This window comes from Ursus americanus, chromosome X, assembly GCF_024610735.1.
Source record: "Ursus americanus isolate L20-20 chromosome X, mUrsAme1.1.p, whole genome shotgun sequence".
NCBI classification, from domain to species: Eukaryota; Metazoa; Chordata; class Mammalia; order Carnivora; family Ursidae; genus Ursus; species Ursus americanus.
In genome coordinates, this window is record NC_142164.1 from 91,679,976 (window position 1) to 92,833,408 (window position 1,153,433).

Consider the following 1,153,433-nt stretch of genomic DNA (forward strand, 5'->3'; position numbering starts at 1 on the left):
AAGGTATTCCGTATAGAAACAATGCAGGAGCTGGGGCCATCTCCTGCTGTTTCATAGTCAGTGCTGCCAGCTGTGATTTAGGCTTAGCACTCAGTTTGAATCCAAAGGTATTACATTTAATAATCAAATTGCTTTTCTAAGGTGTGTATATGAGGAGAAAGGTGAGAGATGTAGACTAAGGCTGTCCATTTATTATTGAAAACTGCAACTAATCAGGAACATCTAACACAAAAAGCTAATTGCCATGAGACATACCTGAGAGGGGTCAAGTGTTAATTCTGTCAAAAGTGGGCAGAACCTTTCAGCAGGAATCACAAGTTAGGAATGCAACAGTCCCTGCAGAAATACAGAGCTGGTCAGCATCTTGATTTCATGGTCCCATCAGAGAACAAGCCCTTTTCCATAAGCATGTCTATGTGAACCAGACAGCCCAGCAGCATCCATAATGTTTTTATAGTTGAGGGCCTCTGAGATGAGTATCCCAAATCCGGAACAAAGACTCAGAATCTGATTCTGGTTCACTGAGTAAAGCAACTTCGCAGATTTTGGTTCCACACAGCTAGTGCTGAGGCTTAAATAGCCCATGACAGACAGTATCAGCTTTTAGTCAGGTCCAGGCAGTCAAGATCTATGAATTCGGTATTGTTAAAAAAGCTTAGATATTGCAAGGCCAGACTTCCAGCTTTGTTCCAAATCCAGGTGACAATCAAGGCTTGCCTAAGCCCCGTCAGTCTTGGAGTTGCACGTGACCCACTAAAAAATATACAGACTGGAAAATCATCAGCCTCTAAGGGCCGGACAGCTGATTTCATAAGAGCTCACTAACAACCAAAAACTGCATTCTAAAACTCCAAAAATGTATCTCCATTTGGAGATTGCTTCTCTTTCATGTTGTCTCTCTTTTTCCAGAGAACCCAATAGGCAAAAATCGTGACAATTTATTGTTTTCAATATTCAAAAAGCTCAAATTCCAATCAGCCCACCAGTGGCAAAAAGTAAGAACGTTGTGTTTGACTAACCCATTTTTTAAAGCTTTCCCTGAGTGGGATGATTCCTGTAGCATTTATATAATTACAAGCATACAGTATTTTATATCAATTTTATGGTAACACCCTGATGCAATAGCCATAAACACATTTTCAAAAATTCTTTCTTTCACATAGCATAATCTCCTCAAGTCAAGCAGAGAAAGACAATTATCATATGGTGTCACTCATTTATGGAACATAAGAAATAGCAGGAAGATCGGTAGGAGAAGGAAGGGAAGAATGAAGGGGGGGTAAACAGAAGGGGGAATGAACCATGAGAGACTGTGGACTCTGGGAAACAAACTGAGGGCTTCAGAGGGGGATTGGGATAGGCCAGTGATGGGTAGTAAGGAGGGCACATATTGCATGGTGCACTGGGTGTTATATGCAAATAATGAATCATGGAACATTGCATCAAAAATTGGGGATGTACTGTATGGTGACTAATATAACAAAATAAAAATTATTTAAAAAAAAATTCTTTCTTTTTCTCATTGCAAATTCACTCAACCCCCTAACAAGAAATTCAGATTTAGGGATGCCTGGGTGGCTCAGTCGGTTGAGCATCTGCCTTTGGCTCAGGTCATGATCCCTGGGTCCTGGGATCGAGTCCCGCATCGGGCTCCTTGCTCAGCGGGGAGCCTGCTTCTCTCTTCCTGCTGCTCTCCCTGCTTGTGCTCTCTCTCTGACAAATAAATAAACAAAATCTTAAGAAAAAAAAAAGAAAGAAATTCAGATTTACAGGTTTAACATTACAGATCCCTGAGATGCAGACTAGAATGTGGTGTGGGGAGGAGCAGCAGTTAGCTGCTGTTTTGGTAGCAGCTAAGCCAAAGAAATGGCTAGAGTGTTCCCCTCCCTCCTTTCTTCCTCAAAGTTTATCTAAAGCTTTGCTCCAGTCCTGGAAACTGAATTTAACCATTTTCCTCCCACTTGGAGGAAAGAAAAATACAGACTTTTAACATTTTTGGCTGGCCCAAGCTTACCTTTGGAAACAAGGGGGTCCTTTTTCCTGCAGTCTGGAGGAAGTACAAAAACCAAAGGCTTTTTACGCATTTTTCTCAGTTAGCCTTCATGGTCAAATTAGTCAGAGGACCAGCAGGTCAACTCTCCTGGTGTTGGATTTATCACAACAGAGAGTAGCTCAACTGCTGTTTTCATACTAGAGATGACTCCATAGCCACCCAGGCACCAAAGGGTTGTCACCTCCCACTCCCTCAACCTTCCATCTCCCAAACCATGCTTTTGCCATATTTCAGTGAGTCAGGGTCATTCGAGGATATCTTACTGCTGCCACCAATGGTAGGGGTCTCTGGGACCACTGCCAGGTTTGATTCACAAGGAGGACGCACAGGACACCATAAATAGTCACACTTAAGGCTATAAATTATTATAAGGAAAAGCTACAATGAAAAACAAGCAAGGGGAAGACACACAGCAAAAAGCCAGGAAGAAACCGGGTGGAAGTTTCCAAAAGTCCTCTTCCAATGAATTCATACAGATCACATTTAATTCCTCTAGCAAGGTGAGACAACACATGTGAAATGCTATCTACCAGAAAAGCTCTTTAGAGACTCAGTGCTCAAAGTCTGTATTGGGATATGGACATGTAGGCACCCTCCGCTTAGCAAGTACCAAGATTCCATACAAACAGAAAGATCACATGTGTTCAACATAAACAATATTGTTTTCACAATTTTGGCACAAGGAGGCTTTTTTATCAGTTAAGGAAGGGTAGGAACGTTCCCAAAATTGAAGTTCCCAGACACTAGTCAAGGTCTCACATTGCAAGGAGATCTGATATAACTCATTTATGCACAGTAGGTGTAACTTACCCAAACAGGGCACTTATCCTCTACCCACTAGTAGAATAAGCCTGATATAATAATATCTGTATTTAAAGTACATAAGCAGAAACTAACAGGCTTTTGTAGGTTAACAGTAAATAGTTTCAACTCACCTAATAAAAATCATACTTTCAACCATGTCAAAAGACTTGAAGTAGCCAAAGTGTCATAGTGGGAATTTATTTTTCAATAACATTAGAGAGGAATTACATTTTTAATTTTTAAAAATCCTTATTGAAATATAATTCAAAAAACATAAAATCTTCCCATTTAAAGTAAAAAATTCAGTGGTTTTTAGTATACTCACGGAATTATGAAACCATCACCAAAATCCAATTTTAGAACATTTTCATCACCCCAAAAAGCAACCCATTAGTAGCCACTCCCAATCTCCCTGACCCCAGCACTAGGCAACCCCTAATCTATACTCTGTCTCTATAGATTTGCCTATTTTGGAAATTTCATACAAATGTGGTTTCTTTAGGCTGCCTTCTTTCAGTTTTGCTTAATTTTCAAAGTTCATCCATGTTTCAGTATATAGCAGTATTTCATTCCTTTTTATTGCCGAAGTTTTCTATTATGTGGATAAATCATATTTTGTTCATGCATTCACCAGTTGGTGACATCAGGTTTCTTTCAAATGCTTTATTATTATTGACGCTGCTATAAACATTTACATAGTTTTCGTGTGGAAGTATGTTTTTATTTCTCTTGGGTGGGTATCTAGAAGTGGAATTGCTGGGTAATATGTTAACCGTATGTTTAGCAGTTTGAGAAACTGCCAAAATGTTTCCCATTTGTATACTATTTTGTATTCTCACCAGCAATGTAGAAGTGTTTCAAGTATTTCACTTTTTATTTTCTCTTTTTTTATTATAGCCATCTAGTGTATGTAAAGTTCTATCTCATTATAGCTTTGATTTTAAATTCCCTTGTGACTAATGATGCTGAACTTTTTTTATGTAGTTACTGGCTGTATGTAGATCTTCTTCATTGAATTTCATTTGTCTATTCAAACCCTTTGTCCATTTTAAAATGGAGTTATTTATCTTTTCATTACTGAGTTGTAAAAAGTTATTTTTTAACATATTTTGGATATAAGTCCTTATCAGATACATGTTTTGTGATATTTTCTACCATTGTATAGATCATCTTTAACTTTCTTAATGGTATTGTTTATAGCACAAAAGTTTCTAGTTTTGAGGAATTTATATTGCTTTGTTGCTTGTGCTTTTGCTATCATATCTAAGAAGTCATTTCTTAACCCAAGGTTATGATGATTTACTCCTATGTTTTCTTCTAAGAGTTTAATAGTTTTAGTTCTTATATTTAGGTTTATGATCCCTTTTGAGTTAATTTTGTGTGAAGTGTGAAGTACGGATCCAACTTCATTCATTCATAGGTAGATATCCAGTAGTCCTAGCAATATTTTTTGAAAAGACTCTTCTTCCCCGATCAAACTGTTGGTACTGTTGCTTAAAATCAATTGACCATAAAAGTAAGGGTTTATTTCTGGACTCTTAAAACTATTCATTTGATCTATATGAGTATCTTTATGTCAGCCCCACACTGTCTTGATTACTGAAGCTTTTTACTAACTACTGAAATTTCAAGATTATTTTGTGTATTCTGAGTTCCTTGAATTTCCATACGAATTTTAGAATTAGGATACACCTTGGTTCCTACAAAAAGGCAGCTGGGATATTGATAGGGATTGCACTGAATCTGTAGATTAATTTGGGGAGCGTTGCAACTTAGTATTGTCTTTATATCCATGAATAGGGAATGTCTCTACATTTACTTAGGTATTCTTTTTTTTTTTCCCACTGATCTCATTTTTTCCCCCTTTTCGCCATGACCTTTTTTATTTTTTTTTATGATTTTTATTTTGTTATGTTAGTCACCATACAGTACATCCCCGGTTTTTGATGCAATGCTCCATGATTCATTATTTGTGTATAACACCCAGTGCACCACGCAATATGTGCCCTCCTTAGTACCCATCACCGGGCTATCCCATTCCCCCATCCCCCTCCCCTCTGAATACTTAGGTATTCTTTAATGACTTTTGACAATGTTTTATAGTTTTTAGTGTACAATTTTACACTTCTTAAATTTATTTCTAGGTATTCTATTATTTTTGATGCTTCCATAATTGAAATTTTAACATTTCTTTTTCAGATTGCTTATTACTAGGGTATGGAAATACAACTGATTTTGGTAGATTAATCTTGAATATTGCAGCCTTGCTGAAATCACTTATTATTCTTAATAGGTTTTAGTAGATTCCTTGGGAATGTCTATGTACGTGATTATGTCATTCACAAACAGAGATAGGTTTATTTCTTCCTTTCCAAATGGGATGTCTCTTTTTCCTTTCTTGCCTAATTACTTTGTTGAGACCCTCTTGTAAAATGCTGAATGGAAGTGGTGAGAGCAGAGATCCTTCTCTTGTTTCTGATCTTAAGGGAGAAGCATCCAATCTTCCTCCCATTAAGCATGATGTCATCTGTGGGTTTTTCTTAGATGCACCCTTTATCATGTTAAAGAAGTTCCTTTGTATGCTTAGTTTGTTGAGTGTTTTGTTTTGCTTTTGTTTTATAATGAAGGATTGTTGCATTTTGCCCTTCCCATATAGTGAGAAAAGTCACAAATATTTTGTCCTTTATTCTACCAATATGGTGTGTTACACTGGTTGATTTTCTGATGTCAACCCAACTTTGCGTTCCTGGGATTAATCCCAAATGATCATGAAGTATAATTCTTTTTCTATGTTGCTGGATTCAGTTTGCTAGGATTTTGTTGAAGATTTTTTTCATCTATATTCATAAACAATAATGATTTGTAGTTTCCCTTTCTTGTGATGTCTTTTTCTAATTCTGGCACTGCAGCATTTAAAATTTTCCCACTTTATGTAAGTCATTCTATTAATTATTAATTTCCATCTTCCTCAATATCACTCCGCTTCTTGTATCTATAGGTACAGAAACTTGAGAGGAGAGAGAAAGAGAAAGAGAGAGCAAGAGAGAAAGAGAGAAAGAAGGAGGGAGGGAGAAACTGATAGTGAAGGAAAGAGAATGAAAATTAAGGAAAGAAAGGTAATATATAGTCCCAGATATGCAAGGCATATATGATATATCTCTAGGTAATTTTTACTAAATTCAATTTTGTGTCCTTACCAACAGCTCTTTTACCAGTGACTTAAGCTCTCCAGAACTCTCTGAATTCCATTTCATCAAAAAAGAGGTTGACCGTAGCCTGTTCTCTCTCTTACACAGCTGTATCTCTAGCCCATGTGAGCACGCTCCCAAAACAACACAATGACCACCATTATCACCACCACTCCTCTCTCAAATCTCAAATTCATACTGTGCAGAATTTTGCCTGCGGAGAAACCTGAGCACTCTGGAGAGCAACAGGACATGTCTATCTTTTTCCAATTTGCAGTATAAACATATAAACCCTCCCTAGTGAAGGGGCAAGTGCAGGGCCTGGTAAAATCATAGCGTTCCTTTCATTCTGAAGATTTTGACACAGATCCAATCAAATTAAAAGAAACATTAAGACAAGTTAGAAAGGAAAAATTATGTTACTCAAGGGCAATCTTAGCCTGAAGGATGAATTTTTATATCTTCCCTAGGGCCAAGTGGTTGGGAAGATAATCAGCAAGAACAACATTTGATTTTTATTTGGCTGCACTGTATAACCACCTGGTTCTAGCCATGCAGAAACAGACCTCTCAAAGGCCCCAAACTTGGGTAGTTGATTCAATTCATTTTGGCCCAGAGCCTACCAGGAAAACTTGTTCTATACCATGTTTTTGATGTGCTTTGGCAAAATAGAGTGGAAACAGAATCCCACATAGACCTCTAGTCCAAATGACTGGCCCAGCCATGGTTCTTAAGCTGACCCACTGGCCTTTCTCTGGGATCAGTCCTCAATAGGAGTACATTTCTTCACTATTGCTTTAGAGTCCTCAACGTCTTAGCTTTGTCATAAAGTAAATCATAAAACACTTCCTGACTTTCTACAGAACCCAGCAGCTTCTGGTATTTTTCATTTCTCTGTTTGTAGTACCTTGGAGTTGATGCAAGTTTCTTCTTTGCCAGTGCTTGTCTCCTCTAACTCAATTCCAAGATGCTGTCTGGGCCATGTTTGCCTCTGTAAGTGCTCTGCCCAATACCATAGGCACTAGCCACATGTGTCAAGTGAGTCCTTAAAAAGTGACTAGTCCAAACTACAACACACTGCAATGTAAAGTATATATTAGATTTCAAAGACTTAGTTTAAAAAGGAGCATGCAAAGTATTTCATTAATTTTTATATTAATCACATCTTGAAATTTAAATGTTTTAGATTATTAGGTTACATAAATATATTAATAAAATTAATTACACCAATTTCTCTTTATCTTTTGTAATGTGGCTACTAGACAATTAAAAATTAAGTATATGGTTTGCATTTGTGGCTATTATATTTCTAGAGGACACTGCTGTTCTAGACTCTCTTAGTTCGAATAATTAGATACTCTGTCTTCAGAAACTGTATCTTTCAGTTACAAAGTAATTTTGCATTAGGTAGACTTGGATTTACTTCCTAGTTCTGCCACTAGCTATGTAACTTTGGGCAACTTAGTTATCTTGGGTCTTGGTCTCTTTACTTGTAAAATAGGACTATTAATACTTACCGATTTTTCCTGTATATATGGTTCTATTTAATAGATTTGCTGTTTTAAAGTTGAAAAGGTAAGTCTGTGTACAGCTCAGTGCTTGTCAAGTGGTAGGTAGGCAGGTTCGCATCATCTCTTCCCATCCTAAGTCTATACAGTTAACAAATAGACTTTTCAAATCTTAAGTCTCTTTACTACTTGATTAGTCCATAAATCTTGTACAGTTACTTGTCTCTGATCTGGTGTTCTTTGGACAAGGCTCTTCTCTAAAATGGTCTACAGTTTCTCCATAAAAACAACTTCCTATAAAGAGTACTATATATTCAGGAGACTCATGCAAATGAATGTAATTTGCACGATAGAGGATTTCCTTTAGGTTAATTTGTGTTTAGCCCATATGCCACTCCAGAATTTTACAAAATGCTGCAGGTACCAGTGATTTAATTATCTTCAGGTTTTATTTTATGCTACAGATTTTTTCCCTATCCAGAAAAAATATTAACTCATTTTCTCTACACAGGCAGGGTGAAACATAAACACACAAATATTATAATCTCCTTTCCAAAAGAGAAAAACAGTCATCAAATTCCCCTATGGCTCCCTCCCGACAATGAGGATAAGGCCAAAAGATTACACAAAAGTGATCAAAATAGAAAATATGCATTAATCACTGTTTCTTTTTTGCTAAAAGTGAAGTTAATACTTTAAGTCACCAAATTTCAAAAGATCAACATGTATTACTTTTATAAAGTACAAGTATATTCTCAAAGTATCTTTTTATCCACATTTTGATGTGGAGTATGTTAGGCTTTTCAGTTTGTATCACACTTTTATCCAGAAACTGGGGAAAAATTAAACCATCTACCACCAATAGTTCTCAACAGAGTTATGATTTTTGTTACAAGAGGTACTTATCATTGGTTTAATATCTTTCTAGGGCATCTATGGATGCCATTCATATTACCACACATGAACGTGTATTTATTTGAATATTTCTTTGTAAATGCTTTTAGGTTATATATGTGACTGTGTGTATATGTGTATGCATGTGTATACACGTGTTGCTGTGTTTCCCTGGTTAAAATCCTGGTTTCTTCTCCTCTGTACCTATGACTTAGTTGATTTTTTAAACTAAGGTATAATTTAACACAAAGAAATCCACATTTTTTTTTAAAGATTTTACTTATTTGACAGAGAGAGAGACAGCCAGTGACAGAGGGAACACAAGCAGGGGGAGTGGGAGAGGAAGAAGCAGGCTCCCAGCAGAGCAGGGGGCCCGATGCAGGGCTCGATCCCAGGACCCTGGGATCACGCCCTGAGCTGAAGGCAGACGCCCAACAACTGAGCCACCCAGGGGCCCCAAAATCCAAATTTTTTATGTCTAGTTCTGAGAGTTTTGACAAAAGCATACAATTGCATAACTACCATCCATCATTCCCACAAATCTCCCACCTTGTGCTCCCTTGTAGTAAACCTCTCCCCTATCTAGAGAAAACTCATCCCTATAGTTTTGCCCTTTCCAGAATGTCATATAAATGAAACCACATAGTATACAGCCTTTTGAGTCTTCCTTATTTAGCATAATGCAGTAGGGATTCACCCGCAGTGTTGCTTGGGTTAGTAATTCACTGCTTTTTATTGTTGACTAGAATTCCACTATATGGAAACGACACCGTTTATCCATCTGTCAGTTGAAGGATATTTGCTTTTTATAGGTTTTGGCAATTACAAAAAAGCAGACATAAACAGCCACATAGAGGTTTTAGTGTAAAGATATTATTTCCTTTACAGGTGAATAAATACCTAGGACTAGGATTGCTGAGTCAGATGGTAAGTGTATGTGGATCTTTGTAAGACACTGCAAAACTATATTCCAATATGGCTGTCCCATTTTCACTCCCACCAGCTATTTATGAAAGTTCGAGGTGGTCTGCATTCTTATTGATGGTGTTTCGATTTTAGACATCCTAATAATTGTGTAGTGGTATCTCACTGCAGTTTTAATTTGAAATTCTCTAGTGTCTGATTATGTCAATCTTTTCATATGCTTATTTGTCATCCTTTTTTTTTTTTTTTTTGAAAATATATGTTCAAATCTCTCACTCACTTCACCCACCCCTTTTTTCCTTATCATTGAGAGTTCTGTATATACTCTGGATACAAAGTACTTTATCACAAAGTTCTTTATCAGATATGTGATTTGTAAATATTTTCTCCCAATCTGTGCATTGCCCTTCATTCTCTTAAAGAGAGCCTTTAACATAAGTTCTTAATTTTAATGAAGTCCAATTTATCATTTTCTTCTTTTATGGACCATGCTTTGGTTTTGTGTCTAAGAAATTTTTGTCTCACCTAGGGTCTCAAAGATTGCCTCTTATGTTTGCTCAAGAAATTTTATAGCTTCATGTTGCACATTTAGGTGTGTGATTCACACTGAGTTTATTTTTATGTGCTGAAAGAAAAGAATTAAGTTTAATTTTTATTTTTTGCATATAGATGTTCACTTGTTATGGCACCACTTGCTGAAAAGACTATCTTTATTGAATGGCCTTTTCATTTTTGTCAAAAACTAACTGGACATACAGATATGAGTTTGTTTCTATTCTATTCATCTATACTTCTGTTCATTTCTATATACTTTTGTCAGTATCACACTATTTTGATTATGGTAGTTTTATAGTAAGGCTCGAGTGTGTCTTCAAACTTTGCTCTTTTAAAAATTTGTTTCAGTGGGTGCCTGGGTGGCTTAGTTGGCTAAGCATCCAACTCTTAATCTCAGCTCAGGTCTTGATCTCAGGGTCGTGAGTTCAAGCCCCGTGTTGGGCTCCCACATTGGCTGTGGAGCCTACTTAAAAAAAATTGTTTCAGTTATTCTAGTTTCATTGCCATTCGATAGTAATTTAATACTTTGCCTATTTCTACAAAAAGCCCTGCTTGGGTTTTTTTTAATTATGTTGAATACACAGACCAGTTTTTGGGGAAATTGACAACAATATTAAGTATTCTCATTTGTAAACACAGTGTATCTCTCCACTTGTTTAGGTAGTCTTTGATTTTTTTCACCACCGTTTTGTTGTTTTCAATGTACAAATCCTAACATATTTTCTATGATTTGTAACTAAGCATTTCATGTGGGCCTTCTGGGTGCAATTTAAACTGAACATTAATTTTTTTCCCTCTTTAACTGTTCATTGCTAGTATATAAAAATAAGATGGATTTTTGTATATTGGCCTTATATCCTGAGATCTTATTAAACTCATTTATTAGTTTCAGTAGCTTCTTTGTATATACCTAAAGATTTTCTATATAGACAATTAAGTTATCTGCAAGTAGAGCCAGTTTTATTTCTTCATTTCCAACTTGTGTGCCTTTTATTTCCTTTTCTGGCCTTATTTCACAAGCTAGGACCTCCAACTCAATGTTAATTAGGAGTGGTGAGAATGGACATCCTTGTTTTGCTGCTGACCTTAAGTCATTCAATCTTCTACCACTAAATATGATGTTAGGTATAGTTTTTAAAGAAGTCCTATATCAGGTTGAGAAAGTTTCTCCTATTCCTAGTATGCTAAGATTTTTTTTTAAAGCAGGAATGGATATTTGAATTTGTCAAATGCTTTTTATGAATCTATTGAGATGCTTGTATGATATTTCTTCTTTAGCCTGTTAATATGATAAATTACATTGATTATTTTTAAAGTTGAACTAGCCTTGCATTCCTGAAATGAACCCCACTTGGTCACTTGCCAATATGCCATTATTTTGTACATTATTGGATTCAATTTTCTAACACATTAAGAATATTTGTGCCTATATATATATTTTTTAAATATTTTATTTATTTTTTTTGTCAGAGAGAGCGAGCCGAAACAAGCAGGGGAAGCAGCAGGCAGAAGAATGGGAGAAGCAGGCTCCCCACTGAGCAGAGCCCAACATGGGACTTGATCCCAGGACCCTGGAATCATGACCTTAGCCAAAGGCAATGCTTAACCTATCTAACTGAGCCACCCAGGCGCCGTATTTGTGCATATATTTATGAAGGAAACTGGTCTGCACCATTCTTGTAATTTTTTTGTCTCGTTATCATATCAGGGTAGCACTGGCCTCATAAGATATATTGGGAAGTATTCCTTCCTCTTAAATTTTCTAGAAGAGCTTGTATAATTTACTTGCTTCTTATTTAAATATTTAGCAGAATTCATCAGTAAAGCCAATGGGTCTGGAGTTTTCTCTGTGGGACTATTTTAACTAAACACTCATTTCCTATTGAATGAACATTAGTACCTACACGTGTACAACACGGTCACCGTGGATTTGTTCTGGTAACTTTTGTATATAGGATTTTGTATCTCTGTTCATACATTAGATTAGCCTGTAGTTTAATTTCATCTATGTTGCTGAATTTGCTGGTATAAAGTTGTTCATTTACAAAAAATATGTGGGGGTTTTCGCTATACCAACGAATTCTCCAATTTTCCCAATGCCAATTAGATGTCCTAAAATTCAATTAGGACACTAACTACCTGGAGTTGGCACAGATTCCACAGGCTAAGGACTTAGTCCCACAAGACTGCCCCCCACCAACCACTTCAGGCACTAACTGCAAATCTAAATTGGAGGATCCCATGACTTCCTCTTCAGCTTTGATAATTTTCTACAGTGTTTCACAGAATTCAGGAAACAGTTTACTTACTAGATTACCAGTTTATTATAAAAACATACAACTCAGAATCAGCCAGATGGAAGAGATGCATAGGGCAAGGTATAAGGGGAAAAGGCATGGAAACTCTCTGGGTTTTTCACCTTCCCAACACCTCCGTGTGTTCACCAACTTGAAAGCTTTCTGAATCTCTTCAATTAGGGTTTTTATGAGGGCCCTATTACCTCGGCATGATTAATTAAATCAATTAATCAACCTCTAGTCTTTCTCCCCTCGAGTCAGGAGGAAGGGCTGAAATAATGTGGTTATTTCCTCTGGCAAACAGTCCTCCATCCTTAGGGGCTTTCCAAAAGTCACATCATTATTATAAATTCAGGTGTGGTTGAAAGGAGTTTGTTATGACTAACAAAAGATGCTTCTTTCATCTGTATCACTCCAGAGCTGTTCCAGGAGCTAGGGGAAAAAACGATTATTATAACAAAGATGGTTCTATTGCTCCTATCACTTAGAAAATTACAAAGGTTTTAGAACCTCTGGTGAGGAACTGGAGATGAAAAATCGAAATATATATCTCATATCACAATTACATTCCCTCATCATCCTTTGAATGAGTACATGATCTGTAGTAATATCTCCTCTCTCTTTCCTGAAACTGGTAATTTGTGTCTTCTCTCTGTCCTTTTTTCCTGATTAGTCTGTTTAGAGATTTATTTTTTTGTTTAATTTCCTAAAAGAACCTGCTTTGATTTTATTGATTTGACCTACTGTTTTTATTTACTCTTGTTGTTTTCTATGTCACCGTTTTCTGCTCATATCTTTTTGTTGTTGTTCAGACAGCTTTATTAATATGACAAAAATCACATTTCTACAATATGAAAGAGCTAAAATTTAAACTCATCTCTACCTGTCTCTGAATCTGAAATGATTAAATATCTTCATCTTGAGGCATTTTACCTAGACCCAGACTCCTGTTTTACCTGCTACCTCGGTCAATGACCAGAGATTTCTCCCTCTTTTCACAACCCTATTCTTTCAACCTCTTTATAAAATTACTCCTTATGCTCAGGTCCTCTTACTCTGGGGCATCTCTAGTACACTGAGCAAACTTCCTAAACATTAGGACCCAATTTTCCTCAATTTACTGAACCAGTTTAACTCATAACTTACTCATTTTAACACATATGTATAAAAACAAACTCTGCTCATATCTTTATAATTTCCTTCCTTCTGCTTGACTTGGGTTAATTTTGGTCTTCTTTTACTCCTTAAGGTAGAAGGTTAAATAATGGATTTGAGACCTTTCTTCTTTTCTAAGAATTTTTTGAATCTTTCAAAAATTAGCATGCAAACACTGCTTTAGCTACATGTCACAAATGTTGATATGCTGTATTTTATTTTCACTCAAGTCCAGATAATTTCTAATTTCCTTTTGACCTCTTCTTTGACCCTTAGGTTAGTTGGAAATGTATTATCAACTTCTGAATATTTTTTTAAAAGATTTATTTATTTGACAGAGAGAGACAGCCAGCGAGAGAGGGAACACAAGCAGGGGGAGTAGGAGAGGAAGAAGCAGGCTTCCAGCGGAAGAGCCCAACATGGGGCTCGATCCCAGAACACCGGGATCACGTGCTGAGCCGAAGGCAGACGCTTAATGACTGAGCCACCCAGGCGCTCCTCAACTTCTGAATATTTAAACGTTTTTCAGATATCTTTATGTTAATAAGTTCTAATCTAGTTTTATTGTGATCAGAGAACATATTGTTCATGATATGAGTAATTTTATATTTATTGGTATCTGTGTTGTGGTCTAGAATATGGTCTGTCTTACCAAATGATCAACATACATTTAAAAAAATGTCCTAAGGAATATGTTTCTGAAGTTTCTTAACTCTGACTCTATGATTTTTCTTAGCATAAGTAGGATTCTTCTTTTTCATTCTTTTTCTCCTACTGATTATCACAAATAATACTAATGGCTGCCTGCAGAGAAAACTCAATGGTTTTTGAACTGTGTAGAAACATTGCCAATTCAGAAAGTAGAGTTTCATTTTTAACGGTTTTTGAAAAAGATAACTGAATCATGGTAGTGAACTAAACACAAAATCTCTCTCTCTCTCTCTCACACACACACACACGCACACACAAAGACACACTAAAAAGGGTGCCATTAGGACACCAAAAATTGTAAGGAATTCTGGAAAAACAGGAAAAGAGTCTATCAGATTGGCTAATTCAGAGAAGTTGCAAGACCTGCAGTAGAAAACCTGGTCACATTCAGAGAAACTCTAATACCAGAGTAAATGAAATTGCAGCAGTGTAGAGGCTCCAGGGTCAGCTGTGAGACCAAAGACCCATGCTGTGAACAGCAGACCTATTTTTCCTGCCCTGCTCTGACCCTCCCCCACTCTTACTTACAATGGGAAGTAAGCACCTGTCTCATCTGACACCTTTAATCTCCCAAGAGTGAATGAGCTCAAGACAACTAAAGACCTCCACAGGAGAGAAACAACAGGACATATCTACCCAAAAGGAAAAAAGATTACTCTTCCGAAGTCAAAAATATATTTATTTTGGTAACAGGGAGGGTCCCTATCCAAGCTCCATGCTTTATACACACAAAGGAGAAAACCACTGAATAACTGACATATCCTGCCCTTCTATTTGGAGGAGAAGCATGTTGGTGAAATGAAAATCACAATTACAGATCAGATATTTGCTAATTACCTAGGCTAATTAAACAAGTCATTTATTCCTAAATATAAGTAAACAAAGGTTTGGCAGATATTTGACAAAATTAAAAGAGAAAACCATGAAAAGCAAACAGAAATATTTGGGGGGGGGGGGAACAGATATAATACAGCAAACAGAAAAGAACTTCACCAAAAAATTTAAATTCATATTCTCAAAATTTTAAGGGAAGAAAATTAGTTTATAAAACAAGAAAAGGCTGCTATAGAACAATTTGAAATAAGATAAACTTCTTCCAAACTAGAAAAATTAATGCAAAATTAAAAACGCATTAGATGCCAGGCGCTCAGCAGTTTCCCTCTCTTACACAGACTCTGATAGAACCTGAACTCAGCACTTGGCCCACCCACTTCTTTCATCCTTCACTTCTTTCTCCCCTTCCCCCACATAACGGATCCTCCCTCCCCCTCCCCCACCACTTCCGGGTAACGGTTTCTAACTACTGGCCCCATCTCAGACCTGTCGCCTGGTACGGAGTCTGTCTGCCTCCGGCCTCTCTCTTCATTCACGCTGGGAAATCTCCGAGGCCGCCACCGCCTTCGGCCCCGCCGCTGCCCGCTCCGCAGCCCTCGCTTCCGCAGTGCCTTCACCTTTGCGTTGGTGCCCGGGCCGCCAGTCATGGCCACTGGACCACTCTCACAAGTGCGCCAGAACTACCACCCCGACTGCGAGGCCGCCATCAACAGCCAGATCAACCTGGAGCTCTACGCCTCCTACGTGTACCTGTCCATGGCCTTCTACTTCGACCGCGACGACGTGGCCTTGAAGAACTTCGCCCAGTTCTTCCTGCGCCAGTCCCACGAGGAGACCGAGCACGCCGAGAAGCTGATGCAGCTGCAGACCCAGCGCGGGGGCCGCATCCGCCTCCGTGACATCAAGAAGCCGGACGGCGACGACTGGGAGAGCGGCCTGAAGGCCATGGAGTGCGCCTTGCACCTGGAGAAGAGCGTGAACCAGAGCCTGCTCGACCTGCACCAGCTGGCCACCGACAAGAACGACGCCCACCTGTGCGACTTCCTGGAGAGCCACTACCTGCACGAGCAAGTCAAGTCCATCAAAGAGTTGGGGGGCTATGTCACCAACCTGCGCAAGATGCGGGCCCCGGAAGACGGCATGGCGGAGTACCTCTTCGACAAGCTCACCCTGGGCGACATCAACAAAAAGAACTGAGTTGGGACTGTTTTCCCTATAGCCACAGGGTGCATGGTGATCACCTGGTTTCTCTGATCACCATGCCGAGCATGCATATTGCAGTGTTGGCTTTGCAAAAGGTTCCAGTTTTTTTCTCCCAGTTTTGCCATAAATAAATAAAGTTGTTTGGTTTCAATAAAGTTACTTGGTTCCTAAACAAAAAAAAAGTCTCTGGTTGATTCGCGTACAAATCTTTCACCTTTTAAGTTTTAAAACAGGTATCCAGGAATCTCTCCACCCACCCAACCCCATCCACCTGCAGCTCAGGATCTTGGAAGATGGGGGGAGAAGGTATTCCATGGGATCCTGGAAAACAGAAATCAATCTCCCCTTTATAAATGATGTGGGGGCAGGAGGTGGTGGGGAGAGGTGAGGGGGTGGGCTGGGGCCCTGGATGTCATGGGTGTGTATGTATGGTAAAACTATAAAAGAATATGGTTCAGAACTCACAACAGTGGTTGTCCCTATGGAAAAAGTGAAGAATGGAATTAGGCTGGTAGTAAAGGGAGTCTTCGACTTTACTTGAAAACTTTTAGCTTACTAAAATATGCACAAGTTAACAATTGTTGCTTCTGGGTAGCAACATGGGGGTCTTAGAAGCAGGAATCACAGACTATATCTTTGACAGGCTTGCCCTGGACAACAGTAACAGTGTAACTGAGCCTTAGGCTGGCTTCCCATTGGCAGGGGAGTGACTTCCTAGGTCACCATGCTAGGCATGCATATTGCCCTTACAAAATATCCAAATACAATTTGCTCCTTCAGTTGTACCCTTTCTTCCATTAACTTAGCAGGAGTATCCAAAACCCCAAACTACGTTATCAGAACGGCTGAAAAATACAAGGTCAAGGCTGAAGCTCGAATCTGTGATACTGAATATGAAGTAGGGTAAATCCCCCTGAATGTTAAGCCAGTGAGGCTGGCTGCTTCGTCGAATGTGGGCAAGAGTTGAAGCTGGGAGGCCAATCAGGAGATACTGTAGCAGATCCGATGAGAGATCTTGGTGGCTGAACTGGAGTGAAAGCTAAACAAAGGGTGACAGAGGGGCGCCTGGGTGGCGCAGTCGTTAAGCGTCTGCCTTCGGCTCAGGACGTGATCCCGGCGTTCTGGGATCAAGTCCCACATCAGTCTCCTCCGCTAGGAGCCTGCTTCTTCCTCTCCCGCTCCCCCTGCTTGTGTTCCCTCTCTCGCTGGCTGTCTCTCTCTCTCTGTCAAATAAATAAATAAATAAAACCTTAAAAAAAAAAAAAAGAAAAGAAAGGGTGACAGAGACAAATTCTAGCTGGATGTGGATGAATCAACAAGATCTGCTCGTGGACCACAGGTGAAGAATGAGAAATGGGGAAAATTATCTAGGTTCTGCTGTTTGTACTTGAACAGCTGAGTTAATGGTAATGCTAGTTACTAATTTGAGGATGTTTGCAGGGGGACACGAGGGGTGGGGAAGGCATGTCATGTAAAATCTGAGACGCCTATTAGATACACAGGTGGAACTGTCACGCAGGTAGTCAGAAAAATGAATCTGGAGCTCAGGTGGGATGTCAGGTTTGGAAATATAAACATTCAAGAGACATCAGTCACAGACAGTGTTGAGGTTTTAAGACTGGATAAGCTCACCAGAAAGAGAGTGTAGAGAGTCTGTGGCACAGTCAGCCCCATGTCCTGGGTAACTACCGTTAAAGGATGGGTTGAGGTGTTGCAACACCCAGAGGGCTGCTGGCCCTACCTTGACCATTACCTCATTCCAGACTGTGATCATCTGTGCCCATGCCCAGTGTCCCCAAATCAGCCTGTTCCTGATTTAAGTGTGGTTTCAGGTTGCTCCTTTCAAGATGTTATTACCCTTTATTCTTCCTAGTCAAACTTGGTCTTTTCTGGTGGCTCAGTCGTTAAGCATCTGCCTTCGGCTCAGGGCATGATCCCAGTGTTCTGGGATTGAGCCCCGCATCAGTCTCCTCCACTGGGAGCCTGCTTCTTCCTCTCCCACTCCCCCTGTTTGTGTTCCCTCTCTCACTGGCTGTCTCTCTGTCAAACAAATAAATAAAATCTTAAAAAAAACCCAAACAAACCAACTTGGTCTTTTCACTATTTCTTTCTCTGCCCACTTTGAGGACTTCTCTCTCCAGGTTGTCTCAGATTTTACGTATTTATTTATATACTTTAATATATACCCCTCCCATAGATATGAGGAAGCTCAGGGCAAGTATCTATTTGTGTGTTTAAAACTATCAGTTCACTGAAGATCCTTCTTACTTTCCTCTTTTGGAGAGGCATTTTGCTATAACGGTTTCTTAACGTCAGATTGCCTGGGTTCACATCTCAGCTTAGCCACTCACCTTGGGTAAACTTGAACACGTTATTTAATTTAGCTAACTCGTCACTTTGCATACCAAGAAGGGAAGAAAACAATCTTCTGTAGCTTCTTTGGTCTTCGGGTGCAAGCAGAACTCAGCAAGGAAGATCTATGTTCAGGTTGCCCAGTTCAGGGCCAGGAGTGTTTTACTGTGACAACTTTCTGTGGTAACCCTCTTATTCTATCTAAACCCGATTTCCTTTTCAATGGCCTCCTAGAACATGTTTCGCGTCTTCTTCCCAAATCCAGTTTGCTGGTACTTCTCTTTCCATCTTGAATTACTTTTTACTTCTCAGAGATGGATAAGAGCAAAAGGATAAAGACTTCACTCTGATTCTCACCATATATATGGATGTTTTGACATGAAGAGGGGTAGTATGGGGTGAGAAACGGAAAAAAGAACCATATTAGAGTTACTGAGAATATAAAAATTAAAATTTATAAAAACACCTGGAACTTTAGCAGAGGTTCTTAAGCTTTTCTGGCATTAGAGTCGCCTGTGGAGCTTTTAAAAATCTTGAGGCACAGGCCACATCTCAGAACATGTACACTAGAATCTCTTGGGGCAGGATCTAGACATCCCAGGGAATGAAAACCAGTGCAAGCGCCTTGCTACTCAAAATGCGGTCTATAAACCAGAAGCGCCAGGCTCATTTGAGCACTTGTTACAAGTGCAAAATTTGAAACCCCATTCCAGAACTACTGAATCAGAGTCCACATTCTTAACAAGATCCCAGGTGACGAATATGCACACTGAAGTCTGAAAGTCACTGGTTTAATTAACATCCTGGTACTCAAACACGGCTGCCCTGTGGAATCACCTGGGAAGCTGGAAAATAATAATGCCTCAATCTACACAACTCACTCAGTCATATAATCATGCAAGTACTGGACCAATCACACAAAAAATTTACTCTAACTTCAATAAGAGTTATTGAATCAAGAATTCCTGATCACGGGGCACTTGGGTGGCTCAGTCGTTAAGCACCTACCTTCGGCTCAGGTCACGGTTCCAGGGTCCTGGGATTGAGCCCCATGTCGGGCTCCCTGCTTGGTGGGGAGTCTGCTTCTCCCTTTCCCACTCCCCCTGCTTGTGTTCCCTCTCCCTCTCTCAAACACATAAATAAAATCTTGAAAGAAAAAAAGAACTACTGATCACACACATACACACTTTTACCCGTTTTGCTGTTTTATCACAAACTGGTTTGTTTTATAGCATAGGTTGTCAAACTATGGCCCACAAGCCAAATCCAGATTTTTGCATGAAGGATATTGCTCTGTAGTTTTCTTGTGATACCTCTGTGTGCTTCTGCTCTCATGATAACATTGGCCTCAGTGAATGTGGAGATATTTCCTCTTCTGTTTTTCAGAAGTGTTTGTGAAGAATAGGTATTCATTCTTTAAATATCTGATGGAGTTCACCAGTGAAATCAAAAGCCTAGGCTTTTGACTGTAAAAAGTTTTTAAATTACTAACTTAATCACTTTGCTTCTTATATAGGTCTATTCACATCTTCTAGTGCTTCTTGAGTCTTTTTGAGTCAGTTTCTGAAGTTTGTATCTTCCTAGGAAGTTGTCCATTTCATCTAGGTGGCATATCTAGTCTGGTTCACAGTATTCCCTTTCTGCTTCAATAAACAAGGCAGTGATATCCTTCTTACATTCCTGATTTTAATAATCTGTCTTTTCCCTTTTTTTTCTTGGTCAGTCTAGCTATACACTGTCAATTTTGTGGATTTTTAATATTTTTTAAAAGATTTCATTTACTTAAGAGAGAGCGAGAGAGAGCGAGAGAGAGAGAGAGAGAGAGAGAGAGAATGAGCAGGGGGGAGGGGCAGAAGCAGGCTCCATGCTTAGCAGGACCCTAGGATCATGACCTGAGCCAAAGGCAGCTGCTAACGGACTGAGCCACCCAGGTGCCTCCAATTTTGTTGGTTTTTAAAAGAACCCCACTTGATATTGTTTTCTCTACTGTTTTTCTGTCCTACATTGCTTTTATGTCTGCTCTCATCTTTACCATCCCCTTATTTCTGCTGCTATGGGTTTATTTGGCTCTGAACTTTCTCTTCTTTAAATTTAGAATGTTATTTGAGATTTTTTTAATGTAACCATTTGCAGCTATACATTTTTCTTTCATCATTGCATTTGGTGCATCCCATAATTATTGGTATGCTATGTTTCTTTCTCATTCATCACAAAGTGTTTTCTAATTTCCCACGTGATCTCTTCTTTCACCCACTGGTTACTTAGAAGTATTGTTTAATTTCCACATATTTGTGTATTTCCCAAGTTGTCTTCTGTTATTGATTTCTAATTTTGTTCCATTTTGGTCAAAAAACATTCTTTGTATGACTTCAATCCTTTTAAATTCATTGAGGCTCATCTTAGAATATACTGTATCCTGGAAAATATGTCATGACTGCTTGGGAAGAAGTATTCAGCTGTTGTTGGGTGGAGTGTTCTCTAGATTTTTGTTAGGCCTACATGGTTGAAAGTTTTAGACAAGTCTTCTACTTTGTTGCTTTTCTTCCTAGTTATGCCATTCATTATCAAAAGTGGGAATTGCCATCTACAACTATTATTTCTGACTTACTATTTCATCCTTCAGTTCTGTCCGTTTTGTTTCATGTATTTGAGGCTTTCTGATTATATACATGTACATTAATAATGTTACCTCTTCCTGATTATTTGAACTTTTTAGCACTATAAAATGTCCCTCTTTGGGGTGCTTGGGTGGCTCAGTCTGTTAACCTACCTTTGGCTCAGGTCATGATCTCAGGGGCCTGGGATTAAGCCCCGCATCAGGCTCCCTGCTCAGCGGGGAGCCTGCTTCTCCCTCTCCCTCTGCCATTCCCTCCTGGCTTGCGTTCTGGCTCTCTCTATCCCTCTGTCAAATAAATAAATACAATCTTTAAAAAAATAAAAATAAAATATCCCTCTTTGCCTCTAGTAAGAGTTTTTGTCTTCATGTACATTTTTTCCTTGAAATTAGTATAGCTACTCCTGCTCTCCTTTGATCACTGCTTGCATAATGTAACTTCTCTCTTTTTACTTTCAAACTATTCATGTCTTTCAATATAATGTGTATCTCTTGTAGATAGTATATAGTTGGATATTCTTTTTATTCATTGTGACAATATCTGTCTTTTGATTGTTTAATCTATTTACTTTTAATGTTATTAATGTTACGGTTGATTTATATCTGCCATATTGCTGTGTTTCCTATGTATCTCCTGTCTTTTATGTTTCCCTGTTCTTCCTCTACTCCCTTCATTTGTATGAAATAGATATTCTCCACTATACCATTTTAATTCATTTGTTGCTTTTCTTTCTTAGGTTTTAAAGTTATTTTTTAGTGATTTGTCTAGGAATTACAATATGTATTTTACCCAATCTACTTCAACTTAATATTAATACATTCCAGGGGCACCTGGCTGGCTCAGTGGGTAGAGCATGTGACTCTTGATCTTGGGGTCATGAGTTCAAGCCCCACATTGGGCCTAGAGACTACTTAAGGAAATAATAAAATAAAGAAAGAAAATACGAATACATTCCAGTAAAACATATAAACTTTGTTCCAATATAGCTCCATTCTTTGTATCCTCCATTGTGCTATTATTGCAATATACATCTATATGTTATAAATCCAACAATACAGTGGTTTATAATAATTATTGCTTTAGGCAATTCTTTTTAAAAACAATTTCTTTGTGTGTAGTCTAGTAACTGCCTGGTGTTATTTCCTTTCAGATTTAAGAATGCTTTTAGATTTTTTATAAGCCAAGGCTGTTAGCAATGATTTTTATCAGTCTTCATTTATCTAGGAACATCTTTATTTTGCCTTCATTTTTAAATGATAATTTTGCTTAATATATTAGTGTTCTTGGTTGATTTTTTTTTCCTTGCAACAATTTGAATATCCCACTGCCTTCTGGCCTCCATTATTTACTTTTTAAAAAGATTTTCTATTTATTTGATGAGAGAGAGAGAGCACAAGAGACAGAGCATGAGTGGGGGAGAGGCAAAGGGAGAGGGAAAAGTAAACTCCCCGCTGAGCAGAGAGTCAGACTTGAGGCTCCATCCCAGGAAGCCAGGATCATGACCTGAGCAGAAGGCAGACAACCAACTGAGCCACCCAGGCGCCGCTGGCTTCTATTATTTTTAATGAGGAGGCAGCTTAAGTTCTTACTCTGGTTCCCTTCTATGTGCTGAATATTTTCTTGCTGTTTTCAAGATTTTCTCATTGTTTCTGTCTTCCAGAAATTTAAAAGTGATGTATTTAGGGGTAGATTTCTATGTTTTTCCTAATTGGATTTGGTTGATCACTTTGAATTATAGGTATTCATCCACAAATTTGGGAAATTTATGGGGGTGCCGGGGTGGTTCAATCCGTTAAACGTCTGCCTTCGGCTCAGGTCATGATCCTGGGGTCCTGGGATCGAGCCCTGCATGAGGCTCCCTGCTCAATGGGGAGTCTACTTCTCTCTCTCCCTCTGTTTCAGAGCCCCACTTGTGCTCTCTCTCAGTCCCAAATAAATAAAATCCTTTTTAAAAATTGGGAAATTTATATAGATTCTTTCTTCCAATACTTTTTTGCCCCTTTATTCTTTTTCCTCTCATTCTCATTACGCATATGTTGATGAGCGTGATGGTGTTCTACTGGCCTGAGTCTTGGTTCATTTTTCACTTTTTCGTTTTCCGATTAAGATTATAGAATCTCCAATGATTTACTTTCAAGTTCATGGATTCTTTCTTTGCCAGCTCACCTCTGCTGTTAAGACTCGCCAGGGAATCTTTTCATTTCAATTATTGTACTTTTGCAGTTCAAAATTTCATGATTATTCTTTTTTATATTTTCTATATTTTTCTTCTTTGACAAATCATTGTATTCAAACTTTTAATCTTTGAATACTGTTTCCTTTATTTCTGGAGATATTTATAAAAGCTCCTTTCACATCTGTGCCATCTGAGTCTATTTAAGCTCCTTCAGAAAGTTTCTACTTATTGCTTTATTTCCTGTGTATTAGTCAAAAATTCTTATCTCTTTGTACCTCTTACAATTGTTTTTGGAAAGTGGATATTTGCATCTTCAGATTCTGCCTGGATTTCTCCTGTAGAGTATCCCTTGTAGTGTGTGGCTGCTGATGTCTCTGCTCATTTTCTTATTCTTATTTTTATTTTTAAACCTGGCTAACTACAGGTCATCTGTGTGTCACCTTAGCTTAGCGGTCAGCACTTGAATGGCCAGATTTTGTGCTTAAACACCCTGTCTTAGTTAGCTTGGGCTGTGATAACAAAATACAATCAACTGATGGCTTAAACAAAGCCACCATTCTGGAGTGCTCACAGTTCTGAAGGTGGGAAGTCCAAGATCAAGGCATTGGCAAGTAAGTTTCACTGCGGTCTCTTCTCTTGGCTTATAGATGACAGTCTTCTTGCTGTGTCCTCATGTGGTGGAGAGGTGTCTCTTCTTATAAGGGCACTAATCCTATATAATTGGGCTTCATACTTACGATCTCATTTAACCTTAATCACCTCCATAAACATCTTATCTCCAATTCCAGTCACATTGGGGATTGGGGCTTTAACATATGAATTTTGGAGGGACACATTCAGTCCAAACATAACCTGAGCCAGTAAGACTTTCAGCCTTTGCTGATGGATCTGCATACATAAAATGGGGAAGTCACTCAAAGTTCAGGAAGTTTACAAGTCTGCCGTGGCTTTTACTTCCTTGGTATGCAAGGTCTCACATTTAGCCAGAGACAAGTAGCTAACTGGGGCCCTCTCTGGTCTTTCCAGAGAGTGCACACGCCCTTGCAGCCTTACAGATGCATACACCTTCCAAAATAGCGGGCTGTGTGGTAGCTTATTAAAGTCTACGATGGCTGCCTTGTTGCCAGATCTGTTAAATTTTTGGCTGATTTCCCTATCTGTAATTCACACCAGCCCATACTGCAGCCCTAGGTTAGCTGTGATACTGGTCTTCCTCAATTGTTTGCCATGGAGTTAGTTCTTGTTTTCAATATTACCCCTGAGCATAGATTTTTTTCCAAATTGTATATCAAATCAACCCTCTCCATCAGCCACACCATTGGTCCTCATGGCCTGCTGCATCTTAGTACAACTGCTATACCACAGAGCTGGGGACAGGGAGGCGGCATAGGAGCAGTTCAGGCTACAAATGCCACAAATTCCCAGGGGTTTTTTTTTAATAAACATTCTCAATTTGTTGTATGCTTTTTATCAATTTTTGTAGTACTAAAATAGTTATTTTTGACAATTTTGTCCAGTTTAGCACTGCTTTTTGGGAAAAGAATTCGCTGGATCCCTTACTCAGCCACACTCAAAGTCTGTTTTCTAGATGGCTACACGAATAAAGTGTGGAAAGATGGAAACTGTCACTGTGGGCCTACCATTGGTTACCATGTGCAAGTGCCATCTAGTTGACTCTAATTTGGATACTTAAAAAATACTAGGTGAAAGGTGCCTGGATGGCTCAATTGGTTGAGCATCTGACTCTTGATTTTGGCTCAGGTCATGATCTCAGGGTCATGAGATTGAGCCCTATGTCAGGCTCTGCCCTGGGCACGGAACCTGCTTAAGATTCTCTCTCTTCCTCTCCTTTTGTCCCTCCCCACCCCCTCTAAAAAAAAAAAAAATACCAGGTGAAAAATCTACACTTTCTATTATATGAAATACACAGTTCTATAATGAAGTAAAATTTAAATTCATTGCTATCCTCGTCATTTTTTTAAAAAAGCACTCATTTTTTGTTTTTCATTTATTTCAAAATGTTCTTTGAAAAAAGAACACTTTTAAAAATTCTTTGGAAAATACAGACTTTAAAAAAAATCTTGGAATGTCTGTAATGTGCCTTTTCTTTTTTTTTTTTTTTTTTAAGATTTTATTTATTTGACAGAGAGACAGCCAGCAAGAGAGGGAACACAGGTAGGGGGAGTGGGAGAGGAAGAAGCAGGCTCCCAGCAGAGGAGCCTGATGTGGGGCTCGATCCCTTAACGCCGGGATCACGCCCTGAGCCGAAAGCAGACGATTAACGACAGCGCCACCCAGGCACCCCATGTAATGTGCCTTTTCTAATCTTAGAAGTTATAAGGATTATATAAGGATATTTATATATAAGTCCTTATATAAGATTAAGAAATTTTCTAAGCTCTTTACATTAAGAGGGACTAAATCCTGGTGGTATTATATATATATGCCTCCAAAGTATGAAGAATTATTATTTTATTTATTTTTAAATTTATTTATTTGAGAGAGAGAGAGAGAGCAGAGCAGGAGGGAGGGGCAGAGAGAGAAGCAGGCTCCCCACTAAGTTGGGAGCCCGATGTGACTCGGGGCTCCATCCCGGGGCTCCATCTCAGGGCATCCATGATCCCTGGGATCATGACCTGGGCCAAAGGCAGACACTTAACTGACTGAGCCACCCAGGTGCCCCAGGAAGAATTTTTAGAAATATGTAATTGAATTGTAGCTTAAATGTACTTGTATGGAAAAATAAAAAGAATTCCCCCATAAGTGTGTGTGTATAGCTATTGCCCTTTTTTTTTTTTTTAAAGATTTATTTGTTTTAGAGAGAGAGAGTGAGCAGGGGGAGGGGCAGAGGGAGAGAGAGAAACCCTAGCAGACTTGCTGCTGAGCACAGAGCCCTATGTGGGCTTGATCTCACGACCATGAGATCATGACCTGAGCTGAAACCAAGAGTCAGACACTTAACTGACTGAGCACCCAGGCACCCTTGGCTATTGCCTTTTTATTGTATAGGATATCTTGGGTGTGCATTGATAGTAATATCTCTAAATATCATGAAGAATCATTTCCTTTTTCAGAAGGAGAGTGGAACCGGGTTAGATATTTTAAAGTGTCACAATATATTGAACTTAACTACATTCAGGACAAAATTACTTTTAGTATTCCTTGGAATGAATTATGGGCAAATTCACCTTAATTTCTTGATATTGTTTTGTCAGCTCCTCTTTTCATATAAGTAAGGGTTCTCTGGGTTTATATTACTAGGTCAGTTGGAGCTTTATTTATTTTTCTTCAGGGGGACAAAGACTGGTAGTCTGGAGACTGGATTGTGATTTGGTTGCTGGTGTCCAACAGCAGAATGCCTGGAGAAATCCACTTACAACACCAAGTATAAGGAGGCACCTGGGTGGCTCAGTCAGATAAGCATCTGCCTTCCATTCAGGTCATGATCCCAGGGTCCTGGGATCGAGCCCCACACTGGGCTTCCCTGCTCAGCAGGGGGGTCTGCTTCTCCCTCTCCCACTGCCCTTCCCCCACGTTTATGCACTCCCTCTCTCTCTCTTTTTAATAAATAAATAAAATCTGTAAATTAAAAAAATTAGTATAAGTAGTGGATCACTATTACTATTTTAAACACTGATGGTTGGCAGGAATGTGCTACAGTCTGAATCTAACCACGAATTATGTCCTTGTCCCTGCCCAGGGCAACTGCTACTGAAAGGACATGCTCACGTGAGGAGGAAGACAGCAGGGGTGGTTTGGAGCTAAATGTTACTTTGTTGCGGACTCAGGGGAAGAGGTTTAGGATGTTGGCTGTGTTTTCTAAAGAGCGCCTAGCAGTTTTCACCTTGGGTATTAAGCTTCTACATGTTTTTCAATTTTATAATTTTATGCTTATGATATTATCTCTTCTTAGTTTTCCTCACAGGAGAAAAAGCCAATTCAGTATTGAAACGCTACCCAAGAGCGAATGGGCTTTTTGAAGAAATAAGACAGGGCAACATTGATCGTGAATGCAGAGAAGAAATCTGCACCTTTGAAGAAGCAAGAGAAGCTTTTGAAAATACTGAGAAAACTGTAAGTATCTCGGCAACTTTGAAGGAACGTTCACAGCTTTGCCTACCTTTTGGATGTATGTTTGCCGTCTGCGTTCCCGAACTGTGCGCTGCTGTCAGGTACAGATCCATCACAAATTACCTTTGTGAAGAACTCGGGAAGGGGCATCTAACTAAGACCGCTCTGTGGACAGGAGGCCAGGCTCGCTTCCCCGAGTCTTGTTCTGTCTTGGAGGGTCCTGTTTCCACAGGCCTCTGCTGAGCCGACACTGATCATCCTAGCCAGGGGAAGCTTGTTTCACTCGGGGCTCCGACGGGGAAAGTTAGAGATAGCATCACCTGACTCTGCCTTATCAGGGAGAAAGTGTGGAGGCACCTAATAGATACTGACACTGTTTTAAAATCTCTCCTTGTACAAAAGAAAAGGCATATCCATATTTGAACTCCCTTCCCCACTCTAAGAATACTCCTCCTTCCCTCTTTACTCTAGATGGCATGCTGTTCAAGGAGAGCAGGGATGGGAACGCAAAAGGCAGCGGTATAAATTCTGTGGAACTGCTCTGGAGTTGGTAATGACATTACCGGGGGTAGTCCATATATATATAGTCCATATATATAGTCCATATATAAAGTCCATGAACAAACCGACCATGAAAATAATACTAGGTGCTAAACAAGTGGTGTCAGATGTGCTAGAAGACAATCAAATACATCTTGTGTGTCACTCTCGTACTGCTTCACGTGATTTTGTGTGAGTATACAGGTCAATGTGTATATATGTGTGTGTTTTAACACAAATGGCTTTGCTTAAACTAGCCATATTCCTAGACCAATCCTAAGCTATTATATATTCTAAAGAGAATAAAGTGCCATTTGCAAATGTGACCTAAATGTTATTTAGAACCTTCACTACCTATACCAAATATCATGAAGTGTTTAAACACAATATGGCTCATGTTTTTAAAACATACACAAAATCTGTTTCTTCATATTGTTTTTTCAATGAATATAAGTTTTAGATATTCTATAGTTTGCACAAAGCTAATGACTTTTCCTCCTAATTTCCTTTAAAGGAAAGGCAAGTACTTGTTCAAAATGCATTGTGTGAAAGTACTTTATACCAGTGAATATTACTTTGAACTTTAAAATGTAAATAATTTAAAATTTACAAGAAAATTTTAAGAATGCAAAAATGCTGTTTACTCATATTTGCCAATTACATTTTGCCACATTTGCTTTATGTTTTCTCTCCCTCCCACACTTTTTCTAGTAAGCTGCAAATATTGTGCCTCTACTCCTGAAAATTTCACTGTGTATTTCCAAAAAAAAAAAAAATTACTTAACCACTACTGATGATCAAATCAGGAAAATTAACATTGGTACAATATTATTTAATATCCCTATTTGCACTCAACAATCATTCTAATAATGTCCTTTATAGCACTTTTGTTTCCACTCCAAGATCTAATTCAAGAATCAATTCTGTCTCAGGAGCTCTCACAGTGGAGATCTGTTTGCAGCTTTTAGTGTTGGCTGAATAAACTATGAAGTTCCAGGCTTTTGTAAATAGTTCTTGAAGAGAAAGAAAAATCCGGAGGAGAGAGGAGATATTTGGAGAGAGAGAAAGAAGGGCAACTCACAACCAACGACGTGTCACCAAAAAAGAAAAGGAAATTACGCCTGTCTCTCTTCCAACTCTCCATATCCCTCAGAAATTTAAGGAAATAAAACCCAAACCGAAACTCCCTGGGGAAAACCGAGACAAAGTGGAGTAGAGCAGGCAGAAACGTGGGCACTAAGAGGTAAACTCAGGCAAATTCCTCCTTGAGAGAGGAGGGAGAAGAGAGTGGGGAAGACCAAGCAGAGAACCCGGTGTCTTGGTGGAGTTGGGGCGGTTTTGCTTGTCTCTTTTTTAACGAGTGTGGAAGGCGTCGCATTTTTAACACAGCCCCACGGTTCTCGCCTTAAATGATATCAATTACCCCAAACAGCATACGTGTTACTCCAGAGCCCGAGGAATGGCCACGGGAGGACGGAGAGGGCGTGGGACGTCGCATTGGGTTTGGCGACCAGGACCGGGGAGAGACGAGGGCTGGGGATCGGGGAGGCGGCTGTAGCCCAAGGGTCCGCCAAGGGCCAGGACAGAGCGGGGCGGACGAGGGTAGGGGACTCAGAAGGAGGGGAGAGAGGCGGTGGCCGTCCGGGCAGTGGGGCACGGGGCAGTCCGGGGTGGGAGGCAGGGGTCGCGGCGCGCCGGGTCCTCACCGCTGCTGAGCGTGGAATCGCAGTGCCAGCTGTCCAAGCTGGCGGGTTTCCGGCAGGACTCCCACAGGGACAGGTAGTACTGGTGGTCGGCCGTGACCCAGGCCGGGCTCAGCACGGCCCCCAGGTCCAGACACAGCGCCAGGAAGATGCACACCAGCCCGACCAGCTTCAGCGGGGTCACCACCGACACGCGCACCTCCATGCCTCTGCCCGCCGAAGCCATGCCCCGGGCGCCGCAGCTGCCCGCCCCGCCGGAGGCGAGGTCGCCAGGCGGGACCGGAGAGCAGTGAGCCGGACCTCCTCTGGAGGGAAGCAGCGGAGCCGCCGCGCGCCGCAAAGGTAGGTCTGCAAGGGGTACCGGCCGGGGTGGGGGTCTTCCACAGCCGCAGCGACGCCGATCACGCCGGGGACCTTTGCAGCCAGCCCCGTGACAAACTCTGTCCGGGCTCGCTCCGCCCCGCCCAGCCGCTCCCGGGGCTGCAGGAGGCGGGAGGGCTGGCACCCAGCGGGGAGGGACAATTGTTTGCACCCCACACTTGGCCTCAGGCTCTTGTTCCAGGAGCGAAAGGCTGGCGTGCGGCCACTCCTCCCCGCCCAGTTCCCTTCTCTGAACCCAGAGGCTGGTGCGCTCGGAGCAAGCGCCCCCATCTCCTGGCTGGCGCTGGAAAAATAGGTCCTCCCTCTCATGCACCTCATACGAGTGTAATCACAGAGTATTTGTTCTTTGCATCTGGCTTATTTCACTTAGCATAATGTTTTTAAATTTTCCCATGTTATAGCATGTATTAGAATTTCATTCCTTTTTAATGCTGAAAAATATTCCATTGTATAGTAGTCCTCCCTTATCTGCTGGGTGGTTCCCTCCAAGACCCCTGAAACCAGGGTTAGTACAAAACCCTATATATACCATGCTTTTTCCTATACATACCTACCTAAGATAAAGTTTAATTTATAAATTAGGCACAGTAAGAGATTAACAACAATAAGAGAACAATTATAACAATATACTGTAATAAAAGTTATGCAAATGTGGTCTCTCTCTCAAAATATATTACCCTGTACTCACCCATCTTCTGGTGATGATGTGAGATGATAAAATGCCTACCTGGTGAGATGAAGAGAAGCAAACTGCATGGGCACTTAGACATAACTTTAGGCTACTACTCCTCTTCCAATTTCTCAGGAGGACCATCTGCTTCCCAGGCTTCAGGTGACTGCAGGTAACTGAAAAGGTGGAAAGCAAAACTGGTGATAAAGGGGGACTACTGCATATATATGCTACATTTTGTTTAACCACTTACCTGTCTGTGGACATGTGGGTTGTTTCCACCTTTTGGCTATTGTGAATCTCGCTGCTTTGAACACGGGCATACAAATATCTGTTCAAGTTTCTACTTTTAATGATTTGGGGTATATACCCAGAAGTGGGATTGCTGGATCATATGCTATTTCCATTTTCAGTTTTTTGAGGAACTACTATACTGTTTTCCACAGCAACTCACCATTTTACTTTCACACCAGCAATGCACAAGGGTTCCAATTTCTCACATCCTCACCAACACTTTTCTATTTTGTTTGCTTTTTATAATAACCATTCTAATGGATGGGAAGTGGTATCTCACTATAGTTTTGATTTGCATTTCCCTAATGATTAGTGATACTTAGTTCTTTATGTATTTATTAGCCAGTTTTCATCTTCTTTTGTGAAATGTCTATTCGTTTTTTTGCGCATTTTTAAATTGTGTTGTGTTGAGTTTTAGGGGTTCTTTATTCTGAATAGTAATCCCTTATTAGATATATGATTTGCAAATATTTTCTCCCATTCTATCAGTTGCTTTTTCACTCTCATGATAGTGTCCTTTGATGCACAAAAGCTTTTAGTTTTGATGAAGGCCAGTTTATATATTTTTACTTTTGTTGCCTGGGCTTTTGGTGTCCTATCTAAGAAATCCAGTGTCATGAAGCTTTCCTTTATATTTTCTACTGAGTTTTGTAGTTTAGGTCTTTGATTCATTTTTCTTCTTTTTCGTGATGCAAGGTATGGGTCTAGCTTCATTCTTTTCATGTGGATATCTACTTTTCCCAGCACCATTTGATGAAAAGACTGTCCTCCCCCCCAGAACTATATAGTTTTGAATTACTAATCTTGTGGACTACTTGAGAAGTCACAAGTAAGCGGTGCTACACTACGAAAAGTAAAGCCCTCCATGTCTCACTTGCCTCATGAGATCTGCATCTATCCCACATCTCTGTCGGTCCCATCCCTCCCTCTTCTCCCCATCTGTTCATTCAGTAGATTGCATTCCCAGTGCTCTCAATCCTTGCGACTCCGAAGTGTGGTCCAAGGATGCCACCAGGGCTGGAATCACCGGGGAGTTCACTAGAAACTCAGAGCCCTGACCTCTCCCCAAACCTACTGAATCAGAGTGTGTAGTTTAACGGGATCCACAGTGATTCGTGTACAAGTTCTAGTTTCAGAAACATCGGCTACATCATTTTCTCAGGTCTCTCAGGGCTCAATTTCTACTACAAGTAGTGGTATCAAAGCAGCTGCTAAGCAAATCAAAACTCACCACTTTATGCCCTAGCCTTCAACACGTTACCTGCTGCCCAGGTGTATGGGGTTTCTTTCATGCCCACTTCTCAGCAGGCTCTGACTGTCACTGAGTTTGGTGCCACTGGCAATGATTAGTCAGCACTGTGGGCCTTAAATGGCATCAGTGTATTCTAGACTCATTGGTTCTCATCCACCTTGTTTTGTTTTGTTATGCTCCCACTCCTGAGAGCTATGTGACAGATGAAGATAAATAATGATGCCTTACCAAGGGTATCTCAAATAACCATCTTTCAGATTCTGAGGGAGGTGGAACTTCCAGAATGGTGGTATGAGAAGTTTGGGGAAATCTTACGCCTGGAGAGACATCTCTTAAGCTGGTGAAATTGGCATAGACAATTACTCAGTCTCCAGAGATCCATCAAAGGACTTACAACAAAGTGAGAAGCATTTAACTAAATCTATGGGAACTAAGTAAGAATGGTGGGAGGCCATGGCATTTAAGTTAAGGATGGCACATAGGACTTCACAGTTTCACCTTGCACAAGAGATGTTCCCCTGGGGCTCAGCATCTTAGGGTAGCTCCCATCTCCCCAGCTTATTGGGTGGAAAAGTTATTCTGAACGGAATCCAGATCACTGGGTAATGGAGAGAGAATTAAGGTAAAAGACAAGTAAAGTTTACTTTAAATAAAATTATAAAAGCTCAATTTATATAAATAGTTGGTAGGTCACATAAAAAGTAAAAGAGAGGGGTGCCTGGGTGGTTCAGTCGGTTAAAGCACCCAACTCTTGATCTCAGCTCAGGTCTTGACCTCAGGGCTGTGAGTTCAAGCCCTGCATTGGGCTCCATGCTGGGCATGGAGCCTACTTAAAAAAAAGTAAAAGAGAAATAAAACTTACTGATTATTAGAGTTGACAATTAAGACTGAGAGACAAGGTGGTAAACCTTGCAGGGAGCAATTTTTCAACACCAGAGTTCTATGTTTTGACTACTGCCTTGGAGTGAAGTGAAAGTGTGATTTCTGATAATGCTTTATTATTACTTGACAAGATATCACAAATTTTAAAAAAGAAAGAAAGATATAGCAGAATCATAAACATATACAGATACGTATATTTCTTTGATACATTATTCTCTTCAGTGCCTACTGAAACATTTTGTTAATGGTTTGAATGTTTTTACCAATTCACTGTCACTTTCATTCCAATCTTTGAACACTCTTCTGGTCATATGTTTCAATATTCTGTGTGTGCCTCAGAGGGGGGCACATTATTTTCTATAAACTGAATTAATGTGCATTGCTTATGCTCATGATTGCCATGGAATAACTTTTTTTATATTTTAGAGACAGTCTTCATTTTAAGAGAAGCAAGTTGATGTCTTGAATGAAGACATCTGGCATGTAGGACTTTTAAAAAATTTATTTTTGCTATAATCAGTTTAAAAACGTCGTTATTTGTGGCCATCTGCTGTGTGGTAAAAATAATCCTGTTTTACAGAAGTAGCCTTTTCATTTGCATTGATTAAAATAAGGACCTTAGACGTAGGCAGTCTAAAGATAATACTGTATTGCATAATGGATGCAAAGCTCTTTACATGCACTATAAATGTGTTTTCCTCTCCGTTTTCCTTTACCATCCCCCCAGGAATCCCAAGTGATTCCCTAGTCCAGAACATCTCTTCAGTGGGTATGGTTGTTATCACTACTGTACAAGGAAATAAACTGAAGTCCTACAAGATTCAGGGAGAGAGCATAAAGGGCAGGCCACCTGTACTTTCTAGTTCAGATTTCTTTTATACCACAATACTTCATATGTTATTTGATAAATCAGGAGCTCATTTAACAAATCCGCATCTACTCAAGCAATTCACCAAATTAACCAGTGCTCTCCAAGGTCTCTGTAAAGCAAGCCAACTGATGCCCAGGGCATACTCAAGACTCAGAGCTCATAGGCTACTCTACTGTAGGCCCACTCCATGCAGAGATGGATGTTTACCAAGAATGATCTGTGTTTGTTATGATACCTGTTTATAGTATTACACATGTTCTGATAATTGTATAATTTAATCACTTTTTAAAAGCAATACAGGGGCGCCTGGGTGGCTCAGTCCGTTGAGTGTCTGCCTTCGGCTCAAGTCATGATCTCAGGGTCCTGGGATCGAATCCCACATCCAGTTCCCTGCTCTGCGGGGAGTCTACTTCTCCTTCTCCCTCTCCTCCTGCCCCTGCTCTCCCTCTCTCATATAAATAAATAAAATCTTTTAAAAAAGCAACACAAACAATATAAGAGAGAGCAGCTTATATGAAAGCTAGGTTGAATACTTTGGTGTGATTCCATAAAGATGAGACAATTAAAAAAAAAAAACCTGTCAAATTAAATGTGGGAAAAGCAAAAATAAAACTTACAAAAAATCTGAAAAAAATCTAGATAGAGTCTAAATCCAATGTGACTCCTCAGTATCTGAGTTCTTTTTCTATTTAAAAATAATGGAATAGATAACCCCAATAGGCCTATGTCTATTAAAGAAGTTGAATCAATAATTAATAACCTTCCAAGACAGAAAGCCCCAGATCCAAATGGGTTCACTGGTGAAATTTACCAAACATTTTATGAATAAATTATATCAATTCTCCACAATCTCTTTCAGAAGACAGAAGCTGAGGAAACACTTCTTAACTTATGCATTATCCTAATACCAAAATCTGACAAAGACATTACAAGAAAACAGACTAACTTTTCTCATGAACATAGATGCAAACATCCTCAACAAATATCAATAAATCAAATTCAACAGTGCATAAAGAAATTATGCATTAAAACCAAGTTGGCGTAGGTAGGTCCTTAGAGAGTATTATGTCCAAATTACCATAAATATTGTAAATGATTTCTACCACTCTAGAGAAACAAGTCCACATCTGACAGAGTCTGCCTCTGAGCAAACTGCCAAGCCTAAACTCATTTGCTTCACAATCACATTTTTTATTTTGAAAACTACCATACTTACAAAAAGGGGTACATCAATTAATAAGTAATAATTATATAAGTGGTTGTGTACCCAACACCAAAATTAGGGTAAAATATTACCAGTACCTCACAACCCCCTGTATGCTCCTTACTCATCTCCCCTTCCTCTCTTCAATTTAGATATACTCATAGTTCAAAAATTTATATTACTTATTCTTTTGTTTTTATTTTCTATTTTTAATACATAAACACTTTGCTATTTAGTTTTACCTCATTTGGTGCTTTATGAATATAATCCCAGAGCATGTCTTTCTTTTAAATATTTTATTTATTTGAGAGAGTGAGAGAGAGAGAGCGCACCCAAGAAGGGGGAGAGGCAGAGGGACAAGCAGAGCCCCCAAGCAGAGCTGGGAGCCCACGCAGAGCTAGATCCCACAACCCTGAGATCATGACCTGAGCCAAAACCAACAGTCAGATGATTAACCAACAGGTGCCCCAACATGTCTTTTTATGTGACTTTTTTGAACTTCATCCATATTGATGCATGCAGCTGCTGTTCATTCACGTTTTCTGTTGTATAATATTCCAGTGCTTATTCATACAATGAATATTTGTCCATTCTCCTACGAAAGGCCATTTGGACTGATTCCATTTCTTGCCTTTAAGAACAGTGCTGCTAAGAACATTCTGTAAGCAATGCTTAGTGCATATGTGTAAGTGTTATGTACGAAGGAGTGGGATTGCAGACCATAAAGTGTGCTCCTGTTTACTTTTATTGGAGGGTACCAAACTGTTTCCCAACTTACACTTCCACCAGCACTGTGTGAAATAGTTTTGATTGCTCCAGCTCTTCATAAACGCTTGGTATTTCCAAATGTTTAATTTTTACAGGTGTTTTTTGTTTTTTTTATTGAGGGTTTAGCGTCTATTTTGGTATATTGGGGCTAGCGGACTAAAAGAACAATGATTTTCTAGAATCACCCTATTTCTGTTTACTAAGGAGAGCCACTATTGTGGCCTCATTCTGGTTTTACAGCACTCCATACGATCTAAAGAACATTGGCAAACATTCTGTGTGGAAATACCAAATTATCTGTTGCTACCAGAGCCTGTGAATTTGAATATTCCTAGCTTAAGGGACCACTGCCAGAAGATGGCATAAATATACTAAATAGCAACATCTTCAAATAAATATTTAAAGACACTTGCCTGGCTAAGAATTGTAGAGTGTGCTTTAGAATTATAGTGTACAACGTAATTTAAATATTTTTCTACCTCACTTATATTCTCACAGAGCTCTTTTTGTACTCTAGAGGCTGGATATCTTATAACGTTCAAACACGTTCATTTCATCTACATTCATACTTACAAGTAGAATTTTTAAAAGGTAAAAATTCAACTACTTTAGTCTGGAGTTGAGAATCTGGAAAAATTCTTATTTCAGTGGACTTTTTTCAATATTAAATATCTACTTATATGCTACTTTAATATAAAGAAACACTGATAAATATGCTATTTATTAATAGTCAATGAATAATCGCATTGCCTTTTCTATAATAATTTCTTATAAAAAGTGTCCTTTATCACATTCAGGAGACATGTAAATAATTCTATGCAGTGTCATTTATAAATGCCTTGTAACAGATTGATACCATGTTATTAAGAACCTGTTTCAAACATGAAAAAGGTAAAAAAAACAAGTGTCCCAATGACTTAGACTTAGAAACCTATTTTCTCATTATGCAAGTTTTCTATATCATTTCTAAATGTTACCTTAAATTAAAATGCAACTGCCATTTCTTATTCAGATTTGCTTTCAAGTAAAAACAGAACAAATCTACAGCACTCAAGCTGGAGTGAGTGCCATGGCAGAGAACTGTTAGGCACAGGGGTAGCAAAAGTTCCAGAGCATTACCTGTTACCAAAGCTTAGAATATTCTGTTATTAATTTTAGACAGATTTTAAGTAATGGATATAGTTCAAACAAGTTTGATGGGTTTAGATAAACCTTTCAAACTAACTCACTGACACTAAAACTTGAATATAGAAATGAATGTCGCCTATCATTGGAAAACTAGAAACTTCCAACCAGATGTGGCATTTTTCTCCCCCGGCCTCTTGATGGAAAATTCATCTAAATGCAATTTCAGATCCATGGTACATAATAACTGCTTCCAGAAAGTGCGCTGAGGACAAAAATTCTCACTTTTGTCTCCTGGAAACAAGGAGTCAAACAGGCTTAGCTATTTGGGGCAGGTGGGGTGAGGGAAGAACAGGGTGTGTGGAAGAATTCTTTACAGGTTGATATTTCCTTAGCCACTGGTCAGAAATTAGGTATAAAGAATTTAAGAATATATTTTTAATTGTAGATCCTCTTCTTTATGCCTGTCATTTGCTTTTTTTCAGGGACCACTGGCTAAATTCTTGAACAGGTACCATCAGAAATACATCATTCAGATAAAATAGGAAAATACATCTTATATACATTCAGGTAAAATAAATAAACCAAAGTAAATTTTAAAAAAGTAATACAGGGCTATGGCAAATAGTAGTCCAAGACCTGACAACAGAAATTCCACATATAAAAAGGTCTATTTAATGCCAGTTGTTTTATAAATAGGAGAGAGTTGTCCAGCTAATGTCTTCACACCTTGTGTGTTCTCACTTGGTTTTCTCTGCACTACTAATCTTTTTCTTGTCGCCACCAGCCTCCCTGCTCACACTTGGTCTCCCTGCCTCCTGCTCGTTTCCTCTCCACGTTATCTGACACACTTCTGCAGGATTCCTTGTCCTAAATGTAACACTGGTCATACCACCCCTTCAGGGACTGGTCCTTCTTTACATTAGTGTTTCTCACCCAAGATCCTCAGAACACATAGGTCTCCGGACATGTTACATGGTGTTTGATGAAGAAAAAAAAGAATCTGTGATCAAATACACTTGAGAAATAGAATGGAAAAGAGTAAAGTCAGCTTCTCTACTTCTTATAACCTTTGGTGTCCCAAAAATTCAGGGAGAATTTTCAAATTAGAAGTGCTTCCCAAACTTACTTGTCCCACAACATTTTCTCAACAGTTGCTTTTTTGTGTTCTGCATGAGGTACTTAGCTTCATGTGCACTGCACTGTTATGGAACTATGTGCCATTTTACTCTTGATTTCCCCTTCAGAAGACTGATCGGTGCAATCAGTCACTGGAAAGCAATTTTCATCACCAAAAGCAGCTTCATTTTTCTGTTAACAGCCCTGCTACAAGTTATTCAGCAGAAATAAATAGCCTGTAAGAACACAGACATCGTATGTTCTACGTTGTTACATGATAACATATATAGCGTAGTATCTATGTTGTACTAGACAAACATTCTGATATCCCAGGTAGACAAATGATCAATGAAGCCATGCTGCCTCGTATTTCTGTGATACATCTCTTTTATTTGGAGAACTGAGCTCTTAGCACTTGTTTTTGTTTTTTTTTTTCCCATCTCTGTATGAACCTTTGCGTTGAGAAAACACATTTGCCTACAATCTGTTTGAAGAGAGAGAAAATGCTTATTACACATCCGTATCACAAACCAATGATTCCTTATTTCTATATGTATGTTCTGTCACTGACACTAAAAGCAGTGTCTATCTGAAGCAACAAAGTTGCAAAAAATAGCACAGAGTTCCTGTATACCGTTCACTCAGCTTCTTCTAATGTTAACCTCTTACATAACCATAATGCAAATTATCAAAACCAGAACATTAATGTAAACACAATACCATCAACTAAACCACAGACCTTCTGTGAATTTTGCTAGTCTTCTCGATAATGTCATGTTCTTGAGTCCACCATCCAGCACAGCTCCCCACACTGCATTCAGTATTCCATGTCTCTTTAGTTTTTGTCAGTTCCTTATTCTTTCCTCACCTTCCATGGTACTGACACTTTTAAAAGCCCTGGTCAGTACTTTGCAGAATGTTACTCACTTTGGATTTATCTGTTTTTTCCTCATGATTAGAATGAGGTTATGTATTTTTGGCAAGGATCCCAAAGAAATAATTTGTTCTCAGTGAATCATATCACAGGATTCATGATGTTGAAGTATCTCATTGCAGGTGATGTTAAATGTGATTCCTTGATTAGGTGATGTCTGTTATATTTCTTTAGATAAAAACAAAAAGTTGCTATTTTTTCCTTTTGTGGATATTAAATATCTTGTGAGGACAGGCTCTTGGGACTATGCAAATATCTTGTTTCTCACCATACTTTCCCACTAATTTTAGCATCAATCAACACTTCTTGCCTGTACCAATTCTTACTGTGATGATTGCCTAATGGTGATTTTCTATTTCCCTCATTCCTTCTTCACTTATTAATTAGAATTATTCTGTACAGAAGACCTGCACTTTCTCCTCACTTTATTTCTTAATGCAATTATTTATATTAGTATTGACTCTTTTTATCTTGGAGCATCTGATGAGTCAACTATTCTGTAACTGAACTTTTTGAAATCTTGACCCAGTCAAGATTTTGTTTTTTGCCTAACCAAAGTAATTACTTCCGTTCTTCTGTTTCATACTATACGTGCTTTAGAAAATTAGTTACATTTTAATTTTTTTTTAAGATTTATGTATTTGAAAAAGAGTGTAAGGGGAAAAGAGAGAGTGCAGAGGGAGAAGGAGAGAAAGTCTCAAGCAGACTCTGTGCTGAACACGGAGCCCGATGTGGGGCTCAATCTCATGACCCTGTGATCATGACCCTTAGCGGACCTCACCACCCAGGCACCCCACTTTTTTCTTTAATAACTGGTATTTTATAGTATTTCTGATAAATAGGAAGAAAAATATACTACTTTCTCTTTTTTTTTTAATTAATTCATTTGAAAGAAAAAGAATGTATGCGTGGGGGGAGGGGCAGACAGAGAGGGAGAGAGAATGAGAGAGAGAGAAAGAGAATCTCCAGCCGACTCCCTGCTGATCTTGGAGCCTCACCTAGGGCTAGAGCTCATGACACTGAGATCATTACCTGAGCTGAAATCAAGAGTCGGCTCCTCAACCGACTGAGCCACGCCGGTACCCCCACCACTTTCTTAATGCAATGATAAAATGTTTTCCCCAGGTAAATTTTAGGGACTGATATTTATAAATTCAATTAAGTTGGGGTTTGAAAAGAAGATTATGTAGCCTAACCCACTGAGCCATTGTTTCAAGCCATGCGTACTGAATTCCCCTATGAGCAGGCCGGTAATATCTTCAATGCAAAAGGTGGGACAACAAAATGGTTTGATGAACACATATAATATCTCTATTTTTCTATCTATCTTTAAGTTTCTCTAATGATTGTGGTTTCTAGGAAAGTTTAAGAATCTTTCTGTTTAAGAAACACAGCAATACAGGATTTTGCCTGATATTCTAATACACGATACCTGAATATATGATTTTGCCTTTTTGTGTTCCAAACTTCTTGTGTTCCCAAACTTTGTTACATTTGTGTATTTACTGTATTTCTTCCATAAACCTATGATGGTTTAAACTTTCTTCCTTTTTAAACTCCCTGGGTATAAGCCAGTAATGATGAAATTTAGGCATAAAGCATGAGATTAGACACCATATAAATCAAATACAGCTTATGACCTAAAAGAGGTTTAAAAATAGCAGTAACCATTGTTATAGGAAGCCTGTGATAAATGTTACTAGAATGGTGCATTTGAGGTATTCTAGGAGCTTAAAGAAGAAATACTTTATGAAAACAAAGGCTTTTGACAGGATTAAAAAAGAGACACACTTTAGGTATGTGGAAATGGTAAGAGGGCGACATACCAAGTATGTGGATAGGGTAAGCAAAAGACTGTTGGGGCATGAACGGAGGTAGGAGATTCCATCACCAAGGCGGAATCAAGGTCATACTTATATAGATATTGAGTGACAGAGAAATCTAAGCTAGTATCTGGAACAAAGAGAAACTGGTGACCAGAAGATCACTTAGGGGTAGGTAAGAGGTAATGATAATTTGAACTAGAAGCAATGGAAACTGAAAGAACAAACAATCAAGCCAGACTCTGAACTCCTCATATCCTAACCATTGCTTGTGTTTGAGGGGGGAGGAAAAGGAAAAGGAAAAGACAGAGGTAGAAAATGAATGATATTGTTGACCAGTGTGGCTAGGATGAGGACGGGAGACTGGCAGTACCATTCACACTCACAGGAAGAAGTCAAGAAAAAAGTTAGCCGATAGAGGGGCATGTGGTTGTGTGAAATATACCTGAGATTAGCTCCTGGCAGAACCCTGGGACTGCACAATTTAGCCGTTTACACCCAGATCTTAAGAAGATAAACTAAGCTGGAAGCTACAGAGAAGTTTAGAAATGAGTGACGCTGTTAAACATTTAATTAACTTGATTATATATGAAAAATTGCACTATTATTGCATTATTAATAAAAGAAGTGTAGCTTGAGTCATGTACTAAAATACATATATAATACATATATTTGACAGTGCAAGTCATTTAAATATTGTTTTATTTATATCCACAATCTTTATCATCTGGAATCACGAAGAAAAAATGACAGAAGCTGAATGTTTGTCAAAAAATTTTCCAATGTGGATCAAGAAACTGGTTAGCTTATTCATGGAATAAAGGTCTACTGAACACTAATTATGTTTGGCACTGAAACAGTTATGGTGGAAGATGCAAGAAAATGTAGGTTGATCCCTTCTTTTTGGTGACTTATAATCTTGATGAGGTCAAATAGTGCTCTCTTCTGAATCCTGACTAGACTATTACATTTTCATTTGTTACATCACCTTAGATTCTGTCACCCAGACTGGACCATAAGCTCCTTGAAGTAATATGTCTTCTCCTTTCTTTTAGCAGTAATAAATACTATTGGCTATTTCTTCAAATTATTAATGACACACAATCACGTCCACATATTCCTTTCCTGAAAATCATGGTCTTCAGATGTAATTTATAAATAACAATGGCTTGAAAGATTTTACAGAGACCTTTTATAAAAATGGGTAAAATACTACTGTGTGGTAACTAATATAAGTAAGTTAAACTTAATAGTCTGTGCCTCCTTTTTGGGAACTTTGTTGAAAATGGATTGACTTGAGTTTAGCTGCTGACACCAACACAAGTGAACCTTTTTGTTTCAAAACTTAACATATATTGACAACTATTTCCTAGAATGAGGTGGGAAATAATGCATAAACATCAACCATTAATTATTAATTGAAGCACTGCAGAAATCCCATATGATACACTAAAATTAATTAATAGGGCCATGCTTGAAGGAGGTGTAGGGGTAGAGAAAACAGCCCCCAAATCAAGAGGGCAGGTGCCAAAACTTTGAAACCAACCAAATTATCATGACCTGCTTAAATGTCTACTGTGTAAAATATACTACGCTAGGTGCCTGATAAAAAGACAAACAAGATGTAATGTTCCCTGTCCTCAAAGAGCTTACGACTAAATTGAAAGTAAACCACACACCTCCAATAAGAACACAACAAAATACACACAGAGAATAAAAGAGAACTCTATTATAATAGTTTTTAACAAGTTGTATTAAGAGTAAGTAAAGTCCTTATAATGAAATTGCTTGAAACAAAAGATGAAAATTTAGTTTATATCTGTTAAAGGCTCACAACATGCAAGGTAGGCAGATGAGGAAACTGTGGCACAAAGAGATGAAGCAACTTGTCTAAAGCCACACAACTGGAATCAATGGTACTCAAAACCAGGTCAAAAAGATTCCCATGTCCAGGACTTTCTGTATGCCATGCTACCTCCCCGCTGTGGACTGAACTGTGCCCACCCCCCCCGCCAATTCATATGTTGAAGTCCTAATCCCAAGTGTGACTATATTTGGAGAAGGGACCTTTAAGGACATAATTAAGGTTAAATAAGGTCATAAGAGTGGGGCTCTCATCCAATAGGAGTGGTGTCTTTATAAGAAGAGGAAGAGATACCAGAGCATGTTCTCTTTACCTCTCTCTCTCTCTGTCCATGCATGGAGGGAAGACCACATGAGGACACAGATGCCTCACCAGAAACCAACCCTAATGGCATCTTGATCTTGGACTTGTAGTCTCCAGAACTGTGAGAAAATAAATTCATGTTGTTTAAGCCACCCAGTCTGTGGTATTTTGTTATGGGAGCCCCAGTAGACTAAGATACTTCCTCTAAAAGAATAGACATGAATCTTATCCTTTACCAACAGTGGAGCAACATTTAGTATTCTTACATAGTTTAGAACTCTTTTCTTGGGGCGCCTGGGTGGCTCAGTAGGTTAAGTCTGCCTTTGGCTCAGGTCATGATCCCGAGGTCCTGGGATCAAGCCCCACATTGGGCTCCCTGCTCAGCGGGGAGTCTGCTTCTCCTGCTGCCCCTCCCCCTGCTTGTGCTCACGCTCTCTCTCTCTCTCCCACAAAAATAAATAAAATCTTAAAAAAAAAAGTCTTTTCTTTAGCCTATTCTCAAGTTCTCTGCATGTATGTGTGTGCATGTGTGCACACAAACATTCCTTAAGCAGTGATGTTTACTTAATTATGCACACACTTTCCAAAAGTTAATTTTGGATTATATCACGAAGCCCAGAGGTGCTTCATACTTGCATAGTACTGGCTTGTTTCTTCTAGGAAGAAAAGAGAAAGATGGTAAGAGTCTGGGATGTACTACAGAGCTCCCATAAGCCATTAAAAAAACCTTTTTTTTTTTTTTTTTTTTTTGAGAGAGAGAGAGAAGGGTGGGAAGGGGCAGAGGGAGAGAGAGAATTTTAATCAGGTTCCACACCCAGCACGGAGCCCCATGTGGGACTTGATCTAAAAAAAACTTAATGTTCATTAGGAAATTTCTTCTAAGTCTCTTTCATACACACAATCAGTTTGTCAGTTAACTGTCTATGGCACACATTCATGTTTTAATAAACTAGGTATTAATTGATGTAAAGCATGGTACCATGTAGGTCAATGTGATTATAAACCACACTAACAGTTTAGAAAATCAATAATATATTAAACAGAGATTAGTACTTCTGGAATAAGTTAGTAAATAGTTGTTTTCTGACAAATTGTGAACGATTCTTCTGCTTCTTGGAAGGTATGCTCATTTACAGATTTATAGATTAGGCAGGAGGCAGGGAAAGGGAGGGCGGCCAAAACCCAGGCCTGATGCTCGTTTCCTTTGCTTTCTCCACGCACAAACCCATTTACTGATGTCGCATAATTAGAGGAAAAGCAGGGAGTAGGGCGACATATTAGGCAGTTTTCTTTAAGCGGGAGTTTGCTGTGCCCAGCAGTCAGGAGTGGACCAATGTGGCGAAAGCACTCTTCGTGCCGGGGCTGTGCACTTAGCATCGCTGCTTACCCACTTCCTCTTGAAGCAGCCAGTGGAGAAATGCAGACTCATAGAGGACTCCACGGCAGCGGTTCTCAAGGCAAGACTGTGTTCTGTCAAGATACTCCTCGACCTGAGCTTCTGGAGAGTCAAGTCGGAGAAGAGCTGGGAACTATTTGTGAGGGCAGTAAGTGAAAACAGCATCATGCTGCCTAATCCTTCTTGAAAGGAGTTCACGGCCTCTCCGAAACGTGTGCTATTGTCGTCAGAACCCCTCACACCACACTCCAAGTCCCTTCAATAGGCATATCTCCATAGGTTTTATCCTTTCTGCGTAAAACCTCATTTCATGTTTACTTTCCCCTCTTGCCTACTACGTGTTCTGTGGCAAAAAGTTATTAAGGTGAACACATACCTTATTAACGCACCAGAGGGGCAAAGGTACTGTAAATGATTTGCAAGGGATCAAGGAGATACCGTGTAATGTAGAATGAAGAACGATCAACGGGGAAACGGGAAGCCTGCGTTCCTCTTGAACTCTTGAGCTCCTGATTCACTATTGGGTAACCATGAGGAAGTGACAACATCCCTGGACGTGAAGTTTCTCACGTGGACAACGAAGGATTGGATGAGACCTTACCTGGGTCCCTCCCAGTGTAACATTATATTCCAGTGATTACTGCACTATTTCTACATGTAGTCACTACGCTGAGCACTTTCCCATTTCCTTTGATCGTCACAACACCCCTGGGAGGTAGGTGCCATCACCCCCATTTTGCTGCTGGAGAGCCACATCTTGAAGAATAAGGACCGTGCCATAGACACAGCCTGCAAGTAGCTTAGCTGGTTCTCTGTATCCTAGTAACTATGCTGGGCTCCTCACCTGGGCCGAAATGTTATTAATGGGAAAAGCTATATTTTGTCATCAAACTACCAGGGATTATTAGCCACTTCTCTGAGCTGCCAGACCTCCTTGTTATTGCCCTAGACATTTCCCCCCACTACCATATGATCCATTCAGCAACTAAGGGGCATGCCTGGCAGAGCCTTCTAGAATCCTTTCTAGAATTAGGGCCATTTTCCATAAACAGAGTCATGGTGTCACTCTCCGATGCAATAACAGACATGTGTGCAAGAGGGTACTCATCCATAAAGCAAGCTGAGGAGAGACGCAGCTACAGTCCAAATAACTCTTTCAGAGTGTTATTGCCAATCAGAAGTCTAGAGGTGGCATATAAGAAGTGTAGGCAACAGTGTTTCCTGACTTGAAAGCCTGCAAGGTAAGCCATTTAAGAAGTGCTTCGTGAGATCTGGTGATGTCAACTTAGGCCCCGAGGTCAGATATATTCTCACGGTATCAAGCTCCTGGGGAGAATTAGTCTGGATGGCGGTGGGCCGCTAAGGAACCTGACCTAGCCCTTCTAAAAATGACAAAAAGTTACCATATGGTCTGCAGACAAATGAAGGTCTGTATTAACATATAAAGCTAGTAGCCCACATGGAGTCATGGATTAACAACCATTCAAATCCGAAGCGTACATTTCATTGATCAGTGACACACTGATGTATGGAGAGAAGAAGACAGAAAGCAGTCAGAATGGGAAGGCAGGATATTTTACCACAGCCTCAGGGTAGCCAAAGGAGAATAAGGCACTTGACTTATTGGGTGGGATGTGGAAATAAGGGACAGAGAAGCTTTGACAGGATGAATCTCCCTGAAACTCCACTGGGCCCAGCCCTTCGCTGGTGATGTAACTCAGAGGGAGACAATCCAGCAATGGAGTTTCTCTGAAACAGAGCCAGGGAAAGGCAAACGTGCCCCATTCAAATTCATCTCCAAGTCAGTCGTCTGTCTGGGCTCCTTAGTCCCATGCTATTCTGCTTCATTTGTGTTCTTTTGTGATGAGAGTCTTCCCTCTCCCTTCAGGAGATATTTGGGGATGAACAAACAGGAGGTCTATAAGGGTCATAAAAGGGGTAATTATCTCACTGAAGTTCCAGTGTTGGCATGCTGTCCCACACATCCCTGTTATAGTCTTATGAAATGCAGAGTTGTAGAACTGGTTGAGTTGATACTGGTCATCTTTTTATTTACAACTCTGATTTATAAATGCTAACCTTCACCTGATTTTAAACGCCATTTTTTTTTTTTTTTGCTTAGTTACATATGTAATTCTTGGGTTACTTATTTATAAAACAAAAGTTACCAATTTCTAATTTAGTATCTGGATTTACAGACCTCTGACTCTTCATTAACTTCCTGATTTATAAACAATAGACCAAAAGTCCTAGTGGATAAATGCAAAATCTTCTGCTGGATTTATACACCAAGAGCCCTGCTATGAATCATTGTCACATTTCCAAATATTCCCATTAGCTATTGCTTTGGCTGCCTGACTTGAAAACATCTTCTATCTTTACTATTAAATTCTGATTTGTCATTTTAATATACAACTCATTCTGATAATTTGTTACTATCAAGCAATGATTTATAAGAACACTAATAAATCTTGTAACATAAATTTTAAAGGCTTTGAGTTAGATATGCTATATTTTTGAAAGCTTTATGGTTGAAAAACAAGTCTCAGAAGCAAGAAGTAAATTTTTCAACCAACATACTACAAAACAAACAATGGAGCACTGGCCATATGAATGTTTGCCTTTTCTTTCTATACTGTCTCCCTACTCACCGCATTAAGAATTTCCTTCAAAAAAAAATTTTTTTCCCCTTTTTAAACAATTGTATACAGTTGTTGGCTGGACCTATGGAGACTTTCAAGGACAGTAAGTATTATAGTGTTTGACCTTAACAGATTAACATGATTACTGGGTAGTAAGTGTCTTGAATTTTTGGGGCCTACAAGCTTTTATCTTGGTTCTCTTTCGTGTGTGCTTTTCATCTGCTGGGAACACACTGGTGCATATTTGGACTTAAATCCCTGCTTGGGGAGCTCACTGGCTGGGCAGCCTACTCATTACATACTGTTGAATTTATTTATTGTTTCCCTGGCTAAGGGCAGAGGGATTTATGCTTATCAGTTTTATGCCTTTGCTTACTGGTGACTGAACTAGTGGCCACTGTCTGAGAGAACTGCTCCTACGGGGGATGAGGGCACTGAGTAAGGATTACCATTTTAGAGTGACGCTATTCCCAGAAGTGCTATGCACAATGAAGGAAATAGAAGATTTTCCTCTTGATTATATCAAATCTAATAGATCTGTGTTCCTTAGTTTCATGTCGTTCACATTTGTACCTTTCTCTCCCTCAAGGTGGTATATATTGTCACATGGCAACATTAACTACGAGTTATTTGAATGGAAAATTAAAGGTATAGATATTATTTTGGATGATGACAAACAACAGGCAGAAACTGTTACCCTGTAGTCTCTACTTAGCCCTGAGATTTGTAGGAAATCTGGTATATGGTGGGTGGCAATTTCTTGTATAGCAGTTGAGATTCACCATAAAACATTTTTTCCTTCAAATATTTTTTAATGATAAAATTTTTAGAATAAAGTAGTCCATATATTAAAGATCTCTTTTGGGACGATCCCTGCATATTGGGATTGGAGTTAGGCACAAAGAGAAACTAACACAATATTCTAAGAGTACAATACATGGTCTGTGTCCTCAAGGGCAAATCGAAGTAGCAAGGAAAGATTGAAATCCGAAGTAGTAAACTAACAAAACAATATTTTTACGGGAAGCTCCAGGAATTCAGCTAGGTTTCCCTCCTGCGTTGCTGTGTGAGTCACTGAAAGTCACATCAGTCTTCCTGGGCCTTCATTTCTTTACCTTAAAGAGATGAGCTGATGAACAAACATCTGTTGAGCAGCTATCATTTTCCAGGTACTGTCAAAACTATTGGGGAATGAGGGATCACTGAAGCCACAATCCAACTTTATGGAATTAAAGTCCAGAAGAGAAGGCAGCATTTTTGTTATCTCTTGTAGTTTGTTATATTTTGTTAGTTATAAGAGATACATATTAAAAAAGTTTCAGCAAATACTGTAGGAGGAAAATTCCTCAATGTCCCTTTCAGCTTTGCAGTACCAGTAGTTCTGAGTGTCGCTTATAGGTACCAGAGGGGGCAATACAAATTTTGTTTTACAAAGAATTGGGAGTTTTGTCCTGTCTGATGGCTCTCTGAAGGCTCAGTTCCAAGGGCTTGCTTTTGTTTTGCAAACATGAAACTTTCTCACAGCTGGATAGCCTCCCAGTGGGCATTTATCAAAAGCATTTAATGGCAAATATATTAGCCCCAGCCATCTGAGACAAGAAATAACAGCTTAGAAAAATACTTTGAGATGAAGAAAGAAAAACCAACATACCAAAACATATGGGATGCATTGAAAGTAGAGCTGAGAGTGAAATTTATAGTTGTAAATGCTTGCATTAAAAAAAAAATTAAAGATTTCAAAACAATAATGTAACTTGCTACCATCATAAACTAGAGGGGAAAAAAGACTAAACTAAATCCAAAGCAAGCAGAAGGAGGAGTGATAAAAGTTAGGGTGGAGATAAATGGAATAGAGAATAGAAAATGGTAGAGAAAATCAATAAAATAAAAGTTTGTTCTTTGAACACATCAAGAAAAAAGGAAAAATCATTAGATAGAGAAAAAGAGAGAAGGGGCGCCTGGGTGGCGCAGTCGTTAAGCGTCTGCCTTCGGCTCAGGACGTGATCCCAGCCTTCTGGGATCAAGCCCCACATCAGGCTTCTCTGCTAGGAGTCTGCTTCTTCCTCTCCCACTCCCCCTGCTTGTGTTCCCTCTCTCGCTGGCTGTCTCTCTCTGTCAAATAAATAAATAAAATCTTAAAAAAAAAAAGAGAGAGAGAGAGAGAGAGAAGACTTGGATTTCTAATACCAGCAATTAAAATGGGACACTACTCCTGGCCTCACAGAAATAAAAAGGATCATAAGAGAACATTATGAGCCACTGTATGCCAACAAATTATGTAACCTAAATGGGAAGGCCAAATTCCTATAAATAGGAACTATCAAACCTGACTTACAAAGAAACAGAAAATCTGAACAGACCCATAACAAGTGAAGAGATTTATGCTGATCATTATAAACCTTATAACAACAATAACAAAAAACAAAATCCAGGACCAGATTGCTTTACTGGTGAATTCTAGAAGACATTTAAGAATTAACACCAATTGCTCTCAAACTTTTCCAAAAATAAAAGAGAAGGGAACACTTCCTAACGTGTTCCACAATGTCAGTATTACCTAATACCAAAGCCAGACAAAGATATCATAAGAAAACTACAGAAAAATAGCTCTTATGACTACAGATGTTAAGACACTCAACAAAATACTAACAAACTGAATCTAGCTGCATGTTATAAGGATCAGACACCTTGATCAAATGGGATTTATCCCAGGAGTGTAAGGGTGGTTCTACATATGAAAATCAATCAAAATTATACACCATATTAATAGAAGAAGGAAAAATCTCTACATGATTATCTCAATGTATACAGAAAAAGCATTTGACAAAATCCACACTCTTTCATGATAAAAACATACCACAAACTAGGAATGGAAGGGAATTTCCTCAACCTGACAAAGGGCATCTATAAAAAATCCACAACTAACATGACATTAATGGTGAAAGACTGAATACCCCTAAAATTAGAAAAAAGACAAAGATGTCTTCTGTCACCACTTTTTTTTTAAAGATTTTATTTATTTATTTTAGGGAGAGAGAGAGAGTGCATGTGAGCAGCACAGAGGATGGGGGGGGGGGAGTCTTAAGCAGACTCTGCACTGAGCATGGAGCCTAATATGGGACTTGATCTCAGACACCTGAGATCATGACCTGAGCTGAAACTGAGTAGGTTGCTCAACCGACTGAGCCACCCAGGCACCCCATTCTGTTACCACTTCTATTTAACACTGTGCTAGAAGTTCTACCCAAGGATATTAGGAAAGAATGAGAAATAAAATGCATCCAGATTTGAAAGGAAGCAGTAAAACTTTGTGTTCATAGAAGACATAATCTTTTATACAGAAGTCTTAAATAATCCACAAAAATTATTAGAGCTAATAAATGAGTTCAGCATAGCTGCAGCATTCAAGATCGATATATAAATAGCTATTGTATTTCTACACACTTGCAATGAAAAATCCAAAAAAAAGAAATTAAGAATATAATTCCACTTAAAACAGCATCAAACAAAATATACTTAGTAATAAATTTAACCAAGTAAGTGCAGGACTTGTACACTGAAATTTACAATGCATTGTTGAAAGAACTTAAAGAAGACATAAATAAATGAAAAGGTATCCTGTGTGTTCATGCATTGGAAAATTTAATTTCGGTATGATGGCAATACTAACCAAATTGATCTACAGATTCAATAAAGTCACTATCATAATTCTAAATGTGTTATTTGCAGAAATAGATAAACTGATCTGAAAATTCATATAGAAAACCTAGGGGTGAAAATATTTGCAAATTATATATCTGATAAGGGCCTAGAAGCTAGAATATATAAATACCTCTCATTACTAAATGACAAAAAAACAAACAGCCCAACTGAGATGAATATATATTTCTTCAAAGAAGACATACAAATAGCCAATAAGCACAGGCAAAGATGCTTGCCATCATTAATCAATAAGGGGATGTAAATCAAAACCACAATAAGGTACTGCCTCACACCTACTAGAATGATATGATTAAAAAAAAAAAAAGATAAGAAGTATTTGTGACGATGTGGAGTAACTAGACCCCTCATACACTGCCAATGTGAAGGTAAAATGGCACAACTTGTGTAGAAAACATTTTGCCAGTTCCTTAAAAAAATTTAATCATAGGGTTACCATATGACCCAGTGATTCTACTTCTCAGTATATACCCAAGAGAACTGAAAACATGTTCACACAAAACCTTGGACACAAACTTTCATAGCAACATTATTCATAACAGACAAAACCTGGAAACAATCTAAATGTCCACCAACTGAAGAATGGGTAAACAAAACGTAGTGTGTGTGTATAATGAAATATTATTAAACCGTAAAAAGAATGAAGTACTAATACATTCTACAACATGGATGAGCCTTGAAAACATTATGCTAATTAAAAAGCCAGTTTCAAAAGGCCACTTGTTGCATAATTCCATTTATGTGAAATGTCCATAATAGATAAATCCATAGAGACAGAAAGTAAATTAGTGGTTGCCAGGGAGAGAATAATGGAGTGAGTGCTTAATGGGTATAGGCTCTCCTTTTGGGGTGAGGAAAATGTTCTTGAATTATTTATTGATGATAGTTGCATAACATTGTGAATATAATAAAACCACTGAATTGTACATTTTTAAATGATTAAAATGGTGAATTCTGTTATGTGAATTATATCTCAATTATAAAAACATAATTGCCAAAATGATAAAAATATAATTGAGTAGGTAGATGACTTCTTTGAAAAAAGGAACAATATCAGCAAATCAACCTGTCAAGTGAATATGAAAAATGTCCTGAAAATCTAAGAAAAGAATGGGCATTTTTAATTATTCATGATGCCAATGCTCAGGAAAAAATAAATGAAAGGCACCTCATTTTATAAGAATTTAATTCAATTTAAATGCAGTCCTTCTATACTATCTTTCCCATGAGGCCAGTTTAAATACAGATTTGAATGAAAAGTTGCAGCTTTGCCCCTTTTATTACATTTTTTTTCTGCCACAATCATCTCCTATACCCCATACCTGGGCTAGTGACATCAGAGCCATTTCAATTCAGGGCCATGGCTCTTCTGATAAAAGATGAGACAGACGGACATAGAATGATGTCCACATTTAGAGAAGATGCTTGTGGCACAGATGTGTGCTTGTGTTTGGATATGTCCTGTTCAACATTTTAATAAGTGAGTTGAACGGATTCACAGAACGTATGTTTTAAATGTATGGATGATGCAAAAATGGAAGAGTCAGCTTATATAACAGATGACAGAATCAGTGTCAAGATCTTGACAAGTGGATACATGAGCTAATATTAGCAAGGTGATGTATTTATATCCTCTAAGGCTACATATAAATTTCTTTACTCAGGATTACAAAAAATCCACTGCATATATAAATGGGTTGGGAAAAGCTGGCTAAGTGGTCATTTATGTTAAGACTATAACAACAGCAGCAGCAGCAAACAACCAAAACTAGAGGTTTAGCTGACTTCGAGCTCAATATGAGTCCCTAGCTGCAGGTCCACTGCCATGAAACTCAATTTTGGAAAATGTGATGAAGCTGTATAGCAAACCTGCCTTTGGGGAATGAAATACATTCTAGAAGTGCTCCAGTTGAAAGTCTTTGCATTCTTTTTGATATATGACCTCTTGGACTGCACACACCTTATTTATGTCAGGGGAAGCCAGCAGCACCGAATACAAAATATAAGAAATTAGCAACAGAAGTTCTGATTACATCTCTCTTTTCCATAGCTTCATTTACTGAAATGCCTTACTTGGTTTATACCTAAAATTAGAACTAATAAAAGGCAGCTTCCAGCACTTCTGCAGGGATAAATTTGATGTAAAGGGAAAATTATATTAAATTCAAAAGTACTATGCAATGTTAATTTTAAATCATATCTTTCTATAGATTCATCCCTAGTGGGATCATAAGTATGTGAGCACTCTTCGGAAAACAGGCCTTTGAAACTATCCTTCAAATTTCTCAATGTACACATTTTAATCAAGGAATTCCATTTCTATTAATTTTTCCTACCGAAATACTCAAACATATTTACAAAGCTATATGTAGAAAGGATGTTTACCCCATTTTTTTTTTTTTTTTGGTAACAACAAGATACTGGAGAAAAAACCTAAAAGGGCATTAATGGGGGAATACTTTGGAATTATTAATTAGTTATGGTATGCCAATACTGTCTTAGTCACCTTGGGCACTGTAACAAAATACCATAAACTGGGTGGTTTAAAAAACAGATATTTATTTCTCACAATTCTGGAGGCAAGAAAGGCCAAGATCAAGATGCCAGCAGATTTTTGCTTTTGGTGATGGCCTCCTTCCTGGCTTGCAGAAGGCCACCTTGTTGCTGTGTTCTCACATGGCAGAAACAGAAAGCTCTGGTGTTTCTTCCTCTTCTTATAAAGACACTAATTCCATCATGGAGACTCCACCCTCATGACTTCATCTAAACCTAATTACCTCCTCCTTTTTGGTTCCAGGACCCCATTCTAATGTTTGTGTGTGCAGGGCGGGGGGTCTCCCACAGCACCAAGCAATTCTCAGACACCAGCAGGATGTCTGCCCCACCTCCCCCACTTCAGATGCCAGCCACAATAAAGACTTTCTTTCTAGGGCAAAGGTTGGGCAGAGTTGCTAGAAGCCCCCTTTAAAAGATTGTGGTTTCCTAAAGTCAGGGTTCTTTCTTTCTTTCTTTTTTTTTTTTTTTAAAGATTTAATTTATTTGACAGAGAGAGAGAGAGACAGCGAGAGAGGGAACACAAGCAGGGGGAGTGGGAGAGGAAGAAGCAGGCTCCCAGTGGAGCATGGAGCCCGATGCGGGGCTCGATCCCAGAAGTCCGGGATCACGCCCTGAGCCGAAGGCAGATGCTTAACAACTGAGCCACCCAGGCGCCCCTAAAGTCAGGGTTCTTCAAACATTCAGATGTTAGCTTTTTCTGCCTGTGTGTATGTGTATAGTGAGGGAGTAGCAATCAAGTTTTTCATCTGAGGTGAATCCTACAACACCAGCAGCTTCATGAAAAACTACGTACATCCAGAGGGCAGACCTCGAAGCAATCACTGAGAAAAAGTTACAAGGGAAATAGAGGTAAAATTTTCATCAATAAAAGGAAAAGTTTACAAACGTTAAAACAAATGAATAGGCAACCCCCATTAGTAAATCTCTAGTGGTCCCTATGACCTTATTATTCTTTTTTCAATAAAGAGTTATGATGAAGGCAAAAAATGTGTACACCCAACGTGCAAGGGTCCTCATCTGGTGAGTCAATCCTTGATTAGATTTAGTGCTAAGTGCTTTAAGGGCCTTCTCAAATGAACTTGATTTTTCCCTCCCTTCCCCATATTCTCTCTTCCTCTTCACCCTCATGGGTTAGCCTCATACGAGCACCTCTATCCTTTTACACCATTCACAAGTCTTTTCTTGTTCACAGAAGTGGGGTCTAAGGGCCAGGATTTAACATGACAATTGGGTGTAGCCTTTTGTCTAGTTGAAATAGTAAACAAAAATTTTTCATTGCAAGTCTATGGAAGCCAGAAAGAAGGCCACTCAAGCTGCTTTGATTCTAAGCTCTAAGTATCTCTCTTCGAGACTATAGGATTAAGGTGACCTAGGTCATCTTGCCCTGCTCTGTGTGCACCACTGACTAATCAAGTACCTCTTTATTTTCTGTGCCTTTCATGTACCTTCCTTGGCAAGGTGATATGGAAGATCCCTCAGGGCTAGGTAGGACTGAAGTAATTCTGGGTCCTGGGCTCAGAGGCACTGTTAACACCATTCCCCAAAGGGACCCCAATCATTTGTTTCCCAAAAAGCATTGACAGGAATATTGATGAGGAGTATCTTCTACTGGGCCAGAGAGGTTAGAGTAGAGGCCTTGTATGAAGTTTCTATAAAGTACTCCATTCATATAAGGGTTGCTTTTTGCATGAACTTCCCATATCACAGGAATTAGGAAAATAAGGCTGTATAATGGGGGGGCAGTATAAAACTTTAAATGCTTATCTGCAAAAACATTCATCTTAAAATGTATTTTATTATGTCTCACTGTTCTACAAACCAAATTACAAATGAATTCTGTATGTCCGGGAAGTCTGAGAAGATAAATATCAGACAAATCTCAAGTGTGTTTCAAAATCATTCTGTCACAAGAGTAGCAGCCTGATGTCCATGGCAGTAAACAATACATTAATTCATCTCCCTCCTGCAATTTTCCATTCTTCCCTTTTTACATGTCAAAAGCAACCAGAATGCCTGCATGTTTCTTAGAGTAATTTTATTGGAGTTTTCTAACCTTTACTATTGGCATCTTTATCCTCCTTTTGGGCCTATTTTCATTTTATAGAGACATCATTCTATCGAACTCTCCAGACAGGGAAGATGGGGACTGGCCTGTCCTACTCAAGCAATGCTAATAGAAATTCCATCCCTTTTGTTACCCCTTTGGAAATGCCAAGCAATGATTAACAACTCTTCACCATGTAGGGCTTTTTTAAAAATGTTACCCAGATGGCGTGAAACACTCCTGAATAGTGCAATGCAGGATGGAGGGCTATACATTGCAGGAATGTCTTGGAGGCTTTGTGCACTCAGGACAAGGCAAGAACCATTCACGAAGGAAAGAAAGAAAGAAAAGAAAGAAAAGAAAGGAAAGAAAGGAAAGGGAAGGGAAGGGAAGGGAAGGGAAGAGAGGAAGGAAGGAAGGAAGGAAGGAAGGAAGGAAGGAAGGAAGGAAGGAAGAAAGAAAAGAAAGGAAAGAAAGGAAAAAAAGGAAAGGAAAGGAAAGGAAAGGGAAGGGAAGGGAAGGGAAGGGAAGGGAAGGGAAGGGAAGAAAGAAAGAAAGAAAGAAAGAAAGAAAGAAAGAAAGAAAGAAAGAAAGAAAGAAAGAAAGAAAGAAAGAAAGAAAGAAAGAAGGAAGGAAGGAAGGAAGGAGGGAGGAAGGAAGGAAGGAAAAAATAATGGAGCTCAAACTTGAAGCTTGTACCCTAGAATCCTTGAGAGAAAAGCTCGAAAAAAGGATCATATCCTGTATTCATGGAAAGTGATGTTTAATTATAACTGAATAAATAATACGACAAATAGATGCGCTAAAGAAACTAGAAATAGGTCTATACATACACATACATGCATATAAACACATACACTATACATTCTAAGTATAATATATGCATGTGTTCTTTCTTTCCTGGGGTGTTTTCCAAAATCCAGTATGTTTTAGAACAGGGTCAGCAAAATTTCTGTAAAGGGCCAGAGAGTAAATATTTTAGGCTTTGTGGGCCACATGGAGTTATAATTACTCAATTCTTTCACTGTAGCTCTAAAGCAACCACATACAACAGGTAAACAAATGGGCATAGTTGTGCTCCAATTAAATTTATGGACATTGAAAGTTCAGACAATTTTCATATGCCACAAAATATTATTCTTCCTTTTAAGTTTTTCAACTATGTAAACATGAAAAAACCATCGTTAGCTTATGCAATGTACAAAAACAGACAGCAAGCTAAATATGGCCTGTAGGCCATAGTTTGCTGACATTTGTTTTAGAGGGTCAAGATCCATGAGGTGAAATAAAATTTGATGCCGTCTAAAAACTGAAAATACATTTGTGGAACACCTCCTAAACACAATTCATACATCCTATTTAATATGACTATTTTGAAGTGCTAAAAAAAAATCACTAGATGGCTCTGTACTCTTTGTTTCCTCTGTATAACAGCATTTCACCCATCCTCTGCCATGCAGTCAGCACTAGATGGCACCAACAACTGACAATGTGCTTTTATCTTTTGAATTTATTGTTCCTAAATATATTCTCATTTTCCCTGTATTACAGGAAATATACCATCAATCTCAGTCCTTATCATCAGAATGCTAAATAACTGCTTTAATGTCAGCTTAGAAAGAACTTACCTATACACCCTATCAAAAGGAGCAAGAAAGTAGAACTTACCTATACACCCTATCAAAAGGAACATTTTTTGTATAATAATAGATTCAAATAATGCATTTGGGCAATAGAAGCAGAGGGAAGCAGAATATGTCACTTTGGCATGTGGATTATTTTGAGCTGAAGACAATCAAGACCCAGCAGACTCAAGAAAAACTTTACCTCTCTCTTAACTACCTGAAAGAATTTAGAGTAGGAGGCCTGGCTCAGACAGAGAGCTATTACCAGAGATAACTCTTATCTGAATGACCCCTCTGTATGGCAGGACAAATATCTAATTACCAAATACCTGCTCTTCTAATTGTCCTGTGAATACCTTCCCCCCCTCTGAAGTCCCAGGCCCCTATCCCATGTGTTAGTTCAGGATGGCATATAAACCCCAAATGCCTGACTTGCTTTTGGGTCTGTTTTTATGGGGCTCCCGTACTTATGAAATTAAATTTTTCTCAGGGCACCTGGGTGGCTCAGTCGGTTAAGTGACTGCCTTTGGTTCAGGTCATGATCCCAGAGTCCTGGGATCAAGCCCCATGTGGGCTCCCTGCTCAGCAGGGAGTCTGCTTCTCCCTCTCCCTCCCCCCCAACTTGTGCTCTCTCACTCTCGCTCTCAAATAAATAAATAAAATCTACTTAAAAAATCTGTTTTTCTCCTCTTAATGTCTGTTAATTATTAGAGTAGTCAAAGAACCTAGAAGGGTAAAAGGGAAAATTTTCCTACTCAACAGAAGCTATACACATTTAAGAGCTACGGAAAACTAACCTGACACATTAAAGTAGTTCCCAAGTATCTAATTCTAAATAATATTTTGTAAAATATGTAGACAGGAAATAATTTAGTAAATCAAAAATAAAGTTGACTTCACTGCTTTTGTATTTATAGTGAAATAAATCTATTATTTCTGAAGTCCAAAGACATGACATATTAATACACCCTCAGTGAAGTAGAATCAATTCAACAGGTCATTGACTCCTTGGGCTAAAGTTGCTTTCAATCTTATTATTAGCACTGTTGCATTGGAGGCTTCTAAATCTATTACAGTAGAGGCAGGATTGCATTTCTTGTAAAAGTTTGCTAGCGTTTCAAGTAGACTTGATTTTCCTAAATTGAAAAAGACTGAGCTCGTTGTCAGTAACTTGCCACAAAGGCAAACTTCCAAAATTTACAAGTTAAAGAAACGTGCTAAGCAATATGTAGATAAATAAATCACTGGCACATTTAAAAGTGAAATGTTTTTTAAATAGTTGGCTTTACTTATAATTGGCTCATTTTACCTTCTTTACCAACTTCTTAAATTTGGGTCTCTCTCAAGCTGGAGAAGAATAGAGGAGGGAATCCAATTCTGTCATTTTATTTTACTGCCAAATCTATACTCTAATTTCTTTTCCACATGCTGTTTTCCAAATGTCATGAGATTAGAATGCTGTTTGTTTTTATTCAACTTTAAGTGGTTCTGTATATGAGAAATGAATTGCATTATGTGTGTGCATACCCAGTGCATCTCCAAGAGAAAGAATATTAAAAATAGCTCATCAATCAACAGGTTTAAAATCTAATAAAAATGCTTTCAATGTGCTACAATTCATTGCAGTAGGGTTGAGCAAAGCATATGTAGTTATCTCGGTTTCTTCATTCCTTTTCATCTCCATATGAAAAATGAGTTTTGCATTGATTTCTTTTTATTCGCGTGTACATTAAATCAAGAAACTACATGACACATACATTTCAGGAACTGATAGAATGCTGTTATCAACTCAAAACAATGTCTACTTATTGTCATAGCTATGTATCAATGGAGTAATAAAGGTTATATATTATTCTTGAAGTAGCATCTCTGATGATGGTAGCTGTGTTTTGCATTGAACATCATTTCATCTCTCCTTATCATTCGTTAACTAACCCATATTCCTTTGAATAAGAGATCTGAACACATTATTTTTATTAGTCAGGACATTTTGTTCCACTAAAGAAACTAACTCTGCTCTTTCTCAGAGATTTTCGGCTAACATTTTGGGAGTGTATTAAAAACAAAAACAAGGAAGGATGTCTGTGGTTTAAATTTCACTTTCTTGGTTTATTTAGATTCCTCTAATGGAAATTCACATTTAAACTGCATCTCTACAGGATAAAGTTGGAAATGTAGTTGACAATTATCTGGTAGATTTAGCTTTAAGGAGTAAGTCTAAAAATAAAATTCATATCTCAGGGCTGGGTGGCTCAGTTGGCTAAGTGTCTGACTCTTGATTTCAGCTCAGATCATGACCTCAGGGTCATGAGATCCAGCTCCATGCTGGACATGGAGCCTGCTTAAAATTCTCTCTCTCCCTCTCCTCTGCTCCACCCCTGCCTCTCTCAAAAAAAAAAAAAAAATCATTTATCAATGATTAATCTATTTCTAAATAATTTCCCTTAATATCATTAAACTACTGTTTTTTAACCACATGCAACTGACAAACCACCTGATAAACCAACTCAACAGGCTTCCGTTTCCCTTCTTACTTCTGGTATACTAAGCACAAATGTAATAAAATAGCATAATCTTATTGATAGCTGTCAATATAAATTTATGTTCTGCTGCTGAATTTTCTCTTAGTTCTAGTACTTTGTTAGTTGATTATCTTGAATTGTTCATAAATGATATTGTCTGCAAACAATATTTTTCATCTTCTCTTTTACAACCACACTCCATATTTTTTCCTCTTGTTTTATTGCAATGGGAAGGACTTTGAGTACAATGCTATTATTTATATAAGGGGTCACAATTTTATCTCTGACTTTAATGTAAATTATTCTAGAACTATGTATCTTATATTGTACATATATTTGTTATAGGTGTCTGGTATTTACACTTATGAAAGCTAAGTGTCAAAAATATTTATCATGAATAGCTGCTGCATTTTATTCAATGGCATATTAAGACTTATTATTAACGAAATATTTCTTCCATTTAATTTGTTATTTTAGTGAATTACTTTGATAAATTTTCTAATATAGTGCTATTCTTCCAGTCTTTAACTCAGCACTTGGCTGTGACGTAATTTTTATAGTAACTCTTTTTTTTTTTTTTTAATTTACTTGACAGAGAGAGACACAGCAAGAGAGGGAACACAAACAGGGGGAGTGGGAGAGGGAGAAGCAGGCTTCCCGCTGAGCAGGGAGCCTGATGCGGGGCTTGACCCAGTACCGCAATCACGACCTGAGCGAAGGCAGACGCTTAACGACTGAGCCACCCAGGTGCCCCTATAGGTGCCCTTTTGACTGTATAGGTTTGCTGACAATCTATCTAGAACCTTTGCTTTTATGTTTATAGGTATGATTAACCTAAAATTTTATTTTCTCATGATTTTCTTTTCTTTTTTTTTTTAAAGATTCTATTTATTTAATTGACAGACAGCCAAGGAGAGAGGGAACACAAGCAGGGGGAGTGGAAGAGGAAGAAGCAGGCTCTCAGCAGAGGAGCCTGACGCGGGGCTCGATCCCAGAATGCCGGGATCATACCCTGGGCCGAAGGCAGACGCTTAACGACTGTGCCACCCAGGCGACCCTCATGATTTTCTGTCTTTAGAGTCACAGTCATTACTAACCTCATTAAATCAGTTAAGTAGTTTCCCATCTTATTTTCTGTGTTTTGGAACAGCTTTCATACAATTGTCATTAGCTGCCTTTTTAACATTTAGAACTGACCTGTAAGTCCATATGGGTCTGATATCCGTTTTGTTGAAGAAATTTAATTACGCTCACATTTACTATACGGCCTTCTTTTTCTTGTTAACTGAACACATTTTTAATTTATATCTTCCTGAGAAAATTTTCCATGCTGCTTAGCTTTTCATAAAACTATAAGCTATAAACCTGTTCAAAGTATTAGATTTTATTTTTACAATCTTAAATTATATTTCCATTTTTCACTACTGATGTTTATTCCTGGCCCCTCTTTAAAAAACAAAATAATGTTTGACAGAATGTCCTGTTTTATTTTTCTTGCCAAAACTGAGAAAATTTTAATTTACTGATCAATTCTATGTGCTTTTTTTTTTTTCTGGATTTCAAATTATATTGATTATTACTGTCATTCTATTTTGGGTGCTTTTTTTTTTTGCCTTCTTTAATTGAAATATTCTTTTTTTTTCAGGCTTTCTAGTTTTCTAGTAGATGTAATTACTAAGCATCTCAACCTTCACTGCTGCTTTTAGATGCAAAACTCAGGTTTGAAATATGATGATTCATTTTCTTACAAAAATTTTGTGATTTCGACTTTTACCAACAAATTATTTAGGATGCATACCTAATCTGAAATATACGGATTAGTGTTTTGTGGCTGTTACCTTTTTGTCATTGATTTTTCCAATTTTATTTTGCCATATTTTGTTTTGTGAGTCCTTGTACAATAGCTTTAGGAAATTTGAAATTTTATTTGTACTTTTATTTATGTTTTTGTAATACTGTATGAATGCTTGTCCTACTTTCAGCCTTTTCTTGTAGTTCTACTAAATTTCACCTGATTAAATTTACTATGAAAGGATCACTTGGAACTGCCTCTGCCAACATAGAGTGCACCAAATTCATACAACCTTAGCATAAATATAATTACTATTTTGTCTAGCCTTCTAGAGAGTGCTAAAGAAATTGTTACTCCCTCCATCTCACTACTGACCCATAAACTTGCTGTACTCAACTTAGATATTTTGCCACAATCAATGGTTGTTTTTTCCTCGATAGTGCTAAGACCCTCAAATACTTAGCCTCTCAGATTTCATAAATGTAAGGCATTTCTCAGACTCAGATTGTGACCATCCATCCATCCATATCTCAATCCTCTGCATTGTCCATGTCCAAATTCTGAAAAATACCTCATTTTTCAATTATTGTTCCACTTAGGCATAGGGGGAATATATTCCCCATGGCTGAGTATGGGTATCTAATCTTCAGATTAATTAGAAGGGGTTTCCTACTCCAAGCGGGGTTACCCATGGCTGGGGGTGAGGATAGGAAAGGTTATATCAAATGCACCTCACATGTCATTTCGAATTCTCCTGACCTTGTAAGTCTCAGCCCTTTGGCACTCGTGGCCCAGCTGCTATTGTGACAACCATCTTGGCATAGATTCTGATGAACTTCACAAAAGTGCAAACCAATAGCAATTCTCATGTCACATTTCTCTAGGGCATCCCTGTTTGACTCTCAGACCTGCAATGCTGCAGTATCTGCTTAGTTCCAATGCAAATGCCATCCAGAACAGCAAAGTAACTCTTGCAGCAATGAGAACAGTGGACGATGGGAAAGTGGAGCCAGCAGGGTGTTTCCAACCCTTCCTTTGGATGGACTGTCCTCAAATGCAGTTATTCATATGGCATCTTGGAAGTTGGTCCCAAGATATGGCTCAACCAATAGTGCTTGATACCAAGCGTTTGGTCAGTCAGAAGTGCTATGCTGTATTAATTTGTATTGATTTATGTTCCTCCTTTACCTCGCTCTGCCCTCCTCCATCCTCCTTCTAGGGTCGTACTCCCTAATAAAGTAGTAGCACTTAAACTTTTGTGACATGAGCTGCTTTGTTTAAAATCCACACTAAGAAAAAGGTGAAAAGATACATCGCAGTTCTATTTTCTTCTCTCTGTAGCTTTTAGGGTTTGGTATATTTCACACAAAAATGATATATGAGCTAACATCCTACAGATACTTCCAGCCTTGAACTGCACATGTCCACGCAGACAGTGTAGTTCACAAGCTCGCTTACATTGATCTTGTATAGTTCATTGTACAACCTACTCTTTGCCTTGAATGATGCTAAAAGGGTGAGAGAGACACACTCAACTCTTGTATAGGAGTGTTCTGCAGTGTAAATTCGGGTTCACAAGATGGGAGTGACCTCAAAGATCCTTTTCATCTCACTGGATTTTGTCTCTCCTGACTAGGGAAAGTTACTGAATTGATTCTGTTCAGTTCCACCCATGTCCATATGCAAGAGACTTTTCCTTTCAAATTCACTTCTCAAAATAGTCGAGGTCCCACCCTACATCTCACGGTGTGTGAGTGTTTTTAGACATTGAAAATGAGGCCTGTCCTGACAGGCTAAGTTAAATGGGAATTGGGAAAATCTGGAGCTCAGACTGACATCACACTGCTAGACAGTCAACAGGAAACAAACTGTTACCAAAGGGATATTTTTTCTTTTAATCTTTACCATTTACCTACAGTAGACAACAAAATTGCCCCTTAAGTTGACGGTCTCTATTAGTCTCTGTTCCTGTCCATTGTTCATTCCAGGATAGGTCCTTTCATTCTAAATTCTTCCCCCCGCCCCAGATTTATTGAGATATAATTGACACCTGACATACAACATTGTTTAAGTTTAAGGGGGAAATGATTATCACAATAAAGTTAGTTAACACCCCCATCACCTTATATAATTACCATTTCTGTTTTGTGTAAGAACATTTAAGATCTACTCTCTTGGCAATTTCTAAGTATATAATACAGCATTGTTAACTATAGTCACCATGCTGTACATTAGATCCTCAGAACTTATTCATCTTAGAACTGGAATTTTCTACCCTTTGATCAACATCTTCCTATTTCCCTCACCCCTCCGTCCTTGGCAACCGTCATCCTACTCTATGTTTCTAAGAGTTCAGCTTTTTAAAATTTCACTTATAAGTGAGATAATACAGTATTTGTCTTTCTCTGTCTGACTTACTTCACTTAGCATAGTGCCTTCAAGGTCCATCCATTGTGTTGCAAACGGCTGAATAATATCCCATTAAATATATCGCATATATATATAATATATATTGTATATATATCCATAATAATATATGAAGAAAACGTGATATATATATATATGATATATATGTGATAAATAAATATATATATATATCACATTTTCTTCATCCATTTATCCATCAGCGGACACTTAGGCTGTTTCCATGACTGGGCTATTGTGAGTAATGCTGCAACGAACATGGAAGTGCAGATATCTCTTCAAGGTAGCAATTTCATTTCCTTTGAATGGATATATACCCAGAAGTGGGACTGATGGATCATATGGTAGTTCTATTTTCAATTTTTTGAGGAACCTCCATACTGTTTTCCATAATGGCTGACCAATTTACTTTCCTACCAACAGTGCACAAGGGTTCCCTTTTTTTCCACATCTTTGCCAACACTTATCCTCTCTTATCATTTTGATAATAGCCATTCTAACAGATATGAGCTGATATCTCATTGGGGTTTTGATTTACATTCCCCTAATGAATAGTGATGTTGAGCATCATTTCATGTGCCTGTTGTCCATTTGTATGTCTTATTTGGAAAAATATCTATCTAGGTCCTCTGCCCATTCTTTAAGTGGATTGGGTTTTTTTTGTTTTTCTGCATTTTTGGTTTTTGTTTTTTTGCTTCTGAATTACATGAGTTGTGAGTTCCTTACATATTTTAGATGTTAATGCCTTAGCAGATAAATTGCAAACATTTTCTACCATTCCATTAGTTGCCATTACATTGTTATTGATTGTTTTCTTTCCCAGGCATAAGATTTTAGTTTGATGCGGTCCCACTTGTTTATTTTCACTTTTGTTGTTTGTGCTTTTGGCATCATATACAGAAAATTGCTGCCAAGACCAATGTCAAAGAACTTTTTCCCTGAAATTCTTGTAGGAATTTTAAGGTTTCAGGTCTTATGTTTAAATCTTTAATCCATTTGGAGTTAATATATGTAAGGGGTATAAGAGTCCAATTTCACTCTTCTGCATTTGATTGTCCAGCTTTTCCAACACTATTTATTGAAGAGACTATCCTTTCCTCATGAGTATTTTTAGCTCCCTTGTTAAATATTAGTTGACTGTATATGTGAGGGTTTATATTTGGGCTTTTGGTCCGTGTGTTTGTTTTTATCCCAGTATCATATGTTTTTGTTACTATAGCTTCGTAACATAGTTTGAAATGAGGAAGTGTGATGCTCTGGTTCTTTCTGTTCTTTCTCAGGAATACTTTGGCTGTTCAGAATCTTTTTGTGGTTCCATAAGAATTTTAGGATTGTTTTTCCCATTTTTGTCAAAAATTGGGATTTTGATAGTGATTGCACTGAATCTATAGATGGCTGTGGGTAGTACAGACATATTAACAATATTTATTCTTTGGACCCACAAATAAAGGATATTGCCTTTTTAAAAAAAGATTTATTTATTTATTTATTTATTTATTTTAGAGAGAGCGCGCACACGAGCAGGGGGAGAGAGAGAATCTCAAGCAGACTCCCAGCTGAGCACAGAGCCTGACACAGGGCTTGATCTCATGACCCTGAGATCATGACCTGAGCCAAAATCATGAGTCGGATACTTAACAGACTGAGCCACCCAAGTGCCCCAGGATATTGTTCTATTTATTTGTGTCTCCTTCAATTACTTTCATCAAAGTCTTGTCATTTTCAGCGTACAGCTCTTTCACTATCTTGGTTAAATTTATTCCCAAGTATTTTATTGTTTTTGATGCTATTGTAAATGAGATTATTTTCTTTATTTTTCAATTATTTTGTTCTTAGTATATAGAAATGCAAGCATTTCTGTAGATTGATTTTGATTCTTACAACTTTATTGAATTCATGGATTAGTTCTAATAGTTTTTTTTGTGGAGTCTTTAGGATTTTCTATATATAACATCATGCCATCTGCAAAGAAAGATAATTTTACTTCTTCCCTTCTGATTTGGATGCCTTTTATTTCTTTTTCTTGCCTACTTATGAGAGTAGGCATTTAGTTAGACATTAGCAGGAGGGAAGGACAGTGATGAATAGGTTATACATTAGAAGCCAGGAGGCACAACATCACATGTTAGAAGCCTGTAGGAGCACTACATCTTGGCCTTGTGGCTTCCAAGACCCTGGGGCTAACAGATCAAGAACCACAGGTGCAGAACATGTGCTCTCCTCTTCTACCTCTACCCCAGGGTAACCCCAAGACTCATTATAATGCATTTGCATTGCAGTTATAGCCACCCCCATGGGGGAAGGCTGCATGATGGTTCCAGTACAAATCTTACAAGGTTAAACACTCCTCCTCCCAACCTGTGGGAGGAGTCCCCCAAATTACTGGAAGCAGCCTCCATTAGAGACCACCCTGTCCATGACCCAAGTCACCTCCCCCCCCAAGCCCTCATATGCACACACACACATAAAAGGAAAGAATCCCTGCAGCCTAACGGCAGTTGCCACTTCTGCCCCTGCCCACTCTCCCTTCTTAAAAATGTACTGTCCTTAATAAACTGCTTTGTGCTTGCTATTTTCCTTCTATCTTTATTTGAGTACAGATTCTCACATAAATCTTTAATGGGAAATTCAAGAAATGAGACCTCCATCCACACGAGGCCGACTCTTCCACCACTGACAGTTACTCCGGCTAGAACTTCCAATACTATGTTGAGTAAGAGTAGTTAGAGTGGGCACCCTTGTCTTGTTCCTGATCTTAGAGGAAAGCTTCAACCTTTCACCTTTGAGTATGATGTTACTTGTGGCTTGCCAGGTATGTCCTTTATTATGCTGAGGTACATTCCATCTATATCCAATTTGTTGAGAGTTTTTATCATGAATGGATGTTGAATTTTGTCAAATGATCTTTCTGCATCTATTCAGATAATCATAATTTTTGTCTTTCATTTTTATTAATGTGGTATGTAACATTTATTGATCTGTTTATGTTGAGTAATCTTTGAACCCCAGGATAAATCCTATTTGATCATGGTATATGGTCCTTTTCATGTGGTCATTAGTTTGCTTGTATTTTGTTGAGAATTTTTTAATCTATATTCATCAGGGATATTGACCTGCAATTTCTTTTCCTGTGGTGTGTTTTTCTGCCTTTGGTATCAAGGTAATGCTGGATTCATAAAGTGAGTTTGGGAGTATACCCTCCTCCTCAATTTTTTTGGGAAGAGTTTGAGGATTGTCTTTAATTCTTCTTTAAATGTTCGGTAGGATTCACCAGGGAAACTATCTTGTCCTGGCTTTTCTTTAGTGGGAGGACTGTGATTACTGATTCAATGTCCTTACATGTTGTTGATCTGTTCAGACTTTGTTTCTTCATGATTCAGTCTTCGTAGGCTGCATGTTTCTAAGAATTTATCCATTTCTTCTAGGTTATTTAATTTGCTAGTATATATAATCATTCATAATAGTATCTTACAATCCTTTGTATTATCTGTAGTATCGGTTATAATATTTCCCCTTTCATTTCTGATTTCGATTCTTTATTTTCTTAGTCTAGCTACGGTTTGTCAATTTTGTTTATTTTCCCACAAACCTACTCTTAGTTTTGTCAACCTTTTCTACTGTTTTGCTGATCTCTATTTCATTTGTTTCTGTTCTGATCTATTGTTATTTCGTTCCTTCTGTTAACACTGGCTTAGTTTTTAAATTCTCTTTCTAGTTCCTTGAGATGTAAGGAAGTTAGGTTGCTTATTTGAGATTTTTCTTTTTTTCTTACTGTAAGCATTTGTTGCTCTCAGCTTCCCTTTTATTTATATATTTTTATTTTTTTATTTTTATTTTTTTTTTTCAGCTTCCCTTTTAAAACTGCTCTTGCTGGGGCGCCTGGGTGGCTCAGTTGTTAAGCGTCTGCCTCAGTTGTTAAGCGTCTGCCTTCGGCTCAGGGCGTGATCCCAGAGTTCTGGGATCGAGCCCCGCATCAGGCTCCTCTGCTGGGAGCCTGCTTCTTCCTCTCCCACTCCCCCTGCTTGTGTTCCCTCTCTCGCTGGCTGTCTCTCTGTCAAAAAAAAAAAAAAAAAAAAAAAAACCTGCTTTTGCTGCATCCATACATTTTGGTAGCTGGATTTTCATTTTCATCTGTTTCAAGATTCTTTTAAATTTTTTTAAATTTCTTTTTTTTTGACACTTTCATTGTTTAGGAATGTATTGTTAATTTCCATGTATTTGTGAAACTTCCAGCTTTCCTCTTATTTCTTGGAGCTGTATCCAGGTCTATAGCCAGGACAATGGTCAGCAAGTTAGTTGCCTGAATGGAGGCCTCTTTTCTCAAAACAGGTCTCCTCATTCTTGGACTATACTGAGGTTTTACAACCTTCTACCTGGATCTCACAGCTCCCACAAAGGCACTTTTGTTCATGGTTACATGTTAAATTGTTGTTGTAGGTGGAATATAAACAAGGGATTTCTTATTTGACCATCTTGCTGACATCACTCCCATTCATCCTAAATTCTAAACCCTCACACAGACTTTTATGACTTTTCACACTTCTGTTATTAACTTGAATCACCAAATCAAGGAATCTTTTTTCTACTTATCGTAACTTCCTATAAATACATTATCTCTGAATACAAATTATTCCTATTCTTTTGATCCTAGATGTTTGAAATTCAAAAGCCAAAGCTGATTCATGCCAATGGCTATTCAACTGAATAAATGAGATTCAAAGGGCGGAAAGAAATATCCCAAAGAGGGTAAATTTGTTTAGTTCTTCGTAGACATCATCCTGACACATTCCTGGAGCTGACTATACTCCCATTTCTTTTTCATGACCTGCTCTTTCCTTCATTTTTACCTTCTACCAAACCTGCAAAATCAGGCATTTCAAGAATGAAAACACTTTCTGGCCTTTAGAAAGATGAAGATGGGGCGCCTGGGTGGCACAGTGGTTGGGCATCTGCCTTCAGCTCAGGGCGTGATCCTGGCATTGTGGGATCGAGCCCCACATCAGGCTCTTCCGCTGTGAGCCTGCTTCTTCCTCTCCCACTCCCCCTGCTTGTGTTCCCTCTCTCGCTGGCTGTCTCTATCTCTGTCGAATAAATAAATAAAATCTTTTAAAAAAAAAAAAAAGAAAGATGAAGATACTCCATCACTGAGCAGAAGGAATTGTAAAATGAAATTTTTACTATTTTTCTGCTATTTAGGATACAGTTTGCATAAATTATTTTATATCATTTTGGAAAGATCTATATGAACCTGGAGAATCTGAAATGACAGCCATGGGATGAAGGCATGGAGGAGTAACTTATAATTATGTATTTAATTGACTTTGAAGGAAAATAAGTTGCATAACTGGTAGTGATTACAATTACATAAAGATTAAAATATATCCAAACAAGTTACCTAAGCTATTTTATGGTGTTATTAGAATCACATAATGTCTACACTCTGAATTATTTTGGCAGTGCTAAGACAACCACCATTCTGCTTTAGAGAAAAAGCAATGGAAAGTAGTTAGGAGATAAAATAAAGCATACCTTCCATCAGTGTTTTAGTATTTTATTTTAACACATCACTTCAAATTGTCAGATTTATAGTTAATAGAGATAAACTGTATAATTTAAATTGGCTTATTGAAATTGCACAATGTATTGCAAATTTTTGTTGGAAAAGATTATACTTAAGTTTCTATAAAAATATTAGTATTGTAGGAAGTGTTATGTCTCTAAGTATTTGTTACCTTTCAAATAATCCCAGACTGAACAAACTGCAAATTATACCATTATTTGTGACAAGTAAAACATTATTTAATTACATACTTGCACACATGCACAGACTGTCAATATTATGATTATTCTGACAAAAAAAATTTTGAATTCTCATGTATTAATGAAGTACCGAATTTTAGATTGAGCTTTTCTAACTAAAAAACACTTAGTTTTAATTATTTATATATCTATTATATTTAAATATTTATATGCTATATAATTATGTCTATCTCCCTAAAAAATACTGTGGTCATAAATTATACAAAATAAAATTCCTTAAATAACAATATGTATAGATGATGCAAATTGGAGATGGTAATATACTATAGGCCTATTTTATTAATAATAAGAAGGGCCATTTTATCTACAATTTAGCTTAAATGAAAAATACATTTATATGTGTGTTTTATTCTGCTTGAAAATATAATTTTTTTTTCATTTCTTAACTGCTTGCATTATATTATTAATCCTCAGGAAACAGTATAATTTTTACATATTCAGACATGTGTATTTAGCTCACATTTCATTTGTAACGAGAAAACTTGGGAATCAGAAAAAACAGAGTTTAATGTTCCCATTCTGTATTTGAAGGTATTCAGACACTGGAACTGAATATAAGTATTCGGACATTGGAACTCTTGGATAGCATGTTGGTAGCAGAATCCTTTTCATATGTTTAATAATTTAGTAGTTCTAGGGGCTCCTGGGTGGCTCAGTCATTAAGCGTCTGCCTTCAGCTCAGGGTGTGATCTCAGAATCCTGGGATCGAGCCCTGCAATGGGCTCCTCCGCTGGGAGCCTGCTTCTTCCGCTCCCACTACCCCTGCTTGTGTTCCCTCTCTCACTAGCTGTCTCTCTGTCAAATAAATAAATAAAATCTTTTAAAAATTTTTTTTCAAAAAAATAATAATTTAGTAGTTCTATTGTTCATATAAATATTATTTTCATACCAGACATGATATAGTAAAGGCCATACATGCTTCTGAAGCGAAATACTATGAGCACATCAACAGCTGTTCTCTTTGATACTGCTCTTTGACACTGGTATCAAAAATAGTATTTTCCAGGTTAACAACATGAGAAATAACAAATAAACACTCCATGGAAATAAAGTTTGCTACTGCCATCTCACTCCCCCCACTCCCTGCCCCGCTCCCATCATTTCCTCTCATGCGTTTAAATATAGGCACTCCATGGCAACAATACTGCAAGGCCCATGACACTACTAGTTAACCGCAGACTGAGTACGCTTCCAGGAAAAAAATGCCCCCCTCCCTAACTCAGTTTTCTGATAGATACCATTTATGTTATTTACAACCTTGTAAAAAATCATAAGTTTTCTACATGTGTTTTCACTTTAGATAGAGCTATGAGAATTGTTGTTTTAAAGAATGACTAAGTTTATATTTTCCAAAAGCAACTGTCCTAATAGCTCTTTCAGACATCCTTTAGAGGACTAAAAACAGATATAAGAAGAAACACATTGGTTCATAAAAAGTAGAATTCAACTGATACTGTGTATAAGGGGAAACAGAGAAATTTTTAGAAGTTTTAAAGTAAGAAATAATTGCTGTTTAATATGAGAGAAAGCCAAGGTACTTTCTGAAACCCAGAAAATAGATCAGTCACTTGACATGACTGGCAGTGATGTGGGGTGAAAATAGAGAGCTCTAAGGGCACGTGAGAACTATGAATTATTGGAGTTGCAGCTTAGCTATTTATAAATACATTTCTGTTTAGAAATTTGTTCACTGCAGTGATGACTCTCAGAATATAAGCCACAAAACATCTGGCAATGCTTAATGCCAGAGGCAATCTGCCTCCATCTTAGGCTGCCTTAAAAGAAATAGTGTCCAGTTTACACGAGGGAAGAGTCCCATCGTACTGATCAGAAACCACTTTTCTGAAACCATCCTAAGTGCAGCCTGAGGGAAATAACCCGAAGTAATGACATAAGGAGTAATAACAGTATTCTTTGATTTTTTTTTTGGTCAAGTGTGAAGAAGATTCCTGGGAGTGCCATTTAATTCTTTTAAAGACTCTTAGAGTTCTTATGGAGAAAATAATTTGATTTAGATTTTTTTTAAAGATTTATTTATTTTAGAGAGAGCGAGAGCATGTGCAAGGGAGGGGAAGAGGGAGAGAGAATCAAGCAGATTCCCCTCAGGGCACAGAGCCAGACTTGGGGCTTGATCCCACGACCCCCAGATCACAACCTGAGCTGAAACCAAGAGTCAGACACTTAACCGACTGAGCCACCCAGGCACCCCTTAGATTGTTTTATTAAAAAGCAATATAGACTTTAGCTTATTAGATAAATGGTCCAGTGGCACAATAAGACTTCATATCTACATTACAAACTCTGGGGTAGCATGGTAGATAATCAAGGACTGATTTGCCTATGGGCTTCTGAATAATTATGAATTCCCCAGACACTAGAAATACACCATTGCATAAAAGAGGAAGAATGCATAAAGCTTGTCTTCTATATACTGGAAAGAAACAGTGCTCTCATTAATGCAGGAAAGAATAAAGCCATAATTTCCTCTTCCCGATACAGAGCAGGAAGAGGAAAAATAGCTGTGCAGGATGCAATAGCACCATACTGAAGAGCTTGACAGGCAATCTGAAACTTCATTCATTTTTTTTTTTAGCATCAACAAGGAGGAAGACACTGAACATGAAATGCAGGATACTGGGCTAGAAACTATGAGTACAAAGAATGTAAAATAGTTACAGGAGGTGGAACTTCTGCAATGATGGCATAAGAAGCATGGCAAAACCCCTGCCTACCAAAACAATTTAACCAATAAAAATTACAAAATAAAAAATATTTTAAAGTTTCTGGAAATTTCCCCAAAACTGTACTGCATAAGAGAAACAGTTATTTTTTAAAGTCTACTGAATCATGGTAAGAATGATGAGAATCTGTGGCATGTGAGCCGCAACCCAGTCCATTACCCACCCATTCACACTACTGTGTTACAGAAGTTCTACTCTAGGCATACGCAGCAAAGAATATTTTGGATCCCGGTCATCCCAGCTTCCAGTCTGAGGCTGTATTTTCATCACAGGAGGGGCACAGTGCTGGCTTTTCTCACTCTTCTCACTCCCAAAGTATAGAACCTCTATTCTGAGTGAGGAGAAGAGAAGATTGGTCTCCCTTCTCATATCCAGTCCCCACTCACTGAGCAAAAGCACTACCTCAGTCGCTACAGGCCAAGAATACTGGCCCCAACTCTCAGAGCCCCAGCTCTGACACGAGTTGAAGTTTCATGTCTGGAAGGTAAGTTGAGAAAATCAGGCATAATACTTCTGTCCCTCAGTGTTAGAATGGGATTGTTACTCTAGAAGAGTGGGTCCTCACCATGAGCTTCAGGGCAGTGACACAGGGGTTCCTTCCAAAAATAAAGATAAGCTTTATGGGCCAAGAACTCCTCAGCTCTGACTGAGGGGATAGATGGACATTATTTGTAACAGTGAGTGGAGAACTCGCGCCTGAGGGTGTTGTTGAAAACAATGTAGACCTTGGTGGACTGAAGGCGGTAGTTCTGATCTAAACAAATTTGCAGAACAGCCAGAACTTTAATAGTGAGAACCAAGGAATGAGCCATGAAGAGCCCTCTTGGGCTCGCAGCCAACCCTAGAGTTGATGAAGTCTGTGCATATGCATTATACTGCATCCTTCAGAAGCAATTAGAGCCGGACATGAGGCAGAGCCACACACAGATCCATTAATACAGGGCAGAAGTCTTACTGGCACAAGGGGATTAAGTAAAACCTCTGACAAAACACTGACTGTCCAGTGAAGTACTCTAACCCAGGCACTTTCTAAGAAGAAAGGCTTAAAAATAATATCACAGTTATCTTTGGCAGTCTGGAAGACTGTATACATATCCAAAGCTGTACTCTATGTAGAGTTATCCGAGAGGGAAACTTCAAGCTACCAATGCCTAGCTGAATATAAGGCAAAAAATATAAATTCCCTGAACTTAAGTAGTAGTCTCTAAGCCACATAAACATCCAATGGTAAAGAGTAAAAATACAACTGGCTAGGAGGGCTTAAACACAACCTTGACCAATAAGTGCCTTGTAATAACACAAGGGAACTCTGTGTAGCCAGACTGACAGACAAAAATAAGGGAAAAATAACTGAGGGGAAATACACTTGTAGAAATAGTTGAGACAAATCCCAAAACAAGCAAAAAACAACAACCACAATCACCTCTAGAGAAAGGTCAGTATCCAGAGTTGCTACAATTATATCTAAGATATCCAGCTTTTTTTTTTTTTTTTTTTGAAGTATGAGACATGCAAAGAAACAGGAAAGTGTGACCTATAGATAGCAGGGGAAAGCTGGCAGTAGAAACTGTGTATAAAGCTTCTATAACAGTGGATTTATTAGATTAAAAAACTTCAAAGCAGCTATGTATGTATGTTCAAAAACTAAAGGAACTCATATTTAAAGAATTAAAGAAAGGTGTGACGATGGTGTTGCATTCAATAAGGAATATAACTAAAGATGCAGAAGTTATTAAAAAGAACAAATGAAAAATCTGGAGTTGAAAAGTGTAACTAACATTTAAAGTTCAATAGAGGGGCTAACAGTAGTTTGAACTGGCAGAAAGAAGAATCAGTGAGTTAAAATACAGATTGAAAGAGATGATACGATCTGAAGGAGAAAAATGAAGAAAAACAACAAAGACCCAGAGAAAAGTAGGAAACCATTAATCACGCTAATATACATGTAATAAGAACCCTACAGGAAAGAAGAGGAAATGACAGAAAAATATTTGAAAAGTTATAGCTAGAAAAAACCACTAATCTACAAATCCAAAAAGCTCAACAAACTCCAGGAACTATAATGCAAAGAGAGCCACACCCAAACACACTGTAGTCAAAATGTTGAAAGCCAAAGAGAATTTTGAACATAGCAGGAGAAAAAAAGTGACTCATCACATTTGAAGGAACCCCATAAGATTAACAGATGACATCTTATCAGAAGTAATAGAGGTCACTGATATTATCAAGATGGCAGACTAGGAGGGCCTGATGCTCATCTCCTCAAACAAAAACAACAGAATCAATGAAAAAACAACTACATATTAATGAAAACAGCTCTCTCTGGAAAAGTTCCAAAGTGAAAGAAGGAGGCTTCAGAAACACTGTAGAACTCATACACAAAAACCGGGATTACTGCATAGAAAGACATAGAAAGCATCTTTCCTGCATTAACTGATCCTCCATTTTGACAGACCTCAGCATCCAGAGGAATCTGCTCAGCAGCAATCACAGCCCATGTGGGGAAAAGACAGTGACTCCAGTGACCCTTGTCATCACCACAGACACCTGCAGTGTTTGCCACTGAGAAGCAGTACAGTCTTCACTGATGCTGAGCCCAGCTGACAGAGGAGCTTATAGTCCACACTGTCACATCCCCACCAAAGAAGAACCAACACTGTGTTCCACCCAGTAAGGGTGTCACCATCATCATGCCCCCTGGAGAAGGAGCTACTGCTGTGTACCGCCAACTGTCAAAGGTTGTGGCTGCCACTGAACCTTTCCCCACCCAGCCCCCCAGGGTTGGAGCCAGAGCTTGCAATGCTGTCCCACCTTTCCTCCCCTGCCCCAGGGCCAGGAGCTGCTGCTGAGTGTTACCCTCCCTGAGAATAAGCCACTGCTATGCACTCATCAGGGTAAGAGCATATGCCACACATTGCAGAAGGAAGGAATTAATAACAAATAGAGCAGAAATAAGTCAAACGAGAATAGAAAAATAATACAAAAATCAACAGTTTCTTAAATAAACAGAACCAACAAACCATTAGCTACATTAACTAAGAAAAAAAAAAGGATGACTCAAATTACTAAAATCAGAAACAAAAAGGGAGACACTACAACAGATGCTTCAGTAATAGAAAATAATAAGGGACTATTATGAACAATTATATACCAATAAATTGGAAAATCTAAAAGAAATGGTAAATTCTTAGAAATATACAACCTATCAAAATCAAATCAAGAAGAAATAGAAAGCCTCAACAGACCAACAACAAATAAGGAGACTGAATCAGTAATAAAAAACTACCCAAAATATAAAAGCTCAGGATCAGATGGCTTCATGGATGAATCCTACCAAACATTCAAAGTAGGATTAATATCAATCCTTCTTAGACCTTTCCAAAAAACAAAAGAAGAGGGAACACTTCCAAACTAATTTTATGAGGCCATCATCATCCTAATACCAAAGCCAGACAAAGATACCTTAAAGAAGGAAAACTAAAGGCCAATGTCTCTGATGAAAAAGATGTAAAAAGCTTTGATAAAATAGTAACAAATCAAATTTCCTGCCACATTAAAATGATCATACACCATGACAATGTGGGATTTAACTCTAGGATTTAAGGATAGTTCAGTTTACAGAAATCGATTCATGTGATACAATGAAAGAAAAAACCCACATGATCATATCAATAGATACAGAAAAAGCATTTGACAAAGTCCAACATTGATTCATGATTAAAACTCTCAACAAAATATAGAATGTAGAAGGGAACTTACCTAAGCACAATAAAGTCCCTTTATGGAAAACACATAGCTAATATCATAATTAAGGGGGGCAACTCAAAACTTTTCCTCTAAGATCTGATACAAGGCAAGGATGCCTATTCTTACCACTTCTATTCAACACAGAAGTCCTAGCCAGAGTAATTAGGCAAAAACAAGCAATAAAAGGCATCCAAATTGGAAAGAAAGATATAGAATGAGCTGTTTGCTAATGCCATGATCATAAATGTAGAAAACCCAAAGGAATCAACAACAAAAAAATGTGTTAGAACTAATAAACGAATTCAGTAAAGTTGCAGGAAACAAAAATCAATTCTGTTTTTATACACTAATGACAAACTATCTAAAAAGGAAATTAGGAAAACAACCCCATTCACAATAGCAACAAAAAGAATAAAATGTATAGGAATAAACTTAACCAAAAATTTGAAAGACTTGTACACTAAAAATTATAAAACTTCTATGAAGGAAATTAAAGAAGACACAAATAAACAGAAAGATATCCTGTGTTCATGGATTGGAAAACAATGTTAAAATGTCCATACTACCCAAAGTCTTCTACAAATTCAGTGCTATCTCCATCAAAATCCTAATGGCATTTTTATACAGAAATAGAAAAAACAATCCTAATATTCATATGGAACCACAAAAGACCCCAAACAGCTAAAGTAATCTTGAGCAAGAACAAAGCTGGAGGTATCACACTTCCTTCTTTCGAAATATATTATAAGGCTACAGTATGACATTGGCATAAACACATACGTACAGGCCACTAGAACAGAACAGCCTAGAAATAAATCCACACATCCATAGTCAACTGATATTTGACAGGGGTGCCGAGAACACACAATGGGAAAAGAACAGTCTCTTCAGTCAGTTGTACTGAAAACCTGTACATCCATATGCAGTAGAATGAAAACTGATCCCTTATCTCACACCAAATACAAAAATCAACTCAAGATGAATTAGAGAATTAAATGTAAGACCTGAGACCATAACACTCCTAGAAGAAGATATAGGGGGAAAAGCCTCTTGACATTTATTTGGGCAATGATTTTTTGGATATGATACCAAAGGCACAGGCAAGAAAAACAAAAATAAACAAGTGAGACTACATCAAACTAAAAACCAAAAAGTTTCTACACAGCAAAGGAAACAATCAATAGACTGAAAAGGCAACACAGAGCATAAGAAAAAATATTAGCAGACCATTTATCAGTTAAGGGACTAATATCCAAAATATATAAAGAATTCATACAACTCAAAAGCAAAAAAAATTAAAAAACCCAAACACACACAAACACACACAAACCCTTAATTAATTAACTTTAGTAAAAATGGGCAAATGATCGGAATAGATTTTCTCAAAAGTACACAGAGAGCCAACAAGTATATGAAAATTGCTAGATATCACTACTCACCAGGGAAATGCAAATCAAAACCACAATGAGATATTATCTAACACCTGTTAGAATTGGTCATTATCAAAAACACAGAAGATACCAATATTGGCGAGGATATGGAGAAGAGTTAACCCTTGTCCACTGTTGAGAATGTAAACTGGTACTGCCAGTATGGAAAATAGTATGGAGATTCCTCAAAAAACTAAAAATAAAACTATTATATGATCCAGTAATCCCACTTCTGGTACATATCCAAAGAAAATGAAATCAGTATCTCAAAGAGATATATGCGCTCCCATGTTCACTGCAAAAGTGTTCACAATAGGGGCGCCTGGGTGGCTCAGTCGTTAAGCGTCTGCCTTCGGCTCAGGGCGTGATCCCAGCATTCTGGGATCGAGCCCCACATCAGGCTCCTCCGCTGGGAGCTTGCTTCTTCCTCTCCCACTCCCCCTGCCTGTGTTCCCTCTCTCACTGGCTGTCTCTCTCTGTCAAATAAATAAATAAAATCTTAAAAAAAAAAAAAAGTGTTCACAATAGCAAAGGTAAGGTAACAACCTAAGTATACATTGATAGATTAATGGATAAAGAAATTTATGTGGTATATATAGATATACAATGAAATTTTATTCAGCCTTAAAAAAGAAGGAAATCCTACCATTTGCAACAAACACAGATGAACCTAAAGGATGCTATGCTAAGGGAAAAAAGCCAGACACAGAAAGACAAATGCTGCCATGATCTCACTTACATGTGGTATCTAAAAAAGTCAAACTTACACAAGCAGAGAGTGGAACGGTGGTAGTCAGAAGCTGGGGGGTAGGGGAAATGGAAAGATTTTGGCCAAAAGATACAAAGTTTCATTTATGCAGGATTAGTAAATTCTGGAGATTTAATATACAGCATGATAACTATGGCTAATAATACTGTATTATATACTTGAAATTTGCTGAGAGTTGATCTTAAGTGTACACAAAAAAATGTAACGATATGACGTGATGTATATGTCAATTAGCTTCATTGTGGTAATAATCTCATATAAACATATATGAAAAGATCACATTATATACCTTAAATATATATAATTTTTACCTGTCAATTATAACAGATGTCAAAAGGCAGTGAGACGATGCCGCTGAGAATGGCCAGTAATCCCTGTACCAACGGCTGCAAGATGACTCCAAACTTTGCTGTGAAAGAAAGGAGAAGGCAAGAGGATCAACGCTCAGAGACGAAGACCCTTTGCTCTTCTTTGCTCCCGCTTGTACTGGTCCTTCAGCATAATCACAAATCCTTGTCACTGTTTCTGGAGCATGTGATGTGTGACAAGGGGTCTTACTGGAACTAGGAGGATCTGTTTACCAGAAAGATACGACATGCTAATCTCCGTGTTCTACGAGTTCTGCTAAATGTAGCCTAAGAGACAATACATATTATCTCTTAGGTCAGAGGGCCGCTGTTTGCGCTAAGAAAGCTTCAGGGAATGCAACTCCCCGTGGCATTCCAAGACAGAGTGGTCATTCAGGCCTGGGTATTCCAAACACCTACGCCCTTTTCCCAAACCTTCCATCACCTCCGGCAGCCTCCATGTTACATTTTAGCAAGCCAGGTATTATGGCTGATTTCATGCTCCACATTAACCCCAACAAGATGACATATTCAAAGTGCTGAAAGTGGAAAAACAACCTTGATTTTTATATTCAGCAAAATTCCCTTTTAAAATGTCAGGTGAGGGGCGCCTGGGTGGCACAGCGGTTAAGCATCTGCCTTCAGCTCAGGGCGTGATCCCGGCGTTATGGGATCGAGCCCCACATCAGGGTCTTCCCCTATGAGCCTGCTTCTTCCTCTCCCACTCCCCCTGCTTGTGTTCCCTCTCTCGCTGGCTGTCTCTATCTCTGTCAAATAAATAAATAAAATCTTTAAAAATAAATAAATAAAATAAAATGTCAGGTGGAAATTTAACCATATCAGATAATAACATTAAATATGAATAGATTAAACAACCCAGTGAAAACCAGATACAGTCAGATTACACAAAGAACAATAGCCATCTCTATGATATCCATAGGAGACGTATTTTAGTTTCAAAGGTACAAATAGATTGAAAGTAAAAAGGATGGAAAACAGTGAAACAACATAAACAACAACCATAAAAGAGCTGCAGTGGCTATAATAACATCAGACAGATGAGACTATAAAAAATAAGTTACTAGAGATAAAGAATAATATTTCATAATATTAAAAGAGTCAATCTATCAGGAAGATATGACAACTCTAAGCATTTATGCACCTAGCAAAAGAGCCTGCATATACATGAAGCAAAAAAAGGGAGAACTGAAGGAAAAAATAATTCAACGTTAACACACAAAGACTTCTCTGTCATTGGCTTTCTGCAGTTTGAATATTTTATGCCTGGTAGATTTTTTTTTTTTTTCCCTGCTTGGTTTTCTTTGAGTTTCCTTGATCTGTAGTTCATGTCTGTCACTTATTTTGGAAAGTTCTCAATCACTGTGATTTCAAACATTTCTCCACCTCTGTTCTTTTTTTCTTCTGATATTCCGATTATACCTTTTGAAACTGCCCCCTCAGTTATTATATTCCTGTTCTGTTTTTTAAATTCTGTTTTTCTCTTTGCCATTAATTTGGGACATTTCTACAGACCTATCTCCAAGTTCACGGATTCCTTCATTAGCTGTGTCCAGTCTACTGATGTGCCCAGCAATTGCATTCATTTCTGTTAAAATATTTTTGATATCTAGCATCTCCTCTTGATTCTTTTTTTAGAGTTCCCATACACTTCTGTTTTTTAAAAAGATTCATTTATTTATTTGAGGGGGGAGGGGCAGAGGAAGAGTCTTAAGCAGTCTCCACAGTGAGCATGGAGCCTGATGGAAGGCTCGATCTCACATCCTTGAGATCATGACCTGACCTGAAACCAACAGTCAGATGCCTAACCAACTGGGCCACCCAGGTTTCCCACATCTCTCTGCTTCTATTACCCATTTTGTGCCCTGCACATTATCTTCTTTTTTTATTAGATCTCTTAATATATGAATCATAGTTATTTTAAATTCCAAATCTGATACTTCCGAAACTTGTGTCATGTCTAAGTCTGGTTCTGATGCTTGCTTTGTCTCTTAAGAATGTGATTTTCTGTTGTTGTTGTTGTTGTTGTTGTTGTTTGCATTTGCTTTGCCTTTTAGGATGTCTTGTAATTTTAGTTAATTTTTCTAATTTTTAGTTAGAATCTGGAAAAATAGTATTAAGTAATAGGAACTGAAGTAAATAGGCCTGCAGGGTGTGGTTTTATGTTAATCTCAATCAGAATTGAGCTGTTTTAAATGGTTGCTATAGTTGTAGGTCCCAGAGTCTTCAAATGCCTCCAGTGTCATTGTTTTTGTCTCTGTTGTCTTTGGGCTCTCCCCAAACTCCTCCTTAGATAGTCTGGATCTTGCAGCAACTTCTGTTGCAACTCACTATAATTATACTGAAGCCTTATTGGCATGGTGGTAAAGGGGGTGGGGGTGGGGGGTGGTAATAACTGGTCTATAATCCCATGATTAAAACTCATTAAAACTCAGTCTTTCAGTAGGCTTGTGACCTTGGTCTGTGGTCTTCACAAGTGTTTCTTAATTCCCACACCCTCTATATAAGAAAGGAAAGCTGGAGAAGGCTAAAGTCAGAAATTCTCTTCCCCCAAGCGGGAAAAGGCTATGGTTAAGTCTTTTCCCCTGAAGAGTAGTCCTTCATTATGAGGAATACTCTGGGGATATTTTACGATGGTTACTTTTCTCCTCCTCTTGACAGAGTCATGAAGGGATCCTTCTTTACTCTTTGCTGTGAGAACTTGGAGGGATTCTTATAGTAAGACCCAAGAAAGGAGAGGACTAAGACAGTAGTTCCCAGGTGTTTCTCATTCTCAACCGAGTCCACACTCAGCCTCTAGCAATTCTTCAAAATTATAATATAAGTCTTCCTACAAGTTGATGGCTCCAGTGTCTTTTGCTCCAAGCAAACAAACCTTAGTTGTTACTCTCTGGATTAGCACATCTCTCCAGATATCAGTGTGGCACTTTGCCCTGTGACCTTAATTCTCTGATGAGTTCAAGAAGTGTCAAAAATTTTCAATTTATTCATCTTTTTCATATATTTAAGAACAGGAAAGATGAGGTAAAGTTCTTTACATGCTGGAGCTGAAAATGGAAGTCTCCCTCAAAGTATGAATTTTTACTTTGAATACCTCTTCACTTTCACAGATTTACTGAAGTCCAGCATTTGTCGAACATTTGTGCCATTTTTTCTAGCAAATGTCATTTAAATGATGTACATTTCCTTACCTTTAAAAATGTAATTTATACTCTAATTTACTGTGCAAAGTCAGTCAGGCTGCTAGATATCATTAATGTCTGAATAGAAATTCAACTTTTTTCCATTTAAGAATTGGATCTCAATATTCATCAACTAATGAAGAAAAATGAAATGGTTCTTGCTCCTGTATACTTAGAGCTCCATAAGCGTTGTAACAGTGTGCTGCAAGAAGAACTGGTGATTACCCTCCTTATCTCACATGCACCCATGCCACCAATATACTATGAAAGGTAGAAAGAAAAACACAAATTTGTGTGTGATGCCATTTCAATGTATTTGATCATAATTAAAGGATATATTAGCTGAAAACACAAAGTTATGTAATTATGTCATGTGGATTACATAATATTATGAAAGGGTATATTAGCATCCAATGTTGCTATGGACTGAACTGTGTTCCTCCAAAATTCGTAAGTTGAAGTCCTAACCACCACTGGTGACTACGTGTGAAAATAGGGTTTTTAGTAGGTAATTAAAGTTCAATGAGATCATAAGGGTGAGGTTCTAATCTGATAGGTTTGGTGGCCTTATAAGAAGAGAAAGAAAGAGATTCTATCCCCCGCCCCCCACTATTCTTTCCACATGCCCACACCAAGGAAAGGTCATGTGATGACACAGCAAGGTTGCCATCTGCAATCCAAAGAGAGAACTTCCACCAGAATCCAGCCCTTTCTCAACTTGATGTTGGACTTCTAGTCTCCAGAATTGAAAAATAAATTGCTATTGTTTAAGCCATCCAGTCTATGGTGTTTTGTTACACCACCCTGTGCTGACTAATACAAGTGTATATGACTTTGAAACCCTGTGCCAATTCTAGCTCTGCCTTCAGGCTTTGACCTCAAGTGAAAGATACCAGGATGAGAAAGACCAGATGTTATCCATGGCTTTTGAGCAGTGTGGATTCTTCCTGAATATGTCTAAATAATTTTGGTCCAGAAATGACAGTGTCACGAAACCAGAATTCGCCATTAAATTAAACTTCTCAGTATAAATTAGCTTCAAATTAATCTTTCCTTCTTTAGTTTCAGTTCACATCTTTGTAAGATGAAATTTCTATTTATTGCAAACATTAGTTCTTCAAGAAAATAAGGAAAGACTTTGGAAATCAAGGAATACTTTATTCTATCCCCAACCCTGACACTGAGGAGCTAAAGTATTTCTGCAAGATTGTTTAAACACTCTGGGCCCCAGATTGGTTGTTTTATGATGAAGACTAAAGGCCAATTATGATATACATAAAATAATGTAATTGTATGTAATTTGTATAAGTTATATAATATAGGGGCACCTGGATGGCTCAGTCAGTTAAGCGTCTGACTCCTGGTTTCCACTCCGTGCTCAGCAGGGAGTCTGCTACAGGATTCTCTCCCTCTCCCTCTGCCTCTCACCACCCCCCCTCGTGCTCTCTGAAATATTTTTTTAAAAACTTATGTAATATAGATAGATATAGATATAAAAATATATACATATTTACATTCAAGCCATATAACAATATGTATAATTAAATTATAATATAAAAATAACATATATGTATTAAACTGAATAGTATATATAGTATATTTATAGTAGGTTGAATAATGGCCCCTAAAGGGATCTAGGTCTTAATCCCTAGAACCTGTGAATGTTAGTTTATATGGCAAAAAGAACTTTGCAGCTGTAATTAAGTTAAGGATCTTGATATGGGGAGTTTATCCTGGGTCCTACATGTAATCACAAGTGTTATATAAAGGGAGACAGAGGGAGATCGGACTATAGAAGAGGAGAAGAGGTTGTGCTGATGGAAGCAGAGATGGAATGATGCACAGTAAAGATGGCAGCAGGGGCCACAAGCCAAGAAATGCAGATGGCCACTACAGCTGAAAAAGGCAAGGAAACAGATTAACCCTTCAAGGCCTCTAGAAAAAACCAGCCCTGCAGACACCTTGACTTTGGACCAGTGAAAGTGATTTCAGACTTCTGACCTCCAAAACTGTAAGAGACGGAATTTGTTTTAAGACACTAAGTTTATGGTAATTTGTTACAGAAGCAATATTTATATAATATATATTATGTATTATATAAAAATAAATAAAAATATAAATATATAATTTTTATTTGTTTGTATTTATAAATAAAAATATGAAAATTAAATATAATACAAAATTATATATAACATATTATATATATATACACACACTAGATTTTTTTTTAAGATTTTATTTATTTGACACAGAGAGAGAGACAGCCAGCGAGAGAGGAAACACAAGCAGGGGGAGTGGGAGAGGAAGCAGCAGGCTCCCAGCGGGGGAGGGAGCCCTATGCAGGGCTCGATCCCCGGACCCTGGGATCACGCCCTGAGTCACCCAGGCACCCCTATAAACTAGATTGTTAAGTGTCAGTTCCATATCTATAAATCTATGTATTTTATAATATCTGCCATATAATAGGTGTTTGTTAAGTGTTAGCTTCCACACTTTGGTTTTAAGCCACACAAATGTATAACCTTGAAACTATATAATATGGTTTATGCTTGGAATGTAGTTCACTAATTACAAATTTATGAAGATTTTGGCAGATCAATAGGTACAAATAATCATGGCGGACAACATATATACCCTGATATAATATCTTAGGACTTCAACATGTGCAATATGTTCAAAATATCTTCTTTGTTTCTATGTTTATCTTTAACTCAGCATTTTTATCAAGTTTTGGAGAAAAGATTAGAGATTTCCTTTTATTTTAATATATTACTGCAATGTAGGCCATATTTATCTTTACATGTTAACATTACAGGTCAGATTTTCACTTTCAAGTGGAATGGAAAATATGTGTACATCTCAGGAAATCATATTCAGTGCAGTTTATAAATCAAGGTCTTTATGCTTGGTCCACATTAAACCATGACAGGATATACTACTACATGCACAATAGGAAACATACATAAGTATTTTAACCTTGGAATATTAAAATCTGCAGGAAATGTGGCAAGCCATTTTGTGGGATTAGAGTTTGGTTTCTGGATTTAAAACAAATTGGTTTTAAATCCCACTTCTAACTTATCCTCTCTGTGGCAAGTTAAGCAAATTATGTAACCTTCCTGGACCTCCGTTACCCCATCTGACACTGAGATAATGGCAGCAATTAGCCCTCCAGTTTGTTCCACTGAGTCATTATATCTCTAGGACATGGCACTGAGCCTGGCCCTCGGCAGCTCTTAGTGAGTACACCTACTCTTATAACTGTGTAGAAAAGTTTGGAAATCAAACTTTAGAACCAAGAGTTTTATAACCAAGCAACTCATTTTGGAATATCTCCTTTCTGATGGAAATCAAAAGGAGAAAAAAAAGAGAAATTAAAAACTATATTTTCAGTGAAACTAGGAGACAGAGAAAACTCACAGACTTCCAGTTGCATAAGGATTACAGCAAAGGTGATGCCACACAGAAGCTGGTGACTGTAAGGACTGAGGGGAGGGCAGAGTGGGGAAAAGGGTTCTGAGGGCTGGTATATCTCAGACCTCTCAAGCAGATAGCTGCTTCCCATCTGAGTGGAGACTACTGTGAGTATAACTGAGATTGAGCACCCCAAGAGCGCTGGGGAAGAAAGAGGTTTGGAAAGCGTCCAAGACGCCAGAGGTGGCAGATAGCAGATGTGCCAGCAAGAAATACTGTCTGAAAGTGCATCATGGTGAAAGAAAGGGCTGTGGAGGGGACTAGGAAATCCAGAGCTGGTGGGAGAAGGTCACCAGAACCAGGCTGGGCTCTGAGAGTCAGAGCAGTGCTGGCTATAGGAATTAACATATTATAAAACACACACTATAGTGACAGAGGAGGGAGATGGGAACTATGAAACTTGGAATGATGTCCTGTAACACCCCTGTATCCCCTGCTTCACCTCCTACTAGAAGTCTAGGAAAATCCACCCCATGTAAATGCAAGTTACAGGAAATGAGGAAGCTCTACCTGTACACAAAGATAGCACAGAATAAATCATGAATGAGAGCAACATCGATTCCTATAAATAATAGGAAAACTCACCTAAAAATAACTTTGACAATAAGAACTAAAGAAGGGAAAGGAAAACAAATAAAAACAAAACCTTGAAAAAGCAATTATAGTTATGCAGGAACATCACAGAATACAAACACAAGAACTCAAAAAAAAAAAAAAAAGGTGATCAGAAAACAGGTAGTGATAGCCTGAAAATAAGGTGCCATGAGTTGTGAATCAACAGAATTCAGAAAACAAATAGAAAAGTACTTTAAATAAAGATGAAATTACAAGGAACATAGAATAACTGCTAGAGAAAGCAGAGCGAAGACAGGAAATAAATGAAATGCAAAGTCTATAAAGACAGAAGTAAAAAAAAAAGATTTAAAACAATAAAATCAAGTCTCCTTATAGAAATGGGTGATTATACACTTGGGAGATAAAAATGCAGAAAGTGAGCCCAAAACATCTGTTCATACTAGAAAACAATAAGATTAATAAGTAATATATAAATCATGTCAAAACAATTAGAGAAGAATCATACTTTGTGAAAAATGGGACATTTTGAGCATAAATAATAATTATTATTATAATGAATGGAAAACAAATAAGTTTTTAAAAATGTTTATATCCATGAGTACTTTCTAACACACACCCACACACACACACACACACACACACACACACACACCCCTCATCATATTCATTGGTCAACTTTGGGGAATGCAAAGGAATAAATTCATCCCTTAGAAAATACATAAAAGTATTAAGCATCAGTCTTGCCTTTCTGGAACTGACTGTAACTTAAGGTACCTCTTTATAAAAACATTCTAGCTAATACATGAAAAAAGAATAGAGCACCACCATTTTATGCAATCCTTAATGAAATAATGGAATAAGGCAAAGCCCGTCAATGGCTGCTATTATGAGAGAGCGAGAGTACTACATATTGTGTGCTTTCTAACAACAGCACATCATCCCATTTATGAAGCTGTTTTGCTAAAAATGCAAATCACAATCTAATGGAAGTTCTAGATTTAATCAAAAATTTACATAAAATACAAGAGACAAGGGAGCACATTAAACTACACTACAGGGATTCAATTAGCAAAATCCAGATTGTGTGAAACAGCATAGAAGAAATCCTTCAAGTTTTTTTTCCCCCAAAAAAATAAACAGCAAGAAAATAAAGGAAAGAAGGGGCATTCTATCAATAAAAAGAGTCAGGGACATAACCTATTGCAATGTACAGGCTAGATAATGTATGATATCAAGATACTCTACTTACTATGTGCAGGTAATAATAATATTCTTGTTTTTAGAGTCTTTTTTTTTTTGGAGGTACATTCAGAAATATCTACAGATGGAATAACATGATGGCTGGGATCTGCTTCAAAATAATCCCAAAAGGGTGAGGTGGGGGATGCATTGAATGTTTGCCAAGAAAATGGGTAGGTGTATAGATGAAATAATATTGAGGTCCATTTATACTGTTTTCTCTATTTTATTATTAAAATTTTCTATTACAAAACATGAAAATATTTCTAAACTAACTAACTAATAAAAGGAATACTCCTGAATGACATTTCTTTTAGAAATTTTATAGAAATTTTCTTTAGGTGAAGGAGATTCCCTTATATTCTTAGTTGACCCTGTTTTTACCACAAAATTATCTTGAGCTTTGCAGAAAGAGTTTTCTGCTTCTGTAAAGATGTCAATATTTTGCTCTTCCAAGCCACTGATGTGGATTTATAGATTCACATGTCTTTTACATATTTTCCAAAGTTGAGCCATCTTTGAGTTCTCAAAGAAACTCTCTTCAAATCCAATGCAAAAAAACTCACAAAAGTATAAAAATTAGGCAGAGAAAAAGTGCAATATGTACACAATTTGAGTCCTCAAAGATTGAAACAATGCAACAAATATTCAAAACTATTATTTAAGAAAATACTACTGAAGTAAAAAAAAGATTTTAGTATACACTTGAATGGCAACACCATGTACCTGATGAAAAATTATTCAGGACTGTAAATCTCAAGACATTCCCTGGTAAAATCATGAAGTATTAAAAAGAGGAAATAATTCTCTGGCCATCCGAGTGAAATGCAAAGGTAAAGAAAACAACACCATTAAATGACAGCAGCATGATTAAATGACAGAAGACACTGAACTAAGACTATGAGATACTTCTAAAGGAAAGTTTGAGTCAATATTTTTGTATCCAGGCAAGCTGTCCCTCAAATATAAAGATTATAGACAAAGAGTTTTATACATTCAATGACCTAGGTGACATAATTTCTATGAGCCTTTCCTGAGGAATAACCTAGAGGATAAGCTTCAGCCAACTAGTTAAGATTAGGAAAACTTTGGGAAAAGGCTTGATAAATTTGTGTAACTGTATATCTAAGATTCAAACAGTGTTTTGAAAAAGCATGCCAAAATAAGATTTAACTATTATATTTTCTGAATTTATATATATTACATTTAATAAAATTTGAAATAGAAAGGGGGAAGAAGGTGGGAAGCAGAATAAGTTTACAGAGGACCTGTACAAAGGATGAGCTGTACAAAGGACACATTACATTGACAAATCAAATAAAGTATATGTAATCTCAGGAGAATCAGAATTCTATGGTAGAACAGCTGGTAGGAACTAATATATTAAAGGAATTAGTTAACTGGACATTCACCAATGTGGTTTTTGAAGAATACAAATGTGAAGAAGTGATTTTTAAGTTAAAAAAAAAAACACCACAGGAATTGAATTGATAATCAAAAAATTCCCAACAAACAGAAGTCCAGGACCAGATGGCTTCACAGGCGAATTCTACCAAACATTTAAAGAAGGGTTAATACCTATTCTTCTCAAATTATGACAAAAAAATAGGAGACGAGAGAAAACTTCTAAATTCATTCTATGAAATCAGCATTACCCTGATACCAAAACCAGACAAAGACACTACAAAAACAAAACAAACAAACAAAAAGAAACTACAGGCCAATATCCATGATGAACACAGATGCAAAAATCCTCAGCAAAATACTAGCAAACCACATTCAGCAATAAATTAAAAGGATCATTCACCACAATCCAGTGGGGTTTATTACAGGTATATAAGGGTGGTTGAGTATATGAAAGTCAATCAATATGATTCATCACAGTAGCAAAAGGAAAGATGAAACCATATGATCATCTCAATAAATACACAGAAAGCATTTGACCAAATAGAAATGATGTACTCACTTGTATCCATTCATGATAAAAACCCTCAATGAAATGGTTTTAGATGGAACATACCTCAGCATAATAAAGGCCACAAATGACACACTCACAAACCCATAAGCGGCATCATACTCAACAGTGAAAAACTGAAAGCTTTTCCTCCACAATCAGGAACAAGAAAAGATGTCCACTCTCATCACTTTTATTCAAAACAGTACTAGAAATCCTAGCTGCAGCAATCAGACAAGAAATTGAAGGCATCCACATGGGTAAGAAAGTGGTAAAACTGTCATTATTTGCAGTGACATGATACTATATTTGAAAAACCCTAAAGACGTCACCAAAAAAATATTAGAATAAATGAATTCAGTAAAGCTGCAAGATACAAAATTAATATACAGAAATCTGCTGCATTGCTATACACTAATAACAAATTAAGAAAACTGTTCCATTTACAATTGCACCAAGAATAAAATACCTAGGAATAAATTTAACCACATTGGTGAAAGTCCTACTATAGTCTAATAACTAGAAGGCATTGATGAAAGATATTGAAGATGATACGAACAAATGGAAAGGTATGCCATGCTCATAGATTGGAAGAGTATTATTAAAATATTCATACTACCAAAAGCAATTTAGAGTCAATGCAATCCCTATCAAAATACAAATGGCATTTTTCACAGAAATAAAACAAATAATTCTAAAATTTGTATGGAACCACAAAAAATCCTGAATAGCCAAAGCAATCTTGAGAAAGAAGATCAAAGCTGGAGGTATCACAATCTCAGATTTCAAGAGATACTACAATGCTATGGTAACCTACACAGTTTGGTACTGGCACAAGAAGAGATATATAGATCATTGGAACAAGTAGAGATCCCATTAATAAACCCACAGTTATTTAGTCAATTAATATATGACAAAGGAGGCAAGAATATACAATGGGAAAAAGACAGTCTCTTCAATAAATGGTATTGGGAAAATTGGATAGCCACATGCAAAAGAATAAAACTTGGACCACTATCTTATAGTATATACAAAAATTAACTCAAAGTGGATTAAAGACTTGAATGTGAGACCCAAAACCATAAAATTCCTAAAAGAAAACATAGGTAATAATCTCCTGGACACTGTCCTTACAACATATTTACGGATATGTCTCCTGAAGCCAGGAAACAAAAGTCAAAATAAACTACTGGGACTACATCAAAATAAAAAGCTTTTGGGGGCACCTGGCTGGCTCAGTCAGAAGAGCACATGACTCTTGATCTTGGGGTCATGAGTTTGAACCCCACACTGGGTGTGGAAATTTCTTAAAATTAAATAAATAAATACACTGGGGGGGAAAAGCTTTTGCAAAGCAGAAGAAACTGTCAACAAAATGAAAAGGCAACCTATCAAATGGGAGAATATATTTGCTGATGATTAATATGATAAGGGGTTAGTATCCAAAATATATAAAGAATTTATATAACTCAACAACAGAAGAAAAACAAACAATACAATTAAAAAATGGGCAGAGGACCTGAATAGAAATTTTCCTAAAGAAGGCACAGAGATGGCCAACAGACACACGAAAAGATGCTCAACATCACTAATCATTAGGGAAATACACATCAAAACCACAAGGCAATATTACCTCACACAAGTCAGAATGGCTAGCATAAAAAAGATGAGGAATACCAAGTGTTGGCAAGGATGTGGAGAAAGGGAACCCTCATGTGCTACTGGTGAGAATGTAAACTGGTGCAACCACTGTGGAAAACAATATGGAGGTTTCTCAAAAAAATTAAAAACAAATACTATATGATCCAGTATTTCCACTGCTGGGTATTTACACAAAGAAAATGAAAACACTAAATCAAAAAGATGTATGCAGCCCTATGTTTATTATAGCACTATTTACAATAGCCAAGATATAGAAACAACCCAAGTCTCCATCAACAGAGGAATGGATAAATAAGATGTGGTATATAAATAAAATGGAATATTACTCAGTCATAAAAAAAGAATGAAATCTTGCCATTTGTGACAACATGGATGGACCTAGAGGGTATTATGCTAAGTGAAATGAACTGGAGAAAGACAAATACCATCTGATTTTACTTATATGTAGAATCTAAAACAAAACAAAACAAAACAAAACAACAGACTCTTAAAAACAGAGAAGAAACTGTTGCTTGCCAGAGAGGGTGTTGGGGGCATGGGCAAAATAAGTGAGGGGGATTAAGAGGTACAAACTCGCAAGTATAAAATAAATAAGTCACAGAGATGAAAAGTACAACATAGGAAATATAGTCAATAATAATTTTTTTTTTTAATGCTCCACATCACTCGGCATCAGGGAAATACAAATCAAACTACAATGAGATACCACCTCACGCTGGTCAGAATGGCTAAAATGACCAACTCAGGAAACAAAAGATGTTGGCAAGGATACGGAGAAAGGGGAACCCTCTTACACTGTTGGTGGGAATGCAAACTTGTTCAGGCACTCTGGAAAACAGTATGGAGGTTCTCAAAAAGTTAAAAATAGAACTACCCTATGACCCAGCAATCGCATTATGAGATATTTACCCAAAGGACACAAAAATAGTGATCTGAAGGGGCAGCAATGTCCACAATAGCCAAAATATGGAAAGAGCCCAGATGTCCAGTGACAGATGAATGGAAGAAAAGATGTAGTGTATACACACACACACACACACACACACACACACACACACAATATTACTCAGCCATCAAAAAGAACGAAATCTTGCCATTTGCAATGACACGGATGAAACTAGAGGGTATTATGCTAAGCGAAATAAGTTAGAGAAAGACACACACCATATGATTTCACTCATATGTGGAATTTAAGAAACAAATAAACATAGGGGAAGGGAAGGAAAAATAAAATAAGATAAAAACAGGGAGGGAGGCAAACCATAAAAGACTCTAAACGATAGAGAACAAAACTGAGGATTGCTGGAGGGGAGGTGGGTGGAGGAATGGGATAATTGGGTAATGGACATTAAGGAGGGCACTTTGTGGAATGAGCACTGGGTGTTACATGCAACTGATGAATCACTAAATTCCACCCCTGAAACTAATAATACACTATATGTTAACTAAATTGAATTAAAATTAAAAATTAAAAAAAAATTTACAAAGGAAGAAATCTGGAAGATCATGTGCGAATATGGCTTTTCCACCAATTATGTGATTTTAAGTAAGTAACCTATTCTTTAGGTTTCAAGAAGTGATTCATTAGGCAAAAAGGGGTAGGTAGACTTTTTTGTTCTCCCAGTCTTCTTTGAAGGAAAAAGCAAATGTTTTCAACTAGTCAGCTCTATGTTAAATTTCACCTCTTCCACTTGTTATCTATGATCTGGGAAGGTAGCTTCAAGTTTCTTACAAAATTTTCTTATAAAAAATTTCTTATGAAATTCTTCATATATACAATAGAAAGGAGGGCAGTATCTGCTAGTTGCCTACCTAGGATCTATTCTCCATTCTTTACTAGGAGAACCATTACGTTGTTCAGGCAACATGTTCAGCCTGAATATTTGCTTCTCCAGGATCCCTTTGCCATGAGAGTTTCCCTTTTCACACAGTTCTGGTCAATAAGCTATAAGTAGTACGGGCCCCAGTGGCCTAATGGATAAGGCACTGGCCTCCTAAGCCAGGGATTGTGGGTTCGAGTCCCACCTGGGGTAAGTGCGCTTTTTTGGCTCTCCCCGCGTCTCACGCCCCCATGTCTAGACCGCATCAAAAAAAAAAAAAAAAAAAAAGCTATAAGTAGTAGTGTGCAGGGAAATATTTTACTTTTCTGAGATAGGTACCTCCCCTTGGCTTCATTACTCCTTGTTCCTGTCTATTAAATGGACAAGAGCCTGGCATAGATTAGCCATGTCATATTCATAAGGTAAGCAGAATGGGTAAAGAAGCCAATATAATGGGGGAGAGGACAAGAAAAGAATAAAATGAGTTGAGTTTTCTGTTACTTGGCAGTTGACAGAGTCTTTGACTGACAAAAATATCCATGTATTGTTATCAGAATTAGAGAATATAACACATGCAAACACATTGAGGAGTCTTTGGCACTTACTAAATTGCTTCCTTAATGTTGATTCCTCGTTATGCCCCTTTCCACTCTTAAATGCAGAACTGGACAGGAGCTGCTACCTCCTTCTTTTGTTTCACTCTTTTAAAATGAGGCTCTTTTGGGGCACCCGGGTGGCTCAGTCTGTTAAGTGTCTGCCTTAGGCTCAGGTCATGATCCCAGGGTCCTGGGATTGAGCCCCGAGTAGGGCTCCCTGCTCAGTGGGGAGTCTGCTTCTCCCTCTCCCTCTGCCCCTCACCCCCACTCATGCTCTATCTCTCTCAAATAAATAAAATCTTTAAAAATAAAATGAAGATATTTTTGGAAACTAAAAATAGCCACACATAGTATACCCTAGAGGGACTTGTGAAATGAAGCAGGGTGGTGTAATAAAAAGAGTACAGAATTCTGCATCAGAAAACTCTACATTTGAATCCCAGTTTACATGTGTAAAGTTGTGTGTTCTTGGGAATTTTAAACCCTTTATAAAATAATTTGTTAGGATAAATTTAGACTTACAGAAAAACTGCCAAGATTGTATACAGACCATATACATACCCAGTTCCCCCATTATTAACATCTGACATTAATATGGCATACTTGTCACAATTCATGAGCTAATATTGATACATTCTAACTAAAGTGATTATTTAGAATTCCTTAGTTTTTACCTACTGTTCTTTTACTGTTCCAGGATCACATCCAGGATACCATATTACATTTAGTTATCATGTCTCCTTACCCTCCTCCTGGTTGTGACAGTTTCTCAGACTCTTCTTGTTTTTGATAAACTTGACAGTTTTGAGAAATATTGGTCAGGTATTTCATAGAATGTCCCTCAATTGGGATTTGTCTAATGTTTTTCTCATGATTAGACTAGCGGTAGGAGTTTTGGGAAAGAAGATCATAGAGGTTAAGTATCTTTCTCACACATCCTATCCAGGGTACATGCTATCAGCATGATTTATCACTGTTGATGTTGACCTTGATCACCTGGCTGATGTAGTGTTTGTCAGGTTTCTCCATTGTAAAGTTACTCTTTTTCTCTCCTTTCTATCACAGTACTTTTGAGAAAGAAGTCACCATGAGCAGACCACACGTAAGAAGTGGGAGTCACGTTCCACCTCCCTGAGGGTGGAGTATCTACTTAAAATTATTTAGACTTTTTTGCCACAGGAGATTTGTCTCTTTTCCCCAGTTTATTCAATCATTTATTTATTTTAGTATGGACTCAGAGATCTTTGTTTTATATTTTGGGTTATAATCCAGTATTACTTTGTTATGGGTTATGCCATTTGTCGTGAAAACAGTTTAGTAATAGAACATCTTGGGCCTGACTTATGAGTTCAGCTTGGTGAGTAAAGACATGAGTGAAAGTCTGCAAGTAGGCATGACAGAAAGAAGGGGAATCACATCTTGCAAGGGTGGCAAGCCCACTCAGATAACTGTTATTTGCTATTTTTGTAATGTCACCCACCCTCACTGTGGCATATCTTGCTCTGCCACTTGCACGCCCGTTCAAAATGTGTGACTCTTGGTCTCCAGCAAGAGAGTGTGTCTGCCATCTAGCCAGGCTCACGTTACTCATGAGATTGGATTTATAGAGCAGAAATACATCATGATTATAACACTGCCACTTTACTCTGTCCAGCTGTCTTACTTCATTCCATTCGTTAGATTAAAATAAAATAGAGACATTCATTTGCGCAAAAGAGAATCTCTCTGTGCCTCTCTCGAAATAACCCACCTGCATGCTACAGTGTGTCTGACTGAAGGGAGCCAATAAACCCCCCATGCACCTGCGTTGTCGCTGTTTCCTAAGGGAAGAGAATAAAGGCAAGTATGTCACCAACTCAAACCCCAAGCAAGGTTAGGTCCAGGAAAGGAGGCTTCGAGGGCCATGCAGAGACTAATCTCCAAGTCCTCTCATTCGAGATCACAGAAGTCCTCTCATTCCAATTCACAGTGATCTCTGTGACGGAAGTTTCTTGGCATTCTGGCAGTTTAGGGCACAATCAAACCAGATAGTATGGGGGCGCTCACGATGAGACGCCTGCTGCTGACAGAAGGCCCAGCTGGGATTTTATTGCCCTGTGTTTGGATAATACAGTTCGTTCTTACTACATTCGCTGAAATACACTGCTAGAGAAATGGCAAGTTTGAGAGAACACGCTGGAAAATCAACATTCCCGACGCATCTTGAGATCATGGCAGCAACAGGAACACATTTCCAAACAGCCAGATTGAAATAGCAGTAAGTTGGGGAGAGGATCTGGTCTCCCCAGAGGACTGTGGCATCATCTTGCATGAACACAGGGGGCTGTGGGGAGGAGGGCAGGAATGAGACTTCCACTACAAAATCAGAGATTTCTTGGAAAGATCCATTGTCAAGCACAATATACTCTCCATTGCACCCACCAATTTTTCAATAACTTCCAATTATTGCTATTTTTTGTATTATCCCTCTGTTCATTTTCTGCTTGCACAAAATAAAAAGTAGCCACAATGCTTTCATTTTTAAATCCTAATATTAGTCAATGTATATGCCCCTCAGGAAATGGGTTTGGCTCATTAATAAAGAGCTTTCCTCATTTTCCTTCTTATTATGAATGTGATTACTCAAAACGCAGGGGGTTCTTATTGTCATATTTCCTTTTTAATTTTTTTTAATATTTTATTTATTTATTTGACACAGAGAGAGAGACACCCAGCTAGACAGAGGGAACACAAGCAGGGGGAGTGGGAGAGGAAGAAGCAGGCTCCCAGTGGAGGAGCCCGATGCGGGGCTCGATCCCAGAACACCTGGATCACGCCCTGAGCCGAAGGCAGATGCTTAACGACTGAGCCACCCAGGAGCCCCTTACTGTCATATTTTTAACAAAACTGTTAGTGATTATTACATAGCTGATTGTTGCAACAGAGTTTTCTTCCTTTTTTAACATTTCACTTCTGGCAGCCAAACTTCTTCATAGAGAGGTAGGGATGAAAAATTCAGAGTTTGCAATGATAATTCACCTCATGAATTTCATCTACTTCCAAAGTATACCCAATAGCATTAATGTAGGGAATTTCTAGACATAAACCTGGCTATTTATATCTTATCTTTAATACAACAAAAATAATGGAAGAGCCTTAACCTAGATACCCTTCCATCATTTTTTTTCTTTTGGCATGTACCTCTCAACTCCCTCCCCACTATTATTCATGTTTCAAACGTATTTTTCTAGATAAGACATAACTTTTAATTGTTCAACATATGGCAACAGTGTCACACTTTTCCACCACAGAAAGCCTTCCCTGATTTTTCTTACGGAAAAACTTGGAAAAAAATAAAATGTGAACGATAAGCAGAAACATTTACTATCTCTATGCTGCCTCTCAAATATCTCCTCATATATCTTTGGCTAACTCTGTATTTCAAGTTATCTGCCAGAAAGTTTTGTATTTCCCACATAAACAAAAAGCTGGAAAACCAGTTTAGAATTTCACTGAGCTGAATTTTTTAAACAGGTTTATTGAGGTAGAATTGATACACAAAAAACTGCACATATTCAATGTGTACAATTTGAGGAGTTTGGACATATGCAAGCATCTCTGATACCATGACCACAATCAAGGTAACAAACATCCATCACAAGTTTCCTTGTGTCTCTCTCTCTTTTCCTGTGTGATAAGAACACTTAACATGAGATCTACCCTATTAAATTTCTAAGTATACAATACGGTATCGTTGACTATAGGCACTACACTGCCCAGGATATACCTAGAATTAATTCACCTTGCATAACAACTAACAACAACTGCCCATTCCCCCTTCCTCTGGCTCCTCAAAACTACCATTCTATAATCTGTCTCTATGGATTTAACTATTTCAAGTACCGCGTAAGGGGAATCATGCAGTATTTGTCCTTCTGTGACTGGCTTATTTCATCTTGCATAATGTCCTACAGGTTCACTTATGTTGTCACAAATGACAAGATTTTCTTCTTTTCTTAAAGCCAAATAATATTTCATTGTATGTATATACCACATTTTCCTTTTCCATTCATCTGTCAATTGACATCTGAGTTATTTCCATATCTAGGCTATTGTGAAAACTGCTGTAGAATTTGAAAATCTTGAATTTATATTTATGAGTAGACAAAATCTATCTACAATGGAGCTAGTTAATGGGTTCATTGAAAGCAAAATGATAACATGAAAAGGGAATTGCACTATGATCTACTTGTTACTTCTTTTTTTTTTTTTTTTAAGTAAACTCTACCCTCAATGTGGGGCTTGAACATGCAACCCCAAGATCAAGAGTCCCATGCTCTACCAACTGAGCCAGCCAGGTGCCCCAACTTCTTACTTTTTTGAAGTATGAGTAAATATGACTCACTAAGGATGAAGATAAACATGTGACAGATACAGGACCATCTCTTCACTGAGCATTTAATGGGCAGTTACAGATCACAGCTGGCTCACTGCGCCCTTGTCATTTAAGCAGTGGGGGTGGACAGGGAGCCAGGAGAAGGAAGGCTTCTACTGAAAGGATCTCAGACAAGCATCAGTTTGTTTGAGTCTAACCTAAATTCCTTCTTTTCTAAAACACCCAGAAAATTTAGCACAGTGGCATTTAAAAATCATTAAATCCATTTTTTAAGTTTCTGGAAAAATTTTTATCTCAATTTTTAAAGTATTTAATCAATTTTTTTCATCATGATAAGTGTACTCTTTAATCCCCATCCCCTATTTCACCCATCCCCCTACACACCTCCCCTTTGATAACCATCAGTTTGTTCTCTGTACTTAAGCTCTTTCTTGGTTTTCTCCCTTTCTCTTTTTCCCCCACTTTGTGGGGTTTTTGTTTGTTTCTTAAGTTCCACATATGAGTGAGATCATATGGTATTTGTCTTTCTCTGACTGACTTATTTCACTTAGCATTATACTCTCCAGTTCTATCCATGTTGTTACAGATGGCAAGACTTCATTTTTATGGCTGAATAATATTCCATTGTATATATCAGACTAAACAGCTCCTACACAGCAAAGGAAACCTTCAAAAGAATGAAAACCAACCTACTAAATGGGAGAAAATATTTGCAAATAATATCTCTGATCAGAGACTAATATCTAAAATATATAACAAACTCATATAACACAAAAGCAAAAAAAAAATCTAATTTAAAATTGGGCAGAGGATCTCAACAGACATTTTTCCAAAGAAGACATGTAGATGGCTAGAGGTACATGAAAAAGTGCTCAGCATCATTAATCACCACGGAGATGCAAACCCAGGGAAATGTGCAACAAGATATCATCTCACACCTGTTAGAGTGGCTATTATCAAAAAAAAAAAAAAAAGAAATAACAAGTTTGGCAAAGATGTGGAGAAAAGGGAATGCTCATGCACTGTTGATAGGAATGTAAATTAGTGCAGTCACTACCGAAAATAGTACTGAGGTTTCACCAAAAACTGACAGTAAAACTACCATACGATCCAGGAGTTCTACTTCTGGGTATTTATCCAAAGAAAATGAACACACTAACTTAAAAAGATATATGCATCCCCATGGTCATTTAGAGCATTATTTACAATAGCCAAGACATAGTGACAGTCAAAGTGTCCACTGAACAGATGAGTGGATAAAGAAATTGTGCTAATACGTATAAAAACTACATATATGTATGTGCATATATATACACCACAATTTCATTATATGCACCCACACATGCATACACAACAGAGTATTATTCAGCCATAAAAAAGAAGGAAATCTTGCCATTTGTGACAACACGGATGGACCTCGAGGGCACCATGCTAACTGGAATAAGTGAGACAGAGAAAGACAAATACCATGTGATCTCACAGGTAGAAACTAAAACAACAACAACAACAACAAAACAATAAACTGAGGTCACAGATACAGAGAACATACTGGTGGCTGCCAGAGGCAGAAGTAGGTAGGGGTGTGGGCAAAATGGGTGAAGGGACTCAAAAGGTATGAATTTCCAGTTATAAAATAAATAAGTCATGGATGTAATTATGCAGCATGGTGACTATAGTTAATGATACTATCGCTTATTTGAAAGTTGCTAGGAGAGTAGATCTTAAAGTTCTTATTAGAAAAAAAAATTTAACTATGTATGGTGATGGGTGTTAACTAGACTTATTGTGGCGATCATTTCATGATATATACAAATATTGAATCATTACATTGTACACCCAAAACTAATATGTTATACGCAAATTAAACCTCAATTTAAAAAAAACCCACTAGCTCTCAGTGATTACTTTTGTTTATTATTACTACGAATGTTCCTTTTCATATCTCATTTCTTTTCCTTTGGTAACAAGTTTTGAAATATTAATCCTAAAGGATAACTATTCTACAATTTTATGTCACTGAAACATGTGTTCATTTGTCCATGCCTTCTATTTTCCCAATCCAACTGAAGAAAGTAGACTTGCACTGTCCTAAAATGTAGCCACTCGACATGTGGGTATTGAGCACTTAAATGATGGCTAATTTAAATTGAGATCTGCTCTATGTATGAATTGCACAGTAGCTTTTAAAGACTTAGTATGGAGGGGCGCCTGGGTGGCACAGCGGTTAAGCGTCTGCCTTCGGTTCAGGGCGTGATCCCGGCGATCTGGGATCGAGCCCCACATCAGGCTCTTCTGCTATGAGCCTGCTTCTTCCTCTCCCACTCCCCCCTCTCTCGCTGGCTGTCTCTATCTCTGTCGAATAAATAAATAAAATCTTTAAAAAAAAAAAAATAAATAAAGACTTAGTATGGAAATAAAAGAGTGTAAAAATATCTCATAAATAATTTTAAAATGATTAATGGTTGAAATGTTAATATTTTAGATATACTGGGTTAAATTACTTGTATTATTAAAATGAATTTCACCTTTTTTTTTTCCTTTTTTAAATGGAGTACTACAAAAATTTAAACTACATATGAGGCTCATATCATGGTTCTAATGGACAGTGCTAGTACAAACTATTAACTAACTAGTCATTCTTCTAGATAGCAGTTTTGCAATGAGAAGGGCAGTTCATGTTAAATCATGTAACTTTGGAGGATTACTAGTTGCTAAATTCAGTAGCCTCTTCTCAGTCCCAGTTCAAGTTCCTTCTCAGCCTCTCTGCAAGAGTACAGATGAAGCATTCATTCAAACAAGATGTATTTGGCAACCACTATTTGGGAAGCACTGCATCAGCTACTGTAAAAAACATACCTTCATTCAATGGACCATGGAATTTAATATCTAGCAGAGGTGGCAAATAATTGTATCAGTAATTTTCCAATTACAGCTGTAAGAAGAGCTACAAAGGAAATAAATGCACAGGATTATGCCAGTGCAGGACTTAACCTATTATAGATAGACAGGTGGCTGGAGGGAAGAGCCAAGTATTTTTTTTTCCAGGTAAAGTGATATTAAAGCAGCATGGTATAGATATTTATATGACAGCTAATGTTGGAGATGTGTATTTTGGATTCCAATCCTGCTCCTGTCATTTTTAAGCAGCATGTTCCTAGAAAACTTACTTACAAACTCTCAAGAGTTTCAGTTTTCTCACCTATAAAACAGGGTAATTAAATCTACCTTTTAGGCGTAATGTAAGGGGAAAATAAGATATGTTCAATGCCTTGTATGGTGTCTGGTACATTAGGCACTCATCAAATTTAACTGCCATTTCTCATCTTCTGGCTCTGTACCTCCTTTCTTACGGTATGCAATCTCCTTGCCAACTATGATAACAGTCATCTTTATGTTGATGAATCCTAAGTCAACATCTCCAAGTCCATATCTATTTCTTTTTCCCCCCCTTTGGATCCTATAAGCTCCACAGGTGTTTTTTTTTTTTTAAATAATTTTTATTTTGTTATATTAGTCACCATACGCTACAGCCTCAGTTTTTGATGCAATGTTCCATGATTCATTATTTGCATACAACACCCAGTGCACCATGCAACGTGTGCCCTCCTTAATACCCATCACCGGCCTATCCCAATTCCCAACCCCCTCCCCCCCAAAGCCCTCAGTCTGTTTCCCAGAGTCCATAGTCTCTCATAGTTCATTCCCCCTTCTGTTTACCCCCCCTTCATTCTTCCCTTCCTTCTCCTACCGATCTTCCCATTTCTTATGTTCCATAAATGAGTGAAACCATATGATAATTGTCTTTCTCTACTTGACTTATTTCACTTAGCATAATCTCCTCCAGTCTCGTCCATGTTGCAGCAAATGTTGAGAACTCGTTCTTTCTGATCACTGAGTAATATTCCATTGTATGTATGGACCACATCTTCTTAATCCAGTCATCTGTTAAAGGGCATGTTGGCTCCTTCCATGATTTAGCTATTGTGGACAATGCTGCTATGAACATTGGGGTGCATATGGCCCTTCTCTTCACTACATCTGTATCTTTGGGATAAATACCCAGTAGTGCAATTGCCGGATCTTAGGGTAGCTCAATTTTTAACTTTTTAAGGGACCTCCACACTGTTTTCCACAGTGGCTGTACCAACTTGCATTCCCACCAACAGTGTAAGAGGGATCCCCTTTCTCCACATCCTCTCCAACATTTATTGTTTCCTGCCTTGTCAATTTTTGCCATTCTAACTGGCATAAGGTGGTATCTCAATGTGGTTTTGATTTGAATTTCCCTGATGGCTAATGATTTTGAACATTTTTTCATGTGTCTGTTAGCCATTTGGATGTCTTCATTGGAAAAGTGTCTGTTCATATCTTCTGCCCATTTTTTTATTTATTTGTTTCACGTGTATTGGGTTTGAGAAGCTCTTTGTAGATCTTGGATACTAGTCTTTTATCTGTAGCGTCATTTGCAAATATATTCTCCCATTCTGTGGGCTGCCTCTTAATTTGACTGTTTCCTTGGCTGTGCAAAAGCTTTTTATCTTGATGAAGTCCCACAAGTTCATTTTTTCTTTTGTTTCTCTTGCCTTTGGAGATGTGTCATGAAAAAGGTTGCTGTGGCCGATGTCAAAGAGGTTGCAGCCTATGTTCTCCTGTAGGATTTTGATGGATTCCTGTCTCACATCAAGGTCTTTCATCCATTTGCAGTTTATCTTTGTGTATGGCGTGAGAGAGTGGTCAAGTTTCATTCTTTTGCATATAGCTGTCCAATTTTCCCAGCACCATTTGTTGAAGAGACTGTCTTTTTTCCACTGGATGTTCTTTCCTGCTTTGTCAAAGATTAGTTGCCCAAAGAGCCGAGGGTCCATTTCTGGGTTCTCTATTCTGTTCCATTGGTTTATGTGTTGGTTCTTGTGCCAGTACCATGCTGTCTTTGTGATCACAGCTTTGTAGTATAGCTTGAAATCCGGCAACGTGATGCCCCCAGCTTTGTATTTCCTTTTCAACAATTCCTTGGTGATTCGGGGTCTTTTCTGGTTCCACACAAATTTAAGGGCTGTTTGTTTCAGTTCTTTGAAAAATGTATTTTGATCGGGATGGCACTGAAAGTGCAGATTGCTCTGGGTAGCATAGACATTTTAACTATGTTTATTCTTCCAATCCATGAGCATGGAATATTTTTCCATCTTTTTGTGTCTTCTTCAATGTCTTTCAAGAGTGATTTGTAGAAAGTGCAGATTGCTCTGGGTAGCATAGACATTTTAACTATGTTTATTCTTCCAATCCATGAGCATGGAATATTTTTCCATCTTTTTGTGTCTTCTTCAATGTCTTTCAAGAGTGATTTGTAGTTTCTAGAATATAGATCCTTTATGTCTCTAGTTAATTCCGAGATAACGTATGATTTTTGGTGCTACTGTAAATGGAATAGATTCCCTAATTTCTCTTTCTTCAGTCTCATTGTTCGTGTAGAGAAATGCAACTGATTTCTGAGCATTGATTTTGTATCCCGCCACATTACTGAATTGTTCTATAAGTTCTAGTAGTTTGGGAGTGGATTCTTTTGGGTTTTCTATATAGAGTATCATGTCATCTGCGAAGAGAGACAGTTTGACTTCTTTGCCGATTTGGATACCTTTTATCCCTTTTTGTTGTCTGGTTGCTGTTGCAAGGACTTCTAGTACTATGTCGAATAATAACGGCGAGTGTGGGCATCCTTGTCGTGTTCCTGATCTTAAGGGAAAGGCTTTCAGCTTTTCCCCGTTGAGAATGATATTTGCTGTAGGCTTTTCTTAGATGGTTTTTATGAAATTGAGGAATGTACCCTCTATCCCTACACTCTGAAGGGTTTTAATCAGGAAAGGATGCTGTATTTTGTCAAATGCTTTTTCTGCCTCTATTGAGAGGATCATACGGTTCTTGACTCTTTTCTTGTTGATATGATCTATCACACTGATCGATTTGTGAATGTTGAACCACGCTTGCATCCCAGGGATGAATCCCACTTGGTCTTGATGGATAATCCTTTTAATGTACTGTTGGATCCTATTAGCTAGGATCTTCTTGAGAATTTTGGTGTCCATGTTCATCAGGGAAATCTGTCTGTAATACTTCGTTTTGATGGTGTCTTTGCCTGGTTTGGGGATCAAGGTAATACTGGCCTCATAGAATGAGTTTGGTAGTTTTCCTTCTGTTTCTGTTTTTTGAAACAGCTTCAGGAGAATAGGTATTATTTCTTCTTTGAATGCTTGGTAGAATTCCCCAGGGAATCCGTCAGGCCCTGGACTCTAGTTTTGGGGGAGGTTTTTGATCACTGCTTCAATCTCTTCATAATTAATCAGTCTGTTTAAATATTCAATTTCTTCCTGTTTCAGTCTTGGTAGTTTATAGGTTTCCAGGAAGGCATCCGTTTCTTCCAGGTTGCTTAATTTATTGGCATAAAGCTGTTGATAGAAGTTTCTAATGATCCTTCCTATTTCATTGGTGTTGGTTGTGATCTCTCCCCTTTCATTCATAATTTTACTAATTTGGGTCCTTTCTCTGTTCTTTTGAATAAGTCTGGCCAGTGGCTTATTGGTCTTATTTATTCTAAGAACCAGCTTCTAGTTCTGTTGATCTGCTCTACTGTGCTCTTGATTTCTAATTCATTAATCTCTGCTCTAATCTTGATCACCTGCCACCTCCTGCGTGGGTTAGGCCTGTTCTTCTGCTCCAGCTCCAGCTTCTTGAGGTGAGAATATAAAAACTGCCTTTTAGATTTTTCTATTCTTTTGGGTGAGGTTTGGATGGCTATGTATTTTCCCCTTAGGACCGCCTTTGCAGTGTCCCACAGGTTTTGGACCGATGTGTTTTCATTCTCACTGGTCTCCAGAAATTGTTTAAACTGATTTTTAATTTCCTGGCTTACCCAATCATTTCTGAACAGGATGTTTCTTAGTTTCCATTTGTTTGAGTTTCTTCTAAATTTTTCCTTGTGATTGAGTTCCAGTTTCAAAGCATTATGGTCTGAGAATATGCAGGGAATAATCTCAGCCTTTTGGTATCAGTTGAGACCTCTTCTGTGACCCAGTATATGGTCTATTCTGGAGAAAGTCCCATGTGCATTCAAAAACAATGAGTATTCTGTTGTTCTGGGGTGTAGTGTTCTATATACATCTATGAGGTCCATCTGGGCCAGTATGTCATTCAAAGCTCTTGTTTCTTCGATATTCTGCTTAGGTGATCTGTCTATTGCTGAGAGCAGAGTGTTGAGGTCCCCTATTAACGTATTCTTATCTATATGTCTCTTTATTCTGGTTAAGAGTTGGCTTATGTATCTAGCTGCTCCCCTGTTGGGGGCATAGATATTTATAATTGTCATATCCACTTGTTGGATACATCCTTTAAGAATAATACAGTGCCCTTCTGTATCTCTAACAACAGTCTTTAGTTTAAAATCTAATCTGTCTGAGAATTGCTACCCCAGCTTTCTTTTGAGGTCCATTGGCATGAAAAATGGTTTTCCATCCCTCACTTTCAGTCTAGATGTATCTTTAGGTTCAAAATGAGTCTCTTGTAGACAGCAAATGGATGGGTCATGTCTTTTTATCCAATCTGCAACCCTGTGGCGTTTATGGTAACATTTAGGCCATTCACATTGAGAGTGATTATTGAGAGATATGATTTTAATGATGTCACGTTGCCCGTGAAGTCTTTGTTTCTATAGATTGTAAATTTCTGTTCTGTATCACTCTTGGGGACTTTTTACTTTTATAGAACCCCCCCCTTAATATCTCATGTAGGGCTGGTTTGGTGGTAACGAATTCCTTCAGTTTCTGCCAATCCTGGAAGGTCCTTATCTCTCCATCAATTCTGAATGACAGCCTTGCTGGATAAAGGATCCTTGGCTGCATGTTCTTCTCAGATAGAGCTTTGAAAATACCCTGCCAACCCTTCCTAGCTTGCCAGGTCTCTGTAGACAGGTCTGACATTATTCTGATATTTTTCCCTCTGTACGTAAGGATTTTCTTTCCCCTGGCCGCTTTCAATACTGTATCCTTGGATCTAATACTTGCGAATTGCACTATGACGTGACGTGGTGTAGGTCTGTTCTCATTGACCTTGGGAGGGGTCCTCTCTGCTTCTTGGACACAAATGCTTGTTTCCTTTGCCAGATTAGGGAAGTTCTCAGCTACAATTTGTTCAAATATCTCTTCTAGACCTCTTTCTCCACCCCCTCAGGGATGCCGATGATTCTGACATTGGAACGTTTCATTGAGTCAGTAATCCCGTAATCTACATTCTTGAGACTGGATTTTTTTGAGGCAAGTTTCCGTTTTAACTTTCTCTTCTACCATCCCATCCTCCAATTCACTAATTCGTTCTTCTGCCTCATTTACCCTGGCTGTCAGAGCATCTAGTTTAGTTGCTCTGACATCTTAGTTCTTCATCTCTTCTACCATCCCATCCTCCAATTCACTAATTCGTTCTTCTGCCTCATTTACCCTGGCTGTCAGAGCATCTAGTTTAGTTGCTCTGACATCTTAGTTGCTCTGAACTCCATTTCTGACAATTTGGTTATATCCACATCCATCAGTTCTGTGGGCAGAGGCCACACACTCATTATCTTTTCTTTGCTGGGGGGGGGGGATTTCTCCTCATCATCATTCTGATGAGGAGAGGTTGCGGGGATGCCAGGAGCCCAAATTATTGACCAGGACACAGGGAGTGTGCACTTGTTTTATAGGGACCCCAAGGTAGGTGGGCTTCTTGATTTTTCAGCCTGCCTTCTTGGGGAGGGGCCTGCCACACTGATATTCAGGCAACCCTGTTTGGGTAGAGTCTCCGTGCCCCCTGCGAGGGGGGATGGGGATGGGCACACTGTGAGCCAGTATGTCCGGGCGTTTGTTCTCTGGCGGCTTTCCCTGGTGGTTTTCTGTGACTCTTCTGAGAGTCAGAGCAGCAGTGGCCGAATTCTAGCCTCTGTCTCGCCTCTGTCTCAGAACAGAGAGATCGCAGTCCGCTCTCCACTGAGCTCTCTTGGCCACTTTAACTCCTTTTCTGTCGGTGCTGCTAAAAACCCTGCAGCATCCCGGGTTGTGCGCCCCACAGCCACTCTCCTAGCCCTCACTTCCAGGGCATGCACGTCTCTGTCCTTTGTGCTTCCAACACCGCCAGCCACCCCCGGTTTCCGCGCGAGCTCCCGAGCTCCCTGTTTCAGTGTGGTTCACGTGCGCTCCGGAGCTCCTGTTTTCAGTCTGGTCACGTGTGTTCCCGGGCTCATGGTCTCAGTCTGCTCTCTCTCGCGCGGGTGCCGGTCCTCGAGTCCGGCCTGCTCCCCAGTGCAGGTGGCTACTGCTTCCTGGCGCCCGAGTGCATCGGCTCCCTGTCCCTTCTGTTTATCTTCTAATATCTGTGCGCAGATTCACGGCTCCCCGTTTCGTACCTCAATATTCAGCGCTGGAGATGTTCGTTTGTAGAGATCCAGATGTATCTTCCTGCGTCTCAGGCTGATTCCGTGGGTTTTCAGGATGGCCTGGTAGATATCCAGCTTGACTCAGGACCAGCTGAGAAATGGTCTCCTACTCCTCTGCCATCTTTTCTCCTCCTTGCAGAAAGTGGTCGCTTTTCTGTTCATAGAGTTTCTGCTACTCTTTTCTTTGTTCTCCAGTTGCGTTCATAGCTATTCAGAATGATTTGGTAGCTCTCTAGCTGAATTCTTGGGAGCAGACGAACTTTAGGTCTCCTGCTCCTCTGCCATCTTGGAACACCTCCACCCCAAGTCCATATCTATTTCAATCAACATTCCAAAAGTCTGACAGACACAGCCACATAAAGCTATTACATTGTACATGTATTTATTGTGGTACAGATCCATTGGTGATTAACTATTTCAGCTTTTGTACACCTGAAAGAAGTCTTTATTTTGCCCTCAGTTTTGAATGGTATTTCTTCTGGTAATAGAATTTCAGGTTCACAGTTTTTCTCAGTGCTGTCTTTTCACTTGTATGGTTTCCAACATGATATCTGCTGTCATCCGTACACTTATTACTCTTTATATAACATGTCTTTTTTTCTCTGGCTGCTTTTAAGATTTTTCTTTATCACTGGTATTGAGCAATTTGATTATAATGTATGTCTGTATAGTATTCTTTATGTCTCTTTTGCTTGGATTTTGAGTTTCTTGAATCTATGTGTTTATAGTTTTCGCCAAATTTGGGAGAGTTTTGGTCATTATTTCAATAAAAGTAAATAATTTGTGCAGAATTTCTTGTTTGATAAAAGGGATATTTCAAATCAAGTGGTAATATTGGTGGCAAGATGAAGATGATTACCTTTTATGATTTCCTATTTTCTTAAATAAAAAGGTTATCACTTACATAATTTAAGCCATAAGACAGGAAAACAAAAGAAAGAAAACAAAATGAAATATATACGCTGGACTTTAACATAATAATTCAAAAGACGTTCATTATAGTGCATAATGTCTTATTCTTTGACAGTCCCCTCAAGAAAAAAAATGTCACACTTTTGTAGTTCAAGGAGGAAGTGCTCTTGAGCATTTATTTGATTGGATTTGGTAAGCCTTTGAATTATATAATTGTCTAAACTTAATACTGTATACAGAACATTAGAGATTTGTGGCCCACACATATTAAGTCATAACTGAGTACATTCTAGCCCAATTCATGGGCATGCTTTGTCTTCATCCTAAATTTTGTTTTCCCTTGGCACAATTTCTTCTAAACTCATTTATTTTCTAATCTTACATATTCTTTTAAGTTTCCTCAAATCCTTTTTTTAGAACAACATGGAGTGTAAGCATATACATTAATATACAAAATGTGACTAAGTGGTTAGTTCTATAATAGTATTACATATGGATATACCCTTCCTACTGAAAGACTATACCTGTCAAGGTGCTTAGAATATTAATGACAAATGGTGAAGTTACACTCTCAGGAATGGTATAATTCTTACTCTTTAACTCTCCATTTCTTAAATTTCAACAAATCATTTTCCTCCATGTTATGGAAGCAATACACAAAACAGGTGTCCATTATTTTCAATCTCACATTCTTATACATGAATTACATCTCATTGTCTCTGATGGAAACTTGAAATTTCCCTTAATCCTTGGATGATAACAGGGAAACATGCTAGCTTTAGCAGGAATGTTCTCACAAGTCATCTCTAAAAGCTACTACTCCTGTATATGTCCTGTTCTTTCAATTCTCTCTTCCTGATTAACAATGTGATCTATAGTTAGTGGTATTAAACAGGAACAACAATCAGTTTTTAATTATTATTCCATTACAGTTCTAGGGGTTGACCTGAACTCAGGTTGTTGGCAGAGATTCACTTGGAATCTCTCATGATATTGCACTCGAACAATGGCTGAAGCTGGAACCATCTCAAAGCCTTCCTTACATGTCTGGTGGTTGCTATTGATTGACTAGGACTTCAGCAGGGGCAAACAACAGAAAAACCTACACATGGTCTCTCTACGTGGATTAGGCTTCCATACATTGTAGCAGCTTTGCTCCAAAAGGCAAGCATCCTCAGAAAGACAGTGGGAAGTTACACAACCTTTTCTAATCTAGCCTCAAAAGTTATACAGCATCACTTCAGCTACATTCTCTTTATTAGATGTTGTTAACTAAGACCCTTCTATATTCAAAAGGGAGTGAGGTGGGAAATTAAGACTTCACCTCTTCTTGGGCAGAGTGTCAAAGAATTTTCAGATGTATTTTAAAACCATACACTCATCTTGTCTCTGTGGTATTAAGACTTACTAGCCCAGTTTAGGATATCTACCTTTCCCTTGCTAGGCTTCCTACATGCAGATGCCTTCTTCAGAGTCTGCGTCCTTCATAACTACATCACCACAGCACACAACATAATGACCTACAACTCCATATCTACTGCCATTGTGCTTTATTCTAAGGTAACATTGCTGGAGTTCGTCCTGTTTCCCTGCTTCAGGAGACAACAGGTTGTGTCCAGATTAATAAGATATTTTACTCTAAGTTGCTGATGGTAGGGCTTTGGTAGGGCTAAAGGTTTCTTTGGATATGTTGGTTTCTGAAATCGATTCAGGTATCTAGAAGACAGTCATGGTACCATTGTTTTTAGTCCCTGCAGTGCCACTCTTGACTAATACACAAAGGCAAGAAGACTCGCTGAAGATGTGTACTGTTATGCTGACAGAACTAAGTTGATTTCAAATTCAATTCAATTGTCAATCTGTCGAGTAGGTTCTGATTAAAAGACCAATTTATTCATGGCATGGTTCCAAGGATCAAAAAATCTGAGTGTCACTATAGATATGTGAGATGATTAGAGAGTCAACAGATTGACTTTTATAATTATTGTCCCTTTACGACCATGATTCTGAGGAACTACTCCCTGGAATAGTATTCTCAGCTGTTTGAAATCTGAAACCTTGAAAACATTCTATAATACAAACTTGCCATTGTAAAGGCAAGACCCCAAATATTTCTATAGTTAGAGAAGTTAAGGAGAATTATGGATGTGGTAGTACAGTATTTTTATTAAATGGATACAGTAACTATTTTGTGGTCCGTGTACATGTGTATGTAAGCTAAATGAAATGAAGTACATTTGCTGAAGCAATGATACTCTATGTTTTGTATGTATAAATAAGTCATGTCCAAATGAATGTAACTTGATCATTCAGTTGCTACAAGGTGATTAATCTATTTGTTAACCTAATTTAATGTGTTATTTAAAACAATACTTATTTTTAACCATTAAACTACAAGTTTTAAATCAGGTTGACATCCTACAGTATGGAATTTAATTTGCTTTAGTAAACATCATAAATAAAATTAAAGTCACAGATAAATGGAAAGACATCTCATGTTCATGGATTGGAAGAATTAATATCGCTAAGATGTCCATACTTCCAAAAGTGATCTACAAATTTAATTCAATGCAATCTCTATCCAAATCCCAATGGCATTCTTAACAGAAATAGAAAAAACAATACTAAAATTCATAGGGAATCACAAAAGACCCCAAAAAGCCAAAAGAATCTTGAGCAAGAAGAATAAAGATGGAGGCATCATACTTACTGATTTTGAAATACATTATAAAGCTATATGGTATTAGCCTAAAGACAGACACATAGATCACTGGACAGAATAGGGCCCAGAAGTAAATCTATGCATCTATAGCCAATTAATATTCAGCAAGGGTGCCATGAACACAAAATGAGGAAAGGATAGTCTCTTCAATAAATCATGTTGGGGAAACTGGATATACACAACTTAACACACACCATATACAAAACACAACTTAAAATGAATTAAAGACTTAAACGTAAGACCTGAAACTGTAATACTACTAGAAGAAAACATAAGGAAAAAGCTTCTTGACATTGGTCTTGGCAATGATTATTTGGATATGACATTGAAAGCACAGGCAACACAAGAAAAAAATAGACAAGTGGGATTGCATCAGACTAAAAAGCTTCTGCACAGCCAAGGAAACAAATGAGTGAAAACGTAACCTACAGAATGGGAGAAAATATTAGCAGACCATATATCAGATAAGGAGTTAATATCCAAACACGTAAGTAACTCAAACAACTCAATAGCAGAAAAGCAAATAACCCGATTAAAAAATTACCAGGTAAAGGATCTTAATAAATACCTCTCAAAAGAAAACATACAAATGACCAATAAGTATATGAAAAGGTGCTCAATTTCACTAATGATCAGGAAAAGGGAAATCAAAACTACAATGAAATATCACCTAACACTTGTTAGAATGGCTATTAGCAAAAAGACAAAAAATAACAAGTGTTGGCCAGAAATGTGGAGCAAAGGGAACCCTTGTACACTATTTGTGGGAATGTAAATTGTTACAACCATTATACAGAGTACAGTATATGAAGGTTCCTCAAAAAATTAAAAATAGAACCACGTTATGATCCAGCAATGCCACTTCTGGGTATATATCCAAAAGAAATGAAAGCAGTATCTCAAAGAGGTTGTCTGCACTCCAATTTCAATTGCAGCACTATTCACAATAGCCAAGATATGGAAGAAACCTAAATTTCTATTGGCAGATGAATGCATAAAGAAATGTGGTAAATAATATTCCTGTGCGTGTGTATGTGTATTAAGAAGGAAATCCCGCCATTTGTGAAAATAGTATAATACACAAGACACAAGAAGACAAATACTGCATAATCTCATTTATATGTGGAATATAAATACTCAAACTCACAGAAACAGAGAGTAGAATGGTGATTGCCAGGGACTAAGGGGAGGGAAAAATGGGGAGGTGATGGTCAAAGGGTACAAATTTTCACTTACGCAAAATAAGTTCTGGAGATCTAATTTATAGCAATGTAAATAAAGTTAACAATACTGTATTGTATACCTGAAATTTACTAAGTGGGTAAATCTTTAATGTTCTTTTACCACACACAAAAAAACAAAACAAGAAAATAACTATGTGAGGTGATGGGTATGTTTATCAGCCTAATTGTGGTGATTATTTTACAATATATAAGCCTATGAAAACATCAAGTTGTGTACTTTACATAAAAATTTAAAAATATATAAATTTTTTATTTCTTAATTATATCTCAGTAAAACTGGAAGAAATTTATCTGTTCGACTTGAAAGACAACTAAAATTCATTTGCTTAGCACAGCTATATGTATAGCTGGAAATTATGTAATTTCCAACAGAGGAGCAATTTCCCACCGTGTTAAATTTTGAAATGTATTTAAAGATGATAAAAAAAAAATACCAGCACTTTATAGTCACTTGCTGGCGAAAACTGCGTAAAATAATTCATGAAGTGGGAAAAATGAGATTTTAATAAGATGGACTATAAACCACTTTCTGGTAAGATCCAGCATTTGTACAACATTAGGGGATATTTAGTGTGTAAATATGTTAAATAATATACTTCGTGTTATGTTAGCATTTTTATTAAAGACCCTAGAGCGTTTTAAATAGGCTTATGAAAATTTTCCATTTTCTCTTCTGATTAGGGCAATGCTCAACTCTTATACCTGGTATTTCCCGCATAGTTCTATAATAGCTGCAACAGAGAATTACAGGGCAAGTGAATCTGACTGTTGACTGGAAAACAGAATTATTTATTATGAATGACCATAGACTACAAATTTTTAATAAATCCAAAAATATACATATAAGTCATATAGTATCACCATCTGTTTGTTCTTTGACCCTAAAAGATAAATCAAGTCTCTAGGGATGGAAAGCCTTTGTATAGTGCTGTCTCTCTCAGTGTTTTTTTTTTTTTTTAAAGATTTTATTTATTTATTTGATAGAGAGAGACAGCCAGTGAGAGAGGGAACACAAGCAGGGGGAGTGGGAGAGGAAGAAGCAGGCTCCCAGCAGAGGAGCCTGATGTGGGGCTCGATCCCGGAACGCCGGGATCACGCCCTGAGCCGAAGGCAGACGCTTAACGACTACGCCACCCAGGCGCCCCTGTCTCTCTCAGTGTTAACAGTCAAATGTCCTACCACTAATGAAAACAATCAGAGGACCTTTACCACCACCCCAAACACTAAGATTCAATAGAACATGTTAAGGTACACAATATCAGAAATCACAGTGCTCTTCCTGGTTGATGTTTTGCTCTCACAAATTGACACCATTACCACAATTTCTTGATCAATCAGTGCTCCTTGAACTAACAGGTTATTCTCTTTATGGCTTCTACTGTGAAGCACGATTAATTTAATTTTTGCTATACATTCATCTGTCTGAGGGGTGACTGCTACTGTCTGGAAGACCTAGGTAATATTCAGTAATTTTCTAATTGGCTTATGACACTAGATGGCAGCCTTGCAAGTTTCATAGTGTCTTTAGAAAGTATTTTTCAAATCTTGAGACTAAGAAGCGCCAACCATACAAAGCGAATTTATAAAGTTCTTCCTTAACCCACCCTTGAATGACATCAGGCTTTTAAGTTTATTTCTCAATGGTAAAAGGAAAACAGCGGAAGTTTAGGGAATTAATGTCCGTTTCTGGCTAGGAAATGATGGAAAGAAGAGGAAAAGGAAGGAAACAGGGTAAGAAGGAAGCAGTCACCAATTTCCCCACTTGTGACTGCAGGATATTGAAAGGAGGTACCTTTTTGTAAATAAGGATAACATAAAAGGCTGAGAAGAGGGCTAATGCTTTCTCTCTCCATTGAGAGTTAGGAAAAGGTCACATCTTGGGCTACCTCTCCCTTCAACCTTGAACAAGACTCTAGGAACCTGGCCTTATAATGGGATCTGACAGAGGGAAGCCCTCAAGTTTTCCTTTGCTGAGACAACCCCAATTCCCATATGGCACAGACTGAAATCTGACTGGCTTGATAAGTGGGGCTCACTGTAGCTGTCAAGCCAGCAGATACCATGGGGGATCAGCTGCAATCAGTAACTTGTCACCAGTGGAGACCAAGTTGAGGTCCAATTGTTCTGACCAAATTAAGAGATAAGATCACTAACTGAACCAATCAGAGACTTCAACCATGACTGTCAGCAGGGTTAATCACACCCAATATTTACAAGGAATCTGATCCCAGAGACTAGAAGAAGAGGGTATCAAATCTGAGGACCTTGGCTCTTTGTCATATCAGGGAAATAGTTAAAACCCTTCTCTCCCTATACCCTGGTACCACTTTAGGGAGGGAAGCAAGGGGAAGGGAAGGCTCTCTGAAAGATTAAATATTTTATTCAAAATCTGATGATCTGCATTATCTGCATATCCGAATGATGCTCCTCAATATTTCTGGATCACACTAAGTTCACACCAAATTGAATATTTAGTGATATTTTTCCTCCACTGACAAGTTGGTGGGGGAGGGTAATAAATTACATTTTATCTTAAGTGACTTTGCCATGCCAAAAGAGTAGAGAAAGCGCTTCCCTAAGTTTCTCTCTTTGGTTCTTCCTATTTTCTTCCCTATTAGTCAGTAAGAAAGAGAGAGAACATCACAGGATCCTCGTGTTTCTGACATACTTTGTGAGGCAGAGTTGATGTGGAAATGTCTACTTATCTTGAGATAGAAGATTAAGAGAAGGAGCTCTAAGCTCCATCTTCAACATACAAATCAGGTTTTTAAAAAGATTTTATTTATTTATTTATTTGAGAAAGAGAGAGAGAGAAAGAGAGAGAATGAGTACAGGAGAGGTGCAGAGGGAGAAGGAGAAGCAGACGCCCTGCTGAGCAGGGAGCCCAACGTAGGGCTCCATTCCAGGACCCTGGGACCATGACCTGAGCTGAAGGCAGATACTTAACCAACTGAGCTACCCAAGCACCCCACAAATTAGTTTTTAATCAGAGTACAGTCTACTGAGTATAAGAAGCTCTACTTACAGCTATAAATAGTAAGTGTTCAGTACAAGATGTCATCATCAGTGTGAAATCTGTCCTCTCATGTTCCCTTTCCAGTCTCTCACACATTAAATCAGATCTCCACCATTATTCTAAGTGCTGCTATCTCTCTGGCTTTCATGTCTATCAGTCTATCAGATCCTTTTTGGTTTCACTAGTGACTTCCTGGCTTGAACCTCACAAGCAGCTGTGCTACTGATGAAACTCAAATTTTGTGCCCTATGTTAACATCCTCCGAGATGGAACTTCAAGTACACCTAGAGTCAACGAAGTTAAGTTTATTGTTGCAACGTGGGAGACTAAATCAGGAGGAACAGTGAGATAAGGAGTTTGGGGATTTTTCTAGGATTTGGATTTATGCTGATTGATTTAGGGGGACCTTCAAAAAGTGAATGTCTGTTCTGGAGTGCATCCAGAAAGCAAGAATAACTTGAGGATTGAGTCATTACAAACTTCTAGGTGGCAGGAGGAAAGGAGTGAGACTAAAGTCATCACTGGGCAAGAAGCAATAATTACTTATGTTAGCTGAAACATAATTACTTACGTTCCCCCAAATAGAAATTAGTTTGTGGATGCATGATTACAGAATTCTTGTCTTTGTTATGGTCTTGTTCAATCACAGTCATGGAGAACCCTTAGCTGATGGTGATATTCTGTGGTTTTATTTTCAGCAGAAGAGCATCATGGTCTAGCTAGAAACAACTACATCAACTACTAGCTGTCATCTCTCATGGTTCTTATTTTCTTTTTCATATGGAAACTATCATGCTCTGAACTACCAGGTCTGTGGTGCCAATTAACAAGCTTTGCTGTCAAGAGTTGATCAGAAGAAAATTATCATCATTTACTCTGAAAATCCACTACAAATTAATGTTTTCTAATCTGAAGTGCTCCTTCGCTGCTCCTTGACAATAAAAAAAAATATACACTTCTTTTTGCATTTCTGTTATAATGACCATGGAAGCCATTTCAAACTCTTCATGTACTCCTCAGGGTATAATTTAATCACAGCATCTCTTACTCTTGATAAATGAATACATTTATAAACTAGTTGAAAGATTGAGACCATGTAATTTAAAAATCCTCTAATTACCTTCTCTTCTTATTGCCTCTAAATGTCTCTGTGAATTCTAGATCTTCTTCCTTTCTATACAAGAGGAGGATTCCCACATTCCTGTCAGATCAACTGAAGCTTCTGATTCCATGCCATCTAATCACTTGTGTGACAATGTCCAATCAGTGATTTCCTCTGTGTCCACCATCTTCTTTTTGTTCTTTTATTTTCATATACTTATTATGGACTAAATGGTTTTGTGTCCTCCTCCCCCAAACTGTTCCCCTCCCCCAAATTCACATGTTGAAGTCTAACCTCCAATGTAACTATTTGGAGACAGGGCCTTTGCAAAAGTAATTTAAGTTAAATGAGGCCATAAAGGTGGGGCCCTAATCCAATGGGATTTGTATTCTTGTAAGAGGGAGGGGAGAAACCAGAGCTCTCTCCAACATCCAAGGATACAGCAATAAAGCAGTCTTCTGTAAACTAGGAGGAGAGTTCTTACCAGAACCCAATAATAATGGTACCATGATCTTGAACTTCTAGCCTCCAAAATTCGAGAAAATAAATTTCTGCTGTACAAACTACCCAGTCTGTGATATTTTGTTAGCAGCCTGAACTAAAACATACTAAATAAGTTACCCTTTATACACATATATTCTCTTCTTTCCCCCAACTAGAAATTAGCTAACCTATTCTACCTTGGGTTCTCATTTTAATCTCAGACTCATTTACTCTCCTTGCCTTTATTTATTGTCTTTATTTTGAAAAACTTTGTAAAAATCAGAAAATAATAGAACACCTGTATTTTTACTGCCAGGAATTAACAGTATTTATGTTCTGTATGTTAAAGATCTTTTCAATAACAAAAAAAATCGGCTCCTGGAATTGACACTTCTTTGTCTTACAGACACTGCCAGAATTATCCTGGCTGAAAGTCAATATAATGTTATAAATACCTATATAATAATATAAAACAACCAAGTTCTTTTCTGAAATTCACTTTTTCTTTTACAATTACTTAGATCACTAAGTCACTATAGTCTGAAATTCTGTTTCTTCCCTCCAGACAAGTCCTTTAAATCCTAATGATTTTTTCTTCTCTTAATCTCTCATAGTGGTACTGTTTTTCTATGGAAAATGTCAATATCCAAGTCTTACTCTTATTATTTCACACAGAAGCTATTCCAATATTTTTCTTATTAGCCTTCAAGCTTTAATTCCAAGTCATTTTTATGTGAAATTCACATAATACAAAATTAACCATTTTAAAGTGAAAAACTAGGGGCGCCTGGGTGGCACAGTGGTTGGGCATCTGCCTTCGGCTCAGGGCGTGATCCCGGCGTTATGGGATCAAGCCCCACATCAGGCTCCTCCGCTATGAGCCTGCTTCTTCCTCTCCCACTCCCCCTGCTTGTGTTCCCTCTCTCGCTGGCTGTCTCTATCTCTGTCAAATAAATAAATAAAATCTTAAAAAAAAAAAATAAAGTGAAAAACTAAATACGATTTAGTGCATTCACAATGCTGTGCAACCACCACTTCTACTTAGTTCCAAAACGTTTTTATCACCTTAAAAGAAAACAAGGAACCATTAAACAATTCTCTTCATTCCCCCTTCCCCCTAGATTCCAGCAACCACCAGTATGATTTCTGTTTTAATGACTTTATTCTGGATATTTCATATATATGGAATCTCACAGTACGTGATCTTTTCTTTCTGGCTTCTTTAACTTAACATAGTATTTCAGAGGTTCACTCATGTATCTATGTAATCAGTACTTTAGTCTTGGTATGGCTGAAATACATTTATTATATACAAAATATAATAAATAACAGAAATATATATTTCACAATTTATTTATGTGCTCACCTGTTGATGGATGATTTCAATAATGTGTCTCAGTGTATATATTTTTGAGATTAGACTACCTGGTTTTTGTTGAGCTTCTTGAATAGGTAGAGTCATGGCTTTCTTCAAATTGGGGAAATTATCAGCTATTATTTCTTCAAGTGTTCTTTCTGCCATCTTCCTTCTCTCTTCTTCATGGACCCTCATAATATGTATTGTGCTATCCTTGATGTTATCCCGCAGGTCCCTTAGGCTCTGTTCACTTTTCTTCTTTTTTTTTTTTTCTGTTCTTCAAACTGGATCATTTCAATTGCCCTATCTTTACATTTGCTCATTTTTTTCCTTCTACTCGCTCAGATCTGCTATTGAAACCCTCTAGTGAATTTTTCATCTTGGGGATTGTATTTTCAGCTCCAGAATTTATTTGGTTCTTTACACTTTCTATCTCTTTACTCTTAAACTTTTGTCCATGGTTTCCTTTAGCTCTTTGAGCATAGTTCAGATAGTTGATTTAAAGTCTTTGTCTAGTTTGTCCATATCCAGCATTCCTCAGGAAATGCTTTTGCAAACTCTTTTTTCCTGTGCACATACCATACCTTCTCATTTCTTTGTATACTGTGTAATTTTTTTTTTGAAAATGGTATCTCAAATATTTTGATGTAAAGCTCTGGAAATCAGATCCTCTTTCTTCTCCAGGGTTTACTACTATTGACTGCTCTGGCTGGCATTGTTGATTTGTTTAGTGATTTTTCCAAATGATTTCTTCAAAGATTGAATTCTCAGGGCACCTGGGTGGCTCAGTCGGTTAAGCATCCGCCTTTGGCTCAGGTCATGATTCCAGGGTCCTGGGATTGAGCCCCGTGTCAAATTCCCTGCTCAGCAGGAAGCCTGCTTCTCCCTCTCCCTGCCGCTCCCCCTGATTGTGCTCTCCCTGTCTCTCTCTGTCAGATAGATAAATAAAATCTTAAAAAAAAAAAAAAAAAAAAAGACTGAATTCTCTGTTATGTGTGGTAAACTGAAGTCTCTGTCCCATTAACCTAGTGGTCAGCCAGTGATATAACAGGGATATCCTTAAGTGCCTGGGGATTAAAAAAACAAAACAAAACAAAACAAAACAAACAACCAAAAAACTCTCCTGGTCTTTGCCTATTGGTTCTGAGTTGGGATACTCTTTCAACATTAAGCCAGGCTACCTACAACTCTGTCTCAGCCTGTACCTCCTGCTTGTGCGAAGTACACAAATCAGACAAAGGTGCAAAATCTGGGGTCCTCTTAGGTCTTTACTAAGCATGTGTCCTGTTCTGGGCATGAGCTAAACACTCCAGGTCCCTTGGAATGTATGAAAGCCCTACAAAGCCCTTATTCCCCTAAATATCTTCCTTCTGACTCCTTCTTCCCAGATTTTTGGGTCTGTCTATGATGTGTATTGTCCATTATCCCTTGCTTTAGGTTGCTACTGGTAGTGTAAATCTTCAAGTGATTTCAACAGATGCTGCCAGCCAGAAAGTCATTCCAGTTAAAGGTGGGCAAAGTAAAGGTCTGTCTCTGTGTTGGTTTCTCAGAGAACTAGCAGACAGGAAAAACATACAACCACAATTTTTTTTAGAACAAGGTCTGTTCTGGCACCAGAAAGCCACACTAGGATCATGTGCTGCCATCTCTATGGACTGCTAATACCCAGAGGGATGGGAGATGGTTGGCTGGTAAGCAAAACACTACAACACTTTCCTGGCAAAACTTAGCAGCCTGTTTCTTCATTAAACACTCCCTTGGCAGCTGTAAGTTCTTTTTATTATATTTAAGAGCTCCGAAAAATATGATACTCAACTTTTTTAGTTTCATTGTTGCTTCAGTGAAGGGACTGAATCTTTTGAGCCCCCCATTTTTTCTTCAACTCATTTCTTACATATCCAGATATGCCTTCCTGAAATACTTCAGTGAGAATATCTCTTGTTTGTTAAAGCAACAGTCAATGTGCAACTCACAAAATGTGTTCATATTCTTTCATGTGACCATCAAATTTTACCAACTGCAAGAGAATTTCATCCTGCTACTCTGATGAAAGAACCCTGTAATCCAGCCAGACTTAAATACTCACTACTCTCCAATGACATACTGTTTTTACTGTATTACTTTGTGTTTCCATGTTTTATAACCTTTTACAGAATTCAATCTTAATTATTTCTTTATTAATATCTAGCCATCCTTAAGACCACTTCGTCTCCTCTACTTCGTTGACTTATCTGCTTACTCCAGGTCTTGTTAAGATACAACTTACTATGTGCCATTTTGAAAGTCTTGTCACATACAATCATACATAGTCAATTTCCTTTCTTTGTATCAAAATTCCTTGGCTCAAAATTAGTTTTCCATTTTCTCATCTAAATTTATGATTAATATCATACTCATTTAAGAGACTCAATATTTTGGATAAGTAGTTCTCTCATTAAGGAAAAAAAGATAAATACTATATGCTCCTAATAGTACTAAAATCATTGAGTCAGCTACTTAGAATTTTTTCTCAGAACATTTTTGATGTTGGGAGAAATGTAAGAAAGTTGGAGAATATTCAAATGTAGAATAGATCCCACACTCTTCAATGTTTGGATGGTATTAAGGACCAAGAAATTCAAAATGTCTTTTTTTTTTTAATTTATTTATTTGTCAGAAAGAGAGAGAGAGAGAACACAAGCAGGGGGAGCAGCAGGCAGAGGGAGAAGCAGGCTTCCCGCTGAGCAAGGAGCTAGATGCGGGACTTGATCCCAGGACTGGGATTGAGCCAAAGGCAGATGCTTAAGCAACTGAGGCAACCAGGCATCCCCAAAATGTCTTCTTGATGATCAGTCACATTAGTTATCAAACAACCTATTAAGTTCAGAAGTACTGTCTCTTGGAAGGACATTAGTAAGGTGGTAGAATAGGAACTCCCAAGCTACATCCCCGCTCAGAAACAAAACAAAACAAAACAAAACAATGATACTTGGGATAAAATATCTTTATGAGAACCCCAGAATTCAGTTAAGAATTTGCAACACTTCAGAGGCATGCAAAACCAAGAAAAATACTTTGAAACATGTAGGAGGAACAGTTTTACTTTATCTGTGGTAGCCCTTTTCTCAGGACACCGCAACTCAGTACCAAGTGAGATTCACTCAGCCTGCGATTTCTCCTTCAGTGAAAAGAGTGAGTGAAGTGTCCATTCAATATCCCTGGCCTCTCACAGAACCTAATTTTGAGACCTACTAGAGACTACTTTTGTCTCATCTCATCAAAGCGCTGAGACAACTAATAGAATGATAGAGTGCAACTAAAAACAAAGAAAGTGGACAGGCAACCTCAGCAGCCTTCTGGGCAGTGTGGGCCTGAGAGAAGGTGCACAATCCTCATACTTATCCTTCAGGAGGAATGTAGAGAAATGGAGCTGCAGCTAGCTACCCAGCAGTCCAGTGCACTTTCTGAGGGAAAAGGGGCAAGAGGCTCTCAGCAACTTGAACAGCTCTGTGGGACTGAGAGAAAGTGTACAATATTGAGACTTTTCCTTCAGGAAGTAGAAAGGGAAGTGGAGCTTGCACCTAGTCTCCCAGCATTTATTTCACTGAAGTACCTTAAAGAAAAGGGAAGGGTGGCTTATGGCACCCAACATGTCCTGGTGAGATTGGGAGAAGGTTTGCAACCCTGAAACTTCTTCATCAGAAGGGAAAAAGAAGGGTAGAGCATGTACATCTACAGAGAACCTTTGAGAAGCTCCTAGAAACTCTACCTAGGCTGATTGGTGAAGGTGTTTCCCTACTAAAACCAGCCTATAAAGACTAGAAGAGGTGGCTGCTCCTTCAAATTTTATAGACACCAATACAAAGCTACAAAAAACACAAAAAAGTCAGAGAAATAGAACATCATCAAGGGAACAAAATAAATCTTCAGCAAACGACCCCAAATAAATAAAAATCTATGAACTGCCTGACAAAGAACTCAAAATCTTAAACTCAGTGAACTACAAGAGAACACAGAAAGACAACTACAGGAAATAAAGTGATAAATGAGCAAAATTTGAATATCAACAAAGAAATCATTAAAACAAACAAACAAACATAAACAATGAAGAAATTCTGGAGCTGAAGAATATAACAACTGAATGGAATAGTTCAATAGAGAGTTTCAACAAGAGTGATCAAGCAGAACACAGAATCATATCAGTGAACACAAAGACAAGTCACTTGAAATTACCCTGTCAGAGGAACAAAGGGGTGGGGGGGAAAGGGGGTGAAGAAAGCCTATGGTATTTATGAGAGGTCATCAAGCAAACTAATGTATTATGGGAGTCCCAGAAAGAGAACACAGAGAAAGAGGGACAGAAAGTTTACTTAAAGAAATAATTCCTGAAAAATTCTCAAAACTAGGAGGGAAATAGAATCCAGATTTGTGAAATTGAAAAACTTCTAATGAGGATGAATACAAAGAGTGTACACAGAGACATACCATAATTATATTGTGAAAAGTCAAATAGGGACTTTTGAAAACATCAAGAGAAAAGATGATTTATCACATACAAGGGAACCCATATAAGACTATAAGCGAATTTCTCCGCAGAAACGTTGCAGGCCAGAAGAAACTAGAGTGGAATGACATATTCAAAATGCCTAAAGAAAAACCCTGCCAACCAATAATACTATATCTGCCAAAACTCTCCTTCAGAAATGAAGAACAGATAAAGACTTTTCCAGACAAACAAAAGGTAAGTGAGTTCATTACTATTAGACCTGCCTTACAAGAAATGCTAAAGACAGCTATTCGAGTTAAGAGGAAAGGACACTAAATAGCCACAAAATCATATTAAATTATCACAGTTAGGGGTGCCTGGGTGGCTCAGTCATTAAGCGTCTGCCTTCGGCTCAGGGCGTGATCCCAGGGACCTGGGATCAAGCCCCGGATCGAGCCCCACATCGGGCTCCCCTCTCAGCGGGAAGCCTGCTTCTTCCTCTCCCACTCCCCCTGCTTGTGTTCCCTCTCTCACTGCATGTCTCTCTGTCAAATAAATAAATAAAATCTTAAAAATAAGTAAATAAATAAATAATCACAGAGCTAAATATATAAACAAATACAAAATACTGGAATACTGTAATGCTGGTGTATAAATCACTTAAATTTAATATAAAAGTTAAAAGACACAATAGTAAGAATACAATCACATTAATTTATTAATGGTGTCACGATATTAAAAGATACAAATTATGAAATCAACAACACACAGTAGGAGAGGAGGAAGTAAAAGGGTAAAGTTTTTGTATACAATTAAAGTTAAGGTGCTATCAGCTTAAAATATATTGTTATAACTATAATATTCTATGTATGTCTCATGATAACTACAAAAGTATACATACAGAAAATAGACAAAAGAAAAAGGAATCAAAGAACATCACTACAAAAAAATCAACAAAACACAAAGTAAGACAGCAAGAGAGCATAAGAGAAACAAAAGAACTACAAACCAGATAAAAAACAATTAACAAAATGTCAATAGTAAGTCCTCCTTTCCTATCAACAATTACATCAGAGGTAAATGGATTAAAATTGTTAATCAAGAGACATAGAGTAGCTGAATGGATAATAAAACAGGACGTAACTCTATGTTATCTACAAAAGACTCATAAAAGAAGACTCATTTTAGATTTAAGGACAGATGTAGGCTGAAAATGGATAGAAAAGTTATTCCATGTAAAATGAAATAAAAAGAGACAAGGGGTGCCTAAACTTATATCAGACTAAGACTTTAACACAAAATTGTCACAAGGCACAAAGAAGGACAGTATATAAAAAGGTCAATTCATCAGGAAGATATAACAATTACATATATTTATGCACCCAACATTAGGGCACCTAAATATATAAAGCAAATATCAACAGAAATGAAGGGAGAAAAAGCAATACAATAATAGAAGATTTGAACACCTCACTTTCAACAATCAACAGATCTTCCAAACAGAAAATCAGTAAAGAAGAGTAGACTTGAAGAAAGCCATAGACCAACAGACCAATAAACTTAACAAATTTAAATGGAACACTCCACCCAAGAACAGCAGAATACACATTCTTCTCCAGGGTACACTGAATATTCCCCAGGGTAGACCACATGTTAGGCTACAAAAGAAATCTTTAAAATTTAAAAAGACTGAAATCATAACAAGTATCTTTTCCAACCACAATGGTATAAAGTCAGCAATCAATAACAGGAGGAAAACTGGGAAAATTCACAAATTTGGGGAAATTAAACAACACACTCCTGAATACCCAATGGGCCAAAGAAGAAATCAAAAGAAAAATTAAAAAATACCTTGAGACAAATGAAAATGGAAACACAACATTCCAAACTCTTTGGAATACAAAGCAAAAACAGTTCTAAGAGGGAAGTTTATAGTGATACAGACCTACCTCAACAACAAGAAAAATATCAAATAAACAACCTAACCTTTCATGTCAAGGAAATACAAAAAGAAAAACAAACTAAGCCCAAAGTTAGCAGAGAGAAAAAAATAATGAATATTAGACTAAAAATAAGTGAATAGAGACTAGAAAAACAGTAGGAAAAAAAAAAATCAATGAAGCCAAGAGGTGGTTATTTGAAAAGATAAAACTGATATACCTTCAGCTCAATTAACTAGGAAAAAAGAAGACTCTAATAAATAAAATCAGAAATGAAAAAGAAGACATGACAATTTATGTTATTGCATAAATACAAAAGATCATAAAAGACTGCTAAGGAAAATGATATGCCAACAAATTGGATAGCCTAGGAGAAATGAATAAATTCCTAGAAACATACACCCCTCCAACACTGAATCATAAAGAAACAAAATCTGAACAAACCTGTAACAAATATGAATATCAGATGAGTAATCAAAACCTCCCAATAAATAAAATCCCAAAACCAAATAGCTTCACTAGTGAGTTCTACCAAACATTTAAAAAGAATTAATACCAATACTAATTGAACTCTTCTCAAAAAATGAAGGGGGAAATTTTTAAACTCATTTTATGAAGCCAGCCTTACCTTGATACCAAAAGCAGAAAAACACACTACAAGAAAAGAAAATTACAGGCCAATATCCCTGATGAACAATGATGAAAAAATCCTCACCAAATTCCTAGTAAACTGAATTCAGCAGCACATTAATAGGTCCACAAGCCATGATCAAGTGGGATTTACCCCTGAGATGCAAGGATCTTTCAACACATGCAAATCGATAAATGTGATATGTTCAACACATTAACAAAATAAAGGATAAAAATCAGGTGATCATATCAATACATGCAGAAAAATAATCTGACAAAATTCAATACCTTTTCATGACAAAAAATGCTCAACAAGCTCGGTATAGATGGAATGTACCTCAATAAAGGCCATATATGGTAAGCACACAGCTAATATCATGCTCAACAGTGACAAGCTGAAAGCTTTCCCTCTAAGATCAGGAACAAGACCAGGATTCCCACCCTTACCACTTCTAGTCAACAAAGGACTGGTTGTCCTAGTCGGGGCAAACAAGTAAAAGAAATAAAGGCATCAAAATTGGAAAGGAAAAAGTAAAATTATCTCTCTTTGCAGATGACATGATCTTATATGTCTAAGACCCTAAAGACTATACACATAAAAAATCGTTCGAATAAATGAATTCAGTAAAGTTGCAGCACACAAAACCAACAAACAAAAATCAATCACAGTTTAGACACTAATAATGAACTATCCAAAAAGGAAATTAAGAAAATCACCCCATTTAGAATAGCATTAAGAAGAGTAAAACACTTAGAAATAAACTTGATCAAGGAGGTAAAAGACTTGTACACTGAGTATCATAAAACATTAATGAAGGGAATTAAAGGAGGAAAAAATGCAAAAACAACTTGTTTTGATAGATTAGAAGACTTAATATTGTTATAATGTCCACAGTACTCAAAACAATCTATAGTTTCAATGCTAATGCCACCAAAATCCCACTGGCATTTTTTACAGAAATTAAAAAATAATCCTAAAATTCATATGGAACCACGGAAGACCCAGAACAGCCAGAGTGGTCTCCAGAAAGAACAAAGCTAGAGGTATCACTTCTTGATTAAAAATATATTACAAGCATACAGTAACTAAAACAGAATTGTCCTGACATAAAGACAGACATATAGACCACTGGAATATAACAGAGGCCCCAGAAATAAATCCATGAATATACAATCAACTGATCTTTGACAAGGGTTCCAAGAACACACAATGAGGAATAAATAGTCTCTTCAACTAATGATGCTGGGAAAAGTGGATATCCACATGCAGAAAAATGAAATTGGATTCCTACCTCACACCATGAACAAAAATAAACTCAAAATGGATTAAAAACTTATGTGAGACATGATACTCTTAAACCCCTAGAAGAAAAATTAAGACGAAAGCCTCTTGATATTGGTCCAAGGCAATGATTTCCTGGATATGACATCAAAAGTGCAGAGAACAAAAGCAAAAAAAATATATACAAGTGGGACAAAATAAAACTAAAACCTTCTGTACAGCCAAATGAAAACTCAAAAGAATGAAAAAACAACCTATAGAACAGGAGAAAATATTTGCAAACCATACATCTGATAATTAACTTGCAAAATATGTAAGGAATTTCTACAACTCAATAGCAAAAAAACTAAATCTGATTAAAAAGGGGCAAAGGACTTAAAAAGATATTTTTCCAAGGACGTCATATAGATGGCTAATATATTTATGAATAGACAGTCAAAATCATTAGTTATTTGGAAACGCAAATCAGAACTACAATGAGATATCACTTCACACCTTTAAGGATGGCTATTAAAGAAAAACAAAAGATAGCAAGTGTTAGTGAAGTTGTGGGAAAACTGGAACTCTTGCACGTTGTTGGAAATGTAAAATGGTGCAGAAGCTATGGAAAAAAGTATGATGATTCCTAAAAAAATTAAAAATGGAACTACCATATGATCCAGAAATTGCAGTTCTGGGTATATTGCCAACAGAATTGAAATCAGGATCTTGAAGATGTATTTGCACTCCCATTTTCACTGCAGCACTATTCACAACAACCAAGATAGGGAAGAAACCTAAATGTCCATTGATGTATGCGTGGATAAGGAAAATGTGGTATAAGTAAATAAGCCAGTTACAGAAGGAAAAATCCTGCATGGCTCCACTTATATGAGGTATATAAAATAGTCAAACTTGTAGAAGCAGAGAGTACAATAGTGGTTACCAGGGGCCGGAGGATGGGGGAAATGCTAAGTTGTCATTAAATGGGTAGAAAGCTCTGTTATGTAAGATGAACAAATTCTAGGAATCTGCTTAATAATACAGTATTGTGCATTTCAAAATTTAAGAGTAGATCTCAAGTTAAGTGTTCTTACCACAAAAACAGAGACCAAACACACACATACAAAATCAAAAGGACACAAGGAAACTCTGGGAGATGCTGAATATGTCCACTACCTTGATTGTAGTTAATGGCATCAGGAGTCCTTGCATATGTCTAAACTCATCAAATTATACACATTAAATGTGTTTAATTCTTTGTATACCATTAATACCTCAATAAAGCTGTTCTTAAAAAAAAATAATAGCCTAAGAGCTTATATAGCTGTAATCAAAAGAAAAGCAGTGGGTGTTTAAATAACTAAGGTATATATTCATCAATAAAGATTAGTAGGTTACTTCTAAGAAAAGTGGTGCTTGGGGCGCCTGGGTGGCACAGCGGTTAAGCGTCTGCCTTCGGCTCAGGGCGTGATCCCGGCATTGTGGGATCGAGCCCCACATCAGGCTCCTCCGCTGGGAGCCTGCTTCTTCCTCTCCCACTCTCCCTGCTTGTGTTCCCTCTCTCACTGGCTGTCTCTCTCTGTCAAATAAATAAATAAAATCTTAAAAAAAAAAAAAAAAGTGGTGCTTAACCACCAATCCTTGAGCGGAGATCTTCTTCAACGTTTGGAATTTTATTCTATGTTTCACATCACACTCCCAGGAATATGAGTTTCCAGGCAGCACTGGATCGTCATCACAAAGAATTGTTGCTATTTCTGCTGGCCATATCCCAGCTCGTTCAGTGATTTTTTTTTTCTCCACTGAATCATAATGAATAATGAAGTGTGTTCTCTGTGCTCCACCTACCTATCTTCTGTTCCAAAACCAAAAATATAAACCTATATACACTTCTAAATATCTTATGGTGGATTTTATTTAGAATTCTCTAGAGAATGTTAATACTTTCATTTGTACAAATTTTTTCCAATGCCCAAACTGGTAATTTCTCCTAAAACTGGACAGAAAACCACTAAATTATTTTAGTATTACCAAAAACAGTGTTTAGCATCATATGTAAAATCACTCAAAACACTGTTTTTACTACTGAGGTTGCTTTGAAAACATTCAGAGAGAAAAGGGTATGCCCCCAACAAGAAGTCAGACTGAAAAATGAGAAGCTATTTATCTTAAGTCAGGGAGTCTGAGTCACCCATGTGTACAGAATTAATAATTCTCAGTCATTCAAGGATTTGAACCACCAGTCAAGAACACTGAGGGAGAAGCATAAGGGGCACCTGGTCTTCAAAGAGCAGAGTGACGTCTTAGGAAAGACAATGACACCATTTCTATAATGTAAATAGCATGTAAGACCAATAAAGAACTTACGGGGCCCACAAACATGAAAAATATCCCAGGGTAACCCCAGCAAAAAACAGAAAGCTTCCATTTTACAGAATAGTACTGAGTCAGAAAAAGGTTCAAAAGAAATAAATATTCCTAAGTCAGCACTGCCCACATTTGTCATCTAAGTTATGCTTCCCTACCCATTGTTTATCTTCTTATATATACCTGTCTTAACAACAAGAATATACACTCTGTTGTACTGAGTGATAAGAAGATGAAACTCATGGCAGTTTTAAAATACACATATTCATGCTGAAGTTAAGCAAATCCATGACTGTAAAGGACAAATTAGGACCCAAATCAGTCAAGTTAGTCAGATTTTCACTTAAACTCTTAGCTGGTTGGCAGAAAACAGATTAAGAATTTATGTTTGGGGTAATGAATTCATTTTCACATGGTGGATGGTAGAGGCACTGTCCCTTGGAATCCACTGCTACTCTGTTTGTTGGCCTGAGAGAAGCACAGCATGGTTTCCTGAGGATGCCCTTACTCTCAAATATCATAATACGCCCACTGAATTCAATTACAAGTCTTAAAGAGAAAAGACTACTTTCCCTTGCACAGATTCATTTATAGTTTCTAGCAACTCTTTGGTCTCAGGGTTGTGAATTCATGCCCCATGTTGGGCGCAGGGCTTACTTTAAAAATTTTTTAAGAATAATTATCTAAACATCCAAAGGCAGTGTTACACTAATACATTTCTTACAAACCCAAGACTACACTGGTAATTTTCCAATTTAACTTTATAGATGTTCTCAGTCCTTAAGTGAGATACAGCATATTAACAGAGTAGAATTAAACTTCAAACCTCCAAGGTAGATTCATTGTCTTTGCACCAGATACATTAATTAAAGGAATATTTCCATGGGAGCTAAGGACCTAACATTCTCGACTTATTAAGTGTTAAAAGTCCAAGGCTTACATACCCCTGGGGCAACAAATATCCTCTGGAAAATGCACTGAATAGGCACTGTTTTCATAAGCCTGATCATTATACGGATATGAATTAGAAACTTGTTTGTTGCCTTGGTTATGAGTTGAAGACACACTTCTACCCCAAAAGGGTCCCTTCTAGAGTTGTCCTCAAATCACTATGACTGAAAATTCTTGAAGATGCTGAGAAGTAATAAATCTCTAATATTTCCAGTTAGTTGATGAAGTTCAGTTAATTAAATTCAGTGGGCATTTCATGACAAGAATGCACTTCATGGGAAGTGCAGACAGGCAGAGGGAGAAAAAAGCCTGTCATCAGATATGAAGAAAAAAAAATGGCAGCTCAAGGTTTTAGTTACTTTACTTGGGATGGCCTTTTTTTTCCCCCCAAGATTTTATTTTTAAGTTATCTCTACACCCAACGTGGGGGCTCAAACTCACAACCCTAAGACCAAGAGTTGCACACTCTAGCAACTGAGCCAGCCAGGCAACCTGGGATGGTCATTCTAATGATTATTTCAACAGTCATTTTCTCCTGCCATACTTTTGGTGCGTTATTATGTAGAAGAGGATTATAGCCATCATATGAGGCAATGACAAATCCATCTTTCCCACATAAGGTCAAACATTCAGTTTCTAAAACCTTAAAGGGTAATAATGCTCTGAAGTTTTCTTCAGGTTTAAGCAATCCAGAAACTGGTAGGAGAAATGAAAATAATCTGACTGAAATTTTTATTGCCCCAGTGGGAAGGAAACACAAATGACTCAACTACTTTAATAAGGTTAAGGAATCATTTAAAGAATCTTCATGATTCATTTGCATTTATTTTTGTTATCATGAAACCACTCAAAATCTGTTTCCCAACGGAAAGACAGAAATGATAACAGGGGCGATATACCAGAATATAAATACCACTACTGGGAAAATTATTGTTTAAAGCAGAGCAGACAGAGGCGCCTGGGTGGTTCACTCAGTTGAGTGTCCAACTCTTGACTACTGCTCAGGCTGTGATCTCAGGGTCGTGGGATCCAGCCCTGGCCTAGGGTTCCAAGCTCAGTGGGGAGTCTGTTTCTCTCCCTCTTCGTCTGTCCCTCCCCTCACATGCACTCTCAAATAAATGAATAAATCTTTAAAAAAATTTTTAAAATAAAGCAAAGCAGGACATAAATTTTAGACACTAAATGGTAGTCTTGGGTTAAGGTTTTTGTAAAGATTTTTCATTTTATGGCAACCATGTATGTTAGTTAGCTAAAGTCAAATTCATTTCTCCCTTCAAGATGGTTAAGTTATCTCTGAAACAACCCGAAATTTCTTATAAACAGGACCATTGTAAAGTATTTTTATTTAAAGTATTTTTAAACTTGAGAAATAAAGATATTTTTTTCTCTAATTCATTTGGGAGACTAAAAGTACACTGTTTTTATTTGTTTTCTTTTTCTTATTTTGGTCATATCAATGGACCAGAAACATTGATCCATTAACATCTAATGATTACGATGGCTGCAAAGTACCTCATTTAACACTTTGTTTCAACATATTTATTTACAAGCAGGGAAGAGAGTTTACAGGTGAGATGCGCTGACTTTCAGTGGTGCTTGTAAGAGACGTTGACAGAACACAGTCATTTCCTTTTGGACAACAAATTACAATAGTGGAAACTCCTGCTCATGGATACTTCAAGTTTCTCCCAAAAATACTGCTGAAAATGACCAACCTCCACAGGCTCCTCGAAATTTCTATTAACTAAATAAACAAAACAGATGGTAAGGTGGTTGATAAAGAAAACACTGAAAATTATTCTAGCTCCATTAAACTAAAAATAATTAAATATATTTTCATGTAGCCTGGGATTTTCTTTTTTATGATTCTATTTTTTTCCAATATACTTTCAGTTTGAATACTCTTCAAAAGAAAATTTCCCAAATGTGGCATAGTAGTAGTGGGCAAAGAAACAAACAGAAGAGAAAATGATTGGTATATTGTGGCCAGGCTGCACCTGTGCCTTCCCAATTATCAGACTATCTTTTATCTTCTCAAATTCTTTTATATCCATCAAAAAGACATTTTGAGGGCTTCACATTGCTCATGAGCACAAAAAATCTGTCATTTGGCAGTGAGTTCACCAAATGAAACATGGACCAGAAATGCCACATTATATTGGCCTTGACCAAGTTCTTTCTTCCAGTTCTCTCTTGCTCTTCTGACCCATTCTCATCTCCTGCCTGTTATGTCTCACATCTGCAGCCAGGCTCCTTTTGAACTCCTCCAGTCCCCTAACCATGATTTCTCAATTTTACTGTTTTTCATATTCTGCCCAAGACTTCACCCAGATTCTTGCTCTCATCTCCTTGCCTGGACAACACAGGGATGAGTGATTGCACTCTGGTTGTTCTGTTTTCTATTTTCCAGCTCAGAGAATTCTCAATTCTGATACAACCTCTGAGACAGGGAGGCTGGCTGAAGGCTTGTTATGCCAAGTGTGGTCTGAGGACCAACAGCATTGGCATCTCCTGGGAGCTTGTAAGGAATGTAGAATTTTAGACGTCACCTCAGGCCTGCTGAATCAGAATCTGCTAATCCGACTTGTAACAAGATTCCCAAGGTGGTTCTGTGTATACATTAAGTATGAGAAGCACTGAGCTAGATCACGGGTCCACAAAATTATTTTGCTGCTTTACTGAGATATAATTAACATATTATATAAATTTAAGGTATACAGTGTGATGATCTGATACATGTTTATATTGTGAAATATTTACTACAGTAAGGTTGACCAACACATCCTTCACCTCACATAATTACCATTTTATTGTTGCTGATGCGGTGAAAAAACTGAAGCTCCACTCTCAGGCACATACAGCCGGGCAGACCAGTGATACACGCTGTGACCAGATCGGGCCCATGAGCCTCTGTGGGGGACCCTGGCTGTCAGCATGCACTCGTGTAGCTAATGGGGCTACCTGACAGTGAGCACACAGCAGTGGAGGTTAGTGATAGGAGTTGAGGTCAGCAGTGTGCAAGTGTACAACCGCACTGGCGAACTGCAGGTACGTGCAGCAACGAAGGCCAGTGACAGGAGTCAGGGCCAGATCTGGGCCTACAAGCAGCTGTGGGATTCTGGGCTTTTGGCGTGTACTTGTGCAAATGCAGGAGTTAGCTGCGGGCATGTGCATGGCAGGGGAGGCTGGTGATAGGACTTGGGGCCAGCTATCTATAGGTACACAGCCGCTAAGGGCCACATTTAGGCAAGTATAGCAGTGCAGGCTAGTGACGGCAGTCAGGGCCAGATCGAAGCCCATGAACAGCTATGGGAGTCCTGCTGTCAGCATGCATTCATGTGGCTGCAGGGACTATCCACAGGCCCACGCACAGGAATGAGGATCCACTGTAGGAGTCTAGGCAGGCATCTTGCATGTGCACAGGTGGAGAGGCTAGAGCTGGCGGCCACTGGGGATCCTAGGCTCCAGCAGAAGGGGGAGTACAGGGAACAGAGAGGGACTCAGACAGCTGGCATCTGCAAATGCCAAAATTTGTGGAGCAAAAACATGAGTGGTGGAATACGTAGGGGGTCTGTGACGGTTGTCTTAGCCATTGGTTTCCTCAGTGGCAAACGTGCCAGGATCCATGACAAGGTATTCCGTGATGATAGCTGAGGAGGTCTGCAGCATCTGCAATGTCTGTTAAGGTCCACAGGGGTAAAGGCTGCCAGGATCCTCTGTAGAGCAGTGACCGAGAACCGTAGTCATTCCCACCATGTGACTGATACTGGTAGCCCCTGACCTTCCTCCTTCTTCCAAGCTGTCTTTACAGGTCTCAACTTTGCCAATCTCTGAGTAGGGTGAAACCGAAGAGGGTCCTTCACGCAGTGCCCTGAAAGGCTGAGGAAGCTGGTCACCCTGTTCACTTTGCTTTTCTTGGTAAGGGGTACTCTCTTGGGCTTTGCAGTTCTCTCTTGGTGCTGGCACTGCTGACCTAGAGGATGGGATGATGAAGGCTAAATTAAACTGTTCCTCCTACCCTTTCTGCGCAGTTACTCTCAAGTTTTTGTTCCTCTGTGTTGCCAAAGCTTTCTAGGTGGACTCTTGAGCATTCCTAGAGCTATTTTCATTTGCGGATAACTAATCATAGAGTTTTTGTGGGGAGGTCAATGGTTGTTGGGGTCTCCTACTCTGTCATCTTGATGACCGCATTTTTTAGTTTAAAAATAAGAGTAGTCTAGGGGGCGCCTGGGTGGCGCAGTCGTTAAGCATCTGCCTTCGGCTCAGGGCGTGATCCCGGCGTTCTGGGATCGACCCCACATCAGGCTCCTCTGCTGGGAGCCTGCTTCTTCCTCTCCCACTCCCCCTGCTTGTGTTCCCTCTCTCGCTGGCTGGCTCTGTCTGTCAAATAAAATCTTTAAAAAAAAAAAAATAAGAGTAGTCTAAAAAATAGAAAATACAGAAAAGGGTGACAAAGAGCATTGTGATCATTCATAACATTACCAGCAAGAAGTAATCCCTGTTAACATTTTATGAGTTGTCCCTGCAGGTTATTACATATGTATTTACAAACAAATCAGCAAAGAAGCAGTCAAACTTTTACTCTTTACAGATGACATGATATTCTACGTAGAAAACCCAAAAGACTCCATGAAAAAATTGCTAGAACTGATACAGGAATTCAGCAAAGTTGCAGGATATAAAATCAATCCACAGAAGTCAGTTGCATTTCTACACACTAGCAATGAGGTGGAAGAAAGAGAAATCAAGGAATTGATCCCATTTACAATTGCACTAGAAACCATAAGATATCTAGGAATAAACCTATCCAAAGAGGTAAAGGATCTGTACTCTGAAAACTATAGAACGGTCACAGCAACTTCTTTCAAGACACGTCTCCAAAGACAAGGGAAACAAAAGCAAAAATGAACTTTTAGGACTTCATCAAGATAAAATGCTTCTGCACAGCAAAGGAAACAGTCACCAAAACTAAGAGGTAACCGACGGAATGGGAGAAGATATTTGTAAACGACATTACAGATAAGGGGCTGGTATCTAAGATCTATAAAGAACTTCTCAAACTCAACATCCAAAAAAATAAATAATCCAGTCAAGAAATGGGCTGAAGATACTAACAGACATTTCTCCAAAGACCTACAAATGGCCAACAGACACATCAAAAAATGCTCAACATCACTAGCCATCAGGGAAATACAAATCAAAACCACAATAAGATACCACCTTACACCAGTTAGAATGGCAAAAATTAACACAACAGGAAACAACAAACGTTGGCAAGGATGTGGAGAAAGGGGAACCTTCTTACACTGTTGGAGGGAATGCAAGCTGGTACAACCACTCTGGAAAACAGTATGGAGGTTCCTCAAGATGTGAAAAATAGAGCTACCCTATGACCCAGCAACTGCACTACTAGGTATGTACCCCAAAGATACAGATGTAGTGAAAAGAAGGGGCACATGCACCCCAGTGTTTATAGCAGCACTATCAACAATAGCCAAATTATGGAAAGAGCCAAAATGTCCATTGACTGGTGAACGGATAAAGAAGAGGTAGGGTGTGTGTGTGTGTGTACACACACACACACACACACACACACACACACACACACACTGTGGAATATTACACAGCCATCAAAAAGAATGAAATCTTGCCATTTGCAACAACGTGAGTGGAGCTAGAGTGTATTATGCTGAGCAAAATAAGTCAGTCAGAGAAAGACAAATACGATATGATTTCCCCCATGTAGAATTTGAGAATCAAAACATGGACATAGAGGAAGGGAAAGAAAAATAAAATAAGATAAAACCAGAGAGGGAAACCATGAAAGATGCTTAACTATAGAGAACAAAGTGAGGGTCACTGGAGGGGCGGTGGGTGGGGGATGAGCTAAATGGGTGATGAGCATTAAGGAGGGCACATGCTGTGATGAGCACTGGATGTTATATGTTAAGTGATATATCGCTAAATTCTACTCCTGAAACCAACAGTACACTATATTACTAACTTGAATTTAAATAAAATCTTGGGGAAAAAAAGGAATTGTCTTGGCTCTTTTAGAGTCCTGCACTTTCCATCCTAATTTTTAGCTCAACTTTACAGCTCAACAAAAATTTGTTAGACTTTACATTGGAATCATTTTAATTTATAGATTAATTGGAAGAATAACTGACACTTGCAAATATTATGTCCTTTCCTTATTTGAGTTATAATCCTGTTAAATACCTCTGTTTAATGTAGCTTTATCCTTTCCTATAGGATTTAGTAAAAGAATTGAAAGAGAGACTCATATTGTGGTTTCGAAACTAGATTTCTAAAAATATAAAACCCACTGTTCTTCAATCACAGAGTTTTTGTCATGAGACAGTATACACTATAAAATACTGTGAAATTCTTTGTGGGTATAAGTTTGAACCATGGGCAACTATGTCCCATATAGCCTACTATAAATTAGTTGGCCCCAGTGAGGTCTGTTGTTACACACACAGCTTAAAAGTTCCACCAGTGTATGTATGATTCATGTCTTTCCAGGCCATATGGTGGAATCTTGCCATTTAACAGATCTAGTACCTGGGACTTCACAACTCCTTGTTTGGGGAAAATCACTGTAGGTCTCGAACCTCCTTTTTATATGACAAATACACCTCCAGGGTGATTAATCATTGATGCTTTTTCAAAATATTTGATGTAACAATCCTACAATACCAGGCAAATGAAGAAAAGACACAAAATGGGAGAAGTCTTATTTGGGGAAGAGGAAGAGAGATTATTCTGTCTCTACTTAGAAAAGACTGCCTTGGATGGGGGTAAATGTGGGATGGGAGGGATGCAGAATCTGGAGGAACAGCATGACGCAGGGCTCACTGTCCCGGTGCGGGGTGGGTGCATAGCCAATGTGCAAACAGTGACTCAGAAAGGAAAGGATGAACAGCAGTAAAGCAAGCTTAGCCCTTTTTAAGACTTGGTGTGAACTGTATCCTGGTCGGCTACAGTAGATCAAGCTCTGGGCAGCTGGGGGAGGTTACGCATCTGTGGCTCTGGCAAGCACCATGAGGTGAGGGGTTTGGGAGAAGTGAGCTGCAAGCTTGGGAGAAAAGAAGGTGGAAGATATGTTCCCGGCACGTTCTTTCTCCCAGAATTGTAGAAACACACTTTTCTGCGTCTATCATTAAAACCCTACGTGCCATTTACTTAGTATGGAAATTCAGGAAGTTTTAAAATTACACACGGGATGAGCACTGGGTGTTATACGCAACTAATGAATCGTTGAACACTACAACAAAAACTTACGATGTACTATATGTTGGCTAACTGAACATAACGAAAAATAAATAAAATTAGTAAAAAAAAAATATACGCGGGACATTAAAGTAGGAGAAATAGCAACTCTACAACGTGAATTGGAATGTGACATTGGTCTTAACGCTTCCATTCGTAAAAATAGGTGCTGGGAATTTTAATCTCCACGTATCATCAGAATTGATTTCTAACGTTGGCACAAAATCCATTTGTGACTTAGGGGAGCATGAAGAAAACAGAGGAGTTATTTTGTCCCTTCAGTAAGTGTCAGATCTTGAGCCCCCTAAAGCTGGGCTCCCAGTGAAGCTCGCTGGGTCTCCCCTAAGCAGAATCAACGACTAGGAGGAGGAGGAACTTCAAGGCCGGGCGGCAGCTCCTCCGTTGTCTAAGGGCAGCATTCCGTGAGCGGGCGGTGTGTCCTGTCTCCTGAAAGTGCCCCTGTAACACGGCTGCGTGTGATATCCTGGTATTTCTAGCCTTTCATTCCGCTGTGGGCTTGCCTTTCACAAGCACTTGATGACACTGCAAAAATGTGTTCTTATAAACTCTAATAAAGTTATTGTAAAATACACATCAATTTTAAAGCTTATTTAGAAATTATTATTTCCTAAAGAGACAAGCTGAGGACACAGCTCCACTGGAAAGATTTAATTTAATCTCTTCATTGGGACACCAATGAAGAAACTGTCTTTCCTGGTTCACAGGTACACGTTCTCCTCTTGGTTTTCATTGACAGCTCAGGTCTGGGGGAGATGAAGGTCCCCCAGGAATGATGATAAACTAAAAACACCTGCGGGGCTCCCCGCAGAGCTCGCTTGTTTTTTCTTACTTTCTAGGCAGGGGCCCCTGAACACCTTCATCGCCGTTCTTTTCAACCCCTCACAGATTCCAGAACCTTTGTTTATATCCATGCTTCCCAGGAAAGGAGAACAACTTGGTGCTGCCTGTCTGATTGCAAGATACGCACCAGGAGGAGGAACTGCTTTGGGGCTACAACGCCGGAAAGCAAATCTCCCGAGGTCCTTTGTAGTTACTGTGAATTAGGTTGTAATTTACTGTGCCTGAGGCACTGTGCTCTGTCCCAGATACCACATCCTCTGAAATTTTCATCTTCCAGGGTAACGTCACATGGTTTTAGGGACGTGAATTAATTCAGATGAGTTGAATGTTATTAAATGATGAGAACAGTGTCACAACCAAGGACAGCTGTTTATCGCGGCCAGGCATCATGCTAAGCACTGAACATACATTAGATAATTTCACCTACACCCAGCTCTGTGAGGAGGAGACTTATGGCTACCACCTGAAAATGACAAATGCACAAACTGAAGGTCAGAGATGTTATGAAACTTCCCCAATGTCACACAGCTGGAGAATCTAGAGGCTATGCCCCTAACCTCCAGTGTATGACCATATGTGTCCATCTTACATGCTGTCATAGAACCCGTCAAAGGTTTCTAATACAGAATGAACTGAAGTATTTCAGAAGAGAATTCATTCTTTCTTTCTACATTTACTATGATTACTGTTGGCCAGGCATGTCTCTGGGCACAGGAGATACAGCCGCAAATGCTACAGAGAAAGACTCTGCAGAGCTGATGATTATATTCTTGTGGACGGATGAAAAAATGAGAAGTCCCTCAGTTTACCAAGTGTACACCACTGAACTGTTTACATGAATGAAGAAGTAACCTGGATACTGCAACTTTGGGCTACAAAACTCAGTGCCTTAATCATTAATTTCATTGTCATTATAACAAGAACTATGTCTTTTCCATGTAAGCATCCCTCTAACTGAGCACAGAGCCTTGATAGCTAGCTTCTGGTGGCTCCTAAAAAAATTGTTTATTGAATGACAGATTATTATGGACTTCAAAAATTATGTATGGATCCTGTGGGGAAGATGGCAGAGTAGGAGGACCCTAAGCTCACCTCATCCCACAGATACAAATAGATAACAGTCACATCAGTATAAATAACCCGGAAAAAGACTCAAAGACTGCCAGAACAAACTCTCCACAGCTAAATGTAGAGAACAGAACACAGAGAGAGGGTAGGAAGGGCAGATGTGCAGTTTGGAGCTACAGAGACCCATGGGAGGGATGCTGCAGGTGTGGAGAAGGATAGAAACAAGCTCTCATACCAGGAAGCTCCCATGGGGAAGAAGAATACCCATAACACTAAGCTTTGAAAACCAGAGAGGACAAATTTCATGAGTTCTTAAAATCAATGTGGCTTAAAACATGGAACCTTAGAAATCAGTGGGCTTGGGTCTAAGACAGCAGGGAGGGCAAGAGGAAATAGAGTCATTGCTCTTTAAAAAGACACCACAAGGAGGGCCTTGCTGAGATACAGCATAGAAGCAGCAGTTTGAAAAACACCTGTGTTATACAAGGGAGATTAGTTTACTAATCTCACAGCACATGGTGGAGGGGCAGGGATCACTGGGAGACTTCTCCAGGAACAAGGAGCTGGCTGACACCATGTCACAGCATAAACACATGGACCAACTCTGCCAACATTCCTACCTAATTTGCTAACAACGGGTTCTGCCTCCACATTCTCCTGCTAAAATGCGACCTCCTGCCTGGCCACCTCACACAAGAGACCTCTGCAAATCTTGCTAACACCTGAGTCCCACCACTATGCATTTCTGCAAATCCAACCCTTCTAACCGGGCCTGCTTTGGTCTCTGAGACTGCAGTTCCCCTCCACAGAGGACCAGTGCAAACCTTGCCAGTACCACACACCCCGCCCCTGTGTTCTCTTGCAGTTCCATGCTATTGGCTCTCTGGCAAATGCTGGTCTGACCCAACTCAAGCCCAAGGTGGCTCAGGACTGGCCAACAAACAACACAGAGACCAAACTCTGCCTACAACAGGCAAAGAGAGCCCTTGTAGATGACTGGATTAAAGATTTAAAAAAAAAAAAAAAAAAAGCTCTGCCACAACAGCAAGGCACATGCAACACACATTGGAGACACCCCTCAAGTGCCAGGTTCTGGTGAAGAGGGGACACTGCACTACAGGGCACTATAGGACTTCTTCATAAGGCTACTACTTTCAAGAGCAAGAGACATAGCTGACTTTCCAACAGAGAGAAACAGATATAAACAGTCAGACAAAATGAGGAAACAGAGGAATATGTCCCAAACAAAAAAACAAGACAAAATCACAGCAAGAGACATAAACAAAACTGACCTAAGTAATATGCCTGATAGAGAATTTAAAGTAATGGTCATAAAGGTACTCAATGAACTTGAGAAAAGAGTGGAGGACCTCAGTAAGACCCTTTACGGAGAGACAGAAAACAAAAAAGAACCAATCAGAGATGAAGAACTCAATAAACGAAATGCAAAATACATTAGAGGGAGTAAATAGTAGACTAGAGGAAGCAGAAGGGCAGATCAGTGAGCTGGAGGATGGAGTAATGAAAAGCAAGCTGAACAGGACGGAGGGGAAAAAAAAAATAAAAAAATGGAAACAGACTTAGGGAACTCAGTGATACCATGAAGTGTAATAACAATTGCATTATGAGGATCCCAAAAGGAGAAGAAAGAGAAAATGGAAAAAATTTATTTGTAGAAATAATATCTGAAAACTTCCCGAATCTGCGGAGAAAAAAACAAAAATCTAGATCCAAGAGGCACAGAGAGCCCCCAACAAAATCAACCCAAGGAAGTCCACACCAAGACAGAGTAATTAAAATGGCAAAAAGTAGTGAGTAAGAGAAAAATGTAAAAGCAGAAAGAGAAAAGAAAACAGTGACATAAAAGGGAAACCCCATAAGGCTATCAGTGGATTTTTTAGGAGAAACATTGCAGGCCAGAAGGGAGTGTCATGATATATTCAAAGTGCTGAAAGAAAAAAAACCTGCAGCAAAGAATACTCTATCCAGCAAGGCTATCATTCAGAGTAGAAGGAGAGATAAAGAGTTTCCCAGACAAACAAAAGTTAAAGAAATTTATGACCACTAAACCAGCTCTACAAGAAATGTTAAAGAGGACTCTTTCAGTGAAAAGGAAAGATCATAAGCAGCAGTAAGAAAAGTAGGAAACACAAACACAGTAAAAATAAATATTATCTGTAAAAATCACTCAAGGGACTCACAAAAGAAAAGAATGTAAAGTATGACACCATTCACCTAAAACATGCAGGGTTGGGGGGGGGGACAAGTTGTGGATAGACTACTATAGTCTTAAGCTTAAGATAGACTACTATATGCATAAGATGTTATATACAAACTTAATCATAACCACAAATCAAAAACCAGTTGTAGATATGTAAAAAATAAAGAGAAAGGAATCCAAGTGTATCACTAAAGAAAGCCAGCAAACCATGAAAGAAGAGAGCAAGAGAAGAGAGGAAAATAGAACTCAAAAACCCCACAAAACAAGTAACAAAATGGCAACAGATATAACTATAAATAATTACTTTGGGGGCACCTGGTTGGCTCAGTCAGTTGAGCATGTGACTCTTGATCTCAGGGTTGTGAGTTGGAGCCCCACACTGGATGTGGAGATTGCTTAAAATTAAATTAAATTAAATTAAATTAGATTAAAATGATAAAAAATAATTACTTTGAATGAAAATGGATCAAACTCTTCAATCAAAAGACACAGGGTGACAGAATGGATACAAAAGCAAGACCCATCTATATGATGCCTATAAGAGATTCATTTCAGACCTAAAGACATATACAGATTAAAAGTGAAGGGATGGAAAACCATTAGTCATGCAAATTGATGTGAAAAGAAAGCTGGGATAGCAATACATATATCGGACAAAACAGACTTTATTTTTTTTTTTTTTAAAGATTTTATTCATTTATTCGACAGAGATAGAGACAGCCAGCGAGAGAGGGAACACAAGCAGGGGGAGTGGGAGAGGAAGAAGCAGGCTCATAGCGGAGGAGCCTGATGTGGGGCTCGATCCCATAACGCCAGGATCACGCCCTGAGCCGAAGGCAGACGCTTAACCGCTGTGCCACCCAGGCGCCCCACAAAACAGACTTTAAAACGAGAGACAAAGAAGGAGACTATATAATCATAAAGGGAACAATCCAAGAAGAAGACATAACAATCATATATATTTATACACCTAATATGGGAGCACCCAAATACATAAAACAACTAAAAACAAATATGAAGCAAGTAATCGATACTAATACAATAATAGTAGGGGACATTAACATTCCACTTACATCAATGGAGAGATTATCCAAAGAAAATCAACAAGGGAACAGTGACTTGGAATGAAACATTGGACTAGGTGGATCTAACAAATATATTCAGAACATTCTACCCCAAAACAGCAGAATATACATTCTTCTCAAGTGCACATGGAACACTGTCCAGAATAGATCGTATATTAGGCCATGAAACAATTTTCAACAAATTTAAAAAGATCAAAGTCATACCATGTATCATTTCAGACCACCATGCTATGAAACTAGAATTCAACCATAAGAACAAATCTGGAAAGAAAACAAGGAAAAAAAGGAAAGATCTTGCTACTAAACAATGAATGGATCAACCAAATCAAACATGAAATAAAAAAAAAAATACATGGAGTCAAATGATAATGAATATACAATGGTCCAAAATATTCAGCATTCAGCAAAACCTGTTCTAAAAGGGAAATTTATGGCAACACAGGCCTAAGTCAAGAAGCAAGAAAACTCTCAAACAACCTAAACTCACTTCTAAAGGAGTTAGAAAAATAACACACAAAACCCAAAACCAGAAGAAGGAAGGAAATAATAAAGATTAAAGCAGAAATAAATGAGATAGAAACTAAAATAACAACAGAACAGATCAATAAACCCAGAAGTTCATTTTATGAAAAGAATAAAATTGATAAACCTTTAGCCAGACTCATCAAAAGTAAAGTAAGACAACTCAAATAAGCAAAACCAGAAATAAAAGAGGAGGAATAACAACTGACACCACAGAAATACAAAGGATTATAAGAGAATATTATGAAAAAATATATGGTAATAAAGTGGACAATCTAGAAAAAATGGGTACAATCCTAGAAACACATAACCTTCCAAAACTGAATCAGGAAGAAATAGAAAACTTGAACAGACTGATTCCCAGCAATGAAATTGAATCAGTAATGAAAAAAATGTCAACAAAGTCCAAGACCGGACAGCTTCACAGGTGATTTCTATCAAACATTTAAAGATGAGTTAACACGTATTCTTCTCAAACTATTCCAAAAAATAGAAGAGGAAGGGAAGTTTTCAAATTCATTCTATGAGGCCAATAGTATCCAGATACCAAAACCAGATAGACACTACAAAAACAGAGAACTATAGGCCACTATCTCTGATGAACATAGATACAAAAATCCTCAACAGGCATGCCTGGGTGGCTCAGTTGTTAAGCGTCTGCTTTCAGCTCAGGGAGTGATCCCAGAATCCTCGGATTGAGCCCTGTATCGGGCTCCTCCACTGGGAGCCTGCTTCTTCCTCTCCCACTCCCCCTGCTTGTGTTCCCTCTCTCACTGCATGTCTGCCAAATAAATAAAATCTTAAAAAAAAAAAAAAAATTCTCAACAAATCAAATCCAACAAAGCATTTAAAAAGTCATTTACCACAGTTAATTGGGGTTTATCCCTGGGATGCAAGGTTCATTTAATATTTCCAAATCAATCAACGTGATCCATCACATCAACAAGAGAAACAATAAAAACCATATGATCATTTCAACAGATACAGAAAAAGCATTTGACAAGGTTCAACATACATACATGATAAAATCCCCCAACAAAGTAGGATTAGAGGGAACATACCTCAACATAATAAAGGCCATCTATAAAAAACCCACAGCTAACATCATACTCAATGGGGAAAACAGAGCTTTTTCTCTAGGATCAGGAACGAGACAAGGATGTCCACTCTCACCCCTTATATTCAACACAGTACTAGAAGTCCTAGCCATAGCAATCAAACAACAAAAAGAAATAAAAGGCATTCAAACTGGTAAAAAAGATGTAAAACTTTCACTATTCGGAGAATAATGATGTATTGTAGATAACCCTAGAGACTCCACCAAAAAACTACTACAACTGATAAATTAATTCTGTTAAGGTCTCAGGATACAAAAATCTATACACAGAAATGCACTGCATTTCTATACACTAATAATTAAGAAGCAGAAAGAGAAATAAGGGAAACAATCCCACTTACAATTGCACCAAAAATAACAAAATACCTAGGAAGAAACTTAACCAAGGAGATGAAGGACCTGTACTCTGAAAATTATGAAACACTGATTAACAAAATTAAAGACAACAAAAACAAATGAAAGAAGTATCACACTCATGGATTGGAAAAGCAAATTATTGTTAAAATGTCCATGCTACTCAAAGCAATCTACACATTCAATGCAAACCCTACAGCATTTTTCACAGAACTAGAACAAATAATTTTAAAATTCATATGGAACAACAAAAGACTCTAAATAGCCAAAACAATCTTGAAAAAGAAGAACAAAACTGGAGGTATCACAATCCTAGATTTCAAGATACACTACAAAGCTATAGTAATCAAAACAGTATGGTACTAGCACAAGAACAGAAACATATATCAGTGGAACAAAACAGATAGCCCAGAAATAAACCCACAATTATATGGCCAATTAATTTTGACAAAGGAGGCAAGAATATGCAATGGGAAAAAGACAGTCTCTTCAACAAATGGTGTTGGGAAAACTGGACAGCGACATGCAAAAGAATGAAACTGGACCAGTTTCAAACACAAAAATAAACTCAAATGTAAGACCTGAAAACATAATAATCCTAGAGGAGACCACAGGCAGTAATTTCTCTGGACACTGGACATAGCAACATTTTTCTAGGTATGTTTCCTGAGGCAAAGTAAGCAAAGGCAAAAATAAACTATTGGGACTATATCAAAATAAAGAGCTTCTGCACGGCAAAGGAAACAATCAACAAAACTAAAAGACAACCTAATGAAGAAGAAGATTCTTGGGGCGCCTGGGTGGCACAGCTGTTGAGCGTCTGCCTTCAGCTCAGGGCGTGATCCCGGCGTTATGGGATCGAGCCCCACATCAGGCTCCTTCGCTGTGGGCCTGCTTCTTCCTCTCCCACTCCCCCTGCTTGTGTTCCCTCTCTCGCTGGCTGTCTCTGTCTCTGTCGAATAAATAAATAAAATCTTTAAAAAAAAAAAAAAAAAAGAAGAAGATTCTTGCAAATGACATATCCAGTAAAGGGTGAATATCCAAAATAAATAAAGAACTTACAGAACTCAGCAACCAAAAGCAAGTAATGCAATTGAAAAATGGGCAGAAGACATGAAAACACATTTCTTCAAAGAAGATATCCAGATAGCCAACAGACACACGAAAAGATGCTCAACATCACTGACCATCAGGAAGATGCAAATCAAAACCACAATGAGATATCACCTCACACCTGTCAAAATAGCTAGTATCAAAAAAACATGAAAAAACAAGTGTTGGCAAAAATACGGAGAAAAAGGAACCCTCGTGCACTGTTGGTGGTAATGCGAACTGATGTAGCCACCGTGGAAGACAGTATGTAAGTTCCTAAAAAAATTAAAAATAAAAATACTCTATGATCCAATTATCACACTACTGGGTATTTACCCAAATGTATACAAAAACACTAATTCGAAGGGTTATATGCACCCTATATTTATTACAGCACAATTTACAATAGCAAAACCATGGAAGTAGCTCAAGTGTCCCTCAAGAGATGAATGGATAAAGAAGATGTGGTGTATATATATGACAGAATATTATTCAGCCATAAAAAGAATGAAACCTTACAATTTGCAACAATATGGATACATCCAGAGAGTATTATGCTAAGAGAAACAAGCCAGAGAAAGGCAAATATCATAGGATTTCACTCATAAGTGGAATAAGACACAATACAGCTAACGAAAGGGAAAAAAGAGAGAGACAAACCAAAAAACAGACTCTTTACTATAGAGAACAAACAGATGGTTATCAAAGGGGAAGTGGGTGGGGGTATGGGTGAAATAGGTGAAGGGGATTAAGAGTACACTTATCTTGATGAGCACTGAGTAATATACAGAATTGCTGGATCACTATATTGTACACCCGAAACTAATATAATACTGCATGTTAACCGTACTGGAATTTTTTAAAAAGCCAACAGAATTCTCTCTGGTAATGATTTTTTTCTATTAAATTGATAAGGAATTCTTTTTAAAATTTTTTTCTATTTTACATTCTGGGGTTTGTTTGATACAAAAAAAGATGGCAATTTGTTCTTGTGAATAATATAAACTGTGTATAATTTTTAATAATGTACCATGTGTTTTTGAGTAGTTTTATAGCCAGTCTTGATCAAAAACATGGAATTTCAAGGCAGTCTAAATAAATGTTGGATTAACAGAGGTATGCAAATAGTTACCTAAAAATACTTCAATTTTAATTTTTCAGTGAAAAAACAGCATTCATGAAGCACTTTAGTGTTTTGGTTTTAGCATTTTATGTAAAGACTTCACCGTCTAAAATCTCTTTTTGCATTTCTCTGCAATTTATTTATTGATAGCTATTACTCTTCTCTTCATTGAACCTGAAACACTCCCATGAGGGAAATGACTTTTGCATGGTTTCTTTCCATTTTATATTTTAGATGTTCTGAAAGGTAATATTGTACAATTATCTGTTGTCATCAAATAACAAATGACTGTAGTCAAGCACTGGACAGATTGCATGCCAGCCAACGTCAGGGAGGGACACAATGTCAGGACGGAGCTGTCAAGGAAGGCCCGGGGAAGACACAGGCCCAGAGAAAGGCACGCTGGCTCCACCTCTTCACAGCAGGTATCAGCAGGGAGTTGGTAACAGGGACAGGAGAACAGTCTCGGTTTTTAAGGATGCAGACTTGTAGAGCTGGAAGAAATCTCACTGAGGAAGCAGAGCACTTTGCCTTGCCTTCTTATAAATGTGGAAATTGGAGCGAAGGCAGAACTAGAAGCCAGGCAGCCGGAAGGCAGTCAGTTGTTCTTTCGGCTCATTCAGTCACTCGTCTCTTCAGGCCATGAGCTGACCAGGGAGTAGGAGACGAGCTGCCACAGTCCTTGTACCAAAGGAGCTTATTATCTTCGTAAGATGGCGGTGTACTCTGGGGTGAGGAAGTCTTAGGGTAAATGCTACGGAGTGCCAGGAAGTGAGGAGGAGGGAGTGACTAATTACCTGGGAACCTGGGATGTGGGTGGCCCGGAAAGGAGACTGTACTAGAACACAATGGAAAGGATCCTCACAACTGGACCCAGCCAGCCCTGTACTTTGTCCTGATTTCAAACCCATAAAAAACCCAAAAATAAAGAAATAAAGAAAAAATGCAACATATTTTACTGAGAGCTAAATGAATGTTACAAGTTTAATCCCCTAGAATCACTGTGATCAGGAGTATGCAGAGGGAAAAAAGAAAAACCTGCATATATAGAATCACAGAATCATGGCTGCAGAGTTTCTCAGATCCCTTGGAACATAAGGCTCGGAAAGATAAAATATCTTTAATTAATAAAAATGAGGGAAATTTACCAAAAACATTTCTTACTTTCAGAACATCTTGTATTTCTGTCAAAGCACTGAACCTAAAATGATAATGGTATAGGGCTCAGATACAAGGGCTTAAAACCAACAACAGCAAATCCTGCCTTTTCATGGGATGTTCTATAATCTCTAAGGTTGTACCTACATTCAGTTTATCCCTCCAACACGTGATACAAGTCCAGCAGAAGTCACCAGATGGGTCTGAGTAATATTAGGCCACTAGAGCTCTCAAAAACATTAATAACCTTTATTAATAACCTAACCTATTAATAACCTTAAAAAAACCTTTAAGATTAATTATATTCCCCCTCCTCCTTTTAACTTCTATTAGAAGTAGTTTCAAGTGCCACTGATTTATTACTCAAAAGTATACATTTCATGAACAATCTTTTTTTAAATATCTTTTTAAAGATTTTATTTATTTATTTGACACAGAGAGAGAGAGAGAGAGAGAGCACATGCACATGCACACGTTGGGGGACTGGCAGAGGGAGAAGGAGAAGCAGACTCCCCGCTGAGCAGGGAAGCCCAGTGTGGGGCTCAATTCCAGGACCCTGGGATCATGACCTGAGCTGAATCATGCAGACGCTTAACTGAGTGAGCCACCCAGGTGCCCCTTTCCTGGACAATCTTATGGAAAGAATTTTTAAGTCTTTTCTAAAATTTAATTTAGTTAGAAAATTCATAAAACTGGCTTTATAAGGTCCCTAAATAAATACATATTTAAACTATCTATGCCTGGCCTCTTAGCAAACGACCATAATTTCGATTTTATTTTATTTTATTTTTTTTTCAGAGATGGGAGGGAGGGGCAGAGAGGGAGAGGGAGAGAGAGAATCTTAAGCAGGCTTCACACCCAGTGCGTAAACCTGACATGGGGCTCTATCTCACAACCCTGAGATCATGACCTGAGCCGAAATCAAGAGTCAGATGCTTAACCAACTGAACCACCCAGGTGCCCCTCAATTTTAATTTTAAATGCTATTTAATGAATATAAATACATCTTTAATATCATAGGCCCTGCTGCAATTTAACAGGAACCCTTTCACCCAGAAATAAACCCACACCTATATGCTCAGTTACTCTATTATAAAGGAGGCAACAATATACAATGGGGAAGAAACAGTGTTTTAATAATTGGAGTTGGGAAAATTTGACACACGCAAAAGAATGAAACTGAACCACTTTCTTATACCAAACACAAAAGTAAACTCAAAATGGATGAAAAACCTAAATGTGAGACCTGAAACCATAAAACTCCAAAAAGAACACAGGCAATAATCTCTTAGACATTAGCCTTAGCATCTTATTTATGAATATGTCTCCTCAGACAAGAGAAACAAAAGCAAAAATGAACTATTGGGACTACACCAAAATGAAAAGCTTTTGCAGAGCAAAGGAAACCATCAACAAAACTAAAAGACAACCTACTGAATGGGAGAAGATATCTGCAAATGATGTATCTGATAAGGGGTCAATATCCAAAATGTATTTTAAAAAATCTTACACAACTAAACACTAAAAAACCAAACAAGTCTATTTAAAAAATGGGCAGAGGAACTGAACATGAAAAAGAGGCTTGGGGGCCTGGGTGGCTTAGTCGGTTAAGCATCTGCCTTTGGCTCAGGTCATGATCCCCACTCTCGTGCTCTCTCTCACTCTCTCTCAAATAAATAAATAAAATCTTAATTAAAAAAAAAAGGAAGAGAGGCTCAATGTCAATGATCATCAGGGAAACGCAAACCAAAACCACAAGAAGACATCACTGCACACCTGTCAGAATTGCTACAAACTAAAAGACAGGAAATACTGGTGCAGCCACTGTGGAAAACAGTATGGAGTTTCCTCAAAAAGTTAAAAATAGAATTACCCTATGACCCAGCAACTGCAATACTAGGGATTTACCCAAAGGATATAAAAATACTGATTCAAAGGGACACATGCACCCCAATGTTTATAGCAGTACTATCAACAATAGCCAAACTATGGAAAGAGCCCAAATGTCCATCGACTAGTGAATGGATAAAGAAGAAGTGGTATATATATACTATGGAATATTACTCAAACATCAGAAAGAATGAAATCTTACCATTTGCAATGACGTGGATAGAGCTAGAGGTGTATTGTGCTAAGTGAAATAAGTCGGTCAGAGAAAGACAGATACCGTATGATATCACACGCATGTGGAATTTAAGAAACAAAACAGATGAACATAGGGGAAGGGGAAAAAAGAGAGAGAGAAGCAAATAATAAGAGACTCTTAACTACAGGGAACAAATTGAGGGCTGCTGGGGGGAGGAAGTTGGGAGAATGGTTTAACTGGGTGATGGGCATTAAGGAGGGCACTTGATATAATGAGCACTGGGTGTTATATGCAACTGATGAATTACTAAATTCCACTCCTGAAACCAATATTACACTATATGCTAACTAACTAGAATTTAAATAGAAATTTGAAAAAAAAAAAAAAAAAAGAAAAGAAGAAAAAGAAATAGAAGACAAGAAATAACAAGTGTTGGTGAGGATGTGGAGAAAAGGGAACCCTCAATGCACTGTTGGGGAGAATGTAAACTGGTGGAATCACTGAGGAAAACAGTATGGAGGTTCCTCACTACTACATGAACCAGTAACTCCATTACTGGGTATTTACCCCCAAAAAAATGAAAACAGTAATTCAAAAAGATATATGCACCCCTACGTTTATTACAGCACTGTTTATAATAGCCAAGGTATGGAGAAAACACATGTCCACTGACTGATGAATGAATAAAGAAGATGTATATATGCAATGGAATATTAGCCATTAAAAAATGACACCTTGTCATTTGTGACAACATGGATGAACCTAAAGGGTATGATGCTAAGTGAAGTAAGTCAGATACAGAAAGACAAATACCATATGATTTCATTTACATGTGGAATCTAAAAAATAACAACAACAACAAAAACCCCAAAGGAATAAACAAAGAAAATAAACTCTTTAATACAGAGAACAAACTGGTAGTTGCCAGAGGGGAGGTAAGTGGTGGGATGGACAAAATAGTTGAAGGCGATTGAGAGTTACAAACTTCAATTATAAAAAAATTAAGTCATAGAGATGAAAAAATAGGGAATATAGTCAATAATATTGTAATTACATTGTATCATGTCAGATGGTGACTACAGTTGTGGTGAGCACTGAGTAATACATAGAATTGTGGAATCACTATGTTGTACACCTGAAACGAATATAACATTGTCAATTATACTTCATAATATATAAAATAAAATAAACAGGAGACCTTTCTTTCCTTATGCTGAAACCCTTAGTAGAAAAAGAAAATCTGATAGAAAAATAAACCAGAATGCCATGATGGCAGGAATCACCTAGGCCGTAACCTTCAGATCTTTTGGAATGTTGAACACAAGCACTGATGAAGGGGAAAAGGCACGGGAGAGGCTCTGGGGGTGACCGTGGAGGAACTGCTCCTCTCTTCCAAACCCATGTCTTTATGTCCATCCCTATGCGAATCTCCTTTACACACAATCCCTCCTAAAATTCAGTGTCTCTTTGTTTGATTCCAGATTGGAGCATCTATTACTCCTCGGCATAACCCATGCTACAAATGAATATTATTCTTTTAAGTCACCGAGATTTCAGAATTGTTTCTTTTTGCAACACAGACTAGCCTATCCTGACTAATTCAATCACTTTTCATGTGCAAGCAATGCATTAATGAAACTAGAATTCAAGATAAGGGAGGTCACATAGGAAATCTAATCGAGGTTATAGATTTTGAGTTGATTCTTTCCAATTCTGTCGCTTTTTCTTTTACCTGTCTTAAACAATAATAGGTTTAATTACCACAGACATTGATTTGGCCAATCTGTAATAGGATGTGGAAAGATTCTGATCTTCCCTCTCTAGGTCACTGCGCTGGATATCAAACAGACTGCAGGTCTCTGTGGTGACTCCTCTAGGGTTATTTCTTAATAGTCTGTAAGAATGTAGTCACTGGACTCATTCAAGGCATTCATGTCACAAAGTTTCCTGCAAAACTGACACTGACTGGCAGACTTGTCTGCAGCTGGAGAAAGGGGCCAGAACTAGAAGCAAATGAACTCAATGATTTTGCTTTATTCTTGCCTTTGTGAGTAGAAAGTGTGACAGATGCACTCACCTACTTTAAAGGGAAGGATTCCTGACCTACTGCTATTCCCATCTGAAATTCTTCCTCAAACTGAAAATATACCCATTAAGAGTAGAAAGTTGTCTTCTTTAAGGAAATAGAAGAGCCCCCGTTCCAGCAGGTTTCTGGAAACACAGCACAGCAGGATACACGGGTTTGTAGGTAAGACCATCTTAGCCTAGAAACCAAAGTGGGTTTACTCTCAGAGGAGTCACATTGATACTTATTTGTCAACATCTGGTCTAAACTGCTTTCTGGTTCTGTGTAATTAGTATTAGATTTTCACACTATTTTCTCAACAGTTCATCATCTCTCTTTCTCTACATAAATTTCTACTCCTGATACCCTAAAACATAAATGAAGCTGCCAGCCTTCCAGTTTAACACTGGTGATTTCTTATGATGCATAATGGGTATGATAAAAATTCAGGTGGTAGATCCATGAGGCATAATTTGTTCATTAAATTTGTAGTGTTATTTCTGCCTGTGATTGCCAAAACACACACACACACACACAATAGATTCAATATAATTAAAACATTATAGTTCTTTCTAAACAACCCATCCTTTTGCATTTGCTGACTTAGTGGGAATTTCTTCCCTGGAAGGTAAATGTGAGTTTCTAGCGATAGCCAACTTTAATCCTTCTGTTCCCCCGCATACATACAAAGCAACCTGCATAGAACCTCTACAGTATCTTCCAGGACCATTCCTCCTTTTTTAAAGGTCATTCTCCCCTGCTGAAGTTAAGATTTCAAAGACCATTACTTATCTGCCTCAGTGTCTCCAGATCGTAGACCAAGGCCTGTGAACTAATAAGTTGTCAATAAATGGCTGTTGAATGAAGTTTCTTAGTTCACCTGCTGCTGTTAGTCTCTCCTGTTATGCACCTTCAGCCAAATCACGATGTTAAAATTCTCGAACTAGAGCTCAAATCACGAAATTCTATAGGTTAAAAACACTTACCGACACTCTATTATTTAAAATAGGTAAAGACTCCTTATCCTGATATTCAAAAGCCTTCTTAATCTGCATGAATTCCAAAATCTTTCCCAAATCATTGCTCCAGAAAACCTTCAACAAAGTTCAACTCTTCTACCTGCTTTTCTCCACACATCAGTGTCTCACCTGGGCTTTGGTCATATTTCCTCTAGGTCAAACAGTTTGCCCTTTTTCTTCATCTTTAAGTCCATCTTTACGCATTCTATAATATAGTTACTGTGTTCCTCCAATCCTCAGTCAGCAGTTGTAAAGGTCATTCCTAACATGTCCTGGACATTATATGTAGCAGAGGACATACAAAAATAGACGATACCATTGTGCTGTAAAGGAAGAACGTTCTGGTGGGCAGACAGATGTGAAAACTCTTAGAATACAGTGAAGTGCTTGCACATGGTACGTTGAGAGCTCAAGGAATATGCACCTACCCCAGGCGAGAGTGAAACACCTTAAAAATGCACCCTGTGGAGGCTATAATATCAAAACTTTTAGTTAGCTAGAAAAAGGAACGAGGTAAGAACCTTGTAAGCAGAAGAGCAGGCAGCAGCAAGCTTTGGGGACCCTAGTGTGGACAGCACAACTGAGGCAGTACATGTACCTCCCACAGCTTGCCTGCCTGGGAACTCCCACAGTGTCTCACCATGTATCTTACGGACATACTGCACTATGTTATACTCACTAACATGCTTATCTGTTCTTCGTTACTGGACAAGAAAATGATAACTATAACCAATTAATCTTTTGATTCCTAACAGATCCTTAAAAAATGTCTTTCATTTACATAGTACATGATTAATATATGTCTGTTGAATGGGTGAATAATTTTAGATTGAATTGCCCTGAATTATCACTTCAGAAATACTTCAGGAGAGTTTGAATTCTTATTTGGTTCATAACTTTGAATAGGTGCTTCCCAATGTGGTATCTTACTTTTAGGGCATCTAGAAGAAAGTTGGGAAGCTACTTAAATCTAAGGAGAAATAATCAAGGTAATCATCCGATGATCTGCTAATCATCATGAAAAATTTGACATTATCATATCATATTCATTCTGTTGTTGGCATATGCTGTCAAAGCAAGTGCAAATTCCCTCTGATAATACCACCCTTGTACAGGCCACCTATAACATTTGTGGGGACTGTAACAAAAGAACAAATAATGGCCCACATAGCATAAATCTATGTAATTAAGTTTATAACACTAAAAAACTGTTAAATAAAATCTCCTCTCTGCTCCTACCTTGACAAGGTACATTCCTAATCACCTGGAAGGACAGGTTCAAATTCTGAACTCTCAGACTCATTGGAGTTCGAGATTTGAAGGTAGCAGCACAGGAAAAAACCTCTCTCTCAGCAGGAGCTAGTGGCTCTCTCCCTTTCTCTTCTGCCTGCTTTGCATCTTCCCACACTGAGAAGGACTTTGCACTCATGTGGACATGATATCCCTCTCCACTAATACCTGTCACTTGGTTACCGCTTGGGCCTAGCAGTGTACAGACCTAAGGCATGTCTGCATTCAGCACAATGGGCCCAGGAAGAAGCCCCGCAACCTTGGAAGTGGACTCAGTGCCACTGAAGAAGATAATCCTAGGACAAGAGTACCAGAGTGTGGCTAGAAGTGGACTGCTAGTTGTCTCATGGGGCGAAGTCAGAGGTTAGGAAGGGGCCTGTGTTGGCCGGGCCTTGAGGCAGTATTTCTGCTCCCTAAGCATCCCCCCTTCAACACACTCTCTCACTCCCAAGAAGATGTAATGACCATCATATGTAAACAGTAGTTCTACATACATTTTTAAATTTTTTACTTAAATTCAATTAACATATACCATATTATTAGTTTCAGAGGTAGAATTCAATGATTCATCAGTCTCTTAAGGTTTGCCTCCCTCTCTGTTTTCGTCTTATTTTATTTTTCCTCCATATACGTTTTTAGGGAAATTAACATCTCCTCCTCTGAGAAAGCTATAGATAATAAAGTATATATAATGAACATGTGTAAAAAATCTGGAATTCTTGAAATATACAGAATATTTTGTGTAGCTCAGGATATAAGTAATCAAAATAGTGATGATAACCATGTGTGAAACTAATTTTATGGTAATGGATCAACCAGGAAATAATGAGACAAAGGATTCTGGATAAACTGTTAAGAAACAATGAGAATATTTGTAAAACAAAAACAAACAAACAAAAAACTGTAACCAAAAAAATCTGGCTGCAGAAAACTCATCATGAGGATAGCTGGTAACTCTGATCAGCCTGTCAAAAACATCTACAGTTTCCTGATGCATTAGAAAATCACACGTTCTTCATCTGATAAGGTAAAATCCTTTGACAGAAAGGCTTGCTAAAACTTCTTTTCATTTGGTTTAAAATAGTCATAAAATGTAATTTGGGAGATTTCCACTGAAACTGTCAACAGAGTTGTGAGTTTGTTACAAACCTCTACTAACTGATGAAGCCAGAAAACTGGTCAGCTTTCCCAATAAGAACTATAAAATTATTACTGGGTTTCAAAATACAAATGAAGTTTTAATGAGCTCATTTTTATGAATAATATAACTCTGCAAACGTCACAACTTAGTATCTGTGGGTGCCAGTTGAGGAGCAATGGAAAAACACTAGATTCAAACCAAAGCTTGAGTTGGAACTGCAGCACTCATCAAATATACGACTTTGGGTAAGTCATTTAAACCGAACCATTTGAGAAACACTATCTCAGCATAAAAGGATAATAATACTTACTATTATTTTGTGAAGACTGAATAGGGCTACATGTGAAGGTGCTTTGAAAACATCAATGTGCCATAGAACTGTTACATAGTAAAATTAATGTTATTTGTTTTAACTCCCTCCTGCTGTGATTTCTGACCTATGACACAGAAAAAGGGTATATCCCTCATCATTGGGGGTATTTCTTTTCCGCTCAGTAGCAGGTATTTCCTTAAATTTGAAACTTGCAGAACTCTTATTCAGTCATTAAAATGATGTGAATCAAGGTCTCATCTTGGTAGTTATTGCTTTCAACTTAACAATCAATTATGGCAACTGTTTGACAACTGAGACTTTCTGGAACTAAAATAATTATCTCAGCTGTGTTTTGGTCACTTCTGCCACACTGTATAAACCTTAACATAATTTTAATGAACTTTTATTCTGAAGAGAATTAAAGTGTACATGACATATAAAATAACAAAAGATAAGCAAAGGTTTATACCATATTCTACAATGCATGTATCTTGGGGGGGAAGAGATTTTATACAAACAAACATATTCTTGAGGCATAAATAAATCATCAAATGAAGCAGAGGTTGTTCAAAGGCAGGAAAGAATACACTATTGGATAGTCAACAAAGTCAAGCAAAGCCACGAACTGACCCATGACTTGATTATGGATGTGACTTAGGACACGGATTTGAAAGGGTTAATGAAGACACAGACTTCACAACAAGATCTCTGAAGGTGACATTAAATACAACTAAATTTTTATTTTGTGTGATATTCACGATGATCATTATGTAAGAGGCTGGCTCCTGTAAAATCTGTGGCACAAATAAAGACCTTCTTTGACTTTCACTGCTTCTCTTTCACGAACCCTATGCTGTGTCCCTCTTCAAATGCCCTGGGCCCTTATAGGAAATCCTGCAATTTAGGGTTTAATGTCTTAACCTGTCATCTGTAACTGTCTTTCTCCCCTCTCCTTTTTGGAGAACTATTTATTTTAATTGTTCATTAAGAAGAATGTTGAACATACACAAAGATATAGACAGGATAACTCAGATATCCATCCTCCAGCCCTAAAAACCATCACTTCACAGAAAATTCTGCCCCATCTATACTCTCATCAACTTCCTCTCACAATCTATGTATTCTTCAGTTTACAGCTCTAAAAGAAACTTTTTAAATAAACATAATCACAATACTATTTTCACAGCTAAAACAAAGAGGTTATTTTTCTCACCAAATATGTAGGGGCTCAAAATTATGGCTGCCTCCTAGATCATCACTGTGTTTATATTTTCTCTGATGAAGATCTAAATAATACCTATATAATGACTGATATGCATTTCATGATCTCTTAATTTGTGTGTTTCTTCTTCATCTTTCCCCCTATTTCCCCTAGCATTTAATAATAAAACAGTTGAATACTTACCAAGTGCCACGTCCGTAGAAAATTCTACATGCGTAGCTTTTAATTCTTCCAAAGGCACTGCAAGTTGGACACTAATTCACTCATTCTTATCTGCCTAGCACCAAGGTTAAAGCATAAGTGTCTGACTACAAAGCTGGCATTCTTTCCAGTATACCATTTCCTTCCAATTTCACTTTAAAGGCACACAACTATATCACCACTCCCATCTCTACTCAATGATAACCTCCTTGCTGTGCAAATTTCTCTCATAGTCATGCTTTTCTGCCAACAAGGGAGGAAGCGGATACATTTCTTAAGGTAAAGCAATGCCTGTTAATGGACTGTAATGAGAACTTAAATATGGAATGATACAGATTTTTGACAAGTCAAAATTACCTCATTTTTTCCTTTGACAGAATTCATTCTTACTAGGATAGCAGATCAAATGGAGAACATACAAAGATGAAAATTTAAGAGATTTAAAAATCTCTGAGAGAGTTTATAAAATCACTCACAATATCCTGGCAGAAAACATGGAGAATCACGGATATGTTATTAAAATTATCTGTGTTTAAAGAGTGAAGACTCCTTAAAACAAAAATGTTCAAGAAATTGATACGTAATATAAAGATAGTGACAAATCCCATCTATAAGCATGAAATACCTTTCTACTTGTGTTTTCTTCAATTTCTTTCATTAATGTCACAGTTTTCAACGTACCTATCATTCACCTCCCTGGTTAAATTTATTCCTACGTGTTTTATTCTTTCTGATGCAATTGTAAATTGATTTTTTCTTAATTTTTCTAATATTTTGTTATTAATGTACAGAAACACATTTACATTTTTATTTGAGTCCTCTATTTTCTTGGTAAGTCTACCTAAAGGCCTGTCAGTTTTTGGTTATCTTTTCAAAATATCACCTATAAGTTTCATTAATCTTTTCTATTGTTTTTCTGATCTCCATTTCACTTACTACCACTATAATCTTTGTTCTTTCTTTCCTTCTGCTAACTTTGGGCTTGGTTCCAACCACCCCCAACTGGCCCAGTTCCCTGATGTATGAAGTTGTTCATTTGAGAATACAGTCCACTTACACTTAAAAGTAATTACCGATAGGTATGGACTTACTATTATCATTTAAAACATTGTTTTCTTGTTCTGTAATTCCTTTTTCCTTTCTTCTTCTCCTGTTCTTTTCCTTTGTGATTAGATAATTTTCTATAGTGCTATATTGATTCCTTTCTTTTTAACTTTTGTGTATCTACCTTGGATTTTGCTTTATTATTACCATGAGGCTTACATAAAAAGTCTTTTATATATATATGTCTATTTTAAGGTAACAACTAAACTTTGTATATGAAATTCTCCATTTTATACTCCACTCGCCTACATGTTATGTTTTTTGATGTCACAATTTATATCTTTTTACATTGTGCATCCATTAATAAATTATTATGATCACAGTCTTCTAACCTTCTTACTAGTGTTATAGTGATTTACCTAACACCATTACAACATTGGAGTATTTTGTATTTAACTATATATTTCTTTTTACCAGTGAGTTTTATACTTTCATCTATTTTTCTGTTACTATTTAGCTTCCTTTTGTTTCAACCTGAAAAATTTCCTTTAACATCTCTTCTAAGTTCAGTCTAGTGGTGATGAACTCATTTATCTATGCTTGTCTGGAAATCCTCTTCTCTCTCCTTTAATTCTGAAGGACAAATTTGCTGGATAGAGTAGTTGCAGTTAGAAATTTTTTTTCTTTCAGCACTTTGAACATATCATTCCACTCCCCTTCTAGACTGAAAATTTTTGCTGAAAATTCTGCAGATATTCCCATGGTCCTGAATAGTCCCTTGTATTAACAAGTTGCTTTCCTTTTGCTACTTCCAAGATTTTCTCCTTGCCTTTAACTTTCGACAATGGTCTCTGTCTCTTCAGATTCCTTTTACTGATAAAATTCGGCTTCCCGGATCTAGAGGTCTTTCTTTCCCCCAGATTAAGGAAGTTGATCATTATTTTTTTTTAAAGATTTTATTTATTTGACAGACAGCCAGCGAGAGAGGGAACACAAGCAGGGGGAGTGGGAGAGGAAGAAGCAGGCTCCCAGCGGAGGAGCCCGATGTGGGGCTCGATCCCAGAACGCCGGGATCACGCCCTGAGCCGAAGGCAGACGCTTAACGACTGAGCCACCCAGGCGCCCCTGATCACTATTTTTTGAATACACTTTTTAGTCCTTTCTCTGTCTCTTCACTTTCTGAGATATAGCTGGGGTTGTTGATGGTAGGAATTTGTCTAAGCCTTTCCTCCCATTTCAATATGGATATTTTCTCATTTGCCCGATGTGTAGGAATTAGCTAGTTTCTAGATCTCTTTCAGAAGGAATTGTTCCATGTGTACATTTGGTGCATCAGTGGGAGGAAGGGGCATAACGGATGAAAGGCACTGAGGCAGCTCAGGAGAGATTAACAATATACATTCAGTATATTCATAGTTTAATTTCAGACAAAAACATGAGACTGAATTATGTTCCAGTCCATACTTTGTTACACACATGTAGGGAAATCTTACGTTTACTAAGGCACTACTAATTCTACTCAGCATCTAGAACTATAGACACTCTATCTAGAAATAAACAGACCATTTCTGAAGTATGAATCTCACCTAACCAGACCTACACAGTAATGGCAAATATCACACACAGTTTTAATAATAGGTGTTTTTTTCTACCTTTAATAAAGGTAGTAGAAAAAATTCAAATCAAACATCATTCAGAGGGGATAGAGAAGTATATGCTTTATTCAATTAGGTTTACAGAGAACTTAGGGAAAGATGTACTCTGCTTTGGAAAACTTAGGGAATTTCTCTCTAAAAATCCCTTTAGTTTATTTTCCAGAGGATCTCAGAGTAAGGTAACAGACAAAACAAGAAGAAAATTATAGCCTTAGGAACTGCTTGACTAAATAGCTCTTTCTAAAACGGCTGGTGGTTTCTTTTGGATACAGTTAAGTGCCAAGGCTATAATTTCCCATTTATTTTCCTTTGTCATTGTAAATGTAGGTTATTTGCCCCAATTTAATGCAATTTGCACTTTGTCAGAGGAAGACTTTCTGCAGATTCATATTAACCACATTTCTTCTAAAACATGTTATAAAAATTGTCCCTGTCACTCTTCTTTTGACATCAGCCTTTTCCTCACACAGAACTCAGTCATCAAATGATTGAAGGCCTGTGTAATTCAACTCTAATGGATTGTATGAGGCAAAGGTGTTTTAAACTGCTCTAGTTTAAAATGCCTTTCCTCAAATAGCTCACAGATCTGAAAGTGCATACACTTCAAGTAGAAAAGATCAAATTCCACTGTCATGCTACCTGAAGCGCTATCTTGACAGCTTTTTATTTATAGACTTTGTTTGGAGGGTGTTCAATGTGAGGAAAGACACACAAACCACAGGTGAGTTGGAGCTTCTGGATGTGAGCTACTGGATGTTGGGTAGTGTGAACAGCAGCGCAGGCTGCACATCTTTTTCTTGGACAAACTCAGTTGTGATCTACTCTGTATCAGTTTCCTTTAATATAATTTTTAAAATTTTTTTGCCTATTACTTAAATATTGTACCCTTTCACCAAGAGATATAACTGTATCTTCATTACAGTACTGTTGTGGAAGTGGGTTCAGTTTAATGCATAGTTTATTGTGGCTTTATTTTCCCAAAGGGAATGATTATTTTATTACAAATATTAATACACAGCTCTTGAGGAAAAAAAAAACATTCTCTGCTGTCATTTCACTTTTTGTCCAAAATGTTCTTAACATTCTCTGCTGTCATTTCACTTTTTGTCCAAAATGTTCTTAAATCTCAACAATACAAAAAGCAAACTAAAAATTGAACCAAAGACCATAACGCCTTTCCAAAGAAATACAAATGGAAAGTAAGTATATAAGAGGCTCCTCATCATGCGTCATCTGGAAAATGCAAATTAAGACAAAGAAATGCCGCTAAATACCTATTAGAACGGCCAAAATCCTGAACATTGACAATACCAAATGCTTGTGAGAATATGGAGCAGTACTAACCTTCATACATTGCTGGCAGGAATGCTAAATGGTAAAACCACTTTGGAAGACTGATAGTTTTTTTAAAAAAATGAAACATACTCTTGCCATACAAACCAGCAACTGTACTCCTTAGTATTTACCCAAAAAAGTTAAAAATTTTGTCCTACAAAAACCTACACATAGGTGGTTATAACAGCTTTATTCATAATTAACAATACTTGAGGGAAAAAAAACAAGATATCCTTCAGTGGGTGAATGGATAAATAAACTGGTGCAGAGACGATGGAATATGATTCAGTGGTAAAAAGAAATGAGTTATCAAGCCATGAGAAGACATGAGAAACCTCATATGCATATTACTAAGTGAAAGAAGCCAATCTGAAAAGGCAGCATACTGCATGATTCCAACTATATGACATTATGGAGAAGGCACAACTATGGAGACAAAAAGATCAGTGGTTGTCAGGATTCAGGAGGGAGGAAATACTGAACAATCAGAGCACTGAGAATTTTTAGGGCACTGAAACTACTCTGTAAGATACTGTAATGGTGGAATCATGTCATTATACTTCTGTCTAAACCTATAGAATGTATACCACCAGAGTGAACTCTACTGTATACTATGGAATCTAGGTGATGAAATGTCAATAGAGGTTCATCAACTGTAATAAATGTACCACTCTGCTGGGGGTACGTTCATAATGGGGAGGCTATGCATATGTGGAGGTCTAGGCATATGGGGAAACCCTCCACCTTCTGCTCAATTTTGCTATGAATCTAAAACTGATTTTTTTAAAAGATTTTATTTATTTATTTGACAGAGAGAGAGAGCACAAGCAGGGGGAGCAGCAGACAGAGGGAAAAGGAGAATCAGGCTCCCTGCTGAGCAAGACGCCCAATGCGGAACTCGATCCCAGGACTCTGGGATCGTGACCTGAGCTGAAGGCAGATGCGTAAGAAACTGAGCCACCCAGGCGCCCTCTAAAATTGATTTTTAAAATAAATATATATTTAAAGAAAAAATGAGGTTTTTTATTCATACATCCCCAGTTAAGATTAGTAAGAAATTGGACATTTGTCTTTGAGATTGAATATTCTAAAAACTACCAAAAGCTTAAGTCATATATGTCACTAGGTATTAGTATGTCTTCCCAGGGTTTATAAACCTTCCTTTTGCCAGACATCTTAATCTAAGTATGCCTTCCACTACACACACAGAAATTTTATCGTACCTTGGAAGGATTCTCACAGAATCCCTTTACTAGCTAAGTATGACACAGAAGAGATAGCTAGGAAAAGTTGTAATACAAATTAGCTTGAGGCATCTGGAGAAAAAGTGTATGTTTGTGTGTTCAAATATAAGAGAGGAAGATGGGCATCAGCTGGGACATGCATCCGAAGACACAGAGAAAGCAACAAATGGTAGCTGCTTACCAGCTGACTGGTCCTCCCTGGTCCAGCTAGGCTGTATACCTCTACACTGAGGCAAGCACAACTGGCACACATGTGTTCTCAACACAGGATACAGACAGAATAAGAAACAGACAAATAAGAAAGTTGACAATGGAAAAGGAATATTAGAGAAATATTAGAGAAAAAGATGCAAGAGGAGCTCTAAATGGGAAGAGTTAAAAACAGTTTAAATATGACCGATAAAAAAATATGACCTTTGAAGATAGAAAAAGGAGTTCGAATATGTTCTTCGTGCTATTTTTTTTTTTTTAGAGATCTATTTTACTTATTTTAGGAAGAGTATGTGCATGAGTTGGGGGAGGGGCAGGGGGAGTCGAGCAGGCTCCCTGCTGAGCTGGGAGCCTTACTCAGGGCTGGATCCCAGGAGCCTGAGATCATGACCTGAGCTGAAATCAAGACACCAGCGCTCAACCAACTGAGGCGCCCCGTTCTCTGTACGTTTGATTTGAATGAACTCACCACAAACATCTCGATCCCAGAACAATTTATAATTGCTTTTATTGACTACTGACACTTTAAAATCAATACCACCAAAGAAACATGTATAAGGATATTGATTTAAAATGCATTTATGTGTGTGCGTGTACACGCACACACATAAACATACTGGAGACATGACAACTAGCAACAAAAGTGCACTGCTATGAGCTCAAGACTCCGGAGTGAGATTGGTTAGTTTCAAATTCTGAATTCAAACTAGGTGATTTTGAACAAATTATTCCATCACAGTTAGGTCCAGATTCCTAACCATTAATACAGGGATAAGAGCACCTACTTCAGAGGATTTTTGTAAGGATTAAATAAATTAATTCATGTTACAATGCTCGGCATATAGTAAGCAGCAGTTATTGCTGTAATTTTAATGACTACTCTTTATAATTCCTGGAAGACAGTCACAAGAAATGATGGTGTGTTTGTGAGAACTGTAAAACTGCTTCTTTCTCTTGGCCTCTGTTGTCCAAAAATCATTATCACCATAAGCACTTGGTGGTAATTCTCTAATAAATAGAAATGGCACGGCAAAGATAAAACTAAGTGAGAGAGGGAGAGAATCATTTCCCCTAAATTCTGATTTATACAACCCAAGGGAAGAGAGAAGAGCTAGAAACTGAAGCCAGGGGACCCACACCAATCACAGTGTCTGCAGCTCTGCCTCTCGCTGTGATATTCTGACCTCTGCATATTTACATTCCTCGTGCTCCATGCTGATTTGCTTCACGAGGCACAGCCGCTGTGTCTCATCAATTAAAAAGGGTTCCCAAATCCTCAGCTGTGAGATTCTCATGACCCCTAGTTTCAATGTGATGCGTATTTATTTCATGGTAAATGTCAGTTTTCATCAGTTCAAATGTCCTCATGACATAATATGACTTGAAGATATGCAAATACCTTCCTATCAGATACTTCTAATTAGGTAGAGGTCTTGGATGGGGAGGTACTCCGTAATTACTTCTGAGATCAGGAGAAATCACATTTGACTATATGCTGAACATCAGCTTCAAGAAGCTTAGAGCCAGCATTCACTACCACAGGGCATGTGGGAGTCAGGTTCTAGGCTCTTCTTTTCCAGAAAGATACTTCTCTGTCCTCCCAGCTTCCTCAAGTCACCTCCTCCCTCTCAGTATTCATGATTTGCAAATAGCCAGGGACCTTGGTTTGCATTAAAAGTGGGCCACCAACCAGGCTGAGAGCAAATGCTACACCATTCCGACGATACCCAATAATCAAATCTCCAAGCAAACACACAGGTGTCAGGCGGCTTTAATCGGAAATCGTTGGGAAATGTCACAAGTACAGGCATTATGGTTAAAGGGAACTTGTCAACTAGTGGGGAACTGACAGTAATGGTGTCTGGCTTGGACACAAGACAGGGCTTCAGTGCTTAACTGAATGGAAGAGAAATCAATCCGTGAAGAACTACCACCATGAGACCTTGAGGCCATAAATCCGTTTTTATTTTTTTTAAAAGATTTTTATTTATTTATTTGACAGAGAGAGACAGACAGCGAGAGAGGGAACACAAGCAGGGGGAGTGGGAGAGGAAGAAGCAGGCTCCCAGCAGAGAAGCCTGATGTGGGGCTCGATCCCAGGGATCCCAGGGATCCCAGGGATCCCGCCTTGAGCCGAAGGCAGATGCTTAACGACTGTACCACCCAGGTGCCCCTGGCATTTAAAATTTCTAAACAAAGAAAACAATATTTCAAACACAGTGTTTCTGCCTAGTAGAAGGCCTCTAGGTCTCAGCCAAAGTGCCTAAATAACATATTTTTTTTCAGCAACTTAACAGGTGAAAGATTAAGGAACTTTGCAATAGGCATCCTAGGTGACAGGATGATAATGTGTATCACTTTGTCACAGAACACAGCCAGGATTCCCTAGGGCTACGAATGAAACATTCTTCTTTAGCTAATGAGTTCTGAGAAAGCACCATTGATCCTACAGACACATACTATTAATAAGACAGTGCTAAGAAATAAAAGCACAAAAATTTTGGAAGCTTCTTCTAATTTTAAGCAAAAATTCAAAAGTCTTATAACCTGCATATCACATTTGATATTGTAAGGTTCTACAAAGTACAAATATTACTAATCTATTACCTTCTATCAGTTTGCTTTGCCCCAGAAAATAGGGAGATACAGAATGTGCAAACTGGAAACTATACTGGGACACGGGAAGATTCAAACATGAAAGAGACCTTACATTGTGCCTAATTCATTACTTATTGGTTGAAAATTCTGGCAAATACGTACATTACTTTTTCTTTAATCCTCATCTGAATAGGTCATTTAAACAACTGGTCAAAAGGTTTTTTACCCTAAGAAAAGCAAAATTATTCAGATACCCTTGCTGAAATATTAGTAAGAAGCCTTTGCTAACAGCAGAAATGAAGATGGTAGGAATAATCTACTTTGTGCCTCCTAACCTGTCACTGGGTCCTATACCTGCTATATTGCTACTGAGATACATGAAGATACACTTAACAGGGTACCAAAGTCCAAACCTGGGTCTACCACATAAGCAGTGAAACAGGCAAATGCTGATTGAAAAAAGTATCTTACCACTTAAAAACATCTCTTTGGTAATATCTCCCTTACCAATATCACTCTTCATGATATTATCATTACTATTCACTGATCCCCCTTCCCTACTGAATGGGTCCATGCAAATGGGGCTGAGGTAGGGCAGAGCTGCCAAGTATTTCTCACCCAGTGTTGCATCATGTAGTGTCATGAGTCTATACTGGAAATCAGATCCTAAGAGTAACTTGATAAACTGCCCAAAACGTTGTTGTCATGGGGTATGGGGGTGGCAGTGGTGATATTTTCCTATCCACTGTGTTGGACATTTACTAGGATCTTTCATTCTAGAAAGTCATTTAGTTATTTCTGGGAATTTTCTTATATTGCTTTTAAGTAATTATACGTTACTTACAAGGGATCCTCAATAAGATTAAGAGCCAATTTCTCATCAGAAATCATGGATGCCAGACGGCAGTGGGATGACATATTTAAAATGCTGAAAGAAAAAAAAAACTATCAAGAATTTTATATTCTATTGCTGCTTCAATAGTCTCCCTTTGTTTTTGGTTTTCAACAACTTGATTATAATGTGTCTTAATGTGGACCTCTGAGACTTATCAACTCAGTGGTGGGGGCAAGATGGCGGAGGGGTAGGAGACTCCGCTTCAACCAGTCCCCGGAATTTAGCTGGAAATCTACCAAACCAGTCCGAACACCCACGAAATCAGCCTGAGATACCCAGGGCCATCTTACTGAAGTTGCTTCCTGCACGCTATCCCGTCTATTATTTATTTCCTATGCTTGCTTAATTTGGATACTGAACAGGAACCAGCAGGAGACGCAGGAAGACGCATCTGGATCTCTACAAATGAACATCTCCAGCACTGAGTATTGAGGTACGAAGCGGGGAGCCATGAAACCACGCACAGATATCGGAAGATAAACGGAAGGGGGAGGGAGCCACCGCGTTCGGGCGCCAGGAAGTGGTAGCCACCTGCACGGAGGAGCGGGATGGCTCACGGTCAGCACCCGCAAAACAGCAGACTGAGACCATGAGCGGGTGCACGCACCACCAGGCATCTCGCGGAACTCCGGAATCCCGGTGCGCTCACTGGATCCAAACTGAGACCGGGAGCTTCCGGAGCGCGCGGGGCGGCTGGCGGCGTTAGAAACACAAAGGACAGAGACGCACCGACCCTGGAAGTGAGGGCTGGGACGCCGGGTGTGGGGCGCACATCCCGGGACGCTGCAGGGTTGAGCAGCACCAACAGTAACAGAGTTAAAGTGGCCAGAACATTAGTAGAGAACGGGCCGCAATCCCTCTGTTCTGTGACAGAGGCTGAAATTTGGCCGCTGCTGCTCTGACTGTAAGAAGAGGCACAGCAAACCGCCAGGGAAAGCTGCCAGAGAACAAAAGCCTGGAAATACCGGCTAAGAGAGTGCCCATCCCCATCCCCCCTCGCAGGGGACACGGAGACTCTAACCAAACAGGGTTGCCTGAGTATCGGCGCGGCAGGCCCCTCCCCCAGAAGGCAGGATGAAAAATCAAGAAGCCCACAACCCGGGCGCCTGGGTGGCGCAGTCATTGAGCGCCTGTCTTTGGCTTAGGGCGTGATCCCGGCGTTCCGGAAAGGAGTCCCTCATCGGGCTCCTCCGCTGGGAGCCTGCTTCTTCCTCTCCCACTCCCCTGCTTCTGTTCCCTCTCTCGCTGGTTGGCTGCCACATAAATAAATAAATAAAATCTTTAAAGAAGAAGCCCACATCCCTAAGATCCCTATAAAACAAGGGGCACGGCCTGGGACCCGGTCAATAATTTGGGCTCTGGAAACCCCGCAACCTCTCCACATCAGAATGACAATAAGGAGAAGCCCCTCCCCCAGCAAAGAAAAGACAGTGAGGCTGTGGCCTCTGCCACAGAAATAATGGATATGGATGTAACCAAATTATCAGAAATGGAATTCAGAGTAACGATGGTCAAAATGATGAGTAGAATTGAAAAAACTATTAATGAAAAGGTTACTGAGAATATAGAATCCCTAAGGACAGAAATGAGAGCGAATCTGACAGAAATTAAAAATTCTATGAGCCAAATGCAGGCAAAACTAGAGGCTCTGACGGCCAGGGTCGCAGAAGCAGAGGAACGGGTTAGTGAATTGGAGGATGGGTTAATAGAGGAAAAAATGAAAATAGAAGATGGTCTTAAAAAAATCCACGCCCACGAATGTAGGTTACGGGAGATTACTGACTCAATGAAACGATCCAATGTTAGAATCATCGGCATCCCCGAGGGGGTGGAGAAAAACAGAGGTCTAGAAGAGATATCTGAACAAATTGTAGCTGAAAACTTCCCGAATCTAGCGAGGGAAACAAACATTCGTGTCCAAGAGGCAGAGAGGACCCCTCCCAAGCTCAACCACGACAAACCTACGCCACGTCACGTCATAGTGCATTTCGCAAATATTAGATGCAAGGGTACAGTATTGAAAGCGGCCAGGGCAAAGAAATTTCTCACGTACCAAGGCAGAGGCATCAAAATTCCGTCAGACCTGTCTACACAGACCTGGAATGAGAGAAAGGGTTGGGGGAGCATATTTAAAGCTCTTTCAGAGGAAAACATGCAGCCAAGGATCCTTTATCCAGCAAGGCTGTCATTCAGAATTGATGGAGAAATAAAGACATTTCAGAATCGCCAGTCACTAACCAATTTTGTAACCACGAAACCAGCCCTACAGGAGATATTACGAGGGGTTCTATAAAAGTAAAAAGACCCCAGGAGTGATACAGAACAGAAAGTCACAGCCAATACAAACAAAGACTTTACTGGCAACATGGCATCATTAAAATCATATCTCTCAGTAATCAGTCTTAATGTAAATGGTTTGAACCATCCCATAAACGCCACAGGGTTGCAGATTGGATAAAAAGAAATGACCCATCCATTTGCTGTCTACAAGAGCCTCATTTCAAACCCAAAGATGCATTCAGACTGAGAGTAAGGGGATGGAGTACCATCTTTCACGCAAATGGACCTCAAAAGAAAGCTGGGGTAGCAATTCTCATATCAGATAAATTGGATTTTAAACTACAGACTATAGTTAGAGACGCAGAAGGGCACTATATTATTCTTAAGGGAAGTATTCAACAAGTGGATATGACAATTATAAATATATATGCCCCCAACAGGGGAGCAGCAAGATACACAAGCCAACTCTTAACCAGAATAAAGAGACATATAAATAAAAATACATTAATAGTAGGGGACCTCAACACTCCACTATCAGAAATAGACAGAACACCCTGGCAAAAACTAAGCAAAGAATCAAAGGCTTTGAATGCCATACTCGACGAGTTGGACCTCATAGATATATATAGAACACTACACCCCAGAACCAAAGAATACTCATTCTATTCTAATGCCCATGGAACATTCTCAAGAATAGACCATGTTCTGGGACACAAAACAGGTCTCAACCGATACCAAAAGATTGAAATTATCCCCTGTATATTCTCAGACCACAACGCTCTGAAATTGGAACTCAACCACAAGGAAAAATTTGGAAGAAACTCAAACACTTGGAGACTAAGAACCATCCTGCTCAGGAATGACTCGATAAACCAGGAAATCAAAAATCAAATTAAACAATTTATGGAGACCAATGAGAATGAAAATACAACAGTCCAAAACCTATGGGATACTGCAAAGGCAGTCCTAAGGGGGAAATACATCGCCATCCAAGCCTCACTCAAAAGAATAGAAAAATCTAAAATGAAGTTTTTATATTCTCACCTCAAGAAGCTGGAACAGCAACAGAGGGACAGGCCTAATCCACGCACGAGGAAGCAGTTGACCAAAATTAGAGCTGAAATCAATCAAGCAGAAACCAGAAGTACACTAGAGCAGATCAACAGGACTAGAAGCTGGTTCCTGGAGAGAATCAATAAAATTGACAGACCACTGTCAAGACTTATCCAAAAGAAAAGAGAAAGGACCCAGATTATTAAAATTATGAATGAAAAAGGAGAGGTCACGACGAGCACCACTGAAATTGGAAGGATTATTAGAAATTTTTTATCAACAGCTATATGCCAATAAACTAAGCAATCTGGAAGAGATGGAATCCTTCCTGGAAACCTATAAACTACCAAGATTGAAACCGGAAGAAATTGATTCCTTAAACAGGCCAATTAATTATGAAGAAATTGAGTCAGTGATAAACAACCTTCCAAATAACAAAACTCCAGGCCCGGACGGTTTTCCTGGGGAATTCTACCAAACATTCAAAGAAGAAGTAATACCTAGTCTCCTAAAGCTATTTCAAAAAATAGAAACAGAAGGAAAGCTACCAAACTCATTCTATGAGGCCAATATTACCTTGATCCCCAAACCAGGCAAAGACCCCCTCAAAAAGGAGAATTACAGACCGATCTCCCTAATGAATATGGACGCCAAAATCCTCAACAAGATACTTGCTAATAGAATCCAACAGTACATAAAAAGGATTATCCATCACGATCAAGTGGGATTCATACCTGGGATGCAAGCGTGGTTCAATATTTGCAAATCAATCAGCGTGATACATCATATCAACAAGAAAAGACTCAGGAACCATATGATCCTCTCAATCGATGCCGAAAAAGCATTTGACAAAATACAGCATCCTTTCCTGATTAAAACCCTTCAGAGTGTAGGAATAGAAGGTACATTTCTCAATCTCATAAAAGCCATCTATGAAAAGCCTACTGCAAATATTATTCTCAATGGGGAAAAGCTGGAAGCCTTTCCCTTAAGATCAGGAACTCGACAAGGATGCCCACTCTCGCCACTATTATTCAACATAGTACTAGAAGTCCTTGAAACAGCAATCAGACGACAAAAAGGGATCAAAGGTATTCAAATCGGCAAAGAAGAAGTCAAAATGTCTCTCTTCGCAGATGACATGATACTCTATATGGAAAACCCAAAAGTAGCCACTCCCAAACTATTAGAAGTTACAGAGCAATTCAGTAACGTGGCGGGATACAAAATCAATGCTCAGAAATCAGTTGCATTTCTATACACGAATAACGAGACCGAAGAAAGAGAAATTAGGGAATCCATCCCATTTACAATAGCACCAAAAACCATACGTTACCTTGGAATTAACTTAACCAGAGACGTAAAGGACCTATATTCTAGAAACTATAAATCACTCTTGAAAGACACTGAGGAAGACATAAAAAGATGGAAAGATATTCCATGCTCATGGATCGGAAGAATTAACATAGTTAAAATGTCCATGCTACCCAGAGCAATCTACACTTTCAATGCTATCCCGATCAAAATACCGAGGACATTTTTCAAAGAACTGGAACAAATAGTCCTTAAATTTGTATGGAAACAGAAAAGGCCCCGAATCTCCAAGGAACTGTTGAAAAGGAAAAACAAAGCTGGGGGCATCACAATGCCGGATTTCGAGCTGTACTACAAAGCTGTGATCACAAAGACAGCATGGTACTGGCACAAAAACAGACACATAGACCAATGGAACAGAATAGAGAGCCCAGAAATGGACCCTCGGCTCTTTGGGCAACTAATATTTGATAAAGCAGGAAAAAACATCCGGTGGGAAAAAGACAGTCTCTTCAATAAATGGTGCTGGGAAAATTGGACAGCTACATGCAAAAGAATGAAACTTGACCACTCTCTCACACCATACACAAAAATAAACTCCAAATGGATGAAAGACCTCGATGTGAGACAGGAATCCATCAAAATTCTAGAGGAGAACATAGGCAGCAACCTCTATGACATTGGCCAAAGCAACCTTTTTCATGACACATCCCCAAAGGCAAGAGAAACAAAAGATAAAATGAATTTATGGGACTTCATCAAGATTAAAAGTTTCTGCACAGCCAAGGAAACAGTCAGAAAAACAAGAGGCAGCCCACGGAATGGGAGAATATATTTGCAAATGACACTACAGATAAAGGACTGGTATCCAAGATCTACAAAGAACTTCTCAAACTCAATACACGAGAAACAAATAAACAAATTAAAAAATGGGCAGAAGATATGAACAGACACTTTTCCAATGAAGACATACAAATGGCTAACAGACACATGAAAAAATGTTCAAAATCATTAACCATCAAGGAAATTCAAATCAAAACCACACTGAGATTCCACCTTACGCCAGTTAGAATGGCAAAAATAGACAAGGCAAGAAACAACAATTGTTGGAGAGGATGTGGAGAAAGGGGATCCCTCCTACATTGTTGGTGGGAATGCAAGTTGGTACAGCCACTGTGGAAAACAGTGTGGAGGTCCCTTAAAAAGTTAAAAATTGAGCTACCCTATGATCCAGCCATTGCACTACTGGGTGTTTACCCCAAAGATACAGACGTAGTGAAGAGAAGGGCCATATGCACCCCAATGTTCATAGCAGCAATGTCCACAATAGCTAAATCGTGGAAGGAGCCGAGATGCCCTTCAACAGATGACTGGATTAAGAAGTTGTGGTCCATATATACAATGGAATATTACTCGGCTATCAGAAAGAACGAGTTCTCAACATTTGCTACAACATGGACGGCACTGGAGGAGATAATGCTAAGTGAAAGAAGTCAAGCAGAGAACGACAACTATCATATGATTTCTCTCATCTATGGAACGTAAGAACTAGGATGATCGGTACGGGAAGAAACGGATAAAGAAAGGGGGGGTAATCAGAAGGGGGAATGAAACATGAGAGACTATGGACTATAAGAAACAAACTGAGGGCCTCAGAGGGGAGGGAGGTGGGGGAATGGGATAGACCGGTGATGGGTAGTAAGGAGGGCACGTATTGCATGGTGCACTGGGTGTTATACACAACTAATGAATCATCGAGCCTTACATCGGAAACCGGGGATGTAGTGTATGGTGACTAACAATATAATAAAAAATCATTTAAAAAAAAAAATAAGGCCAGAATTACACTAAAACCAAAAGCAGACAAAAATATTCTAAGAAAAGTAAAACTACAAACCAGTATCTCCCATGAACATAGATGCAAAATTCCTCAACAAGATATTAGCAAATCAAATCTAACAACGTATAAGAAAAGTTACATATCATGACCAAGTAGGACTTATTCCTGGTATACAAAGCTGGTTCAATACTGGAAAATCAATTAATATAAATAATCATATCAACAGGCTAAATGAGAAAAATCATACGATACTATCAATAAATGCAGAAAAAGCATTTGACAAAATCCATCACCCACTGATGACAAGAACTCTCAGAAGACTAACAGAAGGGAACTGCCTCAACTTTAACATATTATCTACAACTAATATGATACTTAATGTTGAGAAACTAGATGCTTCTCCACTAAGATCAAGAATAAGGCAAGGATGTCTACTTTTTACACTCCTATTCAGCACTGTACTGGAAGACACAGCTAATTCTAGAATAAAACATGAAAAGGCATTCTTAATGCTAAAATACAATATAATAAAAACATATAGATTCAGAAGGAAGAAATAAATTTGTGTTTGTCTTTATTTGCAGATGACATGATTTTCTATGTAGAAAATCCGACAGAATCAACAATAACAACAACAAAAACTCCTAGAACTATCAAATGATTATAGTAAGGTTTCAGGATACTAGGTTAATCTATACAAGTCAATTGATTTCCCCAAATACCAACAATGAACAATTGTAATTTGAAATTAAAAACACAATGCCATTTATATCAGCACCAAATAGAGATAAATGTTTAGGTATACATTTAACAAAATGTATATAAGATCTACATCAGGAAAAATACAACTCTCTGCTGAAAGAAATCAAAGATCTAAGTAAATGGAAAGATGGTCTGTGCACACGAACAGAACATTAAATATTGTCAAGATATCAGGTTTTCCCAATTTGATCTATAAATTCAACACAATCTCAGCAAGTTTATTTTAATTGGGGCAAAAAATTATCATAAGATATACAATCTTAACCTTTTTTAGGTGTACAATTCAGTACTGTTAAGTACATTTACATTGTTGTGAATGTATCTCCAAAACCTATTCATCTGGCAGAACTGAAACTCTGTACCCATTGAATAACAATCCCCCTCTGCCCCCTCCCATACTGTCTAGCACCAATCATGTATCTAAAGTAGTCAAATTCATAGACTTACTGTATCTATTAATTTGACTACTTTAGATATCTCACAAAAATGGAATGCTACAGTATTTGTTCTTTTTTGACTGCCTAATTTCACTTAACATAATGTATTTTTTTTTTTAAGATTTTATTTATTTATTTGACAGAGAGACAGCCAACAAGAGAGGGAACACAAGCAGGGGGAGTGGGAGAGGAAGAAGCAGGCTCCCAGCAGAGGAGCCTGATGTGGGGCTCGATCCCAGAACGCTGGGATCACGCCCTGAGCCGAAGGCAGACGCTTAACCACTGTGCCACCCAGGCGCCCCTTAACATAATGTCTTAAATGTGCATCTTTGTGGTAGCATATGACAGGATTTCCTGCATAGTATTCTACTGTAGTATATATCACATCTTTTTTAACCATTTATCCAGTGATAGAAAATTTGGGTTGCTTTCACCTCTTTGCTATTTCAAAAATGTATTCTGTGAATATGAAGTACCTGATTCTAAAGTTTATACAGAAAAGCAAAAGACCCAGAACAGTCAACACACTAATAAAGGAGAACAAGGTCAGAGGATTGACATTACCAACCTCAAGACTTACTATAAGGCCACAGTAATCAGGACGGTGTGGTATTGGAAAAGAACAGACAGATCAATGCAAGAGAACAGAAAACTCAGAAATAGGCCCACACAACTATAGCCAACTGATCTTTGACAAAGGTGCAAAAGCAAGTGAATAGAGAAAGCACAGTCTTTCCAAAACTGGACATCATTCACATGCAAAAACATGAATCCAGACACCGACCTTACACCTCCACAAAAATTAACTCAAAATGGATCATAGGAGTAAAGGTAATATGGGAAGCTATAAAACTCCCAGAAGACAACATGGAAGAAAATCTAGGTGACTTCGGGTTTGGTGATGACTTTTAGATAAAACACCAAAAACATGATCTGTGAAAGAAAAATCTGATAAGGTGAACTTCTTTAAAATCAAAATCTTCTATGGTAGCACAATGTGAATGCACTTAATATCACTGAAAAGTACATTTAAAATAGTAAAATAGTTAAAATGGCAAATCTTATGTTATGTATATTTTACCACAAAGAAAAAAAAATCTTCCTTTATACATCTTGAAAAATGCCCTCTTACTTTTGATGGGTTATTCTGACAATCTTCAAAGAAAGATAAAAGCAAAGTCAAAAAAAAAAAAAAAAAAAGGAAAGTGTGAGATATTAAAATGTAATCTGGAATCAAAGTATTTTCTTAATTTTTTAGTTCCTACACATTTTTCCTACTGTTAAAAATTTTAGTTATGCATTATTTCCTATTGTAGTTCAAAAACACTGGATGTAAGACCAAAAAAATTTAACTTCTGCTCTCCAAAAGACACTGTGAAGACATACAGCCAATCTCCAGAACTTTTTCATCTAGCATAACCCAGAACACAGTGTCTAGAGTCAATACATTACTGTGTACTTCAAATTTTGTTAATAGGGTAGATTTCATGTTAAGTGTTTGTAACACCAAAAACAAATAAACAAACAACAACCACAACAAAATGTGACACAAGGTAACTCTTGGAGGTGTTGGATATGGCTATTACCTTGATTATGATCATGGTATTAGGGTTACTTGCATATACCCAAACTCATCAAACTGTATACACATTATATACGAGCAATTCTTTGTATATCAGTGATAATAAAGTTGTTTTTAAAAAGCCAGAGGCACAAACTTCAATTTATAAAATAAATACATCTCAGAGATGAAAAGTAAAGCATAGGAAATAATAAGGTACTAACTAATGTCATATGGGGACAGATGGCAACTACACCTTATCATGATGAGCAATGCATAATGTATAGAATTGTCAAATCACAATGTTGTGCACCTGAAACTAATATGACATTGTAGGTCAACGACACTTCAATAAAATTTTTAAAATTTTTTTAAAGCCATTGCTAAGAGAATGGAAAGATAAGCCACACACTGGGAGCAAATATTTGCAAAATACATACCTGATAAAGAACTTGTACCCAAAATTTATGAAGAATCCTTAAAACTCAACAAGAAAACAAACAAAAATTTTAAATGGGAAAAAGATATGAACAGACATTTTACCACAGAAGTTGCACAGATGGCAAAAAAGCACATGACATGATGTTCAACATCACTAGTCATTAAGGGAATGCTAACTAAAATCATAATCAACTATCACTACATACCCATCGAAATGGCTAAAATTCAAAATACTGACAACACCAAATCCTGGTGATGATGTGGAGCAACAGAAACTTTCATTCACTGATGTGGCAATGCAAAATAGTGTAACTACTCTGTTAGATAGTTTGGTGGTTTTGTACAAAAATAAACATACTCTTGGAGCGCCTGGGTGGCGCAGTTGTTAAGCGTCTGCCTTTGGCTCAGGGCGTGATCCCGGCGTTCTGGGATCAAGCCCCACATCAGGCTCCTCCGCTATGAGCCTGCTTCTTCCTCTCCCATTCCCCCTGCTTGTATTCCCTCTCTCGCTGGCTGTCAAATAAATAAAATCCTTAAAAAAAATAAAATAAAATAAACATACTCTTAGCACTGGGTGTTATACGCAACTGATGGATTCTTGAACGCTACGTCTGAAACTAATGATATACTATGTTGGCTAACTGGATTTAAAGAAAATAAAAATAAATAAACATACTCTTACTACATCATATGATTCAGCAGTTACAGCGATTTATTCAAAGGATTTGAAAATGTGTTTCTACACAAAAACATGTACATGAATATGCAGAAACTCTACTCCTAATTGCCAAATCTTGGAAGTAATCAAGATGCCCTTCAATAAATAAATCTATAAACAAACTGTGGTCAAAAACCACAGAATTTACAACACAAAGAGTAAACCCTAATGTAAGTTATGGATTATGCTAATAATAACACATCAATATTGGCTCAGTTTTAACAAGTGTACCACATGAATGCCTGATATAAATAATGAGAGAAACTGGGGAATGTGTGAGGGAGGTAAATGGGAACTCTACTTTCTGTTCAATTTGTCTGTAAACTTCAAACTGTTCAAAAGAAAAAAATCTATTAATTTTTTTAAAGTATGCTAAAAAGCCTTAGATGAGGCAGGCATACTGTTGCTGTGTCCCTGCGGTAGTCAGATGGCCCCTGGGTTCTGGCACCACTGCCAGACCTGGATGCCCCGCAAGCCTGCAATCTGACAAGACCCACACCACTACCGTGCTTGCGAAAGCATCTTAACAGTACAATTGATGCAATTTTTGGCCCAGGCAGTCATGGCTTCAACGGGGCCTTATTTGTGTGCACTGCCTGTGACAGCCACTGCTCATCTGCCTGGGCAGGGTCAAGGTACCAGAATGAGGGGCAGGGAATCCTCCTGGCTGGAAGTACAGAACCACAGGAACTTGACAATGAGAAATCCACTTCAGGAGAAGATCGATTTGCAAATTCCCACCATGAAAAACCCAGACAGGTTAACTTCCCCAAGGACATACAGCCAATATATTACTCAGTGGGGATGAGGCCCAGGTGGTTTGGCCCTCACCATGCAGGCCACAACCATGATCACTGTGAAGGACTGTTGATTTCCTTGCCTTCACAGTCATCAGGGGCTCTCCATGAGGTTTGCCATTGGGGCGGGGCGGGGAAGCCAGTTCTAGGAATGCAGAGTGCTGACCAGACGTCAGGCTCTGTTGTAGGCATTTTACTTGTATTAACTCATTTAATGCCCCCAGCAGTTTTAATGAATGGTCACCACCATCAGAGGCAACGTACAGTTTTATATCAAAAGAAGTTTGGTTGGCACACCACAGTTCTGTGAAATAAGAAGGCTGGAAAACTTGCCCACTTTTTGGACATGGACAAATTTTGCTGGGATAGTGCATTAGGAGGGAAAGATGGCTGCCAATCACATTAACTGCGGTTGGCACGCCAGCATTTACCAGGACATAAACTATACTTGGAAAAGTCATAGGTTAGAGAAAATCATTTATTCACTGAAGAAAAACCAAAGGAGTCATGAAAGAAGGTAAGAAATTTCACTTAGTGATGGACTGTGTCCACCTTCATAGTATGCATGTGACTATTCACAGTATAAACACTTTGGGGGGAACCTGGCTGGCTCAATTGGTAGAGCATGCGACTCTTGATCTTGGGGTTGTGAGTTCAAGCCCCGTGTTGAGTGTAGAGATTACTTAAAAATAAAATCTTAAAAAAAGTATAAACACTTTCATCCTAAAAGATACACAGCAGCAGCCTAAGAAAAACAGATATTAAAGACAGAGAATGGATATTCAATATGCAGATCATTAGCATGCTTGGAAGAAAATTCCTGAACAAATGGAAGAGAAGCAATATGTAGATAAAAGAATAGTTTCCTTGAGATGAAGAAAAACATTAATCTTCAGATGAAAACGTCTTGTCATGTTCAAACAAAATTAACAAAAACTGTCCAATATCTGAATGTGAATGGCTGACATTCTGAACTTCAAAAAAAAGAATGCAACAGGTTTTCAGGAAAAAAAAAATTTTTTTCCACAAGGGTACAAAATCGGGCTTCTCCTGAGTGTCACACAGCAACAGGATACAAAAGGAACAGCATATATATTAAGGGACCAGGCTGTGTCTGACTCAACAATTCTATATCAGGTCATATCTGAAAGCCACAGAAATAATTCCAATTATATATGGACTCTGAAGATTCCACCCTCTCTGAAAATATTCATCAAAATTCAAAAAATTAATGAAAATAAAACCTTTGAAGTAGAAGTGCATAGTAGAAGTCCTGAAGGTGAATGTGAAAATCAATTAAATAGAGGAAATATGTCTGAACAGTTACTATAAATAAGGTTTTAAAGCACTACAAATGTTAATAATTCGTTTTAATCTATTGCGTTTTTTAAAAACCTTTTTAATAAAAGTAATTTGGTTTAATAATGCCTCCCCCCAAATGTATGCTGATAACATGCATTTGAAAATGGTGATTGTGTTTGTCCTGTAAAACATTAAAGGGATTTCATTTTGTTGATTTTTTTACTTTACTTCTCTAATTTAAAGCAATGGTTATATTGGAAGCATTGAGTTCTTTATTAATGTCTAACTCGCCACCTGCAACATAAACTTTTCAAATAGCATTAAAACTGTGGATCACCAATACCTGTAAGGGTGCCTGGTACATAGTAAATACATAACAAATGCTTGTAGAATGAATGTGTAAGTGAAAGAAACTTACCTGGAAAACTAGAGGTTTCCCAGTAGGTCCACAATCTTTGATGGTGCTTCTTATAACATCCAAAGGCCTCTGAAAATGGCTCTGTATGACTTGGTTGTATCTATAATCAAACATTAAATAGAACTGAATTCTAGGGGCAGGGAGTTGAGAAAGAACCAACATCGGTCACTTAGAGGATGAAAGGGGACCCGTGAGGCATTGCACGCAAGTGTAAAGATAAACTTCTTTCTAATTCAGGTGTGTTTCCTGGTCTGGCTTTTGTTTAAGTTCTTCTTGTGCATCAGGCCTGAAGAGTATTATCGAAAAGCACAGAAAAGACAGAACTGTCTGTCTGGTCTTGACGGATTTGTACATGGACATCAGTGGGCTGAGGAAGAGCAGCCATCTGAAGAAGTCGCAATGCACTGCAACCGACCTTCCTTCAGTGATAGGAAGTACTAATGAGCCGGCACTCCTGGATTTTGATGGGACTATTTAGTGTGGCCCCTTCAGGGAGCTGGGGCCTTCCAGGAGGTTGCACACAGAATAAGGGACGTCCCTCCTGCAGTCTGCCATTTTTTAATGAACTTGTCCTTGCACCGTGTTGTCGGCAAAGGAAGTGAATATGTAACATGGTGGTCTCTCCATGACAAATCTAGAAAAATATATAAATGCTGGGCTCCACAGAGCTGGAATAGTTCTAGAAAAACATCATTTTATATACCTCACCCCATGTGAGAAAGATCTAGAGACGTGGGATTCCAGTCTTATTCCAGGAAACTTCCCCAATGTCAAGAGTGAGGCATGCTGGTGCTAATGACTAGTGGGGATAATCACCAGACACTGGATGTGGGTACTGAAGTGGTGTCTGAGTTTGGATTTCCTAGAAGCAGACCCAAGACTGCACTGACGTGCATGTAGTTATATCTGGGGTGGAGGTCATCTCAACCAACCCAGGAGCAGGAAGACAGGGAAGGGAAGGCAGCCAATAAAAGGTACAGTATCAAGAAGTTACCACTGTGGATGATAACTAAAGCTCAATCCCACTGGGGCATTCTGAGAGTCAGAGAGAGTGATTGTGAACATCCAGATAGTCACGGATTTCAAGACTGGACTAAACTAACCTCAACCAGCTAAGAAAATATCCTACGAGACAGGGATGCAGGCTCATGGGTGTCGGATGGTGAAGTGTGCTCCTCAGCCTTTGATCAAGGATGTTATTAGAATTATCTAACAACAAATATTACAGATATAAAATATAAAATAAATATAAATATAAAATAACAGATATATTGGCACAAGTACTGACCCATCAGTAGAGCTGGACAAGGTGCTTTAGGGCCCCGGCTCTGTGAGGAACTGATTCTGTAGTCACTGGACCCCGGGGGGAAGGGGTGAGGGTGCCTGGCCCAGTGGAGGGCATCAGAACACTTAGGTAACCCGAACAGTCTCCGTGCACTAACCAGCACGGGACAATGTAAACCAGTTGTCCTGCATCAGGAATTTCCCCTTGTCCCCACAAACTCCGGGTCACCAGTAACTCATACAGCATCTTTGTGTGTATTAGAGGAAAGCATTCTCTACTGTCAGGCTGGGTGAGCAGACTGCTGGCTTCACGGTGAAGATGGAAGGCTCCCAGCAGGAAGAATGCTTAAGAAACAAAAGGTTCCCCTCTGGAGTGGTGAATTAGAAAAAGGTAGCTTCTCAGAGTGAAAAGGTGCCGCCGTCTCTAGGGGAATGATCTGGAAAAGCTCCTACCTCACCCCACGAGAAACGTTTACCCCTCATGAGAAGAGGACTCAGAAAGAAGTGCCCCTTTTCCAGATGCAGCATGGGGGTCTGCACGTTGGACAGGAGAATCAGGGCTACATTTCAGTTGTCCCCACCCTACTGGGCACTCTGTGCAGTGCACAAACTGCACAACTGTTCAAGGTGGCACTGCCAAACCCTGGTTACACTCCTCAAACTTAGTTTCCCACTTCATCTCCCAAACTTATTTCCTCTCCTTTCCTGCATGAACACCATACCCCTACCTATTAAATACTGTCTAAAAGTTTAGAGTTTGCACGGGTCACAATTAATTTGGCTTATCGTCTTCAATGTATTTTAACTTTGGCACATAAAACACAGCACAACTATGCACTGAGAGACATCTGGCTAACTAGACGGCTCCACGGTGAACACAGTGCTGTTTTGGAATGTAGGGTGCACAACCTTGAACCCAAGGTGGTCCCTCCATTCCCAGAGCAGAAGGGGAAGCAGCCAGGAATGGTGTGTGTTCCTGCAAGTCATTCTGCTAACATCCGGCAGCCTGGCCTGCAGGAATCACTTCCAGGCGTAAGAGGATAATTGAGTGTTCACAGCCCATTGATTTCCTAGCCATGGCTGCAGAAATGTCAATAAGGTGCCAACTGTGGCAGGGGTTGCTTTGTGATCCATTCTCTTTTCTGCTGAAACTCAATTTGTCAAGGCTGCCAGATAATCCATGATGACTTTTAGTCACTGTAACCTGGGCTGGATTTGGGTCATTGACTAGGTTTCCATGTTAGTTACCTCATATTCTAGAGTGTAACCATCATGCATATTTATGTCAGGGTATATATCCTGGGCAATTACGATGTCTGAAAATTTAGAACCTCTGCTTTCAGAATGTTCAGTGATATATATTACAAGATACATGACAGGCTCTGAGCAGGACAGCAGGAGAATTGGTTTTCCATTAACCATCTCAGTAGTATCTGGAAGGTCACCTCAAGCTCCAAAAGGCAAACCAGTCCATTGCAGATGAAATGTTTTATGACACCATGACTATAAATCACGCTATCACGAAGGCACACTTGTAATTCTCCTGGGGCACTGGAGAGCAGCACTACAGTTCTGACTGACTTGGGAGGGCATTGCGTTGCCTGCATCAAAACCATCCCTGGCTTCCTCCGAACAGTACGGCAGCAGGGATGCTGAGGCCATCAGAGCAGAGCACAGAGCAGGGCACCCATGCAGCGGAGCTCTCAGTAACTGCCCTGTTCACATTCCCGGCCCAGTTACTCTGCTGCATTGATGGGGTGCGGCTCCTCCTAACTGTTCTGTTCACATTGTACAGTTACCTCACTACACTGATGTAGTAGGATGCTCCTAACTGCCCTGTTCACATACACTGTCCAGTTGCTACAGGGCTCTGATGTGGCAGGGCTCCTCCTAAATGACTCATACACATCCCCTACCAATTACTCCACTACAGTGATGGGGAAAAGCTCAACCTAATGACGCCATTCACATACATTGTCTAGTTATTTCATTGCATTGAGTGGCAGGAGCCCTCACAGCTGTCCCTTTCACTACCTTTATACAGTTACTCCCCTGCAATAAGATCGTGGGACTCCTCCTAACTACCCTGTGTGAGTAAACCATACAGTTACTCCACTAGCGATGGGCAAGGCTCCACCTGACTGCGGCTTTAACACACACTATCTAGTTGCTCTGCTGTAGGGCTCCTCCCAATTGTCCCATTCACATCTACTATGTATTACTCTAAGGTACTGATGTTGTAGGACTTTTCCTAATTGCCTCATTGACATACACTACAGTTACCCAACTGTACTGACGAGGCAGGTGTTCTCCTAATGTCCCCATTCAGATCCACTATCCAATAATCCACTGCACTTACATGGTAGGGTTCTTAATATATTTCCCTGTTCACACACTGTCAGTTACTCCAGAGCACTGATGTGGAGCTTCTCAAACCACACCATATCACATACATTGCACAGTTACTGCACGGCACTTACTGCATCTTTGCCCTATATGCAGCCCCTGCCCAGCTACAGAAATTGCAAGGCTCTGCCTCTTCACAGCCATAAAAGATTCTTCCCAATTATACCACTGCATGGAAGATTTGGAGCTCTGTGTATTTGTTCCATTCACACACTCCTATCCAGTTATTCAACTGCACTGAGGGGGTGGGGTTGTTGCTCTTGGCCCAATACATATCCCCTGACCCATTATCCTACTGCACTGGTGGTTTGGTGTTCTTGCTCTTTGTCGAGCTGGCATTTCACCACTGTCCCATTCTCATACCCTGCCCACCAACACCACTGCACTGCTGGGGTTAGAATACTGACTGCCCTGCTAACATTTCCCTGTCCAGGTGCCGGTCCAATGATGAAGCAGGGCTCTTCCTGTTTGCTCTGTTCACTCCTTCAGCCCAGTAATACTACTTCACCCAATGTTCAGGAGTCCTGCCATTTCCGCGACCACATCACTATCCAGTCACACCCCTGCAGTGATGAAGAAGGGCTCCTGCTCTTCATCCCATCCACATACATGGCTCAGAGCCTTACACTGATGATGTGGGTATAATCCACTTGCTGCGGAGGAAGTCCCCCATCCAGTCACACCATCAAGATGCCGACACAGAGGGCTTTCTCTTTGCCCCATTCAAACACTCTCTCCACTTACATAATTGGGCCAATGGTATGAGGAGGTTCCTCTTTGCCCAGTTTCCATTTGCAGCTTTGCAGGATCTTAGTCTTCGCCCTGTTCACACTCCCCCACTACTTACATGACTGCATCTATGCTTTCAGAAGGTTCTTCTTTGTCCTGTCTTCATCAACTGTCCATGTGTACCACTGCAGCGGTGATACAAGAATCTTACTCTCTGTCCCACTCCCACTCTACTCCCAGATATATATGGCCATAATGATGCAGTTTTTTCCTCTCTGCCCTTTGCACATTCCCTCACCACATACACAACCACAACGGATGACATAGGCCAGCTCCTCTGTGCAGTTCATAATTCACTTCTGCTACAGCACGACACTTGTGGTTTGAGGATGTTCCTAATTGTCCTATTCACATCCTGTGTCATTACACCTATAGACTCATGTTTTGGGGTTCCCGTTATTTGCCCAGTTCATATCAGCTATCTAGTACTGCACTGCTGGGGTAGGACTCCTTCCTTTACCATATTCACATCACCTCTCCAGTTATAACAATGCACTGAAGGGGACGGATTCCAACTCTTGGTCCTGCTCAACTTCCCTATACTCCACTGAGTGGTATGTGGATTTTGTCTTTGCTCCTTTTACACCCCTAACAACCAAACCGGTGATGTGGCGTTGCTCCTGCCCGTGTGGTATACTTCTCCTTTCCAGTTGTCATACTATCCTGCTGGCACAGGGATGCGTGCCCTTGAGCTCTTCACATGCCAGGTCTGCACCGCTGCATGGATGGTGTAGGACTCTTGCTGGCTCTATATTCAAACCCTGCCCAGGGAAGGACTGGGCTGCTGTATGGTCCCCCTCCTCACTGCCTCAGCTACACGCCATGCCCATTCCTACCATTGTACTGAGGGTGAGAGAATATAATCTGGGAGGCCTCTTTCACATCCCCTGAAAACTTTCACAACATTAACGATGCAGGTCGTTCTTCTCTGCACCATACATGGTACCTTTTCGCTTAACATTACTGACAGTGTAGGGATGAAAGAATAGCATTGGGATTCTTTTCTTTCTCCTGTTCACTTCCCCTACCAAAGAATCAATGTTCTTATGGTGCATCCTTCCTCTTTTTATACCATTCACATCTCTTCTCTAATTAAACCACCTCACTGATGGCACAGATCAAATACCATGTCCAGTCATGCCACTGACCAACACTGCAAGTCTCCTCTTGTTGGGTCGGTTCACACAGTCCTGGTTAACAACTGTACTGGGCAAGGGTTTCCTCCTCTTTGCCCCAAACACACCCCCAGTCCCTGGGTAAACACCCACAATGATGACGTGGCTGCTCTTCCCTGCACATTTACCCTTTCCAAGTTATATGACCACCCTGACAGGGTGGGGTTGCTCCCTTCTGCCCTGTTTATATCCCACATCCAGTAGCACTTGTGGTATATTTTTACTCCTTGACAACTTGCACCCCCTGGCCAATTACAGCAATGCATAAATGACATGGGGAACTCCTCCCTGGCCCTGCTCAAATCTCCTGCTCAGTTATAACCCTGAAATGATGGTGCGGGATCCTCTTCTTTCTGTCTTCACAATCTATACAATTGCACTACAATGCTGATGATTTGAGATTCCTCTTTTTATTTATTATTTATTTATTCTGTTATGTCAGTCACCATACAGTACTTCATTAGTTTTTGATGTAGTGTTCCATGATTCATTATTTGCATATAACACCCAGTTCTCATTGCAATGCATGCCCTCCTTAATACCCATCACTGGGCTAACCCATCCCCCAACCCCCTCCCCTCTGAAACCCTCAGTTTGTTTCCCAGGGTCCATAGTCTCTCATGGTTCGTCTCCCCCTGATCCCCCCCCCCAGTTTTCCCTTCCTTCTCCTAATGTCCTCCATACTATTCCTTATATTCCACATGAGTGAAACCATACGATAATTGAGTTTCTCTGATTCACTTACTTCACTTAGCATAATCCCCTCCAGTTCCATCCATGTCAATGCAAATGGTAGGTATTCATCCTTTCTGATGGCTGAGTAATATTCCATTATATATATGGACCACATCTCCTTTATCTATTCAGCCGCTGAAGGGCATCTCAGCTCCTTCAACACTTTGGCTATTGCAGACATTTGCTATGAACATTAGGGTGCAGGTGCCCGTTCTTTTCACTACATCTGTATCTTTGGGATAAACACCCAGTAGTGCAATTGCTGGGCCATAGGGTAGCTCTATTTTTAACTTTCTGAGGAACCTCCAAATTGTTTTCCAAAGTGGCTGTACCAACTTGCATTCCCACCAACAGTGTAAGAGGGTTCCCCTTTCTCCACATGCTCTCCAACATTTGTTGTTTCCTGCCTTGTTAATTTTTGCCATTCTAACTGGTGTAAGGTGGTATCTCAATGTGGTTTTGATTTGTATTTCCCTGATGGTTAGTGATGTTGAGCATTTTTTCATGTGTCTGTTAGCCATTGGTATGTCTTCTTTGGAGAAGTGTCTGTTCATGTCTTCTGCCCATTTTTTGACTTGACTATTTGTTTTTTGGGTGTTGAGTTTGAGAAGTTCTTTATAGATCTTGGATACCAGCCCTTTATCTGTAATGTTATTTTCAAATATCTTCTCCCATTCCATGGGTTACCTCGTAGTTTTGTTGACTGTTTCCTTTGCTGTGCAGAAGCTTGTTTTGATGAAGTCCCAAAAGTTCATTTTTGCTTTTGTTTCCCTTGCCGTTGGAGATGTGTCATGAAAGAAGTTGCTGTGGCCGATGTCGAAGAGGTTACTGCCTATGTTCTCCTCTAGAATTTTGATGATTCCTGTCTGACATTGAGGTCTTTCACCCATTTAAAGTTTATGTTTGGGTATGCTGTAAGAGAATGGTTGAGTTTCATTCTTCTGTATATAGCTGTCCAATTTCCCAGCACCATTTACTGAAGACACTTGTCTTTTCTCCATTGAATATTTTTTCCTCCTTTGTCGCAGATTAGTTGACCATAGACTTGAGGGTCCATACCTGGGCTCTCTATTTTGTTCCACTGATCTATGTGTCTGTTTTTGTGCCAATACCATGCTGTCTTGGTGATCATAGCTTTGTAATACAACTTGAAATCAGGTGACGTGATGCCCCCAGCTTTGTTTTCCTTTTTCAACATTTCCTTGGTGATTCAGGGTCTTTTCTGGTTCCATACAAATTTTAGGACTATTTGTTCTAGCTCTCTGAAAAATGCCACTGGCATTTTGATAGGGATGGCACTGAAAGTATAGATTGCTCTGGGCCGCACAAACACTTTAACAATGTTTATTCTTCCAATCCATGAGCACGGAATAGTTTTCCACCTTTTTGTGTCTTCTTCAATTTCTTTCTTAAGTGTTCTGTAGTTTCTAGAGTATAGATCCTTTACCTTTTTGGTTAGGTTTATTCCTAGGTATTTTACGGGTTTTGGTGCTACTGTAAATGGAATTGATCCCCTAATTTCTTTCTACAGTTACATTGTTAGTGTGTAGAAAAGCAACTGATTTCCGTGCATTGATTTTGTATCCTGCCACATTACTGAATTGCAGTATGAGCTCTAGTAGTTTGGGGGTGGAGTCTTTTGGGTTTTCCACATAAAGTATCATGTCATCTGCAAAGACAGAGTTTGACTCCTTCTTTGCCAATTTGAATACCTTTTATTTTTGCTGTCTGATTGCTGATGCTAGGACTTCTAGTACTTTGTTGAACAACAGTGGCAAGAGTGGGCATCCTTGTCGTGTTCCTGATCTTAAGGGAAAAGTTTTCCCCACTGAAAATGATATTCACTGTGGGCTTTTCATAGATGGTTTTTATGAAATTGAGGAATGTACCCTCTATCCCTACACTCTGAAGAGTTTTAATCAGGAAAGGATGCTGTATTTTGTCGAATGCTTTTTCTGCATCACCCGAGAGGATCATATGGTTCTTTTCTTTATGTGTTCTATCACGTTGATTGATTTGCGAATGTCAAACTACCCTTGCATCCCAGGAATAAATCCCATCTGGTCGTGGTGAATAATCCTTTTTATGTACTGTTGGATCCTATTGGATAGAATCTTGGTGAGTATTTTGGCATCCATATTCATCAGGGATATGGGTCTGTAATTCTCCTTTTTGATGGTGTCTTTGTCTGGTTTTGGGATCAAGGTGATGCTAGCCTCATAGAACAAGTTTGGAAGTTTTCCTTCCATTTCTATTTTTTGAAAGAGCTTCAGGAGAATAGTACTAATTCTTCTTTAAATCTTTGGTAGAATTCCACTGGGAATCCATCAGGCCCTGGACTCTTGTTTTTTGGGAGGTTTCTGACTACTGCTTAAATTTCATTACTGGTTATTGGTCTATTCAGATTCTCAATTTCTTCCTATTTCAGTCTTGGTAGTTTATAGGTTTCCAGGAAGGCATCCTTTTCTTCCAGGTTGCTTAATTTATTGGCATATAGTTGCTGATAATAATTTCTAATAATCGTTTCTATTTCTTTGGTGTTAGTCATGATCTCTCCACTTTAATTCGTAATTTTATTAATTTGGGTCCTTTCTCTTTTCTTTTAGATAAGTCTGGCCAAAGGTTTATTGATCTTATTAATTCTTTCAAAGAACCAGCTTCTAGTTTCCTTGATCTGCTCTACTGTTTTTCTGGTTTCTATTTCATTGATCTCTGCTCTAATCTTTATTATTTCTCTTCTCCTGCTTGGTTTAGGTTTTATTTGCTGTTCTTTCTCCAGTTCCTTTAGGTGTAAGGTTAGCTTTTGTATTCGGGATTTTTCTACTCACCCTCTTTACCATGGTCATTCTAGTCTGGTGGCACCATTGCCACAATAGTACAGATGTGCTCATCTCTGCCCTGTTCTCATCCTGAGGCTAAGCCCAGTGCTGGTGTGAGGGTCTTTCTCTTTGCTCTGTTCACTTGCACAACTCCTCTGATGATGTGGGACTGCTCCTCCTCCCAACTTTCCCTTGCCACTCAGGGAGTATCCTGATGATGTCAGGTTGCTCCCCTTCCCCTGTCCACATCCTGTCCCATTACACAACTACACCACAGTGCAGGACCCTTCTCTTTGCCCCTTTCATGCATACCACATCACAATGCTGTGAGGATCCCCCCCCCCCGCCTTTGCTTATACAGACCCACTGTGCACTTACACCACAGCACAGATGAGGCCTCCCTTCACCCTGCTCACATCACCAACCCAGCAACACCACCACACTGGCTTTGCCCTTGGCTGTTTTTTGTCCCGCTCACATCCCTCACAATGTAACCACTGTGCTACTGGTTCGATGTTTCTCCTCTTGGTCCCAATCATGGGTCCTGTCCAGTTATACCTCGACATTAATGGTGTGAGGATTCTCCTGTTCTTTCTATTCACATCCCCTGTGAGATTTCACCACTGAACTCTTCAGGTAGGACTCCTCCTCTTTCTCTTTCTCGCAAGCCCTGTCCCATCCCACCACTGCACTGACACATCAGGGATCACCCTCTTTCCCCCCACCCACATTTTTCGTCTAGTTGTTGCCTCACGCCCCTTTCTATTTGCCAGATTCACATTCCTGCCCAAGTACATTGCTATTCTCATGGACCATATCGCATCTTTGTCCTGGTCACATCTTCTAACCACTTATGCTATTACAAAAATTATGGTGTAGGGTGACTATTCTCTGCACTGATGATATCCACTGGCCAGTTACACCAGTGACACCAGCACATGGATAGGGTGGGGCTCCTTCTTTTTGCCCCATTTGCTCAATGACATGACTATACTGATGTTGCTGGAATGCATCACATGCCCTGTGCAGTCGGACCACTACACTGATGACGTGGGTTTGTTCCTCTGTGCCCTTAACATCCGCGGTCAGGCCACAGTGTTGTTTATTGCTCAGGGCTCTTCCACTGGGCCCCGCTCACATCTCTGTACCCTGGGCCCTGTATCCACCCTTCTCTACTGAGAAATGGTGCTGGGTCCTCCTCCTGCCTGGTTCACATCAACTGTACACACGCACCACTATGCTGATAGTACAAGGCTTATTTGCCCCAGTCACATCGCCTGTCCAATTATCCCACTGCACTGATGCAGTGATCTAAAACTCTTCCTCTTGGCCCTAATAACATGCCCTGTACTGTATTTTGTACTGGTGGGGGGAGAGGAGTTCATTCTCCTTGAGCCCTTCACATCTCGTCATTGATACCACCACAGTGATGGTGTTGGGCTCCGCTTCTTTGCCATGATCAAGTTCCCTGTCCAGAGTCACCACTATACTGATGGTGGGAGCATGTGTCTCATTTCCTGTACACATCTTCCATCCAGCAACTGCTGGTGCAGGTTTCCCTGTCATACCCATGTTTGGGGATTCACATCTCTGCCCCTATCAGAAAGCTTCTCAAGTTATCCCCAGTGCACTGATCAATGGGAATTCTCCTCTTTTACCAATCACTATCATCATCTAATCGCTCCACTGCCCTGACAGACTGGGGTTCTTCCTCTTTGTTCACATCACCTGTCCAGTTATACCACTGCAGTTGGTGTAGGGCGTTTCCTCTTTGCCCCATCCACATGCCCTGTCTAGAGACTGACTGCATCTACGGGGCAAGTACTCCTATCTGCCACATTCATACGCTCTGTCCAGTTGCTCTAATGAACGGATAATGTGGGGCCCTTTTCCTTTGCTCCTTTTACAACCTTTGGCCAAACACATCACTGCAGTGATGGGGAGGGCCTCATCTTCACTGCCTTGTTCATATCCCGTGTTCAATCTCTCTTGCCCTATTCACACTCTGCCATTCCTGCACTGATGCTTCAGGGGTCCTCCTCACTAGCCTGGTCATACCGCCTTCCCAGCTACTCCACTGGACTGAAAGGAAAGGCTTTCTCTTTCCCCATTCACATCCTTTGTCCAGTTCTAGCACTCTACTCCTGGGGCAGGGCTCCTCCTCTTTCCCTTGTTCACAAGCCCTCTCCCTTGCACGGCTATATACACTAGGTAAGCTACCTGCTTAGTTCCATTCATATGCTCTGTCTAATTACACCAGCATACTGATTGTGTAAGCTCCAATTCTTTTCCTAATCATATTCTCTGCCAAGATCCCCCATGGCACTGATAGAATATGACTCCTCCTCTTTGTCCTGTTCATACATAGTCCCTTGTTTGCTACTCCACTGCACTTACAGGATAGGTGTCATTCATAGTCACTGCCAGGGTAAACCAATACATCAATGGACAGTCAGTCATACTCCTTACTGTTCACACCCTGTCCAGTTACTCCACTGCACTAATGGTGCAGGCTTCTTCTTTGTACGCTGCACACCACCCACCCAGTTTCCCAACTCCAATGACACACTGGCCTTCCTCTCTGCTCTGCCAAGAAATCACCAGGTGCAGCCTGGATGTCATTAATAACCTCAAAAATGTTAGGAAATAGTGCCTTGACAGAACAATTATATGGAGATGGTGATAATCTAGTTAGGTACTTCTCATTTGTCTGCCTTTAGCTCTAGTCTGAAAGGACTATAAAAAGAACAGATGGTAGGAACCAAAACATCGGCTTTTCGAAGATCTGAAATAACGGGGCTGTGTCCAGCTCCACAGTGTTGTAGCTTGTATTGAGACATACTGACAATCTTAAGAGGAGGTGGAAGGTTCACAGGTTCCCACTGACCAAGCCCTACAGAAGTGCTGCGGGTTTTGGTTTGTTCCAATCTAAGAGATTTTCCAAAATGGTGTCCATGCCTAAAATCAGATAGATCAGAAAGAGAGGGACTACCACTGTAAATTTACTTAATTTGACAGATCCGATCATAACATCATGTGTGACCCATCTGCCCGGAATGGGGTAATCCAAAATGCCCTGCATTTTAAATGGGTTGCCATATTTCTTTAAAAGGGAAGACTTATCCCAAATAACTGACTTATACCCAGTATCTAAGAGAGCCAGGAAAAGTCGGTTATTTTATGGGCTCCAAAAGACCATCAGAGTAGTTTCTGTGTGGCTGTCCCCAAGCAGTGGGACAAGATCCAGGGAGTTGTCATCACCCTAGGGGAAGGGGCTAGGTGACAACCATTGTCGAAGGTCAGAATAAGACATGGGGCACTAGGACTCCTTGAACTAGGAACTGACAATGTCAGCCTCTGGCTGAGCAGGGCTTCCCATATCAAATGAAGGAAACTCGCTACAACATCTAGCATGTTTTTCAATTGCTGGAGTTTAAAAGTAGATTGGCCTGCAATTTTTTCATGAGGGATGCCCAGATCGCTAAGTTGCCAATATATAGATTTGTCTGGGGATGATGGTTGAAAGCTCTGCAGTGACTCACCAGGGGCTGGTGATGGATTAGGAAAAGGTCCTAAATGAAGAAATGCCTTCTTGAGTAGTCAGCATTTGAAATGGCTGCAGGTATGAGGTCTGGAGGAGCCTCAGGAAATGGTAATTCCCCCAAGAGAAAGTTTCCAGTGGTAAAGGAGGTTGCTAGGGGGAAACTGCCTAGAGGATCCAGCCAGTGGCTGGTTCTGATAAACTAAAACCTGCTTATTGTTGGGTGAGTCGTCGCTCTCAAGTCAATTAGGATATTTATTAGGCTTCCCTAAATGTGTGGGCTGAAGCCATCAGAGAAAGGACAGGTTTATAACTTGGCAGGGACTTATTTAGGAAAAGTTCCTTGGATTCTGGGTCAAGGAGAGCAGACTCTGGGTTTGAAATCGCTTCATTATCTGCAGGGTCAGGGTTTTCTACAAAACAATAAACCCACCAAACCATGCCAATCTTGAGTAATAATGTTTTGGCCTCCTCTACTGTTTGCTGTTTATTACAAGCCTTAGCAGAGACTGTGGCTATGCTAGGGTGAGCCCATTCCTAGGCCATAAAAATTCAATGTAATAATAGGAGGGGCTCACTCGGCATAGCAATTGTCTGGGAGCTGCTCTGACCTGGCTCTTAAGTGTCACTTTCAACTGTCTGATAGGTGTACTGAGTAAAGGTGTGAGGCTAGGCAGGGCATATAGGGGGCAATCTAACCCTACATAAAACTTCTCTCAGACAACGTGAGCATTCCTGGGTAAAGCATGTGTTTAGGGGTCCTGCGCTATTCCCAGTAACTGCCTCATTCCTTAGACCATGAGCCAGAGCTTTGTGCCAGTAGTTAAGACCTTTAGAACCTAGTATGCCCCCTTCTCCTGAACACTCTATACAAAGTCCCCAAGATGGTTTGTATTTTAGCCTTACAAAGTTTTGAGTCTTTGTCTCAATTTCCTGTTCACTCCCCACAGCTTTTATCCATTGGGTGTTTACAAGAAACACCTGCAGCTGTGGTTTGGTATCAGCCTGCCTTTCTAAGGTATCCCAGTCGACGTCCAAGGGGTCAGAGTCCACCTCCAAGAAAGCAACTGTGACACTGCCTCATTTATTCTTATGCTTTGTTTGTAATATGCTGCAGCGCTGAGGACCACAAGAGTGTTCTTGTGGTTATTTTATAAGTATTAATTAAACTGAGTACATCATCAGGAGTTTTCGGAGATGCTAGAACCAGATGTTCCTTATCCTTCCATTTTTTTCATTAAATATTGCACCAAGTGCCTCTAAGGACATGAACTCTTATCACCCACAGGGTTTACAAACAAAGTACAATACAGCAACAAGAAAGACAATAGTAAAGGAGTTTGTGACCAACACAAAAGGAGCCACAATCTCTGTGAAAAGAGCGGAACACGCGACTGGTCAGAGGGTCTTTTCACTGTAAGGATATCTCTAGGTGGGTGGTTTTCTGCTACAAGACAGGCCAATATGCCTAGCACCTATGAGAAAGGTCAGTTGAGTAGTTCCTACAGACTTCAGCCCTAGTGGAGGTTCAGTGGATCAAACACACCTATATCGGGAGAGAGGTAACCACCTCCTCTTTCTTTGGAAGGAACTTCACACAGTACAACAGCAAACTACCCTTGGCTCTCTTCCCCCAGATTAGGCATATTATAAACACTTAAGGAGCCAGATGGGGACCACCTTGCCCAGATTACAGCACCCTAAACTAGACAACCACTCGGAGAGGACTAAGCGTTTTGAGCTCTGCTATAATTTAGACTGCAGAACCACTGCAATACCATACAGACACAGCACAATGCAATGGCCAGTAAAGCGCCAGCAGCCAACAGCCAGCAGTGCCTTCCCACAGTATTTGCTGTCTGTTGGATTCACTTAGGAAACCCAGGGGCATGTCATCCCCATCAGTCACCAGACTACCCTGCTCATTGCACCGTTTTTAAAATGTACCAACTATTTGTTTTAATCACATAAAGTAAAAGACATAAGAGACAATCACCTTTCAAAGAAGAGTTTATTACTCACAGTTCCCCAGAGGGCAGAAGGTCCCAGCAAGCCATATGGGGTCACTTGTAGGGAGAAGCAGAGAGAGGGGTTAAGTAGAATTGGGACTTTTATTACTACGCAGTGGGAAGTAGCTAGGTGAGGACATCACCTACTAGGCAGGAAACAAAATATACTGAAGCTAGTGAGTGGTTGGAGGGTTTATAAGATTATGATAGAGATGTAAAAAACTTTGGGCCATTAGCATGGCTCAACTACTTCATGATGCCCAATCATCAATTAAAGAATATCAAAAATAGTTATTAAGCTATCACAGCCAACTACTCATAAACCATTGGCCAAGTACTCCCCTAGGCTGAATGCTCCTAGCAGCCACTCATGCCCTGGTCTGCTCCTTCCCTAGCCCGTCTGTTCCCTCCATCTTTACACCTCTTGCCGAATACTCTCCCAGGCTGTCAGAATCCTCCACTCAGGCAGGTCTTACATGATGCTCCCCTTTCTTTCACCCATGTACCTCCTGTCCCGTCCTGCCACAGACTAGATGCTACCTCTTTCCACGAACCACCTTCTGTGTCTGCCCCTAAGGTAGGTGTTCAACTACCATTTAGGCCCTACTGAGTCCTTCCCTAGTCTGAATACTTCTTCCTCCCTTGCACTTCCTGTCAAGCCTCACCTAAGACTATATCCACCCCTCACTCAAGGATTTCTTGCAGGGTCATCTCCTACGTTGGATACACCCACCACGGAAGTACCTGTTGTTGGTTACTTCACTAGGCTGGTTCCCCTACCAACGCATAGCCTAGAAGTCCTCCTCTAGGCTAGATGCTCCCTTCAACCACGCACAGCCTTCTACGTCTTACCACAGGCTGGATATTTCCTCCATGCATGCAACTCCTGCCCAATCCTCCTCTACGCCGGATTCTCCCTCTTCACATTCACCTTCTCATCAATCAGGCCCTACGATGGCTTCACCTTGCACATATGCACCACCTTCTGATACGTGTCCTACAGTTGCTGTATCCTCCACTCATAGACTTCCTGACGACTCACCTAACCTGGATGCATGCATCCAGCACCCGTGCACTTCTGGCTACGATCTCAACTAGGCGTACTGTACCTCCACCAATGCACCCTCTGCCGAGTCCTGTCTTCAAGTAAAATAGTTCTTGATTATTAAATGTTAGCAGCTAACTGATTTTCTTTCAAAACACCTGTGGAGGACTAGCAAGCCCATCTGCTGTCCAGATAAGGTCTGTGAGCTGCCTTTCTGTAACTTACGCTTTAGAAATGATGTACTAATGTTTATGCAAGGATCCATCTTTCTTACAGCTTTTAAACACCTGTTTCCAAAGGTTGTTCTCAGTAAGAGGCTTATGCCAACCCCAAGCCCACACGACCCTCCAGGTTGCCCTCAGGCTCGACTTTTGGGCTCATATCTTCTTACACAATATGTTTTCTGCTGTGCTGACCTGTGTCTGACCCCAGCCTGTCCCCATACTGCTTTTGATCACAGACCTGGTTTGGCAGCCACATCCTCCCGAGACCATCCCCACTCACTCTAGTTTTAGTTTTCCACTCCCAACAGAGCACTAGTCATCCATGGTCTTCTCTCTCCAGGGCCCAAGCTAGAGCTAATCGTTCCTCACCATGCCCCCCCACACACACTGTTTGGAAACGCACAAAGGGCCTAAACTCGGGTGGCTCGTTCTTTCCCAACGGCAGTGATTCTCAGTCTCTGCCCACCTCCCTCCCGAGTGCAGGAGTCCTGTGCCCGTCTACGAGGGGGACTTGGCAGGGCACTGCATTTACACCCATGCTCTGCTGACCACGGCCCCCATGTTTCCTGGGAAACCCACAAGCACGGCGGAAGCACAGTTCTTAAAGGGATGGCAGCACTGCTTTGCCCGAGTCTCCCACGCCCTCATGACGGCAGAGGGCTTGCCAACATGAGGTCATTAAAGCTCAAACTCCAAACTCCACCTAGGACGTTGGAGAGTCTGAGCTACCGGGGAAGCCTGGCTCCCTATAGGTGTCACAGTGACCATCAGTGTCGACTACTGCACGGATTGTGAGGTGACCACCTGACCACACAGGTCTGCTAAGCCGACATAATTTATGCACCTACTCTCACGTCTCTGGCCTTTAATGAATTCCTCCTTAGCTGTGCCTTCTGGTGAAGCACCCGAGAGACTATTTTGTGCTAAAACAAGCCCCTGCCACAAGCCAAAATCAACAGCTTCTACGAATCAGCTATTTAACCAACATATCAAGATCTTAGCATATGATTGATTCCCTGGCATCACCCACCCTGGAGGCAGGCACTCCCTGTGGGCTGAAGGACACGGGAATAGGAGAAACCATGCCCTGGATGCTAAGACGCTCCACTTCGGGGATGGGGTGGCGATGCTGGTGCCATCCTGCGATCAGGTGAAGGAGAATCTCACCTGCAGCTGCTGGGGAGAGGCCTGCTGGCTACTCAGATGAACAGAAAAGTAACCGATGAACGTGGCTAAGGCCAGGAGGGCTTCCTGGCTCTCCGTAACAAGTCACAACTTTGTGGGGTGGACAACCTGACAGTGACGTTTCTGAAAATGTTGCGCTGAATGGCATTATGGAGCAAGAAAAGTTGCTTGGATTTATACAACACGTATTCCAATGAGCTCTAAACACAACCCTGACACTATTATTGTCAGGACACTCCTGTGAAGTCGGCAAAGGCAGCTCCACACTTTGATAGGTGGTGGAAGGAGGCAGAGAGGGGGGAGTCACCAGGCAGAGGGGAGCAGAGGGGAAACCAGGCTGAGGCCTGTCTGGTTTCCAGGTGTGTACCTCTGGCTTCTTCCTCTGAGTGGCACTCTTCTGTCTCTCCACAGGGTTGAGCAGGCTGTGGTTTCACAGCCAGTGGCCCAGGCGTCCAGCCATCACGGGAGAGCCAAGCCTAGGGGCGCGTGGGGAAACACACCTGAGCATCTGGTCTACCGGGAGGGAGAGACACGCAGCTGCTCATGAAGGACGCACTCTGTGCCGGGCACTATGTTCCGCAGCAGGTCACAGCCACACAGTCACTCCATCTTTGTGAAAATCCAAAGACGGAGGAACTCGCATTGTCCCCACTTCACACATGAGGAAAGTGTTGCTCAGAGAGGAGAGAGGACTGTCCAAGATCACATGGCCAGAAAGTGGTGAGCTGGGATAGCCAACCCAGCACCTCTGATCCCATTGTTGAAGCCGCCTGGGCAACCTCTGAGCAGCGCTCTATGATGGGCCAGGGGGCAACAGAGGGGAGGGGCCCTTGAGCAGGCGATGAACAGGAGAAAATGTTAAATGCTGACCGTCACAGGGTCACAGGAAGGGGACAGACTGCCAGAACACTTGATGTGACAACTATATTTAACCTACAACAGCACAAGAGTGTTTCTAAGAATCTATGTACTTGAGTCCACCACTTGGGACAGAACTTACACAGAACATACTTATAGCTCTCCAAACATGCATTCGGCCACGGATAACTCTAGGTCGCTCCATCAGATATATGACCATAGACAGATTCGGTGTTTCATCTGAGAATGAGACTAATAAATGTGTTTATAATGGAGTACATTCATAAATAAATCTGTTAAGGGGCGCCTGGGTGGCTCAGTCGTTTAAGCATCTGACTCTTGATTTTGACTCAGGTCACGATCTCAGTGTTGTGAGATTGAGCCCCGAGTCAGGCTCTGCACTGGGTGTGGAACCTGCTTAAGATTCTCTCTTGCCCTCTCCCTTTGCCCCTCCCTCCCCTTCCTCTCAAATACATACATACACACATCTATTAATAACTATTAAAAACTTGTAGAATTGCATGTCTTAGGCCAGATAATACCTTTGATGTTACTATTTACCAGTGCCCACGAGAGAGGACAGAAGGCTATACTCCACAGAGTGTCACAGCACTAGCTAATAATCCCTACCTCAAGTCCTGTTTCGGTCGGAATGAGGCGGGGGTATGAATGAATGAAATCAACCTGAGCATAGTTCCATTTCTGTACACCTCTTCATGGTTTCCCATCGCTCCTCAGTCTTCCTGTAAAGCCCCTGCCCCATTAAGCTCATGTCAACTGCTATGCCACCCTCTCCACCCACCCCCACTGCCATCTCCTCCTGACTGCCACACGTTCCCCTATCATGAACAAAGCCTTCAGCACCTCAGTCTTGGTCTTCAGTCCCATCCCAGTCCCCGCCATCGTTCTGGGAATTCAACATGCCAGGGAGCACCCACCCCCCAGCCAACCTCCTGGCCTCCCAGGCCTTGACTTCCTCAGAGGCAGTGAGGAAGTCGTTCCCCCACAACCAGCTACTCCCCTCAGGGCCACACACACCCCCACTCGGCAAACACTGTCCCCAGTAAACTGCTCCCTGAAATAGCCGACTCCAGCATCCCACACCGACCGCCCCTTCCACCCTCCACTCCCCATGGGAGATCTCCTCCTGGATGTCTCGGACACCTCCCGCTCAGAAGGACAAAAAAAGACACCCGTTGGAAGCACGGCACCGGATTTAAATCCTTTAATGGCTTGCGCTGCCAGAAGAGCAGGCCTCCCTCATCTGTGCTGGGGCCTAGAGGAGGCTGTGGGCTCTGGTCCCCGGGCCTCAGCACTTCCCGGGCTGGGGCGCCCCTTCGGCCGGCGGCGAGGTGTTGTCTCCAAAGAGGCGGCTCAGGTGCTGGTTGTTCACCAGGGCCCTCTGCACGTGCTCCGGGGTGATGCGCATCTTGTGGTGGTTGCGGGCCTCCTGGCCCGCCAGCTCCAGGATGTTGGCCGTCAGGTACTCGAGAATGCCAGCGAGGAAGATGGGTGTGGATGAGCTCAGGCGCTGGGCATAGAGACCCTCCCGCAGGAGGCGGTCCACGCGGCTAACTGGGAACTGGAGCTCGGCTCTCATGGAGCGGGACAGACCGTGCCTCTTATGTCGGTGAGAGTGCCAGTGGCTTCTCCTCCCAGACATGATGGGAGCTGGGTGTGGCCCCTGATCAGCCCACCCTGACGGTCCCAGCGGCCTGGGTCTGTCGAGACGCCAGAGCTCCCTCCTGCCCACTGTGCCCCGCGCTGGTCCGGGCGCTGCCTTTATGACAACTCCGACATTGTGATGTCACCGATGACACTGGGCCCTGATCAGGACTGGCCTAGAAACGTCTATGACAGATACCTGATCTCCCTGCTGAACCTCAGTATGAGGAAACTTTAACATTCTACTTGACTGCAGTATTCTAGCAAAAGATACGTTTGAGTGAAAAATTTTTCCTTGGCCATAGGATACCACTCCAGGTGTTCTAGCCTTATGTTGTCTTTGAGCTCTTTTACACCCCTTTTAAAGTTGTAGGTCACCAATATGCACAACCTCCAGTGCAGGCTCAAATGATCCCTCTCTCACCCAGTAATCAAACCAATTTGCCTCCATTTATACATTCATCGCAGTATTCCTGATTAACATTCCTGTTTCTGTTCTTTGGATTCTCTTGTGAACTAGTTATAATATCTGCCAATTTGCTCATGTGATAAAATGTTTTAACATGTGTTCATATCTGTATGAGTGCCATGATTTTATACTTCTTTCATAATTATCTTTAACTGTTTTAGAAGAAACACCCATATGTCCAAATGTAGGTGAGACATTAAGCCAGGTGAACTTGAATGACAGAAAAGTGGACCATGTGAACATTTAAAGCCCAGGCATGTCTTTTCTTGGCTCTTCAACATGACTCCAATGCACCAATTAGTATACTGTTAACTCCTAATAATTTGCTTTCTTCTCTACTTGTTTGGTGTTTCTGTTTTGGTTTTGGTTCATTTTAACCAGTAAGTTATTCCCTGCTATTGATAGCCATGGTTGGGAATTTGGTTTTTGGTTTTTATTTTTTTAGTAAGGTAAAGCCCACATAACATAAAATTCATCATTTTGGTCTTTTTTAAGTGTACAATTCATGTTTTTTAATACATTCACAATGCTGTGACACTATCACTTCTGATCCCAGAACAGTTTCATCAGCCCGAAAAGAAACTCCATACCCATTAAAGCAGTAACTCCTTATTCCTCCCTCCCCACCAGCCCCTGGCAGACAATCTACTTTCTGTCTACGTAAGTTAGCCTATTCTAGACATTCATATAAACGGACTCATGTGAGACATTTTGTATCTGGCTTCTTTCACTTAGCATGTTTTCAAGGTCTGTCCACATTATAGCACGTGTCACTACTTCATTTATTTTTATGGCTGGAGAATAATCCATTGTATACATATATCACATTTTGTTTATCCATTTATCAGCTGATAGACATGTGGGCTGTTTCCAACATTTTGGCTATTATAAATAATGCTGCTACAAGCATTTGTGTACAATATTTTGTGTTAACATCTGGCTTCGGTTTTCGTGTGTATACACCTAAAAGTGCAATTGCTTGGTCATGTGGTGAGAATGTGCATTTACGGTCTGACCATCTGGGACCTTTCTAAATAGATTGATGGTTTGTAGAGATCTGGTCCCCACTGGGTGAGAGACAACAGAGATTCTGGTTTGTCGGTCTTTTTGTCCGTCTATTTTTAGCGCAAATCAAGGCAGAATGTCATGCCCTCTGGGAGGAGAACACCTACTTGATAGCTGTACCAGGGAGTTTTCCTGTTTCTATGTTTATACTTGACCTATGGATGAAATTGTAGAATTGAGAATACAAGCTCTATTGTCTGTGCTTGTACATCTATGTGTAACTCAGAAATGCCTTCATCTCTGATTTTGTGAGTATATAAAGTTTTCCTACCTCCACATGGTACTAGTATATTAGATTACAAATTCTCAGAAACTAAAGGCACTCCGTTCTGATTGGCGTATCTACATAAATAATTGCTTACATAAATTGAATATTCCTAAAATACCCTAAAAATAATGAAATTAAATTTCTGACCTTTTAAATGTGCTTGATTAATATTCTCGTAGAAACTAACTCAGATTCATTTCAAGAATTTAAATTCAAAGTGAAATAAGTCAGTCAGAGAAAGACAAATACCATATAATTTCACTCAAATGTGGAACTTAAAAAACAAAACAAATGAGTAAGGGGAAAAAGAGAGAAAAAGAGAGACAAGCCAAGAAACAGACTCTTGAGAACTGGTGGTTACCAGAGGGAAGGTGGGTGGGGGGATGCTTAAATAGGTGATGAGGCTTAAGGAGTGCACTGGTGATGAGCGCCAGGTGATTGATGGAATTGTTAAATCACTATACTAATACACCTGGAAATAATATGACACTGTATATTAACTATATTGGAATTAAAATATTTTAAAAAGAATTTAAATTCATATAATTTAAATATTTGGTGAAAAGGATTACTTTAATCTTTAGTTTTTAATAAAAACAACTATGTCTTCTCTGATTTATCAGTGTCAAGTATAATATAAGCACTTTTTTCTACTTGGGTATGTTTTTCCTAAACTTATATAGGTACTGATTAAGTACAGTAGCATTACTCCTAGTTATTAACATTATAAAAATATAAATTTATTCTTAATGAAGTTAAACCATTATTCCAACAATCTTTTATTAACACAATAAGGTTTTGCAGCTTTAAGAAAGTTTGAGACAAGATAATATAAAAAGAAACACAAATCTGTGTTAAAATTTTGCCAAATTTGTCTCCATTTTGATGGGCTTATTCATAAGATTATAAAAAGAAGCTTGTGGTTCCTTTAGAATGAAATACTACAGTAATGCAAACCTAGAATTCAGATTTGTCTCTGTAAAAATGACAACATTTCCCTGGAGGACTTTTCTGCTCTTAGTAAAATAAAAAAGGTTGTGAAAGTTCACTCTTCATCCCATATGGTAATTTGTCCAAATAGTAGAGATTTATCTCACCAAAATAACATTGTATATATATTTTTTAATTTTACTCACTTATCTGACAGAGAGAGAGACAGCCAGCGAGAGAGGGAACACAAGCAAGGGGAGTGGGAGAGGAAGAAGCAGGCTCCCAGCGGAGGAGCCTGAGGCGGGGCTCCATCCCAGAACGCCGGGATCACGCCCTGAGCCGAACGCAGATGCTTAACAACTGAGCCACCCAGGCGCCCCTGTATATTTTATTTCTAATTTACATGTCCTAAACTACTCTCCTTAAAATAAACAGCTACCCTACATTTCTATACATATTAAGGATTTGTGTTTATTAAATATTATATTGTCACTTATTAATATTAATAGGTAGCCTTGTTACAAGAATTCATGTTCACCCAAGTGTCTACTGGTGACCCCTCAAGGCTGGCATCCCTCTATATTCATGCACTTCCTGCTGAATTCTGCCTTAAGTGGGACACTTCCTTCACTCTTGACGTTCCTGGTAGATTCTCCTCTAGACTGAGGACCAAACCCTCATGCACCTGCTGCCATTCCATCCATTCACATTCTACCTAGTCATCCCCAAGGCTGTCGTCACCTCCTTCCAGGTCCGTCACACACAACCTCCATCCAGAATTCCTTCACCAGTGGCCATGTCCTACCTATCATGGCTGCACCCTTGAACTAGGCTAGCTTAGCCCTGCACTCAAGAACACCTTGCAAAGTCTTCCACAAAGCTGGCTGCATTCTGCAGCAAGATACCACCTACCATGTCCTTCTCTTTCTAGCTTATACTATCTAACCTAAACTTCCTGCAGAATACTCTTCTAGCTTGGATATTTCTTCCAACCATGCGGCTCCTGCCATTTCCAACAGGCTGCCTGCACCCTTCACCTATGTACTTCTTGTTGGAACTCTCCTAGCCTGATTGCATTAACTTATGCATTCCAGCTACATCCTCCTTTAGACTGAATTCTTCCTCCTTCCATTTACTTCCTGTCAGAGTACATTAAGCTGGCTACAACCTATGTCTACGTACATCCGGCAGAATCTATCCCTAGACTGCATCCTTTCACCTATGCACCTACTGTCATATCCTTGCCTGCACCCCACCACAACTGGTTGAATCCTCCACCCATGCTTTTCCCGCCAAATCCTGTCTTAGTCTACTCAGGCTGCTATAACAAAATACAACAGGGTAGCTTATAAATAACAGAAATTCACTGCTCACAGTCATGGAGGCTGGAAGTCTAATATCATGGCACAGCCATGGTCAGATGAGGGCCCTTTTGTGTGTCACAGACATCCCACTGTATGCTCACAGGGCAGAAGGACAAGGGATCCCTCTGGAGCCTTATTTGTAAGACACTAATTCCATTCATGAGGGCTCCACCCTCATGGCTTAAACATCTCCTAAAGCCCCCACCTACTAATATCATCACACTGGGCATTAGGATTTCAACATGTAAATTCTGGAGAACACAAACATTCCAACCACAGCATCCTCCCCTTGTCTGGATGCATTCAACCCTAGGAACTTCCTGCTGGGTCTTCTCTGAGGCAGGATACTCCCTCTTTGAATGTCTCTATCCCCCTGTCATCTACAATCCTGAGTGCCCTCTCCACCTAAGTCCTCTCTTCCAGATATATCCTAGGCTGGCTCTATTCACCATGCACTTTCTTCAATATCCTATGAATAGGTTGTTTGTGCTCCCCTCTCAAGTACTTCCTACTGGTTCCTACCCTAATCTGGCCACAAACTCCACCTCCTGCCAAGTCCTTCCCAAGACTGGATGATCTCTCTACCCACACACCTCCTGCCAGGTGTAACCCTAGATGGGCTGCACCCCACACCAATACACCTTCACCATATGCTTCCCTATGATGGCTGTACCTTCGATTCATGCACCACTCACCATGTCCTCTCCCATGTTGGATATTCCCTCCTTCTAGGTATATCCTGCCAAATCCTCTCCTAAGCTGGCTGCGCATTCCACCAATGTACTTCCTGAAATATCCTCTCCCAGACTGGATGCTCTACCTACTCATGTACCTCCTACTCGAACCTCCATTAGTTTGGCTGCAGTCTCTATCCATGCACCTATTTTAGGTTTTCCCACAGGCTGCGAACTCTTCCACACATGAACTTCCATGCTTAGACTGCCTATACCCTGTAGTAATGCACCTCCTGCTGAATCCTAACTTAGGCGGAATGACTTCCCTACCCATGCTTCTCCTAATGTCTGCTATCCTAAGCTGGATGCTCCCTCCACTCATGCACTTCCTATTAGAGGTTACGTAAGGCCAGCTGTGCCTTCCACACATGCAACTCCTGCAGAGTGATCCTCTAGGCCACATACATCTGCCAACCATCATATCTTGTCAAGTCCAATACAGACTGTCTGAATCCTACAACCATGCAGCTCCTCAGGTCCCTCCCATAGGCTGGCTATATTCTGCATCCACACACCCTCTGCCATGCCGTCCACAGACTGGAACCAACCTCTACCCAGGCAAATCCTACCATTTCTTCCCCTAGGCTGCCTGCACCTATGATTCACACATTTACGGCACAGTTATCTCCTAAGCTTGACACTCCCTGCACCATTTACTTCTTGCTGAATTCTGTCCTAGAATTCCTGCAAACTTCATTCATGCATATCCTTCTAGTCTTCCCCTACGTTGGGAGCTCCCAGAACATTCACTTCCTGCCAGCTTATCTCACAAATAGGCCTCACCTTGCAGGCAAGCACCTCCCTCAAGGTCCTTCTCCACAGGACTGATCAAACATTGTACCTGACAGAAGTTTAGCCTGGTTTGACTATGACAGCTAGTCTCTCAACTTCATGGGATATTCTCAAACTGTAATTTGTTTTCTCCATCTCAAAGCCCAAATGTCCGTCACACATGCATAAAAACAAACATTTCCTGCCTAGATCTTCCTGTTCTCACAATGCGCAAGAAATACTCAAGTAGTTTTTAGCATGCCATTTCTCTTTCCACAGCCACCTATCCCATGATCTCTACGTACAACAGCTTTGCTTATTTCCCCCACGCTGAGATGTTTTTGCCTTAAATTTTGAATATCTCTTTATTGCAATAGTCCTTAATAAAGTCTTTCTTTATTAATATCTGGGGTTTTTTTTTTGTTTTGTTTTCTTTTTTTATCTTGACACTATGGTGACATGACTTGGATGGAGTGCTGGCTGATACCCAACAGTATCTTTTCAGGAGCCATTATTTCCTTCAAAGACCATCTTCCTTACCCAGTCTTCTAAGACCTCTCACTTTCCATCCTATCTCCCCTTCCTACTTCCCCTTTTTAAACCACTTTTGACCTAACTTTTAGTTCCCTTGAATCCTTCATTCTATCATCCTTCAACTCTCCTATCTCCTCCACACCTGCCAGACCTTTCCCTGCCCAGTCTTTCCCCTAGATCTGTAGAGTCACTTAAGTTTTACGCTTCCCTCCTCCCACTGTGGACTCTTGATGAGCTCATGGAACCCAAGATTAACCAACTGAGACTGTAATTTTCAAAACCCTAGTATCACTCTGATATTCATGACATCATTAAATATTTTCTGGATCACTGAACAAACCAAGAGGACTTTTCTACTCAGTTTGAACTATTCCTTAGAGCCTGCTCAGCAAAGCCTCCTGACCTTTACCAACTGGTGAATCCCTTTGTGGATCCAGGAGATGCCACCCTTTGGTTTCAAGGGGCTAGATAAGATACCACAAACGAGGTCATTCTGATGATCAATATAGCATGATTTCTTTTCATAAAGCCAAGAAAATTGGTAACGGCCTCCTTGTTTCTATCGCCCTGGCTTTCACTTCCAAATTTGATTGGTCACAAATACAAGAATTAAACAACAACGAGACAAATCTGTCTCCAACTTTAAACACAGGTTAACAATATTTGGAAGGATTTTTCAGGTTTCTCTACAAATGACCATACACAGTTCTAGCCTTAGTCACCAGTTTTGCTAATGGACTGAAGTCCCTAATTGAGAAATCATACAAAAGCAGAACATAAACTGTCACAGAGATCCCCTCTCAACATCATGAGGATGCCATGCTTGAAAAATCTGAATCAATGCAACGTAAGCTCATGGTTCATCAACTCAGACAACTATAAATAATGGTACCTAATATATGTGGCCTTAATTCCTTTTGGAAACCTTCTCCTGACAAAGATATATGAAAATATGTATATTTTTAAATAACCACCAGACTATAAATAGAAATCCAATCAGCTTCTTACTGGACACAAAGGCTTCTTACTCCATCCTAAACGTCTCAGATTTTCCTACAACCCTTCCTCAGAATACACAAAATGTTTCTGTGATGGAATCAGACCACCTGCTGCATAACTTGCCACTACACCAACCACTAACCATCTCATTTGGGTTTCTATACTCATAACACAGCTTTCTCCTTAGCAGGACAACGCCAGTTAACTTTTTGGAAAGAGACCTTCTCTCCCTCTGGAACATTCACATAAGTTCTTCCCCCCAAAGAATTCACTATAAAAATTCCCTATTCCTTCTTAATATACACTTTTGCTCCCTCACAGCTCTCACAGATCATCCTGATTTCCTTGCATTCCTTAAATTTTCAAAGACTCCCCTAAACTCCAAAATAACTAAAATGCTTTCTCACATTTTTGAAGCCCTCTGGAACTCTGGACCTACTTATACTGGCCAAATTTTACATGCAGGGACCTTAAAGGTGACACATGATCCCTCCATACTACTTCCAAGACTGATATAATATCCCTTAAATCCAGAGCACATCAACCAGGAACTCTTAGTCAGTGGTATACTATTCATACTAACCTCTAGACTCTAACACTTTTATGCTATTTAAAAAAATGGAAAAATGATCCCGGCGTTCCGGGATCGAGTCCCACATTGGGCTCCTCCGCTGGGAGCCTGCTTCTTCCTCTCCCACTCCCCCTGCTTGTGTTCCCTCTCTCGCTGGCTATCTCTGTCAAAAAAGGAAAAATGATATAGGCTAGTCCAAGATATACAGGACTTAAGATTATTAAACCTCAATTCCCTTCAGTCCCAAATCTTAGTATCACCTTAGCCAACAAGTACGTGGACACTATCTTAGATTTATGTACTGAATTTTTTCAACTCTCAACATTGTTTTACTTGGCAACATCAACAGTACACCTGGACAGTTATACCTCAAGGCATCACTGAAGCCCCCATGTTTCTTGTACTCTCAATGCAAATCTTAATAAACTCAAGTTTCCTAGAAAATCTACTCAGATCTACTATGTCAATGATCTTCTGTTATACGTTTCTAATTTTGATCATTCTATCATGGACACTTTAATATTTACTCCAGGCCTTCCTCAAAAAAGGCCATAAATTATCTAGGGATAAGATGAAACTCTGCAACCCTCAGATACTTTACCACAGGTGTGGCATTTCCCATAAAGGCAAAACATTACCTCCACAGTACATCTCCACTATTCCTGAGTATCCCTTACATGAAACAAAAAGACAAATTATGGTTTGGGGGCATTAACTGGATACTGTTGGGCATGGGTCCCAAATTTCTTTTCTATTGCCTGCCCAATATATAACATGACAAAGGAAAATCACTCCAGAGATCCTTCAATAGGAATCTCCTACCTTCGCATGGACTTCCAGACCCTCAAACTACTATTGCCTCTGCCTACAACTTAGCGCTAACTACTCTCCACCTTTCTCTATAAGAGGAAGGGGACACCCTTCATAAGATTGCCCCAAAACACAACAGAATCCATTGCCCCATTAATTACACACTACATTACATTAATTAATCACTACAGCTGCCTACCCTTTCAAGCTGGTGCTGAGATGGTTTAGGATATCCTCTAGACCTTTATGTACCTCAAGATATCCAAACTCTGGGGGCGCCTGGGTGGCTCAGTCATTAAGTGTCTGCCTTCGGCTCAGGGCGTGATCCTGGCGTTCTGGGATGGAGCCCCACATCAGGCTCCTCCACTGGGAGCCTGCTTCTTCCTCTCCCACTCCCCCTGCTTGTGTTCCCTCTCTCGCTGGCTGTCTCTCTGTCAAGTAAATAAATAAAAAATCTTTAATAAAAAAAAAAAGATATCCAAACTCTGTCCCTCACTGAAAATATTCAACATTTCTCCACATCTAGACTTACCTCTTACAAAATCTTGCCACTATAGCCTTCCCAAGTTACTACTCATAGGTGCCAAACCCCCAACCTTTCTACTCTTCCATCTCTTCCTATTAATGGACAACCCAACAACTACATACATGCCACTCAGTCTCTTCCCTTCCTTATCCAGATCTCTCTAAAACACTCCTACTTGTCCCCTGGCTTTCACTATTTATAGAAAAATCTACCTCTGAGGAAATTTCTGATTGCCTATGCCATCACAGACTTTACTTAACAATTGAAAGCTGGCCCTTTACAAGAGACCAATCAGTTGAGATAGCCAAACTCACTGTTCTTACGCAAGTCTGTTACTTACCCAAGACAAAAAGGTTAATACACTGACAGCAGGCATGCTTTTGGTGTTACACATGACCTTAGAATGTTATGGAAATGGAATTTATAACAGCTGTAGGCACCCATTAAAATTGGTCCACTGGTAAGCTAACAGTCAAAAATTCTTAAGATTCAGACTCATACCTCAAATGAGACACCTGAATCTAAGGATAACACACTGGTTGACAAACATATAAAGCTAGTTACACAGCAAGGCACATCCACCCCACTAATAAAACTTCAAGTCTTACGGTAGCTAAACTCCTACCAGAATCCTTATTGAAGTAGCTCAAGGTAAAATGAATGTTGGCACCAGATAAAGAGAAAGCTAAATAGAAACAAGCCAGGTATTTTATACATCTAGATCATACTCTGGATACACCCACAGTTCCCTGGTCTTTCCACAGGCATGCAAAACCAAGTTCATAACCTTCAGAAAATGACCACAAGAGAAATACCTTGCAATATCTTCTCTCTAAACACTTGTGCTAAATTTTACTTGAATTATCAAACAGATCACCTTGACATGTCCCAACCACCAAAAGCACAAAGAAAGATTATAAATGTGAGACATGGGTAAAAATCTGTTCCTGATGTTCCTTTCATGCACTGGCAAATGGATTTTATCCAATATTCCAACTTCCAAGGTGACAAGTATCTACTGACCATTTATGCTTATTTTCTGGATGTCTAGAAGCCATCTTTTTTAGACAAACCACGATGACCACAGTGACTAAGGTACTTTTTGAAACTGTCTTCCCTATCTAGGGTAGCCCATGTTTCTTTTCCTGTAGTACAAAAGTTCCTATCACTGGCAGGGTGATTCACAACAGCCAACACGTATTGCCCTTTTTCTTTCTTTTCTTTCTTTTTTTTTTTTTTTAAACATAGGTTCACACGGAGCCCAATGCCAGGCTGGAACTCACAACCCTGAGATCAAGACCTGAGCTGAGGGGTGCCTGGGTGGCTCAGTCGTTAAGCGTCTGCCTTCGGCTCAGGGCGTGATCCCATGGTCCTGGGATCGAGGCCCACATCGGGCTCCCTGCTCCGCTGGAAGCCTGCTTCTTCCTCTCCCACTCCCCCTGCTTGTGTTCCCTCTCTCGCCGGCTGGCTGTCTTTCTCTTTCTCTGTCAAATAAATAAAATCTAAAAAAAAAAAAAAAAAAAAACCTGAGCTGAGATCAAGAGTCGGGTGCTTAGCCAACTGAACCAATGAGGCACCCCTGTATTGTTCCTTTCAATGAAGCTCCACTGTCCCTATCACCCCCAATCCTCCAGGAATGTTACAAGTTTGAACAAAATGCTAACCTCATATTATCAATAAAATAAATCTTTCCTGGCCCAATGTTCTTCCTTTAGCCTTTATGATTCTTAGATCACTCTTCTACTAACTGACACTGATTGGCTCCTGTACTAAGTTAAATAATGGCTACCCAAAAATATCAAGTCCTGATCCCTGCAACATTTGTTTACTTGAAAAAAAGAGTCATTGCAAATGAGAATAAGTTAGGATCTTGAGATAAAGAAATTGCCCTACACCATCCAGGTGGGCCCTAAATGCCATCACATCTATCCTTATAAGATACAGGCAGAGGGAAATTTAACAGAGACCACACACGCGCGCACGCGCGCGCACACCAAGGTAATGCAAAAACAGAGGATGAGACTGGAGTGAAGCAACCAAAAAACTAGAAAATGCCAGGCATTCACAGAAGCTAGAGAAAGCAAGAAACAGATTTTCCATGAGAAATCACAACCCTGCTGACACTCTGATTCAGACTCCTGGCCTTCAGAGCTATGAGATAATACATTTCTGTTATTTCAAGCCACCAAGACTGTGGTAATTTGTTACAGTAGGCACAGAAAATTAATGTAGCTCCTTATGAAATAATAACTGGAAAGGCCCATCAGAATTTCTTATTCTACTTGGACACTCAATAATTCAACTTAATATAGCCAGATGTCCTTAGATACTATAAAGGACTTATTAAATATACTTATCACCAAGGGGTTAAGACTGCCTTTCCTTCTGATGTATCTTTCCACCCTCTTCAGTCTTCAATTAGAGGATAAAATCTTTTGGAAATACATCACCCAAAGACTTTTTTTTTTTTTATATAAGAATCTTATACAACCCTTCTCATAACCAATAACACAACCAAACTTCAAGGAATCAAATGCTGGATTCATAATCAACTTAAAAAATATAATATGTACAGATAGATGGTCCCCCACTTATGATGGTTCAACCTAAAATTTTTCAACTTTAATGATAGCATGAAATCAATATGCATTCAGCAGAAAACGCACTTTGGATTTTGAATTGTGATCTTTTCCTGGACTAGCAATATGCAGTACGATACTCAGTTATGATGCTGGGCTGTAGCGAGCCACAGCTCCCAGTCAGCCAAGCGATCACAAGGGTAAACAACCAATACACTAACAACCATATGACAGCCATATGCGTAGCCACACCAATACCACACAACTGTTTTTCACTTTCAGTATAGTATTGGATAAATTACATGAGATAGTCAACACTTTATTCTAAAATAGGTTTTGTGTTAGATGATTTTGCCCAACAGTAGTATAATATAAGTGCTCTGAGCATGTTTAAGGCAGGCTAAGCTAAGCTATGATATGTTCAGTAAGTTAGGTGTATTAAATGCATTTTTTTACTTAAAATAACTTCCATTTATAAGGGGCTGTTATATGTTTCTAATTGACCCTGACCCAACTGAAAGTAACTTCACTTTGTGTTTGGGAATGTCCTTCCTATGAACACCAAACTCAGGACTTCCCTCTTCCCCAACAGATAATCTAAGTGTCTGTCCTAAGAGTTCCAATAAAGATAAAAATGCAAATCCATGGGACAATTTACTTCATGATCCCCCAGTGAGATGAATTTTACATTTGTTGTATCTTCCCTGCTAAATAAATTTGATCCTGCTATCTAGCTAAGCTTTTTGGTCCTTACTTGATCTTTGCCTTTAACGATTTTTTTTTTTTTTTTTTTTTTTGAGAAAGAGAAAGCTTGAGCTGGCAGGGCCGGGGGGCGGGGGGGGGGTGCAGAAGGAGAGGGAAAGAGAGAATCTTAAGCAGGCTCTATGCCCAGCACGGAGCCCAATGTGGGGCTCAATCTCACAACTCTGAGATCATGACCTGAGCCGAAATCAAGACTTGGACGCTTAACTGACAGTCATCTTTACCTAAATCTTTAATGAGACAGCCTTTTCTTTCATATTAACTTTTATGTGATCTCTGATTTGGGTTTTTCAGGCTCCAGATGATCTGAATGATCTAAGAGGGACAAAATGTGTTACAGTCTTAAGCTTGGTTCCAGTTCCAAAATGTGTCCTTTTTGTTTTTTCATGAGGTTCTGAGGAAGCTCTCAAAATTGAAGCAAACACATGTGACTAAATTGTTATTAGGCTGGCTTGAGTAAGACAGATTGACCTTAAACTCTTTAAGTGAACTTCCACACTTCTTTTTCTCCTTCTCAGGCCCAGACCCCAACCTTACATGACTAAGAGAAAACAACATTCTCCACCTTGACTTTCTGTTATTGTAATGTTTGATGCAGTTCACTGGGTTTCCAGAACTCTCCTTGAAGTGTTTATCACCCTGCTTTCTCTTTCTACATCCAGCGTCTCTGTATATAAAAGATTTGCTCATCCACCCCTTTCACAAGATGTTCCTGACTTAGGCTTTGAGGGTCCCCCTAATACAACAGGCTCTCCTAATTCTTTCATTAATAATGGCTAGAAGTGCATTTATTTTTATTTTTGACATTCACAGGTCTGCCTACACCCCCTAACCATGTAAGTCCTCCCCTAGCCTTGATATTCCCTCCACTCATGCACTTACTACAGAGCACTCACCTAAGCTGGATGTCCCTTCCACTCAAAAGCTTCAGGTCAGAACCTACACGAGGCTGGCTAGACGCTCCACATAAGCATCTCCTACAGAGTCCTCCTTTTGGCTCAATGCTTCTTCTAACCATTCACCTCCCGCCAAGCTCCCTAAGCTGAATATTCTCTCTGCCCATGCACTTCCTTCTGGGTCATAAATTGGGGTGGCTGTACCATGCATCCATGCACCTCTGTCCAGGTCTTCTAATAGGCTAAGAGAACTGTCCACCATATACCACCTGCCAAGTCAACCCTTCGGCTGGCCACAACCTGAAATCAGGAAACTATCTCCATATTCTCCCCATGATAGTTGCACACTCCATCTATGCACTACCAACAGAATCCTCCATAGGCTGGATGCTTCTACTATCCATCCACTTTCTACCTGATCCTGTCCTAGGATGACTGTTTCATCCATTCACGGATGTCCTCCTAGTCGCCCCCTAGGCTTGAAGGCCCTAACCTCATGCACCTCACGCTGAGTCTTCCTCTTACAAGGCTGTACCCTGCACCCATGGATGTCAACCACGTTCTCCTCTATGATCAATGCACACTCCATTTTCTACTACCTGCCAAGTCCTCCCCAGTGTAGATGCTCCTTTTACCCATGTACTTCCTTTAAAGTGCTCCTCTAATCTGTATTTTCCACCTGTGCACTTTCTGCTGGGCTGTCTGCTAGACTAGCTGGACCATTCCCCTACGTATGAACAGCCTGCTGCATCCACCTCCATCCATCCACTTACAGCAGGATCCTCCCATAAGCTTTCTGCAAAACTCCCCCATTCAATGTCTGCTGAGTGCCCCCTAGACTGGATGCTCCCTCAACCAATCCACCCATTGCCATTAACACAACTAGCCTAGCTGTAGCCCCCACCATACATTTCCTATAGGACCTCCTCTGGGCCAGCTTCATTCAACACACATACAGTATCTGTCATATCCTCCCCTCTATCTCTGCATTTCAGGCAAGTCCTAGGATGACTGTACCATGCAGCCATACACCACCTTCCATATCCCTACCCTTCAGGCTGGTTTCAACGCTCCACACGTACACCTGCCAAAACCACCCTTAACCTGGATGCTCCCTCCACACTTCTGCTGGATCTTCCCCCAAATGAGGCCACAATCCACACATACAACTCCCTCCAGTGACTCCACTGGCTGCATGCTGGCTTCACCCATGTAACTACTTAGGCTAGCTTCACTGTACATTGAAGTATATGCTGACAAGTTCCATCCTAGTATTTTTGCAATCTTAACCTATGCACTTACTGTTGGATTTTCCCCTTGACTGTCCTGTCCACATGCCCAATTCATGCATTTCCTGCCACTTTCTCTCTTAGGCTGCCTGTAACCTCCACCTATGCACCTACATGCCCCCAGTCATGAATTTTTTTACCAAGGTCTCCCCTAGGATAGCTACACTCTCCAGTAGTATACCTATTGGTAGACCCTCTGTTAGGATGGGTGCTTCCTCCATCCATGCATCTCCTGGTGGTCTTACCTTAGTCTGGAGTCTCCTTCCAACCATGCACTGTAAGAAGGGTACTACCATAGGCTGCATCCTCCATTCTCTAACGTACAACCTGTCAAGATTTTCCCAAAGCTGGATGTTCACTCTTTTCATTCATGTCCGGACTTTTTTCCCCTCTGCTGAATCCTCCTTCCGTCCATGGATGACCCATCATTCTCCCTTAGTCTGAGTTCACCCTCTAACATGCATTTCATAATGGTCATCTCCTAAGCTTGCTAAATTCTATGCCAATGTACCTTCTGTCACACCTTCCAACAGGCTGAATGCTCTATTTCTTGCCAATTCTAACTTAAGCTAGCTGCACCTTATACTCATGCATCTCCTGCCATGTCCTGCCTGAGGCTGATTGCCTCTTCCACTATAGCACATCAGTGGGAGACCTCTCCTAGGTGAGATGTTCTCTCCAAACATGTACCTCTTGCCAGAACCTTCTATAGGATGGCTGTGTCCTCCACTCATGTACATCCCCTTACTTCTTCAGTAAGCTAGAAGCTCCATACACTCATGTACTACCTGTTGAGTCCACTCCTCCTGCCAGATCCTCTACTTGGCTGGCTGTACCGTGCACCCCTACACACCTGCTGTGTCCCTCCTGCAGATTCTTCTCCTTAGAGTAGATGATCCCTCAACACATGCCTCTTCATTACGTCCTTCTCTAGGCTGGATGCATCTTCCATTCATGAACCTTCTAAAATGTACTCCCCTAATTTGTTGATTCCTACATCCATGAACTTCCTCCAGGGTCCCATTCACCTCCTGCCAATTCCCATACTATGATGCTTCCTTCACACACACAAATCCTGATAAATCCTATCCTAAGCTAATTTCTCCCTCCAAATAGGCATGTCCTACAGGGTTCCACCTTAGGCTGGCTGTACTCTATAGCAATGCATCTTTCGTTATGTCTGCCATTACACTGGCTGCATCCTCCACTCATCAACCTTCTGCCAGTTTCTAGCCATTGCCTACCTACACACTGCACCCCTAAACACCCTACCATATCCCCCGCCATGCTGGCTCAATGCTACACATATACCTCCTGCTGAGACTACTCTAGGCTGGATGTTTCCTCTACCAATGCCTTTTCTACTGGATACTCCTTTTTGGGAAAGGAAAAAAAAAATTTATTTATTTGAGACAAACAGAGTGTGCGTGCATGAGCGTGGGAGGGAGGGGCAGTGGGAGAGGGAGAAGCAAACTCCCCTGAGGAGCAGGGAGCCTGATGTGGGGCTCGATCCCAGGACCCTGAGATCATGACCTGAGTTGAAGGCAGACACTTAACCAACTGAGCCACGCAGGTGCCCCTCTACTGGGCACTCCTATACACTCACTGGAACTTCCATCCATGTACCAATAGGTGTGTTCTCTAGGCTGGATGCTCCCTTCACCTATGTATTCCATGAAGTGTATTTGTGTGGGTTGTACTCTCTCCACCCACCAAATCTTTTAATTATGCTCAAATTGCGAAAGAAACCATGGACAAAGACCTAAAGAAAACCAGCAGAATGATGTCTCACCAAACAAGTATCGGTGATAACAAGACAGAAATTAGTAAAAGGAACCAAATATAAATTCTGAAAGCTGAAAAGAACAATAACTAAAATGACAAATTCACCAGAGTAGTTCAATAGCAGATTTTATCAAGCAGAAGAAAAAAAAATTAGTGAAATTGAAGATAAGGCAACGGAAATTCTCAAGTCTGAGAAGAAAAAAGAATGAAAATCAATAAACAGAGCCTAAGAGACCTGTGGGGCACCAACTCATATACCAGCACATGTATGGAGTTCCAGGAGAATACAAGCAAGGGAAAGGGGCAAGAAGTACCTTTGAGAAAATAACAGCCAGTAGCTTTCCAAATTTGATAAAAGATATGAATCTACACTTCCAGAGGTCAACAAATTCAAATGGAGTAAAAGCAAAGAGATCGATACTGAGGCACATCATAATAAAATCGTCAAAAGCCAAAGAAAAACAGAAAAACATGAAAGCAACGAAAACTACTCACTTATAAGGGATCTTCAATCAGATTAGGAGAAGCCAATTTCTCATGAGAAATCATGGAGATAAGAAGGCAGTGGGATGATGTATTTGAAGTACTGAAAGAAAAACAACCTTTAACCAAAAACACTGAATCTTGTAAAACTACCCTTTAAAAATGAAGGAGATTGACATAACTGAAGGGAGAAATAGACAACACAATTATAATAGAAGATTTCAATACCCTGCTTTCAGTTATGGATAGAACAAGACAGAAGATCAATAGGTAAACAGAGAACTTGAAAAACACAATAGATCACTGCATCTGACAGATGTCTAACAGACATCTACCCACTAACAGCAGAATATATACATTCTTCTCAAGTGTACGTGAAACATTCTCTAAGACAGACCATATATTAGGCCACTAAACAAGTCTTAACATTTTCTAACATTTAAGAAACTTGGAATGACATTATTTTCTCTGACCACAATGGAATGAAACTAGAGATCAACAGCAGAAGGAAAACAGGAAAATACACAAATATGTGAATTTAAACAATATACTCTGAACCAACCAATGGAATAAAGAGAAATCAAAAGGGAATTTAGAAAATACGTAGAGACAAAAAATATAGAATTTTTTTTAATTTTAAAAAGAAAATATTAAGAGACAAATGAAAACGAAAACACAAAATACCAAAAACTAAAAAAAAGGGAAGACCTCAAATCAACAACTAATTTTACACCTCGAGGAACTAGAAAAAGAACGAACTAAACCCAAAATCAGCAGGAAGAAATAACAGATTGGATCAAGTATAAATGAAATAAAAAAGAGAAAAGTATCAATGAAACTAAGAACTGAATTTTTGAAAAGATCAACAAAACTAATAAACCTTAAGCTAAACTAAAAAAAGAAAGAGATGACTCAAATAATAAAATTAGAAATGAAAGAGGTAGGGGTGCCTGGGTGGCGCAGTTGGTTAAGCAACTGACTGTTGATTTCAGCTCAGATCACGATCTCCAGAGCTGTGAGACTGAGCCTCACACTGCGCTCCATGCTGGGCATAGAGCCTGCTTAAAAATTCTCTCTCAGGGTACTTGGGTGGCTCAGTCAGTTAACGGTCCAACTCCTGGTTTTGGCTCAGGTCATGATCTCAGAGTTGTGAGACCGAGCCTGCTTAAGATTCTCTTGCTCTGGGGGTACCTGGGTGGCTCAGTCGGTTAAGGATCCAACTCTTGGTTTTGGCTCAGGTCATGATCTCAGGGTGGTGAGATTGAGCCCAACATACGGCTCTGCACTCTGTGCAGAGTCTGCTTGAGACTCTTTAACTCTCCTCCCCCTCCCCTTTTGCCCCTTCTCCCACTTGCATGTGCACTCCCTCTCTAAAATAACATTTTTTAACAAAAGATTCTGTCTCTCTCCCTCTCCCCTGTCCCTCCCCCACCCCACATTCTCTTTCTTAAAAAAAAAAAAAAGTGAAAAAGGTAATATTAAAAACTGATGTCACAGAATTAAAAAGGATTATAAGAGATTACTATGAAAAATTATATGCTGGGGCACTTGGGTGGCTCAGTTGGTTAGCATCAGACTCTTGATTTCTGCTCAGGTTATGATCAGGTGGAACCAGGCCCCGTATTGGGCTCCACACTTAGGAAGGAGTCTGCTTCTCTCCTTCTCTCTGACCCTCCCCCTACTTGTGCTCTCTCTCTCTAAAATAAATAAGTCTTTAAAAAAATTATATGTCAACAAATGGGGTAAGCTAAGAAAAATCAATAAATTATTAAAAATGTACAACCAGGGGGCGCCTGGGTGGCACAGCGGTTGAGCATCTGCCTTCAGCTCAGGGCATGATCCCAGCGTTGTGGGATCGAGCCCCGCATCAGGCTCTTCCGCTATGAGCCTGCTTCTTCCTCTCCCACTCCTCCTGCTTGTGTTCCCTCTCTCGCTGGCTGTCTCTATCTGTGTTAAATAAATAAATAAAATCTTTAAAAAAAAAAAAAAATGTACAACCAGGGGCGCCTGGGTGGCACAGCGGTTAATCGTCTGCCTTCGGCTCAGGGCGTGATCCCGGCGTTACGGGATCGAGTCCCACATCAGGCTCTTCCGCTATGAGCCTGCTTCTTCCTCTCCCACTCCCCCTGCTTGTGTTCCCTCTCTCGCTGGCTGTCTCTCTCTGTCGAATAAATAAATAAAAATCTTTAAAAAAAAAAAAAAAGTACAACCAGTGGCATCTGGGTGGCTCAGCTGGTTAAGAGTCTGCCTTCGGCTCAGGTCATGATCTCAGGGTCCTGGAGGGATTGAGCCCCACATCCGGCTCCGTGCACAGTGGCGAGTCGGCTTCTGCTTCTCCCCCTCCCTCTGCCTCTGCCCCACCCCCCTCCCTGCTTGTGCTCTGTCAAATAAAATCTTTCAAAAATAATAATAAAGACAAGTGTTGTTGAGGATGTGGATCAAATGGAATCCTTGTACACTGTTGGTGGGAAAGCAAAGTGGTACAGCCTCTATGGGGAACTGCATGGCGTTGCCTCTAAAACATAAAAACAGAGCTACCACATGGACCACCAATCCCACATTGGGATATTTATCCAAAAGAAATGAAATCAGGATCTCAAAGGACATTAGAACTCCCATATTCATTAGAGTGCTACTCACAATAGTTAACCTGTAAAAATATCATAAATGTCCACTGGTGGATGGATGGATGGATGGATGGATAAAAAAAAAAAAATGGGTTATATACATACAATGGAGTATTATTCAGCACTAAGAAAGAAGGAAATCCTGCAATATGTGACAACATGGATGAACGTTGAGAACATTATACTAAATGAAACAACCCAATTCACGAAGGACAAATACTGCATGTTTCCAATTATATGAGGTATCTAAAATAGTCAAAGAAACAAATAATTCTCATAGAAGAAGAGACTGGTGGTTGCTAGGAGCTGGAGGGATGGGGAAATGGGGAGTTTGTAATCAACAGGTATAAAATTACAGTTATGCAAGGTGAATGAGTTCTAGAGATCTGTTGTACAACACGGTATTTTTAGATAACAATAATGTACTGCATACTTAAAAATCTGTTTTGAGAGGGTAGATATCATCTTATGTGTGCTTTACACAATTATTGTTTAAAAAAAAAAAAAAAAAACCCTTGGAAGAAAATATAGCAGTAAATCTTCATGACCTTGAATTTGACAGTGGTTTGTTAGTTATGACATCCAAAGCACAAGCAACAAAAGTAATTAAATTGGACTACATCAAAATTTAAAACGTTTGCATATCAAAGGCACTCACTACTAACAGATTGAAAAGACTGGGGCGCCTGGGTGGCACAGCGGTTGGGCATCTGCCTTCGGATCAGGGCGTGATCCCGGCGTTCTGGGATCGAGCCCCACATCAGGCTCCTCTGCTATGAGCCTGCTTCTTCCTCTCCCATTCCCCCTGCTTGTGTTCCCTCTCTCGCTGGCTGTCTCTATCTCTGTCGAATAAATAAATAAAAACAGATTGAAAAGACAACCCACAGAATTGGAGAAATTACTTGCAAATCATTTATCTAATAAGGTTCTTATACCCAGACTGCAAAATGAATGTTTATAACTCAACAACAAAAATGACAAAAACCCAATTTAAAAATTGGCACAAGAGTTGAACAGGCATTTCTCCAAACAAGACACACAAACGGCAAATAAGCACATGAAAAATACTCAAACACCTTAGTCATTATGGAAATGCAAATCAAAGCAAAGTAAGATACCACTTCACACATCCTGGGATGACAATAAAATTTTTAAAAGACAATAGTAAAGTTTGGTGTGGATGTAAAGAATAGAGAAGTCTTACATTTCTTGGGGGGATGCAAATTGGGAGAGCCACTGTGGAAACAGTTTTGTGGTTCCTCAGAATTACCATATGAACCAGCTTTTATGCTCCTGGATATAAACCCGAAGAGCTGAAAACAGGTGTTCAAACAAAAATTTGTACATGTCTGTTCATAGCAGCACTATTCACAACCGTCGAAAGGTCCAAACACCCAAACACCAAAAATGCCTGTCCACTGATGAATGGATAAACAACATGTGGTAGACACACTCAATGAAAGATTATTCAGCCATAAAAAAGTAATGAGGTACTGATTCATGCAATGATTTAGAAGAACCTGAAAACATAATGCTAAGTGAAAGAACACAAAAAACCATATATCATATGATTCCATTTATAGGCTATACCCAGAATTAGCAAATCTATAGAGACAGAAAGCAGATTCGCAGTTGCCAGGGCTTGGAGAAGGGAGGAATCAGAACTGAGTGCTTAAGGGGTATGGGTTTCAATTTTCAGTGATGAAAATGTTCTGAAATTAGATAGAGCTGATGATTTACAACACTGTGAATGTACTAACATTTCCCCAAAACCCTAAGATTCGGGTGGATGAGGACAAATCATCAAGAGACACATCCCCTGCATGGTATCACTGTCCTCCTGAAGGAAGGCACAGCACCTAACTTTATTATAGAGAAGAGTAAACTAGCCAATAGGTACTTACTGGAAAAAGCAGCTGAAATTTGGCCTGTTTGGCCTTTCCAAAAGCAGGCAAGTGCAAGGAACATACCTCAAGAAGGACCGAAGATAATGGAGAATAGCACCTGTGAATTTTCAAAACTGATGCCTGAGTTCCCTTCTACAACAGGACCCCATGATTAGCAGAAACACCTGGGATAAAAACAATACAATAGAAAACTGACAAGAGAAATAAAGGAGAAGGTCCAAAATTTTGTTCTCCACAGGTAGGCACACGTGTGGCTACTAAACACTTGAAATGTGGTTAGTCAGAATTGAGATACAACGTAACAGTAAAATACACACCAGATTTCAATGATTTAGTAAGAAAGAATAGAAAATACCCCAATAATTTTTATGTTGATTCCATATAGAAAATGTAATATTTTGGATAGATGAAATTAAAAATATCTTATTAAGATTAATTTCACATTTCTTCTTACTTTTTTAAAATTTTGATTACTGGAAAATTGTGAATTACATGTGTGGCTAGTATATTTCCTTCCAATGGACAGCACTCTATACTACTCAAGTTTGAGTAGCCTGTTAGACATGTCAAGTGGAAAAATCAATCAGGCAGCTGGAAATACATGAATGGAGTACAAGGGAACAAGAACAAACATACATATTTGGAATTCACTGAATTAAAATGACATTTAAAAACTCAAGACTAGATGGGATTCCCTAGGAAGTGAATGTGTATAGAGAAAATGACCAAACACTAAAACCTTGGTAATCCCAACACACAGAGGTGCAGAAGATAAGGAAGGTCTAGGAGAATACTAGGTAAACATAAAGAGGGAAATCTCTCAAGCCCAAGGAAGAACATGTATCAAGGAAAAGGAGTGCTCAATTGTTTCAAATACTTCCAAAGTTCAAGGAAGATGATGTCTAATACATTTCCACAGGATTCTGCAGTATGAGATGGATGATATTTGGTACATTCTGAAGAAGAGAATATGGGAAGGACTCAAGGTCAAAGGGAGGAAGAAGAGCTTGCGGCCAGCTAGGGTCTGTAGATTTTGGTGTGGCAGGCCTGAATTAAGGACACTCAATTAGGGTCCCATCCTTCTACTTCCCATTCTTGCAGACTTCAGAAGCCTCTATTTTCAACACAGACATTTTCCCTCATTAAAAAAACCAAGACTTGGGGTGCCTGGGTGGCTCAGGTGATGATCCCAGGGTCCTGGGATCGAGCCCTGCATCAGGCTCCCTGCTCAGTGGGGAGCTTGTTTCTCCCTCTCCCGCTGCCCCTGCTTGTGCATGTGTTCTCGCTCTGTTAAATAAATAAAATCCTTTAAAAAAAGTTTAAATAAATAACCAACCAACCAACCAGCCAACCAAGACTTTCCTCGGTCAGGCTTCTGACCTCTGCTGTTTCTTTCTTGGTTCTGAGTCTTCCTCCCTGCTCTCCCTATTCCCATCTAGGCTATTCTCTGCACCACACTTAATCATGTACTGTCTCTTCTTGACCCTGGATACTTCCATCACCCTTCTGCTTCTCCAGTCATCTTGGGATGAACTCTACTTCTCTTATCCAAGTTGTAAATGACCTATGCTAGAAAGAGATGAAATGTCTAAATATAATTTTATGGTCATAACTCCATTTCAAATAAAGGCAATAAATGATTACCCTCTGTCCCTCCTGAAGATTCAACTAACATGCTCCTTTCTTTTAATCCTCTGAAATGAACAACTTTGCAGACAAGTTTTTCAAATTTCCTTTTTAAAAATAAAAACAATTTATTAAAGAATTCCTTCTATGAAGATATAATTGCTTTGAATTTTTCAAAACCGACTGAAGATATCAAGCAAGATAGACACAAAGAAAACCACACCTACAAACAGACTAACACTACCGAGAAAATTATAAAAATGTGAATGAAACAAAAAAAATCCCTAAATAAATAAGATGCACTATTTTCACAGACAAGATTCACTATTACAGTAATATAGACTTCCCAAAATAATGTATAAATTCAAAGCCATTTCAACCATACCCCAAAAGGATATTTCGTGCAATATGACAAGCTGCTTCTAAGAGTAATCTGAAAAACTATAGGGTTATGAAATGTGGAAAATATGAGCATATTCCTTAAAGAGAATGAAGTGAGATACTTGCCCTACAACAGATTAAGGTTTTTTATAATACAGGGTAGTATAAACACAAAGACAAATGACCCAACTGTACAGAAAAGAGTCTATCTACAGTTAGATCCATGCATAAATTAAAACCTATTTCATTTCAGCACTATCATGGTAGATCATGGGTAAAGGAAGAAATTTTAAAATTCTAATGGGCAACAGGTTATCCATATGGAAAATGGCAAATAAAATGGGAACCTCTTCACTAAATTATACATGGAAACAAATTTCAGGCAGATTATATTCTGTGAAAAGCAAGATTTAAAGTATATAGAAAAAAATTAAGACTAATTTATTGGGGTTAGTAAAGAATTTCTTAATTATAATATAAAAAGCAAAATGTGCAAAGGATAGTCAAAATCAGCTGCATAACAATTTTCAAACTTTTGGTTACTAAATCAGAGTATTTAAAAGATTCAAGAAGTAGACAAAAAACTGGGAGAAGTATTTGTACCATATTAACCAGAAAAGGGGTTATTATTCATAATGTATATTTTAAAGGCAATGAAAAAATAAACGGTATAAATAGGTATTTTACAGAAACATAAACGCCCCAAAACAACAAAAAGTATTTACACTTGCATGTAATTATGGAAAAGCCATAATGCCAATACCATTTTTAAAGTTCATTCTGTAAATGGCAACTTGGAAAAGAGAAATTTCAGCTCAGGAATAAAGGCAAACCATTTGAGAGAGCAGGGGGCTGGAATCAAGGTTCAACAGTGGATTAAACTCTCCAGGGTAGAGTCACAGGGAGCGGAGGCTTTAAAATTGCTCATAATGAGGGACGCCTGGGTAGCTCAGTCAGTTAAGCTACTGACTCTTGATCTCAGCTGAGGTCATGATCTCAGGGTCTTGAGATTAAGCTCCACGAGGGGCTCCCTGGTGGGCACGACGCCTGCTCAAGATTCTCTCGCCCCCACCTCCTTCTGCCCTTCTCGCCCCCTCGCTGGCTCTCGCTTAAAAAAAAAAAAAAAAAAAAATTGCTCATAATGAGAGTTAGTGACTGGCAGAACTCTTGGAAACCTCACAGGTAAACCAGCAAGTAAGCCCATTCATCACAGTGGATGGATGTCCATTACAACTTTGCTTTGGAGATTACTGAGAGGATCATACCATAGGGGGCATGTGCTCTCTCTTTTGACCTTTTCTGGATTGGCAGGACTCAGGGGCAACAAGTTCAGGCAGTAAGGCTGGCCTAACTCTGGGAGGGCTAGGCTTGGAGTTGGAGCTCAGGCAAAATCATCATCATCATCATCACCATCATGGTAGGACCAAGAAAAGCGCAGGCCAGAAAACCCAATGGGGACTGTGGGGCTCACACTAAGAGACCTAGGGAAGGAAGCTCCCACCACACTGCCCAGCAAAATAAAAGGGAAATGTGCCTGGAGACCAGGATGAGGAGGCACTAATGTAGGTGGCATTACTGCCAGGCTGGGAAGCAAGGCAGAGAATCTCAGCCATCAGGAGAGTTTGAAGGACAGTGGGAGCCAAGCCTTCCCGAGGTGAACCAAGGGGGAGAAGCAGGACGAAGCCTGCTGGCCGAGGTGGAGACGGACGGCAGCGGAGTGCCGTTCTTACCTGTGTGGCATGGCCTGGGAGGATCAGGCCTGGCGTGCGGTCGTGACCAAGAGCTGGGCCTGGTGGGGATGCGTGGCTTCCACAGGCTGAGCCTAGCTTTGCTGTTGCGGCTGCCAAAAGCGGAGCCTACCTAAGAGGTGCAGTAATCCATGGCTCTGAAGAGCAGGGCCTGGCCATGATGTTGGGTTCCAGACAGAAGCCTGAGGATGGCACCCGCTGCTGGGCTAAGGTTTTGGAGAAGATGGCAGCAAAGGTTCAGACCCCGGAGTCCCGGAAGCTCTAGGAAACAGACGGCGCACGGAGAAGTGTGTGTCTAGGCAGGCTCTTCCGATTGGGGTTGCTTTGGGGCGTGTTTTTTCCAAGCCTCGGTCTGAGGTCATGCACTGATCCTGCCAATGCCCCCTTGTGGGTTGTCCCGTGGCGGCTAGCTGCTAGAGTGCACGGTCTTGATTCCCGCCCTTCTCAGCCACCATAGACGTAAAGTCTGAATGGTAACTCTGGAAGCCTGGGAGGTCAGAACGCTTCTTCGCCAGCACAGTTTATGCCGGGCAAGTCAGGGCCCTCAAAGACGATGGAAATGGAGGCTTCAGCGCAAGCCTTCGTAATCCTGAAGAGCTGAGTGCTGCTGCGTCGCTCAAAACGGGGCCTCTGGGCAGCAGCATCTGGGTTTCCGGTCTTGCTGGAATCGACAGTAGTAAAGGCGACTTCGTTTTTAGGCCCCTCCCTCTGGCTACATCACCCTGCAAGGATTCAAACTGCTGCCGCTTCTCTCCTCTTCCTCCGAGTATGACTGCGTTGCTAAACTGCAAGTTTCTCAGAAACAGAAACACCGCTGCAAACACTACCTCAAAGCAGTACCATGACTAGAGGAACGAGGAAGGTGGGCGGAGCCTGGTGAAGTCTTCGCTTCTGATTGGGGGGCTGGATATCACATGACTCCTTTTCGTCCTGTGCGGCCCAACCCAAGACACCTGTGGCAGCGAACGGGAAGGTATGCACTAACTCTGCAGTCGGCCCTGGATGGTCGATAATGTGAATTTCCTCAACTTTAAACATAGCCCTTAAAAGTGTGCATGTGTAGGATGGTGAGGCTCAATATAAATAACACGAGTGACCCAAAATCAGTGTGTCAGCACCATTCTCGTGGTGAGCCACGAGAAATCACTTGAAAGAAATCACCTGAAAGGAATCACTTGAAAGAAATCACCTGAAAGAAATACCACACTGGTCAGAAAGATAATCCCCTAGCTAGGTCACCTTACGGACTCTAGGTCAGGCCCCTGGGTGCATGGATGACCCCAGAGGGGACAGTGCTGAGACTCCTCCAGACATCTGAATCACCCCACCCGGGGTTTAAAACCTGGAGTGCAGCTCAAAGCACAGAAACAGGATGGGACCCACACTGCTCGAAAAGTTGAGCACTGCTGCCTCCTGTAGTTGCCAGGCATGAGAGAAGGGAGTTAAGACATTTTCCAGGAAGACTGCTTCTTCCTGCCTATGCCCCTGAGGCACAGGCAAGAATTGCCTGGGATTAGGACTGGTACTGCCCTTAAATATACATTAACATTTGTGTAAGCTACCTAGTAATCTAGTAATGAATGCATGCTAATTAATTTGCCCTAGTCTTCATTCTTAGCCACAGATGTCTAATTTCTGTTAATATAAATATGTTATGATGCAGAGACTTGAAGTTGAGTATTTGGCCATTTTAGTCATTACTACAAAAGGGTTGCATGTTCAGTACCCAAAACGGAAAAGCAAATATAAAAAAAACTTGCACACACCCACAGGAAAAACATTTTTTTTTTCCATACACCCATAGGTTACTACTGAAAATGTTTAATTATATACTGGCAGAATAGCCAATTACACGTATTTATAGTTGTTTTGTTTTATAAAAATGGATTTATCCATAAGTATTGTTTTGTAACCTGTTTTGGACCCAGAAAACACACTTTCCATGTAAATAAATAAACAAGGCCATTTTGTAACTAGAAAACATTCCATTTATAGAGGAAGCCTTCATTTTCAAACATTCTTAGATTGCCAACATTTATCTTGTTTTCAACTTTGTACTCTATCACTGTGAGTCACATCCTTCTTGCTAAATATGTTCATATCCTAAGTTTATCCTTGTTATGGATAAATTCCCAGAAGTGGAAATTCTTGGTATAAGGCCAGGCACATTTCTAATTCTTTGATAAAAATGTTGGCAAGTAGATCTCCTGAAGGTCATTGTCATAACAATTTTGACAAAATGGAATGAGAAGTTTAGTGGAATGAATGAGCAACTAGAAATACAACACAAAACAGAATGGAATGGTACCTGGAGTGTTAAATAATAAGGAATAGAAAATGGATTTTAAATGTAATGCAGACTGGAATGAAAAACTGGTTGCAGAGGAAACTAGAATAAAATGAGGCACAGAATATGGACTTGAACAGGATATGAAATGGAAAATTGAAGAGGATGGAAACTGAATGGAATATAATGGGAAAATGGAATGGGAAGGAGGATGAAAATAAATATCTAAAGAATAAAAGATATAATGTCATATGAGAAAAGGAATAAAATGGAATATAGAGCGAAATAAATTTTTAAAGAGAAAGAAGGAAAATGCGCTAGGAAGGAATATAGAATGGAACCGAAAATGCAATGACATGAAATAAATGGACTATGAAACATGCACTATAGATTTGAAAATAGATGGAATTAAAAAAATGGAATGGAATTTGGAATGAAATACAGAATACAAGGTTTTGAAGGATGAAATAGAAATTGAGTAAGAATGAAAGGGCACATGGAGAACAAAATACTGATGAAACAGTATGGACTAAAATGAAAAATAAATTAAGAGAATGTGTTGCAATCAGTTTCTGCTATCTAACTTGATGTTGTGAAACACTATTTTATTATGCTCATAGATTCTATACATCTCGAATTTAGACAGGGCTTGTCTCTTCCTATCTGGGCCCTCAGCTGATAAAATTTGAATGGCTGGAAGGTCATGAAAGAACAACAATCAGTGACGACTCTTACAATTTGGCAGATAATCTGGGTGGATGGTGGTGCCACTTCTGCAATAGGGAAAACCTGATTAACAGAAGATCAGACTTGGGGAGGCAAGAGAAATTGGTGATTCTGTTCTGACCAAGTTGACTGCTATAACCTTCCTTGAACATAAGGAAGGTTGCCCTAGTCATTTAGGTGAATAAACTCCAACTTATCTCATAAACATTCCATTACCTCTAGAGGCCAACTGTCACCAGTTTCAAGATATAGTATTCCTCTGGGGTATCATTCCTCTGGGGTATCATTTCCATTTACTCTCTGATATCTAATGTCCTCCTTTCTGGATCTTTCTGGGCCTTAGTTATGACCTTGATTTACTAATAACTAAAACGCTTCCATTTCTCCCAGCCCTCATTTAAAGAAATATATATTTCGACATATAAGTATAGAAATTATAATAGATTTCTCCTTACATATATATTTTTATAGAAATTTTCTTTGGGGGGCGCCTGGGTGGCACAGCGGTTAAGCGTCTGCCTTTGGCTCAGGGCGTGATCCCGGCGATCTGGGATCAAGTCCCACATCAGGCTCTTCTGCTATGAGCCTGCTTCTTCCTCTCCCTCTCCCCCTGTTTGTGTTCCCTCTCTCGCTGGCTGTCTCTTTCTCTGTCGAATAAATAAATAAAATCTTTAAAAAAAAAAAAAAAAAAGAAATTTTCTTTGGGGCGCCTGGGTGGCTCAGTTGGTTAAGCCTCAAAGTCTTCATTTCCGCTGAGGTCATGATCTCAGGGTCCTGCAATCGAGGCCCTGGGTGGGCTCCGTGTTCAGTGAGCAGTCTGCTTCTGTCCCTCCCCCTCTGCTCCTCCCCCCCCCCCCCGCTCGCATGCACATGCTCTTTCTCTAAAATAAATAAATAATTTTAAAATATTTTTTCATTTTAAAACATATAAAGATCTCTTTGAAAAATAAACTTTTCTTTATAATTTTATATAAATATTTTATAAATACACATATATAGAAATATATATAAAGAAATTTTTGAAGATCGATTTATTTATATTTGAGAGAGAGTATGTGTTCATGCAGGGGGGAGGGGCAGAGGGAGAGGGAGAGAGAGAGAGAAACCCAAGCAGACTCTGCACTGAGTGCAGAACCTGACGTGGGGCTCAGTCTCACGACCTTGAGATCATAACCTGCGCTGGAACCAAAACCAAGAGTCCAATGCTTAACCGACTGTACCACCCAGGCACCCCTAAAAATATTTTTATATATAAAAATTTCCTTATATTTCTGTTAGTATAGAAATTTTACATATATTTCTCCTTTCCAAAAACATATATAATTTCTTTAAATATATATTTATATAGAAAATATATAAGATACATATTATAGATGTATATAGATTTCCTTAAATGAGGGCAAGTGAAAGAAAAATATTTTTCTTTCACTTACTGATTTGGATAATCTCTAAGATCTCAAACTTTCTTCTGAGGAAGACCCTCTCTTTAACTCCATTAGTATTTCTTCAGTGCCTTCTTCCTCTTTCCCTTTGCTCCTGCTGAGATGGCATGTATGTATATACATATGTATTCAAAGAAAAAGAAAATTCTGGAAGGATGACTTCTTTCTTCATCCATTATTTTCTGACTGTTTTCAATGAACATACATTACCATTACATTCAGAAAAATACAGCTATTTACATTTAGAAAAATATATCATTTTTTAATGTTTACTTAGGTTTTAAAGTGTTATAAGAAACCAAGCTCTCTCCTATACTATTACATGGACTTTTAAATTCATAACATACTGACAGATGGAAATCTGACAATATATATTTAAATTCATAGACATGAAATCCATGTGACACTACATTTTCTCTTCTAGGCATTAATTCTAAAGACATACTCATATGTATACATATACACAAAGTTATAGTGATTGTCAAAATTTTAGACATGTGACTGATTATTCCAGCAGCAGCTTTCCCCAGAAATCCAATCCTTGAACATAAGGAAGGCTGAGCTGTCTGGGTAAAATGGGGACTGCACGCCCGGAGTCCTGTCCACTTAGCTCCTTCTTCCCTCTGGGGGCAATGGGTCTTGACACCCACAGAACTCTGGGTTGCCCTCCAACACTGCTGCGGAAGCTCAGTTCTAGAAGACCCTGCCAGAGACATGGGCTTCATCTAGGCTGACAGCCAGCCTGAACACATAGAACATGTCATCTTTGTGATTTTGTCCTGCATTCTATAATGACTATCAGGACACCCTAAATGTCCTGTATTCAGCTTTTCTCAGTAAGTCACAAAAGTTCAGCAGTTAGAGCGAGTTTTCAACCGCAGTAATTGGCTATTAAATCACTTAAGGCAACACTAGTTGAAAATCATACCTCCACAAATAAAGATCTGGTTTCTCTGCATTTTTGGCTGAAGGAAGTTCAAAGAGGGTGGACTTAGAATTAAAAGAAATATTCAATAAAGTATATTTTTGGCCACAGTCCCAAGTTTTGAACAAGTAACCACCATTAACTACATGTAACTTCCGACCTGTATAATGAGACTGTTGATGGCTGCCTTTCCCGCAGTAACTAAGCTTCTGCAAGACAGCAAGTCAATGACAGTTCCAGGCTTCTGAAACTCAGCCAATCAGTGATACTCCCACCCTGAAAGTCAGCCAATCAGCGACAGTATCACATTCCAGACAGCATCCAATCAGGGGCCACGCTTCTGAAAGTGGGCAGATCTGTAGCCGCCTTACTCTAGGGACCACAGGAACACCCCTCAATGTCTGTGGGTCCCTAAACAATCTGCTCCTGAATGTCAGCCAATCCTTGATCCCCAACATAGCCAAACCTCATAGAGGGTCACCCGTGACTTTGTTCAGAAAGACTGTGCCTTACAAGTACAGTTCTCCCTTCAGCCAAAGGGGGAGTTCACCTTTTTTGGATCAGTGAGTTCAAACTGTTCTTAGTTCACAAGTTCACAACCCTTTCGACCATTCATTCAGCCCGTTTATGGACTTGGTTCATGACAGGCACGCTGACTGACATGGCCGAGAGAGGTGCAAATTCAATCCCTTCAGTTCTTGCAATGGTTGTTTCTATCTATTTTTATTTGTGTATTTTGGAACCTCAAAATGCCCAACACAAGTGTAACTGTTGTGACAAATTTTATGAATGGGGGTCGACATTTATTACATGAGGAACAAGTCCTTTCAAAGCTTTTTGTGCAGTATGCAACTGTTCACTCAATATAGAAAATGATGGAAAGCCAGATATAAACCAGGATATCCTAACAGCTGAGCATGAGAGATGCAGGATTCCTCGACTGGTACCAAAGACAGTGAAAAAAATACCTTTTTTTGATTGAGAGATTCACATGAAGATAAAATAGTCACAGCAGAAGTTGTAATGGCCTTCTACACTGTATATAAAAGGCATCAGTCTTTCAGCTTAAACGACTGTTTGAATGTACTACTACCAGAAGTATTTTCTGATTCCAAAATTGCAAGCAAATTTCAAAGTACCAAAGAGAAATCATAAAAAAAATTTAACATTTCCAGTTACTGTCACAGAGATTATCAAAGATCAGAATGGTAATTCAAAATCACCCATGCTAAAATACCTAAACCTTTTTTATGGCATGACTATAGATCCAAGTGATAACACAGCAGGAAAACTTTTTTCCTTGGCCTGAATGATAGTTTTCATATGAAAAAAGCTTGCCATTATGAGTAAAATCCCTTCCAGATGAAACCAGAAACAGAAGATTTTTGCAGACTCTTCTTAAGTTAGGAGTGAATGAGGAAAATGTAGTGCTTTTTGTAGAGATAAAACAAGTACAAATTTTGTTGGATAATCGTATATAGGTGTAAAGTTTATGAAAAATCGAAGCAGAGCATAAATGATTCTATGGAAAACGTTGGCTCTACTTCTCATATTCTGTATAATTCTACTCAAATAGCATCTGATGTCCTTTCTATCAACATTAAAGTAACTGGCATAAAACTGTCCTTTTATTTCAACATTTGTATGGTTTACGTTTAACAGATCATGTTTGTGATTTTATTGGCATCCAATATTCTTCAATCCTCTCGCATTCAGAAAGCCACTGGCTCTCCTTAACAATTACAGTTGAACAGCTCTTCCGTTTTTTTTCAAACACCGAAGTCATACTTTATGAAGAACAGACCCCCCAAATTTTTCAAAATTATCCACTGAGTGAAGCGTACTTATTTCTCATTCATGGTTTTCAATATCTCTCTTATAACAGGATTTTGCAAAGTAAAAGAAGAGCGGGGTTATTGAAACACGGGTTACTGAAACACTCCATTGCTTAAAGGAACTTGTTGAACGTGTAAAAAAATAATAATAATAATCGATGAAAAAATTCATCCCTTGAAGCATCAAGGCTTTTCTTAGAAGAGACAACATTACCCACGAATGGGAAAGAAATTATCATGGCCTGAAATGGATAATTATTATGGTATTTGCCATGACTATATTTTAAAATGGATTTAATGGAAGAATTTGATTCTTTCACACAGGTATTACTATATACTCTTCCAGCACAGAAATAACTGAAATCATCTTATGTAATGTTAAAGAAAGGAATTTAAAAAATGATGATGACAATGTTCTGTCAGTAGACAACAATGAAAAAATTTGTTGATCAATGGATACAACATAAGCTCGAAGAAGGGAAAAGCAAATAATGTCACGCTTAAATCAAGTTAGCAGAAAAATTCTCAGAGTTGTTAACTTTATGCCAATACATGTTTTGTATACTAGCTGACAATGCTTAACACTGAATGTATGCTCTCATTAATGATTCTTCAATGGACAAAAGAATGGAATAAATTGACAGCAACCAGTGTAGAAGCTATGCTACAATGTTAAGCAGACTGTAACTGCAAGGAATTTTACAAGAAAATGTTGTAAAACAAGAAATTGTTAAAAAGGCAAACAATCAGGGAAATATAATTAACAAAAGAGATATATAACTTAGATATTAAACAACCGTTTTTTGTAAGTATGTTTCATGTAATATTTTTCTTTTATGTCAATGTACATCATACACATAGGCAATTAGAAATGATTTAATTCAGTTTTCAAAGAAAGCAAGACAGAAAAGGATACATCCAGCTCTATTCTGTTTATATAAAGTTCAGGCTAAATTAAACAATATATTCTTTATGGTTTCATACATATGTGGTAAAACCAAAAGGAAAAACAAGGAAAGAACTCAAGAGTCAGAAGTTAACTCAAGCAGAAAGAGAAAAAGATGTGCCAAGCAATGAACTCACAAGGGGCTTGTGATGTGTTGGTGTTCTGTTTTCTTACTTAGAAGGGGTTTACACTATTTTCTACTTTATACTTATTCTTAAAACTGTACATATATTAATTTTCTACATGAATGTTATGTATTTCAATAGATATTATTAAAATATGTAATTTAAAAGTTATCTCAGACATTCCAGGAGGTCTAAAAGTGAGATTTTTGAAAATTACCCAACTTACTATTGATAATAAAAAGCAAAACTTTATGGACACAATCTCAAAACTTGATTATTATTTGGAAAATACTTAGTGCTATAAAACCACAGAATTAATCATTTAAAGGCCCTTATTGACAATGAGATGGCGAATTTTAAAATAAAATCCTCAAGAGATAGCTAGCATTCCTAGACACATTTAAATGTGCCCAACTTTACCTCTAAGGAGGTCCTGGTTTTAGGAAATTATAATGAACTATAACTCATCATTGCAATGTGTTAATTCAGCTATGTATCCATGCTGCTGCCATATTTCTGTTAGTTTCAGTATCACATCTTTATGCCCCACAGAGATGCATTCTATTTCAGTGCCTATATGAAATTGATAACTGGAAGAGATATGTCACCCTAAAATTAGGAGAGCTGTCCACAAGCAGTTGCTTGAGTAGCTAAAAATACATTTTTCAGTTGATGTGTTAATGGGGAAATTAACACTGCTGGTAATGTTAAGTAAGAAACATAACGCATCCTGAGCATTTTGAGAGACAGCTGGTCTCCATTTCACTTGTATTTACCGCCATTTCACTGGGACCTCTGGCCAGAGACCAGCATGCCACCACTACTCTTTATTTTAAGGCTCCCAGTCTCTCTCTGTAAGAAAGAGCAAAGCACTGGAGTCTGCAAGGCTTTCAAGATACATCTGTCAGAAAAGCTGCACTCTGTATATGAATGAGCTAGGTATTGTCAATACATGCCTTAGGATAAGAAGGAAGCCTAAAAACAACAAACTAATTTGTCACTTAGAAAGTTTCCTAAGATATTTAAAGCACCATCCTCAGTTTAGAAGCTGCTATCTCCCCGTTTCCCCCGGAACATGTGCTAGATAAGAAGTGCTTGCATCTGGAAGAGCTGGTCACAGTAAGAATGTGGGGAGAGAGTCAGGAAACGGCAACAAGACGCAAGGTTATACTGGATAAGGGGCTGGGCCATGCCTTAGAGTAACAATGGCTCTTTCTTACTTGGCCCTGAATTACTGTTTTGTCTATTTCCATTGACCAATGGAAAATTCACTAGCCCCGTTGCTCTGTGATGTTAGTAGAACAGATGTATCACAACATGGATCCTCATGTCTGAGGCGGAGGACACCAACATTTTCACAGACTAAATGAAGAGAATATATTGAATTCAGAGGAGATTCTCTTACAAACGAGCGCACTGTCTTCTGGAGCATTGCCTAACGGTAGATTGAGTATAAATGGCCTTGGGAGGAGTATGTAAATAATTCATTAGGCAGGAAATGAGAATCGGCCATTTTACTATTAGAAACATAGTGAGATTCTTTTTTTCTCTGTAAGAAAGCTTTTCAGGACAGAGGAGAATCAATCATCTGATCAAATGCCTTTTCTGCCTTTTGAAACAGTGCAGTGCTAATGCATTTTCCCTCCTTCCTCTTTGTAAATGTGAATTCTTACAACATACATTCTATTGTTGGTAGAGAGAAGCTATGACTCTGGCTTCAGAGTGAGCAGGACACTCTCTAGAGGTTCAACGAAGTGTAGCAACATGTTGTCCCTTCTCTGACCTGACCTGCAGCAAGTTAGTCACCTCTTCCAATAGTTTCAGGCTCTACAGTCCAACACTTCTAGGGTAGCACTTTATTTCACTATAATAGAGAACGCATTTTTCAAAAGGTCTGAACTATGAAATCTATACTTGAGCAGCAATCTCTTCAATTCTTTCCAGTTTTTCCAACCAATAAATAGTAGTTTTCCTAAAATTCTCTAAATTCTCTGTCATACAGCCACACCTGTAAATGCTATATTGTATTAACAATTTTCCAATTTAATTCAAATAATGCCTGGAAGAGAAGATTCTGTTACTTAATAATAGGTTCTTTTTTTTTTTTTTTAAAGATTTTATTTATTTATTTGACAGAGATAGAGACAGCCAGCGAGAGAGGGAACACAGGCAGGGGGAGTGGGAGAGGAAGAAGCAGGCTCATAGCGGAGGAGCCTGATGTGGGGCTCGATCCCATAACGCCAGGATCACGCCCTGAGCCGAAGGCAGATGCTTTAACCACTGTGCCACCCAGGCGCCCCAAATAATAGGTTCTTATTCCTGTAGCTTGAAGAAAGAGGCAAGAAATGAAGAAACAGAAAGATCAACAGATGGAGCGATCAGCACTTACTGTGATGAGCACTGAGCTATGTATACAATTATTAAATCATTATATTGTACACCTGAAACTAATGTAACACGGTATGTTAATCATACTTCAAAATTAGTTAACTAATTATTTTATAAGATGGAGAGATCAAGGTCAGGGAGAGAGGGAAAGAGTGAGAGTGGAATTAGGAAAAGGTGATTGGAAAAAAAGAAGTCTGAGAGACGGGCAGCATGAAAGAACTTCCCTCTTTTGCCTGGAGAATCTATCACAGTGTTGCTGGTAAAGTCTTACATGACAGATTTCTGGAAGATGTTGCTGGAAAAGTCCCGAGGTGGCAGCACTACCTCCATGTAGTCACCACTACATTTAACCCAGGTGTGCATGGCCCTCAGGAGCCTCCTCCAATTACATGACAACAAAAATGTAGCAGTATGGAGATGCCTGACTGGCTCAGCTGGTAGAGCACTTGACTCGGAGTCATGAGTTTAAGCCCCATGTTGAGCGTACAGCTTACTTAAAAAAATGTAGTGGTGTCTGTCTTTGGATTTTGTGATTTTTATCATTTGCTTTGTGCTGTTCTACACATTTCACAATGTGGAAATTATTCAAATATTAAACACGTTAAAAATGATCAGAATCTCTAGGTGCTATCATAGATTCACTTCTGTTTGGGTCCAAGAGGGGCTCACCATTTAATGACTTACTCAGAAGGGTTAGTACCTTAAAAAATAACACACTGATTTTTTAAGATTATACAGACAAAATTAGGGAATTTAGATAAGCTACAAGCATAAAAACACAATTAAAAGATGTACCTATAACCTCATCACTTCATTATTCAGTTAATTAATATTTTATGTATTTTCATACTTTTAATTATACAAATGCTACTACCACCACTGATGATGATGATGGTAAGAGTAATAACGGCTAAGTGCTTTCTTTGTGCCAGGTCAGTTTTAAGTACTAAATGTATGAACCGCCCTTCACCAAAACCCATGTGCACATGTATCATTATCTCCATTTTACATGTGGGGAAACAGAGGTCTTAAACAATTAGATAAGAGGGCTAACGTGGTCCCATTGTTAGAAATAAAGCCAGAGTTTAACCATGCTAAGCTGACTTAAATGTGCGTGCGTGCGTGTGTGTGTGTGTGTGTGTGTGTGTGTGTGATTCCAGCATGCGATCAATATGCAACTAAACGCTTGTAGCGTACAGCTCTTTCAAAATCCAGTCAAGTGGGGTGAGTGGGGATAATCATTCCTTGTCACTAGATGGACATTATGTTATCATACATCCATGGATGGATACTCCGGTTGCTCCACCTCTTGGCTATTGTAAATAGTGCTGCTATAAACATGAGTGTGCAAATAGCTCTTTGAAATCTTGCTTTCAGTTTTTTTGGATGTATATTCAGAAATGGGATTGCTGGATCATATGGCAATTTTACTTTTATTCTGAAGAACTGCCATACTGTTTCCCACGGCTGCTGTACCATCACATTCCCATTAACAGTACACAAGGGTTCCTATTTATCCACAGCCTTGCCAACACTTACTATTTATTATTTATTTTGATAGTGGCCATCCTAAGGGGTGTGTGGGGATATCTCATGATAGTTTCACCTTATGAAAGAGGCTTTCTCTCCTTCTCAGAGCCTATCTGACAGTGTTATTAATCCAAAGAAAATAGGTAGGCAAATAGACAACATCATAACATAAGCTATATAAACTGACCTATCATTAGTAGAACGCAGATTTTAAGATATTTACTAATAACTGCAACACAGAGAACACATTAAACATATTTAGGGGGAAACTTTTCAAATAAAAGGAGCAGATTCAGAATTTCCTATCTACCTACCCCTTACTCTATCTTCAAGGGATCACCTACAATGACATATCTTAAATTCTGAAGGCCTGAGATCATCTTTACATTTAATTTCTTTCTAGCCACATGAAAGCCAATTGCTGTATCTAGTCATCTTTCTTTGTGGCAATGCTAGATTTTAAGCCAAGCCCCTTGTCTAAGTCTTCTGGACTGATTTTCTGTAAACCAAAGCATGGCGGGCCCTGAATTTTAAATCATTTTCTATTTCCCATTTCCCATTTCAGATACTGTATGCTACTACTCACAGCAATTCAGGAGTACCCTGGGGTTGGATATAAATTTCTAACTAACCTTCAACATATCCACCTAAAATTCAGTGTTAAGAACATATATATCCTCAACTCTGAATAATCACCCCAAATTTATAGGTACAATTCTCGATTTATTCCTGGAAAACATTTTCATCCATTTCTTTTTAGAATCCTGCACTGAGAATTATAGAATCTAGGATGCTTTGGAAGAATTAATAACAGTTCAGTCCAACCATCAACATTTTATAATTTTTCCATCAAGCCTGCCTCAATGAAGCTTCCATTTTTCCAACCAGTAGAATTGTATGTCTGCCAACGGTTTGCTAACGAGCTTCCTGTGCAGGGAACTGCTTCTGATGGTAGGAATAAGAGGAGGAAGTAGGGCTTGCCAAACAGGGTGTCACTACTAGTAGTTCTAATTCCTAAAGTGCTGTAACAGAAGAAATGGGCCAAAGTTGAGGAATCAGGGGAATAGAAATTTGGATGTACAATTAAAAAAAAAATCAAGAATATATCTTGGAGGAGTTAAGCAGAGGCAGGGAAAAGGAGAAGGGAAATACTCGGTAATGAGGAAATGAAGCAAATTATGTGCGGTGTAGAAAATCTTCAACCCTGTGTACTGCCCTGTGTGCTCCACAGAGGGAGGGTGGAGCTGGAAAGGGGCTGTCCTTTTGTCTGGCTCTTCTGTGAGGCGCCTCTGTATCAGTGCTTCTTCAGATCTGTCCAATGACAGGCTGCTGGAGGGGGTCTTTAGGCTGCTGCCCCATAGGACATTGCAGAAAAACTTCAAGAGTCCAGAACGGCCTAAGTATCCCTTCATGTGCCTCAACATCTCCTCACTAATGACCGAGGTAAGCAGGTTGTGAAGAGGAGCATGGCTGAACAGCCATTTGTGACGAATGAAGATTAAGGTCCATCAGGGCTTAACTACAGAAAGACTAACTAGCATGCAAAACCGGAAACCAGAGCAGAAGCCATCTCCTGTCTATAAAACTCAGAAGTAGGGAGCTTGAAGCTTGGCAAACCCTTGGCACATTTGATGCAAGGATTAGAGAAGTGAGGTATTTGCCAGATCTGGGTATGAGGCTCATGTTACGAGCCTTAGTCAAGATCAGAAGCTAGAAGTGACTGAGCCTACAATCTGAGCAGTACCAATGTGTGCAGCTGAGTGAAGCTCCAGTAAGACAGGGGTGAATACCCACTATTAAACTGAGGGGCACACAATAAATGATTATTGGTCAATATCCACTGATAAAACAAATGAATACTAGCAATTTAATCATAAAGCAAACTCTCAATTTTGGGGTGACCTACGAAATAACACCATTAACTGAACTTTTCATTCTTTTTCTTTTACTCTCATCTCACATTTTGTCTTTTGGTACCTCAAGCTTGAGGATACCAAGTATTTGCCTTTGGCAAGAATTTCCGTGGTTTTAGTGAATGGGAAATTGGACCATCTGGTGTTATCTCTGCATGCAACAGAAGTCTAAATACCACAACAGTGACTGGCCAACTACCCTACCCACATAAAACCACCAATTCTCTTGATTTACTGAATTTTTCCAGGAGCTGCACTTCATCATGGGAATTTATTTTCAAGCAGAGCACTGTATTGACTTGCTTAAAGAAAAAAAGCTAAAGGAATGGATGAAGGAATGACTTAAAAATGTAGTGTTTTATTCTTTCCATGTCTCATATTAGCCTTTCAGCTTCCTTAAAATTATTAAAATGGGCAACAACAGGACCTCATGAGGACCAAACCTTCTAGAGAGATCTGAACACTATAGTTTGGAAGGTATGTAGTATGCCTTTTTCTTATTTAGTACAGTATTTTTTCCAACTAAGGAGATTCCTTTTGCAAGATTGTCTCAAGATTGTATCACGAGAATTCCCCTTGGATACTGTAGTGTAGTAAAGAAAATTGCTTCCTCTACTTTTTTACCTGGTGAGTTCTCTAGGGATATATAAAATCAACAGCAAAAACCACAGCAAAAAAAGAAGTCTAATGATTCTAGAAGGGATGTCACCAATGGGACTACTATTGCCAATTCATTTTTAGAGAAGTTCTTGCACAGTGACCCACAGGCACTTTGTCTCTTGAAAGAAACAAGTCTTGTAGCTCTGAAGTATTGCCCAGATTGGATTTTAGGAGATGCTCTAAGCAGGAGCCCAAATAAAAGACTCACCCAAGGTTTTGTGGACAGAGACCGTAACTTTCTTCCTCATTGGCTACTCTGAATACCTAATACAGAGGTTGATACAGAGTAGTATCAAAGGTTAAATGAGGGGCGCCTGGGTGGCACAGTCGTTAAGCGTCTGCCTTCGGCTCAGGGCGTGATCCCGGCATTATGGGATCGAGCCCCACATCAGGCTCCTCCGCTGTGAGCCTGCTTCTTCCTCTCCCACTCCCCCTGCTTGTGTTCCCTCTCTCGCTGGCTGTCTCTCTCTGTCAAATAAATAAATAAAATCTTTAAAAAAAAAAAAAAAGGTTAAATGAACAAACTATTTCCTTACCTGTTCCTACCTCACTCCTAACTCCATATTTTTTTTTACTTCTTTTGCCTAAACAACTCATGTTTTTATTATATCATCAGTGTTTTTCATTACTGTTTCTCCTCTTATATGTGCTTCCAAATTTCCTGGATGTGACATCGACGTTTTCTATATTCATTTTCATCTTTCCATTAATGTGTAACGCAGTCGTAACATCTCTATGTAATATCACCTTGGCCAGGCCCCATACTCCTTTCTACATATGTTCCCTACAGGTTACCTACCTCCAACATTCAAAAATTAAAAGTGTCTGCTTATCTAGCTTCATTGTTTCTAAAGAAGATTTAATTCCTATGATTCAAGTTAGTGAAGAAGATAAATTAAGGCTTATTTTAATAAAATTTACTTTTTGTAAGTACATAACTCCTCAACAGAGGCTAGGAAGATAGGACTGAGGCTGACTTTGAGACCCAGTGCCATTTATTAGAACTGATGCACAGGGTAGAACATGAAATGAGAAATCAGCAAGTGTTAGTGGCCAACAATCTATCTCAGAACATCCTTAATAATTTGTTGTTATATTTAGCCTAAATTTTGTGCATATGTGAGTGTCGGGGATTATGGCTTATGTTGACAGGAATCACAACAATCACATGTCAGATACTTCCTATTGGCCATTTCCTTAATATCAGTAGAGCTAATTTCAGACAACTTTTCACAAATGTGTTGCAAATAACTGGTATTATACAGGGATTGTAGCAACCGATATTTCACCCATTGTCTGAGTTCCTTTGAGAGGAGGCATTTTGATCAAATCTATCTTTCCATTAAGACTGAATCATAAATTCAGGCTTCGTGGTAGTATCATGTAACTTGGTTTGTGCTTCACTCTTTTTTAGCTTTTCCAATATCAGCTAATCAGCAACTTACTAACATTCTTACATACATTTCTTTTTCCATAGAGAGGATTACACTGTACACTGCATGTAATATAAAAAGAAAATGACTACTGCTTTCTTTCAAAACCAGTGGATTTTCTCCATAAGGCTTCATTTATGGAAATGTTGTTTTGAACAGTCTGATTTCATTGTTTTGAATAGTTTGATTTCACATAGTGTTCTCTTTGCTTTTTACCTCTTATACACATATATAATTATAAGCAAATTATTAGTGATTTAATTAAATGAAAATGGGTCAGGAATGTCCTCAAACGTCATTATGCTCCATGGCTGACTCTGCTTACTGGATATAGTACTTTGAGTTTGTGGGCAAGTGAAAGCACAAAAAGCTCATTGTTGAATGAGAACACTGCAGAAAGGAGTTACAATGAGCAAGTTAGGAGCATCAAGAATGATCTAGTATATGTTCAAGGTGGCCTAAGGAGTGTCCCTGGCAGACACTATCCTCCCACTCCCATCTTTGACCCATGGCTCACAATGACTCAGGCAGTGTGGTGTGTCTCTGTGATACGAAGAGTGTTGCTAGATTACTTCATTCCTTCTCCACCTGCACCCCACCCAATCTACCTGGTGTGGAAACATTCATTTGATTCGACTGTGACCCCTCTTACAACTTCATTTGAGTCAGCAATATATTTTGATTCTGGGAAAAGCAGGCCTGACAATATTGGATATAGGTAGGAAGGGTCTCTCTACCCTTCAAGGCCATCTTCCTTTGTGGTCTGCGGAGCACCCAGGTTGTGAATTCCAGGAATTAGATCAAGCACTTCATGCTATTCCAAACTATTTATTTTAAATAATGAGCCTACTCACTGTTCAACCTGATAATCAACTGCAGTTTTACAATAAAGAGACAAAGGTGATGACCATCTGTTGCCAACATCCGCTGAAAAATTCTATGCTCATTTTAGGTTTCCAGGAAAATATGAGCAAGTGAAGTATGAACAAAACAAAATAAATAACCAGCTCCTTCGTAATTTCTGGAAGTGTGCATCCCTCCACCAAAGATGCACGTGTACGCGCACACACATTATTACTACCAGCAGCCGGGTAAGCATATCAAGCGTATGAATATGTGGGTGACCCAGGGCATAAACAACGACAATCATAATCAGTGACTAACTCAATGGAAAAATGCCTTCTCTAAACCTGAACTATAGCATATATTCTTTGTATCAGCAGTGCTTAACCCTGACCACGCATATAAAATCACTTCAAAAGTAGTTAAAACTCTGGATGCTAAGGCCACAGCCCAAACCATTAAATCAGGATCACTGAGGGTTGGGTCCAGTCAGCCATAGTTTATAAACTTCCCAGGGGATTCCAATGTGCAGCCAAGTTTGTGATAGTTACGATAGTTTACAACTGTGAAAACCACTGCAGGAAGTTTGTGTTTCTATAATGGACAGAGATCTGACATAATGTAGCCCTCCAAAAATACACATTCACTTTGATAAGATATAAATTTGTGGCAGGTGCAATATTTTTCTAAGTCAGATGTTTTAACATGGGCTGTGGTTCTAAGAGCGAATGTTCTTTATCCACAAACTGCTCTCACAGGGCTCAGGGTTCTGATATGATGCATTCTTCCCATGGTGCCTATTAGCATATACAGTAAAAGCCCACAGAGGCAGGCTTCATTAGCAGGATGCCAGTGGAGTCAGAGGAGAAAAATCAATGTGGCCCACTTACTGCCAGCATCGCGAAGCATTTGATATTTAATATTCGCTGGAGTGCAATGCTGAAATGCCATTTCCTATTGATTTGCATTCTGTGGTAAGGTGGTAGGAAGGCACAGCTGTCTTTTAAGAGCTCTCCAAACCCATCAATGTGGCTTTCATGCTATTATAATATTTGGTGTTGTAACTGGTCCCAGTTTTATATTCCCAAATTCTGATGGGGTGACGTATGTCACTTACTACTTAGTAAATAAGAGCTCAGTTCTACTCTTTAAGAACCTGAGTACTTCTCCTATATAATCTTTATTGTCCAAATTTATACACTTCTGCAATCTGCATAACTTGAGATGAAGCACTGAATCATCCCAGGAGCTTACTCTGCTAAGGTAATTTCCCACTATTCTGCTCTTTATCCTTTACTTTTCACTTCTTAAAGTCAGTGTCACAAGTATAGACAGCCAAGGAAGGGAGATAAAATAATGTACAGTTGACCCTTGAACAAGGTGGGGCTTAGGGGCACCAACCTCCTGCACCGTCAGAAATCCACAGTTAGGGGCGCCTGGGTGGCTCAGTCATTAAGCGTCTGCCTTCTGCTCAGGGTGTGATCCCAGGGTCCTGGGATCGAGCCCCGCATCGGGCTCCCTGCTCTGCTGGGAACCTGCTTCTTCCTGTCCCACTCCCCCTGCTTGTGTTCCCTCTCTCACTGGCTCTGTCAAATAAATAAATAAAATCTTAAAAAAAAAAAAAAAAACCTATAAAAAAAAAAAAAGAAATCCACAGTTAACTTCTGAATCTCCAAAAACTGAACTGTTAACAGCCTACTGCTGAACCAGAAGCCTTACCAATAACATCAACAGTTAACACATATTTTGCATGGTACATGTATTATATACCATATTCTTACAGTAAAGTAAGCTAGAGAAAACATTATTTTATAAGAATCCTAAGAAGGAGAAAATACATTGGCGGTTCTGCGTTGTATTTATCACAAAGAATCCACATATAAGTGGACCCACACAGTTCAAGGCTGTGTTGTTCAAGGGTAACTGTACACTCAGTTGGGACTGCAATGGCTCTGTGTGTGAGGATGCTAGCAAAGGACATGCCAACACTTTTCTGAGCTACTCAGCAATATCTGTGTTGACACAATTACAGTTGAGTTGATTTTTGAATGTGAGGGAGTACAAAGGAGAGAAAAGAATGAGGGAACTTCAGGAAGAGATAAAACACATGTGACTGCGAACAACGCCGGGAAACTGGCAGAGACGGGACTCTCAGAATGAAAGCTGGGCTCTTGCAGGTGATGAGGCCCAAGAAAGAGCCAGGGCATTGGAACTCAGGCTAAGGAGGCTGAATTTCATTCTTTTGGGAAATCACTGCCCGTTAAGGCATGGTCAGTTTTTCCATTTCGAAAGATGAATCTGACATCAGTAGAGAGCTCTTATGACCCCACGGAGAAAGACAATTCAGAAGACAAGGCAACAATAGTACAAATGAGAATCTCAAGATCTTCAGCTAAAAACAAAGCTCCATTTTAGAACTACAGGTTGTGTGATGTCAGTAAGATTGGCAGACTGACTTCCCAGCTCTTGTCCCCCTACAAAAACAATTTAACAATTACCCAGCAATTTAACAACAAAATAGCTCTGGGAGAGCTCTGAAGGACAGGGCAGAAGCTGCAGCAACCCGGAGAGCACAAACACTGAGGATGGCTACAATGAAACGTGTAGAAAACATTTTACCTAGGTCCTCCCATCCCCTGGCCCAGCACAGTTTATGGCCAAGAAGCATCCCATTGACCAAAATCTCCCCCCATGGAGGAAACAGAGGGAAGGAGGACCTGGCCCCTTTACCATGAAAAATTCAGCACCTTCACTGCTGTGGACACTTAGAGCTTTTGCCACAAAAGATTCACCCCACCCCATCTCTGAAGACGTTGACCCCACCTTATGGAGCTGCCTGGAGTCCACACTACCGCACCCTCCTCCAGCTGGAACTACACACTCCCACTCCTCTCCCTGGTGCTATTGCCACGGCATTTACACCAACACAACAGGCTTACAACTGACAGTAATACAATAATAGTAGGAGACTTCCAATAATGGACAGAACATTCAGATAGAAAATTAGTACGAAACAGCTGACTTGAACAATACTATAAACCAAATGAACATGACATACAGAATTTTTATCCAACAGCATAAGAATACATATTGTTCTCAAGTGCACACTGAACATTCTCCAAGATAAATTATATGTTAGGTCACAAAACAAGTCTTCACAAATTTAAGGTCAAAATTATTCCAAGTACTTTTTTGTGACCAAAATGGAATGAAAGTAGAAATCCACAACAATAAAATTTTTAAAAATTCACAAATATGTGGAAACTAAACCTATTCTTGAACAACCAGTGGGTCAGAGAAGAAATCAAAAGGGAATTTAAAAAGTATCTCAAGACAAAGGAAAAAAATGAAGAGTTGATTTTTTTTGAAAAGTCAAAATCAACAAACCCTTATCTCGATTAAATAAGAAAACAGAGGAAAAGAGAGAGAAGGCTAAATTTTAAAAAATCAGAAATGAAAGAGAAGACATTACAACAGATGCCTCAGAAATAAAAGGGGCCACGGGGACTATTCTGAACAATTATATGCCAACAAATTGAATAACTAGAAGGAATGAAATACACAACCTATAAAAAATCAATCAAGAAGAAATATAAAACCTGAATAGACCAATAACAAAGAAAATGAATCAAAAATCAAAAACCTCCCAAAAGGAAAAGCCCAGGACCAAATAGCGTCATTGGTGAATTCTACCAAACATTCAAAGAAGAATTAATACCAATTCTTAAACTCTTCCAAAAAAAATAGGGGAGAGAACACTACCAAACTCACTTGATAATAGCAAAACCAGACAAAGACATCATAATAAAAAAAACTTTAGGCCAGTATCTCTAATGGACCTAGATGCTAAAATACCTAAAAAAAAAAAAAAAAAAAAAAAAAAACTAGCAAACTGAACTCAAGAGTACATTAAAAAAGCATGACCTAGTGGGATTTATCCCTGGGATGCAAGGATGGCTGAACATAGACAAATCACTATAATACACCACACATTAACAAAATGAAAGGGAAAAAACACATGAACATCTCAGTCAATGCACAAGAAATAACTTGACAAAAGTCAACATTCATTCATGATTAAAAGTTTTAATAAAGTAGGTACGGAAGGAACTTACCTCAACTCAATAAAGGTTTTATATGAAAATCCCACAGCTAACATCATAATCAACGAGGGAAAATGGAAAGCTTTACCCTATGATCTGGACTAGGCAAGGATGTATGCTCTTACCATGCCATTCAACATAGTCCTGGAAGTCCTAGACAGATCAATTAAGACAAGAAAAAAAAAATGTAAGGTATCCAAATTGGAAAGGAATTAGTAAAATTATCTCTCTATGCACATTATATGATTATATATGGAAAAACCCTGAAGACTCAACAATAACAAAAAACTGTTAGAACTAATAAACTAATTTAGTAAAGCTGCAGGATACAAAATCACCATACAAAAGTCATTTCTGTTTCTATACACTAACAATAAAATATCTGAAAGAGAAATAAAGAAAACAATCCAGTTCACAATAACATCAAAAACAGTATAATACTTAGGAATAAATTTAACCAAAGAGAAAACTACACACTAAAAATTATAAGACAGTGATGAAAGAAACTGAAGAAGCAAATAAATGGAAAGACAATCCATGTTCATAGACTGCAAAAGTTCATATCATTAAAATGTCCATACTATCCAAAGCCATCTATAGATCCAAAAAAATCTGTATAAAAATTCCAATGGCATTTTTCAGAGAATTAGAACAATCCTAAAATTCATATGGAACCACAAAAGATCCTTAATAGCCAATGTTCTCCAGAGAAAGAACAAATCTGGAGGTATCAAACTTTCTGATTTCCAACTATATTGCAAAGCTTAGTAATCAAAACAGTATGGCACTGACATAAAAACAGACATGTAGACCAACAGAACAGAAATCCACACATCTGTGTTCAGCTGATCTTTGACAGGGAGGTCAAGAACACACAATGGGGAAAGAACAGTGTCTTTAATAAATGGTGTTGGAAAACCTGGATATCCACAGAAGAACGAAATGGGACCCTTATCTCACACCATATACAAGAATCAACTCAAAATGGGGGCACCTGGCTGGCTCAGTCAATAGAGCCTGTGACTCTTGATCTTGCGGCTGTAAATTTGTGCCCCACATTGGATAAAGAGATTACTTAAAAATAAAATCTTTAAAAGAAAATAAACTCAAAATGGATTAAAGATGTACATGTAGGCCTGAAACAGTAAAGCTCTTAGAAGAAAAGCTTCTTGACAGTGGCCTGGGCCATGATTTTTTATTAAAAAGCACAGGCAACAAAAGCAGAAACAGGTAACTGGGATTCCATCAAACTAAAAAGGTTTTGCACAGCAAAGGAAAAAAAATCCACAGAATGAAAAGGCAGCCTACTGAATGGGAGAAAATATTTGCAAATCCTACATCTGAAAAGAGATCCTTTTCTGAAATATATAAGGAATTCATGCAACTCAACAGCAAGAACATAAATAACCTGATTTTAAAATGTGCAAAGGAACTGAATAGACATTTCTCTATAGAAGACAAACTAATGGTCAACAGGTTTATAAAACTGTTCTTAAGTTAACTAATCATTAGAGAAATGTAAATCAAAACCACAATGATATATCCCCTCACATCTCTTAGAATGACTATTATCAAAAAAGATAAAAGATAAGTATAGATGAGGACTTGGGGTAAATAAATCCCTTGCTAGTAAGAATGTAAATTGGTAAAGCCATTATGGAAAACAGTATGGTGGTTCCTTAAATAATTAAACCCAGAACTACAATATGACCTAGCAATTTATGGGTATACATACAAAAGAACTGAAATCGGTATCTTTTTTCTTTTTTTAAGATTTTATTTATTTGACAGAGAGAGAGAAAGGCAGTGAGAGAGGGAACACAAGCAGGGGGAGCGGGAGAGGAAGAAGCAGGCTCCCAACAGAGGAGCCCGATGTGGGGCTCGATCCCAGAACGCCAGGATCACGCCCTGAGCCGAAGGCAGACGCTTAACGACTGAGCCACCCAGGCGCCCCTGAAATCAGTATCTTGATGACATCTGTGTCAGACCTCTGACTTCCAGAACTGTAAGATAATAACTTTGTATTTAAGCTACTAAATCGGCAGTAATTTGTTATAGCTGCAATAGGAAACTAATATACATGCTATCCCAAGATTCTAAATTTGACCCTTAACCTGAGATCAAGGCATCCCTACCCAACACTCAATCAGAGTCAGCATTTATTCACGAAGAAGAGATAAAGAGAGGTTATCTGTTGGATAGGCAAACAGTACTTGCCACAGAAGCCTTCCCATAGTACTTATGTTTTATAAATTTGTCTATTCACATAGCTTCCTCTTCCCTTAAACTATGAACTCCTCATAGACGTGAATGGACCAGGATATATTCATTTTTATATTTACATTGTCTATCATGGGACCTGACCTATATTAGGTTTTGATAATTTTAAAATTAATGGACAATAGAATTAATACATAATTTTCAAAGTCACCATTTTGAAAAACATTGGGATAGACAAATGGGTAAATATAGTGGTCCAAAGTAAAACAAACAAACAAAACAAAACAAAAACATAACAAAACAAAACCTTCTGTCAGTTAAAGTCTTTTTTTTTTTCCTACTGTACAGATACTAGAATGCTTTCCTTGTGCGTCTATCACTACTGGGTCCAATACTTTCTCTAGTCATACTTTGTATATTCAATTGTATTTTTTTCATGTTTTAAAAAAGTGGACTTCCATAACAACCCTGTATTTTATAAAATTTAGCTATCTTTAAGAGGAATCATGATTCCATGTCAGAGAACAAAAGTGTCAGTCTTCACAGTATCAACATTTCATAAATTATCTTACACAATTGGGTCATGGGCACTGCAATTTTCTCCTTGGTGCTTTGAGACTGAGATACTGAAGGTTGTAATAAAATGTTAGAAGTGTTGGCTTCATGGTGGAAGATTACCTAAAAGTTTACACCTTCCCAAATATTTCAAGCAATTAATTATTCATCAAAATGCAAAAAGTTTCTGAATGCCAAGTTTTCAAATATGTCTTCTTATCTTCAAATAAACTAAACATAGTAAGAATAAATCTTAGCTCTCTGTTTTAGTTATAATCATTGTAATTATACAGTTTAGGTTGTTATTCTGTATACACAACATCATTATTTACCCTTTAGATAATCCATTTGTCTGAAGAAAAAAATCTAAGATGCTCTGTGCTCTAGTAATTTTCAATAGTTCATTCCATTAAAACAGTTATTCAGTGAAATAAATAACAAAATTAGAAGTTAGTGAATTAGTTTTAGCACTATATAATTTGAAGCTCTTATTTCATCCCGAAAATGCAGGTATGCCTGTCTGTTCTTCCTTTACAGCTAGGGAACGGATGGTCTTAGAACACTTTGAATAATGCTTGATTATAAGACCAGGAACCAATTATTTTAATTAAACCCAATAGTTTAACAAATCTGTCAAGAACGTAGTATCTATAATTATAGTGCAATATGGGAACTTGCTGTTTTCCAATTAGATAGAGAATAGTGGGGCTAAATTTGAAGGGAAAAATTCTATCATCGACATAGTTTAAGAAGTTTTTATGTTTTTTTTCATAAAGATTTATTTATTTGAGAGAGAGAGAGGGCGCACATGCACTGACATACCCGCACATAGGATACGGGGGTGGCCTAGGGAGAGGGAGAGAATCTCAAACAGACTCCCCACTGAGTGTGGAGCCCGATGCAGAGCTGGATCTCATGACTCTGAGATCATGACCTCAATCAAAACCAACAGCTGGGGCGCCTGGGTGGCTCAGCCGGTTAAGCATCTGACTTCGGCTCAGGTCATGATCATAGGGTCCTGGGACCGATTCCTAGATCAGGATCCCTGCTCAGCGATTCCCAGATCAGGATCCCTGCTCAGCAGGGAGTCTGCCTCTCCTGCTCCCTCTGTCCCTCCCTCTCCCTTTATTCCTCCCTCTCTCCCCCACCACTCCACTTGTGCTCTCTCCTTTCTCTCTCTCAAATAAATAAAAATCTTAAAAAAAAAAAAAAAAAAAGAGTTGGACACTCAACCGAGTCACCCAGGCATCCCTAATGTGTTAGTCCTAAACGATCTTGGTTTAAAAAGAAGCACATTAACCTTTTCACAGAATTTTATCACTCAAGAAAGGTAAAAGACAAGTGCCAATATCAAGGTGGGGAATGCCAGTGACAGGATCAAACAAGAAAGATATTTTGAAAATATCTATTAGAACCAGAGACAGAACAGCATCCAGGAGTTTTACCAGAATTCCATAGCCAGTGGGCATAGGAAAATTATTAGATTGTCATTATTAGAAAGGATCAGAGGGTTCAGATAGATAATAGAAAGACTGGATGTTCCCATCAAACTGGGCACAAAAAGATTGGGAAGCCACGTACAATGGGACTTGCCTGGACAGTCCCAGTTTTTACTCCTGTCCACTTTTGTGTCCCTCAGTATAAGAAATAATTGTGGTAGTGCAGATGCCTGAGGTCAAGCCCTGACACGAATTCACATAGATCTGGTTTTTCAGCAGTAGTGCTTTTATATTTGAAATAGATTAATTTTGGCCTTATTCTGAGAGCCAAAAACCACCAAAAAAAAAAATCACAACTATCTTATTTGTTTCAAATAGCTTTTTCTCAAGTCTAGAAAAGTAAAATAAAGGTAAGGAATGCGGTTTTTTTTTTTAAGATTTTATTTATTTATTTGACAGAGATAGAGACAGCCAGCGAGAGAGGGAACACAAGCAGGGGGAGTGGGAGAGGAAGAAGCAGGCTCCTAGTGGAGGAGCCTGATGTGGGGCTCGATCCCATAACGCTGGGATCACGCCCTGAGCCGAAGGCAGACGCTTAACGACTGCGCCACCCAGGCGCCCCAGGAATGTGGTATTTTTGTAACATTCTGATGCCTTAAGCAACAGTAATCCATTAGAATGGTAGCGCTATTACACAGAATTACTCAAAATGGATCACTGAGAGTTTGAGAAAGTAAGAACACTTCAGTGAACACAGGAAAAATATTCCTGAGAGAGAAACCTTTCCTCAGTGATAAAATTGCTGGCTATATGGAAACTACCCTGGGATCACCATGATAGTTCTCTACCAGTTTTATGGGCAACTTAGAGTAATGAAAATATATCGAATCCAGAAATTCGTGTGGCCTTCAGCACTCCCTTTATCACCTTTGGGTCTCCGTTTCTTCACATGGAGACAAAGGGCTAGCACTCAATGATCTGTAAAACCCCTCAATCTTTAACGTTTTGAGAGTCCTTTTCTTTTTTTTAAATACTTACTCTCTCCCTTTTCCTGTTTTGTGCTCAAATCCATCTTATTTATTCCCTCTACTCCAATCCTCAATAAGTCTCCCCTCTGTTTCTTGTCATCTCTGACACAAAGGAGACAACTCTAGAGACAATCTGTCAGAATTACTACATAATCATCATCAGTACCAGACAACCAGTCTTCATCAAGGAGAGAAGGGCTGAGCGAGCAAGCATGAAAGCAAGTGACTGGGCTGAAATGAATAAGAAACATCACCGAGGCAAAAATGCCTACTGCACTGGATGATCCTAGTATTCCTTTCTTTATACTCTTTTCTCTCCTATTTTTCTTTTTTTTTTTTTTAAAGATTTTATTTATTTATTTGACAGAGATAGAGACAGCCAGCGAGAGAGGGAACACAAGCAGGGGGAGTGGGAGAGGAAGCAGGCTCATAGCAGAGGAGCCTGATGTGGGGCTCGATCCCATAACGCTGGGATCACGCCCTTAGCCGAAGGCAGACACTTAACCGCTCTGCCACCCAGGCGCCCCACTCTCCTATTTTTCTCATTTGAGAATTGCAAGGATTTTTTTGCCCCAACTATGTAGAAATAGCTAATTATAATGACTTCCTGGTTTTTCCACCTCACTTCCCAGGTTGGAGGGTGGGCACTAATTTACTCCTAACAAACCGATCCAACAGCCGGCTAGACAGTGTGCTTGCTAGTCATTTCCAACCTCCAGGCTGCCTTTGTGCCCACTGCTTAAGTGTGTAGTAGAATATGTATGGGGGTGTGTGTGTGTGTGTGTGTGTGTGTGTGTGTGTGTGGACAAGCATATATATTTGTTTTGGCTTTAAGGAGAAGTTAAACTTTTCCTGCTAGTGTTAAAAAATTAAATAATTATGATATTTAATGGTACATAAATACAGGAATCATTTATACTAGGTAGAACTAAACCTAAATGGGGGCGCCTGGGTGGCTCAGTCATTGGGCGTCTGCCTTCGGCTCAGGGTGTGATCCTGGCGTTATGGGATCGAGCCCCACATCAGGCTCCTCTGCTGGGAGCCTGCTTCTTCCTCTCCCACTCCCCCTGCTTGTGTTCCCTCTCTCGCTGGCTATCTCTCTGTCAAATAAATAAATAAATCTTAAAAAAAAAAAGAACTAAACATAAATGATTCTAAATTTAGCGTGGACATTGTTGCTCTTCTATTAAACCAAAAAAGAAAAAAAAGCCTCCACATGCTCTGTTGTCACTGAAATGAGTTCGAACATCAACTGTGGTCCTTTTCAGGAGCTCCAAGTCAGTCATTCCATAGAACACCACATATTCAGTGCCAACTACAGAGGAAAACAAGAAAAATGTAGCCTTTTGTTTAATGAAAAAGAGTTTAAATTTCTGAGGAGCTGCGAACAAGAGAATGGAGGTAGATTAAAAACATTAATTTACACATCGATAGAGCGTTACCATATCCTACTATTCAGAACAGAAATAGGAGGGAGTATTATGCATTGCTGTTAGCACCATTTGAGGGTGGTAACCTAAAAACCTGGAAGTGCATAGGATATTGGTAACCTATACTGATATTTAGAAAATGACAGTTTCTGAAGAGGCTGAGAGCAGACTGACCTGGCTTGTGTCGATAAGTAAATGTACGGGCTTAATCCACAGAAGACATGCTCGGAGTTGCCACGGGGCTGGCTCCGTAATGTCCTAACTATCTTAACCATCAACACTCTACCACTCATGAGGAAGCCAGGGCTCATTTGTCTTCTTAAAGGGCCTCCAAAGAAATGTAACTTAAACATGAAGTAAGAAAGTATCAGGAGAAAGGTCACTTTAACTCCATGGTCTCCTATTAGCCCCATCTTTTCAGATTGCTGCATTGTGATGCCTTGCAGGGTTTCACCATTTAGAAGTTGTCTGTGACAAAAACTGGAGTTAACTCCCCGACACTGATGTTTTCATCAATTAAAAAAAAAAAAAAAGGAACATAAGATTACAAAAAAACAAAACAAAACAAAACAAAAAAACCATGAAAAATATTGGAAAGTATCTGTTCATTCATTGTAAGATATTTCCATGTTCTATCTATACAATTTCCTAGAAACCAGAGGAAGATATGGTACATCGTTCCTATTCTGAGTGAACCTGCAATATGTAAGTTAATAAAACACAGGTGTGTCAACAAATTATTTGAATGCCACGTGCTTTCTTTTAATTTTTTTTAAGTAATCTCTATGACCAATGCAGAGCTTGAACTCATGACCCCGACAGCAAGAGTCACATGCTCTACCGACAGAGCCAGCCCGGTGCCCCCACCATATGCTAAAGTTAAGTAGTATCTACAGGTGCTATAAAGGGATGACAAAGGGACGAGAGAAAGCCTGGTTTGCAGGTTACTGACATTTTTCCATTACCACAGTTGTTCCTGAAGTGTCACTTAGTAATTTGCAAAAAAAGAAGAAAAAAAAAAGAGAAAAAAATCACTGTAAATACCACGCGTGAGTGATTTCCATTTGCTCTATTTTAGAATGGATTTAAGTTTATTTTTCTATCTTGGAATTGTTTGCCTTTGAAGTCTTTCTTGAATAGGACAAGTGAAAAGCTGTCAGAGCTCGGGGGGACTGCACAGAGCATGTATTCATCCTCCTTTATGTCACTGTCGGAAAGAAGTACTCTAATAGCTAGGAGTACTTTAATAGCAACTCCGAAGTTGCTCTTTACTTACTTCCCCCCTTATTTTTTTTAAGATTTTATTTAATGATGTGACAGAAAGAGTGAAAGAGAGCACACAAGCAGGGGGAACAGCAGGCAGAGGGAGAAACCCCTCCTTTCTTCTAACAATAGATCTTATAATAAATTTTTGTAAGGAGAAAGGCAACTGTGACTAAAAAACATTTTGTGATTATATTTTCTTTAATCTTCTGCAAAATAGGGGTGCCTGCATGGCTCAGTTAAACATCTCCCTTTGGCTCAGGTCATGATCGCAGGGTCCTGGGATCAAGTCCCACGTCGGGCTCCTTGTTCAGCAGGGAGCCTGCTTCTCCCTCTGTCTGCCCCTCCCCCTGCTTGTGCTCTCTCTGGCAAATAAATAAAATCTTTTTATTTTTACCTTCTGCAAAATATTTTTGGGGAGGTTTTCATTAAATTCTGGGCATGGATAAGGGAACATGTCACTCATAAAAGTGCCTCATACTGGAAAAAAATCCGAGACCCACTGATTTCAAGATTCAAGAATGCTATAGAAAGAAGGGGCATTTGACACATTGAGGAGTCTGGGTTTATCAAAACGGGATAAAAATATTTTAAGTTACTTATGATTGTATTTGCATGTTAGACCTGTTTCTCTTCTAGACTGTAGAATTTGATTTTGGGTTGGCTGAGAACAGGATGAAGAATATAAATACAGGCCCCTGGGTGGCTCAGTCAATTAAGCCTCTGCCTTCAGTTCAGGTCATAAACTCAGGATCCTGGGATCGAGCCCCGTGTCAGGCTCCCTGCTCACCAGGAGTCTACTTCTCCCTCTCCCTCTGCCCCACTCCCCCTACCCTGCTCATGCTCTGTCTCAAATAAATAAGTACAATCTAAATAATAATAATAATAATAATAAATAAAGATACTTTTGCAATAACTCCAGCCATGAATGAAAGAGCTTAGTGTTGGTGTTGAGTGAGGTGAGAAAGTGAATCCAGATGGAAGGGGGTAGATATGAGAATATATTATGATGGTAAAATGGATATACTGGTAACCAGTTGGTTCTTGTTTAGATTTCTGTCTTTTTGGTCTGGGCTGTAAAGTCGAGACAGATTTGGGGGAACAAAATAATACATGAAGTTTAGAAAACGGTAGTGTGCAATCCCTCCAATTGATAAAAGTGAAATGTGTAAATTTATCTGAAGTAGTCCATGTTAGGGCATGGGGATACAGAGGATGGTGTTGGCTGGAGGGAAACACTTGACGGTTATTGACTTATAGGTGGAAAATTAAAATATGGACTTGAACCCAGATGGGGATCAAGAATTCACTCTGACTAAACTGACCATTTGAGCGGCTGGAGGAGAAAACTGTTTTTGAATGACCTTGAGAAGGAGATATCTGAGATCTGACCAAAAATCTGGAACAAATGAAAGAGTGGAAAACGGGAGAGTTTGAAGATGAAAGGGACTGTTAGCAGTTGACCAACACAGCAGAGAAGACATGTGGAGTAAAGACTGAAAAGTGCCATTAAGATCTGCCAATGAGAAATCACTGATTGTACTAGCGAGAGCAGAGTTATGCCAGTGCTCTGAAGAAAGCAAGGTTTCAGGGGGCTGAAAAGTTAATGGAAGGTTTTAAAGCTGAGCTGAGCCATCAGGTGACCCAACTCCTGGACTTATGCTTCCCTGAGGGGACATTCACTAAAGTGACTCTCGGAAATCTTCTCAATCTCCCCTCCTTTTTAACATCTGTCACTCATTTCCTAGGATAAATCAACAAAAAGTGTTGTGACCCAATCAAGCACCTCCTACCCTCTAGTTCTTTCTTTTACTCTAGTGGATAACTTTCTGAAGGAGTACCACCTTCCCAGCAAGAAAAGAACTTTGGGGCGGGGCCGGGGGGGGCGTCCAGGATACATGATTATGCATGTGCCTCTGCGAAAGTCTCCGAGTAAGTCCTCAAGTTTCATTTGTAGGGAGAAAGAACTAGTCAAGGAAGAACACGCAATGTATTGGGGATGCAACCTTATATTTGTGGTGGCACAGTCTGGGTGGTTAACATTAGTTTTCATCACAAACAAACCTTGAAGGGTTAAACACAATAATGGTTTAATTCTCATTCATACAAAGCCTGGTTATGTGGCTCTCCGGCAAAGGTGACGGGGGTCTCCAATCTCCCTCCACGACGTGTAAGTGCACTCTCAACAAATGGTTTCGGTGAACATGAACCACACCCACTTTTAAATGCCTCAATCCAGAAATAGCATATTATTGCCACCTGCTTCCCACTGGCAAGAATTTATCATATGGCTCCAAAGAGACTCAAGGCAGCTGAAGAATATAGTTTTAGCAATGTGCCTAAGAAGAGGGAATAGGTTTGGTGATTTCTACCAATCACATTTCTCGTCATCGTCTATCTCTTTCTCTACCTCCCCACATAGGAAACACTCCCCCTCTTTCAGGGAGCTCCCTCAAGTTCTCTCTAGTTGCTCCATTCATATACACTTGTTCTAAGCACTTTCTGCAATTTTGAGAAAATTAATCTTTCCTTTGATATGCTCATAAATTCTCCCTACTCTTCCAAACCCTTTGTATCTCATAAAGATATATAGGCTGTCTGTGATTTGTTTTCTTTTCTATTCTGATAAATCTACTCCTGATTTATGAACTCCTCTCCAATCCAATCTTTCTCTCCTGCTTTGAAAGGTGATTTTTTAAATATCCAAGATTCTTCGATTATATGAAAATTTTCAGTTCAAAAAGGGCCTTTATTTTTGGTAAGGTAAATATTATTAATTATATCTTCATGTACTTCTATCTGCTGTTTTTACAAAGGCCCATAGGATCTGACAAAACTAGAGAAAGCTACAGCTACAGCAGAAGTAACATGCACACAGAAATAAACGAGCATCACAGAAAAACAACAAAGAGCCAAAACAGTACCACGAATCAGAACAAGACAAAAGATTATGTTTTTGGTAAATGGCAGTCATTCTGTTGTTTCTTTATTTCCAGTTATTCCAACTTCAGTAAAGAGAAAAAAGAACAGGAAACAATGCATTTCAGAACTCAGATGAGTCAACATTTTGTTTAATGGATCTCTTCTGGATCTCTCTAATGAAGACTACTTTTCTAGCATTATCTGATGTGTTTTACTTTGTTATTTACCTATGATGTGTCCTGGACTCACACACTGAGTTTTAGCTCCTGGGTATGTTTCCAAGAATTACAGGAAGATGAGCAATTCCTGCTTAAAGGTTTTGCACAATCTTTCTAATAACAAATTGAAATGAAATATATTTGAAGCCCATTGTATCAGGGATTGATATGGGAGTTTTACTGGCAAAGAATGCTTCCAAGGGAAAAGAGAAGACAAATATTTCTTCACCCTCTAATCCTATGTTCCCTGGGCCTCATTTAACAGTACCAAGAGATCTCTCAATTACCTGCACACCTTCCTTTCCTTACCAACTCTGTCATTTTGCCCTTTATTTCTCCTCTTATTTTTCTATAGTAATTCCTTTGCTGTTCCTTTTCCTTTTTTTGATCCTGTATTTGAGCCAGAGATACCTATATGTTGTCCATATGTCTTAGCAGAGAACCTAAATATTGTGGAACATAAAGCTTATATATTTTTGGTGTGGGGGACTCTTGAAGAAAAAGGATATGACATTATTATAACCAGTCAGAGCCTGGAAGTGGCCAGCTCAAGTTAAGGACCTCAAGATTGGGCTTATTTAGTTTAATGGTAAATTTGCCTATCACAGTCCATCCCAGATCCATTTTCTTTCATACTGATTTCTCATTATATATTCACTAGAGGCCATACGACAGAGTTTCTACTACATTTATTCAACATCCCACTTTCACTTTCTACAAAGCAGCTACTTGTACAAAGAAACAGCAGTGGACTTCTCAGAAATCCTCCGAGACTTAGTTCTTGATGTAAATCTGGCTGCGAATAAAATTGGAGCTACATGGGATTCTGAACCAGGCGGGCAATGCAACTTTTACTTTGAAGGGGAGGGAGCTGAAGTTAGAAGGCATAGATGGAAAGAGGTGACAGACAGGAAACCAGCTTTTTATTACTTATTGTGAAAAAGAGTATATAAATGCAAAGGGAATTTTGTAACTGGTTGACAATAGTGAGTGAACAGGTATATCAACAAATTTTTTATTGATCTTCAACCCCCTGTTCCTATTGTTCCAGAGACAGTGTGAACTGATAGAAAGAATTCAGGCTTTAAAATTAAATAGATCTCAAAGCAAACCCTGGCTCTTACGCTTAATAGCTGTGAGATTCTAACATATCTGATGTACTGATGTGAATGGAGAGGAGAATATCTACCTTGTTGTTAGAATTTGTCATAGTATATATGTGTCACATAAATGATACTAAATAAATCATAGCCGTCATTAAATTACTGCTACTAAGCAATCAATATATGTGTTTATATACATATATACATGTAGATATGAATGAGAGATATATTACACACATAACTGATAAAATGGCATTAAAAAAGAATTATAAATTAAAAGTTTATAAATATTCATATTTAAGGCAGAAAAATAAGCCTGTTATTTAAACGATTTTCACTGTAATCTATCTTCTGAGGACCTTTAGGATTTTACTATGATTTAATTGTAGTAATAACTTCATAGATTAACAAATGTATCTTTCACTTCTTGAACTGCACGGCTCAAACCAGACTGCCACAAACCCATCACATGCCCCCTCTCCAAGTTGTATGCTAGCAAAAATAATTTAAACTTATGTTCTATTAAACATTTGCTTTAGGGGGAAAATTTATCAAAGTGCCAATCGTGTTTCCATTCTCATACCACTATTCTGTTTAAAGTCATGAACCATCTTGAGTTTGGAGTTATAAGCAGAAACCGAGCTGGACAAACTGAGAGCACAAGGTAATTTAATAAAATCTCATGCAGAGCTCACAGAATTGACAGCAGCAGTATTTGAAAAGAAAGAGGTAAGTAGGTAACTTCTGAGGAATAAGCTAGAAAACCTACATCATAAATCCTACATCACAGGGGCACCTGGCTGGCTCAGTTGGTAGAGCATGTGACTCTTGATCTCGGGGTCATGAGTTCAAGCCCCATGTTGGGTGCAGAGATTACTTTAAAAAAAATCATTTTGAAAAAATAAATCCTATATCACTCACAGTCTAGTCCAATGTTTTTCACGTGTCAGGTCAGGACTCAGAGTGAGACTTAAGAACCAATGAGTCCTGGGGCACCTGGGTGGCTCAGTCGGTTAAGCGTCTGCCTTCAGCTCGGGTCATGATCCCGGGGTCTTGGAATGGAGCCCCGCATCAGGCTCCCTGCTCAGCCAAGAGCCTGCTTCTCCCTCTCCCTCTGCTGCTACCCCTGCTGTTCTCTCTCTCTCTATCAAATAAATAAATAAATAAAATCTTAAAAAAAAAAAAATTAAGAATCAGTGAGTCCTGACCAGCATTTTAAAATGGAATGGAGAGGCACCTGGCTGGCTCAGTTGCTGGAGCAGGCGACTCTAGATCTCGGGGTTTTGAGTTCAAGCCCCACGTGTAGAGATTACTTCAAAGAAATTAAAAATCTTTAAAAAAATTATTTTAAAAAACAAAAATAAAATGGAATGGAAAGAAGAACAGCACATTACATGAACAATTCTTAAGAATATTACCTCCACATCTTTGATCATTCACTAAAAGATTCGGTATATCAAGAAAGCATCCAATTAAACAAACCTAGGTCCTGATCTTGCTCTCTAACATTTTCTAAAAATCACTTCTTTCTACTACAATAAACAATTAGGCCTGAATATAATGCAAAAGCATTAAGAGGGTCTAAACTTGGGGCTTTTGAACGAGCATTACCTATTTATGCCTGGCACAAAACACACGTACTTTTGGTCTGTATCTCTCATGACTCTTTCTGCTCCTGGAGTTTGAAAACTGCAGCATGTATATCCGGCTGGGAAAATCACAAAAAGTTTTCTTTTTTCCCTTTTCCCTAAAGCACAAATGCTTGGAAAGCTCAAACCCTTGGAAGGTTCAGCTTGGTTCCACGTAGGCCTTAACAAGGACTAAATGGCTTTCTCTTCTGGACGGTTAATCCCTGTGTCAGCAGCCTCTGCTTGGTTAAAAAGGCTAAGCTGATACGGGTCAGGGTGAGGTCAGCCTGAAACTCTGTCATCTCTGCTTACAGAGGCTTGCTCTGCCTGAGCCAGTTAAAAACCACCAAGGTCAAAAAATCCCCATGATTTAGGAAAGCACTGAAACCTGATGACTCCTGCCCAGGCTGTCAGAAGCATGAGTCTTCTCGTCCTCAAATACCAGTTCAAAGTTTCTAGTCAATGATCCAAGGTGTTGGGGTATTAGTGGTGGATGAATAGCACTCCTGTTTCTTTCACCTAAGTTAGAAACTAATTTAGTGACAAGCGAAGAAATCTAACAGAAAGAAAAATAAATTAAGTTTTATTACTGATGACGCTGAAGGAAGGATTCAACTCCCAACACCAGAAAAACGTAAAAGGTATAAAGTAACTCCAACGAATGGTACATAAGCATTGAATGGACAAAATTACCAAATATTTCTAAGATTCTAAGAAGAATTTAATAACTCGAATTTAATAACTTACCATATTCTAAAATGAGAAGACACCATATTGTGAAGATATCATTATCCCTCAATTAATCCATAATTTTGATAGTTCAAATAAAAATCACACTAGTTCTCCCTTTTTCCCATGAAGCTTAAGAATATTATTCTAAACTTATTTGAAAAAGTGACTAATAATAACAAAGACTATTTTGGGGAAAAAAGAATACTGACAGTTACTGCAACATATTACAAAAATTCATTGTGGTTCAAACAGTGAGGTTGTGGCAAAGTGACAGAAAAATAGACAGGAAAGAATACAAGAGCACAGAAGGATACGCAGAAATAAACAGGATCTGTACACACGACAGAGACAGAATGATTAATTAGTGGAACATGAGCTATTTATCAATATGAAATTAATTATCCAAATGAAGTAATAAAATTGGAATCATTACACTTAACCTATAAAGCAGTTCCAAGTGGATGTAAACATGAATTTTTTAAAAATCTAAAGAAATGCCAGAAATGTATTTGAGATGTTAAGTTAGGGAGGGATTTCTTAAAATAAGCATAACCTATCAAGAAAACTAATTTAAAATTTGACTGCCTTGATTTTGTTTTAAAGTTTCACTTATTTAAGTAATCTCTACACCCAACATTGGGCTCGAACTCACAAAAGTCACATGCTCTTCTGACTGAACCAGCCAGGCGCCCCTTGACTGCCCTGATATTAACCACAACCATCAGAAGGATAAAAGCTGGACCATTTACCCTGGATCACTTTCCCCAACTTGTGGCCCGCATTTTCCTCTCTGAGCCACAGACAGATCTTGGAGAGATGCTAATGGTGGACAGGAGCCACATATAAAATCCTCACCACAACTTAACTGCTTGAAAAGCAGCACACTGCAATCGAATGCTTTATTCAAAACACTTCCTTCTCTGTCTCCAGAAGTATTTCCGCAGTTCCTACTGGAAGATTCCCGTATTTCTTCCGGCAAGTCTTTACACACCAGTAACTACTTGCTGTGTGTGGGCAGCAACACTTCTTTCTCAATTGCATGGTTCCAAAGTGAGTTTTGTTTAAAATGATGTTCTTCTAAAAAGGACACATTAAATTGGATATTTAAATACAGAGAAAAGGAAGGACTTCGAAAAACCAAAAATCCCTGTGTTTAATGCTAGTAGCAACGTTTTGGTCTTTTCCTCTCAGACAGAATGGCCCCTGTGTTAACCATTTCCAGGATGCCCCACTGCTTGGTTGTATCCCAGGTCAGCCACTTGGAAAATTCACTGGTGTTACCTACAATTTCCAGTGGCAAATTGGGCAGGTGACAATAGTACTGCTCTAATCGTTGGGCAAAATAAATGAAATCAATCCTGTGCTAGAATGGACCACCCAAGAAATATTTTTTTAAATATTTTATTTATTTTAGAGAGCACGCACGCATGCGTGAACATGAGCAGGAGCAGAAACTGAGGGATAATCAGACTCCGCACTGAGCACGAGCCTCACGCGGAGCTTGAGCCCACCACCCCGAGACCCTGACCCAACCCAAGTGGAAATCAAGAGCTGGATGCTCAACCGACTGAGCCACTTGGGCGCCCCCAAGAAATACTTTTCTACTCAAAGTGTAGTAAAAAGAGGAAATCAGACAACTCTTCAGTTGTATTCAAAAAGATGTAGCTCATTCTTATATGAGTAAAAAACCTCCCTCCATAGGCAGATATTAGAGTATAATCAATCATTTATGTCATTTAATCCAGGATGGAGAGTGGTAGGAAATTAGGCCCTAAGGCTGTTTTATTTTCCCGTTGATGGTGGGATGTTTAGGGCAAACTATCTTGCACTCTCAAAAATAACATATTAATGGGCGCTGTCTGCATCTGCTACACCACCACAATGGCATGATGCTTTCCAATGAATGAGATGTGCAGCAAAACTAGTATATCCTCCCTCCCACGCACACTGTTCCTTGCACTTGAAAAAAAATCTCTATTTGGGTGCTTGAGTAATGAAAGGAATAATGAAGCTTTAAATCCACAAAAGAAGAATAGCACCCACAGGGACTCCACAGGGCCAAAACTGGCCCTAAGGCTGTGGTATTAAATGGATCTGGCTCTGTGTGATTAGACACTTGAAGTCACATTACCAGTTATAATTACAAAACGATGTCAGAGATTAGGGATTTGGGTTCATGACAAAGAAAAATGCACCTGTATAAACTACAAGTCTATTATGATTTCTTTTGGAATTTGCCAGCTTTTATATAGTACAGCAAGTGAAATCATCTCTTTTATCCTTTTGTATCTCCATGAGGACTACGTTTTTTAAGAAGCTCTTCTGAAAATTTTCCAATTATCCTCAATATTTCAACATCTACTGAAAAGTATAAGGTTCCATTTAAAATGAAGCAATGATTCATGATATTTCTCTTTTTATATAAGCTTTATGCCCAATGTGGGGCTTGAACTCACAACCCCGAGATCAAGAGTCACATGCTCTACTGACTGAGCCAGCCAGGCGCCCCCTTGACATTTGTTACTCACAGTGCAGTTCATCTAGTTGGAAGGAACCGAATACAGAAAAGTGTATTGAATTTTGTCTCTTTCAATTAGCCTTTGAAATTTGAAGAATTAAAATTAAATATATTTCACTCTTCCAAGAATATAAGTAAAAATAATTCCAAGTTATATATATTTCCTCTTAAGCTTCTTCGTCTCTAGTTGTATAAAATGTAGAGCTGGGGCACCTGGGTGGCTCAGTCGGTTGGGCTCCTGCCTTTGCCTCAGGTCATGATCTCAGGGTCCTGGGATTGAGCCCCATGTTGGGCTCCCTGCTCAGAGGGGAGCCTGCTTCTCCCTCTCCCTGCTGCTCCCCCTGCTTGTGCTGTTAAATAAATAAATAAAACCTTAAAAAATAAAATAAAACGTAGAGCTAAAATTCCCCCAATCATACAAGCTCAAAAGCTCAAAGTCATCTTTCATCTTTCAGATCAGTAATGAACTGGGCTAGGATCTTAGGAGATAAAGTAGAGGATTCCTTCCCCCGAAAGAAAATCATACTTAGGCAAACAGCCACCAAGATGTTCCCCGATGAACCTTTTCTGGTACCTATACGCTTCCCCTGCATACTCCCCTCCCACTTCAAATTAGGCTGACCTATGTGACTTTAATAGGGTTCTGTAGAAGTGATTAGACTTCTGAAGCTAGGTTATAAAAGACACTGCGGCTTTCACCTCAGACTTCTTGATCACTCCGTCGGGAGGAAACAAGCTACCATGCTGAGAGAATTCTCAAACAGCCCTATGGAGAGCTATGTATGAAGAGAAACTGAAGGCTCCCACGAACAGCCAGCACCAACTTGCCAGCTATGTCAAGTAATACAACGATCGAACCTAATTCAAGTCTTCGGGTAACTGTTCACAACCTCGGGAGGTATCCCAAGCCCGAATCACCAAGACAAATCACTCCCAAATTCCTGACCCTCCGGAAATGTTAAGAGATAATATTTATTCTTCTTTACATCACTAAATTTCAGGAGCAATCTGTCACACACCCCTTACCACCATCTAATCAATCAAGCGTGGAATCTGCTTGAAATTCCCTCTCCCTCTCCCCTCCCCCCACTCATGCTCACACACTCTCTAAAATAAATAATTATTTAAAAAAGAAGAAGAAAGAAAAAGGAAGTCTACTTTCATAGCTCACGTCAACCCCTCTTTTCCATTTCTCTCATTACAGTTCAGAACCTCTGACCCTTCATTACACTTTCACATTTGTTCCTCAAGCAGTAAGGCTCCACAACACAGTCAAAATAATGTGCTGATAATGCAATTAATGTTAAAAGGTGCAAACTTCAAGTTATAAAATAAGTTAAGTCCTAGGGATGTAATGGGGGGGGAGAATGAAAAGAAAAATAATGTGCTGAAATTACAGTTCTATTTCATTCCCCTGTTCAAAGCTTTAAAAAGCTGCCCGCTCATTTCCAAAATAGATACTCAGCTTTTTATTGACATTTCAAGTCCTTATAGTTTATGTGTTTTTTTAAAAGTAATCTCTACTCCCACTGTGGGGCCTGAACTCCCAACCCCAAGATCGAGTCATATACTGTACCAACTGAGCCAACCAGGCACTCCCACACGTGATCCTACTTTGCTGCCTAGTTGCCATGCTGACATGTGCTTGCCCAAGCCACACCCAAAGTGACTGTAAACGCTGCCTAGGTGTCTTTGTATATGCTGTTCCCTCCTTATGCAGGCTCTCTCCATCCATCTTAGATTATCGAAGAACAGATCAAATGCTCCTTTCTTGGAGCCATATCTAGGGTCAACCTAGATAATGTTTCCACCCCTTCTGATTTTCCACAGAACACAGTACTTCTCTTATGGAGCTTATAATGCTCTGCTTCATGTTACACAATGTTGGTCCTTTTTACGCCATCTGTTTGTAGTGGACACAGAATATTTACTAAGCTGAAATTAATTTATTTTTAAATAAAAGCAAAGGAATCAGTACCACTGCATGACATGCAAAATTTTATATCTTGCAAGTAAATTAAATCCCTCTACGATGTATTGAAGTATGTCAGATGAATACATAACTAGACAAACTGTTTGACCTATAACTCAATATTTAATGATAAGAATATTTATTTTTATGTATTCTCTAGCTCTGCATTGAAACTGCATCACTTCTTAAGGCAGATTTTTTTTTTCTTTTTAATTGAACTACAGTTGACTGGGGCGCCTGGGTGGCTCAATCAGTTAAGTGTCTTTCTTCAGCTCGGGCCATGATCTCAGGGTCCTAGGGTCGAGCCCTGCACTGGGCTCCCTGCTCAGCAGGGAATCTGCTTCTTCCTCTCCCTCTGCCTCTGCCCTGACTTGCACTCGTTATGCGCTCGTTGTTTCTCAAATAAATAAATAAAATCTTAAAAAAAAAAATTGAACTACAGTTGAAACACAAGGTTGGCAGCAGATTCTTAAGTAATCGACCAACCCACGTAGGAACTGCCACACAGTTGTCAAGATACACTTTTTTCTGTTTGCTTTGAGCATACACCTGTTTTTTGTTTAGGTGAAATTTTATAAGGGCAAAGACTGTATTTTTAATTAATTTACAGCATCTCTCAATTTCTATAGTTATGTAATATATTCTGTTTGCTTGTTTTTTTAAACCTTGCCACATGAAAAATACATAGAGTCAGAATGACGAATATAATAGACATTTAGATAAAATTATAATCATCAGGGTTTGCTTGTTTTATAAACTATCTAAAAATTAGTGCATGTTTTCTAAATTTTTCTTTTAGGCCTAGAATGAAAATTTTGTAGTAGGAAAAAAAAGGCCAGAGAGTAGGCATTTGGAGACCCAATTCTAGTACTGGCTTCGTGAATTAAAAAAGTCTTTTTACTATTCTGTGTCAGTTTTCACTTCAGTTAAAAGGAACCTCATTAGGGGTACCTGGGTGGCTCTGACTTGGTTTCAGCTCAGGTCGCCATCTGAGTTGGGAGACTGAGCCCCACATCAGGCGTCAGGCTCCTCACTCAGTGTGGAGTCTGCCTGAGTTTCTCTCTTCCTCTCCCTCTGCCCTTCCCCACCCCCACTCTCTCTCTTTCTCTCTCTAAAATAAATAAATTAATTTAAAAAAAAAAGAAATCTCATTAGTTACTCTGCTATTGTCCGATACAATCGTAAATATACCCCAAATGTCTGCTGTGTCCCCCAAGGTCTCAAGTTTGCTGAGGTCACCCTCATGCTTTCCTTCATAGCCTAATACAACGGTTCAAGTCCTCATCCCAGATACTGAAGGAAGTCTAGGAGTCTCTATTTCTAAGGGTTCCCTCATAGGGAGGAAGGTGGGAGAGCAGCACTTTCCTTCATCTCTTTTGTTCCTATTTCTTCTTCCTGCAGCATTTTCAATTGCTTTTTCCAACTGCTGTCCTCTTCTTGCCCTACCATGCTGGACCTCATCAATTTCCCTTCATCCTCCCAGAGTACAATTTGTTAAAAAGCTGCTGTCTTAAGTCTTGGGGTAGTGAGGAAAATTACAGACTACTAAGAGGCACGTTAATACTCTTCTAAAAATATCTCTTCTAAAAATCACCAGCAAACTGCCCAGAATGTTACTGTTTGTCTTTTTACTCTTAAACCCCCTTACAGTGCCCTCATATCCCACCTCCTCTCTCCTCTGCTGCTTGCAATATATTTCTTTCATTGTATGACTAAAAGTAATAATAATCAACTTTCTATGGCTCACCTTGGAATTCACCTATTCCCTAGTGGCCTTTCTTTTCTGAACCAGACATCCATATCTATTTACCACGATTTGAGAACTGGTCACCTCTGTAATACAGATTTTGCCACTCTGGGTTTTTTTGGGGGGGAGGTGGGTAGGAGCATTTCTCTTTTTTAAAATTGAGGTATAACTGACATACAATATTGTATTCGTTTCAGGTGTACACATGATTCAATATTTGTATATACTGAGAAATAAGTCCAATAAGTTCAGTTAACATCCATCACCTCACATAATTACTGAATTGTGTTTTCTTGTGATAAGAACTTTTAAGATCGACTCTCTCAGCAACTTTCAAATATGCAATACAGTATTTTTAACTATAGTCACTATGCTGTACATTACATCCCCAGGACTTATTTTATAAGTGGATATACCTTGGGGCGCCTGGGTGGCTCAGTCAGTTGAGCATCTACCTTCAGCTTGGGTCATGACCCCAGGGTCCTGGGATCAAGCCCTGCATTAGGCTCCCTGTTCAGTGGGGAGCCTGCTTCTCCCTCTCCCGCTGCTGCTCCCCCTGCTTGTGCTCTCTTGCTCTCTGTCAAATAAATAACAAAATCTTTAAAAATATATTAAAAAAAATAAATGGATGTACCTTTTGACCCCCCCTCACCCATTCTGCTCACCCCCAGTCCCTACCTTTGGCAACTACAAATCTGTTCTCTGTAACTAAAGGCTTGGGGTTTTTCTTCTTTTTTTCTTTAGATTCCACATAAAAGGTAATCATATGGTATTTGTCTGTCTTATTTCCATCACATGTTGTCACAAACAGCAATCCTGCCTTCTGCCACTACAAAAATCATGAAACGTAACAGTTAACTTCTCCCTAGTAATATTTTCTCCTGTTTACCATGTAAATCTCATGATTTCCTTTTTCATTTCGCATATTATCCTGATCTTTGACATCTTTAAACCAAAAAGAGCAACCGCGTTCAACTTAGTCTTTCTCGTGACAAACACTGATTGGTTGTCGTCTTTGTATGAGGGGTTAACCTGAGTCTCAGTAACCAATGAAGTAAGACCCTGGACAAGGATTCCAGACTTGTTTTATTATGTCTTAGCCATTTCTTTTCACCCTAAGTCTTTCAGGTCCTCTTTCCTTAACCCTGGTATGAGCTTCCAACTTAGTCTCCTTGCTTCTAGTGGACCCTCTATGAAACAGTGCTTCCAGAATTATTTTTGGAAAGCTTAACAAGATAATATTCTTCTGCTTCTCAGAAAGATTTCAACTCTTTCCCCCACTGATTAAGACACCAAATCTAAACTCATTTCAGGGGTTGCTTACGATCTTCTAGTGGGTTTCCAGCCTTACCCTCATGACTCCTCTTCCCGATGCTTTAGCTTTCCTTTTTCTCCAGCAGTGTTGTTAGCCGAGGTGCCTTCAGGATCCTGCTGAGCCTCTGACAAACTCTTTCGTCCCTGTCTTTCTGTTCATCTTACCACTGTCCTACTTGGACGGTAGAGTGGCTTCATACCCTTGAAGGATGCAATTACTATTTTAACTCAAGTCACCACTCCCATAAAATAGGATTCCTCCCACCAAACTAGCCAGATTTATACAAGATGCATATGCTGTATTAGCCAGTTCAATATGGATACAGATGGTCGCTTAATAAAATGCATATAGAAGTAGCTTAAGATGAAATAGAGAGCTAAATAACCAGCTGAAAAGCCAATCGCAAGGCCTCCATTCATCAATGAATCAATTTCACCAGAGGGATGCACTGTTTATTATTATTGCTTTTCAGAGGTGTGAGTAAGGCACCATTTGGAGAGAAAATCATTACTTCACTTCCATTACATCAGTGAAGTAGTAAGGAATCTTTGTATCTGTGTGCCCCTGTAAATTTCAGATCTATAAATCAAGGGAAAAAAACACTGAATAAAGCTTTGGAGGAAAGGTTTCTCAGTTTCACAAAATATGATATGTGAAAAGAGGGACTTGACCTAGACTTGCCCTTTATTCCAGGCTTATCCCAATTCAGAGACCATTCTGAAAGAGAATAATCACCCAAAAGGAGCTTCTCTACTTTAGGGCACTAATTTCATAATTAAAACTGCCTGGCTTCTGAAATTAAAAAAAAAAAATCAATACCATGACTATGATTTTGGTTTCATACACCAATTAAATGTCTCTCCTTAATAATTCCCAAATGAGTTCTTACTTAGGATTATACAGACAACAAAAAGGGTTCAGAGTAAAGGTATGAAAGCAAAGGAATGAATTGAGCTATATTATATTAACCAACAGCCAAGCAGGAAATTACAAATTCATACAAAATATATTAATCATGCCTGTGGTTCCAACCTTGATTATTTGGAGTGATTAAAGTAGCCCCTTCATCCCAAATTTCCTCTGGATCTTCTTTTTTCATTGCCCTGATTCTGCATCTCCCTTTTGGTAACACGATTTCTCAAATTCTACATCACACACTCCTTTGTGCAGGACTAGGCCCTCCTAACTTTCATAATTGAAATAATAATCACAGACTTCTTAGTCTTTATTGTCCAGATATTCTGCTTCCTGAAGTTCAGCAACTATGTTTTTACTCTTCTAGCTGCTTCTACATTCATTTTTAAGTAATGTTAAAATCTATCCAATGCATAACTTCAAAGACTAGGGCATTTGCAGTCTGAGGGCTTATACATGCTTCTGTATTTTAGAAAGACATGTATTACCTCCTGGGGAATATGCTCCATCATTCAAATGCTCCTTTCTTTACATGCACTTACTTGCTCTATACAAAGAGCCCCTCGGCAAATAAGTGCATGCCTCTGGGACTGACTTAACCAATTCAGGTCTTTACTGCTTAACTGGTTTTTTATTTCATTTATCCTACCCATTTATCTTATTTTTACTATGGTGCCAAACACCATCACATGCTCTGGGGGACAAATAAAACAGTTTTATTACAGAAGGTGAACAGAACATATTCCATTACCGAAGGCAGAGTATTTCAGACCTATAGTGGTGGTTCCAGAAAGTTCCTAAGTTTCTTCCTCTACAAATAAATAGGCAGTGGAGATGAAGGAGAGCGCTCTTCAGGCTTCTGGAGGAAGTGATTCATGCTTATGATACAAGGCTTACAGTAGCACATAAGACAAAGACAGATGACGACATCAGCAGTCCACCCTACATCAGACCACAGTGCCTCACAAAGCGCTGCACATTGGTGGACATGCTCTTGTAAAACTCGATTCATTAAATTTACCGATGTCCCATGAATGTCAGCTCTCCAACTCAGATAGGCTTTGGAAGTCAGATTCGATAAAAGAGATTTTTTTTGGTTGATAAATATTTTGAAAATTCTACGGGACCTTAAAAATCCTATAGTCCAGAATTTGAACTTGTACATGTATAAAGAATTTGAACTGGCATCGTGTATAAAGAACCAAGCCACGGGTCTTTCCTTGATGATCTGTCATACGGTTCTCTCTCTTTTAACAAGACAAAGATAAGGGAAGAGTATGGTTTCTCCTTTCCATCAAAGGAAAAGGAAATTCAATGCTTCTGATTGAAACACTAACTTAATGTTTGAAGAGTCACGTCATCTACTTTTTCAGTAAATATTTACTAAGAAAGAAAGGAAGCAAGGAACTGACTTTTGTTGGGACATATATGCTCGATAATGAGCTACTCACACTATTTCATTTAGTCCTTCCAGTGTTGCACTGCATGGTGCAATTTGGGTAGCTTGGAAATAGCAGGTAGCCTGAAAGTAAGTAACACAATCAGGTTTCATAGTAAGGATTTTGTGCCTCCAAAGTCACAGCGTTAAAAAGTTTAGGTTCACTTATTTTACTTTTTTACGTAAGCTCTACACCCAATATGGGGTTTGAACTCATGACCCTGAGATCAAGAGTCCTATGCCCTACCGACTGAGCCAGCCAGGTGCCCCATTCATTTTTTATGTTTAAATCATTGTTGATACTGACATTGGAGTTACAATGAAATAAGCAACATGGCTTGTCCTCAAGAAGCGCCTATCAAGAATGGCAGTACTACAAGAACCCTTTTGATACACAATGAAATGAGTGTGATATATACCACTCCTCTAACGAATAGGACAGCTTTAGAGAGAACATGGTCCTTAAGCATGATCTGAATGAATGGTTATAAAAAATTCTCCACAAAGTACCAAGCAAATCACATTACTATGTAAGCGTTACTATGTAAGCGTTACTATGTTAATTCTTCCATTCTCCTAGGAATATGTTCTTCATGCTAAGTTAGGTAGGGCAGGTCACAGCACTTTTATGTCAAAGATATGCTGTGTTATCTTCTCTGAAGGAAAATAGATGACAACTAATCTGCTGGTTTAAAAACTTCCTTGTTTAGGAATTCTGTTTGGTTGTTCTTTTGACTTGTGTGTCTCTGTACATAGATCTGGGAGATCTGTCCTGCTATTTCATATATAGGCCCATATTTTTTGGTCCATGAAGGCAATACAGTGATTACTCCCAAAACATTTCTTTGTAAGAACAATGCATACTGTAACAGAGTACTCATTCTATGCCCTGCCACTAGTAAGGGACTGAACAGTGACAGATCAGGGACCCAGGACTGTAGGAACAGAAGGCCTCCTCCTGTATGTAAAGATAGCACATGTTGTGGGAAATATCTGGGGGTTTTTAGGTACTGATGCTAAGAAGGGAATAAAGAACACTAAGAAATCCTTTTTTTTCCGTCTCTATCCCTTGACTGCCTGAAATGTGTACGTGTTTATGATTTTTTAAAAATCAGAGTGTGCTCTGGGGTCGCCTGGGTGACTCAGTCAGTCAAGTGTCCAACTTATGGTTTCATCTCTCAGGTCGGGCTCCCATGGGTGGTGAGACTGAGCCTTGCTTCGGGCTCCACACCTCAGTGGGGGGTCTGTTTGAAGATTCTCTCCCTCTGCCCCTCCCGCCACTCTTCACGTGCAGGTGCTCTCTAACAAATAAATAAAACTTTAAGAAAATAAAAGTAAAAATCATAGTGTGCTCTGGATCAGGTTAGGGAGAAAATAGAAACATAAATGCAGTTGAATATATGTGGAATCTAAAACACAAAATAAATAAATAAACAAAGAGCAGAATCAGACCCATAAATACAGAAAACAAACTGCTGTCAGATGGACGGTGATGGGGTGGGCGGGGGGGGCAGGTAAAATGGGTGAAGGGGAGTGGAAGGTATAGGCTTCTAGTTATGAATGAGTAAGTCACGGAGGTGAAAAGTCGAGCACAGGAGATACGGTTCATGACACCGCTACAGTGCTGCGTGCTGACAGACGGCAGCTACACTGGCGGTGAGCACGGCATCACAGAGATGTTGCGTCGCAACGCTGTACACCTGAAACTAATGTGACACTGTGTGCGAACTGTACTCAGATTAAAAAAAGTCTTTAAGTAGGGGCACCTAGGTGGCTCAGTCGGTTGGCTCAGGTCTTGATCCCACGGTTGTGAGTTCAAGCCCTGCACTGGGCTCATAAAAAAAAAAAAAATCCTTAAATAACTGAAGCTGATTTTAATTAATAAAAGAGAACTTGTTCAGATATTTGAAGTAGAAGAAAGCAGAGAAGAGGTGGGCCAGGGACATGGTAAATAGTAATTCAGTTTGGAGCATGCTGTAACTATAGTGAGAGTTGGAGACAAGAATCAGAAACTAGAAAGAAATCATGTGGTGTTATCGCCACAGTGTCCAGATTTTCTGAAATACGTGTCCCATGATCCTCAATGCCACACACGTCTTTTACTGGTAATGTGTAATGACAGAATAATCCCACGACGGGTGTAGGGGGCACGCAAACCAGGACTACACAGGCTAGACCTGAGGCAGAATAATTCAGAGAGGGGTACTCCCATCAGGAGAGCATCAGCACAATTTTAGATTCATACATGCAAAAGGCGGAGATAAACGCAAGACAGTGGCAGTATCCAGGGCGTCTGTGTAGAACGCAGAGGAGGAGGTGACGAGCTACAGGGAGTCATGTTTTCAGTATCCTAAGAACACCGGGTCATAGGGGAAGAAAGGGGGTAAATCATGTCGCAGGAGCAGGCTTCCAGTATAAAAGAGGACAAAGGAAGAGATGGAACAAAGTTCAATGAAACAACAGTAGCAAACATGTAATTTCCACCCAAGTGCATTTTCACAACAAAAGCTCCACGTGATAACATGGTGCATGTTATGGTTAACTGATCCTTTCAACAGACAGAAAAGCCTACAGAGTATTTCACACCAAGGTACTCATCCTGTCACGTGTTAAGCTATAGGAATTCCTCTGTAACAATTTACAAATCTCAGAGAACTGGGAGTGGATGTGGATGAGATTTCAGAGCATGACAGAGAAAATCAGCACAGGGACAAAGTTCGCTCAAATTTTCAGAACTTTCTCTGGAGAATTACTTTTAGATTAGCTAGAAGCATAATGTTCGTTTTTAAATTAGTTTGTTTCTATGTCAACTTTAGTACTGAGTGACATTCCCTTCCATTTTATAGAAATATGATGCCTGTTTAGCTCTTTGCCCTCGATCATAAATTTTAGGTACCAACTTAGAAGGGTGGGTTGTTACCAAAAGCGAAGTCACTTCATCATATGCTACTTGGACTTTCACAGAGATACTGACATAATTTTTCTTTAATGAAATTTATGAAAAATTAATGATAAGCTTGGTTTAGGGGTTGGAATAGAGAACAAAAATAATTTAAAATGGTAATAAAACATATATTGGCTTTGTGCTGGGGAAAGACAAAATGTACTGCTGTAAGGGGTAGCTTGGGTCAGGACAAAGATGCATAGGGCAGGAAGAAAAGATATCTTTCCTGGAAGTTACATTAGTCGTGACAAAAAAAAAAAATCAATCAATCAGTCAATCAATCCACAGAAAAGAATAGGGGCAGGGACACGTCAGTTGAAAACAAAAACATGAGGGGTGCCTGGACTGACTCAGTCGGTTAAGTGTCTGCCTTCGGCTCAGGTCATGATCCCAGCGTCCTGGGATCCAGTCCCTCACCGGGCTCCTTGCTCGGCAGGGAGCTTGCTTCTCCCTCTGCCTGCAGCTCCCCCTGCTTATGCTCTCACTCTCTCTGACAAATAAATATATAAAATCTTAAAAAAAAAAAAAAAAAGAAAAGAAAAGAAAACACCATAAAAATTTTAAATATTTTAAAAGAACGATATTAAAGGTCTTATTCTAGACTACAGTAAGCTAGCTATATACTTGTGTAAATAGAGGAACTCTTTCAACATAGAGCTGACTGTTATGTGATGACATGGATGGTATATTGCCAATGTTTGCTTATTCCCTGTGCCCAGTACAGTGTTTCATATATAGGAAGCTTTCAATGAGTATTTGTTGAACTGGCAGCTTTCTGGAAATAAACTTGCTCATCCCTAAATTGCACACAAGAAGTAAATTATGCTCAAAAATTATGAGGCAGTATACTAAACTCTAATATCCCTTCTTGTAACATTCCGAATACAAACTGAGCCATTTATAACATAGCCACTCCTTTAAAATTATATTAATATAAGATTTAAGCTGGGGTGCCTGGGTGACTCAGTCGGTTAAGCACCTGCCTTCCACTCAGGTCACGATCCCAGGATCCTGGGATTGAGCTCCCTGCTAAGTGGAGAGTCTGCTTCTCCCTCTCCCTCTGCACCTCCCCCCTGCTTGTGCTCTCTCTCTCTCTCAAATAAATAAAATCTTAAAAAAAAAAAAAAAAAAAAAGGTGGGGCACCTGGGTGGCTCAGTCGTTAAGCATCGGCCTTCAGCTCAGGTCATGATCCCAGGGTCCTGGGATCAAGCCCCGCATCGTGCTCCCTGCTTGGCGGGAAGTTGGCTTCTCCCTCTCCCACTCCCCCTGCTTGTGTTCCCTCTCTCGCTGCCTCTCTCTCTGTCAAATAAATAAATAAAATCTTTAAAAATAAACAATATAATAAAATTAAAAATTAAATTAAATTTTAAAAAGATTTAAGCTACCATTTATTGAGCACCAAGATAATGCCAGGCACTGAGCTAAGTTCTCTACATACATCTTATTTTTTTTTCAAGTGATTCTATAATGATAAGATTATAATATATAAAATATAAAAATATAAAAATAATAGTAGTTACTATTCTTATACCTACTTTAAAAGTGAGGAATTAAAGATTAAAAATATTTATTAACTTAACAAAACCCAAGATTTAGACTCAAGAAATCATCAGGACCCTCAAATATCAACAAAAATTCTATACAGTGTAATAAGGATGAATTTCCTTACGATTCACATGGCTAGTCCCTTAAATGGATTAAAATTCAGCAGTTTATTTAAGGTCACACAGCAAGTAAGAGATTGAAATAAATTTAGATAATAACATAATGTGGGACAACAGCACTAAAACTACCTGGTAAAAGAATTAATTACTATGTAAATTACCCTTCCATCTCAATTAACTAGAAAAATAGACAAAACATATGAAACAGGGGCACCTGGATGGCTCAGTCGGTTAAGCATGTGCCTTCCACTCAGGTCATGATCTCTGAGTCCTAGGATCGAGCCCTATGTGGGCTTTCCAACTCAGTGGGAAGTCTGCTTGTCCCTCTGCGTCTGCCCCTCCCCTGCTCGGGCTCTCTCTCTCAAATAAATAAATAAAATCTTAAAAAAATATATGAAACAACTTTTCAGATGAAGGGGAGCAGAATATGCCAACCCAAAATATACCTCTTTGGTATAAGGTTATTTTAGGCTGATTATTTTTTTAAAATAGCAAATACAAATTTATATTTATAAGGGAAATTTCCATGTTTTAGAGTGTCTCCCTTCTGCACCAGAAAGAGAAACTGACTAAATTTCTAGAATCTCATCAATGAAGAAGGCATGGATTTAAATCTGTATAACCATGCCCTCATCTACTGTGCTTTGCCTGAAAACCTCCCCAAACTGGCTCCCCATCCCCAACACCTTCTTTTGTCTTTAGCTGGAGATGGTATTTAAGGTGATGGCTTGGATCAATTTTCCTGAGTATCTCCCATGTATACAGGAGGTACATGTGTTATTCAATTTTTGTTTGTTTTTCTCCTGTTTTAATCTATCTTTTATTACAGTGAGGCCTCAGCCAAAAACCTAGAAGGGTAGAAGAAAAATTGTTTTTCCTCCCCGACATAGACACTGGTCAAGACCAATCCATGAGAGACGAGATCCATGTTAAATTGAGCTCTGTGACTGTTCCAGCTAGTGTATAGGCATTTTCCAGTGTTTAGAAAGAGACAACATGCCCAAAAGGGAGTCACTTGTGCTAAGCCCGCATCACCAAACCAAGACTTAATACCTACCTTAATTACAGTTTCCATCCCCTTTCTGCCCATTAAAGTCTCTCATTTTGTACAGCTCTTTGGAACTCCTTTCTGTCTGCGAGATGGAATGCTGCCCAATTCATGAATTATTGAATAAAAGCCGATACCATCTCTAAAATCTACTCAGCTGAATTTTGGTTTTTTTAACACCAGGTAGTTTGAAGTACAAGGAAGGGGGAAGGGAACAGACTCCAGTGATCTTACCAAGTTGAGGAGACAAAACTCTGAGTTCAGAGAGGCTGAGTAACCCAGAATTTAAGCAGCAAAGTACTGAAGAGGAGGAAGCAGAAAAGATGGAGAGTTCTGCTCTGCTGTGGTTAATTCATCCTTTGAACTACAGAAAATACCCTTTGGATCTTTGCTGAGTACTGCTCTGTGCATACGTGGAAAGAATCTTCACGAGGATGAGGAAAGAACCACTGGAAAGGAGCAGTAAGTCAAAAAATTCGCAGGTCACAGAAGGCGAAGGCCATTTTGCATTTCTATCAGCCAGGGTAGAGATTTTGTAATACAGGGAACATCTGATAGAGACTGCAGAAAATTATCACCTTAATAGTGACATTAAATAGCCCTAAAATGAATACTTTTTTTTTCTGAACTTGCCTTAACAAAGCTTAGTATCAGGCCTTGAGATAATGCTGACCCTAAATTTCTGCACACTAGAACAAAGTTCAATACTATTTAAATAACTACAGCAATATCCAGAACACAACAAAATAGGGGCGCCTGGGTGGCACAGCGGTTAAGCGTCTGCCTTCGGCTCAGGGCGTGATCCTGGCGTTATGGGATCGAGCCCCACGTTGGGCTCCTCCGCTGGGAGCCTGCTTCTTCCTCTCCCACTCCCCCTGCTTGTGTTCCCTCTCTCGCTGGCTGTCTCTATCTCTGCCAAATAAAGAAATAAAATCTTTAAAAAAAAAAAAAAAGAACACAACAAAATAAAAATAAAGACCGGCATCCCATCAAAAATTGCCAGAATTATATGTCAACTATGTCAATTATATGTCAACTGTATGTCAACTATACTCAAATTTTTTTTAATTGCCAGGAAGGAAGCAGTTAAAGATGACCCATAATTAAAAGAAATAATCACTGTATAGAAATAAACCCAGAAATAACAGATAGGATGGAACTGCCCAACAAGGACCTTTTAACTTGCTATTACAATTATGTTCCATATGCACAAGAACACAGACAAGAACTTGGACCTGATAAGGGCAGAAATGGAAGACTCAAATGATCCAAGTGCAACTTCTTAGTGATAATAATGCAGTATCTGAAAAGGAAAAAACAATCTTGGACCAATACGTTTTAGATATTGGACAAGAGCTATGAACTTAAAGAAAGCAAAAGAAAAATTCCAAAGAGAAATAGAGAAAATATAAATAAATAACAGAACCAATGACCCAGAAATTGGTGTCCCAGAACAAGGTGGATAGTTGAAGAAATAACCGCCAGAAATTTCTGAAAAAAATTTTTAGAGTTTATTTATTTATTTGACAGAGAGAGAGCACAAGCAGTGGGAGCGGCAGGGAGAGGGAGAAGCAGGCTCCCCACTGAGCAAGGAGCCCAATGTGGGACTTGATCCCAGGACCTTGGGATCATGACCTGAGCCAAAGGCTGATGTTTAACCAACTGAGCCACCCAGGTACCCCAGAAATCTCTGAAATTTAATGAAAACCATATACCCACATTTCCAAGACCAAAATAAACTCAAAACACACACACACTCTCTCTCTCTTACTTGCTCACATGCAAACACATTATAATTACATTGCTGAATCAGTGATAAACAAAACCTCTTAAAAGCACAGGAGAAGCACATCTTATGTACAAAGATAAAGATGAGAATGAGACCATATTTATCAACTCTGCAAGCAAGCCAGAGGACAAGGGAGCAATCTCTATTAAGTACTGAAAGAAAAAAGTCAACATAGGATTCTTTGCCCAGTAAAAATGCCTTTTGAAAATGAAAGCAAAATATGTAACTTTTTCAGACAAATAAAAACAGAATTTATTATCACCAGACCAAAACTCTGAAAATTATTGACATAAGATCTGCAAAAGAGGGCCCCTGGGTGGGTCAGTCGGTTAAGTGACCACCTCCTGATTTCAGCTCAGGTCATGATCTCAAGATTGTGAGATCACACCCTGCCTCTGGTTCCTCACAGAGCGTGGAGCCTGCTTAAGATTCTCTCTTCCTCTCCCACTGCCTCCCCCCCCCAAACCTATGTGCTCATGTGCAGATGCACGCTCTCTCTCTTAAGAAAAAAAAAAAAGATCTTCAGAAGAAACATAAACATAATACTGATAGTAATTTAGATCTACACGAAGTAAAGGAGAGCACCTATATACGTGGTAAATATAAAAGAGTGTTTTTTCATTTTAATCTGTTTAAAAGACAGTTGATTATACAGCAACAATTATGAAAATATATTGCAGTGTTTGTAACAAAAATAGAAATAAAATATATACCAACAGCACAAAGGACACAGGAAAGACATGGAAGCATACATTTGTAACACTACACGTGAAGTTGCAGGACATTTGATGGTGGACTGTGATAAGTGAAAAATACACATTTTGAATCCCAGGGCAGCTGAATAAAAAAAAAGAAAAGTAAAAAATAGTAAGAAGAAAATTTAAAAAATAATAAAGTAGAATAGTTAAAAAGGTAATAGTGGAAATAAAAAGAAATCATAAAAACAGTTCTATAAACCCAAAAGAAAGCAGAAAAGGAGGAAATGGGTAACAAAAGTGACAAGTAATACTATATAGTTAAATGGTACTTTTAACCAAATCATATCAATATTTACATTAATTATAACTTGTCTAGACACCCCAAATAAAAGGCAGAAATTGTCAGATGAGATAAAACAGTGTGACCCAACTATACGCGGTCTAAAAGTAAATTGTTTAAATACAAAGACATAATAAAAGTTGAAGTATGAAGAACACATGAAAACACTAATCAGAAGGAAGTTGTGGTGGCTACATAAGACCACACTGACTGTAGAACAGATTGCCCTGAGTAAAGATAGACATTATTTAATGATAAAAGGTGTATTTCATTAAAAGGACATAATAATCCTAAATATTAATGCATTCCATTAGAGAGCTTCAAAATATATAGCAAAAACTAACAGAATAGAAAAGGGAATTTTAAAAATCCATGATAATAGTTGAAGACTATAATACTCCTTTTGGTAATTGATAGAATAATAGATAATAATACAGAAAATGTAAGGCCCGAACACCACTGTCGACTAGCTCAACCTAACTGACTGATATAGAACACTACCCACCCACAGCAAAATACGTTGTTCGCAAGTGCACACAGAATATTCACGAAGTTATACAACACGCTATGCGATAAAGTATCTTAATGAATGTGAAAGGATTGAAAACAAAGTATGCTCTCCTACCACAACAGAGTTATACTTAAAATCAGTAACAGAAAGCTACATGGAAAATCCACAAATAATTAGATATTAAATGCCACAATTCTAAATAACCCATGTGCCAAATACTAAAGTACAATGGAAATGAGACAGTATTCTGAAGTAAGTGAAAAGGAGTATACCAGGTATCAAAATTTGTGAGATACAGAGAAAGCCATGTTTTAGAGGGAATTATGGCATCAAATGTTTATATCAGGAAAAAAAGAAAGGTCTTGAGTCAATGGTCTAGGTTTCCACCTTAAGAAACCTGGAAAAGCAGAGGAATATAAAACCAAAATAAGGAGAAGAAAGGAATGATAAAGACAATTACTGAAATAAATGAAATAGAACAATGATGTACAACAGAGAAAAATAAAAAATATCTGAAACTACCTATAAATTCATAAATCTCAAGTCAAACTGACCAAAAAAATTATAGAGAGTATATACAATTAACAGTGTAAGCAAAAAAGAAGGGCTATCAATACAGATCCTATGGTCATTAAAATGAGAACAGGGGAAAATTATGAACTATTACAATAAACTTGCAAACTTAAACGAAATGGACAAATTCCTTGAAAGATATTTATCAAAGCTCACTCAATAAAAAATAGATAATCTGAATAGAACTTTACGTATTAAAGAATAGAATTCATAAACTTCCTAAAAAGCAAACTCCAAGCCCAAAAATAAAAAAAAAGAGTGAACACTTATTAGCTCATTTTAAGAGGACAGCTTTCCCTTTATACCAAAGCCAGACAAAGGTATTAAAGAAAAAAAACTAAAAATTAACTTACCTCATGAACATTGATGCAAAAATCCAGTGAATCCAGGAAGATACAAAAGTAATAATAAATCATGACCAATTTGGGTATATACTGAGAATTCAATGTTGGCCAACATTTGAAACTCAAAGTATTTCACCATATTAACAGGGTATAAATAAAATTTTGTATGATCTTCTAAATAGGCAAAGAAAAAAACTGACAATTCTAATACCGAATCACGTTTTAAAATTCTCAGCAAAATAAAAATAGAGGGACTGATAATGGGCATCTATTGAAAACCTACTGAGAGACAAATATTTGCAAAGAGTTTTCCTGAAAATTCTTGTTGACTTGTTGACAGTTCAACTGACTTGTTTACAGAACAACACAGTAAGAGACAAGCATCTGGATTCAAAAAATGAGTCAAGTGTTTATACAGGCATTTTGAAAAGGAAAACATACTAAACACCATTAAGTACATAAAAAGACAAACGTCATTAATCACCAGGGAAATACAAATTTAAGCCAAAGCAAATACCATTATATACCCATCAGAGGAGCTAAACCTAAAACTGTAACTGTTAGTGAGAATGTGGAACAATGGCACTTTTATGTGTTTCTGTTGTGAATGCAAAATGCTACAGCCAGTCTGGGAAACACTTTGGCACTGTCTTACAAAGGTAAACATATACTTATTAAAGGACACAGCAATCCCACTCCTAGGTATATGCCCAAGAGAAACTGAAAGACATGTCCATGCAAAAAATTTATAAAAGCATTCACAGAAGATTTACCCGTAACAGTTAAAAACGGGTAATAAACCAAATGTCCAACAACTAGCGAACAGATAAATTGTGATTTATATGGTACACTACTTAGCAATAAAAATAAAAGAATGATTGGGGCGCCTGAGTGGCTCAATCGGTTAAGCACCTGACTCTTGGTTTTGGCTCAGGTCATGATCTCAGGGCCCTGCGATCCAGCCGCATATGGGGCTCCACGCCCAGCACCAAGCCCACTTGTCCCTCTCCCTCTGCTCCTCCTCCCCAACCCCACCCCCCTCACCCCAGGATAAATAAATAAAAACTTAAAAAAAAAAAGGAAAGAAGTATTGACACAACAACACTGATGAATCTTAGAAGTGCCATCAGTTATGCCTCCAACTCTTTGTGACTCTTGGTTTAGGCTGAAGTCCTGATTTCGGCTGAAGTCCTGATGTCAGGGTCATGAGACGGAGCCCTGTGTTGGCTCCATGCTCAGTGTGGAGTCTGCATACATTCTCTCTCCCTCTCTCCCTTCCCTGCTCCTGCTTTCTCTCCCTCTTTAAAATAAACAAATACATCTGGGGGCACCTGGGTGGCTCAGTGGGTTAAGCATCTGCTTCGGCTCAGGTCATGATCTCAGGGTCCTGAAACTGAGCCCTGCGTCAGACTGCCTGCTCAGTGGGGAGCCTGCTTCTCCCTCTCCTCCCTGCTTGTGCTCTCTGTCACTATCTCCCTGTCTCTCTCTCTCTCTCAAATAAACAATAATTTTTTTAATCTTTTAAAAATTTTTAAAAATTAAAAAAATAAATCTAAAAAAAGATACAAAGATATACTTCTATATGTAATTCTAGGAAATGCACACAGCGACAGCAGTTCACTGAGTGCCAGTGGCCAGGGACAAAGTGAAGGAATTGATGTCGATACAGCATAATGGGATTTGGAGGAGTAATGAAAAATTGTGGTGGTGGTTATACTGTAAATGTTTGCCAAAATTCGTTGAATCACACATTTTAAATGGGTGAATTTTATCATATATAGAATACATACCTCAATAAAACTGATTAAGAAGTTAATGTCCCAACCCCTCAAATAAAAATATTAAACACAATGAGATGGCAGGATAGCCTAATCGCTCAGAGCATAAAATCTGGAACCAAACTGGGTCTGAAGCGTGGTCTTGCCACTTACTTGTTATGTGATCTTGGGCAGATTACTTACTCTTTCTGCTTCAGTTTCCTCATTTGTACCATGAGGATGATGACAATATCTGCCTGATACGATTTTAATCTATAAAAGTTAATACACGGAAAGCACGTAGAAGAGCGACTAGCACATAATAAATGCTCAATGAATGTTTTCTGTCCTCAGCTGTTGCTCAGATTCTGCCACCAGACTAATGACATTAATTAGGTCATTTAAATTCTATTTCGTTTTCTTCAACTTTAAAAATGCAGGATTACATGGATCCCTGTGCTCTTTACAGGTTTCTGATACCCTAAATTCTAGAGACATGGAACAAACTTTGTACGCTCTTTTTAGAAGACATCCTTTGCAAAACTGATTAAGGGAAGGTTTTTTTTCTTTTTTTTTTTTTTAAAGGTTTTATTTATTTGACAAAGAGTGAGTGAGCAAGAGAGCAGGAATGGGGTGGAGGAGCAGGGGGAGAGAGGAGCAGAGCCCCGCTGAACAGGAGGATCGACTCAGAGCTGGATCCCAGGACCCTAGGATCATGACCTGAGCCGAAGGCAGATGCTTAACTGACTGAACCACCCAGGCGCCCCTCTTTCTTTTCTTTTTTTTTAAGGAGACAGAAGTTTATTGAATACATCGCAAGGGAGTAGAGGGCAGGACAGCAGAGCAGCGGCTGTCTCTAAGGGAAGGGTTCTAAAAGTAATGGCACTCTGAAAACACCTGTCAAATAGAGAAATTATTTACTTATTTGGCAGAACTATTAGGATGGTATGTACCCTTTCACCCCAAATAAACCAGGTTTTGCCCCAAAGATAGACTTAAAAATATTAATTTCATCAAAATCTGTTTTGCCGAGTTTTGCCAGTAGGATGCACTTTTTGGTACAGCGTCTGCTTTCATTTCTGGGAAATCATGTAAAATTGGTTTTCAAGATTGATAAAGGCCTCCTGATTTAACGCAGTGCAATTCAACAGGTCCACAAGCTCCTCGTCCCATAGACTACTGAAGACATCAAACCAGCAGCTTGCAGCTCATTAGCACTTTTGCCCTAGATACCTAGTCTCTCCTCTCCCTTAATGATGCTGTCCTTGATAATGTGGTGATGCTCGACTAGCTGGAGGCCGTACGTGTTAAGCAGTAAAGTCTTGACAGGTATTTGAAAGGATTATTAGTTTTTCGTATTAAGTATGCCTCCCTTAAAGTGATTTATAGGAGAACAAATTAGAATCTAATAGTGAAATGGTTGAACACTCAAGAGTTACAGCAATCAGCTAGTGTACAGAATCCAGGTGGAAGGTCCATTCTCTTTGAAAAATGTCAAAGGATCTTTAGCTTCCTACAGGAAGAAAGGAGCCTGATTGAAGAGCTCAGCCAAGTTAAGTTCATACATATAAATCACACATTTTCCTGCAATAAAATACAATCCTTGCCTCCAAATCTCTTGCAAAGATACATCAAGATTAATTTCAATGAATGAAATTTCCTGACATATTCTTGGATTCCTCTCTATGAAAATTCCTGACGATTGATTGCATGTTTAATAAACAATAAAACTTGCAGCTGTCATGTTCCTGCTAAAACTCTATTTCCTCTCTGGTAATTGTGTGAAGGGAGAGGAGTGTGATTACGTTTCTTGTCAAGCATTTCCCTGAAAGGTGTTTTACGCAAGGATAGCCAAGCTCTTGAGCCTAATTCACTCATAGGCCTGCAGCCAATCTAAGTGCTTGGTGCACGGCTGGATACCAATGAGCCACCCAGGTGCCCCTGGGCTTCTGTGTTTTATCCTGAGCTGTTCCCAAGCCTGAGGAAGTATCTTTCACTTTGAGACAATGCCTCTTAATAGTGAAATCACCAACACCTGGGTGGCTCAGTCAGTTAAGTATCAGCCTTCAGCTCAGCGAAGAGTCTGCTTCTCCCTTTGACCCTCCCCCAGCTCATGTGCTCCCCTCTCTCTCACAAAAATAAATAAATACAACCTTTTAAAAAAAACAGCGAAATTACACACAAGAGTAGAAATATTTCCTTCCCTCCTAAGGCTTCCATTATTCATTATATAAAAGGGAAAGCATAGAAGTATTTTTACCATGCTGCCTCCACGTGACAGTAAAATTGCATTTAAACTCAGTTCTCCCATGTTCAGGAAATTGAGGTAATTAATCTTAATTAGTAATTCATCCAGAAATTAATTAGTGAACACACACTGTGTACATTTGATTTTTCTAGAAACTAAAACTTTCAGTGAGATTTCAGTCTAGGAGGGGACATAATTAAAGGCAATTAAAGAGTAAGCCAAGATAGAAAACACAGGTGGGTTGCAAATTTTACACAATAAATTTAATGGGTAGAGAAACGGAGTTTCTTTTTTATTTTGTAACTAATCTGGTCTTTGTCCAAGCTACACCTGCTTCTTAGGTGGTAGAACACATTTATATATATATATATAATATATACACACACACACGCACACACATATATATGAAAATATACGTATGTGAAATGTACACATATACATGTATACACATATTTATTATATGTATATATGTGTGTGTGTGTATATATATATACATAATTCAGTTTAAACTTATCTGATTTCTGATTTAAATAATTTATGCATTTTAGGTATTGCTCCATGCTTCACTTAGATTAAACTATTTCAGTTACTGAGCTTCCCCTGGCCCTTGTTCTTCTCCTTAAAACGGATTCCCGGTGGGGCACTTGGGTGGCTCAGCCGGTTAAGCATCCTGACTCCTGATTTCAGGTCATGATCTTGGGGTCATGAGATTAAGCCCTGCATGGGGCTCTGCGCTCAGCAGGGAGGTGCTTGGGATTCTCTCTCTCCCTCTGTCTCTCCCCCCACTCTCTCTCTCTCAAATAAATAAACAGATCTTTAAAAAAAAATGGATTCTTGGTTAAGAGTCTTCGTTGAGGGGCGCCTGGGTGGCACAGCAGTTAAGCGTCTGCCTTTGGCTCAGGGCGTGATCCTGGCGTTCTGGGATCGAGCCCCACATCAGGCTCCTCCGCTATGAGCCTGCTTCTTCCTCTCCCACTCCCCCTGCTTGTGTCCCCTCTCTCGCTGGCTGTCTCTATCTCTGTCGAATAAATAAATAAAATCTTTAAAAAAAAAAAAAAGAGTCTTCGTTGAGGCAGAGGGTGTGGTCTCTGGAGTTGATGCCCTCACTCTCCTCTGTATCCAGGGCAATACCCTATAAGGCAATAGCACTGTAAAGCAAAGATGAGAGAAGACACTGAAGTAAGTTTAAGGTTCAATTTTCACTAACTAGGGGCGCCTGATGGCTCAGTTGGTTAAGCGTCTCCCTTCGGCTCAGATCATGATCCCAGAGTCCTGGGACTGAGCCCACAATGGGCTCCCTGCTCAGTGGGGAGTCTGCTTCTCCCTCTGCCCCTCCCCCTGCTCGTTCTCTCTTTCTCTCTCTCTCTCTCTCCCTGGAATAAAGAAATAAGTATAATCTTGAAAAAAATTTTTTTATTAACTACATTACCAGGGAGGATGAATTGAGAAGCACATTCTCTAAACTAGAACAAGGCAGATGTCCCCAAAGATGGCATGAGCCTAATTCTAGGCTTCCAAGCTACAGTTCCCATAAATCTCTCTTCCACACCATAAGAGAACCAAACTATGAGCCAATCATAGTCCTCTCTTCTCCCTTCTTTCATCTATTCCCTCTTCTGTATTTATTCAAAGATTTCACCTCCCGATATGCAATTTGGAAGAAAACAGCAAGAAACTAGAAATGATTATTTGCATCCAAGTACGTTTAACTGCCTACGAAACAGCAATGTGAACAGGGACAGAGACAAGAAAGGCTCTGAATGTAGTACATGCTACAGAGGGTAATATTTTATACACTTCACTTTTCAAAACAGAATTGCAAATTGCATCTGAGCCACGTGCTGACGTGTGGAACTTGAAATTCAAAGCAGGAAAAAGATCCAGCTTCTCTCAAACATAACCTCACTAAGTGTCCGATTTCTCTCACCGAATATCCCCCTTCTGGCTATTCCATATTGATCCAGGTGGCATGCAACTCGACCTCAGATTTAGGCCTCAGAAAGCTCACATGACTAACATCAATATTCAGTTCACTTTGACCCAGGCTGAGGTGGCAGGAAATGGTCTTAAATACTAATAAGAGGGATGATGGAGGAGGAAACCTCAGAATTCTAAAGCTCCAATAAAAGTAGATTATAATAGAAAAGTTGTAGTACACATAAAGGCTAAGCATGGAAAGAGATGGCTAAACTGTTAAAAGCATGGAACAGATAGAAGTTAAATCAATTTTTCATTTGTTGAGTATTTCAGACTGAAAGTTGAAATAAGGCTATGTAAAATGCCTAAGAGTTTACTTATCTGAATTCTCATTTACTTGGGAAAAAAAAGAATAAATTTTCTTCAATATAAATAAATTGAATTTATATTGTGAAATACTAAAGAAATCTCTTTATCTTAACCCAATATCCAAATATGTATGGAAATTTTATGCTACATTGTATTGTAAGCAAGAAGAGGTCTAGCTACAAGTCACGTGCTGTGATTAGCTATAGATGTGACTTTACCCAAATCACTCTACCAACGTGAGCCAGCTCCAGGGTGGTTATGTGAGAATGTGCCAGCTGTCACGGCAAATCTCCAGCAGGAATGCTTCCCTTCCTAATCTATGTGAATGATGCTGCCTGTGGTACAAATATACTCCCATCTAGATGAAGAAATCAAGTTCCTGTGGGCCTCAAAGGGGAAATTAGGAGAAAAATGAGAAAGTGGCAGCCTGGATTCAAGAATTTGCTTGAAAAGAACTTCCGGACAAGGGTCACCATTCTAAAGAGGAAGAACAACTCCCAGCATGCAATGGCTATGCTTATTATCTTGACATCTTTCTCATGATTAGTCATTTTTTGTTGAAGTTTATTTATTTATTTTGAGTAATCTCTACCCCAGCATGGGGCTCAAACTCACAACTCCGAGATCAACAGTCACACGTTCTTCTGAGTGAGCCAGCCAGGTGCTCCATGACTAGTCATTTTTTTAGTCAAATAGTACATACAGTAAAATGCCATAATATGAAATATACAACTCAACATTTTTGAGGTTTCACTCTTCTTGTTACTGAGAACTAAAAAAAACACACACACAAAAACAAACAAACAAAAAACCTTGGCCATTCAAACCCCACACTTAAAAAACTTAACCAGGGATGCCTGGGTGGCTCAGTCAATTAAGTGTCTGCCTTCGGCTGAGGTCAGGATCCCAGGGTCCCGGGACTGAGTCCCACATTGGGCTCCTTGCTCAGCGGGGAGCCTGCTTCTCCCTCTGCCAGCTTCTCCCTCGGCCTGCCACTCTCCCTGCTTGTGCTCCCGTTCTCTGACACATAAATAAATAAAATCTTAAAAAAAAAAAAAAAACTTAACCAAATTCTAGCATGACTTCTAGAAGCTTAAGACCATGTCCCTAGGATGACTCCAGCCCCCTCCCCCACACCCCCGGAAAATGACTACCTGAGAAAGTTCAAGACTGCCAGGATAATTTACTGTTTGTTGCAACTAAAACTTGGTGATAGGCAAATAGGCCTCTAAACCCCCTTTAAGTGCAGTTACGTTAGGAAGCTTGCAATTATAAATTCTTTCTCTGCCCCTTGGAGATCTAAATCTTCTAGCACCCAGAACTATCTCCTCAAAGACCTGAGAGCTATCTCTTTGAAATGCACACAATCGAGAAGATGACTTTTTCCTGGTGTCAGCCCCTACGGGAAAGTAAAGTCCTAACTTCAGTGTGTGTACCACTGCCTCCTTTCACAGAGCTACCAGAAGTTTGTTTCTCTTCCAGATAAGCACCAATTAGCAAGTCAAGAGGTCCTAGTCACAAGGACCAACAGCACCCCCGCCACCCACTTAATGCTCTCAGTGCCTTTCCTTTAGCACCCCTCAGCCTGTAAAAAGTCTACCTTTTGTTTCAGTGGAGTTGCGTCCAGGTGACACTCAGTCCCCTATTACAAAAGTTATTACCGAATAAAATCTGTCTTTATGACTTCCGTGTCTGGCTGTAAGTTATATTACATATAGCAATATTTTTTATGTCATGGAATAGAATTTCATTAAAGGAATATGCCACCCATTTATTTCTCCATTCCACTTATAATCAGGTTTTATTTTTTTTTAAAGATTTTATTTATTTATTTGACAGAGAGAGAGACAGCCAGCGAGAGAGGGAACACAAGCAGGAAGAGTGGGAGAGGAAGAAGCAGGCTCCCAGTGGAGGAGCCTGATGTGGGGCTCGATCCCAGGACTCCGGGATCACGCCCTGAGGCGAAGACAGACGCCTAACGACTGAGCCACCCAGGGGCCCCTATAATCAGGTTTTAACTCAATCTCTTTAAAAAGCAATTGTAAACTAAGCAATGACAATTTGGTTATACTTGATTATTAGACAGTTCTGGTGGATATTGGTAACCTCTAATAGAGATAGAGAAGGATCGCTATGTCTCCTCCCCTGGGATCTCAATACCAAATGGTATGCTCCAAGTCATAAATACTATTTTGCTATATGTGCTACACTGATGAGAAAAAGTGGCCATACTTTGTCCTTTCAGGCATTTCAGAAAACATTCTGCTTCAAATTTCTAAGACAGACACGGCACTATTCAGAAATCCTCTAAAAGGGGCTACATACAAAAACCAGACATAATCATAGACCTGGAGAACCAGTCTAAAAGGTACAGGATCCTGGCTTCTCTAGATCTCTTATTTCACTTCAGGCAAGGCAGAAATACAGACAATATTTCTAGCCAATTCACATATGTTAAAACCACTCAAGTCAGCAATTAAGACCATTCTTTAAATTTTACTAATTAACAAACCAGCTGGTGCTGATCAGAGATAAAGATAGTTGAAGGGCACCCATGCAGCCTGAATTTCTGAATACAGATTCTGAAATGCTAGGTAAAAAAGCCCAGTAGTGTACACTCTTGATTAGGAGACTCAAAAGCTCATTTAATGATTTCTAGGGTGTGGACTGAAAACCCTCCCCTTCACACACATAAAACATAGTTTAAAATACAGCAGCACCTGCATGGCTCAGTAGATTAAGTGTCCAACTCTTGATTTGGCTCGGGTCATGATCTCAGCGTCCTGAGGTCAGGCTCTGCGCTCAGCAAGGAGTCTGCTTGAGATTCTCTCTCGCCTTCTCCCACTGCCCCTCCCCCCCTCGTGGGAGCACACGTGCTCTTTCTCAAAAAAAAGTAAACTGCAGACATCAGAAATTTCCCTAAGAACACTCAAGTCTAACTTGCTAACAGTAATCTCTACACTAAGGAGTCCACTTGGGGAGGCTGCTCTTCTTAACAGATTGAGGAATGCTTGCAGGTGTTCATTTGGCTGACTCTTGCCTAGCTTTTCAACCCTGGGCCATCTCTGAGGTTTAATTGTCTTTAAAGAATCAAAAGGTGAGAGACAGAGAGCAAACCATTATCTGTAATTATAGTATACTGCTGACCTAGAGCCCCTGGCATTTAACTCTAAAAGCAATGGGAAAATCGCCTGTATTCATTAGCTATTGCCAAAACACTCAGTGGCTTTGACAGAAATTTTTATTTCACTGGATCTGCAATTGGATGGTAAGGTTCTCACAACTGGAAGTTGGACAAACTAGGTCGGGCCTGGCTGACTCATCTCTACTCCACACTACTCATTTGGGTCCCAGGGTGGGGAAATCTTTTTCATGGTGATGCCTTAAAAGTACAAGAGGGCAAGCAGAAACACATGAGGCCTTATAGGGTCTAGATTTAGAAAAGAATCTAGATCACTTCCACCTACATGGCATTGGCCAAAGCAAGCAGGCCGATCAAGCTCAAAGTCAAGGGGCAGAGAACCTTTTTCATGATGACGTCACTGTGAAGCAGCAGGCGCAGGAAGGGCTGGAGCATTTTAGACTGTCATTCAGCTATCACATTCTCTCCACAAACTCATCACTGAATTAATGATTTCCCTTTTCATTTATAATTATTAAAACATTATTGACAAAGAAGAAAGAGACTTTGCTTTTATTTTGGGGTCTTTTCCCCCCATTTTATGTCTAAGCCTCTGGCAAATATCAAGACTGATTCAGATTCTGTTTCATAAAATTGTATGTATTCATTCATTTGACCATCAAACATTAAGTACCTACTGTATAGAAATCAAGTGAAACAGAGGCACCTGGGTGGCTCAGTCTGTTAAGCATCTAACTCTTGATTTTGGCTCAGGTCATTATCTCAAGGTTGTGAGATCAAGCCCCATATCGGGCTCTATACTGAACGGGCTCTATACTGAACGTGGAGCCTGCTTAAGATTCTCTCTCTCTCCCTCTCCCTCTGCAACTCTCCCCCCACACACACACCGCTTGCATGCTCTCCCTCTCAAATAAATAAATCTTGTTTTTTTTAAATCAAGTGAAACAAATGTGAAAAATACAAAAATGGATCAGGTGTCGATTCTTTCTCAATGATCTTGGGGGTTTGGAGGTTGAGGCTGGAAGCTTGGGGTGGGTGTAGCATCAAGTACTGAAACAGAGTAGGCAGATAAAACCATCAGTTTAGCGCTCGAGCAATCCTAGATTTGAGTCTTAGCTTATTCTCTCTTCATTAGTTTTATCCACTGACAAATGAAACAAGAATACCTACTTCATAGATAAGGATTAAAATTATATAATTTATGTCTGTCACCTATAAGTGTTCAATTAATAAATAGTTAGCACAAGGCAACAGATTACTTTTACCAGATTGGACACCATCTCACAAGTTAAAGCCTTTTTCAGCTAGAATCTACCTCATCATTTCTTCGCAAAAATGATTGAGAGTTGCTTATAACTGATTTCATTATCGAATATACCCTTGAAAAAGGCCTGACTTCCTGTAACTTGTGTCTGTATCTGTGTTCTATTATCTTTTTTTTTAAGGGCATAATCATATCCGATTAGAACCCACTTTAATGATCCATCTTAACTTGAACATCTGCACTTATGTCACGAAATGAATTATAGTTCCCAAGGTGCACAGGGAAAGCTCAGAAAATAGAGGAGAAAGCTACAATCTTGTTCCATGTATAAAATTACATCGTCAGAACATCATCTTACCCTCTGGGATTGCCACACTACAGCTCCAGCAACATCTTTTCTCATCAGAGGGGGCAAGCCAAACCTTCGGTGATGGATGCCTATGAATGTAACCTTACTGGGAAATAGGGTCTTTGCAGACACAGAAGGAAGAACACCATATGAACGGAAAGGCAGTCACAGTGATGAATCAGCTAAGGAATGCCAAAGACTGCCAGCAAACCACAGAAACTGGGAGAGCGTAAGGAAGATTCTTCCTCACAGCCTTCAGAAGGAAGCAACCCTGCCAACACCTTGATCTTGGACTTACAGCTTCCAGAACCATGAGGCAATACATTTCTGTTGTTTAAGCCATCCAGTTTGTGACACTGTTACAGCAGCCCTCGGACACGAATACAGTGAAGACCAGGACCCCCTGATAGTCTGTGAGGTCAGCGGAGTTGTGGGTGACTCTACCATCCTGGCCTCTCTTTATCGACCCCTCCTTCCCCTTTCTCAAGTTCCGAGGTGCTTCAGTTATCCCCTCTACTCCGGCCACCGCCCTCCTGCTCTCTGTGACTTCACTTGCAAGGGCTTTCTGGTGGTAACACGGTGTCCAGAGATACGGGAGGAATGCAAGAGTGAGAGACAGGACATCTTTACACCTCGAATGCAGTCAGTCAGTCAACAGTTTGTGCGCATCTGAAATGTGGAAGCCACTCTTCCAGGTGCTGGCAACACATCCAGGAACAAAACAGACAAAAAAATATTCCTGTCCTCTCAGAGTTTATATTCTAGTGGATTTATGGCCTGGAATTAAATCCAGTTCTCAAATCCTTCTTTTACACCAAAGTATAAGAGTGAAATGTTTATTCACAAGAAGAATAAATCCTAATTAAATCAGTATTTCTCAAAATGCCTTCCAAGGATGAACTTTATCAGAATCTCTTTTTTTTTTTTTTTTGATATTTTATTTATTTATTTGACAGAGAGGCAGCAAGAGAGGGAACACAAGCTGGGGGACTGGGAGAGGGAGAAGCAGGCTTCCCACCGAGCAGGGAGCCCGATGCAGGGCTCGATCCCAGAATGCTGGGATCATGACCTGAGCCAAAGGCAGACGTTTAACGACTGAGCCACCCAGGCGCCCCTTTATCAGAATCTCTTAACATGCTAGTCAAACGAAGATCGATGGGCTTCATGGCAGGCCCACACAATGAAACTCGTTGAGGGTGGGCTGCAGGAACCTCAACATTCTTAGCAGGAATGTTCCCTAGCCTTTGGGAGGATCTGTCCGGCTAAAAGGACTAAGTTCAAATAGTGGCGATTCAGGTTCTTTTGCACAAACTGAAGGTTGAAATCCTCTGCTCAACCAAAGAGAGAAACTCCAGTGGTGGAGTTTCAGGCACCAGCTACAGCAGTGTTTCCTCAACTTCCCGTAAAATCACCCAGGGGAACTGGTAACACTAGAGCTTCCCTGACTTCTTTCAGATTGTGATTCAGAGGGGCTGCGGTGGGACCACCAGTGAGTCATGGGTTGACAGCAATGTTTTAGAAACGCAGGGCTTTAGAATAAAAGTACAAATTAGGGACATGAGAAACACTCCACACTTATGAAAAAGTACCCAGGAGTGATATATTCGTCATTCTTATTTTTCCCCCAATTTAGTGACATTTTTTCTCACATAGATTTGACCCCTTTGCCTCTCCACTTTCTTTCTCTGCTGGATCTGTCTTTAAAGCTTTCATCCCAAGATCCATCATAAGATCTTCAAGGGGGGGGGGGGACTACACTTGTCAACCTAGTACCAGCCTCTCCCCAGTGGGTGCCCAGTAAATATTTACTCAGTACTAGCCTGGTTAATAATATTCTGAGGGGTTAGAAGGTTTTTGAATCTAACTGAGACGACATCTTGCAATCCTCTGGCCCTGCAGTCAATTTTCAACTCTTCAGTAAACGAAGCACCAAGCGTCAGTGCCTTTGCAGAACACCCTGTAACAGCCATCGATTCCCCCTAATGTCTCCTCTGCTCCCCCCACCCTAAGGATAAGAGCAGAACAGGGCAATAGGGGCTGATGATGGAGATCTGAGCTGCACGTGAAAGAGACTATACCCTGTGATTTTTCTGGCTGTTGACATCAAGTTGGTTACCACACCATTGCTATAGCATTTTAGTAGTAAATAAAAACGCATTGTTTAAAGCGAATGCATTTATATTGAATTCTTTAGATTTAAAAAAAGTCAATAAGCATCTCCTTTCCTTTTTATCTATAGGGCAAATTGAGGTTTGAAATTATACATCTGAAATAAAGTTGGGGAAAAGATAAAGGATAAAAGATGGAAATATGTCAAATGAGTTTTAAAAGGGAAACACAAAAGCAATGTGCCTTGAAGATATTTCTCATAAACACCTCTCCCATGGCTTTTCTGAGCAGAGAGGGGGAAGAGGCAGCCCAGGTAAGACAACAGCCGGCAGATGAGGACAGCACAAAGAGCGGGCTTGAGTAGTGAGACCCTTGAGAGAATCTCATTCTTACTCAGAAGGACTGTGTGATCTTGGGCACATCACCAACCCCTCAAACATTAAAAAAAAAAAAAAAATCCTTCAATTTTTAAAAATTTTTAGCAAACATTTGTGAAGACAAATAGCCATCCATCTTCCCTCCCTTTTAAATGAATTGGTGTCACATGAACTTTTAGAAAAGGAATAATACAAAATAGATGAGTTGTAAACTAGTCTACTGGCACAGAAAATACAGCTAATATCTGTCTTCGCAATGATTTCAGCTAAGCAAAGTAAACAAATTCCTAATCCAACTAAAACTTATTTGGCTATTCACGTTATCATACACTGAAACAGAAAACAGAACAGAGCAAAACACACACACACACAAACCCAGAAACACCTACCTACCACACCAGAGATTTCTAAACAGGCTCTCTGTCACTCTATTTGGAATTTTAACTTAATTTGCATTTATCTCATGATTATGTCTTTCGGAAAATAGGTTTACATTTCAGAAACTTTTTCTTAGATTTATTTTTAAGTAACCTCTATACCCAACATGGGGCTCGAACTTACAACCTGAGATCCAGACGCACGTTCTACTGGCTGAGCCAGTCAGGCACCCTTTGGATAGCCTTGAAACGGATTTCTCATGTGAACTCCAAGTTCATGAATCATTACCCTTTAGGACTCTGTGCCTTTAGGTGGAGACTTCCCTACCATTTTCACACACAAAAAAAGTCGTCAATGCATCCAAGTGCACCATGTATTTAGATGTAGGTCTGGCAACAAAACACTGGGAAAGCCCAGGCTCAAGTCCCAAATCCAGTACGGTAGTTAGGTTTAAGCTGGTAGGTGGGGGCAGTTAACAAAACAAAGGAGTTGCTTAGAACCACAGGAAATCTGCTTCAGTCCAACAATGTATTCCCGAATGTTAGCATTTGACAAAAAAATGAGAACAGTTCTATCCTATTTCCTCCATTTCTAGTTCTTCTCCAACACATTGGTAATATAAAGCACGAACAAGGGTGTACGACTATTTGCAAAGATGAATCATTACAAATGAGTTGGGACACAGCCTTCAAAGAATTCCCATAAATTCAGAGTTCTGAACTTGGAATAAATGCTTAGCTCTAGTCTCTCTTTGGAAACTATGAAATATACTCCATCTTCACATGTAAAAAAGATTATAAGCAAGATTAATTGGTTTATTAGGAAGAACACTGATCTTTTGCAACTAAGTTACTGTCATTAAGACTATGGACAAATATGAAGTCAAAGCATACATCCGTAAAGGTAAAGGTGTTGTGGTCATCAGTTCCAACGTGGGGAGGTGGGGAGGGATTACCTCACACCAATAACCTCACACCAAAAACCAATTCTCCAAACACCAGCTGGATGTCCTCAATTCAAGTGAATTCTGACACCATCTACCCCCAGGTTCCTACAAGACTGCTTCCCCCCCACCCCCCGCCCACTACTGATGTAGGTGGCAAGTCTAGGCCTTTACCTCTGCTTCTGACCAACTGGCTACAGATCCGAGGTTCCAATAGTCCTGTCGCTGGGTTTGCTTAATTTGCTAGAGCAGCTCACAGAACTCAGAGAAACATTTTACTTACTAGATCACCAGTTTATTATACAAGGAAAGAACTCATCAACAGCCAGACGGAAGAGACGCACTGGACCAAACACGGAAGAAGGGCGTGGAGCTTCTATGCCCTCTCCAGGTGCGCCACAATCCACAAATCTCCAAGAGTTTATGACCCGGAAGCTCTCCAACCCCCGTCCTTTTGGGTGTTTACGGAGGCTTCATTACAAAGGCATGATTGATTAAATCATTGGCCATTGGTGATTGACTCAACCTCCAAACCCCCTCCCCTCCCCTGAGGTCAGGGGGCTGGGACTGAGAATTCCAATCCTCTAGTCAAGATTGGTTTCCCTGGCAACCAGCTCCCACCCTTGGGTCTTTCCAAAAGTTACTCCATGAACATAAACCCAGTTGTGGTAGAAAGGGGTTTGTTACGAATTACCAGCTTCCGCTGCTCTTTTCACTCAGGAAATTCCAATGGTTTGAGGAGCCGCAAGCCAGAAGCCTTGGACAAAGAACAAATATAATTCTTATCAATCACAATATCACAGCAAGAAAAAATTCTCCGAAGGAGAGCAAAATTTGCCCCCAAAATACGTCTCTTTGGCATAAAGGTTATTTTAGGCTGATTATTTCTAAGAAACAGCAGACACAGAAAAAGCTGTGAAAAATGAAAAGTTACTAGAGACATTTACATTTATAAGGGAAATCCCCATTTGTATGGGTGGCTCCCGCTCCCTACTGGGATGACTAAATCTCTAAAAACTAATCAATGGAGACGGCAAGGATTTAAATCTGCATAACAACCTTACCCCTGTTTACTGTGCTTTTCCTGGTGACCTCCTGCTTCAGGACTCCCCATCCCGCAACATCTTCTTTGTCTTTAGTTGGAGACACTATTTAAGGTAGTGGCTTGGGCCTTTTCTGGGAGTTAACTCAGTTTTCTTGGATCTCTCCAGGTATACAAGAGGTATACATGTTATTAAACTTTGTTTTTTCCTATTAATCTGTCTTATTACAGGGGGTGTCTCAGCCAAGAATCTAGAAGGATAGAGGGAAAATCATTTTTCCTCCCCCACGTCTTCATAGGTCTTGCTTGCCATTTAAAACAAAATCTTCTAGAAATTAGTCAAATCAGAACTTACCTAGCTTCTGCCTAAAATGCCACAGCTAATTTAAGTGAAAAACTAACACCACTTGGTATAGAGGTATCTCCTCAGAGTTTCAGTATCCCTGTCTGCTGTTCATGCTGCAAGGAAAATTTAAGCATGCGCTCACTGAGGGATAGTGACAAAGTAGAGGAGACAGAGAACTTTCAGCTAAATCCTTGCTTGATGTTACACTCCATACTCCATTAAAAGATAAAAATCAAATATTTCCTTGTTTGTTAATATTTTATACTGACAACCACAGAGTTCTTAGGAACTGAAAATGCCATCAGGAACCAGGTAGCCTTTTATGCATGTGAATTCTCAATAATTAGGTAGGAAAAACGACAGGGTCTTAAACATGCTAATTGCCCCTTAGGCAGGAGGCGAATAGTTAGGAATTCTCACTGAACCAGAAATCAGAAAGTAGGTTGGCTACTTCTTTATAAACTATTATCTTAAGGATGGTCTATTTATTTCAAACTCTGAATTCCCTCCGATTCTGATTTGCTGTGCGTCTTCCCAAGGCATATCCGCTGTCGTTGACCGTAGCGGGCGGGGGCTGATTTCCTAGCTAGTTTGAGGAGACGGTGCCCATTACGGTGCTGCCTCTACTACCTCCCTGTACAGATAACGAACCAGGAAAAAGCTCTGACTGGGTAAACCCAAGGTTCAACCCAGTAAACGGGGACATTGGCTGATGTGATGGTTATCGGACCTCATGGTCTCACACCCTGTCACCCTAGACCCCTCAGGCAATCATCCTCCAAACAAATGGCCCACTGATTTACATCTGAAGGGTCTCCTGGCTAATGTTTCACTAGACAGTGGTAAATGACTTATCTTTTTTTTTTTAATATGACGTAGCACAATTTAAAAAAATTTTTTTTTTTAGGGGCGCCTGGGTGGCTCAGTCATTAAGCGTCTGCCTTCGGCTCAGGGCGTGATCCCGGCATCATGGGATCGAGCCCCACATCAGGCTCCTCCTCTGGGAGCCTGCTTCTTCCTCTCCCACTCCCCCTGCTTGTGTTCCCTCTCTCCTGGCTGTCTCTCTCTGTCAAATAAATAAATAAAATCTTTAAAAAAAAATTTTTTTTATTAATCTCTATACCCAACATGGGGCTTAAACTCACAACCCCAAGATTAAGAGTCACATGCTCTTCTGACTGAGCCAGCCAGGTGCCCCAGTAAACGACCTTAACAGCAGCTAACCCCTCAAGGCCCTGAATGCCTCGCTTCCACATTCCTTAGAGACTAATCCTACCCTAACCCCCTCCCAACTTGAAAGTATATAATCAGTCACTCCTCGCAATCCCAGTGCCCCTCTTTCTGCCCACCGGTCCTGTCTCCGTGCTTTAATAAAAAAACACTTTTTTTGCACTTTAGACATCTCAAGAATTGTTTCTTGACTGTTTGCTCCCAGACCCTAACATTTCACATCACTCTAGACTCTATTTTCAAGGATGTTTGTATAAGCAAACAATGGGATGATAGAAACAGTGTCTCACTCCTTGGTCAGAAGACAGACCTTTTTTTCCTAGAGAGGACCACATAATGTCTCCCTTGGGGCAAAGATGAGGCAGGTTTATTGGAAGTCTTCTGTAAAGAATCTGGTTCTTAAGTTCAGGGTTCCTCATTTGTGACATAAATCCACGCTGTGGACAGTATCCACTGGGACTGCTCAATCCAATTCTACGGAACTTGAGGGACAAGGGGAACAGATGCAAATACTCCTGCTGCCTGTTTACTGTCTTGTGAGCAACAAAGACCTTTGTCTTTGATCTTGGAGTACTGTACCTTCTGCCAGAATCCATTTAAGTGCGACAGACTAATTTATTAGCTTGCTGGTAGGATGAAATTTCAGACCCGTGATAGTTAACTGCCAAATACTTCCCCTGTGCTTGCTCTTGAAACAATGGTGCAAACGATCTTTTAAATAAAACTATTTCAGGAAGGGGCACCGGGCTGGCTCAGTCAGTGGAGCATGTGATTCTTGATCTCGGGGGCTGTGAGTTCGATCACCACCTTGGGTGTAGAGATGACTTCAAATTAAAGTCTTAAAAAAAAAAAAATACTATTCAGGGATATGTGGTACTGATGTAGTTTTGAGCAGTGTTGCTGTAGGGATTCAGAGCCAACAGCCAAGAAAGAATTCTTGAGGCGTCTTTGGTGCAAAAAGTTGATTTTATTGAAGCACAGGGACAGGACCCACAGGCAAGACCCACAGGCAAAAAAAGCTGCGGCACTGGGGTTGTGAGGAATGGCTGATTATATGCTTTGGAGTTGGGGGAGGTAAGGACAAAAGGAGATTTCCAGAAGGACTTTCATATGCTAAAGAAGACTCTGGATACTGGCGGTCTAGCTATGGTCAAGGTTGTTTTTCCTTAGGAATGTTATACTTTGCCTATCTCAAGTATTTGTCGATGGGCTGCAGGTTATAAGGAAATTTAATTTTATTTGCGTTTCCTTCTGCCTTTGATTCCCATCTCACTATGGAAGGGAGGGTGATGCTAGGGCTCCAGGAAAATTGAGTTATGGGTCTCTGAAAGTTAGGCTACTGGTAAGGTGGTTTTTTCCTTGTAAATCACTAAGGCATTGGTAAACTGATGGAGACTCATGTCCTGCAGGACTGTGGTCTCTGTCAGTTAACCATTTATTCTTCCCTTGCCTTAGTTTCAGGGCACTAGGAGTGCCTGAAGAACGTCACACAGATCCCACCCTGGTGTGGCGGGGGATTGCGGGGTGTCAGCTCGTGCTTTGTGCTCTGCTTTTCTTCTGCTCCCTCATCAGTACTGGTGAATGCACCACCGGGAACGCTTCTCAGTCCTCCGCAATGAAATAGGTGCAATGATTGGGGCGCCTGGGTGGCTCAGTCTGTTAAGCGTCTGCCTTCTGCTCAGGTCATGATCTCGGGGTCCTGGGATCAAGCCCCTTGTGTTCCCTGCTCAGCGGAGAGCCTGCTTCTCCCTCTCCCCCTGCTGCTCCCCCTGCTTGTGTTCTCTCTCTCTCTCAGATAAAAACAAACAAACAAATAAATAAATAAATAAAATCTATTAAAAAAAATTCTTGATGAAAGTAAAGTAAGATATATCTCTACATTCTCCTTGATGTGTCAGTCCTTAACAGTAAGCACAACATTTCTGGAATGACTATATCTTGTAATCTAATGCCATTTCTTAATGTCTGCTTTTATAGCTATAGATGTCCATGAATTTAATTTGCTCAATGTCATACACACGCAGTAGTAATTATAATTGTATTTTAAGTGGATGGTTTCTTTTTTTTAAGAATTTATTTCTTTATTTATTTACTGAGAGAGAGAGAATCTCAAGCACAGTCTACAGTGAGCCGGACTCACGGTTCTCATGACCCTGAGATCATGACCTCAGCCTAAATCAAGAGTCAGACACTTAACTGACCGAGCCACCAGGCTCCCCTATGGTTTCCATTATATACACATTTGTTAGTTTCCTGTCTCGTTCCTGGTGTGTGAGTGTATAAGAAAAAGGGACCCGAAACATCCAAACAGTTTAGGTAGGAAACTAACATACCAGAGACGTTAAAGTGTGAGACCAAAAGTGGATTCTCCTAACTCTGAAATAGGCTGTTTCAATGACCTTCATCAAGTCATTTAATCTCTCAGGTCCTCTATCTGCTCATCTGAATGGGTTAAATTATTTTAAGAGCAACTTTTAAATTTCATGAAACTATATTTTTTTGTTGCTAAGCATAATAACTGATACATTGAGAATTTTTCTGAAACAGGATATCAATTCTGATATTTAAAATCTTTCCACAGGCAATGGATATATAATGAAGAAGATATCCCAAAGCAGGACTTTGAAAAGTGGCAATAAACTCATCTATGATAAAAGATTTCCCTAGCCTCATCATGGATATTAGATAGTGCTCTTTAGGTACTTTCTTGCATTGCCCTATTACCTCTAATAGGTGATATAAGGTATTTCTTTAGTGATAAGGTAATTCTTTCAAGATTGCAACACTATAACCTTCTCTACCACTGATTAAAATAGATAACTTAAAAGTTGCATCAGAAACTAAATATTTTTGAGACACCTGGGTGGCCCAGTCGGTTAAGCATCTACCTTTGACTCAGGTCATGATCCCAGGCTCCTGGGATCAAGTCCCACATGGGGCTCCTTGCACAGCAGGGATCCTGCTTCTCCCTCTACCCCCCACTCCCCCCATTTGTGCTCTTTCTAACAAGTAAATAAAATCAAAAATAATAATAAAAAAATAATAACAAGAAAAAACTAAATATTTTTATAAGTAAGTTCCATTCAGCTTTCTTTTTAAGATTTTATTTTTGGGGCACCTGGGTGGCTCAGCCGCTTAAGCATCTGTCTTCAGCTCAGATCATGGTCTCAGGGTCCTGGGATCAAGCCCCACGTCAGGCTCCCTGCTCAGCGGGAAGCCTGCTTCTTCCTCTGCTCCTCCCCCTGCTCCTACTCTCTCTCTCAAATCAGTAAATAAAATATTTTAAAGAAAAGATTTTATTTTTAGGTAATGTCTACACCCAACATGGGGCTCAAACTCATACCCCCAAGATCAAGAACCACATGCTCTACCAACTGAGCCAGCCAGGTGCCCCCTCCCAAAAGTTCTTAATGTCCTGGTTCACGGACAACCAAAATGATTTTCTATGAGGTTGTACTGATGGTCCCAAGTAATTTGTTTTCTGTTATTAATTTGTAGTAGTTATAAGTGATATTTTCATAGTCAGCATTCATTTCTACTTTCTCTGGTTAGGGCTTTCCTATTCTCCATTAAGGAACTACTCTGCACTCCACTGTACATAATCATGCTATCTCTATTTTCTCTGGCCTCCCTCCCTTCCTCCCTCCTTCCCTTCCTATTAAAAACAACTGCAAATCTAAAAATTTCATATAATCAATACACAATTACAAAAAATAAGAGGGTCTAAGGTATGAACCAAAAATCAGTTATTATATCATCACAAGACATGACAGAATCCAATGCATTACAATTTTAATACATTTGAATTAATGCATTTTGTTTTTATTACCATTTTTAAAATATTTTAATACTATGTTAAAATTTATAGCTTGATCATTTATATTTTTTTAAGATTTTATTTATTTACTTATTTAAGAGAGTGAGAGAGAGAGCACAAGCAAAGGGGAGAGGAAGAGGGAGAGGAAGAAACAGACTTCCAACTGAGCAGGAAGCCTGATGTGGGGCTTGATCCCAGGACCCTGGAATCACCACCTGAGCCGAAGGCAGATGCTTAACCCACTGAGCCACCCAGGTGCCCCTCAATCAAGCACTTCTAGAATCCTTAATACAGGGCCGCATGGGTGGCTCTGTCAGTTAAGCGTTTCCCTTTGGCTCAGGTCATGATCTTGGGGTCCTGGGATGGGCCTCCCAGGCTCCCTGCTTGGTGGGGAGTCTGCTTCTCCCTCTCTGTCTGCCCTTCCCTGCCCCCCACTCATGCTCACATTCTCACTCTCAAATAAATAATAAATCAAACCTTGAAAGAAAAAAAAAAAAAAAAAGAATCCCTAACACAAAATGCAAAAGCCAGGCAGCAAAACACGGATATTACTTTTTTCTTATCCTTCTAATGTATTTTAGGATCAAAAACACGTCCTTCCTAAAATAATGTCTAGCAGCTAAAGAAGAGGCATACTGATGTGGACAACTGCAAATGTAACTTTGCCAAAGAGAACTGCAACTTGATTTGGGTGATATTTATAAATTTGACTTTCTTAGTTTTTTATAGGGCACTTGTGTTTTGCTTAATGGAATGGATCATCATGACCTAGATAATTTGCTGAAATCAAGGGATAAATGGATTAAAGATCAATGCAATAAAAACACAAGTCTGGCTTTGGCAAAATGATGTGTAAACAGGGGAAAAATATTAGTTTTGCAAGAAATATTTGAAGGTGAAAACTAACCTCTAAGTAACTTCTAAGCAAACACTAAAAATGGCTAATTGTTTTTTTCTTCTTTAATAAATAATATTCCAGTGGGAATATTTTATCTCAACAATGAGTTAGAAGTCTGAATTACAGTGGCACCTGGGTGGCTCAGTCGTTAAGCATCTGCCTTCGGCTCAGGGCATGATCCCAGGGTCCTGGGATCAAGCCCCACCTCAGGGAGCCTGCTTCTTCCTCTCCCACTCCCCCTGCTTGTGTTCCCTCTCTCGCTGGCTGTCTCTCTCTCTGTCAAATAAATAAATAAAATCTTAAAAAAAAAAAAAAGGAATTATAATCTTTTTTAATTGCTAATTTACATATTACCTTGTAGGGGCTATTAACTTCTGCATTTCAATTTCTATTGAAGGGGAGCTGAATTTGTCCCCAAATAAGTCTCTTTGGCCTAAGCATTATTTCAGGCTGATTATTTTTAAGAAAGAGCAAACATAGAGGGAGCTCTAAAAGCTGAGTAGAGGGGTGCCTGGCGGCTCAGTCAGTAGAGTATGTGGCTCTTGATCTCAGGGTTATGAGTTCAAGTCCCATGTTGGACATACAGCTTACTTAATAAAAATTTAAAAATGAGTAGAAGTTATCCTTTAGTGGGGCGCCTGGGTGGCTCAGTCGTTAAGTGTCTGCCTTTGGCTCAGGGCGTGATCCCAGAGTCCTGGGATCGAGCCCCACATCAGGCTCCTCCACTGGAAGCCTGCTTCTTCCTCTCCCACTCCTCCTGTGTTCCCTCTCTCGCTGGCTGTCTCTCTCTCTGTAAATAAATAAAATCTTAAAAAAAAAAAAAAAGTTATCCTTTAGTAAGAGACATTTACATTTATAATGATGCTTCTCATTCTGTACCAGGATGACTAAATCTCTAGAACCTTATCAGTGGAGAAGACATGGAAACAAACCCGCGGAAGAACCATACCCTTGGTTACTGTGCTTTGCCTGATAACCTCCCATAACTGATCCCCCTCCCCTCAACATCTGTAGTCTTTGCTGGAGATGATATTTAAGGCAGTGGCTTGGGCGCCTGGGTGGCTCAGTTGGTTAAGCATCTGCCTTTGGCTCAGGTCTTGATCCCACGGTCCTGGAATCGAGTCTCACATCGGTCTCTCTGCTCAGTGGGGAGTCTGCTTCTCCTTCTGCCTGCTGCTCCCCCTGCTTGTGCTCTCTCTCTCTGTCTCTCTGACAAATAAATAAATAAAAGTTAAAAAAAAAAAAAAAAGGCAGTGGCTTGGGCCATCTCTGGGAGTTACTCAGTTTTCCTGGTTCTCTCCCATATATACAGGAGATATACATATTATTAAACTGTCTGTTTTTCTCTTGTTAGTCTGTCTTTTGTTACAGGGTATCTCAGCCAAAAACCTAGAGAGACAGAGGGGAGATTATTTTTCCTCCCCTACAGTATATTTACAAAACAAAACAAAACACAGCAAAAACAAAACAAAACAAAAACAAATGGAATGAAACCAACATTTACAAGGAATCTAGACAGGGCTGAGTTTTAGATAGGTTCCCTCCCTTAATTCTCTCAATAATCCCAATAGGAATATACTGTATCTCCATTTTGCAGACAAGGAAAATGATGTTGAAATATGTGAATTTGTCCATATTAATATAACTATTAAGATGCTTCCAAAAGTCACCTCATTAACATAAACTCAGGTGTGGTTGAAAGGGTTTGTTATGAATAACAAAAAACCATTTTTATTGCTCTCATCACTTAGAAAATTCCAAGAGTTTTAGGATCTCTATGCCAGAAACTGGACAAAGACCAAATATATATTTATTATAAATCAAAAATTCTCACACGTCTATAACTATTTATAGATTTATCTATCTAAAAATCTTTTTTATGTATCTATACCTAGATATACTCTATTGCTTTGATTTGCCCTCTCTTGTCCTTAGAAATATCCTGTTAGCTGGGGAGCCTGGGTGGCTCAGAAGGTTAAGTGTCTAAGTTTGGCTCAGGTCATGATCTCAGGGTCCTGGGATCCAGCCCTGCCCATGTGAGCCCCAGCCATGGTGAGCCTGACCTCAGGCTCCATGCTCTCCTTGTCCCTCTCCCTCTGCTCCCCACCTCATGCTCTCTCTCTCAAATAAATAAAATCTTAAAAAAAAAAAAAAATCCCATTAGCTGATGAAAAATCAAGTGTTCTCCCTCCCACAATTTCAACTTTATTTTTCTTCTACTACCTAAAGCAAATATCAATACACCCTTTTCTGATTAAGTAGGAAAGGAAAACATTTAAGTTTTTATGATCTTGTTTGATTGATAAATATTGATTTTTATCATCTTTGGCTGGAAGGTATTTTATTTCCTTCTGAGATTCCAATTTCTTTTCTATCCTCCTTTTGTTCACTGAATATTATTAAATGTGTAGAATTCAAAAAGATGAAATAGCAACATAAAATCTACTTCTGTGTTTTATATCCATTCTTTCCCTTCTGTTGGATGTTGGCTTATTTGCTTTCTTCAAACATACACCCACTATTCTAGACTTCTACTGAGACTCAAGCAAACTCCTCCATAAACATGTGTGTTATTTAATTTTTTATAAGAGCAGCATGATACTTTGTTCAGAGGAAATTTTTAGAAATCAGATTTACTTATTCATTGAGCACTTATTTTCATCTACATTCTCTCTCTGACTTGTAATGATGGAAACTGAAAACTACATAGTAAAATTCTGAGGCAGGATGTATATAAATGTATAAATGTATATAAATCTAGCAAAATAAACCAAAGAAGCAAACCAGAGATCAATTCTGTTAGACCCTAGAATAACTCTGGAGTCAAAGCCTTCAAGCAGATGCCTATTAAGATACTTAACATACAACTCACCTGCATATTTTTCTTTACTTTGTCCACATCTATGTCAATTGTCCTTTTAGTAAGTTTCCTGAAGGTGATAACAGAAGGAGTGAGAAACCCAGAAATGGAGACTGACGGGGAGCATCTAGCATGGAGCCTGCCCAATTTTGCCCAGCCCTGGCCTCTCTACTTCAGCAGCAAAATAACTTTCCAGCCACTCTGTCCTCTTAACATCAAGCAAAGCTTTCAGATTTGGACTCAGGAACTAAAAGTTGAGAATAAATTCTTTGAAAAAAAAAACTCAATCTAAATTAGTATGAAATTAATCTGTAAGCCACAGTTCAGCTTAGCATCACTTGACCAATAGCTACTGAAGCTAAAGGGACTAAATAAATATATTCTTTGAAATTGGCATCTGTTTGACCTTAACAGCTGTCTTCCTCTTTTGAAGTGTCCTCAACTTTTTTGATTTAAATTTTTCTTTTCTTTTTTTTCTTTTAAGATTTAATTTATTTATTTGACAGAGAGAGAGCACAAGCTGGGGGAGCAGCAGAGGGAAACGGAGAAGCAGACTCCCCAGTGAGCACAGGGCTCTATCCCAGGACCCTGGGATCATGACCTAAGCCAAAGGCAGACGCTTAACAGACTGAGCCACCCAGGCACCCCATTTTTCTTCTTTGAAAAAAAGGGCAGCAGTGCCTGGCTGACTCAGTCAGAAGAGCACACAACTCTTGATCTTGGGGTTGTGAATTCAAGCCCCATGTTGGGAATAGAGATTACTTAAATAAATAAAACTTTTTTTAAAAAAGGGCAAATAATCTAACAGAAGATGTAAAGACATGAGGAAGAACCACATAGAGAGGAAAAATTGTGAAAAAGTGGTCAGCTGCATTACTGAGCAAGGCAATGCAAATCAGTATCAGAATGACATGCTGCTTTGCACCCATTTTATCGGTGAAAGTAAGAAATCTGATAATATGAAGTGCTGGAGAAGATCTGGAGTAGAGTGATCTTTCAAACATTGCTAGAAGAAGTACTGATTACTACAACCACTTTGGAAAGCAGCTGGAAATACATTGCAAAGATGAACATTCAGATACCACATAGCCCAGCAATTTCCCTGCTAGTCATATACCCAAAAGAAACTTTGGCACATATCCTCTTCCTCCTCCTCCTCCACCACCACCACTACCATCACAAGATGTGTACAAGAATGTTCATAGAAACCCTTAGTCATTAAAACCTGAAAACTACCAGCGGCAGAATGGATAAATAGAACATATAAACGACTGAAAAGCAGCTGTAGACAAAAAGAATGAATGTTAGCAATGCAATTTTGAATAAAAAAACTAATCCCATAAAGTGTCATGTTAGGAAATAAAATCTTGGAATAATAGCTGATCTTTCTGTCATTTTTGACCCTTCTTTTTATTTGAACCACACGATCCTTCCCCATTAAAACAAGACTAGGAGGTTGAGGCATTCCATGTTTCTTACCCCAGAGGAATAGCAACACACAGCAAAGATTAAAATTGTTTTAGTACATAAGAGAGGAAAAATTTTCTTTTACCCATCGAGATTCTGTGGCTAGTCTAATAGTTAAATTGACATAAGACCAATTAACAGAAGAAAGACAAATTTAATTTCATACATATGGGAGCTCTATAAAACTATGAGATCCCTGGGCAATCAGGCAGTTGAGGCTTACATGCCACCCCAAGCTAAGGAATGGAATAGGGGCTTCAAAGAGGAGGGTAATTCATAGGACAGTAAGAGGAACACATGTGGTTAGTAGACATTTGCCCTGCGTGGGGGAAGAAGACCTTCCTCTGCCCTGTGCACTGTCTAGCTGGACTCAGAATCATATTGACATCAGATTCACAGGAGAAAATCAAATTTAATAGGCCTAGGTATGGGGACTCCACACAAACATGGAAATCCCGAAGACAGTGAGGCAACATGAAGCTTCCACGAGCTAAGGGGAGGTATAGGGTCTGAGGATACAAAGGGGAGAAAAACCATTAGCCAGAAGGTGAAGGGGGATGTTTTGAATAACAAAGTTTGCCCCGTTAGGTAGGTAAGGTTCTTAAGAACAGAGGAGTCTTTGTTAGTAGCTCTCTTCCTGGTACAGGCTCTTCTTTCCAATGTAAATTTAGGTAGTTCAGGGGGAGGCGGAGAGCTTTTCCTGCATCTGCTGGAAAGGACTTTTAACTCAAAATAATCTTTATGCCAAAGTGGCCCACCCCGTGGCAGCCTGCCCATGGCCCCTATACCTACCATAAAGATGAGTCATTCAGATCAAGGTGATCTCTGGCAATAACTCTCTCTGAGCCAGCCCTCTGTCTAAATTTTTCCAGGTCAGTAAGGGAAATTTGGAAAATTGTTTCTTAAGTCTGCTGGGTTCTGATTGCCTTCAGTTCAAAGTAATTCATACACCCAAGTGGCGTATTTTGGGGGTTACATATTCTGCTCCACTTCAAGTACCATCAATGTGACGCTGGGTATTTTTTAAAGAGATTGACTGACTGATGATTGAGAAAGCAAGTGGGAGGGAGGGGCAGAGGGAGAAAGAATCTCAAGCAGACTCCCTGCTCAGCACAGAGCTCAAGACAGGGCTCAATCCCACGACTCTGAGATCATGACCCGAGATCATAACCCAAGCCAAAATCAAGAGTCAGATGCTTAACCAACTGAGTCACTCGGGTGCTCCTTGTGTTGGGTATTAAAAGCAAATCTCTAAAATAATCAAGAAATACACCAGCACTGCTACATTTTAATCCTGTATTTGCAACTGTAGGAAATGCAGAGACAGGAAGTATAAGGACGGGAGGGAAGAAAGAAAACTGATTTTTCTGCATAAGATACAATAGCCCATATGTCGAGATGAAGCCTCCATCAGCGTGGAGTCCTGAATAACCTCACTGAAACACCATCCCTACCAATCCATATGGAACATTTGATGTGAAAGAGAAATAAACTTTTGTTGCTTTGAGCTACTGAGATCTGGGCATTGTTTGTTGCTAACTTATTCAAACTGGTACAGATGGCTTCAATTTAATCTATAGCGCTTTGTATCTAGCTGGATAGCTTCACATCCAAGCTGGAAAGCCTATATTTTAAACGCCTGAAATAGTTTATAATATGTATTTACAAATAAATAGAATGCATGAATATACAAATTTCCCTAACCTGGAGATTAGACAAAGTTAACTCAGCCAGAGTAAGAAAGAGTCAGAGAAGGGTACAGAATTGTTAGATGGTGTGAATCTCTTAGAGGGGGATCCGAAATTTCTCCTCTTCCTTCTCAGGGGAGAGACTCGTGTGTGTGTGTGTGTGTGTGTGTGTGTGTGTGTGTGTGTTTCAAAGAATGGTTTCAGGGGCGCCTGGGTGGCTCAGTACGTTAAGCATCTGCTTTTGGCTTAGGTCATGATCCCAGGGTTGTGGGATCAAGCCCCGAATTGAGCTCCCTGCTCAGCAGGGAGTCTGTTTCTCCCTCTCCCTCTGCCTGCCACTCCCCCTGCTTGTGCTCTCTCTCAAATAAATTAATTAATCAATTAATCTTTAAAAAACAAACAAACAAAGAATGGTTTGGAAAAAAGCACACAGAGGAGAAATGGCAGCACAGGAGATCGGGACTGAGACAGCCTACCATACCCAGAATCTCTCTCATCAAACAGCATCTGCAAGCTTCCCTAGCTTTGCCCTATCTCCCAGTAAGGTGGCGAGGAAGGGCTGAGAGATGGTAAAGGGCCTTGCGCCTGAGAGAAACAGGACAGAGTGGGTGGATGGACTTACAGAGCCTGAACGTGATGGCACAACTGGGACCCGGGTGCCAATATAAAGGGCTGCCAGGGACCAAACGGAGTCAAGCGCCTGTGAGAGGACACCTGCACGAAGATCCGCTGACCATCCAGTTGCAGGGGTTTTCTAAAAGGCCATTATTCCACATGAGCCTTGAACATAGTGGCCACCCTAAGAGGGATATGCAAAAATCCTTAACCGCCTGAGTTTAAATTTGATTTGTCTAAGACAGTTCTATAATGGTGATGACTGAGTTCAATGTTTTGCCTTCATGCTGAATTGGGAATCAAAATGAAGGCTGAACATTTACAAAGTTAAAAGTACAATGATTTGCTTATGTGCGTTTTGCGGTGAATCAAGCACTCCCTCAAAGAGCTGGCTGGGCATCGTTAGTAAATTAAACATATGGAGAGGGAGAACACTGGGGAATGGATTAGATTTGGACAGAAAAGCAATCAGATGTTCAATTTCTAGACATGGTAAATTTGAGATGCTTAATAAACCTCAAAGTAGAGGAAGTTGGGTGTCAGTAGAGAGGTTTAAGGGAGATATGCACATTTGGGGGGGTTAGGTATGGATGAGGATTTAAAGTTAGGGACCTGGGAATTAGATTACATAACAAATAAACACGGAAAAAGAACAGATCTAGAGACGCGAACTTGGAGGCATTCCAACATTTACAGATTAAGAGAATGTTATTCCAACAAAGGAGACAGAAACAGCAGCAAAATGAACTAGTGGAGTAAAACAGGATTGTGTGGTGTCCTGGATGCCAAATAAAGTTTCAAGAAGGATGCGATCGACCATGTCAAATACTAAGAGGAAAGATGAGAATTGAATAATGGCCATTGGGTTTGGCATTGCTGGCATAATAGATAACTTTGGAAATGCAGTTTTGTGAGTGTTGGAGATGAGAGCATGTGCAATGGTCCAAATCTGGAATAGTTGGTCTTTCCATTCTTATGTGGTTTTTCCAAAAGAGTTTTGTTGACTTGGCAGGAAGAAGCTCCTTGATAAGGAGGTTATTCATTCGAATATGTCTAGAAACACAGCATACTATATCCCACATTATAAGTCAAAAGGAAAATAAACAAATCAAAAGACATAAGAAATCAAAAAAGAGACATATTTATTTCACCTAGAAATTCTTAAACTTCTGTCCTATGAAGTATACACGTGTGTGTGTGTGTGTGTGTGTGTGTGTGTGTGTGTGTGTGTATAAGGCCCCACAGTCTCTCACATGAAGCCCTTTGGGTCATATGTAATTTGAAAACCCAAATATTTCAGACTTCAGAAAGATAATGAAGCGGATAGTGCATATTTTATGTAATTCCACCAACAGGAAATCAAACACATGAGCACTTTCACAATTTTTTTTTATATAAAGTTTCACCCTGGGATAAACAAAAACTATAAATAGCTTCACACTCCTTTAAGTTTATACACCAAAGAATTGTGTGCCAACGTTTCTAAGAAAATAATTTCAGTTTCAGAACTTTTGGGGTTTCAGAGTTGTGGGCTTATATTAGGATTCAGTGGAAATGTTTCCTAGAATAAAATTTGTACAGTGTTGACAAATGACCTAGAAGTGAGGGTCAAGAGCCAGTAGTAACCTTTGGGTAAAATATAAACATGGGCATTTGTTAAGTACAGTTTAATTGTAGCAGCTAATATTTCACGCAAGCCACTTACGGATTCATATCATGAGACAATAAGCAAAACGCTTTATAATTTCAAAATGTTATATGATTGTAAAAATAATGACACGAAAATGACATCAAACGAAACGTTTTTGTATGTTTTTAAAAATGAAAACAAAATGGGTGCCTGAGGGGCTCAGTCGGCTGAGCAACCCACTCTTGCTTTCGGCTCAGGTCATTATCTCATGGGCCCTTAGATGGAGCCCTGTGGCTGCTCCGTGCTCAGAGGGAAGTCTGCTTGAAGATTCTCGCCCTCTCCCCACCCCCACTCACAAGCACATGCTCTCTCTAAAACAAATATTTTAAAAAATGAAAACAAAATTAATTAAAAACATTACTACACAGGAAGATGAGGGGAACAGATGGAGAGAAAGAAGGCCTCCCTGAAGCCCTCAGTAAAACAGACAAATTAATAAACAATTATCAAATGCCTGTTTATTTTTTTAATTTTTTAATATTTATTTAGTTAAGTAATCTCTACACCCAACGTGGGGCTGGAACTCACGACCCTGGGATCCAGAGTCATATGCTCTTCCTACCAAGCCAGCCAGGTGCTTCTGCTTATTTATTTTTTAAGATTTCATTCACTTATTTGTCAGAGAGAGAGAAAGAAAGAGAGCACAAGCAGGGGGAGCCGCAGGTTCCCTAATGAGCAAGGAGCCCGATGCAGGGACTTGATCCCAGGACCCTGAGATCATGACCTGAGCCGAAGGCAGACACTTAACCCACTGAGCCACCCAGGCGTCCCGCCCCTATTTCTTATAATAGTGCATTTAGTGTTATGGGAGATAGCATCCCCATTCCCTCCACTCCACAAAAAACCACAAAAGCTGCCGTGGATCCCTTGGAGAGTATAGCCAATGGAATGTTCATCTTATAAAGTGATCAAACTAGAGCTGTACAGAGCCTATGGTTAGAGATAAACTGGTCATAGGAAAGCCAGGGTCAATCTACTTATGTAAGTCATCATGCTTTTAGGTTATTCACTCCATTCAAGTGCATCAGTCATAAAGAAGAGCTAAAATATCCCTTCCTTGTACTTTTTTTTTTTTTTTTTTTTTGGAGCGAGAGGGAGAGAGAGGGTGAGCACAAGCAGGGGGAAAAGCAGGCTCCCTGCTGAGCAAGGAGCCCGATGTGGGATTTGATCCCACAATCCTGGGATCCTGATCTGAGCTGAAGGCAGACACTTAACTGACTGAGCCACCCAGGGGTCCCCCCCATGCTTGTACTTTTAAGCTGTTTTTCCAGCTTTTTTTTTTTTTTAAGATTTTATTTATTTATTTGACAGAGATAGAGACAGCCAGCGAGAGAGGGAACACAAGCAGGGGGAGTGGGAGAGGAAGAAGCAGGCTCCCAGCAGAGCACGGAACCTGATGTGGGGCTCGATCCCAGGACCCTGAGATTAGGCCCTGAGCCAAAGGCAGACGCTTAATGACGGAGCCACCCAGGCACCCCATGTTTTTCCAGCTTCTATAAGCAATTTTCCACCCAACAGTGATGAGTTGTCCCCACTCTTCGGTGAGATTCAACAGATGCAGCCAGGACTTCTCATTTACTAACCAGAGCCTAACAGAGGGAAATTCCACAGGAATCTGCGATGAATTTGGAAATAGCAGTTAAAATAACTCAGTCCCAGTTAGTTTACATGTGGCCCCTGGGAACGGCCACGAGAAGGATGGGGCTGGAAGGGGAGAAATGAGGGCCTCTAGTTCCAGAATGAAATGCTTTTCTGTACGCGTAAAATAAAATGGGGACCTACACATATGAAACTACAAGCCAGAGAGGTTGTATGACTGAAGAATTGGAACACGGGATGCTTTCCCCTTGCTCTCATCATGCTGCCTGTGGTGGTCACACAACCTTCAGATACATTCCACACTTAGTCATTCTGCTTGATTTGGTGCCTCTTCGGGAGCACAGTTTGTAAACAGTCTGCTGAAAGTTCCATGCGAGTAGCGACTAGCTCAGGAAAAGTGCAGGTGGCTTCAGGATGAGCCCGCGGAAGGTGGGACCAGTGAGCGGTGACGGGAAAGCCTGCGTCTGGATGAGCCTCGGCTTCAGGGAGCCCTGGTTTAGAAGAAATCCCCTGACGTCAGCACTTTCCTCGGAGGAAGGCGGCGTGGAGATGCCACACTAAAAAGTAAGCAATACCAAGCGCCTCTGAGAAGTGTTCCCACCAACAGCATGCTGTCCGGGGGAATTATGCCTGTTACTGCGGTGAATGCCATTGTATCTGGAGCTGGGTACTGACTGGAAGCGAAAGCCTCCGGAAAGACATCTGTCTGGCTCCTGCTGTCACCGGTTTGCATTGTTCTCTCCTATGGCTCAGGATGCAAGCACATTTGAGCCGTCCTTCCGAGACACGGCGGCTTCATGAACACAATCTATTGCACGGTGTGAGTTACATTTTGTCTTTCCTGGAGAATATCAGGAAAGGAATACATCTAAGAACCAGTCCACAAGACACACTCGATACATAAATTAAGTGTGATAAAGTAATGAGCAGCTTGGGGGACGGATGACACATTTGTCAGCCTCCTTGATTCCCCAGCATGGCAATGGCGTCCAGAACTGATGCCGAGCAGGAAGATGAGGACAAGGTGGGGAGGAAGGAAGGGGCGGCTACTCTCCTGAAACCCTCGTGAGAGAGAACAGACCTGTGGCTTGACAAGACTTCCCCGATGGATTCTTACCGCTGTTCCAGCAGACCACCTTCAAGGCTATAGTTTCCTAGGTTATACCAGAAATTCCCTATCATTCATTGTTGGGTTGCTTGAGAGTCAAGAAGTTTACAAACACAGAGGCTAGATTAAAATCCTGTTGGACAACAATTATTGACCGCTTGTTTCCCCAGCTAGCGTTTGAGGACTTGAGTGGTGGTGTGGGAAAAGCAGAGCCCATGGGGCAGGAAGTGTGGTATGAGGATTTGGTTCACTATGCACTAGACCTGGTTCACTTGGACTAACTACCAGTCCTTCCTGAGACTCAGCTTTCTCGTCCGTGGAGTGAGAATACTTCCCACACCCACCTCACAGAATGACTGGGAGACATGCATGAGAAAGTGTGAGAGAGCGCCACTTGCACGAGGTAAAGCAACACACAAATAGTCATTAGTATTTATATTAAAATTTGCCACAGCGCAGAACATAGATTTGACCAGGATATAGACATAATGCCTCCAGAAAAAATGAGGGAATTTAATTTAGACAATAATAGTGTTTCTTTTATAATTTTTACATCACAGTCTCCTCTCCTTAATGGCAAATTGATAAATTTCTTCGTGTACTATATTCATTCTCTTTGATGATCTTTAACTTCCCACCCTTGGGGAAATGGTAACCTAACTTCTGTAACTCACTGTCTAGACATCTGAATGACTTTCTTTGATCCTTGGTTTTTTAATACCATCAGTACAGTGTAATTGATACACAGGATCTTGAGACACAGTCTATTAATCGTGAGGATAAGTGATACCAGTGCTCATTTTGTCCAGGCCCAGCTCACCAGTGCTGATGCTATTGCTTCTCTACGTCGTAGAACTCAGTTACATTCATTGTATATTTATATGCTCATATTTATGCATCCTTGGCCAAGCTCTAAACTTGTCGAGGCTCAATAGTGTATCTTATTCTTTTTTTTTTTCAGCTGGAATGTTTATTTTTCTGAAAAATATGAGATCTTTTAAGGGACTGTATTTCCCTTTTTGCTTTGACTGCTAGGAAGCTCACAGGCAAAATGAAAGCTCAACTTCGCTAACTCTGAAGGATGAAACTGTATATATTTCTGTGCATACACTTTCTCAGACCTCTTACTATTCTACCTTCATCTTTTACAGACTTCTTTATTTTCATTTTGTTTCATGGTTTTATACTCTTGTCAATCAGTTATAGATTCTTTCATTATGCTCGGGAGATGGTTCTTTGGGTTCCTTCTTATTTTTTTTTACCCTTCTGTCCAAAATGATCTTCTCCTAAACCTATGACAAGTTCAGCATGAGAGATGGTTCTTCAGGTTCCTTCTTTTTTTGACCCTTCTGCCCAAAATCATCTTCTCCTAAACCTATGACAAGTTTACTCTCTGAATCAGAGTCCAGGCCCAAATGTACTGTTCAAGAATCAATCTCATCTTTTCCCTTCAGTTTATCTTCTGTGGGAGGAGTCAAGGCTTTCAACTTTTCTGAAGAGTCCTTCTCAGACTAGGGACTTGCCTTGTCTTTGAGCCTGGATCTGCTTTCTCACTGTTTGGCTATGCACTTTTCATTTCCTCCTTAGTCTCCACTGGGTTTGCCAGTTTGAGCCTTTTTTTTTTTTTTTTCTTTTGGACAGTAGATGGCTTTTCATCCATTTGACTACCTTCTTTGTCTTCTGCATCTTCTGGCTCATTCTTAGAGCTCCACTCATTGTCACTGATATACTCACTATCACTACTATCCGACTTTTCAGAATCTTCCAAATCTCTGTGCTCTACAGCCGTGTAAACATCCTCTGAGATTTCATTTATGCTTAGTCGTGCTTTGCAACTCTGTCATCTTGTCAAGATTTAGCTGGAACCTGGTGCGAATCTGCCAGTTGGGTGAGATGAGAACAGGCGCCACCTGCTGCTGGACCAACTGGCTCAGCTCTCTCAGGTCCATCTCACCACCTTGCTTCAAGAACCCAGGTTAAGATTCAGGATGCTTCCAGTGGTGGACATTTTGTCTGTTTTCATCATGACTGGCATGGACACTTGAGGAGAGAAAGTTTTCAGACCGCTGTATAAAGTGCCTGTTTGTCCCATGTTTGCCGAGTCTGGTGAAGCTGTGCTCTTGTCCACGAAGTCCATGGGCTCCTCGCTGGCACTGAGGTGGCTCCACGTGGCCCTCACGTGGCCCTCTTAGCATCCTGCTCCACGTCAGAGCCGGTGTGCACGGAAGAGTTTGTACTCATGGGAGAGCATGGCACATGTGACGAGGAGATCCTGTGGCCCCTGCCCCTGCTCAGCATGGGCTTGCCCATCAGGATCATGGGGGACGCTGTCATGTCAAAGCTGAGCTTGACCTTTTCCTGCTTGTCTAGCTGGGTAGGGCCGGGGTTGCTGGGGTCGAGCAGCTTTTGGTACTGGATGTTGGGTGTGTAGGATTTTCCGATGGGAGAGTAATTAAGACCCCTATACTTCCTGTAGATGGTCTCCACATACACCTCCATCTCTCGCATTGCACTGTTGAAGATGCTTTTTGACTTTTTCAAAGGAGAAGGAATTTCTTTAGACATGAGGAGGCAATTATTTATTGGAACCCAGGCCCTGTCATGTTGTCCAAATAAATGGGCATCAAGCTACCCATCTTTACCCCTCAGAGCTTTTACAGACCAGAATGGAAACCCCTTCAGTTCTGCCCAAAGGATGTGGATTGCTCCAAGGTTCATAAAACCAGTTATCTCATTTTCGGCTAGCAGCTAGATACTTACTGGACACACTTTGATTTCATTCATCTCATGCTCACAGATTTTGATGAGTACTTTTGCTGTGTCAGTTTGTGATTTCCTCCATTATAAATGACGCGGTTATGCAAAATCCACTTTGCATCAGCCAAGAAAGCTTCTGTGCAGCCATGTATTTTCTTTTTACCATTCTTTTCCAATGTACAAAGGCCCATAGAATGGAAGATGGCTTGTAGTCAGGATGCTGTTCCAATGGAACAGGCTTCTGGAATGCATCTGTCCCTTGTTGTTTGACTTTCTGAATAGCAAACTTGAGCAGGTAGGATAACTGTTTGATGGGGAGCATTGTCATGGCTTAATTCCCAGCCTCAACACATTCTGCTACCATAATCTTCTCACTTCAGGACAAAACCCATCCCCCTCTGGTTCCATTGTCAGTCTCAAAACACTTATCATGATAAACCCAGGGATAAAGCTCATAGCAAAGGACTTGGCCTTTCTGGTAACAAACCGAGCAGTAGAAATAATTCTGTCCATCCTGTGGTATGACATTCCTGCCTCTCCTCATATGGATAGTATGCACTGAGAAGGTCCAGCACCCATCTGACATCCTGATACCTCTCTGCAGCCTCGCCTCTGAACTCTGGGCTCCTTCGCTTCTGCTGAGATGACCTCCAAGCTCTTATACCTTATTGGTGTATCTAGTCCCAAGACCATTTCTCCAGGAAATTAATAGGTGCATCCTTTGTTCAGAAGGCTGAGTTAGTATAAGGAAGGATATTAAAAGGATAAGACATGACATATAAACCAGCAGGTGGGAGCCATGTCAGCACGGCAGCTAGCTATGCTGCCAGGCTGTCCCTCATCATCAAGATTACCTATTTAACTGGGGCACCTCGGTGGCTCAGTCGGTTAAACATCCAACTCTTGGTTTCGGCTCAGGTCATGATCTCAGAGTCATGAGATCGAGACCCACATCAGGCTCCACACTCAGCAAGGAGTCTGCTAAAGTTTCTCTCTCCCTCTGCCCCTCCCTGTGTGCACTCTCTCTCTCTCTCAATAAAGTAAATAAATTTTTAAAAAATAAAATAAATCTTAAAAAATAAATAAATCTTAAAAAAGAGAGTGTGAGTGGAGGGAGGCAGAGGGAAAGGGAGAGAATCCCAGGCAGACTCCCCACTGAGCACAGAGCCAGATGCAGGGCTCGATCCCACCATCCTGAGACCATGATAAGAGCCAAAATCAAGAGTTGGATGCTTAACCCACTGAGCCACCCAGACACCCCTGAAAATACCGTTTCAAATGCTTTCTAATAACTCACTCTCTTTGATTTCTAAACATGTGTCAGTGTATATGTGTGGCAGGGGTAGGGACGGTGGTATATATGTGTACCTTGGATATATAGGCCCATTTGCTCTTGAAGTCATGACTGACAAAGAATAAATTAACGTCACAGGTTTGACATATCCAAGGGGAGGTACAACCCAGCAATGTAGACCTTCTGTTGGGTAATATCAAATAATGGGAGACACAAGGCCAGTGTATCACATCCTATCGACATCGTCAGTATGGAAAAACTGAAAGAAAAAAAAAAGGAATGGTTCTTTGGAAAAAAATAGAAGTAAACTGTGGGCCTTCATAAAACTTTTAATTACATTTTTTATTTCATCTCTAAAGTAATAAACGACAATTCATTTAGGCCTTTCTTCACAAAGTACCCATATTCTGAAAGTGTGAATTCCTTTCACAGAATCACACTGTAATTGCCTAGGACAGAGTCTTAAATGACCTTCATACTTCAGATGAACTATGTTTGCTTCCTTGAAAAAAGTGGCATTATGGGTGGTCTATACCCTCAGATAGTTAAGAAACAAAAATACGCACAGTACAAATGGCCTTAGTGTAAAGCCTGACAGAATTTGGGATCTGAGCCAGGGAATTTTCTCACATTTCTGCCGCAAAAGGGCAGCAAAATCACATGAAAATCTTTTCTGGACCCAGATCACACAGTACATTAAAAGATTTTGCTACTGTGCAATTTTCCCAAAGGCACTAGTCCTTCTCAAAATATTTATTCGAAGCGCTTTGAACTTGCTCTAACAGGTGAACACAGGACTGCAGATATTGGGGAAAGCTATTTACAACCCCTTCTCTCTTGCCTTCCTTTACTAAAGAGACTGGAAAGCTACATTAGTCACTGGTTTGCCTCTCACCCAGGGTGGCCAAATGAGAGGCAATTCTAGTGATCAGTGAGCTGTATGTAAAGTCTTGGAAAAGGGGAAAAAAGGAAAAGCTTTGGGAGGAAAAAGATCTTGGCTCTTCTTCCGGCTTTACACCAGAAATATGAGCAAAGGATAATGGAGTGGGAAGACAGAATGAGCCACGATCCCCTGAAGACATCCCATTGCACAAGCTACCTCCTGACATGTTAGCTGATAAAAATATGTCCCAATGTTGGGGCACCTTCGGCGCAGGTCATGATCCCAGGGCCCCATGTCGAGCTCCCTGCTCAGACGGGAGTCTGCTTCTCCCTCTTCCTCTGCCTGATGCTCTTCCTGCTTGTGCTCTTTTTCTCTGCCAAATAAATAAAATTAGTAAAATCTTAAAAAAAAAATGTCCCAATGTGTTTAAAGCACTGTTATTGGATTTTCTTTTGTTTTAAGATATCTCCCCACATAAGAAAGGTGTTCTTGGGATGCTGAATTAAAAAAAAAAAAAAAAAGGCAACCCAAAACTTTATTATTTATTTACTTCTATTTTTTTTTTAAGATTTTATTTATTTACTTGACAGAGGGAGAGACAGCACAGAAGCAGGGGGAGCAGCAGGCAGAGGGAGAAGCAGGCTCCCCACTGAGCAAGGAGCCCAATGTGGGACTGGATCCTATGACCCTGGGATCATGACCTAACCGACTGAGCCACCCAGGAGTCCCATGTAACAATTTAATTAGTGGTACAATTAATTTTCAAATTTTGTCAACATAGAGGATTCAAATTCAGATTGCTTAGGGCAAACATTTTTGTATATATTTACTTCATATATAAATATCTATTACATATAGTAGGAATAAAAGCAATCACAGAAAATAAAGGACTGACTTAATAAAAGTAAAAGGTAGTAACATTTCATCAAGTAAATGTTTTGTACTCTACAAAAATATTTGAGTTACTTTAATAGGTAAACTAAAATGATCTCTGATTCAACCAATCGATTTGGTGAGGAACACTAGCTAGTAGAACAGGTTGTCAGATGTCTTCCTTTATTTTTTATGGAATGTTTTACTGACTTTTGTTTTCAATTAGCTGTGTTGGCATTACAAATGAACCATATATAAATGAACCACTTGCAATACATATAATTATTCAAACTTATATGTTAAAAAATGAAAATTTCACATCAATGTCAATTAGCTATGCACACTTTTGAAATGGAAAATGGAATATATTGGTTAAGAATAAATTGGTGAATGTTTCTGTGATTATGTCGTAGGGGTAAGGCACTTTCATAATTACTGAAGGGAATATAAATCTGACAAAAACTATCAAAATTGCAAAAGCACATTTCCTTAGAATCATCTAGGAATTTATTCTGAAGACATACTTGCATGCATTCATGGGAAATCATACATACGCGAGATTACTCTTGCAGCAAAGTTTGCAATAGCAATCTGGAGACAAATGTTCATAAATAGGGGATTCGCTCTGTAAATTATTGCGTATTCATAGAAGAAAACATTATTGAAAAGAATGAAGTAAGTCATCATGTACTTATATGAAGCAATCTCCAACTTCTTTTAGGTGAAAAAGGAAAAACATGGAAAAAATGGATGGGTAATACATGGATATACCATATATGGGCATGTAAAAAAATAGGTATATATATATTTCCCCCGGTATAGGTATAACTGTGGAAGAAACTGACATTTGCTGCTTTTGGTGACTAAGAGTGATGTGTGGGTAAGGTGACTAGGAACAGGATAGGAGAAAAACTATAAACCTATTTTTTTAATTATAAGCAACGTATAAGCTATTACATATCTTCCAAAAGAGAATTAAGATATATGTTAGTGAGGTGCCTAAGTGGCTCAGTTGGTTAAGCATCCAACTCTTGATCTCAACCCAGCTCTTGATTTCAGGGTCGTGAGTTCAAGTCCCTTGTTGGGCTCCACACTGGGTGTGGAGCTTACTTAATAAACAAATAAACAAACAAACAAACAAAATGTATGTTAGTGAAAAATCCCAAAATTTCTTTTCAAAATAATTGAGTATCATAAGCTCATTCTGCTCTTTTCTGCATGCAATGAATCACATCACACTGTCAAAGGGAAAATTTTAAATGCTTAAACAAACATATGAAGTCTTACAGCTTTATTAATGCAACAGAAAAAGCCAGCTTAATTCCAGATTAGCTTCCTGGTGGATCTATCCTACTTCAGTGTTAAACGCAGTGTGAAAATGTTTTTAATTAATGACATTTCTCACTTTTTAGAATCTTACAAAATTGGCAATTCTGTGATAAAAAAGAGCTTATAAGGTAGGTCCACCTTTCAGTTATGAATACAGAATGTTGATCCAATTAATTGAGCTATCCACAAATTGATATTCCTAAGTTCATTTTGATGACCGGCAAAGTACGAGTACCCACTACAATTTATTTTTAACTTTGCTAGCAATTTAATAAGAACTCCCATGGTATGTAACCTATAATAGATAGAAATGGCATAATTAAAAGATAATAATGCACAAAATTTCCATAACAGAGGAAGTCGTGTTTCCTTCTTCAGAAGTGAGAGTTTCATCTTAGGTTATTTGAGCTGTGTTCCCCCACAGACATAAAACGTATCCTTGTCCAAATTTATCATGTAAATCCTCCCCCTTTTTTATTTTTTATTTTTAAAAGATTTTATTTATTTATTTGACAGAGAGAGACAGCCAGGGAGAGAGGGAACACAGGCAGGGGGAGTGGGAGAGGAAGAAGCAGGTTCCCAGAGGAGGAGCCTGATGTGGGGCTCGATCCCAGAACGCTGGGATCACGCCCTGAGCTGAAGGCAGACGTTTAACGACTGAGCCACCCAGGCGCCCCCCCCTTTTTAAAGATTTATTTGAGAACAAGAGCACAAGCAGGGGGGAGGGACAGAGGGAGACAGAGAAGCAGGTGGCGCTTGATCCCAGGACACTGGGATCCTGACCAGAGCTGAAGGCAGACCCTTAATCGACTGAGCCATCCAGGTGCCCCGTAAATCCCCTTCTCATGTAAAGTAAGACCAACATAAGGGAAATATGTAGGAACCAGAGACACCAGACTGTTCAACATCCTCCAGAGTGTGCTTCCTGCTTTGAGACCTTCCAGGACTTTATTCAAGTCTGGATATTAATAAGCTTCGCCCATTAAAAATGCACATTATGCTTGGCTCCAGTTCTAGAACCTAGTTATACTCAAGGATGAAATCCTCAAGTATTCTTTAGTTAGCTGCCTCCATTCCCATCCATTCTATTCACAAAACCAAGTGGGTCAACTCCAGAGGCACACGATAGATACTCAGTAAATACTGAAAAGGTGAGGGATGAGTGAATGGGTAATAATAAATGATATTTTTACAATACTTCACTGCTTCCAGGCGCCTGGGTGGCCCAGTTGGTTGAGCATTCAACTTTTTTTTTTTTTTTAAAGATTTTATGTATTTGACAGAGAGAGAGACAGCAAGAGAGGGAACACAAGCAGGGGGAGTGGGAGAGGGAGAAGCAGGCTTCCCACTGAGCAGGGAGCTCGACGCGAGGTTGGATCCCAGGACCCTAGGATCATGACCTGAGCTGAAGGCAGACGCTTAACGACTGAGCCACCCAGGCACCCCAGCATTCAACTCTTGATTGATTTCAGCTAAGGGCATGATCTCGGCTCAGGTCATCATCCTAGGGTCGTGGGATGGAGCCTCGACTCAGGCTTCGTGCTCAGCATGGAGTCTGCTTGAAATTCTCTCTCTCCCTCTTCCCCTACCCCTCCCCCTACTCACAGACGCTCTCTCTCAAATAAATAAAATCTTTAAAATATACATATATATATATAAAATACTTCAGTGCTATTAAAATGCATATGCATAATTACTCCATTTATTCTTCACAATACTCATGTAAAAAGGGAGGGATGGGGTGGCTGGCTGGCTCAGTCAGAAGAGCATGCAGCCCTTGATCTCCGGGGCATGAGTTTGAGCCCCACATTGGGTGTAGAGATTACATACATACATATAATACACAAATAAACTTAAAAAAAAGAAGGCAGAGCTTTTAGGTCATGTTTTACACATGATGAATTTGAGGCCCCAACAGGTGTAAATGACTCATTCAGTGTCACAGGAGTGACACGACAAAAAGGCTACCAAGGCCCCATAACATGCCATTGCCCTTCAGTGAGTGCAGAACAGCAGTAATGGCATCCAGCGGAAGCAGCCATGGCGGGTGGAAGTGGCTCCCTGACTCCTCCATTTCTGGACGTTAGTGCTTCGGCTCCCACTTCAGCTCTCAGTTCCCATACAAAAGGGCAAATGCTTTGCTTGGAATACTCTTTGCTGTGAAGATTCCTGACATCACATTCAGCCACCTGAGAGGCCAAAACATTCTCCCCAGCTTTGAGAGAATCTTTGCGGCCACATCTGAGTTCTGAAATGTTGCTATAAAGCCAACAAGCTGTAATCTTAAATCAAATTCCAATATGGAAATATGATATGATGAAAGAGATTACTACCCTTTCATAAACTGATAATGGTGTAACACCAATTATTCTATTGGGAGGTATTAACATTAAGGTCTGCCCTCTGAGTGAGAACAATCCCCTTTGTTCTCTAATAGGTACCACTTTCTTCCCACTGGGTATTGGCATTGCCACCCATTGTTAAATCAAATCTTGCAGAAATCACCAAGGATTATCGTGAATGTCAGCATTAATGTCAGCCTCGGTTAGCAACAATGCCAACATCCGGGAGTTTGCAGAAAGGGAGCAGCCCACTCAGGAAAATCAGGCAGAGTAGTTTGATGTGCCTGTCAGACTTCACATCATAACTGACGTAATACAATAAGAAATGAATAAAACCGGGGGGGGGGGGCATCGTTAATCAGAAGAGTTAACAGATTGCCCCCCCAAACCCTCACTGTCAGCTTTGCCAGAAAAATACACATATTATAGAGGAAACACTGATAACAATGTTGCAATACGCTTGTCTCAATATGTCTACAATATATCACGAAGCCAGAAACGTGAAAGTTAACCCAAAAGTTATTGCTGGGGAAAGACTCCACTCAGACTACTAAGTAGAATGGCAAAATGATCTATACGACAACAAAACAGAAAGGACTAACCTCACACAGGAAGACTGATGACAGGATTACTTTGAAATATGTCTCTTTTATACAAATTAATTCATAGAGCTTCATAAAGTGTTTCATTTGTCCTTTTGCAAGATTATACTTTGTTGCTTGCTTTTTTGACCTGTTATCACAGTAACATTTATTTCCATCCCAATGATGTGCTGCACTGAATCGATGAAATATCGAACTTCTCTTCAAAGGAGAGCTCATCAAAAAGAAATTTGAAATATGAAATTCTGAAATTAATACAAAATAAAGTCCTTTTTTCTATGAATGAGTGATTTATTTTATTATCTTATCTAAAATCTTGTAATGTGTTTTTAAAGTATTCAGTTCAAAAAACCAAGAACTAAAAGTGAGGACTAGAAAGAAAATAGAAAACCGGAGATCAGAAAATCTATGGTAAATTTAGAAGTATACTGCCAAGTAGAAAAGCAGGACAAAAAAAGTTTTAAAGCACCCTGGATCAAGATTTTGCAACTCTATTCATGTAAGATAATTTTATCCTAAGTGAAAATAATGTGTTTACTACTGCAACTAGCTTCCTATATCAGGGCTGGGGAAATGGCATGTAGCTATACCATAAAGTCACATATAAATGATACCCAATATAATGATTAAAAACTGACAATGAGTTCCTATCTTCCCCCTTTTCTCTTTCCTTCCTCCCTCCCTCCATCCTTTCCCTCTTTCTTCCCTTTCTCTCTCTCTTTTTTTTTTAAGGTTTTATTAATTTGTTTGAGAGGGAGAGAGAGCACGAGCAGAGGGAGGGGCAGGCAGGAGAGGGAGAAACAAACTCCCCACTGAGCACAGAGCCCGACAGGGGGCTCAGTCCCAGGACCCTGAGGGACCACAACCTGAGCTGAAGTCAGACGCTTAACTGACTGAGCCCACCAAGGGGCTTTTTAAATCTCTGCCTGAAGTATAGCTTAGACTAGTGCACATACCATTATTAGTGCAAGTGGTTTTTGACAAGCTTGAATTAACTACCAATCCAAATCCAATTTATTTTCGTGGTGTTTTGTCACTCCCTCATGCCTTGACACCCTCCAGGAATGCCTTGACAGGACCCCTCCTTGAGCAAATTCTGAGCAGAGAGCAGCACATACATACGCTGCGTGTGAATGCTCTGATGGAGCCAGGTGCCAGACGCGGTCCACGGACAAGAGAGGAGGTAACTGATCGAACCTGAGGGAACTTGGCAGACTTCTTATAGGAGGTAACGTATGTATGGAATGGTAAGTGGGAATTTGCCATACAGACAAGATGGGGAGGCAAGATATTCTGTACGAAGGGAGGTGGAGGAAACTGTGGTTAATCTAGCCAATAACAACAGATTAGTAGCTTAGGAAATACTCTGTGAAATCTTACTTTAAAATGTGAATTTCTATGCCAGGGTCTAAACCCACTTGGTCCCTGCTTGAATTAAGTGAGATGTATATGAACTCACGTGAGACCACATTCAAATAATGCCACACTTCGCTTGAAAGGACAAGAGCGTGCTGGTGACTCTCATAAGGCGATCAAGCAAGAGCCTGGGAATGTGAGCAGTTCATGACGACAGGATGTTGGGGATACTTCCCAAAAGCTGGCATCCATAAGTGTATGTGCTCTAATTTGTGACATTTCTCAGAAATCTGAAGCCTCACGTTAAAATATCAACTTGTGCAGGATACTATTTGAAGCATTCAAATATTTCCTTACACCTCCAATAATATGGATGAAAACTTTTAGCTATTTATGGTGTTTTCTTTTAGGAGCAAGGAAGGTATACTCTTCATATTCATATTGGTTGTTTTCTTCTCCCCCAGACTACTGGCATCTTCATATAAATACAATTCCCAGGTGGCATGTACTATGAGTTTATTCCTTGTGTAAATGCATTTTTATACCCTGTTGGTTGCCTAAATTATATTTTTCTATAAATACAGACTGGAATTCTACTTACAGAACAGGTATGTAAGTATGAAAATTGTCTTTAAAAAGGACTTATTTTTGTGTTTTCTTTACATTATTGGTCTGAAACTTGAAAACTATACGCTCAGAAGTGATCTGAAATTATCTTAATGCAATGAAACTCAAATGCATTAAACTTGTAGAATTTTGTAGCCTAAATTCATCTTAGAAATGATTTATTTCATCCTCCTCATATACTGAATATAGGAGACTTAGGTCAAATGAGATTATGGCTTGCTTCTGAGTCCTCAATTTTTGTAAAAATCCTGGAATTAGAGTATTAGTTTCTACATTCCCAGCACTGTGTTCCTACCCCTGCTCTCCTGTGGAGACCCCTATATGACTACCTTTTCTTTAAATAATCATACAATAAGAGGCTTTGAGGGGCTCTCAAAGATCCTGTAGTACTCCTGTTCTTTGAGCAGCTAGTACTATTGTGTTCTGCATGGACTTTAAACTAGTAATTCCTGGAGAAACTGACATGTAGTAAATGAGAGCATTACTCAAATGTCATCCCCAAATTATCATCTTTCTCTTTAAATAAATGAAAGTGAGCTTCATTCTTAAATGGGATATTATCGTATCTTGACACAAACATTCTTTTATATTACGGAAATATTCAACGGAAAATGGGATATAATTTGTCAGCAAAAATGCATTCTAAAATAAAGAAACTGGGGCACCTGGCTGGCTCAGTCTGCAGAGCATGTGACTCTTGATCTCAGGGTCGTGAGTCTGAGCCCCACGTTGGGTGTAGAGATTGTTTTTTAAAAAAATTAAAAATTAAAAAAAATAAAGAAACCTCATTATTATCTTTGAAAGAGCAGTATCATTAAAAGATGCCTAGTGCGGGGCGCCTGGGTAGCGCCGTCGTTAAAGCGTCTGCCTTCGGCTCAGGGCGTGATCCCGGCGTTCTGGGATCGAGCCCCACATCAGGCTCTTCCGCTATGAGCCTGCTTCTTCCTCTCCCACTCCCCCTGCTTGTGTTCCCTCTCTCGCTGGCTGTCTCTCTGTCACATAAATAAATAAAATCTTCAAAAAAAAAAAAAAAGATGCCTAGTGACTGTCTCAACTATCAAAGATTCATTTCATCCAAATGGGTCATTGTGTGGTAGGAGTCCCTCCCCCGCCCTCCCAAAACCCCCGCTGGGATTTTTTTGCGGCAGAAGATCGGCCTAGATATATTTCCGCAAAAAAAAGAAGCAGACTACTCAAAGATCTGGTGCTGTCCGTTTCCCCACAGTCAACTCACAAAAGTACCAGGAAAAATTTCCACCACAAAATCAGTCATTCACCAGATAATCCCAAAGTCCACTTGGATCGGATTTGGTCAACTGCCCATAGGTGGCACTGCCACATTATTCAACACGTATCTACTGAGCCCATATTCTGTGTGGAGCACCGAGCCATGCATGCACTTTTCAAATTGGCCTCACACTCAACCATCATGCTGTGTTGGCCCATGCTCTCCCTGCACCTCTGAGAGAGGGCTTTGGAAGCAGAGGGTCTGGGTTCTAGTAACTGCTCTGGCACATGCTAGCTGAGCACTAATCCTCAGTTTCTTTAGCTGTAAAATGCAAACAGTAGTACCTTGCTCATAAAATTTTAAGGAAGGTCAAATAAAATAATGCTTGAAAAATACTTAAGCAAATTGTCTAGAGTGTAATGTGGAATTGGAAATGTTCCACCACCCAACACTGTGATTCACTTTGGTTAAAATAAAACTATACACCAAATATTTCTATAGTATTTAGTAAGAAAACTTGATAATGTGCTTTTGAGAATGCAGGATACAAGGGTTCTCTGTGAATCCTTACTGAAAAGATAATCAAGAAGGTTGGAAAATATTTACAAATTATCATTAAGGTACAAGGTATAAAAAGCATTAATTTGGCACTGATTTAACTTTATATATATTATTTATCCTGTTGTTGTCAAGTTGATTTGGGGATAGGTCTGTTATAAATGGAAGAAACTCTCATAACATTCTGTTTTCATTTACAGGGTTTTATTTTTGTCGCTAGTGCAATATAATCCTTAACCTCAAGACTATAATTACAACAAGGGGCTTGCTATCTCTGCTTTCTATAGAAAATGCTGTCTGCTGGAGCATTTATTACAGGAAATTGGATTTACTCACCAAAACTGTAAAGTGCACACTACCCTTCTGACGTTTGGCTCAATATCCTTTTGCCCTTGCTAAATGTCATAACACATCTCCTATATATGGGATATAGATTTACTTGTCCACGAGTAAGCTTTTTAATTTTAAATTTCTCTGTTCATGCCTGTTCGCAAAAAATACATTTGTGACTCTAACAAATTCATTTTTAAACAAAACACAGAGATTCTTCTACAATGGTAAGTACAAAACCAGTGTTGACTGTGAGGAGTTCAACTTTTGTTATTTATGCTGTCTTCCACCAGTTGGCAACTACTCTAAGGCTGATGGAATAATGGAAGTAGAGTCCTTTTGTCTTCTCTTTCGGGAAAACAAAGTTTAACACACCAGGGCTCAGAATCTAAGTTAATTGTCCTGCTGCCACCTGGGCTTTTGTCTTATTCGTTGCCTCTACCTTCCTGCAAGGACTGTCTACAAATACTGAGGCCCCTCATAGAATTTGGGGCTCTTGCTATTTCCTTCGAAAAATCATGGTGTCTTGGCCAGAAACCCCAACTTATGGCCACCTGCTGAGAGTTCTCCCCAAGTCCTATTGCTTCCTGCTCTGTCTGCATCTCTGAGCAAGGCCTTCCACAAGATTCCCTGGGCGCTTGCCTGCCAAAGAAATGACAACCAGACACTGGCTTTTGTTATACTGAAACCACTGTAGAACGTAAAGATGGTTGGAAATTAAGATAGACACACTAGTGCTTCAGCAAGGCCTGACTTTAAACTGCACACATTTTTCTCTTCCTTATCCTCAAAGCCTTCCCCTCCCTTTCACTTGTTTTTCTGTAGAATTCTTCGTTCCAGGAGCTTGGTATGGATATTGCAATCTCTCTGACCTCAGTGTATATACTTCCTAAGGAGACTCGGGTGGCGGGCGCCAGGGCTACTCACGAGACCACCTTGAGGACATTCCTACCGAAAGGGCCCCGATCCTGTATTTTCCTATAAAACCTCTCAGCCTTTTACCCCGGGTGGGCTTGCACTCTTAGGGGCAGGAGCCGGCTGCAGCCTCCCTTGCCTGGCAAAGTAATAAACTATCTTCTTTCTTTATCCCCCCACGCGGTCTTCCTGGTATATTTCCGCTCTGGAGCACAGAGCTTGGTTTTCAACAACATTGTTGCTTGATTACATCCCATCGTGACTAAAAGCAAATGTAGAATCCTGCAGTTTGAATCAGGGACCTGGTGTTGTTTTTCTTTTTAAGCGTAAGGATCATCCTAGCTAATGGCATCAAGAAGGTATCTGCTGAGTGACTGGTAAGCCTTGGGAACAGACAGGTAAAGAGAAAGTCCACTGGCGAACTTGCTACTTCCATTTATCCTCACTATTGGGAACAACCAGGGTTCGATTGTGCCATGAAGAAACTATAAAGAGCAAACACACACACACATACACACGAAGCAAAAACACAGGCTAACGAATGTCACAGAGAGACCATGACTTCAGCGTCCAACTTCAGCAAATGAAGGCTAAATGCTTGAAAACATTAAGCTCGGATCACTAGTGTGCCAGGCAGGTTCTTTCCTATTTTTCCCTAAATATTGCTTTACGAAGGAACTTTCTAAGTAGTCATATATTTACGGACCACGGACATACCTTGCTCATTTCTGAGCAGAATCTCATCATCAGGACCCAGGAAACAATCAGCTCACCTGCGGGAGGTTCACCTGACCGCGCACCTGTGAACGGCCTCTCGGCGTCCCCGCGGCAAACCCGCACTGGCTCGGAGCGCTCGCAGCCCCGCCGCCTAAAGCCCCACGAGTGACCGAACCTCTTCGGTCCTCAGTCAACCCTTCTGTAAAATGACACTTCAAAACGACGACGCTTGAGGGACTAAAAGCGAAAACATGCGTGAAGTGCCCTGCGGGCGCCAGGCACACAGTTAACAGTGCACAAAGTCACAGTCGCAGACCACAGAGCTGTCCCCTACCTGGTCTTGGTGTGTCACACCTGTGGACTCTCTACGCCTGAGGCTCCGAGGCTCCAAATGTGCTCCTCGCCCCTCTCCTGTCAGCAGCCCTGGATCTCATCACCCATCCCGCTCCCTGGTTCCCACTGGCCACTTTCTCCACGCGCCTCAGGTGGCACGGGGGTCTTCTCGCTCATTCCAGGGGACGCTCCTTCGAGCTGTGGAGGCCCCCAGCTCTTCTCCGTCTCACTCCTGGGCCAGTCGGCTTCCCTGCCAGCCAGCCTTTGAGTAGCTCAGTGCGGGGAAGAAGAAACAAAGAAATTCCTGCACTTTCTTTCTCTTTTGCTTTTTTGTTTTGGTTTTAATTATGTTGAATTTTTTTTTTTTAAGATTTTTTATTTATTTATTCAACAGAGACAGAGACAACCAGCGAGAGAGGGAACACAAGCAGGGGGAGTGGGAGAGGAAGAAGCAGGCTCATAGCGGAGGAGCCTGACGTGGGGCTCGATCCCACAACACCGGGATCACGCCCTGAGCCGAAGGCAGACGCTTAACCGCTGTGCCACCCAGGCGCCCCTAATTATGTTGAATTTTACCTGAATCCTATGCTCTGCGAGAACAACAATGGTTAAAGGAATCTCTCCCACCCATTTGTGTTTAAGGTAGGAGGGGAGAAATAAAATAGGGTCACTATGTCAAGGGGTGTTAAGCCGGAGCCAGGAGGCCAGGAAGGAGGTGGGCGTCCTGCACCTCCTCACCAGGGTGGAACTATGAACTTTCGGACTGGGCCAGACCGCAAGTAGTCCGAGGACTCCGCAAGTAGTCCGAGGACTCCGCAAGTAGTCCGAGGACTCCGCAAGTAGTCCGAGGACTCCGCAAGTAGTCCGAGGACTCCGCAAGTAGTCCGAGGACTCCGCAAGTAGTCCGAGGACTCCGCAAGTAGTCCGAGGACTCCGCAAGTAGTCCGAGGACTCCGCAAGTAGTCCGAGGACTCCGCAAGTAGTCCGAGGACTCCGCAAGTAGTCCGAGGACTCCGCAAGTAGTCCGAGGACTCCGCAAGTAGTCCGAGGACTCCGCAAGTAGTCCGAGGACTCCGCAAGTAGTCCGAGGACTCCGCAAGTAGTCCGAGGACTCCGCAAGTAGTCCGAGGACTCCGCAAGTAGTCCGAGGACTCCGCAAGTAGTCCGAGGACTCCGCAGGAACACCTGCAACTTGCTACAGTAATGCGCCTTTGCCTAGTGATAGCCTTAGCAACCAATTATGTTTAACCAAGATCAGTTTTCTGCCACCAGTAACAATCAGAATTCTTTGTAAACAACTTATATAAGCATTCTCTTTTTGTCTTGAGAAACCTCTGATTTTTGCTCCCTAGTGGGACACTATTTGGGATGCTGCCCAAATCCGTGCAATTCTTTGATCCCAAATAAAGTCTGGTCTTCATTATTGCCTCCTGACAATTTCAGGTTGACAAAGGAAATGGCTTACTGCAAAGAAACGCCCTTCTCCATAGGACTTAGAAGACTTAGATGCTCTGCCTGAGACAAGGGCAGAAACACACCCTCCCAATTGCCATTCTTTGTCTCATAAAAGATGAGCTGATCTGCTTGTTCCTACGGATCAATGGGAGCAAAATGCTTTTTAACCAAACTTTAGTTAAGCTTCTCTACTTCCCCCTGGTCCCTGAACTTTGACCTACCTCAGCCTGAAACAACATACAATGCCTCCTGTCAATAGAATGGCAGAGTAACAATTTCTCAGATGTAATTTCCAATCTTCCCTTTCAAACCACTTCCCTGCACCTAATTATTTCTAGCCTTGTTTATTCCTACCCATGAAAGAAAACTCCTTTCTGCCTAACACTTGAGAGGCTTGCAGGTCTCATGATATTTTTTGCTGTTGCTTGTTACGACTGTTCATTGGTTTGCTTTTTCAAAGCGGAGCTGGGCAAGAAGGGTAGGCAGGGTGTGGTTGAAAAACTAACGGAAAACAGAAGTAATGAAGGAAATTTGTGCGGTCTGTGTGTTTGCTTTCATGGACGATTTTCCCCTTATACAAATGAGAGGTGGAGTGGAGCAGAGTCAAAAGGAGGCATTCCCATAAGGCTGTGAGGTAGAAGCAGCTCTGGATTTCTTAGTCCCAAATTGAGTTCTGCGCTCAGATCTGTGACTATGGGGCCATCTCACCACCCCCCCCCCCCAGGAGCTGCCTGCAAGCAGTGCCCCTCCTCATCACTTCCTCCCCTGGGAGCGCAAGTGTAAATCTTCTCCAGGCTGAATCTATGGGTAGTAATGTTTCCTGTCAAGCCCGCTGGAGCCAGAGGAGAGGAAAGGAAATTAATCTTGAATCAAGCTGTTAATCAAATTTCAGCAAAGGTCAGAGATGGGCTTAGGGACCATTTTTTTAAAAACTCCCAATGATTCTTGTAGTCTACTGTTCTATTATTTTGAAATTCAGTCTTATCAGTTCCCTTTGACTTATGGGGGGAGAATCTCATCTGAATAGACCACTTTCTGTCAACACCATAATCATATTCTAGTCCCATCATTCTTTTTTTTTTTAAAGAATTATTTATTTATTTATTTATTTATTTATTTATTTATTTATTTATTTATGTGGGGGCAAGGGCAGAGAGAGGGAGAGAGTCTTAAGAAGACTCCATGCTGAGTGTGGAGCCGGACCTGGGGCTCCATCTCAGGACCCTGAGGTCACCACCTGAGCCGAAACCAAGAGTGGGATGCTTAACCGACCGTGCCACCCAAGCACCCCTATTCTCATCATTCTTTGTACTGAATTTGCACTGCAGAGACTAATATTGCTGGCACTCTTACCATGCTCCAGGCACTACAGACATAGTGTTCTACTTGAGCCTCACAGTAAATGAGGCATCAGTGAGGCATTATTATTTCCATTTTACAGACGAGGAAACCGAGACTCAGAAAAGTTAATTTGCAGGGGATTCTAGAGCTCACAGGCAGCAGAGTAGAAACTTAAATCATTCCAAATAATTATCGCTGACTCAAAACACCCTACTATTTCTGTTGTACTGTAATGCTTCACCACATACCTAAATACATCCTCATCTTCATTTTACATAAACCATTTTAACTTTTATTCTTTCCTCTCCGTATCTACATAAATAATACTAGTTTAAAGTCATAGGTTATGTAACCATTTTATAAAGCCTATTCACGTATTTTGTCCCATCAGTATTTCTCAATAGTCCTGTGAAAAGGGCAAAATGGTTTTATTTTCTTCATTTATAGATGAAGCATTTCAAAGTGAGAATAAATGAGGACCTTTTGGTAAAGTGAGACAGCTACTAAAATGGTAGCATCCAGATCTGAACCTAAACTTTCAATTCCAAATCCACGATCCTCAAAAAGACATCACATTTTCGTGATCAATTCTTTGTGTCTCCTTGGATATTGTGGTGTCTAAGGAAAGCATAATAAGGTGCTAACGAATTCTTTTCATTGTGAGACAAAATACATACTAGAGAGGAAGTCTACAGGAAAATATGTATGGTATACTCAGCCAGCCATGGGACCAGAGTAAAACCAGTATAGCCAAAAATATTTGGCATAAAATCTGAAGTTATTCTTTTAAAAATATTTAATTTTTATAAAAATATTCTTAATTTTAATTTCATTATCATATAAAAATACATAAATGTAAATTTTAACAAATAACTAAAATGCAAACATCTAGTCAAAACTGGAACACTGCCAGAACGTTCTAGGTATCCTCTGCCAGAAGGAAGAAGCTTCCAGGTGGAAGGTCCAAAATGCAAGAAGGGAGGAAAACCAAAAAATAGTAAATATACATGTAGATTTACGTGACTGTGTTCAAATACTAATAATGTCTAATAGTTTTATAAACAGAATTAAATGCAAGGCAGCATTATATGTTAGGATGAGAGTAATTAAAGTGCATAAGCTATTATCTACGAAGATGGTAAAAGAATTGTCCTTATTTTTAAATTCACTGTATTGTTAAATGTAGCAAACATATAGAAAATCCATAAAACATCAAAGCATTATTTAATGGAATATGGAGAGTGAATACCTGTATAACCATCCCATTTACCTATTGATCACAACCTCTTCCCCCAACCCAACTTTCCCAATCAGAATAAAGCCTTCTCTTTCATAGTAATCACTTCCTTTTTTTGCTGCTATGATAATTATGTCCACTCTATGGTCAATATTTCTAAGTTATCTATGATCAAAAATAATGTGTACTCTGTTGTTGGGTGAAATAACTTACATGCACACACACACATATGTGCATAACCATTAAGCCATGTTTGTTAATGGTGTTCTAATGTTCTATACCTAATTGATTTTTTTGCATGGTAATTACCAGAAGGAGCATATGCTAAAATCTCCCACAATGTTTGCTGTGTTTATTTCTTGTTGTAATTTTACATTTTTTGGATCTATTGATCAATCTATTAACTGACCAATCCATCTATCTCATCTGTTTTATCTCTTTAATGAAATGGGGCTTTCATCTTTACAAACCGATTCTCTTTATAGCTAGTAAATTTTTTTTGTCTTAATTTATAGTGGAGTTGGTTCATGGCCTTTTTTTTTTTTTTTAAGTTATCTCTACCCTCAATGTGGGGCTCCAACTCATGACCCTGAGAACCCTGAGATTAAGAGTCATATGTTCTACCAATTGAACCAGCCAGGCGCCCCAGGGTTATGATGTTTTTGCTTTCTTTTTTTTCTGCCACTCTGCTCAATACCAAGATGACTTTCCTGCAACCCTGGAGATGAGATTAGTTCTGGTTTACTTTAACACTAAGGTTGTAACCCTTTTGGGTCCTGGACTTTTCTGCTTGAGAGAGGCCCTGGGTCTTGACTTCTGTACCCCTCCTTCCTTCTTTTCCTGGATGGGGAGCACAATATGCTGTCCCCAAGTGTGCCACTTTGGCATGTGGGTTGTTTTGAGCTGAAGGCAAATAAGACCCAGTAGACTCAGGAAAAGCTTTTACCTCCCCCTTAACTACTTAATTTAGATTGGGGTCCTGTAACAGGAAGAGATAACTTTTTTTTTTTTAAGATTTTATTTATTTATTTGACACAGAGGGAGAGAGCGCGCGCACAAGCAGCAGGAGTGGCAGGCAGAAGGAGAGGGAGAAGCAGGCTCCCCACTGAGCAGGGACCCTGTTGCGGGGCTTGATACCAGGACCCTGAGATCATGACCTGAGCCAAAGACAGCTTAACCGACTGAGCCATCCAGGTGCCCCAGACATAACTTTTTGTATCAAAAAGCCTTTTTTTTTTTTGAGAGAGAGAGTGTACATAATCAGGGGAGGGGCAGAGGGAGAGAGAGAGAATCCTGAGCAGGCTCCACACTCAGTGCAGAGCCCCACACAGGGCTCAGTCTCATGACCCTGAGATCATGACCTGATCTGAAATCAAGAGTCGGATGCTTGAGGCACCTGGGTGGCGAAGTTGTTAAGTGTGCCTTCGGCTCAGGGCGTGATCCCGGAGTCCTGGGATAGAGCCCCATATCGGGCTCCTCGGCTGGGAGCCTGCTTCTTCCTCTCCCACTCCCCCTGCTTGTGTTCCCTCTCTCGCTGGCTGTCTTTCTCTCTGTCAAGTAAATAAATAGAATCTTAAAAAAAAAAAAAAAAAAGAGTCAGATGCTTAACTGACTGAGCCACCCAGGTGCCCTGTCAAAAAGACTTATCTGCATGGCTTGGCAAACATCTGATCACCAAATATTTGCTCTTCCCATCTTCCTGTCAATTGTCTTCCTCCTCTTTGAAGCCAGACCCCTACCCCCTTCTCCTTACCTCAGGGTGGTATAGAAGCCTCAATTGCTTGATTGCCCAGGAGTTTCATGTCTGTGGGGCTCTTATACAGATGTAATTAAATTTATTTTTTTCCTTTAGTCTATGCTATATCAATTTCATTATTAGAGTAAAGAAGTTAGAAGGGACAATTCTTCTACCCAAACACCCTCCTCCCTACTCTAACCAGAAAATCTAGACCTCCAAGATGGAAGAAGCTCAAGCTTTGAGTATGAGGGAGTGGAAGGTGCGATCGATTGTTCTGTGTTCTGCTAAACTCCATTTTATTTATTTATTTTTAAAGTTTATTTATTTAAATAATCTCTATATCCAACATGGGGCTCAAACTCACAACCCCAAAATCAAGAGTCACATGCTCTTCGAACTGAACTAGCCAGGCATCCCTGCTAAGCTCCATTTTAGTTCTCATTTTATTTTTTATGTATTTTATTATTACTTTTTTAGTTCTTATTTTAGAGTACAAGTTTGGCCTGGATTTTTTCCCAGGGTCTTATCTGCTCTTTGATGTTTTTAAAGTGATGTTTTAAAATTTTTATCCAAAGTTTTGAGTTGTTTTTAGTGGGAAGATTCATCTAAATAATTACAGAATTTTTTGCATGAAACAAAAGAAAAATTACTTCTTTTCTGTGGAATTTAAAAACTCAGACAAAATATTCTTGATATCTAAGGCTTCTGACCATATGAGGTGAGGAAATGATTAGAAACACTATTTTCTGCCAACCCAGAAAACCTCTCCACAAAAGAAGAGAAAGACAATAGTTTTATTATGAATATGCAATAAGCCAAACTGCAATGTGTATCACAGGCACCAGCTAAAGTGACTACAAAGACAAAAGTCTTAGCGTTTTATGTCACCAAGCAGATATAATGCATTACATACACATTCGTAAGATAAATAACAAATCTTAATGTAAAAGGACACAATAGTGCCATCTGTTACACATACTTTATCCTAAATTTACTGGGTAATTGAGATGGCCATCTCTGTTAGCTAATTACTTTTATCCAAAGGAATAATACAACTTATATCTATATAACAGGTAAGTAGTTACAACTTGGTATCAGATGCTTAAGTCTAACTCTCAGGGAGACTAGAAGATTGGGGGGGAGCAGCCATCTCTTTTTGATGATTATATTTCAAAGAGCTATCTCCAGGCCTGGGTTGTAAAACTGGCAAGTTTACTTAGCCTTTAAAAATCCTTATATATGGGATGCCTGGGTGGCTCAGTTGGCAAAGTGTCTGCCTTCAGCTCAGTTCATGATCTCATTGTCCTGGGATTGAGTCCTCCAGCTGGCTCCTTCTCAGCAGGGAGCCTGCTTCTCCCTCTGCCTGCTATTCCCCCTGCTTGTGTGTGCTGCCTCTCTCTCTCTCTCTGGCAAATAAATAAATAAAATCTTTTAAAAAAAATTCTCACATACATCTCAAAGAGCAGAAAACAATTACAATTTTTCAAAAGAAAACACTCTAAGAAAAGCAAGGGGAACGTTTCTTTCCTTTTTTATGTCATGGAGAATTAATTATTTCCTTATTTTTCCTTCTTTTTGATTTTCATTTACCCTAAGATTTGAAGGAAGAACATTTTTCCCTGTGTTCCAAAATCTCTTCTTTGAACACTGAGAGGTAAACCTTGAAGGTTTGAAGGAACCCATAATGATGAAAGGGCTGGTCTTTCCTACCTCTAGGAATCAGCCTCTTGGAAGAGAAGAGAGAACTGGGAGACAGAAAGAGTCACTGAGGGGCGCCTGGGTGGCTCAGTCGTGGGGCGTCTGCCTTTGGCTCAGGGCGTGATCCTGGCGTTCTGGGATCGAGCCCTACGTCAGGCTCCCCCACTGGGAGCCTGCTTCTTCCTCTCCCGCTCCCCCTGCTTGTGTTCCCTCTCTCGCTGGCTGTCTCTCTCTCTGCTGAATGAATAAATGAAAATCTTAAAAAAAAAAAAAAAAAAGAGTCACTGATGTAGGCACCCCAGGACTCTGTATTTTAGATGAGGAAGATCTGGCATCAGATTTTGCAGACCTGGCATCAGAGGCCAGACATCATTGTGCCATCATGGGATTGATGACCAAATCAGAGGTATCTCCGCAGAGGCCATTGTGTGCAGAAAGTGCTGTGGACAAAATCTAAAACCTAATACAGCAATATAAGCAATATAAAGTATTCCAGTATAGGGGATAATTTTCCCTCTACCCTTCTAGGTTCTTGACTGAGACACTTATAATACAAGACAGATTAACGGGAGAAAAACAAACAGAAGTTGAATTAGATGTATACCTCCTGTATACATGGGAGAGATCCAAGAAAACTGAGTACCTCACCAAATGGCCCAAGCCATCATCTTAAATACTATCTCCAGTTAAAGACAAAACATGTTGCTTGGGAGGGTGTGGAGCTAATTGTGGGAGGTTATCAGGAAAGCACATTAATCAAGGGCAAGGTTGTTATGCAGATTTAAGTCCAGGTCTTCTCCACTGATAAGACTTTCTAGAGATTGAGTCATTCCCTTTCCAGTACGAAGAGGGAGACACTGTTACAAATGGAAATTTTCCTTATATATGTACATTTATTTTACAAAAGGGTAACTTCTCAGGTTTTAGAACTTTTCCTTTGTCTGTCTCTTAAAAATAATCAGCCTAAAATAATCCTTATGCCAAAGACACAGATTTTGAGATGGCAAATCCTGCTCCCCTCTTCACCATTCACAGTAAAAGTAACTCAGAAAAAGATGTTCAAAGTGAAAATCCAAAATTGACTTACCAAATAATACTGAGAGAAATCAAGAAGTGGCTGAGTTTACCATAGGTGCTTATTTCCTTTCCTCAGCAAACTGGGAAATGGAGAGTAAAGTTTGCTCAAACGTAACACGTTACACGTTCGTACATGAGATTATGTAGCTTCAGTTACTGCAGTGCGCTAAGTGGGGTCTCGTCAGTTTCCAAAGAATTTTTGTGCAGTGTATATCTGCCTCAAGGACTAACACTAACCCTCGATGGGGAGGGGGTTCATTCGCTTGAAGCCACGCCTCTGGCCTTGTGAGAGAAAGGAGACGGACCCCTGGAAGTCATTGCTGACTTGCAAACAATGGATTGTAATGAGACTGAGAGGCTGAGTGTAAGAATATTGCATAATCCATCACATCCCCTGGGCTGACACAGGAATGTCAGCGTACAGAAAAACAGTTACGGAGAGCTATGGAAAAATATGAATGCTTCTGTGCGAACTCCGAGCCATTCCTGCAAGTAATAAACTTCTTCTGAGAAAAGAAAAGGCAGTTCCAGCTCAGGGTGTAAGTGTGTCTAACAATATGTGCTTTCTACAAAGTGGGGGTCCACACCTGAGCTAAAAAGCCAAATCAGTTGCGGGGTGGGGAATTAAAGGTTCTGGTCACCAGTTAAATGTGTGGGTGTGCGTCTGCTGGGGGGTTCCCCACACCAACACGCAATTCTCAGACACCAGCAGAGTGCCCTGCAATTTAACTCAACTCTGATGCCATCGACCTGGAGAGCGCGTCCCGCAGGCGAAGGGGTCAGTCCTACAAGACTCCCCCCAGTTCACCTGAGACGCCTGCTGCGAGTCCAGGGTGTCACCTGGAATTCTGACTGACCCGTTATAGACTGGAGGTTCCCACAACCTCCTTGGGTTCATTTCATTTGCCAGCGGGGCTCACAGAACTCAGAGAAACAGTTTTCCTACTAGATGGATGACCAGTTTATTATACAAGGACAGAACTGAGGAGCAGGCGGTCTGAAGAGATGCACAGGGCGAGGTTTGTGGGAAGGGTGCAGGGCTTCCAGCCCTCTGCGGGCCTGCCACTCTCCCCGCATCGCCACGTGTTTACGAATCCGAGGCCCTCTGACTCCTGTGCTTTGGGGTTTTTATGGAGGCTTCCTTGTACAGGCGATTTATTTGATCACTGGCCACTGGTGACTGATTTCAACCTCCAACCACTCTACCCTCCCTGGAGGTCAGTGAGGGGAGAAAGGTGGGTGGGCCTGAAAGTTCCAACCCTCTAATACAGGGCTGGTTCCCCTGGCAACCAGCGCCCATCCTCAGGTGCTTTCCAAAAGTTGTCTTATTAACATAACAAAAGACACCGTTGTGGCTCTCGCCACTTAGAAAATTCCAAGGGTTTTAAGAGCTCTACGCTAAAAATGGGAGGAAGACCAAATATATATATATATTTATCATAAATTACAGTTATCACAGGAATTAGAGCATTTCCATGACAGCTGAGGCCCTCATTATAGCACAAGAATTCCATTCTGTTTTCTTTAAAAAATTAAAGCAAAACCAAAAAATTACGTCATAAACTATAACCATTAAGAAAACATGGCCAGTAATATAAAAGATGAGGCAGGATTAGCCGGTTGCCGAGGCCCAAGAGATTTAAGGAGTAGGGTCACCCTATTACTTAGAGAGCCTGAGGGTTGTCCTTGCCCAAGTTTCTTCGGAGCTAGTTAAGGCCAAAAGACAAACCATGACTTTCCTCTAACAAGAAGGCATGGCCAGAGGTTTGTGTTGTGGAATCAGACCATTTTACGTGCACCTTCCAAACAAAGACAAACGCTATGCTGTTTTCACGATGTTACTTAAGACCGAGCACTACTATCACCAGGATTAAAATTTCTTTGTGGAGGTAAGAGGAAGACCAAGCAGATGTAGAGAGGATGCAGACTTCTGGGAGAAATAAATATCTACTCCCAAAGGAAGAAGTGGAGAACATATCCTTCAACAGAAGGAGTCGAAAATGGCACCCAGATACGGGTTACGTATAGGACAGCAGTGAGCAAGGGTGTTACACAGTCTATATTTAAAATTCTACGTACACACACCACACACAGATGTACACCCATATATAATATGCCTATTATTTCAATAGTTATTTCAAACACTACCTTGGGTCTGGATATCAACACTGAAGAACAAGGCACAGTTTCAGCATGGTCGGCCGGCACTCAAGTAGGAAGTCCAGAGGTAGCTGCTGAAAGTGCTTCTGTTCCTTGTTTTTCAATCAGTAAACTAGGCTTTGCAAATTAACATATTAAATGCCAGAAACGGATTATTATTGGTGAAATAAGCATGTTGACTACAGCAACGATTTTTGTAAATGGATCCTCCTAGAGATAAAAAGTAGTTAAGGTTTACGGACTGGGTCAATCTAACGTATGAAGTACTGCCCACCTCTGCACAAAGAGGTTTTAAGAATCTAATGAGGTTGGGAGACTTTACCCTTTGGAATGGACGCCAAGGCTTGATTCCTAAACGGTCGTGGGGCCTGAAACTGCTTTAGGAATACAGTTCTTAGACCTGGTTGCACATTAGATGGACTTGGGATGCTTTAGGAAGCTGCAAACGCTCAAGCCACACCTCAGGACAATAAAATGAGAATCCTTGGGGGGCCAGGCAAGGCATTAGTGGTTTTAAAGGCTTTTTAGGTCATTCCAATGTGCAGCCAAGGTTGAGAACCACTAGTTTGAGAGGATATATAGCGGCAGTTACCATAACATTCGCAGATTGCAGACTCTGTAATAGCCTTGGATCTACGTGGAGTGACCCTCTCGTGCAAGGAGGTAGCCGAAGCACCTGAAGAGACAGAAATCTGGACTTCATAGAGCCTCCCCCCCCAATAGGTTATATGAACAGTTTCGGGTCGGCTTGATCATCAGTGTCTGATTAACCTATGGCTGTATATGTGCCGCATTTGTTCTAAGATTTAATTGATCCTGACCGAAAAGTTTATAGAGAAGCAACTACCCTTACCCACTGCCAACTTATGGGCAGCACTGTTTATCAAAAATAAACTAAGAATTATGCAAGACTACATTGGCGTAAGTCAGATAACAGTGGGTACTGTGTAGGTAATTTGCTCTCCACCATGAGAAGTTTATTTCAGGAGGCTAAATTCTGGAGAGAGACTAAATTACCATATTCAAGAAAGGGTAGAAATATTAGGTAGTGTGTAAATAGTTTGTCTCTAATCAGGAAAGCAAAATTGTCCTAGGTGGAGAAATATTTATTAGATACAGGCACCAACCACAGGAGGGCAAACAAGTCCCTATCTTTTGCCTCTACAGCTACATTTTTGATCTTGAATTTTCATTTCAGCTCAGTCGTGGAAAATTTAATCTTCCAAATTGAAGGGACATTCAGTAAGTTCTGGTTTGAAATTCAATCTTTTAAAGTAGCACTCTCTTAATTCAGGAATTTCCTGTCATTTCTCTCCTTCTACAGGGGTCCAGGGCAGGCCGCCCCAAAATGTAACATAACAGCACACTGATTATTTTGAATTGAAGATAACCTGGGAAACAGTCCGTGCAAGGACACTCAGACCCTCCTCTGTCTCCTTGAAAGCAGGAAACGAATCTCCCATATGAAAGGCACCCTCCCTTTCCTAAGAAGTAAAAAAGATATCCTTATCACCAGAGAGCGGGACTTCAAAGTTGAAGAAAGCTACAGAAGTCAACCTTGTTACTTTTTCACTAATCTACTATTTCAGCCCCAATTCTGCTTAGAATTCCTTCACTAATTAAAGCTCCCAAATATGGTTTTATCTTGTCAAGTCCTCTCAAATTTATTATCTCTTTGTCTAGAATGTATAAAACCTGCCTAGGTCATTTCTTTGGGTCTCAATTTCATTTTGGAGCCTCCATGTACATGTAATAAGGTTTTGGCTTTTTCTGTTATTAATTTGTCTCGTATTAATTTAATTCCTAACTAGCTAGAAGAACCCTGGGAAGGGAGTGAGGGAATATCTCCCTCCTCAACACTTCTATTTGCCCTGTTCCAGGAGGATTTACAAATCACTGGCATTTGGGATGGATGGACAGATGGATGGATGAGACAGACTGATAATGTATAACTCAACATTAGAACCAAGAACCCGTGCAGGCTTTGACTGACATGCATCTTTTTTTTTTTAATTAAAAAAAAAAATGTTTTTAAGGAATCTCTATGCCCAAAGTGGGGCTCTAACTCATGACCCTGAGATCAGGAGTTGCATCCCCCACCCACTGAGCCAGTCAGACGCCCCTGACATGTACAATCTTAATTGGTTTTATTGATTGACATCTATATTCTACTTCCGTGGCTCAAATGCCCATGTCCTTTCTACTCTGTGATGCCCAATTTATTGCAAACTAATGTGTGCCTTCACTTTCCTATCATTTTGAGGGCTTTTTCTTTTGGTTTTGTTTTAAAGATTTATGAGAGAGAGGGAGAGAGAAAGAGAGCACAAGGCGGGGAGGGGCAGAGGGAGAGGGAGAAGCAGACTCCCCGCTGAGCAGGGAGCCTGACAGCGGGGCTCCATCCCAGGACCTGGAGATCACAACCCAAACAGAGGGCAGATACTGAATTGACCGAGCCACTCAGGTGCCCCTTGAGGGCTCTTTGAGCCTCCAGTCCACTCTTAGTCCTTTTTATATCCCTCTAAAGGGAATAGGCCACTTTTGGATGTTCCCCCACCAATCACGTTGAGGGATGTGCACTCACAACTTGCTACTCTAGATTTCAGAGGCCAAAATGGCTTTGGGACTTCTCCAGGGGACTTTCACTAATCCTTCTTTATGTTTGGGTCCCACTAATCCTGTGTAGACTTCTATCACACACCAAACCCTAGAACACAATCCTGGGACATTTAATCTACAATTTCACTCCTTTGATCACCTCTGCCAAATATTTTGCTGTCCCTAAAGCAAATACATGGGTTCGTTGCATGCCCAGGGGTAGGAAATTGTTCTCACATCCTCATATGGCCTTTAGAGTTAAATGCATATGGCATAAACTCTAGATTTGCTTCCTTCAAGGTTGAGTTTACTGGAAGCCAGGTTTTTACAAGTTTCGTGTGTCTAGGAGTTTAAAAAATCTACTCAGGAACTCATTTGATTTATTTACTCTCAGCCGAGCTAGCCCTCCCCAGACTCAAGGAATACCACTAACCCAATGGATGGAGTGCACGAGATCATCAAAAATAATGGGAGAAAGAAAAAGCTTGGTTATCATCAAAATATTGCCACCTGCCATACTTGTAACAAGGACTTGTGGCTAATTGGACGGCTGGGCGTGGGATAACATTTTATCAGATTATCTGTATTAGCTGCTACAGATGTGAGAAAACCGAAGTTCTCGTATGTTAAGTGACACGTCCGAGATCACAGTGCTAATTAATAGCAACTCTGGGTACAGAAAGTGTAGTGTTTTTCTGTTGCTGGAAACTCTGAACTTGATTTGGAGAAATAGAAAGTGGCTTCCAGCTAGCTCAATATTAATGATTCACAAACATGGCTGTCCGTGAGACTCAACCAACGAGCTTTTGCAAAATATGTAGGACTCTCCCACAGCAAGCATGCAGAGTCACCAGGCCTTCATTAGGATCCACACCTCTGTATTTAATTACACACAGATAATTTCTATGCTTTATAAAATAAACAAAGCTGAAGAGCATGTGTAATGCACATGCAATCGGCCTCAAGTGTTGCCTTTCCTGGGCATCCTTCCAGCAGGTTTTTCCTGATCTCTTCCAGCCCCCAAAGACTAACTGAGAGGCAGCTAATGCAGGCATCAGCCCTGATGTATGCACAGCTTGAGGCAGTGGTTTTAACATCTCTGTGGGCTTCAGGATCCTCTAGGACACCTGCTAAAAATGTAATTATCAGATGCCACTCCCAATTGGCATGAACTGCTTTACGAACACTTAATAAAAGATAATTAATAAATGGGTATATGCTTGAGTTTGGTCTGAAGCTAGAGTTTATTATAACCTGGAACTGAAGCTTTGGGGCCCTACTCATCTCAAATTCTTTGACTGCTCTTGTGTATCTACCAAAAATAACTTAATAAACATGCATGACCAAGTTGGTTTATATCACAGGGCTTATTTACCCGAGGGCTTGCCTTCTAATAGTTGAACCCTCCTTCCGTTGCAGGCTGCAAACCATCTGTATCCTGGTCCTGCCTCTGGAACATAGCTTGGCAATGAGTAGGAAGTGAGCATATTTGTCTACTGGGGGATTTGGCAGGAAAGCACGTAAAAACATTTCCCAAAGTACTTCTGAGCCTGCCCATAGAAATACCAACATTCTTCCACACCTATAAGATGAGCTGTGGTGTTTACTAAGTGTTGAGTTTGAAAATACCACATTTGTTGATAAATACCTGTTAGGAGAACAGAGAATGCCTGCCAAGCACAATAATTTTCAGGGAATACAGATGGCAAGAGTGTTTGGACCTTAAAAGCTCTGACAGCCTAGAGAATTTGTTTCCAGTTTAATTACTTTGTAGGTGAAAACAGGGGATACATGTATCACACTGGATCTAGCAGTAGGATGAACGTAGGTATTGGCCCAAACCATCTCTTCTTGGCTCTTCGCATGAATTCCTGAGAGTAGGAAGACAGGTGCTCACGAATCTGTGTGGTGAGCCCCAGCTCCCTCCTGGTCCTGGTCCGCCAGACAAAACATGTGGGAAACTTTAGGAGAAATGGCCCTGTCAGGATAATCATTAGGGCAGCCTCCTTACTACCAGACTGACGTATGACGGGAGGTAAACCTGAGGGTGGAGGAGGGGGGGAAACAGGGGAAATAAAGTAGACGACGAACTGGAAGATGAAGCTGCAGAATTCAGCCTGATCCTGGCAAGACACTAAGGGAATCCTGTATCGGCCAAGGAGAGCCCGCCTCCTTGTCTGCTTTGCTGTCTGCTCCAGATCCAGGAAAGCCTAAAAAGAGTGGGGTTGTCAGGAAATGTAGAAGTGATACGTGAAGAACACTGAAAGGAAACAAAACAAAACAGAAAACAGAACAAAAAACACGTCCTGATGGAAAACATATCACCCTCATTGTGACTGATTCTATTCACTGAAGTGACAGCGATGTAATTGTCTTTTTTACATATTACCCTAACAGCACTCTGCAAACTGTGAATGGAGGCATGATGTGATATTTACTGTTCTATCTCTGGCACAAAGCGTAACACTTACGAATGGGAGATGCTTAATACACATTTGTTGAAAGAATGAACACAAGGAAAATGTCTCTGTTGAAATGGAAGCGTGAAGCGCGGAATGAGGCCAGGAGATGAGATATGAATTCTCCGGGCATATGTCATAACACTCATGTTTCTAAAACTGTACCCCTTCCTTCTTTATCAGGTCCTTCTTTCACCACTACTTCTTTATTTCCTTCCCTTCTCCTCGCTTGCCATACTCCTTTCTTCTCCCTCATTTCCTCCCTCCCTTTCTTCCCTCTCTCCCTTCTTCTCAAGCTGAGAGAGGTGAGGCCAAAAGGGGCTAGAGATGACCTTTCCAAGTTCCTCCGCTAAGCTGGTGGCAGAACTGGGTCACAGACAACTTCTTTTGTCACCCAAGCCAGGTGTCTTTTCACTGTATCACAAACACTCGCCCTGTTTAGATTTTCGTGCAACAGAAGAGAGCCAAGCTGTCACCATGACACCAAATGAAGACCCTCATTAAGCGCTACGTAGTGCTCTGAAAGTACTACGTCTAAAGCAATGAGCGGCTGGATCTCAGGCAGAGGAAATGCCTGACGGTGATGGCCGCTGAAAGGACGGACATGACTGACAGGAAACAAATTCTGCTAATATATGTCAAGAATTACAGTATGTACGGATTATTTCTAAAATTGACTCCTCTGAATTTCAGCTATGATCTTGGACTTTGTTACACTTCAGCTGTATCTTCCCAACACCCAATTTGGAATGAAAATATGAAAAACCTCTCAGTTCCTATTTGTTTGAGTATATAGTTCCAGAAATGTGCATATAGTTTTTCCAGCTAAATCAGTCTGTTATTTTGCTATCACGTAGACATATTCACAATTATCATTTTGTTTTTTCTATTGCCAAGTGATTATTTCAGCAAGGAGAAGACTGGAATACTCTTAACGCTTTGACAGCCTCTCAGTAACCTAGAAACAAGTTACTTAGCTACAGTCCTAGCCAGGAATATTAAAACTAATGATAAATACCCGTATAGTATTTCACAGACGTAATGAGGGCAAATTAAGTGACGTTCAATGCATAGGGGGAGTTTTTCAAGGACCAATACAAAGCATTATCCATTTAAGTGGAGAGAAATGGCAATATTTGCTGGGGGAATAGGAAGCACTATGAGGAACTGACCAACTCTATTTTCCCTCATGCATATTCTTACTTTTCTCTGGAACTAATGAGCCCTGACAGGGGCAATAGTGAATAATAGCGTCTGAAGTTCTACTCAAATTGTGCTGTACTGCTGATTTTTTTTCTCTTGCATTTGTATCTTTCGTTTAAATTTGCTTTCTCATATATGCTGCGTTTATTAGAAATTGTGCTTTAGGGAACCTGTTTTAATTTTTTATTATTTTACCTTTAGCAACAATTACTACTTGATGCAATTTAATTGAAAGGATTGGAAGGGAAGAAGCTGTAGGCAGGGATGGTGAATTTGGAGGCCACTAGTTTGTGAATCAGTTAAGTCCTTGGTGAGTGATAATCAAGAAAGTCAAATTATAAACAAGAAACATAATACTGTTCTTTTAAAATTCTGATCTGGAATTAGTCTTTATTGGCTTTCTTTTTAAAGATTGATTTATTTATTTTTAGAGGGGAGGGGTTAGAGGGATGGGAAGGGAATATCAAGCAGACTCCCCACTGAGCACAGAACTGACTTGGGGCTCAATCCCATGACCCTGATATCATGACCTGAGCTGAAACCAAGAGTGAGATGCTTAACCGACTGAGCCACCCAGGCGCCCCTTATTGGCTTTTTTAAAACATCAGTACTTTCTAAAACATCAGTGACATTTTCTAAAATATTAGTCTAAGATATTAGTATTTCCTAACTGCTGGAATTTTAGAACAAAAGTTATATCTGATGAAAATATCTGGCCAATGCACTTCAGTCTTCTCTCCCCTCTGATAGGGAGTGTTGACTACAAAAACAACAACACAAAAAGAAAGCAAAATGAGTAATATAGAAAAAGTAGGTAGCTGAAGACAATTTATTGACATAAACTACCTTAGAAATTGTTCACATTACTTGCAATAAAGAGAATAGATCAAAGTTGAATCTTGAGTATCAGGAGAGATACTGCACAGATTGGAAGGTGTGAGGAGATATTCCACGAATTGCGCATCACGGGAAAGTTGAACGAGATATTAGTGAGGGGTGGATGGAATCAGTTTGCAGGATTTTGCTGGTTTTCTGGGAGTCTAACATGACTTACCAGGGGGGAGCTAATTTGTCATAAATCTCTCCATCTGACTGGGTATAGAAAGTGACGGCTGGAGCATGCATGGAGGTTTCCTTTGACTAAAGAGGTCTAGGGCTTGCTAATACACTTTAATCCAGGCTTTCCTAATGTGCATCCAGGATGACTTAAGAGACAGAACTATAATCCCATGCAGTAACTAGTGGAAATCCATTTCTTTTTGAATGGTACACTTACCGGGTTTAAAGCAACTTGAAGCTAAACATTCTACTTCTGAAGATGTACTGTATATGTTATCATATTGTGTTATTTAATGCTTTATTAGTTGTGACTTTTTTGGTTTCCTATAATGTTAAGCAATGCAATTCATGTTTATACTAAATCACCTCTTGGTTTCTGTTTTGCTTGTTTGTTTGTTTTTGGCTTTTATCAAATCCTATGGTTTCAACTACTAAAGACTTTGAAGCAACTCATTAAACCCATAGACCATGGACTTAGATTTCTTTGTAAATCCCTCTCTTACTGTTGACTAGAAAGGCACTCTTAGGCCACCTTGTTAAACTCTTTCAGTTTTCTTATTTGCTAAATTAGGGGAGAGAAGTGGTATTTGGACTGCTTGTTGATATGGTTGTGAGAATTTCATTACATATCACAGCTCATAATAAGCATAGTGTCAAACTTGTAGTAAGCATTCAAGACATTCAAGGTTAGCTACTATAATTATTCCATATATAAAACTTATTTCTCTTCTCCCAGTGATTTTATCCTTATCATAAAACATGAATGGAGATTTAGAGGTGAAGTCAGCATGATGGTAGAATAAGAAACCTCAGACCTTATTCCCCACAGAGACACTGACTTAACAACAATATATGGTCCAGAGAGCCTTTGTGAGAATTCCAGAAACCAGTTAAGATGACTCAGCAACCCAGGAAAGGACAAAGTCAAGAACAGTCTCAGTGAAATGGATAAAAAAAAGTTGATGCATTTCACCCCTCAAGGTCCTTCCCCCAGGCCACCACACCTTGTTGTGAAAGGAAGAAAACATTCAACTCAGTGCTTGTTCCTTGGAACAGAAAGAGAAGACTGGAGCATACATCCAATGGTCCAGCTGTGTGAGGGGGGGCTGCCCCAGGGACTGGATCCTATTACCCGACTTCGAGTGTAGTGCAGAACAAGTTGACTTTCGAAGTGTGGGGACTGCTGAGAGCAAAGACGACCTCAGTGGCCTGTTGCAGCACCGAAGATGCTAGAGAACCATAACAGACACCAGGAGGAACAAAAAAGTCTAAGCTCCTGAAAAAGTAACTGGCAAATCTGTATAGTTGGGAAATTTCTGAGCAAACGCAGAGAAGACACATCCTCAGAAAATGTTTGAGTGCCCATGGAATCTCAAGTCAGTCTTGTGTACAAAGCCAGTCCATAAAGACTGGAAGAGGTAGATGTTTTTTCAAATACCCAAATCTCAGCAAAAAAATAAGGCATATGAAGACTCAGAAATACAGCTCGAGGAAACAAAATAAATCTCCAGAAATTGACCCTGAAGAAACAGACTTCTATGAATTAACTGACAAAGAATCAAAATAATGGTCTTATAGAAGCTCAATGAGTTTCTATTAAAACAAAAACAAAAACAAACCAAGCCAGAAAATAGCATGTGACGGTGAGAATATAGAGAAATCAGAACCCTTGTACATGTAAAATGGGGCAGCTGCTATGGAAAACAGTATGGAGGCCCCTCTAGTAATTAAAAACAGAATTATCATATGATCTAGGAATCCTACTTCTAGGTATATATTTAAAAGAATTGAAAACAGGATCTCCATGAGGTATTTGCATACCGATGTTCACTGTAGCATTATTCTCAACCGCCATGAGGCGGAAGCAAGTTAAATAACCATCACCACTGAATGGATAAAGAAAATGTGGTATATACACACGATGAAATATTTACCCTTAAAAAAAAAGTAGAAATCCCATTATGTGCTACAATATGGATGAAACCTGAAGACATTAAGTGAAAGAAGCTAGTCACAAAAGGACAATTAGTGCAGGATTCCACTTACAGGTGGTATCTAAATTAGTTAATCTCTGAGAAATAGAAAGTGGAATGGTAGTTGCCAGGAGCTACAGGGATAGAGAAAAGGGGAGTTGCCTTTCAAAGAGTATAGATTTTCAGTTTCACAAAATGAAAATTTTCTAGAGAGCAAAGTACTTACAGTTAATACTACTGTACTGTACACTTAAAATGGTTAAGATTCTTAAAAAATTCTAAAAGATTTCTTTATTTAGAGAAAGAGTGCATGTGCGAGAAAGGGGACAGCAGAGGGAGGAGAGAGAGAATCTCAAGCAGACTCTGTGCTGAGCGTGGATCCCAATGTGGGGTTTGATCTCACGACCCTGAGATCATGACGAGCTGAAATCAAGAGTTGGATGCTTAACTGACGGAGCCGCCCAGGTGCCCCTAGATTTTTTATTTTTTATGTGCTTCTTAACACAACAAAAAAGGATTTCACTTCATTTCAGTCTGGCTCCGATGGCTCTTGTCCTCACATCGGAGAGGGGCTGAGCAGAGCTGATGTCCTAGAGAAGTACTCTGACTGCCTGGCCCAGAGTCTACACCTGCCATTGTGTCTTGGAAGGCACACAACTGTGACTGGCAGCCTGCACTAGAATCCCTTTGTTCCACTGCAAGTGCAAATGACTGAACCGTGTGCATATGCTTTGAATAAGTATTTTGTTAGATCAAACTAAATTTGGAAGAAAGTCCTCTCCCCCTAGGTCTTGCTAGTTGAGCAAAACATAAAGGTATAGCTGAATTCTAATATTACTCCATGTGGCATTTCTCGTAATAATTTTTCACCCATGTATTATTTCCTTTCAAAGAGAAAGTTTACAACAGCCTTGTTTGGAGTAAATACCTAGTTTTCTATCTGGAAATGATGATATTTTTCCTTGAAACACTGTTCATCTGTAAGTCCTGGGTTTAAAATTACTGCCTATACCCTGGCATTTTCTCCTCCTCCTAATCCTCCTTCCAATACATGGCTGAATTTTGCTTGTGATATTTTATGCCTCGGCATCTATTCAGGTAAATTTTGTTAACTTATTTCTCCACAGGAAGGAGAAAAACACATCCCCTCCTGGCACATGGGAGGATTTTATCTCATTTGATGGACTGTTTTATACAGCATTCATTTTAATCTTCCTTCATATGATGGATTGCAGATATCTCTCTTCTTATATAATGTCACTTTGGTGCTAAAGCAAAATGTGAACATTTACAGGTACCATTTCAAAAGAATTATTTTCTGCGGGCGCCTGGCTGGCTTAGTCAGTAGAGCACATGACTCTTGATCTTGGGGTTGTCAGTTCGAGCCCCACATTGGGTATAGAGATTAGGTAAAAATAAAATCTAAAAAAATAAAAAAAATATTTTCCATTCACTCTAAAGCAATTAAAAAATCACTGGAGAATGTAACAGAAGGTGGGAGAAATCTTGGTGGTGGGGACAGATATCCCAGACACAGTATTTTGGTTTGTTTGACCAGAGGGGTTCAATCTGAAATGGTGAGCTGCACATTGAGGGGACGGATTTGCATGACAATACTGTGCACTAAAAAGTAAACGTCTGCACGACAGGTGTTTGACCCAGGTCATCAAGGGTGGATGGTGATTTCTGCATCCTGGCAACGTCCTCCATGAGCTTGTGCTGAGAAAACAATGCCATACAGGCCGAATCTGCAAATGCCTTATGATTTTCAACTCTGCCCTCCCAAAGTATAACCTCCTGCAGCCCAGGGACCCCCTTCTTCTCCCTGATGATCCTAAGTGGCTTTACCAGTGAGGCTGTCACTTTACCCTTGATTAGCTACAGCTGGTTGTGAAAAGAGGCGTCATTTGTGAGTGCCACGAGGAAATAAAGCTCATGACTTTAGTGCGTGGTTTACTGATCACCACACACCAGGTAGGCAGCCCCCCCCCCCCCGGTTGGTAGCAAATGTCCCGGTGGCCTTACGAGGAAACAGAAACAGCTCATTTCCTTCTCAGACTTGTAGATGTGACCCTATCTTCAGCTGCCAACCACCAGGCTGTCGATGCCTGGTTAGGGTGGGAATTGCTTGCTCATAAGAAACAACCGATAAATGATAAGCCATAAGAACATCCCTGCAAAAACCTACCCATAAATATGATCAGCAGATAAGACTGCCCCTTCAAGAAAATTTAATACTCTATTCCTGAGGAATAAAATGGGAACTGGGCCCAACTATTCTGGCAATTTATGCTTTTACTCGTGTAACCGAGCCTTTCTTTTTTCTGAAGTGTGTAGAACTGTAGTGGACTGTCCCCAGCACATTAATTAGTTCTCTGCTGGCTTTTTTGTTCTTGTACTTTCCGTGCCTTCATTCCAGGGCCACTTTGAAAGCTTTCCTTACCCTTCACCCAGAGCCTCTCGCGCAGCATCACGGGGTCACGCCCTCACTTAGTACGCAGAAAAGACCAGGCGCCGAGCAGCCCTGACTTTCACGATGCCCAAAGAGGACACGCAGAAGAAAACCCACCAGTGCAGCGCTGCACCGTGGGAGGAAAACCCAGCATCTCTGAGTCAGCCTGAGGATGGTGAGGGCGCCTCTGAGGGAGGGTGAGCATGAAGCCCGCTGATTGCAGAGCCGCAGGTCGGGATCGGCCAGAAAGATGGGCCTCCAGGCAGAGGAGGAAAAGAAATCCTAACAGGTGGAATAGCACGGCCAAGTACTCGGAAGTTTGAGGGCTCTCAGCACCGAAAGAACTGAATACACACCGTGGATCTGAAGTAAGTGATGCGTGTGCGCGCGCACTCGCGTGTGGATGTTCACACACACGCAGCCGCGCGGGCGGGGATGGCACAGCGGAAGATGCGTCTGCCGCCTCCTAGGTCACCTGGCTTAACACGGTGTTCAAATGTTGCCAGGGCACAGGGGATCATTTCACTGCAACAAGGCACGTGAAAACATTTCTTTCTCTCATGAACATGAGCGTCAAACAGAAAAACACAAAACTGCACCAAGCATGTGATTGCCTTTATAGAGGCAGAAATCCAGAGACAGATGGAACAAGCTGACAACTGAGGTAGAGAGGCAGTTTCTAAGCCCCTCTTGTTCTAAATCTTTACAGTGTGTCTTCTTTTATATTATTATTATCGAAATTTCTTTGAAGTGCTGCACATTTATACTGCTGTCTATGTTAACCCCAGTACTCAGCGAAACTTCGAAATATAGACAGACTCCAACTTAAAAATACACGAAGTCCCCAAACTCCATTTCTTTTTTTTTTTTTTTTAAGGTTTTATTTATTTATTTGACAGAGAGAGAGAGAGATAGCCAGCAAGAGAGGGAACACAAGCAGGGGGAATGGGAGCGGAAGAAGCAGGCTCCCAGTGCATCAGGGAGCCCGATGCAGGACTCAATCCCAGGACCCTGGGATCAGGCCCTGAGCTAAAGGCAGACACTTAACGACTGAGCCACCCAGGCGCCCCCCAAACTTCATTTCTAAGTTAGCTGTTTTATTCACAACGTGTTCACCCACAGAAGCAGTGTTACAAAAGGCCGCAAGCAGCATCACCTTAGTTCGCTCACTGCACACAATGGTTCCCTCTCTCTACTGCAAAGTTCCATGGGTTTTGACAAATTAATAATGTGATATGCCCACCCTTACATTATCATACAAAAGAGTTTCCTTGCCCCCTCAAATCCCCTTGCTTCACATATTTAATCCTCACCACACCCTGAACTACTGGTAATCCTGGACTATTATACCATTTCTATAGTTTTACTTTTTCCAGAGTGCCATATAGATAGAAACAGTCGGTATGTAGCCTTTCAACTGACTTCTTTCACCTAGCAATGTGCATTTAAGAGTCTTTCATGTCTCTGTACGACTTGCTAGTTAATTCCCTTTATTTTTAAAAATTATTAAGAGCAGTTTTAGTTTACAGAAAAATGGAGCACAAAATACAGAAATTCCCATTTATCTCTTCAACCCTGCCCTCCAATAGTTTCCCTCTTAATGTCTTCCATTAGTATAGTACGTTTTGTACAATTGATGAGCTGGTATTGATACATTTTTTTTGGTATTGATACATTTTAAAAAAATTAAAGTCCATAGTTTACATCAATTCATTTATGTTTTGCATTCTATGTGTTTTGAAAAATGCATAATGACATGTATCCAGCGTTATAGTACCATACAGAATAATAATTTCACTGTTCTTAAAAATCTCCTGTGCTCTACCTATTAGCCCTCTCTCTCTCCCTATGAGCCCCTGGCAACCAGTGATCTTTCTACAGTCTCCATAGTTTCGCTATTTTCAGAACGTCATTAATTGGAATCACTCAGTATGTAGCCTTTTCAGATTGGTTACTTTCACTTAGCAACATGCATTCAAGTTTCCTCCATTCTTTTGGTGGCTTGGTGGCTTTTTTTTTTTTTTTTTTAATTTATTTCAAAGAGAGAAAGAGTGTGTGGGTGTGCAAGTATGAGTGGGGGGAGGGGGACAGAGAGAAGCGGACTCCCTGATGAGCAGAGAGCCTGATGTGGGGCTTCATCCCAGGAACCACCCCCCCCCCCCCGGGTTCATGACCTGAGCTGAAGGCAGACGCTTAACCGACTGAGCCACCCAGGCGCCCCTTGATGGCTCATTTCTTTTTAGCAATGAATAATATTCCATTGTGTGGAGGTACTACCGTTTATTCACCTGTTGAAGGCCATTTTGGTTGCTTCCAAGATTTGGCAATTATGAATAAAGTGGCCATAAACATCCACACACTGGTTTTTGTGTGCACAGAAGGTTTCAGCTCAATTGGGAAAACACCAAGAAGTAGGATTGCTAGATCTTATGATTAAACTATGTTTATTTTCATAAAAATCTTCCAAATTGACTGTACCACTTTGCACTGTCATCAGCAATGAAAGAAAATTCCTCTTGCTCCATCTCTGCACCAGTACTTGGTGTTGTCAAGTGTTTTGGACTTTAATCATGTATGTATGTAGTGTTTTAATTAGCAATTTCCTCAGGATACGATACTGAGCATATTTTTAGAAAGTTTTTTATTGAACTATAGTTGACACAATTTTAGGGCATATTTTTATAGGATTATTTACAACTTGTATATCTTCTTTTGATGAGGTGTCTGTTCACATCTTTTGCCTATTTCATTTACTGGGTTCTTTGTTTTCTTATTGAGTTTTAAAAGTTCTTTGTATACTTTAGATATTTTATCATATGTATGTTTTGCAAAGATTCCAAGTGTGTGGCTTTTCATCTGCTAATAGTGTCTTTCACAGAGCAGTTTTAAATTTTAATGAACTCCAACTTACTTTTTCTTTCCTGAGTCATGCTTTTGGTATTTTATCTAGAAAATCCCTGGCAACCCCAAGGTCCCCTAGATTTTCTATGTTATTTTGCATTTTAAATTTAGGTCATGATCCATTTTGAATTACTTTTTGAGGTTACAAGATTTGTATCTAGATTCAGTTTTTTGCATGTGGATGTTGAGATGTTCCAGAACCATTTGTTGAAGAGATTATCTTTCTCCATTTTATTGCTTTTACCTCTTTGTCAAAGACCAGTTGACTATATTTGTGGGTATCTATTTCTGGGCTCTCTATTCCATTCCATTGCTCTATACAGCTGTTCTTTTCCAGTACCATATAGTATCTTGATCATTATAACTTTATGTCAGATCTTGCAATGCAGTAGTGTGAATTCTACAACTTTGTCCTTCTTCAGTATTTTATTGGCTAATCTAGGTGTTTCACCTTTCCACATAAACTTCAGAATCAGTTTGCCAATACCTACAAAATTGCTTGTTGGGATTTTGGGTGGGATTGAACTGAATCTATAGATTGAGTTAAGAATAATAGATATTGTTGCAATACTGACTCTTCTAAATCATGAACATGGGTTAGCTCTCATTTGAATCTTGATTTTTTTTTTCACCAATGCTAAGTAGTTTTCTGCATAGAATTCCTGTACATATTTTGTTAGATTTCTATGTAAGTACTTATTTCGTGCCATTGTAAATGATGTTTTTTAAAAAAATTTCAGATTTCAATTTTTCATTGCTTATTGAATTTTGTATACTGACTTGGTATCCTGAAACCTTGCTTTATTTGCCCGTGAATTCCAGGATTTTTTTTTTCCAAGAGTTTCCCAGAAGGCTGAAGATTTTCTAGATAAACATCTGTGAGGGGTTCCTGGGTGGCTCAGTTGGTTGGGTGTCTGCCTTCAGCTCAGGTCATGATCTCGGGGTCCTGGGACTGAGTCCGGCATTGGGCTCCCTCCTCAGCGGGGAGTCTGCTAATCCCTCTGCCCACCCCCACTCGCTTGTGCTCTCTCTCTCTCTCCCTGTCTCTCTCTCAAATAAATAAAATCTTTAAAAAAAAAAAATCTGTGAATAAAGACAGTATTATTTTTTCCTTTATAATCTGAATAGCTTTTTCTTTTTCTTGTCTTATTGCACTAGCTTAGACTTCCAGAATGATGTTAAAAAGGAGTGGTAAGAGGGGATACCCTTGCTTTGTTCCTTATTATAGGGGGAAGCACCCCATCTCTCACCTATAAACTATAAATTTTGGAGATATTCTTTTTAAGATTTTAAAAAAATTTTTAAGTGATCTCTATTCCCAACATGGGGCTTGAACTCACAACTTGGAGCTCAAGAGTCACATGCTCTACCAACTGAGCCAGCCAGGCACCCCTAGATATTCTTTATAAAAATGAGAAAAGTTCTCCTCTATTCTTAATTTGCTGAGAGTTTTTATTGTGAATGCATGTTGTATTTTGTCATATGCCTTTTCGGCAGGAACTGATATAACTATACAAGTTTTCTTCCTTAGCTGGTTGATATGGTGATTAACACGGATTTTTTTTTTTTTAAGATTTTATTTATTTATTCGACAGAGATAGAGACAGCCAGCGAGAGAGGGAACACAAGCAGGGGGAGTGGGAGAGGAAGAAGCAGGCTCCTAGCAGAGGAGCCTGATGTGGGGCTCGATCCCAGAACGCTGGGATCCCGCCCTGAGCCGAAGGCAGACGCTTAACCACTGTGCCACCCAGGCGCCCCTAACACGGATGATTTTCAAACATGAACCAGACTTTCATGCCTGTAATAAATTGCACATGGTTGTTTTCTTTTGTTTTTGTTTTATTTCCTGTGTTTATTCTGACTCATGTTTTCCAAGCTGCCTGGATTTGTGGTTTGGTGTCTGTCAATAACTTTGGCAAGTTCTAAGCCATGAATACTTGAAATACTTTTTTCTGTTCTTCTTTCTGCTTTTGACATTCCAATTACACATAATTTACACCTTTTTATATTGTATGTCTGTTCTTGGATGCTGAGTTTATTTGTTTTCTCTTTGCATTTAAGTTTGAGGGGTATCCACTATCTACAGATAAGCCACTGAAGATTTTCTTCTTTTTGTTGTTGTTTTTTAAGATTTATTTATTTGAGAGAGAGCACAAGCATGAGTGGGAGAGGCAGAGGGAGAGGGAGAGAGAATCTCAAGCAGACTCCGCGCTGAGCATGGAGCCCAACACGGGGCTTGATCCCAGACCCTGAGATCATGACCTGAGCCAAAACCAAGAGTCAGATGCCTGACTGACTACACCACCTAGGCACCCCCCTTTTCTTTTTTTAAAATTTTATTTAAACTAATCTCTACACCCAACATGGGGCTCAAACTTATAACTCTGAGATCAAGAGTTGCACGCTCTTCTGACTGAGCTAGCCAGCAGGTGCCCCTACAGGTTTTCTTCATTTCTGATACTGTTTTTTGTTTGTTTCTAGCATTTACTTTTGATTTTTTTCTTAGCATTTTCATCACTTTGCTTACTCTACCCATCTACGTCCATTCTTTCACATTGTCATTTTTTCCCCACTACCACTGTTAACATATTATATTTTATTTTAATTTATTTTTTAAAAAAGATTTTATTTATTTATTTGACAGAGATAGAGATAGCCAGCGAGAGAAGGAACACAGGCAGGGGGAGTGGGAGAGGAAGAAGCAGGCTCATAGCAGAGGAGCCTGATGTGGGGCTCGATCCCGTAACGCCGGGATCACGCCCTGAGCCGAAGGCAGACGCTTAACCACTGTGCCACCCAGGCACCCCAACATATTAATTATATTTTAAATTTCCTAATAATTCCAACATTTGTGCCATATGTAATTCTCGTCCTGACACTTGTTTTATTTCTTCAGACTGTTTTCCCTTACCTTTTAGCATGCCTTTTCATTTTGTGTTGAAAGTTGAACATGTTGTATCAGGTAATGGGAATTAAGGTAAACAGGCATTTTCTGCACGCACGCGTGTGTGTGTGTGTGTGTGCGCGTGTGTGTTTTGTTTTTTGTTCGCATTTAGTGTATTTTTATGTTAATCCTGCTAGGGGTTTGCTTGTGCTTAATGTTTGGTGTAGTTATAGTTGCGAGACATTTTTAACTCAACATCTTTACATTTTTTTTTTCTTTTGAATTTCAGTGTCCCTAAGTATACTTCCTCAGAGGGAGTCTGCCTTGTGGCTCTTTCAACTGTCATCCACTCTTATTATACTGGCGCTCTGTTGGGTAAGCAGTAACACATGGGAATGGGAGCATATTCTACAGTTTTTTGGTTAAATCCAAGTCTTTGAGTGGCCCTGTGTATTGTGGCCTTTGCAAGAGTTTCTCCACTGATATAGCTTTCCACTCACCCCCTCAGCTCCATATTGCCTTCCCTGGCTGCATCATCCCAGTTGATTTCCTTGAAGCCCTCAATCTTGTTGACTGTGCTCCACTGCCCCCCCCCCCCCCAACTACCAACTGCCTTCTATGACACAGGAAGACTGGAGGAGGCTGGGATGGGAGTAATTCTCTCCTCTTAGCTGTGATAAGGCTTTGAAAAGATCCCTTTCCCTGTAGAATTTTGTTATGGAGAAGGCTTAGAATAGATTTCACAGTAGTTACTTTTCTCTTTTCCTTGCCAGAGCCACGAGGGGATCTTTATTGAATCTCACCATGACAGTCTGATAAGGTTCCTGGAGACAAAGTCCATGAAAGTGTAGCAGGTCTCCTAAGACTGTGGCCCTCCAGGAGTTTCTCACTCTCATGCTGATCCACACCCAGCCTCCAGCTGTTCCTCGAAGTTACTATTTACATGTGCCTACTAGTTATGGTTCTGTTAACTTCTTCTCCAGGTAAACAGATCTTGGATGTGTCTCTCTGGATACACTTGTCTATTCAGATTTTGAGGTAGCAGTTTGCTCTGTGATCTCAGTCCTCTGATGGGCCCAAGACGAGTCATTAATTTTCAGTTTGTTTAGTTTATTCTTGTAAGAATAGGAACAACAAAGGGCAAACAATTCTATGTATAGACTAGGCTACGTATATACATGAAAGTCAAATATAAAATGTATATTTTATTCTAGTCTATTCACAAAATTAATATTCAAAGTTAAAATGTTTTTAGGAAGAAGTTTTTATATCTGAGAACATATAAGGCAAAAGTAAAATAAAAGTATGCTTGCACTTAATTTATGCCACTATAATTATGTCTGTGTGAATTTGGTTCTAGCAAACATTTATTTTTTTTTTTAAGATTTTTATTTATTTATTTGACAGAGAGACAGCCAGTGAGAGAGGGAACACAAGCAGGGGGAGTGGGAGAGGAAGAAGCAGGCTCCCAGCAGAGCAGGGAGCCCAGTGCGGGGCTTGATCCCAGGACCCTGGGATCATGTCCTGAGCCGAAGCCAGACGCTTAACGACTGAGCCACCCAGGCGCCCCCAAACATTTATGTGCTTTAGACTGTGTGAAACGTGCCACTGTGCTCCACTAATACAGATGCATAAGAGTAAAACCACCAAACTCAGGGAGCTGACATTCAGGTATAGATAGATCAGTGAATAAAGAATATAGGTTAGGGGCGCCTGGGTGGCACAGCGGTTAAGCATTTGCCTTCGGCTCAGGGCGTGATCCCGGCATTATGGGATCGAGCCCCACATTAGGCTCCTCCGCTATGAGCCTGCTTCTTCCTCTCCCACTCCCCCTGCTTGTGTTCCCTCTCTCGCTGGCTGTCTCTATCTCTGTCGAATAAATAAATAAAATCTTTAAAAAAAAAAGAATATAGGTTATAAAGAATATAAGCATTACGTTGTAGGAAAAGGTGAAGCTCAATATAAAAATGCAATTTCTGGGTTAGTTTTCCATGCATTCACTTAGGTTTCTGTTCTAAGCACTTCGAAAAGTTCTCAGTAATGGTGTTTGTCCCCTGTAGACCATGTGACTTTGGAAGATACCAGGGACATATGTTAGGAGGAGTTCTGCACATAAATTACATTAACATCGAGGTTAATCCCCATTTCCCTCATCAACTCAGTGAAAAGCATCTCTAATATTGACATTTCTCTATCTTCTTATGGTCTAGTTTTTCATAGGAATACACATTTAATTCTCAAGAAAAGTACATAGACTGAGATATCACAGCCTTAAAATGGTAAAAAAAAAAAAAAAGCAAAACAAAACTATTATTGCATCCTTGAAAAACAAAATGCAATCCTTTGTCTCAGAAAGCAGAGATAGGCACTCTATAAAGAATAACAGAGTCACCTGACTGGCACCGGGACATGCATTGCCTAGCAACCTTCTGTGATTTGCATTAAGTCAGCAGGCTTCGTGGTACCAAGGCAAAAGGAGATCTCTGTACTATTCTTCAAAATATTTATTAATTTTTTTGCTTCTGAAGTTTGTACTCAGTTTGTCCCTTTGCTTTTATATTGTCCTCGCTGTCTGGGCAGGGATTGATATGTGAACCTCCTTTGTATTTTGACAACACAGACACACCACTTGCTTACAGAAAATGCTACAACTCTGAGCTATCTCTCAGGCCACTTACTAAAACTCGTTTTTCTTATGCCTCCATTATTTTTCCTTTTCTCATACCCTCACCTCAAAGACAGTATGTACCTCACTTATACACCACACCAGGTTACTGATTTTTCTGGGGAAGTTAACAGTAGTATTTCTTAGTTTTTATAGTCTGTAAAAGGCTAAGGAAGACTAGAGCCTAAAAGGTAATACTTAAGTACTACCATAATTTTTTATTATTTATTTAAATAATGGAAACCTCTTCTTAAATTTCATTTTATTTTAAGATTTTATTTATTTATTTGTCAGAGAAAGAGAGCACAAGCAGGGAGAGGGCAGGCAGGGAGAGAAGCAGGCTCCCTGGTGAGCAAGGAGCCTGATGCAGAACTCGATCCCAGGACCCTAGGATCATGACCTGACCCAAACGCAGACGCTTAACCAACTGAGCCACCCAGGCATCCCCTACCGTAAGTTTTGAAAATATTTTTTAAAAATTTACTTATTAAATAATCTCTACCCCCAACATGGGGCTTGAACTCGGGACCCTGAGATTAACAGTCGCATGCTCTTCTGACTGAGCCAGCCAGACGCCCCAGTACTACCATAATTTGAAATGGAAAACAATACCCCTTTCACGAACATGGCACCGAAGGTGAAGAAGGAAGCCCTGGCCTCTCCCAAAGCTGAAGCCAAAGCAAGAGCTTTGAAGGCCACGAAAGCGGTGCTGAAAGCCATCCACAGTCAGAAAAAACTGAAGATCTGCACATCACCTACAGTCCCACAGCCCCAGACGCTGCATCTCCAAAGGCAGCCCAAATATCCTTGAAAGTGCGCCCCCAGGAGGAAAAAAGCTTGACCACTATGCCATCATCAAGTGGCCCCTGACTACCAAGTCAGCCATGAAGAAAATAGAAGACAACAGCACACTTGTGTTCATTGTGGATATCAAAGCCGACAAGCACCAGATCAAACAGGCTGTGAAGAAGCTCTATGACCCTGATGTGGCCAAGGTCAACATCCTGACCAGGCCCAAGGAAGAGAAGAAGACATACATTCAACTGGCTGCTGACTATGATGCTTTGGATGTTGCCAACAAAAATGGGATCCTCGAAACTGAGACCAGCTGGCCACATCTACATCTAAATCTAAAGTTTTTCACCACAAAAAATATAAAAATAAAATGGAAAAAATAAAATAAAAATAACATCTTATTTTTATTCTTCAGGGGACTACCATTTGTTCTTTTTCACTAGACCAAAAAAAAAAAAAAAAAAGGGCAGAGAGATATGTGCCCAAGTGGAAGACTTACCAGACTCCCCTCAAAGAATAAGCAGTGGTGTTTCAGACTCAGCGTTGATGCCGAAGCCTGGTCCTGAGTTCATGCCGAACAACCAGTGTTCCTTTCCTGCCCTTTCCTACTGCTCTCTCATTAAAAAAACTGCAAAATGTAAAAGGACCAAAGGTTCTTACAGTTCTCAGCACACTGTATTCCTCTCCCCATACATTCGTTATCTTTAATGGCCTTTAAAATGTCTGTGTATCTCTAGCTTCCCTTTTCCAAATGCTACAGCACGAAACTGGCATGGCTTCCAGGGCGAGCCCTTAGCCTTGCCCTGCACACACTGGCCAGCTAGCCAGTGTAGTTACAGCAGGGCCTGAGGCTGGCCTCCGTGATCGTCAAAGTTCAAGGCTGTCACACTTGAGCCCCGTCTCTCCATTGGTAAGCACACTGGAGATAGTAAAAGATGAGAAAAGCAATCTTTACTTGTCAAGTTGCAGAAAGGCATAGTTCTCTTCCTTTATTGAAGGGACTTGCTTTGTAATTATGAAAACGAAACCCTGTAGTTCTACGTCTTCATGGCCTTATCAAGCATCTCGTGTGTAAGATGAGCTAACCATACGATCTGTTCTTCCCCTGAGAAGGGAGGGCAGGTCTCTGGAAGTGACAGCAGACTGGCGGAAGCCTTCCTTTGTGCAGGCTGGAGGCAGGAATGCTCTGCAGAAGACTCACTGCTCTTCTGTGGGGAGCAGAGCTGACAATAGCTATGTCTACACATCACCCCCCTAGATCCAACGGGGCTTATTTGAGGTAGATTTGAAGGATGCTTAGGAAACATTATTCTAAAGCCTTAGCATACACTGTCTCCATCTCAGCGATTTTATCATTAAAAAGTTTTTGGAAGAGGGAGCACACGAAAAAAGCAGTGGCTAAATATATCAAATGTTCCCTGGGTCGTTCTAATATTTTCTAGTGAGAATAAATTAATGAATTTATGGATAATGGGTAACATACTGCTAAAAAAACCCTCAAGTCTTTGGAAAGCCACAAAAAAGACAGGAACAAATGATCCACTTATTTCTTCCATTTAGCATTCACTGATCATCTGAAGCACAGTGACCAACGTGTTTTCAGGAATACAAATGTTGAAAACAACTTCTATATCCTATGTTTAAGAAAGATACAGTCAACTGGGAACTGGCATTTATGTTTGTCATAGCAAATTCTAGATGTTAGCTTAATGTGCTAGTTAATTCTGAGATTATTTGATGTCAAGTACTTTTACTCATATAAAATTACATATTTAGCTCTTCCCCACCTCATACACCATTATCCAGTTTATGTTATTTAAATCTGAAGAAAAAAATAAAAATAAGACATTATGTTCAGTAAGCACCCTATAAGGAACACAAACATCAGGAGAACTCGAGGCTTTCTCTCTTCCCACAAGTGAGCTACAAACGGAACAATGAGGTACTTCCACACCTATCGAATTCAAACACTATCTGAAATATCCAACAAATGGAGTGCCGCGGCACGTCCGCAGCGCCACAGGCGCAGCACCCTTGATTCGTGGATTGGGGAGAAGGACAAGGCACAGACAGGTTAGCTTGCGAAAGAGAGCGTGGGTGCAGGCGATGACAGCCACGAGTGATGGTCGCGAACAGCTGCAACCTCCCGTATTTATTGGCAACAATCAAAGGCAATTACAATCACAATCAATCAAGGGAGTGATCCATATTACATTCTAGTGAATAGTAGTGCATCGCGGGGAGGGTCACGGGATAGTGGTGCATCACCGTCACGGGGAAGGCCGTGGGATGGTGGTAAATCACGAGGAAGGTCAGGGGATCAGGTGATGTAACGTTTAGCAAGTGGGGCCTATTCTTAAACATGTTTCTAGGGGCCCCACGGGCTACCGTTAAGAGCAATCAGGTTTCAGCGGTGTTCTGCCCCAAAACAGCTGGGCGTTCCCAACTGGCGGGCAGGCCGGGCGTTCCTGACCGCTTGCAAACGGGCCTTCCCGACCGCTTGACCCTTGGCTCAACAATGAAGCCCACAAGGTCACCAGAAACATGCTTTCCTATTATATCCCTAACATAAGTCTTCGGCCAGTGGCTGCTGCAATGGAGGCTATGGTATTTTCTTGAAGTATTCACATGATTTCTTCCACTTTCCATTTGGTTTTGCATAAACAGACGCAAACCCCAATCTGAGAGAGACCTCTTTGTCCCAAAGCATATCCTCCATGCTCAAGGCTTCCACTATGACTGCTGGAACTCCCAGGGGCTAGAATTGTTGACTGGGGCCATATTGTTGAAGGCAGGTTGACAAAGGGAAACAGAAATGGTGGGAGAGTCAGTGAAGAGAATGTTGCTCTGCTGTAGGTGGGTTGAACTTAGACTTGATTGAGGGCTTGAGAAAGGAGGGATGATCCTCTGAGAATGTTAAATAAAACTTACCAGCCCGAATTCTGGTCAGATGAGAGGGGTAAAGGATGGAATTTTTTAAAATGGCACCGTACTTATGCTTCCCGCCAAGATCATTTAATAAGGACACTTGCACACAAAACTAAAACGACACCAACAAACCAAAAAACAAACAAAAAAATGAAACCCTCCAACAAAACAAAACCAAACCCAAAACCCCCAAACTGGCCAAAATACATGAAAAATTAGTTTTCAAGGCATCATACAATGAGATTGGGAAAATAAACTGGTCAACCTAACTATTGATGAGATGGATGGGGTAAATATGATTAAAAAGCGGCAACAGATTTCAAGTGCTGGGAGATGGGACAGGTCATACTCTATAAAAGGAAGCACTTAGACTGTGATGACTATAGGTCATGCATTATAAAAGGAAGCCAGGACTGTAAAGACACATGAAGGGTGATGCTTTAGTTTGGGTTTTGTTTTTTCATTTTTGCTTGCTTTGTATCTGTTTTCGCCTAGACACATGCTCCAAATTTAGAGGTGAGATGGAGAGGCCCTAAACACAGTGCAATTTATAGCCCAAAGATCAGGAAATCAGGACCAGGAAAGGGGGATTTTTAAAAAATCCTACACTGACCTGCGGCAGCTGTACTTTAAAGGGGGATAGGAGCTCCGCAAGGGAGTTCAAGTCAAAAGAGTTGAAAGCTAAAACTAATGCATTTTCCCTAGAAAACTGCTGCGCTGTATTTCATTTTATCTCATACCAGATCTTTATAACCCAAACTGCTGTGGAGGAGTGCAAATTGTCCACTGAGTTGAGGTAGTAAATAACTCAGCCTGAAGCCCAATATGTCTTCAATTTTTCATAGTAGAGTTGAAAAGCAGATGTCTAAGAAGTAGTTCTCATTTGTCTGTGTTTGGAGGATTTTCTTCTTAGCATTATCAGCGACCTCGGTAGGAAGTAGGTAATTTCACAGGCTAGTAACGTTATTTAAATATTCACACACACACACACACACACACACACACACACACACACACACACACACACACTCCTTCAGTTTTAGCATAAACACATAGGCACTCCCTCCCACTAAATGCTCTCCCATCTTTATGACATTTGTTTGCTCATTTATAGCTGGGATTTTTGCCAAGTTTCTAGTGAAATAAGGCGTGTTTATGACTAAGACTTACTTTCACAGCTTCAAAAAACCTTTCAACTAGATACTTGAGGAACTTAACAAATTCTTCCATCCCTGAAGTCACTATAATTCATGGAGATATCAATGTCAGGCAATTTGAATTTCTTGTGGTTGCCAAGAGTTACAGTCAGTATTTTATAGTTAGGGGATCTATTATGAACACCTTTAGCTCTCTCTGGAGTTTGCCTGAAAACTCACTTGATTTCTTTGACCTCCTTTCATACCTTTTACCTTACGGTATCGTCCCGTGGGGTTTTATATTATTTCTCCCAAGGGAGAATAGAAAAGACTTCCATAGAAAAGAGCCTGATATTTAAACTGCTGAATGCTTATCAGATACATGGTTTGTGAATATTTTCTCCCATTCTGTAGGTTGCCTTTTCATTTTGTTGATTGTTTCCTTTACTGTGCAGAAGCTTCTTAGTGTGATGTAGTCCCACTGTTCGTTTTTGCTTTTGTTACCTGGGTTTTGGTGTCATATTCAAAACTTCATTGCTAGGATCAACGTCAAGGAGATTTTCCCCTATGTTTTTTCCTAGGAGTTTTATAGTTTCAAGTCTTAAATATAAGTCTTTAATATATTCTGAGTTGATTTTTGTATGCAGTGTAAGGATCTGATTTCATTCTTTTGCATGTGGTTATCCCATTTTTCCAACACCATTTATCAAAGAGACTATCCTTTCCCCACTGTGTATTCTTGGCACACTTGGCAAAGCAAATACTGCGTAATCTCCCTTATATATGTAATCTTAAAGTCAAACTCAGAATCAGAGTAGAAGAGTGGGTTGCTAGGCGCTGGGGGAGCGGTGAGGAAAATGGAGAGATGTTGGTCAAAGAATACAAACTTTCAATTGTAAGATGAATAAGTACTGGGGATCTAATGTACAGCACGGTGCCTATAGCTAATAATACCATAATGTATATTTAAAATTCACTAAGAGAGTAGATCTTAAGTGTTTACACCACACATAAAAAATGGTAAGCATGTGAGGTGATGGATACGTTAATTAGCTTGATTGTGGTGATTATTTCACAATGTATAGGGATATTAAACCATCACATGGTAGACCTTAAATATATATAATTTTTATTTGTCAATTATATCTCACTAAAACTAGAATAAAATAAGTGTTCAGTGCTTCATAATGTTCCCATTTGCTAATGAGATCCAGGATTGCAATGTCACTAGCTATGCAATATATCTGAATTTTAAAATTTGCTTCAACATGCACTTTCAAAATAATTTTGCTTTGATTTTGAACATGTTACCAGCAGAATATTAATTCCCAGATGATTTAGCTCCAACTTCAATTCCAGAAGAACTTCTGAAAACACCCAACATGCTCTTATAACAGGTTTTTTTTTTTTTTTTTTTTGAGAGAGAGAGAGTGAGCATGAGCAGGGGGAGAGGATCTTTCATGCAGACTCCCCACTGAGTGAGGAGCCTGAGGCAGGGCTCACGATCCCATAACCCTGAGATCATGACCTGAGCCAAAATCAAGAGCTGGATGCTTAACTGACTGCGCCACCCAGGTGCCCACTTATAACAGATTCTAATAAGAAACACAAACATAAAGCTCTTATAATCCCAAGCTTCAAGCACTACTTTGGAACTACAGGAAAAAATGGTAGTAAAAAAACACTATTGTATTTCCATATGGCTTCTCTACCAGGCCTACAAACTCTTATTTTATAGCCCAAAGATCAGCCAGGACACTCTATTTCCTGATAACTTATCATGTATTTTAAAATATTTTTATTGTAAAATTGATGATTAGTATAGAAAATTCAGAAAATCTGGAAAATGATAAAGAAGTAAAATACCCTAGAGTTCTATACTTTACAGAGAACTTTATTTTTGTATGTTTACTACAAATATTATATATCTTTTTGTTTTTGCTATGTTATCATGACCATCTTTTCATATCCTTAAGCATTTCGTAAAATCAATTTTAATGTTTATATAATGTTTTATTGTAGTCTAGCAATACATAATTTATTTAACCATCTTGCTACAGTTACGAATCTGTTTTTAACATTTTTACTATTGTAATGTGGTGCATGTACTGTAACATAATTCTCTGATTCACAGAAGATATATGCTTTATTAATATATTTATCTTTTTAGTCAACTACTATCCTTGTCTTGGCTCACCAACACTCTCCATCACACTCTCTTAGAAACAGTGATTAGTCAAGGGGTGTTATCATTACCTAAGGTTAATCTAAGACATTTTCTGGTTTGATAGATGCTAGGAGAATAGAAGAAATGTTCTTTTACCTCTGGAGTTGCTAAAGCAAAGAGGATGGGACTCTGCAGCTGTTGGGGGCCATGTTTTCTTATTGAGAGGAAACCCATCTAAAGAATGAAGTCAAGTGAAATGATAGATGGAGTCCAGGACAGTCCTGGTATATTCTGGTTATTAATGCCTGACCTTGGGCCCTGGGTGTTACAACTCTTCCTTCAATTTTGTGAACTTCCTTAGTATTCCTTCTAACTTTAGGAGCAGCCACATTTCTACCTTTTTTTTTTTTTTTAAGATTTTTTATTTATTTATTAGACAGAGATAGAGACAGCCAGCGAGAGAGGGAACACAAGCAGGGGGAGTGGGAGAGGAAGAAGCAGGCTCATAGCGGAGGAGCCTGACTTGGGGCTCGATCCCATAACGCCGGGATCATGCCCTGAGCTGAAGGCAGACGCTTAACCGCTGTGCCACCCAGGCGCCCCACATTTCTACCTTTTGCTTGAATTATTTAGAGTTGGGTAATCATCACTTAAAACCGAAAAAAAAAAACTTATCTGGGTATCTCATTTTTTTTAAGATTTTATTTTTAAGTATTCTCTACACTCAATGTGGGGCTCGAACTCACAACCCCGAGATCGAGAGTCACATGCTCTACTGACTGAGCAAGTCAGACACCCCTTGTGAATTCCTCTTGAAGACTGCTTTTTAGGAGAATTTGTGGCTAAAAGAATGATAATATTTCAAAGTTCTTGATAGGTACTGTAAAACTGAATTCCAGAAAATTAACATTGACATGTTAATGTTACTAATGTGCTCCATTAGTAATGAATGTATACCACAGTTTTCTGAAAAATCCCCATAGGATAATGCATCTGTGGGTTTGAGGCTGTTTATAACTCTGAATCTTCATTTTATTTATTTCACCAATAATTATAGATCAGCTGTTATAATATGTCAGGAATTGTCCAAAATTAGAGTATGAAGATGAAGAATACAAAAGCCTAACTTAAAGGAGCTCACGTCCAGTGGGGGAAGGAGAAGTCTTCCCATCCGAATATATCATGAAGTGATCAGTGATATAATAAAAACATGCTTGAGAAGTGAGCAAACAGGAGGCTATCAGCACCCAGCCTGGCTTCTAGGAGAGACAAAAGGTATAGAATCTTAAGAGTATTTCCAAAATAATAAGTGTAGAGCAGGCATATCCACAGTAAAGATCTGAAGAAGCCTCAGAATCCCTAAGAGAGTTAAAGAAAGGTACTTCTCTTGCAAAACAGTCAGTAAAATCACCACACGAAATCAGTTGCATTTCCATACACTAACAACAAAATATCTGAGAAAGAAATAAAGAAAACAGCCCCGGGGCACCTGGGTGACTCAGCTGTTAAGTGTCTGTCTTCGGCTGGGGTCATGATCCCGGGGTCCTGGGATCGAGCCCCGCATCGGGCTCCCTGCTTGGCGGGAAGCCTCCTTCTCCCTCTCACACTCCCCTTGCTTGTGTTCCCTCTCTCAGTGTCTCTCTCTGTCAAATAAATAAATAAAATCTTAAAAAAAAAAAAAGAAAGAAAACAATCCTAATTATAATAGCATCAAAAACAATAAAATAAATAGGAATAAATTTAACCAAGGATGTGAAAAATCCATACACTAAAAATAAGACACTGAGGACAGAGATTTAAAAAGACACAAATAAATGGAAAGATAGCCCATGTTCATGGTTCAGAAGATTAGTATTGGTAAAATGTTCATATTACCCAAAGTCATCTACAAATTCAATGTAATCCCTAACAAAATTCCAAAGGCATTTTTCACAGAAATAGAGAAACAATCCTAATATTCCTGAGAAACTACGAAAGACCCTGAATAGCCAGAGCAATCTTGAGAAAGAACAAAGCTGGAGACACTGAACTTCCTGATTTCAAAATATATTACAAAGCTACAGTAATCAAAACAGTGTGGTACTGGCATAAAAAATAGACATGGGCTGGGGTGCCTGGGTGGCTCAGTTGGTTAAGCATCTGATTTCAGCTCAGGTCATGGTCTTGGGGTCCTGGGATCCAGCCCCGAATGGGGCTCCACACTCAGGGGGGAGTCTGCTTCTGCCTCTTCCTCTGCCCCTCCCCCTACTCATGCTGCCTCTCTGTCTCTCTCTTTCAAGTGAAATAAATAAAATCTTAAAAAAAAAATAGACATGGACTAATGTAACAGAATTGAGAACCTGGATATATGGTCAACTAATATTTGACAAAGTAGCCAAGAATACTCAATGGGAAAAGGGTAGTCTTTTCAACTAATGGTACTGGGAAACTGGATATTCACATGTAGTAGAATGAAATTGGACCCATATCTAAAGCAGTCACAAAAATGAACTTGAAATGGAATAAAGACTTAAATCCAAGACGTGAAACCATAAAACTTCAAGAAGTGAACATAGGCAAAAAGATCCTTGACTAGTGTCTTGGCAATGACTTTTTGGATCTGACATGAAAAACACAAGCAACAAAAGCAAAAACAAAAGTGGGACCATGTAAACCAAAAAGCTTCTGCACAGCAAATGAAACAATAACTGAAATGAAAATGGAACCCATGGAATGGAAGAAAATACTTACAAACTGTGTATCAGACAAAGGGTTAATATACAAGAAACCCCTACAACTTAAAAGCAAAAAAAAACAATCTGACTAAAAATACGCAGAGAACCTGAATAGATATTTTTCCAAAGAAGGTATTCAAATAGCCAAGGGTACATTAAAGGAGCTTAAGATTTTTATAGACATTCATCTGAAGAATCATGAGATGCAACACAAGATTAGAAATGGTGGTGTGGCATGTTCCAGGTGTTAGGGGCAACGACTCTCCTCTTTCCCTCTTAATGGTCCATGGTTCCAAACAGATAACAGAGAGCATTCAGAAGCTCAAGTGGTACCCCCAAGAGAACATGCACATTAGTTGAGAGAGAAATTGCTGGCACATCTGTAGATGCCAAAGCTAGTTCAAGGGGATGATGCAACGGAGGGCGCACTCTGGACTTGCCTTCGATTCACTTGAGTTTGTGAATTTCTCCTGACGGCAAGGTGAGAGGAAACAAACTTAAAGACAAGACTGCACAAGCTCTAGCACTTTAGATGCCAGCAGGGGACCAAGAGAGAACAAGATGGAGAAATAAATGCTGCCTCCCCCCCAATAACAGAGTAGCATTTGTGTAAGCCAGTAGGGTCAGACATCAATTCCAAAGAGTCAGAGTCCAAATCCTGGATTTGAGTTAAAGCTCAAATGACTGGGAAATCACCAAAGTAACTAGGCTTATCTGGAGGTAATGATAAGATCCTATTAATAATACTGTTATCATTATTACATCAGACAACACAAGGGGCTGGGGGAAAGTACGCTGTGATAGAAATTAAGTTGTGGAAAGACACAAATGTTACATTCTGTCACCTAATGCCTAAGTTTGTGGTCTATCAAATTTACATCGCTAAGTTTTCTTTAACCAAGTCTACTCTAAATAGAATATTGGATGGGTAACTTCCTAGATTTTCATGTACTATTCTAAATACCTACACAGTACTATATAAAAATTAAAGATTTCAGGGGCGTCTGGGTGGCTCAGTCAGTTAAGCATCTGCCTTCGGCTCAGGTCATGATCCCAGGGTCCTCGGATTGAGCTCCGCATCAAGGTCCTTGCTCAGTAGGGAGCCTGCTTCTCCCTCTCCCTCTGCCTGCCGCTCCCCCTGCTTGTTCTCTCTTTCTCTCTGTCAAATAAATAATACCCTTTAAAAAATTAAAAATTTCATATATTTTACTAGCTGGAAAATGTTATGGGTAAAATCTAAGTTATGATTTTTGGGAGTCAAATGATCAATATTCCTTGCTAATCTTCAATATCAAAAAATAAATGGATCACCTGAAATAATACAGGAATAGGACTTGTTCCTTTTGTCGATATAAACCCCTTTCAATACAAACCAACCTTCCAATGGTTACTTATGACCACCTGTATACTCCTTAAGGCAAATCAAGTTACTCCCGGAGACGTGACCACAGCCCCCCTTGGGTCCCACCTTCTGGTCCTTGGCCTTTTCCAAAGCCAGCCGACTCAGGACAGGGTCAGTGCCCTTCCAGGTAATGCACAGCCAATATCCCCCTTTCCCTGCTCAGTAGTGATTTTTTCCCCTTTAGCAAAAAGTAGGTTTTCTTCTGGAAAATATCCTGGAGACCTTGGTTTTTAAACTTTAACGGCTCTTACAAGAACTTGTGATTTAGAACAACAACAAAACAGCTTCCCAAACCAGCTACACGTTATACACAATGCTTCTATTTAGGAGTATCGATCTCCTTAATTTTCACTGTTTTCATCCCTTCTCTAATCATACCATCTTTTCCTTTGAGAAGCCCAACATGCCCTTCATGAGGACGAGGCACACAAGGGTTGCAAGAATGTCTCTAGCACTCCATTTACGCTTCTTCGCATTGGTACGTCACACAAGATCCTGCTTAATGAACAAGTCTCCTCTCACCTGACTGCCCAGCTGGCTGCATGGCCTCAGAGCAACCCAGGGACTAAAAACACTCTTGATGACCTGCTCCCTTACTGATGACTCCTTCCTTTTAGACCTGAGACCCAATCTTACTTCTTAGCTCTCCCTAGAATGCAGCAACTATGTTGAGGAATGCCTTCTCTTTCCCTCATTCTTGCTATCTTCTTATAGGACTTGACGGTAACCTACACAGTGTATTGTCCCACAAGGAGGCAAGACCCTGTTTTTATGATCCTTTGTAGGTTCTGACGTTTAAAGATTAGAACTTGTCCTAGTAGTTCAGACAACTATAGAGGAGGAGATAGTCTGTGTTCAGTCAAATGGTCGGCTCATTGAAAAGGTTTTACACCAATTTGCAAGGGACAAAAGATGCCTTTATTTTGATTTGCTTTTTTGTTCTTGTTAAAACTGAAAATAACTCACAAGATATTCATGGTCACTGCGCTCTTTTAAGAAAGGGGTAGTCTGTTAACAATATTTCCATGGATATATGAATAGGCAAAGGCAATTTATAAAGAAATATGTAGTCTGTTATCATTCATACTATTCTATCACATAATTCTCAATTTAAGTACATTTCCAGATAAAATTTACACTCCTCTAAGAAAGAAGAATCCTTTATCATGTCTTTTAATTTTATCTGGGATACCTACCAAGGGTCTTTTCACATAGTGGGGCTTTCATAAGTATGTATTGTATGTATATACATTTATATATTCTAAATACATCATATATGTAAATATATACATATATCTCATACATATATCTAATATTTTTATACTTGGTGTGATTCTTATTTAAATAGACAATTTTTTTTTTCACTAGGGAGAGAAAGCCAAATAAAAAGATTTAAAATCTTAGAGACTCATGTTAGACTTTGAAACGTTAATGATACTATGAACTCCTAAGCTATGTGCTAACCAGACACGACCAAACGGGTGAGAGCAGAACAGCGGGCTGGAGTTGGCAGAAGAGTCCCCAGTGTGGGGCAGTCAGGTGACATCAGGACACTAGAGCAGATGTCCTGATGTCCTGTGAAAATTCTCCCCGGGGCAGGATGCAAATCCCTCCCTTTCCATATTCTGAAGCCGCAAATGGGGGGCATTCACCGTCACTCCAGAATTCCTGAGTTTTCCCGCATAACGTGGCAGACACAGACCCTGAAGCCGTTTTCTGGGCGCTCTCGGGTCTGGACAAGCATGATTTGCCCGGATGTGGAAAGGTGAAGGGGCGAAGCCCGGAAGGCTCCCTCACAAATTCCGCAGGCAGGTCTCTAACTAGGTTGCTCGTTGGACCTGCCAACTGAAATACGCGCGTGAGGAATGAGAGCAGCTGTCCAGCGAGAGGCTAGAATGCCAGCTTCACTGCCGCCCTTATCCAGTGGGACTGTGTTTGCACGCAGTGCAAGGAATTCCGGAGGGAAAGATGGCACTGTGGCAACTTGTTTGTTTCCAAGACTAGGCCCCGAGAGCTGACCGAAAGGCTCGAGCTGGGCCGAGACCCCCGAGTCTCTGCGCCATGGCCTGTGGACAGCGGCCTCGGCACGCTGTGTCTTCGCACATTCTCCACTGTGGTTGTCAACCTGTCATCCTCAGTTGTAATTACCTCTCTTCCAGCTTATTCTCCAATCAGCATCACATGCTGTGCAAATCTACTTGCTAGCACACAGCCTCCACTGACCTCTTGGTGACTCCAGTATCCAGGATGCTAAACACCCTCAGAGCACCGGACTTCATTCTCAAAGCTTTTGAAGCGGGTTCTCCTCATTGCCCTTCCCTTCCTTCCTTCTCATTTCCATGGGTTCATCTATGCAAATACGGTCCGCCTAAGACCCAACACTGCATTGCACGGTACACATTCTAGCCCCTTCAGTATCTTTGCCTGAACTTCCCCCTTTGGTAAGAGGTAGGAGGATTAGTATAGGGAAGCCAGGCAGGACAATAAACCAAATTCTTCAACATTCCACAATTTTCTAAATGGATTACTAAATGCATATTGCTAATCACATCACTTCATGTATGCAAAACAAACCGAGAGAGAGAATCAAGATGTTGTTATTGATTAGGGGATTAAGTTGGAAAGAATCTCACTGTAGGAAAATGGTAAAGGAAGAAAAAAATCAAGAAGCCTAATACTGTTACCATTCAACAGAGACAAATAAAGAAAACAGAGCTTAAGCATTTCTCCAAAGGACTGTAGAAGCAATTTGATGGATTTTTACAATCCAATTAACTGCAGACTTGTTTGTTTTGTGTGCGTGTTTTTTTTTAACAATCAAAAGTTCAAACTCTACCATCAGTACATTTCTTAAAACAAAAGAACTCAGGGAATGGCAAAATCTCCCCAGCACAGACAGAAAAGAAAAAGGGCTCAATAATTTTATAGCAATGGGTTCCTTACCATGAAATTCTCCATTTCGGTCCCAGTTGTGCTACCTTCTGTGGACTATCTTCGATTCCCTCGTAATATCATAAGATTTACACCTGAGCCATCCAGACAGGTGCACTTTCCCAATATGACTCTGAAACCTTATTGGTCACGCTAAATTAATCTTAGCCTACAAAGTAGAATACATGTGCTTGTGCCTCAGAAATGTATTTGTTCATTTTTAGGTGTCTCGAGGAATAAATTCTATCACTGCATAATGCAACATAACAATTCCAGGCCTCATTGTGCTCTTTACACTGATTGAACTTGTCCGCCAAGAGAGAGGTTTTGAAAGTTAACAGCTTCAAATCTCCAAACCCAGTGAATTGATATTATCTAGCAAACAAACATCGTGTGGCCTGGAGAAGTGACAAGAAAAAATCTGTGTGCCTTTTGCTGAAAATTAATAGCATTTACATGTCTGCAAGTCTCCATCATTAAGAAATAAAATGATTCTTCTTTTAACTTAAACTAACAGTTTTAAGTGGGAAAGTAGACAATAAAATTTTTTTACCATTTTTGGAATTATATTGGCACACGTCATGATTTACTTGAGTCATGTCCTATAATGCATAATGCAGCTGGCCTGTCTGAAACTTCCACAATCCTTCAGTCAATATGGAAATATAACTAATCGTGAATATTTAGAAAAATGTGAGTAATATTTCTTTAGATAAGTTATGATGAGCTCAGTTTTGTGGGAAAAGCAGCAGAAAAACCTAAAAGCTAACATGATGTCATTTTTTTCTGCTAATGCAGATAAATCTGCCCCTAATAAAAGCCAGAGGTTTATTGCAAAAATGCAGTTGCAGAGAATAGTTGATTGTGATGTAAATGATACAGTTTTATCCCATCGGGGAAGCAAAGGTAATTGAAATCTTTAGATCATTTCCACATATTAAGTATTCATTTATACTTTTTTCCAAATGAACTATTTTGCCTTATCTATAGTGTTGTAAGTTTGGAATCTAAATATAGTGATAAAAGAGCAACTTGAATTTAAATTTTTAGAATTGACAAATCATTCATTCAATCATTCATTCCAAAACTAATCACGGAGCATCTTCTATATGCCACGTGGGCTTATAACTGTAAGACATTCACAAGTGCAGCCCTAATGGGGGTTATAGCTTAGCAGCTTTGAGTTTGCACTATTTCTCTATTTTTCCAAGTCCGACAATCATCCCCATCTCCTTTGACTAACAGCTGCCTCCCTACTCAAGGTGTGACCCGTGGCAGTGGCACAGAATTGTCCCTTTGAGAGGAGATCTCATGGGGGAGGGGGGCGGGGGGGGAAGACCTGCCAGCATCTCTACCCCGGGAAAGAGTAATGGAGCAGATCACCCCGGGGCAACCTGGAATCAAAATACCATAGTGTGCGCTTCATTTTCTCCTTAAGCTGATTTACATATCAGGAGGAGAGGCTAACCTTCTAAGAACAACCAAAATTCCTGTTACTTTCCTTCATTCCCTCTGCTTCCCTGCCAGCTGGGTAATGGCTTCTTCCCAGAGGACTCTGCGGCATGCCTGAGTAAGAACAAGCTTCAGAGGTGAGAGGGCAGCACTGTTTCCTGTTTGTGCTACTTTGGACATATTATGCAGCACTGCGTTGGTCTTTTCCAGTTTTAATGAGGTGTAACTGATATAAAATAAACTACATGTGTTTAAAACAGTTTGAGAAGTTTTGGCACATGTGTCTTTCTGTAAAAGCACCTCACAGTCCAGCCAATGAACAAATCAATAATCTCATGCCCCTCTGGTACTTAGCATTCTAAGCCCCAGATTTTTCAACTGTAAAACCAGCATGAACATATCCGCCTCATAATGTTTTAGTAACAATTCACAAAATTCAAAAGAGCACACTATGTAGAAGGAGACGGGGTTGTGTTAGAGCCTTGCCCCACTTTGCATTTAGTGACTATGCAGGCATCATCGAGTTCGGACTGACTGTACCATTTTATGCTTCTCGTCCTCTTTCCTCTGATAAGTCAGATCTTTTCTCATGCTCACAACCAGAATAAAAGATTCCTGTGTAAGCTCCACATGGGTTTGCTGAGCTATCTGTGGAGGACAGAACTGGGCATTTTCAACTATCCAGGGAGTGGATGGTGACTACAGACATAATCCCTAGTTCTGGCTGACCACTAAGCAAAAGTCTGTATGAGAACGTGGAAGGGAAGGGTATAGCAAGGGCAGTGATGTTACTGCTCAAAGAGAGTGTGATCTTTCATCAATAGCTGACGCCAGGGGATGGAGAGTCACCAAATTCTGTCAACAAGCATGAACAAGGTGATACAGAGGGACCCTTAGCTCCCAGGAGAAAGCTGTGCTTACCTGAGTCTGCATGGGATCAGTCAGTGCTTAGTTCTGTAAATGTTTAAGTGAAAACGGGTGAGACGTGACACTTCTTTGAGAATAGATTGTTTTCACGTACCTGTGTAGGAACAAAAAAAAAAAAAAGGGAAGAAATGGAAGGGGAGCAGAACTTGCCACCCTATACTATCCCTCTTTGGCATAAGCATTACTTTTCGCTGATTATTATTTTTTTTAAGATTTTATTTATTTATTTGGGAGAAAGAGAAAGAGAGAACGAGCAGGACAGGAGAGGGAAAAGCAGACTTCCTGCTGAGCAAGGAGCCCAATGGGGGCTCAATCCCAGGACCCCAGGATCATGACCTGAGCTGAAAGCAGATGCTTCACCAACTGAGCCACCCAGGTGCCCCTAGGCTGATTATTTTTAAGAAACAGCAGACATAACAAAAGCTCTGAAAACCTAGTAAAAGTTATCCTTTTGCAAGAGACGTTTATAAGAGAAACCTGCAATTGTAAGGGCATCTCCCTCTCTGTAACAGGAAGAGAAGGACCACTCCAACTCCAGAAATTCCTATCAGTGGAGAAGGCAGGGACCTCAGTTGGCATAACAACCCTACCCTTGATTACTGTACTTTTCCTGATAGCCTCCCATAACGGACTCCCTACACCCATCTTTTGTCTTTAGCTGGAGGTGGTATTTAAGGTGGTGGCTTGGCCCATTTCAGGGAGTTACTCAGTATTTCTGGGTCTCTCCCATGCATACAGGAGGTATTAAACTTCTGTTTTTTCCCGTTAATCTGTCATTTTATTACTCTGTGTGTGTGTGGCGGGGGGGGGGGGGGTCTCGGCCAAGAACCTAGAAGGATAGAGGGAAAATTGTTTTTACTCTCCCACAAAACTGTCTTAAGGAACCCACTTGCTTGTGAGAAAAGGAATGGATGGAATTATTTCACATTTTAAAAGAAGTCAGTAGGAAGTCCAGGTCTGACTGTAACCATTTTCTAATTTAAAAACTGACATTTAGTTGGTTAGGTTGTTTTGAATCGAATCTTGCTAGTTTTCTAACTGTTAAAATTCACATGTTTAAAATAATGTTCAAGCAGTAGATGATTCAAAGCAAGGTAAGTTTGTTCAAGTGGAATTTGGGAAATTTATTTTAAAAGCACACTGTCATTAAATTATCCATACCCCAACACACACAGGTCTATAAAATATGTTAATTCATTGTTTTCCAGCTTGGGATCTCAGATTTCTAGCACAGCCCATTTTTTTATTGTGCTTTCTAAAATAATAAATATCTTGAGGAACATTAGAAGTGGTAGAATTGGAACTATTTTTTAAAGTTTTGAAAACAGATGAAATGGATTAGATTCAACCAAAAGAAATAGCCATTTGCTAGGTCAAAATCATTTAAGTGTAATGATTTTTATAGTTCATCCTAAATACTTTAGTTTGTCTACGAGAATTTCAGGACAGAGTCTACTTCTAGAAGGACACACTTTGTACATTTTGGTTTTTTGTAAAGGATCTCTGTTGACAAAAGAAAAACAACAGAAACGGACTCATAAATACAGAAAATAAACAGTTGGCTGCCAGAGGGGAGACGGGTGGGGGGATGGGCAAAACATATCAATGGGATTAAGAGGTACACACTTACTGTTATAAAATACATAAATCACTGAGATGGAAGTAGCATAGGTAACATAGTCAATAATACTACAATAACTTTGGTGACAAATGGTGACTACGTTTAGTGTGGTGAGTGCTGAGTAACCCATGAAATTGTTCAATAACTATGTTGTACACGTGGACCTAATGTAACATTGTATGTTAACTATACTTCAATAAAAAATACTAATGCAAAGATCATTATCAAAATACTATGAAACAGAATTTACAACCATATTAAAAGGAAAGTATATCATGACCGATGATTATTTCTAGAACGCAAGGATGGCTCCACGTATAAAAATTCAACGTAACGCAAGTTAAAGGAGAAAAAAACCCACGTGATCATCTCAACACAGGCAGGAAAAACATTTGCCAAAACTCAACACCATTTTATGATAAAAACATTAAAAAAATAGAGATAGAAAAAAATTTCTTCAAAATGCTAAAGGCCATGTATGCAAAAAACCCAGAGCTAAAATACTCTACGGTTAAAGACAGAAAGATTCCCCCCTAAGGTTAAGAACAAAACAAAGATGTCAGCTTTTCCCACTTGTGTTCAACATATAATTGGAAGTTCTAGCCGCAGAAAAAAGGCAAGAAATAAAAGGCATCTAAATTCTAAAGGATGAAGTAAAATTACCTCTCTTTATAGATGACATGATTTTGTATACAAAAAATCTTAAATATGCCACAAAAAAACATTAGAGCTGGTAAACAAATTCAGAACACAAAAGCGACAATGTTGTTTCTATATATTAACAACAAACAACTTGAAAAGGAAATTAAGGAAAAAAATTCCATTTAAAATACCACCAAGAAGAATGAAATACTTAGGAATAAACTTAGTCATAGAGGCTAAAGATTTATATACTGAAAAGTACCAAAACTTCTGAAAGAAATTGAAGACAACATAAATGAATGGGAAGATATTCTATGCCCATGGATTCGAAGATGTATACTGTTGAGATGACAACAGTGCCCAAAGAGATCTACAGCTTCAGGGGTGTCCTTACTGACATACCCATTATTTTTTTTGCAAAAACAGAAAAAACCCATTCTAAAAGGTATATGCAATCTCAAAGGAACATGAATAGCCAAAACAATGTTGAAAAGAAAAAATGTGAAGAACTTAGCCTTCCTAATTTCAAAGCTTAATAAAAAGCTATAGTAATCAAAATAGTACGATACCATTAGCGAGCCCTCTTGCTTGACTATAGACCCCAACAGTTATTTCTTACCACAGTTTCTTGAGGTGTTGACAATGACTGGAACATTCCAACCACCAGACTGGTAAAGCCCTGATAGCAATGGAATGCCTAGGTCACACCCCACATGTCACCTTCCCTGCCCATGATCACCACTGAACACATACTGATCCCCATCCATGATCATGTACTCTCCACCTGCTCTCTTGCACGTTCCCCCCCAACCCCTGTCTATTAAACTCAAGGTGTCCATATTGTGGGTGGAGAGGTCGGTTGTTAATGCTTGAGCCTGCCACCTTCCTTAACCGTCACACCCAAAATAAATTTCTCCCTTTCTTTTTTCCAAACTCTTATCTCTTCAGTTAGTGGCTTCTCTTGTGATGAGTTTGAGTTTGTTAGGCAACAGTGTTGGCAAGCCCAGCCAGGAGCTGTGCTTTCGATTTGTCCAGCCTTTGCAGAATTTCCCAGGATGGAGTTTCCCAGGGCTTACCCGTTCATTTCCTGAGTTCACAGCTGTAATAGATCATTCAGTAACAGTACTGGCATAAGGACAGACATATGTATCAATGGAATAGAAAACCTAGAAACAAAACTTCTCATATATGGTCAAATGATTTTTGACAAGGCTGCTAAGACCATTAAATGGGGAAAAGACAGTCTTTTAAAGAAAGTGGTGCTGGGAAAATTGGATATTGACAGGCAAAAAAAATGGGATTCTTATCTTACATCATATAAAAAAATGGACTCAAAATGGGTCAAAGACCTAAATATAACAGCTAAAACTATAAAACTCTTAGAAGAAAGTGGGAGAAAATTTCATGATGCGGGATTTGGTATAGATTTGCTTGGGTATGACATTCAAAACACAGGTTAAAAAAAAAAAAGAATAAATTGGACTCAGTCAAAATGAACAACTATAATTGTATAGCCAAGGACAGTCTCAAGAGAGTGAAAAGTCATAAAATGGGAGAAAATATTTGCAAACCATATGTCTGATAAGGAATTAATATCTAGAATACATAAAGAATCCCTACAACTCAAAAACAAATAAACGCCCCAACTAAAAGCCTGATGAAGGATTTATTTTTTTATTTTTTACAGTTTTTATTTACTTGACAGAGACAGAGAGAGAGAGAGAGAGAGAGCGCACACACAAGCAGGGGGAGCAGCAGGCAGAGAGGGAGAGAGAAGCAGTGTCCCCATTGAGCAAGGAGCCCAATGAAGGGTTTGACCCCAGGACCCTGGGATCATGACTTGAGCTGAAGGCAGATGCTTAACCAGGGGAGCCACCCAGGTGTCCCACTGATGAAGGATTTAAACAGACATTTTTCCAAAGAAGATAGACAAAGGGCCAATGTGCACATGAAAAGATGCTCAATCAGCATTGGTAGTCATCAGGGAAATGCAAATCAAACCCACAATGAGATACCACCTCACATCCATTACACAAAAACCAAAAAAACCCCAAAAAACCAAAAAAAAAAAAAAAAAAGGGAAAATTTCAAATGTTGGTGAGATTGTAGAGAAATTACAAGTCTTGTACATTGCTGGTGGGAATGTAAAATGATGCAACCACTATAGAAAACACTTTGGCAACTCCTCAAGGTAAAATAAAAACTTTTATTTAAAAAATTTTCATGGTCTTTTGAAAAACAGTTAAAAATAATAATAGCAACAGTGTATTTGACTATGCATGCATATATACACACATACTATTATGTAAGCTTATATCTAGGTGAAAGGAAATGACTCCAATTATACAAGGAACTGGAGGGAGGAATTAAGAATATTTCATTTTCCTTCCCATCTTGCAAGATGGCAGGTGAGGAAGTTGAGAAGTCAGATGCCAAGGGGAGGAAACCTGAAGCCAAGAAGGCTGACACTGGTGGCAAGGTTAAGAAGGGTAACCTCAAGGCTAAAACGCCAAGAAACAGTAGCCCCACTGCAGCCAAAACCCTGCCCTAGTCAGAGAAATTAGATATTCCCAAAAGGCTAAGTATTCTAGAAAGATTATGTACAAGAGGAAGTATTCAACCCCTAAATCCAGGATTAATCCAGTTCTTGCTACTGTCACAGAACCAGTTGGTGCTGACAAGAACAGTGGAACCTGAGTGGTTAAACTTCACAAAATGCCTAGGTTTTATCCTACTCGAGATGTGCCTTGAAAGCTGTTGAGCCAGGGTAGAAAGACCTTCCCATTAGCATGTGAGAAAACTGGAAAATGCATCACTCCTGGGACCAGTGTGACCATCCTCACTGGGCACCACAGAGGCAAGCGGGTGGTTTTCCTGAAGCAGCTGAGCAGTGGTTTCCTACTTGTCACCGGACCTCTGGCCCTCAATCACGCTCCTCTGCACAGAACACAACAGAGAATCCCAAGCAGACTCCCCACTGAGCACGGAGCCCAACGTGAGGCTTGATGCAGGACTCGACCTCACAACCCATGAGATCATGACCTAAGCCAAAACCAAGAGTCAACGCTTAACTAACTAGCTACCCAGGTGCTCCAAGAATATTTGTTTTTTGTAAGGTACTGGTACTCCACGTGAAGCAGTATAGTGTTACTTGAAAATATACCTGTATTAATTGTAAATATATACTACAAACTCTAGGGCAACTGCTCGAGACAGTAAAAAAGTATAACCTATGTGTTAAGGAAGAAGATGGAATCACATAAAATGCTCAATTAAAATCACAAAAGGTAGAAAAAAAATGGAAGACAAAGAGAAGCAGCCAACAAATAGAAACAGTGACATGACAGATATTGATCCAACTATACACTGATGAAGACAGACACTCTCAGAGTGGATCAAAAAATAAGACCGAGCTATATGTTGTCTATAAGAAAACCACTTTTTTTTTTTTAAAGATTTTGCTTTATTTATTTGTTAGCGTGAGAGACACAGCACAAGCAGGGGGAGCAGCAGGCAGAGGGAGAAGCAGGTTCCCTGCTGAGCAAGGAGCCCAATGTGGGACTTGATCCCAGGACGCTGGGTTCATGACCTGAGGCGAAGGCGGATGCTTTAACCTACTGAGCCACCCAGGCATTCCAAGAAAACCACTTTAAGTGTTAAGACGCATATAGGTTAAAAGTAAAGGGATGGAAAAAACGATACAATTAAAAAATGGACAGAGGACCTGGATAGACATTTTTCCAAAGAAGACATACAGATGGTCAGCAGGTATATGAAAAAATGCTCAGCATCACTAACCAAATAGTGAAATGTGAATCAAAACCACAATGAGGGGGGCGCGTGGGTGGCTCAGTGGGTTAAGCATCTGCCTTCGGCTTAGGTCATGATCCCAGAGTCCTGTGATCAAGTCCTGCATCGGGCTCCTTGTTTAGCTGGGAGCCTGTTTCTCCCCCTCCCTCTGCCTGCCCCTCTGCCTGCTTATGCTCACTCTCTCTCTCTCTCTGTCAAATAAATAAATAAATAAATAAAATCTTAAAAAAAAAAAAAAACACACACACAATGAGATATCACCTCAAACCTGTTAGAATGGCTATCAACAAAAAGAAAAGAAATAACAAGTGTTGCCAGGAACATGGAGAAAACAGAACCATTGAGCACTGTTGGTGGGAATGTAATTGGTACCGCCACTATGGAAAAGAGTATGGAGGTTCCTCAAAAAATTAAGAATAGAACTACTATTTATTCTAGCAATTCCACTTCTGGTTATTTATCTGAAGAAATGAAAACAATTTGAAAAGATCAATGCACCCACATGTTCATTTAAACATTACTTACAATAGCCAAGATATAGAAACCACCTTAGTGTCCATGAGTGGACACAGAGCATATGTGGTATGTATGTACGTGTGTGCGCGCGCATCTGTGTGTGTAATGGAGTATTATTCAGCCATTAAAACACAATGAAATCTTGCCATTTGCAAAGACATGGATGAGCTAGAGAGTATAATGCTAAGTAAAATAAATCAGTCAGAGAAAGACAAATACCATATGATTTCACAGTCTGCCAAAACTCACATTGTTGTTGGAAAAAAATCAGGATGCCGAATAACTTTTTTACTCTCGGGAAAACATTCCACAGAAGCTGAAAGCAACACAAATTTACTACAGCCTCACCACATAAAAGAGGTAGATAGTTCTTGAACACCGATGATAAGAGAGTTTTATTTATCCAGAGTGGATTTTCTCCTATTAACAACAGAACTTACGCCGTGAATACTCCATTTATGTGGTGTTCCCTATTATTAGAAAAGCTCCTGGTTCATCAACACTTCTATGAGGACAGAAGCTGGGATCAAATCTTTACTGTATGGTAGATTTCAGAACCCCAAATGCCAGTGGAATTAGTTTAGCCTGCAGTGTTACATGCCACCGTTTCAGTGCAGGGGAGACATTTTCAAGATGGATACTTGATTGGTAACAGTATGATTCCTCAAGTTAATGTCTCAGGCAAGGGATTAATAACCCTACCGGCAATAACTGCCTTTTTTTGTACACTAGGCAAACATAATAGTTTAAACAAACGCCATTTGAATGTTTTGGATCTCTTGTTTATTTTGGAATGGCATAATCCTCTTTGACTTTAGAAAACGATCATTTCATTTGCTTCTTTTGTCACTGATCATAGCCATCATGCCCTCCAGCTCAGAAAGACATATGGCATCAGGGGCTATGAAACCCACTGGGAAATAGAGTAATGCCAAGTAAGGAGGTTTAAAAAACAATTGTAAAAAGTTTACCCTCCTCTGCTCCCCTCTTTGCACAATCTGAGTATCTTTTATCAGCCTGCCTTAATTGTTCAACCAATGTCCTTTGGGTTAAAGTACTATTTCGTAGATGGCCCTGTGGGAATAAATACATGGTACAAAGAAGGGATAATACAGAGACTGGAAAACAGCAGGGCCCCAATAAATGTTTGCTGAATGAATTGTTTTTGAAATGGCAACACTCTTAGGCATGTTACAGTTTAGATTCAGTGTTGAGTTCAAGATCATTAAGAAAGATGCTGGGGCGCCTGAGGGGCTCAGTCGGTTAAAGCATCTGCCTTCGGCTCAGGTCATGATCTCGGGGTCCTGAGATCAAGCCCCCTTTCAGGCTCCCTTTTCAGCAGGGAGCCTACTTCTCCCTCTCCCTCTGCCTCTGCTCCTCCCCCTGCTCACGCTCTCTATCTCTATCTCAAATATATACATAAAATCTTAAAAGAAAAGAAAAATCCTAGGAGGATGTGACCCAAGGGAGAGGGCTACCAGTAAACTGGGGCAGGATACAGAGCAGGAAGTATGTCAGCACTGAAGACTATGAGCATCTCTTAGAATTAAGCTTCAAAAAATGGAGGGAGCTTGATTGACATTCTGCTTAAAGACAACCAGTGCCAAGAATAGTGTATGGCAACCTACAAGGTGTTTAGTATTTTTGGTATAAGAAAATGAGGTCAAAATTCACTCATATAAAAAATTCGCTTGAAATTATATGTTCTCTTGCTTTGAGTTATTCGCAAGCATTTTCTTTCCAGATCTAAAATTACTGACCAGCAAGTGCTTCGCACATACCCTATCTGTCCTGTGAACAACTTATTTACAATCCCTAGAACGAAGGCAGCCAATCCATCCTCAGCATATTGATTCTCTAATAGTTCTAGAGAAACCAGCATGATATCCAACAAAGAGTTCAGTATTCAGTACCTTTAACATCTAACAGAAAAAAAAGGGATAGAGAAAATATCCCAGTTGAAAAATGGGTTTAAAAATGGTAGGCAATTCCTGACAGAATAAATGCAAATGCCCAATCAGCATATGAAGATATGTTCAGTCTTAATTATGAAGCATAGAGTAATATCACAATTTGATTACATTTGCCTATAAAAACAGCAAATACTTCATTGCTCCCTTTTGGTGGGTGATGAACGAGACAGATGTTATAATGTCTTATTTGTTCATCATTGGTACAAATTCTCTGAAAGGCAATTTACTGTGTTATCAAAAGACTTAAAAATATATGTGCCCTTTGATTAAAAAATTTAGAAGCTGACAATTTAGTCTCAGTAGATAATTATGAATGTGCACAAACTGTAGCTACAAGGTTGTTCATCATAACAACATTTATAAAAGTAAAATAAACTTCGACAAAAGGCGACTGGCGAAATTAGAATGAATAGGAATAGTTTTTTTTTTTTTTAAGATTTATTTATTAATGTTAGAAAGAGAGAGCTAGGGAGCATGTGAGTGGGGGAGGAGCAGAGGGGGAGAGAAAATCTCAAGCAGACTCCCCGCTGAGTGTGGAGCCTGATGTGGGGCTTGGTCTCACCACCCTGAGATCAGGACCTGAGCCAAAACCAAGAGTTGGACGCTTAACTGGCTGAGCCACCCAGGTGCTCCAAGGAACAGATTTTCTTAATACAAAACCAAATTTATGGGAAATTATCAGATAGTATAAAATAAGATGCCAGATAGGGTGTGTGAGTATATGCTAGAATACAGGAAATGACTAGAGACTAAAGATTGGAGAATGGTCTAAGGGCTTCCCTTTCCATGAAGAAAAATAAAGAAGAATGGAAGCAGGCAAAAACAGTCTGTAAGTGAAGGAAAACAAGGGTGAATAGTGAGAGAAGGCAATTAAGATTCTCCTTCTATTCTCTCTTGAGGCTTCAGGTGCTCATTCCTTGCACAGTTGGTCAACCACACTGTGGAGAACTTTTTTTTTTTTTTTGAGATTTTTTTATTTGTCAGAGAGAGAGCATGCACGAGCAGGGGTAGCAGTAGGCAGAGGGAGAAGCAGGCTCCCCGCTGAGCAAGGAGTCCAATGCCGCACTCAATCCCAGGACCCTGGGATCATGACCCGAGCCAAAGGCAGATGCCCAACCAACTGAGCCACCCAGGCATCCCGCTGTGGAGAACTTTTGTGCATCATCTCATTTAATCCTAACAACAGCTATGAACTTACATCCGTTATCTATATTTTACAGATGAAGAAACAAGGACATTGAAGTTCATACAGCTAGTAAGGGACAGAGCTGAAATGCTAGCTTTCGGAGCTTTTGAAAAGGCTGAACAGAGTAGAGGACATGAGGAATTGTATATGTAAATAAGTTCCAGGGAATGGTGATTCTGAGTTTACTGTAGGTAGGCAAGACAGGCCCATGAGCTTCAGGTGGTGGTTTGGCTCTGAGACACAGAGATGCCCTGTGCCCTCAGCACTAACGATGAAGACAGGCAGGGGTTTTATAAGAGAATGGCACTGGGGTGAGCCAAGGTGCTGGGGAGAGTTTCAGCTTTTGTATACCAGTGCTGCCCTTCTATGGATCACATATTACCTTGTGAAAATTTAAAAATTCAAATGTATCTCTAAGAGAGCTCACTAGGAACAGTGGTATTTGTTGGGTGGCGGGGCAGAGAACATAATGGAAAAGAAGACAATGTTTGGGGGGGACACAAATATTCCTAGGAATCCACGGCACACTGAACTGTTTGCATAATTGGTTCATTTAACCCTCAGAAATAAAAACAAAAAAAAATAGAAAAAGTAAAAAAAAAATCTTACGAAACCAGGATTAGTATCATTAAGAGTTGAAGAGATTTATTTTGTCTCATAAACACGAAGACATTTTCCCAATGCCAAAGCGCTAATAGATGGTGGAGTCGGAATTGCTTTCTAAAAAGTGAACATCAGAATGAATGACAGAACCCGAATGTCCGTCAGCTGAGGAACGGCTAACAAGAGTGGTCTATCCACGTAATGGATATTATTTGACAGTTGAAAGGAATGAAATACTGACACAAGCTACAACATACGTGAACCTTTGAAACATGATGCTAAGGAAGCTAGTCACAAAATACCGTGTGGTGTAGGAGTGCATCTATGTGAAATGTCCAGAAGAGACAAATCTGTACACACAGGCTTTGAGAAGGGGGGGCTGGGGAGTGGCTGCTAGTGAGTACGGAGCTTCTCACTGGGGCGGTGAAAATGTTCTCGAATTAGATACTGGTGATGCCTGCAGAACCTTGTAGAAATACATTGAATATACTAAAAGCTGCTCATTTGTATGCTTTAAAATGATGAATTTTATGGCCTATGAATTATATCTCAATAATAAAAGGAAGAATGAATGATGATGAGGTGGTGTTGGGTTGAGGGATTACGAATTTTCTTTTTTTCCCCTAACTTTTCTGTCATGTGGTTAATTAACTTTCAAAATAAAAAAGAGAAAAGAAAAAAAATCAAACCCAGGTCAACAGAAAACCAGCAGCATCAGCGACAGACACATGAGTTACCAGACTTGTTCCCAGCTAAAACTAAGGAGAAGGGATTATCACTCCACAAGAAATGAGTTTACAAGCACCTGCTCTCTGTTACCATGGCAACCTAAAGGTCTTCACCTCCCTGAGATGCAGCACCAAGTAAAATCTACTAAATCCATGCTGGAAAATGCCTTCAATCCTCCCCTGTAAAAGAATCAAGGTCAACAGCCTGTTCTCTCTGAAAGACACATGCCTCATCCCTCTAAGTTGAGGATGATGAGAAGCATGAGGTGAGACATGCTTTTGATTGAGTGAGCTGGACGATGATGGGATTGTGGACCCTTGAACATTATCTTGGCCCAGCACTGACCAGCTGTGTGACCTTGAACAAGTTACCTGACTTCTCTGAACCTTGGTTTCCTTCCATTACCTGAGCTGCAGTTGTCATGAGGACTCAGGGCCACATTAGCATACAAAGTGCTTAGCTCAGTGCCAGGCCCCTAATGACTGCTTAATAAAGATGGCTGTTCCCATTATGGACTTTTATCATTTCTTCCATTCCTTTGACAAATGTATTGATTGCCAACTCCGCCAGGCACTGTTTTAAACACTGGGAATAGAGCAGAAAACAAAATAGTAAAAAATTATGGCACTTACATGCTGGTGGGGATGTACACAGGTAGGATTTTAAATTAATATATGTAGTGTATTAAGTAGTGTTAAGTGCTAAAGAGAAAAATAAATAAAAGAGGGGGTATTAAGTGTCAGTATGGAGAGTTCAGGTGGCCAGGGAAGGCTTCACTGAGATGGAACTTTCGGTCAAGACACGAAGGAAGTGATCAAGGAGCCACGCAGGTATCCCGCAGAACATTTCAGGTAAAGTAAACAGCAAAAGCAAAGGTCTTCAGTCGGGGGCTTGCCCCCCACATTTGAAAAACAGCAAGGAAACTACTTTGTTGAAATCAGACTGAAGGGGACAGGGAAGAAGTGGAGAGCTCTGCTCAGGGACAGGAATTCAGACTAGAGAGGAGCTTGGACCTGGCTGGTGAAGGTGGACACGCTGAGCAGCGCTCAGATGCTGGGTATGTTCTGAAGGGTACGCTGGTGGAACAGCTTAATTGTGAGATATTTAAAGGCCAAGGCTCTATGCTAGTTTGAATCCACTACTATGGAAATAATGACCCACTCGTGGTAGGCACTTCAGAAATACTTACCATCCTCAAAAGTGGAAGGGGCCTTAAAGCTCGCTAATTAAGCCATGTTGTTACTTCTTGATTTTTCTTATAACCACTATCTGCATTTAATCAAACTGCACTTCAACTAATGCCAAAGATCTCACTACCTTCTCTGGGCAATTCATTCTACCCTTAATCAGTTCAGACCTCAAGTGTAAACTATGTCTCTGTACCATTAAAAAACAAAAATATGAAGGGCACCTGGCTGGCTCAGTCAGTGGAACATGTGACTCTTGATCTAAGATCATGAGTTCAAGCCCTGCAATGGGCGTAGAATTTACTTAAAAACAAAAACAAAAATATGAGCATATGTGGATCCATTTCACTTTTCCAACCTCTAAGAATTTTCTTGTATTTCCATTCTGCCATTGAACATAGTCTCTTTCATACCCATTATTGTGATGGGTACATGGAAGTAAGAAACCTTTTATGGGGGCGCCTGGGTGGCTCAGACGTTGAGCGTCTGCCTTTGGCCCAGGGCGTGATCCCAGAGTCCTGGGATCGAGCCCCACATCAGGCTCCCTACTCCACTGGGAAGCCTGCTTCTTCCTGTCCCACTCCCCCAGCATGTGTTCCCTCTCTCACTGGCTGTCTTTCTATCTCTGTCAAATAAATAAATAAAATCTTAAAAAAAAAAAAAAAAGAAACCTACGATTTCACCCAAAGTACCGAGATGAAGGAGGGTAGTGTTGAAGACAGTGGCCTGTGGAAATGCCCCAAATCATTCATAAGCAGCATTTAAGCCACGATAAACTAACCAGATACAAAATCACCTAAATATATGATTATTTAGCTTTAGTTTTACTATTCTTTCTTCCCTAAGAGGATAATAGTATATTCTAAGACTTTCTTGAAATCCAGATATATTATATATTCGGCATTTCATTAATCTAGTTGCTCTTCCCAAAAAATAAATTTGACTTTTATTTGACTTAGTGAATCTAAGAGCCCTAAGTGATTAGGCCTCACTTTAAAAAGTATAATATTTTAAAAAATGACAGTATTTTAAAATCCTATTATTTATCCATAATAATGGCTGACTCTTTAATGATACGACTCTAACAAGACTGAAGGTCATATCACTTTTTCTCTTTCCCTAAACTGAAAACTAGAAATGTATGTGTACATATCTAACGTTCTGGCAAATTTCCACATCTTTCTGATTCTCCAGAGAACATTAAAACTTCTTTGATAACCTCATTATATATTATTCCTCTATAGAGCAAACTCTTTTAAAAATAAATTTGGTTTTTCAAACAGTTCTCATACTTTCAAGTCTTTAGGTGCATTTTTAATCTGACAACTTGGCAGGAGAACACTGGGAGAGGAACAGAAAGGCTGTCCACCCAGATTTCACTTCGCATCAAAGAACCTATATTTGGAAAGATCCATCAAGCACTCTAAAAACATATTCCTCTTTAACTGGGAACTGTTCTCCTTGAAACACTTCACCAACTTGCAGCCTGGAATTTCTTTTTTAATTCACATGTTTGTTCTTTAATTTTCTTTTTAATAATCACTCTACTCGATGGGAACAAAACCCATAAGGAACATGAGATGAAGTGTTTCCTTTCTGTAATCTATTATAACATCAGCCCATCTTTTTCCTTATCCTACTTACTGCAAATATAATTCGCGAGTTGTTCTTGTCCTTCACATTTCTTTCTCAAGCCTTCATATATTATAGATTTTAATTGACCTGATGCTATTCTTATGGTTGCACTCTTTTCTATTGGCTCTATTTTCTACATATAATCCTGAGACTATGAGTCTTCTTTATGTATAACAAAACTTTTTATTTTTTTAAGATTTTATTTATTCTAGAGAGAGAGAGAGAGTGAGCGAATGAGGGGAAGGGCTAAGAGGGACAGGCAGAGGGTAAGGATGAGGGGGAAGGAGAGGGACAGGCAGACTCCCTGCTGAGCATGGAGCCTGACATAGGGCTTGATTCCAGGACCCTGAGATCCTGACCTGAGCTGAAACCAAGAGTCAGATGCTTAACCAACTGAGCCACCCAGGTGCCCTTGTAACAATAATTTAAAAAAAAGTAATCCATACAACTTCTTAACTGATGAGAAATGTAATGGATATTTGGGAAATTTTCTCTTTCCTTTCAAAATTCGTTTCTAGTGTGTACTGGCAACTAAAATTGCTTTAAGCCAGATGAAGCTTTCCTTCCATAATTTTAAGATAGGCATGGCCATGCATATAATCTTCACAGAGCCAACATTCTGAAATTAAAGCCCCACCCAATACTAATGACTGGTAAAGTCCTTTATGAAATCCCGTTCTGCTATGAAGAAAAAGAAGGGAGAGTACAACACTGCTTAAAATGGCAGAGCATCCAGGAAACAACGTCCTTTATACCCACAAACATCTTTCTTCTGACACAATATTCCTTTTTGGAAGCCAGTCATATCACCAAGCCCAGGGCCTCATGGTTCCCTCTATGTAGCCTCCCCTGTCAACCCTGGCCCCAGCCATGTATTATCCTGGAACTCACAACATCACTTTTCCCCTCCCCTTCTTCAGTTTTTGGTTTTTGTATTTTATTTGAGTCTAGCTTTTGGCTTAAGATCCTTGAATTTCTATCCACTTCAGATCTTCCTTCTTTGGAAAGCAGAGGGCTTGCAAAGGAAAACCAAGAATGATCGTACTTTGATTTTGCCTGGTTTAGGGGATTCTCACTCTACCTCCATACATCATAAGTGGCTCAAAGTATAGGTGCTGGGCTCTCTTTTCCATCATGACAACCTGTCAGTTAAGCAAAAGACCCATTTTCTTGTTCTAAGAAATAGATTTCTGAGAGGTTTCAATGAGAGTATCTGTAGCAGGGAATTTGGATGTGGACCACAAGAAGACTAAAAGCATAAACACGCGTCACTTCTACTGGAGGTCTTTAGGTGAAGTGACGGCTGCTATGAAAAGGAGTCCTCCTCAGATGCTTGTTCAGCCCCAGGACCCAAGCAATGTAAGGTGCCTTGAAATTAGGGGTTTGGTAGGGGGTGCTGAGGACCCAGTTTCAACAGGGTTCCTGTGCAATTTAACAATGCCTCAGTATGGCGGCCACTCCTAACTAGACAGATTGTTCAAGGGCCTACCTGTTCCTCCAAAGCTCCACTGATCTCTTTATCATGACTTTTCTTCTATTACTTATTTTATTCCCCAGTCCTGAGGAAGTCCTACAAGCCTGAACGCGGAGCCTCACCACTTCCCAGTCCCCAGCTCTTACACATCTTTCCACTCCCCATGGGTCATTAGGAAAATATGTTCTCAGTGTTTTTTTAAGTGTTTCAACAAATTTAGTGAAGCTGTTTTAATTTAAGGAAACACAAATTGTCTCTTCAAAAAGAGTCATAGTTTGTCTTACTTCATGCAAAGTGGTACTCTGGTCCTGCTAGAAACAGACTTTTTTTTTTTTTTTTAACATTTTTATTCATTTATTTGAGAGACAGAGAGAGAGCACGAGGGGGGAGGGGGCAGAGGGAGAAGCAGACTCCCTGCTGAGCAGGGAGCCCAATGCAGGGCTCTATTGATCCCAGGACTCTGGTATCATGACCTGAGCCAAAGGCAACTGCTTAACCGACTGAGCCACCCAGGTGCCCCAGAAACAGACTGACCTGTCTTCTTTTTAGATAAATAATTCTCAATCTGTCTGCTCATAGGAATCACTGGGGGGGGGGGTCTTTAAAAACAATGATGCCTGGGTCTCATCCCCAGACTGATTTAATTGATTTTGAATGAGGCCAGGACTTTGAAGTTTTTAAAAGCTCTAATATGCAGTCAAGATACACACCACTGGCCCAGTCCATTTTCACCTAACACCCTTGAATCACAGAAGTAAAGAACTATTTACCTCATAACATATGTAGTCTATATTTTAAGACAAATTCAATCCTACAATGCAGCTGCTATTGCTTTGATAATTCCAAACAGCAATTTTTCAATGCCTCTTTGATTTCTCACAACAGATAGTCAGAGAAATGCTTGAGGGCATCAGATTTGTCTTATGAGAAAAAAAAAAGGCACATACATGCTTTAGCATCCTTTCCCCCTCCACAGAACAGAAGGAAGCCAAAAGACAGATATGTCTGTTACTTAGATTGTGGTGATGATTTCACGGTATATGCACAACTCCAAACTTATCAAGTTGTATACATTAAATGTGTAGTTTTGTATACCAATTATACTCAATAAAGTTGTTTAAAAAAATATTTCAGCTAATCCACCCAGATAGTTTTCCAGAAAGATTTACTTTATGCCTGTGTAGCTGAAAAAATATTGCTGTAGGATAGACCTTTTATAAAGAATCATAATGCAACTGCTATTTATGAAACACCCATTTAAAAATTTAATTTTCAAATGTTCAAGGAAACTAAGTGGGAAATTATTTTTAGCACTCCATTGTAAATCTTTCTAGAACAGTCTTGGTTCTAAACTTCACATTTGTTCTTCTGACAGGCTCCTATGGATATTCGTTAAGAGAATTTCTTACTTTTTCCCTTGTAATCATAGATCTTAAAATGATGTCTTAGGGGGCGCTTGGGTGGCTCAGTCGTTAAGCATCTGCCTGCCTTTGGTTCAGGGCGTGATCCCGGCATTATGGGATCGAGCCCCGCATCAGGCTCCTCCACTGGGAGCCTGCTTCTTCCTCTCCTACTCCCCTCTCTTGCTTGTGTTCCCTCTCTTGCTGGCTGGCTGTCTCTCTGTCAAATAAATAAATAAAATCTTTAAAAAAAAATGATGTCTTAGATTCAGATAAAATATCACCCTTCCAATGTTTGGCTCCCAGTGTGGCAACGTAAGTATCTCCTAGAAACATTTTAGAACATCAGATTCTCAGCATCGCCTTAGAACTACTGAATTAGAAACTCTGGATGTGGGATCCAGCAACCTATATTTTAATAGACCCATGATTTAGATACATACTAAAGTTTGAGAATCAATGATAAAGAAGATAATAGGCATTTATATTTGCACTCTGGCCCCAGAGGACGTTTCAACTTGATTTGGCCCTGAAGAAAACTTTGGAAATTAGTTTATTTATTGTCCCTAAACCAGGATCCAGACTTGTAGAGAAAACCCCTAAAGAGTCAAGATCACAAGACCATTTGCATGATGTTTTTAATACTCTTTGATTTCCTTGATATTTTTTGCTTCTTGGTCACTTTACAAGTAAATAGCCAAGCCATGCCCCTGTTTTATCTCAACATGTAACAGTGTTGATTGTAATATAAATATCTGCATGGAATTCTTTTCCTAAAAATCTTCAAGGGCAAGAAGGAAGACAGATTCCTGACAGGCTGCTCTCTTCTGAGAATTCAAATTTGTTCTTTGACAACAAGACTCTTTGTTTCATATTTCAAATTCATTACCCTTCTGTGCCCCTAAGAAAAACCTCAAGGGAAGCTTAATGCTTAAATCTGGCAATTCCTCTCCTTCATGATGTTCATGCTTCTGTTTTCTTCTTCTGTTTCACGCATCTCACGTTGCCTCATGTCTCTCCGTGATTCTCCTTACAATTGACCTCCTGTTCCTGTTCATGACAAGAAGTCTCCCTCATCTTCCTAGGATTTCCTCTTATACACAACCCACCGCATGCATGCACCGAATCATTAAACATCCTTCTCTGAGTCCAAGTTCCTTAGAAAGCAATTTCTAACAAAGCTTAAATTCTAATGTTTCATTGCAGGTGGGGTAGGAGGAGTGTGAAATCCCAGGGAAGTAAGCGATGTGACAGGGCAGGAACTGAGGCAAAAAGGAAAACATACACACAAAAAGAAAGGAACATAAAGGTAACAGGCTGTATTATCAAGCTGGCCACAGTATAATAAGAAAATGTTGCTGTTTGCTTGGTCTCATGGGCCAGCCCCTGAGAGGCTATATAAAGCCATTTTACCTCAGAAGAATATGTGCAAAGAGGAAAATCAGTAGGAATTAACAAAATCTTGTTTACTGTATCACATGGATTCAAGCTTGCCACACAGAACGTTAGTTTCCCAAACCTCCAGGTTGTGGTACTGAGCTCTTCCAGGCAACCCCTAGGAAAGTCAACCCTCCCCCCCCCCCATTTCATGATGCAGGACATCATACAAAGGGGTGATAGGAGCAATAGCTTCTCTAGGTTGTAGCCCTGGGGTGTCTGAGCGGTGGTGGCTCCTGCTCTGGGACTGTGGGGAAGCCTAGTGTCATCCTGAGAGGCTGAGACAGCTGGCCGTGTTAAGACATGTGTCCATGAAAGTGATGGATGAGGCTGTCCACTAAGCAGGTGCCAAAGTCTTTAAGCGGTGGTTGTAGGGTCATATAGGTCCAAGAGAACCTGGGGAAGTGCAGAAAATAGGGTAATTGATTGTACCCCTTCAATCTAGTTGCACCATGAAGGTGAAAATTTAATCCTTGTCAGCTGCAATTTCCTAAAAATAGACTTTTACGATTACTGTTGTACCTGGTCTTGGGAGGCTGTAATAGACATACATCATCTTTTCTTTCACTGGAACTCAAGATTTCCATTATCATCTGCCAGTACTTAGCCTCGTCTGGGTTGCTTTCCTGGTAGGGTGAACCAAAACTTCATTTCCAAAGGGGTCTATGCCCTTAGTAGCCTTTCACTTGTTGAGCTGGTGGATTCCTAATACTGCCCATTTATAGCAATTCTTGGGATGGAAGCAACAAGAAATGCTCCAGTGAAAACCCTGTGTGCAAACTACGCTCTCCTGTGCCCCTAAGTAGCATCCTTATTCTTCATAGTCATCAAAGTATACTCCATCACCCAGCTCAGTACCTCTTTGCTTGCTTTCCCACAAATATAAGGAGTCCCAAATTGACATGTGGTAGTTGTACCTTTCAGTTCAGGGGAATTCTTCAAGTGTCCCTGTTAGTTTATTCCCCCTCTGGAAACTAGGACTTCTAATCTGACGGAGTTCAAGATTCCACAAGTAGATCAGTGAAAGTGATGGTGAAATGGGCCAATGCTACTTTCTGTGTATTCTAGCTACTGAGGACAAAGCACTATGTGTCGTTGCTTCAGCATATATGTAAGACTTGGGGACATTGCTGCTATCCATATATGTCGTGACTCATATCTGTTTTGAGTGGGGTCCATTTTGAGAGAGGGCTCTTCCCCAAGTTCAGTGTGAGGAACAAGTTACATTAACACTTGGGTCATATGACTTAGGTCTGATGATACTGTGTCAGGCCTCTGGCAAGCCCCGATAGGAAAGTTGCATAGCAGAGCCCTAGAGTTCTGAAAATAGACTATATTCTATCTAGCAAAGAACTATTCCTCTAAAATAACCCCCCTCACATGAGCTCCTGGTGTGCTACTAGACCCCTGTAAAGACTGAGCACCTAGATACAAAGTGGCCAAGAGACTTGAGCTGCTCATCATTAATGGGGAGTTATCAAATCCATTGAGGTGTAAATTGAAATTGATTTTTAAAAAGGTGGGGGAGGCTTATAAACTGGGTGCAGAATCAATCAGATAAGAGATTGTTATGGACTGAAAATTTATGTCACCCTAAAATTCATATGTTGAAGCCCTAACCCAAAATGTAATGGTACTTGGAGATGGGGCCTTCGGGAGGTAATTAAAGTTCGATGATGGGTCCCTCATGACCTGATTAGTGCCTTTACAAGAACTGATACCAGAAAGCTTGTGCGCGCGCTCTCTCTCTCTCTCTCTCTGTGCACAAAGAATAGGTCATATGAGCATGCAGTGAGATGGCGGCTGCCTGCAAGCCAAGAGAAGAGGTCTCAAATCGACTCTACCTTGCCAGCGCCCTGACCTTTGACTTCCCCAGACTCCAGAACTAGGAGAAATAAATTTCTGTTGTTTAAGTAGTCTGTGGTATTTTGTTATCACAGCCTGAGTCGCCTAACACAGAAACCAAAACAAAACACAAAAACTTACAGGTACAAAACATTAAATACTAGAGCAAGGAGGGACCTTTGTGAATTTATCAGTTCATTTTATATGTAACTTGCAGAGTTCCACAGAGACTACAGAAACTGAGAGAAAGACAGAATTCCTGATGTCCCAAGGCCAACTAATGACTGAACAGGATTAACTCAAGGTCATCATCTAGTATTCTTTCCATTAAAGCACTTGGCTGCATTTAAAGACAGACAAGGTGAATGAGAATCTGGAAAGCTCCATTTCACAGAACCAGCTATTGAAATAGCGCACTATTCAAATTCAACTTAACATACAAGCCAGTACCTCAAGACTGTTATCAAGGAAAGTTCTAATGATGTCAAAGTATACAACTTAGGTAAAAATGAATGTTCTTTAATTTATACAATATCTTTGTAGAAAACTTCATAGCTCCTTTTTGCATCTAATATGAATAGAAAGCAAAAAAAAAAGAGAGAAAGGAAGCTGATTTAGGTATTTTATTTTAAAAAACTACATAAAACATTACCAGTGCTTTGTAAGTATTACACATTTAAGTTTATAATAAACTTATAAAGCTCCATTGTCATCCTCTTTTTACAGATAAGAAAAGTTGTGACCTTGAACAACTCACTTAATTTTCTGTGTCTCTCTTTTCTGATCTGAAGTCGATAACTACATTACAGTCATGGAATCAAATGTCCTCATTCTTAGTAAATTCAGGCAGGAAATGAACAATGGGAGATTTAATTTTCATAAGTCATACTGAATGTCATAATTCAAATGTTTCAAAATGATCATAAATCAGCAAAAATCATCACCAGAGTTTAGCCTTTCATAAGACTCACAAATAATAAAGGAAGGCTAGTGCTCCTGTCATGACATAATTAACTATTCTCCCTTCATAAAACAATGCTGAAACAGAACTCACATTTTTAGCAACTAAAATGTTAAACCAGTTACAAAAATGTCTGGAGATTCAAAAAAGGACCTTCGAACTGCAGAGAAAATGTTTGCATAAATTGCAAATGGCCCATATTTGCAGCAATAAGGACAGAGTGTTTTTTATTTGAGTTGAATGTGTTAATATCACCACTGAGATTCATTTGGGGGGAAAAAGCTAGAACCTATTTTCCCCAAAGTTCTAACTCCAATGGAAAATCAACTTACAGAGACAATAACAATAATGTGGAGAAAGTTTCTCATCTGAGAGACGCAGTAGGGGAGAAGACCATCCTTCTGGCTGTTGACAGACTGCATGAAGCAGTGGACCATGATATAGAACAATACCCTTCTATGTGCAGTAAACATACCATTCAGGAAATGTCATGCACTGGAAATCCCCAGCAAGCTCATGAGATGTCACTAGGACACTCAATGAGCATGAATTTCCTAAATGGGTGTGCAACTGTCATAGGGTGTAAAAATGCCCATACATTCTGCACAACATTGTAGCTGGCCTCCATCTTCATTCTATGTGGTATTTGCCACAGGGGAACAACTGGCATGCTGAATGGCCTTGCAGAAGAAGAGAGGCTTTCAAAGATTTCTATCATGACAATCTAGATTGTTCTGGGTAGGAAATGGAAGTTAATGTTTTTTCATCTGATTTGGGCCCCTTATCAGTTGCTGTTAGTGCCCTATCTCTCTACTTTTGGCATTTACCTCAACATATTAAAGGCTGCCTCGGGCAGACACTTGCTACTCTCTGCCTCAGGGCTTTGCTTGGAGCTAGATCGGTCTCTGGAGTGGACAGACCAAAGTGCCCAGGAGAGTTAGGACCCCAAGAAGCAGTTCTCAACCCATGATGGGTAGGCCAGAGGTCTCCAGTGGGTCTAAGCTCTACTTGTTTGCAGTAGTAGCTACCTTTACTAACACACCATTTATGCCTCCCTCCCTTTCTTGTCTCGCTTTGCTACCCCCTAAAGAGCTTCCAAAGAATAACATGCAAATAAAATATTTGTCCCAGGCTCTGCCTTTTAGGGAACCCCACACGAGCACACAGACTTCTGATGAAAATTGTTTGCAGTTCTTTAGATGGGCAGAAGCATCCTTCTAGGCCATCAAGCTCAGAGTAAATCATATATATCTTCTTATGGATGAAATTGCTGTTTAGTAAACATGAATTATGTCCCTGAAGAATCTCACAAAATGGGTATGCAGCTTAAAAGATTTCTGAAAGGCTGAAGTTCTGCCTGCTTTGGCTTGCTAGCAGTATGGAGTTCAACTCTTATTGGATGCAATATGTATTTATATAGGTGAACCCCAGTATTTTAAGTACCACTTATAGGAACAATTTTTTTTTTCATTTTCTTGGACTTTGCCTTTGTACTCCTTGAATGATTTCTTCACTGGATTCATTAATACATACTCAAATAAGATAAGATCTTTACCAATCAACGTTTCTTAAGCCTTGGGAAAATACTTGAATGGCTTCCCTTGAGAAGTTGGGAGAAGCATATTCCTGGAAGAGGTGTAAGCCAAGAGCAAAGGAATGAATACAGATTTGTGGGAGAGAATTAGGAAAGGCAACATTCCCAATGCTTAGATTCCTCAGGTTTTGCTGGCGTACTTCTTTCTCTCTACCCAACCTCATGGACATTGATGAATTTCAAACCTCCTAGATTTGCATGGGTGCTTTAAGGAAAAAATCCCATGCGTGCTTTTTTCAAAATCATGCCTTTATCATTCTGATAGATATGTCTCTAGCACTTCTTGGTGGCCAGGCAGTCCCAGAAAAAATTCTGAAACAGATGGGGCACCTGGGTGGCTCATTCGTTAAGCATCTGCCTTTGGCTCAGTTCATGATCCCAGGGTCACGGGATCGAGCCCTGCATCAGGCTCCCAGCTCAGCGGGAAGCCTGCTTCTCCCTCTCCCATTCCCCCTGTGTGTTACCTCTCTTGCTGTATCTCTCTCTGTTAAATAAATAAATAAATAAATAAAAATCTGAAACAGAAAAAGTATGTGCTGGAGTCCGTGACCTCTTTTTCTTTGACAATTCATGATCCCCTCAATTAAGTACCGTCTTTCTTTCCTACTTTATGCTTATTTGGACCCAGTGTCAGGAGGTATCTTGACTTCAATTACTTATGAATTAGTTGCACTAGCTCTCCCAAGAGAATTCTCTTAATTACAAGAATTCTCCTTAATTATGTAATGCAAAGTTCTTAATTCTTCGAATTCGCCTTAATTATGTAATGGAAAGTTTTGTATCTCATTAATGATATTTTGAACACAGTAAGTAGGTGAGTAATGACTGTAGAAGTGGGGAATCTTCTACTTAGGATTAACTCACAATTGCCTGTTTATCAGCCATCTCTTGAATTTCCCACAGCCCTTTCTCCATAGAATTTATTTTTCAAGGACCTTAAGTGAAAACATTCCAGCTGTAATTTTGGTTCAAAGAATCACTATTTATCTGACCAAATGCCAAGCTACATTGGTTCAGTGTGTATTCATTGAACCGATGGAAATAAAAAATGTGGTGAGGATAATAATTTCTTTAAAATTCGCAACCTGGTTCTTCATGGTCTTTTAAAACTAATTTTATTTGAGGGTTCAAATGTTGCTTTCCTGAGCAATAAAAAGCTTAGTGTGAAGTCAGCCTGGCCCTTTAAAGGAAAGGACTAAATGGGGTCAGTGGGTCTTCAGGGAAAGCATGTAAGAAAGCCTAAGAACACATGCCCATTCCACACCTTTTTACTGAAAACAGAGAGGTGCATCGACCCTATTTCTACCCAATGAGGCCTGATGCTCACTTAATCTCTACTCAATTTAAGATAAAAATGTAGAGGCAGAGGGAAAAGCTACAGTAGGAAAGATCTGTTCTCTTCCTTGCAATTATGTAGCATGTATGGTTATTCCTTGATATTCTTTCTACCATATTAGAGTATGAGAGCACATTATCCTTTTAAAATAATGCTAGTTACAGTTGTATTAGTGTACAAAGATCCTTTCTTAATAGTTGATGTAAAGATAAACATTTAAAAATGAATAATGGTAAAAAAATGAATAATGGTGTCAGAAGTTTGTTCAGGATTCATTCCTATTGAAAAAAAACCCACAAATCAAATTTTGGGGGGTTTTTTGGGAAGGATTTTTATATTTCCATATAAAATGCCACTGGAATTTTGATTGGGATTGCATTGAACCTGTAGATCGCTTTAGGTAGTATGGTCATTTTAACAATATTAATTCTTCCAATCCAAGAACACAAGATATCTTTCCCATTTATTTGTGTGTCCTTCAATTTCTTTTATCAGTGTCTTAGCTTTCAATGTACAGGTCTTTCATCAACTTGGTTAAATTTATTCCTAAGCATTTTACTATATTTGATGCTATTGTCATTGAGATTGCTTTCTTAATTTCTCTTGCAGATAGTTTGTTGTTAGTGTAAAGAATTTCGGTGGATTTTTCCGTGTTGATTTTGTATCCTGTAAGTTTACTACATTTCTTTATCAGTTCTAGCAATGTTTTGGTGGAGCTTTGAGGGTTTTTTATATATAAGATCCTATAATCTTAGAGACAATTTTACTTCTTCATTTCCAATTTGTATGCCTTTTCTTTCTTTTTCTTGCCTGACTTCTTTGGTTAGGACTTCTAGTTACTATGTTGAATGGAAGTAGAGAGAATGGTCATCCTTTTCTTGTTTAGCTTAGAGAAAAAGCTCTTATTTTTTCATCTTGAGGTATAAGGTTATCTGTGGTGCTGTCATACACGGCCTTTATTTTGTTCAGGTACATTCCTGCTATACCTGATTCGTTGAGAGTTTTTATCATGAAAACATTTTGTATTTTGTCAGATCCTTTACCTGCATCCATTGCGATGATGATTTTTATCCTGTATCTTGTAAATGTAGTATTTCACATTTAACTTGCATTTGTTGAACCATTCTTGTATCTTGGGGATAAATCCCACTTGATCGTGGTGTAGAACCCTTTCTACATGCTGTTGAATTAGGTTTGCTAGTATATGTTGTCAAAGATTTTTGCATTTATGTTCATCAGGGATATTTGCCTTTAATTTTCTTTTCTCATATTATCCTTGCCTGGCTTTGGTATCAGGATAACACTGGCCTTGTAAAATGAGGTTGGAAGTGTTCCCTCCTCTTCAAATTTTTGGAAGACTTTGAGGACTGTTGTTAATTCTTCTTTAAATGTTTGGTAGAATTCGCCAGTGAAGTTATCTGGTCCCGGACTTTTCTTTCATGGAAAATTTTTGATTACTAATAACTTTATTAGTTATAAAACTATTGAAACTTTCTATTTTCATGATTCAGTCTTATTAGGTTGTATGTTTCTAGGAATTTATACATTTCCTCTAGCTTATATAATTTGGTGTAGAGTTGTTCATAGTAGTCCCTGTGATTCTTTGTATTTCTACAGTATCAGTTGTAATATCTGTTTTCATTTCTAACTTTGAGTCTTGTCTTTTTTTAGTTTATCTCGCTAAAGTTTCATGGATTTTGTTCATCTTTTAAAAAAAAAACAGCTCTTAGTTGTATTGATCCTTTCTATTGTTTTTTACGGTCTCTTATTTATTTCTGTTTTGATCTGTATTTCCTTCTTTCTGCTAATTTGGGACCTTTTTTTAGTTCTTTCAGATATAGATTTAGGTTGAGATCTTTATCATTAGCCATTTATTACTGTAAACTTCCCGCTAGAACTGCTTTTGTAACATCCCTTAGAGTTTATGTTACATGTTCATTTTTGTCTCAAAATATTTTTGATTTTTTTTTTTTTTAAGTAGGCTCCAAACCCAGCATAGAGCCCAATGCTAGGCTTGAACTTATGACCCCGAGATCAAGACCTGAGCTGAGATCAAGAGTTGGTCGCTTAACCAACTGGGCCACCCAAGTGTCCCTTGATTTCTCTTCTGATTTCTCCTTTGACCCACTGATCGTTCAGGAGTGTTTTTCCACATATTTGTGAATTTACCAGTTTTCCTCTTGTTATTGAATTTAGTTCCATACTACTGTGGTCAGAAAAAGTAGTTGGTGAGATTTCAATCTTCTTATATTTGTTAAGACTTGTTTTGTGATTTAACATATGATATACTCTGGAGAATGTTCTAGGTGTCTTTGAGAAGAAAGGGTAGTCAGCTGCTGCTGAATTGTGCTTTAATATTTTCTCCTTAATATTTGGCCCCTGGGGACTGTTTATACTGCCCTGTACAACATACCCTTCATTTAAAAGAGAACATGCTTCGTGTTAATGACCATTTTTCCTTAATTTGATCAAAATAGTGCCCAGAGGCCTGTGAGATAAAGCAGGCAGTCCCCACGAATTTGTCTGTTGGCTGCCCCCGGAAGAAAAAGGGATCCTACTATTTATGATCCTTTATGTAACTTTTGGGCTAATAATAGAACATTTGCTCTGCAAACAGTCCACTGCTCACTAAAAATATTACCCAGCTATGGAAAAATCTGACATTCCCAGAGAACAACATTTCAACCTGTCTTTTTAAAAGTTTGGGAATTAAGTTGTTTTTAAAAGAAAGCAATTCTCTATAGAAAGAAGGTTAAGTAAGACATTAAATTGATTTATTCTCACTTCTCATGTAGCCCAATACGCATCTTCATCCCTTCTAAACTGCAGAAGTAACTTCAGCAAGTGCCCTAGACCAGGGCTTTCCAAACTGCAATGTGCATAGAAACCTCCTGACTATCTTGGTAACGTGCAGATTCTGATTTAGTGATTCTGTTGTGGGACCCAAGATTCTGCATTCCTAACAAGTTCCCAGGTGATGTGCCACACTGAGTAGCGAGGGGTTAGGTACACTGAAGGGACAAATTTATTCTGCTCAAAGCCCTGGTAAGAACAAGTTACCTTAACCTTTATCACTTTTCGTTTTGTGTTTTCACTTCGCATGAGCGTAAGTGACCAACTTTGGAATAAAATTGTGGAGTTCAACTATAGTTTTAGGTTCTCTGAGAAAAAAACAGGTGTAATCAGTTTTTTTGTGAGTTTTGCACAAGAGTTGGGCTATCTTTTCCTACAGCCTGAAGTGCCAAATTTAGCTTTTTGCATTTTGCTTACTCTGAATTGATCCACACTAATGCACTCTCTGCCTCCTCCATTTCTTGCTCCCAGACCTGCAAAGAACTCAGATGCTTGCATCCAGCACGGCAGCCACACATTCTTTTGAAAATCCTATAGAGGGGCACCTGGGTGGCTCAGCCATTAAGCATCTGCCTTCGGCCCAGGTCATGATCCCAGGGTCCTGGGATCGAGCCCCACATCGGGCTCCCTGCTTGGCGGGAAGCCTGCTTCTCCCTCTCACATTCCCCTTGCTTGTGTTCCCTCTCTCCCTGTGTCTGTCAAATAAATAAATAACATCTTAAAAAAAACAAAGAGAAAATCCTATGGAGCACACACAAAAGGTGAAGCAAACTGTGAAATGTATTTGAGGTCTGCTGTCTGTCTTCTTCTCATCCCTTTTTTTTTTTTTTTTTTAAGATTTTATTTATTTCAGAGAGAGAGAGAATGCACACATTATGGAGGGGAGCAGAGGGAATCTTGAGCAGACTCCATGCTGAGCCTGGAGCCCATTATGGGGCTCGATCTCATGACCCTGAGATCATGACCTGAGCTGAATTCATTAGTTGGTCGCTTAAACAACTGAGCCACCCAGGTGCCTTTTCATTCCTGTTTAATTTCTTTGAACACCTGCCCAGGGGAACCCAGGCTTTTCTGATTGCTGTAGCCCAAAAGATATTCCACGGAGAAGTTGGCGACTGACTTTACAAATGGTTCTTCACTCAGAACGGTCTTTCTGTGGCTCAATGCAGTTTGCAATACTCTGCAATGGTGAGTATGACAGTATTTTGATTAGTTGTAGCAAAGAAGACCAAAAAATGATGGAGCAGTTTGTACAGCAGGAAAACTGCTAAGAATTTTTTTCTCCCTACTATAAGAAGAAAAGCCATTTTAATAAAACTGAGTTGACTGGCCTTATAAAGCTTTCTCATTAGAGGCTAAAGTAGTAGCTAACCAATTCTGTTCCTCCGATATAGTGTCTCCTACAAGGGACCAGCAGCACATGTGATTTGAGGAAGAGAGGAGGAGGAAGAAGAGGGGGATATTGTTTACAAAGGTTCCTACTGGAAAGGCCCTAATTAATTACGCAACAGTATCTGGCAGGCCTCATCTGTATACTTCGCAGGGAACGGCGCGAGGAACGGTGCAGGATATACACTGCCCACAGCACTAGTTGGTATTAGGAAACGGCATTCTTAATAAAATTAAAGAAAAATGCCAGCGCCTTTTCATTTCCTGGGCATTATTAGCAAGAGCCTGACAATTACTGATAGCTAGTCAGAACCTTGTTTGTTTTCTTTGCTCTCTGGGCATTTCCTAATTATGAATAATAATTCCATTAATCATGCACTTGAAACAAGTAAATTATCCAGCAGAACATCATAATCAGTGGCATCAAAGAGCCTTCAGGAAGCCCCCATGTGGCTCTGTTTTAGCTTCCCCATTTGCAGCTCTCCCCAGGTACCTTCAGGAAGTCAGGAGTCAATGGCTGTCTCCTACCTGGGAAAGGCATCCATCAGGCACAACTTTGCAAATGAAGCCATATCCTGTGACACAACTGATTTGGATTTATTTATTTATGCTTAATGGCAGCCTTCTGACTTGCCAGACCTACCCTGTGGGTGGCCACCAGGGGATGCTACAGACTGACAGTGACCATTTGCTCCCTTTTCCAAAGCTTACAAAGGACAGGTCATTCCTTGGCAGCTACTAAGTGTTCCTGACACTCCAGTTTCATCCCAGCTACCAGTTGGACCCCACTATTGTATTTAGATGTCCTGATCCTGGAAGTAAGCCTCCCACAATCATAAAATTATCCTCAGTCCACGGACAAAATGAAAGTTGTTAGTAAATTTGCTCAGAGAAGCCTCCCAACCTTCAAAATTTGGTGAACAATTACTTTCTGTAACCTTCCTCCTTTCCTCCCTTCTTCACCCCTGCCCTTTCCTCTTTCCTTCCTAAATTTGTGTGGACATGTGAATGCTTGGCTCTCTGTCTGTAACATATCTTGCTCCCAGCCATTACTGTGGTGTGCTGGAAAGATTACCTTTCTGGAGATGTCCCTGGCAGGTCCCAGAAAATGGTAGTTCAATTTGTAAAAATACTGCATTTTTTTCTTCTCAGTATTTCTTTTATTATCTCTTACTATTGGGGATTGTATTCTTTTCATAAAGAAGAAAATAGACAAAATGAATTGATTGCAAAACCAGAATCAGAACCACCAGTAACAGCAAGTGACACAAAGGCTATTTGCACTGACAATGGAGTGAAGGGAAGGAGGTATAACATTCTACAATCAGTCACTCTATTAAACACAACATTTTCTGTGATCCTCCTGGGAAGTAAGTGCCTCGCCAGGTTCTGTATTGTTGTGTGTGGGGGTGATAAAGGAATGAGGAGATACACATATGAATAAAAGATATTCCTTTTTGTCATGGAATCCACACTTTATTTGATCGAATGGAAGCTGAACTGTGACACAGAATTGAGTCAAGTTACACAATGACTCCCGTTCCATGTTTACTGAATTGACTCTTCTTAATAGCTGACCGTGCTGGGTAGCCAAACGTTTCTTGGCTGCATGGAAGTGGTTGCTGAGTATCTAATGAAGCATCACAAAGCATTTATTATACTTGTAAAATAAACAGAAAATCTGGGGATGCAGAAATTTAACGTGGGGAGGAGTTAAGCTGACAGAAGAGTAGGGGCCCCAAGCTTGTCTAGTACACAGCTAGTTACCAAATCATTCTAAACATCCAAGAGTCAATCAGATGTCCGAGAGAACAAAAACTGTCAGTCGACAAGTAGAAAAACGGCCACCTTTTGGAAAGTAGGAGGTGCAGAGAGTTGTATTCGGGGAGATATAGCTGTGGATATGGTGGGGGGAAGAGGCCTACTTACAAATGCAACGGCAAAGTGTTAGAAGCAGTGGAGTGCAAAATCGCAACTTTTAGAAGTCCGCTACCGTGGAGGATGTGCCTGGTGTAAAGGTGCTCAGGTGGTGAAGTGGAGCGGAATCCCAGGAGTCACGGTGTGGTCTGAGGATCCCCTGGGTCACAAGAAGAACTGGTGGTGGCAACATGCTGCACTGTTCCCAGGCACAGGAGCAGGGAAGCGGGCTGAGAGGGGCAGGTCGGGATGCTGGCTTTCTGCTCTCTTTTGCCATGAACTGTGAACTGCTGTGTGGTCGTGCAACCACTTTCCAGGCAGTGGCTGGCAAATGGCAAAAAGCAGAGCAAGACCCTACCCTGGAGTAAAAGCGCAGATCCACGCTACGGGAGTCCCTGAAATTTGGAGTTTCGAAACTCAGTTGTGTGCTTGAGATAAAAAAACAAAACAAAACAAAAAACAACCCCACAAAAACTCGGACACAGGCAGAACGAATGCAGGGTTCAGATGGACATCAGGGACACAAGTCGGGTGATTGCTCCTTGGTGAGGGCTCACTGAAGACTGGGGCACACGAACTTTCAACTCTGGGGCCAGAGAGTGGGGCGCCACCATATTTATTGTGCCCAACAGCCTGAAAGCCTTCAGGGGACAAAACAGCGCCACCTAGTGGAGGCCGAAGCCACTACACCAAGCACCACCCCCACCTGCTCCCTGGAGGCCCATTTCCACTGAACCATGTCAGCCTGAGAAACGGCACAGCAGGCCCCTTATTTTCTTATTTTTTTCAAATCCTTTTTATGTTTTATTAATTTTAAAATTATATTTATATGTATTTATATACATATATTTTTATTTTTTTATTTTCAGGGTGTCTTTCTTTCTTTCTTTCTTTCTTTCTTTTTTTTTTTTTTTGATTTTTATTTTGGGATCTAGATGCCTTTAACAAGCAGACCAAAACACACCCAAGATCTAGCTTTTTTGTTTTTTGGGGGGTTTTGTCTTTGTCTTCTCTCTCTCTTTTTTTTTTTTCTGAATAAAATGGCGACACGGAGAAATTCACCCCAAAGAAACAAATAGGAAGTAGAACTCACAACTAGGGATTCAATCAATACAGATATAAGTAAGATGTCTGAACTAGAATTTAAAACAATGATTATAAGGACACTAGCTGAGCTTGAGAAAAGCATAGAAGACACTAGAGAGTCCCTTATTGCAGGGATAAAAGAACTAAAATCTAGTCAGGCTGAAATTTAAAATGCTGTAACTGAGGGGCGCCTGGGTGGCACAGCGGTTAAGCGTCTGCCTTCGGCTCAGGGCGTGATCCCAGCGTTCTGGGTTCGAGCCCCACATCAGGCTCCTCTGCTATGAGCCTGCTTCTTCCTCTCCCACTCCCCCTGTTTGTGTTCCCTCTCTCGCTGGCTGTCTCCATCTCTGTTAAATAAATAAATAAAATCTTTAAAATAAAATAAAATAAAATAAAATGCTGTAACTGAGATGCAATCCCAAATGGAGGCCATAAAAACAAGGATGGATAAAGCAGAGTAGCAGAACAGTGGTATAGAAGATAAAATTATTGAAAAGAATGAAGCTAAGGAGGGAAAAAAAGGTAATGGACCACGAAGGTAGGCTTAGGGAAATCAGTGACTTATTAAAATAAACAATATAGAAACAAAAAAACATAGAACAGATTAACGAAACTAAGAGCTGGTTCTTCAAAAGAATTAACAAAATTGATAAACCCCTAGCCAGACTTATCAAAAAGAAAAGAGAAAGGACCCAAATAGATAAAATCACAAATGAAAGATGAGAAATCATAAGCAATACCACAGAAATACAAATAAGAGAATACTATGAAAAATTATATGCCAACAAACTGGGCAACCTGAAGAAATGGACAGATTCCTAGAAACCTACAAACTACCAAAACTGAAATCAGAAGAAATGGAAACCAAAACCAGCAAAGAAATGGAATCAGTAGTCAAAAATTTTTCAACAAACATGAGTCCTGGGCCAGATGGCTTCCCAGGGGAATTCTACCAGACATTTAAAGAAGAGTTAATACCTATTCTTTTCAAACTGTTCAAAAAAATAGAGATGGAAGGCAAATTTCCAAACTCATTCTACAAAGTTAGCGTTACCTTGATTTCAAAACCAAAGACCCCACTAAAAAGGAGAATGACAAACCAATATCCCTGATGAACATGGATACAAAAATTCTCAATACTAGCAAATCAAATGCAACAGTACACTAAAAGAATTATTTACCACAATCAAATGGGATTTATTACTGGGCCGCAGGGGTGGTTCAATATTTGTAAATCAATGTGACACATCACATTAATAAAACAGGACAAGGACCATATGATCCTGTCAATAGGTACAGAAAAAGCATTTGACAGAGTACAGCATCCTTTCTTGATAAAGTAGCAAAGCAGGAATAGACAGAACACAACTCAACATCATAAAGGTCATATATGAAAGATCCACAGCTAATATCATCCTGGGAAAAAACTGAAAGCCTTTCCCCTATGGTCAGGAACGAGACAAGGATGTGCACTCTCACCATTACCATTTAGCATAGTACTGGAAGTCTTAGCCTCAGTGATCAAACAACAGAAAGAAATGAAAGGCTTCCAAATTGGCAAGGAAGCAGTCAAGCTTTCATTATTTGCAGATGACATGATACTTAATGTAGAAAACCCGGAAGACTCCACCAAAAAATTGCTAGAACTCATACATGAATTCAGCAAAGTTGCAGGATATAAAATCAATGTGCAGAAATCCATTGCATTTCTTTACACCAAAGGCAAAGCGGCAGAAAGAGAAATTAGGGAATCGATCCCATTTGTAATTACACCAAAAACAATAAGATATGTAGGAACAAATCTAACTAAAGAGATAAAGTTCTGTACTCAGAAAACTATGGATTACTTATGAAAGAAATTGAAGAGGACACAAAGAAATAGAAAGCATTCCATTCTCATGGATTGGAAGAACAAACATGGTTAAAATGTCCATACTACCCAAAACAATCTACACATTCAATGCAATCGCTATCAAAATAACACCAGCATTTTTCACAGAGCTAGCACGAACAATCTTAAAATTTGTATCAAACCACAAAAGACCCCAAATAGCCAAAGCAATTCTGAAAAAGAGAAGCAAAACTGGAGGCATGATGATTCTGGATTTCAAGCTATATTACAAAGCTGTAGTCATCAAGACAGTGTGGTACTGGCACAAAAACAGACAGATCAGTGGAACAGAATAGAGAACCCAGAAACGGACTCACAAGTATACGGTCAACCAATCTTCCACAAAGCAGAAAGAATATCCAATGGAAAAAAGACAGTCTCTTCAACAAATGGTGTTGGGAAAAATGGACAGCCATATGCAGAATGAAGCTGGACCATTTTCTTAGACCATACACAAAAACAGATTCAAAATGGATGAAAGACCTAAATGTGAGACAGGAAACCATCAAACTCCTAGAGGAAAACACAGGCAGAAACCTTTTTGACCTCGGCTTTAGCAACTTCTTACTAGACACGTTGCCAGAGGCAAGGAAAACAAAAGCAAAAATGAACTATTGGGACTTCATCAAGATAAAAACCGTCTGCACAGAGAAGGAAACAATCAACAAAACTAAAAGGCAACTGATGGAATCGAAGAAGTTAGCTGCAAATGACATATCTGATAAAGGGCTAGTATCCAAAATCTACAAAGAACTTATCAAACTCAACATCCCAAAAACAAATAATCCAGTTAAGAAATGGGAAGAAGACATGAATAGACACTTTTCCAAAGAAGGCATCCAGATGGCCAACAGACACATGAAAAGATGCTCACCATCACTCATCATCAGGGAAATGCAAATCAAAACCACGATGAGCTACCACCTCACACTGGTCAGAATGGCTAATGCTAATAACACACGAAACAACAGGTGTTGGCAAGGATGTGGAGAAAGGGGAAATCTCTTGCACTGTTGGTGGGAATGCAAACTGGTGTAGCCACTCTGGAGAACAGTATGGAGGTTCCTCAAAAAGTTAAAAATAAAATTATACTACGATCCAGCCATTGCATTACTAGGTATTTACCCAAAGGATACAAAAATACAGATTCGAACGGGTACATGCATCCCGATGTTTATAGCAGCTTTATCAACAATAGCCAAACTATGGAGAGAGCCCAAATGTCCGTTGACTGAGGAATGGATAAAGAAGATGTGGTATATATATAAACACAATGGAATATTACTCAGCCCCCGAAAAAAATGAAATCTTGCCATTTGCAATAACATGGATGGAGCAAGAGTGTATTATGCTAAGCAAAGTAAGTCAGAGACAGACAAATACCATATGATCTCACTCACGTGTGGAATTTACAAAAGAAAACAGATAAACATATGGGAAGGAGGAAAAGAAAAAAAGGAGAGAGGGAAACCAACCATAGGAGACTCTGAACGATAGAGAACAAACTGAGGGTTGATGAAGGGATAAATGGGCGATGGGTATTAAGTTGGGCACTTGTTGTGATGAGCCCTGGCTGTTGTATGTAAGCGATGAATCACTGAATTCTACTCCAGAAACCAATATTCCACTGTATGCACACTAAAATTTAAGTTAAAAAAAAAAAGGAATTTAACATGCCATCAGGTGCGGGATGGGTGTGGCATATATGTCCTGTCGTGCAAGAACTTGTTTAGCTGTAAGACGTGCAGTTGGCTGACAGCCTCCAGCTGCCTCACCTTCAGGGTCCACCTCGGGTGTTACAGGCCAAATGTTTGTGAAATCCTAACCTTCAATGTGATGGTATTAGGAGGTGGGGCCTTTGGTAGGTAATTAGGTCATGAGGGAGGAGCCCTTATGAATGGAATTAGTGCCCTGATTAGAAGAGATACGAGGGATTACTTCCTCTCTCTCTGCTGTCCACCATGAGAATATAGTAAGATCACCATTTTCAAATGAGGAACAGGGCCCTCACCACACACCAGATCGCCCAGCGTCTTGATCTTGAACTTCCCAGCCTCCAGAACCATGAGAAATAAGTGTGTGTGTTTTAAACCATTCAGCCTATTGTGTATTTGTTAGCAACCCAAACTGACCATGACATCTTTCCAGCTGATGCCAGGCTCTTCCTGGCAGCCCCCAGTCAGTGGCTGTGCCGAGACACAAGGAAAATCTAACAAGCAATCCTTGTTCCCCAGCTCCCTACTGAGCTGGCTGAGACTTTGTCAGACATGCATCATGGACAGAGGTTCTCCCTGCCCAGTTCTGTTCCCTCCTCCTTAACCTTTCTCCAGCATTATTCCACAAGAATCTTCTTGTGCTCATAACTCTGTCTCTGTGTCGGCTTCCCATCAGACCCCAATGACCCACTGTGTCTGCCTACACTTGTAACTAATTTATTTATTTTTAAAGATTTTTAAAATTTTCTTGAGAGAGAGAGAACAAGAGAGAGCACAGGCAGGGGGAAGAGGGAGAAGCAGGATCTCCACTGAGCAGGGAGCCCAATGCGGGGCTCCATCTCAGGACCCTGGGATCATGACCCGAGCTGAAGGCAGGTGCTTAACAGACTGAGTCACCCAGGCGCCCGACCTGTAACTAATTTAAAGAAAAATATAATTTTATATCAAGGCCAGAGATTGTAAAATGTCTGCAAAATTCTCTACCTGCCCCTAATAAACTTTCTTTCATTGTGAAAAGAAATTTTGTTTCTTTGGGCACATCACTAAGCCAGTATAAAGGTCTTTTGGGTGGAGTCGCAAGTGGCAATTGCGTAACAAGAAGGTTTGGTAGACACTGCTCTAAGTACAGGGACTGCAATGTCTCTAGAGAATAATAAAGTCTACTAAAAGTTTGTATGCGTTTATCAGTATGTGACAAATGATATTTAAAATATCAGTGACAAAAGAGTTTTCTCTGTCAGGGTGCAATGCTCCCATGCCTGCCACCTTGGTACACCCCTGCAAATTGGTTAAAGGTGAACTAGTCTAACTATTTTCCCTATGAAATCTCAAATTTTCCCTTTTCCCGTTTGTTATAAAATTTGGTAAATCTTTTCTTTTGGGATATTAAGTTTTTGTCCTATTTAGATTCTAATATCCCATTTATTATTTTAAAGACCTAACAGTTAACACTGAGTTTGTATGTCAAGGGAACCGGAGAGATACAGGTGGTAGTCTGTTCGTCTTCTCACTTCTACTTCTCTCAGTGTCGTACTTTATGCGTGTGTGTATGTGTCGGTGGGTCTGGGATATTTCTTCTACATTGCTCTTACATATGTAGCTCCTGTATGTTTGGGAACAGGGAAGAAAATCAGGGGCATAGAAATGCTCATATGTAACTGTTGCCTTTTGGAGCCTGATGACTCACTTTGATTTGGTCTAATCTGCCTGGGGCTACTGGTGTGTAAGTGGTGGGGTGGACATCAGCTTTACTTGGCAACACTCCAGCACCAAGGACCCCTACAGAGCAGTAATGTCTTATCTCCCTGTGGCCCCTGCTAATACTCCATACTTCCAATACCTCTCCGATTTGAATATCCCAATGTGGGGCGCCTGGGTGGCGCAGTCGTTAAGCGTCTGCCTTCGGCTCAGGGCGTGATCCTGGTGTTCTGGGATCAAGCCCCACATCAGGCTCCTCCACTGGAAGGCTGCTTCTTCCTCTCCTATTCCCCCTGCTTATGTTCCCTCTCTCGCTGGCTGTCTCTGTCAAATAAATAAATAAAATCTAAAAAAAAAAAAAAAAAAAAGAATATCCCAATGTTTAACCAGCCAATGGCTTGAGAAATGCTGGAGCTCCTCCTAGAGCTACAAGAACCACTGTGGTCCCCTTCTCCAAGGACTACAGAAAACTGGGATGGGATGAAGATACCTCTGTATTTTTTCCAAGCCCTCCTACACAATAATCTCTAAAGTCTTACTGGTCTAAACTACTCCAGTGGGATTCCCATCTTCAGAAATGTCTAGATAAGAAAGTGGCATTGATCCTTCTATTCACGATGCCACAACTTTCCACACAATGCCTGTCAAACTACTCCCAGAACTCTGATCACTCCCCCTTAGACTGTGGTACCAGAACATCCAGATGAGAAAGTAGGAAAAAAAAAAAAAAAAAAAGAACCCAGTTTCCCCTTCTTGAAGACTCAGCCACAATAGATGAGGGATTCTCTTAGAATAAACCCATCATTACGACTACTTGGATTTAGGAGGAATATCCTGGAGAGGGAAAGCAGGAGTCTTTGTTTGGGCACTCTTCATGTTTCCAAAACTGTCAAGCATGGGAACTCTCCTCCCTCCCATTTCTACGTCTTGGCCAATTCTGGGGTCAGAAGGTGCACGGCAGTAGTAGAGCTGATTCTGCTGCCTCTAAATGCCCTTGAGTAGGCGGTGCTCATAAAAAGGCCCTCTGAAGATTAAATGGATTCATAGGGTCTCTTTCTTTCTTTCTTTCTTTCTTTCTTTCTTTCTTTCTTTTTCTTTCTTTCTTTCTTTCTTTCTTTCTTTCTTTCTTTCTTTCTTTCTTTCTTTCTTTCTTTCTTGTTTTTTAACCAACAGTTTTTCTTCACAGTCAAGTTTGGACTAACAGGGAAAATCCCACTCAACATCCCAGCACTCCAGGTTCTCACCTATAAAATGAGGTATTAGATGAAATAATCCCTAAAAGTTTCTTTCAGTTCTAATAGTGCATGTGTCCAATATTTCTTACCAAAATCAGGATGAGATTTCTCCATCCCCACTGAAGCTCACTTACTCATCACACACTTATTGAATCCTAACAATTGCTCTGTATTACATCACTACATAATTTATTTACATATGTCTCATCCTATTATTCCAGAAGTTCCTCAATGGCAGCAGAACTATGTTTTATTCTTGTTGTGTCCCTATCACAAAATGGACTCTCAATAAATCCTATTTGAAGGAATGTGTTCTTTATGCAAATTACAGATAACTGTCAGTTGTGGTTTGTGGATAAAAAAGTAGCAATGAATAAACCAACATTTGTTATTTCCTTCTTATGAGCCTAGCACTATGCCATGATTCTAGAAAACTGAGGGGAAATAGAAGACATGGTTCCTGAACTCATGAAGAGCAAACTCTAACAGCAAAAGAAAAAATGAAACTGAAGCAGACAGAGTCTTAGTACACAAGCTGGAATTTTCCTGGAAAGCATATTAATAAGAAATCCAAAGGCCAATACACTCCCAGCCACATGCTCTTAAAACTACTATGATAAGACATGAAATAAGTGGTCTCCCACAGTGAAAGAAAAGCATTTATAGCTGAGGACCACCACCACAAATACTACATACCCATTAGCTCATGTACCTGGGTGAGGGAGCAGAATGTTGCAATTAAGCCCACACACACCTTATTAGTTCTACTATGCTAGAAAGATTAATAACGGTGAGCCTTAGCTTCCTCATATGTAAAATGAGAATAACAGAATTCACCTAACTGGGTTGTTGTGATCATTGCATAAGCAAATACAAGTAAAGAACATGGCTTGGTACTTAATTACCACAGTATCAATGTCTGACCTTATTACTGAATATATTACACTGTTGAGGTTGTGAAAATATTAATGCAAAATTTGTTCATCTTAACTAAAAATCAGAGTCCTTGGTAAGAGTTACACACACACACACACACACACACACACACACACACACACAGACACATTGTTTATGCATCGCCCTCCTGATTTCAGTGAGCACTTTTGTTATTTTGAATTCTTTGAGATAGTATTGAGACAGCCAGGAACAAGGAAGGAAAGCACAGGCTGTTATTAGCATACAATGGGAGCAATCAGGATTTGCACAAACCCGTTCTTCAAACACAGCAGAATTCACCACTTATGAAGCTAAAGGCCAGTGTAGCCATTGCAGATCCCTGAAGAACTCTCTAGCTCTCACCCAATAGGTTTTCACATTTGCCGATGCCAGGTGCCTGAGTCCATCCCCAACCCTCCTGGAGCTTGGGAGTCAGATTTATAGCCAGATCTGGTTTCTGTAGCTATGAAGCTGAAGACACCAGCCCAGGACCCTCTGGCTGAACCCCACCATTAGGATGGTGCTCAAGGCTAGCACTTCCAGCTGTGCACCTGCATGCCACCTGCCTGATGGCAGCCCTTAGGCTCCAGTGTGAATGCCTGGGGGGAAGTATATAGCCACAGGAGAGCACATTGACAACCAGGGCCATGGTAGCTGCTTGTGGGGTGAGATCAGGTGCTTCTTTTTATCACTGGTCGACATCAATGTGTTTATGTAGAGCTAGGCCCCCAGCTGTGCACTTGCACACTCCCAGCCAAACCTTTGTAACTGGACTCCATGGCAGTGTGCATGCCTAGCGGGATACTGTGCGTCCTTAGGAAAGCATGCCAACAGCCAGGGCCTCCACAGCTGCCAGGGAGCCCATAGTGGGCCCGGGACCTTGCTACCTGCCCTGGCCCCCATCACTGTGAATGTGTCTGCAACTGGCTTCTGCCACTACACAGGCAGCTGCAGATGCCCTCCCCCCACCAAAGCTGATTGTGTGCAAACCACTGGCTCTGGCCACCACCTCTGCCTGCCCTGGTCCCTAGATACCAGACCTAAGACACATATTAGGACCCCAACAGCCCTTGCAGCCATTATAATCCCCTGACAGTGCTCACCTAGGACCACTGAGTTGTCAAAGCTATGAACTGCAGTGACCTGAGCTGAAGAGGCCTTACTCCTCTTTGACCTGGTACCACGATGTGCCTCCATACTCGGCACCCTACACCACTAAACCCAGGGTCACACCACAAGCCACCATGTTCTCATCCACAGCTGAAAGGCTTCCCTAACTGAAGTCAGTCCATAAAGTCTGGAAGAGGTGATTACTTCTTCAAATGTGCAGACACCTGCCCAAGGCTTATGAAGAATCACAATGGGAAATATGTCTCCATCAAAGGAATATCACAAACCTCCAGCAATTAGTCCAAAGAAACAGAGATTCAGGAATTGCCCAATAAAGAAATCAAGGTGATTATTCTATGGATGCTCATAGAGATGTAAGCAACTTATCGGTGTCAGAAAATGCAAGAACAATGCGAATTTCCACAAAGAAATAGAAAACATAAAAAAGAACTAAAGAGAAACTTTGGAGCTGAAGAATATAATGAATGAACTGCAGAATTCAATATAGAGTTTCAAGAGCAGACTTAAATAAGCAGAAGAGAGACTCAGTGAGTTACAAGACAGATCAATTGAATTACCCAATCCGAGATGATAAAAGGAAAAACAATGAAAAGAAATGATGAAAACCTATGGAACTTATGCAGTTCCAAAAGAGAGGGAGAAAGACGTAGAAGCTTCTTTTAAAAAATAATGGCTCAGAAATTCCCAAATCTAGGGAGATATCTGGATCTCCAAGTTCATGAGGGTAACAAGTCACTTCAAAATTCTATTCAAAGTGATCTTCTCCAAAATACAATAATAAAACTGTCTAAAGACGAAGACAAGGAGAGAATTCTAAAAGCAGCAAGAGGAAAAAAAAAAAAAAAACTCTCATAGAAGGGAACCCCAAAAAAGCTGTCAGAAAATTTTTCAGCAGAGACCTTGCAGGCCAGAAGAGAATGGGTTGCTATATTCTAAGTGCTGAAAGAAAGATACTGCCAGCCAAGAGTACTTCACCCAAAGTTTCCTTTCAGAACTCAAGGCCAAATAAAGACTTTCCCTAATAAACAGAGGGAATTCATCACTACTAAATCTGCCTTACAAGAAATGCCAAAAATAGTTCTCCAAGCTGAAGCAAAAGGTCAACAAATAGCAAAATAAAAACATATGAAAATATACAACACACTGGTAAACGTAAATATATAGTCAGATTCAGAAAATCCTAATACTGTAATGTGGTGGTGTGTTTAATTAACTGTAGTATAAAGATTTTTGTGGGGTTTTTTTTAACCTCCAGTATAAAGTTCAAAGAACAAAAATATTAAAAATAATGACAATTTGTTAATGGATACAAAATATAAGGAGATGTAAATGGTGACATCATAAACATAAAATAGGGGAGCAAAAGCGTAGAGTTTTTGTATGTGATTGAAGTTAAATTGTAATTAGCATAAAAGAGACTGATAGACCTATATCTCTATATCTCTATACGGCCAACAGGTACATGAACAGGATTCTCAACATCACTAATCATCAGGGAAATGTAAATCAAAACCAAGATAAGATACCATCTCACACATGTTAGAATGACTATTATTAGCAAGACAAGAAATAACAAGTGTTGGTGAGGGTGTGGAGATAGGGGGACCCTTGTGCACCGTTGGTGGTAATGTAGATTCATGCAGCCACTATGGAGAACAATATGGAGGTTCCTCAAAACAAAACCCAATGAAACAAAAGAATTCCTTGAAACTAGAACTACCATATGATCTGGCAATCCCACTTCTAGGTAATTATCCAAAGGAATTGAAATCAGAATCTTGTAGCGATATCTATACCCCCATATCTGTTACAGCATTACTCACAATAACCATGATATGGAAACAACCTATCCATCAATGGCTGAATGGATAAAGAAGGTGTAGTATATATGCAATGGAATATCATTCGACCACAAAAAAAGAAGGAAATCCTGTCATTTGCACTTGGATGAAACTTGAAGGCATTACGCTACATGAAATGAGTCAGAGAAAGACAAATACTGTATGATCTCATTTGTATGTGGAATCTAAAAAATCCAAACTCATAGAAACAGTAGATTGGTGATTACCAGGGACTGGGGGTCTGGGGAGTAATGGGGAGATGTTGGTCAAAAGCTAAACATTTCTAGGTAAATGATTAACGAGTTCTGGGGGTCTAATGTACAGCATGGTGATTATAGCTAATAATAGTGTATTATATACTTGAAAGTTGCTAAGAGAGTAGATCTTAAATGTTCTCACCACAAAAAAATGAAATGGTAAGTATGTGGTGATGAGAGTATCAGCTAATGCTATGGTGGTAATCATTTTGCAATATACAAATGTCTCAAATCAACACTTTGTACACATATAATGTTATATGTCGAGTATAACTCAAAGCTGGGAAAAATAGTCAGGGATTCCCATAGGTCTCCTTCTGAAACACAGGCTCAATGGGCAGTAGCTACTACCTAGGGCATTATTCCTTCCATTGCAGAAATCTAAATTTTCCAGAGGGGTGGGTGGAGACACAATGCCTAGGTTTGGAACTGACTGTCACTTTAAACCATTCTATTGGCCAAACCAAGCCCCATGGGGAAGGTAAGCTTCAGTAAGCTGGGGAGGAGCTGGTATAGTCCTCTCAAGGAGATACGGGTGGTAGTTACTTACTGAAAAATAGTATAATTTATTATAGTTATAATTTTGATACCCTTTTTCTTACTTTAAAAATAATGCCACTCTGTCTGATAATGCCAATATCTACGGACTTTGTGAATCTTTTTGTCAACATTCTTTCACGGTATTTTGTGTGTGTATGTCTGTGTGTGTTCATCGCAGAATTTAAACTGAAGTAATTTTTGGAGTTTAAAGTAAAATATTCCAGGGATCATTTCCTTTATTTCTGCTAATTGATGATGTGTTCAGCCATGGAGGTTGTGAGAATTCTAGTTCCCATACTTCTGAAGGAAGAGACAATTTGTCAGAAAAAACATAGCAGACAAATTAGCAAAGGGGCCAAATATTCTCCAGAAAAAAGATCTGTATGGGATCTGACTACTTTCCATTTGGTGATCCCACATTCGCTGAAAACCTTTTGTAAATGAACCAGGTCAGAGAGCAGCAGGAAGGAATTTGGAGTGATAACTAAGGTCTAAATCAGATCTTAAACTATGAGGATTAGTTTAGACTGGGTAAGTTAACCACTTTAACTCTCAACTCCCAAATCTAAATGGCTTATTATAGCTCAAAAGTAGTTCTAGCTCATGGTGCCACATGGGTGTTTGGTGGGTGGCCTTCAATGGAAGGAGGCAGAAATCAGTTTCGTCCTCCTTGTAGCACTACTACCTCATAGGACTTCAAGGTCTCCTGCTGGTTTTTCTTTTTCTGTCTGCCAAAAGAGAGTGGAGGATAGTTTAAGAGATATTTTGTTGTGTTGGACCTACAAATGGTGGCCATCACTTCCATCCGCATGGCCCCATCTGCTGCAAGGCAGGTCGGACAGGGTGCGTATGAATAAAAGGAAATAGATCTGGTAAACCACCATCCGGTGTCCGCGAGGCGTGGGGTTATAAGCATCACCTGAACCTGAAAACTTCCCGTGACTAAACAACTCAAACACTATGGGATGGCTCTGAGATTAATGGTTGCATATTAATGGTAAACGAACAGGTTATAATGTAGTTTATAACATAGTTATATAAACTATGGTGGTATGTGACAGCCACAGCTGACTGTGACAATGGGCATAGAGAGAGCATTTTATTTCTCTTCTCTCATACCCTTCTCATCTCTCAACCCCCAGATGACAAGAGGAAGAAAAACCCCCCCGTACCTGCAAAGGTGTTGCTGTATCAGTGCGCAGGAGTGACATGGGACTGTTGAAGCCACCTGTTAGGGGACGCTGTTAGGTAGGGGTAGTGTGGAGTCGAATCTGGCTCTGTGGATTTTGCTTACAGCGAGTCACCTGGGCAAAAGCAACAGAAGTTCAGAACAGTCTCCCCAGATTTCTCTGCATGAGTGTTAGTCTTTGGCTTCACTGTGAACTACCTGTCACCTGCTTCCAGTAGTGGGTGCAGAATTGTCCACCTTCTAATTGGGGTTCAACTGTAGACATGAGGTAAGTCCCACAGAACACAATATTCCAGAAAGTGCTCTCTGACCCATCTACCAGGAGTGCGATGAGGCTGGTGATGAGCCTACGGGAGGAGAGGTGGATAGTCTTGCAATGCAGATACAGGAAGGACCTTGTAGAAATGCTGACTTTCTTAAATCGCTGTGACCGCACTTGCACCCCAAGCATGTGAAAAGGGCTCTACCAGTTACAGTTAGAATTGGAAAAATTTTATGACTGCCTGTTATGGAGAGGATGAAATTGATCAGCATAAAATATACCCACATTTTGCCACCAGAGTGAGAAAGCTGTGCACCTCCATGGTTTGCATGTCTGCTTGGCATAGCTTTCATTGCCCCATAACTTGTGGGTCCTCTGAAGCAGCACACAGATATCTGCACGGGAGGACTTTTCTTTACTCAGAGAGAAACTGACCTTGAACACTGCTGTAAGCTGGCAAGGTAATGATCCCATTTCCTGTCAAAATAAGCTATCCATTCACTCCAAAAATATCCATTGTAGAAGAGAGAAGAAAAAAAAAAAAAGGTTAAAAATGCCCTGAACCAAGAAGGTTTGAGTTCACGAATAGCATGGTGTATACCCTGAATGCTGGAGGCACTGTTTCAGGCCAATCCTTTTTCTTTTGATTATCTCACAAGGTTGTCAGGGCCATGTGATCGAAGAGTGGTGAGCCAATGGTCTCCTGGAATAAATCTGGCCAAGGTCAGTTTTCATTTCATTTCATTCATATGCCGCTTTTCATTTTCCTCAAATTTCTTACTTGTGTTTTTTCACAGTGATTACAAGGTGTTCTACTTGTGCTCAGTGCACCTGGAGAAAAGGCTGGCTTATAGCGGCTCTTTCAACTCTGATGCTTACACCGTCGGTTGCACACTCTGTATTCTAGACCAGGCTGTTAATCCTGGACTTTGAGCAGGCTATACTCCGTCCCCGTAACACCAAACCATACTGCTCACTAGTCCATAGATTCTCAATAGACTGCACTGGTTTATTATAATAAACTATTTCTTGTTTCTCAACTCTGAGACTTGGCATTAGTAGATGTTGTAAATTACATAGAATCAAGATTTGGCATTTAGAATTTGACTTTTGCATTATATTTTGGAAATATCCCTAAGGCAGAGAGAGGAACTAAGCAAGTATTAACCAAGCTGGGGGGGGGGGGTCCCAGATCTCAAATTTTCAAGATGAGATCCCAATGGGTGCTACATTTAAATAATAGGTTCCCCCCCAGTCGGACCACCAGGACCTCATGGGTAAAATAAGCTTCTTTTAGGAATGAAAACAGTTTTATCACAAATCCAAGCAAATACCAGGAATGCAAGAAAGAAAAGAAAAGGGGGGGGGGATGACACCGAGGCTACACCCTATGCAGGAAGCCACCAATATACACCATGTAAACAATTCCAGCGTATGGTAAAACAAGAAGGCACTAACCGTACTCCAGGTTCGGTCTTACATATGCCGTGGAGCTGAGGCTCAGCAACAAATGTGCACTCTTCGAATCAGGTTCTAGAGACGGCCAAGTGAACGAGCCCCACACAGGGTTCCTAAGAAGAAGTCAGGCTGGGTCCTACATATACGCTTTCAGGGAATAAGCCTCAAGCTAGGGCCAAGTGAGAGGGAGTCCTGTGCTGGTTTCCTAAGAGGAACATACAGGAAGTGGCCCACTGATGTGCATTCAAGGAATCACAGACAAGAGAAGGCATGGCAAAGGGGCAGCCACTGCAGGATCTCTAAGACTGAAGGGGGGGAAAGGCGCCTGCATGTTTGCTCTCAGGTATCGGACCGGAGAGAAGGCCAAGTGAAAGAAAGTCTATGCTGGAATCAGTTCCAAGAGAAGGTCAAGTGAAAGTGAGTCTTAAGGTTGGGTGCTAAGGTTGATTTCTTTTTTTTTTAAAGATTTTATTTGTTAATTTGACAGAGAGAGAGAGACAGCCAGCGAGAGAGGGAACACAAGCAGGGGGAGTGGGAGAGGAAGAAGCAGGCTCACAGCGGAGGAGCCCGATGTGGGGCTTGATCCCATAACGCCGGGATCACGCCCTGAGCCGAAGGCAGACGCTTAACGACTGAGCCACCCAGGTGCCCCCCTAAGGTTGATTCCTAAGAGAAAAGGGTGGGAAGAGGCCTGCGCATGTGGGATCAGGAATTAGCCCTGAGAGAAAGCCAACAAGGGGCGTCCTACACAGAATTTCTAAGCAGAAAGGGCAGGGAGGGGCCTGCAAGTATGCTCTCTGAAAACAAAAATCCAAGAAAGGCCAGTTGAATGGGATCCTCAACCTGATTCCTGCCAAGTAAGGATAGGACGTATCCTCAATGTGTGCACTCAGGAATCAGCCCCGAGAGAAGTCAAGTGAAAGGGGACCTAGACCACATTCCTCAAAGGTAAGGGTGGGAAGAGCACATGAAGCTAGGTTCTTTCAGGCACACCTGTTATAAATTGATGAAGAGTATTTGACCAGATGTCATCCAGAGACAAAGTGAGTTTGACTAAACTCTTTGTCCCTCCACTCTGGTTTTGCATCAGGGAAGTGAATGTCAGAGCAACTCTCCTGTAGTGTATTTGTTTATGAGATTTGCGTTATTGAAAACAATGAGATCCCTTTTCTTAGAGGTCTCTAGTGAGACTTAATTACACCATTCCAGGAGGCAATATATTGATAACACAGATCCCAAGGGTGGAAAATAAGTCAGCAAGAAGAGATCAAGCTCAGACTGCAAAGGAAGTCTGTTAGGACCCAATTCTCCATGGGTCTCATGGAATTCTGCACATCTTAGGAACAGACACGCTACGTGCCTTTGTTCTAGACTATCTTTTCAAGGATGTTTGTATAAGGAACAATCTTGGAAGACAGAGTTAGTGTCTCTGGAACAAAGGGCAGATTCACTTGCTGTCCTGTAATTAACACAGTATTTCCCTCCAGATCAAAGGGAAGGCATGCCTATTGCCCATCATAAAATGGTGGAGATGCTTTGATCTCAGGGATGTTCTTCTGAAATGCAACCCACTGTTTGTGCAGACGTCTACATAGACCCGTTTGTTGGCCCTATAGAACTTGGGGCAAAGGGAACTGATGCAAATATTCTGATACACATGCTGCTTGCTGTGAATAATAATATATCTCTGACACAGGAGTCTTGTGTTTTCTGACAATATCTTTGAACCAGACTGATTTACTAGTTTGCAAGTAGTGTAAATTCTGAGACCTTTCATAGCTGTTGACGTAGCCTAGGTAGAAACTCGAGCCCCCAGCTCAAAGAGAAGCATATTAGTGATCTAGGGTTTTCACCTTAGGGTATTTTGCTATGGTTTACAAAAATTGATTACTCACCAAGAACTCAAGACCTATATACTAGACATAATTCTACTAGAGATTTACTTATGACGGTGTGGAATTTTCTGTTACCTGAACTAAATCATGAAGCGGAGAATAAGGGACAAGTTTAGGTCTCACAAAAAACTTCCTGAGAAAACTTGAGATTTACGATATGTTCATATGGATAACTAGGAATAATTCAAGGAGACAAAAGGGCAATTAATTAAGAGAAGGAAATTTGGTGTATGCAAATTATATGCCTATTTAACTTAGGGAAATTCAATTTTACGTTTTTAGGAGAGTGATAATAAGAGTGACAAACACTGGGGATGGGGGCTGGAGTTTGAGAAAGTTCAAATGATATGAGCAATTCAGTCTACCCTTCCAGTAAACATGTCCTAGCGGAAAAATAAGGCGAGAAGCATGAATATCCTGGTGCTTTGGCTGCTACCAGTGCAGGCGTGCTTCTCAAAGTGTGCAGCTGTTTGTTCTGAGTGTGATTCTAGTGTTTAAATTTGTTTTTAAAATGAATTAATTATTTGAGAGAGACAGAGAGAGAGAGAGCACAAGTGGGGAGAGAGAGGGAGAAGCAGGCTTCCCTCGTCAGCAGGGAGCCCGACGTGGGGCTCCATCCCAGGACCCGGGATCATGACCTGAGCCGAAGGCAGTCGCTTAACTGAGCCACCCACACACCCCTAAATTTGTGTGCTTTTCATAAAACATGGCTTCTAAAAGCCAGCCAGTCACTTTATTTGGTGCTAAGGATAGCAACCTACTCCCATGCTTAGGAAACAGGTCTTGTGTTGGATTCTTTAGGTAAATTTCTAAGCCCCTAATGTGTCACCTTCCTCGGGAATTTTCAAGCATGATTTTGACTTAACATAATGACTTCTGTTCCTAACTCTCCAAATGCTTCTTGCTCGGCATGAGATATGGATCCATGATTATCCATCAGAAATGAGTCTGCGTGACAGATGCTACCCCAAGCATCTCAAGGAGAAAGGGATTTGATATAGGGAATTAGAGTATTAATCATTGAATGCACCTGAGAAGTAAAAGAGAAATAACACTAGACTTTCAGGAAATCGCGAAGTGTCGGAATTCGTGCAAGCCACTGAGGATGGCCTCAGCTGTCTGTGGGACAAAAGCAAGTGATCCACAAGAGCTCACTCCAAGCCTTCTGCAAACTCATCCGCAACTCCCCAAGAGTTTCTTTTCAATGCCACCGGGGGTAACAGCTTCTATTTCTCTTCCGCCTTTCCAATCTGACATAGATGCCTCTTACGGGCAAAATTTAACCCCGAACTCTGCTGGCAGTAGAGTCTTAAAAATGTAATTTTGAAGTTTCCCCACTGTGATATAGAAGCAAGTGTAAATCAGGGTCTGGATCATGTTGATTTGACACAATGTGGCACATTCTACCCCTTTGACAAGTCAACATCTATACATATCATCGTTAACTTTCAAAGGACAAAAATGGCAACAAAATCCTGCTTGCACCTAACATGTGGCTCTCTCTGATATAAATAAGACATACTCACTTTCTACCCCTTGTATGAAATCCTAAACTCCCATTATTTATTATTCTGTGGTATTCATTCTTCTGTTTCAGTCACAATTCTTTTTTTTTTTTTATGTTCTGTAATTTTAATATTAAATTTTCAGGTTAATAACCTTGGATACGCATTATAAAAAATAGCACTTCAAGAGAAGATGGGGCCATAAATTGGTTAATATAGATAAATATATGACAAAGCAAGCAGGAAAAAAGAGCTTAAAAATCTAACATCTTGATTTTTTACATTTGGTCACAATGTAAGTGTTTATAACTGCCTTCTTCCATTTCCCAAGTTTTCCTTTGCTTACAGCTGATCATGGTTGATCTTTATTCCTAAAAGAAGTGAGTCCTTAAAGATCCTGTCTGCCTTAGGTTGCTATATATTCCATCAGTGTTTAACATTAGACACAGAAGCACACAAAAGTCCCCCAGAGAATCACTTGAATTCCATACTCAACACATACTCACTTTGACCCCACCGTGATGTAACAACCCTACTTTCTCTTAATAATCAGGGTCAATTAGCACAGGAAATAGAGTAATATTTTGCCTGTTAATTAACTGGCATGCCGAATCCTAAATGGGTCATTTGGCAATTTCAGTTTTCACATTACTGGGAGAATTACGGCTCTGGTGGAACTAATCCTCTAAAGCAGCAAAACTCTCAAGGATGTAAGGGATTAATTGTAATCCATCCGCCACCTGGTAGGTAAATCATTCTCTCTCCCTCACGGTGGCGCCATTTTGAATTCTCAGCATTTGTCTCCGCTATTGGCAGCTTCATCACTCCACAGTGTGAGGAATTAGTAGGAAACCCAAGAAATGGCAATTTGCCTAAGGCAAAGTGAAAATTAGGGCAAGCCTTTTTTTCCCTCACACTAAGGTACTCTCAATCCTAAATTATCGTTCACATCATGTATTTAAGGTTTTGTCCCAATTGGATTAAAAAAAATCCGTGAATTAATGTATTTTCTTCCCCATTCATGCCTCACTGGTGCCAAGGAATCTGGAAAAACAAAATCCTCTTTCAGATTGTGTAGCCAGATATTTCTACACCATCTCAAACGGCTAGATAACATGCTTTTTTCAAACTGAAAGCTAGAAACCTGTCTCAAAGGACTTGAATGTTAATAGGTACAATATGGATAATGCCAAAATGATGTAATAAATAATAAAAATTCCAAGGCACTTAAACCACTGCGAATTATTTCTACGCAATGACTCATTTAATCTTCATAATATTCTCAGGAGGTAGGTACTAAGTCACACCCATTTTACAGATGGAGAAACTAAGGCAAGGTGGCTAAGTTACTTGTCAAAGGTTACACAGTTCCAGTCTGGCACAGTGGGGATTCAAATTCAAGCATTTTGTCTTCAAAGTGCATGCTTCTGTTGTCTTACACTGTATGTCTCACACTCAGCCCACCGTAGCACTTCTTTGGTAAACACTTTCTGAATTTTCATCATTAATCTACCTCCTAGTTTGCTGAGAAATTTCTCTAGGAGAAAAATCATTACATAGTCTAAAAACTGCCATGCTTAAAAGATGTTGAATTGAGCCATATTTTATGACATTATTCTAAATTAAACATTAACAAAAATTTTTGAATTTAGACGTGGATAGCCTGTTTGATCATCATTAGAGCTTCCCAAACAAAACAAAACAAAAAACCCCTTGGATTTCATTTTAGCAATGTTGACGTTCCTTATTAATCAGTTAATCAGATACAGTCTTAAACAGTATATATCCAAAGGCTTTGTCTACTTTCCTGTGTCAATTTATTCCCTCACTTAAAAACCTCATGCAATTTTATGGTATCTTAATGCTTTTACATTTTTTTAAACTAACCTCTGAGCCCAGATATCTAAACACGTTTGAGAAAATTAAACTGGTGAAGATGGAATAAAAAAAAAAAAAGGAAACATTACTGATCACAAAAGTAAGCCTGGTTAATGAGCGTATTGGTACCAAGTGTTGGTTCAACTTGATATACTTAACTGGAGGGAGAATGGATAGAATAGAAACCAGAGTGTTTACCAAATACATAGGATCACTATTGGCTTCCTTACTGCTGCTCTGGAGTCATTTAGTCTTACAGTTGGTTATACGGCTGGTTGAGACAGGGAGGAAAGACCTGAGAACTACACCTGCACTTTCATCAGCACATTCCGTCTCTGCCTACAGAGATGTACAACATAAAGACCATGCCAGCAATATTGAGAACATGAGTCTAACATTATTTATACCAGTCTGCATTGGTGGATGGTCAGAAGGAAACAATATTGGGAATGTAGATGGAGCCATACTTTCAGAGCAAAATCTAAATAATACTTTAATAAAGTCATGGAACGGAATTATCCTGGGGTGCTTTTGTGAATCTATAACCCCAGATCGAACCCTCCTCTTCTTCTCTGAGGCAGGCACGGAGTCGTACTTCTTTGGTGAACGTAACAGCTGCACTGGCTCTTTAAATATCAGCACAATTAGCATGAAGAACAAAATGGTCATAGCCAACAAACCACCCACAAACACTTAATATTCAAAGGAAGAATACTGGCATTTAATTATGGAGACAGTCACACTGAACAATGACATTTTAAAAACTATTGAGAAGAAAATGGGACTGATGTGTAAAAGGTAAAAAACATCATGCCTAAGTCAGAAAGAACCTTCACAAGCTCCGACGGCGTAAGCTGGACAGCCAGTTTACAAGCCTTCCTGAACACCTAATGCGAAACGCTCGCCCCGGAGATTTGATCCAGGTGGCTCCTTTGATTTACGTAAAATGCAACACAATTCTCTCTTCTCTCATTTGCCTATTTCTTCCCTTTCTGCTCTGTAAACCTGACGAAAATTTCCCGCTTTTCTTGCATCTATTTCAGATCGAATCATGTCCACCTCCCCCAAATATATTCAAAGCCTAATCCCCACTACCTGAGAATGTGACATTATTCGGAAATAGGATCTTTCCAACGGTAATCCAGTGAAGAGGACGTTATACTGGATTAGGGTGGGCCTTAAATCCTGATCTTGCTGTCCTCACAAGAAGTCAGAGGCACAAGAAAAGACGACCACGTGATGATGGAGGCAGCGGTTACAGTCACCCATTTACAAGCCAAGGAGCCCACCAACGACTGGCTGCTGGCCACCGCAAGGAGCTAGGAACAGTCAGGAAAAGATTCTTCCCTAGAGTGCTCAGAGGGAGCGTGGCCCTGCCAACATCTTGGTTTTGGACTTCAAGACTCCATAACCTTGAGGGGATAATTTTCTGTTGTTTTAAGTCACCCAGTTTGTGATATTTTCTTATGACAGCTCTAACAAACCGATACAGCAACTACTAAATTATTCTCCTTCCTCACCTTGTTCTCCAAATCTTCTAGTGGATGACAATAAAAATAAGCTTCGACACCGAGGTCATCCATTTCGATATGGCTACAACCTAAGAATTCCTCACTCCGTAGAATTCCTGCTGACGAGTCTCTAATTTTAGCTCCCCCTCCTAATACATTTTATCTACAACTGCATTCACATCACTACGCATTGATGAAGGAAGTTACAAAACTAAACTGGCTCCAAATCAAAGCAATGCCTCCAAATTCAGCCAGGCCCTCAGTACGACTCGGTGTTTGTTTTTAAAAATGTATAGACTGTTCTGTAATTACTGGCATTGTGTTCCTTTCATCAATTATACCAAATTCCTACCTTCAGTTCGTAACCATCCAATTCTACCTCTATGAAATTCTGCTAATCACTTGATGTTAAATCTCATGTTTTTAATACTGAATTTTTCTCCCAGAGTCTCCCTCATTTGTCACCACCAAATGTTTTTTATTGCCATAAAGTTTGTCTGGATATGCATGTAGTCTTTTATTTTTTCCCATAGAGGGAAAATTTTCGTCTTTCTTTTCAGTAAGAATGGGATTATTATTTTTTCTGGTTTTCTTTTAACAACTAAAGAAATGTAATTCACAGATCATAAAATTCATCTATTTAAATTTGTAAAATTCAGTGGTTTTTAGTATAGAGTTGCACACTTATGATAATCAATTTCAAAATACTTTCTTCACCCCAGAAGAACACCCTGTAGCAATCATTCACAATGAACCTCTCTGTCCATGCCATGGTAGTCTATTTCTATGGCTATGCGTATTCTGGACATTGCATATAAATAGAATTTTGAAGTATGTGGTTCCTCTGACTGACTTCTTTCACTTAATGTAATGTTTTCAAAATTCACCCATATTATAACATGATCACTACCTCTTTATTTTTACCAAATAATATATCCTTGCTTAGATACACCACATTTTGTTTATCCGTTCATCTGTTGATGGACATTGAGACTGCTTTCACTTTGAGGCTATTATGAGTAATGTTATGAACATTCAAATATATGGGCATGTATGTGGGGATAGGTTTTTATTTCTCTTGGGTGTAAGAGTGCAACTGGTGGGTCACATGGTAACTATATTTAACATTTCCAGGAAAGCTCAAACTCTTCCCTAAAGCAGCCACACCATTTTACAATTCCACTATCAGTTTATGAATGTCCCAATTTCTCATATATTTAGGTATATGATCCATTTTGAGTTAATTTTTGCGTGAGCCTGGGATCTAACTTTACTCTTTTGTGTACAGATATCCAGTTGTCCCAGCACCATTTTTTGAAAAGATAATGATCTCCCCAGTGAACTGTCCTGGCACTCTTCAAAATCAGTTAACTACAACTGTTAGGTTTTATTTCTGCGCTCTCAATCTGATTCCATTGTTTTGTGTGTCTGTCATTATGCCAGTACCACACTATCTTGATTAATGTAGCTTTGTAGTGAGTTCTAAAAGCATAAAAGTGGAGGGGCTCCTGGGTGGCTCAGTCATTAAGCGTCTGCCTTCGGCCCAGGACCTGATCCCAGGGTCCTGGGATGCAGCCCCGCATCGGGCTCCTCTGCTGGGAGCCTCCCACTTCCTCTCCCACTCCCCCTGCTTGTGTTCCCTCTCTTGCTGGCTGTCTCTCTCTCTGGCAAATAAATAAAATCTTAAAAAAAAAAAAAAAGCATAAAAGTGGAAATCCTTCAACTCCCCTCGCCCCAGTGATTTTTGCTATTCTGAGAGGCCTTACATTTCCATGTTAACTTGAAGATCGGCTTGTCAATTTCCATAAGAATGCATGTGGGATTTTGATAGGGATTATAATGAACTATTGATCACCTTGGCAAATATTGCTGTGCTGATAATATTAATCTTCTGATCCATGATAACAAGGACTATTTAGATCTACTTTAGGTTTTGCAATGTTTTGTAGTTTTCAGTATACAAGACTTGCACTTTATTTTTTTAAAGATTTTATTTATTTATTTGACAGAGATAGAGACAGCCAGTGAGAGAGGGAACACAAGCAGGGGGAGTGGGAGAGGAAGAAGCAGGCTCCCAGGGGAGGAGCCCGATGCGGGACTCGATCCCAGGACTCCAGGATCACGCCCTGAGCCGATGGTAGACAACGACTGCACCACCCAGGCACCCCAAGACTTGCACTTTAAAAAAAAAATCCCTATTATTTTTGATGTGATTTTACACGAAAATATATGATTTTGGGATTCCTCATTACTAGTATATAAAATCACAAGTGACTTTTGTCTATTGATCTTGTATGCTTTATCTTCTCTAAACTATTAGTTCTAATTGTTATTGATGGCTTCTTTAGGATTTTCTACATATAACATCTTATCTGTGAATAGTCTTTCTTTTCAACATGGATGCCTTTTAAACTTTTTTTCTTCTTTAATTGCCCTGATTGAAACTCCAACACATTGCTTAATGGAAGTGGACACCCTTGTTTTGTTCCTGAATGTGGGGGAGAGATCATTAAGTCTTTCATAGGAGTATGATGTTAGCTGTGAGTTTTATAGATTTCTTTTATGTGGTTAAGAGAATGTCCCTTCTATTCCCAGTTTGTTCATCCTTTATCATCATGAAAGTGTGTTAGATTGATTCAAATAATTTTTCTCCATCTACCGAAATGGCCATGTGTATTTTGTTACTTATTCTAATATGGTATGTTACATTGCTTGATTTTCAGATGTCAAACAAAGCTGCATTCCTGGGAGAACCCCCACCCCCAGGTCATGATATATAATCCTTTCTGTTTAAGGCTGAATGTATATGCTAGTATTTTATTGAAGATTTTAAAGGCTACATTCACAAAGGTTATTGGTCTGTAGGTTTTTCTATTTGTGATTTTTTAAAGTTTTTATTTATTTCACAGAGAGAGCAAGACAGCACAAGCAGGGGGAGTAGCAGAGGGAGAAGGAGAAGCAGCCACCCCTCTTCTTGTGATATCTTGATCTGGTTTTGTTATCAGGGTAATGCCAGTCACCTAGAATGAGTTAAGAAATGTTCTATATTTTTTGGATGTTTTTGAGAAAATTCAGATTTATTCTCTTAACAACTGGTATAATTCACTAGTAAAGACATCTGGGCCTAGGGGCGCTTGGGTGGCGCAGTCGTTAAGCGTTGGCCTTCGGCTCAGGGCTTGATCCCTGCGTTCTGGGATAGAGCCCCACATCAGGCTTCTCTGTTAAGAGCCTGCTTCTTTCTCTCCCACTCCCCCTGCTTGTGTTCCCTCTCTCGCTGGTTGTCTCTCAAATAAATAAATAAAATCTTAAAAAAAAAAAAAAAAAAGACATCTGGGCCTAGACTTTTCCTAGGGGAATTTTTTTTTTTTAAGACTTTATTTTAAAGGGAGAGAGCATGAGGGGTGGGGGCAGAGGAAGAGAAAGAATCCTAAGCAGGCTCCACACTCAGCAAAGAGCCCCATGTGGAGCTTGACCTCATGACCCTGAAATCATGACGTGAGCCAAAATCAAGAGTTGATGCTTAACCAACTGAGCCACCCAGACTCGACTCCCCTCCCCCGGGGAATTTTTTTTTTTTTTTAATTACTAATATAATCTGAGGGTGCCTGGGTGGCTCAGTCGGTTAAGCATCTGACTCTTGAGCTTAGCTCAGGTCGTGATCTCAGTGTCTTGAGTTCGAGCATTCCACTGGGCTCTACGATGCGTGCAGAGCCCACTTTAAAAAATGACTAATATAATCTCTTTATTTGCTTTATGTATGTCTACTCAGAACATCTGTTTCTTCAGTGTTGATACTTTGTCTTTTTCTAGGAATTTGTTCATTTTGTCTAAATTATCTAATTCCTTGACTTTCAATTGTTTAGAATATTCACATATAATTCTATTTTTCTAAGGTCTGCAGTAATGTCTGCTTTCATTCCTGATTTTCATAATTTTAGTCTTCTCTTTTTCCTTTGTCTAAAGTTTTATCAATTTTGCTGATATTTTTTTGAAGAATCAATGTTTGATTTTGTTGTTTATCAAGTGTTTTTAATCCTGTATCACTGTTTTTAAAAATTATTTCCTTTCTTCTGCAAAGCTTTGGTTTTAGTTTACTCTTACTTTTCTACTTCCCTAAGGTAAAAGGACAGATTTAAAATCTTCCTTCCTTTTTCATATAGGCATTCACAGGTATCAATATCCCTCCCAGTGATCCTCTAGCTGTATCACAAAAGTTTTGGTATTTAAAAAAAATATTCACGTAAATACATCGTCTAATTTTCCTTGTGATAGCTTTATTGGCCCATTAGTTCATTAGGAACATGGCACTTTATTTCTAAATATGTGAATTCCCCAAATTTCCTTTTGTTATTGTGTTCTAATTTAATCCTATTTGGTCAGAAAACATCTTTTGAATGATTTCAGTCCTTTTCGATTTGAAAGTTGTTTTACTGCCTAGTATGTGGTCTACACTGCAGTGTGGTCCCACTCCAACTTTCTTTTGGCTACTGTTGATGTATGTTTTCCATCTTTTTACTTTCAAGATAGTTGTGTCTGAATCTAAAGTGAGTAACTTATAGACAACATACAGTTAGATCCTGTTTTTTCTTTAATCAATCATAGTATTTCTCCCTTTTCATTAGTGTTTGATCCTTTTTAATTTAATGTAATTACAAGGTAGGATTTATGTCTGCCAACTTGATATTTCTTTTCTTGTGTCCAATAATTTTTATACCTCTAAGTCTTTGGTTACTGCTATCCTTTTTATTATATTGTGTAACATTTTAATTCACTTGGTGGCTCACCTTAAAATATTTAATTATTGGTTGCTCTGGTGGTTATAATTAGCATATAAACTAAGCTATCTACTTTGAATTAATACTAAATTCCAATAGCATGCAGAAAATCTGATACTGTTATTGTCATTACAGTGACCTGGACATATATTATAAGCCCAGCAACACAATTTCTATTTGTTGCCTTCTGCTGTTGTATTTTAAAGTAGATAAAAGAAAGCATAAAAATATATATTTGTACAGTCTTTGATATTTACCTAATTTTACCCTTAGTGGTGCTGTTTATTCCCTCATGTGGATTTAAGTTACCTCCAAGAGTCCTTTAATTTCAGTCTGAAAGACTCCCTTTACTATTTTAGGACTGGTCTGATGATAACAGATTACCTCTGGTTTTGTTCTTTTTTTTTTTTCTGGGGAAGGACTAATGTCTCCCATTATTTTTCAAGGCTAATTTTGCAGGCTACAAAATCTTTGGTTGATAGTATTCTTATTCAGCAAAAAATGTGTTATCCCACCACCTTGTGGCCTCTGAGGAGAGGGATGGGAGCAGGCCAAGTTAAAATACAACAAAATCTGTTCTTACCAAGGTTTCAGTTTTTTCTTGAATAAATGCTACATAGATTTTTCCAAACTTTGATTAATTTTCAGCTATGAAAAAGAGGATTTTTGACATTTTCTTGGCCAGTGTTTCAATGTTTTTATGGGGGAATGGATTTATGGAGTTCCTCACTCCGTCATTCTAGAAAACCCACCCTTTCCATAGTATTGTAAAGCACATGCTTGTTTATCAATTATATATAGAACTGAGAATTTTAGATCTTGATCCAAACAAGGGTGAGAATAAGGCACATTCAATCACTTTTTTTGTTTACTGGGGAAAGCTCAGTTTCATGATTCTAAGTACTAACGTGATTTCGGTATTATGTTGAAAATATTTAGTCATCAATGGCAAGACACTATGTTTGGTACAAACTATCACCACAAGAACAGAAGTGGGTTTTGTTTTTGTTTTTTTGATAGTTCTATCTCTCTTCATACATGAAGAAATCCCTTTATTGCAGTAATAGGCATACTGATAGACTTGAAAACTCCTCAAACGGTGTGTTCCACTTAGGTTCTCCAAACACATAATATGATAATATCTGGATGTAAATGAATTATTTTTCACTTGTCTTTATTCTGAACAAAATAAAGAGAAGTATAGATATCAAGCATTGCCATTATCTAGACCAGCCTTGTTTTGGGTCCATGTAATAGTTTCCTTCTGTGCCAGAATGTACACTGTCTTATTAGGTCCACTGCAGCAGCACTGGAGTAAAGGAGAGCTTTCTGATCTCTACATAGACTCATTCACCCTCTCCGTGTGGCTGAGAGTATCCTGCGCTATGAAGGCCCTCTGACGGACATTAAAGTGAAATAGAATAATCTGAAAACATTGTGTGTACTCAGATAGGCACATGCAGATGCCTCTCCCAGAACTCTGCTCCTAGTAGTCCAATCTTGTCCCTTCCAGAGCTTTGACCAACCAGTCAGGACATTTCCCACTGTCTAGGAGTCCATGTTCATCCATTCTTAAGGCTGCCCCTCATTTCATATGAAGTAAATGAGCAAGTGAACTGTTCACAGATCTCCCACTTGGAAGAACAGCTTTCACTACTGCATTTTAGGACTATCCTTAGGATTATCCCTGAATAGGACTCCAGTAAAGCAGCAGTCTAGTTTCATGTTGATACATCTGTGAAGCAAGGCCAAAGTCCTTTTTTTATTCACCACATGATTGTACTGAATTCCTCATGAGGTCACAGGAATAAGTTTAGAAGAGAAATCAGTGCAATAGAATTAGGGGATATGGTAGTGCTGGTCCTATGTTCATACAGTTTACTTTTTACCTTTGGGCCTACTTTGGTCTGTTTCTTTCTTTCTTTTTTTTTTTCTTTAAAGATTTTATTTATTTATGTGACAGAGAGACAGCCAGCGAGAGAGGGAACACAGCAGGGGAGAGGGAGAGGAAGAAGCAGGCTCCCAGCTGAGGAGCCCGATGTGGGACTCGATCCCGGAACGCCAGGATCACGCCCTGAGCCGAAGGCAGACGCTTAACGACTGCGCTACCCAGGCGCCCCTACTTTGGTCTGTTTCTAACCCTATATACAGTGGTTAGTTTTTGTGCCTGTCATAATTTATGACTAAAGGAATTTGGTAATACCCATAAAATTATGGGAAGATCTAGTTGCACTATCATTTAGCATAGAAAGGAGGAAATGTGAAAACCTAGAGAAAATGCTAATCAGACCCTTTTATGAAGCCAGAAAATCCTTGGTACCAAAACCTGACAATGGCATTATAAAATAACTGTAGACTAATATCCCTCATAAATACAGATAAAATACCTTCAATAATATACCAGAGAACTGAACAGCTAATATGTTTTAAAAAATCACAATCAAGAAGATTTTATATAAATAATGCAACATTTAAAACCAAAGTAATTCACTATGAAAGCAGAATAAAAAAAGTCATAAAATCACTTAAATAGACATAAAAAGTTGATAGAATTCAGTACCCATCAATGATTAAAATCATTAAAATGCCCTTGCAAACCAGGAATACCAGGAATTTCACAAAGGGATAAAAGACGTCTATAAAACAATCTATATATGGGGCGCCTGGCTGGCTCAGTTGGAAGAGCATGCAACTCCTGATCTTGGGGTCATGAGTTCGAGCCCCACATTGGGTATAGAGATTATGTAAAAATAAGATCTTAAAAAAAAAAATAAAACCATTTCTATCTACGATGTTCTTGTTGGTGAAAAAAATGTATGCTTTCTCACTAAGCACAGGAAGAAACAAATGATAACCATTCTTGCCATGTTTTTTTATTATTATACTAGAGGTGCTACCAGGTGCAATAAGGCAAGAAATAGTATAATCTATTTGCATTTGACACAACTGCCTAGAGAACTGTAAGAAAATTACAAAAATAATTAGAATTGATGGATTCAGCAGTCATAAGATATGTAGTAAATAAAAAGTCCAATGTATCACTATGAACTAGCAAACAACTGGGATATAAAGTTCTTCAAAAAATTACCAATAGTATTAACAAAATATGGGCAAGAAATAGAACATGAAGATTCACTACTGCTAAGATGTCCAGGCTCCCTAAATTCATCTATAGATTCAACACAACTGTAGTAAAAATACCAGCAGTCTAATTATAGAAATGTACAAGCTCGTTCTAAAATTTTATGGAATTGTAAGACTAGAATAGCCGGGACAATTATGCAAAACAAGGAGAAAAATAAAAATATCTACGGTTTCTGATTCAAGAGCTACTATAAATCTAGAGTGACCTGACAGTGCGGTGTTGGCATAAAACAGATCAATACAGCAGAATACACGGTCCAGAGATACACCCACACATATGTATTCAATTCATTTTCAACAGATGTGTTGATCTGTATCAATTGGAAATGGTGCTAAGGTGCTTAAAGAGTTAGATACCTAGAAGGGGAAACACAAATCTTAACTCATCATACCATACCCCCCCAAAAAAAATTCCTAGTAGTTTGGATCTAAACATAAAAACTGAAACTGTTAACATTTGCTGGGGGAAAAGAAAGGGGGGGGGAACTCTGATCCTGAGATATTTTTGTGACCTTCAGATATACAGAATGCAAAAAAACAGAAACCATAAAACAAAAAATAAGCTGCTCTTCTCAGTCAGAAGAGCATGCAACTCTTGATCTCAGGGTCCGGAGTTTAAGCTCCAAACTGGGCAAAGAGCTTATAATCAATCAATCAATCAATCAATCAATCAAATTAACTACATCAAAATTGAAAACCTTGGCTCATTAATAGAAAGTATTAAGGAAACTAATAAAACCGTAACCTGGGGAAAATTATTCCCAAAGCACTCGTTTGACAGAAGACTAGTATAAACAATATAAATATATTTAATTAAATATATATAATAAATGTGTGTTTTATAATTTGATAATAAGACAAATGACACAAGTGAAAATTCAGGAAAAAATTGAAGAAATACTTCAGAAAAGAACATGAAGGAATGGCCAATAAGCACGTGATGATCAACATTAGTCATCAGGGAAATGCAAATTAAAACCACTATGCGATACACATCTCCCAGAAGACCAATCGTCGGTGAGGATGTGGATCAATTGGAATTCTCATACTTTACCAGAAACAACCACTTTGGATAGCAATTTAGCAGTGTCTTTGAACATTAAAAATGTACTACGACCCAGCCATTCCACTCTCAGTTATTTATACAAGAAAAATGAAAGGGTATGTCCACATAAAATCTTGAACATAAATATTCTTAGCACCCCTATTCTTAATGTCCAAAATCTGGAAGCAATCTGTATGTCAATCAACTGGTAAAGGGATAAAAGGACTGTATTATATTCAAATAATGAAGAACTACTCAGCCATAAAAATCAATGAACTACTGATACAACAACATGGATGGATTTCAGAAACAGATTTAAAGAAGCCACATACACCCAACAAACAAAAACCCGGACTATCTAATTTCATGTATATGTCTTTAGAAAGGGCGAACTTAATTTATAAAGAAACCAGAGCAAGGTGGGTGGAAGGATTAAAGGTTATGAGCATCAGGTAATGTATGGAATTGTTGAATCACTATATTGTACTCCTGAAACTAATATACCACTGTATATTAACTAAAATTTAAAAAATAAAAATAAGGAATCAGAAGACATTATCTGGGTCAGGAGGTAGGAGGGGTTGACTACATGGAACATGGGTAAGCTTTCTTGGGTAATGGAAAAGTATTATATTTTGATTAAAATACTGGTTAAAATGGTATATAAATTTTTTTGAAGCTCAAACTGTATCCATATAATGGGTGCATATATGTGAATTTTAATAAAATTTATTTTGTAAAATAAAATACTTGGAGGAGAATAACCTTGTGGTAAATATTCATCTGAATGTCACTTTCAAAACCAATAAAGATGGAAAATAAAAATGTGTTCTATTCACTGTAACAAAGTACCATAAACTCAGTTGCTCCAACAAAAGAAATTTGTCTCATAGTTCTGGCTTTTCTTCTAACTTTTGATACTTCTTTGGCTTGTGCCACAAGAACTCCAATCTTCCTGTGGTATTCTTCCTATGCGCAGGCATATCTGTCTTCGCATGGCTTTCTTTTTATAAGGATGCTGCCATATTGGATTAAAAGCCCGCCTTAATCCAATAGGATTTCATCTTAACCCTTTATATCTGCAGCAACCCTACTTCCAAATAAGGTCACAGCCTGAGGTACGGACTTCAAAATACAGACTTTTTTTTTTTTTGTAGGGGGGACACAATTCAACCCACGTGTTTAAAATAATGCTTACTGAATCTATAAATCAAATTAGTATTCAGCTTTTACAAATCATATTTCCAATTAAGAATATTATAAAATACTAAGTATGTTGTGGTGTTAAATGAATAAAATCAGATTAATATATACATACACTATCTATAGAAATATAGATACATATTTAGGTATATATATCATGTATGTATATGATAATCATAAGTACAGTTCCGTGCATAAGATAGGCACTACAACATTAATATTCTGTTACTTTTGTGGTGGTACAATTATAAAATTCTTGAATGGGAAGCTAATTATTTAGCTTTCTGAGTCCTCCTCATTTACCTCAACGACATATGAAATAACAGCTAATTACTTTAGGTGATAGTTGGAAGCTTTTCTATCATGAAGATAGAGTCTGTAGCAATAGGCTTCTTGCATCATTGTTTGAAAGAAGTTTCTCCAAATGTCTCTACATGTAAGGAACATAATAGAAACATTTGATTTCAGACAGTATAGCAAATAATGGACAACGGATTCACTGAGTCTAAAATTTCAGATCCTATAAACAAGTTGTCCAATTCCCTTAAAAAGAAATCAATTTAAACTAGCTGTCTTATTCATAGTATTACTTCCACACAGACCAAAGAGTAGCCAAGTTTGACACGAAAGCAGCAACTGAGACAGAAAATATTAAAAAGTAAGGCTCTCTGAGCATAGTAACAGCAATGACGAGATCCTAAATGTACTTGAGATATTCCACATTAATACTATGAATTAAGAAACTAAGAAGAAGAAAAAAAATTAAAGAAAACTCTAAGGTATAATTATACGCAGTGGAAAGAAAATCTCTTTTTTAAACAGACAGCTCTGGGTATATTTTTAATGGAGGATGGGCATGTAAGCTGCCTCAGTTTCCCCCCCAAAACTGAAAACAGGCCATGTTAAGAGACAAAGATTCCTCAAAGTTCAAGATTTATTTAGGCACCTTCTGAGCGGGTAGAAGGCAGGCAGCATGGACGCGATACTCACCTGTGAGCGCACGGTCCCTGCATCCACAACACTAAGGTTACCCTGAACAACCCACAGTTGGTAATTGCTGATGGGTTTATTTCAACTTACTTGAAAATTGCATCTATACTTTCTCTGGAAGAATAGGATATACATAGTTCTGAGTTTGACTGGACAGAGACCAAGAGAATACCTGGGAGGCTTTAACAGTTACTGTATCAAAGACCAGACTCTACCTTGCAGAACTTATGAGGTCCGAGTTCAGCTTCAAGGTCAGTTATGGACCCATGACAAAACCCCGTTGATAAATATGTTGTCATAGGCAATGTCAGACCTCTAACCATTTTACTGAGAGAGTATTTACTGACCCTTCACCAGGCCAGATCTCAGGTATGGAAAGTTGAGTACTTTGGACTCCTCGTGTTAAAGTGCACTGACCTTCTCCGTCGGTGAATGGCACCTCTCCTGTGCATTTAATTTTTACCTTTTCCCTCTTTGTGCTCCCATTTTATTCTCTCCTGTAGTTGCTTCCTCTAAAACATTAGACATTAACCTACATGTGTGGAATCTTGTAAAAAAAAAATTAGTGTACATTTATCAGAAAATTTGTGTAGGTGTATTCATGCACACTTAGGAGTTTAATTTTGGACATGAGTAATTTGAGGTTCCTGTGAAGACATCCAGATGGAGTGAAACCTGCACACCTAGTTCTGTAGTTTCATAACTCGGAAGACAGATATTGGTTACAGATAACACGGAGGATTCACCAACTTTCAGGTGACAGCAGATAAGGGGCTAGTGGAGAGAGAGGGAGGGAGGGGCAGGGAGAGAGGGAGAGAGAGAGGGAGAGAGGGAGAGAGGGAGAGAGGGAGAGAGGATACACGTGAATGAAACAATGCAGTGCTTTTAAAATTACACTACAAATGTTCTGTGCTGAGGTACTTATGTATATAGTGAAATATAAAATTGAACAAATGATCTACAAACTTAAGACCAAAGCAGATACTTTAGTCTAAAATGATGGCTTGAATCAATCAAGTTTAAATCATCTTAGATTTCAACTGCATCATGTAAGGACCCTGCACCAGAAACTCTGATATGTTACAGCATATTCAAGTGAGGAATTGTTTCCAAAATCTATTAAAAATACTATCTTTGTAGCATTTCTTATAAGGGATAATAAATTGTCAGAAGAGTATTTTTCTGATACAGAAGCTATAAAGGGGCAACCAAGGTATTTCCCTAAAACTAGGGGTAAATATAATGAATCAAACAAGTTAGCCCTCTATTCTGATCATGTTTTCTTGGCAGTTGTAGAATGATCTTGTTCTTAGTTGGTTCTATTACTGCTTCAAGAGTTTGCAAGACATTCTCTTTAATGTTGGTTTAGAGAAAAGAGTTCATGGAAAACCACTTAATACATCCAAACAAAAGTGACCCACCATTATCGTCAGATGGCAAGAGCAGTAGTAGAGAACATGGGATCGGGCCATTGGCATGCTCTGACTTGAATTCTTCCATTAATACCAGCCTTACCTGTAAAGGAAAACTGTATATTTCTATGCTATGAATTTTTTAGAATAGAAGGAATGATGTTTCCTGGGTAGTGTGGGCTCTTTGGCTAAGAGCACAAAAGATCAGAGTGACATCAAAGCCATATGGTTAATGGGCATTAGGAGCTTGTTGGGAATTTCCAGGCAGTGAGTGGGATGTACTCCATGTTCTGCATCAATGCACTAGCTGCTGAGGTTAACAAGAACCCTGTGGAGAACTTTCCATAAATATGACACCTTACAGAGTGTGACTTCAAGCAAATGAGAGTAGTGCTGGGGTCTTATGTTGGTGATAACATTTCCTGGTTTTAATTATAACATTACACACATTAGGTGAGTGTCTTAAAGCTGTAAAGGGACTACAGAAACAAAACTACTTTAGCAAGTTCCTGGCAACACAGTTGACTAGCAAATGGATTTCAATGGGGTCCTCAAGCCAGTTTCCATTTTCAAGTGTGCAAGTTTAGACAATAGTTGTAAGATTTATCACTGCTGACAAGAACAAGACACCCTCTGTTCCTGGCCACTCGCTGTTCCTGGCTTCATTACACCATGATAGAGTGTTTATAAGAATGAGAGGTGTGCTGCTCAGAGAGGGCAGACCCCATGGAGCTCATGGTTCAATCCAGGTCCTAACACAGAAACTCGTGGCAGGAAGTACACTTAGAACTAAACAGTTTTCGTGGACAGGCCATTGCTTATATTTGTTTCAGCAAAATTCTGAATGACAGAAGTGAGCAAATCATGAATGATTCATAATGTTATCATTACATTTGCATCTATAAGAAGAATCATGTGTTTAGCTAAGTGAGCTGATCCATCAGAATAACTTTCAATTTATCAAAGATTTTTTTTGACCGAACTTAGCTTTTCTGTACATTTCATGTAATGTTGCTTTAGTACCTTTTGAAACAGTTTTTTACGAGTTAGCATAGGCTGCGGACTGAATATTTGTGTACTCCCAAAATCCACTATGTGAGTACACAGTAACAAGATGGCCACTGAGGAACCATAAAGAAGCCCTTGACACTAAATTTGCTGGTGCCTTAATCTTGGACTCCTCGTCTTTTGGACTTCCCCCCAGACTGAGAAGTAACTGGTTGTTTAAGCCACACAGTCTACGGTATTTTTGTTGTAGAAATCTGAATGGATTGAAAGGGTATTACTTTAGCCTATTATTCTGGAGTCAGAGAGATCTCGATTAAAATCTTGGTTGTGTCTTTTTCTAGCAGTGGACTTCGGGTCTCAGTCCCTTTATCTAAAAGATGGAAATAAAAATGGTACCTCCCACATACGCCTCTGAGGATAAAAGGTAGCTATAAACTAGTATTATTTTAACTCTGATACATTCACCTCCTTGCCTTTCTTCGAACTGCACTGTATTCAGAATCATTCAGATTTTACCTTTTTTGACTGTAGCCGTTGAGGTCCTAGTGAAATCCTTGAATTCTTCATAAATTGTAGATTTTTTTCTATCCTAAGTATTCATATCATGATTTTCCCAATCACCCAATCAGATATATTTGACTTTCAATGAAAGGGATTAATTTAGTTAAAGGAAATCCTTTTAAAAATATATCTATTGAGCATTGAGTATTATTAGAGTCACAGGATACAAGAAGGAATGAGTGAGATGTTAGGTCTCAGCTCAATGATCTTACAAATGCACTGAGGGAGATGGGAAAATAAGATGTAAATAAGAACATAGAGGGAGAAAGCCAACTCTTCTGGGGAAGGAAAATCAACTTTTCATTGAGGTGGTGAAGTTTGAGCTGAGTCTAGAAGTTCCAGCTCATTAGCAAGACAAAGATAAAGGGCATTTCTGGCAGAGGGAATTGTATTTGCAAAATCATACCGGCATAGGAAGGCATGGGGGTTTGAAAAATCTACAAACAGTGTGGTACTTGTAGAGCAAAAGTATGTGATGATGGAGGGGGGTCGACGCGATTAAAATAGGGCTACAACACAATGTCTATTGAGTACAAACTAAAGGCATTCACCTTTATCAATCATCAACTGTATGAATTATCCACAGCCTCGGGTGGAGTAGTTGGTGGCAAAAACCTGAACACACACATGCAGGAGAACAGCATATACTGAGCACCAATTATGTGCCAATCTCGAAGTGAAGGACTTTTAACATATGGTCACATATAGCGGACATAACAAAACATATGGAGAAGTCCATACCCACTCGCACTGCCCCAGATGAATTTCCATGCAAAGTTCTGAGGGAGACACTTTGCGAAGAAAGATCTGTGCCTGTTGGCTACTGCTGATGAGCTGTTTAAGAATATCAGCTCTGGAGTGGGAAAGCCAGGCCCAGGTGAAGATGTGAGAGCGTATGCCCCCGCAATGTCTGGCACTGGGCAAGTCCACCTCTCTGGACGTACTTCCACTGTAAAATACGAAGGGATGGGTCAGATAGTATCTGGTATTATTTCCTCAAAAAAATTTTAGCTAGATTAAAAAAAGACAGAAGACTCAAGAAGACTCAAATTTATGAAAGTCGAAAGGAAAGAAGAGACATTACCACTAATGCCACAGAAATAGAAAGGCTCCTAAGAGACTACTATGAATGATTATACACCAACAAACTGGACAACCTGGAAGAAATGAATAAATTCCAGAAATATATAACCTACTAGACTGAATTATAAAGAAATAGAAAATCTAAACTGACCTGTAATTGTTATGGAGGTTGATTGAATCAGTATTCAAAAACCTCCCATCAAAAAAAGCCCAGTACTGGGTGGCTTCACTGGCTAGTACTAACATTTGAATGGGAATTAATGACTATAGTTATAATGCTGTATTGAATACTTGAAATTTGCTAAGAAAGTAGATCTTAAGTGTTCTCACCACATCAAAAAAAAAAAAAAGTTCACTATGTGATGCAATGGATGTGTTAATGAACTTGATCGTGGTAACTGTTTCAATGTACAAAGGTAACAATGTACACATGTATCAAAATCATGTTGTACGCCTTAAATATGTTTTTTCAGTCAATTATACCTCAAAAAAATCTGGGGGAAAAAGGGTGAAAGCCAATCCTTTTCGAACTTTCCAAAAAATTGAAAAGGAGGGAACACTTCCACACTCATTTTATGAAGCCAGCAATACCCTGATAATCAAACCCAAACAAAGAAACCACAAGAAAACTAGAGGCCAATATCCCTGATGAATGTAATTTCAAAAATTCTCAACAAAATACCAGCAAAGCTAACTCGACAGCACATTAAAAGGATCACACACCTTAAAAAGGATTTATCTCTTGGATGAAAAGACAGTTCAACAGAGGAAAAAAAAAATCAATTATGTGGTATACGCATTAACAGAATAAAGGATACAATTTACATGATCTCAATAGATGTGGAAAAAAACATGATATAATTCACACTTTTTTATGATTAAAAAACTCAACAAATTAGGTATAGAAGGATGTTACTCTTAACATAATGAAGGCTATTAACAAAAGGCCCACAGCCAACATTGTATTCAGTGGTGAAAACCTGAAAGCTCTTCCTGTAAGAGCTGGAACAAGGCAGGAATGCCCACTCCTGTCCCTTTGATTCAATGTAGCACTGAAAATCCTAGCCAGAACAATTAGGCAAGAAAGAAAATAAAAGGCATCTAAATTGGAAGTGAAGAAGTCAAACTGTCCTTATTTATGGATGATATGATCACAACGAAAACTTCAGAGACTGTAAAAAAAAGAAAAAACCAAAACCAAATAGAAACCTGTTAGAACTGAAAATGAATTCACAAAAGTTTCAGAATACAAAGTCAAAATACAAAAATCAATCATGCTTCCATGCACTAATAACAATATTTGAAGAGGCAATTAGGAAAACAATCCCATTTTATAATACTATCAAAGACTAAAATAATTAGTAATAAAAATAAGGAAGTGAAGGACTTGTACACTGAACACTAAAAAACAATGCATTAATGAAAGCAATTAAAGAACACATAAATGGAGATACATCTGTGTTCCTGGATTGAAAGAATATTAAAATGTCCATGCTACCCAGTTCGATTTACAGACTCAATGTAATGTCTATTAATATCCCAATGGCATGTTTTCCAGAAATAGAACAATTCTAGAATGCATATGGAACCACAAAAGACCCCAAAGAGCTAAAATAACCTTTAAAAAGATGAATCAAGCTCAAGTCATTATAGTCCTCATTTCTTCATATATTACAAAGATACAGTAATAAATCCAGCATGGTACAGGCATAGAGACACATAGATCAATAGAGCTCAGAAATAAATCCACGTGTATATATAGTCAACCGATCTTTGACAAGTGTGGAAAAAAACAAACAAACAAACAAACAAAAAAAAACCCAAAAAACCCCACCACACTGGGGAAAGACTAATCTTCCAGAAACAATGATAGGAAAATTGGATATCCACATGTAAATGAATAAAATTGGATCCTTATACCATACACAAAAATCTACTCAAAATGGATTATTTAAACATAAGATGTGAAATTGTAAGATTCTTAGAAGAAAACACAAGTGAAAATATTAATAACATTGGTCTTCAGTGATTTCATGGATAGGACACTAAGCACAGGCAGCGAAAACCAAAAAGACAAATTGGACTACAAACTAAAAAGCTTCTATACAGCAAATGAAACAATCAACAGAATAAAAAGGCAACTTAGGGAACTGGAGAATATATTTGCAAAACTTATCTGAGAAAGGGTTAATTTCCAAAATATATCAGAGACTCCTACAACTTATTAACAAAACAAATCACCTTAATTTAAAATTGGGCTCCAGATCTGGGGCGCCTGGGTGGCTCAGTCAGTTAAGCATCCTACTCTTGGTTTTGGCTCAGGTTATGATCTTAGGGTCAAGAGATCGAGCCCAGCATTGGGCTCTGCGCTCAGCACGGAATCTGCCTAAGATTTTCTCCCTTTCTCCCTCCCTTCTCCTCTGCCCCTCCCTCCCCCTCTCATCCTGTGTGCTCTTTCTCTAAAATAAATAAAATATTTAAAAAAAAAAAAAAGGGAGGGGGGCTAAAGACCTAAACAGACTTTTTTCCCCAAAGAAAACATGCAAATGGCTAACACCTACATGAAAAGACAGTCAACCTCACTCATTAGGGAAATGCAAATCAAAACCACAATGACCTATCCCCTCACACTTGTTAGGGTAACTATTCTCAAACAAAAACACAAGATAGCAGATGTTGCTGAGGTTGTGGATAAGTTGAAACCCTTTTACACTGTTGGTGGGAATGCAAAATGGTGCGGTGACAATTGAGAACAGTCTAAAAGTGCCTCAAAAAATTAAAAATGGAATAATCATATTATCTAGCCAGCCCACTTCTGGGTATTTATCCATGAAAAATGGCAATCAGGGTCTCAGAGAAGTATTAGCACTCCCATTGCAGCGCTATTCGCAATAACCAAAATGTGGAAATAACCTAAGTATCCATCAACGGATTAATGGGTGAAGAAAATACGGAAAATGTGGTGTACACATACAACAGAATATCATGCAACTGTGTAAAAAAAAAAATTGGTGACTAACATAATATAATAAAAAATATTAAAAAAAAAAAAGGAAATTCTACAATGTAGGGTAACATGGCCGAACCCATGCTATGTGAAATAAGCTAGTTACAGGACAAATATTGCACGATTCCCCTTCTAGGAGATACCCAAAAGACCAAACTCATGGAAGAACAGTTATAAAATTTCGGTTAGGCAAGATGAATAACTTGTAGAAACCAGCTACACAATACTGTGCCTACAGAGTATGAATACTGTATTGTACAGTAAGATTTGTTAAGTGTTCTTCAGTTCTTATATTACACATTAGGCGTTCTAACCACAATAAAATTAATAAAAAGAAACCAACCTTGCTGGCACCTTGATCTTGGACTTGCAGCCTCCAGAACTATGAGGAAATAAATTTGTTGTTTAAGCCCCCCAGTCTGGGGTATCTTGTTATGGTGGCCTGAGCAGACTGCGACACCAGCGAACTCACTGCCATGTTATGTCTCAAAGTCCCAAAGTCACTAGTCATTTCATTGTCTTTCGGCAATTCAGAGTCTCCCTACGCTTGGTGTGTTAGGTTCAGGGCTTTTAGTTACAAGACTGAAGACCTAGAGGAAGAAAGGGGTCTCACCATCTTGGCTGGAACTGGACGTCTGCTGCTCTGTTCTTTGAATGCAGTTACGAGCTACCGGGCAGAAGTATGGGCAGACTGCAACACCTCAAACCTTTCCAATTTATAGGGAGCTTATCTCAGATATGTCAGGATTAGAGTGTGTGTGTGTGTGTGTGTGTGTGTGTGTGTGTGTGAGACCCTCCTCTTTATATCACTATATCCTCAGCACAAATGAGAATAAAATAAGCATCAGATTCGGTCCCCACCTGACTGTTCTTTTCTCTTTTAATTTACTCTCTAAATAAGAATACCTGCCTTGAGACTCTGACCAGCTTCCACACCTAGACTTGTTTCTGCTTTGCTCGTTTGTGCATCCATGGGGGTTTTCCTTGCCTTAAGGCACACAGAAACACCTGTCTGTGCCTTTGTTCCAAACCCCCATCGTTGCAGCCTTACATCTGCTCCTTGTGCGGCTTAATTCTAGCCTATTACTGTCAGTATTTGCAGTTATGAAATATAGTTTCTAAGTGTCTCCTTTATTCATAAGACACCTACAATCCGTAATAGGCCACTATGAGATGGCAGGTGCTGCCGGGGGATTGTTACGGAGGACGGGGCCTGTTTCTCAGGACTGGATATTTGCATTCTCCAAACCCAGAGGTCCCGGCGTCTTGACACTCTTCTGCCTCCCATTACACTGCTCTTTAATGGTGACTAAGAGGAGTAAGCAGCAAGTTAGAGCCACCCTGGTTGCTCCCAGGCCCCTGAAGTACTATCAGCATCTAGAGGGTTGCACCGTGCAATAAACAGAGGAAGATCTGGCCTTCGTCCTTGCAGCTCGATCACATCTGAGAAGAAAATAAACTCCTGGCTTCTCTACTTCCAAATGCAGCCTTTGCTTACACACTTCTAGGTCCAACACACCTTATATTCCTCCTTGCTTTGCTATTATTTTCAAATGCTCAGCCTCAGTAAGATCCGGGCAATTAATGGTGAAGCTTCATAGAAATTATTCTTAGCCCCTGACCCCCAGTTTACGGACTCTCTGCTCTCCCTAAGGATAACTCAGAATGGCAAACATTTTTAACATCTTTTTTTTTAAGATTTTATTCATTTATTTTTATTTTGAGAAAGAGAGAGAGAGAGAGCTCTTGCGTCGGCGAGGGACAGAGACTCCCAAGCAGACTCCACGCTGAGCCCGGAGCCCAGTGTGGGGCTTGATCCCACAACCCTGAGACCATGACTGGAGCTGAAACCGAGACTCCTAACTGAGCCACCCAGGTGGCCCACTGAATTTTTAACATCTTTTTGTGAAGCAGAGGAGTGTGGCTGGCTTGCACAAACACCTGACAAAGTTTGGTGCTTAAAAGTCCTTTAAAAACACCTTTTAGATACACAATAAGCTTTTATCTATAAATAGCTATAATTAAGAGCATAAGCGTCAGTTTCTTAAATGTGTTATAGAAAGTAGAAGCACCTACTCCATACCAAACAGAAAGCAGGGCTATAAAAACACGAGTAAATCACCCCTAGGCATCTATGCTTGAAAGTAACACCAAGACCTATTGTAGTGAAAACCATGAAATCCCTTCTATTTTGAGACAATACTTACCTTTTCTAACTGTATTGAGAGATGAAGGTGAACCCTCTTCCAGCTATACACAAAGAACCCATTAAAGACAAGTCTTTAATTATTGGCAGTTTGCAGAGCCAGCTAAGCCTCATAATTTTCCAAGCTTTGAAGAGCATTTCCTTACCTAAATTGTGTGAATCAGAGTCATCCTAGAAGGCCGAACTAGAAAGGGTCGAGGACGCCGTAAGATTCAGACTTCCTTTGGAGATGAGAAAACTGAAGTTCAGAGAAGGTGAGTGGCTCGTCTCAAGTTATAAAGCCAGTTGACGCTGGACTAAAACTCACTGGACTGTCGGTTGGAAAAGCCAGGCGTTCCCCGGCGGAAATTTGAAACTGGCCCCTCTACGTGGACTTGCGTCGAGCTGCGGGTAAGACTAGAAGCTCTCCGTACCCGCCCATCCCAATCTTAAGAGTTTGTATAGAGGCCTTACCAAGCTCCAGGTGCCTGAATTCCATCAGGTGATTTCAATAACACATTACCCTCCCAAGGCTGCATCCTTGAAGGGGCTCCTGGGACGGGGCTGGGGGTGGGGGTAAGGAGTCTCTGACGGCCTGGGTTCAGCTGGAGGGTGAACTCGCGGTCATGTCCTGTCAATGACCTCCTCCAGCACGGACCAATATCATCTTCCCCACGTTAGTGATTTGCACATTTTAGAGGTATATCAGAATCACCTGGAGGGCACGTTCAACCACAGACTGCTGGGCTTCACCCTCAGTTTTGGATTCGGTTTTCCTGAGAGGGGAACTCAGGAATCTGCATTTCAAGTAAGAGTCTACATAGCGGCTGACGCTGCTGGTCCCAGGGACAGCTCTTTGAGACCACAGCGCCATCGTAGTTTCGTCCTATTTTTATATGTTATTTTAATTTTAAAGAATTTCTTAACTTTTTATTTTGGAGAATTTTGAACATATACAGAAGTGGACAGAAGTGTATAAGGAATCCTCACAGATCTATTGAGCGCTGACAACCATCTAACTTGGGCAATCTGAAGGACTTCTTAAAAAGCCCCTTTAATGTACGAGCACTGGGTGTTACACGCAACTGATGAATTATTGAACTCTACATCTGAAACTAATGATATACTATGTCGGCTAATTGAATTTAAATTAAAAAAATGAAAAAAAAAGCCACTTTATTTTTTTCTCTTGGGAGACAGGCACTCTCATGAGTTCTAAAATTCTAATGAAAATTATGTTTTCTCTTCTTACTCGATTAATTTTCAGTTTGCACTGTTAACCAATGTGTACTATTTCTGCAACTCTAAGAAAAGGTGGAAACAGTGGCTTACCAGCTTCCATGTTACCATGAGGGAAATGGAGGCTCAGATGATGATTAAGCAGCTCACCCAGGACTCATGCTGAAGTCTGACTCCAGACTCAGTCCTCCAGAACTCGTCTTGACAGACATAATTAATTCAATTGTTCGAGTCAAGTCAAACTCATCTGCTCTGAAGGCAAAAGCACGATTCTGCCTGTACTTCTATTCATATGTGTAGCCAGTAATGGCTTAGCACTTGTGACACACCTTGGCACTTGTGGCCAAGTGTTCTGTGGTTGGTGGCCCAGGAAGATTCAGACCTCCCGGTGGAGTGGAGGTGGCTGCATTTTCAATCTCCCAGTGTGATGAACTGCTATGAGGATTTAGATACCACCACACAACTCAATCTTCGTGGCAGCGAATGGAGATCTTCCTTTATTCAGGACCTGACTCTCCCTGGGACTCTTGCCTCATATTTTCAGAAATGTGCATGTTTTTTGTCATTTATGTGCCTCAGACAACTTGTGAGGCTTAATGAACTATTAAGAGCCTTTCAGACGAATGCTCACGTATAACAGCATGTATCTCTAAACAGTTCTGTGTGTTGCACACACACACTCATATAATACACATTATGAGCTACGCATGTGCATGTATGACTCTACTCAGAGCAAATTATAAAACAGCCATGTGTGTCAAAATGCCACTAATCATGTCTTATGAAATCTTATCCTAAATTCCTAACCTTGGCGATGCTCTAATAGTTATCACCTTTCAGACATAACCGATTTAGTCAGTGTTATCATGCGCTTCTCTGATGTTTTGTGATGGACATTGTGCTCTGGACAGTTCATGATTAGCACAGAAGACAAAGTGAAAGGTTGGAAGAACTCTGAGAGAAAGCTTGGCGGTTACAGTCCTTTCTTGCCAGTGGCCTGCGGTTTTGTTCTGTTTTCTACTTTCCTTCATTAAATTGAAATAATAATGAATGGTTTTAGAGAATTTGTGAAATACAGTTGTTTTCATCTAAGATCTATAAAGAAAAATGAAAATATCTAATTTATGATTATTATTGAGCTATAATTGGCATATAACATTGTGTAAGTTTGAGGTGTATGTGTTGGTTTGATACATTTATATATTGCAACATGATTACTGCAGTAGCATTAGCTAATACCTTTATCACATCACATAACTACCATTTCTTTTTTGTGTTAATAACAGTTAAGATGTAGTCCTTGGGCAACTTTGAAGATTATAATACAATATTATTGATTATAATCACTATGTTGTGCATTAGATCATCAGACTATTTATCTACTTGCTGCAAGGCTGTGCCCTTAAACAAATCCCCAATTCCCCTACCCTCAGCCCCTGGTAATCATCATTCTACCTCTATGTTTCGGCAAGCTCAGTTTTTTTAAATTCTACGTATGAGTGATATACAGTATTTGTCTTTGACTTATCTCACTTAGCATAATGCCCTCGAAGGACAACATGGATGGACCTTCAGGGTATTATGATATATTCTTTTATATAAAAGAGCTTTCTTCCAATTCAGATTGCTCATTAGTATATGAAAAGGTGCTCAATGTCATTAGCCATAAGGAAATACAAGTTCAAACCTCAGCGAGGTATCAGTAGACCACCACCAGAAGAGTTAAAATTTAAAAAACTGACAATACCACATGTAAGCAAGGATACAAAGTAACCGAAACTCTCACACATTGTTGGTTGGAGGGTAAACTGGCAAAACCGTATTGGAAAATTCTTTGATAACAACTAATAAAGTTATAAAAGAAACACCTCAGGATTCAGCAATTCCACTCTTGGCTATATACACAATAGAAATGTATACACCTGTGCAACAAATAACATGGAGAAGAACGTTCTTAGCAGCTTTGTACATAATGATGAAAACCTGGGGTCAAAAGTCCATCCATAGGTGAAAGTATAAATACATATGATATTTTCATCTAATGTGGTATATTCATACAATGAGATATAATTCAGCAATAAAAAGAAAATCTTTATAGAAGCAAACATGTGGATGAATCTCATAGACAACATATTATGTGAAAGAAAGCCAGACAGAAATGAGGACAAAGCATATGATTCCATGTATATGAAGTTCAAAACAGCCACGACTAGTCCATATCGACAGCATTTGAAATGGTAGTGACCTGATGGGGAGTGTTAATTAGGAGATAGTACAGCAGAGCTTTCCTGAGAACTGGTTATGTCCCATATCTTGATCTGGGAACTGGTATCATAGGTGTATACACTTGTAAAAATTCATTGAGCTTTACACTTGAGATCTGTTTACCTACTCAAATACTTTTTTAATAGATGTAAGATTATATATTCAGAATTGCAGAAAGGTCCTGTTGAAGTGACACTTCTGGACTGGCTGATTTCCAAGCACCCAGCCTTGGTCCCAGAGTGACCTTATTTCTGGAGCTTCTCCATGGGCAATATAATTTAAATGCTGTGCTAGGAGCCAGTGATGCTGAAATATAGATTTAGTATCATCTCTATTATGAAATGCCACTCAGTCCTATGACTCATCATTTTCTATTCTTAAACACAGAAGTTAACAGCTTAAAAACAATTTATAGCCTGCACACATCTATGTAGCCAGCACAACTTACACAACTCCTTGTAAGCTCCTATTTAAGTAATGACAAGGTGTATCTATTCTGGGAGGACTGTGGTACAAGTCTAAAAGCTTTGCTTAATAAAATATTCATCTTTTTTGAGGTTTATAAAAAGAAATGTCTTATAAATATCTTATTTCTTAATTTTTTTCATATATATGTCTTATTTTCATACATAATATATCACTGCTTCAAAGAATGATAAACAAGATGCAGACCTGGAAGAAAGGTATAGCCCACATTTCCCAATCTCAGTATATGTGCCGTCGAAGTGAGCACCAGCCTACATTTCCAAACCGTACTCTGGATGGGACAATTTTCTACCTGACCTGGACTATCCCACAACGGCACACAGGGCAGGAAGGTGCTCTAGGCACTGAGAAATCTGAAGCCCCTATGACTTCTTCTTCTTCTTCTTTTTTTTTTTTTTTAAGATTTTATTTATTTATTTGACAGAGAGAGAGAGACAGCCAGAGGGAACACAAGCAGGAGGAGTGGGAGAGGAAGAAGCAGGCTCCCAGTGGAGGAGCCTGATGTGGGGCTCGATTCCAGAACTCCAGGATCATGCCCTGAGCCGAAGGCAGACACTTAACCACTGAGCCACCTGGGCGCCACCCCCCCCCCCCCATGACTTCTGCTGAGGTGTTGACTTTTGCTTTTGCTAAAGTTTTACACGGTCCTCTGTGAGTGGTTGTCCCAGATACAAAATCACTCAGGGATGAAGCTGAAGGCACAGGTTTTGTTTGTCTTTGGAAATTTCGGGATTCTTCTTTCAGCACTGCCTTTCTGATCTTTGACATGGAGCAAACCCTCATACTCTGGAGATGATTTTTTTACACCGGAGGCTATGCTTGAATATCATTTTTCTTTTGGGGAGTGTCTGTTTCTTAAATGGTAACCTTGACATATTATTAAATGTGTCACTTCTCCCAATTAAAATATACTTTTATAAGCCAGGTGCCACTCTCAGCACTGCAATGGCTGAAACAGAGTAGAATATGGAAGAAGATTTTTCACATCAGTGGAAGTGGTAGAGCCAGAAAATGAATTGGATTCCTTTTAAATGAATCTTTTATGGATCAGCAGGTTTATTCAGTTACTTAAAAAGCAGTTAACATTCCATTAGCAACAAACTGTGATCTGTGTCAGCAATAAGACATTCCTCAGTCATTTATTTTAGTGCAAGAAGTCACCTCACAAAAAAATGCAAATATTGAATATCTAAGGGGCAAATAAATACTGAGGCAAAATTAGGTCATTTTTCTTATAGAATTATGGACTTTATGCTTGATTCTCTGCTTCATTTAATCAAAGCATTTGGCTGTTTCATTTTTGTCAGTAAGTTTATGATCAGGAAAGATGAAATGATTTTAAAAGAACAGTAAAGCTAACATATTTTCAAAGTTCACAGCAATGACTTCAGTAACAAGTGCTTGGAGCTATTGTACAAAGGGGATAGGAGATGCTCTTTGGGGTTTCCCAAGCCTGTGCTGTGGGACAGAGCACTGCTAGACATGAAGAGGGCCTGGTCTCGAATGCTGGGGAATCTTGCAGAGGCCAGAGGTCAGAAGCTCACTAATGCAGACTGTCCTTTACCTTGACTGCATTGGGTTTAACCTCAAGCCCCTACACTTTAGAATTTCTCTTGTTATGCACAAGATGGAAGCAGATAGTAGAAAAATCCTAAAGGTGTCTATGAGTCATGCTGCAAGTTACCTTCCCATAGAGTGGAGAGGTTAATGGCACTGAGCTCCTTTTGACTTTTGAAATAAATGGATGACAATCATGCTGGAGAAAACTGAAGGCATCCATGTTATTTTTTTCTCTGAATTAACTAGATGCATATAAAGCTAGACCTCCCCTTCTGGGAGATGGAGTAAGTGTATTTATCCCTTGTCCTCCCAATGAGTACAACTTAAGTATGTGTAATGTTATGTATATAACTCTGAAAGATGAAGAGAAGAAGGCAGACTGGCTAAGGACAACCTTGGAACTCAAGAAAGGACTAGGACAAGGTCAGCCTAGCAGACAGAAAAATTAGACAATAACTTCTTTACTCTAGCCAAAAACCATAGAAAAAACTGTGGCCTCACACTCACCCTCACCAATAAAGGCCAAATGGAGGCTAGAGTTTTTTTTTTTCTTTTTTTTTAAAGATTTTATTTATTCATTTGAGAGAGAGAGAGCATGAGCAGGAGGGAGAGGCAGAGGGAGAAGCAGACTCCCCGCTGAGCCAGGAGCCTGAAGCAGGGCTCAATCCTAGGACCTGGAGATCACGACCTGAGCGGAGGGCAGACGCTCAACCATCTGAGCCACCCAGGCGCCCCGGAGGCTAGACTTTCACAGTCACACTTGCCAGACTGTAATAAAGTGCCACAGCTCTCCATGGAGTGGTGTCAGAGAAGGCTGAGCAGGGGGCAGAGCTTTCATATTTATCCCTGCCAGGTGGCAATAAGACTCGGCCTCCAACACTGTCAGGGAAGGCCACATGCAAGGCCTGGACATCTGCCTACACTCTACAGCAACGGGATGCTCCTGCCCAACCCCACTGGAGTGACAGAGAGGCAAGCCTTTCACCACCTCTCACTTGTGATGAAAAAACCCCTCCCGTGGTGTCAGTGGAGGCCGTGTGAGGAGCAGGAAGAAGGCCCTCCTGCCCTTCCTGCCACAGAGGTATCAGAGGAAGCCAAGTGGAAAGGAGGGACTCCCACCCCACCCAGCAGTTCAGAAGTCCTTCAGCCCTTGAGTGTCGATGGGGGTTGAGTGGGAAACCTGCACTTCTGCTCTCATCTGCCAGTAACAAGTTGGTATCCTACCTTCTCCTGTGGGAATGCTGTCATATGAAACCAACTAAAACAGAAGATAAAATAAGATTCAGGATCTCATAACGTAATACCCAAAAAGCACAAGTTTCAAATGAAAATCTTTCTTCATAGAAATAACCAGGAAGATCTTTATTTGAATGAAAAAAGACAATAAATGCCAACACTGAGGTGACAGGCATGTTAGACTGATCAAAGATTTTAAAGCAGCCGTCTTCAACACAAAGTAAAATAAAAGCTTGAACAAGCAATATGTTCATGGTTGAAACAACAGAGAATATCAGCAAAGAAATAGAAAGTCTCAACAAAGAAATGGACGATATAGGGAGGAGTCAAATTTTAGAAGTGAAAAACACAATAAATGAAATTTTAAAAACCCATTGTTTGAGCCCAACAGTACAAGGGTGGGAACAGAAAAAAAGACTACTGACTAATCTGAATACCAGAGTAAAGGCGAATTTGAAAAAAAAATGAACAGAGCCTCAGGGACAGAAATCTAATATTCATGTCATCAGAACAAGAGGAGAAAAAAAAGATAGGGCTGAAAATGTACTTGAAGAAATAATGGAGGAAAACTCCCAAAATTTGACAAATGACCTACAACTGCAGATTGAAGAAGTTGATAAAATTCTAAACAGCATAAATCCAAAGCAATCCATACCAACACACATCACAGTCAAATTTCTGAAAAACAAAGATAAAGGGAAAGTCTTGTGAGCATCTACAGAGAAATGACACCTTACTTAGAGGGGGAAAAACGACAATAACGACAATGAACTTGTCATTAGAAACCATGGAGGCACAAAGAAAGTGGCACATTTTTTAAGCGCTGAAAGGAAAGAACTGTAAACCTAGAGTCCTGTATCCAGTGAAAATATTGTTCAGAAAGGAAGCAGCAGCCCAGATAGTCTTAGACAAGGGTAAATTAGTGGAATTTGTTACCCAAAGACCGACTGTAAAAATAAAGGTGAATGAAATTTCTCCAAGCAGAAAGGTTGTTATAGAAGAAGGAACACTGGAGGGGCGCCTGGGTGGCTCAGTCGTTAAGCGTCTGCCTTCAGCTCAGGGCGTGATCCCAGTGTTCTGGGATCGAGCCCCACACCAGGCTCCTCCACTGGGAGCCTGCTTCTTCCTCTCCCACTCCCCCTGCTTGTGTTCCCTCTCTCGCTGGCTGTCTCTCTGTCAAGTAAATAAATAAAATCTTTAAAAAAAAAAGAAAAAGAAGGAACACTGGAACATAAGAAGGGAAGAAAGAATACAGTGCACAAATATATGGGTAAATACTATAGACTTTCCTTCTCCTATTGAGTTTTCTAAATTACGGATGTGGGATGAAAAATTATAACACTATCTGATATGGTTCCAAATATATGTAGAGAAAATATTATAAAAATTACATAAAGGGAGATAAGGATGTTACACTTGACTCAAACTAATAAAACGATGATACCAACAAACTGTGATGAGTTATGAATATATAATAAGAAAGCTATCATAACAAAGTTATACAAAGAGGTACTCTTAAAAACACTTTAGATTACTCAAAATGGTGTTTAAAAATGTACAAATAATCCATTGTAGGACAGGAAAGTCAACAGAGAAACAAAAAGTGGAGTGAACAAAGAGAAATTTAAAAATAAAATGGAGAGGAAAGGTAGGGAGAAAACTAGTATTTTTCTAACAGTAGGAAAGAAACCAGGGGTATCATTACAGACCCTGCAGGCATCAGAAGGTGAAGAAGGGAATAATGCGAAAAATGTCTACACATATACATTTACCAACTCAGTTGGCAAGGATGTGCAGAAATCGAAACCTTTGTGCGTTGCTATTGCAAATGTAAAATGGTGCAGGCACTATGGAGAAGAGTATGGTGGTTTCTCAAAAAATTAGAAATAGAATTACCATATGATCCAACAATCCCACTGCTGGGTAGATACCCAATAACTGAAAGCAAGGCCCCAATATTCACACACAAATTTGTATACAAGTATCTGTACACCCAGGTTCATAGTGGCACTATTCACAAGAGCCAAAATGTGGAAGCAACCCAAGTGTCCACTGATGGATGACTGGATAAACAAAATGTGGTATCAACATACAATGGAGTATTATTCAGCCTTAAAAAGAAGGAAATTCTTTCGTATGCTACAACACGAATGAACCTGGAGGACATTATGCTGAGTGAAATAAGCCAGTCATAAAACGATAAAGGCTATATGATTCTACTTATGTGAGGAATCTAGAGTAGCCAAATTCCTAGAGACAGAAATAGAATGGTGGTTGCCAGCGCTGTAATGAGAGGAGAATGGGGAGTTATTGTTTAGTGGGTATGCAGTTGGAAGGAGGAGACGTGTTCTGGGAGAGACGTTGGTAATCATTACACAGCAATGTTAATGTACTGAATGCTGCTGAACTGTACACTTAATGCTTAAAATGTCAATTTTATGGGTACCTTACCACACATACACACAAAAATGTTAAAATGAGAAAAAGTACCTCACTCAGATATATAAATAAGGTACCCCATGGTATTTATTTCTATGTCTGGCTATACACTTTTCTGCCTCACCCCAACTTGGTCTGACCCAGTAACATGTGGTGGTGATCCACATCGTATATCCCTTCTTCCATGTATTAGGATTCTTGTGCTTCCTCTTTAAACAGATCCAGAAGGAAATCTTTTGGTAAACTCATTTAGAGTCTAGAATTAGTGCCTGAATTTTAAGTGTAAAGGAGCTGTCAAGATTCAGGTGTAATTCAAAGATAAGCAATACAGACAGACCTCCCCAGTGATATGAACAAGCCACTGGAATGGTATTAGTAAGCAGGACACATCATAGCATCTCCAGTTTGTCTCTCCAAGTCCACTTAACTTATTCTCTCTCTGAAGTCGGGTCTTACTGATGTTTTGCCTGCTATATACATTGCCTACCCCCAGCTCCCAAGTTTACCTAACCAAATAACTGAGACCAAAAGAACCTCTTTGGTCCCAATGCCAAATTCCTAGAGAGGGAATCTGATTGTTTTTCCCAGGTCAGTTCCTTACTCTTTATCCAACTGACTGTGGGGTCATGTGGGAGGAAGAATATGAATATTGAGGACTCAGATCTAGAGTCCAGGGATATTCGCCTTTTGAAAGAGATGATGTGCAACATGGAACTATTGGTAACAGAGAATTATAGGCATGAATGAAGCAGATAACTTTGGATGAACACTACCTTAGGGTCTCACAAAGACTGCTCACCTGCGCATGCAGTGAGGATGACCTTATCTGTTACGCAGATGTCAGAAGTTCCTACATCAGGATTAGAGGATGGCAGTGATTCATCAGTTCCTGTTGGTACCTCCCCCATACTCTTAATACTCATTGTGCAATACCTGACAATCCTGCCCCACTGCAAATTTCTGCCCAAGGGTTTTCTTTCACTCTTGTGAAATGTTTTATAGTAAGCATGGCCGCGGTACTCAAAGAGATTAAAACTTAACATTCAAGAGTGAACAAGCAAATATTAAACAAGAAGTTAAGTATATTAAAAAGGTAAATATAAAAAAACTTACTAAATATGAGAAATAATAACTATCAGAATAGACATGAAAACCAATAGGATAAACTCTAAGCAGAACATTGCTGAAGAAATTATTACTGACTTGGAAGATAGCACTGAATACTTAACCTACCACACAGCAAAGAGATAAGAGGTAAAATACATGCAAAAAATTCCCCCAAGATCTAGTGATGTCCTTTACACTGAAACTTTAGGCCCTGATCTCTTGGGATACCTTTTCAGAATAAACAGAATACAGGCACTGGCAGATAAGGAATATGTGATAAGATATTAATTGAGAATTTTCTGCCATTGAAGAGAGTAAAGTACTCAAATTGATAGTATACTTTGAGTACCAACTATAATAATAATTAATAATAATAATAACAACAACAAAATAACGACATGATAAATCCATTGCTAGATATACAATAGAGACATTTTTAGGAAATCAAGCATGAAAGAAAAAAATCTTAAAGCTAAAAAGAAATGTCAGTTTACCTAAAAGTTAACAACTTGACATACAACAGACTTCTCATTATAAACAAGGAAGGCCATAGAAAATAGCTTCAGGGGCGCCTGGCTGGCTCAGTCAGAAGAGCACGAGACTCTTGATCTCGGGGTCGTGAATTTAAGCCCCCTGTTGGGTGTACAGCTTACTAAAAAAAAATAGATAAACTTGAAAAAAAGAAAAGAATATAGCTTTAAAGTGCTGAGATAATAGCTTCAAAGCGCTGGGGAGAAAAATAATTATGAACTCAGAATTCTATACGAAGAAAAAGTGTAATTCAAAAGTAAGGACAAAATGAAGACATTTTTAGAAATACAAAGACTGAAAGAAGTTGTGTGAAAGGTGAAATGAAATGGGGTCACTTATGTCCGGGGGTTTTAAAATGGAACTGGGAGGCCATTAAGGTGGTGGGCCTTATGCACGTCCTCACTGGGTGGAACTGTCAAATTTGAACTGGGCCAAATAGCAAATACTCCAAGAACTCAGACGGAACACCTGCAGTTTTGCTACAGTAATGCATATTTGCTTAGTGATAGCCTTGGCAACCAATTATATTCAGCCCAAGATTAGCATCCTGCCACCATCACCAATCAAAATTCTTTGTAAACAACATATACAAGCATCCCCTTTTGTCTTTAAAAACCTTTCACTTTTGTTTGTTCCCTGAGGGGACGCGATTTGGGATGTTGCCCATATCTGTGCTCCCCGAACTGCAATTCCAAGACACCAAATAAATGCTTTTACTTCAGCTCTGCCTCTTTTGTCAGTCAACAATTGCTACAAACAAAACCTTGCAATATTGATTTTGGTTAGAAAAAAAGACCCTGAATGAAGAACACTTTTTTCTTCCTGCAAGTATGTTTCAACAATCTGTTTACAGGGAGGTTGGAAAGGACCCAAAATTTTCCCCAGGCTTCTTACAACCCCACTTTAACCCTTTCCTTTCCAGCGGTAAATACCCTACATTGTCCTGTCTATTCTTCAGGAACTGTGCTATATGGTTGGTTGGGTCAGCAGGCACAAGACCCCTGACTGGTGTACCCCAAAGTCGGGAGCAGGATCTAGATGTGTTTTCTTCCTTTAGCCAGTGTCTTCTCAGTTTACACCACTGCCTCTTTTCTCTGCTTGTTACTCTTTAAATGTTTTTCAGAGTTTTATTTATGCCCCTCTTTTCTTCCTCAATATTGCATCTTAACGTGCGAACCCTAGATAAACACATATGAAAATGCAGAGTCTGGCAGGTAGCCCCAAATGTACTGAATCCGAACGAAGAAGAATGACCCTCATAACTCTTGCCAAATAAAGATCTGAGGCTGCAAAGCAAACTGCAGGTTTATGTGGGGTCTTTAGGAATTCAAATATGGCAGACACAGGTTTAGGAGAAGCCTAAAATGCGCTCCAAGGAGGGAGGAGAAAAACGAAGTTTATAGAGGCAAAAATAATTAGCATTGGTATATATACGATAGGTTACTTTGCTAGTTGCTTGGTTGTAGTAAAGAGAAACAAGCCTCATTCTGAGAATTCCAGCAGGCTGTGGCAGTCTGTGATTGGCACAGTCTAAAGGCTCCATGTTTCTTGGGGTGTCAACCTGCGTAAGACCAGCCTCCCCAGGGGCCTTCCAGGTCCAGTTTAGGGCCCCCTGACATCCCTACTTCCTTTCAAATGTTTTTCTCTCTCTCTCTCTCTCTTTTTTTTTTTTTTTTTTTTACAGATTTTATTTATTTATTTGAGAGAGAGAGAGCACGCAAGCATGAGCAGGGGGAAGGGCAGAGGGAGAGGGAGAAGCAGGCTCCCCCCCCCGAGCAGGGAGCCCAAATTGGATGCAGGGCTCCAACCCAATCCAAGAAAGGGGTTGGGGGTAATCACGACCTGAGCCGAAGGCAGAGGCTTAACCAATTGAGCCACCCAGGCTCCCCCTTTCCAATGTTTCTGTTCACACTTTGCATTTTTAGCAGTCAACTTAGATAACTCTAATGCATAATAGAGCTTGAGAACCACTGCTCTTATAAGCTTCCTATGAGCATGATCATGCATAGCTTTGCTTTTGACTCATATCAATTCACCAATAAGTCACAAAATTTTGTATCAGAATCACACCCATGTTCTAAGTTCCATATGACTATATCTACCTGTTAACTGGCCATTTCAATATACATATTCTGTATTTCCCCAAAGCAGTAAATTCTAATTTGAACCCATTTTCTCCCCCTTCATTTCATGTAGTCCCTGAGCTAAGTTTGTAAGTCACGTTAAGCTCTTCTGTTCCCACCTACGTTTGTTCTCACATTTTCTATCACTCCCCAAATCACTTATCCTGAGCTCCAACCACTACTTGCTTGTCTCGGTACATGCTATATTCTGTCACATTTGTATGCTTTGGCACATGTTCTTCCTCCCAGACCGAGAGGTCATACTCCCCTTCTATACCTGGAACACTCCAACTCCATTAGTATCCTCGTCAAATCCGACGTCTTCCTTGAGGCCTCTTCTCACTCCCTAGCCAGGTCCCCACCTCTGTGTTTTTATACTAAGGTCTCAATCACAACACCTTTCCATATGGTCTGGAAACTACCTGCTCACACCTGTCTTCTCCATTGGTCAGGGGGCACTTGCAGGAAAGGTCTGATCAGGGTTCATTTGTTTTTATATCAAGGTTGAGTAGCTTGGAGCAGTACTTAACACCTGTTTAATAAGTAAGGGCATAAACACATGAATGAATTAATAGATATTTGATCAAGTTTCAAAGAATCTACAATCAAATTCCAAGACAGCACATGTGTATATAAGAATCCGCAGTCTTAGCAGACATGGAACTTCTAGATTCCCAGAAAAATCTTATCTTTCATTCTATAGGAAATTCACTTGCTAATGAGCAAATTGTGGTCCTCAAATAAGAAACTCCAAGTAAAACCTCTTACTGCTTTTTCAGACTCCTTTTTCAATATGAAGATATAAACGTTAGCACACTATAGCATGTTCTTTGTCCTCTAGAGATAATGAGGAAGTTTGTGGATATTGTTAGACCTCTTTCTGGTTACTTGCCCTACTCCCCCATGTAACTGCTCTAGTCTCTGAATTAATTTGATGCCTTTTGGTCTTAGGGACCATTGGTATTCACAAGCGCCAGACTAAGAAATAGTGGAAAGTATATAATGCAACGGTTTCAAATTATTGGAGAATTTCAGATAGGAGAGCAATTGTGATTCTCAGAAGGCTCAATATAAGAGGTTTAAGATTATTTAAATATTACGCATTACCATAAACATCAAAATATAAACACCAATATAAACACCATATGTTCATGGCAAATATGATTTTACTTTCCTAAGGATTTGGGGAAGTTTTATAAAGGCTTCGTGAGAAATACACTCAGAGACTGCCCAAACCCCTCCTCACACACACACAGTACAGCAGAAGAAAGGACAATCTATAACTCTACTCAAAGAAATATCTTGAGAGAGCCAGAGAAAAAGAAAGGCTTTTGGAGATTCACAGATTTTTAGCTTTTGTCCTATTTGGGGATGGCAAATCTGGGGTACATGGGCCTCTACTCTCCTCTACTTCAATACCTGCAGACAAGACTAATTGATTGCATAGATGTGTTCCTAGAATTCCACTTTACACCTTGGGAAGAAGTTCTAATCAATATACAGTGGTTCCTAAAGGCCATTCCTGCTCTAGTACAGAGTTGCCAATTTTTTTCTGTAAAGTACCAGAGAGTAAATATTTAAAACTTTGTAGCTATATGGTTTCTGTCCATTGGAGCTCACGGTTACAGCATGAAAGTAGCCACAGACAATACACAAAGGCATGACTGTGGCTATGCTTTCATAAACTTTATTTATAGATAATGAAATTTGAATTTTAAAAAAAGATTTATTTATTCATTATTTTGGAGGGAGAGAGAGCGCGCAAGGGATGGGGGGGCTGAGGGAGGGGGAGAGTGAGAATCCCAAGCAGACTCCCCTCTGAGCACAGAGACCAACACGGGGCTGATTCCACAACGCTGAGATCATGACCTGAGCTGAAATCAAGAGTCGGATGCTGAAGCTACTGAGCCACCCAGGCGCCCCTGAAATTTGAATTTTATGCAATTTTCTTGTGTTATTTAATATTCATCTATTAATTTTTTCAATCATTTAAAAATGTAAAAATCTTTATCTGTTGGTAGGTATATAAAAATAGGTAGTAGACTAGGTCTATAGTTTGCCAATTCTTGTCCTAGTATAGTTGTTTTGTTTTGCACATAAGAAAATAGGGCACAAAAAGGGTAAGTGATTTCCTTAAAACCATATGAATGAATAATTTGTGGCACAGCCAGTCATTTTATGCCAAATTCTCTTCAAGATGGTCCGTATTGGCTGTGTATTGGTATATTTTTCCTGAATGATAAGTACCGAGCAAAATACTCTCCTTTACTTTGAGAAAATGCATTTTCCCCAGGATCATTTTGAAATATATCTATATTATTCAAAGACTCAGTATAGGAGTGGATGGGCTACATATACTTACATGCACTGATTTTTAAGCTGAAATCATTTTGTTTACTACAAATGTACCCCTGTACCTTAAAAGTGAACCAATCCCAAGAATTGCAACTAGTCCAATTTAAGAGACATACATAACAGAAATCAGGTGCAACATATTCAGAGAATAGATTTAGTCAGAGTTTAAAAACTAAAATAGAGAAGGCCTATTATAATTGAAACATTACTCATCAGAAATGTTCTAAAAGATGAAAGAACAATCATGAAAATATGTTCAATTCTACTTAAGGCCAAGAAATATTTTGGGAAAAAAAGTATTTATTTATTCTTCAACATCAAAGGTGCACCCTTGATGATAGAGGACACCCCTGTCCTTACGAGTTTAGCATTTTCACGGACAAAATTGCGCCGACGAACTGGCTTGCTCTGAGAGCTCTCATTAGTAGTGTCAATTTTGGCTTTTACATTCATCGGTGGCACGGTAACTTGAGGTAACCCATTGATATTGTACAACCAGTACATGTCCGGTGTCTAGAAATAAAGAGGGGGAGATTTTACATGAAATAGTTAGGTACTGAGAAAGCTATAGGAAAAAGTTTACCAAATTAATAGGGTCTCTCTTCTCCATGCAAGGTATGCGAAAGGTACAAAACTAAAAATGTGCCAGTAGTAAATAATTAACATGGGAAATAAATTCAAGAAAGCATTTAGCTTTATGAATTAAGAACCACTCACTAAAAAGTCTCTCAAAGTTAGAGGTCTACCCTGTGGGTGAAATAAGCATCCATGTGATCTAAGGGGAAGCAATCTATTTTCTTTGCATGAAACTGTTGCCCAGCATGAACTATGTAACTAACCAAAACCATACTTTGCAAGAAGAACTTACATGACAATTTAAGCATGGCTACAGAACTGACTGGTAAAATATGTTGAGCTTCTTTTTTTGAGATTATGAAACAATTTGAAATTACTGAGAATTGTGTAAAATCATTAATGACAGTTATAATCTAAATCCAAGTTAGTCCAACAGGATCGCAATACTGAATTACACAGTCTAGCATTTTCTGCGTGTTTATGTTCTTACTTAAATCCCACTGCTCTTGCAGAATTTCTGGTGTTGTGTGTATGTAGGTCTTCTTCCCCACAAGAAGACTTGTACCATGCATGTTCAGAAAACTCATTTAGGATAAATCCAGGCTAAGTGGATATTGCAACAACTTCAGTCAGGGCTTAAGGGGTAATGTGATATTAATCGAAGAATGTAAGTGCAGCACTTCCTTACACATCTGGAATGACCCTGTTTTAATCAGAACTGGCCCTTCTATCCAGTGTCCATAGTAATTGTGTAGTCTGAATCAAGGAGTCAAAAGGAGAACTAACCAAGGACTATACAGTAACTGGGTTAAATAACATTTTACTTCATATAGGATGTTCAACTTGAAAAACAAAGCTACCTTTTGGTGATTGTGCATATGTCAGTGTAAATTTTTACGTTACAGGTGACCCACTTCATGAGCACCTGTGCATGAGGTACTCGAAGGGACCTGCACCTCTGCCCCACACTCAGTGGTGCTCGGGAGCGAGCTCCATGAAGGAATGTGCACTCCTATCTGGAATGTAGTAGGTACAAATGGGAACAACACCCAGGGCTTTGTACCTTCGCCTGACGTATCTCCAAGACCCTTTGCAAATAATTATCTATCAGGACACTATTTTTAAAATCCTAAATGTTATTGTATGCATTTCAACTAAGATTCAAATAGTTTTGCCATAAGTGATGCTGAGTGTGTGTGTGTTTATATATAATCCAAATATAAAATAAATTTGTAAGAAGTCATTCACGACCTTTATTCCAACACTCTATGGTAATAAGAATATGTTTATTCAAAAAAAATTAATTATTACAGTTCTCATTTCTATAGTTAACTTTCTTCAAGTTGTAAATAAATACAATGACTCATTATGTTTTTGAGAACACTTTAAAGATAGAGCTCTGTATCTTCCACTCTGAACCTCCCTTTGAAAATATAAATTAAAAAGCTTAAGTTAAAATAGTATAAGAATAAATCAATACCTCCATGTCACTAGTGCCTCTGAGAATCACTGTTGGTTTTTACAAAAGAATGTCAAATTGACAATTATACTCCTCAACTACTTATTTAAAGAAATTAAAAAAAAACCCCTATTTTTTAAACAGATGAAATTTCCATATTTCAGTAATATCTTTCTAGTATGAAAAGGGATCAGCCAAAGCCAAAGACCTCATGGAATGAATGCTCAAAGCTATGCTTTGAAGGATACATTCTTATGAATGGAAACAGCCCATTAGCAGATGTGGGCTGTGCTGACCCACATCCCTCAGGTTTTCATTTCATCGTCTGCCCCGACATCCAATTGCTAATATTTCCATTTCATCGCCTGCCCCAACTTCCAACTGCCAGTATCTGTAACCTCTTGACTCAAGAGTTTTTCAGAAAACAGAACAAAACACAAAGTATCAACCACCCTGCCCCCACTGCCAACTCTCTAGCCCCATCAGGTATAAATATTCTGCAGCGTATGTTCCACACTATTTTCCATAGAAATCCCATGGGATTAAATTCCAGTTGCCCACTGTGGTAATTGCCTTGATAAAGCACCCTTTACTGGTTTCCATTCCTTTTCTGTCTCATATCCTGGCTTCCCTGCATCTGTTTCTCGAGATCACATAGGAAATATGCTACTTGGATTCAAATCCCTATTTCAGGTCTGCTTCAGAGAAAATACAAACCAAGATTTATATATATAAATAAAATGCTATTTCTTACAGTTTCATGACAATGATTTATTCCTTTAAAAGCAATGAATTTACATACATATTACTTACGTCTGATTATGTCTCTAGTTATAACAGGTCCATCGATATTACTTTCGTACAAGCTTTATATGCTTTTTCTAGGATAATTCTAATAGCTTTCATATTTTTGTATAAACTATTTAAGATTTATCATGTCCACCATGGAAAGCTTAGTGGACTATTTATTCTGTTTGAGTAACACTGTTTTTTGTAACAGTCTGACCAAGTTAACTTATTCTCTCAAAGCTAGTGCTATATGCCTTGTTTAAGAGTAGGGAAAAAGTAGTTTTTAATCATTCTAAATATGGTTTAATTGAAAGGGAACCCATGAGCCAACTTGCTAATGGTTTAATTGAAAGGAAACCCATGAACCAACTTGCTAATATAGTTGTTGAAGCTTCTGTAGGCTAATATTCAACTAAACTGTTCTTAAAGATCCTCATTTTTATTTCTAAGTAAAGCACAATGAAGGCCATTTGTTTCATATATAAGTATTAATTGATTTAATGCTTAAAATCAACAGTTTAAAAAAGATGATAATACCATATACAGTAATTTTTATTTAGATAATGAATTAACTTTTAAAATTCTTCACATTTATCATGTGAGACATCATGGTGCTGTCATTAAGAGCAGGGTTTTAGAACTGGACAATGTTTGAACCATGATTTCAAAATCACTGATTTGATATATGCAATAAGTTTTCTGAATCTCAAGGGCATTATACTCAGCATAGAAAGCCAATCTCAAAAGGTTACACAGAGTATGATTCCATTTATGTAATATTCTAGAAATTAGAAAATCACAGAGATGGAGAAAAGATTAGTGGCTGCCAGGGTAAAGAAGCAGTTACAGTATTGGATGTGACCATAAGGAGTTAGCAGGACACTGTTTCCATACTATTACCAGTTCCCACAGTTGTGTTGGAAGAGTTCTGTATCTCAGTTGTGACTGTAGTTATACAGATCTATACATGGGTTCAAATTGCCTAGAACCACACACACACACACAATGTGAAAAATGTTGAAAATGAAATAAGGTCTCTAGCTTAGTTAACAGTATTTTGTCAATGTCGACTTCCTTCTTTAAATATATTACTATAGCTCTATAAAATCTCACCATTGGGAGAAGCTGGGAGAAGGATTCACAGGACTCTATGTACTATTTTTGCAACTTCTTGTAAGTTAATACTTTTTTTAAGTTAAAAAATAAGAGATTTATAAGTCAACTGAAAATTTGAACACTAAATGGATATTTGGTATGTTGTGATATTAAGGAACTGTAAATTTTTAGATGTGATAATGGTATCATGGTTATGATTTTGGTCTTTTGGAGATTAATAGGAAATAGGATGTCTGGGATTTTCTTCAAAATAATATGGAATATGGGGAAGGGGGTAGAAATATACTTGAACTGGCCATGATTTGTTAAGTGTTCATACTGGATGATGAATGTATGTAGATTAATTATTCTATTTCTGCTCACATTTGGAATTTTCCAAAATAAAAACAGAATCAACAAAATAGTGATTCCTTAAACACACTGCAATCTCAATCTTCCCCACATAAGCTTTATCAAACTGTACCACTTCGGACTACATGAAAATTTCACATTTTCATTTGATCCCATATGTCAACTTACTCTCTCACAGAAACCCTTCAATTCTGCTGCCAGTGATTTAACTGTCAAATCAACGTAGGGGAAACCAGGCACAGGCTTTGTTGGGAAAGGCTCCAACATATTTAATTTCAGAAAAGTTCACTGTGCACCAGGTAAAATAAACATCATTTTCATTTGTAAACCCGTTTTTAAATATATCATTTAATCCCCTTAGAGTCAGAGCATGTCCTTACTTCTTAGGGAGCAGGTCTGACATGATCGTTTTAAACCAAGCAGCTACATAGCAAAGGGCGATGTGCAGCAGGGCTCCAGAGGCTTTATATTTTTATTACCTGGGTTGTAAGAATCCCCAGAAAGATGAAAAATATAAATAATTTTCTTGAGACATATTCAACATTATTGTTTTCTCTATTCATTAAAACAGTAACAACACATTTGTCTGCCCACGGCACTGCCTCATTAGTGTGTGATTTAGAAGTCTAGTAAGCCCTTTGGCACAGTGGTTGTGTCTTGAAACACGACTACACGTCCTTTGTGTCCGTGCTACTGAAATAGACACTGGCAATAGGCATCTTTTCATAAATAATTTGAAAGTTGTCTTTAGCCTAAAAGTTATTAGTAAAATACATGTGTGAAATCTGATGGAGAAATTTTGCTTACTGCATAAATTTTCAAAATTGTGCTTACCTTAACTTTTAATAAGATGATCACTCAAGCCAACTTTCATATTAATGGCTCGCTACCTTGTGCTTTTCTCAATGCAAAATCAGCTTTATCTTCTACTTAATTTTCTTCATTTTAGACTTTAACATTTTGACAATACCTTATGCCTTAATTAAAGATTCCAAAATCTCTGTCTCAAATCACCTGAAGTCCTTGAATAGGTTATTACAAATAAGAATATGTGAATATACAAATCATTTTACAGTCGATATTTATCTCTTTTGCATTTTCTTAATATGGAAGAGAAAGAATGTCTTACTTCCCACTGGTGATGATAATTTTTTTGTTATATTCCATATTTACAAGTTCTTTACTGGGCAAAAGGAAATTAAAACAAGACAGAGTACTTGAAAAATGTTGGCTTTTGCAAGGTAATGTTGCTATTCTGTACGTGGGTGAAACCTTTTCTCCTTTCATGCCTTTAGTGACATCAAACACCCCTGACTATTACCTTTATCGAACTCACCTCTATTGCTAATGTTGCTTTGTATTTCCGACTGTACATTCGGGGTTTAAAACCTACAAGGAGGACAGTTCCTTCAGTGCCAAAAGGAGGAAGTTCTCCAACCTGAGGTTTCACAAAAAATTCAGGATCACTGCCAGGTAGGAAGTATGCAGTGAACGGCTCAGGATTTCTACAACAGAAATATAAATATGAACCTTTAAATTTTATCATTACTCTTTGTGAGAACTTGATGGTTAGAATTCATATCCTGTTGCATAGGACTACAGTTAAACTTCAATGCTGCCATGCACCTGTGAGCCTAATGTTTGTTACTTTATAATAGTGAGAAGGCCTTTTAAAAATTACTGAAGAGTGTCATTCTTCCCAGGGTGACAAATGGAATCTTAAAGATTTTAAAAATTACGTCTCATGTTTTTAGTGTACAAAGAATAAAATGTTGTCCCTATAAAAATTTGAAGAACTCAATGTCCCAAATTAAAATGCAACCATTTGTAAATAAATTCATATCCAAAATGCATGGCTAGAACAGCTATCATGAAGCCTTTGTTTTTATTACTATTCCAATGTGATGGCTCACTCTCCTTTAGCTTCCCACTTTTGAAGGGAGATGAAAGTACTTTGCAGGTTCATTAAAGATTCTTGGGCCTGAAGATGAGTTGCTATGATCTGAAGCGAATTGAGCGACATTTAGGATTCAAGTGACCATTTTCTTTCTTTCTTTTTTTTTTTTTTAAGATTTTATTTATTTCTTTGACAGTGATAGAGATAGCCAGCGAAAGAGGGAACACAAGCAGGGGGAGTGGGACAGGAAAAAGCAGGCTCCCAGTGGAGGAGCCGGATGCGGGGCTCGATCCCAGGACCATGGGATCATGCCCTGAGCTGAAGGCAGACGCTTAACGACTAAGCCACCCAGGCGCCCCTCAAGCGACCATTTTCATGTCAAGGGTGATTACATTTGAGATGAAGACAGCAAGAGAAGATGAGGAACTCCTCGGCAGAATAAAACAGGGGAGGACTACACTGCACGGGAAGTTGTACATGAGGAATTTTAAATTCAAATGTTCTGGGGAGATGCAAGAAGAAGGTGAAGAACAGTTTCCTAGAACAGATCCAACACTGAATCATAGAAAAGGAGATGGGAGATTCAGGTTGGGACTCAGTGATGCACTCAGCAAATGTACTAAGTATCATCTCAGAGGGTTTGAGAAAGTGGACTATGGATATGGATGGGCCAGACTGGAATCCCAGCTCTATGTAGGGGCATAACTTTAGACAATTCACTTTTTCGTACCTCAGTTTTCATATCTGTTTAATGAATTTAATAACCTCTATAAAGCCATTAGATCAGTACCTGACAGGTGAGAATTGCTCTATAAGGATTGATATTAATATAATCATTATTATGATTGCTGTTGTTTTAAAACATTACCAGTGCTTATTACCAGGCAATGATGCATGATGCAAGAAACTTAAAAAGTGTATAAAACAGAATACTCAGGGGTTCTGGTGGAACAGGAAGACCCAGACCCTCTCTTTTCCCAAGGAACGATACAAAGACCAATTCCCATTGTGAGAAATTCAGAAAGCAGTTAAGAGACTTCTGCCTTCCAGGTGAGTACGGAATCAGCTGGCTTGAAGTCCGCAGGAAGATTTGTGGCATGCTCTCACCGCAGTCTGCCCTCCACACCAGTGCAACAGCACAAGATTGGGAGAAAATTCTCAGCTTCCATTTTTCCCTGGGGAAGGAAAGAGAAGAGTAGACCAAATATCCAACAACTGGATTTCTGGTTGGAATGTGAAGGGGTACTGCCTGAGGGAATGCTTCTGTCTTGCTTGTCTTGAAGTACTGATGGGACCTGACATACTGTAGAAGCACAGGGGCTTCTAGAAATAAGCTGGGCAGGGTGCTGGTGCTCCAGAGGTCCCAGCAGGTTGGTACAGCTGAGAAGCCTCTCTCTGAGTGTGGAAAAAGAAGAGTGGAACGTGTGTCGAACTTTCTGGCTTTTCAGTGGGCTGCTCAACGTTCTGGTTTAAGTTTCTCCTGTCTCAGAGAACTGACAGAACTTGGCGAAATCTAGATACCTAAAGGCTACTAAGGAAAAAAAGAAGAGGATCTAGTTGGTGTATTGCTGCTTCAGAGTGCCAGGGCACAGAAGACAGACAGCAAAGAGAGCAAGAGGTTAGGAACACCTGAAAAAATAGAAACCAGCAAACGCCTCTAATTAGTAATCTTTACACGCAAGTTCAGACAGATATACTCACAAAAAAGATCTGAGGTGTCCCCAGGATCTCTAGTTGGTCTGAGTGGTGAAGATCTTTCCCTGCATGAAGCTAGTCTATGGAGACTGAGAGAGGTGGTTATTTTTTTCAAATGTGTGGATATCAACACAAAGTTACAAAGAACATGAAGACAGGAAAAAGTTATCCAATTAAAGGAACGAAAGAAATCTCTAGAAACTCACCATAAAGAAATGGAAGTATAGGAATTACTGACCAATTATTCAAAATAACTGTTACGAAGATGCTTAACACTCTCAGGAAAATAATGCACGAACAAAACAAAGAGACAGAAAATATAAAAAAGCCCAAACAAATTTTAGAGCTGAAGAAGGCAATAACTGAACCGAAAAACTCACTAGAGGGGTTCAACAATGGATTTGATCAAGCAGAAGTAATCAGGGAGCCTAAAGATAAGTCCTTTGAAACCATCCAGTTAGAGGAACAACAGGAAAAAGAAATGAAACAGAGTAAAGAAAATCTAAAAGACTTATACAGCAACATCAAGTCGCCAATATACACATAATGAGTCTCAAAAGAAGGGAGAGGGGCGTCTGGGTGGCTCAGTTGTTAAGAGTCTGACTTTGGGGGCGCCTGGGTGGCACAGCGGTTAAGCGTCTGCCTTCGGCTCAGGGCGTGATCCCGGCATTATGGGATCGAGCCCCACATCAGGCTCCTCCGCTATGAGCCTGCTTCTTCCTCTCCCACTCCCCCTGCTTGTGTTCCCTCTCTCGCTGGCTATCTCTATCTCTGTCAAATAAATAAATAAAATCTTTAAAAAAAAAAAAAAAAGAGTCTGCCTTTGGATCAGGGTGTGATCCTGGGGTCCTGGGATCGAGCCCCGCATCAGGCTCCTCTGCTGGGAGCCTGCTTCTTCCTCTCCCACTCCCCCTGCTTGTGTTCCCTCTCTCACTGGCTATCTCTCTCTGTCAAATAAATAAATAAAATCTTAAAAAAAAAAAAAAAAAAAAAGAAGGGAGAAATAGGGGCAGAAAACTTAAAAAAACAATGGCCAGAAAATCCCCAAATCTGAGGAAGGAAAGAGACATACAGATTTGTGAAGTCCAACATATTTTAAATAGGATGAAACTAAAGAAATCCACAATGAGACACATAATCAAAATGTCAACAGTTAAAAACAAAAAGAGAATTTTGAAAGCAGCAATTAAAAAAATGACTCCTCATATACAAGGCCACCCTTGTAAGACCATGAACAGATTCCTTGTAGAAACCTTGGTGCAAGCCTGAAGTGAGTGGAATGGTATGTTTGAAGTGCTAAAAACAAACTGTCAACCAAAAATGCTGTATCTAGCAAAACTGTCCTTGAAAAATGAAGAAGATAAAGACTTTCCCCAATAAACAAAAGCTGAGGGAGTTAATCACCATTAGACCTGTCTTACAAGACATACTAAAGAGAGTCCTTAGAATTGAAATGAAAAGATGCTAGACAGCAACACAAAAGTATTTGAAAGTAAAAGTTCGCCAGTAAAAGTAAATATACAGGAAAAATACCCAACACTGAATACTGTAATGGGGCTACATGAATCATTTTTTAATTGTGGCATAAAAGTTAAAAGATAGAAGTATAAAAAGTAACAAATTATAAAACGTATTAATGGATACACGATATAAAAATATGTAATCTGTACATCACTAACAAGGTATAGAGATTTTGCATGCAATTAAAGTTGTTATCAGCTTAAAATAGATTAAGCCTATAAGTTATTTTATGTAAGCCCCATAGTAACCTCAAACACCTACAGAAGATATCAAAAAGAAAATGAGAAGGAAATCAAAGTGTGTCACTACAAAAAAAATCAATATTAGACAAAGGAAGACAGCAAGAAAGGAAAAGATGGAAAAAGAGCTATAAGACATACAAAAAACAACAAAATGGCAAGAGTAAGTCCTTCCCTATCAATAATTACTTCAAATATAGAACAATCAGACTCCCAGTCACAAGACACAGTAGGTGACTGGATAAAAAACAAGATCCGAGTCTATGCTGTCTACAAGAGACTACATTTTAAAAATTCAAATTCAATTAATTAACATATAGTGTATTAGTTTCAGAGGTAGAGTTCAGTGATTCATCAATCTTATATAATACTCAGTGCTGATTACACCCCATGCCTTCCTTAATGTCCATCACCCAGTTACTCCATCCCCCCATCCCCTCCCCTCCAACAACCCTCAGTTTGTTTCCTGGATTAAGGGTCTCTTATGGTTTGTCTCCTGCTCTGATTTTGTCATTTCATTTTCCCCTCCCTTCCCCTATGATCCTCTGTTTTGTTTCTTAAATTCCACCTATCAGTGAGAACATATAATTGTCTCTCTCTGATTGACTTATTTCGCTTAGCATGATACCCTCTAGTTCCATCCACATCATTGCAAATGGCAAGATTTCTTTTTTTTTTGATGGCTGAGTAATATTCCAATGTATATCTATACCACATCTTCTTTATCCATTCATCTGTCAATGGACATCTGGGCTCCTTCCATAGTTTGGCTATTGTGGACATTGCTGCTATAAACATTGGGTAGAGGTGTGCCTTCGGATCACTACATCTGTATCTTTGGGGTAAATACCTAGTAGTGCAATTCCTGGGTCAAAAGGTAGCTCTATTATCAACTTTTTGAGGAAAGTCCATACTGTTTTCCAGACTGGCTGCACCAGCTTGCATTCCTGCCAACAGTGTAAGAGAGTTCCCCTTTCTCCACATCCTCACCAACATTTGTTGTTTCCTGTCTTGTTAATTTTAGCCATTCTGACTGGTATGAGATGGTATCTCACTGTGGTTTTGATTGGTATTTCCATGATGCCAAGTGATGTAGATGTATGTCTTCTTTGGAGAAATGTCTGTTCATGTCTTGTGCCCATTTCTTGACTGGATTATTTGTCTTTGGGTGTTGAGTTTGATAAGTTCTTTATAGATTTTGGATACTAGCCCCTTATCTCATAAGACATTTGCAAATATCTTTTCCCTTCTGTTGGTTATCTTTTGGTTTTGTTGACTGTTTCCCTTGCCGTGCAAAAGGTATTTATCTTGATGAAGTCCCAATATTTCATTTTTGTCTTTGTTTCCCTTGCCTTTGGAGATGTGTCTAGCAAGAAGTTGCTGTGGCCAAGGTCACAGAGGTTGCTGCCTGTGTTCTCCTCTAGGATTTTGATGGATTCCTGTCTCACATTTAGGTCTTTCATCCATTGTAAGTTTATCTTTGTGCATGGTGAAAGAGAATGGTCCAGTTGTCCAATTTTTCCAACACCACTTATTGAAGAGACTTTTTTCCATTGGATTTCCATTGTCGAAGTGGACCATACAGTTGAGGATCCATTTCTGGGTTCTTTATTCTGTTCCACTGATCTATATGTCAGTTTTTGTGCCAGTACCATATTGTCTTGATGATTACAGCTTTGTAATAGAGCTCGAAGTCCAGCATTGTGATGCCACGAGCTTTGGTTTTCTTTTTCAACATTCCTTTGGCTATTCGGCGTCTTTTCTGGTTCCGTACAAATTTTAGGATTATTTGTTTCAGCTCTGTGAAAAAGTTGGTGGTATTTTGATAGGGATTGCATTGAATGTATAGATTGCTCTAGGTAGCATAGACATTTTAACAATATTTGTTCTTCTAATCCGTGAGCATGGAAGTTTTTTCCATTTCTTTGTGAAGAGATTAACTTTAGATTTAAAGATACATATAGGTTGAAAGTTAAAGGAAGGAAAGAGATATTCCATGAAATGGTAAACAAAAGAGAGAGCGGATAGCCTTACTTATACTAGACAAAGTAGACTAATAATCTGTAATAGGAGACAAAGAAGGCCATTATATAATGATAAAAGATAAATTTACTATATATGTGTGTATATATATACACATGTACACACACACCCAGGAGCAGAGCACCTAAATGTATGTACCAAAGATTGACAGAATTAAGGGAGAAATAGACAGCAATAGAATAATAAATAGTAGCACATTTTAATACTCTGCTTTCAATAGTGGATAGGAAGCTCAGACAGAAGATCAGTAAGAAAAAAGAAGGCCAGAACAACACTACAGACCAAGTGGATATCATAGATATATACAGAACATCCCACTCAACAGTGACAGCAACTACTTTCTTCTCAGGTGCACATGGAACAATCTCTAGGATGGATTAGAGGTTAGGTCACAAATCAAGTCTGAATATGCTTAAGAAGACTGAACTCATACCAGCTGTCTTTTCCCACCACAATGGGATAAAACTAGGTATCAATAGCAAAAGGAAACCTGGGAAATAAATAAATATGTGGAAATTAAACAACAAACTCCTGAACAACCAATAAATCAAAGAAGAAATTAGAGATATTAGAAAATATCTCGAGACAAACAAAAATGAAAACACAACATACCGAAGCTTATAGAACGCAGTAAAAGTAGTACTTAGAGGGAATTTTATAGTGATAAAAGCCTACATTAAAAAGAAGAAAGATCTCAAATAAACAACCTATTTCTACACCACAAGAAAGTAGAAGAAAAGAGAACAAACTCAACCCAAAGTTAGCAGAAAGAAGGAAATAATAAAGATGAGAGCGGAAATAAATTAAATACAGAATTAAAAAAATCAACTAAGAGTCAAACTAAGAGTGGGTTTTTTGAAAAGATCAACAAAATTGACATTGAGCTAGACTAAGAAAAGAAGAGAGAAGACTCAAATAAATAAAATCATAAATGAAAAAGGGGATGTTATAACTGATGCCCCAGAAATAAAAACAATCATGAGAGACTGCTATGAACAATTATACACCAAAAAAATTATACAACCTAGAAGAAACGCATAAATTCCTAGAAAAACGCAATCTACCAAGACTGAATTGTGAAGAAATAAAAAATCTGAATGGACCTATAAATATTAAGGAGATTGAATCAGCAACCAAATCCTCCCAATAAAGAAAAGCCCAGGACCAGATGGTGAATTCTACCAAATATTTGCAGAAGAATTAACAGCAACCTATCTCAAACTCTTCCAAAATAATGTAGAGCACTTCCAAACTTTATTTATTTATAGCAATATTATCCTGATACCAAAGCCAGAAAAAGACACAAGAAAAGAAAACTACAGGCCAATATCCCTGATGAATATAGATGCAAAAATCCTCAACAAATACTACCAAATGGAATTCAACTGCACATTAATAGGATCAGAAACCATGTCCAAATAGGATTTATCCCTAGGATGTAAGGAAGGTTCAACATAAGAAAGTCAATCAATATGATATACCACTTTCACAGAATGAAGGATAAAAAATACATAATAATCTCAATTTATGCAGAAAAAACACTTGACAAAATTCAACACCCTTCTATGATAAAATCTAGGAATAGAAGGAAATTACTTCAATACAATAAAGGCCACATATGAAAAGCCCATAGCTAACATTATACTTAACATTGAAAAGCCGAAGTTTTTCCTCTAAGACCCCTGTCTCTGTTAGCCGATGACATAGCAGATACATGACATTCTTACATGTAGAACGATTAAAAAACAAAGCAAAACAACACAAAAAAACCCCCAACAAAACCTGTTAGGACTAATAAATGAATTCAGTAAAACTGCAGGATATAAAGTCAACATATGAAAACCAAGTGCATTTTTATACAGTAGCAATGAACTATTTGAAAAAGAAATTTAAAAAACCACCGCATTTAAAATAGCATGAAAAAGAATAAAATACTTAGAAATAAATTTAACCAAGGAGTTTAAAGATCTGTACACTGAAAACTATCAGACAATGATGAAAGAAATTGAACAGGATAATAAATGGAAAGGTATCCCCATGTTCATGGACAGGAACAACTAATATTGTTCAAATGTCCATAGTACCCAAAGCAATCAACAGAATCAATGCAATCCTCATCAAAATCCCAATGGCATTTTTTAAAGAAATAGGAAAAAAATTGTAAAATTCATATTTAATGTCTAAGGATCCTGAATGGCCAAAAAAAAAAAAAAAAAAAAAAAAAAGATAGTTTCTTCAATAAATGTGGCTGGAAAAACTGGATAACCACATTCAAAAGAATGAAACTGGATCCCTATCTTACACCACACACAAAAATCAAATCAAAATGGATTAGAGACACAAATATAAGACCTAAATCCCATAGAAACATATAAAAACCCCAGAAGAAAACATAGGGAAAAAGCTCCTTGTCTTGGAAATGATATTTTGGACATGACACCAAAAGCACTGGCAACAAAAGCAAAAATAAAGAAGTGGGACTACACCAAAAGAAAAATTTCTGCACAGCAAAGGAAAAAGTCAACAAAATGAAAAGGCAACCTATGGAACTAAAGAAAATATTTGTAGACTGTATATCTGATAGGGGGCTAATGTCCAAAATATCTAAGGGACTAATGTAAGTCAATAGCAAAAATACTCAAGTAACCTTATTAAAAAATGGGCACAGGACCTAAATAGGTATTTTTGCAAAGAAGATGTAAAAATGGCCAATAGATATACGAAACAATGCTCAGCATCACTAATCATCAGGGAATGCAGATCAATACCAGAATGAGCTATCACCTCACCTCTGTTAAAATGGCTATTACCAAGAAGTAAAATACGTGTTGGCGTGCATGTGGAGAAAAGGGAAATCTTGAATGTTGTTGTTGGGATTTAAAACTGGCACAGCCATTATGGAAAATAGTATGAATTTTCCTCAAAAAAGTAAAATCGAATTATCATATGATCCAGCAATCCCACTTCTGGGTATATATCTAAAGGAAATGAAATCAATATCTCAAAGATATATTCGTATTTCCATGTTTACTGCAGTATTAATCACAACAGCCAAGGTGCAGAAATAACCTAAGTGTCCATCAACAGATGAGTGGATAAAGAAAACGTAGTATATATACAAAATGGAATATTATTAAGCCATAAAAAATAATTAAAAGTTGCAAGAACCTAGATGAACTTGAAGGACATTATGCTAATTAAAATAAACCAGACACAGAAAAACCAATTTTCCATTATCTCACTTATAAGTGGAATCTAAAAAAAGTAGAACTCATACAAGCAGTAAGAACAGTGATTACCAGAGGCTGGGGATTAGAGGAAATGGGAGGGTTTTGGTCAAAGGGTACAAACATTCAGTTTAAGATAAAAAAAGTTCTGAAGATCTAATGTACAGCATGGAGACGAGAGTTAATAATAACCTACTGTATACTTGAAATTTGCTAAAAGGGTGCATCATTCGTGTTTTTACCACACACAAAAAAAGGTAGCCATGTGAGGTGTTGGACAGGCTAATTACCGTGATTGGGAGAATCATTTCACAATACATATGTATATCCAATTGTTGAGTTGTACACCTTAAATATATACAATGTTTATTTGTGAGTCATACCTAAGTGAGGCTGGAAAAAGTAAAAAAAGAATAAAATTTAAAAGTAACAACCTTAATGGAAAAGGGTAAGCATCTGATAGAAACATTTCAGATCCCAGTTAGGACCGATATTTACAGAAACTATCCCTTAGTGTATGCGGCATTTGTTACATAATACTGCCCAGTAGGGTACCTATTCTGCTTACATCTGCCAAAGTTACTGCTGGATATAACCCTCTAAAGGAACAGAAATGTTTATCAGCGTTCCCAGGGCTATTGATACTGAAAATACAGCTCAGAGGTTTGACGTGTTCTCTAGCCTACCACAATTCAGAACTGTCTGATCTGAGGTTTACAGGATACCAAGCTGGGATAAGGATGTGAACAAGGGTTTTTCTGGTGAGATGTGGTTGGAGGAGAGGAGACAGGAGGTGAGGCATCTTATCTAAATGGGCACCCTGCCTACTAAACACTACCAAAGGTGGTAATTTGCTTTGTTTTTTGCAATGATTGTGTAAAGACGTGTGCTTGTGTGTTTGTGCCTGTGTGTGTTTAGGTAAACTGGATACAGTGATACCTACTTAGTAGCATCTTAAAAATTAAATAATTCTATATACGCTAAATATTTAGTAGGAATGAAACAAATATTTACTGTTTTGTTTACTGTGTTGTTCTTAGGTAAGGCAGGCGAAGGACTAAGAAAAGTGGGATGATGATGAATAATCACTTAAGTGGGCTCATATTGTCCTATATTTGACACAGCTCTGATCTTTAATGCAAACACATTATTTTCAGTGTTTTAGTAACAATATCACTAAGAACAACAGATGAGCTGTTTTGATACTTTGAATTCTATTATGTGTTTCTCCTAACTCTTCAGAACACTTTGCATCCCTAAATCATCATGCCTAAAATCCTTCAACAAACTATGGTCTTTTTTTTTTTTTTTAAAGATTTTATTTATTTGAGAGAGAGTGTGAGAGAAAGAGCATGAGTGGAGGTGAGGGGAGAGGGAGAGGGAGAAGCAGACTCCCCACGGAGCAGGGAGCCCTATGTGGGGCTCTATCCCAGGACCCGGAGATCATGACCTGAGCAGAAGGCAGATGCTTAATTGACTGAGCCATCCAGGCACCCCAAACTAAGGTCCCTTTAAGTAATGAAAATATAAAGTTTCTTGGCCCCTTCTCGTCCCTCCTCTCCTAGAGACTCTTATGTTTTAGAATTTTTTTTTTAAGATTTTATTTTTGCGAGAGAGAGAGAGAGAGAGAGAGAGCGTGCGAGAGAGCACACGCGCATAGGAGCGGTGGGGGAGGGGCAGAGGGAGAAGCAGACTTATATTGAGCAGGGAGTCCACTGCCAGACTCCATCCCAAGACTCTGGGATCATGACCTACGCTAATGCAGATGCTTAACTAACGGAGCCACCCAGGTACCCTAGAGATTACTTAATTTAGGAGACAGAATAGCTACCACTTCAAGGCTTGCCATGCAGTCTTTTTTCTCCTCCTTTCCCCTTCCTAATTGCTCAGCAAACAATAAAACAAACAAACAAACAAAAGGGTAGTCATTAGGGTGCAGAGTCATTTACCTTCAGAACTTATTTTACTCTTGATCACTGAAAAAAAAAGGAGATGCTGAGTTGGTTTGTGGGGTAGCTAGTCAAATGCTGAATATGATTAGGTCAATCTGTCTTCCTGACCCATTTTATTTCTTTTTCATATTTTCCCCACTAGTTTCATCGATGTTCCGAATGACTTGAGATTTCCAATATCTAACTGGGTATAGCTCCCCAGAGGTGGAAAGTAAACTGGATATATTCACTAGCTTATTTACATCACTGAGTCATCTAAAATAAATTGTTTTTCCTTTTTAAAGATTTGTCTATTTATTTGAGAGAGAGAGTGTGAGTGAGTGCAAGGAGGGGAGGGGCAGAGGCAGAGGGAGAGAGAGACTCGAGCAGATCTGCCCTGAGCACAGAGCCTGACACAGGGCTCTATCTCACAACTCCGAGATCATCACCCCGAGATCACGACCTGAGCCAAAACCAAGAGTCAGACACTCACCCAGGTGCCCCTAAAATAAATTAAAGACAGACTTGGTATGGGGGGCGCCTGGGTGGCACAGTCGGTTAAGTGCCTGACCCTTGGTTTTGGCTTAGGTTGTGATCTCGGGATCCTGGGATCAATCCTTCTATGTGTGTGTGTCTGGGGTGGGGTGGGGGGAGTCCATGCTCAGCAGGGAGTCTGCTCGAGGACTCTCTCTCTCTCAAATATATAAATAAATCTTAAAAAAAGAAAAAAGACAGACTTGGTATAGCAGTTTTCAACTACCCTAGAAAACTGATCTATGAAGAGAAAATAAACGCACCCCCTTCTGCTGCTTGGTATGTTGCCCACCATGATCTGAGCCTTGCCACTCAAAAAGTATTCCCACTGGTGAAAATATCCAGGAGGAATATGGAGAGAGTTTATTGACTTAGAAGAGGCTTAAAATACTCAAGTAAGTAGATTCCACCATAGCATGCTTACACATTCTTTAATACTTTTGCCATTGAAATGTGGGGCCTGTGTTCCCTTTCATAAATCCAAGCCAACACAGTGACTCTTCTGTAACCAACAGAATGTGGCTTAAGTGATGCTGCATAACTTCTAGGTCTATGTCAGAAAATGCCATGCAGTTCTTTTGGAATATACATTGTGAGGAACAAGTCACCATGTACAAAATCCAACTACTTGAGACACACGTGACATAGAGACTACATGTAGGCACTAATTGCCAATGACAGCTGCACTACTAGCCAACAGCTAGCATTAACTGCCAATTGTAAGAGTTTTGATCAGCTAACTCAATCATGCCTTCAGATGACTGTGGACACGGCCAACATGTAATTGCATCCTCAGGAGGGAGACTCAATCATTAAAATGTATCAAAAATGCACCCCAACCCCACACATTAAATGTGCTTAATGCGGATAATTTTATTTTCTGTTGAATCTTAAAAAAAAAAATCCTGTGTCAATAATATACGGGGTGCATTATTACATCCCCAGAACCAAAACTGAACAAAGTTAAAATCACTTTAGAAAATATTCTGTGGCATTTTTAGGTATTTTAGTAATTTTAATTCACTTTCTCAATATAAGAAGGCTATTAGAGTTCAGGACATAAGAATCAAATTTTATTTCACACTTTGAGTGCATTTGACATATATGACTATATATCCTAAAATTTCTGACAAATGTGATCATCCACTAGGAAAATGTTTATTGAAATCTATAGAAGTATAGTTATATTTAAGATTTCTGTTGAGACTCTCTTTGAACTTAATGCTTACAGAAATATATCAAAATAAAAGATATTAGCTGCTTATTTTAAATAAAACACCTGAAAGAATACTTGTAATATTAATTTAAAATGAACTCAGCAAATTGTGGTTGTTATGAAGCAGATATATCTGCTTCTTTTACACAAATATATTGCCATACTTGCCTTTTCTTTTTTACTTAAAAAGTATACAAGGGCGTAAGGAAACAGATCTTATTATTTTAGAAACTCAATCACATGCCATATATTTTCTGGTTGTAGCCATAAAATAATAACCTCAAGATATTTAAAAAAATCAAGATGCCCAGTGAAAACACAAAAATAAATTGAATGGCATTTTGAAGAAATTGATTTTGTAACTGTCTTATATTTTTCCAAAGCCTACTGAAAGTATGAAGGTATGTTCAAAATCAGTTGGGATTGAATTGAGAAAAAAATTAGTAAATGTAAAGAAATCAAGAAAGTGAGAACTGAGCTCCTAATTTATTACTTTGAGAAGACTGAGTGAGAAGACTGAGTGAGACATAGATGCAATCTTGAACTTTTAGCATAAACAATATCAGGTTCAGCATATCTGTAAAATATTAACATTAGCATTATTATGGTCAGAGCCTATACAAATTAGAATATTACTCAAGACATTGGGGGAATGAATCATATTGCAATCTGAATTAAAATGGATATTCAGTGGGGCATCTGGGTGGCTCAGTCCATTAAGGGTCTGCCTTGGGCTCAGGTCATGATCCCGCTATCCTGGGATCAAGCCCTGCATTGGGATCCCTGCTCAGGGAGGAGCCTGCTTCTCCCTCTCCCTCTGCCCCCAGCTCATGCTCTCTCTCACTGTCTCTCTCTCTTTCTGAAATAAATAAATAAAATCTTTAAAAAAATGGATATTCAGTAGGATGTAACATGCATATTCTTTCCTCCTGATAGTAAACACGGGCCTTGGTTGATGTTCCCGATTAACTAAATAAATGCAGGGGGTTTCCAATTAGATTTGGAGAGAAAGTAGACCAATGAAAGTAATTTTTCAATTTAGACAGAAGTAATCATGATGATATTCTTCCAGAAAACTCATACATTTCATTTTATATCTTTATTGAGTGTTTTCCTTTATGAATACTTCCAAAATTTTCACTTTTAAAACTGTAATTTTTTTATGTTTTTTTATTATATTATGTTAGTCTAAAACTGTAATCTAACTGATGATTGAATTATATAATTGTATCTGTCAAAAGCAGTCTCAAATGAGGCAATGAAGGATGGAATTTGTGTTATTTTGAATTCAAATGCTTTAGTTTCTATGCTTTCATTAAATTAAATACAGGATAATATTACATAGTGATTAATTAACAAGGGCAGAATACAATGGCTCAGATACTCTGAACTCCATGAATTATTTATTTCCTGCAACCAGGAAAGAATAAAGATAATTTTACTCATTAAAGGCCCATACAGGTTATGAAATCAGTTCACTTTCCCAGATTTTAGGTAGCAACTCTTGCATCTCTTTAGTTGTAGGTGATCTAAAACAGACCTGAAGTAACAAAGACTGTGGGCAAAGCCCAAGTGCTGTGTAGGCCAGATACACATATAAAACTGGATAAAGGAGAATTGATTTCCTCTTCAACAGGCAGTTTTTCTCACAGTAAACAAGTAGGATATTAAAATTTCTTGCTTGCCGATAAGTAGAAAGTCATTTTTGCAGTCCTGATTGCAAAGGAGGTTATACAGGCCAATCAGTAAAGAATATTTAGTAAGTTATTAGAAGAGCAGAGTTCTATTCATGCCCATAACTGTGTTTATTTGTAGCTCATTAATCCATTAGAAAATTCTGTTGATTGCAATAAACAATTTATTTTGAAAAGACTCCAAATATACTGATGTAATGGTTTTATCTGGTAAATAAGAATACAAATAGATACTTTAAAGAACTATGACTGAACTTTAAAAAATGTTTTAAAGAGTTTTATAAGATTTCTCAATAGAAATAGCAAATAATTATATATGCTAGTATTCACCAGAAGCCTAAGAAATACATCAAGCTTTTGTTTTGTCCCTAAGTACATTTCAAGGCAAATTATATTAAATAATAACTGTTACTTACTGTCATGGAAACCAAAGTACTTGGGGATTTTCATTCTTTTAGAGAATACTTACTAAGCATCTCTTACATGCCTGGCACTGACCAAGACAGTCCTAGTCTGTCTTCACTGAACTCAAGTTAATGGAGACAGCAGACATTACATGACAAGACTCATAATCAAACTTCTGAAAACTAAAATCAAAGAAAACATCTTGAAAGAGACAAGAGAAAATGAAATGTTACCTATAGGGGAACAATTCTTTTTTTTTTTAATAATTCTTTTTTTTTTTTTTAAAGATTTTATTTATTTGACAGACAGAGACACAGCAAGAGAGGGAACATAAGCAGGGGGAGTGGGAGAGGGAGAAGCATGCTTCCTGCTGAGCAGGGAGCCCGATGCAGGGTTTGATCCCAGGACCCTGGGATCATGACCTGAGCTGAAGGCAGACGCTTAACGACTGAGCCACCCAGGCACCCCTATAGGGGAACAATTCTAATGACAGATCATTTCTCCTCAGAAACTATGGAAGCCAGAAGAAAGTGGCGAAATATGTTTCAACTGATGAGAGAAAAGAACCTGAACCATGCATTCTATATCAAGCAAAAGTATTATTCAATAATGAAGAGGGAATAAAGACAATACGAGATTAAGGAAAGCTAAGAGAATGTGTCACTAGCAGAGCTAACCTTATAGAATAGCTAAAAGAAGTTCTCTTAACAAAAAGAAATGAAGGAAGCTTCAGGGGGAAAGAAAGGCAATAGAATGGGTAAAAATAGGGGTAAGTATAACAGACTATCCTTCTCATGAGTTTTTTTAAAAAAGATTTTATTTATGTATTTGAGAGAGAGAGAAAAAAACGAGTGGGGGGAGGGGCAGAGGGAGAGGCAAACTCCTTGCTGAGCAGGGAGCTGAATGCAGGGCTAGATGCCAGGACCCTGAGATCATGACCTGAGCTGAAGGCAGACGCTTAAACCACTGAGCTGCCCTTCATGAGTTTTTACAATTATATTTTACAATTGAAGCAAAAATTACAGCATTATCAGACATGGTGCTCAATATATGTAGTGAAAATATTTAAGATATTTACAGTTAAAAAGTGAGGAGGGTAAAGGAACCAATGGAAGCAGAGTTTATATATTTACCTTAAGGTAGCAAAATGTCTAACGGTAGACTGTGATTTGTTGCACATATATATGGTAATATTGACATCAACTACTAAAAACAAATTATACAATGACACATTTTCTTTAAAAACTGTAGGTAAACAACAATGGATTCTAAAAACAGTTCAGATTACCAATAGAACGGCTAAAAAAGGGAAACATAGGAAAGAAAAGAAACAAAGAATGAACACTAAAACGGCAGAAATGAACCTAATATATTAATCATTACTTTATATATTAATAATGTAAATTCACACCAATGGAAGATAAGAGATTGGCAAAATGAATCAAAAATAGATGATCAAACTACATGCTGTATACAAAGAAATATACTTCAAATTCATGACGTAAGTAGATTAAAAGTAAAAGGATGAAAAACATTACACCATGCAAATATTTATTTTTTAAAAAGCAGGAGTAAAGCAGTAGTGACTATATGAATATCAGATAAAATAGACTTCAAAGCAATACATTTACCAAAGACAGATATACCATGATAAAGAGTAAATATACCAAAAATGACACAGAAATCCTATATTTGCATGCACTAAATATCAGAACTTTAAAAATACATACAGCAAAAGCAGAATTTAAAAAAGAAATAGTTAATAGGGTGCCTCGGTGGTTCAGTCTGTTGAGCACTGACTCTTGATTTTGCCTCAGGTCATGATCTCAGGGTCGTGGGATCTGTGCTCAGCACAGAGTCTGCTTGTCCCTGTTCCTCTGCTTCTCCCCCCTGCTTGCACTCTCTCTCAAACATATAAAATAAATAAAATCTTAAAAACAAAAAAAAACAGACAAATGTACAATTATGTCTAGAGATTTCAACACTACCCCCTCATCAATGTTTAGAACTATGGGGCAAAGAATCAGCAATGAAACAAAGAAATTGAACAACATGATCAACCTACAAGCTCTAACAGATATTTACAGAACACTTCATCCAACAAAAGAAAAATATTCATTCTTTTCAATAAATATAAAAATGATTTAAATCAGAGTATGTTCTCTGACCCTAATAGAATCAAACTGGAAATCAATAACAGAAAGATAACAGAAATCTTCTAAAATATTTGTAAATTAAACAATACTTTTCTAAGTAAAAGGGAAGTCCAAAGGAAATCAAAATACATTTAGAGCTGAATAAATATGAAAATACAACTTATCAAAATCTGTGAAATGCAGCTAAAGCAGTACCTAGAGGGAACTTTACCAGAATAAATGCTTAAAATAGAACATAGAAAGATTTCAAATCAATAAGCTCCCACTTCACGAAACTAAAAAATGATCAAAATAGGAGCAACGTTAGCAAGATGACTAAGATGTCCCTTGCTCATATATTCTATAGCAATAATAATTTGGTATCCATCTATAGACAAAAGTACCTTTATGGGAGTTTCAGGATCCAGGTAGAAACTGTGAATGAAACTCTGGTGCACTGGGCGCCTGGGTGGCTCAGTCGTTATGCGTCTGCCTTTGGCTCAGGTCATGATCCCAGCGTTCTAGGATCGAGCTCCGTATTGGGCTCCCTGCTCAGTAGGAAGCCTGCTTCTCCCTCTCTCACTCCCCCTGCTTGTGTTCCCTCTCTTGCTGCCTCTCTCTCTGTCAAATAAATAAATAACATCTTAAAAAAAAGGAAAAGAAGAGAAAAAAAAAAAAAAGAAACTCTGGTGCAGTCTAAAACCGAGGACAGCCATTTTGAGAATGCAGGTCCATAGCCTGGTGACAGACTTGCTTACCATGGTCATGGCTATAGGCAAGGAAATAGCTCCCTACCCCTGAAGATTGCCCCTGGCAGGGGAGCAGCTGGAAGAGCTGAGCACAGGACTCTCAGAGGACATTAAAGGGACATGGATCCTACTATGTCAGACTCTGTCAAGAAACCTACACAAAAGCCAACGGGGATGCTTCACCTGCAGATGTCCCAGCTGGCCCGCAAGCATCCCTAGCACTCTGGGTGCCTCATACCACACATTCTCACCCCATGGCTAGTTCTCTGTGTGTGCTCCCCACTACTGTGGGCTTACAGGAAACCAGAAAGTCAAGCATTCAGCACCACCCTACAGAAAGCAAAAAGGAGGCTGTCAGCTCTCAGAGTGGCTTGACAAGATGGACAGAATTCAACCACCAGGTTGGAGTAAGAGGCGTGGAGCAGCCACAGACATAGAAAAGCACTGAGAAAGAGGACGCTGAATAAATGGCTAAAAACCTGCCAACGAAGAAAAGCCTAGGACCAAATGGTTTCACTGGTGAATTCTACCAAATATTTTAAAAGAATTAATACCAATCTTTCTTAAATTCTTGCAAAATATTGAAGAGAAAGGAACATTCCCCAACTTATTTCATGAGATCAGCATTACCCTGATGGCAAAGCCAGATAAGGACACTACAAGGAAAGAAAATATCTCTGATAAATATAGGTACAATTCTCAAAAAAAGACTAGCAAACTGAATTCAACAGTACATTAAAAGTTTCATATGTCACCATCAAGTGGATTTATCTCTAAGAAGCAAAGATGGTTCAAATAAACAAATTAATAAATATGACATACCACATTAACAGTGTGAAAGATAAAATTTACATTATCATTTAGACAAATGCAAAAAAGCATTTGACAAAATTCAACATCCTTTCATGATAAAAACTCTCAACAAATTGGATTTAGAAGGAACATAACCTCAACAAAATAAAGGCCATATATGACAAGCCCACAGCCAACATCACACTCAATGATGAAAGGTTGATAGCTTTTCCTCTAAGATCAGGAACAAGACAAAGGTGCCCATTCTCACTGCTTCTACTTAACACAGTACTGAAAGCCCATGCCAGAGTAAACAGATGAGAGAAAGAAACAAAAGGCATCCAAATCAGAAAAGAAGTAAAACTGTATCTTTTCTTATAGATGATATGATCTTACATACAGAAAATCCCAAGAACTACACCAAAAAACTGTTAGAAACAATAAACAAAATTTTAAGGTTATAGGACACAAAACCAACATACAAAAATCAGTTGCATTTCCATATACTAACAACAAACTATCTGAAAAATAAAACCATCCCATTTTATAATAGCACCTAAAGAAGAATAAAATACTTAGTAATAAATTTAACCAAGGAGGTTAAAGATCTGTATACTGAAAACCCTAAGATTTTGATGAAAGAAATTGGGAGACAAGCAAATAGGAAGGTATACTGTGTTCAGGAGTCAGAGGAATTAATATTATTAAAATACCCACACAACCAAAGCCATCTATAGAGTCCATGCAATCTCCATCAAAATCCCAATGGCATTTTTCATAGAAATAGAAAAAATGAATCCTAAAATTCATATGGAACCACAAGAGACCCTGAATAAACAAAGCAACCCCTTGAGTAGAACAAACTGGAAGGATAACACTTTTTGATTTCAAATGATATTACAAAGCTATAGTAATTAAAACAGTATGGCCCTGGCATAAAGACAGACACATACAACAATAGAATAGGATTGAAAGCCCAGAAATAAACTCTCACATGTACAGCCAATTAACATTTGATAAAGGAACCAAGAATACTCCATGCGGAAAGAGGACAGTCGCTTAAATAAATGATTCTGGGGAAATTGGATAAATTACATGCAAAAGAATGAAATTGAACACTTACACCATTCATGAAAAAAAAAAAAGGATTAGAGACTAACTTTAAGACCTGAAACTATAAAGCTCCTGAAAGAAAATATAAGGATAAAGCTCCTTGGCATCGGTCCTGGCAATGAATTTTTTCAACATGACACCAAAAGTACAAGCAACGACAGCAAAAACAAACAAGTGGGACTAATGTAAACTACAAAGTTTCTGCACATGAAAATAAACAGTCTACAAAATGAATAAGCAACCTATGGAACTGGAGAAAATCCTTGCAAACCATCTATCTTTAAAGGGTTAACCACCAAAATATATAAGGAACTCACATGATTCAATAGTAAACAAATAATCTAGTTAAAATATGGGCAGAGAAACTGAATAGGCATTTTTCCAATGAAGATATACAAATGGCCAATACATACATGATGATTACTAACATTAGGAAAAAGCAAGTCAAAAAGACAATGAGGTATTACCTCACACTTGTCAGTCTTGTTAAAAAGACAAGAGGCAACAAATGCTGGTGGATGTGGAGAAAGGGAACCTTTGAACACTGTTGGTGGGAATGTAAATTTTTACAACCACTATGGAATACAGTATAAAGGTGCCTCAAAAAATTAAACTATTATATGATCCAGCAATTCCACTTCTGGGTATATAACCAAAATAAATGAAATCACTACTAGAAGAGATATTTGTATTCCCATCTTCATTGTAGCATTACTCACAAAATCTAAGACATGGATATAATCTAAGTATCTATTGACAGATGAATGGATAAAGAAAATGTGCTATATACTTACAATGGAATATTACTTAGCCATAAAAAGAAGAAACCCTGCCATTTTCAACAACATGGATGTACCCTGAGGACATTATTCTAAGTAAAATAAGTTAGAGAAAGACAAATACTATATGATCTCACTTATATGTAAAATCTAAAAAAGCTGAACTCTGAAACAGAGAGTAGAATGGTGGTCGTGAGGAGTTGGAAGATGGAGGAAATGGGGAGATGTTGGTCAAAGGGTACAACTCCCAGTTAAAAGATGAGTAAGTTCTGAGGATCTAATGTAATACTGTGACTATAGTTAAGAATACTGTAACATATACTTGAAAGTTGCTAACAGATCTTAAATGTTCTAACCACAATAAAAATAATGGTAATTAATAAAAAAGATCAAAGTAAACCCACAACAAGTAAAAGAAAGAAAACAAAAATAAGAGCAGAAATCAATTAAAATCAAAACAGAGGGGCGCCTGGGTGGCACAGTTGTTAAGCGTCTGCCTTTGGCTCAGGGTGGGATCCCGGTGCTCTGGGATTGAGCCCCACATCAGGCTCCTCCGCTATGAGCCTGCTTCTTCCTCTCCCACTCCCCCTGCTTGTGTTCCCTCTCTCGCTGGCTGTCTCTCTCTCTGTCAAATAAATAAATAAAATCTTAAAAAAAAATCAAAACAAAATCAACGAAACAAAAAGACGATTCTTTTAAAAAGGTCAATAAAACTGACAAACTGTTAGCACAACTCATAATGATAAAAGAGAAGCTGCAAATGACCAATTTGAGAAATAAAAGAGGGAACATTACATAGGCACTATAGATGTCAAGAGAAAAATAAGGGAATATTATACAAATAACTACAGAAATATCCGGTAACTTAGAAGAAAAGGAACAAATGATTAAGGAGCATGAGCCACTAAAACTCACACAATGAGAAATAAATAACACAAATATGTACATGATATTAAAGTAATTACATCAGTAGTTTTAAAAAGCTTCTGAAAAAGAAATTTCCAGGCCCACATGATATCATTGGATAATTTTACCAACTATTTAAAGGAGAATTACAGCCAACTGTAAATAGTATCTTGCAAAAAATAGAAGAGGAAGGAACATTTCTGAAACTCATTTTTTTGTGTACACCATTACCCACTTAGTAAAATGAGACAGAGACAGCACACTAATCATAATACTAGTAATGACAATAATAATGACAATTTATAAGTAAACTATAAGCCAATATTTCTCATAAACTTAGGCACAAAAATCCTGACCAAATTTTAGCAAACTCAACCCAGCAATGCATAAAAAGAAATATACTAAGACCTAGTTGGCTTTATTCCAAAAATGTAAATTTACTTCAATATTTGAAATTTTATCACTGTAATCCATCATATCAACAAACCAAAGAAAAAAGACGGCAATGTAATAGCAATTGGTGCAGAAAAATAATTTGACAAAATTCAACACCCGTTCTTGATAAAGGCTCTTAGAAAATCAGAGTAGGGAAATTAGGAATCATCTTCCACAAAATGTATGTTGAAGTCTTAGCCCCCAGTGCCTGTCAATATGACCTTATTTGAAAGTAGGGTCATTGCATATGTAACCAAGTCAAGATGAGAACATTCTAAATTAGGGTGAGCTCTAATCAAATATGACAGATATCATTATGAGAAGAGATACAGAGAAAGACACACAAAGAGAATGCCATGTGACATGGCAGCAGAGATTGGACTGATGTATCCACAAACCAAGAAAGCTCAAGGTTTACAGTCAACCCCAGAAGCAAAGAAAAAGGGATGGATCCATTTCTCCCCTAGAGCGTAGAATCCTGCCAATACCTTGATTTCGGACTTCTATTCTCCAGAGATGTGACAGAATAAATTTCTAATGTTTAAAGCCACCCAGATTGTGATTTGTTACAGCAGCTCTAGGAAACTACAGCAGAGGGGAAAAACTTTCTGAACTTGATGAGAATTCTCTGTAAAAATCCCACAGCTTACATCATATGTAATGACAAATGACTAAATGCTTTCCATTTAAGTTTGGAAAAAAGGCAACAATGTCCACTCTCATCATTCTCAGTATAGTACTGGAAGTCCTAGCCAGTGAAATAAGGCATAAAATGAAATAAAGTCATACTGACTGGAAATGAAGAAATGTAACTGCCCCTATTTATAAAAGACATGACTGACTATGTAGAAAATGCCAAGGAATCAAAAAACAAAGCATGTAGAACAAATACCTTTCAGCAAATTCAGAGGACCTGAGATAAACACATAATATCAACTGTACTTCTATATATTAGCAATAAACGTTTGGAGACAAATTAAAAACACTATACTTTTTACAAAGTAAAAAATCACAGGTCATACAGTCCAACATCCACCCAATATTATGATGCCTTCTACCTGAGAGGTAATCCTAGGGCTCATGATTGAATGACCTCTAAAAGGTGTAACATCTTGATCTCTAAATCCATTACTAAATTCATAGATTTTATCTCTATGTAGCCTCCCTAATCTACACACATCCCCTTTCCACTTCTCCCCCAAAATATTCAACCATTCCCTTATTGCCTAGACAACAGCAATAGCCAACTAACTAAATGGTCTACCTTCATTCACATTTATCCCTTATGTACATTTCAGCTAAGGTGTTCTTTTTCCAAATACATCACATCTGTGATTGTAATACTTTAATGGCTTTCCATTATTCTTTGGATAAAGAGCAAACTTCTTACCACGGCCAATATGAACTCTAAGTGTTGGTTTGCTCAGATCTGCCCCAGCTTACTTTGTTGTCAAGCCTAATTATAAATTGAGTCTTTCATTCCAGTTTGGATAGTGAATTTTGCGGCCATTCTACCTAAAAAGCCTTGTACTGTCTGGCTCCAACTGACCTCTCCAGCATCGCCCTACCCTCCATACCCTCTTACACACATTTTCTCATCCACTCTGGTATTCCTTGGCCACCTGTTCATATCTAGCTCTCTCCCACTAAAGAACCTTTGCCCATATGTTTTTTTATGCCTGCAATGCTCTTCTCTTCCTCTTCACCTTACCTCCTAAAAACCTTCAAACCTTTCCCCAGAGAAGTTTCCCTGGTCTCTATGACTTAGCCCAATCTCCTCATTATATGCATTCAGAACACCCTTAATTCTTGTCACAACAGATAAACTTTCATATTTGTCTAAATGTTTGTGTGGATAAAAATAAAGAAATTAATGACTGAAAGTAATACGTCCTATTACTGGTTTGAGTGATGAAACTATTTTCTTAGATAAGGACGTCATTTCTCTTCAGTTCCCATGGAGTAAGTTTATTTGTTATCTTTTGTTTTCTGGAACCTTGGTGAGAGATTTTAGGAGATCTCCTCATTCTGTTTTTCTCATATTTCCAGATACCCTTGAGACTTTTAGTGACTCTCTTATAATCCAAAATTCAGAATGGATAAGTTATTCAAGTTTCTCTAACAAGCTGCACCATAGCATTATACCTCAAAATGTCCAGATTTCCCTTTCCTATTATTATAATTTCTCATATCCATGATTGCTGCATAATTAAAGAGTTATCCCTATAAAGTTAAAAAACTAATTACAGAGCATAGTATCCCTTCTGATAGTAGACCCATCAGTAAGACAAGTTACTTAAATATTCTTATCAAAGATACCATAAGAAGATATATGGATAGTAGTTGACTCTGCTCTGTCTTGCTTCTTTGCCATTTTTATCATCAGCAGAAGAAGGTTATCCCCCATGGCCAGTATCCTTCTATATAACCTATAATCTTCTTTCCATTCTCTTTTCTTTAAACCTCAATCCAAAGTTCAACACAATATTTCAACTTTTATGTTCCTAGATTTTCACAGGGGAATATATACCAGGTATACATACACACACACACACACACACACACACACACACACACCCCAGAAGTCCTTGCACTTTGTCTTAGATACTTCTTCTGAAAAAAAAAAAAAAAAAAAACCACATATGCTTCTTACTGGCAAATTCTACCAAATATTTCAATAAGAAGTAATATGAACTCTCTACAATCTCTTCTAAAAATAGAAGCAGAGGAAACATTTCCTAATTCATTTATGAGGTCAGCATTATCCTAATACCAAAGCAGGATACATACTTTGCCAGAAAGCAAAGTTAAAGACCAATATCTCTTGTGAACACAGATGCAAAGTTCCTCAACAAAACAGCAAATCAAATCCAACAACGTATAAAAAGGAATTATACACCATAGCCAAGTGGGATTTATTCCAGGTATGCAACGCTGCCTTAATGCTTGAAAATCAATTAATTTAATTTATCACATCAACAGTCTAAGAAGAGAAATCAAATGACCATTTCAACAGATACAGACAAAGGGTTATACAAAATCCAATACCCATTCATGATAAAAACTCATAGCGAACTAGGGATAAAAGTGAATTTCTTCAATTTTATTTAAAAACATCTATAAAAAACCTACAGCTAAAATCAAACTTGATGATGAAAAACTAGATGTCTCCTCCCTAACACTGAAAACAAGAAGAGGATGTTCTCTCTCACCACTCCTATGCAAATTCATACCAGAAGTCCTAGATAGTATAATAAAACATGAAAAGGACATAAAAGGTATACAGATCAGAAAGGAAGAAATAAAAACTGTCCTTGGTTGTAGCTAACATAATTATCTATGTAACAAATTCTAAAGAACTGATCAAAAAATTGCCTGGAACTAGTAAGCAATTACAGCAAAGTTGCAGGATACGAAATTAATTATAAAAATCAACCACTTTCCTATGTACCAGCAATGAACAACTGGAATTTGAAATTGAACACACAACACTATTTACATTAGCACTGAAAAATGAAGTAAATAGATACAAATCTAACAATATATGTACAAGATCTAGATGAGGAAATCTACAATATTCTGATAAAGAAACAAAAGAAAAACTAAATAAATGGAGAGAGATTCCATGTTCATGACTAGGAAGTCTCAATATTATTAAGATACCAATTCCTCCAAGCAGGGAGATCAGTAGGAGAAGGAAGGGAAGAATGAAGGGAGGGGTGAACAGAGGGGGAAATGAACCATGAGAGACTATGGACTCCGGGAAACAAACTGAGGGTTTCAGAGGGGAGACGGGTGGGGGATTGGGCTAGCCCAGTGATGGGTATTAAGGAGGGCACGTATTGCATGGAGCACTGGGTGCTATATGCAAACAATAAATCATGGAACACTACATCAAAAACTAATGATGTACTGTATGGTGACTAAATAACATAATAAAAAAAAAAGATACCAATTCCTCCAAACTTTATCCGTAGATTTAATTCAGTCTCAATAAAAATATAAGAAAGTTATTTTGAGACATGTACAAACTGACTCTAAAGTTTATATGAAAAAGCAAAAAAGCTTAAAATAGTTAACACAATAATGAAAAAGAAAGTTGTAGGATGCACACTACCTGATTTTAGATCTTACTATAAAAGTGGTAAGTATAGGTGAAAAAATTGACACATATATTAATGGAACAGAGTAGATAACCCAGATACAGACTTGCACAAATACAGGCAACTGTCCTTTGACAAAGGAGTAAAGGCAATTTAATGGAGAAAGGAGTCTTTCAACAAATGGCACTCTACGAATTGGAAACCAATATGCAATCAATCAATCAATCAATCGAACATTACACCTTTCAGAAAATTAAGTCAATATGGATGATAGGCCCCAATGTAAATGGCAAAACTATAAGATATCTAGAAGAGAACATACAAAAAATAAAAGCAACTTTGAGTTTAGGGATGAGTGTTTAGATACAACACCAAAAGCATAACCTATGAAAGATAAAATTGATTAGACTTTATTAAAATTAAAAAATGTTTCTCTGTGAAAGGCACTGTTAAGTGCCTGAAAATACAAGCTACAGATTGGCAGAATATTTTTTCAGAACAAGTACCTGTAAAGGATTTATATTCAAAATTTCCAAATGATTCTAAAAGCTCAACAAGAACAAAACCAAAAATACAATTAAAATACAGGTAAAAGATCTTAATAAACTACTCATCAACAAAGATATACAAGTGGCAAGTAAGAATATAACATGTTCAATGTCATTAACATTAGGAAACTGCAAATAAAAACAATGAGATACCACTATTAGAATGGCTACAATCCAAAAAACCTGACACCACCAAATGTTGGTGAAGACGTAGAACAACAGGAAATCTCATTCATTGCTGCTGGGGACGCAAAATGGTGCAGGGGATCATTTGGCAGTTTCTTATATACCTCACCATATGCTTACTATACATTCCAGCATTTATAATACTAGGTGTTTATCCAAATGATTTGAAAACATACATCTATGCAAAAACCTGAGCAAATGTTTACAGCATCTTTTTTCATACTTACCCCAAACTAGAATCTACCAAGATGTCCATTATTCAGCTATAAAAATAAATGAGGTAGGAAGCTACAAAAGACACAGACCAACCTTTAATGCGTATTGGTCGTGAAAGAAGCCAGTCTGAGAAAGCTACATAATACATGATCCGAGGCACATGACATTCTGGAAATGATAAAACTATAAAGTCAGTAAAAAGATCAGTGGCTGCCAAGGGCTCAGAAAGTAGGGAGGGATAAATAGGTGAAAGATGGGGGGATTTTAGGGCAGTGAGGATTATTCTGTATGATACTGTAATGTTGAACACACATTTGTCAAAATCCATATAACTGTATAACACAAAAAGTAAACCCTAATGTAAACTATGGTCTTAAGTTAGTAATAATATATCAGTATAGGTTTGTCAATTGTAAACAATGTGACACACTGATGCAAGGTGTTATTAAGAGGGGAAACCGTGCTGGGGTTTGGGAATGGGGTATACAGGAACTCTCTATACTTTATGTGCAATTTTTCTATATACCTAAAAAAAAAATGGCTCTAAAAACGAAGTCTTATTAAAAAGTACGCTTCAGTATTATCTATTCCCACCAAATCTCGCTGGTATTAAACAATAAATTTCTCCCTCCTCACAGTAAAGATAATACTTTGCTTGTTCTCCGTATGTTCTATATGGCTATACTAAGCAGCTGAAGACGTGAATACTGTTTCTAATAATTTTCCTTCTTAATCTTATTTCTTCAATTAATATTTTTTCTTTTTTCTTTTTTTTCCAACTAAGGCTTTTCTCTCTTTCTTTAAAGATTTATTTTTGTATTTGAAAGACAGAGTGTGTGAGTGGGGAGAGAGGCAGAGGGAGAGAGAGGATGCTGAAGCGACTCCCCACTCAGTGTGGAGCCCCACATGGGGCTCAATCCCAGGACCCTGAGATCATGACCTGATCTGAAATCAAGAGTCAGACACTTAACCAACTGAACCACCCAGGCACCCCTCCTTCAATTAATATTTATGGGGTACCTGTTCGTGAGCCAGTTACTATACTACTTGCCATGAATTTCAGGGCACAGACTACAATCTGTTGCCCTTTCTTGTATTACAGGGGCTGCTTTTAATAGCTGGCCATTTTGTAGTATTGTACATATGAGACCCTCAGCAATCCCCTACTGCATGCTGTGAAGAAATAGATCTTTATTCTTTATTCCTAAAGCTTAAATTACTTAGCTTAATAATTTCATAGAAGAATTGAAAAATAGAATTGCTTTACTCATTTCCTGACCCAATGAGTTTAGTTGTATGATTATTATTAATAGTGTCATTTATTGATTAAATCTCCTCTAAATATTATCCATTATTTTAAAGTACCATCTTGTGATGTAAGGTTTTATTTGCCACATATACTATAAACCTACTCAAAGTATGTTTTAAACTATTAACAAAGCTGCTGCTTTAACATAAAGCAATATTTATATCTCCTTCTTTAATATAGAGAAACAGTAATATCTTCGGATTGTTATGAAACAGGTAAAGGATATTTTTTGACTCAAGATTTGAGAATTTCACATCATGGTCCCCTCCCCCTTCCTTCTTCTCTCTCAACTAATCTCAATGACTACATTTTATGAGGGAACATTAGGGCTCTGCATGGATATCAAACTTCCATCAGCAAATTACATTTCTTCCAGATAAATTGTTTCTTTTTTTTGAAGCTATTCATCCAAAAGCATATGTTTTAAAGTTGATCACTTGTGAATTTTGCTATCAAGATTTGCAACATCTTGATGTCACATGCATTGACAAAGTGTTTTAAATGGCCATGTTAATTTTCAACTAAGGAAAATAAGATAATATATAGAGATATGATATATATTTATGAGTAAGTACTAATAGAGACATCAACACTCTATATGGAACACAAAGTTAAAATAATGACACAATAAGATATAATCCATATATATCTATTTAATACTTTATTTTCTAACTTTTGTGATTTCTGAATAACTGACTAGGTGGATCTTCGAGATGTTTCTCTTTATTCTGATTTCATGAATTTATTCATTTACTCACTAATCAATATTTACTGAAGCCCTAGAATGTATAAAACACTTACTAAATGGTGGTTTTGTGCTCTAGAATCTCATGTTCTTGAAGAATGAGAGATAAAGAAGATACCAAATATTTACTCTAATTGTTGACCATATAACAGACTTATGAGCACAGACGAATGGAACAAGGGAGATGTGCAATAACTATGAAATTAATGAATTAGAAATGGTCACCACATCATTTTGCTCGTTCCCTCAGGCACGATGAATGAATAGAATAATAGAATCCAGGAGCCCTGTGATTCTCTAGTTAAGTGCTTCTGAATGGATGCCACCTCTACATTACCTGCTCCCAGTCTCCCCATGGTACTCCTAACCCCAGCCATTCTAAATACTTTCAGTTCTTTTCAATAGAATTCACTGTCTCATCTCTCTAGAACTTTGTACGCATAACACCCTCCTCCTGGAACTCCTTCACTCCCTTCCCTAATCTGCATTGCAAATGACAACCTAATCTTCAAGACTCCGTTTAAAATACCTGTTGATTGAAATAATTTATTGTGCACCTAGGCAGTTAGTTTACAAAGATGAATAAAACATGGTCCCATGGGGATCTCACTTTCTATAGAGTAAAATATAATTGGAATAAAACACCACCTTTCCATATGCTTATTCCCTAATGATATTCAATAATTATAAAGCTCTATGTTCTTTGAATATGCCTGCAGAAATCCGCTCAGTGCCTTTTAGTTGATTTCACAATTAACTTAATATTTATTAAATACTAACTTTGATTCAAGCATTTGCAGGAGAAACACATTAAGAATCTTATAACCCTCCAAAATAAATAACCATACTATGAAATTCATACTGGGTTTATATTTTGATATTAAGGTAAAATGTGATTTTGTTCTCTTGCACACAACAATGGTAATTTTTCTAAGAGAATACCTGTATTATACTGGCCTGACTGGAATATTTATCTTTGGAAATTTTGTTGAATGAAAAAAATGAGTAATTCTAAATTATTTTCCTAAGTTTGATGCATTACTAAATACCTAATAGGAACTAATTCTGAACAAAGCCTAGTACTGCAAATACAAAAGACACAGGAGACATTGAAAAAAAAATTCTATATATTATGCCTAAGGAATATACATATATAAATGTATGTGTGTGTGTGTGTGTGTGTGTATGCATATATATACATAAGTGGTCAAGTAAGATTATATTGCGATGAGAAGAACAATGAGCAGAATTTAGAAACCCAGAGAGGAGATAAGAACGGCATTTTAGAAACAGACAGAAAGTGAAGACGGGTGAGAAGTAATGGATAAGACACTCAGAATAGTGACTTTTTTTTCCTTAAGACTGAAGGAGAAGATCTGTTTTATACAGTGGAAAGAAGAAATTGGAAAGGTCAGAGAGAGCTAGGACCATGAACAGCATGCATAATTTAGATGCCACTTTGGGTAAGCAACAGGAAACCATCAAATGCTTTTGATAAGGGAAGTCACATGTTAATAACATTTTTTTTAAAGATTTTATTTATTTATTTGACAGAGATAGAGACAGCCAGCGAGAGAGGGAACACAAGCAGGGGGAGTGGGAGAGGAAGAAGCAGGCTCATAGTGGTGGAGCCTGATGTGGGGCTCGATCCCGTAATGCCAGGATCACGCCCTGAGCCGAAGGCAGACGCTTAACAACTACACCACCCAGGCACTCCTGGGGAACTTATTTCCAACTGTTTTTTTTTTTTTTTTTTTTGCCAATATTGCATTTGAGAAAATATTGGTTATGACAAAATCAGTTGAAACTATTTCACTAGTCCTGAAAAACTTTTTGAATGCATTAAATATATTTACATTTAAACAAAAATATCTAATAATTTGAAATATCTTTGGAAGTTGTAGAGTAAGACTACCCAACTTCAAGACTTACTATAAAGCTACGGTAATCAAGACAGTGTGGTATTGGCCAAAGAACAGGCAAATAGATCAGTGGAACAGAACAGAGAGCCTAGAAATAGACACACATACATATAGTCAACTGATCCTTGACATAGGGGCAAAGGCAATACAACGGAGCAAAGAGAGTCTCTTCAACAAATGGTACTGGAACAACTGGACATCCACATGCAAAAAAAAAAAAAAAAGAATCTAGACACATACTTTACACCCACTACAAAAGTTAACTCAAAATGGATCATAAACCTAAATTCAAAACACAGAACTATGAAGCTAGTAGAAGATAACATAAAAGAAAACCTAGATGACCTTGGGTATGGTGATGCCTTATTAGATACAACAACAAAGACACAATTCATGAACGAAAAATTGGATCCTATTAACATTAAAAACTTCTCTTCTGTGATGGACAATATCAAGAGAATTAGAACACAAGCTATAGACTGGGAGAAAGTATTTGTGAAAGACACATCTGATAATGGATTATAATGCATTATATATAGAGAACTCTTAAAACTCAACAATAAAAAAAAAAACAACCCAACTTAAAAATGGGCCAAAGACCCTCTCACACACCTCACCAAAGATATACAGACATCAAGTAAGTATTTGAAAAGATATGTTGTACGCCATATGTCATTAGGGAAATGCAAACTAAAACTACAATGAGATACCACTACACTTCTTTTAAAATGGCCAAAATCCAGAACACTGAGAGCATCATATGCTGACGAGGGTATAAAGCAACAGGAACTGTCATTCATAATTAGTGAGAGTACAAAACGGCACAGCCACTTAGAAGACAGTCTGGCAATTTCTTACAAAACTAAAAATACCCTTACCATAGGATCCGGCAATCATGCTCCTGGGTGTTTACCCCAAAGACTTGAAAACTTATATTCACAATAAAACCTGTACCCAGATGTTTATAGCAGCTTTGTTCACAATTGCCAAAACCTGGAAGCAACCAAGACATCCTTCAGCAGGTGGATGGGTAAATAAGCTGTGGTCCATCCAGACAGTGGACTATTACTCAATGCTAAAAAAAAATGAGCTATCAAGCCATGAAAAGACAGGGATAAACCTCACATGCGTATCACTAAGTAAAAGAAGCCAGTCTGAAAAGGCTACATCCTACATGATTCCAATTATATAACATTCTGAAAAAGTTAAACTAGGAGACTAGGTTTCCAGGGGTAGGAGAGAGAGATGAATAGGGAAAGCACTGAGGATTTTTTGGTGCAATGAAAATACTTCGTATATTATAATGATGCATGTATGTCATTGTTCTTTCCAAATTCATAGAATGTACAACACCAAGAGTGAACCGACCCTAAAGTAAACTATGGACTCTTGGTGATTTTGATGTGTCAGTGTACGTCCATCCTTGGTAAAAAATGTACCACTGCAGTGGGTGAAGCTGACAATCAGGAAGGCTATGCACGAGTGGGGGCAGGAGGTGTATGAGAAATCTCTGCACCTTCTCCTCAAAATCTGTCGTAAATCTAACACTGTTTAAAAAACAGTTGTTTTTTGAAGACTGCATATTGGGTGATTTTATTTACATGTAATATCCAAAAAAGGGAAGATTATAGAGACAGAAAGCAAATCACTGGTTGCCTGAGACTGGGGGTGGGAGCAGGGATTGAATGCAAAGGGGCTTGAGGGATATTTTGGGGGACATGGGAGAGTTCAAACCTGGAATGTGGTTATGATTGCAAATTTTTCAAAGAAATTATTGAAACGTATACTTACAATGAAATTTTATGGCATGTTTGTTGTATCTCAAAAGTATTGTGGTCATGCTGCCTATGTCATCACAAGTATAACAGGGCTAGCTACGGTGGAGCAGAATAATAATATAGAAAATAGAATCTGTATAGGTTACCTGATCACCTCTACTTAGTTAAACCACTTCATAACCCCAAACCATTAAACTTTACCGAAAAATATTCCGTCGATCTTTAAAATTTTTTCTAGGTATGTCTCCTGAGGCAAGGGAAATAAAAGCAAAAATAAACTATTGGGATTACATCAAAATAAAAAGCTTCTGCACAGAGAGGGAAACAGTCAACAAAACAAAAAGACAACCTACTGAATGGGAGATGGTATTTGCAAATGACATATCTAATAAAGGGTTAGTATCCAAATTCTGTAAAGAACTGATACAATTCAACACCCAAAAAACAAATAATCTAATTTAAAAAGGGGCAGAAGTCATGAACAGACATTTCTCCGAAGAAGACATACAGATGGCCAACAGACACATGAAAAGATGCTCAGCATCAGGGAAATGCAAATCAAAACTACAATGAGATATCACCTCACACCTGTCAGCATGGCTAAAATTAACAACACAGGAAACAACAGGGATTGATGAGGATGCAGAGAAAGGGGAACCCTCTCGTACTGTTTGTGGCAATGCAAACTGGTGCAGCCACTCTGGAAAACAGTATGGATGTCCGTCAAAAAGTTAAAAATAAGGGGTGCCTGGGTGGCTCAGTCGGTTAAGCATCCAATTCCTGGTTTCATTTTTTTTTTCTTTTTTAAAGAATTTTTTTATTTATTTGACACAGAGAGAAACAGCCAGCGAGAGAGGGAACACAAGCAGGGGGAGTGGGAGAGGAAGAAGCAGGCTCCCAGCGGAGGAGCTGATGTGGGGCTCGATCCCAGAATGCCGGGATCACGCCCTGAGCCAAAGGCAGACGCTTAACAACTGAGCCACCCAGGCGCCCCTCAACTCTTGGTTTCAGCACAGGTCATGACCTCGGGGTTGTAAGATGGAGCCCCGTGTTGGGCTCTGCACTCACCGTGGAGTCTGCTCGAGATTCTCTCCCTTTCCCTCTCCCTCCCTGCCCTCCTCCCCACTTGTGTGCATGTGTGCTCTCTCTCTCTAAAATAAATCTTTTTTAAAAAGTTAAAAATAAAACTACCCTGTGATCTAGCAATTACACTACTAAGTATTTACCGAAAGGAGACAAAAATACTGATTCAAAGAGATACATGCACCCTGATGTTTATAGCAGCACTATCCACAATAGCCAAATTATGGAAAGTGCCCACATATCCACTGACTGATGAATAAATAAAGAAGACATGGTATATGTATACAATGGAATATTACTCAACCATCAAAAAGAATTAAATCTTGGCATTTGCAAAAAGATGTGGATGGAGCTAGAGAGTATTATGCTAAGTGAAATAACTCAGTCAGAGAAAGCCAAATACCATATGATCTCAGTCATATACGGAATTTAAGAAACAAAACAGATGAAAAAAGAGAGGCAAACAGGGAAACAGACTCTTAACTAAACAGAAAAAAACTGGGGGTTACTGAAGGGGAGGTGGGTGGGAGATGGGTGAAATAGGTGATGGGGATTAAGGAGGGTTGTGATGAGCACTAGGTAATGTATGGAAGTGTCGAATCACTATATTGTACACCTGAAACTAATATTACACTGTATGCTGACTAACTGGAATTTAATAAAAACTTAAAAAAAAAACTACAATGAGATATCTCCTTACACCTGTCAGAATGGCTAAAATCAAAAACACAAGAAACAACATGTGTTGGTGAGGATGTGGAGGAAAAGGAATCCTCTTGCAGTGTTGGTGGGAATATAAACTGGTGTAGCCACTGTGGAAGACTGTATGGAGGTTTCTCGAAAAACTGAAAATATAACTACCCTATGATCCAGTAATCGCATTCCTGGGTATCTACCCGAAGAACACAAAAACACGGATGCAAAAGGATATAGGCAGCCCTATGCTTATTTGTTTATTGCAGCATTATTTACAAGAGCCAGATTACGGAAGCAGCCCAAGTATCCATTGATACATAAATGGATAAAGAAGAAATGGTGTATACACACACACACACACACACACACACACACACACACACACACACAATCCAGCCATTAAAAAGAATGAAATTTTGCTACTTGCAATAGCAAGGATGGAGGGAGAGAGGATAATGTAAAGTGAAATAAGTCAGTCAGAGAAAGACAAATACCACATGATTTTACTCACATGTGGAATTTAAGAAACTAAACAAACAAAGGAAAAAAACAAAAAAGGCAAACCAAGAAACACACTCTTAACTACAGAGAACAAACTGATGGTTACCAGAGGGGAGGTGGTGGGATGGGTAAAACAGGTGAAGGGGATCAAGAGTACAGTTATTATGATGAGCACGGAGTAAGGTACAGAATTGTTGATCACCATATTGTATGCCCCAAACTAGTGTAACACTGTGTGTTAACTTTACTGGAATTAAAATAAAAAAATTAATGAGAGTGGGCTATAAAAATACATTAATAACATCCTTTGAAAGCCAAATAGAGGGGCGCCTGGGTGGCTCAGTCAGTTAAGCGTCCTACTCTTGGTTTCAGCTCAGGTCATGATCTTAGGGTCCTAAGACTGAGTCCATCATTGGGCTCCACACTCAGCACAGAGTCTGTTTGAGATTCTCTCTCCCTCTGCCCCGCCGTTGCTCATGTGTTTTCTTTCTCTCTCTCTCAAATAAATAAATAAAATCTTAAAGAAAAAAGAAAAACAAAGAGAAATACTATCCTAAATTTCAGTATCAATTTACTTTTGTTTCTTGTTTTTTTGGTCTTTACTTTGTACACTCTATTTTTCCAATTTTTAATTAAAAATTATGAAATATATTAAGCTTTGATTCATAGAAGCAATACTTCTTTGGCTTAAATAGCAAAAGATGACATAATAGAATTTCCATCTTAAATTTTGTTTCTCAATTCAGCATAAATTACATTCACAAAACCAGTAACATACTTCTGCTTGATATATTACCTCGTCTGACTTGTCAGCCTGAAGTCCACAATCGATTCCTTAAATAAACCAATGCCTTCAATATCAACGACATCATCCACATCAGGCTCAGTAGCAACCAACGTTATGGGAAACATCCAAATTCCATCTGTTATGCACTCTATTTTCAGCATAATTTGAGTGCTTAAATAGAAAAAGAGATTACAAAGGATACCACAGGAAAACAAGCAAAAGGAGAATACAGCAGACCAATATCTAGGGTGAAAATGTAAGCAAACCTTGTAGTTTTGGTAAAAATACTGGGACTTTTAATTCTTTTTTTAAATTTTCTATTTATTTCTATTTTTTAAAAGATTTTATTTATTCATTTGAGAGAGAGAGAGAGAGAGATACAGAGTGCACAAGCAGGGGGAAAGGCAGAGGGAGAGAGAGAAGCAGACCCCCTGCTGAGCTGGGAGCCTGACGTGGGGCTCCATGTGGGGCTCGATCCCAGGACCTGGAGATCATGACCTGAGCCAAAGGCATACACTTAACCATGTGAGCCATCCAGGCACCCCTGGGACTTTTAATTCTTAAAAAAAAAAAAATGCAGGTTACTGTAAATTACATTTTAGGAATAAATTTTAGGTCTTTGGTTATATTATCAATCTTCCTGTGAGATAATTATTTTGTAGCACATCTTATCTACTCTCTAGTTATTTACTAAGAACCAGTAAAATATGCAGAATTGACTGCAAATTTTCTGTAACCAGCACAGAATATTGTAATATTTAAGAATCCAAGGCTAGGTTGGCAAAGCGACCCAGGTGTTAAACAGATAGGTCTGTATGGAAAGTTTGTTCAAAAGGAAACATTGTGAGAAAGTGTTTTCAATTCTTATTTCATGTAGAAAAAATTATATTTTCTGTGAACACTTACAAAGCTCATAAAATTGATATAAAGATTTTTTAAAATTAAATTGCAATTTTAAATTAAAAAACCACAAACACTTTACATAATAACTTATAATTGAGTGGCAGCTGAATTAATTAAATGAATAGAGATAGCCTTTCTAAGCGCTTGGCTATGAAGGAGAGTGGAGGCATAGGGCAGTAGGTGAAACTGAGGAATGACTACTTGTTTGTTTGCTTGCTTTGGGTGGAAATAATGCAAACATGTAATGGTGTGGCTGCACTATCGCATGTCAGACTGGACAAAGAAACCACAATCCTTTTACATAAAACTCTCAGAAAGAACAGCAGGTCAAGAGTTCCACGAGAAAGTTGAGCTAAGATAATTATCATTTCTTAAGAAACCCTAAGACAAATGATATCGATCATTTATTTATTAAAAAATGTTTAGACCTGTGTTAAATTAGAATCATTAGGCTGATTCATGACCATATTAACTATTGATCTCTCAAGTTTTTGAATTAGACCCTTGATTTTTATTGAAAGAAAAGGTCAAGACCTGTAGAAATAACCTTGTTTGTTTTTGTGAAATGACCAGTTAGGGCCCTGACCATTATTATTATTTTTTTTTATTATATACACTATTCTGTGAAAAGGGGAATGTGACAAAATTACCTTGTTATTTACTGTTGTGAAATAATGTTATATTTTCTTTTCACCAAAACATGAACATTTTGTTTTCTTTTTTACCTCACCAAACAGGAAGAAAATAATTGAATTTAATACTTATTTTACTTATCTAGGTAAAGCATGGTTCAGGTATAATTATTTTCTTGTTCTTTTTCATAATTCAGAGCTATTGGGTTTATTTTGGTTTTTCTCATTTAACTGTATGTCTTCCAGTGAACCATCCCAAATAAATAAGGAAGAAGGAATGACAAAAGTAAATGAATATATACATATACACACAAAACAGAATTAAACTACATCAGACCATCACACAACACTCACAAAATTTATGAATCATGCATACAAGTTATCCTAAATCAGTTTTGCAAACATTCACCAAGAAGCTCTAAATCCACAAAATATTCAAGGGGTATAAATTCACACTGGTTGTGCTCATATTCACTAATGATAACATTCTCCCCTTCTGCTTGTTGCTGGTAATTTCCATATCACTAAATCAACATAACACAAATCTAAATGTTAAAAAAAATACTATGAAACAAACACAGAAAGCTATCGAAATAAAAGAGAAGATAAATGTTTACAGCATGCTATCTTCTTGCAGCTTTGTTTTATTACTGTTTCCTGAAGATTACCCTAGCATCTTTTACTTATTGAACTACATATTCAGAGCCACACTAAATACATGTCTGGCCACATCAAGTAAGTAGTTAGACTACAGAAACGATTAAAAGCACAGGTAGTACTTCAGCTATCTTTTCATTGCCAGGCTGTATTTCGTACTTTGTGTGTATTGTGGTACTGATCGGTATTTCTGTATTAAGGCATAAAGAAAGCCCTATTTCAGAGGTGACCTATCATATAGCATTTGCATGTGCTAAGTACCAGTTGCCTAAGAGGGAAATACAAAGACACTGGATGAGGTTTTCCAGAAGAAGGACATTCAAAGGTCACTATTCTCACAGATTCCAATATGATCCTCTTAAACCTTACTAAAGGATGGGCAATGTTATAGTTTTGGTGGTAAAGGGGTAATGACAGCAACTACAAAGTAGAGCACAGCTGAGGCATTTTTTATCATTCGAACTGGTCCTTTGAAGTAGTACTAAGAAACATCACGTTAGGGTGTCTGGGTGGCTCAGTAGGTTAAGTGTCCAACTAGTGATTTTGGTTCAGGTCATGATCTCAAGGATCCTGAGATTGAGCCCCGCACCAGGCTCTGTGTTCAGTGGGGAGTCTCCTTGATGATTCTGTCCCTCTGCCCACCCCCGAGCTCTCTAATAAATAAATAAATCTAAAAAAAAAAAAAGAAAAAAGAAACATCATGCTGTTAATGCACAGCACCAAGTCAGTAATTTTTTAAAAATTTTTACAAAGTGCATTGCTCTTTTGTGAATATTATACCCGAGTGACCTTTGGGAGGTCACAATTTGTGAAGCATATCTTAGATTTCTAATCATTTGGACTATTTTTTCTCATCAGAATACTTTTCAGAGTTTGATAGTTAGAAATAATCTAGCCCAAAATATTTATCTCAACAGCAACAAAGAAGTAATACAATCCAAATATAAAAGATGGAAAGAAAAATCAACATTATTTTGTTTAAAAGAGTAACAATATGTAGTTTCAAAAAGTAATAATATCATTTAAAGAAAAAAGGTTTACCTCAATGGTTTCTTTGGTGCAAATACCACATTGAAGACCAACTCTACCATTTTAGATTTGATATGGTAAGATTTTTTGATCATATATAAAGCTACGCAGGACCCCAAGTAAGACTTCATATCTTCAGATTCAAATTGAATTTCATATTCAAATTCACGTTTCTTAGGCATATCTAAGAAAATCAAGATTAAAATGATTCAACTTAATATGTATAGATTGAAAACCAATTACCTGTCAACACTAATCACGCACAGATATTTAGAGGTTGGGAGAGGGTTTATGTTATTTACCCTCGTATTCCTAATACCTAGTGCATCGCCAGGTATATACTAGTACTTAGTTATGCTTTTGTTAAAAGGTAAATAAATAAATGAATGAATAAAAAAATAAATTCAGAAGACAACTCCCATCATCTTAAATCTTTAAAATTGAGATTTTTGAAACAAGAAATAGCCAGATGGAAATTAATAATCAATATTTACCATAAAATATAAATAATATGGCACTGTCTATATAATAAATATATTAAAAGTTTATAGACTTGTAATTTATAAAGAAAGATTTGAATTAAGTTTAAACAATATTAAAGCAGCATCCCAATCTATTTGGGCAGAGTTTTCAAGTTCTGATATATTTTAATAAAAGAGAGAGTTCTTCATGTTTTATTCTGGGGTTTCAGAGACAATCTAGTTAACCATATTTTCTGAACTAGTAGGTTACCAGAGGAAAGTTACAGCAGGGTTTTGTTGGGTACATGTGAAAAATATCTTAAATCTGGTACTGGCATGTATAAGAAAAGCACAAACATCTATTATATTAACTCTCCACATACATGAAAGGAGCACAAATGCCAAATTGAGAAGTTTGTTGCATATGGATCATGGAAGAGAGGTCAGGAAACCATAACGTGACCTGGTCCACAGCTGAGGTAATTTCTAAAGTTTGTCTCTAGTGTATAAAGGTAAACGTGATCCTTGGATTCACAGAACTGAATGCCACCTTTCTTTAAGCAATCCAAACAGAAACAGACCATCTTTGAGACGTAGGTGATTATAATGTATGCTGTAGAAGTCTGAAAAATAGCGTGGCTGTAGCAAGCCCAAGTCACATTTAATGATTATCCAGCAAACCTTATTAATGTAAAATAACTGGCTGACCCACACCCTTACAAGGTCCCTTTTTTCTTCTTCCACATGTAAAAGTATACTTCTGATCTCCTGAATTGCTGATTTTTATCCTGTTGACAAAATCAGCAATTACTGTTCCTATCAATAACCTGTCTTTGCTACAGGAAAATCAATGTGTCTACGTATAATGTGTCTATTTGTTCTGGGAATGAGATATGGAAATGTTCCTTAGGAAGCCATAATCCATACAAAGAAAGAACATTTGAGAATTTTAGAGTAGTTAATGGGAGATGAAATTTCCATTGCATTCAAATAACATAATATTTTTAAAGCAAATACTGTATGTAGTTGAGCTCTGCATCTGTTTCTACTTAATTACTAAAGCCTTTATGGGAATGCTTGTGTCAGAATGAAGACAAGAAATGAAAAGCTAAATTTAGTTTCAGAAGCACCGAATCCCCTGTGGAGAATCTGTCACTATGGATGTTATAATTGTAATCATAAGACGATCCATTGTACAAAATAGAGACATGATTATCAGCTAAGAGATAGGAGGTGAGACAAATAGAAATATGAATATATTTTTCAAACTACACATATCCCCCTTGTCTGTAACTGGAATGTATTGATCTGAGCCCATAAAGGAGAGGGAAAGAAGAAGCCTGGACCAAATCACAATAAACTGACATTCTGTATTGTATCTTAAAAGTAATCTGTTAGAGTCTCCGCATTTTATTTGAAAAGTCATATTACCAAGTGAGAAACATGGTTTTTGTTATGCTTCTAATTTGGAGAGAAACTATGCAGTATTTTTGTGTGGATTGGGTGGATAAGAGCTGAGTCAGTGAGGACAGTATAAATTAATTATGTGATTGTCGGATAAAATTAATCTCTCATGACAAACATAGCTTATAACTCTAAGAGAATACCTGCACCTTCCTAAAAAAAAAAAAAAGTAAATAAATGTAGTTTCCCATAATATACATTACAATTTCAAAGTTACAAGTCAACAGTCCTTGGGACTACTCTAACAAATTTTTCAACACTGAGGGAAAATCCTATCGTTTTTCAGCAAACCCTTAAAAAGGCACTTCAATGCATGAAACTAATAGGATAAAGATATATTTGACTTCAATTGTGTTTTACTGGTATGTAAAAAACTTTCTTTGAAATGACAATTATGGTTTTTGTCCTCATGGAGCTGATGACTGAGAGGCAAGAACTGGTAATAAACTACTAATAACATCACTAGTTGTTAATTACTGTGATAACTGTTATTATGGAGAAATAAAAGAGGCATGAGTGCATCTGTCCTGGGAACCTGGCTGCGAAGGTCCTGAGGAGGAAACCAATACACCAAAATTGAAAGGTGATAAAGGTTGCCCAGATGTAGAAATTAAAAAAATGCCTCGTAGGCATCATCAGAGCAGCATGGGGGAGTCTTCCAAGGGGGGAAACCACCTTAGCCCATTTGAGAAAGAACTTATGTGGATGAAGCAGAGGAAGAGGCAAGAGTTTGTCAAAAGATGAAGCTGGCAAAGTAGGCAAGACTATACAGGGTGTGGTGAGGAATTGGGACTTCTAGGAATAACAGGAGGCCACTGAATGTTTTAAGTATGTCAGTAATGTGCTCTTTTAATGGCAAATTGAGCAAAATGGGCTTCGAAGAGAACTGAAGGAAGTTTCCACAGTTCAGGCCAGGTGGTGGCTTGCACAAGGGTGAGAGGAAGATGGAGATGAAGATCGAATAATGCCCTGTGTATAAAGTGGGAGGTATGTGAGCACTCATGACTGGCAACTAGAATCACAGGTTTACCACTTCTGTCCTGTATTCATACCCTTTACGTATATACAAAATATCTAATCAAACCGGTCTCAGAATTTCAGAGTATGATGTCTATATTTATCTATATCCATATCTATCTATTCTGTCACAAAGGAAGACAGGTGATAATCACTTGGGTATGGCAGCAGAGTCATTATAGTGAACAGAAGGGGCATGTCTCCCATCCAGAGAGTGTCCCTGCGTAATTATCATCCAACCTAATGCCTGTATCATAGTGCCAATAAATCATGCAGTGGGAGCTACGCTGGCCAGTGGTTCATTACTAAGGTGAATTTTCACAGGACAATGACTGAATTGTATTCAACGTGGGAGAACATCAGTCATTTTTTTTTTAAAAGAGGACACTTGACTAAATACGATAAATAATCAGAAAGTATTGAGTTATAACAAATTAATTTACAAAATATACTTTGAAATTATATACTATTATACCATATACATTTTAATCTGTAAGAAATACATGTCAAAGCAAACCCAACAAAAAGTTCTCAATTATGGAGAGATGACTATCCAAGAATACTGAACATTGTTATTCATATTCTTTCCCTAAATTTCTGCAGTTTTCTCTTCACTAAGAGGCATGCACATTTGTTAGACCACCATAATCACCTAAGGAATGAATGGAGTGCTGGAGACAAATTTGATACAGATGAAGACAGCAAAGTACTCAAAGAAAACAGAGAAGGCTCGGTAAATTCACTAAAGCTATTTTCTTTGAACAGGTAAAGAAGAATGAACCGCTCTTGCTATTTTTTTAATAAAGTTGCAAACCTTAAAAAAATAAAAAAAAATAAAGTTGCAAATCTTACTGAAGGGGCATTTCATTGACATGTTTTTACTTCGCTTTCATAAGGTCATTTAACAGACCAGACATTGTGATTAATTTAAAATAACTGCATGTTCCTCTGCTATGACTACAAGTACAGTAAACTACAAACTGAAAAATTAAAGGAAGAAAGTGGCCTCACATCTGATGCTCTTCTTACACATTTTATTTGAAACAAGATAACAAAAAGAAAAGATAAAGGGACTTCTTGCAACATATATATTTGATCGGAACTTTTAGCAATTAGATTAAGTTCCAATTTCAGTCTCTATCCAATATTTTGGCACCATATTTTTGTACTTTCTTTTTCGTAGAATATTCTTCTGTGTATTAATGAGAAAACCCACTGAATGACATTGAGAGTACCATGTTTCCATTATAAAACATCATTTGTCAGTGACTGAAGATGGGTACTCTAATACATCACTGTCACAAAATACCCAGCTAGACCTTTGAATGACAATAATGGTAAGGACTAACACTTACGGAATACATACTGAGAACCATATGCTTTCTAAGGATTCCAGTCATTTACATATTTAATCCTCAGAAATAGCCTATGAAGTAGATACTATTATTTTCTCCATGTTACAGTTGAAGAAACTAAGTTTATAGAGAGGTGAAGTGATTTTCTCAAGGCCCTAAAGAGATGAAATGGAAGAACCTTAGATGTCTGGCTTTATACTTCACAATCTAGGATATGAGGCCGGTCATGTGGCACAACTGCTGAGAAGATACCATTAGCAGTAGCCTCTGGACATCTGCAGGACATAACCGGCACGATGAAGTTTGGTGGCCCTCAGGGCAGAGCCCTTGGTCACTAAAACTTTTATTTTTTTTTAATTTTTTTTTTTTAAGATTTTATTTATTTATTTGACAGAGGTAGAGACAGCCAGCGAGAGAGAGAACACAAGCAGGGGGAGTGGGAGAGGAAGAAGCAGGCTCATAGCAGAGGAGCCTGATGTGGGGCTCGATCCCAGAACGCCGGGATCACGCCCTGAGCCGAAGGCAGACGCTCAACCGCTGTGCCACCCAGGCGCCCATGTGCCACCCAGGCGCCCCTAAAACTTTTAGATCCTGGTCAGAAGAAGAGGAGCCAACAAAAGAAATGGAGGACAGACAACCAATGAGAGAATAAATAATAAGACTAGTCATGAAAACTAAGATCAGGAAGTCCTTCAACTGGGTCAAATGGTAAATGCTGCTGACAGGCTGAGTGAGCTCAGGACACAAATCTGACCATAGGATTAGGCGCACTGGTTAAGGGTGACCATCTTGCCAAGGGCAGTCTCATTAGAACAGTTAGGACAGAAGCCTTAACAGAGTGATTTGAACAAAGAAAGTAAAATGAACAAAAGCGGAGGAAAGGATCAAATCTGGAGGCCAAGATAGGATCATGGAAGGACCAATGACAGGTTTTTCAGGAGCTGTTTGTGATTAGAGACCAAACAGGGCAGGAGAATTTACATATGACTTGCAAACAACATACAGCAAGATGACGGAAAAGAGACCAATGTGACACATAAATTAGCAAATCGGACACACAGAAAAGATAACAGATTAATCAAAGAACAATGGCCTCAAGTTATAGAACATTTGGAAAATAAAAGGAAGAGGCATGAATCTGATATGCAGTTAAACAATATAACCATTCCCAGAGAAAAAGTCTCATAGAGGTAGTCCCTGGACTAATTTCCAGGGAGGCATGAAGAATGCATAGACCAAGAATTATGTACGAAGAATAAATACAATTATGGGGGAGATTATGCCCACAGAGAATAATTTGTAATCTTATAGAAGTGATATTGCAAAATACAGTCTAAATATCCACACATAATATTACTCCAGTAGGGCAATACCAATTGATTTAAATACTGCAGGTGCATAAATCCGACACATTGGACAGATGTTCTTTCAATTCCTTGACAACAGTCGTTGTGTCTTATTAATTTTGACATCTCTGGGGCTCAGCAAAGTATCTGGCCGCAAAGATGCTCTCAAGATTGTTGTTGAATGAAAAAAATATGAAGGTGATCAATCCTGGTTAAGTCAATAGTGTGTGTGAGGAATCAGGGTGGAAGGAGACCAGAGAGGTCTTAGCATTTTCATTTAATGAAGCTTGGTAAGGATTTTTGGACTCTTAGGGAAAGGTGATGAAGATAAAAGGAGACTGATGGGAAGGGAGTGTTGGGGATTCTGATCTCCTACTTACTGTGTTTACATAGAAGGGTCTATTCACTCACAAGAGAGGAAAAGTATAGGAGGAAAAAAAAATCTCAGCATCAATCTGCCTCCCCCATCATGGCTTGCCATGGGTGGGGGGTGGGTAGCAACATATCTGATCAGTGAATATGGGTGAAGGAATGGAATGTGAGCAGATGAGCAGACCTTTTTCTTTCTTAATGTCTTGAATCCAGAATGTGTACTTTCTCCTACTTCATGTGTAGGTTGTTTGCTCCTGACAGGAGTCTACAACTGGCTAGTGTGGGATGAAGGCACTTCATTTTGGTGGAAGGTATTAATAAGCCCCAACGAGTCCATAGTGCCAAGTCACTTTTCAGTTCACCTTTATAATGAATAGAGGTAACCTTTTGATCTCCATCTGCCTTATTTCTAATCTACTTCTTTGGTTATAAACCTGGATGAGGGAATATAAGGGTTTAATGAGTGATCATAACTAACACCCCATCATAGTCCAAGACAGTTTTTTAATTTCCACCATAATGGATTTAAGAGACTTTAATTTCCACCATAATGGATTTAAGGGACCACAGGAAGGAAAAACTGGCGTGACCAACATGATTCTTTTGAACACTTGCCTTTGCATATACTGAAGACTAAAATAGTATTCAGACTTTGTGGTCAGACCTGTCCTTACAGAAACAGGTGAGAAGGGACAGGCAAGCAGGTACACTTACAGAGTGCAGGCAAGTTGGTTATATCTTTCGAATACGGGTACGGAAAGGAATCAAGTTATTACCAGATGCCTTTAAGGAACCCAGACAAAGGAGAGGTTGACGGATTTATCAAATATTCAGGTACCATAAAGACAGAGAAAAACATTAAGTTTGGGAGGGGACTGAGCAAATCTACTTCTATATAGGACATGCTTCAGAACAGAAACAATCACAAATTAAAATGTCTTTAGCCAGAAAATAGATAAACTTCTTGAGCCTGGTAGTATCGAGCACAGAAAAAGCTATTTTAGAGGGACTCATTGGAAGAGATAAGCCTGCAATCCTTCCAAATTGTTATTTTCAGCATTAAGTATTATTTTTCATCATGAAAAGTAATGAAGCAGTGAAATACGAGCCATATCAAAAGGTGTATTTTCAAGAGCTATTTTCTTAACATGCCTTTCAAACCTCCCGAAATTGGCAGATTCCTTAAAGACCCTGCTTATATAGAAGGAAGTGGGCTTTTTTCCAGTAATAACATTTAATCAATTTCTATTATCAGAATTATAATTTCTTTAGCTTGCAACCTAACAAAGGTATAAGTAATTTAATGTAGCAAGAACATATTAAAATGGTTTCTGCATATGAGCAATTTTTTGCCTTCCGTTACAATGTCACAGAAATATCAACGTTTTGCCTTCAACAGGATAGATTTCAAATAGAAATCAAGGTTTGAACACTCAGTTATTAAAACTCACTTAAGCACAGCAGGATGACACACAAAACAACTACCTTGCTTCAGAAAGGTACTGGACATTTACTGGGGTACACTTACTATAAGTTGGCTGCTTATTAAAATACGTTCCATTTCAATAAAAAGTGCTTACATTTATTTATCACTGGAAATTGATAGTTGTGTTAACACATTTGAACTCTGAGGTTAATCTACACTGATTTTTTTTTTTAAGATTTTATTTATTTATGTGACAGAGAGACAGCCAGCGAGAGAGGGAACACAAGCAGGGGGAGTGGGAGAGGAAGAAGCAGGCTCCCAGCGGAGGAGCCCGATGTGGGACTCGATCCCAGAACGCCAGGATCACGCCCTGAGCCGAAGGCAGACGCTTAACAACTGCGCTACCCAGGCGCCCCTACACTGATATTTTTATCTGTGATCTGCATAAACAATCAGAATTCCCTTTAGTATTATCTATTGGTTGAAGAAAAGAAAGTCGGCAGGGTTTCATTTACTTAAAAACTATAATTCCTACATTTCTCTAATGCTAATACATGATTCATTAAAGCAAAATCTGTATTAAACTTATAATAACATTTCTGAGATAAATGGAAATGGTTTCCATCAGTCTGATTTCATTATGAACAGAGATTCTTTAAAATAAAGAGTAATTGAACAGACTTGCAATAGAAAATTCCCCTCCTTATGTAAGTTTTCATTTTTTATAAATTTAAGCAGTCTATGATTAAGTTGGCATTTCTGCAATTACAAAACTAAAATTCAATCAAAGAGAAAAAAGAAATAACTAATAAATTAACATAATCAAAAATTAAATGTCTCACTGTGCAACTTAATATTTCCTTAACTCACACAGTTCATATTATCAACATCTAGCTAGTCAATGAAAAGACAATAATTAGTGTGAACTATTTTTTTTGTAATTCCAAAGATTTTATTAAGTATATTGGGTACATCTAACGTAGGTATTCATTTCGTAATTCCATCTCCAGTTTTTAAAATATTACCTTCCAAATCATATAAGGAGAGCATGTGGGGGAGATTGTTCTGACATTCTTGTAATTCATTTAAGAAATATTATTTCCAGATCCTCTTCTGTATTTACTGTCAGAATGCTTGGTTGCAAAAACAAAATCCTAGTTTGAATGATCTATTTTGGAAGACACCAAGGGGTGTCCGGAAAAGTGAAAGAGGGTTGATTGATCATGACTGAGCCATTTGTATAAGTTGATGAGTAGGCAGAGAAAGTGGGCCGGAGAAGAGACAAAAGCAGGCATGCAGAGAAAAGCAAGCAAAAAAAAACCCTTCAGCTTTACATATTACAGTTTCAACAAATGAAGATAAACAGTGGGGGATTTGACATGCTGCCCAGAAAATGACTGAAACTCTACCCTAAACAGTGGGGACATAAGTTTCATGGTAGGAGAGATATGGGGGGTATGAGTTTCCAGGTCCAGAAAAATACTTAATGTGTAATAAGTTTTTATCAAGTACTTTTGGATGGATTGACCATAGATAGATTTTATCAGTTCACAGTAAATAAAATACGGCAGAGACTGCTCATTGTCTTCCCAATATTTATTTTTTCCTTTCTTCTTTTTTAGTAATAGAAAGTCCCCAAATTTTATCTAGGCCTGGGATAAAGAGATTACATTTCCCAGCCTCAACTGCAGCTAGATGTGTCCATATAACTGAGTTCTGACCAATGAGATGCAAGTAGAAATGATGCGTGCATCTTCAGGTCCTGGCTTTAAAGGGAACCCACTTGCTCTCCACTGCAGATGGGACTGCACAACTGACATGCAGATGAAGACAACACAGGGGTTGGGGGAGCAACAAGAGAAAAGGAACCTGGGTCCCTGGATGATCTCAAGGGACACAGGCACCACACTCCCTGGACCGCCTACAAGTCCAGGCTTTCATGTGAAAGAGAAATGAAGGACGCCTGGGTGGCTCAGTTGGTTAAGCATCTGCCTTTGGCTCAGGTCATGATCTCAGGGTCCTGGAATGAGCCTCGCCTTGGCTCCCTGCTCAGCGGGGAGCCTGCCCCTCCCCCACTCATGGGCCGAGCGCACGCGCGCTCTCTCTCTAATAAATAAAATCTTAAAAAAAAAAAGAAAAGAAAAGAAATAAGAAATAAGCCTGTCTTGTTTGTCATTGTTATTTGGTCTTGGTTAAAATAGCTGGTTAAATTCCTAGCATGTTTCCACCCCTCAGGTATGGCTGGAAGCATAAGACGGTATATATCAAATTTATTAAGTTGTAACAACCACCTACGTAGGACTGACTTGAGTTGAGGGTGGCTATGCATATCACTTCAGAAATTTCTGGAATTGTTTAAAACGAGCATTTCTTATTTAATAGAAATAGTCAATATTATAAAAAATTAAAAACTATTTTACTCTTATATACCTTTTCTATACTCATATATTTGGTCTCTCTTCAGTTATATCTCATTTATATTCTTTTATCACTGAATTAATGAAATCAGACAAAAGATAACAATACTAAGATCAAAGTAAAAAACTACAGATATGAATGAGAAAACTAGGGAAGATATTTTGCTTCTGCAGGAATTTCGTACTTAATTTTGTTGTCAATTTGTTTTTTAAATAATACATAAACATTGATTCTCCCCCTTGATTTTAATAAAATACTACCATAGGAAATTTCCCTTTCAATGTGAAATATAAGCATTCTACCTCAGTTCATCTGGAAGACAGCTGAAAAATAAACCTTGCATCACTGGGATTTGATTTTGCCAGATCTTCATATTAACTTGTTGAAGTTTTCTTTAAGACTTAAAATGCCAGAGGGATTATTATACAAAATTTATTTGGGGATGGCATCTAATTTATGTCAATTTTTTGATTTCTTTAAATAAAGAACATTTTATTCAAGGTTGTGTTTCTGAATTTAAAGCTGCAAGACATGGTTTCAATCATATTCCTTAAATCAGAAAGAGAGATAAAGGAAGAGATTAAAAGTGAAGGGACATGGAAATTAGTTATTACAGCTTTTTCTCTTGTCACTGATGACAGAATTAATAATCTATTCTTATAAATCCATTAACAACTATAATTATTTTCCTTTTGGAAATAACCACTATGTGAAGAGAACAAACATCACTGAACACTTGCTGAGCACTATTTTAAGGGCATATTGTAACGGAAACAAATTGGGTGTGGATTTTCATGTAACTGAAGAATCAGCAACCTGCAATTTAAGGAAATTGACTTTTTATTTATTATCATTTTTTATATCCATGACTGTGGTTCTCTTACCATTAACATCTTTGTAAGAATCATGTGAATGTTTTTTTGGAATCACTACAAAATCTGTCGCATTTAAGATAGGATTTTCTCCCAAAAAAGCACCAGTCAGCGTGACTTCCACCTGCTGTTCTACGCGTTTCCTGGACTGACATTTTATGACAACTACAGGAGAGAAATATTTCCAGTTGAGATGGAAGAAAATGAATTATGTCATGAAAAATATCTTTTCACATACTTTGACTTATTGCATCTGGCATTAACACACACACACACACACTCATGTAATATCTATATACATTGACATTTTGGAAGCAAATAAGAATGTTAAATAGTATATAAAAATAGCATGACAGAGATTAACCTGGAAGATATACACTAGATTACAGAACATTATATTAGGAAGTAAAATTTGATTTAGGAACTCACCTAGTCTCATCAATAATTCAACTGGTAGTCAGGAACACGTGATTTTTTCAGCTATCTGTATATTCATTGTAGCAAATACCAAACTCTACTTACATAGTAATACTACAGCAAATGCCTTCAAATAATTTTAAAAAATAAGTTCTGTAACATTTATTTTATAATAACACTTCAAAAATATTTCCTGTTCTTTATTCACATGCACCTTAAAATTCATATTTAAATTATGTCAGTAAAATATTTTGATTTTCTTCTGTGAACTGCTTTTAAATTCACAAAATACACTAACAGTTAAAAAGAAAATTGTAATGGATTATTTAAAATTAATGTTAAAATGTGATTATAATATTAATTTAATATAAAGCATTAAAACTTTATATATATTTTTAAAGATTTATTTATTTGAGACGGAGAGAGAAAAAGAGACAGAGAGCACAAGTGGGGTGAGGGTCAGAGGGAGAGAATCTTCAAGCAGACCCCCAGCTGAGCGGAGAGCCCGGGAGCCTGACGCAGGGCTCGATCCCATGACCCATGAGATCATGCCCTGAGCTGAAACTAAGAATTGGATGCTCAACCGACTGAGCCACCCAGGCGCCCCTGAATCCTTATATATTTTTATATATATATATTAAATTTCAATGTTTTCTTACATCAAGTACAGGAGAAGTTGTCAGTGATCTTGTGAGAAACCAAAATAGTGTTTCTATATACAACTATTAATTATACAAAGGAGTATTAATGCATTCCTTTGGCATTAGCTCTATAATATCATGGAGCACGTATACTAGAATGCATATAAATAAATATATTATTTCTCAAAAATACGTTAGATGCTTGGAGAACCTGGCTGGCTCAGTTGGTTAAGCGTCTGACTCTTGATTTTGGCTCAGGTCATGATCTCTGGGTTGTGAGACTGAGACCCATGTCGGGCTCCACACTTAGTAGGGAGTCTACTTGATATTCTCTCTTTCCTCCCTCTGCTTCTCCTCACCTCCAATAAATAAATAAATAAATAAATAAATAAATAAATAAATAAATAAATCTTTAAAAAAGATTATATATATGTTAGATGCTATATTTTTATCAATCAGATGCATGTAAAACATAAATTTACTATAGGGGATAAAAGGGAATCATAATATAAAAAAGCTTTTAAAGTGTATTACACTATACTGTTGTAGCATCAATAATAATACATTCATCTAAACTGCACAACTGGATAATGTCCTCAGATTTATGTTTTTTCACAATATACGCCATGTTTATAAATATCTAACATAAATTTATTTTTAATTCTAAAACTTACAGGTTGATATTGAACTTAGAATAAGTAGAGAAACACAAGATGTAAATTAAGAAGGTTGAAATGATTGAGGAAAACATACAGGCTTCTCTGGTTTTAATTAGCTTCAATCTTAAAGCATTAAATCGGAAATTAGTGTGATCAAAGTTACAATTAATATCATGGCACTAGTCTTGTCCTCTAAGTCCTTTGGAAATCAGTGCCCTGGCAATGTACGGATTACTCAATCACAATGGATTCACGTTCCATTGTCTTCACACTGTGACAGTAGTAGAGTCCTTTTCCAATTATCTGCCCCAACGAATAGGAGCAGATAGGCATACACACAAAGAAAAGGTGGCTCACAGAACAACAAGTACCCCGGGTTTAAGAATGACCTGAGTGACAGACACAGAAAAGCAGAAGGGAAACAGTAAGCATCGATGGTGATGCAGCCGAGCAGGGAAAGCAATAGGTTCTCTCTGCTGTGTTCATAAGAACAAAGGACGGACTGTACGGAAAATAAGCAACGTGTATTTATATAATTGTACTCATTGTTTTCTCAAGGGCATTTGTAGACGAAAATAATTACTAGAGTAGGCTTTAGACTTCTGCTACAATGATTTAATAACTAGTACACAATCTGTTTCAGAGCACTGATGGTACTACTGGCTTGTGCTAAAGCAACACAGGGTATTTATAGAACTCACACTTCATTTAAAAATCGAGTAATTACCAAGAGAAGTGACTTGATGGAAAATGCCTTTTATGTTTCTGCAGCATGTTGAACTTTCTTTGAAGAAAATGGTGCAAGAAATTTATGCTTTTATGTTTTCATAGGCTTTGTTTCAGACTGAAAAAAAATCTGCTTTAAACCTTTGGGAAAAACAAAACTGTGTCTGCAGTCAACAGGAGCAATGTTGCTGTTAGTATTTCAACAGAGGAATGTCTAGGGGTTATTACATCTCTTTGATCAGATGACTGTATTATAAATTTTGGACCGTTCAGCACTATGGAAAGTATACAAACAATTATCTTCCACAAGGAAATTAAAGAAACATTTTGGCATGTTTGTGAAGCATTCCAGAAGATAATTTAGTATATTTGAAACATTTATGTGTTGATAATTTTTTAACTTAAGAGCAAAAATACTTCAAGTAAAACAAATGACATTTACTGTCAAAGGTACTGCTAGATATGTGGATTTTAAAATTAAACGACTTAAGGCAATATGTAACCTTGGCCTTCAGTGTATCTGGGGAAATGCTGTTATCCACAAGCAAAACTTATTATTTTCTCTTCTTTTGAAGTGTGGTGACATAATATATGCCAGTACAGGACTAACTCTGTTTCACTACCAAAAATTGGTACTGGAAGGAGAAGAAAAATTCAAAATTTCAAGACTTCTTTCAGGTCATCCGTGTTGCTCAAGAGAGGGGCTCCAAAAGAGAGATCTCTTTACAGGGCTGAGCAATTCAGCGTTCCTTAGTTATGAAGAACCATGCGTAAGGCCTGGTAAGAGGTTGCTTTATGAATATCCAAGAGGAATTGCATTTCTTAGGCTTACTCTGGGAAGAAATTGGGAAAATCAAGGAATGCAGAAGTGAGAAGAGTATTGAGGAAAGAGAACACACAGAAACTTGAGAGAAGTTTGGAGTAGGGGAAACAAAAAGAGGGGTCGGTGAGAAAAAGAAAGGCATTTTAAGAGTAGGGATTTTATGTTGTGTGTATGGTAGTGAGGTAAACCTCCTTGAGAACTTCAGTACATTCTGACTGGTTTTTGGAGGACATCATGCAAGTTTAGTGTCTGGGACAACAGAGAATAGAGGGATCAGTGTCCCCATAGGATAGTTCTTGGATGAGACTTACACAGAAGCTGGAATCTGGCAAGTAAGTGTGACCCAAGAACCAAAGTACCTGGGAATCTTATAGGCCTAGAGCAGGGCTCCAAGGGCCTCACAGAATGTGGGATAAAGGGGCCTGAAGTTACGTTATTTCTATCTTAGCTGATTTCGAGGTTTCACCAACAGGAAGAACAACAGGAAATGGTGTGCTTTGGTGGAAAGATCATTGGACTTACGATTAGGAGACCAGATTCAGTCCTGGCGCTCCTACCAGTAGGACTGTTCACTTCACGACTTACTTTCTCTGGACCTTAGTTCTCTTGCTTGTATAAGAAAAAATGGGATTAAAGGAGCCTCTGAAATCACTCAGAATCTTGGTGTTCTCTGACTCTAAAATATACGTACCTTGAGGGAATTTAGTGTGTAGTGCCTGTGGAAGTCCAAATATAGGGTATACCCAGTATATTGCTTGGATTTCTCCACTTTCTATTCCCATAGCTCTAATGAGAAATTAAATTAGGAAGAGTGAACAAAAACAGGAACACTTTCAATTTTAGCATAGAAGAGAATATTTGTTATTAACTTAATGGTATTTTAGCAAAGCTCATGAATTTAAACTTCGGTAGAGAGAAACTATGACATACAAAACATTTTCTGCAAATGTTTTGCAGAAACATTTCAAAGCAAACCCTAGGAAATTATCACAACGAAAAATGTAACACAATGATTGTGAGATGTAAGTTAAAAACGAAGAACTTTTCCCTGCTTTTTAAAGTTGGTATTGGTATTTATTGATGAGACTAAAACATGATTAATCAGATGTTATACAGTTCCTACGGGTTATATTCTAAATTGGACAGGCAAAACACACACAAAAAAACCATTAAGTACAGGACTTCAGAAAGTGACAAAGACTTTACTTTTGGGGGTTATCGGTTAAAAGAAAGAGGGCATTAGTCAAAATATTCTAAGTCCATCATACACCATCAAGACAACAGCAATAGTACAAAATGTTCTGGTCATTGTTGAAAACGGACTTTTCTTGTTAAAAATGAAACCTAAGACACAGCAGCAGGACCAGCTTCATGAGCACGTGACTTGTGCAACAAACAGCACAAGGACCGCACACCTAGAATTGTTCCATGCCTGTTTAATACACCACTGTAACGGTCTTGAAATTCTCAACCAGTTTGGAAGGAGGGCCCCCTCATTTTCATTTTACATTGGGACCCACAAATACATAGGCAGTCTTGACTGTCGGAATGGTGAACATCAAGGCAGAGTGGACACTAATGGGCTCACAGAAAAGAATTGTTTTAAATGTGGAGAAGAAATATCCACACGTAGGACAAAGTAAGAATTTCTTTTTAATTAAGGCTTCTAGATCATTATTTAACAAAACTATAAAGGCAGAGAAGACATATACATTTTGTACCATTATTGGAGTTTGCTTGAATTTCAGTGAAGCAAAGAGGGCATAAGCAATCTGCATCCTAGTAAGGACACAGGAAATGGCAGTAGCCATGGCGACATTTCCTCAGGGTGTCATACCCACCTGGCACAGGGCCATCGCTTGGTGAATGCCAGCATCACCAGTCCTATACTCTGCCAAGACAAGCTGCTTCAGGTTGTTCTCTAGAGATTTATTATTTGTTGTCTCAGCAGTAACTATTTTCCCAGTCAAAAGAGTCCCTTTGCCTGTCTGTGATTCTGATTCACTGACATGATACTTAAGGTTGACTTGTTCATCACTCTGAACCTCAAATCCCTCTGAATGTCAAATGATATACACCCATATAACAAATGTATTTTCCTCTTCTGAACATATAAATCTCAATACTTCAGAGAATATAAAATCATGAACTTTTACATTGCATAACATAGAAAAGAAAGTGATCGTGTCAGCACCAGTCAAAATAAAATCATTTTCATTCAGTGTCCTTATTTAAAAGTTACCTTTTCATCTCTGTGCTCAATTCATCAAAATTGTCAATAGGCCAACTTTCTCTATTTGCCCTCATCATTTCAACAATGACCATTGTTCTGTGTAATTTCATAATGTTGGGCATAAATAACACCGGGATATCTATATTCCCTTTAGGAGGCAATGTGATTCCTGTAAAAAACACAGAAATAATTTTTAATGTGGTAACCATTTCCAGAATATAATTTTAACAGCCAAAAATAATCTCTTAGTTCCTTTCCTTACTATCAGTTTTTCAAAATCACTCCTGAGCAAGAAAATGCTTTATGCTAAATTATAAGTGCACTTCACTGGCTTCACTAATTTTCCTCAAATGCCATCGGCCCTATTAAAAAACACATTTTATCCTGAGGCAAGAAGCTTCTCCTGAGGAGGCTGGAAGGGATGAGGAAATGTTGAAAGTGATGGCTTGGGTTTCCCAGAGTGATAAAAGAACCATAAAACCCATGAGTCTTTCCAAGTCTTACTACATTTTTAAAAAGATTTTATTTATTTATTTGAGAGAGAGAGAGAGAGCGCGTAAGTGCGCACATGAGATGGGGGGAGGGGCAGAGGGAGAGGGAAAAGCAAACTCCCCGCTAAGCAGGGAGCCCTAGGTCAAGCTGGAAGGCAGATGCTTAAACAACTGAGCCACCCAGGTGCCCCCCACCCAAGTCTTACTACATTTTGCAAAAGCCAAAGTACAGCAATTTTTGACCCTTTTATTACTTTGTGTATTTTTTTTTCTAGACCATAACAGCTCCAGGTTTCTGCTTGGAGTACCAAAATTGTTACCAGTAAACTGTTCATTTATTTAATTGGTCCATGAGGGAAGCCAAAGCTTATTTGTGAAAGAAAGGGGGATCAACTCCAGGTTGTAAAAACCAGAAGACAGAAAAACTGACAGCATTTTCTTGTGTTCTAATAAAATTCAAATTTCTCAACCTTTACCTAAGAATTACCTGCAAAACTTGTTAAGACAGGAGCCTGCTAAGCTCCACCTATAGATTCTGACTTATTCCGGTCTGGGCTGGGGCCCCAAAGCTGCATGTTTAAGTAGCTCCTTATGCATTCCAGAAGCAGATGGTCATGCAGCCACACTTTGAAAAACAATGCGTCCTACCTATTGGACAAGTATTGAGAGGTGGGAAGTATGGCGAGCTTCTGGCTATTTAAAGCAGTGAGGATTTCCGATGGATGGCTGTCTTCCTTTATTTTGAAGAGTAACACTATTTCTTTATAAGAAGAGATTGTTGACTGTATTCTGGTTATTTAAATTCTTTGTTATAAAATCAATGATTTTCAAAGCCATTTTGTCTCAGCTAAGAACACTGTACTGAACTATTAAGAACATCAAGAAAGGAATTAGAAAATGGCCCCTTTGCAAAAACATCCCAACTCAAAATTCTTATAAACTTTTAAATTTTACTCCTTCATGAAATGAAAATGTTCTGTCTCATTGCATAGTTAATAATAGTTAATAATTAATATGATTACTACTTAATATTTATTGAATACTTGCTATATGTCAGGCTCTGTGCTAAGTATTTTTCACACAATACCTCACTTCATTCTCGGAAAATCACTGCAAGTTACACGCTACTACATTTCTCATTTTAGAGGTGGAAAAAGTGAGACAATTTGGCTAAAAAACTTGCCAAGGTCCCAGTGAAAGACTGTGTTGCTTACCAAGATATCTAAACAATGTCTGCCATCTTCAACTTTGTCTTCATGAACTCTAGATGTTTAATGTTGCATTCAAATGGATAAAAGCAGCAAGAGGATAGGATAAAGGGTTGGAATAAGAATAAAAAGAGCAAGAGCTGAGTCGAATAAACCATCCATGCATCCCCAAGCAAATCAAGTTTAGAAATGATCATTTAACCTTACAAAATTCTGTTATCACTAAAAATAAATTTTAGTATGACGAAAAATAAAACCTAGACACTTAGATGGTGTAAGGAGCCAAGACAGGGATACAAAAAGGCAATTCATTGCCAACACCGTGCTTCCTTATAATGTTTGGATTCAAAGTATGGAAAGACAATGCTATGATAAATACACCCATTTAGTTAAAAATCCAGTAGCCCATTTGTGGCTGTAACGTTTTACTGGTCTGTAAGTAGAAAGAGTTCCCTGCTGAAGTGATCATAAGTCTCCTTCACTTTTCTTATATGTTTGAATAGTAAGAATCACTGTGGTACTATTCACTTCCATGAAATCACTTAAATTTAACATCGAAAAGAACTTTGAGAATTTATCAAGTTCATTTTGTGTCTTAAAAATGAGTTTTATTTTCTGTGGTTTTCCCATTATCCTGTGCAACACTTTGAGTAGAGACAGGAAAGCTGTCCTCACTTCTACCTTATAAAAAAATCTACCCATGTTTTCTTCTAATACCTATATGCTTTCGTTTTTATAGTTACTTGATCCATTTGTGATTTATCCATACATATGAAATGAAGAATATATCTAACGTTACTGATTTTCTACATGGGACTAATTATACAAAAGCACTTATTTAAAAATTCATTGACTTGAAATGCTGCTTTCATGGCATGTCCATACATATTTTACTCTTTTCCTGAATTCCCTAGATTTCTTCAGTCTTTCTTTCGCTTCATTTGTACATGCCATGTTGTTGTAATTATGGATGCTTTATTTTCTAGTGGGACTAACTGCCTCCCTCTTCCTCCAGCTCATTTTTTAAAGAGAATTTTTCTATACTTGGAATGAACAGTTAGTTAGCTCCAGGAAATGGATGGAGTGGCAAATAGTACATTTAACAGAATCACCCTACATTTATACTTTTGGGATAACTGACATTTTTGCCTATTCACGATCTATCCAAGAGCAAGCACATGGCCTTTATTTTATATTTCTCAGCTGGGCATTGTATTAGGTGCTTCTAGGTTCTTGGAATAGCTTTTCTGCCAGTTTTCGTTCTCAGTCTTGCTAAAGGCTTATTTCAGCATCTTTGAATGGATTTAGCAGGAAGCTGAGAGAAACCATATCCATTTTTTTCTATCTTCTGACAAGGAAATCCAGCTACTATGATGATTATTATACTCATTAGGTTGATAAACATATTCTAAACTCAAAACATTTTCTGAGCTTATCTCTTTCTGTTTTATCCCATTTCCATATAGTAACCACACAAACTAACCACACCTATATTTACTTTTTTTCTATTATAGTTATCATTCTTGAAGTTCAAAACCCTAATAAGCATCTGGGAGGAGGGGAAATATGCACATTTTATTTTACATAATTAATTTTATGGACTTATATCTTTTATGAGAGGTATACATTATTTATAGAAGTTTCAAAACCCTGATAATACTTCATGCTTAGTATCTGAGAAACATTACAAAGTGTGATATTATTGTTTTGCCTTTGAAATCTCCTATGGCCCTGCTGCATTTAGCATTCAAATTTTATTCAGTATATTTTAAAACTGCTCTTTTGATTGCTCTTTTGATTAAAGGTGTTAGAAATATTTATGAATGGATCTCCCATTTGAAATACAGAAATTGTACAATGCTTTAATGGCTATGAGGTTTCCTGCCTTCTTAGAAGAAAATCTTCTCAAGAGAGTAAAATGAACATAATCCTCATTTTAGTAATGAAAGTATTTCATCCTGGGAGATTCATTTTTAATCACTTTAGTGGTATGACATTACTGCTTCCCACAGCAAAATTTCTAATATTTAGCATGGCAGTAGGAATGGCCCATGTCAGGTAATCAAAGAGATACTAAGAAACATATTACCACCCTAAGTCATGCTATTATTTTGGTTATCATGGTTTATTTTAAATAAGAGTACAAGTTTTAAATTTTAATTTTAAATAAGAGTACAAGATGAACATGACTTGTCAGCAACCATTTTCAAACATGAAATCTATTCCCTTTCTACTTGGATACTTTATATTTTCAAAAACTGATTTAGATCTTTAAATTATGAGTAAAAAAATGGTATAGAATTGTTAATGTGGTAGTTTGGAGAACGGTCCTTTCATTGGTTCCTGCGGAGATGCTATGGGCTGAATTATGTGTGTCACTGCTCCCTGGCCGCCGTTGATATGATGAAGCCCTGATTTCCTGTATCTCAGAATGTGACTATATTTGGAGTTAGGGCCTTTGCAGAGGCAGTTAAGTTAAAATAAGACTGTTAGGGTGGGCCCTAGTCCAATATGACTGGTGTCCTTATAAAAAGAGGAAATTCAGATATACAGACATACACCAGGAATGTGCATACCCCAAAGGAAAGACCATGTGAGGACACAATGAGAAGGCAACCATCTACAAGCCAAGGAGAGACACCTCGGAAGAAACCAAACCCCCAATTCCTTGATATTGGATTTCTAGCTTGCAGAACTGTGAGAAAATAAATTTATTTTGTTGAAGCCAGTTTTAATACCCAGTCTAGCATTTAGTAATTGCAGCCCTAGCATACTAATCCATGAAATTATCTTTTCTCATCTTAGAGGCTGAACTATGGGATGCCATTGAATTTGCTTAAAGAAATTCTAATTCCAGACTCTCAAAACATAGGGCAGTGGCACCTGGGTGGCTCAGTCAGTTACGCATTTGCCTTTGGCTCAGGTCATGATCCCAGGGTCCTGGGATCGAGCCCCGTATCAGGCTCCTTGCTCAGTAGGGAGCCTGCTTCTCCCAGCTGTGCACTTTCTTGCTATCTCTGTCTCTCTCCTTGAAATAAATAAATAAAATCTTAAAAAAAAATCCTTAAAAAAAAAAAAAACACAGGGCAGATAAAGAAACTTGACTCTGATTGCTATTTGGCTGCTATGATCCTGGAAAAGCAAGGGATGATTCTTCCCTTCCTGTTTGTATCTCGTCAACTGAATGGGGGCATTAATGACTAGCAAAAAGGACATTTCAGGGATTGTGTTTTCTTTGTTGAGGATTACAGACTGTTGCTGCTTTACTCTATCTTTTGAAGAGCTAGCTAATGCTTGAGATTTAACAAAGAAATTATCCAAAGAAGATACCATCAAAGGGACTAGTATAGAGAAAGTAAGCACTAAATGGAAGGTCATATTTACTAAAACAGGTAATTGGGGAAAAGATACAAATCCATGCTTCTTAGGAAAAATCGTTCAGTTTGGGACATATACTTTTAAAAGAAGATTTTGGAGTTATTCAACACAAAAAAGTAGATTGCTTAAGGTAAGTTTTACACTATGAACTAAGCACCTGTAAGTTGAAGTTTTGTGTTTGCTTTTTAAGTCTAAGAATTCATTAGCAAAAGTAAAAACAAAGTAACACTTAAAAAAATATTGGTTTTAATGTAAACACTTCATTGCTGGCTCAAAATGAGTGAAAAATCCACTCTCAGAGCCTCCTGACCAGATGCACAGTGAAGGAGAGAGTTTTCTGTGATTAAAGGCCATCAAATACACGCTGCATAAGCCCCAACAGTGGTGAGAGAAGAGTTTTGAGCTTTACCTGAGTGTTTAGAATAGAAAATCTTAATGTTCCTTCCATAATATTCCATAATATTCTATGATAACATTTTCCCTCATAAATAGAAAAGATAAGTAAGATTCAAAAAATTAATTTCAGGGTATTGATTATTTTCTTGGAAAGTAGCTAAATTTCAATTAAAATCACCCACAGAAAATTCTAAGATAAAATAATGTCTAGTACTGTAACTAATAAACTTTATTGATCAATTACCATGTCCTCTTTGCCCCTGCACCATACTAAGTAGTGTGTGTGCGCGCGCACACGCACGCATGTGTGCATGCATGCATACATGTACATATGTGCATGTAAGATCTCTCTTTACTTACAGGAATAGAACTTTAGAAGTTTAAATTTTTGTTCTATTATTTGCTAGCACTGAGAAAGTGATTTAAATTTCCTTTTTTTTTTTTTAAAGATTTATTTATTTATTTATTTGACGGGATAGAGCCAGCCAGTGAGAGAGGGAACACAAGCAAGGGGAGTGGGAGAGGAAGAAACAGGCTCCCAGCAGAGGAGCCTGATGTGGGGCTCGATCCCATAACGCCGGGATCACGCCCTGAGCCGAAGGCAGACGCTTAACCGCTGTGCCACCCAGGCGCCCCATGATTTAAATTTCTAAGTGAGATTTTCCTCTTATGAAAAAGCTAATATAATGTGCATATCAAGGTTTTGCTACTGCAAAGGTACCCAGTTATATCCACATAATCCCATTTTGTACAGTATACACTGATTCTACACTGTTTTATACTTTCACTTATTCAATCAGAAAATGCTACGTGCCATGCACTATAATAAGCACTGGGGATAAAACAGTGAAAAAAAAATGTATACCCTGCTTTCCTGAGTCATGTATTCCAGAATGTGTTAGGGGGTGAGGTTAGGAGTCAAACAATAAATAAAATGTATTTGTATGTGTGGTGTAACTAAAACAATAAAGGGTTAGAGTCACGTGGATGTTAATATAGGGTGGTCCAGGAAGGCCTCTCTGATAAGGTGTCATTTGCACAGAGCACCGAAGGAAGTTTGAGAAGCTTTGTAGACATCCATGGCAGGGACTATGGAGATAGCAAGTGGCTATATGTCCTGGATTTAAGGAGCAGTTGAAGCTGGGGCTATCAACTTAGAAGTTCTTAGAATCTCATGTGTTGCTGAATGAGGAGACCTCATCAGGAATCAGTGTGGCTAGAAATGAAGAGGAGACTGAGCTTTGGGCCTCCAGGAAGTCATGGGGACAGGAACAGGGGAGAAACATGCAAAAGAGAATAAGGAGCACTTACTAGAGAGAAGGAGAATCAAGGGAGAATTAAGTCCTGGAAGCCCACTGTTTCCAAAACACTGAGAGATCAGCTGTGTCGAGTAAAGCTCACGAGCTGGGCAAGACGAGGACTGCATATAGATGATAAGATCTGGCAGTGTTAGGTTACTGATGAACTTAAAAAGAGTATCTGTAGACGAATGGGGCATACAGCCAGATTTGTTTAGGTACAAAAGATAATGGTATAAGAAGTGAGGATAGTTAAGTATAGGCAACCTTTCACCATGTTTTGCAATAAAGAGTGATCAGACAAATGGGATTGTAGCTGGCAAGGGTAAGGGGTAAAAAGAGACATATCTTTTTAACATCAGGAGCTATTATTATAGCATGTGTATGTTGATAGGAATAATACAGTAAGCATTATTATAGAGAAGACAAAAAGGGAAAACTCCTGCAGAGTTCCATGTAGTTGAGTAGCTGTGGGATTCAGCAAACAAGTAAAGGGATGGACACAAGAGCATAGAGAACTTTTCTGATGTAATGGGAGGGAATGCAAGACACAGGGATAAAAATAAAATTAGGCTGGTTGGTATAATGGAAGAACCAGACAATTAGACTCTGATTTGACTCTATATTTTCAATGTAACAGGAAGAATATCAGATGTGAGAAGAGGAAATGCTGGATGTCAGTAGTAGTTACTGCGTTTCAATTCACTGTAGGAAATTTTACTATAAGCAGATTTTACTAAAGGAAAATCACGTCCCACCAAAAGTTCATCATTTAAAATTTACTTATTTCTCTACTTCCCTTTTTCTCCACCTACTCATCTATATATCTATCAACCATTCTACCTGTCTTAAAGGCCTATAATGCTTAAGCAGATACTAGTCTTCTCTCTGTTAGAATATTCACCCATATTTCTGCAACTAAGAAAACTGCATAAAATGGCAAAAAAAAAGGGGGGGGGGACTGTGCCTTGGCTTCCATTTTATAAGCCCAGACATTATATAAACTATTGTAGTAAGTTCAATTTCTGCTCTCTGCGTAGAAATATTCTAGTGGTACAAGTGGGTCTACATTTCAGGTTATAGAGACTTTTCTAAAAAGCAGGCATCCAGACATCTTTGCACAAGAAAAGCTGTAGCTTTGTGTTCTACAATAAAATCAGTAGCTTCACTGACTAGCTACGAAATCCACCTGCCTTATGCTATAAATCATAATTACAAATCCATGTGATTGGAACCTGTGCTTATTTGTGTGGAAAATTGGTCATCTGACATAATAGGAAGAGAAATTTTATTAAAATATGAAATCATGCTCAGCTGTGGACATAATTTAATAAACATTCATGACAATTATCTGGAGACCAGGGCATACTTTATGTTAGGCAGCAGCATGCATGGTAAATGTCACCAAACACTGAGCTCTTTTTTTTTTTTTTTAAGGATTTTATTTTATTTTTACAGAGAGAAAGATTGAGAGAGAGAACAGGAAGGGGGCAGATGGAAAGGGAGAGAGAATCTCTAGCAGACGCCACCCTGAACGCAGAGGCAGGGCTCAATCCCCAAATGCCGAGATTAATCCCATGACCCTGAGATCATGACCTGGGCCAAAATCAAAGTTGGATGCTTAACTGACTGAGCCACCAGGTGCTCCTAAACACTGAACTCTTAAAGGTGCTCTCTAATTCATAAATAGCAATAGTTTCAAAAAAATATTTTTTTTGCAAATAACTTTTTTATTATTGATTGTCAAGTTACATGATATATGTTAACTAAAATCAACATGAAACATAGCAATGATCTCTTATAAGGAAAAAAAAATCAATGTCTCCTTAATAAATGCTAATGCCAGAACTCTGCTTATTTAGCTCTGATTATTAGCAATCATATAAACATAAATGACACATAGTATATCTTTTAAGCAACAGATACTGCAGATACCAGTGTATATCTTTATTTTTAGATTATTCTCCTATAATACGATATCACCCACATACAATACAAAAATATTTGAAATAATTATAAAGATGCAGTTTTAAGAAATGAAAGAGAGATCCCATGTGCCCTTTACCCAGTTGTTTCCCATGGTAACATCCTGTAAAGCTATAAAACAATATAAAACCCAGAATATTTAGGGATACCTGAGTGTCTCAGCTGGTTAAGGATCCAACTCTCGATTTCAGCTCAGGTCATGATCTCAGGGCCATGGGATTGAGCCCCATGTTGGGTTCATTGGGGAGTCTGCTTGAGATTCTCTCCCTCTCCCACTGCCCCTCCCCAATGCATGCTCACTCGAGCTCTCTCTTTCTAAAATAAATAAATAAATCTTTTTTAAAAAGGGGGAAGAAACCCCCAGAATATTTATATTGATATAGTGAAGATATAGAAAAGTTTTATCACCACAAGGATCCCTCTGGTTGACCTTTTATAGACACCCCTACTCCACTCCTTACTCCGTCCCTGAATCCTCACAACCACTAACCTATTCTCCATTTCTGTAAATTTGTCACATCGAGAATGTTAAATAAATGGAATCATATCATAAGCAAATTTTTGAAACTGGCCTTTTCACTCAGCATTAAGTCCCTGGACATTTGGTCAAGTTGTGCTTATCAATGCTTCATTCCTTTCTATTGCTGTATTTCGTGCAATGGATGGACCAATTTATTTACTCATTCACCCACTGAAGGGCAACTAGGTTGTTTGCAGATTTAGGCTATTATGAATAAATCTGCCATGAACATTCATGCACATGTTTTTATGTGGAAATAAATTTTCATTTTTCTGGGATAAATTCCCAGGAGTGCAACTAACCGTTGGATGCTAAGTATTCACATACGTCCTTTTGCAAAAAACTACCAAACAGTTTTCCAGAATGACTGTACCCCTCTACATTCCCACCAGCAGTGTATGAGCAACAGTTTCCCTACATCTTTCCCAACACTTCATGTTGTTAGCATTATTTGGTGCAATCATTCCAATGTATTTGTAGGAAAAATCTCATCATGGTTTTATTTTGCATTTCCCTAAAGACTAATTATATTGAACAGCTCTTCATGTGCTTATTGGTCATCAGTATATTCTCCTTGGTGAAATACCTGTTATGTTCTTTGATCATGTTCTACTTTAACTGTATTTTTATTAGTGAGTTTTCTGTACTTTTTATACGTTCTAGATACTAACCTTTTATCACATGTTCTGCAAATATCTTCTCCCAGTCTGTAGTTTTCCATTTCATCATCATCTTATGGGCTTTTACAGAGCAAAATATTTTAGTTTGATGATGCCCAATTTATTAATTTTTCCTCTTATGGAATTTGCTATTAGTGAAATATAAGAACTATTTGCTTAGCATTGTGTTGAGTTAAATTTGCATAAGGTATGATCATCTTTTTTTTTTTTTAAGATTTTATTTATTTGAGAGAGCGAGCGAGAGAGTATGTGCAAGTGCAGGGGGGAGAACAGCAGAGGGAGAGGGGGAGAGAGAATCCCAAGCAGACTCTGTGCTGACTGCAGAGCCCAACTCAGGGCTCGATCCCAGGACCCTGAGATCATGACCTGAGCCAAAATCAAGAGTCAGATGCTTAATTGACTGAGCCACTCAGGTGCCCCAAGGTGTGAGCATCTTGACAGGAATTGCATTAAACCTATGCATCAATTTGGATAGAACTGACATCTTTATTATATTGAGTTTTGCAACCCATGAATACAGCATATCTATTTATTTATATGTTGTTTGATTTTGTCATTTTTAGTATATAAGTCCTGTACATGTTTTGTTAGATTTATTTCTAAGTATTTCATTTATTTGGAGAGATTATAAATGGCATTATGTTTTTAAACTCAGTTTCCATGTTTGCACTGCTAGTATATTTAAATATGATTTGTGTTCTTGTTGTTCTTGTTTACTGTAGCGTTCCTGAACTCACTTAATACTCCTACAAACTTTTTTTTTTTAGATCCCTTGGGATTCTCTGGTAGACCGTCATGTGATATGAAAATTGGGACAGTTTATTTCTTCCTCTCCATTCTATTTGCCTTTTGCTTCCTTTGCTTGCCATTTTGTATTCACTAGGACTTCCTTTAAATCACTTTAAATAAGTGATGAGAATGGCATCCTTGTGTTGCTGCCTATTTTACAGAGGAAGTACTCAATGTTTCATAAATTGAATCTAACATTAGCTGCAGTTTTATCAAGTCAGTTCTTTATCAGGTTGAGGAAATTCCCTTTTATTCCTAGGTTGTAAAGAGTTTTCTAAGAAATGGATATTGGGTTTATTCTAATGCTTTTTCCATATTGACTGACATGTGATTTTTTTCCCCTTAATCTTTTTTAACAAGGTGGATTATATTAATGGAATTTCAAATACCAAACCAGCCTTTACTTCTAGAATAAACCCCATTTAGTTGTGGGTATATTTTTTGTTATATAGTGGCGGATTCAATTTACTGACATTTTGTGTCTAATTTCATGATCAGTATTAGTCTGTAGTTTTTCCTTTTTGTGTTTTTTTTTGTGGTTTGTGTCAGGGTAATGCTGGTCACAGAATAGGTTAAACAGTGTTCCTTCCTCTTTTTTTGGGGGGAAGAGTTTGAGGAAGATTCATTTTAATTCTCTAAATGTCTGATAGAATTTGCCACTGAGGACATCTGAGCCTGAAAATTTCTTTTTGGAAGTTTCTCAATTATGAATTCAATTTCTTTAATAGTTATAGGACTATTCATATTATCTTTTTCATCTTTGGTGAATTCTGGTAGTTTCAAATTTACTAGAACTGGATCATTTTCTCCTGTGTTGTTGGATTTATGTGTTTAGAGTTGCCTATAATACTGCTTTATTTCTCTAATATCTTAGGGTTATCTGTAGTGATACTGTCATGAGTTACTTGAACATATTTTAGGATTCTAAGTGATTTATAGTGTTTTTAGTATATTACACTTCACTTAACTTTGTTAGTTGTTTTAAATGATAATTCAATATACATATGCAACCTACTGCTGTCCACAGGTATCAATATTTAGCTACTTTGAATGAAGTGTATATACCTTATATTTTAAAATGTACCCAGGATTTGGGTGCTATGGTGGCTCAGTTGGTTAAGTGTCTGCCTTAGGCTCAGGTCATGATTCCAGGGTCCTGGGATCGAGTCCTGCATCAGGCTCCCTGCTCAGTGGGGAGTCTGCATCTCCCTCTGCCCCACTCTCTCTCTCTCAAAAATAAATAAATAAAATCTTAAAAAAAAATGTACCCAGGATTTGTTTTAATCACATGTGGTAACACATGCAGACACAGAAATGACTGTCATGAAGAAGTTTTTATACTCACATACTCCCAGAAACAGGAGGTATGCCATGCCATGCAGGGCCATATGGAGAAGCACCAGAGTCACTCATGAGGTGGGGGAACAGGCAAGAGTGTTTATTGTGGTTTTCATGTGAAGGAATGAGCAAGATAGGGTAAATAGGCTAAGCAGGTTTAGGATTGGCTTTGAATAATTTCAGTAGGCTTTGGAGTATAAGGGTTCCCAGCCCCGGGTAGTAAGGGAAGGAGAATATACGTCTAGAATGTAAAAGCCTAACAGAAGAGGTGTGGGAGGCATGGACTCTAAATTTGTTAGTTTGCATACAAAAGGTGCTCACAAATGAGTCATTTACTATCTCTAGGAATTAGCTAAACCTGGGAGAGGCAGTTCCCAACAAGGTCCCAGATACCAGAGCATCAAAAACATAGAAATTAGGAAAATAGTTAATATATCTTATTTCCATTTAGATTAGTTTATCTGCTCCATATTTCAAATATAATTATCTTAAGATTTTTTTTCTCTAGATAGATAGATAGAGCTATATAAATAGACTCCATATCACTAAGTGGAATTTTTGCTTCAATCAGCAAATATGACTTAACGATTTATTTTACCCATTTCGATGCTCTTCACTTTCTGAAATTCTAATTCTTCTTAAGTTTTCATTTCCTATCTGTTTAGAGAATATTCCTCACCCACTCTTTAAGGGCTGGTTTGCTTATAACAAATTGTCTTCCTTTTCCCTCATCTAAGAATGTCTATTTCCCCTATATTCATGAAGGATATATTCTCAGGATATAAAATTTACAGTTCACAGTTCTTCCTTTTCAGTACTTGGAAATTATGTATCACTTCTTTCTGGCCTCCATGGTTTCAGATGAGAAATCTCTTGTCATCTGAATTGTTGTTTCCCTGTAAGTAATGCACTATTTCTCTCTGGCTGCTTTCAAGGTTTGTTTCTTTGTCTTTTGTTTACTGAACTTTAATTATGATGTGTCTTGCCATGGATTCCTATTGCTTTAAACTATTTGGAGTTCACTAGCCTCTTGAATCTTAGGTTTATGTATTTCATCACAAGTTTTCAGATACTATATCTTTGAATAATGTTTTAGTCACAGACTCTCCTCTCCCTCTGGGGCTCTGATATGACCGTTATCTCTTTTATTATTTTCCTACAGGTCCCTGAAACTCTGCACATTTTTTTTCAGTTTGTCTTCTCTCAGTTGTTCAGTGTGTGATGATTCTATTGATTTGTCCTCACATTCACTGATTCTATTCTCCATCATCTCCATTCTCAATCACATCCAGTGAGACATTTATTTAACTTAGTGTATTTTATCAGTACTAGTACTTCAATTTGGTTCTTTAACTTACTTTTTTTTCCCTCAGATTCTCTGTTTTTTCATTTTTTCGATGAGAATTCAAAATTATTTGTCGAAGCAGAATGTGGGGCATTGATTTACATTGCCTCACTGCAGAAGGGTGGGGTAGAAGGTCTATTCCCTGATGGGTCCAAGAGAAATGACCAAGAGATAGAAAGAAGCAGAGTGCCAACTAGCTCTACCTGTCACCACTTCATTCCACCTCACTGATGCTAAGGTGGGGTTGGAGGCTCAGTTTTACACTGGTCCTGATTCACATATAGAGAGAAGGGAAGCAGAATGCCAACTATCCTGCCTCACATCACTTCATTTTACCTTGTTGATGCTTGCTAGGTATGTAGACTGTGGTCCCCACCGGATCTCACTGACTCCTGGGAATGGAATGGAATGGAATGGAATGGAATGGAATGGAATGGAATGGAAGAGGAGTGGCTACTGGCCCTGGTTTACACCCTACTGGATCTTGCTGACACCAGAAAGGGAAGACAAGTGGACTGCTTTACTAGCCCAACTTGCACCAATTTGCTGTCTCATTGACAACAGTTGTAGGCAGAGGTGACTAGATCCTCCAGGCACCAGCTCTTTAAGTCTCATTATTCCTGGGTGAAGACAAGCTCTCAGCTTACAACAGCACTGTTGACACCTTCCTGGTGGGGTACTTTGAGCTCTACCTGCTTCTGCTTCAAGCTCCCCTCTTGGCTCCACCAACACTGTTGTGGCAAGGGAACTGGAGCACTGCCTACTTCAGCTGGAGGAATGATTAGTTTTGCCGCTTGGCCCCATCAACACCACAGACAGGCGAAGGGAAGGGAATCAGAGTATGCTGCTTATGAGGCATGAGGGTAGGAGGGTGCAAAATCAATGATCTGCTTGGCCCTACTGAGGCTATCGGAGTGGGGGACGTGTGGTTTTTCCATTGATGCTTGGTTAGAGTAGAGTAGGAAGAAAAGGACTATGCTGTCTTGGCAAAACCAGAAGTCCAATAAATAGGAGTATTTTAAAAATATTTTGGCAAATATGAATTGTTTCCAATACTTATAGATAATCCAAGACAGAGCTTTCATTTTTATATTATGATTTTCTTAGTTCTATAATTTCTTTTGGAATGAAAAAATGTTGCTCAACATTAAAATGTAAAAATCAAGAAATATAAAAAAAATAATTAGAATATTTAATGCGGGGGCACCTAGGTGGCTCAGTCATTAAGCGTCTGCCTTCGGCTCAGGGCGTGATCCCAGAGTCCTGAGATGGAGCCCCACATCAGGATCCTCCGCTGGGAGCCTGCTTTTTCCTCTCCCACTCCCCCTGCTTGTGTTTCCACTCTCCCTGCCTGTGTTCCCTCTCTCGCTGCCTGTCTCTCTGTCAAATAAATAAATAAAATGTTAAAAAAAAATTTAATGCTACTATCAATAACAATAACAGTGTATCTCAAAGTGGTGATGAGGATTTTTCTAGTTACAGGGTAACAATGTCTTCTTCTCAGGGGAGTGTCAGGTTTCAAGAAGGTAGACGAAACATTCAGATTAGTTGATTTGGGGAGAGAGGGTATTTTCCCTATGACAAATTGAGAGTTCTAGAGGACTGTGTGGTAAAGTCTTAGAGTTTAGAAAGGAGAGAAAGTTGTGATAAAAAAGTGGATATACTGATGAGCACCAGGTGATGTACGAATGTTGAATCACTACATTGTACACCTGAAACTAATATTACACTGTATGTTAACTAACTGGAATTTAAACAAAAATCTTTTAGAAAGTGCATGCACTGCCCTTGAGGATATGAATGCTGAGAATGAGGGGTGACCCAGAAGAACTGGTGTTCATATGGTAACAGATATAAAGCAGGATAACTGTATAATTACATACTCCCACATGGAAGAAAGACAAATGGTGGTGGTAAGATCTCACATTTCCACTACCTTTGGGCATGAAACTTTGGAGATGGGAAAGATTGGATAACTCGGCAAATATACATTACACGTAAGGATTTGCTAATGGCTTGAAAATAATCCACCAGTCATTCAACACTCTCTAACTACCTAAACATATGCATATATTTTGCAATATATGAGCTTAGCTATCTCAAAACTCAGCCCTCACAAGTAACAAACTATAATTGAAGCCTCGAGCAATGTGGGGGTTAGGGATGCCAACTCCCAGGCAAAGTCAAAAATCTGCATATAACTTTTGACCCCTAAAGACTCAACTAGTAAGAGCCTACTGTTGACTGTAAGCCTTACTGATAACATAAACAGTCAATGAATACATACTTTTATATTATATTATATGTACTATATACTGTATTCTTACGATAAAGTAAGCTAGAGAAAAGAAAATGTTAAGAAAATCATGAGGAAGAGAAAATACATTTATAATACTGCGCTGTAAAAAACCCACATATAAGTGGACCTGAGCAGTTCAAACCCATGTTGTTCAAGGGTCAGCTGTAATGTCAAATATGGAGAGTTTGCTAATGTGCTCAGGGATCCAGTGCTTGTCTGCAAGATAAGTGTCTCACCATTTACCTTTTACCTCCTATCAGTTTTCTTCCTGATGGAAGTTGTGATAAAGATCGCAGTACCATTTACATATGATAATAAAATGGATAACATGCAGTGATGACTTTTTCTGGTCCTATCAAGGGGTCAGGAACCCTAATACATGTCCAGTTGCACAGGAAAGGAAATCCATTATAGCAACCAGAATTCAGGAAGAATAAAAGTGGCAAAGGTAATGAATGCTTGTGCCTAGTCAAAATAGGGAAATCCTAGAATGAATGTTTTCATAAAATGCATTTATCATATCCCTTTTATGAGATAACTGAAAAAATATAAATCTAATCCCTTCTGTAAGATTAAATTTTGACTTGCCCACAGAACTGGTGACAGTAGAGAGATTCAATTGTGTACTTATTTCCCACTCATGGAGACCATGACAACTTATGTGCATTTGATCTTACTTTTAGACTTAAATATACATAGGATTGTCAGCTAAACGAAGAAGAAAAAAACGATAACAATTTCAGCTCAGGTGTAATTGGATTTTTGACATATCAGATAGAGCTCTGATTACATTTGACAGATGCATATTGATTTTCATTTTAAACTCTTTTGATCCAACACACTTTGTTATTTCTGGAATTTTTTTCCTTGAAATTAAATAAAGGCTTGAAGTGATAGAAAATTTTAATTAACCTCACTGACTAAATATAATACTTATCCTGGAATTGGAGTCTGATAGTATGTTTTTTTCATACAAAAACAATGAAAAATGTAATAATTGTGTAGCATAAAGCAGAAATTTTGGTTTTTAGGGTGTATCAAATTGGTCATAAGACATGCCTTAGCACATGTTCTCACTTATCAGAGTCTGAGAATTAAAACAAAAATGCAAAGTCTATACAATTGCATTAAGCTTCTCAAAAGTGACCCAAAAGTGCTAATGCTGTCACCACTTTTACTCTCTCTCAACACTGTCTTTACAGCTTCCATCTCTTGAGGCTCTTGCACAGACACTAACGCATTCTACGTTTTTTCATCCCGAATTCTGTGTCAGTGACCTTCAGTATTTTTGCCCTGATTTCTTCTCTCTCATACACATGTGGATAAATACTCAATTTTAAGCATTTTTTATTATGTTTCTTCCAAGATGGGCACTTGATTCTTGATCCCAACATAATAAAAACATTATTAGACCAATAAAACTTAAAAGAGTATATTCCATTTTACAAAACATAATTTTACTCTCAAACTCACACCTTGTTTGTTTCCAAAAGCAGTCAAAAAGCATACAATTTGCTTTGCTTTTCACTTTACTATCTGAGCACTTTTATTCCAAATTTTTCTTTCTTATGTCTTTTCTAGCACCTAAGAAAAAAAGCGTTCCATTTTTTTAAGAAAGAGAAAATATTGTAAACTTAGCATCAAAATTAGAATAACTATTCCAAAAGCAAACAAACCTATATAGATCTGTTTTTATTAACATCATTAATATAGAATGACAGAATCTTTGAGTTCCAATTTAATGGTCCTCACGAATAACCTCCCAGTGAATGTAGGAATATATTCTAAGAAGTATTAGGAAGATGGCCCCTGAGCAACCACTTAATGAAGAATTCCTATTTCTTACGGTACTCAGCTCCCTCATGAAACAAAATTGGAAGGTTTTTCATTGTTTTAGGCCCTGGTTCCATGCTTAGAGCTAATAGTCTCTGGTTGAAGTTCTGCTGTCAGCAGCAATACAGAAAATTAAATTCCGTCTTCCACATTTGGAGACGCCACTTTTCCATGCTCATTATAATTTATTCCTTCAAGCACTAGACTTAGTTCTATGTATTTGTCACGTCTTGCTAATTATTTAAATCCAACGTTTTAAGATTTTGACTGTCTTGACTGTCTTTGCTAGGTCCGTTAAGAGGCAAACCCAAGGGGCGCCTGGGGCACAGTCAGTTAAGCATCTGACTCTTGGTTTCGGCTCAGGTCATGATCTTAGGGTCATGAGATGGAGCCCCAGCAGTGGGCTCCCCACTCAGTGGGGAATCTGCTTAGGTATTCTCTTCCTCTGCCCCTATCCCCCTCCACTCTCTCTCTCTTTCTCAAGTAAATAATTTTTTTAAAAAGAGGCAAACCCAAACCAGTAAGGTCAGCTATATGTTATATTTCCACCCATGATGATTTCTTGGATCTCCAAATACTGTCCTTGAATTCCTATCTCCATGGACTACCTGCCCATTGGGACATCACCATTTCTACCTAAATTATAACATGTTGACTTATTCATAATGTAAGATTTTCCAAATTTCTGACTTCACTCCTAACAAATATAACTATGTGTGGTTTCTTCAGCATCAATGTAAATTCAATCAATATGTCTCATTGGAGATTTTGGTTATAAGTAGAGTTGTCTAGCCATTTATCAGGTATTTACTAGCCATTTCCTAAGATATGACAAAGGAACCTTCATCCTTCAATGCAAAGAAGAATTTTATTTTCCAGTATCTTAATATTTAGCATGTTTAATTGACCCAAATTATCCAGGTAGGATCTAATTAGTGCAAAGCAATTTGGAACAATTACCTATATTCTTACACCTGCGAAAAGCAATTTTACTATTATGGTTCAAACTTACTTTAAATTTTTAGATAATCTGACTATAAAGTATGTTATCAAGAATTAAGTAAGCCAGAACCAAAAATGTGCTCCCAAGCTGAACACCACAATATTCAATTTATGTTACTGATGCTTTGCACTCGCATGTCAGACATTCTATTATTTCCTTAATACTTCGTCTTGAAGACTTCAGCCAAACATTACAGAATAGTGAGAATAAATATCCAGTTAGCGTTCTAGCATATTGGCTTTCTCTTCCTGCTTTTTGTGATACATCAATTTGCTGAATATTCTCTGTTTTTACACAAGACATAGATGGTATGGACTCAGAGGAGACTCTATCAGCCATTTATTATAGCCATCTCTGCAGGCTAATTCATCCATTCATGTTGTCTCTTCAGTAAGGGCTTTTCTAGCCCCCCTCTTCAAAATTGCACCTCCAACACCACGACATTCCTTATCCCCCTACTGTACCCATTTTCTTTCCCCATCCCATTTGATTATTGTCTTCCTTTTCCTAGTAGCATATAAATTCCAGTAGGGCAGAGATATTTGCCTGTTTAGCTCCCTGCTGTATCTACAGAATTTAGAACAGGATCTTAACATATTATAGCTCTCAATAAATATTCGTATGGGAATGAATTGAGCAAGGAACGGTTTTAGTTACTGGGAATAGGAAATGAGAGAAAATATTGTTTGTGCTGTGGAATTTAATAGAAAATGGAGGAAAGAAGAGGAATAAATAGGCAGATAACTATACAATAGGCTTTAAGTTAATTATTTAGGAAGAGAAAATTAGTGAAGGCTGTTTTCAGGGAAAACTTCTCTCAAGAAGTGACGCTGAGTGGAGGCATTTAAAGGATTTTGGAGCGCCTGGGTGGCACAGCGGTTAAGCGTCTGCCTTCAGCTCAGGGCGTGATCCCGGAGTTCTGGGATCGAGCCCCACATCAGGCTCTTCCGCTATGAGCCTGCTTCTTCCTCTCCCACTCCCCCTGCTTGTGTTCCCGCTCTCGCTGGCTGTCTCTCTCTCTGTCGAATAAATAAATAAAATCTTTAAAAAAAAAAAAAAAGGATTTAGAGGAAGGTAACCGAGAAGTTGAGGAAAGAGTGTTCCAAGCAGAAGGGTAAGCAACCTAAACACTTAAATAGGAATTGGCTCAGGATGTTGCAGCAGCTCAGTGAAGGGTGGAAGAAATTAGAGAAGGCAAGGTCAGGGGAAAAAAAAGAAAGCATGGACCAGATGACATGGGGCCTTTCTGACCTCACCTTCTAAAGCTGAACTGGATAACATAGGGAGGTTTTAAAAAGCTTGGTGATATGACTCAACTTATGTTTTACAACAGATCACACTCTGTCTTCTGTGCGGAGATCAGAATTTAGGGTGCAAGACAGAAATAAAGGAAGGAACTGTAGCAGTTCAGGTGGTGTAGACTAGGCTAAAAATGATGGAGGTGGTAAAAAGGGGCCAGAAATGAGATACACATTTATGACTTTGCGATCAGTATTCACTGATGGGCTGGGAATTTGCACTGAGAACCAAAAAGGAATCAAGTATGACTCCCAGGTGTTTGGCAAGATGAACTAGATAAATAATGGTGCCACTAAGTGAGATGGAGAAGTCTTTGAGAAAGAAATTAGCATGAGAGTGAGGGAACAGGTATATCACGAGTAATACTGAATAAGAGATACCTACTAGATACCCATGTGAAAAAGGAAATAAGCAGTTGAAACTCAAGAGAAATTCTGGAGTTGGAGACATAAATTAGGAGTTCATGATGAATAGACAGGATCCACAAGCCTGAAAGAAATGACCAGGAAGATAATATACTGGAAAAGAGATAGGACTGAGGCTCAAATCAAACTAACATCTTGAGTTCTGATAGCAGATAAAAGACAGAAAAGACAACTCACAAGGGCTGAACAATGACGTAGGACAAAAACGAAAAGAAGTTAATATAACATTTCAAGGAGAGAAAAGTCAACTATGTCAAATACTACTGAAAGATAAAGATGAGGACATAGCATTGACCTGTAGATTCTGCAAAATGAAAGTCACGATTTCCTTGACAAAAGTAATTTTAGTTGAGTTGGCAAGATTAAATTTTCACTGAAGTGAATAAGAGAATTGATAATAGAGATAAAGAAGCAGAGAAAGTGAGGATAGACAACTTTTTCCAGGACTTTTTCTTCAAAGAAAAAGAGAGAAGTGGGTTGAGGGCTGCAGGGGCCTACGGATCAAGGTGTTAATTTAATATATATTGATATTATGCTGGGAATCATCCAGTCAATGCAAACAGGTGAGATATGGGTGAGATAAGGGATAACTGGGTGGCAAGGCTGTCGAATAAATCAGAAGAGGTGAAATCTGGGATTCAAGTGAAGGGGCTGGTTTGTGACAGGAATACAAACCATTTGGCCATAGTAATGAAAGTCAGAGGTTTTTCTGTTTTGTTTTGCTTTGTTTCTTTTTCTTTGTCTCCCAGCCATACTCAGCTATGTGTCGGCAAGTGTAGAAAGGACAGAGAGTTGGTATGTGTCTGGTGTAGTAGACTGGACAACTTTTCCTCATACTTCACGCCTCCTTATTATAATTATATAATCATGGCCATGGTTTGACTTTGACATTTCCCATCTCCATTGATATGACTTGATTTGACCAATGGAATATGGGTGTAGGTGATGGTATCCAAGCTGAGGCCTTAGAACTCACTTGCCCTCTTGTTCTTCCAGACACAATAAGAAAAAAATGTTCTAGGTATGTCCCAGAGTGAATAAACATCTAGAACAGTTCTGAAACTGATACAAAAGTTAAAGAAGAGCTACCCAGCTAGTCAAAAGATTCACAAGCAAGAAAAATGAATGTTTCTGGTTATAAAAGATTGAGATTATGAGGCTGTTATGTAGTATTAATGCACCAATTACTGACTAATTAACCACGGTTGTGGGTTTACTTAGTGAATAGAAGAAGGAAGATAAACAAGGGAGTTGAAGGGGCGCCTGGGTGGCACAGTGGTTAAGCGTCTGCCTTCGGCTCAGGGCGTGATCCTGGCGTTATGGGATCGAGCCCCACATCAGGCTCCTCCGCTATGAGCCTGCTTCTTCCTCTCCCACTCCCCCTGCTTGTGTTCCCTCTCTCGCTGGCTGTCTCTATCTCTGTCAAATAAATAAATAAAATCTTAAAAAAAAAAACAAACAAGGGAGTTGAAAGCATAAGGAAGGGAATGACTATAATGACAGAGTAAATGACCATTTATCAGTTTTGGATATAAATGTTCAATACACTAGAATCCACATATTTGTATCCCAAGAATCTCACGATGGAATTTGCGCAATGCCTTGTAGAAAACAAAGAACATAATTGTTATATATTTTCCAAGATCTGAGAGTTTAGCAAAATATGACAGTCCCTTATGATAGTACAAAAGCAATATACATTCAGTAGAAATTATACTTTGAATTCTGAATTTTGATATTTTCCTGGGGTAGCGATATGGTGTATGATACTCTCTCATTACGCTGGGCAGTGACAGTGAGCCCCCGCTCCCAGTCAGCCACCTGATCACAAGGGTAAACAACCGATACACTTAAAACCATTCTGTTTTTTACTTTCACTACAGTATTCAACAAATTCCATGAGATATTCCATACCTTATTATAAAATAGGCTTTGTCTTAGATGATTTTGCCCAAATGTAAATGTTCTGAGCAGGTTTAATGTAGACTAGGCTGTGCTTTGATGTTTGCTAGGCTAGGTGTATTAAATGCATTTTTGACTTACGATATTTTCAACTTAAAATGGCTCTACTGGGACATAACCCCATCGTACATCAAGGAAGATCTGTAAAACTAGGTTAAAGTGTTAGAACTTGCTCTTCGGGAGGCGAACCATGGGAGACTATGGAACACAGGAAACAAACTGAGGGTTTCAGAGGGGAAGGGGCTGGGGGAGGGGGTAACAGGGTGACAGGTATTAATGAGGGCACGTGTTATGATGAGCACTGGGTGTTATACGTAACTAATGAACCACTGAACACTATGTCAAAAACTATACCTATATAAACACCACTATAGAGTGGCTAACTGAACATAATAAAAAAAATGTAAAAATAAATAAATAAATAAATAAAAAGAACTTGCTCTTAATCTATCCATGCTATTATTACTATTCATGTTTGTTTTCATTACAAGCATTCTACATGATTTTAATGATATATCAATAATGTTTTTAGGAATGAACATAAACTAACCAGCTAGCATTGGAATTCTCCTTGTTCTACTTCTTGTAGCAATCAAAACTCAATTTATCATCACATTACCATTCTAAATTTACTTTACACAAAGAAAGATTCACATAGTCTTACAGAAACTATAAAACATGGTATGGATTTTTAATAATAAAATTGAAAAATAGTTGATGTTTGGAGTAATTTCAGAGATAATACTTTCTAACAGACTTTAACCTTTTATTTGAAAATGTAGAATTATCAAAACTAAGAGGGTAACATTGGTACAATATGATTAACCTATATACTTTATTCAGATATTACTAACTATTCTACTAATGTTATTTTATATCACATGATCCAAGCCAAGATTTTGCATTGCATTTAGATGGCATATCCCTTGAGTATCCTTCAGTCTGTGACTCAGCCCTTCCTTGTCTTTTATGATACTTTTCAAGGGTACTGGTAAGTGATTTTACAGGATGCTCTTCAGTCTGAATTTGTCTCATGTTTTCTCATAAGATTGAGGATATATATTTTGGTGAATAATACTGGAGAGATGATTTCTTCTTCTCTGTGTCCAATTATCAGGGGATACATGATATTGATATAGTTTATTATTGGTCACGTTAATCTTTATTATTTGGTTGAGGTGGTATCTGCCGGCTTCTTCAATGTAAGTCAGTATTTTCTTAGAATTTAATATACATCTTGTGGAAATACTTTGAGATTATGCAAATATTCTTTCTCTTTGAACTTTCACCATCTAATATGATCACCTATCAGTGGACCTCGCTTGGGTCAATTATGTGTTTGGCATTTCTTCAGACCCCCAAAATATTCAGTTGATTATATTTGTGTGGGTCTAAATCTGGGTTTTCTCTCCTGTTCATTTGACCTTCATGCCCATCTTTAGTCAGGACAAATTATCTGTATGTCTGTTTAGTCAATACAAAATAATGTAGATTTTAGGTACAGGCATATCTCATTTTTACTGTGCTTCACTTCATTAAGCTTCTCAGATAATGCTTTTTTTTTTTTTTAAACAAGTTAAAGGTTTGTGGCAACCTGCATCAGGCAAGTCTCTTGGCACCATTCTTCCAACAGCATTTGCTCACTTTGTGTGTGTGTGTGTGTGTGTGTGTCTGTCTTTGGGTCACATTTTGGTAATCGTACATTTCAAACGTTTTCAGTCTTATATTTGTTAAAGTGATCTTTGATCAGTGATTCTGAGTCACTGAAAGTTTAAATGATGGTGAGCATCTTTTAGTGATGAAGCATTTTTAGTTAAGGTATGCACATTGTGTTTTAGAGATAATGCCATCGTACACTTCATAGGCTATAGTACAGTATGCACTAGGAAACCAAAAAATTCATTTGACTCATTTTACTGCAATATTTGCTTTACTGCAGGGGATTGGAACAAACTTGCAATAAATATCTCCAAGGTATGCCTGTACATCTTAAAATCTGTTAGTGTAAGCTTTTCAATTTCACTCTTCCTTATTTTTTTTGTCCTTTCATATATATTTTAGAATCAGCTTATCAATATCTGCAAAAATAGTTTCATGAGAAATAGATTGGAAAGGCACTGGATCTACTTAACAAATTGGAGAGCACTGACATTTTAACTATATTGGGTTTTTAGTCAATGAGCATGATGCATCTCTATTTATTTAGGTCTACTGGACTTCTTCCATCAGTGTTTTCTACTATTTGGTACAAAGATACTGTACATATTTTGTTAGATATTTACCTACGAATTGCAGGGATTTTTTGTTGTTATCCTAAATGACATTTTTTAACGTCACACTCGAATTGTCTATTGCCAGTAGAGAGAAATGCAATTGGGTTTTGTACACTGACTTGAAGAAGTGTTTAATTCTACATTGTAAAGTGCCTTCTTGGGGTATAGAATTATGGACTGACAGTACTTTTTTTCTTGCATCACTACAGATGTCACTCTATTACTACCTAGCTGACATGGTTTATGAAGAGAAGTCTTTATTATTCTGTATGTAATGTGTCTTTTAAAAAAATCTGGCCCGTGGGGTGCCTGGGTGACTCAGCTGTTGAGTGTCTGACTCTTGATCTCAACTCAGATCTTGATCTCAGGGTTGTGAATTCGAGCACCATGTTGGGCTCCACACTGGGTGTGGAGCCTACTTAAAAAAACAAATAAAATAAAAAAATAATAAAAAGATTTTTAAAAATCTGGCTACCTTCAACAGTTTCTTTTTGTTGTTTGCTTTCTGCAGCTTAAATATCATTTGCCTAGATTTTCTAAAAAAACAAAACACCTCAGTTATTACCTTTTCAAATAGTTCTTCTTTTCATCTGTGCTGTTCTATCTTTCTGCCTTCTGGAACTGCCATTATAAATATGTGACACTGCGTGATACTCTTCTATAACTCTTCAATGCTCTCTGATTTTCTGCCTTATTTTCTTTTTATCTTTACATTAGTGTGATTTCTAGCAACCTAATTTAAAGATCATGGATTTTTTCCCCTTGGCTGTGTCAAATCTATTGATCAGTCCATCAAAGACATTATTTATATTTCTTCTGTGTTTTCATTTTGAGCATTTGTTTGATTCGTTTTTCATAATTTCCATCTCATTGCTTAAATTAATCCAATCTGTTACTTTGCCCGGTTTTTCCATTCAAAGCTTAAACAGAGTAATTTGAATGCCCTATCAGATAGTTTGAGCATCTGTGCCATGTCCCACTTTGGTCCTAATAACTGGTTTTTCTCTTGAGAGAATGTTATTTTCCCCCTGTTGTTTGTATGTCTCATAATTTTGTAGTTGGGAGCGGTACAAGTTTGTTTAGTGTTGGGGTTAGTTTGCCAAAGGGCTTTTCCTAATGTCTGTTCTACTCTCAGCTGTAGGTCTTCCCTTTGTAGTGTACCTCCTATAGGGTCTGTCTCTTGCAACTTGGACTGAGAGAGTATTATGCGAAGTGAAATAAGTTGGTAAGAGAAAGACAAATACCACGTGATTTCACTTGTATGTAGAATTTAAGAAACAAAACAAATGAACAAAGAAAAAAAGAGACAAAAAATCAAGCTCTTAATGATAAGAGAACAGACTGACTGTTAACAGAGGAGAGGTAGGTGGGGGGATGGCTGAAATAGATGAAGGGGATTAAGAGAACACTTATGATGAGCACCGAGTAATGTATAGAGTTTTGAATCACTGTATTATACACCTTAAACTAATATAATACTGTATGTTAACTATATTGGAATTAAAAATTTTTAAATCACAATTTTTAAAAAGATACTAGCTAGTTATAGACTAGTTCATTAACGAAACAACCTAGAAAATGACCATAAATCAATTGTAGAGTATGTGTGTATGAAGATATTCTTATTAACATATCCATCAATTAATTAATGTATTAATAATATGGAAGATACTAGATAATATATGCAATTATGCATCACTATAAATGGTGCTAGGACAATCTGGTATACATAATGAATAAAATGAACCTTGACTCCCACCTTACCATATTTGAAGTTATTGAAATATGTATCAGGAAAAGTAAACAATAATGCTTCTAGTAAAAAAGAGAAATATATCTTCATGACTTTATGCCGCAAGCTACGAAGACCATGGCCAGTATATAGTAGCTAGGTATCAGCTCTCTGGGAGGAGGGCCTTCAGCTATAGAGCCACCCGACCAAAGCCAAACTCCTTTCCTGGGCAGACGCATTTAACAATAGATTGATGTAGGCAGTGGGGGGAAAATGAGATGGAGGTATAAAATCATGGCCTCCTCATTCCAAACTGGGGCAACTCTGAAGAGCTAGCCTCGTTTCAATGCTTGCCGTGGTATGAGCCAACACCTCTGTCTCCACCTTCTCCCTCTGTTCAGTGTTGTTCATTCTTGTCTTCCCCAGTGCTGCTGATCCCGAGAGTACTGCCTAATAAACTTGCTGCACACTAAACTCCTTCTCAGAGACTGCTTCCCAGGAAAACAGTTTTGCAACAATGATACGTCAGACAATTCTGAGCAAAACGTGGACAGATATTTAAAATTTTTGTTTATTATTGACAGATGTTTTACAGCTGTCTTCTATTTATAATAGTATTGTATAGTTGAGTAAGAGCCCAAGCCCTACATTCAAACCCAAGCTTCAGCATATACTGTGGGTGTGATCTTGGACATAACTCCTACATGTCTCAGTATACTCATCTAACAGAGGGGTACTAATACAATCTATCTCATAGGGTTATTGTGAGGACTAAATCCTTTAATATTTGTAAAGTGTTTGAAATAGTTCCTTGCACAGAGTACATTGTTATTGCTCACGGCAAGTGACACTGTTTTTCATTCAAATACTATTAAGTAAATTATTATATAGGTGACATGCCAAAATTTGTGAAGGTTGTAGATGAATAACTGAAATTTGGTGATTTTTTCTTATTTTCTTTTAAGATTTTATTTATTTATTTATTTGACAGAGAGAGAGAACACAAGTAGGGGAAGCAGCAGGCAGATGGAGAGGGAGAAGCAGGCTCCCCGTTGAGCAAGGAGCCCAATGAGGGGCTCGATCCCAGGACCCTAGGATTATGACCTGAGCCTAAGGCAGCCACTTAACGACTGAACCACCCAGGCACCCCAGTGATATTTTTTAATGAAAATGTTTAATAAAAGTAGAACACATAAAGGATTAGGGATATCAAAAGGAAGAACAAAGATGGATAATTTTAAAAATACAGACACAAATATAGAAATAGATATCTACTGTTCTGTAAGAAATTTTTTTCTGGAAAAACTAGTATTCTAGAAAATCAGTATTCACCTAAGGTAATAAGAATTTCATCAATGAGTAACTGACAAAAATTAAAACATTTGTTTAGCAATTGTTTCACCTAGAAAACAAATGGGTTTCAGAAGAAAAGAAACCTATTATTTATTTCTTTATTCATTTTTCAGAAATGTATTTCCTGGCATGCATCAGCAGTATGCTAGTCTTGTTTCTTATAAAACTGAAGAAACCAGGAATCCATCTTTGTGTTTATACCTGTTTTCACCTATACAAATAATACTAATAACCAATACTTGTAATTTTAGTGTTTAGAAATTTCTTCACATACACAATTGCATTTGTTCTTCAAAAAATATCCTATTTGGTAAAACCGATTTTCATTTTTTATGATGTCCAGATTAGGATCTAGGAATACAGAAACTAGCTCAAGCTAACACAAACTTTCTAGGTTACAGTCAAAGCTGGAACACAACAGATTTTCAGACTCTAAGTCTAATGCCAGTGCCTATAGCTTGGATATCTTCTTAGGGTCCTAGGAAGTAGCAACTTATTCTCTAGAGTTACGTTATGATATAAATTAAAACTAACCCCTCCCCCCCACCCTGTTTTTTAAAATGTCACAGTCAGAGTACCCAGGAAAATGCTACAGCTAAGATTTTTTTCTTCGGTGACATTTGATTACTTCCTGGTGAAGGAGTAAAAGAACACTTCGAGTCTTATAAATGTATCGGCTTTGTAGCAGGATGTCTTCCCTGATCACAATTCACCTCTACTCTTATCTCATTCTTGGTTACTCAACCTAATTAGATGTGTAGACAAGAATGAGCTTCAAAGTGAAAGCGTGGCAGGTTAACATTCTTCACTGACAGGAAGACCCCCTCCTCCCCCCTCCTGTCTAGTTCCTGTCACCAGTTTTGAGAGAAAGATAACAAAAAGGACAGTGAACTTATTAAAAACAAAATGAAATATTGAGCTATCTACACCATAGCATGGAACTCATTCTAATGAAGAAATTCTAGGAAAAAAAAAGTTTCTGTAGTGGAATAAAATGGATGTGAATGTCCTTTTCCAATGTGAAATAAACAGTGTCAATAGCTAGAATTCTAGTCTTGGTCGATATCTTCATATACAAAGATGCGATTTTATCAGAGGATTTTATAAATACAAAGGAACTTAAATTTCAGAAAGAAGGTAATATGAGAATATTTGCAGAAATTATTTTTATCTATGTCTTCTTGTCACATATAGACCAAAATGTTGCTGAAGTCAGGTTAAGACTGGGATGATGCATAGAAGAGCTTAGCATGAAATGAAGCAGCAGCATTTGCATCGAGAAACATACACTAGTCTTAGCAGCTGTCAATTGGTCTCCCTTTAACGCTGAGCCCTTCCCTGAATTGAATTGAATGCAATGTCACAGGACATAGCAAACTGGAGGGTAGGAGTTTAGAACCTCTCTGCTAACTCAGTTCACCTGAGAGCAACATTTACAAAAGTATGTCTCTTAGCCAGATATACATTCCAAAAGCATGTTATTTCCTCAATATGGAAATACAGACAGCATTAGGAAAAAAAAAAAAAAGTACTAGGAAAACCTGCCATAAAGGAAATTTTGTTTAAGCTGGTATTTCCCAAATTTAAGCATAGAATTTAGTTTTTCTTTTTTTTTTTCTCATATCTATTTCTATCTCTTGAAATTAGTATTTTACTCTACACACTTAGGTAAATGCTGGTCAAGAATAAGATAATCTTTATTAGTTCTCAAGTATTCACCAAGGAAATGTTCCATGTAGAGGTGGAAAGAGTTTTAAGGTTATAAATGCTTTACATGGCATATGAGATTATACCTACAGGTAATTTTTAGAGTATGGCCAATGAACCCTAAAGTCTCTAAAAATGTCCATAGCAATATAAGAAACAGCTCCCATTTTGGTTGTACCTCTAATGTTTATGTTCCCTGAATCATCAGGAACACCCCTAATACTAATACCACATAAGAACACCAGAGCAAACAAGAAGTTTCTACAGAAAATAACCCCCTTTGGAGATTTTATTATATAGAGCAGCAGGTAGTACATCTTGAACTGTCAACCACCCACACAGGCAGGATGTACATTGTTTATTGAAAAAACAAGTCACAGAAGACACTAGAGAAATCAATAAGGAACGCAGGAGAACACTAGATTAAATTTGAAAATGATGTGAAGACAATTAGAACAATATAAATTATAATTAAGAAAGTACTTTCAGAATCTCTTTTTTTCAAATTAGAAAATTTAAAACTGGAACATACAATGTTGGTCTGTGTTGCACAGAAATTACATTATATATAATTACTAACTGGATTAATTATTTATTTAAAATTGAAACTATATTAAAAATCACTTGCTGAAGAATAAAGAACTAAGAATCAAAAAAAACCAAGGAAAGTCATTTCAATATATGAGCGGTTCAAATTAATAAACAAAGATAAAAGGTCTGTAAACTAATGTAATAAGACTGTTGACTTTGGTAAAAGAAACAACAATTTCCATAATTCCCATACACAACTCCATGTTTAGAGTAGGCAATCCCTGGCATTTTATTTTTATTTACGTATTTGTTTTTTTTTTTACCTTTTAGCCCCTTTCACTCATTATTTGGTTTATTTAAATAAAAGTATGGGTACTGGAAGCTTTATGATTTTGTCATGCAAAAAATGAATTTTACTGACATTTACAAACACAATGCTTGAAAATAACAAGGAAATAAATGGTCCTGGAGATTATTGCAAAGATGTTCTCCCCAGATTTGTCTATAGGTTTAATGTAATTGTGATCAAATGTTTATTGGGACTTCTTTGAAACTTGACAAAAAATTATTCTGAATTTTTTCTATAAGGATAAATAGGTGATAAAAGGAAATAAATTATGTTTTTAATTCATTTTTTAAGAAGACTTATTTATTTGTGAGAGAGAGAGCGCACTCAAGTGGGAGGGGGAGAGGAAGAGGGAGAGATCTGAAGCAGACTCCATGCTGAGCGCAGACACCGACTAGGGCTCAATTTCACAACCCTGAGATCATGACCTGAACTGAAACTAGCAGTCAAACACTTAACTGACTGAACCACCCAGGCGCCCTGGAAATAAATTATGTAAGAGATCATGAAAAGAAAGAAATAGAATAAGAAAACATAAAAAAAAAAAAGAAAACGTAAAATTATAGGATTTAAACTGTATGGCACTAGAACAAGACCTGAAATATAGATCCACATAACAGAATATATATGATCGAGTACAGGATGCAAAAATAAGTGGCTACAGAATGATTATTATTATCAAATGAAAAGATGGGAAGCTTGCTAATTAAATGAAGGGAATCAAATAAAATTATCATTACACAGCAAACAAGCAAAATCCAAATGAATTAAAGGAGTAAATGAGAAAGCTGCCTATTTATATGTATCTCTTTCCCCATTACAAAGAAGAAAAAGAAAATGTAGGTGAAGTTTTTATGGATTTCACAATGTGGAAAGACTGAAAGTGTAGAACCAATGGAAAAAAATTTTAAAAAAGAAAATGTCTCATATATTCAATGGGTAAGTAAAATGAAAATATAAGCAGACATGTAAATAATTAATACAAATATAGTAAGGATGTTATCTGGCATTCAGATGGTTCCCAACTTTTTGCTACTATAAGCAGTGCAATATTTTGATTCTTTCTTTAAATGATCTCAGCAGAGGGGCACCTGGGTGGCTCAGTCATTTAAGTGTCGGACTCTTGGTTTTGGTTCAGGTTGTGATCTCAGGGTTGTGAGATTGAGCCCCACCTTGGGCTCTGTGCTCAACGTGGAGTCTGCTTAAGACTCTATCTCCCTCTCCCTCTGCCTCCCCCCGACCCGTAAAATAAATAAATAAATCTTTAAAAAAATGATCTCAGCAGAATTGCAACTACTGGGTCAAAAGGGTGATAATTTCTAAGTTTCTTTATATACATTACACAAAGTGCTTTTCAGAAGCTATGTTGTGATTTATATTCCCCAAAGCAGTACTTGTTCAAATCTCACCATGGTTTCTAGTAATAAAAAAATAAAGATAAAAAAGGAAAAAGCAAACTTACGTGGCTATCATTTAAATCAACATCTATTTGAATATTAGTGACTATGAATGTATTTTGAATCATTCTTTGTCCATCTGCACTTACTCTTTTGTGAACTACTGTTTACACTCTTTTTAATGGGTTACAAAGAAATTGGAAACAAAGACTTTGAAGTCGTACACAGGAGGTTTAGCTTTGCCATTAAGCAACTGTCTTAATTTTATGTAAGTTAATTTTTCTGAATTGCAATCTCCTTGATTTAATAAGAGTAATAATAACACCTACACTATGGAGGTGTATCAAATGAAATAAAATAATGAGATTTAGGATGCCGATATAAATAGTACAATAAATCCAAGATCTATAAAGAACTTCTCAAACTCAACACTCAAAAAACAAATAACCCAGTCAAAAAACGGGCAGAAGACATGAACAGACATTTCTCCAAAGAAGACATACAAATGGCTAACAGACATATGAAAAAATGCTCCACATCACTAGCCATCAGGAAAATACAAATCAAAAGCACAATGAGATACCACCTTACACCAGTTAGGATGGCAAAAATTAACAAAACAGGGAACAACAAATGTTGGTGAGGATGTGGCGAAGGGGGATCCCTCTTACACTGTTAGTGGGATTGCAAGCTGGTACAGCCACTCTGGAAAACAGTATGGAGGTTCCCCAAGATGTTAAGAATAGAGCTACCCTATGACCCAGCAATTGTACTGCTAGGTATTAACCCCAAAGACACAGATGTAGTGAAAAGAAGGGGCACGTGCACCCTACTGTTCATAGCAGCAACATCCACAAAAGCCAAATTGGAAGGAGCTGAGATGGTCATTGACAAATGAATGGATAAAGAAGGTGTGGTACCTATATACAATGGAATATTATTCAGCCATCAGAAATGATGAATACCCACCATTTGCATCGACATGGATGGAAGTGGAGGAGATTATGTTAAGTGAAGTAAGTCAAGCAGAGAATGACAATTATCATATGGTTTCACTCATATGTGGAACATGAGTAACAGCATGGAGGACAATAGGGAAAGGGAGGGAAATCCAAAGGTGGAGAAATCAGAGAGGGAGATGAACCATGAAACACTATGGATCCCGGGAAACAATCTCGGGGCTTCAGACGGGAGGAGGTTGGGGGGAGGGAGTAACGGGGTGATAGGTATTGAGGACGGCATGTGCTGTGATGAGCACTGGGTGTTATATTTAACTAATGAATCATTCAACACTATATCAAAAACTAATTATGTACTATACAATGGCTAAGTGAACATAATAAAAAAAAGAAAAGAAAAAAGTCATGAACCCATTTGTATTGGGATGCTAATAGTGGTTGCCAATTCCAGTTAGTATTTTTGTATTATGTTAAGATAATTCATATTTTATCATGTTTACCATAACTATGATTAATTTAATGTAATTTAAAAATATTATTTCAAGCAAATTAATATTTTTCGAGCTTTAGATTTTAAGCAACTTTAGTATTTCTTACACGTTAGATTTTCTCCTGTTCCTCAATGTGCAGGTGGGATGATTAATACGTAGTACAAAAAGATGTACACCCTCTAATAAATTTTCAGGGAATCATTAGCTTGGTAAAGATGAAATTATTTTTCATGATTCTGAATAGCTTTGGCCTACTATTTACTTTTAATTTTCCAAAATCTTCTTTAACTCACATACTTAGGTATTTTTTTTAAAGATTTTATTTTTAAGTAATCTCTACACCCAACGTGGGGCTCAAACTCACAATCCAGAGATCAAGAGTCACTCACTCTACTGACTGAGCCAGCCAGGTGCCCCTCACACACTTTAGTATTAAGTGGCTGAAAGGACTTTCGAACATTAAAAATCTCAAAGACAAAATATTTTACAAGTTGTACTTTTGTGCTATGGAATGAAAAACAGTGAACAGATAATGAATATATATAAAGATTATACTACCCATGTTATTCTGTCAACTTACTAAAATTTGTGTCCAACTATTCAATTGTGTAATTGTTATTAAATATGTATTAAGACAACAGACATTTAATTTCATCATCTCTGAAATACAAAAGCATATAGGATGACAGAATATGGAGTACCTTGTGTGGGACTCAGACCACTAAACTTGAAGGCAGCAGTCTTACGGAAGAAGCTAGCCCAGTAACGGTCAATGACGAGATGTCTGGGTTTTTCCCGACCTGATAAAAATATAAAGAGATATTATTCCTCAATGTCACATTCAAGAGGAAAAATAGCAGTGGAGATTGAAATAGAATCAAAACTCCCCTCTAATGGGAAATTTCTCAGATGATTATTTTTCAAAGTATATTTTAAGATGAGATTTAAATGGCATTTTTTAAGAACATATCCAACATTATAAAGGTTTTCTCTATAATATTAAAAATATTATAAAATCAACTCATACATTCTTAGAACTTAATGTAAACTACTCAAATAACAGACATTACTGAGAGCTTTTTTGAGCCCACTGCCTAAAAATGGATTCTAGTATTTTTTTTTTTAAAGATTTTATTTATTTATTTGACAGAGATAGACAGCCAGCGAGAGAGGGAACACAAGCAGGGGGAGTGGGAGAGGAAGAAGCAGGCTCATAGCGGAGGAGCCTGATGTGGGGCTCGATCCCATAACGCCGGGATCACGCCCTGAGCCAAAGGCAGACGCTTAACGACTGCGCCACCCAGGCGCCCCCTAGTAGTTAATTATGTATGTTTAAATGTACATGCATTGACAATAATTTAAACCAATAAATACAAAACCAATCAATTACCCAAAACATACCGGCTACATAACAAGTACTTGCTTTTAGTACTACCATGTATAAAAGACAAAAATCTGTATCAGCACAGGCATTTATAATTTTAAGCACATTGAACTAGTGTGTTCTTAGACACTAGTTCTAAGAACTAGACACTGTTCTTAGAAAGGAATGCGAGTGCATGTTACAACCCCTATGAAAGGGATTTTTTGTAACATATGGTAAAATTGTATATATATTTACCAGTTTGCCAATCAATACTGCTTGTAGAAATACACCTTAATATACACCTCAAACATGAAAAAGTATATATGTAAGGGCATTATTTGTATAGCAATATGCATTGGGGCACTATTTATATGGCAAATTCTTAGAAATAATGAAAAGGTCCCTGTATTGGCGACTAGTTGTATATAAACAATAATGTAGCAAAACCTGAGGTACTAACAAGTCATAAAAATCAATGAGTAGGGTGTCCATTAACTATTTTATTGGGATTCTAGACATATACATATTATTAGGTGAAGTTAACAAGGTGTAACAGAAATGATACGGTATCGACCTCTGCATGAGATAGAGGATGACATGGGACTAGGTATGTATATATGCACTTATTCATATAAACTCATTTTTGCAAAACCAAACACAGAATGGATAAATCAGAATCAAATGAAGATGAAGATGATTACCTACACAGTTGGTTGAGAATGTGGTAGATAGTGTAGGTATGGGAATGAAATTTCTTTCAGAACTTTTTATATAGCTTTGAGTTGTGAACAATACATGTTTCACAAATTCAAAAATACAATTGAATTTAAGAAGTCTCAAAAAGCAACCCTTAAAACTGAATTTAAATTAAAAAAATAGTGAATCCATCTTTGTATGAATTGACAACAAAGCTATACAGAATAAAGAATCAAAGAATATTTTGGTTATAGTTCTCTGACTTCTGTACTGTAGTACAATATATTTTAGGTGGAAAAAGTAATTGTAAAGATAGCTTTAACTCTATTTAGCAGGTTTCTATTCCTTTTTCTTTTCTTCCCTTTTCTTTTTTTGTAGTTGTAAGAATATAGCAATTTTGACAATATTAGCCAAAATACTGACTATGATAGAGCAAATGCACTTCACTGTTGTGTTGAGAACCAGGTTTCTCATGTGGGAGAAGGGACAGAGAGTGAGGTAAATTGAGGAAGAACCCTATGGTGTAGGACCGAAAGGGAGATATCGGTACGAAACAACATTTTTTTTTTTTTTTTAAAGAAGGCTCCATGCCCAGTGTGGAGCCCAAACTCAGGGCTTGAACTCACGACCCTGAGATGAAGACCTGAGCCGAGATCAAGAGTCAGACACTTAATGAACTGAGCCACCCGGGTGCCCCAAAACAACAATTTTTAAAAATTCTATTTGCTCTGTCCCCTGAAAGGAACATCCCAGCAATAGTGAGCACATCTGGTGCTCATTTCTTGGATGCTAAATACTTTGTCCCTATAAAGCAAACCTTAGAAAAGTGTCTAATTCTAGCTTTAAAACTAGCTAAGTGGTGAAACTGGAACGTCTTGTGCCAGAAAGTAACAAAATGTTCAAAAACTAATAGAGACAATTTAAAGGACCTAGGGATTGACTTGCAAAGGATCCTGCTGGCCAAACTGGGGAGTATAGGAAAGAATAATAACTAAAAACAAAAACAAAAACAAAAAACAAAAAAACAAACCATGAAGACAAAGTAGCTCCACTCCTCCTAGGCTCTCCGTCTTACAACTAAAACCTGTCAGATGTAACATAACAGACAAGCCTGAGGAGACTTTGAAAGCATGGGAAAAAGTTAACTTGAGGAACAACATGGTGGTGAGTTCCTGGTTTCTTTTTTCTTTTCTTTTCTGCATACAGCCCTACGCAGGCCTTGAATTCACGACCCTGAGATCAAGATCTGAGCTGAGATCAAGAGTTGGATGCTTAACTGACTGAGCCATCCAGGTGCCCCAAGTTTCGGGTTTCTCTATAGCCTCTTATATACATCGGACAAGGCACTGCAGAAGCCCCAAACCCAGATCAGCTAAGAGGGGTAGACAAAAAAAAAAAAAAAAAAAGAAGAGGAGGGAAACTGATCTTCTGGCTCCTGCTGGTAGACACAGGCAACACTCTGATTCTCTTGCTGGATAGGAGGCTGAGAGAAAGGGTAGCCAGGGCAGAGTTTATCTGAATGAATGAATAAATAAAAATAGTCTGACAATATTCTGTCTACAAGAAACTTCTTCAAATTTAGTGATATTGGTAGTTTGAAAGAAAAAAGATGGGAAAAGATGTATCATGCAAATGTTAATTATAAGAAACAGGAATGGCTACATTAATATCAATATAAAATAAATTTCAGAGAAAATTAAATTACTAGAGACAAAGAGGGGCATTACATAATATTGATACGTGAAGGAGACATATAATCCTAACATGTCTATCACAAATAACAGAGCCTCAGCTTACATGAACCAAAAATCGACAGAGCTGAAGAAAGAAAGAAACCAATACACCATTATAGCTGTGTGCTTTAACATCCCTCTACATGAACCAAAAATCGACAGAGCTGAAGAAAGAAAGAAACCAATACACCATTATAGCTGTGTGCTTTAACATCCCTCTCTCAGCAACTGATAGAACCACTAGTCAGAAAATCAGCAAGGATTCAGAGGACCCACATAACAAAATTAACTGACAGAATTTAAATGACATATTATGTAGAACATTCCACAAAACAACAGCAGAATACATATTTGTTTCAAGCTCCTGTGGGACATTCACTAAGACAGACCATATCCTGGGTCATAACACAAACCTCAACAAATTGAAAATAAGCTAAATCATACAGATTATGTTCTTTTGACCGTAGGAAATCAATAATGGAAAGAAAAGGGGGAAAAAAAAAGAGGGTCTCACACTGCCTTTTTCCAGTCTGTCCTGGTGCCACTCTTTGAATGTCTTCTCAAAACCAATAAAAATTTGTTGTAATTCAGAAACTCAGTAAACAAGTTAAACAGGCCTCAATGCAAGAGGACAAAGGAAAAGGAGTATGAGATTTTTTTTCTCTGTTGGTATAAGAGCTATGGGTTTGTACAAATATAAGCTTTAGGGTTTTTTTTCCCCTTCTAAATGTATTTATTTATTTGAGAGAGAGAGAGAGAGAAGGAGAGAATGGGGCAGGGAGGGGCAGAGAAAGAGAGAATCCAAGCAGATATTGAGCTGAGCATGGAGCCCGACATGGGGCTCAATCTCATGACCCTGAGATCATGACCTGGGCCAAAATCAAGAGTCGGATGCTTAACTGACTGCACCACCCAAGTGCCCCTAGTTTTTTTTTTGTTTGTTTGTTTGTTTTTTTAATTGCTCTTAAAAGCCATAAGGTCCTACTGGAAATCTGGATACAGAGAAATCCAGAGAAGACAGAGATAGGTTTCCAAATCAATTCTGTTAACATTTGTTATGTTTTTGTTTTCCCAGACTCAGGGAAATTACTCAGAAGTAAAATGGTAATGACACTGTTTTAAACAAATTGATCAAGGAGCACCCCCTGAATAAAGTGTGGGCCATCAGACAATACATGTTCAGTGGTCAAAGAATCATAGAATCACTAGCTAAAACCAACCTTAGAGATTACCTGGTGAATCCCCCAGTGTGTTAGGAGATGCAGAAGCCCCCCCACCCCCAAAAGAAGTTCCTTGCCCAAGGTCACGCAGCTTGTGTCTTCTGAATTTAGATCCCCCAGATGCTTTTACACATCAAGTATTCTGTGAATAAATGTGATGATGTGATGGGGATTTGAAAATAATAAAAGCTGAGATGTAAAAGACAAAAAAAAAAAAAAAATCCATGAAGCTGTACTCACACTTAGAGATAGAAAGAGGGGAGTAAGGAAAGCAGAGGAAAAAGCTTTTTTTCCTTAATATAAGAATCTCCAGCTAATAAAAAACAGCAAGAATGATAGACATAATAACTGATACTAGTAGGGATACTAAAATGTTTTGTCAAGTGAAAGGTTGTAAGGGAAGGGGTTATTCACATTGTTTCAAATTATCACTCCCCCCAATTATTTATTAGTTATAAGGGGGAAAGATGACCTTTACAACATAAAGATCTGGCAGACACAACCTTAACCAAGTGATTAAACTTAGCATCCCCAATAATGGGACTTTGTGCCCCTGATGTGTTGTAATAAGTACACAGTATGTGATGGTCTTCCCAAAATGTTAGTCAGAATTATGTGATGAAGAAACAAAGATAAAATAAAACAAAATACATCATGCAATGTAATATTCTAGAGCTGTTAATATAGTTAGGTAGTTCTGTATGTCCTAACATGGAATAATCTCCAAGATATGTAATGTGAAATTATGGAACAGAACTTTTTGTACAAAAAAAAAGTAACCCATAATGTGCAATATTCTATAAAACAACTGTCCTGGACTCTTCAAAATGCCAATATTATAAGAGATAGAACAATGTGGTAGGAAATTTTTAGCTTAAATGAGACTTAAGAGTTCTGATAACCAAATGCAATGCACAGTTCTGAACTGGATCCCAGATTGGAGAAAAGGTCCAATTTTTAAGTTACAAGGAACATTTTTGGGACAACTGGAGAAGTTTTACTGTGGAGTATATATTAAATATTAACATATCTATATTAAATCTTTGTGTATGATATGGTATTACAGTTATGTTGGAGAAAGTCCTTTCTTTAAGGCCATAGATGCTTTAGAGAAGAAATTATAAATCTATAGATAGAGATGGAATATAAAGCAAATTCCCCCCAAATTAACAACTGACGAAGCAGATGAATCTATATGAAAAGTATAGGACTAGTCATTGTACTGTGCTCTTCTATAGGTGTGAAATTTTTCAAAATAAAAAGTTGCATCTTAGGGGGACAAAATTAAAGACTAAATGGCAAAAAAAAAAAAATTAAAAATATATTCCTACAGCTTTAATGAAAGCACATTTTATTATATTGAAGATGGGATTTGTGTAAAAGGAACTACTGGGTCATAGAAAAAACATTATAAATTATATTTGTACTTAATTCTTTATGAAAAGGAAATAAGCTCTATTGACATTAAGTATATGAGCTGATAATGCTACACGTATATATTTCCCAAGTAAATATATGCACAGTGAAGTGAATGCTGAGAAATATTTATTAATTGAGGTATATGATTTTAAAACATATTTTGAGACCTTTGTGTAGAGAGCAGTGCTTCTCAAAGTGTAGTCTTCTGACACCCTGCACTGGAATAAGTTATGCTGGCAGGGTCTCCCCCAGACATAATGAATCAGAATAACTGAGTGTGGACCTGGAAATCTAAATTTTGATAAGTTCCCAATTATTAGTTACTGACTTTTAAGATCTACTAAACAAGAAAAAAGGAGTTCCACATATTAAGTCTCCTGAAGAGTGTCTAAAGTAAAAAAAAAATTAATTATAAGCAAGTTGAATCTCAGATTACTTTTCTGAAAAGTGGCTATAACAGTAATTTTATATCTAATTTTCCATACTACAAAAACATTAATCATTTGCTATAAGCAAAGCAAACTAAGACAAATAATCCAATTAAACTAGGGTACAAAGAGACTTTTATATTTTTTTTATTTGATATTCCAACTGCCCACCAATCTCACATCTCCCAGTAATATTTATTGATTGATTGAAATACTTAGTTGAGTGCCTTAATTTGGGAGAGATTTTGAGAGTGTGGGACTTTCTCTTACACTTATTTTTCTCTTTTTTTATGTATACATAAAGCTACACACACCCTGATTGGCAAGATACAATGATCACTACATATTTAACATAAAGATTTATTCAACTCTGGAGGTACTTTAGATAAGACTCAGAGAGCCTCCAGGGACAAGATTTTCAGAAACTAATTCTAACATGTCAAATCAAATGCACCAGACATTGCCTCTCCCTGTCCTGTAAGCATCATTAACATGTCATAACTATGCTACAATGTGTGCTTTATTATTTTACTGCTGATGAGCACCATGGTTATAATTAACCCTGAGTCAACAGCAACTCAACACAGCACTTGTTTACATCAATCAACCCTCAAAATGGAAGTTGAAATTTGTAAAACCTAATATGATAATTGATAGGTACACCTTTATCCCTGTTATTTTGTTTTGCTCTTCAATAAAACTATTGATGTCTGGAAAAGAACCCACTTACACTTAAATATTTGAGTCAAATCACTAATACTGCATTTAAATTTGAATTCAGTAGAAAGAGTGAATGATCTCAAGACTATAGCTATTTTAGTAAAGAAGAAATGAAAACTGCTACTTTACATGCATCAGTTACTGCTTTATTCATTTATATAACTTAATTTAGGTATATAACCCACACTGATATTTCACAAGTAGAATACTACATGAGATCAAAATACAATGTATACATGTATGTGTATACGTATATTGCCGATACAGTCATTTTGAAACGTGTGTATGACAGTTTTCAGCATAAAATAGATGCTCAAAACACATAATCAGTGACTGAAGATTCAATTCCTGCTCTATCAACAAATATGGCAACTTTGAAATACTTATTTAGTTAAGAATAAAGCTATGAGTTAACGTAACCCGTCATTAGTGAGCACAGATTAGCAGGTTTGGAATGTGGTTATATGAGCAAGGGCACACACATACATATAATGGAGATGTGTCCTTAAGTTCCTTAATTCATCAGGCCCTAATTTCTAACGTGTTGACTCAGACCCATTCATGGCTACCTTCCTTTTTTCCACCTTTATTTCTGGCTAAGTAGGGTAGAAATTTGAGAGCAGGGATTGGGTGAAGGGCATAATTACTGATCCGAGAGGATTGTGGGAACTGAGTCCATTGATAGCAGTCACCGAGCAAGGGTACATGTCCAGGCCAAACAAGGGGGCCAGGACAGGAAATCCAAGCATGTGTTGATGAGGCAGAGCCAGAGTCTGATGGCAAAGTCAAAAAGAAAAAAGAAGGGACCTGAAGAGCTGAGAAAATGTGAAAGGAGTAGGAATCAGAGGTATTCCCTGAGGTCCTTTGATTGGATCGAGGGAGGCCTCTTTCCCTGAGATCTTAGGGGAGGAAGCAAGAAGAGGGGCAAGTGCCATTGTTTAGAGCCTTATCGGTATGGGGACTGACAAGCACCATCTGTAAGCAGACAATGTAGAATGTCAATTAGGTGGTCCTGGAGAAGACAGCTAGATGTGATGAGTTCAAGACAATGTTCAATCACTTACTCACTGTGTGGCTTTGGGAGATTTCTAAGCCTCAGATTCCTCATCTGAGAAACCTCCCAGAGTTTTTTTTAAGATTGAGTATAGTCACATTTTCAGAACTCAAACATGGTACCAAGTGAGTGCATCACAGATGCGAGGTCCCTGGCTCTCGGAAGCTTGTGCGTACCATCCTGCTCCTCATGGGACTCATTAACGGCCTCCTTTTGAGAAGTCTCTACTATGCTCTGAGTGTTTAGGCCATCTCCTCTCTAGCCACCCTACCTCATTCACCATTTAAAGGCGGCATAAATGAAGATATGAATAGACCCCTGAAATATAATCTTTTCACAACCTTGCCTTGTGTAATGTTCAGTTGAAAGAACTTAGAGATGACATACAGTAGAATTAATAAATTTAATTAAATAGAATTAAAAGATTCTTGAATGTCAAAGGGCAATATTTCTGAGATAAGTGATTAAAATGGAAATAGCTAAAACATCAGCAGAAGAAAAGACGTTAGAGAATTGGCAATATACAAGTTTGAGAATGAGTTTGCAATTCTAAAAATGTTGCCTTCTTGGAAAAAGAGTGTGTTTTGAAAGATATCGTTTCCCATATATCTTATATACCTTGTCTATCTGTCTGTCTATTGAAAGAAAAATCAGTGATGCAGGATCTGAAATACTGTGAGACCTCTCTCACTCAGCAACCACCAGCTTGGTGCAATATTATGAAGTCTAGCTATCAACTTCCCTAAGGGGATTCTGTGAATTCTGTAGCACTGACATCTTTCAAAAGATCGCAAGGGATCGCATAGTCCTATCATGAAGTAATTTCAAGATATATGCAAATATTTAAATCAGAAGGTATTAATTTAGTACCTTTTTAAATGAGTACATTTGACATACAGGTTAAATATTTTGATCCTTGTCAGTCATGTATCCTTGTGGCCCTTCAACAATTCAGGCCAAATTATGAGTCCCACTCACCAAGGAATATGAAGGCAAGAAGACAGAAACATGGTAGCTAGAAAAAACAGAACCCAAAAAAGAAAGAGGGAGGAGGTTATGACAGAGAGAGAGAGAGAGACAGACTTCATTACCAAGAAAAGGAAAGGAGAAATATTTTCATAAAGGAAAAGGAGAAAGTGAAGGAAGGGAAGATATCAGAGGTTGTCTTTTTTTGTCCCCAGTCTCCTCAGGCTGGAGGAAGGGGGAGAACCTGAGGGTCTGAACATTTACTCAAGAGAGAGGGAGTCTGGGGCGCCTGGGTGGCTCAGTCGTTAAGCATCTGCCTTCGGCTCAGGGTGTGATCCCGGCGTTCTGGGATCGAGCCCCACATTGGGCTCTTCTGCTGGGAGCCTGCTTCTTCCTCTCCCACTCCCCCTGCTTGTGTTCCCTCTCTAGCTGGCTGTCTCTCTGTCAAATAAATAAATAAAATCTTAAAAAAAAAAAAAAGAGAGAGGGAGTTTACTTAAAAGAGACTGTTTTCAAAATATGAAAGAGTAATAAATCTTTCATTGTCAAGCTTACTGTTTTTTTCTGTTATATAGCAAAAGTATTTTAGACCAATTAAAGAAAATTAAGAAGTCACAAATTGATTCATAATTTATTTCTAATGTTAACAATCTTGATCCAATATGTTTTTATAACATTCTCATAGTTATGAAGTGATTTGGCTGCAATTGCCTTGAAAATTCCATTCCTTGGACAGATCCATTTATCAGCCTTGTGTGTTGTTCCCATACCAGGAATTCTGAGCCCCAGAAGTGGTACAAACTTCACAAACACGTATTTTCTTGGTGCCTATCTAAATTTGTGGTTTCCAATCCCAGTCAAATACAATACCTTTCATATTTTAATTTTGTCAGTTCCATCCTCCATTCCCTCCAGCAATTATTTCAAACCACTGGGCCACTCTTCAAATTTCTTACTCTATCTCCTTTTCTCAGCAGATAAAAATATAACCATAACTGTACTTAATTCCCAGTCCCTTTGAGACCTAACAATTTATCTACACTCACATTTGTTTTATCCTATCTCTACCTGTCCAAAGGGAGAAATGCCCCTCCCGTTCATGGTTCCTCCTTCTACTTCAAGTCTGATCTTAATCCTCCCAGAGCCTTACCCATCAGCTAAGCCCCACCTCCTTTACAGCTTTAACTTCTGGTCAACTCTGGCTGCTTTCTGCCTATACATATGCTCACATCTCTTCCATATTAAAATGCTGACTTCCTTGAGTCTACAATCAACTTTCAGTAAATAGTGGCATGTCTCTCCTTCTTATCACAGCCAAAGCCTTCACAAGGGAATTATACATTAGATGATATTATGTTCTTAATTTTTACTTAATTATTTTATACCAAGAGCAGGAGATGATCAGGAAAGATGAAAACTTCAACAGGTAAATGATAGTGTCCAGCTTCAGCATTAATCAAAATAGTCATTGGCAATCATGATAAAATACAAGGTTCAGGAAAAGAGGTAATGTCTGTAAAGTACTCCTGATAGCAGCACAAACTGCAACAGTATAACCATCCTGGAGAGCAAGTTGGTTATTTATATCAAAAACCTTAACATGTATGAATTCCTTTTGGCCCAACAATTGAGCTATATACAATGAATTGTGGTGGTAGTAGTAATTTTAGTAGATATAGTAATAATATTTGAAAAGAAAAAATTAGTAATGTACAATATTAGATTTAAAATGTGTTTCAGAAAACTCATAATGAGTTGATTTTCAGACCTTCATTATTTGGTCTTTTAATAGAAAGTGATCAGAAACTCCACATGATCTAATTTAAAAACATGTATCTTCAATATGACATGAAAAAAACCCCAAGTTTTGTTAGAACCAAAAATTTAATCCAAATATGCTATTTATAAAGAAAAGAGGGTACATCCACTGTGGAAAACAGTATGGTTAATCAAAAAGTTAAAGTTAGAAGTACCCTACTATCCAGCAATCACACGACTGGGTATTTACCACAAAAATACAAAAACACTAACTGAAAGGGATACATGCACCCCTATGTTTATATGATGATGATATTGGGTGATGTATAAAAGTATTAAATCGCTATACTATACACCTGAAACTCATATAACACTGTATGTTAACTATATAAGAATTAGAATAAAAAAAAAAAAGAGGGAAATGAAACAAAACCAGAACACCAGAATTTCTAAAAACTTTTAAGGAATAAGCATTGGAATATTTGACTCATGTCATAAGAATCTTACAAATCTATTACTTTACATATTTGGCTTTACAGATAAAATTGGAAGAACTTGACTTGATACATAGATTTCAAATTTCTGATTCTGTCTCCACGATTTATAAGTTGTGATTTCAGCCAAGATATTTCATCTCTCATACCTTGTTTCCTCTTTTATACAATAATGCTGTTGAAACAGCTAATAGATCTCTAAATTGTCCATTATCTCTAATATGGTTTGATTCTGCAATAAAATAAGTTTGACTAATAATTACAAAATAACATATGTGAGATATATATAAAAAAAGAACTTACTTGTTAATATGATATTGACCAAAACTTCTTCCTTGGTGGGATTTTGGAAAGGTATAATAATAGATGAATGAAGACGGAGGTATGTGGTTATTCTTTCTATGTCTATAGGCTGGGGGAACAGTCCTACTCCAGAGAGGTAGAATATCCATTCTTTAAACTGTTTAAAGATAAACATTCATGACATATATATCCTAATTGCATACATTTTATTTGCAACGCTTAATAAATAATATGCATAAAAATCTTGGTAGATAAGAAACATTTCAGCGTGCCTGGGTGGCTTAGTCAGTTGACTCTTGATTTCGGCTCAGGTTGTGATATCTGGGTCGTGAGATCAAGCCCCACGGGCTCCGCTCAGTGGGGAATCTGCCTCTCTCTCTCTCTCTCTTCCCCTCCCCCCTGCTCCTGCTTTCTCTAAAATAAATAAATGGATCTTTATTAAAAAAACCATTTTGTTGTCAATATTTAATATGCATTGTTATACATTCTTTTCTTTTCCAAATTCCTTTTGATTTAATTGAATATTCAATGTATTTCTGCACTAAAAAAAGAGAGCAAAAGACCAATACTCAAATGTTAAACATATCTGAGGTTATTGATAGCAACAAAAAGGAGAAATCTTAATGAAAACCTTGTACTTCTGCTCAAGGTTTTTTAAAAAAACAATCTGTCTAGCAAACTGGATACTAAACACTACATGAAGTTTCCAAAATCCTAGAGTGAATTTCAAATGAAATTCAGATAGTTATCACATGAAGGCTAAGATGGTGAGGCACAGATTGAAGTCCCATTAAAAGGAAATGTGCACAACTGCACGCCTTATTATTTATCCCTACAGCCTAGTACGGTGTATGCTCTGTTATGACATGATAGAGAAGAATGGCTCAAAAATTATGTGAAGGAGATTGCAGGTAGCCACTGTTCTTGTCTGGGTTTCATAAACCCGCAAAGCACTGTTTGAAAATGTTCCCTTTGTGTTCATTTAGAATAAAAACCCCCGAGAGTACAACAGACTGTGACTCAGTTCTGCAATGAACACTTTGCTAATGTTCCAGATGAATAAAGAGGTCACAAAGTGAAAACCAACAAACAATAACCTAGTTTATAATATTTTAAGCTACATGGATGTGTCCAAGCCTCCAATAAAAGAGGAAAACTTTTAAGATTGTTTCAAACTAGGACAGGTGGTGACAGTAAATCTATAAAATGCTGTCTCTGCATAGGAAGGATTAAAGGTAAGTTTTATCTGCATATTTCTTCAAATGACTGCATTACTTTCAGTGAGAGATTCTACCAGCAGAATACAAGTGCACTATATTTTCACTTACAATGTCCAAACCTGACTCCATACAATTCAATGACTGGAATCAAGCATCAGGGTTCAATTACATTAACAACTTTTTTTTTACATAAATTACTTACTTTTTGGGGGTACTTAATAAAAATCAATCCTGGATGACAAAAATGAAATTACTTTATTTATTTTTTTAAAAAAGATCTTATTTATTCATTTGACGGAGAGAGAGAGACAGCCAGTGAGAGAGGGAACACAAGCAGGAGGAGTGGGAGAGAAAGAAGCAGGCTCACAGTGGAAGAGCCTGACGTGGGGCTCGATCCCAGAACTCCAGGATCACGCCCTAAGCCGAAGGCAGACGCTTAACGACTGAGCCACCCAGGTGCCCCAAAAATGAAATTACTTTAAACCACTGGGAATGAGCCAAACTACAAAAACAAGAAGGCCATGTTTTCATGTTTCACGAGTGGCCTGGAATATAAGAGCTTCTAAATTGAACTACATCCCACCATTATGAACACCAGTATCCAACAACAGCCCTAGCATTGCTTAAATTATCCCCTTGGGTTCAGAGAGGGAAATTAAAAATTATCCAAACAAACATGTCCATGAAAAAAATAAAGTACCATTTTTAGCCCACCTTTATCCAAAGTTTTTTGAAAGAAGACACAGCATAACCTTTAAAGATCCAATTCCACGGGCGCCTGGGTGGCTCAGTCGATTAAGCTTCCAACTCTTGATTTCAGCTCTGGTCATGATCTCAAGGCCGTGAGATCAAGCCCCGTGTGGAGCCCCATGTGGAGCCCCGTGTGAGCCCCACATGGAGAACCACAATGGGCTCCACACTCAGTGGGGAATCTGCTTGAGATTCTCTCCCTTTCCCTCTGCTCTCCCCTGCTTGTGCTCCCTTTCTAAAATAAATAAATCTTTTAAAAAAAGATCTGCCTTGTTAAAATTATTTTTGTAGAAGGAAATAATCTCTACTATACTTTACCTCTTTTGTATGAAAAGGATTATTGTTTTTTATTCTTTAATATTTTTGAGAATCAAGGATACTTCCAGAGCATTGCTTCAGTTTATATAAAAGTCAGTCATCATGTAAGAAATTTAATAGCCTCAAATTTTTTCCTTCTGCAGGTAAATTACACATTTCTTGGAAAAGAGGATACTCCAGTCACCCACAGGTCTTACACTGACATGGGGTCCCCCATATTATATTTGATTCCACTGCCTCTCAGGTGGCAGGGTTTTGTAAGCTCTTTGGTGTCCTGTAGGATTTAAAGCACATATCTCCATTTACATTCTTCCTTATAACACTTGAAGAAATAAAAAGTAATAATAATTGTCAAAAGTTATGTAAAAGTTTCACTGGCAGTAAGACAGTTATAATAGTCTGTAGGTAGCTGCAAAAACAGTCAAGAAGACAGGTTGAAGTCACACATCCTGGGTTCGGGTCTGAGTTAAACCTCTTACTAGCTGCCTGACCTTAATTTCTTTGTGTCTGTTTCCTGATTCATAAAATGGGATTGATATTTCCACCACAGGACTGTGGTAAGAATGAGTTGATAGAATTCTTAGAATGGCAAGTAGCAAGTTTAGAGATGCTTAAAAAATTTATTAGTTATTATTGTTTTTATTTTTTATTTATTTTTTAAAAGATATTTATTTGAGAGAGAGAAAGTAGAAAGGGGATGAGGGGCAGAGGGAGAGAATCTCAAGCAGACTCTGCACGAGTGCAGAGACCAATGTGGGGCTTGATCTCATGACCCTGAGATCATGACCTGAGCTGAAACCTGATGCTTAACCAACTGGGCCACCCAGGCGTCCCTGAACTATTGTTGCTTTTAAAAAATTATTATTAATCAGTAACACCGTACAGATGAAATACAATGAAAAAATAATACAACATTTGCAAGACCACATTTTCTACTTTAAGTTCATGAAAATACAAGTAAACAAGCCAGAAAATTAACATAAATGCAGCAAAGTGGCATTTCCATTAAAATACCTATATTTTAAATCTGGTTGTACATTCTCCTTCATTCAAGTAACCTAAGGATTTAAAAATGCCTTCTATAGATGCCTTCACATGCACAATGTACACCGTATTTCCAAAAGTTCATTTAATTAATAATTTACAATGAACTTGTTTTGCTTGCAAAATATGTCAGTGAATGAATTAGATTTACTTATTTATTTATTTATTTTGAAACTTAATGAACTTGACTTGGTCTAAGAATACTCTATTATACCTGAGTACAGGAGAAGATGATAGAAACTTGATGACCAGTTCTTCCAAGAGCCGAAGGAAAAAAGTGAACAGATACTTCGTTGATGGAGTGAGGAGGTACGGTCAGCTGTGTAAATTCAGAGAGAGAGAAAAAAAAAATCAATGCTTTTGTTTGAGTCAGGATCTTTGCATGCTAGGTATAAGCCAGGTTGACTTTCGTGTGATTGGTGTGTTACCTTGTATTGTTACCCATTCTTAGTATATCTGCTTGGTGAAGACTGGTATAATGGCCATGGTAAGCAGTGTTTAGTAATGTTTACCCCATGCTCTTCCCTCAGACAATGACCACATGGAGTTACTCACTTTATAAAAGGAAATCAGGATTAATTTTTAAAGCTGAATAAGAACCCCAAATAAGAAAATACACATTTTTTAAAGAATCCATAGCTTATCAATCGTCCCAAGATACATGTGAAACCACTGGGAACCTAACTTGTAGCCCTAGTGATGTCAAAAGAGATAAACTGATTGTAAGCATAGATGTAAGGAAGGCTTCTTTAGTATACAATGAAGTGTTCCTTTTTGTCCTATTACATACAAGGTGTGACCTGTTAGAATAACTTGAGTCTAAACAGTATTAGAATGAGTTACCTCTTTAAAGATTGTGAAAGAAGCCAGCAACTCCATCAAAATGCTATACTGTGAATAATATAATATTTAACATCAACGCTTACAGAAATGAAAAGGCATATGTCTGAAAAGTACGTTTATTTTTTTCACTACTGTATTTTGCCAGATCACTTTTGAAAATATAAAACTGCAATATAGCGGTGTCATTCAAATCCTTGTAGAATGTAGCACTTAGTGCTTAATAATGTTCTGGTAATGACATGAAATACAGTTTATTGTTATATTTAGAACAGTCACCTCCTTAACTATATATAAGTGTGGTTTATCTATAGCAAATATTTTTATCTCAGGCTGCCTCTCCCTCTGATAGTTAATCACTTAAGTTTATGCACACATAAGGAATATAAATTAATTTCAATATCAACCTTAGCAAAAAAAAAATAAGAAAAGTTGTATCTCATATATTCCTTCAATTTAGCAAATACGAAAAAAGTTCTCTAGATAGATAGATATAAGGAAATCATCTATTTCATTGGAAAAATCATATACTACTATATTAACTTGCATTTTAATTCTAGTTGTACCACTTACTAACCACATGGTTTAAGTATGTTAGCCTCTCTGGTCTCAAATTCCTCTTCCTTAAATATATGTCAGAAGCACATGGTGCAGCTTGAGGCAGTATATATAACCAAACAGTAACTCAATAAAATTCCTTTATTTTCACCTAAAATTCACTGAAAAATCCCATGGTTTCAAGGAAAGGAAGATAAACACTATTGGTTGGAATTTATCTGCAGCAAATGTACTGGTTTAATGTAATGGGATATAGATAATATGTTACATATAGGACCTTTTGGAAACTTGCGAACATTTAATTACAAGCGTCATCATAATAACCAATTCCAATATGTGAGTTTACACTGGATCTTAGTTGAAGAGAGAAAGATTATCGGGACAACTGAGTAAACTTTAATTTGGACAGGATACTAGATGATGCGGGAGATTAATTGTGCTATTAAGAAGTATAATCTGAAGTATTTAGTGTTGACATAGCATTATGCCCACAACTCACCTTCAGACTGAACAGTAAGAAATGTAAGAGAAAGAAGACAAACGTAGCAAATCATTAACATAAGAACCAAAATAGAAGGTATAAATTTGTGCTTATATATGCACAAGCATATATAATAATACAGAGCATTATTATTAAGCACTAAGATTAATTAAACTATATACACAATGTTATATACACAATTGTATATATAGTTTAATCTTAGAGTAACTATACTAAAATGTACACACATGCTTGTATTACTTAACACTGTATTTTCCATAAATTAAACAAAATATGGTGGTCAGGATATAGTTTACAAATAACTGAAATTCCTCATTAGAAAGTGGTGTTAGCAATATAATACTTAGTGATATCTAATTTGACACATTATGGCAGTTAAGAACTAATTTCATATCATAATATTATTAAGTGGCAACCAGTCATTGACAGGAGATAGGTATTAAGATACAAATGAAATCACATTATAGATTTCTTGAACAATCATTAACAGCAAATAGTAAAAGCCTTTATTTAAATACTATATCTACTTAACAGGGCTTCATGATTGATGGTGAGATCCTCTGAAGAAAATAATCTATCACAATTACCATTTTGAAGTTTACCTGCATGATTTTGGTACGCACTGAACGTATTTGGTATCATATGCTTTGAAACAAAGATATTGATGCTAAAACTTCAGATCTTGTTTTGTTACTTGTGGGAGGAGAAAAGTGACTGGGGCCCATTGACTGGTTCTAGTCTCTGCTAGGGACCAAGGAATTAGAAAATGGGGTAGAGAAAGGAGAGAGGGTCAGAGTTGTTCACATTGTTTGGGAGTGGGGGACAGGTGATGGGCAGGAACTCATCAAGTGCTGGAAGGAACTAGCCTCTTGGAACCCTGGAAACACAGAAAGATTGCTGAGTCAATATCGTACTACTGGGAAATGATTTCTAAATCTGATTACTAAAATGGTCAGAAATAAAGCACAACCGGTTTATTTAAGAGGCCGGTGATAATGAGTATGATACTAGCATATAGAATTTTAAAAATTTAGATGAACACATTATTGGTTTCTTTGATCAATTAAAATGGGGGAGAGATATATATGTATATAAATTCTATTTTTAAATTTAAAGCATTTGAAACCTTATTAATAAAACAAATGATAATACTCCATGATGTCTCAAAATCAGTATTGAAAAACGCTCCAGTAGTGGTAGGTTACTTGGCTTTCCAAATGTACTTACTGATGATCTGTTAACATCCAAGACAAAATTTTCAGGATTACTGTTTGTTGCTTGCAATTCTAAGGTCTCATGTGTAGGATTAATTAAAGGAATGATCTGAGTGACATACCTGGAAAGAAAAATGAAGTGAGTAAACTTGTTCATAAGCTTGTACAATGATAATTCTATAAACCTGAGGACTGCCATGGGTTGAACTGCATGTCCAAAAAAGATATATTTAAGTTCCAACTCCCAATACCTCAGAATGTGACCTTATTTGGAAAGAGGGTCACTGCAGATGTAATTAGTGAAGATGCGATCATACTGGAGTAGGGTGGCCCTTAATCCCTTAGGACTGGTGTCCTTATAAGAATATAGTGTGTAGACACATGAGAAGATGACCACAGGGCAACGGAGGTAGAGAGTGGAGTGACGCGCCTCTAAGTCAAGGAGTACCAAGGACTGCTGGTAAGCACTAGAAGCCACAAGAGGAAAGGAAGCATTCTCTCTCCCTGGTTTCAGATGGAACACGGTCCTGCTGAAAACTGGACTTCAAATTTCTAGCCTCCAGAACTGTGAGACAATATGTTTCTGTTGTTTTAAGCCACCCAGGGTGTGGTACTTGTCATGACAGGTTTAGGAAACTAATACAATGACTTGTGTGAGTTTCAAAATAAAAATAATCATGCACGAACTAATGACATTTTGCTAAAATTAGTCCTTGATTTTCTATTTTTGAGACCAAATGTTATTCCACACTGGATAGTGGAGTATATCCCCGTTTTAGGAGCAATATTTACTCATCATTTTGTAACTGCTAAATTCAGGCAAAAAAGTTAACATAGTCTGGAAATAATAACAATGAGTAATAAATTCACAAAGTTCTGTCCATTACATTGAAAAGATCCAAACCAATGATGAGTAATACAAAAAAAAGAAAAGAAAGAAAGAAAGAAAGAAAGAAAGAAAGAAAGAAAAAGAAAAAGAAAAAAATGTGGCTGGTATTTACACTCAAAGGAAAGAATAATCAAGAGGATTCATAATCTTCATTCTACCATCATTTCTAATACCTTTTGATGTATAGCATGAAAACTGTCATCCTGTAGAAATGCAAAGTAAAACCACACTGAGATACCACCTCACAGCTGTTAGGATGGCTGTCATTTAAAAAAACAATAAGTGTTGGGAAGGATATGGAGAAAATGGAACACTGGTACACCACTGATGGGAATGTAAATTGGTACAGCCACTATGGCAAACAATAGAGAAGGGTTCCTCAAAAAATTAAAAAAATAAAACTACTATATGATCCAACAATTGGATCCCAACTATTGGGTATACACCAATTATTGGGTATATATCCAAAATTAATGAAATCAGTATCTTGAAGACATAACTGCACTCCCACGTTAACTGCAACATTATTCACAATTGCCAAGATATGGAAATAACTTAAATGTTCTTCCACAGATGAATGGATAAATAAAACATGAAATACACAATGAAATATTACTCAAACTTAAAAAAGAAGGAAATCCTGACATTTGCAACAACATGGATGAAACCTAGAGGACATTATGTTAGGTGAAATAACTCAGAGAGAGAAAGACAAATACTGTGTGCTCATTTATATGTGGAATCTAAAAAAGTGAAAAATAGTGTAGGCTCTGTGGGAATTAAAATCAATTTCATTACAAAGATTAATATAACTTGATGACATTTGAAATGGGCGAAGATACAAAAAGTAAGAAGTGTATGTAGCCTGTGACTGCCAGTGGACCAAGGAGCAAAATATATAAACTAAAGAGGTACTTGATTCATTGTTTACCCAGAAAAAGTTTTTCAATTGAATTGAATCTAATAAAACTTTTCTTTAATTGCTAGTTTTCCCAATAATGAGAAATGAAGTTTGTAATTACAAATGTGTATACTGAGGATTGTTGATGCACATATTACTTATTACTTAGGGACAAAATTAAATTTCTTGAGTTTAAAATGTTGTTATACTTTTTCCTTGGGTTACTTATTTCTAAATAGTCACGATAAAATATTTTTTTATCAAGACTGTTTCAAACTTACTAATACAGAATAACAAGGGAAAATTAAAATAATATTACTTGTCAAATCAATGAAAAACAAGAAGGTAATTTAAAAAAATATTTATTTATTTTGAGAGCGAGCAAGCAAGCGAGCAAGTGTGTGGAGGGGCAGAGGGAGAGAGAAGTATCCTGAAGCAGACTCCCTGCTAGCACAGAGCCCTATTTGGGGCTCGATGCCAAGATTCTGAGATCATGACCTGTGCTGAAATCAAGAGTCAGCCACTTACCCAAATGAGCCACCCAGATGCACCAAGAAGGTAATTTAAATGTGAACCAAGTGGTAGCACCTTAAAAACCAGTTCTAGGATGAAGTGTATGTGTGAACTCTGAATTATTTTTTTCAACTTCTTGTGAGTCTTAAACTCTTTCAAAATAAAAAGGCCCTAAAAAAAAACACAGTGCCAGGACGCCCGGGTGGCTCAGTCAGTTAAGTGTCTGACTCTTGATTTCAGCTCATGTCATGATCTCAGGGTTGTGAGACTGAGCCCCGTGTCTGGCTCTGTGCTGAGTGGAGAGTCCACTTGAGATTCTCTCTCTCCCTCTCCCTCTGACCCTCCCCCTACTCGTGCTCTCTCTAAATAGATAAATAAAATCATAAAAAAAAAAAAAAAAAGACAGTGCCGAATACCGGTAATGAGAAAATACCATGAACCACTAAGAAGAACGCACTTAATAATAAAAGGATAAAACAAAAAATGCCTCCGATATGTAAAGGTTCATGGGGTTACTGAATTCAATTAATTTCGAGTTGCAAATTATTTAGTAAGTGACCACTACCATTCTGAAACTCATTAATATTAATCTGTAAAGCAAATCAGATTATAATTAAGTCTGTCTCTGACTTAAAAGTGCAGAGTCTGACTACTTACTCTACTCGTCTCTGCTTATACTTGACATTAAGCTGGGAACAACTAAATAATGTATCTCCAACATGAATATTTCTGCTGTACTCTAGGCTTTTTCTCAAACTTCCTACTCATCATTCAGATGTTGAATAGAAACTTCAAATTTACAGGTCCTAAGCTGAGCTCTTGATACCTACCCTCAAACCAGCTTTTCTTCTAGTCTTCTCTATCTCAGTTAATGTCACATCTTTAGTTCCAATTGCTCAGGTCAAAAATGTTAGTGTCATCCATGTCCTGCTGTTTTCCTTATGCCTCAAATATTAGTAGTTAGCAAAACTCATTAGCTCTACTTTAAAAAATAAACCATAACTGAACACTTCTCTTCACACTCACTGGCAATCCTCTGGTCCAACCTGCTATCATCTTGGTCCTGAATTAGTGTCATGATCTCCTAACTGACGTTTCTCTGACATCACACACAGATATCAATTTCAGGTACATTGTGGATCTAAATATGAGAGGTACAGACAATGTATTTTTTGAGAAATAACATAGAAGTTCTTAATGATGTTGGAAAATGGAAGAACTGGAGAAAACAAAAAGGCTGATAAACTACATTAAAATTCAGAATGTAATGTCGTTAAAAGACTCCATTAAGAGACTGAAAAGGAAATTCACAAGATAAGAAAAGGTATTTGCAACATATATAACCCACAAAGGCTTATAGCCAATATATATAAAGAACTATGATATAAAGGAAAATACAAACTAATAGTAAAATGGTCAAGGGACACGAACAAAAATTTCAAACATATGGCAGGTGCTCAACTTCATTAGTCATGAGAGAAATGTAAATTAAAAGTACACTGACATGCACTATACAGTGGCTAACTGAACATACTAAAAAAGAAAAAAAGAAAGAAAGAAAGAAAGGAAGAAAAGAAGAAAGAAAGAAAGAAAGAAAGAAAGAAAGAAAGAAAGAAAGAAAGAAAGAAAAAGAAAGAAAGAAAGAAAAAGAAAAGAAAAGTACATTGACATAGGAGTGCCTGTCTGGCTCAGTCAGAAGAGTGTGTGACTCTTGATCTCAGGGTCGTGAGTTTGAGCCCCATGTTGGGTGTAGAGATTACTCAAAAACAAAATCTGAAGGGGTGCCTGGGTGGCTCAGTTAGGCTCTGACTCTTGATTTCAGTTCCATGATCTCAGGGTCATGGGAACAAGCTCCGCATCGGGCTCTAAGCTCAATGCAGAGTCTGTTGGGGCTCTCTTTCTCCCTCTTTCTCTGTCCCTCCCCTGCTCTCTCCCTCTCCCCCTCCCAAGTAAATAAACAAACAAATCTTTTTAAAAAAAATCTTAAAAAAATAAAAGTACATTGACATACCACTTTACACACATCACAATGGTTAAAATTAGTCTTATAATACCCACGTTCTTGAGGATGTGAAGCAACTACAATTCATAAATGGCCAGTGGAGTGTAAAGAAGTACAACCAGTTTTGAACTGTTTGTTGTTATACACTAAATTAAAGTGATATTGCATTCCTATGTTTGTACCCAATAGAAATGAGCACAAATGTGCAACAAAGGCATATATAATGTTATAAACAACATGTTTCATAATTTGTCAAACTGGGGGAAAAAAAAACCCAAGTCGATCAACAATAAAAAGTACTTTTTTTGCAGCAATGAAAATAAATGAAGAATGCCACATAGAACAACACGAATGGGTCAATAAGTCCTGACTATCATTTTACAGCCTCACATTCAAATATGAGCGAGGGGAGCCTGGGTGGCTCGGTGGGTTAAGTGTCCAACTCCTGATTTTGACTCAGGTCATGATCTCAGTGTCGTGAGTCTGAGACCCCATTGGGCTCTGCACTCAGCAGGGAGTCTGCCTGAGATTCTCTCTTTCCCTCTGCCCCTCCTCCCCCTCTTTCTCAATTAAATAAATACATCTTTATTTATTTTTTTTTAATTAATGATTTTTTATTATATTGTGTTAGTCACCATACAGTACATCCCCGGTTTCCGATGTAAAGCTCGATGATTCATTAGTTGCGTATAACACCCAGTGCACCACGCAATACGTGCCCTCCTTACTACCCATCACCGGCCTATCCCATTCCCCCACCCCCCTCCCCTCTGAAGCCCTCAGTTTGTTTCTCATAGTCCATAGTCTCCCATGCTTCATTCCCCCTTCTGATTACCCCCCCCTTTCTTTATCCCTTTCTTCCCCTACCGATCTTCCTAGTTCTTATGTTCCACAGATGAGAGAAATCATATGATAGTTGTCTTTCTCTGCTTGACTTATTTCACTTAGCATTATCTCCTCCAGTGCCAATAAATACATCTTTAAATATGAGCAAAACAAGTAAAGTTTTGAGTAGGAAAAAAGGACAACAAAATTTATAATCAAAGACAACAACCATGACCTCTTAAAATGACCATTCATATCTTAAGCATATCAGAAAAAAAATTACCAACATGAAATAAGAACAGAACATTATAATTTAAAAAAAAAACAAAAATAGGTAAAAGAAACATCCAAACAACAACAAAAATGGTGTTGGATGTTGATAGCTGACATGAAAATTCAACAGAAAGAACGGAACATAAATTCAGGTAATCTATCTGAATGCAAAAGCACAGATGTTGGTTAAAAAAAAAAAAAAGACCAAAAAAAATATGAAAATTTAAATAGCCCCCAACTTCTAAAACTAAAACATAGATGTTGTAGGAAGAGAGAAAATAGATGGGATAATTTGAGACTTCCAGAAACTGAAAGTCATGTGTTTCATATGGAAAGAGACCCCAACTACCTAGAAAAATGTATGAAAATAAAGCCACACCAATTTATCAAACATTTTAAAGACATTGGACACAATTAACAGCCATGCAAACTTCCAAAGAGGATCAGGATCCAGAATAAGGCTGGCTAATAAAGTAGTTACTATCAAACATCTATTAATATTATGCAACTTTTAATTATATACAGTATGACTCAGATAAAAAGAAATTATGCTTTAGAACAACATGACCAAAAGTAACAAGAACTCAAAAAGAAAGAGAAAAGGTGAGCACCTTTTAGTGGAATGAAAAAAAAACCCATGACTGTAAAACTGGTTGTGCTAAATATTTTCACATAAGTGTATTATATCTGTTAATAATTTTCTATACATATATAAGTTTTCATACATTAGTATATTTTTAAAACAAGAATAAATAGAAAACTAGAAATAAGTTTGTTAGTAAGTTAAAGCAGACACTGCTGGCACCCTACCCAGTTCCCCTAGAAGATTCTTCCCAGTTCACTCACTACCCTCAGACCCCAACTTCTACATGCTTGCTGTTCATCTTCCATCTGAGGCTGTCAGATGATTGCCCTTGGGTCCTGCGGCCTCCTCCACTGTACAGACAGAAGTGCCTGGGAGTTTATACCTCTTCCCAAAGAAGCTTATAGTGACTAGTATGGGAAGTCAAAAGCCAAGCATCTTTGCATCAAGACAGGATAAACTCTGAGATGTGATTTATGCTACACAGCTCTCTGCAGGATCAGATAGTCTGGGACTGTACCTGCAATCACACCCTTGCTTAGCTTCTTCCCTTTTCTTATCCTGCTTCCCCTAGTCTCTCACTGATCGTTTTAATGAGACCACTTCCTTAATAAATCACTTGCTACAGATTTATTTAGCGCAGATCTGGCACTGGGAGAATTCAATACTCTTCTGGAGTGCTAAGGGAGAGAAATTAACAAAGAGGTACTGATTTGCCCACTAGAACACATGCTCTTTAATAGTATGAATTGTGTATTGTCCTTTGGACAAAAAAAATCCAAGACCTAAAGTTTCATTAGTCAGTGGTGACTGAAATGCAGGAAAGACAAGTTGCAGTGATCTATTGTGCCATTAAAATCAGCCCAATACTATAAGTTATATTTAATTAAAAGCCCTTCATGTTTTTATTTTTATTGTTTCTTTTACATATAGTAGTTCCAGGGAATTTTAGGTTTGCCTTCAGGCCTAACATGCTGTATTTTGTTTGAATTAAGATTGCACCAAATCCTCTTGCAGACCCACATATCTCCTAATCACCCTTTGTTAAGTTCGTTAACACAGTCATGTATGCTACTGCAATATGAAGCAGGAAAGAGGACAAAGGATATTTCTGCTAGAGAATGTACAGACTTTGGCATGTTTTTATATTAGCAAATGCTATTTATTTGTTTCAAGATTATTATCTTTTAAAGGTTTGTAGGGCAAATCTTTGAATTTCCATTGGATTTTCTACATAGATCCACTACTTTGAATCTGGAAAATTGTATACAAGAACATTCTCCTTAGTCTCTTTCCTACATTTAGTGACCTAGGGCAAATCACTTAGCATCTGTAAACCTCAGTTACCCCATTTGAAACTGAGGCAAATCCTGCTAATAGGCATGTTAGTCTTAAAAAACATTCATGTAGTTTATATCTGTGAACAATATAGTAACTTTTGAATCTAGAACTTCCTTTCAAGATGATATGGCTCAAAAATCCCCATCCTGAGTGAAAAAAATTGTGACCCTGAGATGATGATAATGAATGCATTTGACACATATTAGAAACCAAATGATTTCAAAAATATTTGATTTAATAAGGACCTTTATTATAAGCTATGAGGGATTACTTCACCTTTATATGGAATTATTCTATAGTAATTTATGGAAGCATGTTTTCAATTGTATCTGACATAATAATCAAAACTGCTCACTAAAAAAATAAATAAATGTCACCTTGAGCTTTATATAACTCTGATCTGAGACCCATAAACTATTTAGAATTCATTAATACTATAATTCTATTTGTTTCATATTGGATTTCCATTCCTCAATAAAATGTAATCTCTATAGAGTTATTAAAAATCAATCAATCAATAAAAATAAAAGTAGGAATTGTGGGGGCGCCTGGGTGGCTCGGCTGGTTGAGTGCCTGACTCTTGGTTTCAGCTCAGGTCACGATCTCAGGGTCTTGAGCGTGAGCCCCATGTCAGGCTCCTCACTCAGCAGAGAGTCTGCTTCTATCCCTCTCCCTTTGCCGCTCCCCTGTTCGTGCTCGCTCTCTCTCAAATAAATAAATAACTCTTAAAAAACAATAAAAGTTGGAATTGTGATTTGGTTACCCCCATGTACTAGCATCGAACCTGGTACGAGACATGTAATAAGAGTGTAACCACGTAAATGTAAATGGTCCTATATCTCAAGGGCACATGGTTTTAGCCAAGTGACCAAGTATTCTCCACTGTCCATTGCTGATCCCCTGCTTTGCCTTGACCCAACTTTAGTCAGCCTTCTATGTTTCCTATGGGCCCCTGAGCTTGGCTTGTCCCCAAGCCTGAGCAAGCACAAATAAAGTGGAACATGCCTCCTTCCTTGGCTTCTCCTGGGAATCGGCTTACCACACGGCGACTCTTTTCCTATCAGTCGCCACCAGTCGTTTTCCTTTCCTTGTCCGGCTTTCCCTCCCAAGAGTCTGCTTATCTCTTCTTGTCCCACCTTTACCTTTTCCTGTTTGATTTTTTGAGACGCTTGCAGGTTTCTGCGATCTAAGTTCTCCAACTATTTCAATAGTCCCTTTCTCTCCCTTGCAATAGTCATTTTGAATAAAAGCCTTTCCTTACTAAGTTGTTTTTTCTTTCATGTAAGTTTTCCATGGGGGTAGTTTAAATATCCAACCTTCCCTGGGAAAGAAAATCAATTACTAAAAATATATTTATGTCTTATCAAAAAAGATTAAGTAGATTACGATAATATTCTTTTAGATAAACTTTTTTGCTTCCATGAAATAATTTTATCTATTAAATAGAACTTACTTTCCAAGGTCACATTGTATTTCTGGTATTATGGTTGGTTTCGGTAATTCAGTAGTTAATCTCAGTAAATACCAGAACTCGAGAGCCACATCAGGCTGAAAAATAACGCTGGTGGAGAAAAATATACAAAATCTTGTCAGTGGTTTTAGTTTGTGTAATAAAATTGGCAGAAAAAAATCCTCAACAGGTGGTTTCAAATACAATATTTGACAACTGCTCTGTGATACATTCTACTATTTTAGATGTATTATTAAGTTTTTGGTGAGAAGATCACTTCGTTATTCAGAAAAAGTGTCACCATTAATATCTGTTTAATAAATACCTGTTGAATGAATGAAAAATATTTCAACGTTAATGAATTCAAATGTCTTGCAGGAGCAATAACAAGGAAAGTCCTGTTTCCTGTGATTAAATCCAATTTAGTTCATTGAATTAAACCCATGTATATTTTCATGTGAAGGCTATCAAGTGACATGCAACTCTGGAGACCTTCCTTTATCAGCATGTACTCACTTTTGGGGGAAACAGAACCTGTGACAGTCTAAAAGTATAACTGGAAAAAAAATAAATAAAATTATAACTGGGCTGCTATCTCACCTCTGTCATCTTTTATTTGAGCAGACTTGAACGAGTCACTTAAAATCATTGTGAAGGCTTTATTTCAAAGGATCAACAATAAAATAAAACGCCACACTCAAACCATACCTTTCATCTCTACAGCCTGTAGTCGCTGGAGAATACTGTACGACATAGCTGATACATTCTAGCGGAGGCAGTGTAAGTTCCTTGAGTCCATTAAGGGCAGCATTGGAAAACTGCACATCTAAGTGAAGCATTCTCTTTTTTGGATTAGAGAGAGGTATTTCAATGTAAATGCTCTCCTAGAATTACAGAGCAAATATATAATCAGCTGTTAGTGTCAGCATAGAGTGAGTCATTGTTCTATAAAAGCAAATGCAAAGAAAAGGCCATTTGTTTTATTTTTCTCTTTGATCCACTATTAAATATATCTCACTTACTTTTAATCTCTTGTATGTTTTTCTTGACTCGTCTTGGTAAATGGTATTTTTTTCAACAACAAATACTCCAAGACATCCATCTAGCTAAATGCTAAGGAAAGTGTAAAATTACATTTAAAATACAGTTTTCTTCAATATCATTATTACCATGAGGTCCATTTGTCAATGTTTTCTCTAGCTGTGGTACTCAAACTTTAAAATGCATAAGAATCATCTGCAGAGGTTGCTAAAAAATAAATTACTGGCCCCCTGCCCCAAAGACTCTGATTCAGTAGCTCTGGGATGGGGCCTGATGGTATGTATTTCTCAAAAGTTCTGCTGATCCAGAGGACACATGTTAAGTACCTCTGTATATCAGCATCAAGTGCTAGGGAAAAGCTGAACTAAGAAGACAAATTATGCTGATAATACCACTACCTTCTTGTTTAGATTCTTTCCTTCCATTCTCGTTTCTCCTGTCCTGCCTCCCCTAGCTATATCCACTCAGCCCTGGAAGGCACTCTTCAGGTTCCAAGACATTTCTTGATCCCCGGTCTGACCCATTCTGGCTAATGAGTTATATTTCATTCCATTACAGCCATGATCTCCACTGTAGTAAAAGCCATTAATTGAAAAAAAAAGTGTTAAAGGTGATTAATAGACAGGACATATCTCAGTCTTAAACAAAGACGAGTTGTCTATAATGCCTTAACCTAATGAAATGGAAAATGTTAGCATTTCAGTCATAATTCAAAGCTTGGTAATGGACGTACTTTAGGACTTGGAGGTATTTTGAAACTTATCATATTACAGAAACAACAAAAACCACCTCGATACTAAGCTGGTAGGGACAGGTGGTAATGGGAAGAGAGTTATTCACAAAAAATATCTTCAAGATAGACATTACAGCTTCACCCAAGGAATGAACATTTATTGATTACCGATATATAAATAAACGAGTGGATAAATGTTACGTTTTAGGGGAATGGAAATAGCATTGAGTGTGGCGAACAACATCTGGTAAGGAGAGATGAAAAACAAGAATATCTACAAATTTACAATTAAATCATGATATCATTTATTACAAATCAGATTTAATTATAAATGCATTGGAAAAAGGCTATCTACAATAGTTTCAGGAGATATTAGAATCATGGATTTCTAAAATATGTGGGCATTTAAATTGCTATAGTAAAATAACTAATGTTCATAATTAGAGAAGGAAAAATAAAAATATAAATTGAAAAAAACCGAATAATGACATTATGTCACAGAGTTTATCATTTCCTAGGCAATCTGAAGTATTTCATGAGACTTCCAGAATTTAGCCTCCTTGGAAGTTTCTAAGGGTCAAACAAATCAACATTAAACCATATGCCAGGATAACAAATATAAACAACCATATATTGGCCTAGAAACTCTGTCCAGTTCTTTAGACAGAAAACTGAAATGAGGTGTCTTTGGACTACACATTTGTCCTGGTCTTTTACTCAGATAGTTCTCAGAGAAGGTTACTGTCAGTTTAAAACAATGCTGTAGCTTATTTTTCACAGAAGTAAAAATAGTAGGATCTAAACCAGCGATTTTCAAAATGTTTTCATCACAACCTAGAGTAATTCATTTTACACCACGACCTGGCCCACATACACATTCCACTGAATAAAAAGATTCACAAAACAATCCCTACTCTTCCCACATGTAACATTCTCTGATGTCTTCTGTTCTCTTTTGTTCTATTCTACTTCCTAAAAAAAAAAAAATAATACTTGTTTTGAACCACTCACATTTTTTTGAGACCTATACATTGAAAAACTCTAGTCTAAAGAGGAATGAAGTACTGGAATATCGAATTGCTTTATGTCTCATCACATATAGACTTTGAACACAAAGTAAAACAAAACCACTTTCAATCTACTGTCATCGCTGCGAACTAGAAGCCATATAACAGAAGCGCGCCCTAGTGTTACAAATGTGCTACATTCTATGGTTGGCCGAAGCTTAAGAGATGAAAATGAGGATGGCAGCTCTGGGGCACTTGTGTAACAGCCTCTCTTTGACACATCCATGGCAAATATCCCTACTGAATCACTTCCCTCTTTTCCAGTAGGTCTGGACACCCCCTCAAAATTGAGCAGCCTTCCAGAGAGCAATCGTTAATTGCTTCGAACTACCTGCACCAAAGCAGTACTGCAGTCTCTAGGGAAAGCCTGCAATGGAATTCTCTGGGGCCTCAAAACCAGCAATAGACTCAATAGAAATGAATGTTTCATTATAGTAAAAAGCTTTAAGTTTCCAATTAATTAAGAGTGCTGTATTTCTAGTCCGGTAAAATACATGTCAAATTTAACTACAATATTATAAAAAATAATTTCTAACTTTCATTATAATTTGAATATTTTAAGTTTAAATAGATAAAAACCGCTAAATTACACCTTTAAAATATAGTATTGTATGAATAATCTCTTTTAAATATACATCCGCCAAAATACTGTCAAAATTAATTTAGACAAGATTAATTTTCTAACTATTTCTTAAGGCCATAAAAATTAGGTATTTCTTTAAATATTTCATGCACTCAGTAAGTTTAAGAGATTTTTGTCATTCATCATTTGATGAGATGATCCAAATTTGTAAGTTTATTCTTGAAATACCTCCTTTGTGTTAGCTATATAACCCAAAAATACATAACTATTTTCAAAACATGAAACACTGTATAAACAAGTCATCTGCGAAAATGGTTAACAGTCTTATTGTCTAAGGCATCCTGCCACCCCCATTTCATTTTATGACAAATAACTCTCAATCAATAGGAAGAATAAAGCCAGCTGAATTTCTGTGACTACACTCTCTATATAAAAGGTGTGAAATATCTGGCTAGTGTATGTCTTGTCAATGGCGTGTTCTTCCACCTTGATAAGTGGTTTTATAAGAATGAAATCACTCAGTTATAAGAATAACTCTCTCCCCATTTTAGAATTAAATGTATATCAATTAGGACTGATTTTGTTTTTGAAATTCAATGGAGATAGTGACCTTTTTTTTTGTCTTTTGTCTTTATATGGTCTCTTTTGGGTGCAGTGGTAGACAGCATTCCTTTATAAGGTGTTTAGTATTTTTCTCTGGATTGTACATAAGGAATATTTTAACTAACATAATGACTGCTTAAAGAAATTGCTTCCATTTTTCATAATCCTTTTGTAAAAGAATAAATTATGTATATTTAATCCTGTGGAATATAAGTAAAGATTTTAAACCATGAAGACATTCATAGATGTTGAAATTTAGAACACTGAAAAAATTCACTCAGCTAAGATTGGAATATATTTAAAATACGTACAAACAGATGTACTGAATTTTGCAAATTATAAACTTTCTCAGAGGAAGTTTGAACACCTATATTCATTTTAATTTTTTAAAAAATTTTTCTTTCTTTCTTTCTTTCTTTCTTTCTTTCTTTCTCTTTTTCTTTCTTTCTTTTTCTTTCTTTCTTTCTTTCTTTCTTTCTTTCTTTCTTTCTTTCTTTCTTTCTTTCCTTTTCTTTTCTTTCTTCTTCTTCTTCCTTCCTTCCTTCCTTCCTTCCTTCCTTCCTTCCTTCCTTCCTTCCTTCTTCCTTCCTTCCTTCCTTCCTTCGAAAGGGAGGGGGGTAGATGGGGAGGGGCAGGGAGAGAATCTTAAGCAGGCTCCACTCCCAGTGCAGATCCCGACACGGGGCTCTATCTCACAACCCTGAGATCATGACCTGAGCTAAAATTAAGAGTCAGATGCTTAAATGACTGAGCCACCCAGGCGACCCCCCGCCAATATTCATTCTAAAACAAATATAAAATATTTTCAGGAGTACCTGGGTGGCTCAGTCGGTTAAGCATCTCACTTTGGCTCAGGTCATGATCTTGGGGTCCTGGGATCAGCCCCTCGTGGGGCTCCGTGCTCAGCGGGGAGTCTGCTTGTCCCTCTCCCTCTGCCCACCCCCCACCCTGCTCATGCTCTTTCTCTCTCAATAAATAAATAAATAAATAAATAAATAAATCGTTAAAAAATATTTTCAGCGTCTAAATATAATTTATATGCTTATTATTTTCTTAAAACAGAAGAAACATTCTGAGAGATTTAAAAACAGGTCACGTCATTCCCCTCATTCCACTCTCTAGTGGCTTCTTGTTGCACACATGGAATAACATCTCATCTTGCCCTCTGAGGTCCTGCAAGATGTGGCCCTGCCGGGACCTCTGACCCCCCACACACTGCCCCCGACCACTGCCATTTCTGTCCAAGCTCCAGCCTCACAAGCATCTTTTCTGTTCCTGGAATGCCTGGGCTCCTACCTACTACCTCCCATTCCACCAAGCTCATTTTGTTCCGAGGGCTGATATATTTGTCAGTTGTTCTACCTGGGTGCATTTCCCCAGTCTTCATGCCACAGTCAACAAAACTCTGGACTATTTTTCTTGGTACAACTATCACTAAACTTAGCTTAGGCATTTATAATCACCATAACAGATACAGTGAATGGACTAAACTTGGTAGAGTATCATCTGAAAACGGTTTCTCTTCCACTACTGATCTCCAAACCTGGCAGAATCTCCCTTTCTCCACCTCATTGTTTTCTCAGGATAGTTCCCGATGCCAGAGAAGTCTTGTCAGATCTTTAGAGAGGTACAAAATCGATCAACACTTCTATTTCATAGCCAATGAATGTTTTTCCTGACCTTTCCTCCTGCTTTACCCCCTCCCTACCCCCAGGACATGTAGTAATTTTTCTGACTGTGAGGAAGAAGGTAGACGTAACCTGCTCTTTTCAAGCCCTTGCTCTAACTTCCTCTCCTGTAATCACTATGTTAATATGGCTCTTTCAGGTTACAGGATGAAGATGGGATGAGAGGTAAAAGAACAAAGGCCATTTACTTAATTGATACTGATTGATCTTTTCCAGTTGACTTTCTAGGTCCTTCTGTTTTCGTCTTTCTAGCATTACCCCATGTAGACTTTTTCTTCTGGGTTCTTCTCACTCTAGTAGAATGTATGTTGAGCAGATCCTTTTAAAATAGCCCAAGTCCAGTCTCCTTGCACTGAATAGAATCCACTTTGATCTACAAGGTCTTGTCATGTACCAGTGGAAGTGCAGCTGCTGTCACTCTAGCCATTTTCCCTCCATCCATGGTCCAGTCTTTTAGCAAGAACTCACCAAAATCCAATGGGCATTAAGCTGTCAGTTTCCACTCCTTAAAGAAGCCACTCTCCCTGTCTTTGTGTTCTGGCCAACGCATACAGAAGCTGGATGTGTGTGATAGGCTAAAGATCTCTCATCTTTCTTGACATGGCAGAAATATCCCTTCAGCAAAATTCTGTGCTCCCCTTCATAATATGAAGACATCATTGGGCAGGAGCTGCCCAACCAGAGGTAATATTTCCCAAACTCTCTTGCACCCAGGCATAGCCATATGACTAGCTCTCTCCCACAGGATGTGGGTGGAAGTGATACGTGTTGCCTGTGTGACGACATGATTAAGAAACCAGTGGTAATTCTTTTCCGTCTCCATCTATATGCAGGAACTGCTGAATTCCTAAAGGTTGATGGAAGCACAATATGGGAGGAGGCTGGTTCACAACATGGCAGATACCACCAACCAACTGGGAACAAGTGCACCAGAGTGTTACAATTATTAAGGACTTCTATTGTGTTAGGCCACTGAAATGTTGCAGTTGGTCAAGACAGCTAAAAACACCATAACTAAAACATTTAGTGAGTCCTTAATAAATGGCATATCAGCATCTTTCATAACATGGAGACAGAATTATCTATGGTTCTCAGGTTTGTGTCTTTACTTGAAAATGTTAAGACAAGAGAAAAACTTTCCATAAAATATCTTTTTTCAATGTTATTTTTGTTTTCTGTCTGACTCCACTAGAATGTTAGCTCCATGTAAATAAGGGCCTTGTTTGTAACATTCATCACTGTTCCTCAGCATCTAGAATAGCGCAAAGGATACCAGGGATAATAAATACTCGTTAAAGAATAAACATGCAATTTATAAGAGACTTCAGTGTTTGTATATAAACCTAATAATGGTTAATACATCTGATATTCTGGATACATTGAACTACATAATATAGCAACCACTGATAAAATCTTAGAAGGAGTTTAAACATCTCAAGTTAACCTAGGCTACCTCCTCTCATGAAAGTTACTGTTAAGGACAGCTCTGAGAAAGATAGTGGGTTAAATTTATCATTTGGTTGCCAGTTCACACCTTCTCTGAACAGGGAAAATTTAATTCACTGACTATTTGCACTGAAAACCTCATCACTTCCTATTCTAACTCGGTCAGAGTAATTAAGATTATGTTTTTTGCCCATAAAAGCTTGATGGAGTCAATGACAATTCAATATGCACTAGCAGGAAGTATTTCCCACCATATCCTCTCTCAGAAGATAATCATGAGTTCATTTTATTTTATATTATCATTTTTTAATTTAAAGATTTTATTTATTTACTTGAAAGAGAGAGAGAGAAAGATAGCGAGAGAGAGCACAAGCAAGGGGGGAGAGGGAGAAGCAGGCTCCCTGCTGAGCATGAAGCCCGACATGGGGCTCCATCCCAGGACCCCGGGATCATGACCTGAGCCACCCAGGAGCCCCCATGGGTTCATTTTAAAGGGATTATTTCTGGGGTGCCTGGCTGGCTCGGTGGGTAAAGCATGCAACTCTTGATCTCAGGGTCATGAGTTCAAGCCCCATGTTGGGCGTGGAACCTACTTAATTAAAAAAAATTAAAGGGGTTATTTCTGAGGTCCAAAACACACAATATTAATTTAAGTTAGGCATATTATTGAGGAAATTTTCAATTTTAATTTTATTCCATTTAAAAACATCACCAAGTCAGTAAACAAACTGTATCAAAGGGTATTTAAAAATGTACCATGTAATTCAGAGGAAGTGATAACTATAGTCTGTCCCAGTAATTTTCCTAATTGAAAAGTCAGTGCCAGCAGTTTAGAACTCAGAGGAAACGGGCAGATAGCTGAAAACTAGAAACACCCCTGTCATTCCTCTGTTACTGCTACCTGCATGCCCTTAGAGCTAAGGGAGTGATGCTTCACACCTCTACATCCAACCGGAGACAGACAGAGTACAGATGTGCAATCAAGGTGGGCTGCCAGTGCCAGACTGGGGGATGATGTGGGAGTGAGCATGTACTTGCCAGGCACTGAGGAGCTGGGAAAAAGTCAGAAACTCCTTTAGAGTCTATAGGTTTGTTCATGTGTATTCAGACATTTACCATAACCTTGGGGGCGGGGGTGGGGCTGAGGCAGCTATCAAAAGCAGTGGCAAACAGAAATGTATCTGATTGCAGGGAAGGATCCCTAGGATGTAGCCTCCTGCTTAAGTGTTTAAGATAGGGTCTCTCTCCCTCTGCTGTCTGTATACGCACATACATATGTATATATGTAGAGAGCAAAATGGAGTCTCTCATGTCAAGCAACGGCCTGTGTCAAGCAATGATGCAAGCAGTTAAAGGTACTGCAGCTACAAGATATTACCGGGACCAACGTCTGCTGACAGTGCAGAACTGATAAGGAGCAGAAGCCGAGCAGGTCTGCAGTGGCCCAAAACCGATTCAATCCCTTTAAAAAGGGGAGGATTTTGGCAGCAAACTCTCAGACTCTTCAGACATGACTTCTCTATGACCACTTAAAAAAGGCAGCTGCTGTTGAAGGTTCTACCCAATTGAACAGAACCGAGATCCTTCATTGCTTGAACATACAAAGTAGTAAGTGCCCAAAGCTGACTCGGACGGGACCGAGGCCTCACCTCAACGGCGCACCCACAGACTGACTTCGCGTTTGGGTCGTTCATTTCCTACACCCTTCTGTTGTCTTGTTTGTTGTGTTGCTTGTCTTCTGTTCTGTTCTGTGTGCCGTGTAAGAAGCCAAGGTTAATCACATGGTGAATTGTCATTGAGTTTGGAATCCTGAACCTGCTTCATAATTATGATTTAACTTTGCTTTGTGATTGATTAAAGTTGACATTGTGGAGAGACGCAACTCGTGTGTGCGCCTTCATAGCGTACTCATGACGATATATATGTATATACCTACATGTACATGTCCACATATAGTCTATATTTTATTTTCTCAAGACAAATTCAAAGCAGAATATTAATTTTTTATATCAACATCTCATGAGGAAGAAAAATTTCAATATCATGTACAACACCCATGATATATGATCTTTCACCCAGAAAAAATAAAGAATACAAAAATACCAAAAAAAGAAGAAAAACACAGCAAAATGAGTAAATCAAAAAAACACATATTTTTATTACGGACGCTAAAATTTTAAACTAAAAACTTATTGAAAATGGTTGGCAAGTCACATATGTTGTTTTGTATTAACATTTTTATGCTTGACACCAAGGGGATTAATAGTGTTTTTAACTATGCTCCTGAAGGGGAGAAAATTTCGCCATCCCATGATATGCCTTTCTGGCATATTGATTATTTTACACTGGTTATTTTTAGGAAACAACAAAGACACAAGAAGCTTCTCAGAAAACAAGTAGGAGTTACCCTTTTGTAAGAGACATTTACATGTATAAGGGAAATCTGCTTTTGTAAGAGTCTCTCCCACACTGTACCAGCAAGGGGGGGTGGAGGTGACTCTAAATCCTTAGAAACTCTTATCCAGAGAAAAGGCAAAACTGAACTCTGCACAGCAACATTACCCTTGTTTACTATGCTTTTCCTGGTCACCTCCCATAAAACTGACTTCTCTCCCCCAACATTTTGCTTTGTTTTTAGATGAAGATAGTATTTAATATTTCAGTGACAGTATTTAAGTATTGAAGCATAAGTATTTAAGGTGAAGGCTTCTGCCATTTTGGGGAGTTATTCAGTTTTCTGGGTCTCTGTCATGTATACAGGAAGGAGGTACACATGTTATTAAATTTCTGTTCGATTTTCTCCTGTTAAGTTGTCTCATGTCAATTTAATTCTTAGACCAGTCGAAAAACCTTCAAAGGTATAATGAATGTTTTCCTCCCCGACATTCTTCTCTTACTTTTTTTTTTTTTTAAGATGTTATTTATTTATTTGACAGAGAGAGAGACAGCGAGAGAAGGAACACAAGCAAGGGGAGCAGGAGAGGGAGAAGCAGGCTTCCCACTGAGCAGGGAACCTGATGCGGGGCTTAATCGCAGGACCCCAGGATCATGACCTGAGCCGAAGGCAGACACTTAATGACTGAGACACTCAGGCACCCCCTTCTCTTACTAACTTGTAGAGAGACTTCTGGGTCTCACCATTAACAATACAGTGAATTTCATTAATTAAAGATTGATTACAAAATGAAAAAATTAGTCATTGAATTGTCACTGACAACAGAGCAAATATTATGGAGGCTATGACTGATCTAAGCTTAAAGCATAGGTTTTGTTCACATTCTTGTTTTGTTTTCAGAACATATTTATAACTCATTACTGTACGTTGAAATTATCGTCAGTAGGAAGATAGTAGACTGTTCTCATCATTCTCACACAGCCAAACTATATGACATACAAGAGATTTTTAAGGTCAAACAAAACGGAATAGCAGATATCACGTTAAAATTTCTAAGAGAATACTAAATAATTTACACCCAGAGATAATGGACTGCTAACAACGAATTATTGCTTACTGTGAATATAATCTGATTTTTGGAACTTATTCTAAGAAGTAACCAAATTTATGTGCCTTGAGGGTATAAACATTGCTTACATGAACCCTATTTTACAGAGATTCTGACCATCTCTAAGGAAAATGTGAAAATCTGGTTGGATGTAACAAAAGCCGAGACACAGATGGAAAATCAGAGATGGCTTAGTATCCTGAAAGCTCCATTGCTACATCTGATGATCTAAAGTTTAAATAAAATAAAATATATCTCAAAAGTTTGGTAAAACAGCAAATGCAGTAAAAAATATTAGCTAACAGTATATAGGTAAGGACAACAATTTCAGCATACTTTTGAAAGTATTTGGAAAACTTCTTCAAGAAGTGCACAAAGAGGGGCATCTGGGTGGCTTGGTCGGTTAAGTGGCTGCCTTCGGTTCAGGTCGTGATCCCAGAGTCCTGGGATCGAGCCCCGCATCGGGCTTCCTGCTCAGTGGGGAGACTGCTTCTCCCTCTCCCTCTGCCTGCTGCTCTGCCTACTTGTACTCTCTCTCTGTTAAATAAATAAATAAAATCTGACAAAAGAGGTTAGCTGGAGGGAAGTTTCTTCTCTACCAATAAAAAGTGCCTTGAAAATACACCATTATGGGGATACACTATTTTTAGTTTAGACTTACTCCTCAACCCCTTTAATACCACAGCTTTATTCCATTTGTCTCTTATCTACTCCTGCTGGGGTTTTTGCGGCAGTCTATTGACATATGTAAGGGTTTCTGTTTCCTTTAAAAAACAAAACCAGCAATCATTTTTCAAAAGACACTTATGTTGTCAGTATGTAATTATTGCTAATATTAAGCATTCAATAACATTGTATGTCAACTATATTTCAATAAAAAAAGATATTAATAAATAAAATCTTTTTTTTTAAAAAGTGCACAAAGAATTATGTGATGGGATTGTTTAAAAAGAATCCATACCATCTCCACCAACTAAACCGTCATGTCTGAGAGTTAAAGAGCAAATATGTTTTTACCTTAGGCAACTACTATTAGAGAGGTGGGAAAACAATAAGTTGGCGACATCACTGTCATTAGTAGCCTAACTAGATTGAGGTAGTCAAAAAAGACTCCCCTTTGCCACCAACCTCAGCTGAAAGTGTTCGCTTCCTCCAGCACACCTACCTGCAGTGACAAACAGCAATCTGGCAATTCATGGCGCTAAGTTCTGTGACTGCATTACAATGTAAAACTACTAAATGGAATGGAGGCTCAGGAATTACATTTTCATCTATGTAGACCTTGGATGTAAATGATTAAATATCTTTATGAAATAACTATGTTAACTATTCATAATGAAAAATAAGAGCAATAGTGAAATTCGTAATAATCAGAAGAAATACACAAACAAGATGAGTTACAGGTATCACACTGTGATTCCCAAACCAGGAAAGGTTTAAAGTAAAAACCGATAGGAAATGAACACAAACCGAATGAAAACTTAGATGTGTTAAAAAAAAAAAAAAAAAAAAAAAAACAGGGGAGCCTGACTGGCTCAGTTGGTAGAACATGCAACTCTTAATCTCGAGGTTGTGGGTTCGAGCCCCACGTTGAGTGTAGAGAGTACCAAAAAAATAAAAATAAATAAACTTTAGAAAAACAAACCAAACCAAAACAAATTAAAAGTAACCACAGGCCCCAGATGGCATCACTTAGGCCAAATCCCCAAAGTGGAGGCTTAACATATAATCTAATGGCAGTTTCAACTCCCCCAGGAATGTAGTCTTAACTGGTCAGTCAGGAATTTTCTGACGGGTGCCGATGAATCTGTCATATACCCTCTCTACCCGTCAAAGGAAGATGAGGTAATCTGCATGATAAGACCTCTTGCCCCTTACCCTGAAGAAAAGTTACCTTGTCTGGAACAATCCTTTCCTTTTGCTAATAAATTTCTTGCCCTACCCTCCATCTATAAAAACTTTCCATTTTGTACTACTCCTCAGAGCTCCCCTCTACTGGCTAGATGAGATGCTGCCCGATCCACGAATCATTTAATAAAGCCAATTAGATCTTCAAATATACTTGGCTGAACATTTTTTTTTTAAGAATGTATTTATTTGTTTTAGAGAGAGAGAGAGAGACAATATGAGCAGGAGGGGCAGAGGGAGAAGGAAAGAGAGAATCTCAAGCAGACTCCACGCTGAGTGCAGAGCCCAATGTGCGGCTCTATCCTGGGACCCTGAGATCATGACCTGAGCAGAAACCAAGAGTTGGATGCTTAACCAACTGTACCACCCAGGTGCCCCACTCGCTTGTATTTTTAAGACACAATAATAATGAAATTTATTACATAGGGAGGGACAAGTCTTTTATAGAAAATGGACAAGGGCCATTATTTGAAAATACATTATTTATGAAAACAATGTGTTCCTAAAAGTGTATATGCAAATATTGATTTGAAAAATGAAAACATATTTGAAGTACATTAAAAGAAACAGATGGTGTTTTCTTTTTGCTCAGTCTTCTCACTTATCCTCATAAAGTACCCTGATGGTGTATGTTTCTCAGTCTGTGTGACAATCTTTACCATTCAAAATTGAGAGTTAAAAAATCTTAATTTTTTTTTTTTTAAGATTTTATTTATTCATTTGACAGAGAGAGACAGCCAGTGAGAGAGGGAACACAAGCAGGGGGAGTGGGACAGGAAGAAGCAGGCTCGCAACAGAGCAGGGAGCCTGATGCGGGGCTCGATCCCAGGACCCTGGGATCACGCCCTGAGCCGAAGGCAGACGCTTAATGACTGAGCCCCCCAGGTGCCCCAAAATATCTTAATTTCTATTAGTTTTGCTTGAAGGTTAACATCTCTGCCCAAAAGGGGGGCACATCATATACCATTTCATGAGAAGATGCGAACAGTTGTCTATTAGTATTTTAGAATCACATCCTTTTTTGTTACTTTGTGTTACAGATCTCTACTCATCTCTATACCTATTTTAAACATACAGTTAATAAGGGAGCCAACATCTGTGTTTTTTGAGGTGCCACCTCATGGTCCCAATTTCTCCTGGACCCATTTAAAACGTTTTTTTCTCCTGTGTCCTGATAAAGAGATTTCTGCTAATCTAGTAATCATTTTCCACAGCAAGTAGTTTTATAAAGCTATATCATTTAAAAATAACCTATAAGAAAGGTTTTATGCTGTAGTGATAACACGGTCACGGAAATGGGACATTTTCATTGAGTGAAATGACCCTACCATCATTATATTAAATCATTTTCCACTTAGAAGAGAATGCTTTTGCAAGCTACACTTGGGTGCATCTCAATAGTTTAACTACCCATTTTCTATGTCTCAGTAGAGATTTACCCTGAAATCAAGTGGGCAAGTAATTGATTTACAGATTTAAAGTATTTTAGTCTTTTTAAAAAATTTTTTATTTGTTGGAGCAAAAGCTCAAGATTCTAAATAATCAACTTTATGAAAAATCTATCTGCATGTTTAACAATAAAAGTAATCTTTATCATTTTAAATATTTGAGTACTAACCATAAGAAAATTAAATCAAATTAAAACATGGTTAAGAACAATTAATACTGTCCTCATGTTTCATTTAAACCAAGATTCAATATGGGGCATCTGGGTGGCTCAGTCAGTTAAGTGTCTGACTTCAGCTCAAGTCATGATCTCAGAGTCCTGGGATGGAGTCCTGCATTGGACTCAATGCTTAGCAGGGAGTCTGCATCTCCCTCTCTCCCTGCCCATGTTCTCTCTCTCTCTCTGTCTCTCAAATAAATAAGTAAAATCTTTAAAAAAAACCTCAAGATTCAATATTTAACTTCATTAAGTAATAATAATAATAATAGACATGGATTTAGTAACACTTTAATAATTCACATAAGACAATCCTATTCCTAGTCACTATTATTTAAAATGCCAAATCTATGCCTGTTAATCCAAGTGTGTTTCAAAGTGAAAGGCCTGATGTAGAAACCACGAAGAATCAGTACTGAGTCAAGAGACTGTAGGAATCAAAGGCAGGCCTCCTCAAAATGGGCCTCTTTGGAACAAAGATTATTTTGAGTTATATAGCAATCAAAACCCAGCAGATTCAGGAAAATCTCTTTACCTCTCTCCTCAACTGCATAAAGAGGATTTAGACAGAAGACCTGCTCCAGGAAGAGAGCTATAACCACAGAAAACTACATTATACTATGAATTGGGTGTGGTAGGCAGGGAAGAACCTAGCAAGGTCAGTTTGATAGAAGTTCTCTGTATCCCCTTTTTTCCAAGAGGCCCAGCAAACATTTGCTTACCAAATATTGACTCTTTATCACCTTTATGTAAATTGCATTCCTTCCCTTTGAAGTCTCAGACCCCTACCCCCTTCTCCTTAATTCATGACATATATACCTCATTTTGCCTGTCTTTGAAATTTCCAGGTCTATGTGCATTCCCCAAACATACACTATTAAATTTTATTTTCTCTTGTTAATCTGTCTCATGTCAGTTTGATTCTTAGTCCAGCTAGAAAGACCTTGAGGGGACAGGATATTCCTGATCCCTGACAAGAGCATAATCCTGCTTTTATCATATGTGTGAGGGCAAGCATGTAGGCTAAGATTAAGTTTGTTCTTGGTAACTCTTAAAACATGCATGTAGAATTCTAATCAGCAAAGCTACTATAAGATACCATAGGGCTAAAAGATGTTTTCCATAAGCACTTAAGGTCCGTATTACTGGATTTGAAATAAAACTGCTATAATTTGAATAATTTATTCTAATATGTTCATTTAATATGGATTTTTTCAGGGAACGCAATTTAAGTGTACGACACAAAAGCTCTGTTTGCAAAAAGACAGAGTCTATGAACATTTAATGGGTTCTTACCAGAGCAAGGCATTTCATTTCAATAATGTTTACTGGTGGTCCAGGAGAGCTATGAATCTCAAGATAATACCAGAGTTGGAAATTGCTAACACTATCATCTGAAAAACAAAAAACAAAAACAAACATCTCTTAATGTAGGCTTCAGAATGCCATACTTAACATAAAAATTTGAGAAACATTAGTAGATACCATTTTCAAACTCTTTTTGATGAACTCATTTGTCAAGAGAGGGAAGTGGAGGGTGAAAAGCTGATTGCATTACAATTTGTGAGTGCAAAAAGAAGCACCAGCCTGCATGGCCATGAGCTTGCCCTATAAAAGCTCCCAGTCCTCTGCCTGCCCCAGGAACTCATTACATTCCCCACTAAAATAAGAATGTTTTACTTCTAGGTTAAGAATATTTCAAAAGAAATAACCAATCATTTTACCCCTAATTGCCAAAACATTCACATATTATATATAGAACTATCTAAGTATTATATTATAATTCACAGTGGTACATTTCCAGTCCTAAAAGATTCTAGTACAAGGACAAAATCAGGAATAGTTGATGAGATTTTTCTTTTCTTGGAAGTGTGAAAAAGGATCCAAGCAATTTAGCCTAAAGGAAGCTGGATTGGGAAAGAACTACGTGGTGAGAAAGTAATGTTCACATCTGGGTTCCCGATATTTTTTTAAGAAATAGGCATTTCTGTCGCTGGTTATGTCTAAAGTCATCCTCCCAAATCCTAACGCTGGAACCCTGGTCCACAACAGTCCTGTGTAGCAGGGTTTGTCCTGGCATCACACTCAACGTTTTCCATTTGTTAAGCCTGATCTGTTCCGCTTCTACTTTGATATTCTTTATTCTCCAGTGTTGAGCTAGTCTATGGTTTAAGATGTCCTCCAGCTTCAGTTATTCACATACATATTCATATCAGTACTGTCATGTTTTAAGGATTCCAGGTACTGCTGTGTTTGACTAACTTACTTAGGTAAATCATTAGCTTCTTTGGGCCTCAGTTTCCTCATCTGAAATAAGGGGCCCAGACTAGTGGAATTCTCTCTCTCTTCTGAAAGACAGTGCTGTGTATTGTAGTACATTGTGTTGTTCGGAATTGTATGGCATGGTGAAGGGCATAAAGAAGCTCTGAAAACGGAGTAGAAGTTACCCTTTTGTAAGAGACATTTACATTTCTAAAGGAAATCTGCATTTGTAAGGCTGTCTCCCTCTCAGTACTAGGAAGTTGGGATGACTAAACCTTGAGACTGTCATATCAATGGAGAAGACAATGACCTAAATCTGCAAAACAACCTTACTCTTGCTTACTGTAATTTCCTGGAAACTTTGCATTATTGGCTCTCCATCCCCCAACATCTTTTTTTTTGTCTTTAGCTAGAAATGGTATTTTAACGTAAGGGCTTGGGCCATTTCAAGGAGTTACTCATTTTTCCGGGTTTTCTCCCATGTATACAGAAGGTATACTTTTTTTTTTTTTTTGAAAGGAGGGGGTGGAAAGGGCAGAGGGAGATCCCGAGAGAGAATCCCAAGGAGGCTGCACACCCACCAGAGCCCCACACAGGGCTCAATCTCACAACCCTGAGATCATGACGTGAGCCAAAATCCAAAGTCAGGATGCTTAACCGACTGAGCCACCCACGCACCCCACATGTTACTGAACTTTTGTTTGTTTTTCTCCCGCTAATCTTTCTCTTTTATTATTACATGGGGCTCTTGGCCAAGAATTTAGAAGGAAAATTCTTCCCGCCTACCAAGACCATTGTATCTTATTGCAGGGCAATGCACTACTTCATACCATATTATATTATATTATATTATATTATATTATATTATATTATATTATATTATACTGTATGCCACTCTATTCTGATACTTCAGCTTAAGAAGTACTTATCAAATTAGTGGTTCTTAGAACAATGCAGACATTCAGAACAATTAGCTAGTGAGAGGAAGACAGAGAAGGGCCATGTGAATTCTTATTGCAAATACTTGTGAGAAGTTCTTGAGGATGATCTTACCTCCGCATTTCAAATTGCCTTCTGTGCTTATTTTACAGACACCAACTAATTACCCTGAAACCATTAATGCACACAGAATAAGTTACCAACTTTCTACTGATGTCAGGTTACTGAGGAAACCTCTGCTCACGTTTGTATTGGCTGCTCCTTCAATTCTATGACAGTGCTGTAAGTGCTTTTATGATGTATAAATGTGACATCTCAAAATAAACCAAAGTTGTTAAAATGAAAAATGTTTCCCCTTCTAGGTTGCTCATGTATATTTCACTGGCTTTTCCTAAGCTTTAATCCACATTGAACTCACAGGGAAAATAATTCTGGAGAGAAAGTGATGTAGGAAAGACAACAGGGTTCAAAGCCGAAGGCCAAGAAAGAATTCTTGAGATGTCTTTTGTGCAAAAAGGTAATTTTATTAAAGCACAGGGACAGGACCCGGGGGCAGAAAGAGCTGAAGTGGGGTTGTGAGGGGTGGTGGTTATATATTTACAAGTTGGGAGGGGGTTTAGGGATAGCGTGTAAGTCTCTAAGGAATTTTGGAAACAAGGTCTTCAGGGCCTTGAGGGGACTTAGCTATTGTCAGGAAAAGGTCGTTTATTACCGTCTAATAAAACCTTAGTCATGAGACCCTTCAGATGTATATCGGGGGGCCATATGCTTGAGGGATGATTGCCAACATGTATCTTGGGGGGGTTAGAGATAAAGGAAATTTCTAAAGGAATTTTTATACGCTAAAGTAGCCTTACAGGATCCTGGGGGAAGGGGGACTCAGGCTAGGACTGCCTTTTGCCCTTAGCAAAGTATTAACATCGAGGCAGCTGAGTTCCTAGAGGAATGTCACTTCTGCCTATTTCAGGGACTTGTCAGTGGGCTCTAGGTAGTAAGGAAATTTAATAATTTTTCTTCTGCCTTTGTTTCCCACATCAAAAGGGCTTCATGACTATAAAGCCTAATGCCCATGACTCTGGGTTGGCACAAAGCACAATAAAACAGTCTGCTCATCTATGGAATGGGGACTATCTTAGTCAAGGTTCTTCAGAGAAAGAGAACCAATAGGATATGTGTGTGCATATAAAGAGACAGAGACAGACAGAAACAGAAGCTGGGAGAAATTGATTTTGAGGAAATGGCTCATGCAGTTGACTTGGTAGGTCCAAAATCTGCAGGTTAGGTCAGCAGGCTATAAACCCAGGAAAGAATCGCAGTGCAAATCCAAAAGTGGTCTATGGGTAGAATTCTTTTTTGTTCTGGGGAGGTCGGTCTTGGTTCAACTCATTAGATGAGACCTACCCACACTATGGAGGGCCATCTTCTTTATTCAAAGTTCACAGATTTAAATGTAATTCTCATCCAAAATCACCTTCACAGAAACATCCAGAATAATGTTTCACCTATTATCTGGGCACCATAACCTAGCTAGGTTGACACATAAAATTAGCTAACACAGAAACAGTACAACTTAATATGTGTGATTGCTGTGACTATCACATAGGCACTGTTGTGATGTACGTGATTTAATTCCTACAGTGATAACAATGTACACTGATTATGAGTTTATTGGTTAGAATAAGATTAAAGATGATTTATAAGTGAGAACAAAAATAATAATTATTAAACATTGTTTAGCTACAGGCCTCTAACACATTAAAACTTTTTGCTAATTATAAAATCAATAACATTCACTATAGTGATTTTAGAAATTCCTGAAAAGCCTCAAGATGAAAATTATTTATTATCTCATGAGTAAGAGTAAATACTTATTGTTTTTTGTATAAAACTACAGGCTTGATATGTCAATAAAGACATAGATGTACAGATACACACACATATATATAAATACACTGGGGAATACAAATTATATAAAATTGATATATCCATAGATATGTGTGTGTGGGTAAACACATTTTTATCCTACAGACAATATTCCTGTTAGAACTTGGTTTTATCCCTAATCATTAGGGAAATGCAAATCAAAAACCACAATGAGCTATCACCTCACACCTATTAGGATGGCTACTATCAAAAGAACAGAAAATTGCAAGTGTTGGTGGGATATGTAGAAAAGGTAACCCTTGTGCTCTGTTGGTGGCGATACAAATTGATGCAGCCACTGAAACTGCCAACAGAATTAAGTCTGCAGAAAGGCATGTAGCCCACTATTAAAGATTACTGGGGAAAAAACCAGGAAGAAACTTAGAATATGCTTTGCTTAAGATAATGAAAAAGTAGGGGTGGCTGGCTGGCTCAGTCGGAGGAGAATGTGACTCTCAATCTTGGGATTGTGAGTTCGAGGCCCATGACAGGTGTAGAGAATACTTAGATAAATAAAGTCTAAAACAAAAAAGATAATGAAAATGTAGCCCCAGGGAACAGGAAACGAAATAGCCTGCACAGACATCACAGTCACAAAGCGTATGGTCTCTGCTTTTGCTAACAAAGATAGCATCACTGACATACGTTGCTGAGATGTTTTGCAGACCTGGACCAGCGACGGAAATGACCACAAGCACAATCTTGAAGAAACGGGTGACCTGGCACCAGTTAATCAGTCTTGAAGTTTACCCAAACCCTGACCAATCAGAAGAACCCACGATTCAAGGGGCGCCTGGGTGGCACAGCGGTTAGGTGTCTGCCTTCGGCTCAGGGCGTGATCCCGGCATTATGGGATCGAGCCCCACATCAGGCTCCTCCGTATGAGCCTGCTTCTTCCTCTCCCACTCCCCCTGCTTGTGTTCCCTCTCTCGCTGGCTGTCTCTATCTCTGTCAAATAAATAAATAAAATCTTTAAAAAAAAAAAAAAAACGAACCCACGATTCAAAACCCTTTGCCCTTGATTTTTGCCCTTAAAAACCCTCACTTGCAAGCCATCAGATAATTCAGGATTTTGAACATTAGTTCCCTGTTCTCTGGGGTGGTGCCACACCAAGAAAGAGCCTATCTTTCCTCAGTGCAAAAGCTCAGTGTTTTTATTGGCTTGCTGCGCATTGGACGGATGACCTCTTGTTAGGTACAGTTATAACCCTATGGAAAACAGTATGGACAATCCTTAAACATTTTAAAATAAAACTTCCATACCCACATTTGGGTATTTATCTGAAGAAAACCAAAATACTTACTTGGAAAAGATGTGCGTACCCCCATGATTATTACAGCACTATTTACAAGAGCCAAATATGGAAACCACCTAAGTGTCCATCCAGGGATGAATGGATAAAGAAGTTGTGAGATATATAGAATGGGATACTATTCAGCCATTAAAAAAAAACAAAACAGGGAAATCCTACCATTTACAACATGGACAGACCTTGCAGGTATTATCCTAAAGTGAAATAAATCAGAAAGAGAAAGAAAAATACTGTGTGACCTCACTTAAGTGTGGTATCTTTAAAAAAAAACAACTCAGAAAAAGAGATTACACTTGTGGTTATCACAGGGCAAGCAAGGGGGGGGGGCGGAGGGAGGGAGAAAGGGAGGAAGGTTGTCAAAAGATACAAACTTTCAGTTATAAGAGAAATAAGGACTACAATGTAATTACCACATGATGAGTATAGCTAACATTGCTGAATGATACATAGGACAGGTGCTAAGAGTGCAAATCCTAAGAGTTCTTGATATAAGGAGAAGTTTTTTTTCCTTTCTTTTCCTTTTACTGTGTCTATATGAGAAGATAGATATTAGCAGGATCTATTGTGGTAAAATTTTCACAACATATGTAAAACAAACCATCATGCTGCATACCTTAAACTTACACAGTGATGTATGTCAACTATTTTTCAATAAAAGTGGGAAAAAATTTATGTGCAAGTAATACATATTCAAAATTATTTTAAATAAAATTATAAAACTAAAATATTGAAGTTTCAGTTATTCAAAATAATAGAGATCACATAAGGAACATTCTCACAGAAAAATATGTGTGCATATCTCTGATTATTTTATTCGAACTAACTTCTTAGAATGAAATCATTGGATCGAAGGGGATAAAAAAAATCTTAGAAGTTGTAGGGGTGCTGGGCTGGCTCAGTTAGTAGAGCATGTGACTCTTAATGTTGGGGGTGTAAGTTCGAGCCCCACACTGGGCACAGAGATTACTTTAAAATCTAAAAAAAAAGTTTTAAGCATACCGTAAACACTCTCAAATTCCCACTACAATGCATAAGACTGTCTCCTTCAATGTGACCCTCATCAAAACTGGGTGGTACTAATATTTTTCAAATTTTTCGATTTGGAAAGTGTTAAAAAATTTTTATTTAGTTGTTTTCATTTCTTTTTTTTGTCCCAGCTTTGTGGAGCTATAACTATTAAAAATCATATATATTTAGGGTACAACTTGATTTGATATAGTGTGCATTATAAAATAATCACTACAATTAAGCTAATTAACACATCCATCATCTCACATGATTACTGATTTTTGGTGGGGGTGGTGAAGACACTTAAGATCTACCTTCTAAGCAAATCTCAAGTACACCCTACTGTATTATTAACTATAATCATGTTGTACATTAATTAGTTCTCCAAAACTTATTCATTTTACCTAACTGAAACTTTCCTAATTGAAAAGAAATACACTGCTGAGCAATTGCTACAAAAAAGTCCCATGTTATTATAGGAGATGGAAAGGTTAATCCTGTCTGATATAAGTACACTTTGAAGAACTGGGGATACTTGTAATATTATTAGATGCATTTTTCCTAGCTCTTAATCCATCTTACAACCTGTCATCACATCATGCAGATTTTCTTATTAGATATCCCCACGCCTTTTTATTCCATTACATGATACCATAATATTCTGATTTTCTTTCAAACAGTTTTACCTGGCTTTCCTTCATGATTCTTCTGCCTTAGATTTTTTTTTTTTAAAGATTTTATTTGTTTATTCGACAGAGATAGAGACAGCCAGCGAGAGAGGGAACACAAGCAGGGGGAGTGGGAGAGGAAGAAGCAGGCTCATAGCGGAGGAGCCTGATGTGGGGCTCGATCCCACAACGCCGGGATCATGCCCTGAGCCGAAGGCAGACGCTTAACCGCTGTGCCACCCAGGCGCCCCTTCTGCCTTAGATTTTGATGGGGGTTTCACTCCTAGCATAATCCATCTACAACAATCATCTATTCTTCGACCTCGCCTGCATGATTTCAACTAAAGAAACCCTAAACTGATACAACCTCCTTTTTTATTTCACCTGGTCTCAGCTCTAAATATTCAATTGATCCCCGGATATTGCTACATAAATGTCTTCCTGTCACAGCAAAATAAGCAAGCACAAAACTGTGCCAAGAATTATAATCTCCCAGACTTTTTATTTCTTCTTGTTGATAGTTCAACAAATAAATTATTCCATAATATTGCTGTCTCTACATCTGCTTTGTGTGGCCGAGTGGGCTGCATGGGCCTTGAACTGGCAGTAGCCCCTCTGGAGAGTGCACACACTAGATAAAAGCCTGCACAGTCACAAGTTAATGTGAATTTCTGATATGACTCCCCAAACACCCTGGTGATAAGCACTCTTCTCTGGCTCCCAGGGCCTTCCCCTTGGGCAGCCCTTAGATGAGATCCCCGTGATATATACCAAAACTCTACTCTTTTTGGTTTGAATTAACCAATCTGGCCTTAGCCCAGGAACCCCAAAGCATTCTGCCTGAGAATCCTAATTTAGGCATGTGACCAGGTCCTTCTCTTTTTGCACTGTGCCTTGACCTCCCCACGTGGCTCCTTGAGGAGTGAAGTATGCATCCTCCAGGACCTGTGAGTAATAAACTCTATTTCACTTTCCCTTGTGGCCTTTTGTTGAACCTTGACACAACATCTGACACCCCAGGGGTCTACTTAACAAATGTTATTTTAACAATGTCCCAACACTTCTAAAGTAATATCTTAATATTTTTCTATTCACCAAGATACAAATAAACCTTGCTCATTTTTAGAATCAATCCTCTCTTTCCATCTCCTCTTTAAGAGAGTCATCTAGGGGCACCTGGGTGGCTCAGCTGGTTAAGGGTCTGCCTTCCGCTCAGGTTATGATCTCAGGATCCTGGGATTGAGCCCCACATTGGGCTCCCTGCTTATCAGGGAATCTGTTTCCTCTCCCTCTGCCCCTCCCCTCCCCACTTGTGCTCTCTTTCTCTCTCAAACAAAATCTTAAAAAAAAAAAAATAGAGAGTCATCTAATTCTAGTCTCTGAAATGTTTTCCATCTTTAACTAATGGTATGTTTCTATCCCCATTGCCACCATAAAATACATTCTTCTCTTCACTTCAAAGCCAGTTTGCTATCCCAGTGGCCTGCCTGGCTGGCCCCAATTGCTGTTCCCTTTCCAAACCATTTTGAATAGTAGCTAAATAGTCACTCTTAATCCATGTATTCTGTGATGGTTAATTTTATGTGTCAACTTGGCTACACTGTGATGTCTAGTTGTTTGATGTCTTAGATCTTGCTGTGAAGGGTTTTTTTCCCAGTGGAGTTTGAGTAAAGCAGATTGTCCTGCATAATGCGGGTGTACCTCCTCCAATCAGTTGGAGGCCCTAAGAGCAAATACTGATGTTACCTGAAGAAGAAGCAATTCTTACTCAAGACTGAAAGAGAAACTCTGCCAGAGCTTGCGGCCTGCCTGGCCTGCTTCGGGAATTTGGACCCAAGATTGCAACAGCAACTCCCACCTAATTGTCTGCCTTGCTTGCTTCCCCTACAGATTTTGGACTTGCCAGTCCCTACAATAATGTCAGCCATTTTTTAAAAATTTCAACATCTCCAGGCTCCTGGGTGGCTCAGTCGGTTAAGCATCTGCCTTCAGGTCATGATCCCAGGGTCCTGGGATGGAGGCCCATGTGGGGCTTTCTGCTCAGCAGGGAGCTTGTGTCTCCCTCTCCCTCTGCCTGCGGCTCCCCCTGCTTATGCATGCGAGCTTGTGCTCTCTGTCAAATAAACAAATAAAATCTTAAAAAAAATTTTTTAACATCTCTCTTTGTCTTTCTCTCTATATATATACATCTATTTACATTCCATTATGGTAGTGTCTGTTGTTCTGAAGAATCCTGACTAAATACAAAGTCATTCAAGAAAGATTTCTTCTTTGATATACCTCATTGTCTCTACAACTTTGCTTCCATTGACCCACTCTTCTCTAATGCCCTGTTACTCACCCATAAGAGAACTCAGTCACCCATTCTCTAGGAAATCCGCCCTGTGCCTTCCAATCCTCCATTATCTCAATTTCTTTTGAATTTCTACTAAAAAGATATGTTGAACAACGTTCAAATAAAGCTTTATAACATAGGAAGGAAAAAAATAGCGCTGACATTGTTCTGCATATGAGGAAGATTGCTATCATCTCCCACACTGAAGAAAAGCATATTACCTTGTTAAAATTAAATACTCATTAACATTTTACCAGAAATTTACTGTAATTTTTTGTTAATAACAAGTATATATAAAGTTTTTTACTTATGAAAGAGCAGACAGCCTTCAAGCTGAAGTATTATAATCTATTAATGTTAAAAGCTGTACAAATCCAGAAAGTAAACTACATAAAGTTAATCCTGAAATAATATAATAAAATTCTTACAGATATATGCAATGCAAATTCGTATATACATTATGAATGTAAAATATTTATTCATTTAAAAGTGAATGATCAAAAAGTGATCATGAAACTCTCCTTAGTCATAAACTTACCTGAGTCTTCCTCATCAGACTTGTGGAGTAGTTCTGATAATGATTTCTGAAAGGAGGGTACTCGACATTGATCTCGATCTGAGTCTTTCTGAGAGTCATCACCTTGTCTGCGCTTAACGGAAAATGAAATTGCACCTAAAACACATAAGTACAAGATGCCAGATTAACCAGGGATTGGTTTTCCAAAATGAAAGGTCAATTTTAGGCACTAAAGATGCTTTAGCTTGAAACTAATAAACTTAATGCCAAACATAAATTCTAGGCCTTAGTATCACATTTAAACCTGATGGTAGAACAGAACAGTTTAATAGAGAGTTCATTAATATTTACTTTAAGTGTAAGAGATAATTGGTTTTTAACTAAAACCAGCAGTGTGATACCTGGGTTCACAACTGGGAATGTCTGTCACCAGCTATGTGCCTTGGTTTGCCCAAATATGAAATGCACGCAACATTGGCAGCAGTCGGTGACACTGGATATTACAAAGTATCCCTGATATTACACTGGCTCCCTCTGGGTCTCTGGGAGTGCTCCCAACAGTTCACCAACTTCGGAATGGGCAGGATTGGCCCCACAGTGTGGCTGAGAGGGGCTGGAACCAGATCAGACTGCTTCAGGATCTGCAGTCAGATTGAGGTTGGCAGGCTTGACCATAGAACACGGACGGGCATGTCTCCCTCTGGGTCCCTGGGCAGGCAGGACTGCTTCCAGACTGTAGCTGTGAGGGGCTAAAATTGGATTATGGGGCTGCTCCCAGATGTAAGGACAGATCATGGTCAATAGGCCTACTTTGGGGGCATGGACAAGCATGTCTAGCAAGATGACTGTTCCCAGACCATGGCTGAGTGCGGTTGGCCAAGTTACAGCGGCATTTCACGATCTGCAGTTGGACCAAATTGGAGGGCCTGCCTCAGGTGCACAGACAGGTGCATCTTCCCCAAGGTGCTAGGTGGGCAGGAATCATGGCTGAGAGGGAATAAAGCTGGGCCATGAGCCACTCCAGGGTCCACAGATGGGACTAAATTCCATGGGCTTGTTACACAGGGCATGGACAGGTAATGAGTCTTTCCAGCTCCTTCTCATAAAGTGCTGGTGGCAGCACTCAAGCCCGCTGGGACTATAACTGAGTCCACAGGGGGCAGGGCTATTTCTTGATCTGTAGCCAGGACCATGGTTGGCAAGTCCACCACATGGGCACAAGCCTGCCTTTTCAAAATGGCTCTCCTCAGTCTTGGATCCCACTGGGTTTCATAATTTCCCACCTGGATCCCACAGCTCCCATAAAGGCACTTTTGCTGTGGGTGGCTCTCAAGTCACTGTTGCTGAATGGGGACAGAAGTGGTGGATCTCCCATACTGCCATCTTGCTGATGTCCTGCCTATCTTACCATTTTTAATTTCTTTATTTTGAAATATCATAAAGTCACTTACGTTTCAGGTTAAATTTCATATCCTATTATAAACATGGCTTTCTCATTTTACACAGGTGCTTACAAACACATTATAAAAAGGCAGGGTACATAGTGGAAAGAACACAGGCTTTGAACAGAAACTGAATTCGAACATTTGTTCTGCCACTACTAATTTAGCCTTAAACATGTTATTTACCTCATTTCTAAAATGGTGCTAGCTGTTTTGAAGATTAAATGACTGTAGTTTATGCTTATGTAGGACTTACTATATGACAGACATTGTTCTAGGCGATTTATATATATTAATACATTATATATTTAACTTTATGAGGAACCTCCATACTGTTTTCCACAGTAGCTGCAACAGTTTACATTCCCATCAACAGTGCCCGAGGGTTCCTTTTTCTCCACATCCTCACCAACACTTGTTGCTTCTTGCGTTTTGATTTAAGCACTCTGACCGGTATGAGGTGACATTGATTGTGGTTTTGATTTGCATTTCCCTGATGATGAGTGAGGGTGAGTATCTTTTCATGTGTCTGTTGACCAACTGAATGTCTTCTTTGGAGAAATATCTGTTCATGTCTTCTGCCCATTTTTCAAATGGGTTATTTATTTTTGGGGTATTGATTATTATTAGTTCTTTATATATTTTGGATACTAACCTATTATTGGATATGTCATTATTGTTTTTGGTACAATTGTAAATTGGATTGTTTTCTTAATTTCTCTTTCTGCTGCTTCATTATTAGTATATAGAAATGCAACACATTTCTCTATGTTGATTTAGTATCTTGCGACTTTACTGATTTCATTTATTAGTTCTAGTAGTTTTTTGGTAGTCTTTAGGGTTTTCTATATAGAGTACCATGTCACCTGCAAACAGTGAGAGTTTTAGTTCATCTTTACCACTTTGGATGCCTTTTATTTCTTTATGTTGTCTGATTGCTGTGGCCAGGACTTCTGGTACTATGTTGAATAAAAGTAGTGAGTGTAGATATCCTTGTGTTTTTCCTGACCTTAGCGTAAAAGCTCTCAGTTTTTTACCATCGATATGATGTATTATTTCCATTTTAAAGAAGGGAAACTGACACAAGAAGTTCAGTAACTTGCCCAAGGTCAATCAACTATCTACCACAATACTATCATGCAGAACAGTTTCACTGCCCTAAAAATCCCCTGTATCCCATTCATTCATCCCTTCCTCCCAACTTCTAAAGAACTGGCAATCACTGATCTTTTACCTCTTCCAGAATGTCATATAGTTGGAATCATACAGCATGTGGTCTTTTCAGATTGACTTCTTTCACTTAGCAATATACATTTAAGCTTCCTTCACATTTTTTTTGTGGCTTGATAGGCCATTTTTAAATCTTTTTAAAAAAAGATTTATTTATTTCAGAGAGAGAGAGAGAGGTGGGGGGCAGAGGGAGAGGAAAAGAATCTAAAGCAGACTCTGTGCTGAGCATAGAGCCCAATGTGGGGCTTGATCCCATGACCCTGAGACCTGAGCTGAAATCAACAGTTGGACACTTAACCAAATGCACAACTCAGGCACCCCAGGCCATTTGTTTTTATCACTGAAAAATATCCCACTGTATGGCTATACCATTGTTTATCCATTCACCTATTAGAGGACATCATAATTGCCTCCGCATTTTGGCAACTACGAATAAAGCTGTTATAAACATTCATGAGCAGATTTTTGGATGGACATACATTTTCAATTCATTTGGGTAAATATGAAGACGTATGATTGCTATATCATGTTATGAGTATGTTTAGTTTTATCAGATACTGCCAAACTATCTTTCAAAATGGCTGTGGTATTCTACCATTTCGCATTCCCACCATCAGTGAATGAAAGTTCCTATTGTTCCACATCTTTGTCAGCACTTGGTGTTGTCAGGGCTTTTGAATTTAGCCATCCTAACTGGCAGGTAGTGGTATCTTGTTTTAAGTTTCAGTTCCCTAGAGACGTGATGTTGAACTTCTTTTTATACACTTATTTGCTATCAGAATATTTTCTTTGGTGAGGTGTCTCTTCAGATCTTTTGGCAATTTTTAGAATTGGGTTGTTTTCCAATTGTTGAGTTTAAGATTTTCCTTTTTTTAAAAGTTTTTATTTAAATTCCAGTTAGTTAGCATACAGTGTAATATAAGTTTCAGGTGTACAATATAGTGATTCAACACTTCCATACAACACCTGCTGCTTACCATACCCAGTGCCCGCCTTAATCCCATTACGTATTTAACCCACTCTCCTGCGCACCCCCCAGCCCCCCCGGTAACCACCAGTTTATTCTCTATAGTTAAGGAGTCTGTTTCTTGGTTTGTCTCATTCTCTCTCATTTTTCCCCTTTGCTTATTTGTTTTGTTTCTTAAATTCCACATATGAGTGAAATCATATGGCATTTTTCTTTCCCTAACTGACTTAATACTCTAGTTTCAACCATGTCATTGCAAATGGCAAGATTTCATTTTTTTTAAGCCTGAGTAATATTCCATTGCATATATATACAACATCTTCCTTATCCATTCATCAGCTGGTGGACACTTGGGCCATTTCCATAATTTGGCTATTGTAGATAATGCTGCTATAAACATCAGGGTGCATGTATCCCTCTGAATTAGTATTTTAAGATTTTTAAAATATATTTTGGATACCATTCATGTATTAGATGTCCAAAAAGTTTGTAAGAGACAGGTAAGGACACTATATATTGATAAAGATTCAATTCACTAAAACAGAAACAAAAACTCTTAAGCTCATAGACACAGAGACTAGACTGGTGGTTGCCAGAGGTGGAGGGTGTAATGTGCAGCATGGCAATTATAGTTGATAATACTGAATTACATATTTAAAAGTTGCTAAGAGAGTAGATCCTAACGTTTCATCACAAGAAATAAGAATTTTTAATCATGTATAGTGATAGATGTTAACTAGACTTACACGACGATTACTTTGCAATATACACAAATATCAAATAAAAAACTCAATTCAGCAAGATTATATAAAAATTACAGATATTCACAACTAAAAACAGAGGCCAACAATATTTGAAACAAAAATTGACAGAACTGGAACAAGAAATATACAAGCCTACAATAAGAGCTGGAAACATCAATACCTCACTTTCATTAATGGACAGAACAACTAGAGAGAAGACCAATAAAGAAACAGAGAATGTGAACACCATTATAAAACCACTAGACCTAATCGGGTTATATAGAACATTCCACCCAACAACAGAATACACATTCTTCTTAAATCAACATGGAACACAGTCCAGGACAGATCACACATGAGGCCACAAAGCGTATCATAATAAATTTAAAAAGATTTAAATCATACAAAGCATCTTTTCTCATCACAATGGAATGAAAGTACAAATCAATAATGGGAAAAAAAGTGGAAATTCACAAATTTGGAGACTAAACAACAAACACTTACCCAATATTTCAAAGAAGAAATTACAATGGATTGTCTCCCTCTCTCATTTCTTCCCATTCAGTTTTCCCTCCCTTCCCCTGTGGTCCTCTGTGCTATTCCTTATGTTCCACATATGAGTAAAATCAGAGAGGGAGACAAACCAAGAGAGACTCTAGAATCCGGTAACTGGGTGATGGGTATTAAGGAGAGCACGTGTGGTGATGAGCACTGGGCGTTATACCCAACTAATGAATCGCTGAACACTACATCAAAAATTAATGATGTATTATATTTTGGCTAATTGAACATAATAAAAAAAAAGATCGTGTGGCCCTACAAAGCCTAAAGTATATACTGTTTTACTCTTTATAGAAAAGTTTGGAAAAACAAAAAAGGAAATCACAATGGAAATTAGACAGTATCAGACGATTGAAAAGGAAAATACAGTATACAAAACTGATGTTATGCAGTGACAGCAGCACTAAGAGGGCAATTCATAGTAGCAAAAGCATACATTAAAAAGCATAATCTAAAATCAACAACCTGTGGTGCCTGGGTGGCTCTGTAGGTTAGGCATCTGACTCTTGATTTCAGTTCAGGTCTTGATCCCAGGGTTATGAGTTCAAGCCCCACAAAACCTTGAAATAAATAATAAAACCAACCACCTCACTGCACACATATAGAACTAGAAAAAGAAGAGCAAACTAAACCCAAAACTAACAGAAGAAAGGAAATAATAAAGATCAGACTGGAGGTAAATAAAACAGAGAAGAGAAAAACATTAGAGAAACAAAAATATTGGCCCTTTGAAAAGGTCAACATAATTGGCAGACCTTTAAAGTAATTAAGAAAAAAGGAATGAAGAGTAAAATTAATAAAATCAGAAATAAAGTGGGGGACATTACATTGTTTTCACCAAAATAAAATGCATTATAAGAGCATACTATGAACAATTATATGCCCTCCAAATTGGGTAACTTAGATAAAATGGCCAATAGAAATACACAATCTACTAAAACTGCTCATGAATACGAGATAAGCTGAACAGACATAAAACTAGTAAGGAGATTGAATCAGTAATCAAAATGCTTCCTACAAAGAAAAGCCCAGGATAAGATGGCTCCACTGCTGAATTCCATCAAATATTTAAAGTAGAATTAATATTTTTTTTTCTCAACCACTTAAACATTGAAGAGGAAGGGAAATGTCCTAACTCATTCTAGGAGGCCAGCAATGTCCTGATACAAAAGCAGACAAAGACAGGACAAGAAAAGAAAATGGAAATCCAATATCCCTGATGAACACTGATATAAAACTTTTCAACAAAATACTAGCAAATCAAATTCAGTAGCATATTAAAAGATTGTACACCATGGTCAAGTGGGATTCATTCCAAGAATGAATGAGCAGATGAATAAATGAAGGGTGGCTCAATATACACAAATCAATCAGTGTAATATACCACATTAACAGAATGAAAAAAAATAACCCACTATCATCTCGATTGATGGAAAAAAAGTATTTGGCAAAATTGAACATTCTTTCATGACAAAAGTAAATTAGTGATAGAACTTCTTCAAATAGCCACATATGAAAACCATAGCTAATATTATATTGAGTGGTAAAAGACTAAAATCTTTTCCTCTAAGATCAGAAACAAGAGAAGGATGTCTGGTTTAGCCACCCTATTCAACGTAATACTAGAATTTCTAGCCAGAGCAATTATACAAGAAAAAGTAGTACAGGTATCCAAATTGGAAAGGAAGAAGTAAAATTATGTTTGCGGATTACACAATCTCATACAGAGAAAACCTTAATGACTGCACACAGAAAAAATGTTAGACCTAATAAATGCATTCAGTAAATACACAAGATACAAAATCAACAAACAAAAGCAGTTAAATTTCTATACGCCAGTAGTGAACAATTTGAAAAGGAAACTTTTAAGAAAAACAATCCAGTTAGATAAAACCATTATTTGGATAAACCTACATTATGTTAAACAATATGTTTGCACTGCATAATAAGGAAACCTAATCAATATTTCAAATACTATGAAATACTCTCAAGAATTAAAAGCACACATTCTCCATTCCTTCTCAGTCTATTTATATACTCAGCATATTTTTTCTTCCTCCAACATACCCATATAAACATTATTACAGTTTTATTGTCCCTTGACAAAAAGAAATTGAACAATCATTTGTAGAACAAATCAAAAGCCCTACATGAGTATAACAAGACCATGTTATATACCAGTATGAGAAATTAAGTATTTATCTAAAAAATTAGAAATAAATGAAGAGAATGATAGAATTATATAGGTCTATTTAGTAGCTTATGTTTTAAATGAAAGAATACTTTAAAACAATGTATCTCAGAATTATGCCACGAATTTATACTCAATTTTTTCCCAGTAAAAAGCCTTTCTCATGGCAATTTAATTTTATTTCTAAACAATTACATTTTTTAAATTGCATCTTTATTTTTGGTTATGAATTAGCTACAGAAGACACAAGCAGTCAAATTCTTATGCGCTTATTACAAAGAGTAACATTAGACCCAACAACTGACTACTGGCAATGAACCTTTGAATCAAATGCAGTAAATAATGATTATGAAAGTATGTGATTCAAAAGATGATAAATATTTTTCCACACTATGTACGTGTGATTACTTTGCTTCCTATATTCCTCTGTTTGGGCTAAGGCCAACCAATTCAAAGGGGAACAAAGGTAAATAAAAGGTTGTTTGTTGGTACTTCAGTTTATCAGAGTGATAGAAAACTACAAGACTGTTTTGGAAAAACTCCGGGTATAACAGAAATAATAGTGGTGTACAAAGCAACTCAAAGATACAGCATCACTGACTTAATGGAGGCTTTCAGTTTGTCTGAAATGAGTGCTACTAAAAAAAATCTAATAGGAATTGTAATTACAGCTATTATATTTTCAATAGCTCAAGCTTTTATTTTGACAAATGGATTTTTTCTCTGCTAAACAGTCTACATGTTTGATTTTTTCAAAATGCATTTCTACCAGTAAATACAAACATTTTCTAGTATATAGTTTGTTTTCCATTAGGCATTATTTTTCTCTAATTTTATACTTTCTCGTAAAATGTCAATATCAGACTCAAGTTTAAAGCCTGAGCAATACAATTTCATATCAATGGTTAATCTTTTGAAAATAATGTAAAACCATTTACCGAATGCTTATTCTGTGTTAGGCATACGCTGAATGCCTCCCATTTGTTACTATTGAACCCCTTTAAAAAAACATAAAAGTTAATTCCCCATTAGACTCATTTTAAAGCTGAGCACCCTGGGCTGTACAGAAGGTTGGGTAACTCACTCCAGGTCACGTAGTTAGTAAGTGACAAAGGCATATACATTTACCTGACATGGAATGTGGAAAATGGTGCATTATGTTTAAATATCACCAAATATACCACAGAATACAAGGGCTTTTAACTGGAAAAATAGCAAAATAACACATACTTACAAAAGATTTATTTTAACCTAAAGTAATAGGTTTCAGATACTGCTCACTGATTAAACTATTTCACCCCTTAGAAAACTTCCCAAAGCAAGTGTCCATGGCAACAGTTAAACCTAGCAAGGTCTTTGCCCTTTTGCACTTGGTCCCCCCACAGCCATCCTGCTCCTTCCATTGGCTTCATGCTTCACCACTCCCTATCGCTAATGAGGAATATTGTGGTTAAGGAAAATTTCTGTATGGCTGGGCTTTTTATCACCTTGTGAATTTCTTGGAGGTACATTAATTCTGTCAAGAAGTGTTTTCATAAATATCTGCTCTATGCACACTATACTACACAGGATTGAATGAATTTTAATTGTTTTGTTTCTCTAATACACTACCCGAAAAAATCAGTAGCAAGACTAAAGACAAAAGCCAAAGGCAATCTCTGCTAACCCTCTTCCTTCTTCACTGTCTTCATCATTTTCGTACTTCATTTTAACCACATTTCTAACTCATTTTCTTTTGTTTTATTTTCCCGCTTTAGGGGACCAAAAGGCAAGGTGGAAAAACAAAATTTGGTGGCTAATGAAAGAAACCCACTACTGTGGCCACATCTGCTTTTATTTTGTGTATAATATACCTCTTGTCTTGTATTCCTTTTAAACTCTTGATTTTTATGATAAAACGTACAGTAGTAGTCTAGCACCCAACTGTAGTCCTTTAGGCTCCATTTGCTTGTGGTATTACACTATTTGTTCTTTCTATAACACATTTTTGAAATGTGTACAACAGAAGACACTATAGACAACAGGAAAAGATTAATAGAATCTACAGGACTCAGATTTCTATCGTGGAGGATGACTGGTTATGTTTTAGCTTAGGAAGAACCTACGCTTTCATTACTTGAACGATATGTTAAAGCAGAGCTAATCTAGGTTGCAATTAAAACCACAGGTTTCTTCCTGATTCATATAAGAAAAGAGTGATACATTGCATTTCATCAAAATCAACAATTTGTATAATCTTTCACAATTTTTACATATATCAAATTATCACACTGTGCATCTTAAATATACACAAGTTTTATTTGTCAATAACGCTGGAAAAAAACCTTCTGCTACTCAATAGACACTATTAAGAAAATTAAAACGAAAACCAAAGACTGAGAGAAAAAATTATAAAGCATGTATCTGAAAAAAAAAAGTAACCAGAATATATTTTAAAAACACACTAAAAATTCAGCAATAAGAAAACAAACAACCAAATGTAGCGGTAGGGACGGGCAAAAGATTTGAAAAAGCATTTCCGAAGAAGACAGAGGGATGACAAAGAAGCACGAGAAACGATGCTCAACATTACTCAATATAGAAATGTAGATTAAAACCACACCGTAATTGTACTACACGTAGGTTAAAACGAATAAAATTGAAATAGTGAACCGTTCGGTCAAGGATATAGAGAAACTGGAACTTCTATGCAGTGCAGGTGGGAATGGAAAAAGGAACAATCTTTTTGAGAAACTGTTGGCAGGTATTTCATGAAACATTATAGATTCAACTACCATATTATCCAGCCATCCCACATATAAGTGATTTACCCAAGAAGAATGAAAATATACGCCTATGCAAAGATTTATATATGAATGCTCCTGTCAGCTTTACTTGTAATTACCAAAAAATGGAAAATCCCAAATGCCCATCAACAGGTAAATAGATGAACAAATTTTAGTACATCCGTTCCATGGATACTACTACAATAAAAGGAATAAACTATTGATACGTTCACTGCGTGGATGGAACTTAAAATATTTCTGTTGCATAAAAGAAAACAACCCCTCAAAAGGGTGTACACTGTACGATTTCATTTATATGCAGTACTACCAAATGCACAGGAAGTGACAAAAAAACAGATGAATGCCTGCCTAGGACAAGGGTGGTTTGTGGTATGAAGGGAGGGCAAGGCAAAGGATTAAAAATGGACACAAGGAAACTTTTTGGGGTCATATATATTCATTATCTGATTTGTGACAATGGATTCACGGTTGTATGACTGTGTTAAAACTTCTCAAATTGTATACTTAAAAGATGCATAGCTTAGTGTATGACAATTATACCACAATAAAACTGTTTAAAAAGCACACTTGGTATTTCAGATACTATACTCACCACTGCTGAGCAGGATAACAACAGGATTTGACAACTGTCACCCCAAATTGAATGTAATATATAAGCAGGATGTGTAAGTGAAGTTCACATCCAATTACGGGTATCTTTCCAGCAGCAGATAATATCATGTATGAGATAATAAACGCAGGATAATTAATAAAGCATATTAAATTCTTCATTATAAATCTATCTCTCATTTATCTATTACTTCTATTCACTCACCTCTCTCAGTTCCACAAATTTATGTATGTTTCACTGATATCAAGTGCAACTGTTTGCTCATTTGTTTGGATTCACAGCACTGTGAAGGCGGCTTCTTAAGCCACCATGTAAAGCCTTCATTTATTATGTTTTTTTTTTTTTTAAGATTTTATTTGACAGAAAGAGAGAGTGAGAGAGAGAACACAAGCAGGGGGAGCAGGAGAGGGAGAAGCAGGCTCCCCGCTGAGCAGTGAGCCCTATGTGGGGTTCGATCCCAGGACCCTGAGATCATAACCTGAGCCGGAGGCAGACACTTAACCGACTGAGCCACCCAGGCGCCCCTATTTTGTTACTTTTACTTTAAACTTATTTCTATGAGTAATTTCCGCATGAAAAATGAATTTTAGTATTAAAAAGCATCCTTAGGCTCCATCTGAGCAATAAAATGGGGGAGATTGTTTTTCATGGAAATGTTGAGTGTTAAGAGGCAAATGTTCACAAGTATTTGTAAAATTTGGCATTCCATGTTAAGAAAAATGCCAAAAAAAGTTTTAGTTTCAGTATTTTTCTTTCTTTCTTTCTTTCTTTCTTTCTTTCTTTCTTTCTTTCTTTCTTTCTTTCTTTCTTTCTTTTTTTTTAAGGGTGGGCGGGGCCGAGGAAGAGAGAGAAAGAACCTTAAGCGGGCTCCATACCCAGCACAGAGCCCAACACAGGGCTTAATCTCAAGACCCTGAGATCATGACCTGAACTGTAATCAAGAGTCAGACGCTTAATGGACTGAGCCACCCAGGTGCCCCTAGTTTCAGGATTTCTGAATAATCTTCTAATCCTACTAATCTCAACTGGTTATGCTTAATTCCTCACATATTAGGAAAGCATCTTTGAAGGGTGACTAGAATTTAAAAATTTTCATAAAAAATGTATGAATAAATTATAACAAATCCATGTATCTGAGATTCTTAAGCAAAAGTCTTTTTTTTTTTAAATTTTATTCATTTATTTGAGAGAGAGAGAGAGAGAGAGAGGGAGAGCACTAGATGGGGGAGGGTCAGAGGGAGAAGCAGACTCCCGCTGAGCAGGGAGCCCAATGTGGGCCTGGGATCATGACCTGACCAAAAGGCAGACACTTACTCAACTGAGCCACCGAGGCATCTCTAGAATACTTATTTTGATTTTGGGGATGGGGTAGGAAGAAGTTTAGTGCTCACAAGCCCTGAAGGGTAATACCACACAGACCACGAAGCTGTCATGAAACATCAGAGCACAGGCGGCACAGGAAAGGAGAGATGGTAAAAGCAAAGAGGAGAGCCCAAAGGAGCATGAGAGGATCCAAGCAAACCCAATTCACTCCCTCCACAATGCCCCAAGGCCCTGCTTTTGCAAAACATTTCTTTCACCTAAAAAAGCAAGAAAAAAATGCTTTATAGCAACCAACATTTGTTTTGAAGACCAGTGGAATCCAATTGGTATTTAGGCCTCAAGAACTATGCCCCAGTCCACAATAGTGATGGGAACAAGACAGTAAGATCCAAATTTGGTTTCAGCCAAGTTTCTGGCATTTTCATTGAGACAAACCAGGGCAGAGTGGGGATTAACGAAGTTGCAAAGCCCCCTGTAAATCTATATCGTATTAGGGAAATTTAAAAAATGGGAGTTAGTACATTACGTAAGCGTGCTACACATTATTTGAGCACCTACTAGATGAGCACTTTCCATATATTCTGATTTAATGCCCATGATCTCCCTGGAAGATTAAACACTAATAATATTTTACATGTAAGAAACCTGACATTCAGTGAGGTCAAGGTCACACAACCAGAGAATGATATAATTGGAGGCTGAAGTCATGTTTGACTTCTAAATGTATTCCTTTGCAACACAATAACAGTAAAATAGGAACCAGCAAAGTTAAAGATACGCAATTTTACCATTGCAATGTGGTGGCTAGCATGAATGCAAGGCCCAAGCTTTCAATGAAAAATGCAAATTTAAATAGCACTACTTTTGCTCAGCATCACACTCTGAAAATACATGTGACAGGCAGTGCTTCTTATCACATACAATATTAGAAATCAAGCTTTGAACTTCATGTGTATTTTAAAGATGGCAACTGGTAGTATACATCTTTCTGGACAGTGTATAGTTTCAAAGAGCAGCAGAATGCTAAATATAAATGCTATCTTGTTTAAACAGAGGCCTAACGTAAGAACTTTATTGTGCACGCAGCAAACATTTTGTTTTGACACTGAACAGAAGTTTATGGGAAAAAAATTTAAAGTCTTCAGCAAAGCTGACTAAAAGCTTGTTTGCAATTGTTTGGACGCGGCTTTCTTGTGCCAGTGTCATAACAGATTTCATTCTAGTGTAAGAACTTCCGAACTGCAAATTTGCAGAAATGAATCTTAGCTGTAATTTACAATTGTGTTGAACTGAATGAACACAATCACTTTTCAGCAAGTAAAAGACCACTTTCAGCTGCTATTGAAAAAATACAAGGTAATTGTTGGCTACATCACAATTGATCATTGCTACCTATTTTCTGGAGCTACCATATTATCTAGGGTCAATGGATAATAAGAGAGAATTTCAGAACACTATCATGAATGTTCAGGGTAGGAGCTAAATCTACTAAAATGACTAAAAACCACCTTAAACATGAATTCTCAATATTTGGTTTTGTAATGTAGAATTAATGGCTAAAGCACCCTGGTGAGGGCATTGAACCATGTCCATGGAACGTTCTGTACCATCTAAAGCCTTGATAGTGTAAGTAAATGGTATATGAAGATATTCTTTAATTTTTTTCATTTTTATTTTTTTACCTGAGATACAATGGACATATAACATTGCATTAGTTTCAGGTGTAAAAATATTCTTGTTGTTTAGTGTTTCGAGATCATTTTAGGCCAACATGCTGTGATCACCATATTAAATTATTTCAGTCCAATTTTTGCTCATACATTTAAATGATTTATAATTCAATAGATGATTCTTGTCACTGCCTTTCTCTTTTGTACTTCTGTCAACTCTTTGGACAAATGTAAGATATTCAACTACTAGAGTACACCCTACCCCTTTCTTTGGTCACAGATAAATGTCATTAATGATTGTAAGAATTTCTAAAGATTTCCTTGGAGATGAAAGTATGTTTGTGGCTAAAAAGTCAGAGTTCATATGAGATAATTATCAAATCTTATACTTAGGCTAATAAAATCAACTGTACTAATTAGCAATTAGATAAAAGTTGTTTAAAAATATTTAGGGGGGGCGCCTGGGTAGCACAGTCAGTTAAGCATACAACTCTTGATTTTGGCTCAGGTCATGAACTCAGGATCCTGAGATCAAGCCCCCCATCCGGCTCTGTGTCCACGCTCAGCTAGGAGTCTGCTTGGATTCTATCCCTCTCCCTCTGCCCATCCCTCCAGTCATGCTCTCTCTCCCCCGCTCTCTCTCAAATAAATAAATAAACAAAATCTTTAAGGAATACATTTAGGGATGGTCTTTTCTACAATATGTTGGAAGAGACGTTCAGAAAATCCTCTTTCGACTATGGACTATGAGAAACAAACTGAGGGCTACAGAGGGGAGGGGGGTGGGGGAATGGGATAGACCGGTGATGGGTAGTAAGGAGGGCACATATTGCATGGTGCACTGGGTGTTATACACAACTAATGAATCATCGAGCCTTACATCGAAAACCGGGGATGTACTGTATGGTGACTAACATAATATAATAAAAAATCATTATTAAAAAAAAAAAAAAAGAAAATCCTCTTTCAACTGAAAATGTTAAGTTAAACACGCATATAAGCTAAGAAAGCAGAGATCCACTGTATTGAGTCATCACTGGAAATGACACTTGTTCTGGGATATGGGCTACTCTGTGCTGGCCTGGAGTCTTGGATCTTGGGGTCATAAATGTGAATCAGGGAACAAAACTGTCAGCTAAAGAGCCCACACTTACATGGTCTGGAGTCTAGATTTCACATTATATTTTTGGACTACCAGGCCCCAAATTAATTATTTAGCTTCTCAGGTCTTCATCTCTCATGACAGAAAGGGAACCAAGCGGTATCCCTACAAGTTTGAATAGTCTCGTCTTTGTTATTAAATTTGCTTTTTAAAGTCATATTGCAATCCTGATATTCACAGGCTGGAGGGCACTGATCTGATCACTATGATATCCTCAAAAGGAACTCAGAACAGTTATGCCAGAGACACCTGTGCTCTATGTAGATTATTAAGGAACAACTGGTGTCAATTATTAGAAAAAAGTGATATGTACATTATATAAAATTGTACAAACTTAATCTTACATGTACAAGTTCATTTTCTTACGCTATATAAGAAATCAGTTGCTCTATGTTGTAAACATGTATGATTATAGTCATCTCTAAATCATATTCATGACATATGTTATTGCAGTCAAAATAAATTTAAGGATTATTGTTACTAAAGTACATGCTTAGACCTAAAGCCTTATCATCTTCACCTAAACATTAGTCTTGTATAGAAACTCACGTTTCTACCTAAGACAACTGGAAATTTAGTTGCCTATTTCACTACTAGAAATTTTGCTACATACTAATCCTATAATAATGGACAGTAATATTAGCTTTACGCATTCTAATATTGATCCAGACCAGCAAGGTCACTATCTGGTTATTAGGGAGAGAATTAAGCCATCATGTCTTAATGCATTCAGTCATTAATACAGGATCTCTGTCATGCCTTCATATACAGTATTTTTATTTGCTTGGTTTTGTCTGTCTCTGTCTATTTTCCTCTAAGGTCACATGTTTTCATATTTAGGTTGACTGATTCAATATTTTTCCATGTTTCTGAGAATAGCTGACAAAAAACCACAATTTTCAAATCGAGATAAAATGGGCTTTCCCTCTTTAAAAAAAAAGATTTCTTATTTATTTGAGAGAGACAGAGCACAGGAGCAGGGGAGGAGCAGAGGAAAGAGAAGAGGGAGAGGGACAAGCAGACTCCCTGCTGAGTGGGGAGCCCGACTTGGGGCTCAATCCCACAACCCTGAGATCATGACCTGAGCCAAAATCAAGAGTCAGTTACTTAACTGACTGAGCCACCCAGGTGCCCCCAAACTTTCCCTCTTTAATAAATCTATCCTCCCGATCACTTCTTTTTAATTTTCAAATTTAATTTTTAATGATTTTTTTTTAGTTTTTGTCAGTTTTTTATATTAAGATTTTATTTTAATTCCAGTACAGTTAACATTCCGTGTTCTATTAGTTGCAGGTGTATGATATAGTGATTCAACAATTCTATATATTACTCAGGGCTCATCATGATAAGTGTGCTCTTTAATCCCCATCAGCTATTTCCCCATCCACCACACCCGCCTCCCTTCTTATAAGCATTAGTCTGTTCACTATAGTTAAGAGTCTGTTTCTCGGTTTGCCTCTCTTACTTTTTTGTCCCCTTTGCTCGTTTGTTTTGTCCTTTAAATTTCACATATGAGTGAAATCATATGGTATTTGTCTTTCTCTAATTTATTTCACTTCGCATCATAGTCTTTAGCCCCATCCATGTCATTGCAAATGGTAATGTTTCATTCTTTTTTATGCCTGAATAATATTGTTATATATATATATATATATATATATATATATATATATATAAAAACATATATACGCATGCAACTTCTTTATCCATTCACTTGGGCTGCTTCCTAATTTGGCTATTGTAAATAAACATAAGGGTACATGTGTCCCTTTGAATTAATGTTTTTCTGTTCTTGGGGTAAACACCCAGTAGTGCCATTACTGGATCATAGGGCAGTTCTGTTTTTAACTTCTTGAGGAAGCTCCATACTGTTTTCCTCACTGGCTGCACCAGTTTGTGTTCCCACATCCTCAGCGACACTCGCTGCTTCTTGTGTTTTTGATTTTAGGCATTCTGACAGGTATGAGGTAATACGGATTGTGGTTTTGATTTGCATTTCATTGATGATGAGTGAGGTAAGTATCTTTTCATGTGTCTGTTGGCCATTTGGATGTCTTCTATGGAGAAATATCTGTTCAGGTCTTCTGTCCATTTTTCAATTGGATTATTTATTTTTTGGGGTATTGACTATTATTAGTTCTTTATATATTTTGGATACTCACCCTTTACTGGCTATATTCTTTGCAAATATCTTTTCCCATTCCATAGGGTGCCTTTTAGTTTTGTTGATTGCTTTCTTTGCTGTGCAGAAACTTTTTATTTTGATGTAGTCCTAATGGTTTACTTTTGCTTTTATATTCCTTGCCTCAGGAGACATATCTAGAAAAATGTTGCTATGGCTGATATTAGAGAAATTACTGCCTGTGCTCTTTTCTAGAATTGTTATGGCTTCAGGTCTCGCTTTTAGGTATTTGATCCATCGTGAATTTATTTTCGTGTATGGTGTAAGGAAGTGTCTAGTTTCACTCATTTGCATGTAACTGTCCAGTTTTCCCAGCACCATTTGTAGAGGAGATTGTCTTTTTGCCATTGCATATTTTTGCCTCCTTTCAGAAGATTAATTGACCATATAATTGTGGCTTTATTTCTGGGTTTTCTATTCTGTTCTATTAATCTATGTGTCTACCTTTGTTTCAGTACCATACTGTTTTAATTACTACAGTTCATGGGCTGCCTGGGTGGCTCAGTTGGTTAAGCATCTGACTCTTGATGTCAGCTCAGGTCTTGATCTCAGGGTTGTGAGTTCAAGCCCTGCACTGGGCTCCACGCTGGGTGTGGGGCCAACTTAAAAAAAATTATTACAGCTTTGTAGTATAACTTGAAGTCTGGTATTGTGAAACCTCCAATTTTGTCTTTCTCTTTCAAGATGGGCCTTTTTTGGTTCCATACGAATTTTAGGATTGTTTTAGTTCTAGGAAAAATGCTGTTGGTATTTGGATACGAATTTCATTAAATGTGTGGAATGCTTTGGGTAACAATAGACATTTTAACAATATTTGTTCTTCCAAAATCCACGAGCATGGAATGTCTTTTCACTTCTCTGTGTCATCTTCAATTTCTTTCATCAGAGTTTTATAGTTGTCAGAGTATAGTTTTTACACCTCTTTGGTTAAGTTTATTCCTAGGTACTTTACTATTTTCAGTGTAATTGTTAATGGGATTGCTTTTTTAATTTCTCTTTCTGCTGCTTCATTATTAGTTTATAGAAATGCAACAGATTTCTGTATGTTGATCTTGTATCCCGCAACTTTAACGAATTCATTTATCAGTTCTAGAAGTTTTTTGGTAGAGTGCTTCAGGTTCTCTACATTGAGTATCATGCCATCTGTGAGTAGTGAAAGTTTTACTTCTTCCTTATTGACTGGATGCCTTTTATTTCTTTTTGTTGTCTGATTGCTGTGGCTAGGAATTCTAGTACTGTGTTGAATAAAAGTGGTGCGTAGACATCCTTGTCTTGTTCCTGACCTTAGTGAAAAATCTCAGTTTTTCCCAATTAAGTATGATGTTATCTGTTAGCTGTGAGTTTTTCATATAAGGCCTTTATTATGTTGAGGTATGTTCCCTCTAAACCTACTTTGCTGAGGGTTTTTATCATGAATGGATATTGTACATTGTCAGTGCTTTTTTTGCATCAATTGAAATGATCATATGGTTTTTATCCTTTCTCTTCCTGATGTGATAGATGAAGGTGATTGATTTATGGATACTGAACCATACTTGCATCCAAGGAATAAATCCCACCTGATTATGGTGAATGTTTTTAATTTTTAATAAAAAATTTTATTTAAATTCAATTAGCCAAGGTATAGTACATCATTAGTTTTTGCTAAAATGTTCAGTGATTCATTAGTTGAATATAATACCCAGTGCTCATCATATCACATGCCCTCCTTAATGCCCATCACCCAGTTATCCCATCCCCCCAAACACCTCCCTTTCCCAACACTCAGTTTGTTTCACAGAGTCAAGAGTCTCATATGGTTTGTTTCCCTCAATGATTTCTTCCCATTCAGTTTTCCCTCCTTTCCCCTATTGTCCTCTGCACTATTCCTTATGTTCCACATATGAGTGAAACCATATGATAATTGTGTTTCTCTGATTGATTTATTTCACTTTGGAATAGGAGAAGATATTTGCAAATGACACTACAGATGAAGGGCTGGTATCCAAGATCTATAAAGAACTTCTTAAACTCAACCCCCAAAAAACAAATAATCCAGTCAAGAAATGGGCAGAAGACATGAACAGACACTTCTCCAAACAAGACATTCAAATAGCCAACAGACACATTAAATATGCTCCACATCACTTGCCATCAGGGAAATACAAATCAAAACCACAATGAGATACCATCTTACACCAGTCAGAATGGCTAAAATTAACAAGACAGGGAACAACAAATCTTGGTGAGGACGTGGAGAAAGGGGAACTCTCTTACGCTGTTGGTGGGATTGCAAGCTGGTACAGCCACTCTGGAAAACAGTATGGACGTTCCTCAGGATGTTAAGAATAGAGGTACCCTATGACCCAGCAATTGCACTACTGGGTATTTACCCCAAAGATACAGATATAGTGAAAAGAGGAGACGCATGCACCCTAATGTTCATAGCAGCAACGTCCACAATTGCCAAACTGTGGAAGGAGATGAGATGTCCTTCAACAGATGAATGGATAAAGAAGATGTGGTTCATATGTGCAATGGAATATTATTGAGCCATCAGAAAGGATGAATATCTACCATTTACATCGACATGGATGGAACTGGAGGGTATTATGCTAAGTAAAAAAAAAAAAATACAGTTGACATATCTTTCAGTTAATTATATGACCTTCCTTAGTGTTGCTTACTATCAGAAGTACATTTGACTCTCCCTTCTCCCTTATCTCTCCATATCTGATTTTCATCAGATGTAACTGTGGTGGACACTATACAGCATCAATCATATTCCTTATCAGGAATGATGGACTTATTTCTGTAGCTACAGGGAATGATACTGGAAGATGAAAATTTGGTCAACCCTCTTTCCGCATTGCCTTCGCTTGAAGAAAATGCCTCATCCAAAGTCAAACCTACTTCCACACTCAGTCTACTTTCAATAACTGATCAACACAGCAGCATAAAGGCCCAGTCCCATTCTCCTAACTTGGGACAACTACAAAGGGCCATCCTAGCTTAAGAGGCCCCAGTGAGTTGAGTAAAAGCCTTCACTGGACCTAAGAAGCCCAACTTCTTTCTCCTCCTAGTCCATGTACTGCTTACCATTCCTTTCACAAATACTGATCGTAATACATCTCCCAAAAAATGTCCTGTCAATCTCCCATCTCAGAATTTGAATCCCTGAAAACCGAAGCTGTTAGAGCATCATTTCCCGTTTTTATTTCTTTTTTTTTAAAGATTTTATTTATTTGACAGAGAGAGAGACAGCCAGCGAGAGAGGGAAACACACAAGCAGGGGGAGTGGGAGAGGAAGAAGCAGGCTCCCAGTGTAGGAGCCTGATGTGGGGCTCGATCCCAGAACGCCGGGATCACGCCCTGAGCCGAAGGCAGATGCCCAATGACTGAGCCACCCAGGCGCCCCTCCCATTTTTATTTCTTTTAAAACTGTTCTTCTTTTCTTTAATCCACTATCACTGGACTAGTTCTGTCTGCCCTTAACTATGTTTTTTTTAAAGATTTATTTATTAGAGAGAGAGAGAGAGAGAGCGAGCAACCAGGGGGCAGGTGGTGAGGAGCATGTGGAGAGCAGAGAGAGAATCTCAAGCAGAATCCTCACTGAGTACAGAGCCTGACACGGGGCTCAATCTCACGACCCTGAGATCATGACCTGAGCTGAAATCAAGAGTTGGAGACTCAACCGCCTGAGCCACTCAGGTGCCCCTACCCATAACTTTCATTTAAAATGGTCAATCTTCACTATTTTTTCTATGGCTAGAGAGGCATTCAAATTCAAGTCTCCATATCACATACTTGAAACATGATTGTAGCTCACTGCAAGCTGCTGTAAAAATTCCAAATGCATCCATTTTTCAAAATTTCTACCTACCAATCAGTATGACATGATACCCACTGTGGTATATGCTCTCGATGTCCCACAAAAATCCCCTCTGCAGACAGTTTCCATATACAGCATTGGTTTCCTATGACTTTTCCGGTGGGGACTGACCCATTGCCATGGGAATTCACACTGAGAGCAAACGTTAGCCCATGATGGATTGGAGTTAGTGGATGATTACAATCTGCTTGCCCTTTGGCATGACAATTCTCTCTGAAGGTTCCCCGTGAGCTTCCCCAGGTCTCAGCAGTAGTCTGATATCTAGCTTAGTTTTTATTGACTTTCTCCCTTTAGCATCTTACCTTCCCATTCTCTCAGAGTGCTTCCTGTGATCAACTCTCATCTAAACCACTTGCAATTAAACTCTTTTCTCAGGGTCTTCTTTGAAGAGAAGAAGCACAAATAGTGAGAACTGATCAGCTGGAATATTATTAAGGGCTCCTAAAGGATCTTTCAGATCTAATTGCCCTCTCTTGCCCCTCCTATCTGTTTTTATATTTTACCTCTAGATTCTTCTTTCTAAAACTCTGTTGACTCATGCCCCTTAGAAATCCTCAGTGGCTCCCACTGCAATAAGAAGTCAAACAAAACGCTGCCCATCAAAGTCTGCCTGTATTTCTAACTGTATGTCAGCCTGCATTTCCTATCACAAACACACTGCAGACACACTCCTCTACTCATTACTGACATGAAGTATCTTGTCTGTGTTTTCAATAAGGTTGTTTCCTCTGCTGTAATGCCCTCCCCACCATATTGTCTAATAAATCCCACCTTATCCTTTGAGGTCGAAATCAAACCCATTATCCCCCTAAAAAGACCTCTCATACCCCCAGTGTTAGTGTTAGACCTCTCATGCTCCCCAGTGCCATGTTTAAACTTTTAGTATATTACAGTGTACCTTTTACTGAGGTGATTTATGGATACGTATTTCCACCACCAGATATGAATTCCTAGTAGGCAGGAGCCATGACACCCATCTTTGTATCTATGGCTAATATTCGAAATAATTAACAAACCTATATTCCGATGAGAAAGGACACCAGAAGAAAGTCCTGGGCACCCTGATGAGTCATGTTTTAACCCTTTAGTTGCTGCTGGCTTGCTGGGAAGTCCTGGGGGGGCTGAGGGAGGGGCTATGGTGGCTATAGTGGCAAGGGTTTTACTATAGTGGAGCTTAAACAATTGAGTATATGCCAACACATAAGGAAAAGCATCTGTTACAATATTTTAACAAATAGGGCATAAGTGGTTGGATGTCAGCTTTGTTCACAACTACTATACTTATCAAGGCTTCTCAAGTTATAGGCCTTTTGTAAATAATTGTTACATAATTAAGAACAGAACTGAAAAGAAGCACAAAGTTTTTTAAAAAGACCACTGATACATACATGCACACGATACACTTCTTTAGCCAGTACAAAGAGGAATATTCTCATATACATATGAAAATGTTATAGTCTGTTTTTTAATCACATTAATAGCTGTTGGAAAGCAATTACATTTACGCTGCTTCAAGTACTGTATAAGTTTTCTTACAAGAATATCAATAAAAATGGACTTAGCCTTCTTTACAGGCTCACATTCTCCAAATCATACCAAAACATTAATTCACCTCTAAGGGACTGCCCTGGAAAGAGCAATCATGATAGCGTCTTGCAAATATTTTTCAAAATTATGAGAAGCCTGCCAAACCTCTTATGTAGCCAGCAACATTTACTAATTCATCCTCACTTAATGGTGTACCCAGAGTTGCCTTTAACTTCCCCCAATTCTTTCTAAAGTCCTTCAAACTAGCATGTTAAATGAGTCCATATCTGTTCAGTGAAAATATGTATTGAAGTTTTATGGTCTCAGAAAGGCTGCCAAAACTAACAAAAAAACGACTACACAAAGGAAAGACATATTAAATATGATTACTTAATTATTCTTAGCTCCATTTCCATAACATTAAGAGTCTGATTCATAGACAAGGAGTTTGGTTTGCTTAAGGGAGTCATACACATTTCTAATACAACAATGTTGTGCAGTTTGAGGCTCCTCATATGTTCTTTCTCATACATAGCAGAACTCTCTCCCTTTTGTAGAACAGGAAACTGAGATTTAATATGTTTATCAAAAATAATGGCAAATCTGAATGATTTTGCTGCCCTTTACAAAAGACTAGTGAACATTCTAAAACTAAGGGAAATCCACCAGTAGGTCTGTCGTTTGATTATTAAAATGGGAAGTGAACTTTAGATTTCTTAAAATCAATTCTTCTGAATTACATAAAAAATGACAAAATATGCTACTTTATTGAAATGCTAGGAAGAGATTCACTATAGCTCAAAATCTACCCATCACATGGAGAATTATTAATTAGCTTTGCAAAGCCAAATGTCTGAAAAGTGGTGGGAGGATTTCGGGAGATGCTAATAACTATGACTCTGGTGATATGTGAGGTCAAGCCCACTAGAAGCAGACAGTGGGGGAGGGCAAGTCGGCTCCTGCTTAACAGCACATTCTGTTCCAGTGGTATTGAATGGATCACTCCGTTTGCCATTCTGAAGTTTCCCTTCTGCTTATTACAGCGTCGGCATAGTAGGTATAGACCCTTCTATGCTAAGTATAGACCGTTTCCTAAAACATTTTTTGTCGAGGCAAATAGGGTGGAGACAATAGCTCGTCCACGGAGCACAAGATTGCTACTAGGTGTATACTTACTACGCTTCTAAATTAAATCCATTTACCTACATTATGATGATTTCCTCAGCAGGATCCAACCAGCGTGGGGCATTTAATTCTCTCCCAAAGAGGACAACTTATTCCTTTGATGAATCGCAGTTCCTCAGTTCTTCCCTATGACTCTTCTACCTTCTCAAGCACCCTCCTTTCAAAAGTTTATAGGAATAACTAGTACTGTTTCCATGCAAGCAATTCTGTTCAGGAACCATCAGGGCAATTTGTATAAATGAATGCTTTATTAGAGATGAAGGAAGGAAACCTCACACACCAAAACCTATTTTTTCATGTATTGATTCAGAGCATATGCTTGTTTTTATAATACCTATTCACATAAACAGACATTCTCATAAGATGCTGCCTGGCTCATAAATTGGTATAAGTATTTGAAAGTATTACCACAATTTTAAATGTAAATATCCTTAACTAAATATTTCTACTTCTATAAATTTATCCAAGACATACATTAAAATAAATGGCCAAGAGAGTATAGCAATAGACATAAAATGTATGTCCCAAAGCTCTGATTATTCAGAAAGCTATTGACTGAAGTGGAAAATTAAACTTCCCTCTGGGTCATTTATTAGAAAGGGGAAATGTAAACTATATTTTTTATTTCTTCTCATCATGTATCTGTCCTAGTGTGGTAGTTAATAATATTTTACTAATGGTTTTGTTACCTTTGAATACACCACGTTTCCAAGGGGATACATGTAGAATATATGAAACTGCACTATCCGGGTCTATGGTGACCTTTGGATTTCCCCACACTATTGGAAGATCCGAAGTTACCTAGAAAAGAGATTTCAAAGAATTACATAATGTCAATATTTACATGAAATTTGTATAGCAAGCTAAAGCATAGAAGAAACTGAAAACCTAAATACTTCCATTAAAACTGTTCACCTTTAAATGAAAAGCAAACCAGAAAAACACTACATACAGTAAAAGAAAAATCTGAGGAGAGACCTCTGAGAAAATGGAACAAAGAAAATGGTTGTTACAAAAAGAACAATACTTATTTTCTGTTGCTACTTGTAGCAAGATCACTGATGCTTAGATAACTTGAATATCTTTTATAGGCCATGCATAATTTTCTTTATGTAACCTGATGTGCAAAAGATGAACCATTTCAGTGACTTCTACATCAATATTAATACAGCAAATAAAGACTATTTAAGCAGCATTTGACCATAACTCTGGTTAAATCCAACTTTCAGATCATTGAGCGCTACATCTCACTACCCCCACTGCTTAGGCAAACACTAATCTACCTTGTGTCTACAGATTTGCCTCTTCTGAACAATTCATAGAAATCATATAACGTGGTCATTTGTGATAGCTTTTTTCACTTAGCATAATGTTTCAAGGTTCATCTGTACTGTGGTATATATCACTATATCATTTCTTTTCATTGACAAATGATACTAAATTGTATGATATGCCACATTTTGTGTATCTGTGTATAAGCTGATGGAAATTTGGGTTGTTTCCACTACCAACGATGCTATGAAAACATCTATGGGCTTTGAAGTGGACACAGATGTTCATTTCTTATGGACACAAATGTATCTAGGAGTGGAACTGCTGAGGCAAATGATAACTCAATGTTTAACCTTTAGAGTCACTGCTTTCCAAAACTGTTTTTCAAAGTGACTGCACCATTTACTTTTCTACCAACGAGGCATAATGGCTCCTACTTCTCTACATCTTCTTTCAAAGTTTTTACTGTCATTTTAATTACAGCCATCCTAGTAAGTGTGAAGTGGTATCTCATTGTGATTTTGATTTGCACTTCTCTAATGACTAACATGTTGAGTATCTTCTCACATGCTAATTGTTCATGTGCATACCCTCCCTGGGGAACTGTCTACTTATTTATTTACTTGTAAAGATTTTATTTATTTATTTGCCAGAGAGAAAGAGAGGGAGATTGAGAGAATGGGTGGGAGGAGGGGCAGAGGGAGAAGTAGACTCTCTGTGGAGCAGGGAGCCCGATGTGGGACTCAATCCCAGGACCCTGGGATCATGACCTGAGCCGAAGGCAGATACTTAACTGACTGAGCCACTCAGGCACCCAGTAACTGTCTATTTAAACTCTGTATGTTTCGGGGTGCCTGGTGGCTCTGTCGGTTAGCATCTGACTCTTGATTTCGGCCCCCCATGTTTTCCTTGAGTAAATATCCCTCAGATTGTCTTAAGTTTTTGTTTAATTTCAAGGTCTGAAAATTTTCATTTTCACAATTTTTGCCAGTGTTTTATTGCTTTTGAGGAGGAACAGATGCAAGCAACTCCCTGCTCTACCATCTGGCAGTCCCGTATCTGCTGTTTTCCTTAATGGATAACTATTTTCTGCTACTTGATCACTTGGATAAAACGCCACAGCATTTTACCTGTATCTCAATTATGATCTCTGATTTTTTATTTTCTCTTTCATACTAAGAAGTCTCAAACTTCTACTGAAAACTATTCTTATAGCAGTAAGATGAACTACAACTTAAAAGTTTTTTAAAAAGGCATAAAAATGACTACTAGCTGAAGGGCCTGGGTGGCTCAGTGTTAAGCATCGGACTCTTGGCTTTGGTTCAGGTTGTGATCTCTGCTGAGCATGGAGCCTACCTGAGATTCTCTCTCTCCCTCGTTCCCTACCCCCCCCCCCCCGCTTTGCTCACATTCTCTCTTTCTTTCTCTAAAAGAAAAAAAAAAGACACTACAGCAATGAAAAATAGAACAAAGTAAAGATATGAAAAAAATATACTGAGTTTGAGTTGTTAGCAGATTGTCAAAGTGCAGGTGTACAGCAAGCAGTTGAGAACGAGGGACTGACATAACACATACAACCTGAGTAAAAGTGTAGATGTGGCATTTGTACCTTGATGACACATGGAAGCCAAGAAACTGCCAGGTGAGATGTTGTAAAGACATAGGAATACTTTGGAGGATGGAAACTTGAAAAGACATCAGGTTAGAGGGATAAAAGACTGAGATAAATAATAATCAAGAAATGGCAGGGAAATGAGGAATACAGAATGATATAAAATAAAAGGTGAAGAGTGTTACGAAGGCAGATTGACAATGTCAAACACTACAGGAGTTTTGAGGCAGATACGTTGGCAAAATAAGTGATTTTTCTTGACCCAAAGTCAAGGGTGATCTCTGTGGCAGCAGTTTCACAGCACAGTAGATGAGCCATAAATGGCCCACTGTAAATTAAGAAGTGATCATGTAATCATTGCTTTTTCAAAAAGTTTAGCAATCGTGGACAATAAAGATGGTAATGGCTGAAGAAGGAGTATTATACAAACAAATTTTCTCTGATAATGGAAAAATGCGAAAATATTTATAGATTAAGGGAACTAATCCCACAAAGAGGAAGATACTGAAAGAGAGAGAAAAAGAGCAGGGGAAAAGAATGTGAATGAGTCTTGAATGCACTGAGGTCAACTTCATTTCACAGATGAAGGAATGAGGATGGAGAATCAGAAGCATTTCAGTGGTACTAAAGCAAGAGGATGATGAAAGCTGAAAGTTTAAAGCAAAGATTCTCAGCCCAGACTTTCTCCTTCGTGCTACCTCCATTGTTTCTCAACTGAATTTCTATTGAAATACAAGCAATAAACTTGTATTATGTATTAAATTTTATATTAAATGAAATGAAATGAAAGGGCAAATTCGTAATGCTCATTATTCTGTGTTGATTAAAAACAATGGTAAATTTCACATTAAGAAAGGAGATACTGTACCTATTGATAATATCTCTAGGAACAAATGTTTCTTAAATCTTAAATACATTTCTGTTCTTTTATAATTGTTCAAGATCTTTAAACATAAAAATATGGAAAACCTTCCTTGAAAAACTATTACGTGCTTGACACTATAATCTATGCTGGGTATAAAAATGTGGATAAGGGAGGCATGCCCCTTTTCTCAGTTTATAATCTGATGGAAAATAATAAAAAGGTAACAGTAATACGATATAGTATGTTTGATGGTGGAAAAGGTAAAAAAAAAAAAAAAATATATATATATATATATATAGTAGAAGTACATGAAAGAAATCTAATCCCTAATTTTATCCATAAATTATAAAAGCTGTTCAAAAATTTTTTTGAAAATACCTTTTATTATCAATCTGGGAAAAGTGGCATCTAAGACTTGCCCTAAAGAATTAAAAGGTGTAAGACAAACACAGAGAAATGGAAGACAGGGAGTTGGGTAGAGATTTCCAGACTGGAGTGAAAAGAAATACTGTTTACAAGGGGCTGAGTGCTGAGCAGAAGCCAACTCTGGGAGTGCAGATTTGATCCTGAAGGTAAGAAATGATACTGACAAGTTTCAGCAGGGGAGTGACAAGATGAGATTTCTGTTCTTAATATTCACTCCATTTGCCATCCAGTAAGGAGAGAAGAAAACCAAAGCACATATTTTTTTCAGGATTACCAAAAAAAGGGAAAAAAATCAGAGGGTAAAGCTAGGGAATTTCCAAACTTCTACAATACCATCTGAAACTCAGGCACCTATGATGAATAGATATGTGAAGCTTCTTTCAAGGATTCTACTGGGTACACAACAATTTGTAGATAAATGTGGGAGTGGGGAGTGGAAAAATGTATTTTAGGATTGGCTTAAGTCAAGTGAGGAAAGCCAAGTGTAAAACTTCATAAAAAATAAAGATGTAAATAATTATGCACTTCCTCACATTCCCACTATTATTCACACTGATAAATGAAAGATACATTTTTGAAATTTTATGTCCACAGATTTCACATTAAAATTCTAAGAGCTGTAGAAAATACTTTTGAAAATACCTTTTGTTATCATATATAATTTATTCAGGTGAAAATACATGATTCAAATAAGTAGCTTTTAATGTGCTTTATGATTATATACTAACACTTAGATATACAACTTGTTTGGTGCTATTTCAACTTTACAACTGAAATGAAATTTAATAGCTGTTGGCCTAACAAAAAGTAGAATTCTAAACATTTCCTTATGTAACACTTCACCTAGTTAAGTAAAATTAAATGTTTTTAAAATTTCATATAATTCAATATAGTTCTTCTTAAAATACTTTCATCCTTTAAGAAAAAAATCTTACCTTAAATGTTTGGATGGTCTTTGTATAATTGGGCACCATTATGGGTTTATTTGTCATCTTCCCTACTTGACAGTCTATAGTGATATGTTCCAAGGCCAGGGGTTTTTTCCCAATCCCTTTTATGTCAAAGACACACTCCACACCATCTACTTCATTTTGTAGAGTAAGTTTGCCCTGTGACAGATCATCCAAATTTCAGCTCTATAGGAGTCACACTTCGATGTCAAACAATCTCTGCCATCCTATTAACTTTGAATCTGATTAATGAAATGAGCTTTCAAGGAGGTGTCAGTCACTGACATTTCTAGTTTATGTATAAATACTTCTACTGAATGAATAAAGATGAATATCCTGTGAAAAGCTCTGTATTTCTCTTTACTTTCTCTAAATGACAGAGTTTATATAGGCATTCTCATACATAGCAATTATATGGGTTTTTATGTCCTTGTCAAAGAAATATGTCTTAAGAAAATATTCTCTGAAGTACCAACTACCTTAATGAGTAAAAACAAAGGAACAATGATATTACTTTGTTAAACATGTTATGTAAAAATAATCTAGACATAAATACTGGCAGCCAATGGCATTGTGAATTTCAGAAATTTTATCCCTCAAGTTAAAAGATTTATTAAAGTTTCAAGCAGAGTGAAGAGCATAGAGTATATAACTTTTTTCCAAAAAGGTTTATCATAAATTATAAAGGTTAATATCATATACCAGTTTATTGACAAATTAATACTAGGAAAAAAATCAATGAGTTCATACCATAATCTCACATTCCAAAATAGGTCTGAACGTAAGGGGATAGTGCGCAGTTTCACCTGGTCCAACAAATAAAACTGAAGGTCCATAAAACCATTCTCCTTCTATAGTAACTTGACATTTCCATTCATTCTTTGTCTCATTACTCTAAAGCATGAAAAAAATGTAGAAAAATATCAGAAGGGTGATGTTGATGAAGCTGAATTATGTATTAATTCTTGGCACTTTTAATAAAATTATACATTGTATTTTAAATTACATGTCATGAGAATCACCATTTGAAAGTCATACTTGTTAAGAACAACTATCAACAATGTGAATATACAGCATAAGGATGACTCTGTATGCTTTCATTGTCATATAGGAGCATTGTCTAATAGGTTGATCCATGGGTTATTTAATATTTAAAGAAATATTTGTTTGACTTATTAATTACTGTGAAAATTAAAAATGGTCTTAGAATTACACATTCTACTCCTAATTATGGGCAATCTATCTGGTAGATTGCTCAGATAGCAAAGTTTATATGTCTCATCAGAACAAATTTTTGTGATTTGAACAGACTTTTCTTATATCTTTAATAATTAAACAAACAAAACCAACTTCTAGTCTAGAAAATTCAACATTCCTTTCAAATACATTACCTTTTTCTATGCTGCAGTGTCACTTTGAGAGCCAGTCTACAGCCAATCATTGTTCTTAGTGCCTATCAACCCATCTTAATAGTGAAGATCACAACTGAATTTGAAGCAGAGATCAAAGAGATCATAACTCTGCCTGGTAGAGCCAGGAATTCCCTTTTGAGTGGGCATGTGATGATAAGTTAAGGAAGTTGGAGTTATTTTTTAAAGGAAAGAGATCCACCAGAAGTGATTAGTGAGGTATGTAACATGGTAACATTTATATTGAAGAATAAAGCTCTGTCCTGGATGCGGAGAAACAAATGGAAGCAGATAACACAATTAAGAAATTGTAACAGTTCCAGATGAGAGGTTTGAAGGACTTTGAGACAGTAGCAGTAGGAATGGAGAAAAGTACCAAAAAAAGTAAGTAAGTATAAGTACCACTTACTACTGGAATATGCTGCGTAAGGGCTTCAAATGCTGGTGTTTCAAATTCAAACCTGGCCTCTGGATATTCTTCATTTACCACCCCTTCAATGCAATAGACACGCACATCATACCGTGATATCAGCAAAATTTTACAAGGGTAGCGTCCAGGACTGAGAGGAACAAATCGTAAAGGAACTAGAACAGATCCATCTGTAAGTATTAAAAAAATTTTTTTTAAATAGCTTAGTCATTTTTGGTGGCATAAATCCTAAAATTCATTTTGGAGTAAAGCAATATTTAATACTATTGTATTTAATTATATTGTATAATCTAGAAGAGAATAGTTTATCCTGAAGTAACACATTACCCCTAAATTGCCAGGGTATAACCAGCAAGTTTGTCAATGACAGAATATATCTTGTGCATAGGTCATAGGGAGGTCTACTCCATAAAGTCACTCAGGGACCCATGCTATGAAAGATACCACTATCTTGCAGTTGTACCATCAGGGATATCTCTCTTCCTTTGTTGACAGGTCAGGGGAAGGAAAGTGGCTAGAAGCTTGCTCAAGGGCTTTTCAGTGCTCAACTTAAAATAATACACATTACAGATGACCCTTGAACAACACAGGTTTGAACCACGCAGGTCCACTTATACGTGGACTTTTTTCAGTAAACACAGTACAGTACTAGAAATGTATTTTCTCTTCCTTAGGATTTTCTTAATATTTTCTATCCTCTAGCTTATTGTAAGAATACAGTATACAATATATACAGCATACAAGCTGGGTGTTAGTCAACTGTTAATGCTATTGATAAGGCTTCTGGTCAACAGTAGGCTATTAGTAGTTACGTTTTGGGGAAGTCAAAAGTTACATAGGGATTTTTGACCATGCAAGGGGTAGTTGCTCCTAACACATGTACTGTCCAAGTGCCAAATGTACATTTAATTGGCCAGAACCAACCACATGGCTCTATCTAACTGAATGGGGGCTGAAAATGAGACAGATATATGGAATTATTTGGCTAGCATTATTATTTGCTACATTTCTACGACTTAGGGGTACTCCGTCCCCTAGTAATCAAAATAATTTACAGCTTGACCAGCAGATGGAAATAATTTTTTCCACAGTTAATAATGAAGGGAAGCACTTAGAGGTATGCCCAATTAATACTTCTCGCATCACCTTGTTTTTTTTTTTTTTTTTTTAAGAGTTTATTTATTTGACAGAGAGAGACAGCCAGGGAGAGAGGGAACACAAGCAGGGGGAGTGGGAGAGGGAGAAACAGGCTCCCAGTGGAGCAAGGAGCCCAATGCCGGGCTCGATCCCAGGACCCTGGGATCATGACCTGAGCCGAAGTCAGATGCTGAATGACTGAGCCACCCAGGCGCCCCTCATATCACCTTGTTATACCATTAACCTTAAGTCAATAGCTAATATCAATTCTTACAGAAGGCAGACTCTATGTTGGCCATCTCCTTCTAAGCAACACTAATTTTTCTTTTCTGAAGGTCACCATTTTCTTATTGTCCATGAAATGAGAAAATAGTTATAAAATCTCTCAATGCTAAAATAGGATGTAGTATAAGAGTCTAATTCAAATTTTACTGCTAATGGCAAACTATTTAAGTAATAGATAAAAAACAAAGGATAAAAAAATGTTCAAAGCCGAATTCTATATGAGGAGGTTCTCTGAAACCAAGAAAACACATCAAGCCTATCGACCAATAGACCAGGCAAGTATTATGACATTAATTAGCTACAATTTTAATTCACTCACATTTAGCACCTCAAATGTTAAAAATTGCAAACCTGTTTTCAAATACACTGAAGTTTATGCCAAGAAAACCAGTCACATCTGCAAGAACATTAATTGCCTTAAATCATTTTAAAATCAAATTGAGGGGGCGCGTGGGTGGCTCAGTCATTAGGCGTCTGCCTTTGGCTCAGGTCAAGATCCCAGGGTCCTGGGATCAAGCCCAGCATCGGGCTCCCTGCTCAGCGGGAAGCCTGCTTCTCCCTCTCTCACTCCCCCTGCTTGTGTTCCCTCTCTCGCTGTGTCTCTATCAAATAAATAAAATCTTTTAAATAAATAAAATAAAATAAAATAAAATAAAATTGAGGATTTGTATATGTTACCTGTTAGGTGTTATAGATTATAAAAACATATTAATTACATATTATATAGCATGTTGCATATTGTATATTGCTATATGTCATATATTATATACTATATATAATGTTAGTATTCTACATTGTATATTAAAACGCACTGACAGTGGATCACAGTTGAAATCTATATATATCTAACCAAAGTTCAAGATTATCAGCTGGTCTGAAGAGAAAATAAAGGTTATCAGAATGTTATTTTTATTCCATCCTATTCAAGTACAGATTTAATTTTAGAATAAATTTTTTTCTCGTTGAAAAGGATGCCAGGCACATTTTATCATCTGTTATTCATTGATTGTTTTCATTCTGAATTATTTGAGTTGTGGCAACATCATTAGAACAAGTCAGGTGAGATAATCATTTGATCAAAATTTGTTGCTTTATTAACAGAAATAAAGAAACCTCACTGTTCTCTTTCACAAACACACTGAAATGAAAATATTTAGATTAGGTAATTTAAATAAAATTAAACTGCTTAGAATAGGAAATTTAAGCAACTCAACAGTAATTGCTATTCTCATCAAAGATAAAGAATAACTAGCCATTTAATAGTAAACAATAATTGAAATGCACAAGTCCCAGTATAAAGCTTCCATCAGAAGCTCTATGTTATACATGATTTCCCTTTCCCTAAAAATATCCACTTCCTAATGATACTGAGTCTGAAAGTGAAAGCCAAGGACATTCTTAAGTGTACATTTTCCAACTCATGAAATGTTCATGAGTAAAGACCCCAAGGAATGCACGGTGCCAGCCTCTCTCCTTTACCAGTCCAAAAAGGAATCCATCATAATAGTGGAATTCACAGAAATGATCACTTTATTTCTGAAGGTATATTGATAAAACAATATTTGCTTCTTTCCTTAAACATCTGAAGTAATTTAACTGATTCATGCCAGAAACATAAGCAGGATAATCCATGCTTCTGGATTAAGGTATTCATCAGCCAGTATCCACATTCCCTAGATGTAAAATAGCATAAGCAGAAACGATTTTGGTTTTTAAAAATTCGGAAATTTTACTGGCCACATTATGCCATCAAACCATCATTCTCTTTTAGGGACATGTTTTCTCAAAGTCCTTTCCGATTCTGCCCTGGAGCAGATGCCATCCACGCCCTGCCAGGTCACCTGGGCATTTAAATCCTCCCTGCAGGCAAATGGCTTTATGGAAAACTGACTTTCTCTCTGAGGGCTTTCTCTGAGCATAGGAAGATACTCAGCCCTCACATGGATCAGGCCAGAAGTGATAGTTCATGCCTGTATTTGCAGTCCTCAACAAATGATGTATCAAATCGGTAGAAATATAACCCAGGGTCTTTGAGCTCTGGTAGGAATAACTCTGAGGTGAATTCTATGTGAACTCCTAGAGATCCCCAGTGCAACTGAGCCCAAACTGTTAACAGTGGCAACCGCTCATTAACACTACCTGAACTGGCTTCTTGCTGTCTCTCACTCTCTCACACTCCTACCTATGGTTCCTGAGATCACCTCTTAAACTACTTGCTCTCCAGACCTGGTTTCAGGGTCTGCTACCGGGGATCCCCCAACCAAACACACCCTTAGCCCAGGAAAGAGAAGTTCCTGTCCAGGGTCTCATGCTTTCTAGGGCCTTTAAGTCTCCTCTGTCATTGTCTCTCTGCACATGCAAGGAGTACATAGGCCCACTGGGACAGGCCTATATGGAACCCAGCCCCATCCATGTTCCCAGTTCATGTGATGCCATAATTCACAAACCAAAGTGTTGGATCCCATTTCCAGGGCTTGCACAGGACTCCTCTCTTTGACAGTTCCCTCACCAGAACACTCCTACAATGAAAGCCTAAGATGTGGCTATAAGGGGAAGATGTAGATCAAGATTAATTACGCGAGCTGGGGCACCCACAAATTTGTACATGAGACCCCCTTATGGTACCTGCTGTTGAAGTTGAAGGAAGGAAGAGAAAGGAGTGGGTACTTGTCCAGGGCCCAGCTATTCTGTGCTATCATATTCTAGTGTAAAACTCTGAGGTGGCCAAAAATTCTAAATTCAAATGTGGTCTTACAGGTTAGTATAAAGTTATATTTGTCAAGGTGGAATATTTAAAAACTTGTTTTTTTTACCACTTAAAAAATTTACACATATGGTATATGGGCTTGCATTTGTACTTTCGACCTGGTATCACATACGTTAGGAACAATCTGGACCTGTCCTTTCCATCCCTACTCCACTCAGATGTAGCTCACCCTGTGCATTTCCTTCACAGATGATCCTGGTAACTGTGGCAGTTCCCAGGGTTCTATGATTAAAGATAACCAAATATATCTAAATTTACCAGATTACAGTTACCGAAGGAAATAAATTCTTTCACTCTCTAGTGAAAGAATACAAAATTTTATATAACATTAGCTACTAGAAGAAGTCAGTGTGATCTATAGTTTTTGAAATCACCCATAAAAATATGCTACACTCAGATCCTAGGAAAGGTCATGGTTGGCAGAATAAGTCAATGCTGCTCTTTCGGTCAGCTATCACTGTAGAAACAAACTACCTCAAACCTTAGTGGTTTAAAGAAACAACCATCTATTTGCTCATGATTCTGGTCTGACCTCATTTGGGAAAGCTTATCGACTTCATGTGGTGTTAGCTGGGCTCACTCATGATTTGGAACCTCAACTAGGAATTCTGGCCAGAAGCTCTCTAATCTATGAGATGAGCCAAGTATGTTTCATATAGTACATGAAAATTACTAGCTACAAAAGAAAGCCCTAATGTATAAATGGTTATCATAGATCTGCTACTTTCACATTCCTTAGTAATCCATTGGCCAAAGCAAGTCACGTGGCCGAGACCAGGGTCAACAAGGAAGGGGAGACTACATAAAACACGCGTACAGGTAGATGTGATCCACTTGAGCTTTACTGAAACAATCAACCGCGTGTCAACTATAAAGAAAGACACATGTATAAAACTGGTAAGGTGAGAGTTAAAAATCCCATTTTCTAGTTTTAGCTCCCTTTCCTATATTGTGTGACCTTGGGCAAACAATTTAAAGAGTCTTTCTTTAGCACCTAAATTCTTAATCTGGTTAAATTAAGGAGTAAGACTTAATCAGTGGCTTTTAAACATCTTATTTTTTTGGCTTGTGGCGGGGGGGGGGGGGCGAGAAGGAGGTTACTGTGTCTGAAAAATACCTAAGACAGAATCTCAATACATAAATACAAAGCAAAGTAACCTAGAGTTGATCTGGTTGAAGTAAGATGAGAAGCTAGAAGCTTCCATTCATTCCCACAGCCCCCCACAGACAAACAAAAGCATGTTAAAAGAATGTCAGGGCTCTATAAAATATAATTTGATTAACTCATCTCTATTGGGTTTCTTTCTGCCTTAATATTTCATGATTAGATGAAAGTACATCAGAAATTTGGAAAAGACTGAGTAATACAGTAAAATGCTTATTATCTTATACAGTCAATTATTTAGGTATATTATTAGCAAACATATCTTAATTCAGCAAATGAGGTACCAAGAGAATTACTATATTTATGATACAGATTAATTTATATAAATGAATTTATAATAAATATTTATTTGCTATAAATTAATGCATGAGTAACTATATTTTCAGAGAATTTTTTGGCCTATTTGCTAATCCCACTTCCATCTACTACTGGAAAGTTTCAGTGTAGATTTGTTTTTCTATTCTACAAATAAAAAGACCAAATCACATGCTAGGTGGAATTTTATCCATTTTAGTTTCTTTGTTATGTTCTTATTGGCACATGAGCATCTGCCTCCTAGATAACTCAGGTAAAGTAAGTGATAGATTTATTGTGTGCTAGCGATTGCTCATTACTGACCTTCCTCATTGAATATCAAAAACATGCAGTATAGACTTCATATAAACAAGAAAAGGATTCAGCAATTACAAATTTTAGAGTGTGTTTGATTTATTTTGTAAAATGTTTTTTTTTTTAAGATTTTATTTCTTTATTTGAGAGAGAGAGACAGAGATAGAGCATGAGCAGGGGGGAGGAGGCAGAGGGAGAGGGAGAGGGAGAAGTGGACTCCTTGCTGAGTAGAGATTCCCCAGGACCCTGAGATCATGACCTGAGCCTACGGCACTCAGGTGCCCCAAATGTTTTCTTTAGTAGAAGTGTGGTTTAGTATCATCCACTCAGGAAAAACTGTTTTCTGAAATGACTTGCTGCTTAAATTGTTAAATTTATTACACTATTCAATAAAGTAACAGCTAAATTTAAAATGATAAAGACCCATATTATTTGTGGCCAAATTCAATTTTTGAAATATTGGTTAAAATGGATTTTATCACTTCAAAAGAGGCTCAACTACTTTTGTTTTCTATCACCAGGAAGATCTCAAAAAATGTAACACTTAAGGGTGAAAATAGATGGAAAAAAAGAGATAGAAAACGGAAAAAAGGAAGAAGGAAGGAGGATAAAAATAAAGAAGAGAGGGAAGGAGGAATCAAAGAAGGAAAAAGAAAGTTTGGGGGATGCTAAGAGAATGGCACGTGATCTTTATTTTCCTAACCAATTCTAAATGGCTGAGAGCACTGGACTTTTTTCCCCATGAAGTTTTTTAAGTATCTGTAACCAAGAAAGACTGGTATGCAGTTCCCTGTCAGATTTTGCTGAAAAGCAATACTTGCACATCCTCACAGGTGCCCTAAAGCGTACGAAGAAGTCCGGAGAGAGAGATCAAAGAGCAGTAATAACTAAACGGCAAAAACTGACAATTACTTGCAGCAGAGCTACGGTAGGCTTCATCGGTAGAGGAAAGCCTAATCTCATTGACTGTGGTGGTCAAGTCTAGTAGGGCTTTACTAAAGTCCTGTCAGCTTGATCTTTCAATTATTGAAAGGAGTATAATAAAATCTCCTACTCTGAGGGTTTGTTCATTTCTCCTTCCATATTTGTCAAATTTTGCTGTACACATTTTGGGTTTATGTGGTTAGGTGGAAATAAGTTTGGAATTTTTCTCTACACTGGAAGATTTTTTTAGTTAATATATTTATTTGCTTTAAAGTCTACTTATTCTAATATATTTATGCCAGCTAATTTTTGATTAGTATATACATTATTAGATATGTACGTTTCTAGATATCTTACCGGGTAATTTTGCCAACAGCATAAAGCTGCGTTTCACTTTTCTATTCTGAAAATATCAACTTTCACAGTTCAGTCTGTTTATATTTATCATGATTAATGATACATTTGTGTTGCATATCTCATATGGTACCTCTCTGTACTACATCCTTCCTTCAATTCTTCTCTGTTCTCGCATTCTATTGGACTCATCAAAGTTTTCTTTATTTCCTTTTATGCCTCTACTGGTTCAGAAACTACATATTCTGGGGTGTCTGGGTGGCTCAGTTGGTTAAGTGTCTGACTTTCCCTCTCAGGTTTTACTCTCAGAGTCGTGAGTTTAAGCCCAGTGTTGGGCTCCATGCTGGGCATGAAGCCTACTTAAAAAAAAAATGGGGCACCTGGGTGGTGCCGTCACTTTGGTGTCCTACTCGGTTTTAGCACAGGTCATGATCTCAGGGTCTCTTTGGGTTGTAGGATCGAGTCCTTAGACTCCACGTGGAATCTGCTTAAAAAATTACTCTCTCTCCCTCTCTGTCTCCCCCAACAAATACAAAGAATAAAACTTAAAAAAAAAAAAGAGATTATATATCCTAGCTCTATTTTTTGGTTGTCCCAAGTTTTCAACATTTATACTTTATGAAAAATATATTAAAATAGCTCAAACCTTACAGGTCTAATGGTAACGCCCATCCCCCTGACAAAGTTTTTATCTAGTAATTGAGTTCACTTTGCTTTTAGAACACCTGATTTATTCATTATTATTTCCATAGTCAATGCTCATTGAGATTTACACACATTTATTGATGACTTTAATAACCACTATTACTGGATCTTAATTCCTTTTTTCTGAATTCAATTTCTTTCATTCCTAAGTAGGTTCTGCATTTGTTCTTTTAGCAAATATGTGAGTTTTATATTGTCTCAATCTCATTGTTGGATTGAAAATATTTTTATTTCATCCTTACTCTTGAGTGATAGTTTACTGGGATTTAAAATTCTAGGCTGACAGTTAATTTGCTTTAGCACTGTAATTCCACTGTCTTCTGGCTTCTATTCTTACTGTTGGGAATTCTACCTTGCTATAATTTTTGTCCCTTTGAAAATCATGTCTTTTTGCTTTGTTGATGTTCAAAATTTCTCCTGTCTTTGCCCTTCTATGGTTTCACTATAACCCATTTAAGTGTGAATTTAGGTGTCACTCTCCTATCTTCTAGCATTAAAAGAAATAATTCCTGCCTTTTCTTTTCTCATTTGCTCCTATAAGAAGGAGAAGGGTATCTTTCCTAGGTAGTCACTTGTACAGGGTCTCAGCCTCCTATCACTTTGCAGTCATTTTTTAGCTCTGCATGTGGAGATAACTCAATGCATCCCCGTGGGCCTATTTCCTGTAGCAAACAAGCACCCATCTATTAGATGCAGGGAGGATAGTTTCTTTACATCCATTGGCAGTTTTCAAATAATCTAGGGAAAATTGACATTTTAGAAAATTGTGTTATCTTCCTATTAATGGATAAACTCTAACATCACCAGTGACATGAACCACAGATCACTTGGACTCTTCCCATCTCTGCCAGCACCACCAGATCTACATGCTAGATTCTAGACAGCCTTGATAGAATGATGTTCCTCCACATTTTCCCCTACGGTTACAGTCTGGAGTCAAACTCCATGGGACTTGGATTTTCAAGAGGAATGCAGAAAAATAAGTCTTAATAGAGGGCCCCCTTAGAAAGCATTTCACACAGATTCATTCACTCATTAGAAAAAAGTTTTAAAACACCTACTATGTGCCAGAAGGGATGCAATGAGGAGGCGGCTTCCTAGTTTTCTGGTAGGTGCAGATAATAAACTTCTGAGGAAAAGACAGATTATGGGACTATGCTGTTTCCTCTTTATACCTAAATTTTCTTTTAATTAGGCATGAGCTGTGGAGGCTATTAAATGTGTTTTTCAATCAGGCCACATCAGCTCAGTAATTACCGGGAATTTCTCATAGGACTTATGTAAATGGGCGGCTGTTATCTTTCCTTTCCATTGCTACTGAATTTTTGAATTTCTGTATGTATTCACGGATCATTTAATGGAAAATTAGAAGAGAGCTTATTATGGAGTTGCAGCTTGCCAATATTTTAACTAGGAAGTTGTCTTTTCTTTCTATATAATTTTTTAAGACAAATTTCCAAAAGAAAAGAACTGGAATAAAATTTCTAATTAACCCCTCGATGAGGAAGGAAGCAAGGGATTACTGATGGTAAATTAACTGTCTTTTGCATTTTCAATTCCGAATGCCATAAACTTTCTATAATTGTCATGTGTTAAAAATAAACTCTGTTTTAAACAGAGTTGATTTTTAAGTTCTCATAGATTGATTTACTAAGAGTGCAAATTAGTTTAAGCTGTTAGCAAGCCAATAAACAACACATTCTCTAGGACTTAAACTAGGGGAAAAGGCTTATGCAATTTTTGATTAAATGTCTTCCCAAATGTATTATTGCATAGCATATGTTCACTATAGAAGATCTAATAGAAAGATTAAGATGCTGTTTAAAGTTCAGATTTGTTTTTGCTTGTAGGCTCTATGTCCATAGATATAAAACAATAAAGGCAAAGTGGGAGATACTGATAGAAGTGAAAGTATCTTACAAGAAAACTGTAAGGATAAATAATATATACACAGTCTTGGATATTACAATTATGTTGACTTGGTTATAGCAAATTATTTGACTTAAAGTATTTTTTATTTGATAATATAGGACACAATCGTGTTTCATAAATGTATGGTGTGAAGAAGAAAGAACCTGAGGTTGGCAGAACCCCCAAATGTTAGGACAAGACATAGATTAATAACTGAACAAGCTGGAAACTCTGACTCTGGGAGGACAGGTACGGGAAGGGCAGGCAGACGAGAAAGGGGGATTAGTCAAACATTTATGACTGGGATTTTCAAGAACAGAAGTGAAATTATAATCAAGTATGTGGACCAGAGATAAGAAAAACTAGGTCTGACTGATGTCAGAGAACTGCTCTATAGTCAAGAAAGATCCAGGATCCCAAGTTCAGAGGCAAGATTCTTGTTTGAGGGAACTTGGGCTGTCCAGGACAAGAGTAGATGGCAGGAAGAGTGAGTGTACCAAGACCAAGGGAGGGGTCTGAAAACAACTCCCTTGGATTTTAGGAAATAGAGTAGAAACTTATACCTGGGTACTAAAACGCAAGGGATAGAGGAAGATGCATCAGAAGGATGGGAAAAGAAAGAAGGAGCCATGAGAATGCAGGCATGACAAGGGGAGACTGGTGAACAGCACAGATGGGCGCCTAGATCCCAGGTCTCAGATGACAGCTGGCTTAGGACCTGGGAATGAAGAATTGAGCAGAGATGGTAGGGGAAAGGGAAAGAAATGGGATATTGCCTATGAAAGCTGCTGACAGTGTAACGAGAATTCTTTAAATATTAACAGTAAGACAGCACTGCGTGTTGGGATCCATTTCACCTGCTTCCTGAGATTCCCTTGGTTCCGCCACCTCCAGCAACCTCAGCTACTCGTCCCGCCTCCATGTTCCTCTGCCTGAGGATGACCTGCAACTTCCTTCAGAACTACTGGAGCCAACCCCTTGGCTGCTGCTTGATGGGCAGGTAGATCAGCCCCAAGTTCAGAATTTCTGGCTCCTCTTGCCATGGTAGGCCATGGAACCTGGCATTCTGTGGGGCCAGGAAAGGCCACCTCAAAGCCAAGGGCCGTTAACTCCCATGGAGTAAAATCTGGCAAATAGGTATAGGGGACAGGAGGTAAACATGAAGACAAAACTCCTTTCCTTCCTCTTTCACAATGATTGCTCAGGGGCGCTTTTCACATAGTTTTTCCAAGTGATACCCGCTGCGCAGCCAGCTGCATCTATTCATGGAGGTAGACAGTGGACACTGAGATAGCAGCGAAAGCATCATTCATTGTTTTGCTTCCCATTCTTCCCTTCCTTGTTTCTCTTTTTTCTCACTCTCATTGCCCTGAGCGCATACCTCCCAAGTAAAGCATCAGTAGTTAATGCTTGCATCAGGCTTCATTGTCTAAGAGACTCAAACTAAGATACCAACCTAAGAATAAAGAGCAGTGTGACTTTTTAATGCAGAATTGCCTATCAGAAAAAACAACAGACAAATACTTAGACTTGGGTGCTTACTCAGGAGACTTGATGTGGCCTCTTACATGCTCCTAAAGGGATTTTAATTTTCTGGGCCTTTCTCCATTTGGAAAATGGAGATGTGAAGTGGTGGCATTACACTGCACAGCTATGGATCCCCAACTCTAATATGTGGATTAACTATGACAGTTATTTGGAAAGAAACTTTTTTTTCCTATACATTTATTTATTTATTTTAGAGAGAGGAGGGGAGGGGCAGAGGGAGAGACAGTCTTAAGCAGACTCCACGCTGAGCACAGAACCTGAAGCGGGGCTCAATCTCACAACCCTGAGATCACAACCTGAGCTGAAACCAAGAGTTCAATGCTCAACTGACTGCACCACTCAGGCACTCCGCTTCCAATAATTTTTTTGTAAAGTAGGCTCCATGCCCAGCGTGGAGCCCAATGCGAGGCTTGAATTCACGACCCTGAGATCAAGACCTGAGCTGAGATCAAGAGTCAGACAACCAACTGAGCCACCCAGGCACCGCAGAAACTTAAAATACAGGTTCCTAGACCTCTTCCAACCTGGCAGTGATTCAGTAGGTCTAGATTTGGGTCTGGAAACTGTGTTTCGTAAAAAGCATCCAGGTGTCACTGATGTATATAACCGGGGTTGGCAACTACCAGCAACATGGGGAGAGGACAGGCTTCAGATACTGCAATTCTCAAATCACTTCCATTTGTGTCAGAAACCCAACTAAAACTAGCAAGAACCACAGAGGTAATTTGTTGACCCACTAATGCGCAATATACAGAAGGAATGGCCACTTTTACAATGACAGCATCAAGAAATACACCTGAAATCTTAAGATGTCATCCTTCTTCCTCTACGCTGACCTCATTCTTGGAGACTCTAGCCACTTACACCAGATTTATATTTTACCAGCTTAGCAGACCTGAGGGGGGTGGGGAATCCCTTTTCCAAAATTCCAGTAAAGGTCCCAAGTGTGACTGTCCCTGAATCAACTGTGGACAATGGAAGCCCTGAAACAATTTTTGTAACCAGGTGAATAAACACTCCAATGACCAGAAAGCTAAGGAGACAAGCACTTAGCAATTTGAATTGTGCATCAGGGTTATCATGTGCCCAGTTGCTGTCATTTCTACTGGCTATAAGGTTCATGAGGACAAACACTTAGTACGATTTCTTCATCATTTGAATCCCCTTAAAACAAATCCAAATGAATGAGTGAAACTCTTTTAAATCTACAATATAATGAAGTTTCTAACAAAAATAGATTTTAAAAAATAACAAAACATATGAAGAATGGAAGAGGTATAAATATTATAATTAAACAATAAACTTTAAGGACAAATAATTAAATGAAATGCAACACAGCTTAGATATGGATATAGATATAGATTATTAATTAAATCATGATGCCCAGAAAAATCAATCCAAGCTATCAATCCTCAGAAATTCTTTATTTTAAAAATTTTGTTCTCCACAAAAATTCTTTCCTAACGTTCCCAGCAAGCATTTCTAGTTCTTTCTCTCCATATTAAGATTTATTGGAATCACACAATTATAGCTCAAATATTTTGATAAAGATCTATCTATTACTGTATAATTTCCATCTCAAAAATCACGTTATCTGCAAGCCTAAAATCTCTCTTTCTTAAGTCAGAGAAAGACAAATATATGTTCTCACTTATATGTAGAATCTAAAAAACAAAGAAACAAGAACAAATAAACAAAAAAACCTAGAAACAGAACCACAAATACACAGAACAAACTGATGGTTGCCAGAGGGGAGGGAGTGGGGGGATGGGCAAAATGGGTGGAAGGGGAGATACAGGCTTCCAGCTATGGAATGAATACGTCACGGAGATGAAAGGTACAGCATAGGGAATATAGTCAATGACATTGTAACAGTGTTGTATGGTGACATATGGTAGCTACACTTGTCTGGAGCATAGATATGTAGCATACCATATAGACTTGTCCAATCACTATGTCATACACCCGAAAATAATGTAACATCATATATTAGGTATACTTCAATTAATCATTCAATCAGTAAATATAAAATTTCTTTTCCTGAGAAAAACCAAGATTGTTGGCTAAAAACAAAATTAAAAAAACATGACGTTTCTAAAGGGGAGTTTATACAAAAGGGAGACACTCAGTGTTCCAATCAGGTTATAACTGCCATAGGTCAGGCAAAGAAAAGAACTGAAAAAGAGATACCCTGAAATGGAAAGAGATAGGAGTGAACATTCTCAGCTCAGTCATTTGTCCACCTTAGAAGTGGCTTGAGCTGACGCCAGAATACAAGAGCACATGACCCAATTTTCTGACTCAGCTGAGGAATCTGTGAGCAGTGATATGAATTGAGGACAATACTTTAATTAACAGGACTGATCCCTGCACCCAGTAGTGTGACTAGGGAATAGGCTCAAAAGATTCAGTTACTGCCCATGAATACATTCTCCAAAGGTGATGCCTATCAGTGACCAAGATTAGGATAAAAAGTATTACAGACTAACATAATATAATAAAAAAAAATTTAAAAAAAGGTATTACAGAAAGCAGGATAATCAGTAAAATATAAATATCGATGGTCAGAACTTGAAATTTGTATATAAGGTGTTAATAGGTTTATTTTTTAAGTGCCCACTTGCCTGCTGACGAGTGAAACTGCATCATTTCTTCTTTCACTCTATCACCAGACCCCCCTTTTCCTAACGATAGATCCCAACTATGCTTTTACACGAAGTCAGAGAGTTAGGCGCACCTGGGGCAGCCCTCCACATCCCAGAGGTGGTTAGGAGGTACCTCTCTGAGAAAAGACAAGATTATTATTTCCTTCCACAAGAGCTGTGATCATACCAGCTGTCATGACAATTATTAAAACACAAAAGACAAAGATCAAAATATTTTAAGCATAAAGGACAAAATGAAAATTCTCCGAGATTCTATGTTTAATGGTAAAAATAAGAGTAAACATAGGAATGGTAAATAATCATAGACATAATACTGAAAAGCTGACTTCAAATACCTTCATTATGTTTCATTACATCTATGTGTGATATTACAATGGAATGTGCCAATGGTTCGCATTCATTGCATTCAAAAAGTACTACAAATACCCAGAAACTTAAGAACAAAATTCTATTTCAGACACTACTTTTCCACTGACTTTTATTTTAAAAAAGTAAAGTTTTTCCTGTTCACTAAAAAAAAAAAAAAAGATATAGTAGCAACAAGGAAAATTGTGATTTTTTAAACTATGTAAGTATACTTATCTAACTACATTCCTGATTTCTGAATTTCACTATACTAAAGTTCTGTGCATTAAATTTCATATACCTTAATTAAAAGCATCTCTGAACCCCCATGCATGAAAATAAAAAATGAATTCATAAATAAAATTGTACCTTCATTTTATTTTTCTGAAAAATAAGAAAAAAGAGTGACTATTATGCCAGAACCTTCAAATATCAGAATAAAAATTGATCAACCAGGGAGATAAGAACATGTAATTATTTTCAATCAGATATTATATAGATAGAAACGACTGATTTAAAACAGAAATGGCTGAAAGTTATAAACAGAGCTGGCAATGATACGCATCTAATACGTCAATCTAGTCACTGACAATTTGTGGACCATTTGAAACTGAAAACCAGATGCTGGGCCTTTTTTATTGAAACAGTAAAGTCAAAGTTTGGGTTAAGTTTTCATATGGCTAGCCATATTTCTTCATGCCACAACCACTGTCAGCACATCTAACTAGCTACTTATCCAAAGAAGTAATACCCTGAGTCACAAGACAGAAGGAAAGAAGAGCGACGACCAATAAGGAAAATGTCACTCAGAATATGCCCCAAGGATGGCAAACACTAGGGACAATTTTTCACATCAAATTCTAAAAGACAAGGATCTTCTCTATCATGGTCACTGCTGTATCTTGGGTGCCTTAACATTGCTTATTTATATACAGTAAGCTCTCAATAAATATTTGTTGAATAAAGTATCCCATAATCTAGCATCTTTGTGCAAAGAGGCTAAAGATAATATGTTCTAGTGTGAATTATGCAATTATGTCACTATCTACTTGATTCTAGTTAAATTGCTTACCTTCTTTGTGTTCAAATTTCCTCACCTATAAAATGTGGAAGCTGGGCTAAATCAGTAGCTTTCAAATTATATTCATCAGAAACCCAGCCTTATGAGAATGTGCTTCATGAACATTTGCTGGGTTATATTAACAGGTCAGCAGAGGACAAGTGGACTGAGTTCTGACGCATCTTCTCTGGTTTTGAACTGAGAAGCTTTCCATTTACCTAATTTATATATTGGGTGTTTCATAATATTTCAACCTCCCTCCCGAACAATATTGTTATTGTTAATATACTCATAAATAATCACTGGGTCAAGAAAAAATCCGGGGAAATCAGAAAATACTTTATGGGGGTGCCTGGGTGGCGCAGTCCGTTAAGTGTCTGCCTTCAGCTCAGGGCGTGATCCCAGCGTTGTGGGATCGAGCCCCGTATCAGGCTCCTCCGCTAGGAGCCTGCTTCTTCCTCTCCCACTCCCCCTGCTTGTGTTCCCTCTCTTGCTGGCTGTCTCTCTCTGTCAAATTAATAAATAAAATCTTAAAAAAAAAAATGACCACTTAAAAAAAAAAGTACTTTATGATTAATGAAAATAAAGATAAAACATAAAGAAACTTGTAGGATTAAGCTCAAGTAATAACTTATAGCTGCAAATGCCAATATGGAATTTTATAACTATAAATGCCTACAACAAAGAAGGAAAGAGATGTGAAATCAATAACCTAAACGTTCACTTTAAGACACTGGAGAAAGAAGAGCACCCTAAACTGAAAGAAAGTAGAATGAAAAAAATAAAGATTGAAAGAGAAATTAATGAAATAGAGAAAACAACAGAGAGAAAGCACTGAAACCAAAAGATAGTTCCTTGAAAAGATCAACAGAATTGACATTTAGCTAAATGGAACAAGAAAAAGAAAATGTTCAAATTATTAGAATCAGAAATGATAGTAGGGACATTACTTCTGCCATACAGAAATAAAATGGAATGTAAGAGAATGGTACAAACAATTGTATGCCAAAAATTACACAATTTAAATGACACAAACCACTGAAACTGACTCAAACAGAAAGAGACAATCTAAATACATCTACATAACAAGATATTGAATCACTAACTAAACCTCTCCCTACAAAGAGAAGCCCCAGACTTCACTGTTGAATTATACCAAACACTAAAAAAAGAATCAACACCCCAATGCTTCCACAAAAATCAAATTTGGCGAGGGATTCTGAAATATGATATCAAAAGCAAGAAACACAATCAACAACAAAAATAGATCCATTAGACTTCATTAAAATTAAGAACTATGCTTCAAAGGACAGTCTCAAGAGAGTGAAAGATAACCCACAGAATGGAAGAAAATATTTGCAAATCAAATATCTGATAAAGTATTATATTTAGAATACAGATCGAACACTTGCAAATCAATAAGAAAAAGACAACTCAACTTAAAAAATGGATAAGCGATCTGAACAGACATTTATACAAATGATATATAAATAGCCAATAAGGACATAGGAAGAACCTCAACATGCTGAGGCACCAGGGAAATGCAAATCAAAAGCACGTAAGGTATCATTTCTACCCACTAGGATCACTAAAATTAAAAAGTCCGATAGTAAGGAGTGTTGCCGATGATGCAGGGATACTGGAGCCCTCACACACTGCAGGTGAAACGTAAAATGGTACAGCCACTTTGGAAAACAGTCTGGCAGTTCCTCAAATGTTTCAACGTAGTTACCATGTGACCCAACAGTTCTACTTACAGCTATATATAGACATTCAAGAAAAATGAAAACATGTTCACCCACAAACTTGTATAGAAATGTTTACAGAAGCATTATTCATGGTAGGCAAAAGGTAGAAGCAACCCAAATGTTCATCAACTGATCAATGGATAAACCAAATGTGACAGTCATACAATGGAAAATTATTGGGCCATTAGAAGGAATGAAGTATGGATACACGATACAACATGGATGAACTATGAAAACATGATGCTAAGTGAAAGAAGCCAGTCATAAAATACCACATATGACATGATTTCTTTTACATGAAATCTCCAGAATAGGTAAATCTACGGAGAGAGAAAAATTAATGATTGCTTAAGGCTGGTGGGAAGGTGAATGATAGGAAGATGATAGCTAAAGGGTACTGAGTTTCCTTCTGAGGTGATATAAATGCTTTAAAATCGACTGTGGTAATGGTTACATGTATCTATGCAATATATTGAAAACCACTGAATTATACACTCTAAATAAATTGGCGAACTATATGGTATGTGAATATCTTAATAAAGTTATTAAAAATGAAATACATAAACAGAAGAATAAAGCTTTAAGCATGAGTATAGATAAATATCTTTATTTTTTGCTTGATGTATATTCAAATTTATATAAGGTATTTATAAGAAAAGTACTGTCTTTTATGATTATGATTACGAGTCTTCTTAAAGGTAGACTTAACACAAACTTACGCTTATAATTAAATATAAACTTAAAGATCGCAGATAAAGAATATGTTCTTTACTTTTCCTGTTTTTGTTCTTTCTGATCTTATGAGATTTAAATGTAGTACATGGATTACTGATTTCCTTCTGGAATTTAATAACATTGTTTTATACACTGTAATTGGACTTGATGGTTTACAAATGTGGCAATTCTATATGAAAAATGCATTTGAATTATATTTCTAAGTGAATTAAAGAAATGCTATTTCAAAAAGCTTTTGCAAATTTAAAAAGAGTTTTTACAAAAAAAAAAAAACTGTAACAAATATATCACCACAAGTTTAACTATAGCTCTTTTGAGAAAGATGAACTAACAGCACATTTCTAAGATTAGGTAATTTGGTGATGTGGACAATAAAGTACAGTGGATTGCTTCAATTTTACTCAGTTTAATCATTAAACCTAACATTTTAATTGGTACTCAGTTAAATGAAATTTACTTTTATTCTATTTGAAATACATTTGTGGCTATTTGATGTAACTCGGAGATGTAGGGTTTGTCAAAACAGTTAATAACTGTTAAGCAGGAATTTACTTTCATTCTTATTGCAACAATTCTGTAGTCTTACTTTCATACTGAAGGATAATTTAGCTATTACAATAGTATATTTAATCCTTATAAAATGGATAGAACCACCTATAGTGTTAGTTATTAATAATAAATTTTTAGTGTAGTTTATAATCAAATTACCTATTAAACAGCTGTCGTGGAAAGATTTAGTGAACATTTGTCACCTATTAGGCTGCTAATTATTAGTAAATGTTAGAAAATTAAGAAAATTGGAAACAAATGGGAGAAGGTAGAGGAGAACAGTGTTCCTACTATATGCACTTCCAATGTCTGCCACATATCCTTTGAAAGAGAACAAGAAGTTGGATCAATGTAAAATACTAGAAACGGAAGAGGTAACCTTAGAAATGAAGGTTTTGAGCTCTGTGTAAGTGATCACCAAAACCAGCCTAGACTATTTTGTTTGAGTGTTTTTGTACATATTTTTCCTGGAAGGCACAAAACACACAGGACTCTCTATATTAGGGAGGTAATAAGCGTTCCTGGATCCACTGGAGATTTCCTGTTTACCTGTACCCATTTAAGGTCCATAAAACTCTTTCTGTCCATAAATTTCAACATCCCCAGAACTACAAGTAGATGAGATTTTAAGTCAAGACCTACAACCAGGTAAAAGTCTAAGTTTTATGAGGCCCGAAGCTTTTAAAATTTAGGGACTTTCTTCAAGAGAAAGAATATAAAATTGCAAATATAAAACTAGGTAGAGACTAAGAAGGGGGGACAAAAAAGTGAAGAATCATGAAATTTATGTGTCTTTGGTAGTATAGTAAATCTGCCTCTGAAATCACTAAATGTTTCAGTAATATTTCATGGTCAGATTTAATAGTTCTAGTGCCTAGAAGTGAAGTACTTTAAGGGTGACAAGACTAGAGTATAATTAATAGCCAACATTTATTAGGTATATCATATAGCATTTAAATTCTTAACATATGTTATCTCATTAAATCTGCACCTCATTGAGAAGAAATAGATATGATTACTTTTTCCATTTGTGAAGTACTGATGAAGACCTGAATCATTAACAGTGGGAGTAGAGAAGAGAAGGAAATAAATTATAGAAAATTTGGAACCACAAGATGAATTGAAGGTATGAGCTCCAAAGAGAGAAGCTTCAAGCAGTATGCCCAGATTTCTAATATAAGACACAGGGTGGATATATGTCCCACCATATGAAAAGATACAGATTATATGCTAAGGAACAAATTAATGGAGAATAATAATACATTCCTTTTGAATCTGAGGGATAAATCTCTCTATTTGTATGTCTATTTGCATATATATATCTAAGTAGGCATGTCATATGCCTCTAAATACCTAAATTGAAAATAGAAGGAAAAGGGTAGGAATAAAGATAAATGTTAGGGATGTTAATGGTAGTTTTAACTATGGGAGAGTACAAAATCTCCTATGGGATATATTAAAAGTAATAATAGCCCAAGTAAGACAAGTAGAACCTTGAAGATTCCCATATTGATGGAGTAAACAGAGTAACTCACGAAAAGATTAAGAAGAAATCTTATCAAGGGGATGGAGAAGAAATGCAGGTAACAAGGATATAAAGCCTTATCTCAAATGTCTACAATTCTGAGTAGATGCCTCATCATCCAGATCAAATGCAATAGAGACCCAATAAGATGAAGACTGAGAATGGTCCGTTGGATTTGGCAATTAGAAAGCAACCGGCCATGTTACTACAGTGGTAGAGCAAAAGCCAGATTTGAGAGGTTGAGAACTTGTCATGCAAGAATAGAAACTACAAATGCAGACAGCCCTACTCAGCAGTGTGTTTGTCATGGGAAAGGTATGAATGTCTTTAGTTTTTGAAGCTTGAGAAAGTCTGAGAGCCAAAAGTGAAGGAACTTCTCTCAAAGAAGGAGGAGCTGTGATAAATGATGGATAAGAGCCCCAAAACAGGTTATCTGGGATAAGATAAAGCATACACACAGCAAGGTTGATTGAGTAGATTCCTATTATTTGGAGATTGAGGGGGAGGTGGTAAAGGGGTTAAGGATGAGTGTGTGCTCATGTAGCCCCCTCTCCTCCATGACAGAAGTGACAAAGCCATTTGTCCAGTGGAGGTTGGAGATGGGAAAAACTGGAGTAAAGAGGATGTTTGAGAAGGCTAAAAAGTATGTGGAAAGGTTGTTGTGAACCATGCAAGAGTCCACGGGTAAGCAAGTAGAAGGATCGATGCCTAGATGGGGTCTGAGACAGAGTATCTACGGGGAGAATTAAATAAGAAAAACTATAAAACCAACTGGCACAGTGCTTTGCATATTGTCTGAGCTCAAAAAATATTAGACCTACACCAGTCCACTAACACAAAGGAGTCACAGGATCTCTGAGACCTATGAGGTGGGACAAGTAATGTCCTTCCCGTGGGAAAATGCTGTCCTGTGCGTACACGTGTTGCGTCTGTGGAGATGGATGAACATGCACTTTCTCTACAGCATCCTCTCCTTCGGTTGAAAGCATTATAATGTTAACAGTTGGGATGGGAAAAATAATACCTTCCTAGGTGATGGAGCGAAAATAAATACGGATTTCACTAGATTATTTTAAATAATGACAGCAATAGCTATCATTAACCAGAAATGTGGAAGTTTTATTAGGAATTTCAAAAAGGTAAAGACTGATCAGCAACATTAATATGAATGGGCAGAAGACAGCCACCTCTCAATTCCTCAAAACTAGTGCCTTCTGATGACATTAGAACCTCAAGAAAATGACCCACTTCCACCCCTTTCCTGCAATTAGCAGGAACACTGGCCTAGCTCTACTTCTCTAGATAAATACTTATAATTTCTTTCTTTCTCCATGCCACCTATAGGAAAAGGAAAAGAAAAGAAAAAGGAAAAGAAAAGAAAAGAAAAAAGGAAAGAAAAGAAAATTAAAGAAAAGAAAAGAAAAGAAAAGAAAAGAAAAGAAAAGAAAAGAAAAGAAAAGAAAAGATTTAGGGGCGCCTGGCTGGCTTAGTTAGTAGAGCACATGAATCATGATCTCAGGGTTGTGAGTTTAAGCCCCACACTGGGTGTAGCGATCACTTAAAAAAATAAAATCTTTTTTACGAACCCCAAGATTTGTTCCTATATTACTATATTGATTGCTGGGAATTTGCTGGTTCTCTTCAAAGTGGCTTATATCACAAAGATAAGCTTTTTTTTCACAAAGATAAGCTTCTTAAATGCTTAACTCTACTATTCTTTGTCTCAAATTCCAATAGAATGCTATTCATTTAACTTAAATAGCATATGTTCCTTTCCTTTTCATTAATCAAGTCCACTGCTTAACAAGACAATGTACACTGCATTGTTTAGGCTACGTATTTTATTTGACCCGCTACGATCCTGAGTTAGAATATTCTGTTTTTGTAAGCTTAATTTATTTAAATGTATGCTGACGGAAGTGGAAAGAGAAACCTGTGCTGCAAGCTTCTATAAATCAGCTGCACAGAAAATCAAGTTAGACAGGAAGCACGATATGCAAATTATATTTTAAAACTTCTGTGTGAGATCTTTTAAAATTTACAGCTCTATTTTTCTTAATTCTCACAATAATCTTCTTAATGAAATGGATAGTTCACAGTTGATATGAAAGAAAAATATTAGCCTTTGAAAATTATCTGAGTGAAAGGCTTTTCAATATAGATAACTTCATACTTATTTATAATTAAACAGCATCTTAATACGCCAATTTTCATCATTTTGCCCGAACTGATGCTCAAGAGTGTTGAGTGAATGGCTGAATAAGTGAATAATTTGGGCTGGGAATCCTCGCTGGGCTTATAATACATACAACTTTATCCAGTTATCTCAAAGGGACTAAAAAATTATCATAATAAAATCTTCATTTAAAAATTTAATAGTACATTGAAAAGCTGGAGGTCATAAAGATTAAAGAAAAAAAAAAAAAAAACAGACAACAACTTCACTTAAGAACTGTCACCAGCCTGACAGCTGATGAGTTAAATATACCCTCACGGTTTTTGGGCAGCCGTAAGCTTTTCTGTTTATTGTTTTGATTTTGAATGTTTAGACAGGGTGCCTACTCTCCAGTGTGTCCTAGGCTCCATCACCCTTCTTGCCTTAGACCAGATCTAATTCATAAATCCTTGTTACCTGTTTGGCCACTTAGCATTTGAATCTTGGGTCTCAGATCTCCTAGGAAGGTAAAATGAACCAGATTACCCTGTATTATCATTTGTAACCACTGTTTCAGATTTAGAAACATCACATAGTTAAAGCCTCAGGAAAAGAACAAAGGAAAATGTAACAAAACATATAATTTAGCAAAAATATAAAGTAGAACCCATGACACTCAAGCTATGATACATTGTTGGAATACCCTAGTAAAGAAAATACAATCCTAATGTTATCTACCAGCATGGAAAGAAGTGAAATGAAAACAAATTAATTTGGGGCACTTTAAATTATTTTGTCACATTGTTTACATCATTGCTTATATTTGATAATGTAAATTTATTAATATTCTACCAAGTCTGGGTTTGTCCTTCCTAATTACAATCACAGAATAAAAGGGTACCAGGAGACCAAGAGTACGTATTCAACTATTAAAGGCCCTAGCCCAGATCAAAGATAAATTACTTACAAATAACACACTGTCTCCTCTGATATGCTCTTGCCACCAACCTCCCTCCTATCCTTTAAAGCTAGCCTGAGGCTCAACTCCGGCACAACCTCTGTAACCAATTTCACTGTCACAGCAAGACCTTACCTTTCTCAAAGAGCACTTACTATCTTTATCAAACAACTACTCTTTAAGAAGGAGTAATAACAGGTCTGCAAATTTCAGTACCAGCAACTTAGCACGTAAATTCAGTACATAATTTAGATTATTGTGCTCTAGTATGCTGGTTATTCATAATGCAAAATATTCAATAATTGATATTAATGTACACTGAACTATCTCCTTAATTCTATTACGAATATCCTATCAGTAGAGATAATCTCTTTAAATCTTAGTATTTCACAGAGCCTGGGACAGCGCTAGATATTGCAGTCCCTGTGTTACTGATTACCTGTTTTATTTGCAGGTTTAATTCCTTGAGACTGGGTCAGTTTAGCTTGAGTTTCGGGAATCTGAGGAATGTAGATTTTCTTGGGCATATCAAAATGTTCTGGAAGGCTCAGTTCTGCTGTGTATAAAACGGACTTAGGCTTCTTTAGCTTTGAGGTATTAAAGAGCGTACAAGTCTGCAAATAAACAGAGAGTAAAATTGGAATGTAATTCTCTTAGCTGCTACCTCCAAAACACACACAAAAAAGCATTATGTATTTAGAGTCCACATTTGGGAAAAAATCCACCAAGGCATTGAATTTGTTCATTTCTTTAGATACATTATTATTTGATTGGTGGAAGATAACACTAACATGTTTTACAGAATCAATGGAATCATCCGTTATTAACAGATGCTCAATGTCCCATTCCCTAATCCTTTCAGTGTTGAGGAATTCATTGCTTCAGGGAAAAACCAATTCCACTGGTGAACAGCACTGAGAAAGTGCTTCCCTCCTTCAGCTGATCCCTGTGCTCTTTAACATCTAACCCATCAGTTAAAGTTCTTATCGGAAGCACAGCTAGTCCCCTCTCTTTTCCTAATGACAATTTTGTGAATATATGTGTGTTTGGATGTGTGTGTATATATATACATATAGGTATGTATAAAATTAGGTCCTGCCCTTCCACGGACATCCAAACATAACTTTTATTTATTTTTAATTTTTTCCTTCTTCTCCCCCATCCCAAACACACCTTTTAAATAGGTTTGATATGTTTAGTCCCTTCAACCTCTACTTATATAATGTGGGTTACGACAACTCGCCGTCATGCAAATGCTCAAGACACAATCTAGTTCAATATTGTCCTTCCTGAAATGGAACACTGAAGAGATGCCAGTTCTATAAGCGTGAACCAAGCAATGCAAAGCACAGAGGCAGGCAATCATTTACTTTTAGCTGGATGCTCCATGGCTAACCACATAGTACAGTCCAATGGTTAGACCAAGCACTCTTGAAGGCAGACCGGCTGCATTTATAACCCAGCTCTAAGTAAGCTTGGCCAGGCTATAAACCAAAGCTACAAATTCTTCATTTGTAAAATATGGGCAATAATCGTATGCACTGCCTATCCGTGGTGTGAATATTTAAAGTGAAACAAAATCCAGGTCCTTGGAGCATATTTCGAGTATTCAATAAACGTTGGCTATTAGTATCATCATTGTCATCATCATCTTGATCGTGGTCATGGTATCATTACTCAACAAAAATAAATGTTGGTGCCATTAGCAACTTCCTCATTCACTGGGTTTGTTATCTACAAATTGCACAAGGATTTTTTTTCCCACAAAGTAACATTTTTCAACTACTTTATTTTGGTACTTAAAATCATGTAAATTAAAAAATCTAAATTAGTTCATTTACATTTATCATTACTTGTGTTTGGTTCATTTTTGTGTTCACTACGAATTATCTATTCACATCAGCAACCAGCTCTTTAACCTAAATGTATATCATCTGCCTTCTGTATCTTCAAGTCATTAAGTCATGATATGTTGACATAGACTCTCTTCTTGGCCAAACTCTAGTCAGGCTCTTCCAACCCCTCTTCCCAAGTAGGCCTCAACCTTGGCCTATAACAACTGCAGATTTTCAGCACAAATGATTTTGTCTACCCCCTTCCCTGCCACACACACACTAAGACACTTGAACAAGCGTTCACTAAGTTTCTAACAGCTCAAGGCCATATCCCTAGGATGATTCCAGTTACCCTTAAAGTACCTTCCTGAGAGAGCTCAATGCTGCCAAACTGTTTATTCCAGCCAAAATCCAGTGATAGGCAGATAGGCCCCTAAACCCCCTCTTATTAGAGCAGTTACTTTAGAAAGCTTGCTATTATAAATCCTTCCTCTCCCTCCCTTTTTCTTCCACCCCAACCACTTCACCCTCCCCCTCTTTCTCTCTCCTTTTTAAAGTGTAAGTTTTCTGCCACCCAGAACTGTCTTCTCAAGGACCTCAGAATGCAAACATTCAAGGAGATGAAGATTCCAGCCAGGTAGGTACCTTGTTCTAACTTGCATCACTACCTTCAGTCATAAAGATCCCAGAAGTTTATTTCTCCTGCAGATAAGCATCAATTAACAAATCCAGATCACACTGACCAACCCCCTCCCACTTTAAACTGTCTACTTCCCTGATTCTGCTCATTTTTATTAGGTTCACAGCTCATTATCCCTCTTTATTTTCTCATCCTCCTTTTAAAACTCCCAGTTCCGGGGCGCCTGGGTGGCTCAGTTGTTAAGCGTCTGCCTTCGGCTCAGGGCGTGGTCCTGGCGTTATGGGATCGAGCCCCACATCAGGCTCCTCTGCTGGGAGCCTGCTTCTTCCTCTCCCACTCCTCCTGCTTGTGTTCCCTCTCTCGCTGGCTGTCTCTATCTCTGTCAAATAAATAAATAAAATCTAAAAAAAAAAAACCTCCCAGTTCCATCCGTACAAATTTCAGTTTAGTACATGCTGGATCCTTCTCCCTATTTTGACAGTTACTGAATAAATTCTATCCTTATGGCTGTAACTAATATCCAGCTTTGTTTATCTTCCACAGTATCAATAGGATTACTTCATGATTTAGAGTGCACTTAAATTATACAAATACAAAAACCATTTTCTTTACCCTTTGGAATCCTCACAAAGATCTTTTAGGCTTTCTTTTTTAAACATATTTAATTTCAAAATTTCAATGATTTTTCCTACCATTTATCCCAGAGTATATAGCATGGCTTTTAAAACATACACTTGAAAAAGTTAATAGAAAACAGAAGGAAACTGCCCTGTAAGTTCTGAATCTTTCCAGTATCACTGAGTATATTGTTAGAGTTGATTTATTAATGGTCAGAAGAATATGAATTCAATAAATGAGTGCTAAGTGGTGAAGTGTCAGAAACTCATGTTCCTGACAAAAGATCCTGTCTCTCACAGTATCAAGTAGATACATCATATTGCTATTACTTGATAAATATTTCAAAAATTCAAATTCCACACGGTTGTGTACCAAAAAAAAAAAATTAGTCAGATGTGTCACTTTTATTTGGTAGAAAAGTGATTACATTTATTCAATTAGATTTAGTTCTAAACAGATTTATTTCAAGGATGATTTTAAGATTTTGTTATGTAGTTATTTTATGCTATAACTGAGCATTCTAGACTTCCATTGACTCCATTATACAATTTCACGGTAGTAGACTAAGAACTGAACATATGATCTGGAGACTATGCAGGAGAAGGAAAAGAGTAATGAACGAGGGGGGGGGGCAAAAACCTGGGTCCATCTTTATTCTGTCACAAATCAGTCATGTGACCTTAGGCTACCATCTTACTATTTTGGAGTCTTGGTTTGCAGGTTTGTGAGTGTAAGAGGTTGGACTATGCGTCTCTGAGTGTCTTTGATTTCTTTTCTCAGCTTTAAAATACAATGATGTCTCTACCATGATCTAGGCTGTAATTGCTACCCTGTCATTAAGGCCAACATAAGTCTTTTTATGCCTCAGTCATTTCATTTTTTGTATTACAAGTGTAATTCTACCTTCTCTACATTTCTCCGTGGGGTCACTGAAATAATTTGGAAAAGTGCACATAAAAGCATGTTGGAAAAACGGTGTAAAATACTATACAAGGATGGGGCTCCTGGGTGGCACAGCGGTTAAGCGTCTGCCTTCGGCTCAGGGCGTGATCCCGGCGTTATGGGATCGAGTCCCACATCAGGCTCCTCCGCTATGAGCCTGCTTCTTCCTCTCCCACTCCCCCTGCTTGTGTTCCCTCTCTCGCTGGCTGTCTCTATCTCTGTCAAATAAATAAATAAAATCTTTAAAAAAAAATACTATACAAGGAGAGAGTACTTTTAAAATTAATCTTGTTTACTATTCTGCTGCAAAAATTATCAGCATTATTGTATTTCAAGAGTGCACTGATAATTGCACTTGAAAAGAACGCTGTATGATTAGATGTATACGAGCACAGTAAGATGCATCTGCGAGTTCCGATTTGCTGCAGCTGGTTTTCCTAAGCTGGCACATTCAACCCTTCTAGAGTTCCTTTGTGCATTTGGAAAGTTGTTGCTGAAATTGAAAAATGTGTGATATTCACAGAATTCAAAGAAAATAGTAATCTTCAGGTAAAAAAAACCTAATTTCCAAATTTAGAGACTATTTAAAACATTTCTATTTTAATTTTAAAGAAGCCAAGGTTTTTTTTTTCATAAATAATGATGATGATGATGATTGTTTTTGTTCCTGTTATTTCCACCAGCCAATCGAGAAGTAAACACATACAGATACCCATCCGGCAAATGTGGGAGGTAAACAAGGATAAGTAAACAAGACGACTGTGACTGTGAAAAATGAGGCAGTGAGGCAAGCTGGATAGACATGAAGACCTCAGATTTAAAGTATTATTTGTTTGTTCGGGCACATGTTCAATTCAATTAAACAGTGACAGAGCACCTGTCACACACAAGACAATAAGGGCTAAAAAACACATAACAAAGATTTTTAATTTCTAGGCATTCACAATCCTAGAGGAACAGGAAAATATAAAAATTAATGTTTTACAAAACATAATTTGGTAAATACAATAATAAACAGAGTGTGCGGGGTTCGGGAGACAGTTAAAAGAAGAGGGGAAAAAAACAGAAACTGTATACATGCATAAATAACAGAACAAGGATCCACTGACAAAATCTATTTCCCTCCAGCATTTCTCATTTAAATAAAATGTTTTGATAAGAGTCAAGAATGAAGAAAATTAATTTTTAATTTTTTAAAAAGATTTATTTATTTATTTGAGAGAGAGAGAGCAGGGGGAAGGGCAAAGGGAAGGGGAGAGAGAGAATCTCAAGCAGATTCCCCATTGAGCACAGAGCCCGACAGGGGGCTGGATTCCATGACCCCGAGATCATAACCTGAGCAGAAATCAAGAGTTGGACGTTTATCCAACTGAGCTACCCAGGCGCCCCTGAAGAAAATATATTTAAAAGGAAAGAGAGACAGGGTGAGTGCACTATGATAGGGTTAAAGTTTGAAAAGGCCAAATATCAAATATTTCTATTGTAATACTATACTGAAAGTTGAACAAAAACCTTCCCAAATTGATTACTCTGTCATAGAAGTAAGCATATTGGTATGAGCTAAAGAGAGCCATCAGCTTCTGGAATGTATAGTATAGATGGGTCAGTCCAGAGGGCATCAGAGCCTTGGGCCTTGATATTTTTGAACTAATCAGAACTCAAAAGTCCAGGTCATCCATAAAATATCATCATTAAATGTGAGGGATCCGTGCTTAGACTGTACTGATTCTAGTGTTCTAACAAAAAAAGAAATCATTCCTACAGTGCTGAGTATTTGTTGTAATATATGTAAGGTAATATATGAAGGTAAATCTCAAACAAGGATGAAAACATTTACCATTTGTTCCTACACTGATCAAAGACTTAGTGACTACCTTTGGCATAGTACACTTCTCTAGACACTGGTGATTTGAGAGTTAACTAAACAAATATCTTCTCACAAATTCCCATGCTGGAGACAGACAATGAGTAAACAAACATATTACTCTCAGGTGATAAATACTATCTGTAGAGAAAGTTGAAGGAAATTTAGGATTCGGAAAGTGCCTGGTAGAGGTAAGCAATGCTTTTTAAAAGGTATATAAGATTTAAAAAAAAATACAAAAAATATAAGCATCATCTCATTGGTAGCATTGTAGCAGGCCTGAAGTAATTGAGGGAAGTAGCGTCTGATATCTAGGGAAAATTAACCACAGAAGAGCACAGGGCATGCGGAGCATGCCTTGGGATTTTTAGATGAGCAAGGAGGCCTGTGCTGAGGCAGTGACATGAATGAATGGGGGCCAGTGGAAAAGATGAGCCCAGGGAAGAGATGGGACTGCTGGAAGGGTCATGAGGACCATCCTAAGGATGTTGGGTTTTATTTTGAATGCTGGAAAGCCAACAGAGGAATCTGTGCAGGGGAGCAACGTGACCAGGTTTACATTTTAGAAGAATCGCTTTGGTGGCTCTCTGAGGTTAGACTGTACCGTACTTCATTTATACAACAGAGTGCAAGATATCATGATAGAGTCCATGGTAATACCAAGAACAAGAATGCCGCACAGACAGAGAGCACTTATTTATAGACCAGGTAAAGCGGTAAGCATTTTGCATAATGCTTTCACTTAGTTTCCATCAATGAGCAGTATCTTCAGATTAAAAATATAAAAGCTGAAGATTGATGATTTTGAAGTAACCAGAGCACAGTCACACAGGCAGACAGTGTCAGAGTCTGGGTGCTCATCCTGGTAGTCTGACCCCCGGGGATGAGCCTCTTTGGATGCACAGAATATCCTGGACAACTTTTAAAACATGTTCTCCCCCCACCCCATCCCCCCAGAGATTTGTCTTTACTTATTCTAGAATGGGGCTTGGGTACTACCGTTAATTTTAAGTTGTCTAGGGCATTCTAATGTGTCGTCAGGAGTGAAGGCAACCGTGAATTCAGCGGCTACACCGTAATGCCTAAATGTACGAGCCTGCTAAGTTACCACGGACTTAGTTACACTACAAAAAGTAGCAGTCATGCTAACATTAGTAGAACACTTTGTTTCAGACTTATTATTTAATGAGGTCAAAAGCAAAAATGCTACTGAGCTGTCTTCCTGAGGAAAATCAGCATTAGTCATTTTTTCCATGTAAAAAGGTTACGATTAAGTGACAACTCTGTAGAATTTGAAAAAGAGACTAATTTCAGGGCATCACATGTCTTGCATTCTCACCTCAATCTTGGTCAGCCCCAAGAGCGCGATGGCCACGCGAACACTACTGCTCTCCAGAGTGCCTGTGATCAACCGTCGCTCATACTCTATATCTGACATCTGTTGCTGTGCTGCAAAAGCCAAAGCCTTTTCCTTGGCCTCATTAGTCAGCGGCAACTTCAGGTCCACATCCAAGATTTGATGGAGCTCACATTTCAAATAGAGAACTGGATTTTCCTTACTAAACACTAGGGGAAGTAAAAACATTCATGACTGCCATGATCATTTATGCCCTTGACAATGTTACCCAGAATGGACTTGGAAGGTTTGAATTACAAAACTACAGTTGTGGCCTTTATTAACCAGAGTAACACGGGTAACTCATTTCTAGTAGCCCCAGTTCAGTAATTCAAGAGTAAGTCTTCAGGAATTAAAGGTATTTTGCTGGTATTCTCTAAGAAGAATGCTCAAAAGAACTCAAAGGGTTCATTCGTAGAAGGAGCAACATGTTATAACGCTAAGTGATCATTGTGCTATCAGGGATTAGAAGGTAAGGGGAGTAGAAATAAATGTAAATACATCTGTCAGGGACTGGTAAGAACTGTCATTTTCTTTTACCAGAAACCTTACACTTCAGAATGTAGGGTACAACTTCAGGGTACAAGTTCAGGAAATATATTACAATATATAGAATTCGAGACTATAGCCATTTCCAAATTATTTGGGAAACTGAAAATCTGCTGAGTAAATATTACGAATGCCAAATTTCAATATTTATCTGAAGAATGAAAAATAAGGATTTAAAAACAATCACCATGGACATTTTCTTAATTGTTAAACTGGTGCTGTATTCCATGGATGCTGACATAATAAAGTTAAAAGGGAGGTTTCCAAAAGCCTTCCAAGTTTTTATTGGAAAAATTTGCCATGAGTACGCTCAGATGGCTATAGGAGGAACAACCCCATCCTTTAACATTTTAAATGAAATAAAACAAACATATATTCTACCTTCCTCTGGAGAAGTGCTGTAGTCAAGCGAAGCTGAAGAATCCTTTGGGAAAAAGGAGGAAGGCAAGGGGATCATACCTTTTCCTTCCACAACGTAAATTAATTCTCCAATCTAAAACACAACCACAGAATAATATTAAATTCCAAAAGCTAAGAGAAAAATCTGTACACTATAACAACATCCATGCATTGTGCATTGATAAGCAACTCTAAGCCCTAAATGAGGAGTGAAAGGTAAAGCTGAAATATAACCCTCCCACAGTGTGGGGGAAACTCTGTATGCAACCAGAGCACGGAGGTGGATTAAGATGGCCCCAGGATGGCACTGACAGCAGTTGATCTTTGTAGCTGTAAATATCCTTGGTAGACTGTTAACTTAAGTCACATAAACAATCAAGAAAGAATGAAAGATTTTTTTCCTTCATTCTGTAATTTATTGTTGTAGAGGAGTGACATCACTTTTGCATGATGCCAGAGTTCCCAAGTGTCTATATTTTAAAGCGCAGATTTTCAAAATGAGAATATGAGGGTCTGCAGATCTTTTAGAATAAGTAATTAGGCAAGAAATACAAAAGACTAAACAGAGAGAGTGAAAATTAAAGTGGGGTTAATGCAAGGGCAGCAACATACGTGGGGAAAGATTAACAGAGGTTGACAGGCCTCGTTTCAATTCTGGTCCTGCCATTTACTAGCTACTAAGCCTTAGGCAAGTTTAGTAAATCTCTGACTTTCAGTTTTGGCCTCTGTAAAATGGGATGATAAAAAAAAAAAAAGTTCATTTTAGAAATCTAGAGATTAAATGAAAAGGAAGGGGAGAGAGGGAGTCTCAAAAGACCCCAATGGATAAATATTTAGATCTTGATTCTGAAGGGAAGCAGAAAATGTCACTCCAGAATTTGTTGTGTTGGTATACTGATAATTTTGAGTTATAGGCACTTGAAAGACAGCAAATGCAAGGAGAGGCTTTCTTTGAACTTGCCTTATCTGCCCAAAGACAGACCCTCCAAAAGAAACTCAAGTATCATAAATTCCCTCCCTGAGGATTTCATCAACGAAGGATTGACTTTTATGAGAAGCAACTAGAAGATGACACTGTACACTGACAAACTCTGTCACAAAGTATCATGTCTCCCATCTATTCTTCTAAGAGCCCATTCATCTTTCCTAAAAATCATTTACTCTCCTCTAAGTGGCCAACGTCCCTTTCTCCCTTTTCACTATTAAGATGGTATTTGCGCCTGAATTCTAAGCCACTTTGGGAGTTACTCATTTTTTCTTGGGTACCTCTCGTGTATATAGGAAGTATACATGTTAATAAATGCGTCTTTTTTCTTGCTAATCTGTCTTTTATTATAGGAGTCTCAGCCAATAATTCAGAAGGGTAGAGGAAAAATTATTTTTCCTCTCCAACAATTCAAACAAAGACACTTAAACGGAAATGACAGAAAAAATGTACAAACAATCATGAGACAATGAGGGAAATATGAACAATGCCTGGTTGTTTGATGCTAAGAAAAAAAATTTACAATATTTTGAGTAATAACAGTCTCATGATTATGTCAAAAAGTCAAAGTCTTTTTGTTGTAGAGATGCTTACTAAATTATTTGTGGATAAAATTACATGATGATTGGGATTTGCTTCATTATAATGATGAAATAAGTTCGGCCATGCACTGTTGAAGCTGGGAGAAGGGTACAGGGGGGATATATTGCAGTTTTATTTCTAGAATTATATTTTATATTTTCCATATTAAATTCTTTAAAAAAATGCTTATATCATAGGAAGTAGAATGATAGTAAAGATGTGGCGAGGACTAAATGAGATAACACATAGCAGGAACCTGACCCTTTGCCTGGCACTTACCAGGCACATAAGAGATCCATCTAAATGGAGAGGGACCATCTTTTGAGAGCAGGGCTTCCCTAACATTCATGACATATAAATCACCTGAAGATACTATGAAAATGCAGGTCTGACTCAAGAAATCTGGAGCAGGGCCAAGACTTGGGAGAATCAATAAAAATGAGCACTGGCAAATTTAGGGCTAAGCCATACACTGGAGAATCTTCTGCCAGAATGACCTTGTGACAGGCATGCAACTAACTACTAGGAAAGCAAAAGGAAACAAACTTAGCTTCTAATCTGGGATTATAACGATTTTGAACTCTCCCACCATCTTAAAACACTATTAAGTATATGATTGAGAGACTACTCCAGAGGCAGAACACATAAACGATATAAAAGGAAACTGGTTGCATAATAAAAATACAATTCCAAGATATAATAGATATCCTAGATAACACATGAAATAGCAAAAACTGAAACTTAATCTTGAAACAATATAAAAATAAACAATTTCTGATCGTGAGGTCAATGTATTCATAGCTTCACTATCCTTCCCTGATTGAGATCTGTTTACAATAAAATTAACTGTCATCTACTCTCATACAACAATGTTCCATAGAATTTTATTAACTATGACTCACAATTACCTTCAGTTTATACTGAAAAAACGAATATGGAAAACTTCGAATGTTTTAAATTGTTCAGCATTTAATTCCATGCACGCGGGTAATAAACAGTACATGATAGAAAACTTCCATATAGTAATTTTTCCTAAGCAACCTGGTACTCTGCAAACATGAGTCCAAGGTAGCCATCGGAAATGGGTTTTCTGTGTGTGCATGTTTTACTACAAATACAACTAAGTGATCAATACTAATGACATGAACTTTTCAACGATAACTGAAGTACAAAGGCTCAACAGAGACCAGAGAAAACAATATATGAAGCTTTACTTTTATTTTACTTTTTTCTCATTTTAATTTTTATCTAAAAAAAGTCATTTTACCCAAAATATAATATTCTGAAGAAATTAGACTCAGTGAGTATAGAGTTACCAACGTACAGGTTTTCTTAAATGTGTGCCTGATCTATAGCTGGTCTTCTCAATGAAAATGAGTACCAACTCATGGAAGTTGATACAAAGGGAGCAGACTGCAATTTGCCAGAATATTTCCCTTAAATATATACTATAAAAAGCCTCCTAACCATGGACAGCCAACTAAAATATCAGTAACTAAAACTCCATTCAATTCCATTTAATTCCACATCTTACACAGATGATATATTATCATTTCCCAATTATGTTGTCTAAGTTGTTTTTTTTATTAAAAAGAAACTTAATAAAGTTGAAAAAAAATGCCTATGTCAGAAAATTGTTCAGGAAAATCAACTGTGGTATCATCTAATCATTTCCCTCTACTTTTCTTGCAATAAAATCAGACCGGGAAAGGAATACAAATGTAGTAAAGAACTCCCTCAAAGCAGAGAAGTCCCTTACATTACAAGTCCGGAGGCCATGACGAGAGAAATGAAATTATCTGACACATAACAGACACTTGCCAATATGAGCTATTCTAATAGTCTATTAAATTTCCTTTATGCCCTAATTTCATATTTTACAGTCAGGATGCTTACTTGGATTTTTATTGTATTTTCCAGAAAGATGCCAAAGCCCATAGCCCATTGTCCATTGCAAGGAACCCTCACAAAAGATATTTTGTTCTTCCTGTGTATCTAGTTAAATGTAGTCCTCAAATAACACAGTTGCACACAAATTTATAAGACCAGCTGTTAATGACCCAGAAATGAGGAACACAAACAATGAATCGGCAGAAAAGTTTTAATCCCAGCTCTGCTACTAATGAGCTGGGTAACCTTGGACATATCATGGATGCCCTCCAGACACAAACAACCATTTAATCTTAAAAAAAAAAAAAAGCATTTTAGACAGAAAATCCCCATGTTGTTTCATAGGTCTTAAAATTCTACTTACTCTCTAATCTTGGGCGTAGATTTTGCTATGTTTTGTAATTTATTTGTTTGAACTGCCTGAACAATATTATTTTATTTTGATGGCTAAATAGGCATGTGAGAGCTAAGCTAAAATTCTAAAATGTTAAATTCCATACACTAGAGAGAGATCATTAATCACTGCAGGTGGCTATTTGGCATTGCCATAATTATAATGTGAAAATGACCAGTAAGAATAATCGCTGTTCCTTTAAAATATAATCTTTCATAGAATGAGTGTTCTAGGGGACTCAGTAAGGGTGAAAAGAAAATGTATAAAGAGATTTGTATGCTTGCACTAAAAAGTCCAACTTTCTTAACAGTCTCTTTTTTAAAGACTTATTTATTTATTTTAGGTAGAGAGAGCGAGCTGGGGGAGGGGCAGAGAGAGAGAGAATCCTAAAGCAGACACCCGTTGAGCAGGAAGCCGGATGTTAGGGCTTGATCCCAAGACCTTAGATCATGACCTGAGCTGAAATCAAGAGTCGGATGCTTACCTGACTGAGCCAGCCAGGTGCCCCTAACACAATCTTAATTGCATGCCTGAGAAATTATTCCACAGACATTTTGAAAAAGCAACATATATTTAAATGCCATAAAATATTAATCCCTTAATAAAAATAAACAGCATATTTTAGGAAAACATCACATCAGATAACAGAAAGCCTGGTCTGGAATCTAGAAGTTAGTGTGGCAATGATACTGACAATCTCTCTTTGTCTTTATCACTGTATTTCTCAGAATAGTTTCTATTCATTTTTTTTGCCATCGATGTGCTCTGAACGTAAATGAAAATTTGCCACAGTGTGAACATCATGCAAACTGTCATTAAGATTGGTCTTTATATCAACATTCATCTCTGCGGTTCTCTTTTGGCCCCTTGCTCCTTCACCCAAAGCCACCATCATCTCCTCCTCTTTCACCATTGCTTCTCACATCCTTCTCTGTCTTTACTGCTGGTATGCAAAAAGCAGAAGGCAGTAGAGAAGGGAGGTGTGTGGAGTAGTGGAATAGATTGCAAGTCTCTGGGCCAGTCTCTTGCTCTCCAGTCTCTTTCTCCAACTCTTAATCTATTCTCTGCTTTCGCTCCAGAGACACTTTCTATAACAAAGATGAAATCAGGTCATGCCTATCCTCAATATCTTCCTGCTTTCAATAACAATAATTATCCTAATATAATAGAGCTATTCAACTACAAATTTCACTGCCCTCCTCATTATCAGTCTGCCTTATCCATCCAATCAATTTTCTGTCACTTCCAACTAACTTCTCTCAGAATTGGCAATTCAAGCGTCAGTGAAATTTCATGCTCAGCTGCTTGCCTCATGTTCTCAGAATCTTCTCCTTGAGCACACTTCTCCCCTGCCCAAACTCTGCTTTACTGGCAAATTTCCACTCACCCTCTTAACCAAACTCCCTTATGAGTCAATTATCCCTGCCTCTGCTATCATACAGAAATGTATTCTTCCCTCAATTCTAGACTCGGTCACAATCTGGCTGACTGTGTTACAGGATTAGTGGACATGTTTCAGGATACCGTGTACACAAGGAAAGATTATATCTTGGGAGGGGCATCTTGTGGAGGGCACGATTGTCCCAGCACAATCTGGCATCCACTGAAGGCAGGAATGCATTCTGGTAATTGTTACGAATGCACCATACATTCAGTAAGCTTTCTTCATCCACTTCTAGGGAGCACCAACTTCAAACCAGTACAACTTTCTGTGTGAACCAGACCAGCCTTATGCAAGTGGCCCTTCTCCACGGGATGTGAATCTCCTTACTAGAGGCTTCATGCCCTTCCTCTGTGTTCACGCACTATGTGCCTACAGAACTGGCTTTATACTGTTGGTGAATCAAACTGTGCTGGGAGAAGTGAATACAATAATAAATGAAATTATTGAGAATACGGCTTGAGTGTGTTAAATTTTAAAACTTGCAAGAGTCATTCTCTGTATTCTACACTTTCCTTCAAGAATGAGAGAGTTCCAGGCTTGCAACTAGCAGATACATCAGTTGTGGACATCAAATGCACAGCTTAGTGATTATAGTCAACAATACTATGTTATAAACCTTGAAGCTGCTAAAGGACTAGATCTTAATTATTCTCAACACAACAAACAAGTGATAATTGTGTGATGTGACAAAGGAGTTAGCTAACACTACTGGATTAATCACATTGCAATACATAAATGTATCAAACCGACATGGTATGTAAAAATGTATACAATGTTATCTGTCAGTCATATCTCAATTTAAAAAAGGGTTCATAAAATTGACATGGATTTGGGAAAATAGGAATTACTGTTCCCTTGTATTCTATAGGACATTTGAAAGGGTATCCCCTGGAGCTAAAATACTGGTATCCCAGAGGAATGTGGAAACTTTACAGACTGTTAGGATCATTGATAAGAAACCCAGAGGAGACCCACCCCAAGAATAAATAACTACCATTGCACACAAAATTCTCGTTAACAGATTTTCCTCTCATATTTTCTCTTGAAAAAGGCTGCAGTGCTTGTGGCAGGATGACAGTGTGGGTGAAGGGCGAGAAAGCCCTGCAGCATAGAGGGGCTCAAACTACGTGCACCACTGTGAACATCTACCACATTGATCTAGAGTTTAAAGTTCGGTTAACCTGCTCCCATATTGTCAGCAGGCATCTTAAGGTTAATAAATGTTTCAAAGTGTTTATGGGGCAGATGGGGTTTCATCTTCTCTCTCTTTCCCTGGGAACAACTCAGGGGTATGGGAAGTAGTGTACTTACCAAAACAACAGCAACAACAAAATATGCAGTGTAACAAATGGAATGAAAAATCAGAAGGTCAATGAAATGTAGCTTGCCATTAAAAATCATGGAAAATAAAAGAAACCACCCTCAAACGATACTCAGTCCCTACAGTTATAAAAATAACTTTCATAGAGAAATAGAAAGAAGAGGGAGGGGGAAAAGATGGCGGAGGAGTAGGGGACCCCTTTTTCAGCCGGTCCCCTGAGTCGAGCTGGATATCTACCAGACCAGCCTGAACATCCACAGAATCAGCCTGAGACACAGGAAGATACATCTGGATCTCTACAAATGAACATCTCCAGCGCTGAGTATTGGGGTACGAAGCGGGGAGCCGTGAATCCGCGCACAGATATCGGAAGATAAACGGAAGGGGGAGGGAGCCACCGCTTTCCGGCGCCGAAAAGCGGTAGCCACCTGCACGGGGGTGCGGGCGGACTCGTGGACGGGCACCCACGAGAGAGCAGACTGAGACCGTGAGCCTGGGAACACGTGCGAACAGACTGAAAACCGGAGCTCCGGAGCGCACAAACTAAACTGAAATCGGGAGCTCAGGAGCGCACGGGAACTAGGGGCGGCTGGCAGTGTTAGAAGCACAAAGGACAAAGATGTGCGGGCCCTGGAAGTGAGGACTGGGACACTGGCTGTGGGGCGCACATCCCAGGACGCTACAGGGTTTGGCAGCACTGATGGAAACAGACTTAAAGAGGCCAGGAGAGCTCAGTGGAGAGTGGACTGCGATCTCTCTGTTCTGAGACAGAGGCTAGGATTCGGCCACTGCTGCTCTGACTCTCAGAAGAGGCACAGCAAACCGCCAGAGAAAGCCGCCAGAGAACAAAAGCCCGGAAATACCGGTTCATGTTGTGACCATCCTCATCCCCCCTCGCAGGGGATGGGGCAACTCTACCCAAACAGGGTTGCCTGAGTATTGGTGCGGCAGGCCCCTCCCCCAGAAGGCAGGCTGAAAAATCAAGAAGCCCACATCCCTAAAGTCCCTATAAAACAACGGCACACTGCCTGGGACCTGGTAAATAATTTGGGCTCTGGGCTTCCCCGCAACCTCTCCTCATCAGAATGACGAGGAGGAGAAATCCCCCCCAGCAAAGAAAAGATAATGAGTCTGTGCCTTTGACACAGAATTGATGGATATGGATATAACCAAATTGTCAGAAATGGAGTTCAGAGTAACAATGGTCAAGATGATGTGTAGGCTTGAAAAAAATATTAACGAATATAGTAACGAGAATATAGAAAATCTAAGGGTGGACATGAGAGTGAATCTGGCAGAAATTAAAAATGCTATGAATCAAACGCAGTCTAAACCAGACGCTCTGAAGGCCAGGGTAAATGAGGCAGAAGAACGAATTAGTGAATTGGAAGATGGGATGGTAGAAGAGAAAGTAAAAATGGAAACGTGGCTCAAAAAAATCCAATCTCAAGAATGTAGATTACGGGAGATTACTGACTCAATGAAACGTTAGAATGTCAGAATCATCTGCATCCCCGAGGGGATGGAGAAAGAGAGAGGTCAAGAAGAGATATTTAAACAAATTGTAGCTGAGAACTTCCCTAATCTGGCAAAGGAAACAAGCATTTGTGTCCAAGAGGCAGAAAGGACCCTTCCCACAATCAATGAGAACAGACCTACACCATGTCACGTCATAGTGCATTTCGCAAATATTAGATCCAAGGATACGGTCTTGAAGTGGCCAGGGGGAAGAAAATCCTTAGGTACAGAGGGAAGACTATCTGAATAATGTCAGACCTGTCTACAGAGACCTGGCAGGCTAGAAAGGGTTGGCAAAGTATTTTCAAAGCTCTAACTGAGAAGAACATTCAGCCAAGGATCCTTTATCCAGCAAGGCTGTCATTCAGAATTGATGGAGATATAAGGACCTTCCAGGATTGGCAGAAACTGAAGGAATTTGTAACCACCAAACCAGCCCTATATGAGATATTAAGGGAGGTTCTATGAAAGTAAAAAGGCCCCAAGAGTGATACAGAACAGAAAGTCACAATTGATAGAAACAAAGACTTCACAGGAAACATAACATCATTAAAATCATATCTCTCAATAATCAGTCTCAATGTAAATGGCCTAAATGCTCCCATAAAGCGCCACAGGGTTGCAGATTGGATAAAAAGACATGACCCATCCATTTGCTGTCTACAAGAGACTCATTTTGAACCTAAAGATACATTCGGACTGAAAGTAAAGGGATGGAATACCATCTTTCATGCTAATGGGCCTCAAAAGAAAGCTGGGGTAGCAATTCTCATATCAGACAGATTGGATTTTAAACTAAAGACTATAGTTAGACATACAGAAGGGCACTATATTATTCTTAAAGGATGTATCCAACAAGTGGATATGACAATTATAAATATATATGCCCCCACCAGGGGAGCATCAAGATACACAAGCCAACTCTTAACCAGAATAAAGAGGCATATAGATAAAAATACACTAATAGCAGGGGACCTCAACACTCTGCTCTCAGCAACAGACAGATCACCTAAGCAGAAAATCAACAAAGAAACAAGAGCTTTGAATGATACAGTGGACCAGATGGACCTCATAGATATATACAGAAGACTACACCCCAGAACAACAGAATACTCATTCTTTTCCAATGCACATGGAACTTTCTCCCAGAATAGACCATATACTGGGTCACAAAATAGGTCTCAACTGATACCAAAAGACTGAGATTATTCCCTGCATATTCTCAGACCACAATGCTTTGAAACTGAAACTCAATAACAAGGAAAATTTTGGAAGAAACTCAAACACTTGGAGACGAAGAACCATCCTGCTCAAGAATGATTGGGTAACCCAGGAAATTAAAAATCAATTTAAACAATTTAAAAGGATTATCCATCATGACCAAGTGGGATTCATCCCTGCGATGCAAGGGTGGTTCAACATTCGCAAATCTATCAGTGTGATAGATAATATCAACAAGAAAAAAGTCAAGAATCATATGATCCTCTCAATAGATGCAGAAAAAGCACTTGACAAAATAGAGCATTCTTTCCTGATTAAAACTCTTCAGAGTGTAGGGATAGAAGGTACCTTCCTCAATCTCATAAAAACCATCTATGAAAAGCTTACAGCAAATATCATTCTCAATGGGGAAAAGCTGGAAGCCTTTCCCTTAAGATCAGGAACATGACAAGGATGCCCACTCTTGCCACTATTATTCAACATAGTACTAGAAGTCCTTGCAACAGCAATCAGACAACAAAAAGGGATAAAAGGTATCCAAACCAGCAAAGAAGAAGTCAAACTGTCTCTCTTCGCAGATGACATGATACTCTATATGGAAAACCCAAAAGAATCCACACCCAAACTATTAGAAGTTATAGAGCAATTCAGTAATGTGGCGGGATACAAAATCAATGCTCAGAAATCAGTTGTAGTTCTATACACGAACAATGAGACTGAAGAAAGAGAAATTAGGGAATCCATACCATTTAAAATAGCACCAAAAATCATACATTATCTCAGAACTAACTTAACCAGATAGGTAAAGGATGTATATTCTAGCAACTACAAATCACTCTTGAAAGACATTGAAGAAGACACAAAAAGATGGAAAAATATTCCATGCTCATGGATCAGAAGAATTAACATAGTTTAAATGTCCATGCTACCCAGAGCAATCTACACTTTCAATGCCATCCCGATCAAAATACCAATGGCATTTTTCAAAGAACTGGAACAAACAGCCCTTAAGTTTGTGTAGAACCAGAAAAGGCCCCGAATCGCCAAGGAATTGTTGAAAAGGAGAAACAAAGCTGGGGGCATCACAATGCCGGATTTCAAGCTGTACTACAAAGCTGTGATCAAAAAGACAGCATGGTACTGGAACAAAAACAGACACACAGACCAATGGAACAGAATAGAAAACCCAGAAATGGTCCCTCGGCTCTTTGGGCAACTAATCTTTGATAAAGCAGGAAAAAACATCTGGTGGGAAAAAGACAGTCTCTTCAATAAATGGTGCTGGGAAAATTGGACAGCTACATGCAAAAGAATGAAACTTGACCACTCTCTCACACCATACACAAAGATAAACTCTAAATGGATGAAAGACCTCGATGTGAGACAGGAATCCAACAAAATTCTAGAGGAGAACATAGGCTGCAACCTCTTTGGCATCGGCCACAGCAACCTTTTTCATGACACATCTCCAAAGGCAAGAGAAACAAAAGAGAAAATGAACTTGTGGGACTTCATCAAGATAAAAATCTTCTGCACATCCAAGAAACAGTCAAAAAAAAACTAAAAGGCAGCCTACGGAATGGGAGAAGATATTTGCAAATGATACTAGTATCCAAGATCTACAACGAACTTCCCAAACTCAATACACGAGAAACAAATAATCAAATCAAAAAATGGGCAGAAGATATGAACAGACACTTTTCCAATGAAGACATACAAATGGCTAACAGACACATGAAAAAATGTTCAAAATCATTAGCCATCAGGGAAATTCAAATCAAAACCACATTGAGATACCACCTTTTTGTCAATGGCAAAAATTGACAAGGCAAGAAACAACAATTGTTGGAGAGGATGTGGAGAAAGGGGATCCCTCTTACACTGTTGGTGGGAATGCAAGTTGGTACAGCCACTTTGGAAAACAGTGTGGAGGTCCCTTAAAAAGTGAAAAAATTGAGCTACCCTATGATCCAGCCATTGCACTACGGGGTATTTACCCCAAAGATACAGACGTAGTGAAGAGAAGGGCCATATGCACCCCACTGTTCATAGCAGCATTGTCCACAATAGCTAAATCGTGGAAGGAGCCGAGATGCCCTTCAACAGATGACTGGATTAAGAAGACTTGGTCCATATATACGATGGAATATTACTCAGCCATCAGAAAGAACGATTACCCAACATCTGCAGCAACATGGACAGGACTGGAGGAGATTATGCTAAGTGAAATAAGTCAGCAGAGAAAGACAATTATCATATGGTTTCACTCATTTATGGAAGATAAGAAATAGCAGGAAGATCGGTATGAGAATGAAGGGAAAAATGAAGGGGGGGTAAACAGAAGGGGAAATGAACCATGAGAGACTATGGACTCTGGGAAACACACTGAGGGCTACAGAGGGGAGGGGGGTGGGGGACTGGGTATTAAGGAGGACACATATTGCATGGTGATGGGTATTAAGGAGGACACATATTGCATGGTGCACTGGGTGTTATACGGAAATAATGAATCATGCAACATTACATCAAAAACTAAGGATATACTGTATGGTGACTAACATAACATAATAAAAAATTATTATTAAAAAAAATAACTTTCATAAAACCGAAACTGCTTTGCCTAAATGTAAAATTATGTAAGGATTTTAGCATAGCATAATTTAATTTTCTAACCTTCACGTTCAATAAAATTAAACAAGGATTATTAAAGTCTATATGTGAACTATGATTGGAAAATAGCTGCACTTTGATTACGGAATATCCAAAAATATACATAATAGAGACTGCCAGCAAAATCTCTGCATCAGCAGAGACAGATAGACACAAAAGGCTGAGGCAGAACGAAATGAGGGACAGGGCAAAAAGTCAAATGAGTGGTCCCACTTATCATGCATACGTACGGGAGATGGACAGACTGAGACACAATATATTTAACAACCGGTAAGATGTAGCCGTAGACTAAATTGTTGGAGACCACAAATCAATCAGAAGGCTTGCCTCCTCTTCTACTTGGGAGTGGGCACCCTTGTTCTGCCAAATATTTATTTGACTTAGCAAGGCTGAAACTCTCCTTGGTGTATAGGGCCCCAGTGTGGGACTGGGCCAATTCCCGTATGTTGCTCAGGGTGCTGACTCCCATCCTGGCTTCCTCAAGTCAACAATACCTGGACTTTGGTTTCTATTTGTTCTGACTAAGTTCTATACACAGAAAAGGACAACGAAGGACTTCAAGACAAAGAAGTCTAGTCTGGTTCCATTAAAATGCTCACAGGTTGGTAAAAGAGGGCTGGTTAGGCCACAGCAAATGGTTGCAACTGGATGGAACCCAGTCTTAATGCAGGCCCCACGTCAAAGATCCCTCCTTGATGCCCTTTCCTCTCTTGCACGGATGATCCCAGAAGCGATGAGTGGTTTTCGATTTGGGAGCCCAGGATTACACAGAGCAGATGATTATACAGGCTCAGTAAAGCTAGAGCCCTTGGGGTTGTGTCAATACCTCGCTTTGTATGTTGCAGTGTTTGTGTGGGAGTCTGTCAAGCCGTCCTCCCAGGGACTGCGGGGTCATGTTTCTGCTCCAGGTTCCCCCATTCAATCTGCCCCATCTGCACATGAGCAGAAAGGCTTTTGGACTTCTGGCATTTGACAGCATGAATTTTTAGGGATTTTGTAGGTTTTCCCCTAAGCTAAGACTTTCTATGAACACTGATGGAAGTTTTGTGAACTGTTCGTATTCTCAAACAGCTATTACGTAAGTCATCTCATTTTTTTTTTTATTTGAAAGTTCAAATGGAACAGCCAAAATGAAACAAATGGTCTTTCCTTGATAGCAGTGTTAGTAGAAATGTTTCTGTTTTACACATGGAAAGCTATCAAACTGAGGCCTAATTACTTTACAGTTTTCAACAGGTGGTTCTTAATGGCAAAGTAGTTATCACACATTTAATAAGAACAGGAGCTAACTAGGTGGACTTGGATGTTTGATTATCTATTTAAGCGTGTAATTGCATTTTTCAATATAATTAGCAATAAATTGAATGTGTAAATTAATAGATGTGCTTGGCCATATAAGTAATTGCAATTCAATGCAATACTTTAGATTAAGGGCATTATTTCTCAGTTGATAGCAATATAATTTCATGATTATTATTTTTCTTAATAACAAATATATGTAATCAAAAGACATGTTTTAATAAGCTGATATTCCAAGTTAAGTATAATTATATTTTGATTAATTTAGACAAAATTTACGGAAGTAAATATTAATATTCCAATAGTTGAATTCAAATAATAAAATCAGCCTCCTTACTCTGCTATTGAGAATTAACCCTAGCATTTTCTAGGGCTATATTATAAATTAATATAAAAAAGGAACTGTGAAGTATTTGATTAAACTACTAGTCACACTATAGTTACTGTTTTTCACAAATTATCATATAGAGGAATTCAGTTAAATCCTGGGCTCTTTTAGGGAAAATAAAAAACAAGATTTAGCATTACTATAAAACAGCATTTTTTCTCTCCTAAATGGCAATTTTTAAGTAAACTATTCTTTACATATTTAATGGGCTATATTATTTTTCATGTGTGAATGATCTTATAGACACCAGGTCAATACAATACTCCTTTCCAACTACCATTATTTCATTGTGAATGAATTTCATACAGCACATAAATGATAGAGAACTGAAGTATTTGGGGCTATCTTCTGGGCATTATAAATTCCCTCCTCAGGTCAACACATGGCAGTTTCTTTCTAGAGAGGGATAATACCATAAAACTTTTCCTCTAAAGCCTGTCTTCTCTTTCTCTCTCTGTCTCTCTGCCTCTCTTCCTCCCTCTGTTCTTCCAACCCGCCCTTTCCCTCTCTCTCTCTTTCCTTTGCTGGCTTTATTTACTTTTGTTTAAAGATTTTATTTATTTATTTTTTTAAAGATTTTATTTATTTATTTGACAGAGAGAGACAGCCAGCGAGAGAGGGAACACAAGCAGGGGGAATGGGAGAGGAAGAAGCAGGCTCCCAGCAGAGGAGCCTGATGAAGGGCTCGATCCCAGAACGCTGGGATCACGCCCTGAGCTGAAGGCAGACGCTTATCGACTGAGCCACCCAGGCACCCCTAAAGATTTTATTTATTTATCTGAGAGTGCGAGCACAAGCAGGAGGAGGGGCAGAGGGAGAAGCAGGCTCCCCACTGAGCAGGGAGCTCGCAGCGGGACTCCATCCCAGGACCCTGGGATCATGATCTGAGCCGAAGGCAGACGCCTCACCATCTGAGCCACCCAGGTGCCCCATTTGCGGGCTTTAAAGAAGTAAGCTACATGGATTCCAGAGCCACTAGAAAATTAATTCCACCATCAACCCGAGAGAGAGCTGAGAAGCAGCTCCTTCCTCAGTGGAGCCTCTGAGGAGGATCCAGCACCGGCAGGTCCCTTGACTGAAGACTTGACAGACCTTAAACAGAGGACCCACCCAGATCATGCCCAGACCTCTGATCCATGGAAAACGTGACATAATAAATGTTGTCTTAACCCTTCAGTGTTTGGTAACTTGTTAGGTAGCTACAGAAAGTGAATACAGAAAGAGCTGCAGCAAGGTTAGGCAAGCTGCCAATCTGCTCTCATGGGACTAAGGCAGTTTACCCATGACTAGTGTAACTCCTTGCTTATTTGTGAGAATAAGCTCTTGGTTTAGCAACTAGAAGGCTGAAATTGCTATCTACATTACTAGAGCCTTCAGCTGCCTTCAAGGCCCCTGTACTGGTTATTCCATTCAAGTGCCAGCCCATGATGGAAACACGTGCCGCCATTCTGTTCTCACCTCTTTGTTGCTGAGGATGATGACACAGTAGCGCGTGTGCATGTCAAAGGGAAGAAACAAGAGCTCCAGGCTTGAAGTCCCTTTTACTCCCAGGTGAAGAGTATGTGTGGAACAGAAGAACTCTCTGATGAAATTGGACTTAATTGCTACCAAAACACGAAGCAGAGCTTGTTTACATATCATTTCATAAGTGCTGTTCAAATAAAGCAGCTGTTTCAATTAGTGCTTCACGTTTTGAAATGAATAAGAAAATGTTCAAAGCATTAGCACAGCAAATTAGATGACACATGCATTTGTTAATGAAAGCATGGGTGACCCCAGCTCAAGCCTGATATCATAAAAATGTGTAATTATGACCCTCTATTAAAGATTCCTTAAAAAGGGAACTTCACTACTGTTTAAAATTAGCCCAGATACACGTATAAATAGCAAAGCAGTCATCTAAGCATCTTCAACTTTTTTTTGTCAACTCTGTAATAGTTCACATAACAGGGTGTAATAGAAAACTTGAACTGGAAATAGAGGAATGTTTTATGTCTGTCTCTATAACTTTTGTTGGTTTTAAAACATGTCTACAAGTTCTTCAACACTGCCGTGAATGTGGTGATATGGTGGGGGGTCTTAGTGCCTTGATCCTAATGAACAGTATGTTACAAGGCAGCAGTGTGACTTCTGACACTAGAGCAAACACTGTAATACAATTTCTACCTCATCATCCCTTTCTTGGGTCACCTGCTTTTAGAAACGAGTTGTCATCCTGTGAAGAAGCCTAGGCCACATGAAAAGCCACATGTAACAGCCCTACCTGAGGTCCTAGCCAAAAGGTATTAACCATCGGACATGTGAATCAGGAAACCTTTGTGATGACTCCAGCCCCAGCCTCCATCTGAGTGCGACTGCATGAGGACACTGAGCAAAAAGCATCTAGCTGAGGCCAGTCACTCCAGAAGTGTGAGAGAGAATAATGCCAATCTATTTTTACTGTTTAAGCCACTACATTTGGGGTGGTTTGTTCTGTAGCTAGAGATAACCAGAACATTCCTATATCCATTGTCCTATCCACGTTCTATTCATATTTTCTGAATTTACAGTTATTTCATAAAACAAAGTAAATCTATGTTCTCCTTGTAATTTTAAACATGGTGATACCTGTTGATCACCTACATAGGTTTAAATAGTTCAGAATAAGCCAAAAGAAACATTAAAGTTATTTATTTAAATACAGTCATTGTACACGTAAGGAAACTAGGACTCGCAGTGAAAAGAAAGATGTGGGCAGAGTCCTCCAAAGGGTCATGAACAGAAAAGGCTGAGGACCAGCCCTTGGAAATCCCACTCTGCCATCGATTTCCAGGGTTTGCCGTTCAGTCTATTGTTATAACCATCGTTTGTTGAGTATTTCATTTACTGCTATGCTATGCATGTAAAAGTCAGACATGAAGACAAATGAAAGCTTTTGCTTGAGGTACTCACAGGTTCTTATGGCATTTGGGGAATGGCAACAACCCTCAGCATTGTCATGTTCAGGGCTACTCTCAGCGTCACTGTCATAAGTAAATAGGACAACAACATTAACACAAACGAAACTCAAAATCAATTCTCTATCTTCATTATATCTTATAGATCCTTAAAAATTATGGTACCTACATGATATGCAAAGACCACAGATGTATTTCATATATCACCTTGATGTCTATATTGTTTCAGAAATTTTAAAAGAAAAATGCAAAAAGGAAACTAACAATCATCTATATTTCCACCACTGTTTTATACAATTTAATAAAAACAATTCCTTTTTACTTATGAATACTATGAAGAAATAAACATTTGATAACAATAAAAATCAAAAGTAGTGGTCTCAACTTAGGACTGTATAGGTATTCTCTCTAAAAGTGGTTCTAGAACTTGATTTCTCGAAAGGTTCACTTCTTTCAGCTTATTGTTTCTGCATTTGCTTCTTTCTCATAAAGGGAGGAGATATGGGTAGCTGTTTAAGCTCTGGCTGCATTTCTGAAAATTAATTAGGAGACCACAGCCCGAAACAACCGCCTCCCTTGAAAGTTTCCATGTATTCCAGAACTCATCAATTTTTCCCCAAACTGCTCTTCTCAATATTCATGATTACTTTGCTTGACAAGCTGGCAATTAGCATCTGGGCTCTCAGATATTGTTTGCCTGATTTTTTTCTGAATATACAAAAACTCCGTATTTTCTCACCTTGTCATATACTTTTGCCTGAATTTGTTTTTTTATTAAAGATTTTGTTTATTTATTTGAGAGACAGAACGAGCAGTGGGGAGGGGCAGGGGAGAGGGAGAGAGACAGAGAGAGGGAGGCAGACTCCCCACTGAGCTGGAAGCCCCACAGCGGAGGGGGGGGGGTGTGTGCTTGATCCCAGGACCCAGAGATCATGACCTGAGCCAAAGGCAGATGCTTAACCAACTGAGCCACCCAGGCGTCCCTTGCTTTTGCCTGAATTTGATGCTGTAAAAATATATGGACTATTTCCAAGTAAAATTCCAGCCATATTGATTCTTTCTCTCCACTGCCTTTTCTTGATATAACATTCTTAATAAGGTTTATCACATCTTGTAATTATTCTCTGCTTTACTTCAAATCACAGACATTCTGATTAGCCGTTTTAATATTTTGTGCAATTTGAACATTTGATAGATACTTTAAGGCTATCAGAGACACACTAGATAGTTTAGCATTTTTAAGGGAGACCATACAGAGAGGGGAAAAACAACAGAGAATGCTCATTTCTCGATGCATGGTTCCACCATCATCCCTATAATGGAGCTCTGGGTGGAATGAGTGATTAAAATTCTTGGATAATTTCAGAACTTCATTTTGCTCAATACTTGCAATCTCTAGCCCTTCAGCCATTTTTTTCATAATGAATAGGAAAGGAAAATAATTTGGGTCTTGTCTTCTTTTTCTCTTCTTTACGTATTTTCTTGGAGAATAGCTAATGAATGCACCTTTTGAATAAATCAGAGTTGCCTTATCCTCAAAGGAGACTCTCAAACCCACAAAAATTGAGTTACCTGTACTATTTATGGTAAAGATGGATAGAAAAATACTGCAGACCTAGAAATGTTATTACCTTGCTTATATAACTAATGATTATCATGATTAATTCAGAGACATCAGAAAATAATTTAATAAAATAATTTGGTGCAGGTAAATTCTATTTTCCCTGATCAACATTCTTGAGTCTAGAAATTCAGTGATAAACCTAACTAGTTTACAAAACCAGTATCTTGCAGATCCAAAGACAACAGAAAACCAACTCTACCTTTTGGTTATTCCCCACACCTCAGTGTATGCTATCATTTTCCTCAATGCTCACCAATTACTGTTGAAGCTATGGCAGAGGGAGCATTTTTAAACCTTTGGTCTTAAGGAAGACATAGCATCAAAAGAGGCTAAAGTTATACAAAATACTGTTGATAAAGCAAGGGAATAACTCCTAATAATTCAGTAGTGGGGTAAAGTCAGGGAGTGAAACCTACTTATGAGGTATGAAGGGATGACGTTCCTTTTTTCTCTGCAGGAGTGATATGCAGCTCTTTTCAAGCTAAAATGACCAAAATGACATTGAACTGGTTCTATTCAGAGCATGAATAAATCAGCCCCAAGAATGACTTCCTACTCAAACCTTTTCCACTAGGGAGGGGAGATCTTTATTACAAGCCTTCATGAAGCTACTCCTGGGCCAGCATTCACAGCTGTGTCCAAATCAAAGAGCGAATTTTTTGGATCAAGACTAGTTTTCATGCATCACGGGAAGGAATGTAAGTGGATCAATTTTGAGATTCACTTCATCCTCCACGTGTCCAGGGCTACTTCAAAAAAGGACCTAGTGGCCATCTGGAGGGCAGCAAAAATGGGATATTTGCTGTTTTTTGTACCTCTTTGGCTCCCGAGGAAATCAGAAGTCTGTAAACAAGGTGCACCAACGTGGGGTGCAAGGACAGAGTGGATCTATGAATTCAAATGGGGAAAAGTTCCATCTTGACTCCCACTAACTATTAATAGCAATTTAAACCAAACCACAGTAGCATTAGCTGTAATATGACTTGGTCACCAAATAATCATGGATATGTTTATATCACATTTCAATTCTTGTACATATCTTAAGCTATTATTTACATTCATAAATACTTTTAAAGTATGGTAGTTATGTTCACCAGTAGATTTAATTCTGTATTATGTTAATGAAGTACGTATTTTAACATACTACAATTTAAAAATATTTTTATTATCTGCTGGAGTATGAGTTTCTTCTATGCTATAGACGGAATTGTGTCACCATTAAATTCATATGTTAAAGCCCCAATTCTCTAAATGACTGTATTTGGAGATAGGCCCTATAAGAAGGTAATGAAGGTTAAATGAGGTCATAAGGGTGGGGCCGTGATACAAAAGAATTAGGGTTCTTATCAGAAAAGCCAACAGTGAGCTCACTCTATGTATGCACAAAGAAGTCATGTAAGCCCACAGCAAGAAGGCTGCCACCTACAAGTAAAGAGAAGAGGCTTCTGAATAAAAACTATCATGCCTGCACCTTGATCTTGGATTTCCAACCTCCAGAGCTACGGGAAATAAATTTCTGTTGTTTAGGCCACCCTTTCTATGTTATTTTACTATTGCAGCCTGGGAAGAGTAAGACACTCTGTAATCCTTGCATCTTATTTTCAGTATTTATAAAACATTACTCTGTGCAGAATAGGCTTCATCAGACTGGCAAAGACTGTGATGACATTAAAAACAGGTATGAAACTCTCATGTAGTGCAAGAGGATCGTGGCATATTGTGAATCTTAGTACACACACTGGCTTCTGATTCACTCTGTTTTCCTTGGAGATTTGCCTAATTCTAAGTGTCACCAGTTATTCAGTGTCGTAAAATGAAATATCTTAAAATCATGGGCCATGCAGAATCCAGCTTTTCTGGATTTTTAGCAAGAATCACGACTTAGAAAATGATCTCTACCAGGGCCCTCTTTCATTTGGGTGGCTACTCTAGGCCAAGCTACTCTGGGAGACAAGGATAAATGACAAAGCCCCCAAGCTCACAGAGTATGGTCTGGCATACAAAGTAAGTCTACAAGAAATAATTACAAAACAGAAGGATAAACACTTCAACACCTTTTCAACTTTCATTCACATTCTCCCATAATCCATATGCATTAGCACATGTCTTGTATTTCCCCTTGCCTGTCCCCTCCTCCACTGCTTCAGCAAGTCCTTCTTCCCATGCTCCTTTTATACTTATAGGAAAGTTCTCCCCTGCTCTAGATTCGAGCCATCAAAATCTTACTCACATTTCCGATCCCAATTTGTATATAATAAAGAACAGCAGAGTATAGCATATGCATGAGAAAGAAGTGCTTAGTACCTCATTATTCTCCTTAAATGTTTTCTTTTTCTAGGCCTGCAATTTTTTTCTGTCTTTACCATAAATAGTCGAGGCAACTCAATTTTTCTGGGTTTGAGGGTCTCTTTGAGGAAAGGCAACTCTGATTTATTCGAAAGGTACTTTCATTAGTTATTCTCCAAGAAAATACATAAAGAAAAGACAAAGGAGATGAAGCTCAAGAAGACCTCTATCTCTAGATAGGGATATTCCTTGCCAATGAGCTCACAGAATTTTTTTTTTTTTTTCGGTACAACATATATTACTGAATGCATTCTGCCCTGTACAACTGCCTCCACTTGTGTAGATTTTCTTTTTCTTTTCTACCTGATGGTTGGCTCCTTGAGAATCAGATCTATGACTTATTTATTTGATATTTCTCTGGTACTAAGAACACTGCTTGAGGGGCCACTTAGTAAGAATTTATTAAATGAGAAATAATTCAGTGTTGCTGAAAAAAGAGCAAGTCATAATACCGTAGGAAAGTACTTACACAGTGCTCATTTCTGAGCACTGCTGACCCATCATTTAATTTTAAAGTGTGGCTAAAATCAGTGTCCTGTCCTGATCTTTCTGGTAATCCCTTGGATTTAATTAGAATAGAAAGTTCTTAACTGCTCTTGTTTATGCTCATGGATCATTTTCCCATAAAGTAAAATGTGTGATGAATATAAAGCTTTATCATCCATGTGGTTTCAAATGTGCTGTTTTATACGTGTCCGTTGCTTAAGAAGAGCAGTTTATAGAGGCACTTTAAAAATTTTTCGTAGGAGACTTTACCTCTTTTTATGCCACCTGAAAGGTAATTTCAGCACGTTACTGCTCATTTGAGAAGAGAATATTCATTATTCGGGGAGATACTGACTGAAGTGATCTGAGGAGGAGCACCAGCACATGCTGGGTCATGCTGCAGTAACGCCCCAGATCTCAGTGGATCAGTGCAACAGTTAACTCCGCGCTCACATTACACGTCCATCCTAGGTGGAGGGGGTGCACTCCAAGATTCTCGGTGCAGGGAACTCCATTTCTATTAACACTTCTTTAGTAATCGAATCAGGGAAAGGGAACGAGAAAAATTGTTCACTGGATCTTAAAGCTACCCCTTGGAGAAAACATTTAGCACATTTCCTCACATGTCATTGGCCAATTAAGTTATATGTTCACACATAACTTCAACTAGGGAAGTGCCATATTACCACAAGCCTAAAAAGAATAAAACAGGGATATTTGTTAAGAGCTCTAAAAAGAGATTACTAATAGTTGATGGAGTGATTTTTTTAACCTTTTTTGATCTCTTATGTTACCTTGCTGATTAGACCTAGAGAACAGTGTAGGTGTTATTGAGACAATGTAATGCTTATTGTATGGTATATTACATACAAAAGTTATTAATCATAGAGGTACTACACCAGACTTCCATTTTGGTCATGATTCAAAATGCACATTCTTAAATTTTATTTGTATCTGGAAATCTATTCAAGAAAAACATTAACGGGAGTTTTAAGAAAAACAGGGTATGTAACATTACTAAGTATTATTTTATTAAGACGTATTTAAAGATCAAAAGGCCTCATTACGCCAATGAAGCCAGACTGATGAAATACTAGATAACTCTGTGCTAATTGGAATAAAACTCTCTTTTGTGTCCCCTCATGGTGGAGCCTGTTGACCGCCTATCTCAATATTCATGGGCCCTTCCCTCCTCACTGACAAAACCCTCGTTTTACTGTGATGTGTCTGTGGAGAAGAGTGGTTTCTCAGTCTTCCTTCCAGCTAGATTTGGCCAACTGGCGACAAGCAGAAGAGCTGGGTGCTATTTCTGGGAAGTTTCCCTAACAGAGAAAGAAAGGGCACACTCTTATTTTGCTTTCTCCCTTCTGCTGCCTATAAAGTGGATTTGATTGTTGGAGTTCTGGATATTCTAGCTGATTCTTGAGAAAGTGAATACAGATTTGCTGCTACATGCACTGGAGCCCAGAGGTATTATACAGCAAGCAGTCAGGACCCCAAAAGAGGAGCCATAATAAGTGCATCTAAGACATCTCTTAAGAACTGTCAGAAAAACAGTTTGGGGTAAACTTAAGACTGTTCTATTTCAACCCAACATATGAATATGGGGCTCAGCATTCTGTCCAGATCATTGCTGATATGACAAACCAGGGAGCATCTCTTTTCTGAAAAACTGTAGCCTTCGCCTTTTTAAGTCCCACTCTCAGCTTTGATCTGGTAGACAGTCTTCACAGAGGTGCAAAGGAATAAATCCTCAATCCTTTAAACAAACAGCTCTGACTCATTCTTTGAGACTACAGAAGCCTAACTATTCTATGTTGGATCCTGTTCTCCCTGACCAATACTCAATATCACTATATCTTCTGTTAGTTTTATCATAGGAAGCCTTCAGCAAGAACTAGGAAAGCAAAGTATTATAAATATGAATGGAAGAGACTATACAAGAAAGAATGATCAATAATGTTTGAGACCATGATAGACACACTTCTTCAGCTGTACTGTATGTTGAGTTGGCAATTATTTTGGATGAGTACTTGCAAAGTGTCCTTTCCAACCAAAATTAAATTATAAATGTCTTAATGCTTGTGTATTTCCATTATGGTTTAGATTTGAGAAGCATAACATTAAAAAGATGTCTTTACCTATAGCCTCAGTAATTGTGAAACTTCAGATCTAATCAAAACCATTCCAGAATATTATATGAAGAAAAATCATGTTAAAATTTGGGATACAGAATTCCTATACTGCATTCCAAATTAAGAAAGTAGACTTGGAGCGCCTGGGTGGCTCAATCAGTTAAGCGTCCGACTCTTGATTTCAGTTCAGGTCATGGTATCAGAGTCATGAAATTGAGCCCCATGCCAGGTGCCATGCTCAGTGGGGTGTCTGCTTGGGAATCTCTCCCTTTCCCTCTCCCTTTGCCCCTCCCCCTATTCATGCATGGTCTTTCACTAAAATAAATAAATAAATAAATAAATCTTGAAAAAAACAGAGAAAGCAGACTCAATTTTGCTGTTCATTAAACTGATCCAACTTTGAGTTACTTATGCTCACAAATACGTATAGCATTGCTTTGAGATCTGACTCCAGTTTAATATGTGATACTACAAATTATTTGCAATTAATGTGTAGAAATTATTTCAAGGCCATTCAGGAAAAATCTATCATGCCAGACAGCTGCTTCACCAAGAAGCAAGGGACTAAAAGAATAAAAACTTAGAAGTGTTAACTGAAGAGTTTCTAGCAATACTAGCACTTCACACTATAAGAAAATTAACATAAAATACCTACAATATTCTTATGGTATCTATAAGATGCTTTATCGCTCAAGGTATTAATTCAACATTTTATTGTTCATTAAAGAAAAATGTAAAAGGAAGATTTCGAATGCCTTAGTTAAGCATATAATTAGCATTCAATAAAACAAATGCTGTGAGACAAAAATGGTGTACTCCTTTAACAATTTTTCTCGCAGAACAACCAATAAGAAATGAAGCATAATAAATGTAATCCTTTCCATCCCATGTAACTATTGGCTTAAATACAATTTACTTTTGGAAAATAAACTATATTCATTTTAATCTTAGCAAGATCTGCACAAATCACTTGAAGAGTTTCTGATGACTTTAACATCGGTTATTCCTATGGTTTAAAAATTGCTAAATCCTTGACTCCTGACACAGTTTTGCATCTAAAAGGATGACACGGTCATTGTCAAGCATTACACAGAGACAAAGGCATAAAATAAACTAACAACGTAGTAGCTATGAAGTAGTTGTTACAGTAATGGTCAGTGTATGCATGCATTTCACTAATACATACTTGCATTATTTTCTTTCTGCCTGATTTTCGTTAACCTTGGCAATGTTGTTTTTATTCTCTTTCACGTTAAATAGTTATTCTATAGTTTAAAATAGATCAGAAATATAAAGCAATCTAACTTTTAAAAATTCTGCTTCTCTATTGCGAAGTCAAAGTTTCTTTCTAAACAACAGACCTCATAATGTAGGTGGAATAAGCCTAAATACAGTTGATCCTCATTATCCACAAATTCTGGTTATTTGCAAATTTGTCTCCTCACGAAAATTGATTTGTACCCCCCCAAATCCATACTCATGGAGATTCCCCTGTTGTTTATGGACATATGCAGAGCGGCAAAAAGTTCCAGTCTATGGTTACATAGTTCCCAGCTAAGGTCCAACAAGGTGATAGTGGGCCCTTCTGCTTCAGTTCTCAGATGTAGATAACCAAAGGAGGGAGACGGTAGGAGGCAGTACAGGAGTACAAATGTTCAAGAAGTTCCACCTCTGGGGCCAGGTGGACAGGATTTGAAACAATTTGCTGGCACCTTTTAGTGGGTCAGCCTCATACAAGTCATTTAATACTACTGACCCTTATTTTCTTTATGTGAAGAAAATAGAATCTACCAGGATGGGTTGTTTTTAGGATTTGAAATTATAATCGATGTGCTTACATATATTTCTTCTAGGAATAATGGTTCAGTATTCATTCATTGAGTGCCACAATTTTAATGAACATAACTATCACAAATAATGAGAATCCACTGTATTTAATCAAGTGCATATTTATTCATTTTTCATGCACATAGCCTAGTAACACATAAGAGAATAGAACAACTGTGAATAATATAAATTTTATATATACTATAAATTAAATACTTCAAATGAAAACTACTATATAATTAATAGCAGTTTTAGTTCAATTTATATTTTTAGTATATTATTTCTATTATATTTTTTATTTTAATAGCTAATTTCTCAGAATTTTTCTTGAGAAAATTATGAGCATAAATATATTCACATTTACCCATGGTTCATGTGGTTAATGAATTGTCCAGATTCTGCTAATTGAGATGGCAAAGAGATAAATGTTGAGGATTCCACCAACCCGACACTAAAATAAATGAAAAAAGGATTATTTTGAATTCTACTGTAATAAAATGCAAATGACCACAAAACATTCTTTTAAATTTTTTTCCATCATTCATAAAATATAATTAGAATCAGAATAAATTACAGTTAAAAAATACACATGTTCTCATTCTGTATCTCAAAACATGTATGTTTTTAAAAAGGGAACGATCAGGGAGACTGGCTGGTTCAGTTGGTAGAGTATGCAACTCTTGATCTCAGGGTTGTGAGTTCAAGCCACATGTTCGGTATAGAGATTACTTAAAAAAAAAAAGAAAAGAAAAGATCTGGAATTGAAATATGTAAAAGATAATATTCTATTATATGGAAAGGCAATACTAAATTCTTACCGCAAGGAAATTTAGAACATAAATGACTACCCAATTATATTCTAGAAACAATGGAATCATACACTTGTCTCAATGTATTCTCAGAGCTGTACACATTTCGTAATTTCTAATCTTATTTTCAAGAGAGAAATGTTTCTTTCAGTACTGGACATGCGATATGGATACCTAGTTAATCAGTGCATTAGTAATTATGCCATCTTCGGGAATTACATAGCAATTCAGTCCTTATGAGATAATGCTCACTCATTCAGGAAACAGTTATGGAGACTCCATTATATGTTAGATGTGGGACTAGGTGCTGGAAATACAAGTATGAATCTACCATCCTCTTTGCCTTGGGTTGCCCACATTTTAGTGGAAGATAGTGTGGAAATGATCCTCTAGATGTGGATGAAAGATGTCATGAAGGGTCAAGTCAGGAATGCCTAATTCTATATGCAGAGTTGAAGAGAATCTGCAAAATATTAAGAACAGATTTATTCAAACTTGATTTTATAGGGGCCAAATGCAGGCTGCACCAAGATGGGCCACCCTGGTATGAAGATTATTTTGAGTTAAAAGCAATAAAAGACTAGCAGATTCAGGTCAAGCTCTTCATCTTCCTCTCAACTTACTAAATTTTCATTGGAAAAGAGATCTTGTATCAGAAAAAGAGCTATTAATGGAGATTCCTCTTTACCTAAAAAATACATCTGCATAATAGGACAACCTCTGTTTTCCAGATATGTCCTCTCGCTTTCTTGCTAATGGTCTTCCTCCCCTTTGTATCCTCACACCCCTATCTCTCTTCTTAGCTCATGTAAGTCTCATGTTGCCTCTCTGTCTTTGGAATTTCATGTGTGTGTGAATTCCCCTTATGTACGAAACTAAATTTGATTTTCTCCTGTTAATCTGTCTCAGTCAATCTGATTCTTAGTTGAGTTAGAAGGATCTTGAAGAGCAGACAAAATTTGCTCCTTCCCAACAATTCATTAAAATAAATCTTTATTATGTAACAGTTATTAATCTCATAATACGAGCTTTATAATAAAAATAGATCAATAATAAAATTAAATGTTTCAGTACTGAAACACAAACATGCATACAAACACACATACAACTGCATACAAAACTAAAATGTAACACATTCATACATCCTAATGTTTCAGTGTTGAAGGGGTTCAGGATAGCCTCTGCTCCCAAAATGTGCCACTTTAGCATGCAGATTATTTTAAGATGGAGGTAATCAAGACCCTGTGGACTCAAAAGAAAGTTTTGCCTCTCCCTTAATTATAAAGAAGAATCTAAATTGGGGGTCTTTGACAGAATTAGGGTTATTAGCAGAAATAAATTTTATCTGAGTGACCCATCTGTATGGCAAGGCAAATGTCTAATTACCAAACATCTGCTTTTCTTTTCTCCCTGTGAGTTGCATTCCTTTCCTCTAAAATCCCAGACTCCTACCCCCTTCTCCTTAGTTCAGTATGACATATATGCCTCATTTCGCCTGTCTTTGGAATTTCCTTGTCTGGGTGGATTCCCCACACTTATGCTATTAAATTTGATTTTCTCCTGTTAATCTGTTTCATGTCAATGTGATTCTTAGTCCAGCTAGAAGGACCCTTAAAGGGGACAGGAATTCTTGCTCACTGACAATGTTAATGTCACTTTCTGTCCTTTTAAGTTGGTAGTTCTGATAGATTTCATATAAGGACTGTAAGGAATTATATTAATATTAAACACTAGAAATTTTTAAACAGACAAAATTAACTGTAGGAAAATGTAAACTATGAACCCTGTAAGACATGTATCAGACTACCAGATTTGCTTATATCATTTTAAAGTTATAGTTAAGCAAAGGTAGGAAAAATTCCTCTCTAGAGGGTAATTTTAATTTAAATTAAGGCACTAAAGTCTCGTTCAAATCTCATAAAATCATGAGGCAGAAAAAATTTACAATGTTTCTTTATATTTCTATAAATCCAAGGTGAATCATCAGGGCAATTTATTTGGGTCATAATTTGTTCTGGCTAAAAACAGTCACAAGGATAATACAATTTTATACACAAATAAAAAGACTAAACCAATAAAGAAAATATTAGGTTTTTTGTATACTGTGCATGTACCATTTTGAGATAAAGTAGCATTTGAAAAGTCCCTGCTTAATTACATTGAAGATGTCCTCCTTAAAAGAGAAATATTAACTATAAAAATGAAATACAAACTGCCATTAAAATGGAAAAAAATCCTATTTGATTACTGTAGCTTCTAAATCAGCAGTTTTCACACTTCAGTGTGTATTAAAAACATCTGCAGTGCTTGGTCAAAATGCATATTCCCAAGCTCTATTTGCATTAATTCTGACTTAGTTACGTCTGGCAAGGGTTCCAGGAGCCTCTATTTAAAACAAGCTTTCCAGATGCTTTTTAAATAGCTTATATATGGATTAAACTTTAAACATTCTTGACTTAGACCAGCAATGCTCTAACATTAATGTATAATAAAAATCCTATGCAGATGTTAAATGCAGATTCTGACTCAAATGGATTGGGGTGGGCCTGAGACTCTGTCCAACAAGCTCCCAGGTGATGCTGATTTTGCTGATTCAAGGATCAAACGTTGAGAAGGAAGAGTCTAATCTAAAAGAAAAACTATTTTTCAAATAATAAAACCAGGCTACCAGAAAAAGAAAGGCAAGAAATGGCAGAATTAGAACCATTGCACATTCACTACTGTATAGAAGCAATAAAAACACTGGAAAAAACTGTAAAAATTAACTTTTTCAGAGCTATGGTTAATTAATGAAAATTTCACAACATTTTGAGTAGTGTTTATTCAAAAAAAAAAAAAAAAAAAACCCGCCACACCTTGATAAGAACAGCAGAGTTTGTGGCCTTGTAACTTTTATGTTGTAACTCCCATTTTTTCACTACTCTGTAATAGCCTTGAAAACCAGCAGCCTTGCAACCAAGATAGTTGTAAAACCTGGCAAGCTTACAGCAACATGAGGGCATAGACTGAGACTGGAGCTCTTCAAAAAAAGTGCCATCCCTGAGCATTGTTACTTTTACATCTGTCTCACAGATCCCTAGAGAAATTCAGTTTGCAAGGTGTTGCTTTTACTGACCTGACTTAAAGGAAAAGAGCAATATCCAGGATGTTTGCTGAAAACAATTAGTAGCAATTGTACATGAGGTTCCAACAGCAGTTGGATCAAACAAGAGCTTGCCAAAATATCAAAGGAAGATCTGCGGAAGGAGAGGCCTATATGAAGGGTTGAAGAAGCTTGCTAGATCCCCAAAACTATGTGAAAGGTCTGCAACCCTATCTATGAGAAACAGTGATGCCCCACCAAATAGAGAAATTATTCAAAGAACCAATTATAAAGTTTGGACGTAAAAAGTACAATACCTGAAATAAAACATCACTAGAGGGACTCAACAGCAGGTTTGCAGCAGCAAAAGAAAGAACCAGTGTCCCTGAAAATGGGCCACACAGAATGATTATCTCTAAAAAAACAGAAAGAAAAAATAATGACAAAAAATTAACACAGTCTCAGAAAACTGTGAGACACCACTAAGCATACAAACATAAGCCTAATCAGAATTCTGAAAAGATAAGATAGAGAAAGAAAAAGCGAAGAAATAAATTATGAAAAATTCCCAAGTCTGAAGAGAAATTTTAATTTACACATCCAAGAGGTCTAAAAAATTATTTCCTGCATATTCTCAGACCACAATGCTTTGAAATTGGAACTCGACCACAAGGAAAAATTTGGAAGAAACTCAAACATCTGGAGACTAAGAACCATCCTGCTCAAGAATGATTTGATAAACCAGGAAATCAAAAATCAATTTAAACAATTTATGGAGACCAATGAGAATGAAAATACAACAGTCCAAAACCTATGGGATACTGCAAAGGCAGTCCTAAGGGGAAAATACATAGCCATCCAAGCCTCACTCAAAAGAATAGAAAAATCTAAAATGCAGTTTTTATATTCTCACCTCAAGAAGCTGGAACAGCCACAGAGGAACAGGCCTAATCCATGCACAAGAAAGCAGTTGATCAAGATTAGAGCAGAGATCAATGAAGAGAAGGGCCATATGCACCCCAATGTTCATAGCAGCATTGTCCACAATAGCTAAATTGTGGGAGGAGCCGAGATCAATGAATTAGAAACCAGGAGCACTGTAGAGCAGATCAACAGAACTAGAAGCTGGTTCTTTGAAAGAATAAATAAAATTGACAAACCACTGGCAAGACTTATCCAAAAGAATAGAGAAAGGACCCAAATTAATAAAATTATGAATGAAAAGGGAGAGGTCACGACCAACACCAATGAAATTGGAAGCATTATTAGAAACTTTTATCAACAGCTTTATGCCAATAAATTAAGCAATCTGGAAGAGATGGAGGCCTTCCTGGAAACCTATAAACTAACGAGACTGAAAACAGGAAGAAATTGATTTTTTAAACATACTAATTAATTATGAAGAGATTGAGTCAGTGATAAACAACCTTCCAAATAACAAAACTCCAGGGCCTTATGGATTTCCCGGAGAATTCTACCAAACATTCAAAGAAGAAATAATGCCTATCCTCCTAAAGCTATTTCAAAAAATAGAAACAGAAGGAAAGCTACTAAACTCATTCTATGAGGTCAATATTACCTTGATCCCCAAACCAGGCAAAGACCCCATTAAAAAGGAGAATTACAGACCGAATTCCCTGATGAATATGGACGCCAAAATTCTCAACAAGATCCTTGCTAATAGAATCCAACAGTACATTAAAAGGATTATCCATCATGACCAAGTGGGATTCATCCCTGGGATGCAAGGGTGGTTCAACATTCGCAAATCTATCAGTGTGATAGATTATATCAACAAGAAAAAAGTCAAGAATCATATGATCCTTTCAACAGATGCAGAAAAAGCATCTGACAAAATACAGCATCCTTTCCTGATTAAAACTCTTCAGAGTGTAGGGATAAAGGGTACATTCCTTAATCTCATAAAAACCATCTATGAAAAGCCTACAGCGAATATCATTCTCAACGGGGAAAAGCTGGAAGCCTTTCCCTTAAGATCAGGAACATGACAAGGATGCCCACTCTCGCCACTATTATTCAACATAGTACTAGAAGTCCTTGCAACAGCAATCAGACAACAAAAAGGGATAAAAGGTATCCAAACCGGCAAAGAAGAAGTCAAACTGTCTCTCTTCGCAGATGACATGATACTCTATATGGAAAACCCAAAAGCATCAACCCCCAAACTACTAGAAGTTATAGAGCAATTCAGTAATGTGGCGGGATACAAAATCAATGCTCAGAAATTAGTTGCATTTCTATACACGAACAATGAGACTGAAGAAAGAGAAATTAGGGAATCCATCCCATTTACAATAGCACCAAAAATCATACATTATCTTGGAATTAACTTAACCAGAGACGTAAAGGATCTATGCTCTAGAAACTACAAATCACTCTTGAAAGACATTGAAGAAGACACAAAAAGATGGAAAAATATTCCATGCTCATGGATCAGAAGAATTAACATAGTTAAAATGTCCATGCTACCCAGAGCAATCTACACTTTCAATGCCATCCCGATCAAAATACCAATGGCATTTTTCAAAGAGCTGGAACAAACAGCCCTTAAATTTGTGTAGAACCAGAAAAGGCCCCGAATTACCAAGGAATTGTTGAAAAGGAAAAACAGAGCTGGGGGCATCACAATGCCGGATTTCAAGCTGTACTACAAAGCTGTGATCAAAAAGACAGCATGGTACTGGTGCAAAAACAGACACATAGACCAATGGAACAGAATAGAGAACCCAGAAATGGACCCTTGGCTCTTTGGGCAACTAATATTTGATAAAGCAGGAAAAAACATCCGGTGGAAAAAAGACAGTCTCTTCAATAAATGGTGCTGGGAAAATTGGACAGCTACATGCAAAAGAATGAAACCTGACCACTTTCTCACACCATACACAAAGATAAACTCTAAATGGATGAAAGACCTTGATGTGAGACAGGAATCCATCAAAATCCTAGAGGAGAGCATAGGCAGCAACCTCTATGACATCGGCCACAGCAACCTTTTTCATGATACATCTCCAAAGGCAAGAGAAACAAAAGAGAAAATGAACTTGTGGGACTTCATCAAGATAAAAATCTTCTGCACAGCCAAGGAAACAGTCAAAAAAACTAAAAGGCAGCCTACGGAATGGGAGAATATATTTGCAAATGATGCTACAGATAAAAGACTGGTATCCAAGATCTACAAAGAACTTCCCATACTCAATACACGAGAAACAAATAAACAAATCATAACATGGGCAGAAGATATGAACAGACACTTTCCAATGAAGACATACAAATGGCTAACAGACACATGAAAAAATGTTCAAAATCATTAGCCACCAGGGAAATTCAAATCAAAATCACACTAAGATACCACCTTACGCCAGTTAGAATGGCAAAAATTGACAAGGCAAGAAACAACAATTGTTGGAGAGGATGTGGAGAAAGGGGATCCCTCCTACATTGTTGGTGGGAATGCAAGTTGGTACAGCCACTCTGGAAAACAGTGTGGAGGTCCCTTAAAAAGTGAAAAAATTGAGCTACCCTATGATCCAGCCATTGCACTACTGGGTATTTACCCCAAAGATACAGACATAGTGAAGAGAAGGGCCCTATGCACCCCAATGTTCATAGCAGCATTGTCCACAATAGCTAAATCGTGGAAGGAGCCGAGATGCCCTTCAACAGATGACTGGATTAAGAGGATGTGGTCCATATATATGATGGAATATTACTCAGCTATCAAAAAGAACGATTTCTCAACATTTGCTGCAACATGGACGGCACTGGAGGAGATAATGCTAAGTGAAATAAGTCAAGCAGAGAAAGACAATTATCGTATGGTTTCTCTCATCTATGGAACATCAGAACTAGGAGGATCAGTAGGGGAAGAAAGGGATAAAGAAAGGGGGGGTAATCAGAAGGGGGAACGAAGCATGGGAGACTATGGACTATGAAAAACAAACTGAGGACTTCAGAGGGGAGGGGCTTGGGGGAATGGGATAGACTGGTGATGGGTAGTAAGGAGGGCACGTATTGCATGGTGCGCTGGGTGTTATTCTCAACTAATGAATCACTGAACTTTACATCAAAAACCAGGGATGTAGTGTATGGTGACTAACATAATATTATTTATATTATTTAGTATTATAATAAAAAAGAATAAAAAAATAAAAATAAGTCTAAAAAATTTTATTCAGAATAAGCCCAAGGCAATCCAAAACTAGAAAATAAGAGTCAAACTGTTAGTAAGCCAAGGCACGGAAAGCAGCAAGACAAAACTGACTCAACACCTATGTTGTCCCGTAGTAAAATTAAACAGCTGAATTCCCATCTGAAACCCCAGATGAGAGAAGGCAATGGGATGATGTAGTCAGTGTGCTGAAAGAAGGCTGTCAATAAAGAATACCGTATACAGCAAAACTGTCCTTCCAAATGAAGGAGAAATTAACAAATAAACAAAAACTGAAAAAGATTCATTGCTAGCAGTCCTGCCCTACAGGAAATACTAATGGGAGTGCTTCAGGCTGAAATAAAAGGACACTAGAAATTAACTCAAAACCACATGAAATAAAAAGTACAAGCACAGGTAACTACATATATACATATATTCTGTGCAAACTTTTAAACTCTGCTTTATGATTTTAATGAAAAGAGTGTGAGACAATAAATATACAACTCTTTTAGAGGCTTTAATGTGTAAAGCTGTAATGTGTATAACAGGAGTAGCACTAATAAGGGGCTACGAAAAGGTGATATACTACAGCAACGTTTCTGAATTATAAGTTGGCATTAATTTGAACTACATTGAGTTAGGATGCTAGTTATAGTCGTCACGATAACTGAGAAAATAAGTAAAACAAGGTAGAAGATAGAAAAAGGAATAAAAAATTTACACCAAAAATAAATATATAATACAAAACCAAGAAGTAATGGAGAAATAGAGGAACGAAGACATAAGGCATGGAAAACAGGTACCCAAATGGCAGATATAAATCCTACTGTATCAAAGATGACATAAAATTTAAATGGATTAAGCACTCCAATCCAAAGGCAGAGGTGAATACAAACAGATTAGAAAAAATATAAACATTAGTTCAAAGACACAAACAGATTGGGATCAAAAGGTTAAGATAGACATTCTATGCAAACGGTAACAGAGACCTGGAGTGTCTATGGTAATAATGGGCAAAATAGAACTTAATGCAAACATTGTTCCAACATGACAACATGAGAGCTCCAAAGAGTCACTCCCCTAGGAAAATGAGTAAAAATTGTAAGAATCAACTATTTTAATTCTCTGGAAATTATCCTATGGGCATAGAGCAAATGAAGAAAAATCTATTCAGTAATATTTACTACATTCAGTAAGAAAGGCTGTAATCTGTGGCTTCTGAACCAAGACCCGTCACTCCCTCTTCCTCCCCACTGAATAAGACAGAAACTCTACTCCTCATTCTCACAGCTAAGAATACAAGGCTCTCAACTTAACCCAGCTCCTAGTTGGAGACCTACTTTTCTGGGAGGGGTAGGACATCAACATTTCTCACCCTGCCCCCAGTACATTCTGCTGAAGCTAAGTTTTGGGCAAGTGCAGCTGAGAGGAGTAGGGGGAACCTCTCTTCTGTCCAGCAACGACCCACAGGACAGACGCTCTACATGGGTGTGAAACAGTCTTTGCCTTAGCTTTAAAATGTTTGCTCAGTGCTGGCAGAAGCAAGCCAAGAAGACCCAACGCGATGGTCCCCTACCTCACCTCACACTTAGCTCCTAATGTGCGGGTGGTACACAGAGAAAAGTGCAACACTGTCCCCACCCCCAGTTACATAGCCATGGTTCTGAGATTTTGCCTGGAGGGAGAAGCTAGCTGGGCTTAAAACAGCTCTTAATCTCTTCCCAAAGGAACTGAGCTCATTTTTAATAAAGTATAAAGAAGATCAAGCCAAGGGATCAATGAAAAATCATGCAGGTTGTGGTGAAAGGCAACTGGGAGTAGACTGGTAGATTTCAGTGGAGATACAGATAATACCAAACTAGGTCTGCTAGTCTGACAGTAAAAACGGGTTAAAGGGACAGCTTGGAGAATCTCTTGTGGGGACAGAATAAATCTTAAACGCTGACCTAAGGAACTATTATTCAAAGGAGCCTACATTTGACTGAATTGGTCTGAGAAGCAATTTATGCCCTGTAGAATTGGAATCAGCAGAATGTAATATCTCGGTGTGGATGTGGAAAGAGATTGTCAAAAGGAGTCCTACCAAAGCCACTGTCATCTCAGATTGACTGGGGGCATGCACAAGGCTATGGCCCCCGAGAAGTAACATCAGAGGCTCCACACTTTGTGCGTGGAGTCTTTTGTGGGAAGGAGGTAGATATCACTAAAATAAGCTAGCTAGTCAGTTAAAAAATTATCCAATACCATTAAGGATTTTGTGGCAGATGGGACCAATATTCAGCTGCTACATCATATATTTTAAAAATGTCTAGATTTCAACCTTAAACATGATGAAACCTGAAAAGACGTGGGCAACAGAAACTGCATGTTAAAGTGACCAGATATCGGATTTAACAGAATACTAATTCCAAACTGCTGTTATCAATGTCTTCAAAAACTAAGGAAAGTATGACTAAAGAAGTAAAGGAAGGTAGGATGACAATGTAACATCAAATAGAGAACATCAAAAAAGAGATTGAAATTAAAAAAAGAACAAAATAAAAATTCTGGAGCTGGAAAGTAAAAAAAAATATTAAAATAATCATCACTAGGGGGGCTCAACAGATTTGAACTGGCAGAAAAAAAAGAATTAACAAATTGAAGACTGATAGAGATAATACAATCTGAAGAACAGACAGAAAATAGAATAAAGAAAAATAAACAAAATCTTATACATATATGGTGCACCATTAAACGCACCAACACATGTGTAATACAATTACTGGAAGGAGGAGACAGAGGGAAAATAAAAGAAAAACTATTTAAAAACTGAAGTGGGTGAGAGCAAAGCTGGATTGAGCCATGAAGTTATTCCAGAAGATAATGTGAATCCACAGAAACAAATAAACCAGAAATGATAAATAAGAAGGCTAATCTAATGAGAATTATAAACGCGTACTTTCTGTTACGGGCTGAATTGTGTCCTTCCTAAATTTCATATGTTAAAGCCCTAACTCCTAGTACTCTCACAATGTGACTGCCTTTGGAAACAGGGCCTTTAAAAAGGTGACTAGGTTAAAATGCGGCCATTAGAGTGGGCCCTAATTCATTGACTGGTGTTTTTACAAGAGGAAATGTGGACACACAGAGACTCCAGGGATGTGCATATATAGAGAAGAGATCATGTGAAGGCACAGCAAGAAGGGGGCCATCTGTAAGCCAAGGAGAGAGACCTCAGAAGAAACCCAATCTGCCAATACCTCGATCTTGCACTTCTAGCCTCAAGAACTGTGAGAAAATAAATTTCTGTTGTTTAAGCCACCTGGTCTGTGGTATTTTGTTATGTGAGCCCTAGTCCTTTCTTCTCTCAGCTTTCTTAAGATCATAAAAATTACACAGAATGAAAAAAAAGAAACACCCAAAAATGTTAGTAACATTACCGATTACTGTAACACCATTGATACGATATGTCTGACAAAAATACCACAAGAAAGGGGGAAATGGAATAGAGCTATGCAAGAGTAATGTGAAAATGAAAAGGCAACCTACCTAATGGGTGAAAATATTTGTAAATCACATATCTGATAAAGGATTAATATACAAAATCTATAAAGAACTCATACAACTCAAAGGCAAAAAACAAACAAAAAACCAAACAATCCAATTAAAAAATGGGCAGAGGATATGAATAGACATTTACCCGAAAAAGACATAGAGATGGCAAACCCATATATGAAAACATGCTGAACACCCATACTCATCAGGGAAACACATTTCAAAACCACAGTGAGAAATCACATCGTAACTGTCAGAATGGCTATAATTAAAAAAAAAAAAACAACCCAAAACAAACACACAAGAGATAACAATGTTGGTGAGTATCTAGAGAAACAGAACACTGGCATGCTGTAAGTGGGAATGTAAAAGGGTGCAGCCACTATGGAAAACAGTAGGGAGGTTCCTCAAAAAATTAAGAGTAGAAATACCATGTGGTCCAGCACTTCCTCTTCTGGGTATTTATCCAACGAAATTGAAATCCGGATCTCAAAAAGGTATCTTTACTCTCATGCTCATTGCAGCATTGTTCACAATAGCCAAGGTACGGAAACAATCCAAAGAACCCAAAAGTCCACTGACAGACGAATGAGTAAAGAAAATGCGGTGTGTGTATATATTACAGTGTAGTCAGCTTTAAGAAAGAAGGAAATCCTGCAATATGTGACAACATGTTCGAACCTTGAGGACATTATGCTAAGTGAAATAAGCCAGTCTCAGAAGGACAAATACTGTATGAATCTATTTATATGAAGTATTTAAAACAGTCAAACTCAAAAGGCAGAGAATAGAATGGTGGTTGCTAGGAATTAGTACTGGGATGAGATGGAGAGTTGTTATATAAAGTTTCAGTTATGCAAGATGAGTAAGTCCTAGAGTTGTGATATACAACAGAGTTAACAACACAGTACTGTGTGCTTAAACATCTGTTAAGAGGTTAAGTCTCACGTTAAGCATTCTTACCATGAAAAAAAAAAAAAAGTAACACAAGGAAACTTTTGGAAGTGACAGATATGTCTGTTACCTTAATTGTGGTGATAGTATTATGGTTGCATGCATATGTCCAAACTCATCAAATTGTATACATTAAACATTTGCAGTTTTTTTAGATGTCAATGCTACCTCAATAAATAATAGAAATTATCAAGAAAACCAGAAAAAATGTTGGTTGAAAAGATCAATAACATTGACAAATGTTTACCTAGACTGACCAAGAATAAAGGAAAGAAGATCAAATTATTAAAATAAGGGACTTTCCAGGAGAAAAAAAAAAAAGGATTATAAGAGAGTATTATGAAAACTTCTGTGCCAACAAATTAGATAATTTGGAGGAAACGTACAAATTCGTAGAATGGCATAAACTATAAAACTGATTTAAGAAGAAACAGAATACCTGAATAGGCCTATTAACAAATAAAGAGAGAACCAGTAATGAAATAAACTTCCCGTAAAGCAAAGATCAGACCCTGATGGCTTTAGTTGTGAATTCTACTGAAGATTAAAAGAATTAATACCAATCCTTCACAAACTCTTCCAAAATAATAGAATAAAAGGGATCAGTTCCCAAATCATTCTCAGAGGCTAGTATTAATGACACACACACACACACACACACAAAACAGATAAAGTCATCACTAAAAAAGGGAATTACATCATTAAATCCTACGATTATAAATGTAAAATCTTCCACAAAATACTAAGAAATCAAATCTTACATAAAAAAGCATTGTATAGCAAGAAATAGTGGCATTCTGCGAAAGAGGAATTTGAGAACCACTAATCTGGTAGACAGAGGCATGTGGGCGAATCCTGTCTCTGTTAAATCTAGGTTGGGTTGCCATTATTTTTAAAAGTAGTGTTAAATTTTGATTAAAAAGTGATCAAATCTGGTCACTGCACTGCATATAATTCTGGGGAACATATATGGACAATTCTGTTTTATTTTAAAGATTGTTAATAATTAAATTCTCATTTTTTAAGTGTAACATTAAAAGCCAGTTCACTTATTGTTATGATATTTATAACATAAAAAATCTCCAGAAGAATTGGCAATTAAATTTTCTTTCTTTTCTATTATTTATAAATTTTAAAATACATACCTGTTGTAAAATATTGATTTTACAAATTTTGTAATTGGTTTTAAAATTATGAGCTTATATGCCTATTGCCTAAGTGTGAGGACCACATTCATACAAAGGAAGAAGGAGTCTTGTCCTCTACCAATCAAATCATGCACCACCTCAGATTGGTAAACCATAAAGTAACAATAAAATAGTATGATTTCTTGAATTATAATAGTCTACCAGGGACGCCTGGGTGGCTCAGTCATTAAGCGTCTGCCTTTGGCTCAGGGCGTGATCCTGGAGTCCCGGGATCAAGCCCTGCATCGGGGTCCCTGCTCTGCTGGGAGCCTGCTTCTTCCTCTCCCACTCCCCCTGCTTGTGTTCCCTCTCTTGCTGGCTGTCTCTCTCTCTCTCTGTCAAATAAATAAATAAAATCTTTAAAAAAAAATAGTCTACCAATTCGTGGAACTTTGAGATTTCCTTTTAGCTCTACCACCAGAACGTAAGACTAATTATGTTTGATCTTGGTTTCCTCTGAAGAACTGGAGTCCGTCATCTGGTTCATTTAAGGGCATAGTTTAATACTGGATTAATGTTACATATTCTGACTTTTTTTGTTGTTCCTTGCATTCTGACATAACACTTTAATAAAATTAGAGTAAATAAGACTCTCCCTCACATGAACGTAGGAACCATAAATTCACCAACAACTATTTTAACAAAAAAATTTGTTTTGTCAATAATAAATGATTATTAATAAGAAACAACCAAAAGCCTAGGAACACAGTGATTTTAAAAACTGGATACTATCAAATATTAAAATAATCAGCATACATATAGCTTCTAGTCTCAACACAAATATTGTTGTGAGGATCTGATTTCTAACAGTGCATAACGGAAGCAGTACATGGGTGTCACTGAGCATTTTCTCCCTCAATATGTAAGTTGATAAAGATACTTGTCTATTGTGACCTTAAATAACACTTAAGCATTTTATTTTCATCTCAGATCTGTTTTGTTACTATTGTTGTTGTTAAGCCCCAAGATTCACAAATGCATGGTTAATGTACAGTTTTAATTAATCATGATGGCTTAAGTTAAAACGCATGTTCTGCTTGAATCAATATTTCACTTTCAGAAATTAACACATGGAATAACAAGAGAAGTAAAAAAAGTCTATTAATTATACATTTTTAAAAATTAAAAGATTAGTATATCTCAACAAACAGAAAGCTCATAGACAAAATTCATAAATTTGATATGATCAATCTTAGCTTTAAATAGATCAAATAGCATTTTAAGAAAAATTGATTTATCCTAATTATTTGTTTTATCTGATGATGTTCATAAATTCACTGTAAACACATAAAATTTCTCCTCAAAATGATTCACGTTGAAAAAATTATTCACCTTAAGATTGGATATGACTAAATGCAAGGAAAATATATGAAAATGTTATATTAACGTACCTGAAGTCCCCGGCACTATGGAAGGGATTTTTAACATTCACATTAATTTCTTTCCATTTATAACACGGAGATTTGCAATGTATAATTTTCTAAAGTAAAAAAAATAATAATAATTCTATATGACAGTAACAAAAAAGAATAACCTGAATTGTAATATATAAACTTAAAGTACCTAAAAAATAGTACACTGAAATATTACAGCAATACTAATTTATGTAATTCCCCTTGTCCCACAAATTTGTACTGCTAAAATCTGGGTGAGAAGGACAGAAATAGATTTTACCACATCACTGAATTATTTGTTACAACAGGGTCTCTTAAATTGATTTCCTTAAAATTGGTTTTGTTAATGACAGCATGATTTCACATTTGAAAATTAATGCACACACACAGCTCTGTGAGTGCATGAATATCTGTGTATGAGTGTGGCATGCCTGTGTTTATAATGTGGTGGCTACACTGACATATTTGTACTTAATAAAAGCACAAATATAAAAATAAAACTTCGAATTACCTGAAGGACTTCCATGGAAGATAAGATTCTAGGAATTCTACATTTTTAGACTGATCATGTTATAATCTTATTTTATTTCTCCATTATTATCCAGCCCACTCCCTGGTTTACTAAAATCATGAGTAGCCAGATGGAGAAGTTAACAGACTGCATGAGTTTCAGGTGTCAGCTTTTTGGCCCCAGAACCATGGAAATGACAAACCAAAATCATCTACATCTAGAGACACATATGGCAAAGCAATGTTTTAATGCAGAGAATTCCTGTGAGAGGGTTGGGAAGTGTAAGAATTTATTATTCAAGAGGAAATCTGAAGATCACAACACACATCTCAGTGATAATCAAATGTCCGCTTCCTGTTCTGCGTCTCTGTACTTGTAAACCAGTCTGTCCATGTGTGCAACTTAATGCTCTCCCCACACGACTGGCCATCACTGCAGTCAATCTCTTTATTTCCCATTCATGCCACTGCACACCCCAAATTCTTCATAATCCATGTGGAAATCTGGCGGCAGAACAAGTTCACTTCTTCTTTACCATACATCCATGGTATAAAATAATATTTAGACAAAATAAGAGCTACAAAGAGTCAATGATAGCAATATCACAACCATTTTATAGAGATTTAAAAATCTTTCTCCCCCATCCTTTGAGATATAAACAGAATTCTGTCTGGAACATTATCACCTCTCAGTAAATGCCAGGCTTAGCATTATCTTTAGAATGGATTTGATCCACGGGACACTCAAGATAAACTGATGAATGTTCTTATCACAGAAAAGAAACATTTTCTTTGCTGCATAAACCAAACCCTTAATTCAAACAAAAACACAGACAGAAGCTCAGGGGCTGCTTTACCTTACTTAAATCACACGTCTCCACAGCAGAAGGGAATGTACGTTGCTATGTTATTACAGCGAAAGACTGCATTATGAAAACAACAGATATAATCCTAAAAATCTGACCTTAAAGGAACACTCAGTACAAGCAAATTCTCTTATAAAATCAAAGAATTATTTCTGCAGGAAGAATATCAGAGCAAGAATATCAGAGACACAGAAGCCAAGAATTGTGCAGATGTAATTATGTGCACGTGTGTCTGTACACAGGATCTCAAAGAACAGGAGCGGTTATGGAGATAAAACGTGGAGGAACAGCTGTGCTTGGGACACTCCATGGCCTGAGAAGAAGACACACACAAAATAGGTAAAATTTACTTACAAGGGCTTTGAAATTGAGGACTTCACCCTTAAGAGCAAAGGTCATTGTAGTGCCTCCTATTGCATGCTTAGGTTTTGAAATTAATAGCAGTGAAGCTTCAGCAGGACGAAGGAAGCGACTCGTGAATTTCAGAGTGATATTAATTTGGTTTCTATTTAGTAAAAGATAAAAGAGGAAATATTTTATTGAAAAGTCACATGTGACTCTTCAGTGCAGATCACGTGCCCAGGACCCACAATCTGCAATATACTCACTTCTACAATAAAATTGAAGACCGCTGCAGATCTCGGCAAGCCTACAACCCAGTTATTGTCATCAATTAAAACATCTTGATCCAATCTGTAATATGTACAGTTCCCTTCAAATGTACATATAATTTACCAAGTAATGGATTTCCAGTTAGCCGTAGGGAAATCATGTGGGTTTTTTTGTGTGAAATTCATAGAACATTCTGTGCTACTGTTTAGATAAACTCTTAATCAAATCATATCACTGGTTTGTGTTTTTTTTGGTCATGCAGAGAAAAAAATGAGAAAGACTAAGAATTCAAAAATTACTTAAAGCCATGGTTGAAAATAAAATTTAAATCTGGAATCAAAACAATGGTATTTAAATAGCAGGATTTTTGAGAGAAACACATAAATAAAAGAAGGAAAACAGAAACCCACGTTCCATCTCTCTTAAACTTCAACTTTCTAGTCTAAAACACAGTAAATGGTAAGGAGTCTTACGGACCTGGAGGAGATTTCACTTACCCATTTGTAGGGGAGTGACTACACCATGCCATCCTGGCAACTTAGCATGCCAACACACAGGACACATACACAAGGCTTAACTGCAGTGGATAAAGTCTTGGCAGAAAACCTGTGATCCTCCCATAACATAAGAGCATAGAGGCACATGAAGAGCTGCTACAAGAACCTTTCTCACTTGCCTCCCTACCTCCCCAGAGAGCGTATCATCAGTTTCTCACTCTTGCCTCCTACATTCTGATGCAATAGGAGGGTTACTACCTAGCCCTCTTCAGGGGAGAGTCACAGGCTGTAAAACTGCTTAGTTGCAGCATGAAATTGGCTGTCAGCAACAGAGTGTCCTACCAGGCATGATGCATTCATCAATAAAAGCCCTTTTGCTGTGGTATTAACCTGCACAAGGGACATGGGGATCTGGCCCTTTCTATAACTTTTCTTTTCACTGTTTATTAAGTAATGAAGTCCTTGAATAAAAAAAAAAAAATGGGCTCAGTGTTTCTTAACTGGTTCAATCTTTCAGCCTTGCCTTGACTTGACACAGCTGTGGGTGAAAAATCTTGGAGAAATTTTACCTTTGCTTTTGCTCTGGCTTTTAGCATAGTTACCACAGTTAGTCCTCTGTGCAAACTATCACCTACTGCCTTCTCTGAGGATGCCCATATTTGGAAATGGAGATGGGAATAGATGCTCTCAGCGTCCAACTTTGACTTAACTTCCCCCAAATCCTTGTGGATTTACCTTGAATGGATAAGTCTATGGAGCAGCAAAAAGTAAAATGAATGAAGAACTTTCAAAATCAATAGAAATACTCTCGAAATTGCTTTTTAGGGAAAATTACAACTCACGTGTAGCAGGAGTGGGCATGGTTTTTACTCACATATGCCATCACTAGTCTCCTCAATTTGTGCAAAGGGATATTTTGTTGGTCATTATGAAAAGCTCATGGACTCGAATTTAATTAAGAACAAAGAATATTTGGGGCGCCTGAGTGGCTCAGTCGTTAAGCATCTTCCTTTGGCTCGGGTCATGATCCCAGGGTCCTGGGATCGAGCCCCTCGTCAGGCTCCCTGCTCAGAGGGAAGTCTGCTTCTCCCTCTCCCACTCCCCCTGCTTGTGTTCCCTCTCTCGCTGTGTCTCTCTCTGCCAAATAATTAAATTAAAAAAAAAAAAAAGAAGAAGAAAAGAAAACAAAGAATATTTGACCTTGAGATCTTTTTCAGGATATATAGGTTCAAACTCTGTGTTAGAATATCTGTGAATGACTTAGTATTTTTCTACATACTCTAAAATTCATCATTAGATCAAGCAATTCATTCATTCATTCATTCATTCAATTGATATTTAGAGAATTTATAATGTTCCAGGCACTGTTTTAGATTTTGGGATACAGTAATTAGGAAAAAACCCACAGTATTCATGATTTCTTGGATCGTACATTCTATAGGGCATGCCAGACATTAATTATGTCATCACAAAATAAATGTGAAAATTACGAATTATGTATGTGCTAGGAAGTGGTATGAGAACATGGAACAGGGAGTGTGGTATAGTCTGAAGGGTCAGAGGAAGGAATATGCCAGGTGGGATATGAAGGATAAGAATAAGTTAGAATGAGCAGGGGAGGAAAGAAGTATCCAAGGCCTGTGGTAGGAGGAATTAAGTATTTCAAGAACTTACCAAAGGCCAGTGGTGCTGAAGCTTAGAGAGCAAGAGTGTTAGTGATACAGATATATCCAAGAGCCAGCTATGAAAGGCCACATGTTGAGATATTCAGCCTATATCTTAATGGTATGGGAAGCTATGGGAACATTTTAAGCAGAGGAGTGATATAAGCAAATCTGCATTTAAAAAATTGTTGCTGTTGTACGACAGAGGATGGACTGCAGAGAAACCTTATAGTAGTCTATTGTGGCAGTGTAGTTTAAAGATGACGGTACACTAAACAATGTGGAATAGGTGATAAGAAGAAAAGATGTCAAATTTAAGATATATTTGGTAAAATCAATAGGACTTGCTAACAGACTGGATCACCATGGAAGCTGATTTTAAAAAGGTATGAGAATGACCACAACCTAAATAACATGCACTTAATAAATGAAATTATGGACATATACTTAATTCCCACAAAACATATTTTAAAATAAAATATCCTTTTTATGAGAGCAATGGCTGGTTTTAGGACTATGAAGATTTGAGCCTCTCCTGAGTACAGATGTTCATTTTGAAATTTTGTAATCATATTGAGGCATGTAAATGACAGGGATTACTTCCCGAATGTGTTAAAAGTTCAGAATCAAATGGGTGGTCCACTTAGGTAAGTGTCTTAGATCTCTAAAAATGTGTATAATTATAGGCTTCATCTTAATTTTCTTTATTTTCTTTTTGTTTCAACTGCCTCCCACTCATTAAAAAAAAATCTTGATATTACATGTCTCTTGTAAGGTACTTCAACTTGGCTTTTGGAAAAGATGGAAAATAATTTATAACATATCAATGTCAGTGCCCATATGTCTCAATGAGAATAATGAGGAAAAAAAGAAACAAAATGTTCTTCCAAAAGTATACTTTTACTTTTATGCAGTAACTCTATGGTTATAGCTAAATTTACTCATCAAATTAGATGCAAAAGTAAACATGTTTGTTTATATGTTCATGTAGCTGTTTAATCTCTTCTATATAAATGATATCACTTGGAATTTAAATCCACAGCTGGCAGAAAGAGTCATTATTAATCATGATTTAGACAGACTCTAAGGATGTGGTACACATAGATAATTATATAATATGTGATAATGATAATGCTGCCGTTTTTTTAAGAAAACAAAATATTTTCTGAACCCTATTTGTAAAAACAAAAGACAATGAAATTACTTGGTCTAGCTAAAAAGATGCTTAAAGAACCATCTAATAATAGTATTCAAGCCTACAAAATAAAATGCATCTAGAAAAAGAAATAAGTATTTTCCATATATATTTAGAATTAAACATTATCTCTTCTGGAAGCACGTCCATGGTTACCCCAAGAATACTTAAGTGCTTTTTTTCAATTTCCTCTAATTCTATACACACAATACAATAAAACCATTATCAAATTATATCCTCATTGTGAATTTGCTTGTAGGACACTGCAAGATTGCAAACACTTGTGGGTAGTGTTAATATGTTTTCATCTATGAATCACCAGCACTTTGAATTGGGATGGGGGAGGAGGGCAAATACTTATTGTTTCGTGTATGTTTCAGTTACAGTACTAAGTGTTTTGTCTATTTAATTACATTTATTACTGACAAAACTTTGTGTAAATATTCCAATCCTCCTGTGTTTTGTTTTTTTTTTTAATTTATTTATGAGAGAGAGAAAGAGAGGAGTACGAGCGGAGGGACAGGAACAAGCAGACTCCACGCTAAGCAGGGAGACTGACATAGGCCTTCATCTCACGACCCTGAGATCATGACCTGAGCCAGAACCAAGAGTCAGATGCTTAACCAACTGAACCACCTAGTGCCCAATCCTCATTTTTTAAATAAGAAAAATGAGACTGGATCATAGAGCCTGTACATGGCAATATCAAAGCCCAGCATTTAATTGTTAAATAACATGACTGTAGGGTTCTAGACCACGATGGCATCTGAAGCCCAGATTTATCACCTAAGAGAAATTTCATTAAAATTATAAGACAGAGCTTTTTTTAAAAGCTGCTAGTTAGAAGAAGTTATCAATGAGCATCTGAACAGAGGTTAATAAAGGAAACGAAGCTGGCCTGTAGGCTCCCGGAAAGGCCATTTCCAGAAATGCCTACTTGCATGGAGGGCAAGATGGAGTTCAGACAACTTCACTGTCCTCAAGGCCAGTGCAAGATGCTGGGAAATTGACCCTAGAAGCAGAATGTTTTCCACCCTGAGGTAAAGAATTGTGTGTATACACAGAACAACAATATACTTTTCTATTGCCATATTATTACATATGAATGGATAAACAAGTACCACAAGGCATTAGAGTAAATCCTTAAACATGGAACACTGAAAACAAAATAAACATTAACAACTGACCTAAAAGAAAATAAAAATATTTAGGTAAGAGATGAGTACATAAAAGTCAGAGACATTTATGAAGATAACCCCAATATAAGAACAGGATGTTACGAAAGACATACACAATAAAAATGAAGGTACTATTACAAATATATATATATATATATATATATATATATATATATATATATATATATATATATATATAGGAGATACTCATTTTCTCTCCCTGTCTTTGCTTCTCTCCCCTAAAGGAAACACTTGGAAAAGAAGGCTTGTTGATAAAAAGAGGAAAAAGCAATGATATAAAAAATACTAGTGATAAGACTGGATACATAAAGGATACAATGACAGGTTCAATAGCCAACAACTACAGGATGGAAAATGAGAAATGAGAAAATGGAGGGGAGAGAATTATGAAAGAAATAATTTAAGAGAAATTTTCCAGGGCTTAAGAGAAACAACTTCATGATTAAAGGACTCACTGTGCACCCAGATGGTGAATAAAAAAAGACCCTCCTTGATGCATTCTGGAACAGTATCAGAACACAATGGAAGATCCTAAAAACTTCTAGAGGTATTGGAAAACAGAATTATAGTAGACTTTCTCATCACAAATACTGAATATTATGAGGCAGGGGAACAATTATCTTAAGAGTTATGAGGAAAAATCTTTTCAGCTTATAATAAACCAAGCAAAATATAAATCAAGGGTAAGGGTAGTGAAGAGACATGCTTAAAAATGCATAATCTTGGAAAATTTACCTCTCATATCTTTTATTACATTTCGTAAGGATGTTTAAGTAAATAAGTAAGTAGATTAAGAAAGAGAAAGATATTAGTTTCTATCCAAACAGAAATAAAAAATGTCCAATACTGTGGCACCTGGGTGGCTCAGTCGGTTAAGCGTCTGCCTATGGCTCAGGTTATGATCCCAGGGTCCTGGGATCGAGCCCCACACAGGCTCTCTGCTCAGTGGAAAGTCTGCTTCTCTCCTCTCCCTCCGTCTCTCCCCCTGCTCATGCTATCTCCCCCACCCTCAAGTGAATAAATAAAATCTTAAAAAAAATGTCCAATATTGACATCTCTTCAGTCAGTCTGGAAAGCAATCAGTCCAATTAGGAGGAAAAGGCAAAGTGCTCTAGAAATGGTATACTTGAAGGAAAGAGACTTCAAGGACTGTATGCACTTCTTTAGAATTTATTGATTTTCTCCACTTTAAAAAGGAGTCAAAAGATACTTTTCATACTGATGCTATAAGAAACATTTATAAAATAGATCTTTACTCTTGGAAAAGTAATATGTAGAAGATAAAACTAGTGATGTTTGGAGGGAGGGCCATAAATCTGAATAAGTAAGTAAACCAGATCATTAAATATTATAGCTATACATCAACAGATTATTTCTAAAGTTGATATAACAAAAATATTGGCAAAGATAATACAGATTATTTCGATTTTGGAGGTAACCACTGGAAGAACCTAAATGAAGGAGTGAAAAGTAGGCAGCTCAAGAAGTGGATTTCTAGAGACAGATTAGAGGGGAGAGGGACTTGCTTTTTATTTTAAACTCCTCTGCATATGTGACTTGTTAAACATGGATAATTAAATTTTGATTAAAAAAAGATAGGTTGAGGGGCGCCTGGGTGGCTCAGTCGTTAAGCGTCTGCCTTAGGCTCAGGGCGTGATCCCAGAGTCCTGGGATTGAGCCCCACATCAGGCTCCTCTGCTGGGAGCCTGCTTCTTCCTCTCCCATTCCCCCTGCCTGTGTTCCCTCTCTTGCTGGCTGTTTCTCTCTCTCCATCAAATAAATAAATAAACTCTTTAAAAAAAAAAAAGGATAGGTTGAAAGCAAGAATATAGGTACATGTGTAATACAGTCAAAATATGAATAGATATACTCATGATTACATGTGTGAGAGGGTATACATGAATATATGGTTGGTTAATGTTTACTTGGCAGGTATTAAAACCTTAAGAAGCTAATATTTATAAATATGTCTATATTTATATAGACCATAAGTGGCACAATGGTGAATAAAGAGAAAAAAAGGCACACTGTTGAGAAGTTAATAGAAAGTAGCCTGTTGGGTTCACCCAAGAGAAATATTCTCACAAACCAGATCCTGGAGAAACAAAAAATGATACAATTACATGTCATGAATCTTCAGGATTGCTTACAAAGAGTCAAAGCCACATTTTATTGAATGTCAAGGGCTTTGTATGCATGTGATACACACACACACACACACACACACATACATACACACAATATGTACAGGTGACAACTGAATAAAAGTGTCAACAATGGATTTAGATTGGCTGGTTCTGAATCATAGCTTAAACATTTAATAGCAGGGAAAATTTGGCAAATGATTTAATGTCTCTGTTCAATGTCTTCTTTTGGAAAATGAGCACACTAATATAGCTGTTAGGATGATTAAATATGAAAAGGCACACAAAGTGCATGTTATATAGTTTTTATATGTAGCAAATGTTTAATAAGCATTAAGTGTTTTAATATTTACATATAATACATTTATTTTTTAAATATTTAACTAGGCATATGCTATAATAAACATATACTTGTGCATATAAAAAGACTAGAAGGAAATGAACTGATGAATTAACTGTTTATTTGATGGGGTTCTAGGTGATTTTGTTTCTTCTTTATACTTTTCTATAGTAAATTTTCAACAATGTACAGGTTTTACATTTATAATAAAGACTATAAATGTTAATTTTGTTAACTGAAATGTGCTTTTAAGCTACAATATCAGAGGTGTAGTGTGGTTGTTAGGAAATATTTCCACTTAACGAGAGCTTTGAAATACTGGAAGAGGCTATTGGGTTTATGATTAAAAAAAAAGAGAGAGAGAAACCTAAATCCTTTTCACTTGTATCAACCTATTTGAAAGGCAGGGAACAGATACCAATTATCAAAGTCCTGTGGGAAGAAAAATGGAACTGTGACAATGTTCAAATGAACGTGTATTACTAAAGTTTTGTTTTATAACAGACAAGTAATAAGTATAACTTAGAAAATGAGTGGGTTGTTTTTACAAGGAGTGTTATGCTATAATTTATAATATAGAAACAGGGGAATGGAGAACTGTTTTCCTCACACTCAGTTCAATCTGGATGTAGTACCAAGCATGAATATTCAGAATTTATAAATTATGTACTCCTTAGCACAATAACTGAAGAAAACAAACACAGGCTAATGACACAAGCCAAGGGCACTGTTACAACTAGGTTTCTTGGTATTTTAAATGCAATTAAAATGGCCCTTATTCCAATTATTTCTGTGTTTGATATACTAGAAGTAATAATAATTACAATGTAAAAAGCAACTCACATTAACGTATAGTTAAAAATCAAAAAGATAACCAGGTGAAGTAACTTTAGTAGTTATAATCTGTCACTTAGCACCGGGAAAAAATAATTGAATGCAAAGGCAATGACTAAAATTGAAGCTGGCTGAAGTCAATTAGTGGTTATTAAATCTGTGAACCCCTGTGATATTAACATGGCTGTTCTCTTATCACCCTTGTATTTTGTAATAAGAATATTTGCCATCATAAAATCCGCTGACATATCTAATAGGATTTGTTGATCTGGAAAGAGTCATATATTATGCTCATGTTTAATTTCTCAAGACTATTTCCAGGGGTTTCATTTGTACTTTATTTCTGAAAGTAGGACAGTAGTAGAAACATTAAACAAAAGCATCATGAGAACAACATCAGATAGAAATGAAACTTTAAAGAAAAATCACTATAATTTGGGAGCATATACACACACACACACACACACACACACTTATATTTCTCTATCTATGCATCTATCCACACATACAAACACAATGACAGTGAAGGGATAGAGAAAAATGGCAACAGTAAGGGTATCTTTGAGGTAAGGTTACCAGTTTTTTGCTTTCTTTGTTCTTTGTACTTTAATAGTTTCTAAATTTTCTACAATGAGCACATTGCTCAGAAACAACTATATATAACATATAAACAGAATGATATATAATAATGTTGTATATGATATATATCTTATATAAAATATACATAAGTAAATAATATAAATATATATATAACAGACATATATAGAGAGATACATAATTTAGCACACACTGGTTTGAGTTTCCTACAAGAAACCAAACTATAGTACATAAACAAACAACTTATAGTCTAATCTCTATGGCCCATATGCATGCAAAATAAACTAAAATTAAAAGCATACGTAATAAGCAACTGTTTTTTGTTGTCAGAACTGGTGAGGAATCTCAGCAACATATACATAATTTATCTACTTCTGAGTGATGATCTTTTCATTATATGTATACCAGTTAAGAACAAATCCAGGCCACTCTTTTGTAATTCTAATACACATTAAATACCTAGGATTGATATTTTCAGTGACGTAAAATTTAAAAGAAAAAAAACACTTACTTTGGAGATATTGTCACAATGTTCCCTGTTTGGGAAAGGGAGAAGTCAGAGGCATCTTTTCCAACAATTACAGCATTATACACTAAGTTTTTCAAGCTTGGATTTTTCAGCAGAATCTATATGAAAGAAGTGAGTATACATAAGATCATGAATTTTAAAAATATATAATTTAGCACTTATTTCCATCAAAGCAAGTTATACATTTTAATCATGAAAATGTTCCTAATGTCCACTAACTGGAGGAAAGCAGACTTTGTATTTAAAGATAACTTATATATATAGTTTAGCAGAATAGGCAAGGAAAAGGAGCTTTCAAGATTTCAAGCAAGGAAATGACAGATGTAAAAACACCTGATTATCAAAGATTTGAAATCCAAAGTTAGCAACTTGGATTTTATTCTTACTGCAAAGGGAAACCTTTGGAGAATTTTTTTTTTTTTAAGATTTTATTTATTTATTTGACAGAGAGAGACAGCCAGCGAGAGAGGGAACACAAGCAGGGGGAGTGGGAGAGGAAGAAGCAGGCTCATAGCAGAGGAGCCTGACGTGGGGCTCGATCCCAGGATCCTGGGATCACGCCCTGAGCCGAAGGCAGACGCTTAACCGCTGTGCCACCCAGGTGCCCCAACCTTTGGAGAATTTTAAACAGAGAATTTATGTAATCCAATTTACAAAAAGAATACTCAGGCTACTCAGTATAGAAAGAATTATAAGGAGCGTATGTTTATAAACAGAGGACCAGGCTGAAAATGATGGTGGCCTTGACTTGAAGCAGTAGTATAACAAGGGACTGGCTGTCCCTTCCTTCCTGATGCCAAGATAGGGAGGGTATGTGAAGACAAGTTACTTCATCTTTAGAATATTTCATGAAAACTATGAATATCCAAGTGTTTATATAGAATATAATGGGAATTCAAAAAAAAAAAAAAAACAACCCAACAAACACACTGGAAAGACTCCAGGTTATCATGGGAAGTACTGACTCAGAGGAGGAAGGGGACATGGGGGAAATGCATGATTGGACAAATTAGAGTGAAAACAAGGTGAGTGCAACTTACGAAGCCCAGGAAGTACAGTCATAGATATCCAAAGAGTTAATAATTAGCACCATGTGTGATTATAGTGACTTACAGTGATTATGGTGACTTGAACAGAATATGGTAGATTTGTTAAAGATTAAATTAACTAGGGGCACCTGGGTGGCTCAGTCAGTTAAGCGTTTGACTCTTGGTATTGGCTCAGGTTGTGATCTTAGGATCGTGAGATCAAGCCTTGCATCAGGCTCCACACTCAGCATGGAGTCTGCTTTAGATTCTCTGCCTCTCCCTGTCCATCTGCCACTCCCCCACCTCTCTCTCTGCCTATCTCTAAAATAAAAAAAAATCTTAAAAAAAATAAATATAAAATTATATTAACTAGTTTTATGTTTCAATGAGAATTTTTGGTAACTACCAGGACAAGTACATTGTTGCTGAAGAGTTTCTTTTATCTTTGGTTACACCAAGGAACTGGGGTTCTCATGTTGCTTACCTACTTATACCTTTCAGTTATAATGGGGGCAAGACAAACCCAGTGTGTTATTTTTTATGTATGTATGTATGAATTTGAAGTATTAGTTCCAGAGAACTAATTTCTGTTTTCTGAAAGGAAATGTAGAAAATCACGAGGCTTCCCTATGAACCGTTACTGATTTTTAGTCCTTGGAACTTCCCCTAACCAGCCCTGAGATCTTAAGAAGGCCACTCATTCTCATTATGTCATATCCTACATATGACACAAAGGCACTGGGCTCACCTGTGGTCAGATTATTCCACCCAGGATTTCACGTTGGGGTGGTAAGTGGTAAATGGAGACAAAGGAAATCTGTTCAAGGTATAAGGAAAGAAAGCTTTGAAGCCTCAATTCCCCTTTTGCAAGAACAGCTTATCTTTCACTATTTAATAGCTATCTTTAACTACTGTGCTTCTGTGTAAATTCTGTTTCACAAAAGGAGAAGAAAAGTTCAATTGCATTTAAAAATGTGGCAGAAAATCACACACTCTACATTTTTTTTCACTGATCACTCTATTTTTTACTGGTTCCAGGATTCTCTTTCTATTACTGACATATAGTTGTACAAATATTTTTTCAATTCTAGTAGCCATTTCTTGAGATTTTTCTTTATTCTAGAGGGATGAAAAGGTTGGTAAAAATGATATTCAATAACTTAAGCACTGTCATTTATGGTGTTGATGCATAGGGGCAAACTATGCCAAACGTTCTCAGCAATTTCCAAATCAGTGATTTTCTTAAATGAAATTCAAAATTAAAGCTAGTTATAACTGACATTTTTTTGCATTTATATTTAATTTTTGTTACTGTCAAAAGACATACTGTACATTTGTGAAAAATATATCTGTATAATTTTATCTGTAATCCTTTTTTTTCCTTTTTTTCTTTTTTAGTAGGCTCCACGCCTAACGTGGGGCTTGAACTCAAGACCCAGAGATCAAGAGGTGGATGTTCTACCTACTGAGCCAGGTAGGCACCCCTCATCTATAATCTTAAAATACAAACATTATTTCTAGAAAAGAGGTAAATGTGGAAAGAATTATTTCCATTTTAATATGCTTTAATTTGATTTTTAACATCACGATTAAAATTTATATTTAAACATTAGTGTTAACTACTTTTAAAAAATAATGGCAATTAAATGGCATAAAGAAATACAAACACATAGACAGAATTAGAGAACTGGAATTAAACCTAACTAATAAATCACTTTTTAATCTAATTCAGACTCCTCCCTAGATTCTGCAGGCTTAATCAAAACATTTCTAACTCTTTAGAAATTTTATTTTGAAGTCAAAAGACCTCTCCAATATAATTACAGCTCCAGGCTTTGAGAATCATTGTAGTTAGGGAATTACCACAGTAAATACTGTTGAAAAAATCCTCTAAAGTGTTTTATATCTTTTTTTCCTGAAAAAAAAGAAAAAAAATCCTAGAAAGGAATCATCTCTCAATGTATGATAACAAAAAATCAGGAGAGGCTTTCCTTACCCTAAACTGAGCCCTTTACACGTTGAGACAAGAACCTGCATTTTCCCCGATTTTGAATTGAATCCTTACCAACCATCACTCATATAATCACAGAGGCTATGTATTTTCTCAGAGGTTACAATTACAAATCAAAGATCACCAAGACATACCTTCTGAAGAGCAAATATGGACAAGTTCTGCATCAAATGTATAAAACTACACCCTCCCAACTAAATATGAGGAGGAATACATAAAACAGTCTGAAGAAAAGGAATAAACATGAAATGATCAAAGAGGTAAAGTTACTTTTGTATGAAGTAAGATTCTACCAGTCCATAGTGTCCTCAGAAAGAAACAAGGAGAAATCTGGCTGAAGATTTTATGGAAACTAGTAGAAGGAACAATCTTAAATAAACATAAGCAATTTAAAACTGTATGCTAGAAGATATTTCACAAGTGTAAATATGAAACAAACAGCTTGAGAAACAAATTGAGGTCAATGATCCTTGACAATATATTTCTCAATCAAAGAGAACACTTCATAAATATGGACATATTTATACAGATCTGTTATTGTCACAGGACTTCAAATTTCATTTTTGATTTTTTTATATAAATTAAAAAATCCACTGTTACACATTTAGCAGCTCTTGCACATATAATATCCTTTAGTGGGAATTAGGCAGCCCTGGTCAGGAACACTTTCATTTTTATTTCCCTTTCTTCATCCTCGTCTGAATAAAATCCATCTGGATGTGTAAACTGCTCCCTTAAGGAAAGCTGAGTACATTCAGAACACAAATTTGCACTTATGGTGTCAGGCCCCTGCACATGAAATGGGTCTCAAGTGTCCTCAGAAAATTCGCCCTTCAAAGTGCCTAAATTTCACGTTCCACCACCCCAGACCCCATTCATCAAATGAATCAGGAAATCATCATTGCATTGCAGGTGATGGTTACTATTAACCAAAAATTGTCCCTTTCACTCTGCTAAACCTGCTTCTTTAGAAGAAGCAACATTTGTTAAGGGTTATTTCTTTTTAAGTTTATCGATTTAGTTTTTAGTAATCTCTACACCCAAGGTGGGGCTTGAACTCACGACCCTAAGATCAAGAGTCACATGGTCTTCCAACTATGCCTGCCAGGTGCCTCAAGACAGAAAACATCTTTCTAGGCGCTAAAATAAAGTATCAAAACATTCATTTTCTGCCTGGCCCCTCCCTTCTTGTGTAGTTTTTTTTTATTTAAATCAATTAATTAACATATAATGTATTATTAGTTTCAGAGGTAGAGTTCAGGGATTCATCAGTCTTATATAATACCCAGTGCCCATTACATCACATGCCCTCCTTAATGTCTATCACCCAGTTACCCCCTACCCCCATCCCTCTACCCTCCAGCAACCCTCAGTTTGTTTCCTATGATTAAGAGTCTCTTATGGTTTCTCTCTCTCTCTGATTTCATCTTATTTTATTTTTCCCTCTCTTCCCCTTGATCCTGTTTTGTTTCTTAAATTCCACATATGAGTGAGATCATATGATAATTATCTTTCTCTGACTGACTTATTTCGCTTAGCATAATACCCTCTAGTTACATCCACGTCATTGCAAATGGCAAGATTTCATTTTTTGATGGCTGAGTAGTATTGCATTGTGTGTGTGTGTGTGTGTGTGTGTGTGTGTGTGTGTGTATACACCACATCGTCTCTATCTGTTCATCTGTTGATGGACATCTGGGCTCTTTCCATAGTTTGGCTATTGTGGACATTGTTGCTATAAACTGCTAAGGTTTAATATATCATATTGATACTTCTGTTAATTTTGGGTTGGAAAAGAAATAAGTAAAACCCCTGTGAAGTGTTTAACGCCACATATTTTGGCCCCAATATATCCTTACCTGTCTCAGCACAGTGTCATGTAGAGTACAATGAAAGGGCACCACCTTTTTGGGGAGATATGTAGGGAGCCTTTCATACATGTAGACACAAAGCATGAGCATCAGGATTGGATTAGGGTCACAGATATCCGTGGCCTAGTTTCAGCGAAAATAAATATAAATTAGAGTATATACATGTACAATATATAAAAAGAGCTAAAGCATAGTACATCAGTTACTGAATTACATTAAAACCTTTTAAAATGTTACTAATTGACATTGACACTGAATTGTAAACAGAGTAAACAGAGTATTACTGTCAATGAGAAGAGCTTGACCTAAGTGTTAAAAGATGAATTAGGTGTGCTCTCACTATAACAGTGACTGCACAGCCTCAAAGCCTTCCACCAAAGCTAGTCAGAGGTCATAAAAATATTATACACTAGAAATACTGACTCATGTGACTAAGACACCACCCCTGATTTAGAGTACCATAAATAGCAGTAAAAGAAAACAGAGAAGTAAACAAACAACCAAAGTAAAAGAAGGCAAGAATTTCAAGCAAAAACTCAAGGGAGAAGGCAGGACATGAGACAGCCTTGAAGAATGCTTGGGTCTCCAACAGATTGTGTTTGGGGGCAGAAAAGGATGTATTCCATCAGAAAGGCAATGAACTACAGTGCAAGGATATAGAGAAGTACAGTGTTTGTCTGTTAAAGAAGGACAGTTTGAATCATGTGTAAGGTAAGAAGGGACAAACACTGTGTGAAAAGACTAAGGAGTGCCAAGGCCACACTGTGGAAGGTGTGGATGCCAGGGTGAGGGCTTTGATTTCCAAACAAGGAATAACACAAAAGCAACAATTCAGGCAGATCAGGCAGGGGGGTGGTTAGGGAGTACTTTTCCCAGAACACACAAACTATAATAAGTCAGAAAATGTAATCACACTGATAACCAAGATAAATTAGTGATGGTTGATGGAAAAGATTTGAGATAAAAGCCAGAATTGCAAAGGAATAATAGCAGGGACAATCAACATAGCTTGAATGTACATTGAATACAAAAAGTAGAATCAGGAGTAGGAGGAAGGATTCCTTGTATCAGTTCATGTACTACCTATGATGTCATGGAAAAATGTGAAGGTAGTAGGGGAGAGTTACTCATAGCAAAGAAGTATTGAGAATGGTCTAAGGCAAGGATTCAAAGACAAAACAGCACTGATAGATAAGCAGCTCTGTCATTATCAATGAACAGGGAGCCCTCCACACTTCCATAAAGTGAAGAATTACCTATGACTTAATGGCTCACATTCAAGTTAGTAACTGAAAATGATGGAGGCCTGGCTTGGAAGTGCAAATAGTGTGGGAGCCAAGGAGACCTAATGCATTATGCGGACCTAACACAGCTGCCTCTGAAGTTCAGCAGCAGTTACCATCAAATAAAAACAGCTCCTCTGATCATCTGCTAGTTCACATTCCCAAATACATTCTTTTCTTTCTTTGGAAGAAGAGAAGAGTTTGTTCTTCCATGTTCTGTCAATAAGCGGTAAGACTAACCAATAAAGGTGCCTGGGGAGGAGATTTTTAGTAAAAAAAATAAGGGAGTTGGGCTGTCTTGGCAGGGTAGAAAGCTGCTAGTGAGTACAATTTGAGGAAAACTGAGAAATACACCAAGACTCCAAACTTTCTCATAAGAATTCTATGGTCGTACATTTCTATGTGAAAGACAGTGTAAGTCAACACATGAAGGAAAATTATTTAAGATAAGAACAAACTAAAAAAATAAATACAGAGTTTAATTCCCACAAAGTGAAGAATATAGCTCTACTGGGCCCTTTGGGATGGTCCTGCCTATGAGTGTGATTCGAAGAGGGCTGTGGGGCGCCTGGGTGGCTGTCAGTTAAGTGTCTGCCTTTTGATTTCGGCTTAGGTCATGATCCCAAGGTTGTGAGATTGAGCCCCAAGTCGGGTTCCACACTCAGTGAGCGCTCTGCTGGAGATTCTCTTTCTCCCCCTCTCTCTGTCCCTCCCCACCTCTGCGCACTCTCTCTCTCAAATAAATAAATTTTTTTTTTTTTTTTTTAAAGAAGGCTGTCTAAGGTGATGGAAACGTGTTTGTTGCGGAAAGGGTAAGACTAGTGGGAGAACACTCTAGGCTCAAGTCTAAGGTCAATAAAAGCCTTTTGAACACTTTTTTTAGTGACTGCAGCATAAAATATATAGGTAACAATATAGAATTAGTCCCAACACTCATCATTGAAAAATACATAATGGGATGAAAATGCAATAGTTTGGAAATTTTTAAAAAATATGTTTATCTTAATGGGAAAAATGCATTTGATTATTAAGATATTAGACTGAAAAAAAAAAAAACCCAGAGAGAAGAGCATCCTTACCTTTCCTTATAATAAATTTCAATGAAAATAACTTAAAGCAATTACGCTTTAGTCAATCCTTGGCTTAAAAATCCAAATGTTAACATAGGTTTATTTTTATTATTTTGTTTAAAATAAGACTTTCATGTGAAGTATCTTTCAAAGACATCATCATTACCCTCTCTATATAGGTTTAGCCTAGAAGAACTTCAACTAATTATTGGTCTATTTTTCCCCACAAGGATAGTATTTTCCAACTAGCCTAATAAAAGACAAAGAATTAAAAAAAAGGTCATAATAGAGAAAAATGCTGGAGTAGAAACCTGGTAAACCAAATTCAAGCCCTGCCACGATCTTGACTAAATCAATTGGCTTCCCAAGGCCTCAGTTTTTTCATCAATAACAAGGAGAGGTGAAATAATATCGACTTTCACAGAGGATTTAATTTGCTACAACTTCAGGATATCACCAGCTTTCCTACTGGACACCAAACATAACTAGCAGTACCCATTGACATACTGTAATTCTACAGAGAACATTGCTGATTACCTTCCCCAAAGCAATTTTCTCCTTTCTTCTTCCCTAAGAATCCCAATTTTTGTGGCTGTTTCATTACTTTTATCAAACACTGGTTCAGTTACAAGCATGGAATGTAATTATGGTCAATGACATGTAATGAAAAATATGCTGTGAACCACTGGAAAAGGTTTACCTTATGGAAAAAGAGAACTGCAAGATGAGGGGCTACTCAACCAGCCTCAAGAGTAACTGTATAAAGATGCTACATGAGAATTTCAGTAGAAACTTTGTGGTTATTAGTGCACATGCCTAAAATAAAGCCAGCAGGCTGAGAAGGGCTGAGCAAAAGTGAATCTCTAATAACTTTGTTGAGCAGCTGACTGACTACGCTTATAGTCTTCCTAATGCTTGACTTTGTCTAATGTAAAATATTGAATGTTTATTTTTAAAGCACTTTCACATGTGAATTCTGTTAGTTAATGCTAAAAGCATCAAACTTGATAAAAACATTTTTTTTTTTTTTTGAGAGAGAGAGAGAGAGCAAGAGAGAGAGGAGGGGGGCAGGAGGAGAGAGAGAATCTCAAGCAGGCTCCATGCCCAGTGCTTGAGGCCAACACAGGGCTAGATCCCACAACCCTGAGATCATGATGTGAGTAAGATGCTAAACAAACTGAGCCACCCAGGAGCCCCAAAGACAAAAATTTTAAGAGAAAAGTCAGATTATCTATTGAACCTTGGCTCCCAACACTACTCAGTGAATTAGGTATAGTACAACCTCTACGAATGTCGTATTTATTTTTATATACATTTCTTTACATGAGAGAATAAAAATACATTCTATACTGAGCCCAAATAATTCCCATCATATTTTTGTTTTAAATATGAAGTATGTCACAAAAGGGAGAATATGTAAACAAGTGTTATACTTCAGATGGCCCGATTCCACAACAGAACAGAATATAGGCACAGAAACATAGCTAGCTGATTCCACAGTTGCAAAGAAGAATGTAATAAATAAAAAACTTAAACATTAATAAATATGTCCAGTGGTGAAAAATATTGGTTTTAAATGTGAACCGGTGCTAAGCATCAGCATTAATTCACTGTGGCTAAGTTAATTTAATATTTTTGAACTTTGCCATTTAATGTGGTTGGTAAATCCAGGTTGATAAAAAAAAAAAAGTTAAGGAATTGGAACTGGTCAGTAAAAGCTTGGTAATTATAAGTTAACTGTCAGTTCCTTCATTCATCAAATCTTAGACACCTTCTCTACATTTTTTATGTATTAGATACATTTTAAAATATTTTTTGGCTATACTATAAAAAAAAATTGAGTCAACATATCTAAGAAAATAAAAAAGCAAAGGAGAGAATCACAATGTATAATGATTTCTATTTTCGAAACAAAAATATTTTGAGTTTCTTATGAACCCTGACCAAATTCTCAAGGGCCACCTTGAACACCAAATGTTCCATGTAACATCTTGGTTCCCTTACCAGAATGATTTGTGTCCGTTCTGATTCCCACAGCACACTGCTTCTATGTATACTGTGGCATTCACTATCTGCTTTGCATCAGCTCTTTTTCGTATACCTGTCACTATTAATAACATCTTTGAAGGCATGATTGTGGTTTAAGCATATCTGTACCCCTTACAGGTCTATCCAGTGTCTTTTATGGAGGATATTCAGTTTGTTGAACTGACGAGAATTGTAGTATTTTTATTCTTCCAAACCAAAGTCTTCCATGGAAGTTTATCTTTAAAACTCTCTTATAAAAGAAACTTCTGGCCAAAATCCTAGAATACAGTTTCTCGTTACAACTATAACAATATAAAAGAATGTAAATGTCAGACGTGAAACTAAGTGACTTTAACATGCAAGTGACTTGCATACAAGGAGAAAGCAAGCCATTATGAAGTGTCATTTTTCCAGCAGGTATGAGGAACAACTTTATACCAAGCCATGTGTGGGCACTGGCATCATCAATGTCTCTCGTGTCATGGAACAGAAAACTCAGGGTAAGTTGAAATGGCTTTCTCCTGTGTCCTTCTTTTGTGACTGTTCACAAGGTCCAGCAAACCTCAAATGTCTCCTGTATCAATTTATTATTTTAAATTCCCATTCAAATGACATGAGTAAATACTTTCCTCCTTGACCAACGAAATTATATTTTGATTGGTCTGTGTTCCCTGTCTGCAGTCCCTTTCTGGTGAGTCCATTGCCATCATAATTCTAAGAACAAATGCCATTATTCCCATAATACCGACACAGCAAATTTCTGACTTTTTATGTTGATATCCAATATCCCAATATATACCTATATCAATTTTTCTAATTCCAAAATTCAACTAAGGCAACACATTCACAGAATTTCCTTACTGTATGTCATGTATTCCATTCAACATTCTGTTTATGCCATTTCCTCTGAGTGAATGCCTTCCTCTCTTACCACTACCAATCCAAACCCAATCCACCCTTCGAGACGCCAAATAAGTCCTGCATTCTCTACAAAGTCTTTGATGGATCAATCTAGATCATATTGAGCTCTTCCCTTATATGAATTCTATACTTTGTTTTTTGCATACACTGACAACTACATGAGTAGAATGTTAGTAATCATTGAACATGCATATATCTTAATAATTCAATGATTTTATATATTCTTCAAAGTAAGAAATCATTTTATTTTAAAGATTATTTATTTGAGAGAGAGAGGGAGAGTGACCAAGAGTTGGGTGGAGGAAGGGAGGGACAAAGGAGGAGGGAGAGAGAAACTTAAGCAGACTCCACGCTGAGCATAGAGCCCGATGTGGGGCTCGATCTCACCACATGGATCACGATCTGAGCTGAAAGCAAGTGGGACACTCAACCAACTGCACCACCCGGGCACCCTAAGAAATCATATATTGCATTATTTCATTATTCTAAAAAAGGGCTCAAAAAAATAGTAAGCATATTATGTGCTTGATTATTGCTATTGAGTACTTGAAGTGAAAGGCGAGATGGACTTATAATGTGGAGATACAAATGTAAAAATGTATATTGCTGTTCTGATCTCTACATGAATATTTATTTTAAAACAAAAATGAAAAATTGTCTTTTTAGCTACTAAACTAAAAAATGATGATACATCTATATTCAAACAACTCTGCTCCTTTAATTCATTCTTAGAGCCTGGGGAGTGCTACTAAATCACTCAAGCTTCATTCTTAGGGTTTAAGAAAGCTGGACAAATCACTAAAACTACTTTCTTATCATGCACAATTGGATATACATAATTATATATAATTCAAAATATCCAGTAGATTTCTATGAAGTGATATTTCAAATTCCACATTTTAGCAATACCCTACAAAAAGACTGCTTCAATTTAGATTTAAAATAAATGAACAAAAGAATATTAAAAGGGGTCAACTAACATTTTTACAAAGAAGACATACAAATGGCCAACAGGTACATGAAAAGATGTTCAGTATCACTAACCATGAGGGAAATGTAAATCAAAACCACAATGAGATATTACCTCACACCTGGTAGAATAACTATTATTAAAAAGAGGAGAGATAAAGTGTGGGCAAGGATGTAGAGAAAGGGGAATTTCTGTATGCTGTTGGTGGAAATGAGCCTTGTTATAGCCATTATGGAAAACAGTATGGGCGTCCTCTAAAAAATTAAAAACAGAACTACCAAATGGTCCAGCATCCCTACTTCTGGGTATATATCCAAAGGAAAAGAAACCAGCATCTGAGAGATATCTGCACTTCCATGTTCAACTGCAGCATTATTCACAATATCAAAGATATGGAACAACCTGTCTGTCAACGGATGAATGGATAAAGCAAATGTGGCATACAGTGAATCTCATTCTCAATGGGGAAAAACTGAAAGCTTATCCCTTAAGGTCAGGACACGACAGGGTTGCTCACTCTCATCACTATTGTTCAATATAGTACTAGAAGTCCTAGCCTCAGCAGTCAGACAATAAAAAGAAACAAAAGGTATTCAAATTGGCAAAGAAGAAGTCAAACTCTCTCTCTTCGCAGATGACATGATACTTTATGTGGAAAACCCAAAGACTCCAGCCCAAAATTGCTAGAACTCATACAGCAATTAAGCAACGTGGCAGGACACAACATCAATACACAGAACACAATACACATACACAGATACACACACATACACACACACACACACACAGTGGTAACTATGTGAGGTGATGGATGTGTTAATTAGCTTGATTGTCGTAATCATTTCACATTGTATATGTACAATCATCACATTGTATACCTACAAAATTCATATTTTACAAACTATATACAATTTTTATTTGCCAATCACACCTAATGAAGCTGGAAAAAATACAAAAAGAAGAAATTCATATTTATGGAATATGTGATATATAGCCACCCACCTGTATGTCCATGTCAAAGCCAATTTCACGAAGTACGTTCACAATAATCAGGCAATTATGCAGATAATGTTCAGAACGTTTTGGTTGTGTGTACATTTTTTCAAAATGAGACTCAATCTGGAAAAGACAAGAATCAAATCTTTTAGTAATGGAATAAAAATCTGCTTTTTAACTGTTCTCTTTAGTTCAGCAAAGAATCATTTAAGTATTAACATATGTCAGTAGTAGATTATTACAACCAAAATACCAGAATAAACAAAAACGGAATGTGGGCCATTCGGATTCAGGTCTGATTTAAATTAAAACACTAAAAAGTGTCGGTTTATAAAAAATACTCTGAATTTTAATTACTAAGTTCTTTCAAATAATAGAAGACCATTCCTCATAAAAAAAGACTCTTACCAAAAACGGACAATAGGCTCCCAACTGTGTTGCAAAAACAAGACCATCCAAAAGGTCTTTGTCAAAATTTACTATCCATCTCTCAGAGGGAATAACTCCTGTTCCGAAAGAGAGTAAATATAACATTAGTTTTATTTTTCTAAAAACGATACCTTATGGTATCTGTCTGAATATATTCATTCTGATATTGTCACTATATAATACAGAATGTATTTAAAATTGGCAGATATTGTAGAGAAAAATGTTTTCAAAATCATTCTCATTGTGGAGACATTTATTGCCCAGTTCAAACATAAAGAAAAACAGAACATGTGCCTGGCTTTATTTCCCTGGTTTTCGATGAATCACTGATTCGTGATAGGTTTTCTTCCAAAGTGACACACAAAAGAATGAAGAAATGATCTGGAATTTTCTATTCCTTCAAAAGGAAAATGGATTGATTAATAAAGGACAATGAGAAAAATGAAAAAAAAAGGAGAAAGGATGTCTTGCAGAATTTGAGCAATAGTCAAAAACATTTGTCTTTGCTTAGAAAAGAAAAGCATATTATTATGGAAATAAAAACAAAATTTAAACCTCCAAATAATCATAAGGGAATACTATGTAAAACTATATGCCAACATATTGGACAACCTAGAAGAAATGGATAAAGTCCCAGAAACCTATAAATCACCAAAAATCAATCAGGAAAAAATAGAAAACTTGAACAGACTGATAACCAGCAAAGAAATTGAATCAGTAATCAAATAACTCCCAACAAACAGAAGTCCAGGGGCCAAGTCCCCACCACAGTTTACCACAGCCGTAGGTACATCAAGGATTTTCTCTGCTATTTTGTTAATTCCTTTGATCTAGGCTACTCTCTTCTATACTCCAAGATTTTGCTACCCAAAGTGTGCTAAGTGAATCAGCAGCACCTTTATCAACTGGAAGCATGTTACGAACACAGAATTTCAGGCCCCACTTAAAACCTACTGAAACATAAAAAGTTTAACAAGATCTCCAGGTGATTTATATTCATATTACCATCTGAGAAGGGTTGGTCTAGGGTTGTTTTTAGAGACAGAAAGATCAAGCTAATCTAGTCCTCATTTGTCAAGAAACAAATTTCAAATGATGTTCTACAAATTTTTTAAAATTTTAATTTAGAAGTTATATTTTTACCTATTTGGATATTATATTACCTCAAATATTCAGAAATATTAAAATAGTCCTAAACAGTGTTAAGAATTGAAGATATGACTGTTAAACATAAACCAAATCATTTTATGCAATAAAGGAGTAAGTGCACATATTATTTTATGAATATCATAATAATTATTTAAATATTTTAGGTGATTAAAACAGTACATTTCTATAACAGCTTTACTGATATATAACTCATATAACATAAATTTTATCCAATTCAACTGTCCATTATTATTTAATATGTTTACCAAGCTATGTGATCATCACCACTACTTAATTTTAAAGTATTTTTTATCAACACATAAAGAAACCCCATACCCACTAGCAGTCATTCCCCATTTCCCTCTTCTCTCATCCACTGGGAAAAAAAAAACTAATCTGCTTTCAGTCACTATGGACTTGCCTATTCTAAACATGTCACAGACATGGAATTAAAATATGTGCCCTTTCGTATTATGGCTTCTTTTATTTAACATAATGTTTTCAAGGTTCATCCATGCTACAGCATGTATCAGTGCTTCACTTCTTTCTATAGCTGAGTAACATTCCATTTTGTGACTATATATACCACATTTTGTTTATCTATTCATCAGTTTATTGGCATTTGGGTTGCTTCCACATCTTGGCTATTATGAATAATGTCACTTTTAACATTTATTTAAGAATTTTTGTGAGAATATATGTATTTTCAAATATTTTGAGTATAAACCAATGAGTAGAATTGCTGAATCATACCGTTAACCTATTTTTTAACATTTTGAGAGATGTTAAACTGTTTAACATTAAGCTGCTTTCCAAAGTGGTCGTACCATTTACAAGATCTCTAGCAATGTATAAGGTTCCAATTTCTACAAATCTTTCCCAATAGTTGTTAGAGTATTTCTTTCCTTTTTTAAATTTTAGTCATCCAAGTTGGTGTCAAGTGCTAGTTCACTGTGCTTTTGTTTTGCATTTACCTAATGACTAATACTATGTTGAGTCTCTTCATGGGCTCATTAACCATTTGCTTAGATCTTTTTTTTCCTTTTTACTTGCATTATTTGTTGTTTTATTGTGGAGTTGTGTTTGCATATATTCTTGGTATAAGTCTCTTGCTAGATATATATTTTCATTGTTTCTGTGTCCTTTGAAATGGTCTCCTTTATTTCCCTTTATATTCTATTAATATGGAGTATTGCATTGATTGGAATTCCTACTATTTCTCAGAGATTTATTTATTTGAGAGAGAGAGAGAGAGCAGGGTAAGGGGCAGAAGGAGAGGGAGAGAATCTCCAGCAGAATCCCCGCTGAGTTTTGAGCCCAATGCAGGGCTTGATCTCAAGACCCTGAGATCATGACCTGAGCCAAAGCCAACAGTTGGAGGCTTAACCAACTGAGCCACGCAGGCACCCCAGAATTCCTATGTTAAACCAATCTTACACTCCTGGGATAAATCTCACCTAGTAATTTTGTTTAATCCTCTTAAAATGTTGCTGGATTCTGTTTGCTAGAATTTTGAGGATTTTTGTGCCGACATTCAAAACAGATAATGTAGTACATTTTAATTATTTTAAAGTAGTTTGGAAATGCAAATATACACTTTAATGCAGAAATCATCTTGTTTCTGAAGGTAGTTAAATTATGAAGATATGTGAACTCTAAATAATTATGATCTCAGCCAAATATAATAATTAGAAGATTAGCCACATGACATTAAGGTAATGTATATAATATTTGGTAGAACTTCCATATAAGTACATCATTAAACTAGAAAGAAAATAAAGAATCTTGTGTACTAAGATGATTAGTCACTATGGATGAAGACTGATCTAAAAAACAAGAAGTATAAGAAATCAAAAGAAAATAATCACAGCAGTTACATATGAGAGAACAGATATAATAAACTAATGAATAATATTATGCTAATATTTTCAAAATGTAGACGAAATTCATTAATTTCATGTGTTATAAAATCTCACTCAATGGGAAATAGAAAATAAGAATGGGGGGAATGGGAGTTAAGATGGCGGAGGAGTAGGGGACCCCTTTTTCAGCCGGTCCCCTGAGTCGAGCTGGATAGGTACCAGACCAGCCTAAATAACCACGGAATCAGCCTGAGACGCAGGATGATGCATCTGGATCTCTACAAATGAACATCTCCAGCGCTGAGTATTGAGGTACCAAGAGGGGAGCTGTAAACCGAGCACGGATATCGGAAGATAAACGGAAGGGGGAGGGAGCCGCCGTGTTTGGGCGCCGGGAAGCGGCAGCCACCTGCACGGGGGAGCAGGCGGACTCACAGAGGGCACCCGCGAGAGAGCGGACTGAGACCGGTGAGCCGTGAACGCGCGCGCCACCAGGCATCTCCCGGAACACCGGAATCCCGGTGTGCTCACGGGATCCAGACTGAGACCGGGAACTCCCGGAGCGCGCGCGGGGCGGCTGGCGGCTGGCGGGCCACCTGCACGGGGGAGCGGGCGGACTCGCGGTCGGCACCCGCGAAACAGCAGACTGAGACCCTGAACCGGGTGCGCGCGCCACCAGGCTTCTCACGAAACTCCGGAATCGAGGTGTGCTCACCGGGCATAGACTGAGACCGGGAGACCCGGGAGCGCGCGGGGCGGCCGGTGGCTGGCGGCATTAGAAACACAAAGGACAGAGACGGGGCGGCCGGTGGCTGGCGGCATTAGAAACACAAAGGACAGAGACGCGCCGGCCCTGGAAGTGAGGGCAGGGTCGCCGAGTTGGTGCGCACATCCCGGGACGCCGCAGGGTTGAGCAGCACCAACAGTAACAGAGTTAAAGTGGCCAGAACATCAGTGGAGAACGGGCCGCAATCCCTCTGTTCTGCGACAATGCAGCCTCTGCTGCTCTGACCCTCAGAAGAGGCATAGCCGGCCGCCAGGGAAAGCCGCCAGAGAACAAAAGCCTGGAAATACCGGCTCAGAGAGTGCCCATCCCCATCCTCCCTCGCAGGGGCACGGAGACTCTACCCAAACAGGGTTGCCTGAGTATCGGCGCGGCAGGCCCCTCCCCCAGAACACAGAAGGCAGGCTGAAAAATCAAGAAGCCCACAACCCAGGCGCCTGGGTGGCGCAGTCATTGAGCGCCTGCCTTCAGCTTAGGGCGTGATCCCAGCGTTCCGGAAAGGAGTCCCTCATCGGGCTCCTCCGCTGGGAGCCTGCTTCTTCCTCTCTCACTCCCCTGCTTCTGTTTCGTTCTTGCTGTCTGTCTCCCTCTCTCAGATAAGTAAATAAATAAAATCTTTAAAGAAGAAGCCCACATCTCTAAGATCCCTATAAAACAAGGGGCACGGCCTGGGACCCAGTCAATAATTTTGGGCTCTGGAAACCCCGCAACCTCTCTTCATCAGAATGACAAGAAGGAGAAGCCCCCCCCAGCAAAGAAAGGACAGTGAGTCAGGGGCCTCTGCCACAGAAGTAACGGATATGGATGTAACCAAATTATCAGAAATGGAATTCAGAGTAACAATGGTCAAGATAATGAGTAGACTTGAAAAAAGTATTCAGGAAAATATTACTGAGAATATACAATCCCTAAGGGCGGAAATGAGAGCGAATTTGACAGAAATTAAAAATTCTATGAGCCAAATGCAGGCAAAACTAGAGGCTCTGACGGCCAGGGTCACGGAAGCGGAGGAAAGGGTTAGTGAATTGGAGGATGGGTTAATAGAGGAAAAATTAAAAATAGAAGATGGTCTTAAAAAAATCCACGCCCACGAATGTTGGCTACGGGAGATTACTGACTCAACGAAACGATCCAATGTTAGAATCATCGGCATCCCCGAGGGGGTGGAGAAAAACAGAGGTCTAGAAGAGATATTTGAACAAATTGTAGCTGAAAACTTCCCTAATCTAGCAAGGGAAACAAACATTCGTGTCCAAGAGGCAGAGAGGACCCCTCCCAAGCTCAACCATGACAGACCTACACCACGTCACGTCATAGTGCAACTCGCAAATATGAGATCCAAGGATACAGTATTGAAAGCGGCCAGGGCAAAGAAATTTCTCACGTACCAAGACAAAGGCATCAGAATTACATCAGACCTGTCTACACAGACCTGGAATGAGAGAAAGGGTTGGGGGAGCATTTTTAAAGCTCTTTCAGAGAAAAACATGCAACCAAGGATCCTTTATCCAGCAAGGCTGTCATTCAGAATTGATGGAGAAATAAAGACATTTCAGAATCGACAGTCACTAGCCAATTTCGTAACCACGAAACCAGCCCTACAGGAGGTATTACGGGGGGTTCTATAAAAGTAAAAAGGCCCCAAGAGTGATACAAAACAGAAAGTCACAGCCAATACAAACAAAGACTTTACTGACAACATGGCAGAATTAAAAGCATATCTCTCAGTACTCAGCCTGAACATTAATGGTTTAAATTCTGGTTTCAAACGCCACAGGGTGGCAGATTGGATAAAAAGAAATGACCCATCCATTTGCTGTCTACAAGAGACTCATTTCGAACCCAAAGATGCATTCAGACTGAGAGTAAGGGGATGGAGTACCATCTTTCACGCAAATGGACCTCAAAAGAAAGCTGGGGTAGCAATTCTCATATCAGATAAATTGGATTTTAAACTACAGACTATAGTTAGAGATGCAGAAGGGCACTATATTATTCTTAAAGGAAGTATTCAACAAGTGGATATGACAATTATAAATATATATGCCCCCAACAGGGGAGCAGCAAGATACACAAGGCAACTCTTAACCAGAATAAAGAGACATATAGATAAAAATACATTAATAGTAGGGGACCTCAACACTCCACTCTCAGAAATAGACAGAACACCCTGGCAAAAACTAAGCAAAGAATCAAAGGCTTTGAATGCCATACTCGACGAGTTGGACCTCTTAGATATATATAGAACACTACACCCCAGAACCAAAGAATACTCATTCTATTCTAATGCCCATGGAACATTTTCAAGAATAGACCATGTTCTGGGACACAAAACAGGTCTCAGCCGATACCAAAAGATTGAAATTATCCCCTGCATATTCTCAGACCACAACGCTCTGAAATTGGAACTCAACCACAAGGAAAAATTTGGAAGAAACTCAAACACTTGGAGACTAAGAACCATCCTGCTCAGGAATGACTCGATAAACCAGGAAATCAAAAATCAAATTAAACAAATTATGGAGACCAATGAGAATGAAAATACAACAGTCCAAAACCTATGGGATACTGCAAAGGCAGTCCTAAGGGGGAAATACATAGCCATCCAAGCCTCACTCAAAAGAATAGAAAAATCTAAAATGCAGTTTTTATATTCTCACCTCAAGAAGCTGGAACAGCAACAGAGGGACAGGCCTAATCCACGCACAAGGAAGCAGTTGACCAAAATTAAAGCTGAAATCAATCAAGCAGAAACCAGAAGTACAGTAGAGCAGATCAACAGGACTAGAAGCTGGTTCTTGGAGAGAATCAATAAAATTGACAGACCACTGGCAAGACTTATCCAAAAGAAAAGAGAAAGGACCCAGATTATTAAAATTATGAATGAAAAAGGAGAGGTCACGACGAACACCATTGAAATTGGAAGGATTATTAGAAAATTTTATCAACAGCTATATGCCAATAAACTAAGCAATCTGGAAGAGATGGAATCCTTCCTGGAAACCTATAAACTACCAAGATTGAAACCGGAAGAAATTGATTTCTTAAACAGGCCAATTAATTATGAAGAAATTGAGTCAGTGATAAACAACCTTCCAAATAACAAAACTCCAGGCCCGGACGGTTTTCCTGGGGAATTCTACCAAACATTCAAAGAAGAAATAATACCTATTCTCCTAAAGCTTTTTCAAAAAATAGAAACAGAAGGAAAGCTACCAAACTCATTCTATGAGGCCAATATTACATTGATCCCCAAACCAGGCAAAGACCCCCTCAAAAAGGAGAATTACAGACCGATTTCCCTAATGAATATGGACGCCAAAATCCTCAACAAGATACTTGCTAATAGAATCCAACAGTTCATTAAAAGGATTATCCACCACGATCAAGTGGGATTCATACCTGGGATGCAAGCGTGGTTCAATATTCGCAAATCAATCAGCGTGATACATCATATCAACAAGAAAAGACTCAAGAACCATATGATCCTCTCAATCGATGCCGAAAAAGCATTTGACAAAATACAGCATCCTTTCCTGATTAAAACCCTTCAGAGTGTAGGAATAGAAGGTACATTTCTCAATCTCATAAAAGCCATCTATGAAAAGCCTACTGCAAATATTATTCTCAATGGGGAAAAGCTGGAAGCCTTTCCCTTAAGATCAGGAACACGACAAGGATGCCCACTCTCGCCACTATTATTCAACATAGTACTAGAAGTCCTTGCAACAGCAATCAGACAACAAAAAGGGATCAAAGGTATTCAAATCGGCAAAGAAGAAGTCAAAATGTCTCTCTTCGCAGACGACATGATACTCTATATGGAAAACCCAAAAGAAGCCACTCCCAAACTATTAGAAGTTATAGAGCAATTCAGTAACGTGGCGGGATACAAAATCAATGCTCAGAAATCAGTTGCATTTCTGTACACGAATAACGAGAACGAAGAAAGAGAAATCAGGGAATCCATCCCATTTACAATAGCACCAAAAACCATACGTTACCTTGGAATTAACTTAACCAGAGATGTAAAGGACCTTTATTCTAGAAACTATAAATCACTCTTAAAAGACATTGAGGAAGACATAAAAAGATGGAAAGATATTCCATGCTCATGGATCGGAAGAATTAACATAGTTAAAATGTCCATGCTACCCAGAGCAATCTACACTTTCAATGCTATCCCGATCAAAATACCGAGAACGTTTTTCAAAGAACTGGAACAAATAGTCCTTAAATTTGTATGGAACCAGAAAAGACCCCGAATCTCCAAGGAACTGTTGAAAAGGAAAAACAAAGCTGGGGGCATCACAATGCCGGATTTCGAGCTGTACTACAAAGCTGTGATCACAAAGACAGCATGGTACTGGCACAAAAACAGACACATAGACCAATGGAACAGAATAGAGAGCCCAGAAATGGACCCTCAGCTCTTTGGGCAACTAATATTTGATAAAGCAGGAAAAAACATCCGGTGGGAAAAAGACAGTCTCTTCAATAAATGGTGCTGGGAAAATTGGACAGCTACGTGCAAAAGAATGAAACTTGACCACTATCTCACACCATACACAAAAATAAACTCCAAATGGATGAAAGACCTCGATGTGAGACAGGAATCCATCAAAATTCTAGAGGAGAACATAGGCAGCAACCTCTACGACATCAGCCTAAGCAACCTTTTTCATGACACATCCCCAAAGGCAAAAGAAACAAAAGATAAAATGAATTTATGGGACTTCATCAAGATTAAAAGTTTCTGCACATCCAAGGAAACAGTCAGAAAAACTAAGAGGCAGCCCACGGAATGGGAGAATATATTTGCAAATGACACTACAGATAAAGGACTGGTATCCAAGATCTACAAAGAACTTCTCAAACTCAATACACGAGAAACAAATAAACAAATCAAAAAATGGGCAGAAGATATGAACAGACACTTTTCCAATGAAGACATACAAATGGCTAACAGACACATGAAAAAATGTTCAAAATCATTAGCCATCAAGGAAATTCAAATCAAAACCACACTGAGATACCACCTTACGCCAGTTAGAATGGCAAAAATAGACAAGGCAAGAAACAACAATTGTTGGAGAGGATGTGGAGAAAGGGGATCCCTCCTACATTGTTGGTGGGAATGCAAGTTGGTACAGCCACTCTGGAAAACCGTGTGGAGGTCCCTTAAAAAGTTAAAAATTGAGCTACCCTATGATCCAGCCATTGCACTACTGGGTGTTTACCCCAAAGATACAGACGTAGTGAAGAGAAGGGCCATATGCACCCCAATGTTCATAGCAGCAATGTCCACAATAGCTAAATCGTGGAAGGAGCCGAGATGCCCTTCAACAGATGACTGGATTAAGAAGTTGTGGTCCATATATACAATGGAATATTACTCAGCAATCAGAAAGAATGAGTTCTCAACATTTGCTACAACATGGACGGCACTGGAGGAGATAATGCTTAGTGAAATAAGTCAAGCAGAGAAAGACAACTATCATATGATTTCTCTCATCTATGGAACATAAGAACTAGAATGATCAGTAGGGGAAGAAAGGGATAAAGAAAGGGGGGGTAATCAGAAGGGGGAATGAAACATGAGAGACTATGGACTATGAGAAACAAACTGAGGGCTACAGAGGGGAGGGGGGTGGGGGAATGGGATAGACCGGTGATGGGTAGTAAGGAGGGCACATATTGCATGGTGCACTGGGTGTTATACACAACTAATGAATCATCGAGCCTTACATCGAAAACCGGGGATGTACTGTATGGTGACTAACATAATATAATAAAAAATCATTATTAATAAAAAAAAAAAAAAAAAAAAAAAAAAAAAAAAGAAAATAAGAATGGGGAGGTGAAGGGGGAAAAAAAAAAGAATAATCCTATAACAATTATAAAATTAGATTATTTAAAACCATCCCACTAAAGAAATAATAGGTCCAGATACTCTTAATAGTAAATTCTACAAAATTTAAGAAACAAGCAATTCCACTTCTAGAAACTCTTTCAAAGCCTACAAAGAGGAAATATTTTACAAGTAATTGTTGAGATTTGCATAAAATTATAATAAAAAACTAAAAAGTACAGAGAATAATTACAAATCATCACTCATATAAACTAAAGCAAAAAATTAGAATACTAGTAAACTAATCTAGCAAGGTATTAAAAAAAGATTAGCTACCATGGCAAAATTAAATTTGTGCCAGGAATGCAAGGTTAGTTTACATTTAAAAATCAATTTAATAACTATAGTAAGATAGGTAGAGAGAGAGCGATAAATAGTAAGAGAGATATAGACATATATACTTGACCCTTCAACAACATGGGGTTTGGGGCACCAACTCCTGCACACTGAAAAATTGGTGTATAACTTCTGACTCCTCCAAAACTTAACTACTAATAGCCTGCTGTTGACCAGAAGCCTTACTGAAAACATAACCAGTCAATTAACACATATTTATGGATGTTATACATATTATATATTGTATTCTTACAATAAAGTAAGCTAAAGAATAGAAAATGTTATTAAGAAAATCACAAGGAAGAGAAAATACACTTACAGTACTGTACTATTCAAAAATCAATCCACATATGAGTGGACCTGCGCAGTTCAAAAAAACCATGTTGTTCAAGGGTCAAGTATATATAATATATATAAACAGTATTCATTATGAAACTTCCTGGAAAACTGAAAAGATATAAATTCCAGAACATAATCTACAAAGTAATCGTATAGTAAATATAATAATTAGTGATGAAATGCTGAATGTATTCTTCTGTTTAACTATGAAAAAGATCAGGTATAATAAAAGATCATCCATGTTAATAAAGGTTAGAAAAAAAACCTCTTCATTCCATCCTTTTATTTTTTCACCCTTTCTTTAAAAATAAAACAGAACATAACAAAACAAAAAAACTCATAACTTGTAATGTTTTGTAAATAAAGATTAAATTCTACCTTTTTCTTTGGAAGAAAAAAAAAAAAGAAAAAGCCTCTTCGGGACTCAGTTTCAACCAATATCTTTGACTCCAAAAGGAATACAAAAAATAGCTCCTATGCCAAATTTACGAAAGAAATGTTTTAGAACAGGTTTCACACTCTTGTACACGCCACCCACTTAGTGACTATAAAAAAGTTTAGAGCCAAACAATGAGAATCACTTATGCGGAGATGTTATCAGCTTGATCCACAATTTTCCAAGCCACCTGATCGACATAACACAATGGAATACTGTCCACAGAGTTTAGAGAAAAATAAAGGGTGACCCAAATTTTATTTCCAGTCAAGATGCCATTCACACATTGAAAAAAAAAAAGAAAGAAAGAAAAGAAAAGACCATATTTACAAACAGAACTCAGAGACTAGAGACCCTTGGAAAGGGTTTTCTTAGAAAAATAAAATAATTATGAAATCCAGCCACCCAATAGTTGAATCAAAAAATAAATAAAAATGGAGAATCCAGGTAAAATGATACATAACCAAATACTGACAGAATAGAATATAAGTGTTATAAATACTGACAAAATAGGCATAATGAACATAACAAAATGATACATTCAGGCAGAAATGAGAGAGGAAATGAGAGGAAGAATTCTTACCTGTCACAGCAATGGTTATCAATGCTATGTGAAATCATAACACATAGCAACAAAACAAAATAAAAACCCCTCAGAATTCATAATGTTATTCCTAAGTTTCTTCTTTTAAATTTTGAGATATGTTTTAGAAAATATTATTTCTTGTGGTGATCAAATATTTGTTATAAGGTACCTCTGCACTATTTAATCTTATTCCCTAGTTTTCAATTTGCACATATTAGAGTTTTTAATCTTCCCTGGGCAGCAGAGCCACCTAGAAAGCTTTTAAAAGCTGCACACGTACAGGCAATACCCCCACAGATTCACATTCAGTTGGCCTGGGGTGGGGCAACTGTTTTTATTTTTTTAATTTCCCAGGTGATTACAAAAGGGCATCCAGATTTGAAAACCCACTTGTGTGGATGAAAACGGAAATGAGACATCACTCTGGACATTAGGAATGAATTTGCAAGAACCGCACAGATCTAAGCTAAAGAAGAATTTACATTTTGAAAGAGCAGCATCACACAATGATCCTTGAGCCTTGCAGGTCAAACTGCTTGGACTCAAAACCCAGCCACATACTTTCCTAGGAACATAAATTAACCTCTCTACTTTAGTTTTCCTGTTAATAATGGTAACAGTTACCTGATCATGTTGCCTGTTTTGAGTATTAAACAAACCGTTACATGTAAAATTCTTAGTGCTTTAATTGGCATACTACAAAATACTGTGAAAATGAGTAGAGGAAACCTCATTTAAAATTGAGCTGGGGAAGCCCTGATGTATGTATGTTACCACTCACTGCAGCCTGCATAATAAGCAGGAAAAAGGAAGCATTTTATCTCTTGCTCTTAAGAAAAAAGAAGGATGACCCCTCCCTGCCCCAGCTATTAATAATGCACCTGTAACCAATGAGAAGCCACCACATCCTCAAACTCTTGTTCCTCTCCAATGAACTTCTGTTCAAAACAGTCCTCCTCAATTTCCTCCTAAATCTAATAAAAGTGGATCTTCCCCTTGTCTCTTCATACTTGCCTATGGTTTGCCATAGTTTGAATGTCCAGAATTGCCATTCCTCTGCTATTTCCGAATAAACTCATGTCCCTAATATAATAACTATTTTATTTTTATGGTTGACAACACCAAACATCCCCCTCTCCTAGCTAATGGAAGTGATCACTGCTTCTCTACCAATTAAAGAATTAGCCTCAATTATAGTCTTCTTCCCTCTAAATAAGATTTATTAAGTTACTCATAGAATTACCACTGCCCCTGATAGCATACAATCAAGGTGAATCCCTGTTTCCTTGAACCTGTCCCCAATTTACTGAGCCAATGCACAAATCCTATAATGTCTTCTATAATATCCTTTACTGTGAGACACTCCATGATTCTCCATAATGTGTGGTCTCCCTCATTGCAATGAGCATTGAAAAGAATTTGTTCAGCTATACATGTGTTCCCAGTGGTCTCTGGCTAAAAGGCACTGACACTGAGTAGGTATGAATATGAAAGACAGAGAAAGAATGTGGTCTGGTTGTGGGTGAATTTTTACATCCTCCATTTTGCAGGACACATGGCTATTGCCTTGGTTCGCCCTGATTTATTGAACCACACTGCTAATCCATTAGAAATGGTTTAACTTTCTGTTCTCACGTGTTTATGACTGCCTAGCACTTCTCTGAATTTAGTGTTGAGCTTCACACTAATCATGACTTCTACATATTGACTGACAGTCACATTCCCAATATAAAACATTCTAAATGCAACATTAAAATATCAGATTATACCATTTCTATTATCTACGTGCATTTTAATCTTGCAACATTGATAAATATGTAATGCTAAACATTAAAGGGATAATTTGGAACTTCTGGAAAAAATATAAAGTTCTTTGTAAATAATGACTACTTAATGACGTTGAAAATTAGATACATCTGAAACAACCAATGCATACAAATTTAAGACCTCAACACTATGTTAGTTTTAAGAATAGATAGAATTAAAAGGCCAGTATGATTTCCCAAAGGTGTATTGCATATTGTTTACTTTAACAAACTATCCCATGATAAATGAAATCAGGGCACCTTTAGACAGTACATAAAAGATAAATCTTGCCAAACATATTTATGACTCTGCTCCACTAAAAAGAAAAAATTAGAATAAAACAGTATTTTCCATTCATAAGAATTACAATTGTTACTTCATGAAAAAAAAATGTTGAAATAAGCATCAGTTAAATAATAGATATTATTTCGTAGAACAAAGCTCCTTTGAACAGATAGTTCAAAGTGCTCCAATTCCGGGATTTTGTTAGAAGTGCAGTCAAATGAAAGTACTTAGTCCTCTCAGAAATTAAACTTTATGTCACAAAAATGGTCTGTTGCTGTTCTCAAAATCACCAGGTGATTATAGGATGAGAAAATTTCCATTAGCAATCAAATACAGCAATTGAAGACAAGAGTCCAAAAGAATAACAAAGAGGATACTTTATCATAGGTGTGATCTACTGGAGTGATCTACTGAAGAAGCAGCTGTCACTAAGGTGTAAAAAAAAGTTCATCAGTGAAAAACATAAACTGTTGTGTTAATGATAAAGGGCTTAAGCACATACAATATCAAGAGCGTGCAGGAACAAGAGGATAAATGTATAAGGGCAAATGTACCTCCTGGCAAGCCAGACGAAGGTCCCCTACTTACATGGAACAGGTGTTCACTTATTACATGGAAAATGCTTTTTGACTTCCACAACTCTTTGAACAAATCACCACATGTTATGAATTGTCAAAAATAGGATGGGTAACTTTTTTATTCTTGTTTTGTTTTTGTTTGTTTGCTTTTTAACAGGGCCTCTCAGCAACTATCTGTAATTAGGAAAGGAAACTCCCAAACTTGGACTACTTGGCACCACATATTCTCGAGCAAATTCATAGAAAGGGTTAAGAAATCTCAGTCTCCTCTCAATGCTAAATTCAGGGTGTGCTGATCAAAAGCATGTGACCTCAGTATACTTCAATCCACGGACTTGCTATGGCCACCGGACCAAATACCCATTTTATCATAGCAGTCACTACCTTGGCCATCTCCCATGACTCTCCAGGGCCAACAGAATGAAGTCCTAAAACATTGTCCTGATAGTCAAAGCCCTGTATGGCCAGGCCTCTGAACCAAATGATTCCAACTTTACCACTCCATACTCTCCCTGAAAGAGGAAGGCTCCCTCACTTGTCACATCCTCCCTAGTTCCTACATCATTACAAACAAATTCTAATGAGAAATATATGTCAGACCTGTCCTGACTGAGGTCAACACCTATTGTGTTGACACCACTGCTCAACTCCACAAGAGTTTCTGGGAAAGCCATAAACAACTAAAAAATTCTTTATCTGTTGCCCCATCAGGCTGATCAAGGACAGATTGTCCATAAAGATGACTCTGCATGCTGCCAACTGATCAGCTTACCCTAAATAATTTATAAGCAAGGTCCACTGTCTATTCTCTGCAATGTTTTCTTCTTCACTACTGGAAGACAATTTCTTGGGGACAGAATTCTAGGTTAGTATTTTTTTTTTCCTCTTAACACTTTAAATACTCTACTCTCTTCCTGACTACACGGTTTCTGAGAAGTTGGATGTAATTCTTACCTCAACTCCTCTATCGGCAAGGCGTTTTTTCCTCTTCTGGCTTCTTTCAAGATTCTTTCTTTAGATTTGATTTTCTGCAATTTGAATATAGTAGCCCTAGCTATAAAGTTTTTTGGGGGTTTATCCTGCTTGGTATTCCCTGATCTTCCTGTGGTTTGATGTCTGACATTAATATGGGGAAACTTTCATCTATTACTACGTCAAAAGGAATTGTAAGGAGCGCTTTTCCAGAAATACAATTGTGAACAAATACCATTCTGTGAACAATTTAAAAGCACTAAGGAAACCACTTTCTGTGGTACTATAGCCTAGTTGTTTCATACTTTAGTGTGCATCAGAATCACATGGAGGGCTTAATCAAACACAGATTGCTAGGTCTCACCCTCAAGAGTTTCTCAATCAACAGGTTTCGGGCGCAGCCCTACCCTTCCAACCTCCAGAACACCACTGCACCAAGCTGTGAGGACAGTCAGATTTTACCAATGGAGTGAGTCTAAGTAGAGTAAGTATCAGTGTTGACAGACAAAAATCTGGGGAACTGAGTATGGCTTTTTCTCAGTCCAAGTTAACCAAAGTGAAATCTTTCACAGAGCTTTTCCTCGTAGACCTCCATAGTCCACAAACCTGTACTCAGGTACATATTCAACGTGGAACGTGCCTCCTTCTACCTCAACCATTCAACCCAACTCTTATAATTTGTACCAGAAGGTAAAAACTGGCAAGCGAATATATATTCAATTATCTGGAATAGGGAAGAAAAATGTATAAAACCTGAATGTGTCTCAGTATTCACTCACTTATATACACAAACAATATTTGAAATCTGTTATCTTCTAGGCACTGTTCTCAGGTCTGAGAACACACCAGTAAGCAACAAAACAGACAAGACTGTTCACCTTAAGAAGCTCACATTCTACTGGAAGAAACAGACTCTCCATTTTAATATATAATTTTGGAAAAATGCTATTGAAGAGAACAGAGCAAGAAAGAGAAAGATGGAAATATATACTATTTTAGAGGGTATTGGGAAAGCTCAGATAAAGTGATTTTTGAGCAGGAAATTGAATGAAGTGAGAAACGGAATCGTGAAGATAAACAAGAAAATAATAGTCCAAGCAGAAGGTAGCAGAGAAAAATGCAAAAGCTTTGTAAAAGCATAAAACTCAGTGTTCTGTTTTTTTTTAAAGGAAAGAGCCCAGTGCCTGTAATGTAGTGTTTTAAAAGATGCAGCAAACTCTCTGAAATTAACTTGCATAGACCATTTTGTTGGTAAAAAATAGAACCATAATAATTTTACAACAAATGAATGTACTAATTTCTAATATATGTACACATTTTATACTACTTTGGTTAAAGTGTTACTCCTCAGTAATCTAACGAAGAATTTGTACTTTGTTTTTTGTATTTTTGAAAGGGCCAAATATAGTTTTGTAAAATATGAATCTTATTCAATTGCAGATTCAAGTCAAATTATTTTGATATTTTCATCACATCAATTAGAAGGTACTAAAATATTCTGTTTACTGTTGCCTAATACCAATATATCAATATAGCTGTTTCAATCTTGTTGTCACTATGTTTGTTGAAGTGACGCCTTCCAGTTAAGAGCAACTGTAATTCCAAGTCTCATTTTAAATCACACTCTTAAATCTTCTTCTTACTTCTAAAGTTTAGATTAAACTCTGAGGGTTCAGTATAAAAAATAAATGTACTGATTTAAACACAACCCCTTCTGAACATAAGAGGTGTGTATGTACTTAAAAGGGGGGGGCCAAATGGAAGCCACAGAAACAAGCAGCACGCACACGTCATCCATCTGACTACAATCAGTGCTTATGATAGAGGAAAAAAATACACTATACTAGCAAACTGGAACATTAAAAAAACAAAAAAAACAAAAAACAAAAAAAAAACTGAAGGCTCCGAGGGGTGGAAATTTATAGAGCCTCATTCCACAAGAACAGAACCAGGGAGTGACCACCTGAACACTGGAAGTCTCTCTATGAACACCCACTTGTCGCAGTATTTGGACCTAATTTGACCAACGTCCCCCAAAATTCATGAAGCATTACTGCACTGAGTGATTTCCAGCATGGCTGTCACAATGACATGTAAGATGTTTTCTAGTCAAATTCTACTTGATATCAACTATGTACACACAAGGTTTAAGCATGTCACCTAAATTTAATACTTTATAGAGCTGAAAATACCAGGATGATATAAGACTATCTTTTGTAGAGCATCTCTACATATTTTTTATCACTTATTCTTCAAAATACATTAAAGGAGCATCTTTTATTATTTCCATTTTACACGTAGGGAAACTGATCTTGAAGACGTTAAGTGATCCTTTTTGCAGAAAAGAGTCAGGTCTAGAATCCATGGACTCTGAGTCCAATTCTACAATGTCACAGTAAAATTAGTAATAGTTTATTTAAAGAAAACAATTCTCACCTTGGTGACAGTTTTTCCATATAATATGCCGGGCATTCTCATAATTTGTGTTCATCCAACTAAGCAGAATCCTTTCAGAATCAGAATATATGTTGCTGGATAAAAAACAAGGATTGACCTTTGGTGAATTCTGCACATGTATGGGGGGCAGGTTACTGCCGCAATGTGGTACAACCCGGGACAGTACCAGAACCTGAAATTGGGAAAAGAGAGAACCTTTACTAGACCTGAATGGCAAAATTAAAAATTAATACTTGAAGAGTAAATAAAGGAAGGCATCAGTATTTTCTGGTCAATTACATCCATACAAGAGTAAAAAGAAAAATCAGAAGACCCCCTACAGTAAAGATGAGAGTCAGAGTACATGCAATAACAACTCGCCTATCCAAATCTCAGCTATGTTGGAAATCCTCATGGAGGTGGGCCAGCAAGCACATAAGGCATATGTAAATGTTCTGAGCTACAATCTGTGAAGTCTCAAAATCTAAGCTAACTTTCTCCCACTTAATTTATAAAAACCTGTTTGTGCACTTTAAGTCAGTGCCTATTTGGTTTTATTTTATAGAAAATTTTTCTAACTCAGAGATCTAGTTTTTTAGATCACAACAAATGATGAGTAATAGAAAAAATAGGAGAGTAATGAAAAGCAAGAGACAATAGTCATATGACAAGAAAAAAAAGACACGAACTATTAAAAGCTACAAAATACTCCAAGTGTCTGAGCACCATTTAGAGGAGAAATAGGCCTGTAGAGAGGCCTGTGGTAACCACTGCACTGGATAGCGAGGTAATACGACTGTTTCAAACATAAACTACATTCTAGTTAAAGAGATAAGAAGGTCTATATCTACTCCTTCATTCAGTTATTATGTACTGAGTGCATGATACAAAGCCAGTTACTGTGCTTGGAAATAGGGACATGACAGTGAAACAAGGCAATCCCTAGCTAAAGGATATTTAGAAAGTTATTTAATCCTAAATGGTTGAATTTCAAAATATTTAGAAAGGCCAAGCGTAAAAGGTAGAACAACAATTTAAAACATGCTACCAAAGTTAACTCCTTTTTCCAAAGTTTCTAAGAACAAGGATATACCATACTTGCATTTGTCAGTGTTTCTGCTTGATCTAAAATTCAAGCTGTTATTCTACCAGGAAATGGCAATTATAATTTTGGACTATGTTTAAAGGAAATAATATTTTAAAAGTAATGATTGGTTTCATAATGAATAAATGGAATAGCAATGAAAAAATGTCATGTACTTCCCCATCAAAAAACTAAATAACATGCAGATCATGATGAGGTGAAATTTTAATTTTACTAATCTGTTACAACCTTACAGAATGTTCTAAACTGTGTATAAATTAGTCTAGTAAATCTTAACTCAAAATGTATCCCAAAAAGGCACAATTAACTTAAGTAGGAATTAGAAAAAGTCAGATAAGATTTAATTTTTAGAAGCTTACCTTCCCTTTGATCAGATTAGGTGGAAGAATATAACAAACATTGTTCAAACACACCATAAATGTTTATCACCCTAACAAATTTTCTTGCAGTCATTTAAGTATAAATATTATCAAGATCACAAATTTGTTGTAAAGAGAATATAATTTATGTCCATAGAGTAAGAATTACAAAAACAATAATAATTTTTAAAAAGCAGAATAGAGAAAGAAAATTTAAAAAGAAGTATTCAAGCTTGTTCATCAATAGCCCCTACCAAAAAACCACCTGGAAGCGGTCTGGGGGTGAAGACACAAGCTTCAGTTGAGACAGAAGGGAGAGAGAAAGCTCCAAGAGGAGACTGAATCTACAGGGGAGTTTCCTGGTGGTGAAAGGCACAGCAGCAATCTGACCACAGCTCTAAGACACAGCACACATCATCCAAGGGAGTCATTAGAGGGGTTTCAGGAAACCCGAGATGCACCTGTTCCTGATTTAAAGCTAAAGCCCTGCAGGCCGAGATCTCCTTCCCTTGTCTTCTCACCCCTATTACCCATAGGGGTTCCTGGTTCCTTAATTGTCTCTTACCAGATCTCCTTCCTTCTCGGCCTATACAGTAGGTATTCTCGGAAGATCCGTCATCACTACTACAAAGAGCAAAGGGATGACATACTAAATGAGAACAACGCAGTGTCCTACCCCATGTCCAAAAGTTCTTGCGTCTACACACTCACTTTTCTTCCTTCTCTTCAGCCACAACGGGTGAGCTATCCCTTCCCTTGCACTTGATACCAAACCTACTCATCATCATTGGGACAGTCCTGCATCAGTTGCCTTTTTTAGCTTTTGGATCTTTAACTTCTCCCTTCTCACCAGTTCCTTTTCAACAATATCAAAACACGCTCACTTACATTCAGCATTTAGAGAGCTCTCCTAAACTTGGATTCCCCCTGATTCTTTTATCTGTTCTTTCTACCAGTTATAACTCATGAAAGAGTTTTCTACCCTACTGTCTCCATTTTTAATCCTTTTGCTCATCAAATCAAAGCCCACCTAATAACCTTTTCCCAATTCATCACTACCACCACACCCTAAAAGTGCCTTTGGCAACTTTGTTGTCCAATACAACAGGGACTTTTTAAACATTATTTTAAGCAAACTCTCAATTTCATCTGATAACACGTCCTCCCTCAAAGGCTTTCTTACCTCCTTGTTCATGATACCATAAAGTGTTACTGCTATCTTTTTGCCTATTTCGAGCTCATTTGCAGGATTCTCTTCCCTTACCTATTTAAATAATGGGTTTCTTCAATATTGGATTTCTAACCTATGCCACTTTTTCTTTAAACTTTTTAGGTGTGTTTCTACCAATTTTATCTCCCAGAGACCACTAAATATGCATTAAGAAACCACAAAGACCACCAACTGTTGTGATTAAAAAATGAAGATTCAACACAATATTTAGAACATTATGTTAGTAGTAGTAATGAGAATAATTACAGCTTCATATCAGTGAGATGAATGATATTATTACCATCTTTATCAAGGTATCTACATTTAACCAGATGATGAATGTATTGAGTTCTATATCACTTTATATATTCAGTAATTGTTTTTCTTACTCTCTATTTCTACTAAATGAGAAAAGCCTACTTCACAGTTACAGATTTAACAGAATAGATGCTCAATTTGATTATTAGGGATAGTCAGGCCCAACACAAAGCCAGAAATTATAGAGTTTTTTTTTTTTAATTAAAATTTACTTCATCTACTTTCAAATACCAACCAAATGCTAAGCTGGTTGATGAGCAAATCACACTCAAAAGCCAAAGGTAAAAACACTCAACTTGGGAAATAACATTAAAGATAACAGTACTCTACTCCTTAATGGCATTCATCTTTGGGAAAAGTTTCTTTGGCTTCCATTGTCAGGAGCTCAAAAACCTATACAGTGTCTTTGTGCAAATTAGAAAGTGGCACACTCTCTAAGAAACTGTTATCCTGATGGTACCCTTAAAGTAAAAGCCCCCCCTTGATTTGTTGAGATGCAGCTTCCAATAGCGTCCATAGTCTTAGTGAGCAGCATGTAGGCTGGACTTCAGCTCCCAATTATCAACTCAGCTGTGCAGAAACTACATGATCATATTCAGTTTATCTGTCCATTCAACAATTCAATACATTTTTTCCAACAAATCTTGGGGAAAAAGCCAAACTTTTAATGCTTTAGTGTTTTGTACCACATTAAAAATCATGATATTCAAATCCTATAGGTATTTGTCCAAGACATGGAAAGCTTTACCTGATGGATCGTTTGAGCTAGCCACTTAAAATGATGAAAATGATAAATACAGAAAAACATCAGTGCTAGGAAGATAATATTTTTCATCTCACTCCTATTGGAAAAACGCATGTGAGAGTGACCTTCTCTTCATAACCAGCACATCTCGAAACTGGAAATAAAGATCTTGAATTTACAGAGATAACGATGCAATTAGGTAACTGAGAAGACTTACTTTGACAGTATTTACAATTTTTTCTATTTAACAATGAATTCACAACAAAAGTATATTTTTAATCACCTACATTTCCCTATGAATAAGGGATCATTTGCACACCCTTTCTTGTGACCAATGGCTAATTGTCTATCAATATCTACCACCAACTGATTTTCTCCAGGTTACCTTACAAATTAATCTTAAATTAATGACAAAGATTCACTCCTCCAAGAGCACGGGCTTTCACTAATAAAGAGAATAAAACATCATTATGTATTTCTTTCTTTCACATATATTTATCACACACATGCAAATGTGTTCATACATTCTCTTACATCCAACCAAAGCATGGAATATTTGCTATCACATGTGAGAATAACTGTTTCCATGTTGCATGCCACTGACATTATGGGACATCCTACAAAGCCATTTAATAAAAGAATTTCACAAATTTTACTTTCTTTCCAATCATGTTTTATTGAAACTCATTTTAAATATTCCTCACAGGGGGCACCTGGGTAGTGCAGTTGTTAAGCGTCTGCCTTTGGCTCAGGGCGTGATCCTGGCGTTAGGGGATCGAGCCCCACATCAGGCTCCTCCGCTGGAAGCCTGCTTCTTCCTCTCCCACTCCCCCTGCTTGTGTTCCCTATCTGGCTGGCTGTCTCTCTGTCAAGTAAATAAATAAAATCTTTAAAAAATAAATAAATAAAATAAAATAAAATAAATAATTCCTCACAGGGGCACTTTGGTGGTATAGTTGGTTAAGCATCTGACTCTTGGTTTTGGCTCAAATTGTGATCTCAGGGTCGTGAAATCGAGCCACGTATCAGGCTCCACACTCAGTGTGGAGTCTGCTTGAGTTTCTCCCTCTTCCTCTGCCCCTCCACCTGCTCTCTCTCTCTCTCCCTAAAATAAATAATCTTTAAAAATAAATAAAAATAAATAAATGTTGCTCCCAAATATGATCCCTTGTTCCATCTTTGCTTGTTTTCTACACAGGCATGAAATTCTAAATAATGCCTCAGTAGAATTGGTGCCTTGCCTACCTTTAGCAGCAAATACTCCAATTTTATAACAGAGAGATTTTGAACTGGTTTGGGGAAAATGTGTTTAATTAACCAGAAAGATCACTGCTCTTCATTTAAAAATATCAAAATATTTGGCACAATTGTGCCACTATTAAAAAAGAAACCCTTACGACAGAGAGTACACTGGGAACAAATGAATGAACAGTTTACCTAAACTTATTATTCAGATATTTATTATTGAGCACCTTTTTCTTGTCTAGATTCTTCACTAAAAGTATCACATTCACTTCTTTCAGCACGTACAGATTCATTCTTTATATCCACATGAAAGCCTTATTTATATTTACATTTAAAACAGCATTCTGAATTTGAGCATTTGGTACTGTCTTTCATCTCTCTTGTACTTCAATGACCCATTTTTTAGCCATCAATACATTTTTGTGAATTGGGAATTTAATGCAAGAAAATAGCAACAATTAAACATGAAAATTTAACGAGCAAAAATAACCAAATGACACAAAATCAAATTGGGCAAGACAAGCCGCATCCTTTACCCAAACTATTAGCCAAGAAGAACTGACAAAGGCAGTCCTGGGGTGCATACATGACCTCTAGGAATGAGAAAATGGAAACCTAAAGGGATTTGTGTGAAAATCACCATCTTCTTTTTTTAACCTGTGAAACTCATCTCAACATTGCTTGCTTTCACAAGAGAAATTGCCAATCCACTTCTGATTTAATAGAGCTCCTGGAGCTACCCGTGCTTTAGACACAATACCTGGAGAACACATCTCTGCAAATGACCTAACTGGGCAATCTTACCTACTCCTATGATTTTATCATGGAATCAGGGAAGAATCCCAAACGTGCTGCCACCCAGATCTCTTTCCTAACTTAAGGATATACGCACCTGGTAATGACACAGGACTCCATTATACAGCATAACCAAAGTTAATTTATTATGCCTTTCTTGCCCTATCTCATCCTCTGCCCCCAACAAAGGCCTATTATTATCCTTTGACTTGTTATTTCAGGGACTGGGATCAAATTCCATTCAGTCACCCCAGCAAGACCAACTGTTATCTTTTACCTCTTTGTCTCCTTCACCCACTGAGATCTAGCCATTCATCAAGTACTTCTGAATTCTATTCCTAATATTTAGGAAAAATTAGGAAAACGAAACTGCCCCTTTCTCATCTTTACCACTACTACCAGTATTCCCAGCACCAGGCACTTAAATACATCTCCAAACAGTTTACACATTGTACCACAGTCATTTCTCTAGGATGCAAAGCTGATTATGTCAGCCTCATGTTTAAAATCCTTCAGGAACTCTGTACTGACCCTGGGCTAACATCCATAAAGTCCAGATTCCTTGGTTTGGCTTCTGAAGTCAACCGTGCTATAATTTGTGACTGGGATCACAGTCCACCCCTCCCACCCCCAGCCATAACATGTTGTATCAAACCTCAGGCATTTCCACATTGAACTCCCTTTGTCTAGGCAAATGTCACCATCTTGCTCCCCAGTAAAACTCATCTACCACCTCCTTCTCACAAATTGTACTCTCTCTCTCTCTCTCTCTCTCTCTCTCTCACCTATGCTCCACTGCTTCACCTTGCCTGGAAAACACTTGGTTATTTCTCAGGGTCATGTTAAATTGATTTTCTTCCTAGAAACCCTCCCCAAGGCACAGGAAAGGTAGGCTCCTCTCTACGTGCACTCACCCATAGTTCTTTGGGCTTACCTTAACATAGCATTTGTCAGAGTTCCTTATAATTATATATGAATAGTTACTTATATACTCCAGGACACAAAATCCTGGAAGAGAAAGACTGTATCAAGTTTATTCTTAAACCCCCAGAGCCTAGTACAGTGCCTGCACCATAATACTTAAGTAAATTTATTCAACAAGTATTTGTTGGGCATATACTATGTTGCTGACACACTATCAAATTCTGAGTTTACAAGTAATACTTGGTTTTTAAACTCATAGATTTATAGGTTGGGAAAGAGAGATTAGATGACATAAACATATCCATCAAGGCATCCATGAATGAATACATGAATGAGTGAGTGAATAAAGCCCACAAACCAAAATTAGGACTAGTTTGTCCATTAAGTAGGGCATTTGCTGCCCTTCTGTCTTAGAGTTGCTCCTCCTATCAGTGGGCAAAATTATAGATGATACAGCCTGGAGTTAAGAAAGAAAAGAAAATATCTTTTCCGAAATCTAAGTTCAGCTGAGAGCCATGAATATGCTCAGATATTCTTCAGGGAATTACTCAAGAAAAAACAGGATTTCTCTCCCTTGACATCTGGCAAAAAAAGGCAGGGCAGGCTGATGGAAGAAGAAGAGTAATGAAGGAGTAAGTAGGAATCACGCAGTAAAAGGAACTCTCTAGAGGGTAGGATGGGTAGCTGGCTGCAGTGGAGGCTTTAGGCTACCAGACAGCAGCAAGGGGGCCTTGGGCTTCTGGGCCCTCCAGAGAACAAGGAAGAGATAAGCTTTATCTACATCAGATGGTTTTATATGGCTAAAATGAGGTGATCTGGAAAGACTGTATGCATGCCTGTGGACCTTTGTTTCCTCATGTCTAAACTGGAGATTACTGCTTGTGAAAATGAAACAAGCTCACATTTAAAAAGGCTCTCATGGAAAAGAGTCTGACATAAACTAAACACTGTTTAGTTACTAATTTTGTCCTTTCCTTTCAGTGACTAATTGTTACTTTTCTTTATCTTCTCCCTCATTTTAACTCTCTTGTCCCACAGCTCACCGTATGGGTGCTTTCAACCTGTGAAAACAGAGTGAAAGCCTCCTCGGGTCTTAGTGGGGAAGATCTGTACTGCCACATTTAGCACCCTAGGGAATAATTCTCAGAACCGAAAACAGCACTTGTTTATGCAATAAAGGGGCAGGATGTGAAGGTATAATTTATGCTGTGTGAATCTACCTACACATGCAATTTGGCATGGAGTAAACTGGGAAGTTTCATCAAAACCTGGTCTCGCCTACTGGTATGTGATTTCTACTGAGTATCCCTTCAGAATAACATTTATAGCAAGAGTTTAATATGTAGTACAGGTAGAAACCACAATTTTCACTTTCATCCATTCTTTAATCCTTCCTTTTAGTACCAGAACACGACTACAGCTACCCTATTTTAGGGACTACATTTCTCAATATCCCCTGCAGTGAGGTACAATCATCTGACTAAATTCTGCCTAAAGAAAATGATGCATTTTGTAGGTGACATCCTTAAACAGTTCTTCCTTTTCCTCCACTACTCCTTGATGTGTTCTTCCTTGTTCTGAGAATCTGTCCCAAAGATGAAAGCCCAGAACTGAGGGTGGAAGACACACCCCGCTCTCTCTAAAGCACTTATTTGTCAACAGTTCCAAGAGAAAGAAAAATAAAAATTCTACCTTATTTGAGCCACTTTATTTTTTAATTCTTGAATCAGCAGCATCACCTATACCTTAACTAATACACTATTCAAGCAAATCAACCGAAACAACCAGCAGTGAACATGAGTGGAAATGTTACCTTGTATATCTGAAGGAATACATCTGTCCATGCCCGTTTACTGCAGGCTTCAAACTGAGTCGTATGTATAACAACAGAGGGCTTGTCCTTAGGTATACGGGAACATGCAGGCAAGGTATTAGTGAAAGAATTTAAGGAATAAAATGTTACAACATCAATTAAAATGCAAGGCAAATGTAAGTTCAATGTTTTAACTACTTAGCATATAAGGATTTTTTTTCTTCATACACACTTTTGCATGCCCTATCTATACATTAATCAAGATCCGTAACTCCCCATGTGCCAATAACAGAAACTATCAACAGAGGTTAACTTTCTGGAACACATAGCCCCTACTGAGGTCACAGATTAATCCATTTAATGTACCGACTAGCTTATTCTGTGACAGAAGTGGCAGAACAAGATGCGAAGTTATTGTGAACTCTGAGTCCCAAAAAGAAACACATCCTTTGGATAAGACACTGGAACTCAGCAGAATGTCAAAGGACAGGCCCCTGGGGGCCCCTGGGTGGCTCAGCTGGTTGAGCTTCTGACTCCTGATCTCAGCTCAGGTCATGATCTCGGAGTTGTGGGGTCGAGGCCCATGTCAGGCTCCACACTCAGGGGGTAGTCTACTTGAGATTCTCTCTCTCCTGCTGCCCCTCCCCGCGCTCTTGCATGCACTCCTGCACTCTCTCTCAAGTTAAGTAAATCTTAAAAAAAAAAAAAAAAAAAAAGACAAGCCCCCGGTTCTCCTGTTCACATCATGTGGTGAGTATAGTAACAGAGCCAAGACTAAAGTAGAGTTGACTCAAAGCCTGAAGGCTTCGCCAAGCGATTGCCCTTCTCAATACATTTCCATAAAATGAACCCTAGACTTTGAAAAAAAACTGGACATATCTTACATAATTTCTGCCTATGCTCCCCTTTAACTAAAGAAGGGAAATGACAAGTGGTGGCAAAATTAAACCAGTATTTTCCTTGGAAGATACATATTCTAAAATTTTACTTTAAGAAAACATTTAAATAAGCACATACAATTCTTCATTTCTAGATCCCCTAAAAGAAGCAATTACTTATATATTTAAGAAAGCCATATAATAATTTCTACATAGTGTAGGGGCCAAGGGCAGGCTGCCCCAGAGTGGGTCACTTTGGCATAAAGACTAAATTTGAAGGGGTTTGGGACAGGTCCCCCCCAAAACATGCCACTTTGGCATGTGGACTATTTTCAGCTCAAGGCAACTGAGACCCTCTGGGTGCAAGAGAACCTTTTGCCCCCCCTTAACTCATAGAAGAATCTAAATTGGTGGTGGGGAGTCTTTCCCAGAATAAGCTTTATTAGCAGAGATAAATTTTATCTGAGCGACCCATCTGTATAGCAGGGCAAACATCTAATTATCAAACATCTGCTCTTCTTAGTACCCTGTGAGGTGTATTCCTTGCGTTTGAAGTCCTAGACTCCTACCCCTTCTCCTTAGTTCAGAATGACATATATACCTCATTTTGCCTGTCTTTGGAATTTCCAAGTCTGTGTTGCTTCCCCTTATATATGCTATTAAATTTGATTATCTCCTGTTAATCTGTCTCATGTCAATTTGATTCTTAGTCTAGCTAGAAGGACCTTGAAGGGGAAAGGATATTCTTGCTCCCCGACAATAGGAACTCCACAAATATTTTTAGACAGATCTAAAAATGTGTCTGTACGATTGTGTGTGTATATATATAAATATCTACATATTAAATATTTATACACATGCACACATATAAATAAGCTGTCCAGAGAGGCATAATCCATAGGACATTTCATAATCAAAAATATCAAGATTTTATAATGAAATCTTCTAACAAAGACCAAAGATCAGTGAATTCAATAATTGCATAGATTGTTCCCTAGAGGGGCGCCTGGGTGGCACAGCGGTTAAGCATCTGCCTTCGGCTAAGGGCGTGATCCCGGCGTTACGGGATCGAGCCCCACATCAGGCTCTTCCGCTATGAGCCTGCTTATTCCTCTCCCACTCCCCCTGCTTATGTTCCCTCTCTCGCTGGCTGTCTCTATCTCTGTCGAATAAATAAATAAAATTTAAAAAAAAAAAAAAAGATTGTTCCCTAGAAATTATATTCCCTTACTGTAATTTCAATCCACTTTTTATAATCTTCCGGTTCAAGCAGAAATTCTGGCAGTACATGAGAAATACAAGCTCCTTGAGCACTAAAAATCAAAAAAGAAAAATCCGAATTATTATAGTATAATACTCAAAGTTTGTCTATCACCTCCAATTGAACTTCTATTAAATTATTTTGATATCATAGTTTATATGGTATTGAATTTTAATTTTTAAATTTAAAATTTATATAATTAGCTTTAACACTTCCCTTAACAATGAAATGTGCATATGATGCTTCCTTTAGAGAATTAATAATAGAACTTATTAAGTGCCTACAATCAGCCACATCTATCCTCATAGGATAATGGAATATAGAGAGTTATAAGACTTGGCTAACCATTTTATTGTTGAATAACATTATAAGATTAAAAAATATCTGGAAAAACTTTGAATACAATAAATCATCTAAAAGATCATTAATCACCCAATGCTCAGGGAATGCCTATCACAACACATACCTGAATATAGAAAAGCCCCAATATAACATAATCCATCACCTATTTTTCCAGAGAATATCCAAAATTTCTGGCCTCTTTGATTATATAAACTTGTAGAAGTATATCTGATGCAACACATTTATGATGCAACAAATTTGTTATTTTCTACATTTAAAAGCATATATATTCATATGTATATAATTCATCACATTCAAGATTATATTTTGTCATATCTTAAAACATTTTTTAAAGATTTATTTATTTGAGAAAGAGAAAGAGTGTGGGGGGTGAGAGGCAAGAGAGGAAGAGGGAGAGAGAGAGTCTTAAGCAGGCTCCATGCTGAGTGCAGAGCCTGACGCAGGACTTGATGTCACGACCCTGAGATCATGACCTGAGTCGAAATCAAGAATCAGTTGCTCAGGGGCGCCTGGGTGGCTCGGTCGTTATGCCTCTGCCTTCGGCTCAGGGCGTGATCCCGGCATTCTGGGATCGAGCCCCACATCAGGCTCCTCCGCTATGAGCCTGCTTCTTCCTCTCCCACTCCCCCTGCTTGTGTTCCCTCTCTCGCTGGCTGTCTCTATCTCTGTCGAATAAATAAATAAAATCTTTATAAAAAAAAAAATCAGTTGCTCAAGTGACTGAGCCACCCAGGCACCCCTTGAAATATTTTTATTCAACGTCTTCATATGCACATCTATCATCACCAGAACTACTATCGCACGTTTTAACACAGTTTTGGCAGGAGTGCTTCCTAGTGGGGATTTAAACATTTAGGTTGAACTCATTTAGCGAACATAGAATGCCACCCGCTATAAGCATTTATCAGAAAATATCATATCTAGGGGCGCCTGGGTGGCTCAGTCGTTAAGCGTCTGCCTTCAGCTCAGGATGTGATCCCAGAGTCCTGGGATCGAGCCCCACATCAGGCTCCTCTGCTATGAGCCTGCTTCTTCCTCTCCCACTCCCCCTGCTTGTGTTCCCTTTCTCGCTGGCTGTCTCTATTCTGTCGAATAAATAAATAAAATCTTTAAAAAAAAAAAAAAAAGAAAATATCCTATCTAGTACTCAACTCTACAGATGTTTTGCAGTCCTATCACTACTGAAAAGTGAGAAAAAGAAATGGCAGAAAGGAGACTCAAGATAATTCTGAAAGCTCAAAACGTGAAAGTAGCATAATGAATGAGAAAAAAGAAGTGAAGAAGGGAACACTTGTGGGGATAGAAACAGGGAGCAGAATTCTAGAATTGTTGTTTGACTTGGCCATGGGCTGGTGGAAGCTGGTGGAAGAAATCATGCTGCATACATAAAGCTCCTTTGTTTGAAAGTCAAACATCTTTCCTTCTCTTTGATTTTCACGCATTTCTCATCGGCATCTACTTTACTCCTATGAATCTTTGCTACACTGGAATTATTATAGATTTAAATAATATCTAATTTTAATGGAACACTACTCCTTTACAGGAGTAGCTGACCTTAAAGCATTTGTAAGAACTCAAATGGGATGATGGTCCATTAGGTTGAAATCCTAGAGGTAAAACAAAGACAGACAGCTCACAGACATATAAAAACTGTAATATTTCCTTGCATCCAAAGCAAATATGGGATTTCAGAAGGAAATAATCACTTCTATTAAATGCTCCTGAAAGCCTAAGAAACATCATCAGGGAAGCATTAAACTGAGAGCTTCTTGAAGGAGACCACATGGTATTCATTTGAGTATTCCATAGTATCCAGCAGAGAACAGGCCCTCAGTAAAATGTTGAGGATGAAGAATGAATTTTTTGCATTATTAAAGACAACAGGCTCCAAATGGAGTCACTTATGCTAAGCTCCATGTCACCAAAGTGAGACTTAACTTATGATTTTGGCTCTCCCAGAAATGGAATCTTAAACCAGTTCGTCAGAATTCGCCTGAGCAGCATTAGTTAGGTAATGTGCCTGACAGACCCCTACCAACCCTCCTAGAGAAAGTAACATTGCAATAACCAATGTGCTTTTGTGCTGGTAGAGTAGAAAACTTTTCCCTCCTTACCTTCTAGGTTTTTGGCTAGTCCAATAATCAAATTGACATAAGACAGATTAAGGGGGGGGGGGGACACCCAGATTTAACGATATACTTATGGGAGCCTCACAAAGACAGGAAGGCTGAGAGGCAGTCAGGCAGTTAAGGCTAAGGAGAAGGGGGTAGGATCTGTGTCTGCAAAGGGGAGGAAGACAATTCACCGGAATATGAGCAAATGTTTGGTAAACAATCATTTGCCATGCCAGGTAGTTAAGTCTTTCTGATATGAAAAGTCATCTCTGGTAATAGCTCTTTTCCCAGGACAGGCCCCTGTGTAAATTCTTGTAGGCAGTTAAGGAGGGGTAAAGAGCTTTTCCCAAGTCTGCTGGGTCTCAATTGCCTTCAACTCAAAACAATCCCCCTGCCCAAGTGGTGCATTTTGGGACAGCATATTCAGCTCCCCATTGCCTGAGTACAACTTCCTTGTTCTTGCTCCCCTCTGGCTATAAAATCTCTTATCTCCTACAGCTCTTTGGAGCTTTCTATCCGCTAGATTGGATGCTGCCCAATTAACGAATTGCTGAATAAAACTGATAAAAGATATAAAATTTACTCAGGTGAATTTTGTTCTTTCACAGCATTTTACAGACACTGTTATTATCAAGTGAAGGGTAGCAGAATATTCCACCCCAATATATACATCTTTGGCACACCAACTATTTTGAGAAACTGCAGAACAGGAACTCTAAAAACAGAGTAGAAGTCACCCTTTGGTAAGGAAGACACACATTTATAAAGGAAATTTACATTAGAAAAGGGGTCCCACCAGAGAGAGTCCAGCAGATAACTTTTTCACAGGAGAGACTTATCTGTGTGACAGTGTAACCTTTGTGTAACATTTATTTCCTCTCACCTTTTCCGAATTACCTCCTCCCCCTCTTGGCCCCTTTTCTCTTCAAAGTCCTAGACTTCTATCCTTTTCCTTAGCTCAGAATGGTATAGAAACCTCATCTTTTGGCTCTCTTTTGAGTCTCAAATCTTTGTGGGGCCACCGTACTTACTACATACGTATTTTCTTTTCCTCCTGTCTTTTTATTATGGGGAGCAAGGGGAGTAGGTCTCAGCTAAGAACCTAGAAGCATACAGGGGAAATTATTTTTCCTCTCCTACATGAGACTTGTTTTCTTCTTTTCATTTTGTATTTATCTCAAGACTTAAATTCATCAGTCCCAAAGACAGTATTTACGATCGTCCTTTGTCAATAGATTTTATGTCTGCTCAATAGTTTTATTATAGAGAGTTGAGTTTCCTAATTGATTTAATTACACTTTTACATGCTAAGTTTTCCATTTGCGTATTTCTTCCAGGTTTATCTAAGCAGAACAAAATGAAATTAGATGTAATGAGTTATTAAATCCCCAACTTGATCTCCAAAGACTTTTGAATTTCTCGTTTATTGCACAAAATCAATATAATTTCACTTGTATAAAAGTCTTTTCCCACTGATATCGAATTCCAATGTGAAAGCTAACAACACTTATGATTACTTTGAATTTAATACATTTATTTCCAGGATGAAACATATGCCTGTATCTTGGATTAATGACCCAAATTTAATAACCATATTGCTACATTTAAATGTTGAGGTGTTTTATCATAGCCAACATATCCTGATAGGCATGTATTTGCTGATAAAAGAACAATAAATTTGAATGGCTTAGCATTAATTTCAAAATCATTCTTCCATACTTGCATCCTCACACCATAAATGTCAAAACAGAAACTACCCATGTTAATGTCAACACTACTGGGACCTATACCAACAAAAGTGCTGCAAGAATAACATGACAATTCCAAGTACCACGGAATTTAATGATGCTATCATGCATAAACAATGAAGATTTATTTAAGTGTCTGAACCTTCTTCTTCAGTTCACAGTTAATATTTCATTAGATATTAAAGCATTACTTTCTTCTGGTAAATAAAAATTATAATTAAAGCCTTCTAAAAGAAGATATAAACACAACTTTCTAAAATAAAAATGGCATTAGAATGTTTGCCTTATTGAATTAAAGCATTTATTTTAATAAATCAATCATCAAGGATCAAGAGAAGGCACAGTAAAATTAAAACAAAAGTCATGTGATTTCTATTTTAAAATTATAAAAACTGGGATGCCTGTGTGGCTCAGTTGGTCAAGCGACTGCCTTTGGCTCAGGTCATGATTCTGCGGAGAGTCTGCTTCTCCCTCTCACCCGCCCCCATCTCGTGCTCCTCTCTCATTCTCTCTCAAATAAATAAATAAAATCTTTAAAAAAATAAAATAATAACTTTTTAGAAGTTCCTATTTTATCTAATAAAGACACACTTGATAAATATTGATTTTCTGGCCATTTTATATCAATAAAACTTTTCTAATAGAGCAACAGACTTTTAAAATATTCTATTTCAGTGATAATGATATCACAAAAATCAGTTTTTAGTATGTCACTAATGGCTACCATATTGAAGAAACTTAGGGAAGCATTTTAGCATATGAAAGCCATAGATCACAGTTTATTGCATTTAAATTCATCATCATCTATTGTGTGTCATGTCATACATACTCTATTATTTCTAATTCTATTATCAACAAATTTTGGAAATTATCATCTTCAACTTACAGATATTGAAATTGAAGCTGAAACAGATTAACTCGTGAGAAGTCACGGAAGTACAGAAGAGCTAGAATTTAAGCCTGCCATCTACCTAATTCAAAAACCATGCTCTTTTACCAAAATTCAGTGAATTCTTCCAGAATCACTCTTAGACTGCTACTTCAAAACATTTTCATTCTTAAATGTAATTCCCTTAAATAAGATACTATAATGGTTATGCATAAGTAAGAAGGGTATAAGGTTTTTAAAGATAAAAGAATGAAATCACAAATGGAATTAAATTTAATTATAAAGGGAAGTGAGTTGGTTTCCTAAGTGTATTTATTTTTGTGAATGAAAATTCTATTTAAAAACCAATGGTATTGGGGCGCCTGGGTGGCTCAGTTGGTTAAGTGTCTGCCTTCGGCTCAGGTCATGATCCCGAGGTCCTGAGATCAAGCCCGACATGGGGCTACCTGCTCAGCGGGGAGTCTGCTTCTCCCTCTCCCTCTGCCCCTCCCCCCATCACGCTTTCTCTCAAATAAATAATCTTTTTAAAAAATCAATAGTATTAGAAAGTAAGAGTTATAATAGTTTTATATTACGTGATATCTTACATTACAGTTTCAAAGCAGGATACATAGTGTTTTTGTTCTGCTGCTGTTTTAGTTTTACATTATGGAAATTATCAATCAAAAAAGTATATTTTCCAGTGAAAGTTAACTACATCATAAAAATGATTATTGGTTATAAATAAGTGAAATTATATCAAAGGATATTAGGCACTGTGTTAATCTGCTCGGTCTGTCATAACAGAATACCACAGGCTGGATATACAATAGAAATTTACTTCCTCACAGTTGTGGAGACAAGAAGCCCAAGAACAAGATGGTGGAAAATCTGGTTGCTTGTGAGCCCTCTCTTCCCGGCATGCAGACAGCTTAGGGTCCCATCTTTATGATATCATTAACCATAATTACTAAAGGTCTTATCTCCAAATACAGTTGCACTGGGGGTTAGGGCTTCAACATATTAACTGGAGGCAGACCCAGTTCATTCCATAATTGGACAGAAATGACAAGAAACATTAAGCATATTATTTCAAATACAAGGATAAAAAATTTATTACAAAATATAATACCTGTTTCCAAAATAGCTTTTACAACACGTATGACATTGTTATGGGCTGAATTGTGTCCCCTCGAAAGTCTCATGTTGAAACCCTAACACTTGGTACTTCAGAATGTGACTATATTTGGAGTTAAGGCCTTTAAAGAGGGAATTAAAATAAAATAAGGCAATTAGGATGGGACCTAATCCAAACTAACCGGTGTCCTTAATGAAGATGAAATTTGGACACGCAAAGAGACACCAGGAGTGTGTGTACACAGAGGAAGACCATGTGAGGACACAGAGAGAAGGTGGCTGTCTGCAAGCCAAGCAGAGAGGCCTCAGAAGTGACCCAAGCTGCCAAAACCTTGATCTTGCACTTCCAGCCCCCAGAACTGTAAGAAAATAAATTTCTATTCTTTAAGTCTTCCAGTCTGTTATAGTAGCCAGAGCAAATTAATATGGGTATGAGGGAATAAATGCCTTAATCATTAGTTATTTTTATGAATTTATAATTTCAAATTATGAATAAAGTTCAATGTATAACTTTCATAGAATATACTCCACCTTTTCCCAACTTGATCCTTTCTCACTGGTTACACCTTCTCTCCTGGAATACAGATGCTTTACCTTTCCTTCTCTCATCCCTAATTTTTCATATTTCACAACACTTTTTCTATTCCTATACGACTATCCTGAGACCCAATTTCAAAGTTTTATTCCTTTCACCACACAGGTCAGAAAGCAAAGCTCTTTGAAAGACAATGTTAATAAATAAATATGTAATGAACATTGGCCCCATTCTGTGTTATCAAGGATCCTGGGTATTAGAGATGCCAGATGAGTGAGATGTGCCTCCTGCCCTCAACATGCACACAAATTAGGGGGGGCACACTGACTCATGAATAAGTCAGTGCTATTGAAAAATAATTTACAAAGTTACACATAGCTGCACTGTTTTCCTTAACTGATATAACCTTTCTCATTCTCTCAACCAGCTTGGGTACAAAGGAATAGGGAGAAAACATAGACTTGAATGTTCACATATTTTAGAGTCCTCTAACTTCAACAGTCTCCTTACAATTATTTTGTTTTTTGGGATAAGCAATCAAAAGTTCAGATCTCTCCATTCCCCCCACATGATGGCATCTGGGAAGAGGCAGATTTATTCTGTAGTAAATAAAGCTTCAACTTCAGATTTTGTCAATTTCATGAGTCTCTTCTAATGCCATGTTTCTAGAGTTTGTATTTTTAATTTGATATTATTTTATAAAGGAGGGATGTCCAAATTGTGTAAGGCCTCTCAGAACATGGATCATCCCTGCATTTAAGTTTATATGAAGCAGGTGAGAGGGACTCTTGTACCTCTACAAGCAAGTCTGTAATTACTTTTCTGGATTCTCAGTCTCTTTGGCAATGCCCCCTATCACTGCCTGGAGTCTAGTTGCCATGTGGGCAATTGCTGCTGAGGCCTGACATGAGGATCTTGCATTTCTCCTCTTACCTGATCGAGGACCAAGAGGTCCCTCCTAACAGACTCAGCCACATTCCAGTCGTCATATATTTGTCATTCATACTATGGCTTCAGAGCCAGCCAACTCCTACCCTTCTGCCTCTTCAGTGGCAGCCCTCTCATTTAATCCACCTCTATAACAGGCTGTCTGGGTCTTAACTCAGTCCCCTCATGGACTTAGAAACTTCTAGATCCCTTACAAGTCACAAAAAACTCAAGCCAGTTTTCACCATTCACATAGTAGAGCCTAAGAAATGAAGATAGAATAATTTGTCTAAATTTTTTAAAGTTTTTATTTAAATTCCAGTTAGTTAACATACGGTGTAATAATAGTGTCAGATGTACGAGATAGTGATTCAAAACTTCCCTACAACACCTGGAGATCATTGCGACAAGTGCACTCCTTAACCCCCATCACCTATATAACCCACCCCCCAACCAAAACCATGCAGATTGTCTTTTAGGCTTCTTGTTTCCTTCTCTGTGCAGAAGCTTTCTATTTTGATGTAGTCCCAACAGTTTATTTTAGGAATGATTCCTTAATTTCTTTTTTTGCTGCTTCATTATGAGTATATAGAAATGCAACAGATTTCTGTATGTTGATTTTGCATCCTGCAACTTTACCGAATTTGTGTATCAGTTCTAACAGTTTTGTGGTGGAGTCTTTCGGGTTTTCTATATAAAGCATCTTGTCATCTGCAAATAGTTAAAATTCTACTTTTTCCTTGCCAATTTGGAAGCTTTTTATTTCTTTTTGTTGTCTGATTACTGTGACTACGACTTCCAGTAGTATGCTGAATAGAAGTAGTTAAGACTGGACATTCCTGTCTTGTTCTGACTGTAGAGGAAAAGCTCTCAGTTTTTCCTCATTTAGGATGATGTTAGCTGCGGTTTTTTCATATATGGCCTTTATTATGTTGAGGTATATTGCTTCTAAACCTACTTTGTTGAGGGTTTTTTTTAAATCATGAATGGATGTTGTACTTTGTCAAATGCTTTTTCAGCATCTATCAAAAGGATCATATAGTTCTTTTACTTTCTCTTATTGATGTGATGTACCACACTGATGATTAGCAAATATTGAACCACCCTTGCAACCCAGGAATAAATCCTACTTGACTGTGGTGAATGATTTCTAAATTTTTGTTGTGTTTGGTTTGCCAGTGTTTTATTGAGGATTTTTGCGTATATGTTCATCAGAGATACTGGCCTGTGCTCTTTTTTTGTGGTGTCTTTATCTAGTTTTGGTATCAGGGTAATGCTGGTCTCAAGAAATGAATTTGGAAGTTTTTCCTCCATTTCTATTTTTTAGTATAGTTAGTGAATAGGTATTAACTCTTCTTTAAGTGGTAGAATTCACTTGTGAAGCCCTTTAATTCTGGACTTTTGTTTCTTGGGAGTTTTTTGATCACTGATTCAATTTCTTTGCTTGTTATCAGTCTGTTCAAATTTTCTATTTCTCCCTGATTCAGTTTTGGTGATTTATAGGTTTCTAGGAATTTATCCCTATCTTCTAGGTTGTGCAATTTGTTGGCATATAGTTTTTCATAATATTCTCTTATGATTATTTGTATTTTTGTGGTGTTGGCTGTAATTTCTTCTCTCTCATTGGTGAGTTTATTTATTTGGGTCCTTATTTTCTTTTCGATAACTCTGGCTACAGGTTTATCACTTTTATTAATTTTTTCAAAGAACCAACTCCTGGTTTCATTCACATGTTCTATTGTTCTTTTAGTTTCTATATCATCTATTTCTGTTCTAATTATTATTTTCTCCCTTCTGCTGTCCGTAGGCTTCATTTGTTGTTTTGTTTTGTTTTTTTTTTTAGTTCCATTAGGCATAAAGTTAAGTTGTTTATTTCAGATTTTTCTTGCTTCTTGAGGTAGGCCTGTATTGCTATATATTTCCTTTTCAGGACCTCTTTTGTTGCATCCCAAAGGTTTTAGACCATTGTGTTTTCATTTTCATTTGTTTCCATGTATTTTTTAATCTCTTTGTTGATTTCCTTGTTGACCCATTCATTGTTTACTAGCAAGTTATTTAACTTCCATGTATTAGTTGTCTTCCCAGATTTTTTCTTGTGGTTGCCTTCTAGTTTCATAGTGTCGTGGTCTGAAAAGGTACATGGTATGACTTCAACTTCTTGCATTTGTTGAGGTTTCTTTTGTGGCCTACTATGTGATGTATTCTGGAGAATCTTCCATGTGCACATGAAAAGAATATGTATTTTGCTGTTTCAGGTTGGAATGTTCTGAATACATCTGAAAAGTCCATCTGGCCCAATGTGTCATTCAAAGCCATTGTTTTCTTGTTGATTTTCTGTTTAGATGATTTGTCCATTGATTAAGTGGGGTGTTAACATCCCGACTATTATTGTATTATTACTGACTAGTTCCTTAATATTTGTTATTAACTATTTTATGTATTTGTGTGCTCCCAAGTTGGGTGCATAAATATTTGCAATTGTTATATCTTCTTGTTGGGTTGTCCCCTTTCTTATTATGTAGTGCCCTTCTTTGTCTCATGTTACAGTCTTTGTTCCAAAGTCCAGTTTGTCCAATGTAGGTATTGCTTATCTGGCTTTCTTTTGACATCCACATGCATGTAAATATTTCTCCATCCTTTCACTGTCAATCTACAGGTGACTTTAGGTCTAAAATGAGTCTCCTGTAGGCAGCATATAGATGGGTTTTGGGTTTTTTTCATCCATTCTGACACCCTATGTCTTTTGATTGGAGCCTTTAGTCAACTTACGTTCAAAGTAATTATTGATAAGTATGCATTACCACTTTATTACTTATTTTGTGGCTGTTGCTGGAGATTTTCTCTGACCTCTTGTCTTTCTCTTTTTCATGTCTGCTTATTTAGTGATATATCTCGATTTCTTTCTCTTTATTCTTTGCATTTTTATTAGTGGTTTTTCATATATGGTTACCATTAGGTTTGTATATAACCTCTTCGGCATATAACAGTCTACATTAAGTTGATGGTCATTTAACTTCGAACCCATTCTTTTCTCCTCTCTTCCCCATGTTTTAGATCTATGTTAATATATTTTATATTCTTTTTCTGATGAGTTCCTTGACTGATTTTTTTACAGAAATATTCATTTTTGCTGCTTTTGTGTTTCCTGCATTTGTACTGTCACCTTTGGTCTCTCCTTTCCACTCAGAGAGTCCCTTTCAATATTTCTTGCAGGGCTAGTTTAGTGGTCACAAACTCCTTTAGTTTTGTTTATCTGAGGAAATGCTCATCTCTCCTATTCTGAATGATAGCCTTGCTGGATAGAGTATTCTTGGTTTCAGGTTTTTCCCATTCAGCACTTTGAATATATCACACATGGGGCGCCTGGGTGGCACAGTGGTTAAGCATCTGTCTTCGGCTCAGGGCGTGATCCCGGCGTTATGGGATCGAGCCCCACATCAGGCTCCTCTGTTGGGAGCCTGCTCTTCCTCTCCCACTCCCCCTGCTTGTGTTCCCTCTCTCGCTGGCTGTCTCTATCTCTGTCAAATAAATAAATAAAATCTTTAAAAAAAAAATGAATATATCACACCACTCTCTTCTAGCTAGCCATGTTTCTGTCGAAGAATCCCCACCTAGTCTTACGGGTTTTTTCTTGTAAATTAATGACTTCTTTTGTCTTGCTGCTTTTAAGATCTTTTTCATTATCATTATAATTAGCAAATTTAATTATGCCTTGGTGTTGGCCTGCTTTTGTTGATTTTGTTGGGGGTTCTCTGTGCCTCCTGGATTGGGCTGTCTTCTCCAGATTAGGGACGTTTTCAGCTATTATTTCTTCAAATAAATTTTCTGTCTCCTTTTTTCTCTTCTTCTTCTGGGACTTCTATAACACAAATGTTATTATGATTGATAGAGTCAATGAGTTCCCTGAATTTATTCTTGTTTTGCATAATTCTTCCTTCTCTCTTTTGTTCAGCTTCCTTGTTTTCCATTTCTTTGTCTTCCAGGTCATTAATTCATTCCTCTGCCTCTTCCAACCTGGTGTTTATTGCATCAATCAGGTTTCTAATCTCATTTATCGCACTCTTCATCTCTGATTGTTTCTTTTTAAATTCTTTTATCTCCATGGTAAGGGTCTCCCTGATGTCTTCTATTTTTTTCTCAAGTATAGTGAATATCCTTATGATCATTGCTTTAAATTCTCCATTAGGCATGATACTTATCTCTGTTTCACTTAGATCTCTCTCTGTGACATCGTCTTTTTCTTTCATTTGGGATAAATTCCTCTGTCTTCTCATTTTGTCTAAGTCTCTGCCTGCTTCTTTTATTAGAAAAGCCAGTTATTTCTCCTAGTCCTAAAAGTAATAGCCTTATGAAGAAAAGGTCACATAGCGCCCAGGGCTTGGCTCTTCAGGGAGTGTCTCTGGTGTGTGTTGCATGTGTGTGCCGCTGTGTCCTGGCCACTTTATCCTTCAGGCCAGTCATCTGCAAAGGCTTTCCTTGCCTGCTGTGGGCAGTTTTTGGTCCCAGGACTGAATGTGGCAAGTTTCAACTAGGTATGCTTCGGTCTGCTTGTGAAATGAGACCTGTCACCACCTCCACTGGAAATGAGGTCCTGCAAAATTCTCTGGTAGGGAGATGTGGTATGGACAGGGGTTTGTGCTGGTCTTTTGGGGGAAGGATCTGCCAGGCTGGAACTGATACAAGTATGACTGAGAAGGGCAGTATCACTGGAGTGCAGAGAGAGAGGCTTAGTATAAGCAAGTTAGACAGCCAGTATCATTGCTATGCTGCTTCCCACTGGTGGCTCTGTGTTTATGGTGAGGGGCAGGGGAGGGAAATGGCACCAGCAAGCTCCTTTGTTCCTGGAAAGGTGTCTCTGTGAATGCTGCTTCTCAGTGACATGCTGAGAAGAACAAATGATCTCCGAAGTGTGTGCTCTAGTTGTTCCTCAGCTCACTGTTTCCACACTGGATGCCCTTGGGTTGTTTGTGTGTCTTCTCTCCAAGAGCAGCACAGTGCTTTCCAGGCTGTATCACAGCAAGCCCACTGACCTTTAAAACTCCAGGGTTCAAGTTCCACTGGTTTCAAGAACTTATAAAATTCTGCCCCTCTCGTTTTGCAAGCCAATGGCTATGAGGAAACATTCTCCTTTTGTGTTTCCCTCTGTGCTGCTCTCTGTCTTGCCCTTCTAAGTGACCCTGACTCCCCCTCCCCACAGCACTCAGGATTTACTTCTCCCCTTAACCACGTCTCCAGGCGTCCTACCTTCTTCAACATGGCTTCTTCTCTCTCTTTAGTTGGGTAGTTCTGTCTGCGTTCAAGTCAATTTCTGGGGTATTTACGATGATTTGATAGTTATCTGGTTGTGTTCATGGAACAAGGTGAGTCTAGGGTACTCCTACTCTGCTGTTATACTGCTATTTCTCTGTGCCATGTCTAATTTTTAAGACCATAGTGTTGGAAGGGACTCAAAAATTCTGATCTGGAATTCTAAAAAACTTGAACACCAAATTTTACATTTGCATTCAAGCTATAAGATCCCTCCTGTTACCTTTCATCCCCACCCCTGCTAAGGTACGTGAACATCTCTGGCTAACTATGGAGTAGATTCCATACAGAAAGAAGCAATGATATAAAAACACAGTAATATATTTCAAAATATATGAACTCTATTGCATAAATAGTTACAAGTAACAAATGCTCTTTTTGTGATATAGAAGCATGGTTAGATGGAATAGTAACACTGCTTATAGATGTTCCAGTGGATAAGAATACTGCAAATATAGGCAAAAGAAGTAATATAAATTCACCAATACCCTCCTCAGACTTTTAATAAACACTACTTTTCCATTTCATGGTCACTCACCATTTAATCTCTGCAGAGAATACAGACATTATAATGACAAGTATTTTTCCTATATTTTCTGTCAACCATTTATGGAAATTTTCACCTGCTGACTACTTAAATATTAAAAGACTTAACTATGCAGACTAAAAATTCATAATATAACTTGAGATTATACTAACAGTATTCTGAGAAATAAACTTTTTGGTTTCATGCCTTTTTACTACTATGGATTTATATATTTGTCTAGGTGAGAAATCTCAAAATTAGGTCACGGACCAGAAGAAGTAAGTATCACCTGAAAGTCCTTATAAATGCAAATTAACATCATAAACTCTGTGGGTAAGGGCCAGCAACCTGATTAGCATGCTAGCACAATGATTTGGATAGATGATAAAGCTTGAGAATGAGCACCTTAGATTATCAATTTAATAGCCTATGAAATGTTTATTTTCTATTATTTATATATTACACAGTTATGTGTATAGTGGAAACTTAGTAAATATATTATAAAAAGACAAATAATATCAAAATCTATCTATCTACCTATCTACCCATCTACTTATGTATCTATCCAAGCCATAATTACATGTTTAAATTAGCACACCCATGCTCTTACTTGAGAAACTCAAGAAGTGAAGAATGTTGAAAATGAAGTTGGGTCACCCTTTCAGTATAATCCTCAGGTGAGAACTGACTTGAATTAATTCCAGGTGGCATTTTTCCACTCAAGTGGAGCATCACATCATAAATAGTCTTATTATATCTGGAAAAGTCACTCTGTCTGTAAAATTTTTTGGATGATGAGGCTGATGAGTAGAACTGTATTTTAAACACTTCCCTATGAGAAAACAATTTTAAAATTAAAAAAAAAAACCTCAACATGTTACGTAATGAAAAAAATGTTCAATGACTAAACAAAGTTTGATTTAAAATCAAATAAGAAATTACAAAATTCACCTAATTCAGCTACCATTTGTTAGTACAAATTAGATATTTTGATAACGCTGGAGCTTTTCATTACCTTGTTTTAAACACAAAACATTATGTAATGTTGCAATTGTCAGGTCTGCAAAACTGGATTTTGATTAGAAAATGTAAATGCTTTGGAGAAATAGTACAGGGGTTAAGTCCTGGACCCATTACCTACTAGCTGGTAGAGAAATTATCCAAACTCACTGAACTCAAATTTTATACTGTTTAAATTGGAGATAATAATGCCTATAACAGCTTTGAAGATAGATGTCAAACATTCATCACACATGTTTAGACAAAAACAAATTTACACATAATTTCTCAATTATGTATTTTAGTTATTAGAAGGGCACATACTGCAAATTGGCCTTGTAAGCAGAGATTCACATTTTAAAAGATAAGTCCAGAAAGCTATTGTTCCTATATATTTCTCTGTTCTTTAAATAAGACAGTACAATCTCTATTTCTGATAACTTCCCACACTGAGTTATAATGCATGCTAATTTTTAAATGGAGTAAAAAAAAAAATATCCAACCAATTCTTGCTGTCTATAGTGTATCAATTATCTAATACTATATTATATTATCTATTTGTTTGCTAGCAATCAGAGTCAAAATGTATCACTAACTTAGACTGACAAATAAAAAGTGCCAAGGAGCCATTTTGAATGGCAGTTCTCCAGTTCGGTAGCTAATAGGTCTGTATTGCATATTATAGGACAAAGTACACTGACTTAGATAAGGGGCTGACTACCATTGCTCAAATTCTGGCTCTGCCTCTTACTGTGTGACCTTATGGAAGCTACTTGACTTGTCTGTTTCTCATGTTCGTCATTAGTATTGTATATAATAAAGCAGTATATACTGAAGGTACCAATAAAGCAAACAAATATTTCATGGAAAAAATACCTGAAAATATTTCTATAAAAAATTATGAAAAAGATAAATGATCTAAACAGAATTAAGGCATAATCAAACAACAACTAAAAAAAGGGGAAAGAGCAACAAGTTGAATACAAATAGAAACAATAAATAATATAAACAGAAACAGAGGGCCCCCACATATTATAGTTTTAAGACACAGATTTTAAAGTAATTATATGCCCTATGATTAAAATTGAGAATTTTGTCATAGAACTATAAATTATATAAAAATATAACTAAATGGGGGGGGGGCCCTGGGTGGCTCAGTCAGTTAAATACCCTATTCTTGATTTTGGTTCAGGTCACGATCTCAAGGTCATGAAATCGAGTTCTGCATTGGGCTCTGTGCTCAGCACGGAATCTGCCTGAGATTCTCTCTCTCCCTCTGCCTCTGCCCCTACCCCAGCTTGCTCGCTCTCTCTCTCTCAATAAATAAAATCTTTAAAATATATGTATATAACTAAATGGAAAACTGAGAAATAAACAAATCCAATAAGCAAAACCAAAAGAGCAACAGATGAAGTTAACAGCAGACTAAATCAAGTGAAGAAAGAATTAATGCAATGGAATATAGGCCATAAGAAAGTATCTATACTACAACCTAGAGTAACAAAAGGATGGAAAAATACAGAAGAGTGAGCAAAGGAGAGGCCTAAGAGATTACGGTAGTCACATAATGGAAAGGATATAGGCTGAGAACTTTCCAAAACTGACAATAAAAAATCAAACCACAGATGAAAGAATCACTAGGAATCCCAGTAAGAATCACTACAAAGAACAGGCTCTTGATATGATACATTTCCAAATGACCAAGAACATGTAAAAATTTTCTTAATAGCAAGAGGAGTAACATGTAAGAGTAAGAAATCAGAAAGGATTTCTGATATTGAAAAGATGGACAATATTAACTGTTTCTTAGAATGCAGAGCAACTGGAACTTTCATATATGACCTGTGGGAGAGGAAATTGGCACAATCACCTTAGAAAATTGTCTAGAAGTAATTTCCAAAGGTGTTCATATTTCTATCTTATGATCTGGCAATTTTACTCTTAACATATATGCCTTACAGAAATATGTACCAAAAGACATATATTAAAATTTCCGTAGCAGCGTTATTCACAATAGAAAAATCTACAAGCCAGTGAAATGTCTATGAACAGAATGGTTAAATAATAGAATATTCATACAATGGCCTAGTGTGCAGCATTACTAATAATCAACTCTGAAATGCAAAAATGAATCACATGAACATAATATTGAGCAAAAAACATCCAGACGTTACAAAAAAAATGCAAAGTGTATGATTCCTCCTACATAAAGTTCAAAAATAGAAACAACTAATCTTTGGTGTTAGAATTCAGGATAATGGTGACCTCTCTGGGAGATGGAAAGGGAATTAGAAGGGGCAGGGATTCCGAGATGTTAGCAATGCTCTATTTCTTGGTCTAGTGGTAGCTACACACATATTCACATAGTTATAATTCTGTTTATAAGTTACATGGTGATAAATATGATTAAAATTCAAGAAAACAGTAAACTCTGGAGTTTACAGATCTATGCTTGCATAATAAAACTTAAAAAAAAACAACTAAGGAAATGATTACCATAAAAGTCACGCTAGTAATTTCCTTTCAATTATAGAGATCTGGTAGATTATGTGGGTCATAAGAGGCCTCTGAGGTGCTGTTAAAGTGACACCTGCATAGGGGTTTGCTCTAGGAGTAAGATGAGGGTTTGCACTTGGCTTGTGACCTTTCTCTATGTGTGTTATATTTCATGATTTAAAAAGTCAAAAGGAGGGGTGCCTGTGTGGCTCAGTATGTTAAGCATCTGCCTTCAGCTCAGGTTGTGATCCCAGGGTCCTCAGATCAGATGGAACCCTGCATTGGGCTCCCTGTTTGCAGGGAGCCTGCTTCACCCTCTCCGACCCACTCATGCTCTTTCGTTACCTCCTTCTCTCTCTCAAATAAATAAAATATTTTTAAAAAGGGGGGGGGGGGTGCCTGGTTGGCTCAGTCGTTAAGCGTCTGCCTTCGGCTGAGGGCGTGATCCCAGAGTCCTGGGATTGAGCCCCGCATCGGGTTCCCTGCTCTACTGGGAGCCTGCTTCTTCGTCTCCCACTCCCCCTGCTTGTGTTCCCTCTCTCACTGGCTGTCTCTCTCCCTCAAATAAATAAAATAAAATAAAACAATCTTTAATAAAAAATAAAATTAAAAAAAAAGTCATGAGGAAACAGCTTGGGTCTTCAAAGTTCCTCTAGCACCCAAAGACTGACTGAAATTAGCTAGTGAAAATTATTGTTCAGAAAATTGTTAAAGGAAAAGGTGATGCTGTTAGTGAATAACTGGACTGCCCATTGGGAGCACAAATTATGATGTATAAACTACAATCTTTTCTTTAATAACTATATGTATGCATACCCCACAAATGTGGACTTTATGTTACTTAAAAGCTTGATAATTGCTAACAATATTCCTTCTCCTTTTGGTTATATGTTAAGATATTAAAAGATTTTAAGTTTCTTATTCGAGAGTCCTCCTACTTTGGAGATTGAAAATATTCACAAGCAAAAGGCTTGGTGTACTTCTGTTGTGATCTATCTTTCCAGGTAAAGAAACCACCTACCACTTAGCACTTATGACCAGCAAGCAAGTAGTAAAATGGTTAAAGAAGGAAACTATCTCGAAAAGAATATTAAATGATTCATTATTCTTACAGCAATGTGGAGAAAAGAATTCAAGGAAGCCAACTCTAATCAGTTATTTAACCATTTTTATTTTAACACTTTCAGTCTAAAGACACAGTTTTGTGATTTTGTTGGATATGGCTGGCAGAAAGAAGAGGCAGGCTGCTCAGAAATGGAGGAGAAACTTTATATTATTAAATTTATCAGTGATCTTGCCAGCAGTTCAAAATGGCAAAGAAAAAGCATACCACCCCCCCCACACACACACACTTTTTAGAAAATGTCAAAACTTCCTACATCAAACTGGGGAAAAAATCCTGTGCAAGGGAAGGAGAAATATTGTTAATGAAATATCATTTGGTAAGTGCTTGGAAAAGATGGGCTTTAAATTTACCTTCCACTGTCAAATAGAAGAGTTGGTGAATACAGTGAATGAAATCAGAAATAGAGAACACTACTAGCATAATCCTAGTTAAATTTAATATTAACAGCTACTCTTTATTGAATGGTTACTAGGTTCTATGTTCTGCTCTAATAAAGGTATTACCTCTTCTAAATATCACAACAACCCTATAAGGTAGGTATTATCATTACCTCCTTTTTACAAATGAGGAAACAGAAGCATGGAGAAAATATTTTATTTTGCATGCTGTCATTACGATTGGTAGAACATTCCACTGATTAATTTGATTTCCCGTGAGATTCTATATACTTACACTACATGCAAACTTCTGGGATAAAATGTAGCTTCGAAACAATTTGAACCCTTTCCCATAAGCTTCCTGACTGGCATTCCAGCATGTGCTCTTGGTGTGTGGCAGCTGGAAGGAAGTACATGTTGGAGTGGAAGTTTGGACTAGCACTGATAAGTACTGCAATCACTTCTGCCAGATGCAGTGGAATTGCCACTAGGATTTAAATGTTTCTGTGATCAGCTGCTTAGAAATTTTCCCAGTAGTGTTTGGAAAAAATGTTAATTCCCAAAATTCATCCAACTTGAAGTGAGTGGACTACAGTATTTAGCACATTTCCTCTGATGATTTCTGAAAATATATTGTGTTCTCTTGTATTTTACAATAGCTATTTCCATCTTTTGGTGATTTGGGGAAGGGCTAAAAATAAATAATATTTAGGGGCATCTAAGAATTGAAAAAAGACCACTAATCAATAAAGGTAATCTCCTCAAATAATTGGTTTCTGCTATTCCACCTGAATATCTCTCAAATCAACAAATGCAATGGGCCATATTGCCTGTCTCCTGCAAATTGGTGTTGGTAAAGAGTGAAATTACCTGAGATAACACACCAATAAAGCAGCATTTGTGACAACCTGTATCTTCAGGTTCAAGAAAGGTGATACATAAATATGTCAAAAAGTGTTCGATAATGTTAAAAGGAAAACAAAAAGTTTTTGATATCCATACCATAATTTACAATGATTTCTAGTCTTCCAGGTTATATGTCCTGTAGCAGATGACTCTCCAGTGGGGGGTTACTGCATATAAGGCCAGGCAATTCCAATTTCCCTGTTAATATGGCTGACTTCACTAGAATTCACGGCATGCCCAGGACTTTGAGCTTCACTTGATCTGAAATCCTAGACTTACTCAGCCTATCAACATTAGGATTACATAACTCTCCTCAGTTCTAGACTACTGTATTCTTAATCTTCTTGAGCTGATATACCTAACCATAGGTATCTATAGTGCCTAGTCTAAAGCCAAAGACAAAAATGCCAAATGGTGGAGCTCATGTCTTTCAACTGTTAAGGTCTCCTAAATCTTAATCTGATCCTGTAATAATTGGAAAGTGGCATGATCCTTAAAAGTACTAGCTCTGGGGTAGAATGCTTGGGTTCAAATCCTAGCTCTGCTATTTATCAGCTGAGTGACCTTGGGAAAGTTACTAATTCTCTCTGCCTCAGTTTCTCATCAGTAAAATGGGCATAATAATAGTACCTACCTCACAGCATCATTATAAAGAATAAGTGAATTAATATCCACAAAGCACATATAATTATGGTTGTTCAAAGTAACAGTCCAATACATATTAACCATTATCATTAATAAAATACCATCACAAAATTATTTTTAAAGGAACAAGGTAAGAGACATATCGCCAAGCAAGTTCAGTAGGGCATGGATTGCTAGACCACAAAAATGAAAGCAATAACAGAAATGATAGGTCGTTAAGCTGGCATAAATGGAACAGTAAAACTGTAGAAAACTATGAGAAGGAAGATCAACTCTCTTTTCAAAATGATAAAATTAACATGTGTGCTTACCTTCTCTCCCTCTCAAAATATTCCTGAAATGTCAGAAAGACTAGAGACCGGTAACAACACTAAAATTGGCAAAAGAACCATTAGCATACCAAAAACTCTGAAGAAAATCTATAAAACAAAGAATGGATGGGATTGTATTGAGGAATAAATTTAAATGATGGATTGCATAGCAGTAGGCTATAGGGGAAAAGGAAACCATTTTTCCAAAAGGAACGTAAGAGAGTCACCAAGATTACAGCTGGCAGATACAGAGGAAGGAAGTGACCTTCAGCACAGTAATCATGATGATTAAACCAAGTACTATATTTGGAAGAGATATTTGAGAAGGCATGCATCCAAAACCCCAAAACAGGATGCTATTATGAAAGAAACAGATGAAAGGAAGGAAGGAAGGAAGGAAGGAAGGAAGGAAGGAAGGAAGGAAGGATAACACAGAGTTCCTGAAAAATAAAACTATAAACACCAATTTAAACATTTTATAGAAGATTGGAAGAGCAAGTGAAGAAGACCTACACACACAAGGGGTGCCTGGGACACTCAGTCAGTTAAACGTCCGACTGTGGGTTTTGGCTCAGGTCACGCTCTCAGGGTCGTGGGATTGAGCCCAGCTCAGGCTCCGTGCTCAGCAGGGAGTCTGCTTGAGCTTCTCTCTCTCCTTCTCCCCCTGCTCCTCTCCCCGCTTGTGCACACTAGTGCTCTCTCTCTCTCTCTCAAATAAATAAATAAAACATTTTTAAAAAAGATCTACAAACATAAGAGAGCAAAGACAGAAAAAGATGAAAATCATAGAACAAAACTGAAAGTGGTATAAAGGATCAGTCATGTAGATGTACCATCATTCTAAAAGGAGATAAAGAGACAGAGGGAGAATAGACAAAAATAGAGAAAAGAGAGGGCAGGAAAGGGGGGGGGGAGAATAGCTGAAAGATGAGTTTTCTAAGCAAATGGGCCTAATGAATACCAAGTAGATTGAATGATATAAAATATTCCCACACTCAGATTTTATTTCATAAATTGCAGATTAGCAAAGAAATGGGAACCATAAAATAATTCTCAAAGAATGAACACGGTACTCACAAAATATAAAATTAGACTTCTCATGAGAAAAACTGAGCGAGCCCAGATGACGGGGTAATGTAGGAAACATTGGAGGTGGGTGGTTCAAAGACTGGCAACATTATCTTACCTTGAAAGTATCCTCTTAGCCTGAGAGTCCATGATTCAAATATTCCAAACAAAGAATTAGCAGTGAATAACACTGCTACTTGGTCAAAGTTCTTATTTATTTAGAGATATTTGGCATGGGTCAGCTTCCTTACTAGGGTTAGAGAGGTCCCCATATTCCTCTAGAATTGTCTTTCCCCAAGCAGTACCCAATGACATGACTGGGTACCGACCTATCAAAATAGCAAGGTACTCAACTCTGTCAGTTAACAACCAGAACAGCAATGTAACTCATTAGTAGGGATATAAAATAGAAAACTTATTAGAAAATCACCCAAAAATAAAATAGATTTTTAAAAGCTTGTATTATTTGATCCAGTGATCTCACTCTGAAATCCTTCCTACATAACATCCAGAAGTAACTGCTACTAATTACAAACAGATATACTGAATCTCGGCATCTTTTACATTAGGAAAACATAAAACAAAATAACATAAGTAAATGCCCCCCAAATTAATACAAATGTGCAAGTATATAAAGATTCCTAAGTCCAATAACATGCAAAAAATTAGCAATCATTACAGTAAAAATATACAGAAAATAAAAATTAATATCACAAGCTCTATAAAGAATTCTCAAAAATGAGAATGCTTAATAGCAAAAATTCTGGGATGCATCCAACATGAAGTAAAGACATAAATGTATAGACCTAAAAATAATTAAGCATACAAGTCAAGTTTAAAGAAGTGAATTATAAAGAAAAAATCAGCATTAAATGATTTAGAAAACATAGAAATGGATAAATTATTTCAAAACTTTATTCATCATAGGAGACATAAAAGTGTAATATGTATAATAAAAATTAAATAAAAATTATAAATGAGAAAGAGACTATGAACATATAAACAATAATACTAGTAGTCACTACCATCAGATAATGAATTTTAAATGTTTGATCAATGATCTCCCCTAAAATGAAAGCAAATCATTAAAATTTACTCAAAATAGATTCAATTTTCAGTAGAACAAACAGCAAAGCAGAAAACTGAAAAGTTATTAGCAGAATAACTTCTCTAAAAAATTCCCTGGAGTCAGATGATTTTACGATCAAGCTTGTAAATTTTCAGTGTATCCGCTGTACTAATTTTCCTCCAGCATAGGTAAAGATGAAATATTAGCTAATTCATTCTATGAGGCTGATATTGTCCCATTAATTTAAAAAACTGAAAAAGGTAACTTATAGGAAAGCTATAGACTTAGCATAACCTAACTCACTCCTAAATATAGATGCAAAAATGCTACTATAGCTCTTCTAGCTACAGAGATCAAGTACTTGCCCCTATGATGCCAGCAAATCACCCCAAGCTCTGAGAAAGGAGATAAGAATTGTGAGAACCGGGGCGCCTGGGTGGCGCAGTCGTTAAGCGTCTGCCTTCGGCTCAGGGCGTGATTCCGGCATTATGGGATCGAGCCCCCCACATCAGGCTCCTCCGCTATGAGCCTGCTTCTTCCTCTCCCACTCCCCCTGCTCGTATTCCCTCTCTCGCTGGCTGTCTCTGTCAACTAAATAAATAAAATCTTTAAAAAAAAAAAAAAAAAGAATTGTGAGAACCACTACAGTAGTAACGTTAACCAAGGGAGGTGCCTAAATTTCAATTTCAATTAATAACAGAATTAAGTGACTTAATATAAACCAATGCAGTTTATCTACTTTAGATATGCTGAGTAATAAAAAGCCCATGAAAGAGGGAATTGAATGGACTGTCTACCTGACCATACTCTAGATCGAGGGCTGATATTGCCTTTTTATATACACGTGGAGTTTTCAAAGTCTTCAGATTTAAAATGGCTTTTCTTACCCATAGTAAACCCCTTGTCATCTGACAGATGAGGAAAGTGAGGTTCAGAGATTTTCAATACTGACCTCAAATCATACGATGTTTAGAAGATATAAAAAAAAGTATACCTATACCAGGGGAGCCTCTGTGGTTCAGTTAAGCTCTTGGTTTCGGCTCAGGTCATGATCTCAGGGTCCTCATCTCATGCCCCGTGTGGAGCTTCACGTGGTGCCCCGAGTGCGGCTCCACGCTCAGCGTGGTCTGTTGGAGATCCTCTCCCTCTACCCTTTCCCCAACATGTGCACGCACGTGCACATGCACGCACTCTAATAAATAAATCTTCATTAAAAAAAAGTATAACTATACCAAAGCATTTATATGTGTGTCCTTTTGCTTTTCTTAGTAGCCTCCTCCTAATTTACCAGTCTAGAATAAATCATTTAATATTGTGTTTCACGTAAAACCGCCCCAATAAGTAGACTATATTTTATTATATGATACAAAGCAAATTTTAGAGAAACACATAGCTGTTACCTTCTTATTGTTTCTGGAATAGAAAGAGAATGGGGTCCTTCAGGCCAGCCGAAGAGACTGAACCACGTCTGAGCAGCATTTACAACCTTCTCAAAGAAGACATATGCCTTTGTTCCTTCTTCAGGAGAAAACCATTGCTCATTTTTCTCCTCCTTCTCCATAGATCTATCATTGTTTTTCTTTGACATTTTACTTTTGTCTGAGTTCAACCTTTCATGTATTATTTCAATTCCTAAAATTCATATTTGTTTGTCAAAAAGGGTTACATCACCATAGAGTAAAATATTCTGTCAGCTACTGCTATTTGTATGCAGACAAATAAAGCAAATTTTACAAATCATGCTATGTTAACAAAGAAATTCTGAGTCAATTTACTGTATCTTGAAAACAAGAAAACAGATTTATTTTCAAATACCTAACAGAAATACTTTAAAAATGGTTGAATCTCAATAATGAAAACCATTACATTTTCTTCTTGCCATAATGGTATGTGAAAACATTCCCCAAAATGGAATGTTTCATTTTCAATTACACATGTAAAATATTTTGACCATTTTCAGTTCTACTTAATGGACAGATTTAAACCTTAGATGGAAAACATATAGATAGAAACAAAGTATTGGTTTCGTATTCAAAATGACTTTTTATCTAAGTGAAGCACTTTAATAAAACAAAACATTTCGAAGTAGAGATATATTCAAGGATACAAAATGATTTTGTACTTTTTTCACAAATATCTATGTAATGGCACGAGCTCACAGCCATTTAAAAACCTCACAATATTTAATTTGGTTTGGTAATTCAATAAATAGGCAAATTTTCAAAATTACCCATATCCAGAAAAAGGAATATTTGAATAGTTAATTACAAATGATAATACCAAATTCATATGTCATATCTTTATCTATTTATCTGTGCTCATCTCTTACTAAGATAGGTAATACTGGATCCAGCTAAATAATTGGCAGACAAACCCATAGTCTGGCAGTTCTCAGACTGTACAGAGGGTACCCGGGATGTCGTGTCAAATTTAGAGGGGCTCTACAGGATATTGAACATTTTTGTTAAATATCACTACTGCATATGTTGGATATAACATGAATGACTACTCTCAGGTTTTTCAACCAAAACATTTAATAAAGTGAATTGCCTGGCATATCTTTTGACTTAGGGGAAAAGTACTGAGATACTAAGTACACTGTGAACAAAAAACATGAGAGAATCTCTGCTCCACATCATTGGAGAGAGCTCCCAAAGCAGATGACCTACTTAAAACTAATGAAAAATTCACGTTTTTCTTAATGGATTTCTTCTTACCTGAAAAAGCCTATATTTTCAATTCAATAATATTAAACAGATCATGTTATGAACTGGGTTTGCTGACAACATATATTTGCCACATACCAACAAACAATCTTCTCTCTGCAGGCTCAGCATCATTAAATTTAGTAGGAGCAGGAGAGGATAAACCAGCTTCTTGGCAGGGAAGCAAAACATTATCTCTATTCTTCACAGAACTGTCACCCTTATCTACAAAAGATACATTGGAGCACAGTAAGTCAACAAGCATTTGTGAATTCACTCTCAAATTACTGAACCTGAATTTCATAATTTTCTATATAATATATATTATACATAATAAATATGTATATATATACATACAGAGAGGAGAAAAATTTTTTAAAGTCTAAATGTCCATTATACTTAAAATAAGATGTCAAGGAAAAGATTGTAAAAGCTGATATGGTTTTCTGAACTGAATTAATTTTATTTAACAAGGCCATTATTGTGGCATATCAAAGTTTTTGGAGAATGAACAATGCTCAACTTTAGGATAAACAAAGATATGTAAATCATTTTAAATGTTTCTACACCAAAATTTTTGGATTATATATGGTGCTTAAAAATGAATATAAGAAGGGGCGCCTGGGTGGCACAGCGGTTAAGCGTCTGCCTTCGGCTCAGGACGTGATCCCAGCGTTGTGGGATCGAGCCCCACATCGGGTTCCTCTGCTATGAGCCTGCTTCTTCCTCTCCCACTCCCCCTGCTTGTGTTCCTTCTCTCGCTGGCTGTCCCTCTCTGTCAAATAAATAAAATCTTAAAAAAAAAAAAAAAAAAAAAAAAAGAACACAAAACAGAATTTCCACCCAGGTTCTGTGATACTTCATCCACTGCTCTTTCTATTATGTTGTATTATCTGAAATCTGCCCCCCTCAAGTGTATTAGAAGAATATAAAAATGTAACATCAGGATTGCTCAGAAAATCTTTAAAATTTTGAGAATGTGTATAAAATTTGTAATATGTATGTGCTCAGATGCAACAGTCAGAGAGGTGAGAAGACCCCAGGGAGGTACGGTATGTGGAAGTCCTGAGAGAGTTTGATGACAGAGGGGGGGGGGGTCAACAGTGTAACCCGCTGCTCAGTAGTGGCAGAAGAGCAGTAAAATGGAAGAAAGCTCTGCCTCACCCCTGACGTGTCCTTCCTGTTAAAGGAAGCTATTGCTGCTCTAATTATTTAGTTTCCTTCACTATTTTTCTTCCCCTGTCTGGGAAATCAAATGGTTTACCTGATCGGTAAATCTGCAAAGATTAAATCAGGAATGCAAGGCCTGAATTCACCTTTTTTCTCTTTGGGAACGAGCCTCTCCACTGAGTAGATATAGCCTTTTTCTTCTTTGTTGTAATCCTGCATAGGCCCCCAAAGCAGCTAAGAGGGAGGCATGATTTGAAGGGCAAGAATAAAGCAAGGTTAGCTGATTAAGCAAGGTCGCTGGATGAAGAGATTGAGATGGAGGAATGGCCTACATCAGGAGAGAGTCTTGCCTCTCCTGGCTTTGTGACAGGAGAGAGGATGGGTTCCAATGCATGCTTGGATTTGGAAGTTCAGAGTGTTCCTGCCTGATGGTCTCTATTTCTTCTGAAAAGTAAGAGAAAAGGTCACGCAGAACAGGACTGAATAGATTTCATAGGACTGGTAAACATTTGAAGAAGCAAGTGGAGAATAGGAGAAAACTGGTTACAAAACAGAAAAGATCTCCAATCCAGCCCTGACACTTAAGGCCTTGACAATCTACGCAGATGGAATGTTTTCCCACTCCTTATCCTTTCTCCTCCTCTGAGATTTACTCCATCAACCATTCGCCTCTGTGTCTTGCATTTCAAATTTCTCAGCTTCTTCTGTTGTCTTCAATCTCTCACCATTTCTCCTGCAGCAACTCCCAGCCAGCCTACTGACCACCCTCTTTCCCATTTCAATTCAGCTCTCATCCCAACAATTGTTCCCTTTCTGAATCACTGATACTCAGAAACCACAGAAGGTTCCCACTATTACAGAATAAACGGTACAGCACATCAGACCCCCATGCTTTTGCTATATTGCCCTTTGCCCAGATTATGCTGTTCAAGATCATTTGTCAAACTCTACATAGATGTCATCTCTTTTATAAAGTTATCCCAGACCCCAAAAGTCAGCATTAGCCTCTGCACCACACCCACATATCCAAAACTACAACTGGCTCTTACTTCAATCTTCTTTGTATTTATTTATTTGTGACTTTTACTAGATTTTCAACTTTTGCAATTAAGAGACACTGCCATATTCTATTGTCGAGGCTAAATACAGCTCTTAGAAAAGGCAGGAGTTTAATAAATACCTGGTAATTTTTTTAAAAGATTTTATTTATTTATCTGACAGAGCACATGGGAATACAAGCAGGGGAAGCCAGAGAAAGAGAAGCAGGCTCCCCACTGAGCAGGAAGCCCAATGAGGGGCTCAATCCCAGGACCTGAACAGAAGGCAGACACTTAACGAACTGAGCCACCCAGGCGCCCCACTTCTGTTAATTTTAAAGTCACATTATTTCCAGGTGTCGACCATGGATAACAAGAACGTATACGGTGAGAATAGGCAACAACATTCATATCTAACTTACCATCCTTTAAAATAATTGTTTGCTTATCAAGATGAGTTGCCATATATGGGTAAATAGTAAGTAGACAGTTTTCTGCTGTTGCAGTAACTGGAAGCAAAAACCTAAAAGTGAAAACACTGCATTTCAATAAAATAAAATTGTCAGATGCAGTAAATACAATGAAATATTTTTTAAGTACCCTGGATGGCTTAAATGGTCAAGACATGAATTATTCATCATTTTTCTTTCTACCTGCTTTGTTTTTCTTAACCACCTACTGTAACTATTTTAATGGTTTAAGACTATTTACTTTTAAAGTTTTTACCAGAGATGGTTAATTTCATTGTCAAGCGTGTTCTAGAACACCGCTTATAATTACACAGGTTCACAAACAGATTCGGGAAATTTTAGAACTGAAGGAGCCTCAGAGTTAATTTATTCACCTTCTTCTTTTATAGAATCCCTGACAACGGTATCTAGCCTCAGCTGACACTACTAGGGAGATACTACAAGTGACACTCATGCCTCAGAGACAACCCTTTTCTTGTATAGAGAGCTCTAACTTCAGACATTCTGTTTCAGGGCAACAGAGAACAAAATCGATGATCTGATCCCCATTACATTCTTTCAAACACTTAAAAACAGTCACTGCATCTTCTCCAGGCTTTCTCTTCTTCAAACTGAAAACATTTAGAACACTCAAGGTTTCTTTCAACTACAAGGTCTCCAGAAATTTCACATACAATCTGCCTTCTTCAGATGATCTTTTTTATTTTGTGTCTGTCGTTTAAATGTATCTGAGAACTGAAAGTAATGTTACAAAAGTTACTCAACCGCTAGAGTATTAATCCCTTCCACAGCCTACACACTATTATTTTATAAAATCATTGTGAACTTTCTTATTAATAAGAGCCACAAAACACTCTAAGATTATATTGGGCCTGTCTAATTTACGTGACAACTCTGTCCTTGTCCAACTTTTTTTTTTTTTTTAAAGTAGGTGCCACAACTAACATGAGGCTGGAACTCACAACCCCAAGATTAAGAATCATGTGCTCTAGGGATGGAGCCCATCAGGTGCCCCCAACTATTCTTTTAACAGAAGTACTATATTTTATATCTATACCACTGTAATATTGGATTATTTTTTTTTTAAGGATTTTACTTATTTATTCGACAGAGATAGAGACAGCCAGTGAGAGAGGGAACACAGCAGGGGAGTGGGAGAGGAAGAAGCAGGCTCATAGCGGAAGAGCCTGATGTGGGGCTCGATCCCATAACGCCGGGATCACACCCTGAGCCGAAGGCAGACGCTTAACCGCTGTGCCACCCAGGCGCCCCTGTAATATTGGATTATTGGTTTAATTTCTGCATTATAGTGATTATCAAGATAATTTTACTCTTGCATCAGCTATGTATCATATTAGCCCTTCTATGTAGCTTACAGTCACTGAAAAGGTGAAATGACAACATCTGTGTTATAATCCAAGCTGACACAAATAAAATACAGGATAGGATGAGACTCAGAAAAACTTTGTAGCTGAAATATAATGAGCTGTCGGGGATATTAAAATAAACATGTTATATGTAAATGAATTGATTTTCACTTCAGTTCTGCATATTTTCTCATAAGGAATGCATTATGTTTTTCTCTTTACCAGCTGACGTGCATTAAAATATTATGCAAACTACACATATTCAACATTGTCTTGTTTGACCAACCCTAATCATTCTGTCCCATCATTCTAAACACATGTATCAGATTGTCCTAGTCAGGATTAAATTGTATTTCTATATTATAGTTGTTTTTTCTATAGGATGTCCTTTTTAAAATGAAATTTAAAATTCCTTCATAGCATGAATCATTACTTCTACATATTATGTATTTATGCTATATGCAGTGATCACTCCAAATTCCATTAACTGCCCAACTCTGTTTAACTAATATTTTTCAGATTAAATAACATAGTTTATCCGTAGATACTATAATCAATGTTATCTTACAACCAAAAATGCTTTCTGCTTTCACAGGGATTTCAGGAAAGGAAAGACTACTCCAGCAAATGCAGGGGCTGCTCTGCCCTTATGTCCTTATCCCCTAGGATGTAATTTCTTTGTGCTGGGCTCTCGTCCTCCGGGTGGGCATGGTGGGGTAACTGTAACATTCAAGAACCAATGTTGGACTGCTAGAGCTGCTGAAAGCTTCAATTGCCTTAGGAGTTTATGTTCCCCTGGGTAATGCCACAGCCGATGCCTGTGTGGTGCAGGAGTTTAAAAGCCCAGCCTCTCTGCTTCAAATAGGACAGAAACTGCTGGTGTAACTTCATCTCCAGAGGATCCCATGGGATCAAGCTAAGGCTGGGACTCCGACTTAAATTTCATATTATTTGGGATGACTGATTCCATGTTCTGCTTCCTCTACCTTGTTTTTTCCTGGCAGTCCTTCCTTAATAAACCACATATCCATGAATCTTCACCTAAAAGTCAGCTTGTGGACAAGCCCTCCCCAAGACAACAACCAAATGAACCAAATGACACTGCTTAAAGAAGCTATACCACTTGAAACAATTATAAAATGGTACAGAACTAAATAAGGTTGAAATAAAATTCATTTGGAGAAAGAAATGGGGACAAATAATGTAATTTGTCCTCTTATAAAACTAGTTTGTTGCAGATGACAACACTGATTTCGGATACTCCTCAGAGTAAAGAATAACCAACGGATACAAAATTCATTTGACTACATTCTTCTATGGAGCACATGATAGAGAATTTATACAACTTGCACAGCATGGGAATATGGACACTGTATACATTAATATCATTATTAAAAATATATTAAAACAGAAAAGGGACTTGTAGCCAATAATATTAATACTATACATTTTAACAAAAATATTTCTGGGAAAATTGGGCACCTTATCAGAGAATAATGGCATTCTTTATGTATTCTCTATACCAATCCATATAGCCAGGAACCATTAGTGGTAGAGAACTTACTCTAAAAACACTCAAAATTACAGTAACAGTAAAATGACTATAACATTGTACAGTAACAGTGAAATGACTACAACATTATGGATTTCAGTTCCATTTGGAGATTTAAATAGCAATCTTCAGGTACAAGTGATTTAGAAGGGTTCCAACGGGCAAAATTCAGGATGGACATTTCTGGCAACAGAGTTGATATGAGGCAGATGGTGGTGGTTACAGAAATGGGCTTGAACTATTTGTGGCAGCTACTGTGCTGGGCATCTAAAATGCATTATTTTATCTACATAAGTGTTCTCAACAGTCTTTGAGGATACATATTATTAACTTTCTCAGACTTTGGTTACAAGAGCAAGGTCCAGAAAAACTCAACAATTGTTTAAAGTCACACAATTAGGAAATAGAGAGCCCAAATTCACGTTCAATATACCTGAAGCAAAGCTATGCTCTTGGCCACTGCATGAGAATGGGTAGCTTCCAGATCTCTCTTGCAGCACATATGCTCAAAGTTACCAAGTTGCAATAGTGATGGATGTAAGGGCTTATAAACATTTTTTATCAATTAGTTCATTAAACAGCATGCATTTTAATACTTCTAGCTGTTCTAATAATATTAAATTATGTAAGTTCTTATTAGAAGCTGGTTTAAATAAAAACCTTTTTTGGAAGCTACAAATATTCTCCTGGATTGTAAGGGAGAAATATTTTATTTCAGATGCTCTCCTAAGTAAACAATAACCAACACTTATAAAATCGACACAAAAAAATTCTCCCGTTGGACACATGAAAATTCTGACAGAGGTGGAAGGTCTGCAGTTGTGTATGGAAACAAAAGGTACTGCTGTACCCTAAGTGACAATGCAAAATGAAAGGATAATGAACAGTCTGGGGGCTCTCCAGAGACCTCCCACCATTTTAGACATGACTGTCATACAAAACTATGAATATTTTAGTATGATAAATCAATCAGTAAATACCACAATATATGGAAAGTCAAATATGGTGTGCAAATTTATTTTTATCCTTTGTCATTTTCAGGTTCACCAGAAATTTCTCATTAATGATTTTTCTTCCTCTACCTCAACATTCTACTTTACATATTTCCAAAATCACAGAGGAATTGAAAGACTAGTAAAATAAACACATATGTACCCTTCACCTGGTTTAGCAATTACTATTTTGCCACATTCATTTCTCTCTCTTCTATTAAAAATTTCTTTCTTTATGTATGCATTTTAAATATTTTTATTTATTTGACAGAGAGAGAGAGACAGCCAGAGAGAGAGAGAGAACACAAGCAGGGGGAATGGGAGAGGAAAAGGCAGGCTCCCAGCAGAGCAGGGAGCCCGATGCGGGGCTCGATCGCAGGACCCTGGGATCATGACCTGAGCCCAAGGCAGACGCTTAACTGAGCCACCCAGGTGCCCCTAAAAATTTATTTTCTTATAATATGAGTACCCCTAAATTTACCCCTAAATATTCAGCCTGCATACCCTAAGAACATTATTCTATATCATCATAATTGTATCATCACTACCATCAAATTTAACATCAGTACAAGAATATTATCTAGTTTACAGTCCACACTGAAGAGTCCCAGTAAAGTCAAAGTCCAAACTGAGATCACTGACTGAATTTACTTTCTTTAAATCAGGACAATTTCCCAGTCTTGTGTGGTCCTTCATGGCACTGACACTCCTTTTAACAGTCAAGGCTAGTTGTCAGAAGTATCCTGATTGTCTTCACAAGACTGGATAATGTTTTATTTCTGACCAGAAAAACTTCATATGTGCTGTGGCACGGTTCTCACTTCATTCCACCAGGAAGCACAGCAGGTCAGTGTTCCTCATTAGTGATACTAAGTTTGGTCTTTTGGTTATGATAGTATCCATCAGATGCCTTCATTTTTTATACCAACATTTAATATATATAATTTATACATCATGAAATCCATCTTAAGATGTACTTATCAGTTCTTAATATTTTACAAAGTTGTGTAATTCACATGTAACTTTATTTACACACAAAAAGGGTGGATATGTTTATTTAAATAGTTAATGCTTACCATAGCTAGTACTTTTATGTTAGTTAGGCCAATCAATGGAACTTAATTCGGTACCGGAATGTATATTTATAGCAGTCGAGGTCTTTGATGATGTTGCCAGAGAGAAGAATCTCTCTATCACAGGTGAGGACATCAAACATCATTTTGTTACTCATTAATAAAGTTACAGAATTTTTATTTATTTATTTTTATTAGATCAAAACAGAATGAAAAGATTCTTGATGATAATGTGATTCTCATTTATTTGCTTTTCAATAACCTTCTTTGATTGGAGGGCAAAGAAATAAAATTATAACTGCTCTTCTGAACATTGCAATAATCCACAGTATATGTTATCTGCAGCCCATCAAGGTGCTGTTATTTATGAACATTAATAATCCTAGGAAGTATACACCATTAACTGATTTTGTGAGCTTGAAAATATTTTTGGTTTTATCTTAATGTGCATAAATCCACAGAAGTGTGTTTCACATATGAATGTAGTCCACTGATTTGTATCACAGCAAAGTAAGGTACAAGCACGTAATTCTTCTTTAGATACATGAGAGATCCATGGATATTCATCAAGTCTAGAAATATATGTCCACTTAGCAATATTTTAAATATATATCAACTCTTTTTACAAGAATCATCTCATTTTTAGTCTGCCCACCAATCTGTAAATAATCCCATAACTGATATTAACCATGAAATCGTAAAATCCCTCTTCAGGTCTATCCTCACAATTTTAAATCATTATCTTTGATTAATATAGTATTTCAAACATTTTATTCTTACTTCAGTGTTCTTATGGGAAAATATATAGTGGTTAACACAGTTGATGGGTCTCCAGGGAAGAATTGTGAGGAAATGTACCACCAACATTTACCACCTTTTATATCTATGCATAGATATGTATACCATTAATGTATAAACAATGTGTCTATTTGTTTTCATGAAGGTATATAAATTTATTATATTTCAAAAATATTCAGGAAAAATTTATACTTTAATCAGAAAGAAATACAAATTACTTTAACACAGTAAAGGGCACTACCTTCACCCCCCCCAAAAGTAGAACTGCTAAATATGGCCGCATGCTCTATAATGTGATTAACACAATAATGCCTCATGAAGCTGAGTTGAAAAATTATTTCTAAGTTGGGTGAATCATTAGCTGTTCTGCTGCTTGCATCATTATATACTTAACGGTTAATTCCAAAAAAATTAAGAGCCAAAGCTATAGCTATTAGATATAATATATGGGTCATGATTTGCAACTTGATGGAACCAAACACTAAAACCCTCTCCATGATAACATGAACTCATACAAAACAAAAAGCTTACTTTCATTAAATTCTTTCTATTTTTTTTTTGTTTTAAAGATTTATTTATTTATTTGAGAGAGAGAGAGAGGGCACCACAAGTGGCCGGGGGAGGGGGTGGAAAGTCAGAGGTAAAGAATCTGAGAGCCAAGCCCATCACGGGGCTCAATCCCACAACCCTGAGATCACAACCTGAGCCAAAATCAAGAATCGGATGCTTAACTGACTGAGCCACCCAGGCACCCATCATTAAATGATTTCTAGAATGCTGGAGTGCACTGTACTTAGAAGACAACCATGATCTAGCTAAAACACAAACTAGGTAGTTTTTACAGGTTAGTTTCATTTTCCCTCTTAGAAGATTTCAGGATACATATGTATTTTTAATGAACCTAACAAAAAATAAGAATTCATAAACTGAAACATATAGAATCAAATTCTAAGGAAGAGATTTTTTTAATAAACAATAACACAGACTAAGATGAGAGTTAGAGTTGGAAGCCATCAGCTCTGTGTCATGATGGCACTTCCTCTAATAGAATTCCTTGTGAAAAATCATTTCCCTATCTGGCCAAAGGCCTAAAATCCCACCATGAAATATGTATTATTATTGGTTAGAGCAATACAATCCAGAATATTTGCTGATTAGAAATTAGTATTTTAAACATTAAAGATTAACACCTAAGCAAGAGAACACTTATTAGAGAGCAACTAGGATATGATGAAATGACTTCAAGGGCTTGGGAAATCAGGTGATGGTCTGGCATCACTTTCAGAGAAAATATGGTTGCAGAGGGTGAAGTCAGCTGGGGACTCCTGGCAAAAGAGAAGTGGTTCCGAAGGGAAGGGAAAAGTAAATTAACCAGGAATTACCATGTATGAAGTACAGTTGGTCCCTGACTTAGATGGTTTAACTTGTGATTTTTAGATTTTGGAATGATGAGAAAGCAATACACATTCAGTAGAAACCATACTTCAAATTCTGAATTTCTATCTTTCTCAGGCTACTGACATGTGGGACAATATACCTAGAACCATTATGTTTTCCACTTTTAGTACAGCATTCAATGAATTACATGAGATATTCAATACTTTATAATAAAATAGGTGTTGTGTTAGATGACTTTGCCTAACTACAGGCTGATGTAAGTGTTCTAAGCACATTTAAGGTGGGCTAGGCTAAGCTATGATGTTTGGCAGAGTAGGTGTATTAAATGCATTTTCAACTTACAATATTTTCAATTTATTGTGGGTTTATTGGGGCATAACCTCATCATAACTTGAGGGAGATATGCACAGCATAAAACACTCTTACCTCATTAATATCCCAAAGTTAGATTACATCTTTCAGAATATCCCCATTGAATGTAAGTTCAGTGACAGGAAAAGAGAAAAGGTTTATTTGAATTGTGTGTTATTTTATTCCTTTCCAAAAAGAGATAACTGAAATTCATGCAAAGTTACCTTTCCAATATCAATAGCAGACGTAGAACACTAAATCTACCAAGAGGTTTCAATAATCTATAAGAATGGTTCCCGATTTGCAGGCCACAGACTCTTACAAAGCAGCACAGGGCAGACATTCACTGAAAAGCAATTTGCCTAACGCAGATTTTAACAAATGAACCTACAGATTTCAGTATGTGCTCTAATAGTTAATAAAAATAAATTTTACTTTAAAGTGTTACTGAATTTGGAGTAACTTGGTAATATGTTTTCTCAAAAACAAATACCAGAGTAAAATGTAAGTACTCTCATGTAGAGGGTCTAGTAAATGCAGTACTTGAAACACATAAAACTTCTGCTCTTCAGCTTGAAGAGGCCACACTAGTACTCCATGCGTTTACGTAAGGCTGTGATAAAGATCATTTGGAGTGTATGAAAGACAGGTATCAGCAAACCCTAAAGTAGAATCCTGAACTACCTTTTTCATTTTAGCATGGAATAAATGGATTCAACTTCCTGTCACTGCTGCTTCTTTATGCAGACTTATCTAATAGTAATAGAAAAACACTCCGTCCAGCGAGACCCTGGAAAAGATCAGATTCCATTATCTACAAACACCCATGTGCTGGCTACAAAATGCACTCAGAGACTGATTCTCACAGTTCTAGGGAATATGTTGTTAAAATCATAAGGCAAACATTTGCTGCTGGATTTGGAAATTAGAAAAGAAAACCCTTAAAATACAGTAACCCTGAGGTAAACAGTTGTCAAGAGAACAACAGAGTATGAGATTAGGGGAAAGGGAGGCATCAAAGAAAGTATAAAATAAATAAGCCAAAAAAGTATAAAACATAATAAATTTGTGTGGCCATTTCAGTAAATTTACTGTTAAGTTTGGGAGTTCTACTAACAACTACAAAGGCTATATTTGGGAGATTAGTAACATACAGGATATTTGGTTAACAAATAAAAGTAAAGAAGGGGCACTTGGGTGGTTCTTTCGGCTAAGCATCTGCCTTTGGCTCAGGTCATGATCTCTGGGTCCTGGGATCGAGGCCCACGTCGGACTCCCTGCTCAGTGGGCAGTCTGCTTCTCACTTTATCTCTGTCCCTCCCCCGAACTCATGCTCTCTCTCTCTCTTTCTCTCTCTCAAATAAATAAATAAAATCTTTTTTAAAAAGTGAAGAAATATTTAGTTACACAAAACAAACTACAGCAAGCTACAAAAATTGATTTAATTTGCATCTAATTCACATTCATATATGCTGCTTTTAAATTTTCTTTCATTTCAAAGGTTTGTTGATGTCAGACACTGCCATCAGTCACCATGTCCTTAATATCAAGTCAATCAAAATCACTCTTTCCCATTCCCCACTTTACTACCACACTGTAGCTCTGTACCACTTCACAGCATCAGTCTGGGAGAGCTTCTTTATTGGTCTTTTCATTTCTAATCTTTGTATTTGCACAGTCACCCAACACATACATATCTTCTCTCTTTCATCTAGTTCCTTACGGGTAAAGACCAGTATACAGCACATAAAAGATACGTGGAAGTTGTGACTACATACATGGGTGGATGGATGGATGGATGGACGGATGGACGGAGTGACTGACATCCTTATTCAAGATCCACTCGAGCTAACAGAAAAGACTACTTCACAGCCCTCATCAGGGATACCACAAGTATATTTAACCTCAAATTATCATAGGTTGGGTTTACTGGAAGAAGACAGTTTGGGGTTTAAGAAGTTTATTAGAATCAATACCTATGTAAGAAAGAGGGAGGGAGCAGAATGGAGAATAAGAGCAACAAGATGGGCTGCAAGGTGTAGAGAACAGGATGATGTAGAACAGCCATATCGGCCTAATAAGGCCTTGGTCAGCTGGGCAGGGAGCTTTGGATTGCCCTCCAGAGCTTCTGGCATAGGGCTACAATGTCTGCCCCCCATAAACTTGCCTGAGCCAGTCAGGGAACGCAGGCTGCTTGCCTGGTGGAGTGTAACCTTAGGCCAAGTGGAGGTGGGACAGGTTCTGCAGGAGCTGACAAATGGAAATGGTCGGCTGGCTGCATTCCACATGTTTGGACAGCAAATCCTACCTTGAAGGGGCACAAGGAAGTGCAGTTCCATGTACTCCATACTAATCAACCCACTTTTATTTTGGTTTCTAAATCAGAAAAATCTAACAGGTGAGATGATCATCTAGTACAGCAAGGTGTTCAAACTGCTAACCACAAACTCTTGGTGTGTTTCACAACCCAGGAGGTACATGTCGGTCAATTCAAGCAACTCTGCCTAAGTGAGAGGCTGACTGACCAGTCAAGAGCTTCATATCGCCCCTAGATCCGTGAAGCCCTTTGGAGAACACAGAGTCTTGAGGCACATGTTAGAATTCTACTGGCTATAAATGCGAAATGTCCGTCTTAGTCAATTTTCCCGAAGCCCAGCTCTTATTCATTAGTATGAATTCACTGCATATGTCACATAGCACTCATCTTTTGTAATAAGTATCATTTGAATACCTAATGACCAATGGTGTGGTATTTAAAGTTAGGGTTTCATCAAGCGGGAACCAACTGAATGCAAGTGGACAATAATTTTATTTTGAAACTAAGGGCACGACTGCGTCCTCTAAGATTCATTATAATGATATTCGTCTTTAAATAAAATCCAAGCATTTAACTGATAAACTTTAAGCAGCCTGCTGAAATACTGAAACACTATTATTAAGATACTTTATCAGTTGCTATTTGGTTGTAATACTGAAAGTGTTCAGGCTATAGGTAGAAGTCAAAAAATTTAAATAGTAAAATTACATAAAATTAAGAATATTAAAATAAGATAGTTCAATACATTTAATCAACAAATTAGAAGAAATGCTAGTAATATTGTTAGTTTTAAGTTGAATTCAAATTTATAAATAAAAAAATTTTCAATTAGTTGTACCATGTTCTGCCTTTCTTTTAACTTGAGGGAAGTAAATGAATTTTGATTTCTAGTATTACCCTCTGTAAACATAAAGCATGAGTTTGAATATCACCTATCTGATGAGAAATGCTCAAAATTAGAGAAAGCAATAATTATAGAGAATTAATGGCCACAGAAATTAAACCAGGTTGCGATGGGAAAGAAATACACAAGAGATCTCTGGGGGCATCAGTATGTTCTATTTCTGGACAGAGTGGTAGATAAAAGAATGTTCACAATGATTTGTTAAGATACACAAATTCATTTCACATAGTTTTATCTATGTCATTTCATGAAGGAAAAAAAACCTTTCTAAACAATTAATCAAAAAAGTAACTTGTAAACCAAATGCCCTCAAATTGATACTACCATGGTAACTGAAAATTCTCACCATGGAAATATCATTTGCACTAAGTACAAATTTAGAAGGGATTGGAAGTTTCTTTGTAAACGTGGAATCGATACTGGCGTTTAGAAATTGGGAATGTTAGGGGCTCCTGGGTGGCACAGCGGTTAAGCATCTGCCTTCGGCTCAGGGCGTGATCCCGGCGTTATGGGATCGAGCCCCACGTCAGGCTCTTCCGCTATGAGCCTGCTTCTTCCTCTCCCACTCCCCCTGCTTGTGTTCCCTCTCTTGCTGGCTGTCTCTATCTCTGTCGAATAAATAAATAAAAATCTTAAAAAAAAAAAAAAAAAAAAGAAATTGGGAATGTTAGCACAAACACCTCCCCACATTATCTCCAAATCAAGATTATAATCAGCAATGACAGAAGGAAGCAACCTTTAGTAGTCAACAGAGAAAAACCCAATATGCCATACCACAAAGTATGTGAACAAACCTCTTCTTAACTAATAATACGGCAATAATACCAATATACTTGTTTGCAGGGATTTAAAATGCAGAACCGACAAACATGGAAGTCAGGATATGTTTAAAGTCAAATCAAGGGGGCACCTGGGTGGCTCAGTAGGTTAAACGGCCGACTCTTGATTTCAGCTCAGGTCATGTTGTCAGGGTCCTGGGATCAAGCGTGACAGTCTCCGTGCTCAGCGGGGAGTCTGCTGGAGATTCTCTCTCTCTCTCCTTCCCTCTGCCCCCCACACCGGCTCTCTCCCCCTGTCTCTCTCAAATAAATAAATCTTTAAAAAATAAAATAAAATAGAATAAAATAAAAACAAATCCAAGGATTCAATACAAATACAAAAGGGTAAACATATCTGAGCATCAAAAGGAAAATTTCCGAAAGATGGGGCTAGCATGTAGAGTCATGTCACCTTCCACACAGTTCTTACTGAAACAACTACCAAACCTACTGGTGGAAACTGGGCACCAGTGTCAGGGCCTTTTGGGTCTTGCAGAACTTCCGGTGGAGAAGGCCAAATCTGCAGTTGCCCAAAAGGCTCGACTGTATGAAATGCAATTAGAACACCAAAAAAGATTTATATGTTGTAAAATTTAATAAAATACTGGAAGTACTGTAAAAAGAGCTGTTCCTACTTGGGTTGGAGTCTGCTATTGCCCAGGATCTATCCTCTTGTTTACAGAAACAGAATCCCCCTCCCAAGGGTGAACAGGACACACAGCCATGCAGGTACACACACTTGCACCTAGGCGAGCCCACAGGACATACTGGCAAAGGTGATGGGTTCATGTTCTAGTTCACATCCTTAAAATGTCTGGCCTGTACTGCCTGCATTCTATTCCATTAGTCTAGAGATAACAGCAGCAGACTTCAGAAGCTGTACATCAATGATGGTAGAGCTAGCCCACAAGCCCCAGACTACCTTACCACTTCATTCTGTTGTGTGACATATGCAGGAAAAAACCCACAGACTAATTAGGCACAATATTATCTTAAAAACAACTTTTATCTATGTCTCTATCAATGTACACATATTTACCCATACATACACATGGAGGGTTGCATATACCTGTATAACTAAAGGTAATATATGAAAAGATACTGCATTTTTAATACAATATGTGATCATGTATGTGGGATTAAAGCGGAGAAGCTAACTATTAGTGGTATTTTCAACTTTTGCATTGTTTTGAATTGTTATAGTAAGCATGCTTTCCTTTTTGTTATTTAAATGCCTGATTTTCTATGCATAAAGCAATCAAATATTGTAATAGCAGTCAAATATTATAATCCTGGTAAGGTATTTTCTTGATTAATCAATTCATATTTACAAATAGGTGAAGGGCTGAGTAGCCAGACAGGGTCCGAGGAAAGAGAGACGGAGAGGACCCTACCAATAGGTCCCAAGGTGGCAACCAACTGCATGGGGATCCAACTTCTAGGAGCTCTGTGAAGACCAGCAATCAGTCAGGGGCTCATAACCAGTAAGGGAGACACAAAGGGCAAGACATTGGAATTTCCTCTAAAATGAAAAGTCTCTTAACAGGGCAGAGACTCTCCAACCATCACTGTGGGTAAAGAGAAGGAAAAAGGACTGTGGTTAACTTTTCTTTCTGCAACCTGTGTTAAAAGCACTATGACTTAGGGGCGCCTGGGTGGCTGAGTCGTTAAGCATCTGCCTTCAGCTCAGGTCATGATCCCAGCATTCTGGCATCGAGCCCCGCATCGGGCTCCCTGCTCAGCGGGAAGCCTGCTTCTCCCTCTCCCACTCCCCCTGCTTGTGTTCCCTCTCTCGCTGCCTCTCTCTGCCAAATAAATAAATAAAATCTTTAAAAAAAAAAAAAGCACTATGACTTAAATATTGCCATTAAATAATGGCAAATATTATATTGGACGTTTCTGGGCTTTTGAAATTTCTATACACATTTTAAGTACCACCACTTTGCTATAAGTGAATGATGAACAAATCATAATTATGAAATTTTTCTGTTGAGTTTATTATAATACATTGGTATCCTATGTCTTGGTTAAATACAAATAAACATTCTACTTTATAATTTAGACTGTGCTACAGTCTACCATGAAAATAATGTTCTTCATAGAATGAAGGTGCCATTACAAAGAGCCTTCCACAGGGCTAGGTCAAGGAATAAGGAAAAGATGATTGTATCAGAACAAAGCATGGCCCCTTATGAACTCTACTCCCCCCTCACTGCATATTCTATCCATACATACAACAACAAGAAAGGTGGACAAATACACAGTGTGATGTATAACCCAGCCCCCCAAAACATAACAGATAATGTTTCAGGGCAGTATCCCGACATTGTCTTCAGTTATGATCTATTAGATGATTATTGCAATATTCTTGAGATTTCCCATTGCCTGCATTTCAGCAGCCGTGACACTAAAATTCTAGATGGCTCATTGTTAACAGGCAGCAGGTTTGTGCTGAGAATGGAGACTCGGAACGATGAACATTTCCTAAATAACTGGTCTTCTTAATACATAAGGGGAGTATTGAATACCTCCAAAGTTGCTTCTAGCTATCTGGTAGTGTCCCTTGGTTCTTGACTCACTTTATGGACTTATGTTAAATATTTAAATGTCCATTTAAATATATATTTACAGGCTTATTTTAAATATCCAAATATCCCAGAAAGGCACATACAAAGCAGATACTAATTTACATTAGAGTTACTAAGGTCACATTACCAACCTGAATGCATTAATGCTCTACGTGTTTGACTCTGGGTCTTATTCATTCTCCTTTAATCTCCTGTATGTGATGCGGGTTCCCACCCCTTCAAAAATAGTAAGGTGTGTGGAAGGGGCATGCTAAGAAATACTAGAAACAGAACCAACGTTGCCAGGTGCACACTATACAAATATCAAATTATGCACTGAGTAAAACAATAATTAGAATCACCTTTCATTATTCCACATTTCCTTCTTATTGTACTGAATGCTTTAAAAAATAACATAATTTCAATTTACCTGATTGTCAATGCCCTATTATTTTAATAGAAGTAAATAACAAGTTTTATCATGCATCAAAAATGTTTATGAATCCATAACAAGGTTGATAAAATATGACTATATGTAGAAAGAGATTTAATTAAGAGCTGCACATTCTCAGTTTTAAACAAAAGATCTGCACATTTTGAAATACATTTCCTCCGTAGTGAAATGTTCAGTATATTTGTTATTAAGACCAGAGGCTTTATCTCTAAATTTAGAATGGAATAACTAACACATATCAATGAAGAAGGTAGAAATGACAATTTATCATCTAAACTTCCTATTAATGCATTAATTTGCCTACATATTCCATGTCCTTATTTTACTTGTTTTAATGTCAGAAAACCTACAGAACCTTGTACCTTAAAACCAGCAAAACAAAAGATGACTATGACTAGTTACTTTTCAGAAAAGATCGAGAATTTTGCAAAACCGCATCTTGCTCACGATTAGGAGAACTACAAATCTGTATTGCTTTAGAGTGAGCAACTAAATCAGGCATGACCCAGAAGTTTGTGTGCCAAGAAATTCAAGAGCAGACACCTCAGTGGCAGCTTTGCTGCTAACGACACGGAAGCTTCTAAATATCAGCCAATCTCCAATGTGTGGGGCCACTTCTCCTGATGGAATTAGAACTGTATTAACTGTGTGTTTTAGATACAAAAATCATGTTTCATATGGTAAAAGGGTGATATTAAAATATTTATCTTTGAATTTTGATGAATGCTACGATCTAAAAGGGAGGTACATATAAATATGTAGCATAAGCACCTGACAATTCTTTTTTCTGACTGTAATGTAAGTGCCTGACATTAGGCTTTTGATTGCAGAGGCATCCGCTTCAAAGACATCCATCTGAAATAAACTGCCAGCTACACAACTAGGTAAAGAGCCAGGCCACCCCACCCGTTTAGAGATCTCTGGTTGACCTCGGTAACTGACCATCTGACTGCTTGCTTTTCCCTGCCCTCACTTTAATTTCTGCTCTTATATTTTAAATTCACTAATAAAGAGTGAACCCCTGAAACCCTAGGTGTCCCACCCTCAACCCCAGGCTTGCACACTTTCTTTCTACTGGCAACCTCACTGTGTGGCCCCGAGCGTGCCTTATACCCTTAAAAACATGTAATAAACGTTTTTGTTTTTGTTTTTTTCCAAAGTTCCTTGATGGTTGTTGCTAGCGTGCATCTTGCAATCACAGTAACAAACACAAGGGTCTCGGTCCAGCCACAACACTGGCTCTGAGAGGGGAAATGTCTATGGGCACTCGCCACAAATAGCCCAGGGCCGGTGAGTGCTTCCAGTATTCGTAGCCAACAGTCACTATCGATTATGTGAGACTGACCCAAAAGAAATTAAATACAGAATCCTTTGAACTCTGGCTAACACAGGCATTAGCCTTTAATGGCTAATTCTTGGGCGCCTGGGTGGCTCAGTCAGTTAGGTGTCTGCCTTCAGCTCAGGTCATTATCTAAGGGTCCTGGGATGGAGCCCCTTCAGGCTCCCTGCTCAGCGGGGAGTCAGCTTCTCCCTCAACTTCTACCCCTCCCCCCGCTCCTGTGCGCTCTCTCTCTTTCTCTCTCTAATAAAGAAATAAAATCTTTTTTTAAAAAAATTACTAAGTCTTGAGTGGGTCCAAGGTTCAAAAGGAGTGTTTGAGACAGGTGAGGCACTGGTGTGAGGACCTAGGACAGTGGCTGGTTCCCAACCAGAAAAGAAATGTTTCTTTGGCAGATATTTCCCTGGCAAGGATATACCACTGTGTGCCAGCTAATGAGCAGTCCTGATGTTAGTTTACCCTCATGTACCACCCAGCCTGTTTGGTACTATTCTTCCTGTACATTGCTAATCAGCCTCTCATTCAGAACATAACACGTGGTCCAACTTGCCTTAAAACATCGAGATCTTTTTATTCACGTAATAGATTATAAACCACATGACACATCAAAGCTTAGAAATAATTGTATTCAATTTTCTTAGTAAACTGACCATGTTTTAACAATAAAATCCTAGGATTTGAAAAGTTAAAGGGAAGAAAAGTTGTGTGATAGAGATGAGATTTAATCTCAAATCTAGGTTCTTTCACAAGATAGCTGGTTGAGGGTCAAAAAGAGAAATAGTAGTACTTCAATTTCCTCTGCTATAAATTCAGAATTATACTTCCCAACGTAGATCTCTTAAACAGATTAAGTTAGATAATGTATTAGCAAATAAAGCAAAACTACTCTAAAAGAAAGATGGGTATTTAAAGATTCTCACAGCAATACCATTTTCTAGTGTTAATGTTATTTCTTGCCAAATATTTAAGTGTTCCACTCTTGAATCTCTCTGATAGCATTTTCCTTATTCAGTCTTTTTAGGTCCAGTGCTTCCTGAACTTTACTCCACACGAATCACCTGGGGATATTTTAAACATAGAGATGTTGGTTCCTCAGATCCAGAATGAGATCTGAAGTTCTGCCTTTCACACCAGCTCAATGTCTGTCTGGACTAGCAACCTCAGCCTCAAATGGGAACCTGTTAGACACGCAAATGTGCACGCCCCACCCAAGACTTACTAAATCAGGAACTCTGGCGGTGGGGCTCGGAATATGTGTTAACAAGCCCCCAGGGTGAGTCATATGTGGGGTCAAGATTGAGATCTGGGATTCCAGAGTGAGGGTTCTCAACTTTGACTTCCCATTAGAATCACATGGGGAGCTTTCTAAATTTGCAGTGGCCCTCATAGTCTCTGGGTTAGACTGAGGCAATGCATAGTTTTGAAAAATTGCCATCTGAGGGGCGCCTCGGTGGCTCAGTGAAGCATCTGCCTTCAGCTCAGTTCATAATCCAGGAGTCCCAGATCAAACCCCGTGTCAGGCTCCCTGCTCAGTGGGGAGTCTGCTTCTCCCTCCGCAGTTCCCCCTGCTCTTTCTTTCGCGCACACTCTTTCTCTTTCTCTATCGCTCTCTCAAACAAATAAAATCTTTAAAAAACAAAACAAAACAAAAACCTTCCCAGGTGATTCTGGTTTCCAGTCATGAGCAGCACTGCTGTGGAAGCGGGGGGGAAGCACCACCATATCTATTTGGGAGATAAGGAATTTAGGTTTCTTTCATTTGGCTTAAATTTTAATTTTCAATTACTCATGTTAACTCTCTTATAAAGCAGCTGAATTTTTTCCTTTGCTCTAACGTTATTCAAATTAAATGTGGGTACTAACAAGGGAAGATATAATCAGTTTTGAGTATAATAGATATGTGTTAAATATTTATGTGATTTAAAAAAGTGTATGGAGTACCCAAGAGTTCTGACACACCATATTCCTAATTTTGAACCTTCAGTTTGCGTTTGCTATTTTAACAATGAGGCACTACTAACTCAGGTTAACCTTCAGGTCACCTAAAACATGCAGGTGAAATTAACTCTTGATTTTACAAAAGTAAACATGCCATGTTTGGAGTTATTTATACGAAAATAGTAAGCTGTCTTTGGCATCCTTAGGATTTCTATGAAATTAATCTCCAAAGCCATAACTTTCATTCTTTGCAAGGTCTAGGTAAAGTACCAGACAGTGAACTTACAAAGCAAGAGTAAGTGGCAAGACTTCATTCTCATAATTATAAGCTCCTTCAAGATAATGTTCCCTTCTCCTCAACCTATTGTGCAAGATAAGGGATTACAACATTCTGGCACCTCTTCATCAATTTGTTCCCTGTGTGAATTCCCAGATCAGATACATTTTCAAACATAAAAATAAACATCAATACTGAAACACAATATAAATGATTTGGAGATTCTCCAAAACAATCCTTAACCTTATGACAACTGTCCTGCCCCTGTCCCTTCTTCCCCTCACCGCTGGGTGGATCTAATCACTCTCAAGAGAGCCCCTGGATCTATAGTAGCCACTGGGATCATCCTGGAGATCTAAAATACTGATTTTAAAACTAACGCCAATTCTAGAACATTTATTCAGTTATTGCAACAGGCCGACACAAGGACTGTTCTAAGAACTTTATAAGTATTTTCTCATTAAATTCTCATAATCACCATCTGCTCAAATATCACATCCTCAGAAATGTTTTATCTGTCTGATACATGTAGGTATCCCTTACTTTCTACCTCATTACACTCATATAATTTCCTTGTTAGTTTGTGACATAGTATTATTTAACAGTTTTTGTCTCCTCCATTACAATGGAAGCTCCATGAGGCCAGGAGCTTTGTTCTGACCTCAGTGCCAGGAAAAAAACAGGCTTATTATTAGCACTTTGTAAATACTGAATGAATGACTGAATGCATGGATGAGAAAAAATCTACCTGAGAACCAAGAAGGCTTTTCATGAAAAAAGGGATAATTTTGGAAGCATGAGATTTTGATGGTAGGAAATGACTGGCTGACCTCATTACCGCTCAAAAGTCATGGCCACTACCTTTTTTCACTGACTCAGAACGAAGCAATGGGTCCTCATGTCATTCAAGGTGAAAGTCCAAATTCATACAATAACCTCAAAGGCCCCACTGGGCCCGATACTACTATTACCTCTCCAATCCCTTCTCCTAAATTCCTCCCTTGGCTCATTCTACTTAGGCTGCACAGGCCTCTTTGTAAGCATCCACCTTGATGACCTTGCACCAGCTATTCCCTTAGTCTGAAAGGATATTCCCAAATATTAACTCAACCCTCTGTTTCACAGCTCTCAGATCCCATCCTCTTAAGGGAAACATGCCTTATCCACCCTGTATTTTACTGTGACCTAGTCACTCCCTCTCTGGTACTCCCCAGGACCTTACCCTGCTCTTTTACTTTTTCCTATAGGCTCCATCAATGATCACATAGCAGATCTTCCCTTTATTATTGTCTCTTTCCCCCTGCTGGACTCTAAGCTCCACAGGGCAGGGATCATGTCCGGTACATGGTGAACATTCAATAAATACTTGTTGAATAAAGGAATGAATGAATGAATGTCTCAATCATTACTCACAATGTCGGATTGCTAACTGACAATAGTGTTAAAATATTTGGGTGACTGAATCAGAACCTTGCTTTGATTGTTCAGGGCCACCCTTGACTCTGGGCTGCACTGAATCAAACATCTGGACATTCTTGTTTCCCAGCTCCAATTGAAATCTTTATCACTCACCTAAAGTAGAGGTAACTATATACCTATTATGATTTCCCAAACTGTATCTTCTCCTTAATTATTTTATATTGATGATTTATTGATTAGGGGCCACCTGCAGACATTTTAGACATTCACTAATTTCATCAATAATCACATTAACACTTTCTCTTCAAGGTAGATTACTTCTTAGGATGCTCTCCATAAATCTTATACCTATGTAAGGGAATTCCTGTTATTCTAGTCAGGTGATATGTCTTTATCTATACCCTAATTCTAAGGAGTATAACTTATTTAAGACCTATATATGTACTTAATATAATTGTAAACTATACTCCTTGGTGCATAAAGGCAACACAGAAACTAATTTATATATATATATATATATATATATATATACATACACATACACACACATATATATGTATATATTATATTTATATATTATATATTACATATATAATATATATAGTATATATTATATAACACACACACACACACACACACACATTCTCTCTCTCCCTCTCTCTCCCCCTCCCCTCCATATACCCTTACATTGGTACCTGATACGCCAATAGCAAAAGTAAGGAAAGTCAAGAAGAAAACGGTTGAATTGATTAGTACATACCGAAGATATTAAGTTAACCTAGAAGAGAAGTGGATTCGTAAAGCAGCAATGAAATATGTTACTATGCATTCTTTGATCTGTGTTAATTAATAGCTGTTGACCTCATGATTCCTTATGTATCCAAGCATTGATTTCCATAACATCACCACTCCTAGCTCTCCTATGTCTCACTCACGGGTACCAGAGCAGAGCATGCAAGCCCCACAGTCTGCTCCGGCTGTTCTTTCAGTTTCATCTCTCAGTTCTGCCTTGTCAATATCCATCAAACCAGAAACACCAAAAATATCCCCCCAAATACAAGGCTGCTTCAGCTTCCATACCTAGAGCATTTTCTTTTTTTTGTTTACACACTTGTAATACTCTTTGACCACATCACCATCCCTCCCATAGACATACAGCCTCCATCCCCAAATTTTGTGGGGAATTCAGAGAAAAGGCAAGAGGGGTGTGCAACCTCTGAACTGAAGGCACACGAGTGTGGAGGGGGCCGTTATTAGTGGCAGCAGGCACGTTAGCAGGAATAATAGTGGCTATAATTTATAGCTCTTGGGGCAGCTGAGCCAATCCAAATGTGACAAAGTCTAAAGAAGGAAACAAAATAAGAACGCGTTCATGTTAGGCCCCAAGGAGAACCAAAGTATGAAATGGTCTTACATGAGTAAAAGAAAGCAAAGCATGAAGGAGTGAGTGTTTTATTTTGTACTGAACCCATGTGCTCCAATATGGACCAACAGGAAACAAAAAAAGAAAAACGAAAAAAAAAAAAAAAGGATTCAATTTAGGATGAACACTGACAAGTGCAATTCGTCCTTTGAGATTTTACTCAGGAACCTACGTAGCCATATGTAGCCATCTTTGATTTCCCCACTGCCCCAAGACATTATTAGCTGCTCCTATTGCACTTCCTTCTGTAGTCACTTCTTGGCACCAAACAGTATATAAAAAACACTTGTTTAAAGTCTACCTATACTACACTGGCCTCCATCAAGGAAGGGCCGCTTTCTAATTCATCTTTTCTTACCCAAAAGACTGGGCAGAGCACACATGGATTACCCACAATAAATATAATAGATGAAAATAAATAGAAGAATAAAATGTATTCCAAAGGTGAGAAAGAAACTCTTGAGGAATTTCTTGGTGGAAGACCTCATTTATCTTAATGAGATCAAAGGTGGGAAATCCACAGAAAGAAAAGGCAAAGACAGCTGTGGAGCTGAGAAGAGACAAAAGACCTAGTCATATGCACTATGGGAAACCAGATAAGGAGTTAACAATGAATGCCTCAGGAAAGGGATTTGCCAGTATTAAGGTTCCACGGAGTGCTTATGATTCTTGATCATCTGGGTGCAGGGGAAAGCCTTTTATAGCCCATCTATGGTTTTCAAAGTTTCTAAATTACTTCTAAAAGTTCTATTTATCCCAAACTTGCTCAAGGTTGAAACAGAGCTTAGTGGAAAGTAAGGTAAGAAGGGTGGGGAAATTCAGGTAAGAGAAGCCAGTCTCAAGACTAAAAGGAAACACACAACAACAAGAAAAGAAAAAAAAAGATCAAATATAGCACGCCCCTCCTTCTAGAGACTGTTTTCAGGTCTCCTTACTGTCCTGTATGCTGACCAGAAGTCATCACTGGCACAGTGAAGTCTGTTCATGCCCCTGTTAGAGGCGCTTGTACTCTCGTCCCAGAAGCAATCCTGTCCACTCAGTATTGAGTGAATTTCCTTCCTCACCCTATTAATGTGGTCTAAGGCTACATTAGCTTTAAGACATTCATGGACAAATTATTCATGATTTTTATTGGTGAGGTCAACGGTCCACCTTAAGTAGTGCTTTGGGCAAAGTGTGAATAAAAGTTAAACTTTTAAGAACAAGGTCGGTAATGTACAAAAAGACAGACTGACAGGCTGTCTCCTAGGACAGAGGCACGGAGTTCAGTGCTTGATAGGAGCCTAAAGCAAAACCACTAAAAATTTGTTTTTAAATGTCAACAAAAGACAGACTGTTAGCATCAGAAGAGGAAAAGGGGAATCTGAGTGGTATAACTTAGATGATTTTATCTACCTACATATGCGAGAGACACGGAACTCCATGAGCTGTGTTCTAGATACGCCACATTCTGCTCTGGATGCAACATTCCAGTAGCATCTGTCTCCCCTTCTAATTCCTAACACAAAAATCAAACCTTTGACTATGAATATACCAAACAGTAATAACCCCCACTACAAGTCAATAAATGATCACACTGAACACATACACTGACACTCATCTTCAGTGTACAATTCCCTGTAATGCTACTTCTCACTAGAAACATTTGTAACAAACTTCACTGCTCTACGCATTAGCCTCTTATAACCTGGGGAGTCAAATCATCTTAGGGTGTAACCTAAAAGCGGAATTTCTGATCCTACGAGGCAAGAAATCCAGAAACATGTTTTACCAAGGTGTATTTGAATTTCCGAGTCTGTTAAAGCAACACGTAACAAAATCGTATTGTTCGGAAACTCGTTATGCTGATATTTCTCATTTTCATTTTATACTTATTTAGCATTTCCTTTGTGCCAGTTCCTGTCCAGTTACTCAATAACTACTAACTCAGGGACTTTCCATGATTACAGAGGAGATAGGTTCTGCTATTACCCCCATTTTAGAGATGAGAAAACGGAGAGACTCTCTGAAGATCAAATAACTTCACCAGAGTTTTAACAGAGCCAGAATTCAAACCCACATAGCCTGGCTGCAGTGCATGTTGGTAACCACTGTCAAGCCTTTTCACATGGGAGCAGTGCTACATTTGGAAGGTTAATGTAGAACTTTATGTCCAAAGTCATTATTTTAGAGGTCTCTCCTTTTAACATTTTACAAAAGTGTAAAACATTAACTTATTATTCTTTGCTGTCAGATACAAAGGAGTATCTTACCAGTTATCTCTGTTATCACAGAAAAGAATATCAGTGAAAAATGACACGGGTTTAGATGATCTGAAGCTGAGGTGGCAGGTGAGCTCCGCATTCATTCCACTGGGAGAGCCTGTGATGATTCTGCCTTTTGGAAACGTCACAGAAAGAGGGTGAACCTCGTCACCATCAAAAAGTCTTGCTGTGGGAATCTGGACATTTAATGTTGAATCTCTGTTTAAGATTTAAAAAAAAATAGCTCAAAATACATGCAAATAATCGGATTTAAATGTGTCTTTCTCTGGTTTTCAAATCATTAGAAAAACTAAACAAGAAATATTTGCAGTAATATGCCCAATTATTAAAGATATTTTTGTATCACCTCTTATTTTCTGGTCACAATAAGTAAGATTGATAATATAGTAATTTGACCGCTTAAGATGATCCAAACTTCCTTCCAACCTCTATGAATTAAAAAAGAGGATTAAAACACCTGACTAAATACAATGTGTTTTTATCGACAGTCATGATATAAACAGTATTGTCCTTGAATATATCCTTATAAAAATTTACCAAAACTAACCAATTTGACAGCTAAAGCCTAAATGCATATAGACTAAATGTAATACTAACAGATGCATATACACAAAATAATTTTAATGTGGATACTATGAAGCACTTGTATACATATGTCATGAATAGTTTCTAATCAATACTACTAAAAAATTCCACTTAATGTTCACATATTTCATTATATACCTATAATTTATTTAACCAATCTAAAATGTTCATGATTTCTAATATCACAGTATGTAGTATTCACTTTTAAATCTAACACTTGATAACTTTAAGTGGTCAGTAAATATTTAGCCATATTACTTCTAAAATTTTATTATATAGGTAGGCTCCTATAACAAATATGAAGTGTCATCAAATGGGAATCATATTTCCCTAGTATGTTAATTACAATGAAGATCATTCAGCTAATTAACTAAAAAAAAGTAAAGAAAGATCTCAACTTCAATTACTTAAACTGATATGGTTCATTGCATAAAAAATTAAAAACGTAATTTATAAATCAGGTTTGAATCCAATTCTGTTGTTAATTAGCTAAGTGTCATTGAGTAAGTCATTAATACTGTTGATCTTATTGTGCATACAATGAGGAGACTGGGTTATATCATGTCTACAGTCCCTGTTACATGTTCCTTTCATTATATCGTATTTTTCAAGATTCAACTTTTGACTCACGATCATTTTTAAACTGATACCTTTACAAATTCATTCAAAAGTTGAAAGAGTAAAACATTAATCCATATATTAAATGATGTTTCTTGATAAAAAAAAGTACTTTTTAGCACAATATAATTCAAGCCACTTCTATTTTCTGTTTAAGCAACAGGACTAGTGTCTCCTTATGAGATAGGGTCTTAAAAAAACTGGGAATCACAAAGTTGTCCAGTTAACGTCAACCAACTACACTCTTGTCACCAGATGGCATTCAGAGCAAGCTCTAAACTGTAAGTAAGCACTCATCATATATTGCAGGCCAAACATTAGAAACTAGAGGTTGCTCTGGTCTCCACAACTTATAATATCCATTTATTTTGAACCATCACATCACACGTGGAACTTCTCTAGCTGGATCTCAGAATGCTTAACTGTAAAACAAGAGCTTGAACTAGAGAAGCTCTGAGGTAGCTACGAGATCTAAAAGGTGATGAAAATAATGCTTACAGGCAATTCACACTGGTGCACAAATCCTCACATTTTCTATAATTTTAACATGTCAACTAGCCACTCTTTAGATCTACTTCTTTATAGATGGGTGTATATTTCTGAATAAAAATGAGTTTGGCCTTCCTTTTTTGTTGTTTTATGTAAAAGATATCAATGTACACAGTCTTGCTTGACTTTCAAAAAAAAATTATATCTCCATATTTTGTTTCCAAGATCTCTAACACAGTTGTCTCATTAGCTGAAGTTCATCCACTTCACAGCTATTGCTATATTCATGGACACATATATCACAAATTATGATTCTTTTACCTGTCACAGGACATTTGTGCAGTCCCCACGTTTCGCTGTTCTGAATAATGCTCCTATGAAATAATTTCAAACATAACTTATAGTTCACACATGCAAGAGTTTTTCTTGCATATACTGTGAAGTGAAATGCTCAGGCTGTAAAATATGCAGATATTACACTTTGCATATTACTATCCACTGTGGTCCTAACTCACTGACACTGTAACTAGAACCAGACTTCACGTTTGCCTACCTACGACGGGCAGACGCTTATCTTATTGTAGTCTCTAATTTTCATTTCCACATTTACAAAAAGGTCAATTATATGCTTTCAGATGTTCATTATCCACTTATGAATCCTCTTCTGTGAAGTATGTATCGGAGTTTTTGGTCAACGTTGCTGTTGAGTGATTTGATATTTTTCTAACTAATTTTTATCAGTCATTAATTTTTTTGTTAGCATGATTTTAAGACTGGCTTAAGAAATTCTCTACCCATAGATGTTAAAGTTGTTTCCCAGAATATTTTTTAAATTTTTTCCTTTCACATTTAAGACTTTAATCCATTTGTAATGGATCTTTGTGTGTTATGTGAAATAGGAATCCAGTTTGAAATATCCCACACAGATAATCAATTGTTCCAGTGCCATTCACTGGCTAGTAACCTGTTTTCTCCAAAGATCTACAATACCATTTTTGTCAAATATTCACTACCCATTCATACTCGGGCTTTCTGCAACGCTCTTTATTCTATTCCTTTGGTCATTTTATCTATCACTACACCACTACCATAGTGGTTTAGTCTTGATATTTTGGTAAGGCAAGCCCTTCTTAATAGTATCCTTGTTCAAGAATGGCTTGGCTATTCTTTATCTTTTTTTTTTCCCCTAAAGATTTATTTATTTATTTGAGAGAGACAGGGAGGGGGGAATGTGGGAGGAAGGGCAGAGGGAGAGGGAGACAGGTCCCAAGCAGACTCCGTGCTGAGTGCAGAGACCAACGCGAGGCTTGATCTTATGACCCTGGGATCAAGACCTGAGCTGAGATCAAGAATCAGACGCTTAACCAACTGAGCCACCCAGGAACCCCAGTGCTATGTATTTTAAATAGTGAACTTATCCTGTGTCTATTTTGATAAATGACCTTCACAGCTTTAAAATTTTACCTGTGGATTCTCTCAATTTCCTATATGCAAAAGCATCTAATCTACAGATAATGGCAGTGCTTATTTTCCTATCCTTAAGTATTTTATTTCTCTTAACTTCATGCCTGGACTACGTTTTCCAGGAAAATATGTTAGAGAGGCAGTGATAATAGGCGTCCTTGCCTATTCTTTTTTATTTAAAGGGAATTAATTTATGTTCCAGTATCCATGATAATGTCTCTTCCAGATTCAAGATAGAAAATTTTAACAATTTAAGGGATATCTCTTTTATTCCTGTTTAAGAGTTTTACCATGAATGGTTTTGAAATTTTACCAAATGCTTTTCTTCTGCATCTATGGAAATGATATCATTATTCTCTTTAATTTGTAAATGTGGGAGATGAAACACAAAGGTATTTTAGATTTTCTAACATTAGGCAAATCTTGCAATACTAGGATACACCCAATTTGGTCATGATTTATTAATATATTTATATTATATATGTAATATACATTATATTAATATATACATAATTTAATTCATTAAGGATTACTGCATCTATAGTCATAATAGATTGGCCTATAATTTATCTTTCTCATACTCTCATTGTCTGATTTTATGATAAAAATTTCTGACTTCATAAAACAAATTAGAGTACGTTGTCTCTTTTTCTATTGTCTAGAAGAATTTCTACAAGGTTTGAGATACAAGTTTCTTGCAAGTTTAGTACAACTTGCCTGTGAAAACATCAAGAATATATTTTCCTTGTAAGAAGATTTTTAAATATTGATTCAAAGACTTTCGACTTTCTATGTATTCCCAATACGGTTTTAGTAAATTATATTTTTTTTACAAACTTCCCATTTCATTTACGTTTTCAAATGTGTTGGAATGAATTTACTCATAGTATTTTGATTATCTCATTTTTCTCCCCTGGGTATATAATATGCCCCATTATTCTTAATAGTATTTAGTTGTATCTTTTCTCCTTTTGTTCCTGGTCAATGTCACTGTATCAGTATCCGTTGTATTAGTTTTTCAAAGAACCGACTTTTGGGTTCAGTGAGCCTATATTCTATATATTTGCTTTCTATTGCTTTAACTTTTACTTTTTCATCTTATCTACATTCTATATTCCTTAGGTTTAAACTATTATTCTTATTAAGCTGAATACCTGAAACATCTAATCATTTTTTATCTACTATCAGCATTTAAGACTACACATTTCAATTTTTGCTGTGTTCCGTAAGTATATTTATTTGTTTGTTGCTTAACCACTGGTATTTAATATAACAGATGCAGTTAACTCAACACAGATGCAGGCCTAGTTCTCTAAAGAAAGCAAGAGAAGTGACCGTACGTGTTTCAAGTTAAGTCTTCAAATTTAATACTCAAGCACTGTTTATATCAGTGAATGCTGTTTTCATGTTTTGTTACACAGTATTTTAATTATTATCTATTTGCAGAATTCAGCATGCTATCTTCTTTGACTCTCTATAGAAGATTTTTTTAGGGGCACATGGATGGCTCAGTCAGTTGAGTGACTCCTGATTTTGGCTCAGGTCATGATCTCAGGGGGTCATGAGATCGAGCCCCTTGTCAGGCTCTGCACTCAATGCAGAATCTGCTTTAGATTCTCCCTCTCCCTCTGCCCCTCCCCCCTGTTCACATGTGTGCTCTCTCTCTAAAATAAAATTAAAAACTAAACAAATTTTTAAACAGTTCCAAATGTATGGCAGATCTGTTAATATTTTCTTTAATGATGTTAAAATTACAACTATTATCAGAATACATAATATATATGATGTCAACTCTAAAATTTGTTAAATTTGAGGAGTAACTCGTTAACACTGTTGGTTAAGCAACTGATTTTTGGTTTCGGCCCAGGTCATGATCTCAGGATTGTGAGACTGAGCCCTGAGTCAGGCTCTGTGCTCAGCGGAGAGCCTGCTTAGGATTCTCTCTATCCCTTTCCCTCTGCCTCTCCCCACTCCCTCATGCTTATGCTCTCTCTCATGCTTATGCTCTCTCTCTCTCCAAAATAAATAAATAAATGATTTTTTAAAAATTTGTTAAATTTGAACTACAGAATGATACACTTTGTGAGTTTTTGTAAATATCTCCTATATGGTTGAAAAAATGTGTATTCTATAGCTGCAGGGTGCAGTATTTTATAGTGCTATTTTTAATACTATTTTTAGTATTTTTAATAATATTAGTATTAAATGAATGTGGCCTTTAAAATATCCTTTTCAAATTTTATCTATACAAGTGTTTTGTCTTTTGGACTCATCAATAATTGAGATAGATGTTGAAACATCCTACAGTGATGAAGGACTAGTCAATTTCCCCCTATTATTTTAATTTGGGGTATATATATTTTAAGACTATTTTAGTTGTGCATACAATTTTAGAATTCTGATAGTTTTGAGGTAGGCTGCATCTTTTATAATTATTTAATGTATTTTTAATATTAAAAATACGTTTTACATCTTAAATAAGGTTATCGCATTTAAAATTAATACTGCTATCCAGCTTTCTTACGGTTATTCTGCTATTAACTGTTCCTAAGATTTTAGTTTGGTGGTTCTCAACTGGGAGTGGTTCTGCATCCCAGGGCACATGGAGCAATGTGTGGAGACAATTTTTTTTCTGTCATAACTGGGGGAGGATGCTACTGGTTAGAGACCAGGGAGGCTGCTAAACATCCTACTATATACAAAATAGCCTCCAGTGAAAAGAAAGAAGCATCTTTCCCAAAATGTCAACAGGTCTGAAGTTGAGAAACCCTGCTTGACTTCAATCTTTCTTGTCCTTACGTTTCACATATACCTCTTTTAATAGACAGCTGGATTTTTTTTTCTTATTTACTCTAACATTCTGTCTTTTAACTAGTCAGAGTAACTTATTCACATTTAATTGTATTACTCAACTACTTAGAGTTTTTGCCATCATTTTGTTTCAGTTTTTTCTTGCTTTTTAAAGTATGTATTCCTTTTTCTCTCTTACAAAATTAACTGAGATTCTGTTGGTTTCTATACTGTTTGTGTAGTTATATACAATCTTAGGTTTTGTGGATGCCCTTAAAAATTTACCCTACATACTTTGTTCTAAAATTCCGAAAAGTTGTATTTGGTTCATTTTCAAGTCTATATTGTATAATTCCATGTTAGTAACTAATGTTTATAATGCTATCTTGTTTTAAAAAATTATTTATATTCTGTGTCTGATAATTCCAGTATCTGAATGATGGAAAAGTCTAAATTTCAAGATGGTTGTTTGTGCTGACTCTAAATGACGGCATCTTCCCTTCTTGTGAGTTTTGCAATAATTGATAGTATAACTCGTGTCTGGTTGATAGCAATTGTGGAAACTGAAATATGAGTCAAATCTGAGGATGGCTTCATTTAGAACATAGGTTCGCAAACTGTGGTCCATGCAAAAGCAGCGTAAGTATCATTTGGAAACTTACTGAAATACAAATTATTACATACGATTCCAGGCTTCCTGAAACATAAATTCTGGGGATGGGAAGCAACAATCTCTGTTTTAAAAAATGTCTCAGGTGATGCTGATATACACGAACGTTTAAGAACCATTGATCTAGAGAAGATTTGATTGCTTCTGCTGAAAGGTAGAAGGATTTACTCACGTGAACTATTTTAGCCTCTTCCAGTGTCCCTGGATTAATCCAGGAATTTGATTGTTTTCCTGCCTTGAAGAAGTTGTCTAAAGTTTTAAGAACAATCCTGCATTTGGCAGATTATTACAGCTCACCACTCCTACTCTGGTTTCAGCTTATAAGTATGTACTGATTTGGTCTGGTTTGATTTGAGCCCTTTGGAGACCTCCTATATTTCTCAGAAGCCAGCAATTAATAAATTAACTAATTAATTAATTAAACACACACATTATCTACTTGTTTTGTAATGTGAGGGTACACAATGTATCTAGGGCAATATACTATTAGGGTTTGGGCTGCTGATAAATTTTTTTAAAAATGAAAACAGACTGCATTCTGCTAGACTATGTACATGTGATAGGCAGAATTCTGAGATGGCCCCTAAGAACCTTAGTGTACAGGCAAACTCTGTGTAATTCCCACCCCTTGGGTGGCAGAATCTGTAAATATGATCTCACTTCGGTGGATCAGCTGTGTTATACAGCCATGGTAAAGGGACCTTCCATATGTAATTGATATCCCTAGTTAAATGAATTCAAGTAAAGCAAAAGGGAGATTATCATGGGTAGATTAGACTTAATCAGGTAAGATCTTAAAAGAAGGTTTGGAGGTCAGAGACTGAGGTGTCAGATGGTCTACTCCAACTTTCAATGACTAAAGTATCATGATGGGAGGAGGAACCATATGGCTAGGATTTGAAGGTGGCCTCTAAGAGCTGAAAGTGGTCCCAGCCAACAGCCAACAAGAAAATGATACCTTAGTCCTGCAACTAAACGGATTAGTGCTACCAATAAGCAGAATGCTTGAAGGAGGACTGAGCCTCATATGAGAAAGCTGCTACGGTCTACACCTTGATTTCTGCCTACTGAGACCATAAGCAGTGGACCCAGACTAAACAGACCCAGACTCCTGACCCAAAGAAACTATGAGATAACAAATTGATGTTTTAAGGCACTAAGTTTGTGCTAATTTGTCACAGAGAAATAGAAAGCTTGTTTCTCGTACCATGAAGAGAGACGTATCAAAATTTTTACAAAAAAATCAAATGACTAATGGTGAGGTAATTAAGTGGGCTTTAAAATTTTTTTAAGTTAAATGAACAGTTAAATATTCTAATGGTCTAACGTCAGACATTGCTCTTGACTCATATAACATAGACACAAACAAAAAAGCACACAATGAAAATGTGGTAAATTCACATTAAGCATTTACCTGAAATAGTTTTGAGGTAAAATGTTGATATCCATCACAGTTGTTACATCCAGAGGAATAGGAGTGAAAAAGATGAATGGAGGATCAAACAATAACATGGGTGATTTCACCTCTCCAACCAAACATAACATGCGATAGCAAGCTGGATTATCATTTAGACGAATGGGAATATCAACTCTGTATTTTGTAGGGTGATCTAATGAAAAACAATTTTTTAAAAGTACCTTATATTTGTTCACATACACAAAAAACATTTACATAGTTTAAACCTTACTAAATATTAAAATGTACTATGAAGTTACAGCTCAATGGAAAATAGATTACCCAGAAACTGGAATTATCCTGCCAAGGAACTTAAAACATGTAATGAAGTGTCACTGAATCAACAATATTCTAAAGTGCACTATACCTAGAAATAGAGCGGGTCTCCTTAAAGCAAATTTTCATTATTATTGGAAAATACCTATACCTGGAGGAAACAGCGCAACAGGACCTCTTTTTTTGATTGTTTTCTGTGCCTTAACAGGAGCTGCCCATCCCTTTAGGATATGCTGTATGAAGATGAGGTCAGATAGTTGCCATAAAGATCTCAGGGGCCTAGTACTGAGAAATGGGTTTGCCATGAAGAAAGGAATGTTGTTCCTCCCAGATTTTTAAGTTTATGGAAAGCTGCCAGGGTTGACTGGCCAGTTTCACCCGGTAGGAAAAGACAGGAAATTCCCATGTGGCAACTCACTATGAGGAAAGGCAGTCTGTACTGGAGAAAAGGGCTCAGCATCTGGGGCTGCACGCCACTCCCAGACAACAGGTTCCACCCCAGCAAGCTGCCAATGCCGTTTTAGACCCATATGCCCAAACACAGTGTCTTATAGAGAAAAAATGTGATCTGGTGAGTATTAACTCAAGGTAATAGCTTAGAATTCAAAAACAGGACACTGAAATGACCTGGCACAGATCAGGGCCACCAAGAGTATCACCAGAACACATGATGAGTGTTCTGGATGATGTAAGTTCAAAGGTGACACATTGTGAACCATATACAAAAACAATGGAATCATTGAACCGATCACACCCACTAGATTTCTCTGTGCTGGGTGCCTTCACTTGGTCCAATCATTCTTTTACTTGTTCATATAGTTTGGGATCCTTGCAAAATGAGAGGTGGCTGGAGAGGGAAGTGAATTAGTAACTTCCTACTAGTAATGACAGATGAACACTGGAAAGACTATGTGAAAATATGAGAGACTTAGATCTATACCTGCAGCTGAGAAAATGAATTCTAATAGAATTTATGTGTTTAAAACACTGTAAATCTAAAGAGAAATGGTTTCATTTAATGAATTTCATATTATAAAAATTATTTTGGGAAGAAAGAAAAGCAAGTTCACTACTTCCAAAGTTAAGCAAGGTTTCAATTAGGACTTACTGAATTCTGAATTTTGAATGGGCCATTTGGAGATTATATCTGGGTTTCATACCTGGTAAACGTTTCTGGGGTCATGGAAAGGGGATTCCCTGTGTAACCTAACACTACTGGAGATTCCAGTAACACATTTTTCTAATCTCAGGTGGGCCTTCTCTCTCATCTAAGATGTAAGTTATATAAATGTGTTGCAGACATATTTCTCTTAAGAGTGAGGCACTGGGTGTTATACGCAACTAATGAAGCATCGAGCTTTACATCGGAAACCAGGGATGTACTGTATGGTGACTAACATAATATAATAAAAAAACATTAAAAAAAAAAAAAAAAGAGTGAGGTTGAAATCCTAAGAAGGCAACTCATAGATTTGACTGCTTAGGCTTAGCCGCATACTGAAGGAAAAGTCAAATGGAAATGCTACTTATTTCCTTCTAGATTATCTATTTTATTTCATCTGGATAAAAATGTTGATACAGACATAAGGGACAAGTTCTATACAGAAATACATATGGTGGCTTTAGCTGGATGGGCTTTTCCTTTTTTTTTCATTCAGGACCAGACATAATAGAAAATGAGAAGAAATACACAGAAATACATAATGAAACCTAATTACTTTTACAAAATAAACTTCATAATGGGGAGAGTATGCAATGTTTTCTATTATATTTTCAGAGTTCTAAACAGAGATAATAAAAGATGAAACATTTTTCAAACCTATCAATCATAGTACTCTATGTACTGTTTCTCGCACATAAAACTGATTATAAAATGCCATGCTGAAAAAAACAAAAAATATAAAATGTCAGGCTAATAGATGTACCAGGACACTGAGTTAAGGCAACACAGTGCTAATAGCATATTACTGAGAAAATATACAGCTGAATGAACTCTAAAAAGCTTAAAAGCCATTTTAGGTTCTTAGCCTGCCTTTTCTGTTGATAACATAGCTAGCTAGCTCTTAGTATCTTATTTAGAATGCCACATTTGTTTTAGATGTGTAGAATAGTACTATCCCAAGGATTCTGACACAACTGATTTACGGAGGGCATGCCCTCCGGAAGAACCTGTAAGGAAAGAGGGAAGCAAAACAGAGGAGGGCAAGAAGCTATGAAAAGCTGTGGTTTTATAATCCAGATTCACACTGATCCCATAGGCACCTATGGGATGTGAATTCACTGGAGAGGTTGTCCCAGCTGAGGGAGACTTAGTTGGGCCAGCTGAGGTAGTAGCACTGGTGAAGCTGAGCCTCCTAGACATCTCTGCATGTAGCATCTTCCTTCCGCCAAGGGCAACCTTCTAGAGAAAGGGACAGACATAACCTGTCAGGAGCCAATACCCACACCTGAGAGATGGATGGGAAAACCCAGCAATGGGAATCTGGACGGGGCCAAACAGCATATACCAGAGACTGCAATCCTAATGCTGCTTTGTAAGTAAGAATAATTAAGGGGAATAACAGATAAGTTACCGTAACACCCTTTTAAATAGGAAAATAGTCTGGAAATAGCATTTGGTGTACTTATTTAGTTACGGCATATAAACTATAAAGGTACTAAAGCAGATGCTTTAAATTAAAGACAAATACCAATATAGAGTTCCTCAAAAATGAGAAAAAAAATCCTTCATAGATGTGTTTTCAAGCACCTTCCTGCTGTTCCTTTGCTTCAGTCTGCTTAAAGAAGCTAGTTGTCAATACCCTCACTTGCTGAAGCTCATTACCAGAAAAATTCTATATTTTTAGGTAGCAGGGATTCTCACGTTGGAAATTTTCTAAGTTGGGAATTTTCTAAGTTATGTGCCCCCTGGGTTGTGAAACATTGAGATTATTTACATAAGAACTGAGAACAATTTATTCAAGGAAAGTGAGAGTCTAACCACCCAAATTAGATTCAAGAACAATGGTTTGGATTAAGAGGGGACTGAAGAGTCACATATTCTATCACAGGCCCAGCCACTGTCCCTGTGGCAGTCCAAGGAAGAGATGAGAGAGGGGGAGTGAAAAGTAAAAACCACCTCACTAACAACATTAATCTAAACATGTAAGAATTTCAGTGAACTGACGTAGCAATCAAAAAATTTCTCACATAGAACAGCCAAAACCCAAATGTATTCACTGGTGAAATCTACTAAACATTTTGTGAAGAATTAATATCTATTGCCATATAAATATCTTTATATTAATATATATGTGTGTATATGAACATTTCCAAGCCAATCTCTAAGACCACGGTAACAGAAATGAACACTTTTGTTTATGGCCAATTGATTTTGAACAAGGGTACCAAAACAATTCAAAGAGGAAACAATATTCTTTTCAATAAATGGTGCTGGGAAAAGTCCATGCAAAACAATGAGGATGGAGCCCTACCTTATACCATATCAAAAAAAAAAAAAAAAAAAAAAACCTCAAAATAAGCCATAGACTTAAATGTAAGAGGTAAAATTATAAGACTTTAGGAGAAAACATAAGAATAATTCACCATGGCTTTGGGTTATACAATGTTTTCACAGATTTACATGAAGGGGCGCCTGGGTGGCTCAGTTGTTAAGAATCTGCCTTTGTCTCAGGTCATGATCTCAGGGTCCTGGGATTGAGCCCCACATCAGATTCCCTGCCTAGTGAGGAGTCTGCTTCTCCCTCCCCCTCTCCCCTCCCCCTGCTCATGCTCTCTCTCAAATAAATAAAATCTTTTTTAAAAAAAGGATATAACACTGAAAAGCCAAAGTAACAAAAGAAAAATTGGATAAATTAGACTTCATCAAACTTGGGTTATTTTCCATTAGTTGAAAAGAGAAATCTCAGAATGAAATAAAATATTTTCAAATTGAACATCTAATAAAATAATTTTATTCAGAATATATAAAGAACAGTGAAAACTCAAAAATAAAGACAGCCAAATTTTAAAATCAAGAAACGATTCAAACAGACCTTTCTCCAAAGATGACATACAAATTGACAATAAGCATATGTAAAGACACTCAACAATATTAGTCATCATGGAAATGCAAATAATAACTACAATGACCTATTACTTCATACACACTAGGACAGGTATAATAAAAAAGATCACAAGAAGAGTTGTCAAGGATGTGGAGAAATTGGAACCCCATTCAATGCTGATAAGATTTTAAATTGTTACAGTTGCTTTGTTAAACAGTTTGGCAATTTCTTAAAATGTTAAACATCAAGGGGCGCCTCAGTGACTCAGTCGGTTAAGCATCTGCCTTCAGCTTAGGTCATGATCCCAGGATGCTGGGATGGAGTCCCGCACTGGGCTCCCTGCTCAGCGGGGAGTCTGCTTCTGCCTCTGCCCCTCCCACCCGCGCTCGTGCTCTCTATCACAAAAATAAATAAATAAAATCTTTAAAAAATATATTACACATCAAATTATCCTATGACCCAACAATTCCACTCCAAGATATATAACCAAATAAATGAAAACCTGTGTCCTCACAGAACTGTACATGAATGTTCATAGCTCTTCTATTCATAAGAGCCAAAAAAGTAGAAATGATCCAAATGTCCATCAATTGAATAGACAATGAATGTCTATGAACAGACAATATGTGATATATCCTTACAATTACTGGTAATAGAAAGGAATTAAGTACTGATTAATGCAACAACATGGATGAACCTTGAAATTATTATGCAATGTGAAAGAAGCCAATCACGAGAGGACACACATTGTATGATTCTATTTATATGAAATGTCCACAGTAATCATATTCCTAAAAACAGCAAATAGTGTTCAGCAGTGGCTGAATGGAGGGGGAGATGGGGAGTGACTACCAATGGGTATGGGCTTTCCTTCACAGGCAATGAATATGTTCTAAAATTAGGCTTCAGTGATGGTTGCCCAACCGTGACACTCCTAAAAACCAGTACATTGTACACTTCAAAAAATGTATTTTATGGTCTGTGAATCAAATTTTATTAAAGTTGTAATTTAAAAACCACACTTTCAAAAATAATCACATCTGAGTGCGAATTTTATCTTTACAGTATCTAATTTGAATTATAACAACTTAAGGCAAAATAGAAGGCATCTTCTTCTTCCTCTTCTAGTAGTATCCCCATTTTAATGAACAATAAAAACAACTGAGAAAACCAGAAAATAAACGCATACTTGATTTGGAAAGAACTACTAAGGCAAAGTTATGAGGGCTGTATTCAGTGCCATATGAGCCAGGAAAAGCAGAAATTGTCTGCACTAGAAGAAAATAAATGAGGGTGACCAAAAGATCAAGGAGATGCTACCCTGGTCCCAACTCAAAAGGCCCCTATAACTCAACTCCAACTCCCCGAAGATTCCATTCTCCTTCCAGCTATTTGATTCTGAAGAACCCAGCACTCTCATCCAACCTGTTGGCTTTGATCTCCTAGAGTCTTGCCTCCTGCTACCTCAGCGCGTTGGAGATGGAGAAGACTAGTTAGTGTACACTAACTAGTATGTAAACACACTAACTGGAAATAAAATTCCAAAGTATTTCAACAATTTCTTGAGTAATAAAAAAACCCATACTATAATTTTGTCTGTGGGCAAGTTCACAGATACTTTTCCATTATAGAACTGATAGGAAAATATGTGTCCAAAAAGGTATTGTTTTCAAAAGTTTAAAGATGACAGAAGGGAAATAAGATGTATAGTATATAAAACAAAAATTTGATCAATACATAAAATTTATGAAAAATAATAAAAAGTATAAAGGAAATATAAAATGAAATTGCCTGAAAATGAATATATAGTATAACACAAAATATGAATAAGATAAATTCCCCTCCTAAAAATCACATTTCAGACTTGCTCAGGAAGAAAAGCAAGATCCTCTGCTTTGTAATACTGGTCTTAAATTTAAAAGACAGACTGAAAATAAAATGATCTATCAACCAAAGGCTGACAAAAAGAAGACAAAGTGGCAATGTATCATATAAACAGCATTCACGCAAATAGCATTTAGTAGAAAAAAGAACATTATTTTAAATGTATATACTTATTTATAAAAGATATATAAGACATAAACTTTAAAAAAAATTTTTTTTTAAGATTTTATTTATTTATGTGACAGAGAGACAGCCAGCGAGAGAGGGAACACAGCAGGGGTAGCGGGAGAGGAAGAAGCAGGCTCCCAGCGGAGGAGCCCGATGCGGGACTCGATCCCAGAACGCCAGGATCACGCCCTGAGCCGAAGGCAGAAGCTTTAACGACTGCGCTACCCAGGCGTCCCTAAACTTTTTATAACATACAAATATACAAAGCAAAACTATTGGAATCAAAAGAGTTTTAACAAACTGCCACTGTAGTAACAGGTTCAGATAGATTATAATAATTGTAATGCAATTATAATATAAATGTAATGTAGCAACATTATATTACAGATTCAGGAAAATAAGGCAGAGGAAGAGATACAGTCAATGAAGAAACAAATTCACTAATTACTATGATTTTAGATTATAAAACTATTTCCTTAGAAAACAACACAGAATAATCTTTGAAAAACTTCTAGATCTAACCAGAGAAGTATAGTATAGGAGCCAAGAGCAGATAAACTATAAATATATTCTTTTTATATAGCGATAGCTAATTAGAAAGAGTAATTTTAAAAATCTCATTCATAATAATGATGCATATAAAATAAACTTCCATTACTAGAAAAACATGCCATTCTTTGAAGGGAAAAACTCAACTGTATGCCTTTTTCTAGAAACAGGAAAAAAATAATGTATAGTTCATTTAGAAAAGTAAATGTGTAAGAACTTCCAAGAATTTTTATAATAGGTTTGTAATGACAAAAATTTGTCACACCAATTATAAAAAGGAACAATAAAATTGTTGTAATAAAAAAACACCAGTAAAGAAGTGGACATATAGATAAATAGACATGCTGACCAGCTTCCCCTAAAGTAAGTAATCCAAGACTACAAGTTAGATGTGGCAATGCCTTTTCTGACCTAACCTTGGACGTCACAAACCATCACACCCATAATATCCCATGGGTGATATATCAGTCCTATTTGATGTGGGAGGGGACTCTATGAGGGCATGAATACCAAAAGATGAGGATCACTGGGGGTCATTTCTGGGGATGGTGACCACAAAATTCTAGTACGAAACTTCTTAGAACTGTTTTAAGAACACATAAAAAATAACCTAAACTTTTGTGTACATAATAAAATTAAGTAATATGTGAGGCATAAATTGAAATATCAACAACAACTATAGGAAAAAAAAAGTACTTACTTGGACAGAAGCTTATGGAAATATTACATTCTTCATGTGGTTGCAGAATCCCTCTCAGCACACTAATCTTGAATGTGCCATCTTTGAAAAGCTTCCCAGTGTTACTAATATCCAAAGTCCATGCCACATCTTGTTTTGAAGTATTATGTAAGACAAGATCCTGTTTACACACAAAATAAATAAATAAACGACATTTATAAGAGCTACAATATGCAATATAAAATTTAGCTTGTTTTACCATGCCAACTTGAAGAACCTAGGTACAAAGTCAAATGATTAAAAGTGGAACTCATGGATACATTGTTTTAAAAGTGATATTAGGCAAAAAAGGGGTATGCAAGTATGTTCATAGCCTATTAACAGCTATGAAAAATACACAAAGGATAGAGACTGGAGTAAAATAAAAACGTCAACAGAGCTATGCTAGCTGGTAAGGATGGAGTGTAGCCACAACCTTCATTCATGAGTGTGAGACTATAAAATAGTACAGTCACTTTGGAAGACAATTTGGCAGTTTCTTATAATGTTAAACATATGACTACCATATGAACCAGTAATCGCACTCCTAAGTATTTACTTAAGTGAAGTGAAAATTTATGTTTACATAAAAATCTGTATGTTGTTTATAATAACTTTGTTCATCGCCAAAAAATGGAGGGAAAAAAACTCAGTCTATCTCCTTCAAATAATGAATGGATAAACATTCCATACAATGGAATAAAATTCAGTGATGAAGTAAGTATTAATTCATACAAAAACATAAATGAATATTAAATATATTTAGCTAAGTGAAACATGCCAAATGGCTAAATTTTGTATAATTAACTTACCTGTCAATCTAGAAAAGCAAAATTATGTGGATGGAAAAAAAGAATCAGTTGTTGCCAAGTATTGGTGGAAGGAAGAGTGATTGTAAAGGGGTTACTCTCAGAATTTGTAGTGTCGTGAAACTGTTCTGTAATGTATTGAAGTGGTAGACAGATTATTCTACGTATTTTTCAAAACCCACAGAACTGTATACTACTAACAGTGGACTTAAATGTACATAAATTAAAAACAATCAACCAAGATGTTGAGAATCCCAGGATGGACTGTAGATTACAACACACTATATTACAAATGTATGAAATAATCTCACTGAAGTTAGTGGGAGTGAGGAGGAATGGCCTAAATAACAGAAAAACTGTTTTGACTGGAAACCATAAAGCTAAAGACAAAAAAATTTATTCTTTATAAACACTACACTCTAGTTGGTAAATATGTTAGCAATTCTAGCTACAGGTTAAAAATTCTGAAACTTCTTTACTAGTACACTACAATTAAAAAATAAGCAAATAAATTATAAATAAAGAGTCAGATTTCTCATTGTCAGAGAAAGTAGTTAAAAATGAGCAAGGAAGAAGACTGGAATAAAACTTGTGCTAGATTAGATTAGACTCAGAAATATCAGCTGGAACTCATCTTTAGCTAGCTAGATAGATGGATGATGGAACGACACACAGATAAACTACAGATATATGTATAAGTCAGTATACATACAAATATTTCCTGATTCTATTTGCCAAAAGGGCTTAGAACATGTGACACCCCAGTAGCAGCTAGCACATCCAGTATACAGATCTTGGTTTCTAAATACCATTCTTTCATAAATGGTAGTGGGTTTGCTGGAGAAAATATTAATTCTACAGCTAGAAAAAATAAAAGATAAGCCTGGACCATTCTGCAGTGCCACAAACTATGAGGATGCTTAAAAATCATGATGATGGGGGCGCCTGGGTGGCACAGCGGTTAAGCGTCTGCCTTCGGCTCAGGGCGTGATCCCGGCGTTATGGGATCGAGCCCCACATCAGGCTCCTCCACTATGAGCCTGCTTCTTCCTCTCCCGCTCCCCCTGCTTGTGTTCCCTCTCTCGCTGGCTGTCTCTATCTCTGTTGAATAAATAAATAAAATCTTTAAAAAAAAAAAAAAAAAATCATGATGATGGGGGACACCTAGGTGGCTCAGTTGGTTAAATGTCTGCCTTTGGCTCAGGTCATGATCCCAGGATCCTGGGATCGAGTCACACATCGGGCTCCTTGCTCAGCGGGGAGGATGTTTCTCCCTCTGCCTGCTGCTACCCCTGCTTGTGTGCATTCTCTCTCTCTCCCTCTGACAAATAAATAAATAAAATCTTTTAAAAAAAGATCATAATTATGGAAGCATGTCAACGAGCCAGTCTAAAAGAACTCCAAATGGCCAGAGCTAGAACAAATTTAATAACAAAATAAATAATGTAATATTGGATTATAACTGAATGTATAAATATTTGTGAGGTCATACTGACATATTAAGTAATAAAATAATAAAATAATTCTCCTTACAGAAAAATTCCAAATAATATATGTAAATACCCCCCTCCAGAATGTGCAGCTTGACCCCTAACCCCTTCAGTGTGGGCTGAAATTGACAACTCACTTCCAAAATGCAGAGTGTGAAAAAAACAAAAATAGTTTGTCCAACTTTTTTTCAATTCTCCTGACATAATCACCAATGATAAGTCATGCTGATATCATGTACTCCCTTCCCATGATGTGACAAAAAAGACATTTCACCTCTGCTACATTCTTATCCAAAACCCACGAAAAATAAGAATGCAGCTGAGTCAGTTGAAAAAATCAGACAAGAACATTCTGAAACAATATCAAACCAGTACTCTTAAAATTTCACAAAGTCATATAAAAATGAACAAGATTGAGAGCCTGTCACATATCAGAGAAAACTAAATGAAATATGTTACCCTTGATTGGACCCTGAGATAGTAAAAGGACATTACTGAAAAACTGGTGAAACCCAAATAGAATCTGTTGTCTAATTAATAATTTTGTACTAATGTTAATTTCTTAGTTTTGAAAAATGTTCTATGGTTTTATAAGGTGTTAATCATAGGGAAAGTTGTGTGAAGAATATACATAAACTCTCTGCACTGTGTTTGTAATGTTCTGGTAAATCTGGGAGCCATATGCATGACCTGTGTACAGTCTTGTCTTTCCAGTACAACATACTATTAAAATAAAACCTTCAACGAGGTATTGTTTTAACTTTACTTTTCAAAATTTGAGAAGTATAGAATGATCCATACAACTGGCACCACAACAAAATAATGTACTTCATCTCTTTCTAAAGTATGATTGATTTAAAATACTCAGGATTTTAAAATCAGTCAATTTTATTCCCAATGTCTCTCAATACTAAACAACTATTCAGGTCTAATATTTGCATCTTATAAAGAAAACATCTTTTAAAAGAGAAGGTGGACATGAAATTGTACTAGTCATTTGAATGCCTCATTTTTCTCATTCTGAAATGAAGAAATGGTAGATCTCTAAAACTACTTTCCACTTTCCAATCCTATCACAGGAATAGAACTGATACAGTCATCTCTAAAGAAACATTGTTTAGTATGTATAGTATTGTGTTATTTTTTAAATAATTTTATCAAAATGATACATGTACATAGCTTACACAATTCAAAAATGCTTATAAAAAAGTTGTCCCAAACAAAAAATAGTTGTTCCACTCAATTTCTCCTTATCAACAATTCTGCTTCCCTGAAGCAAACCAATTTTAGCTAAATTTTGGATTTTCTCTATTACTATAGCCTGATTCTAAATACAACGTTGATATGGCTTACTTTAGTTTTCTTTTATTGCTGCCGTAACAAATTATCACAAACTTAGTAGTTTAAATCAACACGTATTTATTAAATTACAGGCTTGTAGGTTAGAAGTTCAACAGGCGTATCACTGGACTAAGATCAATGTGGTAGAAGGAACTATGATACTTTCTGGAGGGCTCCAGAGAAGACTGGTTCCATGCCATTCCCATTTTCTAGAGGGCAAACATTATTTGGCTGGTGGCCTCCTTCCACCATCTTCAAATCCAGCAACATCTTATCTCTCTACCCTTCTGTTACCACATTTCCTTCTGAGCACAGTCAGGAAAGCTTCTCTGGTTTTAACCACTCATGTGATTCAACTGGGACCACCTAGATAATCTAGCATCATCTCCCCTGCTCAAGATCCTTCATCTGCATCACACGACACATCAGCAAAGTAGCTTCTGCAATATAAGATGATGTACTCACACATTCTAGGGACTGGAAATGGATCCATTTGGGGGCCATTACTCTATCACATGGCTATTTCATGATTTATCAGACCCAGATATTGTCTCCAGTGCCCACTAGTAAAGACGAGGATTTAGCTCATATAATCTTCACTCTTCTGTCCACCACCCAATTTTAGATATTTATATTATTTTAATTCTTTCATTAGTCACCTGGTAACTTTAAGCAATAGATTTATAACTCTAGTTCCTCTGCCAACATCAGATACTTCCCTTTAATTACCCACTACGTAAAATAAGTTTCACTCCTCCTTCTTTTACTATCCCTAACCCTTCTGTCAACTTATTCTACACATACACATCGTACATATCACACTTGTCATTTTACATGTGATACACTATATCTGATCAAATTTTAATTCTGCCCCATAAACATATTAAGACGTCTCTGTATTCTATATTTCATTACAACTATGTAAATATCATTCATGGCAAATCCAAGCAGTGCATTAGAGTCACATTTCCTTCTCTGTGGGGCTAATGTGACTCTTTCAACACTCAAGAGGGAAGGCTCTTGTCTAGATCATCTTTTATCATGCCAACTGAACAAAACTTCAATGATACAAAATAATCTCACATAAATGCTATTCCTTTGGAATTTAATCCAATTCAGTTCACTAAAGCTTCCTTTCTAGCCCCACATACAAAGTCTTTTGCATCCTTGAAGTTATGTTAGAGTTAGAAGTCTTACTGATATTTTATACTTGAAAGTCACATTTTAATTTTAGAAGAGATCCTTTATTCTTCTAACTATAATGTCATATAGCACTCTGCTATTATTTGACACATGCGATGTTAAATATTTTCTCCATATAATTTTTCTTCAAAACTAGAGGTTCAAAATTAATTGCAGGAAAGGCAGTACATAAGACAATAAAGGGGTACTACAAATACAAATTTCTACTATGTATGCATGAGCTTCCTTCATATGCATGTCTCTTTTTTTTTTTCCTTCTAGATGGATTCATAATTAGGAGAAACACAGAGATATCTAGAAAGAAAAAAGAGTAGATTGTCATAGAAGACCCTTTATTATATACCTGGACCTTTCCAATTTTTATGATTACCTTTCACCACATCTTCTTACCTGAATGGAACATATTTCACATTAATTTAATCATAGCTTCCATTTATATAAGGAGAGACTGGTAACTTAATTCTATTTAAAATATTCTGAATAGTCCTATTAAATATGTATAAAAAATGGCTTTATATGTGTATGGCTACTTTGACAATTACTTCCAAGAAATGATATTTATATATGCAAGTTCTCTAAAAATGAAAGTATTCTTATAACACATGCTTCAGAATAATCAACTCAATAAACTAAAAACCATAATAAAAAAAAAGTTATAAACTGCATCAATTCTCTCTACATACCTGAGTTTTCGTGACCTTGTTATTAGGATCCAAAATATGCAATGGCATTTCAAATATAAAATCAGTGCTGGATAATCTCAATGGTGCTTGCAATACTGTGAGAGGAAAGTAAATATACTGATAAAATATTAAGAGATATTAGCTTACAGATAATTATTACTATATTTTGACACAAAACAATAAAAAATAAAATTTTTTGTATCTTTATGTTCTCAGACAGAAAACAAAGTCATACTTTAAAACATTTATAGAATATCATGGTTTATCACATCTATAAAATTACAATTTTGTATTTTAATGGTAACTAATTACAAGTGCAACAATTACCCTTGAGACAATAAGAGTATAAAATATACTAAATATTGAGCTGAGAATAAAGTAAACATAGTTAAAATGATCTCTATAATAGAGTTTGACCAATGCAGAAGTACAGAAGTGAAAAGAAACATGTCTTTTGCAAATATTTTCTCCCAGTCAGTGGTTTGTCTTTTTGGTCTATTGACAGTGTCTTTTGCAAAGCAGAAATTTTTAATTTTAATGAACTCCAGCTTCTCAATTCTTCTTTCACAGATCTTGCCTCTGTTGTTGTATCTAAAATGTCACTGCCAAACTCAAGGTCATGTAGATTTTTTTCTTCTATTATCTCCCAAAAGTTTCGTAATTTTGCATTTTATGTTTAGGACTGTGATTCATTTTAAGTTAATTTTTGTGAAGGGTGTAAGGTCTGCATCTAAATTCATTCTTTTGCTTGTGATGTAAAGTTGTTCAGCACTATTTTTTGAAAAGACTATCTTTTCTGAGCTGTATTGCCTATACTCATATGTCAAAGATCAGTTGACTACATTTATGTTGGTCTATTTCTAGGCTCTCTTTTCTATTCCACTGATCTATTTGTCTATATTTCTGCCACTACCTAAGTCTCATGATTGCTGCAGCTTTATAGAAAGTTTTGAAGTTAGATAGTGTCAGTCCTCCAATTTTGTTCTTCTCCTTCAGTAGTGTGTTGGCTATTGTGGGTCTTTTCCCTTTCCATATAAACTTCTAATCAATCTGGCAATACCCATAAAATAATGTTCTGGGATTTTGATTGAGATGGCACCAAATCTCTGGATCAAGTTGGGAAAAAGTGCCATCTTAAAAATATTGAGACTTCCAATGCATGAACATGGAATATCACTCTATTTATTTAATTCTTCTTTGATATCTTTCATCAGATAAGTTTTATCATTTGATATCTTTCCTTATACAGATCTTGTAAATGCCTTACTATATTTATACCTACATATTTCATTTTTGTTGGGTGCTAATGTAAACGGTATTTTGTATTGAATTTCAAATTCCATTTATTCATTGCTTGTATATGGGAAAGCAACTGACTTTTGTACACTAAGTTTGTACCCTGCAACCTTGCTATATTAGCTTATTGGATCCAGAAGTGTTTTTCATAACTGATTCTTTCAGATTTTCTACATAAACAATCATGTCATCAATGACTGCAGAGTTGTTCTTCCTTCTTCAACCTGTGTGTTTCAATTCTTTTTCCTGTCCTATCGCATTAGCTAGGCCTTCTAGTACAATGCTGAAAAAGTGGTGAGAAGGGACACCCTAGCTTGGCTTCTGACTTTAATGAGAAAGCTTTGAGTTTCTCATCATTAACAATGATAATAACTGCGGGGTATTTGTATATATTTTTTACCAACTTGAGAAAAACTGAAGTGCTCAAGATTAAAGTCTTACAGACTAACACTCTGACCTCCTTAAACATTCACTGGGATCCAGATGGTCAGGAAATGATATAATAATAGGTAGTGAAGCCAGCATTGTGAGACTCACTAATAATCATGAGAGAATAGGCAAAAATCAACAGACATTTAAGGAACTCCTTGACATGAAGGAGAAGTGAAGGACAAATAATTCAGCAAAAATTGAGACAATGTAGCAACAGAAGAAAATTTCAAAGAAATCATCATAATAAAAGTAGAGATAAAAAATATTGTTTTTATTTTTCAGAATTCTATAGGTAAAGAAATAATCAGAAAAAAGTTAACTCTCATTAGTTTAAAATTGCCAAAATAATTTCTTAAGACATAATAAAGTCAGAAAAATATCCTGAGAAGTACAACAAAAAGATAAGGAAAAGGACAATAGGAGAGAAAATATGATTAAAATATATAACATAATCCAAGACATACAAAACACAACCGATAATGTCTTGAAGAAAGAAATACAGAAAACGGTGCGAAGAACATTTCAAGGAAATAGTTTATGAAAACTTTATAGAACTGGAGGACATGAATTTCCAGATTGAAATGGTCCACAAAAGATTCACACTAAAGTTAGTCAGTGTGAAATAATAGAATTTTATACTAAACCAAATTATCACTCAAGTGTGAAAGGAAAAACAAAGATATTCCAGACATGGAAATTCTAAAAAATTAGCTCCTTACACCATTTCTTTAGAAGCTCCTGGAAGATGTAATCTACCTAAATAGTGAAGTAAACCAAGAAATAGGAAGGCAAGGGATTGAAAAAACAGGCGATTCAAAACAGAAAAGAGTTTAAAAAAAAAAAAATCCCCACAATTATAGTGAAAGGAAATCATAGACAAAAGTCCTGCCACAGGGGAAGTATCTAGTACATATTGAAGCAGGTTGTTGTGCTCCAGGAAGGTTGCTTCAAGAGAATAACTAGATATGACATATTATGTGACAGACTAGACTATGTGGAACATTGTCCAGACAAGCATAATAAAAAGGAGAGCTTCGTGGCATGGGAGGATTTAGTCAAATATCAAAGGACAACTGAGCAATTAATAAACAAAAAGTTGAAGGAAAGTAAATAAAATAACTATGCAGTTACACTACCTGGCTTAACAGCGAACACTATATCGTCATAACAATTAAATCTCTGATAAAAATTTTAATTGAAATTTAAACTATAATTATATTACAAAATGGATAACAGGAGTTAGTGTTTCAAGTGAGTGAAGATACTTGTCATTAAATAAGTGTTTTCATTAGATAATTAATGAAAAAAGTCACAGCCTCTGGGATGCAGGATAAGCCTTCAGAAAGAGATAATGGATTTCAATTCTGGGTTAGTACTATTTTAATTTTAAAATACATACATGGAATTTTGGATAAAAGAGAGAACAGAAGGCTTGTGAGCCTCCTACTGAGGCATCATCCTTCTATTGAGGGGGGGATAGCTCAGGGAATAATGGACTTAACCAAGCATCCCTGCAAACATAAAAATGGAATTGACCAGTGGAGTATTTAAAAAAAAAAAAAAAAACCCTGACATATATTACCTGTCCAAATGGCCAATCAAAAGTATCTGGAATTTATGGATTTATGAGGCATTGCTGGTAGAAGAATGAGAATTCCTCATGTAGACACTTCCTACTTGTATAACTATTAAGAGTACAAAAATGGGGGGCGCCTGGGTGGCACAGCGGTTAAGCATCTGCCTTCGGCTCAGGGCGTGATCCTGGCGTTCTGGGATCGAGCCCCACATCAGGCTCCTCCGCTATGAGCCTGCTTCTTCCTCTCCCACTCCCTCTGCTTGTGTTCCCTCTCTCACTGGCTGTCTCTATCTCTGTCAAATAAATAAATAAAATCTTTAAAAAAAAAAAAAAAAGAGTACAAAAATGGGAAGCTCCAAACAAAAAACAGCTTCCTTTGGGAACAGGTTTCTACAAATGACATTCAAAAGTCATATGTTAATTCAAAAGGAAAACGCATCTTAACAAGGGAGAAAAGGACAATTTGGAAGCTGTGTCTGATAGATGCCAACTTCTATAGGAAGAAATGTTACACATCTGCCTGATTATACTTGTATCATTTGAATCATTAGTAAACTTTGGGGATGATAAGTTATATAATATAATCAAGTTTGCTTTGACATTCCAATCCTTTCTGGAAATACAGCAATATTTTTTTAAACAAATTAAGTATAGAAATTGCTGAACAAATTATAAACCCTTAAAAATAGAAGAAAAAAAAACCAGAATTACATATATACCAAATCTGAAGATGGGGAAGATGGTCTAATCTTTAAAACAATGTTAGAAATCGGAGGAAATGAAAGCTAAATTTCACTATAACATTATTAAAAGGATTTACTGAACAACAAATTAAAGGCAAACAATGAATCTTAGAAAAAATTCACAGTAAAAATGAAAAAAATTAATATAAAATATAAGGAAATCAATGACATCTATCAGAAATATATCACCACAATGATAAAGGTAAAGTTCATGAGCAGATAATTTACATATGAAATATATTATTAATAGCAGACAAAATTTTAATCCTCATAAGTAATCAAAGAAATTGAAATGAAAATTGAAATTATGTACTTCTAATCACAGAGTAAAATATCCAATTTCTTTAATCCAATGCTGGTTAGAGTTTACACTGAAGGAGAGGTAAAATAGCATAACTCTTTACAAAAGTCCAACGTATCAAGAGCTTTAACATGTATATACTTTTTTTTGAGAGAGAGAGAGAGAGAAAGCCTGAGTGTGTGCTTGCTGGAGGAGGGGGAAGGGGCAGAGGGACAGAGAGAGAGAGGAAATCTTAAGCAGGCTCCATGCCCAGCACAGAGCCCGCCTCACAACCCTGAGATCATAACCTGAACCAAAGTCAAGAGTTGGATGCTTAAATGCTGAGCCACCCAGGTGTCCCTACCATGTATGCACTTCAGAAGGAAGGCAGCCAATTCAGAGAATCTCGCTTTTAAGAAAATCTAAACTGGGAAAAAGTATTATACACAAGAATGTTCAATACTACAATATTTATATGAATAAGAAAATAAAACAACCTAAGTCCTTATGATTATGCTTAAATAATCTACAAGAGACACTTATTGGATGAAATATTCTATAATAGTTATCAGTGTCAATTTATACAATTAAGAGTCTATAACATCCAAGTAAAAGTTTCTATTAAGAGTGAAGAGATTTCAACTGAACACAGGCAGTAACATGGCAACTATGTTAAAAAAAAAAAAAAAAAAAACTCACAAAGGCATAGAACAAAAGAGTAAGATACCAAGATATCAATAATAGTATGCTCTACATATTCACATTCCAGATGACATTTCTGTGTTTCTAACATTTTCCAATTTTCCATAATGATGATACATTAATTTTTGTCAAGTAGGTAAATGTTATTTTTCATGCAAGTAATTTACCTAATTCAGAAAACAAAATTAGACAATGATTTTTTTCCCTAAAATGATATCTTAAAACAAGGGAGAAAACTCCATGGAGCTTCCCTATCAGCTGTGGAATTTTTAATTCTGTATTTCAAACAGGAGGAAAATAAATCTCTATATTGTGTATGCTACTTTAATGAGGCTTCTCTTACTAGGTGACAAGTGCAATTATCAACTGACCACTATTTCATAATTAATAACAATATCAGAATTATAAAAACAAAATATTGCATAATATAGCATAGACTAGACTTAACTTTTCATGAAAAATACTTCAACACATAAAATGCAAAACCAAAGTTTTGTCAAAAGTAGGGTTTACAGAATGAATTGGTTTTATACTTGAATATTTGGAGAAAATGAGTAAACAATACTCAAAACCTGAATATACTTATCCTTCTTTTGTTTCTTTGTTTTTACTTACCCTTCTTTACATGAACTTAGTCCTTTAGTAAACCATTCCTTTGGAGGAAAATTTTTCTTAAATAAAATCTTCATCATTTCATTATATATCTAATGTATTTTATTTTAATAATTTATATTTTGATTTAATCATTTTAAAACTACCCATACAATAAATAAACTGACCTTTGTTTTTAATTATAACCAATTTTTTAAAGCAAGAGTCACTGATAGGAGATTATGTCCATGCTACTGTCACCAGCTAGACCCCAAGACCTGACCTTTACTGCCCACCTGCTTGAACTCACTAACCTTTGTCTTACATTTTTCCTTAAGCTCTTCTTTCCAGCTTACCTATTAACTCAGGCAAATGAAACTGGAAACAACCCTGTAGGTAATGGCAACTACCCTGACAAGACCTCCCAGCCATCCCAGACTACCCGGACCTTTTCAGCTAAACCTCCACCTCATACCTGCACAGACAGACCTTAGAGTGACCTCTGGAATGATCTACCATTACCTTTGCCTCATTAAAATACAAAAATCTCCACCCAAGCAAGAGCCTCAGCCTCATTTACATAACATACAATGTATGTATAGCCATGGCCACCTCTACATATGATAAGAAAGCCTCCCTAGCTAAATATTCATCCGAGGGCCGTCTGGGTGGCTGAGCCAGTTAAGCGACTGACTCTTGATTTTGGCTCAGATCATGAACTCAAGGTAGTGAGATCAAGCCCCACATCGGGCTCCATGCTGAGCTTAGAGCCTGCTCCAGATTCTCTCTCTGCCCCTCCCCCACTATTCACATTCTTTCTCTCAAAAAAATTTAATTAACTAATTAATTAAATAAAAAATAAAAAACGGAAATAAATAAATATTCATCTAACCCTAAACAAAAGGTCTATCTTCACCTGATGTCAGGGAGTCACGGCTTTGGAAGCCATTGCCTGTGATTGTCTCAATAAACTTGTCTTTGTGCGACAACTACACCTGGTACAGTTTCTGTAACTCAAGAAGGAGTGAACTTCATGTTGGTTTGATTACACTATTTCTCAAAATTCATTCTCACAGGCACAATTTAAGTCACACACATAGAAATCATATCATAGTTTTACTTTCTTTTTAAAAAGTAAATATCATTCTGAATTTTTAAACTTTTAGCTGCTTAAGTGTAAATATTTGGTATGGGCACATCAAGTGAATGTTTCACATTACATACCAGTAGCTTGAACATAACATGGTCGAATAAGTGGCGTTGTCTTTGGAATCATAGAAGAATGTGACGAACAATATTGAGTGTAAAGTTCTGAAGCTCTGAAGAAATTAATTTGAACCTGAATGCTGAAGTCATATGTTGCCACCTGACAGACAAAAAAATACATTACACCTGTGGTTAGTTTTGCTATAAGAAATTTGTGATACTATTTGTGTTGTATATAAAGTGTACAACTTGAAGATTCGATACACATATCATAATGAAGTAACACCACAATCAAGCTAATTAACATATCCATCATCTCACAGTTACTCTCCACCTCATTGTGAGAATACACAGGATCCACCCTCTTCATAAATTTCAAGTATAAAGTACAGTATTGTTACCAGAACTACTATATTACCCAGGAATCTCATCTCTGGGTATTTACCCAAAGGAACTGAAATAAGGATCTCAAAGACATACCTGTACTCCTATGTTCGTGAAGCATTATTCACAATAGTCAAGACATGGAAATAACCTAAATGTCCACCAAAGGATAAATGGATAAGGAAAATGTGGTATATACATATAATGAGATATTTTTAAGCTTTGAAAATAGAAGGAAATTTGGCCATTTGCAAAAATACAGATGAACCTGCAGGATATTATGCTTAGTGAAATAAACTAGATACAGAAAGACAAATAATATATGATCTCACTTATATGTGGAATCTAAATAGTCAAACTCACAGAAGCAGAAAACAGAATGGTGGTTACTAGGCGCTACAGAGCGGGAGATATGGAGAGATATTGGTCAAGAGGTATAAAGTTTCAATTATACAAGATGAATAAGTTCTGGAGATCTAATGAGACACTATGGATCTAGCAAAACAGCAATTTAAAAAAAGACATTTTCAAAAAGAAACTTGTGATGTTGAAAATACTTTTTTTTCAAAATAAAACCTGATTTATTTTTCATGAATCTGAAACCAATTCTCAAAAATAAAAATAAATTTTAAAAATAGTTCCTACTGGGGCGCCTGGGTGGCTCAGTCTTTAAGCGTCTGCCTTCGGTTCAGGGCATGATCCCGGAGTCCTGGGATCGAGCCCCACATCAGGCTCCTCCGCTATGAGCCTGCTTCGTCCTCTCCCACTCCCCCTGCCTGTGTTCCCTCTCTCGCTGGCTGTCTCTATCTCTGTCAAATAAATAAATAAAATCTTTAAAAAAATAAAAAATTAAAAAAATTAAAAAAAAAATAAAAATAGTTCCTATTGATTCAAAATGGACCAAAGACCTAAATATAAAACTTAAAACTATAAACCATTTAGGAGAAAAATCTTTGCAATCATTGGTTAGGCAAAGATTTCTTAAATACAATACCAAATTAATCATCTACAAAAGAAAAAATGATTAAACTATACTTTATCAAAATCAAAACATCTGTCCTGTTAAAGATAATGTTTAATAAATAAAATTAGAAGCCAAAAACACATCTTTGACCAAAAACTCCAACTTGTATACAAAATATATAAAAGAACACACAAAATCAATAAAAAGCAAAGTTCCTAATGAAGAACCAAGTAAAAGATGTGAAAAGACAACTAAGAAAAAATGTACATAATACCACAAGAAACGATGTTTAACATCATCACACATTAGGGAAATGTAAATTGATTCACAGGACAGAATACTTCACACCTATCACAATTACTTAAACAACAATGACATTACCAAGAACTAAAGATGTGAGCACCTAAACCATTTATACATTGTTGATAGGAATGCACAATTTCACAGTCATGAAAAATATTTTCCCACTGTCTTAGAAAATTAAACATGCACTTAACATAAAGCCCCCAATTCCTAATTCTAGGTGTTTACCAAAAAGAAATGAACACTTGCATATAAATGTTTATAGTGGCCTTATTCATAATTACGAAAAACATAAGCCAAATTCCCACCAAACAACGAATGGACAACAAACTTTGGTAAATCCACATAAAAGAATACTTTTCAACAATGAAATGTAATGTACCAGTGTTCCATATATAATATGGATGAATAGCAGATGCATTATTCTAAGAGAAGCCAGACTGAAAAGGCAACCTATCTTAAGATTTCATTTAATATGATATATAAGTGAATAGGCAAAATTATACAAACAAAATGAGATCAGTATTTGTTATGAACCAGAACTGGGGGAAAGGCTGACTGCAAACAAGTAAAAAAAAAAAAAAAAAAAAAAAAAAAAAATTAAAGGAGGGGATAAAGTGTTCTCTATATTGATTTTTGTATTTGCTATACAATTGTACGATTTGCCAATATTCATGTAACAAAAGAACCATTTTACTGCACCATAACTTTTAAAACAAATGAAATGAAAAGAAGTTAAACCTAATTCCTTAGCTGTGATTTTAATACATCTGGCCTTAAAATCTAAAACAGACTAACAATATAGGCAGCTAACAAGATGAGTCATAGAAGAATGAACACCTAGAGATTCATAACATCTTGGAAATTATATAGTGCTAGCCTCTCATTTTAAAATGAAAACTGTGTTTCAGCCTTGACAAAAATACAATCTTGCATCAAAGAGAAGAAAAAGAGTCACTCTTGGTGTTCAGGACCCACAACAAAAGGAAAGGAGGGGATCATATCAGCCAAATAATGGAAATCCAAATCCAAATGCCCATCCCTCCACAGAAACACTGAAAAACAAGCAAAAGTTGACAGGACCAACTTTGTTAGAACTCTGGAAAATAGTCAAAGGTTCACAGCAACCAAGTGAACACTGACTCAAGAAAAACACAACTTTAAAACGGTAGGGAAGCTTTGTGGTACCTTTACTCGCCCCTGAGCCTCTCCCTTTCTGACTCATCTTCCGTCTTGCAGATGGAGGTCTCAGTGTGAAACTCTGGTTTTGGATGAAACACAGCAGACCTTACTCACAAGTCATTGTATTTGTTCTAAGCTTCTGGGGTCACCGGAAGGACTGATGTAAGGTCCTTGTCTTTGTTTTGCCCGACTTCAAAAATCAATGGGTCAGAAAATTAGTGGACACTGCCCCAAAATACTGTCAGGCAAACAAACAACTTGCAGCCATGTGGGACAAAAGATTATGGCTGAGACATGCAAGCAGATTAACCCCTGGAAAGAAAAGCTGGGGAGAGAGTTTCTTTGGGAAATAAGAGCATTCAAAAGCACAAATGTGTGCTGGAGACTCTAGAAAGCCAAAACCATGCCTAAGGAAGGACATGTGATCAGGAAAGACCTGAGGAGATTCTAAGATATCTCCTTTGTCTGATCTGTAGGCTAAATGCAAGAAGCATGTAAAGGCCAGAACAGAGTTATAAATGCTGAGTAAGGGCACTGGCACAGAGTCAATGCACAAGGAAATCTCTATCAAAACATTAGCTGAACATAAGCTATGGGAGCAGAGATTTTAGTGAACACACACAGAAGGAATATATTCTTTGCAAAAACTAATTTGGATAAGTCACTAAACAAATGGATGATTGCAGCCTTCAACAATCAAGAACAGATAAAATCAGATTTCCAGAGTTACCACATAATAACATTCAAATACCCACTTTTCAACAAAAAAACCCACAATGCATACCAAGAAATAAGAAAGCATGACCCAGTCAAAGGAAAAACTAAATGACAGAAACCATCAGAGAGGAAGTCCAGGCACTGGACTTACTAGACAAAAACTTTAAATCCACTGTCTTAAATATGCTCATAGACGGGGGGCCTAGGTGGCTCAGTCAGTTAGCGTCTGCCTTTGGCTCAGGTCATGATCCCGGGGTCCTGGGATTAAGCCCGGCATTGGGCTCCCTGCTCAGCAGGGAGTCTTCTTCTCCCTTTACCTTAGCCCCTCTCCCCACTCTTGCTTGCTTGCACTCTCTCTCTGTTTCAAATAAAGAAATAAAATATTTTTTAAAAATTGCTCATAGAGCTAAACAACAGAAAAAGGGAGAAAGAAAAAACAAGAAAATGATGTATGAAAAAAACGAGAATATCAACAAAGAGACAGAAATAATAAAAATCAATGACATTAAAAGTTGGTTCTTTGAAGATTTCTTTTTAAAGTACAAAACTTTAAGCCAGACAGGAAAAGGAACAGAAAATAAGAAATGAATAATTAATACAAAAAATGAATGTGGTGATGGGTATTAAGGAGGGCACATAGTGCATGGAGCACTGGGTGTTATATGCAAACAATGAATCATGGAACACTACATCAAAAACCAATGATGTACTGTATAGTGACTAACAGAACACGATAAAAAATAAAAATAAAAAATAATAAATTGTGCATATTCATAAACAAATAAATTTCTGTTAATATTTGTATTTATTAATAAAGACTAGACGACTCCTGATCAAAAGAAAAAAAATGGAACATGGATATTACTATCAACCATACAAAAAGAAGAGGAAGACTCAAAGAATTGTATCAAGAATTTGTATACCAAAAGTAAATAATCTAGATGAAATCGACAGATTCGTAGAAAAACATAAATTATCAAAATTGATCAAAGAAGAAATATAAATTATGAATAGATTTATAGAAGTGAATAATGAATCAACAAGCCCCGCCAAAAGAGAAATTTCAGGACCAGATGGTGTTACTGGCGAATCCTACCATATATTTAAAGAATTAACAGCAATACTTCATAAATTCTTCCAAAAATAGAAAATAGAAAAAAACTTCCTAACCTCTTCTATAAGATCAACATTACTATGATATCAGACAGATGAAGACACTGTAAGAAAAAAAAATTACAGATCAATATCCCTCATGAATGCAGACAATATAATCCTTAAAAAAATACTAGCAAACCAAATCTATCAGCATGTTATAAGCATTATATACCATGACCAAGTGCAGTTTATCCCAAGAATGAAAAGGCAGTTCAACATACAAAAATCAATCAATAAATGTGCTTGCTTCAGCAGCACATACATTGAAGTTGGAATGGTTCAGAGAAGATTAGAGTGGCCCCCGTGCAATGACTACACAAAAATTTATGAAGTATTCCATATTTAAAACTATATGTGTGTATGTATGTGTACATATATATACACACACATATATATAAAATACTCCACATTAACTGATTGAAGAAAAAATGGTGATGCCAATTGATACAGAAAAAAAAAACTGACAAAATCATACATCCTTTCATAGCAAATGCACTCAGAACACTAAGAATAGAAGAGAACTTCCTCAACACACTAAGGAACACTTACAAAAAACGCACAGTTAACATCATATTTTAGGGTGAAATACTGAAAGCCTTCCCCCTGAGATCAGGAACAATGTAAGGACGTCCTCTTTCTGCCAATGTCATTGAATAATGTAGTATAAGTTCTAGGCAGAACAATTGGGCCAAAAAAAGAGGGTGGGATACAAGGCAGTCGGATTGGAAAGGAAGGATTAAGACTATATATATTTGCAGATGAAATGATCCTGTATAGAGAAAATCACAAAGAATCCACAAAGAAATTGATAGAGCTAATAAATGAATTCAGGAAAATTGCAATGTACAAGGTCAACAAGCAAAAATTAAGTGTTTCTACACACTAGCAATGAACTCTGAAAAATAAAATAAGTAAACAGTTTCATTTAAAATAAGATGCAAGGGGTGTCTGGGTGGCTCAGTCGGTTAGGCATCCAACTCTTGATCTTGGCTCAGGTCATGATCTCAGGTCATAAGATCAAGCCCCATGTCGGGCTCGAAGCCCCACATCGAGCTCCACACTCAATGGGGAGTCTGCTTCTCTCCTTCTCCCTCTGCCCCTCCCACTGCTCATGGGTGCTTACTTGTACTCTCTCCCTCTCTAAAATAAATAAATAATTAATTTAAAAAAAATAAGATCCAAAAGAATAAAATTCCTAGAAATAAATGTGTCCATGTTGTGACAAACTTGTACAGCGAAAACTACAATACATTGTTGAAAGAAATTAATGTTCTACATAAATGGAAAGACATCTAATATTCCCTGATTGGAAGATTCAGTATTGTTGAGATGTCAGTACTACACTAAGCAATCTACAATTCATGGCAATCCCTATCAGAATTACAATGGCCATTTTTGCAAAAGTGGATAAACAATTAAATTCGTAAGAAATATTAAGGCTCCAAATAGCCAAAACAATTTGAAAAAAGAACAAAGGTAAAGAACTCATACTTCTCAATTTCAAAACTTATTATAAAGCTACAGTAATCCAAACAGTGTGATAGTGGCATAAGAATAAACATGTAGACAAATGGAACAGAGTGTCCAGAAACAAACCATACACCTACAGACAATTAATTTTTTATAAGGGCACCAGGCCCTTATCTCATACCACATACAAAAATTGACTCAAACTCGGGGCGCCTGGGTGGCACAGCGGTTAAGCGTCTGCCTTCGGCTCAGGGCGTGATCCTGGCTTTATGGGATCGAGCCCCACATCAGGCTCCTCTGCTTTGAGCCTGCTTCTTCCTCTCCCACTCCTCCTGCTTGTGTTCCCTCTCTCGCTGGCTGTCTCTATCTCTGTCAAATAAATAAATAAAACCTTTAAAAAAAAAAAAATTGACTCAAACTCGATGAAAAACCTAAACATAAGACCTAAAACTATAAAACTTGAAGAAGAAAACCTACAGGAAAGCTTTGTAACATTAGAGTTGGCTATGATTTCTTAGATATGACACCAAAATACAGGCAACAAAAGCAAATATAGACAAACAGGACTACATCAAACAAAAAAATATCTGTTCATCAAAGTAAACAATCAACAGAGTGAAAAGGCAACCTATGAAATTGAGAAATGATTGCAAACCATTTATTTGATAAGGGATTAATAACCAGAATATACAAAGAACTACAGCTCAACTACAAAAAAATCATAATTCAATTTTAGAAAGGGCAAAGGACTTGAGTGGATAGTTCCCCAAAGATGATATACAGCTGGCCAACAAGCATATGAAAAGATACTTGACAACACAAATCATCAGAGGGATGCAAATCAAAATTACAATATCACCTCAGACCCACTATCATGGCTATGATCAAAAACCCAGAAAAGAATGTGAAGAAACTGGAATCCTTTACAGTATTGGTGGGACAGTAAAATGGTGCCAGCAATATGGAAAACACAGTATGGAGTTTCCTCGAGAAATTAAAAATAGAGCTACCATTTAATTCAGCAATCCACTTTTACGTATGTATTTAAAAGATCTGAAAGCAGGGTCCTAAAGAGATATTTGTACAGCTATCTCCATAATAGTACTATTCAAAATAGCTGAGAGGCAGAAGCAAAACAAATGTCCATAGATGAATGGATAAACAAAATCTGGTATATTATTTAGGCTTAAAAATAAAGGTAATCCCGTCATATTCTACAACATGAATGATCTTCAAGGACATTATGTTAAGAGAAATAATCCAGTCACCAAAAGACAAATACTATATGATTCCACCTAGTATGGGGCATCTAAAGTAGTCAAGTTTATAGAAACACAAAGAAGAATGGTTGTTGCCCAGGTTTCAGGGGAGAGGGGAAAAGGGGAGTATTTTTAAATGGGTATAGAGTTTCAGATCTGGGTGGCACAGCGGTTAAGCGTCTGCCTTTGGCTCAGGGCGTGATCCTGGCGTTCTGGGATCGAGCCCCACATCAGGCTTTTCCGCTATGAGCCTGCTTCTTCCTCTCCTATTCCCCCTGCTTATGTTCCCTTTCTCGCTGGCTGTCTCTATCTCTGTCAAATAAACAAATAAAAACTTAAAAAAAAAAAAAAAAAGATCTGCAAGATGAACAAGTTCTGGAGATCTGTTTCACAACAATGTGAATACTAAAATTTAACACTTAAAATAGTTAAGATGGCAAATTTTATGTTACATGTTTTCTACCACAATAAAAATGAAAAACCAAAACATTGTGCTAAGTGAAAGACACAAATGGTCACAAACTGTATAATTCCTTTTATATGAAATAATCCAGAAGAGATAGATCCATAGAGACTGAATGCAGATTGGTGGCTGTCAGTGGCTAGTGGAAAGATAGGTGAGGAGAAACTGCTTTAATAAGTAAAGGGTTTTGCTTTGCAGTGATTGAAATGTTTTGAAATGGGACAGAAGAAATAGTTATATCATACCGTAAAGGCAGTAAATGCCACTGAATTGTTTACTTTAAAAATGGTTCATTTTATGTTATATAAATTTCCTCTCAATAAATTATTTCTTAAAAAATAAAGGAGGGAGAAGTCAATACAAAGGTTTCCAGGCATTCCCTCAGACCCCTATCATGTGATGACCTCAGGGTTCTAGAGAGGTAAAAAATAAGAGACTCTGTTTTTGCAAAATGATTGAAGAGACTCTACTGTATTAGGTCTTACATGAGATTTTTCTATTTATTGAGATTAAACAGCTTAACTATTCTTCCTACCTAACATTCTCCATCTTTTAGATGGATGTCTGTGACGAACAGCTCACTTGAAAATTGAAATGGCCTAAACCTTTGAATCCTGTTAATTTCCTCCCTGTGGGCTCATCAGTTAAAAACTAAAGAACCAGGGTAAGGGTGTGTGTGTAGGATTTAGAAGTGGCTGCGGCCCCAAATATCAACTTTGGAAATCAAATTGTGAATTTTATAAATTATATAATTAATTAAAAAATTTTAAATTATAAAAAATAAAATTAATGTATAAAATAACTGAAACTAAAACTGAATGCAAAGGTAAAATATTTACATATGTAAAATCTATTACAGCATTTTAATTATAAAATATGAAAATGATTTAAATTAAAATTCATTTTTTGACCCATTAACTATATATTGATTTTTTATTAAAACCTAACATTGGGGCTCCTGGGTGGCTCAGTCGCTAAGCGTCTGCCTTTGGCTCAGGGCATGATCCCAGGGTCCTGGGATCAAGCCCTGCATCAGGCTCCCTGCTCTGCTGGGAGCCTGCTTCTTCCTCTCCCTCTCCCCCTGCTTGTGTTCCCTCTCTCGCTGGCTGTCTCTCTCTCTGGCAAATAAATAAATAAAATCTTTAAAAAAAAACAAAAAAACCCCTAACATTATTTATGTTTCAAATAATTTTAAAATATTGATCCTGCAACAGCTATTGCTCTATGGTTTCTTGGTAAGTTTCTGGAGGTGGAAGGAGGAATATAATAGTAAGAATGGCAAATGTTTTAAATGTAGGAAAGAGAAGAATAATAGCATCACTGACATATCTAAGTTTCCAAGATCTTGATAACGATGGTTTCAGAGGTACACACACCTAGTGCTTTGCTATACTCATAAAGCTGATGCTGACAATCTGAGAATTTTTTTTAAAGATTTTATTTATATATTTGACAGAGACAGCCAGCGAGAGAGGGAACACAAGCAGGGGGAGTGGGAGAGGAAGAAGCAGGCTCCTAGCGGAGGAGCCTGACGTGGGGCTCGATCCCAGAACGCTGGGATCACGCCCTGAGTCGAAGGCAGACACTTAACGACTGCGCCACCCAGGCGCCCTGACAATCTGAAAATTTAAAATAAAATGAATAGTTAATAAAAGAAAGGCTATACTTAGAGTTCCGGCCATGCATATCACTCTACTAGGCAAGACATTTGGATTTTCATTTTGGTTTTTTGTTTGTTTGTTTGTTTGTTTGTTTGTTTGATGGACAGAGAGAGAGAGAACAAGCAGGGGGCAGGGAGAGGGAGAAGCTGGCTCCCCACCAAGCAGGGAGCCTGATGTGGGGCTTGATCCCAGGACTCTGGAATCATGACCTGAGCCAAAGGCAGGCACTTAACTGACTGAGCCACCCAGGCGCCCCTCATTTTGTTTTTATTTAACATTAGTTGGCTGCTGTGGTCTGAAAGCATCCCCTCAAAATTCATGTTGAAATCCTAACCCCTAAAGATGATAATATTAAGAGGCAGGGCCTTTGGGAGGTGCTTAGGCCATGAAGGTGGAACCCTCATGATTGGGATTAGTGCCTTATCAGAGACACCACAGAAATCCCTAACCCCTTCCACCAGGTGAGGACACATCAAGAAGTCTGCAACCCAGAAGAGGACCCTCACTCTACCATGCTACTGCCATGATCCTGGACTTCCAGGCTTCAGAACTGCGATACATAAATTTTTGTTGTTTACAAACTACTCAGTCTGTGGTATTTTGTTACTAGAACCTGAACAGACCGAGACACTGGCCATACCACTGACAATTCTATCTCTTGTCATAGAATCTTTTATAAATAGACTGTCCTCATAATAGAATTAGAGAAGCAAAAAATACTATAGCATGTTTTATGTTCATGAATGTTTCTTTGTTTTGACAAATCAGAGCAAGCAACTCATTCCCATGATATTCTATTTCTGCAACGACACCAATACACAGATGTCAAGGAGTGAATTGAATAAAGATATATTTCATGTATAAATACTACCTGCTTTCATATATCAGTCCTTAAAACAATTTTGCTTGATCTTATTTCCCGTAGAATTTGTCATTAATCAGCAGCAGCTAGTTATATCCTGTCCCATTAATTTTTTCCTCTTCTGGTTTATCTTTTTGTTCCTATTTTGAGTATCAATATAAATCAATATTTTCTATCATACGTATTTTAACAGTTTTTATATTATTTTTAGGTTACTATCTTATCCTTTGTTTTAGGTTTTGTTCATAAAATACGAATACATATTTTAAAGTCAAAGAGTATCAAAAAGCATGTTTCCCAAACTGTCATCCTCATCTGATTGGGATGGATGGAGATGGATTCCCAATGGAAGAAGCTGAGGGAATGGAGGAGGAGATCAATGGAAACGTGAAGACAAGGAAATGGGAGGCCAGGATTCTGGGTGGACCTCCACATGAATACTGAAATCACTCAGAAAATTAGAGGAGTGGAGTATAGAATACACGATGAGACTGGCTGATAGCAACATCCAGAGATTATTACTCTGCGCAAGGGGAAATGGTAAACTCATATAATATGAAGTTCAAAGAAGCAGCCATTTTTAACAGAAAAAGACCATCTAAAAAAATCCACCCAGGGAGCAAGGCTTCCAGCAAGCATCACCTCTAGAGCCACATCCAGATCCAAAGGCAAGGCTATATAAGGAACAGTGCCCTAGAGAGGGACATATTCATAATATGAAGAAAGTACAAAGGGAAAGGAAGCCCTAAAAAACACAGAAAACTTACGTAACTATAGGGATCCTAGAGGAGAGATAGGAAGGGAAAGAAAGCCAAGTGTGAGGGAGCTCGGAGACAGTAGGGATGAGAATCTATTCAGAGCGCTCCACTTGCAGGATGACTGAGCTAAAATGTCATCATGACAGATGAAAATCCTAACAGTCACTGAGTATTGAGTCTTGACTGTCACTGGGTCTAGTGCTGGGTCCCAAAGTCAGGGATAAGAGAAGTGGAAGATGGGAGGGGTAGGAGAGGTTTAACACAGAGCATGACTGTAGGCTTCATTCGAGAATATCTGATGTCACAAATGACGATGATGTTGGTAACTGTCAAGATAATTCGATGTACTGATCTCAGCCCTTAATTGTCTCTTTTCGTTTTAATTGTGAGACCTTTTTCCCTCTCAAAACACATATTTTCTAAAACACTGTGTGCCAAATTCACAGAGCTGAGAGTCATTCCCTGCCTTCTCTAATTGCCAATTGTCTGTATGCGGGAAATGATACTGGACTTGCTTTCTCATAAGTCGTATCTTCACAATTTATATAAAATAAGGTAGCCCTGTAATTACTCAGAATGCAAAATTCAGAGGTTCCATGATGTCTCCACCCACGTCTCATCCTCGCAACAGAACTAAAGAATATAAGATTTATCTCTTACACAGGAACTCAGGGATACAGAGAGAGAACAGGAAATGAGGGCTATCACTGTGAAACCACTGAGCTATCTAAGGAAGAGGGTAATCTTGGAAAGTTTTGTGATATGTGCCACTTTGTTTTCCTAGTTGTCATCATTCAAACAGAGGAATACCTCAAATTGAAAAATGATATTCTGATGAAGATTTCAATCCCCCAGTCAGTGTTGGTAGACAAAAATGTTTATGGGGCAGGTGTCACTCAAACATCCTCTCTTTTAAACCTTGAATGATCATCCTGCCTTCCTGTAAGAATGATTGTAAATCCAAAATAACCATTGCGAAACGCTTACCCAAAGGTTGCATATCCCTGAAGGACAAAGGTTGGTAGAAAAAAAGAAAAAAGTTAAAAAATTTAGCGATTCTCCCTTATTTTCAAGAGCTTTAGGGCAAACATAGAGGAGGACCGATGAGAGCTTCAGAGCAACCAAGCCACTGTAGATTGACTAACCTGTGCCACAGAGCAGAACCTGGGCCACAGCGGCAGGAAAAGTAAGGGTAAACACCAGGAAAGATCTAAACCAGTGCTGTCAAATACAACCTTCTGTGATGATGAAATGTTCTGCACTGTCCAATAGCCATGTGCAGATCCTGAGAACTTTAAATGTGGCTATTTTGACTAAGGAAATAAATTTTTTTATTTTATTTAACTTTAAAGTTTAATTTAAATATCCACACATGGCTAGTGGCTACCGTATAAAGAAGCACAATTCTATACACTGGCCAGAAAGCCATGTGAGTGGACCACAAGGAAAGGAGGGGCTTGAATGACAGGGTGATCAAACCATTGCAGTCAAGGATGCCAAACACAACTATAACTGCCCACCAGCACTTTTAATTATACTCAAACCTGGTGCAGTATAGGAAAGGAAGGGGTACAACTAGAAATAAATCCAGCCCTTTATGATTTTACATTTGCCTGCTACACAGGTCAACCAAGAGAGCACCCACTGACTATTTACATCTACACACACACCCACACAGAAAGATAACTTATAGCTAGCTATAAACAGAGTGGAGGATAAGTGAAATGACTAGAAACCAGATAATCAATCTACCTCACTAGCACAAATTTATAGAACAAAATCTCACAGGGTATACTGTCTCTTCAGGGTTGGTTTTTTTTTATGTTCATCTCATTTGTTGAACTGAATTACATTCCAATACTCTAAGTAAATCTCCCTTTAAAATACCCAGGAAATGCAGAACAATTCAAACTCTTAAGGAATGTGTGGCACTCCAGAGAACTAAATACATATAAGTTAATTTCAGAACAAATTTTTAGAATCCTATGAGAGCCACAGTCTAAACATTAAAAAATAGATTAACAAGTTTTTAATTGTTGACAATGTTAAACACTAAATTGAACTAAAAAAAATGAAAATACCAAATTGTATATGAATTCTCCCCAAAAAGTCATGTAACAAACTTAAACTGAGTTATATACTTTTTCTAATTTTTAGTGACCCTCAGGTTAAAATGCTTTTGTGGATGAATGATGACATTAAAAACACAGTTATATATTTCCACTATATAAAAATATAAAATCACAACATAGATTTAATAAGAAAACATATAAACTGATCTTAATATACTTGAAAACGTATAGATTAAATACTACACAAACTTATTAGTTTCTTTCTCTTCTTTTCCTTAGTTTCTTACTGAAGAATGTGTGTGTGTGTGTGTGTGTGTGTGTTTACATATGTCTGTGTACATACAAAATGCAGGCACTGAGTAGGAGAAAGACACAATGCTTCAAAATATTAACCTGTCACAAAAGGATTATTTTTTTATTGTGACTTATTGTCTTTATCAAAATTACAAGAGTACAGATTTGAAAAAATAAAGCAAAAATAATCCCAACTAATTTTGAAAATTAGCATCTAATCCCTTCACCATCATATACTTCCACACACACACACACACACACAAAGAAAAACACATACACAAATCCAGATGCAATCATTTTCAACTCTTTTAGTGGTTTTAGATTTACCTCAACACATCTAAATAATCTATATAGATTGTAATAAAACAAGCCCCAATAAATTTAAACTTATTTAAATAATACAAAGTATAGTCTCCAATCAAAATGGGATTATATTAGAAGTCAATAACAGAAGGAGAAAATTTAGGGAGAAATTGCAAAAAGACTTTGACGAACAAAAATTAAAACCCAACAGACCAAAACTTTTGAAATACAGGTAAAACAATGGTTACAGGGAAATGTCTAGCTTTAATACCTATATAAAAAAATAAGATCTCAACTCAATACCTTAACCTTCCACCTTAAAAAAAGACAAGAAAGAAAGCAAACTAAACTCAAAGTAGACAGAAGGAAAGGATAAAGTGGAAATACAGGAAATAAAGAATCAAAAACAGTATAGTAAATCAACTATACCAAAAACTGCATCTTGAAAATATCAACAAAACTGACAAAATCATTAGATAGGCTAACCAAGATGGAGATGACTCAATTTTAAAATAAAACAAAGTCAGAAATGAAAAAAGAAACATTATTACCTAACCTACAGAAATAAAAATAATAAGAGAACACCATGAATAACTGTATGCCAACAAATTAGATAACTTTGATAAAATTTCTTGAGAAGAAACAGAACATTTGACCACCAAAAATACAAACTTCCAGTTCTAAGTCTTGGGGATATAATGTACAGCATAGTGACTACAGTTAATAATACTGTATTGTTATACTTCAAAGTTGCTAAGATAGATCTTAAAAGTTCCCATCACAAGAAAAAAACTTGTAACTATATGAGGTGATAAATGTTAACTAAACTTATTGTGGTAATCATTTCACAATATATACACATATCAAATCATTATGTTATACACCTGAAACTAATACATGTTATATGTCAATTAGATCTCAATAAAAAAAAAAAAATAGGGAAACTTGCCTGGAAGAAGTATTAAAGAAAACTATTAAGATATAGATAAAGGAGGGTAGGGAAAGTAGGGGAGACCCAATGGCCTTAGTTTTCTGAAGGGAAGCCAGAGAACTGATTACAGCAAAATAGAAAGTTCCCAGGAGAGAAAACATAAATAAAAAAGGAATATCTCGTCATTTCAAAATGAATAGGGAATGAAACCATCTAATGGGCTCCAACCAAAGTGGAACATAAGTCAGAGGAAATGCATATGAAATCTATAAATGAAATCTAACAGGCAATACTAATAAAGAACTAAAGAATGAGAAATAAGAGAAACTCTCCTTTTGTTCTGGATGCTAAATTTTACAAAGAGGAATATATGCAAAAAACTTTTTTAAAGTCAGCCCATGACTTGATCTGACACAGAAATGCTACTCATGCTTAACAACTGGGATGACAGATTATTTTGTATCAAATAATATAATCATGCCACCTCAACTGACATGGCCTTAATTTTTTTAATTGTCCTGTACTGATATATATTTAACTCAAGATAACATTTCCCAATATTCTACAAATTCCTGACAAGTGTCAATTTCTTTTTCTCCATAGTATTATGGGTTTTTATTTATTCACGTCTATAGATACCCTTGCAGATATAATTAGTGAAGCATCTACAAATTATCCCCAAAATAAACTTAATCCCAGAAGAAATTGTGACTGCAAATTTCTTTCTATGAATATGGAAGATGGAACAGAGACCATATAAAAACAGAAAAGAGACATTTTGATGAGTGTAACATTATGAAATTGAAGATTTTGAATGCTAACAAAAAAAGTTAATAAACCTAAAGAATAGATACAAAAGTTTTGTGTCCATAGGCTAAAAGAATATGTACTATTCTTTATCATGTTTGGATTCCTAACATGGTATCATGAATGTCCAGTGGGTCAGGAGGCTGAGGATATAACACTGTTTTATTCAAGCTGTACAGCTCACCAGCAGGTAGCCTTGACAAAACACTTAGCCTCGCTGTGCATTGGCTTCTATGACTGGAAAAAGGGGAAAAAATCTGAAGTCTCAATGCCTGTCTTATTGGATTCATGTGGAAATAAAGTGGTACTAGACATGTAACTACTTTATAAACTCTAAGTACTATATAATTATCAATTAAAGGATTATCATAAGTTTTAAAAGAAATAAAAAATTTAAATAGATCTATAACAAGCAAATAGATTGAATTAGTAATTTAAAATAAATATGACAAAGGAAAGCCCAGGACCAGACGACTTCAATGGTGAAATATATCACTAAATTAAAGATTTGCAATACAATCCTTCACAAATTCTTTCAAAAATACAGGAGAGAATGCTTCTCAAAACTCATTCTAAGAAGTCAATATTACCCTGATACTAAAACCAAACAAAGACAGTTGAAGGAAGGAAACTACAGATCAATATTGCTTATGAACACAGATGCAAAATCCCTCAAGAAAATAATTAGGAAATTGAATGCAGCAATATATAAAAAGAATTACACTCCAAGTATAATGGTCAAGTGTGATTTATCCCAGGAATGTAAAGTTGGTTTAACATACAGAAATCAATAAATATAATGTACCATATTAATATAAGAGGACAAATCAAGATCACCAAAATAGAAGCCAAATATTTGACAAAATCCAAATTTCTTTCATGATCAAAATACTCAACTAGGAATAGAAGAGAACTTCCTCAACCTGATAAAAGGAGTTCACAAAAAAAATTGTTAACATCATATTTAAAGATGGAAGATGGATGCTTTCCTCCTAATACCAGGAACAAATTAAGATGTTTGCTCTCACCACTTCTACACCACATTTATGTTTAACTGATTTTGGACAAGGGTGCTAAGGCAGTTTAATGGGGTAAAATAATATTTTCAATAAATTCTCTTCGAACAAACGGACATTGCATGCAAAAGAATGAAACTAGATTCTTACAGCATACACAAAAAAAATTCAGAATGGATCACAGACATAAACCTAAGAGGTAATGTTATAAAACTCTTAGAAGCAAACAGAAATCTTTATGATTTGGGTTAGGTAAAAGCTTCTTAGATATGACATCACAAAAAGCAAAAGTGACAACAAAATAAAACAAAACAAAACAGATACATTGGACTTTTGTCACACATGTGTTTTACACTGGCAAATGATAATACCCAATACGAAGAAGAAGATGTGAAGAAAAGATAGCAATGTTACCACACTAGGATGTAAGCTTTCCACTATAACCTCAAGGTCCAGAGAATGCAGGGTAGCTAATAGGTGCTCAACAGATATTTGCTGAATGATGATTATCAATGGAAATACAAATTGATACAAGTTTTGTGGTGGCAATGTGGATATATGTGCCAATAAATAAAATGCACATACCCTTTCCTCATGAATTTCAATTCTAAGTATCCAAAAGAAAAAATAGAGTAAATTCTCAAAACCAAAGATGCAGGTTTATGTGCTGCATTTTAATTTACTTATTGAATGGATACTTACTGATTATCTGATGGGTGCCAAAAATATACTAATGCTACAAATACAATGTTGCACTATGTATCAAACTGTTTTCCTCCTTTAAATAATAATATGATTGATGGCAAAAAGGTATTTTACTAAATTAAAAATACATCTATTTTAGATTAAAATTTGTGTTAAATTAGTACTAGAAAGATATTTCCCAACATAAGCTTAAAACATTATGTGCTTCACAGAAAACCAGGAACAAAATAAGCCAAGAAAATAATGTGACCTTGTTCTGGAAATTCTAAACAATATAAAATAGGTAAAAATCATAATTATTTAATTGGAAGAGACAAATAACAATATTTGCAGTCTATTACAGTATTCCTAAAAAATCTAAAATAAATTGGAGGATAATTTAAAATAACTGAAGCTTAAAATAAGACGGACAGTTGTTTCTTTTGTCTTGATTTTTTTTAAGTAGGCCCCATGCCCAGCGTGGAGCCCAATGCGGGGCTTGAACCTGACTGAGCCACCCAGCCACCCCTAGACAGACATTATTTTCAAAATTTAAGATCATAAAATACATAAAACCCAAACACTTACGCAGCACAAAAGAACACAGAAAAATTACTTCAAAGTATTTTAAAGTTTTGCTGAGTAGCATAAAATACTTTAATAAAATAAAAGGCTTGGGTTGCCTGGGTGGCTCAGTCCATTGAGCATTCAACTCTTGGTTTCAGCTCAAGTCATGAATGATTTCATGGGTCCTGGGATAGAGCCCCATGACATGCTCCGCACTCAGCAGGGAGTCTGCTTGAAGATATTCTCCCTCTGCCCCTCCCCCCATTCACGCTCTTTCTCTCTCTCAAATAAATAAACCTTTAAAAAATAATAAAGTAAAAGGTTTATCTTATTTCTGAAAAGGAAGCTCAATTTTCAATAGATATTACTTCCTTATAATTTTTTTATTAGTTTAATGCAACACGAATCAAAATACCCATAGAACTTATAAACTTGAGAAAATGACTCCAAAGTTTATCAGGAAAAATAAAACAGAACACTTGACAATAATATTATAAAAAGAAAAGAATAGAGGCCACTTTTCCTAACAGAGAGTTAAAAGAATTTGAACAGTACCAACCAAGCCAAATTGCTAGCAAATAAATCACTACTGTTGCAGGATGGTTTGTTATACAAGAATCCAAGATATACAAATTAAAATGATCTTTCACCTATAGGATTGGCAGAATATTATATGTGCATGCATATATAATTGATGCAACCTAGTTGTACAAAGACAATGAGCAACATTTTGCACTGTTAATGGCATTTAATATCTGGTATAATCTTTTTTGGAGCAATCTGGCAATACATATCAATAGCCTAAAATATGTACATAGAGTTTGACCCAACTATTCTCCTTCTAGAAAGATATAATGAAAATAAATAATGTAAAAGCAAGCATTTATCTAGAAGGATGTTTTCTACAGCGTCATTTATAAGATCCAAAAATGAAAAAATCTTAAGTGCACAGTAAGAAGGATTAGTTAAGGGACTATAACATGATAATAATAGAATAGATCATCCCTAAAAATTTAAATTGTATTTAGAATACTTAACTCAAAACACAAAAAGGTATCCATAACATTTTAATTGATATACTGGGTAAAAAATGCGGGTTAAAAATAATTCATAAAGTATTATTTCATTACAATTATAGACGTAGAAATATACGCATAGAGATAGAGGAAGAGGGAGAAGAACAGAGAGAACCCTATATATAACCAGGGCTCATTGTCAAGTATTAGGATTTACTTATTGCTTATTTTTTCTTTCTGCTCTTCTAAACTTCCCATTTTAACTTTGATAATAAACTTTCATAAGCAGGAAGAGAATATTATTGACACACTTGATTAAAATATAAGTTGATGCTAACAAAACTTGTAAATGGTCAGGATATGTGAGAGTTGAGATGTTAGAATACTGTAAAAATTAAAAAGAGAAACATCTTCTGAATTTCCTCAAATCCCTTGCTGCTTATGCTTTTTGTCTGAATTAGAAAGACAAATTAGAAATAGCCTGACAAACTGAGGACTTCAGAGGGGAGGGGGGTGGGGGAATGGGATAGACCGGTGATGGGTAGTAAGGAGGGCACGTATTGCATGGTGCACTGGGTGTTATACACAACTAATGAATCATCGAGCCTTACATCGGAAACCGGGGATGTATTGTATGGTGACTAACATAATATAATAAAAAATCATTAAAAAAAATAAATAAATAAAAAATAAAAAATAAAACATGAAAAAAAAAAAAAAAAAAAAAGAAATAGCCTGACAATATTTCATGTACATCAAAGTCCTTTGCTGAAAAGATAAAAGGAAAATCTACATAATATTTGTACTCTGATATTATCTGATAGCCTAAATTAAGCCAAAGAAAAATATTTGCAAGATAATTTAAAAAAAAAAAAAAAAAAAGATGTTCTCTCTCTTCTTGGTAACCTTGCTAAAAAGTATCTATCTAGAGAACAGAAGGTTACGGCAGGGGCGGGGGGTGAAACAGGTGATGGGGATTCAGAGTACACTTACAGTGATGAGCACCAAGTAATGTCAAGAATTGTTGAATCATTACATTGTACATCTGAAACTAATATAACACTGTATGTTAATTATACTTCATTTAAAAAAATAATAAAATAGAAAACTTTATCAAAAAAAAATAAAATTAGAAGTATCCAAATATCACTGTTCATTAATGTAGGTGAAACCTATGGAAATCAAATATAGTATAGTATACACCTGAGTATACTAAATATTGTGTATGAGAATTTTCATTTTCTCTAATGTCAAAAGTAGCTTTTGTTACCTCATACACTACACTTGCCCACAGCTAGAAGAGACACAAGTGAGCTCTGTAGACTACTCATTCCACTTGAACCACATGTGCACAAAACCCATAAAACATAGTCCAACTAAAGTATTGTACTTAAAAGAGCAAAATTACTCTTTAGCATTTTCTTAAATCTAAACATGTCCTCAAATTTCCTTTACTTTTTCCTCCTGAAAGCTAAATAACAGCTATCATTGTTCCTGAAATAAGATTTCAATCTCAGGAAACCGTACTTCGGTGACATAACTAAAAGCGGTACTTGGCATTCGATACACTTTCTTATTGCGTTATGAATTATTTTCACTTCATTCGTTCTATTCTATACCTATTGGGTTCCAGGTGTCACGCTTGTTATGTTGGAATGGAAAAGTGTTTTGACATAAGAATGTTATTCTCTAATTGTCATAGAGAAGTCTGACTCATGTTCAGGAGGATGCAGCAACATGACTGTCCACATCGTGGGTAGCAACAAGCTCTCTCCTCGGTGCTGCTGTTGCAAAATCTCGAAAACAAAAACATATGAGAAATAGCCCCTGAAACTTTGCCAAGTGGTACCCCCTGCTTCTGGGCATATTCCAGGAAAAGATGTTTTCCTCGATCTTGTTTGTTCTTTGTTTTTAAATTACTAAACATCAAGGGACACTATAAAAAAAAACCAGTATCATAGCAACCCATCTTAAGTCCTCACAGCATATCTCTGGTAATTTCAGGTAGTGATTCCAAGAACATTAAACATATCCTACTTAAATATAAGTACAAAGCACATACTGGCTAAAATATAAGTGATTTTTGAGTTAGCCTCAACTTTCTTTCATAACATGTCATATCTTGAATTTGCTGGAGAGCAGAACTGAGACCATAGGTTCCTTGTGTGTATTCTCTGTACTTCTCGAGACACTCTGCAAGCATGAGCCAGACACTTCATTTTACTGAATTAAAGGTACACATAGGCATGCTCACAAGTTAGAAAAAGACCCACTGCAGAAAGAGCTTAGGTGCTCTTTAATACCTTCTGAGTTAGGATTATCTTACTCCACTACTCTCCAGTCATATGAGTAAATGAAAGCTGAACATACTTCTTTCGGAGAAAATGCTATGCCACATTCCAGAGATGTCCCTTCCTCTAACTCCAAAGAATATATGTCAGGAAACGCAGGGTCTGTGAATTCCCCTATAAAACATTAAAAATATATATATATATTTTTAAAAGTCAGATACATATCTATAAAACCACTGTTAAATGTGGAAATGAAACTCTGAGAAACCTCATAAACCTGTCTAACAATCAAAAAGCAATTGCTGGGGCGCCTGGGTGGCACAGCGGTTAAGCGCCTGCCTTCGGCTCAAGGCGTGATCTCGGCGTTGCGGGATCGAGTCCCACATCAGGCTCCTCCGCTATGAGCCTGCTTCTTCCTCTCCCACTCCCCCTGCTTGTGTTCCCTCTCTCGCTGGCTGTCTCTCTCTGTCAAATAAATAAATAAAATCTTTAAAAAAAAAAAAAAAAAGCAATTGCTGTGCAGGGCTGCATAAGGTTGCTGCTGGTTAAAGAATGACTCTTGATACCAAGGTTCCAATCGGCAAAACTGATATTCAATCATGTATCAAATGTATATTCAGTCAGCAAAACAGACAGTAAACCCATTTTTGTAAAATCTCCAAAGTTCAAGGAGCTTGTCACAGTCATATTCAGAAGAATATAGAAAGGAATGAAGGTCAAGTCAAGTAAGGGACTGAATCTTAGGCCCAAGAAAGTGGGAGACTCCCTCTCCAGCAAAGACAGGGCAGGGAAGACCCAGATCTCCTCTGATGCCTCTAAGAGGCCACAGAGAAGATAAACACAATTTTATACAAGGTCACTTTTTGACAAAATAGAATCACTCCAGATATAAAACCATTAGTCCTGTCCCTCTACAATCTGGGCATCCTGAACTACTTACCATACTGACTCATGTCTAGGCCTTTGCTTGCATTCTTTCACATATCCCCTTTTCTTGTGTATCTTCTCGTCATTCTTCAAGACTAGAATTAGGCATCGACTTCTCCAAGAAATCTTCCCTTATGCTGATGGCTAGTTTTCCCTAACATACGCCCCCTCAGCACCATGTACTCACTTGTCTTACAGCATCTGCCATGAACCAGCTGCCGAAAGAATCTTTATCCAGCTCTCCTACTGTTACAGGTGTTCTTGGTTTGTCACTTTGATTCAATACCCACCTTTCTCTGTTCTGCTCTGTCCTGACTTCTACAGGTCAATTCAGCCAAGTCCCCTTGCTCTGATTTGGTTCAACCACAGGGAAACACCAGTACGGTATCAGTAGGTAGGAGGTATTTATGCCATCATGTCTTCACTGCGTTGGCTACGCTTCTGGCAATGGCTGCACTCCTTTACAGTGAAAGCTCTTATCAGTTGGCCCCTCTTCCATTGTTTCACTGATCATGGGGCTCCAGAAATATCTTGCCTCTCTTACTCCTTCAGGTGCAGAGGTAGTAGCAGCTTCCATCCCTGGCTGATTTCTTTTAATCCAGCTCCCACCCCCATAGATAATTACTTCATTAAAGTCTCTTCAGTTAAACCCTTTGAGCGAGTCATCTGTTAACTACTGAGACCCTGACTGATACACTTGCTGTTCACTTCTTGAGAATATGTAAAATATTAACTTTACAGACTCAAAGTCTAGTATCTAGCCTATAATTGGCATTCAGCAAATATTCACTGAAGAAGAAATGACCAAAGCAATGGTTGGCAAACTTTTTCATAAGGGTCCAGATACTAAATACTGTAGGCTTTGCAAGCCATATGGTTTCTTCTGCAACTATTCAACTCTGCCATTACAGTATGCAAGCAGCCATAAATAATACACAAATAAATGTGTCTGTACTCTAATAAAACTTTATTTACAAAAACATATATCAGGCCAGATTTAGCCCACAAACCCTACTGTGCCAACCTGAGTAAATGAAATGTCTTTGTAGAAGTACCTATCTTTTAAACTTAATGTGACATAAAGATACTTAATACATGAGTAAACATACAGAGAGAACTCTCCAAACACATTTACCTGAAATTCTTAGGCAATTAAAATTAGCAATTAATAATTTCATTTTGATTTACAGTATATACTTATACATAACCTTTTCTTTTTAACTTATACGTAACATTCTTAACTACATTAAATCAACTAACAAGCATGGTTGTATGTTATGCATTACCAAAGTAGTCTGATATTAATATTGATATATTTATAGAAATAAACCATGATAGGTTATAGACTATAAGAAAAGCATGCACTGAGTAATTAAAAATACTTTAAAACAATTGCCCTTGACTTACAGTATTTTTTAACATTATATCTTAAAGCAACTTGAAACTGTTTTACAAGAATACTATAGTATAAAAGATATACCTGTTTTAGCTTTAAAATCCAAAGAAAAATATTCAAAGTCTTGTAGATTAAACTCCACCCTGGCACGTGTTAAACCTTTGTTTTTTATTATAAACGGAATAATCTGAGTAGCACCAACATAGGTACCACTGAAGTTAAATACGTCCTAAAATTTAAAAAGAGAAAAAGAATTAGAAAGCGGAGTAATATTTTATGAAAATAGTGTAAACCAAAAATTACATTTTAACAGAGTAGACCTTAAAGTTCTAATCAAAAGAAAAGAATGTAACTGTGTTTGGTGATGGATGTTAACTAGACTCATTTTGGTGATCATTTTGCAATACATACAGATATCAAATCATTATTTGGTACACCTAAAACGAACATAATGTTATATGTCAATTATACCTCGATAAAAAATGTATACTGTTATTTTTCATCAAGGACATTAACTACTGTACTCTATAAAAACTGGTCACATTTTCCTTCCTCTCCCCTACCTCCTATGCGTAATCAGTTACCAAATCCCATTTACTCTGCTGCCTTCACCTCTTATTCCCTAACGTAATTGTATGAGGTTAATAACTCATCACTTTTCATTTCTAGATTTGTACTTTCTCCAGTTCTCCTCTCCACAACTAAGTCACAATTAAACTAACTGAAAATCTGCACTTCCTATCTTCAAATGTGATGATTCTCCTCCAACTACTGGACAAGGTCCAAGTTCCTCAGCAGGGCTTATAAAGCTCTGTTACCTTCCCCTGCCTCACCTAGCTCCGCTCTTACCCCAATCACTTCGTACTTCAGCAAGCTGTATGACCTAGCCATTCCAACAGATACCTGTTGCTTCATCCTCCTGTGTCTTTATCATCATGTCCCTTCTGTTAGGAAGCTTTTCTCTAACTCATAATTGCTTGATAAAATATTATTTATCCTTCAAATTCCAGTTAGATAAACCATGTTTTATTACACTGTGCTCAGAACTATTTCTGTTCCTTATATTTACTTACCATTACAACATCATAAAGTCTGTTTATTTGTTTACCAATCTATCTCCCCTAGTGGTCTGATTCATTTTTGTATCCCTAGCACCTGATGCCTCGCTTAAATATACATAAGGAATGTTTACTGAATGCATCCTAAATTTAGCTTACATGCCAAGTATGTGCCTACATCACAGAGCTCTGTAGGATTCCTCTTTTGGCAGAATTAGTATATATAGCCTTACAGTTACTTAGTAAAAGAATTATATATAACCTTAAAGAGAAAGTGGTAACAGTATCCTAATGTTGAGGAAAATACTGCTTTAAGGTCAACTGGCCACTATTTGTTTCACTTAAAATATGGACCCAATTCTACAGGAGAAATCTGTAAAATCCAATATGGGTAATGAAAGTTTGATGCTTTGTATATGCAAAAAGATCACTCCTCTTCCACTATTCTGGCCTTATACATAAGCTCATTTGGATAAAATGTCCTAATTGTTATTAAGATACATATTCAATGCCATACAGTTATTACATGCCTTCCTGATGATATTTGATAATGCCAGAATATTATTTTTAAAAGGCAGCTAAGCAGCCATGTTTAAAATTCAACATAATCAGGGAATATTGATATACATTAATACAAAGTCTTATAAATTACTCAACTGTACCATAAGGTGCAAAGCATGTCACAAATGCCTTTAGGGTGTGGAAATAAAGTAGTCAAACTCTCAATACACTTCTAATACTGTTAAAGGAGAAACACCATAGCAATGGAAAAAGCACTCTGGATACTACAGGGTTTAATCTCCAAGAATCACCAGTCTTAGACAAGCTAGCCTAGTATCTGTCAATCTGTCTAGACTTACCATGCCTTCAACACCAAATAAAATAAAGGTTAGAAAATTCTAACTCAAAGCCAGACACTAGAATTGTGGTGATGCCATTAAAGTACGGACTAGTGAGTCCCTACCTGAGGGACCGGCAGCCTCACCCATTTTTGCTCAAGTTAATTCAGCACCAGAATGGCGCAAGGTGCTGTAGTACTAGTGGGAGACAGAAACCTGACAACTGCTATGATGAAGATGTTTCCAGAGTTTAAGATGTTTGTACCATCTTATGAATGTCACAATGGAGGGGCATATGAGCCTGCTTTGGACGATCAGGGTAAGTTTTTTGGTATTGGTTTTTTTTTTTTTTTTAAAGATTTTATTTATTTATTTGAGAGAGAGAGAGAAACAAAGACAGTGAGAGCACAAGCAGGGAAGGGAGGGAGAAGCAGGCTCCCTGCTCTGCCACCACTGCCCAAGTGGGGCTCGATCCCAGGACCCTGGGACCATGACCTGAGCTGAAGGCAGACCTTAACTGACTGAGCCACCCAAGCGCCCCCAAGGTAAGTTTTTTGGGCAGATGAGACCAGACTTAATTCCTGAAAGACTTGCCAGGAAAAAAAAAAAAGTATATGTGTGCTATCAATTGTAGAACAAAGTTTTATCAGGATACAGAACAATAATTTTAAAAATAAATATAACTATAGTTCAGAAAATGCAAATCAAGACCACAGTGAGCTATCATTTTATACTTAATAGACTGGCAAACATTAGGTCCTACAATACAATTTATGAAGCAATGGAAACTTGAGAAGAAAATATGGAAGCTATCTTGTGAAGCCAAAAATGCACATATTCATATTCTAGGACTTAGCAACTCTACTCTTCTGGAAACTCCGGCATTTGTACCTCACAAGATATGTACATGAATATTCCCAGCTGTAGTGTTTGTAATAATAACAAAAAAAGAAACATCTAATTGATTGGACAACACATTGAATCTCCGAATTACAACAGGTCTACATAATGAACTATTAAGCAGTAGTGAGAATGAAAAAAAAAATACAGCTACACACAACTTAGATGAACTTTGGAAATACAATATTCAGTTAATAGGAACTCACCAAAGACTACACACAGCACATGTTTGTCAGAAAGCTCAAAAATGAACAAACTAAATAATCAATGGTTAAGAAATTCATACATATGTGGTGAGCCGATTAGAAAAAGTAAAGGGAGAATAATCAGAAAATTCAGTAAAGTGGTTATCTCTTAGGAGGGATAGGATCATGATGAAGCCTACTGATGACTTTAATGGTATTGGTAGGGTTCTGAAAGTTACGTTCAGTGGTGAATTCTGAAATCTCCATTTAATATTCTGCTTTGTCATTTATATTTATATTACATATTTTAATTCCTACATGTCACAGTACTACATAATGAGATATTTTTAAACATAAATGGGCTGACTAGGGACACATAACAAAAGTCACCACACTCATAAACTGATTACACAAATAGTTAACATACTAACATACTCACCGGATTAATTTCCACGTCAGCAATCTCAACAGATCCACCAATCCTAAGGTCTATGACATTTGCACGGCGAATAGCAACCTTTATTTGAGAGAAATACAAAGCCTTGTAGAAACCACATTAAAATCTACTCATATACCACGTAAGTATTACCTGGCATCTGGCAATATTTTTAAATTTAAATAATCATATTATAAATGTCACAAGATTTATTCTGGTAGTTGTCATCACATTTCTTGGTATGCAGGATTGATATTCCTAAGAGGAATGAGTATTCAACTCTTAAAAACCTCCACCACAAATGGGACCAGTTCATAGCTTCTGAATGTGACTGCAGAGTTCCACCCATTTGACTACGCATTATTGCCACTCTCCGTATCCCTTCTGTATTTACCTAATTTCAATGGATTATTCAAAATTAAAACAGATAGGGAACTAAGTACAAACATATTTCCTCCCATAGAGACATACTAATACCCACAATGACCATAATAATAATAATAATGAAAGTAGCTTAAAAATTGCTGAGTAAATGGGTCAAGTATAGGGCTCAATACGCTGTCTCCTTTTTAATCCTCAGTATCCTATGAGGTTACCAATATTAATATCCTTATTTCCAAGTGAGGAAAACTGAGGCTCAGAGAGGCAGAGTATTTTGTCTTTTTCCTGATGCCTCAAAATAGCAGTGGTTAAATATGAACCAAGGACTGACTGAACACTCAACTGCCTCTGAGAAAATTAAGATAGTGAAGTAAGAATGTAGTTGTGTAATTCCTACAAAATTAGACCTGTAGATTATCTGAACATATAAGTGTCTAAGCAAAATTTCAGAAGCACAAAAACAGCATTGGCTGAAAGCCCTACCTATGTAAGAACAGGGAGCATCAAGTCTGGATTTAAATCTAAATATTTATCTAAGAATGAGATAGGAGTGTATTTCACTCTTTCCATAGAAAGTCAGTGACACTATTCATAGGCAAAAAAAAAAAAAATCCAAACTGTCATTTTTTTCAAAATTATTGGGGAAAGTGACATGTCATTTAATTAACTAAATCACTATATTCATAATATGATTTCCACATTTTATTTAAAGAATATATAGTACATAAATAAAATACATGACTAAAATCATATAAAGCTTAATTTAGTGATTCAGAGGAAATTACAAATCGACATGTTCTTCATTGATGAATCCCATATATAAGTCTCAACTCCTCATGGCTGGCTTTCACCCACCTCCCCATTATTCATCATCCACTGAATCTACAACAGAAACCAACATAAAACTTGTGCCCAGTAAATATGTATTGAGTGGGTGAATAAATGAATCTTACTATATTATGTTAAAAAGGTAAGCTTTGTAACAGCATACTCATCTAAAATACAGCAGAAATTGATCTTTTAGTGAAACTATTTTTAGTGGCCAAATTTTTTATTTTTTCCAGAATATTATGTAAAAAATTCTGCCCAAATCTCAGACCATGTACCATAATATATAATTTATAAACATCTTTCAATACATATTTCTTCATAAAAGTAAGATATAATCATTAGATTGTTTATCTGGGGCAAACTGGTGTTTATCACATCAAGCTACATATTATTAAGGAGTTGTTATAAAAAAAGAATTAATTTTTATGGGAAATTGAGGATAAAATGGGGATTTATCTAAAACTATTCATTTTGATTTGGTAACAGTGTACATATTATTTTTTAATGTGAGTAAATGTACATAGCTGATCATCAGATTGAAAATCAAGAGTATTCCATATCTCTAGTTTCTAATAAAATTTATCAGAGACTAGTTTCTGTTTTATTTATTCTGTTTAATGAACAATTAGAAAAGCACCTAAAATCAAGGTAATGTCTTTTCAATTATATAATTCCCAGAATATAAACTAGTAAAATATTTTATGTATGCTATAAAATATAGATCTTAACACCATACAGAATTTGCCTATAATTCATACAGCCATTGAAGCTATTTAGAATTAACATTCCAAAATTGATTAATTTTTCCTAACGTATCTAATCAAATCAAATATCTAATTAATGCCATGAAAAAAGTCATCCTTTCCTCTGTGACTACTGAGGAAACAACTGTCACAACTCAGAGATGCCAAATATCATTCTAATTGCAGGTGAAAAATGCCTCATGTTGATGAGTTGTATTCATTTCATCTTAGTAGAAATTTCCGTTACCAACGTTCACCAAAAGTATTTTCTACAAATCCTCTTACGAGGTTCTGCTATTTCTACAAGATTATATAGGTAAGCATGCTTATTTTATAGATCTCTAAAAACTGCATTTCTTTAGAGTTAACTCAATTGCTAACAAAGTAACCAAAATTTTAAAAATCACTCATTAGTATCATAACATTAAAACCCATTCCCATTAGAAGAAATCCGTAAAACAAGTTTTCTAAGAATAAACACACACACCATTTTATAGCATTATACATACTATTTTAAATCTCTTAAACCACCAAACAAATCCACATAAACATATATACACAAGGTATGAATACACATATGCATAAACATACCTTTGCTCTTGTATCAAATTTTTCTGCTACAGTAGGTGTACAGGAGATATTGAGAACAGTTAGCCCCCCAAATGGAATTATTCCTTGTGATGGAACAATATTAATGGTAGGCAAAAGACTCTGGTCACAAACCTGTAATTGAAAGTTTGCAGAAATTCTACATTATCCTTTAAAGTTGCTGGTCTGAACCTTTCATAGGAAAGCTTCCAAACTACAACCCAGAGAGGACCCTGGGCACAGGGCATAAGATGATTTTATAATATGTTTTCCAACACCAGATGCACAAATAAACTTCAAAAAGGATTTGTACCCCTAACCCAGCAAACGGAACTTTCAGTAGTGGCAGCATCCGATTCAAATAGGATGATGAAGTTTATTGTCTGGAATGTTATCAAGACTTGGCAAACTTACAAGGATGAGACATATCTGTTAGAGAAGATGACAAAATTCTAGATATACTTTGATATTTTGCCTTCTTCCTGACGGTAAACACTGAAAGCAAAGTTAGTGGGGAGGCAGATGATAAAGTAACCTCCTGTTCGTTATTATTTCCTTGATAGCCTAATGTCTAAGATATCATTTTGACTTTCAGCAAAGTTATAAGTAACTTACCAAAGGATTTATGGTGTGGTTTCTCAGGGGCTAGTTTAGGACTATCTACCATGCTTTAAGCCGGAACAATTTAAAGGAAAACTGGTTAAGGTATTTTGGGGTGAGGGAACAAACAGACTTCAGAACTAACTCTGAAGCAACAAAGCAAAAAAAGATATCTGCATTTGTTTGCTTGGGCAGAAGATATGTAGATATAAAGCTTGAATGAAAGATCTCAAACACTAACCTCTATCTATTGTCACTATTTGGAGATCTTAATATATTTTTCAGCAAAATATTCTATCACCACTTAAAACAACCCCCACCCTGAAATTTAAGTCAGGGTCAACAACTATAGAGTATCTTTAGAAGGATCTTGCTCTAGGTCCAAGTTTCTACCATAACAGTCCTGATGACAGAATGGAAATGAGAAGAGGAAAAGCATGTCATTAAATACGGAGTTGTAATAGCAAGAGTGGATGTTTCTGAAAGCGTTCTTTTTTCCAAATTATCTTTTTTTCAACAAGACAAAAATGATAGGAAGAAAAAAGGGGGTAAGAAGAGAAGAGACTAAGAACGGAAGAAAGGAGAAATTATTTTTGTGGGAAATTAAAAGGACAAAGTAGATGAAAGATACTTAGGTAAGGCTCACATGAAATATCTAAACACTAGCATTAGTCAATTTATAAAGACTAAAGTATTACCACCACAGTGTTCATGGCAAAAAAATTAATTCAAATTATGTGATCTGATCCAAATAAGATTCCAAGATTCTACATTACCTTGAAATAAGCATGGTTTTGTCCTACGTTGTGAAGAATGGCTTTCCTCCAAGTTGTTAAACCTTGAGGGCTATTACTGAAGAGGATCCTTGGCTCCAAAAATACAACCTTGGTATGACCAAGCTAATAATAAGAGGAGAAAAGAAAAGATACAAGAAAAATAATAAATATTTTTTTAGCCCCTTCCAAATGACTCAAATTTTTTCAGCCTCATGGAAATTTCTAAAATATGAAGGGTTATCAGATGTTATGATGTACTTAAAAGAAAGGAAAATAGAATGGAATACCTAAATTGTACTCCTAAACTGAGGAAGGCAAAGCGAATAAGACAATTCTACAGAGGAAGTAAATCCAGGACTGAGAATCATGTAGGGGATCTTAGAGACCATCTATCCAACTATGTACAGGGTGTTACTGAGTGCTATGCAAAAGGGATGAGTTCAGGAGTCCCCCAGCATGGGAAATAATGTGCCAAATGAGATTATCTAGGCATGTTTTTACGATTAGCCTTCTAGCGCTTAATATGCTGATAACACACACTTTGCTTACCTCGGAATGGGGAGGTGGTTCACTGTGATTCACAGAATTAATTAGGCGCAGGACTCCTCCTCCTTACTCGCCACACAAATGACTTCACAGAACTACTGTATCATGGAACAATTTTTTGAAAATTCTGAAATTATCCACCTCTCCCATTTCACAGGAAAGCAAACCATAGCCACAGGGAACTAGAACCCAAGTTTTCCAATTCCTTATACAGTGCTCTTTACACCAGACCCTGTTGTCTTTATCTAAGATAAATTATTTATTATCTTGAGAGGTTTTAATACATTCTTATAATTATTTGAAGAACATGACTTGGGTAATTGGAACAAAAAATTTCTAAACAAAGCTAACAGATGACGAAATGGTCAAGTAATTCCTTCATAAATTAATGACAAACATTAAAAGAACATTGTATTTAATCACTTCACGTTCCTCCAGCTTTACTTTCATAAGAGAAACACTTCACAGTTCATTTAACTTAAAGGACCTCAAGAATTTACCATAAAATAATCTAATTCACTATCCTGATATCTTGGACTTTAATTCTTAACCAATCCTAGTGTAGGGAGGGAAAACAGAAAGTAAATTTGACCAGAGGGTAACAGCAAAGACGGTGGAGGCAAACAGACCTGGAAATAAATTCCACCTAGGGCGTTTACTGCCTGTGTGAACTTGTATTAGTTAATCACTCACTGTAATCCTCCATTTCCTCACCCATCCACTGAGTTATTAGTACCGCCTTACAGAGTTGTTTTAAGGATTAAATTAGATAATACATGAATAGCATTTAGCATCCCGCCTGACACACACTAATTAATAAATGATACCTATTATTAATGCAAAGTCTAAATTACTAAATTGCTCATCTTCTACCTGCTAGAAAAAAATATACATGGGGTGAGTATGTGGGCAAATTTATATTACTAACTTTGTCAAACACAGCTATATAAGTAACAGCTGAAGAACTGTGTGCACGTTCACCAAAATACAGCTGTAAAAATGTTAAGAGAAGCACTATTATAGTAGCTAAGAATCTAAAATAATCCAAATCCCATCAGCTGTGTAATGGAAAAATGATGGTATAGTCACACAATGGAATACTATTAAGGAATGAAAATGAATACTGTCACCACATGTACCAGAATAGACAAAGCCCACAAACATAATGATGAACAAAAGAAGCCAGACATAAAAGAGAACATATGCTTTGATTACATACATATAAAGTTTAAAACCAAAATTAATCTATGCCCTTAGAAGTTAAGGATACTGATAACTCTGGGAGGGACACAGAGGGACTGGAAGTGTGGACGGAGAGGGTGGTTCTTTCACGATGCTAGTCATATTCTGCTTCTTGATCTGGTTGATCTGGGTGTGAGTTACAAAGATGCTATCAGTCTATAAAGACTGAATGATACAGAAGTCATAATATGTATCCTTTTCTGTATATATTCTATACTTCAATAGAAATTTTTTTAAAGATTATTTCTTTCTTTCTTTATTTGTCAGAGAGAATGACAGCACAAGCAGGGGGAGTGGCAGGCAGAGGGAGAAGCAGGCTTCCTGCTGAGCAAGGAGTCCAATGTGGGACTCGATCCCAGGACCCTGGGATCACGACCTGAGCCGAAGACGGCCGCTTAACCGACTGAGCCTCCCAGCTGTTACCAACAGAAATTTTTAAAAAGAATAGCAAGTACATTAAACACAGGAAAAGCAGGAAGGTCCAGCTTATTTAAAGTCTGGAGCAGAGAAATGAACCTACTGATTTTTGCCACTTGCCATCATTAAAGAAGATGAATCTCTTCTCCGTTAAGGCTATGAGCTCCTTCATAGCTGAAATATTTAAAAGCATGATCATGGCCTGGAGACAGAGATGAGATTCGGTAAAACAGCACTGGCTTGAGTTAAATAAATGAGAATATTGGGACGAAAATTTCGTACACAAGTAAAGTGGATTCTTGGTGATTATGAGGCATGAAGTTAAGGCCTTCTGGGCTCTACCACAAAAAGAACGTTAAAATTACATATTGCAGCCTTAACTTTACTCATTTTTATTATAAGAAGTATATTCTATAAAATTAGAATGTGCCATATCTCCTTGCTATGTAAATTATATGGTCCATTTCATACTGAATTATTAATTACCACTAGAATTCTAACAATGCAATATAATAGGACAAAAATACAATTTTCTCTATTTTTCTTTGGTTTCTGTTAATGAAATAATTTAATTTCAAGTGGCTCCCATGGTACTGTATGTTTATAGAGGCTCTAATGACAATCTAGTATTGTGGGCACAAAAGTCTTGGATTTGTGAGTTAATTTTAGGTAACACAACACATTTTCTTTTTTAGCAAAGTCTTCCTTTGTGGTAGAGAAGTGGCACCGAGAAGATGGTAATTCAGTTAACTAAATATTGCAAGCAAAATCAGTTTTACTAACAGAGTATATATACTCAACTATACACACACATATATACCCAACCAATTTAGAGTCCTCAAAATAAAAATCATATCCAAAGAAAATCATTACATGTGCAACACATTTTAGTGTCAGCGTGTTTCCTTCATTGACATGAAGAACAAATTCTCCCCTTTCTGGAGAACTGAAACCCGGCAGCCACGTTACTTCACATTCCAATGAAGAGTATGGTTCAACTGTGCCTATGGAGAATTTAGAAAGAACAGACATTGACCACATTTTAATTATATTCATTTTAATATCCAAAATAAAAGCTAGTATAAAAGTATAATGACATTATATAACAAATTACTTAAATTAAACTCAAAATATGTGGAAATGCTACATGAGAGATTATCTAATGAGTATAGATCTATAGAGTTTGATTAAAATCTAAAATGCATACCTTATTTTCCAATTTTATTAAGCAGATCAAAATATCTGACAAAAAGTATGCCGATATTTAGCAAAATGTCCCCTTCATATGTTTCCCAACACTCTGAAATAGTTACAAATATCAGACACTCATTCAGTTTTCAGAGGAAGGAATTAAATTACCAGGGGCTTTTTTCTTTTCAAATGTTCACATCCCTAGAGATATAACCTCTGATGTAGCTATTAGTAACTAACACATTTCTGTAATTCAAATGTATTGAGAACCCAAGAGGTATCAGGCACATTTGGTGTGAGCTGCTTTATCTGTTTAAATTCATCATTTCCTTTGGATTAAAAAAAGAAATACTTGATGGAATAAATGACGTAGAAGCTCTTCCTTCAAGGAAGAGAGGATCACTGGAGATTTAAATGCACGGGGCACTGGACAGAAAGATGAGGGATCATCACAAATATACTTTGCCTTAGGATCAGGTTGGCTTGCATGCGATGGCAGTTTCTGCAATCTTAAAAAAAAAAAAAACACAGTACCTACCTCTTAGTTTTGCAGTGGCTGTGTATGGAAGGAACAACACACATAAAGCAATTAACAGTGTGTGATGCCCAGAACGCACCCAGCGTCAGATTTTATTATTAATACTCTTGAATGCTAATGCTATGGTAGGCACAGTAATTTATAAAAAGAAAAGAAACTGCTCCCGGAAAAGCTAACAGTCTAGTAGTGGTCCGTCAGGATTCTGTTTGTCTGTCAGTAACAAAAAGTCCTGCTACAGTGGGTTACGTAGATAGGGGGTTATTCATCTTAGGCCATCAGAAGTTCACAGATCAGTATTCCAGGGCTGCCTTAGCAGGTTGATGGTGCCTTCAAGGAGCAATGATACCTCTAGCTTCCTATACTACCATTCCTTACTATGTGGCTTTCCTCCATGTAGAAAGGTGTCATTGTGTAGTGGTTAAAAAAGCACAAATTCGGGGCACCTGGGTGGCTCAGTCATTAAGCATCAGACTTCGGCTCAGGTCTTGATCCCAGGGTCCTGGGTCCTGAGTCGGGCTCCCTGCTCAGCAGGGAGCCTGCTTCTCCCTCTCCAGCTCCCCCTGCTTGTGCTCCCCCTTCCCTGTCTCTGTCAAATAAATAAATAAAATCTTAAAAAAAAAAAAAGGCACAAATTCTAGGGTTGGAACCCCTGGTTCCAATTTTAGCTCTGCCATTTACTAGCTGAGACCTTGGACAATTTACGTAACATATGTCACATAGCCTTCTCAGACATAAACGGGGATAACAGTTGTTATGTAACTTAGAGAATTGTCGTAGGGATTAAAGAAGCTAATATATGAAGAAGTACTTCAAACAGCGCCTGGTATGAAGAAGGAAGGTGGAGCTAAAAGAAACTTCTATCCATATCTCATTGGCAAGGAAAGCTGGGAAAAACAGATTTCTAGATATGAACGTTGCTCTCCCAACAAAATGAGAGTCCTCTTATAAAGGGGAATGGATATCACATATGGGCTTAGCAATATCTATTACAATAGGCTATAGATATGAACAAATAATTATAGATGACATAACAAATACACAGTGGGAGCAGGTGGGGAGGAGCCTAAATTAGCCCAAGAAAGTGGAGGAAACTTCATTATAAGAAGATGGCATTTGAATTGCGAAAAATGAACAGAAACTCTGCAGGAGGACAAAGCCTGGGGGGAGTATAAAAGTCAAGTGACCACGCTGGAAGAAGAGTGGTGTCGAAAAGGCTGATTAGAAGTCACTTTAACAAATCTTCTGCCCATTTTTTGATTTATTTGTTTCTCGTGTATTGAGTTTGAGAAGTTCTTTGTAGATCTTGGATACCATTCTTTTACCTGTAGTGTCATTTGCAAATACATTCTCCCATTCTGTGGGCTGCCTCTTAGTTTTTTTGACTGTTTCCTTGGCTGTGCAGAAGATTTTTATCTTGATGAAGTCCCACAAGTTCATTTTATCTTTTGTTTCTCTTGCCTTTGGAGATGTGTCATGAAAAAGGTTGCTTTGGCCAATGTCGTAGAGGTTGCTGCCTATGTTCTCCTCTAGAATTTTGATGGATTCCTGTCTCACATCGAGGTCTTTCATCCATTTGGAGTTTATTTTTGTGTATGGTGTGAGAGAGTGGTCAAGTTTCATTCTTTTGCATGTAGCTGTCCAATTTTCCCAGTACCATTTATTGAAGAGACTGTCTTTTTTCCACTGGATGCTTTTTCCTGCTTTATCAAAGATTAGTTGCCCAAAGAGCCGAGGGTCCATTTCTGGGTTCTCTATCCTGTTCCATTGGTCTATGTGTCTGTTTTTGTGCCAGTACCACACTGTCTTTGTGATCACAGCTTTGTAGTACAGCTCGAAATCCGGCATTGTGATGCCCCCAGCTTTGTTTTTCCTTTTCAACAGTTCCTTGGAGATTCGGGGCCTTTTCTGGTTCCATACAAATTTAAGGACTATTTGTTCCAGTTCTTTGAAAAATGTCCTCGGTATTTTGATCAGGATAGCAATGGGCAGAAGATATGAACAGACACTTTTCCAATGAAGACATACAAATGGCTAACAGACACATGAAAAAATGTTCAAAATCATTAGCCATCAGGGAAATTCAAATCAAAACCACACTGAGATACCACCTTACGCCAGTTAGAATGGCAAAAATTGACAAGGCAAGAAACAACAATTGTTGGAGAGGATGTGGAGAAAGGGGATCCCTCTTACACTGTTGGTGGGAATGCAAGTTGGTACAGCCACTTTGGAAAACAGTGTGGAGGTCCCTTAAAAAGTGAAAAAATTGAGCTACCCTATGATCCAGCCATTGCACTACGGGGTATTTACCCCAAAGATACAGACGTAGTGAAGAGAAGGGCCATATGCACCCCAATGTTCATAGCAGCACTGTCCACAATAGCTAAATCGTGGAAGGAGCTGAGATGCCCTTCAACAGATGACTGGAGTAAGAAGCTGTGGTCCATATATACAATGGAATATTACTCAGCTATCAGAAAGAACGAATTCTCAACATTTGCTGCAACATGGACAGCACTGGAGGAGATAATGCTAAGTGAAATAAGTCAAGCAGAGAAAGACAAATATCATATGATTTCTCTCATCTATGGAACATAAGAACTAGGATGATCGGTAGGGGAAGAAAGGGATAAAGAAAGGGGGAGTAATCAGAAGGGGGAATGAAACATGAGAGACTATGGACTATGAGAAACAAACTGAGGGCCTCGGGGGGGGGGGGGGCGGGGGAATGGAATAGGCCGGTGATGGGTAGTAAGGAGGGCACGCATTGCATGGTGCACTGGGTGTTATACGCAACTAATGAATCATCGAATTTTACATCGGAAACCGGGGATGTACTGTATGGTGACTAACATAATATAATAAAAAAATCATTAAAAAAAAAAAAAAAGAAGTAACTTTAACAAAGCAGACCTGACGCCATCTATAAAGACACCCGAGCGTGCTAAGCATTGAGAACAGCTGACCGTTCAGGTCAGCTTGAGGTAAGTATTTTCCCCTCCATTAGCATGACTATATATTTTTCTCTGGGAATATTATGTATATCAGGAAACGGGAAATAAACCAGATGGCTGCACTGAGCAAGGCTGGGATTGGCAGGGCAGGTTCTATACACGGCCAAGGGCGTCTCACCGAAAGACAGTGAGAGCAAACTGCTTGAAGACAAGTGTGAGGATTGAGCTGACTTGAGAGTTCAGTAAGATTAAAGACAACACGGATAAAAACACAACAAGCACAAACACGAACAGTACCGAATGAAATAGTCAAATTAGAAGCCCAACTCTATGTTAGAAAACATCAATCCACTCTTACACTCACCACCTGCAACACCCACAACCTAAACCCAAATCCAAAATACATCACACCTCAGGGAGAAAGGACAATCACCACATAAAATTTAATTTAGAAATAATCACATTAGTTTATAAAATATAGACAATGACAGATTAAATGTATTATTCAGGGTGTAAAACCACTATAGCGAAAGGGATATAAGAAAACTAACATAAGAAAAAGTTATTTTCTATTTTAACAAAGAGGCAGAAACAAAACTGAGTAATTATTATATGAATATTCTCACCAACAAAAGGAAAATGACATAAGAAAAACCCATGTATATAATATGAATTATGCACACTTTCTTCAAAGCTATATGAAACAGACTTGAGTACTTTATTATTTGTGTTCTAAAAAAATTTTAAAGTACTTAAAGCCTAACGGTATTACTCAAAAACACTGTATTTGGAATTAAATGTCTTTGCATCTTGTGCTTTGATTGAAAAATGTAGCAGACGTTATGAGCCACCAAAGAAATTGAAACAGTAAAACCACCCCTGTAAAAATAAGAATTCTAACAATTATGAGAAGCATAACCAGTGTTCCAGTTCATAACATTATAAATCCACTTCTCTTCTGTCAAATCAAGCATCATCACTGCATTTCCACCGGAGGCACAAGGGGAAAGCCCCACCCATTCAGCCCTGGTTAGGATGGAGAAATACAAGGAAATGTGCCAAGCACTGGGCTTTCCAGACATATTCAGTGCCTTATCATGTGCTCTATCAAACCTGTAACAAATATAGACAGTAGAACTACCACAAAGTGATGCCTGTTCAAAACAACAAGGGAACGTTTATCCAGAATCTCTGAAATGTGCAGAAGTATTTTCTCTCTCTTCTCTGATTATTCACTCAGTTTTTCTCTAGTACCAAGGCAGGACTCAGGCTCACCAGTATTAATAATAAAAATAGAGCCTGGTCAAATGAATCTGCCAAATATTGATGGAAGTACAGCTTGAATACTTAGTAAATTATAATCTGGGATTTGTTAAATTAATACATGTTAATAAAAAGATTAAATATGGCTACAGCAATGATTTCAAACCCTAATGAAGGTACAGTACTACTTAAACACTGTGTAGATCCACGAATATATCCATACTAAAATTAAGTGAATTTAAATATATACTGAAGCTTGTTTGTAACACTCCCTATTACAAACACCAGTAGACTTACACAAAAATCATGACCTGGAATGACTGATACAAGAATATACACCTACGGCAAGATTTCTATAAACCAGTACTTCTCTGTGATCTGAAATATGGCCTATTTAGATCCCAAATGATGAATATTCCTAAATTAGAACTAAAGAGGGAAGGAGTGGAAGGAAGAAGGGAGGAGCGTAGGGAAGGAAAAAGAGAGGGAAGAAGCAGGGAACAAGTAATTGATAGTGGGGATGGCTGGCTAGATGTATGAGAGGTTATTACTACTCTGAGGACATTTTCAGGGAAAAAAAGAAGTCCAAACAGAATTAGCAAATTTTTGTAACCAAACAGCTATCTATTTCTTTGACAACTACTCTTTGCCAGTCTTTACAGAAGGACTTTTCCTACATTTAATCTTTATGAGATATATTAGTCTCTCCATTTTATAAATAAGGAAACTAGTGCTTATAGAGTACTTTTCTCAAGATCACAAACCTCGGAGAAGCTAAGACTAGTTTTGAAATCAGCTTTATCTAACCCCAAAGTCTGTTTTACTTCCCATTCATGCAGAAATAGACTTCAGCTGATTATAGAACACCACATGTGTCACTGCCGATACAAAAATCCAGATCCTTCCAGCTAGTTGAAAAGGCAGAACACATACATAGAATGAAGATACTATATAGATTATTCAAAAATTTTTTTTAAGAGAGAGAACGCATCCAAGCAGGAGTGGGGTGGGAGGGCGGAGTAGGGGCAAAGGGAGAGGGAGACGATCTCAAGCAGGCTCCATGCTCAGCAAGGAGCCCGATGCAGGGCTCAATCTCATGACCCTGAGATCAAGACCCAAGCCCAAATCAAGAGTGGGACTCCTAATCCACTGTGCCATCCAGGTGTCCTTCATCACTCAACTTCTAACTTGCCACCTTATTTCTTTAAACAATAGCTTGTGTCCTCATGAGGTCCTCACAGCACATCACAATGATGTCTGCTAAATTTGACAGGCTACTAGGTAACACTTTAGCAGTTACCAGGGCTCAGTTTCGTGGCAGGCACATCATGTGGAATTATAGATTCTGGGGAACAGCCGAAACAATGTTAACCGTACACTTAACAAATATATGGAATCCCCACCAACAGTAAACCGGAGATTATTTTCTATTAATTAAAATATTACTTGTTTAAATGACAGTTTTAAGTTTTTAACTTTATTAACTGGATTTTATTACCTGTATTAAATATTGATTATAAAGAATTTGTGGATGCTTCTAAAATCATTCACAATCTAACAAAATCTAAGTCATTCTGAATCATATCTTATCACCGTTATCAAACTAAAACTAAACAAAACAATACTGTGTTCATCAGTATCTGTGATGATTTATTTTGTCAACTTGGCCATACTTGGCCAAGCTATAGTACCCAGTTGTTTGGTCAGGCTAGATATCGCTGTAAAGGTATTTTTTAGATGTGATGAACATTTAAATCAGTAGACTTTGAGTAAAAATTACCTTCCACAATGTGAAAAGGTCTCATCCAATAAACTGAAGGCCTGAAGAGAAAAAACTGAAGTCCCTTTGGATTCAAGACTGTAACATCAATTCCTTCCTGGGTCTCCAGTCTACCAGCCTACTGGGGTGCCCACACAACTGTATGAGCCAATTCCTTAAAATCAACCTCCTCCCTCCCTCTTTCCCCCTCTCCCTCTCTCTATATATTTCCTATTGCTTCTATTTCTTTGGAGAACCCTAATACAGGATCCATATTTTCAAATCAAATTTACATATTTATATATGTAAAAATAAATGCCCCAATGACTATGTCTGATTTGCTTCTATTTTTAGCACCATTACACAGTTCATACTCAATAAATGATTACTGTCTGAGCATATGAATAAATGAGTGTCTAAATCAAACAAATAGGGGGCGCCTAGGTGGCTCAGTCGTTACGCGTCTGCGTTCGGCTCAGGGCGTGATCCCGGCATTCTGGGATCGAGCCCCACATCAGGCTCCTCCGCTATGAGCCTGCTTCTTCCTCTCCCACTCCCCCTGCTTGTGTTCCCTCTCTCTCTGGCTGTCTCTGTCAAATAAATAAATAAAATCTTAAATAAATAAATAAATAAATAAATAAATAAATAAATAAATAAATAAATCAAACAAACAAATAGAATCAACTATTACCTTCAGCTGGACGAATGGAAAATGCCATTCCTCTTTTTGTGTTTACTGGTTGCCATTTAAATTTGGCAAAATAATTCTGATGATTATACAATCCAACTGTCCCCATAAAACATGTTTTCACGGAGAAGCCTTGTGGTCTCAATACTAGCTCATCTGAAGATAGCTCAAGCTTTACTGGCATGACAACTGCCATCACTAGGATATGACCACCAGGTATATTGTTCACTGTAAAGGTGAAAGACCTGTAACACAGCAAAAGCAGTCCAACTTAACTGACAAATAGCCATCTGCAGGTACAGAATTCAGTTACATATAAAAATGCATATATTATTGATTAACACCCACAATTAATCCTTAGTAAGCAATATATCAAAGTGTTCATGACAGGCTATCACCGAAATATCAATCTACAAATCGATGCACATATAGTTCCTATGTTTGAGGACCAAACGTAACATATTCTACAATTACTGAATCAAAAAAATACATTTTCAACAAAAGGACACTTTGATTTTAGCATACAGAAATTCAAAAATGAATCCTACTTCCAAAATTTTCCAATGGTGGGAGATTCAAATACCATTGAAATATAAGTACTAGCTGTAGGCGGAATCACATATGAAAACTGGTTGGTTTTTTGAAGTTCATCCAAATTAATATCTAACTGGATCAAAATATGCATAGGTAGCATATTAATAACATGCAGTAGACGAGTATTTGTGGAGTTCACACAAACATCACCAAAGTTAAGGACAGAGGGCCCTGAAAAAATGAAAAATGATTAAGTTTAGTGTTGGAAGATGTATTCAGTAATTTTAAGTTTCCATATTATATTTTCACCAATTAATTTATACAAAATGGTACTTAGAAAACTATTTCTTATAATATCAAAGGTTATTAAGCAAGATTTTTATCTAAATGCCCATAATTTGGTGTTTGGAGATTATTGACTAAAATTCAATATAAATATATCCTAATTATATGGAAAACTATATCAAAAAATTATTAGTACTCATAACTCATTTTAGTACATGAATTTGCATACTCCAACACCTTCTCCACTTCCATCAATACATTCATGTTCATTTATCCAGAATTTACAAAAATTGGTAATTTTCCCATTGCTCAGTACTTAAGTTTTCCCTTTTATTTTTTTAAATTTATTTATTTATTTATTTAGAGAGAGAACATGAGTGGGGAGTTTTAAGTTTTCCCTTTTTAATGACAAAAGTTTTTATATCATACAATTTTAATAATTATAGGTCTTCTGTGTTTTTTAACAGCTTGATTTAATCGTAACTGATTTAAAGTGTAGAATTTCCTAAGTACTGACATATGTATACACCTATGAAACCATCACAAGGAAGAGGGTGAACAGCCATCACTCCAAAGTTCTCTTGTGCCCCTTTATAGTCTCTCCTTCCCATCATCCTCAGTACTCCCCCTTCCCAGACCCCTACTCATACGCTTCATGTCACTGTAGATCAGTTCACATGTTCTAGAGTTTTTTTATGAGTGGAAGAATGTAACGTGCAGTTTGTCTCTGATTTTTTTCACTCTACAAATTCCCTGGAGATTCATTCAAGTTGTTTCAGATATCAGTAGTCCATTGTTTTATATTACAAAGTGATAGTCCATTACAGGTGTATGTTTTTCTCTTCACCTGTTGAATGACACTTGGATTGTTTCTAGGTACTGGCTACTACAATTGAAGCTGCTAAAATATTTGGGCACAAGTATTTGTTTGAACACATGATTTCATTTCTTTTGGACAAATATCTAGGAGTGGAATGGTAAATCATATGGCAAATGCATGTATAAATGTACAAGAAACTGCCTAACTCTTTTCAAGTGGTTGTGTAATTTCCCACTCCACTGGTAACGTATAAGAGTCCCAGATGCCTCATATCTTTGGCAATAGTTTTGGTGAGTTTTCGGTTTCTTCATTATTGTTGTTGTTGTTTTCACTTTAGACATTTTAATAGATTTATAGCAGTGTCTCACTATGGTTTTATTGTGTGTTTCCCTAACAACTAACAACACTGTGCACATCTCCATGTGCTTATTTCTCATTTGTATATCTTTGTTGTTAAAGTATCTGTTCAAATCCCTTTGCCCATTTTTTAACTGGGTCATTTGTTTTCTTAATATTGATTCTCAAAAGTTTTATACACATTCTGGTTGCAATTCTTTCATGAGATACATAAATTGCAAATATTTTCTATCACTCTATGTCTTGTTTTTATCCTCTCATCAGTTACTTTTGAGGAGAAGCATTTAAATTTGATCAATTCCAATTTATCCATTTGTTCTTTTCTTCTTTATCCATTTGTTCTTTTATGGATCATGGGGTTTTTTTTATATCGTATCTAGGACATTTTTGCTTTCCTCATCGTCAGAGATATCTTTTTCCTATGCTTCTTTTTAAAGATTTATTTTAGAGAGACAGAGCACATGTGCACAGAACAGGAGGGGCAGAGGGACAGAGAATCTCCAGCTTAGCATGGAGCCTGACATGGGGCTTGATCTCACAACTCTGAGATCATGACCTGAGCAGAAATCAAGAGTCAGACACTTAACCAACTGAGCCACCTGGGTGCTGCTCCTATGCTTCCCTCTCCAAGGAAGGAAGCAAAAGGCTTACAATTTTTTGACTTAGTTTTAGTATATGACATAAGGATATAAACTTCTTTTCTTTTAAATGGGTGCCTCACATGTTGCAAGACTTCTTGAAAAGACTATCCTTTCCGCACTACATTGTCTTTGTGTCAAAGTTCAGTTGTCTAATGTGCGTCGATCTATGTCTGAACTCTCACTTATGTTTCATTGATCTATGGGTCTATATTTATGCCAATACCACACTGTTTTGATTACTATAGCTTTCTAAGTCTTGAAATCAGGTAGTGATTTATCTCCAACTTGTTTTTCTTTCTCAAAGTTGTTTTGACTATTCTAACTACTTTTCATGTCTATCTGAATTTTAAAGTGAGTCTGTCAATTTCTTTTTTTTTTCTCAAAGATTTTATTTATTTATTTGACACAGAGAGAGAGCACATGCAGGGGGAGTGGCAGGCAGAGGGAGAAGCAGGCTCCCGACTGAGCAGGGAGCCCAATGCGGGCTCAATCCCTGGACACCAGGATTACAACTTGAGCTGAAAGCAGACGCCCAATCGACTGAGACACCCAGGAGCCCCTGTAAATTTCTACAAAAGATCCTGATGGAATTTTTATTGGAATCCTATTGAAGCCATATATCGCATGGACAATTTTTCATATTTTCTATGTCTCTGCATAACTTTTTAAATATATGGGATATAGCTATATTCCTTTTTCATATCTTTTTCTGATAATTCTATCATATGTATCCTTATTGGGTAGGTTTAACTGATTAATTACTCTCATGATGGGTTGCGTTTTGCTGCTGCTTTTCATGCCTAATTTTGGTACAGATGTCAGACATAGTAAATTTTACTTCATTAGGTACTGAAAATTTTTTATATTCCTATAAATTTTCTTGAGCATTATTCTGGGAGAAAGTTACTTTAAAACAGATTGATCCTTCCAGGTCTTGCTTTTAGGAAAGTTAACCTGGATCCAGAGTAGTGCTCTGAACAGTAATAATTATTCTCCACCACTGAGGCAAGAACTTCCTGAGCTCTGGCCCAATGTCCATGAATTATGAAGTTGCTGTTTGTTTTTTTTCCTGGTGGGAAGTTTTAGTCACTATTCCCTGGCCTGAATGAGTAGTGGATAATTCTATAATCCTTTCTAAAGTTTTTTCCCCTAGTTTTAGATAGTTTTCCTCACACCTATGAGCTGACCGGTATTATTTAGAGTAACTGAGGGGAACCCGCAGCAGAACACTGAGGTTCTCATTTTGTGCAGCTCTCTCCTGCCTTGTATTCTGCCCTGTGAGCTCTGGCTTCCCTGGTGGCTCCAGTCTCACAGCCAGGTTTTCTCATCTCAAGGATGCCATCAGGTTCTTCTGGGTTCCTTCTCTCTGGACAGTGGGCTGGAAATTCTCTCACAGCAGTAAGCTTGGCTAGGGCTCACATATATTTTTTCCTGTTGCACATCATTCACTTTCATTGCCTGATATCCAGTGTCTTGAAAATTCTTGCTTTCTGTACTTCTTGTTTGTTGTTTTTGGTCGTTTCAGGAAGATGAGTAAATGCACTTCCTGTTATTCCAACTCAGAAGTTGAAGTTTCCCTTCCTTCTTAAACTGAATTGATACGTTAAACTTTATAAATATGTTAGCATCTGTTAAAATGAATATCACTTACTGTATGTTTAGAAAAGGTCTTTGATCCCTACCTGAAAAATGGAGACCTCAGAGGACCTGGATCTAGGGCCAGACATGAGGGTACGATGGGATTGATGAACCTGTTACAGAGCATGATGACTCAAAAACCACTGTGAAGGGAAAAGTTGGTGCCAGGCTCAAACACACATTCTGGGTCTCCAGAAGGTACACGCAGACAGACATACGGCAACAAAACAGGAATACCATATGAGGAAACACAAAGCATAGCCAGATGTCCTCACATTCTGTAGCCCTGGACAAAGGCTGCCTAATGGCATTGGTGACCTCAACAAGAAGAACAGGATCTGGAGAGGGGACAATGTGGTTTAAATAATAACAGTTCTTAGAGTTCCTGGCATTCTTTTTCCACCTGCCCCAATGGCTCTGACCATTATCCATGATGAAATCTTGTCCACTGCATTTTAATTTTAGGCTTTCTTCCATCGTGATAAGGCTATTAAACTGCCATTCGCTGTGCTAATGTTTTCCAGCCCTTCACAAATGAGAAATAGCAATATGTTCAATAAGTATAGCAGATTTTAGAGTAATACTTCTCTTCCATATTTCAAGAATTTATTCCAGAAAAAATTAAGTAAACACAATCCACTGTACTCCTCTAATTACAAATTAAAATGTTGACAAAAATCTATGAAATAACTATCAGGAACTTGGGATAAGTAATGAGAAAATGGATTGTCTAGGGATTTTAGGAAAACGGAGATAAACCTGCAGTGAATTTTCCTGGGTTATTATCATGGCCTGGGCACTAGAGGAGCTTGCAGCCCATTCTGGGTGGCCCGACAAGGCCAAACCCTTTTAACTAGACCTACGCTACTCCAGCCAAACATCATGAAAGAAGCTGATGCCCTCAACACTAGGTTCTAAGAAAACTGGAATAGAGCCCTGTCAACCATCCCTACCCTACAGTAAGACAAAAGGGAGACATCATTCCTTCCCTTCTCCACTAAAGAGGGAGTCCCTGTGGAGTTGCTGGAGTTGAGACCTGTCAACCATATCTGCCCTGAATTAAGGCTTAGAAAGGCAGTGCTCCTCTCCCTCTTGACCATGTGCCTAAAAGACTGTAGGATAGAGTCCTATTAACTACCACCACCCTCCACTAAGAAAAGCAGTAGTAACTCCCTCCCCTCCTCACCTGGCACTGCACACTCTGTGAAATAAAGGCCTGCCGACCAAAGCTGCCCTGTATTAAACAAACATAAGTAAAGAGATTCTGCCCCTACTTCCCTACTATCACAGTGGCCACTCTACGCCTCATTAAACTAAAGCAGGCAAATAAAATGACACCCCTCCCCCTCACACCTAAAAAGTAGGGGTAGGGACAGAGAGGTGGGAGTTAGACAAGGACATATTTTAAGTATGTGAATTAAGTTATGGTCATATATTGAACAGTCCATGGGTGAAATCTATCAGAACCAACACAGCAAATGGCTTAAGAACAGAACTACAGTGTGAAATAATGCCTGGGTTTCATATAATCATTTGGGCAGCATATAAAAAGGGAAAACCAGCACAGTACTATAAAGGCTTTAAAATTAAATTGACAGTTGTTATACAGCACACAGATGTGGACTACAATGTATGTTCTAAAGCTAAATGGATCATCTGCACCCTAAAATAGATTATTTAAATAGTAAAGTCTCATAATGCAGTATTCAAAATGCCCAAGGTATAAACCAAAATTACTCATCATACCAAGACTGAGATGACAAAGATGTTGAAATAGATTGACAGAAGTTTTAAAGAAACTATTTTAAAAATGACCAAATAAGCAATTATGAATACTCTTGAAATCAGTAGAGAAACAGTTTCAGCAAAGAGAATATCCAAAGAAGAACTAAATAGAAACTCTAAGATTAAAAAATACAGTAAGTAAAACAGAAACCTCTTTGGTATGCTCATTAACAGAATGAGAGGACAGAAGAAAAAGTTGGTGAACCTGAAGAAATAGCAACAGAATTTACCCAATCTGAACAAACAAAAAGAAAACAGATTGAAAAAAATTAAAAGTCTCAGAGGCCCGTGGAACAAAAGCAGAAGGTCTAAAAATCATGTAAACGGAGATGTAAACTTTCCTGAGAAAGTAAAGGACAGAGGGGACTGGAAAAATATTTGGAAAAAAAAGATAGCTAAAAAATGACCAAAGGTAGCAAAAAAAAGTTAAACCTCACATTCTAGAAGCTTAGTGAAACCCAAGCAGAACAAATCCAAAGAAAACCATGCCCGGACTTTTGAAAACTTTTGAGAACTAAAGATAAACTTCTGAAGGTAAAAACAAAGAATCTTGAATAACATTCCATAGTCTTGATATATAACAACATTTATATCAAATGTAAATGACACAAATGCACCAATTAAAAAACAAAGATTGTCAGAATGGATGAAAAAGTACTATATGCTGCCCACAGTAAACTTACTTCAAATACAATGACATAGGTAAGTCCAAAGTAGAAACAAGTAAAAAGATCAACAGTGCAAAGACTATACAAAAGAAAGCTTTGATAGCTAGATCAATATCAAACTACATTTCAGACCAAAGAAAATTACCAGGGACAAAGAGGGACATTACATAATGATAATAGGGACCAAGAAGGCATAACAGTCTCAAATGTGTATGCACCAAACAAGGGAGCTTCAAAATACATGAAGCAAAACTGACAGAATGAAAAGGAGAAATAATAAAATCTACAATTACAGTTTGGGATGTCAATCACCTTTGTCAATAACTGACAGATTGTCTAGACAAAAAAGCAGTAAGGATTTAGTACAAATAAATACCATTAACTAATTGGGATATAACTGACATTTAAAGAACACTCCCCAACAATAGCAGAACACTTCTTTTCAAGTCACATGAACCTTCAACAAAAGGGACCACATCCAGAATCACACTTAACAAATCTTCAAAAATTTAAAAGAATTGAATACATATATGTGTGTACTTTCACCAAATGGAATCAAACTAGAAAACCATAGCAGAAAGAAAACCGAAAAATCTTCAAATTTAAGTAACACACTTCTAAATAACTCATGAGCCAAAGAGAATGTTTCAAGGAAATTAGATAATACAGTTGACCCTTAAACAATAAGGGTTTGAACTGCATGGGTCCATTTACATGTGCTCCCACCCCCAATAAACATGCATTTTTGTGTTGTGATTTTAAAGTAAGACAGAATCACCAAATGACTAGAAGCAAAGGGAAGGCTGAGGAAAGATGTAGAGAAAGCTGGAACAGCAAGTCTCTTGCCTGATCCAGACATTCCTCATCCGACTACGTGTTCACTTAGGTCTTGATATGAGGAGCACAAAGGAACTGGCTCTGGGGAGGGATTCTCGCATAAGCAGCAATGCCCTTCACTAGTGGGAGTTGACCAAGGACCAGTGAATGATAACCCACCCCACCTCCTGAATCAAGGGGTCTGGGAGAACATGGATATGTGTTGGGGGCGGTGGGGAGGGGGGGCAGATCAGGACAGCACCAGGGAGAAGCCTAAAGCGGACAACGGAGAGGGCACTGTACATGGTGCTGAAAGTTCTTCCAGGTGGGGAGTTAATACTGTCAGGTAACTGGCACGTCCACACTTGTCAGCATTTCCTAAAAGCAGAAACTGTGTTAGAACCCCATAAAAGGGGTCAGGTACAGCAAATGACCTAGAGAAATGGGTAAAGGTGATCTGCCTTCCCTGGTTCTCTGCATTGCCCCAGACTCCACATGGAAGGAGCCTTCCCACATTCCTGGGTACAGGAGCAAGAAGCAGGTGTCACTCCAAGATCCAGCTTTGTGAACTTAGGGTGGGAACAAGATGTGGGGTGCCTCATTCTACTACTATACTGTACACTAAATGTATTTTCCCTGTCTTTTGATTTTCTAACTTAAAGATTTTATTTATTTATTTGAGAGAGAGAGAGAGAGCACGAGCAGGGGAGAGGGGCAGAGGGAGAGGGAGAAGCAGACTCCATGGAGAGCAGGGAGCTCCCCATGGGGCTCCATCCCAGGACCCTGGGATCATGACCTGAGCCAAAGGCAGACACTTAATTGACTGAGCCACCCAGGCGCCCCGTGATTTTCTCATTAACATTTTCTTTTCCCTAGCTTATTTTATTTAAGAATACAGTATACAGCACATACGCAAACTAGGTGTTAATCAATTGTTTATCTTATCAGTAAGGCTTCCAGTCAACAGTAGGCTATTAGTAGTTAACTTCTCGGGGAATCAAAAGATACACACAGATTTCTGACCACATGGTGGGGGGGGGGGTTGTCGGCACCACTAACCATGTTGTTCAGGGTCAACTGTATATTGAGCTAAAAGAAAATGATAATATATAAGAATATGTAAGATACAGCTAACGTACTGTTTAGTGAGAAATGCATAGCACTAAATGATTGTATTAGAGAAAAGAGAAGGGTAGGAACAGTCGGTTAAGCGTCTGCCTTTGGCTCAGGTCATGATTCCAGAGTCCTGAGATCAAATCCACATCAGGCTCCCTGGCTCCTCCCTCTCCTCCCTTCTTTTGCACTCACTCTCTCTCGCTCTTGTGCGCGCGCGCTCTCTCTCTCTCGCCGGCGCGCGCTATCTCTATCACACTCTGTCTCTCTCTCTCTCAAATAAATAAAATCTTTAAAAGGAAAAAAACAAGGGTATAAATCAATAATTCAAACTTCTGCATCAAGAAACTAAAAAAAAAAAAAAAAAAAAAAAAAAAGCAACCCAAATAAAACTCCAAAGCAAATAGAAGGAAATGACAAATATAAAATAAGAAGTCATTAAAATTAAAAACAGAAAAACTACAGATAAAAATCAATGAAACCAAATGCTGGTTCTTTGAAATCACCAATAAAATTGATAAACCTCTACTGAGAAAGAGAAAGGAAAATAACAAGAAAACATAAAATTCTCAATATTAAGAGAGGCTGTATCACTACAGATGTTTCTAACCCAGACATTAAAGGGATTATTTGGGAAAGCTACAAACAATTCTATGCACATGCATGGGATGTCTTTATGGAGGGGATCAATTCCAGAAAAACTACAAACTACCAAAACTCTCCTAAAATGGCACAGATTATCGGAATGGTCCTACAACTATTAAAGAAATTGAATTTGTAATTAAACATCCTCTGAAAATGAACTCTCCTTTCCCAGAGAGTTTCTCTGAAGAACTCGAACATTTGAAAAATAATATAATTCTACATAATCTCTTTCAGAATATAGTAAAGGAATGAACACTTCCTAAGTCTCTAAACTCAGTTTATGAGCCAACATTACTCTAATGCCAAAACAAAGATAGTAAAAACAAACTTTAAAAAAGAAAAAATGCTGGGGCACCTGGGTGGCTCAGTCAGTTAAGCGTCTGCCTTTGGTTCAGGTCATGATCCTGGGGCCCTGGGATCGAGCCCACATTGGGCTCCCTGCTCAGTTGGGAGTCTGCTTCTCCCTCTGCCTGCTGTTCCCCCTGTGTGCGCTCCCTCTCTCTCTGACAAATAAATGAATAAAATCTTAAAAATAAATAAATTAAAAAATAAAAAAGCAAAAAAGCAGACTAATATGTTTTATGAAAACCAATACAGAATTCTAGATTCTGATTTAACAATACTGTGAGGTAGACATAACGGAAGGTGGGGAAGAAGCTGAGACAAATACTGTAGAGAAAAATACAGGTTGTGAAAGAGGAATGGAAAGAGAAATTGAGATAGAAAGTGTGGGTAGAGGGATGCCTGGGTGGCTCAGTAAGTCAAGCGTCTGACTCTTGGTTTTAGCTCAGGTCATGATCTCTGAGGCCTAAGATTGAGCCCCATGTTGGGCTCCGTGCTCAGCACAGAGTTGGCTTGAGATTCTCTCTCTTCCTCTCCCTCTGCCCCTCCCCCGGCCGACGCTCTCTAAATTAATTAATTAATTAATTTAATTTTAAAAGTCTGCCTAGAGAAACCTAATTTCAAATCTACTCCTTTCTACTAAATACCGAGCAATCTGATCAAGGTTTATCACCTCTCTGGGCTTCACTTTACTCATCTCTAAAATGGAAATAAAAGCAATTACCTTATAAGTTGCTTACATCATTTGAAGGATTAAATAAGATCATATTTATACATTGTTCAACACAATGCCTGGCTTTTAATATGTATCAATAAGTGGTAACTTAAAACTGAAGTGACTGAACATTTGCTGACGAAGCAAAGAATACTCTCTGCAACAACATCCAATGTAATCCAGACTCTATATAACAGCTTTCTTTTTTTTTTTTAAGATTTATTTATTTGAGAGATAGAGCACGCACGTGCCCAAGCAAAAGAGCAAAAGCGGGGGAGCAGCACAGGTAGAGGGAGAAGCGGTATCTCCGCTGAAAAGCGAGCCCAACGTGGGACTCGATCCCAGGACCCTAAGATCATGACCCAAGCCAAAGGCAGCTGCCACCCAGGTGCCCCTCTATAACAGTTTTCACTAATTGATTCAGTTAATCTCCAAATCCTCTACTGTGTCTCTTGACAATCACTTTTTTTTTTTTCTTTTTGAGAGAAAGAGAGAGGGGAAGCAGGGGAAGGACTGAGAGAGAGGGACAGAGAGAATCTGAAGCAGGCTCCAAGCCCAGCGTTGGAGCCCAATGTGGTGCTTGATCTCACGACCCTGAGATCATAACCTGAGACAAAATCAAGAGTCAGACACTGAATGGGACTGAGCCACTCATGGGTCCCCACTTCACTTTTTAAACTATAAATACAGAGCAAAATTTTCTGAAACTGTACTCTCCGTTGATAGTGCTAGTCCCTGTTCTGTGCGGAGGCTCAAAAAACACCTTCGAGGTATACAAATGACAGTGATACAAAATTCCCACCATCACAGTTGCTGACCTTGTAAACTCACACAGGGGCCCTGTCGCCAGAGAAAGGGTCATTATAAAATACTCAGAACACCAGGTGAAGGGAGCAAAGCTGGTGGAGGAGGAGTAGAAGAGACACTGGACACTGCTTTCTAACTTTGCTCCTTTCGAATTTGTATAGATTTGCTTATCTGATTAATCAGTCACCAATTTGGAAGACACAAAGCCTGTACCACCCAATAATGAAAGGTAAGTCCCTGGGCCTATAAATCCCAGTACCTACCACATGCCTGGCACAAAAGAGAAGCAGAGTAAATGACACTTAACCTGAACTGAACTGCATCTAACCCCAGACAGGCAATGAACGAATGAGTTCCCAGTCCACCATGCCCAAGGGGCTCACTGTCACTGTGTAGCAGGGAGGTTTAGCTCTGGTGCTCTTGCAGTACTGAGTCCTATTTCCCATTCAGAACCTCAGTGAATGGTGGGAGAGTCCATCCCTTCTTACCAGTCCATGTCACCCACTTTCCCCAGAGCCAGATCCTGTTTGGGGCATTTCCCACAGTCCTCACTGATCTGACACTTGGCCACTGCCCAGCCATAGCAAGCCATCACCGCCCAGATATTTAAGCACTTCCCATTGTGTTGTCTCTTACCTGGCACCTCTTTGGCTATCACCTTTTAGTCTGGATAATAAAAGAATTGGTATTTGGTGTTTTGTATACTAGGTTCTCCCTAGAGGGAGAATCAACACATCCATACCAATTAATCATCTTCTGCTCACATCTTCCTCAGGGACACCCTAACGCTGCCTAGAATGAAATACAAACTTCCTCTTCAGACTAGTATAGACTACGATTTCTTTAACCATAATCATCCTTTAATAGGCTTGGTGAAAATGACCTAGGCAGGGATACTGTTCAACACCTCTGCAAGGGAACTGCACTTGTTTCTTTCCTTTTTTTTTTTTTTTTTTTTAAGATTTTATTTATTTGAGAGAGAGAGTGAGCGACAGAGAGCAAGCATGAGCAGGGGAGAGAGAGAAGCAGACTCCCCACTGAGCAGGGAGCCCAATGCAGAACTCAATCCCAAACTCTGGGATCATGACCTGAGCCAAAGGCAGATGCTTAACCGACTGAGCCACCCAGGCACCCCTGTCACTTGTTTCTTAACTCATGCATAGGGATGTTGTCAAAATAATAATTATCTCAATGGTGGACATTCAGAGAAGGTCAACATCATGACCTGAAGTTTCAATACTGGTTGGCGCAAGCAAGAGATCCAGAAGCAAGACAAAGAGGGTCTTTAAAAAATCCGATTTATATCCATAATAACCAAAGCAATCTTGAAAAAGAAGAGCGAATTTGGAGGATTTACACTTAACCGATTTCAAAACTTAGTCTAAAGGTACAGTATCAAAGACAGTGTAAAACTGTCAGAAGTACAGACATACAGATCAATAGAACAGAACTAAGACTCTAGAAATAAACCCTGATATATACAGTTGATTGATTTTCAACAAGAGTACTAGGCAATTCAATGAGGAATGATAGTATTTTCTACAAATGGTGCTAGGACAACTGAACAGCCACATACAACAATATGAATTTAGACTCTTAACTCACAACATACATAAAAATTAACCCATAAAGAATTGTAGTCCTAAATGTAAGATCTAAAATCATAAACATTTTAGAAGAAAACAAGAGAAAATATTTGTGAAAATATTCATACCCATATTCTTGGGTATGGAATCAAAAGCATGATCTATAAAAGAAAAAAATTATAATAAAAATTTTTAAAAATCGATAAATTCAATTTCACTTAAAGTAAAAACCTCCGTGCTTTAAACAACACTATTTAAAAACTAAAAAACAGGGGTGCCTGGGTGGCTCAGTCGTTAAGCGTCTGCCTTCGGCTCAGGGCGTGATCCCGGCGTTCTGGGATCAAGCCCCACATCAGGCTCCTCCACTGGGAGCCTGCTTCTTCCTCTCCTATTCCCCCTGCTTGTGTTCCCTCTCTCTGGCTGTCTCTCTCTGTCAGATAAATAAATAAAATCTTTAAAAAAATAATAAAAAAATAAAAAACAAAACAAGCCACAGCCTTTGGAAATCATATATCTGATAAAGGACTTGTATCTAGAATATATAAACAATACTTACAACTCTACAATAAGAAGGCAAAAGTTCACATTAAAAATTGGGCTAAGAATTTGAAAGACACTCCTCCAAAGGAGATATATATTTATGTGTATTTAAATGCATGAAAATATATTCTACATCTTAGTCACGAGGAAAATGCAAATCAAAACCACAGTGAGAACATTTCACACCATCAGGACGGCTATAATCAAGAAAGACAGAAAAATAACATCTGCTGGTGAGAACGTGGAGTAATCGTAACCCTCGTGCACTGTTGAGGGGACTGTAACTTGGTGCACTTTGGAAAGTTTCTGGCAGTTTCTTGAAATGTTAGACAGGAATTTACCATACAACTCAGCAATTCCACTCCTAGGAATCTAACCAAAAGAAATGAAAACATATGTTCACTCAAAGAATTATATGTGAACATTCATAGCAACATTATTCACAATAGCCTCAAACTGAAAACAGCTCATGTCCATCAACTGGTAAATGGATAAACAAAATGTGGCACTCCAATAAAATGAAATGCTATTTAGACATAAGAAGGAAGAAAATATTTATACCTATTTATACCTATTGGATGAACCTCAAAAACATTACACTAAGTAAAAGTTGCAATATACAAAAAGACTACACATTGTATGATTCCTGTTATATGAAATGTTCATAAGAGGCAAATCCATAGTGAGAGAAAATTCATCAACAGTTGCCTGGGGCCAGGGGTGGGATTTGGGAGTAAGTACATACGGTCCTGAAGGTGAGGGCAGCATTCTAAAACTGAATTATGATGATGGTTGCATAATCCCATAAACTTGCTAAAATTCACTGACTTGCATACTTTAAACAGGTCAATTTTAAGGAATATAAATTATGATCCCATAAACCTGTTAAAAAAAATAAAGGCTCTAATAGCTTTTTATAGATTCTTACCAACAATTACTTGATGAATTTGCTTTGGTGTCAAAATTAAGCTGCAATCATGTTTTTCATGGGGCGTGGATGGGTCCGATTTAAGTCCCTTGAGAACCTATGGAAAAATGTTACCCCAAAATTAAGTTTCAATATTAGCAAAAGATATTTTAAGAATTCTCATGACTTAATGAAATGTAAAATACTGCACATGCCTTTCTTTTCAGAGCCTTCGTCTCCTTGGAGTCTATATTTCTGGTATTTAGTAATTGGTTAGGTTTGATCCGACACTTTGCTGAACATAATTCCTCTTCTATTTCCGTTTCTGAGAGTGAGGGTGACTTTAGACCTGATGCTGGCTGTAATCCTATGTCTGTGTCATTATATGAATACATGCATTCCCTATTGAAATCATAATAATAACTAATTGAGGCCAAGGGTTTTAGAAAATACACTGGCAAATCCCAACATTCCCCATACCTCATGATGCTGCTGCCACACTCAGAACCACTTACAAAGAATGATGCACTCATCTGCATAAAATTACCTTCTGCTGAGAAGACCCCATTCTCAAAGACCTCACCAAGGAAGTCTTGCCCATCCCACCACACCCAAGGACAGCTCACAACCAATGGCTGATACAGAGCACAAAAGACAAATCCCTTGGGGCACCTGGGAGGCTCCGCCGTTAAGCGTCTGCCTTAGGCTCAGGTCCTGATCCCAGGGTCCTCGGATCGAGCCCCACATCGGGCTCCCTACTCCACAGAAAGCCTGCTTCTCCCTGTCACAATCCCCTTGCTTGTGTTCCCTCTCTCGCTGTCTCTCTCTGTCAAATAAATAAATAAAATCTAAAAAAAAAAAAAAAAGACAAGCCCCTTAAAAAGAAAATAAAATTAAAAAAAAAAAAAAAAAGACAAGCCCCTTTGGCTCAACACAGGAACATCTATGTGGTAGAATTTATGATTCAAGAGACCCTAGGCATCAGGCTGAGTGTAAGCCTTATCTGAAACACATCATTTCTCAGTTCCCTCCCCTGCCCTAACCTGCTTCCCACATCTTGTTTCTCCTAAAAGAATGCTGTGCTGGAACCCATCTCAAGAACTGTTTCTGGGGAAACCCAACGTAAAACATCCCAAACGAAAAGTAGGGAAAGAAATAACTGCAGTCAAAGTAGTTCAAGGTTTTGTTATTTTCATATATGAAAAGGTCACTTAAAGCACTAAAAAGAAACTAAGGAGTAAAGAAAAAAAATCTGGCTCTGCAGGCACTACGATCTGTTTTATACTGTTTGAGGAAATGAACTTTACCTCTCTGCTTGTTTCCGCAGGCGTACACTTCTTAAATGTTTAATGTATCCTGCATAATAGTTTTCATGTGCTTGCTTTTTAATTTTTTCAAACTTAGTATACGCAAAATCAGGATCCACATAGTTATATCTTGGAATCTTTGTGAAAATCGTCCTACAAGATGAGCAAGTTATGTCAATATTTATATATATGCATTGATTCAATCAGTCTTTATTGAGTGTCTCCTATCCCAGCGGCTAAGCACAGAATGGTGAAGAGGGCAGGTCCTAGTCCTTTCCCTCATATCCTCTTGCATGGCAAGACATTAAGACATATAGAACTAGAATAAGATCTAATTTTCTTCCTAACCTAATTAGAGAAAATTCCTAAGGTCACTGGGATACAATGGTGCCTACTCTAAAACTACTCCTGAGGAATTAGTCAAGTAAGCAAATTGGAGAGTTCTAGATTTACACATGGGAGCAGATCTGAAACTGATTAGTGTTTCCTAAGAGTTAGTTATTTTTAGATTGTTGTGAAAAAAATTAGAAATATATATATATAATCATAAATCCTTTTGTTAAACACATTACTTTTTTAATATCTGAAGATATTATGCAGGAACCTTCAATGGTAAATCCATGAAGAGAAACCAATCTATAAATGAAGTACATCTACTTTATATCTCATGATCATTCATCATGCTCTTCCTTTCACTCAGCATATATTTTTCCATAAAAACAAAATGTACAATTATTCACATCTTCTGACCTTGATCTGCCTCAATTCTCACCAAATTTTATCAATCATTAAGATTCTCGCCCTCAATATTTAATTCAAGTATGAACCTATTAGTCACATGGCCAAATGAAATTTAATATTTCTCCCTGTTTTCAAGAAGTCCTCAATGGTTACAGTAAGATAACTTTAACTGAATGACAGTCTTTAGCAGAGTTAAGCAATAAGAGAGAAATAAATACTTTGCTATTCAAAACCAGTTGTTGAGAAGAACCCCAAGAATTGAAGCAATCTTGAGAAGAACAAAGCTGGAGGTATCACAATTCCAGATTTAAAGATATACTACAAAGCTATAATAATCAAGACAGTATGGTACTGGCAAAAAATAGACACAGAGATCAATGGAAAAAATAGAGAGCCCAGAAATAAACCCATGCTTATATAGTCAATTAATCTTCCATAAAGGACGCAAAAACATACGATGAAGAAAAGACAGTCTCTTCAATAAATGGTGCTGGGAAAACAGGACAGCTACATGCAAAAGAATGAAACTGGACCAGTCTCTTAGACCATACACAAAAATAAATTCAAAATGGATTAAAGATCTAAATGTTAAGACTTGATGGGGCGCCTGGGTGGGTCAGTCGTTAAGCGTCTGCCTTTGGCTCAGGGCCTGATCCCAGAGTCCCTGCTCTGCTGGGAGCCTGTTCTTCCTCTCCCACTCCCCCTGTTTGTGTTCCCTCTCTCACTGGCTGTCTCTCTCTATGTCAAATAAATAAATAAAACCGTTTTTTAAAAAATAAATTAATTAAAATAAATAAATAAATGTAAGACTTGAAACCATAAAACTCCTAAAAGAAAACATAGGCAGTAATCTCTTTGACATCAGCCTTAGCAATATTTTTCAGGTTATATCTCCTCAGGCAAGGGAAACAAAGTAAAAATAAACTATTTGATTACATCAAACTAAAAAGCTTTTGCACAGTGAAGGAAACTATCAACAAAACGAAAAGGCAACCTACTGAATAAGAGAAGATATTTGCAAATGATATGTGCAATGAGGGGTTAATACCCAAAATATATAAAGAACTTATACAACTCAACACCAAAAAAACCCAAATAATCCAATTTAAAAATGGACAGATGACTGGAATAGACATTTTTCCAGAGAAGACATACAGATGTCCAACAGACTCATGAAAATGTGTTCAACATCACCTATCATTAGAGAAATAAAAATCAAAACCACAATGAGATGTCACCTTACACAAGTCAGGATGGCTAGTATTAAAAACACAAGAGATAATATGTGTTGATGAGGATGTGGAAAAAAGGGAACCGTCCGGCATTGTTGGTGGGAATGTAAATTAGTACAGCCACTGGGGAAAATGGTATGGAAGTTCCTCAAAAAAATAAAAATAGAAATACCATACAACCTAGTAATTCCACTTCTGGGTATTTACCTAAAGAAAACAAAAACACTAATTCAAAAAGATATATACAGTAGCCAAGATATCGAAGAAATCTAAGTGTCCATGAATAGATGCATGAATAAATAAGATGCAATATATATACACACACACACACACACACACACGGAATATTACACTCACCCATAAAAAAGAATGAAATCTTGCCATTTGCAACATGGATGGACCAAGGGAATTATACTAAGTGAAGTAAATCAGACAGCAAAAGACAAATGCCATATGATTTCACTTATGTGTAAAATCTAAAACCCAAAACAGAAAAACAGATATACTCACAAATACAGAGAACAAACTGGTGGTTGCCAGGGAAGAGGACAGTAAGAGGGATGGGTAATACAGGTAAAGGGGATAAAAGAGGTACAAATTGTTGGTTATAAAATAAATAAGTCACAGAGATAAAAACTACAGCATAGAAAATATTGTCAGTAATACTGTAATAACACTGTATGATGACAAATGATAGCTACACTTATAAGCACTGCCTACCATATACAACTGTCAAATCAATATGATGTACACCTGAAACTAATAATAATATTGCATGTCAACTATAATTCAATAAAAAAATAAAACAAGGGAAAAAAAAGAAAAAAAAAGATAGTTGTTGATATTTAAATTTCCCTCTGGCTTCAGGAACCTTAACCACCTTTAGAGTCTAGAAATGGTTCCTATATCTGAGGTCCCAAGGTCTGTAACAAGGAATAAAGGAAGGACATGGAAAGAAGTTGTAAATTAAATGCCTGAAGTGACAAAGAGCTGGTTATTAACATACCTAAATGCTTATTAGCTCCATAAAGAATAAACTTCATGAAGCTAGCAAACTGATTTCAACAACACATTGAAAAAAATCATCTACTGCGATCAAGTAGGATTTATTCCTGGGTTGCAAAGGTGGTTCAAACTTCAAAAATGAATCAACATAATACTTCACATCAATAAGAGAAAGGATAAAAGCCATGTGATCACTTCGATATACACAGAAAAAGCATTTGACAAAGTACAACATCTACTCATGATAAAAACCCTGAACAAAGTAGGTTTAGCGGGAACATACCTCAAAATAATGAAGGCCAGCCGTAAACTAAAAACCCACAGCTAATATCATACCCAATGGGAAAAACTGAGAACTTTTCCTCTAAGGTCAGGAACAAGACAAGGATGCCCACTCTCACCACTCTCATTCAACATAGTACAGGAAGTCCTAGTGAAAGCAGTCAGACAAGAAGAAGAAATCAAAAGCATCCAAATCGGTAAGGAAGAAGTAAAATGTTCACTATTTGCAGATGACATGATGATATATATAGAAAACCTGAAAGACATCACCAAAATATAGCTAGAACTGATGGACAAATTCAGTCAAGTCGCAGAATACAAAATCAATGTACAGAAATCTGTTGCATTTCTATAAACTAATAACGAAGCAGCAGAAAGAAGAATTAAGAAAACAATCCCATTTACAATTGTACCCAAAATAATCAGATACCTAGGAACAAACCTAACCAAAGAGGTGAAAGACTTGTACTCTGAAAACTATGAAACACTGATGAAAGAAACTGAATATGACACTAAGAAATGGAAAGACATTCCATGCTCATAGATTGGAGAACAAATACTGTTAAAATCTCTGTACTTAGGGTCGCCTGGGTGGCTCAGTCGGTTAAGTGTCTATCTTCAGCTCAGGTCATGATCCCAGGGTTCTGGGATCAAGTCCCACATCAGACTCCTTGCTCAGCAGGGAACATGCTTCTCTGTCTGCCTGCTACTCCCCCTGCTTGTGCTCTCTCTCTCTCTCTCTCTGACAAATAAACAATATCTTTAAAAAAAAAAAAAAAAAAAGACCTAAACGTAAGACCTGAAGCCCCCATAAAAATCCTAGAAGAGAAAGGAGGCAGTAACCTCATTGTCATTGGCCACAGAAACTTTTTTCTAAATATGTCTCCTGAGGTAAAGGAAACAAAGGCAAAAATAAACTACTGGGACCACATCAAAATAAAAAGCTTCTGCACATCAAAGGAAACAATCGACAAAACTAAAAGGCAACCTACAGGAATGGTAGAAGATATCTGAAAATGACATATCCAATAAAGGGTTACTATACAAAATATATAAAGAACTTATACAACTCAACACTCAAAAACAAACAATCCAATTAAAAATGGGCAAAAGACATGAACAGACATTACTCCAAAGAAGACATCCAGATGGCTAAGACACACATCAAAAGATGTTCATCATCACTTACCATCAGAGAAATGCAAATTAAAACTACAATGAGCTATCACCTCATACCTGTCAGAATGGCTAAAATCAACAACACAAGAAACAACAGTGTTGGCAAGGATGTGGAAAAAGGGGAACCCTATTGCACTGTTAGTGGGAATGCAAACTGGTGCAGCCACTCGGAAACAGTATGGAGTTTCCTTAAAAAAAAGGATATAAAAACAGAACTACCCTAAGATCCAGCAATTGCACTACTGGGTATTTACCCAACGAACACAAAAACACTAATTCAAAGGGATACATGCACCCCTATGTTTACTGTAGCATTATTTACAATAGCCAAGATATGGAAGCAGCCCAAGAGTCTACCAACTGATGAATGGATGAAGAAGATGTGATATGTGTGTGTGTGTGTGTGTGTGTGTATAAATATATATATATATGTGTGTGTGTATATATATAAATATATATATTATATATTAAATATATATATACATATATATATGTATATATACACACACACACACACACACACACATACACCACACTACGGAATATTATTTGGTTGTAAAAAAAAAAACAATGAAATCTTGCCATTTGCAACAACATGGATGGAGCTAGAGAGTATAACACTATGGGAAGTATTTCAGTCAAAGACAAATACCTTTTAATTTCACTCATGTTGAATTTAAGAAACAAAACAAATGAGCAAACGGAAAAAAAAGAGCAAGAAATCAAGAAACAGACTCTTTTTTTTTTTTAAATATTTTATTTATTTGTTTGAGAGAGAGAGAGAGCGGAAGAGGGAACACAAACAAAGGGAGTGTGAGAGGGAGAAGCAGGCTTCCCACCGAGAAGGGAGCCTGATACGGGGCTGGATCCCAGGACCCTGGGATCATGACCTGAGCCGAAGGCAGACACCTAATGGCTGAGCCACCCAGGCACCCCAAGAAACAGACTCTTAATTATAGAAAACAAACTGATGTTAGCAGAGGGGAGGTGGGTGGGGCGATGGGGTGAAATAGGTGATGGAGATTAAGGAGTGCACTTGGTGTGATGAGCAGCAGGTGATGTATGAAAGTGTTGAATTGTACACCTGAAACTACTATTACACTGTATGCTAACTAACTGGAATTAAAATGAAAACAAAAAAAAGAATAAACTTCATGAAATACTTCAGGTTTGAGTAGGTGATTTTTTTTTAATGTGCAAAATACAGGGGACAAAGATTATTATGCAAATAAAACACTTTTCCTTGTTTATTTATTAAAAAATATTTACACAGTGCCTATATGCCTGACACTCTTCTAAACACAGGACATACTGTAGTAAACAAAAATTAGACAAAAATTCCTAACTTCTTTATTTTCTTGTCAAAATCATTAATGAAATGCATTAAGAAATAAAATAGCAATTATAGTTACCAACAATTTAATACATCATAAAATTTCATTACTTAAATTTACTAATTGCTCACCAGAAAATAACTAAATTTTGCATCTCTATGAATATGGGAAAGAGTAAATCGAGAAAAATAATTTTGGCCATGAAATAAACAGGAAAAGTTTAGCTTTCTTCAAAAAAAAATCTGGCAAGATTCATAAAGTTTAATAATCTCAACACCCAAAAAACAAATAATCCACTGAAGAAATGGGCAGAAGACGTGAACAGACATTTATCCAAAGAAGACATACAAATGGCCAACAGACACATGAAAAAATGTTCCACATCACTTGGCATCAGGGAAATACAAATCAAACCACAATGAGATACCGCCTCACACCAGTCAGAATAGCTAAAATTAACAAGTCAGGAAACAACAAATGTTGGCCAGGACGCAGGGAAAGGGGAACTCTCTTACACCCCTGGTGGAAATGAAAGCTGGTACAGGCACTCTGGAAAACAGTATGGAGGTTCCTCAAGATGTTAAAAATAGAGCTATCCTACGACCCAGCAATTGCACTACTAGGTATTTACCCAAAGATACAAACATAGGGACCCAAAGGGGCATCTGCACCCCAATGTTTATAGCAGCAATGTCCATAATAGCCAAACTATGACAAGAAACCAGATGTCCATCAACAGATGAATGGATAAAGAAGAAGTAATATAAATACACAATAGAACATTACTCAGCCATCAAAAAAATGAAATCTTACCATTTGCAATGACATGGATAGAACTAGAGGGTATTACGCTAAGGGAAATAAGTCAATCAGAGAAAGACAATTATCATATGATTTCACTCATATGTGGGATTTAAGAAACAAACCAGAGGATCTTAAGGGAAGGGAGGGAAAAATAAAATAAGACAAAATCAGAGAGAGAGACAAACCATAAGAGACTCTTAACTCTATAGTTAAACAATCTGAGGGTTGCTGGAGGGGAGGTGGGTGGGGGATGGGATAACTGGGTGATGGGCATTAAGGAGGGCATGTGATGTAATGAGCACTGGGTGTTATATGCAACTGATGCATCACTGAACTCTACCTCTGAAACTGATAATAAACTATACGTTAATTAATAGAATTTAAATAAAATTTTTTAAAAATCTGGCAGAACTACTAATACTAAGTATGTTACCTAAATTAAATTTAAATAAAGAATATTTTTAAAATCTGGTATTTTTAGATCATATGATCAAGACTGATTTAGACAGAAAATAATATTAATATTAAATCAATATTTGTCTATACAAACATATTTCTATAAGCATAGGAAAGAACTGAAAAGGATACATAAAAAATTGTTTCCAACAGATACTTCTGCATGGGAGGGAATGCAATGAGTCAGAGGGAGAGATGGGTTTTCCTTTTTTATACTATATAATTATTTTAAATAGAGTTTGAGTGATTTTTGCACTCCTATGCTTCATGGTACTTGTCAAACAAAAACAGAGAGAGAAAGGCTGGTACGAATAAAATTTGTAAAATAAAATAATAAGACTGACTATGCAAAGACCCAGAATTTTCCAATTGTGGATAATAAAACAATTATGGCCTAAAATCAAATGATACTGCAAGAAAATGGCTGTAAAATTAAGTGAGCTCAATGACTCACCAAAGGTAAAGAGACAAGTAGAGAAAACCCAGGAACATTATCAAGTTCAGATAGCGTACAAGTAGCGCACAAGCAGGCAGAAAAGAAACTCGTTTCAGTCTCAAATGTGTAAAAACCAGGATGCCTGGGTTCCTTCTCACTAAGCACTTGTAAGGTAGTAATTTCTTTGAGGTTTGGATCGATTTAAATTGAGGTTTAACATCATTTTTTATCCTAATTGGTGAGGTTTTAGTTCAATCTGGGAAAGGTTAGGGGAAATGTGACTTTGAGGGGAACGAAGGTGATGATGATGATGATGATGATGATGATGATGATAATGTCGATGATGACAACGAACGACTGGTTTTTCGCAATTGTAAATGTTTATTTTTATCTTAGATAAATTCAAGCTGTCAGCCATACTTAAATGAACATGACTAGTCTGAGAACTTGATCTATTTCTAAAACTGATTTTTTTCCTATTATTCTATACTTGTCAACAGCATATTTTAATAATCATCTGGTAAACCATTCACTTCCTGTCAAGTACACAGTAGAGGTGATGAGAGGTAAGACAAAGCAAATACAGTAGCATTCAATAACCACCACCTCCAATGTAAAACAAAACAAGAGAGATAAAATAAAATTTTATTACTATTATTATTATCATCATCATTAGTTTGTTACAGCAGGATCTGCTAAGACCTGCATATCATGTTGGTCATTGTGTCTTTCAAAATTTCTCGTTTTTAATGTAACATGTTACCTGAAAAGTTTATGCTGGTCTCCAGACCTGATACTTGCAGCTCGGTCATTGGGAAAGGCTATCAGTGCACCCTTCATTGATTCTTCACCTCTGCGATGATTGTGAAGGCTTGTCATGGCTGACTGAAGCACTGTAACAGGTGCACGGTATTTGTATTTTGGCAAGTCTCTAACCACAAACTGTCCCGTAGGATTACTGACCAATGGGGATATACCTTTTATAGAATTAGATATCAAGTTAAATACGGTTTTTTGAATTTCAGCTTTCCAAATAATACCCATGTATTAATACACTACACCATTGGTTCTAACTTAAAACCAAATCCCTAAACAAACACATTCAGAAAATACAAATAAGTCATCCAATAAATGGACCTACACAAAACAATTTAGAAAATATTGCATACATAAAAAAGAAAACAGTAACTTGAAGGAATGGGTTAGCCTATGTGACAGAAGCTTTTATAGATCAAAGAGAGCTATATATCAGCAATTTCATATGGCTCAATGTATAAAAGATAATTGAGTATTACAGGAAACAGCAGCATCAAAATAATCCATGGAATGGTCGAAACTAGTTTATATTATAGACTCAAAAATGTAGAATAATAAAATATAAAAACCATTAAAATATTTAATAAATCTTATAGGTCACAAATCCAGTGCTACGCAAATTGTAATCCTCAAAATGGTAGTAGCATCAGCAACTGTCAGGGTCATGGTAGAAATGCAAATCTTTGGGTCATACCAAAGACCTAACAATCAATTCTGGGATACAGACCAGTGAGATCCATTTTAACCAGCCTTCTAGGTGATTTTGATGCATTCGTAAGGTGAGAACAAGATCAGACCATATTTGATATACACAGCTAAACAATCAGCGTGTTAAAATAATCCTATATAATCTTAATTTAAAAAAATTTAAGTGTCCACATTAGCTTACCAGGATTAATTTTCATCACAACTTTTTTGGTGGAGGGTTTGCAGATGCTCTTGAAATCTAAATATATTTGATGAAAAGGTTTCAGCGATGACTGCAAATTTTCATCTGCCACTGAACCAATAATCTCTATCAACTGCTTCACTTTAAAGACTCCTACTTGATGTGGAATGAATGAACATGTCACATTCTAAAAAAAGAAAAAGTAACCAATTGCTATAGGTTGAATGTTTGTGAATCCCCAAAACTCGTATGTTTAAACCTAATGCCCAATGCGATGGAATGAGGAGATAGGGCCTTTGCGATGTGATTAGGTGATGGGATTAGTGCTCTTGCAAAAGAGGCCCCACAGAGCTCCCTAGACTCTTCTACCAAGAAGTCTACAACCAGGAAGAGGGCCCTTACCTGACATGCTGGCACCTTGATCTAGGACTTCTAGCCTACAGTACTGTGAGAAGAAAATTTCTGCTTTTTATAAACCATGCAATCTATGGTATTTTGTTTTAGCAGTCCAAATGGATTACAAAAATGATATTAAACTATTGGAAAAATAAAAAGCAAATAAAAAAACTGTTTATAAAATTTTTAAGGAGAGTTAGTCCATCGCAGTAATATAAAAGTAGCGTAGAAATACCATATACAGCATTGACAAATCCTTTAAGATATACATTATTGGAAAAGTATTTAAGAAAAAATTAAGAACAATGGTACTGAAGCACCTCCAGAACAGCAAATCAAGGGTCTCCAAATATCTACTCCTCCGTAAGAGAAATAAACCACTGGAATAACTGTCCAAATCAACTTCACACCTATTTTAAAATTACCCGAAAGCTTATAAAAATCCAGGAGTATTTAAGAAAAAAATAATTGGTCAGCCATCAGAAAGGATGAATACCTACCATTTACATCAACATGGATGGCACTGGAGGGTATTATGTTGAGTAAAATAAGTCAGAGAAAGACAATTATATGCTTTCACTCATATGTGGAATATAAGAAATAGTGCAGAGGATCATAGGGGAAAGGAGGAAAAACTGGATGAGAAGAAATCAGAGAGGGAGACAATGAGACTCTTGACTCAGGGAAACACACTAAGGGTTGTGGAAAGGGAGGTGCGTGGGGGGATGGGGTAACTGGATGCTGGGCATTAAGGATGGCACGTGATATGATGAGCACTGGGTGTTATATGCAACAACAAATGAATCATTAAACTCGAACACCAAAAACCATTGATGTACTATATATTGACTAATTAAGTAAGATCTAAAAAATAGCTGAATCTCTGAAAGAATAACTGGTTTTGTGTTTTTTATACCCTGTAATCCCATCCTCCTATTCCATTTTGAGCTCTGCTTTTTTCTTTTTTTAAAGATTTATTTATTTATTTATTTGACAGAGCACAAGCAGAGGGAGAAGGAGGCAGAGGGAGAGGGAGAAGAGACTCCCCGCTGAGCAAGGAGCCCAATGCGTGACTCAACCCCAGGACCCTCAGATCATGACCTGAGCTGAAGGCTGTGGCTTACCCAACTGAGCCACCCAGGCATCCCTGAGCTCTCCTTGAAAAACAACAGCCTTATAACTATGGCAGCTGTAAAAACTATTAGCCTAGCAGCCGGCGAGGGAAAAGATTCGGTTTGGAGCTCTCCAAAAATCCTATCCCCAGAGAATTGTCCCTATTTGTCCTGTCTAGAAGCTAGCTAAAAAGCTATGGGTATTTTTTTTTTAAGATTTTATTTATTTAGGGGCACCTGGGTGGCTCAGTTCGTTAAGCATCTGCCTTCGGCTCAGGTGATATCTCAGAGTCCTGGGACGGAGCCCCACCTCTGGCTCCCTGCTCAGCAGGGAGTCTGCTTCTCCCTCTCCCTCCGCCCCTCCCCCCTGCTCATGAGTGTGCCTGCTCTCTCTCTCCCTCTATCTCAAAATCTTTCTCAAAATCTTTTTTTTAAAAAGATTTTATTTATTTATGTGACACAGAGAGAGAGCGCACGAGCAGGAAGAGCAGTAGGCACAGGGAGAGGGAGAAGCAGGCTCTCTGCTGAGGAGGGAACCTGATGCAGGGCTTGATCCCAGGACCCCGAGATCAGGACCCGAGCCAAAGGCAGACTGACCTTAACCGACTGAGCCACCCAGGTGCCCCACGGTATTATTTTTAATTGATTGGGTTCCAGGGCTCATTTTTTGTGAACAATTCTCTCCCCCGAGTTTTGTACCCTCTTCCCCTCTCCCCCCATCAAAAAAATCAGCAGCAATTGCTAAACATTACAGCAACTTGAAGTAGCATTACCATTTAAGGCCAATAAGAGGCAAAACAAAACAAAAAAAGAAAAAAGGAAAAAGAAAGAAAAATAAAAACACAAAATATTCAGAGGATATTTGAAAAGCTCTGACATATTCCTGGGAATCTAGATCACCACACACGTGTATGACAGTGCATATGCCCATGAAAGACTTGAGAAAGCTCTAATTTCTGACATCTGGCTGAGAGACTCTGTACAAGGTGGAATTAAAGGCCAAAGAAAGCAATAAACTATGAGACAGAACAATGTAGATATGCCTCACCCAGTACACTTACACAAAAGCTCTTGGCAAAGGCTGGAGACTTATTGATTCAAAGAATTTAAGAGAAGCTCTGCCCAATCATTAACTGACCCCTAAATTAACTGAGCAGATCCTTGATTGACTGCACATAACAAAGAAAACAACATTTACAGACTCAGTCTAGAAAGTCAAAAAAGAAAAAGAACAACAAAAACAAATAGCAATGACAATAAATCTTGGAAGCTATTTGATTTCAGAGTTGCCAAATTATATCATTTAAAACGCCCAGTTTTCAACAAAAAATTATGGTACATGAAAAGAAAGAGAAAAGTATGGCCAATACACAGAAAAAATACAATAAATAGAAACTGTGCCTGAAGAAACTCAAATGCTGAATTTATTAGACAAAAATGATAAGTTGACTATTATAAATATGCTCAAAGGACTAATGGAAAATATGTCTAAAGAATTAAAGGAAGACACCAAAAGCAAAGGCAACAAAAGTAAAAATAAGCAATAAAGTGAGATTTCATCAAACTAAAAAGCTTCTGTACAGCAAAGGAAACCATCAACAAAATGAAAAGGCAACCAATGGGATGGAAAAAAAATATCACTCATTAATCATCATCACTCAACATCACTAATCATCAGGGAAATACAAATCAAAACCGCAATGAAGTATCATGGCACACCTGTCAAAATGGCTATTATCAGAAAGACAAGAAATATCAAGTGTTCAGCAATAAAATAAGAACAAAACTTTGCCATTTTTGACAACATGGATGTACTTTGAGGGCATTACACTAAGTGAAGTAAGTCAGACACAGAAAGACAAATACCATATGAACTTACTTATATGTGGAATCTAAAAACGAAAAAAAAACCAAGCTCATCTATACACAGTATAGACTGGTGGTAGCCAGGACGAGGGGAGACAGATGAGCGAAATGGATGAAGGAGGTCAAAAGGTACAAATTTCCAGTTATAAAATAAATAAGTCATGAGGATATAACGTACAGCATAGTGACTATAGTTAATAATACTATACCACATATTTGAAAGTTGCTACAAGAGTAAATCTTAAGAGTTCTTATCACAAGAAAAAAATTTATAACTACGTATAGTGCTAGATATTAAATAGACTTATTATGGTGATCATTTTCCAATATATACAAATTATCATTACATTGTACACCTGAAACTAATGCTATATGTCAATTATATATCAATAAAAAAAGAATTAGAAAAGGTATGAAAACATCTCACAAAATAGAGACTAGAAATAAAGTATAAAAATTGTTAAAGAGAAATGAAGAGAAGGAAATATGGAAAATTCACAAATATGTAGAAATTAAACAATACACTCCTAAGGAACCAATGGGTCAATGAAATCTCAGGGGAAATCAGAGAATACCTTGAGATGAAGGAAAACTATAACACAACATACCAAAACTCATGGAGCACAGCAAAAGCTGTGATTAGAAATAAATTTAGGGGCACCTGGGTAGCTCAGTCCGTTAAGTGTCTGCCTCTGACTCAAGTCGTGATCCCAGGGTCCTGGGATCAAGTCCCACATCAGGTTCCCTGCTCAGCAGGAAGTCTGCTTCTCCCCCTGCCCCTGCCCCCACTTGTACTGGCACCTGCTCGCTTGCTCTATGTCAAAAACAAATTAAAAAACAATTTGTTAAAAGCTAAAAAAAGAAAGAAGTAAATTTAAAAGGCCTTTAATCAATAACCTAAACTTCCACCTTAGGAAATAGAAAAAAGAAGAACAAGGTAAAGCCCAGAGTGAAGAGAAGAAAACAAATAATAAAGACAATAGCAGTAATACATGAAATAGAGAACTGAAAGCAACAGAAACAATCAACAAATCTGAAACTGTCTTTGAAATAATCAATAGAAATGGAAAATCATTAGCTAGACTCACCAAGCAAAAAACAAAAAAGAGAAAGACTCAATTTGCTACAATTGAGAATGAAAGACAGAATATCACTATCAACAATAAAAAGTGAAGGAACAGGGTGCCTGGGTGGCTCAGTCAGATAAGTGTCTGCCTTTAGCTCAGGTCATGATCCCAGGGTCCTGGGATCGAGCACCATGTCCAGCTCCTTGTTCAGCTGAGAGCCCACGTCTCTCTCTTCCTCTGCCCACCACTCCCCCTGCTTGTGTGTCTCTCAATCTGTCAAATAAACTAAAAATAAAATCTTCTTTTAAAGAAAATTAAAAATAGAACTACCCTGTGATCAAGCAATTGCACTACTGGATATTTACCCAAAGAATACAAAAACACTAATTCAAAAGGATATATACACTTCTGTGTTTATTGCAGCACTATTTATTATAGCCAAATTATGGAAGTAACCCAAGTGTCTATCAATACGTAAATGGATAAAGATGCCATACATGTAGACAATGGAATATTACTGAGACATTAAAAAGAATGAAATCTTACTATTCGCAACTACACAGATGGAGCTAGAGAGTATAATGCTCAGGAAAATAAGTCAGTCAGAGAAAGACAAATACCACATGATTTCACTCATATGTGGAATTTAAGAAACACAACAAATGAGCAAAGAACAAAAGAGAGAGAGACAAATGAAGATACAGACTCTTAACTAAAGAGAACAAACTGATGGTTGTGGGGGGCGGGTGCGTGAAACAGGTGATGGGGAGTAAGGAGTACACTTATCACGATGAGCACTAAGTAATGTATAGAAGTGTTAAATCACTGTATTGTACACCCGAAACTAATAGAACACTGAATGTTAACTATACTGGAATTAAATTAAAAACTTAATAAAGAAAAAAACTATTTAAATAAAATAAAATGCTTGTGAACAAAGTAGTTGATTTCCGTAAACGGAAAACCAAAATTGACATACACACACAAAACAAAGTATGAGGTAATATGATGAACAAGTGTATGCCAATAAATTAGATAACCTAGATGATATGGACAAATTCTTAGACAGTTGCAAACTTCTAAAATTGATTCTAGAAGAAATAAAAAATCTGAATAGCCCTGGGATAATAAGATATTAATTAGAAATCAAAAAACCTCTGATAATAAAAAGTCCAGAACCAGACGGCTTTGATGATGAATCTTATCAAACATTTTTTTATCAAACATTTAAAGAAGAATTAGCACCAGTTTTACTCCAACATCAAACCCAAAGACATTTAAGAAAAGAAAACTATGGGCCAATGTCCCTAATGAATATATATGCAAAATTCCTCAACCAAATACTATCAAACTGAATCCAGCAATATGTACAAAGGATTTTCACTATGTACAACATGGAATTATCCCAGGTTTAACATCAGAATATCAGTCAATGTAATACACCATCTCAATAAAGGGCAAAAAAAACATTATAACTGTAATAGACACAGAAAAAGTACTTGAGAAAATACAACACATTTTCACAGTAAAAACACCTAAAACACTTGGAGTAGAAGAAAACTTCCCAAGTTTGTAAACACAATCTATGAAACACCCACAAACAACATCATACTTAATGGTGAAAGACTAAGTGCTTTCCCCTTAGATTAGGAAGAAGAAAAATATCCTCTCTTGTCACTTTTATTTAATACCATAGTAGAGGTTCTAGCCAAGGCAATGATATAAGAAAAAAGAAATAAAATTCATCCAGATTGGAAAGGAAGGTAGAAAATGGTCTCTATTCACAGATAACATTAATCTTATATCCCAAAGAACCCACTGAAAATGATCACAACTAATAAATGATTTTAAGGTTACAGGATACAAGTTCGATATACAAAAATCAATTGCATTTCTATATACTAGCAGTAAACCATACAAAAATTAAAGAATACAATTTCATTTACATAGCATCAAAAAGAAGAGAATATTAGGAATACATTTTTAAAAGAATGGCAAGAGCTGTATACTGCAAACTACTAATCACCACTGAAAGGAATTTAAAAGGACATAAATAAATGGAAAGCTATCCAATTTTCATAAATTGCAAGATTTAATATTATTAAGATCGCAATACTCTCAAATAGATTTACATATTCAACATAATTCCTATCAAAATCCCAGCTGCTGGGGTGTTTTGTTCTTGTTCTTGTTTTTATAGAAATTAGTAAGCTATTTCTAAAATTCATATGAATTTTCAAAGGTCTCAAATTGGTTAAAAATTTCCTTAAAAAGATCAAACCTGAAGGATTCACATTTCCCAATTTCAAAAATTACTACAACACTAATCAGTACACTGTGATATTGGCATAAGGATAAACCTAAATAAAATAGAATTGAGTCTATAAACTCTTACATTTACAGTCAAGTGGTTTTTCATTAAGTAAACCAAGATTCCGAGATAACTGGACATGTAAAAGAATGAATCTGGACCTCTAAATAACACTATATGAAACTCAAAATGGACAATATATTTTAAATGTGTAAGCAAAGTTTCTTAGAGGAAAACACAGGAACAAATCTTAATGACCTTGGATATTGTATAACTACTAAGATATGATACCAAAAGCACAAGTGACAAAAGGGGGAAAAAAGATACACTGGACTTAATCAAACTTTAAAACTTTTGTACTTCAAAGGACAAAAAAGAAAATGAGAAAAGAACCCACAGATGGGGAAAAAATATTTGCAGTTCACATATCTGATAAAAGACTTGTACCTAGAATACATAAAGAACTTTTGCAATTCAACAACAAGAGGATAAATATCCCAATTAAAAATGAGTAAAGAATATTGTATTAGTTTCCTATTGTTACAATAACAAATTACAAACAACTTGTGGGCTACAACAGCTCAGTTCTTACCTTCTACTTCTGTAGGTCAAAAGTATGACTCCAATCTCAATGGACCAAAACCAAGATTTCAGCAGGACAACATTCATTTCTGGAGTGTAGTGGAGAATTTATTTCCTTATCTTTTCCTACATTCTAGAGGCCGTCACATTCCTTGGCTCATCACCCTCCCCTTCCATTGTCAAAGCCAGCAAAGGATATGCAAATATTTTTCACATCACATCACTCTGATACTGACACTTTTTCTGCCCCTTATTTTCACATTTAAGTACCCCTGTGATTATATTGGGCCCACAGAGATAATCCAGGCTAATCTTCTCATTCTAAGGTCAAATGATTATCAACATTACTTCCAATTAAACCCTAAATTCTCCATTACCATAACATCACATATTCACAAATTCCAGAGATTAGGATAAGGGCATTTTTAGGTGGCCATTATTCTGCCTATCAGACATGAATAAACATTTCTCTAAAGAAGATATACCAATGCACAATAAGTAAATGAAAAGACATTCATCATCAACAGTCACTGGGGAAATGTAAATGAAAACTGCAGTGAGAAGCCACTTTGCACCCACCGGGATAGATAAAATCAAAAAGAAGGACATTAACAAATATGGACAAAGGTGTGGAGGTATTAGAACATTAAAACACATATTCATTGCTGGTAAGAGTTATGAAATGGTGCAATCTCTTTGGAAAACAGTATGACAGTTTCCTCAAAAAGTTAAATAGAGTTATCATATGATTCAACAATTCCATTCTTCAGTGTATACTGAAGAGTACTGAAAACCCCTCCATAGGAACTTCTAGATTTTTTTCTATTTCTGTAAAGAATACCACTGAGATTTTGATAAGGATTGTAATAAACTTGTAGATCACGTTGGGTAGTATAGACATTTAAAAATATTAATTCTCCCAAACCATGAACACAGGATGGTTTTCTCTTCAACTGTTCCTTCTTTAATTCCCTTCATCGATGTTTCATAATTTTCAGTGTATAAGTCTTTCACCTCTTTGGTTAAGTTTATTCCTAAGTATTTTATTCTTTTTGTTTCTAATGTAAACACAAAAGATTCTGAAGAGCCAATGCAATTTTGAGCAAAAAGAACAAAGCTGGAGGCATCACACGTCCCGATTTTATACTATATTACAAAGTTATAGTTACCAAAACAGTAAGGTATTGGCATAAAAAAGACATATAAACATATGAACAGAATAGAGAGCCCACAAATAAATCTGTGCATTTACAATCAACTAGACTGCAACAAGAATGTCAAGAACATACAGTAGAAAAATGACAGTCTCTTTAATAAATGGTGCTGGAAAAACTGGATATCCACCTGCAGAAGAACAGTGGAATTTTACTCAGCCTTAAGAAAGAAGGAAATCCTGACATCTGTGACAACATGGATTAGCTCAGAGAACATTATATTAAGTGAAATAAGCCAGACACAGAAAGACAAATACTGCATGATCTCACTTACATGTGGAATCCAAAACAGTTAAACAAAAAAAGGAGAGAAGGTGGTTGCCAGGGGTGGGAGGGATGGGGAAAGAGGAAGATGTTGGTCAAACGGCACAAAGTTTCAGTTCTGCAAAATGAGTACATTCTGAAGATGGTGACTATAGTTAACAATACTACATCATACACTTGAAAAAATTTGCTAAAACGGTAGATCTTAAGTGTCCTCACCACAAAAAGGACATCATAACAATGTTATAACAATATAATTATAGCAGCGTTATTCATAATAGCCAAAGATGGAAACAACTGAAATGCCCATCAACTGATGAATGGATAAACAAAAGGTAGGCTATCCACACAATGGAACACAATATGGCCATAAAAAGAAATGAGGTAGTGACACACACTTGAACACTGATGCAACTTGAAAATATAATGCTGAATCAAAGAAACCAAACACAAAGTCTTCATATTTTATGATTATATTTATATGCAATGTCAGGAACAGGGAAATTTATAGACATAGAAAACAGATTAGTGGCTGCCACAGGCTGAGGAATAAGACCAGGGAACCCTGACTGCTAATGGACATAGAGCTTCTTCCTAGGGTGATGAGAATGTTGTAGAATTAGTGCTAATGGTTGCACAACTCTGAATATACTAAATACCACTGAATTACACCCTTTAAATGTGTGAATTTTATCATATGTGAATTCTAGTTCAATAAGCTAGTATTAAAAAGAATAATCTTGGGACGCCTGGGTGGCTCAGTCGTTAAGTGTCTGCCTTGGCTCGGGGCGTGATCCTGACGTTCTGGGATCGAGTTCCGCATCGGGCTCCTCCGCTGGGAGCTTGCTTCTTCTTCTCCCACTCCCCCTGCTTATGTTCCCTCTCTCGCTGCCTGTCTCTCTGTCACATAAATAAATAAAATCTTAAAAAAAAAAATGACATTTGGAACTTAGCTATCAGACACGTTTTGAAAGAGGTGCAGGTCACTGGAGAAAATAAACTGAGTTGGTAGATTTAAGAGGATTGACCTAAAAGTCTAGGAAGTGGTTAAAAAGCAAACGTTTTGCATAATGTCGTTAACATCAGTTGTTATTCTATAAAGACTGATTAAATCTATGCAAATTTGGGGGGACGGAAGTGAGTCATTCTAATGAAGCAGGAAGAGTTATAAATATGAGCTGCATGCATTTAAACATGTGTACAATAGTTCCTGATTGCAACTGGGAGAAAGCTTCCATCAATAACTTTATGAGCCATATCACAATGCAGCGGAGAAAAGATGGTAACATAAGAACCTGAGGTGAAACTGAAAGCATTCATGCTTGCTACTGTTTAGAACAAGGCTCCAAACTTTTTCTGCAAATGGCCAGACAGTAAATATTTTAGGCTTTATGGGCCATGTAACTGTAAAAATTAACAAAGGGAAACCTCACTAAAATGGAATAGGGAGGTCAGAGGAGGAGCTCTCACACCCTGACACTAAACTTCAATTACTGGAAGAAACGTGGATTGGAAAGAATCATCAGTTACAGGTCTCAACCGGAAAAGATGTACATTGTATCTTCTATAAGAAATCGACTACCCCAGCAACTCAGCCAACAAAAAATCATCATCACTCTGACTCCCGCTTTTCTTCAATGGACTCTCGTTCAAAATAACCACTCCCAACTTCCTCCTCCTCCATAAAATAACGTTCCTCTCTTTGGTTGTTGGAGTACCCTATGGTTTTTGCCATAGCTTGTTTGTCCTGAATTACAGTGATCTGCTATTCCCAAGTAAACCTAGTTTGGCTGGTAAAATAACTATCTTATTTTTTTTTAAGATTTTATTTATTTATTTGAGAGAGAGAGAGAGAGAGAGAGCGCGCACGAGATGGGGGAGGGTCAGAGGGAGAAACTGAGTGGGGAGCCCAAGGTCGGGCTGAATCCTGAGAGCTCGGGATCATGACCTGCGCCAAAGGCAGACACTTAACCGACTCAGCCATTTAACTATCTTATTTTTAAAGTCACACAGGTGTCCATTTAACTATCTTATTTTTAAAGTCACACGGCTCTCTTACACCTACTTAACTTTGCCTTTGTAGCATGAAAGCAGCCACAGACAACAGACAATAAGAGCAGCTATGTTCCAACAGTGGTTCACTTTAAAAAAAACAGGCAGTAGGCCAGATTTGGCCTGTGGAGCAAAGTCAGCCAACCCTGGTTTAGAGGATAATGGCAAGAGTTATCTGAGCAGTAAGACAGAAGCTGGCCTGGACTCAACAGGCATTCCTCAGACTTCCACTTGTCTGCTCCACACCAGCAGTTCGAGCCCTAGGCCAGTTCAGTATCACCAGTTTCAAATTTGAAAATTCTGCTCAACCTTCAGGGTCAGGCTCATGTCACTATCATAGGAAGACCTTGCTACCTGGCTGGAACTAAAACAACGGTCGTCTGAGTTTCTATATCACATTCTTACAGACCTCTTTAAACACATTTTGCATTCTTCTTAAACCGTAACTGCGGGTATCACACTTCCTTAGTACATAAAAAAAAATTCTTACTGGGCGGAGCGTTGGAGAAAAGGTGGAGGCATCGCTGTCTGCACCAGCGGACCAGGCACTGGTTGCCCTAGGCCAAGGTAGGGGGCGACTCCGTCTGTGTCCCAGCCGGGCTGCCACCACTACCACACGGCTGCTGCAGTCAGCACGCAGTCAGCCGGGCTCCAGGAGCGAGCGGAAGTGAGTCTGCAGCGGGCGCGGGCGCAGGCGCAGGCGCAGGCGCAGCCGTAAGGAGCTGAGCGGTGCCACCGCCTCCCAGCCCCACCCCGCTACGCCACGAGCACCGCGCACTTGGAACCCACCCTAGAGACTGCGCAAGGGAATGGTGGGGCTGCGGTGGCGGCATATGTCCCTGCTCTCCCAGCTGTGGGCCTGTTCGAGTCACTCCAGGACCACCAGCACCTGTGCTAGGACCTGGTTTCCTCCCTACACTCAAGACACCTCCAAACCCACCCGATGTTGGCCTGATGACTACAAGGGTTCTGATGCGAGCCTACCCCCACACCCGCCACACCTCACTGTGCCCGCGACACATAATGCCTGTGACCAGTGGCTGAAGAGTTGAGGGGCAAGGGGCATGCACTTATGTAAAAGGCTGAGAAACTCACCCCTCAGCAAGTAGTTAAGACTATCGTGGCTAGTTTCCCCTATACCAGCTCACCTCACAGGAGGGCAAGGCCTGGACCCCTCAGAGGCCAAACTGCCAACCCCTTCCCTTCTGTCTTGGGTTAACTCAGTATGGGGCTACAGCCTCTGCCGGTGAGGCACTGGACTTCCACTCATCCCACGTGTGCATCCCAGCTTGGCCAACCTTCAGTCTGGGGGTGAGTCCCAAAGCATCCTGCCCTCCCGTCAGCATCTCTGAGACTGGGACAAGTGCCTGGCTCCTACCTCCTTTTCACAGTTTGCAGCTATCAGCAGCTACTGGCTCAGGGGCATACCCCCTCTGGTTGCTGGGTTCCACTGTCCTAGAAAAAGGCTTCGGGACCTGTTCCTGCACCCACCCAAGGCAGGGAGGGCTAAGGCTCCATGCTTAATATTTAAATTTAGGGGTCTGCCTGCTGGGGCCATGATAAATAAATATTCTTTGAGCCCCCCCAAAAAAAAATTCTTAGAAGCAATAACTATGTTTTGTCCTTCTTCACATTCCCTAGTGTCAAATGCTTTTCCTGGCACATGAAACGCACTTAACAAATAATTATGGATACTGTATAAGTGCCAACACTAAAGTATTCTTAACTAGGCCACAGAAGAGATACAATTTATAATACTGGTGGAACAAAATGAAGTTTTTAATCCTCTGCATGTCATTTTAGTGAATCTTAAAATATTTGAAGCATGTGAAAGCATTGAATAATTATCTTACCTGGATACATCCTTCATCAATCTTGCCCTTTTCAGGATCAATTTTAAAATGTGCAGTTTTTTGAAAACGGTACATCACAGGAAGCGAGTTGGATCGATTCTGCATAATACACAGAAGCTCTGAACGTTCACCCTTGAAACAAGGTGCAAAATTAAGGACCTTTCCTGGTTCAAACTGTAGTAAGACAGGAAGTCCTGTGCCTGTCAGTGCTAATTCCACTTTCTGAAATCGATCACCTGTAAAAGCAGTAATAGCTTTTTAACATAAAAAGTGTTAGGAATCCAGAATATATTTGCTCCATCCAAATACTGCCATCTGAAAGACCTCATGAGACATGGGTAGCTCATTCAATCTTTCATTCAGCAAAATTATTAAGTGCCTTCTCTATGCCAAGTACTCTTCTAGGCTGTGGGAATAAAGCAGTGAATAAAACAGACACCGTTCAAGCTCTCCTGGACTTTACATTCTAGAGAGGTGACACTGACAATAAAATAAGGAAATATATAGCATTTCAGACAGGGTAAGTGCCATGGGCAAAAGTAATGTAGGGTGAAGGGGAGCACAATTTGTCACCCAAAAATATGCCTCTTTGGCATAAGGATTATTTTTTTTTAAAGATTTTATTTATTTGTCAGAGAGAGAGAGAGCGAGCACAAGCAGGGGGAGTGGCAGGCAGAGGGAGAAGCAGGCTCCACGCTAAGCAAAAAGCCTGAGTGGGACTCGATCCCAGGACCCTGGGATCATGACCTGAGTGGAAGGCAGACACTTCAGGGATTGAGACACCCAGGCACCCCTGGCATAAGGATTATTTTAAACTGACTATTGTTATGTAACAGCAGACACAGGAAAAGCTCTGAAAACTCCTGGGAAGAAACTCTCATCAGAGAAGGCAGACACTTAAATCTGTGTAACAACCATACTCTCCCTTACTGTGACCTGAAAACCTCCCATAACTGGCTGCCACACCCCAACATCTTTTCTCTTTAGCTGGAAATGGTATTTAAAGTGATGGCTTGGGCCATTTTGGGGGAGTTACTCAGCTTTCCTGGGTCTCTCCCACGTACAGAAGAGGCATATATGTTATTAAACTTTTGTTTGCTTTTTTTCCCTCTTAATCTTTTTTTTTTTTTTCTTCTTTTTGGAGATTTTATTCAGGGACGCCTGGGTGGCTCAGTCAGTTAAGCGTCTGCCTTCGGCTCAGGTCATGATCCCAGGATTCTGGGATGGAGCCCCACATCAGGCTCTCTGCTCAGCGGGGAGCCTGCTTCTCCCTTTCCCTCCGCTGCTCTGCCTACTTGTGCTCTCTCTATCTCTCTGTCTAATAAAAAGATAAAATCTTTAAAAATATTATTTAAAAATTTTTTAAAATAAAGATTTTATTCATTCATGAGAGAGAGAGAGCGCACAAAAACGAGAGGGGGGAGAGGAAGAAGTAGCCTCCCCACCAAGCAGGGAGCCCAACAGGGGGCTCAATCCCAGGACCTCAGGATCATGACCTGAGCCGAAGGCAGACACTTAACTGACTGAGCCACCCAGGAGCCCCGCCCTCTCCTAATCTGTCTTTTATTAAGGGAGGTCTCAACCAAGATCCTAGAGAGGTAGAGGGAAAATTATTTTTCCTCTCCTACAAGGGTAAGACAGAACACAATGTCTTGGGGATGCTCTTTTATATGGGCAAGTCCAAAAAGCCTCTCTTGATAGGGAGACATTTGAGCAAAAATATAAAGGAACTCAGGAAGAAAATCATGTGAAAATCCAGGAAAAGTGCATTCCGGACAGACAGAAGAGCAAGTACAAAGACTCTAAGGTAGGAATTTCCTTGGCACATTCCAAAAACCCTAAGGAACCAAATATGGCTAAGTAAGAGTGGTAGAAGGGTGAGAAATGGTCAGATTTAACATATAGTTTTAAGGGGAGACCTAACAAAATTTGCTGATGGACTGGATATAAAATAGGAACTTGAACACATGATAAATGGTGATGTTAAGGTCTTGAGCCTGAGCAACGGAAGGGATAGAACTGCCATTTCTTGAGATAGCAAAGACTATAGAAGGGACAGGTTATAGGGAAACCAGGAGGGTTTTTCTGGACATGGTAAGTTTGAGATACCGAATAGATATCCAAATGGAAACGTCTGCTAGGTCACTTAATGTATTTACAAGTTCAGAGTAAAGACGAAGGAGGAAGTCTTGGAGGTTTGAGGTGAGAAGGGAAGGTGTGTGATACTGGTTTCATATTGTGAGAAAATGAAGGAAAGGAGGAATGCAGCAGGAATATCAACCATCTTAAAGGACCCACTTGGGGTTAGTGATTATTGATTATAAAGTGAAACAGCACAGCATGGTTTTGTGCTTTGCCCCAGGACAATTTGCTTCCCAGGTGCAGACCAAGGGTAGGCTAAAAGTTGAATTTAATCAGATTAGAGGTTTGCCACTCAGTCACTATGGGATATGGGCCAAGAAACTTAAGTGGACATGGGAAAAGGTGATTAAAATAATGGAGGGGGAATATAAGCTGGGCAATAACATAAACGTGAAGTTTTGGAGACACTAGAGAGAAGGTAGGAACTATAAACTATAGGCTCTAATTGGGTGAATAAACAGTTTTACTCAGAGAGCTCTGTAACTAGAACCCAAAAGAAGATTGTGTATTTCTTCACTGAGGCTCTTACCAGCCGACCCTAGACTCTAAATTACCCTTAAGGCAAACCTACCATCTCCATCTGTAGCCATTCAAAACCAGATTAACTTACAAGACTCAAATAAATCTTCTGTCTATCATAGGCAGACAGAGCTCAAATCACAAATCATGACACGAATAGTAGCAGAACACTGAATTTCTCTCCTAGGAAAACGGTGTAAGCCTGCTTGACGATATCACTCATCCTGACACACAAATCTTCTCGACTCTTGACTTGCCATGGCTCATCTTCCTAGATCCAATCCCTCACCTGTCTCTATCTTTATTTTCGCTATGATCGGTCTGGCTAAGCTGAACTCCAAGTCTTTTTCCATTTTCCTCACTACAGCCCATCTAATACTACCTGAGAATATTAAAAAGTGCAGTGTGTCTTGACACATGGCCTGCAAGGCATATGCACTTACCAGTACCCCATAACAGGATACTGTACCCTATTTACTAGAGCTCCAATTCTAGGCCTGGTCCTTTGGCTGTTATTGAATGTAGACTCTACGAGCTGAAGGTCCGGTAGAGATGGAATGGGTCATTTGTCCCCATGTTAATCTCTAAGAGAAAACATAGGCTTAAATGCAAAAAGAAGCCAAGTTGGTTTTATTTTCTTTCTTCATTCCTTAACTCTAGATCATCATGTTTATCTAATGGCATTTAAAAATAATGAAATCATCTAAATTCTAACTTGGAAAATTATTATGTAAATGATTGAGGTTGACTTCTTAACATGCCACAAAAGACATTCTAAGGTCTCTTGAATGTTTGCATTTTTGTTCTATTCAATAATTACACACTTTTATTAAATTGTCTCTACAAATATGATATCCAAACTTTTAAATAAACTGCTATACATTTGATGCTTATGTTCATTTTGCACTTACTTTTGATGGTTTTACTGTTATCATCCCTCAAAAATCCATCTTTACTTCCCACAGACTCAAATCTCAAAAAGAGAGCATAGTCCTGCCTGTGTGAAGGATCATTATTCTTTTTACCATCAATCATTAGCCTGTAAAAAATTACAATTAATTATTTTGAAAGTAAAGATGATACACTCTATTGCCTCTCAATAGGAACCAACCCAATCCTTAAATCTATGCAAACAGATGAAAGTTCAGGAATAAAAATATAATTTTGATCCATTTTCCAAAATTACTGCCCAGATACAAGAGACTTGCCAAAAGGCCACAAAACGTAAAGATTCAGAAAATGGGTTCATGACAACATCAGTAAGAAAAAGTAATTCAAAAATACTAAATTGTCAAGGTCAAGCTCCAATGTCATTTTCTATGTAAAGGACTTTCTTTCCAGACCAAGTTCATTGCTAGTTAAGGGCTCTGTTCAATTCTCTACAATAGTCCTTCTTACCTCTGGGTGTAACTGCAAAGCTCTGTTCTGTATCTGTCTCCTCCTGCGGACTAAGCACACATTGCTAGCCACATTCTCCATATTCTTAGAGGAGAACAAGCAATTTGGAGAACAAGATTTGCTAACAGCCAAATCTTGTCAAAGGAGAAAAGGAAAAAAGGAAAGACGGGAAAAGGGAAGAAGGACCAAAGTCAGAGACAGGTTACCTCTAGACCTGTGCACTGACTGTCTTTACTTCCTTCCTTAGAGGTCAGGTTTTTAGCAGTGGATACTCAAATATACACAAAAAAAGGCTGACGAGAAATATTACACAGGAATGCAAGTAGCATATGAAAAACATATTTAACCAAGACTTCCAATAATACTCCTACCTATGAGTTTATGCTAGACTCTCAAATCAAGCTAACGTGCTTCCATGAAAAAGAATATTTAGAATTTCTAAGATTTGTGTGTTAAACAGAATCTCGTCCACTGGCCAAAGAAATTTCCTGCAGGAAAATATGATTCACGAGGCAATTACAGATTGTACAAATAGAACAATTACTTGGTTTATTACCCTCTTTAAATTAAAATACAATTCAGTTCCCACCAATCAGTATCATCATCAAGCGACCCTGTTGCCACAGAGAGAAGTACATTGAACACTGCCTCCTCACAAAGGTAAACATACAGTTGGATCGATTATTATGGCACATGGCCACCCCACAAGTATAGCGGAAATTGCCACTATGTATTTTAAACAGCATTTACAAATAGATTTTCAAACTAAATAACTAAACCAAGTATAGAGAATTACGAAAAATATATACTGGCAAAAGTCCTAAAAGTCTGTACGAATTTCAGCAAGCAAGCGTGCTGGACCCCAGCAGCTGCTATAGGCTTACTCTTCATGCTCCTTAGCAAGCATCAGGCTGTGGCAAAAGCCCTGTGTCCTCTTTGGAGGCACCCACACATCCTGCATGCCACCGGCTATCACCTCTTTCTGCAGGGACAACAAGGTCCTGTTGCACAGATTCGTCTGGGACCACAATGCAAAACCACACAAAACTTCTTCTACAAGGTCTGAAGAGATTCATAATCGAACGTGAAATATTTAGAACAAAATTTTTAAATATTCAAAATAATATAAACCATGTTAGAAATATTTAGAGCCGTAATAAGAAAAATCTGGTTGGTGCCTTCTGACAAGTTTTACTGTTAAAGTCAATTTGATGAATGTATGATTGATATACTTTCAATTAATAAAAAACACCATAATTGAATTTTTGCTTACTTTGGGCTGAAACAAAATGCAATTACAATCTTTTGATAGGGTAGTAACCTCCCTTCATTAGGAACACAGGAGATGAAAGTGGTAACATCCATGTTCTTTATTTTGCTTAAGTAGGTGAGATTATTTAAAGCAATATCTGTTCTTTGTCGAATATTTGTGCCCTATAATATAAAATCAGAAATAAAAAGATTAAGGCAGAATGCAAATAAAATAAAATGTTTTAAGAGGAGATCATATCATAATTGTTGAAATTTTAGTCTAGAACACTGAAAATATGAATGTCTTTAAAGAAACATACATAAATTTGACCAAGGCACATCATAAAATTAAAGGAACCGTTGAAAAATTGATGAGAGCAGAAATCCCCACAACTAGCTACTAATCTATAAGAAGTACTTGTCTGGTTTACTTCAGATATATATCACTATCAGTGTTAGTTTAATTTACAGAATTTTTTGAGGTTATCCTTGAAGACACATGAAAGGGAATCGTATCTATCTGCATGTTAAAACATACTTAGAATAATTTAACAGCTTTTTTGGTTATTAGTAAATTCAAAACAATCTGTTTCAAAACATAATACCCAATTTTCCCCTGTTGCACTATTTACTTACCAGTTCTTCTCCAACTGAATCATTTTGCATTATGGCCACCCAATTTATGGGTTCTGGGCTATTATTGTACAGAAGTGCATGTTCAATTTTTGAAGTTCCGAAGAAAACTGAACCAAAGTGTATGCATTCCAACTTTTTGTCATCACTCATGTTTAACAATTCAATAATCTGCTCAACCACATGAGCTTTGACACTCAAGAGTATATCTGGATGACCTTCCAAACTCACTCTACAAGATAATGAATTATACATATATATTTTAATTAGAATTCTATATATTTAATTTTTCTCCTAAATATTTGAATAAACAGGAATTTTATAAAATCACATTATAATTAAAATTCAAAGGCCTAAGAGCAGTTCCTTTCTCATAAATGCCAGAGAATGTCCTGTCCTTCTGACTATCTGAATCTGCAGAGTAGAATGGCATATATACAACCTAATTCATTGTCCCCAAGAAAAACAAAGTTGGAAAACAATCACACGGATCGACTCCAAAAAGAACATATTGCTAGGTCCGTATCACCAATTATTTCATAAACACTAGAATTAAATGGTATGATTTAGATGGTCATCTGTAGTTCTAGAATTCTGAGATTCTTTTCTAACTCATTCCACTCCCCCAAGTCCAATAGCCAACTCCATCCCCATCCTAATAACCCAATTCCCTATGAAGTATCTCAGCACAATCCCACTTGGTTGATGAAATGAAGATCCCCCCATAAAGCTTCACTTCCTAGACTACTTTCAATTCCCTTTTGAAACTGCTCACATAGGCACATTTATCCCTCTGTGACATCAATGCAATCCGTTTGACTCTCACCCCATCAAATACCACAAATAACTGACCACTCCACAACCATCACCTAAGTCCTTATCTTCATCTCTGTCACAGTGGGCATAGCTGATACCATCTACATACATCTCTCCTCCCTTAGCTTCCTTGACACCAAACTTTGCTGGTTTCCTTCTGACTTATTCAGACTTTACCTTCTCATTCTTCTGTAGCTTGGATATTCTATAAACTCCATGAATAATGGTGTCTCGCTCCTACTCTTTTATACTCTGCCCTCCTTGTCAAAGTTATTTTCAACACTTCATGCTTCATCTGCAACTTATCCACTGACAACCCTCAAGCCAATATACCTAGACCAAATTTTTTTCTGGGACTCAAGATAAGGAAACCTAATAGGCTCCACAGGATTCTGCAAAGCAAATCAATTCCAATAGTTTAAAACTGAACTCAAGATCCTCTCCCACAGATCTGTCCTTCCTCTTACCTTCCCTTTCTATAACCAGTCACTACATCTAGTTACATCTGCTTCCATAACATTTCTCCAAACGGCACACTTCTCTTCGTACTCCCCATTTGTACCTTATCTGAAGCCTTCAAAATTTTCTTTTCTGTTTTACTCCTATAGTTTCCAGTCAGGATACCCCTCCATGTATGTACTCCCTGATTTTGTTGTGCCCACTGTTACCAGCACGACCTTCCTAAATTGCAAACTAATCAAGACACTCCTATCTTAAAACCTTCCTGAGATTCCACAGCCTTCACAATAAAATCTAAGCTTCTATCAGGGCTCAAACTGTTTCTCAAACACTTTTTTGGCTGCGACCTTCAGTAAGAAATGTATTTACATTGGAAGCACACACACATGCAAACATATGCACACACATGCATACACAAATACACAAGCACGCATGTGCACACATACACATGCACGAATCAAGTTTTGCAAAACATTCACCCTTACTATGTGAGATGCATTCTGATATTATCTATCTCATTGTTTTGATGCTGGGGGTGAGCTATTATAGTGAATGCACATTCCACTAATGGACTGAGGCATAGAGCATTAAAAAAAAGCTGTCCTATGAGGTCCTTTACTGAACCCTGCACCATTCTGAGTTTCTGGTCTCATCTCACATGACTCCGCACCTCCATCTCTTTGCCTCTAGGTTGCCTCAGCTATCTCAGTGTGTAATACTGTCTATTTACCTCCAGGATTTCAAGTCTTCTAATTGCTCTGCCTGAAATAACCCACCCCCATCACCAACACCCACTCCCCTATGCACAAACACACACACACACACACACACACACACACACACACACACACACAGCTCAAATCACACCACTGCTCTTTGCTTGGCTACTTCCTACTCACCAATAAGTGTTTGGGTACACTATCACCTCCTTAATGGAGCCCTTTCCTGATCCACCCCCTCAGCCCCACAAAATCCAAACTAAAAGCTCCAGTTATGTGTACCCATAGGCCATTTTCTGGTTCTTACCATTTTTGTCTCTAGTGCTTGGCAAATAGTAGAGACTCAGCAAATGAATGCTGACTGAAAGAACAAAGAAGCTAATATACATTCAAGACAATAGGCATATCTGAAGAGTAAAACAGGAAAGTATGAAGTACTACATTAGAATTAAGAACTCAAGTATCCACTTACTTTGCCACTTCATTTACAATTCTGGGCTGGTCAGCACAGAAATCCACTTTAACAATCACTAATGACTTGGGCTCCACAATACCATTACTTGGAAAAATGACAATGGGTAATTGGCCCTGGTATTCTGCTTTAAATGTACCTAAGGAGAACAAGAGCAGATGGTTTACATCTGGATCCTTAAAAGTGTTATAGTCACACTCTTAATAGGGGATAGACACACATTACGGAGTATATAGTCTATTGTGAACCAAGAATCACAGCTTTGATCATAAGTTTAGTCTCTGGGGTCACTCAACTAACGTGAACTGATTGTTAGGACTCAAGCCTCACTGATAGTTAAAATATGCTTGCAACTTCCAGTGTTCAGACACGTATGCTAACAGCTTTGTATACGTTAGTCTACGTAATCCTCAGATGGATTCTATGATATGGGTTCAATCATTACCTCCATTTTATACGTAAGAAAAGAAGCTTAGAATGGTTGAGTGATTTGTCCAAAGACACACAACTGTTGTGGTAGATTACACAGTTGACCCAAAGCCTTCACTCTTCTCTGCATCTTACCACGACGCTACCAGGGATGAAGTATGTTTTCTTATCCCTTGACTTGGGGCCTAACCATGTGATTTGCTTTGGCCAATTGCGTGTGGGTAGAAGTGACAACATGCCAGCTCCAATCCCAGATGTTCTCTTGCACTTCTACCATGTTAAGTGCTTCAGTAGCTGCTGTCCTTTTGGCCTGTGCTTTAGAATGAGCACATGTGGAACAGAGCCTCCTGCTCACTCACAGACCTGCAGTGAGTAACAGAAAATCCCCAACTGCCTAAGCTTGAAGCAGAGCTACCCAGCTGAGCCCAGCTTAGATCAGTCAAGTTCCAGCCAATCTGCCTACAAAGGAACAATTAAAAAATAATTGCCTTTTTAAGATACAGGATTGTGGGGTGGTTTGTTACGTAGCAATAGTTGACCACTACAGTTAGAAACTAATAGGGCTGGGATTTTCACTTGCATGTTTCTGACCAAAGGGCTCACACTCATAGCCACTGCCACTTCTCTCTCTCTCTCTCTCTCTTTTTTAATATTTATTTATTTATTTAAGTAATCTCTACATCCAATGGTGGGCTGGAACTCACAACCCCGAGATTAAGAGTCACCTGCTCTACCAACTGAGCCAGCCAGGAGCCCCATCACTTCCTGATCAATGAATTAATGCGGTTTACACAGGGAAAGGGCAAAAGGAATGGGTTTCTAGAATCAAACAGCACAGGAGAAGAAGGCTAGAAAAATGTCTTATTCTGAAAGCAGAAATGGTTCATAGTTGATTCATGTTTAGTGCCTGTATTAGAGCATACAATCCTTGAGATGCCACACTATGTCTTCCTCATCTCTGTGGTCCCAGCACCTACACAGTGCCTAGCACCAAGTGGTGCTCAAAATACATCCAACAAATGGAAATAGCCAGTCATGAGTTTCCCTAATCTCATTATGCAATATAGACACAAACGAGCATGCTGCCAACATAAACAACTTTGCAAATTCCAGTTCACCAATTTTAAATCACATACGATGAAATTTTCCAAAATTACTCATTTCACTAAGGAAAATAAAATAATAGCATAATAAAAGTATTGAAAGTATAAAAAGGCAGTAAGACTTGTTTAAGTACAGAGATGATCTGATGGAAAAGTCAAACAAACTCACAGTAACAAAATTTGTTCATCCAATCATTTTAGAGAAGTGCAATATACATGATATTTAAGGTTTTTTTGTCATAAAACAAAAATCTGTAAAGTTATATCCATTTCAAATAAATAAGTATTACTGACTCAGTTCTCCAGAAAAGGAAATTATGTGATTCTAGTTAAGGCTGAGTGAGATAGTTCCTCTACTGTAATAATTTTAATATAATTTGACAAAAGAATTTAAGCAAATATTTCAAAAGTTTATTTAGGAACAACCCCAAAACCAAAAGAACACCGTTCAATCTTCTAAATATATTAAAACTCTGGCTACACAAACATTACTGTGTCTTATATAACTTTATTGCCACTAGTAATAATGAAATATTTGACTTTTATTTTTAAATTACTAACAATAGAAGCAAGGACATCATCCTAAGGGAAGGGTGTCATTGAAGGAAGGATGTTACAGAAGGCATTTTGTCATCAAATTTTCATTTCTTTTTAGATATGACACTGGCTGATGTTTGGAGAATGAACTAGAAGGAGATAAGGGACTTCAGAGAAATAATTTCAGTTGGTATAATTACTAAGCAAAAGAAGATGACGGCCTGTTGTAGAGAAGCAGCAATGGGCCAGAGAAAAGAGGATTACTGACATAATTAGGAAGTTGAATAAATAGGATTTAATAATTGACTAAGGGAGTAAGGAGGTGAAAAAAAGGAAGAGATCAAGGATTTTGCCAAGTTTCTGATTTGCCCAAATACATGGTGGTGAAAAAGAGAAAAGGAGAAGTTTTGGGGAAAAGGTGAGGAGCTTAGTTTTAGACACGTGAAGTTTGAGAAAGCTGAAGGAAATGCAAAGGGTGGTACAAACCTCAGGGAAGTGACAGGGATGAAAGTGATTGCCCAGGGTGAGTGTGTTGACTGAGGAAACGTGGGTCCGTGGCAAATTCTAACAAATGCTCACATTTAGGGAACCGCAAAAAAGGGGACAGCAATCCACAGAAGAGAATTGAAGAGAAGTGAGGCAGTAGAAAAGAATAATTCTAACATCAATAGTGAATATTTATTGAACACTTACTATATATCAGAGTGTGCTAAGCATTTTATTAACCATCATCACAATTAGAGGAGGCAGGCACTATGTTTATTTCTACAATAGATGCTCCCGACGTGTACATTCCTTGCCAGGGGCCTCCCAGTCAGTTAATGTTACAAGGATTTGGGTCCTGGAAGACCTCACTCCAGAACCTGAGCCATATTTTATATAAGCCACTGAGGAGTCATAGAAGCCAAACTTTTGGTTTTTTTTTTTTTTTTTTAAGACAACACCAGTGGCCACCTGTGTCAAATGTTGCTAATTAAGTCACGTAAAATAAACACTTAGTTTTGTCCACTAACGAGATTTAGGAGAGCACAGGGCACGTGAGGCTACCCACAGCTGTGGCTGGGATGACCGGTCCTTTGCAAAAACCTGTATGTTTTTTTTTTTTTAATAAGAATTTTTTTTTTTAAGATTTTTTTTTTTTATTTATTTATTCGACAGGATAGAGACAGCCAGCTAGAGAGGGAACACAAGCAGGGGGAGTGGGAGAGGAAGAAGCAGGCTCATAGCGGAGGAGCCTGATGTGGGGCTCGATCCCATAACGCCGGGATCACGCCCTGAGCCGAAGGCAGATGCTTAACCGCTGTGCCACCCAGGCGCCCCAAAACCTGTATGTTTTTGGAATCGGAGTTGTTCTACCTTCCCTGGAGAAGTAGCTCAGGCATTGGGTGATGAGTATATACATTGTTATCTTGCCTTTATTCTTCCAAAATTCTTTTAGAATTTATGAGGTAGATTTTTGTGTCAAAGTATTTGTAATATCTTATTTTATTTTTTCCTTCCCTTCCCCTACGTTCATCTGTTTTGTTCCTTAAACTCCACGCAAACCATAAGGGACGCTGAACTCTAGGAAACAAACTGAGGGTTGCTGGAGAGGAGGCGGGTGCAGGGATGGGGAAACTGGATAATGGGCATTAAGGAGGGCACTTGATGTAATGAGCACTGGGTGTTGAATTTGTAATATCAAGCCAGGGCAAACAGTCTGTAGTTTTATAGCATGCTATAGAAAATCAAGAGTCACATATCTAAGGTCATTGTTATTTCCTATGTATGTTTTTCTGGGGTGTTTTGTTTTGTTTTGTTTTGTTTTGTTTTAAGTTTCCTTGAGCCTAAGCATACCAAGGAGATAGTCCAGTCTTCATATGTCTCCAAACGACTGTTCTGGAGACTCTTCAGAATGCCCACATGGGATTAAACAGGTTACTTCTAAGTTCAATCCCCTTTCTTTGAAAGCTTAATGGTTCTTTTTTTTTATTTTTTATGTACTAAAATGACAAATCATTTTCTTCTTTAGTAATATCCTGGTCAAATTATTTTTAGAAATATTCTGTTATTCAAGTACAGTTGACATACAATTAATGATTCTTTTCTGAAACTCTGAGAGATCACTGAACCAAATCGATTACACAAAGGTTTATTGAATGTCTGCTGTTATGCCAGCATTGTATTATGCAAGAAACGTATACTGAGAGTCCATGACAGCAGTTTCCAAGAAAACAAAATATATGCATTGAGAATAAGTAATGGGTGCTTCTCTGAGTAGTTAAGGAGGAGCCCAAGGACCAGTCCTGGACTTGGTCCAATTTAGCAAACTTCCTGGTTCTTAGATGATGCTAGGCTTTTCTAGACTGTGAAGTAGAGAGATGATGCTGATGATCAGGGAAAGGGGGAGAGTGGGCATTAAGAGCAAGAGAAAGGTCATACATTTTGGGCAAAATAACCCAAATAAACCTAAAGGCTGATGAGTTCTAAGGTAGCTGTTCAAACACAGAAATGGTGTGTGAAGATCACACTAGGGACTTTAAAGACTGTTCTATATCATAACACTATAGTAGAAAAAGTCTTCTCAGATATTCAAGGTTACTGAGGGGAAGAGGGAAATGACTGCAGTTCCAGGCATGCTAAAATACTAACGCTTTTTCAATGATGTTCTTTAAAGGATAAAAACTGAGAAACAATAAAATCCTAAAACAGAACACGGAGTTCACCAGCTCACAAAGGACTAATAGTAAAGACTTATCTTGAAGACTGAGCCATGTCTTCAAAATGAAAAGACAAGCACTACTTTGCACAGTAAGGAGTAAACTCAGGAAACACAGAGGGTGAGAAAACAAAATGTATTCAACAATATTTGGCTAAATCCGTGGATAATTACTTCATAATGGGCCATTAAAATAAAAAATCATGAAGTTGTTACACAGATCAACTAATAACCCCAATGGCACCACCAGAGAGAGAAAACAAAGCTGCACATATCAAGAATCTGCTGAGTGTGGCTTTTTAATGTCCTCTTAAGTATGCATATAAATTTACAAACACTTGATCTTTGACTCTAAAACTATAAAATATTTGTCACGTAAAATCCTTTTTAAAAATTTTATTAAAATCATCTTTGGTTGCTGAATCTATTTTCTGCATAAGTGTTTTTCCTCATGAAAATACATTGCTATTCTCATGAATATTTATATACTGTGCTTGTAGGTAATAAGGACTTTATGACACCTTACAGGCACTTGCTACTGTGAATATAAAACATAGTATCAATTTTGCTAATGGCGGAAAAAATAATATCATTCAAGTCCAAGAATGAGAAACAGAGTCAACACTAAGAAAATGTGTTTCATTGGTAACAATTTGTTTCAGTTTGTAAGGTAATACTAATTAACATTTCATGGTCCTCAATTATAATTTACAAATTGTAGTATTCACTACAAATACACGCACATGCAAAATATTAATATAATACTAAAAGCCAAAGTAGATTACTTTTCCTGAAATGAATGGGTCTAGATCTGAAACTTCATTTTATTTACTTTATTTTATTATGTAAAATAATTCTAAATATCTGTTTAAAATTAAAACCACATACACTTGTTACTTATAGGGAGCTTTTATATGTAATGAAACTGTACAGTTTGATGATATTTTACAATAAAGAGAGGATATGATCAAAACTTTGAAGGATTTGGAATGCATAACAGTTAAGAGAGATTTTTGGAAAATAAATAATAAAAATAAGATTCTCTCAATTACATACCACTGTTCTAAAAAATAAAGAGTCTAAAGGACCATATAGCCCATAATCACTAGCCATGAGAGACCCTATCCTTAACATTGGCATCAGATCACAAACGAGTCTAATATTCTACAATCCCACAGGCACCAGAAATCTAATCATTTAAAAACCAAAGCATGGAAAGTTGAAATGAGCAACATTTGGTGAGGAACAATTATCAGTTTTATTTGTTTAACCCCAGGAAGAAATCAGTACAGTGACAAACTGCCTTTGTCTTAATAATCCCCACTGCTCAATCAAGCAGCCCTAGAGAATATCCTCACTTAGTGTCAAACAGGCTTGGAATTAAGACCAGTTTTCTGTATCTCAGAAGCAGTCTCAGAAAAAAATGCCCTCCCGACACGGAGCTGGTCCTCATATCGGCTCCACAGAAATGGAAGCCTTGCCAGCCCAGATAATGGCCAATCAGGACAATGAAGGGATAAGTGAATTTAATACCTACTATATACCATCAATGAAGAGTGTGCATGAACACACACACACACACAGACACACACACCTTTATGGAAACTCTTAGGTCACAGTAAAAAATCCATAGAAATACTCCGGTCTGGAGAAAAGCATTTACTCTTTCAACAAAAAGTGAGTAAGAGCTTTCTAGAGACCATCATGTAAATTCAAAGTTGAATACGATAGAGAAAAAGAACAAATATTTATTGAGCGCCAATGATGAGTCAAGTATCATACTACAACCAGAAGTACATGCATAATTAACCATAGTTCATTTTATTAACCACAGTTTATAAATGAGAAATATCAAGTTCAACGTCCTAAAAGATACTTGCCCCAGATCACACAGCTAGAAAGGCACTGTGCCCTGATTCTATCTCTGGATGGCTCACTCTGAGCACTAAGTCATTTTCATAACATCATCCTGCCTTCTATCCTCAGGGAGATCACCAGTCACCTGGGATTCAGGCTGTTAATCAGAATCATAAGGAGACAGACTCATCTTTCCTGAATTATTATCTATCAGTCTTTTACAGTCATCCTTTTTAAGGGCCTTTAGCTTTGATCTATTTCAAATGACAGACATCTTTTTTGGGGGGAGGGGGAGGACGAATGAATCAGAGAATCCATTAATCATACAAAGTACACATTTTAAATAATAACAACTTTCTTCCGAAAGTTTAAGTTAATTCATACGACAGAAAGTATTTACCTGGAGCTCTGCCACGGTTAATGATATTAATCTCTTTACAATATACTTTACTATCGGCAACTAATGTGCCAAAATTAACTTCTGACTCAATTTCCAATTGACAGGATGGAATCAACCTAGGGGAAGAGAAGACAACATAATTAAAAAATTACACCCTCATACTTAAATCCACAGGGGGACATAGAGACACTTTTATTAATTCCTTGTAAGACATTCATCTTTCCTTACAAGTCTATTGATAGCATATTTGTCAGTAAAAGGAACTGTAAAGACATGAAAACAAGATGAGATATATTTTTAACAAAAAAAAAAAAAATCAAACTTTATGCATCTAAGGACATGGTATACCCTGTGAAGTACTCACCTTGACAGGCTACCCACATATCTCAGTGTTTTCACTGCTCCAAGCATTTTTGGAATCTCCACCTAAGCCTATAATACATTCTTTAGCCCCTCCTCAAAAAGGGTGGCATTGATCTTAACAAAGTAGTTTGGATGATCCAAATCTGATGAAGTAAAAGAAGGTGCTATGCTATAAAATGCCATTTGGGAACCAAAACAAGGTCTAAACACAAAAAGATACAATTGATTTTTCATGTGTGTCTCCAAGTTAAAGGGCTCACTGTGGCATATCTGTACCATATGTTTCATACACATTTTGAAAATCCATTATAATCCTATATGCATGTCTCATAAGGGCACATATATTTTATATATGGCTAATTTATAAACATCATGAGGTATAATATCCTGTTTGAGACTTAAAATGTCATGAAAGGGAAATAAATATTATTATGGCTATGTTACAGATGAAAAGCCAAAGACTTCAAAAGCCTCAATGACTTACCTGAGAAATTATTTGAATATTGGTAAACTTAGCCTCGAATCTATTCTGTTAGATTTAGAATGCATTACCCTTACAAATTTAACAATGATAACAGCACCAATAATAAACAGAGTAATAACTGATCTTTACTGAGTCCTTAGGTTATGTACCAGACACATGAATTAAGTAATTTACTCCACATAGGATACAACCTCCAAAATATAAATACGTACACACACACATATAAATAAAAATACCTGAACAAAATATTCACAAATACTGCTTTATGCACTGGTGGTCTGGGCCTTCCTTCCATATGTTTATATGTGAATGTTTGTGTAGAGACGGTCCAGGGATCAGCCAGGACTATCCTGTATATGCTGCTTCTTTAAGGAATACCCATGTTCTTCTCATAAAGACATTGTAATTTTGTAATAGGAAAAGGAAAGATCAATGACCTCAGTGTACATCATTGCATTAATAAAGAGTTTACAGGATCTAAAAGAGGAACTCATTACACAAACAATATAAGATATGAAGCTGAATATTTTTTTCAAACTATTTCTCTAGCTGGATGCAGAGAAATGTCTTAATAATTTAAGAGTCAACTCATACACACATACACACATGCACACATATATGTATATGTATATGCATATATACATAGGAGTAAGGGCTTGGTAATACAGTAATATTATACCAGTTTTTCTGGCTTTCCTATTGGAAATCCATCTGATTAAAAAAAGTCTTTCCAATAACATTTTTCTTTTTATGTTAACAGAGAATTTATGCTAAGAGACAAGGAAAGGGGGCAACTGGGTGGCTCAGTAGGTTAAGTGTCTGCCTTCAGCTCAGGTCATGATCCCAGGATCATGGGATTGAGTTCCATGTCCCTGCTCAGTGGGGAGTCTGCTTCTCCCTCCACACCTGCCCCCTGCTCGTGCTCTCTCTCTCTCTCACGCTGTCTCTCTCTCAAATAAATAAAACCTTAAAAAAGAGAGAGAGAGAGAGAGAGAGAGAGAGAGACAAGAGAAGGATGGTTACCAGGGGCTGGAGGTGGGAAAATTGGTGAGATGTTGGTCAAAAGATACAAACTTGCACTTAGAAGATGAATTGGTTCTGAGGCTCTAATGCCCAGCTTTGTGATTACAGTTAACAACACTGAATTATGTATTTGAAAGTTGCTAAGAGACAAAATCTTAAATGTTCTCACTACAAAATGAAATAATTATGTGATGTGATGGAGGTGTTAGCTAACACCACACTAGTAATCACATTGCAACATATAAATGTGTTAAATCAACAATGTGTACAGTTTAAACTTATACAGTGTTATATGTCAATTGTATCTCAATTATAAAAAAGGAAAAATAATTAAGTATCAAACTTGGTAACATATATGGAGTTAAAATAAATTTATATTAATATAATTCATAAGAGGGGGAGCCTGGATGTCTCAGTCGGTTAAGCGTCTGCCTTTGGGTCAGGTCATGATCCCAGGGTCTGGGACAGAGCCCCACATGGGGCTTCCTGCTCAGCGGGGAGCCTGCTTCTCCCTCTGCCTGCCACTCCCCCTGCTTGTACTCTCTCTCTGTCTGTCAAATAAATAAAATCTTTAATATATATATATCATTCAGAAGAAATTTTAAAAACTTGTATATATTTATGATTACAGGAAATCTATATACGTATTTGTACATGTATACATACTGACTACACATATTCCTATGTACATATATACGTATGCATGAATTACATACAAATTTACAACATAGTTTAGTGTTGGTGATCAGCAAAGATCTTCTAAGTATAAATATGTAATACATTAGGATATGATGCTATGGTAAGAAATGGAATGGAAGTACAAACCTGAGGAGGAAAAATAAAGAAGAGGTAAATTTTTCAACTGTTTAACAAATTACTATGGTATTTCCACTTTACTGGATACATTTGAAAAAAGCATGTAATTATCTTATAGTAACATTTATTATGTACAAGCAATTACATCTTTGCAACTATTCAAACTCATAATGAAAAACTTTAGACATTTTTTTTTTAAAGATTTTATTTATTTATGTGACAGAGAGACAGCCAGTGAGAGAGGGAACACAGCAGGGGAGTGGGAGAGGAAGAAGCAGGCTCCCAGCAGAGGAGCCCGATGTGGGACTCGATCCCGGAACACCGGGATCACGCCCTGAGCCGAAGGCAGACGCTTAACGACTGCGCCACCCAGGCGCCCCAAAACTTTAGACATTTTTAAATGTGCAAGAGGGACATAATTTTTACGGATACATGAAAAAAAAAGTGCTCAGAATCACTGATTACATCATTTCTGCTAAAGTACAAATACAAACTTCTGGTTTCCAGACAAGATTTCATAAATCTATTTTCCCATGTTCATCCCCATTAAATGCAACTATAAACTCTAGAAATGGTGCAAGAGGCAAGAAATGAATGTTCATAGCAGCCTTTCTTGTAATAGCCAAAACCTGGAATCAGCCTGATATCCTTCAGCGGGTCAACGGTGAAACAAACTGTGGTATACACATACCATGGAATACTTCTCAACAATAAAAAGGAGCAAACTATTGATATAAACAAAAACTTGGTTGAATCTCCAGAGAATTTTGCTGAGTGAAAAAAATCAACCTCAAAAGGCTATATAACATATTTCGCGTGGCAAAATTTTAGAAATGGAAGACAGAATAGTGGTTTCCACAGTTTAGGGACAGTAGGTGTGAAGCAGAGGGAGGTGGGTGCTGTTATAAAAAAGTAATAGGAGAGATCCTTGTGGTATTGGAACAACCGAATATCTTGACTATGGTGGTGGATACAAAATCCTACACAGGTAATAGAATTGTACAGAACTTACACACACACACACACACACAATCTTCATTCAGCCCTTTCCGTCATACTTTAAGAAGGTAGTGTTGTCCTTATGTTGCAACTGTGATAAGCAGCTGACCTCTGATGAGAGAGAGCATACATTATGGAGACAAGACAAAATTCCTGTTTTCAAAGGCAGAAGCATCTTCGACTCTTCTCTCCACATATAGTACAAACAAGCAAATCCAAGTGCAACTCATAATTATGTCAATGTGCAGAATGGACCAAAAATGACCACACTTAAAATAAATTATAAAATGTAAATTAAGGGACGAGTGGGTGGCTCAGTTAGTTAAGCCTGTGCCTTTGGCTCAGGTCCTGATTCCAGGGTCCTGGGATGGAGTCCCACATGGGGCTCCTTGCTCAGTGGGGAGTCTGCTTCTCCCTCTCCCTTTGCCCCTCCCCCGGCTCATGCTGTCTCTCTCCCCCAAATAAATAAATAAAATCTTTAAAAATATGTAAATTAAGTATTTGTAATGGGCTAATAGCTTACTCCTTTCCTACCACGTGTCAGCTGTTTGATTTCTGTACAGAATGCGATGCTGTACTTAAACAGAGCTTCTCAACAACATGGAGAACAAAATAACTGCAGATCGAAATTTAGCTTATTTTTTTTTAAGATTTTATTTATTTATTTGACAGAGAGACAGCCAGCGAGAGAGGGAACACAAGCAGGGGGAGTGGGAGAGGAAGAAGCAGGCTCCCAGGGGAGGAGCCTGATGTGGGGCTCGATTTCAGAACGCCAGGGTCACGCCCTGAGCTGAAGGCAGACGCTTAACGACTGAGCCACCAGGCGCCCCTAAATTTAGCTTATAAAAATTAAAAAATACAAAGGAAATTTTAAAAAGCCATGTCGAATACCAATATTAATATTAATATTCTAATATTAATTCTGCTGGTGGTAGACAAATATACACAAAAGAATACATCTATGGAATGACATCTTGCTAAGAAAAAGGAAGATCCATATGTGCACGTATATGAAAAAAAAGCACTTAAAAATGTTCACATTAGCCTTAACAGGTAATTTTATAATAAACATAAATACACTTTTTTCAGTATGAAATGAAAATGGCAATTTCCTGGTCAAATAAATAATCTGTATCAAAGTTAATCTCCAAATCAGTTACAACTGACCCTTGGACAACACAGATTTTAACTCAGTGAGTGTACTTACATGCAGGTTTTTTCTATAATACAATACTGTAAATGTATTTTCTCTTCCTTATGATTTTCTTAATAATATTTCTTTTCTCTAGCTTACTTTATCGTACAATTACAGCATGTAAGACACACAACGTACAAAACATGTGTTAATCAACTATTTACGTTATCAATAAGGCTTCCAGTTACCAGTAGGCTATTAGTAGGAAGAGTCAAAAGTTATGCATGGATTTTCAACTACGTAAGGGTTGGCGGCTCTCACCCCTACATTGTTCAAGGGTCAACTGTACTTAGTTCCGTGTTCTGTTCATTATATCAGTCCACATTTTTCAACCAATCTCAAAAGAGCACAATTTAGATTTTTTTAAGTCAAACATCTTCATTATTTAAAATTCAGTGAAATAATTATCTTAATAATTAAATTAAAATATGGATACAGGTTCACAAGCCATTTAAGAACACATTCATCATAAAAACAGAGAGTAGAATGGTGGCCACCAGAGCCAAGGGAGTGGGGAAATTGGGGGGCTGTTGGTTAAGGGTACAAATAGGGAACTAGTAGATAAATAAGTCCTGGAGAGCTAATGCACAGCCTAGTGATCACAGTCAACAACACTGTAGTATAAACTTCAAAGTTACTAAGAGATTAGATCTTAATTGCTTCCACCACAAAAAAAAAAAAAAAAAAAAAAATGGCGATTATGTAATGGGATAGGGGTATTAGCTCACCCTAGGGTGGTAATCGCATTGCAATATGTAAGGCGCCTGGGTGGTATTCGGTTAAGCATCTGCCTTCAGCTGAGGTCATGATCCTGCGGTCCCAGGATCGAGTCCCACACCGGGCTCCCTGCTTATCCGGGAGTCTGCTTCTCTCTCTGACCCTCCCCTCTCTCGTGCTTTCTCTCTCTCTCTCTCTCTCAAATAAATAAACAAAATCTTTTTAAAAAACTGCATATTGCAACATATAAATGTATCACATCAACATGCTGTCTAACTTAAACTTGTACAATGTTATGTGTCAATTGTATTTCAATAAAACAAAGAAAAGTAAGATGAGAAGGAGCAGCCATTGAAGAAATGTAGTACCAGGGAAATCAAGAGAATAAAGTGGCACAAGAAGGCAATAATGGTTAATAGTGTCAAATGCTGCTGAGAAATGGATTAAGATAAAGACAGGAATTACCAACAGACTGGCAACATGCAAGAGCTATTTCACTGGAAAGCTCAGGAAGACAGCCTGCCTGGAGTTTTGAAGTGAGAGTGGAATGTGAGACTGTAAAGACAGCAATACAGCTTTCTTTACTAAGTCTTGCTGTCAAAAGGTACAAAAAAATACAGTAGAAATAAAATACGATGTGAGTCAAGGAAAAAAACAGAATACATGCAATTGTTGAATGTTTTTATCTTAATTAAAAATACCAGAAAACTTGGGGCGCCTGGGTGGCTCAGTCGGTTAAGCACCCAACTCTTGATTTCGGCTCAGGTCATGATCTCAGGGTCATGGGATCAAGCCCCACAGTGGGCTCTGTGCTCAGAGGGGAGTCTGCTGGAGATTGTCTCTCTCCCTCTGCCCCTCCCCACCCCCACGCTCTCTCTCTCAAATAAATAAATCTTTAAATAAATAAAATCTTTTAAAAACTTAAAATTCAAAAAATTTTTAAAAATACCAGAAAACTAGCCTTCTATTTGTTTTAAACACCACAGGTTGCTAAAAATTTGTCCTTTAAGTTCAGCTGTAAGGAAACTACAGATACAAAAAGCCCTATTAGCCAGAGAAAATACAAAATATTACTTTGACCCTTATTTTTATTTTAAGAGTGCTGAAGATGTTAGCATGAAGTATGGAGAATACATACCCAACTAGAGGGATCTCTATTGTTTTATTTCCTATTGAAATAAGTAGCTGGTCAAAAGTGTCTTCATCTTTATCAGGATGGTATTCCACCATAGCTGTCATCTGAAGTCCAGAAGCAAGTGCCTTATCCAGATTCGTCAAAATCAGTTTGAACTTTAGTGAGAAAAAAAAAAAAAATCAAATGATACATCGTAACTCCTAATAAGGAAATAATGTGAGCAACGGCAGTTAGAAGTATACATTATTTCCGGAGCTGTATCAATACACAGACAATATTCCTTCCCTAAAGGCAAAGACTTAATTACCATACGTGTATGTATCAGATTCTAGATCCTTCAAATATGCGTTTAACAGTACATGGACTGAAACTGACAATGCAGTCAGTTGAGAAACATGTAAATGCTCACAGCCTCCTTGAGAAGTATGAGGCACTTAAATAGAGAAAAAAGGGAGAGCAATCGAATAAAAATGTTGCTCAATCATCTATATATACATAACACATCCATACATGCACATACACATATGTATGTATACACACGTACATATAGCATTTTATACAGTTTTTGCATGGGACTTAGAATTTAAAACTTGGAGGAAATATAAAAAACAAATAGAATAAAGAGGGGAAAAAACACTTTCATTCTTGTAAACCATTTGCTAGACTACAAGAAAAATATGAAGGGATAAAAAGAACTACTACGTGTTGGGCACTCACAAGACGTCAAGCCTTCTACACCATTTATCTCATATCATATACTTCTACAGTCCTATAAGGCCAATGTTAAGCCTTCCAGAATACAGATGAGGAAACTGGGACTTGTAGAGGTTAATTAATGTCTAATGTCACTGTGACCGTAAGGATTCAAATCACACATCTATCTGACTCTAAAATGTAAGCTCTTTCCCCACAACTGGAATGAGACCCTTTCCTGAATATATAATCTCCTTAAGGAAGATTATATATCCCTAGAAAGTTAAAGAATACAAGCCAAGGACTAATTAATTGTCTTATGAGTCATGGAGACATAAGTATCATGGAAATCCTTGAGAAAGCATGATTATTATGGGCCAGAAAGGAGTGTACTTGGCCTAGGCTTAGAGAATGGTCATAAAATGTGAACAAGGAAGTAAGGTGCTCCCTTTGCAGGCAGGAAAATCTCAGACACAGAGAAAAGAATAAGCAAACTAGTCTCCCAGCAGGCAATTAATAAGCTAGCCTTGCTGGGCAAAGAGCTTCAATCAGTAACGAAGGAGGCTGTTGAAATTAATTATTCAGGGCTTTTTCATGCCAGGCTGAGTCTAAGCAGTACTTCCCAGCAATGAAGGACATAGAGCAGGGGAGTGATTTGTTGATACACAATGGTCTGAAAGTTTCGCACTTTCAGTAAACTTCTTATACCTTAAAACTATCAGATATAGTCCAACTCTCAATCCCCCTGCAATTACAGAACAGTAAGAAAACAAGCGATCAATTATTCCCTGCATAAGCCTGCAGGTGTTAGTACACATATCAGGTGTGACTATCTTCCTTTAAAGAAGCTGGATCTTCAAGAAGAAAAACCAGGATGGGGCGCCTGGGTGGCTCAGTCAGTCAAGCATCTGCCTTCGGCTCAGGTCATGATCCCGGGGTTCTGGGAAGCAGCCCGGCACTGGGCTCCCTGCTCAGTGAGGAGTCTGCTTCTCCCTCTCCCTCTGCCCCTCCCCCGGCTCAAATAAATAAATAAAATCTCTCTCAAATAAATAAATAAAATCTTAAAAAAGGGGGGGGGGAACCAGGGCTTCAGCAGCATGTGCTTTTGGTCAAACTACAAGTTGCTGAGCCCTCTGAGCGGTACGCAAAGGTGTGTAAGACACAATCCCTACCTAGGAGCTGATGGACGGACCCCGGAGGTAAAACTAACATTTACTAGGAGTCATCAGGACACAAGTCCAAATGATAATAAATGTCTGTTAATGCAACTGGTATCCAGTAGGGAAGAAATAATTTAGAGATAAGATGATAAGACTTAGAGAGTAAAAGAGAACTCACTTTGACCCTCAAAGATGGGTGGGGCTTGGAAAAGGGTAATCCTTGCAGGAGGTGGGAATTAAAACACAGGTCAAAAGAAAAGGGAATCTGGGGGCGCCTGGGTGGCTCCATTGGTTAAGCGTCTGCCTTCGGCTCAGGTCTTGATCTCAGGGCCCTAGGAGTCCCACATCCAGCTCTCCGCTCAACGGTGAGTCTGCTTCTCCTTCTCCCTCTGTGCTGTCTCTCTCTCTCAGTTGCTCTCTCTCTCTCAAATAAATAAATAAAATCTTAAAAAAAAAAAAAAAAAGAAGAAGAAGAAAAGGGAGTCTGAGCCATGGGGGTAAAAGGGGTTAATTATAATTAAGACTGGCCTGATCCAGCGGCCACACAAGTTGGCAAAACACTGAAGATGAGGTCTGTGTCTTCTTTATTTTCTACCAGCAACCCACAGTAGATGGCATATAGCACTGCATATGGTTCATAATAGGTAGTCACCACAAAGACAATGCAGCCTCTTGAGCCAGGGTGGAAAACAAGTACTACTGTCTATTAGGAGCATCATTTTGTAAATAATTATAAACAGTGGTGATGACAACGCTCTTTATAGAGTATCTTGTTTTTATTTATTTTCTCTGCAAGACAGTTAATACATTTTTTGCTAATCTATCTCTTTCCTAATTCCATTTATGTCTATGAAGGACCAGGAGTGCATATGGTCTTGCAACAAAGAGAAGTTCATACTGATAATGGGCTCATGACTTTGGCCTCTAACTAGTAAGCTTACCCGGCCATTCTCTTGTCAAAGTCAAGACTTGTGATCTAAATAGTTCTCCTTCATAACTCTTGATACAAACTAAAACTAATTATATCATTTTTCTCCTGACTACACAAAAACCACCGATATGAGTGTCTCCCGTACATCCATAAAATACTGTTTGCCCCTATCTGGGATTTTCAGACATACTTTCAATTGTTCAATAAATATGCAGTGAGGTAGTGAAATAATCAATTTTTCCCTAATTTTACAGTACTTGGAGTAATCAGGTCACTTTTGATTTAAAGAGTTAATAGCCTCTTGTGATGTACTATTTTATTATAAAATACTTATTACTATTGTTAAAACATGCACATATAAAAATGAACAAAGCACGATTCCATTTATATGAAACTCAAGAAGAAGCAAAACTAATCTGTGGTGTTAGAAATCAGTACAGTGGTCACCTCCATGGGGTGATTACTCCAGGTACTGAAGGGAACCTTCTAGAGTGGTGGAAGTATTCTACGATTTGACCACAACAGTGGCTACATGGATGTATAAATATATAAAAATTCATCAAACTTTACTTCCGAGATTTGTGCACTTTAGTGTAGGTAAATAGTACATCAATTTTTTTAAGTGTAAAAAGTAGAACATGAAAGGCCTTTTTCTCATTGTCTTTCTATTCATTACAGTACATTTTTCAAACAAACATATGTAATTTTAACAAAAAAATTACAGATACCTTTCTATTTCTGTACCTAGAAGTTCAGCTGCATTCAATACTATTTATCATTAGGAATGTCCCACCAAAAAAATACCAGGTTATTTATCACTTACATGTCATTTATCACTTACATATCAAAAATTCTTATCACCTTTCTTATAGCAAAAGTCTTCTTGATAACAGGTGATCATAGTAAACATCCACTCACACACATGAACTAAAATAACAGACTGAGATACAATTTTGTCAATTTTTAAATCAGAAGACAGGGACAGCCTCTAGAAACATTAATTTTGCATAGTAGGTGCTCAACGAATGTTTGTTAGAATATGAATTTTGTTGGTGTAATTCTACAGTATATAAGCATAAATTCTGGGCTGTTAGGAGACAGACATGGAACCCCCTTTCTCTTCTTTCCAAACCCAGAATGATGAAGTTGGGAGGTTCTAGATCTACTTTTCCCCATCCTGTCTCCCAAAGCCAAGAAAAAAGTAAAAACACAAAATAAAGCAAAACAAAACAAAAAGGCTGGCACACATAAACACCGAGAGACCTGTATCACCGCTCCCTGGGAAGGTCAATCCTGCCCCCATTCCCGCAGGAGCCCGGCGTCTACTCTCCGGGACAAAGCAGGCACCCAGGTGGGGAGGCGTTCTCAGAGCCCTGACGCTCCTGAGGTCCTCCTCCAGCCGCGAGTGTGTTACCTGTGGCTTGAGGGGCTCCTGAAACCGGATTTTCTGGTTGCAACGGCCGATATTGTGTACAGTAACTGGGAGGCGGTACACCCTCCCGGCCAGCGTGTCCAGGAACTTCACCTCCGAAGGGGTTACCCGCAGCTGCACCTCCTTCTTTGGGGTCTCCACCTCCCGGGGGACCAGGGAGCCCCTCTCAGTCTCCATGGCGGCCCTCTAGGTGGCCTGCAAACGGTAGCTGATTTGACCTACAGTGGGCCAGCGTGGACGCCGTCGCTAGGCAACCGACAGACGCCGCGCGCTCGCCTCAAGCTCCACCCCCATTGGTGCAGCCCAAACTTTGTGCGTTGGCTTTCCCGAACAGAGAATGCAGGCTTCTGGCGAAAGAACACAGGGATCGCAGGTGTCACCAGAGACGCTGGAAACGTTCTATGACAGCCCAGATCCCAGAGGCATCTCACTTTGTCATGGCCTGGCAGGATTTTAAGATCACATTGTGGGGTGGGCATTTTCTGGACCTCTCTTAAGACAAAGCTTAAAGAGCAGGGGAAGTGATGTGCCCACGGAGTCTATTAAAGCAACAAAATGGAACAGTAACAGAGGAATTCCATGGAAGCAGAGTCAGGGCCCCCAGGGTGTCCTGCTCTTTGGCCTTTCGGCTATGGTTACTAAAACTGTAATAGCAATCCTCTGGGTCTTTTGTTAAAATGCAGATTATGTTTCCGTAGATCTGGGGCAGGGCCTAAAAATCTGTTTTGTAACAAGGTCCCAGGTGATTCCAACGCCGCAGGTCCAAGGACCACACACTGAGTAGAGAAGCTTTGGAAGTTTCCTTAACCACTCTAGGTGTTAAGTTTCTTCATTTGTGAAACCGAGGTGTTGCTCAGAAGACTGAGATCAAACCTTTTCATTTCTAGCTAGATGAGCACCTTTCTAACAAGCCCAGATTCACACTGCCCAATCCCTACTCTCTCTTCATTCTTTATCTGCTGTGATGGTCTTAGGGTTTTAAAACATATTACATGAGTGGTATTTCCCTGCCTTAAATCTGCCTCTTACCATAACTTCACAACACGCTTCTTCTAGGAACCTTTATTAATTTGGAGTCAAGCTCTGCAGATATATACTGTGTAATTTTATATATTTATTATATTTACAAAAATATATAGATATAAATATATTTATATTTGCTTATATATAAACATACATATAAATATATATACTCACATTACATATATGTATTTATATTTTCACTTCCTCCGTGCCACCGTACATAACTTTCACTCTGAGAGGCCTGGCCTTTCCATCTGCTGGCCAGTTATTTATCCTTCAAATCCACTGTTTCCCCCTTCTCACCAACTGTTTCAGTCCTTTAAACAGGTCCACTGAGCAATAGGCATGAAGATTGTCCATTTATGAGCTATTGTGGCAATGTCTCTGAAGCGTACATCAAGTCATTTATATTTAGTTTTCAGGACTTCAGGAAAAAAGTCAGTTATAGATCTCAAATGATTCCAAGTCAGAAAAATGGAAGAAAAATCAAAATGTTAGACGCATTTTCTCTCTACAAACCACCCTCGTTTTTACCAAAGACAGCCAAATTAACACTAATTCGTATGTAAAATAAGTCATTTCCAAAAAAAAAAAAAAAAAAAAAAGTAAGCAAGGTATCAGGCTGAGATTTCCAAGGGGCTTTCTTGGCTCCATAGAGTCAACCTTAGTTCTTTAAAGCTCTCTGGTCATATCTGGTCTTTCTCAGATATGACATTCCAGTCAAAGCCTTGGTAATATAACCAGTGTTTCCAATTGTGTCCTGTTACAAGAACTGAGTTTTATTGAATTTATGCAAATACATACATTGCCATAAAAATATAAGAATACTCACTGAGGGGTGCCTGGGTGGCTCAGTCGGTTAAGCGTCTGCCTTTGGCTCAGGTCACGATCCCAGGGTGCTGTGATCAAGTCCCATATCAGGCTTCCTGGTGAGCCTGCTTCTCTCTCTCCCTCAGCCACTCTCCCTGCTTGTGCTCTCTCGCGCGCGCTCTCTCTCTCTCAAATAAATAAATAAAATCTTAAAAAAAGAAAAAAGAATAAAGAATACTCACTGAGACTTTCTGAATTCTGGAGGGTTCAAGTACAGAGAAAAGGTAAATGTTTCAACTTGTTCACAAAGGTATGTTTTATTAAAATTGCTGTTAAGTCAGCTTAAGAGAAAAAGTTTTCTTAAATCTGAAAAAATAAAATATTTTTAAAAAGTCAGCAATATTCCAAACAAGAAGTCATAAAAAGTATAATTATCTTCCTCAGTTCATTCAATCCCATATTATTAATTCTTGTTCTGCTTGACTCTAATTTTTCCACTGGTTTCAGAAATTTTTACCTAGTTCAGTTTTATGATCTTAAGGTTATCAGAAACCTGTACTCAGAGTTTTTTTTCCATGAGTCTCACTGAAGATGAAGCAAACTTGCAGGGAGTTTTTATGAAGGCATCTGAGTACAAGTATAACTGTGTGTAAATGATAAAAGACTTAAACATGGTCATGGTTACAGATCTGATCGAGATCATTACCATGCAATTGACGAGGAAATTTGGTTATTTTTGTGACACATATCACTTCAAGATAATAACATACCAAGACATCAGATAGCTAAGCGTTTCATATAATTCTTATTAGATTTATTTTAATACTATATCTACATAAATATAATCTAAGAGGGTTTAATATAACTTCTTGCACAATGTTGCTGCCATGTAACTTAACATACCCAATAAGTCAATTCAGTTTAATTTCTCACAGTTTTTTTTTTTAAATGTTCCAGTGGCCTACGGGAAAGGGAAGTCAGATTTTAGTCAAAAGACTTCATTTTAGAATTTGATTTTGGGAAGTATGTGAAGAAATATCAAAAGTTTTGAACATTTGATAGAATAGGATCACAAATCATTATGGAACAGTATTTAATTATCCATTTAACCAAAGAGACAATAAAAGATATCAAAGGCAAATACAGGTTACATACTTGTGAGCAAAATTTTGCTCTTTCATTAAAAATTGAGCTACGCTATGACCCAGCCATTGCACTACTGGGTATTTACCCCAAAGATACAGACCTAGTGAAGAGAAGGGCCATATGCACCCCAATGTTCATAGCAGCATTGTCCACAATAGCTAAATCGTGGAAGGAGCCGAGATGCCCTTCAACAGATGACTGGATTAAGAAGTTGTGGTCCATATATACAATGGAATATTACTCAGCTATCAAAAAGAACGAATTCTCAACATTTGCTGCAACATGGATGGCACTGGAGGAGATAATGCTAAGTGAAATAAGTCAAGCAGAGAAAGACAATTATATGGTTTCTCTCATCTATGGAACATAAGAACTAGGAAGATCGGTAGGAGAAGAAAGGGATAAAGAAAGGGGGGGTATCAGAAGGGGGAATGAACCATGAGAGACTATGGACTCTGAGAAACAAACTGAGGGCTTCAGAGGGGAGGGGGGGTGGGGGAATGGGATAGGCTGGTGATGGGTAGTAAGGAGGGCACGTATTGCGTGGTGCACTGGGTGTTATACGCAACTAATGAATCATCGAACTTTACATCAAAAACCAGGGATGTACTGTATGGTGAATAACAATATAATAAAAAATATTATTATAAAAATTTTTTTTTGCTCTTTTAACATTCAGACTCAGTTTTCTTAAGTAACCAAAGACCTGAAAAATACAAGAAATTATTTCGGCAAACATAGAATCATTGTGTTTTAGGCAGATAACTTAAAATGTAAAGATAAACTTGTTTATAATTTCTTATGAGGATGTTAAGGAGAAAGAATTTACTCTGCCTTTCAAGGTCCCTCTCTCTAGTTAGACTAAGAATCAAATTGACATGAGACAGATTAGCAGGAGAAAATCAAATTTAATAGTGTACATATGTACAGGGAAGCCACACAGACGTGGAAATTCCAAAGATAGGCACCTTGAAGCTTATGTGAGCTAAGGAGAGGGGCAGGGGTCGGAGGATGCGTAGGGGAGAAAGATCATTAGCAAGACAGTGAAAGAAGATGCGTGGAAAACAAAGTTTGCCCTATTATGCAAATACGTTTCTTAGGTAAATAGGAATCTCTGTTAATTGCTCTCTTCCTGATACAAGCAGGCAGTTGAGGGGGAGGTAAGGAGCTTTTCCTGAATCTGCTGGGTTTTCATCACTTTTAATTTAAAGTAATGTTCATGCCAAAGTGGCCTATCTTGAGGCTGCCTACCCTTGGCCCCTAGTAAGAGCAGATCAGTATTTCAAAAAAACTTCACACTTTTAACAAAGAGAAAACAAAAACTTTGCACCAGTGTACTTTTGAAATTAAAACACATTTACTCATTTAAATGTATCTTAATTTTAGCCAGTACTGATCACACATAAAATTTTTCAAAGATTCTTTCTCCATAAACCTTCTACAACTTTCTTTTTCTACATTCAGATCTTGTCCTAAATTTTTCCTCTTTAAATAACCAGTGTCACTTTAGCACAAAATTATCTTCATTTCCCTCAACTAGCATATATTTTTATTCCTCATATTTTTTCTTACCAAAAGCACATATCTAATTTTCCTCACATGTAGAGTTGTTTTCCTTATTATTTCTGCTAGTGTTGATTATGTATATTAGAATTCTTAATGCTTAGAAACCTTAATTTCTGGTAAAAAACTAAGTAGTGTGCAATTGTAAACTGTTACACCAGAGTTCTTTGGATTGGCAAATTTATGAATATATTCTATGATGTAGGAAAGAAACTTTAGGGTTCGAAGCCATCGGCCAAGAAAGAATTCTTGAGGTGTCTTTGGTGTCTTTTGGTGCAAAAAGGTGGTTTTATTAAAGCACGGGAACAGGACCCTTGGAAAGAGAGAGCTGTCCTGGGGTCATTTTGTACTTTATATACTTTCAAGTTGGGAGGGGGTTAGGGATAGCCTAAGCCTTCCAGAGATTTTGGAAACAAGATTTCCGGGATCCTGAGGGGGCTAGCTATCTGTTACTGTTTAGTAAAAACTCAGGAGACTCTCCAGTTGTATATCGGTGGGTCATATGCTTGGAGGATGATTGCCAACATGTATCTTGGGGTGTAGAGATAAAGGAAGTTTCCAAAGGACTTTTTACATGTTAATGTAGACTTACAGGATCCTAGGATTGCCTTTTGCCCTTAGCAGAGTATTAACAACTGAATTCCTAGAGGATCGTCCCTGTGCGTGTTTCAGGGACTTGTCACTGAGCTCTAAGTAGTAAGGAAATTTCATAATTTTTCTTCTGCCTTTGCTTCCCACATCATTTCACAATTTCTAGAAATGTGTTTTCATAATATGATCTTTCAGTAAAGCATAAAACATGTTTACTAATGGACTCAAATTTATCTTTAGTTTCTCTCTAAAAAGGCAAAAGTTGATAAACCATGTTCAGAACTTAATGTTTCGTTATTTTATTTATTTGGAAATGATCTAGATTATTGATGAAGTTATGTTACTCATCATTTAACTTAGTAAGACTTTAAAATTTGAGATACCTTGGGGTGCTTGGGTGGCCCAGTTGGTTAAGCGTCTGCCTTTGGCTCGGGTCACGATCCCAGGGTCCTCGGATCAAGCCCTGCATCTGGCTCCTTGCTCAGAGGGAGCCTGCTTCTACCTTTCCCTCTGCCGCTCCCCCTGCTTGTGCTCTCTCTCTCTCTGATAAATAAATAAATAAATAAACAAATAAATAAAATCTTTTTAAAATAAAAATAAAAGTTTACCTACAATCTTTTAATCTTACATCTATTTAATTTACTTGTTCTTAACAATTATGCTTAGACTACCCACAAAACTTCACAAGACATTAAAGTCAAATATTTTTCTACTTTTTTTTTTTTTCTGACAAATTTTGCAACAGGATACCATGAACTTATACGACTTTTTGGTAAACACAATAAACACATATTCTGGTAAGCAGAATAAAAGTTTTATATTTAATGCTGATAACTCTAGAGACATGTTTATTTTAATTAAGCCAACACCCTTAAAAAAGCTTTTATACCAAATATTTTTCCAGGTCATGTGAACTTAAAAAACATGTAGGTTAGTTTGGATCTAACTTTTAGAATACCCAATCCCTACAAGTGCTTGCCTTCAAGCCAACTAAATAAAGCCCTTTTATGAATTATTTTTAGCAATACCATCTGAAGATAGAAAAATATCTCACATTTACAACATACATGGACACACACAGACAAATAATACACAGACAAGATGTTACTAATATTTGTGGAGAGGACATTATAGGCCCAATTTTTAAATACTTTGCTCTATTTATTTATTTTTATTAAAAACTTTTCCCTAAAGTTTTCATGTCAAACAATGGGTCTTAGGTCTTAGAGAAGATGGGGTTAGAAAATTCATATCACAGGGGCGCCTGGGTGGCACAGCGGTTAAGCGTCTGCCTTCGGCTCAGGGCGTGATCCCGGGTTGCCGGGATCGAGCCCCACGTCAGGCTCCTCCGCTGGGAGCCTGCTTCTTCCTCTCCCACTCCCCCTGCTTGTGTTCTCTCTCTCGCTGGCTGTCTCTATCTCTGTCAAATAAGTAAAAATAAAAAATCTTAAAAAAAAAAAGAAAGTTTAAAAAAAAGAAAATTTATATCACAAAGGCACAGGGAGAGTGTCTAATTTTTTTTTCAGTGTGGATATTTGGAGCATATCTCTGTTACCAATGGTTCTAGAGTCTGGGCATAAGAGTTCCTTCAGTCATTTGTATTTTTAAAAGGCCTCTTTCTCTTTTTTTCCCCCAGGTCTCAGTAGATTGTGGTCTGTGTTTACATTTAAAAGACATGACAAGACTTATTATCTCAAGGGACAGAGAAAGAATGTAAAAATATTGTTTTCTAGAGTTTCAGGGTAATTATTATTTAAAATTTACCTTTTTGTATTAATTTTTAATAAACAATATAGGTACATGCTACAAATTTCAAAAACAATATCGAAGCAGCTATTGTTGCCAGTGTTTTTATTATCATGCCAGACTCTTCTATTCCTATATAAGCATATATGTCTTTCTTTTTCAGCAACATTAATTTATTCTTTTCAAGTTTTTATTTAAATTCCACTTAGCATACAGTGTAATATTAGTGTTATATAGTGTAATATAGTGATTCAACACTTCCATATATCACCCAACACTCATCACAAGTGCCCTCCTTAGGGGCGCCTGGGTGGCACAGTCGTTAAGCATCTGCCTTCGGCTCAGGGCGTGATCCCAGGGTGCTGGGATCGAGCCCCACATCAGGCTCCTCCACTAGGAGCCTGCTTCTTCCTCTCCCACTCCCCCTGCTTGTGTTCCCTGTCTTGCTGGCTGTCTCTCTCTCTGTCAGATAAATAAATAAAATCTTTAAAAAAAAAAAAAAAACAAGTGCCCTCCTTAATCCTTATCACCTATGTAACACATCCTTGCCTGCACCTCCTCTCTGGTAACATCAGTTTACTCTCTATAGTTGAGAGTCTGTTTCTTTGCCTCTCTCTTTTCTCCCTTTGCTCATTTGTTTTGTTTCTTAGTTTCCACATATGAATGAAATCATATGGTATCTGTCTTTTTCTGACTGACTTATTTCACTTAGCATCATACTAACTCCATGTTGTTACAAGTGGCATGATTTCATTCTTTTTGATGGCTGAGTAATATTCCTCTGTGTGTGTGTGTGTGTGTGTGTGTGTGTGTGTGTGTGTGTGTGTGTGTGTCTCCTTTATCCATTCATCAGTGGAGGGACACTTGGGCTGTTGCCATAATTTGGCAATGCCCTCCAGGCTCTATCCCAGCCAATCCTGCTGACCTTTAAAACTCCAGGCTTTAAGCCCTGCTGGTTGCAAGAACTCATGAAATTCAGTCCCTCTTACTTTTCCAAGCAGTGGCTATGGGGAAACGCTCTTGTGCATACCGTGTGCTCCTCTCTCTCTCACTCTTTTCTGCGGCCAGGATCAGTTTCTCCCCTAAACCACATCTTGGCCCTTTCTTTCTTTCTTTCTTTCTTTCTTTCTTTCTTTCTTTCTTTCTTTCTTTCTTTTCTTTCTTTCTTTCTTTCTTTCTTCCAAGATTTTATTTAATCATTTGAGAGACAGAGAGGCAGAGAGAGCACAAGCAGGGAGAGGGGCAGAAGGAGAGGGAAAAGCAGACTCCCCTGCCGAGCAGGGAGCCCAACTTGTGGCTCGATCCCAGGACCTGGAGATCATGACCTGAACCGAAGGCAGACAACCATCTGAGCCACCCAGGCGCCCCTTCCTACCTCCTTTAATGTGTCCTCTTCTCTCCCTTTAGTTGTGGAGTTTGTTCTGTCAGTCTTCGGGTCTATTTCTAGGGTATGTAGGATGAATTGACAGTTGTCTAGTTGTATTCGTGAGATGAATACAACACCATTGCCATCTTCCTGTCTCTCCCCTCCTTTTTTTAAAGTACAGAACAACTTTGTTCCAATATCCTGCTCTTCTATAATAGTCACAAACATTTTGACAAGAATAGGTGAAGTTTGGCGATTGGTTACGATAGGTGGGCTTTAACTTGTTTCCAGAGTCGTAGCTCTGGTTTTGTACAGATTTGTGAAATAAAGACAGTTGTTGCTAATTCCCCACAGACCTGGATTACAGCCTGAATATCAAAGGAGTGGCTCTTTTTTTTTTTTTTTTAACGAAATTTGCTTCTTTATATCGGGGAGAATTCTTAACTAAAATGGGAACTGAAAGCTTTATGCTTTTGTAAAGTCTGTATAAAGCACTTTAACAAAAGCCTTTTTTCTGGGTACATAACTTAACCTTGGCTTCTATTAGCCTCTGAATATTGGTCTTTTGCAAATCATGTGTAGGAAGGCCTAGGAAAAATTTTGGTAATCTAGATCCTCTGTGAAGGGAAGATTGTAAATATAGTCAAATAATCTAATTACTCTCTAAATTCAGTAGGATCTTTTGAAAGGAGGGGTAAAAAGACTTTATAATTTAAAAGCTCTGCTGCTATCCAGGGGACATGAATTTCTTTGCAGTGGAAGGGGTCCAGGATATTCTTGCAAAGGACATTGTATAGGAAAACTTGTGTCTGGCAGAGCCTGATCACACAGTCCTGCAAAGTAGAAGCAAAGTGAGCCTTATGGCCAGTCTTGGGTGCTTTTATTAAATTCATTCTCTGGCTTCCAGCATTTACATGAGCAACCTGTATACTTTGAACCTAGAGATTTCGTTAGACTGATCTCTGTCAGTCTTGTAGGGAAAGGGAAGTTAAAATAGGCATATATGGCCAGATTTTAAGAAGGGGAATTTACATTGGATGGGGACATTTCTTTGTGTCTTATCTCTATATTCTGTTCTTTTACCTTGTCAAGGGAGTCCCTAAGGCTAGCCATTATACTAGTAAGGCAATCGAGAGCTCTTTGGCCAATATCAAGGATTCATCATCTGGTCATTGACAAGTAGGATCTATTAATAGTGACTTAAACCAGTAAGCCTTTTAATGGCTTAACCCAAGACGCTAGAGAAGTCCAGAGAGAGCATAGATGATTCAGTCCCCCTGATCCAACAGTTTACTCCTGAAATTAGTCTAAGAAAGCAAAAGCCTTTGTTGCAAAGGTGGTAAGGATGGTGTAGCAGAAATGGTGTCTCTGCTCTCCCATGAAAACATGAGTCACCTCCAGTCTCAGACCTGCTGATCTGTGACACAAGGCAGGCACTCCTGGAATGGGACATTCGAGCACTAACAAACAACAAAGGTTGAGATGACTAAAGTTCCCATGGGCTGGAACCTCTCATGACAAATACCCCCGAGAGATGGCACAGCCAGACAGGGAGGGTGGACTTGGATCCCCAGTCTATCTGACTGGCTACCAATGGGCACTCCAGTAAGTGCCCCCTCTGGGTGGTGGAGACCAAAGAGAATATACACAGTGGTCACATAGCCAAGCTCTTAGGACACAAAATAAGGCAAAAGGCAAAATCTAACAGCTTTATTTAAGCCTTGGGTCCCTTGAAACCACACAAATACCTAGGAGGGATGTGCTGCCAGGTTGGAGACTCTGTTGTTTTACAGTGTACCCCATTACACAGAAGTTTCTTGAGGTTGGTGAGGTTGGACTCCTGGTGTCCGGACCTGTTTGGAAAGCATAAGCAGAACTATAGTTATATTAGTTGAATTATTAATTTACCTCCATGTTCTGTCTCTTTGCCTACTTACATTTTATGCACCTCTTAACCTCATGCATGAGCAATCATTAACTTTTCCTTTTGCGCCCCTACTCCCTGTTTACCCACTAACTGTAGAAATCCAACGGGGACTGGACAGTAACATTTGTCTTAAAGTTATCAGAGGTACCTGATTGTACCAAGTCCCAAAAGGCACTTCATTGTTCAGAAGAATGCATAGCTCCAGATTGTTTCAAGGACCCCCTCTCTCAAGGTTTCAAGAGATGCCACATACTCCTCTCATATATTCACCTCCTTCCCCAAACATATGTAAGTTGTCCCTAGGCTCAACAGGGCAAGGCAGTCTTGGGAACGATCGCCTGCCTCTTTGCTGGGCTTTCCGACAATAAAGCTTTCTTGGCTTCAAAACTGGTGTCTCAGACACTGGCTCACTGCACATCAGGTGCACAGAGAAGTTTAAGTTTAGTAACAGTTGGTAGATGACCTAGAGTTAGTCTAATCTGTCCTGTGACCAATTTATCTTATCACAGGCATCTTCTTGAGGTGGCCAGTGTTTTAATGGCTTTTAAGTGTTTAATTCACGCCCGCCAATTCTGTGGCTTTTTCTTCCAAGATGTCCCCTAGCAACAGGTGACAACAGAAACGGCACAGACAAAAGAAAACAAAGTCTATCTCTAGTAGGAAATGGATCAGTAGGGGTGCCTGGGTGGCTCAGTCAGCTAAGCATCTGCCTTCAGCTCAGGTCATGATCCTGGGGTCCTGGGGGCTCCTTGCTCAGCGGAGCCTGCATCTCCCTCTGCCTGTTACCCAGCCCCTGCTTGTGCTCTGTCTGACAAATAAATAATAAATAAGATCTTTAAAAGAAAGAAAGAAAGAAAGAAAGAAAGAAAGAAAGAAAGAAAGAAAGAACCAAAGAGTACTTTACCAAATTTTAGCCAAAGAGTTCCTTAGCCCAAGGAACTAGTTCCACGAATACTTTCTCCTGCTAATCTAAATTTAGGGAGAGAAAAAGGACTCTTACCACTCTTGCTACATGAGACCCTGCAGCTAGAGATTCTGGCAGGCTGATATAGTAAGAAACCTTACTTTCTGCCTTTGTGTGTCAGATGTCCTAACAATCTCTCAGCTGCAGCAGGGTCCCGGCTGAGCAGCGTTCAGTGAGTTAAAGTATCCTGCCACCTGTGCCAACTGTTGGGGAGCAAGAATTCTTGTCCCCTTCAAGGTTCCTTCCAGCTGGACTAAGAATTAAATTGACATGAGACAGATTAACAGCAGAAAATAAAATTTAATAGCATGTACAGGGAATTTCCATGTCTGTGTGGATTCCCCATATGTATGCCATTCAATTTGTTTTCCCCTTATTAATCTGTCTCATGTCAATGTGATTCTTAGTCCAGCTAGAAGGACCCTTGAAGGAGACAGGAAGTCTCATTCCCCAATAGCAGTAACATGAACTAAGAGAAAAATAATCCATTATTTTCAGATGGAATAGAGTGAATGACAGAAGGCCACCAGCTGAATCTGGCCAAAGGATACAAACTTCTCAATTGCTAGTAACAAGTGTGTCTTACTACATACAGACATCTATTCAGAGATTGCTAACTGTGCTCCAGAATCCATTTTCCCCTTCTTTCATGGTAGGAATGTTCAATATGCATATGGCTATACAGACTAAGACTACATTTTTTACATTCCACTGCCCCCTTTGCTGCTGGATATGGCCATGCAAATAAGTCCTGAGTATTAATGGAACCGATGGGTGCACTTCTGAATTGGACCCTTAAAGTGGTGTCTTCAAATGATGAAAGATACCTTCTCCTTCCTCTTATCCTGCTTTTCCGGCTCACTGCAAATATTATGGTGGGCCATCTGATCACTTTAAGATAGAATAAGAATATAGAGGGAGACTGAGCCCTGACAAAATTGCATAGCAAGGCCACCAGTCCTGCTGGGATTTTCGAGAGAGAATTAAAACTAAATCTTATTTGGGGCTCCTGGGTGGCTCCATCAGTTAAGTGTCTGCCTTCAACTCAGGTCATGATCCCAGGGTCCTGGGATGGAGCCCTGCATTGGGTTCCCTGCTCAGCAGGGAGCCTGCTTCTCCCTCTCCTCCCCACTGGTGTGCGCGCTCTCTCTCTCTCTCTCTCAAATATATAAATAAAATCTTAAAAAAAAATAAACTGAAATCTTATTTAATCAACTGTTGGTTTGAGTCCCTTTAGAAAAGCAGAACCTGGTCAATACAGACAACACTACAGGGCAGGAACTGAGAAGAGCGTACTCCCATGAAGGGGACCGGTTGCAGTAACACCACGTCATCAGCTTGAGCACCGTAACTTTTGCAAAACCTTGATTTAGCCATCCGAAACTCCTGCCAACCCTTCCCACCTCCAGACTGCGGTGGTGACTCCGGCTTTGGCCTTCGTGCTCACCGGGCACAAACACCCGGTGGCAAGTAGTAGTCAGGGTCCTGAGGGAAAGAATGAATTAGAGGCACAAGAAGAATTTAATGCACTCTGGCTGTTTTGAAGATGGAGAGACCTACACGAGGAGGAATGGATGGCCTTACGGCGCCGAGAGAGAGGTCCTGGATGAACAGTCAGTGAAGAATGGTGTTGGTTTGCTACCTGAAATTTGAAATTGCACCCCCGCCCCAAATACAGAGAGGAAAAGGAGAGAGGGGAGGAAGAGGCAGGCCACCCCAGACCAGTAGGCAGCAGGTTTAATAAGCAAGGGAACTTTTTTTTTTTTTTTAAAGATTTTATTTATTCATTCGACAGAGATAGAGACAGCCAGCGAGAGAGGGAACACAAGCAGGGGGAGTGGGAGAGGAAGAAGCAGGCTCATAGCGGAGGAGCCTGATGTGGGGCTCGATCCCATAACGCCGGGATCACGCCCTGAGCCGAAGGCAGACGCTTAACCGCTGTGCCACCCAGGCGCCCCAGCAAGGGAACTTCTGAGGCTCATCTCGGGCAGTCGCAAAGTGAGTAGCTGCAGCAACTGCGCTTCAAAATCTTTTTTTTTTTTAAGATTTTTATTTATTTATTTGAGAGAGAACCCAAGCAGGGGCAGAGGGAGAGGGAGAAGCGGACTCCCCACTGAGCAGGGAGCCCGGATGTGGAGACTCCTGCAACAGCTGTTCTCAGTTTCAACATGCCCTGCATTTTCACCCTTTGCCTTTGTCCTACCTTTTCAATTCCTCCTTCCTCATTTCTCTCTTTTAAGTTTATGCTTTTGCTGAAGTAAAAAACGCCATTTCTTTCCAGCATTTTTTTAAGCGTTCAGTATTTGATTGGTGAACCGCATAACACTAGTGTTTCAGACAGGGCTAGTTTGTAGTAAAGGCTCTGTATCAAATTTTATTGGGCTATAAGATATTGACGTCTATTGAGTTATAAAATGCAACCACCATCAAATCAGGACCTGATAAATGTGACTAGTTGATGGCTGAAATCAATGTGAAAAAAAGGCCCAAAGTGGTGATTATGAAAGCTATTGTTCATCAAATGATTCAAGACTCTTTCAATCCTCAATTCATTTATCTTCCAATCTGTACTCTATTTCCTGTTTGACCCCAGTGAATCCCAGAACCTCTTTTGTATTACTTATTTGAAATAGAATAAAAAATCTGTTTCCAAAGGACTTCTGAGACTGGCAAAATAAATGAGACAATTAAAAAACCCATTCTGTAACCAAAGGGGAGGGAAAACCTGTAAAACAGGTAATGAAAAAAATCTTTCCAATTACAGATTCTAAAAGAAATATATATCTGTGTATATATAATTTGATATATTCATTTTCTGCAGGCTTTCCTTATCTATAAGTTTGTAAGTAGCTGATTTTTCATTATAAAGAGCAAATCTTTAAAAGGACACTGACTTTTTGAAACTAAAGTATGCCAGGAATTCCAGCAATCCCTGCTTTCGTGGAGGCCTTGGGGAGGGGGGCGAGGAAGGAAAAGCTGTGGCCCTATTTAATGGTTGGGGAAAATATAATTGGTTGTATATCCAATTCCATTATATAAGCCAATATTGCATAAAATGCCTTTCTCAACCCTGTAACAATATAGCAGAAACTCTCTTCTATGTCTGCCTCCTTGAAGGAGGCTTTGAAAGATTTTTTATCTCGTCTCTTCCTCATCTCTGCACTCCTGCTCCGGCTTCTTCTCCTTATCTCTCTTATGTGTTTCAGCTTAACTCGCAGTAAACTCTCTTGCATGCAGATTTACACGCCATTTACACAAATAACAGGTATTTCTTTTATATCAATGAAATAAGAAAAGAAATTCTGATAGCAAGACGTTCTTGATGTAATTGTGATTTAAAATAAAAAGCACTGGGTTTTGAAGATTCAAAATTTTGTTCTCACTCACTTGCCAATATATCCAACAGAAATCCGTGTTTGTGTGTGTGAGTGTGTTGCACGTGCATTGTTGGGGAGGAAGAATTTCCTTTACCCTCAAGATCTCTCTAGTTGGACCAAGAATCAAATTGACATGAGACAGATTAACAGGAGAAAAGAAAATTCAACAGTGTACATACTGATGAAGGACAGTTGGAAGGCAGGCAGGCAGGGACAAGGGGCCCCCCCACCCTAAGAGGAAACCACCCTTAAAAGGATTTTACACCACCCTGGAAGGAGCCCTCCATCCTTTCTCATGTGACAGATAGATGACAACCTGATTGGATGACAGTCGTAGGGAGGGTTAATCAGAAGAAAACCACCGCCAACAAGCCCATAAAAACCCCTAGACTTAGAAACTCTGGTGGCAACCTTCTGGGTCCCCTCCCTCCTCTGGCACTTTGTGCTATCACTTTGCTGTCGCTCAGTGAACCTTGCTTTTCTGCCCACCACTCTGCCTGGTCTACCTCTTCATTCTTCGAAGTGGCGTGACCAAGAACCACGGGCACTGACGGAGAAAAAATCCTGTAAGAGTACTAAAGAGAAATCTACACGGACAGGGAAATTCCAAAGACGGGCAACTGGAAGCTTGCACCACCGAGAGGGGTTGAGTCTGAGGATACAAAGGGGAGAAAGCCTATTAGCAAGAAGGTGAAAGGAGATGTTTGGAAAACAAAGGTTGCTTTCTTATGTAGATGACATTCTTAGATAAAGAGGAATCTCTGTTAATACCTCTCTTCCTGGTCCTGGCAGGCAGTTGAGAAGGACTTAAAGAGCTTTTCCTAATTTGTTGGGTTCTGATCGCTTTTAACTCAAAATCAAGTTCATGCCAAAGCCCATCTTGAGGCTGCTTTGATACCTAAAGTTCCCTCTGAAACTTCTCAGTTTCACATATGAAATGTTGAGTCGCCTCCTTGAAGGAGATTGGTTTTATGTTCCATCATATTGAACCAGTCTGTTAGTCAATTCAGTTTAACTCACATCAGGAGGCAGTGAGGCAGACGTGTTCTCCAATGAGGCTTATGGTTCAAGAAATCGGGTATTGAAAAGACAGTTCTATGGAAACAAAAGAAAAACAATGGATGATGACTGAATCAAAATATAAATCAATTTCGGAGTTCTGAGGATAGCCAGTGGAGACTTCTAGATGCCAAAGTCGAAGCATATTCAGAAAGAGGGAAAGCAGGCTATAGAAATCTGACGTATCTTCCTGCTTTGTGGTTCCAAGGCAGCTGGTGATCTTTGAGTTGGCCCACGACATGACGAATGTCTTATACACGAGCTATTGTGATTTCTCTGAAGTTTACATCAAATTGTTCATATTTAGTTTTCAGGGCTTCACGGAAAAGGGCGGTTTTAGTTCTCAAATGTATCCAACACAGAAAGGTGAGAGAAAAATTAAAAACAGTTCGGCAAGTTGTAGCCAGACATGGCAGGAAACTAGAAGAAATCAGGATCTAGTCCAGTTAAAATAAACAGTAGTCGAGAATCTAATATTTACACAGGTGTGTTATTAATACATTTTCTTTCTATAATCACCCCCCTTCCCACCAAAGATAGCCAAATTATTATTAATTTGCTTGCAAAGTATGTCTAGTTAAAAAAAAAAAAAACTTGGCCTGATCATTTAGGTAAATGCTTTACAGGGCACCTGGGTGGCTCAGTCTGTTAAGTCTCTGACTTTGGTTCAGGTCATGATCTCAGGGTCCTGGGATCAACCCCTGCTTTGAGCTCCCTGCTCAGTGGAGAGTCTACTGCTCTCTCTCTCTCCTTCTGCCCCTCCCCCTGCTTGTGCTCTCTCTTTCTCTCTCTAATAAATAAATAAAAATCTTTTAAAATAAATAAATAAAACCTGCTTTGCTGGAATTTTTCATAAGGAATCTCTAGATTGAAATTATAACAGCCTCTTGAGGTCAGAGGCCAAACCAAAGACTTCCATTAAGACTTTGCCTACAATACCTATAGATTTGGATGAATTCCTCTCTTCTCAAGGTCCCCAAAATATTCTGAGCTTTTTGCATCTGCCAAGAAGTGACCTTCTTTACTCACCTGGTAAGGCTGCTGGGAACTCTGAAAGCAAGGTATCAGGCTGAGATTTCCAAGGGGCTTTCTTGGCTCCATAGTCAACCTTAGTTCTTTAAAGCTGTCTGGTTATATCTGAGTCTATACATGTCTTTCTCAGATGTGACATTCCAGTCAAAGCCTTGGTGAAATAACCTGTGTTTCCAGTTGTGTCCTGTTACAAGAATTGAATTTTATTGAATTTATGCAAATACATATATTGCTGTAAAAATATAAATACTCACTGCGAGTTTGGAATTCTGGAGGTTTCAGGTAGGGAGAAAGATAAAAGTTTCAGTTCTGCTTATAATATAATTTATCGGATTGCTATAGGTCAGTTTGTCATTGAGCCCTCTTGCTCAGCTATAGACCCCAACAGTTAAAACCAGAGATCGTGAACCAGACTACTTAACTCATGCTCTAACTAAAATCCATTGTTCTTATTCCTTATTGCACTTTCTTGAGGTATTGAAGATGTTTTGTAATGACCAGAATATTCCAACTGCTATCAGAAAAGCCCTGAGAGCCACAGAATGCCTAGAAGACCACACTCCACATGTCCTCTTCCCTGCCCATGATCACCACTGGAGGCATACGACCCCACACCTGACCATGTGCTCTCTTGCATGCACCCCACTGCCCAGCTCTCCTTATAAAACTCTAGGTGTCCATCCTGCTGGTGGAGAGTTTGGTTGTTAAGTCTTGAGCATCCTACCTCTTCTGGCTGCTGGCACCCAAAATAAATTTCTCCCTTTCTCTTTTCCAAACCCTCATCTCTTGAGTTATTGGCTTCTCTTTCGGTGAGGTTTTTTTTTTTTTTGAAGATTTTATTTATTTATTTGACAGAGAGAGAGGGCGAGAGAGCACACACACAGCAGAGGGAGAGGGAGAAGCAGACTCTCTGCTGAGCAGGGAGCCTGACGCAGGACTCGATCCCAGGACCTTGGAATCATGACCTCAGCCAAGGGCAGACACTTAACTGACTGAGCCACTCAGGCGTCCTTGTCCAATGAGTTTTATTCGAGTTTTGTTCGGCAACAAAGTTGGCAAACCCAGCCAGGAGCTATGCTTCTGATGTGTCCAGTCCCCTTAGAATTCCCCAGGATGGAGCAGTTGGCCATGGCAGTGTGCCAGGGCTCACCCATTCATATCCTGAGGTAGTAACTATGCTAGATTAATCAGTAATAGTTTTTGGCAAGCCAGCCAGGAAGGATATGGTGCTTTGTCCATTAACCATCTTCACAGAATCCTGATCAGCTAAGTGCCTCAGCCTCTTCCAGCAGTGGGACTGCCTCACAAGGGTCGCCAAGGGGTAGTTCCCTATCTTCCCCTTGCTGATACATCTGCCACTTCACATACGGTTTGAAAAAGATAAACACACTTGGGAAGCATCCAGCTTCATTCTTCTAGCGGAAATAGTGTTGGTATGCTTGCCAGAACCCTCTGATTTCCACTTTTGGGCTAAACTGTCCAACACTTGGTACCAAGCATGGTGAAATAATGGTAGAAGACTGAGGAATTAGGCTTCTCTTTTCTAGAATTTGGAAGAGGACTCTGGTTTGGTTTCTTTCATTTCCTAATCATTCCTTTCTTCTCTTTCCAGGATGGGAAACACTACTTCCATCCCCTCCAACAGTCCCTTGGGGCACATTTTGGCAGCATGGTCTACATATAGTTATAAGCCTATGAATAAGAAGAAGATGATTTTTTATTACAACACCACACGGCCTGTGGATATACTAGAATCAGAAGAAGAATGACCTTTGAATGGGTCGGTAAATTGCTATACTACCCTCCAATTCGAATTATTCTGTCCAAAATCTGGTAAATGGGATAAAATTTCATATGTTCAGGCTTTTATGGTGTTATATAACATAGATTCAGTGCAGAACGCTCTATGCTCATGACGCAAAGAAAGCCAGAGGTTAAGGTGTGTGAGGATAGTAGGCCTACTGAGGAAAAATAAAATGAGGAACTTGGCTTGTTACAATCTTTGAAACCCCTGCCCTGTGAATTCTACTGGCCCCAACCACAGATAATCACAGAGGCCCATCTGCCTCAGTTTCTTCCCCACCTCATTATACCCTAGGGGCAGGAATGGTCTACCCTTTTAAGACCCACCAGAGCACCCAATTTGGGCAGGAGACACCCTGATTTGGAACAGGGCAATTTCCTTTGCGGCAATATCCTGTAGGGAAGAATCCCCAGGGATAGCCTACCACATATTACTGGATATACAGTCCTTTCTTTAACTCAGACCTTTTCCACTGGAAAAATTCAAACCTTACTTATGGAGGGGATCCTCAGAAAATGTCTGAATTGTTCGCTATTATTTTTACACTCACAAGCCTACTTGGGCAGATGTGTAGACTGTTTTCTCCTTAAAGCCAATGAGCGACCCTAGTGATTGATAAAACATGTGAGGAGGTCGGCATCTGTATGATAAAAATCCAGGTTGTACTCCACTACTGGCAGGGGCAATCCCGGTTGTCAAACCTGGTTGGGACCCAAATGTTGCTGAAGGACTGGTTCATTTGAAGGCAAGGGGTCCCAAAGCAAAAAAGTCCTAATGAAGTCCAGGCAATTCAACAAAAATTAAATGAAGATCCCTCTGAGTGTCTGCAGAGGATTTAGCAAGCCTATTGAAAACATACTGATGAGGATCCTGAGGCTCCCAAAATCTGAGAATGGTCAATATGACCTTTCTTGGACAAAGTGCCCCTGATATAAGAAAGAAGGTGAGGAAGATTGAGGGAGCAGTAGGTATGAACTCTTCATAGTTAGCGGACATTGCTTTTAAGGTATTCAATTGGGGGCACCTTCGTGGCTCAGTCAGTTAAGCATCCAACTCTTGATCTCAGCTCAGGTCTTGATCTCAGGTTGGTGAGTTCAAGCCTGGCGTTGGGCTCCAAGCTTGGTGCAGAGCCTACTTAAAAAAAAAAAAAAAGGAAAGAAAAAAAAAAGATATTCAATTGTAGGGATAAAAAGCAAAAGAAATAGGCTACTCTGTTTCGCACAGCCCTGCCACCCCAGAAGGGCCAAACCCAGGGGAATGGAAGAAAACCCCAGTCTGTTGATGAGTACGCCTACTGCAGGGAACCAGGGCACTGGAAGAGAGAGTGTCCCAAACTTAAAGAGGTGAAAACAGATAAAAGGTGACCTCAGAAGCAGATGACCTCCTGGGTCTCGAACAAGGATGAGGACTCAGGTTGTCCGGGGCCTCCACTGGCTAGAACAGCTCTGATTTCCATTTCCCCACAGGATCCCTGGGTACAACTGACAGTGGGGAAACAACTGGTTGATTTCCTAGTCAATACAGGCACCACTGATTGAGTTTTAAATTGAAAGATGACAAAGGAAAGCAACAGTTTTGCAGCTGTTGTAGTCATAACTAGACAAGCGCAATGTCCTGTGTTGTTGTAGTCCTTAGAATGTCAAAGGGTGGGGGGAGACATTAAAACATAGTTTCTTGTATGTACCTGATTGCCCCATTCCACTGTTGGGGAGAGGCCTGTGATGCAACGTAAATGCCCAGATAACATTCTTGTCCAAACAACAGTAGTTCCACTTACAGGCGCCTCCTGAGAAGGCTCTTCATTTCCAACAGAAGAAGAGTTGTTTCCACCTAAAATCTACAAAAGTGTAAGTAATGCCATGTGGGATGAGGAAGCCGAGGAAAAGCAAAGAATGCTACCCCTATCCACGTACAATTAAAACAACATGCAAAAACAGTCCATTAGAGACAATACCCTTTAAAAATGGAAGCACTGAAGAGTATCCAGCTGTTTTGACTAAGTTTTTAAAAAACATGGACTCGTCGGACCCTGCTGGTCCCTATACAACACACCCAGACTTCTGGTTTAAAAGCCTCATACCTCCAAGCATCAGTTTGTGCAAGACCCTAGGACGTTTAATGACACTGTGCAGGATATTCACCCTACTGTACTAAATGTGTATGCCCTCTGACCATCATACTGGAAAATCATGGCTGGTTTTCTCTTATAGACTTAAAAGATGCCTTTAAGTCTTATAGACTTAAAAGATTCTGAATCTCAGCTATTGTTTGCCTTTGAACGATAGGATCCAAAAACTAAAACAATTTCCCAATACCGTTGGGCCGTATTACCCCAAGCGTTTAAGAATTCGCCTGCTTTATTTGGCAAGGTACTGGCCAAAGATTTAAGAACACTACAAGTAGCTCAAGGGATATTCCTCCAATACATGGATAATTCGATGATCACCAGCCCTGATTTTGAACACGGTCTCTCAAACACAATCCTGATGTTAAACCACCTGGCAAACTGGATATAAAGTATCTCTTCAAAGGGCCAGATACGTAAACAACAGGTGTCCTACTTGGGCTTCCAGATTAGTCAAGGGATTCATAGCTTAATGATGGATCAGAAACAAGCCATTGTAGGGATGCCTGGGTGGCTCAGTTGTTAAGCATCTGCCTTTGGCTCAGGTCATGATCCCAGGGTCCTGGGATGGAGCCCCACATCAGGCTCCCTGCTCTGTGGGAAGCCTGCTTCTCCCTCCCCCAATACCCCTGCTTGTGTTCCCGCTCTTGCTGTCTCTCTCTCTGTCGAATAAATAAATAAAATCTTAAGAAAAAGAAAGAAAGAAAGAAAGAAAGAAAGAAAGAAAGAAAGAAAGAAAGAAAGAAAGAAAGAAAGAAACAAGCCATTGTGAACATCAAAATGCCCCCAAATTGGAGGCAACTCTGTGGATTTTTAGGAATGGCAGGTTTTTGTCAAATTTGATACCTAATTTTGGCTTAATATTTAGGCCCCTTTATAAATCTCTTAAAGAAACAGACTCAGACCCTATGATTTAGATATCTGGGTGCCAATAAACTTTTAATTCATTAAAAGAAAAACTGATGACAGCTCCTGCCCTGGGTCTGCTGAATCCAAATAAACCTTTTAAGCTATATGTTCATGAAAGACAGAGTCTAGGACTAGGTGTGGTGCTTCAGATGTTGGGGAATACTCCGACACATTGCCTGTTTTTCTAAGCAATTGGATGCAACAACAAAAGGTTAGTGCCCCGACCCCCATGGGTGGCTCAGTTGGTTGAGTGTCTGACTCTTGATTTCAGCTTCGGTTATGATCTTGGAGTTGTAAGATCAAGCCCCACATCAGGCTTCATGCTCGGCATAGAGTCTGCCTGGGATTCCCTCTCTCCCTCTCTCTCCCTCCCCCTGCTCTCTCTCTCTCTCAAATAAATAAATAGATAAAATCTTAAAAAAAAAAAAAAAGGTAGCCCCCATGTCTTCAAGCAGCGGCAGCTACCTGTGACATACTCAAGCTGAAAAGTTTACTTTGGGACAGCCCATAACTGTATTTGTATTTATATCAAGTCTTAACATTATTGGAGCAAAAGGGCAGTGTTGGATTACTGCAGGGCACCTAGGCACATATCAGGTTATTATCTATTGGATAATCCCAGTGTAACCCTAAGATTGTCAGGAATATTAAACCCTGCCAATTTGCTTCCAATAGTAGAGGACTCAAAGGCAGAACATGACTGTTTAGAAATTCTCAAGGCTGTTTTCTCAGGCAGGATAGATTTAACAGAACAGCCTCTACAGAATATGGATTGGGACCTGTTCACTGACGGTACTAGCTTCATGGAAAATGTCCAATGAAAAGCCAGAAATGCCATAGCCACCATGGAACAGGTAAAAGAAGCTAAGGCCCTCTCCCCGGGGACTTCTGTCCAAAAGGCCGCTGATCGCATTGACCCAGGCCTTGCAGCTATCTTCAGGAAAAAAGGTGAACATTCATATAGTTTCTAAATATGCCTTTAGGATAATTCATGCCCACGGCACTCACTGGAAAGAAAGGGGGCTCCTTACTTCAGGGAACAAGGACATTAAGTATTCTCTGGAAATCTTGGCTTTGTTAGAAGCAGTGGCATTACCACCTGAGGTGGCTGTAATGCATTGCCCAGCCCATCAACAGACCCATTCTTATGAAGCAAAAGAGAACCAAGCTGCAGATAAAGCAGCCAGGACAGCAGCAATCAAAACTTGACCATTCCTTGGAGCAGTGATTCCTAGTTTTGACTTAAGTGGATTTAAACCCTGCTATACTGAGGCCGTTGAAAAGCATGCCCACAATTGGGTTTTTACTAAATGGGATGACACCTCTACTTGGAAACTCAATATACATGATCTGATTGTCTTACCGGAAGTGCTCTTTTACTGAGTCCTTAAACATCTGCATGAGAGCACCCACTACGGACAAGATGCCCTACTGGATATAGTACTCCCTCATTTATGTGGACCATGTCTCCAAAAGATGGAACAGTAAATAACTTTCAGTTACTCTTGTATGTCCTTTTATGTCTGGAACAATCCTAAGACTCTATTCAGGTGCATACCCTTTTGAAGACTGGCAAGTGGATTTTATCCAAATGCCTAGGGTGCCAAGAAATTTTAAGTACTTACTTGTGTTTGTGGATACCTTCCCTGGGTGTGTCAAGACTTTACCCACACAAATGCAGAGAGCGTCTGAAGTAGCCCCAGTTCTAAAGGATTTGATATCCAGGTATGGCCTACCAACCTCTATTCAGAGTGGTAATGGTCCCTTATACATTCCTGAAGTCACTCAACAAGTGAGTAAAACGCTACAGGTAGAATGGAGACTCCATGTTTCATGGAGACCACCGTCAATGGGAAAAACAGAAACTGAACCATACTTTGAAAAAGACCACTGCAAAGTTATATCAAGAAACTCACTCAGGGGCTGCTGGGTGTGGCTCAGTCAGTTAAATGACTGACTCTTGATTTCGGCTCAGGTCATGACCTTGAAGTTGTGAGACTGAGCCTTGCATTGGGCTCCCTGCCTAGGGAGCAGGGAGTCTGCTGGAGATTCTCTCTCTCTCTCTACCTCTCCCTTTGCCCTTCCCTTGGCTGGTGCTCTCTCTTGCTCTCCGTTTCTCTCTAAAAAAAAAAAAAAAAAAAAAGAAAAGAAAATTAAAAAAAAAGAAATCTTAAAAAAAAAAAAGAAACTCATTTAACATAGGATAGGGTGCTGCTGCTTACCCTTCTCCACTTCAGGGTGGCAACTAGATGTGGGCTCAGATTGAGCCTCTGTGAAAGTGTATATGGGAAACCATTCCTGGCCTCTTGTGTTCTGACTCCCCCCTTCCCCAGATAGGGGGAGAAACAAAAATTAAACAATATGTACAACATTTGAACCAAATATTAACCATTATTCATAAGTTTGCTTCCTCTGAGATGGCCCCCTCACTGGAAAAAACATTGCACCTGTTTCAACATGGGGACAAGCTCTTGTTAAAAACTTGGAAAGAGCATGGACCTGACTAACAATTACCTGAAAAATGGACTGGACATTATGCCATCCTACTAACCACCCTTTCCTTCTTATAATTAGACAAAGTGAAACCATGGATACATCACACAAGAATTAAACAGTGCCCATATGCAGAAAAGGAGGAGACAGAAGGAGAGACCATCAAATCCCTCCACTGGGAAAGCCATCCTTTCAGGACTTAAAATATGTCCTGAATATGTTCTTTAGACAAAAGAACCCATAACATCTATGTTCATTCTGTGCTCTATATTTATCATGTCTTCTTTCTCCCTAGGTTGGAAAGACAATGCACTAGTTTGGGTACCTCAGACTTTGGCCACAGCTGCAGGTGCTGCCAAGTGTTCAATACGTTGTCTAAAAGCCCCATGGGTGTTGGACGATGGAGACTCCTTGGTCCACCCAATTCACAACACCTCAAGAGTTTCTGAGGGTGATTGGTTTCTAATCATTAAAGCCCATACAATAATGTATAGGGTTAGAATCACTAGATTTTCCCAAAATGATCATAAGGCACCCTCATGTCTCAAAGTCCCTCTTAATCACTGTACTAAAGGAAATAATTTTCAATGGACGGAGAACAGGTATACACTCCCCAGTTAGATATCACATGGAGCCACCTTCCCCAAAAGGACCAACTCTCTTTGTGTAAACAACAGTCTGTTTCTTTTCCACCTATGGACAATATTCACAACCAGGTTCAGGTGGGCAGAGACCAGATGGAATGAGCTATCCTTTTGGTGGGCTGATTCTTGCTAAGACCAGAAGGGGACTCCACCTTATGTCTTTGTGCTCTGGCTGGGTTTGTCTTTATTTGCAAATTAGATGGAGTCCCCTAGGCCATGGACTGTGTTATAAATTCTTCCATCCCAAAACAGTGTCCTCTGGCCCTCTTGGTGATTCCCCTTTCCCTTCATCCTGCTAACGAATCTAAACATTAGGCTAGCTCCCTAAAATTATTTACCAGACTAATATGGGACCACAGGTGACATCCCTGATGGGGATGAATATTTCTTTGGTTATATGTTGTTGCCGTGCTGGGGGGTTGCTGCCCACCATGTGCTTTGCAATATGTCCCAAACTCTAACTATCTTGGCTAACAAAATTGCTGAATCCTTGCTTAACCTAGAAAAATCATTAGATTCCCTTGCTGAAGTTGTCCTGGAAAAACATGGCCCCAGACTATATCCTAGCTGAACAAGAGAGAGTAATGCGTTGTTGCTATTTATCTCACTGTACTCCTATTAATACCTCATCAAAGGTGGAAATTCTTACATAGTTCAGTTTTATAATCTTAAGGTTTATGAGAAAACTGTACTCATGAGTTCTTTCTGGGTCTCACTGAGTCTCACTGAAGATGAAACATTTGCAATAGCATCAGATAAAACAGTAACTGTACATGGCAAGACTTAAAAATGGTCATGGTTGGGGCACGTGGGTGGCTCAGTCAGTTAAACATCTGACTTGATTTCGGCTCAGGTCATGATCTCCGGGTCGTGAGATCCAGCCCCATGTTGGGTTCTGCACTCAGCACAGAGTCTGCTTGAGACTCTCTCTCTCTCTCCCTCTGCCACTCCTCTGGCTCATGCTCTCTCTCTATCTCTCAAATAAGTAAATAAACCGATAAAATCCTTAAAAAAAAAAAAGAGCCGATTAGAGTTCATTATGATGCAATTAGCAGGGATATTTGGTTATTTCTGTGACATATGACACTTCAATATTACATCAGGACATACCATATTTCTAGGAATATCATAGAATTTCTAGAACACTTAACCAACTCAGCCACCCAGGTGCCCCCAATATAATCTTTTTTTATGATATGATTTTATTGGAGTGCCTGGGTGACTTAGTTGGTTAAGTGTCTGTCTTCGGCTCAGGTCACAATTCCAAGGTTCTGGGATTGAGCCCCGCATTGTGATCCTTGCTCAGTGAGGAGCCTGCTTCTCCCTCTCCCTCTGCCTGCTACTCTACCTGCTTGTGCTCTCTCTCTCTGTCAAATAAATAAATAAAATATCTTTTTTTAAAAAAAAAAGATATTTTATTTTATTTTACTTATTTTGTTTGTTCGTTTCAAGTTTTTATTTATTAAGGTTTTTTTTTTTTTTTAATTTGAAAGAGAGAGAATGAGAGAGAGAACTCAAGGGGGGAGGGTCAGACAAAGTCAAGCAGTAATCTATTTTTTTTTTTTAACAGATTTGCAACAGAGATCATGACCTGAGCTGAAGGCAATCACTTAACCAACTGAGCCACCCAGGCGCCCCAAGATTTTTAAAATTTATTTGAGAGAGAGAGAGCACAAATGGGGTGGAGGGGTGGTTTTCTACAGTAAAACAAAGACCTGATAAATATAGAAAACTACTTTGGCAAAATATGGAATCATTATTTTCTAAGACGATAACTTTAAAGATAAAGAAAAACATTTACAATTCTTGTTAAAAGCAGATCGATCATTTAAGCTGTCTTTTTTTTTTAAGATTTTATTTATTTACTTGACACAGAGAGAGACAGCCAGCAAGAGAGGGAACACAAGCACGGGGAGTGGGAGAGGAAGAAGCAGGCTACCAGCGAAGGAGCCTGATGCGGGGCTCGATCCCAGAACACTGGGATCATGCCCTGAGCCAAAGGCAGACGCCCAATGACTGCACCACCCCGGCGCCCCTAAGCTATCTGTCTTTTTAACAAAGAGAAAAATATGCCATTTTGACCCAGTCTATTTTTTATATTAAAAAATTACTTACTTAGGGGGTGCCTGGGTGGCACAGCGGTTAATCGTCTGCCTTTGGCTCAGGGTGTGATCCTGGCGTTACGGGATCGAGTCCCACATCAGGCTCTCCCACTGCCCCTGCTTGTGTTCCCTCTCTCGCTGGTTGTCTCTCTCTGTCAAATAAATTTAAAAAAAAAATTACTTACTTAGATTTATTCTAATCCTAGCCAGTACTGACCACACACTAAATTCCCTTCTGAAGATTTCCTCTCCATAAACCATCTGAAACTTTGCTTTTTACATTCAGATTTTGTCCTAAGATTTCTCTCTTTAAATAACCAGCCTCACTTTAGAAATAAATCATTTTCCTTTCTCTCAACAAAAGGTATTCTCGTTCCTCCTACTTTTTCCCCCAAAAAACACATCTTACTTTTCTTGCATACAGAGTTGCTTCCCTTAATATTTCTAGTAGTCTTAATTATATTTATTAGAGTTCTTAACTCTTAGAAACCTTAGTTTCTACTGAAAACTAAGCAGTAAGCAGTTGTGAACTCTTTTCTTATACCAGTATTCTTTAGCTTATCAAATTTATGAATATATATCATAATTTCAAGAAACGTGTTTTTTCATAGCACAATTTTTTAAATAAAGCAAAAACCAAGTTTACTAATAGAGCTATATTTAGCTTTAGCTTCTTTGTAATAAGACAAAAGTAGATAAACCTATGTTTAGTATTTAATGTTTCATTATATTATCTTCTTTGGAAATAATCTAGATATTCAATAAATTTAACTTAATTCATGAGTTAACTTAGCAAAACTTTAAAATTTCAGGTTACCAAAGATTTTGGAAGCTGTTTAAAAGTTTATCTACAAACCTTTTTTATCTTATTTACATCTATTTACTTTTTCTTAATTATGTTTAGATTACCCACAAAACATCGTGAAGCATTAGACAAAGTCAAGCATTAATCTAGTTTTTTTAACAGATTTGCTACAGAGATGCGATGAACTTATGTGACTACTCAGACATAGGTAGGATGAAGGTCTTGCTTTTAATGCATAGCTCTAGGGACATTTTTTATTTTAATTAAACTAACAATCTTAACTTAGCTTTAGTAGCAAATATTTTCCCAGATCATGTGAACTTGAAAAAACATTTGGGTTAGTTTCTATCTTTCTGAGTTTTAGAATACCCTTACAAGTGCTTGCCTTCAAACCAACTAAATAGGCCGCCATTACAAATGAATTTTAGCAATACCATCCAGAGGTAGAGAAATTATCTCGCATTTATAATATATATGGATACATACACAGACAAGAGGCAAACAATTTTTTTTTTTTTACAATCTTTATAGCTTTCGTTCTTACTAATATTTGTGGGAAGGACATTAAAGGCCCAATTTCCAACACCTCCCTCCTTTTTTTTTTTTAATTCCGAAAACCTTTACGTTCTCCCTTATTCTTTGTATTTCAAAGAATGGCACTTAAGTTCCAGAGAAAATGGGGGTAGGAAATTTACATCGCAAATGCACAGATATCCACGTTTTCTCCAAGGTGAGATTTGGTGCACACCTGTCTTTAAAGGAGATGTTAGTGTCTGGGCATAAGAGCCCTTCTAGCAGTTTATATTTCCAAAAGGCCTCTTCTCCCCTCTGTTTTTTTCAGTCTTAGACAATGGTGGACTGTTTATATTTCGAAGACATTAGATTTAAAATTTTAAGGAACAAAGTGCAATTTTTTTTCCTTAGAGTTTCACGGTAATTGCAATTTAAAATTTACCATGTTCCCACTTAAGTATGGACAATTTTGTTCCAATATTTTGATTTTTCATAATATCCACAAACATTATTTAAGAGGAATAGGCATGGTTGGGAGATTGGTAAAGATAGGTGGCCTAGACTTGCTCCTAGAGTTGTATTTCTGGTTTCATAGAGATGTGAAAAACAAAGAGTTATTTCTGATTCCCCAAAGAACTAGATTATAGCCTAAATATCAAGGGACTGGCCTGCCTTTTTAACTAAATCTGCTTCTTTATATTAGGGATATTTTTAACTAAAATGGGAATCAAAAGATTTTTATCTTTGTGAAGTCTGTATGAAGCATTTTAACAAAAGCCTTTTTTTGGATACATAATTCAACCTTGGCTTCTATTACTCCCTGAATATTGGCCTTTTGCAGATCTTCTATAGGAGGACCTAGAAGAAATTATGGACCTGTTTCCTCTGTGAAGGGGGGTAGTGAATAGTCATTAACCTTTCAAATTTCTCTCTCAATTTGTTAGGATGTTTTCAGAGTGAAGGTAAAAGGGCTTTGTAATTTAAAAGATTTTGCTAATATCCAGGATACTCAAATTCTTTTGCAGTGGGGAGGGGGTGTCTAGGATATACCTGCATAGGGCATTGCATAAGAATGCCTGAAGCTGGCAGAGCCTGATTATAGATCCCTGCAAAATATGAGCAAAGCAAGTCTTATTGCCAGTCTCAAGTGCTTTTGATTTCCTGGCTATCAGAATTTACATGAGCAATCAGTATACTATGAACCTAGAGAACAGGTCTGAGTGCTCCCTGTAAATCTTGTAGGGTAAGGTAAGTTAAAACAGTTAGATGAGGGGCGCCTGGCTGGCTCAGTCGGTTAAGCGTCTGCCTTTGGCTCAGGTCATGATCTCAGGGTCCTAGGATCGAGTCCCACGTCAAGTCCAGAGTCAGGTTCCCTGCTCAATGGAGAGTCTGCTTCAGGATTCTCTCTCTTCCTCTACCCCTATCTGCCTGCTCTCTCTCTCTCTCTCAAATAAATAAATAAATCTTTTCTTTAAAAAAGTGCCTTTAAAAAAAAAAAAAAGATGAGGCAGATTTTAAGGGGAATTTACATTGGGTCTGGATATTTGTTTTTAAGTCTTAAGTCTAATTTCTGTGATTTTATCTTGTCAAGGGAGTCCCCAAGGCTAGCCACTACACTAATAAGATAATTAAGAGCTCTCTATAAAGAATAGTTTTCTTTTACATATAGGCAATTTAAAGAATCCATCCTGTGGCCATTGACAAGTAGGATCTAAACCTTAATGGCTTAACCAAAGACAGAAGAGGCATCCAAAGTGGGGGGGGGGCATAGATGATGCAGCCCCCCGATCTAAAAGTTTACTCTCAAAATTAGTCTAAGAAAGCAAAAGCCTTTGTTGCACAGGTGGTAAGGATGGTGTAGTGAAAACTGTTTTCAGTCTCCCATAAAAATGTGACACCTCCAGTCATAGCCGTGCTAATCTCTGACACTGGGTAGGGGATATTAGAATGGAACTTTCCAGTACTAATCAAGCAATGAAGGTTGAGATGACAAAGGTTCCCATGGGCTGGAACCTTATGATAAACACCCCAAAGAGCTGGCACCACTGGGATGTGGGGCGCAGGGGAAGGACAGGGAGAGTCAGAGTCAGATCCCCAGTCTGTTGGACTGGCCACCAAGGTGCACCCCAGTAAGTGCACTATCTGGATGTGGAGACAAAAGAGAATGTTTTCATTGGTCACAAAGCCAAGCTCTTAGGACATAGAAAAAGGTGAAAGGCAATCATATGCACATTAACAGCCCTGGTTAAGCCTCGGGTCTCCTGGAACCAAACTAATGCTAAAGAGGGATGTGCCATGGGGTTGGAGACTGTGTTGTTTTTCAGTGTACCTTGTTGCAGAGTGTTCTAGAGGATAATCTAGTGTCATTCTAACCTATTGGTAGAATAGGTTACTTACCCTATCGCAGGCGTCTTCTTGAGGGGGTGAGCACTCTAACAGCTTTCAAATGCTTGACTCGCGCCCACCAGTTTTGCATCTTTGGCGTCCCAAGATGTCCTTCAGCAACTGATGACAAACAACATAAAAGACAGACAAAAGAAAATAAAGTCTACCTCTGGGAGGAAATGGATCAGTAACCAAAGAGTACTCTACCAATTTAAGCAAAGCTCCTGTATTTGCCTGTGATATTTTTTGTCACAAGGGGTTAAGTGGATAAGTAAATACTGTTCCATAATGATCTGTGATCCTATTCAATCAAATGTTCAAACTTTTTTTTTTTTTAAGATTTTATTTATTTATTCGACAGAGATAGAGACAGCCAGCGAGAGAGGGAACACAAGCAGGGGGAGTGGGAGAGGAAGAAGCAGGCTCATAGCAGAGGAGCCTGATGTGGGGCTCGATCCCAGAACGCCGGGATCACACCTTGAGCCGAAGGCAGACGCCTAACCGCTGTGCCACCCAGGCGACCCCAAACTTTTTGATATTTGTTTACGTACTTCCCCAAATCAAATTCTAACATCAAGTCTTTTGACCATAATCGCCCTGGAATTTTCCAGCGGGCCCCTGGAACATTTCAAGAAAAACATTTTGTGAGAAATTAAACTAATCAGACTTATTGGGTATGTTAAATTACACAGGAAACACTTGTCCAATAAGTGATATTAAACTCTTTAGATTATATTTGTGCAGATATGTTATAAATAGTGTTCTAAGGTTACATGAAACTCCTAGCAATCTGATGTCCTGTATGTTATTATCTTGAAGTGTTGGGGCTCCTGGGTGGCGCAGTCGTTAAGTATCTGCCTTCGGCTCAGGGCAGGGCGTGATCCTGGCGTTCTGGGATCGAGCCCCACGTCAGGCTACTCTGCTGGAAGCCTGCTTCTTCCTCTCCCACTTCCCCTGCTTGTGTTCCCTGTCTCACTGGCTGTCTCTCTCTGTCAAATAAATAAATAAAATCTTAAAAAAAAAAAATCTTGAAGTGTTGTGTGTAACAAAATAATCAAATTTCCTTGTCAAATGCATTGCCATGAACTCTAATCAGATCTGTAACCATGGCCATTTTTAAGTTTTTTATCATTTACAGACAGTTATACTTCTACTCAGAAGCCTCTATAAAAATTTTCTGCAGATGTGCTCCATCTTCAATGAGACTCAAGGAAAAAACTCTGAGTACAGGTTTCTGATAACCTTAAGATCACAAAACTGAACTAGATAAAAATTTTCAGAACTAGTGAAAAAAATTGGATTCAAACAGAACAAGAATTAATATCATGGGATTGAATGAACTGAGAAAGATAATTGTACTTTTTATAACTTCTTATTTGAAAATTGCCGACTTTTTAAAAATGTCTTATTTTTCCCAGATTTAATAAAACTTTTCCTCTTAAAGCTAACCGACTTACAGCAGTTTGATAAGACATACCTTTGTGAACAAATTGGAACATTTATCTTTTCTTCCTACCTGAACCCTCCAGAATTCAAAAACTCTCAGTGAGTACCCTTATATTTTTATGGCAATATATGTATTTGCATAAATTCAATAAAACTCAATTCTTGTAACAGGACACAACTGGAAACACAGGTTATTTCACCACGGCTTTGACTGGAATGTCACATCTGAGAAAGACATGTATAGATATAACCAGACAGCTTTAAAGAACTAAGGTTGACTATGGAGCCAAGAAAGCCCCTTGGAAATCTCAGCCTGATACCTTGCTTTCAGAGTTCCCAGCAGCCTTACCAGGTGAGTAAAGAAGGTCACTTCTTGGCAGATGCAAAAAGCTCAGAATATTTTGGGGACCTTGAGAAGAGAGGAATTCATCCAAATCTATAGGTATTGTAGGCAAAGTCTTAATGGAAGTCTTTGGTTTGGCCTCTGACCTCAAGAGGCTGTTATAATTTCAATCTAGAGATTCCTATGAAAAGTTCAAGCAAAGCAGGTTTTAAGGAGTCTATTTGGTCAACCACTGTTCTTGCTGCACTTATGGAAATAATCAAGCCAAGTTTTTTGAAACTAGACTTATTTAACAAACAAATTAGTGTTAATTTGGCTATCTTTGGTAAAAATGAGAGTGATTATAGAGAGAAATGCATGTTTTTTTAAAGATTTTTTTATTTATTTGAGAGAGAGAGAGAGCACACAAGTGGGGGAGAGGGGCAGAGGGAGAGGGAAAAGCAGACTCCCCACCGAGCAGGGAGCCTGATGTGGGGCTCAATCCCAGGACCCCGGGATCATGACCTGAGCCGAAGGCAGACACCTAACTGACTGAGCTGTCCAGGTGCCCCAGAAAATGTGTTTCCATAACACACATTTGTAGCTATTACATTTTAATAGTATTCATTATGAACTAGACTAGATCCTACTTTCTTCTAGTGTGCTCCTACAACTTTGACTTTTTTCTCCCACCTTTCTGACTTGGAATCATTTGAGAATTAAAACTGCCCTTTTTCTGAAGCCCTGCAAACTAAATATAAGTGACTTGATGTAAAGAAATTGCCACAATAGCTCATGCATAGACAATCATCATGCCTGTTGCTCAGTGGGCCATTCAAAGATCATCAGAAACATTTAAACTTCAAACCAGTGAGGAGCACCTAAATGGCTCAGTTGCTTAAGCATCTGATTCTTGATTTCAGCTCAGGTGGTGATCTTGGGGTCATGAGAACAAGCCGGCTTTGGCTCTGCTCTCAGTGGGAAGTCTGCTTGAGATTCTCTCTCTCTCCCTTGCCTTCTGCCCCCCACCCCCAGAATGGACAAATAAATCTTTTTTTTTAAAGATTTTATTTATTTGTCAGAGAGAGAAACCACAAGCAAGGGGAGCAGCAGACAGAGGGAGAAGCAGGCAGAGGCAGAGGAAGAAGCAGGATCCCTGCCAAACAAGGAGCCCGATGTGGGACTCAATCCCATGACCCTGGGATCATGACCTGAGCCAAAGGCAGATGCTTAACTGACCGAGTCACCCAGGCATCCCTGGATAAATAAATCTTAAAAAAAGAGAGAGAGAGGGAGAGAGAGAGAGAGATGGTTCAGTGAGATGAAACAACCTACCAGCTTAACGTTTAATATGTGAAACTTCAGGGAAGTGTCACAAGAGAAAATTGTAGGGGTCAAGGGAAGGCATTCCAAGATGGCCACTGTGGCATGAAGATTATTCTGAGCTGAAGGCAATCGAGACCCTGTGGGCTTAAGAGAAGATTTTGCCCCTCCCTTAAGTACACAGAAGAATCCAAATTCGGGATCTTTCCCAGAATAAGTGTTATTAGCTGAGATAAATTTTATCTGAGTGACCCATTCGTATGGCAGGACAAACATCTAATTACCAAAAATTTGCTTTTCTTGTTGTTCTGAGAATTGCATTCTTTTCCTCAGAAATCCCAGACTCCTATCCCCTTCTCCTTAGTTCTGGATGATGTATATACCTCATTTTGCCTGGCTTTCTTTGGAATATCCATGTCTGTATGGATTCCCCATACATATGCTATTAAATTGTTTTTTCTCCTATTCATCTGTCTCATGGCAATTCAATTCTTAGTCTAGCTAGAATGGCCCTTCAAAGGCACAAGAATTCTTGTTCCCTGACAGGGTCTTTGGGCCGTAAAAGTGCTGTTCTTTTTGTTTTGTTTTTTGTTTGTCCAGAACACAGGAAAGTAATCTCCCCTAACAGTAAGTCTTCAGTAGAGTCTAGTTAAGAAACACAGCCTCGATCTCCTTTGCACTTCTGGGAATTAATTCATCTGGAGCTGAACTTCAGCCTTCCTATACCCATAGGGGTTTCATTCTAACTGGCATGTATTCTAATTGGTCAGTACCCTTGCTGCACTGAAAGTTAAATATTCCAAATATCACCTATGGCAGTGTTCTTCCTTAAGGGCTTCAGAGCATGAGAGCACAGACTAGCTATTCTCTCTTGAAGACTATCCTCAATCTTGACAAGAAGAATGCAAACAAGACCTTAGAAGAAGAAACGAAGAGCATGTTTTAGAGCACAGGTGGCAATACACTTGACAGTATTGCCAAACAGCTGGAGAGGTGGTATTTTTATGGGAGATTGTTTTAGGTTAGGTTCTCACTTTATGTCCAATATGTGGCTATGTTCTGAGAATTGGGTTCATTTTGGTGTGTGTATGTGTCTGAGTGTACACATGCATGCATGTGCGCTATAATAATTTTAATATAAATTTTCATTGGTTCCATTTTCTTTAAGAAGAACATATACGTCATGCCACATGTCTTTGGCTAATGATTCTGCTGATTCCCAGCTCGTCTCTCTTCCTTCACCTACTCTGTTCCCTTATAGAATTTTTCAGCCCCCAAAATAAACTTAAAAGGGTCTTCTCAGACCCTAAGTTTACATCTTTTTTTTAATTAAAGATTTTATTTACCCATTTGAGAGAGAGAGTGCAAGCACAAGCGGGGGGAAAGGCAGAGGGAGAGAGAAAGGGAGAAGCAGACCCTCCACTGAGCAGGGATCCTGATGCAGGGCTCGATCCCAGGACCCTGGGATCATGACCTGAGCTGACACCCAACCGACTGAGCCACCCAGGTGCCTCCACTAAATTCACATCTTGGTAATAAGTAAGGTGATTATCCACAACAGTTTACTAAGTGTGATTCCAATGGACTAAAATAGTTTATTCCACTTAAAAGCACTGTATTAGAAGGACATGGAAAAGAGTTCACTATATTCTTTTAATTCTTCTTTAATGAGATGTTGCAGATGGAAGCAATCAGTTGATGAAATCAGTACTTTTGGCAATTTAATTATAAATATATTCCAAAAGCAATCTACATAAATGGGAAATATATACTATATCTTACTAAGGCTAGGACCTTATAAAAGCTAGCTTTTTCATTTGGAATTTGACCCCAGATTGCAGGTGAGTAATGGAAAAAGCACTCAACTGAGAGGTCCCAATTACTGACTGTATACCTTAATAATAGTTACCAGTTAATGATCTTTTAAATTTTCTTTTCATTTAACAAATATTTATATGGTGCTTACTACACAGTAAGGCACTTATTTGAGTGCTTTATGAAAAATAATCCTTTTAATCTTCCATAAATCCCTATAGAGTTACTGTTATTATATTACAGAAGAGGAAACTGAAGCACAAAAAGGTTAAATACATTGCTTCAGATTACACTGCTAGTAAGTAGCAAAGCCAGGATTTGTAGCTGGATAGTATGGCTCCAGAGTTTGTTCTCCATAATCACTGTATTATGCTGCCTACCATAGGATAACCACGATGCCAGAATGGAGAAAGAGCATTCCTATTAGAATCTCATAATCATGCTATGTAGGTGGCTAGATATTTAGCATATGAAGAAAACCAGTTGGAAAGGTCAACATGGTCTTATACATTACACACACACACACACACACACATATACACACACACACAATAATATGTATTCAAATACATGTTCCTAAGTATATTCTTAATGCATATAGCAATATAAATTCTTAGTGTCTATTTTTTCTGCATTAAAATACATACTACTATTGATCACTTAACATGGTTATAATAGCCTTTGTTCCCACTCTGGTATTTTAAGGTTTTAATATATTAAAGCTCAAGCCCATCAAACATGGGCTTGTAGTGTTCAAATATTATGGACCTGGGGCGCCTGGGTGGCTCAGTCGTTAAGTGTCGGCCTTCAGCTCGGGGTGTGATCCCGGCGTTCTGGGATCGAGCCCCACATCAGGCTCCTCTGCTGGGAGCCTGCTCCTCCCTCTCCCATCCCCCCTGCTTGTGTTCCCTCTCTCGCTGCCTGTCTCTCTCTGTCAAATAAATAAATAAAATCTTAAAAAAAAAAAGACAATTTTATATAATTTAAGGATATGATTTTCCTGATTTAAAGGTCCCATTACTTCTCAATACCATCTATGATAAGGTAAAAATATGGAAATACCAAAGAGAAGGGGTAAAGAGAAAATTCCAAGAGCTTCCAAAGAGGAAAAAAGATAAAAGAAAAAAAAAGCATACATGCAGAACACAAGAAGTCAAAATGGCTTTGGTCTTCTTCAGCAGAGTATTGGATGGTAGAAAACATTGCAGAAATGGCTTCAAGATTTAAGAGAAAATGATTTAATCTATGTCAAGTTAAACTATTGATTTTTTTTTTTGTATGGATAAATTAATGGCATTTTCTGATAATCAAGGCCTGAAAACTTTTACTCACAAGCCCTTTCCCAGGAAACTACCTGAGAGAATGTGTTCCACTTAAATGAGGCCAAGAGAAAGGAAAATAGTATTCAGGGAACAGGGCACCCAACTCAAGAGAGTGGTGACAGAAAACTCCAGGATGATGGTGAAGAGATGATAGGTATGTAACAGACTTGGCAAGCAACCAGTGAAGCCTGGAGCATGTCAGAGGGCTACTGGAGAGAGGCCTCCAAGAAGGTTAAATGGATGGAGTGCTTGATGTGTTTGAATGTGTCGCAAAATGATTTAAACAATTGGGGGAGGTTTAGGAAGAATACATTAGTGATAAATACATAGAAACAAGCTAAAAACATAAAAAACTGAAAGCAAAAAAAAAATATTAACTTGAAAAAATGACAAGTTATGCATGAAAATATAAATTATTACTTGGCTTAAAAGTGAATATCATCTATTGAGATATAATAATGTAAAAGCAGAATACTGATCCAAACAAAATTATGATATAACTGTATCAGGAAGATGGTGTGAGCTGTTGGTTAGAGATCATTAAAGCATCACCTTCTAAAATAAACAATGACAACACAAAATGCTGGTGAGGATGTGGAGCAACTGGAAATTCATAAATTTCTGGTGGGAATGTAAAATAGTACAGCCACTCTGGAAAACATTTTGGCTTTTCTTTCTTTTTTTTTTTTTTTTTTAAGATTTTATTTATTTACTTTAGAGAGAGAGAGAGCAGGGAGAGGGGCAGAGGGAGAGTAAGAGGGACAGGCAGACTCCATGCTGAGTATGGAGCCTGATGCGGGGCTCGATCTCATGACTCTGAGATCATGACCCTGAGATCATGACCTGAGCCGAAACAAAAAGTCAGCCACTTAACCAACTGAGCCACTCAGGCGCCTGGCATTTTCTTGTTAAATTAAATATATAACTACCATATGACTAAACAATTGTACTCATGGGCATTCATCCTAGAGAAAGGTAAACTTATGTTTACACAAAAAATAAATATTCATAGTAGTTTTGTTCATAATACTCAGAAACTGGAAACACTGCAGATGCCCTTCCCCAGGCAGTTGAACTGTGATACATCCACACCCTGGAATATCACTCAGCAACGAAAGGAACAAACTCCTGATGCACACAAATTGGGCAAATAACCAGAGAATAATGGTGAGTGAAATAAGCTTATCCCAAAAGGTTACATAGTGTATGATTCCTTTATATAACAGATTTAAAGTGGTAACATTTTAGAAATGGAGGCCATATCCGTGGTTGAGTATAGTGTGAGGCAGAAGAGAGCTGGGTGTGGAGGGATCCTTGTGGTGTTGGAATTATTCAGGAATTTTTAAAAGGATTTTATTTATTTATTTGAGAGAGAGAGAGAGAGAGAGAGAGAGAGCCCGGGGGGGGGGACGGGTATGGAGGGAGAGGGAGAAGCAGACTCCCCACTGAGCATGTTCCTCGGCTCAGGGCTCGACTCCAGGACCCTGAAATCATGACCTGAGACAAAGTCAGACGCTTAATTGACTGAGCCACCCAGGCGCCCCAGGAACTGTTTAAGATCTTGGCTTTAGTGATAGATACATGAACCTACACAGGTGATAGAATAAGACAGAACTGAACACACACACGCACACACACACACACACACACACACACACACACACACACGCACACACGAGTATCAGTAAAACTGGCAATCTGAATAATATCAGTGCATGATGTCAATGCCAACATGCTAATTATGATACTCACTATAGTTTTGTGAAATGGTACCTTTGAGGAAAACTGGGAAAATATCACATCATGAGACAGCTCTGAATTATTTCTTATACTTGCACGTAAATCTACAATGATCTTAATACAAAATTTAAATTTTAAAGAAAATCTAAATAAAATGAAATTACTAAAAATTCAAGCAAATAAAATTTTTATGGAATTCCCTACTCCATAAAAATGTTACCATTGGGATATCTGGACAAAGCATACATGAAATCTATGAATAAAACAACAAAAACAACGACAACAAAAACTCATTGTATTTGTTCACAATACTCTATATGGCGCGTGCCACACTTTGACTCAAAATTCTAAATCATTCCATTTTTGTTGTGCCCTTAAAGTGAGATTTACTTCATGTATAGGAGTGTAATTCAGCCAGACACTGAGAAGAACATATAAAATCCTGCAGAGACAGCGCACCCTGTGAGAATTTGCTCACTAAATTTGTGCCAGCGAGGCAGATTGATTACCTGGTTTCTAGTCGTTTCAAATGTCCTCCACTATATTTATAGCTGGCTGTAAGTTGTCTCTTGTTTTTATGTGGAAATGTAAATAGCCAGTGGGTGCTCTTTTGGTTGACCTGTGTAGCAGGGAAATGTGAAATCAGCAGTAAAGGGCTTGATTTATTTCTAGCTGTAACCCTTCCACTGCTATGCCGTATCAGGTTTGGGGACAATCAAAAGTGCTTGTGGGCAACTGCAGTTGCACTTGGTATTTACACTAAGCCCCTCCTTTCCTTGTGGGCCCCTCACATGTCTTCCAGGCCAGTGTAGCAATTGTGCTTCCCTATATGGTAGCCACCAGCTACCTGGGACTACTTAAATTAAAGCTTCAATTAATTATAAGTAAGTGAAATTAAAAATGTAGTTCTGCCATCACAATACCCACATTTTAAGATCTACATGACCAGCAATAAATGCTCTGATATTTTATGCTGTTATAATTGTTATGAGAACAAACTTTTTCCAAAGGATTCTATGACAAGAGAAGGAACTGACAGTGATATGACAGCTTATATAAAATAAGAACAAAATGAAAATTCAAAGGTTTTGCCCAGTAAGGCAATATACCTGATGGGATCTGAAAGTATTCTCTTTATATTATTTAATTCTTCATTTTATTTTAAAACTTTCGGACTGTTAGTATGAAATTTTGCATAACACTAGGTACATGTATTTCTGAAACAATCAATGCTTATCGTAATCTTGGAGGCTGAGGGGTGTCAGATATACTTTTATGCTTCCTTTTCGTGCTCTTGAAATTCTTGTCATCTTTTATTTTCCTCGTCTTCCTTTTAGACACTGACCAAGGGACCACAGAAGAAAAGTTACAGAGTTGATTTTTTCAAACTTATTTTTAAAATAATCTAACAGTGTTATATTTAAATAAAATTAGAACTTACATAATTAAGTGGGTCATTAGAATACTTGGTCTAGGAAATACTTACTTTCCAAAGTTGAGATTTGGGACTAGAACCCCTCTATCAGCCTCTGGTGTCATCACATAGGAGTCAGAGAAGAGGAAAGATACTTACCTTCGTCTTTGTCCCCAGTGTCAAGGCAGAGTAATACGCTTTTTTTTTTTTTTTAACTCTGCCCAATTCTTCAATTATTTATTAATTCTTCTAAGGATCCTGGAGTGAGGGAGGGAATTTCCAGTTAGAATCTGTGGACTAAGAACACCTCATATTTTAAATATATTATTTGTCATTGAGAAATGAATCCTTAAATTTTACAGAACTATATTCAGTATTCTTTTCATATGCGTCATTGGGTTATGTTTGCTCTTAGATGTTTATTAGATTTTATTATAGATTAGATGTCATTGATTTTTAGGAATTTGTATTTTAAAAATATTTTTATATTTTAAAAATTAATCCATTATTTCAATTATAGAGTAACACAATTACTATTTGGTGACAAAGTCTAGTACAATGCATATAAATTTTGTTTTAAATGTCTTGCTAAAAAAGTAAAACATTAAAGGAAATTTAAAAAGAAAAATGTTGAATCTACTCATAATTCTATCCTCTATTATAATCATTTGAATTTCTTCAATTTACCTCAAACTTTATTCACTGATCATTTTAAATAGTAGTTAATAGGCTCTCTCTCTCTCTATATATATATATTTATACACATCTTCGTTTACCTAATATGTTTAAAAATATTGTGTCTGTCACTTTACACATAAGACCCATCAGTTTGCTAGGCTAATACAGCACAAATATTCTACATCTTATGATTTTTATACATTTTTTCTTTTACTTTTCCTTAATAGAATTATGTTAGTCAGCTTCTAAGATGGTCCCCAATGATCCTTACCTCCCAATAGTCATACCCTTATGTAGTCCTCTCCAAGTAACTAGGGCAAACCTGTGATTCGTGGGGTAATGTAGGTATGACAGTGGGTGACTTCCAAGGCTAGGTCACAAAAGGCATGACAGCATCTTTCTTGCGCTCTTGGACTGCTCACTGCGGGAGAGGCTAGCAGGCACATATCGAAAACGTGCAAGCGGCCCTGTAAAGATCCCTATGAGGAGAGGAGCTAAGATCTTTTTCCAGGACCCAGCACCATCTGCCCAGCCATGTGGGTGAATCACTTTAGAATCTGATCTTTCAGTCCAGGTCAAGCCTTCAGATGACCGCAGCTCTGCAGTCGGAGCCTGAATGAGACCTCATAGGAGACCCAAAGCCAGAAGAGACCATTTAGACCACTCCCAAGTATTTGACCTGTAGCAACTGTGATAGACAGTAAGTGACTATTTTTTAAGCCATTAAGTTTTAGGATAATTTGTTATGCAGCAATCCTAATATGATTATTTCCATTATAGATCATCTAAAGTGCAGCTTTTGTTCATGGACAAAAGTGATTTCTATATAATATATTACTGTCACCTATAAAACAGATATAACTTCATCTGAGTGCAAATTATGTTGAAAAAATATAAGACAGAAAGCAAACAAATATCACAGACATTATACATCAGACCTGAATAAAATCACTATCAGCATTCTGAATTTTTTCTAAAAAGACATTAATATGCACACTTTTATAACAATGTGAACATACTCGAATACTGTTTTTAAATATTTTTCCTTAACAATACATAGTGGTCATCTTTGGACTATACATATATGTCTAAATCATCATTTTTGATGGTTCTGTATTTTTCAGTTTTATAGATAAATCTTAATATATATTACCAATTCTCTTTTTGGACATTTAGGTCATGTCCATCTATTTAGTGTTATACCAGAGCCACAGTCAGTAGCTTTTTATGGACATTTATTTTCAGACTTGCCTATGTATTTTTCTTATAATTAATTTCTTAGGGCTTACAGGAAATCATATGCATATACGTTTATACTGGTGAGAAATACTGAAATCTATTCTTATGGAGGCTGTGGGGTGGGGATCTAGCAATATCTGCTCCTTTAATTTTCCCTGATATGCCAGCAATATTTATTGAATAACATTCATTGTCTTCAGTGATTTAAAATGACTCCTTTATCTGAATTAATTATGAGCTTTTGATCTATCACTCCATTTAAATCCTAGTGTTTCAGTTTTTTTTCATTTTGAATTACAACAGCTTTATAACAGTCTTTGCTATTTGGTAGAAAAGGTCTTATTTCAAAGACATCCATTACACAGATCTCTTGACTCTTCTCATCTATTTACTCATCTAGGTGAAACAGATGAACTACAGAATAATTTTTCCTGGTACAAGAAAGTCTCGGGGCATCTGGGAGGCTCAGTTGGTTAAGTGTTTGTCTTCAGCTCAGGTCATGATCCCAGGGTCCTGGGATCAAGTCCTGCATCGGGCTCCCTGCTCAGCAGGAAGCCTGCTTCTCCCTCTCCCCCTCTGCCTCTGCTTGAGGCTCCCGCTGCTTGTGCTCTCTCCCTCTGTCAAATAAATAAATAAAATCTTAAAAAAAAAAAAAAAAGAAAAATTCTCTACGATTTTGAACTGGGATGACCTTATATGTATAATTTTGGGAATACATATATTTAAGATTTTGAGCTTTTTGATTCAAGAAATATAACTTTTTCCATTTATTTAAGTTTATCTTATGCATAAGTACCATGAGAATATTTTTCCACTATTCTTTTAAGGGGCACCTGGGTGGCTCAGACAGTTTGGCGTCCAACTCTTGATTTTGGCTCAGGTCATAATCTTAAGGTCATGGGATGGAGCCCTGCATTGGGTTCTGCGCTCAGCACAGAGTCTGCTTGTCCCTCTCCCTCTGCTCCTCCCCTTGCTTTCTCTAAAATAAATTTTAAAAAATTGTTATTATAGTATAAAAGATACCCTGGGGCGCCTGGGTGGCACAGCGGTTAAGCGTCTGCCTTTGGCTCAGGGCGTGATCCCGGCGTTGTGGGATCGAGCCCCACATCGGGCTCCTCTGCTATGAGCCTGCTTCTTCCTCTCCCACTTCCCCTGCTTGTGTTCCCTCTCTCGCTGGCTGTCTCTATCTCTGTCGAATAAATAAATAAAATCTTTAAAAAAAATTGAACTAATGAAGAGGACAATAATTAAAAAAAAAAAACAAACAAACAAAGATAATCTTGTGATTTTTCACATCATTTTCCTGTTTTTAAGAGATATCTAAAAAATAAGATAATATGTTACTCCAGAATTCTATTTGAGTCTTGTCTTATCCTGTACTCTCATAATGATTAAATGACGCAATTATCTACTAACAATTTGAACATAATTTATTCTCTGATACAATGTTGATATTTTGCTTTGAGATATATTATTAGTCATAGCGTAAAATTTTAGATTACTCAGTGTGTTGTCTTTTGGATTTGTCACCTTGGCTAGGACAATGTCCTCAGTTATTTAAACACTAATCTGGGTATCCTTATAAAGGTATTTTGTAGGTGTGATTTAAGTCCACAATCAGTTGGCTTTAAATAAAGCAGATTATCAGAGACAATTGGGGTAGGTCTGACTCAGTCAGCACAATGACCATAAAAGCATTGCTGAGGCTTCCTTGAAAAAGAGATCCATGGGACACCTGGGTGGCTCAGTCGTGAAGCATCTGACTCTTGGTTTCAGCTCAGGTCGTGATCTCAGGATTGTGAAATTGAGCCCAGCACTGGGCTCCCTACTCAGCAGGGAGTCTGCTGGAGGTACTCGCTCCCTCTTCCCCTCCCCCACGCACACACTCTCTCTCTTTCTCTCTAAAAATAAATAAATAAATCTTAAAACCAAGAAAAACGAAACAAAACCAAAAACCCCAAAACCAGATCCTGCCTGTGTACGGCAGCTTCAGTTCATGCCCCAGAGTTCCAGTCTGCCCTTCCCAATGGCCAGCCTTATTGATTTTGAACTTGTCTAGCCAGCCCCCACAATTGTGTAAGCCAATTCCTTGCAATAAATCTCTTAACATGTTAACTCCCACTGTTTCTGCCTCTCTAATCAGACCTTGACTGATACACCCAGCCAAAGACAGAGTGTTTTACTTCTGTAAAAATGTCTACCTTCTCAAAAGAAAAGTCAGCTGTGATCTGCTAAATAAAGAAGTTGGCACGTACAGTGGTGGGAAAGTAAACAAATCTGTGTCTAGCAAAAGGTTATCTAGATAAATAAAAACAATAAAACGCACTTGTAAAGCATATTATGCGTGTGTCCAAACTCATCACATTGTATACACTAAAATATGTGCTATTTTTTGTGCATTAATTATACTTCAATGAAGTAGTTAAAAAAGAAATTTAATTGTGTCTTCAAAGAGTAATATAAATGCTATGGCAGCATATTGATAAAATAGAAGAACGATCTTACCACTCTAACACAAGCTCTGTTAACAGCTCTCCCTGTGTGCATCTGTGAATGTATGTGAGCTGTCAGTAAAGGGCAAATATAATTTTGTTTTTTTAAAAGCATATTTGGACTTCCAATTCTGGAAAAGTTCAAATGGATGGATTTCACTCTCTTATTCCTACTAAATACAGGTAAACCCCCAAACATAATACATAAAACAAAGACCTTCCAAAAGGTTGGGGAGAATGAGGTAAATTTGCTAGGGTCCCTGGGACTTGAATAACAGCATGACAGTGAGTTCTCTGGGTTTAGGTTTTCTTTTTGCCTCCTATGTATCCCAAATTGGATGCTAGAGAAGTTCACAGCTCAGAAATGCCAACAGGCACTGAGAAATGTTAAATACTGCGTGACTACAGTTATATAACATTCTTGAAATGACAAAGTTATACAGATGAAGAACTTATTAATGGTTTCAAAGGGTTAGGGGCATATGCAGGAGTAGGACTCTGAAGGGGTGGTACAAAGGAATTTCTTTGTGATGATGGAGCTGTTGTGTATCTTGATTGTTAAGGTGATTACATGAACCCATACACTTGGAAAAATGCATAGAACTACACACACACACACACACACACACACACACACACACCAACCACAAAGCAATGCATGTAAAAACTGGTGAAATTGTAATGCATCTATAGTGTCATTAATTGCATTATACCAATGTCAACTTTTTGGTTTTGATATTGTGTTTTAATTACATAAGATATTATTGTATTGAGCTGGAGGAAGGGTACACAAATCTTTGTATTATTTTTGCAACTTTCTGAGTATCTATAATTATTTCAGAATAAAGATTTTAAAAATAAAAACATACTGCTTGTTCACATATTCAGGTCATAGCAATTCCCACTTGAACATATTATATGTTCAAAACTAAACATTACCACTTTTGATTCTATCTATTTTAAGATACTCTAGCAAATGCCCAAATCACAGAGATACTAGAAATAACCTAATAACATATGTGGAGATGCAGCGAAGGTGCTTTAGGTCTGGAAAAGTCAAACATGATACATGTTTATAGCTTTAGGAAATAAGGTATCATAGTAGCTTGATATCTGAATAATTTTAGAACCTATTAGCAAACCAGTTCGTTAGATACCAATACAGAATTTTTTCAGATATAAATATAGAATAAAAATAATTTGTGATTACTGTGAATGATAAATCATCCAAGATCTTAGTCACTTTTACCATATAGTGTCCCAGTAACTTGTTTAGTTTATGTGCATATTTCTATGAGTGTCTGAGTGGTGTGTGTGTGTGTGTGTGTGTGTGTGTGTGTGTGTGTGTGGAGGGGGTGGGTCTGTAAAGAAAGAGGGAGGAAAGAGAGAATTTTATTTTGACTTTAATAATGTTCATAATTCATTTCTGTTACAAGGCAGAGAAAATACAATTCAACCTAAGTGTTCATCTATGGATTAATGAATAAAGAAAACATTGGTATGTATTATATATACACAGTGGAATATTATACAGCCATTAAAAGAAGGAAATCCTGCCACCTGTGACAACATGGATAAACCTGGAGGACATTACACTAAGTGAAAGAAGCCAGTCACAGAAAGACAAATGCTATTTGACTTCATTTATATGTAGCATCTACAAAAGTCAAACTCATAGAAGGAAAGAGTAGAATAGTGGTTGCCAGGGACTATAGGGAAGGGGAAATGGCTGGGACGGGGGCTATGACGACTATAGTTAATAGTACTGTATTATATACTTGAAATTTCCTAAGAGAGTAAATCTTAAGTGTTCTTACCACACACACACAAGAAAATGGTAATTATGTGAGGTAAAGGATATGTTAACCTCATTGTGGTAGTTGTTTTATAACACATCTGTATTTTATTTTATTTTTATTTTTTTGGCAAAAAGCATGAATCACATATACTTTTAAAAAAAAAATCTATGTAATATTTTACTTGGAGGTGGTTTTTAATTTTTTTTTTTTTTAAGTAAACTACTCCCAATGTGGGGCTTGAACTCAAGACTTTGAGATCAAGAGTTATACACTCTAACAATGGAGCCAGCCAGCCAGCCAGGCTACATATGTATTTGACATCATCACATTGTACGCCTTAAAAATACACAATTTTAAACTGCCAATTATACCTCAATAAATCCAGAACAAAAAAAAGTAGAATTTTAACCTGTTGGGGAAGAAGAATTTACTATATCTTTCAATATCCTTCTAGCTAGACTATGAATCATATTGTCATGAGGCAGATTAACAGGAGAAAGTCAACTTTAACAGCATACGTACAGAGAATCCACACCAACACGGAAATTCCAGAAATATTCAAGTAATATGATGCTTTTATGAGCTAAGGAGAGGGAAAGGGGTATGAAGATACAAAGGGGAGAAAGATCATTAGCAAGAAGGTGAAGGGAGATGTTTGGAAAACACAAGTTGCCCTAGTATGTAGATAAGTTTCTCAGGTAAAGGGGAATCTCTGTTAATAGCTCTCTTCCTGATACAAGCAGGCAGTTAAGAGGGAGGTAAAGAGCTTTTTCTGAATCTTGGTGGTTTGAATTGCTTTTAACTCAAAATAAGGTTCATGCCAAAGAGGCCTATCTTAGGGCTGCCTGCTTTTTGCCACTGCAAACCTCAGATCCTAGAAAACTGGTCAGGCTACCTAATATAATGGATGGATGAGAGAATCAAGATTCAAATTTCTGATAGACTGGAATAATAGACTGACACTAACAAGGCAAAATTTAATTAAAAAAAAACTATAGAAAATAAGACGAAATCCTGGGAAGATAATCTTTGCCTTCTGTGTTTCAGTATAGGCTTGGTGATCGCCCTGCCAGGTTTGAATCCTAGTGCCACCAATAACTGACAATGAGACCTCTCTGTGCATCGTTTCCTCATTTGTTAAGTGTGAATGCTAATGATGATGGCAATGTTTGATGATGCCTACATTGGAGGATGACTATGAAGATTAAATAAACTAACACTGAAAAAGCACCTATAATTCTCTCTGGTACACAGTAATTCTCAATAAATATTCTTTGTTGTCTTCCTTGCGTGAAAAGTTTGCATGCAAGTAAAAGCCTTTAAAGTCACATACAGATAAAGTTGAAAGAAATGAAGAAACTCTTACTGAATCAGACTTGTCTGTGTACCCAAAGCACAGTAAGCCAACGTCTGAGACACTGGTTTTGAAGCAAAGAAAGGTTATTATCAGAAGGACAGCCCAACAAGAAGGCAGGGGATTGCTCCCAAAGCTACCTTGCCCTGTTGAGTCTAGGGACAGCTTATATATGTTTGGGGAAGGAGGTGAATACATGAGAGGAGGGTGAGGGGTTTCTTGAAACCTTGAGCTGGGGAGCTTGAAACAATCTGGAGGCATGAATTCTTCAGGACAACAAGATACTGTTTGGGACCTGGTACAATCAGGTACATCAGATAATTTCAAGACAAATGTTACCATCTGCTCCTCATTAGGTTTCTATAGTGTGTGGGTAAACAGGGTGTAGGAGTAAAAAAGGCAAAGTTAATGATTGATCATGCATGAGGTTAAGAGGTGCATAAAACATAATTGAGTAGAGAACAAAACAGAACATGGAACTAAGTTGATAATACAACTAAAATACCTATAGTGTTGCTTATGCTTTCAAAACAGATGCAGCAACCAAGCATCCAGCCTCAAAACCATGAGAGGTAGGGCATCACCCTATCTATTTGAGCCAATCACCTGATGCAATGTGGGAAGTGTAATAATTGAATGGGTCTTGGAGTAGGACTGACCCAGAATCAAGTCCTAGCTCTGATATTTACCAGCTATGTGACTGTACGAAAAGTCATAAGCCTCTCTAAATCAAGCCTTGTTTCTTCATTTGTAATAGGGAGTAATAGTAGTGACCACATCTTAGAGCTCTTGCAAGGATTCAGAGACATTGCACAGACCTGGAGCAGAGCAATAGCCCAACAATACATACTTTTATTACCATTATGTGACTGCTGTAAACCCTGTTCTTTATTTCCAGAATACAGACTAAGACTTGAAAGTAACAATGTTCTGGGAAAATTTTCAAATTTCCTTATCAAGAGAAGAAATATTTCCATTAGCTTAGTACTAATCTATTAGCTCTGTTAACCAATATTTCTGGAATAGAAAGTCCTGCCCCTTCTTCCCTCATGGACTTTCTTGGTACCATTTCTATGTCTACTCCTTATGTTACCTTCTGTATTCAGTTTCAGTTCTTGACAGCTTTGGCCTGAACAATGGCAAATTCCTTCTAAATCTTTTCCCCAGCACTACTAATTAGTGACTCCAACTTTGGAAGGCAAGCTGATGTTGGGTGTGAGAACCAAAATTTTTCAATGGAGCGTGTTGACTATTATCAGATTATATCCATAAGACCACCTTCATTCTTCTTACACCTGTCAAATTCTGTCCCCATAGTATCTGCCAGCAACTCAGTTTACATGTATCGCATGTTGTTGATGGGAGTGGTACAAGTCTCTTCTTACCTACTACTGAATCAAAGGTTTTTAAAAAATGCTTTTGGTTGTGTTTTCATAGGCTAATAGTAGCATGTTTATTGATTATTTGTCAGGCATACAGTGTCACAATATATCCTTAGATGATAATAGTTCTTCTGCCCATTTTTTTTTTTTTTTTAAGATTTTATTTACTTGACAGAGAGAGACAGCGAGAGAGGGAACACAAGCTGGAGGAGTGGGAAAGGGAGAAGCAGGCTTCCTGAGAGCAGGAAGCCTGATGTGGGACTCGATCCCAGGACTCTGGGATCATGACCTGAGCTGAAGGCAGCCGCTTAACGACTGAGCCACCCAGGCACCCCTCTTCTGCCCATTTTTAAACACGAGGAAACTGTAACTTGGAGATGTAACATGACTGAAAGGGAAGAAGCTAAGATTCAGTGCCAGGTCTGTGAGCCCAGAAAAGTAACTATTTCCTCTGTGTAGGGGATGAAAAAATAATTTCCCCTCTATCTTTCTATGTTTTTGGCTGAGACCCCCTGTAATAAAATACAGATTAACAGGAGAAAACAAACAAAAGTTTAATAACATGTACGCCTTCTATATACATGGGAGAGACCCAGAGAAACAGAGTAACTCCCCAAAGAACCAAAGCTAGCACCTTAAAAACCATTTGCAGCTAAAGACAAAGCAAGATGCTGGGGGAAAGTGAGGTTCAGGACACTGGGTGGGGGAAGACCAGTTAAGGGAGTTTACCAGGAAAGCAAGGGTGTGTCCAATTTGCAGATTTAAGTCCGTGCTTTCTCTATTGATAGAGTTTCTAAAGATTTAGTCATCCTTTTCTTCCTGTTACACAGAGGGAGATGCCCTTACAAATGGAGATTTACCTTATAAAGGTAAATGTAGCCTTCAAAAGGGTAATTTTTCGGTTTTCAGAGCTACTCCTGTGTCATTTGTTTCATAAAAATAATCGTATCATGATAATCCTTGTCCTTTTTCCTCTAATTGTTTTTAAATAAATTGGTGCATAACTAAATAACTTGAAATACTCAGCATTCTTAGTTGCTATCGTGTACAACATTTTCTCATAACAACAGAGGGAGTACAGGGAAGAAAGAGTTCAGTTTATCAGAGATGATCTACCAAAAAGTTTGGAGTTTGCACAGGATGTGGAAGGTGGAAAAAGAAGTCAGGCAAGTTTTTAAGCAGTCCTAAAAGTGGAATAGGTAGAAGCAACTTGGCAATGGACTTGTGGTAATAAATATTAGGGTCTGGGAAATGGGAAATAAATTTAATTATGAATTATTGAACCATTTAATTGCCATAATTGATTAGTAAGCACTAGGGAGTCATTTCAAATTCTTGAGCAAAAGACTGAAAGATTTATGGTATATTTTCAGGAAATTAGTCTTGTAGTAAAATGCTGAAGAAAGAGGTTGCAGGAGAACAGAGTGGCAGGGGCACTGGTGGAAGCTGTTATAATAAACTATGTTGGTGTTGGGGAGGAAGAAATCCTCTCTGCTTTTTAAGATCCTTCTAGCTTGGGGGGGGGGCGTCTGGGTGGCTCAGTCAGTTAAGCGTCTTCCTTCGGCTCAGGTCATGGTCCCAGGGTCCTGCGATTGAGCCCCACATCGGGCTCCCTGCTCAGTGGGGAGCCTGCTTCTCCCTCTGCCCCTCCTTCTGCTCATGTTTTTTTTTTTTTTCCCTCTCTCTCTCAAAATAAATAAATAAAATCTTTTAAAAAACGTTAAAAAAAAAGATCCTTCTAGCTGGGCTAATAATCAAATTGACATGAGGCAGACTGACAGGAGAAAATAAAATTTCATTTCATATGTATGGGAAATCCACACAGACATGGAAATTTCAAAGATAGTGAGACAACACATGGGGCTTATATGAGCTAAGGAGAGGGCTAGGGGTCTCTGGATACAAAATGGAGGAAGATCATTAGCAGGAAGGTGAGAGGAGGTGCTTGGAAAACAAAAGTTTCCCTGTTATGCAGATAAGTTTCTTAGGTAAAGAGAAATCTCTGTTAATAGCTCTTCTCGGTACAGTCTCTCCTTTCCAATGTAAATTTAGGCAGTTGAGGAGAAGAGGTAAAGAGTTTTTCCTGAATCTGCTGGGTTTTGATCGTTTTTAACTCAAAATAATCTTCACGGCAAAGTGGCCCATCATGGGGTAGCTTGTCTTTGGTTCCTTTACTGGTTACCATAGTGATGGCAAGGCAAGAATACATCCTAGAGTCAGGATGGGGTGACCTGTGTGACCCCCTTTCTCACCAATCTCAGTAGTATTGCCATAGACTGACAATCTGGACATTAATTTTATTTTTTAGCATATACTTATACTCACTTTAGGATTTTGAAAAATAGATCCATCATTTTTTCACATTAAAAATTGCATCAATCATTTTCTTCTTCTTCTTCTTCTTCTTCTTCTTCTTCTTCTTCTTCTTCTTCTTCTTCTTCTTCTTCTTTAGAGAGAGAGAGTGCACTTGCAAGCAGGGGCAGGTGAAGGGCAGAGGAAGAGAGAGAATCCCAAGCAGGCTCCATGCTCAGTGCAGAGCCCAATGCAGGGCTCGATCCCATGACCCTGAGATCACGACCCAAGTGGCAACCAAGAGTTGGATGTTCAACTGACTGAGTCACCCAGGCACCTTGTAATCATTTCCTTCTAAGATACTTTTAAAAAGTACAGAAACGGGATGCTTGGGTGGCTCCGTAGGTTAAACATCTGCCTTTGGCTCAGGTCATGGTCCCAGGATCCTGGGATGGAGTCCTACATCAGGCTCCTTGCTTGGTGGGGAGCCTGCTTCTCCCTCTGCCTGCTGCTCTTCCTGCTTGTGCTCTCTCTCTCTCTATGGCAAATAAATAAATAAAATCTTAAAAAAAAAAAAGTACAGAAAAAAAAATCAAAAAGTACAGAAACCAGAAATATTTCTGTGCCTCTGTACACTTCAGATGAATCAAAATTCTCCAGTTGTTTGTTTTGGGAGACAGAATCAAAGCTCTTAGACTAGACTAGCTCTCTACTTAACAAACTTCAACAGTACCATTTTGCTTTTTAAAATTAAAATCTGATTTTCTAGTTCCTTTAAATCCTATCCATCCTCAGCCCCTTTATATGAAATTCCACTTATATTCCAATCATGATTCTGCTAATATTATAACTTTGCTTTTTCACCTCCAGGTCACAAGAAGTAAGGGTGGTAAAAATAGCATCATAAATAACACAGAAAAGAGCTTGTTTACTTTCTCCCTTTCTCTTTAATCCAAGACTGTGGGTTTCTACTTGACTTAAAACTCCTTCCATTTACACTTGGTGGAGTTTTACCCTTGTTCTTTGGGCTTTCCCCATATTATCTGCCATTTTCTTCCGGCATGTACTGATGACTACACTTCTGCCATTTTTTCTTCTTGTAATCTGGTTGTGACGTGAGCCTTCTGTCCCACCCATAATGAAGCCACCATCCATCTGGTCAGTTCATATCATCCCCAGGCATGGCTGGACCAGCTGGGGAACACATAGGCCTAAGCTCAAGAGATAGGAATGCTTGCTTATCATTCAAAGGAACATGTAGGAATGCAACCCCACTAGCTTACAAGTAGTTAATCAGCACTACCCTAAAGGTATAAACACCAGATGTACCTAATGAAATATCTAACATAAAGAAAAATATTTTTTTCAGATTCCAAGTCTCTTGAGATGAAATAGACCTCTGGGAGTCCAGATAAAGGGGCACCAGAAATTAAGCGACATCTGCTAACATGACCTCCTGGGCCTCCAAACAACAGTGCCCAACTTCTCAGGAGATCCATGCCCCCAATTTTGCCCTTTAAAAGCCTCACTTGGGGGCGCCTGGGTGGCTCGGTAAGTTGTCCAACTCTTACTTTTGGCTCAGGTCATGATCTCATGGGTCATGGGATCAAGTCCCATGGCAGGGGTCTACACTCAGCAGGAAGTCTGCTTAAAGATTCTCTCCCTCTGGGGCACCTGGGTGGCACAGCGGTTAAGCATCTGCCTTCGGCTCAGGGCATGATCCCTGAGTTGTGGGATTGAGCCCCACATCAGGCTCCTCCGCTATGGGCCTGCTTCTTCCTCTCCCACTCCCCCTGCTTGTGTTCCCTCTCTCGCTGGCTGTCTCTATCTCTGTTGAATAAATAAATATAATCTTTAAAAAAAAAAAAAAGATTCTCTCCCTCTGCCTCTTTCCCCACTCATGCATGTTCTCTCTCTTTCTCTCTCTCTCTCTCTGTGTCTCTCTCAAATAAATAAATCTTAAAAAAAATTAAAAACCAACCCTCACTTGCAAGCCATTGGGGAACTTGAGACTTCTGAGAATTAGCTCCCTGTTCTCCAGGGCAGTACCACACCTATAAATGGCCTATCTTTCTTCACTGCAAATGCTCAGTGTCAGTTTTTTATTGGCTAATTACACATCAGGAAGACAAGCTCCTGTTTGGTTTGGTTACAATGATCAGGGCTTTGATGCCGCTTTCCATTTCTTTTGCCATGTAGATTCAATTCTTGCCATTAATATTACCCTAAAGGAGGGAAGATATAATTTATCTCCAGTTTGGCTTGACCTTTATACTGGCCACTGAGCAGGGCTGCTTATACTGTTGGGGCTTTCAGGAGTTTAAGTGAGGTAAGCTTTACTTTCCACTCACACTTTCTTGTCCCTTCACTGGATTCCCACAAGGATTAGAATGCTGAGCCTGGGATAGTATATGTGATACACATTGAGTTCTATTCAAATCTCCACTCCTTCTGACTCTGAACTATTATTCTTGAATTGCATTTCTGTAGCTAGACTCTCACTCTCCTTGGAAAGCTTCTCTCAGAACTTTTTAGTTCTCATGTAAATAGCCCCAATGTTTGGCAAGCCAAACAACCCTGGTGCATACAGCTTAGAAAATTCTCAAGCTGCGAACCCCTGCTACATAAAGATACAGAATTTTCCTTGTAATGAACTTCAGACAGTGAGAACATTGACAATTAGCTTCTTTAAGCAAACCAGAGAAAAGGAGCAATAGAAGGAGCTGGGTAAAACATCAAGGATGATTTTTTTTTTCTCTTTTTGAGAGCATATATACTGGTATGGGTCTTTGATTTAAAGCATTTGTCTTAGTCCTTTAAAAACAGTTTATAGCCCATACCAGAATAAGCATACTAACTGCCATTTTCAGACTATTTTCTCTACTTAAAGGAGTGATATAAAAACTTATTTGTTATTCTTCATAGTTAGGCTTATTATGAAGAGAAATATGGATTGCTACCTCTTTCATATGCTCTTTGAGCCCATCAGATTTCCATTATTGGTCTTTTAAATTTGAAGGGTAGTAGAATATGCCACCCCCAAATATCCTTCTTTGGCATAAGGATCACTTTGAGCTGATCATTTTGAGAAACGGAAGACACAGTAGAAGTTCTGAAACCAAGGGCAAGTTAACTTTTCATAAGGGATATTTACATTTACAAAAGAAATCTCAGATTGTAAGCGTGTTTCCCTCTCTGTATCAGGAAGAGAAGACTCTAAATCACAGAAGAATTTTATCAGTGGAGAAGGCACCAACTTGGATCTGTTAACAAATCTTACCCTGGTTTGTCTGCTTTTCCTGGTAACCCTCCATAACTGGATCCCAACCCCCACTTTACTCAGCATCTTCTTCTGTCTTTGGCTGGAAATTTTTAAGGTGGTGGTTTGGACCATTTTGAGGGAATTAATCAGTTTTCCTTGGTCTTTCCCATGTATACAGGAGGTACACATGTTATTAAGCATCTGTTTGTTTTTCTCTTGTTAAGCTGTCTTTTATTAAAGTGGGTATCAGCCATGAACATAAAAGAGAAGAGGAGAATTATTTTTCCTCTTGTCCCTACACTTTTATGCTTATTAAAGATGTAAAAAGAAATCAAAATAAATTTACTTTCCTCAAGTTAAAAATAAAGGTAGAATATAATACAACTAAAGGAAATATTTTGTTCTATTTCTAAATTTCTATTCAATATAAAACTAAATGTATTTTCCATTCTTCTTTCAATTGCTTTCACTGAATATACTGAACTATCTTAATATCTTTAATTTTATTTTAAAACAGTATTTAAATTTGTTTTGCCTTTACCTATAGCCTGAAGATTTTCAATATTCCAATCGAATAGAAACTGTAGGGGACAAGGGCAGGCTGCCCCAAGATGAGCCACTTTGGCCTGAAGATCATTCTGAGTGGCAGGCAATCAAGACCCTACCAGCACAAGACAAACTTTTGCCCCTCCCCTAACTCCATAGAAGAATCTAAATTGGGGGTCATTCCCAGAATAAGCTGTATTAGCAAAGATATAGTTTATCTGAGTGACCAACGTGTATGGCAAGGCAAACATCTCATTACCAAACATCTGCTCTTCTTATTGCCCTGTGAGTTGCATTCCTTTCCTCTAAAGTCCCAGACCCCTACTCCCTTCTCCTTAGTTCAGAATGACACATACACCTCATTGTGCCTGACTGTCTTTGGAATTTCCATGTTTGTGGGGAATCCCTGTACATACATATGCTATTAAATTTAATTTTCTCCTGTTAATCTGTCTCATGTCAATTTGATTCTTAGTCCAGCTGGAAGGATCTTTGAGGGGAGAGGAATTCTTGCTCCCCAACAAAACCACTATATAAAATACTTTAATAAAAGTGTTTTAGAATTTCAGCAAACTACTTAAAATTCATTGCTTAATTAAGGCTTAGATTTTACTTAAAGATGAATGTCATTTTAAAGAACCTTGGAGGACTTAGTCATGCCCTTCTCTTCAAAATAGAAGTACTATCTATTTGCATTGTTTTTTCCCCATTTAATAAAACCATAATTTTAAATACCATACTGGATCATGTCAGTTATTAGGTACTGAAATAATATTTGCTGTAATAGCTGAGTAATATGTGACATATATGGTGGGGTTGACTTATAAATAAGAGTGAAACAGGAGACTATTTGACTGAGTCCCAGACCTCTACCGTTACCTCTCTCCTTAGCTCATGTAACATGTTGCCTCACTGTCTTTGGAATTTCCATGTCTGTGGGGATTCCCCACATGCACACTATTAAATTTTATTTTCTCCTGTTAATCTGTCTCATGTCAATTTGGTTCTTAGTTCAGCTAGATGGATCTTAAAGGGCAGAAAAAATTTTTCCTCCCCAACACTATAGTAGATAACCATCTCATCTGTTAGATTTTTCAGATTTGCAAATCAAGATAAAAATGGGTTGATCAGTGTGGAAGACATGGAGCTGTACCTTCTCATGCCCCTTTCAGTTAGAACATACTGCTCAACCACGTGGTGTCTGGTTAAGTGACTGCTTCCATTTGTCAACTCCTACAGTGTCTATCTCAGCAACCCGGCCCTACATTGCACCTCACCAGGCAAATATGCATCCTCTGAGTCAGGGTTAGAGGCTCAGACATTCTAGACTAATGCCAAAAATTCTGAAGGGCAATTCAGAGCTCCTTGTCTTGTTGACCAAAGCCTCATGGGGCCTATGTAGCTATTTTGCTTTTTTTTTTTTTTAAGATTCTATTTATTTATTTGAGAGAGATAGAGCGAGTGTGCACACAGAGTGAGGGGGAGAAGCAGACTCCTGCTGAGCTGGGAGTCCAACTCGGGCCTTGATCCCAGGACCCTGGATCATGACCTGAGCTGAAGGCAGATGCCCAACCAACTGAGCCACCCAGGATATTTAACTTCTTACTCTGCCCAAATCTGCTTTCTCTCCACTCTTTACACAGATATTAATCCCTAAAAAATCTCTTATACCTCAGAATATCTGCTTGTAATGAACTCAATTTGTGACAATTAGGGATTGAATGTTATACTTTTAGGGTCCCTACTGATAGTTACAAAGTAAGCTTTTCTGGTGGTTCATATTTATCTTGAATGATGATGTCAGACTCTTTCCATCCATCCATCCCTCCAACTATCTATCTTTGATCCATGCATGCATTCAAAAGTTTTAAAAATCTTTTATGTGTTGTGTACTGGTCTTTGACTTTAAGGAGCTTCCAGACAGGTGGAAGAGATAAGATATTTATGTGCAAGCTGACTATAAAAGGGGAAAGGCGGGGCGCCTGGGTGGCACAGCGGTTGGGCGTCTGCCTTCGGCTCAGGGCGTGATCCTGGCGTTATGGGACCGAGCCCCACATCAGGCTCCTCTGCTATGAGCCTGCTTCTTCCTCTCCCACTCTCCCTGCTTGTGTTCCTTCTCTCGCTGGCTGTCTCTATCTCTGTCGAATAAATAAATAAAATCTTTAAAAAAAAGGGGGGGGGAAGGCAGTAGTAGAAAGATCTGTAAATAAATAAACCAGAATGATGGCAAATAAACCCACTGATACTGTAAGGAGATACAGAATTATCATGGTAATGGTTTACTTCAGGGTTTATTATATTTTAAGAGATTTATCTTCTAATATTTAATTTCTGCAGCAAATGTTAGCTCCATGATCTTAAAAACATATCTCCTGTAATGGTGACAATCAGTCTCCAACTGCATTTTGGAGCCAGCACATGGGTGTTTATAGATATTGGAATTTGACCTTTTCCAGTGCTTTGCTAGACATACCATTTCCCCACTACTAGATATGTCTACAGATATAAGTATCAATGAAAGGAAGTTGAATTCCTTTTTTGCCTACTAAAATGCAAAAAGTAGTTCAGAATTCTACTTTAATGCTTGCAATGATACCTGTCTTTATTCTGTTCTAAATGGTCTTTTTCTTGGTCTTCCACAAACTAGTGGAATCTTACTGTGCTCTATTTTAGGTTATATTTAAGCTAAAGAGCAGTGGTTCCATGTTTTTCAAGATCTGTAAGAGTTTTTAACCCCAAACCATTTACTAGACCTCCTACATTAAAAGCACCTTTGTTTTACTCTGTTGTTTGAGAAAATATATGACCAAATGTTACTCCAAATTCATCAACACTTCAGAATAAATTTTCACTTTCTTAAGTATTAGAACAGGCAATGACGTTTGTAAGATCATGTTTAAAAATATGTATTTGACGAATGAATCATGGAACACTACATCAAAAACTAAGGATATACTGTATGGTGACTAACATAACATAATAAAAAATTATTATTAAAAAATATGTATTTGACATACAAATGGCTAACAGACACATGAAAAAATGTTCAAAATCATAAGCCATCAGGGAAATTCAAATCAAAACCACATTGAGATACTACCTTATACCAGTTAGAATGACAAAAATTGACAAGGCAAGAAACAACAAATGTTGGAGAGGATGTGGAGAAAGGGGAACCCTCTTACACTGTTGGTGGGAATGCAAGTTGGTACAGCCACTTTGGAAAACAGTGTGGAGGTCCCTCAGAAAGTTAAAAATAAAGCTACCCTATGACCCAGCAATTGCACTACTGGGTATTTACTCCAAAGATACAGATGTAGTGAAGAGAAGGGCCATATGCACCCCAATGTTCATAGCAGCATTGTCCACAATAGCTAAATCATGGAAGGAACCAAGATGACCTTCAACAGATGAATGGATAAAGAAAATGTGGTCCATATATACAATGGAATATTACTCAGCCATCAGAAAGAACGATTACCCAACATTTGCAGCAACATGGACAGGACTGGAGGAGATTATGCTCAGTGAAATAAGTCAAGCAGAGAAAGACAATTATCATATGGTTTCACTCATTTATGGAACATAAGAAATAGGAGGGAGATCGGTAGGAGAAGGAAGGGAAGAATGAGGGGGGGTTAAAAAGAAGGGGGAATGAACCACGAGAGACTATGGACTCTGGGAAACAAACTGAGGGCTTCAGAGGGGTGGGGGGTGGGGGATTCGGATTGGCCAGTGATGGGTATTAAGGAGGGCACATATTGCATGGAGCACTGGGTGTTGTATGCAAAAAATGAATTATGGAACACTACATCAAAAACTAAGGATGTACTGTATGGTGACTAACATAACATAATAAAAAATTTAAAAAATAAATAAAAATATGTATTTGGCAAATTATGTTTCTGTTTGTTGTGCATAAGGACATATAGAGCCTCAGCTGCTTATGTTTCTACTGTCTCTCTTGTGTCCTTCCTCAGCCTAGAGTTAGGGATCCATATTTATAAATTATGGAAACCTGTGAGTAATTTTACCATTACAAACCTGTGATTAATACTGAACAGAAATATTTTGGAGAGATTTCATTGACATCTTATTTAAAATGTGCAAAACAATGTAATACAAATAAAGTTTGTCTATTTTCCTATAACTGGACTTACATACAATGGGAATATTCTGAAAGAGAGCATGTGACTTTGAAGTATTAAATAAGCTAAGGCTGTCTTATGCTGTACGTGGTACATCATAGTTCCTGGTTAATTTACTTTTTCCCTTGCTTTCTGACTCATTCCTCTGTTATCAGGGGGCCCCAGCTGACCTCACTCTCTGCAATCATATTATATGTGAAAGTAAGGCCAGACTACATTCTGGTTTTCCAAACCTCTGTGGTCATTTCATCACGGCTTAGTTGTTCCCTTGCTTAGGCATCAATACATAACCTTCAAGCTAATAATTTATAGCCCAACAGAATTTTTTCTTTAGCATTGCTCTAACCAATGAGAACACACATTTCATGGTGATTTGACCAGATGATTAAGGAAATACATTTTAACAAGGGATTCCATCAGAGGTAATTCCATCTTTACGCAGTATCAATGACCTCCATTAATAACTTGCATGACCAGCTTTGACCTTAGTCCATGTTTATAAAAATCTCTGAATTACAATAGATTGATTCCAGGTATTTCAAAACATATCTATCCCTTCTTTCTTTATGCTTATTAAAAACAACCTGAAATCTTCTAAGAGATAAAATGAAAAAAACCTATAAAAATTACCTAGTCTGTGTTTTAGCTAGTTCATAGCTATCTTCTAAAAGAAGTACATTACATATTTCTAAAGAATGGTTTAATGAAAATGAACTTGCTGTGTTTATATGAGTTCATGCCATCACAGTGGGAGTTTTAGTTTTTGGTTATCAGCAGGTTGCGGATGTTGATTCACATAATATATTTAATGACAATTGCCTCTGCTCAGAATTCTTTGGAATTAACCATTAAAGATGTAAACAGCAGAACAGCTAATGGTTCCTATGGTTTACAAATAATTTTTTGACTCAGCTTTATTAGGCATTATAAATCTAATTGCATTACCAGAGTAATTGGCCATTTATAAAAGTTTTACTCTTTGGTTGTTAGTAGTGCTATTTACTATTTTGTAATTTATTATTTTGTAATCTGCATACCTTTCTGAATATGTTTTGTACTTGTATATTTTTGTAACCATAGTTATTCATATATATATATATACATATATATATATGTATATATATATATATACATATATATATATATATTCATTAAACCCAAAAGTTTATAAATTTAAAGTGTACATACATACACATACATATATGTATGGGATTTTGATCAAACTTAAGTATGTTTAGGGAATTGTTATTTTTCAATTTTGCCACAATTCATTCCTAAAAACAGTATTTTAAACTGTGCTTAACAATAGATTACAGATTTTTTCTATAGGTATACTCTCTTGAAAAGAAAATATATATTGATAGATACTAATCAAAGGAAATGATTTATTTTTTAAAAATTTATTTATTTATTTATTTATTTATTTATTTATTTATTTATTTATAGCATGAAAGGGGAGCGGTGGAGAGAGAGGGAGAGAGAGAATCTCAAGCAGGCTCCACGCTGAACACAGAGCCTGACAGGGGGCTCGATCTTATGACCCTGAGATCGTAATCTGAACTGAAGTCAAGAGTCAGATGTTTAACCAACTGAGCCACCCAGGCATCCCTCAAAGGTAAGGATTTAAAATTGTGACAGTAGGCCCTAACAGAGATTTTATAATTCCTCATATGTTTTATATAAATTGAATTCTCTGCTTATCTTACCAGATTACATGAGCACAGTATATCTTTCCATTTACTTGGGTCATTTTCAATTTCTTTCATCAATGCCTTATAGGTTTCAGAGTATAGGTCTTTTACCACCTTAATTAAATTTATTCCTAGGCCTTTTATGTGTCCTGATGCAATTGTAAATGGAATTATTTTCTGAAGTTCTCTTTCTGATAGTTCATTGGTACATAGAAATGCACTGTATTTCTGTATATTAATTTTGTATCCTGCATCTTTACTGAATTCATTTATTAGTTCCAGTAGATTTTTGATGGAATCTTCAGGGTTTTCTAAAGATTGTTGTCTTGTTTTTACCAATACACAATTTTTGGTTAAGATTTACATAGACATTAGTACAATATGTTAAAAATGAAGTTCTACAGATAAAGATGAAACAAATCAGAATTTCATAACACCAGTGTAAAACGACTTACTGATTTATATACCTCTTGAATTTCATTCAGAAACCATGTGCTAGTGATGTGATTGAAATATATTTTAATTTTTATACTTTAATGTCTTCTTACATTATTTACATTAAAAAGAAACAACCTAAGGCCTGGGAGCTCTAAAGGTAGCATCCATTAATTATAGCTTTCCAAGTTTCATGGGAGATTGAGAGCATCCATGCTGTGAAAACATAGGCATTATAAAAGTAAATTTTTGGAATCGTGATATTAGAACTATTATCCCAGCTGTGCATCAGTGGCATTTATTGTATATTGATTTACACCAGAAACCAACAGATTCTTTCATTAGAGTCTTAGGAGACTGTTAGCTAAGTGATTTGGTTGGATGAACTAACTTGAATCCTACAAAACACAAACCAGCAAAATATTAATATAATATATTAGAAAGTGAAGTTATATAAAAAGGATGCATCATGGTAAAGGTATTAACATAAGAATAATTGGTTTGCATAGAAATAGATCAATTATCACTACAATTCTTACCCTTATATGGTTCTAAAAGACCACTATTCTTAGACAATTCCTTGGAGGAATGTAGAGAAGTTGCAGAGGTCTGCATGAATGGCCTCAAGTTTGTAAAAAAGGGCAATAAAAATTTGACTGTTTTACAAATTAACACATTCACTTCCTCATAATGCTGCAGACGACATCTGGATTATTTCTCATCCTGTGATGCAGCTCTTCTGCACTGTGCTTTTCAGTTTTGGAAACTGATACTGCATTTCTTGACCCTAAGAACCAGCCATCCTAAGAAACAGCACAGTACCTGGCATGAATCATTCAAGCCCATTTCCACCAATTTCGTTAAAATCTGTGTCAAATCATTAACCCTCTTGTCACCAGGAATGTCTATCTTGACTTATGCCCAGTGAAACCATTCTAAATCATTAGATTTGATTGATATTTAAATTCCAGAATGATAATTGAAATCCATATCGGAATGTGTTCTTATTTCACTGTCACTCAAAATTGAGTATTTAAAGATCTTACTGCTAATGTTCCTTTCTATTTGGGTTAGCATAGAGTATCCATTCATATTACCACTGTTTTCTGAATGGTGTGTCATATTTTCCAGGAAATCTTTTTATTAAAATATAGAGTATTATCAACTAAAAGTTACTTTTCTGTTTATCTATATCTCTATCTATCTATCTATCTATCTATCTATCTATATTTTAGTAGAGTTGACACATGGTGTTACATCAGTTTCAGGCATATAACATAATGACTTTATAGTCATGCTATGCTCACCACAAGCATTAACTACCATCTGTCACCCTGCAGCACTATTACAATACTATTGACTGTATTCCCTATGCTGCGCCTTTTATTCCCATGAGTTATTCATTCCATGACTGGAAGACTGTGTCTTCCAATCCCCTTCAGCCATTTTGCCCATCCCTCTACTGTCCTCCCTTCTGCCAACCATCAGTATGTTCTCTGTATTTATAGGTCTGGTTCTACCTTTTGTTTATTTCTTTGTTTTGTTTTTTAGATTCCACATATAAGCGAAATCATATGGTATTTGTCTTGCTCTTGTTTTAATATATTTTTAATGCTAATGACACCAGTGTATCTATAATTTATATGATTCCTATATCATGTGCTTCATAGAAGAATATGACCAATTTTGTCTATGTCCATTACTCTTTACTCTGAGAAGAATCTGAAATCAAATGTGATCACTGTAAAAAAATGATTTTGTGAAAAAAAACACAATAACATATCAGTATATTTATTCCCATTTGACCCTCTGGAATAAAATTTTACTTTCATCTTTATTATCATCAATCCCTTACCTATTTATAAGTAATTGAATGGATAATGCTTCTTTTGTTTGTTCATTTTGTATTTTTCTTGAGTGGGTGTAGAGAGCAAAATGGAGTCTCTCATGTCAAGCAGGAGCCTGTGTCAAGCAGGAGCCTGTGTCAGGCAATGACCCACACAGTTAAGGTACTGCATCTAGGAGATATCGTGGGGGCCAATGTCAGCTGACACCCCAGAACTGATAGTGAGAAGAACCAGCAGAGGTCTGTAGAGACCCAAAACTGATTCAAACCCTTTAAAAAGGGAAGGATTTTGGCAGCAAACTGTCAGACTCTTCAGACATGACTGTTTTATGCCAGACCATTGAAAAAAGGCAATTGCAGCCCAACACTGCCCAATGCATCTCCCAACAGAACCAAGATCCTTCCTGCTTGAACATCAGAAGCAGTTAAGTGCCAAGAGCTGACCCAGACCAGACCGAGGCCTTATCTCAATGGCACACCCCCAGCCTGACTTCACGTTTGGTTCGGTTTGTTAATTTCCTGCACCCTTCTGTTATCTTGTTCGTTGTGTGGTTTGTCTTCTGTCCTGCTGTTTGCCGTGTAAGAAGCCAAGTTTAATCACATGATGAAATGTCATTGCGTTTGGAATCCTGAACCTGCTTTATCATTGTGATTTAAATGTGCTTTATGACTGAATAAAGCTGACATGTGGAAAGACACAACTTGTGTGTGCGCCTTCATAGCGTGCTCATGACAGTGGGATAGTCTATAAGCTGATCTTTGAAGTGAGGACTCAATGATATGTGATTAATTAAGGAAATGCTTCCAGGAAAAATTAGTAAAGGGGTAGTGAAAGCAGAACAGGGAATCAGTCATCCTAAATAAGTGTGGGATTTTAGTCAATGTTATTCACCTCAGCCTGATTCCATGGTGTTCTCTGGAGCTGAAATGACACCAGTGTTTCTCGTTTGTTTTTTCTGTTTGAGGCAAGGGAGCTGAGCCTTCAAATTCCTACCCAACACCGCCATCGACTCTGGGCCTCTCCCAGGGGATATCAGTTCCCAGCACTTCTGGTTTTGAGCAGCCCCAGTGGCCCAACAGTAGGTCTGTAAAGAAAGTTACAGGTACCCCGACATGCTCACCCTGAAGATGGGAGCCCAGCACAAAGAAATTGGATGCCAGGAGATGAGGGCCTAAGAGTAGAGCATCAAAAAATTTGTTAAAATGATCTTTCTTTCTTTTTCTTTTCTTCCCCTCCTCCTGAAAGCATTGTTAAAACCAAAATAACACTTTTGATTCTATGATATCAGTGATAATGGTTTCTGTGAATAAAACGTATATAATCAAGGTAATGATTGTTTAAACACGGTCAGTTAAGAGAATTTATGATCTATCACTCTCTTTCACATATACACAAATTTAGTTAAGTAGTAATTCCTGCTGTCCTGGTATTTTAAGTTTCATTTGTAAATAAGAGAACATTAAATAATTGTACATATGTGTCATTTTTCTTTTGCTGCCATAGCAATTAGCTCAAATTCAGTGGCTTAAAACAATACCATTTACTGCCTCACAGTTCTGTGTATCAAAAGTCCTATCTGAGGGGCGCCTGGGTGGCACAGCGGTTAAGCGCCTGCCTTCGGCTCAGGGCGTGATCCCGGCGTTCCGGGATCGAGCCCCACATCAGGCTCCTCCGCTATGAGCCTGCTTCTTCCTCTCCCACTCCCTCTGCTTGTGTTCCCTCTCTCGCTGGCTGTCTCTATCTCTGTCAAATAAATAAATAAAATCTTAAAAAAATATATATATATTAAAAAAAAAAAAGTCCTATCTGAAAGGCAGCGTTTCCTGCTCTGCTCCCACAGGCTGAGATCAAGGTATCAGTCTGTACAGTGCTCATATGAGGCTTGGGTCTTTTTCCAAACACAATGGTTATTTTCAGAATTTGTTTCCTTGTGGTTATAGGACTGAGGCCCTATTGTCTTGCTAGCTGTCCGGCAGGGGTGGCCCTCAGCTCTTAAAGGCCTCACTCTCATAAGCCATCCCACAACATGGTACTTTATTCCTTCTTCCTTTAGGCCAGCAGGAGCAGATCCCTCTGACTTCCGCACATCCAGGGAAACTCAACTGATTAGCTTCTCACCTGAGTGAGTCAGGTCCACCCAGATAAATCTTATTTTAAATTAAGCTGACTTGGGAGTTTACATCTGTAAAATCTTTTTCTAGTGTTTCAGTGAAGAACTAGGGGGCTGGGATTTTGGGGGACCATCTTTAGAATTCTGCCTACGATAGCAGACAAATGCAAACTAATACTCGATGAAATCTGATGCATGTGTTTAGGCTGCAGTGAAAAGAATGATTTGTTTGGAGAGATGGCTAAAAAAGAAAACCAACTACGTGGATTTTGCAAAGAGTCTGAAGAATTCGAAAGGGTGAAAATAAGTGGATAATGAATTCAACAAGGAAGAAATATATGCAGGAACAAGGAGGATAAAACAATTCAATTATATGGGATATATGTATTTTTTATTTCCTTGAGAACTATTTATATTTAAGCTAAAATATTTTTCTTAGTCCTGTGATAGGTGAATTAATATAATGGTAGAAAGTGAGATTAATTTAGTTTTAAAGTTAATTGATAAAATACATTTAAATAACTTTCCTTCTGTATTATGTATATTGATCTCCCTCTTTCCCTTGTTCTCACAGACATACACCAATTGTGTGTGCATGAACACACATATATGTGGACACATGCATATATCTGCACACACGTATGCATACACTAATTGGAACACAAAAAAAATTCTTAGCCCATCAATTATACAGCTACAGCATTCATCTAGTTGCAAAATCACCCAGTGAACCATTTTAATAAATACATCATTTCTCTGTTCAGTTACAAAATCCATCAACCAGTGTTTCATATACTCCCAAACTGGCAAAGTAGATTATGCTTATATGAGGAGAAAGAGGAAATTAAGTCCTTAAAAGTATGGTCTAGATGTGAACAGAATTTAAAATTTTTCATCATGACAGCATCCATGTCTCCTAAAATATTTGAAAGTTTAATGATGCTTTATTCAAGAAGAAAAAACTTTTATTAGCTGTCATCCAAAGAAATATGAGGCCTGGAATAGAACCTGTCTCCAAATAAAGGACAAGCAAATGGTAGGGAAAGTAATCTTCAATTAATAAGAGGAGGGCAATGAAATCACTAAAATCTCAGTGAATTGCATCCTTCAGATAATTATGATGGTAAGAAATCTAGCTAATTTCCAAGTCTATGTCTTAATGTCAATTAGTTAATAGAATAATTTTTGTAAAATTCAACGGACTGGTAGTAATTGGAGAGCATTTGAGGACAATATTGAATTAGGGATACAAGAGGAAGGGTTAGAATTCAGAATTTGGCTGATAAAAGAAGAGGAAGTCCTAGAAAATAATTGACTATTTTGATCTGGTGTGGTTAAGTCCCTGTTTATGTGAACCATTAGTTCAATTATATTTTTCTAACCAGGGTGTATTATACTATAAAATACGAACTAAAATTTTAATGCATTGTGGCTTCCTTAAAAACAAAACAAAACAAAAGAAAACTTTCATGGAAAAGTAAACCCAGGGTGATATAATTCAGTTGACCCAAAAAGAAAAAAAAAAAAAATAGATGCCATACATGAAAAAGAGAATAGGGAATTTGTGATACAATAGCAAAATGCTAGGATCCAGATGCCATGATAGCAAAGGTCAGGAATAACAAGTTTTCAATTTCTGGGTTAATTCTGTAATAAGCTATGTTCATTAGCACTCAATACTCAGCAGACACTTAATCTAGATTGAGTTTAAATGAACGGTTTCATTAAAGAGGATCCCCATCTCCATCCTGATGATCACAAAAAAAGAAGAATATTTTGACAAAGCACTTGAAGTAGACTGGTCATGTTTATTATCTGAAGGATGGCTTAGCATATTTAAATAATTAAGGGCTCTGGAAATTAGAAGTATGCAAAGAAAAAGAATAAGTTAACCAAAAAATGCAAAGAATTTTAGTTATTTTGTAATTTTAAATACTAAATGTAATACATTCCCTGACTAATTTACAAGCATATACAGATATGTTCTATTTGGATAGCATTTATCATATACCCTTATGTGGTTTACATGCAAATCAATTACTTTTGATTCAGTTAAAACAAAGTTAAAGTCACTAGTCTTGTTCCTGGCATTGTTATGGACACTCATAAATATAAACTTAAAATCTGGCATTACTTTTCTGGTTTTAAAAGTAGTATATACTCATTGTAGACAATTTGGAAGTTACAGAAAACTGTAGAGGACAAGTTCATTATAATGCTACTTTTCTAAGATATCTACTGTTAATATTTTAGTATTTATCCTCTGTGCATGCTTATCTATCTATACAGTGCCCATGGGTACACACAGATACTGAATTAAAAAAATATGTGTGTGTATCTAAACCAGCTCGTTCTTCAAATTTTTATGGAAAGCTCCTTCCACTCACTCCCACTCCCCCCAGGATCCTCTACAAGAATGCACTCCACCTTCTAAGGAGGTGAGTATTTTGTCTCCTATACCCCAGATATCTTATGTCAAGAGGCGAGGTCAGCTTTTTCTTTAAACTCCATTGACACATCTAGACTATCCCACCTCCATTTTTATCCAAATTCTCCTGTTGCATTTGCTCTCAAGCCATCTGGCTCCATTGCCCTCTACAAATCTCATTTCTGGATTCAACCAACTCTGTCTCTTCACTCTATTCATTGAATGACTAGTTCCATGTTCATTTTTGTTATGTTCATGCTGATTCCTACCACACCTTGGATGACTGCAATTTTCAGGACTCTAAGCATGTTTCCTGAGGCAGCTGGGTGTGTCAGTCGGTTGAGTGTCTGCCTTCGGCTCAGGTCATGATCTCCGGGTCCTGGGATCGAGCCCCTCATTGAGTTCCCTGCTCAGCGGGGTGTCTGCTTCTCTCTTTCTCTCCCTCCCTCCCTCCCTCTGACTCTCCCCACTGCTTGTTCTCGCACTCTCTTGCAAATAAATAAATAAAATCTTTAAAAAAAACCACATTCCCTCAAATTCTTAACTGTCAATGTCTCTATGTTCTACTTCACCACCAATTCCATGGCTGTATCAAAGACCCTGTCTCCACCCAAACTGCTCTACTTCTGACATCACACATGTGTACATCTATTCTATGACCCCAAACACTTGTCCTCTCACTCTCACACTGGGGAATTCCCATTTTACCTGCCCCCTGACCTAGCATCTAACTCCATTTTCTGCCAAGTTAGACTCAATCATCTATCACTCTACTGTCTCTCTTCACAGTACCTGAGACCCCTTGCTTCAGTCTTTATTCACCAGTTGTCTGGAAAAGTCCCACCCATGGATCTTTGCAAATCTAGATCTTCTCCCAGCTGCTGAGAATGAGAGAAAATTCCATATGTATAGATTGTCAAGGCCTTAAAGTTCAGTGTTGATGGAAGGTCTCTGTATTCTTATCCAGGTTTCTTTGATTGTCTTATACTTGCTTCTTCAAATTTTTACCACTCTTATTAAATCTATTCCATCCTTCTGCTTCAAGCTAAGGTGGGATGTCATTTTCTCTAAATTTTAGAACAAACAGAGACCACTGGGCAGGAAGGCTCTTGACTTTCAAATACCAAACAGGAATTGGAACCCATGATCTGTCCTTTGGCACCTGTCATCACAAAGTAGGAGCCTGTTACCCTAGGTCACTCCTTCCCCTAATGGAATGAATGCCTTTATCCAGGGGCCTCATTTCAAATGTCCTTTCTTACTCTTGACCCTCAACTTCTGCCTCCCTCTAGGCTTCTTTGGGAGAGTATCCTGATATGGCAGTAGAAAGGAGAGAGGTGAATTTATTCTCTCAGTGGACAGGTTCATTCCCAGGCAGGAAAATGGGCTGATTCAAGCTATACATATCCAATCTACTCTTTCCAAATTTATCAATCAGATAAATCACTCTACTTCTCAGGAAGAGAAAGAAAGCTAGCCAAAGAAACTAGGCAGAGTACTTTATTTATTTTTTATTTTTTAAAGATTTTATTTATTTATTTGACTGACAGAGAGACAGCTAGCGAGAGAGGGAACACAAGCGGGGGAGTGGGAGATAAAGAAGCAGGTTCCCAGCAGAGGAGCCCGATGTGGGGTTCGACCCTAGGACTCTGGGATCATGCCCTGAGCCGAAGGCAGACGCTTAAGGACTAAGCCAACCAGGCGCCCCATAGGCAGAGTACTCTAGCTCCCTCTAACTGGAAGGAAATGTCAGAAATGAGAAAGAAGCATTCCTTTACTATACTTTGTAACTTGACTTCTGAGCAGCATTTGATACTGTGACTATTCTCTCTTCAGACTCTCTCTCGGCTTGCACATACTGTATACTCCTTGGGTCTCATCTCTGACTGTTCCTTTTGAGCATCCTTCATGGGATCCACTTCCTCTCCTGTCCTCTACATTTTTTTGTGTCAAAGTGAATTCTCTTCTAGCTCCTTTTCTCTTATCCCTTTCATAGTTTCAACTATAATCTGTGGGCTATATCTCCAACCTAGATCCCATCCTGAGTTTCAGAAAACTATATTCAACTGCCTTCTGTATATCTTTCACTGGACTCCCACAGGTACTTCAACAACATGGCACAAATTGAACTCCCCTTTCTGAAATCACCTTGTCCTTCCAAATGCCCCGTCTCTCTGTTTGTACCTACAATCTATCCCGGTATCCAACAAGAAAACTGAGTGCTATCCTGAACAAAGTTACCTCTCCTACACTCCACTTCCAGTCTCCCAATTCTCAATCCTAAATATCTGTCAAATCCATTCACTCCTCTCCCTCTCTACTGCAACCACCCACATTCAGGCAGCCATAATACCTTCCCAGGATTATCACAAAGGTCTCTAAACTGTTATTTTGTCATCTACGATGTTCCTCCCTTTCCTAAACCATCCCTCACACTGGCCACAGAAGTCTTTCTAAATTGAAAATCCAATCTTGTCTTTCCCAAGCCTAAAATCCATCCATAGAACTCCACTGACATTAGGATGAAGTCTACAAGCCCCCAATGTCCAATGTCATGGTCCCAGCCAATGGCTTCATTCTCATTTTTGGATATCTTTCACTCTATATCAAAGCCACATTATACTTCCTTGAATTCTTTCGGCATCTATATTTTTGCTGATGGTCTTTCTTACAACTGGGGCATTTTCCCCAACCACAACCCATACACATATAGGAGATCCATGCCTTTGCATGTAGGGGTTTTATGTTTCTCTGGTGTACCTTTATACTTCTGCAAATTCTCTTGTCATGGTCCTTAACCACACTGTGACTTAGCCTTCCCATTATCCATATCAATTTTAAATATTAATATTTATAAGGTCAGTGAGAACAGGAATCATATCTATCCTTTATGCCCTTGAATCCACAGTGCTTAGCACAGTGCCTAGCATATAAAAGATATTTAATCAATAGTACAGAATGGATAGTCTGAATTATGAACCATCAGGAAGGTATTTTGGAGCAATACAATTTAATAAGGCAGTAGATTTTATGTGGAACAGTGTATTCTGAGTGATGAGAAATTGATTTTAAAGTAATTTATTGAATAATCCTGTTGATAGGATGGGAACTTTATTTTTTAAGATAAGGGGTTAATTTATTACTTTTTGTATTTTAAAAATTTCAGTATAATTAAAGTATAGTGATATATTAGTTTCAGATGTATGATACAGTGATTCAACGAGTCTATACATTAGTCAGTGCTCATCATGGTAAGTATACTTTTAATCCCCTTTATCTCTTTCAAACTGGAAACCAACAGTTTGTTCTCTATAGTTAAGAGTCTATTTTTTTCTTTTTTTCTTCATATCTTAAATTCCGTATATGAGTGAAATCATATGGTATTTGTCATTTTATTTTATTTTATTTTATTTTATTTTATTTTATTTTATTTTCTTATTTATTTGACAGAGAGAGAGAGACAGCCAGAGAGAGAAGGAACACAGGCAGGGGGAGCGGGAGAGGAAGAAGCAGGCTCCCAGCAGAGGAGCCTGATGTGGGGCTCGATCCCAGAATGCCAGGATCACGCCCTGAGCCGAAGGCAGACGCTTAACGACTAAGCCACCCAGGTGCCCCGGTATTTGTCTTTCTGTGAGTCATTTCTCTTAGCATTATATTCTGAGTCATATTCATATATATATATATACACCACTTTTTCTTTAGCCATTTGTCTATCAATAGACACATGGGGGGCGCCTGGGTGGCACAGCGGTTAAGCGTCTGCCTTCGGCTCAGGGCGTGATCCCGGCGATCCGGGATCGAGCCCCACATCAGGCTCTTCCGCTATGAGCCTGCTTCTTCCTCTCCCACTCCCCCTGCTTGTGTTCCCTCTCTCGCTGGCTGTCTCTATCTCTGTCGAATAAATAAATAAAATCTTAAAAAAAAAAAAATAGACACATGGGTTGTTTCCATGATTTGGCTATTGTAAATAAAGTTCAGTGAACATAGGGGGTGCATATATTTTTTTCAAAATAGTGTTTTTGTATTCCTTGGGTAAATTCCTTGTAGTGGAATTACTGGATCCTATGGTAATTCTATTTTTAATTTTTTGAGGAGTCTCCATACTGTTTTCCACAGTGGCTGTACCAGTTTGCATTCCCACCAACAGCACACAAGTGTTCCTTTTTCTCCACATTCTTGCCAACAACTGTATCTTGTGTTTTTGATCTTAGCTGTTCTGACAAGTGAGTTGACATCTCATTATAGTTTTTATTTGCATTTTCCTGTTGAGGAGTGATTTGAGCATCTTTTCATGTGTATATTGGCTGTCTGTAGGTCTTCTTTGGAGAAATTTTCTATTCCTATCTTCTGCCAATTTTTAATTAGATTATTTGGGGTTTTTTGGCATTGAGTTCTGAAAATTTTTTATATGTTTTGGATACTAACCCCTTATCAGATATATCATTTGCCAATATCTTCTGCCATTTGGTACACAGTCTTTTAGTTTTGTTGATGGTTTCCTCTGCTGTGAAGAAGCTTTTTATTTTGATGTAGTCCCAATAGTTTATTTTTGTTTTTGTTTCCCTTGCTTCAGGAGACAAATCTAGAAAAATGTTGCTATAGCCAATGTCAGAGAAATTACTGCCTGTGCTCTCTTCTAGGATTTTTTAATTTTAGGACTCACATTTAGGTCCCTAATCAATTTTGAGTTTATTTTTGTGTATGGTATAAGAAAGTGGTCCAGTTTTTGCATATTGCTGTCCAGATTTCCATTTTCCCCATCATATATTCTTGCCTCCTTTGTAGAAGATAAATTGAGAGTATAATTGTGGGTTTATTCCTGGGCTCTACTCTGTTCCATTGATCTATGTGTCTATTTTTTGTGCCAGTGCCATATTCTTTTGATCACTACAACTTTGTAGTATATCTTGAAATCTTGGATTGTGATACCTACAGTTTTTTTCTTCCTTTTCAAGATTGCTTTGGCTATTTGGGGTCTTTTCTGATTCCACACAAATTTTAGGATTATTTGTTCTAGCTCTGTGAAAAGTGCTATTGGTGTTTTGATAGGGATTGCATTAAATCTATAGATTGCTTTGGGTAATATGGACACTTTAACAATGTTTGTTCTTCCAAGCCATGAGCATGGAATATCTTTCCATTTCTTTGTGTCAGCTTCAATTCCTTTCATCAGTGTTTTATAGTTTTCAGAGTACAGGTCTTTCACCTTTTTGGATAGGTTCATTCCTGGGTATCATATTATTTTTGGTGCAATTGCAAATGGGATTCTTTTCTTAATTTCTCTTTTTGCCACTTCATTTTTAATGTATAGAAATGTAAGAGGTTTTTGCACGTTGACTTTGTATCTTGTGACCTTAATGAATTCATTTCTTAGTTCTAGTGGTTTTTTGTTGGAGTCTTTTGGGTTTTCCATATATAGTATCATGTCATCTGCAAATAGTGAAAGTTTTACTTCTTTGCCAATTTGGATGCCTTTTATTTCTTTTTCTTGTCTGGTTGCTGTGGCTAGGACTTCCAGTACGATGTTGAGTAAAAGTGGTGAGAACATCCTTGTCTTTTTCCTAATATTTGAGGAAAAGTTCTGTGTTTCACCATTGAAGATGATGTTAGCTGTGTGTTTTTCATAGATGGCTTTTATTATATTGAGGTATGTTCCCTCCAAACCTACTTTGTTGAGGGTTTTTTATCATGAGTGGATATTGTACTTTGTCAAATGCCTTTTCTGCATCTATTGAAATGATCATATGGTCTCATCCTTTCTCTTGCTGATATCACATATCATGTTGATTGATTTGTGAATATTGAACCACCCTTACATCCTAGGAGTAAATCCCACTTGATTGCGGTGAATTATTTTTTTTTTTAAAGTATTGTTGGATTTAGGGGCACCTGGGTAGCTCAGTTGGTTAAGCATCTGCCTTTGGCTCAGGCCATGATCCCAGGGTCCTGTGATCGAGCCCCATGTCAGTCTCCCTGCTCGGTGGGGAGTCTGCTTCTCCCTCCCTCTCTGCTCCTCCCCGCTGCTCACACACACTCTCTCTCTCTCTCAATAAATAAAATCTTTAAAAAAATATTGTTGGATTTGGTTTGCTAATATTTTGTTGAGGACTTTTATATCTATGTTTATCAGAGATACTGGCCTGTCGTTCTTTTATCGTAGTGTCTTTTACTGGTTTTGTTACCAGAGTAATGCTAACCTTATAGGTTTGGAATTTGGAAGTTGGAATTGGAATTTGGAAGCTTTCCTTCCTCTCCTATTTTTTGGAATAGTCTGAGAAGAATAGGTATTAGATTTTCTTTAAATGTTTGGTAGAATTCACCTGCGAAGCCATCTAGTCCTGGACTTTTGTTTTTTGGGAGTTTTTTTTGATTACTGGTTCAATGTTACTGCTGGTAATCAGTGTGTTCAAAATTTCTGTTTCTTCAGGATGAGAAATATATATCTGTATACCTGTATCACAGTTTTACAAACATTATCAAAACTAACAGGATTTTCTAAATAACCCTAAAATATTCTAAGGAAGGAAGGAAGATTTAAGATAGCATAACATAGTGATATGAACAGTAGATGAAAAGTCACAGAATCTGGATGAAAATTCTATTTCAATGTGTGAACCTCACCAATTTGCCATATAATTTTATCTTTATCTCTTAGAGCCTCAAATTTCTTATCTGTGACTAAAAGAATATGTATACATAGGTAGAGTGGACAGCAGGATATTAATAATGTTTGTTTTATTTTTTTGAAAGCTTTTGTGAGGACACATACACTATAAACACATAGACCTGGAAGGTGTTATTATTACTTTCAGTATTATTGCTGCTATCATTGTTATTGGTTTTTTTTTCTATTTTCCTTTTTTCATAAGATCTTTTCACAAAACAAATGAGGAGTTGCAGTACAATAAATAGTATTATAATATGAATAAAATCTGTGTTTTTCTTAGATTATTGGGCAAGAAGTCTATGGGTTAAAGATAATGAATCCATTTGGGAAATATTTATAAAGATGTGCATCACGATTCTTAAATATTTTAAGATATCTTTAGAAATATGTGTAATAGTAATCACTAAAATATACTTAGTGTTTTCCTGGTATATGGTGCTGTGCTATGTGACTTACATTCATTGGTTCACTTTATCCTCCCAACAACTCTGAATTAGAGAACTTTATTGAGCCCACCTTACAGATTAAGAGACTGTATTCTAGGGGCGCCTGGGTGGCACAGTTGTTAAGCATCTGCCTTCAGCTCAGGGCGTGATCCCGGCGTTCTGGGATCGAGCCCCACATCGGGCTCCTCTGCTATGAGCCTGCTTCTTCCTCTCCCACTCCCCCTGCTTGTGTTCCCTCTCTCATTGGCTGTCTCTATCTCTGTCAACTAAATAAATAAAATCTTAAAAAAAAAAAAAAAAAGAAACTGTATTCTAGAGAGGTTGAGAAGGTCATACTTACAGTTACCATGATCAAGCTGGACAGAAGATTGTCTGTCTTATGAAGAGATGGCTCTTCATGTGTGTGTTTAGTTTGTGATGAAATACACATGTTGGTCTTGAAAATACTGTTAACTGAGAAATGCTCTGTTTCAACTGAAGTGTTTCATTTGGATATAAAATTATTTTGAATCTGAAGCCATTTTTGCTTCCATCATGTCTGTAGCTAAAGTGTTATTTAGTCTACTTAGGAATGCTAAGAATTTTCAAGATGTTTTAAATGCATTTAAAATAAAGTATTTCAAGGGGGTTGTTTCTACATACTATACAGATGATAAGAAAAATTATGCTGTTTTGTTTGTGGAAATTCACCTGTTTTCTGGGCATTTCTGTTATATCTTTGAAAAGAAACATATTCCTTTCAAGATACAGTTTATTGACTCAGAATTTCTTCTTAGAGAACATAATAAGTAGAATGGGATCTATTTGAACACAAGCAGTAGTAACAGAATATTTTATAATATTCAAGAAGCTTTATGTGACCAACATTTATGAGTACTTGGTGTGGATATATTAAATGAAAATTTGAATTTGAAGGAAAATACATCATCAAAGAAGAAGGTCTTGGATCCATGGAAGGGGTGAAGAAAAAAAACAAAAAGACAGACAGTTTCTTTCAGAAGCTTGTAAATGTAGCTCAGTCCTGCTTTAGTCACTTTGGCCCCATAAAAGAATATGTATTCCAGATACAATAAGAAGGTGAATATTCCTTCTTTACCAAATCTCTTGCCTGTGTCATAATAAAATACAATGTATTCTTTAGAGTTAAAATACATTAAATACTTTATTCTAAACTGTAAGTTATGAGGGGTTTGTTAATAAGAGCAAAAATCTGCTAATAGAAATTGTTTAGTACGTGCACTTTTCATTTTTTCTAAACAGGCAAGCACTGAAAAACTCTGAGCTTCGGTTTTCTCACTTGTGAAATGAGAAAGTTGAATTTTAGCTGAGAGTCCATTTATAAATGCAAAATTTAGAAGTTACACATTTCTATATAAGTAAAATATCAACCTTAGATCTAGCATATATGTCAAGTAGACACATAGCAGTATTAATGAACAGGGAGAGCTTGCTTTTCTTTGACACTATCTCATCTTTGACAATACATTTACTTCACTCCATTTGTGTGTTATTACTCAGCATGTCAAAAATAATTAAATTGCATTGGCTATATCAAGTCGTTTGTGTTTGTTGTTAATTTAACTAGGAATTTAGGTCTGTTGATACTTACAACATAGCAGATATGGCATTTTGTCAGAAATACTCTACCATCGGCTTTACCACTAGGGTGATTTCCTGGCACAATAGAGGCAAGTCTTGATTACTGTAAATAGAAAAGCTATATTCAGGATTTCTGCGTCTATATTCAGGAGCAAGCTAGACTGAGCTAATTTTATGTTTCCTATTATTCTTTTCAGTTTTTTAATAAGACAAACCTAACTCCATTGAATTTATTAGTTAATATCTGAAATTTCTATATAGTGAGAGATTTAATACAGCAGATATCTTGAAAATTTAAAGACTTCATTATAAAATTAGCTTATCCTGGTAATTTTTTTCAGCAATTAATTCCAACTTCAATTCTATGTTTGAATTATTGAAAATTTCACCCATTTTAGGTAAATTTTAATAAATTACTTTTATTTTGGGGGGAACCATTCATTGGGCATTCAAAATTCATTATTCAACAGTTGTGACTTATCATCTCATTTTAAAAATTATTCTTTGTGCATTTTTTTTGTGTTTTGTTTTGTTTTGTTTTTTTGTTTTGTTTTGCAGGGGATGAGAGGGAGGAATTAGAAATATTTTGTTATTATAATGTACTCTCACTACCCATGAAGCAGTATGTGTTATCTGAAAGTGGACTTGGGTTAGTTGTAAATGTGTATTGCAAAACCCAGGGCAATCACTAAAAAAAGGTAAAAAAAAAAACCAAAACAAACAAACAAACAAAACCCTAGTAAGTATAATTGATATGCTAAGAAAGGAGAGAAAAAGCAATCACATAAAATGCTTAATTAAAGGGGCACCTGTGTGGTTCACTCAGTTGAGTGTCTGACTCTTGGTTTCACATCAGGTCATGATCTCAGGGTCCTGGGATCCAGCCCTGTGTTGGACTTTGTGCTCAGCAAGGACTGCTTGAGGATTCTCTCTCTCCCTCTCACTCTGTCTCTCCTCACCCCACCCCCGCCCTGCTCACTCTCTCTCTAAAAAAATAAATAAGTCTTTTATTTATTTTTTTAAAAGATTTTATTTATTTGAGAGAGAGGGAGAGAGAGAGCACGAGCAGGGGGAGGGGCAGAGGGAGAGGGAGAAGCAGACTCCCCACTGAGCAGCGAGCCTGATGTAGGGCTCAATCCCAGGACCCTGAGATCATGACCTGAGCTGAAGGCAGACGCTTAATGGACTGAGCCACCCAGGTGCCCCTTAATAAATCTTTTAAATTAAAAAAATATAAAATAAAATGCTTAATTAAAACCGTAAGAGGTCACCTCACACCTTCTAGGATGACTATTATCAAAAAGACAAGACATAAAGTGTTGGCAAGGATGTGGAGAAAAGAGAACCCTTGTGCACTGTTAGTGGGAATGCAAATTGGTACAGCCAAAACAATATGAAGTTTCTTCAAAAAATTAAAAACAGAACTAGCATATGATGGAGTAATCCACTTCTGGGTATCTATCTGAGGGAAGCAAAATCACTAAGTCAAAGATATATCTTCATCCCCATGTTTATTTCAGCATAATTTACAATAGCCAGCCAACATGGAAACAACCTAAGTGTCCACTGACAGATGAATGGATAAAGAAAGTGGTATACACACACACACACACACACACACACACACACACACACACACACACACACACACGAATACTATTCAGCCATAAAAAAGGAAATCTTGACATTCATGACCACATTGGTGAATCTTGAGGACATTATGCTAAGTGAAATAAGCCAGATATAGAAAGACAGATACTCCGTGAAGAACTTATACAAGGAATCTAAAATAGTAAACTCACAGAAGCAGAGAGTAAAATGGTGGTTGCCAGGGCCTGGGTGGCGGAGGGGAAAATGGAGAGAAGCAAAGGGTACAAGTTTGTAATGCAAGATGAAGAAGTCCTAGAGAATGTATTCTTTTTTTTTTTTTTTTTAATGATTTTTTTATTATATTATGTTAGTCACCATACAGTACATCCCCGGTTTCCGATGTAAGGCTCGATGATTCATTAGTTGTGTATAACACCCAGTGCACCATGCAATACGTGCCCTCCTTACTACCCATCACCGGTCTATCCCATTCCCCCACCCCCCTCCCCTCTAAAGTCCTCAGTTTGTTTCTCATAGTCCATAGTCTCTCGTGTTTCATTCCCCCTTCTGATTACCCCCCCTTTCTTTATCCCTTTCTTCCCCTACTGATCATCCTAGTTCTTACGTTCCATAGATGAGAGAAATCATATGATAGTTGTCTTTCTTTGCTTGACTTATTTCACTTAGCATTATCTCCTCCAGTGCCGTCCATGTTGTAGCAAATGTTGAGAACTCGTTCTTTCTGATAGCTGAGTAATATTCCATTGTATATATGGACCACAACTTCTTAATCCAGTCATCTGTTGAAGGGCATCTCGGCTCCTTCCACGATTTAGCTATTGTGGACATTGCTGCTATGAACATTGGGGTGCATATGGCCCTTCTCTTCACTACGTCTGTATCTTTGGGGTAAACACCCAGTAGTGCAATGGCTGGATCATAGGGTAGCTCAATTTTTAACTTTTTAAGGGCCCTCCACACTGTTTTCCAGAGTGGCTGTACCAACTTGCATTCCCACCAACAATGCAGGAGGGATCCCCTTTCTCCACATCCTCTCCAACAATTGTTGTTTCTTGCCTTGTCTATTTTTGCCATTCTAACTGGCGTAAGGTGGTATCTCAGTGTGGTTTTGATTTGAATTTCCTTGATGGCTAATGATTTTGAACATTTTTTCATGTGTCTGTTAGCCATTTGTATGTCTTCATTGGAAAAGTGTCTGTTCATATCTTCTGCCCATTTTTTGATTTGTTTATTTGTTTCTCGTGTATTGAGTTTGAGAAGTTCTTTGTAGATCTTGGATACCAGTCCTTTATCTGTAGTGTCATTTGCAAATATATTAGAGAATGTATTCTGTGTACAACATAGTGCCTATAGTTAATAATAGGACTTATGTTAAGTGCTTTCATCACACAAAAATCATAATGAGGGCAGGAAAAAACTTTTGGAGGTGATGGATATGTTTATGGCATAGATCGCAGTGATGATTTCATGGATGTATACTTATCTTCAACATCATCAAGCCAGAAACATTAAATATGTCAATTTTTTGCATAGCAATCATACCTCAATAAAGTGGCTTTAAGAAAAAGAAATAGAATGTTGTTTCATACAAATCCTTTTAGGCTCTAATTGCCTCATTCCTAGAGATCATGCATACACTCCAAGACAGCTTTTGTCAGTTCTTCTTGGCTAATAGTTTAGATAACAGGGTATAGCTTATCTCATCCAATTTGATTTTGTGTCATTTCGTTATTTTTGCTTGTTAAATTTGTTTGTTCAGTTGAAGCTATTGTCTTGCATTACATTCCAAAATTCATGAAAAAAAAATATTGATGGCTGAAAAATTGTGTTTTGAAACACAAGAGAGGTGAAAAAAGGATAATAGAAACACTCCAACTCAGAATGTAAATGTAAACAGAGCTATCACATGAATAGAAAGGATAAATCTGTATGTGATTAAAGAAGAGGATTTGTGTATATAATGGTTTTACAGAAGAAGCTAGAAAATAACAATGTGGTAGGAAATATAGTAATAAATACCTGAAAAGCAGGTTTAATTGGATGGTAATTAATTTCTTCCAAGTATTGTCTGTTATAAAGCTTTGTCAAATACTGTCACAATTCCATCATAAAGTTTGATATTTTCAAACAAAGAACAGGGATCCCTCTGGTAAACCAACGAGGTTTCCTCAGAGCAGTATTAAATTATGCTTTTTAAAATTAAACTGATGCTTTTTGTTGCTAAACATAAGGGAATGAGACCAAAAAACAGAGGCATATTGAGAGGTATATGAAAATGCAGCAAAAATAAAATGAAACAAAATAATATTAATACATGGATTTAATATTGGAGAAGAGTTTATAATAGCAGTTCCAAAATATGATTGTAGAGAAGACAAAATTGGTGAAAGACATTTTCTTAAATGTCTCTAGAGGATGACCCACAATGCGGAAAAACAATGAACTGTTTCATTGGATAAAACATCAAAAGGGGAATGTATCAATAACTACATGTGTGTGATACATGTATGGAGAGAATTATCTCTTGACAATTTGTTCTGTTTATTACTAAAAGCCCATGATAGAAAAGGAGAAATTTTGTCATTAAGTTAAAAATTAATTCATGATACAAACAAGAGACTTTGGGATAAGTATGACAGAGCATTAGCAATGGGAATAGTAAGGAAGAGAATGTTTATGAATAAAGGAGGTTCAACGGAAACCTTATTAACAAGGAAATGTGGGCAGTTAGTTTTAACCTCTCCATTCAATGTTAATGAAATAATAAAATTGCAAATACTGTTAAATAATGGCCACTGAGTTTCATATTTTTATTTTTTCTCTGAAGATAGAAGCTATAAATTCCAAATGTTAAATGGACATAACTTATTTATCAGTATGTCATGCAATCACAAGTAAGGTTATAAGTGTTGATATGTAGCCTACATACTACTTGCTAAGTCAATAAACCTATTCAAAACTGTACCTGCCTAGAGGAACAGATGAGTTTTTCTTTACACAGATACCATCAGCTAAAACCATATACATCCAGAACTATGTTCTTTCTGATGGGAGGAGGACATATTTTTATTTTTATTTTTTAATTTTTTAAAAAAGATTTTATTTATTTATTTGACAGAGAGAGAGAGAGACAGCGAGAGTGGGAACACAAGCAGGGGGAGTGGGAGAGGAAGCAGACTTCCTGCTGAGCAGGGAGCCTGATGTGGGGCTCAATCCCAGGACCCTGGGATCAGGCCCTGAGCCCAAGGCAGACGCGTAACGACTGAGCCACCCAGGCGCCCCAAGGAGGAAATATTTTTAAAATTTATACAAATGCTCAGTACAGGTTTGTGAAATTCTTATAACAGAATCAGAAGAAACTTTGAGTAACACTGAAAATTATTCTTTTCTTTGCCACTCTATCTCAAGTTAAGCCATTTTACCTTCTGCTATTAAGTGATAAGTTTGTCAGGACAGCTTAGCATCTGAGAGTTTGAACAGTAGGTTTCCATGAAAAACCTAAATAGAATGTTTCACTTCATATTTCATTTGAATATTCAGAATTATCTTACAGAATCACCATTCTTGTTGACCCATAATTATGAAATTATATTTTCTCAAGATAGGTAGAAATAGAGTATGTAAAAATCAGCAATTGAAAAGTAGAGTGCTTGGGGCACCTGGATGGCTCAGTTAGTTAAGCATCTGACTCTTGATTTCAGCTCAGGTCATGATTTCTGGGTCATGAGACCGAGCCCCTCCTCAGGCTCTATGCTCAGCATGGAGTCTGCTTAAGACTCCCTCTCCCTCTGCCCCCCCCACCTCTTCTTGCTCTCAAAGAAATAAATCTTAAAAAAAAAGAAAGAAAGAAAATGTAGAGTGCCCTATAAACTCAATGTATTCACCACCGAAGTAAATAAATTTATACTTTTTAAGACTCTAACAGTATCATTCCTCCCATTGGTATGAAGCCATTATTATTGTCATCACTGTTAATATAATAGTGCTTTTTCTTACTATTTAAAACTATATTGACTCTTGTTTTAATTACCAAAATTGACAATCTTTGTAGCTACTGAATGCATATCAAGGGACCTATGGTGCTAAAATTTGGAATAGGAAATGACACAGAATGCACAAGTGAAAAATGGAGTGTGTACAACTCAAGACATAGTTTCCATTGTCTTACTCATTCCACACCTAAGTCAGAAATGATCATAAAAGATGGGACTGAGTGGGCAGGGATTATTTCAATTCAGGAAAGCCTTCAAATCTTAGATCCTTTCAGTTTTTATTCTTATAAAGTCAAGCATCACCCTCACAGTAATGAGTAATTATCCATTACTCAATGAACAATCTTGACAATGAGGTCTGGGTACTTTGGTCCAGCACGTAATCCTCACCTGGATTCTCAGTTAACTTGGATTTGGCATACTACCATAAATTCCTTGAGTTAATGGTGTAAAGAGATTCCAACCAAATGTCAAGCCCTCAGGCATCCCTGAGTCTGAAAGAAAGGTCACAAACTGACTATTAATCATTTTCTTCTGGTCAAAGTAAGACTATTCAAGATAATACCACAGAATCAAGCCAACTATTTGTTGGAAAAGAAACAACGGGCCCCAAATGGAGTCATTAGCCCCCATGACAGCAAGCCAATACTCATTTTTAGTTTCAATTTCTCTCAGAAATGTGACCTTCAAACAGTCAATTTGAAATTTCCTGATCAGCACTAGTGAGGTAACCTGCATAAGATGCCTGCTGTTTGCTTCCCCACAAAAGATGATCTAGCCAGTTTTACGATCCTTTCTTTCCTTTTGGTAATAACTTCTTTGCCCCACCTTCCTTTTGCCTATAAAGACCTTACATTTGCATAAATCCTCAGAATGCCTGCCTATTTACTAGAAGGGATGCTGCATGATTCATGAATCATTAAATAAAGCCAATTAGATCTTCAAATTTACTCAGATGAATTTTTGTTCTTCAACATATCTAAATAGTCTAAATAAAGGTGGAGATTTTTATTGATACAAAGATTAAAATCATCTTTTTCCTTTTCCTATTTACAAAACAGATTTCTAAAAAAGATTTTATTTATTTATTTGACAGAAAAAGAGTACACGCAAGGTGAGCGGCAGGCAGAGAGAGAGAGAGAAGAAGGCTCCTCCCTGAGCAGGGAGCCCAACTTGGAGCTTGATCCCAGGACCCTGGGATCATGACCTGAGCTGAAAGCAGATGCTTAACAAACTGAGCCACCCAGGCACCTCTACAAAATAGATTTTTAAAGTAACTTTAAAAACTTGTCATTGTATTATATCACCAAATATGGAGGAATGGGGAGATCCAAGGATCCATCTCTCCACTCAATAGAGCTATAATCTGAATGAAATGAATATAAATAAACCTATAACAAGCAAAGAGATTAAGTCAGTATTAAAATAATTTCCAACAAAGAAAAGCCCAGGACCAGATAGATGGCTTTACAAGTCAATTCTATCAAGAATTTATAGAAAAATTAACAGCAATCCTTTCTGAATTCTTCCAAAATATAGTACAATATTTACTTCATTGATCTAAGAGGCTAGTAATACCCTGTTGCAAAAGCCAAACAAAGACATCATTAAAAAAAACAAACCAAAATCTCTTAAGAATATAGATCCTAACATTCTCCACATAATACTAGTGGACTGAATGTAGCAGCATATTAAAAGGATCATATGCCATGACAAAGCAGGATTTATCCCTACAATATTAGGGTGGGTCAACATATGAAAAATCAATCAATTTAATACTCCTTATTAATACAATAAAGGAAAAATGTTTCAATTGATGAAGAAGACACATTTGAAAAATTCAACATGCTTTATTGTATTGATAAGAAAACAAAAAATAGAAGACATTAATAAGAAAACGACAGGTCCAAAAAGGAGTCACTCCTATTAAGAGCCCCACCTCAGCAAACCAAGACTTAACATCTAACCTAACTGTAGTTTCAAACCTCTATCCCAAATGTAACCTTTAACCAGTCAACTTGTAATTTCCTGGTTAGCACTAGGAAATTCACCGATAGACCTCTTTCATTCTCCTTAGAAGGGCGACCTTGCCTAAAACAATAGACTTGTTACTAATAATTTCCTTTTTTCTCTCCCCTCTCTACCTTTGAAAACCTTTCCTTTTCTGCAGCTCAGTGGAGCTCCTTTCTATTTGTTAGATGGGATGCTGCCCAATTCATGAATCATTTAATAAAGCCAATTAGATCTTCAAATTTACGTGGCTGAATTTTGTTGTTTAACAAAGGGAATATTCTCAACTGGATAAAAGGTATCTCTAAAAAGCCCAAGGCTAACAACATCTTAAATGGTGGAAGATGGCAAGTTTTCCCTCTAATATCAGAATCAAGACAATGATACCCACTCTTGCCATTTCTATTCAGCATCATACTAGAAGTTCTTAGCAGGGAAATGAGTCAAGAAAAAGAAATAAAAAGCATCCAAATTGGAAAGTAAAAAGTTAAACTATCTTTATTTGCAAATGACATGATCTTATATAAAGAAAGTTCAGGGTGCCTGGGTGGCTCAGGTCATGATACTAGGTTTCTGGGATGGAGCCCTGCATCAGGCTCCCTGCTCAGCTGGGAGTCTGCTTCTTGCTTTCTTTCTGCCTCTCCTCCTCTGCTCATGCTCTCTCTGTCTCGCTCACACTCTCTCTCAAGTAAATAAATATAACCTTAAAAAAAAAAAAAAAGAAAAGAAAATCCTGAAGAGTCCACTAAAAAGAAATTAGAGATAATAATATAAATTTTTAGAGATAATGGATAAATATACATATTTGCAGTATATAAGACCAACATACGAAAGTCAGCTTTATTTCTATACATTAATAATTAACAGTCTGAAAATGAAATTAAGAAAAATATTCCATTTAAAATAACATCAAGAAGAATATAATACTTAGGAATAAATTTACAATGAAGATATAAGACTAGTATACCAAAAGGCAGAAAATATTGTTGAAAGAAAAAATTAAATAAATGGAAAGACATTCCATATTCATGGATTAGAACACTTAATATTGTTAAAATGCTAATATACTCCAAAACTGATCTTCAGATTCAATGTAATCGCTACGAAAATTCCAGCTGCTTTTTTTTTTTTTTTTTAATCAGAAATGGACAAGGTGATTCTAAAATTTGAATGGAATTACTGGGAATTCTGAATAGCCAAAATAATCTTTAAAAAGAACAATGTTGGAGGACACACACTCCTCAGTTTGAAAGCTTACCACAAGCTGCAATAATCAAAACAGTGTGGTCCTGGCATAAGGTAAACATATAGATCAATAAAATAAAATTAGGAGTCCACAAATAAAGCCATGCATCTATTGTCAATCAACTTTCAACAAGAGTGACAAGAAAATTCAATGAGGAAAAAATATCCTTTTTAATAACTTGCTGAGACAACTGATATTCACATGGAAAAGAATGAAGTTGGACCCTTACCTCACAGCATATACAAAAATAAATTAAAGCTCTAAATGTAATAGCTAAAATTCTTAAACTCTTAACAAACAGAAGTTAGCATTCATGACAATGGATCTGACAATGGATTCTTAGATATCACACTAAAAGCACAGTCAACTAAAGAAAAATAGATAAAATGAATTTGATCAAAATCAAACTTTTTTGTGTATTAAAGGATGTTTATCAAGAGAATGAAAAGACAATCCACAGAATGGGAGAAAATATTTGCAAGTATTATATTTGATAATGATCTAGTATTCAGAATATATAAAGAACACTTCCAATTCAACAATAAAGGCCAGTCACAAAGGGACAAATACTACATGAATCCACTTATACGAGGTTCCTAAAATAGTCAAATTCATACAAGCAGCAATTAGAATAGTGATTACCAGGGTCTGGGGTAGAGAGGAATTGAAGGAGAAATGGATAACTATTCTTCAATTTTGCAGTAATACCTTGTTTTATTGCACTTTGTAGATATTGTGCTTTTACAGACTGAAGGTTTGTGGCAACCCTGCATAGACCAAGTTTATCATTTCCAGTTTTCCAATAGCATTTGCTCACTTTGTGTCTCTGTGTCACACTTGATAGTTTTACAATATTTCAAACTTCTTCCTTATTTTTATATTTGTTGTAGTGATCTGTGATCAGTGATTACAATTCACTGAAAGCTCAGATGATAGCATTTTTAGCAGTAAAGTAGTTTTTTTACCTTTTTTTTTTTTTTAAAGATTTTATTCATTTATTTGACAGAGATAGACAGCCAGCAAGAGAGGGAACACAAGCAGGGGGAGCGGGAGAGGAAGAAGCAGGCTCCCAGCAGAGGAGCCTGATGTGGGGCTCGATCCCAGAACGCTGGGATCACGCCCTGAGCCGAAGGCAGACGCTTAACGACTGAGCCACCCAGGCGCCCCAGTAACGTAGTTTTTAATTAAGGTATGTATTATATCTTTTCAGACATAATGCCATTGTATACTTAATAGACTCTAGCATAGTGTAAACATAACTTTTATATGCCCTGAGAAACGAAAAAAAATTCATTTGACTCACTTTATTTTGATATTCACTTTACTGCAGGGGTCGGGAACCAAATCCACAATATCTCCAAGGTATGCCTGTGAAAAGTTTCAGTTATACAAGATAAATTAGTTTCAGAGATCTGTACAGCATAGTCGAACAGTCAACAATACTGTATTGTGCTCTTAAGATTTTATTAAGAAGGTAGATATCATGTTAAGTACTCTTATGACAACCCCCCTCCCCACCAAAATCTCAAAAGACCCAAAGGGACACTTTTGAAGGTGATGGATGTGTCTATTACCTTGATTGTGGTGATGGTGTCATAGGTGTATGTGTATGCCAAAACTCATCAAATTGTAAACATTAAATATCTGTGGGTTTTATGTATCAGTTATACCTTAATAAAGGTGTTTTTAAAGACAAAAGTACCAATTAAAAATGAGCAAAGGACTTGAATAGACATGTCTCCAAAGAAAATATACAAATTGCAAAAAAAGACATAAAGATATTCTCAGCAGCATTTGTCTTTGGGGAAAAGCAAATAAAACCACAATGAGATCCCACTTCACACATATTAAAATGGCTATAACAATTAAAAATAAAAAATTACAAGTGGTGAGGACGGAGAGAAGCTGGAACCCTCTTATATTGCCAGCGTGAAGGTAATATGGTGAAGTACTGTGTAAATTTTGGAATTTCCTCAAATAGTTAACCACAGGATTACCATAGGACTGAGAAATTCCACTCTTAGGTACATACCTAAGAGAATTAAAAACAGGAGTTCAAACAAAGGTTGTACACAAATGTCCAGAGCAGCATTATTTATAATAGCCAAACAGTAGAAATAGCCAACTGATAAATAAGGAAAACATGACATATTCATGTAGCGGAATATTATTTAACTTTAAAAAGGAATGAAGTACTGATAATTATCACAGCATGGGTCAACCTTAGAAAATTATGCTAAGTGAAAGAATCTAGAACATCAAAGGACATATAATTTATGATTTCATTTCTATGAAATGGCCATAAGAGGCAAATTCATAGATATTGAATACAGATTAGTGGTTATAAGGAGCTGAGAGGAGGGGAAGAATGGAGGAGTGACTGTCGAATGAGTATGGGTTATTTTTTCTGGGTGATGAAAATATTCTTGAATTGGATAGCAATGATGGTTGCACAACTAAAATCCACTAATCTTGCCCTTTAAAATGATTAAAACAGTGGATTTAAGCGAGGTGAATTCTACCTCAATAAAGAGAGAGAGACAGAGAAAGAGAATGTAAAAGACCAATTTCACATATCCTGGGTATCTCTCATTTAAAAAATACTGTGAGACTAACAAGCATCAAACAAGTTGAGGTTATTCGGCAAGGTACTGCACCAGCATAGGGTCTTTGATGAGAAGAAACTGGAGTAAAATTTGACATGTCATGTGCTGCACTAAGCCATACGACCCGTCAGGGATTCTGACAGGTAAATTTGGAAGGTGGCATCACCATGATGAAATTGTGGTTCATCATTGTTAAGAATATCTTTAAATGGCAGGAAATACAGGATAAATATTGCAAACAAGTTTAGATTTTAAAATGTTGATGTTGAAAATGTAGATTTATATATAAAAAGAGCTAATATATAATTAGGATGACTATTATCTCTACTGGAGCCATTGACAGCATTCTGTATATTTATAGTATGACTGTCCTCGCAAAAACGGAATCATTACAAATTTTGCAGAAAAGTAAGTACACACACACACCAAAAAAAAAAAAAAAAAAGAAAAGAAAAGTAAGTACATGTAATAAGAGATAAACCTGTACTTTACAATCTAGAGATAGAAATAACTCTCTGACCTTTTCTTGAGAGTTTGAACAAATCTTAATCTCTCTCTGTCTCTGTTTCTCTCTGTCTTTCTTTTGCTCTCACTTCTCTCCTGTCAAATGCTTTATTTTGACAAAGGCCATGGAGTATAAATTAGGTAAAATTTGTTCACAGCCAGAACTGCTGCAGTTACATTTTATATTAATTTCATTATATGTGTCATTAAAATATACTTAACTATGTACTAATTAAAGACCCCAGGTATGTTGGCAAGATGCCAGCTGGAGACACTCTGGATCGCATTACAAAATAAAATGATTAGATCGCTCAAAATTTTTGTTCAGTGGACACTTAAAAATGTTATGAAATGACATTCAAATTGGTTCTTTATGAACATTTCTCCATAACCAAAAACCAAATACAATCCCAATGACAAAGTAAAAGACCCCAAATCAGGTCTGTGGCCAACACCAATATCTGTTACTCATTTCAGAGTTAACCAAATAGAACCTGTAGAAAAATCACTGTTGGTACTTCAGCATACACAAATGAAGGGAAGTTTTTAAATTCGATCACCAGTTTATTATAAAAGGATTTAACTCAGGAACAGCCAGATTGAAGAGATGCGCAGGGTGAGATACATGGGACAGGGCACAGTTTCCACACTGCCTTTGAGGTCTCCACTACTCTCAGTTTTGCGTATGTTTACCAATCTGGAAGTTTGGGAATTTTAATATATGGCATCAGTATATTCAGTGGAGTCCAGCTTAAAAAATTAAATGTAAGATGTATCTTCATGTAAATGAAATGATTTCTGTTACTTACATATGCTTCGTTGGCCTTAGTAGGTGCTGATATGAGATTAGTGCAAAGCCAGAACCCATTTAACTCAAAATATGAACCCAGGGGCACGTGGGTAGCTCAGTCAGTGAAGCATCCCACTCTTGATTTTGGCTCAGGTCATGATCTCAGGGTGGTGAAATGTCCCACATCAGGCTCTGAGCTGGGTGTGGAGCCTGCTTAAGACTCTCTCTCCCCCTCTCCCTCTGCCCCTTCCCATACTCATGCTCTCTCTCTCTCTCCCTCCTCTCTCTCTCATATAAATAAATAAATAATTGAATAAATAAATATCTTTTTTAAAAAATGAACCTAAAACTTAGGCATAGAATCACCTAAGAATGCCTGTTAAAATGGAATTTGAGGCTTTACCCAAAATGGCCTAAATTAGAATTCCTGGGCTTATTTATTACCTGGTAATCTCTTTAACAAACTTACTAGTGCATTACTTTGCATGTTCTTTCTTTCCTTTTTTTTTTTTTTAAAGATTTTTTTCATTTATTTATTTGAGAGCGAGAGAGAGAATGTGAGCAGGTGGAGGAGCAGAGGGGTAGGGAAGGGAAAGAATCTCAAGCAGACTCCAAGCTGAGCATGAAGCCCAGTGTGGGACTCCATCTGTTGACCCTGAGATCAGGGCCCAAGATGAAACGAAGAGTCTGATGCTTAACCGGCTGCACCACCCAGGCACCCGTACTTTGCATATTCAACCTTGAGAACCACTTTCACCCCAGATGTGGCAGCATTCATTCCATCTCTCATTCTCTCTCTCTCTTCCCATTTCCCAACACCCCCTCCTTATTCTCAGTCAGCCACCAAAATATTACGAGTGGTTTTGCTGCTGATAATCTATCTTCACCTGTGGTCATGTTTCAAAATTCATGGCAGTACCTGGGGAGAAAATCATGGCAGAAGGGGAAATATTATTATTTTTCCTTATTGGAATAATTGTAGAAGAATGAGTTTAAATTTTCCTTTGAAATAAGGGGCTCATTGATACTCTTATTAAATGAACTCAGACCACACAGTTCTCGAGGAGAAGAATGGTTGCTTGAAGCCACTCGTCTAATTCCCTAAAAGTCATAGGTGACAAAAACTACAGAGGTACCCTGTTTAGCAGAAATTTTTTGGACTGGAATCTATTTTTACTTGGAAACAGCCAGGATTAGAGCTGTATGTCAAGATAATACTGCTTAGAAGGAATAACTGTAATGATTAATAACTCCGGAACTCTTGGTCACAAGTGTGTTCTCAGGAGCCAAGCACTCTCCACATCTAGCAAACCTATTGTTGCTACATAATTCTCTCCCAGGGTCTCACTTGCCTTACACACTGCTGTGATTGTTTTAGCTGCATGTCCAGTTTGGCAGGCCAAGTGACGCTTTCCAACTTTATATCCCTATGCCTTCTGATTTCCCCCTCCGACTCTTCCTTCTGAGAAAAAGACTTCCATTTCCCTTTTGAAGTACAGGATATTTATCATCCATTTTTCTAGTACATTTTCAGTATCCTCTATTTCAGCATAATAAAATCTTCCAATATGAGGAACTATGCAAGGTCCTGCAGGGTCTAGAAAAGTGAGTAAGTTTATCCCTGTCAGCAAGCATCTCTATCACTAAAAAAAGCCCAGTATAAAATATTTACCTGAAATATATAATATAGAGAAAATACAATGAATGCTGAAAGGGAGGGGACAAAGAACTACAGAATCAAAGGAAAGCTGCCTGCAAGGAGCCTTGGTGGGATTTTGACATGTGCAGATTACATAGAAATCATTTGAGGTAGAAAAATCAATATAAGCAAAGAGTAGGAGGTGAGTAAACTTGCACTGTATTGAAGTGGCAGCTCAGAATACAGATTAGGATATTTCATAAATATGGGAAGTAGTGGCAGGTAAGATTTTCAGTATCATGGCGATTATGGAAATCACTGAAGAGTACTTTTTTTTTCAACTACTAATTAGGAAGGCACAGGATCAGTCGCATTTTAGAGTAACTAGTCCATTGGCTATATGAGGGAGAAATTAGATGGGGGCTGTAGTAAGCAGAGCAACAACTACTGAGTAAGTGAACACGGACTGATGAGGGGCTCATGGTGGCACTGGAGATGGAGAACAGAGAACAAATGAGGGTGTGGTTTTAAGTCCAGATCTGTGGAGCATCACCAGTGACTGGATGCAGAATAGGAAGGATAGTCCAAGATACGTTTAAGATATCTGACCTGAGTCCCAGTAAAGAGTGAAAGAAAGGAATTGACTTGGTGGTAAAGATAACTAGCTCCATTTTGACCATATTAAATTGGAGATGGAGCCAGGTGGTGACATTTTGAAAAGTGGGAATGAGGTTGAAGTTATTGAGATGGGTTTGGGAATCATTTGATGAAGGCCGAGGAAAGACTCTTGGATGAATATACAGAGTGAGAAGTTGGAAAGGAGAATTCCATAAAGGAGCAAAAAAAGAAAAGATGAAGTGGTAAAACTAGGGAGGAAATGGGAGAGTAGTCTCATAGAAGATAAGAGACAATGTGTCAATAAAAAGAAGAATACAGGCTGAAGAAGGTGACTATTAAAAACAATTGCATCAAGAATCCTGATCTCAGATTTCTTTTGAGTAACATTTCAAATTGTGGAGATGGATACAAAATGCCTTAATATATAGTCTCTGCTGTCTGCAAAGCAGTCAGGGACTTAACTGTACACGGGAAACAGCTAAGTGTTCAATTAGGGCTATAGATTTGTTAAGTCTCTAAAGCAAGTGGCAGAAACGGAAAACACTAAAGAAATCTAGAGAATGGAGATGGTCCATGGGGATGGGAAAGCTTAGAGGATGTCTCTCAAACAAAAGGGTTGGGGAGTAGATCCAAAAAAAAAAAAAAAAAAAGAATAAAAAAGACAGTTTGGAATGTTAAACAGCAACTCCTAGACATTCAGTTATTTTAAGCACACTGTTTACTTGCATACAAGGAAAACCAATTGTTAAAGTGTCAACCTCAAATAGTCATGGAAGATGGATGAGGTGGGGACTGCAAAACATCAGCGTTTGCTCTGGCGGCAGAACTGAGAACAGACTGAAATGTCTTTGGCCTGAGCCTTCTGTGAACTCGCCCAAGGGCACAAGGTACCAGACAGTCAGTCACAGTTTGGAGAAATTTCTTTCCCTAACCGCAGATGGGTGCGGGGAGCCATGTTAAGAAAACAAAAGCAAAAACCCTAGTCTGTGTTTGAAAATTCATAACATGTGATGATTTGTTTTAAATGTGGTGAAAGTAAAAAAATATTTTCCACTTAATAAATAGACACCTGCTCATGTGAATAAGGGGCCTTTGTAATGCTGGCCAGTGCTTGCTCTTAATACTCATCCTGTTCCCAGTAGCTCGTTGCATTGTGTATGCATACATCCTTTTAGCATTAACTCTATAGTTAACATTTTTCACTAACATTTTCTTACACGTTAGTGACAGTATCTTTTTCAATAGGTCATGGCTGTGATAGTGTCTTTTATTTGATTCCTTGGGACTCTTTGCTTCAATTGCTACATTGGATTGCTAATGGAAATTTTGTCATCATGGAATCGCCTAGTGGTTCTGAGAGCAACAACAGATCATTTTGTAACCTTAAGTGGAATTTCTAACAGAACTAAATACTTCCACTTGGCTACAGTCTTAGCAAAATCTGGTAATTGGGGCATTTTGAACTCTCTGTTCAAAGAACTACTGTTCTATAAAATAAAGTATTACCATTTACCTTATGCCTATTTAGACACTTTTGATGAAATAATAACTGTAGTTCTTATGAATGAAAGATGCTACTATTTTGCTATTTTTTTTGAGAGGAGCACAGATTTCAGTATATTTGGAAACATTTGTGTTTAATTTTATGTACCATCTGAAGATGCCCTTCACTTTCTGAATGAAATTTTAGAGCTGATTTTGTAATAGTTTGCTAAGGTAAAGAATATTCAATAAATGTTTGGGACATTGGATGGCCTTTTAGTAATTTTATGTATTCTTAAAATTAATGTGGTGCTCAAATCTTAAATCTGTATGCACGGAGTTATTTCAGTGTGTCTAATTTTCAGTTTCATTGAATCAGCAAGGAATCGTTATTTACAAAGAAGTGTGTGTTTCTTTCAGATGCTACAATTTATTTCTTTAAATTTCAGCATTAAATATTTATCATTGATGTTGCAAGATTGAAATGCACATGGACAATAGAAATAGGGTAATCTGATATAGTTACGTTATGTTCACATTTGTATTTCAGTAGTGTGACCATCAGTCAATAGGTAGATGCTTGATTAGTGTGAAGCTCTGAACTAAATTCAGAGAAGTGCCAAGGAAACAAAATTAATGTCAAAACAGAAAGGCAAACGATTTCCAGTAGACTGGTGACATGGTGCCATAAGCCCTGATGAACAAGGCAATAATCATGTGTCCTGTAAAATAGACCACTTGCCAGACACCATTCTCTCTCTTATATTCATACCAACCTGTTATCATCAAGTAGAATGAATCAAATACTCTATGACTCCATCTGTCTGAATCAATAAACACTAAAAATTTTTAAATAAATGAGAGTGCAGGAGATATATGGCAAATCTGTATCTTCCCCTCAATCTTACTAGGAACCTAAGACTGCTCTACAAAAATAAAGTCTTTAAAATAAAATAGATGAGAGCTTCTACAATTATTAAAAACCATTATCAGCATTATTTATTAAGATTAAATACCCAACATTAAATTGTGCCAGTAACTGCAGCTTGCATCTTAACTCCTCCCCCAGGGACAGAGTAGGGGAAAGGCATAATAATATAATGATAATGTAACCAAATACTGAAATGGGATGCTTTCTGACTAAGTTTTATTTGGGGATCCAAAGGTCAAGAACCAAGCAATTGTGCCATATATCCCAAAGGTATGCAAAGATTGTAGCTGATGAATGGGGGTGACTGTTTGCTTGGGGAGTTATCTGTGTGCCATTGTTATGCCCATCTCCCATGGAGAAAGGGAGAGGGTGTATCTATCTCACCTTAAGTCAAGTGAGAGAAGGGGCTTTGAGAGACCATATAGGGAACCTTACCTGTGACAGTCCCCAGAACCTGGGGATCATAAATACTTGGTATTAGAAGAAATAGCTAGAAGGTCTGAAAGGATCTAGTAAAGGGAGAGAAGGAGGACTGCTTTGAGAGGCAACAACATTCCAGCGATCGTAGGGCCAGGATACCTGAGTGGGTTTTCAGATATGGAAACTGTCGGAGAAAACTGGTGTCATGCTGTTTGGATCCCTTCCAAGAGAACTGCCTGGAGAAGCAAGGGGTCCCCGATGTAAAGTCAGTATATCATAGACCACCTAATAGGCAGGGGCTCTGGGTTGAAGGGCTAAGAGACCAGGTGGAGAAAAGGCATTGTCCATACTTTGAAAAATATAACTGGAAGTTTCTAATGGGTGTATCTGAGGAATCCACAAAACTCCCATAGGAAAGCAAACTTAACACTGCAAACCAGCCATTGAGGATAACCCTGGGATTCTCTCCAGACTACTCAAGAAATGAATTTTGTTTTTTGTTTTTGTTTTCATTTTGGTTTCAGTCTCTTTTTTTATTCTTCTGACTCTGGAGACCTAGAGTCAGTCACTCTAGCAGCGGTGTGGTTGAGATGGGGTGGGGTGAATAGGGAAATAAAAGGGTAGTGAAAGATAAATGGGGACATCCTGTTAGATTGCAAGCTTTAAGGATCTAGGCAGAACTGAGCAGTAGGAGGAAAAATATTTCCATAGGATAAGATCGTGGTTTATGTGTTTATCACACTAGAGTGGACATTTAATTACGGAAGTGGGATTTTTCCAGGAATTGAAAGTGCTTGAAGGACATTCTATTACTTAGGAGTTACCAAAAACTTTTATGGGACTTTCTGAAGTTTTACTAAAGGACAGAGAGAGAACCAGTACACAGAGCAGGTTTGAAAGGGCAGTGAAAAAAAAATGTTTTCTGATTTTACTCTGATGAGTATAACCCATTGAATATAACTTATGATGATGTGACCATGACGATTTAGAAAGACAGTGGAGACATCACTGAATAATATTGCCTACCTTATTTTTGACTCAGATGAATTCTGACCCATCCTGAATTTTCTAGTTTTTAAATTCTAAAAACTTATTTACAAATGATACAACACACTATTTAAGTAGCAGCACTGCATCATTGGGCTGCAAGCAAGTCTTGTAGTCATTAACAGGGGAAAAGAGAGCCCTTTCTTTACTTCAGAAAAAATAGCAATATAATTCAATTCCGTTAATATTTATTTAGGACCTGCAGTGTGCCTAATATATTATTGGAAGTTGATATTGATTATATAAAGTACATATGGAAATGTAGATTTTATGTTTTCCTTTCATCTATAATTTTAAGTATAATGACCTCAATATCAAATTTACATGTGCGGTTATATAAAGAAGTCTTTAAAAACCTATATTTCACTCTTTCAAAATAGTAAAATATTAAAAACACATTTAATAATGTTAAGATACGAAAATATCTTAAAATTTAAGAACTAATGTGCATAAATAATGGAAAACATAAGTCAAAATTATAACAGTTTGCAAATTATTTGCTTATCCACCTGGAAAACCCAGAATTGGTCATTGAAAACCCATTAGAACTCAGAAGAGAACTTAGTGATATTGCCATTTGTTAAACAAACTGGTAAAAAAAATCAATAGCTCTCCTATATGCTAGCAACAAATGGGCAATTTAATAAAAATTACTACTTCAATAGCAAAAACATATAAAAATAATTAGAACAAGCTTACTAAGATATGGACCAATACTACATTAACAAAATAACTTCCATATTGATATAAAAGAAAATTTAATAAAAGGAATCACATAACTTATTTCACTGTGGATAAACTCAAATGTATAAATGCCAGTTGGCTCCACGTTAATTTATAAAATTTATGAAATCTGATACCAATAGGAATCTTAAAGGAAGCTGATAAAATAATTTTAAAATGGACTTGGAAAAACAGGTGATGAAAACAAGACAACATTGAGAATAACCAAATAGTGGAGCAGGCAGCAACTTATTATTCATAATATTTTAAAATATATTATGAAGTGAAAATGGTTTAAAACTTTTGCACAGACATAAAAATAGAACATAATATAAAACTCTAAACAATGCAAGTACATATAATAGAATTTAAAGTCATAGTACTTCCCCGAGAAATAATTAAGCTTCTAAGAACAGTGACACTTTTAATCATGATAGAAGTTTCATTGCTTATAATATTTATGCAAAAACAGGAAAACAGGGAATGAGGCAGACAACCAACCACCACATTCCAAGATAATAAGTTATTGTGTAGAAAATGTATCTTTTGGTGAGTTCTTATGTATTTACTTTGGTTTTACTATATACCGCACTCTAGTCTGCAAAATTGTGGGTTCCTTCCATCAATCCAGACATTAGACACCCTACAGGTATCCTCACAATATTGAGCTTTAATTCAAAATGCTCTAAAAAATCCTTAATGTCCTTGAGTTCTTTGATAGGGAGAAGACTCAGGGCTATTTACAAAAGAACAAGAGCTATTCTACAGTTATGCAAGGAAAGCATGTCTGAATAAGGCAAAATGACACAGATTTCACTTTTATTCTGTTCTTCAGTATTGTTAGAAAAAACACAGGCTCAAAATGGAGTCACTTACATTATGAGCCCCACGTCAGTAAACCATGACTTAATACCTAACCTGACTGCAGTTTCAACCCCCTCTCCCAGGAATGTAACCTTTACCAGTCAACATGGAATTTCCTGGTCAGCACTAGGAAATTTATGAATAGACCTCTTCCTTTCCCCTTAGGAGGACGACCTTGCCTAAAATAATGAATGCTTTGCTAATAATTTCCTTTTTTCCACCCCACTCCTTGGATACCTTTAAAAACCTTTCCTTTTCTGGAGCTCCTTTCTATTTGCTAGATGGGATGCTGCCTGATTCATGAATTGTTCAATAAAGCCAATTCAATCTTTTAAATTACTCAGTTAAACTTTTGTTGTTTAGCAGTATAATTTGCTTTAACTTTGACTGAATATTTGACAAACCCATGATTAATAATATAATAATAACCAACATTTTTTGAATGCCAGGAAAGGACTGAGCATGTGACATATACTTGTTTCCTTTAGTCCTCACAACAACGTGATTAAATATTATCACTACTATTATTAAACATACGGATAAAATGAAGCACAAAGAGTTTAAGTTACTTTCCTGGAAACATGTAATTAGTAAAGAGCATACCTGGGTTTAAATTGAGGCAGTTCGACTCCAGAGCCCATGATTTTTATCGTTGTGGGCTACTGCTTCTTTGTAATATTAATGTTAGACTTCTTTAACTTTGACCTCTGAAGTTCTCACAAGCTCTCTTCCTGTTGCAGCCACAGAAAGGTTTATATGCACCACCTGGGTGCATACAAAAATCACCTGGAGAGATTAAATAATTACAGGTGCCTGAGACCCATTCCAAACCAACTGAGATTGGTAGGGAGTATCCTCAGCATCTGTAGTTTGCAAAAGCTGTCCAGGTGATTCTAATGCACAGTGAGGGATGCAAACCACTGACTTGGGAGAATATAGAATTAGAGATAAAATTAAATAGTACTTCCCTGGTTGCCTTATAAGATAACTTATGTATGCAATAAATTACATAGTTTATATCTTTTATACTTGTAATGAGATATACTTCTTATCATTTTTTTATTAATTTCCCATAATGTACATAGGCCTAAATATTTGTTTTAGTTTTGGTAAAATTATATATCCATCAAGGCAGCCCAAAATGATCTCCTCTTCCTTTGAGCTTCTCTAGCATTTATTGTCTTCACTATTTAGCAGCTAGTTATGTAAGGTCTTGCAACAATTCAGTTTTCACTTGGAACAAAATTTTGGGGGTAATTTTAAAAAATGGAAGAATAACTGTGAAAATGTAATGCATACTCAATATTTACAAATCAAAGATGGCAGAAAAGTAAAAAAAAAAAAAATCACCATGCATGAAAAATCTCACCATGCATGATTCATCAACTTTTAATAGTGAGCGAGCAGCATTACAGGCTTTTCCTCTGCTTACATACAATAGATGAGTGAATGGATAGAAACCTAGATTTCTTTTTCTTTTCTTTTCCTTTTTCCAGCTTTACTGAGATATAATTATGTAACACTGTGTAAGTTTAAAGTGTAGAGTGTGATAATTTGATACCTGTATATGTTGAAAAATGATCACCGTAATGAGGTTAGTTAACCCATCTAACACCATAAAAGTACAACTCTGTGTGTGTGTGGGGGGGGGGGACCATTTGAGTACTAATCCCTTAGCAATTTTTAAGTATATAACATGGTATTTTTAACTCTAGTCATCATGCTGTATATTAGATCTGCAGGACTTCTTTATCTTACAACCGGAAGTTTGTACGTTTTGACCATCAACTTCTCATTTCCCCAACCTCCCAGCCCCTGGCAACCACCGTTCTGCTCTGTTTCTATGAGTCTGACTTTTTGTTTTAGATTTCACATATAAGTGAGATTGTACAGTATTTACAGTATTTATCTTTCTCTGTGTGGGGAAAATGGTATCTTTGGCAAGAAGCTAGATTTCAGTTAAGTATCATTGCTAAAACAATGTTTCCTGGGTTTCAATATGATATGTCTCCATGAAACTTGTATTTTAGTAATTCAAAATCTTATCTTCGAGGTTTTTATTGTTTGTTTGTGTGTTTGTGTTTCTCTCCCTCTCCAGGGAGGACAGTAACATCTTTGGTGGAAGTAAAGGTGAACTGGCCATTTGAAAATATTATCCCAGGGTCCACTTCAGTCCCCAACTGCCACTTTGTGCAGAGGATTCTTCATGCCCCCCTTTGACCCCCAGAAATGCTGGCTGTAGTTAATTTCAGCATTTACATGTTTCCTTTTAAGACACATCATTTCAATCCAAATATTCTATGCTATATTGTTCTTTTTTAAGTTTGTGTAACCCATGAATACTGATGACTTTAAATATTATATGCTATAAGTATAGAGTGTAGAGAAAATGGGTTTCTGCCAGAAAAAAATTTCCTTACATTTGGGATTCTAGCATAAGAGCAAACCTTGGGAAGTTAGAACTCCAGAAAGACTTAGCTAAATCCAGAGGTATGTATTTGCATTTTAACAGAAAATGAGACCTTGGAGACATCTTTAGGTTGTAGAATCTTGGGACATCAGAGCTTGTTGGGCCCTGGGAAAGATTTATTTATATTCCAAAGGTTAGAATGAGGACTTGGGTTTTGTTTCTATCCCATCTCCATAGAGCAAAGGTTTTTCTCCGTCATTTCAAGAGGGGAAAAGAAGGTAGCTCCCTCTTGCTCCTATTATAAGCAGGAAAAAAATCCATTTTTCTCCATTCTTCACTGATTATAATAGCTTCAAATTTGTAAGTATAGGACATTTGACTTGGCTTTCAGCAGGTCACCCGAGGAGTAAGAATCAGGGTGTGACAAACAATATGATTATTATTTGCATTTAAGTGACTTTGCATTTTAAATGAATGATAAGTCTGTGTCTGATCCAGAACACGTCATGTGAGCATTCAGGATGAAATTATAAAGATGATTGTTAAAAGCACAATAGTGAGTTTTATTCCCATTTTGTGTGTGTGTGTGTGTGTGTGTACATGACTCAACAATCTTGAACAATGCTGCATAATTGACAAGTTATTATGAAAGTCCATGAAACTGTATTTAGCATGGCCATATATAATTGAGTGCCTTTGTAACATGCATTCTATAACCATCTTATGAATAATCTTTGTTACTTTACTTCTTTGTATTATTGCTTCATTCATACATTTTTAATGTCTGAATTGAAAAAGAATTTTCATGGGATATTATTACAGAATGGAAACTAAAATATGGCTCCATATAAATCTATTGCATTTCTAAAAATATTTATAAGTATGTACACCCAAGTGTGCATGATTAGAAAGTAGTCTTAGTAAGAGGTCCGGGTTTCATAAGCCAAGAGAATGAAGGTTGAGCACTTTATTAACGTTACTCATGCTGTAAGAATAAATTTAAAAAGCACAATGGCATTCATATAGATGCAGTATTATCATTTTCTATTTTAGTAGTAAAAGGAAAGTTTTTCATTTTTGTCAGTTTTTAATTAGGTATATGTGTGTCAAACTTTATAGTAATAGCATATATCCTTGTATTTTTGCCTCCTTGTTGTAATTCTACTTGGCCTTTCACATCAAGTTGCTAGGAGCAATTATTGAAAATGTTTTTTATGCTTACTATTTTGAGCCCTTTGCTCTTTGGGTGAAATTTGATGATATAAAAATGATTCTTTCCTTTGAAGTATATACAGAATGATTGGGAGACATGCAGAAGAAAGTAGAATTAAGATAAGGGAAGAGATCAATTTAATCTAAATTTATCAACCAAAGACTTTTTCATGAGGCAGGAATTATTTGGATTTTTAAAGGATGTATTAGATTTGGATCAGAAGTAGAGAAGTTTGCTAGGAGGGAATGGTGTGGCTAGAATATAGAGTGTGCACAAATGATATACATTTAGGAAATTGCGTGGATAGGTTGTTGAAGTTTGGGATTAGAAAATTATATATGACATGACACGTTAGGTCTCCTCAGCTCTCACACCATTTGTGTTTCCAAAGCTAGGCCTAGATTATTTTCAATTGGTAACTTGACTGTGTGTCATTAAGACATAACAGATCTTCATTTCATGGACGTGCGGAGAGTGTCCTGTACAAAGTTGATGAAGTGTATGTCTTTGAATCCCTGCTTCACATCAATCCCAAAGCTTCTTTGCTGTAATTAACTGTCCACCAGCTCCACCCTTTCCTAGGAGATCCTAGGCACTTTATAAACTGATGGAAAGAACACCTCCTTTCTCTGAAGCTGGCCTTCTTTTTGACTGCAACTTACATTCTGGCTATTATTGTCCCTGATGTTATTCCTCTGCATTTTTTGAATTTTATCTCAAATCCAATCCCCTTTATAATTTATCTTGTTTATCAGTATAATTACCTTTTCGGCCTTATTAAAATATCTCTCCTGGGAAAAGGACCTCCCCCAGACATTCCTGTCTAATCTGCCTGAACTGTTGCTCTTGTCATATTATCCCTCATTCAGAAACAAAGTCCCTTGTGCTGGCGTCTGAACCCTCCACAACATGACCTCAGTCTCATCACTCCCTTGTCTGTTAGTTTCTTTTGCATGAGTCAAAGGGTACTTCTTCCCTGAACAAACGCTATCTCTTTGCCTTATACTGCATTCCCTTTCTGATAGAATACACCTTTTCCCTTGCCCCAAACACAACCATTTCAAAATTCTAGCATTCTTATTCTGGGCACCTGGCTCAGTTGGTAGAGCTTGCAACTCTTGATCTTGGGGTTGTGAGTTCAAACCCCATGTTGGGCATAGAGATTACTCAAAATTCTAGCATTTTTCAGTGCCTATCTCAAAGGCTACTTCCTCCCTTGGAAGCCTCCCTTGGGCTTTTGCTTAAATAACCTTGTCATCTTTTACCTAGTAACACAGTAGTTTGTCTACTTGTCATTGTCCTTTTATTTAATTACATATTTCTTTAAAGCAGAGATGATGTCTTAGTCACTTTAATCATTATTTATAGTGTACAGTATTCTTCCTGACATCTAGCTGGCTTTTATGGGGTCTTTGAGACTTTGAGGTCAGTGTTATTTTTAGAACACCCTTAATTCATGTTTTAACTCTTCTGATTTATCTTTTAACACTGAGGCTAAGGTCTTGTGATTGATCTAAATATACTGTTTGCTGGGTCTACATTTCACTGTCATTGCCAGTTAGTGACTTTTTAAAGTAGTGCAATGTTTCAACCCTTTATTTTTTTAAGATTTATTTATTTATTTTAGAAAGAGAGAGAGCATGAGCAGAGGGAGAGGCAAGGGGACAGGGAGAGAAGCAGACTCCCCACTGAGTGCGGAGCCCTCAGGGGGGTGAGGCTCAGTGACCTGAGCCGAAATTAAGAGTCGAATGCTCAATCAACTGAGCCACCCATGCACCCCTGTTTCAACTCTTTTAATATGTTTTAATTAATCTCTATATCTTCTTTTTTGAAACTAGGCCACTGATACCTGTGACCCAAATCCAATCCTAATGCTCATGCTTTTTGTCTCCATTTATGAAAGTTTCCCTATACACCTTCTTAAGAAGAAAAGACTTCATTTTACTTTCTCACCTCTGTGCTGTTACGGGTATAGCTGTATGGTCCCAAGGACACACGTTGTTTTAGATTTTTTTTTTTAATAACGCCAAATTCACTGGTAAGTACCTAGATGACGCTTTCTCTAGGTGAAAGGTTTAGAAGTGTGAGAGTAACTTTTTTCCTTTATTTTTTAAAAAAGCTTTATTGAGGTATAATTGATATACAAAGAACTGTACATAGTGGTGTAATTTGATGAGTTTTGACATATGCAAACACCTGCGATACCATCACCACATTCAAGGTAATGGACATATCCAACATCCAGTGTGTACAAAGTTTCAGTGATGCTAGATGAACAAGTTCTAAAGATCTGCTGTGTAGCACGGAGCCTATCAATAACAATACGGTACTGTGTACTTCAATATCTGTTAAGAGGGTAATCTTGTGTTAAATGTTCTTACCACAAAAAGAACAAAGGACACTGAAAGAAATGTCTCACTTGATAAGAATCACCACCTGCAAGGAAATAACCATCCTTTCATTTCTATGCATGAAATGGATGGTTTTGGGGAAACCGAGGATCAAAGTTCAGCAGTTTTGAAAGTTCCATCCTTCAAGACCACTCAAGATCCGTTTCATGCACTAGAGGACTGACACTGTAAGCGGAAACATGTGATCTGAACTTTCCTTTGGGGAGCAGTTTATACGTCCAGTTGGATTGATTCAACTGAGGACATAAAAGGGAAATAATGGGAAGTGCTCTTAAACTGGACTAATTAACCACTGAAGATTTTTACATGTGCTGGAGCTGCTAACTGTGTGGAAATATACTTTTCAATTCACAGAAGAAATTGAAAGTACAATTTGTGAGTCCAGTGGTAATAATATTTCTATATAAATATATTCATGTTTATAGGTGTCTCTTGGGAGGGAAAATATCTTGTCAAAGAATACCGATCTCAATTTTTTCAAACCATTTGTATCTTATGTGTACTTATGAAATATTTTCTAGCATAATTTTTATTTTTTTATTTTTTATTTTTTAAAAGATTTTATTTATTTATTTGACAGAGAGAAAGATAGCCAGCGAGAGAGAGAACAGAGCAGGGGAAGTGGGAGAGGAAGAAGCAGGCTTCCCAACGGAGGAGCCCGATGTGGGGCTCGATCCCAGGACTCCGGGATCACGCCCTGAGCCGAAGGCAGACGCTTAATGACTGAGCCACCCAGGCGCCCCTCCAGCATAATTTTTAAATTGCTTATCTAAGATTGTCCCTTCACTAGTTTTCATAAAATCGTCAACCAGATGTATAGGTCTCTTTGTACTGCTTTCTCAGGACAGAATGGGCTGATATAGCCTTATTCTGTGTAATAATTAATTTACCACGTTAGTATAATTCATGTTTATTCCTTTACTTCGGGCTATGTTGTGTATTCTTACTCATATTTTATATGAAGGAAAATAATTTCACACCTTTGTTGCCAAACTTGTTGCTATTTTTTCTGATGATCTTTGATTTGTAATTGTCATCTTCTTCAAAAATAATTATGCAGCCTCTGTGAGGTGGTGAGTGATGGTTTACAAGTTTTAAGTTATAAATTAGAAAATAATACATTCTTATCTCAAAAGGGCTTGGTTTAGGAAAAGAAAGCAATCACCTTCTGGTTTTCTGCTAGCAAACGTTAAGATGTATTTTCTTGTATTGAATTTTTTTTCCATTTAGTTTGAAGAAAATAAATAATATTTATTTAAAAATTTTTTTTCAACAGCATTTCCTAGGATAATTCCTTAAATGCTGTGCTCTTTAGGGCTTTGGGTCCTCAGGCTAACTGGCCTAGAGCTGCCATTAATTACATTGCAGAGGACTTTTGACTTGAAGTGAATGCTACAGAGAATTAGAAGTATTTTTCTTCTTCTTTTTTTTTTTTTAAAGATTTTATTTATTTATTTGACAGAGAGAGAAAGAGAGAGGGAAAGAGCACAAGCAGGGGGAGCAGCAGGCAGAGGGAGAGGGAGAAGCAGACTCCCTGTTGAGCAGGGAGCCAGATGCGGCTGGATCCCAGGACCTGAGCCTAAGGCAGATGCTTAACCAGCTAAGCCATCCAAGCAACCCAGAATTAGAAGTAGTCTTAAACCTATGAGTGACTGGAGAAGACTGATCAGATTAAGAAATTAAGTATTATTACAGCTAATTTATTACAAGTTCTCTATTGCTATCTACATATTTGCATCTCTTTATATCATTAAAATATTTAATACTAATGCTAGCTAATGTTTAAACTTAAATTTTAACTATGATGTTAAAAACCAAATTAAAGCATATTTAAGTGGAAACATGCTTTCTTTCCCCATTTACCTTTTTACTAGAAATAATGTTTAGGCTTCAAGACTATCAATGAGAGCACTGGGTGCTGTATGGAAGTGTTGAACCACTATATTGTAACCCTGAAACTGACATAACACTGTATGTTAACTAACTGAAATTAAAATAAAAACTTCAAAAATATTTTAAAAAGGAAGAGAAAAAAAGAGTATAGATATTATACAGACATGGCTTTTATTTTTCACAAATGTAGAGTAGGTTTCTTGGAAAGAAAATTTAAAAATTAAAAATAAATGCAATATAAAGCATCAATTATAGCACCTCTTGACTTTAAATTCCATTAAAAAATAAACTTTTTGGAAATTGCTAACGGAAGTGTTAGGCACAGTTTGCTCCTGTGAACCAACACCATGAAATGACAGTGCCTAAGTCATAGAATGTCATTATTACCAAACCTTTCAACCCTCTAGAATATAGAAAAAATCTCAAAAGGTAGCTATTATAATTGAAAAAAGTATTTCTGTACACATCTATTACTAATGAAACATAAAATCTCGGCCAGAGAAAAAAACTAGCGATCATGTTGTTCAGTGGTTTTGATACTGGTTTTCTAAAAACCGAACTGTTAAACATATATTTTTTTTAAACAAACTTTACACAGAAGTCCAGTAGTAAAAATAAAAATGTCTTTCATTACAAAAGAGGAATAGAGACCACATTTTTTGTTCTCCTTCTCTTGAACAGTTTCCCTTCTCCCCTATCCACCTCTCACCCACTCCATGAAATACTAAACTTTGGTGGAACAGGTGTGTTCAATGTCTTTATGTCATTACACATAATTAGACTGAGTGGCTTCCTTAAGATCTCAGGCTGGTTAGGGAAGTTCCAGGGCTATCAACTAATGATTCATTTTAAGTCTACTATGATTTTTTAATATCCCTCCTAAAAATGGAAATCAGCAACTTAAATCTTGTTATTACTGATAAATATGAGAATTAAAATTATCTGATATCATAAGAACAAAAGAAAAAGTCCTGCCCTATAGGTATTTGAGCAACCTGGCTCAAACACTGTTTTGGAGTTGGAATGCTCACAATAGGATGCTATGTGATGCTTTCTGCATTGGGTTCCTCACATCCCCATCACCCCATCAGTTCAAAAAGGAAGAGTAAAAAAAAAAAAAAAAAAAAAAAAAAAAATCTAAAATTAAAAAAAAAAAAAAGGAAGAGTACAATCTCCATACATTCTGAATCCAATCCGCAAATCTCTGCACCTTAGGTTAACCCTCTCTGTCAGCCAGTATCTGTTGGCAAGGCAGGCCAGTGATCACAGTCATAAGATGCCCACTCTCTGGTGGATGCCACAAACTCAGGAAACATGAGAAGCCATCTATGCTGGGGACACCATCTAGATTAGTTTAGGAGACATGTCCACAGCTAGCCCTTTATCTGAAGAGCAACTGAGGAAATTAGTACAACGGTAGCCCTTTTAAGTGTCCTCCTTGTTGTTCTTGCATGCTGCCTCCCACTGCTCATTGGTACTTCTGGCCTGTCCCAGCTGCCTATCATTACTAACATTCATGTAGCCCGGACCTCAATACAGAGGATGCACTGTGCACAGAGGATGAAATTCCTATTGCCAGCAGGAATCAAGACAGATCCCAGCCCTGATAAACAGGCAAAGGTTCAGTGGACCACCAGAGTAGTCAAGACATGTAGCTTTCCCAGAATCCACTAGCAACATTATTGGATGATGCAGGAGAGTCAGCTATCTTTGGCCTAACAGTACATGCAGGACTTCTACAGAATGGTGGGTGTTTCTAGTCCTTTCATCCAGTAACTTCCTCCACTTAGATAATCATATAGTTTCCAGCTGTTAGTGGTGATTGAGAGATTTCCCAAGCCTATCCATGTGTATTGTCTTGGGCCCTCCATGTGGATTCCCCACTATCTCTTCTGGTCCTTACTCCCCTACACTGAACTCTGGATTCAGAATTTTGACTACCAGCCTGGTCTGGGCTCTCTGGACTTGGATTTCCATGTAGTCTCTCTCATGGACCCTGGACATTGCTCTTTCTCTGGATCTTCATCCCTCACTAAATGTAAGTGTCTTGTCTAGCTCCATTCCCTGTCAACTGGTCACTTTGAATCCTTGCTTTTCAAATTAAGTACTTTTGATTTATAAAATAATACATGTGTGAGTGTTTATGGTATTAACATGAATTAGTTTGTGAGAATATGAATTGATAGAGTTTTTTGGGGATGAAATTTTGGCAATATTAATAAAAATTAACAATCTCCAGATACTCTCCACTTTAACCTAATTCATACCTTCTAGCATATAAATAAACTTTAGCCAAATAAGTCATGTTCAAAATAGTTCAGTTCTATAAGTCACAGCAAGAAATGGGAAACAGATTACGTGTCTGTCGGAAGGACATGATTAGGGGCACCAGGGTGGCTCAGTCAGTTAAGCATCTGATTTTGGGTTAGGTCATGGTCTCGGGGGTGTTGAACCCCAGATCCAGGCTCCCTGCTCAGCAGGGAGTCTGCTTGTCCCTCTCCCTCTGCCTCTGCCCCTCTCCCTGCTTGTACTCTGTCTCTCTCTCAAATAAATGAATAAAATCTTTTTTAAAAAAAGGAAGGGGCGCCTGGGTGGCTTAGTCATTAAGCGTCTGCCTTCAGCTCAGGTCATGATTCCAGCGTTCTGGGATCGAGCCCCGCATCAGGCTCCCTGCTCGGCGGGAAGCCTGCTTCTCCCTCTCCCACTCCCCCTGCTTGTGTTCCCTCTCTCTCTGCTTCTCTGTCTGTCAAATAAATAAATAAATAAATAAATCTTTTTAAAAAAAGGAAGACATGTTTAAATTAATCATGACACATACATGCTATGAGAGCAGATATAAAAGTAAAGCAGATCTATACATGTTGTCATGGAAAGATCTTGCATTCATGTTAAGAGCGAAAGACTTATGGCAGAATAACATGTATATCATGACGCATTAGGTTTTAAAATCATAGATAATTTTACGGAGGAGGGAGTTAAGATGACAGAGGAGTAGGGGACCCCTTTCTCAGCTGGTCCCCTGAGTCGAGTTGGATAGGTACCAGACCAGCCTGAACATTCATGGAATCAGCCTGAGACGCAGGAAGATACATCTGGATCTCTACAAATGAACATCTCCAGCGCTGAATATTGAGGTACAAAGCAGGGAGCCAGGAAACCGCGCACAGATATCGGAAGATAAACGGAAGGGGGAGGGAGCCGCCACATTTGGGTGCTGGGAAGCGGTAGCCGCCTGCACGGGGGAGTGGGCGGACTCATGGACCGGCACCCGCGAGAGAGCAGAACTGAGACCGTGAGCCGGGGAACACGCGCCACCAGACTGAAATGGAGCTCCGGTGTGCTCACTGGAAGCAGACTGAGACCAGGAGCTCCGGGAGCGCGCGGGGGGCAGCTGGGGGCTGGCGGTGTTAGAAACACAAAGGACAGAGACGCACCAGCCCTGGAAGTGAGGGCTGGGACGCTGGGTGTGGGGCGCACATCCCGGGACACTGCAAGGTTGAACAGCACCAACAGACACAGAGTTAAAGTGGCCAGAACATCAGTGGAGAACGATCTGCGATCCTTCTGTTTTGAGACAGAGGCTGAGATTCGGCCACTGCTGCTCTGTCTCTCAGAAGAGGCACAGCAAACCGCCAGGGAAAGCCGCCAGAGAACAAAAGCCTGGAAATACCGGCTCAGAGTGTGCCCATCCCCATCCCCCCTCGCAGGGGACACGGAGACTCTACCCAAACAGGATTGCCTGAGTATCGGCGCGGCAGGCCCCTCCCCCAGAAGGCAGGCTGAAAAATCAAGAAGCCCACATCCCTAAGATCCCTATAAAACAAGGGCGCACGGCCTGGGTCCTGGTCAATAATTTGGGCTCTGGACAACCCCGCAACCTCTCCTCATCAGAATGACGAGAAGGAGAAATCCCCCCCAGCAAAGAAAAGACAATGAGACTGTGGCCTCTGCCACAGAACTAATGGATATGGATATAACCAAATTATCAGAAATGGAATTGAGAGTAACAATGGTCAAGATGATGTGTAGACTTGAAAAAAGTATTAACGAAAATGTTAATGGGAATATAGAATCTCTAAGGGCGGAAATGAGAGCGAATTTAGCAGAAATTAAAAATTCTATGAGCCAAATGCAGTCAAAACTAGAGGCTCTGACGGCCAGGGTAAATGAGGCAGAAGAACGTATCAGCGAATTGGAGGACGGGTTAGTAGAAGAAAAAGCTAAAATAGAATCTGGACTTAAAAAAATCCACGCTCAAGAATGTAGGTTACGGGAGATTACTGACTCAATGAAACGTTCCAATGTCAGAATCATCGGCATCCCTGAGGGGGTGGGGAAAAACAGAGGTCTAGAAGAGATATTTGAACAAATTGTAGCTGAAAACTTCCCTAATCTAGCAAGGGAAACAAACATTTGTGTCCAAGAGGCAGAGAGGACCCCTCCCAAGCTCAACCACGACAAACCTACGCCACGTCACGTCATAGTGCAATTCGCAAATATTAGATCCAAGGATACAGTACTGAAAGCAGCCAGGGCAAAGAAATTTCTCACGTACCAAGGCAAAAGTATCAAAATTATGTCAGACCTGTCTACACAGACCTAGAATGAGAGAAAGGGTTGGGGGGGCATTTTTAAAGCTCTTTCAGAGAAAAACATGCAGCCAAGGATCCTTTATCCAGCAAGGCTGTCATTCAGAATTGATGGAGAAATAAAGACCTTCCAGAATCACCAGTCATTGACCAATTTCATAACCACGAAACCAGCCCTACAGGAGATATTAAGGGGGGTTCTATAAAAGTAAAAAGGCCCCAAGAGTGATACAGAACAGAAAGTCACAATCTATAGAAACAAAGACATTACTGGAAACATGGCATCATTAAAATCATCTCTCTCAATATTCAGTCTCAATGTAAATGGCCTAAAATGCTCCCATAAAATGCCACAAGGTTGCAGATTGGATAAAAAGACATGGCCCATCCATTTGCTATCTACAAGAGACTCATTTTGAACCTAAAGATACATTCAGACTGAAAGTAAAGGGATGGAATACCATCTTTCACGCCAATGGACCTCAAAAGAAAGCTGGGGTAGCAATTCTCGTATCAGACAGATTGGATTTTAAACTAAAGACTATAGTTAGAGACACAGAAAGGCACTATATTATTCTTAAAGGATGTATCCAACAAGTGGATATGACAATTATAAATATATATGCCCCCAACAGGGGAGCAGCAAGATACACAAGCCAACTCTTAACCACAATAAAGAGACATACAGATAAAAATACGTTAATAGTAGGGGACCTCAACACTCCACTATCAGAAATAGACAGAACACCCATGCAAAAAATTGACAAAGAAACAAGGGCTTTGAATGCCATACTCGACGAGTTGGACCTCATAGATATATATAGAACACCACACCCCAGAACCAAAGAATACTCATTCTATTCTAATGCCCATGGAACATTCTCAAGAATAGACCATGTTCTGGGACACAAAACAGGTCTCAACCGATACCAAAAGACTGAAATTATTCCCTGCATATTCTCAGACCACAACGCTTTGAAACTGGAACTCAACCACAAGGAAAAATTTGGAAGAAACTCAAACACTTGGAGACTAAGAACCATCCTGCTCAGGAATGATTCGATGTTCCAGAAAATCAAAAATCAATTTAAACAATTTATGGAGACCAACGAGAATGAAAACACAATGGTCCAAAACCTATGGGATACTGCAAAGGCAGTCCTAAGGGGGAAATACATAGCCATCCAAGCCTCACTCAAAAGAATAGAAAAATCTAAAATGCAGTTTTTATATTCTCACCTCAAGAAGCTGGAACAGCAACAGAGGGACAGACTAATCCACGCATGAGGAAGCAGTTGACAAAGATTAGAGCAGAAATCAATGAATTAGAAACCAGGAGTACAGTAGAGCAGATCAACAGAACTAGAAGCTGGTTCTTTGAGAGAATCAATAAAATTGACATACCACTGGCAAGACTTATCCAAAAGAATAGAGAAAGAACCCAAATTAATAAAATTATGAATGAAAAAGGAGAGGTCACGACCAACACCAATGAAATTGGAAACATTATTAGAAACTTTTATCAACATCTACATGCCAATAAGTTAAGCAATCTGGAAGAGATGGAGGCCTTCCTGGAAACCTATAAACTACCAAGACTGAAACAGGAAGAAATTGATTTTTTAAACAGGCCAATTAATTATGAAGAGATTGAGTCAGTGATAAACAACCTTCCAAATAACAGAACTCCAGGCCCAGACGGTTTTCCTGGGGTATTCTACCAAACATTCAAAGAAGAAATAATACCTATTCTCCTAAAGCCATTTCAAAACATAGAAACAGAAAGAAAGCTACCAAACTCATTCTATGAGGCCAATATTACGTTGATCCCCAAACCAGGCAAAGACCCCGTTAAAAAGGAGAATTACAGACTGATTTCCCTAATGAATATGGATGCCAAAATCCTCAACAAGATCCTGGCTAATAGAATCCAACAGTACATTAAAAGGATTATCCATCATGACCAAGTGGGATTCATCCCTAGGATGCAAGGGTGGTTCAACATTCGCAAATCAATCGGTGTCTTAGGTTTTATCCAGAAAGAAAAATTCAAAAATCATATGATTCTCTCAATAGATGCAGAAAAAGCATTTGACAAAATACAGCATCCTTTCCTGATTAAAACCCTTCAGAGTGTAGGGATAGAAGGTACATTTCTCAATCTCATAAAAACCATCTATGAAAAGCCTACAGAAAATATCATTCTCAGTGGGGAAAAGCTGGAAGCCTTTCCCTTAAGATCAGGAACACGACAAGGATGCCCACTCTCGCCACTATTATTCAACATAGTACTAGAAGTCCTTGCAACAGCAATCAGATAACAAAAAGGGATAAAAGGTATCCAAATCAGCAAGGAATAAGTCAAAATGTCTCTCTTCACAGATGACATGATACTCTATATGGAAAACCCAAAAGAATCCACTCTCAAACTATTAGAAGTTATAGAGCAATTCAGTAATGTGGCGGGATACAAAATCAATGCTCGGAAATCAGCTGCATTTCTATACACGAATAATGAGACTGAAGAAAGAGAAATTAGGGAATCCATCCCATTTACAATAGCACCAAAAACCATACATTACCTTGGAATTAACTTAACCAGAGACGTAGAGGAACTATATTCTAGAAACTATAAATCACTCTTGAAAGACATTGAGGAAGACACAAAAAGATGGACAAATATTCCATGCTCATGGATCGGAAGAATTAACATAGTTAAAATGTCCATGCTACCCAGTCCAATCTCCACTTTCAATGCTATCCCGATCAAAATACTGAGGACATTTTTCAAAGAACTGGAACAAATAGTCCTTAAATTTGTATGGAAACAGAAAAGGCCCCAAATCGCCAAGGAACTGTTGAAAAGGAAAAACAAAGCTGGGGGCATCACAATGCCGGATTTCAAGCTGTACTACAAAGCTGTGATCACAAAGACAGCATGGTACTGGCACAAAAACAGACACATAGACCAATGGAACAGAACAGAGAACCCAGAAATGGACCCTTGGCTCTTTGGGTAACTAATCTTTGACAAAGCAGGAAAAAACATCCAGTGGAAAAAAGACAGTCTCTTCAATAAATGGTGCTGGGAAAATTGGACAGCTACATGCAAAAGAATGAAACTTGACCACTCTCTCACACCATACACAAAGATAAACTCCAAATGGATGAAAGACCTCGAGGTGAGACAGGAATACATCAAAATCCTAGAGGAGAACATAGGCTGTAACCTCTCTGACATCAGCCACAGAAACTTCTTTCATGACACATCTCCAAAGGCAAGAGAAACAAAAGGAAAAATGAACTTGTGGGACTTCATCAAGATAAAAATCTTCTGCACAGCCAAGGAAACAGTCAAAAAAACTAAGAGGCAGCCCACAGAATGGGAGACGATATTTGCAAATGACACTACAGATAAAAGACTGGCATCCAAGATCTACAAAGAACTTCTCAAACTCAATACATGTGAAACAAATAAACAAATCAAAAAATGGGCAGAAGATATGAACAGACACTTTTCCAATGAAGACATACAAATGGCTAACAGACACATGAAAAAATGTTCAAAATCATCAGCCATCAGGGAAATTCAAATCAAAACCACACTAAGATACCACCTTACGCCAGTTAGAATGGCAAAAATTGACAAGGCAAGAAACAATTGCTGTAGAGGATGTGGAGAAAGGGGATCCCTCCTACATTGTTGGTGGCAATGCAAGTTGGTACAGCCACTCTGGAAAACAGTGTGGAGGTCCCTCAAAATGTTAAAAATAGAGATACCCTATGACCCAGCAATTGCACTACTGGTATTTACCCCAAAGATACAGACGTAGTGAAGAGAAGGGCCTTATGCACCCCAATGTTCATAGCAGCATTGTCCACAATAGCTAAATCATGGAAGGAGCCGAGATGCCCTTCAACAGATGACCGGATTAAGAAGTTGTGGTCCATATATACAATGGAATAGTACTCAGCTATCAGAAAGAACGATTTCTCAACATTTGCTGCAACATGGATGGCACTGGAGGAGATAATGCTAAGTGAAATAAGTCAAGCAGAGAACGACAATTATGATATGATTTCTCTCATCTATGGAACATAAGAACTTGGAAGATCGGTAGGGGAAGAAAGGGATAAAGAAAGGGGGGGTAATCAGAAGGGGGAATGAAGCATGAGGGACTATGGACTGTGAGAAACAAACTGAGGGCTTCAGAGGGGAGGGGGTGGGGAAATGGGATAGACTGGTGATGGGTAGTAAGGAGGGCATGTATTGCATGGTGCACCTGGTGTTATACGGAACTAATGAATCATCGAGCTTTACGTCAGAAACCATGGATGTACTGTATGGTGACTAACATAACATAATAAAAAAAAATTTTTTAAATAAAAAAATAAAATGTCATTTATTTTGATGATTGCAAAAAAAATAAAAAATAAAATCATAGATAATCTTATAACACAGCTATGTATGAGAAAGCCTACAGTTAACTTTAAAATAACATACTAGATTAATCGTGGCTGTCTTTGAGACTGTGGCTGAATTATGAGGGACTACTGTAAAGGTGGAGATTGTGACTTTTCTGTATTTTTAACATTTTTGCACCTAGAATATGTGTGCTATCAGCTTTGTCATTAAAATATTTTAATAAGCCTAACAGCAAAAATAGTAGCTGTGTATGAATTAGATAAAGTTTATGCTAGCTGATGGAAGAGACAACATCTGAAATCTGAATGGCTTAACATAACAAAAGTATATTTCTTGCACACATAAAATCTGATAGATTTGGCAGGGAATCTTTGCTACCAGGTAACGCAGAGATCTAAGCTGCCTCCATCCCGTACTTCCACAAATCAACATAGTCCCCATGTTTGCTGCTGAATGGAAGGAAGGTCATTATGGTGGCATCCTGGCTCTCAAATGCTTTGGACTGTGACAAACATCGTTTCTGTTCATATTTCAGCAGCAATGGCTGGTCATAAGAGCCTTTCTAACTATAAGCGAACTGGACAATGTAGTCTTCCCATGTACCCAGGAAAGAGTGAAAGACAAGTGGTGGATGAGTACTTGTAGTCTCTACCATAAACACTTATATAGTAGGGGCCTAGTAGAGAAAAACCACTAGAATTTGTTACGTCAATGACCCTGTTCATTTCCTGGTGGAGTTTCTGAAGAGGCAAAATGGTCTTGGCAACTCTCCAACTTCGTGAGATCTTACTATTTAATAGGTGCTTTCCAATATAGAGTCACATATATTTTTCAAAAGGACCTTGTAAATCTTTGCAGGAAGTGTTTGCCTCAGTTCACTTTTTCAAAAGCCCCATCACACATTGTTCTTTTCAATAACCACTATGATCACAGTACACTGAGAATTTTCTCCTTACTCTTGGTGCATTGACAAAACTTTACCTTATGATTCTTTGCTATCTATCACCTAACTGAAAATGCCTGGATATCTGCACAAATGCAATTATGCACACTGAGAACCAAAATTCTTTCAGTTATATCTGTTATCTATCATATATACCTGTCTATCTATCTATCTATCCATTATCTATCTATCTATCATCTATGTATTTCTATCATCTATTATCCAAAGGTAATTCCAAGGAACCTAGGTTCTTATATCTCCTAGAAGGACTCCAGAAGTTACAGAAACTGAGACACTGTAGATGTTTGCTTATTTATTTCAATCATCTCTCCTCATCTATCACTTATAGGAAAGGCTTTGGTTTTTAACCACGAAGTTAAGCTCCCTCATTGTTGTATGTGTCCAGTAGCCCCCTCAGCCCCCTCACCCCCTCAGCCTCATCTTGCCCTACATCCAAATTTAGCTTAAAATTTACTCTCATTGAAGAAACGGGAGTTTTTTTCTTTTTCTTTTCTTTTCTTTTTTTTAAGAAATAAAGGGAAGTTCAGGTTTTATTAGGTTTTAGGGAAAATCTGGGAGGTTTGTTTTGAACAGAAGTTCACTGGAGAAGAGTTCGAGGTTGTGGTGGTTTCTCACTGGCTGCAAGCCGTGGTTAGCGCATTGCTAGGGTGAGGGGGATCTTCCTTTCTCTTAAAAGCAGGAGATAAACTCCTATGTTAGAAGTGTCTTCTCTCATCAGGAGAATTCTTATTTTCTTCCTTCCTGCTGGTTATACAGGCTGCAAGGAGTGGTACCTGCATGAACGTGTTCCCTTCAGGGCTTCTGGACTTCATTTTATTTTACTTTATTTTTTATTTAAATTCAATTAGCCAACTTATAGTACATCATTAGTTTCAGATGTAGGGAGTTTTTTTCTTATTCTTGAATAATAAATCCCATTAAAATTCTATTGCAAATATCAAAATTCCATCTCTTGGGGATATAGCACCCAAACTAGTAGATTCTTTGCCAAATCAGACTACACTCACCAGATCATTTGGGAAATCATTTTGAGAATGTGATAAAGATAGCCAGTGATGACGACCAGGTTTAAATTTCACTGTCAAAATGACCTTTTACGTGGAACAGGATATTGCTAGGTTCCATGATGAGGGATGGGGGTTCCACGGTGAGGGATGGGATTGCCAGGGAAGTCGAATACTCTAGGTCAGGGAAAGGGCAAATGAATCTGGGCTGTTCATTTGGGAGCAGGATGCAGACATCAGAGGAGGATGCAGTGAAGAGCTGGTCAACAGATTCAGGTTCCAATTTGGACACGAGAATACCCTGGAAAACACTAGGGGAAGGGTACTGTAATGCACATATAGTTGAGGAAAAATAATTATCCTCTACCCTTCAGGTGCTTGACTGAGAAGCCCCCTGTAATAAAAAGACAGATTAAACTGAGAAAAACAAATTTAATTACATACATATGTATGTATGGGAGCCCCATAAAGATATGAGACTCAAAGAGATGACCAAAGCAGGAAGCTTTTATACCTTTCAGACAAACACTAACTCTGTGAAGAACTGATAGGCAGAGGGGTTTGGGCTACGGGTAGTAAATGGTGAAGAATTAACAAGGTTTATTTATATAGCCTTCTTGGCCCCAAATTCCCTGTCTCTGGTGAGAAAGATGCCTTCTTCCGTCCTGATACAGTGAGGGCAACTTTCACATGGGAGATTCATCTCCAGTTTTTAGGGTGATAAAGGAAGGTTGGAGTGTCCCTCCTACACCATCTGTTTCTCAAGTACCTTTAATTCAAAATAACCAATATGCCCAAGTGGCATATTCTGGGGTGACATAGTCTGAACCCCTACACACAAAAGAGGTGGAGATGGAGAAGAAGACTAGCCCCTGGGCAGTCAGCTCTCAAGGAACCCTGGGGTTAAGGGCAGCAGGACCCTAGGTAAATGAAGTCCACAGACAATTCCCAAATTGCATTTCATTATCATTTTCACCTTTCTTCTTTACATGTGCTTTTCATACTTCAGATTCAAGGTCCTTTTTATCCTAAGAGGCAATGTGGAATAGTGAGAAAAAAAAATGAATCTAGAGACAGAATATGGGCCTCAGGCTAGAGGAATGAAACAACATGGGCTCTAGAATTCAGACCATGAGTTTAGCTTCAGCTCTGTCACATACCAGACCTGTGAACTTGCGCACATTCTAAAGCTTTGTTAATCTTAGGCTCTTCATCTGAAGACTGAGTCTGATAAGCCTTGTCATATTGGACTGTTTGAAAGCATGCAATAAGGCACCTGGCTGGCTCAGTTGATGGAGCATGCGACTCTTGATCTCAGAGTTGTGAGTTTGCTCCCCGTGTTGGGTATAGAGATAACTTAAATAAAGTACCAATTGGATACTTCTCGAAAAAAGAGTGTAATATATTTAAGGCACCTGTTACAGCGCCTGACATAACTTAGGTCTTTAATGAATAACAGTTATTACTGTAATTATTTTGACTACTGCCCCTATGAACCTCACCTATGTGATTTCTAAAAATCCAGTATATCCCAAAGAACATGAAGTACTACAGGCCATGGAATATCAGGTCAACCAAAATGCTGCTTAGGAACTAAACCTCAGTAAATATATCCCCTCTGAGGCTATGTTCTTTAATAATAGGGAATTTATGGGGCACCTGGGTGGCTCAGTCATTTGAGCATCTGACTCTTGGTTTGGGCTCAGGTCGTGATCTTGGGATCATGGGGTCCAGCCCTGGGTCGGGCTCTGCACTCAGCGCAGAATCGGCTTGGGATACTTTCTCCCTTCCTCTCTCTCCCCCTCTGCTCCATCCCTGCCCCCGATCAAATAAATAAATAAATATATAAAATCTTAAAAAAAAAAATAGGGAATTTCTTCTTCACCTGGATGCAATTCAGAATTCCTAGAATTTGTGACAAGGACCAGTTCCTTGCCTCCATAGCTTCTGTTCCATTCAAAACCACTCCTATTCTCATTAATTTCACACCCATAAAAATATAAGCATTTCTTAGACTACGCCAAATTACACTGAAAATACCGTATTTAAAATATGCCTTAGGGATGCCTGGGTGGCTCAGTTGGTTAAGCATCTGCCTTAGGCTCAGGTCATGATCCCAGGATCCTGGAATCGAGTCTCACATTGGTCTCTCTGCTCAGTGGGGAGTCTGCTTCTCCTTCTGCCTGCTGCTCCCCCTGTTTGTGCTCTCTTTCTCTCTCTGATGAATAAATAAATAAAATCTTAAAAAAAATATATGTCTTAAATGGAGTAGTCTCTGGCTCTCCTAGGCCAGGGCAACCAATGGTTTCTTGGTGTCTCATCTCAATAAAGTATCACTGTTATCTCTGAAAACTCTTTGAAGACTGTATGTATAAAAACTTGTTTGTAAATTATGTTCAATGGCACAGGGATACCATCACAGGACAACTTCCATTCCTGCCCCAAAGACTTCTCTCTTTTTAATCCATGCCCCCTAAGTAACTACAAAGAACAGTTTTCCATTCCAGGTTTTTGAGTCTCAACTCTGAGACACACTATCTGAAGGTCTGATTGCTGATCACCACCCCCTCAGGCTCAGCTTGCCCTAAATCCAAATTTAAGTTAAAAATAAACACTCGCTACAGGAATTCCAGCTTCCCCAATCCCCAAACTCCCTTGTCCCAGGGCATTTACACTTGACAGTCTCATATGGAACACTTCCACTTATCTGCTAACTCCTTTTACTTGCCTCCTAGATATTAGAAGGCATCCCACTCTAATTATAGGATTGCTGATCCTATAAGTAAATTCGTAAGTGCAATTGTAGGTATTGTTCATGCTTTAATCTCCAAGACTAATGTGGTGATTTCCAAACAGCAAATGTTCAATGAAGGTTTGGAGAATAAAAGAAAGAGTGAGCATGGGGTCTAATTTATTGATGTTTCTCTTTAATATATCCATAAACAAGTTAAGCATATTTAAGCATATATAATTTAATTGTATAAAACAAAAATGTAAAAGGTGTAAGAGGGCCATAGATTGACAATCCTTAATTTGTTCTCTATTTTTTGAACCCAAACACCTTAAAGCTGATCACTCTCACATTTCCAGTAAATACCTATAGCAATTCCATGTTATGTTATTCTAGATGACAAAATAAGATGGTTTCACAGTTTTTCAAAATAACAAAACTCTTACTATTAAACCTCATTATAACATTAAATGTGTGACCAATATATTTTATAAACTTGGAGATTTTGAAGCTAATGAAATCTACATTAAAGAAACAGTACTTGAACAAATACATATGCTAAAAAGAATAAATTTTCAAGTTACACATATAACATAGGAACACACAGGCATATATACAGTATTTCTTTCAGCCCCACCTCAGACCTAAATTCTATGAACACTAACTGCCCTTTTTCAAACACCAAGTGAAGAACCTGTCTCAGGCTTCTCTAGGAGCAAGAGAAATGACTGGACTTGGCCCTAGAACTCGCAGTGGCCACAGAAGCAGAGACAGACCTGGCTGAAATTCTGGCTCGGGCTCTCTCTTCTTCATCTTGCAAAGCCTCCTCATACTGAGATGGGAAAGAACTCGGGTCAGTCCCATGAACCTTGGCCAGAAACTCCAGGACTCTCATCTTGGTGGTTTCAGCGTGGGCTCTCGGGCCCCAGAGGAATTCAAACCGTGCAGGATCACTGTTGGCCACCTGCCGGTACTCCAGGTACTTTTCCTTCACGAAATCTTTGGTGATGAGCTTCCTGGGCTCCCCAAAGATGACGTGCTTCCTCCCAGCATGTATCCCCGTCAAACTCAGAACTCCCCAGACTTCCTCTTCGGTGGCACTGTTGCCCTTCATGAAGACCACACCCAGGATAAAGATCAGGATGCCGGTCTTGGGCATGCCCTCTTCACCATCCAGCACCCCATCATAGGTGAGGCCCAATTTGATGAAGAGGCCATAGCAGTGGTTGGTGGGATCCACTCTCTTCACATCAAGGCCAAAGACCATCTCCATGTGCTCAGAGGCTCTCAGGAAGATCTCAGTGAAGTGGTCTTCACACTCGTTGATGACAATCTTCATATCTGCCTTTGTCATTGGCTCTTTCATGTGATACTTGAACAGCATGAAATTGACCAACGAAATCACTTTCTCATCTAGAGCATTTGTGGGCACACTCCTGGAGTCTGGCCCAGCCCATGAGGTGCTATTCTCTTCTTCTTGGCTACTGAAGCCCTCATTCATTTCACTTGATGAGGTGGTTGTGAGGGCAATGGAAGATGAGCAGAAACTCTGATGACTCTCAGGGGTACTGGGTCTACCAGCATCAGGAGCCTCCTTTGAATTGCCAGGCATCAGAGGATATGAGGAGAGATGGGTCTCTTCCAGAGCCTTGGAGACCTGTACAACTTCCATATCCTTGATCTCACTGCAGGTCTGAAAGCACTGACCATATAAGCATTGTGGATTCTTTTGATGCTGAGGCATGGTGACTTTTATGAGTGGCAATAGACAGGAGTGAGGATAGGAGAGTGGGCAGTGGGGAATTACGGCCTAAGAGGAAGAAGGAGATGTGAGTGGCTTCAGCTGCTAAACTCCTCTGGGGTGGCTCTGATAAAACTGCCTCCAGTGGACTTCTCCTGACAACACTGTTATAGGACCTCACAGGTCTCTCAACCTCTCGGTTGCTATGTCCCTGAAGAACAATGAAGGAGGATATCTGAATGCTCCTGAGGATGCAGCCAGCAAACCCAGGCTGAGAATTCTCAGAGATTGCAGTAGCAGGTGTGGCTGGGCTCTAGACAGCCATTTCTGTGCTGAGGAGGGTGGTCCCATCAGTCCTCACTCAGATTCATTACCTTGGCATTCAGTAGGGCCTGGTGTACCTCCCCTATGCTAATGGACTCTAGTACTGGTCACCTTGTCCATTCTCATCAGGTGATCCCTGTTGACATACCCTGGACTGACAGCAGGAGTGCACTGCTGTTGGGCCCTCTGTCCCGGTGTGACTGATACCCTCAGTACTAATTCTGTGTCTTCCTAGGTTCCTGCAACCCCTTGTGCACTTTTCTTTCTGTTAATCTGAGGCTGCCACTCAGACAAACACAATTACTTCCCTGAGGCCACTGTTAGATGAAGGGAGAATGTGAGAATTCTGACCACTGACCTCAGGCATCCAAGGGCTAAATGCAGAGGCAGAGTGGAGCTCATGGACTTCCCACCTATATCGCAATGGGTGGCCCCTTAGTCCTGACTCAATGCCTACACCTTGGTTCCTGGCACTGTGTGAGAGTCCTCCCGTCTGCTGTCCCCTTGTTCAGTCCTTACACTACACACCCACCTCCTAGTGACTGCCAAGGGAGAACTAAGGGGACATTTTACCTCGATATCCCTGTCCGTGGCCTCCCAGGATTGACAACAAGGGTGGATATTGTGGGGCCACCTGGGTTCTGAGGTGGGTGGTCCCTCTACACATAACTCTCTGTCCTTACCCTGAATCCTTTAAGCACCTGGAAATCTTCCATCTGACAACCCGACTTCACTCCCCCAAACCAAGTCTCACCTCCCTTAAACCCAAAATGCTAATGTAAAGTCACCTAACATGTGGTCATTCCTTTTAGGGACCTCCCAGAATGGACCAAAGTGTCATGGTGACTCTCTGTTCTGGAATGTGCGGTCTGGATGGCCTTCTCTTGTGGTCCTCATCTTGAATCCTGGCATGACCTGGGACTTCGACCTCTGACCCAAGTTTCCCCACTCACAATAAGGCTTCACTTCTCACGGAACACTGTGGAGGAGTGATTGGGTGTCTCTCAGGCTATCACTGCTCAGAATCTCCCAAGGACGCCCTGTGATCTGTGGGACTCCACTTGCACATGGTGACTTTGCCCTTCAGATAAAACTCAATGACGACTGCCAGGGCCTGGGACTCCTGCTGACTGAACAAATCCTTTAACTTCCCGAGCCCCAGAGGAGGAAAGGAAAAGTCACCCCTGCCTGCCCGACCACAGAGGCTCGATGCTGTGCCATAACCTCTACCCGCGGTGAGGGGAAGCGTGAGAACTACCTCGGGGTCCTCGCCGCTGGGACTCCTACAGGAGTCTCCCGCAGGACCTGAGACTCCTTCCTTTGCCGACAGGACACCGCCTACCTCACACTAAGCTCTCACCTCCCTCAGACTCTGGAGGCAGAAGCCTCCATTCGGCAACACTACCCGTCGCCCCTGCCCGAGGCCTCCCAGGGCTGACAGACTGGCCGAGGCTCACGGAGTCCACCACTGTCTGGGGTGGGTGGTCCCCTCAGGACTCACCCGGGGGCTTTTTCTGGACTACCAGCAGGTCAGGGGACCCTTAGCCCCGCAGAGAAACGCTGTCCCCTCCATCAGATCCCAAAGAGGAAGTGTGTCATGGGTCGGCCTGACAGACTGGTTCGGGGCCTCCCTGAGTTGGACTGGGGCTCTCATCTAATGAGTCCCCTCATTTCTGTGATACAAGGTCTCTTCAGTTCTCATTTGGAATCTTACTTGACTCCAAGCAGCACCTGGGACTCCTCCCTCTGCCGACTTGGTTCCACGCACCTCAGATCGAATCCCGCACAGCCCAAGGATCTGGAGGAGGAAATCAGGCAGCGTCACATCCGGTTACACCGGCCTGGGGTCTTCCGGGCCAACAGCAGGGGCAGGGCTGTGCGCACCAGGCTGTCTCACAGCAGCCGCTGCTCCTGGTCCCTCGTCACAGTCCTATTGACTTCTCGTAGCCGTGGAATTAAACCCTCTCTTGAACGCACGTCATGCCTCTCATGCCAATGTCTTCATGCCCCTAGAACCCTCAAGAGGAATTGAGGGGACGCTTCAGTCCGAGAGCCCTGCCTGGGCCAATAGGGCTGAAAGTAGGCACTGGCCCGTGTCTATGTGACCCACCCTTATTCTTTGGTTTCGGCCTCTTCCGTCCTCATTCATGGGAGTTCCCGTTCGGGCTCCTATTTATGACTTAAGGCTTTCTAGGAAATGCTTTATCTCAGCAAACTCTTGATGACTTTACCCACTGAAACCCTTGCCAAGCGTGGAATGGGTTATGTCCCAGCCTTAATATGAAATGAAGAAGTTGGAACACAAAACAGGCAGGGGCCAGGATCTCTGGTGGGCTGTCAGAGATGAAGGCTGGAAACAAAATGTAGCACTTAAAGCAGAATCTACCTGATGCAAAAGAAGGAGAAAAGTTTGGGCACTCACATCCTCCTGGGCTCTAATCTCCTCTGGGTTCTCATGTCGGCTGAACTGAATTGGCATCTTGATGCTTAGGAATTGTGTATAGAAGAGTATAGATCAGAGCAAGAGTGAAGAATGAATCTGAAGACATATAGGTCAAGGATAGTTATACCACGTCAACAGATCAATTTAAAAAATCATGTATCAATTGATAGAGAAAAGTGTTTCATAAAAATAATCATTATTAATTTATGACGAAAGGTATGTTTGCAAAGTAGATAAAGGATGTCTATAAAAAAATCCCTAGAGTAAAAATCATATCTCATGTGGATAACTTGAAACCTTTTATTTTAACATTGAGAAGAAGACAAAAATGCCTGTTATCACCGTTTCTAGTTTACATTTTAATAAAGACACTACATAAAAAAGTAATGGGAAACAGTAGTAATCATAAAGACAGAAACCAGAAAATAAGAAACCATGTCAGTATAATTAAAGATGAATAAAGTGTATATGAGGAAAATATATTAAGAAAAACTATTAATCAATAAAAATGTTTTTAAATAAAATTGCTGCATATGAGATCAATATACAAAAAGACACTTTTTTTGGTAGCAACACAGTATAAAGATGAAATTAAAGAATATCTTGTAAATTACCATAATAAATACCTGATTCCTAATAATATATATAATAAAAAAATATAAGAACTCTATGGAAAAATTATATAGCCATTATTTATTGAAAGTACTAAAGACTTAACTAAATGGAGAAATATGTTTTTAGATGGAAGATTAAATTATGTAAACATATTAATTCTCCTCAAATTTAATCTATTAAGGACTGTAATCCCTTGTCCTTAATGAAGCCACATAATTTTTACGTGTAAATATTTATATACATGTACATTCTGTGTGAAAGCTGACAAGATAATTCTAAAATTTATTCTTTTTAAAGATTTTATTCATTTATTTGCAAGAGAGAGAGAGAGAGAGAGAGTGAGAGAGATAAAGCCTGAGAGGGGGGAAGGTCAGAGGAAGAAGCAGACTCCCCAGTGAGTGGGGAGTAATTCTGAAATTTAAATCTACTTGCAAATGGCTATGAATAGCTAATAGACTCTTGAAAAGAAAGACGCGATATTAAATACTGTAGTAATAAGAGTTTGCGGTATAGATGTAGGCATAGACAAATAGACTGAAAGAAGTGAATAGCATGTTCCAAAACAGACCCACTATATATCATGTCCTGGTGTATTAAAAGTTAGCTACTCAGAGAAGTAGGGGAAAGAACATTGTTTTTTAATAAGAAATCATATTGGTATATTTTGATATCCATATTAAAAACAAATGTGACTAAAATCCTCCCTTACACTTAATAGAAATTCTAGTTCCATGCAGATAAAAAACCCACTTTAAAACTTTCTATTCTGAAAGTTTTCATACTCACATAAGCGAAGGGAATACCACATTAACATATTAAATGAAAAAAATCATTCTGAAATTGTTAAACTGGTTTATAAAAATCAGCATTCATTCATAATGAAAAGATACGTTATCTCACTAGATAAAGGATATCTAGAAAAACTCTTCAGTAAACATTATACTTGATACCAAATCACTGAGAGTTTTTACTTTAAAACTGGGAAGGAGATGACGATGCCTGCTATCACCATTTCTTTCTTTCTTTTTTTTCTTTTTAAAGATTTTATTTATTTATTTGACAGAGAGAGAGAGACAGCCAGCAAGAGAGGGAACACAAGCAGGGGGAGTGGGAGAGGAAGAAGCAGGCTCTCAGCCGGGGAGCCCGATGCGGGGTTCCAGCCCAGAATGCCGCGATCACGCCCTGAGCCGAAGGCAGACACTTAACGACTGAGCCACCCAGGGGCCCCCTGCTATCACCATTTCTATTCAATATTTTAATGAAGATCCTAGACAGGGAAGTAATGGAAACATAAGAAATCCAAGAGATTTGGACTGGAAAATAAGAAACAAAGCTATTATCATTAACAGATGATTAGAATGTATATGAAGAAAATCTACTAATGATAAATTATCAAATCAATAAAAGTATTTATAAAGGTTTCTGGGTATAATATGCAAAAGATATACTTGTATCTGTGGCAACCAAACGTATGAAAAAAAAAATTAAACAAAATAGGGGTGCCTGGCTGGCTCAGTAGTGAATTCAAGCCCCACATTGGAGGTAGAGATTACATAAAAATTTTTAAAAATAAAAAATAAATTAAACAAAATATTATTTTTAAGTTACCATAACAAAATACCTGGTACCTATAAGTAAATATAATTCCAAAAGTTTATCGAGTCAGTGAAAAAAATACACTGATATTATTTAGAGAAATTAATGAAAGCCTAACTAAAGACTGAAATATGTTTGTAGATAAAAGATTCAATATTACGACCATACTAAGTCTCCCCAAATTTAATCTACAGATGACTGTCATTCTTCTCCTACAAACCCCAAATGTTTGTGTGTGAATGTCTGAGTCTATGTGTATGTGTGTTTGAAACTTGACAAGCTGATTATAAAATTTAAATTGATCCACACGGATGCCTGGGTGGCTCAGTCAGTTAAGCGCCTGCCTTCAGCTTGGGTCATGATCCCAGGGTTCTGGGATAGAGTCCTGCATGGGGCTCCCTGCTCAGGGGGAAGCCTGCTTCTCCCTCTGCTTGCCTCTCCCCCTGACTGTTCTCTCTCTCTCTCTCTGACAAATAAGTAAAATCTTTAAAAATAAATAAATTGATTCACAAATGGCCCAAAATACCTAATATCCTCTTGAAAAATAAAAATAAAAAATAGCTTACGTTACTATTAAGAATTACTAAAAGTCTATAGTAATCAAGAGTTTGTGGTGTAAGTGCAAGTGTAGGCAAATATATCAATGTAACTAAACAGTGTCCTCAGACAGACCTACTTATGTACCATTGCTTGATTTATTAAAAGGTTGCCATTGCAGAGAAGTGGGGAAAGAGCAGTATTTTTATGAAGAAATGACAATGGAACAGTTGGTTGTAGAAGAATTCAGACCAGCGGTATAGTCCCACCTTTGTCATACTCCAGCCCTGTGAACTTGGGCACATAACCAAACTTTATAATCCTCAGGCTCTTCATCTGTTAAATAGGTTTGAGAAGCTCTGTCCTCTAGGACTGTCAGAATGCATGCAGCATACATAAAGAACATATCACAGTGACTGGTGTATCTTAGATCATTAATGAATAGTTGATGGATGCATGTCGCAGAGAATATGAAGTGCTGTGAGACATGGAATAACATCAATCAAAATGCTGCTTTGCAAGTAAAACTCCACCAATTTTCCCCATTTGAAGATAGATTATTTGAGTGTTGGGGAGTCTTCTGTAAATGGACGCAACTCCAAACTCCTAAAATTTTTGTGAAGGGCCATCTTCTTCTGTCCCTCCAGCTGCCTTTCCATCCAAACCACCCCTACTTTCATTCATTCTACTGCAAGCAGAACTCTATCCCTTGTATGTAGATTTACAAGATTACATTCAAGATAACCTAATTCAAATACCTTTTTAATGGAGCAGGCTCTGGCTCTCTCGGTGCAAGACAAAGAGTGCCAGCCCAGTGTCTCCTTCACATACTGCCTCAGAAACTCTTTGGACACAATATTCCTAAAACACCGAGTTTGTGTTTTGAGCTCAGCTGCCTGGGAGAAGAGTGCACAACTCCTTCCATTACTGCTGCGGGGAGAGATTCTCTCTGGTTTACCTAAGGTACCAATGTAACTGTTGTGGGCAGTTTTTCATTCCAGGCCTAGTCTCTCAACTCTAAGGTACATCATCTGAGTGTTTGGCCTCTGCTTACCACTCTGACAGCTTCATCTGGCCCACCAACAAATTTAACTTAAAATTACCTTCCACTGAAGAAATGGCAGTGTCTAAAACCTCAAATTTCCTTGTTTCATGATATTTACACTTGACTGTTCTGAAACCCATCCCCCCAACTCTTTCTTTTTATTCTTTTTTTTTAAAAGATTTTATTTATTTATCTGAGAGAGAGAGCATGAGCAGAGGGGAGGAGAAAAGAGGAGAAGAGCGAAGTGAGAGGGAGAGGGAGAAGGAGACTCCCTGCTGAGCAGGGACCCGGATGCAGGGCTCGATCCCAGGACCCCGAGATTATGACATGAGCCAAAGGCAGATGCTTAGCCAACTGAGCCACCCGGGTTCCCCTCTTTTTATTTGTTCTTTAGATCTTACAGAGTATCTTACCATCTGCCTTATGCGATAGCTGTTCCTAGACTCTAAAATTTGTGGGCCAGGGCTGAGCCTTCTTAACTTTGGCATCCCCAGTACTAAGAAGGAGCCTTCCAAAGAGCAGATTCTCAATGTCTGAATAGTGAAAGGGCTAGGGTTAATTTACTACAATTTTATTTTTCCTACATCCTTGAATAAGTTAAGCAAATCTATGTGTCTTTAATTTTACTGAAAGACTAGAATGTAAAGGAAACCAATAGTTAAACGTTTTTATTTCTCCCCTCTGTTTTGTGATCCTATTTTACTGTGTGATTCTTTCATATTTCCAAGAGAATATCAAAACTATTACTCTTAAACCTGATAAACAGCAATATATGTGTGATATAGGTCATTCACAAACTTTGATTCTGATGGTACATAAACCTTCTGTATTATGGACATTCAAAAAATACAAAAAAAATTACTCATATAGACCAGGAACACAAAGACTGTGTACACCATACAGACTGTGTAAACCTCCGGCCCTACTTTGGCCCTCCAGTACTTGGAACATTCACTGCCTCCTTCATCCACAATGTGAATAACCTGCCTCAGATTTCACTAGGGATAAGAAAAGCTATTGGACATAGCTTTGTAATTTTCCCTGGTCTTGGCAGTAGTGCCATCGCTGGCTGCAACTCTGGCTCAGGCTCTCTCTTCCTTATCTCTCAAAGCTTTTTCATATCGAGACTGGAAGACACTGGGACAGTATTGTTGACCTTGGCCCAAACTTCCATGATTTTCATCTTGCAGATTTCAGCCTGGGCTCGTGGACCCCACAGAATATCATAGCATGGAGGTTCACTGTTGGGTACCTGCCCCTACTCCAGGTACTTTGCCTACATCAGCTCTCTGGTGATGAGTTTCATGGATTCCCTCCCAAATTAACTACTTCCTCCCAGCATTTATCCCAACAATGTTCAGGAATTCCAAGATCTCAGTGGTATAATTGCCATTCATGAAGATCACACTCAGGAGAGGGATTAGGAGCTCAATCTCATACAACCCCCTGCCAACACACAAACTCCCTTTGCTGGCAATGCCCAACCTGCTGACAAGGACGCAGGAGTGACTTCTGGGGTCGACTTCTTTCACATTAATGCCAAAGATAGCTCCATGTACTTAGAAGTTTTCGTGAAGATTTCAGGGTACTATTGCTTGTACTTTGTGTCAACGATTTTTAGCATGTCTGCTTTTGCAATGGGTCTTTCATTTTATACTTGTACAGCAGGAAGTGCACCATTAACTGCACTATTCTTTCTTGTTAGAAGGCGTTAGTGTGTTGGGGCACCTGGGTGGCACAGCGGTTAAGTGTCTGCCTTCGGCTCAGGGCGTGATCCCGGCGTTCTGGGATCGAGCCCCACATCAGGCTCCTCCGCTATGAGCCTGCTTCTTCCTCTCCCACTCCCCCTGCTTGTGTTCCCTCTCTCGCTGGCTGTCTCTATCTCTGTCGAATAAATAAATAAAATCTTTAAAAAAAAAAAAAAAAGAAGAAGGCGTTAGTGCGAACTCTTAGTTGAGAGTGGGGCCTTAAAGGTGCTTGGTCTTTCTTCCTCTTGGCTCTTGGCATCTTCGTCTGATCTCATACATGAGACACTTGGAAGAGCAGTGGTAGTAGACGTGGCTTTCTGAAGTTCCAGGGGAATACCAGCAGCAGGGAAGCTCTGGAGAATATTCCCCAAATTGGAAGTGTGTGGGCGGGGGATGCTGTTTTACCTTGGGTCTTATGTTTCTCACAAGCACATTGCTTACTCACTTCTGTGACCTCAAGGCATGGTGACACTGGTCAAGGGCATCAGGCAGAAGTGTAGGGGAGAACAGGTAATGCCAGCCCACTGGAGGAGTCAGGGTGAGAGGGTGTGCTCATCTTCAAAAGTGAAATACTTCCCTGGCTGTAATAAGGACCTCCTCTGAAGGTTTCTCTGAAGTTTTTTTCTAGAAACGCACAGGAATGTCTTCTGTTCTCCCGATCAGCCTGTCCCCTGATAACTCTGATGTAGTGGATTGAGTTGTGTGCCCCCAAAAGATGTTCAAGCCATATCCCCCAGCACCTATAAATGTGACAATATATGGAAATAGGATCTTTGCAAATGTAATCAAATTAAGATGAGGTCATACTGCAACAGGGTGGACCCTAAATTTAATGATTGGCATCTTTATAAGAGAAAAGAGAGAGAAATTTGGATACATGCAAGAGACAAAGAAAAGAGACAAAGGGAAGAAGGCCATGTGATGGCAGAGGTAGAGATTGGAGTGGTGTGTCCACAAGCCAGAAATGCTAAAAATGCTGCCAAACCATCGACAGTGAGAAGAGAAGCATAGAACAGGATCTCTCTCAGAGCCTATAGAAGGAACCAACACTGCTAATAACTTGATTTCAAATCTCTAGCCAAAAGAACTGATTGAATATATTTCTGATTATTTTAGCCACCAAATTGTGGTAATTTGTTAATGGTAGTCCTAGAAGCAAACACACCAAGGAAGGAAGTTACAGTAAGCCTTAGGGTGAGGTTTTCCATTAGTGTCTGAGGTATACTGGGGTGGCAGCAGGGGTTGTCAGTGGAGCCTCCTCTGTTCTGGAGTGGGTTGTCCTTTCATTTCACATTCAGGATTATCATATCAACTATCAGCTAGGCTTGGGTCCCCTCTACTCTACTGCTCCAAATTTGACACTTTAAACAAAGGCACTTACTTCCCTGGTACCTCAGCTACCACCCTTACCCTGGGGTACCTAGTGTTGGCTATTCTATGAGGCCCTCTCCATCCTGGGATATTTATGGTCAGAAATCAAGGAGGGTCCTCACCTTTTCTCCAGATAGGATCTGGGACTACTTGCTCCCTTTGGTGACCAGTGGCTACACCTTCAGACCAAGGATCTCATGCCCTTAGACCTGATATAAAGAAGTGAACAGGACCCTCAGATTGACAGTCTGGCTCAGGGTCTTCAAGGACTGACCAAAGAAATTGTAAGATAATAATTTTGTGTTGTTTTAAGCTACTAAACTTGTGGTAACTTATTACTACAGCAATAAAAAACCCATTATGCTAATAAAAATAAAACTGGATAGTAATATAATTAATTATTAATATCAATTAATAAATTATTAATAATATTAATTATACATATTAATATTACCATCAGGCAAATTTATTTTAATAAATAAAAATTTAAAAAATCAGGCAAACTAAGTCTTCAGAACAAGTAAAATTATTATTGACAAAGGAGACTATTATATGATAAAAGGATTGATCCACCAAGAAAACATAACAATCTTAATATGTATGCTCACACAGAAGAGCTTCAAAAACATAATATAAAATCTGAGAGAACTGAATGGATTTATAGACAAATCCATGCTTATAGTTGGAGATTTAAATGCCTCTTTCCAAGGGATCAGCAGTAGTAATACAAAGGAACTCATCAAGGATTTGGAGGATATAAATATAGGATAAAGGTATAGAACTGAACAGTAGCACAGGATACAATTAATGTTTATAGAACATAACCCAACACAACAGAATACAAGTTGTTTTCAAGCACACAGAATATTCAACAAGTTAGACCATATCTTGAGTAATAAAAGAACCTTAACAACGGTAAAAGAATGAAATGACAGTGTGTTTTGCGAACATAATGGAATGAAACTAGAAATCAAAAACAGACATCGGAAACCGGGGATGTACTGTATGGTGACTAACATAATAAAAAATCATTAAAAAAAAAAAGAAATCAAAAACAGAGATATAACAGGGAAATCTCCAAACTATTGGAAATAAACAACATACCTCTAAAATATATATGGGGCAAAGAGGATTTCTCAAGGTAAATTTTAAATTGTGTTCAAATAAATAAATGAAAAATAAAATACAGGATATAAAAATCTATGGAATACAGGTAAAGCAGTGATTAAATGAATTTATAGCACAAATTGCTTGTACTAGCATATTAGTTTTCCTCTCCTGCCTTAATAAATTACCACAAATTTAGCAGCTTAAAACAACAGAAATGTTTTATTTTACAGTTCTATAGGTCCAAAGTCTGACATGAGACTTATCAGGCAGCAATCTTTGTGTTGATAGGATTGTACTACTTTCTACAAGTTCTAGGGTCAATCTCCCAAGAAAATATTGCAATGCTTATGGTGGATTCACCAAATAACAGAGCTGAAAAGTATGTGAAACAAAAGCTGATAGAATTGAAAAGAAATACAGATAAATCTATAACTATGTTTGGAGTTGCTGAGAGTTTAGCTAAACTACTCCATGGTATTTTTGCCTTGGCATCCATTTTGTTTGGCCAAGCAGCCTGCAGGGACCTTAAACTGACCTTAACCTCTCATGCAAGTGCATGCCCTAGGTAGCATCCTGCAGACTCACAAGCTAATATAAGTTCCTGATATGACTTCACCAACAGCCCTTTTGATCAAATCTCTCCCATGCCTTCCAGAATTTTCTCTTTGATGTGCCCCTTAGATAAGATCCCTGTGTAATTTACCAAAACTCTGCTCCTTTGGTTTGAATTGACCAATCCAGCCTTAGCCTGAGATTCACCCATGAACCCTTAAAGATATGTGCTCCATGTCCCACCTCTTTCTACATTTTGCTTTGATCTCTCTATGTGGTCCCTCAAGGCATGCTATGTACTTCCTTCAAGATGTAAGTAGTAAGGGGCGCCTGGGTAGCACAGTGGTTAAGCGTCTGCCTTCAGCTCAGGGCGTGATCCCGGCGTTCTGGGATCGAGCCCCACATCAGGTTCCTCCGCTGGAAGCCTGCTTCTCCCTCTCCCACTCCCCCTGCTTGTGTTCCTTTTCTCACTGGCTGTCTCTCTCTGTCAAATAAATAAATAAAATCTTAAAAAAAAAAAGATGTAAGTAGTAAACTTGATTTCAATTTCTCTTGTGGTCTGTTGTTGAACTGCACAGCTCACCATGTAGCACCTTGTGCTCCACTTAACAAATGTTAATTTAATAAAGACATAAGAGGAGTGTTCAACACTCCACTCTCCACAAATGATAGGACAAACGGATAAAGATACAAAATCAACAAGGATATGAAAGAACCATCAACCAATAGAATCTAAGAAACATTTATAGAACATTCTACACAAAAACAGGAGAATGCACATTCTTTTCAAGACCCTATGAAACATATAACAAGATAGACCATATCCTAATTAATAAAAGAAACCTTGGCAAATTGAAACTAATTACAATCATACAGAGTATGCTCTCTGACCATAATGGAATCAATATTAAAATCAATTAACAGAAGAACAAGAAAACACTGAATACTTGGAAACAAAAAAACATATTTTTAAATAAACCATGGATCAAAGAGGAAGTCTCTAAAGAAATTTAAAAATGCAAAAACTGAATTAAAATAAAAATATAACATTTCAAAATTTGTGGGGGCACAGCTAAAGCAGTGCTGAGTGAAATTTATAGTACTAAGATAGTACTTTTTAAAAGTGCAGAAAAAAGGTGGAAACTACTCAAATCAGTAATCTAAACTCATACTACAAGAACCTAGATAAGGAAGAGCAAAATAAACCCAGAGCATGGGAAGGGAAAAAATGGTAAGGAACAGAACTTGATGAAATTGTAAGCAAACAACAAAAAGATGGGGACAATTAATGAAACAAAGAGCTAGTGGTTTTTGTGGGTTTTTATTTTTATTTTTATTTTTTAAAGATTTTATTTATTTATTCGACAGAGATAGAGACAGCCAGCGAGAGAGGGAACACAAGCAGGGGGAGTGGGAGAGGAAGAAGCAGGCTCACAGCGGAAGAGCCTGATGTGGGGCTCGATCCCATAACGCCGGGATCACGCCCTGAGCTGAAGGCAGATGCTTAACCGCTGTGCCACCCAGGCGCCCCTTTTGTGGGTTTTTAAAAGGAAGAATCAGTAACATTGATAAACCTCTAGTAAGAGTAACAAAGAAAGAAGAAAAAAGAAAAAAGTTCCCAAAGTCTAGAAGGAATAGAACATCATACTGACAGATAATAATAATAATAATAATAATAATAATAATAATTACAGTTATTATCATTGACAAAATTCAGCTCCTATTTGTGACAAAAGTGTTAGGAAATAATAGAGGGGGGTTCCCTCAACTTGATAATGAACATCTATAAAAATCCCTATTTTGACATTATACTTAATGGTGAAAGACTGAATGACTTTCCCTTAAGATCGCGAACAAGGCCAAGAATGTCCACTCTCACCACTGTTACTTAACATAGTGCTAGAATGTCTAGACAGCCCATTAAGGCAAGAAAGAAAATAAAAGTCATGAGGATTACATATGAGTAGATAATCCTGTGCCTCTTTGACGATGTCATGACTGTGTATATAAAAAAATCCCAAGAAATCTATAAACCAACTCTAAGTCTAATAAGTGAGTGCAACATGGTTGTGGGCTATAAGATCAACATGCAAACATCAGTTGTATTTTTTTTTTAAGATTTCATTTATTTATTTGACAGAGAGAGAGAGATAGCAAGAGAGAGAGAGATAGCAAGAGAGAGCACAAACAGGGAGAGCAGCAGGCAGAAGGAAAAGCAGGCTCCCTGCTGAGCAGAGAGCCCGATGTGGGCCTCGATCCCACACCCTGGGATCATGACCTGAGCTGAAGGTGGATGCTAAACCAACTGAGCCACCCAAGTGCTCCCAGTTTTATTTCAATACACTATCAATAAACACATAAAACTACAGATGCAATACCATTGACAATTGCTCAAAAAAAAAAAAAAACAAAAAACAACCCAGATCTGAAATACAAAGGTGTAACTCTGTAACAAACTATCTACAGACCTTGTTTGCTGAAAAGAACAAAACCCAGAGATCAAATAATATCTTTTTTAAAAGATTTTATTTATTTATTTGAGAGAGAGAGAGCTCAAGTGGGGAGGAAGGGCAGAGGGAGAGCGAGAAGCAGACTCCCTACTGAGCAGGGAGCCCGATGTGGGCCTCCATCCCAGCACCCTGGGATCATGACCTGAGCCAAAGGCAGACGCTTAACCGACTGAGCCACCCAGGTGCCCACAAATAATATCTAAATAAATGGAGTGCTATAGCATGTTCACAGATTAAAAGAATCAACATAGTAATGATATCCATTCTTATCAAATTAATAAACAGGTTTAACATAATTCCTATCAAATTTTCAATAATATTTTTTCTATATATAGTTAAACTTCTCTAAAAATTTATATGGAAAGGCAAAGGAACTAGAATACCTAAAACAATTTTTGAAAAGAAAAATAAAGTGGGAAGAACTTCTTTATCAGATTTCAAGACATTATTTAGCTATAGTAATCAAGATTCTGTGATATTGATGGATGGATGGACATATAAATGACTGGAACAGAATAGAGTCCATAGAAATAACCCCACATAAATATGGACAACTGATTTTCAACAAAGTTGCAAAAGCAATTAGATGGAGGATGGATAGATTTTATAAAAACTGATGCTGGAGCAATCAAACATCCATTAGAGAAAATAAAAACTTTGATCTAAACCTCACATCTTACATAAAAATAAATTCAAATATAACAGATTTAAATATAAAATGTAAAGCTATGAAATTTTTAAAAGAAACGTTGGAGCGGGGTGCCTAGGTGGCTCAGTTGGTTAAGCAGTCTAAAGACCTCTAAAAGCTCAATATTTAAAAAAGGAAACAATTTAATTAGGAAATAGACAGGGTGCCTGGGTGGTTCAGTTGGTTAAGCGTTGGACTCTTGAGTTCAGGTCAGGCCATGATCTCAATGTTGTGAGAGCCCCCATTGGGCTCTGCACTCAGTGGGGAGTCTGCTTGAGGATTCTCTCTCTCCTTCTCTCTCTGCCCCCCTCCCTGCTCACGTACACTGTCTCTAAAATAAAAATAAGTAAATCTTAAAAAAAAAAGAAAAAGAAAATGGATAAAAGACATTGTGAAATAAAAAATACACATAGTGGTCTCTGCTCCCATTCCTGGAACAGAGCTCCTAAAATCCTTATAATTTCCTAAATGATAAGAACAGTAGGAACAGCTCACATCTCTTGTAATATTTGTCTTTGACCCCATCCTTGACACAAGGATCCTAAAACCCTTGTGATTTCCTAAGTGATGAGAGCACTAAGGGCATAATTTTTTCTAATGAGGTGACTCTGGGTGGGCTCCTGGATGGGGGCTGGTGACCAGAAAGGTCAAGCAAGCCATGATCAGAAGCTTGGAAATTTCAGCCTCATCCCCATCCTCCAGAGGGGAGAGAGGGGCTGGAAAGGGAGTTAATAATTGATCATGCCTACATGAAGAAGCCTCCATAAAATCCCAATAGTGGACTTGGGGAACTTCCAGGTGGGCAAACACCAGACCTCACCCTATGTACCTCTTCATCTGGCTGTTCATCTGTATCGTTCATCATATCTTTTAATAAATTCTGTGAGCTGCTCTAGCAAATGAATCAAACCCAAGGAGGGGGTCTTTGGAACCTCTGAAGTCGGCCAAAAGCATAGGTGACAACCTGGGCCTGCAATTGGTGTCTGAACTGTGTGTTGTTGGGGGGGGGGGTGCCAAAGGTGAGAGTCTTGTGGGACTGAGCCCTTATCTCTGGGTAGATAGTGTCAGAATTGAGTTAAATTGTAGCATACCCAGCTGGTGTGACAGAGAATTGCTTGTTATGAAGAAAAAATCTCCACATACTCGGTGACCAGAATTCTCAGAAGTGTCAGTGTTCTGTGTATCTAGTGAAGGAGACATATAGGACAGAAATATACAGTAGGGAAGAACTGGATTTTTCATTACAGAGGAAGGTAGAAAATTGAATTTTTTCCTATACAGACATGAAGGGACATTGCTCTAAAGAGGGTATACAGATAGCAAATAAACGCATGAAAAGAAGTTCAACTTACTACACTTCCGGAAAATGCAAAATAAGGATCATGTTGAGATACCTTTACATACTTATCAGAACAAGGAAAACTTTTTTAAAAAATGGTGACAATACCAAATGTTGGTAATGATGCAGAGAAACTAGATGACCCATACATTGCTGGTGGGAATGTAAAATGGTATGGCAACTCTGAATATAGTTTAAAAATAAAAAAAACCCCAAAACACTAAATATACATTCACCATATGAACCAGAAATTGCACAACTGAATATGAAATGAAATCTTATGTCCACATATAAAACCTATACATAATTGTTCACAGTAGCCTATTCCATTATTTTAAAACTCTGATTATAAAAAAATTATTCCTGCTAACCACACTCTCTGATGTGTCAGTTTAGGATCAACTTTTTCAAAGCGAACAAATATTTGTCTTTATTTTCACATTGTAAATGTGATAACTGCAAATTTAAAACTGAAAATTTGAAATGCGCAACCAAGTATAAAGAAAAATACAAACTCCCATCAGATAAACACAGTTATATTAACACAACTGGTAAATTTCTCTCTGATCTTTTAATATGCACATGTCTGTGTTTATTACACATGTGTGTGTATATATATATATATACACAACATGCTACATATACACATTAATATCTGTTATTTAATGTTTACTACATACCAGATGTTAAGAACATGTATTTTTTGTACATTTTCATATTTAATCTTGATTATAAACTTATTTGCCTCCTTATGTTTAAAAAAATTGAAGCAGAGAAACATTAAAAAAAATTTCCCAGTATCCACAGCTATTAGGCTACTAAGTGTTGGAGTAAAGGTTCGGAATGGCACTCTGATTAGCCTGTCGGTCATACAGTAGACATGTAACCATCATATAAAAACACACATATATAGACATACATCTGAATATATCCCAGAAAACTTGACATTAATTTAACAAAATTGTTGACTTAACTATCTGTAGAAAGTCCTGAAGATCCATGGTCCTTGACACGTAATTTATGGAAACAAAACTTAATCATATTTTTGGCAGAGCTAGTTTGCAAGAATAAATCACTTGCGTGAACCTAACAGACTGATTCCCACCAAGTGTGTCATGGATGTAGAGGGAAAGGTATCCAGAGCTGAGAATGAAACTATGAACTGGGGACATGCAACGGGGAATTGTAACAATGGTAATCCATGAACATAACAAATGTTAACTACATAGAGATATATGATAAATGCCATCCAAATGGAAAAAGTCTACATGAGCTTTTAAATTACACACAGATGAATTACATTTTGTATTTCTAATTACAAAATAAATCATAAATTATTTGCTTCATTTGGTTACCCTAATTGATTTTCTTTGCATACTTCTAGTTTTCAAAGATCCTGATGTTTTAAATAGTCTAAGTCATCCATCAGATAATAAACATGACCAGTCAACCTCATGTACTTCATTAAAACATTTTTCTTTCTTAATGATCATCAGGATGGATGTGGAGACACTCTAATCATTGAAACCCATTCACTTGAACTCAATCTTGGTGTTTTAATTGTCCGCAGGATACTGAGTGCTCATCAGCACTGCTTATTTCAGAATTAATGCAGAAATTGAAAATTTATTCTTCCTGACCTTTGCTATCATAACATCTGATACTACTACATCACAAAGTATCTATTTCTTTTTCAGGTATGACATCTAATTTTTTGTTTAAGTGTCAACTAAATTTACCCACCCTTGCTTTACCTTTATTTTAGATGTTTTAATTTATTTTATTTAAAGATTTTATTTATTTGACAGAGAGAGAGCGCGCGAGAGGGAACACAAGCAGGGGGAGCTGAAGAGGGAGAAGCAGGCTTCCCGCCAAGCAGGGAGCCCGAGGCAGGGCTCAATCCCAGGACCCTGGGATCATGACCTGAGCCGAAGGCAGACGCTTAACGGCTGAGTCACCCAGGTGCCCCTTTACTTTAGATGTTTTAAGGAAGCTATAATGTTTGAGAACTTTACATTTTATTTTATGAGATAATATAATTTGGTTAGAAAAATATAATTCATATGATGGATCATGAAACAGAGACTTACCACAACTAATCAAATCCATCATTTCTTTTCTAGGGTCTCCTCTTTCTTTAACAACCCAACTCCAAGTCTCTTCTATAGCTTTACTGAATTCTAAACGTTTTTCTTAGATCCTTGATTCACCAGTTGTCCTCTAATCTTCTCCAACTACTACCAGTCCATCAAATTTTACAGTAATTAGTCTATTAACTAATTTACATTATGTATGATACAGGATACATTAGCCGGTTTCTTATCATTGTAATTATTTGACCACAATATTTCACTAAGATTTAGTGATTATCATTGCCCTCCTCCAGTCAACTGAAGGTTGCTTCCCCTGCCATTTATTTGTCCTTGATTTGGAGTGAAATTCTATTCCAGTCCTGATAGTCTTTGGATGATAAATGTTGGGGTTTAGGGAAGGCCACCGAAGAATATGCCACTTGGGCCTGTTGATTATTTTGAATTAAAGTTACCTGAGAAACAGCCATGCAAAAAGAATATTCTGATCCCCAATGTGAAAGCTACCTTCTCTGCACCAGGAGGTAGAGAGACATCCTTATCACCTGAGATAAGGAATTCAGGGCCCAGAAGACTATATAAACAATCCCTGCTTAGATTCTTCACTAATGAATACCCAAACCTACATTTCTGTGTCTTGTTAATTCCTCAAAAATTTATTATTTATTTGTGTAAAAAGTATAAAAGCTGACTGCTTTGGTCCCTTCTTAGGTCCCATATCTATAAGACCTCCATAGGTACTAATAAATTTTTTTTCTCCTATTAATCTGTCTTGTGTCAGTTTAATTATTAGAAGAACCAAAAGAACTCAAGAGGGGTAGGAGGGATAATTTACTTCTCCCTTACAATGCTGATAAGTTCTTTGGTGAGTGAAGTATTTGTTGAATAATTTTCTCTCTACCCTTCTAGGTCCTTGGGTGAACACCCCCCTCCCCACTCTATAGTAAAAGACAAAGTAACAGGAGTAAAACAAACAAAAGTTTAATAACATATATACTTCCTGTATACATGGGAGAGACCCAGGAAAACTGAGTAAACTCCCCAAATGACCCAAGTCACCACCTTAAATACCATCTTCAGCTTAAGACAAAAGAGAGATGCTGGGGGTGGTGGGAATTCATGGAAAGGTGAGAGGAGGAAATATTTGCTACACAAAGGTTGCCTTGCCATGCAGATAACTCTCTCACATAAAAAGGTTATCTCTGGTAATAGCTGTCTGTTTGGTAAGGACCCCTTTCTAATATAAATTTCCTTTATAAATGTAGGTTTTCCTATGAAAAGGTAACTTTTCTGTTCAGAGCTTCTCCTATGTCTACAGTTTCTCAAAGCTATCAGCTCAAATTAATCCCTATGCCAAAGAGGAGTATTCTGCTCCCCTTCAAAAGCATCATTGGACTTTCAAGTATTTTCAATGTTGTTGTTGCCATGACAAACAATTTCTCAAATTCCGTTCACATTGCTCCTCCAGAACATTTCTTTGATTTGTATCATTCCTCTTTTTTCCTTAGATGAGCATCATCTATTTTTCCAGTTCTGGATTATGTCAAGCACTGGTTGGTGGATTTTGTAACTGAGCAAAGAAGCAACTGCATTTACTGAAGTAGCTGACTGAATGATCTTACAACCAGATGTGTTGCTATAGCTGTGTAATTGATGGATTAAGAAACTTCTTTTGTGTTCCACTTACTGCATATGTATGTATGCAAATGTATGCATGTGTCCCACACGTGGGACTCAGTCCCGGGACTCCAGAATCATGACCTGAGCTGAAGGCAGCTGCTTAAGCAACTGAGCCACCCAGGTGCCCACTTTATAAATTAATCTTAAGACTAAATTAATCTCACTAGTTTCTGACCACTACACTAACTCACTTATCACAGAATCAAGAAAAATATTTCAGCTCAAATATAAGAAATTCTCAAGGATATTAAACCTACACATCTGCTCTATATAACTAAATTGTTATTTCTTTCATGGTCCTACATACACTATTTCTTCCTTGCAGAGTGCATTATTCATTTATATTTAACATTTAAAAATCTTCAAAATTTTATGCAAAATACACATATTAGGTTTTCTTTCCAAACCATTTAACTAAACCAATCATTCTATGAACTGTAGCCTAAACATATACATTGGATTTCCATGTTGAATGTTAATTTGCATTTGTATGCTCTCATAGGCAGAATTCTAAAAACGGTCCTCCAAGATTCTAGCCCCTTAGTTGTTCAATCAAACACTAAGCTAGGAAGAAATTTTATAGATGTAATCAAAAGTTCCAAATCAGTTTACCTTAAATTATGGTGGGCCTGATTCAGTCAGGTGTGAAGCTAAACAGCTGAGTTTCTCTGGATGTGCAGAAGTCAGAGGGATCTGCTCCTGCTGGCCTAAAGGAAGAAGGAATAAAGTACCATTGAAACCATGCCCTATACACTTAATGAGGTTAAAAATGTCACCAGCAAGACCCTCACTGACCCCTTTTTTCTTCACAGGAATGTTAACCTTATCTTTTTTTTTTTTTTTTTAATTTCTTTATTTGACAGAGAGAGAGTGAGTGTGGGGGATAGAAGGAGACGGAGAGAGAATCCCAAGCAGACTCCATGCAGAGCGTGGAGCCCAACTCGGGGCTCAATTTCAGGACCCTGAGATCACGACCTGAGCCCAAACCAAGAGTTGGGTGCTTAACTGACTGCACCATCCAGGCGCCCCTAACCTTATCTTTTATTTATTTATTTTTTTTAATTTTTTATTTATTCATTTGAGAGAAAGCTCACAAGAGCATGAGCAGTGGGGAGGGACAGAGGGAGAAGGAGAAGTAGACTCCCTGCTGAGCCGGGAGCAGGATGTGGGGATTGATCCCAGGACCCTGAGATCATGCCCTGAGCTGAAGGCAAACGCTTAACTGACTGAGTCACCCGGGTGCCCTCCTAACCTTATCTTTTAGGGGCAAACAAGAGGAGCTCTGGCTGGCCTAGACCAGTTTGAGCTTGGCCATCTACTCACACCTGCACAGATGAACCATGAAACGCCAGACAGCTACCTTCACCTTATTATAAAGTTATAATCCCTGCCTAAGGAGGAGCATAAACCTCATTAACATAATATACAATGCATGTATAAGCATGTTTCCTAAGTATGCATGTGTGACCTTATACCTACTTCCACAGGCAATGAGAAAACTCCCTTTTCTGAATATTCATTTTAACCCTAAATAAATTAAAAAAAAAAAAAAAGACAAACCACTCACACCTGCTTTAGTAGTCACAGCTTTGAAAATTAATCCCCATGATCTCCTTATTTGTGGAAATAAAGTTTCCTTTGTGTGACAACTCCACCTGGTATAGTGTCTATCTGTAACTCACCAAGGAGCAAACTCACTTTAGTTTGGTTGCACCATGTTGTGGGATGGCTTGTGAGTGTGAGGCCCTTAAGAGCCGACAGCTGCCCCTGCTTGACAACCAGCAAGAAAACAGGGCCTCAGTCTTACAAGCACAAGGAAACAAATTCTTGTAACAACCACAGGGTTTGGAAAAGGAGCTAACAAAGACTTAGATGAGCACTGTAGTCTGGATGATACCTTAATTTCAGCCTGTGGGACCTGAGCAGAGAACCCTGCCATGCCACGTTGGAATTTGATGTACAGAAGTAAGACAATAAGTGGTATTATTTTAAGACATTGAGTTTATGTTAATTTGGTATGACAGCATTGGGGAAGAAGAATTTCCTCTGCCCTTCAAGATCCTTCTAACTGAACTAAGAATCAAATTGACATGAGACAGATTAACAGGAGAAAATAAAATTTAATAGCATATGTACTTACAGGGAATTCACACAGACATGGAAATTGCAAAGAAAGGGAAGCAACATGATGCTTGTATGAGCTAAGGAGAGGTGTAGGGGTCTGAGGATATAAAGGAGAGAAAGACCATTAGCAGGAAGGTGAAAGATGTTTGGAAAACAAAGTTTCTGTATCATGTGGGTAAGTTTCTTAGGTAAAGAAGAATATGTTAATAGCTCTCTTCCTGGTATAAGAATGCAGTTGAGGGGAAGGCAAAGAGCTTTTTCTGAATCTGTTTGGTTTGGATTGCTTTTAACTCAAAATAATGTTCATGCTAAAGTGGCTGATCATGGGGCAGCCTGCCTTAAGCCCCCACAAAAGCACCATCAAATAAATGATATTGAACCCTTTTAGATTATATTTATGTAAGTATGTTATTCAAGTTACGCATCCTAAAAATTACATGAAACTCCTAGAAATCTGATGTCCTAGTATGTTATTATCATGCAGTTTTGTACGTCACAGAAATAACAAAATTTCCTTGTCAATTGCGTTCTAATCAGATATTTTACCAGGTCCATTTTTAAGTCTTTTATCATTTACAGACAATTATACTTTTACTCAGATGCCTTTATAAAAATTCCCTTCAAGTTTGCTTCATCTTCAATGAGACTCATGGAAAAAAACTCTTGAGTACAGGTTTCTGATAACCTTAAGATCATAAAACTGACCTAGATAAAAATTTCCAGAACTAATGGAAAAATCAGATTCAAGCAGAACAAGAATTAATAACATGGGACTGAATGAACTGAGGAAGATAACTATACTTTTTATGACTTTTTGCTTGAAAATTGCTGACTTCAAAAAAAAAAAACGTTTCATTTTTTTCCAGATTCAATAAAATTGTTTCTCTTAAGCTAATGGACTTACAGCAATTTGATAAAATGCACTTTTATGAACAAATTGAAACATTTACCTTTTTTCCCTATCTGAACCCTCCAGAATTCAGAAACTCTGAGAGTACTCTTATATTTTTATGGCAATATATTTATTTGTACAAGTTCAATAAGAATCTGTTGTCCTGATGACAGGACACAATTGGAAATATTGGTTATATTACCAAGGCTTTGACTGGAAAGTCGCAGCTGAGAAAAACATGTATAGGCTCAGATATGACCAGACAGCTTTAAGGAACTAAGGTTGACTTTATGGAGCCAATAAAGCACCTTGGAAATTTCAGCCTGATAACCGTGCTCACAGAGTTCCCAGCACCCTTACCAGATGAGAAAGAAGGTCACTTCCTGGCATGTGTAGGAACCTCAGGATGTTTGGGGGACCTCGAGAAGAGAGGAATTGACCCAAATCTATAGGTATATTGCAAAGTCTGATGGCGAGTATTTGGCTTGGCGTTTGGCCTTGAGAGGCTGTTAAAAGTTAAATCTAGAGACTTCTTATAAAAAGTTCCAGCAAAGCAGGTTTTAAAGAGTCTATATGGTGAATCACTATTCTTGCCGCACTTATGTAAATAATCAGGCCAAGTTTTTTTGAAACTAGTCTTATTTTGCAAACAAATTAATATTAATTTAGCTATCTTTAGTAAGAATGAGGGTGATTTGCGGAGAGAAAATATGTTTCAATAACACATCTTTGTAGACATTCGATTTTAATAGTATTCATTATAAACTGGACTAGATCCTGATTTCTTCTAGTGCCCTCCAATGCCTGTCTACAACTCTCCAAACTAACATTTTGATTTTTTTCCCACCTTTCTAATTTGGAATCATTCGAAAACTAAAACTGCCTTTTTTCCTGAAGCCCTACAAACTAAATGCAAATGACTTGATGTAAACTTCAGAGAAATCCTCACTATAGCTCATATATAGACAATCTTCATGCTTGTTTCTTAGTGAGCCACTCAGAGATCACCAGAGACATTTGAACTACAAACCAGGAAGATCTGTGAGATTGCCATTACCTGCCCTCACTCTAACTGAAGGTGCTTCAAGCCCGACATATGGAAGTCTTCTCAACTGGCTACCCTCAGAACTCAGAAACTGGCTTAACATTTGAACCAAACATTAACCACCACCACCCCCCATTTCCCTTTTGTTTTCATAGAAATGCCTCTTACTGAATGCCTGAGTACTTAAGCCATAGCCCTGAGTCTGCCTTGATCTTCATAACTAACATGGTGATGTTTAATAGGTGTTCTTAAGTTCATATGATTGATTTACTAACCCTTCTCATGGATGTATAAATCTAACATTCCTTTCTAGAAGAACAGTAAGTCCATGCAAGTCATAGAACAGGAATTGGACCTTTTGTACAACCCTCAAGCACTGAGATAACATCTAAAAGCTGTAAATAGGCACCATTAAATCCACATGGAGTCAGGAAATGTTACAGGCCATTGCACCCCCTCACTGATTAATGACCTCCTGTTCCTTTAAAATCCTCTCGGCTAGGCAGAAACTGCAGAGTTTGCTTTGGAAAAGATCCTGCCCTCTCTCCAGGTGGCCTGCCTCCTGAATAAAACTCATAATCCTTTGGAATGAGCACTTGTCTCTTGAGTATTGACCTTTTGGGTGAGGGGCAGCCAAACTTGGGATTCAGTAACAAATTCTGGCCAGACAGCCAGCAGCTAACGCCCCTGTAGGCTCCAGTTACCCTGGGAATCTGCAAAGTGGAGCAGTTGGCTGTGGCACCTCACTAGGGCTCGTCCATATTTGGGCAGAGGAAGCAGCCGGCCAAGGCAGTATGAGTTTGTTTCCAAGGCTAGTAACTTGCATGATTGCAGGAGGTTAGCTGCTCAGGGCTAGTTGGTCTTGAGGAGGGAATCTGAGGGATCTGCCCCTTCACTGCCGAGGCTTCTTTTGTCTAGAGGAAATTCCCTGTTGATTCCCTACCGACACTGCCAGTTTCACTTTTTGACTTGAATGGAAAGGAAAAGAGCATTTGGGGCAAGAGTTTCTGTACTGGGTACAGAAGTTTGTCAAAAGTGCACATGGACAGTTTCTCTTTTGTGAAGTGCTAGGTGCTCTTGTTTTTGTTGTCTGCACTTTTTCCTTCTGGAAGAAGGAACATTTGGGAGAAGCTAAGAACTTGAATAACAGTCAAGTCCTTTGGGATTCAGGGCAGATCTGTCTTTGGTGTGTGTATGTGTGTGCGTGTGTTCGTGTTTATCATCTTTGGTATAATGGGAGGTTCTATCTCTATCCCACCTACTAATTCATGGGTCAAATTTTGAATAAATGGAAAGAATATAGCCAGGAACCTAATTAAGAAAAAGATTATTTTCTATTGCAATACTGCCTGCCCAATGTACCATCTAGAATCAGATGAGATGGCCCCTAAGATAGATCTTTAAACTATTACACCATTTTACAATTAGAGTTGTTTTGTCTAAGGGCAAGAAAGGATGATGAGATGCCCTATATTCAGGCCTACATGTCCTTACACAATGAAGATGCTGCTGGGGAAAACAGTAAGTTAATGGTGCAGAGACAAGGAGAAAAACCAAAGATTTGTCCTGATGATGCAAATGAAAAACAAAGAGAGAAGAAGGAGAAAGAATATATGGCAAATCTAGCTCTACCACCCTCTCCTCCAGGTCTCTTACCTAACCTCCTCATCCTCCTGTTGGGGCTTTGGCTCCATCATCGTATGAGAGGGGACAAAGTAATCTTGGAACAGTCTCTCCCTTTACCACCCAACAGGGTTCCCAATTTGGACAAGGAGTACCCACTGCGGGGGCAATGTCCTTTAATATAATACCCAGTAGGGGGCATTGGTGCTCAAGGACAACCTCTCAGGCATTATTGGACATACACTCCTTTTTCAACTTCAGACTTAATGAATTAGAAAAATGCCAACTCCTCTTATTGAGATGACCCCCAAGAGATGGTGGAACTCTTTTTGAGGATTTTTGCGACCCATCAGCTGACTTGGGTGGACATATAAACTTTAATGAATATGATGTTAGCCGTCAACGAAAGATGGCAAATTGGCCAAAGCGTATGAGGAAGCCCAGCGCCTGCATCATGAGAACCCAAACCCAGCTACTGCCATCCCATTGGTTGAACCCAACGGGGTCCTAACCCGAGGAGGTTTACCTCAGCTTGAGCATTACCTGAAATGTGTCTTGGTGGGGTTGAATAAGGGGGTACCCAAGCAATATAGTTTGAATAAAATTCAGGAACTGAGGCAAGAAACAACTAAAAACCCAGCAGCCTGGTTAGGAAGAATTTATCAAGCCTATTGGAAATACACGGCTATGAACCCAGAGGCCCCAGAAAAATTCCACACGGTAGACAGGACATTCATTGGACAGAGCAGCCCTGACATAAGGAGAAAGCTCCAAAAGTAGAAAGAAACAATAGAAATGAATGAAGAGGCCCTGGGCCTCCCTACCACCTCACTGACCATTTCCCCACAGGAGCCCCGGGTACAACTGACAGTGGGAATCCAACTGATGGACTTTTTAGTAGATATAGGGGCCACATGCAGTGTCTTGAATACTAAAATTAACATGGAATGCCCAGAAGGTAGTGTCTATAGTTGGGGTCAAACACAACAAAGAAGGGGCCATATCTATAGAAAATGGTCCATAACATCACCCAGAGATGCCTGATACGTGCAAAAAATAATCCAAAAAATGAGAGACACCCACCAAGGCAAGGGATACAATTTAAAGAGAAATGTCCTTTTGAGAATTGGCAGGTAGAATTTACCCAAAGGCCTAGGACTGCAGGGAATTTTAAATATTTGCTAGTGTTTGTAGCCATCTTTTGGGGATGGGTTGAAGCTTTCCCCACCCAAATAGAAAAAGCTTCAGCCATTGTACGACCCTTGCTAAAGGAAATTACTCCTAGGTTTGGTTTATCCAATATTATTCAGAGTGATAATGGACCGGGTTTTGTATCTGGTGTAGGGTAAAAGTAAATGCTGCTTTACATATCAACTGGAAATTACATGCTTCATGGAGACCTCAAGCAATAGGAAAGACAGAAAAAATGAATCATATGTTGAAAAAGGCTTCGGCTAAAATCAAACCCAAAATGAGGTAAGGTTGTACCTATTCCCCTGCTCCACATTAGGGTTGCTCCCAAAAGTGGGCTAAAATTAAGCCTTTTTGAGATTATATATGGGAAACTCTTTCTGGCCTCGGCTCTAGGGATACCATCTTTTTTTTTTTTTAAGATTTTATTTATTTATTTGATAGAGAGAGACAGCCAGCGAGAGAGGGAACACATGCAGGAGGAGTGGGAGAGGAAGAAGCAGGCTCCCAGCAGAGGAGCCTGATGTGGGGCTTGATCCCAGGACTCCAGGATCACGCCCTGAGCCGAAGGCAGACGCTTAACGACTGAGCCACCCAGTCGCCCCTCTAGGGATACCATCTTTAGACTTAGAAAATGATAATAGGATTAAACAGTACTGAGTCCAATATTAACTGTGTTGCACCGGTTGGTCCTCTCCAGGTCTATGCAACCTTCAGATGAGCCACTACATCTTTTCAGGCCTGAAAACAGAGTACTGTTAAAGACTTGGAAAAATCAAGGACCCAATCATCAATTGGCTGAGAAATGGCTGCGGCTTCCAGACACCTTATTAACCACTCACCTCTCTAAAACTAAGGGCTGTAAAGCCATGGATACACCACACCAGAGTGAAGAGGGCTCCACCTACGACGAAGAGGCCAAAAAAACCCCTACTGGGAAAGCCATTCTCTTCAGGATTTAAAATACCTATTTAGGAAAGGAAACCTGTGACAACTATATTCATCCTGTGATTCGCATTAACCATGTCTTCTCTCTCCCTAGGTCGGAAAGACAATGCACTAGTACGGGTAACAGACTTTGGCTACAGCTGCGTGTGCTGTCAATATGTCATCCAAAAGCCCAATCACTGCTAGACCATAGAGACCCCTTGGTTCACTTTGTTTATAGCACCTCAGAAATCCCCAACGGCAATTGGTTTCTAAGACCCAAACAATAATGTATAGGGTTAGAATAGCTAGATTCTCTCAAAATGATCATCAGGCACCTCTATATTTATATAACGGTCCCTCTAATTACTGTACTAAAAGGTTATTTTCAAAGGACAGAAAACAGGCACGAATTCCCCAATTAGAAACATTGGGCTAGCTCCCTGAAATTATTTGCCAGACTGACTCGTGACCCTGATGGGGATAAATATTTCTTTGGTTATATGTTATTGCCATGGTGGGGGCTTGCTGCCCACTAACATGTGCTTTGCAACTTGTCCCAAACTCTAACCATCCTGACTAATGAAACTGCCAAATCTTTGGCTAACTTACAAAAATTTCCTTAGATTCCTTTCCTAAAGTTGCCTTAGATAACCATATGGCCCTACACTATATCCAAGCTGAGCAAGGGAGAGTTTGTGTTGTTGTTAATTCATCTTGCTGCACACATATCAATACCTCCTTGGAGGTGGAAACCAGTATTGATAAAATCAGACACCAAGCCACTTGGTGCAGCAAACCGTAGATTGTCACACCCCATGTTCCAGGGATTGGTTTGTGAACCTTTGATCCTGGATACCATCAGGACTTAGGTCTATATTAGAAGGCATTCTAAAATTAGGACTCACCCTCATGCTAGGGGCACTATGTGTATACATAAGAATTAAGCTCATTACAAGGTATGTAACAAAACTGTGCAAGCAAGCCATATCAGTTGTGCCTAAAGAAATTCTTCAAACCCATGTTAACATATTCCGTTCCAAGGTCCTGACTCTGTACTATATCAGAAGAAGCTATAGAAGATTGACCTTCATCCTTAATCCCATAGATATGGAATGGTAATTATTGGGGACAGTGGGGAATTGAGGCCACCTTGATCTTCATAACCAGCATGGTGATCTTTAAAGGTGTTCTTAAGTTCATATGATTGATTTACTAACCCTCCCTGTGAATCTATAAATCTTATATTCTTTTCTAGAAGGAGAACCTCACATGTCACAGAACAGGAATTAGATCTCTTGCACAACCTTCACTGAGATAACATCTAAATGCTGTAAACAGACACCATTAAATCTACACAGAATCAGGAAATGTAACAGGCACACCCCTCACTGATTAACGACCCCCTGTCTCTTCAAAACCCTCTTGGCTAGGCCGAAACCTCAGAGGTGGCTTTTGGAAAAGATTCTGCCTTCTCCCCAGGTGGCTGGCCTCCTGAATAAAGCTCATATTCCTTTCCAATCAACACTTATCTCTTGAATATTGGCCTTTCAAGCAATAGGCAGCTGAATTTGGAATCTGGTAACAGGCGTAGCTTTGAGAATACCCCTGCATCATTGCCTCCTGAAATGAGTTTGACTAAACTGACCTATTGTCAGGACTAAGAAACTGGTTCAACAAGATAAAATAACTTACCAGCTCAACTTTTAATGTGTAAGACTTTGCGAAAGTCTCAGAGGAGGGAACAGTAGGAGCTGAGGGCAGGCTGCCCTAAGATGGCCACTTTGACATGAAGATTACCCTGAGCTAAAGGCAATTGAGACCCTGTGAGCTCAAGAGAAATCTTTTGCTCCTCCTTTAACTACATGAAAGAATCTATGGGGGGATGGGGTTCAGCTGGGGGGGGGGGTCTTTTCCAGAATAATGGTTATCATCAGAGATAAATTTTATCTGAGTGACCCAACTGTATGGCAGGGCAAACATCTAAATTACCAAACATCTGTTCTTCTTCTTATAGCCCTGTCAATTGCATTCTTTTCCTCTCAAGTTCCAGACCTTTACCCCCTTCCTTCTCCTTAGTTCAAGATGACATACATACCTCACTTTGCATTACTCTGTTTGGAATTTCTATGTCCGTGTGGATTCTCCATATACAAGAAATTAAATTTTATTTTCTTCTGTTAATCTGTATCATGTCAATTTGATTTTTAGTCCAGTTAGGACTTTTGTAGGGGACAGTAAATTCTTGCTCCCTGACACTATTTCAATTTTAAGTAAATTATAATTGGATATTATTATTTTTTAAAGATTGTATTTATTTATTTGGCAGAAAAAGACATCAAGAGAGGGAACACAAGCAGGGGGAGCTGGAGAGGGAGAAGCAGGCTCCCTGAGCCTCCTGAGCAGGGAGCCCAATATGGGGCTCAATCCCAGGATGCTGGGATCATGACCTGAGCTGAAGGTGGATGCTTAACGAATGAGCCACCCAGGCACCCTAATTTGATATTAATACTACTTTTTTTGAGAAAGAGAGAGCGTGCAAGTGGGGAGTAGGAGAGGGGCAGAGGGAGAGGGAGAGAGGGAATCCCAAGCAGGGTCCATGCCCAGCGTGGAGCCCGACGTGGAGCTGGATCTCACAACCCCAAGATTATGACCTGAGCCGAAATCAAGAGTCTGACACTTAACTGAATGAGCCACCCAGGTGCCCCTGATATTAATACATTTATAGCTATTTTACATATAATGCCATAATATATTATTATAAATAATAAATACTATAAAAGTTTTTTTAAATCAAATTTAAGTAAAATAGTTTATTTTAATAAAATATTTCCTGAAATATAGGACAATTTGTGTACCTTATCAGGAAACAATGGTAATATTTATGAATTCCCTATGACAATATACAGAGAGGAACAGTTAGTGGTAAGGAATTTATTCTAAAAATACTCAATATTAGAGTGACAGCAAATTGAAAAGGCACAGGAAATCATGAATTTCAACTCCATTCTGGGATTTAAATAACACTTTTCTGACATTAATGATTTAGAATATTTCTATTGGGCATAAAGGAGTATGGACATCCTTAGTGACAACAGGGAGGATGATCTGGTGTGGATTTTGATGAACGTGACGGTGGTAATGGGCTTGTACTATGTGTGTCAGGTACTGTGCTAAATACCTAATGTGCATTATCTCATTTCTATAAATCCTCTCAACACTCTTATAGGGTAGATGTTATTATCTTTCTCAGACTTTGTTTAAAGTCATACAATTAGAAAATAGTGGGGCCAAGTTCAAGTTTAACCTGACTAAAACAAAGCTACGTTCTTAGTCACTGAACGGGAATGGTTAGTTTCCAGATCTGTCTTGCTGCACAAATGCTTAAACTTAGGAAGTCTGAGTAAAACCATATAGACAATGATAAGTGTAGGCACTTATAACCTTTTTTCACTAACTTACTTTCTCACTTATATCATTAACACACACTTTAGTAATTTCTACCTGTTTTAAAAATGTGCAATTGTATATAGTCACAGTAGAAAGTAGTTTAAATAGTAGCCTTTTTGGAAGCTGTAAATATTCCCCTGGTTCTCAGGAAGAAACACATTTGATTTAAATGTTCCCCAGAGGAAAGAATAACCCATACTTACAAAATTGACTTGACCAAATACTTTTATGGAGCACATAAGTTCTTATAATGGCAGAAAGTTTGAAGTTTTGTACAGAAAAAAACGGTACTCTTGAATCCTAAGGAACACTATAAAATGAAACAATAGAGAAGAAATTCTAGGCAATTTCTGTCTAATGCTGATTCACATGTCATTCTCATGTACAAACTCTTGATATATTAGTACAATAAATCAAATAAAAAATACTGTAATGCATAGAGAGACAAATCTGGAATGCACCATTTAGTTTTTATCCTCTTTATGTTCAGACACACTCAATACTTCTTCTCCCCACCCGAACTCTCCATTTTTTTTTAAAGATTTTATTTATTTGAGAGACAAAGTGAGTGAGAGAGAGAGAGAGAGCATAAGCCAGGGGAGAGGCAGAGGGAGAGGGGGGAAGCAGACCCCTCACCAAGCAGGGAGCTGGACAGGGGGCTTGATCCTAGGACTCCGGAATCATGATCTGAGGTGACGGCAGACGCTTAACCAACTGAGCCACCCAGGTGCCCCTAACTCTCTACTTTAAAATAATCTAAACTTACATAAGAATTGAAGACTAGAACAATAAGCACAAATACATCCTCCATTAGCTCACCAATTAACATTTTGCCATAGCTGCTTTCTGCTGTTGGGGAGCAAGGATGTCTTGTCCCCTTTGAGGTCTTTCAAGGTCAAGATTAACAGGATCAAATAGTGTACATACGGGGAATCCACACTGACAGGGAAATTCCAAACACAGGCAGAATGAGGTATATATGTCATCTTGAACTAAGGAGAAGGAAGGGGATAAGGGTTTGAGACTTCAGAAGAAAGGAATGCACCTTACAGGGCAATAAGAAGAAAAGCAGATATTTACTAATTAGATGTTTGCCCTGCCATACAGTTGGGTCAGTCAGATAAAATTTGCCTCTGCTAATTGTCCTTATTCTGGAAAAGACCTCTCAATTAAGCCTCCTCCCCCACCATAGATTCTTTTATGTAGTTAAGGGAGAGGCAAAAGTTTCTCTTGAGCCCCCAGGATCTCAGTTGCCTTCAGCTCAGAATATTCTTCATGCCAAAGGCCCATCTTGGGGTAGCCTTCCCTTGGCCCCTACAATACCTTCCTCTTATTTTTGCCCTCTTCTATTTGCAACGTAGTTTCTTAAGTTATATGGTTGTGTGTGCACACACATGCACACACACCCCCCCCTAAATATTTAGCATGCCTCTTCTAAGAAAAAAATTCTCCTATATAACAGCAATTCCATCACTACAGCCAAGAAATTTAACAATTATATAATAACATTATCTAATTTGTAGTACATACTCAAGAGTCCCAGTAGTGTCAGAATCCAAACTGGGACCACCCATTGAATTCAGTCTCCTTTAATCTAGGACAGCCTTCTTTGTCCTTCATGGCATTGACATACTTTAAGGGTCAAGGCCAGCTATCTGAAATCTCTGGCTGTCCTTTCATAACTGGAGGAGTTTACATTTTTTCTGAAGAAAAATTTCTATGCACTGCAGTATTGTTCTCAGGAAGAGAACCATTAAGAAGCACAGCAGGTCAGAGTGCCAAGTCATTAGTAATGCTGAGTTTGGTCATTTGCTTATAGTGGTATCCACTAAATGTTCTCATGTTAAATCTATCTTTCTCCCTTGGTGATTAATAAGTAATCTGTAGATGAGACTTTGAGACCATGTAAACACCCATTTCTCTATCAACCTTGCCCTCAATGGTCCCACATTTGGGTTGTGTAAAGCCTTCTGGAAGGACTCACTCCAAGCAGCTAGGTCAGTAGTTCTCAGGGCTAAAAGCTACTGAGCCAGATCCCCAAACTGAAAAGTGCAGTGCAGGACAGCAGCAACAGAAGATGAAAAAGAAACCAGATGCCTTTTGCAACAGTATGAGGAAATAAGTGTATAAATTTGTTTTATATCCTATAGGTACAAATTAACAGAACCAGTATACCACCTTTCAAGTAACACAGTCAGAAATTACTGCCCCTCTGTACAAACTTCAGGCCATGCATGCAGTCCTCCAGATGAGAACTATAGGAAATAAACTCTTTTGCATTCCACCAAGGAATTAATAATAGCAGTCTTTCGGAGCCACAAGAAACTTAGAATTAGGAAGATAGTTGATCTAATTCAGTACAAACCAATTATTCTTACGATAATACTTTTAATATGAAGCATCCTTTCTGCATAACTTAATTTTTAAACATAATGTATTACTCTTTTATTTGTCCACATTTTGTAGGATTTAAGTTAGTTTATTCAATAAAATAATTTGTCTAACTTTTGCTAAAGATTCAGTGACAAAAATCTGTTGATCTCTGGTATAAATCACTATACAATAGATGTCACTGATTCACAGTTGGAATGATAGTTCTAATACCGTGATTCTAAAAATGAACATGTATAATGACTATGTTTTCACAGCATGGGTGCTTTCAATCTCTTATTAAACACAGAAAACTAGGATTATGGACACTGCTTTTATAATTTCCATGTATCTTAGAGAGTTCTGTTGTTTCTTTTATATAAATAATCAGGGAAGTAATTAAAGAATGATAATTCAGATTTGTTTCAGATCAGAAAACTTCATTAGCACAGTTTCTGAATCAAATTTAAGAGCTATGTAAATTAGTAAATTATTTAAAACTACTATTATAGAAATGAGAATGTATTTACTTCAATTTTATTTGTACAAATTTCATTTGTTTATTTAACGTATCATTCTAATGTCTGTGTAAATTTTAACCAAACCTAATATAGAGATACTAATATTTTCTTTCATTGAGTTTATCAGTTAATCCTAGATAAGTAGTTTTTGATGGGACACTCAGGCATGTCTCAGTCTCTCATGATGGCATCATGATTCATTTTTTTAGTCATTAGTAAAATAGAATTTTTGAAATATGTGATTTTTATTGAATTAAAGTAGACTCACAGGTTTCCTGATAACTATGTATCTCTCACCTGTATATTAATACCTTCATGATGTTATTTTAGGCTTCTATTTCCTCTTATTAAAAAAATGATAACTTTTGGGTAGTCTGAGTATAATTATGGCATATGCCTGTAGCTGTAGTGGCACTTATTAGATCATTACTAAAACTACTTGCATCAGAAGAATTTTTAAATATTGGGTTGAACCATATGAAACTGCCAAGTACAAAAATGGCAATCTAACTGGATTCATATAATACATCCATTTCCCCAATATATTGTACACACACACACACACACACACACTGACTTGCATGCCCATATAAATACCATATCCCTCTCCCCAAGTCCAGGCAAACATTACCATCTTAATTCAATTTTCTATTTCTCCTCATTGCCAAATTGTAGGGGGAAGTCACTGTCTGCTATAAAAGGGGAAAGCAAACAAACAGAAATACCTTTTAATAAACAAAAACACCAGTGTAAATCACTCAAAAAGCTTTAAGTTCAGTCGAGAATAACCAGTACAATGCAAATGATGGTTTTAAGCACCATGATTTTGAAGTTGAATGATATGATGAGTACGTACAACACATCGAGAAGGTGTGCAAAGTCTCACCATTCATCACCTTGGTCATTAACTGGGTAATCTTAACACTCAAATCTCATATCTGACTTTCCCCATCATTAGTGAAGATAAACAACCCTTATTCTCATCTTTCTGAATTATGGTGGGGTTGCAACTTTAAATCCTCACAGTAAATATCTGTGATAAAGGACTTTGTAATTACAGTATTTTATTGCTTTCCAATAGCATATGAACTATGGTGAAGGCCTATTGAAAATATGCTATGTACTGTAAAATTGTGATAATATTTATATCTTTCTGCTCGTACCTAAGGTTCTATTCCTATTTGTATTAATGAAAGACAGATCTTGTGTCCACAAAGGAATTCAATTAAATATGGCCTTAATTCATAGAAATACGGTCAGAGCAAGAAGAGGCAACAAGATTCCAGTATATGGTTTTCAGGAGCAGGCCTCTCTAGTCTTAATATGGTTGTGTATCTAAACTTTCTCTACAAGGCAACTAAACTAAAAATTACATGTTAACAAAATGGTCAGTGCCTATGGTTAATGAAGAGTTTACTGCTAACAGTGCTTCAGAGTGATACACACAAGTCTTTTAATAGGGCTAAATAAACTCAGAAATAGAAGGGAAAAAACCCATGCTGGGCCAACTCTTTGAAAGTGCTTTATATTATAAAATTCACTACCACCACTATCACCATCCAAAAGAAATGCTTAATACTATCCACCTACTAGTTAAGGAAAAACAAAATCAATGAAATTGATTTTCATTGCTGGTGCTTGCTTCAGAGAAAGTTATTACAGAAAACAAACTTCATTCAGCAAGCTTTCTAAAGTTGATTGTACTACCTGTATCTATTCAAAGTATTTCTCCAGGCACCTGGATGGCTTAGTCAGTTAACCCACTAACTCTTAATTCAGCTCAGGTCATGATCTAAGGGTTCCAAGATCGAGCCCCGTGTTGGGCTCCACCTTCAGTGTGGAGTCTGGTTGTCCCTTTGCCTCCCCCTCTGCTCTTCCCTGCACTTTCTCACTTTCAAATAAATAAATAAAATCTTTAAAAAATATGCTTCTCAATTTGGTAACAAAAATATTCACAGGTAAATTTACTTATGCACAAAAGGGTTAATGATGTTTATTTAAATATGTAATATGAACTATGGATAGCATATTTATGTTAGGACAATTGATGAGACAAGTAAATTTTAATTCTGATGCAGTAATATATTTGTAATGATAGAGTTCATCCATGGTGTTGTAAAACATAAGAATGTTTCTATCACAAATCATTTTGTTAATGAGGAACAAAGTTCTTGTTTTCATTTATTTTCAAAAATCAAAGCAGACTCAAATGTTCTGATGATAATGTGACTCTCGCTTATTTGTCTTTTCTTTTCTTTTTTTTTTTTTTAAGATTTTATTTATATATTTGACACAGAGAGAGACAGCCAGCAAGAGAGGGAACACAAGCAGGGGGAGTGGGAGAGGAAGAAGCAGGCTCCCAGTGAAGCAGGGAGCCCAATGCGGGGGCTTGATCCCAGGACCCTGGGACCACACCCTGAGCCAAAGGCAGACGCTGAACGACTGAGCCACCCAGGCGCCCCTCCTTTTTTCCCTTAAGATTTATTTATTTATTTTAGAGAGACAGAGCAGGGGGAGAGGCAAAGGGAGAGAGAGAATCCTGAAGCAGACTCCCCGCTGAGCGCGGAGTCGGATGCAGGGCTCTATCCCAGAATCCAGAGATCATGACCTGAGGTGAAATCAAGAGTTGGCCCCTTAACCAAATGTGCCACCAGGCCCCAACTTATTTGTCTTTCAATATCCTTCCTTGAAAGGAGGAAATAGGGAGCAGACTTTCAACTACTCTTCTAGGTATTACAAAAACTCAGAAATTATGTTATCTGCAGTTCATGAAGTCACTGCTATCCGTGAAAATTAATAATTCTAGCAACTATAACTAATTTAGTTTCTGAAAATAGATTTTTTAGTCTAATCTAAAATTTCCTAAATCCATGGGAATATATTGCATATGTGAATGTTTTCCACTGATTTACATCAACAGCAGAGTAAGGGCAGAGAATTCTTTTTTTTTTTTTTTTTTTGAAAAGGATGCTTTTATTTTTATCTTTTTTTTTAAGATTGTATTTATTTATTTATTTATTTGAGAGAGGAAGAGAGAGAGCATGAGCAGGGCGAGTGGCAGAGGTAGAGGGAGAAGCAGGCTCAGCAGGGAGCCCAATGTGGGGCTTGATTCCAAGACCCCGGGGACCCTGGGATCATGACCTGAGCCCAAGGCAGACACCCAACAGACTGAGCCACCCAGATGCTGCCAAGGCAGAGAATTCTTTAGATCACGTAAGAGATCTGTAGATACTCAACAAGTATAGAAACATATGTCTCTTTAGCAACAACTTAAATTTATGTTATTTTCACATGAATCAACTCACTTGCTAGATACCCAATAATCTGGTAAAATAAGCAGAAACTGCAATTTCTATAAAATATTTGAGAAATCTGAATATCTCTCATAGGGGGTATCTTCAGTATTTTAAAACATTACCTCTGATTAATATCTACCAATATAAATTTTTCAAGAGTGTTCCTAGAGGAAAACACTATAGCCTATTGTCAACAAAGTCCGAAATGTGCTTTTAGGAATGAATTGTGACAAGAAAGAGAAATTATCAATCCCTAAACATACTAATGTTTGGGCAAAATTATATAAATATATGTACTCTAAATTTACAAATCTTACAAATTTTTGTCTTTACAAAGATATATGTAAATAACTATCAATACAAAAAGATATAAAGGTAAAATTTAAACTTTAAGTATTCAGAAAGATATACATAGTACTTTAACAGAGTACTAAATAGCACTGTCTAAATGCCTAAAGAGTAGGAATGTGATATATAGTAGATTGCTCTGGTAATGTGATCAACCTTAAAATACCTAATAAAGCTGAGACTAAAAATTATTTGTAAACTATATGATACAATAGTTTTTCTTCTGTTTGCATCCTTACATCTTTAATAGTTAATTCCAATGAATTTTGAGAAGAGGCAAAAGCCATTAAATATATTATGTGAATCAACATCTGCATCCTGCTGGTAACCAAAAGCTAAACTCCCACTGTGATGTCAGACACTCATATGAGCACAGTAAGCTCATTTTCATTAAATTATTCCTTCAAATTTGTTAAAGCATTTTATTTTAAGGCAGCCATGATCTAGCTAAAACATAGACTAGATAATATTTATAGGCTATTCCCATTTTATCTCTAGGAAGATTTTAGGATTTTTTAAAAAATGAGCATAAGAAAAAGAAGGCATAGTTATGCTTGAAATACTTGGACTTAAACTATTCCGTTGAAGAGGGTTTTATAAACAGATAGAAACTAAGGTCAGAGCTGGGCTTATAGGTTTATTAAAGGAGGTCATCGATTCTGTATCATGATAAAAATCTCTCTGATAGAAACTCTTATTAAAATGTATTTCTCTAACAATGCAATCCAATGTCTGAAATCCCACCATGAAATGTGTGCTGTCATTGATTAGAGAGATGCTAAAGAAGAATAACTGTTGGTTATAAATTTGTAGCTTGAGGGTAAAATATTGATGTCTAAGTAAGAGAAGAGATATTAGAGATCAACTAGGTTGTCATGAAATCACCACAGCAGCTTGGGAAGCCAGCAGATAGCCTGACATCATTTTCAGGAGAAATATGGTTGCAGGGGGTAATATCACCTGGGGACTCCTGACCATCTCGGAGTGGCTCAGAAGGGAAGCAAAAAATAAAATTAACCAGGAACTATAGTGTACAAAGTATAGCATAAGGCAGCCTATCTCATGTAATTTTTCAAAGATAGATGAGCCTTTTCAGAATATTCCCATTGGATGTGCATGTCCTGTGATAGGGAAACAAACTATGTTTGTACTGCATTGTTTTATTCTGTTCCAAAAAAAGGTTGGGGAAATGCATCCAAAACACCTGTATTGAATATCAGTTATAGACCTGTGATGATAACATTACCAGCAAATTTCCATCATCTTTGAAAATAGTTCATAATCTCTGGGCTGCAGATAGCTAAGGGGCAGCAGAAACCTAGGGAACAGCTCAGGTTCTGTATTGCCTTATGTACATCGAACAGTCTGACAAATAATTTGCCTAACATATGCTTTTAAACATGATCTTTTGGGCATCAATGAATGCTCTAATAGTTAATAAAATGAAGTTTTTGCTTTAAAGAGTGGCTGAACTTAGAGTAAACTTTGGTCAGATTTTCATACACAAAAAAACAAAGGTAAAATAGAAGTACACTCAAGTAGGACAGCTACATGCAAAAGAATGAAATGTGACCACTCTCTCACACCATACACAAAGATAAACTCCAAATGGATGAAAGACCTCGATGTGAGACAGGAATCCATCAAAATCCTAGAGAAGAACATAGGCAGCAACCTCTTTGACATTGGCCACAGCAACTTTTTTCATGACACATCTCCAAAGGCAAGAGAAACAAAAGAAAAAATGAACTTGTGGGACTTCATCAAGATAAAAATCTTCTGCACAGCCAAGGAAACAGTCAAAAAAACTAAGAGGCAGCCCACGGAATGGGAGAATATATTTGCAAATGACACTACAGATAAAAGATTAGTATCCAAGATCTACAAAGAACTTCTCAAACTCAATACACGTGAAACAAATAAACAAATCAAAAAATGGGCAGAAGATATGAACAGACACTTTTCCAATGAAGACATACAAATGGCTAACAGACACATGAAAAAATGTTCAAAATCATCAGCCATCAGGGAAATTCAAATCAAAACCACATTGAGATACCACCTTACGCCAGTCAGAATGGCAAAAATTGACAAGGCAAGAAACAACAGTTGCTGGAGAGGATGTGGAGAAAGGGGGATCCCTCCTACATTGTTGGTGGGAATGCAAGTTGGTACAGCCACTCTGGAAAACAGTGTGGCGGTCCCTTAAAAAGTTAAAAATTGAGCTACCCTATGATCCAGCCATTGCACTACTGGGTATTTACCCCAAAGATACAGACATAGTGAAGAGAAGGGCCATAAGCACCCCAATGTTCATAGCAGCATTGTCCACAATAGCTAAATTGTGGAAGGAGCTGAGATGCCCTTCAACAGATGACTGGATTAAGAAGATGTGGTCCAGGGGCGCCTGGGTGGCACAGCAGTTAAGCGTCTGCCTTCAGCTCAGGGCGTGATCCCGACGTTCTGGGATCGAGCCCCACATCAGGCTCTCCGCTAGGAGCCTGCTTCTTCCTCTCCCACTCCCCCTGCTTGTGTTCCCTCTCTCGCTGGCTGTCTCTATCTCTGTCAAATAAATAAATAAAATCTTTAAAAAAAAAAAAGGAAGATGTGGTCCATATATACAATGGAATATTACTCAGCCATCAAAAAGAATGATTTCTCAACATTTGCTGCAACATGGATGGGACTGGAGGAGATAATGCTAAGCGAAATAAGTCAAGCAGAGAAAGACAATTATCATATGGTTTCACTCATTTATGGCACATAAGAAGTAGGAAGATCAGTAGGAGAAGAAAGGGAAGAAGAAAGGGGGGGGGTAAACAGAAGGGGGAATGAACCATGAGAGACTGTGGACTCTGGGAAACAAACTGAGGGCTTCAGAGGGGAGGGGGGTGGGGGAATGGGATAGGCCGGTGATGGGTATTAAGGAGGGCACGTATTGCATGGTGCACTGGGTGTTATACGCAAGTAATGAGTCATGGAACTTTACATCAAAAACTAGGGATGTACTGTATGGTGACTAATATAATAAAAAATTATTATTAAAAAAAAAAAGTACACTCAAGTAGAGGGTCTGGTAATTGGTTTGATGTTAAAAAGAATTTGCAGTACTAGAAGAGTATGCAACCACAGCTCTTCAGCTTGAATGTAATCTCGAATAGAGCACACCAGGATCCCATTAGCTTATGCAAGACTGAAATGAAGATCATTTAAAGTGCATGGAAAACAGGTGTAGCTTTAAGCCCAAAAGTAGAATTCTGAACTACCTTTTGCACTTCAGCAGGGGAGAAATGAATTTAACTTCATGATGTTAATGCTTCTTTTTGTCAACTTTTCCCATAGTAACAAGAAAGCAATATGGCTAAGAAGTCACTAGAAAAGGTCACATTTGAATGTTTACAAACGCCCATGTGATGGCTACAAAATCCAGTTGGAGACTGACTCTCATGGTCACAGGGACTGCAGGTAAGATTTACTGCTGGACTGGGAAACTGCAAAATAATCCCTTGAAGTATAATAAACGTTGAATTTAACAGTTATCAAGAAATCAACAGAGTGTAAGGGAAAGGGAAGAGAGGCATCAAAAAGGATGTAAAACTAAATCAATTGGCATTCCCATTTCAATAAATTGAATAATTAGGTTTGAGGTTTTATTGCTACTGCAAAAGTTCTATCTGGGAATTGACTAACACAGAGGGTATGTTATTAACAAATAAAATAAAATAAATACTTTATTAATCACAACAAACTATCAAGAAAAAAATCCTGCCATTTTGAAACTGTACTAGTTACAATCAGAACATGACTTCTGTTCTCAAGGCTTAATCTTTGTTTTAATGGCTAAATTTTCTAGGTGTTTAGAGCAAGCTACAGAGATTGGTCTATGATTGCACAGGGCCCTATTCATATGTATACATGGTGCTTTTTAGTACTATTTCCTTTCAAAAGATTTTTTTAAAGATTTATTTATTTATTTTAGAGAGAAAGAGAGACAGAGAGCGAGTGCGAGTCAGGGTAGGGGCAGAGAAAGAGGGAGAGAAGCGGACTCCACGCTGAACAAGGAACTCGACTTGGGGCTCAATCCCACGACCCCAAGATCACCACCTGAGCCAAAACCAAGAGTCAGATGTTCAGCTGCCTGAGCCCCCCAGGTACCACTCCTTTCAAAAGATTTTAGAGGCCCCACACATTGCATTCAGTCTGCACATCCTGTTGTTTATTCCATCAAAAATTACTCCTTTTCTATCCATCCCTTTTTATTCTTTCCAACTCCCACCACTGTAGATCTCACCTCCTCACAGCATTTGTCCAATAGTTTATTTACTGCTCTGGACTGCCCTTTCTCCTTCCACAGCAACTTTCACATAAATATCTTACCACTTTCATCCACTTGGAAGTACCCTAAAGGGAAATGCCAGCACACAGTACACAAAAGATACCTTGAAGTTTTGACTGCATATATGGAATTAGATGGACAGATGGATGGGTGGATGGAGAGAGGGTGACATTCCCATTCAAGACACACTTGAACTACGAGAAAAGACTGCTTTGTAGTCATTAGCATGGACCCCAAAAGTGCCACATTTAATCCCTACTTGTGAGAGGAGGTTGCATGAGTAGGATTAACCTCAAGTCAGGTGGCTGAGATGTTGTAGGAGGTGACAAATAGTGGTGGTCAGCTGATCACTCTCCACAAGGCTGAGCAGCATGTCCCACACCTTAAACAGGCACTAAGAGGTGCACTAATCACCCCATTTTTAAAATACTGTGATAAAAATATGTAATTTCTATCTACCCTAAGCAATTTTCACATATACACTACAGTGTTTTTAATTTTGTGCACAACATTGCATAATAGATCCCTAGAATTTTCATATCTTGCATTACTTAAACCGTATACCCATTGAACAACTCCCTGTTTTCCCCTTTGCCATTCCCTGGCAAATACTATTCTATGTTCTGTTACTAGAAGTTTAATTATTTTTGATATCTCATAGAACTGGAATAATACAGTATTTGTCTTTTTGTAATTGGTTTTATTTAGCATAATGTCCTCAAGGTTCACCCATGATCTAGAATTTCTTCTTTTTTAAGGCTGAATAATATTCTATTTATATACCACATTTTCTTTATACATTCATCTATCGATGGACTTCTTATGAACTTTTAATTCCAGTTAGTGAACATACAGTGTTATATTAGTTTCAGGTGTACAATATAGTGATCCAACAATTCCATACAACACCTGGTGCTCATTACAAGTGCACTCCTTAATCTCCATCACCTGTTTAACCCATCTTCCCACCTACCTCTCCTCTGGTAACCATCAGTTTGCTCTCTATGATTAAGAGTCAGTTTCTTCTTCAGAGGGGAGGGGGGTGGGGGAATGGGATAGACTGGTGATGGGTAGTAAGGAGGGCATGTATTACATGGTGCACTGGGTGTTATACGCAACTAATGAATCATCGAAATTTACATCAGAAACCAGGGATGTACTGTATGGTGACTAACACAATATAATAAAAAAACATTAAAAAAACAAAAACAAAAACAAACAAACAAACAAAAAGAGTCAGTTTCTTGATCTCTCTCTCCCTTATTTTTTTCCCTTCGTTTTGTTTCTTAAATTCCATATGAGTGAAATCATATAGTATTAATCTTTCTTTGACTGCATTATTTTGCTTAGCATTATACTCTCTAGCTACAATCATACCATTGCAAATGGCAAGATTTCATTCTGTTTTATGGATGAATAATATTCTATCATGTATATATACCACATCTTCCGTGCTGACCAGGGCACCTGTTGTGGGGCTCCATCCCAGAACCCTAGGATCATGACCTGAGTTGAAAGCAGATGCTTAACTGACTGAGCCACCCAGCCATTGCCAGATTTGGTAGTTTATGTTTCTGGGAATTAAGCGATTTCTTCTAGGTTGTCCAATTTTGTTGGCATATAGTTTTTCATAATATTCTCTTACAATTGTTTGTACTTTTGTAGTGTTGGTTGTTATTTCTCTTGTGATTTTATTTATTTGAGTCCTTTCTCTTTTTTTTTCTTCATAAGTCTGACTAGACATTTATCAATTTTATTGATTTTTTTCAAAGAAACTGCTCCTGGTTTCATTGATCTGTTCTATTGCTTTTTAATTTCTGTATCATTTTTCTCTGACCTTTATTATTTTCTTCCCTCTTCTAGTTTTAGTTTTTGTTTTTCTTTTTCTGGTTCTTTTAGGTGCAAGATTAGGTTGTTTATTCTAGATTTTTTCTTACCTCCTGAGGTAGGCCCGTATTGCTATATACTTCCCTCTTAGAACCACTTTTGCTGCATCCCAGAGGTTTTGGACCATTGTGTTTTCATTTTCATTTGTTTGCATGTAATTTTGAATTTCTTCTTTGATTTCCTGGTTGACCCATTCATTGTTTAGTAGCATGTTATTTAACCCGCATGTATTTGTGGTCTCTCCAGGTTTTTTCTTGTGGTTGACTTCTAGTTTCATACAGTCGTGGTCAGAAAATATGCATGGTATGATTTTGATCTTCTTGAATTTGTTGAGGTTTGTTTTGTGGGCTAATATGTAATCCATTCTGGATAATGTTCCATGTGCGCTTGAAAGGAATATGTATTCTGCTGTTTTAGGATGTAATGTTCTATTAAATACATCTCTTCCAGTGTGTCATTCAGAGCCATTGTTTCCTTGTTGATATTCTGTTTAGATGATCTGTCCATTGATGTCAGTGGGTTTTTAAAGTCCCCTATTACTACTGTATTATTATCGATTAGTTCCTTTATGTTTGTTATTAATTGTTTTATATATTTGGGCACTCCCACGTTGGGTGCATAACTATTTACAATTGTTATATCTCCTTTTTTTTTTAATTTTTTTTTATAATGATTTTTTATTATATTATGTTAGTCACCATACAGTACATCCCCGGTTTTCGATGTAAGGCTCGATGATTCATTAGTTGTGTATAACACCCAGTGCACCATGCAATATGTGCCCTCCTTACTACCCATCACCGGCCTATCCCATTCCCACACCCTCCTCCCCTCTGTAGCCCTCAGTTTGTTTCTCATAGTCCATAGTCTCTCATGTTTCATTCCCCCTTCTGATTACCCCCCCTTTCTTTATCCCTTTCTTCCCCTACTGATCATTCTAGTTCTTATGTTCCATAGATGAGAGAAATCATATGATAGTTGTCTTTCTCTGCTTGACTTATTTCACTAAGCATTATCTCCTCCAGTGCCATCCATGTTGTAGCAAATGTTGAGAACTCGTTCTTTCTGATTGCTGAGTAATATTCCATTGTATATATGGACCACAACTTCTTAATCCAGTCATCTGTTGCAGGGCATCTCGGCTCCTTCCACGATTTAGCTATTGTGGACATTGCTGCTATGAACATTGGGGTGCATATGGCCCTTCTCTTCACTACGTCTGTATCTTTGGGGTAAACACCCAGTAGCGCAATGGCTGGATCATAGGGTAGCTCAATTTTTAACTTTTTAAGGGACCTCCACACTGTTTTCCAGAGTGGCTGTACCAACTTGCATTCCCACCAACAATGTAGGAGGGATCCCCTTTCTCCACATCCTCTCCAACAATTGTTGTTTCTTGCCTTGTCTATTTTTGCCATTCTAACTGGCGTAAGGTGGTATCTCAGTGTGGTTTTGATTTGAATTTCCTTGATGGCTAATGATTTTGAACATTTTTTCATGTGTCTGTTAGCCATTTGTATGTCTTCATTGGAAAAGTGTCTGTTCATATCTTCTGCCCATTTTTTGATTTGTTTATTTGTTTCTCGTGTATTGAGTTTGAGAAGTTCTTTGTAGATCTTGGATACCAGTCCTTTATCTGTAGTGTCATTTGCAAATATCTTCTCCCATTCCGTGGGCTGCCTCTTAGTTTTTCTGACTGTTTCCTTGGCTGTGCAGAAACTTTTAATCTTGATGAAGTCCCATAAATTCATTTTATCTTTTGTTTCTCTTGCCTTTGGGGATGTATCATGAAAAAGGTTGCTTTGGCCGATGTCGTAGAGGTTGCTGCCTATGTTCTTCTCTAGAATTTTGATGGATTCCTGTCTCACATAGAGGTCTTTCATCCATTTGGAGTTTATTTTTGTGTATGGTGTGAGATAGTGGTCAAGTTTCATTCTTTTGCCTGTAGCTGTCCAATTTTCCCAGCACCATTTATTGAAGAGACTGTCTTTTTCCCATCAGATGTTTTTTCCTGCTTTATCAAAGATTAGTTGCCCAAGGAGCTGAGGGTCCATTTCTGGGCTCTCTATTCTGTTCCATTGGTCTATGTGTCTGTTTTTGTGCCAGTACCATGCTGTCTTTGTGATCACAGCTACAATTGTTATATCTCCTAATTGGATTTTCCCCTTTATGATTATATAGTGTCCTTCTTGTGTCCTGTTACAGTATTTGTTTGAAAGTCTAGTTTGTCTGATATAAGTATTGCTACTTTGGCTTTCTTTTGACATCCATTTGCATGATAGATGTTTCTCTATCCTCTCACTTTCAATCTGCAAGTGTCTTTAGGTCTAAAATGGGTCTCTTGTAGGCAGCATATAGATAGGTCTTTTTTTTTTTTTTAATCCATTCTGTCACCCTATGTCTTTTGATTGGAACATTTAGGCCATTTACACTCAAACTAATTATTGATAGATATGTATTTATTGCCATTTTATTATTTGTTTTGTTGTTTTTTCTGAAGATTTTCTCTGATCTTGTCTTTCTTTCATGTTTTGTGATTTTCTTTAGCAATATATTTGGATTTCTTTCTCTTTACTCTTTGCATATTTATTAGTGACATGATATATGGTTACATTCAGTTTTGTATACAATTTCTTCTGCATATAGCAATCTATATTAAGTTGATGGTCATTTAAGTTTGAACCCATTCTTTTTTCCTTTCCTCTCCACGTTATTATATTTTATATCCTTTTTTGTGTGAGTTCCTTGACAATTTTTTTTTTACAGATATATTCATTTTTACTGCTTTTGTGTTTCCTACTTCTACACTATTACTTTCGGTCTCTCCTTTCCACTCAAAGTGTCCTTTTTCATATTTCTTACAGAGCTGGTTTAGGGGTCATGAATTCCTCTAGTTTTTGTTTGTCTGGGAAACTCTTTATCTCTCTTTCTATTCAGAATAATAGCATTGCTGGGTAGAGTATTCTTGGCTGCAGATTTTTCCCATTCAGCATGTTGAATATATCATGCTACACCTTCTAGCTTATAAAGTTTTTGTTGAACAACCTCCTGCTAGTCTTTTGGGTTTTCCCTTGTAAGTTACTGACATCTTTTGTCTTCCTGACTTTAAAATTCTTTATCACTACATTTTGCAAATTTAATTACAATATTTCTTGGTGTGGATCTGCTTTTGTTGATTTTAATGAGTTTTCTGTGTCTCATAGATCTTGATGTCTGTCTCCTTCCCCAGATTAGGGAAGTTTTTGGCTATTGTTTCTTGAAATAAATTTTCTGCTCCCCTTTCTCTCTCTTCTTCTTCTGGAACTCCTAGAATATGAATGTTATTACATTTGATGGAGTCCCTAAGTCTATTCTCACTTTGCATAATTCTTTTCTCTCTCTTTTGTTTAGCTTGATTACTTTCCATTAATCTGTTTTCTAGGTCACTAATTTGCTCCTCTGCTTCTTCCATCCTGCTGTTTATTTCCATCAAGCATGTTTCTCATTTCATTTATTGAGCCCTTTATCTCCTCTGTTATTTCTTATCCCTGTGTTAAGGGTCTCACTCATGTCTTTCATTCTTTTCTCAAGTCCAGTGAGTATCCTTATGATCATTGTTTTAAATTCTCTCTCAGGCATGTTACTTATGTCTGTTTTGCTTAGATCTCTGGCTATGGCCTTGTCCTGTTCTTTCTTTGGGATAAATTTCTCTGTCTCCTCATTTTGTTTGCCTCTCTGTGTCTGTTTGTGTGTTAAGAAAATCAGCTGTGGGGACACCTGGGTGGCTTAGTCAGTTAAGCATCCGCCTTCAGCTCTGGTCATGATCCCAGGATCCCGAGATCGAGTCCTGCATCAGGATCCCTGCTCAGCAGGGCGTCTGCTTCTACCTCTACACTTCCCTCCTGCTTGTGATCTCTCTCTCAAATAAGTAAATAAAATCTTTTAAGAAAAAAAAGAAAATCAGCTGTGTCTTCTGCTCTTGAAAGTAGTAACTTTTTGAAGAAGTCTTGGGGTGCTGTGCAGTGTCCCTTGTTCACCAGAACCTGGCACTTTAGGAGTGTTACTTACACCCTGGTGTTATGTGCGAGTCACTTCTTTTCAGTGCAGTCATCTGCACTGCCTATCTGCCTATTGTGGGCTGTGCTTGCTCTCTGTGGTATTAGTGGGATCCAGGTCGGCTAGCTCTGAGGGTGCGTGCCCGCTGGGGAACTTGGGCACAGGGCAGGAGTATTAGCAAAATTTGTGCTGGGCTGCTAGTCCTATATCAGATCTCCTGAAGTGCTGCGGCACCTGGGGACTATGTGCCAGGGCTGCCAGTGGCACAAGGTTGGGTGTGGTGTGTAACAATGGCTGGGTGTGGTGGCAGCCAGCACTCCTCTTAATGGACTTTTGAGTTGCTTCCACGTCTTGTCTGTTGTGAATAATGCTGCATGAATATTAGTGTGCAAATATCTCTTCAGGATCCCGGTTTTTTATTCTTTTGGACCTATAGCTAGAAGTGGGATTGCTGAATCATACGGTAGTTCTATTTTTTGAGGAAACTCCATATTGTTTTCCATAGTGGCTACACCATTTCATAATCCTGCCAACAGTGCACCAGGATTCCAGTTTCTCTACATCCACATTAAAACTTCTCTTTTGGGGGTATGCCTGGATGACGCAATCAGTTAAGCATCCAACTCTTGGTTTCGGCTCAGGTCATGATCTCAGGGTTGTGAGACTAAGCCCTGTATCAGGCTTTGCACTCAGCATGGAGTTGGCCTGAGTTTCTCCCTCCCTCACACTTTGCCCCTCCCCCCAGGCTTGCACTCTCACCCTGTCTCTAAAATAAATAAATCTTTTTAAAAAACACTTTTTTTCTTAAACAAGTAGCTATCCTAATGGCTATAAGGTGTTATCTCATTGTAGTTTTAGTTTGTATTTCCCTGATGATTAATGACACTCAGCACTTTTTCATATGCTTGTTTGGCCATTCGTATATCCTTTTTAGAGAAATGTCTACTTGACTCTTTTGCCAATTGTTAATTGGGTTAGCTGTTTTTCATCATTGTTGGGTTATAGAAGTTCTTTATATATTTCTGGATATTAACCCCTTATCTAATATATGGTTTGTGAGTATTTTCTCCCATTTTAATTTGTGATTTGAAGTAATCACTCTGTGGATTATTTCCTTTGCTGTGCAGAAGTTTTCAAGTTTGATATAGTCACATTTGTTTACTTTTGCATCTACTGTATGTGCTTTTAGAGTCATATCTCAAAAACCATTGCCCATGCCAATGCCATGAAGCTTTTCTCCTGTTTTCTTCTAGGAGTTTTCTAGTTTTCATTCTTACAGTCTTTAATCCATTTAGAGTTAATTTTTGTATATGATGTAAAAGAAGGGTCTCTCTTCATTCTTTTACACGTATACCCAGTATTCCTAACACCATTTGTTGAAAAGACTATCCTTTCCTAATTGGGTAGCCATGGCACTATTTTCAAAGATCATTTGGTCATACGCACAAGCTCTCTATTCTGTTCCATTGGTCTTTTTATCTAACCTTATACCAATACCATACTAGTTTGATTACAATAGCTTTCTAGTATGTTTTGAAATCAGAAATGTGAGACCTCCAGCTTTGCTCTTCTTTCTCAAGATTGTTTTGGCTATTCAGGGTCCTTTCAGATTCCATATACATTTAAGGATTTTTTTTTTCTATTTCTGCACAAAAATACCAATGAAATTTTTTTGATTGACAATTTTTAGCTTTTTAGCTTCACAGCAAAAATTAAAAGGATCTCCAGCCATAAAAAAGAATGAAATCTTGCCATTTGCAATGACATGGATGGAGCTAGAGAGGATAATGCTAAGTGAAATAAGTTAGTTTAGTCAGAGAAAAACAAATAGCATATGATTTTACTCATACGTGTAATTTAAGAAATGAAACAAACAAGCAAAGGGGAGAATAAAAGAGAGAGGCAAACCAAGAAACACCCTTGTCACTATTGAGAAAAAACTGATAGTTACCAGAGGGGAGTTGGGTATGGGAATGGGTGAAATAGGTGACAGGGATTAAGGAGTACACTTGTTGTGATGAGCACTGGTTGGTATACAGAATTGTTGAATCACTATATTGTACACCTGAAACTAATATAACACTGTATGTTAACTATACTGGAATTAAAATAAATAAAATAATTAAATTAAAAAGTAAAAACTACCAAAAAATTAAAAGGAAGGTACAGAGATTTCTCATATACCTCCTGCCTCCACACATATATAACCTTCCCCATTATCAATGTCCCACACCAGAAAGTACATTTGTTGCACTTGATAAACCTATACTGACCATAGTTACCCAGAGTCCATAGCTTATCTTAGGGTTCATTCTTGGTGTTATATGTTCTATGTGTTTGGACAAATATATGACATGTATCCATCATTATGTTACCCTGGAACTCCAGACCCTCCATAATTGTGTAAGTTAATTTCTTTATGTATGTGTGTGTATAGATACACTTATAGATATACAACCACATCCTATTTTGTATACACACATCCTACTGGTTCTGTATCTCTGGAAAACCCTGATTATTACATCACCTCTCTTAAACAAAATGCTCAAAATTATAGAAAACAATAGTTGAAAATAACCTATAATTACAGAATTTATAACATGCTTTGATTGGGAAAGGATATACATCAGACCTCTGCAGTGTCAGTAGTGTTCTGTGTCTTGACAAGAGCTGTAGATACAGGAGAATTTACTTGTAGTAATTTGTTAAAATAAGCAAATAAGTTTTAAGTCATTTTCTCTATGTTGTTTCAAGGGAAAAAACTTTTAAAAATAAGCAAAAAATTATTTAATAAACTGACAATAAATCAAGATGCCCTTAATTCATACTCTGCTGTTGTAGAAAATTAAAATTGGTATGGCTTCCAATAAGTATAAATTTAGAAGTGATTGGAAATTTCTTTGCAAATGTGAAGTTAATCCTGGGGGTTCAGAATTTGGAAATTTTAGCGTAACAATATCCCTCCATTGTCCTTAAACCAAGATTGTAATCAAAACCCATAGATAAACCCAATATGCCCTATCTAAAGTATCTGAACAAAACTCTTTTTAAACATTAGATCAACAATACCAGGTAATGTGTCTGGAGGAATTTGAAATTCAGAGTAGACAAACCTAGAAGCCAGCATACGTTTAAAAGCAAATCTAAACATTTAACACATTCTTAGTTCACACTAAGTATGAAGTTTCCAAAAGATGAAAATGTCCTAGAGTGATACTCTTCTTAATCCTTAAGGGAGCTTTGAGTACCTCGAAAGTTGCTTCTAGCTATATGGTATTGTTCCTTAGATGTACCTAACCCACTTTACATATTTTTAAAAATATATATTTAATGCATTCATCCTAGAAAAACACATAAGAACCAGATATTAGTTTATCTACATTACAGTTACTATACTGTTGCCAACCTGAATGCATTCCAAATGGTTTAACTCTGGGTCTGACTCATTTTTCTGCTGATCTCCTCTATGTGATGCAGGTTCCTATCTCTTTCAAAAATAAAGATAAGGTATCTAGAAGAGGCATGCTTAAAATAATTTAATAAATACTAGAACCTGACCCAACATGCCCAGATGAACCCATCCCAAACACCATAGTACACATTGAAAGTTTTTAAAAAGCATAATTTCCTTGGGGGTGCCTGGGCAGCTCAGTCTTAGGTTGTGTCTGCCTTAGGCTCAAGTCATGATCCCAGGGTCCTGGGATGGAGCCCCACATCAGGCTCCCTGCTCAGCAGGGAAGTCCATTTCTCTTTCTCCCTCTCCCTCTGCACCCCTGCTGATGCTTTCTCTCTCACTGTCTCCCCCTCTCTCTCTCTCAGATAAATAAATAAAATCTTAAAAATATATAAAAATAAATAAAAAGCATAATTTCCATTTGAATGGCAATGTCTTATTAATGAAATGAGCATAGGAAGGTTTATTATGAATTTAAAAGTTTTAGGATTCCATAACAAGGTTGACAAAATGTTACTGCCATATAAGAAAACAGTAAATATAATTAAGAGTTTTACATGTTCAGTTTTAATATCAGACTTACACATTTTAAAATATATTTCCGGGGTGCCTGGGTGGCATAGTGGTTGAGCGTCTGCCTTCGGCTCAGGGCGTGATCCTAGCGTTATGGGATCGAGCCCCACATCAGGCTCCTCCACTATGAGCCTGCTTCTTCCTCTCCCACTCCCCCTGCTTGTGTTCCCTCTCTCGCTGGCTGTCTCTATCTCTGTCGAATAAATAAAATCTTTAAAAAAATAAAAAAAATAAAAATAAAAAAAAATATATATTTCCCTCAGCATAATATTCCATACTTTTATGATAAAGACTCAGCATTGCTTCAACTTTAAAGTTAGAGTAGAGGGGCACTTGGGTGGCACAGTCAGTTGAGCACTGCCTTAGGCTCAGGTCATGATCTCAGGGTCCTGGAATCAAGCCCCACCTCCAGCTCCCTGCTCAGCGGGAATCTGCTTCTCCCTCACCTTCTGCCCACCCCCGCCCCCAGCTAGTGCACCTGCTGTCTCTCTCTCCCTCTCTCAAATAAATAAATAAAATCTTGGGGGGATGGGGTAACTGGGTGATGGACATTAAGGAGGCTTTGTGATGTAATTGAGCTTGGGGTGTTATATAAGACTGATGAATCACCAAACTCTACCTCTGAAACTAATAATATACTATATGTTCACTAATTGAATTTAAATTAAAAAAATAAATAAAATAAAATCTTCTAAAAAATTAAAAAGTTAGAGTAGAATGCTTAATTATCATATTAACAAATGAGGTATAAATTATAATTTAGTTATCCTTTAACCTCCTTATTAACTTAACATATTAAAATATATGTGCAAGATCCCATTTATATGTTTTAAAGTCTGAAAAAATTTATATAATCTAGTCCTTTAAACCCAGCAAACACCAAAATAAACAAGATTGTGCCCAATTATTTTTAAGAAAAGCCCAAGAATTCTGCTAAAACATATCTTGCCCATAATTAGAAAAGCACTAATTAATATTAGCTTAGAGTGGGTAACTAAATCAGACACAACGCAGGAGTTTGTGTGCCAAGAAATTCATAGAGGAGACATTTCAGTGACAGCTTTGCTGTAAATGTCACTGAAGCTTTTGAATATCAGCCAATCCCAAATGTGCAGGACCATTGCTCCTGATGTTATTAAAAATATAATAACAATGTTTTTTGGAAATACCATCATGTTTCGTATGGAAAAAGGGTGATATTCAGAAGAATTAGCTTCTATTGCTAATGAATCCTACATTGTAAAAGGGAACTACAGATAAATAGCACAGGATCCTGAAGAATCCTGACTGTGTCAGGCATTAACCTTTTGGTCACTAGGTCTTGAATAGGTTATGAGGTCCAGAGAACATGGGTAGTCAGCACAGGCATCAGGTGTGGGCAGTGAAGACAGTGGCCAGTTACCATCTAGCAAAGAAATACCTAAGACTTTATCCACTGGCAAATATATGCCGACTGGGTGCCAGTGGAACCCCAGCTCTGAGTTTAATTCAAAGTCATCTACCAAACATTCCCAGTGCTATTCTTACTGTGCATCTCTAATTGGCCTCTCATTTAGAACGTAATATGTAGATTAACATTCACTAAAACATCAAAGTTTTGCTATATAAGTAATGCATTTGTACAAGTTAAAAATAATTTTATACAAGTTTCTTAGTAAGCTGATCATGTATTAGCAATAAAAACATGGTTGATAAAGTCAGTTCCCATGGTGTTGCAGGTTACCAATAGCAAAAGCACTACACATGTAAACTAAACTTAATAATTTAATAGATGAAGGATGATGGATACAGGTCCCTCACTGTTGGATCAGGAGGCTACAGAAAAACAATGGGGAAAGGTTAGAATGATCCATATGGTATTGGATTAGAATTGGAAATATCAGAAAGAACTCATGTTTCAGTTTAATATAGATATGGATGGATACATGTAGAAACATTTATAGGTATTTGTATGGGTAGGAGTTAGTACACACACATATATTTCCTTGCTCTGTCAGTTGAGATGGCCCAGAAGTATTGACATCCCAGTGGCAATGAGCACACTTGGCACCCATTCTCCAATATATAACACCATTCTCCAGTAAAAGGCACCAGGACTTCCTAGAGAAATGGCCATTTCCAGGGTTGGGACAGGAATATACATAATGGCTGTAAAGTATCTTGTAGTGAGAGTATGGATATTCTCAAAAATAATCACAAAGATGAGGAAGTGTCAAAGGGACAAAGAAGCCAAGTGAATGAGTTCCCAATAGCCAAAACTGGAACAATTTGAGCACCAAAATACATAAAGTAGTGTAAGATTATGATCCAGTGTTTAAAATAAATACCCAAGAACCCATAATAATATGAATAAATGATTGAATAAATAAAAATAAACTGAAGACAACAGACAAATCTCCTTTGAAGAACAGTTCCAAAGAATTTATGTATGTGAATACTCAGGCTCCTCAAAGAGGTGGCGTATAACTCCCAACTCCTTAAGTGGAGGCACAGCATAATGACTTCATTCCAAAGAGTACAGTATAGAAAAGGGGAAGAAAGTATAACTTCAGTAGAGAAATCTGACAGTTTATCTCAGGTAGGTGACCAAGGTTAACATTAACGGTGATATGTCCTGATGATAGCATGTTACGTTGATAAAATGTGATGAGAATGGTGTTTTACCTTAGTGGTCTTCTGCCTCTACACCTATATAAGTCAAGTCTAATCATGAGAAACACATCAGACAAAACCAAAATGAGGAACACTGTACAAAATACTTGACAAGTACTGGAAATACGAGTTAAGCCTGAGAAACTGTCACAGCCAAGTGGAACCTAAGGAGAAAGGATGTAATGTGGTATCCTAGATAGGCTCCTCAAAGAGCAAAACATTAGGGCAAATCTAAGGAAATGTGAATAAAGTCTAAACTTTAGTTAACAATAAGGTATCAATATACATTCATTAGTTGTGACAAAGGTGCCATAATAATGTCAAATGCTATACAAGAAGGGAAATTCAGTGTGGGTGATATAGAAACTGTACTATTTCCAAAACTTTTCTGTAAATCTAAAACTGTTATTAAAAAAATTTTTAAAACAAAGTTAGAAGAAGGCAAAATATTATGCTAGATATAATACCACTTGATCTCCAACCTAGCTTCTTTCATCTAAGAACTGGTTGAGAGTACAAAAGATAAATAGCCTAGTAATGTTTCTGTGTCTCTGCTGTCATTTGGGGATCACGTATTGTACAATGTGGAGCGATTAGTAGGATAAAGTTAAGTAATACTTGTTTTTGTACTTCATTAGGTTATATACAAGAGAGAATTATTAGTCGGAGAAACCAAATCTACTATAATGTCAGAGAGATATGTTTCTACCCTAAAAATTCCCACAGCAACATCACTGCTAGTGCTAATGTTATTTCCTGCCAAAGTGTTTATCAGTGTTTAATATAATCCTTCTTGATGGCATTTTTTCCTCATTCAGTCTTTCTAGGTCCCATGCTTCACAAACTTTCCTAAACACCTAAATCACCTGGGAATGTTTTAAAAATACAGATGCCGCTGATTCCTTAGATCTGGAGTGGGACCCGAAATTCTGCCTTAAAAACAAGCTCTAAGTCTGTCCTCAACTGGCAACCTCAGCATGCAAATTTGCAGGTCCCGCCAAAGACTTACTTAACCAGGAACTCTGGCTCAGAATCTATTTTAGAAGTCCTCCAGGTGACTCATATGCAGGGTAAAGTTTGAAAACCAGTGTTCTAGAGTGAGGGTTCTCATCCCATTAGAGGGTTTGGCATCCCATGAGAATCGCCTGGAGAGCATTTAAAACTTTCAATGCCCCCATCACCCTCCAAATAAATAGTATCAATTTTGGGGTGGCAAGAACACATTTGCAGGTTCTAAAACTCTCCAGTTGATTCCAATGCCCAGCCAAAGTTGAAAATAACAGCTCTAGAAAGGACAAGGCACTTCCATGCCCTAAGTGCACTACTCCCTCCAAATCTCCATGTGTTTGCCAATCTGAAAGCTCTCTGAACCCTGTCCTTTTTTAGATTTTTTATGAAGGCTTCATGGCATAGGCATGACTGATGAAATCATTGGCCATTGGTCATGAATTCAATCTCCAGCCTCTCTCCCCTTTTCTGAGGTCAAGGGGTAGAAATGAAAATTCCAACCCTCTATTCGATTGGTTCCACTAGCAATGAGCCATAGGTGCAGTCCAAAAGTCACCTATTAACATAACAAAAGACACCACTGTCATTCTCATCACTTAAGAAATTCCAAAGGCTTTAGGAGCTCTGGGCCAGAAAGTGGATGAAGATCAAATACGTGTGTGTGTGTGTGTGTGTGTGTGTGTGTGTGTGTGTATCTTACTATAAATGACAATATCATAGGACCTCTGAACAGCACAATGTAGTCCAATAAATACATTAACCACATATGAGGATGTGCAGCAGACTTTAGAAAAAAAGCTTGCAAACTGAAGCTTATGAAAGAGTATGAAGGTTAGAAGCAGAGAAACTGGAACTGAGTAGGAAGTTAGCAGAACGCACAGACTCTACATTCCTTTCATTGTTCACTTAATGCCATAGAAACTCAAACCCGGAAAAAGAAATTAAAAATTTAAATGAAGAAAGTGTATATTCGAAGAATGAATAGCTGATTCAAGTAGTCTCAAGAGGGGCACCTGGGTGGCTCAGTCATTAAGTGTCTGCCTTCGGCTCAGGGCGTGATCCCGGGGTCCTAGAATCGAGCCCCGCATCAGGCTCCCTGCTTGGTGGGAAGCCTGCTTCTCCCTCTCCCACTCCCCTTGCTTGTGTTCCCTCTCTCACTGTCTCTCTCTGTCAAATAAATAAATAAAATCTTTAAAAAAACAAAACAAAACAAATAGTCTCAAGAAACTTCAGAATACAGTGACAATTTTGCCAGGAACATGAAGATCCACACCTAGATTGAAAAGACTAGAAAACCAGGACTGTGGGTTGCCTGGCTAACTCAGTCCATAAAGCATCCAACTCTTAATATCTGGGTCATTGAGTTCAAGCCCCATGTTGGCTATGGAGATTATTTAAAATAATAATAAAATAATACCTTTAAAAAAAAAAGGACTGCACCACGAGGCAGGAAAAGTAAGATTTTCATAAACAACTGGTTGAACCTTCAGACAGCCCAAAATCCCAGGCAAAAAAAAAAAAAAAAAAAAAAGCAGAAACAAAAACAAAAAACACAAAGACACCTTTCAGTAGTAAAAGGTGGCCCTGCAGGAATTCCCAGAGATAAGAGCATGCCTGGCTTACAGAAGCTAATTTCCAGAAAGCTTAATGACAAAGAAGAGGTAGAAATGGATTTACAGAAAAGTGACTCCATGAAACAGGAAATCTCTGAATTCAAGATGTTCAGGAAAGAACTGGCTTACTGTGAGGATACTTTTGCCAAGGCTTCAAAGGAACACAGGCTTCATCAATGCAGACAGAACTTCTTTGAAACAAATATGGAAGTGAGCTTGAGGTCCTCATGATGAAGCAAGGAGTTTAAGGTCCAGGTGCTACTTTACAATATCAGCAAGAGATTTCTAAAATAAAATCTGAACTTCAGAAGAAAGTCTTGTTTTATGAAGAGAAATATGTTGGATGTGAAGCCTCCAGTGTCTTAGAAGCAAAAAAGAAAAATGCAAAATATTAGTTGTGTGATTCAAAATCATCAGCTTATCCTGCAGAAAGAAATATTAAAGTTAAAAGAGAAATTATTAAAGTCAAAACAAGACCATCAAGATAAAATGGAGAAGCCAGAAGACATGGTAAAAGGTACATATTTGAAAAAGGAAGTGAAATGAGGTGTGAAGAAAACAAGAAATTAATGGATGAAAATGAAAGGCTTTGATCTATTGTGGATAACCTACCAGCTCAAAATAAACAATACGATCATGAGCTTAAGGATTTGGCAGCTAAGACAAGGTTGCTTGGAGGGAAGCTTAGATTGCAACACTATGCATTGGATCAGCAATGAGAAAGATGTGCAGGAGTATTTTCAAGCTGTTGTTTCCAAGATGACCAAAAAGTGTAAGACTGAAAAGTTCTATCTGAGATCAAGAATGCTGAATCCACTCTGTAAAGGTCAGGATAGTTAGAAGCTGGGCATGTATGCAGGGTTTGCCATCCGCTCTTGTGGCAGGGAACCAGGCCAGGCAACTTGTTCAAAATTAACAGAGAAAAGTCAAAGATACAAATCTGTCTTATGGAAATGAACTAAAGGATTCTGAAACAACAAGTAGAGATTAGATGACATGGAAAAGAATTTAGAATACACACAGAGCTCAAAATTCTAGATTTTCAAGACTTTCTAAGTATGGAAACACTACACCTCATGCAGATGACCTGAAATTTAGAACTAGCTCAGCTAGTGAGAAACATAAACTCCAAACCCAGAAGTGTCCCCATGAATTTTTATGCCCAGAAGCCCAGAAGAGCAGGGCATGTCTCAGCCGCAGCAAAGACCAGCTGCTGTTCCATTGACACCACACAGGTTCTCTTGCCAGCTGGATCAAAGTCAAAAGCTCATTGATTTAACATCATGTCATTTTCCAGTCCTACGCATTATAGTCATTGCACCTCACTTATGGTTGGACTAATTCAACAAGGCTGTGGCTTGGAGGTTTGCTCATTCACATGCCATGCATCCTGCAAAGACAGTGTTCCCAAGGTCTGTCCAACCTCCAGGCAGTCCCAGAGGCCTCTTGAAATGGATATGCAGAAAGGCATAAGAACACCCTACAAAGTATACATCAAGGTCCAAACATACCAGTGCAAAGAAAGGATGGAAAAAGTTCATGTATTGGTACACAATTTTTGTATTATTTGCCTGAAGGCAAATCTACCCAGCCTGACTTTGTTGTGAACCAGTCTTATACCTTAGAGATAAAGATTTTCTGATGAGCTCTGTCCTAGCTTTAGTTGTTATACATGCTCTGAAGTAAGATATTCCTAATATATTCGTGACAGCTTCTCTCTTAGGTACAACTTGAAGACCAGTTCCCTAACCATTCTAACAGAAAATGAGAAAGCAAAGAGGAAATTGGCTAGGGTTCTAGAAAAACTTCAATCTATCCTACATAAAAACAGACTGAAAAATAAAGTTGTGCATATTCTACAAAAAGTCAATGACAATATATGACCTTTTACTGAAGTAATTCTGACACCCATTACCAAAAATCATCTAAGATTGCTGTTGGTTTAAAAGACTGTATTTAGGGGCGCATGGGTGGCTCAGTCGTTAATCGTCTGCCTTTAGATCAGGTCATGATCCCAGGGTCCTGGGATCGAGTTCCGCATGAGGCTCCCTGCTCATCAGGGAGCCTGCTTTTCCCTCTGTCTGCTGCTCCCCATGCTTGTGCTCTCTCTCTCTCTCTCTGACAAGTAAATAAATAAAATCTTTAAGAAAAATAAACAAATGACTGCATTTAATAGAGATTACCTGTGATGTGATCATTCAAGCTACTGTTTGCAAGAAAATGTACCATACTGAACTTGTTCCCAAAGAGAAAATTAAAGTCCGTTATTGAAATAGTTGGATTGCTGGGACAATGCCTTTTTTCTTTTTTTTTCCCCATATTCTTCCTTTGAGAGGGTAGAAGAGGGCTTTGATATCAAGCTCCCAGAAATAAAAGGCTGCCTATTGATTGTAACTTCAACACCTAGGAAGAGTTCTTCAACTTGTCCATAGAAGTTAAATGCCTGATCATTTGCTATGAAATCCATAGAACTAAAATTTCTCACAGAAAGGTCAATGAAACTATGGCTCCAGGAACTGTCCAGTGGACGGCAATGTTCAAAATGAAGCTCTGCGTTCTGGGTTCTCTTTGTTGAGCATCCATGAGATGAGCAATCTCTAAGCCTAGTAAATTCCAGTTGTCCCTCAGTTATGTTCTTGTCACTGTAATCTTTTGATGCCCTTTGTTCTGTGGAGCTCAGTAAGGACAAATACTTGCTTCGCTTCAGCCATACGGGATCACACATGGACTCACAACAAGAGTCATGCGTGCAGAAACTGAAATGTACCACAATGATTTTAAGACTCCAAATCACTGGGCTGAGAAGAATAAGACCACTACCCTCTTAATGCATCCTCAACCTCCTCAACTGTGAGCTTCCATGCTTAATTTGCTTTAAGAACAAGTTCCCTGAAACAGTTCTAAAGGTGCCAAACACGCAAATGTGATTTGTTTTTAAGGTTCCTGAACAAAAGGGATTACAACATGGGTGATTAGTGTTTGAATGTGTTTAAGAGACGCCTGGGTGGGGGCACTTGGGTGGCACAGCGGTTGGGCTTCTGCCTTCGGCTCAGGGCGTGATCCCGGCGTTATGGGATCGAGTCCCGCATCGGGCTCCTCTGCTAGGAGCCTGCTTCTTCCTCTCCCACTCCCCCTGCTTGTGTTCCCTCTCTCACTGGCTGTCTCTATCTCTGTCAAATAAATAAATAAATTCTTAAAAAAAAAAAAAAAAAGAGACGCCTGGGTGGGCCGCCTGGGTGGCTCGGTTTGTTAGGCCACTGCCTTTCGGCTCAGGTCATGATCCTGGAGTCCCGGGACTCTCCCGCATCCGTCTCCCTGCTCGGCAGGGAGTCTGCTTCTCCCTTTGACCTTCCCCCATCTTGTGCTCTCTCTCTCTCTCTCATTCTCTCTCTCAAATAAATAAAATCTTAAAAAGAGAGAGAGAGAGAGAGAGAGATGCTTGGGTGGCTCAGTCAGTTGAGCGCTCTTGATTTCGGCTCAGGTCATGATATCAGGGTCATGGGATGGAGTCCCATATTGTGCTCTGCACTGAAGTCCCACATTGGGTTCTGCACTGAGCGGAGAGTCTGCTTGGATTCTCTCTCTCCATCTCCCTTTGCCCCTCCCCCTCATGCTCACTCTCTCTCAAATAAATAAATCTTTAAAAAGAGAGAGACAGAGACTTAGAACGAGCTTCCAAATTGTATTAACCTAAACAATTTCAGCTACATGAATCACACAGGAATGCAAGTCCACATGGCTCTCAGTCTGAATGTTTTGCTTCCCTCACTAGAGGAAAGGCTAGGTCCTGCATCAGCCAATCTTTCTTCATAGGCTCAGTCTAGAAAAAAGATGTACATTTCAAGGCCCTCGACGGATGGATCAAAGATGCGAGTGGCTATGCCTCTGAGAAGTATGTCTAGTCTTGACCAGGAATTTGACAGAAAGCCTCATTCATATTCCATCGAACACTCAACACCAGCAAACAGCTCCAACCCCAAGAGCCCACTGAGCTCCAGCTTCTCCGAGAAGAGCCAGCTTCCACTAGAAGGCATGGAGCAGTTGCCCTGTGATACCTGAAGTTCCTTGTTGTGTCCTCTCATGATCAACTCCCATGTCAGTCAAGGCTGATGATGAACTTTTACTGTTGTTTAAGGAAAAGTAGAATTGAATTACAAATATAAAAAGGAAGAAACAATTTATTATTGTGATGATGAGTTTTAGGCCTCACTGTTCCATAATGGTAGGCAAAATTCAGTCTTCTGTGCAGTTATGAGACAACAATGTTCTGCTTGCCCTTAAGAGGCTGCCATGTAGTTCTATTCAGAACACACTAAGATGCCTAGTAGACCTCATGCTCAACTGCGCCTATAGATGATCTACATCTTATTTGGAGGAAACCCTTTGGGGTACCATCAGTTATTTGCCTGAGAATATTCCACACCTGACGAATGTCTGCCCCATCCTGTTCTACTGGGCTTCTATGGAACTGGCACATGCTTAGGGTCCTAGTTTTTACTTTTTAAATATAAATTGTATCTTTGTAATTATTGAATCATGAGATCATTTTCAAACAATTTTCCTCTCAATAAAGGGAAGGCAGCAGTTTAAATTAAGGCAGTTAAAGTTAATTTTTTTTAAAAAGATTTTATCTATTTATTTGACAGAGAGACAGCCAGTGAGAGAGGGAACACAAGCGGGGGAGTGGAAGAGGAAGAGGAAGAAGCAGGCTCCCAGCAGAGCAGGGAGCCCGATGCGGGGCTCGATCCCAGGACCCTGGGATCACACTCTGAGCCGAAGGCAGACACTTAACAACCGAGCCACCCAGGCGCCCCTAAAGTTAATTTTTTTAAAGTAATCACCTATATATATTAATTGCTGGTCACTCCATTCTTTCACGAGCTCAGAACCATGTGATAGCTCCTAATTTCACTCAGGGGGAAAGCTCCTAATTTCACTCTTAAAACAACCTCAAAGTCCCTACAAGTTCCAGTGTTTTGTTATCTTCCTAGCCCTTTCTCCTACCTTCCTCCTCCTTTGCATATTCCACTTAAGCCACACAGGCCTCCTTGTAAAATCTACCCTGATGATCTCACAGCAGCTATTTCCTCTTCCTGGAAGACTCTTCCGCCAGATTATCCAACTCCCTCCATTTCTTCAAATCTTTGCTCAGTTCTCTTCCTAAGGTAATCTCTCCTTACCACTCTACATTATATTGTTAACTATGCTCACTCCCTGGGGCTCCCCATGACTTCACCCTGCTCTTTTTCTTTTCCCTTTGGTCTCTATCACTTATCACATGCAAGAAAACTTATCTTTTATAATGTGTACTGTTTATTGTCTGCATCCCCCTGTTAGACTCTAAGCTCTACAGGGCAGGGATCTTTGTTTTGATCACTGATATAAACTGAGTGCTTAGAACACAATCTGGCACACAGTAGACGCTCAATAAATATTTGTTGAATGAATGAATGAATGCCTCAAATCTCTACCCACAATGTCAGATCACTAATTAAGAATTAAAGAGATTTGGATAACCCAATTGGAAATTTGCTTTGAATGTTCAAGGCTGCCCTTAACTTCGGGCCGTGCTAAATTGAACACCTGCACATTCTTATTACCCAGCTCTAATTTAAATGTTTATCACTTATTTAAAGCACCAATCTGGGGTGCCTGGGGGGCTCAGTCAGTTAAGTGTCTGTCTTCAGCTCAGGTTGTGATCCCAGAGTCCTGGGATCGAACCCCGCATCAGGATCCTTGCTCAGCAGGGAGCTTGCTTCTCCTTCTCTCTCTGCCTGCCACTCCCTCTGCTTGTATTCTTTCTCTGTCAAATAAATAAATAAAATAAAATAAAATAGAAGCACCAATCATTAAGGACATCATATAATTTCAAAACTATACCTCTCCCTAGTTATTTTATATTGATGACTTCATTCTTTAATGAGACACTAAAAGTTACCTGGAGACATTCAACATGTTCACCAATTTTATCCACAATTAGAGTAAATTATTTACTAGGATATTTTCCACAAATTTTATTTCTGTGTATAGGAATCCCTGTGATCTGTGTCAGCTAGATATTTCTGGGCTCATTCCCTAATTCTTGAGGATACTCTATTTGAGATATGTATCACAAATCAGACTTGAAGTCTAGAAGGCCAACTGCATTTTCAAGTTTTAAAATTTAAAATTTTTTAAAAACTAAAAATATTGTTTTTTGCTCTATTTTTCTAAATTTTCACAATAAACCTTTTTACTTAAACACATAATTGACAATAGATACAAAGGAACTTGTACTTAAAAATATCCAGGTAACAGATTTTTAAATAGAAATAATTTCACCTTGATTTAAAATTCAAAACTATCTTAATATACCACAGGTTTTATTAGTGTTTAGCAAGTTTATACTTTAAGTTTCATGTCAAGTCAATTCTATCTATCTTTAGTAATACCTTTTTAAATATTTATTTATTTATTTCAGAGAGAGAGTATGCACAAGCAGGGGGAGGAGCAGAGGGACAGGGAAACAAGAAGACTCCCCGCTGAGCTGAGAGCCCCACAGGGGGCTCTATCCCAGGACCCTCAGAACATGACCTGAGCTGAAAACAAGAGTTGGATGATCAACTGACTGAGCCACCCATGCACCCCTTTATTAATGTTTTAAATTCTCAAAATAGCAGTTCTTTAAAATCTGAGTTGTTCTATATAATCAGCTGTATTAATTCTGTTTTATTTATAAACACATTCTATATAAATCACTCCCTCTTGATAGCACTTATCCAATTGTATTATAAGAGCTACTTATCTATGAGACCTCCAAAGGGAAAACTATTGCAATTTCATCTTTTGGCCCAAGGGAATTGGTGTTCAATAATGTTCAGTGAATGATTGAATAAGTGAATGGTTTGGACTGACAATTCTCTGGGTTTAAAATACACAAATCTTTCTCCATTTACTTCAAATGGGATTACGAAGTTGTCCCGGGGTGCCTGGGTGGCTCAGTAGGTTAAGTATCTGCCTTTGATCATGGTCCCAGAGTCCTGGGATCGAGCCCCATCTCATGGGGTTCCCTGCCCAGTGGAGAGTCTGCTTCTCCCTCTGCTTCTGCCTGCTGCTCCCCCTGCTTGTACTCTCTTGCTCTCTCTCAAATAAATAGTCTTAAAAAAACAAACAAACAAAGCTGTCCAAAAAATTCACTTAAAAATTTTAATAGCACATTTATGGTTTCAGGTCTCACATTTAGGTCCTTAATTCATGTTGTGTTTATTTCTGTGTATGGTGAGAGAATGGTTTAGTTTCTTTCTTTTGCATGTTGCTGTCCAGTTTTCCCAACACCCTTTGTTGAAGAGACTCTTTTTTCCACTGGATATTCTTTCCTGCTTTGTTGAAGATTAGCTGACCATATAATTGTGGGTTCATTTACGGGTTTTCTATTCTATTCCACTGATCTATGTGTGTATTTTTGTGCCAGTACCAGACTGTTTTGATTACTACAACTTTGTAATATAACTTGAGGCCTGCAATTGTGATGCCTCTGGCTTTGCTTTGCTATTTCCAGATTGCTTTGGCTATTCTGGGTCTTTCGTGGTTCCATACAAATTTTAGGATTGTTTGTTCTAGCTCTGTGAAAAACGCTGGTGGTATTTTGATAGATATTGCATTAGATGCATAGATTGCTTTGGGTAGTATAGATATTTTAACAATATTTGTTCTTCCAATCCATGAGCATGGAATGTCTTTCCATTTGTTTGTGTTGCCTTCAGTTGCTTTCATTGGTGTTTGATAGTTTTCAGAGTATAGGTAATGGATAAAGAAGATGTGATTATTTATATATGTGTATATAAAGCCACAAAATGTACATACTATATGTAGTATATAGATATATATAGCCATCAAAAAGCGTGAAATCTTTTCATTTGCAATAACATGGATAGAGTTAGAGAGTATTATGCTAACTGAAATAAGTCAGTCAGACAAAACAAACAACATATGATTTCATTCATATGTGGTATTTAAGAAACAAATCAAATGAGCAAAGAGGAGAAAAAAGAGAAGAGAGAGAGGCAAACCAAGAAACAGACTTGTAACTACAGAGGACAAATTGATGGTTACCAGAGGGGATGTGGGTGGGTTGACAAGTGAAACAAGTGATGGGAATTAAGGAGTGAACTTGTGATGAGCACTGAGTGATGTATGTAATCATTGAATCACTAAATTATATACCTATAACTAATATTACACTGCATGTTAACTACCTAGAATTTAAATGAAGACTTGAAAAAGAAAAAAAAATAGCACATTTAAAAAGCTGCAGGTAACAAGGATCAAAACAAAAATAAAAACAAAACAAACAAAACCAGCTGAAGACGAGGGATCCCAAAATGGCAGCTGGTAAGCCAAATTTGGCTCATAGTTGTTTGGTTGGCTCAAGCTTTGAAATTTTCATTTAATTTGAATATTCAGTCAAGGCATCTACTTTCTAATTTGCCATTTGCCCATAAATCATCCCTTTTGCTTATACTAGACCTAATTCTACCATCTTTCTCATCTACTTGGCCACTTAGCATTTGAATCTGTGATCCCACTTCTCTGGGAAGGTCATGTGAACAGAGTACCCTGTAATTTACAGTTTGTAGCCCTTACTCTTTCAGACTTAAAAATTATACTGTGGTTGGGGTGCCTGGGTGGCTCAGTCAGTTAAGCGTCTGCCTTCAGCTCAGGTCATGATCCCAGGGTCCTTGGATCGAGCCCCACATCAGCCTTCCTGCTCAGTGGGCAGCCTGCTTCTCCCTCTCTTCCACTGTGTTCTCTCACTATCTGCCTGTGCTCTCTATCTCTTCCACTATCTCTGTTTCTCTGTCTCAAATAAATAAATAAAATAAATAATAGTATACCAAAAGTTGAACAATTCCCAAATTCACTGTTCTATAGTAGAAGTAGGCTTTTCGAGATGAGCTGCAAAGAGCCACCAACTTCTTAGAAACACAGTATGGATGGATCAAGAGGGCATCAGAACTTCAGGCCTTGTTGTTTTGATGCCAAAACAAACATAAAACTTCAGGACATCCTCAAAAAGGCATCACTAATTGTTGAGAAGCCTTTTTTTCCCCCTTTTGTATTTATTCTAGCATTCCCACAAATACAAAAGAAATTATCCCTACAATCCCAATGGTTTTGTTGTAATATATGTAAATTAAAGTTAACATTAAACAAGCAGGATGAAAAAATATTATTTATTCCTCCACAGAACACAAATTTAGTGACTACCATTGGCACAGCACACTTTTCTGGGCACTGGTGGTATAAAAGTTAACTAAACAAATATCTTCTCACAAATCCCCTTACTGGAGACAAAAAGTGAACAAATACATTACTTTCAGGAGGTAAATGCTATCTATAAAGCAAGTTGAAGAAAAGGTAGGGTTTGGAGGGTGGCTGATAGAAGTATGAGATATAATTAAAAAAAAAAATTAAGTTGGTAAAGTAGAACCTCCTTGGTACCATTCTAGCAGACCTGAAGTAATGAAGGGAGAAAGCCTCTAATATCCAGCAACAAAGGAAGTCTGTAGGCCATGGGTGTGTATGCCTGCCATGTTTGCAAAAGAGCAAAGAGGCCTGTGCTGAAGGAGAGATGTGAGTGAATGGGCTTCAGTGGAGATGTTGGAAACCAGGGAAGGGGGCGAGACTGACAGGGAAGGTCATGAAGACCATCCTGAGAATATTACTTTTTAGTCTGACACGAGCTGGAAAGCCAGTAGGGGTGCAATATGAGCAGGTTTACATTTTAGAAGAATCACTTTTTTCCCCCTACTTTATGGAAAGTAGACTGTGCCTTAAATTATAAAATAGAGTTCAAGCTATAACAGAGTCTACAGTAATAGTGATAACAATAACAATGATGCCATACATACAGAGAGCACCTGCTATATACCAGCTCATATGCTAGCATTTTACATAATTATTTCACTTAGTTTTCATTAATGCCCTGTGTCTTTTAAAACAAATGTAAAAATTGAGGCTTCAGGCGTTTTAGGTAACCAGCCATAGTCAGCCAGCAGAATAGTGTTAGTCTGGATTTTCAGCCTGGTAATAATCTGATCCCAGGGACAACCCTCTCTGGATGCACGGTAGAATATCCTAGGCAACTTTTAAAATATGTCCCCACCCACCCCCTTGCAGAGATTCATATTAAATTGTTTGGGGGTAGGGCCTGGATGTGCCATTATTTTAAGTTCTCCAGGGCACTCTGTGGTGCAGCCAGAATTGAGGGCCGCTGTGAAATAATGGCTACACTGCAATACCTAAGATTACACAGCAGAACACTTTGTTTCAAATATATTATTTAGTGAGGTTAAAAAACTGATCTATCTTTCCGGGGGGAAAAAAGCCTTCAGTATAAACCCCTACTTTTTCTATGACAAATATTGGTACTGAGTAAGTAGTGACAGCTGTGTACACATTTCAAGAGAAAGTAATTTAAGCACATCATCTGTCCTCCATTCCCACCAGGGCCTTGGTCACCCTCAGAAGGGCAATGACCATTTTGACACTACCGCTCTCCACGGGCCTTTCACTGACCTTCGCTCATACTCTATATCTGACATCTGCTGCTGTGCTGCAAAAGCCAAAGTCTTTCTTGGCTCCGTTAGTCAGTGGCAATTTGAGCTCCACATTGAGATTTAAAGGAACTTGCATTCCAAATACAGAACTAGGTCTTCCTTACTAAACACCAGGGGAAGCAAAAACATTCACGACTGCCATGATCATTTATATCCTTGTCCTTGTTATCCAGGATGGACATGGGAGATATGCAACATGAAACTGCAGTTATAAACTTCACTGAAGAGGGTACAATAAATGGGTAACATATTTCTGTTTGCTCTAATTCAGTGATTGAAGAAGAATTAAAGAAGAGGCATTTTACTGATAATATCAAATATGTCTTCTGATCAAATGGTTCTCTCAAAGAAACATCAATACGCTCAAAAATGTTAGTGGCCATTATGCTTATGCATTAGAAGGCAAAGGAAATAGAAACAAATGTACAGAAACATAGCACGTCAGAGAAACTAACGAGTGTCAAATAAAAGCAAATCTGGACTTAAGGAAAGACTTTATTCAAAAACAATATTGAAACTGGGAGAATGCTCTGACCTTAGGATTTGAACGTGTCTCAAAATCAAATTTAAAAACACTTTTCTACGGGCGCCTGGGTGGCTCAGTCAGCTGAGTCTGCCTTTGGCTCAGGTCATGATCCCAGGGTCCTGGGATGGAGCCCCATGTCAGGCTTCCAGCAGGGAGCCTGCTTCCCCTCTCCTTCTGCTGCCCGCCCCTCTGCCCCGCTTGTGATCTCTCACTCTAATAAATAAATAAAAATAAAATATTTTAAAAAATAAAAATGCTTTTCTTTTAAAGGAAGAGATAAGCAGGGCTAGCAGGAACTTCTGAAGGGAAATTGGGCAAATGAGAGGGAGTGAGCAGACGGCATGATCAGAACTGTTTCTCACTGTGGTCAGCTAATGGTCAGGATGACATGCTAAGGTAGGGGAGGATGTTCTGCATTTTAATATTTAATCAAACTCAAGGGTAAACCAAAATTAACGAGTCTGTAGGGCAGAGAAAATCCTGACTAAAGGCTGGTTAAGCTAAGGGACGTGTATGTAATGGGCAGTAGTGAACACTTGGTCACAACTTTACCACTTAATACTTTAGTGGTTATTGATCAAGAAAATAAAACACAGAATTCCAGGCCATATTGTAATATATAGATTATGAAAGTATAGTGGTTTCCAAATCATTTGAGAAATGGGAAGTTTTGCTGAGTAAATATTTTGCATACCACATTTTGATATTAATCTCAAGATTGAAAATTAAACTTTTAAAGAGCACCATAATCAACATTTTTAGTTGGTAATATATTGCTCTATTACATACATGTTAATATAATAAAGTTAAAGGGGTGGTTTCCAAAATCCAATTGTTTACTGTAAAAGATTACTATGAGGATAGTTAGGTGACTATATAAAGAATAGCCCCATCCCTTAGCGTTATAAATGAAATACGATATATATATACTCTAACTTATTCTCAAATACTGATTGGTTAAGTGGATTTAAAGAATTTATCAGAAGGAAGGTGGAAGGCAGGGGGATCACATTTGCATTTGTTCTTTGCACAACATATATTAATTCTGCAATATATAACGTAATGACAAAAAATTTTTAAGTTCATAAAAATTGAGTTAAATCACAAAACAAAACTGTTTCCATATTAAAGACAGAACTAAATGGCTGCCAAGGATGACTAAGCATACTACAACATCCACACGTTGTGTGACATAGGCCCAAAACGGATAGAAAAGGTAAGACATAACTATAGCCCTACCATAGTGTGGAAGAAATTTTGCATAAGCCAGAACATGGGGATAGACTGAGAAAGTCCCTGGATGGCACTGAGAACAGCTGATCCTTATAGCTACATATAATCTTTGAAAGAATGCCGTCTTAAAATTAATGAACAATCAAGAAAGCAAGCAAAACTAATTGTTTCTCCTCATTCAGTAACTTATTGTTGGAGGGTAGTGACATCCTTTGGGGGTGTATCTGACTCCTCAAGGGGTCTAGAGTTTAAATTCTGGGCTTTCCCAATGGACACACGTGAAGATGAACAATCTTTTAGAATGAATAGGAAGGCAAGAAGTCAATGGGCTAAATGAGAGTGAAGAAATAAAATGGGACCAAGTAAGGGCAGTAACATGATACAGAGAACAATCAATGAAGTGGACTGGCCTGGTTTCATTTCTGGTACTGCCATTTACTAGCTACTCAGCCTCAAACAAATTTACTTAAGTACTGAGCTTCAGTTTCCTCCTTTGTAAAGTACGGTAACAATACATTCATTTACAGGAACCTAGAGATTAAATGAGATTTAGGGAGAGTATTTAGTCTGGCACCCAATTCCAATATATGTATGTGGTGGGGGTTTAACCCCATGACACCATCCAATGCTCAGGACACTAGCTGGGTGCCCTACAATTTAACTCAATTCTGACACTATCTACCTAGAGATAGCATCAGATCCCACAGGTCACCTGTACTGCTGACTGACCAGCTGTAGATCTGAGGTTCCAATAACCTGCCCCCTTTGGGTTTAATTTGTTAGACCAGCTCACAGAACTCAGAGAAACATCTTACTTACTAGATCACCAGTTTATTATACAAGGATATAACTCAGGAAAAGCCAGATAGAAGAGATGCACAAGGCAAAGTAGGGGGAAGGGGTGGAGAGCTTCCATGCCCTCTCAGGGTGCGTCACTCTCCACAAATCTCCATGTGTTCACCAATCCAGTTCTCAAAACCCCATTCTTCTGGGGTTTTTTGTTTTTTGTTTTTTATTTTTTTTGAGGTTACAGTGCATAGGTGAGATTTTTCAACAAACAGAATTATAGTAATGATGTGGTATGGACTATATGAGGCAACACATATCAAAACCTAACCCTCTGCCTGGCACTTACCGCGGTTCAGGACAGGCCTCCCTAGAATGTACCACTTTGGCATGTGGATTATTTTGAGCTGTAGGCAATCCATACCCTGTGAGCTCAAGAGAAGGTTTTGCCCCTCCCTTAACTACACAGAAGAATCTAAATTGGGGATCTTTCCCAGAATAAGTGTTATTAGTAGAGTTAAATTTTTCTGAGCAACAGGGTAAACATCTAATTAGCAAACATCTGCTCTTCCTGTCACCCTGTGAAGTGTATTTTTTTCCTCTGAAGTCTCAGACCCCTACACCTTTCTCCTTAGTTTAGGATAATATATATATCTCATTTTGCCTGACTGTCTTTGGAATTTCCATGTCTATGTGAATTTGAGGCCAGATGTTTGGTTCCTGGACCTGTGTTTTTTGTTTTTTAAGATTTTATTTATCTATTTGAGAGAGAGAGCACAAGCAGGGGGAGGAGGGGCAGGTGGGAGGGGCAGAGGGAGAAGCAGACTCCTAGTTGAGCAGGGAGCCCTACTCGGGTGGGGGTAGGGGGCTCGATCCTAGGACCCAGAGATCATGACTTGGGCAGAAGTCAGACCCTCAACTGAATGAGCCACTCAGGTACCCCCTGAACCTATTTTAAAAGCATAAGCAGAACTATAGTTGAATTAGTTACATTATTAACTTAATCCACGTTCTGTTTTGTTCCCTACTTAATTATGTCTCGCTTAACCTCATGCAAGATCAGTCATTAACTTTGTCTTTTACCTCTATTTCCGCTTACCCACTGATTATAGAAGCCTAATGGGGACTGGACGGTAACATTTGTCTTGAGGTATCTGATCATACCAGCTCCCAAACAACAGTGCCTCATTGTCTGGAAGAATGTTTACCTCCAGATTGTTTCAAGCACTACACACACACACACACACACACACACACACACACACACAGACACCCCTCCACCCCCCGCCCTATCTCAAGTTTTCAAGAAATACTTTACCGTCCTCTCCTGTATACAAGCTGTCCCTAGGCTCAGCAGAACAAGACAGCTTTGGCAATGATCCCCTGCCTTCTTGTTGGGCTGCCTTTCTGATAATAAAGTTTTCTTTGTTTTAAAAGTGGTGTCTCAGGGCACCTGAGTGGTGCAGTCAGTTGAGCACCAGACTCTTCTTCTGGGCTCAGATCATGATCTCAGGGTCATGGGATTGAGTCCTACAACAGGCTCCATGTGCTCAGCGCTAAAGTCTTCTCTCCCTCTCCCTCTGCCCCTCCCCCCACCCCGTGCACGCTCGCACTCTCTCCTCCTCTCTAAAATAAATAAATAAATCTTTAAAAAAATAAATAAATAAAAGTGGTGTCTCATACATTGGCTTACTGTACATCAGGTGCATAGACAAGTTTAAGTTTGGTAACAGATTCTCTATAGGTATGCTATTAAATTTGATTTTCTCCTATTAATCTGTCTCATGTCAATATAATTCTTAGTCTTGCTAGAGGGACCTTTGAGGGTACAGAAATTCTTGCTTGTTGACACCAGGCACTTACAAGATCCATCTAAACACAGTGGGACCATTCTTTGGGAGCAAGGCTTCTCATACTATCATGAGCATACACATCACCTGAGGATCTTGTGAGACTCAGCTTCTAACACAAAAGATCTAGAGAGATCAAGACGTGAGAGAACTAATGAAAACAAAGGCTGGGAAATTTGGGTTTGGGTCCACAGTGAAGAATCTTGCAACTGAATGGGCTTGTGACAGGCATGCAGATAACTACCAGAAAACCAAAAGGTATCAAATTCAGCTTTCAAGAAGAAAGGTTTAAGTGTCCCACAACCTTAAAACAATATTAACTGCATGCCTGAGAGATTATTAAGACAGATATCATTAAGCAGGCAACCAATTTTTAAATGGATCATGTGTAAAATATTCCAAAGAATATACATATTTTAGATAAGGAGTGAAATGGTAGAAATTGAAAATTAAATAGGAAAACAATGTAGAAATAAATAATTTGTTTGCAAGGTCATATTGTTCCTAGCTTCATTACCTTCTCAAATTGATATTTGTTTATAATATAATTCATTTGGTGGTCTGTTTCCATAGGATAAAGCTTCCTAGAATTTCATTAATTAAGATACACAATTATCTTCAGTTTAGTTACTCCAGGAAATAAATAATATTTTTATATAATTTGCATATAGTATATTTCCTAAGCTGTCATGCATTTTGAGGGAACAAAAAAACATTTTTTTTTTAGTACAAATACAGCTGAGTGATCAATGCCAATGATGGAAAATTTTCAAAAATAATTAGAGGACAAAATGTATCAGCTCAACAAAGCAGAGGCTTGAGAAAATAAGAAATCATTTTTTAGTTGTATTCAAATTGTCTTGGCATCCTCATTTTAATTTAAAATTCCATTATTTTCATTCCCAAATATAGTATTCATAAGCAATTAGATTCAGTGATTATAACATTATCACAATTTTCAGTGTTTTTGTGTGTGGCTGAAGGAAAACCTATAACTTAATTTAAAACTGAAGTTTTGAGTATTAAGCAATGAGAGTCTATTTAAAAGGAGTAAACTATTTGCCAAAATATCTGTCTCTAATATAAATTACAAAAAGTACCCCCTCTATTGATTAGCCAATTTTTATTAAGATATCAGGAAATGAGTCTACATTCAATTCCATTTATTTCTACATCTTACACAGATGGTGTTGTAATGACCAAGGGAAGGCCACCCCAAGATGGGCTACTTTGGCATGAACATTATTTTGAGCTAAAAGCAATCCAAACCCAGCAGATTGAGAGAAAGCTTTTACCTCCCCCCTCAACTGCTTTCTTTTACCAGGAATTGAGCTATTAACAGAGATTCCTCTTTATCTAGAGAAACTTACCTGCATAAGGTAGGGCTGACTTCGTTTTCCAAACATCTCCTTTCACCTTCTTGCTACAGGTCTTTCTCCCCCGGGTATCCTCAGACTCTACCTCTCTCCTTAGCTCATATAAGCTTCATGTTGCCTCACTGTCTGGAATTTCCATGTCTGTGTGGAGTCCCGTCAGTATGTATGCTATTAACTTTGATTTTCTCTTGTTAATCTGTCTCATATCAATTTAATTCTTAGTCCAGCTAGAAGGACCTTGAAGGACAAAGGAAATTATTCCTCCCTGACAATGTATTACCATTTGCCTAAAAATTATTTTATTTAACTTGTTCACTTTGAATATGTTCTCTTATTTATTACATAACAATACCAAAAATAATTCTTGTTTTGCTTATGTCAGAGAATTTATTCAGGAGACTATAATCTGTAGTATAATATAGTCTAATGTAATTATTTTTCTCTACTTTTCTTGAAATAAAATCAGACCAATAAAAGAATGCAAATGCAATAAGGAATGTTGAAGGTTATAAAACGAATAAGTCCTGGAGAAGTAATATACAGCATCGTGACTATAGTTAATTCTGTGTTGTACATTTAAAAGTTGCTAAGACGGTAGATCTTAAAAGTTCTCTACACACACATACACACAATTGTAACTATGTAAGATGATAGAGGTGTTATCCTTATTGTGGTAATCATTTTTCAATATATACATGTATCAAATCATCACACTGTATACATTAAACCTACACAATATTATGCCAATATAGGTCAGTAAAGCTGGAAAAAAAAAAGAGAAATTCCTTAATTTTCAAGTCTAGAGGTTGTGGCCAGAGAAATGAAATTCTCTGAAAGATAGCAGACACTTGTCATTGTGAGGTGTTCTTACAGTCACCTGAACCAGTTCCTTCCTATTTTTAATTCCATGTTTTCAGAACACATGATTAATTGTAATTAAATTTCTGGGGAGAAACTAAGAACACTCACAAAAAATATTTTCTTCATTCTGTGTATCTGGATAATTGTATTCCTCAAATAGCATGATTGCATGCAACTTTGCAAAAAGACCAACTACTAATGACCCAGAAAGGAAGGACACAAAACTGAATTGGCAGGAAAGGTCTAATCCCAGCTCTGTAACTAATTAGCTGAGTAACCTTGGACATGTCGTGGATGCCCTCCAGTTACAAATAACCTCAATCGTTCAAAAAGATGTTGACCTAAATAGATAATATCCGTATTGTCTTTTAGATCCTAAATTCTACTTATTCTCTTATCTTGAGCCTAGATCCTGTCAGGTTTTGTAAATTATCTGTTTAAACTGTATAGGCAAATTATATGAGTTTGAAGGCTAGATAGGCCAAAAGGGAGCAAAACTTAAATTATAAAATGTTAAATTGTATAGTCTAGAAAGAGGTCATTAATCATTCAAGATGATTACTTGACTTTTAAAAATTACACAATAACCTGACCAGGGCAGAATAACTGCTGTTATTATGAAAAAAAATTTTTTTAATTGAATAATTGATAATAATTAAGTCAGAGAGATATGTTAGAAGATTTAGTGAGGGTTAAAGACTCAGATTTGTATGCCTGCACTGAAAATTTCAGTCATTTTAACATAATCTTATGTGCATGCCTGAGAGATTATTCCATAGACATTTTGAAAAGGTAATATATATTTAAATAGAATATAAATGGATTGGATTTTTAAAAAATTGTATTTATTTATTTTAGAGAGAACATGAGCGAGAGAGAATGCACGTGTGCACACACACTTGTGGGGGGAGTAGAGGGAGAAGCAGACACCCCGCTGAGCAGGGAGCTGGACACCTTGGGGCTCCATCCCAGGACTCCAGGATCACGATCTGAGCTGAAGGCAGACACTTAACCGACTGAGCCACCCAGGTGCCCCACAAATGGATTGCTTAATAAATATAATGTGGTATATGACATTATCTCAGGAAATACCAGGAAGCTGTGCCTGAACTCTAGAACTGTGGCAATGAAATTAACAGTTTTCCTCCCCACCATTACTATGCTTATTGGAAAAGTTTCTGTTCAAAAATTTGCCATCAATTTGCTCTGCAAGTAAACTGAAATTTGCTTTCAAGTGTGAATATCACCAAAACCATCATCAAGATTGATCTTTACATCCAGATTCATCCTAACTGTTCTCCCCTCCCCCTTTCTACTTCCTATTCATTCCCTCAAATGCAACACTGTCACCTCTTTTTTCACTATGGCTTCTCACATCCTTCTTTCTGTTTCTACACTAGTAATCAATATTGGCCCTATGGAATCCCTTGCCAGAATCACATAAGGAAAACCAGAAAGCAGTAGTGATAAGTTACCAGAGATAATTAGCCAGTATGCCTGACTCTGCTTTCTATCTCCAACTCTTAATGTACTCTCCAGAGACTCTTTCTAAAACAAAGATGAAATCAGATTTTACCAATGATCAATACCTTCCTTTGAGTTCCTGCCTTCAATAAAATAAAACTTAAGTTATTCAACTGAAAAATTACTGGCTTCCTCAATATCATTTTATTTTATCCATACAACTTGGTTATTGTCACTTCTTACTAACCATTCTCAAAATTGGCTACTCAAGTATCCACGAAATTTCATGCATAGCTGCTGTTTTTGCAGTCTTCTCCCAAACATATCTGTCCCTTGCCATTTCATTATTTTACTGGCAAATTTGTACTCACCTTCCTTGATTGAGCTCTTTTGTTAACCAATTATTCCTGTCTCTATCATCATATAAAAATGTATTCTTTACTCTAGAAATTGTTAGTGTGTGTCTAACTGTATTACAGAAATTAGTGACCATGTACTAGGACACCATGTATACTAGCAAAAATTATGCTTTGCAAGGGGTGTCTTGTTGAGGGCAAAGTTGTTCTAGCACAAGGCTGCACTCACTGAAGCAAGAGATGCATTCTCTTAATTCTTACGAATGTGACATATGCTCAGCAAGCTTTTCTCATTCACTCCCTCAGGCTTGAAAGCGGCAAACTTTAAAATTTGTTATAGTCTTTCTTCATATCCTACAGTTTACTTCAAGAGTAAGTGGGTTCGAAAAAAAAAAAGTAAGTGGGTCCATACAATTAACATTGTTAAAGAACAAAATTCAACTGAGTTAATTTTACAGATCTAATTGGTTGTATTAATTAATTCACAAATTGGGCATCATCTCACCTAGCAAGTAGAGAGATGCTCCAAAAGGTTACAAAAGGGAAAGGTTTCTAAAGGCAGGGCAAGGAAGTCATAAAAAGAAAAAAAGGATTATTTAGGGTGAGGTCACCTTCTTTTGGGGACAAAAGGGTCTTATTAGGTGGATTACCTCATCTTTCTTTAGAGGATGGAGAGGGTCCACGTGATAGATTACCTAATTGGTGCTGATCAGAAAATTCCTGACCGATTGGATAAAGCTGCATTTCTGGGAGAGGTCAAAACTACAATTAGGTTAGGGGCACTTGGGTGGCTCAGTCAGTTAAGCATCTGACTCTTGATCTCAGATCAGGTCTTGATCTGGGTTGTGAGTTCAAGCCCAGTGCTGGGAAAGGAGCCTACTTAAAAAACAGTAAAACAACAACAACAACAACAAAAAACCCTGCAATTAGGTTTGATAGTAAGCCCATGACTTGGTGACATGGCCTAGCATAAGTGACTTCATTTTGGGCCTGTGGTTTTGTTTTGTTTTTTATTTTTTTTAAAGAGTTTTATTTATTTGTCAGAGAGAGAGCACAAGCAGGGGGAATGGCAGGCAGAGGGAGAAGCAGGCTCCCCGCTGAGCAAGGAGCCCAATGTGGGACTCGATCCCAGAACCCTGGGATCATGACCTGAGCCAAAGACAGATGCTTAACCAACTAAGCCACCCAGGTACCCCCTGTTTTGTTTTTTAACATCATCAACACTGGATAACAGGACTTACTCTTTCTTCATCTGATAAAAGGCATCCGAGGAGATGTCCCTTTGTGCTATACTATTAGCACACTCAAAGCATGTGGCATTTTACAGACTAAATAATAGGGCCAATGATAGGACCTTAGACACAATCTCCAATAATAATTAAATACCAACTAAGTACAAGTTTCTCATTTCCAGATTTTTCTCTTCACATTGTTCTTCAAAAAGCATGCAGTTGCTTACTGTGGGATGACAAGTTATGGTAAAAGGGAAAGAAGGATGGCTGAAGTGGGAGAGGCTACCCCATGGAGAGGGGATTTATATTATGTGTAATTTTATGAATATTTACTGCTTTGATTAACACTTTAGCTTTCGTGTATCCTCCTCCCAAATTCCAGAAGATACGATGAAATCAGTAATTGTTTTCAGGTGTTTAATAGCTGCATGAGATTTCATCTTTATTTTACCCAGGTAATTCACTGGTTTGGACATGTGGAGAGGAGTGTAGCTACAAAAAAAGGGAGCAGTAATCATAAGTTGAATCAACATCAAAGAGGATATAGATTGGAACTTATCATTAAAATTATGGAAAAAAGAGAAACCACCCTCCAATAATACGCAGTTCCTTTAGATATAAAAATGACTTTTATAGGGGCACCTGGGTGGCAGTCAGTTAAGCGTCCAACTCTTAATTTGGGCTCAGGTCATGATTTCAGGGTGGTGGGATTAAGCCCCACATCCGGCTCCACACTCAGTGGGTACTCTGCTCAAGATTCTCTCTCCCTCTGTCCCTTCCCCTGCTCTCTCTCTAAAAAGTAAATAAATAAATCTTTAAAAAATAAACAAAATAAACAATAAAAATAAAAATAACTTTTATAAATAATCAAAAAAGGCAGAGCAGGAAACTTCAAAATTTTGTTCCCACACAAAAGTAATGGATAGGCTGATTTAAATGCTCAAAATCAAGTTTTTAAAAAAATTCTGGAATCTAATTTAAAAAAAAACTTAAAAAAAGAACAGGGAAACTCAATGGAAAATAAGCTGCTGAGTTTGGGTAAGAAAATGCTCTGGTGGGGCGCCTGGGTGGCACAGCGGTTGAGTGTCTGCCTTTGGCTCAGGGCGTGATCCCGGCGTTCCGGGATCGAGCCCCACATCAGGCTCCTCTGCTATGAGCCTGCTTCTTCCTCTCCCACTCCCCCTGCTTGTGTTCCCTCTCTCGCTGGCTGTCTCTATCTCTGTCAAATAAATAAATAAAATCTTTAAAAAAAAAAAAAAAAAAAAAGAAAATGCTCTGGTGTTTCAACTTAACTGTTTACTATAACCTACTCCCCACCTTGGCAGCAGCCATGAAAACAAAAGCCCACATTTCTGGTTTAAGTTTCTGGTACCACAGAGAGCAATATAAACCTCATTCTCAAAGAAAAGTGATCGTGTGTTTTCAACTGTGGTGGATCCCTGAAAGTTCAGCTGAAGTGCTTGCCATTTGTTTCACTGCATACAGTATTCCCAGGGCTGAACTTGCTTTCTGAGCACTTGCTGAAAGCCAATCTTAAATGCAGATGTAATAAAAGAAGCCACCTAGGGTAAAGGACAAAAACCTACACAAACAATAGACAGAAGAAAAGCCTAGTAAGGAAGAAGCTAGTGAAGAAGATATCTGGAGCAATTAAAACTTTGAAAAGTTCCCACATGTGCTGGGAAATCTAGAAGGCTATGTACATGTCCAGGGCCAGAGGCATACTCAGAAAATACCTAAGATCATGACCTTCCACTACTGGCTGATATTTTAGCTCTATGCAAGAAGGAATTGAATGCTATAGTAGAGTTGTAAAAAACATGGTTAAGCCCTGAATGAGTGTTCCAACACAGACCCAACCTGCAAAGAATGGAAGGTATAGATGATAGATAGAGGATGGATGGATAGACAGACAGATTTTTTTTTTTTTTTTTTTTTTGGCTACTGCTGTTTCAGAAAAATAGCTGACCTCTAACCTACGGGAATAAATAATCAGTAGCCACACATGACAAAGAATATAAATTTTACAAAATTTAGATCAACCTCTCCTAAAAACAGGAAAGGAGGGATGCCTGAGTGGCTCAGTTGGTTAAGCAACGACTCTTGATTTCAGCTTAGGTCAAGATCTCAGGGTCCTGGGATTGAGCCCTGCATCAGGCTCACTGCTCAGCAGGGAGTCTGCTTCTCTCTCCCTCTGCCCCTCCCCACACTCACACTCTCTCTCTCCACTTCTAAAATAAATAAATAAATCTTTAAAAAAGTAAAAGATTAAAAAAATAACAGAAAGGAGGGAACACTCTTCCTAACTCTTTCTATGAGACCAGTATTACTCTGATACCAAAGGCAAACAAAAACATCATACGAAAATAAAACTACAAATGGATGCACGACTCCTAAACAAAATACTAGCAAACCAAATCCAGCGGCAAATCAGAGGAATTATGTACCATGACCAACTGGTATTTATCCCAGGAACTCCAGGGTTGTTCAACCTAAGAAAATCAAAGTAATATACCACATTAACAGGATGAGGGAAAAACTACATGATCATCTCAATTAAAGAAAAAAAAATGCGTAAGAGAAAATCCAACAGCCTTTCATGAAAAACTAGAAATGGAATGAAACTTCCTGAACCTAATAAAGGGCATTTAAGAAAAAGCTGTATCTAACACTACAGTCAATAATGAAAGATTGAAAGCTTTCCCCGTAAGATCAGGGACTTCTGCCACTTCTGCTTAACATTGGATTTAGAGCATTAGAGCAAGTAGGCAAGAAAAATAAATAAAAGACATCCAAATTTATAAGGAAGAAGTAAAACTAATTCTAAGCCTAGATAATATTATCTAATGTACAGTAAATCCTAAAGAATTCATAAGGAAATATTAGAGCTAATGATGAATTCAGCAAAGTTGCAGGAGACATGATCAACTCAAATATCAGTTGTATTCTATCTACTAATAATGAACAATTGAGAAGGAAATTAAGAAAACAATTCCATTTACAATAATATGAAAAAGAATAAAATATCTAGGAATAAATTTAACAAAAATGGTACACTGAAAACTGCAAACATTGCTGAAAGAAATTAAATGAGGTCTAAATAAAAGAAAGACATTCTGTGTTCATTAATTGGAACAGTTAATATTCTTAAGATGACAATACTACTCAAAACAATCCATACATTCAAAGCAATCTCTATCAAAATCCCAATATACAGAATCCCTATTATGCAAAAATGGAAAAGCCGATCCTAAAATTCATATAAAATTTCAAGAGAGCTTGAATAGGCAAAACAAAGACTTATCATGTGATCTACCTATTCTACTCCCAGTTATATTCTCAAAAAAACTAAAAACAAGTGTTAGAATCTTGTACACAAATGTTTATAGCAGCACTAATCACAAAAAGTTGGAAATAACCCATGTGACCATCAACTGATGAATGGATAGCAAAATGTGTTATATACATAAAATTGAATATTATTCAGCCATAAAAAGAAATGAAGTACTGATACATGCTATAACATGGATGAACATAAGAGAGAAGGCCAGGGAGACATTCAATATATTTAACAACTGGTATGGTATAGCCTAGACCAAATTGTTATAGCACATAAATCAACTAGAAGGCCTTGCAGGGTCTTCTACCTGAGAGTGGGCACACATGCCCTGTCAACTTTCTGTTTGCAGTGGTGAAGCTGAAAGTGTTTGGTATGTGGGGCACTGATGTGGGACTGAACTAATTTGCATAAATTGTCAGGAATGTGGACTCCCTTCCCAGCTTCCTTAACTCAGCAAAACCTAGACTTTGGTCTCTATTGTTTCTGACCAAGATGTGTAGACAGAAAAGGATTTTAAAAAGGGGCACTTGGGTGGCTCAGTCAGTTAGGCATCTGGCTCCTAATTTTGGCTCAGGTCATGATCTCAAAGTCAAGAGATTGAGCCCCAAGTCTCGAGTCTCGGCTCCATGCTCAGCAGGGAGTCTACTTGAGATTCTCTCTCTTCCTCTCCCTTTGCCCCTCCCCCCATGCACACACACACACACACACACACACACTCTCTCTTTCTCTCTCTCTCTCAAATAAATAAATAAATCATAAAAAAAAAATAGTACAAAAAAGGCATGGAATGTAAATCTATCCAGGGGAAGGAGGAGTCCAGATTTGCCTCAAAAAATGGCAGAAGGTTTGGTAAAAGAGGGATGATTATGACACAGCAAGTGGCTGAAATTAGAACCTTCTCTTAACACAGCCCCAAGCTCAAGGATTCCCTGTCTTCCCCACCACATACAGATAATAATTGATGCCCACACTTGATCCTCTTTCCTCTCCCATCCAGATAAGCCCAGCAATGCTAGGTGGTTTCCTACTTGGGAATCCAGGACTATGCAGAGCAGATGTTCACATGCTGGGCACCACAGTGAAGACACAGCCCCAGGGTTATGTCAAGACTTTGCTTTGTACTTTGCATTGTTTGTGTGCTTTGTGTAGGGGTCTGTCAACTCCTCTTCCCTGAAGATACATTTTCTGATGTACTGGGTTATGACTTAATCTGCCCCTGTCTACACAAAAGCAGAAATTTCTTTGGATTTCTAGTATTTGACAGCATGATTTTTCAGGGCTTTTGTAGGATTTGCCCTAATCTTAGAATCTTTACAAATCTCAGTGGGAGTTTTGTAGAACTGTTTCTACTTTCATAGAGCTTTTACATAAATCATTTCATTTTTATTTGAAAGTTCAAATTGAATAACTAAAATGAAACAAATCGCCTTTCCTTGAGCAGTATTAGTAGAAATGTTTTTATTGTACACATGTAAAGCCATCAAACAGAGGCCTAATTACTTCACAGGTTTCAACACGTGGTTCTTAATGGCAAAGACGTTAATGCACATTTAATTAGAACAAGAGCCAACTAGTTGGGCTTAGAGATTGATTTGATTACATATTTAAGTGTATAAACTTCCATTTTTCAATATACTTACCAATATAATTGAATGCATGAATTAATAGATCCATTTCTACATAAGTGTTTGTAATTCAATATAATCTATTAGATTGAGAGCGATATTTATTTGACAGCAATATAATTTCATGATTGTAGTTTTTTTCTAATATTTTCTCTAAGAAGACAAAGTACATACAATCAAAAGTGATGATTTAGTACGCTGAGATGGCAAATTAAGTGCAATTTATTTTGATTAACTAATAAAAAATTATGGACTAAAATATTAATACTCCCATTGTCTAATTCAAAGAATAAAATTGACTTTGTTACTATGCTATTATAAATTAACATTAGCATTTTTCTACATCTCACCTTAATAGAATTGGGTTCAATATTATTTAGGTTCACACAGTGATGAGAGCAAGCAGGGATGGTATATTTTGAAGACACACTACACTCACTGTTAACTGACTGATTTGCTATTACTCTTCTAAGAGAAGAGTGTACTGTGTAAAGGGCTTAAAAAGCTAGTAAACTGTTTTCAAATCAAAAGGCATCTTTGCTTTCAGTACATAGAAAATCAATGTTGGGTACACAGTGAGAATCTCAATTGTTACTAAAAGCCATGGATGTTGATTGCACATTAAAAGAAACATACTTAGTTTGTAGATATTAGGCCAAGAAGAAATAAGGATGTTAAAATCCATCTCCTTGGTGGACTTGCATTTTAGATAAAAAAATATTAATAGGTTTCTAGCAGGAAAAATATTTTAAAAATACAGAAACTGCTGAGTTTTTATATTAGCTACAAACTTCTAGTGATATTTTGATAGACTGATTTTGCAATGACATGTTATGAATATATTCAAGGGTGTGGCACCTCAGATGAAAAAGTACCAGGCACTATTTCTGTGAAGCATCTGAGACATTTGTGGTTCCAGAGAAATCTAAGTCTTTAAATTTCATGTGTATAACAATCCTAGTTTGTGAAGTGAATACACATGTAAGGGCTCTGATCACCCAATTTCCAATGTGTGGGGGATGTCTCCTCACACCAACAGTTCTGGCACCAGCTGGGTGTCCTATAATTCAACTCAATTTGACACTACCTACCTGAAGATAGTGTCAGATCCTATGGGCTCTGTCCCACAAGACTGCCCTCCACTTCAGATAACAGGCAAGCCCAGGCTGTTACCTGTGCTTCTGACCCACTGGCTACAAATTGGAATTTCCCACAATCCCCTACTCAGGTTTGATTAATTTGCTAGAGGGGTTCAGAGAACTCAGAGAAACCCATTTACCCATTAGATTATCAATTTGTTACAAAGGTTAGTAAAGGATATGAATCAACAGCCAGATAAAGAGCTGGGTGAGGTCCTGGATGAAGGAGTTCTGTTCTCGTGGAGTTGGGGACCAGGCACAGTCACACATGGAAGCATTCTGGTTCCCCAGCCTGGAAGTTCTCTAAACCCTGTCCTTTTGGGTTTTAATGGAGGCTTCATTACATTGGTGTGATTGATTAAATCATTGGCCATTCATGGTGATTGATTCAACCTCCAGCCCATCTCCCCTCCCCTGAGGTCAGGGAGGTGGAACTGAGTGTTCCCACCCTCTATTCATGGTTGGTTCCCCTAGCTACCAGCCCCCATTCTTAGGTGCTTTCTAAAAGTCACCTCATTAACATAAACCCAGTTGTGGGGGAAAGGGGCTTCTTTTTTTTTTTTTTTTAAGATTTTATTTATTTATTGGACACAGAGAGAGCAGCAGAGGGAGAGGGGAGAAGCAGACTCCCCGCTGAGCAGATAGCCCAAGGTGGGGCTCCATCCCAGGACCCCGGGATCATGACCTGAGCCGAAGGCAGACACTCAACGGACTGAGCCACCCATGTACCCCGGAAAGGGGCTTCTTATGAATAATAAGACTCCCATTTCATCTTCATGGCTCTGAAGCATTTTCAGAAACCAAAGACAAGAGGTCAAATACTATAACAAAACTGCCCCTGTTGCTCTTATTGCTCAGGAAATTCCAAGCTGTGAGTCAGGAACCTAACTGTGGACAAAGACCAAATAAATATATATATATTTTAGATTTTATTTATGTATTTGATAGAGACAGAGATAGTGAGAGAAGGAACACAAGCAGGCAGAGTGGCAGAGGGAGAAGCAGGCTTCCCTCTGAGCAGGGAGCCTGATGTGGGGCTTGATCACAGGATCCTAGGACCATGACCTGAGTTGAAGGCAGATCGCCAACGACTGAGCCACCCAGGTGCCCCTATATTTCCTATTATAAATCAAAATATCACAACATGGAATGGGTATATTCAGTCATTGTTTTCCCTCAAAACAAATGGGATTCACAGGATTTGTGTAGATTTATGAAGATCACCTATTTGTCTCCACCACATTCATAGAAGAAATCATCTCATCCCATTGAGAATCTAAGCTAATTTGGAAACTCTGATTACTGAGATGCTTCCATTCAAACTCAGCAGTAATTTACACTATTTAAATCACCTCCACTTCCCCCAAAATAAGATAATCTTTCAGATATTTATTTAGTATTCAGGTGGTTTTACTTTTTGTTCCAATCTATGTAGTGATACTTTCTGTAATTGAGAATTCCTTTGATTAGTCCTTCACCTTGCCTTGTCTTTTATAAGTCAAATAATTCTGTCTTCCTTAAGCCATAAAATTTTTCTTATTTAGGGGCACCTGAGTGGCTCAGTCGGTTAAGTGACTGTCTCTTGATTTTGGCTCAGGTCATGATCTCGGTGTCCTGGGATCAGCCCCATATTGAGTCTGGTGTCTGGTTCAGCAGAGAGTCTGCTTCAGGATTCTCTCTCTCCCTCTGCCCTCTCCCCACAACTCCACACTCGCTCGCGTGCATGCTCTCTCTCTCTCTCAAATAAATAAATAAATATTTTTAAAAAATCATCTTACTTATTCCAAGC

At 38.1% G+C, this 1,153,433-nt stretch overlaps 3 protein-coding genes, 3 non-coding genes and 4 pseudogenes across 6 annotated transcripts; 5 read left to right on the forward strand and 5 right to left on the reverse strand.

The window, feature by feature from the left end:
- Positions 1-15,462: 15,462 nt before the first annotated feature.
- LOC123787658 (ferritin heavy chain pseudogene) lies at positions 15,463-16,120 on the forward strand (annotated as a pseudogene).
- A 16,861-nt stretch (positions 16,121-32,981) lies between these two features.
- Positions 32,982-33,040, reverse strand: LOC123787665 (U7 small nuclear RNA). The gene has a single exon (XR_006778302.1). It is a non-coding gene; the product is annotated as a U7 small nuclear RNA (small nuclear RNA).
- A 59,673-nt stretch (positions 33,041-92,713) lies between these two features.
- On the forward strand, positions 92,714-92,786 carry TRNAR-CCU (transfer RNA arginine (anticodon CCU)). Its single transcript has one exon. It is a non-coding gene; the product is annotated as a tRNA-Arg (tRNA).
- A 105,158-nt stretch (positions 92,787-197,944) lies between these two features.
- On the reverse strand, positions 197,945-198,298 carry LOC123787645 (histone H2A-Bbd type 1-like). Its single transcript, XM_045790460.1, has one exon. The coding sequence runs from the start codon at positions 198,296-198,298 to the stop codon at positions 197,945-197,947; it is 354 nt and encodes a 117-aa protein (XP_045646416.1).
- A 115,142-nt stretch (positions 198,299-313,440) lies between these two features.
- Positions 313,441-315,491, reverse strand: LOC123787644 (MYND-type zinc finger-containing chromatin reader ZMYND8 pseudogene; annotated as a pseudogene).
- A 44,323-nt stretch (positions 315,492-359,814) lies between these two features.
- Positions 359,815-364,075, forward strand: LOC123787643 (large ribosomal subunit protein uL23 pseudogene; annotated as a pseudogene).
- A 16,230-nt stretch (positions 364,076-380,305) lies between these two features.
- LOC123787641 (large ribosomal subunit protein eL6 pseudogene) lies at positions 380,306-380,910 on the forward strand (annotated as a pseudogene).
- Positions 380,911-463,831: 82,921 nt separating this feature from the next.
- On the reverse strand, positions 463,832-948,432 carry CFAP47 (cilia and flagella associated protein 47). The gene is made up of 64 exons (XM_045790463.2): positions 948,202-948,432; positions 944,007-944,158; positions 937,272-937,387; positions 930,248-930,386; positions 927,785-928,013; positions 927,171-927,331; positions 925,411-925,538; positions 921,839-922,074; positions 909,122-909,308; positions 908,180-908,393; positions 899,948-900,100; positions 898,856-899,042; positions 898,662-898,758; positions 884,990-885,206; positions 884,445-884,686; positions 876,922-877,052; positions 873,844-873,966; positions 872,471-872,602; positions 869,928-870,005; positions 866,591-866,735; positions 864,263-864,357; positions 843,043-843,184; positions 836,199-836,293; positions 830,655-830,814; positions 822,990-823,185; positions 814,948-815,157; positions 791,661-791,761; positions 789,131-789,256; positions 787,727-787,958; positions 777,940-778,161; positions 763,775-763,856; positions 761,666-761,752; positions 753,152-753,344; positions 735,651-735,748; positions 735,249-735,365; positions 727,963-728,097; positions 723,047-723,162; positions 713,808-713,958; positions 712,075-712,163; positions 697,311-697,397; positions 688,524-688,594; positions 687,051-687,196; positions 671,863-671,974; positions 670,876-671,102; positions 664,077-664,251; positions 640,471-640,661; positions 639,403-639,546; positions 638,638-638,811; positions 634,217-634,328; positions 610,099-610,233; positions 600,409-600,506; positions 585,586-585,761; positions 584,881-584,988; positions 576,114-576,222; positions 573,201-573,305; positions 569,655-569,811; positions 558,199-558,297; positions 524,468-524,627; positions 522,917-523,011; positions 518,972-519,124; positions 508,241-508,412; positions 505,017-505,178; positions 469,159-469,327; positions 463,832-464,044 (listed from the first exon to the last, which is right to left on the reverse strand). Exons 1-64 carry the CDS (start codon positions 948,394-948,396, stop codon positions 463,832-463,834), a joined length of 9,459 nt encoding a protein of 3,152 aa, XP_045646419.2. The 5' UTR covers positions 948,397-948,432.
- Positions 847,969-848,075, forward strand: LOC123787664 (U6 spliceosomal RNA). Its single transcript, XR_006778301.1, has one exon. It is a non-coding gene; the product is annotated as a U6 spliceosomal RNA (small nuclear RNA).
- Positions 948,433-1,067,233: 118,801 nt separating the features above from the next.
- Positions 1,067,234-1,068,268, reverse strand: MAGEB16 (MAGE family member B16). The gene has a single exon (XM_045790459.2). The coding sequence runs from the start codon at positions 1,068,266-1,068,268 to the stop codon at positions 1,067,234-1,067,236; it is 1,035 nt and encodes a 344-aa protein (XP_045646415.2).
- Positions 1,068,269-1,153,433: the final 85,165 nt, after the last annotated feature.

Bases quoted from the DNA above. Each gene is read 5' to 3' on its own strand.
- MAGEB16 (XM_045790459.2), bottom strand. From the start codon at position 1,068,268: ATGCCTCAGCATCAAAAGAATCCACAATGCTTATATGGTCAGTGCTTT.
- CFAP47 (XM_045790463.2), bottom strand. From the start codon at position 948,396: ATGGAGACTGAGAGGGGCTCCCTGGTCCCCCGGGAGGTGGAGACCCCA. The intron at 688,595-697,310 runs GTAAATGTGAAT...TACTTATGACAG, and splicing joins ATTAACCACATGAACCATGG to TGACGCTGAGAGTAGCCCTG. The intron at 523,012-524,467 runs GTAACTTTTAAA...ATTTCTCATTAG, and splicing joins TTGAGCACAGAGATGAAAAG to AGCTATGGGAATAGAAAGTG.
- LOC123787645 (XM_045790460.1), bottom strand. From the start codon at position 198,298: ATGTCTGGGAGGAGAAGCCACTGGCACTCTCACCGACATAAGAGGCAC.